This window comes from Diceros bicornis, chromosome 30 (assembly GCF_020826845.1).
Source record: "Diceros bicornis minor isolate mBicDic1 chromosome 30, mDicBic1.mat.cur, whole genome shotgun sequence".
Taxonomy (NCBI): Eukaryota; Metazoa; Chordata; class Mammalia; order Perissodactyla; family Rhinocerotidae; genus Diceros; species Diceros bicornis.
This window is the reverse complement of record NC_080769.1, coordinates 5,211,296-6,184,123: the sequence shown is the minus strand read 5'-3', so window position 1 is coordinate 6,184,123 and position 972,828 is coordinate 5,211,296. Positions and strand designations below refer to the sequence as shown.

Here is a 972,828-nt window from a genome sequence, read left to right as displayed (position 1 = left end):
TGTGAGGAGGTAAACTTAATTCTATCTTTGTAAGCATTTTGTCCTTGGTAAATATAATCATTCTTTTCTAGAAGGCAAAAACAATGCAGTGGAGCAAAAGTTATTTTCTAAGAAGTTCCAGTCAGTCATTTTAGTAAGAAGGGAAACTTAGTCATTTTTATGATTTGAAAATTTATCTTTTACCATTTTTACTGGTATGGTTACAAAATACTTTTAGTTTTGTCTTGGCAACTGTGTACTTTTGATGAGGGAGGTGTGTGAGATTTTTCTCTTCAGCAGGATGAGACTTGGCCTTGCAGTGACAGCAGGCAGCTCCTGGTCCTCTGGGACAGCTTTGCCTTTCCTGCTTATTATCAAGACACTGATGTATTTCCTACAGTGTATTAGACACTGTTGACCGTGAAGTATTGTCACCAAACCAAGCGCATTCACCTCCTGGCGACTTAAATAAGAGTACACCACAAAGTCTCACAAAGTAAAGTGTATTTGCAGCAAATAGGAGACCATGAGGAAACATTTCCAAAGTCATGGCGTCCCGGAACAAGGGGAAGCAAGGACCTTTATTTTGGATGGGGAATGAATATTCAAAAGGGAATGGCAGGTATTCACTTACACAGGCTCAGTTGGAAAACATGCTTCCACATATACTGCAGGTTATGGTGATAAGGCCTAAGCTCCTCCTGGAGAGATACTGGCATTAAAAATAAGGCAAAGGTCGAGCATAGCTCTTGTGCTGAGGCTTGGTCTGGTTCAGGGTGGTTGGTGGTTGCATCTCCTTAACAGAACAAAAGGGGAAAAAACAATTTGGAAAAACAGTTAAATGCTTCCAAACCCACCCTTGAGTTCCTCGGGGAACCTAGTCTGTGACAGTACCTCAGTTAAATTATATAAATTCACTTCTTAGTATTCTACATAATATTTTTAATATCTCTTTTATGATTCGACGGACACCTTTGAGATTAAATTGTGAGACCATATAAACCTAGCAAGGGAGACAGATAGGACCACTCTGCCAATCAAACCTCTCTTTTTCAGAGATTATGCTTTTGATGCTAATGTTTCAACATTCCTCACATGCCACGTTTTACCCAATTTAACAAACAAGGCATGTTAGTATTTGGATATAGTGCTTGAAACAAAGAAATTCTTGCAGTCCTAGTGCTCGTATATTTGTGGGAAAAGAGAGACGAAGACAAATAGTAAAACTTTGTTTATAAGATAGAGACAAGGGCTTTGAAGGAAAGTAAAACATAACATTGAGCTAATAGGCAGGCTGAGGTGTGGACATATCTTTTCTGTGAGGGTAGGAGTGAGTGAGGGTGTCGTTGTTTAGAGGTAATCATCTAAGGAATAATTGAGGGAAGCTGCAGAGATATTATTTTGAATAATATCCTAATTGAGTATAAAGGAGAATGGGAAATTTTCAACATCCTTTCATCACAGGAGTGGCTGGAAGTCTAGTTTCCGTGATCCACCCAGCCCGGGAGCCCATTTCGCTGTTCACAGGCTTCACTCCCATGTGCTTAGACGTCCAGCACATGGTGTGGAAAGGTAGGCAACAGCAGTAACAGTTTCGAGATTTAAAACAGCAACGGAAATTGAATATTTTCCTTTTTTTTTAGTGTTAACTTACATATTGGATGGGTTTCGTTCAAATAGGTACCACAGGAGTGTTCTTTTGGAGTGATGGGATGCTTTTCATCTTTTGATGCCAGTATTTCTATACATCTGTGAAAACTCATGAAGTATTTAAACTATTTTATATATGTTTATATATGTGCTATATATATAATTATTAGAAAATGAATAATATAATTGATTTCATATGCTAGGAGAATGGTAGGCTCTCCTGAACCTTGATATTGATCAGCTCTTCTTTCCAGCACTGTGGCATCCTTCTGAGAAGATTGCAGGACTGGGCAAGAAGGAGTCAGTCCTCAACAGACCTTTCCTGCAACCTTGTCTTAATTGAAAAAACGCCCTCTAGGTTTGCACCTGCCCTCATCTCATACTCATAACTAGGAGTGAAGTGAAAGGGCTTCCAGAATCTGTCTTTGAGTTTAAATCAGGTTCATGGACAGATCTTTAGAAATACTATGGTCCTAAATCATAAACATGTATCCCAAGTGGTTTCTGCCCTGGGACGTCCTCCCTAATGTGCATCAGCATCAGTTCTTCTCTGTCATGTATAGACCATTTCCAGCTCTTCATTTCCCACCTCAAGCCTACCCTGTGCCTGCTTACTTGGAAACATCTTTAGAAATCCACGCATGTCCCACTCTGGAAAATTTCTCTGAGGCAACACGAGGGGTCTATGAGCTGAGAGGGAGACAGAAGCAGTGGTAGAACCCATGTCACGGGCACAGTCTGTCAGCCACAGCAACCACAACATCTCATATTTATCAGATCTTCTTGCTTACTTATTCATACAACACTTAGAAATTGACTGACTTTAATTGGGAAACAAAGGGCTCTAGAAATTTTTGAAATAGCTGCCCCTCCATTAGCATCTCCCTTCACACACCCCTTTACCATAAAGTCTTTAGCAGCCTCCCATTATGCATACAAAAGTCTCTAATCCTCTCTTGGTGGACATAAATTGCCCAAGGCATTCTTGTACTGAAATTATTCTCATCCAGTGCTGCACACAATTAGAGAAGCCACTGCTGTCAACTGACAGAGTCTTTTTGTAAATAGAGGCCCTCCCAGGGCCTGAGTTGATGGTCCTCCACAGCCAGCTTCTCATTTTGCCTTGGGCCATGAATGCAGGACCCCTCAGGCCTGGTAATCCGAGGTCTTTTCATTGAAGCGGTATGGGTACTTACAGGATAGAGCCAAAATTGGTGCTTCTGGCACATCCTACTTAGAGGAAGAAGTGTGTTCGCCTCTTCTCTAATTGATATAATCCATGTGGAGGAGGTCACTTCCTTTTGAGGCACAATGGCCACTTGGGGAGTCACCTGGGAGCCCACGAGTAGCCAGTGTGTTCATATACTTTATAGAGAGTGTGCTGCCACCACAGCTGATGGAGTCCAGTGCAGAGATGCTGCGTTCTTTTCCTAGATCAAACAGGCCATCTTTGATCAAATATTGCACCCAGGCATCAGATCAATTATTTAATCTCCAGACAATCATGTTAACAACGGAAAATTCGCTGGCTAAGTATTGAACTCATGTGCACATATTTACCTATCCTTTGGCATTACCAATGATCTAGCTGGCTTATCCCAACACTGACAACAACTCCTTATCTAAGGTTGCCCCTCTGGCATAACGGACACTGGGAATAAAGATATTGTGGCAAGAACCTCACAATAACAAAGTCACTGTTTACTCTGCACATATTTAACCTTAATCCGCAGAGGCTCTTGTCATTGCTCAGGGTGATAAATTGACCCACATTTCTGAGACACACACTGACACCTCAGACCTGAGGGTATTAACCTTGGCCCTATGATCCCACATAATACAAAACCATTTTGAGGCCTCCAACCTAAAGGTTTAGGCAAAATTCAAGAGACTTCCCTCTTTTGCCATGGCTACCTTAGTGACTGATGAAAGCAGCTAATGTGAAAAAACAAGTCACTGGTAATATAATTGAAGGACATACCTTCCAGTCCAACTAAGGAGTCCCTAGAGCTGATGGTGAATAGACATTGTAGGGCCACTCACCCCCTTTGTTGGAGCATTTGCTATGCTCAGACCATGGTAGAAACTTATAGAGAAAAATTACTCATGCTGTCATACATCATCTGAAACCAAATGCAAGCACTCACCAAGATACCCTAGAAATTATTGATAATATCAGCTCATTTACCAAAATACAGAACCCTGGGCTCTTGAAAAAGGTATTCAGTGGACCTTGTACCTCTCATACAACTCTGGGCTACCCCCTCAGAGGATGGCCTAATGGCTGACTTAGACAAACCTTACATTCTTCTAAACAGGTCTTCCTGCTGTTTGAGTCATCAGTTAGATTCAAGCCCCAGTCTTTAGGGCCTATTACTTTGTCCTGATCATCAGGCTTACTGGCATCTTATAAGTAGAGCCTTTCTATACTAGACTTTTCTGTCAGAATGAGCACTCCTACAGGTCTTTGGTTTACTGTAATAGTGCACGCTGGCCACCTTTCTTATATCCCACTCCCAGGTCTTCCTCCTAACATCACTGTAGTCTGTGTACCCTGTGTGTCAATATTTCATTTTGGTCACATTCCCTACAAACCCTTTTTTTTTTTTTTAATTTTATTTATTTATTTTTTTCCCCCAAAGCCCCAGTAGATAGTTGTATGCCATAGCTGCACATCCTTCTAGTTGCTGTATGTGGGACGCGGCCTCAGCATGGCGGGAGAAGCGGTGCGTCAGTGCGCGCCCAGGATCCGAACCCGGGCCGCCAGCAGCGGAGCACGTGCACTTAACCGCCAAGCCACGGGGTCATCCCCCTACAAACCCTTCTAACACATCAAACACAAATGTACTGTTTTCCTACCATTTGCACTCACATGCTCATTGTCATGGGAGTCACCAGTACTGACCTGTGCACACATGATGTCATTCAACAAACACATCATTAATGTCTATCAAGAAATGTCCAAAACACTCGAAATACCTGTAGCAGACAGCTAATGTTTGAAATGTTTTCCATGAAGGAAGCTTCCTGGCAGCATGGTATCTGATGACTACTTGGTTTGGACTATTTATTAACCAGCCAGGGAGAGTTCTTTTCCACTTAAAGGCAAGATGCCACCAATAACACAACAAATAGGACAACAAAATAAACAGTAGCATTACTAAAATATTTACCCAGAGTTCTGGAACCATACTGACACACTTTCCTGGATGTCTCCAACATTTTGGAATGATTGGGTTCAAATGTATTTTTGAGGCTTTGTCATCTTAGATATGTTCCTTGTGCTTTTCACACTGGCTTTTTAATTAATATTCAAATCAAACTCATTTAAATGAGATGTGTCATTACTCAGTCAACAAACCTCAGGAGTTAACTTTAATAGAGACACCGACCTCATCTTTGGTATTTGACTCTCAGTCAGCTTTAGATACCTGCTCACTCTGCCTGGCCCACAATGGTAAACAAGTTAGGAGGGTTCATATGCCACTTTTCTTTGTGTCACTGGGTAGGAGGGCCAAACCTTTAACACCTGTAGCCTCTATCCCACACTCCTTAAAGGGCCAACCCACTGTCCTTTGCACAAGCCACCTCAACCTGCTTACCCTTGTCCTACTCTCTTTAGAAAGTACCTGTGAGTAATAAACACGTTTCTATTCTCTTGATGCATGTGGCAACATCAGTCTTGCCATCCAGTCCCATTATAGGTAACATGTCAATCCTGCCCCCAGAAGGGCAATGATATGACAGAAAGTAACCTATCAGGGCCGGCCCTGTGGCTTAGCGGTTAAGTGCGCAGGCTCCGCTGCTGGCGGCCCGAGTTCGGAACCCTGGGCGCGCGCTGACGCACTGCTTCTCCGGCCATGCTGAGGCCGCGTCCCACATACAGCAACTAGAAGGATGTGCAACTACAACGTACAACTATCTACTGGGACTTTGGGCAAAAATAAATAAATAAATAAAATTATTAAAAAAAAAAAAAAGAAAGAAAGTAACCTATCAAAAATCTTTTGGCTAATGCACAGGTATTCAGTGCAGGGAATTTTTATAAGATGAAGAAAAGGAATCCAAATGCAGAGATTCCTGTATGATAATGATTTAGATACATTGTTCACCAAAGAAACTTTGAAACGATCCACATGGCTCTAGCAGTAGAATCAATAAGTGAAAATGGTATAGTCTCAGAAAATACACAGCAACAGATGTGAATGGATGGTTTCTGATCCAATATGTAAAGAGCTCTGAGTGATTATCTCGTTGATATCAGCTCAACACAAGCTTGACATAAGAGAACCCATTTTTGTAGAAAGGGAGCCACGTTGTAACTATGGATAACCTCTAAGTAATTAACCCAGCTGGACATCCTCTGGCTTGCATGTAGGCTAGATAATAAATAACTGAAACATAAAGAAAACTGTGTGCACTATGACTTATGACCCCTACTTAGCTTTATACCTCCCAGCTGTGATAAGACAGTAACTGTGTTCTTTTGAGTTCCTTAGAAATGTAGTGACCCTCAGTCTATGGTGCCAGATTGACAACTTTCTTTCTTTTTTTTTTTTTGAGGAAGGTCAGCCATGAGCTAACATCTGCCAATCCCCTTCTTTTTTGCTGAGGAAGTTTGGCCCTGAGCTAACATCTGTGCCCATCTTCCTCCACTTTATATGGGACGCTGCCACAGCATGGCCTGACACGCGGTGCCTCGGTGCATGCCCCAGATCCGAACCCGGGCTGCCAGCAGCGGAGCATGCGCACTTAACCGCTATGCCATGAGGCTGGCCCCATGGACGACATTCTTGACCTTCTCCTCCAGTGACACCCAGAGAGAGATTCTATACTGGTATACATCATCAGTGACAGCTAAAAGGTCTGGCGTGGCATCCCCCTCAGTGTACAGTACCAGATGGTGTGATGCCCCCCAGTCTGCAGTGCCAGATGGTCAACATTCTGGACCTCTCCTCTATAGCCCACTAGCCCTATATAACTGCTTCAAGATTCTCTATTCTCTTTAAGATGGTTCTTTAGGACACGAGTCCACCATCTTCTGATTAGCTGGCTTTTCACTTAATAAAAGTCCTTTCTCTGTACCACCATCTTGCCTCTTGATGATTTGGCTTTTGTCTTGTGGTGAGCAGATAGTGCCCTTTGTGTGACAACAGAAATTCGCAACCACAAAGGGACTATCATGAGTCTGCCCATTGCTAGCCAGCTTTGGGGTAAATTCATTCTTAGGAAAGTCCCTAGCAGCTGCAGGGACTTTGCAAAGGCCGTCCCTTTGTCTTGGGGATGGTGCCCTGCTGGCTTCCCTCCACTGCTGGCTGCCTTCAATGCTCTCCACAGTGGAAAGAGAAACGACTTCTTCAGGTGAGTTGACAGACTCACATCTGGAGTAGGGTAAGTCATCTCAGTATGTACAACCAAAAACTCCCTTCCCCCTGAATCTGGGGTCCTCCTCTCTTTGAGAGGAAGGACCCTCTAATTAATAGGGTGCCCTGCCAGAGTGGGGACTAGTTGAGACTTCACCCAGAATCTGGGAACTGGTTCACTGGTGACTGGTCTTTCTGTGTCTGTGTCTGTATTTGTCCATCTCTGTGTGTCAGAATGGGGAATGCGCCATCTGTACCCAAGAGGAGGCCCTTGGGTCTGATTCTGAATAAATGGTCTAATTATAATTATGAGCCCATGTCTAAGAAAAAGATGGTTTTCTACTGTAATACCACATGGCCACAGTATTCTTTAGAATCCAGCAAGCACTGGCCAGTTAATGGCTCACTGGATTATTATATAATCTTGCAGTTAGAATTGTTTTGTAAAAAAACTGGGAAAGATGATGAAGTTCCTTATGTACAAGCCTTTATACTGCTATACCAAGATGAAAAAAGGGAACGGAAGGATTTCCTTATGGTACAGAGAGCAAGAAGGAACAAAAGGGGTCTGTTATACAGAACACTAGAGCAGGGAAGGAACAAAAGGGGTCTGTTATACAGGACATTAGAGAAGACGATGATGTAATGTGTTACAAACCCTTAACCCCTCCGTTGCACAGGCGCCAGCCCTTGCAGCTGCCCCCCTGGTGCCACCACCCCTGGAGGCGCCCTCAGTACCTGAGGCAGATGCTCCCCCCTCCTATGAGGGGAGAACTGAAATGGGCCGCAGAGTCTTGGGTTATAATTCACCGTCCCTGACTAGACAGGGAACCCAGTTTGGCCAGGGACCCCCCGCTGGAGCAGGGCGATATCCGTTATGACAGTGGCCAGTGGGGGTTAATGCCCAAGGACAACCTGCCGGATTCATATGGATGCACAGCCCTGTCTCTACCTCTGATTTATTTAATTGGAAAAATAATAATCTTCCTCACCAGGAGGGTCCCCTGTGGATGACAGAACTGTTCTCTTCCATCTGTGCCACCTCTCACCTGTCATGGGCAGATGTTCATATTTTAATGAATATTCTCCCAACAGGAGATGGAAAGAGATTGATAGTAGACAAAGCAGAGAAGAAGCTCACTGGCTCCATCTAGAGGACCCTGCTGGTACATGAGGCTAACACAGCTGTCCCGATGTTTGAACCAGCCTGGGATCCTAGCGAGGCTGCAGGGAGAGTCAGACTAGAACACTACAGCGATGTATCTTCACAGGCCTGAGAACCGGGGTCCCTAAGCAAAAGAGCCTAAATAAAATCTAAGAAATTCACCAAAAATCAGATGAAGATCTCTCTGGGTTCCTAGAGAGGATTTATCAAGCTTCTAGGCACTATATGGATGCAGATCTGGAAGCCCCCAAAAATCTTATAATGGGTAACATGACTTTTATAGGACAAAGTGCTCCAGATATCAAAAAAAAATTACAAAAATTAGATGGAGCATTAGGGATGGATCCTTCCCAGCTTACAGATATTGCCTTTAAGGCGTACATTAACAGGGAACATTAGACGAAGCAAGAAGATGCCAAAAGGAATGCTGCTTTCCTGGCTGCCGCCTTGAGTGGGCGGCATTCAAACCATCTGAAAGGAAAACCAGGCCAGTCAAAGGGAGGTAAGCGTCCCCTGGGGAAAAACCAATGTCTTATTGCAAAGAGAAAGGACATTGGAAAAAGGAATGCCCCGAGAAAGGAAAGGAAAGTACTAACAGTATGAGAAAAGCGGCCCAGATGGTGGAGGGGGCACTATTCTGATGAGGGTTGAAGAGGCCCAGGGGCTCCTCCAGACTTAAAACACTCCATCCTGATTTCCCCACAGGAGCCCCGGGTACAAACGACAGTGGGGAACGAGCTGATTGACTTCTTGATGCTGGTGCCACCTATTCTGTTCTGAACACCAAATTAGCAAAGAAAATGACAAGATTGACCCCAGTCAGTGGAGTATCTGGTGAAATCCAAGATTGTTCATTTCTAGAACCCCTAGAGTGCCAGGTAGGGGATTTAACCCTGAAACACAGTTTTCTGTATATGCCAGAATGCCCCACCCCACTTCTGGGTCGAGACCTTTGTAAATTGAACGCAAACGTAACCTTCGCTCCAGGACAACGTGGTGCACGAGCTCCTCCAGAGCAGTCCCTGAGTTTGCAGATGCTTCGCTGGGAATCTTGGAGTCAGAACTGGAACTGTTACCATCTGAAATCTATGAGACGGTAAGGCCCGACGTATGGGCAAACGAGACCCAGGGGAAAGCAAGGAATGCCCCGCCAGTACGGATACCCTTAAAGGAAAAGAAAATAAAGCCCATCTGAAACAGTATGTGCTAAAACAGAGGCTCAAAAGGACATAGAGCCTATTTTCAAAAGGTTTTCAGAGGCAGGATTAATCAGAACTTGTCAGTCTCCATATAACACCCCTCTTCTCCCAGTGAAGAAGCCAAATTCTAATGAGTATCACTTCATTCAAGATCTGCGTGCCATAGGGGCCAGCCCAGTGGCATGGTGGTTAAGTTCACGTGCTCCACTTTGCAGCCTGGGGTTCACAGTTTTGAATCCCGGGCATAGACCTACGCACCACTCATCAAACCATGCTGTGGCTGCATCCCACATACAACATAGAGGAAAATGGGCACAGGTGTTAGCTCAGGGCCAACCTCCCTCAGGAAAAGAGGAAGATTGGCAATGGATGTTAGCTCAGGGCCAATCTTCCTCACACACACAAAAAATCTGCATGCGATAAATGAGGTGGTTCAAGATTTGCACCCTGTGGTGCCCAGTCCTTACACCGTATTAAGAAATATACCAGGAGAATATGGTTGGTTTTCAGTATTGGACTTAAAGGATCCATTTTTTTGCATATTGTTAGCAGAGGAAGCCCAACAGTTGTTTGCCCTTGAATGGCATGACCCAGACACTCAGACTACTCAACAATATTGTTGGACTGTCCTCCCCCAGGGGTTTAACTCCCCCACTTTATTTGGGGAAGCATTGGCCAGAGATTTAAGTCACCTAAGACTACAGGAGGGACTGTTGTTACAATATGAGAGTGACTTGCTAATAGCAGGCCCCACTTATGAACAGTGTCTGGCCCACACAATTAAACTTTAAAGTACTTAGCAGAATGTGGGTATAAGGTCTCCCAGAACAAAGCCCAGATTTGTAAACAAAAGGTCGCACAGCTGGGATTTACCATTTCCAAGGGACAAAGAGAGTTGCTGCCAGATTGGAAGAAGGCAAGAACCCGCTTGAGTCCTCCCAGAACTCGCCGACAATTGCGAGGCTTTTCAGGAATGGCAGGCTTCTGTCGACTTTGGACTCCTAATTATGGGCTCATGGTAAAACCCCTGTATGAGGCTCTGAAAGGTTTAGATTCAGAACCTTTGGACTGGACTACAGAGTGCCAGCTGGCATTTGACACTATTAAGGCCAAGCTGACCCCAACCCCGGCCTTAGGACTGTCAACCTGGACAAGCCCTTTAGCCTCCGTGTGCATGGGAGACAAGGCATAAGTCTAGGAGAATTAACTCAAAAATTGGACCAGCCTCCAGGCCAGTGGCCTATTTCTTCAAACAATTGGCTCAATCGGTGAAGAGATGGCCCCCGTGCCTCTGGGCAGTCGCAGCCACATGTGACATTCTTCAAGAGGCTGAGTTAACTCTAGGCCAACCCAGCATGGTGTATGTTCCCCACCACGTCCTCACATTACTGGAACAGAAAGGCGGATACTGGCTCCCCTCAGGAAGGACGGGTGGATACCAAGTCATCCTTCTGGACAATCCACATGTCAGGTTACAAGTCACTTCAACTCTAAAACCGGCCACCTTGCTTCCCAGTGAAGCCTCACAAGCTTTGGCACGACTGCCCACAGGTTATAGAGACGGTTTATTCCAGCCGGCCAGACCTGAAGGACCGGCCATTAGAAGATCCCGAACTGGAACGTTTCACACACGGTAGTAGCTTCATGGGCCAAGGTAAGAGGCATGCTGGGTATGCAGTTGTAACCTTACAGAAAGCCCTGGAAGCCAAGGCATTACCCCCAGGGACTTCATCTCAGAGGATGAAATCATTGCCCTCTCCAGAGCACTACTTTTATCACAAGGAAAAAGGGTGAATATCTATATGGATTCCCAATATGCATTTTCAGTGGTCCATGCCCATGGAGCAATCTGGAAAGACAGGGGGCTTCTAGCCGCCGACAAAAAAGAAATTGAACATGCTCTAAGATATTATAATTATTAGAGGAAATCTATGAACCTTCTCAGGTGGCTGTCATGCACTGCCCTGGCCACCAAAAGGATGAAACCTCCACAGTGAAGGGAAATCGACTGGCTGAGCAAGCAGTGAAAAGGGCAGCAAAAACTGGAGCCCCAGATGTGATGGGCTCTTTGCTCCCTCAGGTAGATTTATCGGGGTACCAGCCAATGTACTCAGAGAAGGACCTGAGTCGGGCAAAAGAATGGGCTTCATCTCTAAACGTTCCACAGGCTGGAAGAGTAATGCCCAGGGATTGAGACCTTTCTGTACCCAATTTTAAATCGTGTACACGAGAGCACTCATTATGGGAGAGATGCTGCCTTACAATGGGTCCAGAAGTGCATTGTGGGACCTAATTTGCAGAAAACGGTACAAGTGACTAAAAATTGCATGACTTGTGCAAAAAGCAGCCCTAAGGCAACTCCAGGAGGCCCTCACATGAGAACTCAACGTAAAGGGGACTGGCCTACTGAAGGCTGGCAGGTAGACTTCACACAAATGCCGCGAATAGTGGGAAACTTCCCATACTTACTGGTGTTTGTGGACACCTTCTCTGGGTGGGTAGAGGCCTTTCCCACCTGGACTGAAAGAGCATCAGAGGTGGTCCAGATTTTATTAAAAGAGATTATTCCTAGATTTGGCCTGCCTAACACTCTACAAAGCAACAATGGACCTGCCTTTATTTCTCAAATCACACAACAGGTATCTAAGGTGCTGGGCATCAAATGGAAGCTGCATTCGACATGGAGACCCCAATCAACCAGAAAACCAGAGAAGATGAACCATACCTTAAAAAAGAACATTGCAACAATATGTCAAGAAACACAGTTAACCTGGGATAAGGCTTTACCCATTCCCTGTTATGGATTAGGATGGCTCCCTAAAGTAGGCTTAAGTTAAGCCCCTTTGAAATTTTATACAACAGGCCATTTCAGGCTTCACCTCTCATAAGGAACTCCCTTGAGACTCTAGAAGCTATCACTATTACAACTGTGTTAAATCCTTAAGTTCTGTGCTAACTTCTATTCATGAGTTTGCTTCCAGCAGGTCAGCCTACCCACCCGATGTGCCCTTGCATCCTTTCCGTCCTGGTGACAAAGTTCTTCTAAAGACCTGGAGAGAACAAGGACCAGAAAATCAGCTGACCACCAAGTGGACGGGTCCCTTTTGACGTGCTACTGACCACCCACTCGTCTGTCAAACTCGCATAAAGCAAGCCCCTCCAGCAGAAGCGCCAAAGCCGCCTGAAACCTCTACGTGGATGTGCGAGCACATAAAGGATTTAAGATATGTATTTCATAAGTCTGTTTAATCTACACATACTAGTCTTTGTACCTGTCACCAGGGGGTGGGAAGATAACTCCTTGATACGAATTTCCCAAGTTATAGCTTCTTCCACCAAAGCAACTGACTGCTGGATTTGTCATCCAAAGCCCTACTCAGTAGGTGATCATGATGACCCTGTGGTAACACCAGTAGTCAATTTTTCAACTATCTCTGATTTTAATATAACATATGATATAGCACCTATAGGATCAGACGTCGACAGGGGATCTTCTGTCCCATTTCTTTTTTTTTTTAATTTATTTTTTTTCCCCCAAAGCCCCAGTAGATAGTTGTATGTCATAGCTGCACATCCTTCCAGTTGCTGTATGTGGGACGTGGCCTCAGCATGCCCAGAGAAGCGGTGCGTCAGTGGGCGCTAGGATCCGAACCCAGGCCGCCAGCAGCAGAGCACACGCACTTAACCGCTAAGCCATGGAGCCGGCCCAGTCCCCTGTTTCTTTATGACACCCCCACAAAACAGCCTCTAATGCCTTCTGGAAAAAGATGTAAGGATGAGCGGTCCTATAACCATAAAAACCTAACAGATGCTGATGGACAAACTGAACTTACCTGTTTAATTGATGGCATTAACCCCTCACTTCCTGTCTCTTACCCTCTGGTCAATGAAAGATGTGCAAAAACGTCTTCAAAGGATAAATCTATCCAATTATGTCAAGATTTTAATGAAAAATGTTGTGTACCTTCAAGGATCGCCCACTCCCCTGCCAACAAGATTGAATCTTTCCTTGAGGACCCCTGGCTTGACCTCACTCTGACCCCTGGCTTGACCAGATCCTAGATAAAATTCCCAAAAACAAAGGCCTAAAGTTTGACAATATGACTGGAATTCTATGTGCCCCCTTAGGGTATGTCTTTGTCTGTGGATCCGATCATAAACCCTGGGCCTATATTTGCCTCAATAGCTGGTGTATAGGAGGTACTCGTCCATTAGGATGTTTAGTTTCTGCTTTCTCTGTACATAACTCAAACAAAACCAAACTTTGGACAAGTTCCCTTAAATTGTTTTCCCGGGTAAGCTGGGACCTTCCAGGAGGAATACCTGGTGGAGATGCCTATTTCTTTGGTTATAGCCTTCTCCCATGGTGGAGAGTGGTGGCCCATCAGCGTGTATTATGAAATTTATCCCAGACTCTTATGATTATGGCTAATGACACCACCAAATCCCTCACAAATTTACAGAGGTCCCTTGACTCCTTAGCTAAGATAGTGCTAGACAATAGAATTGCCCTAGATTATATACTAGCAGAGCAAGGGAGAGTCTGTGTAGTGGGCAATTCCTCCTGCTATTCTTACATTAATACCTCTTCACAAATAGAAACTAGTATTAGCAAAATCAGGTAACAGGCTACATGGCTCCAGCAAACCATAGAACATTCTAGCTCCCCTTTCAGCCTGGACACGGATTGGTTTTCCGGTCTGTTTTCTTGGATACCCTCAGGCATCCGTTCTATGCTGGGTGGCATTATTAATATGGGTTTAACCATACTCACACTCATCTTAGGGATTTATAAAATTGTGAAACTAACTTTCTTTTGTATACACCAAAGGTGCTCGGGATTTAAAAGGGCAATGATGAGACAGTTGCCAGTACTCAAATCTCCACTGAAAAAAGGCACTGTTACTTTCATGATTAAGTCAAGTTATTCCATTCTGTAACACTCCTATGATGCCCCAATACAGCAGGAAGTAGCCAGATTTGAGATGACAATCCTGATCCCACAAGGTTGCAGATGGACAACTGGCTGTGGAGAAGTGATACCGGCTCAACACAAGCTTGACATAAGGGAAGCCATTTTTGTAGAAAGGGAACCACATTGTAACTGTGGATAACTTCCAAGTGATTAACCCAGATGGACATAATCTGGCTTGCATGTAGGCTAGATAATAAATAACTGAAACATAAAGAAAACTGCATGCATTATGACATGACCCCTGCTTAGCTTTATACCTCCCAGGGGCAATAAGATGGTAACTTTGTTATTTGAGTTCCTTAGAAATGTAGCAACCCCCAGTTTATGGCACCAGATGGACAATATTCCTGACACACTCCTCCAATGACCCCCCCAGAGAGAGACATTCTATACTGGTATCCATCACCAATGACAGCTGAAAGGTCTGGTGTGGCATCCCACAGTCTGCAGCACCAGATGGTGTTGCAATCCCCAGTCTACAGTGCCCGATGGTTCACATTCCTGACCCCCTCATCTCTAGCCCACTAGCCCTATAAAACTGCTTCAAGATTCTGTATTCCACTTAAGATGGTTCCTTAGGATGGTAGTCTACCATCTTTTGATTAGCTAGCTCTTTGCTTATTAAAACTACCTTCTCTACCACCATCTTGCCTCTTGATGGATTGGCTTTTGTATTGCCGTGAGCAGATTGTGCCCTTTCCACAGTAACAGCCTGACCACAAGTCAGAAACATTTGTTCAGGTGCTGTGGGCTCTTCAAGAGACTGCTGGCCCCACCCCAAGGATGGATGCTGTCATCTATCAGAATGTCCCAGCCCTGACAGCAGGATCTGGGATCCCATACCCTGATCCCTGAGAGTGGCAGTCACCAAGGCCCCTGCCCTAGGATCCCAGCAGTTCCCCAGAGCTTGTCCATCCTCTGGGGGATAATCACCCATATACTTATTTAATTATCCATTGGGACACACATAATAAACAACATTTTACTGCTCTCATTGACCCTGACACCCCAGTCACAGTGCTTCCTGAGAATCCTCCAAACATAAGTGGGGGGAACCCTTTAAATTACAGAGTATAACAGGTGGGATAGGAGAAGGTGTGCAACTTCCATTGGATGTCACTCTTGGAACAATCTGTATTAGAAATCTTTTAGTGGTGGTGACCCCTCTGGCCCTACCCTTTCCTGTTATAGGCATGGATGCCTTGAGGTGCCACCACACCATCTGGAACAAACCCACATTCCTGGCCTTCCTGGTGGGAGCTGCGCATTGGGAGCCAGTAAAACACTCCTGCTTAAGACAGTAAATATTCCCCAATATCGTTTGTGAGATGAGCCTGAGGAATTGCTGAGCAAAATTCAAGATTTATTAAACACCATTTCTCCTTTCAGTTCTCCCATTTGGAGAGTATTGAAGCCCGCACCTATGGAGTGGCAACTCACAGTTGACTATCATAATTTAAATACTCAGGTGTTCCCTATTAAGGCTCTTATCACCAACACTGTCCAATTAATTGAAGACATCCAAAGGGCTCCAGGGCACTACTTTGCCATGATCGATCTAGCTAACATGTTCTGTTCAGTATCGATCACCAGCCAGATCATTTGCATATTCAAAGGCACCCAATATACCTTTACCTGGCTGCCTATGGGCTATCTTAACAGCCATTGCTCACAATCTTTGCTGGCAAGACCTGGATGCCCTTACACTGTCCCCTTGCACCATCTGATGCTGTATCGATGACATTCTTACTCGGGGCCCCTCAGAGGATGTGGTGCGTGAGGCCCTAACGTGGCTGGTGACACACCTACAACAGAAGTTGGGCTATTGCTCCACATAAAATTCAAGGGCCAGCCACAAATTAAATTTCTAAGTATTAATTGGTCCTCTAAAGGCTGAGGATTCCATTTGCAATTAAAAATCAGTTGTTAACTATTCAGCCTCCTGTTGAGCTATGACAAGCGGAACTCATCTTAGGTCTCTTCACATTTTGGAGGCAACACATACCACACTTATCCATCATTCTCAGACCCACTTTTGCAGTCACATGTAAATCCTCCACAATTCATTGGGGAGAAGCTCAACAGCAAGGCTTACAGCTGGCACAAAGGTCAATTCATCAAACTGCCCCCTTGCATCCTCCTGGCTCCTCCTTCAGGTTGAGGCACTGTCCACCATGAACTATGCATCCTGGACCCTTGAACGAAACATGGCTCTTCCTGGTTGCCTATGGGCTTCTGGACCAAATAGCTGCCCTCCACAGCTGCCTTCTGTACCCGCTTAGAACATCAAATTCTGCCTGCTTACTGGGCTTTGTTAGAAACAACGGCCTTCAGGGAGGAGGGGGGAGGGTGAAAGGGATAATTCGGCATATGTGTGTGGTGATGGGTTGTAATTAGTATTTGGGTGGTGAACATGATGTAATCTATGCAGAAATAGAAGTATAATGATGTACACCTGAAATTTATACAATGTTATAAACCAATGTTACTGCAATAAACAAAAAATTAAAAAAAAAAAAAAAAGGCCTTCACAGGAAAGGAGCCTGGTCTCCTGCAAGCCCACATTCCTGTTACTTCATGGATGAGGGATGCCTCCCAACAGCAGCTCAGCAGAGGCACAAATGACTCTTTGCTAAAATGAAAATGGTACCTTCAGGAAAGACCTAAACCTGACATGGCAGGTCTTTCTAAATTACAGGAGAATGTGAGTTCCCTGGTCCTCAGCCCCCTGCCCACAGATCTTGAGGAACTGGTGGCAGCACCCCCATTGCCTAAGACTCTGGTGACCTGGGGAAGCCCCTGGGAAGAGCTGATGGAGTGACAAAGGGAGTCTGTGTACTTCACAGACAGCAATGCCACCACTGTACCTGGTGGAGCCTGATGGAGAGTGTACCGTACCACCCTGCCAGTGGTGCCACTCATCAAAGATGGCAAGTCAGGGTTGGCTCATCTTGTTTAACTGGTGGCAGTACAAATGGCTGTGCAGTGCCATTGCCCATGACAAGTCTCTTGTCCACATTTTTACTGACTCATTGGTGGTTGGCTAACAGGCTAGTGGTTTGGTCAGGCCAATGGCAATGGGACAATTTTCACATTCAAGGCTCTCCCATTTGGAGTGCCCCTATTTGGAGGGACATTCCCCAGGCACCAGTCACAATTAAGGTTACTCACATTTCGGAACATACAAATGCTACCACAGCACAGGCTGTATTTACTGAAAGGCAGGTGCCCTTGGCCAAATCCAAGTCAGCACCTGGTCGAGGCTCTCAACCACCAACTCTTTAACACCAAATGTGGACTCCACCCACTACCACAAAACTGCAGCTTCCCCCATCAATCTATCCTCAGCTCCCCTATTCCGGCCTTTCTTAGTCACCACTTACATCTTCCTTATTCCCTGGCTGGATGGTCCTATATCTCTTTGGGTCATGGGAGAGCTGCTGCCACACTGGCCTGGCCCACAGCAGGGGTGATCCTTTTGTGGCAGCCCTTGCAAAATGCATTTTTTTGAATTGCACACTATGAACCCAAACCAAACATGAGAAACTACTTTCACGCTTTGATTCTGAGACAGGACTGTCATCTGGCAGGATGATTTCATAAGGTCACTTCCTCCATCTGCAGGCACTACCCTCTTCACTATTACATGTGTGGATACTTTTAGTGGCCTACTGCTTACCCCACCCACCAGGAACACCTCTGCAGAGCAGGTAATCTCTTTCTTCCTAAGTATATCCTGCCCCCATTCGGCCCTCCTGACATCACTGACTCAGATCAAGGACCTCATTTTACTGCCCACATAACCCGGCACTGGGCTTTCCAACAGGGCATCCAATGGGACTTTCATCTCCCATACCAGCTACAGGCTCTGGCATTACTGAATGCCACAATGGTCTTGTCAAATCTTGGCTCCTTAAGTCACCAGGAGATAAATGGATTCCTAAATGGACTTCCTTGCTGCCAGGGGCAGTAACTACTTTAAACTCTAAGCCATGTGGCCGTCATTCTCCTCACACCAAGTGGGTTCCCCCAGCCATGCTTCAGATGATCATCATGGGGGAATCTGATGCCTTCATCTTATGGGGCAATATTATGTATGTTTCCACAACAATTTTGAGTCCCCTTACACATTTAAAATGTTGCCTTCCAATATTCATTGGTAGCCCGATTGGGGACATGTGGTTAGCTATGACACTCTGGTCACATACAGTCCTGTCGCATTAGAAGAACACAGAGCCACTAGGCTGCTGCTGGACCACTCTTCCCTACATGATATGCAAACACCAGCTGAAATTCCAGTGTAGAGTGGCTTTAGTGGATGGCTCATTTCTCCTAACCATACCACCCCCAGGAAGTGGAAATAATTGTACCTGGACCCACTGAAGGAACCGTGTGGATCTCTAAAAGGGGGAAGAGGCACTCAGGTTGGTTGACATCAGCAACACTAGAAGATGACAGCTTGGCAGTACAATAACAACATGTGGCCCTACCTCACTTTGGAGGAGGCCACCAAGGAGCTGCTGGCCCACAGCGACCCCATGACACATCTTCACATGGGGCAGTCAGTGGGCAGAGGCAAAACTATAAACTGTGGATGCTCGCTGCTGCTGGCCTTACTCTGTCTTTTGTGCCATCGGGTCATGGGGCCTCTTCTCAACCCCAGAAGGCGACACTGGAAAGTTGCTGGAACCACACAGCACTCACCCATAATTGCAATGCAAGCTGAGGGGATGGTGTGTGTTGGAAGTCAGCCGTAGAGGGGCTGGACCCAAAATGCCAGCAGGTGTGGACACTAACCCTCTATCAATTCAATTCAAGCCCTCTATCTTAAATAGGACCAATGACACAAGTGCTTAAAGGCTGTCAACACTGCCCTGTCACTGACAGCCTGACCTGCAGACACTGGCCATCGTACTGCCCTGATTACAACCCCAATTGGCTGACAGGCTTATGCAGTTCAACCAGCATACACCATCTCTGCAAACAGGGTGGAACTTTAAACTGTCAGGAGCATATAACTAAAATGTCTTTAAACCAAGGCTACCCATGAGCCTCTAACCTTTACTATTTACGGAGGGAGACCTCCTATGCCTCAGAGGAGAGCACCACCCAATGGTTTGCAAGGTTCCCCCCAAGGACCCCCAAAATTTAGAGAGAATTTTGATAGCACTAGATGCTTCTGATGGTGCAAAAAAATCTTAATAGGGCATCCCAAATTTATAAGACCCTGTTAGGTCCCTTGGCACCTCAGTTTCCCTCCTGGGTGGCTACCTAGAAAAGGTGCCCTACTATGGAATGGCTCCTTTCACTTGTGACAATACTGGAGATAATACTGCCCCAGCCCACAATTGCATGGGACATGATCCCAGAGATGACAACATCTATGACATGGAACATGAGGATTTGAAAGATGACAAGTCCCAGCCCATGACATCGTGGGACACAACTTCATCCCAAATGCTGCCTCTGCAACCTTCCTCTATAGCAGAGATGACACAAGGAAGACATGGCGGCTGATGATGGTGAGCTCTCCCTGGGAAGCGCTTGCTGAACTGAATGCTTGTTTATCTAAATTAGCTACTGACAACTCCCTTGAGTGGCATTTTGCGGAATTAACTTTGTGTTTACCCCAGGCCCCCTTGCTCACTACAATGCTTGCTGCTTGAGGGTGAGGCGGTGCTCTGCCTGCCAGACTGCCCTCCTCTACACCTTTGAGCTTTGGAAGGCCAAGGTATGTGTCGAGTCTCACAACCTTACAGGGGCCTCTTTAAACACTTCACTCAGTTGCTTGCCTTCACCACACCTGTTAGATTGGTCCACATTATGAGTCCTACTGGGAGTTAGTGAACTTAATTTCTGTTGGGAGAACTCTCCCCAGGTTCAGATGCTGCCACCACCACAGTATCCCCCCTACACCCTCCAGGACCAGAGTCACAGAGTCACCTCCCTACACTACGCTGAAGGGACCCTTACCCACAATCACCACTCAGGGCTCCACAGTTCTCCTGGTCAACCCTTCCAATAGTCTTAATATTTTTATAAAATGGGCAGAAATTGGAGCTCATTTTTGGGGCCACTGTAATTGCTAGGTATGTTAACAGTCTCAACAAAGTTTTTTTCCTGAGTTAGCGGCCTACCCAGCTAATTTATTGACCCTGCCCTGTTTGACTAACAGAAGGCACCCACACATCCCTGTGGCTTGCCCGGCTGCTCGACTCCTGCCAGGCAGGTCACTTTGCAATTCACTATGTGGCACCTGGCAGGAGCCCCCAACATGCCCTTCATAGTACCCCATTACTGCCCAGGACCAGCATCACATGGATGAATATGACCTACACCTCATCCCAGGACCACAATCCCCACGGTCTTGGGCCTCAAGGCCCAGCCATCTAGGAGAGAACTCCAAGGTGCTTTGGATTCCCCAATCAAGCAGTTGGTGTCCACTGTGGGTCCGGCACCCTGGGGCCATCACACATATGTCGTTCTCCATATGTGCACTTTTCCTTCCCTCAACATGCAATGTGTTTGCCTCCTCGCCAGCCCTCAGGGAACTTTGTCTGCTCCTACCAATTTACTTTAGTTTCCCTGGGACTGCCCTGACAAATCACTGAACAGGACCGCCAATCCACTTCTCTTTGTGCCCCCTCATATCAAAAGCACACAGTGTTTATCACCATTACGTTGGGAGCAGGTCTGCTACTATCCCTCACCCAGACGGGGCTAGGTGCAGCCACACTTGGCATGCAACAACACATTATTAAGGCAAACACCAGCCTGTCAGCCACCCTGGCTGAACGCATTGGGCTATTACACCAAAGCTGGGCCTTCATGCAGCAACAACATGAATTCTTTAGCGCATATGGTTTTGCATAACCTTTTAGCTGTAGATCACTTATTGGTCAAGGAAGGAGGGGTATATGCTGTAAAAGGCACCACCTGCTGCATGTATATTAATAATTCTGGACAAATTCAGACAAATTTACAAAAGTCAGCCCAACAGGTACAAGAATTCCATAATCTCACCCAAATTTTTAATCAAATACTTACCTTAACCTTATCCAAGGGCTCTGATTTATTTTCTTGGCTGGACTCCAACAACTTGGGGGAGGGTTATGGACAGGATTTGAAACTAACATTCATCTATTGGTATTGTTATTGGCATTTTTGCTTTCCTCAAATATTCCATGCAGTGGGAGACCAAAACCCTGCCAGTGGATTTTAATATCTCCAACGTCCAGACAGTGTCCATGGTTGGTTTTCCCTAAAGACTAATGCCCAGGCCTCACAGGGTCAACTTTGATGAGAAAAACAACTATTTTGAGTTGCTGCCTCAGCATGCTAGAGTTTAATAACCCTGCTCACACCCCGAGTCTGGACATTTAGATAAGGACCTGAGGTTAGGATTCCTGCCATAAGTCCTCACTTTGCTTTTCTCGAGAGACCTTTTAAAATAACCACTTAGAGTTGAACCTGCAAAAAATTAGCGAACTCGGTCCCAACCACGTTATAATTAACAGCTGCTTGCTCCTCTGCTCTATCTCCTGCTCACTCCTGACCCGGGACAGAGGAGTGACCTTCCCCTAATTTATCGCAACCCCACCTGTTTCTGGATCTATAAGTCATAAATCTTGTGATTCTACTTCCTTTGTGTGGGTGCACTGAAATTGTGCCATCAGTCATAATGACCCCGGGGGTTCATTTCCCCAAAGTGGGTGCTTGGATGCTGAGGGAACTCCCTACCAACCCCACGTGGGTGGCTTGTACCTCTCCCTTCAGCAGGTCATAAACTCTCTACACTGAATTTAATGCATCAGCTCTGGCTTCTCAACACAACATATTACACAGTGTACCCCATTAAAGTGTACAATTCAATGGTTCAAATATTCGCAGATATGTGCAATCATCCCCACAGTCAATTTTTGAACATCTTCATCACCTCAAAAAGAAACTCGTCTACGCTTTAGCTATCGCTCCCAATATTCTCATCTTCCTCCTGCAATCCCCAGCCTTAGGAACCTCTAATCTACTTTCTGTCTCTATAGATTTCCCTATTTGGGCTCTCAAACGAGTGGAATTATATAATATATGATCTTTGTGGTGACTTCATTCACTCAGAAAATTATGCTGAGGGACAACCATGTTGTAGCATGTTTCAATGCTTCATTCACTTTTATGGCCAAATAATTTTCCATCGTATGGATAAAACACATTGTGTTTATCTATTCATCTGTTCATGAATATTTGGTTAATTTCCACCTTTTGGCTACTATAACATTGCTATAAAATTCATGTACAAATTTTTGTTTGAACATATGTTTGCATTTCTTCTTGGGCATAAACCTAGCAGAGGAACTAATGGGTCATATGATAATTCTAGGTTTAATAAATGAAGAACTGTCAGACAGTTTTCCAAAGTGGCTGTGCCATTTTATATTTGCACCCCCAGTGAAAGAGGGGCCAAATTTCTCCACATATCCTTAAAAATTTGTTTTTATCTCACTTTTTGATTCTAGAAGTCCTAGTGGTTGTGAAGTGGTATCTCACTGAACTTTTCATTTGCATTTTCTTAATAAGTAGTGATGTCCACCATCTTTTCATGTGTTCTTGGACATTCACCGATCTTCCTTGGAAAACTGTGTATTGAGATCCTTTGCGTTTTTAAATTCAGTTTTTTGACTTTTCGTAATTAACTTAGAGGTCATTAGATATTTTCTATACAAGTCCCTTATCAGACATGATTGGCATAATTCTCTTCCATCTGTGGATTTGGTTTTCACCAAAAAAATTACTTTTTTTTATTGTGAAATTTTTGTTGTACATTATTGTTTATCAGTCACCATATAAGTGCATCCTTCCACCCCACGTGCTCACCCCCACCCCCCTAGACCTCGTAACCACCAAACAGGTCTATCTGTTCATGTGTTGGTCTATCTTCCACATATGAGTGAAATCATGCACTGTTTGTCTTTCTCTTTCTGGCTTATTTCACTTAACATAATACCCTTCAGGTCCATCCATGTTGTTGCAAATGGGACGATTTTGTCTTTTTTTATGGCTGAGTAGTATTACATGGTATATATATACCACATCTTCATTATCCAATCATCAGTTGAGGGACACTTGGGTTGCTTCCATGTCTTGGCTATAGTGAATAATACTGTGATGAACATAGGCGTGCATAAGCCTCTTTGGATTGTTGATTTCAGGTTCGTTGGGTAGATACCCAGTAGTGGGATAGCTGGATCATAAGGTATTTCTATTTTTAGTTTTTTGAGGAATCTCCATACTGTTTTCCATAGAGGCTGCACCAGTTTGCATTCCCACCAGCAGTGTATTAGGGTTCCCATTTCTCCACAGCCTCTCCAGCATTTGTTGCTTTCTGTCTTAGTGATTATAGCCATTCTAACGGGTGTAAGATGATATCTTAGTGTGGTTTTGATTTGCATTTCCCTGATGATTAGTGATGTTGAGCATCTTTTCATGTGCCTATTGGCCATCTGTATATCTTCTTTGGAGAAGTGTCTGTTCATTTCCTCTGCCCATTTTTTGATTGGGTTGTTTGGTTTTTTTTGTTATTCAGTTGCATGAGTTCTTTATATATTACGGAGATTAATCCCTTGCCAGATATATGGTTTGCAAATACTTTTTCCCAGCTGGTGGGTTGCCTCTTCATTTTGATCCTGGTTTCATTTGGCTTGTAGAAGCTCTTTAATCTCATGAAGTCCCACTTGTTTATTTTTTCTTTTGTTTCCCTTGTCTGAGTAGACATGGAATTTGAAAAGATCCCTTTATGGCTGATGATGAGTAGTGTACTACCTATATTTTCCTCCAGGGGTTTTATAGTTTCAGGTCTCACCTTCAGGTCTTTGATCCACTTTGAGTTAATTTTTCTGTATGGCGAAAGAAGATGGTGTACTTTCATTCTTTTGCAAGTGGCTGTCCAGTTTTCCCAGCACCATTTATTGAAGAGACTTTCCTTTCTCCACTATATGTCCTTAGCTCCTTTGTCAAAGATTAGCTGCCTGTAGATATGAGGTTTGATTTCTGGGCTTTCAATTTTGTTCCATTGATCTGTGTGTCTGTTTTTGTACCAGTACCATGCTGTTTTAATTACTATCGCTTTGTAGTATGTTTTGAATTCAGAGATTGTGATGCCTCCAGCTTTGTTCTTCTTTTTCAGGATTGCTTTAGCTGTACGGGGTCTTTTGTTGCCCCATATCAATGTTAGTATTCTTTGTTCTATTTCTGTGAAGAATGTCCTTGGGATTCTGATTGGGATTGCATTGAATCTGTAGATTGCTTTAAGTAGTATGGACATTTTAACTATGTTTATTCTTCCAATCCAAGTGCACGGAATATTTTTCCATTTCTTTATGTCATCATTGATTTCACTCAATAATGTCTTATAGTTTTCATTGTACAGGTCTTTCACTTTCTTGGTTAAATTTACTCCTAGATATTTTATTCTTTTGGTTGCAATTGTAAATGGGATTGTCTTCTTGAGTTCTCTTTCTGTTAGTTCGTTGTTGGTATATAGAAATGCAACTGATTTCTGTAAGTTGATTTTGTACCCTGCCACTTGGCTGTAGTTGTTGATTATTTCTAATAGTTTTTCAATGGATTCTTTAGGGTTTTCCATATATAAGATCACGTCATCTGCAAACAGCGAGAGTTTCACTTCTTCATTGCCTATTTGGATTCCTTTTATTCCTTTTTCTTGCCTAATTGCTCTGGCCAGAACCTCAAGTACTGTGTTGAATAAGAGTGGCAAGAGTGGGCACCCTGTCTTGTCCCTGTTTTCAGAGGGATGGCTTTCAGTTTTTCCCCATTGGGTATGATTTTGGCTGTGGGTTTGTCATATATGGCTTTATTATGTTAAGGTACTTTCCTTCTGTACCCATTTTGTTGAGAGTTTTTATAATAAGTGGATGTTGGATCTTGTCAAAAGCCTTCTCTGCATCTATTGAGATGATCATATGGTTTTTGCTCCTCGTTTTGTTAATGTGGTGTATCACATTGATTGATTTGCAGATGTTGAACCATCCCTGTGTCTGTCCCTGGTATAAATCCCATTTGATCATGGTGTATGATCTTTTTAATGTGTTTCTGTATTCGGTTTGCCAATATTTTGTTGAGGATTTTTGCAGCTATGTTCATCAGGGATATTGGTCTGTAGTTTTCCTTCTTAGTATTGTCTTTGCCTGGCTTTGGTATCAGGGTGATGTTGGCCTCGTAGAATGTGTTGGGAGGTGTTCCATCTTCCTCTATGTTTTGGAGTAGTTTGAGAAGGGTAGGTATTAAGTCTTCTTTGAATGTTTGGTAAAATTCTCCAGAGAAGCAATCTGATCCTGGATTTTTATTTTTGGGGAGGTTTTTGATTACTGTTTCAATCTCTTTACTTGTGATTGATCTATTCAGGTTCTCTATTTCTTCTTGATTCAGTTTTGAGAGGTTGTATGAGTCTAGGAATTTATCCATTTCTTCTAGATTGTCCAATTTATTTGCATATAGTTTTTCATAGTATTCTCTTGTAATCTTTTGTATTTATGTGGTATCTGTTGTAACTTCTCCTTTTTCATTCCTAATTTTATTTATTTGAGCCTTCTCTCTTTTTTTCTTGGTGAGTCTGGCTAAGGGTTTGTCAGTTTTCTTTATCTTCTCAAAGAACCAGCACTTTGTTTCATTGATCCTTTCTACTGTTTTTTTCACTTCAATTTCATTTATTTCTGGTCTGATTTTTATTATTTCCCTCCTTCTGCTGACTTTAGGCTTTGTTTGTTCTTCTTTTTCTAATTCTGTTAGGCATAGTTTGAGGTTGCTTATTTGGGCTTTTTCTTGTTTGTTAAGGTGGACCTGTATTGCTATGAGTTTCCCTCTCAGGACCACTTTTGCTGCATCCCATATGAGTTGGTATGGTGTATTTTTGTTTTCATTTATCTCCAGATATGATTTGATTTCTCCTTTAATTTCATCAATGATCCATTGGTTGTTTAGTAGCATGTTGTTGAGTCGCCACAGCTTTGTCACTTTCCTCGTTTTTTTCTTATAGTTGATTTCTAGCTTCATGGCATTATGGTCAGAAAAGATGCTTGTTATCATTTCAATCTTCTTAAATTTATATAAGCATGCCTTGTTTCCCAACATATGGTCTATTCTTGAGAATGTTCCATATGCGCTTGAGAAGAATGTGTAATCTGCTTTGTTTGGATGGAGTGCTCTACATATATCTATTAAGTCCATCTCATCAAGTTTTTCATTTAAGTCCATTATTTCCTTATTGATTTTCTGTCTGGATGATCTGTCTGTTGATGAGAGTGAGGTGTTAAGATCCCCTACTATTTATTGTGTTGTTGTTAATATCTCCTTTTAGGTTTGTTAATAGTTGCTTTATGTACCTTGGTGCTCCTGTATTGGGTGCATATATATTTAAAAGTGATATGTCTTCTGTTTCTCGTCCCATGTGTTTCGGACTACCAATTCAGTTTGGTAGTTCTGTATGTGGGTTCTCTTAGTTTTCTCTTTCTTTATCATGTGTGATTCTGTTCTGATTGCTTGGTTAGTGGTTACCATGAGGTTGGAATAAAAAATCTCGTGGATGTGATAGTCCATTTTTTGATGGCCTCTTATTCCCTTAGACTAAGTCGATTCTATCCCTTTCCTCTTCTCCTTCTAAGTTATTGTTGTTACATCTTATTCCTTCTTGTGTTCTGAGTTCCTGTTTAACATGATGAGGTTATATTTATTCTTGGTGCTTACCTTCCCTTGATCTTTGGTTTTATAATTAAGTGTTTGCTAATCTATTTTGATAGAGGACTGCTATTTCTCTGGTTTTGTTGACCTATTTTCCTCCTTGTTCAAAACTTTGAATCCCCTTTCTCTTTTTTTTCTCAGGGATGAGGGCCCTCTTGAGCACTTCTTGTAGTGGGGGTCTTGTGGCAATGAACTCCCTTAGCTTTTGTTTATCTGGGATAGTTATTATTTCTCCATCATACCTGAAGGATATTTTCGCTGGATAGAGTATTCTTGGCTGAAAGGTTTTCTCCTTCAGAATTTTGAATATATCCTTCCACTCTCTCCGAGCCTGTAAAGTTTCTGTTGAGAAATTAGTTGAAAGCCTGATAGGAAATCCTTTGTGTGTTATTTTTTTTTTGTTTAGCTGCCCTTAATATTTTTTCTTTGTCATTGACTTTTGCCAGCTTTACTACTACATGCCTTGGAGAGGATCTTTTCATGTTGATATATTTAGGAGATCTATTTATTTCATTCATCTGTATTTCCAGCTCCTTCCCCAGGTTTGGGAAGTTCTCAGCTATTATTTCTTTTAACAAGTTCTCTGCTCCTTTCTCCCTCCCTTGTCCCTCTGGAATGCCTATAATCCTTATGTTGGATTTCCTAATTGAGTCATTATTTCTTGGAGGGTTTCTTCATTTCTTTTTAGTCTTAGTTTCTTTCTTCCTCCATCTGGAGCATTTCTGCACTTCTGTCCTCAATATTGCTAATTCTTTCCTCCATATTCTCAGCCCTGATGCTTAAGGCTTCCAGATTTGTCTTTATCTCCTCTATTGAGTTTTTCATCTCTAATATTTCTGATTGATTTTTCTTTATAGTTTCAATCTCTTTTGTGAAGAAACTCCTGATTTCATTGAATTGCCTGTGTTTTCTTGTATTTCATTAAGCTTTTTTATGATGGCTATTTTGAATTCTCTGTCATTAAGGTTTTACATTTCTGTGCTTTCTGGGTTGACTTCTGGGAGCTTGTCATTCTCCTTTTGGTCTGGAGATTTAATATATTTTTGCATAGTGCCTGTTGGTGTTGGCTTACTTTTCCTCATAGTGAAAATATATGGTCCTGGTTTCCTCTTGCTGCTGCTGGGTGGGGGTCAAGGGCTGTGTATTCTGGCCTGCCTCAATCCTCAGGTGCTCTGGCCACCCTCCAGCTGAGCTGAGGCATCACCGAGCTGAAGCACTGCTGATCTGAAGCACGGCTGAGTGGAGGCTGCTGGGGGTGAAGTGTGGGAACAGCTGGAGCGTAGGAACAGCTGGGACTGGAGCACAGCTAAGCTGAAGCAGCTGGGGCTCAGGTGCAGGTGGGTTGAAGCAGCTGCAGCTGAAGTGTGGCTGGGCTGAAGAAGCTGGAACTGGAGTGTGGTGGGCCAAAGTTGCTGGCACCAAGTCAGCTGGAGACTGAGCACAGGCCAAGCCAAAGCAGCTGGAGCCAGGGGGGGCTGGGGGGCAGTCAAGCTGAAAGAGCTGGGGACAGGGCATGGTCAAGCTGATGCAGCTGGGGCACAATCAAGCCAAAGGAGTTGGGGCTGTGGCACGGTGGACCTGGGGCAGCTGGGGCTGTGGCTTGGTCCAGCTGGAGCAGCTGGGGCTGTGGCACAGTGGGGCCTGAGCTGCCATGCCTCTGGTGTGGGGGTTCAGGCTCGCCCCACTGCTGGTGGGGCCCGGGCACCTGGGGGCCACTGTCTTTGGGGGCAGGGCACAGTCACACTGCCCCTGCTGGTGGGGCCCGGGCACCTGGAGACTGCTGCCTCTGAGGGCGGGGCTGAGCTGAAGAGCCGCTGTGCTGAAGTGCCAGTTGGGTGGACTGGGTGGGGGAGGGGCGCTTACTTTCACCTCCCCAATCTCAGAGGTTTCTTGCCTCGCTGTGGCTCTTTGCTCTCCTGAGGGGCTAGCTTTTTGAAAGTACCCTCACAACAGTTTCACTCCCTCCATAGGGGATCCCCATGGGCTGTGAGGGGTCTTAGAGAGCACCGGTTTTCACACGGTAAGCAGCTCCTCCTGCCCGCCGAGAGCCAGGTGTTCTCAGTCCCTGGGCCGCAGTCCTTGGGGAAGGAAGGGAGCTCCTCTTACCTCCTTCCACTTACTCTGGGGATTCCAGCACCTCAGTCCTCAGGTGTATGGCTGCCTGGGTGCCTCAGATGTCCCCTGTGTTGTGTGAGTAGCTTCTGTTGGAATATGAATGTCCTTTTTGTTGTGTCTTAGAGGGGGAGAGTGCATTGGGAGAAGCTCACTCTGCCATGACTCTGACGTCACTAAAAAAAATTACTTTTAATTGTGGTAATGTACATATACAATAAATTTTACAGTTGAACCATTTTTAAGAGTATACTTCAATAGTGTAAAGTACTTTAACATTGTGAAACCAATCTCCAGAACTATTTTCGTCTTGCAAAACTGAAACTCAATACCCATTAGATGACAACTCCTCGCTCTCCCCTCACTGGAGCTCCTGGCAGGAACCATTCTAATTTTTGTCTCTATGTATTTGACTACTCTAGGTCCTCATACAAGTGGAACCACACAGTGTTTGACCTTTTGTGACAGGCAGATTTCACTTAGCATAATGTCCTTAAGGTTCATCCATGTTGTACATTGTGTCAGAATGAAAAGCTGAAATACTCCATTTTATGTATGTACCAAATTTTTTTGATCTATTCATCCACTGATGAGCACTTGGGTTACTTCCACCTTTTGGCTATTGTATATAATACTAATATGAACATGAGTAGACATACATCTGTTTGAGTCCCTGCTTTTAATTCTTTTGGGTAATTATCTAGGAGTAGAATGGCTAGATAAGATGGTAACTCCCATCCTAAGTTTTGGAGGAACTCCATGTTTTTTTTCCTACCTGCAACATGATTTCATATCCCCAGCAATAGTGCACAACGTTTCCAAAGGGTGTTTTTACCTTCCTAATGGTGTCCTTTGAATCACAAAAGCCATTAATTTGATGAAGTCCAAATTATCTTTTTTACACCCTTTTTGTTCTTCATGTCATAGCTAACATTTCTTTGCCAAACCTAAGGTTGGGAATTTTTTCCTATATTTTATCTAAGGGCATTAGAGTTTTACTCCTATGTTTAGGTCTTTGAGTCTTCTTGGTAAATTACTGTATGTGGTGTGACATAAGTGTACAACCTCTTTCTTTTCATATGGCTATCCACTTGGCCCAGCATCAATTTCTGAAAAGAATATACTTTCCTCATTTTTAGTACCTTTTAAGAAGTCAGTTGAGGGCCGGCCGTGTGGCTTAGCGGTTAAGTGCACGCGCTCCCCTGCTGGCGGCCCGGGTTCGGATCCCGGGCGCACACTGACACACCGCTTCTCTGGCCATGCTGAGGCCGCGTCCCACATACAGCAACTAGAAGGATGTGCAGCGATAACATACAACAATCTACTGGGGCTTTGGGGGGGGGGGAATAAATAAATAAATAAAATCCTTATAAATAAATAAATAAATAAATAAATAAATAAATAAAATAAAAAGTCAGTTGACCATAGATGTTTGTGTTTATTTCTCAAATCTCTATCTATGCCACAGATCTCTAGGCCTGTCCTTGTGTCAGCACCACACTATCTTGATGATATTGCTTAGTACAAAGTTTTCAAATCAGAAAATGTTAGTCTAACAAATTTGTTTTTCTTCTTCAATTATGGTTTGGCCATTCGGACTCCCTACAAATCTATATAAATTTATGAACCAACTTGACAATTTCTATAAAAAATCTGCTAGGTTTATGATAAATCTTGTGGTGTCTCTTCAGATCATTTTGGGGAGGAGTGCTATGTCAACAATTTTAAGTCCTCTGATCCATGAAATTGGGATGTTTTCCAACTTATTGATACCTTTATTCATTTATGTCAATGATGATTGTAGTTTTCATAGTATTTTTTTTGTACATTTTTGTTAAATTTACTCCTAAGGATCTTATTCCTTTTGATGCTATTGTAAATGCATTTGTTTTCTTAACTTCATTATCACATTTTTCATTGCAAGTGTATAGAAATACAGTTGTTTTTTATATTTTGATCTTGTATCCTACAACCTTGCAGAACTCAATTAGAATTTCTAATAGTTTTTCTGTGAACTCCTTAGAGTTTTCTATATGCAAGTGTCAGGGGAAGAGGGAGAATCTCCCTCTGCCCTTTCCCTTAAGGTTCTTATGGTTGGCCAAATAATCAACAAGACAGGTTAGCAGGAGAAAATAATACCAAGTTTAATAACATGTATACATGGGAGAAAGCAGGGACACTGCGTTTCTCTACACAATAGCACAAATTCTCGTCTTAAATACCATGTTCAGCCAATGACAAAGGAGGATTTTGGGGGTTGGGGGAGTCAGTTACAGGAGATTACCACTAAAGCACAGTAAACAAGAGTAAGGTTTATTATGCAGCCCCAAGGCCTCACCTTCCACATTGATAAGTCACTAGAAATGAGCTCATCCCCCCTCTCTTCTCAAAACAGAGAGGGAGATACATTTACAAATGGAGATTTCCCTTATAAATGTAAATGATTGTCTGGCAACTCCTCGCAGGGTCATCCAGAGAATGTGGCCAGAGAGACAGAACTTCCGATAAGAGGGGCTTATTGGTGCCTTTCTTATTGTAACATTTACCCTACGTTATCTTTACAGCCATCATGATAGGTCTGTTCTAGGAAGGAGCCACCATGTCAAATTCTTTAGGCAGTTAGTGGGGGAGGTCAAATGTCCTTCAGAGAAAACAACCAAGGTAAAGAGATAGATTTCAGGGTGGCCAAATCTTGATCTCCCACACAAGCATAGGGATGGAAAAATTTTACATCTTCCCCCCTAGGTTCTATGGTTAGTCTAATAATTAAACTGACATCAGACAGATTAATAGGAAAAAAAACAAATTTAATTTCCCACATATGGGAGACATAAAAAAATGAAACTCAAAGAAGTGATCAGAGCAGGAAGCTTTTACACCTTTTAGACATAAAAACAATATATCTGGGAAGAACTGACAAGGCAGAGGGGTTGTAGCTAGTTACAGTAAATGGTGAAGAAATAACAAGGTTTGTTTATACAGCCTTCTCAGCCCTAAATTCCCTGTCTCTGCTAATAAGGTTGCCTTCCACCTTCCTGGTTCAAAGAGGGTAGCTTTCACATAGAAAATTCATCTGCTGCTTTCAGGGGGAACAAAGGAGGGTCAGAGTGTGTGTCTTGTGATGCCTGTGTCTCAAGTACCTTAAATTCAAAATAATCAATAGGCCAATGTGCCATATCTTGGGGTGACTTTCTGAACATCTACAGAAGACACCTCATTTGGAAGTAGAGGGAGTTTTACATCTTCCCAACCAATCTGCATACATTTATTTCTTTTTCTTGCCTAATGGTTCTGGATAAAATCTCCAGGTCATTCTAGAAGTGTGAACAGCAGACATCCTTCTTTGGTTCCTTATCTTCAGGGGAAAGCATCCAGTCTTTCACCATTACATACAATATTAGCTGTGGGTTTTCCATAAATGCTCATTATGAAGTAAGGAAGTTCCCTTCTATTCCTGGTATGCTGAGTGTTTTAGTCATGAAAGGGTACTGATTTTGTCAGTTATTTTCCCTGACTCTATTGAAATGATCTGCCATTTTGGGTTTGTACTCTATTGACAGCCTTTATTACATTGATGGATTTTGAGGTGTTAACCCAATCTTTCACTCCTGAAATAAGCCCACTTGGTCATAGTATATAATTGTTTTTTATATGTTGCTGGATTGGGCTTGCTAGTATTTGTTGAGGTTTTTTGCATCCATATTCACAAAAGAAATAAGGGTGTAGTATTTTTCTGCAATAGACTTGGTGGTTTTGGTATCAGAGGAGTACTGGCTTCACAAAATGAGTGTGAAGTGTTGTCTCCATTCTATTTTTTAAGTTTGTAAAGAATCCATAATAAACCTTCTTTGAGTGTTTGGAGGATTCTGAGTCGAAGCCATCTGGGCCGAGGCTTACATAAAGAGTGTTTTTTTTTATTTACTAATTCAACCACTTCACTTACTATAGTTCTATTCAGATTTTCCATTTATTCTTGAGTTAGTTTCAGTAGGTTTTGTCTTTCAAGGAATTTATCCATTTCATTAGTTGCCATACAATTGTTCATTGAATTCCTGTAAAATTCTCTGTATTTCGGCAATGTCAGTAGTGTCGGGGGAAGAGGGAGAATCTCCCTCTGCCCTTTCCCTTAAGGTTCTTCTGGCTGGCCAAATAATCAACAAGACAGGTTAGCAGGAGAAAATAATACCAAGTTTAATAACATGTATACATGGGAGAAACTCAGAAATGAGCAACTTGCCCCTCTGTCTAAGCTGCTTGCTTAAGTATTGCAGCTAAAGGCGAAGGAACATGTTGGGGGTGGGTAGTGGCCTGGGACTTCAGAGGGCAGGAGGACAATTCTTTTCAGGGTCATCTATTGATAATTTGGTCAGGGAGAGATAGAGTTTTTTGATAAAAGGGGCTTGGTGCCCCTCCCATTGTAACATCTATTTTACATTATCTTTATAGCCATCATGATAGAAGATCTGTTCCAGGAATGAGCCACCATGTCAGATTCTCTAGGCAGTTAGTGGGGGAGGTCAAATGTCCTTATTGTCTTCAGCTCGAAATAATCCGCATACCAGAGTGGTGCTTCCTGGGGCAGCTTGCCCTGAGCACCATCAGTAGTAATATCCCTTTTTCTTCCTGATTGTATTAATTTGAATCCTACCTCCTTTCCTCTAAGTCAGTCTAGCTCAAGATTTGTCAATTTGTTAATCTTTTCATAGAACATACTTTTGGTTTCATTGATTTTCTCTGTGGCTTTTCTATTGCTCATTTCATTAATCTCTGCTCTAATTTATTATTATTATTTCCTTTTCTCCTTGCTTTGGGTTTGCTACTTTGTCTTTTCAAATCTGTTAAGGTGAAACGTTAAGTTATTGATTTGAGATCTCTCTTCTTTGCTAGTAGAGGCCTTGATGGCTATAAATATTGTTTCTGTGTTTTGTTTGAGATGCAGCCCATAAACTTGGACTCTTTCAGCCGCGATATAATGTCCCTCAATATCTCTGTGATGTCTTTTTTTTTCCAGTCTATTTGGCCGGATATTTGTATCATCTCTCCAGCTATCTTGTGGGGACTGTTTACAGATGTATCTTTTCTTTGCTTTTACTTTCAATCTGTTCATGTATTTGAATCTAAAGTGTGTTTTTTGTACATAGCGTCTATTTAGATCATGATTTATGTTTTTAATCTGAAATGACAATCTTTTCCTCCTGTTTTGATAATGTAATTCATTCACATTTAATACTACTGACATAGTTACAATTACACCTGCCGTTTTACTTTTTGTTTTCTACAATTCTCACATTATTTTTCATTTCTCTGTTCTTCCTCTTTAGCTCTAATGCATTAAGTAGATGTTTTCTAATGTAGCAGTTTCATTTTGGAATGACTTTTCCACTATGTTTTTTAAGTTTTTTTTTTAGGGGTTGCTCTACTCTTTAACATCTACTTCTTATTTTATAAGAATGAGCTTCATATTTGTACTAGCTCAACTCCGATGATACATGGAAACACTACTCATATACAGCTCTATTCTCTCTTGCCACTTTGTGGTATTGTTATGCAGATTATATGTGTTAATAATGTAACGAATAATATCTTGTTACACAAATTTCTTTACCATTTTTAGTCATTTCCTTAGCCCATTGCAGCTTTGCTCCCGCTATGACTTTTGTTCATTTAGTGACAAACATATTACACATGTATTACATTTCTATGTATTATAGGCCCAACAGCACTTTACATACATAGTATTTTATACAGTTCTTTTGATATCAGTTAAGAAAGGAGAAAATGTATATTATTTCTTTCATAATTACATAATTACTTATACTGGTGTTTTGTTTATATTGATATGAATTACCACCTGGGGTCACTTGCTTTCAGCCTGAAGATCCCCTTCAGTCATTTCTACATGGCAGTTGGCTGTCAATATATGCTCTCAGTTTTGTTTATCTGGGAAAGTCTTTATTTCACCTTCATTTTTACAAGGTAGTTTTGGTGAATATAGGATTGTCAGTTGAGAGTTTTTTCTTTGTGCACTTTGAATATGTTATCCCTCTGCCTTCTGATCTTTCTTTTTTCTGCTGAGTTGTCACCTTGAATTTTACTGGGGTTTCCTCTAAGAGTTGAGTTGTTTATTCAATTGCTGTTTTATCCCAGTGAATGGTTCCTACTTTCCTGTATCTTTGCATGTCTCACCATTTTTTTGCAAACTGGACATTTTTGGTAATATATTGTAGTAACTTTTGGTATTGGTCCCCTTTCTTCAGGGGATTTTATTGTAATTTGTTATTTCTTTGTTCAGTGACTTCCCGGATCATTTTAGTAAGGTTTATTTTCCACATTCAGAGTGAAACCAGGGGTATAGCTCCTAAGGTGGGGCACAACTTTGGGTAAGCCCACTGTCAGGAGACAGTGGTATTAGTAGAGCTCTCTTCCTCTTTTATGGACCACACCCAGTGGTTAAACTCCTTTAATTGCTGGCTGATTGCTCTATTGTTTTCACTGTAGATGAGGATACCACAATGGAGTGACATATGTCAAGACTTCTAAAATGGAGCTGGGAGGCCATTAAGGAAGTGAGGCTTATGCACCTCCACAGCCAGGTGTGGACTGAATTTTTGAACTTCCTGTGTCCACATACTTCATATCCTGGAACAATTCTTCTTCCAGAAATGAACAAACTGCTTAGGAACAACTTAAGAATCAATCGCCTAGTGGCATTTCAGCTCTCTCCTGGACAGAATTAATCATTAATTGTTCAACACAACTTATGTAAGCTTGTGGTTTTGCCTTTATAACCCCCTGCTGCCTCCTTTGTCCACTTCAGAGCACATTTGAATTTCTACTCAAATATGTGCCTCTTGAATTACTATTCTCAGGACCCCAAATAAACCTCTTCTCTTGCAGTTTATGCTTTGTATTAAATGACATCACCAATGTCCTGGAAGCATAACTTACTCTACCAACGAGTCCAGTGAAAATTTCTCCTTTTTTGAAATAATTTCTGAGGTTGTTGTTTGATATTTGTTCTGAGTTTTGGAAGCCTCCTCTCAGAAGCCTAATTCCCTGGTTCTTTGCAGAATAATACTCACTGTACAGCATAGAGTGTATCTTCCATAAATACACAAATTTACTCCTAATTGCCTTTCATCTTATTCTCAACTTTCTTGAGCCTCCTCTGACTTGAACTTATCATGATCTTGTGCCAACCAAGTTAATCTTTTGGAAAGTAATTAAGAGCTTTTTATTTATGGCTCACTTGGCCTCATGTGCAGGCAAACTCTCCATGCCAGGACACTCTAGCTGTTTTGGGGACAATGGAAAGCCTCTCTGAGTGACAATCCCATTTTAGGAGTGAAGGAAGTAAAAATTATATTAAAAATTAAAAAGTTACTACCTTAGAGACAGGCACCTCCACGCCCTAAGGATTCCTGGTATAAGGGGGAACGTTTATCGATCCTGACTAACTCTATTCATGAAAGACCCACCCTAAACTGTTCGGGGAAAAACTGAGAACAAGAGAGTGCTCCAGAGGGATAAGTTTGGGAAGGTCGGGGTGGAGGGGGTCCAGGTGGGGACGCGTGTGTGTAACCTGATAATCGCTTCGCGCCATAGCAATTCGCGCCATGAAATGTAACTGTTTAAATGTTTTAAATTGGCCAATCATGTAAAACCGCGCCAACCTTTTCCCGCTTTGTGCTCCCAAACCCTATATAAGAATTTGCCCTTTAAGGTCCGGGGTCGACTCCTCTGTCTCCTGCGAGAGATACGTGTCGACCCGGAGCTCCGCTTAATAAACCTCTTGCGTTTGCATCAAGCTCGGTCTTCTGTGTCTGTGGGTCCGCGCCTTCCCGAGACTGGAGTTGGGGTTTCCTTTTTGGGATCCTACAGGAGCTGAGAGCTCAGTGCAGTGGAGAGACAACAGCTAGAGGTATCTTGAATATCTCCTGGCAACTTAGGAATGGCTTATCTTACATCCACCTCGTGAGCTGGAACAAGGGCAACTGGCACCCAAGTATTGCCAGCACACCACTCCAAACGTATCGCCTCACTTCCACGTGTAGGGACTGAAACAATAGTGTCCCCACTTTTCAAGCACACTCACCCAGTACTTGTTAACCCTCAGCAACAGGAAGCTGGGGGCAGGGTTTCAAACACTGTAGTCCTGTTCTTCCTGGGAAGTCCTGTTAGTGGGAGGGGAGTTGACAAGGGGCCACGTGTTCTAGGCTGCAGTAGTCTGGGGTGGAGTCTTCACCAACATGAGCTGAGAGTAGCTAGGAAGGGAGTGTTCCTGGTTCAAATACCAGACTCAGGTTTCCTACAAAACTTGATAGATTTTCTTGAATAAATGTTCTTCATTTGCTCTTTGCCTTTAGGGCCATTTCCAGTAGCTTTAAGTGTTTTTAAATAATTTTGCCCAGTTTTCTTGAGGAATACATCAGCAGAGCATCTGTCACTGTGACGCCACCCTAATACACTTAGTATGAAGCCCATTCCAGTATATACCCACCAGTTTGAAAAAGGAAGGAAGCAGAAGCTCATATAACTTGTGAAGAAAATTAAGAAAAAATTTTTATGGTTTGCAAAAAAGTGTTAAACACTTTATAAAAATAAAATAATTTAGAGCATTACACAAACAGAATGGCTTCCCATTTAAAATGAATCACTCAATTGACATATAAAGTATGAAAAATAAAATATGGTGCTAGTCACGGTTCTTCAGGAAAACAACCAACATGATGTGTTTATGTAAATGTTTACATGTATATATACTTTTCTATTTTCTTTTTTTTAAGGAAGTGGCTCATGTGATTATGGAGACATGGTTAAGTCAAAAATCTACAGTCTAGATGAGCAGGCTAGAAACCCAAAGGAAGAATTGCGGTTCAAGTCCCAAGGCAGTCTAGTGTCAGAATTCCTTCTAGTTCGGGGGAAGGTCCGTCTTTGTTCTATTAAGAACTACAATGGATTAGATGAGGTGCATCCATGCTAAGGAGGGTAATCTGATTTACTCTAACTCTATCCATTGAAATGGTAATCTCATTTAAAAAAAAAAAACAAAAAACCCTGCACAGAATCATCCAGTAGTTTGACTAAATATTTGGGCACTATGGCTGAGCCAAGTTGACATGGAGATATTGGCTATCGTTTTCTTTTCTGAGGTGTCTTTGTCTGGTTTTGGATCAGGAAGACAATGGCCTCATAAAATGAGTTTGGAAGTACCACGGTCTCCCCTTATCTGCAGTTTCACGTTGCACAGTTTTCAGTTACCTGAGGTGACACGTGGTCCAAAAATATTAAATAGAAAATTTGGAAAAAATGGAGAGACCACATTCACATAAGTCTTATTACCGTTTGTTTTTAAAATTGTTCTACTTTACTATTAGTTGTTAACCTGTTACTGTGCTGAATTTATAAAATAAAATTTATCATATGTATGTATGCATGTATAGAAAAAACATAATATATATAGGGTCTGGTACTATCCATGGTTTCAGGCACCCACTGAGGGTCTTGGAATGTATCCCCCACAGATAAGAGGGGACTCCTGGTTTTCTTCTACTTCTAGTTTTTGGAAGAGTTTAAAAATTAGTATTAATTCTTTGAATTTATTGTTGGTTTGTTCAGGCTATTTTTTAATTCTTCCTTGGTAGGCTGCATTTTTCAACGAATTTCTCCTTTTCTTGTACATTATCCAATTTGTTCACATAGAAATGTTCAGAGCAGTCCATTTTGATCCTTTTTATTTTTGAGGCATCTGTTGTAATAAGTCTTCTTTCATTTTTTATTTTATATACTTCAGTCTTCAATCTCCTCCTCATTGTTTCACTCTAACTTTGGGTTTACTTTGTTGTTCTGTTTTTAGTTATTTGAGGCATAAATTTAGGTTGTTAAATTAATATCTGTTGTCTTAATATAGGTGTTTATTACTATAAACTTCCCTTTTAGTACTCCTTATGTTGCATCCCATAAATTTTTTAGAGTTGTGTTCTCATTTTTGTTTGTCTCAATATTTTTTTTTTTTTTTTTGTGAGGAAGATCAGCCCTGAGCTAACATCTGATGCCAATCCTCCTCTTTTTGCTGAGGAAGACTGGCCCTGAGCTAACATCCGTGCCCATCTTCCTCTACTCTATATGGGACGCCGCCACAGCATGGCTCTACAAGCAGTGCGTCAGTGTGTGCCCAGGGTTCCGAAAAGGCGAACCCCGGGCCACCACAGCGGAGCGCGTGCACTTAACCGCTTGCACCAACCAGGCTGGCCCTTGTCTTGATATTTTTAAAATTCCCTTTTTAGTCTTTTAGCCAGTGGTTGTCCCAGAGTATCATATTTAGTTTCCACATATTTGTGAAATATTACAATAAGATTTGAGATAAATAGTCTTTTAGCGTGAGCTTTTATTATTTCTTGAACAGGCATTAGACTATGTTTCATGTTTGCTGTAGCTTTAGGTGCTAGAGGCTTCAATACCCTGTAGTTTCCTTGTACTTATCTCCCCTGGAGTGTTTGGATATCCCTAGAAACTTATTCTTAAGTAGAGTCTGTGCCTTGCAGATCTTTTTTAATCCATTGTTTTTATCCTGGGGCCCTTCTGATACAGTGCCAGGTATTTGGGAGGGAAAATGTCCTATTACGTTATGCATGTTTTGGTGGTAAAAAAAATCCTGGACTATGAATTCAAAACAGATTTTTAGCTTTTATATTTCCTCCCATTTGTCAAAGAGGAAATGTGAGGGCCTGAGAGTTGTCTAATTGTATTTTCTCAACCAGATATGGGTTTAGCAAATTAGTTTCCTTTGAGGGATGGTTTATGTTACAAATAAAATACTTTGTGTGTGTATCAAAATGTTTCCCCCCATTTCCTGCATGAAGCATGAGGCATTGTTTTTCTGATCTTTGCTTTGAGAGCCTAGTTTGGCTCCTGAAGCAAAAAAAAAAAAAATCATAAATTGTGAGGGGGCCCCAAAGACTGGCCCAGTCTGGAGTTTTAACTTTCAAGGAAATCCATACTATGCCTCCAAAATTCGTCTGTTACATTTTATATGTTCTTAAAGGCTGATGGCTCTAGTAGTTTCTCCTCCTGGTATGTGGTAATTCTCCATATTTGCCTGTCTCTCATTTTGGGGGCATTGGTTTGTCACGTAACCTCAAATTTCTCATGAATTTTTTTTCAGGTTGTGCAGCATTTTTTTGTTCACATGAGAATGATCACTTCAAGCTCTTTACATAGCTAAACAGAGAGTAACCATTCACTTCGGTTGCTCTGTATTTTTCCCTTGTGAGACTATACCATTTTCACTTATTGATTCTATTCCTAGTGACCACGTGTTCTTTCAATGTTTTTATTTTGTGGCCAATGCATTCAAAATCATACTGGGATCTCTCCCTTTCTTTCTTATCATCTTCTAAAAATTCCAGACCATGAAAACATGTTCATCACCCAAAAGACATTTTTGATGTGTTACCTTCAGTTTTATCATATCCCTTTTGGGGGCAAGATTCACACCCTATCCAAAATGGGATTGTATGGCAAGACTGATGTCAACAAATGTATCATGTGAAAAGAAAAACTTTTGTTACTCAAAGGTACTTTTTAAGGAGAGTAGGGAAAGAGTAAGCTGGTTCAGGTGGTTTGTGCAAAAAAGAATGGGTTGGACGTTTATGGTGTGTAGAGGTAGACGGAGCAGGTTTTCAAGGTTTGACCCTCCTACCAATAACACACACACAAAAGGGGCATCTGTCTACCTCTATAACATTACATCCCTCTCTTTGACTACAGGTTTAATACTGTGGATCACTGGCAAGACGGCACTGAAAAACTATAATTTAAGTACTTGGTATTCAGAATGAATGAGACATTAGTTTCATGACAAAAATTAAAACAATAAAAGGATAAAAAATAAAATTTGCCTGAGGAAAAACATACTTTAACTTGTATGCAAGTGATAATACTGACTCATAATGTATAATTATTAAATTAAGACAACTGCAGTTTAGCTGAAAATCCATAATTATAATGGTATATTTTAACACATCCTCTGAAGAAAGGAAAAAAAAATTGTTAACATGAGGGCTTAAAAAACATTTGATAAACTATTTCTATGAAAGAACTACAGAAACAACTGTTTCACAAAAAAAATCCACATAGTTTTAATCACATATAATCAAATGTAATTGAAAACATCTCGAGGGATTACATTCAGGTACAAGTAACAGGAAACACAGTCTTCCTGACGTGAGGAAGGTGCTTATTCTTACAAAGAAGGATTAGGTCAAGGCACAGTGCAGCAGAGAAACAAACTGCAATGTCATTCTTTTCCAGGGCACCATTGTGCATGTCATGGTGAATAAGAAAAAGACAGTCACGGGGCCGGCCCCGTGGTGTAGCAGTTAAGTGCACGTGCTCTGCTGCTGGGGATCTGGGTTCAGATCCCAGGTGTGCACCGACACTGCTTGTCAGGCCATGCTGTGGCGGCGTCCCACATAAAGTGGAGGAAGATGGGCACGGATGTTAGCTCAGGGCCAGTCTTTGTCAGCAAAAAGAGGAGGACTGGCATTGATGTTAGCTCAGGGCTGATCTTCCTCACAAAAAAAAAAAAAAAAAGATAGTCACTAGTACTGTTAACAACATAAGGTGTTTCCCATACAAATTAAACCTTATACAGATATCAGCTAGAGAAGAGAGGAATCAGAATACTCCCAATCATGAAAGTCCAAATCAGCCTCCTGCTGAACACAAGGCTTACAGAAAAATCCAACTCTCAAGTATCTTTGATGTAGAACTTATTAAGACATTGGTGAAAACATAGATCTCTAAGAAAATGGAAATCAAACAGTTGGTGGTGGTTTTGAAGATACTCTTGACTGTAAAGGAAAGGAATCAGTAAAATGGGTGAAACATGATTTCCTCTAAGTTCCTATGTATCTGTCTCTCTCCCTGTATGGTGGCTCCAAAATCTGACCAATGCCTTCTTCACTTCCAATTTCAAAATCTCATTCAAGTGAGGCTACTGGTGTATTCCAATATGGAATCATAAAGGGGATAGATAATGGAAAATCTACTTCCTAACATTACTCACAAGGAGGATATCTCAAACTCCGTATTTTTTGTCCTGTCTCGGGGCTCTCTTCTTAATTCAAGGTTTATTCACCAAATATCAGTCAGAAGGAAGGACAGTTAGCAAAGGCCCAAGTATGAAAATAATACACAGGAAACTAAACTCTTTGATAAACTTGCCATACATAAAAAATTATTTCAACTGTTTAACGCTATATATACTATATTCACCACTCCAAAAAAAGAGCTTTCTCAGTAAGAAAAGTAGCAGGTATACAATGTACTAGGAATATCCAGGAATTGTCACATGGCCAGTACCAAACTGTCATTTTCCAATGTCCCCTTAACACAGAACAAATAAAACATTATAAAAATATTAAACCTAACTGCATATTAGAGATACACTTCAATCTACTCATGAATCCAACAGGCTCCAAAATGGAAAGAGAAAAGATCATTAACTGATTTAAGGAAAAATCACTACCTATTAATCTTATCTACCATTGTTGAAAGGTGACTTGAAGAATTACATCTCAATATTCATTTCTGAACGTAATTAGTAGAAATCCACAGTCCAATGATGTACTTTAAGAGAAAAGCTTAGTAAACCAACATATTGACAACTTTCATAACAACTCTTTCATATTGAATGTTTTCTTAGCGGCAGTGGAGCAGAAGACGTGTGGCTCAGCCAAAGCAGCGTCTGCATGTGGGCTCTAACCTGTCCCTCCCTGAGCCATTTACATTTAAACAGAACGTTTTCCAGGCCCAGGACTGACACTGTTGTTTCCCCCCCTTTATGAACGCGTGGTGACAGGTGTGCACAGGGAATTCCTGAGTCAGTTTCAAGGAGGAGCAAGTACAGACAAGAGGGTGGCCCAGGCCAGGCCACGCTGGAACAAGAGGGTCTCATGTCTTCTAGGGGTCAAGGGCTTGGCGTAAGACTGCAGTGCCACTCAGGAAACCCTGACCCATGTTTAGAAACACACACACTTAAATGTGACCTCACCATCTGTAATAAAGAGTCTGGTTCCATTTTCATCTTTAATCCTTGCCAGCATTCAGCCTGCCACCCATCCCCGCCCCACCCCTACTCATTTGGTCTTTAGATAAAGAATCCTGGGGCACTTGGTTCTGGTGGGAAACAGAGACCCCACCACCCTAACAGGGCACAGGGACTCTTCTCAGACCAACCACAAGTTATGAGAGGTGTTCACTAAATTCTCAAGTTTACATTGTACACTGGAGGGAAATTTATTTCAGATCAATTTTTGCCTTTATTCCTAGAGAAGTTTGAAATGTCAATGGTTATAATATCCTTAAGGCAATTGATTCCTAATTTCACTGACATAAGAAAACTAATAAATCCTATGTAAATGTGGGATGCATCTGAAAAATTTTTCCCCAGCTTTACTGAGGTATAATTGACTAATAATATTGCCAATATTTAAAGATTACAACCTGATGGTTTGATATATGTGTACTGTAGACAGTGGATTAAGTATTCTCATCACACACACACAAAGTAACTATGTGAGGTGATGGATGTGTTAATTAACCTGGAAATTCTAATAAGCCTAAGAGAGTGGATTGGAAAACTCTTTTACATTGCAAAGCTCTGAAGGCATTTATTTACATATATGAACAGCTTTATTGAGACATAATCTGTATACAGTCATGCCCCGCATAACGAAATTTGGGTCAATGACTGACCACATATACCACGGTGGTCCCAACTGGCTATCCAGTTGGCTCAGCACAAATTTATGAAAAGAATACTTGTTCCTCACTTTTGGTAGCTTTGTCAAAGATCACTTGACCATAAATGTGGGGGTTTATTCCTCTAAGCTCAGTCTTCCACACATCTCTATGTCTATCCCTGTGTCAGTACCACACTATCTTGATTACCTTTGCATAGTATAAAGTTTTGAAATCCAAAAAAGTTAGTCCTACAACACTGTTTTCTTTTTCCAGATTGGTTTGGCTATTCTGGTTCCCTTGCAATTACATGTAATTTATGAAACAGCTTGCCAATTTCCATAAAGGGCACAGCTGGGATTATGATAGGTATTGCACTGAATCTCTAGATCATTTTGTGGAGTGGTGCCATTTCAACAATGTGAAGTCCTGAAAACCATGAAATGGGGATATTTTCCCATTTATTTATACATTTCTTTTGACCATGTTTTGTAGTTTTCAGAGTATTCATTTTGTACTTAGGGTTTAGTTTGTTGTTCTTTTTCTGGTTCCCTTGTTAACTTGATATCTTTCTTTTTTAATATAGGTGTTTATTGCTATAAACTTCTTATTATGGCTTATGCTGCATACAAGTGTCCCTGTATTTTTCTCCCCTGGTGTGTCTGGGCATCCCTAGAAAGTTAATCTTAGGTAGTCTGTGTCTTGCAATTCTTTTTTTTTAACCCACTGTTTTTATACTGGAGCCCTGTCGATATGTGGGAAGATGTTAGTGTGGGGAAATCTTCTCATACATCATGACTAAACCTGTAATGTTTTGATGGGACAGAATCCCTGGACTATTAACTTCAGAACAGGTTCTTAGCATTTATTCCTCCCCTGTTGTCAGAGAGAAATTCTGAAGAGTCTGGGAGTTGTCTGACTGCTCTTTCCCCAATCAGATAAGATGTTGGCAAATTAATTTTGTTAGAAAGATGGGTTATGTTACACAGCACAGAATGCTTTGTATGTATATCAAAAAGTTTTCCCCCCATTTCCTGCATGAAGTATGAGACTTTTTCCAGCCTCCACGACAAGAATCGCCTTGGGTTCCTTGTGTAAAAATACATAAATTTGGGGGTTTCACTAAGACTGGACTCCCTAAAGCTTTTAACTCTCAAACTAGTCCAATCTGTGTCTCCAGCAAATTCATCACTAACAGTTGATGTGTTCCTAGAGGTTGCTGCCTCCAGTTGTTTCTCTCCCAGGTGAGCGGTAATTATACTTTACAGTCTCTCATTGGGGGGGTCATTGGTTTGCCATGTAATCTCGAATCTCTCTTGGATCTAAGAAGAAGTGTTGCTTTTCAGGTGGTTCAGGTTTTTTCTTGTCGTGAAGATGAGATGATCACTCAGAGCTCTTTACAGATTGGAACAGAAACCATCCATTCACTTCTGTTGCTGTATTTTCCCTTGTGAGATTGTACCATATTCCCTTAGTAATTCCCCTGCTAGAGCCATGTGTGTGGTTTCAAAGTTTTTCTTTGTAACTAATGCATCTAAAAACATTATCGTACTGGAATCTCTGTATTCAGATTTATTTTTTTATCTTATAAAAATTCCCTAACCTGAATATCTGTTTGTCAACCAAAAGACACTTTCCATTGCTTACCTTCTGTTTTATCATTGCCTTTTGGGGGACAGGATTAATACCCTACCTAAAATGGGACTGGATGCCAAGACTATGTCACCACATGCATCAACTTAATAGAAATATGTTTATTACTCAAAGGTACTTTCTAAGGAGAATAGGGCAAGTGTAAGCGATTTGGGGTGGCTTGTGCAAGGCAGAATGACTTGAACTTTTAAGATGTGTAGGGGTAGAGGCTGCAGGTTTTCAAGGTTTGACCCTCCTACCCATTGGCATAAAAACGAAAGGAGCATGGGTCAACCTTCCTGACTTATTTACCCATTGTGGGCAGACAGGATGAGAAGGTATCTAAAGCTGATGAAGACTCAAATATTAAAAATGAGGTCAATGTCTTTATTAAAGTTCACTCCTGAGCCTTATTGATGGAATTATGACAAATCTTATTAAATGAATTTTAATTTGAATATTAATTGAAAAGCCATGTGAATAGCACAAGAAATTATAATTAGGATCAAAGAGCGTCCAAAAATCTTTGAATCCAATCATCCGAGGGTTTTGGAGAGATCCAGGAAAGTGTCAGCATGGTTCCAGAACTCTGTTCAAATATTCTAGTAATGTGATTATTTACTTTAATTTGTTGTCTCATTTGTTGCAGTATTGGTGGCACCTTTCCAGTGTAGCCTACCCACATGCAGAAAGCAGCCCTTTCAGGGGAATAGAACTCTCCCTGGCTGGTTACTAAATAGTCTAAACCCAGGTAGTCACCAGCTACCATGGCTGCCAGGGAGTTTTTCTTCATGGAAAACATCTCATATATTAGCTGTCTGCTACAGATATTTTGAATGTTTTGGACATTTCTTGACTGGTATTAAGGATGTTTGTTGAATGACGTTGTGTGTGCCCAGGTCAGGACCAGTGACTCCCACAACAATGAGCATGTGAATGTAAATGGTAGGAGAACAGCATATTTGTGTTGGATGGACTCAAGGGTGTTTGACTGAAGGTGCCCAAAATGAAATATTGACATGCAGGGCATGCAGACTACAGATGATGCTAGGGAGAAGGCCCAAGCGTGGGATATAAGAGTGGTGGCCAGGGTGCACTATTACAATAAACCAAAGACCTGTAGGAGTGACCATTCTGACAGAAAAGTCTAGTATAGAAAGGCTCTACTTATAAAGTGCCAGTAGGCCTGATGACCAGAACAAAGTAATAAGCCCCAAAGACCGGGGATTGAATGTGACTCAAAGGGCAGAACATCTATTTAGGAGAACGCAAGTTTTGTCTAAGTAAGCCATTAGGCCATCCTAAGAGCATTGCAGCCTGGGTCATAAGAGAGGTACAAGATTCACTGAATACCTTTTTCAAGAGCCCAATATTTATATTTTGAGACATTAGTTGATAAGTCAATAATTTCTAGAGAGTCTTGGTGAGCCCTTGATTCTGACTTCAGGAGGATCATGTATGATAGGATGACTAATTTTTCTGTATTAGGTTCTACCATGGTCTGAGCACAGCAAATAGCCCAGCAGAGGGGGTGAGGAGCCCTAAAAGTCTATTTGCATCAGCTGCAGGGACCCCTTCCTCCATCTGGACTGAATGTGCAAGGATTATATTATCTGTGACATGTTTTTTTTTCACATTAGGTGTGTTGGTTAGTCACTAAGTTACCCATGGTAGGGGAGGGAAGTCCCTTGAATTTTGCCTAGGCCTTTAGGTTAGAGGCCTCTTAATGGTTTCATATCACAGGGGCCCATTGGCCAGGATTAACACCAACAGGTCTGAGGTGTCAGTATGTGTCTCAGAAATTCAAATGAATGTCACCCTGAGCAATGAAATGAGCCTCGGCAGACTGAGGTTTAATATGTGCAGACTAAGCAGTGACTTGGACTGGTACTTGGGTACTGTGACGCAAGGTATCCCAGAGCTCCTTATGCCAAAGGGGGCGACCTTGGATAAGTTGTTGCTACTGGTGGATGAGACAGCTAGATCATTGGCAAAGGTTCAAGGATCTGTAAAAATGTGAAGAGTTTGATGCTTGGCCAGGGAATTCTCTATTGCTAGCACGATTACCTGGAGTTTGACTAATCGATCTGATCCAATCTGTGATCAGGGATGGCCTGTTTGATCCAGGGAAAGGACACAGCAACTCTGCAGTGGACCCCATCAGGTGTGGTGGTGCACACTGTTCATAAAGTCTATGAACTCCCTGGTCATTCATGTGCCCCCAAGTCACTGCCAAAGTGGCCAATGTGTCTAAAAAGGAGGTGACCTCCTCCAGAATGTATTACATCAATCACAGAAGAGGGGAACACACTTCCTCCTGTAGGTGTGATATGCCAGAGATGCCATTTCTGGCTCCATCCTGTAAGAACCTGTATCTCTTCAATGAGGCCTTTGATTAGCAAACTGAGGGGTCCTGCATTTATGACCCAAAGCAAAATGCAAAGCTGGCTGTGGAGGATCAACTCAGGCCCTGGGAGGGCCTCCATTTAGAAAAAGATTCCGTCAGTTGCCATCAGTGGCTTCTCTAATTGTGTGTAGCACTGGATGAGAATAGTTTTAGTACAAGAATGCCTTGTGCAATTTCCACCACAGGAAGTTTGGAGACTTAGATACATAATAGGAGGCTGCTAAAACCACCATGGAAAGAGGCTTGTGGAGGGAGATGCTAATGGATTGACTTATTTTTTCTAGAGCTATTTATTTCCCTACTCAATCAGTTTAAGCATTGTTGAGTTAAGTAAGGAAGCAGATCTAATAAATATGCGATGTTTCTGGTCACTGTGGCTGACAGAATATGCCCAAGACATGGGTTCTGCCACTGCTTCTGTGACCCTTTCACCTCACAGGCCCCTGGCACTGTCTGGTGGAAATTTTCCAAAGTGGGATCTACATGGATTTCTAAAGATGTTTCCAAGTAAGCAGACATGAGTAGGCTTGAGCTGGGAAACCAAGAGCAGGAAATGCTCTATGGATAAAATAGATAAAGAAACGCTGCTGATGCACATGAATGAGGATGTCCCCAGACAGACCCCACTTAGGAGACAACTTTTCGTTTCAGAACCACAATATTTCTACAGATCTGTCCACAGAACCTGATTTAAACTCAAAGAATCTGGGAGCCCTTTCACTTCACTCCTAGTTATGAGTATGAGATGATGGCAGGGACAACTCTAGAGGGTTTTTTTAAAGTAAGACAGATTTGCAAGAAGGGCCTATTGAGGACTGAATTTTTCTTTTCAATACTTCAATTCTTCCTAAGGATTCCAGAGTGCTAGAAAGAAGTGTTGAATGCATAAACATCAAGGATCAGGAGAGTTTAACATTATCCTAACATATGAAAATGACTGTTATTCATTTTCTATAAATTATATAAATATATAATATTTATTTATACTTCTGACATTTCACAAATGTACAGTAATCTTACCATCAAAAATGGGAAATGTGGGGGCCCGCCCTGTGGCGTAGTGGTTAAGTGCATGCGCTCTGCTGCTGGTGGCCCGGGTTTGGATCCCAGGCGCGCACTGACGCACTGCTTGTCAGGCCATGCTGTGGTGGCGTCCCACATAAAGTGGAGAAAGATTGGCATGGATGTCAGCCCAGGGCCAGTCTTCCTCAGCAAAAAGAGGACGATTGGCATGGATGTTAGCTCAGGGCTGATCTTCCTCACAAAAAAAAAAAAGAAAAAGGGAAATGTGCCATCATCAAAAAGAACACTTTTTTTTTTTTAAGAATTTTATTTTTTATTTTTTCCCCCAAAGCCCCAGCAGATAGTTGTATGTCATAGCTGCACATCCTTCTAGTTGCTGTATGTGGGACACGGCCTCAGCATGGCCAGAGAAGCGGTGCGTCAGTGCGCGCCCGGGATCCAAAACCGGACCGCCAGCAGCGGAGCGCGCACACTTAACCGCTAAGCCACGGGGCCAGCCCAAAAAGAACATTCTTGTGGTAGCCATTCGAACGACACTTCTCCAGTACATATGTTAACATTAAAAAAATGCAAGAGTAATAATTTCTGTTGCTCTTTATTAAACCTCGTAGCTGTTACCATTCTTTCTGACTTTTCCATGTTGCCGGACATCTAAGCATATGGAAATGAAAACTGAATAGCAAAGTGGGCCATGAGACTTTGCAGATCATTGAAACTAAAGACTTTCAGCTACTCCTGCTAAAAAAAACTGTGATTTTTTTTCCCATTTCTCCTTTTATACTCAATTAGGATATTACTCAAAATGATACCCTCTCTCAGCACATTTCAGTTGTTCCTTGGATGACTGCCTCCAAACACCCATAGCTCTTTTTGTTGTTTCCACTGGGAGGTCATAATGGACTTGCATAGATATCACTCTACACATAGAATACACTCAGGACGAGCTGGAACAGTGCAGAGGAATCCAACTGTTTCTCTAAATGGGAGGAACTCCACAGTTTAATGGGATATATATTGCATATTCAGTCTATACAGCATGAACAAGAAAATGCCAAAGACTAACATTTTATTTTTTTAAATTTTTATTTATTTATTTTTTCCCCCAAAGCCCCAGTAGATAGTTGTATGTCATAGCTGCACAGCCTTCTAGTTGCTGTATGTGGGACGTGGCCTAAGCGTGGCCAGAGAAGCGGTGCGTCGGTGCGCACCCGGGATCCGAACCCGGGCTGCCAGCAGTGAGGCGCACGCACTTAACCGCTAAGCCACGGGGCCGGCCCAAGACTAACGTTTTAAATATTTAAAGGTAAATAAAAATCCTCTCAAATGATATTAAAAACAAAAAGACAACACAAATCTGTGGCTTAAATCAATAGGAAGTCTCAAGTCTCAGATAATAATAATGACATCCTCGCTCACTCCTACCTGCATAGGAAAAATATATACACACCTCAGCCTCCCTATTAGCTCAGTGTTATTTTTTTCACTTTTCTTCAAAGTGCTTATCTCCATCTCATAAGACAAGGGTTCCCCATTTGTTAATCATCTCTCTTTTCCCACAAACATAGAAGCACCAGGACTGCAAGAACTTGTCTGTTTCATGCTGCTACATCCAAATCCTACCCTGCCTTATTTCTACTGAATTGGGTGCACTGACTCTAAAGTACATGGCATGTGAGGGATGTTGAAACATTAGCATCAAGAGCACAGTCTCTGAGAAAGAAAGGCTTGATTGGCATAGTGGTCCTGTCTCTCTCCCTTGCTGGGTTTGTACTGTCTCACAATTTACCTAAACTCAAAGGCCACAGTTGAGTCATAAGGAAGATATTAAAAATATTATGCAGTCTACTGAGAAGTGAATTTATATATTTTAACTGAGATACTTAATGATAAATAGTGTCTAATACACTGTAGGAAATACATCAGTGTTTTGATAATAAGCAGCAAAGGCAAAAGCTGTTTCAGAGGACCAGGAGCTGCCTGCAGTCACTGGAAGGACAAGTCCCATCCTGATGAAGAGAAAAATGTCACTCACTTTCTTCAACAATGTTACACAGTCACCAAGACAAAACTGTGAGGGTATTTCATAACGATACCAGTAAAAATGGTAAAAGATAAAATCCCAAATCATAAAAATGAGTAATATTTCCTACTTCTTACTAAAATGGCTGACTGGAACTACTTACGATCCCGGGCGCGCACCGACGCACCACATCTCTGGCCATGCTGAGGCGGCGTCCCACATACAGCAACTAGAAGGATGTGCAACTATGACATACAACTATCTACCGGGGCTTTGGGGGAAAAAATAAATAAATAAATAAAATTAAAAAAAAAAAAAGAACGAATGACAAATTACTTTCATGACAAAGATTCTATCTTTAAAGGTATAAAAAATACAGTTTGCCTAAGGAAAAAATACCTGAATTTGTACACACATGATAAAATTGACTCACCATATAAAATGATTAAATGAAGGAAATTGCAAATTATATCTGAAAATCCCTAATTAAAATAGATTTTAATATATTCTCTGAGGAAACGAAAACTATAATAATACTTAGCATACAATGGCTTAGGAAAGAGTGGAGAGAATATATTAATGAAACAAGTGCAGGAGCACTCATTTCACCAAGAAATGCATAGTCTTAATGACATACAAACAAACACTGAAAACATATTGAGGGTATAAGTTCAGCTACAAGTAACAGGAAACAAACACAGTATTCCTGACATGAAAACGTGATCCTTCTCATGTGGAAGAACTAGGTCAAGGCAGCCACTGCACAATACAGCAGAGAAACAAACTCCCACATCATTCTATTTATGCCCCACTGTAGATGTCATGGTGAATCAGGCAAACATGCTCACTAGCACTATTAACAGCATAAGGTGTTTCCTATACACATTAGAGCTTATTCATATATCATCTAGACAAGAGGGGAACTAGAGAATACTCCGAACCACAAAAGTCTGAATTAGGTTCTTCGTGGACACAAAAGACCATAGAAAATTCCTAACTCTAATGGATCTCTGATGTGAAACTTGTGAAAGTATCAGTGGAAAATATATCTCTATGAAAATGGAAATCAAAGAGCTGGTGGTGGTTTTCAAGATACTCTTGACTAGAAGGGCAATGAATCCAGAAAATGGGCTGGAAGATGGTGTCCTCAAAGCTCCTCTGTAAAGTTGTCTCTCTCCCTGTATGGTGGCTCCAAAATCTGCCTTGCTTGCTTCTGCCTTCCAAATCTCATGCAAGTGAGGCTAATGGTGAATTCCAACATGGAACCAAAAAGTGGGATGGATTCTTAAAGATCTAGTTCTTAATATTACCCTCATTGACATAATGCAATACAGGGGTGGTATGTCCAGCTCTAGGTTTTGTTGCACTATCACAGGACTCTACATAATTCAAAGGCTCTTCACCAAATACCAGTCAGAAAAAGAGCAAAGGCCCTAATATGAAAATAATAATTCCCAGGAAAGTATACTCTTTGATCAACTTGCTACACGTGATAATTTATTCCAACTATTTAATATTATGGACAATAAAAACAGGCTCCTACAACCACCACCCACAAAAACGAGGTTTCTCTAAGAAAGGAACAATATATACAATGGGTTAGGCCTATCCAGGAACTGCAATACAAGGACAGTAAGAAAATCCCAACAAATATAAACTGTCATTTTTTCAATGGCCCCTTAATACAGAATAATGAATACATTATACAAAAATTAAAGATAAAATATCATTAATTGATTTAAGGAAAAACCACTACTTAGTAATCTCATATACTATTGATGAAGGATGACTTGCAGAATTACCTCACTTCAATATTCATTTCTGAAAGTACTTAACAGAAATCCACAATCCAATGTTGTACTTTAAGAAAGATGGCTGGTCAACACAATATATTTACAAATTTCATAGCCACTTTTTCATGTTGAAAGTTTTCTAGAACAGCCTAATTTCCATCAAGTTTTCTCATATGACTTATATTTAAATTTCTTTTTGGTGGGAATTTCACATATAATGACGTAAGCCATTTGAAGTCTTTCCCACATTGTTTACATTCAAGACATTTTAATCAAGTGATTTCTTTTATGCCTTCAGAAAGAACTGGGATAACATGAGTCTTTCCCACATTCATTACATTTATATGGCTTTTCCTCTAGTGTGAATTCTCACATATCCTCAAAAGTTTGCTTGACAAATAAGGGCTGTCCCACTTTCCTGCCATCCATAGGGTTTCTCTCCAGCAAGAATTCTTTCATGTCTTCAAAGAGAACTGGGAAAACCAAATGCTTTACTACATTTTGTACATTCATACAGTTTCTCTCCAGTGTGATTTCTTTTATGTATTTGGATGAGAACTGGAGGCTTTCCCATATTCTTAACATTCATAGGTTTTCACTCCAGCATGACTTCTTTCATGTCTTCGAAGTAATGTGGGATACATGAATGCTTTCTCACATTCCTTACATTTATAACGTCTATCTCCAGTGTGAATCATCACGTGTGTTCGAAGGCTTGAGGGATCTATAAAGGCTTTCCCACATTCCTTACATTCATACGGCTTCTCTCCAGTGTGAATTCTTTCATGCACGCGAAGAGAACTGGAAGAAGTGAAGGCTTTAATGCATTTTTTACATTTATAGGGTTTCTCTCCTGTATGAATTCTTTCATGTACTCGAAGAGAACTGGTACAACTGAATGCTTTACTGCATTCTTTACATTCATAGGGTTTCTCTCCAGTGTGACTCCTTTCATGTACTCGAAATGCACTGGGAGAAATAAACACTTTCTCACACGCCTTACATTTATAAGGTCCATCTCCAGTGTGAAAGATCACATGTGATCGAAGGCTTGAAGGAGATGTAAAGGCTTTCCCACATTCCATACATTCATAGGGTTTCTCTCCAGTATGAGTTCTTTCATGTACTTGAAGAGAACTGGGATAACAGAATGTTTTACTGCATTTTTTACATTCATAGGGTTTCCCTCTAGTGTGATATCTTTCATGTCTTCGAAGAGAAATGGAGGAAGTGAGTGCTTTATTGCACTTTTTACATTCATAGAATTTCTCTCTAGTGTGATTTCTTTCATGTATTTGGAAAACTTGAGGAGAAATAAAAGCATTACCACATTCTTTACACACAAAGGGTGTCCCTCCTCTGTGAGTTCTTTTGTGTTTTTTTAAGTTAGCTTGCAAACTGAAGGCTTTCCCACATTCTTTACATTCATAGGGTTTCTCTCCAGTGTGACTCCTTTCATGTATTTGAAATGAACTGGGATGAATGAAAACTTTTCCACATTCCTTACATTTATAAGGTCCATCTCCAGTGTGAGTGATCACATGTACTCGAAGGTTTGTGAGAGCAATAAAGTCTTTCCCACATTCCTTACATTTATAGGGTTTCTTTCCAGTGTGAGTTCTTCCATGCATTCGAAGAGTTCTGGGATGACTGAATGCTTTACCACAATTTTTACATTCATAGGGTTTCTCTCCAGTGTGACTCCTTTCATGTATTCGAAATGCACTAGGAGAAATAAATACTTTCTCACATTCCTTACATTTATAAGGTCCATCTCCAGTGTGACAGATCATGTGTGATCGAAGGCTTGAAGGAGATATAAAGGCTTTCCCACATTCCTTACATTCATAGGGTCTCTCCCCAGTATGAATTCTTTCATGTACTCGAAGAGAACTGGAAGAAGTGAATGCTTTACTGCATTTTTTACATTGATAGGGTTTTGCTCCAGTATGAGTTATTTCATGTTTCCGAAGAGCACTGGGAAAAGGGAAGGCTTTCCAACATTGCTTACATTTATATGGCTTCTCTCCATATTTTTGATAGTCATATGCTTTGTGTTCAGTGTGACATCTAACGTGCCTATTAAGGGATGAATGATGCATGAAGACTTTTCCACATGCACTATATTTACATGGTTTTGCTACAGTCATTTTCATATTCAGATTGAGATTTGGAATAAGGCTGAGGGTTTCTCCACATTGACTACCCTCTTTACTTTCACAGAGTCTCAATACCATTTGACTTCTGTAAAAAATAGAAACACATTATTAATGATTTCTTTATTAATGATTTTATATTTATTATATTTATTATAACTTACAGGAAAAGTTAAGGTTTTCTGTCTCATCTGAATTCTCTGAAATTGAATATACTGAATGCTCTACAAGAAGACTTCACCCTTGCTATTATCCAAACAGTGATATTCATATATAGAGTTTATTAAAACTGTTTCCAAGTGAATTATTTTGCAAAAGCTGAACCTCTACATCACATTTCAGAAAGTATATTTGGTGAAAATTTTATAAAAATAGCTAAACTTGAAGCATGGGTTATTTGTTTTGTTTGCTTCTTTTCAAATTTCATAAGAAACCAGGATTCTCACATGAGACACTATTTTCTATTGTGAGTGTGACTCACCTTTGTTTTCTCCCTTGATTTTTGTATTGATCTTCAATATCATGATTTTCCCATGTTTTTCCTGAAATGCAGACCCAGAAAGTTGATTTCAAAGTATTCGAAATTATAGAAAAAATTTAGATTCTAAGACCATGATGAGCTAATATCATTTCTAGTTTGTTTACCAACATCTCCCCTTTCCACATTCTACATCTTGGAACAATGTTGATGGGCAAGAAACACTTGTTCTCTGATTGGTGAAGTGAAGGAATGCTCTCATTCTTACCTATTGAGGCCAGGTTCCTGAAGGTTTCCCACATCACATCTCTGTAGAGTTTCTTCTGTGAAGGATCCAGTAAAGCCCACTCCTCCAGGGTGAAGTTCACAGTCACATCCTCAATGGCCACTGAGTCCTAAAATATCACAAATATGTGTAGACTAGGATGCATGAGACTGACATCAGTGCGGATCTATACTCCATTTGTAGGAAGGTTACACATGGTTCTGTCATCTACAAACATTTATTCTATGATACAAGTATCAAAAACTCACTCTTCTGTGCATACTCCTCATCAATTTAACAGCATCATGAACACATGGAAGTTATTTACATATTTTTACTGTGATCATATTTCATCATATTTCTCTGTAATGGCAGGGTCAAGAGCGTGCTGGGAAATGACAGACATGCCATACAATGAAACAAATATTATAATTATGACACAAAAAAGACAGAGTACAACATCCATGAAGCCTAGGACAACACTCTTTAACACAAGGTTTAAAATACACGTAATAGGAATACCTGAAGGAAAAGACAGACAGACAGTAATAGAGGAAACAAGTGAGGTAATAATCACCAAAATATCCTAAAATTAATGATAGCCACTGCACATCCAGGAAGCTCAGAGAACATTAAACTTGGTAAACTCAAAAATGCACACCCAAAAATATCATATTCAAATTACAGAGAAATCAAAGACAGAGCATATATTGAAAAATGCAAAAGAAGAATATATTTCTGAATACATTCTCTGTCAAGCAAAATTATCCACCAAAAATAAAGGAAATATTAGGAATTTCTGAGACAAAAATTGAGGAAATTTTTCATAAGTGCACCTATTTTGAATGAAACATTCAAAAATTTATCAGAAAGAATGTAGATGATACAGATAGATGATTAGAAAAATAAAAAATGAAGATAAAATATCTTTTATATATATTTATAATTAATATAACAGATGATACTTGTTTAAAATAAAATTAGCAAAAATGTATTTGGTAATGAGAAGCTTAAGACAAGTGAAATAAATGACAGCAATGTGACATGGCACAGGAAAGGGAAATTGGGAATAGTGTGATATGAGGTACTTGCACACAGTGAAGTGGTATACTGTTACTTGGCAGAAAATGTGGGTTAGTTATAAATGTGTACTGAAAACTCAAGGGGAACCACTAAAAGAGCTTTTTAAAAAATGTGTAATTGATATGCTCTTAAGAGAGGAGAAACAAAAGAATCAGATAAAGTGCTCTATTTCAGCCAGAGAGTGTGGAAAAAAGGTGGAAGGCAGAAAGAAGCAACAAGAGCAAGAGAAAAAAAACAGCAGAAAAGGTGCTAAATATTAATCCAGCTGTATCAAAAACCACTTTAATCAACAAAAGTCTTAGTAAAATTGAAGGATATAGTAATATCAGATTTTTAAAAAACAAACTGAGTTATATACTGTCTACATGAAACCCACTTTCAATATGAAGACACAGACTGATGTAATGTAAAGGGATGGAGAAAAATGTCCCATGCCAACACAGATCAAAAGAAAGCTGGCATAGGTTTATGAATTATAGAAAAATGCAGATTTCAAACCAAGGAAATTTCAGAGATAGGGGCATTACATACTGATAAAGGTGTCTATTCTCCTAGAAGGCATAGCCATCCTTCATTTGATTGTGCATAACAACAGAGGGGTGATACACCTAAGGCAAGAGCTGATAGAATGCAAGTAGAAATAGATGAATAGTTCAATAGTTGGAGAATTCAACAACCTCTGGGGAAAAAACGACACCTTATCAAATTTGAAAGAACAGAAATCATACAGAATATGCTCTCACACCACCTAGGCACTCACATAGAGGTGAATATCAACAAGAAAGCCGGAAAACCCCAAGTATGTGGAGATTCAACAACACATTTCAAGGGCCGGCCCCGTGGCTGAGCAGTTAAGTGTGCATGCTCTGCTACTGGCGGTCCGGGTTCGGATCCCGGGCGTGCACCGACACACCGCTTCTCCGGCCATGCTGAGGCCGCGTCCCACATACAGCAACTAGAAGGATGTGCAACTATGACATACAACTATCTACTGAGGCTTTGGGGGAAAAAAAGGAGGAGGATTGGCAATAGATGTTAGCTCAGAGCCGGTCTTCCTCAGCAAAAAAAAAGAGGAGGATTAGCATAGATGTTAGCTCAGGGCTGATCTTCCTCACACACACACAAAAAATACATTTCAAAATAATACTTAAGATCAAAGAAGTCTCAAGAGAAATGAAAAATTATTTTGAACTAAATGAAATTAAAATACAACATACTACTAAAATACAACATCCAACTTCTTGGATGAAGCACAAGCAGTGCCAAGAGGGAAATTTGTGCCATTGAACAAATACACCAGAAAAACCAAAGATCTATAATCATTAATGTAAGCATCTACCTTAGGAAAGAATAAAAGGAAGAGCAAACTAAACCCAAAGTAAGCACAGTAAAAGAAATAATAAGAATTAGCAAAGAAATCTATGTCATTGTGGGAAATCAATGGAGAAAATTAAAACAAAAAGAGCTAGTTCTAAGACAAGACTAATAAACATCTAGTCAACCTAACAAAGAAAAGAGGGAAGACAGATATTACTAATATAAAAAAGTAAAGGAAGGGGAAATGAAAATAAAAGAGGATTTGATAAAATCCAACATTCATTTATGATAAATTAGTAATAGAGGGGAACTTGCACATCTTGAGATGGAATATCTTTATGAATCCTGTAGCTAAATTCATAACATCTGTTCCATACGGCCTAACTGTCTCTGTGAAACATCTGAAAGAATTCACAGCAGAAATAACTTCTGGAATTAATAAGCGAGTATAAAAGGTTGAAAGATACGTGAGTCAATTGCTTTCCTTATAGACCCACACAAATATACTCAAGTGACCTTGGACAAAGAAGGAAAAGGAATGCAAATGAAAAAGAAAATTTTTTAAACAAATAGTGGTGGAAATAATGGATATCCACATGCAAACATACACACGCACACAATGAATGTAGACACGGGCCATATACGTTTCAAAAAATTAAGTCAAAACATATCACAAATCTAAACGTAAAATGCCAAAGGAATAAACTCTTAGAAGATAACAGAGGAGAAAATCTAGAAGACTTCAGGTTTGGAGATGAATTTTTAGATAGAAAACCAAAAACCAAGGTCCACCAAAAAAACCCACAAAAATTTACTTCATTAAAATGAAAAACTCCTCCTCTGAGAAAGTGAGTGTTAAGAGAATTAAAAAGTAACTTACAGAGAAGAGAAAATCTTTGTAAAACACTTGTCTGATAAATAAGTGGTATCAGAAATATCCAAAGAACTCTTAAAACTCAACAGTCAGAAGACAAACAACCCAATTAGAAAAGAGGCAAAAGATCTGAACAGACAGCTCACTGAAGAAGATATATAGATGGGAAATAAGCAATACAAAAACATACTTCACATCAAATGTCCTTGGGAAATTGCAACTAAAACAACGAGGTATCATTAAACACCTATTAAATGGGTAAAATGCAAAACACTCAGAACACCAAATATTGGTGAAAATGTGAAGCTACAGATAATCCTCATTCATTGCTGGTGGAAACAGAACTTGGTACACCTACAACGGAAGACAGGAAGTTTCTTTCAAAACAAAATACGCTGTTGCTACTTAGAGTAAGATCTAACAATAAGGTTCCTTGGATTTTTCCAAATAAGTTGAAACTTTATATTCACATAAAACATATACACATGAATGTTTATAAATTCTTCATTCATAATTGGCAAGACTTAAGAGTTTTAAACAAGATGTCCTTCAAGTGTTGAATAGATAAACAATCAGTGGTGTATCCATACAATGAAACACTGTTCAGTGATAAAAAGAAATGAGATATCAAGCCATGAAAATACACGGACGAACCTTAAAAGTATATTGCTAAGGGCAAAAAGCCAATGTGACACGGGTATGTGGTGTATGATTCCAAGTATATGACATTTTGGAAAAGACAACAGCATGAGCCAGTAGGAAGACCTTTGGTTGTGAAGAACTTGTGGGATGGAGGGAGGGATGAATCAATATGTGGAGCACAGGGGATTTTTAGGGAAGTGAAACCACACTCTATGATACAGAAATGTGGGATCCATGTTATTATACATTTACCAAAACTCATACATTATATAGCACAAAGAGTCAATGCTAATGTACACTGTGCACGGTCATGCATCAGTATGGGTTGGAAATTGTAAAAAATGTACCACAGTAATATAAAAAGTGTAAAATAGTGCAAACTGCAGATACAGAGAGAAGGGTTGTGTGGAAACCATGTGAATTTTGATCAATTTTTCTGTAAACCTGAAACTGTTCTAAAAAAGCTTAAGTCTTTCAAAAAACAGATGAAGACAGACTCATTACAATTCACCCCTGATGACTGAAACAAGACATCTTTCATTCACCTGAGTTCAATAAGCCAGTATGGTGCTCTATGAGACTGAGACCCATAAGGCAGATGAAACTTGCATTGAATGCCTTGTTGGAGAGCAGGGCACTGTATACTCTGAGAGTGCCATGGTTACTATCAGTGGTGTCAGAACTCCAACGTGGATTAACCAGTGTCCTGGTGAGTCCTTGTATTGTAGACCTAGTAATGTACAGATAAGTGTTACCTTGATTTCTGTTTTTATTATCTTTGAGTTCTTTTACCACAAAGGGTCATCTCTTAGACAATCATCCAAGTATTTGTGAACATATGCAGATGAGCCCAGTTTTTGGCCAGTAGTAAGATGACTGCCTGATGTTTGGTTACTTCTGGTGACACTTGGGTTTGGTTCTTCATAAGAGATGTCCCAATTAAGGGATGAAGAACAGCAACTCTGCACTGAGCTCCATCATGTACAAATGTGTATTGTCATTAAAGGCTATGCACGCTCCAGAGCTATGCGTTCAGTTAATCCAAGGAACTCCCCAGGGAACCAAGAAGTCTGGGAGAGGGGTGACTTCCTTCATCACCACAGCATTGTTCAATGAACTGAAGAAAGGTCATGCCCCTCCTGCAGGTGGCATAAGCTCAGGGCCAAGGTTAGGCTCCTTCATATCACAAGTAAGTGTCAGTAGGTGGGCTGAGCTGGCAGGGTGCTGTTTCCAGCACCAAGGCATAATAGATGCCTTGGTAGAGTGTCACACGCTCAGTGCTTCTCAGAGCCTCTATTTTCAAGAGATCTCAGTATGAGATGATAATAGCAGCTCTAACGGCATATAGTGTGGGGACCAGGGCAGGTTCTTGCATCAGAAGCCTATGAAGAACATAAAGCCCTCCTCCTGAGAGCCTCAAATCACTGCCAGCAGGGTTAGAGGCCTCCTCCATGACAACTGGTTGCTTTATAGCTTTTAAGGAACCCGGGCTTAAGTTGGGTTTGAACTAATCCCTTTGCTGGGCCAAACTCAGACTGTGGGTGTTGTCCACTATAACCCAGAGGGTCAGGATCTTCATTGCAATAGACACAGGGGCAGCAGCAGCAGTTACTCAGGGGTCCTGGAGAGCCCTCTGGAATCTCCACACTTACTGGCTGCATTTTCCTGTCTTTTCTCTTTCTTTCTGAAATAATTGCTCTTTAAGGAGTACCCATCTAATGGGTTTACCTCATTCACAGAGGATAATCATCTTCATATCCCTAGGCATCCCCTAATGTTTAGGTGACCCCAGCCTCAGTCTCACCTTCATTCTAAACACACAGATAGATTCTGCCCAAGACATAGGACACAAGACCACAATAAGGATGGCCCCATTCTCATACCCCTGCTTCCAAAGGACAAGGAATTGTCAAAACTGTCAACCTGGAGTCCTCTGTATATAGAACCCAGGCTTGGTGGGGTCAACAGTGCACACAGGGCAGCACAGCTCACAGGAGGAGCTGCCCAGCAAGCAGCAGCTCACAGTGCAGGAGCCTCCAGGCTTTCTCATCAGCCCGTCCAGATAAGAAGGCCTAGGGGAAAGGGAGGGGTGAGGCTTACGTTTTCAGAAGTCAAACATCAAATATGTGGACTGCGGCTACTCATTATAAGAACAAACATGGGGGGCCCGGCCCCGTGGCTTAGTGGTTAAGTGCGCGCGCTCCGCTGCTGGCGGCCAGGGTTCGGATCCCGGGCGCGCACCGACGCACCGCTTCTCCTGCCATGCTGAGGCCGCATCCCACATACAGCAACTAGAAGAATGTGCAGCTATGACATACAACTATCTACTGGGGCTTTGGGGGAAAAAAAATAAATAAATAAAAAATTAAAAAAAAAAAAAAAGAACAAACATGGGTGCTGGGCCGGCCCTGTGGCTTAGCGGTTAAGTGCGCGCGCTCCGCTGCTGGCGGCCCGGGTTCGGATCCCGGGTGAGCACCGACACATCACTTCTCTGGCCATGTTGAGGCCACGTCCCACATACAGCAACTAGAAGGATGTGCAACTATGACATACAACTATGTACTGGGGCTTTGGGGGGAAAAAAAATAAACGTTAAAAAAAATATATATATATATATAAAAAAAAAAAAACGGGTGAGAAAAATAGGCATTCACACTGGCTTGTTTTTATATAAACACTAACAGGATGATGAAGCAGTAATGAAAACTGGTCATTTGAGGGGGGCTGGAGTTAAGAACAGAGGAAGGAGGCAGGTTATGCAGGCAGGGAGTCTCCTTAAAGTTTCCTTAGGAAATTTTTAACCTTGTCATGCATTATTTATTTAAAATAAGGAGAGAAATTTATATACATTATTTTTTCTTATGCTTGATCATTATTTTTAACTTCTGCTTTATAAAATTAATTTTAACATTTCTACTAGGAGACTACTCCAAGATATGTAATCCCTTAAACACTAATGGATACAAAACTGCAGACAAAATTTACCAATCCCTTTCTAACAAAAAGGGCAAGGGGCATGATAGTTTGTCCCTCCACTATACTGCACACTGGGGATATTTTCAGGAAGGAGTAACATATTATAAGACATTAGGGGTTTGCAATTAAGTCCTGCAATAAACTAGGAATTTGAAAGATTTACATAAGCTTTGATCTGTTTCCTCATATCACTGAAAATAGAAATTCAAGTGCTTTTTCCTCACATCCATTAACATAGGAATTCATTTGCCTTAGGAATAGTATAGCTTCTTAAATGTCAAAGATCTCTAGGGACATGGACACAAGAACTGACCTAAAATTGGAAAATGCATGTGAAAACTTAGTACACCCATCTCACATCTTGAAGTTCTCTTGTCAAAATGGAACAAAAACTCCTATTTGGTTGAACAGTTTTCTTGTCTTACATCATATCTCTCAGTCAACTTACATCTGAAAACCCCAAGTGCTAATGGAAACTAGAATCAAAGGGCTGCCATCTTCAACTGATAAAGGAATCTAAGAAGAGAAACACAAATATATGAATCAGCTCCAAGAAGCAGCCTGCTTGCCCAGAGTTCAGAAGGAAAACCCACACTCAGAAAGATGACCATATTCCCCAAATTTAGAGTCTAAACACTGCCAGTTGAGATGTAACCTCTAGAGAGGGTCAGGCCCTGGTGGAGGAGGGTGGGGCACCTGAGCAGCCACAGGAGTGAACTCTGGGAGCTCCACGCCCTCCCCTCCCCAGGGAATAATGCAAATGCTCCTTCTGATAGAAATCAACTCCCAAATTAATGGACCCTAATCCAGAACACAGAACTCTGACTTTCAAAGTTGAGTTACACTGCGAACAAGTTACACTCTGAGTGCACCTACACTGTGGATGCAAAACTCCAACTTATGTCTAGAAACAGGCCCAAGGAAACCACAGTTATAAAGTCAGAAAGGGAATCGGTGCCTTCCTCCCACCCCCAGGTGCACATGCACCCCCAGCTTTCCAGGGCTCTGCAGCTCCTCTCAGTATAGAGGTTCCTTCCATGGGGGGTGTGAGCAGTAGGACACCTGCAGGGGGAGGCTCCCCAGGAAGAACAACTGGGCCTTCAAATCCTTCCCTGTGCAGGCCCAAAGGGGCCTTAGCTTAGATTCACTGTCCTCAGGCCTCTGTCTCCACTAGAGATTTTTTGGACCACTATTGATATTTTACATGGCACAAACCCAATGTTTGATTAATCCAGCTAAAACATTCAAACCAGTCTTTATGTGGAAATAAGGGAAGACAATTGTATGGCATTTTGCTGGCACAATAAGAAACCCCACAAGAACGTATTGCATCCTGGGGGGAAAAAATGATGTTAATATAGTATTATTTCCAGGACAGGAAACTGTTTTATAAACTATTAATCCTACTTGAATACTTCAGACCTGCAAGTATAAGTGGTGGAAATCTAATCTAAAACCCAAAATAAAAGAACAGACCTCAGAATACTACTACCCACAACGGGAGGAAAAAAGGGAAAGAAGAATTAGTACATGCAATGTAAAACTGGAATATTTTATTTTTCCTGAAATTCACCTCTTTCTTGCCTCTTTGGAAACATTTTATATTGTGTTTCACGCCGTATCCACACATAAAATCAATCTTTTACAAACAGCCACCCACTGACTGTGAGAAAAAGATAAACGGCTAAAATACTGAATCTGTTTCAATACAACAAGGAGGACAAACAGTTGATAACAATGCTGTGAATCGGAGGCAGGAAGTCGGCAATAGGGAATGTGGCGAGATTTTGGAAATTTAGGCGTTTGTGGCCAGCCCTAGGAAGATCTAGACTGGGGGGACAATGTCGTGGATTTGAGACCCTGTTCCCCAAATACATGGAAAATTCAGAAGAAAATGAGTGCCACCTGAGGAGAAAAGACTGGAAACCCCACATGGTAGGAGCCACGGAGACCGAGTCACGATTGTCCCTGATGTCCCCCCCGTGGTCACCGCAGCATCTGGGGACACGCGGGCCTGCGGGCGCAGAGCTGCCCAGAGAGGCTCCGGGGCCCAAGTCGCCGCGCGCAGTGACCACAGGACGCCCGGGGTCCCGGCTGCCGGCCCCGCCCCCACGCTGCGGCCGGAGGGGACTGAGGTCCGAGCGGCGCCACCGCGGACCCGGGTCCGCAGACTCCGGAGGTGACCGCGGGGAGGCCGGTCCCGCCACGGCCGGTTCCGACCAGCCCCTCCTCCCCTCCTCTCACCCTGGGGTGGCACACTCACCATTCCTACATTTACTGGGTCCCCCGGCATCCTTCCTATGACTCCCGAGGTCGGTAAGGTCACAAACCGACAGAACAGGCGGCAGAGCCACGCAGAGCCTTTAACGGCGGGGAGACGCGACCCCCAGCGTGGCCGGAGCCAGCAGCAACTTCCGGGGTGGCTGGGGAGCTTCGTCCCACCCACCTGCCCCGGCGCCGCCTCTGATTGGACAGTCTGCAAGACTCGTCCTCTTGTGTCTGAGTGACAGCCCCCTGAGTTGAGGTGTCTGAGCAGAATGCCAGCCAGAACTCGTCCCCTGCAGGGAGTTTTGCGTTGAATAGTAGTGTTGGGAGGCGACTCCTGGAACTGTGATCCCTCTTTACAAACACACACAATTGAAAGTCGCCTCACCATAGGCAATAATTAGTCTCTCCCTTTTGATCTTTGTTTTGAAGAATAGGTACACAGTCACAGATACTGTGACCAGGGAACTAGGCAAAGAAAGGGATATCCAGGATCTGATAAAAGCTAACATTATCTGTTGAGTGTTTGCAGAGGGAAAGTTTCAGGAAAAGCCCAACCACAGAAGGTTCCCACAAGCAAGCTAGCTGAAGCCAGATCTAGCCGCCTCAAACTGCTCTTAGTGAAGTGAAGTGAACTGTCCCCATTATAATTTTCTTAATATATTAAATTCTCCTCCTCTGGGAGAGACAGAGCAGCCATTTCTGGATCATAAGATGTATGTAGTAGCATGTGTACATTCTACCAATGAGACTGAAAGGAACATGATCGTTACGAGATAAACCCTGATCTCCTGGCTTTTCCTTAACTGAATATTCATGAACTGTACTATGACCTAACAGTAAAAGGACTCCCCAAATCCTTGTTTGGGGAAACAACGCTTTGGGAGGGAACTCCAGTGTTCTCCATCGCTTGTGCAATTAATAAACCTTTCTTCACCTACTTCTGCCTTGGTTGTGTTTTTTGGCTCCACAATCACCAAGAGGTGAACACGTTGAGTTCAGTTTCGACATCAGGAATGCATTAGGTGGGCCTCCCACCAACACTTCAGTCAGATTCAGAATAAAAGCATTGGGAACAAAAACAAGCCATCATTTTAGAAGAAAATTGACTTCTGGGTATTCAGAATAGTTAACTTTAGAAAATGTTTTTCGGGGCGTCCCTGTGGCTTAGCAGTTAAGTGCACGCGCTCCGCTACTGGCAGCTCCGGTTTGGATCCCCGGGGCGCACCGTCACACTGCTTGTCCGGCCATGCTGAGGCCGCGTCCCACATACAGCAACTAGCAGGATGTGCAGCTATGACATACAACTATCTGCTGGGGCTTTGGGGAGAAAAAGGAGAAAAAAAGGAGGAGGATTGTCAATAGATGTTAGCTCAGGGCTGAGCGTCCTCACAAAAAAAAAAAAAAAGAGAGAAAGAAAATGTTTCTGACATTAACATTTTTGTATCTCATAAAAAATGTAAGCAGAGACTCTTTCTCACTCGCGGTTAAATCACTCTCCATGGTCATGACCCACCCGTTTCTTGTGGTTACACTATTTAATCCACCTATAATAAGACTTACTAGAAAACTGGGTTTCATCAAAATAATCATTCTACTGATTGGTGAGTCTATGATAGTAGAGAATAACGTTCATTCTGACAATGTTGGAATCACTCTGTGACAGGCATCCTCTCCATTCAGTATGCACAGATACCGTATCTGATCATTTACTCTCCCAGTTCCCTGAGGAAATTCTTACCTCTGATATCATCTTTGTCAAACAGCCCCACTCAAGTCCCCCTGAACTTCAGCAATAATTCCACCACACCCAGGGACAGAACTATTCCTGGAGGCCATCTGACAGATGGAAACTAAGGGAGAGAGCCAAAGAACCACAAGTGATCTCAAGGAAAACAGAAAAGCAAGGCCCAGTTTGCAACCAGTGCTCATCATACAAGGGGGACACTGCTGGGCAGTAGCGTCATCGATTGGTCACCCATCCAATGTAGGAAGAAAATATCTGTGGATATTCAGCTTTGAGCATTGAGAGATGGAGAAGATATTTCCATTTCATTATCTGTTTTTCGTCTTCTCTTTAAGAACTATGTGCAAAATAGTAGTCTAGAAGCAGGTTTCCTGGAAATCCCTCTGATTTCCTAAGTAAGAATGCCTTTGTTTTTTGTTTTGCCTCCAAATCCTCATCTCCACCTCAAATAAAGGACACACCATCCTAAGAATGTGCACTCACCTGGGAAGATGCACATGTCTGGCTCCACTCTCACACACTGTCAGAAACATGGTGCTGAGGAAACTACATTTCATCACTGCCCTTCCCCACCCTACTTTCATTTGCACCTGTGGAAATTGTACATTTCCAGTAGTGGCCCCATCTGGGCAGAAAATGGGGAAGTGCTTCCTGTACTGATGAATTGATAAATTGTTCTACTTCTCACAGGTAATATTAGGGAAAGCCCGGCTCTTTCTTGAGGTCACAGCATGGTGCTCTCAAAGGTCCTTTAATCACGTGGTCAGCATAATAGACATGATACCTTAAGGTTGTTTTTGGTAAGAACATGTGATTCCTGTTTATCTCCATCATGGCAAACATAAGGGCCAAAAGATACTTAGAGTTTTGGTGCATCCGCCTGCACTGAGGGAAGCCCTAAGAACTCAAGAATATCCTACAATATGGTCTTATAAGCCAAACAAAGAGCTGCACTTAAGAAGCACTGGGAGTTATTGTATTTATGGAGACAGATATTTTCCCCATGACCTTGAAAAACGGTTCTAATGCAATGAGTTACTCAAGGTTCCAGAAGCTGCTCTGTTGGAGGAGGTCACTGTGAGGACATGACTACTGGTTGACCCTCCAGCTGGACTCGGGCAATCAGAGGATTCTTAGCCACACCACTGTCCTTGGAATATACATTCTGCCCACTGTTCCTGAACTATGAGCCATTTGAAGGATGCAGCCTGGAGCAAATAATATGCTGTTGGAGACCATCTGGACTGTAGACATTACTAGACCCTTCCAAAGCTTCTATATGACTTTTAAGATTCTGGTGGGCAGGTGTGGAGATCTACTCGTCTTGCCCTACCTAAGACAAGCCTCATATACAAATTTTCTTGCTCATTAAAACTGCTGTCTCCCAATCTGGAATTGTCTGCCTCATTCTTCAGTCTCTCCTTGCCCTCCATGTATGGGAGCCCGTTTCACCCAGAGAACTCTTGAGGTTGTGAACCAACATGCTCTTAGCTCTGAATGAAAACAAGAGAACAATTGATCCTTCTTGTGCTGTGAAGCATAGAGTACCTTTAAATGGCACAACATCAAGATATATATTTGCACTTTAAAAATGTTTCTTCTTCATGGTTTGACTGAACTATGACATGGTGTTTGAGGTAGTAGTGGGAGGAAAGATCAATCAAATTGTTCTATCCAGTGGGAAGGCATGAATTACCAAAAACTAATTACGACAGCATTTATTTAGTGAAGAGTTCAAAGTATGGGAAAGTAAGCACCCATAGAAGAAATGAAATAGTCATCACAGAACTTTTTAAAAGGCATTAGTTCTCAGTAATTTTACAGGCCAATTGCAATCTTACATTTCAAGGAATGATTGAGTCATCTGCAGGGTAAAATGATTCCACTGAGAGAAATTCTGCTTTCTAAGACTTCATAAGGATCACAATGAGAATGACAGTGAGAATAGTAACAGGAATGCTAAGAGTAAGAATAAAGGCACTTTAGGGAGGCTTACTAAGTGTCAGGCACTGCACTCAGCACCACAGGTGGATTGGCTCATGACTTTCCATCTTTACAAACTTCTAACAGGGAAGCACTAATACAATCCCATTTGATAAGAGAGGAAACTGAGACTCAGGGGAGCTAAGTGACTTGTCTGACTTTACACAGGTGCTCCAATTCATCACCATGACGCCTGACTCACACCAAGCTTTGCCACCGAGCACACTTCACCTCTTATTATGAAATTAGGACAAATGGCTCATTGACTAGGACAGACACCTTTGTGCAAATCAAAAACAACTTTATTCTTCCCCACTAACATTAAAATCTCCACTATGACTATATTGCCTTTGCCGTTGGTTGAAATCTGAAGCCAGTGCCATAGAATTTTTAGTCACTTTTTGGTGCTAAAATCCCCTGGTCACTTTCTGGCACAATGACTGCCAGCCCAGCTTAGTACTCATAGAAGATTTTTGGGAGCAGAGCATGACAAGGAACTGGTGAGTTAGAGGCATCCCATTGAAAGGAGGATCCAATTCAAACAAAAACCAAAGAGGTTTCTTTTCACTTCAAGTATTTGTCATTGCTTTCATCTCTAACTTCGTGTCAGAAAACACAATGATCAATCTGATGAATAAGATGGAAGAAGCAAATAATGTTATTGGAGATGACAGCATTGTTTATTTCACAAGCGAAAGAGAAAATAACTGGAAAATTACTACAACTGATGAAGGAGTCAGTTTGCTGAACATTGTGCAAATACATACCTTATGCATAACAACGTATACTATAAATTAAAATTACACGTCTTACAAAATACATATGAAATTTGGAGGTTTAGGATTAATGGTACATGTGGGATCTATATGCAGAGAAGTCTGAGTGTTCCCTGATGAGGTGACAGAGGCATCACCTCCATGTAAATTTATATTTAATATCAACTTTGGTGCATGGAAGACTCCTGTAGTCAAAGATGCAGATCTCTCTACACACAGGTACATTTTTAAAGACATTTCCATCAGGATCATTGTTTCTGCCTCAAAGTACTCTTATTCTAAAGTACATCTCTGAAAATAACTCCAAAGGGTATTCAGGAAACGATTGCAAATAAAGAATAAAGAAGAACAAGATTTCATCAGATGCACTAATTACAAAATTAATGAGGAGTGATATTTAATGGTCTGTTGCCACCATAAGAACTCACCAGTTGTCTGACGTAGGGGTGATTTTGCCTCTAAGAACATTTGACAATATCTGGAGGCATTTCTGGCTGTCATGACTATGGGAGGTGGGGAGCACTGCTACAGACATCTAGGGATCCTCTGATGCACAAAATAGTCCCCTTGACAAAGAGTTTTCTCTTGTCAAAAATATCAGTCATGTCAATGATGAGAAACTGGACCAGTCAGAGGAACGCTTGATGGTCTATAAACAGACACAAGCATGTAACAAAATAGATGATGAATTGTGGCAGTCTATAACTCTCCTGTCTCCTCTATCCAAACAAATTCTCTATGGAGTAAAGAGCAAAACAGTGAAAAATATAAAATGAAAATACTGAAAGTAAACATCAGAATGTATTTATGTATATTTAGGCAGTTAGAAGATACAACATCCCAAGAAAAATGTAAATAAAAGTTAAATAGATTTGATAAACGAAAAAAATGTGACTATATCATTGATAATAATAAAATATATAGAAACACCACCTGGGCAATTATTTTCAATAATAGCATAGAAAAAAGATGATATCACTAATATTTTAAATAGCTCTTAGTAATCAAAAACAAATAATGAATGTTCCAATAAACATGTTCAAAGGCCATGCACAAACCTTACAAAATTATAAATTATAAATGCCTAACAAAGTTATGAAAATAGATGAGCTCATTAGACCCAATATGTATAATGAAACTAGACATTTGTTTTTTTTTTAATTTTATTTATTTATTTATTTATTTATTTTTTCCCTCAAAGCCCCAGTAGATAGTTGTATGTCATAGTTGCACATCCCTCCAGTTGCTGCATGTGGGACGCAGCCCCAGCATGGCTGGAGAAGCAGTACGTCGGTGTGCGCCTGGGATCCCAACCCGGGCCACCAGCAGTGGAGCGCGCGCACCCAACCGCCAAGCCACCGGGCTGGCCCTAGATATACATGTTAATGCACAAAATACCTATGTTGGTTTCCTAACACTTTTAGTGAGACATATTCTGGGCACAAAGGCCATGTGGGTGTTTCTTGATCTGTTCCCCAACAAAGATAGTAACCCAGTTAAGAAGTAACATGGAGGAATGGCAGAGGTAAGTTCTATCATCAAAAACATGAGATATATGGGGGCACTTTTTAACCATCTTCCTCTTTAATTTTCTTGCTTGTTTGTTAGAAAACTATGGAGAGTGAGTTTAGAACATCACAAAGTTAAAGAGATTGGGATGTCAATTATAGCTGTTTTCCAAATGTGGGATCATTACCGGGGCATATGAACAAGTTTTTGGCATCTGGCATGCACCTTCTTACACATTCTTACACAACAGAATACATACGCATCTCAACAACACATGGACCTTTCTCTAGGGTAGATCAAATCCTCAGCATAAAAAAAAAAATCTCATTAAATTTAAAATGCCTAGAAATTTAAAATTAAAATACAAAGACCTCTGATCACAATGAAATGAAATCAGAAATGAGTATATTGGGATATTTGAGGAAATTCACAAATACTAAGAAATTAAACAAGACACTTCTAAATAACCAATGGGTCAAAGAAATCAATAGGGAAAATAGAATCCATTTTTATTGAATGAAAATGAGGACCCAATATACCAAAGTTTATGGGCTACATCGAAAACACTATATAGATAAAAAAATACACCCACAAATGCCTAAACTAACAAAGAAGAAAGATCTCAAATCAATAACAACATTTTATCCGACACATTGGAAAGGATGAGAAACCAAACCAAAAGTAAGGAGACAAACAAATAATCAAAATTAGAGCATAAATTAAGAAAATACAAAACCCCGTAAAGAAAATCGATGAAACCAAAAGTGGGTTCCATAAAAAGATCAACAAGATTGACAACAGAGAAGTAATAGACAATTTAGCTAGATTGACCTAAAGAAAAACAAAGCCAACTCAAACTGCTAGAATCAGAACGAAAGAGTGGATATTACTACTGAGATTATAGAAAAAAAGGATTATAAAGGAATTCAATGAACAATTGCATGCAAAGAAATTAGATAAATTAGATGAAATGGACAAATTTCCAAAAATACACAAACTACCAAAGGCGACTATGGAGAAGTGGAAAATCTGAATAGAATTATAAGGGAAGTGGTTGAATTAGTAAACAAAAAACTACCCTTAAAGAAAAGCTGAGGCCCAGAGGTTTTCAAAGCAGAATTCTCCAAAACATCCAACAAGGTTTAATAGTGATTCTTCACAAAGTCTCCCCCCAAACAGAATCAACATAACACTTCAAACTCATTTGTGAAGCCAGTGTTATACCAAAATCAGACAAAAGTATCACACACACACAAAAAACTACAGCGCTATTTCCTTTGTGCATATGGATCCAAAAAATCCTCAACTAATACTAGTACCTAATCCAGCAACATCTTAAAAGAATTAAACACCATAACCAGGTGGGATTTATTCCAGGGATGCAGGGTTGGGTTAACCTCTCAAAATCCATTAATGTGATACATCATATTAATAAAGAGCAAAAATGACCTGATCATCTCAATAGACTCAGAGGAAATACTTGACAAAACCCAACATCCTTTCATGATAGAAACACTCAGCAAACCAGGATTTGAAGGAAATTTCCTGAATCTGATAAGGAGCAAGTGCAGGACACCCACAACCAATATTATACTTAACGGTGAAAGGATGAATATTTTCTCCCCAAAATGAGGAACAAAACAAGAATGTCTGCTCTTGCCACTTCTATTTGACAATGTACTGGAGATTTTAGCCAGAACTGTTTTGCAAAAAATGAAATAAAAAAGCATCCAGACTGGGTAAGAAGATGTAAAACTATCTTCACTTGCATATAACTTATCTTGTAAATAGAAAACTCTAAGGAATCCATTAAAAAAATCTGTTAGAACTGATCATAGAGTACAGCAAGTTTGTATGATCCAAGATATGAATATAAAAATAAATTATATTTTATACATTGCAATGAACAATCTGATAATGAATTTAACAAAAGAAATCTATTAATAACATCAAAAAGAGTAAAATAGGAATAAATGTAACAAAATAAGTAAAAAATACTCTAAAACTGCAAAATATCATTTAAAAATTAATAACTATTTACAAGTTTGAAATAACAAATGTCACGAGGATGTGAAGAAAAGGGAACCCTTGTGTACTGTTGGTGGGAATGTAAATTGGTGCAGTCACTCTGGAAAACAGTATGGAGTTTCATCAAAAAATTAAAATAGACCCACCATATGATTGAGCAATTCCACTTCTGAGGATTTATCCAAAGAAAGCAAAAATGCTAACTCAAAAAGATCTATGTATCCCCATGTTCACTGCACCATTATTTACAATAACCAAGATACAGAAACAACCTAAGTGTTCATCAATAAATAAATGGATAAAGAAATTGTAGTATACTTGTACAATGGGAAATTATTGAGCCATAAAAAATGAATGAAATCTTGCCTTTTGTGACAACATGGACGGACCTTGATGGTATTATGCTAACTGAAATAAGTGAGACAGAGAAAGAGAAATATTGTATGATCTCTCTTAAATGTGAAATCTAAAAACAACCCAAAAAAAACAGGCTGTCCTGGTGGCATAGTGGTTAAGTTTGTTTGCTCCACTTCAGTGGCCCAGGGTTCACAGGTTCAGATGCTGGGCATGGACCTACACACCACTCATCAAGCCATGCTGTGGCAGCATCCCACATACAAAATAGAGGAAGACTGGCACAGATGTTAGCTCAGTGACAATCTTCCTCAAGCAAAAAGAGGAAGATTGGCAACAGATGTTATCTCAAGGCCAATCTTCCTCACCAAAAAAAAAAAAAAAAAAAACCAAATAAATTAAAACACCAAGCTCATGGATACAGAGAAGACTCTGGTGGTTGCCAGAGGTGGGGATTAAGAATGGGAGAAATAGGTCAAGGAGGTCAAAAGGTAAAATTAAAAAAAAAACAAAAGAAAGGGAGTGGAACCAAAAAATGCATATTTATGATAATAATATAGTGACAGAAATATTATTATATACTTTTATATATTGTATTTTATTTATTTATTTATTTATTTTTTTGTGTGAGGAAGATCAGCCCTGAACTAACATCCATGCCAATTCTCCTCTTTTTGCTGAGAAAGACTGGGCCTGAGCTAACATCTGTGCCCATCTTCCTCTACTTTATGTGGGAGCCACCACAGCATGGCCTGACAAGCGGTGCGTCAGTGCACGCTCGGGATCTGAACCCAGGCCGCCAGCAGCGGAGCATGCGCACTTAATCACTACGCCACGGGGCCAGCCCCTATATATTTTAAATTTACAAACTAAGCACCATTGCTGTTGGATGGTCATTAATGAGTGTACATACATGCAGAGGGATGTCAGTTACAAAGCTGCAAGAATTCTGAGGATATATGGAGAAATACCCTCTTCTACCCACATTTTTCCTGAAACTAATTTCTACTAACAACCATTAAACTTTTTTTATTGCCAAAAATTTGATTTGCTTTTGTGAAAATTAAAAGGAATGGGGTGAGGTTGGGAGGGGATTTTGATAGTTAGATGTTGCCAATCTTTAATAAAGATGAGCAAAGGTCTTGGAGTGATGCCATCATTCTCCTTGCTTTTTATTACTCCCTGATCAATAGAGGCAAGAAAAAGAAAGAGTGAAGCCTGAAAACAAATAAGCAAGCAAAGACACAAACAAATAAATAAAAGGGGAAATAGTCTATGTTCATGGATCCTGAGATTTAACACTGTTGAGATGTCAATACTTCCCAGAATAATGTAGATTTTCAACAAAATCACATCAGAATATCAGCTGACTTCTTTATACCATGGATATTATCTTTATATCATGGATATTAATAAAAGAAACCTTAACTAAATTGGAGTCGGGAAGGCCTGTAGGGGGAGCTCTCACGCCCCATCACATCTTTTATTACACCAAACAGGAAGAGATAATGGCTTGCATCTTCAAGAGGAAGTAAGATGACTTTACTGGTGAAGTCTTTTACTGAAAGAAGATTTCTCTTCTCACTTCACAACAGCCCAGCCAAAGAGAAATGCTAAAGCTCAGCCAATGAGGAGATGTTGCTGCCCTGAGCTGTTACTTCCCCCAGTGGATAGTCACTTAGAATAGCCTGTCCCTACTTCCACTTACTCTCTATAAAATCAGCTCCTTTTCTTTGATTGCTGGATTTGCCTATGGTTTGCCATAGCATGTACATCCCAAATTGCAATTCTTAGGGCTATTCTTTTTTGTTTTTAAGGTTAGATATTTTTTTTGAAGATTCACCCTGAACTAAAATCTGTTGCCAATCTTTCCCTTTTTTCTTCTTCTTTTCCCCAAAGCCTCAGTGCATGGTTGTATATGATAGTCGTAAGTTCTTCTACTTCTTCTATGTGAGCCACAGCCACAGCATGGCTACTGACAGACAAGTGGTGTGGTTCCATACCCAGGAACTGAACCTTAGCCACTAAAGTGGAGCACACCAAACTTGAACCACTAGGCCATCAGGACTGGCTCTTGGCTATTCTTGAATAAACTCATTTTGAGATAAAAATTACAGGTGACTTGGCTTTTTAAGTTGACAATGAAAATTGGCAGGTTGTTTCATAAATTATAGGGAACTGCAGGGGAACCAGAACAACCAAACCAATCTTCAAAAGTAAAACAAAGTAGTAGAATTAACATTTCCTGATTTCTAACCTGACTACTCAACATAGTAATCAAGGTATGGGGTAATGACACAAGAACAGACACAAAGATCAATGGATTTGATTGAGATTCCGGATATAAACCCATTCATCTATGGTCAAATGACTTTCAAAAAAGGTGCCAAGAATGAAGAAAGAATATTCCTTACAAAAATTAGTGCTGGGACAACTGGATAGCAACATGTAGAAGAAGGAAGTTGGACCCTTACATTACACCACACACAATAATTTACCAAAATGGATTGAAGACCTAAATTTGAGGTAAAACTATAATACTCTTAGGAAAAACATAGGAGAAAGTATGACCTTGGATTTGGCAAAGAATTATTAAATATGACCCCAAAAGCAAAACCAGTAAAAAAAAAACAAACCAGATAATTTGAACTGCATTGAAATTAATCACTTTTGTGCTTCAATGGACATCATCAAGAAAGTGAAAACACCCGTTGGAAACTGTACACTTCTGGTGGGAATGTAAAACCATGTCTCCATTGTGGAAAACGGTATGGCGCTTTTTCAAAAATTACAGAGTGTCACCATATGATCCAGCAATTCCATTTCTGAGTATATACCCAAAAGAATAAAAAACATAGACTCAAACAGATATTTGTATACCTGTGTTCATAAGAGCTTTATTCACAGTAGTCAAAAGATGGAAACAACCTGGGTCAATCAACAGATGAATGGATCAATAAAATGTGGTATACACATAGAACAGAATATTATTATTCTTTCTCCTATGTTATCTTTTAGGAGTGTTGCAGTTTTACACTTTATGTTAAGATCACTGATCCATTTTGAGTTAATTTTTATGAAAAGTATAAAGTCTGTGTCTAGAGTCTTTTTTTTTGGCATGTGCATGTCCAGTTTCTCTGGCACTATTTGTTGAAAAGACTATGTTTCCCCATCGAATTGCCTTGGCTCCTTTGTCAAAGATGAGTTCACTGTATTTGTGTGGATCTATAGGAAACAATTCACTTTTGTATATTAACTTTTTACCTTTCTTCCTTCCTCTATTCTCTTATTAGTTCAAGGGGTTTTCTTTGTTATTGGGAATTCTTTGAGATTTTGTCCATAGACAACCTTGTCATATGCCACAAAGACATTTTTATCTCTTGCTTCCCAGTCTTTATATCTCTTATTTTTGTGGGTCTCATTGCATTAGCTAAGAATTCCAGTACAGGGTTGATTAGGAGTGGTGAGAAGGCACACTGTTGTCCTCCTTCTCATGTTACCAGAAAGCATCTAGTGTTTTCAGCGTAGTCCACTATTATTAAACAACAGCACAGCTGAGGTAGAGGTAGGTGTGGGCTGAGGGGAAGCCTTCTCTAGTCCAGTGATGGGTCTCAATCTTTTAGTGAGCCTGTGTCCCTGGACTTTACCTCTTGTGATATAAGAAAGATATTTGATCTTTGTCCTCAGTTCCTAGCAAAAACCTCTTGAAGCCCTTGGAATTACTTGACTGATAAGGGTGATAGAGTGTCTTTTGTTTTAATGAGGCAACTCTTGTCCAGCTCCTATATGGCTTCAGGAGGGGAGTTGGACACCAGAAACACCAAGCCTTGATTAGAGGCTTGGAACTTTCAGGCCCAGCTCCCAGCCTCTATGGGGAGGAGAGGGGCTGGAGACTGAGTTAATCACCAATGGCCAATGATTTGAATGCCCATGTAATGAAACCACCATCAAAACCCTTAAAGACAGAATTCAGAAAGTTTCTGGGTTGGTGAACACATCCAGGTGCTGGGAGAGTGGAGTGTCCAGAGAGCATGTGGAATCTCTGCAGCCTCCTCAAACTCCACTCCCCTCACCCATACCACCGCCCTCCTTTGCCCTGTGCATCTCTGCCTTTTGTCTGTTCCTTAGCTGTATCCCTTATATAATCCAATAATAGTAAGTAAAGTGTTTTGCTAAGTTCTCAGAATTGTTTTAGTAGATTACCAAGCCTGATGGGGTGTCAAGGGAATCTGTGAATTTGTAGATGGCTGAGTAGAATGTCAGTAGCCCAGACACCCCATTTGTGGATGGCATCTGAAGTAGGGTCAGTGTGTGGGACTGAGCTCTTAGCCTGTGGAGTCTGATGCAAACTCTGGGTAGTCGGTGTTAGACGTCCAATAGTTCAATTCTATGTGCTGACACAGAGTTGGAGAAGGGGCTTTAGAACAGACACCACATAGTTGGTGTCTGGAGAGGGAAAGATACCCTATCATCCTCACAAGTGCCCCCCCTTTGAGAGCGGAAAAGGCTAGAAGAGACTCAAATTGGCTCTTTCCCTCCCCCCAGGTCAGATAGTTTCTAGGAAAATCCCAGTCAGTCATGCTCTTGTGAAATAGATTATTTTGAGGACATGCCTTGTTAAGAACAGAATATTCTGGGCATATTTTAAAATAGCTACTTTTTTGTCTCTCTAATTTTGGGGACAGCAGTTTACTCTGTGACCTCATTTCTCTGATGGAAGAGTTGATTTTAAGTTTCTTGGCTGTTCTCTTCTGAGGACTGGAAGCTGGTTTCTAAGCTCCTTACATGCCAGACCAGAGACCAGAAGTCTCTGACTCCTTTGTCTGACGTTTGTCTGCTGACAACTTTAGACTTTCATGCCCCTTCATTCCCTCATGCCCACATCTGTACGTGGTGATGAGAAAGCCTGGGTGCTCCATCCTTTTGTTCTGGCAAATGATTCAATCCACAGAAGGCCCTGCCCCTGTGCCTGAACTCTCAGCCTAGCCCACCCTCTCACCTCAGTAAAAAACCCAGGCCAGACTCCTTTCCTTGCTCTCCCAAGACATTTCCCACCTGCTTGAGAGGCCTGCCCTGCCCTCCCCTGACAGTGTCATGATGGAAATAATAAGCCCTCTCTCACCCTCTAGGCATGTGTGTGTTGTCAACAGTGTAGATAACTGAACCAGATCTCGGGTAAGGGTCCACCTCCCCGTGCAAGGTGACATAACACATAGAATGGGTAACATGCTGCATGTTTTGCAGTATTCCTTACTTTACTGTTCTGTTGATAAATCCTCCAGATCATTTGATATTAGTACACGCCAATGATGTATGAGTCTCCAAGTGCAAATACATAGTAAATTCTACGGACATTGTTGAACATAGCTAGGCTGTAGAGAGTCATCAAGTTCAAATTTACAGGAATCAGCAACGGAATGTATGACATCACTCTCCCTCCATTCGTGCATAATTTATTGACTTGTTCACTATGGTATTTAACACTAGGGATTATGGGATTATGAATTTTGTTCTAATCACTGTGAAATGGGATCTACCAGATATTTTATTTTCCATTTACCTCAGTGCCAAGGAGATGGACGTTCCCTCACGTACACTTGGCCCTCCGTATCCGCAGGTTTCAAAACCGCGGAATCAACCAACTACAAATCTAAAACCACGGATAGGCAGGGCCAACTGTATGATTTTTCAGCTTCTGTTAAATATGTTTTGCTTTTTTCCCATTTTTAAATTATGTGTCTGTTCATTTTTACTCTGCAAACTAAGTGTTTCATATTGCATGTATTGCTGATATTTTTCTTTCCCTTTATGTTTAAGTACCTTAATTTTAATATATTTGAATTTGTCAGTCTCTGGTTTTATAGCTTACTCTTTTTCTTATATGGGAATATTCTCCCCATTCTTGTGTCAATAAATCATTTATTTACCTGTGACTTCTAAAGGTGGCACAGTTTTATCTTTCACATTTCAATATATAATGAGTTGGCTATTGTCCATGGAATAGAGGGGAATACAAGGCACTTTCCCACTTAGATGACAGTTTGTCCCTGCCCCGGGTATTAGTGTCATGACATTTGCCACTGCTCTACAATGCCCCCTCTGCCCTTGACCAATTTCCATATTAAATCCCAACCCACAGAAAATACTTTTCCTTTCCCTTTGTCTGTTTTTCTCTTTGCTAATACTGCATCATGTGAATATTATAGCTTAAAACTTTTTGATGTATGTTAAGTAGACCACAACTTTGTTCTTCAGAAGACTTTGTTCATTTTTTGACAATTTTTCCTCTTATGTTTGGAGGAATAGTTTTTGTTGGCTCCTAAAGAGTCTCTCTTGGGGCTTTATGGAATGTTATAAAGATATCATTTGAGAGAGGTGACATCTGGGTGACACTGAATTCTATCTAAGAATACTTGCCATCTTTTCACTTTTTACATTCTGCTTTGTTATTTCCCAACAAAAATTTTGAAATTTTTCTGTGAGGATCATTAAATATCCTTTATTAGTCTTGTTTGGTACTGAATTAAATTTGATCTGAAGCAAGCTTCCAAATGTTGTCTCTTAGTGTAACCAAATAGAGTGGGCTCAAAATTACAGACTCTCAAAAAGAAAACAGGAGTTTCCTATATACCATATTATTTGCATAAACAGTATATGCACTGAGGCACTCTTATCTATAAGGCTGGTGGGTCAGTTCCAAAATCCCATTTCGCAGATACCAGTGAAGGACAAACTTTGTGACAATGCATTTCCAAAGATGAGGCTCTCTAGTCTCTTAATGTTCACTCTCTTCTGCACAAAGGTAGTAGAACTTGTTATGAGCAAGCGCTAGAGATCTGACATAGAGACAGTAATTAGGGGTGACCCAGGCAGCTCATCTTAGTTTCTGGACCCACAAGACAGGTGTTTCTGTTTTGCTGTTGCTCCACTGACAAGGTCAATCTAGCATCAGAATTGCTGGTGGGAGCCTTTCTCAGTTCCCTGCACTTGGGCATCAATGGGTTATTGATCTCTTTCAGAAACCAGCAATTAGGGGAATTATGCCACTGAGGGATTCCTATCCTGGGATGGGCTGTCATGCTGCTGTGCCCCACATGGGAGCTCAGAAATGAAAGAAGTTGGGAGGACAGCCTCTAGAGTGGTTGGTCGAGTATCACTTGCTACTGAATTTAGAGAAAAGGGATTTTGTGTTTTATTGGAGGAAAGCACTATTGAACTCTTTATGCATTTTGTAATCATGTGTAAATTCGCCAAGAAATTATTGTGGATTTTAATGAAAGCCCTTGCAAATTCCAAGCGTTAACCTGTGCCTCAAGGTCACCATGGCCCAGGCTACAGTTTTATGGTTCTTCAAGAGCTCTTCTGTGATCTTAGCATCCCAGTATGCATGCCCATGTGTCCTAAGCATTGGTGGGAAGTAACCCTGAGGCTCATGAGTATAGGGATTTTGTGGAGGTCTAAGTTGTCGTCTTCTTCCTCATGCCTGGGCTCTAACTGAATAACTTACTAGCTCCATGAAATGAGACAGAGAAAAGAAGGTAAAACTGAGTCTGTGATAAATATTATACAAGCTAATTATAACTCCTACTCCGCCACAGGAATATTTCCATTCAGCCAGCTGGCTCTGACATGGCCTGGAGAACTTTGAGACAATGTGGCCAGATGGATCTTGTTACAAGTCAGATTCCACAGGCCTCCTGGGCTGTCATGTATGGTGATGGGGACAGAATAAAGAGCTTCCACTCCTTCACTGGAAGTTTCATTAAAACTTCACGCAGATATGATGCTGTGCTTCCTGGGATGCTACATTGTATGGTGGTATTAAAGTAGGAGATGAAAGAGTTTTCTCACAAGGAATTGATGTGGTTAAAATAGAAGCATGTTTTTCATTTATACAGCATTATCTCTGAGGTGTTCTGTACCCTGACGTTAGAGAGGAATGAAGACTTCAAGGGATCACAATGAAAATGTACAAATAAATGCCTTGTTTTCATGATGCTGTTAAATTTATGAGAAAGTGAATGTGACCAGAGAGTAATCCTTCTGATTACCAAGTCATAGAATAAATATCGGGAGACCACAGAGTGATATGTGAACTTCTTATGAATTGAATCTAAATCCCCGGTGCTTGTCCATCTTACCCGTCCTCCTATATACATATGTGTCATGTTTTAGGACTCAGTGGGCTTTGAGGATGGGACTGTGAAGTTCACCATGGAGGAGTGGGCTCTGCTGGATCCATCCCAGAAGAAACTCTACAGGGATGTCATAATATCCCCAAGTTAATTGAATTTCTATTTTCACTGATACAAGAAAAACAATAAATCATTGTGTAAATTTGGGATCCATTTGGCAACCATTTTCCCTCAGCTTTATTGAATTGACTAATAAAACTTATTTAAAAATTACAACATGATCATTTATTATACATATATCGTATAACTGCAATTTGTTAAGAGAGTAGATCTTAAGCATTCTCACCACCCATACACACACAACTTTGTGAGGTGATAGATGTGTTGATTAACCTGGAAACTCACATGCTTAAGAGCCTGGATTGCAAAAATCTTTTGCATTGAAAAACTCTTAAGGTATTTTTTAATTTATTTGAATAGCTTTATCAGGATATAATTCACATACAGTACAGTGCACCTCATTAAAATGTACAATTTAATGGTTTTCAGTGTATTTGTAGAAATGTGAAATCATCACCACAGTCAATTTTTTTTCTGAGGAAGTCTTGCCCTGAGCTAACATCTCTTGCCAATCTTCCTCTCTTTGTTTTCCTCCCCAAAACCACAGTACATAGTTGTATGTTCTAGTTGTAAGTCTTTCTAGTTCTTCTATGTGAGCTGCTGCCACAGGATGGCTACTGACAGATGAGTGGTGTGGTTCCATGCCTGGGAACTGAACCTGGGTCCCCAAAGTGGAGTGTGCCAATCTTTAACCACTAAGCCATCAGGGCTGGCTCACCATAGTCAGTTTCTGAACATCTTTGTCATCTCAAAAGAAACTTTTTTGCCCTTTAGCTATCACTCCTAATCTTCCCATCTTCCTCTTCCAATTCCCAGCTCTAGACAACCACTAATCCACTTTCTGTCTCTATAGATCTCCCTATTTGGGTTTTTCCTATGAACGAAATAATTAAGTATATGGTCTTTGAGATTGACTTCAGGAACTTAGTATAATGTTTTCAAGGTACATCCATGTTGGACCATGTATCAATACTTCATTATTATGGCCAAATAATATTCCATTGGATGGGTAAAACATGTGTTTATCTACTCATCCATTCATGGACATTTGGATTGCTTCCCCCTTTCGGCTACTAGAAATAATGTTACTATAAAATTAATGTACAAGTTTTATTCCAACATGTGTTTTCATTTTTCTTGGGCATATAGTTAGGAAAGGAATTGATGGATCATATGGTAATTCTAGGTTTAATTTTTGAAGAATTCACAGACTATTTTCCAGAGTGGCTGCACCATTTTATATTCATACCACTGTCTTGACAGTGAGTACAGACATGTTTGGCCGCTCCATTGACCTACAGCCACCAGCACAAAAAGAAATATAAAAGCTGCTTTCTGCGTGGTGGGAACTGGCCCTTCTCCCACGGAGAGAGTTGCAAGTTGTAACATTTCAAGGCTCTTGGAGCGTCGTAGCACGGGATGGACTGGCCATCTGTGCCGGGCTAAGACGATAACCAAAGAAAACAATGCACGTACACAATTACTGGGCTGGGACGTTAGCCAGGGGGCTCAGTGCACGTCCGCCACTGATAACCATTTTGTGCATGGGAACACTAGATGCTTGCTCTGCAAACTCTGTAACTGCTTATATAAACTGCTGGAGACTGAGACTCGGTGGGAGTTCCACCTGTGGAAGGGACGCCTTGCCCAGGATGTGTGATCCTTGCCCAGCCGTGTCGATTGACGGGACTCTCCCGGCAGTGGGGCGTGGATGTTGTGAGTAATTGATTTACTGTGAAGTAACTGATTTGATGTGTTCTCTTTTCGGTCAACCTGGTGTTTCTCTTTCCGGTTGATTTGTGTCATTTCCCTTCAGTCGATCTGGTGTTTCCCTTTCCGATCGATCTGATGTTTTTCCCTCTTATTATATGACCTATTCGGATCTGCTGCTATCTCAGCCGATGTGGATGTTTTCCCTTTCCAGTCGAGCTGGTGTTTTTTTCCTCTTATTATTTGACTTATTCGGATCTGTTTGCGGACTATCGCCTTTACTATCCTCTATATAATAAAATATACCTTCAGTCCATTTGTTTGGAGTGGAAAGTGTCTTTTACGTCTCCGATCGAATCCCCGAACCTCTCATAACAACCGCCCATGTATGAGTGTTGAAATTTCTCCATGTATCCTCGACAAGATTTGATATTATCTCATTTTTTATTCTAGCCATCCTAGTGGTTGTGAAGTGGTATCTCATTGAGGTCTTGATTTGCATTCCATGATGACTAATGATGTGCAGCATTTTTTCATATGCTCTTGGCCCTTTGTCTATCTCTCTTAGAAAAATATGTCTGCATGTCCTTTGCTATTTTTAAACTGAGTTATTTGACTTTTTATTATTAGGTTATAACAGGTGTTTACATATTTTTAATACAAGTATGCAAATGCCACCAGGTATGGATACTATCTGGGGAATTCAAACCCTCTAAAATGAGACCAATGGCACAAATGCGTAAAGGCCACCAATCCCAACCAGATGGTCACAAATATCCTGAACTCTAGGCACTGGCAATTACATACTCAAATTTTAACCCTAATAGTGGATAGCATTATGGAGTTCAACCAATATATACCTTCTCTGGTAATAGAGGTCCAAACAATCAATTGTTGGGAGTATATAATGAAATTTTCCTTAAACCAAGGCTACACATGTGCCTCCAACTTTTACTATTTATGGATGGAGACCTCCTATGCCTCAGAGCACGGCCCAGCTGTTTGCAAGGAGCAACACTGAGGACTCCTCAAATTTACTGAGAATTTTTGATACCAGTAGATGCTCCTCATGGTGCAAGCAGAACTTAATCAAGGAATCCCAAATGTATAGAACCCTGTTAGGTCCCTTGGCCCCTCAGTTCCCCTCCTGGGTGGCTACTTGGGAGAGCCATCCCGCTCTGGGATGGTTCCCTTTACCCGCAACAACACTGGAGATGACCATCCCCAGCACATGACATGGTGGGACACAACTTCATTCTGAATGCAGCATAATCAACTTTCCACTACAGCAGATATGACACAAAGGAAGACATGGTAGCTGATGATGGTGAGCTCTCCCTGGGACTTGGTTGCTAAATTGAATGCTTGTTTATGTAAAGTCCCTGCTGATGACCCAATGAGTGGCATTTTGCAGAATTAACTATATGTTTACCCCCAAGGCCCTCTTCCTTACTACAATGCTTGCTGCTCAAGGGTGGAGCGGTACTCTGCTTGCCAGGCTGCCCTCCTCTGCACCTTTGAGCTTTGAAAGGCCAAGATATATGTTGAGTCTCACAACCTTACAGGGGCCCCTTGAAACATTTCACTTAGTTTCTTGCCTTCACCACACCCTATACATCGGTCCACGTTATGAGTCCTACTGGGCATTAGTGAACTTAATGTCTGAACCCCTCCCCGGCTTCAGATGCTACCACCACCAGAGTATCCCCCCTACACCCTCCAGGACCAGAGCTGTAGGGTCACCCCCCTACACTACCCAAAAGGACTCTTCCTCACGGTCACCATTCAAGGCTCCACAGTCCTCCCATTCAAGCCTTCCAATAGTCTATATATTATTATACAATGGGCAGAAATCAGAGCTCATTTTTGGGGTCACTGTAATTGCTAGGCATGCTACCAGGCTAAACAAAGGCTTTTAACACATTAGTGGCCCACTCAGATAATTTATTGACCCTGACCTGTTTTCCCAAAAAAAGGCACCCATGCATCCTTCTGGCTTGCCCAGCTACTCTATACAGTTCTCAATTGCAGCCAGGCAGGTCACTTTAAAATACAGTATGTGGCACCCGGCAGGAGCCCCAAGTGCCCTTTATAATCCCCCATATCCACCCAGGACCAACACACAAGGATAAATATGACCTATACCTCCTCCCAAAGAGCACAATCCCTACGGTCTTGGGCCTTGAGGCCCCGCCATCTGGGGGAACCCCCATCTACCTTGTCTTCCCCAGTCAAGCAGTTGGTGTCCACTGTGGGTCCAGTGCCCTGGGGCCGTCACACATACATGGTTTTCCATCTACACACTTCCTCTTCCCTTGAACTGCAATGCATTTGCCTCCTCACTGGCCCCTCAGAGTCTTGTCTGTTCATACCAATTTACTTTAGTCTCGTTAAAGAAAAAAACAGAGACCAACGTTGAAAATTCCCTGAGCCAAGAAAACCAATTTAGTCACAGCAGTAAAGCTTAATTTAGCTCATTTGGCAAAACTAACATGACCCAATCACTTCCTGCTCAAGCATCTGAAAATCATAAGAAAACTTAAACTGTTTCCCAAGTGATGTTAGTTAACCACTGACCAATTCCTTACCATTCAAGAAAATTCTAATATTGTAACCAATCACTGGGAAGAATAAGCAGTCCCTGCTTTCTCTCTCTATAAGCTGCTTTATAACAATGTGCCCCTGAGCCTCCTTCCATGTTGTGGTTTGAGTGCTCCCAGTTTGCAAGCTGTCTTTGATGTGTGCACAATAAGCCTTTATTAATTACTACTTTGGTGATTCATTGGTTTTACTTCTGTTATTTCTGAACTTTTGACAGTCTCCCTGGGACTACCCTTACAAAACACTGAACAGGACCCCCAATTCATCTCTTTTTCTGCCCCCTCACATCACAAGCATGCAGTATTCATCCCCATTATGTTGGGAGTAGGTCTGCTACTATCTCTCACCCGGATGGGTCTAGGTGCCTCACTGGGCTCACAATGACGCATTATTAAGGCAAACACCACCCTGTCAGCCACCTGGCTGAACCCATTGGGCTATTATACCAAAGCCGGGCCTTAAGGCAACAAGTTTCTTCAGTGTGGATGGTTTTGCATAATCGTTTAGCTGTAGATTACTTATTGGCAAAGGAAGGAGGGGTATGTGCTGTAAAGGGCACCACCTGCTCCGTGTATAGTAATAATTCTGGACAAATTTACAAAAGATGGCCCAACAGGTACAAGGATTCCATAATCTCACCCAACTTTTTCATCAAACATATACCTTAACTTTATGTGAGAATATACTGAACCATTGAATTGTACACTTCAACAGGGTGCACTATGTAATATGTTGTGTTGAGAAGCTGGAGCTGGTGTATGAAATTCAGTGTAGGCAGATTATGACCTGCTGAATGGGGGGGGGGTGGTACAAGCCACCGGCACAGGGTCACTGGGTAGTTCTCTCAGCATCCCAGCTACGACTTTGAGGAAGTGAAAACCACAGGGACTTTGATAGAAGACCCCACACAATACCACAACACAAAGAAAGTCAAGTCACAAGATTTGTTATTTACAGATTGAAGAATAGGGGGCAGGAGCATAATGAGCTGGGGGAAGGGCAGTCCTCTGTCCCAGGTCATGAGCCAGCAGGAGACAGAGAGCAGGGTAGCAAATACCCATTACTTATAAGGTGGTTGGGGTGGAGGTCACTAACTTTTCACGGGCTCAACTCTCAGTGGCTATTTTAATTATGGAAGAACTGACAAGGCAGGGGGATTTGGGCTGGGGGTAGTAAATGGTGAAGAAAAACCAAGATTTGTTTATATAGCCTTCTCAGCCCTAAATTCCCTTCTCTGATTATAAGGTTGCCTTCTGCCCTCCTGGTCCCAGGAGGATACTGTTCACGTGGGAAATTCATCTCCTGCCTTCAGGGGGACAAAGGAGGGCCAGAGTGTCTTTCTTGCAATGGCTGTTTCTCAAGCACCTTTAACTCATAATAATCAATATGCCAATGTGCCACATTCTGAGGTGACATATTCTAATCCCCTACACAAGATACCTCATTTGGACATAGAGAGAGTTTTAAATATTCCCAATGAATCTGCAAGCATTTTCTTTTCTTTTCCTGCCTAATGGTTCTGGATAAAATCTCCATTACATTCTAGAAGAGAAGTGGCAAGAGCAGACATCATTTTTTGGTTCCTTATCCTCAGGGGAAAGCATTCCAGCCTTTCACTATTAACTGTAATATTAGCTGTGGGTTTTCCAACATGCTCATTAGGAAGTTCCTTTCTATTCCTGGTATGCTGACTGAATTAATCATGAAAGGGTACTGATTTTTGTCAATTATTTTCATTGAGTCTATTGAACTGATCTGGCCATTTTTGATTTTTATTCTATTGATATCCTTTATTACATTAATGGATTTTGAAACCTTAATCTTTCATCCTTGCAATAAACTCACTTGGTCACCATGTATAATTCTTTTTATATGTTGCTGGATCGGGCTTGCTAATATCCATTGTGATTTTTTGCATTCATATTCACAAAAGAAATAGGGGGTTAGTTTTTTGGCAACACACTTGGTTTTGGTATCACAGTAGTACTGCCTTCACAAAATCAGTGTGAAGTATTTTCTCCATTCTATTATTTAGAAAAGCAAGTGAAGTATCTGTAATAAACCTTCTTTGAGTGTTTTGGAAAATTCCAAGTTGAAGCCGTCTGGGCCTAGACTTAGAGGGTTTTTCATTTACTGATTTAACTACTTCACTTATTATACTTCTATTCAGATTTTCCATTTATTCTTGAGTTAGTTTCAGTACTTTGTGTCTTTCGAAGAATTTATTCATTTTATCTAAGTTTCCTAATTTATTGCCATATAATTTCTCACTGAATTCCTTAATAATCCTTTTTATTTCTGTAACATCAGCAGTAAAATCCTCCCTTTTCCTTGATTGTATTAATTTGAACCTTCCTTCTTTTTCTCTAGATCAATCTAGGTGAAGATTTGTCAGTTTTGATAATCTTTTCCTAGAACCCATTTTTGGTCATTGATTTTCTTTGTGGTTTTTCTCTTCCTCATTTCATTAATTCGGCTCTACTTTTATTATCTCCTTTTCTCCTTGCTATGGATTTGATACCTGGTCTTATCAATTCTGTTTAGGTGAAAGGTTAGGTTATTGTTTTGAGATCTCTCTTCTCTGCTAGTATAGGTATTGATGGCTATAAATCATTTTCCATGTTGTGCTTGAGATGAAGCCCATAAACTTGCATATTTTCAGCATGATGTAATGCTCCTCAATATCTCGAGTGATGTTGTTTCTTTTCAAGTCTATTTGGCTGGATATTTGTATTATCTCTCCAGCTGTCTTGTGGGTGCTGTTTACAGATGTATCTTTCTCATGCTTTTACCTTCAATCTATTTGTATATTTGAATCTAAAGTGTGCCTCCAGTACATAGCAAATATTTAGATCACAATTTTATTTATTTTTTAATCTGAGGTGACGATCTCTTCCTCCTGTTTGGATCATGTAATCCACTCACATTTAGTAGTAGTGACATACTTACTGTTACATTTGCCATTTTACATTTTGATTTCTACAATTCTCATGTTCTTTTTAGGTTCTCTATTCCTCATTTATAGCTTTCTATTGCATTAAGTGAATATATTCTAATGTAGCATTTTAATTTCTCAATAAGTTTTTCATTATATTTTTGAAGTTATTTTGGGGAGTTGCTCTAATGTTTAACATATACTTCTCAATTTACAAGAATGAGCTTCTTTTTTATTTATACTACATTGATTTCAATGATACATGGAAACATTAGTCACACACAGCTTTTGCCATCATGTTTGCCAATGACAAACATATTACACATGTATTATAGTCCAAACAGAACTTTTCATACATAGTATTTTATATAATTCCCTTATCAGTTAAGAGAAGAAAGGAGAAAATAGGTACTGATTCTGTCTTTCATACTTACATAATTACTTATACTGGTGTTTTAGTTTCTCTATATGGAAATGATTTACCACCTGGGGTCACTTGCTTTCAGCCTGAAGAGCCCCTTCAGTCATTCCTGTATGGCTCTCAACCAATGCTCTCAGGTTTTTTTTTTTTTAATCTGGGAAAGTATTTCACCTTCATTTTTTATAGGTAGTTTCGGTGAATACAGGATTGCTGGTTTTCTCAACAGCTGTTTTTTTCCCAGTGTATAGTTCCTACTTTCCTGTATGTTTGCATGTTTTGTACTTTTGTTGCAAATAAACCTTTTAGGCAATATATTGTAGTAACTCCAGGTACTGGGCTCCTTCCTTCTGGGAGTTTTCACTGTAATTGGCTTATTTATTTGTTCAGTGACTGGCTGGATTTAAGTCTATGTCTCCCACACAGAGTGAAACCTCTGAAATTGGACACAGCTTTGGGAAAGCCTACGTTCCTGGGACAGTGATACTGGGAGGGCTCTCTTTCTCTTTCATGAACCGCACCCTGTGGTTAAACTCCATTAATTGCTGGCTGATTGCTCTACAGTTTTCACCAATGTCCTTGCTCTACTAATCAATTCAATAAAATTCTGGCTCCTTTATAGAAATATTTTCTAAAGTCACTGGGTGATATTTGTTCTGAGCCTTGTAAGCCTCCTCTCAGCAGTCTAATTCCCTGTTTGTTCTTTTTTTTCAGAAAAATAGTCAGCCTATACTCTAGGCTGTATCTTCAATAAATATATGAATCTACTCCTAATTGCCTTTTATCACTTTCTTGAGAGTGTCCTTTGACTTGAACTTCTCATGATCTTGGGCCAACCAAGTTAATTCTTTGGAAAGTGATTAAGAGCTTTGTGTTCTATGGCTCAATTCACCCCCACGTTCAGGCAAAATCTCTATGTCAGGACCCTGGAGCTGTTCTGAGGACAATGAGAAGACTTCCTCTCATTGACAATCCCTTTAGGAGCTGAGGGCTCAGTGCAGTAAAGAGACAGTAGCCAGAGGTCCTCTCAATTGTGTCTACTGGCCCCTCACAAATGACTTACGTTACACTCACCTCATGAGATGGAACAAGGGCGATCAGCTCCCAAGTACTGTCAGCACACCACTCCAAGGCATCACCTCAGTCCAATGTTAGGGACTGAAACACTGGTGTCCTTACTTTTCAGGCACGCTCACCCGGCACTTTTGTAACCTCAGCAACAGGTACCTAGGCACAAGTTCTGAAATGTTGATGTCCTGTTCTTTTCAAGAAGATAGCCCTGTTACTGGGAGCTGTGGTGACAGGGGGCCATGTGTTCTAGACTGCAGGAGTCTGGAGTGGAGTCTTCACCAGTGTGAGCTGAGAGGAGCTGGGGAGGCAGTGCTCTTGGTTCCAATACCACAGACTGTCGTGTTTCTTACAAAACTTCATAGATTTCTTTGAGTAAGTGTTCATCATTTCCTGTTTGCCTTTGGGACCATTTCCAGCAGCTTTAAACTTTTATTAAAATAATTTCCACAAGGGGCCACCCGGTGCCACAAACGGTTAAGTGCACGTGCTCCACTTCGGCAGCCTGGGGTTCACAGGTTCAGATCCCGGGCAAGCACCTATGCATCACTTGTCAGGCCATGCTGTGGTGGCATCCCATAGAAAGCAGAGGAAGATAGGCACAGATGTTAGCTCAGGGCCAATCTTCCTCAGCAAAAAAAGAGGAGGATTGGCATCAGATGTTAGCTCAGGGCTGATCTTCCTCACACACACAAAAAATAAATAAAATTAAATTAAATTAAAAAATAATTTCTACCAGTTTTATTGGGGAATAGTTCAGCAGAACTTTTCTGTTATGCCACCGTAATACATTTAGTACAAAGCCCATTCCACTAAATACTCATCAGTTTGACATAGGTTGGAAGAAGCTCTAAAATCACTTGTCATTTTATATGGGAACAAAACAGAAAAACTGTTTTATGGTTTGCAAAAGGTACTGAACACTTCATAAAAATTATTGTTTATAGAACTACACAAACAAAATGGCTTCCCATTTAAAATGAATCACTCATCAATTTGTAAAAGATTAAAAATAAAATATGGTGTAGGGTTCACCAGGGAAACAGAACCAACATTCTTTGTGTATGTAAGTGCCTGTATGTTTACATATTTATATATTATTTTTTCTTTTCCTGTTTTAAGGAAGTGATTCATGTGACTATAAAGACTTGGTTAAGAAAAAATTCTGTAGTCTAGATGAGCAAGCCAGGAACCCAGGGAAAGAATTGTAGTTCAAGTGCAAATACTCATAGACTCTGTTCCTGTTCAGGGAATTTCAGTCTGTGTTCTATTAAGAAATAGAATTGGGGGCTGGCCCCGTGCTGCAAGCGGTTAAGTGCGCGCGCTCTGCTGCGGCGGCCTGGGGTTCGCTGGTTCGGATCCCGGCGCGCACCGACGCGCCGCTTGTCAGGCCATGCTGTGGCGGCGTCCCATATAAAGTGGAGGAAGATGGGCATGGATGTTAGCCCAGGGCGAGTCTTCCTCAGCAAAAAAAGAGGCGGATCAGCAGATGTTAGCTCAGGGCCGATCTTCCTTACAAAGAAAAAAAAGAAAGAAAGAAATAGAATTGATTGGATGAGGCACATCCACATTGGGGGTGTGTGTGTGTGTGTGTGTGTGTGTGTGTGTGCGCGCGCGCGCTAACTTACTCTCCATTCATTGAAATGGTAATCTCTTGAAAAAAAAAATCCTGCACAGAAACATCCAGAAGAATGTTTGGACTAATATCTGGACACTATGGTCAAGCCAAGTTGACACAGAGACATTGGCTTGTATTTTTCTTTTCTTCTAGTGTCTCTGTCTGGCTTGACATCAGGGAGATGCTGGCTCATAAAATGAGCTTGGAAGTATGTCTTCCACTTCCAGCTTTTGGGAGAGTATAATAGGGATTGGTATTAATTCTTTGAATTTGTTATTTGGTACTGGTCTCTTCATGCTTTCTACTGTTTAATTCTTTCTTGGTAGGTCGCATGGTTCTAGGAATTTATCCATTTCCTCTAAGTTATCCAATTTATTTGCATACAAATGTTCACAATACTCCCTTTTGATCCTTTTTATTTTTGAGGCATCTGTTGTAATATGTCCTCTTTCATTTCTGATTTTATGCACTTGAGTCTTCGCTCTTCACTGTTAGTCTGCCTAACGGTTTGTTGATTTTGTTTATTTTTCAAACAATCAACTCTATTGTTTTTCTATTCTCTACTTCTGATTTAATATTTATACTTCTGATTTAATATTCATTCTTTCCAAACTTTAGCTAACTTCGGGTTTACTTTATTGTTTCTTTTCTACTTTCTTAAGGTGTAAATTTTGGTTAACTTGATATCTTTTTTCTTAGTAAAGGTGTTTTTTTCTTTTTTTTTTTTTAAATAATTTTATTTATTTATTTTTTCCCCCAAAGCCCCAATAGATAGTTGTATGTCATAGCTGCACATCCTTCTAGTTGCTGTATGTGGGACGCCGCCTCAGCATGGCCAGAGAAGCGGTGCGTCGGTGCGCGCCCGGGATCCAAACCTGGGCCGCCGGCAGCAGAGCGCGTGCACTTAACCGCTAAGCCACGGGCCGGCCCAGTAAAAGTGTTTTTCATTACAAATTTCTCTTTTACTACTCCTTATGCTGCATCCTACAAGTTTTCTTAAGTTGCCTTTTCATATTTGTCTCGAGATTACTTTTAAATTTCCTTTTCCTTGCTTCAGCAGCACATATACTAAATTCCCTTTTGATTTTGTCTTTGACTCAATGGTTTGTCCAAGGGTCTGCTACTTAATTTCCACATATTTGTGAATTTTCACAAGATTTGAGAGAAATAGGCCTCTAGAGTGAGGTGTTATTATTTCTTGAATGAGTATCAAACTATGTTTAATGTTTGCTGCAGCTGGAGGCGTCAGGGGCTTCATAGTCTGTAGTGACCTTGTACTTATTTCCCTGGTGAGTTTGGGTTTCTCTAGACACTCATTCTTAAGCAGAGTCTGTGTCTTGCAGGTGTGTTTTAATACACTGTTTTTATCCTGGGACCCTGGTGATACAGTGTCAGGTATTTGAAAGGGAAAATGTCCTTCTGTTATGATGAAAACTGCAATGTTTTGGTGGTAAAGAATCCCTGGACTATGAACTTCACAACAGATTCTTAGCACTTATATTTCCTCTACTTTAGTCAGAGAGGAACCTGAAGTGACTGCAGGTGTCTATTTGCAGTTTGCCCAATCAGATAAGACTTTGGCACGTTAACTTCATTTGAGGGGTGGTCTATATTACAGACAACAAAATACTTTTTGTGTCTATCAAAATGTTTTCCCCCATTTCCTGCATGAACTAGGAGGGAATTTTTTCTGATCTTTACTATGAGGACCAGGTTGGGCTGCTGAAGGAAATGTTCGTGAATCTTGGGGTGTCCCCTAAGATGGGTCCCCACTAGAGTTTTTAAGTCTCAAGATAATCCATACTATGTCTTCAGCAATCCATCTACTACAGTTTACATGTTCCTAGAAAGTGGCTGGCTCAAGTCGTTTCTCCTCCCTGTACATGGTAGTTCTTTGTGTTCATGGGTCTCTTATTTTGGGGCCATAGTCAGCCATGAAACCTCAAATCCCTGATGGATCTAGGAAGAGGGGTTCCTTTTCAGAGTGTTTAGTATTTTTGTTGTGAAAATGAGATGATCACTCAGAGTTCTTTACACAGTGGAACAGAACCATCCATTCACATCTGTTGCTCTTCATTATTCCCTTGTGAGTATATACAATTTTCACATATTGATTCTATTGCTAGAGCCATGTGGGTGCTTTCAAAGTTTCTATGATGACCAATGCATCTAAATCATTATCATACAGGGATCTCTGCATTTGTTCCTTTTCTTCATCTTATAAAAATTCCCTACACTGAATGCCTGTGCATCAGCCAAAAGATATTCACTGGGTTACCTTCTGTCGTATCATTGCCCTTTTGGGGGCAGGATTGACATCTTACCTAAAATGGAATTAGATGGCAAGACTGATGTTGCCACATGTATCAAGTGAATAGAAATATGTTTGTTACTCACAGGTCCTTTCTAAGAAGAGTAGGGCAGGGATAAGCAGATTGAGGTGGCTTATGCAAAGAACAATGGGTTGGCCCTTTAAGGCATGTGGAAGTAGAGACAGAAAGTTTTAAATGTCTCACCATCCTATTCACTGTCAAAAAGAAAAGGGGCATGTGAGCCTTCCTAACTTGTTTATTTTTTAAAAATTAATTCATTAATTTATTTAGTGTGTGTGTGTGGGGGGGGCGGAGATCAGCCCTGAGCTAACATCCATGCCAATCCTCCTCTTTTTGCTGAGGAAGACTGGCCCTGAGCTAACATCCGTGCCCATCTTCCTCCACTTTTTTTTTTATATGAGATGCCGGCACAGCATGGCCTGACGAGCAGTGTGTCGGTGCACGCCCAGGATCCAAACCCGGGCCGCCAGCAGCGGAGTGCGCGCACCGCTACGCCACGGGGCCGGCCCCCCTAACTTGTTTACCATTGTGGGTCAGGCAGAGTGAGCAGGTATCTAAAGCTGATTGAGAGTCAAATACCAAAGGTGAGGTCAATATCTTTATTAAAGTTCACTCCTGTTGTTTGTTGACTAAGGACACATCTCATTTAAATGAGTTTGATTTGAATATTAATTTAAAAGCCATGTGAAAAACACAAGGAACATAAAAAGATGACAAAGCCTCAAAAAAACTTTTGAATCCAATCATTCCAAATCGCCAGAGTGATCAAGGAAAGTGTGTCAGTATGGTTTCAGAACTCTGGTCAAATATTTAATAATGCTACTGTTTATTTTAATTTGTTGTCTCATTGGTTGTGTTATTGGTGGCACTTTGCTAGTGAAGCCAGCCCACATGCAGTGAACAGCCCTTTTAGGGGAACAGAACTCTCCCTGACTGGTTAATAAAAAGTCCAAACCCAGGGCCAGCCCTGTGGCGTAGCGGTTAAGTGCGCACGCTCTGCTGCTGGTGGCCTGGATTCGGATCCTGGGCACACACCGATGCACCGCTTGTGAGGCCATGCTGTGGCGGTGTCCCACATAAAGTGGAGGAAGATGGGCATGGATGTTAGCTCAGGGCTGATCTTCCTCACACACACACACAAAAGTCCAAACCCAAGTAGTCATCAGCTACCATGACTACCAGGGAGTTTTCCTTCATGGAAAACATCTCAAACATTAGCTGTCTGCTAAAGATATTTTGAGTGTTTTAGACATCTCTAGATTGGCATTAATGATGTGTTTGTTGAATGACATCATGTGTGCCCAGGTCAGCAGCAGTGACTCCCATGACAAAGAGTATATGCATGCAAAATGGTAGGAAAACAGTCCATTTGTGTTTGATGTGTTAGAAGGGTTTGTAGGGAGTGTAATCAAAATGAAATATTGACACACAAGGTACACAGACTACAGTGATGTTAGGAGGAAGACCGAGGAGTGGGCTATAGGAGTGGTGGCCAGGGGACACTATTGCAATAATCCAAAGACCTCTAGGAGTGACCATTCTTACACAAATACCTACTATAGAAAGGCCCTACTTTAATATGCCACTAAGCCTGATGATCAGGACAAAGTAATAGGCCCTAAAGACTGGGGACTGAATCTAACTGATGACTCAAAGAGCAAGAAGATCGATTTAGAAGACAGGAAGGTTTGTCTAAGTAAGATATTAGGACAGCCTATGAGGCCAGCCTAGCCCGGGGTTCTGTTTTTTGTGAGAAAGATCAGCCCTGAGCTAACATCCGATGCCAATCCTCCTCTTTTTGCTGAGGAAGACTGGCCTTGGGCTAACATCCATGCCTACCTTCCTCCACTTTATATGGGACGCCACCATAGCATGGCTTGACAAGCGGTGCGTCAGTGCGGGCCCAGGATCCAAACCTGTGAACCCCCAGCTGCCGAAGCGGAGCGCGTGCACTTAACCACTGCGCCACTATAGCCCAGGGTTCTAAGAGAGGTACAAGGTCCACTGACTATCTTTTTCAAGAGCCCAGTGTTTTGTATTTTGATAAATGAGCTGATATTATCAATAATTTCTAATGTATCTTGAAGAAACTTGCATTTTGGTTTCAAGAGGTCATGTATGATAGCATAAGTAATTCTTCTATACCAGTTTCTACCATGGTCTGAGCATAGCAAGTGCCCCAACAGAGAAGGTGAGTGGCCCTACAATGTCTATTCACCATCAGCTGTAGGGACTCCTTACTTGGCTGGAAGGTATGTCTTTCAATTATATTACCAGTGACTTGTTTCTTCACATTAGCTGCTTTTATCAGTCAGTACAGTAGCCATGGCAGAGGAGGGAAGTCTCTTGAATTTTGCCTCAACCCTTAGGTTGGAGGCCTCCAAATGGTTTTGTATTATGTGGGATCAAAGGACCAAGGTTAATACCATCAGGTCTGAGGTGTCAGTATGTGTCTCAGAAATGTGAGTCAACTTATCACCTTGAACAATGACATGAGCCTCTGCAGACTGAGGGTTGATATGTGCACAGGAAAGAGTGACCTGGTTTGTACTTGGTTATTGTGAGGCAAGATATTCCCACTGAACTTTATGCCATAGGGTCAACCTTAGATAAGGAGTTGTTGTCCGTGTTGGGATGAGACAGCTAGGATCTGTAAAAATGTGCAGATGAGTTCAATACTTACCCAGGGAACTTTCTGTTGCTAACATGATTGTCTGTAGTGTGACTAACTGATCTGATGCTTGGGTCCAATCTTTGATCAAAGATGGCCTGTTTGATCTAGGAAAAGAACGCAGCATCTCTGCACTGGACTCCATCAGGTGTGGTGGCAGCACACTCTCTATAAAGTATATGAACTTGCAGGCTACTCATGGGCTCCCAGGTGTCTCCTCAAGTGGCCATTGTGCCTGTAAAGGAAGTGTACTCTCCCACATGGATTATGTCAATCAGAGACGAGGGGAACACACTTCCTCCTCTCAGGAGGATATGCCACAAGAACCAATTTTTGCTCTATCCTGTAAGTACCCATATCTGTTCAACAAAAACGCTTCTGATTAGCAAGCATGAGGGGTCCTGCATTCATGGCCCAAGGCAAAATAAGTTGGCTGTGGAAGACCATCAACTCAGGCCCTGGGAGGGCCTCTATATACAAAAAGATTCTGTCAATTGCCAGCAGTGGCTTCCCTAATTGTGTGCAGCACTGGATGAGAATGATTTCAGTATGAGAATGCCTTGGGCAATTTATGTCCACCAAGAGACATTTAGGGACTCTTGTATGCCTAATGGGAGGCTGCTAAAGCCTTTATGGTAAAGGGGTGTGTGAAGGGAGATGCTAACGGAGGGGCAACTATTTCAAAAATTTCTAGAGCCCTTTGTTTCCCAATACAAAGTCAGTCAATTTCTAAGTGTTGTACGAGTAAGTAAGCAAGTAGATCCGATAAATATGGGATGTTATGGTTGCTGTGGCTGAGAGAATGTGCCCATGACACCACTGCTTCTGTCCCCCCCTCAGCTCACAGCCTCCTCATGTTGCCTCAGAGAAATTTTCCAGAGGGTACATGTGTGGATTTCTAAAGATGTTTCCAAGTAAGCAGGCACAGGGTAGGCTTGATTTGGGAAATGAACAGCTGGAAATGGCCTATGGATGGCAATGAGAAGAAATGATGCTGATGCACATGAATGAGGATGTCCCCAGGAAGACCCCTCTTGGGATCCAATATTACGTTTTAGAACCATAGTATTTCTAAAGATCTGTCCACACAACCTCATTTAAACTCAAAGACAGATTCTGGGAGCCTTTTCACTTCACTCCTTGTTATGAGTATGAGACAAGGGCAGGTGCAAACCTAGGGGATGTTTTCTCAATTAAGACAGGGTTGCAAGAAAGTCCTGTTGAGGGGCCGGCCCCGTGGCATAGCGGTTAAGTGCGTGCGCTCTGCTGCTGGTGGCCCGGGTTCGGATCCCAGGCGTGCACCGACGCACCGCTTGTCAAGCCATGCTGTGGCAGCATCCCATATAAAGTGGAGGAAGATGGGCACAGATGTTAGCCCAAGGCCAGTCTTCCTCAGCAAAAAGAGGAAGATTGGCATGGATGTTAGCTCAGGGCTGATCTTCCTCACAAAAAAAAAAAAAAAAAAGAAAGTCCTGTTGAGGACTAAGTCCTTCCTTCCCAGTCCTTCGGTTCTTCCTAAGAAGGATCCCACAGCGGTGGAAAGACAATTTGAACACATAAAAATCAAAGTTCAAGACAGCTTAACATTCTTCTAGCATATGAAGGGAATTATATTATTCATTTTCCAATAATTATATATGTAATACACACACAAACATATATAAAATATTTAAAGTGCATTCGTGAGTTTTCTCAAACGTAGAGATATACTAACATCAAAGGATGAATAACATACCAAAACTCCAAAAGAACACTCCTGTGGTGCCCATTTGAATGAAACCTCTCCACGACATAAATTAACATTAAAGAAAAATTGAAAACATTCCATTTCCTTTGTTGTTTTAAACCTTGAAGCTGTTACTGCTGTTTCTCTCTTTTCCACACCATGTGCTGGACGTCTAAGCATATGGAAATGAAACCTGTGAACAGCTAAATGGGCTTCAGAGCTTGGTGGATCATTGAAATTAAGGAACTCCAGTCACTCCTGTGATGCAAAGATGTTGAAAATTTCCCATTCTCTTTTTATGCTCATTTAGGATATTATTCAAAATAATATCCCTGAAGCTTACCTGAATTATTCTCTAGATGATTACCTCTAAACAACGACATCCTTACTCACTCCTACCCTCATAGAAAAGATACGTACACACTTCAGCCTGCCTATTAGCTCAACATTATTTTTTACTTTCCTTCAAAGCCCTTGTCTCTATCTTATAAACAAAGCTTTACTATTTGTCATCATCTCTCTTTTCCCACAAATACACAAGCACTAGGACTGCAAGAAATTGTTTGTTTCAAGCACTATATCCAAATCCTAACATGCCTTGTTTCTGCTAAATTGGGTACACCATGGCATGTGAGGGATGTTGAAACATTAGCATCAAGAGCATAGTCTCTGAGAAAGGCAGGCTTGATTGGCACAGTGGCCCTGTCTCTCTCCCTTGCTGAGTTTGTATTGCCTCACAATTCACCTAAACTCAAAGGCCTCAGAGTCATAAAGAAGATATTAAAAATATTATTTAGCATCCGAAGAAGTGAATTTATATAATTTAACTGAGGTACCTCATGGTCAATAGTGTCTAATACACTGTAGGAAACACATCAGTGTTTTGATAATAAGTAGGAAAGGCAAAAGCTGTCCCAGAGGACCAGGAGCTGCCTGCAGTCACTGCAAGGGCAAGGTAAAAACAGTAAAAGATAAAATTCCAAATCATAGATATGACTAAGTTTCCCTTCTTCTTACTAAAATGACTGACTGGAACTTCTTAGAAAATAACTTTGGCTCCACTGCACTGTTTTTGCCTTCTAGAAAAGAATGATTATATTTACCAAAGACAAAATCCTTACAAAGATAGAATTAAGTTTACCTCTTCACAGCATTCAATACAGAAAACAACATTCATCCTTGAATATCAATCAAATCATCTAATACCTGCCAAAAATCTTGTAAGAAGTCCTTTTGAGCACCCGGCTACTGTTATACCTCACAGTCCAATATGGTCTGTGGTCATTCTTTTTAGAAGTCATTACACCCCTTTCTTTGACTACAGGTGCAATCCTGCAGGTCACTGGTAAGAGGGCATTGATAAAAAACATGATTTTTATGTTTTGGGTTAAGAATAAATTAGAAATTAGTTTCATGACAAAAACAGTAACTCTAAAAGAATAAAAATTAAAGTTTGCCTGAGGAAAAAAATACCTGAATTTGTATGCACATGACAAAATTGACTCATAATGTATCAATGATTAAATGAAGAAAATTGCAAAGTATATCTGAAAATACATAATTAAAATTAATTTTAATATAGTCTGAGGAAATAAAATCACAGTAATATTTATTAGCATAGGATAGATTAGAAAATAGTTGATAAAATATATCAATGAAACAACTACAGAAGTGTTCATTTCACAAGGAAACACATGGAGTTTTAATGACATACAATCAAATGTTATTGAAAACATATTGAGGGAATACATTCAGCTACAAGTAACAGGAAACACACACAGTCTTCCTGACATGAGAAAGGTGATTGTTCTCACATGAACAAACTGGGTCAAGGCAGTCACTGCACAACACAGCAGAGAAACAAACTCCCAGGTCCTTCTTTTTGTGCCCCATTGTAGATGTCATGGTGAATCAGGAAAACATGCTCACTAGCACTATTAACAGCATAACATGTTTCCTATACAAATTAGACCTTATAAAGATATCCCCTAGAGAAAAAGAGAATCAGAGAATACTCCCAACCACAAAAGTCTGAATTAGTTTCCTGGTGGACACAAGAGGCCTTACAGAAAAATCCTAACTCTAATGGATCTTTGATGTGAAACTTGTGAGAACATCAGTGGAAAATACACCTCTAAGAAAATGAAAATCAAACTGTTTGTAGTCATTTTCAAGATACTTTTGACTGTAAGGGCAAATAATCCAGAAAATGGGATGAAAGATGGTTTACTCAAAGCTCCTATGTAACTGTCTCTCCCTTATATGGTGGCTTGAAAATCTGCCTCATGCCTTGTTTGCCTCTGCCTTCCAAATCTCATGCCAGTGAGGCTATTGGTGAACTCAAACATGGAACCATAAAGGGGACGCATTCTTAAAGATCTTGTTCTTAATATTACCCTCCTTGACATAACACAATACACAGGTGATATGTCTAGATTTTATAGATTTTGTGATTAACTAGAAATCACAGGTTTCTACTTAATTCAAAGTTTATTCACCAAATACCAGTCAGAAGGAAGGACAAAGAACAGAGGCCCAAACATGAAAATAAGAATTCACATGAAAATATACTCCTTGATAAATTAGCCACACATAAAAATTTATTCCAACTGTTTAACAGTATGGAAAATAAAAACAAGCTCCTATAACCACCATCCCAAAAAAGGAGATTTCTCTAAGAAAATAACAATATGTACAACAGATTAAACATATCCAGGAACTGCAACAGAAGAGCAGTAAGAAAATCCCAACAAATATGAACTGTCATTTTTCAATGGCCCCTTAACACAGATTAAAACATTATAAAAAATTAAAGAGAAAATATTATTAACTGATTTAAGGAAAAAGCACTACCTAGTAATCTTATGTACTATTGATAAATGATAACTTACAGAATTATCTGACCTCAATATTCATTTCTGAAAGTAATTAATAGATTCCACAACCCAATGTTGCACTTTAGGCTTGGTAAACACAATACATTTACAAATTTATAACCACTCTTTCCTGTTGCAAGTTTTCTAGAACATCCTACACAAGTAAATTACCATCAAGTTTTCTCATATGACTTGCACTTATATTTCTTTTTGGTGGGAGTTTTGCATTTAATGATGATATAGGCGGCTGGCCCCATGGCTTAGCAGTTAAGTGCGCGCGCTCCACTACTGGTGGTCTGGGTTTGGATCCCGGGCGCGCACCGACGCACCGCTTCTCCGGCCATGCTGCGGCTGTGTCCCACATACAGCAACTAGAAGGATGTGCAACTATGACATACAACTATCTACTGGGGCTTTGGGGAAAAAAAGGAGGCGGATTGGCAATAGATGTTAGCTCAGAGCCGGTCTTCCTCAGCAAAAAGAGGAGGATTAGCATGGATGTTACCTCAGAGCTGATCTTCCTCACAAAAAAAAAAAAAAGATGATATAGGGCATTTGAAGTCTTTCCCATGTTGATTGAGTTCAAGAGGTTCTTATCAAGTGGTTCCTTTTATGCCTTCTGAAAGAACTGGGATGACAAAAAGCTTTCCCACGTTCCCTACATCTAGATGGTTTTTCCTCTAATGTGCCATCTTGCATATCCTCAAAAGTTTTCAGGAGAAATAAAAGCTTTTCCACTTTCTTGACATTCATAGGGTTTCTCTGCAGTGTGAGTTCTTTCATGTCTTCGAAGAGAACTTGGAAAACTAAATATTTTACTACATTTTTCACACTCATACTTTTTCTCTCCAGTGTGATTTCTTTTATGTATTTGGAAACTCTGATGAGAACTGAAGGCTTTCCCACATTCTGTACATTTATAGGGTTTCACTCCTGCATGACTTCTTTCATGCCTTCGAAGTAATCTGGGATACATGAATGCTCTCTCACATTCCTTACATTTATAAGGTCTATCTCCAGTGTGAATCATCATGTGTGATCGAAGGCTTGAGGGATCTCTAAAGGCTTTCCCACATTCCTTACATTCATAGGGTTTCTCTCCGGTATGAATTCTTTCATGAACTCGAAGAGAACTGGAAGAAGTGAATGCTTTACTGCATTTTTTACATACATAGGGTTTCTCTCCTGTATGAATTCTTTCATGTACTCGAAGAGACCTGGTACAACTGAATGCTTTACTGCATTCTTTACATTCATATGGTTTCTCTCCAGTGTGACTTCTTTCATGTACTTGAAATGCACTGGGAGAAATAAATGCTTTCTCACATGCCTTACATTTGTAAGGTCCATCTCCAGTGTGAAAGACCATGTGTGATCGAAGGCTTGAGGGAGTTATAAACGCTTTCCCACATTCCTTACATTCATAGGGTTTCTCTCCAGTATGAGTTCTTTCATGTACTTGAAGAGAACTGGGATAACAGAACGCTTTACTGCACTTTTTACATTCATAGGGTTTCTCTCTAGTGTGATTTCTTTCATGTCTTCGAAGAGAAGTGGAAGAAGTGAGTGCTTTATTGCACTTTTTACATTCATAGAATTTCTCTCTAGTGTGATTTCTTTCATGTATTTGGAAAAGACAAAAAGAAATAAAAGCCTTACCACATTCCTTACATACAAAGGATGTCCCTCCTTTGTGAGTTCTTTTGTGTTTTTTTAAGTTAGTGTGCAAACTAAAGGCTTTCCCGCATTCTTTACATTCATAAGGTTTCTCACCAGTGTGACTCCTTTCATGTATTTGAAATGAACTGGGATGAATGAAAACTTTTCCACATTCCTTACATTTATAAGGTCCATCTCCAGTGTGAATGATCATGTGTACTCGAAAGGTTGTGAGAGCAATAAAGGCTTTCCCACATTCCTTACATTTATAGGGTTTCTTTCCAGTGTGACGTCTTTCATGCATTTGAAGAGTACGGGGATGACTGAATGATTTATCACAATTTTTACATTCATAGGGTTTCTCTCCAGTGTGACACCTTTCATGAATTCTAAATGCACTGGGAGAAATGAATACTTTCTTACATTCCTTACATTTATAAGGTCCATCTCCAGTGTGAAAGATCATGTGTGATCGAAGACTCGAGTGAGCGGTAAAGGTTTTCCCACATTGCTTACATTCATAGGGTTTCTCTCCAGTATGAATTCTTTCATGTACTCGAAGAGAACTGGAAAAAGCAAATGCTTTACTGCATTTTTTACATTCATAGGGTTTCTCTCCAGTATGAATTCTTTCATGTATTCGAAGATACCTGGAAGAAGTGAATGTTTTACTGCATTTTTTACATTCATAAGGTTTCTCTCCAGTATGAGTTCTTTCATGTATTCGAAGAAAACTGGGAAAAGGGAAGGCTTTCCCACATTCTTTACATTTATATGGCTTCTCTCCATATTTTTGATAGTGAAATGGTTTCTGTTCAGTGTGACATCTAATATGTCTATTAAGGGATGAATGGTGCATGAAGACTTTTCCACATGCACTGCATTTACATGGTTTTGCTCTGGTAGTTTTCTTGTTCATATTGAAATTTGGAATAAAGCTGAAGTTTTCTCCACATCGACTACCCTCTTCACTTTCACAAAGTCTCAATTCCATATGACCTCTGTAAAAAATGAGAAGCACATTATAAATGATTTATTAATTATTTTATATTTGTTATATTTACTATAATTTATAGGAAAAGTTTAGATTTTCTGCCTTATCTGAATTCTCAGAAACTGAATATACTAAATTATCTGTAAGATGTCTTCACCACTGCTATTATCCAAACAGTGATATTTATATATAGGGTCTATTAAAACTGTTTCCAAGTGAACTATTTTGTAAATCTGAACGTCTACACCACATTTCAGAAAGATATTTGGTGAAAAGTTTCTAAGAATAACTAACTTTGAACCAAAGGTTTTTTGTTTTGTTTCCTTCTTTTTAAAATATCACAACATACCAGGATTGTCATGTTAGAATGCTTTCTATTGTGAGTGTGACTCACCTTAGTCTTCTCCCCTGGTTTTTGTACTGATCTTCAGTATCATGATCTTCCCATGTTTTTCCTGAAATGCAGACCCAGAAAGTTGATTCCAAAGTACTGGACACTATAGAAAAAAATGTCGATTCTAAGCCCATGATGAATTGTCACCATTTCTAGTTTATTTACCAACATCTCTCTTTTCCACATTTTACATCTTGGAACCATGGTGATGGACAAGAAACACTTGTTCTCTAATTGGTGAAGTGAAGTAATGTCTCATTCCTACCTATTGAGGCCAGGTTCCTGAAGGTTTCCGACATCACGTCTCTGTAGAGTTTCTTCTGTGAAGGATCCAGTAAAGCCCACTCCTCCAGGGTGAAGTTCACAGCCACATCCTCAATGGCCAGTGAATCCTAAAATATCGCAAATATGTGTAGAGTAGGATGCATAAGACTGATAGCACTGGGGATCTATTTGTAGGAAGATTACAAATAGTAAGGTTACATAGCAATCTGTCGTCTCCAAACATGTGTTTTATGATGTAATCATCAAAAATCAATCACTGTTTTTCTGTACACACTTCCTCATTAACAGAATCATGAACACATGGAAATTATTTACACATTTTTACTGTGATCACATTTCATCATATTTCTCTGTAATAGCAGGGTCAAGAGCATGTTGGAAAATGAGAAATGCCATACAATGGAACAAATATTATCATTATCAGACTAAAAAACAAAAAATGCAGAGTATAATATGCATGAAGCCTAGGACAACTCTCTTTAACAGAAGGTTTAAAATACACAAAATGGGAATACTTAGGGGAAAAAAAAACAGAATAATAGAAGAAACAAGTGAAGTAATAATCAGCAATATATCCTAATGTTAATGACAGCCAGGAAACTGCACATCCAGGAAGCTCAGAGAACACTAAACATAATAAGCTACAAAAGCGTACATCCAAGAATATCATATTCACACTAGGGAGAAATCAAAGACAGAGAATATATTGAAAAATGCCAGAGAAGAAACACACCTTAGGTATAAAGAAACACATATTCAAATTAAATTGGACTTCTTTTCAAAAACCATGCAACAAGAACAGAGTAGAGTGAAATATTTAAAGTGTTGAAAATGAAAAGCCACTCTCCTAGAATTCTGTCAAGCAAAATTATCCTTCAAAAAGGAAAGAAAACTAAGGACTTTCTGAGACAAAAATTGAGGAAATTTATGAGTACACCTACTTTGAATGAAATGTTCAAAAATTTAGCAGAAAGAACGTAAATGATAAAGGTAGAGGATTAGAATAGAAAAAAAAAGGTAAATATCTTTTATATATATATAATTAATATAACAGATGACACTTTGCTTAAAATAATACTAGCAACAATATATTTGGTAATGAGAAGCTATGGACAAGTGAAATCAATGACAGCAATGTGACAAGGGACAGAGATGGGAAATTGGGAATAGTGTGTTATGAAGTATTTGCATGCAGTGAAGTGGTATAGTGTTACATGCCAAAAAGGTGTGTTAGTTATAAATGTATACTGAAAACTCAACAGAAACAACTAAAAGAGTTTTTTTTTAAATGTGTAATTGATATGCTAGAAGGGAAAAAGAATCAAATAAAATGCTCAATTTCAGCCAGAGAATGTGGAACAAAGATCGAAGACAAAAAGAAACAACAAGAGTAAGATATTAAAAAACAGTAAGCAAGATGCCAAATATTAATCCAGCTGCATCAATAACCTCTATAATCATAAATGGTGTCAATACAATTGAAAGATATAGTAATATGAGATTTTTAAAAGACAGTTAGGGCCGGCCCCGTGGCTTAGTGGTTAAGTGAGCGCGCTCCACTGCTGGCGACCCGGGTTTGGATCCCGGGCTCGCACCGACGCGCTGCTTCTCTGGCCATGCTGAGGCCGCGTCCCACATACAGCAACTAGAAGGATGTGCAGCTATGACACACAACTATCTACTGGGGCTTTGGGGGGAAAAAATAAATAAATAAAATCTTTAAAAAAAATAAATAAATAAAAGACAGTTATACACTGTCTATAAGAAACCCACCTTAAATATAAAGATTGATGAAGTATAAAGGGATGGAGAAAAATGTCCGATGTGAACACAGATCAAAAGAAAGCTGGCATAGGTATATGAATTATAGACAATGCAAATTTCAAAACAAGGAAAATTCAGAGATAGAGAGGAAATTACATACTGATAAAGGTGTCTCCAGAAGAGCATAGCAATCCTTCATGTGTATGTGCGTAACAACAGAGAGGCAAAATACATAAGGCAAGAGCCAACAGAATCCAAGTAGAAATAGATGAATTCAGTTCAATAGTTGTGAATTCAAAACCCTCTTATCATGAATTATAAATTCCAGTAGGAAGAAAATGAGGCAGGACAGAGGTGAACTGAATAGCACTCTGAAACAACTGGATTTCATTGTAATTTATGGAATACTTCATACAACAACAGCAGAATATACATTCTTCGCAAGTTCTCATGGAACAGTCACCAAGACAAACCACATTCTGGGAAGAAAAGCACACCTTAACAAATTTGAAAGAACAGAAATGATGCAAAATATGCTCTCATACCTCCTAGGCATTCACATAGAGGTCAATAATAGTAAGATAGATGGAGAACCCCCAAATATGTGGAAATTCAACAATACATTTCTAAATAAAACATAACATTAATGAAAAAGTCTCAAGAGTAATGAAAAATTATTTTGAACTAAATGAAATGAAAACACAAGAAACCAAAAGTTCTTGGATACAGAAAAAGCAGTGCCTAGAGGGAAACATAGGCCATTGAACAAATACACTGGAAAAAGCAAAGATCTATAATCAATAATGTAAGCATCTACCTTAGGAAACAATAAAGGAAGAGTAAACTAAATCCTAAGTAAGCACAATAAAAGAAATTATAGAAACTAGACAAGAGGGCCGGCACCGTGGCTTAGCGGTTGAGTGTGCATGCTCCATTGCTGGCGGCCCGGGTTCGGATCCTGGGCACGCACCGATGCACCGCTTCTCCGGCCATGCTGGGGCCACGTCCCCTGTGCAGCAGCTAGAGGGATGTGCGGCTGTGACATGCAACTATCTGCTGGGGCTTTGGGGGGAAAATAAATAAATAAATACAATTATGGAAAAAAAAACCCCTAGAAATCAATGTCATTGTGGCAAATAAAGGGAGAAAATTAAAACAAAAATCGGATTCTTTGATAAGACTAATAAAATTGATAAACATCTAGTCAAGATAAAGAAAAGAGGGAAGACAGATATTACTAATATAAAAAAAGGATGGAGAAATGAAAATAAAAAAGGATTTGATATAATCCAACATCCATTTATGACAGACTAGTAACAGAGGGGAAGTTCCACTTCTTGAGATAGAACATCTTTACAAATCCTGTAGCTAAATTGATAACGTTTGTTTTATATGGCACAATTGTCTCTGTGAAATATCTGAAAGAATTCACAACAGAAAAACTCTTGGAATTAATAAGAGAGTACAGCAAGATTGAAGGATACATGAGTCAATTGCTTTCCTTACAGACCCACACAAATACAGTCAAATGATCTTTGACAAAGAAGGAAAGACAATTCAAATGAAAAAGAAAGTCTTTTAAACAAACAGTATGGAAATAATGGATATCCACATGCAAACACACACACACACAAAACAGATGTAGACATAGGCCTTACACTTTTCACAAAAATTAACTCAAAACACATCACAGATATAAATGAAAAATGCCAAAGGAATAAAATTCTAGAAGACAACATAGGAGAAAATCTATATGACATTGGGTTTGCAGATGAATTTTTGGATACAAAACCAAAAAGCAAGGTCCACAAAAAATATATATATATATTTTACTTCATTAAAATGAAAAAATCCTGCTCTGAGAAAGACAGTCTGTTAAAAGAAAAAAACCATAATTTACAGAGTAAGAAAAAATCTTTGTAAAACACTTATCTGATAAATAAGTGGTATCAAAAATATCCAAAGAGGACCGGCCCTGTGGCTTAGCGGTTAAGTGCACGCACTCCGCTGCTGGCAGCCCGGGGTTCGGACCCCGGGCGCGTACCGATGCACCACTTCTCTGGCCATGCTGAGGCCGCGTCCCACATAGAGCAATTGGAGGATGTGCAGCTATGACATACAACTATCTACTGGGGCTTTGGGGGAAAAAATAAATCAATAAAAAAATTAAAAAAAAAATATCCAAAGAACTTGTAAAACTCAACAGTCAAAAGACAAACAACCCAATTAGAAAATAGGCAAAAGATCTGAACAGACAGCTCACTGAAGATGATATACATCTGTAGATGGGAAATAAGCAATATGAAAACATGCTTCACATCAAATGTCATTGGGAAATTGCAAATAAAACAACGAGGTATCATTAAACATTTATTTATTTATTTTTTTGTGAGGGAGATCAGCCCTGAGCTAACATCAGTGCTAATCCTCTTTTTGCTGAGGAAGACTGGCTCTGAGCTAACATCTATTGCTAATCCTCCTCCTTTTTTTGCCCCCAAAGCCCCAGTAGATAGTTGTATGTCATAGCTGCACATCCTTCTAGTTGCTGTACGTGGGACGCGGCCGCACCATGGCCGGAGAAGCGGTGGGTCAGTGCGTGCCCGGGATCTGAACCCGGGCCACCAGTAGCGGAGCACACGCACTTAACTGCTAAGCCATGGGGCCGGCCCTAAACACTTATTAAATGGGTAAATCTCAGAACACTCAGAACACCAAATACTAGTGAAGATGTGAAGCTACAGGTAATCCTCATTCGTAGCGGGTGGAAATGGAATTTGGTACACTGACAATGGAAGACAGAAAGTTTCTTTCCCAACAAAATACATTGTTGCTACATAGAGTAAGATCCAGCAATAAGGTTCCTTGGTATTTCTCCAAATTAGCTGAAACCTTATGTTCACACAAAACCTACACATGAATGTTTATGTACATTTTGTTCATAATTGGCAAGGCAGATTTTTATAATTTTTTTTTAATTAATTTATTTTTTTCCCCCCAAAGCCCCAGTAGATAGTTGTATGTCACAGCTGCACATCGTTCTAGTTGCTGTACGCGGGACGCGGCCTCAGCATGGCCGGAGAAGCGGTGCATCAGTGCGCGCCTGGATCCGAACCCGGGCCGCCAGCAGCGGAACGCGTGCACTTAACCGCTAAGCCACGGGGTCGGCCCGGCAAGGCAGATTTTTAAACAAGATGTCCTTCAAGTGTTGAACAGACAATCAATGGTGTATCCATACAGTGAAATACTGTTCAGTGATAAAAGGAAATGAGATATCAAGTCATGAAAACACATGGAGGAACTTTAAAAGTATATCGCTAAATAAAGAAGCCAATGTGACAAGGTTACATAGTGTATGATTCCAAATATATGACATTCTGGAAAAGACAAAAGCATGAGCCAGTAGAAAGATCTTTGGTTGTGAAGAACTTGGGGGTGGAGGGAGGGATGAATCAATAGGTGGAGCACAGAGGATTTTTAGGGAAGTGAAACCACACTCTACGATACAGAAATAATGGATCCATGTTATTATACATTTACAAAAACTCATACATTGTACAACACAAAGAGTCAATGCTAATGTACACTGTGCACTGTGATGCATCAATATGGGTTTGGAAATTGTAAAAAAATGTACAGCAGTAACACAAATTGTGAAAAATAGTGCAAACTGTGTGGAGGCAGAGAGAAGGGTCATCTGGAAAGTATGTAAATTCTGATCAATTTTTCTGTAAACCGAAAACTACTCTAAGAAAAACTGAAGTCTTTCAAAAAAAAAGATGAAGACAGACTCATTACAATTCACCCCTGATGACTGAAACAGAACATCTCTCATCCAACTGATTTCAATAAGCCACTATGGTGCTCTATGAGCCTGAGACCATAAAGCACGTGAAACTTCCACCGAATGCCTTGTTGGAGAGCAGGGCACTGTACACTCTGAGAGGTGCCACGGTTACTATCAGTAGTGTCAGAACTCCAAGGTGGATAACGAGTGCCCTGGTGAGTCCCTGTATTGTAGACCTAGTATACACAAGTACACACAGTGTTACATTGATTCCTATTTTGATTATTTCTGAGTCAAGAGATTCCCAGGGTTCTTTTACCACAAAGGGACATCTCTTAGACAATCATCAAAGAGTCTGTGAACATATGCAGATAACGTCAATTTTTGGCCAGCAGTAAAGTGACTGCCTGATATTTGCATAGCTCTGCTGACCCTTGGGTTTGGTTCAGCAGGGGTGTCCCAATAAAAGGATGAAGAGCAGCAACTCTCCACTGAGCTCCATCATGTATGAATGTGTATTGCCGTCCTTAAAGTCTATGCACTCCCCAGTGCTGTGCATTTCAGTTAATCCTGAGGAACTACCCAGGGAACCAAGGTGTCTGGGAGAAAGGTGACCTCCTCCATCACCCTAGCATCTTTCAACAAATTGAAGAAAGAAAAGCCATGACCCTCCTGCAGGTGGCATAAGGTACAGGGCCAGGGTTCGGCTCCGTGATATCACAAGTCGGTGTCCGTAGCTGGGCTGAGCTGCCAGGGAGCTGTATCCAAGTCCTAAGGCATAATATGTGCCTTGATAAAGGGTCACATGCTCAGTGCTTGTGAGAGCCCCTATTTTCAAGAGATCTCTGTACCTGGTGATAATAGCAGCTCTAATGACATCTAGTGTGGGGACTAGCACAGGTTCTTGCATCAGAAGCCTACGGACAACTTAAGGCCTTCAACCAGAGAGCCTCAAATCACTGCCATCAGGGTTAGAGGCCTCCTCCAGGATGACAGGTTGCTTTATAGAGTTTAAGGAACCTGGGCTAAAGTTGGTTTTCAACTAATCTCTTCGCCGTGCCAAATGCAGTCTGCGGATGTTGTCTATTATAACACAGAGGGTCAGGATCTGTGGCAACAGGTGCAACGGTAGCAGCAACAGCAGAGTTACTTAGGGGTCCTGGAGAGCCCTCTGGAATTTCTACACCTACTGGCTGCATTTTCCCGTCTCTTCTCTTTCTCTCTGAAATAATTGCTCTTTAAGAAGTGACCATCTAATATGTTTATGTCATTCACAGAGTATAGTCATCTTCATAACCCCAGACATCCCCTAATGTCAAGGTGACCCCAGCTTCAGTCTCACCTTCATTCTAAACACACAGATAGATTCCACCCGAGACATATGATCTGGGACTGCAATCAAGATGGCCCCATTCTCATACTCCTGCTTTCAAAGGACAAGGAATTATCAAAACTGTCAACTCAGAGTCCTCTGTATACAGAACCCATTTTTGGTGTTGGCAACAATGCACACAGGGCAGCACAGCTCACAGGAGGAGCTGCCCAGCAAGCAGCAGCTCACAGTGCAGGAGCCTCCAGGCTTTCTCATCAGCCCGTCCAGATAAGAAGGCCTAGGGGAAAGAGAGGGGTGAGGCTTAAGTTTTCAGAAGCCAAACACCAAATATGTGGACCCTGGCTACTCATTACAAGAACAAACATGGGTGAGAAAAATAGGCATTCACACTGGCTTGTTTTTACATAAAGAAACACTAACAGGATGATGAAGCAGTGATCAAAACTGGTCATTTGAGGGGGGCTGGAGTAAGAGCAGAGGAGTGGGGGAGGACATGCAGGCAGGGAATCTTCCTAAGTTAGTTTCCTCTCAGGAATTTTTTAACCTCCTCATGCAATCTTTATTTAAAATAAGGATTTAGGGCCGGCCCCGTGGCTTAGCGGTTAAGCGTGCGCGCTCTGCTGCTGGTGGCCCGGGGTTCAGATCCTGGGCGCGCACCTACGCACCACTTCTCCGGCCATGCTGAGGCCGCGTCCCACATACAGCAACTAGAAGGATGTGCAACTATGACATACAGCTATCTACTGGGGCTTTGGGGGGAAAAAATAAATAATAATAATAATAAAATAAAATAAAGATTTATTTAAAATAAGGTATAATATACCTTATATTTTCTTATGCTTGATCATTATTTCTAATTAACTTTTGCTGTTTAAAATTAATTTAATTTTAATGTTTTTACATAGGAAATCACTCTAAGATTTAATCCTTGAAACAATAATGGAGGGCCGGCCCCGTGGCTTAGCGGTTAAGAGCGCGCGCTCCGCTGCTGGCAGCCCAGGTTCAGATCCTGGGCGCGCACCGACGCACCGATTCTCCGGCCATGCTGAGGCCGCATCCCACATACAGCAACTAGAAGGATGTGCAGCTATGTCATACAACTGTCTACTGGGGCTTTGGGAGAAAAAAATAAATAAATAAATTTAAACAATAATGGATATAAAACCCCAGACAATAAAACAAATTACAAAGCCTCCTCTAACAAAAAGGACAAGGGGCATTACAGTTTGTCCCTCCACTTTATTTCACACTGGGGATATTTTCAGGATAGAGTAGCAAATTATAAAACATTAGGGGTTTGCAATTATATCCTGCAATAAACTAGGAATTCCAAAGATTTACATAAGCTATGACCTGTTTCCTTATATCAGTGAAAATAGAAATTCATGTGCTTTTTCCTCACATCCTTAAGACAGGAATACATTTATTTGCCCTAGGAAAGGTATAGCCTTTTATGTGTCAAGGTTCTCTTGGGACACAGACACACAAAAACTCACCTAAAGTTGGAAAATGCACTTGAGAACTTAAGTACACCCATCTCACATCTTGAGGTTCTCTTGGCTAAATGAAACAAAAAATTCTATTTTGTTCCAGAATTTTCCTGCCTTCCTCACATGATATCTCTCAGTCAATTTACATTATGAAACCCCACGTGCTCATGGAAACTTGATTCAAAGGGCTGCTGATAAAGAAATCCAAGGACAGAAATACAAATACTCAAATCAGCTCGTAGAAGCAGTCTTCTTGCCTATAATTCAGAAGGAAAACCCACGCTCAGAAAGTTGACTATATTCCCAAATTTATGGTGTAAACACTCCTGGTTGAGATGTAACCCCTAGAGTGGGTCAGTCCCTGGTGAAGGAGGGTAGAGACACCTGAGCAGCCACAGGAATGAACTCTGGGGGCTCCACACACCCTCCCCTCTCCCGTGAGCATGGAAGCACTGCCTCCCCCAGGCTTCCATTCTCACAAGTGAGGAGACTCTCAGCCTGATTCAGTTTAAGGTTCTGACCCAAATGAACACCCAAGTTCATAAACCCTCTGTCCACAGGACAGAACATCTGATCTTCACAGGGTTTCTCAACATGCAGAAATTACACTCAGTGTACCTACAGTGTGGATGCAAAACTCAATGTTTAAAATGTCCAGGCCTAAGGAAGCATGACCACAACCTCAGAAACGGCATGACTCCCTGACCCCCAAGTGCACATGCACCCCCAGCTTTCCAGGGCTCTGCAGCTCCTCTCAGTATAAAGGCTCCTTCCACGGTGGGTGTGAGCAGGAGGACACCTGCAGGGGGCGCCTCCCCAGAAACAACCAATTAGGCCTTTAAGTCATTCCCTTTGCAGGCTCAAGGGGGCATTAGCTTGGGTCTTTGACTGCAGGCCTCTACTCCCCACTGGAGATGCTTTGGAACATGACTATTATTTTTTTTTTTCTGTGAGCAAGCTCAGCCCTGAGCTAACATCCATGCCAATCCTCCTCTTTTTGCTGAGGAAGACTGGCCCTGAGCTAACATCTGTGCCCATCTTCCTCCACTTTATATGGGACGCCACCACAGCACGGCCTGACAAGCGGTGCGTTTGTGCGCGCCCCGGATGTGAACCGGGCTGCCAGCAGCGGAGCGCGCATACTTAACTGCTACACCAGGGGACCGGCCCCCATGATTGTCATTTTAAAATGACACAAGCCCAGTGTTTGAATAATCTAACAAAATCACTTAAACCCAGCCTTTCTGTAGAAAATTGTAAAGTACTTTTATAAGTTCAACTAGAAAACACCAAATATCTATTCCTTTTAGGAAAAAAAGTCAATTAATTATTACTGTTACAAAGCAAGTGCTCACCGCCCAATGTGCACAGAAGGTGATACCGTGACACACCAGTCTTTGAAGGAAGAAACAATTTATTGTATAACTGATTGGCAAGGAGACAGAAGGACAGGCTCTCAACTCTGTCTCCCAGGATACAAAGTTAAGGGGTGAGGTTAAAGAGAGCATGGAGGGCCAGCTGGTATGCAGAGGCCCTGGCAGGATGAGTTTTGATTGGTAGATCAAAACTTTCTCTTCTGCACATGCTCCTGGCTGGCTCATCTCCCCTGAAAAATAGCTTTAATGTCCTGTTGTTAAGATGGAGTTAGTTATGGGAGGTCACCAGGAAAAGCACAGTAAACAAGGGTAAAGTTGTAATGCAGATTTAATTCCTTGCCTTCTCCATTGATAAGACATTCTAGATTTAGGTCATCCTCCCCCTCCTGGCACCCTTACAAATCGACATTTCTCTTATAAACATAAATTTCCCTTACAAAAGGGTAACTTCTACTAGGTTTTCAGAGCTTTGCCTGTGTCTGCTGTTTTTTAATAATCAGCTCAAAATAGCCCTTATACCAAAGATTCATATTTTGGGCTGGCAAATTCTGTTCCTGGTCCTGTGGTGATGCTATTTCCATGGCAAGAAATCACACTTGAACACTTGTGGTCTGCATGTCTAAGCCCTGGAATTTCATTTGAAAACACCCAAATGTAAAGAACAGACCTCAGAAACTTACTACACACGTTCAGGGAAAGAAAGAGTGAAACAAGTATTGTTAACAAATGGAACATAATACAGGGATATTATATTTTTTCTAAAATTCACCTCTTTTTGCCTGTTTTGAACTTTTTTTTTTTTTTTTTGGTGTGGACAATTAGCCCTGACCTAACATTTGTTGCCAATCCTCCTCTTTTTGCTGAGGAAGATTGGCCCTGGGCTAACATCTGTGGCCACCTCCCTCTACTTTATATCTGGGACACCTGCCACAGCATGGCTTTGATACCGGCTCAAGACAAGGTTGACATGAGGGAAGCCACGTTGTAGAAAAGAAACCCTACTGTAACTTTGAATGACCTCTGACTAACTAGCCCAGCTGGATATGCACCCTCCAGGAGATCTAACTGCTATGTTGATTTTACAACCCCTGCTTGTGCACGTACCTCCCAGCTGCGATAAGATGATAACTTTGTTCTTTTGAGTTCCTTAGGAATGTGATGACCCCCCCCAACAGAGAATCTATGCTAATAGCCATCATCAATGAAAACTGAAAGATCCGGTGTGGCGACTCCCAGTCTGTAACACCAGAAGGTCAACATTCCTAACCCCCTCCCCAATAACCCACCAGCCTATATAACTGCTGTAAGACTTTGTGCCCCTTAAGATGTTATTTTTTTTCAGACATGAGTCGGCCATCTTCCTTCTTGCTAGCAAGCTGTAATAAAAAAGTCCTTTTTCTCCCACCACCTTGCCTGTTGACTATTGGCATGTCTTGCGGTGAGCAGAAGGCCCCACGTTGGGCAGATGAGTGGGGTGTAGGTCCGTGCCTGGGATCCAAACCTGTGAACCCTGTGCCACCAAAACAGAGTGCATAAACTTAACTACTATGCCACCAGGCCAGCCCCTTGAACTATTTTATATTGTCTTCCAAGTTCTATTGACTAAATATATTTACCCATAATGAAAAATGGAGACTTAAAGAAGGGAATAAATCTTCTCTAGGTCACAAACTCAAGCAGGGTGAGTGCCAATGGGACAGATCATCCAGGAAAGTTTCTCAAGAGGAAACTCCACCCAAACGACTTCCCATAGGATGTCTGTGCCCAGAAAGATCCTGGGGGGAGAGACACAAGGATTTACTGCAATGTAGTTCCAGGGAGTTATTCTCTGCTTTCCTCTCACGTAAAATACAAATAAAATCTTTTAAAAAGATCCATCCATGGCTCTGGGGAATAATGATAAACAGTTAAATCACTGGAACTGTTTGAAGTGCATATGGAGGATGAAGAATTGATAAAGATGCTGTGAATCAGGAGGGGAAGTTGACTTTGGGAATGTGGGGAGGGATCAAAAATTTAGAGACTTACTGTCAGCCCTAGGAAGAGTTAGCCTGGAGAGACAGGGTCATGGATTTGAGACCCCTGTCGGGGGAAGAGGGAGAATCTCCCTCTGCCCTTTCCCTTAAGGTTCTTCTGGCTGGCCAAATAATCAACAAGACAGGTTAGCAGAAGAAAATAATACTAAGTTTAATAACATGTATACATGGGAGAAGCTCAGAAATGAGCAACTCATCCCTCTGTCTCAGCTGCTTGCTTAAGTATTGCAGCTAAAGGCGAGGAGCGTGTTGGGGGTGGGTAGTGGCCTGGGACTTCAGAGGGCAGGAGGACAATTCTTTTCGGGGTCATCTATAGATAAGTGGTCAGGGAGAGACAGAGTTTTTTTTGATAAAAGGGGCTTGGTGCCCCTCCCATTGTAACATCTATTTTACATTATCTTTATAGCCATCATGATAGAAGATCTGTTCCAGGAATGAGCCACCATGTCAGATTTTTTTAGGCAGTTAGTGGGGGAGGTCAAATGTCCTTATTGTCTTCAGCTCGAAATAATCCGCATACCAGAGTGGTGCTTCCTGGGGCAGCTTGCCCTGAGCACCATCACCCCACTCCCCAAACATTTGGAAAACTCATGAGAAAATAGGTGCGCAGTGGTGAGGAAGGAGGCACTGGGGACCTAAAAGACCACAGCACTTCCTACACACAAACCCCAGAGACTGAGTCACGATAGTCCCTGATGACCCTCCCCGTGGTCATTGCACAATCTGGGGAGACATGGGGCTGTGGTTGCAGAGCTGCCCAGAGAGGCTCCGGGGCTGATGTCACCTCCCACAGTGACAGACAGGACACCCAGTTTCCTGGTTACTGGCCCAGCACCTACAATGCAGGCCAGAGGGGACTGAGGTTCCAGTGGGGCCACCTGCGGACTGAAGTCCACAGACACTGGAGTTGACTAGAGGGAGGCCAGGTCCCACCACAGCTTGGTTCTAACCAGCTCCTCCTCCATGTCTCCTCACCCCAGGGCTGCACACTTACCATTTCTAGGTCTCCTGGGTTTCTCTGAGTCCTCCCTATGACTCCCATGGCTACTGCAGATCACAGCATGACAGAGGCTGCAACAGAGTCACCAGGGATGATTAAGGTAGGTGACAATAGATTTGGAGAATGGCAGGAGCTACAAGGGACATCCACATAGGCACAGTGCATCACACCACCCTCCTGCCTCAGCAGTTCCCCCAAATGGACAGTCTAGAAGCCCCTCATCCCAGAGTGAAGTGGCGGGGGCGGGGGGGGGGGGGGGGGGGGAGGCCTGCATCACCCAGTGGAACCAGCCCAGGCAGGTGGCTGAAACCTGACTCAACTGGCACATTTGCATTTAAACACAACTATTTCCGGGCCTGGGGCAGCCTCTATTGTTTTCAGCCAGCTCTTTGTGAACACGTGGGTGCAGGTATACACTGGGAACTCCTGATTGAGTTCCAAATGGAGCAAGTACAGACAATGAGGGTGGCGCAGGCCAGGCCACACTGAAACAAGAGGGTCTTCTGTCCTCTAGATGTCAAGGGCTTGTCATAAGCCTGCCAGGCCTATCATAGAACTATGACCCTTGTTTAGAAATGCACTTGAATGTGACCTCACCATCTGTAACAAAGAGTCAGGCTCCATTTTAATCTGTGATCCTTGCTAGTGATGAGCCTTCTGCTCATCCCTTCCCCACCCCACTCATTTGGTACTGAAGACGAAGAATCCCAGAGCACTTGGGTCTGGTGGCAAGTTTGAATCCCACAGCCCTAGCCTGAATGCAAGGGCCCTTCTCAGTCTAACCAGAGGGTGTGATATACAGCCATTAAAGTCTCAGGTGTACATTTTACACTGAAAGGAAATTTATTTTAGATCAGTTTTTGCCCATTTCCCTAGGACCTTTCAAATGTTAATCACTATAATATACAGATCTAAGGCAACTGATTCCTACTTTCACTGATATAAGGAAAACAACAAATCAGTATGCAAATGTGGGATGGACCTGAAAAATCTTCCCCCGCACCCTAGCTTTATCAAGGTGTAACTGACTAATAAAACTGTCTATATTTAAAGATTACAATGTGATGATTTGATATACATATACAACTTGAATACGTGAAATTTGCTAAAACAAGGGATTAAGCCTTCTCACCACACACACACACACACACACACACACACACACACACACACGTAAGTGCCTAGGATTGGAATTGATGGGTCAAATGGTATTTTTAGGTTTTATATTTGAGGAACTCCCAGACATTTTTCCACAGTGACTACAACATTTTATATTCTCACCACCCATGTATGAGAGTTCAAATTTATAAACATATCCTCAACAAAACTTGTTATTATCTTGTTTCTTGATATACTCATCCCAGTGGCTGTGAAGTGGTATCAGACTTGGGTTTTGATTTGCATTTCCTTGATGACTAACAATGTTCAGCATCTTTTCATATGCTCTTAACCATTTCTCTATCTTCCTTGAAAATAGTGTATTCAGATCCTTTGCCATATTTAAATTGAGTTATTTGGGTTTTTTTTTTTTTTTTTTTTTTGGTGAGGAAGATCAGCCCTGAGCTAACATCCATGCCAATCCCCCTCTTTTTGCTGAGGAAGACTGGCCCTGGGCTAACATCTGTGCCCATCTTCCTCCACTTTATATGGGACGCCACCACAGCATGGCCTGACAATAGGTGCATTGGTGCGCGCCCGCGATCCCAACTCGGGCTGCCAGCAGCGGAGCGTGCGCACTTAACCACTGTGCCATGGGGTCGGTCTCAGTTATTTGACTTTTATAATTAAGTTTTAGGAGGTTTAGATATTTTTGATACCACTTCCTTCTCAGATAAATGATTTGCAAAATTTAATTCCATTCTATGGGTTGTGTTTTCACTCTCTTGCCTTAAAAATTTTACTTTTAATTGTGGTAATACACACATACCATAAAATTTACATTTTCAGCATTTTCTAAGTGTATAGTTTAATTATAGCACACGTCAGAATTTGCTTTCTTTTTAAAGCTGAATAATATACCATTGTATGTATGCGCCAAATTGTTTTCATCCGTTCATCTGTTGAAGGGCACCTGGGTAACTTCCACCCTTTGGTTATTATAAATAATGCTAACATAAACACGAGTACACATATATCTAAGTCTTCACTTTCAATCCTACTTCAATTCTTAGAAGTAGAATTTCTAGTTCAGATGGTAACTCCGTTTGTAATTTTTGAAAGAACCACCACGTTGTATTTCATACCATCAACATAATTTTATACTCCCAGTGATAGTGCACAAGGGTTCCAAAGGGTGTTTTCACTCTCTTGATAGTGTCCTTTGAAGCACAAAGTCATTAACTTGATGAAGTCCAAATTACCTTTTTTTTTTTTCTATTTTGCTCTTGGTGCCTTATCTAAAATTGTTTGACAAGTCCAAGGTCAGGAATATTTTCCTACGTTTTATCTAAGTATGTTATTGTTTACTCTTATGTTTAGGTCTTTATCCTTTCTGGTAAATTATTGTATTTGATGTCGTGTAAGGTTGAAACCTCTTTCTTTTGCATATGGCTATCCAGTTGGCCCACCACCAACATATACGAAGAATATTCTTGCCCCATACTTGGAAACTTTTTCAAGTACCAGTTGACCACAGATGTATAGGTTTATTTCTCAAATCTCAATCTATTCCACAGATCTCTATGTCTATCCTTGTGTCAGAACCACACACTCTTGATTACCATTGCATGTTACAAAGTTTTAAATGAGGAAATGTCAGTCCTACCCCTTTATTTTTCTTTTTCCGGACTGCTTTGGCTATTCTGGTTAACTTGCAATTCCACATAATTTTATGAAAGAGCTTCCCAATTTGTATAAAGGAATAAGCTGGGATCATGACAGGTATGTGCTGAATCTCAGACCATTGGGGGAGCAGTGCCATTTCAACAGTGCCAAGTCTTCTGATCAACGAAATTGGGACAATTTCCCATTTATTTATACATTTTTAATTTCTTTTGACCATATGTTGCAGTTCTCTGAGTATTCATTTTGTACTTCTGCTAAATTTATTCCTAAGTATTTTATTCCTTTTGATTTTATTGCGAATGTATTTCTTAATTTCATTATCAAATTGGTCATTTCAAGTATATAGAAATACAATTGATTTTTATATTTTGATGTATCCTACCATTTGGCTGACCTTAATTATCAGTTCTAATTATTTTTTTAGTGGATTCCTTGGAGTTTTCTAAAAACAAGATATCTCAGCTAGAAGTAGAGATAGTTTTAAATCTTTCTAACCAATCCTCATGCATTTTTTTATTGATGTCTTAATAGTTTATAACATTGTGAAATTTTGGTTGTACATTATTGTTTGTCAGTCACCATATAAATGCCTCCCTTTACCCCTTGTGCCCACCCCCCAACAGCGTTGCCCCTGGTAACCACCATACAGTTCTCTCTGGCCGTGTGTTGGTTTATATTCCATATATGAGTGATATTCATGTGGTATTTGTCTTTCTCTCTCCAGCTTATTTCACTCAACATAATACCCTGCAGGTCCATCCATGTTGTTGCAAATGGGACTATTTTGTCTTTTTTATGGCTGAGTAGTATTCCATTGTATATATATACTACATCTTCTTGATCCAATCATCAGTTGAGGGACACTTGGGTTGCTTCCACTTCTTGGCTATAGTGAATAATGCTCAATGACATAGGGGTGCATAAGCCTCTTGGGATTGTTGATTTCAAGTTTGTTGAATAGATTCCCAGTAGTGGGACAGCTGGCTCGTAGGGTATTTCTATTTTTAATTTTTTGAGGAATCTCCATACTGTTTTCCATAGAGGCTGCACCAGTTTGCATTCCCATCAGCAGTGAATGAGGGTTCCCATTTCTCCACACCCTCTCCAACATTTGTTTTTTGTCTTGGTGATTATAGCCATTTTCTGACTGGTGTAAGGTGATATCTTAGTGTAGTTTTGATTTGCATTTCCCTGATGATCAGTGATATTTAACATCTTTTCATATGCCTATTGGCCATCTGTATACCTTCTTTGGAGAAGTGTCTTTCCATTTCCTCTGCCCATTTTTTGATCGGGTTGCTTGTCTTTTTGTTGTTCAGTTGTGTGAGTTCTTTACATATTATTTAGATGAACTCCTTGTCAGATATGTGTTTTGCAAATATTTTCTTTCAGCTGGTGGGGTGTCTATTCATTTTCCTGGTTTCATTTGCCTTGTAGAAGCTCTTTAGTCTGATGAAGTCCCACTTATTTGTTTTTTCTTTAGTTTTTCTTGTCCAAGTAGACATGGCATCGGAAAAGATTCCTTTATGACCAATGTCAAATAGTGTATTGCCTTTATTTTCTTCTAGGAGTTTTATAGTTTCATGTCTCACCTTCAAGTCTTTGATCCATTTCGAGTTAATTTTTGTGAATGGCAAAAGCAGATGGTCTACTTTCACTCTTTTGCATGTGGCTGTCCAGTTTTCCCAGCAGCATTTATTGAAGACACTTTCCTTTCTCCATTGTATGTTTTTAGCTCCTTTGTCAAAGGTTAGCTGTCCGCAGATGTGTGGTTTTATTTCTGGGCTTTCAGTTCTCTTCCATTGATCTGTGTGTCTGTTTTTGTACCAGTACCATGCTGTTTTGATTACTATTGCTTTGTAGTGTTTTGAAGTCAGGGATTGTGATGCCTCCAGCTTTGTTCTTTTTTCTTAGTATTGCTTTAGCTATTTGGGGTCTTTTGTTGCCCCATATGAATTTTAGTATTTTTTGTTCTATTTCCATGAAGAATGTTCTTGGGATTCTGATTGGGACTGCATTGAATCTGTAGATTGCTTTAGGTAATATAGATATTTTAACTGTTTATTCTTCCAATCCATATGCATGGGATATCTTTCCATTTCTTTATGTCATCATCGATTTCTTTCGATAATGTCCTATAGTTTTCATTACATAGGTCTTTCACCTCCTCTGTTAGATTTATTCCTAGATATTTTATTCTTTTTGTTGTGATTGTAAATGGAAGTATCTTTTTCAGTTCTCTTACTGTTAGTTCGTTATTTGTATACGGCAATGCAAATGATTTTTCTAAGTTGATTTTGTACGCTGCAACTTTGCTGTAGTTGTTGATTATATCTAATAGTTTTTCAATGGATTCTTTAGGTTTTTCTATATATAAAGTCATGTCATCTGCAAATAGTGAGAGTTTCACTTCTTTGTTGCCATTTGAATTCCTTTTATTCCTTTTTCTTGCCTAAATGCTCTATCTAAAACCTCCAGAACTAAGAGTGGCAAGAGTGGGCACCCATGTCTTTTTCCTGTTCTTAGAGGAATGGCTTTCAGACTTTCACCATTGAGTATGATGTTGGCTGTGGGTTTGTCATATATGGCCTTAGTTATGTCAAGGTACTTTCCTTCTATACTCATTTTGTTGAGAGTTTTTATCATAAATGGATGTTGGATCTTCTCAAATGCTTTCTCTGCATCTATTGAGATGATCATGTGGTTTTTATTCCTCATTTTGTTAATGTGGTGTATCATGATGATTGATTTGTGGATGTTGAACCATCCATGTGTCCCTGGTATAAACCCCACTTGATTGTGGTGTATGATCTTTTTAACATATTGCTGTATTCAGTTTGCCAATATTTTGTTGAGGATTTTCATCAGCGATATTGGCCTGTAGTTATCCTTCTTTGTATTGCCCTTGTCTGGCTTTGGTATCAGGGTGATGTTGGCCTTATAGAATGTGCCAGGAAGTGTTCCATCTTCCTCTATTTTTTGAAATAGTTTGAGAAGGATAAGTATTAAGTCTTCTTTGAATGTCTGGTAAAATTCTCCAGAGAAGCCATCTGGTCCTGGACTTTTACTCTTTCGGGGAGGTGTTTTTTTTTTTTTGTGAGGAAGATCAGCCCTGAGCTAACATCCATGCCAATCTTCCTCTTTTTTTTGCTTAAGACCGGCCCTGAGCTAATATCTATTGCCAATCTGCCTCCTTTTTTTTTTTTTCCCTTTTTCTCCCCAAAGCCCCAGTAGATAGTTGTATGTCATAGTTGCATATCCTGCTAGTTGCCGTATGTGGGACACCGCCTCAGCATGGCCGGACAAGTGGTGCGTTGGTGCGTGCCCGGGATCCGAACCCGGGCCGCCAGTAGTGGAACACACGCACTTAACCGCTAAGCCACAGGGCCGGCTGGGGGAGGTTTTAAATTACTGTCTCAATCTCTTTACTTGTGATTGGTCTATTCTCTATGTCTTCTTGGTTCAGCTTTGGGAGGTTGTATGAGTCTAAGAATTTATCCATTTCTTCTAGATTGTCCAATTTGTTGGCATATAGTTTTTCATAGTATTCTTCTATAATCCTTCGTATTTCTGTGGTGTCTGTTGTGATTTCTCCTGTTTCATTTCTAATTTTATTTATTTGAGCTTTCTCTCTTTTTTTCTTAGTGAGTCTGGCTAAGGGTTTGTCAACTTTGTTTATCTTTTCAAAGATCCAACTTTTTGTTTCATTGATCCTTTCTAATGGTTTTTTCGGTTTCAATTTCATTTATTTCTGCTCTAATTCTTATTATTTCTCTCCTTCTGCTGATTTTGGGCTTTGTTTGTTCTTCTTTTTCTAGTTCTGTTAGGGGTAGTTTAAGGTTGCTTAGTTGGGCTTTTTCTTGTTTGTTAAGGTGGGCCTGTATTGCTATGAGTTTCCCTCTCAGGACTGCTTTTGCTGCATCCCATACGAGTTGGTATGGTGTGTTATCATTTTCATTGGTCTCCAGATATTTTTTGATTTCTCCTTTAATTTCAATGATGATCCATTGGTGGTTCAGTAGCATGTTGTTTAATCTCCACATTTTTATCATTTTCCCAGTTTTTTTCTTGTATTTGATTTCTAGTTTCCTAGCATTATGGTCGGATAAGATGCTTGTTATGATTTCAATCTTCTTAAATTTATAGAGGCTTGCCTCGTCTCCCAACATATGGTCTATCTTTGAGAATGTTCCATGCGCACTTGAGAAGAATGTGTAGTCAGCTGTTTTGGGATGGAGTGCTCTGTATATGTCTATTAAGTCCATTTCATCTAGATTTTCATTTAAGTCCACTATTTCTTTATTGACTTTTTGTCTGGATGATCTATCCATTAACATAAGTGGGGTATTAAGACCCCCTACTATTACTGCGTTGTTGTTAATATCTCCTTTTAGGTTTGTTAATAGTTGTTTTATGTACTGTGGTGCTCCTGTGTTGGATGCATACATTTATAGTTGTTATCTCTTCTTGGTGGAGTGTCCCTTTTATCCTTATATATTGCCCCTCTTTGTCTCTCATTACCTGTTTTATCTTGAAGTCTACTTTATCCGATATAAGTATGGCAACACCTGCTTTCTTTTGTTTGCCATTAGCTTGGAGTATTTTCTTCCATCCTTTCACTCTGAGTCTGTGTTTGTCTTTAGTGCCCGGGATGCAAACCCAGGCCGCCAGCAGCGGAGCACATGCACTTAACCGCTATGCCACAGGGCCAGCCCCAGGTCTTGCTTTTTAATCCGTCTCCCCACTCTGTGTCTTTTGATTGGAGAATTCAATCCATTTACATTTAGAATGATTATTGATAATGAGGGCTTACTGTTGCTATTTTATCGCTTATTTTCCAGTTCTTCTGCATTTCCTTTGTTTCTCGTCCCATGTGTTTTGGATTACCACCAATTCAGTTTGGTAGTTCTGTATGATGACTCTTTTAGTTTTCTCTTTATTTATTATCTGTTAGTCTGTTTTGATTATTTGTTTAGTGGTTATCTTGAGGTTTGTATAAAAAATCTCATGGATGAGTTAGTCCATTATCTGATGACCTCGTATTTCATTAGACTAAGTTGATTTGATCCCTTTCCTCTTCCCCTTCTAAGTAATTATTGTCACAACTTGTTCCATCATGTGTTGTGAGTGTGTGTTTAAAGTGATGAGGTTATATTTATTTTTGGTGTTTTCCTTCCTGTGGTCTTTGATTTTGGTATTTAAGTGTTTGCTAACCATTCAGATAGAGCTACTATTTTTCTGATTTTGTCTACCTATTTTTCTCCTTGCTTGAAGCTTTGTATCCCCTTTCTCTTTTTTATTTTTTCAGGCATGAGGGCCCTCTTGAGCATTTCTTGTAGTGGTGGTCTCACGGCCATGAACTCCCTTAGTTTTTGTCTATCTGGGAAAGTTGTTATTTCTCCATTATATCTTAAGGATATTTTCACTAGATAGAATATTCTTGGCTGAAAGTTTTTGTCTTTCAGAATTTTGAATATATCATTCCAGTCTTTCCTAGCCTGTAAAGTTTCTGTTGAGAAATCTGCTGAGAGCCTGATGGGAATTCCTTTGTATGTTATTTAATTATTTATTTTTGGTCTAGCTGCCCTTAATATTGTTTCCTTGTCATTGACTTTTGTCAGCTTTACTACTATATGCCTTGGAGAGGGCCTTTTCCTGTTGTAATATTTAGGAGATCTATTGGCTTCTTTTACTGGTAATTCCAGCTCCTTCCCCAGATTTAGGAAGTTCTCAGCTATTATTTCCTTGAATAAGCTCTCAGTTCCTTTTTCTCTCTCTTCTCCCTCAGGAATTCCTATAATCTTTATGTTACATTTCCTAATTGAATTGGATATTTCTCAGAGAATTTCTTTTTAGTCTTTGTTCTCTCTCCTCTTCCATCTGGAGAATATCTGCATTCCTATCCTCAATAATGCTAATTCTTTCCTCCATGCTGTCAGCTCTGTTCTTTAAAGATTCCAGGTTTTCCTTTATGTCCTCCATTGTGTTTTTCATTTCCAACAATACTGATTGGTTTTTCTTTATGGTTTCAATCTCTTTAGTGAAGAAATTCCTGATCTCATTGAATTGCTTATCTGTGTTTTCTTGTATTTCATTGAGCTTTTTTATGATAGCTATTTTGAATTCTCTGTCGTTTTGGTTATAAATTTCTGTCCCTTCGGGGTTGATTTCTGGGTGCTTGTCATTTTCCTTCTGGTCTGGAAAGTTAATGTATTTTTGAACCGTGGCTGCTGAGTTTGATTTATTTTTCTTCATCCTAATAATATCTGGTTGCAGTTTCCACCTGCCACCACTGGATGCGGGTCAAGGGCTGTGTATTCTGAGCCCACTGTGATCCACGAGCGCTCTGGCTGACCGGTTGTGCTGGAGCGCCAGGCATGTGGGGGTGAGGGGCTCTCTCTTTTGCCTGCCCATCCCAGGGGTCTTCTCATTCTTCCCTCACTATCTGCTCTCCTGGAGTGCTCAGATGTTGATGGCACCCCCACTACAGTTCAGACTCCTCCATATGTGATTTTCCCACAGGCTGTGAGAGAACTTAGAGAGCAACAGTTTTCCTACAGAGAGCTGCCCCTGCCCCCTTTCTGGGAGCTGCGTGGACCCAGAGTTAGTCGCCAATCAGATCGGGAGGGGTAGGATTTCTCCTTATCTCTCCTCACTTCCTTTGGGGGCTCCAGCAGTCCACTCAGATGTGTGGCTGCGTGAGTCTCTCAGGCATGCCCCTGTACTGTGTGAGTGTCCTTTGTTGGTAATGTGAATGTCTTTTTTTGTTGTATCTTATCCAGGGCGAGTTTACAGGGAAGCTCACTCCGCCAGGATGCTGATGTCTTTCATTCCTTATGCATTTTATTTCCTTTTCTTCTGTAATCGTTTTGCATAAAATCACCAGTATGTTCTAGAGTAGAAGTGGCAAGAGCAGACACCCTCTTTGCTTCCTTATCTTCAGGGGAAAGCATCCATTCTTTTACATCAAACATAACATTAGATGTGGGTTTTCTATAAATGCTCATTATGATATTAGGAAATTTCCTTCTATTCCTAGTACTCTGAGTGCTTTCATCATGACAGGGTACTGGATTTTGTCAATTACTTTCCCTACGTCTATTGAAACAATCTGCCACTTTTGCTTATAATCTATTGATATCCTTTATTACATAAATGGATTTTGAGATGCTATCCCAACCTTTCATACCTGGAATAAATCTCACTTGGTCATTGCGTATAATTCTTTTATATGTTGCTGGATTGGGTTTGCTGGCATTTGTTGTACTGGCCTCACAATACGAGTATGAAGTGATCTTTCCATTTTAATTTTTTAAAGAGTTTTTGATGATCCGGTATTAAATAATCTTTGAATGTTTTGGAGAATTCTGTAATAATGAAGCAATCTGATCCTAGCCTTACTTTGTGGGTAGTTTTTGTTTATTATTTCTACCCCTTCACTTGTCATAGTTCTATTCCATTTTTCTATTTATTCTTGATTTAATTTCCATAGTTTGCATCTTTCATGGAATTTGTCCATTTCATCTGACTTATTTGTTGCCATACAATTGTTCATTGAATTCTTTTATAATCCTTCTATTTCAGTAACATCAGTAGTAATTGCCCTCTTTCGCATTGTATGAATTTGAAACTTCCATCATTTTCTCTAGATCAATCTAGCTAAAGATTTATTAATTTTGTTAATCTCTCCATAGAACCCACTTTTGGTTTCATTGATTTTCTCTGTGGTTTTTCTATTCTTTATTTCATTAATTTCCACTCTAATTTTTATTATTTCCTTTCTTCCTTGCCTTGAGTTTGGTACCTCATCTCTTTAAATCTGTTAAGGTGAAAGTTTAGGTTATTGATTAGAGATCTCTCTTCTTTGTTAGTATAGGCATTAATGGCTATAAATTTATTTCTTTCTACTGTTGCAGACGCAAGAAATAAACTTTGACATTTTAGTTATGAAATAAAGTTTTTCATTATCTCTAGTGATATTTTTTGTAGTCAATTTTGCCAGAAATTTGTATCATCTCTCATTTATCTTGTGTGTGCTGTTTACAGATATATCTTTCCAGAGCTTTTACTTTCAATCCGTTTTTATCTTTGAATCTAAAATGTGTTTCCTGTACATAGCTTATATTTAGATTATGGTTTTATTTATTTTTTATTCTCAAATGACAATGTCTTCCTCCTGTTTGGATAATGTAATCCATTCATATTTAGTATTATTGACAGTTGCAATTACACCTGCCATTTTACTTTTCATTTTCAACAATTCTCAAATTCTTTTCAATTTGTCCTTTCCTCCTTTATGGCTTTCTATTGCACTAATTGAATATGTTCTAATGTAGCTTTTTAACTTGTAAATGACTTCACTATATTTTTGAAGTTATTTTTTTATGAGTTGCTCAACTATTTAACATATACATCTTAATATATAAGAATAAACTTCAAATTTATACTAGCTTAAGTCCAGTGATACATGGAATTTTTACTCATATATACCTCTATTCCCTTTTGCCATTTTTGTGATATTATTATGCATATTATATGTAGTAATGATATAACTCAATATATTGTTACATTTATTTCTTTACCATCTGTCCTCACTTTCTTAGCCAAACACAGCTTTAACCCACCTGGGACCTTTGTGCTTTTTTTAAGCGATTTTTCCATAAGTCTTTAATGACCACAGACCATTACAACATGTGGCTACACCCTTTCTGTAACTATGTCCCTATTGTTGAATATTTACTGCATTTCTGCCCCTAACTTTTCACTATTAAATATAATACAATAATGTCTTAAGCCTTTTTATTTTATTTAATTTTACTTTTATTTTTTTGCTGAGGAAGATTCACCCTGAGCTAACATTTATTGCCTATCTTCCTCTTTTTTCCTTTTATGTAAGCCACTACCACAGCATGGCCACTGATAGATGAGTGGTGTGGTTCCATACCCAGCAACCTAAATCTGGCCACTGAAGCAGAGTTTGCCAAACTCTAACCACTAGGCCACTGGGGCTGGCCCCTTTGTGCTTTTCAACAGAAACAAATTAAAGAGCTATTACCTTTCTATATGTAATAAGCATAACAGCACATTAAATACAAAGCATTTTATATAATTCCTTTGATAATAGCTAAGCAAATAAAGGAGAAAATAGGTGTGTTTCATATTTACATAATTACTTGTATTGGCATTTCTGTTTTTTGTGTTGATATCAATTACCATCCTGGGTTATGTGTGCTTAATCTTAAGAATTCCTTCAGTAATCTCATAAGGCAGTTGGCTATTTATATTTTCTCAAGTTTTGCTAATCTAGGAAATTCTTTATTTCATCTTTATATTTTACATGGGAGTTTTGGTGAATAAAGGATTCTTGGTTGACAGGTTTTTTTTGTGTGCACTTTAAATATATTATCCCTCTGCCTTCTGACCTCCCTTTTCTCTGCTGATATATCACTTGTTAACTTTACTGGGGTTTCCTGTAAGAGTTAGGTAATTTTTTCAATTGCTGTTTTTTTCCCAGTGTATATTTTCTCCTTTCTTATGTATTTCATGTTTCATATTTTTGCTGTAAACCACACATTTTAGGTAATATGTTATAGCAACTCTGGGTGCTGATCTCCTTCATACTTGGACTTTTTATTGTTATTAGCTTATTTATTTGTTCAGTGACTCAGTGGATTATTTTGGTCAAGTCTATGTCTTACACACAGAGTGAAACCTCTGATATAGCTCCTAAAATTAGGCATGGCTTTGGATACATCTACTGTCATGAGACAGTGGTATTGGTAGGGCTCTCTTCCTAATTCATAGACACGCCATGTGGTTAAAGTAGATTAACTGCTGGCTGATTACTGTACGGTTTTCCCCAAAGTCCTAGGGGGCATAATTTGCTTTACCAAATACTCCAGTGAAATTCCGGCTCCTTAAAAGAAATACTTTCTGAAGCCACTCTTTGATATTTGTTCTGATATTGACAAGTGTCCTCCGAGCAGTCTAATTTCCTGATTCTTTCCAGAAAACTAGTCAGCCTACAGTCTAAACTGTATCTTCATTAAATATACAAATCTACTAATTGCCTTTCACTTCATTCTCTACTTTCTAGAGAGTGTCTTTTAACTTGAACTTTTCATGATCTTTTGCTGGTCAAGTTAATTCGTTTGGGAAGGAATTAAGAACTTTGTGTTTTATGGCTGGTTTCTCCCTTGGATTCAGGCAAAATCTGCGTGCCAGGACTCTGGAGCTCTGGTGGGAACAATGAGAAGCCTTGCTCTGGGAGACAATCCCAATTTAGGGGCTGAGTGATTCAGTGCAGTGGAGATAGAGCAGCCAGAAGTCCTCTTGATTGTCTCACGTTACAGACAACTCATGAGCTGGGGAAAGAGGGATCGGTGCCCCAGTATTCTCAGCAAAGCATGACCACACCAGAGCCTCTGTACCATAAGAAGGGACTGGGCGCAAAAACGGTATCCTCATTTTCCTGTGAACCAATGAAAGACTTAAATTCAGCAACAGGTAGCTGAGGGCAGAATGGGTAATACTGAAGTCCTCATCTTAGGAAAAATCCACCATTCTGGAAGCTCAGGGAAAGAGAAACGTGTATTCTGGTGTTGGATGCAGCACTCTGGAGAGGAGTGTTCACTTGCTTAGCTGAGTGTATGGAGGGTGTGGACATGGTTCTATTACCACACACTCTCCCCTTTCTCACAGAATTTCTATTTATTTCCTTGAATAGATGTTTCTCATTTGCTGCTTGGACTTAGGCCAATTTCCAGAGGATTTAAATGAGTGTTTTAAAATAATTTTCAGGAAAGTGATGTCAGCTTCATGGTGGAGTGAGCTCTTCCTTTGTCTCTCCCCCTAAGATACCATTAAAAGGACATTCATAAACTAGCAAAAGACATTCACACAACACAACAGACTTTGGAGGGATTCATGCAGCAATATGTTTGAAAGTGGAGGTGCTGGACCCCCCCAGGAGGCACTGGAAGCAGGTAAGGGGATCTCACTTCCCTTCTTGAACAGCAGCAATCTAGGACACAGGACTGCACATGGCAGCCAGTGCACAACTCTGAGAGGAGAGGGAGGAAAGGCAGCCCTCTGCGGGAATGTTCCATACCAAGAGGCTAAGCAATCATGAGGGCATGTTCACAAAGCTGAGTAGCCCAGGAAGGCAGACAGAGAGTGCAGAGTGGGAGTGCCCCTGGGATCATGTGCATAAAAGCACCCCTCCTCATCTCCCACCTGATGCACCAGCTCTGCCAGTAGGCCAGTACAGGGGACACCTACTAGAGCGTCTGTGCACCTATGTACGTAAAGCAGCAGCAGTCAGTGGGCAAACACAGTTGGGATCCAGTTGGCACAGCTTCCAAAGGACAGCCACAGCTGCCAGGGATTTTGGTGGGCTCAGAATATACAATTCCTGCCCCTCAGTGGCATCAGGTGGAATCTGTGACCAGATACTACCACTATTCCACAGCACAAGTCAACCCCATTAAATAGCATGAAGAGGTATATTAACACTCCATACCAGAAGAAAAATGACAAGTACATAGAAATCAATCCTGAAGTCACAGAAATTTACAATCCAAATGACAGAATTCAAAATAGTTATCATAAAGACACTCAACGACTCACAAGAAAACTCAGAAAGACAGTTCAATGAAATCAGGAATAAAATTAATGAACAGAAGGAATTAATCACAAAAGAGATTGAAACTACAAAAAAAAATCAGAAATGTTGGAGATGAAAAACACAATGTATGAGATAAAGAAAAACCTGGAATCTTTAAATAACAGAGCTGATACTATGGAGGACAGAATTAGTAATTTAGAGGAAAGAAATATAGAAACACTTCAGATGGAGGAGGAGAGAGACCAAAGACTAAAAAGAAGAAATTCTCCAAGAAATATCTGATTCAATTAGGAAATGCAACAGGATTATAGGTATTCCAGAGGGAGAAGAGAGGGAGAAAGGAGCAGAGAGCATGTTCAAAGCAATAACAGCTGAGAACTTTCCAAACCTGGAGAAGGAGCTAGAATTACATGTAAATAAAGCTAATAGAACACCTAATTGCATCACTGTAAAAAGACTTTCTCCAAGGCATATATTAGTAAAACCAAAAGTCAATGACGAAGAAAAAATATTAGGGCAGCAAGACAGAAGAAAATAAATTACAAATGAATCCCTATCAGGCTTTCAGCAGATTTCACAGTAGAAACCTTACAGGCTAGGCAAGAGCGGAAGGATATATTCAAAATTCTGAAAGACAAAAACTTTCAGCCAAGAATACTCTATTCAGTGACAATATCCTTCAGATACGATGGAGAAATAAAAACTTTCCCAGATAAACAAAAGCTGAGGGAGTTCATCGCCACAAGGCCCTGCACTACAAGAAATGATCAAGAAGGTCTTCAATCTGAAAAAAAATGAAAAAGTTTACAAAGCCTTGAGCAAAGAGGTAAACAGACAGACAAAAACAGAAAATTTCAGCTGTCTATCAGAAAAGGTTAGCAAACAATTATAACATTAAAGATAAAGGGAAGGAAAACATCAAAAATAACTATCATCATTTTACTCACAACACAAAACAGAATACATTGTGACAACAACAACTTTGACAGCGAAGAGGAAAGGGATGGAACCTGCTTAGGCTAAGGAAATAAGAGGCTTTCAGAAAATGGACTACTTATCTACAAGATCTTTTATACAAATCTCACAGTAACCACTAAACAAAAAACCAGAACAGAGACACAAATGATAAATAAGGAGAAGGCTGAGAAAACCATCATAGAGAACCACCAAACTGAAATGGCTGTCTGAAAAGTTGTTCAACAACACTAATCATAGGAAATGCTAATCAAAACCACAGTGAGATAGCTAGGCAATACACTCTTTGACATTGGTCTTGGAAGCATCTTTTTGAATACCATGTCTACTCAAGCAAGGGAAACAAAAGAAAAAATAAACAAATGGGACTACATCAGACTGAAAACTTCTGCAAGGCAAAGGAAACCATGAATAAAATAAAAAGACAACCCACCAACTGGGAGAAAATATTTGCAAATCATATATCCAACAAGGGGTTAATCTCCAAAATATATAAAGAACTCATACAACTTACCAACAAAAAAACAAGCAACTCGATCAAAAAATGGGCAGAGGATATGAACAGACATTTTTCCAAAGAAGAAATACAGATGTCCAACAGGCATATGAAAAGATATTCAACATCACTAATCATTAGGGAAATGCAAATCAAAACTACAATGAGACATCACCTTACCCCTGTTAGAATGGCTATAATTACCAAGATTAAAAGCAACAAATGCTGGAGAGGATGTGGAGGGAAAGGAACCCTCATACACTGCTGGTAGGAATGCAAACTTGTGCAGCCACTATGGAAAATAGTATGGAGATTTCTCAAAAAGTTAAAAATAGAAATACCATATGACCCAGCTATCCCACTACTGGGTATTTATCCAAAGAACCTGAAATCAACAATTCCAAGAGACTTATGCACCCTTATGTTCATTGCAGCATTATCCACTATAGCCAAGAAGTGGAAGCAACCCAAGTGCCCACTGACTGATGATTGGATAAAGAAGATGCGGTATATATATACAATGGAACACTACTCAGCCATAAAAAAAGACAAAATGGCCCCATTTGCAACAACATGGATGGACCTTGAGGGTACTCTGTTAAGCAAAATAAGCCAGACAGAGAAAGACAAACACCCTATGATTTCACTCATATGTGGAAGATTAACACACAGACAGAGAGAACAGTTGAGCAGTTACCAGAGGGGAAGGGGGTTGGGGGATGAGCACAATGGGTAAAGGGGCACATTTATATGACGACTGACAAATAATAATGTACAAGTGAAATTTCACAATATTATAAACTATTATGACATCAAAAAATTGCAAAAAAATTGTGTTAAAATTTCTAACACACGTAATTAAAAACTACTAAAAATAATAAGGAAAGGAATTTTCTGTGTGGTCAGGGCTGCCTAAGATTGGAATAAATTTAATTAATTGAGTTTTTTTTTTTTCTCCCCAAAGCCCCAGTACATAGTTGTGTATCATAGTTGTAGAGTTGTAGCTCTTCTATGTGGGATGCTGCCTCAGCATGGCTTGGTAAGCATTGAGTAGGTCTGTGCCTAGGATCCGAACTGGGGAACCCCGTGCTGCCAAAGTGGAACACATGAACTTAACGGCTATGCCACTGGACCAGCCCAAGTAAATGAGTTTTAATATCAAAAGTAAGCTGCTGCAAAATTAGTTTTTGGTTTTCTCTCTGTTAAAAGAACAATATTTTGTTGAAGTATTGGTCTGCTATTGATAATCAGAAATTATTAAAGGCTTGTTTCTTTTCTTTTTTAAGTAATCTGCCTAGAACCAAAAAAAAGATCTTGTGTTTTGTCAAAATAATCATCTATTTTCCATGTTGTCTTCATTGGGTCTTTGATTACTTCAACTCAGTACTCTCAATATTAAAAGAGTTAATTTTACTCAAAACCATATAAACTTCTGTATTTTCCTTTTAAAACTTTTGTTGTCACTTCGGGTAAATACATGATTAAATATTGTTTCATAATGATCTATGATCCTATTTAGGCAAGTATCTAAAAGCTTTTGATACTTTGACAAACTTCCCCAAAATCCAATTCTAAAAGAAGTCTTTTTGTCTTTGAACTAAGTTTGAGTTTTTCCAGAAGGCTCTTGGAACATCTCAAATGATTTATTCTCTCTGCTTCTAAAAAGGGAGATGGTAAAGCAGGCTTATTTCATGTTAAATTACATGAGAAGCACTGTCAAATAAGAAGGAATACTAAGCCTTCTTTATGTTGTGTCCATATAGCTATAGGTTCTAAGTGTTCCAGAAATTGTGTGAAATTCCTAGAAATCTGATATGCCCTGGTATAATATCATCAGGCAAAATTCCAGTATTTATCTTAAAATGTTGTATGTTACAAATATAACCAATTTTCCTTGCTAATTCGATTATAACGAACTCTCATCAGATCTTTAGCCATGGGCATTTTTAAGTTTTTTGTCACTTACATAGAGTTATTGTTTTACTCTGATGCTATTACAAATGCTCCTGCAAAAGTGCTTCACCTTCAAGGAGATTCAAAGAAAGAACTTTTGACAAGTATACTTTGCTGATAACTTTAAGATTGTAAAAATGAATTAGAAAGAATAAAGATTGCTCCTAAATCGCCTTGGAAGAAACTATACCATGTCCTCCTCACTACCCAAATGACAGCCAAAATTCAGCGCTTGAACTTTGGATAGATCCCTCACAGCTGAAGAAGGCCCTACCTGATATCTGGTCCTGTACAGATGCTGGAGACCTCCAATCAAACTGACAAGGAAGAGAAGTACTGACATCCATGTAGACTGCTTCCTCCTAAGATGCCAGATTAAGACTTCCTACTTTATCTAAACATTAAATTATTACTTTTTTTTCTTTATTTCCTTTAGTCTGGCATGTGCCTCGAAAGATAACACCATCATTGGTCCCAGGCCATTGCTAAGAAAGGTAACCTCTGGACTTTAGACAAACTTTTTATTTCAGGCTAGAAGAAAATCTAACTGACCCCTGGCTTGAATGCGCAAATGCAACAATCCCTGTGAATAAATACATTAACAATGCAACCTTAGTGAGAGTGGTTCCTGTCCTTACAGGGTTTATCTTTGTCTATAGTGGTTATCATTCCTCTTAAGCCTATGAATGCTTGGATGGCTGGTGCATAACTGGGCGATGACTTTACCCTATCTATCTGAGCCCTTAACATTTCACAAGTGAATAGAGACTTTGCAGTGATTGACTCCCCTAAATGCACATCACTGAGTAAGACAGGACCTACCAGGAGGCATTCAGGCTCAGGATTCACCTCCTTTGACAAGGCCATATTTCCCTGGTTGGGAGTAAATGTAAATAATAATATAATCAGAAAACCTCTCCTTAGCTCTTGAAGATATTGCAAAATCTATTGCTAAGACAAGAGCTACCCAACGAAGATCCTTAGACTCTCTGGCCAAAGTTGTTCTTAGTACTAGGATAGCCCTTGATTATCTTTTAGCTGAGAAAGGAGGTGTTTGAGGTGCAGACAACACCACCTGCTGCACCTGAATTGCATCTGGGGAAGATGAAACTCAATTACATAAGATCACTGAGCAAGCCACTTGGATTTTTTTAAAGGTGACTCAATCAATGGGGTCTTTCTTTGACTCATTTGATTTTGATTGTTTTGCGTATTAGGGACTATGGCTCCAAAGTGCACTCCAGATATTTAGAACTATCCTACTGGTTATAATCATAATAAACTTCCTGGTGCAGTGTATTCTCTCAAAAGCTTTAAATGCATGTTTACAGCTGCTAACCACCAAGCAAATGATCTCCCTAAGACTGGAACATCCAAAGAGGAAAGAAGAGATGACTGACTTAAAGATTGTGAACCGGAAGTCTTGACCTGTGAATGTCACACTAGTTAGCAAAAATGTCATAACCTCTGGATACCACTCAAAGGAACAACAAAAGCTGAGAGAATTTCACAGCAGCAGCTGAGAGTGGTGCTAATGCCTTAATTTTGATCACATCTCTCAGTTAAGGTTAAAGTCTGATCAAAAAGGGGAAAATTGTAAAAAATGAAACCACAGGCCCCAAGTGGAGTCACTTTTGTTAGGCCCATGTCACCACACCCAGGCTTAATTCCTACCTAACTGCATCTTCAACCTTCCCCAGGAATGCAGTCTAACCGGTCAGTCTAGGATTTTCTGGTCAGCACCAATGAGGTAATCTGCCACATGGGCCCTCTCCATCCCCCAATGGAAGAGGAGGTAATCCACCTACTAAGACCCTTGTGTTCTCAAAGGGAGTTAACCTTGCTTAAAATAATACTTTTTCCTGTTTATGACTTTCTTCTTCTGCCTTTAAAACCTTTCCCTTTCTGTAGGTCTTTGGAGCTCCTCTCTACTTGCTAGGTGGGATGCTGCCCAAATGAAGAATTGCTCAATGAAGCCAATTAGATCTTTAAAATTTACTGGGTTGAATTTTTGTTATTAAATACTATTAAAAATATAGTTCATACAAACTTTTTGTTTATCATGAACTGTTTATTGTGAACATCAAGTTTCAAAAACTCAGCCTGAGATTTAAAAGTGCGTCTGAAGACTGCTTCTAGCAACGTCATCTAGCATTGGTGTCTAGATTCTCCATGCTCATGTAGATAAAAATGCAATTCATTTTTTCTAAGTCTTTCAGCATTTATGTAAAAGGAAGCAATTTAAAGTACATACTTTTTCTTCCCTTTGACATGCAAAAGTCATGTGGTTTACACTGTGAAATGTGCTTTGCCTTCTTGTTCATGTAAAATAAAACCTGCACCTATTTTCACATCAACGGTGGTGTGCCACCAGCACGTGTGATGGGGAACACTGGGGAGCTGCTGCTGCTGCTGTCCCTCCCCAGGCCGTCCCTGATGAGAGACGGGACCCAAGGGTCAGCAGGATGTCAACCTCCAGGTCATCAGGCTAGAGAACGCCCTGGCCCACAGTCCACCCATCTTCACATTTTCACAGACTTTTAGCTCACTGTCAATGGTCTAGCTGTCTGGCAACAAGAACAACATCCACTTCTTATCCAGGGTCACCCTTTTGGGAGAAAGCACTCTGGGATAATCTTGCTCATAATTACTCGAATATGTAAGAAGGTCACACATGTCTCTGCACGTACTAAAAATCAAACCACAGAGCCTCACTTCAACTCTCAGGCTGATAAATTAGAATTTCTGAAACACATACTGACACCTCAGTTGAACTCAGAAGCAGAGAAAACAAACAGGGGGTGGGGGAGGCAGGCTTTGGAATATTAAGGGAGTGAGGGGCCCCTATGTTGTCATGGGAGGCTGTGAATGGCTTATTTGAATAATTCTCTGGACAAACATGGTAATGTTACCCACTATGCTACAGACTAAGACTGTAATACTGCTTTGTAAAAGTATAACACTATACTATACACTACAAAACGAATTATACATTTGTTAATTATATAATATATTCTACTTATATATAATATAAACTAATTTGTATATACTAAACTATATGCTACCTATACTATATACAGGTAATGTACTAAATATACCATATAGAAATATACATATATACTGTATTATATTATCTCTCTATATACACATAAACACACAGATACACACTATATATAGCATTAGACAATTTTATACTATATACTACATAAACAAATACCCATTTTCAATACAGATGAAAAAAGCCTACACAAAATACTACTACACTGAATCCAGCAATATATAAAATGACCTAAACACTATAATAACGTGGGATTGAACCCAGGAAAGAAATGTTGGTTTTACATCTGAAAATGAATTAATATAAGAAACAACAGAATCAATGTCAAAAACTACAGGATCATCTCATTAGATACAAACAAGCATTAGACCAAGTTCAACATCCCTTCACAAGGAAAACACTCAATAAACTGTGATAAACTCCCTCAGTAAACTACCTTAACCTGAAATAAAGCATCAATTAAAAACCAACAGCTGACATCATTCTTGATGGTGAAAGACTGAAGGCTTTCTCTCTAAGATCAGAGAGAAGACAAAGATGTCTGCTCTCACCAGTTCTACCCAACATGGTAAGAAAGGTGCTACCAGGGCAGTTAGGCAAGAACATGGAAAAAAACATAAAAAATTTCAAAGGACATACACGCTTATCTCCACAGACATACAAAATCACATGGACATTGTCACGGCACATATAGGAGGACACACACAGACACAGACACACAAACTCACAAACCCTCAGAGTTAATGGCTCAGAGACACACAGACATTCCTATAGACACACAGTTCTCAGGCCCTTTGCACTCCTCCCAACTTTTTTTTACTCTTTAGGGCCAATCATCAGATACATGGTATAATTCTACTGAAATATCTTCTTTCTTCTCTCCTAAAATGTCAGCTTTAAAGCAAACAGGGATATTTGTTCTGCTTTGTTCACCAAAGCACCTACCAGAAGGGCTGTCACACCAATACTACTTGCATATTGGGACTCATAGAGAGAAAGATAGATAAACCACACATACCCACATGGAAGCTTTACACAAACCTCATCACAGGCCCAGACCTTCACAAAGTGAATTGTTCTCACTCCCATCCCACCTGGTAGAGGGGTGTCTCCTGGCTCCCAAACCAATCCCCAAAGCGGGTGTCTCAGCTCCTCCAGATGGGGAAGGGATTTCACCCTTCCTCACACCACACTGGACAAACAGCACTTCTTTACAAAAAACACAAAATGGGAGCCTGGATGGCAGAGTCAAGGCCCAAAAAGGCTGGAGTCATGATATTCCAGCCCCTCTCCCTGCTATAAATGCATCCAGAAACTCCCTCATCACGAATTGTCCCTCTGTTGCTTTGCTTTTCTACTGTGAGCTCAGTGAGGGACAAAGGTGAGTATCTCCTCACTCAGCACCCAGGTCCTGTGCTGCAGGCTCCTTGGTAAACATCACCTCTGCTGTGGACTCATATTCACACACACCTCACTCAGTTCCCCCATGGTGGCCCCACCATCTTAACTGAACACTTTTTCCTTAGGATCCGTGTCCAATCTGTACCTTTGAGATCTTAATTTATGGAGGTGACTATGTGACAACATGGACAGGCCAATGTCATATAAAGATTTTTATTACTTACATTTCCCAAGATAAGAGGGCATGCCATGCCAGGCAGGGTCACAGGGATGGATCAGGTTTGCTCAGGAGGCAGAATCAGGAGCAGGACGAAAATCTAGGCCACAGCCTTTATTTGGGGTTCCATAGGAAATGTAAGTCAGGGCAGAGTAAGCAGCTTAGAACTGGCTACTTGGAACAACTCCAGCAGCCTTTGGGTCCTTAGTCATCTGGTACCTGGCCCTGGGTTGGTTTAGGGCAGGGGAAATATTGTCTGGTGTGTGAGAGGTGGATAAGGAGGTCTGTAGGGACAGGGCACTGGATTGGATGGTGTGCACATGAAAGGCCTGCTCACAACAAGCTGTCCACCACCAATGAGGAATTAGGTACTCCTGGGGGGGAGGGCAGTGTCTCCCTCTGTCTGAGAGACCCCAAGATGTCAAAACATCTTTAGAGACAGAAAATAAACACTTGATTAATACAATCAGAAAGAAGACAAGGATTTATCTGCTCACATCACTTCAATTCAACATGGTGAGGGAGGTGCTACCAGGGCAATTAGGCACCAAATGAAATAAAAGCATTCCAGATTTTAAGGACACACACAGATAGCCCCCCAGACAGACATACAAAATCTCACAGGCTTTCTCCCTGGACACACATGTGCACACACCCACACACAGACACCCAAAGTCACAAACCCTCAGAGACAACGGCCCAGAGACACACAGCCAGGTCCTCACACTCCTCTGCAGCTTTCTCTCCCTCCTTAGGACCAAGCGCCATCTGACACAGCACATACCTTACTTGTACCTCTTGTTTCTTGTCATTCTAGGAAGAATGTGAGCTTCAAGGGAACAGGGATATTTGTTCCCTTGGTTCACTGCAGCACCTACTAGAAGGCCTGGTACACAGGAGGAGATTACACTTATTGAACAACTGGCCTCACAGACACACATGCAAACACACACACTGGGCTTTACGCAGACCTCCTCACAGCCCATATCCACTTGATCGTAACAGAGTGAACTGTTTTTATGCTATCCTATGCGACAGAGGGGTGACTCCTAGCCCCTAAATCAATCTCCACAGGTGGGTCCATCTGCCCCTCCTGATGGTGAAAGGCCTTCACACTGCCTGAGCCCACACAGCACAATAGGTCATCTCTGTAGGAATCACAGCTGAGGAGCATCAAGAGGGGAGAGTCAGGGCCCACAATGGCTGCAGTGACCATGCTGTTAGCCCCTCATGCTGCTATGATCACTTCCAGAAATGCACCCCTCACCATGCGCCCCTTCCTCATTTTGCTTTCCCAGTGGAAGCTGAGTGTGGACAACAAAGGTCTGTGCATCCTCACCCAGGTGCTGTGTCCTCCCCTGCGGTCTCCGTGGCCTGGGATCCACCACTTCCTGAGGTCTCACCTGCATGCACTCCTCATGCAGGTCAGCCCCACAAGCCATCCTCACTGAGGCCTTGATCACTGCCCCAACCTGGAATGATTGCTGATGGGAGGAGAAGGCCTCATGACTCAGAGCCCAGGTCTCCCAGCCACAGACATCTCTTTGGGGACCCAGGAAAGCACTGGAAGTTGTTGCAAGAGCAGGTAGGGATGTAGCTTGACCCACTTGTGCCTCTTCCCTCATGAAAAAGTAGACCTGGCCTCCGACAAAGGAGACAGGTTACAACCTCCTGCAGCTGTGCACATCAGGGAAGTTAGAAATCCCCACCGTCTCCCACCACTTCCTTTGGTGTGGTGCCCTTTGCATTCTGGGAGCCATGTGAAGGGTGGGGGCCCTGCAACTGTGGAAGGTCTGACTGAGATGGCTATTTCCCACAGGCCTCGGGGCTGGAACTCTGAAGGGTGAGTCCAGTTCCAGAAAAAGTAAGCACCGGCCTTGGTGGGTGGGCTCCAAACTCACTCTGGAGGCAGGTTCTGAGGTGAGTGAGCCAGGAATGGTCAGCACATGAGCCACTGAAACCACAGAGTGGAATGGGCCAGAGATCTCAGGGAGAGTGATTTAGGTACAGCTGGGCACCTGAGGGACTCCCAGAGCTAGGACAAGGGAGGGCATATCTTTTTGACATTGTTGGTTGTATTGAGACTATTGTGAAACTGTGCTTGTTGGTGCAGAGATGACGTTTATGTGACAGTGGGGAGTATTGTGCTCCAGGGGCCTGTGCCTCATGACATGGGTTCTGGGTTCTGCCACTGCCTCACCTCATGGTCACCTGGGGTTGCAAATGTGAAAACAAATACAGGAAATCTCACCTAAAGTGGAGTCAGGAAGCCCTGAAGGTGGGGCTCTCATGCACTACTACTCACCATACCTTGCAGACCCTGAACAGGAAGAAGTACCTCTCATTCCCCAATAGGAGGAAGCTTACTTGACAGACCCCAGCAGGAGGAAGGAAGAATTTCTCCTTGCCCAGCAACACCCCAGCCAATGAGAAACCACCACACTCAGCCACCGTCACCACCTTGAACTCTCATTTTCCTTCAATGGACTTTTGTTGCAAACAACCTCTCCCAGCTTCCTCCTGTCCTCTAGGAAAATAACTCTGTGTGGTACTGTTCTCCCTACCTGCCTATGGTTCACCATAGTTTGCATGACCTGAATTGTACTCCCTCTGCAATTCTCAAGTAAGTCATTCTACCAGTAACAAAAACCGGCTCTTAATTTTAAGGTCAATACAACAGAGAAAATTTCCAGAGTGGGACAAGTGTTGCATTTAAACATGTTTCTCAGCCAGGAGGCACAGAGTAGTCTTCAGATGGGAAATTTAAAAGCTCAAGATCTGCTATGGGAAGACATGATGTTGATGCCCAAGGATTAGATGAGGATGTACCCAGGCAGACTCCACTTGTGGGGATGTGTTAGATGCACCTTTTTTCTTCAGACCACCACATTCCCAGGATATGACCCGGGAAACCTGGTGTCAACTCAAAGATGGATGCCAGGGGCCCTATCAATTTCTCACCAGTTATGTGAATGGTATGTAGGCAGGTGTATCTCTAGAGGGAGTTTTCTAACTTCAGACTGGGTACCAGGAAAAGTCTATGGTGGCCTATATCCTTCTTCCCCTGTCCAACCACACCTTCCTAAGAAGGAAACCAAGGTGGTGGGAGGAAGTGTTGCACACACAGCAATCAAAGTTCAAAAGAGTTTAACATTCTCCTAGCATGTGAAAATATTTGTTATTTTCTATTAATTTTTTCAGTATATACACATACCATTTTGAGTAGGTGTGAGATTTCACAAATGCATAGTTATACCACCATCAGCATGGGGAAAACTCCATCAGCCCAAAGGAACACTCGCATGGTACCCATTTGTACTGAACCCTCCCACCCTTAAGAACTGATCTGTTTTAGGTTCTGATACCTTTGTCTTTTCCAGAATGTCATATAAGTGGAACACCATGTTGCCTTATGGGTTCTATTTGGAAACTTTGATGCCACTTTTGTAAGAGTGCATAATTATATAAATCTTGCAGTGTTCTTGTGAATTTAAAATTTTTGACATTGCCCATTATGCCTTCAAAACTAAGAGATTCCTCTGTTGTGAGCTCTGTGAATTTGGGTAAGACCCCTTGCTTCTTTCTTTATTTGCATCATGGGAGGAAGTAAAGGGGTAGGGGATCAAATGTGGTACTAATAATTACAAAATCACATAATCTCTACACTCCTAGGAAAACATAAATTAGCACTGGAAAAATAGTAACAAGTTTGGATTTCCACTGTTGGTTAGTGAAACAAAAGCTGTCAAGTTTTACCCCATCTTCCATAACATCTCCTGGAAATGTAAACATATGGAAATGATCCCTGAAAACAGCAAAAATGGCTTTGGGGACTTTGTGCATCATTGAAACAAAAACCTTCCAGCTACTCCTCTTATGAAAAGGCATAGAAAATTTCCCAGTTTGAGGATGTCAAATTTACCTCCTTTGCCACCACACAGGATATTACTCAAAATGACACTGTGTGTCTGTCTACAGCTCTCCTCAGTTATTGCTTAAATCATTACCCTCTAAACATTCACAGCTCTTTTTAGTGATTTAACAAGGAAATTACATTGAACTTGCACAGATATCACTCTACTCATAGGAAACCCGTGATGGGTTACAACTGTGCAGATGACCAGAACCCTTCCTCAGACTGGGAGAAACTCGAAGGATTCATGAGGTAGAAGTTATGTCACTCAGTCTGAATAGCAGCTAAATGATATGTTGAATCTAAAGGTGATCTTCAGTCCTTACAACTGACATTAAACAGAAACATAAATACCACAAATACCTGTGGCCCAAAGCAAGGGAAGTCTCGAGTTCCAGACACCCATATATCTGGATCATGATCAAATAGCACATGCATGAAAATGTTTAACCACGGCTAAAATGAAGATGAACTCTTTCTATTCCTCTTTCTTTATGGGAACCACTGCTGCTACTCCCGGGAACGCAGGACTTTTGGTATTGCTGTCCATTGTTTATACCCACACCCGAGAAGTTAACTTCCTACAGTGTTAAGATATACTGGATAGGAAAACAATGATCAATGATGACATCCTCACTCACTGAGACCTCTAACTACCATAGATATGCATCCATCAATAGATGGATGGATAGAGAAGTTGTGGCATATATATATATATATATATATATATATATATATATATATATATGGACAATGGAGTATTATTCAGCCATTAAAAAAACAACAAGGAAATCCTACAATTTGTGAAAACGAATGAAACTTGAAGGCACTATGCTAAGTGAAACAGACAAAGACAAATACTTTATGATCCCACTTATACGTGGAATCTAAAAAAACACACAAAAACAAACTCATAGAAAAAGAGATCAGACTTTTGGTTACCAGAAGTAGGGGGGTGGCAATTGGAGAAAGGTGATCATAAGGTACAAACTTCCAGTTATATGATAAATAAGTACTAGCGATGTACTGTACAACGTGACAACTATAGCTAACACTGTTGTATATAGGAAAGCTGTTAAGAGGACAAATCCTAAAAGTGCTCATCACAAAGAGATTATTCTTTTCTTCTTTCTTTTCTTTTTATTCTATCTATATGAGAAGATGAATGTTAGCTGATCTACTGTGGTAATCATTTCACAGTATGTGTAAATAAAACCATCATGTTGTAAACCTTAAATTTATAGAGTCATGTATGGCCATTTTTTCTCAATAAAACTGGTGAAAAAAAGGAGTCAGAGACTTCTGATTTCTGATCTGTCACGTAAGGAGCTTAAAGCTAGATTCCAGTCCTCAGAAGAAAAAAGCCAAGAAACTTGAAATCAACAACTCTTCCATCAGAGAATTGAGGCCACAGGGTAAACCACTGTCTCCATTTTACAAAGAGAGACAAAACAGTAGCCATTTAAAAATATACCCAAAATCTTCTATTCTTAACAAAGCATGCCCTAAAAACAACCTATTTAACAAGAGCTTTAATGACTACGATTTTCCAAGAGCTGAACTGACCTGGGGGAGAGAAACAGCCAACTTGAGTCTGTTCTAGCCTTTTCTGATCTCAAAGCTGGGGCAATTGTGAAGACAATGGGTTGTTTTTTCCCCTAGTGACATTAAATACTTGGTGTCTGTTCCAATGCCACTTCTCCAACTCTACATCACCGAAGAGGTATCCAACAGTTCAATTCAATTCGAATACTAACTATCCAGGGTTCATGTCCAACTCCACAGGTTAAGAGCTCATTCCCACAAACTGCCCCTTCTTTAGATGCCAACACAAATGGGGTGCCCAGGCTACCAACGTTTCTACTCGGCCATCCATAAATTCCTAGATTCCCTTAACACCTTATTACACTTGGTAATTTACTGAAACAATTGCGAGACCTCTGAAAACTGCTTTAATTACTATTATTGGTTTACTATTAAGGATATAACTCAGGAATAGATAAAAGGGAGAGATGCATAGGGCAAAGTACAGAAGAGGTATGAGGGAGGGGAGTGGAGGTGGAGGCGGGCTGCAGAGATTCCATATCCTCTCTGGACACTCCACCCTCCCAGGACCTGAATGTGTTCACCAACATAGAAACTCTCTGAACTCTATCTTTAAGTGTTCTAATGGAGGTTTCAATACATGGACACAATTTATCAAATCACTGTCCATTGGTGATTACCTCAGTCTCCAGCCCTGCTCCTCTCCACAGAGGCTGGGAGCTAGGTCTGTAATTTCCAAGCCTCTAATCAAGGCTTAATGTTTCTAGTGTCCAATCCCCATCCTTAAGCTATCTAGGAGCTGGCCAAGAGTTGCCTGATTAAAACAGAAAACACTCTATCACCTTATCACTCAAGCAATCCCAAGGGCTTCAAGAGGATTTTGCTGAGAATTGAGAACAAAGATCAAATATTTTTCTTATTATATCACAGAAGGTCAAGCCCTGGGACACAGGCTCACTAAAAGATTGAGACCAAATCACTGGACTGGAGAATGCTTCCCCTCTGCCCACGCCTACCTCTATGTCAACTGGGCTCTTGTTTAATAGTAGTGGACTACACGGAAAGGACTAGATCCTTTCCAGTAAAATCAAGAAGAAAGCAAGGATGGCCCCTCTCACCACTTTTCATCAACTTTGTACTGGAATTCTTAGTTAATGCAATTAGAACAAAAAGGAAATAAAACATACATAGATTGAGAAGCAGGAAATAAAAATGTCCTTGTGGCACAAGATTGTCTATGAAGAAAATCTCAAAGAATCCCCAATAACAAAGAAACCCCTTCAACTAAGAAGAGAGTAGCGGAAGGTTGAAAGATAAAATGTTAATATACAAAAGTCTATTATTTCCTATAGTTCCACACAAAAATGAACGCATCTTTGACAAAACACCAAAGGCGATTCAATGGGAAAACATAGCCTTTTCAACAAATAATGCCAGAAAAACTGGCCAACTGCATGCCAAAAAAAAAAAAAAGAACCTAGACACAGACTTTATGCTTTTCACAAAAATTAATTTAAAGTGAATCATAGGTCTTAATATAAAATGTAAAACCATAATACTCCCAAAAGATAACATAGGAGAAAATCTAGCTGACCTTGGGTTTAGTGATTAATTTTTAGACACAACATGAAAAGCAAGATCCAAGATAGAAAAAAATTAGTTTGACTTCATTAAAAAGAAAATCTTGGGGCCGGCCCAGTGGCACAAACCGTTAAGTGCGCGCGCTCTGCTGTGGCGGCCCGGAGTTCGCCGGTTCGGATCCCGGGTGCGCACCAATGCACCGCTTGGCAAGCCATGGTGTGGCGGCGTCCCATATAAAGTGGAGGAGGATGGGCACGGATGTTAGCCCAGGGCCAGTCTTCCTCAGCAAAAAAAAAAGAGGAGGACTGGCAGATGTTAGCACAGGGCTGATCTTCCTCACAAAAAAAAAAAAAAAGAAAGAAAATCTTGTGAGCAGTGAAACACAGTGTTAAGTGAATGAAAACACAAGTCACAGACCGGCAGATAATCTTTATCTGATTAAGGACTGGTACCCAAACATTCAAAGAACTCCCAAAAGTCAACAAAAGGAAGACGACCCAGTTAAAAATGGGTAAATGGTCTGAACATACACTTCAACAATGATATATAGATGGTAAATAAGCACATGAAAACACGCTCAAAATCATACAGCACTAGGAAATTACAAGTAAAAGAAGAATGAGGTATCCCTAGACACTTACTACAATGGATAAAATTAAAAACACTGAAAACATCAAACGACGATGAAGATGGAGAGCAACAGGAACCCTCATGCATTGCTGGTGGGAATGGTGAATTGTATGCCTATTTTGGAAGAGAGGCAGTTTCTTAAAACAAAGTCTACTCTTAGCATATGATACAGCAATCGTGTTCGTCAAACTTACCTGACTAAGTCGAAAACTGATGTTCACTAAAATTTCTGCATGTGAATGTTTATAGGAACTTTATGTATAACTGTCAAGACCTAAATGTAACCAAAATAATTTCAATAAGCGAGTTGATAAAAAATCATGAGTATATCCGTAGGATAAAACATTCTTCAGTGATGAATAGAAACGAGGTTATCAAGCCAAAAAGACAGGGAGAAACTTTAAAATCATATTGCTAATGAAAGAAGCCAATATGACAAGACTATACACTGTATGATTCCAAGCATGTGACTTTCTGGAAAAGATGAAATATAAGACACTGAATGATCACTGGTTGGTAGGGATTTGGAGGAGGGAGGGAGGGATGAATGAATAGGTGGAGCATGGGAGATTTTTAGAACAGTGCAAGTATCCCATATGATACAGAAATGATGGAGACAGGTCATTCTACATTAGCCAAAGCCCAGAGATTGTATAACACAGAGTCAACACTAATGTAAACTATGAATGTTTGTGCATCAAATTGGCTCATTAAATGTAACAAATGTACGACAGTAACACAAGATATAAAATATAGGGCAAACTGTGTGGAGGCAGAGGGGTTATGTGGGAAATCTCTGTACTTTCTGATCAAGTTTTCTATAAACCTAAACCTAATCTGTAAAGTCAACTAGGAAAAGAAAAGATAAAGATGGGCACATTAATATTCACCCCTGGGGCCAGCCCAGTGGTGTAGCGGTTAAGTTCCCGTGCTCCACTTTGGTGGCAAGGGGTTCACCAGTTTGGATCCTGGGCGAGGACCTATGCACTGCTCATGAAGCCATGCTGAGGCGGCGTTCCACATAGAGCAACTAGAAGGATGTTCAACTATGACATACAACTATCTGCTGGGGCTTTGGGGAGAAAAAAGGAGGAAGATTGGCAACAGATGTTAGCTCAGGGCCAATCTTTCTCAAAAAAAAAAAAAAATTCACCCCGATGACTGGCTGATGACAGAAACAGACCATCTTTCATTCAATCAATTTAAACTTATTTCAGTAAGCCATTATGGTGCTCTATGAGGCCTGCACCCTGAGAATTGGAAGAGAGAAGAAATTTCTATTGAATACCTTGTTAAGAGCCTAGCACTGTATATTCTGAGAAGTGAAATGAGTGCCTCCATTACTATCAATAGTGTCTGGAACCCCCATGTGGATAAAAATTGTCCTGGCAAGGCTTTGTGTGTGGCCTTCATATGTGGAGAGACAAATGTTATTTTGTAGGTAACTATGAGGCAAGAGATTCCTGGAGTTCTTTTCCACAAAAGGGCAACTCTCAGGGAATCACCCCCAGTCTGTAATGTCTGCAGCTGGAGCCCATTGTTGGTTGGTGCTAAGATGACTGCTGGATGTATGGTCAGTGTGATGACCTTTGGGCCCAGTCCTTCATCAGAGATGTCCCAATTCAGAAATGAAAAGCAACTCTACCTGAGCTCCATCATGTACAAATGAGGTGATGCTGTCCCTAAAGTCTATGAATTCTCATTACTTTTCACTCAGGGAGTTCTACGGAACTCCCCAGGGAGCCTGGGGGTCTGAGAGAGGGGTGAGCTTTTTCAGCACCATGGCACCTCGCAAGGGACTGGGAAGAGGGAAGGCCCACCCCTCCTGCAGGTAGGATATCCCAGAGGCCGAGGTTTGGGTCCATCATGTCTCCAGGGGTCTCAGTAGCCATGCTGTGCTCTTGGGGTACTGTTTCCAAGGCCCAAGCCAAAATGGACTGCTGGATAGAGGTCCCATGCTCATGCCCATCTACTTTCAGGTTAGCCTCGTAAGTAGAGATAACTGCAGCTCTAATGACATATAGTCTGGTGCCTAGGGCAGATTCTTGGACAACTTAAGGCTATCATGGTTACCCCAGGAAGTGTGACAGAAGGTCACTGATGCCTCTATAGTGCAAGCGACTCTGAGGGCACTAATAGGAGCGTTTGCTGTATGACAATTTGGAGAGAATCTCCAGACATTTGTGGTAGGGGTGCTCATTCAAGGTGGCAAATTTGCAAGTAACAGCACAAATAGGCTCAAGTAAAATCTGTAAACAAGGAATATACTGCCTCCCAAACATCAAGAGACTCTAGTAGATGTTGTGGGTACTCAGAGGAAAAATAGCTAATTTTTCTCCTTCAGAGAAGGAGCGGGTCTGATTATCAAATAATTTTCATAAATTTAACAAAGTTGTCAGGGCCTCATATTATACGTGTGGCAATGTCCCATCCACTTTTTGTGAGCTCCTTTTTCAATATTTTTAAGTCCTGAATGTTCTCAGAGGACATGTCATTAATGTAATATCACACCTGTGTTCTTGGAGCAACCAGGATGCAGTTCAGATCCTGCTGCAAGGACTGTGTGGGAGGGCACAGCTGTTGAGGATCCACGAGGATAATCCAGTAAAGGTGCATCATGTCCCTTCAGAGGGGGAGGCCAAGTGCAGCTGAGAGGCTGTTGACATAGGCACTGAACAGAACAGACTTAGCCAAATCTGTGACAGCAGGATATTTATCACTTGCTGATTGGTTGTAGTCAGTAATTTCCACACTGTTGGGGACCGGGTATAGAGGTCTGTGTGCTGCAACCATAGCCTCAGGTTGAGGTAAACCACTCTGAGGTGTCATTCGTCCTTTCCAGGTTTAATAAGATAAATTGGGCTGTTAAAAGGATCACTGGGAATAATCAACCCTTCACTAACTAGGTTTTTTAAACAGTTTTCAATCCTTCAAGGCCCTGTGTAATTTACAATGGGCCATATTAACTACTTGATTTGGAGGGTAAAATCCCTGCGGTCACAATTTGTCAAGCCAATTTGTAAGTGGCAAAGACTTCATTTAATTTTAATTCTTGATCATTGGATCAGAGCTTCCCAGCTCACTATGGAATGATTTAGGACAATGAGTGTTATGACCACGGAGAACTCAGGCAGGACCATAGTTCTGATGGTTAAGGAGAAACACTTGTCCTATTTGTCCTCTATATTATATTCATTAACACCCCTAAGATCATTGGCAGCACCTTCCTTAAATTTAGTGGGATCCCGGTATAACTGTAATTTGACACCTAGTATTTATTAACTGCTTGAAGGTTTCTGAATTAGTGCATTACATCAGACAGCAAAATTAATTCAGAACCTATGTTGTGGAGGCCCAAAAGCCAAGCAATGTAGCTTTATCTGTTTAGTTATGTAAACTCTTTATTATATTTTGGATTTCCAATTGGTTCAAACTGGACTTTTCTTTCAGTACTTTTTTCTTTTGTTCCCTCCTTCTTGTCCTTCCCTGTTTTGTTATTTTGGTCATTGGGTATACTTCGGGAAAAGGCATCATCTCTACCCTGGTATTTATATATTTTTTCTTCCCAAGAGCCTCAAAACAGTGCCAGCAAGCTTAGGAGCGTCCCTGATGACCACCGGGTGCTTTAGTGAGTTTAAGGTCCCTGGACTTAAGGTCAGGTTCGAACTAATCCCTTTCCTGTGCCACAGGGGTGCCATGGGTGTTGTCCCCTATAGCCCCAAGGGTCAGGATCTTTGTCACGGTGGAGACAGGGGCAGCAGCAGCAGCAGCAGCGGTACTTAAGGATCTGGTATTAGTGATATCGGCTCAAGACAAGGTTGACATAAGTGAAGCCATATTGTAGAAAAGAAAAACTATATTGTAATTTTGAATGACCTCTGACTAACTAACCCAGCTGGATATGCACCCTCCAGATCTAACTGCTCTGTAGATTTTACGATCCCTGCTGTGCATGTACCTCCCAGCTGCGATGAGGATAACTTTGTTTTTTTTGAGTTCCTTAGGAATGTGATGACCCCCAAAGGAAAAATCTATCCTGATAGCCATCATCAGTGAAAACTGAAAGATCTGGTGTGGCACTCCCAGTCTGTAACACCAGAAGGTCAACATTCCTAAACCGCTCTCCAATAACCCAATGGCCTATGTAACTGCTGTAAGATTTTGTGCCCCCTTAAGATGGTTCTTTTGGACATGAGTCAGCCATCTTCCCTCTTGCTGGCAAGCTGTAATAAAAAAGTCCTTTTTCTTCTACCACCTTGCCTCTTGACTACTGGCACGTCTTGAGGTGAGCAGAAGGCCCCACGTTGGGCAGTAACATTAGGAGTGTGGACTCCACCTGCCATCTACTGGCTGCCTTTCCCCCTCTCTTGTCCTTGTCTTTTTAAATGACAGCTGCTTCATTTCAAGAAGGGACCACTGATGAAGTCCCCTCTTGCACAAGGTATAGTCTCCCTGTGCCACCCCCATCCCTGGGATATTTCAGGGCCAAAGCAGCCTCTGACACAGCTTCACTCTAACACACACATTAATCCCAGCAAAGACACTGAAACAGGACCACTTTAAAGAGACCCCAATCCCATAACCCTGCTCTGAAATGCCTATAAATTCTTAAAATTTCCAACTCTGCTCAGCTGAACCTAGAACTGAGGCTTGGTGGGTCAACACTGCCACACGGGGCAGCACAGCTCACAGCACAGGCTCCCCAGCAAGCAGCAGCCCACAGTGCAGGCCACCACCAGGTAGCAGAGCAGGTGAGCAAGTCAGAGCAGGAGCAGACAGACCCACGGGTGGGGGTCATGTCTGGACATGCTGCTCAGGGCACAACTGTTATGGTCACTGCAGAGGGGTGGGTCCCTTGTTGACACTGATGCCAGGGTGGCCCGTGCACGCACACACACACACACACACACACACACACACACAGGGTAAGAAAAGGCTTAGGACTCACATAATAGAGGTTTTGGGAGGGCAGGGGTGGCCTCTCAGGCAGCTCTGAAATGGCTTTAGAGAACAAAAAAGAATCTTGGCCTGGGTGTTCACCGGGGTTAGATAGAAAGTAAGGCCAGGGTAAGAGTTCTGCACACAGGCAGGGGCTTGTGTGGTGGAATCTCCTGCCTGCTCTAGAGGAGAGAACACCCAGGCTTTCTCATCAGCTTGTCCCAGTGGGGGCACAAGGGGAAGAGGGTGGGGTGGGGCTTCAGCTGGGAGCAATTAAACACCCAAAAGTATGGAGTCCAATCATTCATTAAAAGGACAAAATTGGGTAAAAAGACATGCATTTGCAATTGTTTGTTTTTATACGCAGAAACACTAACAGGGGCCTAAAAAATAACACTGTTTATTTGGTGGTGACTTGAGTAACAGCACTGGAGGGGACCAGGATATGTTGGCCATGAGTCTCTTAACTTAGACTTTGCTGTCTTACAGATTTATTTTAAAAAAAAAAGCCCAAGAAACTGATATATACTATATTATATTATTTAACAGTCTTTAATTTTAACTTTTGTACATAGGAAACCATTTTAGAATTTAATTCTTTTAAACACTAACAGTTACAAAAGTGCAAACCACAAAAATGAAAATTTTCAAATCCTTCCTAATTAAAAGGAGAAGCTGCATCCTAGTTGTCCTTCACCTATATCTCACACTGGGGGGATTTTCAGGAATAAGTAGCATATTACGTTGCGATAGGGGTTTCAATTTAACCCCAAAAATGTATGTATTTTCAAAGATTTACATAAGCTTTCAGAGGTTTTCCTCACATCAATTAAAACAGAAATCAATTGCTTTAGCCTTTTAAATTTCTATGTTCTCTAGAGACATGCACATAGAAAAATGGATCTAAAAATTAAAAATGTGCTAAAAAAAACTGAATACATTTATGTCACATCTTGAAATTCTCTTGCCTGAAATGAAAAAAATTTCAGTGTGTTTGGTTCCACAATTTTTTTGCTTTCCTCACATCCTATCTCTCAATTGAACAGTGTCAGGGCCCAAGTGCCAAGGGAAACCAGAGCCAAAGGGCTGCACTATTCAACCGATAAAGGAATCCAAAGGAAAGAAACACAAATATTGGAATCAGCACAGATCAGCAGCCTGCTTCCCACAGGACAGAAGGAAAGCCACCTTCAGAAGGTTCCATATTCCTGACCTTCCTGGTTGAGACAGAACCCCTGCAGTGGGTCAGTCCCTGGTGAAGGAGGGTGGGGCACCTGAGCAGCCACAGGAGTGAACTCTGGGAGCTCCACACACCCTCCTCTCCCCAGGGAATAATGCAAATGCTCCCTCTCTCAGGCTTCCCTTCTCACAATGAGGAAAACTCGGCTGGAGTCAGTTTAAGGTTCTGACCCAAATGAACTCCCAAATCAACGAACCCTGATCCAGGACACAAAAGTACTGATTTCACAGACTTTCTCAATGTAAACAAGTTACACTCTGAGCGCCCCTACACTGTGGATGCAAAACTGCAATTTATGTCTAGAAACAGGCCCAAGGAAATCACAGTTACAACCTCAGAAAGGGCATCACTCCCCACCCCCATGTGCACGTGCACCCCCAGCTTTCCAGGGCTCTGCAGCTCCTCTCAGTATAGAGGCTCCTTCCATGGGGGGTGTGAGCAGTAGGACACCTGCAGGGGGAGGCTCCCCAGGAAGAACAACTGGGCCTTCATTCCTTCCCTTGGGAGGCCCAAGGGGGCCTTAGCTTAGATCCACTGCCCTCAGGCCTCTGCCCTCACTGGAGTTTTTTTGGACCACCACTATCTTTTTTTTTTTGAGGAAGATCACCCCTGAGCTAACATCTAGTGCCAATCCTCCTTTTTTTCCCCTTTTTCTCCCCAAAGCCCCAGTAGATAGTTGTATGTCATAGTTACACATCCTTCTAGTTGCCGCATGTGGGACGCCGCCTCAGCATGACCGGACAAGCGGTGCGTCCATGCGCGCCCAGGATCCGAACCCCGGGCTGCCAGTAGCCGAGCGCACGCACTTAACCGCTAAGCCACGGGGCCGGCCCCCACCACTGATACCTTAAATGACACAAATCCAGTGTTTGATCAATCCAGCTAAAACACCTGAACCAGTCTTTATGTGGAAATGAGGGAAAAAAAATTGTATGGCATTTTGCTGACTCAACAAGAAACCCCACAGGAAGGTACTGCATTACAAAAAAAAAAAGCTGTTAATTAATTATTTCCATGACAAGAGATTGTTTTATAAACTATTAATCACACTTGAGCACTTCAGGTCTGCCAGTCTAAGCCCTGGAAATCCATTTGAACTCACACGAGGTAGAAGAACAGACCTCAGAACATTAGAAACATGCTTGGGGAGGAAAAAAAGAAAAACAATTTTTAAATCAAACAACGACCTACTGGAATGTTTTATTTTTTCTGAAATTCACCTCTTTGGAAAATTTTATATTGCCTTTCAAGCTGTATTAATTAATTATTCATTGAAAAACTGAGACTAAAAGTGGATATGGTCTTTTCAAGGTGACAAACCCATGAGGCGCAGGGGCGACAGGACGGATCACCCGGAAGTTTGCCAAGAGGAACCTCCACCAAAGGACTTTCGATTGAATGTCTGTGCCCAGAACACGTCCTGGGAGGAGAGACAGACGATTTCATACAACAGAGTTCCAGGTTGCTATTTGCTACTTTTTTCTGATGTAAAACATCCACAAACGAAGAATAAACCCTTTTAAAAGGGCCACCCATTGACTATGGGAAAATGATAAACAACTAAAATATTGAGGGTTTGTAGTTGATTATGATGCTGTGAATCGGAGACGGGAAGTTGGCGTTTGGGAATGTGAGGAAGGATCTGGAAATTTAGGGATTTATTGCCAGTCCCAGAGAGAGCTGGGGGGCCAGGGTCGTGGATTTGAGACCCTGCTTCCCAAACATTTAGAAAACTCTTGAGAAAACGGGTACCAGCTGAGGAGAAAGGAGGGACTGGGGACCCCACAGGCCACAGCTCCTCCCACGCAGGAGCCCCGGAGACCGAGTCACGATTGTCCCTGATGACCCTCCCCGCGGTCACCGCACCATCTGGGGACACGCGGGGCTGCGGGCGCAGAGCTGCCCAGAGAGGCTCCGGGGCCCAAGTCGCCGCGCGCAGTGAGCACAGGACGCCCGGGGACCCGGCTGCCGGCCCCGCCCCCACGCTGCGGCCGGAGGAGACTGAGGTCCGAGCGGCGCCCCCGCGGACTCGGGTCTGCAGACTCGGAGGTGACCCCGGGGAGGCCGGGTCCTCCTCCCCGTCTCCTCACCCGGGGCCGCACACTCACCATTTCGCGGTCTCCCGGATCCCCTGAGTCCTTCCTATGACTCTCACGGCTAGTGCAGGTCACATTGCGACAGAGCCACTAGCTACCGTTAAGAGAAGGCGACCCCACAACCGGAGCGAGGCGGAAGGGAGACCGGACGTCCACGCAGGCGCGGTGGTTCGCCCCACCCACCTCCCCAGCGACGCCCCTGATTGGACAGATTTCAAAGCTGCGCTCCCTCAACTCTGAGTGACAGAAGGCGGGGAGGACCCGGCTCAGCCAAACCAGCTTCTGCCAGGCGGGCCTAACCTGTCCCTGCCTGGGTTATTTACATTTAAACAGAACTTTTGCCAACCTGGGACTGACACTGTTGTTTCCCCACCTCTTTATGAACGCGTGGTGACAGGTGTGCACAGGAAATTCCTGATTCAGTTTCAAGGAGGAGCAAGTACAGACAAGAGGGTGGCCCAGGCCAGGCCACGCTGGAACAAGAGGGTCTTAAGTCCTCTAGGGGTCAAGCGAGCGGCGTTAAGGCTGCAAAGATACTCTTGGAACCCTGACCCTTGTTTAGAAACAGAGACACTTAAATGTGACCTCATCATCTGTAATAAAGAGTCTGACTCCGCTTCCATAGTTAATCCTTGCCAGCGCTCAGTCTTCCACCCATCACTTCCCCATCCCCACTTATTTGGTTGTGAAGATAAAAAATCCTGGGGTCCTTGTCTCTGGTGGGAAATTTGAACCCCACAGCTCTAGCTGGTCACAGGGACTCTTCTCAGACCAACAACAAGCTATGAGATGTGTTCATTAAAATCTCAAGTGTACATTTTACACTGGAAGGAAATTTATTTTCCATCCATTTTTGCCTGTGTGCCTAGAAAACTTTCCAATGTAAATGGCTATAATATCCCTAAGATAATCGAATTTCTGTTTTCATGGCTATAAGAGAAACAATGAATCATTGTGTAAATTTGGGACGCACTTGGAAACTATTTCCCCCAGCTTTACTGAAGTATATTTAACTAACAAAATTGATTTAAAAATTACAACATAATGATTTGTTATACATATACTGTATTATACAATTGCAATTTAAGAGACTGATCTTAAGCATTCTCACCACACACACATACACACACACAAACTCACATACACATGACAACATCGTATGGTGATGGATGTGTTGATTAACCTGCAAACTCACATGCCTAAGAGCCTGGATTGCAAAACTCTTTTGCATTGCAAAACTCTTAAGGCATTTCTTTCTTTATCAGTTTTATTGAGATGTAATTTACACTCTGTACAGTGTACCTCATTAAAATGTAAATTTTAATGGTTTTCAGTATATTTATAGAAATGTGACATCATCACCACAAGTCAATTTTTGAAGATTTTATTTATTTATTTTTTTCCCCCAAAGCCCCAGTAGATAGTTGTATGTCATAGCTGCACATTCTTCTAGTTGCTGTATGTGGGACGCGGCCTCAGCATGGCCAGAGAAGCCGTGTGTCAGTGCACGCCCGGGATCCGAACCCGGGCCGCCAGCAGCAGAGCGCACGCACTTAACCGCTAAGCCACGGGGCCGGCCCACAAGTCAATTTTTGAACATTTTCATCACCTCAAAAAGAAAATCCTATGCCCTTTAGCTATCAGTACCAATCTTCTCATCTTCCTCCTCCAATCTCAGCCCTGGACAATCACCAATCTACTTTCTGTCTCTATATTTTCCCTATTCTGGTCTTTCCTATGAATGGAACAATTAAATATATGATCTTTGGGATTGACTTCAGTCACTTAGCATAATTTTTTCAAGGTACATCCATGTTGCACCATATATCAATACTTTATTCATTATTATGGCCAAATAATACCTCATTGGATGGATAAATCATGTGTTTACCTATTCATCTATTAATGGACATTTGAAACGTTTCCACCTTTTCGCTACTAGAAATAATGTTACTATAAAATTCATGTACAAGTTTTGTTCCAGTGTATGTTTTCATTTTTCTTGGGCCTATGGTTAGCAGAGAAATTGATAGATCATATGGAAATTCTAGGTTTAATTTTTGAGGCACTCCCACATTGTTTTCCAGAGTGGCTTCACCATTTTATACTTGTACCACCCTTGTATGAGGGTTGAAATTTCTCCATGAATCCTTGACAAAAATTTAACCTTATCTCATTTTTTTATTCTAGCCATCCTCGTGGTTGTGAAGTGGTATCTCATTGAGGTCTTGATTTGCATTTCCTTGATGACTAATGATTTCCAGCAGTTTTTCACATGCTCTTGGCCATTTGTATATCTCTCTGGGAAAAATGTGTATGCACGTCCTTTGCCATTTTTAAATTGACTTATTTGACTTTTTATTCTTAGGTTATAACAGATCTTCATATATTTTTAAAACAAGTATGCAAATGTCACCAGGTGTGGGTACCAGCTGGGTGATTCTAACCCTCTAAAGTGGAACCAGTGGCACAAATGCTTAAAGGCCACCAACCCTGCTTAGATGGTCACCAATATCCTGACCTCTGGGCACTGGCCATTACACACTCAAATTTTAACCCTAATGTCTGATAGGCTTATGCAGTTCAACCAGTGTATACCATCTCTGGTAATAAAGGGCCAAACATTAAATTGTCAGGAGCATATAACTAAATTTTCCTTAAACCAAGGCTACACATGTGCCTCCAACATTTACTATTTATGGATGGAGACCTCCAATGCCTCAGAGGAGAGCACTATGCAATTTTTCACAAAGTTCACAACCAAGTACCCCCAAAATTGATTGAGAATTTATGATATCAGTAGATACTGTACTCAATTCAGTGTAGAGGGCCGGCCCCGTGGCTTAGCGGTTAAGTGCATGTGCTCCGCTGCTGGCGGCCCGGTTCGGATCCCAGGTGTGCACCGACGCACTGCTTCTCCGGCCATGCTGAGATCGTGTCCCACATACAGCAACTAGAAGGATGTGCAACTATTACATACAACTATATCCTGGGGCTTTGGGGGGAAAATAAATAAATAAATAAATAAAAATTATAAAAAAGAAAATTCAGTGTAGATATATAATGTTCCTCAATATTTCTAGTCATAATTTTTGTTTTCAAGTCTATTTGACCAGATATATGTATTATCTCCAGCTATCTTGTGGGTGCTGTTTACAGATGTATATATCCCATGCTTTTACCTTCTATCTCTTTGTATCTTTGAATCTGAAGTGTGCTTCCTGTACATGGCATATACTTAGATCATGATTATTTTTATTTTTTTCATCTGAGATGACAATGTCTTCCTCCTGTTTGGATAATGTAATCCATTCACATTTAGTACTATTGGCATACTTGCAATTACATCTGCCATTTTAATTTTTGTCTCTGCGATTATCACGTTCTTTTTAGTTTCTCTACTTCTCCTTTATAGCTTTCTATTGGATGAAGTGAATATTTTCTAATATAACATTTTAATTTTTAAATAAATTTTTACTGTATTTTGATATTTTTGGAGGGAGTTGCTCTATTCTTTAATATATACTTCTTGGGGATGGCCCCGTGGCTTAGCGGTTAAGTGCATGTGCTCTGATGCTGGCGGCCCAGGTTCGGACCCCGGGCGCGCACCGATGCACCGCTTCTCCGGCCATGCTGAGGCCGCATCCCACATACAGCAGCTAGAAGGATGTGCAGCTATGACATACAACTATCTACTGGGGCTTTGGGGAAAAATAAATAAAATTATTAAAAAAAAATAATATATACTTCTTAATTTAGAAGAATGAGCTTCAGATATATACTACCTTGATTCCAGTGATACATGGAAATGTTACTCATATATAGCTCTAGTCCTTTTTGTCATTTTTGTGGTACTGTTATATAGATTATGTCTATTAATGATATAACCAATAATATGCTGTTACACTCATTTCTTTTTTTGTGTGTGTGTGAGGAAGATCAGCACTGAGCTAACATCTGATGCCAATCCTTCTCTTTTTGCTGAGGAAGATTGGCCCTGGGCTAACATCCGTGCTCATCTTCCTCCACTTCATATGGGATGCCGCCACAGCATGGCCTAACAAGTGGTGTCACAGTGTGCACCCGAGATCCAAACCTGCGGACCCTCAGGCTGCCGAAGCAGAGCACACACACTTAACCGCTGCATCACCGGGCCAGCCCTACACTCATTTCTTTACCATCTGTAGTCATTTCCTTAGTTCAATACAGCTTTGTTCCCACCATGTCTTTTCTGCATTTAGTGGAAACATATCACACACGTTACATTTCTATATAGTAAGGTCCCAACAGCACTTCACATACATAGCATTTTAAACAATTCCTTTGATATCAGTTAAGAGAAGAAAGGAGAAAATAGGAATTGATTATCTCTTTCATACTTACATAAGAACTTATACTGCTGTTTTGTTTCTCTATATTGAGAGGTATTACCACCTGGGATCACCTGCTTTCAACCTGAAGAACTCCTTCAGTCATTCTTGCATGGCAGTTGGTTATTAATATATTCTCTCAGTTTTGTTTATCTAGGAAAGTTGTTATTTCACCTTCATTTCTTACCAGGTAGTTTTGATGACTACAGGTTGACAGATTTTTCTTTGTGCACTTTGAATATGTTATCCCTCTGCATTCTGACCTTCCTTTTTTCTGCTGAGATTAATTTCTGTTAATTTTACTGGGGTTTCCTTGTAAGAGTTGGGTCATTTTTTCAACTGCTGTATTTTCCTAGTGTGTGGTTCCTACTTTCTTGTATCTTTGCATGTCTTTTAATTTTGTTACAAATCAGACATTTTAGGTAATGTATTGTAGTAACTCTGGATACTGGTCCTCTTCCTTCTGGGTTTTTTTTTTTTTTACTGTAATTGGCTTATTTAGTTCTTCAGTGACTGGCTGGATTTAATCTTTGTCCTTCACACAGAGTGAAACCTCTGACGGAGCTCCTAGAATTGGACACAGCTTTGGGAAAGCCTACTCTCCTGGGACAGTGATATTGGGAGGGCTCTTTTTCTCCTTCATGAGCCACAGCCAATGGCTAGACTCCATTAATTGCTGGCTGATTGCTCTGTTGCCTTCACCAATGTCCTGGGGGCATACCTTGCTCTACCAATCCATTCAATAATATTTTGGCTCCTTTATAGAAATATTTTTTGTAGTCATTGGGTGATAGTTATACTGATCCTCACAATCCTCCTTTCAGGAGCCTAATTCCCAGTTTTGTTTTGTTTTGTTTTTGAGAAAAATAGTTGGCCTGCGCTCTAGGCTGTATCTTCAACAAAAATACGAAGTTACTCCTAATTTCTTTTCACCTTCTTCACTACATTCTTGAGAGTGTCTTTGACTTGAACTTCTCATGATCTTGGGCCAACCAAGTTAATTCTCTGGAAAGTGATTAAAAGCTTTGTGCTCTATGGCTCACTTCACCCCAGTGTTCAGGCAAAATCTCTATGCCAGGACCATGGAGCTGTTTTGAGGACAATAGGAAGCCTCTCTCTGAGTGACAATCCCATTTTAGGAGCTGAGGGCTCAGTGCAGTAATGAGACAGCAGCCAGGAGGTCCTCTCAATTGTGTCTCCTGGCCCCTCACAAATGACTTATGTTCAATGCACCTCACGAGATGAAACAAGGGCGATCAGCTCCCCCGAGTACTGTCAGCACACCACTCCAAGGCATCACCTCAGTTCCATGTGTAGGGACTGATACAATGGAGTCCCCACTTTTCAAGCACTTATTTACCCTCAGCAACAGGTAGCTGGGCACAAGGTTTGAAATGTTGATGTCCTGTTCTTCTCAAGAAGATAGCCCTGTTAGTGGGAGCTGAGCTGACAGGGTGCCATGTGTTCTAGCCTGCAGGAGTCTGGAGTGGAGTCTTCACCACTACGAGCTGGGAGGAGCTGGGGAGGCAGTACTTTTAGTTCCAATACCACAGACTCTCATGTTTCTTACAAAACTTCATTGATTTTCTTGAATAAGTGTTCATCATTTCCTGTTTGCCTTTAGGACAATTTCCAGCAGCTTTAAATATTTATTTAATAATTTTCAGCAGTCTTATTTGGGAGTAGGTCAGCAGAGCTCCTCTCAGTTATGCCATCCTAATACATTTAGTATGAAGCCCATTCCACTGGATACTCACCAGTTTGAAATAAGAAGGAAGAGGCTCTAATATCACTTGTCATTTTATACGGGAACAAAACAAAAAATTTATTTTTTATGGTGTGCTAAAAGATATTGAACTCTTCATAAAAATTGTTTAGAGAATTACACAAACAAAATGGCTTCCCATTTAAAATGAATCACACATTCAAATTATAAAATATTAAAAATAAAATATGCTGTTAGTCAGGGTTCACCAGGGAAACAGAATGAACATGTGTGTAAGTATGCATCTGTTTATACATATACATCATTTGTTCTTTTCTTTTCTTCTTTTAAAAAAGTGACTTGTGTGAATATAAACACTTGGTTAAGTCAAAAATCTGCAGTCTAAATGAGTAAGCCAGGAACCCAGGGGAAGAATTGTAGTTCAAGTAGAAATGCAGTTTATTGGCAGAATTCCTTCCTGTTCAGGGAAAGTCACGCTGTGTTCTATTAAGAACAAGAACTAACTGGATTAGTCGCATCCACGTGGAGGGGCTGATTTACCCCAACTCCACCCCCTGAAATGGTATTCTCTTGAAAAAGAAACCTGCATGGAAACATCCAGTAGAATGTTTGAACTAATATCTGGGAACTATGGTCGAGGCAAGTTGACACAGAGACACTGGCTTGCAGTTTTCTTTTCTTCTACTGTCTTTGTCTGGCTTTGATATCAGGGAGATTCTGGCTCATAAAATGAGTTTAGAAGTATGTCTTCTACTTTCAGTTTTTGGGAGAGTTTAACAAGGATTGGTATTAATTCTTTTTATTTGTTTGTTTGTTTATTTATTTTGTGTGTGAGGAAGATCAGCTCTGAGCTAACATCTGATGCCAATCCTCTTTTTTTTTTTTTTATTTACTGAGGAAGATTTGCCCTGAGCTAACATCCGTGCCCATCTTCCTCCACTTTATATGGGACGCCACCACAGCATGGCCTGACAAGCGGTGCATCGGTGCGCTCCTGGGATCCGAACCTGTGAACCCTGGGCCGCCGAACTGGAGCACGCACTTAACTGCTTGTACCGCCGGGCTGGCTCCCTGGTATTAATTCTTTGAATGTGTTTTTATTTGGTATTGGTATGTTCAGGCTTCCTAATGTTTAATTCTTTCTTGGTAGGTTGCATATTTCTAGAAATTTATCCATTTCTTTTAAGTTATCAAATTTGTTCACATATAAATGTCCATAACAGTCCTTTTTCATCATTTTTATTTTTGAGTCATCCATTGCAATATGTCTTCCTTCATTTCTGATTGTATATACCGGAGTCTTCTCTCCTCATTGTTAGTCTACCTAAGGGTTTGTTGATTTATTTTTTTAATTGAAATTATTGTTTTCGTATCCTCTATTTCTGCTTTAATATTTATTATTTCCTAACTTGAGCTAACTTTGGGTTTACTTTATTGTTCCTTTGCTAGTTCCATAAGGTGTAAATTCAGGTTGTTAATTTGATATCTTTTTTCTTAATACAGCTGTTTTTCACTACAAACTTTCCCTTTACTACTCCTTATGCTGCATCCCACATGTTTTCTTAAGTTGTCTTTTCATATTTGTTTGTTAGGAGATATTTTCGAATTTTCCTTTGCTTGCTTTGGCAGCACAAATTCCCCTTTAATTTTGTTTTTGACTATATGGTTTGTCCAAGAGTGCAGTATTTAATTTCCACATATTTGTGAATTTTCACAATAAAATTTGAGATAAATAGACCTTTAGTGTGAGGTGTTATGATTTCTTGAATGGGTGTCAGACTATTTTAATATTTGTTGCAGTTGGAGGTGTCAGGGGCTTCACAGTCTATAACTTCTTTGTACTAATCTCCTTGGTGTGTTTGGATTTCCGTAGAAACTCATTCTTAAGTAGAGTCTGTTGCACACAAGTGTCTGTGTTAATCCACTGCTTTTATCCAGGGACCCTGCTGATATGGTGTCAGGCATTTGAAAGGGAAAATGTCCTCTTCTGTTATGATGAAACCTGCAATGTTTGGTGGTAAAGAATCCCTGGACTACGAACTTCAGAACAGGTTCTTAGCACTTATATTTCCTCCACTTTTGTCAGAGAGGAATCTGAAGTGACTGCAGGTGTCTATCTGCACTTTGCCCAATCAGATAAGACTTTGGCACTTTAGTTTCCTTTGAGGGATGGTCTACATTACAGACAAGAAAATGCTTTTTGTGAATATCAAAATGTTTTCCCCAATTTCCTGCATGAAGCAGGAGGCATTTTTTTCTGATCTTCACTATGAGAACCAAGTTGGGCTGCTGAAGGAAACATTCATGAAATTTGGGGGGACCCCCTAAGACTGGAGCCCCCTAGAGATTTTAACTCTCAGGATAATCCATATTGTGTCTTCATTCATCCATCTACCACAGTTGATACGTTCCTAGAAAGTGGCTGCCTCCAGTTGTTTCTCCCCCCATACATGGTAATTCTCTATAATAGTCACCTGTCTCTCATTTTGGGGGCACACACTATTTGCCATATAACCTCAAATCTCTCATGGATCTAAGAAGAAGTGCTCCTTTTCAGAGTGTTGAGAGTTTTTCTTGTGAAGATGAGAGTGATCACTCAGAGCTCTTTACAACTTGGAACAGAAACCATCCATTCATGTCTGTTGCTCTGTATTTTCCCTTGTGAAACTATATCATTTTCACATATTGATTCTACTGCCAGAGCCACGTGGATGGTTTCAAAGATTTTGGTGACCAATGCATCTAAAAACATGTATGATAATACAGGGATCTCTGCATTTGGATTCCTATTCCTCCTCTTTTAAAAATTCCCTAATTGAGGGCCGGCCCGGTGGCGCAAGCGGTTGGGTGTGTGCGCTCCGCTGTGGTGGCCCTGGGTTCGCCGGTTCAGATCCTGGGCGCGCACCAATGCACAGCTTGGCAAGCCATGCTGTGTCGGTGTCCCATATAAAGTGGAGGAAGATGGGCGTGGATGTTGGCCCAGGGCCAGTCTTCCTCAGCAAAAAAAAAGAGGAGGATTGGCAGATGTTAGCACAGGGCTCATCTCCTCACACACACACACAAAAATTCCCTAATTGAATACCCGTGCATCACCCAAAATATTTTTGCTGCGGTACCTTCTGTTGTATCATTGCCCTTTTGGGGGCAGGATTGACACCTTACCTAAAATGGGCTTGGATGGCATGACTGATGTTGCCACATGCATCAAGTGAATAGAAGTATGTTTATTACTCACAGTTTCTTTCTAAGGAGAGTAGGGCAGGGATAAGCAGGTTGAGGTGGCTTGTGCAAAGGACAATGGGTTGGTCCTTTAAGGAGTGTGGGGTAGAAGCTGTAGATTTTAAAGGTTTGATCCACCTACTCACTGACACAAAGAAAAAGGGCATGTGAACCTTCCTAACTTGTTTACCATTGTGGACAAGGCAGGGTGAGCAGGTATCTAAAGCCAATTGAGAGTCAGTTATCAAAGATGAGGCCAGTGTCTTTATTCAAGTTCACTCCTCAGATTTGTTGACTACATAATGACACATCTCATTTAAATGAATTTGATTTCAATATTAATTAAGGAGCCATGTGGAAAACACAAAGAACACAACTAAGATGACAGAGCACAAAAAACAGTTTGAATCCAATCATTCCAAAGTGTTGGAGAGATCCAGGAAAGTGTGTCAGTACGGTTTCAGAACTGTTCAAATATTTAAGTAATGCTACTGTTTAATTTGTTGTCTCATTTCTTGTGTTCTTGTTGGCACCTTGCCAGTGTAGCCTGCCCACATGCAGCAAGCAGTTCTTTTAGGGGAACAGAATTCTCCCTGGCTGGTTAATAAAAAATCCAAACCCAAGTAGTCACCAGCTACCATGGCTGCCAGGGAGTTTTCCTTCACGGAAAACATCTCAAACATTAGCTGTCTGCTAGAGGTATTTTGAGTGTTTTGGACATTTCTTGATTGGTATTAATGATTGTTGAATGACATCATGTGTGGCCAGGACAGTAATAGTGACTCCCATGACAATGAGCACGTGTGTGTAATGGCAGGAAAACAGCACATTTGTATTCGATGCTCTAGAAGGTTTTGTAGGGAGTGTGACCAAAATTAAATACTGACACACAGGGTACACAGACTATGGGTGATGTTAGGAGGAAGACCCAGGAGTGGGATATAAGAGTAGTGGCCAGAGGGCGCTATTACAGTAAACCAAAAGACCTGTGGGAGTGCCCATTCTGACAGAAATGTCTAGAATAGAAAGGCTCTACTTATAAGATGCCAGGAAGCCTGATGATCAGGACAAAGTAATAGGCCCTAAAGACTGGAGATTGAATCTAACTGATGACTCCAACAGCAGGAAGACCTATTTAGAAGAAAGGAAGGTTTGTCTAAGTCAGCCATAAGGCCAGCCTATGAGGGGGTAGCCCAGGGTTTGAGAGAGGTACAAAGTCCACTGAATACCTTCTTAAAGAGCTCAGTGTTTTGTATTTTCATAAATGAGCTGATATTTTCAATAATTCCTAGAGTATCTTGGTGAGACCTTGCATTTTGGTTTCAGGAAGTGATGTGATATCATAAGCAATTTTCCTCTTTAAGTTTCTACCATGACCTGAGCATAGCCAGTGCCCCCGAAGAGGAGGTGAGGGGCTCTAACAATGTCTATTTGCCATCACCTGTAGGGACCCCTTCCTCTGCCTGGAGGGTCTGTCCTTCAATTATACTGCCCGCAACTTGTTTTTTCACATTAGCTGCTTCGTCAGTCACCACGTTAGTGATGGCAGAGGAGGGAAGTCTCTTGAATTTTGCCTAAACCTTTAGGTTAGAGGCCTCAAAGTGGTTTCATGTTATGTTGCATCAAACATTCAAGATTAATATCAGATCAGAGGTGTCAGTATGTGTCTCAGAAACGTGGGTCAATTTATCACCCTGAGCAATGACATGAGCCACTGCAGACTGAGGGTTGATATGTGCAGAGGAAAGAGTGACCTGATTCTACTTGGTTATTGTGAGGCAAGATATTCCCAGACTTCTTTATGACATCGGGCTGACCTTGGATAAGGAGTTGATGTTAGTGATGGGATGAGACAGCTAGACCATTGGCAATGGCCAAAGGATCTGTAAAAACGTGCACATGAGTTCACTTCTTGGTAAGGGAATTTCCTATTGCTAGCATGATTGTCTGGAGTTTGACTAATGGATCTCATGCCTGGGTCCAATCTTTGATCGAAGATGGCCTGTTTGGTCTACAAAAATAACGCAGCACCTCTGCACTGGACTGTATCAGGTGTGGTGGCAGTACACTCTCTATAAAGTATATGAACACACTGGCTACTCATGTGCTCCCAGGTGACTCCCTGAGTGGCCATTGTGCCTGTAAAGGAAGTGACCTCTTCCACAATGGATTATATCAATCAAAGAGGGGAACACACTTCCTCCTGTAAGTAGGATATGCCAGAAGCACCATTTTTGCCTCTATCCTCTAAGTACTCAAATCTCTTCAATGAAAAGCCCTCTGATTATCAAGCATGAGGGGTCAGCATTCACGATCCAAGGAAACACAGGATGCTGACTGTGGAGGATCAAGTCAGGCCTTGAGAGGGCCATCATTTATATACCCTCTCAGTTCCCATCAGTGACAGCAATGGGTTAGGAGAATACTTTCATTAGAAGAATACCTTGGGCAACTTATGGCCACTGTGAGAAGTTTAAGGATTCTTGCATGCATAATGGGAGGCTGCTAAAGCCTTTATGGAAAAGGGGTGTGTGAAGGGAGATGCTAATCGAGGGACAGCTATTTCAAAAATTTCTAGAGCCCTTTGTTTCCCAATTCAAAGTCACTCACTTCTAAGTGTTGTATGCATAAGTAATCAACCAGATCTGATAAATACGTGATGTTTGTGGCTGCTGTGGCTGACAGAATGTGCATATGACATGGTTTCTACCACTGCTTCTGTCACCCTTTCAGCTCACAGCCCCCTCCTGTTGTCTCATAAAAATTTCCAGAAAGGTGACATTTGTGGATTTCTAAAGATGTTTTCAAGTAAGCAGGCACAGGGTAGGCTTGAGTAGGGAAATGAACAGCTGGAAATGGTCTATGGATGAAAACGAAAAGAACTGATGCTGATGTACATGAATGAGGTGTCCCCAGGAAGACCCCTCTTGGGATACACTTTTATGATTTAGGACCATAGTATTTCTAAAGATCTGTCCACAGAACCTGATTTAAACTCAAGGACAGATTCTGGAAGCCCTTTCACTTCACTCCTAGTTATGAGTATGAGATGAGGGCAGGTGCAAACCTAGAGGGCCGTTTTTTCAATTAGGACAGGGTTGCAGGAAAGGCCTGTTGAAGACTGAGTCCTTCTTGCCCAGTCCTGCAATCTTCCTCAGAAGGATCCCACAGTGCTGGAAAGAAGAGCTGATCAACATCAAGGTTCAGGAGAGCCTAACATTCACCTAGCATATGAAATCAATTATATTATTCATTTTCTAATAATTATATATATAGCACATATATAAACATTTATAAAATATTTTATGTGCACTCAAACGAGTTTTCACAAACCTATAGAAATATTTCCATCTAAAGATGAAAAACGTACCATCACTTCACAAGAACACCCCTGTGGTGCCTATTTAAACAAAACCCCTCCAATACATAAGTTAACACTAAAAAAATGGAAAAGATCCCATTTCCTTTGCTGTTTTAAACCTCAGAGCTATTACTGCTCTTTCCTACTTCTCTACAACATGTGCTGGATGTCTAAGCATAGGGAAATGAAACCTGTGAATAGCTAAATGGGCTCCGGGGCTCTGTGGGTCATCGACACAAGAGATTTCCAGCCACTCCTGCAATGAAAAGATGTTGAAAATTTCCCATTTCTCTCTTTATACTAAATTAGGATATTACTCAAAATGATATCCTCTCTCTCTGCACCTCACCTGAATTATTCCCCTCTAAACACTCATAGCTCTTTTTGGAGTTTCCACTGGGAGATCACAGTGGACTCAGATAGATATCACTCTACACATAGAACACACTCAGGATGAGCTAGAGCAGTGCAGATGAATGCAACTGTTTCTCTAAATGGGAGGAACTCCATGGTTTAATGGGGTATATTGTATACTCAATCTGTACAGCAACAAAATGAAAATGCCAAATACCGTAACATTTTAAATATTAAAAGGCAAAATAAAAATCCTTTCAAATGACGTTAAAGACAACAAGACACCGCAAATATCTGTGGCTTAAATAAATAGGAAGTCTCAGATAACAATAATGACATACTCACTTACTAAGGCTCCTACCCTCATAGAAAAGATATATACACAACTCAGCCTCCCTATTAGCTCAATGTTATTTTTCACTTTTCTTCAAATCTATTACTGCCATCTTATAAGACAAAGCTTTAACATTTATTAATCATCTGTCTTTTCCCACAAACATATAAGCACCAGGACTGTGATGGTGCTCAGGGCAAGCTGCCCCAGGAAGCACCACTCTGGTATGCAGATTATTTCGAGCTCAGGAAAAATATTTGAGTTTCCCCTCCCAAACTGCCTAAAGAATTTAAAACCAAAAAAAATCTGTTTTAGGAAGGGGTTATTATCATGACTGCTATAAAAGATAATTTAGGATAGAGGTTACAATAGAAAAAGCACCAACAAGCCCTTCTTATCAGAAGTTCTGTCTCTGGCCACATTCTCTGGATGGCCCTGCAAGGAGTTGCCAGACAGACATTTACATTTATAAGGGAAATCTCCATTTGTAAAGGTATCTCCCTCTCTGTTTGGAGAAGAGAGGGGGATGAGCTCATTTCTAGTGACTTATCAATGTGGAAGGTGATGACTTAAATCTGTATAATAAACCTTACTCTTGTTTACTGTGCTTTAATGGTAATCTCCTGTAATTGACTCCCCCACCCCCAAAATCCTCCTTTGTCATTGGCTGAAAATGATATTTAAGACGAGAATTTCTGCTATTGTGTGGAGAAACACAGTGTCCCTGCTTTCTCCCATGTATACATGTTATTAAACTTGGTATTATTTTCTCCTGCTAACCTGTCTTGTTGATTATTTGGCCAGCCAGAAGAACCTTAAGGGAAAGGGCAGAGGGAGATTCTCCCTCTTCCCCCGACAACTGCAAGAACTTATTTGTTTCATGCTACTATATCCAAATCCTACTGTGCCTTATTTCTGCTAAATTGGCTATGTTGACTCTAAAGTGCATGGCATGTGAGGGATGTTGAAATGTTATCACCAAGAGCATAGTCTCTGACCACAGCATAGTAGTCCTGTCTCTCTTCCTTGCTAGGTTTGTAATGTCTCACAATTTACCTAAACTCAAAGGCCTCCATTGACTCATAAAGGAGATATTAATGATATTATGTAGTATACTAAGAACTGAATTTATATATTTTAACTGAGGTTCCTTATGCTACACAGTGTCTAATACACCTCAGGAAATACATCAGTGTTTTGATAATAAGTAGGAAAGGCAAAAGCTGTTTCAAAGGACTGGCAGCTGGCCTGCATTCACTGCAAGGCCAAGACTCATCTGGCTGAACAGAAAAATGTCATATACATCATTCATCAAAGGTACACAGTCACCAAGAGAAAACTAAAAGTATTTCGTAACCATACCAGTAAAAGTGGTAAAATATAAAATTCCAGGCCTGCCCCGTGGCTTAGTGGTTAAGCGCGCGTGCTCCGCTACTGGCGGCCCGGGTTCGGATCCCGGGCGCACACCGACACACCGCTTCTCCGGCCATGCTGAGGCCACGTCCCACATACAGCAACTAGAAGGATGTGCAACTATGACATACAACTGTCTACTGGGGCTTTGGGGAAAAAAAGGAGGAGGATTGGCAATAGATGTTAGCTCAGAGCCGGTCTTCCTCAACAAAAAGAGGAGGATTGGCATGGATGTTGGCTCAGGGCTGATCTTCCTCACAAAAAAATAAAAAAATAAAGTAAAATAAATAAAATAAAATCCCAAATCATAAAAATGAGTAATACTCACTTCGTCTTACTGAAATGACTGACTGGAATTGCTTACAAATTAACTTTAGCTCCACTATATTGTTTTTGCCTTCTAGAAAAAAATGATTAGGTTTACCAAAGATAAAACACTTGCCAAAGGTAGAATTAAGTTTACCTCCTCACAGCATCCAATACAGAAAATGACTTGTTTCCTTTAATAGAAATCAAATCAACAAACAGATGCCAAAATCTTGTAAAAAGTCCTTTTGAGCACCGTGTTACCGTTATACCTCACAGTCCTTTATGGTTCGTGGTCATTCTTTTCAGAAGTCATTACTCTCTTCTCTTTGACTACAGATGCAATTCTGCAGGTCAGTGAAAAAACCATGATTTTTTAGTTTTGGGTTATGTATGAATGAGAAGTTAGTTTCATGACAAAAATTACAAGTACAAAAGAATAAAAAATAAAGTTTGCCTGAGAAAAAATACCTGAATTTGTATGCACATGATAAAACTGATTCATAATGTATGATGATTAAACAAAGAAAACTGGAAAGTATATCTGAAAATCCATAATTAAAATGAATTTTAATATATTCTGATGAAATGAAAACCAGTTGATAAAATATATCAATGAAACAACTATAGAAGTGTTCATTTCTCAAGGAAATGCATGTAGTTTTAATGACATACAATCAAATGTTATTCAAAACATATTGGGGGAATACGTTCAGCTACAAGTAACAGGAAACACACCGTCTTCCTGACACGAGAAAGGTGATTGTATTCACATGGAAGACCTGGGTCAAGGCAGCCACTGCACAATGCAGCAGAGAAACAAACTCCCAGGTCCTTCTTTTTATGCCCCACTGTAGATGTCATGGTGAATCAGGAAACATGCTCACTAGCACTATTAACAGCATGAGCTGTTTCCTATACACATTAGACCTTATACAGCTATCACTTAGAGAAGAGGAGAATCAGAGAATACTCCCAAGTACAGAAGTCTGAATTAGTTTCCTGGTGGACAGAAGAGGCCTTACAGAAATATTCTAACTCTAATGGATCTTTGACATGAAACTTGTGAAAACACCAGTGGAAAATACACCTGTAGGAAAAGGGAAATCAGGGCCGGCCCCGTGGCTTAGCGGTTAAGTGCGCGCGCTCCGCTACTGGCGGCCCGGGTTCGGATCCCGGGCGCACACTGATGCGCACCGCTTGTCCAGCCATGCTGAGGCCGCGTCTCACATACAGCAACTAGAAGGATGTGCAACTATGACATACAACTATCTACTGGGGCTTTGGGGAAGAAAAAAAAAAAGGAGGAGGATTGGCAATAGATGTTAGCTCAGAACCGGTCTTCCTCAGAAAAAGAGGAGGATTAGCAAGGATGTTAGCTCAGGGCTGATCTTCCTCACAAAAGAAAATGGAAATCAAACAGTTGTTTGTGGTTTTCAAGTTACTCTTGACTAGAAGGGCAAATAATTCAGAAAATGGGCTGGAAGATGGTGTCCTTAAAGCTCCTATGTAACTGTCTCTCTCCCAGTATGGTGGCTCCAAAATCTGACTAATGCCTTGTTTGCTTCTGACTTCCAAATCTCACGCAAGTGAGGCTATTGGTGAATTCCAATATGGAAACATAAAGGCAATGGATTCTTAAATATCTATTTCATATTTATTACCCTCAATGACATAATGCAATATGGGGGTGATATGTCCAGCTCTAGAATTTGTTGCCCTATCACAAGCCTCTGCTTAACTCCAAGTGTATTCACTAAATACCAGCCAGAGGAAGGACAAAGAGCAAAAGCCCTAATATGAAAATAATAATTCACTGGAAAGTATATTCTTCGATATTCTTGCCATACGTAAAAATTTATTCCAACTGTTTAAAAGTATGGAAAATTAAAATAGGCTCCTATACTCACCACTTTGGAAAAGGAGCTTTCTCTAAGAAATGTACAATACGTAAAACAGATTAGGCATATCCTGGAACTGCAATTCAAGGCCATTAAAAATATTTCAAAGACTACAACTGTCATTTTTTAATGTCTTCTTAACAGAACAATTAAAATATTTTAAAACAATTAAAGAGAAAATATCATTAACTGATTTAAGAAAAAAGCACCACCTATTAATCTTTATGTAATACTAATGAAGGATGACTTGCAGAATTATCTCAACTCAATATTCATTTCTGAAAGTTATTAATAGAAACCCACAATCCAATGCTGCACTTTAAGAAAGAGGCTTGGTAAACAATATATTTACAACTTTTATAACAACTCTTTCATGTTGGAAGTTTTCTAGAACATTACATGCAAATTAATTTCCATCAACTTTCTGACATGACTTACATTTATATTTCTTTTTGGTGGGAGTTACATATAGAAGGATGTAGGCTAATTGAAGTCTTTCCCTCACCGTTTACATTCAGGAAGTTTTTATCAATTTAGTCCTTTCACACCTTCAGAAAGAAGTGAGATGACAAAAGGCTTTCCCACATTCTTTACATTTACATAGTTTTTCCTCTAGTGTGCGTTCTCACATATCCTTGAAAGTTTCCATGAGAATTAAAGACTTTCCCATTTTACTGACATTCATAGGATTTCTCTCCAGTGTGACTTCTTTCATGTCCTGGAAGTAAACTGAGAAAACTAAATGCTTTACTACATTTTTACATTCATACAGTTTCTATCTAGTATGATTTCTTTCATGTTTTTGAAGAGAATTGGAAGAAGTGAATGTTTTACTACATTTTTTGCATTCATAAGGTTTCTCTCCAGTATGAATTCTTTTATGTTTTCTAAGAGAACTAATACAACTGAAGGCTTTCCCGCATTTTTTACATTCATCGAGTTTCTCTCCAGTGTGACTCCTTTCATTACTTTATTATTACTGGAAAAACGGAAGGCTTTACCACATGTTTTACATTCATAGGGTTTCTCTCCAGTATGAGTTCTTTCCTGTATTTGAAGATAACTGGGAAAAGTGAAGGCTTTCCCACATTCCTTACATTTATATGGCTTCTCTCCACAGTTTTCATAGTCATATGGTTTGGGTTCAGTGTGACACCTAACGTGCCTATTAAGCGATGAATGATGTTTGAAGACTTTTCCACATGCACTGCATTCACATGATTTAGCTCCAGTAGTTTTCTTGTTCAGATTGAGATTTGGAATAAGGCTGAAGTTTTCTCCACATTGACTACCCTCTTCACTTTCACAGAGTCTCACTACCATTTGACTTCTGAAAAAAATGAGAAGCACATTTTTAATGATTTTTGTCATTAATGACTTTATATTTGTTATATTATGATTTATCAGAAAAGTTTAGGTTTTCTCTCTTGTCTGAACACTCAGAAATCGAATGTACTGAATACTCTGCAAGAGAACTTCACCTTTGTTATTATCTAAACAGTGATATTCCTATATAGGATTTATTAATACATTTCCAAGTGAACTATTTTGCAAAAACTGAACCTCTACATCATACTTCAGAAAGTATATTTGTTGAAAACTTCCCAAGAATAGCTAAATTTGAACCAAGGATTATTTCTTGTGTTTGCTGCTGCTTTTTTTTGTGTGTGAGAAAGATCAGCCCTGAGCTCACATCCAATGTCAATCCTCCTCTTTTTTTTCTGAGTAAGACTGGCCCTGAGCTAACATCTGTACCCATCTTTCTCTACTTTATATGGGACACCGCCACAGCATGGCCTGACACGCAGTGCATCGGTGTGTGCCCGGGATCCGAACCTGCGAACCCTGGGCTGCCGAAATGGAGCGCGCACACTTAACCACTGCACCACTGGGCCGGCCTTGTTTGCTTCTTTTCGAAATTTCATAAAATATCAGAATTCTCATGTGAGACACTGTTTTCTATTGTGAGTGTGACTCACCTTTGTATCTCTCTTAGTTTTTGTACTAATCTTCAATATCATGATCTTCCCATGCTTTTCCTGAAATGCAGACCCAGAGAGTGAATTTCAAAGCATTAGAAATTATACAAAAATTTTTAGATTCTAAGTCCACGATGAGCTATGACCATTTCTAGTTTATTAACCAATATCCCCTGTTTCCACATTCTACAGCTTGAAACAATGTTGATGGGCAAGGAACACTTGTTTTCTAATTGATGAAGGGAAGGAATGTCCTCATTCTTACCTATTGAGGCCAGGATCCTGAAGGTTTCCTGCATCACATCTCTGTAGAGTTTCTTCTGTGAAGGATCTAGTAAAGCCCACTCCTCTGGGGTGAAGTTCACAGCCACATCCTCAATGTCCGGTGAGTCCTAAAACATCACATATATGTGTAGAGTAGGATGCATAAGTGTAACAGCAGTGGGGACCTATAGTCCATTTGTAGGAATTTTACATATGATTCTGTCATCTTCAAACATTAATTCTATGTCATGATCATCAAAAACTCAGTTTTTCTGTACACGTCATCATCAATTTAACAGCATCATGAACACATGGAAATTACCATTTTAATGTGATCACATAACATTGTATTTTTCTCTATTCATAGGGTCTAGAGCATGTTGGGCAATGACAAAAATTCTAAACAAAGGAAACAAATATTATCCTTTTAAGACTGACAGTTCCTTGAGGCCAGCCTGGTGGCATAGTGGTTAAGTTTGCATGCTCTGCTTTGGCAGCCTGGGATTCACAGGTTTGGATTTCAGGCACGGAGCTACAAACCACATATCAAGCCATGCTGTGGCAGGAATCCCACATATAAAGTAGAGGAAGATGGGCATAGATGTTAGCTCGGGGCCAATCTCCCTCAGCAAAAAGAGAAAGATTGGCAATGGATGTTAGCTCAGAGCTAATCTTCCTCACCAAAAAAAAAGACTGATGGTTCCTTGTGAGAAAAATTCTTTCATCTTTCTTATTACCCACCAGTTATAGCACTCCATGATGCAAAGGGTCAAATCTGTATTAAGTTTCAATGGAAAAATCATAGCGAAGAACTGGAAGCTCCTTTGTCTGGTCCAATCATCAAATAGAGAGTCCAGGAGGCCTGTAGAAATCAAACTTTTAACAAAGCCCAGCTGGCCACATTGTCCTAAAGTACTCCAGGCAATCATTACAAGTAATCAGAGGCAGCTGTCTAAATGTAAATATTCTGGTGAGGAAGCAACGCTTTTAACTTGCGTTGTACTTACTATAGACTCAGTTCTTTCTTTCTCTCTCTACATGATTTGATGAGGCTAAAACGTTATTTGGGGTGAGTGACATCAGCATCACGGCGGAGTGAGCTTCCCCCATTGAACTTTCCCCCTCTAAGACAAAACAAAAATGACATTCATATTCCAACAGAAGCTATTCACACAACACAGGGGACGTCTGAGGCACCCAGGCAGCTGTACACCCAAGGACTGAGGTGCTGGAATCCCCAGAGTGAGTGGAAGGAGGTAAGAGGAGCTCCCTTCCTTCCCCAAGGACTGCGGTCCAGAGACCGAGACCATGTGGCTCTTGGGGGTGGGGGCGGCTCGCTGCGTGAAAACCGGCGCTCTCCAAGACCCCTCACAGCCAGAGGTGATCCCCATATGGAGGGAGTGGAACTGTTGTGAGGGTAGTTTCAACAATCTAGCCCCTGAGGAGAGCAGAGAGTGACAGCAAGACGAGAAACCTCTGAGATCGGGGAGGAGAAAGTAAGCACCCCATCCCCCAACCGGCCTACCCGACCGGCGCTTCAGCACAGTGGCGCTTCAGCTCAGCCCCGTCCCTAGAGGCAGTGGCCCCCAGGCATCTGGGCCCCACCAGCAGGGGCAGCATGACCACCCCACCCACACAGGCAGCAGCCCCCAGGCGCCCGAGCCTGACAGCAATGGGGTGAGCCTGCACCCCCACACCAGAGGCAGTGGCAGCTCAGGCCCCACTACACTGCAGCCCCAGCTGCTCCAGCTGGACCAAGCCACAGCCCCAGCTTCCCCAGCTCCACCATGCCACGGCCCCAGCTCCTTCGGCTGGACTGTGCTCCCCACCCAGCTCCTTTGGCTTGACCACCCCCCACCACCCCTGGCTCCAGCAGCTTCAGCTTGGCCTGTGCTCAGGCTCCAGCTGACTTGGCGCCAGCAACTTTGGCACCGCACTCCAGTTCCAGCTTCTTCGGCCCAGAGGCGCTCCAGCTCCTCCTTCTTCAGCCCAGCGCACTCCAGTTCCAGCTTCTTTGGCCCAGCAGCACTCCAACTCTTCCTTCTTTGGCCCAGCAGCGCTCCAGCTCATGCTTCTTTGGCCCAGTGGCACTTCACCTGCAGTTGCTTCAACCTACCTGCACCTGAGCCCCAGCTGCTTCTGCCTAGCTGCGCTCCAGTCTCAGCTGTTCCCACATTCCAGCTCCAGCTGTTCCCACGGTTCCCCACCAGCAGTCTCCACTCAGCCATGCCTCAGATCAGCCAGGGGCTGACGAGAGGGCCCATGGATTGAGGCAGGCCAGAATACAGAGCCCTTGACTTCCACCCAGTGGCAGCAAGAGGAAACTGCGACCATATATTTTCACTATGAGGAAAAGTAAGCCAACAACGACAGGCACCATGCAAAAATATATTAAATCTCCAGACCAAAAGGAAAATGACAAGCACCCAGAAGTCAACCCGGAAAGCACAGAAATGTAAAACCTTAATGACAGAGAATTCAAAATAGCCATCATAAAAAAGCTTAATGAAATACAAGAAAACACAGACAGACAATTCAGTGAAATCAGGAGTTTCTTCACAAAAGAGATTGAAACTATAAAAAAAAAAAACCAATCAGAAATCCTAGAGATGAAAAACTCAATAGAGGAGATAAAGACAAATCTGGAAGCCTTAAGCATCAGAGCTGATAATATGGAGGAAAGACTTAGCAATATTGAGGACAGCAATGCAGAAATGCTCCAGATGGAGGAGGAAAGAGAACTAAGACTAAAAAGAAATGAAGAAACTCTCCGAGAAATATCCAATTCAATTAGGAAATCCAACATACGGATTACAGGTATTCCAGAGGGAGAAGAGAAGGAAAAATGAGCAGAGAACTTGTTCAAAGAAATAATCTCTGAGAACTTTCCAAACCTGGGGAAGGAGCTGGAAATACCAGTGAATGAAATAAACAGATCTCCTAAATATATCAACGAGAAAAGACCCTCTCCAAGGCATATAGTAGTAAAGCTGGCAAAAGTCACGGACAAAGAAAAAATATTATGGGCAGCTAGACAAAAAAAATAACATACAAAGGATTTCCTATCAGGCTCTCAGCCGATTTCTCGACAGAAACTTTACAGCCTAGGAGAGAGTGGAATGATATATTCAAAATTCTGAAGGACAAAAACTTTCAGCCAAGAATACTCTATCCAGTGAAAATATCCTTCAGATATGATGGAGAAACAATAACTATCCTAGATAAACAAAAACTAAGGGAGTTCATTGCCACAAGACCCCCACTACAAGAAGTGCTCAAGAAGGCCCTCATCCCTGAGGAAAAAAAGAGAAAGGGGATTCAAAGTTTTGAACAAGGAGGAAAATAGTCAACAAAAACAGAAAAATTGCAGTCTTCCATCAAAAGAGATTAGCAAACACTTAAATATAAAACCAAAGATCAAGGGAAGGTAAGCACCAAGCATAAATACAACCTCATCATGTTAAACACGAACTCACAACACAAGAAGGAATAAGATGCGACAACAATAACTTAGAACGGGAAGAAGAAAGGGATCGAATCGACTTACTCTAAGGGAATAAGAGGTCATCAAAAAATGGACTATCACATCCACGAGATTTTTTATACAAACCTCATGGTAACAACTAACCAAATAATCAGAACAGAATCACACACGATAAAGAAAGAGAAAACTAAGAGAACCCTCATACAGAACTACCAAACTAAATTGGTAGTCTGAAACATACAGGATGAGAAACAAAAGAAATGCAAAAGAACCAGAAAAAGAGCGATAAAGTAACAACAAGCCCCCATGTATCAATAATTACCGTAAATGTAAATGGACTGAACTCTCCAATCAAAAGACAGAGTGGTGGGATGGATTAAAAAACAACACCCAACAATATGCTGCCTCCAGGAAACACATCTCAGCTCTAAAGACAAACACAGGCTCAGAGTGAAAGGATGGAAGACAAAACTCAAGCTAATGGCAAACAAAAGAAAGGAGGTGTTGCCATACTTATATCAGACAAAGTTGACTTCAAGATAAAACAAGTAATGAGAGACAAAGGGGGGCAATATATAATGATAACAGGCACACTCCACCAAGAAGACATATCACTTTTAAATATATATGCACCCAATACAGGAGCACCAAGATACATAAAACAACTATTAACAAACCTAAAAGGAGATATTAACAACAACACCATAATAGTAGGGGATCTTAACACCCCACTCTCATCAATGGACAGATCATCAAGACAGAAAATAAATAAGGAGGGCCGGCCCTGTGGCTTAGCGGTTAAGTGCGCGCCCTCCGATGCTGGCGGCCCGGGTTCGGATCCCGGGCGTGCACCGCTTCTCCAGCCATGCTGAGGCCGCGTCCCACATACAGCAACTAGAAGGATGTGCAGCTATGACATAAAAAAAAAAAACTATCTACTGGGGCTTTGGGGGGGAAAAATAAATAAATAAAATCTTAAAAAAAAAAAAAAAAAAGAAAATAAATAAGGAAATAATGGACCTAATTGAAAAACTAGATGAGATGGACTTAAGAGACATACACAGAGCATTCCATCTAAACACAGCAGATTACACATTCTTCTCAAGCGCGCATGGAACCTTCTCAAGAATAGACCATATGTTGGGAAACGAGGCATGCTTATATAAATTTAAGAAGATTGAAATCATAACAAGCATCTTATCTGACCATAATGCCATGAAGTTAGAAATCAACTACAAGGAAAAAACCGGGAAAGTGACAAAGCTGCGGAGACTCAATAACATGCTGCTAAACAACCAACGGATCATTGATGAAATTAAAGGAGAAATCAAAGCATATCTGGAGTCAAAGGAAAATGAAAATACACCTTACCAACTCACATGGGAGGTAGCAAAAGCGGTCCTGAGAGGGAAACTCATAGCAACACAGGCCCACCTTAACAAACAAGAAAAAGCCCAAATAAGCGCCCTCAAACTACGCCTAACAGAATTAGAAAAAGAAGAACAAACAAAGCCTAGAGTCAGCAGAAGGAGGGAAATAATAAAAATCAGACCAGAAATAAATGAAATTGAAATGAAAAAAACAGTAGAAAGGATCAATGAAACAAAGAGCTGGTTCTTTGAGAAGATAAAGAAAACTGACAAACCCTCAGCCAGACTCAACAAGAAAAAAAGAGAGAAGGCTCAAATAAATAAAATTAGGAATGAAAAAGGAGAAGTTACAACAGATACCACAGAAATACAAAAGATTATAAGAGAATACTATGAAAAACTATATGCCAATAAATTGGACAATCTAGAAGAAATGGATAAATTCTTAGACTCATACAACCTCTCAAAACTGAATCAAGAAGAAATAGAGAACCTGAATAGACCAATCACAAGTAAAGAGATTGAAACAGTAATCAAAAACTCCCTAAAAATAAAAGTTCAGGACCAGATTGCTTCTCTGGAGAATTTTACTAAACATTCAAAGAAGACTTAATACCAATCCTTCTCAAACTACTCTAAAACACAGAGAAAGATGGAACACCTCCCAACACATTTACGAGGCCTGATACCAAAGCCAGGCAAAGACAATACTAAGAAGGAAAACTACAGACCAATATCCCTGATGAACACAGCTGCAAAAATCCTCAAGAAAATATTGGCAAACCGAATATAGCAACACATTAAAAAGATCATACACCACAATCAAGTGGGATTTATACCAGGGACACAGGGATGGTTCAACGTCTGCAAATCAATCAATGTGATACACCACATTAACAAAACGAGGAATAAAAACCATATGATCATCTCAATAGATGCAGAGAAGGCTTTTGACAAGATCCAACATCCACTTATGATAAAAACTCGCAACAAAATGGGTACAGAAGGAAAGTACCTTAACATAATAAAGCCATATATGACAAACCCACAGCCAAAATCATACACAATGGGGAAAAACTGAAAGCCATCCCTCTGAAAACAGGGACAAGACAAGGGTGCCCACTGTCACTACTCTTATTCAACACAGTACTGGAGGTTCTGGCTAGAGTAATTAGGCAGGAAAAAGGAATAAAAGGAATCCAAATAGGCAACGAAGAAGTGAAACTCTCACTGTTTGCAGATGACATGATCTTATATATAGAAAACTCTAAAGGATCCACTGGAAACTATTAGAAATAATCAACAACTACAGCCAAGTGGCAGGGTACAAAATCAACTTACAGAAATCAGTTGCATTTCTATATACCAACAACGAACTAACAGAAAGAGAACTCAAGAAGACAATCCCATTTACAATTGCAACCAAAAGAATAAAATACGTAGGAGTAAATTTAACCAAGGAAATGAAAGACCTGTACAATGAAAACTATAAGACATTACTGAGTGAAATCAATGATGACATAAAGAAATGGAAAAATATTCCATGCACTTGGAGAGAATAAACATAGTTAAAATGTCCGTACTACTTAAAGCAATCTACAGATTCAATGCAATCCCAATCAGAATCCCAAGGACATTCTTCACAGAAGTAGAACAAAGAATACTAACATTCATATGGGGCAACAAAAGACCCCGTATAGCTAAAGCAATCCTGAAAAAGAAGAACAAGGCTGGAGGCATCACAATCTCTAACTTCAAAACATACTACAAAGCGACAGTAATTAAAACAGCATGGTACTGGTACAAAAACAGACACACAGATCAATGGAACAAAATTGACAGCCCAGACATAAAACCTCATATCTATAGGCAGCTAATCTTTGACAAAGGAGCTAAGGACATATAGTGGAGAAAGGAAAGTCTCTTCAATAAATGGTGCTGGGGGCCGGCCCTGTGCCTTAGCGGTTAAGTGCGTGTGCTCTGCTGCTGGCGGCCCGGGTTCAGATCCCGGGCATGCACCGACGCACCGCTTCTCTGGCCATGCTGAGGCCGCATCCCACATACAGCAACTAGAGGGATGTGCAGCTATGACATACAATTATCTACTGGGGCTTTGGGGGGAAAATAAATAAATAAAATCTTAAAAAGAAAAATAAATAAATAAATAAATAAATAAATAAATTGTGCTGGGAAAACTGGACAGCTACTTTCAAAAGAATGAAAGTAGACCATCTTCTTTTGCCATACACAAAAATTAACTCAAAATGGATCAAAGACCTGAAGGTGAGACCTGAAACTATAAAACTCCTGGAGGAAAATATAGGTAGTACACTACTCATCATCAGCCATAAAGGGATCTTTTTGAATTCCATGTCTACTCAGACAAGGGAAACAAAAGAAAAAATAAACAAGTGAGACTTCATCAGATTAAAGAGATTCTACAAGCCAAATGAAACTAGGATCAAAATGAATAGGGAACCCACCAGCTGGGAAGAAACATTTGCAAACCATATATCTGACAAGGGATTAATCTCCATAGTATATAAAGAACTCACACAATTGAATACCAAAAAAACAAATAACCCAATCAAAAAATGGGCAGAGGAAATGAACAGACACTTCTCCAAAGAAGATATACAGATGGCCAATAGGGACATGAAAAGATGCTCAACATCACTAATCATCAGGGAAATGCAAATCACAACCACACTAATCATCTTACACCTGTTAGAATGGGTATAATCACCAAGACAAAAAGCAACAAATGCTAGAGAGGCTGTGGAGAAATGGGAACCCTAATCCACTGCTGGTGGGAATGCAAACTGGTGCAGCCTCTATGGAAAACAGTATGGCCATTCCTCAAAAAATTAAAAATAGAAATACCTTATGATCCAGCTATCCCACTACTGGGTATCTACCCAATGAACCTGAAATCAACAATCCAAAGAGGCTTATGCACGCCTATGTTCATCACAGTATTATTCACTATAGCCAAGACATGGAAGCAACCCAAGTGTCCCTCAACTGATGATTGGATAATGAAGATGTGGTATATATATACCATGTAATACTACTCAGCCATAAAAAAAGACAAAATCGTCCCATTTGCAACAACATGGATGGACCTGGAGGGTATTATGTTAAGTGAAATAAGCCAGAAAGAGAAAGACAAACAGTGCATGATTTCACTCATATGTAGAAAATAAACCAAGACATGGACAGATAGAACTGTTTGGTGGTTACCAGGGGCTAGTGGGGTGGGGCTGGGCACAAGGGGTGGAGGGATGCACTTATACGGTGACTGATAATAATGTACAACAAAAATTTCACAATTAAAAAAAAAAGTTGTTTGGAACTTAGGGCTCAGACACAAGGAAGAAAACACGGCAACTTAGACCATAAAATCCCTATACTCATGTGCCTCAAAGCTACTTATCACCAATTTTTACAACAGACAGTGAGATAATAATGTGCCATAAGAGCTCTTTCAGGTCAAACACTAACAGTGGACCCTGGGCCTTGCTTGCCTTGAGGGCCAGGTTAAAAATTGCAGATTGCGAGGAGTTCACAATGGTTTGATGGTAAATTTGCCCATGATTATAAAATATGTGAAGGATTTAACAGTGCTTTCCTCCAAAAGAACATAAAATCTAATTCTCTCTTTTCAACAGGAAGTGTTTCCTGACGAGACACTCTAGATGATGCCCTGCCAACTTCTGACCCTGCACTTAAGGAATTTAGAAGCTGTCATTCTTGATCTCACAAGAAGAAAATGAACAAACTTGAAATGAAAAACTCTTCTTAGATCCATGGGATCCTTGTGGTCATCTGGCAAGCTAGTGTCTCCATAATGAGCAAAGAGAAAAAAAAGATGGCATTTTGAAATATGTCCCAAATATTCTATACTTAAAAAGGCCTGTGTCAAACAGAAAATTTATTTCATGAGAGTCTAATGCAAAGACAAAAAGAACAAAAAAGACAGAACACAATATCCATGGAACCTAGGAGAACCCTCTTTAACAGAAGGTTTAAAAAGGTATATTGGGAATACCTGAAGGAAAAGAAAGACAGAAAGAAACAGAACAAACAAGTGAAGTAATAATCACCAAAATATCCTTAAGTTAATGATAGCCAGGAAAGTCTATATCCGGGAAGCTCAGAGAACACTAAACATGATAAATTACAAAAGTGCACACCCAAGGATATCACACTGAAACTAGAGAAAAATCAAAGATAGAGAATGTATTGAGAAATGCCAAAGAAACACACCTCAGGTATAAAGAAACAAAGATCTGAATTAAATTGGACTTCTCTTCAAAAACCATGCAAGAAAGAAGGGAGTAGGGGCTGGCCTGGTAGTTAAGTTCATGTGATCTGCTCTGGCAGCCTGGGGTTCACCAATTCGGATCCTGGGCATGGACCTATTCACCACTCATCAAGCCATGCTGAGGTAGCATCCCATATAGAAGAGCTAGAAAGACATACAACTAGGATACACAACTACGCACTGGGGCTTTGAGGGGGGAAAAGTGAGCTTTAAAAAATAAGAAAGAACAGAGTAGAGTGAAATATTTAAAGTTTTGAACATAAAAACACTCTCTTAGAATTCTCTGTCAAGCAAAATTATCCTTAATAAGGAGAAATAAGGACTTTCTGAGACAAAAATTGACAAAATTTGTCATGAGTACACCTTCTTTGAATGAAGTGTTCAAAAATTTATCAGAAAGAATGTAAATGATAAAGGTAAAGGTTAGAAAAGAAAAACTGTAGGTAAAATATCTTTTATATTTCTCATAATTCATATAACAAGTGACATTTTGTTTATAATAATATTAGCAACAATGTATTTGGTAATGAGAAGCTTATGGACAAGTGAAATAAATGACAACAATGTGACAAGGGATGAGGAAGGGGAAATTAGTATGTTAAGAGGTACTTGCAAAACAGTGAAATGCTATAGTGTTATTTGTCAGAGGAGGTGGGTTAGTTGTAAATGTATGCTGAAAACTCAAGGGCAACCACAAAAAAAATGTTTCTTAAAAAATGTGTAACTGATATGGGCCGGCCCCGTGGCTTAGCGGTTAAGTGCGCGTGCTCCGCTACTGGCGGCCCAGGTTCGGATCCTGGGCACACACCAACGCACTGCTTCTCCGGCCATGCTGAGGCCACGCCCCACATACAACACCTAGAAGGATGTGCAAACATGACATACAACTATCTACTGGGGCTTTGGGGAAAAAAAGGAGGAGGATTGGCAATAGATGTTAGCTCAGAGCCCGTCTTCCTCAGCAAAAAGCGGAGGATTAGCACGGGTGTTAGCTCAGGGCTGATCTTCCTCACACACACAAAAAAAATGTGTAACTGATATGCTAAGAGAGGAGGAAAAAAGAGTCAGAGTAAATGCGCAATTTCAGCCAGGGAAGATGGAAAAATGGTAGAAGAGAAAAAGAAAACAAACAAAAAGGGTAAAAATGGAAAATAGTAAAACGTTTGGAAAATATTAATCCAATTGTATAAATAAACCACTTCAATCATCAATGGTCTCGATAAAATTGAAACACACAGTAACATCAGATTTCAAAAAATACAATTATATATGTGTTTTAACTATAAAGACATAGACAGATGAAGGGTAAAGTGATGGAGAAAAACAGACCATACCAACACTAATCAAAAGAGAGCTGCCACAATTATATGAATTATAGACAATGCAGATTTTAAACCAAGGAAAATTCAGGGATAGAGAGGGGCATTAGATACTGACAAAGGGGTCTATTCTCCAAGATGGCACAGCAATCCTTCAGGTGTATGTGAATAACAACAGAGGGGCAAAATAAATGAGACAAGAACTGATAGAATGCAAGAAGAAATAGTTGAATATAGCAGTACAGCTGCAGAATTCAACACCCTTTATTACGAACTATGAATTCCAGCAGGCAGGAAATGAATAAGGAAAGAGGTGAACTGAACAGCACTATGAAACAACTGGACTTCATTGTAATGTTGGAATACTTCATATAAAAAGAGCAGACTATACATTCTTCTCAAGTTCGCATGCAACATTCACCAAGACAAACCACATTCTGGGACAGAGAGCACACCTTAACAAATTTGAAAGAACAGAAATCATACAAAATATACTCTCACACCACATAGGCATTCATCTACAAGTCAATAACAGAAAGATAGTTGGAAAACCTGCAAGTATGTGGGGATTCAACAACACACATCTAGATAATACGTAGGATCAAAGAAGTCTCAAGAGAAATAAAAAAAATATTTTGAACTAAATGAAATAAAAACACAACATACCAATGGTTCTTGGATGCAGCAAAAGCAGTGCCTAGAAGGAAATTTATGTCATTGAACAAACAAACTGGAAAAACCAAAGATCTCTAACAAATAATGTAAGCATCTACCATAGGAAATAATAAAAAGAAAACCAAATTAAACCCCAAATAAGCACAATTAAAGAAATTATAAAACTTAGAAAGGAAATCATTATCATTGTGGAAAACCAATGAAGAAAATTAAAATAAAAAAATGGTTCTTTGACAAGATGAATAAAATTGATGAACCTCTAGTAAAGATACCAAAGAAAAGATAGAAGACAGAAATTACTAATATCAGAAAGGAAAGGAGAGGGAAATGAAAATGAAAAAGGATTTGATAAAATCCAACATCCATTTATGATAAGCTAGTAATAGAGGAGAACTTCCACTTCTTGAGAAAGAACATCTTCACAAAATCTGGAGCTAAATTTACAACATTTGTTCCATATGACATGATTGTCTTTGTGAAACATCTGAGAGAATTCATGACAACAAAAGTAACTCCTAGAATTAATAAGAGAGTATAGCATGGCTGAAGGATGAGTGAGCCAATTCCTTTCCAGATAGACCCACAAAAACATAGTGAACAGGTCTTTGAAAAAGAAGGAAAGGCAATTCAAATGAAAAATAAAGCCTGTTAAACAAATACTAGAGGAAATAGCAGATATCCACATGCAAACACACATACACAAAATGAATGTAGAGGGGCCAGCCTGGTGGTGTAGTGGTTAAGTTCGTGCCCTCCGCTTCAGCAGCCTGGGCTTTGTGGGTTCGGATCCTGGGCACGGACCTGCGCACCACTCATCAAGCCATGCTGTGGCGGCATCCCACAGACAAATAATAGAGGAAGACTGGCACAGATGTTAGCTCAGGGCCACTCTTCCTCAAGCAAAAAGAGGAAGCTTGGCAACAGATGTTAGCTCGGGACCAATCATCCTCACCAAAAAAAAAAATGAATGTAGACACCAGCCTTACATCTTTCTCAAAAATTAAGTCAAAACACATCAGAGATCTAAATGTAAAATGCCAAAGGAATAAACTTCAAGAAGATACCACGGGGGCCGGCCCTGTGGCTTGGCAGTTAAGTGCGCGCGCTCCGCTACTGGCGGCCGGGGTTTGGATCCCGGGCGCGCACCGATGCACCGCTTCTCCAGCCATGCTGAGGCCGCGTCCCACATACAGCAACTAGAAGGATGTGCAACTATGACATACAACTATCTACTGGGGCTTTGGGGAAAAAAAAAGGAGGAGGATTGGCAATAGATGTTAGCTCAGAGCCAGTCTTCCTCAGCAAAAAGAGGAGGATTAGCATGGATGTTAGCTCAGGGCTGATCTTACTCACAAAAAAGAAAAAAAAAAAAAAAAAAAGAAGATACCATGGGAGAAGACCTAGATGACCTTGGGTTTAGAGATGAATTTTTAGATACAAAACCAAAAAGCAAGGTCCACAAAAGAAAAAACCAACAATTTTACTTGATTAAAATGAAAAACTCCTGCTATAGAAAGACAATGTTAAGAGAATAAAAACACAATTCACAGAGTAAGAGAAAACCTTTGTAACACAGTTATCAGATAAATGAGTGGTATCTCGAATATCTAAACTCTTAAAACTCAACAGTCAGAAGGCAAAAAAACCAATTAAAAAATGGGCAAAAGATCTCAACAGACAGCTCACTGAAGAAGATATATAGATGGAAAATAAGCAAAATGAAAACATGCTCCACATCAAATGTCACTGGAAAAGTGCAAATGAAACAATGAGGTATCATTAAAAACTTAGTAAATAGGTGAAACACAAAACACTCAGAACACCAAATACTGGTGAAGACGTGAAGCTACAGGTAATCTTCATTCATTGCTGGTGGAAATGGAATTTGTTACCCCTACAACAGAAGACAGGAAATTTCCTTCAAAACAAAATACACTTTTACTACATAGAGTAAGATCCAGAAATCACACTCCTTGGTATTTTTCCAAATGAATTGAAACATTATGTTCACACAAAACCTACACACGAATAATTATAGGACATCCCAATTAAGTGATGAAGACAGCAACTCTCCACTGAGCTCCGTCATGTATGAATGTGTCTTGTCATCCTTAGTCTATGCACTCCCCAGTGCTGTGCATTCAGTTAATCCCAAGGAAACACCCAGGGAACAAAAGAGTCTGGGAGAGAGGTGACCTCCAAACACCCAGGGAACAAAGGAGTCTGGGAGAGGGGTGACCTCCTCCATCACCCTAGCATCTATCAATGAACTGAAGAAAGAAAGGCCATGCCCCTCCTGCAGGTCACATAAGCTAGAAGACCAAGGTTAGGCTCCATCATATCACAAGTAGGTGTCAGTACCCAGGCTGAGCTGCTGGAAGTCTGTTTTCATGGCCAAAGGCGTAATAGGCCCCTAGGTAAAGGGTCACATGCTCAGTGCTTGAGAGAGCCGGTTTTTTCAAGAGATCTCAGTACCTGGGGAAAACAGCAGCCCTAATGGCATATAGTGTGGGGACTAGGGCAGGTTCTTGCATCAGAAGCCTACGGACAACTTAAGGTCCTCCTCCAGAGCACCTCAAATCACCGTCATCAAGGTTAGAAGGCTCCTCCATGACAACTGGTTGCTTTATAGAGTTTAAGGAATTCGGTCTTAAGTTGAGCTTGAACTAATCCTTTTCCTGAGCCACACTCAGACTGTGGGTATTGTCCACTATAACCCAGAGGGTCAGGATCTCTGTTGCAATACATGCAGGGATGGCAGCAGCAGCAGAGTTACCTAGAGGCCCTGGTGAGCCCTCTGGAATCTCAACACCTACTGGCTGTGTTTCATGTCTCTTCTTTTTCTCTCTGAAATAACTGCTCTTTAACCAGTGACCATCTGAGGGGCTCAGCTCATTCACAGGTATAATCATCCTCATAACCCCAGATTCCCCATAATGTTGAGGCAACCCCAGCCTCAGTCTCACCTTCACTCTAAACACACAGATAGTTTCCATGAAGACATAACCCAGGACCACATTAAGGAGGGCTCCATTCCCAGACTCTCATTCCCAAGGGAACTAAAACTGCCAAATAGGACTTCTCTGTACATAGAACCAGTTTTTGTGGCGTCAACAGTACAACACAGGGCAGCACAGCTCACAGGAGGAGCTGCCCAGCAAGCAGCAGCTCACAGTGCAGGAGCCTCCAGGCTTTCTCATCAGCCTGTCCAGATAAGAAGGCCTAGGGGAAAGGGAGGGGTGAGGCTTAAGTTTTCAGAAGCCAAACACCAAATATGTGGACCCTGGGCACTCATTACAAGAACAGACAGTGTAAGAATAATAGGCATTCACACTGGCTTGTTTTTACATAAAGAAACACTAACAGGAAGATGAAGCAGTGATCACAACTGGTCATTTGAGGGGGGCTGGAGTAAAAGCAGGGGAGCGCGGCACGATGTGCAGGCAAGGAGTCTTCTTAAGGTTCTTTCCTCTCTTAGGAATTTCTTAATCTTCCATGCATTATTTGTTTAAAATAAGGAGATGAATTACTATACACATATTTCCCAATTGTTGATCATTATTTTTAATTAACTTTTGCTTTTTAAAATGAATTTAATTTTAACATTTCTAAACAGGAAACCACAGCAAGATTTAATCCTTTATACACTAATGAATATAAAACTGCAGACAATAAAAATTTAGAAATCCTTTTGTAACAGAAAGGACAAAGGGCATTATAGTTTGTCCCTCCATTGTATTTCACACTGGGGATATTTTCAGGAATGAGTAGCATATTATAAGACATTAGAGATTTGCATTTAAGCACTACAATAAACTAGGAATTTCAAAGATTTACATAAGCTTTGACCTGTTTCTTCACATCAATGAAAATAGAAAATTCAAGTGCTTTTTCCTCACGTCCATTAAAATAGGAATTCATTTGCCTTAAGAATAGTATAGCCTTTTAAATGTCAAAGTTCTCTAGGGACATGGACACACAAAAACTGACCTAAAATAGGAAAATGCAACTGAGAACTTGAATATACCCATCTCACATCTTGAGGTTCTCTTGTTTAAATGCAACAAAATATTCTATTTCATTCCACAATATTCTTGCCTTGCTAACATCATATCACTCAATCAATGTACATTTTAAAACCCAAAGTGCTAAAGGCAACTAGAATCAAAGGGCTGCAGGGCCGGCCCCGTGGCTTGGCGGTTGAGTGTGCGTGCTCCTCTACCGGTGGCCCGGGTTCGGATCCTGGGCGTGAACTGACGCACCGCTTGTCCGGCCCACATACAGCAACTAGAAGGATGTGCAACTATGACATACAACTATATACTGGGGCTTTGGGGAGGAAAAGGGGGGGGGGGGAAGGAGGATTGGCGATAGATGTTAGCTCAGGGCCAGTCTTCCTCAGCAAAAAGAGGAGGATTGGCATGGATGTTAGTTCAGGGCTGATCTTCCTCACAAAAAAAAAAAAAAGGCTGCAATCTTCACTTGATAAAGGAATCCAAGGACAGAAACACAAATATTCAAATCAGCTCATAGAAGCAGCCCGCTTGCCTACAGTTCACAATGAGAGCCTACACTTACAAAGTTGACCATACTCCCCAATTTAGGGTTTAAACACTCCTGATTGATATAACCCCTAAAGTGGCCTTGTGCCTGGTGAAGGAGGGTAGAGACACCTGAGCAGCCACAGGAATGAACTCTGGGAGCTCCACACACCCTCCTCTCTCCCTTAAGCATGGAAGCACTGCCTCCCCCAGGCTTCCATTCTCACAAGTGAGGACACTCTCAGCCGGATTCAGCTAAATATTCCAACCCAAATGAACACCAAAATTTGTAAACCCTTTGTCCAGGAGATAGAACACCTGATCTTCAGACTTTCTCAGTGTGCACAAATTACACTCTCAGTGCACCTACAGTGTGGATGCAAAACTCAAAAAAATGTTTAAAATGTCCAGGCCTAAGGAAGCATGACCACAACCTCAGAAAGGGCATCACCTCCCCACCCCCATGTGCACATGCACCCCCAGCTTTCCAGGGCTCTGCAGCTCCTCTCAGTATAGAGGCTCCTTCCATGGCGGGTGTGAGCAGTAGGACACCTGCAGGGGGAGACTCCCCAGGAAGAACAACTGGGCCTTCCAGTCCTTCCCTTTGCAGGCCCAAAGGGGCCTTAGCTTGGGTCTTTGAGTGCAGGTCTCTGCTCCCCACTGGAGATGCTTTGGAACATCATTGTTATTTTAAATGACACAAACCCAGTGTTTGAATAATCCAGCAAAAATCACTTAAACCTAGCCTTTCTGTGGAAAACAGGGAAGAAAATTATAAGGTACTTTTACTAATTCAACTAGAAAACCCCAAACATCTATTCCTTTCAGGAAAAAAAGTCTATTAATTATTACTCTTACTGAGCAAAGGCTCACCACCTGACGTGCAGAGAAGCTGATACTGGGGCACGCCAGTCTTTGAAAGAAGAAACAGTTTATTATAGAATCGATTGACAAGGAAACAGGACAGGCTCTCAGACCTATCTCCCCCACCCAAAGCATGGGGTGAGGTTGAAGGCAGCACGGAGGGCAGGCTGGTGTGCAGAAGCTCTGGCAGGATGAGTTTTTTTTTTTTTTTTTTTTTAATAATTTTATTTATTTATTTTTCCCCCAAAGCCCCAGTAGATAGTTGTATGTCATAGTTGCACAACCTTCTAGTTGCTGTATGTGGGACGCAGCCTCAGCATGGCCAGAGAAGCGGAGCATCCATGCGCTCCCGGGATCCGAACCTGGGCCGCCAGCAGCGGAGTGCGCGCACTTAACCGCTAAGCCACAGGGCCGGCCCATGGGCGAGAATTCTTACAGAGCCAGCTCTCCCGGGTCACTGTCTGTAGTCCCCAGTCATGAGAGGGAAATAAAATTTCATGCTGTCCCTTCCTTTCCAAATCCAAACAGATTGGTTATTTATTTTTTTTATAATTTTATTTATTTATTTTTTTCCCCAAAGCCCCAGTAGATAGCTGTATGTCATAGCTGCACATCCTTCTAGTTGCTGTATGTGGGACGCGGCCTCAGCATGGCCAGAGAAGCGGTGCTTCACTGCGCGCCCGGGATCCGAACCCGGGCCGCCAGCAGCAGAGCACGCGCACTTAACCACTAAGCCATGGGGCCGGCCCATGGGCGAGAATTCTTACCAGAGCCAGCTCTCCTGGGTCACTGTCTGTAGTGCCCAGTCATGAGAGGGAAATAAAATTTCATGCTGTCCCTTCCTTTCCAAATCCAAACAGATCGGTTATTGATCCTTTCTTTCCAAACGTAGCTACTACCTTCTTTCTTCCCTTGTTTTATGTCCTAAAAACCTGGTTTGGATTTCTACCTGCCTGAGACATACAAGTTGTTGGTTCTTTCTTTTGGCTATCTTTGGGAGTGACTCTAGATCTTGTGAAGATGACATCTTTTGCACCCTTCTTGGGGACACATCTTGAATTCACTATTGCCAGAAGTATTCATTGCTTGTCCCTGCTTGTCGTGGCTGAAACCTGACAAGATATTCCAAAGGATTTAATAACTTTATAACTAGAAACTTGGCCAAATTGCAAGCTGATATTCAGTGCCTGATAGAAAAAAATTTTTTTGCCTCCTCCTCTAAGCTAAATGTACCCAGATGGAGAAAAAAGCATTCCAACACAGATGGCTTGCTGTCAGTCCTTTAGCATCTAGGCTACAACCCAATTACTTGAGAAATTGAGAGCAACTGTCCTAGTCTCACAAATCCTTGCAAAACTAGAAATGCAGCTCTACAGGCAGTGAAAATGTCTTTAATCAATCCCAAAACCTCCCCTGTTCATCTCCAAATGCTTATAAATGATTGGCTTTAGGAAACCAAAGTCCTTGGACAAATTTGCATTCTTACCTGTGCCTCTGAGATATAAATGTTAAAGTATGAAGTTCAGGGAGGTAATTCTTATCAGAAGAAAAATGAAAGGGGAAATGTCACTTGAAACTTGGGTGAATAAAAATCTTTTTAGTGTTTCTCCACAGATATTAGTGAAAGGCTTTAGCAATCTGAGCAGGTAACCTTAACTTATTTCATCTACCAGAAAAACAACTTAGATCCAACTTCTTAATAACTAGTGAGTTTTACATTATTGTACCTGTCTCATGGCTAAAATTTTAAAATAGAAACTGTAAGGTCTCTGTTTGCATGTTTTGTAGATATGTGGTATTTTTCCATCTGTGGATGGTATTACCAAAACTAATTTGTAAATAGTTCTATTTAATTGGCTTAAACAAACAAGTGCTTAGTATTCATCAAATTCTCAAAAATATTATAGAAACTAACCCTAATGCTTTTCTGGTTCACATGATCTGGGAAAATATTTGGTATGAATACTAGCTTAAGTTTGCAGATTTAATTACAATAGACATGTCTTTAGAGTTATCAACACTTAACATAATGCAGACATACAACTCATTTCACCTGGGTTTATTAATCAAATGAATTCATGTTACCTCTTACAAAATTTGTCAACAAGAAAAATTAGTTTGGGATGCTAGCTGACTTTGTCTAATGTCTAGTGAAATTTTTTGGGTAATCTAAACATAGTTAAAAAACAAGCAAATTGTTCTCTCTCCTTATAAAAAGGGAGATGTTAAACCAATTAAGCTTATTTCATATGTTAAATTACATGGGAAGCTTTGTCAAATAAGAGGTAATACTAAGCCTTTTTATGTTGTGTCTATATAGATATATGTTCTATGTGTTTTGGAAATTGTGTGAAATTCCTAGAAATCTGATATGTCCTGGTATAATGTCATCAGTCAAAATTCCAGTTATTATCTTAAAATGTTGTATGTTATAAAAATAAACAACTTTCCTTGTTAATTCCATTATAATGAACTCTCATCAGATATTTAACCATGGACATTTTTAAGTCTTTTTTGTCATTTACAGTTACTGTTTTACTCTGATGCTTTTATTAGTGTTCCTGCAAAAGTGCTTCAATTTCAAGGATATTTAAAGAAAGGACTTTTTGACAAATATGATTTTCTGATAACTTTAAGATTGAAAAAATTAATTGGTAAAAATAAAGATGGCTCTTAAATCTCCTTGTAAGAAACTATACCAGGTCCTCCTCACTACCTGGGTGACAATCAAACTTCAGGGGCTTGAATCTTGGATATACACCTCACAGCTGAAGAAGGCTCCACTTGATATCTGGTCCTGACAGATGCTGGAGACCTCCAAATCAAATCGACAAGGAAGAGAAGTAGCTCACATCCATGTAGACTGCTTCCTCCTAAGATGCCAGATCAAGACTTAATGCTTCTGCTAAATATAAAACTCTCACTTCTTTCTTTTCTTTCCACTAGTCTGGCATGGGGCTGGAACAATGACAGCATCATCTGTATGTCCCAGGCCACTGGTAAAGAATGGTAACCTCTGGAATTTAGATCAACTTTTTATTTCAGGCTAGGAAAAAATCTAACTGACCCCTGGCTTGAACAAGCAAATGCAACAATCCCTGTGAATGAATCCATTAACACCACCACCTTAGTGAGAATGGTTTGTGCCCTTACAGGACTTAACTTTGCCTGTAGTGGTTATCATCCTTCCCAGACCTATGAATGCCTGGATGGCTGCTGCATAACTGGGCAACGCCTCTTACATTATCTAACTGAGCCCCTAACTTTTCACAAGCGAACTAAGACATCACACTAGTTGACTCCCTCAAATTTACATTGTTTTGTTAGAACGGACCTTGCAGGAGGCATTCGGGACTCAGAATTCACTTCCTTTGACAGGGCCATACTTCCCTGGTTAGGAGTACATGTTAAATGACAATATAATCAGAAAACCTCTCCTTAGCCTTTGAAGATATTGCAAACTCCATTTGTAAGAAAATAGCTGCCGAACAAAGATCCTTAGACTCTCTGGCCAAAGTTGTTCTTGGTAACAGGATAGCCCTTGATTTGATTATCTTTTAGCTGAGCAAGGAGGTGTCTGTGCGGTGGCAAACACTAACAGCTGCACCTGAATTAACATTTCTGGGGAAGCTGAAACTCAATTACATAAGATCACTGAGCAAGCCACTTGGCTTTTATTAAAGGTGACTCCTTCAATGGGGTCTTTCTTTGACTTATTTGATTTTGATTGCTTTGGGTCTTGGGGACCAAGGCTCCAAAGTGCCCTCCAGATATTAAGAACTCTCCTGCTTATCGTAATCATAATAAACTCCCTGGTGCAGTGTGTTCTCTCAAAAGCTTTAAACGCATGTTTGCAGCCACTAAACACCAAGCAAGTGATTTCATATAAGACTGGCACATCAGAAAAGGAATGAAGAGATGACTGACTTAAAGATTGTAAACCTGAAGCCTTGACCTGTGAATGTCACAGGGGGTAAGGAAAAACATCATGACTTCTGGATACCACCCGAAGGAACAACAAAAACTGAGAATTCCACAGCAGTAGCTGAGAGTGGTGCTAATGCCTTAAATGTTGATCACATCTCTTAGCTAAGCTAAGAGTCTGATCAAAAAGGGGGAAATTGTGAAAAAGAAAACCGCAGGTCCGAAATGGAGTCACTTTTGGTAGGTACACATTACCAAACCAGGACTTAACATATCACCTAACTGCAGCTTCAACCTTCTCCAGGAATGTAGTCTAACTGGTCAGTCTAGGATTTTCTGGTCAGCACCAATGAGGTAATCTGCCACATGGGCCCTCTCCATCCCCCAAAGGAAGATAAGATAATCCACCTAAGAAGATCCTTGTGACCCCAAAGGAGGTAACTTTGCCTAAAATAATCCTTTCTTCTGTTTATGACCTCTTTGTCCTGCCTTTAAACACTTTCCCTTTCTGTAGCCCTTTGGAGCTCCTCTCTACTTGCTAAATGGGATGCTGCCCAATTGAGGAATTGCTCAATAAAGGCAATTAGATCTTTAAAATTTACTCGGTTGAATTTTTGTAATTCAACATTATTAAAAATAAAATATAGCTCATACACCTTTTTTTGTTTATCTTGAATTGTTTATTGTGAATATCAGGTTTCAAAAACTCAGCCTGAGATTTAAAAACGTGTCTGAAGGCTCACTCCCAGCACGAATTCTAACACTGGCATCTAGATTCCCCATGCTCATGCAGATAACAATGTAATGCATTTCTTGTAAGTTTTTTCAGCATTTATGTACAAAAGAGAAACTTAAGTACATATTTTTTTCTTCCCCTTGATATGCAATATCAAGTGGTCTATGTTGTAAAATATGCTTCGTTTTCTTGTTAACATAAAAATAAATCCTGCACCTATTTTCACATCAACGGTGGTGTGCCACCAGCACATGTGATGGGGAACACTGGGGAGCTGCTGCTGCTGTCCCTCCCCAGGCCATCCCTGATGAGAGATGGGACCCAGTGGTCAGCAGGATGTCAACCTCCAGGCCATCAGGCTAGAGGATGCCCTGGCCCACAGTCCACCCATCTTCACATTTTCACAGACTTTTAGCCCATTGTCCATGGTCTAGCTGCCTGGCAACAAGAACAACATCAGTTCCTTAACCAAGGTCACCCTTTTGGGAAAAAACACTCTCAGATAAGTTTCTTGTTCATAATTACTCCAATACATAAGAAGGTCACAGAGAAAATGAAACCACAGAGCCTCACTTCAACCTGATACATAAAATTTCTGAAACACATACTGACACCTCAGTTGAACTCAGAAGCAGAGAAAACAAACAGGGGGTGGGGAGGCAGGCTTTGGAGTGTCAAGACAGTGAGGGGCTCTGTGTTCCCATGGGAGGTTGTGAACTGCTTATTTGAAAAATTCTGTGGGAGACTTGGTAATGATATCCACCATGCTAATAACTAAGAGTGTAATACTATTCTTTAAAAGTATAACAGTATACTATACACTACAAAACTAATTATACATATGTTAATTGTATATAACATATTCTACATATATAATATATACTAATTATGTATGATATTATACTATATACTACCCATACTATATACAATATACTTCATATATTATAAATATAAAATATATATACTGTATTCTACATTCTTTCTCAATATATATACACATGTACACACAAAGATACCATATGCAGCGTTAGATAATTTTATACTGTATACTACAGTATAATTATAATTATACACAATACATCATACAACACACAAATACCTCTTTTTAATATGAAAAAAGCCCACACAAAATACTAGTACACTGAATCTAGCAATATATAAAATAACCTAAACACCATGACCACATTAGATTTAACCCAGGAAAGAAATGTTAGTTTTATATCTGAAAATTAATTAACATAAGAGATCATTAATAGAATCAATGTCAAAAACTACAGGATCATCTCAATAGATACAAACAAGCATTAAACCAAGTTCAACACCCCTTCACAAGGAAAACACTCAATAAAGTATGATAAACTCCCTCAGTAAACTACCTCAACCTGAAATAAAGCATCAATGAAAACCCACAGCTGACATCATTCTTTTTTTTTTTTAAGACTTTATTTATTTATTTTTCCCCCCAAAGCCCCAGTAGATAGTTGTATGTCATAGCTGCACATCCTTCTTAGTTGCTGTATGTGGGACGCGGCCTCAGCATGGCGGGAGAAGCGGTGCGTCGGTGCGCACCTGGGATCCGAACCCAGGCCGCCAGCAGCAGAGCGTGCACACTTAACCGCTAAGCCACGGGGCCGGCCCCTGACATCATTCTTGATGGTGAAAGACTGAAGCCTTTAGCTCTAAGATCAGAGAGAAGACAGAGATGTCTGCTCTCACCAGTTCTACCCAACGTGGTAAAAGGTGCTACCAGGCAATTAGGCAAGAACATGGAAAAAAACAACCATTCCAGATTTCAATGGACATACACACACAGAGCCCCACAGACACAAAAAATCACACAGACCTTGTCATGGCACATATAGGAGGACACAAAGAGACACAGACACACAAACTCACAAATCCTCAGAGTTAATGACTCAGAGACACAGATGTTCCCAAAGACACACAGAGCCCAAGCCCTCTGCACTCCTCCCCACTTTTCTTTACTCTTTAGGGCCAATCATCAGATAATCGTATAATTTTATTTACATATTTTATTTCTTCTGTCCTAGAATGTCAGCTTTAAAGCAAAGAGGTATATTTGCTCTGCTTTGTTCAACAAAGCACCTAACAAAAGGCCTGTCACATAAACACTCATATAGAAGCTTTACGAAAACCTCAGCATAGGCCCAAATCTTCACACAGTGAATTGTTCTCCTCCCATCGCATCTGGTAGAGGGGTGTCTCATGGCTCCCAAACCAATCCCCAAAGAGGGTGTCTCAGCTCCTCCCGATGGGGAAGGGATTTCACCCTTCCCGACAGCACACAGGACAAAAAGTACATCTCTACAAAAGACACAAAAGGGGAGACTGGATGGGAGACTCAGGGCCCCAAATGGCTGGAGTCTTGATTTCCAGCCCCTTTCACTCCCAGAAATGCAACCAGAAACTCACTCATCATGAATTGTTCCTTTGTCACTTTGCTTTTCTACTGTGAGCTCTGTGAGGGGACAAAGGTGAGTATCTCCTCACTCGCACCCATGTCCTCTGCTGCAGGCTCCTTGGTAAACATCACCTCTGCTGTGGACTCATATTCCCACAGACCTCACTCAGTCCTCCCACAGTGGCCCCACCATCTTAACTGAACACTTTCTCCTTAGGATCAGTGTCTAATTTGTACCCTCGATGTTTCCATTTATGGAGGTGACTAAGTGACAACATGGGCAGGCCAATGTCATTTAAAGATTTTTATTACTTACACTTCCCAAGATAAGGGGGTATGCCATGGCAGGCAGGGTCACAGGGGATGAATCAGGTTTGCTTAGGAGGCAGAATCAGGAGTTTGACAAAAACCTTTATATGACAGCGTTTATTTCAGGTTAAATACAAAACGTAAGTCAGGGCAGAGTAAGCAGCTAAGGATTGACTACTTTGAACACTTCCAGCAGGGTTTGGGTCATAGGGATGGTCCCTAGTCATCTGGTAGCTGGTCCTGGGTTGGTTTAGGGCAGGGGAGATATCGTCTTGGTGTGTGAGAGGTGGATAAGGAGGTCTGTAGGGACAGGGCACTGGTCCGAGTGGTGTGCACATGAAAGGCCTGCTCCAGACAGGCTGTCCACTGCCAAGGGGGAAGTAGGCCCCCCTGGGAGGAGCAGTGTCTCCCCATGTCTGAGAGGCCCCCAAGATGTCAGAATATCTAAGGAGACACAAAACACATGATGAATACTATCAGAAAGAAGACAGGGATTTGTCTGCTCATGTCAGTTCTTTTCAACACGGCGAGGGAGGTGCTACCAGGGCAATGAGGCACCAAATGAAATAAAAGCATTCCAGATTTTAAGGACACACACAGACATAGCCCCCTAGACAGACATACAAAGCCACACAGGCTTTCTCACTGGACATACATGTGCACACACCCACACACAGACACCCAAAGTCACAAATCCTCAGAGACAATGGCCCAGACACACAACAGCCCAGGCCCTGAAGAGGGGAGAGTCAGGGATCGCAATGGCTGCAGTGATCATCGTGCTCCAGCCCTTCAGGCTGCTATGATCACTTCCAGAAACACGCCCCTCACCACGTGCCCCTTCTTCACTCTGCTTTCCCAGTGGAAGCTCAGTGCAGACAACAAAGTCTGTGTCCTCACCCAGCTGCCACAGCCTCTGCTGCAGTCTCCGTGGTCTGGGATCCATCACCCCGAGTTGTCACTTGTGCAGACCTCTCACGGGGTCAGCCCCGAGAGCCATCCTCACTGAAGCCTTGATCACTGCCCTGCCCTGGATCATTCACTGATGGGGGCTAGAGGTCTCAGGACTTCAGACCCCAGGTCACCTAGCAACAGAGACATCACCTTTAGGACCCAGGAAAGCACTGGAAGTTGTTGCAAGAACAGATAGGGACATGGCTTGACACATTTTTTTTTTTTTTTTTTTTTTTTTTCTTTTTTTTTTGCTGAGGAAGACGGCCCTGGGCTAACATCTGTGCCCATCTTCCTCCACTTTACATGGGACGCCGCCACAGCATGGCCCACCAAGCAGTGCGTCGGCGCGCGCCCGGGATCCGAACCAGCGAACCCCGGGCCGCCGCAGCGGAGCGCGCGCACCCAACCGCTTGCGCCACCGGGCCGGCCCCTGGCTTGACACATTTTTGCCTCTTCCCTTCAAGAAACAGTGGGCATGGCCTATGACAAAGGAGAGGGGTTGCCACCTCCAGTGCCTGTGCAATTCAGGAAAGGTGGAAATCCCTGCCATTTCTGTTACTTCCTTTGGAGTGGTGCCCATTGCATTCTGGGAGCCAAGTGAAGTGAGGGGGCCCCAGGACTGTGGAGGGTCTGGCTGAGATCGCCATTTCCCATAGGCCTCAGGACTCAAACTCTACAGGGTGAGTCCTGTTCCAGAAAAAGTAAGCACTGGCTTTGGAGAGTGGGCTCCAAACTCACTCTGGAGGCAGGTTCTGAGGTGAGGGACCTGAGCGTGGTCAGAACGTGAATCACTGAAACCACAGGGTGGAAACTGCCAGAGATCTCAGGGAGAGTTATTTAGGTACAGCCAGGCACCTGGGGGACTCCCAGAGCTAGCACAAGGCAAAGCATCTCTTTTTGACATTAGTGGTGGTACTGAGACTCTTCTAAAACTGTGCTTATTCCTGCAGAAGTGATGTTTATGTGACAGTGGGGAGTATTGTGTTCCAGGGGCCTGTGCCTCATGGCATGGGTTCTGGGCTCTGCCACTGCCTCACCTCACAGTCACCTGGGGTTGCAAATGTGAAAACAAATACAGGAAATCTCATTTACAATGAAGTTAGGAAGCCCTGAAGGGGGAGCTCTCATGTACTACAACTCACCATACCTTACAGACCCCAAACAAGAAGAAGTGTCCCTCCCAATCCCCAATAGGAAGAAGCATACTTTACAGACCCCAGCAGGAGGAAGGAAGAATTTCTCTTTGCCGCCCGTGACAGCCCAGCCAATGAGAAACCACCACACTTAGCCAATGAGAAACCACCATACTCAGTCAATGAGAAACCACCACCTGAACTCTCACTCTCTTTCAATGGACCTCTGTTCCAAACTGCCCCTCCTAGCCTCCTCTTCTCCTCCATAAAAGCAGGGCCATCTGTTCTGTTCCCCCTACCTGCCTATGGTTCACCATAGTTTGCATGTCCTGAATTGTACTTCCTCTGCTATTCCTGAATAAATTCATTTTACTGATAAAATAATTGTCTCTTTTAATTTTGAGGTCAACACAACCAAGAAAATTTCCATAGTGGGACAACTGTTGCATTTAAACAAGTTTCCCAACAAGGAGGCACAGAGCAGTCTTGAGATGGGAACTTAAGAGCTGGAAATTGCCTCAAGACCTGCTCTGGGAGATTTGATGTTGATGCCCAAGGATTAGATTGGGATGTACCTGGGCAGATCCCACATGTGAGAACGTGTTAAATGCACCTTTATGTTCACACCACGCTGTTCCCAGGATATGACCCGGAAAACCTGGTGTCAACTCAAAGATGGATGCTGGGAGCCCTATCACTTTCTCACCAGTTATGTGAATGACATATGGGCAGGCATAGCCCTAGAGGGAGTTTTCTAACTTCAGACTGGTACCAGAAAAGATCTATTCTGGCCTATGTCCTTCTTCCCCAGTCCTTCTACTTCTTCCCAAGAAAAAACCCAAGGTGGTGGAAGGAAGTGTTGTGTATGTAGCTATCAAAGTTCAGGAGAGTTTAACATTCCCTAGAATGTGAGGACATTTTTGTTGTTTTCTATTAATTTTTTTCAGTATATACACAGGATATTTTAAGAGTAGTTGTGAATTTTCACAAATGTAGAATTATACCACCATCAGGACGGAGAACACTCCATCACCCAAAGGAACACTCTCAGGGTGCCCATTTGTACTGAACCCTCCCACACTTAAGAACTGATCTAGTTTAGGTTCCTATACCATTGCCTTCTCCAGAATGTCATATAAGTATAACATCGTGTTGCCTTATGAGTCTTGTTTGGAAACTTTGATGCCACATTTGTAAAAGTGCATAATTATACAAACCTTGTAGTGTTCTTGTGAGTTTAAAATTTTTGACACTGCCCAGGAGAGAGGCACACATTATGCCTTTAAAACTAAGAGAATCCACTGTTATGAGCTATGTGAATTGGGGTAAGACTCCATGCTTAACTTTCTTCATTTGCATCATGGGAAGAAGGATAGGGGCAGGGGATCAAATGAGATACTAAGAATTACAAAATCACTTAATCTCTACACTCCTAGGAAAACATAAATTAGCACTGAATAAAAAAGGAACAAGTCTGGATTTCCATTGTTGTTTAGTGAAAAAAGCTGCCCTGCTTTACCCCATCTTCCATAACATCTCCTGGAAATACAAACATATAAAAATGATCCCTGAAGGGGCTGACCCGATGGCGCAAGCAGTTAAGTGTGCACACTCCGCTGCAGCGGCCCGGGGTTCGCAGGTTCAGATCCCAGCACAAACCGACGCACCGCTTGTTAAGCCATGCTGTGGCGGCGTCTCATATAAAGTAGAGGAAGATGGTGACGTATGTTAGCTCAGGGCCAGTCTTCCTCAAGCAAAAAGGGGAGGATTGGCATCAGATGTTAACCCAGGGCTAGTCCTCCTCACAAAAAATAAATAAATAAAAAATAAACCAAAAAAAAATCATTACTAAAAAAAAAAAAATGATCCCTGAAAACAGTAAAAATGGGTTTTGGGGGCTTTGTGCATCATTGAAACAAAAACCTCCCAGCTACTCCTCTTATAAAAAGGCATAGAAAATTTCCCAGTTTGAGGATGTCAAATTTACCTCCTTTGCCACCACACAGGCTATCACTCAAAATGATACTGTGTGTCTGTCTACAGCTCTCCTCAGTTACTGCCTGGATCATTACCCTCTAAACATTCACAGCTCTTTTTAGTGTTTAAACCAGAAATCACATTGAACTTGCACAGATGTCACTCTACTCATAGGAAACCCATGATGAGCTACAACTGTGCAGATGATCAGAACCCTCCTCAAATTGGGAGGAACTCGAAGGTTTCATGGGGAACAAATTGTGTCACTCAGTCTGAATAGCAGCAAAATTGTATGCTTAATCAAAAGGCAATTTCAAATCCTTTCAACTGATGTTAAACCGAAACATAAATACCACAAATACCCATGGCCCAAAGCAATGGAAGTCTCGAGTTCCAGACACCCATGTATGTGGATAGTGATCAAATAGCACATGCAGAAAAAGGTTTAACCATGGCTAAAATGAAGATGAACTCTATCTATGCCTTTATCTTTATGGGGATCCATTGCTGTTACTCCCAAGAACGCAGGACTTTTGGTATTGCTGTCCACTGTTTCCATCCATATCTGAGCAGTTCTGCCAACAGGGTTTAAGATGTATTAGATGGTGGGAAACTAATGATCAATGATGACATCCTCCCTCACTGAGTCCCCTACCTCAGTAGATAAGATACACATCCATCAAATGATGAATGGATACAGAAGTTGTGGTACATATATATATACATGATGGAGCATTATTCAGCCATAAAAACCAAGGAAATCCTACAATTTGCAGAAACATGGATGAAACTTGAAGGCATTATGCTAAGTGAAATAATTCAGACAAAGACAAATACTTCATGATCCCACTTACAAGTGGAATCTAAAATGAGAACACAAAAACAAACTCATAGAAAGAGATCAGACTTGGTTACCAGAAGTAGTGGGGGAAGCAACTGGAGGGAGGTAGTCAGATGGTATGAACTTCCAGTTATAACATAAATAAGCACTAGGACGTAATGTACAACATGACAACTATAGCTAATACTGCTGTATGATATATAAGAAAGCTGCTAAGAGGATAAATCTTAAGAGTGCTCATCACAAAGAGATTATTCTTTTCTTCTTTCTTTTTATTGCATCTATATAAGAAGATGGATGTTAGCTGACTTGTGGTAATCATTTCATAATATGTGTAAATCAAACCATCATGTTGTACACCTTAAATTTATACAGTCATGTATGTCCATTTTTTCTCAATAAAACTGAAAAAAAAGAGTCAGAGACTTTTGGTTTCTGATCTGTCATGTAAAGAACTTAAAGCTAGATTCCAGTCCTCAGAAGAAAAAAGCCAAGTAAAGTGAAATCAACAACTCTACCATCAGAGAATTGAGGTCATAGGGTAAACCGTTGTCTCCACAATTAGAGAGAGAGACAAAAAAGTAGATATTTAAAAATATACCCCAAATATTCTACTCTTAACAAGGCATGCCCTAAAAACAATCTATTCCACAAGAGCATAACTGAGTGGAACTTCCCAGGAGCTGAACTGACCTGTGGGTAGGGAAAGACTGAACTTGAGTCTCTTCTAGCCTTTTCTGACCTCAAAGGTGAGGCAATTGTGAAGAAGATGGGTTTTGTTTTCCTGCTCATGACATCAAATATTTGCTATCTGTTCCATGCCACTTCTCCAACGCTACCTCACCAAAGAGGTATCCAACAGTTTGATTCAATTCTAACACTAACTAACCAGGGTTCACGTCAGACTCCACAGGTTAAGAGCTCAGTCCCACAAACTGCCCCTTCTTTAGATGCCACCTGTGCCCAGGCCACCAACATTTCTACTCAGCCATCTACAAATTCCTAGATTCTCTCAACACCTTACGACACTTTGTAATTTACTGAAACGACTGTCAGACCACAGTAAACAGTTTTAATTACTATTATTCATTTACAATGAAGAAGACAACTCAGAAACAGACAAAGGGTAGAGATGCACAGGGCAAAGTAGGGCAGTGGTATGGGTGAGGGCAGTGGAGGTGGATGGGGGTGCAGAGATTCCACATCCTCTCTGGACACTCTACCCTCCCAGCACCTGGATGTTTTGGTGCTCACCAACCCAGAACTCTCTGAATTCTGTCTTTAAGTGTTCTAATGGAGGTTTCCCTACGTGGACACAATTTATTAAATCACTGGCCATTGGTGATTACCTCAGTCTCCAGCCCCTCTCCTCTCCACAGATGCTGGGAGCTGGGCCTGAAAGTTCCAAGCCTTTAATCAAGGCTTGGTGTTTTCAGTGTCCAATTCCCACCCTGAAGCTGTCTAAGAGCTGGCCAAGAGTTGCCTCATTAAAACAAAAGACACTCTATCACCTTATCACTCAAGTAATTCCAAGTGCTTCAAGAGGTTTTTGCTAGGAACTAAGGACAAATATCAAATATCTTTCTTATTATATCACAGAAGCTCAAGCCCAGGAATATAGGCTCATTAAAAGATTGAGACCAAATCACTGGACTTGAGAATGCTCCCCCTCTGCCCATGCCTTACCTCTACATCAACTGGGCTCTTGTTTAATGCTAGTGGACTACACTGAAAGAACCAGATGCTTTCCACTAATAGGAGGAAGGCAGGGATGTCGCTTCTCACCACTCCTAGTCAACATTGTACTGGAATTCTTAGTAATGCAATTAGACACGAAAAGGAAATAAAATATACATAGATTGGGAAGCAGGAAATAAAACTGTCCATGTGGCACAAGATTGTCTATGGAGAAAATCTCAAAGAATCCTCAATAACAAAGAAACCCCTTGAACTAAGAAGAGAGTAGAGGAAGGTTGAAAGATAAAATGTTAATACACAAAAGTCTATTGTTTCCTATAGATCCACACCAAATATAGTGAACTCATTTTGGACAAAGGACCAAAGGCAATTCAAAGGGAAAACATAGCCTTTTCAACAAATAATGCCAGAAAAACTGGCCATCCACATGCCAAAAAAAAAAAAAAGAATCTAGACATAGACTTTGCACTTTTCACAAAAATTAATTTAAAATGAATCACAGGGCCGGCCCCGTGGCTTAGCGGTTAAGTGCGCGCGCTCCGCTACTGGCGGCCCGGGTTCGGATCCCGGGCGGGCACCCACGCACTGCTTCTCCCACCATGGCTGAGGCCACGTCCCACATACAGCAACTAGAAGGATGTGCAACTATGACATACAACTATCTACTGGGGCTTTGGGGAAAAAAAAAAAAAAGGAGGAGGATTGGAAATAGATGTTAGCTCAGATCCGGTCTTCCTCAGCAAAAAGAGGAGGATTAGCATGGATGTTAGCTCAGGGCTGATCTTCCTCACAAAAAAATAAATAAATAAAATAAAATAAAATAAAATGAATCACAGATCTTAGGATAAAATGTAAAACTACAACAATCCTAAAAGATAACATAGGAAAAAATCTAGGTGACCTTGGGTTTGATGATTAATTTTTAGATACAACACCAAAAGCAAGATCCAAGATAGGAAAAAATAAGTTTGACTTCATTAAAATGAAAATCTTCTCATCAGTGAAACACAATTTTAAGAGAATGAAAACGCAAGTCATAGACAGACAGATAAGCTTTGGAAATCAGTTATCTGATAAAGGACTGGTACCCAAACATCCAAAGAACCCCTAAAACTTAACAAAAAGAAATCAACTCAGTTAAAAATGAGCAAAACATCTGAACACACACTTCACCAATGACATGCAGATGGTAAATAAGTACAAGAAAAGATGCTCAAAATCATGTCACTAGGAAATTACAAATAAAAGAAGAATGAGATATCTCCATATACTTATTACAGTGGCTGAAATTAAAAACATTGAGAACACTGAACAATGATGAATATGGAGAGCAACAGGAACCCTCATGCATTGCTGGTGGGAATGGAGAATGGTATGCCTACTTTGGAAGAGAGGCAGTTTCTTAAAACAAAGCCTATTCTTACCACACGATACAGCAATCATGTTCTACGAACTTACCCAAATGAGATGAAAACTGATGTTCACAAAAATCCCTACATGTGAATGTTTACAGGAGTTTTATGCATAATTGTCAAGACTTAGATGTAACCAAGATAATTTCAATAGGCGAGTAGATAAACAATCACTGGTACATCCATAGGATAAAACATCCTTCAGTGATGAATAGAAATGAGGTTATCAAGCCACAAAGACATGGAGAAGCTTTAAAATCATATTGCTAATGAAAGGAGCCAATATGAAAAGGCTACATGCTGTATGATTCCAAGCATGTGACATTCTAGAAAAGATAAAAGTATAAGACACTGAAAGACCACTGGTTGCCAGGGATTTGGGGGTGGGAGGAAGGGATGAATGAATAGGTGGAGCACGGGAGATTTTTAGGACAGTGCAAGTATTCCATATGATACAGTAATGATGGAGACAGGTCATTTGACATTAGCCAAAGCCCAGAGGTTGTATAACACAGAGTCAACAATAATGTAAACTGTGAACGTTCATGCATCAAATTGGCTCATCAAATGTAACAAATGTAAGACAGTAATACAAGATATAAAATATAGGGTAAACTGTGTGGAGGCAGAGGGGTTATGTGGGAAATCTCTATACTTTCTGATCAAGTTTTCTGTAAACCTGAAACTGCTCCTAAAAAAAAGGTAAGGTCTACTAGGAAAAAGAGATAAACACAGACACTTTAATACTCACCCTGATGACTGACTGATGACAGAAACAGACCATCTTTCATTCATTAATTTGAACTTATTTCAATAAGCCATTATAGTGCTCTATGAACCCTGCACTCTGAGACTGGCAAGAGAGAAGAAACTTCCACTGAACGCCTTGGTAAGAGCCCAGCAGTGTACATTCTGAGAAATTCGAGTGCCTCTGTTACTATCAGTAATGTCTGGAACCCCCACGTAGATAAAGTGTCCTGGTGAGGCTTTTTTTATAACCTTCATATATGGAGAGACAAATGGTATTCTGCTTTCTATTGTAGGTAACTGTGAGACATGAGATTCCCGGAGTTCTCTTACCACAAAGGGGCAACTCTCAGGGAATCGCCCACAGTCTGTAATGTCTGCAGCTGGAGCCAGTTGTTGGTCAGTGCTAAGATGACTGCTGGATGTATGGTCAGTTGTGATGACCTTTAAGTCCACTCCTTCATCAGCAATGTCCCAATTAAGAAACAAAAAGCAACTCTGCCTGAGCTCCATCATGTATGAATGAGGCGATGTTGTCCCTAAAGCCTATGAACTCCCATTCTTTTTCACTCAGGGCATCCTAAGGAACTCCCCAGGAGGCCTGGGGGTCTAAGAAAGGGGGCACCTTTTTCAACACCATGGCACCTGGCAAGGGACTGAGGAGAGGGAAGACCACCCCCTCCTGCAGACAGCATATCCCAGAGTCCCAGGTTTGGGTCCACCACGTCTCCAGGGGGTCTCAGTAGCCATGCTGAGCTCTTGGAGTGCTACTTCCAAGCCCCAAGGCAAAATGGACTGCTGGATAGGTGGTTCTATGCTCAGGGCCATCTACTTTCAGGATAGTCTCACAAGTAAAGTCATTGCAGCTCAAATGACATATAGTGTGGGGCCTAGGCCAGGTTCTTGCATCAGAAGCCTACGGACAATGTGAGGCCATCATGAGTATGACAGGAAGCAAGACAGAAGGTCACTGAGGCCTCTGTAGTGAAGGAGTCTCTGAGGGCACTAACAGGAGTGTTGGTTGTACGCCAATTTAAAGAGATTCTCCAGACTTTTGTGTTAGAGGTGCCCATTTAAGGGGGCAAATTTGCAAGTAACAGCACAAATAGGCTCAAGTAAAATTTGTATACAAGAAATATGTTAACTCTGGAACAACAAAAGAATCTAGTAGATGTTGTGGGTGCTCAGGAGAACAACAGCTATTTCTTCATGGTATCAAAGAAGAAGCAGGTCTCACATTATGCAGTAATTTCCAGAAATTTAACAAAGTTGTCAGGGCCTCACATTACATGAGTGGCAATGTCCCATCCACTTTTTGTGAGCTCCTTTTTTCAATATTACTATGTCCTCAACGTCCTCAGAGGAGATGTCATTAACGGAACATTGTACCTGTGTTCTTGGAGAAACCAGGATGCAGTTCAGATCCTGCTGCAATGACTGTATGGGAGGGCACAGCTGTTGAAGGTCCACGAGAACTCAGTAAAGGTGGATCACGCCCCTGCAGAGGAGAAGGCCAAGTGCAGCTGAGAGGCTGCCGACATAGGCACTGACAGAACAGACTTAGCCAAATCTGTGAGAGCAGGATGTTTATCACTTGCTGATTGGTTGTAGTCAGTAATTTCCACACTGTTGGGGACTGGGTATAGAGGTCTGTGTGGTTCCAACACAGCTGCAAGGTTGTGGTAAACCACTCTGAGGTGTCATTTGCTCTTTCCAGGTTTAACAAGACAAACTGGGGTTTTAAAAGCAGCACAGGGAATAATCAACCTTTCACTAACTAGGTTTTCTATCCATTTTTCAATCCTTGAAGGCCTTGTGTAATTTATATTTGGCCATATTAACTACTTGATTTGTAGGGTAAAGTCACTGGGGTCCTAATTTGTCAAGCCAAATTGTAAGTTGCAAAGGCTTAACTTAATTTTAATTCTTGATCATTAGATCAGAGCTTCCCAGCTCACTCTGGGATGATTTAGGACAATGAGTGCTACGACCATGGAGAATTTAGGCAAGACCATAGTTCTGAAGGTTAAGGAGAAACATTTGTCCTATTTGTCCTCTATGTTATATTCATTAATGCCCCTAAGATCATCAGGGCACTTTTTGTAAATCTAGTGGGATCCCAGATATAACTGTAATGTGACACCTCATGTTGATTAACTGCTTGAAGGTTTCTGAATTAGTGCATTACATCAGATAGCAAAATTAATTCAGAACCTATGTTGTACAGGCCCAAAACTCAAGCAGTGTACCTTTATCTGTTTTGTTATGTCAATTCTTTCCGTATATTTTGGATTTCCAATTCTGTCAAACCATGGACCTTTCTTTCAGTATTCTTTTCTTTTGTTCTCTTCCTCTTGTCCTTCCCTGTTTTGTTATTTTGGTCATTGGATCTACTTCAGGGGAAAGGGTGTCCTCTCTACTGTAGTATTTGTTTTTCTTCCCAAGAGCCTCAAAACAGTGCCATCAGGGTTAGGAGCCTCCCTGATGACAACTGGGTGCTTTTAGTGAGTTTAAGGTCCCTGGAGTTAAGTCAGGTTTGAACTAATCCCTTTGCTGTGTCATAGCGGTGCCATGGGTGCTGTCCCCTATAACCCCCAAGTCAGGATCTTTGTCACAGCAAAGGCAGCGGCAGCAGTAGCAGAGGTACTTAAGGGTCCTGGTGAGCCCTGTGGTATTAGGAGTGTGGACTCCACCTGCCACCTACTGGCTGCCTTTCCCCCTCTCTTCTGTTTGTCTTTTTAAATGACAGCTGTTTCAGGAGTGACCACCAATGGGCCCTCCTCTGGCACAGGGTATAGTCCTCCTGTGCCATCCTCATCCCTGTGGTATGTTGGAGCCAACTCAGTCTCTGTCACAACTTCATTCTACCACAGATAAATCTCAGCAAAGACGTTGACCCAGGACTCATTTAAGAAGGCCCCAATCACATAGTCCTACTTGCAAATGCCTACAAATTCTTCAAACTGCCAACTCTGCTCAGCTGAACCTAGAACTGAGGCTTGGTGGGTCAACATTACAACACGGGGCAGCACAGCTCACAGCACAGGCTCCCCAGCAAGCAGCAGCCCGGAGTGCAGGCCGCCACCAGGCAGCAGAGCAGGTGAGCAAGTCAGAGCAGGAGAAGACAGACCCACGGGTGGGGCTCATGTCTGGACACGCTGCTCAGGGCACAACTGTTATGGTCACTGCAGATGGGTGGGTCCCTTGTTGATACTGAGGCCAGGGTGGCCCGTGCGCGCGCGCGCGCGCGCACACACACACACACCCACACACACCCACACACACACACGGTAAGAAAAGGCTTAGGATTCACATATTGCCAGTCCTAGCGAGAGCTGTGGATTTGACACCCTGCTTCCCAAACATTCAGAAAACTCAGGGAAAAATGGGTGTACCGTGGGAGAAAAATGGACTGGAGACTCCACAGATCACACCTCCTCACACGCACGAACCCCAGAGACCGAGTCACGACTGTCCCTGATGACCCTCCCCGTGGTCACCGCACCATCTGGGGACACGCGGGGCTGCGGGCGCAGAGCTGCCCAGAGAGGCTCCGGGGCCGCAGTCGCCGCGCGCAGTGACCACAGGACGCCCGGGGTCCCGGCTGCGGCCCCGCCCCCACGCTGCGGCCGGAGGGGACTGAGGTCCGAGCGGCGCCCCCGCGGACTCGGGTCCGCAGACTCGGAGGTGACCGCGGAGAGGCCGGTCCCGCCACGGCCGGTTCTGACCCCAACCTCCAACGCCCGGACCAAACTCTCACCATTGGTAAGTTCCCTGGCTCCCTCGCGTCGGTCCTACGATTCCGCACAGGTCACAGCGTGACGGAGTTCACGGTAAAGCTATGTGGAGCCTTTAGGAGCAGCAGCTCGTGAACCGAAGGACTGCGGAGCGAGCGGGAAGTCGGGAGTAGGGGCGGAGCGTCGCCCCACCCACCTGCCCCGGAGCCGACCCTGATTGGACAGTTCGAAAGGCACCGCCCACTCACTCCTGAGTGACAGTTGGACGGAGAGCATGTGTCTGGACGAGGAGCTGGACCTTGTCCTCTTTGGGGACTTTTCCATTGAAATGCCATGCTGTGAGGCCACTCAGGGAACTGTGACACTTCTTTGCAAACATAGATACTTAAAAGTCACCTCACCAGGGGACGGCTGCATGGCATAGTGGTTAAGTTTGCACGCTCTGCTTTGGTGGCCTGGGGTTTGCAGGTTCGGATCCAAGGAGTGGACCTACACACCACACATCAAGCTGTGCTGTGAGGGCATCCCATAAACAAAGCAAAGGAAGATGGGCACAAATGTTAGCTCAGAGCCAATCTTCCTCAGCAAAAAAAATTCCTGTGGCCTCCCACGCACTCAGCTCTGGTGCGAAGTTGGAACCTGCAGCCCTAGCTGGGTGCAAGGACTCTTCTCAGTCTAACCACAAGGTATGAGATGTGTTCATTCAATTCTCAGGTGTACGTTTTACCCTGGAGGTAAATTTATTTTAGATAGTTGTTTGATTGTATCCTCAGAGAACTTTGAAATGTAAAAGGCTATAACATCCCTAAGGTGATTCAATTCCTATTTGGACTGATATAACAGAAAACAAGAAAAGGTTATGTAAATATGGGATGTACCTGGAAAGTATTCATTTGTTTAAGAGATGGATTGCAAAACTCATTTGCATTGCGAAACTCTTAATGCATTTATCCACTTGTTTGAACAGTTTTTAAAGATGCAATACACATACTGTACAATGGAGTCCTTTAATGTCTATAACTCACTGATTTTCAGTATATTCACAGATATGTGCAATTATCAGCACAGTCAATTTCAGAACATTTGCATTACTTAAAAAGAAACCCCTATACCCTTAACCTATCACTGCCCTATCTTCCCACCTAGATCCTCCAACCACCAGCCCTAGACAACCACTAACCTATTTCCTTTCTCTATAAATTTCTGTATTTGTTGACTTTCATATGAAGGGAATTATATAATATATGGTCTTTGTGTTTGACTTCATTCATAGTATAATTTTTTAAGGGAAGTCCATGTTGTAGCATGTATTACTACTTCATTCGTTTTTTCTTAAATTGAAATATAATTGATATGTAACATTATATTCATTTCAGGTGTACCACAATAAGTCTAGTTGACATCCATCACCACACATGCTATAATTTTTTTTCTTGTAATGAGAATTTTAACATCTACTCTTAGCAAATTTTAAATATACAATTCAGTATTGTAACTACAGTTAACAGGATGTAATGCTGTACATTACATCCTTGTGACATTTATAACGCAAAATGTGTACCTTCTGAATACCTTCTGTATTTATTCCATAAAGGTTACATCCTATCCATTTTTTTTTAAAGAATTAGATTTTTATTTATTTATTTATTTTTTGTGAGGAAGATCAGCCCTGAGCTAACATCCGTGCTAATCCTCCTCTTTTTACTGAGGAAGATGGGCCCTGAGCTAACATCTATTGCCAATCCTCCTCCTTTTTTTTCCCCAAAGCCCCAGTAGATAGTTGTATGTCATAGTTGCACATCCTTCTAGTTGCTGTATGCGGACGCGGCCTCAGCATGGCCGGAGAAGCGGTGCGTCTGTGCACGCCTGGGATCCGAACCCGGGCTGCCAGTAGTGGAGCACGCACACTTAACCTCTAAGCCATGGGGCCGGCCCCATCCTATCCATTTTTAAGCGTAGTGTGAAGTACATTGACGTTGTGAAACCAATCTCCAGAACTCTTCGTCACACAGAACTGCAACTCTATCCATTTTAAACAACAATGCCTACTTACCCTTGCCTCCCAGCCCCTGACAACCCCTATTCTGCTGTCTCTATGAATTAGACTCCCCTAGGTACCTCATATCAGTGGAATCATACTGTTTTAGTTCTTTGGCTGGCTCGTTTCACTTAGCATAATGTGCTCAAGGTTCACCCATGTTGCAGCTTATGTCAGGATTTCATTTCTTTTTGAGCTGAATGATATTCAGTTGTGTGTGTATACCACATTTTGTTGATCCATTTATCTGTTGATGGATACTTGGGTTGCTTTCAACTTTTGGCTACTGTGAACAATGCTTCAAGAACACAAGTGTACAAATATCTGTTTGAGCCCACGCTTTGAATTCTTTTGAGTATATAGTCAGAAATGGAATTGCTGGATCATATGGTAACACTCTGTAATTTTTGAAAAACTGCCATAGTGGTTTCCACAATGGTGACATGGTTTTACATTCCCACCAGAAGAGCACAGGGGTTCCCATGAGTCCTTTCACTTTCTTAATGGTGTCCTTTGAAGCACAAAAGTGACTAATTTCAATGAAGTTCAAATTATCCATTTTCTTTTTACTGTTTTTGCTTTTGGTGTCCTATCTAATAATTCTTTGCCAAATCTAAGTGCATATATTCCCCTATTTTTTCTAACGGTATTATAATTTTACCTCAGATTTACGTCTTTGATCCATTTTGGTAAATTATTGTGTTCAGTGTAATGTACGGGTCCAACTTCATTCTTGTGCATGTTGTTATCCAGTTATCCCAGCACCAATTTTTGAAAAGAATATTCTTTCCCCATTCTGGGCACCTTTTTGAAAATCAGTTGACCATAGATGCATGGGTTTATATCTGTAATCTCAATCAAATCCATTGATCTGTGTCTTTGTCCTTGTGTCATTACCACATACCTTGATTACGGTGCTGAGTAGTCAGATTTGAAATCAGGAAATGTTAATCCTACTGCTTTCTTTTACTTTTGAAGATTGGTTTGTCTATTCTGGTTCCCCCGCAATTCCATATAATTTTTGAAACAGCCTGCCAATTTCTATTACCAACCCAAAAAGCCAATTGGCCTGTTATTTTATCTCAAAATGAGTTTATTCAAGAATAGCCAAGGGCCGGCCCCGTGGCTTGGTGGTTAAGTGCGCGCGCTCCGATGCTGGTGGCCCGGGTTCGGATCCCGGGCGCGCACCGAGGCACCACTTCTCCGTCCATCCTGAGGCCGAGTCCCACATACAGCAACTAAAAGGATGTGCAGCTATGACATACAACTATCTACTGGGGCTTTGGGGAGAAAAAAATAAATAAAATCTTTAAAAAAAAAAAAAAGAAAAAAGAATAGCCAAAAGAATTGCAATTTGGGATGTGCATGCTATAGAAAATCATAGGCAAACCCAGCAAACAAAGTAAAGGAGCTGCTTTTATAGAGAAAAAAGGGGAGTAGGGAGGGGCTGCTGTAAATGAAAATCCATTGGGGGAAAGGAACAGCTCCTCATTGGCTGAGCTGCAGCATTTCTCATTGGCTGGGCCATTGCCAGGTAAGGATAGAAATTTTCCTTCAGTAGTAAAGTAGTTTTACTTCCTCTTAAAGATGAAATCCATTATCTCTTCCTGTTTGGTGTAATTGAGGATGTGTGGTAGGGCATGAGAGCTCCCCCTACGCCAATTTAGCCTTCCTGACTCCAATTTAGTTAAAGTTTCTTTTATTAATAGCCACAGTATAAAGAAGTCAGCTGAGATTCTGATAGAGATTTTGTTGAAAATCTAGATCATTCTGGGAAGTATTGCCATCTCAACAGTGTTAAATCTAAGGATCCATGAACATGGGCTATTTTCCCATTTATTTATTTATTATTTTTAGAGTTCACTCTCTTTTTTTCTTGCCACCATTGGAAATAAAGAACAAGGAAAAATATGGCATCACTCCAAGGCCCTCACTCATTTTTGTTAAAGATTGGAAGTTTTCAAATATCCAAATCCCCCCCAACCTCACCCCATTCCTTTTCATTTCCAAAAAGCCAAATCAAATTTTTGGCAATAAAAAAAGTTTAATGGTTATTATTACTAGAAATTAGTTTCAGGGAAAATGTGGCTAGAATGGGTTTTTCTCCACATACCTTCAGAATGCTTGCAGCTCTGTTAACTGATATCCCTCTGCATGAATGTACATTCAGGAATGACCATCCAACAGCAATGGTGTGTAATTTGTAAATTTAAAATATATAAAAGTATATAATCATTTTTCTGTCACTATGTGATTATCATAAATATGCATTTTTTTGGTACAACTCCCCTCTTTTGTTTTTTTTCATTTCCCCTTTTGACCCCCTTCACCCATTTCTGCCAACCCCCAGCCCCCACCTCTGGCAACCATGAGATCTTATTTGTATCCATGAGCTTGGTGTTTTTGTTTGTTTTTTTAGATTCCACATATAAGAGAGATCATACAATATTTGTCTTTCTCTGTCTGACATACTTCACGTATCATAATGCCATTGAAGTCCATCCATGTTGTCAAAAATGGCAAGATTGCATTCTTTTTTTATGGTTGAATAATTTCCATTGTACATGTATACTAAAACTTTTTTATCCATGTATTTATTGAAAGACACTTAGGTTGTTTCCATACCTTGATTATTGTAAATAATGGTGCAGTGAACATGGGGGTGCATATATTTTTTTGAGTTAGTATTTTTGCTTTCTTTGGATAAATAGCCAGAAGTAGAATTGCTGAATCATATGGTAGGTCTATTGTAATTTTTTGATAAACCTCCATACTGTTTTCCATAGTGGCTGCACCAATTTACATTCCCACTGACAGCACACAAGGGTTCCCTTTCTTTTACATCCTCACCAACATTTGTTATTTCACACTTGTAGATCTTTATTAATTTTTTAATGATGTTTTGCAGTTTGGGGAGTACTTTTTACTTATTCTATTAAATTTATTCCTATTTTATTCTTTTGGTCCAATTGTATATAGATTTCTTTGTTAATTTCATTATCAGGTTGTTCATTGCAGTGTATAACATACAATTGGTTTTTTTTTTTTTTTTTTGCTTGAGGAAGATTCGCCCTGAGCTAACATCTGTGCCAGTTTTCATCTATTTTGTATGTTGATTGCTGCCACAGCATGGTCACTGATGAGTGGTGTAGGTCTGTGCCGGGGAACCGAACCAGGGCTGCTGAAATGGAACACACTGAACTTAACTACTAGGAAATGGGGCCGGCCCACAATTTATTTTTGTATATGTATCTTGTATTGTACAAATTTGCTTTACTTGATTATCAGTTCTAATTGATTTTTTTAGTGGATTTCTTAGAGTTTTCTGTTTACAAGATAAGTCATATGCAAGTGAAGATAGTTTTACATCCTCCCACCCAGTCTGGATACTTTTCATTTCCTTTTCTTGCAAAACTGTTCCAGCTAAAATTGCCAGCACATTGTCAAATAGAAGTGGCAAGAGCAGACATTCTTGTTTTGTTCCTCATTTTTGGGAGAAAATGTTCAGCCTTTCACCATTAAATATAATATTAGCTGTGGGTATCTCATACTCGCTCATTATCAGGTTCAGGAAATTTCCTTCAAATTCTGGTTTGCTGAGTCTTTCTATCAGGAAAGGATGTTGGATTTTGTCAAGTATTTCCTCTGAGTCTATTGAGATGATCAGGTTATTTCTGATTTTTACTTTATTAATATGATGTATCACATTAATGGATTTTGAGAGGTTAACCCAACCCTGCATCCCTGGAATATATCCTACTTGGTCTTGGTGTTTAGTTCTTTTAAGCTCTTCTGGATTAGTTACTAGTATTAGTTCAGGGTTTTTTGGATCCATATTCACAAACAAAGGAGGTCTGTAGTTTTTTGTGTGATATTTTCATCTGATTTTGGTATCAAGATAACACTGGCTTCATAAATGAGTTTGAAGTGTTGTGTTGATTCTGTTTTGGGGATACTTTTTTTTTTTTAATAACTTTATTTATTTATTTTTCCCCCAAAGACCCAGTAGATACTTGTATGTCATAGCTGCACATCCTTCTAGCTGCTGTATGTGGGACACGGCCTCAGCATGGCCAGAGAAGCAGCGCGTCGGTGCGCGCCCGGTCCGAACCCCGGGCCTCCAGCAGCAGAGCACATGCACTTAACCGCTAAGCCACGGGGCCGGCCCTGTTTTGGGGATACTTTTTGAAGAATCGCTATTAAACCTTAAGTGGATGTTTTGGAGAATTCTTCGGGGAAACTCTCTGGGCCTGGGCTTTTCTTTATGGGTAGTTTTTTGTTTGCTCATTCAACCACTTAACTTGTTATAATTCTATTCAGATTTTCTGTTTCTTCTTGAGTCACTTTTGGTAGTTTGTGTATTTCTAGGAATTTGTCCATTTCATCTAAGTTATCTAATTTGTTTGCATGCAATTAATTTCTTTATAATCCTTTTTATTTTTGTAATCACAGTAGTGATATGCCTTCTCTCATTCCGATTCTAGGAATTTGAGTCTTCTCTGTTTTTCTCTAGGTCAGTCTAGCTAAATTGTTTAGCGGCTCTCTGTTGTCAAACTTGTTGATATTTTCATAGAACCACTTTTGGTTTCATTGATTTTCTTTATAGATTTTCATGTCTCTATTTTCTTCATTTCTGTTGTAATTTTTATTATTTCCTTTTCTTCTTACTTTTGGTTTGATTTCTCACCTTTCCAATGTGTTAGGTGAAAGGTTAAGTTGTTGATTTGAAACCTATATTCTCTATCAGTTTAGGCATTTAAGGGTATGTTTTTTATCCGTATAGTGTTTTCAATGTAGCGCATAAATTTTGGTACACTGAGTCCTTGTTTTCATCTTTAAAAATATTTTCTAATTTCCTTATTGATTTATTTGACCTGTTAGTTATTTAGGAATGTCTTGTTTAACTTCCACGTATTTGTGAGTTTCCCTAAATTTTCCCAAGATACTGATTTCTAATTTCATTCCACTGTGATCAGAGATCTTACTTTGTATTTTATATTTAATTTTCCTAGCATTTTAAATATATGGCGATGATTTGATCTAACCTAGAGAAAGTTCCATGTGTGGGTAAGAATAAGAAGTATTTAGTTGTGTAAAAATGTGTAAGAAGGTGTGCACCAGATGCCTCAAGCCTTGTTCATATGCCCCAGTAATGATTCCACATTTGGAAAACAGCTATAATTGACATCCTAACCTCTTTAAGTTTGTGATATTCTAAAGTCACTCTCCATAGATGTGTAACAAACAGACATGCTAATTAAAGAAGAAAGTGGTGGAGCCGGCCGGTGGCGTAGCAGCCGCACAGAGAGGAACCTGCGGGTGTGACAGGGTGAATCTGGGATTTGGTTTAAGTTGGAACTTCTCCGACACCAACGCTCAGAGGAATCTCTGAGATGTTAAAATCCAGGGTTCCGAGGGCTTGGGGGCCCCACGACTCTGCGTTTCTAACAAGCCCCCGGGTGATGCCCACACCACACCGAGTAGCCAGGATTAAAAATCCTCCAGCCAGGGCCGGCCTGGTGGCACAGCGGTAAAGTGCGCGCACTCTGCTGCTGTGGCCCGGGGTTGGCAGTTTCGGATCCTGGGCGCGCATCGTCGCACCGCTTGTCAAGCTATGCTGTGGAGGTGTGCCATATAAAGTAGAGGAAGATGGGCACGATGTTAGCCCAGGGCTGGTCTTCAGCAAAAAGAGGAGGATTGGTGACCGATGTTGGCTCATGGCTGATCTTCCTCACAAAAAATAAATAAATAAATAAAGAGGAAAGAGGTAAAAAAATGCCCCAATATATCTCAGGTTTTTGATGATAGAACCTATCTCTAGGATTCTCCATGGATAAAGTGTTACTTCTGGGTTATTATGTCTGTTGTGGAACAGATCAAGAAGCGCTCACTTGGCCTTCCCACCAGAATGTGTTAGGAAAGCAACATATGTATTTTGCACATTAGTAAGTACATCAATTTTCATTATCTGTCTTGGGCCTAGTGAGCTAATCTATTTTCATAATTTTACTAGCCATTTATAATTCATACTTTTCGTAAGGGTCTGTGCGTGTGCTTTGAACATCTTTACTGGAGCATTCCTATTTTGTTTTTGAGTACTAAGAACTATTTAAACTGTTAATGATATTATCTTTTCTCAATATTATTATGGAAAATATTTTCCCACGTGGTGTTTCTATATCTTTTATTATTATCAATGATGTGTCGCATTTTTTATTTATCCAATCTAATTATCTGTTATTTACATTTTTCTTTGGATGTCGTGACATCCACTGCCTAGGTATACAGAAATACTTTCTGACTTTTACTTGCAGTATTTTCATTTTTTCTTTTTTAATGTTTAACTATTTACTCCATATAGAATTTATTATGATGTAACAGACAGGAGAGTAATAGATTGCCACAATTCGTCATCTATTTTGTTGCATCCTTGTGTCTGTTTATAGACCATCAAGGGTTCATCTGACTAGTCCAGTTTTTCAACATTGACTTTACTGACGTTTTTGACAAAATAATACTCATTGTCAAGGGAATGATTTTGTGCATCAGAGGATCCCTAGATGTCTGTAGCAGTGCTCTCCACCTCCCACAGTCATGACAGCCAGAAATGCCTCCAGATGTTGTCAAATGTGCTCTGAGAGGCAAAATCGCCCCTATGACAAACAACCGGTCAGTTCTTATGGTGACAACAGACCATTAAATTATCACTCCTCATTAATTTTTGTAATTGGCGTATCTGGTGAAACTTGTTCTTCTTCATTCTTTATTTGCAATACTTTCCTGAGTACCCTTTGGACCTATTTTCAGAGATATACTTTAGAATTACTATATTTTGAGGCAGAAACAAAGATCCTGATGCGAATTTGAGTGGAAATGTCTTTAAGGTTGTGGCTGTGTGTAGAGAGAGCTGCATCTTTGACTTCAAGAGTCTTCCATGCACCAAAGTTGATTGTGTTTCCAGGAAGGTGTTGCCTCTGTCACCTCATCAGGAGACACTCAGACTTCTCTGCACATAGATCTCACATGTGGTGTTAGCCCTAAACCTCCAAATTTCATATATATTCTGAAGGACATGTGATTTTAATTCAATAATGTGTGTTATTACGTATAATGTATGTATTCACACAATGTTCAGCAAATTGACTCCTTCATCAGTTATAGTAATTTTCCAGCTATTTTCTCTCTAGCTTGTCAAATAAACAATGCTCTCATCTCTAATAACAATATTTGCTTCTTCCATCTTATTCATCAGATTGATCATTGTGTTTTCTGACATGAAGTTGGAGATGAAAGCAATGATAAACACTTGGAGTGAGAAGAAACCTCTCTGGCTGTTGTTTGGATTGGCTCCTCCTTTCAATGGGCTGCCTCTCACTCACCACTTCCTCTTCACGCTCTGCTCCCAAACGTCTTCTCTGAGAACTAGGCTGGCCTGGCAGTCAGTGTACCTGAGAGTGACCACAGGATTTTAGCACCAAAAAGTGACTAAAAATACTGTGACACCATCTTCCGTTTTCAACCAAAGGCAAGAGCAATCTATTCCACAGTGGTGATTTTAATATGGCTAATGGGGAAGAATAAAGTTTTCTCTGATTCACACAAAGCAGTCCATTCTCATCAATGAACCATTATCTCTAATTTCATAATAAGAAGTGAATGGTGCTCAGTGGCAAAGCTTGGTCTGAGTCAGGCAGCCTGGTGGTGAATCTGAGCACCCTCCTGACTGCCTGAGTAAAATCAGACAAGTCACTTAGCTCCCCTAAGTCTCAGTTTCCTCTCTTATCAAATAGGATCATTCTAGTGCTTCCTTGTTAGAAGTCTGTGAAGAAGAAAACTCATGAGCCAACCCACCTGTGGTGCTGAGTGCAGTGCCTTACACTTAGTAAGCCTCCCTAAAGTGCCTTTATCATTAGTGTTAGCATTCCTGTTACTATCTCACTGTCATTGTCATCATCCTCTTTATAAGGACTTACAAAGCAGAACTTCTCTCAGTGGAATCTACAACGTTTTACACTGCAGATGACCCAATAGTTCCTTGAAAAGTAAAGTTGTAACTAGCCTATAAAACTACTGAGAACAAATAATTTTATTTATTTATTTATTTATTTTTATTTATTTCAATTATTTTATTGAAGTCATAATGGTTTATAACATTGTGTAATATCAGGTGCACATTATTATTTTCTTTTTTAATTTTTTGTTTATTGCAGTAACATTGATTTATAACGTTGTATAAATTTCAGGTGTACATCATTATACTTCTATTTCTGCATAGATTACATCATGTTCACCACCCAAATACTAATTACAACCCATCACCATACACATGTGCCGAATTATCCCTTTTGCCCTCCTCCCGCCGCCCTTCCCCTGTGGTAACTACCAATCCAATCTCTGTCCCTATGTGTTTGTTTATTGTTGTTATTGTCTACTACCTAATGAAGGAAATCATACGGTATTTGACCTTCTCCCTCTGACTTATTTCACTTTGCATAATACCCTCAATGTCCATCCATGTTGTCACAAATGGCTGGATTTCATCGTTTCTTATGGCTGAGTAGTATTCCATTGTGTATATATACCACAGCTTCTTTATCCATTCATCCCTTGATGGGCACTTAGGTTGCTTCCAAGTCTTGGCTATTGTGAATAACGCTGCAATGAACACAGGGGTGCATGTATGTTTATGCATTGGTGTTTTCAAGTCCTTTGGATAAATACCCAGCAGTGGAATAGCTGGATCATATGGTAGTTCCATCCTTGATTTTTTGAGGAATCTCCATACTGTTTTCCATAGTGTCTGCACCAGTTTGCACTCCTATCAGCAGTGTATGAGAGTTCCCTTCTCTCCACATCCTCTCCAACAACACATGATGTTTCCTGTCTTGTTAATTATAGCCATTCTGACGGGCGTGAGGTGATATCTCATTGTAGTTTTGATTTGCATTTCCCTGATATTTAATGATGTTGAACATCTTTTCATGTGTCTGTTGGCCATCTGTATATCTTCTTTGGAGAAATGTCTGTTCAGGTCTTTTGCCCATTTTTTAATTGGGTTGGTAGTTTTTTTGTTGTTGAGATGCATCAGTTCTTTATATATTTTGGAGATTAACCCCTTATCAGATGTATGGTTTGCAAATATCTTCTCCCAATTGTTAGGTTGTCTTTTTGTTTTGTTGATGGTTTCCTTTGCTGTGCAGAAGCTTTTTAGTTTGATGTAGTCCCATTTGTTTATTTTTTCTATTGTTTCTCTTGCCCGGTCAGACATGGTGCTTGAAAAATATGTTGCTAAGACCGATGTCGAAGAGCGTACTGCCTATGTTTTCTTCTAGAAGATTCATAGTTTCAGGTCTTACATTCAAGTCTTGAATCCATTTGGAGTTAATTTTTGTGTATGGTGTAAGGTAAGGGTCTACTTTCATTTTTTTGCATATGGCTATCCAATGGTGTTTTCCCAACACCATTTGTTGAAGAGACTTTCTTTTCTCCATTGTATGTTCTTGGCTCCTTTGTCAAAGATTAGCTGTCCATAGATGTGTGGGTTTATTTCTGGGCTTTCGATTCTATTCCACTGATCTGTGTGTCTGTTTTTGTGCCAGTACCATGCTGTTTTGGTTACTATAGCTTTGTAGTATATTTTGAAATCAGGGAGTGTGATACCTCCAGCTTTGTTCTTTTTTCTCAGGATTCCTTAACCTATTCAGGGTCTTTTGTTGTTCCATATAAATTTTAGGATTCTTTGTTCTATTTCTGTGAAAAATGTTGTTGGAACTTTGATAGAGATTGCATTGAATCTATAGATGGCTTTAGGAAATATGGACATCTTAACTATGTTAATTCTTCCAATCCAAGAGCATGGAATATCTTTCCATTTCTTTGTGTCGTCTTCAATTTCTTTCAGAAATGTTTTATAGTTTTCCGTGTACAGCTCTTTCACCTCTTTGGTTAAGTTTATTCCTAGGTGTTTTATTCTTTTTGTTGCAATTGTAAATGGGATGGTATTCTTAATTTCTCTTTCTGCTACTTCGTTGTTAGTGTACAGAAACGCAACTGATTTTTGTATGTTGATTTTGTATCCTGCAACTTTACCATATTTGTTTATTACTTCGAAAAGTTTTCTGGTGGATTCTTTAGGGTTTTCTATATATAAAATCATGTCTTCTGCAAATAGTGACAGTTTCACTTCTTCCTTTCCAATTTGGATCCCTTTTATTTCTTTCTCTTGCCTGATTGCTCTGCCTAGGACTTCCAGTACTATGTTAAATAGGAGTGGTGACAGTGGGCATCCTTGTCTGGTTCCTGTTCTTAGAGGGATAGCTTTCAGTTTTTCACCATTGAGGATGATATTAGCTGTGGGTTTCTCATAAATGGTCTTTATTATGTTGAGGTACTTTCCTTTTATACCCATTTTATTCAGAGTTTTTATCATAAATGGATGCTGTATCTTGTCAAATGCTTTCTCTGCATCTATTGAGATGATCATGTGATTTTTATTCTTCATTTTATTAGTGTGGTGTATCATGTTGATTGATTTGTGAATGTTAAACCATCCCTGCATACCTGGAATAAATCCCACTTGATCATGGTGTATAATCTTTTTAATATATTGTTGTATGTGATTTGCTAGTATTTTGTTGAGGATTTTTGCATCGACGTTCATCAGTGATATTGGCCTGTAATTTTCTCTTTTTGTGGTGTCCTTGTCTGGTTTTGGTATCAGGGTAATGTCAGCTTCGTAGAATGAGTTAAGGAGCTTCCCCCCCTCCTCAATTTTTTGGAAGAGTTTGAGAAGGAGAGGTATTAAGTCTTCTTTGAATGTTTGATAGAATTCACCAGGGAAGCCGTCTGGTCCTTGACTTTTATTTTTGGGGAGGTTTTTCATTACTATTTCGATCTCTTTACTGGTGATTGGTCTATTCAAATTCTCTACTTCTTCTTGATCCAGTTTTGGAGGGTTGTATGATTCTAAGAATTTATCCATTTCTTCCAGATTGTCGAATTGGTTGGCATATAGCTTTTCATAGTATTCTCTTATAATCTTTTGTATTTCTGAGGTGTCTGTTGTAATTTCTCCTCTTTTATTTCTGATTTTACTTATTTGTGCCTTCTCTCTTTTTTTCTTGGTGAGTCTAGCTAAAGGTTTGTCAATTTTGTTTATCTTCTCAAAGAACCAGCTCTTGGTTTTATTAATTTTTTCTATCCTTTTCTTTGGTCTCTATTTCATTTATTTCTGCTCTGATTTTTATTATTTCCCTTCTTCTACTGATTTTGGGCTTTGTTTGTTCTTTTTCCAGTTCCTTTAGGTGCGTTGTTAGATTGTTTATTTGAGATTTTTCTTGTTTCTTGAGATAGGCCTGTATTGCTATAAACTTCCCTATTAGAACCACTTTTGCTGTATCCCATAAATTCTGGCATGTCATATTTTCATTTTCATTTGTCTCCGGGTATTTTTTGATTTCTTCGTTTACCCAGTCATTGTTCAGTAGCATTTTGTTTAATCTACACGTATTTGTGGCTTTTCTGATTTTCTTCCTATAGTTGATTTCTAGTTTCATACCCTTGTGGTCAGAAAGATGCTTGGTATTATTTCAATCTTCTTAAATTTATGGAGACTTGGTTTGTGGCCTAATATGTGATCAATCCTGGAGAATGTTCCATGTGCATTTGAAAACAACATGTATTCGGTTTTTGGATGGAATGTTCTGTATATATCTACTAGGTCCATCTGTTCTAGTGTATCATTTAAGGCCAATGTTTCCTTATTGATCTTCTGTTTGGATGATCTATCCGTTGGTGTAAGTGGAGTGTTAGAGTCCCCTACTATTATTGTGTTACTGTCTATTTCTGTTTTTATGTCTGTTAATAATTGCTTTATATATTTAGGTGCACCTACATTGTGTGCGTAGATATTTGCAAGTGTTATATCCTCTTGTTGAATTGTTCCCTTGATCATTATGTAATGCCCTTCTTTGTCTCTTTTTACAGTTTTTGTTTTAAAGTCTATTTTGTCTGATATGAGTACTGCTACCCCAGCTTTCTTTTCATTGCCGTTTGCATGGAGTATCTTTTTCCATCCCTTCACTTTCAGTTTGTGAGTGTCTTTAGGTCTAAAGTGTGTCTCTTGTATGCAACATATATATGGGTCTTGTTTTTTTTATCCAATCAGCCACCCTATGCCTTTTAATTGGAGCATTTAGTCCATTGACGTTTAAAGTAGCTATTGATAAGTATGTACTTACTGCCATTTTTTAACTTTTTTTTCTCAGTGTTTTAGTAGTCCTTCTCTGTTCCTTCCTTCTTCTACACAGAATTGATGGTCTCTTTAGTTTGACCTCTGTCTGAGAGCTCTACTCTTTAACTCCCCTCCTCCCTCCTTTTTTGTTTTTGATATCATATCTAACCTCTTTTTGTACATTTGTATCCATTACCCTCTTATCATGGAAATAGATAATTTTTCCTATTTGTGGTCTTCTCTTTTCCCCTTAAATCAGTCCCTTTAACATTTCTTGTAGCACTGGTTTCTTGGTGACAAACTCCTTTAATTTTTGCTTGTCTGGAAAATTTTTGATCTCTCCTTCCATTTTGAATGATAACCTTGCTGGGTAGAGTATTCTTGGCTGTAAGTTTTTTCCTTTTAGCACTTTAAATATATCATGCCATTCTCTTCTAGCCTGTAAGGTTTCTGCTGAGAAGTCAGCTGATAGCCTTATGGGGTTTCCTTTGTATGTAACTTGACTTTCTCTTGCAGCTTTTAGGATTCTCTCTTTATCTTTAATTCTGGACATTTTGATTATGATGTGTCTTGGTGTGGGCCTCTTTGGGTTTATCTTGTTTGGGGCTCTCTGTGCTTCCTGTACCTGGATGTCTGTTTCCTTCCTTAGGTTAGGGAAGTTTTCAGCTATTATTTCTTCAAATAGATTCTCTGCCCCTTTGTCTCGCCCTTCTCCTTCCGGGACACCTATAACACGGATGTTAGTGTGCTTGATGTTGTCCCAGAGGTCCCTTAGACTGTTCTCACTCTTTTTAATTCTTTTCTCTTTTACCTGTTGGACTTGGGTAATTTCCTCTAGTCTTTTGTCCAGCTCACAGATCCGTTCTTCTGTATCCTCTACTCTGCTTTTGAGTCCCTCTAGTGAATTTTTCATTTCCAGTATTGTATTCTTCATTTCTGATTGGTTCTTTTTTATATCTTCCATTTCTTTGTTGACATTCCTACTGAGTTCATCTATTCTTCTCCCCAGATCAGTGAGCATCCTTAATACTCTTTGTTTGAACTCTCTGTCGGGTAGGTTGCTCATTTCTGTTTCACTTAGTTCCTTTTCTGGGATTTTGTCCTGTTCCCTTAATTGGAATGTATTCCTTTGCCTCCTCATTTTGCCTTTTTCCCTGTGCTTGTGTCTACGTATTAGGTAGGTCAGCTACATCTCCTGCACTCGGATAGGTGACCTTATGTAAGTGATGGCTTAGGAGGCCTCCAGTGTGCTTCCCTCAGTTCTCAATGTTCCAGGGGTGACCCCTGTGTGGGCTACGTGTGTCCTTCTGTTGTGGCCTGTTTGCTCTCCCTGTAGATGCCCAGGGAGGGCAAGTTATGCTCCTGGCCAGCTGTTGTAATGATCAGCTGCTTGTAGTTGTTGTGGGCCCTTCAGTCTCTTTATCAGGTGTGGGGAGCCCCAGCACAGTTGGCTGCAAGTTCTAATACCACATTTGTGTTGCAGTATTTCTTTTAAGTGAGTAGGCCCCCAGTGTGGCAGGTTGTTATGCTCAGGGCCTTACAATTGCTATAAGCCTCCAGCCTTTAGGTCTCTTGTCAGCTCTCTGAGGATTACAGCTGGGTGGGGCTGGCCTCAGGCTCGGGAGCACTCAATTGTTTCAGGCTTTGGATGGTGGGGCAAACCCCCTATGTGGGTCTTTGAGAAGCACAAGTATTCTGCAGCTGACAAGTCTGCCGCCCACAGGTCCACACACACAGTCAACACAGTCCTGCCCCGTGTGCGCGCCCCGACCTCCCAAAGCGGACCCCGTCTCTCCTCGGCGGAAGCCCCACACACTCCACCATGGCCCCACACTCTCCACCTGCTCCTTGTGCACACCCTGCCCCACAGAAGTGGGTTCAGTTGCGAGGCTTCAGAGAATCCAGTCACCAATCTATGCAGGCCCACAAGTTGCTTGAGGGCTTGTTGTTGGGTGGGGCCAGTCTCTAGGGTGGGCTGCCTGCCCTGGCTGAGCTGGATTGAATCGGTGCTCTAGCGGGTGGGGCAGAGCCTGGGCTAGCAGGCCCCAGGGAGAACTCCAATGGCGTATGTGTCAGCATGCCCACACCAGGCCACAACAATGGCCGCCGTCACTGTCCCAGTCCCTGGAGAGGTCTCACCTCTCACCGAGATGCACACAGTGCCTATTAGGTGAGTCTCTTTTCACCAAAGCACTGTGCACCTTTCTTTCTGGTGATTTTAGGTTGCTGTCTGAAACGGGTGAGTTTGTGCGTGGGCCCTTCAAGAGCCGGTTTTAATTTCTTTGTGAACCAGCTTTTCTGGGGGTACTCCCCAATGTTTTAGTAGCAGGCAAAGCCAGATATTATGCCACTCATCTCGGTTGTGCTGGGTCCACAAAATGCCCACAGTGGGGGTGCTCCCGGCTCAGGGCCCCGTGCCTCCAGGGAGGGCTGCGTACCTGTGGGCTGCTCCCGGGCGGCCGTGAGGTGCTGCGGCTTGTGAAGGTGGCGTTTTTCCTCTTCAGAAGGGAGTTTCTGCCTCTTCTACCTCAGTTAGGATTGTCCATTGTTGCAGGAGTTCCTCTTATCCAGTTTTCAGTTCTGTCTCAGGGGTAATTTTTCCACGAGTAGTTGTAAATTGGCTGTGTCTGGGGGAGGAGGTGAGTTCAGAGTCTGCCTATGCCACCATCTTGACTTCCTCTGAGTACAAATAATTTTAATAAAGTTCTGTGATGACTATTTTCACTTCTTCTGTGAGTGGTTACTTTCCCATACTTTGAAATCTTCCCTAAATAAATGCTGTGATTATTAGTTTTTGGTAACTCATGCCTTTCCCACTAGGTAGAACAATTTGGTTGATTCTTCCTCCCACTAATGCCTCCAACACCATGTCAATATTACACTCAGACCACGAAGAAAAAATATTTTTTTAAAGTGCAAACATATATCCTGATGGTCTGCCATTTAAAGATTCTTCATGCTTCCCAGCACAAGAAAGTTCAATGGCTTCCTTGTTTTTATTCAGAGCTAAGAGTACTTTCTTGAACCTTGGGTAACTCATTCCATTAGAGGCATATTTCAAGGTCATGGGAAAAAATATCTTTCTCCATATGTACAAAGAATTCACTGAGCTCCTTAAGTGGAGCATTTTTTTGGCTTAGAAGACCATATTGTAGGATATTCTTGAGTTCTCATGGGCTTCCATCAGTGCATGCAGATGCACCAACAATCTAAGAATATTCTGGCCCTCATGTTTGCCATGATGGATATTAACAGGAACCATGAGCTCTTACCAAACACAACCTTATGATATCATGTCTACTGTGCCAAGCACAGTGATTAAGGGCCCTTTGAGAGCACCATGATGTGACCTCAGGACAGAACTAGATTGACCTTATTGCTACCTGTGAGAAGCAGAACAATTTATGGCCACAGTGTGGGAAGCACTTCTTATTTTCTGCCCAGATGGGGCCACTACTGGAACTGTACAATTCCCACAGGTGCAAATGAAAGTAGGGTGGGGAAGGGCAGTGATGAAATGTAGTTTCCTCAGCACTATGTTTTGGAAACTCAACAGTGTGAGAGAAGAGAGACAGAATTATGTGCCGTCCCAGGTGAATGCACATTATTTGTATGGTGTGTCCTTTATTTGAAGTGTAGATGAGGAATTAGGAATTAAAACAAAAACAAAAACAAAACAGGCATTCCTGACTTAGGATGTCAGAGTGATTTCCAGGAAACCTGCTTTTTGACTATTGTTTTCCAGTTAGTTCTAAAGAGAAGATGAAAAACAGATAATGAAATGGAAATCTCTTCTTCATCTCTCAATGCTTGATGCTGAATATCCGCATAACTTTCCTTCCAGTGTTGGATGGGTGACTGATTAGTGATGCTACTGCCCAGCAGTGTTCCCCGTTTATGATGAGCACTGCTTGCAAACTGGGCCTTCCTTTTCTGTCTTCATTGAGATCACTTATAGTTCTTTGGCTCTGCCCCTCAGTTTCCATCTGTCAGATGGTCTCTAGCAACAAGCCCATAGGCAAATTGTGGGCCTGCCTAGATTGGTGACTGGATTCTACACAGCCTGGCAACTGGGTCCACCTCTGTGGGACAGGGCGTGCACAAGGAGCTGGTGGAGAGTGGGGGGCATTGGTGGCTTGTGGGGGTTCCTGCATTGGAGAGTCTGGGTCCATTTCAGGGGGGGGTCAGGGCATGCACCTGGGGCAGGAGTGTGTTGACTGTGTGTGTAGACTTGTGGGTAGCAGGGCTTGTCAGCTGCAGAAGACTTGTGCTTCTCAAAGACCCACATATGGGATTGGCCTTACCTTCCAAAGCCTGAGCAGTGCTCCCATACCTGAGACCAGCCCCACCCAACTGCAATCCTCAGAAAGCTGACAAGAGCCTTATAGCCTGGAGGCTTATAGCAGTTGTAAGCCCCTGAGCCTAACAACCAGCCATGCTGGGGCCCTACTCACTTAATAGAAAACTGCAACAGGAATGTGCTATTAGACCTTGCAGCTAACTGTGCTGGGGCTCCCCAGACCTGATAAAGAGACTGAAGGGCCAACACCAACTACACGCAGCTAAGCATTACAACCAGCTGGACAGGAAGACAGCTCAGCCTCCCTGGGCAACTATGGGAAGAGCAACCCCACCATAACAGAAGGACACACGTAGCCCACACAGGAGTCACTCCTGGAACATTTGGAACTGGTGATGAGAGGGAAGCACACTGTCAGACCTCATAAGGCATCACTTATATAAGGTCACCTCTCCAAGATCAGGAGACATAGCTGACCTACCTAGTACTTAGACACAAGCACACGGAAAGAGGCAAAAGAATATGTTCCAAGTAAGGGAACAGGAAAAAAACCCCAGCAAAGGAACTAAGTGAAACAGAAATGAGCAACCTACAAAACAGAGAGTTCAAACAGAGCAACCTACCAAACAGAGAGTTAAGGATGCTCACTGATCTGGGGAGAAGAATGGATGAACTCAGTGAGAATGTCAACAAAAAGAAATGCAAGATATAAAAAAGAACCAATCAGAAATGAAGAATACAATACTGGAAATGAAAAATTCACTAGAGGGACTTAAAGGCAGAGTAGAGGATACAGAAGAACGGATCTGTGAGCTGGACGAAAGACTAGAGGAAATTACCCAAGTAGAACAGGTAAAAGAGAAAAGAATTAAAAAGAGTGAGAACAGTCTAAGGGACCTCTGGGACAACATCAAGCGCACTAACATCCGCATTATAGGTGTCCCAGAAGGAAAAGAGCCAGACAAAGGGGCAGAGAATCTATTTGAAGAAATAATAGCTGAAAACTTCCCTAACCTAAGGAAGGAAACAGACATCCAGGTACAGGAAGCACAGAGAGCACCAAAAAAGATAAACCCAAAGAGGCCCACACCAAGACACATCATAATCAAAATGTCCAGAATTAAAGATAAAGAGAGAATCCTAAAAGCCGCAAGAGAAAGACAAGTTACATACAAAGGAAACCCCATAAGGCTATCAGCTGACTTCTCAGCAGAAACCTTACAGGCTAGAAGAGAGTGGCATGATATATCTAAAGTGCTAAAGGGAAAAAACCTACAGCCAAGAATACTCTACTCAGCAAGGTTATCATTTAAAATGGAAGGAGAGATAAAAAGTTTCCCAGACAAGCAAAAATTAAAGGAGTTTGTCATCAAGAAACCCGTTCTACAAGAAATGCTAAAGGGACTTATCTAACGGGGAAAGAGAAGACCACAAAGAAGAAAAATTATCTATTTCCATTATAAGAGGGTAACAGATACAATGCACAAAAAAGATGTTAGATATGATATCCAAAACATAAAATGTGGGAGGAGGGGAGTTAAAGAGTAGAGCTTTCAGATAGAGGTCAAACTAAAGAGACCATCAACTTAACATAGATTGCTATATACGTAGGTTATGGTATATGAACCCCATGGTAATCACAAAAAGGAAACCTATAATAAATACACAAAAAACTAAGAGAAAGGAAGCCAAAAATAATACTAAAGAAAGCCATCAAACCACAGGGGAAGAGAGCAAGTGAAGAAGAAAGGAACAGAGAAGAACTACTAAAACATTGAGGAAAAAATATTACAAAATGGCAGTAAGTACGTACTTATCAATAGCTACTTTAAACGTCAATGGACTAAATGCTCCAATTAAAAGGCATAGGGTAGGGGCCAGCCCCGTGGCTTAGCTGTTAAGTGCGCGTGCTCCGCTGCTGGTGGCCTGGGTTCGGATCCCGGGCGCGCACAGACACACTGCTTCTCCGGCCATGCTGAGGCCGCGTCCCACATACAGCAACTAGAAGGGTGTGCAGCTATGACATACAACAATCTACTGGGGCTTTGGGGGGAAAAAATAAATAAATAAAATCATTAAAAGAAAAAAAACCTCCCCAAAAATAAAAGTCCAGGACCAGATGGCTTCCCTGGTGAATTCTACCAAACATTCAAAGACGACTTATTACCTATCCTTCTCAAACTCTTCCAAAAATTGAAGAGTAGGGGAAGCTCCCTAACTCGTTCTACAAAGCCAACATTACCATGATACCAAAACCAGACAAGGACAACACAAAAAAAGAAAATTACAGGCCAATATCACTGATGAACATCGATGCAAAAATCCTCAACAAAATACTAGCAAATCGCATACAACAATACATTAAAAAGATTATACACCATGATCAGGTGGGATTTATTCCAGTGATGCAGGGATGGTTCAACATCCGCAAATCAATCAACGTGATCCACCACATTAATAAAATGAGGAACAAAAATGACACGATCATCTCAATAGATGCTGAGAAAGCATTTGACAAGATGCAGCATCCATTTATGACAAAAACTCTGAATAAAATGGGTATAAAAGGAAAGTACCTCAACATAATAAAGGCCATATATGACAAACCCACAGCTAATATCATCCTCCATGGTGAAAAACTGAAAGCTATCCCTCTAAGAACAGGAACAGACAAGGATGCCCACTCTCACCACTCCTGTTTAACATAGTATTGGAAGTCCTGGCCAGAGCAATCAGGCAAAAAAAAAGAAATAAAAGGGATCCAAATTGGAAAGGAAGAAGTGAAGCTGTCACTATTTGCAGAGGACATCATTTTATATACAGAAAACCCTAAAGAATCCACAAAAAAACTTTAGAATTAATAAATGAATATGGTAAAGTTGCAGGGTACAAAATCAACATACAAAAATCAGTTGCATTTCTATACACTAACAATGAAGCAGCACAGAGAGAAATTAAGAATACAATCCCATTTATAATTGCAACAAAAAGAATAAAATACCTAGGAATAAACTTAGCCAAAGAGGTGAAAGATCTGTACACTGAAAACTATAAAACATGCTGAAAGAAATTGAAGAAGACACAAAGAAATGGAAAGATATTCCATGCTCCTGGATTGGAAGAATTAACGTAGTTAAGATGTCCATACTTCCTAAAGTAATCTATGGATTCAATGCAATGTCTATCAAAGTTCCAACAACATTTTTCACAAAAATAGAACAAAGAATCCTAAAATTTATATGGAACAAGAAATGACCCCGAATAGCCAAAGTGATATGTGTATATACATATATATATATATATATATACATATATATATGTATATACACATACACACACACACACAATGGAATACTACTGGGCCATAAAAAAGGATAAAATCTGGTCATTTGTGATATCGTGGATGGACCTTGAGGGTATTAAACTAAGCAAAATAAGTCAGAGGGAGAAGGTCAAATACGGTATGATCTCACTCATAAGTAGAAGATAAAAACAACAACAAACAAACACATAGAGACAGAGATTGGATTGGTGGTCACCAGAGGGGATCAGGGGAGGGAGGAGGGCAAAAGGGATGATTAGGCACACGTGTGTGGTGATGGGTTGTAATTAGTATTTGGGTGGTGAACATGATATAATCTATGCAGAAATAGAAGTATAATGACGTATGCCTGAAATTTATACAATGTTACAAACCAATGTTACTGCAATAAAAAAATTAATTTTTAAAAATCTCAAAAAAAAGATTAAACTGTCAACTCTATCAATTTAAATGTAAGACACCATTATTAGCGCATCTTAATTTCAGAGATGTTAAAATGTAAAAAAAGTATGTCTAAAAATCAGTGCTATATGGAATATTCCCACTATTAATTCCACTGTAAATAAAATATCTGTTTTACTTAAGCCAAAACAAAACAAAAAAATGTTATTGAGATCATAAAGAGAACCGTTCACTACAGTTCACTTAAGAGCAGTTTGAGGCGGCTAGAACTTGCTGCAGCTAGCTTGCTTGTGGGAACCTTCTGTGGTTCTGTGGTTAGGCTCTTCCTGAAACTTTCCGTCTGCAAAACAGTCAACAGATAACAGTTTTAATAAGATCCTCCGTACCCTTTTCTTTGCCTGCTTCCCTAGTCACAGTATCTGTGCTTGTGTACCTATTTAGCAAAAGTATGTCAGACTCTAGTTGTCAAGAAAGATCAAAATGGAGAGAGACTAATTATTGCATATGGTGAGGTGACTTTCAATTGTGTGTGTTTGTAAACAAGGATCGCAGTTTCACAAGTCTCTTCCCAACACTACCTGTCAAAGCAAGTGTCTCTGGAGAGGAGGAGTTCTGGCTGGCATTCTGCTCAGACACCTAAACTCAGGGGCCTGTCACTCAAACACAAGGGGGCGTGTCTTGCGAACTGTCCAATCAGAGGCAGCGCTGGGGCAGGTGGGTGGGGCGAAGCTCGCCAGCCGACCCGGAAGTTGCTGCTCACTCCAGCCACCCTGGGGGTCTCGGGTCCGTGCCATTAAAGGCTCTACGTGGCTCTGCCCCCTATTCTGTCGGGTTGTGACCTGTACTGACGTCGGTAGTCGGTGAGAAGGACGCCGGGGGACCCAGGAAACCTAGAAATTGTGAGAGTTCGGCCTGAGTCAGGATTTGGGGGAGGAGTGCCTGGCCCAACGTGGACTTCCCTTCGCGCTCCTGCCGTGCTCGGGGTCGGCTGTCACCTGCCGTTAACGGTCGCTGGTGGCTCTCTCACAGCCTGTGTCACGCTGTGATCTGCACTGGCCGTGGGAGTCATAGGAAGGACTCAGGGGGACCCGGGAGACTAGAAATGGTGAGTGTGCGGCCCCGGCTGAGGAGACGGGGAGGAGGGTCTGGTCGGAACCGGCCGTGGCGGGACCGGCCTCCCCGCGGTCGCCTCCGAGTCTGCGGACCCGAGTCCGCGGGGGCGCCGCTCGGACCTCAGTCCCCTCCGGCCGCAGCGTGGGGGCGGGGCCGGCAGCCGGGACCCCGGGCGTCCTGTGGTCACTGCGCGCGGCGACTTGGGCCCCGGAGCCTCTCTGGGCAGCTCTGCGCCCGCAGCCCCGCGTGTCCCCAGATGGTGCGGTGACCACGGGGAGGGTCATCAGGGACAATCGTGACTCGGTCTCCAGGATTCATTCATGGAATGAGCTTTGGTCTGTGGGGTCCTCAGGCCTTCCTTTCCCTGAAGAGGACACCCATTTTCTTCTGAATTTTCTACATATTTGGGGAGCAGAGTCTCAAATCCACGACTCTGTACCCCCAGTCTAGGTCTTCCTAGGCCTGGCAACAAATGCCTGAGTTTGCAATCTATGCCCACATTCGCAAATGCCAACTTCCTGTCTCGGATTCACAGCATTATTATCAACTATTTGTTCTCCTGGTGGATTTGAAACAGATGCAATATTTTAATTATCATTTTCTCACAGTAAATGGATGGCTGTTTTTAAAAGATTTATTTTGTGTGTGTGGATATTTTACATGAGTGAAAAGCAGCCTATAACCACCTGGAAGTACATTGTATGAAATACTTGAGCCTCTCCCCCCAGGATCTTTCTGGGCACAGACAGCCTATGGGAAATTCTTTGGGTGGAGTTTCCTCTTGAGAAACTCTCCTGGATGATCTGCCCTGTCAGCACTGTCCCTATTTGAATTAGTCACCTTTGAAAGACTTATTCACTTAATTTTAGTCACAGGTTTTCAATGAATAAAAATTTATTTAATTAATACGACTTCAAACACAATATAAAATATTTCCAAAGAGGCAAGAAAGAGGTAAATTTGGGAAAAAATAAAATATTCCAGTTTTACATTGCATGTACTAAATTCTTCTTTCCCTTTTTTTCCTCTTATCATGGATAGTAATATTCTGAGTTCTGTTCTTTTATTTTGGGTGAGTTCTAATGGATTTTCAGGGCTTAAACTTGAAATATTCAAGTATGATTAATAGTTTAATAAAAAATTCTTGTCATAGCATACTATATTAACATCTTTTTTCCCTAGAGTGCAATACATTCTTGTGGGGTTTCTTGTTGAGCCAGCAAAGTGACATACAATTTGCTTCCCTCAGTTCCACATAAAGACTGGTTTGAGTGTTTTAGGTGAATTGTTCAAACGCTGGCTTTATGTAGTTTAAAACGTCAGTGGTGGTCCAAAAAACCCTCCAGTGGGGCAGAGGCCTGAGGGCAGTGGATCTAAGCTAAGGCCCCCTTGGGCCTCCAAAGGGAAGGACTTGAAGGCTCAATTGTTCTTCCTAGGGAGCCTCCCCCTGCAGGTGTCCTACTGCTCACACCCCCCATGGAAGGAGCCTCTATACTGAGAGGAGCTGCAGAGCCCTGGAAAGCTGGGGGTGCACGTGCACATGGGGGTGGGGAGTGATGCCCTTTCTGAGGTTGTAACTGTGGTTTCCTTGGGCCTGTTTCTAGACATAAATTGCAGTTTTGCATCCACAGTGTAGGTGCACTCAGAGTGTAATTTGTTTACATTGAGAAAGTCTGTGAAAGTCAGGAGTTCTGTGTCCTGGATTAGGGTCCATTAATTTGGGAGTTCATTTGGGTCAGAACCTTAAACTGACTCCAGCTGAGTTTTCCTCATTGTGAGAAGGGAAGCCTGAGAGAGGGAGCATTTGCATTATTCCCTGGGGAGAGGCGGGTGTGTGGCGCTCCCAGAGTTCACTCCTGTGGCTGCTCAGGTGCCCCACCCTTCTCCACCAGGGACTGACCCACTCCAGGGGTTCTGTCTCAACCAGGAGGGTCAGGAATATGGAAGCTTCTGAGTGTGGCTTTCCTTCTGTCCTGTGGGAAGCAGGTTGCTTATCTGTGCTGATTCCAATATTTGTGTTTCTTTCCTTTGGATTCTTTTATGGATTGAATAGTGCAGCCCTTTGGCTCTACTTTCCCTTAGCACTTGGTCCCTGACACTGTAAGTCAATTGAGAGATAGGATGTGAGGAAAGCAAGAAAATTTTTCAGTTGTAGATCAGTTTTTCTATGTGCATGTCTCTACAGAATATAAAAACTTAAAAGGCTAAAATAATTGAAATTCTATTTTAATTGATGTGAGAAAATCTTCTGAAAGTTTATGTAAATCTTTGAAAATACAAAACATTTAAGTATTTAAACTCAAACCCTGATTGCATTATAGTATGCTTATTCCTGAAAATAACTCCAATGTGTGATAGAGGGGAAGGACAAACTAGTATGGTATATGTCCTTTTAGTTAGAAAGAGATGTGAAATTTTATTTTGTTTGGTTAACACTTTTGTAACTGTTAGTGTTTAAAGGAATTAAATCTTAGAATGGTTTCCTATGTATGAGTTAAAATTAAAGAATATAAATTTCTCTGTTTATTTGAAATAACTCTATAAGGTAGCAAAGTCTAACTTAAGAAGACTCACTGCCAACATATCCTGATCACCTCTAGCACTGTTACTCAAGTAACCCCAAATACACAGTTTTGATAATTTTTGAGCCCCTGTTAGTGTTTATTTATATAAACCAATCAAGAATGCATATTTTTCTTACCCACTTTGTCCTTGTAATGAGCAGTTAGACTCCACATTTTTAGATGACGCTCACAGCTTAAGCCTCACCCCACCCTCTTCCCCTTGTGCCCCCACCTGGACAAGCTGATGAGAAAGTCTTGCTGTTCTCTCCTCTAGAGCAGGCAGGAGGTTCCTGTCACACAAGCCCCTGCCTGTGTGCAGAACTCTTGCCCCGGCCCCACCCACAAGCACAGTGCACACCCAGGCCAGGCTCCATTCCTTGCTTTCGGAGCCCTTCCAGAGCTGCTTGAGAGGGCGGCCCTGTCCACCCCCTCAGACCTGTATTATGTGAGTTCTAAGCCTTTTCCTACCGTGTGTGTGTGTGTGTGTGTGTGTGTGTGTGTGTGTGCGCGTGCACGTGCCACCCTGGCATCAGTCTCAGCAACGGACCCACCCCTCTGCAGTGACCATAACAGTTGTGCCCTGAGCAGCGTGTCCAGACATGACCCCCACCCGTGGGTCTGTCTTCTGCTCTGACTTGCTCACCTGCTCTGCTGCCTGGTGGCGGCCTGCACTGTGGGCTGCTGCTTGCTGGGGAGCCCGTGCTGTGAGCTATGCTGCCCCGTGTTGCACTGTTGACCCACCAAACCTCGGTTCTAGGTTCAGCTGACCAGAGTCGGTAGTTTGAGGAATTTATAGGCATTTGGGAGCAGGACTATGGAATTGGGGCCTCCTTAAATGAGTCCTGGGTCAATGTCTTTGCTGGGATTTATCTGTGTATTAGGGTGAAGCTGTGACAGAGGCTGGATGGGCCTGACACACCCCAGGGATGGGGGTGGTAGAGAGAGACTATATCCTTTGCAGGGGGTGTGTCCAGCAGATGGTCACTTCTGTAAGAGCAGTCAATTTAAAAAATAGAGAGAAGAGGGGGAAAGGCAGGCAGTAGGTGGTGGGCTGAGTCCACACTCCTAATACCAGAGGGCTTGCCAGGACCCTGTGTACCTCTGCTGCCCCTGCTTCTACTATGACAAAGATCCTGACCTTCAGGGTTATAGGGGACAACACCCATAGCACCCCCATGGGCACAATATATTGGTTCAAACCTGACTAAGCCCAAGGTTTAAACCTTATAAAGCAACCAGTTGTCATGAGGGAGGCTCCTAACCCTTATGGCACTGTTTTGAGACTTTCAGTGGAAAACAATTTATAAATACCAGGGTAGAGAGGCACTCCCTCCCCTGAAGTGTATCTCATGATGAAGGAAACAAAACAGGAAAGATCAGAAGAAAGGAAACAATAGATAAAATACTGAAACAAAAGTCCACAATTGGACCCAATTGGTCATCCAGAATATACTAAAAGAATGTACATAACAAAACAGAGAAAGGTACACTGATTGGCTTTTGGGCCTGTACAACATAGGTTCTGAATTAATTTTCCTACCTGATATAATGCACTAATTCAGAAACCTTCAAGAAGTTAATCAATACTAAGTATTAAATTACTGTTATACCTGAGATGCCACTAAATTTAAGTAAGGTGCCTCTGATGATCTTAGGGGTGTTAATGAATATAAGAAAGGACAAATAGGATAAATGTTTCATCTTTAGCCGTCAGAACATAAGCTTGATAAATTCTCCATGGTTATATCACCCATTGTCATAAAATATCTCATAGTGCGTTGGGAATCACTGAATGAATGATCAAGAATTACAATTAATGAAGTCTTTGACACTTACACACTGGCGTGACAAATTGGGACTCCAATGACCTTATCCTACAAATAACGTAGTTAATATGGCCCAATATAAATTACCAAGGGCCTTGAAGGATTGAAAACCATAGAAAATCTAGTTAGTGAAGGGTTGATTATTCCCAGTGCTTCTTCTAACAGCTCAGTTTGTCCTGTTATTAAACCTAGAAAGAGTGAATGACACCTCAGAGTGGTTTACATCAACTTGAGGCTATGGTTGCACCACACAGACCTCTCTACCCAGTCCCCAACAGTGGGGAAATTACTGACTACAACCAATCAGCAAGTGATAAATATCCTGCTCTCACAGATTTGGCTAAGTCTGTGCTGTAGTGCCTATGTTAACAGCCTCTCAGCTGCACTTGGCCTTCACCTCTGAAGGGACATGATGCACCTTTACTGGGTTTTCCTCATGGATCTTCAACAGCTGTGCCCTCCCACACAGTCATTGCAGCAGGATCTGAACTGCATCCTGGTTTCTCCAAGAACATAGGTGTGATGTTACATCAATGACATCTCCTCTGAGAACATTCAGGACATACAAATATTTAAAAAAGGAGCTCACAAAAAATTGATGGGACATTGCCACTCATATGATGTGAGGTCCTGACAACTTTGTTAAATTTCTGGAAATTATTTGACAATGTGAAACTCGCTCCTTCTCTGATACTATGAAGAAATACCTATGGTTCCTCTAAGCACCCATAACATCTACTAGGTTCTTTTGTTCCAGAGGTAACATATTTTGTGTACAAATTTTACTTGAGCCCATTTGTGCTGTTACTTGCAAATTTGCCACCTTGAATGGGCACCCCTACCATGAAAGTCTGGAGGCTTTTTCAAATTCTCATACAACCAACACTCCTGTTAGTGCCCTCAGAGACTCCTTGATTATAGAAACCTCAGTGACCTTCTGTCATGCCTACTGGGGTACCCATGATGGCCATAAGTTGTCCATAGGTTTCTGATGCAAGAACCTGCCCTAGGCCCCACACTGTATGCCATTAGAGCTGCAATGACCTCTACTTATGAGGCTATCCTGAAAGTAGATGGCCCTGAGCATGGGACCATCTACCCAGCAGTCCATTTTGACTCAGGACCTGGAAACAGCCCCACAAGAGCTCAGCATGGCTGCTGAGACCCCTGGAGACATGATGGAGCCAAACCTGGGCCCTCTGGGATATCCTACCCACAGGAGAGAGTGGCATTTGCCATCCCTGTTCTCCTGCCAGGTGCCATTGTGTAGAAGGAGGTCACCCCTTCCCCAGAACCCCTAGCTCCCTAGGGAGCTCCTTAGGACTCCCTGAGTGAAAAGCAATGGGAGTTTATAGACTTTAAGGACAACATATACCACATTTGTATATGATGGAACTCACCATTGCTTTTCATGTCTTAATTGTGACATGTCTGATGAAAGACTGGACCCAAGGGTCATGACAACTGACTGTACATCCAGCAGTCATCTTAGCACCAACCTACACTTGGCTCCAGCTGCAGACATTACAGACTATGCGTGATTCCCTGAGAGTTACACTTTTGTGGAAAAGAACTCTGAGGATCTGTTGCCTCACAGTTACCTACAATAGAAATCAAAGTAACACTTGTCTCTACACATATGAAGGCCACATGCAAAGCCTCACCAGGACACTCTTTATCCACATGGGAGTTCCAGACACTACTGATAGTAATGAAGACACTCATTTTACTTCTCAGAATACACAGTACTGGCCTCTAAACAAGGCATTCAATGGAAGGTTCTCCTCTCTTCCAAGTCTCAGGTTGCAGGCCTCATAGAGCATCATTATGGCTTATTGAAATAAGTTCAAATTAATTGAATGACAGATGATGGTCTGTTTCTCTCATGAGTCAGTCATCAGGGATGACTATTAATGCATCTGTCTTTATCTTTTATTCCTAGTAGACTTTGGTTTTTTTTGAAAGCAGTTTTAGGTTTACAGAAAACTTGATCAGAAAGTACAGAGATATCTCACATAACCCCTCTGCCTCCACACAGGTTGCCATATATTGTATGTCTTATATTACTGTGGTAGATTTGTTACATTTGATGAGCCTATTTGACGCATGAAAGTTCACAGTTTACATTAGTGTTGACTCTGTGTTATACAATCTCTGGGCTTTGGCTAATGTAGAATGACCTGTCTCCATCATTTCTGTATCATATGGAATACTTGCTCTGTCCTAAAAATCTCCCGTGCTCCACCTATTCATTCATCCTTCCCTCCCACCCCCAAATCCCTGGCAACCAATGATCTTTCAGATTCTTGTACTTCTATCTTTTCCACAATCTCATATGCTTGGAATCATAGTGTGTAGCCTTGTTATATTGGCTTCTTTCAACTAGTAATATGATTTCAAGGTTTGTCCATGTGTTTGTGGCTTGATAACCTCATTTCTATTCCTCATTGAAGAATACTTCATCCTATGGATGTACCAGTGATTGTTTATCCATTCGCCTATTGAAATTATCTTGGTTACACCTAGGTCTTGACAATTATGCATAAAGCTCCTATAAACATTCATGTGCAGGGTTTTTGTGAACATCAGTTTTCAACTCATTTGGGTAAGTTGAACAACATGATTGCTGTATCATTTGTAAGTGTAGGCTTAGTTTTTAAGAAACTGCCTTTCTCCTGAAGTAGGCATACCAGTTTCCATTCACACCAGCAATGAATGAGGGTTCCTGTTGCTCTGCATCATCACCATCTTTTGGTGTTCTCAATGTTTTTAATTTCAGCCATTGTAGTAAGTGTCTGGTGATATCTCATTCCTCTTTTATTTGAAATTTCCCAGTGACATATGATTTTGAGCATGTTTTCATACGCTTATTTACCATCTGTGTGTCATTGTTGAAGTGTGTGTTCAAATTTTTTGCCCATTTTTAAATGAGTTGTTTGTCTTCTTTTCCTTGAGTTTTAAGAATTCTTTAGATGTTTTTGGTATCAATCCTTTATCAGATAAGTGATTTCCAAAGATTTTCTGCCAGTTTGTGGCTTGTGCTTTTGTTCTATACACATTGTGTTACACTAAGTGAAGGTTTTTATTTTCATGAAGTCGAATTTATTTTTTCTATCTTGGATCTTGCTTTTGGTGTTGTATCTAAAAATTAATTACCAAACCCAAGGTCACCCAGATTATCTCATATTTTATCTTTTAGGAGTGTTCTTGTTTTACATTTTATACTAAGATCTGTGATTCATTTTGAATTAATTTTTGTGAAAAATGTAAAGCATGTGTCTAGATTCTTTTTTTTGCATGTGGATGGCCAGTTTTTCTGGCATTATTTGTTGACAAGACTGTTGCCCTATGCAATTGCCTTTGGTCCTTTGTCAAGGATGGGTTCAACTATATTTCTTTGGCTATATAGGAGACAATTGACTTTTGTATATTAACATTTTATTTCTCAACCTTCCTCTACACTCTTCTTACTTCATTGGTTTTCTTTGTTATCGGGGATTATTTGAAATTTTCTGCACAGATAATCTTGTGCCACAAGGACAGTTTTATTTCCTTCTTCCGAATATATGTACCTATTATTAACCTTTTTGTGTCTAACTGAATTAGCTAAGAATTCCAGTACAAGGTTGACTAGGAGTGGTGAGAGGTGATATTTTGTGTCTATTTGACTCTGAAGGACATCCTGCCTAAAACTCTAAGTCTTACCAAGTGTGAATAAAGGGCCTGTAAACAGTCATGTGTAGGTTTTGTTTGAACATAAGGTTTCAGTTCATTTGGAAAAATACCAAGGAGTGTGATTGCTGCATCTTCAACTATATGTAGTAACAGTGTATTTTGTTTTGAAAGAAAGTTCCTGTTTTCCATTGTGGCATACCAAATTCCATCTCCACCAGCAATGAATGAGGATTACCTGTAGCTTCATGTCTTCACCAATATTTGGTGTTCTGAGTGTTTTGAGTTTTACGCATTTAATAAGATTTTAGTAATACCTCGTTGTTTTATTTGCAATTTTCCTGTGACATCTGATGAGGAGCATGTTTTCATTTTGCTTATTTCCCATCTATATATCTACTTTGGTGAGCTGTCTATTCAGATCTTTTGCCCATTTTTAAATTGGATTGTTTGTCTTCTGACTGTTGAGTTTTGAGAGTTCTTTGGATATTTCAAATACCACTCATTTATCTGATATGTCTTACAAAGATTTTCTCTTACTCTGTGAATTGTGTTTTTATTCTCTTAACATTGTCTTTCTCACATTGGGAGTCTTTCATTTTAATGAAGTAAAATTTTTGTTTTTTTCTTTTGTGAACCTTGCTTTTTGATTTTCTATCTAAAAATTTATCTCCAAAACCAAGGTCATCTAGATTTTCTCCTATGTTATCTTCTAGAAGTTTATTCCTTTGACATTTTACATTTAGATGTGAAAAGTGATGTGATGTGTTTTGATTTAATTTTTGTGAAAGGTGTAAGGCCCATGTCTACATTTGTTGTGTATGTATGTTTGCATGTGGATATCCATTATTTCCACCACTATTTGTTTACAAGACTTTCTTTTTCATTTGCATCCCCTTTGCTTCTTTGTCAAAGATCACTTCGCTATATTTGTGTTGGTCTATAAGGAAAGCAGTTCACTCACATATCCTTCAACCTTGCTATACTCTCATTAATTTAATACTCTTGTTAATTTAATTAATTAATTCCAGGAGTTATTTCTGTTGTGAATTCTTTCAGATATTTCATAGAGACAATCAAGCTGTATGGAACAAATGTTATAAATTTAGCTACAGGATTCATAAAGATGTTCTTTCTTAAGAAGTGGAAGTTCTCCTCTGTTACTTTTTTTTTCATAAATGAATGTTGTATTTTATCAAATACTTTTTTATTTTCATTTCTCCCTGCTTTCCTTTCTGATATTAGTAATTTCTGTCCTCACTCTTGTCTTTGTTTTCTTGACTGGATGCTGATCTATTTTATTAGTCTTGTCAAAAAAACAGCTTTTATTGTTTTAATTTTCTCCATTGATTTCCAAAATGACATTGCTTTATTTTCTAATTTTTATTATTTCTTTTATTGTGCTTAATTTGGGTTTAATTTGCTCTTTTTATTGTTTCCTAAGGTAGCTGCTCACAGTACTGATTAGAGATCTTTGGTTTCCCAATGTATTTGTTACATGGCATAAATTTCCCTCTAGGTACTATTTTTGCTGCATCCAAGAACCTTAGGTATGTTGTGTTTTTATTTTGTTCAGTTCAAAATAAATTTTTATTTTTCTTGAGACTTCATTGATCCTATTTATTATTTAGTAGTGTGTTGTTGAATTTCCACATATTTGGGGGTTTTTCAGCTATCTCACTTTTATTGACATCTAGAGAAATGTCTTTGTGGTGTGAGAACCTATTTTATATGATTTCTGTTCTTTCAAATTTATTAGGGGCCAGCCCCGTGGCTTAGTGGTTAAGTGCGTGCACTCCGCTACTGGCAGCCCGGGTTCGGATCCCAGGCGCGCACCGACGCACCGCTTGTCTGGCCATGCTGAGGCCGTGTCCCACATACAGCAACTACAAGGATGTGTAACTATGACATACAACTATCTACTGGGGCTTTGTGGAAAAAAAAGGAGGAGGATTGGCAATAGATGTTAGCTCAGAGCCTGTCTTCCTCAGCAAAAAGAGGAGGATTAGCATGGATGTTAGCTCAGGGCTGATCTTCCTCACACACACACACACACACACAAAATTTATTAATGTGTGCCTTATGTCCCAGAATGTGGTTTGTCTTGGTACATGTTCCATGTGAACTTGAGAAAAAGGTATATTCTGCTGTTGTCATGTGAAGTATTCCATAGATTACAATGAAATCCAGTTGTTTCAGAATGCTGTTCAGTTCACCTCTGTCCTCCCTCATTTCCTGCCTACTGGAATTTATAATTCATGATAAGGGGGTGTTGAAATCTACAGCTATAGTACTGGATTCATCTATTTCTCCTTGTATTCTCTCAGTTCTTGCCTCATGTATTTTGCCCCTCTATTGTTACACAGGTACACAGGAAGGATTGCTGTACCTTCTTGGAGAATATTCCCCTGTATCAGTATCTAATGCCTCTCTCAATCTCTGAATTTTCCTTGGTTTGGAATCTGCATTGTCTATAATTTGTATAACTATGGCAGCTTTCTTTTGATGAGTGTTAGCATGATATAATTTTCTCCATCCCTTTCCCTTTCATCTGTCTATGTCTTTATGTCTAAAGTGGGGTTTCTTGTAGATAGGATATAATTCTGGTTTTTGAAATCTGATATTACTGTGTATTTCAATTGTATTGAGACTTTTGAAGACTAAAATTGTTATAGATACAGGTGGATTAATATTTATCCAATTTTTTAGCGTTTTCTATTTTTTGCCCTTGTTTTTTGTTTGTTTTTGTCTTCCACATTTTTTCCACCTTCTCTGGCTGAAATTGAGCATTTTCTCTGATTGTTTCTCCTCTCTTAACATATCAAATACACATATTTGAAAAGCACTTTATGGTGGTTGCCCTTGAGTTTTTGGAATACGTTTACAACTAACCCACCTCCTCTGCCAAATAACACTAGACTACTTCTTTGTGTGCAAGTACCTCATAACACACTATTCTCAATTTCCACTCCCTGTTCCTTGTCACGTTGCTGTCATTTATTTCACTTGTCCTTAAGCTTCTCATTACCAAATACCTTTTTGCCCATATTGTTTTAAAGAAAGAGTCATCTGTTATATAGAAATATAAATGATATTTTACGTTCTTTTTTCTTTTTCTAATTCTTTGCCTTTATCATTTACATTCTTTCTTTCTTTCTTTTTTTTTTTTTTGTGAGGGAGATCAGCCCTGAGCTAACATCCATGCTAATCCTCCTCTTTTTGCTGAGGAAGACCAGCTCTGAGCTAACATCTATTGCCAATCTTCCTCCTTTTTTTTTTTCCCCCAAAGCCCCAGTAGATAGTTGTATGTCATAGTTGCACATCCTTCTAGTTGCTGTATGTGGGACGTGGCCTCAGCATGGCTGGAGAAGCAGTGTGTCGGTGCACACCCAGGATCCGAACCCGGGCCGCCAGTAGCAGAGCACGCGCACTTAACTGCTAAGCCATGGGGCTGGCCCATTTACATTCTTTCTGATAAATTTTTGAACATTTCATTCAAAGTAGGTGCACTCATGACAAATTTCCTCAATGTTTGTCTCTTATTCCTCCTTTATTTTTGAGGGATAATTTTGCTTGATAGCAAATTCTAGGAGAGTATTTTTAATTTTAAAAACTTCAAATATTTCACTCTACTCTGTTCTTGCTTGCATGGTTTTGAAAAGAAGTCCAATTTACTTCAAATTTTTGTTTCTTTATACCTGAAGTGTGTTTCTTCTCTGGCATTTCTCAATGAATTCTCTGTCTTTGATTTTTCTCTAGTTTGAATATGATATTTTTGGGCATGCACTCTTGTAGTTTATTATGTTTAGTGTTCTCTGAGCTTCTTGGATGTGCAGTTTGCTGGATCTCATTAATTTTAGGATATTTTGGTGACTATTACTTCACTTCTTTTTTCTGTTTCTTTCTTTCTTTTCCTTCAGATATTACCATTATGTGTATTTTAAACCCTATGTTAAAGAGGGCTGTCCTGGGTTTCATAGATATTTTCTTCTGTCTTTTTGTCTTTGCATGGGACTCTGATGAAATAGATTCTTTTGTTTAGTACAGGCCTTGTTAAGAACAGAGTATCTGGGACATATTTCAAAATGCCATCTTGCTTTTCTTTTCCCAATTTTGGGGACACTGGTTTGCCCTGTGACCTCAAGGCTCTCATGGATCTAAGAAGAGTTGTTGGTGGGAAGTAGCCTTGAGGCACATGAGTATAGGGATTTTATGGTCTAAGTTGTCATGCATTCTTCCTTGTGTCTGAGCTCTAAGTTCCGAATAATGTTCTAGCCCCGTCTAATCATACAGAGAGAGAAAGGAAGAACTGAGTCTGTGATAAATATTACAGAAATTAAAAGTAATGCTTCCCCACATGAAGTTACGTTCAGCCAGGTGTGTCTGCTCACTTCTAATTGCCTGCGGTACTTTAGAACAATGTGGCCAGCTGAGCTTTGTTAAAGGTTTCATTTCTACAGGCCTTCTGGACTCCTGGTGATGGGACTAGACAAAAAAGCTTCCAGTTCTTCACTATGTCTTTATCTTTTGAAACCATATGCAGTTTGGCCCGCTGCCTCATGGAGTGCTGTAACTGGTGGGTAACAAGGACAAAGATGAAAGAATTCTTCTCACAAGGAATCATTAGTCTTAAAATGATAATATTTGTTTCATCTCTATGGCATTTATGTCATTTCCCAGTATGCTCTGGACCCTGGCATTACACACTAATACAATGTAATGTGATCACAGTAAAAATGTGTTAATAATTTCCATGTGTCATGATGCTATTAAATTGATGATGAAGTATGTACAGGAAAGCAGTGAGTTTTTGATGATCACAACATAGAATAAATACTTAAAGATGACTGAATCGTGACTAACCTTCCTACAAATGGAGTATAGATCCATAGTGCTGTCAGTCTTATGCATCCTACTCCGAATATATTTGTGATGTTTTAGGACTCAGTGGCCATTGAGGATGTGGCTGTGAACTTCACACCAGAGGAGTGGGCTTTACTGAATCCTTCACAGAAGAAACTCTACAGAGATGTGATGTTGGAAACCTTCAGGAACCTGGCCTCTATAGGTAAGAATGAGGACATTTCTTCCCTTCATCAATTAGAGAACAAGTGTTTCTTGCCCATCAACATTGTTCCAAGATGTAGAATGTGGAAGTCAGGTTGTTGGTAAATAAATTAGAAATGGTCATAGCTCATCATGGACTTAGAATCTGAAAATTTTTCTATAATTTCTAATATATTTGGTATCAACTTTCTGGGTCTGCATTTCAGGAAAAACATGGAAAGTTCATGATATTGAAGATCAATACAAAAACCAGGGGAGAATACTAAGGTGAGTCACACTCACAATAGAAAGCGGTGTCTCATGTGAGAATCCTGGTAAGTTATAAAATTTTAAAAAGAAGAAAACAAAACAGATAACTTTTGCTTCAGGTTTAGCTATTCTTAGAAAATTTTCAACCAATATATCTTCTGAAATGTGATGTAGTGGTTCAGTTTTTGGAAAATAGTTCACTTGGAAAGAGTATTAATAAACCTTATATAGGAATATCACTGTTTTATTAAATAGGAAGGGTGAAGACTTCTTGTAGAACATTCAGTATATTCAATTTCAGAGAATTCAGATAAGACAGAAAACCTATATTTTTCCTATAAAATCATTATAAAGAAATCATTAATAATGTGCTTCTCATTTTTTACAGAAGTCATATGGTAGAGACACTCTCTGAATGTGAAGAGGGTAGTCAATGTGGAGAAAACTTTAACCTTATTCCGAATCTCAATCTGAACAACAAAACTCCTGCAGCAAAACCATGCAAATGCAGTGCATGTGGAAAAGTCTTCATGCATCATTCATCCCTCAATAGGCATGTTAGATGTCACATTGAATACAAGCCATGTGGCTATCAAAAATATGGAGATAAGCCATATAAATGTAAGGAATGTGGGAAAGCCTTCACTTTTCCCAGTATCCTTCAAAGACATGAAAGAACTCATACTGGAGAGAAACCCTATGAATGTAAAAAATGCAGTAAAGCATTCAGTAGACTCAGTTCTCTTCAAAGACATGAAAGAACTCATACTGTAGAGAAACCCTATGAATGTAAAAAATGCAGTAAAGCATTCAGGTCTTACAGTTATCTTCAGATACATGAAAGAATTCATACTGGAGAGAAACCCTATGTATGTAAAGAATGTGGGAAAACCTTTACAGCTCCCTCAAGCCTTCAATCACACATGATCTTTCACACTGGAGATGGACCTTATAAATGTAAGGAATGTGAGAAAGCATTCATTTCTCCCAGTGCATTGCAAAAACATGAAAGGAGTCACACGGGAGAGAAACCCCATGAATGTAAGGAATGTGGGAAAACGTTCAGTTCTGTTAAAGGTTTCCAAATACATAAAAGAAATCATACTGGCGAGAAACCCTATGAATGTAAAAAATGCAGTAAAGCATTTAGTTGTCTCACTGCTCTTCAAACACATGAAAGACATCACACTGGAGAGAAACCTTTTGAATGTAAGGACTGTGGGAAGGCCTTTATTGCTCTCACAAACCTTCGAGCACACATGATCACTCACAGTGGAGATGGACCTTATAAATGTAAGGAATGTGAGAAAGTATTCATTTATCCCAGTTCATTTCGAATACATGAAAGGAGTCACACTGGAGAGAAACCCTATGAATGTAAAGAATGTGGGAAAGCCTTCAGTTTGTATGCTAACTTAAAAATACACCAAAGAACTCACACAGAAGGAACACTTTTTGTATGTAAGGAATGTGGTAAGGCTTTCATTTCTCTTCAAGCTCTCCAAATACATGAAAGAAATCACACTGGTGAGAAACCCTATGAATGTAAAAAATGCAGTAAAGCATTCAGTAGACTCAGTTCTCTTCGAAGACATGAAGGAACTCATCCTGGAGAGAAACCCTATGAATGTAAAAAATGCAGTAAAGCATTCACTTCTTCCAGTTCTCTTCAAATGCATGAAAGAATCCATAGTGGAGAGAAACCCTATAAATGTAAGGAATGTGGGAAAACCTTTACTGCTCCCTCAAGTCTTCGATCACACATGATCTTTCACACTGGATATGGACCTTATAATTGCAAGGAATGTGAGAAAGCATTCATTTCTCCCAGATCATTTCAAAAACATGAAAGAAGTCACATTGGAGAGAAACCATATGAATGTAAGGAATGCAGTAAAGCATGCAGTTGTACCAGTTCTCTTCAAAGTCATGAAGGAACTCATACTGGAGAGAAACCATATGAATGTAAAAAATGCAGTAAAACATTCATTTCTTCCAATTCTCTTCAAATACATGAAAGAGTTCACACCAGAGAGAAACCCTATGAATATCAGGAAAATGGGACAGCCTGTATTTCTCATGAAAACTTTTGAGGATATGCAAGAATACAGATCAGAGGAAAAACCATATAAATGTAAAGAATGCAGGAAAGCCTTTTGTCATCCGAGTTCTTTCTGAAGGCATGAAAGGACTCACTTAATGAAAGCTTCTTGAGTGTAAACACCATGGGAAAGATTTCACTTGGCCTACATCCTTCTATGTGAAACTCCCACCAAAAAGAAATATAAATTTAAGTCATATATGAAAGCTTGATAGAAATTATAAATATATTGTGTTTAGCAAGCCCCTTTCTTAAAGTGCAACATTGGATTGTGGAATCTGTTAACTACTTTCAGAAATGAATATTGAAGTGAAATAATTCTGCAAGACATCTTTCATCAGTAGTATATAAGATTAATAGGTGTTGCTTTTTCCTTAAACCAGTTAATAATATTTTCTCTTTAATTTTTAATAATGTTTTAATTGTTCTGTGTCAATGGGCCATTGAAAAATGACAGTTTCTATTTGTTGGAATTTTCTTACTGGCCTTATATTGCAGTCCTGGATATGCATAATTCATTGTATATTTTGTTCCTTTCTTAGATAAAGGTCCTTTTTTAGGTTGGTGGGTATACCAGCCTCTTTTTATTTTCCATACTATTCAACAGTTAGAATAAATTTCTATGTATGGCAAGTTTATCAAATAGTATACTTTCTTGTGAATTATTATTTTCATATTTGGGTTCAATTAAACCACAGAGGTGTTCCCATTTAGAGAAACAGTTGCATTCCTCTGCACTGTTTTAGCTCATCTTGAGTGTATTCTATGAGTAGAGTGATATCTATGCAAGTCCACTGTGATCTCCCAGTGGAAACACCCCAAAAGAGCTATGGGTGTTTAGAGGCAATCATCCAAGGAATAATTGAGATGTGCTGCAGAGGGAGGGTATCATTTTGAGTAATATTCCTAATTGAGTATAAAAGGAGAACTGGAAAATTCTGAACATCTTCTCATCACAGGAGTCCCTGGAAGTCTCTTGTATTAATGATCCACAAAAGCCTGTAGCCCATTTAGTTGTTCACATGTTTCATTTCCATATGCTTAGATGTCTAACACATGTTATGGAAAAGTGAGAAACAGCAGTAATAGCTTCAAGGTTAAAAACAGCAAAGGAATGTATTCCATTTTTTTTAGTGTTAACTTACCTATTGATGGGGTGTCATTCAAATGAGCACCACAGGAATGTTCTTTTGGAGTGAAGGTATGGTTTTAATCTTTTGATGGCAGTATATATTTGTGAAAATGCATGAGTGCTCTTAAACTATTTTATATATGTTTAAATGTGTGTTATATATATAATTATTAGAAAATGAATAACACAGTTGCTATCATATGCTAGAAGAATGTTAAGTGCTCCTCAACCTTGATTTTTATGTCTTCAACTCTTCTTTCCTTGACTATGGGATCCTTCTTAGGAAGAACTGAAAGACTGAGCAAGGACTCAGTCCTCAACAGGCCTTTCTTGCAACCCTGTCTTAATTAAAAAATCGTGCTCTAGAGCTGCACCTGCCCTCATCTCATCCACATACTAGGAGCTTAGTGAGAGGGCTCCCACAATCTCTTTGAGTTTAAATTGGCTTCCTTGGACAAATCTTTGGAAATACAGTGGTTCTAAGACATAAAAGTGTATCTCAAGCTGGATCTGCCTGGGGACATCCTCATTCATGTGTACCAGTATCATTTCTTTTGTTTTTCCCCGCCAGTACATGGTTATATATCATAGTTGTGGAGTTATAACTCTTCTGTGTGGGACACTGCCTCAGCACGGCTTGATGAGCAGTGAGTAGGTCCGCACCAAGGATCCAAATCGGCAAACCCCAGGCTGCCAAAGCAGAACATGTGAACTTAACCACTACACCACTGGGCTGGCCCCTCATTTCTTTTCATTACCATCCATAGGCCATTTCCAGCTCTTCATTTCCCATCACAAGCCTACTCTTTACCTGATTACTTGGAAACATCTTTAGAAATCTATGCCTGTCCCACTCTGCAAAATTTCTCTGAGGCAATACCAGGGGGCTGTGAGCTGAGAGAGTGAGAGAAGCAGTGATAGAACCCATGTCAGGGGCACAGTCTGCCAGCCACAGTGATACAGCCATGTCATATTTATCAGATCTGCTTACTCAGTTATTTACACAACACTTAGAAATTGACTTCCATTAAATTGGGAAACAAAAGGCTGTACAATTTTTGACATAACACTCAATACCATTAGTATCCCCCTCCCCACACTCCTTTATAATAGAGGCTTTAGCAGCCTCCCATTATGCAGCCAAGAGTCTCTAAACTAAACCTCCCATGGTGGACATAAATTCCCCAAGGCATTCTTGTACCAGAAACTATTCTCTTCTGCGGGTGCTGCACACAATTTGAGAAGCCACTGATGGCAACTGACAGTCTTTATGTAAATGAAGGCCCTCCCAGGGCCTGAATTGATGATCCTCCACAGCCAGCTTCCCATTTTGCCTTGGGTCATGAATGCAGGACCCCTCAGGCTTGCTAATCAAAGGACTCCAAGGGGCCAGCCCTGTGGCTTAGTGGTTACGTGCACGCGCTCCGCTACTGGCAGCCCGGGTTCGGATCCCAGGCGTACACCGACGCACCGCTTCTCCGGCCATGCTGAGGCCGCGTCCCACATACAGCAACTAGAAAGATGTGCAACTATGACATGCAACTATCTACTGGGGCTTTGGGGAAAAAAAGGAGGAGGATTGGCAATAGATGTTAGCTCAGAGCTGGTCTTCCTCAGCAAAAAGAGGAGGATTAGCATGGATGTTAGCTCAGGGCTGATCTTCCTCACCAGAAAAAAAAAAAAGAAGAAGAGAGAAACTTAGTAAACCAATATATTTACAATTTTTATAAAAATTTTTTTGGAGACAGCCCAGTGGCATAGCACTTAAGTTCACGTGCTCCGCTTCAGCAGCCCGGGGTTTGGATCCTGGGCGCAGACCTACTCACCACTCATCAAGCCATGCTGAGGTGGCATCCCATATAGAAGAACTACAACTCTACAACTATGATATACAACTGTGTACTGGGGCTTTGAGGAGAAAAAAGAAAAAAGAGGAAGATTGGCAACAGATGTTACTGCAAGGCCAATCTTCCTTAAAAAAAAAAAAAGTCTTTCATATTGAAAATTTTCTGGAACTTTATACATGCATTTATTCCCACCAAGCTTTCTCATGTTACTTAAATTGATATTTCTCATTAGTATTTTTTTTCACATTTTAGGATGTGGACCAATGAGGTCCTTCCCACACTGTTTACATTCCAGAGGTTTTATCCAGTGAATCCTTTCATACCTTCAGAAAGAACTGGGATGAGGCCCCTGTGGCGTAGTGGTTAAGTTCATTGCATTCTACTTTGGCATCCAGGGTAGGTGGGTTCGGATCCCAGGCATAGACCTATGTCACTCATGAGCCATGCTGTGGCTATGACCCACATATAAAGTAGAGGAAGATTGGCACAGATGTTAGCTCAGGGCTAATCTTCCAAAAGCAAAAAATGAGTAGACTTGGCAATGGATGTTAGCTTAGGGCTAATCTTCCTCAGCAAAAAAAAAAAAAAAAACAATAATAGTAATAAATATAAAAAGAAGTATAAAAAGAAAGAATTGGGATCACAGAAGGCTTCAACTAAGTTATGCAACTGTGTACTGGGGCTTTGGGGAGGAAAAAAGAAAAAAGAGGAAGATTGGCAACAGGTGTTGGCTCAAGGCCAATCTTCCTCAAAAAAAAAAAGTATGTTTAGGGGTTAGAGCATCAGGAAAGACTAAAGATTAGATTACAAGAAGAGAAAATAGAAGTCAGTTTCAAAGATCTGTGTTACAGGTACTGCCTCAGTTTGTAAGACATGAATCTGAAGTAGCGAGCAGCTTGATTCTCACAGGATCTCTGAATCGTGTGCAGTTACTTGGACGAGTGGGTCAGGACCCTGTCATGGGACAGGCGGAAGGAAAAGACCCAGTGATAATATTTTCTCCAGTGACCAATGAGATGTGGCAATCAAGGGAAAGTGAAGCTCACCTAATGGGTGATGTCAGTCAAAAGACAACATGGCACAGAATTTCAGTATTCCAGCCAGGCCTCAGAGATGTGGCATATGTGAGAAAGGGGTCTCAGATTGATGTGGAGGGGAAAGTAGACTATGGAGAACACAAAGATAAAAATAACGTGAGGCGACAAGCGACAACACTCGGAGGTGATAACATATTTCTGAGTGACCAGACACAAAAGAGATGGCATAAAGTGGACGATTCTTCTTTGCCCATTGTTTGGTACAGTCTCATATACAAATCATGTATAGTCTTTATAGTTTCTAAGGACAAGAACTACAATATTCTTCTATATATATATAAAAGTTGTGTTTACATTATCCTTTAGTCTATTGTGCAAAAACATCTGTAAAAAAACAATACACATTCCTTAATTAAAAAATAATTTATTGGGCCTGGCCCCGTGGCTGAGTGGTTAAAGTTCCATGCGCTGCTTTGGTGGCCTGGGTTGATGGGTTCAGATCCCAAAACAGACCTACTCCCCTCACCAGCCATGCTGTGGCGGTGTCCCACATAGAAAATAGAGGAAGAGTGGCACAGATGTTAGCTCAGGGCTAATCTTCCTCAGCAAAAAAAAGAGGAGGATTGGCAATGGATGTTAACTCAAGGTGAATCTTTCTTGGAAAAAATAATAATTCTTTGTTGCTAAAAAAAGCTAACCATCATCTGAGCATTCAGTGTGTCATAATCATTTTGCTGGTGGAAGGTCTTTTTTTTTTTTTTTGTGAAGAAGATCAGCCCTGAGCTAACATCCATGCCCATCTTCCTCCATTTTATGTGGGACACCGCCACAGCATGGCCGGAGAAGCGGTGTTTCGGTGCGCGCCCAGGATAGGAACCCGAGCTGCCAGCAGCGGAGCGTGCGCACTTAACCGCTATGCCATGGGGCTGGCCCCTGGAAAGTCTTGTAAAAAACAAAATATCTGCAAAGTGCAGTAAAGTGAAGTGCAATAAGACAAGGTCACCTGTAAAGGTGTATCGTGTCCCTTCAGAGGGGAAGGCCAACTGCAGCCGAGAGGCCGTGGACACAGCACTGAACAGAACAGACTGAGCAGAATCTGAGAGAGCAGAATGTTTACCAGGTGCTGACTGGGTGGAGTCAGTAATTTCTATAATGTTGGGGACAGGGTATAGGGCTGTATTTGGTTTGGCCACAGCCTCCAGGTTGCAGTAATCCACTGTGAGGTGTCATTCATTCTTTCCAGACTTAAGAACAGGCCAGTTTCAGCTGTTCAAAGTAGAAACCCTGGGGATAATCACTTCTCCCTAAGTAGGTTTGTTACAACAGTTTTCAATCCTTGAAGGCTCTGTTTAATCTCCACTGGGCCATATTAATTAATGTAACTAAGGGGTAAAGACCATGGAGTCCCATTTGGGGAAGCCAAATTGGAAGGGGTGAAGACTTAATTTAACTGAATTTTAACTTAGGAATTTTTGATTCAGAGCTTTCCTGCTCACTGTGGGATATTTTAGGACAATGGGTCCTGACTGTGAGGCATGGCAAAGAGTTCTGATGGTTAAGGTGAAGTATACCAATCTGGCCTCTGCGTTATATTCGGGAACTTGCCTAAAATTGTGAGGTCCCTTGCTTTATAATTTTATTTATTTATTTTTCCCCCAAAGTCCCAGTAGATAGTTGTACGTCGTAGTTGCACATCCTTCTAGTTGCTGTGTGTGGGACGCGGCCTCAGCATGGCCAGAGAAGCGGTGCGTCAGTGCGCACCCGGGATCCAAACCCGGGCCGCTAGTAGCAGAGCGCACGCACCTAACTGCTAAGCCACGGGGCCGGCCCATCCCTTGCTTTAATTTACTGAGATCCCAGCCAGGTGTAACTGTAATTTGAGAATTGAGTAATTGCATTAAGTAGCACTGAGTAATTGCATGAAGGGTTGTGAATTATTGCATTACAGGAGACGGTAACATGAACTCAAAACCTATGATTTAGAGTCGCGAAAGCCAAAGAGCACCCTTTTATCTTTGTTGGTGTGCAAATTCTTTTAGCATATTTTGGATTTCCAATTGGGTCAAATTATGAACCTTTGTTTCAGTACCTTTTTCCTCTTGTTCCCTCTCTGCTATCCTTCCCTGTTTTGTATTTCAGGTCATTGGACATACTTTGCAGGATGGAGTGTCCTCTCTACCCTGGTATTGATGTTGGATTCCCAAGGGGAAGGGGAGGGAAATCCCAACTCACCAGGTCTCGGGATGACGCGGGCCCACAGACACAGAAGACCGAACTTGATGCAAACGCAAGAGGTTTATTGAGCGGAGCTCCGGGTCGGCTCGTGTCCCTCGCAGGAGACAGAGGGGTCAACCCCGAGCCTTAGGGGGCAAGTTCTTTTATAGGATTTGGGAGCATAAAGCGGGAAAAGGTTGGCGCGGTTTTACATGATTGGTTAATTCAAAACAGACAGTTACATTTTATGGCGCGAATTGCTACGGCGCGAAACAGCTATCAAGGTGCACACACATGTCCCCACCTGGGCCCCCTCCACCCCGACCCTCCCAAACTTATCCCTCTGTAGCACTCCCTTGTTCTCAATTTTCTCTGAACAGTTTAGGGTGAGTCTTCCGCGAACAGAGTCAGTTGGGATCGATAGACTCTATTCATAGAAGACTCGCCCCAACTGCCCCTTAAGGTGTTAACATATTAAATTTTTAACATAATTTACATCCTTCATTGATACATCTTTCTTCCAGAGCAAAAACTCACATCAGTGTCTTCAGAGTTAGGAGCCTCCACTATAACAACTAGTTGCTTTATAGAGTTTAAGGCGTCCAGTCTGAAATCCAGTTTGACTAATGCCTTGGCTGTGCCACACACTTGCCATGGCTGTTGTCCCCTATAGCCCTGAAGGTCACGGTCTTTGTTGCAGTAGAGGCAGGGCAGCAGCAGCAGAGGTCCTTAAGGGTCCTAGTGAGCCCTCTGCCATCAGGAGTGTGGACTCCACCCATGATCTACCAGCTGCCTTTCCCTGTCTCTTCTATTTCTCACAATCTCTCTGCAATAACTCCTTTTTAAGGAGTGACCATGTGATGGGCTCACCTCATTCACAGGGTATAATCATCCTCCTGCCCCCCTAAGACACGTCCCTAATGTAGGGACAAACCCAGCCTCAGTCACAGCTTCACTCTAAACACAGATGGGTTCCAGCTAAGGCATCAACCCTGCCCCCCAGTAATGAGGGCCATTCTCATACTCCTGCTCCCAAAGGACAAGGAATTATCAAAACTGCCAACTCAGAGTCCTCTGTACATAGAACCCAGGCGTGGTGGGTCAACAACGCACACAGGGCAGCACAGCTCACAGGAGGAGCTGCCCAGCAAGCAGCAGCTCACAGTGCAGGAGCCTCCAGGCTTTCTCATCAGCCTGTCCAGACAAGAAGGCCTAGGGGAAAGGGAGGGGTGAGGCTTAAGTGTTCAGTAGTCAAACATCAAATATGTGGACCCTGGCCACTCATTACAAGGACAAACAGAATAAGAAAAATAGGCATTTGCACTGGCTTGTTTTTACATAAAGAAACACTAACAGGATGATGAAGCAGTGATCAAAACTGGTCATTTGAGGGGGGCTGGAGTGAGAGCAGAGGAGTGGGGCAGGACGTGCAGGCAGGGAGTCTTCTTAAGTTTCTTTTCTTAGGAATTTTTTTAAACTTCCCATGAATGATTTATTTAAAATAAGGAGAGAAATTTTTATACACCATATTTTCCTTTGCTTAATCTTTATTTTTAATTAATTTTTGCATTTTAAAATGATTTTAACTTTTCTACATAGGAAATCACTCCAAGATTTAATCCTTTAAACACTAATGAATACAAAACTGCAGTCAATAAATAAAAGATTTAAAAATTCCTTTCCAACTAAAATGACAAGGGACATATAGTTTGTCCCTCCACTATATTTACACTGGTAGTATTTTCAGGAAAAAGCAGCATGTTATGAAGCATTAGGGGTTTGAAATTTAACCCTTAAATGTACTGAGAATTTCAAAGGTTTCCGTAACCTTGAAGTGTTTTGCTCACACTAATGAAAATATAAATTCAATTGCTTTTCCTCAAATCCTTTAAAATAGGAATTCATTTGCCTAAGGAATAGTACAGCCTTTCAAATGTCAAAACTCTGTACAGACAGATACATATAAAAACTGTCGTGAAAATGGAAAAAGCACCTGATAACTTAAATACACCCATCTCACATCTTGAGTTACTCTTCCCGAAATGGAACAAAAATTCAATTTGTTTCCACAGTTTTCCTACCTTATATCCTACCTTATATATACCTTATATTATATTATATCTCTCAATCATACCTCTCCATCAACTTACATTTGAAAGCCCAAGTGCTAATGGAAACTAGAATCAAAGGCTGCAACCTTCAGTAGATAAAGGAATACAAGGATGAAAACACGAATATTCCAATCAGCTCATAGAAGCAGCCTGCTTGCCTATACTTCAGAAAGAAAACCCACACTCAGAAAGTTGACCATATTCCCAGATTTGAGGTCTAGATACTCTTGGTTGAGACCGAACCCCTGGAGTGGGTCAGTCCCTGGTGGAGGAGGGTGGGGCACCTGAGCAGCTACAGGAGTGAACTCTGGGAGCTCCACACCCTCCCCTCCCCAGGGAATAATGCAAATGCTCCCTCTCTCAGGCTTTCCTTCCCACAATGAGGAAAACTCAGCTGGATTCAGTTTAAGTTTCAGACCCAAATGAAGTCCCAAATTCATAAACCCTCTGTCCACGGGACAGAACACCTGATCTTCACAGACTTTCTCGATGTTCACAAATTACACTCTCAGTGCACCTACAGTGTGAATGCAAAACTCAAACATAACATCCAAAAATCTAGGCCTAAGGAACCACAACCACAACCTCAGAAAGGGCATCACTCCCTGTCCCCCATGAGCACGTGCACCCCCAGCTTTCCAGGGCTCTGCAGCTCCTCTCAGCATAAAGGCTCGTTCCACTGGGGGTGTGAGCAGGCAGGACACCTGCAGGGGGAGGCTCCCCAGGAAAAACAACTGGGCCTTCAAGTCCTTCCCTTTGCAGGCCCAAGGGAGCCTTGGCTTGGGGCAATGACTACAGGGTGTACTCCCCACTGAAGTTGCTTTGGAACACCACTGATATTTTAAATGACATGAATCCAGTGTTTGGACAATCCAGAAAGATCAGTTAAACTCATCCTTTATGTGGAAAGGAGGGAAGAAAATTGTAAGGCACTTTTACTGGTTCGACCAGAAAACCCCAAATATCTATTCTTTTGAGAAAAAAGATGTCACTTTATTATCTCCATGGCAAGAAATTGGTTTGTAAATAATTAATCGTACTTGAACACCTGTGGTATGCATGTCTAAGCCCTGAAATTTCATTTTAAAACATCCAAAAGTAAATACAGACCTCAGAATCTTTGTACACACACTCAGGAAGAAAAAGTGAAATGAGACTTCTTAACAAATGGAATACAATCCAGGAATTTTTTTTTTTTTTTTTTTTTGAAATTCACCTTATTCTTGCTAGTTTGGAAATATTTTACACTGTCTTTCAAACTCTATTGATTAAATACATATTACCCTTATTGAAAAACAGAGACTTAAATAAATGAATAAATCTTCTCAAGGTCACAAACACAAGGAGAGGCAAGACTGACAGGACAGATCACCCAGGAAAGCTTCTCAAGAGGACCCTCCACCCAAAGGACTTCCCCGAGGATGTCTGTGCCCAGAAGGATCCTGGGGGGAGACGCACAGGATTTTATGCAGTGTAGTTCCAGGTGGTTATGTTCTGCTGTCTTCTAATGGAAAATATCCACAGACAAATATAATCTTTAAAAAAGAGCCATCCATGGTCCTGGGGAATAAGGGTAAACAGTTAAATATTGGTTCTGTTTGAAATGAACCACAGAGGACAAATAGTTGCTAATGCTGTGAATCCGAGAAGCAAGTTGACTCTGGGAATGCAGAGAGAGAACACTGAAAATTTAGGAATTTATTGCCAGTCCTAGGAAGTGCTAGGCTGGGGAGACAGGGTAGTGGATTTGAGGACAGGTTCTCTCAAATCCACCTTAACAAAAGAAGAAAGCAGGGGATCTTTATAGAGCTAAAGGGCTTGGGATGAGAAGTTTCAGAGACAAAGGGGAAATCCACATTTCTTTCACTCTAGATAAACAAGACTCTGAGTGTTAAAGGCAACTGGGGGCTGGTTATCTGGTGATCATAACTTCCTTAAAGACATTCTTTTACTTCTGCAAAACAAACCCATAAATCCTTGTGACCCTTGAGTCACCCCTCAGGTTAAATAAGAAAATAGCAAATTAACAAGATTAACTTCTTTTCATCTGTGTCTCTGTTGGGAACAAGGTCAAAGGTAATCATGTTCTTATTGAATATTTACAGTAACCCGCAGGTACCTGGCTTCTGAACAAGAGGGTCTTATGTCCTCTAGGGGTCAAGGGCTTGGGGTAAGTCTGTGACACACACATGAAACCTTGACCCTTGTTTAGAAACACAGACATTTAAATGTGACCCCATCATCTGTAATAGAGAATCTCGCTCCATTTTGATTTTTCCTCCTTGCCAATGTTCAGCCTTCCACCCACCTCTGCCTCACCCCCACTCATTGGGAACTTAAGATAAACAATCCCAGAGTGCTTGTCTTTTGGGAAGTTGGAACCACGCAGCCCTGGCTGGGCACAGGGACTCTTCTCAGACTCACCACAATCTAAGAGATATGTTCACTGAACTCTCAAGTTTACATTTTACTCTGGAGGGAAATTTATTTTAGATCAATTTTTGTCTTTGTCCCTAGAGAAGTTTGAAATGTAAATGGTTATAATATCCCTAAGGCAATTGATTCCTAATTGACTATAAGACAACCAATAAATCATTATGTAGATGTGGGATGCATTTGGAAAGATTTTTCCCCAGCTTTATTGAGGTATAATTGGCTAACAATATTGTTTATATTTAAAAATTACAACCTGATGATTTGATATATGTGTACTGCAGACAATGGATTAAGCTTTCTCACCACACACAATGTAACTATGTCAGGTTATGGATCTGTTAATTAACATGGAAATTCTAATAAGCCTAAGAGGGGATTGTAAAACTCTTTTGCATTGCAAAGCTCTTAATGCATTTATTTACATATATGAACAATTTTATTGAGATAATCTATATACAGTCATGCCACACGTAACGACGTTTGCGTCAATGACTGACTGCATATAACACAGTGGTCCAATAAGATCAGTACCATGGTATTAATCCACAATGCATAAGTCCAAATTTCCCATTTTTTCCCCATTATGGCTCTTGCTGTCATATGTAACATACTTTTGCCAAATCCAAGGTTAGGAATTGTTCCTATGTTTTATACAGTTTTATTATACATTTACTCTCATCTTTAGGTCTTTGATCCTTTTTGGTAAGTCATTGTATCTTGTGTGTTTTAAGGATACAGTATCTTTTTTTTGCATATGGCTTTCCAGTTGGACCAGCACAAATTTATGAAAAGAATATTCTTTCCTCATTTTTGGTACCTTTGTCAAAGATCACTTGACCATAAATGTGGGAGTTTATTTCTCTACTCTCAATCTTCCATAGATCCCTATGTCTATCCATGTGTCAGTACCACACTATCTTGATTACCTTTCCTTAATATAAAGTTTTGAAATCCCAAAATGTTAGTCCTACTACTTTGTTTTTCTTTTTCCAGGTTGGTTTGGCTATTCTGGTTCCCTTGCAATTCCACATAATTTATGAAACAGCTTGCCAATTTCTATAAAGAGTACAGCTGGGATTATGATAGGTATTGCATTCAATGTCTAGATCATTTTGTGGAGTAGTTTCAACAATGTTAAGTCCTGAAAACATGAATCTTGGATATTTTCCCATTTATTTATACATTTCTTATATCTTTTGACCATGTTTTGTAGTTTTCAGAGTATTCATTTTGTACTTTGGGTTTAGTTTGTTGTTGTTCTTCTAGTTCTGTTGTTAATTGATATCTTTCTTTTTTAATATAGGTGTTCATTGCTATAAACTTCTCTCTTACTACTCTTTATGCTGTATACAATGTCCTGGTTTGTTTGGGTATCACTAGAAACTCAATCTTAAGAAGTCTGTGTCTTGCAATTCTCTGTTTTAATCCACTGTTTTTATTAATTTATTTTTTGGCTGAGGAAGATTGGCTCTGAGCTGACATTTGTGCCCATCTTCCTCTAATTTGTATGTGGGACACCACCACAGCACGGCTTGATGAGCGGTGTGTCGGTCTGTGCCCAGGATACCTACCTGTGAACCCCAGGCTGCCAAAGTGGAGCATGTGAACCTAACCACTATGCCACCAGGCCAGCCCCTAATCCACTGTTTTTATATACTGGACCCCTGTTGATATGGTGGGAACGTATTAGGGAGGGAAAATACGCTCATTTTATGATTAAACTTGTAATGTTTTCATGGGACAGAATCCCTGGACTATGACCTTCAGAACAGATTCTTAGGTTTTATTCCTCCTCTTTTGTCAGAGGGAAATCCTGAAGAGTCTGGGAGTTGTCTGACTGCTCCTTCCACAATCAGATAAGGCTTTCACAAATTAGTTTTCATTGATGTCTGGCCTAAGTTACAGAGCACAGAATGCTTTCCGTGTATATCAAAATGTTTTCCTCCCACTTCCTGCATAAAGCATGAGACAATGTTTTCCAATCTTCACAAGGAGAACCTCCTTGGGCTTCTGGTGGAAAAATAAATACATACATTTTAGGACGTTCCCTAAGACTGGACTCCCTAAAGCTTTTGACTCTTAAGCCAGTCTAATCTGTGTCTCCAGCAAATTCATCAGTAACAGTTGATGTGTTCCTAGAAGCTGCTGGTTCCAGTTGTATTTCCTTCAGGTAAGCGGTCATTCTCTATGTTTGCCTGTCTCTCATTTTGGGGGCATTGGTTTGCCGTGTAATCTCAAATCTCTCTTTGATCTAAGAAGAGGTGCTGCTGTTCATGTTGTTCAGCTTCTTCTTATGAGGATTATATGATCACTCGGAGCTCTTTACATATCGGAACAGAAACCATCCATTCACTTCTGTTGCTGTATTTTTCCCTTCTGAGACTATTCCATTTTCACTTGTTAATTCTACCGCTAGAGCTCATGTGGGTGGTTTCAAAGTTTTCCTCTGTGACTAATACATCTAAAAACATTATCATACTGGAATCTCTGTATTTCTATTTCTTTTCCTCATCTTATAAAAATTCCCTAAACTGAATACCTGTTTGTCACCCAAAAGACATTTTCCATTGGTTACCTTCTGTTTTATCATTGCCCTTTTTGGGACAGAATTAACATGCTACCTAAAATGGGATTAGATGTCAAGACTATGTTGTCACAAGCATCAAGTTAATAAAAATATTTTTAATGAGAGTAGGGCAAGGATCAGCAGGCTGGGGTGATTTGTGCAAGGCAGAATGGCTTGAACCTTTAAAGTATATAGGGGGTTAGGCTGCAGGTTTTCAAGGTTTGACACTCCTACCCATTGGCACAAAAAGAAAAAGGGCATGTGTCTACCTTCCTGACTTATTTACCCATTGTGGGCCAGATGGGGTGAGCAGGTATCTAAAGCTGATGAAGACTCAAATATTAACAATGACGTCAATGTCTTCATTTAAAGTTCACTCCTTATTATTAGCCTTATTAACTGAATGGTGACATGCCTCATTAAATGAAATTGAATTTGAATATTAATTGAAAAGCCATGTGAAAAGCACAAGAAATTATTATTAGGATCACAAAGCCTCAAAAAATATTTGAATCCACATATCCCAAGGTGTTGGAGAGATCCAGGAAAGTGTGTCAGTATGGTTACAGAAATCTGTTCAAATATTTTTGTAATGTTATTGTTTAATTTCTTGTCTCATTTCTTCTGTTATTGGTGACACCTTGCCAGCATAGCCTGCCCACATGCAGCAAGCAGCCCTTTTAGGGGAACAGAACTCTCCTTGGCTGGTTAATAAATAGTCCAAACACAAGTACTTATCAGCCACCATGGCTTCCAGGGAGTTATCCTTCAGGAAAAACATCTCAAACGTTAGCTGTCTGGTACATGTGTTTTGAGTGTTTTGGACATTTCCTGATTGGCAGTAATGATGTCTTTGTTGAATGACAACATGTGTGCCCAGGTCAGTATGAGTGATGCCCATGACAATGAGCACACGTGTGCAAGTGGTAGGAAAACAGCACATTTCCGTTGGGTGGACTTCAGGGGTTTTGAGGGAGGGTGCCCAAAAATGAAATATTGACACACAGGACACACAGCCTACGGGTGATGTTAGGAGGAAGAGCTGAGAGTGGGCTATAAGAGTGGTGGCCAGGGTTCACTATTACAATAAAACAAAGACCTATAGGAGTGACCATTCTGATGGAAATGTCTACTATATATAGAAAGGCTGTACTTATCAGGTGGCAGGAAATAATAATCACGAAAAAGTAATAGGCCCTAAATATTGGGGTTGAATCTAACTAATGACACAAACATCAGGAATATCTCTTTAGAACAATGCAAGGTTTGTCTAAGTAAGCCATTAGGCCATCCTAATAGGGTTACAGCCTGGGTGATAAGAGGTACAAGATCTATTGAATATCTTTTTCAAAATCCCAATGTTTTATATTTTGAGACATTAGTTGATAATATCAATAATTTCTACAGTGTTTTGGTGAAACCTTGATTCTGGCTTCAAGAGGATCACATATGATATGATGAGTAATTTTTCTTTATAAGTTTCTACCACGGGCACAGCATAGCAGGTAGCCCAGCAGAGGGGGTGAGGAGCCCTACAAAGTCTATTTGCCATCAGCTGTAGGGACCCATTCCTCAACCTTAACTTGATATGCATGGATTTTATTACCTATGACACATATTTTACACATCAGGTGCATTAGCCTGTCATTAGTTTATCCATGGTAGGGAAGGGAAGTCCCTGGAATTTTGCCTAGACCGTTAGGTTGGAGGCCTCTTAATGGTTTCATATCACAGGGGCCGATGGGCTAAGATAAACACCATCAGGTCTGAAGTGCCAGTATGTGTCTCAGAAACTCAAGTGAATTTATCACACTTAGCAATAAAAAGAGCCTCTGGAGACTGAGGTTTAATATGTGCAGAGTAAGGAGTGACTTCGATTTGTACTTGGGTATTAGAAGGCAAGGTATCCCAGCGTTCTTTATGCCAAAGCAGTGCCTTGGATAAGGAATTGTTGCTATTGGTAGGATGAGACAGCTAGATCATTGGCAATGGCCAGCGGATCTATAAAACCGTGAAGATGAGTTTGATTCTAGGCCAGGGAATTCTCTATCGCTAGCACAATTACCTGGAGTTTGACTAATCAATCTGATCCAATCTGTGCTCAGGGAAGGCCTGTTTGATCCAGGGAAAGAACACAGCTACTCTGCAGTGCACCCCATCAGGCGTGGTGGTGCACACTGTTCGCAAAGTCTATTAACTCCCTGGTCATTTGTGTGCTCCCAAGTCACTCGTGAGGTGGCCAATGTTTTTAAAAAGGGTGTGACCTCCTCCAGAATGTATTCTACCCATCAGAGAAGAAGGGAAAGCACTTCCTCCTGTAGATGTGATATGTCAGAAGTGCCATCTTTGACTCCGTCCTGTAAGTACCTACATCTCTTCAATGAGGAGGCCTCTGGGTAGCTAGCCTGAGGAGTCCTGCATTCACAACCCAAGGGAAATGGGAAGCTGGCTGTGGAAGATCATCAAGTCAGGCCCTGGCAGGGCCTCCATTTACAAAAAGGTTACATCAGTTGTGATCAGTGGCTTCTCTAATTCTGTGCAGCAGAGGATGAGGAGAATAGTTTTGGTATAAGAAGGCTTGGGCAACATATGTCCACCATGAGAGATTTAGAGAATCTTGGATGCATAATGGGAGGCTGCTAAAGCCTCTATGGTAAGGGGGTGTGTGAAGCGAGATTCTAATGGAGGGATTGTTATTTTGACAAATTCAATGTTTCCCCATTCAAACTCAGTCACTTTTAAGTGTTGTGTGAATAAGCAAGCAGGTCTGATAAATATGCGACAGCTGGGAAAGTTGTGGCTTACAGGATGTGCCGATGACATGGGTTCTAACACTGAATTGTCACCCTCTCAACTCACAGGCGCCCATCACTGCTCAGGGAAATTTTCCAAAGTGGAGTCTAAATTTCTAAAGACGTTTCCAAGTAAGCAGGCACAAGTAGGCTTGAATTGGGAAATGAAGAGCTGGAAATGGTCTACGGATAATAATGGAAAGTCATGATGCTGATGCACATGAATGAGGATGTCCCCAGACAGATCCCACTTAGGAGACACCTTTTTGTTTCAGAACCACAGAATTTCCAAATATTTGTCCACAGAACCTGATTTAAAATCAAAGACAGATTCTGGGAGCCTCCTCACTTCACTCCTAGTTATGAATGTGAGATGAGGGCAGGTGCGAAGCTAGGGTGTGTTTTCTCAATTAAGACAGGGTTGCAAGAAGGGCCTGTTGAGGACTGAATTATTCTTCTCAGCCCTTCAGTTCATCCCAAGATGGATACCACAGCGCTAGAAAGAAGTACTGAATGCATAAAAATCAAGGATAAAGAGAGTTTAACATTCTCCTAGCATATGAAAGTGACTGTTATTCATTTTCCATTAATTATATAAATATATAATATTTTAGGTATACTTGTGAATTTTCACAAATGTATACTAATACTGCCATCAAAAGATGGAAAATAGGGGCCAGCCTGGTGGCGTAGAGGTTAAGTTTGCCCACTTCCCTTTGGTGGCCCGGGGTTCAGAGGTTTGGATCCTGGCACGGCCATGCTGTGGTGGCGTCCCATATAAAGTAGAGGAAGATGGGCATGGATGTTAGCCCACGGCCCATCTTCCTCAGCAAAAAGAGGAGGATTGGCATCAGATGTGAGCTCAGGGCTGATCTTCCTCACAAAAAAAAAAAAAAAAAAGATGGAACACATGCCACCACCAAGAACATTTTTTTTTTTTTTGTGAGGAAGATCAGCCCTGAGCTCACATCTGATGCCAATCCTCCTCTTTTTGCTGAGGGAGACTGGCTCTGAGCTAACATCTATTGCCAATCCTCCTCCTTTTTTCCCCAAAGCCCCAGGAGATAGTTGTATGTCATAGTTGCACATCCTTCTAGTTGCTGTATGTGGGACGCGGCCTCAGCGTGGCCAGAGAAGTGGTGCGTCGGTGCACACCCGGGATCCGAACCTGGGCCATCAATAGTGGAGCGCGTGCACCCAACCACTAAGCCACGGGGCCAGCCCCCACCAAGAACATTCTTGTGATGCCCATTTGATTGAAACCTTTGCAATACATAAGTTAACACTAAAAAAAAAAAAAAGGAAAAGATTAATGCTTTCTTTTGCTCTTTGTTAAACCTTGTAGCTGTTACTGTTGTTTTGCACTTTTCCACACCATGTGCTGGATGTCTAAGCATATGGGAATGAAACCTGCGAACAGCTAAAAGGGCTATGGGACTTTGAGGAACATTGAATCTAAAGACTTCCAGCACTGCTGTGATAAAAAGAAACTGTTTCCAAATTCTCCTTTTATATTCAATTAGGATATTACTCAAAATGATACCTGCTCCCTGCAGCTCACCTCAATTATTCCTTGGATGATTGCCTCTAGACACCCATAGCTCTTTTTGTTGTTTCCACAGGGAGATCACAGTGGACTCACATAGATATCACTCTACACATAGAACACACTCAGGATGAGCTGGAACAGTGCAGAGGAATCCAACTGCTTCTCTAAATGGGAGGAACCCCATGGTTAATGGGATATATATTGCACACACAGTCTGTAGAGCAGCAACATGGAAATGCCAAAAACTATAACATTTTAAATATTTAAAGGTAAATAAAAATTGTCTCCCATAATATTAAACACAAAAAAGGCACCATAAATATCTGTGGTCTAAATCAATAGAAGTCTCGAGTCCCAGATAACAATAATAATGACACCCTCACTCACTCCTACCCTCATAGAAAAGGTATATACTCATCTCAGCCTCCCTATTAGCTCATATTATTTTTTACTTTTCTTCAGAGCCCTTATTTCCAGACAAATATCAGACAAGTATTTACCATTTGTTAATCACTTGTTTTCCCACAAACATACAAGCACCATCACTGCAACAACTTCTTTCATGCCATTATATCCAAATTTTAAAGTGCCTTATTTGTGCAAAATTGTGGACCTTGACTTGATAGTGCATGGCATCTGAGGGATGCCGAAACACTAGCATCAAGAGCATAGTCTCGGGCTGGCCCCGTGGCTTAGTGGTTAAGTGCGCGCGTTGCGCTGCTGGCGGCCCGGGTTTGGATCCCGGGCGCGCACCGACGCACCGCTTCTCCGGCCATGCTGAGGCTGCGTCCCACATACAGCAACTAGAAGGATGTGCAGCTATGACATACAACTATCTACTGGGGCTTTGCGGGGGAAAATAAATAAATAAAATTATTAAAAAAAAAAAAGCATAGTCTCTGAGAAAGAAAGGCTTGATTAGCACAGTGATCCTGTCTCTCTCCCTTGCTAGGTTTGTAATGTCTCATAATTTACCTAAACTCAAAGGCCTCAGTCGAGTCATGAAGGAGATATTAATAATATTATGCAGTATACTAAGAAGTGAATTTATATAATTTAACTGAGGTACTTCATGGTCAACAGTGTCTAATACACCACAGGAAATACATCAGTGTCTTAATAAGCAGGAAAGGCAAAAGCTGTCCCAGAGGACCAGGAGCTGCCTGCTGTCACTGCAAGGCCAAGTCTCATCCTGCTGAAGAGAGAAATGTCACACACCTCCCTCATCAAACGTTCACAGTCACCAAAAAAAAAAAAAAAACCCCTAAGTGTACTTTTTTTACCATACTAATAAAAATGGTAGAAGATAAAATTCCAAATCATAAAAATCACTAATATTCCTTTTTAACTAAAATGGCTGACTGGAATGTCTTACAAATTAACTTTAGCTCCACTGCATTGTTTTTGCCTTCTAGAAAACAATGATTATATTTACCAAAGACAAAATGTTTACCAAAGATAGAATGAATTTACCACCCTACAGAATTCAACATTGAAAATGACCTTCTGATGTGCAGCTATGACATACAACTATCTACTGGGGCTTTGGGGGAAAAAATAAATAAATAAATAAAATTAAAAAAAAAAAAAGAAAATGACCTTCTTCCTTGAATAGCAATCAAATCAACAATCACATGCCAAAATCTACTAAGAAGTCCTGAGCACCCTGTCACTGTTATACCTCACAGTCCTTTATGGTTTGTGGTCATTCTTACTAGAATTCATTATCTCCATCTTTTCGACTACAGGTATGATCCTGCAGGTCACCGGCAAGAGGGCACTGTAAAAACCATACTTGTTAAGTTTTGGGTTAAGAATGAATGAGAAATTGGTTTCATGATAAAAATTATAATTATAAACGAATAAAAGTTTCCCTGAGGGGAAAAAACCCTGAATTTGTACGCACATGATAAAATTGACTGATAATATATAATGATTAAATGAAGAAAATTGCAAAGTATATCTGAAAATCCATAATTAAAATGTATTTTAATATATTTTCTGAGGAAATGAAAACCACAATAATATTTATCAGCATTCAATGGTTTAGAATATAGTTGATAAAATATATCAACAAAACAACTACAGAAGTGTTCATTTCACAAGGAAATGCAGTTTTAATGGTATATAATGGTATATAATCAAACATAGTGATAACATACTGAGGGAATATGTTCTGCTACAAGTAACAGGAAACACACACAGACTTCCTGACACGAGAAGGGTGACTGTTCTCACATGGAAGTGCTGGGTCCAGGCAGCCACTGCACAATGCATCAGAGAAACTCCCATGTCTTTCTTTTTATGCCCCACTGTAGATGTCATGGTGAATCAGGAAAACATCCTCACTAGCACTATTAACAGCATCAGGTGTTTCCTATACACATTAGATCTTATAGAGATACCATCTAGAGAAGTGGGGAATCAGAGAATACTCCCAACCACAAAGGTCTGAATTAGGTTCTTGGTGGACACAAGAGGCCTTACAGAAAAATCCTAACTCTAATGGATCTTTGATGTGAAACTTGTGAAAAACACCAGTTGAAAACACCTGTGAGAAAATGGAAATAAAACAATTGTTGTTGGTTTCCAAGGTACTTTTGACTAAAGGGGCCAAGTTTCAGAAAATGGGATCAAAGATGGTTTCTTAAAAGCTCCTATGTAACTGTCTCTCTCCTTGTATGGTGGTTCCAAAATCTGCCTAATAACTTGTTTGCTTCTGCCTTCCAAATCTCATGCAAGTGAGGCTACTGGTGAATTCCAACATGGAACCAGAGAGAAGATGGATTCTTAAAGACCTAGTTCTTCATATTACCCTCACTGACATAATGCAATAACAGGCTGATATGTCCAGCTCCAGGTTTTGTTGCCCTATCAGAGGTTTCTACTTAATTCAAAGTCTCTTCTCCAAATACCAGTCAGAAGGAAGGACAAAGACAAAAGGCCTAAATATGAAAATACAGTAATTCACAGGAAAGTATACTCTGATAAACTTGCCATACATAAAAATTTATTCCAATTATTTAACAGTATAGAAAATGAAAACAGGGTCCTATACCCACCACCCCAAAAAAGGAGCTTTCTCTAAGAAAGGTACAGTATACACAGTGGATTAGGCATATCCAGTATCTGCAATACAAGACCAGTAAGAAAATCCCACCAAATAGAAACTGTCATTTTTCAATGGCCCCTTAACACAGAACAATTCAAACATTATAAAAAAATTAATGAGAAAACATTATTAACTGATTCCAGGAAAAAGCACTACCTATTAATCTTTATGTACAACTGATGAAGGGTGACTTGCAGAATTCTCTCAACTCAATATTCATTTCTGAAAGTAATTAATAGAAATCCACAATCCAATGTTGCACTTTAAGAAAGAGGCTTGGTAAACACAATATATTTACAACTTTTATAACACCTCCTTCATGTTGAAAGTTTTCTAGAACATTATACATAGGTTAATTTCCATGAAGCTTTCTCATATTACTTACCTTTATATTTCTTTTTGGAAGGAGATTTACATACAATGACCCAGGCCAATTGAAGTTTTTCTCATGCTGTTTACCTTTAAGAGGTTTTTATCAAGCGAGTCCTTTCATACCTTCAGAAAGAACTGAGATGACAAAAGGCTTTCCCACATTGTCTACATTTACATGTAAGTTTGTTTTTCCTCTAGCGTGCATTCTCACATATCTTTGAAAGTTTTCATGAGAAATAAACACTTCCTCATTTGACTGACATTCATAGGCTTTCTCTGCAGTGTGACTTCTTTCATGTCTTTGAAGTGATCTGAGAGAAGGGAATGGTTTCTCACATTCCTTACATTCACATAGCTTCTCTCTAGTATGATTTCTTTCATGTTTTCAAAGAGAACTGGAAGACATGAAGTCATTACTGCACTTTTCACATTCATACAGTTTTTCTCCACTATGAATTCTTTCATGGTTTTAAAGAGAACTGGAAGTGAATACTTTACTGCATGTTTAACGTTCATATGGTTTCTCTCCAGTATGTATTCCTTCATGTTTTTGGAGAGAGTTGTAAGAAGTGAATGCTTTACCACATTTTTTTTTTAAGTTGATGTCTTAATAGTTTATAACATTGTGAAATTTTGGTTGTACATTTTTGTTTGTCAATCACCATATACGTGTCTCCCTTCACCCTTTGTGCCCACCCCCCACCCTGGTAACCACAATACAGTTTTCTCTGTCCATGTGTTGGTTTATATTCACATATGAGTGAGATCATATGGTGTTTGTCTTTCTCTTTCTGGCTTATTTCACTTAACATAATACCCTCCAGGTCCATCCATGTTGTTGCAAACGGGACGATTTTGTCTTTTTTTATGGCTGAGTAGTATTCCATGGTATATATATACCACATGTTCTTTATCCACTCATTAGTCAAGGGACACTTGAGTTGCTTCCACTTCTTGCCTATAGTAAATAATGCTGCAATGAACATAGGGGTGCATAAGCCTCTTTGGATTTTTGATTTCAGGTTCGTTGGATAGATTCCCAGTAGTGGGATAGCTGGATCATAGCGTATTTCTATTTTTAATATTTTGAGGAATCTCCATACCATTTTCCATAGAGGCTGCACCAGTTTGCATTCCCACCAGCAGTGTATGAGGGTTCCTGTTTCTCCCCATCCTCTCCAACATTTCTTGTTTTGTGTTTTGGTGATTATAGCCATTCTAATGGGTGTGAGGTGATATGTTAGTGTTGTTTTGATTTGCATTTCCCTGATGATTAGTGATATTGAATATCGTTTCATATGCCTATTGGCCATCTGTATATCTTCTTTGGAGAAGTGTCTGTTCATTTCCTCTGCCCATTTTTTGACCGGGTTGGTTAGTTTTTTGTTGTTCAGTTGTGTGAGTTCTTCATATATTATGGAGATTAACCCCTTGTCAGATATATGTTTTGCAGTTATTTTCTCCGAGCTGTTTACCGCTTTTTTAATTCATAGGGTTTCTCTCCAGTATGAATTCTTTCATGTCTTCGAAGAGAACTGGAAAAAGTGAATGCTTTACTGCAATTTTTACATTCATAGGGCTTCTCCCCAGTATGAATTCTTTCATGTAATTGAAGAGAATTGGAAGAACTGAATGCTTTACTGCATTTTTTACATTCATAGAGTTTCTCTCCAGTATGAATTCTTTCATGTTCTCGAAGAGAACTGGAAGAAGTAAATGCTTTACTGCATTTTTTACATTCATAGGGTTTCTCTCCAGTATGAGTTCTTTCATGTACTTGAACATTACTGGAAAACCTGAAGGCTTTACCACATATTTTACATTCATATGGTTTCTCTCCAGTGTGAGTTCTTTCATGTAATTGAACGTTATTGGAAAACCTGAAGGCTTTACCACATATTTTACATTCAAAGGGTTTCTCTCCGCTATGAATTCTTTCATGTACTCGAAGTAAACTGGGAAAAGTGAAGGCTTTCCCACATTCCTTACATTTATAGGGTTTCTCTCCAGTGTGACTTGTTTCATGTCTTCGAAATGCACTGGGAGTAATGAATACTTTCTCACATTCCTTACACTTATAAGGTCCATCTCCAGTGTGAGTGATCATGTGTGACTGAAGACTTGAGGGGTAATTAAAGGCTTTCCCACATTCCTTACATTCGTAGGGTTTCTCTCCAGTGTGACTCCTTTCATGTGTTCGAAGAGCACTGGGAGTAATAAATACTTTCTCACATTCCTTACACTTATAAGGTCCATCTCCAGTGTGAAAGATCATGTGTGATCGAAGGCTTGAGGGATTTATAAAGGCTTTCCCACATTCCTTACATTCATAGGGTTTCTCTCCAGTATGAATTCTTTCATGTATTCGAAGATAACTTGAAGAAGTGAATGCTTTACTGCATTTTTTACATTCATAAGGTTTATCTCCAGTATGAGTTCTTTCATGTCTTTGAAGAGACCTGTGAAAAGGGAAGGCTTTCCCACATTCCTTACATTTATATGGCTTCTTTCCGTATTTTTGATAGTCATGTGTTTCATGTTCAGTGTGACATCTAACATGCCTATTAAGGGATGAATGATGCATGAAGACTTTTCCACATGCACTGCATTCACATGGGTTAGCACCTGTAGTTTTGTTGTTCAGATTGAGATTTGGAATAAGGCTGAAATTTTCTCCACATTGACTACCCTCTTCACTTTCACAAAGCCTCTCCACCATATGATATCTGTAAAAAGTGAAAAGCACATTATTAATGATTTCTTTATTAATGATTGTATATTTCTTATATATATTATGATTTATAGGAGAAGTTCAGGTTTTCCGCCTTGTGTGATTTCTCTGAAACTGAATATACTGAATGCTTTGGATGAGTACATCACTCCTGCTATTATGCAAACAGTGATATTCATATATAGGGTTTATTAACACTGTTTCCAAGTGAACTATTTTGCAAAAACTGAACCCTTATATCACACTTCAGAAAGTATATTTGGTGAAGATTTTCTGATAGCTAAATTTGAAACAAGGTTTGTTTTGTTTAGATCTTTTTAAAATTTCATAACATCTAAGGATTCTCATGTGAGACACTGCTTTCCATAGTGAGTGAGACTCACCTTAGTTTTCTCATCTCATTTTTGTATTGACCTTCAATATCATGATCTTCCCATGTTTTTCCTGAAATGCAGACCCAGAGAATTGATTACAAAGTATTAGAAATTATAGAAAAATTTTTAGATTCTAAGTCCTTGATGAGCTGTGACCATTTCTAGTTTATTTACCACACTCCCCCCCTTCCACATTCTACATTTTGGAACAATGTTGGGGAGGAAACACTTGTTCTCTAATTGCTGAAGGGAAGGAATGCCCTCATTCTTACCTATTGAGGCCAGGTTCCTGAAGATTTCCCACATCACATTTCTGTAGAGTTTCTTCTGTGAAGGATCCAGTAAAGCCCACTCTTCTGGGGTGAAGTCCATAGCCACATCCTCAATAGCCACTGAGTCCTAAAACATCACATGTGTGTGTACAGCAAGATGTATAAGACTGACAACATTGGATATCTATACTCCATTTGTGGGAAGGTTACATGTGACTCTGTCATCTCCAAATATTTATTCTATATGTGATCACTAAAAACTCACTGTTTTACTGTACACACTTCCTCATAAATTGAACAGCAGCATTATGAATGCATGGAATTATTTACACATTTTTACTGTGACCACATTAAAGCTTTTTTTTTTTTTTGTGAGGAAGATCAGCCCTGCTAACATCTGTGCCAATCCTCCTCTTTTTGCGAGGAAGACTGGCCCTGGGCTAACATCCACGCCCATCTTCTTCCACTTTATGTGGGACGCTGCCACAGCATGGCCTGACAAGCAGTGCGCTGGTGCATGCCTGGGATCCAAACCCAGGCCGCCAGCAGTGGAGCACGCACACTTAACCGCTACGCCACGGGACCGGCCTCTGTGACCACATTAAATAATATTTCTCTCTAATGACAGGGTCCAGAGCACACTGGGAAATGACAGAAATGCTATATATATGAAACAAATATTACCATTTTAAGATCAATGATTCCTTGTGAGAAAAATTATTTTATCTCCTTGTTTATTACCCACCAGTTACAGAGCTCCATAAGGCAGAGGGTTAAGTCTGCTTGAGGTCTCAATGGATAAAAACATAGTGAAGAACTGGAAGCTTTTTTGTCTAGTCCCATCATCAAAGAGAGAATCCAGGAGGACTACAGAAATCAAACTTTATAATGAAGCCCAGCTGCCCACATTGTCCTAAAGAACACCAGATAATCATTACAAGTAATCAGATGCAGCTAGCTGAGTGTAAATATTCTTGTGGGGAAGCACTGCTTTTAATTTGTGTAATATTCATCACAGACTTGGTTCTTCCCTTCTTTCTGTATGATTTAATGGTGCTAGAAAGTTATTCAGTACTTAGTTCTCAGACACAAGGAAGAAGGTCTGACAACTTAGACCATAACATACCGATACTCATGTGCCCCCAGGCTACTTCCCACCAATTTTAAGAACACATAGTGAGATAATAATATGCCATAAGCACTCTTTTTGATCAAACACTAACAATGTACCCTGAGCCTTCATAGCTTTGAGGGGCAGGTTACAAGCTACAATTTGCAATGGAGTTCACTGAAGTCCACAAAGCTTTGATGATAAATTTACCCATGATTATAAAATATGTGAAGGATTTAACAGGGGTTTCCTCCAAAAGAACATAAAATTTCCATTCTCCAACTTTAAGAGGAATGTTTCCTGATCAGCCAGTCTACATGATGCACTGCCAACTTCTAATCCCACGCTTAAGGAACTTAGAAGCTGTTACTCTTGATCTCACAAGAAGAAAATGAACAACCTTGAAATGAACAACTCTTCTTAGCTCCATGAGAGCCTTGAGGTCACAGGGCAAACAACTGTCTTCAAAATTGGGAAAGAGAAAAAAGAAGATGACATTTTGAAATATGTCCCAGATACTCTGTTCTTAACAAGTCCTGCACTAAACAAAAAATCTACTTCACCAAAGTCTAATGCAAAGAAGAAAAAAACAAAAAAGAATACAATATTCCTGAGGCCTAGGATAACCCTCCTTAACAGAAGGTTTAAAATTCGCATAATGGGAATACTTGAAGGAAAAGAAAGACAGAAAGAAACAGAAGAAACAAGTGAAGTAATAATCACCAAAATATCCTAAAATTAATAATAGCCAGCACACTGTACAACCAGAAAGCTCAGAGAACACTAAACATGAGAAACTGCAAAAGTGCACATCCAAGGATATCACATTCAAACTAAAGAAAAATCAGAGACAGAGAATGTATCGAGAAATGCCAAAGAAACACACCTTAGGTATAAAGAAACAATGATTTGAATTAAATTGGACTTCTTTTCAAACACTAAGCAAGCAAGAACAGAGTAGAGTGAAATACTTAAGGTTTTGAAAATACAAAACCACTCTCCTAGAATTCTGTTAACCAAAACTGTCCTTCAAAAATAAAGGAAAAGTAGAGACTTTCTTAGAGAGAAATTGAGGAAATTTGTTATGAGTACACCTACTTTGAATAAAATGTTCAAAAATCTATCAGAAAGAATTTCAAAGGTAAATGTAGAGGATTAGAAAAAGAAAAAATGAAGGTAAAATATCCTTTATATTTCTTATAACTAATATAAAAAATGACATTTTGTTTAAAATAATATTAAGAACAATGTATTTGGGGGCTAGCCCTGTGGTGTAGCAGTTAAGTTCACGTGCTCTGCTTCGGCAGCCTGGGGTTCACGGGTTTGGATCCTGGGCACGCACCCAACACACCACTTGTCAAGCCATACTGTGGTGGCATCCCATATAAAGTAGAGGAAGATGAGCACAGATGTTAGCCCAGGGCCAATCTTCCTCAGCAAAGTAGAGGAGGATTGGCAACAGATGTTAGATCAGGGCTAATCTTCCTCAGGAAAAAAAAAAAGAACAATGTATTTGGAAATGAGAAGCTTATGTACAAGTGGAATAAATGACAGCAATCTTTTTTTTTTTTTTGTGATGAAGATCAGCCCTGAGCTAACATCCTATGCTAATCCTCCTCTTTTTGCCAAGGAAGATTGGCCCTGGGCTAACATCCATGCCCATCTTCCTCTACTTTATATGGGACACTGCCACAGCATGGCTTGACAAGTTGGTGCATGCCCGGGATCCGAACCTGCGAACCCCAGGCCGCCACAGTGGAGCATGCGCACTTAACCACTACGCCACAGGGCCGGCCCCAGTGATAGCAATCTGACAAGGGACAAGGAGGGGGAAATTGAGAATAGTGTGTTATGAAGTACTTGCACAACACAAAGTGGTATAGTGTTATTTGGCAGAGGAGGTGGGTTAGTTGTAAGTGTATACTGAAAACTCAAGGGCAACCACGAAAAGTATTTTTTTAAAAAATGTGGAATTGTTATGCTAAGAGAGGAGAAAAAAAGAATCAGAAAAAATGCTCAATTTCAGCCAGAGAAAGTGGCAAAAAGTAGAAGACAAAAAGAAACAAAGAACAAGGGCAAAACAGAAAACAGGAAAAGATGTGGTTAATATTAATCCAGTTGTATCAATAACCACTTTAATCATCAATGGTCTCAATAAAATTGAAAGATACAGTAGTATCAGATTTCAAAAAATCACAATTATATGTTGTTCACAAGAAATCCACTTTAAAAACAAAGATACAGATACATGAAGGGTAAAGGGACGGAGAAAAATAGACCATCCCAACACGCATCAAAAGAAAGTTGCCATAGGTATGTGAATTATAGACAATGCAGATTCTTTTTTTTTTTAATTTTATTTATTTATTTTTTTTCCCCCAAAGCCCCAGTAGATAGTTGTATGTCATAGTTGCACATCCTTCTAGTTGCTGTACGTGGGATGCGGCCTCAGCATGGCCGGAGAAGCGGTGCGTCGGTGCGCGCCCGGGATCCAAACCTGGGCCGCCAGCAGCGGAGCACACGCACTTAACCGCTAAGCCACGGGGCCGGCCCAACAATGCAGATTCTAAACCAAAAAAACCTGAGATATAGAGGGGCATTAAATACTGAAAAAAGGGTTTATTCTCCCAGAAGGCACAGCAATCTTTCATGTGTAACTGCATAACAACAGAGGGGCAAATACATGAGGCAAGAACTGATAGAATGCAAGGAGAAATAGATGAACCCAGTACTATAAGCATATACTTCAACATTCCCTTGTCAGGGATTATAAATTCCAGTAGGTAGGAAATGAGGAAGGACAGAGGTGAACTGAACAGCACTCCAAAACAACTGGACTTCATTGTAATCTATGGAATACTTCATACAATGACACCAGAATATACATGGTTCTCAAGTTCACATGGAACAGTCACCAAGACAAACCACATTCTGGGTCATAATGCACACACTAACAAATGTGAAAGATGAGAAATCAAACAGAATATGCTCTCACACCACATAGGCATTCATCTAGAAGTCAATAACAGGAAGAGAGTTGCAAAACCCTGAAATATGTAGAGATTTAACAACATACTTCTAAAGACTACATAGGATAAATGAAGAAGTCTCAAGAGATACAAAAAATTATTTTGAACTTAATGAAATGAAAACACAACATATCATAGGTTCTTGGATGCAGCAAAAGCAATGCCTAGAGGGAAATTTATGCCACTCAACAAATACATTGGGAAAAACAAAGATCTCTAATCAATAATGTAAGCATTTACCTTAGGAAACAATAAAAAGAAGAGCAAATTAAACCCAAGTTAAGCACAATAAAAGAAATAATACAAATTAGAACAGAAATCAATGTCATTGTGGGAAATCAATGGAGGAAATTAAAATAACAGAAGCTTGTTCTTTGACAAGACTAATAAAATTGATTAGCATCTAGTCAAGATAACAAAGAAAAGATGGAAGACAGAAATTACTAATATCAGAAAGGAAAGGAGGGATAAATGAAAATTAACAAGTATTTGATAAAATCCAATATCCATTTATGATAACAAATTAGTAACAGAGAGGAACTTTCATTTCTTAAGAAAGAACATCTTTATGAAATCTTTATGAATCACATTTGTTTCATATGGCATGACTGTCTCTGTGAAAACTGTGAAAGAATTCACAACAAGAGAAATAACTCCTGGAATTAATAAAAGAGTACAGCAATGTTGAAGAATACGTGAGTCTATTGCTTTTCCTATTCACCCACACAATATATAGTCAAGTGATCATTGACAAAGAAGGAAGGCAATTCAAGTGAAAGAGAAAGTCTTTTAAACAAACATTGGTGGGCCGACCCCGTGGCTTAGCGGTTAAGGGCGCACGCTCCACTACTGGTGGCCCAGGTTTGGATCCCGGGCGCGCACCAATGCACCGCTTCTCCGGCCATGCTGAGGCCGCGTCCCACATACAGCAACTAGAAGGATGTGCAACTATGACATACAGCTATCTACTGGGGCTTTGGGGAAAAAAAAAAAGGAGGATGATTGGCAATAGATGTTAGCTCAGAGCTGGTCTTCCTCAGCAAAAAAAAAAGAGGAGGATTAGCATGGATGTTAGCTCAGGGCTGATCTTCCTCACACACACACAAAAAATATATATATACTGGTACCCTGAACCCAGAAATATATAAAATGACCTAACCACCATGACCACATGGGATTTAACCCAGGAAAGAAATGTTCATTTTATATCTGAAAATGAATTAACATAAGAAACCATTCATAGAAAAAATGTCGTAAAGTACAGTATCATCTCCATAGATACAAACAAGCATTAGATCAAGTTCAACACCGCTTCACAGGGGAAATGCTCAAAAAACCATAATAAACAACCTCAGTAAATCACCTCAACCTGAAATAAAGCATCAATGAAAACCCACAGCTGACATCATTCTTTTTTTTGTGTGTGTGTGTGTGTGAGGAAGATCAGCCCTGAGCTAACATCCATGCCAATCCTCCTCTTTTTTTGCTGAGGAAGACCGGCCCTGGGCTAACATCTATTGCCAATCCTCCTCCTTTTTTTTTTTTCCCCTTTTTCTCCCCAAAGCCCCAGTAGATAGTTGTATATCACAGTTGCACATCCTTCTAGTTGCTGTATGTGGGATGCTGCCTCAGCATGGCCAGACAAGCAGTGCGTCAGTGCGTGCCCGGGATCTGAACCCAGGCCGCCAGTAGCGGAGCACACGTACTTAACCGCTAAGCCACGGGGCCGGCCCATGACATCATTGTTGATGGTGAACGATTGGAGGCTTTCTCTCTAAGATCAGAGAGAAGACAGAGATGTCTGCTCTCACCAGTTCTACCCAACGTGGTAAAAGGTGCTACCAGGGCAATTAGGCAAGAACATGGGAAAAAACAACCATTCAGGATTTCCAAGGACATACACTCATAGCTCCACAGACAGACACACAAAATCACACAGACTTTGTCATGGCGCACATAGGAGGACACAAACAGACACAGACACATAACTCACAAAAACTCAGAGTTAATGGCTCATAACCACACAGATGTTCCCATAGACACACAGAGCTCAGGCCCTCCGCATTCCTTCCCATTTTTCTTTACTCTTTCAAGCCAACTACCATCAGACATGTTGTATAATTTTATTTATATATTTTCTTTTCTATTTCCCAAAATGTCAGCTTTAAACTATAGAGAGCTATTTGCTCTGCTTGGTTCACCAAATCAACTACCAGAAGGCCTGTCACACCAATACTTCTTGCATAGAGAGAACAGACAGATGAACACACACACACTCACATAAGAGTTTTACACAATCCTCATTATAGGCCCAGATCTTCACAAAGTGAACTGTTCTCACTATCTGGTAGAGGGCTGTCTCCTGGCTCCCAAGCCAATCCCCAAAGAGGGTGTCTCAGCTCCTCCAGATGGGGAAGGGATTTCACCCTTCCTCACACCACACAGGACAAAAAGTACATCTCTACAAAAAACACACAATGGGAGACTGGATGGCAGAGTCAGGGCCCAGAATGGCTGGAGTCACAATTCCCAGCCCATCTCACTTCTGTAAATGCATCCATAAACTCACTCATCGGGACCAGCCCCGTGGCTTAGCGGTCAAGTGCGCGCGTTCCGCTACTGGCAGCCAGGGTTCGGATCCCGGGTGCACACCAACGCACCGCTTCTCCAGCCATGCTGAGGCCGTGTTCCACATACAGCAACTAGAAGGATATGCAACTATGACATACAACTATCTACTAGGGCTTTGGGGAAAAAAAGGAGGAGGATTGGCAATAGATGTTAGCTCAGAAGCGGTCTTCCTCAGCAAAAAGAGGAAGATTAGCACGGATGCTGGCTCAGGGCTGATCTTCCTCACACACACACACAAAAAAAACCTCATCATGAATCATCCCTTTGCCACTTTGCTTTTCTATTGTGAGCTCAGTGAGGGGACAAAGGTGAGAATCTCCTTCTTCAGCACCCATGTCCTCTGCTGCAGGCTCCTTGGTAAATATCACCTCTGATGTGAACTCATATTCCCACACACCTCACTCAGTCCCCCCACCACGGTGGCCCCACCATCTTAACTAGACACTTTCTCCTTAGGATCAGTGTCCAGTTTGTACCATTTAGATGTTCATTTATAGAGGTGAAAGTGACAACATGGACAGGCCATTGTCACTGAAAGATTATTACTTACATTTCCCAAGATAAGGGACACACCATGTGAGGCAGGGTCACAGGGGATGCATCAGGTTTGCTCAGGAGGCAGAATCAGGAGCGGGACAAAAACCTAGGGCACAGCCTTTATTTGGGATTCCATTTGAAATGTAAGTCAGGGCAGAGTAAGCAGCTTAGGATTGGCTGCTTTGAACAATTCCAGCAGCCTTTGGGGCACAGGGATGGTCCTCAGTCACCCGGTACCTGGTCCTGGGTTGGTTTAGGGCAGGGGCTATAGTGTCTTGGTGTGTGAGAGGTGGATAAGGAGGTCTGTAGGGACAGGGCACTGGACCGGGTGGTGTGCACTTGAAAGGCCTGCTCCAGACAAGCTGTCCACTGCCAGTGTGGAAGCAGGCACCCCTGGGAGGGGCAGTGTCTTCTTATATCTGAGAAGCCCCCCAAGATGTCAACACATCTTGAGAGAAAATAAAACACATGACTAATACAATCAGAAAGAAGACAGGGATTTGTCTGCTCACATCAGTTCAATTCAACATGGTGAGGGAGGTACTACCAGGGCAATTAGGTACCAAGTGAAATAAAAGCATTCCAGATTTTAAGGACATACACACACAGCCCCCCAGACAGACACACAAAATCTCACAGGCTTTCTCACTGGACATACATGTGCAGACACCCACACACAGACACCCAAAGTCACAAACCCTCAGAGACAATGGCCCAGAGACACACCCCAGGCCCTGAAAAGGGGAGAGTCAGGGCCCACAATGGCTGCGGTGATCATCGTGTTCCAGCCCCCCACGCTGCTATGATCACTTCCAGAAACGTGGCACTTGCTCCTTCCTCACTTTGCTTTCCCACTGGAAGCTCAGTGCAGACAACAAAGTCTGTGTCCTCACCCAGCCTCCATGTCCTCTGCTGCAGTCTGGGACTCATCACCCCCTGATGTCTCACCTGTGTGCAGACCTGGCATGGCTTATGCCCCATGGGCCATCCTCACCAAGGTCTTGATCACTGCCCCACCCTGAAACATTCACTGATGGGGAGTGGAGACTTCAGGACCTCAGATCCCAGGTCTCCCATCCACAGAAACATCAGCCTGAGGACCCAGGAAAGCACTGGAATTAATGCAGAGCACAGTGGGATGAGGCTTGGCTCATTTCTCCTTTTAGTCTTGAAGAAAACAGTGGGCGTGGCCTCCCACAAAGAAGGGGCATCACCTGCACCTGTACACTTCAAGGAAGGTGGAAATCCCCGCCGTTTCTGCCACTTCCTTTGGCATGGTGCCTGTTGCATTCTGGGAGCCACGTGAAGGGAGGGGGCCCCGTGACTGTGGAGGGTCTGGCTGAGATCAGCATTTCCCACAGGCCTCAGGGCTGGAACTCTGCAGGGTGAGCCAGTTCCAGAAAAAGTAAGCACCAGCCTTGGTGGGTGGGCTCCAAACTCACTCTGGAGGGGGGTTCTGAGGTGAGGGAGCTGGGCATGGTCAGCACACGAGCCACTGAAACCACAGGGTGGAATGTGCCAGAGATCTCAGGGAGAGTGATGTAGGTACAGCTGGGCCCCTGAGGGACTCCCAGAGCTAGCACAGGCAGGGCTTCTCTTTTAAACATTTCTGGTAGTATAGAGACTATTGTAAAACTGTGCTTGTTGGTGCAGAGGTGGTGTTTATGTGACAGCCAGGCATATCGTTTTCCAGGGGCCTGCGCCTCATGACATGGGTTCTGGGTTCTGCCATTGCCTCACCTCACAGTCACCTGGGGTTACAAATGTGAAAACAAATACAGGAAATCTCATTTAAAATAGAGTCTGGAAACCCTGAGTAGGAGCTCTCATGCACTACTACTCACCATACTTTGCAGACCCCAAACAGGAAGATCTGTACCTCCCATTCTCCAACAGGAGGAAGCTTACTTTACAGACCCCAGCAGGAGGAAGGAAGAACTTCTCTCTCCTAAGCAGCATCCCACGACACTCAGCCACTGTCACCACCCTGAACTCTCCTTCTCCTTCAATGGACTTCTGTTCCACACAGCCCCTCCCCACTTCCTCTTTTCCTCTATTAAAGCAAGCCCATCTGTTCTGTTCTCCCTACCTGTCTACGGTTCACCACAGTTTGCATGTCCTGAATTGTACTTCCTCTGCTATTCCTGAATAAACTCATTTTACTGGTAAAATAACTGGCTCTCCTGATTTTAAGGCCAACACAACAGAAAATTTCCAGAGTGGGGCAGGGGTTGCATCTAAACATGTTTCCCAGCAAGGAGGCATACAGTAGGCTTGAAATGGGAAACTCAAGAGCTGGCAATGGCCTCAAGACCTGCTCTGGGAAGACATGATGCTGATGCCCAAGGATTAGATGACGATGCACCCAGGCAGATCCCACTGTGGAAATGTGTTAGATGCGCCTTTATGTTTTAGACCACCGCATTCCCAGGATATGAACTGAGAAACCGGGTGTCAACTCAAAGAGCGATGTCGGGATCCCTAGCACTTTCTCACCAGTTATGTGAATGACATGAGGGCAGGTGTAGACCTAGAGGAAGTTTTCTAACTTCAGACTGAGTACCAGGAAAAGTCTATAGTGGCCTATGTCCTTCTTCCCCAGTCCTTCCACTTCTTCCTAAGAAGGAACCCAAGGGGGTGGAAGCAAGAGTTGCACACGTAGCAATCGAAGTTCAGGAGAGTTTAACATTCTCCTAGAATGTGAAAATAGTTTTGTTGTTTTCTATTAATTGTTTTTAGTGTATACACATACCATTTTAAGAGTAGTTGTGAGTTTTCACAAATGTATATTATACCACCACCAGGATGGAGAACACTCATCACCCAAAAGCACACTCTCATGGTGCCCATTTGTACTGAAACCTCCCACCCTTAAGAACTGATCTGTCTTAGGTTCCTATACCTTTGCCTTTTCCAGAATGTCATATAAGTGGAAAACCATGTTGCCTTATCGGTCCTGTTTGGAAACTTTGATGCCACTTTTGTAAAAGTGCATAATTATATAAACCTTGCAGTGTTCTTATGAGTAGAAAATTTTTGACATTGCCCATTATGCCTTCAAAACTAAGAGATTCCTCTGTTATGAGCTCTGTGAATTTGCGTAAGAACCCGTGCTTAACATTATTTACATCATGAAAGGAAGGATGGGGGAGGGGATCAAATGACATACTAATAAATACAAAATCACATAATCTCTACACTCCTAGGAAAACATAAATTAGCACTTAAAAAAAGGAACAAGTTTGGATTTCTATTATTGTTTAATGAAACAAAAGCTGTCACATTTTACCCCATCTTCCATAATATCTCCTGCAAATGTAAACATATGGAAATGATCCCCGAACAGTAAAAATGGGCTTTGGAGACTTTGTGCATCATTGACACAAAAACCTCCCAGCTGCTCCTCTTACGAAAAGGCATAGAAAATTTCCAGTTTGAGGATGTCAAATTTACCTCCTTTGCCACCACACAGGACATCACTCAAAATGACACTGTGTGTCTACAGCCCACCTCAGTTACTGCTTGGATCATTTCCCTCTAAACAGTCACAGATCTTTTCAGCGTTTTAACCAGGAAACCACACTGAACTTGCACAGATGTCACTCAACTTAAGGGAAAACCTGTGAGGGGCTACAACTGTGCAGATGACCAGAACCCTTCCTCACACTGGGAGAAACTCGAAGGATTCATGGGGTAGAAATTATCGCACTCAGTCTGAATAGCAGCTAAGTGATATGTTGAATCTAAAGGCGATTTTCAGTCCTTACAACTGACGTCAAACAGAAACATAAATACCACAAATACCCATGGCCCAAAGCAAGGGAAGTCTCCAGTTCCAGATTCCCATGCATCTGGATCATGATCAAATAGCACATTCAGGAAAATGTTTAACCATGGCTAAAATGAAGATGAACTCTGTCTATGCCTTTATCTTTATGGGAACCATTGCTGTTACTCCCAGGAAAGCCAGACTTTTAGTATTGCTGTCCATTGTCTACATCCATATCTGAGCAGTTCTTCCTACAGTGTTAAGATGTATTAGATGGTGGGAAAATAATGATCAATGATGACATCCTCACTCACTGGGGCCCCTACCTACCATACAGAAGATATACATCCATCAATGAATGAATGGTACTGAAATTGTGGTATATATATAGATGAACGAGTATGATTGAGCCATAAAAAATAAGGAAATCCTGCAATTTGTGAAAGCTTGGATGAAACTTGAAGGCATTATGCTAAGTGAAATGAGTGAGAGAAAGGCAAATACATTATGATCCCACTTACATGTGGAATCTAAAAAAAAAAAAAATCAAACTCATGGAAAAAGAGATCAGACTTTTGGTTACCAGATGTGGGGGGAAGGCAATTGGAGGAAGGTGATCAAAAGGTACAAACTTCCAGGGGCTGGCCCTGTGGCATAGCAGTTAAGTGCGCACGCTCCGCTGGTGGCAGCCCCAGTTCGGATCCTGGGCGTGCACCCAGGCACCGCTTGTCGGGCCATGCTGTGGCGGCATCCCATATAAAGTGGAGGAACATAGGCACAGATGTTAGCCCAGGGCCAGCCTTCCTCAGCAAAAAGAGGAGGATTGGCATGGATGTTAGCTCAGGGCCGATCTTCCTCAGAAGATCGGAAAAAAAAAAAAAGGGTACAAACTTCCAGTTATATGATAAATAAGTACTAGGGATGTAACGTACAACATAGAAAAGGTGTTAAGAGGATAAATCCTAAAAGTGCTCATAAAGTGATTATTCTTTTCTTCTTTCCTTTCTTTTTATTGTATCTATATGAGAAGATGGATATTAGCTGACCTGCTGTGGTAATCATTTCACAATATGTGTAAATCAAACCATCATGTTGTACACCTTAAGTTTATAAAAAGTCATTTATGCCAATTTTTTATCAATTAACCTGGGGGGAAAGAAGCAGAGACTTCTGGTCTCTGGTCTGTCATGTAAGGACCTTAAAGCCAGATTCCAGTTCTCAGAAGAAAAAAGCCAAGAAAATTGAAATCAACAACTCTACCATCAGGGAATTGAGGTCACAGGGTAAACCGTTGTCTCCACAATTAGAGAGAAAGATAAAAAATTAGCCACTTAAAAATATACCCCAAATATTCTATTCTTAACAAGAATATTAATCTATTTAACAAGAGCATAAATGATTTACCAAGGGCTTAACTGACCTGGGAGGAGGGAAACAGCCAACTTGGGTCTCTTCTAGCCTTTTCTGATCTCAAAGGTGGGGCAATTGTGAAGATGATGGGTTTTCCCCCCTCCTGACATCGAATATTTGGCATCTGTTCTAATGTCACTTCTCTAACTCTACATCACCAAAGAGGTGTTCAACAGTCTGACTCAATTCTAACACTAACAACCCAGAGTTCACGTCAGACTCCACAGGTTAAGAGCTCAGATCCACAAACTGCCCCTTCTTTAGATGCCAACCACAAATGGGGTGCCCAGGCCACCAACACGTCTACTCAGCCATCTACAAATTCCTAGGTTCTCTCAACACCTTATTAAATTTTGTAATTTACTGAAACGATTGTGAGACCTCAGCAAACTGCTTTAAGTACTATTATTGGTTTACTATAAAGGATACAACTCAGGAGCAGACAAAGGGTAGAGGTGAATAGGGCAAAGTAGGTTGGTGATGTGGGTGAGGGAGGTGGAGGTGGAGGGGGCTGCAGAGACTCCACATCCTCTCTGGACACTCCACCCTCCCAGCACATGGATGTGCTCACCAACCTAGACACTGTCTGAATTCTGTCTTTAAGGGTTCTGATGGAGGGGTCATTACATGGACACGATTTATTAAATCATTAGCCATTGGCGACTACCTCAGTCTCCAGCCCCTCTCCACTCCACAGAGGCTGGGAGCTGGGGCTGAAATTTCCAAGCCTCTAATGGAGGCTCGATGTTTCTAGTGTCCAATCCCCCTTCTCAAGCTATCTAGGAGCTGGCCAAGAGTTGCCTCATTAAAACAAAAGAGACTCTATCACCCTTATCACTCAAGTAATTCAAAGTGTTTCAAGGAGATTTTGCTAGGAACTGAGGACGAGTATTAAATATCTTTCTTATATCACAGAAGTTCAAGCCCAGGGACACAGGTGCACTAAAAGTTTGAGACCAAATCACTGGACTGGAGAACACTTCCCCTCTGCCCACACCTATCTCTATATAAACTGTGCTCTTTTTTAATATTAGTGGACTACACTGAAAGAACTAGATGCTTTCCGGTAACATCAGGAAGAACGCAAGGACGTCCCCTCTCATCACTCCTAGTCAAACTTGTACTGGAATTCTTAGTTAATGACATTAGACACAAAAAGGAAATAAAACATACATACTTTGGGAAGCAGGAAAATAAAACTTTCCTTGTGGCACAAGATTATCTATAGAGAAAATCTCAAAGAATCCCAAATAACAAAAACCCCTTGAGCTAAGAAGACAGTAGAGGAAGGTTAAAAGATAAAATGTTTATATAGAAAAGTCTATTGTTTGGGGTTGGCCCCACGGCCTAGAGGTTAAGTTTGGTGTGATCTGCTTTGGTGGTCCAGGTTCAGTTCCTGGGCAGGGACATACACCACTCATTGGTGTCCATGCTGTGGTGGTGGCCCACATACAAAAATAGAAGAAGACTGCCACAGATGTTAGCACAGGGCAAAACTTTCTCAAGCAAAAAGAGGAAGATTGGCAACAGATGTTATCTCAGGGCAAATTTTCCTCTGTAAATAAAATAAAAATACAAACTAGAAAAAAAAGTCTATTATTTGCTATAGATCCACACAAAGATGAGCTGAACTCACCTTTGACAAAGGCAATTCAATTGGAAAACATAACCTTTTCAACAAATAATACCAGAAAAACTGACCATCTACATGCAAAAAAAAGATTCTAGACACAGACTTTACACTTTTCACAAAAATTAATTTAAAATGAATCATAGGGGCTGGCCCCACGGTGCAGCGTTTAAGTGCGTGCACTCCGCTGCTGGCGGCCCGGGTTCGGATCCCAGGCACGCACTGAGGCACCGCTTGTCAGGCCACGCTGTGGCGGCGTCCCATATATATATAAAGTGGAGGAAGATGGGCACAGATGTTAGCCCAGGGCCGGTCTTTCTCAGCAAAAAGAGGAGCATTGGCATGGATGTTAGCTCAGGGCTGATCTTCCTCACAAAAAAATTAAATAAATAAATAAATAAATAAATAATAAATAAAATGAATCATAGATCTTAGTATAAAATGTAAAACCACAACAACCCTAAAAGATAACATAAGATAAAATCTAAGTGACCTTGAGTTTGGCGATTAATTTTTAGATACAACACCAAAAGCAAGATGCAAGATAGAAAAAAATTACTTTGACTTCAATAAAATGAAAATCTTCTGATCAGTGAGACACAGCGTTAAGTGAATGAAAACACAGTCACAGATTGGCAGATAATCTTTGGAAATCACTTATCTGATAAAAGACTGGTACCCAAACCTCCAAAGAACTGCTAAAACTCAACAAAAAGAAGATAACTCAGTTAAAAATGTGCAAAATATCTGAACACATACTTCAACAGTGATATACAGATGCTAAATAAGTACATAAAAACATGCTCAAATTGATACATCAGTAGGAAATTACAAGTAAAAGAGGAATGAGATATCTCCAGACACTTATTACAATGGCTGAAATTAAAAACACTGAACGATGATGAAGATGGAGGGCAGGAACCCTCGTTCACTGCTGGTGGGAATGGAGAATGGTATGCTTATTTTGGAAGAGAGGCAGTTTCTTAAAAGTAAGCCTACTCTTACATACAATACAGTATTCATGTTCTTTGAAATTACTGAAATGAGTTGAAAACTGATTTTCACAAAAATTCCTATCATGAATGTTTATAGGAGCTTTACACATAATTGTCAAGACCTAGATGTATCCAAGATTATTTCAATAGGAGAATGGATAAACAATCATGGGTACATCCATAGGATAAAACATTCTTCAGTGATGCACAGAAAGGAGGTTATCAAGCCAAAAAGACATGGAGAAACTTTAAAATCATATTGCTAATGAAAGAAGCCAACAGGACAAGGCTGCACACTATATGATTCCAAGCATGTGACATTCTGGAAAAGATCAAATATAAGGCACTGAAAGATAATTGGTGGCCAGGGATTTGGGGGTGGGAGGGAGGGATGAATGAATAGGTGGAGCACAGGAGATTTTTAGGACAGAGCAAGTATTCCATATGACCCAGAAAAGATGGAGACTTGTCATTTTCCATTAGCAAAACCCCAGAGATTGTATAAGACAGAGTCGAAACTAAAGTAAATTATGAAGTTTTGTGCATCACATTGGCTCATCGAATGTAACAAGTGTATGACAGTAATACAAGATATAAAATATAGGGCAAACTGTGTGGAGGCAGAGGGTTATGTGGGAAATCTCTGCACTTTCTGATCATGGTTTCTGTAAACCTAACACTGATGAAAAACAAAAGTAAAGTCAACTAGGAAAAAAAGATAAAGACAGACACATTAACATTCACCCCTGATGACTGACTGACAACAGAAATGGACCACCTTTCATACCATTAATTTGAACTGATTTCAATAAGCCATAATGGTGCTCTATGAGGCCTGCACCTGAGACTTGGAAGAGAGGAGAAACTTCTATTGAATGCCTTAAGAGCCCAGCACTGTAGATTCTGAGAAATCAAGTGAGTGCCTTCATTATTATCAGTAGTGTCTTGAACTCCCATGTGGATAAAAAGTGTCTTGGTGAGGCTTTGTGTGTGATCTTTGTAGGTGTAGAGACAAGTGTGACTTTGATTTCTATTGTAGGTAACTGTGAGGCAAGCGATTCCTGGAGTTCTTTTACCACAAAAGGGCAACTCTCAGGGAAGCACCCACAGTCTGTAATGTCTGCAGCTGGAGCCAACTGTTGGTTGATGCTAAGATGACTGCTGGATGTACGGTCAGTGTGACGACCTTTGGGTCCAGTCCTTCATCAGAGATGTCCCAATTCAGAAATGAAAAGCAACTCTGCCTGAGCTCTGTCATGTACAAATGAGGTGATGTCCCTAAAGTCTGTGCCCGCCTTGCTTTTCACTCAGGGAGTCCTAAGGAGCTCCCCAAGGAGTCTGGGGGTCTGAGACAGGGGTGACCTTTTTCAACACCATGGCACCTGGCAAGGGACTAAGAAGAGGGAAGGCCACCCCCTCCTGCAGGTAGGATACCCCAGAGGGCCCAGGTTTGCCTCCATCAGGTCTCCAGGAGGTCTCAGTAGCCACGCTGAGCTCTTGTGGGGCTATTTTCAAGTCCCAAGTCAAAATGGCCTGCTGGATAGATGGTCACATGCTCACGGCCATCTGCTTTCAGGTTAGCCTCATAGGTAGAGATAATTGCAGCTCTAACGACACATAGTCTGGTGCCTAGGGCAGGTTCCTGCATCAGAAGCCTATGGACATCCAAAGGGCATCATGGGTACCCCAAGAGGCATGACAGAAGGTCACTGAGGCCTCTAGAGTGAAGGAGACTCTGAGGGCACTAACAGGAGTGTTTGCTGTACGACAATTTGGAGAGAACCTCCAGACATTTGTGGTAGGGGTGCCCATTCAAGGTGGCAAATTTGCAAGTAACAGCACAAACAGGCTCAAGTAAAATTTGTAAACAAGGAATATACTGCCTCCCAAACATCAGGAGAACCTGGTAGATTTTGTGGGTGCTCAGAGGAACAATAGCTAATTTTTCATTATCTCAGAGAAGGAGCAGGTATCACATTATCAAATAATTACAAGAAATTTAACAAAGTTGCCAGGGCCTCACATTATATGTGTGGCAATGTCCCATCCACTTTTTGTGAGCTCCTTTTTTCAATATTTGTATGTCCTGAATGTCCTCAGAGGAGATGTCATTAATGTAACATCACACCTGTGTTCTTGGAGAAACCAGGATGCAGTTCGGATCCTGCTGCAATGTCTGTGTGGGAGGGCACAGCTGTTGAGGATCCATGAGGATAATCCAGCAAGGGTGCATCATGTCCCTTCAGAGGTGAAGGCCAAGTGCAGCTGAGAGGCTGCTGACATAGGCACTGACAGAACAGACTTAGCCAAATCTGTGAGAGCAGAATATTTATCAATTGCTGATTGGTTGTAGTCAGTAATCTCCACACTGTTGGGGACTGGGTAAAGAGGTCTGTGTGGTGCAACCATAGCCTCAAGTTGAGGTAAACTACTCTGAAGCGTCCTTCACTCTTTCCAGGTTTAATAACAAGACAAATTGGGCTGTTAAAAGAAGCACTGGGAATAGTCAACCCTTCACTAACTAGGTTTTCTATACAGTTTTCAATCCTTCAAGGCCTAGGGTAATTTACATTGGGCCATATTAACTACTCGATTTGTGGGGTAAGGTCCCTGGGGTCCCAATTTGTCAAGCCAATTTGTAATTGGCAGAGACTTCATTTAATTTTAATTCTTGATCAGTGTTCAGGGCTTCCTAGCTCACTCTGGGATGATTTAGGACAATGAGTGCTATGACTATGGAGAATTTAGGCAAGACCGTAGTTCTGATGGTTAACGAGAAACATCTGTCCTATCTGTCCTCTATGTTATACTCATTAAGATGTTATACTCCCTAAGATCATGAGGGGCACCTTCCTTAAATTTAATGGGATCCCAGGTATAAGTGTAATTTGACACCTAGTATTTAAGGTTTCTGAATTAGTGCATGACATCAGATTGCAAAATTAATTCAGAACCTATGCTGTAGAGGCTAATCAGTGTACCTTTATCTATTCTGTTATGTAAATTCTTTATTATATTTTGTATTTCCAATTGGTTCAAAGTGTGGACCTTTCTTTCAGTATTTATTTATTTTGTTCCTTCCCTTTTGTTCTTCTGTTTTTTTTTTTTTGGTCATTGGATACACTTTGGGGGGAAAGGCATTCTTTCTACCCTGTATTTATATATTTTCATCCCAAGAGCCTCATAATAGTGCCATCAAGCTTAAGGGCCACCCCAATGACCATCAGATGCTTTAGTGAGTTTAAGGTCCCTGACATTTAAGTCAGGGTTGAACTAATCCCTTTGCTGTGCCACAGGAGTGCCATGGTTGTTGTCCCCTATGGCCCCAAGGGTCAGGAGCTCTGTCACAGTAGAGGAAGAGCCAGCAGCAGCAGAGGTACTTAAGGGTCCTGGTGAGCCCTCTGGTATTAGGAGTGTGGACTCCACCTGCCACCTACTGCCTGCTTTTCCCCCTCTCTTCTCTTTCTCTTTTTAAATGACAGCTGTTTCAGGAGTGACGACTGATGAGTCCTCCTCTTGCACAGGATATAGTGTCCCTGTGCCACCTCCATCCCTGGGGTATGTCAGGGTCAACACAGCCTCTGCCACAGCTTCACTCTAACACACAGATAAATCCCAGCAAAGACACTGAAACAGGACCACTTTAAAGAGACCCCAATCCCATAGTCCTGCTCTGAAATGCCTATAAATTCTTTTTGTTTTTTTTTTTTTTTGGTGAGGAAGATCAGCCCTGAGCTAACATCCACGCCAATCCTCCTCTTTTTGCTGAGGAAGACTGGCCCTGGGCTAAAATCTGTGCCCATCTTCCTCCACTTTATATGTGACGCCACCACAGCATGGCTGGACAAGCGGTGCGTGGGAGCATGCCCAGGATCCTAACCCAGGCCGCCAGCAGCGGAGCGCGTGCACTTAACTGCTACGCCACAGGGCCGGCCCCTATAAATTCTCAAAATTGCCAACTTGGGTGGTCTGAACCTAGAACTGAGGCTTGGTGGGTCAACACTGCAACACGGGGCAGCACAGCTCACAGCACAGGCTCCCCAGCAAGCAGCAGCCCACAGAGCAGGCCACCACCAGGCAGCAGAGCAGGTGAGCAAGTCAGAGCAGGAGACGACAGACCCACAGGTGGGGGTCATGTCTGGACATGCTGCTCAGGGCACAACTGTTATGGTCACTGCAGAAGGGTGGGTCCCTTGTTGAGACTGATGCCAGGGTGGCACGTGCACACACGCACACACACACACAGGGTAGGAAAAGGCTTAAAATTCACATAATACAGGTCTGAGGGGGAGGACAGGGCCAGCCTCTCAAGCAGCTCTGGAAGGGCTCAGAAAGCAAGGAATGGAGCCTGGCCTGGGTGTGCACTGGGCTTGGGGATGGGGCCGGGGCAAGAGTTCTGCACACAGGCAGGGGCTTGTGTGGTGGAATCTCCTGCCTGCTCTAGAGGGGAGAACACCCAGGCTTTCTCATCAGCCTGGCCAGCTGGGGACACAAGGGGAAGAGGGTGGGGTGAGGCTTAAGCTGTGAGCATTCAAACATCCAAAGTATGAAGTCCAACTGCTCATTAAAAGGTCAAACATGGGTGAAATTTGCAAGCATTTGCAATTACTTGTCTTTATAAAAGAAACACAGGAGGCTCAAAAAATAATCAAAACTGTGTATGTGGGGGTGACTTGAGTAACAGTGCTGGAGGGGACCAGGATATGTTGACAGTGAGTCTTAAGTTAGACTTTGCTGTCTTACAGATTTATTTCAAATAAACAGAGCAATTTATATACACCATGTTTTAGTATTTACTAGTCTTTCCTTAATTTTAACTTTTTTACATAGGAAAACATTCTAGGATTTAATTCCTTTAAACACTAACAGTTACAAAAGTGCAAACCACAAAATGAAAATTTTCAAATCTCTTTCTAACTAAAAGGACGAGCTGCATCCTAGTTTGTCCTTCCCCTCTATCTCACACTGGGGGGATTTTCAGGAATAAGCAGCCTATTATAATGCAGTAGAGATTTGAGTTTAACCCCTTAAAGTTATTGGATTTTCAAAGATTTACATAGGCTTTCAGAAGTTTTCCTTCTATCAGTTAAAATAGAAATTCAATCACCATAGCCTTTTAAATTTCTATGTTCTCTAGAGACATGCACATAGAAAAACTGATCTAAAAATTTTTTAAAAAGTACTAAAAAATTAATACATTTATCTCACATCTTGAGGTTCTCTTGCCTAAAAGGAAAAAAATTTCTATTTGGTTCCATAATTTTTTTGCTTTCTTCACATCTTATCTCTCAGTCAACTTAGTTTCAGGGCCCAAGTGCTAAGGGAAACTAGAGCCAAAGGGCTGCACTATTCAATCGATAAAGGAATCCAAAGGAAAGAAACACAAATATTGGAATCAGCACAGATAAGCAGCCTGCTTCCCACAGGACAGAAGGAAAGCCACACTCAGAAGCTTCCATATTCCTGACCCTCCTGGTTGAGACAGAACCCCTGGAGTGGGTCAGTCCCTGGTGGAGGGGGGTGGGGCACCTGAGCAGCCACAGGAGTGAACTCTGGGAGCTCCACACACCCCCTCTCCCCAGGGAATAATGCAAATGCTCCCTCTCTCAGGCTTCCCTTCTCACAATGAGGAAAACTCGGCTGGACTCAGCTTAAGGTTCTGACCAAGTGAACTCCAAATTAATGTGCCCTAATCTAGGACACAGAAGTCCGGATTTCACATGCTTTCTCAATGTAAACAAATTACCCTCTGAGTGCATCTACATTGTGGATGCAAAACTCCAAATCTAGAAGGTCCAAGGAAACCACACTTAGAACCTCAGAAAGGGCATCAGTGCCTTCCTCCCACCCCCATGTGCACGTGCACCCCCAGCTTTCCAGGGCTCTGCAGCTCCTCTCAGTATAAAGGCTCCTTCCATGGGGTGGTCTGAGCAGGCAGGACACCTGCAGGGGAAGGCTCCCCAGGAACACCAAGGGGTCCTTAGCTTAGATCCACTGTCCTCAGGCCTCCGCACCCACTGGAGTTTTCTGGACCACCACTGATACCTCAAATGACACAAATCCAGTGTTTGAACAATCCAGCTAAAACACTCAAATTGGTCTTTATGTGGAAATAAGGGAAGAAAATTGTATGGCATTTTGCTGGCTCAACAAGAAACCCCACAGGAATGTACTGCATTCCAGAAAAAAGGATGTTAATTATTTCCATGAGAAGAAATTGTTTTATAAACTATTAATCATACTTCAGCACTGCAGGGTGTGCCAGTCTAAGCCCCGGAAATCCATTTGAACTCAAAATGAAAGAACAGACCTCAGAATATTAGTAACATGATCAGGGAGGAAAAAAGAAAAACAATTTTTAAATCATGCAATGAACTACAGGAATGTTTTATTTTTTTCTGAAATTCACCTCTTTCTTTCCTCTTTGGAAACATTTTATATTGTCTTTCAAGATGTATTGATTAAACAAATTTTTATTTGAAAAACTCAGTTTTGTTGAAAAAATGTTTTACTGAAAACCAGAGACTAAAATAAAGTGAATATATCTTTTAAGGTGACAAACCTACGGAGGGGCAGTGCCGACAGGACAGATCATCTGGAAAACTTTGCCAAGAGGAACCTCCAACCAAAGGACTTAACGATTGAAGATCCGTGCTGAGGACACATCCTGGGAGGAGAGGCAGAAGTATTTCATACAGGTAGCTATTTGCTACCTTTTTCTCATGTAAAACATCCACAAACAAGATATAAACTCTTTTAAAAGGCATAGCGGCAGAGTTCGCAGGCTCTGCTTGGGCGGCCAGGGGTTCACAGGTTCGCATCCAGGGCGCAGACCAACGCACTGCTTGGCAAGCCATGCTATGGCGGCGTCCCATATAAAGAGGAGGAAGATGGGCACGGATGTTAGCCGAAGGCCAGTCTTCCTCAGCAAAAAGAGGAGGATTGGCCACAGATGTTGGCTCAGGGCTGATCTTCCTCACATACACACAAAAGGGCCACCCACTGACGGATGGAAAACAGATAAACAATTAAAATATTGGGTGTGTTTCTAGTTGATTACGATGCTGTGAATCGGAGATGAGAAGTTGGTGTTTGGGAATGCGAGGACGGATTTGGAAATTTAGAGATTTATTGCCAGTCCTAGGGAGAGCTGGGGAGCGGGGCACAGGGTCACGGATTTGAGACTCTGCTCCCCAAACATCTGGAAAACTCAGGAGAAAACGGGTGCCCTCTGGGGAGAAAGGAGGCACTGGGGACCCCACAGACCACAGCTCCTCCCACGCAGGAACCCCAGAGACCGAGTCACGCTTGTCCCTGATGCCCCTCCCCGTGGTCACCGCACCATCTGGGGACACGCGGGGCTGCGGGCGCAGAGCTGCCCAGAGAGGCTCCGGGGCTCAAGTCGCCGCGCGCAGTGACCACAGGACGCCCGGGGTCCCGGCTGCCGGCCCCGCCCCCACGCTGCGGCCGGAGGGGACTGAGGTCCGAGCGGCGCCCCCGCGGACTCGGGTCCGCAGACTCCGGAGGCGACCGCGGGGACGGGTCCCGCCACCGCCACTTCCAACCAGCCCCTCCTGCCCCAAACTGAGTCTCTGATGCCCCGGCCCGGACTCTCACCATTTCTAAGTTTCCTGGGTCCCCCGCGTCTTTGCTGCGATTCGGGACAGGGCACAGCGCGACAGACTCGGCGGCAGTGCAACGTGGAGCCTTTAAGGACAGCCGCCCGTGACCGGAAGGACTGCGGCGCGAACAGGAAGTCGTGATGGGGGCGGAGCGTCGCCCCACCCACCTGCCCCGGAGCCGACCCTGATTGGACAGTTCTAAAGGCCCTCGGTCCCTAATGACAGCGGGATGGAGGTTACCGGTCTGAGCCACCGCAGAGCTGGAAATTGTCCTCTCCGGGGACTTTTCCATTGAAATGTAATGCTACAAGGCTACTTGGGGAACTGTGACCCTTCTTTGCAAACACACTTAAAATCATCTCACCAAATGGAATAAGTAGTCTGTCTCCATTTTGATCTTTGATCTTCCACCCAGCGCTTCCCCACCTCCACTCAAATCGTACTTGAAAAAATCCTGTGGCCTCCCAAGCACTTAGCTCTGGTGGGAAGTTGGAACCCGCAGCCCTGGCTGGGTGCAAGGACTCTTCTCAGTCTAACCACTAGGTATGAGATGTGTTCATTCAATTCTCAGCTGTACGTTTTACACTGGAGGGAAATTTAGATCATTTTTTGAATGTATCCTGAGAGAACTTTGAAATGTAAAAGTCTATAATATCCCTAAGGTAATTCAATTCCTATTTGGACTGATATAACAAAAAACAAGAAAAGGTTATGTAAATGTGGGATGTACCTAGAAAGTATTTATATGCTTAAGAGATTCGATGCAAAACTCTTTCGCATTCCAAAACTCTTAATGCATTTATCCACTTATTTGAACAGGTTTTTTTTTTTTTGAGAAACAATACACATAGAATACAATGGAGCCCTTTAATGTCTACAACTCAGTGGTCCTCAGTATTTTCACAGATACTGTGAAATCATCACCGCAGTCAATTTCAGAGTATTTCCATCACCTGAAAAGAAACCCTTATACCCTTAACCTGTCACTCCCCTGTCTTCCCCCCAGCTCCTCCAAGCACCAGCCCTAGACAACCACAAATTTTCTGTCTATAAATTTCCATATTTTTTGACTTTTATATGAATGAAATTATATAATATGTGGTGTTTGTGTTCTACTTCATTCACTTGGTATAATTTTTTCAGGGAATTCCATGTTGTAGCATGTATCAACATTTCGTTCGTTTTTTTTTTAATTGAGATATAATTAACAAGCAACATTATATTCATTTCAGGTTTACGCCAATAAGTCTAGTTAATATCCATCATCACACAGAGTTATAAATTTTTTTTCTTGTGTTGAGAACTTTTAAGATCTACTCTCTTAGCAACTTTTAAAAACAATTTAGTATTATTAACTACAGTCACCATGCTGTACATTACATCCCCATGACTTTATTTTATAACCCCAAGTGTGTACCTTTTGGTCACCTTCTATATTTATTCCATAAAAGTTACATCTTCTCCATATTTAAGTGTATAGTTCAGTAGTGTGAAGTACATTGACATTGTGAAACCAATCTCCAGAACTCTTTTCATCTTGCAAAAGTGCAACTTTCTATATATTAAACAACAATGCCCATTTGCCCTTGCCTCCCAGACTCTGACAACCACTATTCCGTTTGTCTCTATGAATTTACTCCTCTAGGTATCTCATATCACTGGATCATACAGTTTTTGTCCTTTTTTTGACGGGCTTGTTTCACTTAGCATAATGTCCTCAAGGTTCATCCATGTTGTAGCATGTGTCAGAATTTCATTTTTTTTTGTGAGGAAGATCAGCCCTGAGCTAACATCCATGCCAATCGTCCTCTTTGTTTGCTGAGGAAGACGGGCTCTGAGTTAACATCCGTGCCCATCTTCCTCCACTTTATATGGGACGCCACCACAGCATGGCCTGACAAACAGTGCCTGGGTGCGTGTCCCGGATCTGAACCCCGGGCCGCCAGCAGCAGAGCGCACGCACTTAACCCCTACGCCACCACGGGGCCGGCCCCAAGATTTTCATTTCTTTTTTAAAGATTTTATTTATTTATTTATTTTCACCCCAAAGCCCCAGTAGATAGTTGTATGTCATAGCTGCACATCCTTCTAGTTGCTGTATGCGGGACATGGTCTCAGCATGGCCGGAGAAGCAGTGCGTCAGTGCACGCCCGGGATCCGAACCCGGGTCGCCAGCAGCAGAGCGCGCGCACTTAACTGCTAAGCCACGGGGCCGGCCCCTCATTTCTTTTTTAAAGCTGGATAATATTCTGTTCTACGTGTGTACCACATTTTGTTGATCCATTCATCCATTGATGAATGCTTGCATTTCTCCCACTTTTTAGCTACTGTGAATAATGCTCCTATGAACACGGGTCTACAAATATCAGTTTGAGTCTATGTTTTGAATTCTTTTGGGTATATACTCAGAAATGGAATTACTGGATCATATGGTAACACTCTGTAATTTTTGAAAAAGTACCATACTGTTTTCCACAATGTTGACCTGATTTTACATTCCCAGCAGAAGTATACAGGGGTTTTGATGGGTGTTTTCTCTCTCTCTTTTTTTTTTTTTTGGTGAGGAAGATCAGCGCTGAGCTAACATCCATGCCAAGCCTCCTCTTTTTGCTGAGGAAGACTGGCCCTGGGCTAACATTCGTACCCATCTTCCTCTACTTTATATGGGACACCGCCACAGCATGGCCTGACAAGCGGTGCCTTGGTGCATACCAGGGATCTGAACCCAGGCCGCCAGTAGCGGAGTGCACCCACTTAACCTCTACGCCACAGGGCCGGCCCCTGTTTTCACTTTCTTGATGGTGTTCTTTGAAGCACAAAAATGATTAATTTTGATGACTTTCAAATTATCTATTTTTTTTTACTGGTTTCGCTTTTAGAGTCATATCTAATAATTCTTTGTTGAATCCAAGTTCATATTTTCCCATATGTTTTTTTCTAAGAGTATTACAGTTTTACCTCAGATTTAGGTCTTTGATCCGTTTTGGTAAATTATTGTATGTAGCGTAACGTAAAAGTCCAACTTCAGTTTTTTGCATGTTGTTATCCAGTTGTCTCAGCACCAATTTTTGAAAGGAATATTCTTTCCTCATTCCTGGCAACTTTTGTGAGAATCAATTGACCATAGCTGAATGGGTTTATATCTGTAATCTCAATTGAATCCACTGATCTGTGTGTCTGTCCTTGTGTCATTACCACATGCCTTGATTACCGTGCTGGGTAGTCAGATTTGAAATCAGGAAATGTTAATCCACTGCTTTGTTTCACTTTTGAGGATGGGTTTGGCTATCCTGATTCCCCTGCAATTCCACATAACTTATGAAACAGCTTGTCAATTTCTATTGTCAACTTAAAAAGCAAATTTGCCTGTTATTTTATCTCAAAATGAGTTTATTCAAGAACAGCCAAAAGAATTGCAATTTGGGACGTGCATGCTGTGGCAAAGCATAGGAAATCCAGCAAACAAAGAAAAGGAGCTGCTTTTATAGAGAAAAGGGGGAAGTAGAGAAGGGCTGCTCCAAATGAAAATCCAGTGGAGGAAAGTATCAGCTCAGGGCAGCAACGGCTCCTCATTGGTTGAGCTGTGGCATTTCTCATTGGCTGGGCCATTGCCTGGTGAGGAGAGAAATCTTCCTTCAGTAGTAAAGTAGTTTTACTTCCTGTCAAAGGTGAAAGGCATCATCTCTTCTGTTTGATGTAATTGAGAATGTGTGATAGGGCGTGAGAGCTCCCTCTACAGGCCTCCCCAACTCCAGTTTAGTTAAGGTTTCTTTTATTAATATCCACGGGATAAGTCAGCTGAGGGGCTGGCCCGGTGGCGTAGCAGTTAAGTGGGTGCGCTCCGCTGCTGGCGGCCTGGGTTCAGATCCTGTGGGCGCACCAAGACACCACTTGTCAGGCCATGCTGTGGCGCCATCCCACCCATATAAAGTGGAGGAAGAGGGGCACAGATGTTAGCCCAGGGCTGGTCTTCCTCAGCAAAAAGAGGAGGATTGGCATCGGATGTTAGCTCAGGGCTGATCTTCCTCACACACACACAAAAAAAGTCAGCTGAGATTCTGATAGAGATTTTGTGGAAAACCTAGATCATTGCCATTTCAACAGGGTTAAATCTAAGGATCCATGAACAGGGGCTATTTTCCCTTTAATCTATTTATTTATTTATTTATTTATTTTTTAGGTTTCACTGTTTTTTTTTCTTGCCTCTATTGGTTGAGGAGAAATAAAGAGCAAAACAAAGATGGTATTTGCATATCTTTAATAAAGATTGCAATCTTTATTAAACTTGTGCAATGTCTAAATATCCAAATCCCCTCCCAACCTTTTAATTTTGAAAAATGCAAATCAAATTTTTGGCAATAAATATGTAATGTTTATTATTACTAGAAATTAGTTTCAGGAAAAATGTGGCTAGAAGAGGGCTTTTCTCCACATACCCTCAGAATTCTCCCCGCTCTGTAACTGATACCGCTCCGCATGTATGTACATTCAGTAATGATCATCCAATAGCAATGGTGCATGGTTTGTAAATTTTAAATATATAAAAGTATATAATCATTTTTCTGTCACTGTGTGATTATCACAAATATGCATTTTGGGGTACAACTCCCTTACTTTCTTTTTTTTATTTTATTTTTTGACCCCCTTCACCCTTTTCTCCCACTCTCCACCCCCCACCTCTGGCAACCACCGGTCTGTTATCTGTATCCATGAGCTTGGTGTTTTTGTTTGTTTGCGGTATTTTTTAGATTCCACATATAAGACAGATCACACAATATTTGCCTTTTTCTGTCTGATGTATTTCACTTAATGTCATCAAGGTCCATCCATGTTGTCACAAATGGCAAGATTTCATTCTTTTTATTTTTTCATTCTTTTATTTTTTCATTTTTTTATTTACAATGGAACACTATTCCATTGTACACATATACCACAATTTCTGTATCCATTTATTTACTGATGGACACTTAGGTTGTTTCCATATCTTGGCTACTGTAAATAATGGTGCAGTGAACATGGGGGTGCATATATCTTTTTGAGTTTACATCTTTGCTTTCTTTGGATAAATACCCAGAGGTGGAATTGCTGACTCATACGGCAGGGCTATTTTAATTTTTTGATCAACGTCCATGCTGTTTTCCACAGTGGCTGTACTGATTTACATTCTCACTGACAGTGCACACGGGTTCCCTGTCCTCACATCCTCATCAATATTTGTTATTTCACACTTGTAGATCTGGATTTCTTGGAGCTTTCTATATATAAGGTAAGTCATATGCAAGTGAAGATAGTTTTACTTCCTCCCACCCAGTCTGGATGCTTTTTGTTTCCTTTTCTTGCAAAACTGTTCTGGCTAACATTGCCAGTACATTGTCAAATAGGAGTGGCAAGAACAGACATTCTTGTTTTGTTCCTCATTTTTGGGAGAAAATATCCAGCCTTTCACTTTTACACATATTATTAGCTGTGGGTGTCCCATACTTGCTCATTTTCAGGTTCAGAAAAATTTCCTTCAAATCCTAGCTTGTTGGGCCGGCCCCGCGGCTTAGCGGTTAAGTGCGAGCGCTCCGCTGCTGGCGGCCCAGGGTTCGGATCCTGGGCACGCACCCACACACCGCTTCTCTGGCCATGCTGAGGCCGCGTCCCACATACAACAACTAGAAGGATGTGCAGCTATGACATACAACTATCTACTGAGGCTTTGGGGGAAAAAAATAAATAAATAAAATTAAAAAAAAAAGTCCTGGTTTGCTGAGTGTTTCTATAATGAAAAGATGTTGGATTTTGTCAAGTATTTCTTCTGAGTGCATTGAGATGATGATGTCATTTTCCCTTTCACTCTATTAACATGATGTATCACATTAATGGATTTCAAGGTGTTAACCCAACCCTGTATCCCTGGAATAAATCCCACTTGGTCAGGGTGTATAATTCTTTTAAGTTGTTGCTGGATTAGATACTAATATTAGTTGAAGGTTTTTGGGATCCATATTCACATGGGAAATAGGTCTGTAGTTTTTTTTTCTGATTTTAGTACCAGGATAACAGTGGCTCCACAAAAGAGTTTGAAGTGGTGTGTTGATTCTATTTTGGGGAGACTTGCTGAAGAATCACAATTAAACCTTAAGTGGATGTTTTGGAGAATTCTGCTGTGAAACCCTCTGGGTCTGGGCTTTGCTTTATGGGTAGGTTTTTTTTTTTACTAATTCAACCACTTATTTTGTTATAACTTTATTCAGATTTTCTGTTTCTTCTTGAGTCACTTCTGATGGTTTGTGTATTTCTAGGAATTTGTCCATTTCATCTAAGTTATCCAATTTGCATGCAATTGTTAGTTCCTTTATAATCCTTTTTATTTATGCAATCTCAATACCGATATCCCCTCTCTCATTCTGATTCTAGAAATTGGAGTCATATCTCTTTTTCTCTAGGTTAATCTAGTTAAACTATTAGTTCCTACTGTCAATCTTGTTGATCTTTTCATGGAACTTACATTTGGTTTCATTGATTTTCTTTATGGGTTTTCTATTCTCTATTTTCTTAGTTTTTGCTCTAATTTTTATTATTTCCTTTCCTTCTTACTTTTGGCTTGGTTTCTCATCCTTTCAAGTGTGTTAGGTAAAAGTTAGGTTATTGATTTGAGATCTTTCTTCTTTGTTAGTTTAGGCATTTATGGGTATAATTTTTATCTACATGGTGTTTTTGATATAGCCCATATACTTTAGTATATTGGGCCCTCATTTTCATTCATTAAAGATGTTTTCTAATTTCCCTATTGATTTCTTTGACACATTGGTTATTTAGGAGTATCTTGTTTAATTTCATCATATTTGTGAGTTTCCCCCAATTTTCCCAATATATTGATTTCTAATGTCATTCCATTGTGCTCAGAGATCTTACTTTGTATTTTAATTTTTTTTTTTTTTTTTTTTTTGTGAGGAGGATCAGCCCTGAGCCAACATCCATGCTAATCCTCCTCTTTTTGCTGAGGAAGACTGGCTCTGAGCTAACATTTGTTGCCAATCCTCCTCCTTTTTTTTTTCCCCAAAGCCCCAGTAGATAGTTGTATGTCATAGTTGCACATTCTTCTAGTTGCTGCATGTGGAACTTGGCCTCAGCATGGCCGGAGAATTGGTGCGCGCCTGGGATCCAAACCCGGGCCGCCAGTAGCAGAGTGCGCACACTTAACCGCTAAGCCAAGGGGCCGGCCCTGTATTTTAAATTTTAAGTTTCCTAGCATTTTAAATTTATGAGATTTTTTTATGGCAAGGTTTTGATCTACACTAGACAAAGGTCCATGTGTATGAAGAAGAATATGTATTCTGTTGTGTAAGAAGTTGCACACCAGATGCCACAAGCCTTGTTCATATGCCCCAGGAATGATTCCACATTTGGAAAACAGCTATAATTGACGTCCCAACCTCTTTAAGTTCATGATATTCTAAACTCCCTCTCCATGATTTTGTAACAAACAAATGCGCAAACTAAAGAGGAAGGTGGTGAAAAATGTCCCCATATATCTCAGGTCTTTGATGTTAGAACTTATATTTACAATTCCTCCATGGGTAGGATGTTACTTCTGGGTTACTATCTTTGTTGGGGAACAGATCAAGAAGCACCCACTTGGCCTTTCCCACCAGAATAGGCCTCACTAACAGTGTTAGGAAAGCAACATCTGTGTTTTGCACATTAACAAGTACATCTATTTTCGTTATGTATCTTGGGCCTAATGAGCTCATCTATTTTCATAACTTTATTAGCCATTTATAAAATTGTATGGTTTGTGCATGGTCTTTGAACATCTTTATTGGAACATTCATATTTTGTTTTTGATTATTAAGAGCTAATTAAACTGTTAATGACAGTATCTTTTTCTCTATATCATATTGAAGACATTTTCCCAGGTGGTGTTTCTATATCTTTTCTCATTATCAATGCTGTGTTTACATTTTCTAGTTTTTCAAATCTATTTAACTTTTTTTTTTTTGAGGAAGACTAGCCCTGTGCTGACATCTGTTGCCAATCTTCCCTTTTTCCTTTTTTCTCCCCAAAATCCCAGTATATATTTGTGTATTGTAGTTGTAGAGTTGTAGCTCTTCCATGTGGCACACCATGGCAGCATGGCCTGATGAGCAGTGAGTAGGTCCATGCCCAGCATCTGAACCACTGAACCCCAGGCCACCAAAGCAGAACACGCGAACCTAACTGCTAGACCACTGGGCCGGCCCTAAATCTATTTAACTTTTATTTACATTTTTCTTGGGATGTCATGACTTCCACTGCCTAAGTATACAGAATTACTTTCTCATGTTTACTCTTAGTATTTTCCTTTTATCTTTTTTAATGTTTAACTCTTTACTCCCTATAGAATTTATTTGGATGTAGTATACAGAAGAGTTATAGATTGCAACAATTCATCATCTATTTTGTTACATCTTTCTGTCTGTTTATAGACCATTGAGGGTTCATCTGACTAGTCCACAGTTTCTCAACATTGACTTTATTGACATTTTTGACAAGATAATACTCTTTGTCGAGAGGATGATTTTGTGCATCAGAGGATCCCTAGATGTCTGTAGCTCTCCACCTCCCACAGTCGTGACAGCCAGAAATGCCTCCAGATGTTGCCAAATGTGCCCTGAGAGGCAAAATCACCCCTATGACAACTGGTCAGTTCTTATGGTGGCAACAGACCATCACATTATCACGTCTCATTAATTTTTGTAATTGGCGCATCTGGTGAAATTTGTTCTTCTTCATTCTTTATTTGCAATAATTTCCTGAATACCCTTTGGACTTCTTTTTAGAGACATACTTTAGAATTACTCTATTGTGAAACAGAAACAAAGATCCTGATGCAAATTTGAGTGGAACTGTTTATAAAAATGTGGCTGTGGGTAGCGAGAGCTGCATCTTTGACTTCAGGAGTCTTCCACGCACTGAAGTTGATTATGTTTCCATGGGGATGAGGCCTCTGTCACCCCATCAAGAAACACTCAGACTTGTCTGCACATAGATCTCACTCACGGCATTAGCCCTAAACCTCCAAATTTCATGTATATTTTGCAGGACATGTGATTTTAATTCAATAATATGTGTTATTATGTACAATGTATGTATTTACACAACGTTCAGAAAATTGACTCCTTCATCAGTTGTAGTAAATTACCAGTTATTTTATCTTTAGCTTGTCAAATAAACAATGCTGTCATCTCCAATAACAATATTTGCTTCTTCCATCTTATTCTTCATGTTGATCGTTGTGTTTTCTGACATGAGGTTGTAGATGAAAACAAAGATAAATACTTGGAGTGAGAAGAAACATCTTTGGTTGTTGATTGATTGGCTCCTCCTTTCAATGGGCTGCCTCTCACTCACCAGTTCCTCTTCATGCTCTGCTCCCAAACATCTTCTGTGAGTGGTAAGCTGGCCTGGCAGTCATTGTGCCTGAGAGTGACCACAGGATTTTAGCACCAAAAAGTGACTAAAAATATTGTGGCACCCTTTTCAGATTTCAACAAAGGGCAAGAGAAATCTATTCCATAGTGGGGGTTTTAATAAGGTGTTATAAGAGGTTCGGGGATTCGATCGGAGACATAAAAGAAACTTTCTACTCCAAACAAATGGACTGAAGGTATATTTTATTATATAGAGGATAGTAAAGGCGATAGTCCACAAACAGATCCGAATAGGTCAAATAATAAGAGGGAAAAAACACCAGCTCGACTGGAAAGGGAAAACATCCACATCGGCTGAGATAGCAGCAGATCCGAATAGGTCATATAATAAGAGGGAAAAACATCAGATCAGAAAGGGAAACACCAGATCGACTGAAGGGAAATGACACAAATCAACCGGAAAGAGAAACAACAGGTTGACCGAAAAGAGAACACATCAAATCAGTTACTTCACAGTAAATCAATTACTCACAACATCCACGCCCCACTGCCGGGAGAGTCCCGTCAATCGACACGGCTGGGCAAGGATCACACGTCCTGGGCAAGACGTGCCTTCCACAGGTGGAACTCTCACCGGGTCTCAGTCTCCAGCAGTTTATATAAGCAGTTACAGAGTTTGCAGAGCAAGCATCTAGTGTTCCCATGCACAAAATGGTTATCAGTGGCGTACGTGCACTGAGCCCCCTGGCTAACGTCCCAGCCCAGCAGTTGTGTACATGCATTGTTTTCTTTGGTTATCGTCTTAGCCCGGCACAGATGGCCAGTCCATCCCGCGCTACGACGCTCTAAGAGCCTTGAAATGTTACAACTTGCAACTCCCTCCGTGGGAGAAAGGCCAGTTCCCACCACGCAGAAAGCAGCTTTTATATTTCTTTTTGTGCTGGTGGCTGTAGGTCAATGGAGCGGCCAAACATGGCTGTACTCATGTCAAGACATAGGCTAGTGGGGAAGAATAAACTTGTTTCTGATTTGTACAAAGTAGTCCATCCCTGTCAATGAACCATTTGTCCTAATTTCATGATAAGAGGTGAAGTGTGCTCAGTGGCAAAGCTTGGTCTGGGTCAGGCAGCCTGGTGATGAATGTGAGCACCCTCCTGACAGTCGCCTGTGTAAAGTCAGACAAGTCACTTAGCTCCCCTAAGTCTGTTTCCTCTTACCAAATAGGATCATACTAGTGCTTCCCTGTTAGAAGCCTGTGAAGAAAAGTCATGAGCCAACCCACCTGTGGTGCTGAGTGCAGTGCCTGACACTTAGTAAGCCTCCCTCAAGTGCCTTTATTGTCAGTGTCAGCATTCCTGTTACTATTCTCACTGTCATTGTCATCATCGTCTTTATAACAACTTAGAAAGCAGAACTTCTCTCAGTGGAATCCACAACATTTTACACTGCAGATGACCCAATAGTTCCTTGACAGGTAAGGTTGCAACTGGCCTGTAAAACTACTGAGAACAAATGATTTAAATGAAGTTCTGTGATGACTATTTTGATTTCTTCTGTGGTTGCTTACTTTCCCATACTTTGAAATCTTAACTAAATAAATGCCGTGATTGTTTGTTTTTGGTAATTTATGCCTTCCCCAGTAGATAGGACAATTTGGTTGATTCTCCCTCCCACAACTACCTCAAACACCATGTCAATATTTTACTCAGATCATGAAGAAAATATGTTTTTTAAAGTGCAAACATATATCTTGATGTTCTGCCGTTTAAAGATTCTTCATGCTTCCCAGCACAAGAAGGATGGATTGCTTCCTTTTTTTAATTCAGACCTAAGAGCAGCTTCTTGAACCTTGGGTAACTCATTCCATTATGGGCATATTTCAAGGTCATGGTAAAAATATCTTTCTCCATATGTACAAAGAATTCACTGAGCTCCTTAAGTGGGGCATTTGTTTGGCTTAGAAGACCATCTTGTAGGATGAGCCTTGAGTTCTACTGGGCTCCCTTCAGTGCAGGTGGATGCACCCACAGTCGAAGTATATTCTGACCCTCATGTTTGCCATGGTGGAGATAAACAGGACCCATGAGCTCTTACCAAACACAACCTTAAGATATTGTGTCCTTGGGGCCAACCCGGTGGCATAGTGGTTAACTTTGCCCACTCTGCTTTGGTGGCCTAGAGTTTGCAGGTTTGGATCCTGAACATGGACCTACACACCACTCATCAAGCCATGCTGTGGTGGTGTCCCATGTACAAAGTAGAGGAATACAGGCACAGATGTTAGCTCAGGGACCATCTTCCTTGAGCAAAAAGAGGAAGATTGGCAACAAGTGTTAGTTCAGATTCAATCTTCTTCACCAAAAAAAAAAAAAAAGGTATCGTGTCCACTGTGCCAACCACAGTGATTAAAGAGCCTTTGAGAGCATCATGATGTGACCTCAGGACAGAGCCAGACTGTCCCTATTGCTACCTATCAGAAGCAGAACAATTTATGGCTATTGGTGTAGGAATCACATCCCCATTTTCTTTCTGGATGGGGCCACTACTGGAACTGTACAGTTCCCACAGGAGTAAACGAAAGTAGAGTGGGGACGGGCAGTGATGAAATGTGGTTTCCTCTGAACCATGTTTCTGAAGCTCAACAGTGTGAGAGAGGGAAGCCAGACTTATGCATCTTCCCAGGTGAATGCACTTTTGTACTGTGGTGTGTCCTTTCTACGAGGTGGAGATGAGGAGTTACGAGTTAAAATTAAAAAACAGAGGCATTCCTAACAGTAGGAAATCAGAGTGATTTCCAGGAAACCTGTTTCTAGACTATTGTTTTCTCTTTAGTTCTTAAAGAGAAGATGAAAAACAGATAATGAAATGGAAATATCTTCTCCATCTCTCAGTACTTGATGCTGAATATCCACAGAACTTTTCTTCCTACATTGGATGGGTGACTGATCAATGATGCTACTGCCCAGCAGTGTTCCCCTTGTATGATGAGCACTGGTTGCAAACTGGGCCTTCCTTTTCTGTTTTCCTTGAGATCACTTGTGGTTCTTTGGCTCTGCCGCTCAGTTTCCATCTGTCAGATGGCCTCCAGGGATGCTTCTGTCCCTGGGCATGGTGGGGTTTTGCTGATGTTCAGGTGGACTTAGGTTGGTCTGTTTGACTCAGATGATATCAAAAGTTAGCATTTCCTCAAGGAATTGGGAGACAAAATAGTCAGAAATGGTATCTGTGCCTACTTTATGGAGAGGATGCCCGTCACGGAGTGATTCCAATATTGTCAGAATGAACGTTACTCTCTAGTATCAAAGACTCATCAATCAGTGAAATGATTATTTAGATAAAACCCAGTTTTCTGATGTCTCATTATACATAGATTAAATAACATAGCCACAAGTAAAGAATGGATCATGACCACAGAGAGTGATTTAACCACGAGTGAGAAAGCGTCTCTGCTAATATTTTCCATGGGATACAAATATTTTCATGTCAGAAACATTTTCTAAAGTTAACCACTCTGAGTACCCAGAAGTCACTTTTCTTTTGAAATGATGGCTTGTTTTTGCTCCCAATGCTCTTATTGTGAATCTGACTGAAGTGGTGGAAGGATGCCCACTTAGTGCATTGCTGGTATTGTACCTGAATACAATGAGTTTGCCTCTTGGTGAGCGCAAAGCCAAAACGCACAACCAAGGCAGAAGTAGGTGAAGAAAGGTCTATCACTTGCACAAGCAGTGAAGAACACCAGGGATCTCTCTCAAAGCAGTGTCTCCCCAAACAAGGGTTCCGGGGTTCTTTTATTGTTAGATCATAGTACAGTTCATGAATATTCAGTTAAGAAAAAGGCAGATCAGTATTTATTGCCTAACAGTCATGTTCCCTTAAGGCTCATGGGTAGATGTACACATACTACTACATACATCACATAATCTAGAAATGGCTGCTTGGTCCCTCCCAGAGGAGAATTTAAAATGTTATTGAGATTATAATGGGGACAGGTCACTTCAGTTCACTTAAGAGCAGTTTGAGGCGGCTAGAACTGACTTCAGCTAGCTTGCTTGTGGGAACCTTCTGTGGTTAGGCTCTTCCTGAAACTTTCTGTCTGCAAAACACTCAACAGAAAATGTTAGCTTTAATCAGATCCTCAGTTCCCCTTTCTTTGCCTAGTTCCCTGGTCACAGTATCTGTGCCTGTGTACCTATTTGGCAAAACTATGTCAGACTCCAGTTGTCAAAAAAGATCAAAAAGGAGAGATACTAATTATTGCATATGGTGAGGTGACTTTCAATCGTGTGTGTTTGTGAGAAAGGATCACGTCACCCAACACTACCTTTCAAAGCAAATGTCCCTGCAGAAGGCGAGCTCTGTCTGGCATTCCGCTCAGACACCTCAACTCAGGGGGCTGTCACTCAGACACAAGGGGGCGAGTCTTGCAAACTGTCCAATCAGAGGCGGCGCCGGGGCAGGTGGGTGGGGCGAAGCTCCCCACCCACCCCGGAAGTTGCTGCTGGCTCCAGCCACGCTGGGGGTCGCGTCTCCCCGCCATTAAAGGCTCTGCGTGGCTCTGCCGCCTATTCTGTCGGGTCGTGACCTGTACCGACTGGGGGAGTCATAGGAAGGACGCCAGGAGACCCAGGAAACCTAGAAATGGTGAGATTTGGGGCCTGGAGTCAGGATTTGGGGGAGGAGTGTCTGGCTCAAAGTGGACTTCCCTTCTCACTCCTGTCGTGTTTGGGTCAGTTGTCGCCTGCTGTCAACAGTCCTTGGTGGCTCTGCCGCAGCCTCTGTCCGGCTGTGATCTGCACTGGCCGGGGGAGTCATAGGAAGGACGCAGGGGCACACAGGAGACTAGAAATGGTGAGTGTGCGGCCCCGGGTGAGGAGACGGGGAGGAGGGGCTGGTCGGAACCGGCCGTGGCGGGACCGGCCTCCCCGCGGTCACCTCCGAGTCTGCGGACCCGAGTCCGCGGTGGCGCCGCTCGGACCTCAGTCCCCTCCGGCCGCAGCGTGGGGACTGGGCCAGCCACCGGACGGACCCCGGGCGTGCTGTTGTCACTGCCTAGGGTGATTTCGGCCGCAGAGCGCCTCTGGGTAGCTCTGCTCCCGCAGCCCTGCATCTCTCCAGATTGTGTGATGACCACGGGGAGGGGCATCAGGGACAATCCTGACTCAGTCTCCAGAGGGTTTATGCATGGAAGGAGCTGTGGTCTGTGGGGTCCCCAGTCCCTCCTTTCTCCCCAGAGGGCATCTATTTTCTTCTGAATTTTCCATATATTTGGGGAGCAGAGTCTCAAATCCATGACCCTCTCCCCCAAGTCTAGGTCCTTCTAGGGCTGACAGCAAATGCCTAAATTTCCAGTCGCTCCCTGAATTCCCAAATGCCAACTTCCTGCCTGCAATTCACAGCATTATTGTCAACTATTTGTCCTCCTGGTGGATTTGAAACAGGTCCAATAGTTTAATTGTTTATCATTTTCTCACAGTCAATGGATGGCTGTTTTTAAAAGATTTATTTCCCGTGTTTGGATATTTTGCGAAAGAACAGCAGCCTATAACCACCTGGAACTATGTTGTATGAAATCCTTGTGCCCTTGCCCGCCCCCCCCCCCCCCCCCCCCCGGGATCTTTCCTGGGAACAGACATCCTATGGGAAGTCCTTTGGGTGGAAATTCTTTTTGAGAAACTTTCCTGGATGATCTGTCCTGTCGGTGCTGTCCCTACCTGAGTTATTCACCTTTAAAAAATTTATTCACTTTATTTTAGTCTGAGTTTTTTCTTTTTTTAGTTATATAGCTTATAATATATGTATGTACACAAGCACAATGAAAAGCAATGAAAACGTTTGCCTTTCACTTAGTTACAATCATACCATGTAGGCATCATTATTTATTTCATCAATTAGGAGAGCAATGATCATTCTTTATTCTCTTAAATATATTTTGAGCACCTACAAGATACCAAGTGCTAGTTTGGATTCTGGAAACTTGGTCTTGAATAAGACAGGCATGGTCTCTGACCTACTGGACAGTTCTGGTACTTTAGCTATTAAGGACAGAAAAAGTTCCTTTTTCAGAATGATACATGCAACACTCAATAGCTGCTTTCCCAGCTCAGAAAAAAGTAAACATTCAAATGTGAAATGAAAACAGCTGGAGCAGCTGGATACAATTTAACTTTACCTGTAAAATTCCCCAGACATAGCTTACTTATTCTCTCCACACACATGAGTAGCTCCTGTTCAGGAGGCTCAATGAGTAAGGAGAGAGAGGGAAAAGGCTGCCCTCTTCCTCACGTCTCCATCTACCTCCTGAATGTGCACACTTTCCTCAGCTCAGACGAAGGAAAACCCAGATGGAGTGCTTTTAACAGGGTTCCATAATTTATGGTTGGATTAAATGATAGTTTGCTGGATATAAGTTGTTTGTGTGTTGTGTGTTCTATTTTTAGAGAGTCTAGAAACATGTTACTTACCATTTTTGGGGGGTAGTTTTTTCTTTTTTTATTGTGGTAACATTGGTTTTATAACATATAAATTTTGGGTGTACATCATCATATTTCAGTTTCTATGTAGATTACATTGTGTTCACCACCCAAAGACTAAGTACAGTCCATCACCACACACATGTGCCTAACCACCCCTTTCACCTTCCTCCCTCCCCGCTTCCCCTCTGGTAACTACCAATCCAATCTCTGTCTCTATGTGTTTGTTTGTTGTTGTTTTTATTTTCTACTTATGAGTGAGATCATACAATATTTGACCTTCTCCCTCTGACTTATTTTGCTTAGCTTAATACCCTCAAGGTCCATTCATGTTATCACAAATGGCCAGGTTTCATCCTTTTTATGGTCCAGTAGTATTCCATTGTGTGTGTGCATATATATATATATATATATATATATATATATATCACGTCTTGATCCATTCATCCCTTGTTGGGTACATAGGTTGTTTCCAAGTCTTGGCTATTGTGAATAATGCTGCAATGAACGTAGGGGTACATATATCTTTATGCATTTGTGTTTTCATGTTCTTTGGGTAAATAGCCAGCAGAGGAATAGATGGATCATATGGTAGTTCTATTCTTAATTTTTTTGAGGAATCTCCATACTGTTTTCCATAGTGGCTGCTAGTGGCTGCCCCAGTTTGCACTCCCACCAGCAGTATTTGAGAGTTCCCTTTTCGCCACATCCTCTCCAACACTTATTTCCTGTCTTGTTAATGATAGCCACTCTGATGGGTGTTGAGGTGATATCTCATTGTAGTTTTGATTTGCATTTATTTCCCTGATAATTAGTGATGTTGAACATCTTTTCATATGCATGTTGGCCATCTGTATGTCTTCTTCGGAGAAATGTCTGTTCAGAACTTTGGCCCATTTTTCGAGTTGTTAGTTTTTTGTTGTTGATATGTATGTGTTCTTCATAATTTTGGATATTAACTTTGGATATCAGATATTAATTTTGGATATCAGGTACATGGTTTGGAAATATCATCTCCCGATTGTTAGGTTGCCTTTTCATTTTGTTGATGGTTTCCTTTGCTGTGCAGCTTTTTAGTTTGATATAGTCCCATTTATTTATTTTTTCTATTGTTTCCTTTGCCCTGCCAGACATGGTACTTGAAAATATGCTAAGACTAATGTCAAAGAGTGTACTGCCTATGTTTTCTTCTAGAATTTTCATGGTTTCAGGTCTTACATTCTAGTGTTTAGTTCATTTTGAGTTAATTTTCGTGTATGGTGTAACATTGTGGTCTACCTTCATTCTCTTGCTTGTGGCTGTCTGGTTTTCCTAACACCATTTATTGAAGAGACTTTCCTGTCTGCATTGAATGTTCTTGTCTCCCTTGTCGAAAATTAGCTATCCATAGATGTGTGGGTTTATTTATGGGCTCTTTATTCTGTTCCATTGATCTATGTGTCTGTTTTTCTGCCAGTACCATGCTGTTTTGATTACTATAGCTTTGTAGTATATTTTGAAATCAAGGAGTGTGATACCTCAAGCTGTGTTCTTCTTTCTCAGGATTGCTTTCATTATTCAGGGTCTTTTTTTGTTCCATATAAATTTTAGGATTCTTTGTTCTATTTCTGTGAAAAATGCCATTGGAACTTGGATAGGGATTTCATTGAATCTGTAGATTGCTTTAAGAAGTATGGACATTTTAACTATGTTAATTCTTCTGATCCAAGAGCACAGAATATCTTTCCGTTTCTTTGTGTCTTCTATTTCTTTCAACAATGTTTTACAGTTTTCAGTGGACAGATCTTTCACCTCTTTGGTTAAGTTTATTCCTTGGTATTTTATTCTTTTTGTTGCAATTGTAAATGGGATTATATTCTTAATTTCTCTTTCTGCTACTTCATTGTTATTGTATAGAAACACAACTGATTTTTTTTTTTTTAAGATTTTATTTATGTATTTTTCCCCCCAAAGCCCCAGTAGATAGTTGTATGTCATAGCTGCACATCCTTCTAGTTGATGTATGTGGGACGCAGCCTCAGCATGGCCAGAGAAGCGGTATGTCGGTGCGCTCCCGGGATCCGAACCCGGGCTGCCAGCAGCGGAGCGCGCGCACCTAACCGCTAAGCCATGGGGCCGGCCCACAACTGATTTTTGTATCCTGCAACTTTACTGTATTCATTTATTATTTCTAAAAGTTTTTTGGTGGATTCTTTAGGGTTTTCTATATATAACATCATATTATCTACAAATAGTGACAGTTTCACTTCTTCCTTTCCAATTTGGATCCCTTTTATTTCTTTTTCTTGCCTGATTGCTCTGGCTAGGACTTGTAATACTCTGTTAAATAAGAATGGTGAAAGTGGGCATCCTTGTCTGGTTCCTATTCTTAGAGGGATAGCTTTCAGTTTTTCTCCATTAAGAATGATATCAGCTGTGGGTTTGTCATATACGGCCTTTATTATTTATTATGTACTTTCCTTCTATACCCATTTTATTCAGAGTTTTATCATAAATGGATGCTGTATCTTGTCAAATGCATTCTCTGCATCTAGTGAGAGGAACATGTGATTTTTGTTTTTCATTTTGTTAATGTGGTGTATCACATCGATTGATTTGTGAATGTTGAACCATCCCTGCATCCCTGGAATAAATCCCACTTGATCATGGTGTATGATCTTTTTAATGTATTGTTGTATTCGATTTGCTAGTATTTTATTGAGGATTTTTGCATCAATGTTCATCAGTGATATTGGTCTGTAATTTTCTTTTTTTGTCTCATGCTTATCTGGTTTTGGTTTTAGAGTAATGTTGGCTTCATAGAATGAGTTAGGAAGCTTCTCCTCTTCAATTTTTTGGAAGAGTTTGAGAAGCTAGGTATTAATTCTTCTTGAATGTTTGGTAGAATTCACCAGGGAAGCCATCTGGTCCTGGATTTTCTTTTTCTTTTTATTTATTTATTTTTTTGTGAGGAAGATCAGCCCTGAGCTAACATCCATGCTAATCCTCCTCTTTTTGCTGAGGAAGACCGGCTCTGAGCTAACATCTATTGCCAATCCTCCTCCTTTTTTTTTCCCCAAAGCCCCAGTAGATAGTTGTATGTCATAGTTGCACATCCTTCTAGTTGCTGTATGTGGGACGCGGCCTCAGCATGGCTGGAGAATAGGTGCGTCGGTGCGCGCCCAGGATTGGAACCCGGGCCGCCAGTAGTGGAGTGTGCGCACTCACCTGCTAAGCCACTGGGCAGGCCCATATTTTTCTATTATTATTTTTTTAATGATTTTTTTTTTTTTGGTGAGGAAGATTGGGCCTGAACTAACATTTATTGCCAATCTTCCTCTTTTTACTTGAGGAAGATTGTCCCTGAGCTAACATCTGTACCAATCTTCCTCTATTTTTTTGTATGTGGGATGCCGCCACATCATGGCTTGATGAACAGTGTGAAGGTCTGCGCCTGGGATGTGAACCCACAAACCCTGGGCCACCAAAGCAGAGCACATGAACTTAACCATTATACCACTGGGCCAGCCCAGAGGACTTTTATTTTTCAGGAGGTTTTTTTTTTTTAGTGAGGAGGATTGGCACTGAGCTAACATTTGTTGCCATCTCCTATTTTGGCTTGAGGAAGTTTGTCCCTGAGCTAGCATCTGTGCCAGTCTTTCTCTATTTTATATGTGGGACACCGCCATAGCATGGCTTGATGATTGGTGCTGAGTTCCATGCCCAGGATCTGAACCCACGAACCCCAGGCCACCAAAGCAGAGCATGTGAACTTAACCACTATGCTACCAGGCCAGCCCCCTGGGAGGTTTTTGATTACTGTTTCAACCTCCTTACTAGTGATTGGTGTATTCAAATTGTCTATTACTTCTTGATTCTGTTTTGGAAGGTTGTATGATTCTAAGAACTTATCCATTTCTTCTAGATTATCCAATTTGTTGGCGTATAGCTTTACGTAGTATTCTCTTATAATCTTTTGTATTTCTGAAGTGTCCATTGTAATTTCTCCTCTTTCATTTCCGATTTTATTTATTTGAGCCTTCCCTCTTTTTTTCTTGATGAGTCTTGCTGAAGGGTTGCCAATTTTTTTATCTTTTCAAAGAACCGGCTCTTTGTTTCATTGATTTTTTTCTATTGTTTTATTAATCTCTATTTCATTTTTTTCTGCTCTGAGTTTTATTATTTCCTTCCTTCTACTGACTTTGGGCTTTGTTTGTTCTTCTTTTTCCAGTTCCAGGTGCACTGTTAGATTGTTTATTTGAGATTTTTCTTGTTTGTTGAGGTAGGCCTGTATTGCTATAAACTTCCCTCTTAGAACCTCTTTTGCTGTATCCCATAAATTTTGGCATGTCATATTTTCATTTTCATTTGTCTCCAGGTGTTTTTTGATTTCTCCTTTAATTTCTTTGTTGACCCAATCATTGTTCAATGGCATTTTGTTTAATGTCACATGTTTGTAGCTTTTCTGATTTTCTTCCTGTAGTTGATTTCTAGTTTCATACCATAGTGGTCAGAAAAGATGCTTGGTATTATTCCAATATTCTTAGATTTATTGAGACTTGTTTTGTGGCCTAATACGTGATCTCTCCTGGAGAATGTTCCATGTACATTTGAAAAGAATGTGTATTCTGCGGTTTTTGGATGGAATGTTCTGTATATATCAACTAAGTCCATCTGGTCTAATGCGTCATTTAAGGCCAATGTTTTCTTATTAATCTACTGTTTGGATGATCTATCCATTGGTGTAAGTGGAATGTTAAAGTCCCCTACTATTTTTGTGTTGCTGTCTATTTCTCCTTTTATATCTGTTAATAATTGCTTTATATATTTAGGTGCTCCTGTGTTGGGTGCATAGATATTTACAATATATACTCTTATTGGATTGTTATATCCTCTTATTGGATTGTTCCCCTTATCATTATGTAATGCCTGTCTTTGTTTCTTGTTACAGTTTTTGTTTTAAAGTGTATTTTGTGTGATATAAGTATTGCTACCCTAGCTTTCTTTTCATTGCCATTTGCATGGAGTATCTTTTTCCATCCTTTCACTTTGAATTTGTGAGTGTCTTAAGGTCTGAAGTTTGTCTCTTGTATGCAGCGTATATATGGGTCTTGTTTTTTTATGCAGTCAGCCACCCTATGCCTTTTGATTGGAGCATTTAGTCCATTGACATTTAAAGTAGCTACCAATAAGAATGTACTTATTGCCATTTTGTTACTTTTTTCTGGGTGTTTTAGTAGTTCTTCTCTGTTCCTTTCTTCTTCTCTTGCTCTCTTTACTTGTGGTTTGATGGCTTTCTTTATGTTTGGGTTCTTTTCTCTTAATTTTTTGTATATTTATTATAGGTTTCTGGTTTGTGATTACAATGAGGTTCATATATAATAACTTACATATATAGAAATCTATATTACATTGATAGTCTCTTTATTTTGACCTCTTGCTAAAAGCTCTACTCTTTACTCCCCTCTTCCCACATTTTATGTTTTTGATATCACATCTAACCTCTTTTTGTGCATATGTATCCGTTAGCCTCTTATCATGGAAATAGATAATTTTAGTACTTTTGTCTTTTGACTTTCATATTGGTGGCATAGGTGGTTGATCTGCTATCTTTACTGTATATTTGCCTTTACCAGTAATTTTATTTTTATTTTTTTGATAATTTTCTTATGCCTATTTGTGGTCTTCTCTTTTCCACTTAAATGAGTCCCTTTAGCATTTTTCGTAAGCCTAGTTTCTTGGTAAACACTTTTAGTTTTTGCTTGTCTGGGAAACTCTATCTCTTCTTCCATTCTGAATGATAACCTTGCCTGGTACAGCATTCCTGGCTGTAGGTTTTTTCCTTTTAGCACTTTAAATATATTGTGCCAATCCCTTCTCACCTTTAAAGTTTCTGCTGAGAAGTCAGCTGATAGGCTTATGGAGTTTCCTTTGTATGTAACTTGTTACCTTTCTCTTGCGAATTTTAGGATTCTCTCTTTATCTTTAATTCTTAACATTTTAATTACAGTGTTTCTTGGTGTGGGCCTCTGGGTTTATCTTGTTTGGTGCTCCCTGTGCTTCCAATACCTGGATGTCTGTTTGGTTCTGTATGTTAGGAAAGTTTTCAGCTATTATTTCTTCAAGTATTTTCTCTGCCCATTTGTCTCTTTCTTCTCCTTCTGGGACAGCTATATTATGGATATTAGTGTGCTTGCTGTTTTCCCAGAGGTCCCTTAGTCCTTGTACTTTTTCACTCTTTTTTCTATCTGTTCAGCTTGGGTGATTTCCTCTAGTCTTTCATCCAGCTCGCTGATCTGTTCTTCTATATCATGTACTCTGCTATTGAGTCCCTCTAGTGAATTTTTCATTTCTGGTGTTGTATTCTTCATTTTTGATTGGTTCCTTTTTATATTTTTCAGTTTTTTGTTGAAGTTCGTCCATTCTTCTCCCAAGATCAGGGAGCATCCTTATTATAACTATTAGTTTGTACTCTTTGTTAGGTAGATTGTTTGTCTCTGTTTCATTTAGTTCTTTTTCTGAGGTTTTGTCCTGCTCCCTTACTTGGAATGTATTCTTTTGTCTCCTCATTTTGCCTCTTTCTCTGTGATTATATCTATGTATTAGGTAGGTCAGCTACATCTCCTGATCTTGGAGAGGTGGCCTTATGTATGAGATACATTACGAGGCCCAGCAGTGTGCTTCCGTCTCATCACCTGTTTCAAATATTCCAGGAGTGTCCTCTGTGTGGGCTATGTGTGTTCTGTTGTGGCAGGGTTGCTCTTGCTGCAGGTGAATGGGGAGGCTAGGGTGTCCCTCTGGCCAGCTGGTTGTGATGCTCAGCAGTGTGCAGCTGCTATGGTCCCTTCTGTCACTTTATTGGGCATGGGGAGCCCCAGCACAGTTGGCTGCAAGTTCTAATAGCACATTCCTGTTGCAGTCTTTCTTTTAAGTGAGTAGATCCCCAGTGTGACTGGTTGTTAGCCTCAGGGACTTAAAATTGCTGTAGGCCTCCAGCCTGCAAGGCTGTTGTCAGCTCTCAGGATTGCAGCTGAGTGAGGCTGGCCCTAGGCATGGGAACACCCAATTGTTTCAGGTTTTGGATGGTGGGGCTGATCCCTTATGTGGCTGTTTGAGAAGCACAAGTCTGCTGCAGCTGACAAGCCCCACCACCTGCAGGGCCACACACCCATCAATAGAGTCCTGCCCCATGAATGTGCCCCAACCCACAGGAGTGGACCCAGTCACCACACTGCAGAGGCCTCATACGCTCTGCCAATACAGTCCTGCTCCTCATGCATGGCCTGACCCACAGAGGTGTACCCACCTCTCCAGCTGCAGAGATTCCGGGCACCCCACCTATGTAGGGCCACAAGTTGCCAGAGGGCTTGCTGTTGGGTGGGACCAGTCCCTAGGACTGGTCTGCCTGCCCTGTCTGAGTTGGATTAAATCAGTGCTCTAGTAGCTGGGTCAGACCCCCGTGCTCATGGGCCAAGCGAAGAACTCCAATGGTGTCTGCCAGCATCTGTGTCAGCACATGTGTACTGGGTCACAATAATGGCTGCCACCAATGTCTCAGTCCCTGGGGAGGTCTCACTTTGCACTGATGTGTAGCCAGAGCCTATCAAGTGAGTCTCTTTTCACCAAAGAACTGTACACTTTTCTTTCTGGTGATTTTAGGTTGCTTTCTGAAACAGGTGAATTTGTGCATGGGCCCTATAAGAGCAGGCTTTTTTTCCCCTATGTCCGATAGCTTGCCTAGGGGTATTACCTATTATAGTTAATAGCCAGCAAAGCCAGCTGTTATGATACTTGTGTCGGTTGTGCTGAGTCCAAAAGCTGCGTATTGTGGCAGTGCTCCCCTACTCAGATCTCCCACTCCTCCAGGGAAAGCTTCGTACCTTATGATTGCTCACTGCCAGCCATGAAGTGCCATGGCTTGAAGGTGGCATTTTTCTCTCAAGAAAGAAATTTCTGCCTCTTCTACCTCAGTCAGCACCGTCCCTTGTTGTGGGGGTTCTTTTTATCCAGTTTTCAGTTCTCTCTCAGGAGTAACTGTTCCAAGAGTACCTGTAAATTTGTTGTGTCTGTGGGAGGACATGAGGTTGGAGCCCATCTATGCCACGCTCTTGACACCGTCCTAGTCTTGGTTTTTCAATGAATAAAAATTTATTTAATCAATACAACTTGAAAATATAAAATATTTCTAAAGAAGCAAGAAAGAGGTGAATTTCAGAAAAAAAAAATATTCCAGTTTTACATTGCATGTAGTAAATTCTTCTTTCCCTTCTTTTTTCCCAGTGTGGGTAGTGGTATTCTGATTATTTTATTTTGGTATTCTTTTATTTTGGTGAATTCAAATGGATTTCCAGGGCTTAGACTTGCAGACCTGAAGTGCCTAAGTATGATTGATAGTTTATAAAACAATCTCTTCTTCTGGAAATAATACAATGTTAACATTTTTTTTTTTCCAGAATGCAATACAGTCTTGGGTCTCTTGTTGAGCCAGCAAAATGTCATGTACTTGTCTTCCCTCATTTCCACATGAAGACTGGTTTGAGTGTTTTAGCTGGATTGTTCCAACACTAGGTTTGTGTATTTAAAATATCATTGATGGTCCAAAAAAATTCCAGTTGGGGCAGAGGCCTGAGGGCAGTGAATCTAAGCTAAGGCCCCTTAGGCCTGCAAAAGGAAGGACTTGAATAGATGCAGACAGTTGTTCTTCCTGGGGAGCCTCCCCCTGCAGGTGTCCTACTGCTCACAACCCCCATGAAAGGAGCCTCTATACTGAGACGAGCTGCAGAGCCCTGGAAAGCTGGGGGTGCACATGCACATGGGGTGGGGAGGTGATGCCCTTTCTGAGGTTGTAACTGTGGTTCCCTTGGGCCTCTTTCTAGACATAAGGTGGGGTTTTCCATCCACAGGGTAGGTGTACTCAGAGTGTAATTTGTTTACATTGAGAAAGTCTGTGAAAGGCAGGAGTTCTGTGTCCTGGATTAGGGTCCATTAATTTGGGAGTTGATTTGGGTCAGAACCTTAAACTGACTCCAGCTGAGTTTTCCTCATTGTGAGAAGGGAAGCCTGAGAGAGGGAGCATTTGCGTTATTCCCTGGGGAGAGGAGGGTGTGTGGAGCTCCCAGAGTTCACTCCTGTGGCTGCTCAGGTGCCCCACCCTCCTCCACCAGGGACTGACCCACTCCAGGGGTTCTGTCTCAACCAGGAGGGTCAGGAATATGGAAGCTTCTGAGTGTGGCTTTCCTTCTGTCCTGTGGGAAGCAGGCTGCTCATCTGTGCTGATTCTAATATTTGTGTTTCTTTCCTTTGGATTCCTTTATCGATTGAACAGTGCAGCCCTTTGGCTCTGTTTCCCTTAGCACCTGGGCCCTGACACTGTAAGTCAATTGAGAGACAGGATGTGAGGAAAGTAAGAAAATTTTTTTCATTTTTAGACCAGTTTTTCTATGTGCATGTCTCTAGAGAACATAGACATTTAAAAGGCTGAAGCAATTGAAATTTTGTTTTAATTAATATGAGGAAAATTCTGAAAGCTTTTGTAAATGTTTTAAAATCCAATACATTTTAGGGGTTAAACTCAAACACCTATTGCATTATAATATGCTACTTATTCCTGAAAATCCCCGCAGTGTGAGATAGAGGGGAAGGACAAACTAGGATGCCACACGTCCTTTAGTTAGAAAGAGATTTTAAAATTTTATTTTGTATGATTTACAGTTTTGTATCTGTTAGTGTTAAAGGAATTAAATCCTAGAATGGATTCCTATGTACGAGAGTTAAAAATAAGTCATATAAATTTCTCTCTTTATTTGAAATAAATCTGTAGGACAGGCAAGTCTAACTTAGGAAGACTCACTACCAACATATCCTGGTCCCCACCAGCACTGCTATACAAATCACCCCCAAATACACGATTTTGATTATTTTTGAGCCTCTTGTTAGTGTTTTTTTATATAAATCACTCAAGAATGCATATTTTTCGTACTCACTTTGTCTTTGTAATAAGTAGTCAGACTCCACATTTTTGGATGACTGCTCACATGTTAAGCCTCCCCCGACCCTCTTCCTCTTGTGCCCCCACCTGGACAAGCTGATGAGAAAGCCTGGGTGTTCTCTCCTCTGGAGCAGGCAGGAGATTCCACCACACAAGCCCCTGCCTGTGTGCAGAACTCTTGCCCCAGCCCCAAGCCAATCAACAACCAATCTTCTTTCCTTGCTTTCTGAGCGCTTCAAGAGCTGCTTGAGAGGCCAGCCCTGCCCTCCCCCTCAGACCTGTTATGTGAGTCCTAAGCCTTTTCCTACCCTGTGTGTGTGTGTGTGTGTGTGTGTGCCACACTGGCATCAGTCTCAGCAAGGGACCCACCCCTCTGCAGTGACCATAACAGTTGTGCCCTGAGCAGCATGTCCAGACATGACCCCACCCATGGGTCTGTCTTCTCCTGCTCTGACTTGCTCACCTGCTCTGCTGCCTGGTGGTGGCCTGCACTGTGGGCTGCTGCTTGCTGGGGAGCCTGTGCTGTGAGCTGTGCTGCCCCTTGTTGCAGTGTTGACCCACCAAGCCTCAGTTCTAGGTTCAACCCAACAGAGTTGGCAGTTTCAAGAATGTATAGGCGTTTGGGAGCAGGACTATGGGATTGAGCCCTCCTTAAATGAGTCCTGGGTCAATACATTTGCTGGGATTTATCTGCATGTTAGAGTGAAGCTGTGACAGAAGCTGTTTTAGCCTGACATACCCCAGGGATGGGGGATAGACAGGGAGTATACCTTTTGTAAGAGGTGGTCCATCAGATGGTCACTCCAGTCAATTTAATATGAAAGAGAAGAGAGGGGGAAAGGCAGGCAGTAGGTGGTGGGCTGAGTCCACACAACAAATACCAGAGGGCTTGCCAGGACCCTTTCGTACTTGTGCTCCTGGTGCTGGCCCTGCCTCTACTGCCACAAAGATCCTGGCCTTCAGGGTTATAGGGGACAACACCCATGGCACCCCTGTGGCACAAGATATTAGTTCAAACCTGACTCAAGTCCAGGGTTTAAACCCTGTAAAGCAACCAGTTGTCACAGGGGAGGCTTATAACCCTGATAGCACTGTTTTGAGGCTCTTGGATGGAAAAAATTTATAAATACCAGGGAAGAGAGGCACTCCCACCCCTGAAGTATTTCCCATGACGAAGAAAACAAAACAGGAAAGATCAGGAGGAAGGAAACAATAATAAAATAGTGAAACAAAGTCCAAAATTTGCCCCCATTGGAAATCCAGAACACACTGAAAGAATTTACATAACAAAATAGATAAAGGTACGCTGCTTGACTTTTGCCTCCACAACATATGGTCTGAGTTAATTTTGCTATCTAGTATAATGAACAAATTCAGAAACCTTCAAGCAGTTAATCAATACTAGGTGTCATATTACAGTTATACCTGGATCCCACTAAATTTAAGGAAGGTGCCCCTGATGAGCTTAGGGGTGTTAATGAATGTAATATAAAGGACAAATAACAAATGTTTCATCTTTAGCCATCAGAACATGGTCTTGCCTAAATTCTCCATGGTCATAGCACTCATTGTCCTAAAATATCCCATAGTGAGCTGGGAAGCTCTGAACCAGTGATCAAGAATTAAAATGAAATAAAGTCTTTGCCACTTACAAATTGGCCTGACAAATTGGCACCTCAAGGACCTTACCCAACAAATCAAGTAGTTAATATGGCCCAATGTAAATTACACAGGGCCTTGAAGGATTGACAACTGTATAGAAAACCTAGTTAGTGAATGGTTGATTATTCCCAGTGCTTCTTTTAACAGCCTAGTTTGTTCTGTTATTAAACCTGGAAAGAATGAAGGACACCTGAGAGTGGTTTACCTCAACTTGAGGCTATGGTTGCACCACACAGACCTCTATACCCAGTCCCCAACAGTGAGGAAATTACTGACTACAACCAATCAGCAATTGCTAAATATCCTGCTCTCACAGATTTGGCTAAGTCTGTTCTGCCAGTGCCTATGTCAGCAGCCTCGCAGCTGCACTTGGCCTTCACCTCTGAAGGGACGTGATGCACCTTTACTAGGTTCTCCTCGTGGATCTTCAACAGCTGTGCCCTCCCACACAGTCACTGCAGCAGGATCTGAATTGCATCCTGGTTTCTCCAAGAACACAGGTACGATGTCACATTAATGACATCTCCTCTGAGGACATTCAAGACTTACAAATATTGAGAAAAGGAGCTCACAAAAAGTGTATGGGAGGGCCGGCCCTGTGGCTTAGTGGTTAAGTGCACGCGCTCCGCTGCTGGGTGGCCCGGGTTCGGATCTCGGGCGCGCACCAACACACCGCTTCTCCAGCCATGCTGAGGCCGCGTCCCACATACAGCAACTAGAAGGATGTGCAACTATGATATACAACTATCTACTGGGGCTTTGGGGGAAAAATAAATAAATAAATAAAATTATATATATAAAAAAAAAGTGTATGGGATATTGCTGTGCATATAATATGAGGCCCTGACAACTTTGTTAAATTTCTGGAAATTATTTGATAATGTGAGACCTGCTCCTTCTCTGACACCATAAAGAAATAGCTATTGTTCCCCTCAGCACCCACAGCATCTACTAGGTTCTCTTGATGTTTGGGAGGCAATATTGTCCTTGTTTACAGGTTTTACCTGAGCCCATTTGTGCTGTTATTTGCAAAGTTGCCACCTTGAATGGGCATCCCTATCACTAAAGTCTGGAGACTCTCTTCAAATTGTCATACAACTGACTCTCCTGTTAGTGCCATCACTATAGAGGCCTCAGTGACCTTCTGTCACGTCTCCTGTGGTATGCATGATGGTCTTAATTTGCCCATTGGCTTCTGATGCAAGAACCTGCCCGAGGCCCCACACTGTATGCTATTGAGCTGCAATGACCTCTACTTACCAGGCTATCCTGAAAGTAGATGGCCCTGAGCAAAGGCCATCTTGACTTGGGACCTGGAAACCACACTCCAAGAGCTCAGCATGGCTACCAAAACTCCTTGGAGACATTATGGAGCCAAACCTGAGCCCTCTGGGATATCCTACCTGCAGGAGGAGGTGGTCTTCCCTGTCCTCAGTCTCTTGTTGTCGAAGAAGGTCACCCCTTTCCCATTACCCCAGGCTCCTTGGGGACATCTTTAGGACTCCCTGAGTGAAAAGCTATGGGAGTTAATAGACTTTAGGTATGACATCACCACATTTGTACATGTTGGAGCTCAGGCAGAGTTTCTACTCTTTATGTTAGAAGAAGGACATCTCTGATGAAGGACTGGATGAAAGGATCATCACACTGACCATTCATCAAGCAGTCATCTTAGCACCCACCAACAACTGGCTCCAGCTTCAGACATTAGAGACTATGGGTGATTCCCTAGAGTTGCCCCTTTGTGGTAAAAAGAACTCCAGAAATCTGCAGCCTCTCAGTTACCTACATTATAAATCAAAGAAACGCTTGTCTCTTCACATAGGAAGGCTATACACAAAGCCTCACCAGGACACTCCTTATCCAGGTGGGAGTCCCAGACACTACTGATAGTAATGAAGGCACTCATTTTCACTTCTCAAAATATACAATGCTGGGCTCTTAACACAACATTCAATGGAAGTTTCTCCTCTCCTCCAAGTCTCAGAATGTAGGCCTCATAGAGCATCCTTATGGCTTATTGAAATAAGTTCCAATTAATGGAATGAAAGATGATCTGTTTCTGTCATCAGTCTTCCATCGTGTCTGTCTTTATCTTTTTTCCCCCTAATCGACATTATTATTTTTTTTATTGTGAAATTTTTATTGTACGTTATGGTTTGTCAGTCACCATATAAATGCATCCCTTCATTCCTTGTACCCACCCCCCACCCCCTTGCCCCTGGTAACCACCAAACAGTTCTATCTGTCCGTGTGTTGGTTTATCTTCCACATATGAGTGAAATCATGCCCTGTTTGTCTTTCTCTTTCTGGCATATTTCGCTTACCATAATACCCTCCAGGTCCATCCACGTTGTTGCACATGGGACAGTTTTGTCTTTTTTTATGGCTGAGTAGTGTTCCATTGTGTATATATACCACATCTTCTTTATCCAATCATCAGTTGAGGGACACTTGGGTTGCTGAACATAGGGGTGCATAAGCCTCTTTGAATTGTTGATTTCGTGTTCATTGGGTAGATACCCAGTAGTGGGATAGCTGGATCGTAAGGTATTTCTATTTTTAATTTTTTGAGGAATCTCCCAACTGTTTTCCATAGAGGCTGCACGAATTTGCATTCCCACCAGCAGTGAATTAGGGTTCCTGTTTCTCCACATCCTCTCCAGCATTTGTTGTTTTTTGTATTGGTGATTATAGCCTTTCTGACGGGTGTAAGATGATATTTTAGTGTGGTTTTGATTTGCATTTCCCTGATGATTAGTGATGTTGAGCATCTTTTCATGTGCCTATTGGCCATCTGTATGACATTATTTTTTTTTTAAGAGCAGTTTTAGTTTTATAGAAAACTTGATTGGAAAGTATAGAGATTTCCCACATAACCCCTCTGTCTCCACACAGTTTGCCCTATATTTTATATCTTGTATTACTGTCATATATTACATTTGATGAGCCAATGTGATGCATGAAAGTTCATAGTTTACATTAGAGTTCACTCTGTGTTATACAGTCTCTGGGCTTTGGCTCATGTCAAATGTCATGTCTCCATCATTTCTGTATCGTATGGAATACTTGCACTGCTCTAAAAATCTCCTGTGCTCCACATATTCATTCATCCCTCCCTCCCACCCCAAAATCCCTGGCAACTAATGATCTTTCTGTGTCATCATTTCCAGAATATCACATGCTTGGAATCATGCAGTGTGTAGCCTTGTCATATTGACTTCTTTCACTTAGCAATATGATTTTAAAGTTTCTCCCTGTCTTTTTGGCCACATAACATCATTTCTTATTCATCACTGAAGAATGTTTTATCCTATGGATATACCAGTGATTATTTATTCACCAATTGAAATTATCTTGGTTAAATCTAGGTCTTGACGATTATGCATAAAGTTCCTATAAAAATTCACATACAGGGTTTTTTTGTAGAGATCAGTTTTCAACTCATTTGGGTAAATTTGAAGAAATGTGATTGCTGCATTGTAAATTAACAGTAGGCTTGGTTTTAAGAAACTCCCTGTCTTCCGAAATAGGCATACCATTCTCCATTCCCGCCAGCAATGAATGAACGTTCCTGTTGCTCTGTCTTTGCCATCGTTCAGTGTTCTCAGTGTTTTTAATTTTATCCATTGTAATAAGTGTCTAGTAATGTCTCATTCTTCTTTTATTTGCAATTTCCTAGTGACATATGATATTGAGCATCTTTTCATGTGCTTATTTACCATCTGTATATCATTGTTGAAGTGTGTTTTTAGATCTTTTGCCTATTTTTAACTGGTTGTTGTCTTTCTGTTGAGTTTTAGGAGTTCTTTGGATGTTTCGGGCACCAGTACTTAATCAAATAACCGATTTTCAAAGATTTTCTGCCAGTTTGTGGCATGTGTTTTCATTCACTTAACACTATGTTTCACTGAGGAGAAAATTTTCACTTTAATGAAGTCAAACTTATTTTTTTCTCTCTTGAATCTTGCTTTTGCTATTATATCTAAAAATTAATCACCAAACCCAAGGTCACCTAGATTTTCTATTTTATCTGAATGTTGCAGTTTTACATTTTACTCTAAGATCTATGATCCATTCTGAGTTAATTTTTATGAAAAGTATAAAGTCTGTGTCTAGAGTCTTCTTTTTGCATGCAGATGGCCAGTTTTTCTGGTATTATTTGTTGAAAAGACTATATTTTTCTCAGTGCCTTTAGTCCTTTGTCAAAGATGAGTTCACTATATCTGTGTGGATCTATAGGAAACACTTGACTTTTGTATATTAACATTTTATCTTTCAGCCTTCCTCTAGTCTCATCTTAGTTCAAGGGGTTTCTTTGTTATTGGGGATTCTCTGAGATTTTCTCCATAGATAATCTTGTGCCACAAGGATAGTTTTAACTTCCTGCTTCCCAATCCATATACGTTTTATTTCCTTTTTGTGTCTAATCGCATTACTAAGAATTCCAGTACAGAGTTGACTAGATGTGGTGGGAGGAGACATCCTTGCCTTCTTCCTGAGGTTACTGGAAAGCATGTAGTTCTTTCAGTATAGTTCATTGACATTAAACAAGAGCCCAGTTGATATAGAGGTGGGTGTGGGCAGAGGGGAAGCATTCTCTAGTCCAGTGATTGGGTCTCAATCTTTTAGTGAGCCTGTGCCCCTAGGCTTCACCTTCTGTGATATAAGGAAGATATTTGGTCTTTATCCTTAGTTCCTAGCAAAATCTTCTGGAAGCCCTTGGAATTACTTGAGTGATAAGGGTGATAGGGTGTCTTTTGTTTTAATGAGGCAACTCTCTGCCAGCTCCTGGATGGCTTCCAGATGGGAGTTGGACACCAGGAACACCAAACCTTGACTAGAGGCTTAGAACTTTCAGCCCCAGCTCCCAGCCTCTGTGGAGAGGAAGGGTCTGAAGACTGAGTTGGCCAATGGCTAGTGATTAAATAAATTGTGCCTGTGTAATGAACCCACCAACAAAATACTTAAAGACAGAATTTGGAGAGTTTTTGGGTTGATGAACACACCCAGCTGCTGAGGGACTGGAGGGTCCAGAGAGGATGTGGAATCTCTGCAGCCCCCTCTACCTCCACTCTCCTCACCCATACCACTGCCCTAGTTTGCCCTATGCATCTTTACCTTTTGTCTGTTCCTGAGTTGTATTCTTTATAGTAAATCAATAGTAAATAAAGTGATTTGCTGAGTTCTCAGAAACATTTCAGTAACTTACCAAATGTAATGACATTTTGAGAGAATCTAGGAATCTGTAGATGGCTGAGTAGAAATGTTGGTGGCCTGGGCACCCCATTTGTGGTTGGCATCTAAAGGAAGGACTGGGGAGGAAGGACATGGGCCACTATAGACTTTTCTTGGTACCCAGTCTGAAGTTAGAAAACTCCCTCTAGGGCTACACCTGCCCTCATGTCATCCACATAACTGGTGAGAAAGTGATAGTAATCCCTGCTTCTGTCTTTGAGATGACATAATTCTCCATTCATATCCTGGGAATGCGGTGGTCTAAAACATAAAGGTGCGTCTAACATATCTCCACAGTGGAATCTGCCTGGGTACATCCTCATCTAATCCTTGGGCACCAACATCACATCTTCCCAGAGCAGGCTTGAGGCCATTTCCAGCTCTCAAGTTTCCCACCTCAAGCCTACTCTGTGCCTCCTTGCTGGGAAACGTGTATACATGCAATACCTGTCCCACTCTGGGAATTTGCTGTTGTGTTACCTTAAAATCAAAAGAGCCAGTTATTTTACCTGTTAAATGAGCTTATTCAGAAATATTAGAGGAAGTATAACTCAGGACATGCAAAGTATGGTGAACCATAGGCAGGTAGGGAGAACAGAACAGATGGGCTTGCTTTCATGGAGGAAAGGAGGAAGCTGGGAGGGGCTGTTTGGAACAGAAGTCCATTGAGGGAGAAGGAGAGTTCAGGGTGGTGACAGTGGCTGAGTGTGGTGGACTGTTGCTGGGTAAAGAGAAATTCTTCCTTCCTCCTGCTGGTGTCTGTAAAGTAAGTGTCTTCCTGTTGGGGAATGGGAGGTACAGATCTTCCTGTTTGGGGTCTGCAAGGTATGGCAAGGAGTAGTGCATGAGAGCTCCCCTTCAGGGCTTCCTGACTCCATTTAAAATGAGATTTCCTGGGGGCCGGCCCGGTGGCACTCCACTTCAGCGGCCCGGGGTTCACAGGCCTGGAATCCTAGGCACTGACGCACCGCTTGTCAAGCCATGCTGTAGCGGCGTCCCATATAAAGTGGAGGAAGATGGGCACGGATGTTAGCTCAGGGCCAATCTTCCTTGGCAAAAAAAGAGGAGGATTGGCATCCGATGTTGCCAGAGCTCATCAGGGATCAGCTCAGGGCTGATCTTCCACACACACACACACACACACTAAAAAAGGATTTCCTGTATTTGTTTTCACATTTGCAACCCTAGGTGACTGTGAGGTGAGGCAATGGCAGAGCCCAGAACCCATGTCATGAGGCACAGGCCCCTGCAACACAGTACTCCCCACGGTCACATAAACATCACCTCTGCACCAACAAGCACGGTTTCACAATAGTCTCAACACCATCAATAATGTCAAAAAGAGAGGGCCTGCCTTGTCCCAGCTCTGGGAGTCCCTCAGGCACTAGGCTGCACCCAAATCACTCCCTGAGATCTCTGGCACATTCCACCCCTCGGTTTCAGTGACTCCTGTCCTGACCACACCTGGCTCCCACACCTCAGAACCCACCTCCAGGGTAAGTTTGGAGCCCACCCACCAAGGCCAGTGCTTACTTTTTCTGGAACAGGACTCGCCCTGCAGAGTTCCTTCCCTGAGGCCTGTGGGAAAAAACTGATCTCAGCCAGACCCTCCACAGTTGCCTTCCCTTCACATGGCTCCCAGAATGCAATGGGCACCACACCAAAAGAAGTGGCAGAAACGGGGGGATTTCCACCTTTCCTGAAGTGTGCAAGTACAGGTGATGCCCTTCTTTTTTGGGAGGTCATGCCCACTATTTCTTCAAGAGTAAAAGGAGAAATGGGCCAAGCCTCATCCCACTGTGCTCTTGCATTAATTCCAGTGCTTTTCTGGGTCCCCAAGGTGACGTCTCTGTGGCTGGGAGACCTGGGATCTGAGGTCCTGAGGCCTCCAGTCCCCATAGAGAATTTTCCAGGGCAGGGCAGTGATCAAGGCCTCAGTGAGGATGGCCCATGGGGCCGTCCCATGCCTGGTCTGCACGCAGGTGAGACATCAGGTTCTGATGGGAAAGCAAAGTGAGGAAGGGGCACTTCATGAGGGGCCCATTTCTGGAAGTGATCATAGCAGCGTGAGGGGCTGGAACACACTGATCACTGCAGCCGTTGTGGGCCCTGACTCTCCCCTCTTCAGGGCCTGGGCTGTGTGTCTCTGGGCCATAGTCTCTGAGGGTTTGTGACTTTGGGTGTCTGTGTGTGGGTGTGTGCACATGTATGTCCAGTGAGATAGCCTGTGTGATTTCATGTGTCTGTCTGGGGGATATGTGTGTATGTCCTTAAAATCTGGAATGCTATTTCATTTGGTGCCTAATTACCCTGGTAGCACCTCCCTCATCATATTGAATTGAACTGATGTGAGCACATAAACCTTGTCTTCTTTCTAATTGTATTAATCATGTGTTTTATTTTCTGTCTCTTAAGATGTTTTGACATCATGGGGGGCCTCTCAGACATAGGGAGACACTGCTCCTCCCAGGGGGACCTCGTTCCATGTTGGCAGTGGACAGCGTGTCTGGAGGAGGCCTTTCGTGTGCACACCACCCAGTCCAGTGCCCTGTCCCTACAGACCTCCTGATCCACCTCTCACACACCAAGACACTATATCCCCTGCCCTAAACCAACCCAGGGCCAGGTACCAGATGATTGAGGACCATCCCTGTGCCCCAAAGGCTGCTGAAATTGTTCAAAGTAGCCAATCATAAGCTGCTTTCTCTGCCCTGACTTAACGTTTCCTATGGGACCCCAAATAAAGGCTGTGGCCTAGGTTTTTGTCCCCCTCCTGACTCTGCCTCCCGAGCAAACATGATGTATCCCCTGTGACCCTGCCTGGCATGGCATGCCCCCTTATCTTGGGAAATGTAGGTAATAATAATCTTTATTTTTTTTATTTTTTATTTTTTTATAATTTTATTTATTTATTTCTTTTTCCCCAAAGCCCCAGCAGATAGTTGTATGTCGTAGTTGCGCATCCTTCTAGTTACTGTATGTGGGACGCAGCCTCAGCGTGGCCAGAGAAGCGGTGCGTCAGTGTGCGCCCAGGATCCGAACCCCGGCCGCCAGCAGTGGAGCGTGCGCACTTAACCGCTAAGCCACAGGGCCGGCCCGGTAATAATAATCTTTAAATGTCATTGGCCTGTTCATGTTGTCACTCAGTCAGGTCCATAAATTAAAATCTCAAGGGTACGAAGTAGACCCTGATCCTAAGGAGAAAGTGTTCAGTTAAGATGGTGGGACCACCGTGGGGGGACTGAGTGAGGTCTGTGGGAATATGAGTCCACAGCAGAGGTGATGTCTACCAAGGAGCCTGCAGCAGAGGACATGGGTGCTGAGCGAGGAGATGCTCACCTTTGTCCTCTCACTGAGCTCACAACAGAAAAGCAAAGTGACAAAGGGACAATTCATGATGAGTGAGTTTCTGGAGGTGTTTATAGCAGTGAAACAGGCTGGAACATCATGATTCCAACCATTTTGGGGCATGACTTTGCATACAGCCTCCCCCCCCATTTTTTTTTGTAGAGATGTACTTTTTGTCCTGTGTGGTGTCAGGAAGGGTGAAATCCCTTCCCCATCTGGAGGAGCTGAGACACCTTCTTTGGGAATTGGTTTGGGAGCCAGGAGACACCCCTCTACGAAGTGGGAGGGGAGTGAGAACAATTCACTTTGTGAAGATCTGGGCCTGTGATGAGGTTTGTGTAAAGCTTCCATGTGAGCATGTGTGTGTTTGTCTGTCTGTCTCTCCATGAGCCTGGATATGCAAGAAGTATTGGTGTGATGGCCCTTCTGGTAGGTGCTTTGGTGAAGAAAGCAGAGCAAATAGCCTTGTTTAGTTTAAAGCTGACATTTTAGGAGATAAAAAAGAAGATATATAAATAAAATTATATGATGTGCCTGATGATGGTTGGCCTGAAATAGTAAAGAAAAATGGGAGGAGTGCAGAGGGCTTGGGCTCTGTGTCTATGGGAACATCTGTGTGTCTCTGAGCCATTTCTGAGGGTTTATGTGTCTGTGTCTGTGTGTGTCCTATATGTGCCATGACAAGGTCTGTGTGATTTTATGTGTCTATCTGTGGAGTTATGTGTGTATGTCCTCTGAAATCTGGAATGGTTGTTTTTTTCCATGTTCTTGCCTAATTGGCTGGTAGCACCTTTCCTACCACGTTGGGTAGAACTGGTGAGAGCAGACCTCTCTGTCTTCTCTCTGATCTTAGAGAGAAAGCCTCCAGTCGTTCACCATCAAGAATGATGTCAGCTGTGGGTTTTCATTGATGCTTTACTTCAGGATGAGGTAGTTTACTGAGGGAGTTTATCACAGTTTATTGAGTGCTTTCCTAGTGAAGGGGTATTGAACCTGGTCTGATGCTTGTTTGTATCTATTGAGATGATCCTGTACTTTCTGAAATTTTTTCTATTAATAGTTTCTTATTTTAATTCATTTTCAGATATAAAATGACCATTTCTTTCCTGGGTTAAATCCCACGTGGTCATGGTGTTAAGGTCATTCTATATATTGCTGGATTCAGTGTATTAGTATTTTGTGGAGGCTTTTTTCCTCTGTATGAAAAAGAGGTATTTGTGTACTGTATTATAATGTAGTATACAGTATAAAATTATCTAATGCTGCATATAGTGTGTATCTTTCTGTTTATATGTGTATATGTTGAGAGAATATGGAGAGCAGTATATATATATTGGTATATGTATTTGGTATGTAATATATTACCTGTATATAGTATGGGTAGCATATAGTATACTATTATACATAATTAGTATATATTATATATAAGTAGAATATGTTATATAATTAACATATGAATAATTAGCTTTGTAGTGTATAGTATAGTGTTATACTTTTACAGAATAGTTTTTTAATCTTATCAGTCTGTAGCATAGTGGGTATTAGTACCATGTCTGTTCATGAATCATGCATATAAGCCATTCACATCCTCCTATGGGAACATAGGGGCCTCTCACTGTCTTGATGCTCCAAAGCCTGCCTCCCCCGCCCCCTGTTTGTTTTCTCTGCTTCTGAGTTCAACTGAGGTGTCAGTATGTGTTTCAGAAATTGTAACTAATTTATCAGCCTGAGGGTTGAAGTGAGGCTCTGCAGTTTGAGTTTTGCTATGTGCAGAGACATGTGTGACCTTCTTATGTATTTGAGTAGTTATGAACAAGATTATCCCAGAATGCTTTTGACTGACTTTGGATTATCCCAGAATGCTTTTGGCTGACTTTGAATAAAGAGCTGATGTTCTTCTTGCCAGGCAGGTAGACCATTGGCAGTAAGGTAAAAGTCTGTAAAAATGTGAAGATGAGGCTGACTGTTAGCCAGGGCATCCTCTAGTATGATTGCCTGGAGTGTGACATCCTGCTGACCATTAGGCCCTGTCTTCCATTAGGGACGGCCTGGGGAGGGACAGCAGCAACAGCTCTCCAGTGTTCCCCATCACATGTGCTGGTGACACACCACCATTGATATGAAAATAGGTGCAGGATTTATTTTACATGAACTAGAAAGCAAAGCATATTTTACAGTGTAAACCAGTTGATGTTTGCATGTCAAAGGGAAGAAAAAAGTATGTGCTTTAAATTGCTTCTTATTATGTAAATGCTGAACAGACTTACCTGAAATGAATTACACTGTTGTCTACCTGAGGATGGGGAATCTAGATGCCCATGCCAGAAGACATGCCAGGCACAAGCCTTCAAGCACACTTTTAAATCTCAGGCTGAGTTTTTAAAACTTGATATTCACAATAAGCATTTCATGATAAATAGAAAAAAAAGAGGAACCATATTTTATTTTTAATAGTGTTGAATAACAAAAATTCAACTAAGAACGTTTTAAAGATCTAATGGGCTTTATTGCACAATTCATCAGTTGAGCAGCATCCCATCTAGCAAGTAGAGAGGAGCTCCAAAGAGCTACAGAAAAGGAAAGGTTTTAAAGGCAGAACAAGGAAGTCCTAAACAGAAAAAAGGTTAAAACAAAATGTTGCTTCTGGAAATACTTCATGAAATCAAGTCATTTGCATTTTGATGAGAATTCATTTTTTGCTGGGGATAAAAAAGAAGCAAACAAACTAAAGGAGGACTTTCGACTGCATTTTAGAAATATTTCAAGAATCGTGGATTGTGTTGGTTGTTTTAAATGTCGACTGTGGGGAAAGCTTTAGACTCAGGGTTTGGGGACTGCTCTGAAGATCTTGTTTTCTGAGAAACTGATAGCAAATATGCCAGAAAGTGGGCCCAGTTATGAATTCTATCTAACCAGACAAGAAATAGTATCTTTATTTAATGCATTTGGAAGGTTAGTTTGAATGTACTGAAATTGTTTCTGCTAGCCAAGTGAGTCTAATGCAACATGTATACTCTCAGATAAAACCGGGTAAGGAATATCCTTTTTAGTGAAATTATCTCACTACAGAATTCTGTGGTCTTAGGAAATACTTTAAGTGTGGAGACTCATACAGTCATTCGATGATGTTCTTTATTTCGTCTATTGACTTTGATAATCATGATTAATTTACTCATTGGACTTCAATATTCATCTTACTGAACGTGTATATTTTTCTAATTATTTAAAAGTACTTTTTTGTGCTGCCCAAATATTTTTTTGAAGGTCCTGGAAAAATCATATTGGTTAATATAGGTGTACATGTAAAATTTCCTTGTGGATTCATCATTATGTAAAAAGGTTAATTTTTTAAAAATAATAATTTTTATAAAAATGATAAATATTTTTATAAGAATGTTGTAAACCACAAGATTGAAATGAGGAACTTATATTATAAAATTTAAGTATAGATGCATTTCCTTCTGGCTTGACATATGTAAAGAATACAGAGATTTATAAAAACTAACTTTTTTAAATTTTTTATTCACTTTAAAAAAATTACAATTTGTTATTTTGGGTTTGAAATAATTGATCTTCAGAATTATTCTTTAGTACACAGAAGCTTGACAGTTCTATTTCATTGCATATCTGCTGCTTTTTTCACAGTAGATAGCAGAGCTAAGGTACACTGAAAATAATGAACTAACTTTACTTTTTATAAAAATTAGTGGAAACAATTTGGTCACACATTTACTATTCTCACTGTGGTCTAAAAGCTTTGATTCTTTGTATATTTACTAAATATGGTATAATGATTAGTTCTGAGTATTCATATACTTATGCCTATTTAAAATACATATTTTAGTGCTCATATACTTTATACTTACTTAAAATACCAAGCATATGAATACACTTCTGAATACTTAAAATACCTAAGTATTTTAATATTTATATACTTTATAATTCTGTATTTTAAAACTTTAATGCTGTTATGAATAATACTGTTATGAATACTTAAAAATAATTAATTTCTAGGCAATATTATCTTAGTTTTACCATGTCAGATTAAGAACTTTTATCAAAGTAGATTAAATTGTCTATACACCTTTACATTTGTTGAAATAAAGTTTTTTTGTGCTCTAAAAAAAAAAAAAAAGCTTTTGAGAGAATACAATGCACCAGGGAGGTTATTATGATTACAATAAGCAGGATAGTGCTCAATATCTGGAGTGCACTTTGACGTGATGGTCCCCAAGACCCAAACCAACCAAAATCAAATGAGTCTAAGAAAGACCCCGTTGAAGGAGTCACCTTTAAAAAAGAGCCAAGTGGCTTGCTCAGTGATGTTATGTAATTGAGTTTCATCTTCCCCAGAAGTGTTACTTCAGGTGCAGCAGGTGGTGTTGGCCACAGCACAGACACCTCCTTGCTCAGCTAAAAGATAATCAAAGGCCATCCTCTTACCAACAACAACTTTGGCCAGAGAGTCTAAGGACCTTTGTTGGGCAGCCCTCATCTTATGGATTTTGTAATATCCTCAAGAGCTAAAGAGAAGTTCTCTGATTATATTCTCATTTATATTTACTCCTAACCAGGAAAGTATGGCCCTGTCAAAGGAAGTGAATCCTGAGTCCTGAATGCCTCCTGGTAAGTCCTTGCTAACTCAGTGTTGTAAATTCAGGGGAGTCAACCAGTGAGATGTCTTAGTTTCACTTGTGAAACATTAGGGGTCAGTTAGATAACCTAAAAGACCTTGCCCACTTATGTGCCAGCCAGCTAGGCATTCACAGACATGAGGAGAATGATAACCACTACAAATAAAGGTTGAGGAAAGGAAAGGAAAGAAAGAAAAGAAATGAGGTTTTTATGTTTAGCTAAATTAGGAATTGCTGATCTGGCATCTTAGGAGGAAGCCGTCTACATCTGTCAGCTACTTCTCTTCCTTGTCAATTTGTAGTTGTATAGGACCCCTTGTCAGGTGGAGTCTTCTTCAGCTGTGAGGTGTATATCCAAGGTTCAAGGCCCTGAAGTTTGGCTGTCATCTGACTAGTGAGGGAGACCTGGTATATGGTATAGTTTCTTCCAAGGAGATTTAAGAGCAGTCTTTATTCTTACCAGTTCAATTTCATGATCTCAAAGTTATTAGAAATGAACACTTGTTTTTTTTTTGTTTTTGTTTGTTTTTTGTGAGGAAGATCGGCCCTGAGCTAACATCTGCCAATCCTCCTCTTTTTTTGCTGAGGAAGACTGGCCCTGGGCTAACATAGCATGGCCTGCCAAGCAGTGCGTCGGTGCACGCCCGGGACCCCAACCGGCGAACCCCGGGCTGCCGCAGAGGAGCGTGTGCACTTAACGGCTTGCGCCACCAGGCCGGCCCCTGCAGGAACACTTGTAAAAGCATCACAGTAAAAACAATAACTCTCTGTGAATGACAAAAGACTTAAAAATGCCCATGTTTATAGATCTGATGAGAAGTCAGTATAATGGAATTGACAAGGAAAATTGGTTATTTTTGTAACATACAATGTTTTAAGATAATAACTGGAATTATGACTGCTAACATTATATCAGAACATGTCACATTTCCAGGAATTTCACAGAATTTCTGGAACACTTAGAACATATACCTCTGTTGTCACAACATAAAGAATGGTTACTATTACTTCCTTGAAAATGCTTCCCATGTAATTTAACATCTCAAATAAGCATTATTAGGTTAATATCTCCATTTTTATAGGGAGAGAGAAGAAATCCTTTGAGATGTTCCAGGGGTCCCCTGGAAAAACCCAAATTTAGTTCAAAGTTAAAAAGACTTCATTTAGGGGCCAGCCCCGAGGCTAGTGGTTAAATGTGCGCGCTGCGCTGCTGGAGGCCCGGGGTTCGGATCCCGGATGCGCACCCACGGACCACTTGTCAGGCCACGCTGTGGTGGCGTCCCATATAAAATGGAGGAAGATGGGCACAGATGTTAGCCCAGGGCCTGTCTTCCTCAGCAAAAAGAGGATTGGCAACGGATGTTAGCTCAGGGCTGATCTTCCTCACACACACACCAAAAAAAGACTTCATTTAGAATTTGACTTTGGGAAGTTTGTAAAAAAATATCAAAAGATTTTAGATACTAACCTATTTAGGATCACAGATCATTATGAAACAATATTTAATTATCTATTTGACCAAAGTGAAAATAAAATATTTTAAAGGCAAGTACAGAAGTTTACATAGTTGTGAGCAAAATTTAGCTCTTCTAATATCAATAGTATTGGTTTACATAATCAAAGACCTGAACATGGAATTTAGGTGATTATTTTGATAAGATACAAGATCTTTGTTTTTTTTTTTTTTCCTAAGCAGCTTATTTTAAAAGATAAAGAAACAAACCTTTTATAATCTCTGATTATCAAGAGTGGACCAGTATTTCTAAAAAAACCTTGTCCTTTAAACAAAGAGAAAACCAAAGACTAATTTTGCAGTAGGCTACTTTTGATTTTAAAACTCAGTTACTTAATTAAATTTATTCTAATGTTAGCCAGCTGTGACCACACATAAAATTCATTTTCCTTAGTATTTTTGATAGTTTTAATTACATGTATTAGAATCTTTAACCCCTCAAACTTTTTAATTTCTAGTGAAGGTTAAGAAGCAAGCAATTATGAACTGCCTTTTACATTGGTCTTCTGTGGATTGGCAGACTTATTATAAATACTCCTTATAATTTCTAGAAACATGTGCTTCCTCAGAGGAAATTTTTCAGCATGGAACAAGACTTGTGTACGAATAGCTCCAAACATCTTTAATTCCTCTGTAGAAGGAAGCAAAAGATGGATAAACCGATGTTCAGTCATTGTTTCAATATTTTCTCTTATTTGGAAATGATCTAGATATTCAAGGAATTTTCCTGAACTCATCATTTAACTTAACTTGTCAGGGGCTGGCCCGGTGGCGCAGCGGTTAAGTTCGTGCGCTCTGCTGTGGCAGCCCGGGCTTCGCAGGTTCAGATCCTGGGCGTGCATCGACGTACCACTTGTTAAACCATGCTGTGGTGGCATCCCATATAAAGTAGAGGAAGATGGGCATAGATGTTAGCCCAAGGCCAATCTTCCTCAAGAAAAAAGGGAAGGATTGGCATCAGATTTTAGCTCAGGACTAGTCCTCACAAAAAAATAAAAATAACTTGGCAAAACTTTAAGGTTACAGGTTACCAACAAGATTTGGGGAGACTATTTAACAAGTTCACCTTTTAATTTTTATCTTACTTACATCTATTTAATTTGCTTGTTCTTAAAAACTATGTTTAGATTACCCACAAAAATTTCATTAGACATTAGACAAAGTCAGCTATCACCTCAAATTAATTTTTCTTGCTTACAGATTTTCTGAGATAACATGAAAGTATTTGATTAATAACCCCAGGTGGAATGAGAGTTGTATGTCTGCATTATATTCAATGTTGATAACTCTAGAGACATGTCTATTTAATTAAATCCACAAACTTAAACTAGCTTTAATACCAAATGTTTTCCCAGGTCATGTGAACTGCAAAAGCATTTGAGTTAGTTTCTGTTCTATTTTTGAGAATTTTATGAATACTAAGCACTTGATTGTTTAAGCCAATTCAAAGAACTCGTTTATAAATTAATTTTAGTAATATCATCTGTGGGTAGAAAAATACTACCTATCTACAAGACAGACAGACAAAGGCAAACAGAAACCTCATAACTTTTATTTTAAAATTTTAGCCATGAGACACATATGATAATGTAAAACTCACTAGTTATTAGAAAATTGGATCTAAGTTGTTTTTGTGGTAGATGGAATAAGTTAAGGCTACCTGCTCAGACACCTAAAGCCTTTCACTAATAACTATGAAGTACTCAAAAGATTTTTATTTTCCCAAGTTTCAGATGGCCTTTCACCCTTTCATTTCTCTTCTGATAAGAATTATCTCCCTGAAGTTCATACTTTAACATTTGCATCTCAGAGGCACAGGGAAGCAATGCAAGTTTCTCTAAGAAGGACTTTGAAATCCTAAGGCCAATAATTTATAAGACTTTTGAGATGAATAGGGGAAGTTGTGGGATTGGTAAAAGGAACTGCTTCTAGAGCTGCATTTCTAGTTTTGCAAGGATTTGTGAGATCAGGACAGTTACTCTCAATTCCTCAAAGAATTGGGTTGTAGCCTAGATGCTAAAGGACTGACACACCCACTCAACTATGTTGGAATGCTTTTTTCTCCATCTGGGTACATTTAGCTTAGAGGAGAAGGCAAAAAATTTTTTTTCTATCATGCTCTGAATATCAGCTTGCAATTTGGCCAAATTTCTGCTTATAAAGTTATTAAGTCCTTTGGAATATCTTGTTAAGTTTCAGTCAGGACAAGCTGTGATAAGCAGTAATACTTCTGGGAATATTGAACAACCTCTTCAACACAGGAGGTGTCCTCAAGAAGAATGCAAAGAATGTTTTCTTCAGAAGATCTAGAGTCACTCCCAAAGATAGCCAAAAAAAGAACCAAGATCCTGCATATTCCAGGTAGGGAGAAAGCCAAGCCACATTTTAGGACATAAAACAAGACAAGCAAGAAGGAAATAGCTGTCTGTGAGAGAGAAAGGATCAATAACCAATTGGTCTGGATTTGGAAAAGAAGGGACAACTTGAAATTTTATTTCCCTCTCTTGACTGGGCACTACAGACAGTGATTCAGGAGACTTGGCTCTGGTAATAATTCTCACCCAAAGCTGACATTTGCCAGTTTTCTGAGGATTCCATCTGCACCATCCAAGTGGAATTTAAAGTAGTGGGTGTAGCTCTGGTATTTACCAGAATTTGGCAAGGTTTTTCACTAATTTTAATTGTAGTTTCTCTTGTCTGTTTAAGAGAACAATGTAGTAGTTCACCAGAATATCCCTCAGAATCCTGTCAACTTTGGGAAGGGCCTATATGGGAGCCTTCCTTGGAAGGTAGAAGTTGAGGTTACCATAAGTGTATTAAGTTGGTGAACTTGTGTTTATTGTCATTTAGTCTTGTTTAAGGTATTTCTTATATCTTTAATTTTTCATTAACTTTTTGCAATGAAAATTTCAATAAGGTATTTTTTGATTTTGGAAGCCTTTGTTTTCAAGTGCATTTCTTAAATGATCTTATGTAATTGGGGCATTCCTCATAATAGACTTTTATTTCCCAGAGACCTGGCAGCAGTTTGGTAGGACCTTTAGCTACAAATGGTGCTTCACTCACATTTCTGTCCAGCCTTATCTATCTGCAAATGGAGTGCAATGCACACTTCTATCCAGCCTTGTTTTGCAAGACACAAAAAGTCCTAGTAAGACTTTGCCATTTTTGTAGATATTTATAGCTTCTGGAACCATATTTCTTAGATATAAAATAAGCAGGTGTATAGGAAGGTGGTACACAACTATTTAGATTTTAAGGATTCTATTACTTTTAAGGATTCTATTACTTTGAGCCTCTCAGATCCAAGCTAATACCTAAAATGTTTGTATCACTGGGTTGGAGATTGTGTGATGTTTCACAGTGTACCTCATTGCACAGAAATTTTCTTCAGGTTGGTGGGTGACCTAGTGTCAATCTAACCCAATCCATGACCAACTTATCCTAACATGGGAGCCTTTGAGTTAGACGTTGAGCACTCTCACAGCCTTGAAATGCCCCACCCATGCCTGCCAACTTTTGCAGCTTTTTTGTCTCTGAGATCCTGGTTAGCAATAGTCTTTAGTTACATAACATAAGAAAAACAAACATATGCACTTTAACATACCAGCAGTAACCAAAGGATGTTACTGCAGACTGTCCAAGAAAATGCCCTATGCACATAATCAGTTCCCAATGTGGAACCTGGAAATGGGCAATGGAGTGAACCAGCAGACCTCAACAGATAGGGACTATAGACTGATTCCAAACAGATGGGAACCTGCAGCTGTCATGAGCAGTTCACAACATGGAAAGTGGGGACAGAACCAAGAACTTGGTCTTCCAATAAAATGGGGAATTGTGGTCTGGACAACCAGCAGTTCCCAATGTGAAACTAGTGATTCCAGAAAAGTGAGAAAGTGACTGGAAAGCTAATTATATTGGGAGGTTTCAGCAAGAGAGTGGAACTCAGAACCAAGATGTAACTTATCCAGAAATAGTGAGAAAGACAGAGAACTCAAAAGGGGTTCATGGGTACCTTGCCTGGGATTCTCACTGTCCACAAATGCTGTCAGAAGTTTGCTCCAGATCCCGTTGCTGCCACCAAATCTGTGACATAACAAAAACTCAACCTAGTAAGTTTTAAAGATCTAAGTAGCTTTATTGAGCAATTCATCAATTGGGCAGCATCTCATGTAGCAAGTAGAGAGGAGCTCCAAAGAACTACAGGAAGGGAAAGGTTTTAAAGGCAGGATAAGGAAGTCATAAACAGAATAACAATATACATCAGAAGGTATTCAATTAATATAATAGAAAGCCATAAAGGAGAGGAGAAACTTAAAGGCAACATCAGAATTCATAAAACCAAAAGCAGAATGGTAGGTGTAATTGCAACTACGTCAGTAATACTAAATGTGAATGGCTTACATTATACTAAAAGGCAGAAGATTGTCACCTCAGATTAAAGAAATAAACAAACCATGATCTAAATATATGCTATGTACAGGAAGCACACTTTAGATTCAAAGATGCAAAGAGTGGGGCCGGCCCGTGGCTTAGTGGTTAAGTGCGCACGCTCCGCTACTGGCGGCCCCGGTTTGGATCCTGGGCGCACACCAGCGCACCCCTTCTCCGGCCATGCTGAGGCCGCATCCCACATACAGCAACTAGAAGGATGTGCAACTATGACGTACAACTATGTACTGGGGCTTTGGGGAAAAAATAAAAAATAAGTTAAAAAAAAAACAAAAAAACAAAAAAAACAAAGATGCAAAGAGCTTTAAAGTAAAAGCATAGGAAAATGAACATCTGGAGGTAGCCACCACAAGAAAGCTAGAGAGATGATACAAATACCTGGTAAAATGGACTTTAAAACAAAAAATATCTCTAGAGATAATGAGGAACATTATATCACACTTGAAGGGTCAAAGTTTATGGCCTGCATCTAAAACAGTAGAAAGAAATAAGTTTATAGCTATTAATGCCTATACAAAGAAGACAGATCTCAAAACCTATCCTTTTACTTTAACAGACTTGAAAAGACGAGGTCCCAAACCCAAAGCGAATAGAAAAGGAAATAATAAAAATTAGAGCAGAAATTAATGAAATAAGGGATAGAAAAGCCATAGAGAAAAATCAATGAAAACAAAAGTGGGTTCTATGGAGAAATTAACAAAATTGACAAATCTTTAGCTAGACTGATCTACAGAGAAGGGGAGGAGATTCAAATTCATGGAATCAGAAAGGAAGAGGGATATTTCTACTGAATTAGAGAAATAAAAGGATTATAAAAGAATTCAATGAAAAATTGTATGGCAACAAATTGGATAACTGAGATGAAATGGACAAATTCCTCAAAAGACACAAACTACTGAACCTAAATCAAGAATAAGTGGAAAATCTGGATAGAACTACAGCAAGTGAAGGGGTTGAATTAGTAAACAGCCACCCACAATGATAGGCTAGGCCGAGATGGCTTCAATGCAGAATTCTCTGAAACAGAAATATTCTTAAATGCCGCTTCTTCACACACTCTTTTAGAAATTAGAATGGAGAGAATAATTTGCACTCATTTTGTGAGGCCACTACAACAAATACCAGCAAACCCAATCCAGCAATATACAAAGATTATACACCATGACAAAGTGGGATTTATTCCAGGGAAGAAAGTCTGGGTTACCATCTCAAAATCCATTTATTTAATAAAGGACATCAATAGAATACAAAGGAAAAATGGCAGATCATTTCAAAAGGCTCAGGGAAAATAAGTGAGAAAATCTAGTACCCTTTCACGATTAAAGCACTCAGATTACCAGGACTAGAAGGAAATATGCTAACATCATAATGAGCATCATGGAAAGCCACAGCTAATATTATATTAATTGTAAAAGACTGGATACTTTTCTCTGAAGATAATGCACCAAAGAAGTATGTCTGCTCTTGCCAATTCTATTTTAGAATATACTGGAGATTTTAGCCAGGACCATTATGAAAGACAAGAAAATAAAATGCATAAAGCTTGGTTAGGAAGATGTAAAACTATCTTTACTTCCAGCTGAGAAAACTTATTTCTAGAAAACTCTAAGAAATCCACTAAAACAATATTAGAACTGATAATTAGGTCAGCAAATGGTAGGACACAAGATCAAAATATAAAAATCAATTGTAGTTCTATACATTTGCAATGAACAATCTGATAATAAAATTAAGAAATGTATTGACAACAAAATCAAGAGGAATAAAATACATAGGAATAAATTTAGCAAAAGAAGTACAGTATGAATACCCAGACAACTGTAAAATATGGGCAAAAGAAATTAAAAATGTATAAATAAATGGGAAAGCATCTCAATTACATGAATCAGAAGACTTATCATTGTTGAAATGGCACTGTCCCCCAAATGACCTGAAATTCAGCACGTACCTGTCATGATCCCAGCTTATTCCTATGTTTTTTTTTTTTTAAATTTTTTGTTTATTACAGTAACACTGGTTTATAACATTGTAAAAATTTCAGGTGTACGTCATTATACTTCTATTTCTGCATAGATTACATCATGTTCACCACCACAATACTAATTACAACCCATCACCACACACATGTACCGAATTATCCCTTTCACCCTCCTCCCTCCCCCCTTCCCCTCTGGTAACCACCCATCCAATCTCTGTCTCCATGTGTTTGTTTATTGTTGTTATTATCTACTACTTAATGAAGGAAATCATACGGTATTTGACCTTCTCCTTCTGACTTATTTCACTTTGCATTATACCCTCAATGTCCATCCACGTTGTCACAAATGGCTGGATTTCATCGTTTCTTATGGCTGAGTAGTATTCCATTGTGTATATATACCACATCTTCTTTATCCATTCATCCCTTAGGTTGCTTCCAAGTCTTGGCTATTGTGAATAACGCTGCAATGAACACAGGGGTGCATGTACCTTTACAAATTGGTGTTTTCAAGTTCTTTGGATAAATACCCAACAGTGGAATAGCTGGATCATATGGTAGTTCTATCCTTGATTTTTTGAGGAATCTCCATACTGTTTTCCATAGTGGCCCAGCTTATTCCTTGATACAAATTGGCAAGCTCTTTCCTAAAATTATGGGGAATTGCAAGGGAATCAGATTAGCCAATGCAATCTTGAAATAGAAAGCAAAGTGGTAGGACTAACATTTAGTGATTTCAAACTTTGTAACATGCAGTGGTAATCAAGAGTGTGTGGTACTAACACAAGGATAGACATAGAGATCCATGGAATAGATTGAGATTTGAGAAATAAACCCATACAGCTGTGATCAACTTATATATGAAAAAAGTGCCAATAATGGGGCAAGAATATTCTTTTCATAAATTGGTGCTCTGTCAAATGGACAGCCGTATGCAAAAGAAAGAGGTTTTATCCTTACATGATACCACATACAATAATTTACTGGAAAGGATACACACCCAAACAGAAGAGTAAAATATAACACAGTTAGATACAATATAGTAATAATTTACCACCTTGGATTTTGCGAAGAATTATTAAATTAAGACACCAAGAACAAAAACAGAAAAAAAAAAATAGGTAATTCGTACTTCATCAAATTAATGACTTTTGTGCTTCAGAGGACGCAATCAAGAGAGTGAAAACACCCTTTGGGACCCTTGTGTACTATCGTGGGGAATATAAAATTATGTTGATTGTATGAAATACAACATGGCTATTCTTAACTGAGTTACCATCTGAACTGGTAATTCTGCTGGGAATTAAAGTAGAATTGAAAGTAAAGATTTAGATATATGTTCACTTGTGTTTATATTAGCATTATTCACAATAGCCAAAAGGTGGAAGTAACCCAAGTGCCCATCAACAGATGAATGGATGAAAAAATTTGGCACATACATACAATGGCGTATTATTCAGCTTGAAAAAGAAAGCAAGGGGCTGGCCGGGTGGCGCAAGTGGTTAGGTGCGTGCGCTCTGCTGCGGCGGCCCGGGGTTCACCGGTTTGGATCCTAGGCGCACACTGACGCACTGCTTGGCAAGTCATGCTGTGGCGGCCTCCCATATAAAGTGGAGGAAGATGGGCACGGATGTTAGCCCAAGGCCAGTCTTCCTCAGCAAAAAAAGAGGAGGATTGGCAGATGTTAGCACAGGGCTGATCTCCTCACAAAAAAAGAAAAAAGAAAAAAAGAAAGCAAATTCTGATATGTGCTACAACTAAAGTATACACTTAAAAAATTGTAAAAATGTAAATTTTATGGTATATGAATATTACCACAATTAAAAGTAAAATTTTTAAGTCAAGAGAGTGAAAACACAACCCACAGAATGGAAGAAATTTTGCAAATCATATATCTGATAAAGAAGTGCTATTGAAAATATCTAAAGACCTCTTAAAACTAAATTATAAAAAGTCAAATAACTCTTTTTAAATATGGCAAAGGATCTCAATACACTATTTTCCCAAGAAGATAGACCCATGGTCAAGAGCATATGAAAAGATGCTGGGCATCATTAGCCATCAAGGAAGTGCAAATCACAACCCCAGTGAGATGCCACTTCACGACTGCTAGGATGGCTAGAATCAAAAAGTGAGATAACAACAAGGTTTTTTGAGGATATATTTAGGAATTTGAACTCTCATACATGTGTGATGTGAATAAATGGTGTAGCCACGGTGGGAAAAGGTCTGGGAGTTCCTCAAATATAAAACCTAAAATTACCATATGACCCATCAATTCTACTCCTAGGTACTTAGTTACATTTTGTGTGTGTGTGTGTGTGTGTGAGAAGACTTAATCCACTGTCTTAGCAAATTTTAAGTATTCAAATTGTATACATATATCAAGTCATCATGTTGTAATCTTAAATATGGACAGTTTTATTAGTCAGTCATACCTCAATAAAGCCGGGGTGGGGGAGGAATTTCCAGTGCATCCCACATTTACATAGGGATTTATTGTTTTTCTTATATCAATGAAAATAGGAATCAGTTGCTTAGGGGTATCATAGTAGATAACATTTGAGAGGTCTCTAGGGACACGGGTGAAGAGGGATCTAAAATAAATGTCCTTCCAGTGTAAAATGTACACTTGAGACTTTATTGAACACATGTCACACCCTGTGGTTAGACTGTTACTGCACAAGTTGGTGTTTTCCTACCCAGTGCACATCAAAAAGCCAATTCTTACTGCATCTGCATTTGGGAAAAGAAAACAGCTTTATTGCTAGATCAATCTGCAAGGAGACAGGATGCATATGCTCTCAAATCTGTCACTTCAATTCAGGATTTGGGGCAAAATTTAAGAAGTTAGAGAGAATAGGCTGGCATGTGGGAATGCTAGTGGGGCAAGTTTGGTTTGGAGGGCTGTAAGCGTTTATGGTAAGGTGGTTTATGGTGAAGTTTTAAATCTTTATAATACGGTGGGGAAGGGGTTTTAACACGAGATCTTCCTGGACTGTGGACCCCTCACCTCTGATGAGAGTCTGACTTTCAAGTTCCAGTCATGTCCTGGTCCTTTGGTTCCATGGGGAGGAGGAGAGTCTTTGGTTCTGATTTTATTTCAGGTCAAGATTTCCTCATACTCTGTCTACGTGACTGTGCAAATTTTCTGAAAAACAACTCAGTCACACTGTTGATAAGAAATGCGGTCAGTTAGAAATCATCCTGATGGGCCCATGCTTACAAGACTGAGAAGAGTCCTTGCACACAAGGTAGGGCTGTAGGATTCAAACTTCCCACCAGAGCCAAGTGCTCTGGGATTCTTTATCTTAAGCACCACCAAGTGAGTGGGGTGGGGAAGGGATGGGTGGAAGGCTCATCGCTAGCAAGGATCACAGATTAAAATGGTGCCTGACTCTCTATTACAGATGGTGAGGTCACATAAGTGTCTGCATTTCTTTTTATTCTATTCTATTCTATGCTATTCTATTCTATTCTATTCTATTCTATTCTATTCTATTCTATTCTATTCTATTCTATTCTATTTTTCCCCCCAAAGCCCCAGTAGATAGTTGTATGTCATAGCTACACATGCTTCTAGCTGTTGTATGTGGGACGTGGCCTCAGCATGGCCGGAGAAGCGGTGCGTCCGTGCGCCACCGGCGCTGGCGCCAAACCGGCTGCCAGCAGCGGAGCGCGCGCACTTAACCGCTAAGCCACCGGGCGGACCTAAGTGTCTGCATTTCTAAACAAGGGTCAGGGTTCCATGACTGGCTTCACAGAGTTACACCAAGCCCTTGACCTCTAGAGGACATAAAACACTCTTGTTTCAATGTGGCCTGGCCTGAGCCACCCTCATGGTTGGTACTTACTTGCTCCATTTGGCAACTCAGTCAGGATTTCCCTGTGCACACCTGTGCCCACGTGTTCACCAAGAGCTGGGTGAAAAGAGCAGAGGCAGCCCCAGGCCAGGAAAAAGTTCTGTTTAAATGCAAGTGTGCCGGGTGAGTCAGGTTCCAGCCCGCTAGCCTACTATGGTTCCGTTGAACCATGCGGCCTCCTGCCCGCTGTCACTCAGTCACGAGGGGGCCGGGCCCACCGGACTGTCCAATCAGGGGAGTCGCTGGGGCAGGTGGGTGGGGCAGTGCACACTGCCTACCTGGATCTCCCTTCTCGCTCCTGTTGTGCTCCAGATCAATTGTCCCCTGCCCGTAATGTTACCTGGTGGTTCAGCCTGATAGAGGCTGTGATCTGCACTGGCCATGGGGCTCCTAGGAAGGACTCAGGGGACCCGGGAGACTAGAAATGGTGAGTGTGCGGCCCCGGGTGAGGAGACGGGGAGGAGGGTCTGGTCGGAACCGGCCGTGGCGGGACCGGACTCCCCGCGGTCACCTCCGAGTCTGCGGACCCGAGTCCGCGGGGGCGCCGCTCGGACCTCAGTCCCCTCCGGCCGCAGCGTGGGGGCGGGGCCGGCAGCCGGGACCCCGGGCGTCCTGTGCTCACTGCGCGCGGCGACTTGGGCCCCGGAGCCTCTCTGGGCAGCTCTGCGCCCGCAGCCCCGCGTGTCCCCAGATGGTGCGGTGACCGCGGGGAGGGTCATCAGGGACAATCGTGGCTCAGTCCCTGAGATTCGTGTGCGGGAGACCCTGTGGACTCTGGGCTCCGTGGTGCCTCCTTTCTCCCCAGAAGACACCGATTTTCTCCTGAGTTTTCCAAATGTTTGGGAAGTATAGTGTCAAATTCACAGCTGTGTCCCCTCGAGGCTAGCTCTTCCTGGGGCTGACTATAAGTCCCTAAATTTTCAGATCTCTCCCCTCATTCCCCAGTGCCAACTCCTCCTCTCCAATTCAAAGCGTCGTTATCAACAGTTCATCCTCCGTGGTGCATTTCAGACGGGATCTTTCTGGGCACAGACATCCTCTGGGAAGTCCTTTGGGTGGAGGTTCCTCTTCCGAGTGTTTCCTGGGTGATCTGCCCTGTGGGCACTGCTCCTCCCTGGGTTTGTGACCTTGAAAACATTTATTCACTTAAGTCTCTGTTTTTCAATAAAGGTAAATATATTTAATCAATAAGACTTGGAAGACAGTATGAAATAAACAGGCAACAAAGAGGTGATTTTTAGAAAAAGTAAAATATTCTTGTGTTACATTTCATTTGTTAAGTGTACTTATTGTGCTCTTTCTTCCCCTGAAGGTGTGTAGTAAGTTTCTGAGGTCTGTTCTTTATTTTTGGATGTTTTCAAATAAAATTCCAGGGCTTAGACACACAGACCACGTGTGTCTAAGTGTGATTTCTTGCCATGGAAATAATCATTAACTGGCATCTTTTTTTCTGAAGAGAATAGATATTTAGGGTTTTCTAGTGGAACCAGTAAAAGGGTGTCATAATTTTCTTCCTTATTTTCCACAGAAAAGCTGGGTTTAAGTGATTTTACTGAATTATTCAAACACTGGATTTGTGTCATTTAAATAACAATGATGTTCCAAAGCATCTCCAGTGGGGAGCAGAGGCCTGCACTCAAAGACCCAAGCTAAGGCCCCCTTGGGCCTGCAAAGGGAAGGACTTGAAGGCCCAGTTGTTCTTCCTGGGGAGCCTTCCCCTGCAGGTGTCCTGCCTGCTCACACCCCCCATGGAAGGAGCCTCTATACTGAGAGGAGCTGCAGAGCCCTGGAAAGCTGGGGGTGCATGTGCACACGGGGTCAGGGAGTGATGCCCTTTCTGAGGTTGTGGTCCTGGTTCCTTACTCCTGGACATTTTAAATGCTATGTTTGAGTTTTGCATCCACACTGTAGGTGCACCGAGAGCATGAACTGTGGACATTGAGAAGTCTGTGAAGATGAGGAGTTCTGTCCTGTGGACAGAGGGTTTATGAATTTGGGTGTTCATTTGGGTCAGAATCTTAAACTGAATCCGGCTGCGAGTTTCCTCACTTGTGAGAAGGGAAGCCTGGGGGAGGCAGTGCTTCCATGCTCACAGAAGAAGGGGGGCTATGTGGAGCTCCCAAAGTTTATTCCTGTGGCTGCTCAGGTGTCCCCTCCCTCCATCCCAGGCACAAAGCCCTCTAGGGGTTACGTCTCAACCAGGAGTATTTACAGCCTAAGTTTCGGAATATGGTCAACTTTCCGAACATGGATTTTCCTTCTGAACTGTGGGCAAGCAGGTTTCTCCTATGGGCTAATTCAAATATTCATGTTTCTGTCCTTGGATTCCTTTATCAGTTGAAGATGGCAACCCTTTGATTCTTATTTCCATTAGCACTTGTGGTTTTCAAATGTTAAGTTGATTGAGAGATACGATGTGAATAAGGCAAGAAAATTGTGGAACCAAATAGAATTTTTGTTCTATTTAGGCAAGAGAGCCTCATGATGTGAGATGGACGTACTTAAGTTCTCAAGTGCATTTTACATTTTCAGGTCCGTTTTTGTGTGTCCATGTCCTGAGGGAACATTGACATTTAAAAGGCTATTCTCAGGGCCAGCCCTGTGGCTTAGCGGTTAAGTGCACGCGCTCCGCTACTGGTGGCCTGGGTTCAGATCCCGGGCGCGCACCGACCACTGCTTGTCCAACCATGTTGAGGCCGCGTCCCACATACAGCAACTAGCAGGATGTGCAACTATGACATACAACTATCTCCTGGGGCTTTAGGGAGTAAAAGGAGGAGGATTGGCAATAGATGTTAGCTCAGGGCTGATCTTCCTCACACACACACACACAAAAACAAGCTAGTGTAAATGCCTATTTCTCTTACAGGGGTAACAGGTTTGTTCTTGTAATGAGTGCCCAGGGTCCACATATTTGATGTTTAACTTCTGAAAACTTAAGCCTCACCCCTCCCTTTCCCCTAGGCCTTCTTGTCTGGACAGGCTGATGAGAAAGCCTGGAGGCTCCTGCACTGTGAGCTGCTGCTTGCTGGGCAGCTCCTCCTGTGAGCTGTGGTGCCCTGTGTGCATTGTTGACCCACCAAGCCTGGGTTCTGTGTACAGAAGACTCTGAGTTGGTAGTTTCAGTTCCTTTGGGAGCAGGAGTCTGGGAATGGGGCGCTCCTTAATGCAGTCCTCAGTCAATGTCTTGAGTGGAATCTGTCTGTGTGTTTAAAGTGAAGGTGAGGCTGAAGCTGGGGTCACCTTGACATTAGGGGGAGTCTGGCTTCAAGGATGGTTATACCCTGTGAATGAGCTGAGCCCATCAGGCAGTCACTGGTTAAAGAGCAATTATTTCACAAAGAAGAGATTGGAAAAAGCAGGCAGTAGGTAACAGGCTTACAGAGGGCTCCCCAGGACCCCTGAGTAACTCTGCTGCTGCCACACCTGCATCTATTGCAATAAAGATCCTGACCCTCTGGGTTATAGTGGACAACACCCACAGATTGCATTTGGCACAGCAAAGGGATTAGTTCATACTCGACTTAAGCCCGGGTTCCTTAAAAGCTACAAAGCAACCAGTTGTCATGGAGGAGGCCTCTAACCCTGATGGCTGTGACTTGAGGCTCTTTGGAGGAGGGTTTTAAGTTGTCCATAGGCTTCTGATGCAAGAAACTGCCCTAGTCCCCACACTATATGCTATTAGAGCTTTTATTATCACCAGGTACTGAGATCTCTTGAAAATAGAGGCTCTCACAAGCACTGAGCATGTGACCCTCTACCGAGGTGCCTATTATGCCTTTGGCCCTGGAAACAGCCTCCCACCAGCATATCCCAGGTACTGACACCTACTTGTGGTATGATAGAGCCTAACCTTGGCCCTGTAACTTATGTCACCTGCAGGAGGGGCATGGCATTTGTGTCTTCAGTTTTTTGAAAGATGCTAGGGTGCTGGAGGGTGTCACTTCTCTCTCAGACACCTTGGTTCCTTGGGTAGTTGCTTGGGGTTAACTGAATGCACAGCACTGGGGAGTGCATAGACTTTAAGGACAACGATACACATTCATACATGATGGAGCTCAGTGGAGAGTTGCTGCTCTTCATCCCTTAATTGGGACATCCCTGATGAAGAATCTAACTGAAGTGTCACCAGAGCTATCCAAACATCAGGCAGTCGTCGTACTACTGGCCAAAAATTGGCCTCGTTTGCATATGTTCACAAACTCTTGGATGATTGTCTGAGAGATGCGCCTTTGTGGAAAAAGAACTTTGGGAAGCTCCTGACTCACAGATAGCCAAAATAGAAATCAAGGTAACACTTGTCTGTACATTACTAAGTCCACAATACAAGAACTCACCAGAACACTCGTTATCCACCTTGGAGTTCTGATGCTACTGAGAGTGACCATGGCACCTCTCAGAGTATACAGTGCCCTGCTCTCCAACAAGGCATTCGGTGGAAGTTTCACCTCCCTTATGGGTCTCAGGCTCATAGAGCACCATACTGGCTTATTGAAATCAGTTGGATGAGAGATGTCCTGTTTCAGTCATCAGGGGTGAATGTAATGAGTCTGTCTTCATCTTTTTTTTTTGAAAGCCTTCATTTTTTTGAGCAGTTTTAGGTTTACAGAACAGTTGGTCAGAATTTACAGCTAGTTCCCAAATAACCCTTCTGTCTGCATCCACACAGTTTGCACTCTTTTTCACATTTTGTGTTACTGTGGTACATTTGTTACAATTTGCAAACCCATATTGATGCATCACAGTGCACAGTGTACATTAGCATTGACTCTTTGTGTTGTACAATGTGTGGGTTTTGGCAAATGTGTAACAACATGTATCTATCATTTCCATATCATGTAGTGTAGTTTCGCTTCCCTAAAAATCCTCTGTACTAATCCCTCCCTCCAACCCCCAAATCTTTCACACTCAAAGATATTTCTACTTGCTCATGCTTTTGTCTTTTCCAGAACATCGTATACTTGGAATCATACACTACATAGCCTTGTCACACTGGCTTCTTTTCTTTGCAATATACTTTTAAGTTTCCTTCATGTGTTTTCATGGCTTGATACCTCATTTCTTTTTATCACTGAACAGTATTTCATCATATGGATACTCCACTGATTGTTTTTGTGTATTCGACTCTTGAAGGACATCTTGCTATAAACTCTAACTCTTGCCAATTATGAATAAAGTGCCTATAAACATTTATGTGTAGGTTTCGTGTGAACATAAGGTTTCATTTCATTTGGAAAAATACCCATGAGTGTGATTGCTGGATCTTACTCTCTGTGGTAACAGTGTATTTTGTTTTGAAAGAAAGTTTCTGTCTTCCATTATAGACATACCAAATTCCATTTCCACCAGCAATAAATGAGGATTTTTTGTAACTTTGCATCTTCACCAATATTTGGTGTTCTGAGAGTTTTACCCATTTAATAAGCATTTAATGATACCTCGTTGTTTTCTTTGCATTTTCCCAATGACACATGATGTGGAGCATGTTTTCATATTGCTTATTTCCTATTTATATATCTTCTTCAGTGAGCTGTCTGTTCTGATCTTTTGCCCATTTTTAATTGGGTTGTTTGTCTTCTCACTGTAGAGTTTCAAGAGTTCTTTGGATATTTCAGATACAAGTCATTTATCTAAGTATTTGACAAAGGTTTTCTCTTACTTTGTGAATTGTGTTGTCATTCTCATTTATCTAAGTGTTTGACAAAGGTTTTCTCTTACTTTGTGAGTTGTGTTGTCATTCTCTTAACACTGTCTTTCTCAGAGCAGGAGTTTTCCATTTTAATGAAGTAAAATTTTAGTTTTTATTCTTTCATGGACCTTGCTTTTCAGTTTTTTATCTAAAAATTCATTTCCAAACCCAAGGTCATTTAGATATTCTCCGGTGTTATCTTCTAGGAGCTTATTCCTTTTGCATTTTACATTTAGATCTGTGATGTGTTTTGACTTAATTTTTATGAAAACTGTATGGCACGGGTCTACATTTGTTTTCTGTGTGTGTTTGCTTGTGGATATCCATTATTTCCACCAATGTTTGTTTAAAAGACTTTCTCTTTCATTTGAATTGCCTTCCTTCTTTGTCAAAGATCACTTGACTGTATGTTGTGTGGGTTGATAGGAAAAGCAATAGACTAACGTATTCTTCAACCTTGCTGTACTCTCTTATTAATTCCAGGAGTTATTTCTCTTGTTGTGAATTCTTTCAGATGTTTCACAGAGACAGTCATGCCATATGGAACAAATGTGATTCATAAAGATTTCATAAAGATGTTCTTCTTAAGAAGTGAAAATTCCCCTCTATTACTAATATGTTATCATAAATGGATGTTGGATTTTATCAAATCCTTTTTTATTTTCATTTCTCCCTCCTTTCCTTTTTGATATTAGTAATTTATGTCTTCCATCTTTTCTTTGTTATCTTGACTAGATGATGATCAATTTTTATTTATTTATTTATTTATTTTTTTGTGAGGAAGATCAGCCCTGAGCTAACATCCATGCCAATCCTCCTCTTTTTGCTGAGGAAGACCAGCTCTGAGCTAACATCTATTGCCAATCCTCCTCCTTTTTTTTTTTCTTTTCCCCAAAGCCCCAGTAGATAGTTGTATGTCATAGTTGCACATCCTTCTAGTTGCTATATGTGGGACACAGCCTCAGCATGGCCAGAGAAGCGGTGCGTCGGTGTGCACCCAGGATCCGAACCCGGGCCGCCAGTAGCGGAATGTGCACGCTTAACCACTAAGCCACGGTATCAGCCCCCTGATCAATTTTAGTAGTCTTGTCAAATAACCAGATTTTTTGTTTTAATTTTCTCCATTGATTTCCCACAATGACATTGATTTCTGTTCTAATTTGTCTTATTTCTTTTATTATGCTTAATTTGGGTTTAATTTGGTCTTCTTTTTATTGTTTCCTAAGGTAAATGCTTACATTATTGATTAAAGATCTTTGGTTTGTCCAGTGTATTTGTTCCATGGCATAAATTTCCCACTATGCACTGCTTTTGCTGCATCCAAGAACCTTTGATATGTTATATTGTCATTTCATTAAGTTCAAAATAATTTTTTTTTTCTCTTGAGACTTCTTCATTTATCCTATGTATTATTTAGGAGTATGTTGTTAAGTCTCCATATATTTCAGGTTCTTCCAACTATCTTGCTGTTATTGACTTCTAGATGAATGCCTATGTGGTGTGAGAGCATATTTTTTTTTATTTCTCCTCTTTCACTTTTGTGAATGTGTGCATTATGTCCCAAAATGTGGTTTGTCTTGGTGAATGTTCCATGTGAACTTGAGAAGAATGTATATTCTGCTGTTCTTGTATGACGTATTCCATAGACTACAATGTAATCCTGTTGTTTCATCACGCTGTTCAGTTCACCTCTGTCCTTCCTCATTTCCTGCCTACTGGAATTTATAATCCCTGATAAGGGGATTGTTGAAATACAAAGTTTTGTGGACTTCAATGAACTCCATTGCAAATTGTAGCTTGTAACCTGCCCTTCAAAGCCCCCAAGGCTCAGGGTACCCTGTTAGTGTTTGATCAGAAAGAGTGCTTATGGCATATTATTATCTCATTATGTGTTCTTTTTTGTTTTTGAGGAAGAATGACCCAGCGCCGGTCTTCCTCTTTTTCTTTTTTCTCCCGAAAGTCCCAGTACGTGGTTGTGTATCAAAGTTGTAAAGCTGTAGCTCTTCTTATGTGGGATATCCACCTCAGCATGGCTTGATGAGCGGTGAGTAGGTCCACACCCAGGATCTAAACTAGTGAACCCTGGGCCACCGAAGTGGAATGTGTGAACTTAATCACTGTGCCACCAAGCCAGCCCCTCACTATATGTTCTTAAAATTGTTGGGAAGTAGCCTTGGGGTACATGAGTATCGGTATTTTATGGTCTAAGCTGTCATGCCTTCTTCCTTATGTCTGAGCTCAAAGTTCTGAATAACTTTCTAGCCCCATTAAATCATGCAAAGAGAAGGGAAGAAACAAGTCTATGATAAATATTACACAAGTTAAAAGCAATGCTTCCCCACAAGAATATTTACATTCAGCCAGCTGCATCTGATTACTTGTAATGATTACCTGGAGTTCTTTAGGATAATGTGGGCAACTGGTCTTTGTTAAAAAGTTCGATTTCTACAGTCCTTCTGGATTCTGTTTGGTGATGGGACTAGACAAAAAGGCTTCTGGTTCTTCACTGTTTTTATCCATTGAGACCTCATGTAGACTTAATCCTCTGTCTCATGGAGTTCTGTAACTGGTGGGTAATAAACAAGGAGATAAAATAATTTGTCTCACAAGGAATCACTGGCTTTAAAATGATAATATTTGTTTCACGTATAAAGCATTTCTGTCATTTCCCAGCATGCTCTAGACCATGTCATTAGAGAAAAATATGCTTTAATTTGGTTACAGTAAAAATGTGTAAATGATTCCATGCATTCATAATGCTGTTAAATTTATAAGGAAGTGTGTACAGTAAAAGAGTGAGTTTTTAATGATCACATCAAAGAATAAATGTTTGGAGATGACAGAGTCGCATGTAACCTTTCTACAAATGGAGTGTAGATAACCAGTGTTGTCAGTCTTATACATCCTACTGTACACACACATGTGATGTTTTAGGACTCAGTGGCCATTGGGGATGTGGCTGTGAACTTCACCCTGGAGGAGTGGGCTATACTGGATCCTTCACAGAAGAAACTCTACAGAGATGTGATGTGGGAAACCTTCAGGAACCTGGCCTCAATAGGTAAGAATGAGGACATTCCTTCCCTTCATCAATTAGAGAACAAACGTTTCTTTCCCGTCAACATGGTTCCAAGATGTAGAACGTGCAAGGGGGGGTGGTGTTGGTAAATAAACTAGACATGGTCACAGCTCATCAAGGACTTAGAATCTAAAATTTTTTCTATAATTTCTAATACTTTGTGATCAATTTTCTGGGTCTGCATTTCAGGAAAAACATGGAAAGAACATGATATTGAAGATCAATACAAAAATGAGATGAGAAAACTAAGGTGAGTCTCACTCGTAATGGAAAGCAGTGTCTCACATGAGAATCCTGGTATGTTGTAAAATTTTTAAAAGATGTAAACAAAACAAATAAACATTGTTTCAAATTTAGCTATTCTTAGAAAATTTTCAAAATATACTTTCTGAAGTGTGATGTAAAGATTTAGTTTTTGCAAAATAGTTCACTTGGAAATAGTATTAGTAAGCCCTATATATGGATATCACTGTTTGCATAATAGCAGGGGTGATGTACTCGTCCAAAGCATTCGGTATATTCAATTTCAGAGAATTCACACAAGGCAGAAAACCTTAACTTTTCCTATAAATCATAATATATATAAGAAATATATAATCATTAATAAAGAAATCAATAATAATGTCCTTCTCATCTTTTACAGATGTCATATGGTGGAGAGACTCTGTGAAAGTGAAGAGGGTAGTCAATATGGGGAAAATTTCAGCCTTATTCCAAATCTTAATCTGAACAACAAAACTACAGGAGCTACACCATGTAAATGCAGTGCATGTGGAAAAGTCTTCGTGCATCATTCATCCCTTAAAAGGCACGTTAGATGTCACACTGAACAGAAAGCATATGATGATCAAAAATATGGAGAGAAGCCGTATAAATGTAAGGAATGTGGAAAAGCATTCCCTTTTTGCAAGTCTCTTAGAAGACATGAAAGAATTCATACTGGAGATAAATTTTATGAATGTAAAAAATGCAGTAAAGCATTCACTTCTTCAAGTTATCTTCGAATACATGAAAGAATTCATACTGGAGAGAAACCCTATGAATGTAAGGAATGTGGGAAAGCCTTTACAAATCCCTCAAGCCTTCGATCACACGTGATCTTTCACACTGGAGATGGACCTTATAAGTGTAAGGAATGTGAAAAAGTATTCATTACTCCCAGTGCATTTCGAAGACATGAAAGGAGTCATACTGGGGAGAAACCCTACAAATGTAAGGAATGTGGGAAAGCCTTTAATTATCCCTCAAGCTTTCAGTCACACATGATCACTCACACTGGAGATGGACCTTATAAATGTAAGGAATGTGGGAAAGCCTTCCCTTTTCCCAGTTTACTTAGAGTACATGGAAGAATTCATAGTGGAGAGAAACCCTTTGAATGTAAAATATGTGGTAAAGCCTTCAGGTTTTCCAATAATGTTCAATTACATGAAAGAACTCACACTGGAGAGAAACCCTATGAATGTAAAACATGTGGTAAAGCCTTCAGGTTTTCCAGTAATGTTCAAGTACATGAAAGAATTCATACAGGAGAGAAACCATATGAATGTAAAAAATGCAGTAAAGCATTCATTTCTTCCAGTTCTCTTCGACAACATGAAAGAAATCATACTGGAGAGAAACTCTATGAATGTAAAAAATGCAGTAAAGCATTCACTTCTTCAAGTTCTCTTCAATTACATGAAAGAATTCATACTGGAGAGAAGCCCTATGAATGCAAAACTTGCAATAAAGCATTCACTTTTTCCAGTTCTCTCCGAAGACATGAAAGGATTCATACAAGAGAGAAACCCTATGAATGTAAAAAATGCAGTAAAGCATTTAATTCTTCTAGTTCTCTTTGAAACCATGAAGGAATTCATAGTGGAGAGAAACCATATGAATGCGAAAAATGCAGTAATGACTTCATGTCTTCCAGTTCTCTTTGAAAACATGAAAGAAATCATACTAGAGAGAAGCTATGTGAATGTAAGGAATGTGAGAAACCATTCACTTGTCTCAGATCACTTCAAAGACGTGAAAGAAGTCACACTGCAGAGAAAGCCTATGAATGTCAGTCAAATGAGAAAGTGTTTATTTCTCATGAAAACTTTCAAAGATATGTGAGAATGCACGCTAGAGGAAAAACCATGTAAGTGTAGATAATGTGGGAAAGCTTTTGTCATCTGAGTTCTTTCTGGAGGTATGAAAGGACTCACTTGATAAAAACCTCTTAAATGTAAACAGCATGAGAAAAACTTCAATTAGCCTGGGTCATTGTATGTGAATCTCCCTCCAGAAAGAAATATAAATGTAAGTAATATGAGAAAGCTTGATGGAAATTAATCTGTGTATAATGTTCTAAAAAACTTTCAACATGAAAGAGGTATTATAAAAGTTGTAAATATATTGTGTTTACCAAGCCTCTTTCTTAAAGTGCAACATTGGATTGTGGATTTCTACTAATTACTTTCAGAAATGAATATTGAGGTGAGATAATTCTGCAAGTCATTCTTCATCAATTGTACATAAAGATTAACAGGTAATGCTTTTACCTTGAATCAGTTAATAATGTTTTCTCATTAATTTTTTTTATAATGTTTTAATTGTTCTGTGTTAAGGGGCCATTGAAAAATGACAGTTTGTATTTGTTGGGATTTCCTTACTGGTCTTGTGTTGCAGATCCTGGATATGCCTAATCCACTGTGTATATTGTTCCTTTTTTTGAGAAAGCACCTTTTTTGAGCTGGTGGGTATAAAAGCCTGTTTGTATTTTCCATACTATTAAACAGTTGGAATAAATTTTTATAAATTTTTTTGTATGGCAAGTTTGTCAGAGTATATTTTCCTGTGAATTACTATTTTCATATTTAGGCCTTTTGTCTTTGTCCTTCCTTCTGACTGGTATTTGGAGAAGAGACTTTGAATTAAGTAGAGGCCTGTGATAGGGCAACAAAATCTAGAGCTGGACATGTCACCCTGTTATTGCATTATGTCAGTGAGGGTAATGTGAAGAACTAGGTCTTTAAGAATCCATCTTCTCTCTGGTTCCATGTTGGAATTCACCAATAGCCTCACTCGCATGAAATTTGGAAGGCAGAAACAAACAGGTTATTAGGCATATTTTGGAACCACCATACAAGGAGAGAGACAGTTACATAGGAGCTTTGAAGAAACCATCTTTGATCCTGTTTTCTGGATTCTTTGCCCTTCTAGTCAAAATTATCTTGAAAACCACCAACAACTGTTTTATTTCCATTCTCTTAAAGGTGTATTTTCAACTGATGTTTTCACAAGTTTCACATTAAAGATCTATTAGAGTTAAGAATTTTCTATAAGGCCTCTTCTGTCCACCAGGGACCTAATTCAGACCTTTGTGATTGGGAGTATTCTCTGATTCCCCACTTCTCTAGATTGTATCTCTATAAGATCTAATGTGTATAGGAAACCTCTTATGCTGTTATGCTAGTGAGGATGTTATCCTGATTCACCATGACATCTACAATGGGGCATAAAAAGAGGGACCTGGGAGTTTGTTTCTCTGCTGCATTGTGCAGTGGCTGCCTTGACCCAGTTCTTTCATGTGAGAACAATTACTTTTCTCATGTCAGGAAGACTGTGTTTCCTGTTACTTGTAGCTGAAAATATTCCCTAAGTATGTTTTCAATATGTTTGATTGTATATCATTATAACTAGGTGCATTTCCTTGTGAAATAAACATTTCTGTAGTTGTTTCATTGATATATTTTATCAACCGTTTTCTAAGCCATTGAATGCTAATAAATATTATTGTGGTTTTCATTTCCTCAGAAAATATATTAAAATTCATTTTGGTTATGGATTTTCAGATATACTTTGCAATTTTCTTCATTTAATCATTATACATTGTTAGTCAATTTTATCATGTGCATACAAATTCAGGTATGTTTTCCTCAGGGAAACTTTTAGTCTTTTATAATTATAATTTTTATCGTGAAACTAATTTCGCGTTCATTCTTAACCCAAAACTTAACAAGTATAGTTTTTTTAGTGTCCTCTTGCCAGTGACCTGCAGGATTGTACCTGTAGTCAAAGAGAGGGGTGTAATGAATTCTAGTAAGAATGACCACAGACCATAAAGGACTGTGAGGTATAACAGTGACAGGGTGCTCAGAAGTCCTTCCTACAAGATTTTGGCAGGTGTTTGTTGATTTAATTGCTATTCAAGGAAGACGGTCATTTTCTGTATTGAATTCTGTGAGGTGGTAAACTTAATTCTATCTTTGGTAAATGTTTTGTCTTTAGTAAATATAATCATTGTTTTCTAGAAGGCAGTGGAGCTAAAGTTAATTTGTAAGACAGTTCCAGTCAGTCGTTTTAGTAAGACGAAGGGAATATTAGTGATTTTTATGATTTGAAATTTTATCTTTTACTATATATACTAGTATGGTAAAAAAAGTACACTTAGGTTTTTTTGTTTTGGTGACTGAATCTTTCATGAACAAGATGTGTGACATTTTTCTCATCAACAGGATGAAACTTGGGCTTGCAGAGAATGCAGGCCAGCTCCCAATCCTCTGGAACAGCTTTTTTAAAAAATTTTTTAATTTATTTTTTCCCCCAAAGCCCCAGCAGATAGTTGTAGGTCATAGCTGCACATCCTTCTAGTTGCTGTATGTGGGACGCGGCCTCAGCATGGCCGGACAAGCGGTGCGTCGGTGCGCGCCCAAGATCCAACCCGGGCTGCCAGTAGCGGAGCGCGCACACTTAACCGCTAAGCCACGGGGCCGGCCCTGGAACAGCTTTTGCCTTTCCTACTTATTATCAAAACAGTGATGTATTTCCTAACATGTATCAGACACTGTTTACCATAAAGTACCTCAGTTAAATTATATAAATTCACTTATTACTATGCTGTATAATATTTTTAATATCTCCTTTATGACTCAACAGAGACTTTTGAGTTTAGATAAATTGTGAGACATTACAAACCTAACAAAGGAGAGAGACAGGACCACTATGCCAATCAAGCCTTTTTTTCTCAGAGACAATGCTCTTGATGCTAATATTTCAACATCTCTCACATGCCATGCACCATAGAGTCAAGGTCCACAATTTTGCACAAATAAGGCACAGTAGGATTTGGATATAGTGGCATGAAACAAACAAGTTGCTGCAGTCCTGGTGCTTATATGTTTGTGGGAAAAGAGATAATTAACAAATGGTAAATATTTGTCTAATAAGATGGAAATAAGGGCTCTGAAGAAAAGTAAAAAATAATGTGAGCTAATAGGGAGGCTGAGATGAATATATATCCTTTCTGTGAGGTTAGGAGTGAGGGAGGTTGTCATTATTATCTGGGACTCGAAATTTCTTATTGACTTAAACCACAGATATTTGTGGGGGTTTTTTCATGTTATGTGAAAGGATTTTTATCTTTAAATATTTAAAATGTATATCCTTTGGTATTTTCATTTTGCTGTTGTACAGACATGAATGTGCAATATATACTCCATTAAACCATGGAATTCCTCCCATTTAGAGAAACAGTTACACTTATCCGCACTGTTCCAGCTCATCCTGAGTGTGTTCTATGAGTAGAGTGATATCTGTGTGAGTCCACTGTGATCTCCTAGCGGAAACCCCAGAAAGAGCTATGGGTGTTTAGAGGCAATCATCCAATGAATGATTGAGGTGAGCTGCAGGGAGAGGGTATCATTTTGAGTGATATCCTAATTGAATATAAAAGGAGAACTTGGAAACAGTTTCTTTTTATCAAAGGAGTAGCTGAAAGTCTTTAGTTTCAATGTTTCTCAAAGCCAGGTAGCCCATTTTGCTGTTCATAGGTTTCATTCCCATAAGCTTAGATGTCCAGCACATTTTGTGCAAAAGTGCAAAACAATGTTAACAGCTACAAGGTTTAACAAAGGGCAAAAGAAAGCATTAATCTTTTCCATTGTTTTTAGTGTTAACTTATGTATCGCAAAGGTTTCAATCAAATGGGCACCACAAGAATGTTCTTGGTGATGTCGTGTTTTCCATCTTGTGATGGCAGTATTAGTATACATTTGTGAAAATTCACAAGTATACCTAAAATATTGTATATTTATGTAATTAATGGAAAATTAATAACAGAATCACTTTCATATGTCAGGAGAATGTTAAACTCTCTTGATCCCTGATTTTTATGCATTCAGTACTTCTTTCTAGCACTGTGGGATCCGTCTCGGGATGAATTGAAGGACTGAGAAGAATAATTCAGTCCTCAACAGGCCTTTCTTGCAGCTTTGGAAATTCTGTGGTTCTGAAACAAAAAGGTGTCTCCTAAGTGGGATCTGTCTGGGGACATCCTCATTCATGTGCATCAGCATCATTACTTTCCATTATTATCCATAGACCATTTCCAGCTCATTTCCCAACTCAAGCCTACTTGTGCCTGCTTACTTGGAAACATCTTTGGAAATTTACACATTCCACTTTGGAAAATTTCCCTGAGACAATGATGGGGGCCTGTGCGGTGAGAGGGTGACAAGTCACTGTTAGAACCCATATCATGGGCATATTCTGTAAGCCACAGCTTTCCCAGCTGTTGCATATTTATCAGATCTGCTTGCTTATTCACGCAACACTTAAAAGTGACTGACTTTGAATGGGGAAACCAATGGCTCTTGAATTTGTCAAAATAACAATCCCTCCATTAGAGTCTCTCTTTACACACCCCTTTACCATAGAGGCTTTAGCAGCCTCCCACTATGCATCCAAGATTCTCTAAGCCTCTCATGGTAGACATACATTGCCCGAGCCTTCTTGTACCAGAAACTATTCTCATCCTCTGCAGCCACTGAATTAGAGAATTAGAGAAGCCACTGATGGCAACTGATGGAGATATTTTGTAATTGGTGGCCCTCCCACGGCTTGGGTGATGAACTTCCACAGCCAGCTTCCCATTTTCGTGGGTCATGCATGCCGGACTCCTTAGGCTTGCTAACCAGAGGCCTCCTCATTGAAGAGATATGGGTACTTACAGGATAGAGCCAAAAACAGCACCTCTGGCATATCAAATCTACAGGAGGAAGTGTGTTCCCTTCTTCTCTGATTGATAGAATACATTCTGGAGGAGGTGACCCCCTTTTTAGGCTCATTGGCCACTTCAGGAGTGGCTTGGGCGCGCATGAATGACCAGGGAGTTCATAGATTTTATGAACAGTGTGCACCACCACACCTGATGGGGTCCACTGCAAAATAGCTGTGTTCTTTCCCTGGATCAAACAGGCCTTCCCTGATCACAGATTGGACCAGATTGATTAGTCCAATTCCAGGTAATCGTGCTAGCAACAAAGAATTCCCTGGCCAAGAAACAAACTCATCTGCATGGTTTTATAGATCCTCTGCCCATCACCAACGATCTAGCTGTCTCATCCTACTAATAGCAACAACTCCTTATCCAAGGCATTCCCTTTGGCATAAAGAACTCTGGGATACCTTGCCTTGCAATATCCAAATACAAGTCAAAGTCACTCCTTACTCTGCACATATTAAACCTTAGTCTGCAGAGATTCATTGCATTGCTCAGGGTGAAAAAGTCACTGAATTTCCGAGACACATACTGACACTTCTGACCCAATAGTGTTAATCTTGGCCCATGGGCCCCTGTGATATGAAACCATTAAGAGGCCTCCAATGTAAAGCTCTAGGCAAAATTCCAGGGACTTCCCTGCGCTACTGTGGATAACTTAATGACAGACCAATGCACCTGATGTGTAAAATATGTGTCATAGGTAATAAAATCCGTACACATTAAGTCCAGGTGGAGGAAGAGGTCCCTACAGCTGATGGCAAATAGACTTTGTAGGGCTCCTCACCCCTCTGCTGAGCTTCTTGTTATCCTCAGACCATGGTAGAAACTTATATAGACAAATTACTCACCCTATCATACATGATCCTCCTGAAGCCAGGATCAAGGACTCACCAAGACACTCTAGAAATTATTGATATTGTCAACAATTGTCTCAAAATATACAGCATTGGGTTTTTGAAAAAGGTATTCAATGGATCTTGTACCTCTCTTATGACCCAGGCTGCAACCCTCTTAGGATGGCCTAATGGCTTACTTAAACAAAACTTGCATTCTTCTAAGAGATATTCCTGCTGTTTGAGTCATTAGTTAGATTCAACCCCAATATTTAGGGCCTATTACTTTGTTCTGATCATCAGGCTTACTGGAACTTTATAAGTAGAGCCTTTCTTTTCTAGACATTTCTCTCAGAATGGGCACTCCTACAGGTCTTTGGTTTATTGTAATAGTGCACCCTGGCCACCACTCTTATAGCCCACTCCCAGATCTTCCTCCTAACATCACCTGTAGGCTGTGTGTCCTGTGTGTCAATATTTCATTTTGGGCACCCTCCCTCAAAACCCCTGAAGTCCACCCAACACAAATGTGTTGTTTTCCTACCATTAGTGCATGTGCTTATTGTCATGGGCATCACTCATACTGACCTGGGCACACATGTTGTCATTCAACAAAGACATCATTACTGCCAATCAAGAAATGTCCAAAACACTCAAAACATTTGTACCAGACAACTAACATTTGAGATGATTTTCCTGAAGGAAACTCCCTGGCAGCCATGGTAGCTGATGACTATTTGGGTTTAGAATATTTATTAACCAGCCAATGAGAGTTCTGTTCCCCTAAAAGGGCTGCTTGCTGCCTGTGTGCAGGCTACACTGTCAAGGAGCCACCAATAACACAAGAAATGAGACAAGAAATGAAAATAAACAATAATATTACTAAAATATTTGAACAAATTTCTGTAACCATATTGACACACTTTCCTGGATCTCTCCAATGCCTTGGCGTCTCTGGATTCAAATATTTTTTGAGGCTTTGTGATCCTAATTATAATTTCTTGTGCTTTTCACATGGCTTTTCAATTAATATTCAAATTCAAATTTATTTAATGAGATGTGTCATCATTCAGTGAATAAGCCTCAGGAGTGAACTTTAACTGAAGACATTGACGTCATTATTAATATTTGAGTCTTCATTGGCTTTAGATACCTGCTCACCCCATCTGGCCCACAATGGGTAAATAAGTCAGGAAGGTAGACACATGCCCTTTCTCTTTTTGTGCCAATAGGTAGGAGGGTCAAACCTTGAAAACCTGCAGCCTAACCCCCTATATACTTTAAAGGTTCAAGCCATTCTGCCTTGCACAAATTACCCCAGCCCACTTACCCTTGCACTACTCTCCTTTGAGTAATAAAAATATTTTTATTAACTTGATGCTTGTGGCAACATAGTGTTGACATCTAATCCCATTTTAGGTAGGGTGTTAATCCTGCGCCAAAAAGGGCAATGAGAAAACAGAAGGAAACCAGTGGAAAGTGTCTTTTGAATCACAAACAGGTATTCAGTTTAGGGAATTTTTATAAGATGAGGAAAAGAAATCCAAATACAGGGATTCCAGTATGATAATGTTTTTAGATATATTAGTCTCTGAAGAAAACTTTGAAACCACCCACATGAGCTCTAGTGGTAGAATTAACAACTGAAAATGGAATAGTCTCACAAAGGAAAAATACAGCAACAGAAGTGAATGGATGGCTTCTGTTCCGATATGTAAAGAGCTCCGAGTGATCATATAATCCTCACAAGAAAAAGCTGAACAACATGAACAGCAACACCTCGTCTTAGATCAAAGAGAGATTTGAGATTACACGGCAAGCCAATGCCCCCAAAATGAGAGACCAGCAAACAGAGAATGACCACTTACCTTAAGGAAATACAACTGGAGGCAGCAGCCTCTAGGGACACATCAACTGGTAACGATGAACTTGCTGGAGACACAGATTAGACTAGCTTGAGAGTCAAAAGCTTTAGGGAGTCCAGTCTCAGGGAACCCCGTAAAATTTGTGTATTTTTCCACCAGGAGCTCAAGGAGGTTCTCCTTGTGAAGACTGAGAAACATTGTCTCACGCGTCATGCAGGAAATGGGGGGAAACACTTTGATATACACAAAAAACATTCTGTGCTCTGTAACTTGGGCCACACATCAACAAAAACTAATTTGCCAGAACCTCATCTGATTGTGGAAGGAGCAGTCAGACAACTCCCAGACTCTTCAGGATTTCCCTCTGAGAAAAGAGGAGGAATAAATGCTGAGGACTGTTCTGAAGCTCATAGTCCAGGGATTCTGTCCCATGAAAACATTACAGGTTTAATCATAGCATGAGCATCTTTCCCTCCCTAATACATTCCCACCATATCAGCATGGCTCCAGTGTATAAAAACAGTGGATTAGGGGCTGGCCTGGTGGCATAATGGTTAGGTTTGCACACTCCACTTTGGTGGCCTGGGGTTTGTAGGTTTTTATCATGGGTGTGGACTGACATACCGCACATCAAGCCATGCTATAGGGGCATCCCACATACAAAATAGAGGAAGATAGGCACAGATGTTAACTCAGGGCCAATCTTCCTCACCAAAAAATTAATAAAAACAGTGGATTAAGACAGAGAATTGCAAGACACAGACTACTTAGGATTGAGTTTCTAGTGATACCCAAACACACCAGGACACTTGTATGCAGCATAAAGAGTAGTAAAAGAGAAGTTTATAACAATGAACACCTATATTAAAAAAGAAAGATATCAAATTAACAACAGAACTAGAAAAACAAATTAAACCCAAAGTACAAAATGAATGCTCTGAAAACTACAAAACATGGTCAAAAGAAAATAATAAATGTATAAATAAATGAGAAAATATCCCAGTTTCATGGTTTTCAGGACTTAACATTGTTGAAACTACTCCACAAAATGATCTGGAGATTGAATGCAATACCTATCATAATCGCAGCTGTACTGTTTATAGAAATTGGCAAGCTGTTTCATAAATTATGTGGTATTGCAAGGGAACCAGAATAGCCAAACCAACCTGGAAAAAGAACAACAAATTAGTAGCACTAACATTTTGGGATTTCAAAACTTTATAGTAAGGAAAGGTAATCAAGATAGTGTGGTACTGGGCCGGCCCCGTGGCTTAGCGGTTAAGTGTGTGCGCTCTGCTGCTGGCGGCCTGGGTTCGGATCCCGGGCGCGCACCGACGCACCACTTCTCCAGCCATGCTGAGGCCGCGTCCCACATACAGCAACTAGAAGGATGTGCAGCTATGACATACAACTATCTACTGGGGCTTTTGGGAGGGGCGGAAAGGAGGAGAATTGGCAATAGATGTTAGCTCAGAGCTGGTCCTCCTCAGCAAAAAAAGAGGAGGATTAGCAGGGATGTTAGCTCAGGGCTGATCTTCCTCACACACACACAAAAAAAGATAGTGTGGTACTGACACAAGGATAGACATAGAGATGTATGGAAGATTGAGATTAGAGAAATAAACCCCCACATTTATGGTCAAGCGATCTTTGACAAAGGTACCAAAAATGGGGAAAGAATATTCTTTTCATAAATTTGTGCTGGGCCAACTGGATAGCCATGTGCAAAAGAAAGAGACTGTGCCCTTAAAACATGCAATGACTTACCAAAAAGGATCAAAGACCTAAAGATGAGAGTAAATGTATAACAAAATTATATAAAACATAGGAAAAATCCCTGACCTTGGATTTTGCAAAAATATGTTAGATATGCAAGAGCAATAGCAAGAAAAATGAATGGGAAATTTGGATGTATGCACTATGGATTAATACCATGATACAGATCTTATTAGACCACTGTGTTATATGCAGTCAGTCATTGACCCAAACATCGCTACGTGGGGCATGACTGTATGTGGATTATCTCAATAAAACTGTTCATATATGTAAATAAATGCATTAAGAGCTTTGCAATGCAAGAGTCTTACAATCCCCTCTTACGCTTATTAGAATTTGCAGATTAATTGACACACCCATACCTGACATAGTTACATTGTATGTGGTGAGAATGCTTAATCCATTGCCTACAGTACACATATATCAAATCATCAGGTTGTATTCTTACATATAGACAATATTATTAGTCAATTATACCTCAATAAAGCTGGGGAAAACAGTTTACAAATGCATCCCATATCTACATAATAATTTATTGGTTCTTATATCAGTGAATTAGGAATCAATTGCCTTAGGGATATTATAACCATTTACATTTCAAACTTCTCTAGGGACAAAGGCAAAATTTAATCTAAAATAAATTTCCCTATAGTGTAAAATGTAAACTTAAGAGTTTAGTGAACACATCTTTTAGCTTGTGGGTAGTCTGAGAAGAGTCCCTGTGCCCAGCCAGGGCTGCGTGGTTCCAACTTCCCAAAAGACAAGCACTCTGAGATTGTTTATCTTAAGTTCCCAATGAGTGGGGGTGGGGCAGGGATGGGTGGAAGGCTGAACATTGGCAAGGAGGAAAAATCAAAATGGAGCTAGACTCTCTATTACAGATGTGAGGTCACATTTAAATGTCTGTGTTTCTAAACAAGGGTCAGGGTTTCATGTGTGTGTCACAGACTTACACCAAGCCCTTGACCGCTAGAGGGCACAAGACCTTCTTGTTGTGAAGCCAGGTACCTGAGGGTTACTGTAAATATTCAATAAGAACATGATTACCGGGCTGGCCTGTGGCTTAGCGGTTAAGTGCGCTGGCTCCGCTACTGGCGGCCTGGGTTTGGATCCCGGGTGCGCACCAATGCACTGCTTCTCCAGCCATGCTGAGGCCTCGTCCCACATACAGCAACTAGAAGAATGTGCAGCTATGACATACAACTATCTACTGGGGCTTTGGGGAAAAAAAAAGAGGAGGATTGGCAATAGATGTTAGCTCAGAGCCGGTCTTCCTCAGCAAAAAGAGGAGGATTACCATGGATGTTAGCTCAGGGCTGATCTTCCTCACAAAAAAAAAAAAAAAAAAAAGAACATGATTACCTTTTGACTTTGTTCCCAACAGAGACACGGATGAGAAGTTAATCTTGTTAATTTGCTATTTTCTTGGTTAACCTGAGGGGTGACTCAGGGGTCACAAGGATTTATAGGTTTGTTTTGCAGAAGTAAAAGAATATCTTTAAGGAAGTTATGATCACCAGACCAGCCCCCAGTTGCCTTTTTCACCCAGAAGTCTGATTGCCCAAGGGTTTATCTGGAGTGAAAGAAATGTGGATTTCCCCTTTGTCTCTGAAATATCTCATCCCAAGCCCCTTAGCTCTATAAAGATCCTCTGCTTTCTTCTTTTGTTAAGGTGGATTTGAGAGAACCTGTCCTCAAATCCACTACCCTGTCTCCCCAGCCTAGCACTTCCTAGGACTGGCAATAAATTCCTAAATTTTCAGTGTTCTCTCTCTGCATTCCCAGAGTCAACTTCCCCTCTCGGATTTGCAGCATTAGCAACTATTTGTCCTCTGTGGTTCATTTCAAACAGAACCAATATTTAACTGTTATCCTTATGCCCCAGGACCATGGATGGCTCTTTTTTAAAGATTATATTTGTCTGTAGATATTTTACATTAGAAGACAGCAGAAAATAAGTGCCTGGAACTACACTGCATGACATCCTGTGCATCTCCTCCTAGGATCTTTCTGGGCACAGACAGCCTCGGGGAAGTCCTTTGGGTAGAGGTTCCTCTTGAGAAACCTTCCTGGGTGATCTGTCCTGTCAGTCTTGGCTCTCCTTGTGTTTGTGACCTTGAAAAGATTTATTCAATTATTTAAGTCTCTGTTTTTCAATAAGGGTAAAATGTATTTAATCAATAGATTTTGAAAGACAGTATAAAATATTTCCAAAGTAGCAAGAAAGTGGTGAATTTCAAAAAAAAAAAATATATATATATGTATATATATATATGCCTGTATTATATTCCATTTGTTAAGAATTCTGAGTTCACTCTTTCTTCCCTGAGTGCGTGTAGTAAGTTTCTGAGGTCTGTATTTACTTTTGGATGTTTTCACTTGAAATTTCAGGGCTTAGACATGCAGACCACAAGTGTGCAAGTGTCATTAATTATTTACAAACCAATTTCTTGCCATGGAAATAATAGTTAAGTGACATCCTTTTTTCTCAAAGGAATAGATATTTGGGGTTTTCTGGTTGAACCAGTAAAAGTGCCTTACAATTTTCTTCCCTCCTTTCCACATAAAGAATGAGTTTAAGTGATTTTTCTGGATTGTTCAAACACTGGGTTCATGTGATTTAAAATATCATTGGTGTTCCAAAGCAACTTCAGTGGGGAGCACATGCTGTAGTCATTGAAGCTAGCTAAGGCCCCCTTGGGCCTGCAAAGGGAAGGACTTGAAGGCCCAGTTGTTGTTCCTGGGGAGCCTCCCCCTGCAGGTGTCCTGCTGCTCACACCCCCCATGGAAGGAGCCTCTATACTGAGAGGAGCTGCAGAGCCCTGGAAAGCTGGGGGTGCACGTGCTCATGGGGGACAGGGAGTGATGCCCTTTCTGAGGTTGTGGTTGTGGTTCCTTAGACCTGGAGATTTTAAATGTTATGTTTGAGTCTTGCATGCACAGTGTGAGTGCATTAAGACTAATTTGTGCACTTTGAGACATCTGTAAAGATCAAGTTTTCTATTTTGTGGACAAAGGGTTTATGAATTTGGGAGTTCATCTAGGTCAGAACCTTAAACTGAATCCGGCTGCGAGTGTCCTCACTTGTGAGAAGGGAAGCCTGGGGGAGGCAGTGCTTCCATGCTCACAGGAGAGGGGAGGGTGTGTGGAGCCCCCAGAGTTCATTCCTGTGGCTGCTCAGGTGTCCCCTCCCTCCTTCCAGGGACTGACCCACTCTAGGGGGTTCTATCTCAACCTAGAGTGTCTAGACCCCAAGTCTGGGAATATGGTCACTTTCTGAGTGTGGGTTTTCCTTCTGAACTGTAGACAAGCAGGCTGCTTCTATGAGCTGATTGGAATATTCATGTTTCTGTCCCTGGATTCCTTTATCAGGTGAAGATGGCAGCCCTTTGATTCTAGTTTCCATTAGCACTTGGGCTTTTAAATGTAAGTTAACTGAGAGATATGATTGAGAGATATGATGTAAGGCAGGAAAATTGTGGAAACAAATAGTATTTTTGTTCCATTTACGGAAGAGAAACCCAAGATGTGAGATGGGTGTATTTAAGTTCTCAGGTGCTTTTTCCATTTTGAGGACAGTTTTTGTATGTGTCTGTCCCTGGAGAGTTTTGACATTTGAAAGGCTATACTATTCCTTAGGCAAATGAATTCCTATTTTAAAGGATTTGAGGAAAAGCAATTGAATTTCTATTTTCCTTAATGTGAGCAAAACACCTCAAAGCTTATAGAAACCTTTGAAATTCTCAGTACACTTCAGGGTTAATTTTCAAACTGCTGACGCTTCATAACATGCTGCTTATTCCTGAAAATACTACCAGTGTAAATATAGTGGAGGGACAAACTATATGTCCCTTGTCATTTTAGTTGGAAAGGAATTTTTAAATCTTTTTTATTGTCTGCAGTTTTGTATTCATTAGTGTTTAATTTTTTTTTTTCCCCAAAGCCCCAGTAGATAGCTGTATGTCATAGCTGCACATGGTTCTAGTTGCTGTATGTGGGACACGGCCTCAGCATGACCAGAGAAGCGGTGCGTCGGTGTGCGCCCGGGATCCGAACCTGGGCCGCCAGCAGCGGAGCATGAGCACTTAACTGCTAAGCCACGGGGCCGGCCCTCATTCATGTTTAAAGGGTTAAATCTTGGAGTGGTTTCCTTTGTAGAAACATTAAAATTAGATTAATTTTTAGAAGCAAAAGTTAATTAAAAATAATGACTAAGCATAAGAAAATATAGTGTATATAAATTTCTCTCCTTGTTTTAAATAAATAACACATGGGAAGGTTAAAAAAATTTCTGAGAGGAAACTAACTTAAAAAGACTCCCTGCCTGCATGTCCTGCCCCACTCCTCTGCTCTCACTCCAGCCCCCCTCAAATGACCAGTTTTGATCACTGCTTCATCATCCTGTTAGCGTGTTTTCATGTAAAAACAAGCCAGTGTGAATGCCTATTTCTCTTACCCCTGTTTGTTCTGGTAATGAGTGCCCAGGGTCCACATATTTGATGTTTGGCTTCTGAAAACTTAAGCCTCACCCCTCCCTTTCCCCTAGGCCCTCTTATCTGGACAGGCTGATGAGAAAGCCTGGAGGCTCCTGCACTGTGAGCTGCTGCTTGCTGGGCAGCTCCTCCTGTGAGCTGTGCTGCCCTGTGTGCATTGTTGACCCACCACGCCTGGGTTCTATGTACAGAGGACTCTGAGTTGGCAGTTTTGATAATTCCTTGTCCTTTGGGAGCAGGAGTATGAGAATGGCCCTCATTACTGTGGGGCAGGGTTGAGGCCTTGGCTGGAACCCATCTGTGTTTAGAGTGAAGCTGTGACTGAGGCTGGGTTTGTCCCTACATTAGGGGCGTGTCTTAGGGGGGCAGGAGGATGATTATACCCTGTGAATGAGGTGAGCCCATCACATGGTCACTCCAGTTATTGCAGAAAGAAAGCAAGAAAAAGAGAAGACAGGGAAAGGCAGCCAGTAGATAGTGGGTGGAGTCCACACTCCTGATGGCAGGGGGCTCCTCAGGACCCCTAAAGACCTCTGCTGCTGCTGCCCCTGCCTCTCCTGCGACAAAGACCCTGACGTTTGGGGCTGTAAGGAACAACAGCCATGGCACCCGTGTGGCACAGCCAAGGGATTAGTCAAACCAGATTTCAGACTGGAGTCTTTAAACTCCATAAAGCAACTAGTTGTTATGGTGGAGGCTCCTAACTCTGATGACACCGATGTGAGGCCTCTGGAAGAAAAATGTATAAATACCAGGACACAGAGGACATCCCATCCCTCAAAGGATATCCAGTAACCTGAAATACAAAACAAGGAAAGATAGCAGAGAGGGAACAAGAGGAAAAAGTTACTGAAACAAAGGTTCATAATTTGACCCAATTGGAAATCCAAAATATGCTAAAAGAATTTGCACACCAACAAAGATAAAAGGGTGCTCTTTGGCTTTTGAGCCTCTAAATCACAGGTTTTGAATTCATGTTACCAAGTCCTATAATGCAATAATTCACAACACTTCATGCAATTATTCGATGCTAGGTCTCAAATTACACTTACACCTGGCTGGCATCTTAGGGACCCCATGATCTTAGGGAAGTTACTGAGTATAATACAGAGGCCAGATTGGTATTCTTCACCTTAACCATCAGAACTCTTTGCCATGCCTCACAGGACCCATTGTCCTAAAATATCCCATAGTGAGCAGGAAAGCTCTGAATCAACAATTCATAAATTAAGATGCAGTTAAATTGTCTTCACCCCTTCCAAATTGGCTTCCCCAAATGGGACTCCATGATCCTTACTCCTTAGTTAAATTAGTTAATATGGCCCAATGCACATTCAATAGAGCCTTCAAGGATTGAAAACTGTTGTAAGAAACCTATTTAGGAAGAAGTGATTATCCCCTGTGTTTCTACTTTGGACAGCTGGAATTGGCCTGTTCTTAAGTCTAGAAAGAATGAATGACACCTCTCAGTGGATTACTGCAACCTGGAGGCTATGGTCACACCAAATACAGCCCTATACCCTGTCCCCAACATTATGGAAATTACTGACTCCACCCAATTATTACCTGGTAAACATTCTGCTCTCACGGATTTGGCTCAGTCTGTTCTGTTCAGTGCTGTGTCCACAGCCTCTTGGCTGCAGTTGGCCTTCCCCTCTGAAGGGACAGGATACACCTTTACAGGTGACCTTGTCTTATGGCACTTCAGTTTATTGTACTTTTCAGATATTTCTTTTTTTACAAGACCCTCCACAGCAAATGATTGTGACTCCCTCAAGGCTCAGATGATGGTTAGCCTTTTTTTAGCAATAAATTATTATTATCATCATTATTATTATTATTATTATTTTTGCCAAGGACGATTCACCTTTAGCTAACATCCAATGCCAATCCTCCTCTTTTTTTGCTTGAGGAAGATTAGCCCTGAGCTAACATCTGTGCCAATCTTCCTCTATTTTGTATGTGGGACACCACCACAGCGTGGCTGATGAGTGGAGTACATCTGTTTTGGGATCTGAACCCATGAACCCAGGCCACCAAAGCAAAGCATGGAACTTTGCTTGAGCTATGGGGCCAGGCTCAATAAATTATTTTTTAATTAAGGAATGTGCATTTTTTTTTTACAGATACTCTTTTTGCACAATAGACTAAAGGATAGTGTAAACACAACTTTTTTATATATGTAGAAGAATATTTTAGTTCTTGTCTTTAGAAACTATAAAGACTATACATCTTTTGTATATGAGACTGTACCAAACAATGGCCAAAGAAGAATTGTCCACTCCATGCCTTCTATTTTATCTGGTCACTCAGAAGTATAGTGATTTCAACTACTATTGTTGTTGCTTGTCACCTCACATTATTTTTATCCTTGTATTCGCCATAGTCTGCTTTCCCTTCTACATCAATCCAAGACCCCTTTTCACATATGCCACATCTCCGAGGCCTGGCTGGAATACTGAAATTCTGTGCCATGTTGTCTTTTGACTGACATCACCCATTTGGTGAGCTTCACTTTCCCCTGATCGCCACATCTCATTTGTTGCTGGAGAAAATATTATGACTTGGTTTTTCCCTTCCATCTCTCTCATAACAGGGTCCTGACCCACATGTCCAAATAACTGCACACGATTCAGAGATCCTTTGGTTATCAAGCTGCTTGCTGTTTAAGACTCATGTCTTACAAACTGATGATGTAGCCATAATACAGGTCTTTGAAACTGACTTCTATTTTGTCTTCTTACAATCTAGTCTTTAGTCTTTCCTGACACTCAGGCCCTAAACATACATTTTAAAAAATTATTCAATAAACAGAAGGCCACTCCCTTCCTGGCATCATTGCTTATTTCAATTATCCATAAGCTTATTGTTGCCAAATACATTGTTGCTAAAATTACTTTTAAACTTATCATGTTATATTAATTATGATAAAACATACCAAAGATATTTTACTTTCATTTATTCCTTTTACAATCCTCCACCTTTATCATTTACATTCTTTCTGATGAATTTTTGAACATTCTATCCACAGGAGGTGTACTACAGACAAATTCTTTCCATTTTTCTCTCAGAAAGTTCTTATTTCTTCTTTACTTTTGAAGGATAATTTTGCTTGACAAAGAATTCTAGGAGGGTAGTTTTTTAGTTTCAAAACTTTAAATATTTGACTCCACTCTGTTCTTGACTCCATGGTTTCTGAAAAGAAGTCCAATACAATTCTAATCTTTGTTTTTCTTTTTTTTTGTGAGGAAGATCAGCCCTGAGCTAACATCCATGCTAATCCTCCCCTTTTTTGCTGAGGAAGACCAGCTCTGAGCTAACATCTATTGCCAATCCTCCTCCTTTTTTTTTCCCCCCCAAAGCCCCAGTAGATAGGTATATGTCATAGTTGCACATCCTTCTAGTTGCTGTATGTGGGACGCGGCCTCAGCATGGCTGGAGAAGCGGTGTGTCGGTGCGCGCCCGGGATCCGAACCCCGGGCTGCCAGTAGCGGAGCGCGGGCACTTAACCGCTAAGCCACGGGGCCGGCCCAATCTTTGTTTTTCTGTACCTGAGTTCTGCTTTCCCCTCTGACTTCTTTCAATATATTCTCTTTCTCTTTGATTTTTGTCTAATTTGAATACGATATACTTGGGTGCGTATTTTTAGTATTTTTTATGTTTAGTGTTTTCTACCTTCCTCAGTCTACAGTGATTATTACTTGTTTCTTCTGTATCTCTCTGTCTTTCTTTTCCTTCAGGTATTCCCATTATGTGTATTTTAAACCTTCTGTTGTTCTAGGCTTCATGGATATTGTGTTCTGTCTTTTTGTTCTTTTTGTCTTTGCATTAGACTCTGGTGAAATAGATTTTTTTGAGTACAGGCCTTGTAAAGAACAGAATATTTGGGGAATATTTTGAAACGCTGTGTTTCTTTTCTCTTTCTTAATTTTGGAGACACTGGTTTGTGCTATGGCCTCAAGGCTCTCGTAGGTCTAAGGAGAGTTGTTCATTTCAAGTTTGTTCATTAATTTTCTTCCCATGAGATCAAGAATGACAGTTTCTAAATTGCTTAAGTGCAGGATCAGAAGTTGGCAGGGCATCACCTAGAGTGGCTGGTCGGGAAACACCTCCTCTTGAAGTTGGAGAATGGACGTTTTATATTCTTTTGGAGGGAGCACTGTTGAATCCTAAAGGTAACCTATAATCATGGCCAAGTTGACCATCAAGCCATTGTAGACTTCAATCTGCAGCTCTTAACCTGATTCTCAAGGGCAGCAGGGTACGCTGTTAGAGTTTGCCTGGAAAGAGCTCTTATGGCACATAATTATCCCACTGTGTGTTATAAAATTTGGCTGGAAGCTGTCCTGAGGCATATGAGTATAGGGATATTTTAGTCTTAAGTTGTCATGCCTTTTTCCTCATGTCTCAGCTCTAAATTCCAAATAAGTTTTAAGTCCTATCAAATCATACAGAGAGAGAAAGGAAAAACTGAGTGATATATATTATACATGCTTAAAGCAATGCTTCTTGGATTTTTATTACTTGTAATAGCCTGTCATTGGTGAAAGCTTGATTTCCACAGGCCTCCTGGACTCTCATGTTTGGTGATGGGAATAGAAGAAAATGATTCCAGTTCTTCATTGTGTTTTTATTTTTATTTCTTACAATCTCATGGAGATTTGACCCTCTGCCTCATGGAGTGCTGTAAATGGTGGGTAATAAGGAAGAAGATGAAATAATTTTTCTCACAAAGTATTGAGGGTGTTAAGATGATAATTTTTTAATTTGTGTAGCATTTCTATCATTTCCCAACATGCTCTAGACCCTGACATTAGAGAGAAACAAGATGTAATGTGATCACGATAAAAATATGTAAAAAATTGTCATATGTTAATGATGGTATTAAATTTATGAGAAATAAGTTTGGACTGAGAGTAAATTTCTGATGATCAAGTCATAGAATAAATGTTTAGAGATGACAGAATCTCTAAATTCCTTCCTATAAATGGAGTATAGATGTCTGGTCCCATCAGTTTCATGCATCCTACTACATACATGTTTGGGATTTTGGGGATTCAGTGGCCATTGAGGATTTGGTTGTGAACTTCATCCTGGAGGAATGGGCTTTATTGGATTCTTCACAGAAGAAACTTTAAAGAGATGTGATGTGGGAAACTTTAAGGAACCTGGCCTCAATAGGTAAGGATGACAAATTCCCTTCACTTCATCAATTAGAAAACAAGTGTTTCTTGCTCATCAATGTTGTTCCAAGATGTGGAATGTGGAAAGGGAGGATGTTGGTAAATAAACTAGGCATGGTCACAGCTCATCATGGACCTAGAATATAATAACTTCTAGAATTTCTAATACTTTGGAATCATTATTCTGGGGCTGCATTTTAAGTAAAAAGTGGGAAGATCATGACATTCAAGATTAGTGCAGAAACCAGGAGAGAAAACTAAGGTGAGTCACACTCACAATAGAAAGCAGTGTCTCATGTGAGAATCCTAGTATATTATGAAATTGTAAAAAGCAGCAAACAAAACAAATAACACTTGTTTCAAATGTATTTATTCTTAGCAAGGTTTCACCAAAAATGCTTTTTAAAATGTGAGATAGAATTCAATGTTTGCAAAATAGTTCACTTGGAAACAGTTTTAATAAACCCTATATATGAATATCACTGTTTGGATACTTGCATGGATGAAGTCCTCTTGCAGAGCATTCAGTATATTCAATTTCAGAGAATTCAGACAAGGCAGAAAAGCTAAACTTTTCCTATAAATCATAATAAATATAAACCATTAATAAATCATCAATAATGTGCTTCTTATTTTTTGCAGAAGTCATATGGTAGAGAGATTCTGTGAGAGTGAAGAAGGTAGTCAATGTGGATAAAAGTTCAGCCTTCTTCCAAATCTCAATCTGAACAATAAAATTACTGGAGTGAAACCATATGAATGTACTGCATGTGGAAATGTCTTCATGTATCATTTATCCATTTATAGGTACATCGTATGTCACACTGGACACAAACCATATTATTTTCAAAAATATGGAGAGAAGCCATATAAATATAAGGTATATGGTAATCTTTCAGTTATCTCCATTTTTTAAAACATGAAAGAAATCATAATAGAAAACCTATAAATGTAAGGAATGTGGGAAAGTGTTTATGTGGCTCAAAATCCTTCAAACACACGTGATGGCACACACTGGAGATGCTCCTTACACAGGTGAGGAATGTGGGAAAGGCTTCACTTCTTCCAGTTCCCTTCAAATACAGGGAAGAGCCCACTCTGGAGAGAAACCCTATCAATGTAAACAATGTGGAAAAGCTATTTGGTATTATTATTCTTTTAAAAAACATGAAAGGGCTCACACAGGAGAGAAACCTTATGAATGTAAAAAATGCTGTAAAGCCTTTAGTTCTCCCAATTCTCTTCATAACCATGAAAGAACTCATACTGGGGATAAATCTTATGAATGTAAAGAATGTGGGAAATCCTGGGGCCAGCCCCATGGCTTAGCGGTTAAGTGCACACGCTCCGCTACTGGCGACCCAGCTTTGGATCCCAGGCGTGCACCAACGCATCGCTTCTCCGGCCATGCTGAGGCCGCGTCCCACATACAGCAACTAGAAGGATGTGCAACTATGACATACAACTATCTCCTGGGGCTTTGGGGAAAAAAAAAAGGAGGCAGATTGGCAATAGATGTTAGCTCAGAGCCGGTCTTCCTCAGCCAAAAAAAACAGAGGAGGATTAGCATGGATGTTAGCTCAGGGCTGATCTTCCTCACAAAAAAAAAAAAAAAGAATGTGGGAAATCCTGCTGATAATTTATTTCCTTACAAAGACGTGGAAGGACTCATACAGGAGAAAGACCCTATGACTGTAAACAATGTGATAAAGGTTCTGGTTCTCATCTAGGTTTCCAAATACATGAAAGAAATCACACTGAAGAGAAACTCTATAAATGTCAAAAATGCAGTAAGGTGTTCAGTTGTCTCAGTTTTCTTCAAATACATGAAAGACTTCACACTGGAGAGAAATTTTATGAATGAAAGGAATGTGGGAAAGCCTGTATCTCTCGCTCAAACCTTCAAGTACACATATTCACTCACACTGGAGATGGGCTTAAAAATGTAAGGAACGCAAGAAAGCATTCATTACTCCCAGTTCATTTTGAAAATTTTAAAGGAGTCACACAGGAGAGAAACTTTATGAATAGAATGAAGGTGGAAAAGCCATTTGTCCTCCCTCAGGTATTTGATCACACATGAAAATGCGTACCAGAAATACAAGTATGAATGTAAAGAATGTGGAAAGCTTTCATTTGTCTCCGTTCACTTGGAATATGTGAAAAAACTCACATTGGAGAGCAACCCTATGAATGCAAAATATGTGCTAAAGCCTTCATTTGTATTTTCAAGTACATAAAAGAGCTAATACTGGAGGGAAACCCTATGAATATCTGGAATGTGGGAAAGCCTTCATTTGTCACACATACTTTTAAGCCACATGAAAGTGCACACTGGAGAGAAACGATATAAATGTTAAGAATGTGGGAAAGCCTTCTGTGATCCCAATTCTTTCTTTTTACACTTCTTTTTTTAATTTATTATTATTATTATTTTGCTGAGGAAGATTATCCCTAAGCTAATATCCATTGCCAATTCTACTCATTTTTTGCTTTTGGAAGATTAGCCCTGAGCTAACATCTGTGCCAGTCTTCCTCTACTTTGTATGTGGGTCATAGCCACAGTGTGGCTCACAAGTGGTATAGGTCTGTGCCTGGGATCCAAACCCACCTACTCAGGATGCCAAAGCAGAATGCAATGAACTTAACCACTACACCACGGGGCTGGCCTCATCCCAGTTCTTTCTGAGCATATGAAAGGATTCACTGGATAAAACCTCTGGAATGTGAACAGTGTGGGAATGACTTCATTGGCCCACATCCTAAAATGTGAAAAAACCTACTAATGAGAAATATCAATTTAAGTAACATGAGAAAGCTTGGTGGGTATAAATTCATATATAAAGTTCCAGAAAATTTTCAATGAGAGAGTTTTTTTTTTTTTAAGGAAGATTGGCCTTGCACTAATATCTGTTGCCAATCTTCCTCTTTTTTCTTTTTTATCCTCAAAGCCTCAGTACATAGTTGTATATCATACGTGTAGAGTTGTAGCTCTTCTATATGGGATGCTACCTCAGCATGGCTTGATGAGTGGTGAGTAGGTCCGCGCCCAGGAACAAAACCCCAGACTGCTGAAGCGAAGCACGCGAACTTAAATGCTGTGCCACTGGGCTGTCCGCAAAAGAGTTTTTATAAAAATTGTAAATATATTGGTTTACTAAGTTTCTTTCTTAATATACATTATTGGAGTGTGGATTTCTACTAATTACATTTGGAAATTAATATAGAGGTGAGGTAATTCTTCAAGTAATCTTTCAACAAAAGTACATAAGATTAATAGGTAGTGATCTTTCTTTAAATCAGTTAATGATATTTTCTCTTTCCATTTTGAAGCCTGTTGTATCTAGGGGTGAATTGAAGTGTATTTCTTTTTTTATTATTTTATTTTATTTTTTGTGAAGAAGATCAACCCTGAGCGAGCATTCATGCTAATCCTCCTGTTTTTGCTGAGGAAGACTGGCTCTGAGCTTACATCTATTGCCAATCCTCCTCCTTTTTTTTTCCCCCCAAAGCCCCAGTAGATAGTTGTATGTCATAGTTGCACATCCTTCTAGTTGCTGTATGTGGGACACGACCTCAGCATGGCCGGAGAAGTGGTGCATCAGTGCGCGCCAGGGATCCGAACCCAGGCCGCCAGTAGTGGAGTGCGCACACTTAACCGCTAAGCCACGGGGCCGGCCCTGAAGTGTAATTCTAATATGCCATTAGGTTTAATATTTTTATAATATTTTATTCTATGTTATGGGGCCACTGAAAAATGACAAGTTAGTATTTGTTGGGATTTTCCTACTGGCCATGTGACAAATCCTGGATATCCCTAGTCCACTGTATACCTTCTACCTTTCTTACTGAGAAAGCTCCTTTTTGGGGGTGGCAGATATAGGAGCTTTTCCCCATTTTCTATAATATTAAACACTAAAATATTTTTTATGTATGGCAAGTTTATCAAAGAGCATAGTATCATGTGGATTATTATTTTCATATTTGGGCCTTTGCTGGTTGTCTTTCTTTCTGACTGGTATTTGGTGAGTAGACCTTGAATTAGGAAGACAGCCTTGAGATAGGGCAAAAAATATGGAGTTGGAGATATCCTCCCTGTGAATAATGTTTGGAACTAGGTTTTCCATTATCCATCCCCTTTATGGTTCCCTGTGGGAATTCACCAATAGCCTCACTTGCATGAAATTTTGAAGTCAGTAATGAAGGCATTAATCAGATTTTTGAACCACCATAAAAGGAGAGAGACAGATAAATCAGAGCTTAGAGGAAATCATGTTCCAGCCCATTTTACAGATTCCTTGCCCTTCCAGTCAAAAGTTTCTCCAAAACCACCACCAACTGTTTGATTTTCATTTTCTTAGAGGTATAGGTTTCCACTGATGTCAGTTCCACATCGAAGATACATGAGAGTTGGATTTTTCTGTCAGCCTTCTTGTGTTTACCAGGAAATTAATTCTGACTTCTACGATTGGGAGTATTCCTCTTTTCTAGACTGTATCTCTATAAGGCCTAATTTGTATAGGAAACACTTCATACTGTTAATAGTGCTAGTGACTATCTCTTCCTTATTTACCGTGACATCCACAATGGTGCCATCAAAAAGAATGACATTGGAGTTTGTTTGTCTGCTGCATTGAGCCTTGACCTAATCCTTCCATATAAGAATAAGCACCTTCCTCGTGTCAGGAAGACTGTGTATGTTTCCTGTTACTTGTAGCTGAATGTAATCCCTCAATATGTTATAAACTATATTTGATTGTATGTGAATAAAAGTATGTACATTTTTTTGTGAAGCAAATGTATCTGTAGATGTTTCATAGAAATCTTTTATCAACTGTTTTCTAAGCCCTCCTACTAACAAATATTATTTTTTTCACTTCTTCAGAGGATATGTTAAAAATATTCCATTAGGGCCGGCCCCGTGGCTTGGTGGTTAAGTGCGCGCGCTCCAATGCTGGTGGCCCGGGTTCGGATCCCAGGCGCTCATCGAGGCACCACTTCTCCGTCCATCCTGAGGCCGAGTCCCACATACAGCAACTAGAAGGATGTGCAGCTATGACATACAACTATCTACTGGGGCTTTGGGGGGAAAAAATAAATAAATGAAATCTTTAAAAAAAAAATATTCCATTATAATTATGGATTATCAGATAAACTGCAATTTTCTTCATTTATTCATCATACATTATGGGTCAGTATTATCATGTGCATACAAGTTCAGGTATTTTTTCCTCAGGCAAATTTTATTTTTTATTTTATAGTTATAATTTTTGTCATAAAACTAATGTCTCAGTCATTCTTAGTTCCAAAAAGTTAAATTATAGTTTTTCAGTGCCCTCTTGCCAGTGATCCACAGTATTACACCTGTAGTCAAAGAGTGAGGTGTAATGTTACGAAAGTTGATACAGGAGGCTTTTTTTTGTGTGTCATTGGTAGGAGGGTCAAAATCTGAGGGCCGGCCCTGTGGCTTAGTGGTTATGTGCATGCACTCTGCTGCTGGCGGCCCAGGTTCAGATCCCGGGTGCGCACTGACACACCAATTCTCGGGCCATGCTGAGGCCGCATCCCACATACAGCAACTAAGAAGGATGTGCAGCTATGACATACAGCTATCTACTGGGGCTTTGGGGGAAAAAATAAATAGGTAAAAATTATTAAAAATTTGAAAACCTGCTCCATCTACCTCTACACACCTTAAAGGTCCAATCCATTCTTTTTTGCACAAACCACCTGAACCAGCTTACCCTTCCCCACTCTCCTTAAAAAGCCCCTTTGAGTAATAAACATTTTTCTATTCACGTGATGCAGGTGGTGACATCACTCTTGCCATGCAATCCTACTTTGGGTAGGGTGTTAATCTTGCCCCCAGAAGGGCTATGATAAAACAGCAGGTAAGCCATCAAAAATGCTTTTGGGTGGTGAACACATTTTCATGGTCTAGAATTTTTAGAAGATGAGGATAAGATGACCAAAGGCAAAGATCCCAGTATGAGGTTTTAAATGCATTGGTCACAAAAGAAAAACATTGAAAGAACACATGGTCGCTAGCAATAGAATCAATAAGTGAAAATGGTATAGTCTCACAAGGGAAAAATACAGAGCAACAGAAGTGAATAGATGGTCTCTGTTTCATTATGCAAAGAGCTTGAAGTGATCCTTCTCCTCTTCTGAACAAGGAAAATGCTGCACAACCTGAAAAGTAATACCTCTTCTTAGATTCTTGAGAAATTTGAGGTTACATGAAAAAACATGCCCCCAAAATGAGAGACAGGCAAATATGGAGAATCACCACATACCAGTGAGAGAAACATCTGGAGCCATCAGTCTCTAAGAAATATAAAATGTAATACATGAATTTTGGAGGCACAGTATGGATGACCTTGAAGGTTAAAACTCTAGGCAAGGCCAGTCTTAGGGGCCCCCCATAATTTATGAATTTTTCCTTCAGGAGCCCAAGTAGGCTCTCATAACAAAGTTCAGAAAAAAATGTCTCATGCTTCATGCAGGACATGGGGGGAAACATTTTGATATATATACAAAGTATTTATTTGTGTGTAAAATAAACCATCTCTGAAAGGAAAATAATCTACTAAAGCCTTATCTGATTGGAAAAGTACAATTAGACAACTCCCAGACCCTTCATGTTTCCTCTCTCACAAAAGGAGAGAAAATATGAAAGTTGAAAACCTGTTCTGAATTCATACACCAGGGATTTTTTTATCACCAAAACATTGCATAACATAATAGGACATTTTCCCTCCCAAATACCTGACAACATATCAGCAGGGCCCCAGGTGAAAAACAGTGTATTAACAGAGAGCTGCAAGACACAGAGTCTGCTTAAGACTGAGTTTCTAGAGATACTCAAACACACCAGGGAGATAAGCACAAGGACACTACAGGATATTGAAGCTTCTAGCACCTACAGCTGCAGCAAACATTAAACATATTCTAATGCCTAGTCTAGAAATAAAAGCCCACACTAAAAGCATATTCATCTCAAATATTATTGTAGGGCCGGCCTTGTGGCTTAGTGGTTAAGTGCGCGCGCTCCGCTGCTGGCGGCCTGAGTTTGGATCCCCGGCGCGCACCGACGTACTGCTTCTCGGGCCATGCTGAGGCTGCGTCCCACGTACAGCAACTAGAAAGATGTGCAACTGTGACATACAACTATCTGCTGGGGCTTTGGAGACAAAAAAGGAGGAGGATTGGTGATGGATGTTAGCTCAGGGCCGGTCTTCCTCAGCAAAAAGAGGAGGATTAGCATGGATGTTAGCTCAGGGCTGATTTCCTCACCAAAAAAAATAATATATATATATTATTGTAAAAATTCACAAATATATGGAAACTAAATAACACAGTCTGGGACAACCAGTGGGTCAAATACAAAATCAAAAAGGAATTTTAAAAATATATTGAGACAAACAAAAATGAAAACACACCGTTTAAATCTTATAGGATGCAGCATAAGGAGTACTAAAAGAGCAGTTTATAGCAATAAACACCTATATTAAGACAACAGATATCAAGTTAATAACCTAAATTTATGCCTCAAGGAACTAGAAGAAGAACAACAAAGTGAACCCAAAGTTAGTCAAAGTTAGGATGAAACAATGAAAAGAAGAGTGAAAATTCAAGTATATGAAATAAGAAATGAAAAAGGACTTATTACAACGGATGCCTCAAAAAGAAAAAGGGTCAAAAGGGACTGTTCTGAACGTTTATATGTGAACAAATTGGATAACGTAAAAGAAAAGGATAAATTGGTAGAAACATGCAACCTACTAAGAAAGACTTAACAAATAGAAAACCTGAAAAGACCAACAACAAATTCGAAGAATTAATACTAATTCTTGAACTCTTCCAAAAACTAGAAGTAAGAGAAATACAGTAGTCCCCTCTTATCTGTGGGGGATACATTCTAAGACCCTCAGTGAGTTCCTGAAAACATGGATAGTACCAGATCCTATATATAGTACGTTTTTTCAATACATACATGCATATGATAAAATGTATTTTATAGAGGCTGGCCTGGTGACATGGTGGTTAAGTTCACATGCTCTGCTTCAGCAGCACAGGGTTTGCAGGTTCGGATCCAGAGCACAGACCTACATGCTGCTTATCAAGCCATGCTGTGGTGGTGTCCCACATATAAAAAAAGTAGAGGACGATGGGCATGGATGTTAGCTCAGGGCCAATCTTCCTCAGCCAAAAGGGGAGGATTGGCAACAGATGTTAGCTCAGGACTAGTCTTCCTCACCAAAAAAAATATATATATATTTTATAAATTAGGCACAGTAAGAGATTAACAACAATCACTAATAAAATAGAATAAATATAACAATATACTTTAATAGTAGTTATGTAAATGTGGTCTCTCTATTTTCCCCACATTTTCCATTTAATATTTTTGGGCCACGGTTCACCTCAGGTAACTGAAACGTTGAAAATTGAAACCACTGATAAGGAGGGAACTATGGTACTTCCAACCCCATTTTATGAGGCCATTATCTTCCTGATCCAAAGCCAGACCGAGACACTTCAACCAACGAAGACTATAAGCCAATTAATGTCAACTTGGCTCAGCCACAGTGCCCAAATATTTAGTCAAACTGCTGGAGGTTTCTGTGCAGAGTTTTTTTCATGAGATTACCATTTCAACAGGTGAAGTTTGAGTAAATCAGATTACCCTCCTTGATGTGGATGTGCCTCATCTAATCAATTTTAGTTCTTAAAAGAACAAAAATGGACCTTCCTTGAACAAGAAGGAATTCTGCCACTAGACTGCCTTGGGGCTTGAACTACAATTCTTCCCTTGGGTTTCCAGCCTGCTCATCTAGACTGTAGATTTTGACTTAACCACATCTCCATAATCACATGAGCCACTGCCTTTAAAAGAAGAAAAGAAAAAAGAATATATGTGTATAAACACACATGCGCTTACATAGACATGTCATGTTTGTTGTTTCCCTGAAGAGCACTCACTAATACCTTATTTTATTCTTAATACTTTATAAGTCAAATGAGTGATTCATTTTAAATGGGAAGCCATTTCTGTTTGTGTAATACTCTAAACAATAATTTTTATGAAGTGTTCACTACCTTTTTGCAAACCATAAACAAATTTTCTCAATATTGTTCAAAGTAATATTAGAGCTTCTGCTTCCTTCCTTTTTCAAACTGGTGAGTGTTTACTGCAATGGGCTTCATACTAAATGTATTAGGGTGGCACGACAGTGACAGAAGCTCTGCTGACTTACTCCTCAAAAAAACTCGTGAAAATTATTTAATAACAAACATTTAGAACCACTGGAAATGATCCTAAAGGTAAACAGAAAATGAACATTTTTTTCAAGAAAATCTATGAAGTTTTGTAAGAAACATGAGAGTCTGGTGTTGGAACCAAGAGCACTCCCTCCCTAGCTCCTCCCAGCTCATTCTGGTGAAGACTCCACCCCAGACTACTGCAGCCTGGAACACATGGCCCCTTGTCAACTCAACTCCCAGTAATAGGGCTTCCCAGGAAGAACAGGACTGCAACATTTGAAACTCTGCCCCCAGCTACCTGTTGCTGAGGATTAACAAGTGCTGGGTGAGTTTGTTTGAAATGTTGGGACTCTATAGTTTCAGTCCCTACACAGGGTAGTGAAGCAATAGATTTGGGGTGGTGTGCTGGCAATACTCAGGTGCCAATTGCCCTTGTTCCATCTCAGGAGGTGGCTGGAATATAAGCCATTCTTGAGGTACCATGAGACAATCAAGAGAACCTCTGGCTGCTGTCTCTCCACTACACTGAGCCCTCAGCTCCTAAAATGGGATTGTCACTCAGAGAGGCTTTCCATTGTCCCCAAAACAGCTGGGGAGTCATGGCAGAGATATTTTACCTGTACATGAGGCCAAGTGAGGCATAAACACAAAGCTCTCAAATCTCCAAAGACTTAACTTGGTTGGCACAAGATCATGATAAATTCAGATCAGAGGACGCTCAAGAAAGTGGAGAATAAGATGAAAGGCAATTAGGAATAGATTTGTGTATTTATTGACGATACAGCCTAGACTGTATACCAACTATATTTCTGGAAAGATCCAGGGAAATTTTCACTGGACTAATTGGTGGAGCAAGTTATGCTTCCAGGACCTTGGTGATGTCATTTAACACAGGGCGTGAAGTGCAAGAGAAGCAAGAGGTTTATTTGGGGTCCTGAGAATAGTAATTCTGGAGGCACAGATTTGAGTAGAAACTCAAATGTGCTCTGAAGTGGACAAAAGAGACAGCGGGGGTTTATAAAGGCAAAACCACAAGTTTATATAAGTTGTTTTGAACAATTAATGATTAATTCTGGCAAGAAGAGAGCTGACGTGCCAGTCGGTGATTGATTAAGTTGTTCCTAAGCAGTTTGTTTCTTTCTGGAAGAGGAGTTGTTCCAGGATACAGTTTCTGCAGTCAGGCAAAGTTCAAAAGTTCAGTCCACACCTGGCTGTGGAGGTGCATAAGCCTCACTTGCTTAACGGCCTCCCAGCTCCATTTTAGGAGTCTTGACATATGTTATTGCATTTTGGTATCCTCATTTATGTTTTTTCCTTTTGATCGAGATCTTTTGGCAGAAAGCATTGTGGATCAACTGTTTCATGTCATATGTTTAGGTGTCTCCCTTGTTGCCAGGAAGGCTCATTCCTGAGAAGTCAGGTCCCACATGGGAGGGGAAGTGACGTCTTTCATGGGAGTAAGTTAGTCAAAGGCTTAGGCCACATTTGAGCGAGAAGTAGGTGGTCAGGAAACGAGTCTTAGGCATCATTTTATGGTCCTTGGATGTCAATAATGGTCTTGTTCTCAATGGTCATCAGTGAATATGTCTTTTGAATAATCTTAAATCTCTCAGCAACCATGATATTGATGTTTTGGGAAGCCATGCATCAGTGAGAACTACACATCATGAATAGTATAAAATGACAAAAAGAGAGCAAATTAAGATTATAATAAACAAAATAATTTGTAACTCAGACCTGAGGATAGCCCCCAGGACAGAGGGAAGCCAACTAAATATATCAGGAAACATGAAATTCAACCAGCTTGGAGTAAAATCCGAGTGGCCCTTAAGAGATTTAGCTAGTTTGAAAAGCTTCTTAGTCTCTAATTCAACTTGTTGAGACGTATTAGTCCAGGTGCAAGAGGAGGTGTTGGCAATAGCGCAGACTCCTTCTTGGGCAGTAAGCAGATAGTCCAGGGCTGTTCTGTTGTCAAGGACTACTCAAGCTAGAGAATCTAAGGACCTTTGTTGTGCTTTTATTGCTTTTGCAATAAAGCGAGCAATTGTATTGACGCTTCTAATAAGATTTCTCATCACAAGGTCCAGTTGGAACATACCAACTCCTAACCAAGAAAAGAGTCCTTAAAGAAATAAGGGCCAATATGTCCTGAATAACCAGCAGGAAGGTCACAACCTTGATTGAAACTGCAACTATTATCCTCATATTCAGGGGGATCATCCTCTATGATAGAGAGGGCTCTTTTCTTAGCAGTTTTCTGGGTGGAATTAGTTTGTCCAGAGATCAATTTAAGTATAGTAAAAGGGGTGGTTACTTGGCCGAGGAGACAAGTACCACCCATTTGCCCACTATCTAGGCAATCAAAGGCCCACGGTTTTCTATCCTATCTGCATGTAAAAATATATCCTTAAGGGGCAAAGAACACCAATCAAGGTTCAAATACTCAAGGATTCATTTACAGGCAAAGAAGATAGCATGGGAGTGAACCAAGGCTCTATTTTGTTTGTGCATATGGGAAGAGTGTGGTTTAGATGATCTATAATGTGATCAGCCTTTTGGAAGAAGACCTTGCAGAGAGGAGTTGCACATCATGATTGATTAATTGGGGAGCAGTTATGGCCTCTCTCACAACATTTTTGGTATAGCCACGTGTATGAATATGGGAGTTCCTGGATGGGCATGGACAGAGCATTTTTAGAGGCACTTGAATATTCCTTGAAAGGAATTAGAGACAAGCACGGGGGTCTTCCTGTTTAAGGGAAAAAAGTTGAACTCTGTAGGTAAAGGTGGAAGGTCACCTTGTCAGATTCATGGTGAAATTAGGAATAAAAGTGAAATTGTAGATAGGTATAGCATATGATCATTTATTCTCCTAAAACCAGTGGTAGGTTAGCGGAGGAGGCTAGGAATTGGGAGAATTGTGTTAGAGCAGTTTTCTCCCAGGAGTTAGGGACTGTGAAAATGAAAATGGGGAAGAGCATAGAGATCAGTAATAAGGGAAACATGTTACCACCAACATAGAATTCTTACAGTATATAGGAGGGCAAAGAGCATTAGAATTCCAGCAAAGAGGGAAAAAATACCAAAATATTATATATTTATAAATGTTATGTCCTCTTGGTGGAGTGTCCACTTTATCATTATTAATTTTTTTTAAATTTTATTTGTTTATTTTTTCCCCCAAAGCCCCAGCAGATAGTTGTATGTCATAGCTGCACATCCTTCTAGTTGCTGTATGTGGGACGTGGCCTCAGCATGGCTGGAGAAGCGGTGCGTCGGTGTGCGCCCAGGACCCGAACCTGGGCCGCCAGCAGCGGAGCTCGCGCACTTAACCGCTAAGCCACACGGCCGGCCCCACTTTATCATTATATACTGCCCCTCTTTGTCACTCACTGCCTTTTTCGTCTTGAAGTCTTTCTTTTGTTTGCCGTGAGCCTGGAGTATTGTTTTCCATCCCTTCACTCTGAGCCTGTGATTGTCTTTACAGCTGAGATGTGTTTCCTGGAGGCAGCATATTGTTGGGTCTTGTTTTTTTCCAATCCATCCCGCCATTCTATGTCTTTTGATTGAAGAATTCAATCCATTTACGTTTAGAGTGATTATTCATATATGAGGGCTTAATGCTGCCATTTTATCACTTGTTTTCCATTTGTTCTGTATTTCCCTTCTTTCTCGTCCTGTGTATTTTGGACTGCCAATTCAGTTTGATGGTTCTCTATGATGGTTTTCTCAGTTTTCTCTTTATCTATTTGTGTCTTTGTTCTGATTTTTTGTTTAGTGGTTACCATGAGGTTTGTATGAAAGACCTCATAGATGAGATAGTCCATTTTCTGATAGCTTCTTATTTCCTTAGTCTAAGCAGGTTCCATCCCTTCCCCTTTCCCCAACTAAGTTATTGTCACAACTTATTCTGTTTGGTGGTGTGAGTTTGTTGTTAAAATGAAGTGATTATATTTATTTTTGATGTTTTCTTTCCCTTTATCTTTAATGTTATAATTAAGTGTTTGATGACCTGTTCTGATAGAGAGCTGCAGTTTTCTGATTTTTTTCTGCCCATTTATCTCCTTGCTCAAAGCTTTGTAAACCCTTTCTTTTTCTTCAGGTACGAGGGCCTTCTTGATCACTTCTTGTAGGGGGGTCTTGTGGTGATGAACTCCCTCAGCTTTTGTTTATCTGGGAAAGATTTTATTTCTCCATCACATCTGAAGGATGTCTTCACTGGATAGAGTATTCTTGGCTGAAAGTTTTTGTCTTTCAAAATTTTGAATATATCATTCCACTTTCTTCTAGCCTGTAAAGTTTCAGCTGAGAAATCCACTGAAAGTGTGATAGGGGTTCCTTTGTGGGTTATTTTCTTCTGCCTTGTTGTCCTTTATATTATTTCTTTGTCATTTACTTTTGCCAGTTTTATTAACATATGCCTTGAAAAAGGTCTTTTTATGTTGATATAATTAGGAGTTCTGTTAGCTCCTTTACTTATAATTCCAGCTCCTTCTCCAGGTTTGGGGAGTTCTCAGCTACTATTTCTTTGAACAAGCTCTCTGCTCCTTTCTCCTTCTATTCTCCCTCTGCAATACCTGTAATCATTATGTTGCTTCCTAATTGAGTCAGATATTTCTTGGAGAATTTCTTCATTTCTTTTTAGTCTTAGGTGTCTCTCTTCCTCCATCTGAAAGCATTTCTATATTTCTGTCCTCTAAATTGCTAATTCTGTCCTCCATAATATCAGCTCTGTTATTTAAGGACTCTAGGTTTTTCTTTATCTCACCCATTGTGTTTTTCATCTGCAACATTTCTGATTGGTTTTTCTTTATAATTTTAATCTGTTTTGTGAAGAATTCCCTCTGTTCATTAATTCTATTCCTGATTTCATTGAACTGTCTTTCTGAGTTTTCTTGTAACTCATTGAGTTTTTTTATGATAGCTATTTTTTATGATAGCTATTCTCTGCCATTTAGATTGTAAATTTCTGTGACTTCATTATTGACTTCTGGGTGCTTGTCATTTTCTTTCTGGTCTGGAGTATCAATATACCTCTTCATGCTATTTGATGGAGTGGAGTCGTACCTTCACATAGTGGTAGTGTCTGGTTGTATATTCTACCTGCCACAACTGTGGGGGGGGGGGGTAGGACCTGTGTATTCTGAGCCCACTGCAACCTCTTGCAAGCTGTGCCTGACCTTTAGGAGCTATGCTGACAGGGCCCATCTGTGTTAGATCACTTGCCACTGCTGCTTTACAAATGTACGCACAGGTGCTCTGGTGGGAATCCTTGCTCAGGCTGTTGGGCCAAGCTGGTGTGCCAGGTCTGTGGAGAAGGGCACTTTCTTTCCTATGCATCATCCCATGTGCCCCAGCTCTGCACTCGCTGTCTGCCCAGCTTGGTGTGGACCCCTCCAGGATTGCTTGGCCACCTCAGTGTTGGGCATTCCCACAGGCTGGGAGGTAACTCCAAGAGTGCCAGAATTCCTGCAAAGGGCTGCCTTCTCTCCCTTCTCCTCTCAAGGTCATGCACCAGCCAGCATGATGTCCCACCCCTAGGTCACTGCTGCACCAGAGGGAGAGGTGACCCCCTTACCTCCTCCCACTGCATCCTAGGGGGTCCAGCACTCTCATCTTCAGATGTATTGCTGTGGGGACCTCTCAGACATCTATTTTGTTGTGTGAATGTACTCTGTTGCTTTATGAATGTCCTTTTCATTGTATCATAGTGGGGAGATACTAAGGGAAGAGCTCACTCTGCCATGATGCTGACATCACTCTCTGTCCTCCCGGGTTTTCCATTTGTAGTGAGCCTTAGCTGTAATAACTGTGATGCATGACTGGGCTTGGTGCCAAGCTGTAAAAATCCAGGTCAGGAGATCATCAGCTTCTTCCTCCTTATCCCTGTGGACTCCAGAGCCTTGGGGAAGCTGTCTTCTTTTCTTTTCTTTTTTGGTGAGGAAGATTTGCCCTGAGGTAACATCTGTTGCCAATCTTCCTCTTTTTGCTTGAGGCAGATTGTCACTGAGCTAACATCTGTGCAAATCTTCCTCCATTTTGTGTGTGGGATGCTGCCACAGCATGCCTTGATGAGTGGTGTGTAGGTCCACGTCTGGGATCCAAACCTGCAGACACTGGGCCACCAAAGTGGACCACATGAACTTAACCACTAAGCCACTGGGGCTGCCCCTGGGGGAGGGGTCTCTTCTTCAGAGTCCATTTTATTTTTTATTTTGTATGCATCTTCTTCCCTGCTTGCCCTACTAATTCAGGAGCACCACTGCTGTGATGACAAGTCTATGGGCTCCCCTAGGTTTCTAATAAAATGAGCCCTCAATACCTTGAGTTTTTTTTAACAAATTTTGACTTTTAGGATCTTTGGCCAATCCAGCCAGCTGGCACATCTCAGCCTCTGTGAGTAACAGCTCAGAGCTGGTTCCAAAGATCCATACAAACCAACCACTGTCCTTCTCCCTCTCCCTTTGGACAAATTTTTCTAGAAAACCTTGCATTTTTATCATGGTTTAATTACTATAGTTATGTTCTCCACCTCTCATTCCTGCTGGTCATCATTAGAACTCTTGGTACCATGGATAGTGAAGGGGAACACCTGAGAAGGAGGTTGCCTCTTCCCTGACTCACATGCTGCTGCCTCCCATTCTAGGGTGTCCCAATCAACCTCTGGGGGGCTGGAGTCCACCTCTACCAGTGCAATGTTAGCTGATGTATTCAGGAAAGCTCCCAAGCCCTGAGAATGTAGCAATGGTGGTTTGTCATGTTGATACACCACCAGGCTCAGTAAAGCCCAAGCCACTTTAGCAGGGGTCTTACAAGCATGTAGTCATTTTTGAACCTCCTCTAGGGGCTTGGGAGGAGCTGGTACCATGTGCTCAGGGGCCCTGCTTTTAGTGAGAATTCATTTTGCTGCACCATGTCAGTGGTGGGACTCCTGATATCCCATGGGGTCAGGGGCCAATTTATGACAGCAGCAAGGAATGCAGCAACACAAGAAGCACTTGCCTCAGCAGGGTTTGCCCAGCCAGCATGTCATGGTGCCCCTGGTAGAGTTGCCTCTGTCACGGGTTAGGGCTGGCTGTCCAAACTCAACACCCCAATATCGACCACTGACATAGTGGCCCCAGCAGCTGGCCTCTCCTTCTGGCACTAATGTAGGAGAACTCTTCTTGGCTCCCAGAACCTGATGTTACCAGACACAAACACAGCTTCTTTTACCTACCATGCAAGAGGGGCCAAAATTAAAAAACTGAAATACCAGGCTTATGGCGAGGAAAGGTATTTTTGTTGTTGTTGTTGTTTTTTATCAAAAGGCAGCCAGATGAGGACATGGGAGCTAAAACTCAAATCTACCCCCTCGAAGGGAAAAAGGTAGGGGTTTTTATTTGGGGTTTTAGGTAGGGGAGGGGGATCACGTGGCCTTGCAGGTTGGTGCCTTCCCATCAACCTGCATTTGGTCTTGTGAGGCTGCTTGCAGGGAGGGGAATGGTGAGATAAGGGAATCTGCATGTGGGTGTCCTTGGTTGTCCGCCTCCATGACGGATGGTGGATTCTGGCACCAGAAAGCTGAGGAGTTGGGGTCTGGGAAGCTTCAGTTTCTTGATATTCTCTGAACATCAGTTTCCCTGTAATAAACTTCAAGGACCTGTCATTAGCAAAAACTTTAGTGTGAACCCAGCATGAGGCCACCTGGGCTTTAACAATTTGTAACTTCTATTTGCCTCATGAAGCTCAGGGATACAAAAGTTAAAGAAATCAATATTTACATACGAATGTAACTTAGAGAAGCAAGGGAACAGGACGGGTACTTTTGGTTTTATCCCCAAATATGCTGGGTTTAATGTAGGGGAACTGAGATCAGGGCTGTTATCACTGATAGCCAGGCCCCTGGTCCCTGCCTGGGGGAAAGAGGCAGAGCCCCACTTTCCCAGTTAGCGCACCTTGGCTCAATGCCAGGACTTTCTAATGTGATTGTAGCTGATCACCTCCAGACAGACACCCAGTGGGGCTCGTTCACAGACGAAAGGAAAACACACCCCCCTCAGACTGAGGCCCGCAGGGTGGTCTCTGCGGGGCAGTCTGACCTTTAGCAGCACTGACAACGTAGGGTCAATCCGAGGCAACACCCCGGCAGCAGCAATATGCAGCAATGGAAATCCATGCCACAGCCCGCCAGCAAACAGTGGGTCCTTCCCAGAGAGACTGCACAGTCTGCGAGAGGAGGTTAGGAAGCCCTTCACAGCTCCAAGGCATTGAGCGGGGTACAAACCGCCCACAACCCCATCCCCATTACCAAGTGTGTGGAGAAGCTGGAGCTGGTGTATTGGATTAAGAATTGGCAGATTATAACCTGCCAACTGCGGGAGCACAAGCTGTCTACACAGGGTCAGCAGGAAGCTCCCTCAGCACCCAAGCTCCCACTTGGGGAAAGTGAAACCCACAGGGTGATTTTGATTGAAGGCGTGCTTTCAATACAGCCCCCCCCAAAGGAAATAGAGTCACAAGATTTCTTATGTACAGATCACAGAAGCAGGGGGTGAGGGTGCAGTGAGCTGGGGAAGGGCAGTCCTCTGTGCCAGGTCAGGAGCCAGCAGGAGGTAGAGGGCAGGGGAGCAAGCGCCCATTACTTATAAGATGGTTGGGGCGGAGGTCACTAACTTTTCATGGGCTTAACTCTAAGAGCTTATTTTAAAAGGTGCCTCAGGAAAAGTAAAGCAGGAACTTACGGCTGGAATCCTAAACTCGGGTCCTTCTCTAAGTGTCCAGCTTCTGGCTGTGAGCAGGGGTATCATCCTGTAACATGCCTAGGCAGCAACTCAGAAAAACAAAAGCTGTTTTTCAAAAAGTTTTTCTCATCACCTCACCATAGAGAGTGAAACCTCTTATCTGGCTCCTCAGATGGGGCACAACTTTGGGTGAGCCCACTGCTGTCCTGGGGGGACAGTGGTACTGCTAGTGCTCTCTTCCTCCTTTATGGGCCACACTCAGTGGTTACAATCGATCAATGGCTGGCTGGTTGTTCTATTGTTTTCTCCAATATCCTGCAGGGCGTAATTTGTTCTACCAATTAATCCAATAACATTCCAGCTCCTTTGTAGAAATACTCTCTGAAGTCACTGTTTTATACTTGTTCTGACCCTTAGAAGCCTCCTCCCAGTAGTCTAATTCCCTGGTTCTTTCCAGAAAACTAGTCAGCCTACAGTCTAAGCTGTATCTTTATGAAATACACACATCTACTCCTAATTGCCTTTCACCTCATTCTCCACCTTCTTGAGAGCGTCCTTTGACTTGAACTTTTCATGATCTTTTGCCGGCCAAGTTAATTCTCTGGAAAGATAACAAGACCTATCTGATTTATGGCTTGCCTCAACCCCACCTTCAGGAAAAATCTTGTGTGCCAGGACCCTGGAGTTGTCTGGAGGACAATGGGAAGCCTCTTTCTGAGTGACAATCCCATTTCAGGAGTTGAGTGCTCAGGGGAGGGGAGAGACAGCAGCCGGAGGTCCTCTTCATTGTGTCTCCTGCCCCCTCATGGATGACTATATTCCAGCCACCACATGAGCTGGGACAGTGCGACCAGTGAATGAGTATTGTGAGCACACCACTCCAAAGATGTCACCTCTGTTCCATGTGGAGGGACTGGAACAATGGTGTCCCAACTTTCCAAGCAAACTTACCCGGCACTTGTTAACCCTCAGCAACAGGCAGCTGGGGGCAGGGTTTGAAAATTTGAAGTCCTATTTTCCCAGGAAGAAAGCCCTCTGAGTGGGAGCTGGGGTGACAGAGTGCCATGTTTTCTAGACTGCAGGAGTCTGGAGTGGAGTCTTCACCAATGTGAGCTGGGAGGAACTAGGGAGGCAGTGCTTTTGGTTCAGATACCAGACTCTCACATTTCTTACAAATCTTCATAGATTTTCTTGAAGAGATCTGCATTTCCTGTTTGCTTTAGGACCACTTGCAGTAAATTTAAATGCTTGTTATTAAAATAATTTTCCCTAGTTTTATTGGGGTGTGGGTCAGCAGAGCTCCACACACTGTTAGGACACCCTAATACACTTAGGATGAAGCCCATTCCAGGAAACACTCACCAGTTTGAAAGAGGATGGAAGTGAAATCTCTAATATCACTTGTCAATTATATGTTAACAAAATTCAGAAAATTTATTTTTAATTATTTCCAAGGAAGTATTGAACACTACTTAAAAATTACTGTTTGGCAGATCCCGGCACGGTGGCGGGCGCGCACCAATGCACCGCTTGTTAAGCGACGCTGTGGCAGCATCCCATATAAAGTGGAGGAAGATGGGCACGGATGTTAGCCCAGGGTCAGTCTTCCTCAGCAGAAAAAAGAGGAGGCTTGGCATTGGATGTTAGCTCAGGGCTGGTCTTCCTCACACACACACACACACAAAATTACGTTTGGGGGCCGGCCCCATGGCATAGAAGTTAAGTGCATGCGCTCCGCTTCTGGCGTCCCAGGTTCGGATCCCGGGAGCCCACCAATGCACCACTTGTCAGGCCATGCTGTGGTGGCGTCCCACATAAAGTGGAGGAAGATTGACACGGATGTTAGCTCGGGGCCAGTCTTCCTCAGCAAAAAGAGGAGGATTGGCATGGATGTTAGCTCAGGGCTGATCTTCCTCACAAAAAAAACAACTACTGTTTGGAAGATTACACACACAGAAATGGCTTCTCATTTAAAATGAATCACTCATTTGATTTATAAAGATTTAAAAATAAAATATGGTGTTAGTTAAGATTCTCCAAGGAAACAGAACCAAAATGACGTGTGTATGTAAGCACATTGTTTATATATATATCTTTTTTATAGTTGATTTTTTAAATTGCAATAAAATTGGTTCATAGCATTATGTTTCAACTGTACCACATTATAATTTGATATCTGTATATACTACATCATGCTCACCACCGAGTCTAGTTTCTATCCATCACCATACAATTGACCCCTTTATCCATTTCACTTTCCCCCACTCCCCTTCCCTCTGATAACAACCAACCTGTTGTCTGCATCTATGAGTTTGTTTTCATTTTGTTTTCATTTTCTTTTATATTCCACGTGTGAGTGAAATCATATGGTATTTTTCTTTTTCCCTCTGACTTATTTCACTTAGTATAATACCCTTGATGTCCATCCAAAGTGTCACAAATGGCAAGATTTCATTCTTTTTTATGGCTGAGTAGTATTCCATTGTATATATACATTCACCTGTTGATGGAGTCTTAGGTTGTTTCCATATCTTGGCTATTGTAAGCAATGCTACAATGAACATAGGGATGCAGATATCTTTTTGAATTAGTGTTTTGGTATTCTTTGGATAAATAGCTGGATCATATGGTGATCCATATGGTAGTTCTATTCTTAATTTTTTGAGGAATCACCACACTATTTTCCATAGTGGCTGCACCAGTTTACATACCACCAGTGGTGTACAAGGGTTGCCTTTCCTTTGCATCTTGTCCAACACTTGTATTTTTTTGGTCTTTTTGGTAATAGCCATTCTAACAGGTGTTAAGTGATATATCACTGTGGTTTTGATTTGCATTTCCTATGATTAGTGATGTTGAACATCTTTTCCTGTGCCTGTTGGCCATCTGTATGTCTTCATTGGAAAAATGAATCTATTCAGATCCTCTGCCCATTTTTTAATCAGGTTATATATTTTTGCAGAGTTGTATATGTTCTTTATATATTTTGTATACTAACCCCTTATTGGCTGTATAATTTGCAAATATCTTTTCACGTTTAGTCGGTTGCATTTTCCTATTGTTGGTGGTTTCTTTTGCTGTGCAGAAGTTTTTTAATTTGATGTAGTCCCATTTGTTTATTTTTGCTTTTGTTTTCCTTGCCGTTGGAGTCAAATCCACAAAAACACAGCTAAGACTGAGGTCAAGAACCTTACTCCTTGTTTTCTTCGATATATTTTATGGTTTCACATCTTACATTCAAGTCTTTATTCCATTTTGAGTTAATTTTTACGTATGGTGAAATATAGTGGTCTAGTTTAATTCTTTTACATGTGGCTGTCTAGTTTTCCCCACACCATTTATTCAGGAGACTTTCTCCATTGTATGTTCTTGGCTCCTTTGTCATAAATTAGTTTCCATACATGCTGTGTACATTTATTTCTGGGGTCTCAATACTGTTCCATTGATCTGTGTGTCTGTTTTTCTGCCAATACCATACTGTTTTGGTTACTATAGTTTTGTAGTATAGTTTGAAGTCAGGGAGTGTGATACCTAGGCTTTGTTCTTTCTTCTCAGGATTGCTTTGGCTATTCTGGGTCTTTTGTGGTTCCAAACAAATTTTAGGATTTTTTGTTCAATTTCTGTGAAAACATTGACTCAATAGTTGTTCAGCAACATGTTGTTTAATCTTCACATACTTGTGATTTTTCTAGCTTTCTTCTTGAACTTGATTTCTAGTTTCATACTATTCTGGTCAGAGCAGATGTTTGATATTTCAATCTTCTTAAATTTATTGAGACTTGTTTTGTGTCCCAACAAAAAGCAGGAATGGTCTACCCTTGAGAATAGTCCATGTGTACTTGAGAAGAATGGTATTCCACTGCTTTTGGATGGAATGTTCTGTATATATCTATTAAATCTATCAGTCTAGTGTGTCATTTAAGGCCAATGTTTCCTTGTTGAATTTCTGTCTGGATGATCTACCCATTGATGTAAGTGCAGTGTTAAAATCCTCTAGTATTATTGTGTTGCTGTCAATTTCTCCCTTTAGGTTTGTAGTAGTTGCTTTAGATATTTTGGTGTTCCTATGTTGGATGCATATATATTAATAAATGTTATGTCGTCTTGATGGATTGTCCCCTTTATTGTTATATAATGTCCATCTTTGTTGTTACCTATTTTGGTGTGAGGTCTATTTTGTCTGATATAACTATGGCTACACCCGATTTCTTTTGGCTGCCATTTGCCTGGAGTATCATCTTCCACCCCTTCACTTTGAACCTATGTTTGTCTTGAGAGCTGACATGAGTCTCCTGAAGGTGACTCAGGAGTTGCGTCTTGTTTTTTAATCTATCTACCCACTCTGACTTTTGATAGGTGATTTCAATCTACTTACATTTAGGGCGATTATTGATCTATGAGGACTTACCAGTGCCATTTTATCTTTTGTTTTCCAATTGCTTTATATCTCCATTGTTTCTTTTCCCTTGTGTTTCTGTCTGCAATTTTAGTTTGGTGGTTTTCTATGATGTTTTTCTCAGTTTCCTCTCTGTTTATGTTTTCTGTCTCTGCTTTAGATTTTTTTTGTAGTTACCATGAGATGTGGGTAAAACATCTCATAGATAAAATAGTCCTTTTTCTGCTGATAGCTTCTTATCTTCATTTGCCTATGCCAGGTTCCATCCTTTTGCTCTTCCCCTTTTATGTTTCTGTTGCCACAAATTATCCTTTTTATGTTGTGTTTGTTACCAAATTGAAGTAGTTATAGTTATTTTTAATTCTGTTTTATCCTTTAACTTTTATGCTATAATTAACTGTTTAGCACCTTATTCTGAAATCAATGTGAAATTTTCTAGTCCTCTCTATTTATCACATTACTCAAGGATTTTTGTACTTTTGCTTTTTTGTTCCAGGTAGAAAAGCTCCCTTCAACATTTCTCGTAAGGCAGTTCTAGTGGTGGTGAACTCCTTTAGCTTTTGTTTGTCTGGGAAAGCCTTTATTTCTCCTTCATATCTGAAGGCTAACTTTGCTGGATAGAGTATTCTTGGCTGGCAGTTTTTATCTTTCAATATTTTGAACACCTCTTTCCATTCTCTCCTGACTTGGAGAGTTTCTACTAAGAAATCTTCTCTTTTTTTTTTGTGAGGAAGATCAGCCCTGAGCTAACATCCATTGCCAAGCCTCCTCTTTTTGCTGAGGAAGACTGGCCCTGGGCTAACATCCATGCCCATCTTCCTCCACTTTATATGGGACACCACCACAGCATGGCTTGACAAGGGGTATGTAGGTCTGTGCCTGGGATCTGAACCTTTGAACCACAGGCTGCTGCAGCAAAGCATGTGAACTTAACCACCATGCCACTGGGCTGGCTTCCAGAAATCTTCTGATAGCCTAATGAGGGTAACTTTGTAGATTATTGTCTTTTTTTGCTTGGCTGCATTTTAAATTCTTTCTTTATTGTTGACTTTTAACTGTTTTAATATGTCTTGGAGAAGGTCTTTGTGCATTGAGATAATTAGGCATTCTCTTAGCTTTGTGGACTTGTATATCCAGTTCCTTCCCCAGGTTTGGGAAGTTCTCAGCTATCATTTCTTTGTTTTGTTTTTTTATTTTTGTGAGGAGGAGTAGCCCTTAGCTAACATTTGATGCCAATCCTCCCCTTTTTTCCTTGAGGAAGATTGGCCCTGGTCTAACATCCATGCCCATCTTCCTCTATTTTATATGCGACGCCGCCACAGCATGGCTTAACAAGCAGTGTGTCAGTGTGCGCCCGGGATCTGAACCTGCAAACCCTGGGCCGCCAAAGCAGAGCATGCACACTTAACTGCTGCGCCACCAGGCTGGCCCCCTATTATTTCTTTAAATAAGCCCTCCCTTCTCCTCCTCTTCTTCTTCTTCAATACCCATTATCCTTAGGTTGCCTTCTCTAATGGAGCTGGGTAGTTCTTGTAGAGTTTCTCCATTTTTAAAAAATCTTAGTTCTCTCTCCTCTTCCATATGAATCACTTCTAGATTTCTATCTTTGAGCTTTCTAATTCTCTCTTCCATATGGTCTGCTCTATTTCCAATGGTTTCTAATGCATTCTTCATCTCATTGATTGAGTTCTTCAGCTCCAGAATTTCTGTTTGATTCTTTTCTTAGAGTTTCAATCTCTTTGGTAAAGTCCTCCTTCTATTCAGTAATTATATTCCTGAGCTCATTGAACTGTCTTTCTGAGTTTTCTTGTAGCTTATTGAGTTTCTTCATGACAGCTCTTTTGAATTCTCTATCAGATAGATCACAATCTTCTGAGAATTTAAGTTTGGTTTCTGGAAAACTTTCTTTTTGTGATACTATGCTACCCTGATTTTTCATGGTGCTTGATGAGTTATTCCTCTGTCAGCACATTTGAAGTAGCAAACACTGTTCATATTTAGGTAAAGCTTTGCTTACTTTGATTCTAACTGTTCAACAGATTGGTATTTAGAGGCCTTTCTTTTGTTTTCCAGTAGACAGTGCTGTTTTTGGACCCTGTTAGCTGTGCTACCTCTGCCTATATTTGAAAGCCTGCACTTTCAACCCTCCATTGCCTCTGACAGAGGTGCTGCCAGTGCCCTCATTGTTGCTGCTTGTGCCTCTGAGGTTGCTGGTGCCTTGCTGCTGCCAGTGTCACTGTGGTCAGAAGCACCACCACCAAGGTCACAAGGATGGCAGGCACCACCACTGTGTCCATAGATGCCTGGGTCATGGGCACTACTGTTGTCAGGGGGACAGGGAATGTGGTGGGAGCTGAGGTCATGAGCATCTCCTCGCATCTGGGGATGTTGGGTTTGTAGGCACCACAGCCATGGGTGGGGGGATAGGGTCACAGGCCAGCCACTGCCACTGCACAATTCTCTGTGGCCCTGGGTGCCACAGCAGCTGTGAGGGTGAAGTCACAAGCACCACCTCCACTGCTGCTACCAGGTTCTCTGGGGGTGTGGATACCACCACAGCCTGGGGGGCTGTGATCATGGGCCCTGCCCTTGCCATGGCTACCACGTTTGCTGAGGCTGTGGGCTTGGCTGCTGTGCCCAGGGGGCTGGGGTTGTGGGAACTGCCTCTGCTGTTACCCCAGTTCTGCTTCCTCTGTGTTCCAATTGACCCACCTTCAAATGTGCAGATGTGTGAATCTCTCCAGCATCCTGGTGTGTTAAGCAGAGGAACCTTTGTTGAGTTATGAATGTCTTACTAGTTATAGATTGAAAAGAGAGACAAAGGGAGCATCTCACATCGTCATAATTCTGACATCACTCTATTTTTTTCTTTAAGAAAGTGGCCTATGTCATTATGGAGACTGGATAAATTGAAAATCTGACATCTAGATGAGCAGGTTACTAACCTTAAGAAAGAATTGTAGTCCAAGTCAAAAACAGTCTAATTATAGATCTCCTTCTTCTTCAGGGAAGGTCAGTTTTTGTTCTGTTAAGAACTACAATTGATTGGATGAGGGGCATCCACATTATGGAGGGTAATCTCATTTACTTAAATTCCACCCATCAAAATGGTAATCTCATGAGAAAAACCTTGCCCAGAAATATTGAGTAGAATGTTTGACTAAACATTTGTGCACCATGGCCAAGTGAAGTTGAAACTGAGATATTGGTTTGTAGTTTTCTTTTCTGGGGATGTCTTTGTCTGGCTCTGGTATCAGGGAGATGCTGGCCTCAAAAAATGAGTGTGGATGGATTCCTTCTAGATTTTGGAAGAGTTTAAGAAAGATTGGTATTAATTCTTTGAATTTGTTATTGGTCTGTTCAGGCATTCTATTTTTTAATTCTTCCTTGGTAGGGTGTATATTTCTAGGAATTTATCCACTTCTTCTAGGTTATCCAATTAGTTTACATATAAATGTTCACAGTAGTCCCTTTTGATTCTCTTTAATTTTGAGGCATTCATTTTCATATGTCCTCTTTCACTTTTGATTTTATATACTTGATTCTTCTCTCGTCTTTTCATAGTCATTTAAGAGTTTGTCGATGGTGTTTATTATTATCAAAAAATTGAGTGTTTTGAAATTTTTCTGTTTTCCTATATTCTATTTATTTATGCTCTAATCTTTATTATTCCCTAAATTTGCTAACTTAAGGTTTAGTTTGTTGTTCTTTTTCTAGTTCCTTGAGGTGTAATTTTAGGTTATTTTGCTATCTTTCTTTTTTTTTTTTTAAAGATTTTATTTATTTATTTTTTCCCCCCAAAGCCCCAGTAGATAGTTGTATGTCATAGCTGCACATCCTTCTAGTTGCTGTATGTGGGACTCGGCCTCAGGATGGACGGAGAAGTGGTGCCTCGGTGCGCGCCCGGGATCCGAACCCGGGCCACCAGCATCAGAGCGCGCGCACTTAACCACCAAGCCACGGGGCCGGCCCAACTATCTTTCTTTCTTAATACAGGTGTTTGTTGATATAAATTTCCCTTTTACTACTCCTTATGCTGCATCTCACAAGTTTTCATGAGCTGTTTTCATTTTTGTCTTGAGATATTTTTAAAATATCCTATTGATTTCCTCTGTGAATCAGTGATTGTCGAAGAGTGTTTTATTTAATTTCCACATATTTGTGAATTTTCACAATAGGATTAGAGGTAAATAGTCCTTTAGTATGAGGCTGTATGATTTCTTGAGTAGGCTTTAGACTGGCTTAATCTAGTCCACACTTTGGCAAATTTACCCCTAACAGTTTATGTGTTCCTAGAGGTGGCTGCTCCTGTCATTTCTCCTCCCGGTAAGTGGTAATTCTCTATATTCACCTCTCATTTTGGAGGCCTTGGTTTGCCATGGAATCTCAAATCTCTCATGGGTCTAAGAAGAGGTGCTGCTTTTCAGGGTGTTTAGTTTTTTTCTTGTGAGGATGAGAATAATAACTCAGAGGTCTTTACATATCAGAACAGAAACCATCCAATCACTTCTCTTGCTCTGCATTTTTCCCTTGTGAGACTATACCATTTTCGCTAATTTGATTGTACTGCTAGAGCTCTTGTGAGTGGTTTCAACGTTTTTCTTTTGTGACCATTGCAGCTAACAATGTTATCATGCAGGGATATTTTCATTTGGATTTCCTATCCTTATCTTCTAAAAACTCCCTAAACTGAACTCCTGCGCATCACCTGAAATACATTTTCTATGGGTCACCTTCTGCCTTATCATTGCTCTTTTGAGGGCAGGATTAGTACCCTACCTTAATAGGACCAGACAGCAAGACTATGTTCCCATACGCATCAAGTTAATGGAAATACATGTCTTACTCAAAGGTACTTTTTAAGGAGAGTGGACAAGGGAAAGCTGTTTCAGGTGGCTTGTGCAAAGGACAATGTGTTGGCCATTTAAGGTGTATAGGGCTAGAGGCTTCAGGTTTTAAAGGTTTGACTCTCCTATCTGCTGACACAAAAAGACAAGGGGCATGTGTCACCCTTCATAACTTGTTTACCATTGTGGGCCAGACAGGGTGGGCAGGTATCTAAAGCTGACTGAGAGTCAAATATCAAAGATGAGGTCAGTGTCTTTATTAACCTTCACTCCTGAGGTTAGTTGACTGAATGACAGATCTCATTTACATGAATTTGATTTGAATATTAATTAAAAAGTCATGTGGAAAGCAAAAGCAACATACTATATTAAGATTACAAAACTTGAAAAAAAATTGAATATAGTCATCCAAAAGTGTTGGAGTGATCCAGGAAAGTGTGTCAGTATGGTTCTGGGACTCTGTTCAAGTATTTAAGTAATATTATCATTTATATTAATTTGTTGCCTCATTTGTTGTATTATTGGTGACACCTTACCAGTGTAGCCTACATACATACAAAAGCAGGCTTTTAGGGGAACAGAACTCTCCCTGGCTGGTTAATAAATAACCAAAACCCAAGTAGTCATCAGCTACGATGGCTGCCAGGGAGTTTTCCTTCATGGAAAATACCTCAAACATTAGCTGTCTGCTACATGTGTTCTGAGTGTTTTGGACATTTCTTGGTATTAATGATGTGTTTGTTGAACGATATCATGGGTGCCCAGGTCAGTACCGGTGACTCTCACAACAATGAGCACATGAGTGCAAATGGTCGGAAAATAGCACATTTGTATTTGATGGGCTAGAGGGGTTTTGAAGGAGGGTGCCCAAAATGAAATATTGACACACAGGGTACACAAACTACAGGCAATGTTAGGAGGAAGACCCAGGAGTGGGATATAACAGTGGTGGCTAAGGTGCACTATTACAATAAACCAAAGACTTGTAGAAGTGACCATTTTGTTACAAATGTCTATTACAGAAAGGCATCTATCTATAAAGTGCCAGTAATATAAAGGCGTCTATTTATAAAGTGCCTGATGATCCGAAAAACTAATATGCCCTCAAGACTGGGGATTGAATCTAACTAATGCCTCAAACAGCAGGTAGACCTATTTAGAAGAAAGTAACTTCTGTCTAAGTCAGCCATAAAAATATCCTATGAAGGTGGTAGCCTGTGGTTGTAAAAGAGGTACAGTGGCCATTGAACAACTTTTTCAAGAGCCCAGTGTTTTGTATTTTCAGAATTTCATTGATAATATCAATAATTTCTAGAGTTTCTTGGTGAGTCCTTGTATTTCGGCTTTAGCAGGATCACGTATGATAGCATGAGTAATTTGTTTACATGTTTATATCATAGTCTGAGCATAGGAAGTAGCCCAGCAGAGCGGGTGAGGGGCCCTACAAAGTCTATCTGCCATCAGCAGTATGGACCCCTTCCTCAGCCTGGAAGGTTTATCCATCAATTATATTACCAACAACTTTTCTTTACATCAGGTGCATTGGTCAGTCACTAAGCTAACCATGGCACAGGAGGGAAATCAACTGAATTTTGCCTAGAATTTTAGGTGAGAGGCCTATAAATGGTTTTGTAGTATGCGGGAACATAGACCCAAGGTTAATACCATCATTTCTGAGGTGTTGATTTGTGTCTTAAATGAGTCAATTTATCACCTTGAGAAATGAAATCAGCCTCTGCAGATTGAGGTTTAACATGTGCAGAGTAAGGAGTGACCAAATTTATATTTGGGTATTGTAAGGCAAGATATTCCCAGAGTTCTTTATGCCATAGAGGGCAGCGTTGGATAAGGAGTTGTTGCTATCGGTGGGACCACACAGCTAGGTCATTGGCAATGGCCACAGGATCTGTAAAAACGTGCAGATCTGTTTGATTCTTTGGCAAGAAATTTTCTATTGCTAGCATGACTGCTGTTTAACTAATCGATCTGATGTTTGGGTCCATTCTTTGATGAAGGATGGTCTGTTTCATCTAGGGACAGAAGGCAGCATCTCTGCAGTGGACTCCATCAGGTGTGGAGGTGCACACTGCCAATAAAGTATATGTACACATTGGTCACCCATTTGCTCCCAAGAGACTGTCCAAGTGGCCAATGTGTCTAAAAAGGAAATGACCTCCTCCAGAATAGATTACATCAATCAGAGAAGAGGGAAACACACTTCCTACTGTTCGTGGGATATACCAGAGGTGCCATTTTTAACTCTGTCCTGTAAATATTCATCTCTCTTCAATGAGGAGGCCTTTGATTAGCAAGCCTGAGGAATCCTGCATTCATGACCCAAGGCAAAATGGGAAGCTGGCTGTGCAGGACCATTAACTCAGGCGCTGGAAGGGCCTCCATTTACATAAAGGCTGTCAGTTGCCAGCAATAGCTGCTTGAATTGTGTGCAGCAAGCGCTCAAGAGAATAGTTTCTGGTACAAGAATGCCTCGGGCATTTAAGTCCACCAAGGAAGGTTTGGAGACTGCTGGATGCATAATGGGAGGCTACTAAAGCCTCTACGATAAAGGAGTGTGGGGAGGAGGACACTAAACGGTATTGAATCTTATGTCAAAAATTCTAGAGCCTTTTGTTTCCCAATTCAATGTAAGTCAATTTCTAAGTGTTGTGTGAATAGGTAAGCAAGAAGATCTGATAAATTTGAGACTGCTGTATCACTGGCTGACAGAATGTGCCCATGACGTCACCTCTATCACTGCTTCTCTCACCCTCTCAGCTCACAGCCCCCTGGTATTGCCTCAGAGAAATTTTGCAGAGTGGGACAGGCATAGATTTCTAAAGATGTTTCCAAGTAATCAGGTAAAGAGTAGGCTTGTGATGGGAAATGAACAGCTGGAAATGGCCTATGGATGGCAATGAAAAGAAATGAGGTGCCAGCCCAGTGGTGTAGAGGTTAGGTTCACGTGTTCCACTTTGGCAGCCTGGGGTTCACCGGTTCAGATCCTGAGCTTGGACCTACTTACCCCTCATCAGTCCATGCTGAGGTGGTGTCCCACGTAGAAGAGCTATAACGCTACAACTGTGATACACAACTATGTACTGGGGCTTTGGGGAGGAAAAAAAAAAGAAATGATACTCATGCACATGAATGGGGATGTCCCCAGGCAGATCCAGCTTGGGATACACTTTTATGTCTTAGAACCACTGTATTTCCAAAGATTTGTCCAAGGAAGCTGATTTAAACTCAAAGACAGATCCTGGGAGCCCTCTCCCTAAGCTCCTAGCATGTGGATGAGATGAGGGCAGGTGCAGCTCTAGCATATTTTTTTCAATTAAGACAGGGTTGCAAGAAAGGCCTGTGGAGGACTGAGTCCTTCTTCCCCAGTCCTCCACTTCTTCCTAAGAAGGAGCCCACAGTGTTGGAAAGAAAAGTTGAACACATAAAAATCATGGTTCAGGAGAGCTTAACATTCCCCTAGCATATGAGAGCAATTATGTGTTTTCTAATTATTACTCACACATTTACAAATATAACATAAAAATGTATAAAATATTGTTAGTGCACTAGGGAGTTTTCACAAATGTATAGTAAAAGTGCCATCAAAAGATGGGAAATATATCATAATCCCAAAAGAACACACGTGTGGTGCCCATTTGAAAATAACCCTCCAATACACAAGTTAACACTTAAAAAATTGAAGACTGAACTTCTCTTGCTCATTTAAACCTCAAAATTGTTAACGATTTTTTCCATTTTTCCTCAACATGTGCTGGAAATCTAAGCATATGGAAGTGAAATGTGTGAACAGCAATGTGGATGATGGGGCTTTATGAATCACTGAAACAAAAGACTTCCAGCCACTCCTGCGATGAACAGATGTTGAAAATTTCCCATTTCTCCCCTTATACTCAATTAGGATATTACTCAAAATGATACCCTCTCTGTGCAGCTCACCTCAATTATTCCTCGGATGATTGCCTCTAAACACCCATAGCTCTTTTTGGAGTTTCCACAGGGAGATCACAGTGGATTTGCGTAGATATCACTCTACTCATAGAATACACTCAGAATGAGCTAGAACAGTGCAGAGGAATGCAACTGCTTCTCTAAACAGGAGGAACTCCATAGTTTAGTGGAGTATATATTGCACACTCAGTCTGTAGAGCAGCAACATGGAAATGCCAAAAACCATAACATTTTAAATATTTAAAGGTAAATGAAAATTGTCCCCTATAATATTAAACACAAAAAAGCCCCCATAAATATCTGTGGTCTAAATCAATAGAAGTCTCCAGTCCCAGATAACAATAATAAGGACATCCTCACTCACTCCTCCCCTCATAGAAAAGATATATACAGACCTCAGCCTCTGTATTAGCTCATATTGTTTTTTACTTTCTGTCAAAGCCCTTATTTCCATCTTACAAACCAAAGTTTTATCATTAGTTAACCATCTCATTTCCCACAAAATTGTAAACAACATGACTGCAAGAATTTGTTTGTTTCATGCCACTATATCCAAATTCTACTGGGCCTTTTTTTTTTTTTTTTTTTTTCTTGTAGAAGCTTTTATTTCAGTGATCAAAATGCAGTAAATGGAATCTATACTGATTTACATTAGGCATGCACCTCTACCTGAAACTGCTATTAGTTTTTGACTGGCCTAAGTCTTTATAACTTATTTAGGCACATCTTTGAATTTTTTGGACCCTGATATACAGGGTAAGTTAATTTCTTCCTTGTGGCAGTTTAGTAATGAGAATTATGTTCACTGGCTAGATTCCTTTATAACTAAAGGCCTCTAGACTCTCAGGCTACGTGTACTACCTCGAGACCATACTTTATATAGATATTTAAGTAAATCACAGTATCAGGGAGGGAGATAATCTAGAAAGCTGCAATGTACTATATGAACATTCCATAGATTTTTTTCCAGCACTGATAGTCAAACACTAGATAAGGAGACCTATAGTTAGGTACCGAATTACTCTTCCCCCACTGCTGCCCTTTCTGAGAGACACAAAGATGTGTATCAATCTCCCCATAAATCTGAAATGAGTTCACGCAAATGAGAGTTTTCACCTATGTGGTCCCACTATCAAATTACAGAAAGCAGTTCCACCATCAAAATTATAGGAAGTAGTTAATGGGACTTTGAGAAAAGCATAGTCCCACATACAGTAATACGCATCTAGTAGAGTTTTCCATTCATTTGTCAATTGTTTTCACAAGATTAGCATTAAAAAACATGACCAAATACGCATATGACCCTGAACACCCCCCGCACGCAAAATTGGTCTTTGTTCATTCTCAGATGACAGGGTGTCCCAAGAGTGACAAAGGTGGGAGCCAATTCCCCCACAGCCTTTTCTTCAACCATCCCATCAACTGCTCTTCATTTCTTGAACTACCTTCCTTTTCCAAAAAGTAGTGCTAAGATCAGTCAGACAGGCTTTCTGAGAAGACTGGCTTGGATTTCTGGGTCTCTTCCAGTCGATTCAAGATGAACTGGCTTGTATCAATGAAGCGCTCAACGCAGTTCACAAAACAGGCCTCGGCCCGACTGTCCAACTTTGGCCCAGGCTTGTCCATGCACTTCTCCCAACAAAGTTCCGTCATCTGGTGCACCAGCTGCTGGCAGCGCTGCTTCTGAGTCTCCACCTCGATGAAACGCTGCAGCTGCGGGTCCACCGAGCCCAAACCCGCCGCGGAGGAAGACGACGACGAATCCATCCCGGCGCGGCTCCGCGTGCCAAGACGGGCTCCGCGCAACTCACCGACCTTCACGTCTACTGGGCCTTATTTCTGCTAAATTGGGTATGTTGACTCTATAGTGCATGGCATGTGAGGGATGTTGAAACATTAGCATCAACTGCATAGTCTCTGAGAAAGAAAGGCTTGACTGGCAAAGTGGTCCTGTCTCTCTCCCTTGCTAGGTTTGTGCTCACAATTTACCTAAACTCAAAGGCCTCAGTTAAGTCATAAAGGAGATATTGAAAATATTATGTAGTGGGGCCAGCCCGGTGGCACAGTCGTTAAGTGTGCATGCTCCGCTTTGGCGGCCCGGGGTTCACAGGTTCGGATCCTGGGCGCTCACGGATGCACGGCTTGTCAAGCCACACTGTGGCAGCGTCCCATATAAAGTAGAGGAAGATGGCCACGGATGTTAGCCCAGGGCCAGTCTTCCTCAGCAAAATAGAGGAGGATTGGCATCGGACGTTAGCTCAGGGCTGATCTTCCTCACCAAAAAAAATATATATATATATATATTATGTAGTATACTAAGAGGTCAATTTATATATTTTAACTGAAGTACTTTGTGGTAAACCGTGTCTAATTCACTGTAGGAAATACATCAGTGTTTTGATAATAAGCAGGAAAGGCAAAGCTGTCCCAGAGCACCAGGAGCTGCCTGCAGTCACTGCAAGGCCAGGTCTCATCCTGCTGAAGAGAAAAATGCCATGCACTTCCTTCATCAAAGTACACAGTCACCAAGACTAAACTAAGGGTACTTTGTAACCATACCAGTAAAAATGGTAAAAGATAAAATTTCAAACCATAAACATGACTAATATTCCCTTGTTTTTACTAAAATGACTGACTGGACCTTCTTACAAATTAACTTTAGCTCCACTACATTGTTTCTGCCTTCTAGAAAACAATGATTAGGTTTGCAAAAAAAAAAAAAATTTCCCAATGATAGAATTAAGTTTATCTCCTCACAGCATTCAATAAGGAAAATGATCTGCTTAATTGAATAGCAATCAAATCCACAAACACCTGCCTAAATCTTGTAAGACGTCCTCTTGAGTACCCCGTTAGTGTTGTTGGGGAAGAGGGAGAATCCCCCTCTGCCCCTTCCCTTAAGGTTCTTATGGCTGGCCAAATAATTAAGACAGGTTAGCAGGAGAAAATAATACCAAGTTTAATGACATGTACACATGGGAGAAACCAGGGACACTGAGTTTCTCACCAAATGGCAGAGATTCTCATCTTAATACCATCTTCAGCTAAAGACAAAGGAGGATGCTGGGGGTGGGGGGAGTCAGTTATGAGAAATTACCAGAAAAGCACAGTAAACAAGAGTATGCAGACTTAAGTCCTCTCCTTCCATACTGAAAAGAGTTTCCAGAGATAAGATCATCCCCCCTCTTCCCACTACACAGAGGGAGATACCTTTACAAGTGTAAACACTTGGTAAACAGAACTTTGATAAGAATGGGCTTAGCGAGGACCCTGCCAGTCTGTCCATACCCAGAGTTAAATTCTTTTAGGCAGTTAGTGGGGGAGGTCAAATGTCTATCAGAGAAAATAATCAAGGTAGAGACATATTTCAAGGTGGCCAATTTTGATCTCCCACAGTGTTACACCTCAGTCCTTTATAGTTTGTAGTCAATCTTACTAGAATTCATTACACCCCTCTCTTTGACTAGAGGTGCAATCCTGCAGGTCACTGGCAAGAGGGCACTGAGAAAACCATGATTGTTATGTTTTGATTTAAGAATGAATGAGAAATTAGTTTTATGACAAAAATTGTAACTGGAAAAGAATAAAAAATACAGTTTGCCTAAGGAAAAAAATACCTGAATTTGTATACTTGTGATAAAATTGACTCATTATATACAATGATTAAATGAAGAAAATTGGAAAGTACATCTGAAAATCCATAATTAAAATGAATTTAATATATTCTCTGAGGAAATGAAAACCATAATAATATTTATTAGCATATGATGGCTTACAAAACAGTTGATAAAATATATCAATGAAACAACTACAGAGGTGTCCATTTCACAAGGAAATGCACATAGTTTTAATGACATACAATCAAACATTATTGAAAACATATTGAGGGAATACATTCAGCTACAAGTAACAGGAAACACAGTCTTCCTGACATGAGAAAGGGGATTGTTCTCACGTGGAAGAACTGGGTCAAGGCAGCCACTGCACAATGCAGCAGAGAAACAAACTCCCAGGTCCTTCTTTTTATGCCCCATTGTAGATATCACGGTGAATCAGGAAAACATCCTCACTAGCACTATTAAGAGCATAAAGTGTTTCCTATACAAATAGACCTTCTACAGATATCATCTAGAGAAGACGGGAATCAGAGAATACTCCCAACCACAAAAGTCTAAATTAGTTTCCTAATGGACACAAAAGGCCTTAGAGAAAAATCATAACTCTAATGAATCTTTGATGTGAGACTTGAAAAACATCAGTGGAAAATACACCTCTAAGAAAATGGAAATCCAGACAGTTGGTGGTGGTTTTCAAGATACTCTGGACTAGAAGGGCAAAGAATCCAGAAATTGGGCTAGAAGATGGTGTCCTCAAAGCTCCTATGTAACTAACCATCTCTCTCTTTGCATTGGTGCCTCCTAAATCTGCCTAATGCCTCATTTGCCGATCCCTTCCAAATCTCATGCAAGTGAGGCTATTGGTGAATTCCAACATGGAACCATAAAGGGGATGGATCCTTAAAGATCTAGTTATTATTACCCTCATTGACATAACACAATACAAGGTGATATGTCCAGCTCTAGATTTTGTTGCCCTATCACAGATTTCTATTTAATTCAAAGTCTATTCACCAAATACCAGTCAGAAGGAAGAACAAAGAGCAAAGTCTCAAATATGAAAATAGTAATTCACGGGCCGGCCCCGTGGCTTAGCCGTTAAGTGCGCGCGCTCCGCTGCTGGCGGCCCGGGTTGGGATCCCGGGTGCGCACCGACACACGGCTTCTCGGGCCATGCTGAAGCCCCGTCCCACGTGCAGCAACTAGAAGGATGTGCAACTATGACATACAACTATGTACTGGGGCTTTGGGGAAAAAAAAAGGAGGAGGATTGGCAATAGATGTTAGCTCAGAGCCGGTCTTCCTCAGCAAAAAGAAGAGGATTAGCACGGATGTTAGCTCAGGGCTGATCTTCCTCAGCAAAAGGAGGAGGATTGGCATGGATGTTAGCTCAGGGCTGATCGTCCTCACCAAAAAAAAAAAAGAAAAGAAACAAAATAGTAATTCACAGGAAGGTATACTCTTTGAAAAACTCGCCATACATAAAAATTTATTCCAACTTTCTAATAGTATAGAAAATGGAAACAGGCTCCTATACATACCCATAACCCCCAAAAAGGAGCTTTCTCTAGGAAAGGAACAATATATACAATGGATTAGGCATATCCAGGAAGTGCCCTACAAGGCCAGTAGGAAAATCCCACCAAACACAAACTGTCATTTTTCAATGGCCCCTTAACACAGAACAATTAAAACATTATAAAAAAATTAACAAGAAAACATTATTAACTGATTCAAGGAAAAAGCACTACCTATTAATCTTTATGTAGTATTGATGAAGGATGATTTTTCAGAATTATCTCACCTCAATATTCATTTATGAAAGTAATTAGCAGAAATCCACAATCCAATGTTGCACTTTAAGAAAGAGGCTTAGTAAACAAAGATATTTATGACTTTTATAACACCTTTTTCATGTTGAAAGTTTTCTAGAACATTATACACAAATTAATTTCCATCAAGCTTTCTCATATGACTTACATTTATATTTCTTTTTGGTGGGAGTTTCACATAGAAGGATGCAGGCTTAGTGAAGTCTTTCCCATGGTGTTTACATTCAAGAGGTTTTTATCAAGTGAGTCCTTTCATGCCTCCAGAAAGAACTGGGATGACAAAAGGCTTTCCCACATTCTTTACATTTACATGTTTTTTCCTCTCATGTGCATTCTCACATATCTTTGAAAGTTTTCATGAGAAATAAAAGCTTTTATATTTTACTGACATTCATAGACTTTCTCTCCACTGTGACTTCTTTCATGTCTTTGAAGTGATCTTAGAGAAATGAATGCTTTCTCACATTTCTTGCATTCATAGCATTTTTCTCCAGTGTGAGTTCTTTCATGTACTTGAACAGTACTGGAAAACCTGAAGGCTTTACCACAAATTTTACATTCAAAGGGTTTCTCTCCAGTGTGAATTCTTTCACGTTTTTGAAATGAATTGGGAAAACAGAAGGCTTTTCCACATTCCTTACACTTATAAGGTGGATATCCAGTATGAAAGATCACATGTGATTGAAAGTTTGAGAGATTTATAAATTCTTTACCACATTCTTCACATTCATAGGGTTTATCTCCAGTGTGATTCCTTTCATGTATTTGAAATGCACTGGGAAAAATGAATACTTTCTCACATTCCTTACATTTATAAGGTCCCTCTCCAGTGTGAGTGATCATGTGTGACTGAAGGCCTGAGGGACTTATAAAGGCTTCTCCACATTCCTTACATCATAGGGTTTCTCTCCAGTGTGAATTCTTTCATGTATTCAAAGAGAACTGGAAGAAGTGAATGCTTTACTCCATTTTTTACATTCATAATGTTTCTCTCTAGTCTGAGTTCTTTCATGGATTTGAAGAAAACTGTGAAAAGCAAAGGCTTTCTCATATTCCTTACATTTATATGGCTTCTCTCCATACTTTTGATAATCATGTGGTTTGTATTCAGTGTGACATCTAATGTGCATATTAAGGGATGAATGATGCATGAAGACTTTTCCACATGCACTGCACGGTTTAGCTCCTATAGTTTTCTTGTTCATATTGAGATTTTGAATAAGACTGAAGTTTTCTCCACATTGACTACCCTCTTCACTTTCATAGAGTCTCCCTACCATATGAGATCTGTAAAAAATGAGAAGCACAATATTAATGATTTATTTATTAATGATTTTATATATGTTATATTTATTATGATTTATAGGAAAAGTTTAGGTTTTCTGTCTTGTATGAATTCTCAGAAATTGAATACAGTGAATGCTCTGCAAGAGAACTTCACCCTTGCTATTATCCAAGCAGTGATATTCATATACATTGTTTATTAATACTGTTTCCAAGTGGACTATTTTGCAAAAACTGAACCCCTACATCACATTTCAAAAAGATTATTTGGTGAAAATTTTCTAAGGATAGCTAAATTTGAAGCAAGGTTATTTGTTTAGATTGCTTCTTTTTAAAATTTCATAACATACCGGAATTCTCAGGTGAGACACTTCTGTCTATTTTGAGGGTGATTCACCCTAGTTTTCTCCCTTGGTTTTTGTACTGATCTTCAATATTGTGATCTTCCCATGTTTTTCCCGAAACGCACACCCAGAAAGTTGGTTCCAAAGTATTAGAAACTACAGAAAAACTTTTAGATTCTAAATCCATGATGAACTATGACCATTTCTAATTTATTTACCAATATTCCCCCCTTTCCACATTCTACATATTGGAACCATGTTGATGTGCAAGAAACACTTGTTCTCTAATTGATGAAGGGAAGGAATGTCCTCATCCTTACCTATAGAGGCCAGGTTCCTGAAGGTTTCCCACATCACATCTCTGTAGAGTTTCTTCTGTGAAGGATCCAGTAAAGCCCATTCCTCTGGGGTGAAGTTCACAGCCACATCCTCAATGTCCACTGAGTCCTAAAATATTTTGTGTAGAGCAGGATTATGAGACTGACAGCACTGGGGATCTATACTTCATTTGAGGAAAGGTTATGTGTGATTCTGTTATATCCAAACATTTATTCTATGATGTGAGCATCGAAAACTCAGTGTTTTTCTGTACATAATTCTTCATCAATTTAACACCATAACAAACACATGGAAATTATTTACATATTTTTACTGTGATCACAAAACATTATATTTATCTCTAATGGCAGGGTCCAGAGCATGTTGGGAAATAACAGAAATGCTACACAAATGAAAAAAAATTATCATTTTAAGACCAATGACTCCTTGTGAGAAAAATTCTTTCATCTTCTTCCTCATTACCCACCAGTTACAGCACTCCATGAGACAGAGAGAAAAATCTGCATGAGGTGTCAATGAATAAAAGCACAGTGAAGAACTGGAAGCTTTTCTGTCTAGTCCCATCACCAAACATAGAGTAAAGGAAGCCTGTAGAAATCAAATTTTTAACAAAGCCCAGTTGGCATATTGTCCTAAAGTACTCCAGGAAATTATTACAAGTAATCAGAGGCAGCTGGCTGAATGTAAATATTCTTGTGGTAAAGTATTGCTTTTAACTTTTGTAATATTTATCATAGACTCAGTTATTTCTTTCTCTCTCTGTTTGATTTGATGGGGCTCAAAAGTTGCTCAGAACTTTGAGTGCAGACCCAAGGAAGAAGGCATGACAACTAAGACCATAAAATCTGTATACCCATGTGCCTAAAGGCTACTTCCTACCAATTTTTAGAACTCATAGTGAGACAATAATCTGCCATAAGTACTCTTTCTGGTCAAATGCTAACAGTGTACCCTGAGCCTTGCTGGCCTTGAGGGGCTGGTTAAGAGCTGCAGATTGCAAGGGAGTTTATTGAGTCCACCAAGTTTGATGGTAAATTTGCCCAGGATTATAAAATATGTGCGAGATTTAACAGTGGTTTCCTCCAAAAGTACATAAAATCTCCATTCTCCAACTTTAAGATATTTTTCTACACCAGGCACTCTACATGATGCCCTGCCAACTTCTGATCCTACATGTAAGAAACTCAGAAGCTGTCATTCTTGATCTCACAAGAAGAAAATGAACAAATTTGAAATGAACAACTCTTCTTAGATCCATAAGATCCTTGAGGTCATAGGGCAAACCAGTGTCTCCAAAATTGGGAAAGAGAAAAGAAACATAGCATTTTGAAATATGCCCCAGATATTCTCTTCTTAACAAGGCCTGTGCTAAACAGAAAAATCTATTTCACCAGAGTCTAATGCAAAGATATAAAGAACAAAAAAGACAGACACTATCCATGAAGCCTAGGACATCCCTCTATAACAGAAGGTTTAAAAATACACATAATGGGAATATCCGAAGGCAAAGAAAGACAGACAGAGAAGAAATAAGTGAAGTAATAATCACTGAAATATCCTAAAATTAATGATAGCTGGCAAACTGTACATCCAGGAAGCTCAGAGAACACTAAATATAATAAACTACAAAAGTGCACTCACAAGGATATTACATTCAAACTAGAGAAAAATTAAAGACAGAGAATATACTGAGAAATGCCAGAGAAGAAACACACCTTAGGTATAAAGAAACAAAGATTTGAATTAAATTGGACTTCTTTTCAAAAACCAAGCAAGCAAGAACAGAGTAGAGTGAAATAGTTAAAGTTTTGAAAATAAAAAAAAAAAACACTCTCCTAGAATTCTCTGTTAAGCAAAATTGTCCTTCGAAATTAAAGGAGAAATTAGGACTTTCTGAGACAAAAATTGAGGAAATTTGTCAAGTGTACACCTACTTTGAATGAAATGTTAAAAAATTTATCAAAAAGAATGTAAATAATAAAAGTGGAGAATTAGAAAAAGAAAAAATGAAGGAGATATATCTTTTATATTTCTTAGAATTAATATAACAGATGAGATTGTTTAAAATAATATTAGCAACAATGTACTTGGTAATGAGAAGCTTATGGACAAGTGAAATAAATGACAGCAATATGACAAGGGAGAGGGAGGGGGAAATTGGGAATAGTGTGTTAAGAGGTACTTGCACACAGGCAAGTGGTATACTGTTATTTGGCAGAGGAGGTGGGTTAGGCATAAATGTATTGTGAAAGCTCAAGGGCAACCACTAAAAAATGTTTCATAAAAAATGTGTAACTGGGGCCAGCCCGGTGGCATAGTGGTTAAGTTTGTGTGCTCCACTTCAGTGGCCCATGGTTCATGGGTTCAGATCCCAGGCACAGACCTACACACTGCTTATCAAGCCATGCTGTGGTGGCATCCCATATATAAAGCAGAGGAAGACTGGCACAGATGTTAGCTCAGGGCCAATCTTCCTCACCAAAAACAAAAACAAACAAACAAAAATGTGTAACTGATACGTAACAGAGGAAAAAAAACAATCAGAGAAAATGTTCAATATCACCCAGAGGAGGTAGAAAATGTGGAAGACGAAAAGAAACAAACAACAAGGAAAAATGGAAAATAGTAAAAGTTTTGGTAAATATTAATCCAATTGTATAAATAAGCACTTTAATCATCAATGGTCTCCATACAATTGAAAGACACAGTGACATCACATTACAAAAAATATAATGATACACTGTCTACAAGAAACCCACTTTCAATATAAAGACACAGATAGATGAAGGGTAAAGGGATAGAGACAAATAGACCACGCCAACACTAATCAAAAGAAAGCTGCAATAGGTATATGAATTATAGACAATGCGGATTCTAACCAAGGAAAATTCAGAGATAGACAGTGGCATTAGACACTGATAGAGGGGTTTTATCTCCAAGAAGGCACAGCAATGCTTCCTGTGTACCTGCATAACAACAGAGGGCAAAATACATGAGGCAAGAACTGAGAGAATGCAAGGAGAAATAGATGAATCCAGTACTATAGCTGTAGAATTCAACACCCCTTGTCACAAATTATAAATTCCAGTAGGCAGGAAAGGAGGAAAGACAGAGCTGAAGTGAACAGCACTATGAAACAATTAGATTTCATTGTGGGCTATGGAATACTTTATACAACAGGAGCAGAACATATATTCTTCTCAAGTTCACGTGGAACATTCACCAAGACAAACCACATTCTGGGACATAAAGCACACCTTAAAAATTTGAAAGAACAGAAATCATACAAAATATGCTCTCACACCACCTAGGCATTCATCTAGAACTCAACAAGAGCAAGATAGTTGGAAAATCCCCAAATATGTGGAGATTCAACACACTTCTAAATAATACATAGGATCAAAGAAGTCTCAAGAGAAATGAAAATTTATTTTCTTTTTTTTGTGAGGAAGATCAGCCCTGAGCTAACATCCATGCCAATCCTCCTCTTTTGTTGCTGAGGAAGACTGGCTCTGGGCTAACATCTGTGCCCATCTTCCTCCACTTTATGTGGGACGCCACCACAGCATGGCCTGACAAGCGGTGCATCAGTGCATGCCCAGGATCCGAACCCGGGCTGCCAGCAGTGGAACGCACGCGCTTAACCGCTACACCATGGGGCCAGCCCCTGAAAATTTATTTTCAAATAAATGAAATGAAAACACAACATACCAGGGCTGGCCCTGTGGCTTAGTGGTTAAGTGCGTGCGCTCCGCTAGTGGCCGCCCGGGGTTCGGATCCTGGGTGCGGACCGAAGCACTGCTTCTCCGGCCATGCTGAGGCCGCGTCCCACATACAGCAACTAGAAGGACGTGCAGCTACGACATACAACTATCTACTGGGGCTTTGGGGGAAAAATAAATAAATAAAAATTAAAAAAAAAAAAAAAAAGAAAACACAACATACCAAAGGTTCTTGGAGGCAGCAAAAGCAGTGCCTACAGGGAATTTCTGCCATGGAACAAATACAATGGAAAAGCTAAAGATCTGTAATCAATAATGTGAGCATCTATTTTAGGAAACAATAAAAAGAAGAGCAAATTAAACTCCAAGGACAATAAAAGGAATAATAAAAATTAGAAAAGAAATCAAAGTCATTGTGGAAATCAATGGAGAAAATTAAAACAAAAAAAGCTGGTTCTTTGACAGACTAATAAAACTGATAAACTTCTAGTGAGGATAAAGAAAAGAGGAAACACAGAAACTACTAACATCAGAAAGGAAAGGAGGGAGAAATGAAAATAAAAAAGGATTTGAGAAAATCCAACATCCATTTATAACAAACTAGTAACAGAAGGGAACGTCCACCTTTTAAGAAGAATGTCTTTATGAATCCCATAGGTAAAAATTTATAACATTTGTTCTATATGGCATAACAGTCTGTGAAATGTCTGAAAGAACTCACAACAACAGAAATAACTTCTGGAATTAATAAGAGAGTATATAAAGTTGAAAGATACGTGAGTCAATTGCTTTCCTTATAGACCCACACAAATATACTCAAGCGATCTTTGACAAAGAAGGAAAGGCAATTCACATAAAAAAGAAAGTCTTTTTAACAAATAGCTGTGGAAATAATGGATATCCATATGCAAACATACAACCAAATAAAACAAATGTAGACATGCGCCTTACACCTTTCATAAAAGTTAAGTTGAAACACATTACAGAGCTAAATGCAAAATGCCAAAGGAATAAACTCCTAGAAGATAACATAAGAGAAAATCTATATGACATGGGGTTTGGAGATAATTTTGTTTTTTTTTATAATTTTATTTATTTATTTTTCCCCCAAAGCCCCAGTAGATAGTTGTATGTCATAGCTGCACATCCTTCCAGTTGCTGTATGTGGGACGCGGCCTCAGCATGGCCGGAGAAGCGGTGCGTCGGTGCGCGTCCGGATCCGAACCAGGGGCCGCCAGCAGTGGAGCACGTGTACTTAACCGCCAAGCCACGGGGCCGGCCCTGGAGATAAATTTTTAGATACAAAACCAAAAAGCAAGGTCCACAAAAGAAAAATACAAAAATTTTACATCATTAAAACGAAAAAATACTGTTCTGAGAAAGATAGTGTTAACAGAATAAAAATAATTCACAGAGTAAGAGAAAATCTTTGTAAAACACTTATCGGATAAATGACTGATATCTTAAATATTGAAAAAAACTCTTAAAATTCAAGCGTCAGAATACAAACAACCCAATTAAAAACTGGGCAAAATATCTGGACAACTCACTGAAGAAGATATATAGACATAAGCAATAAGAAAACATACTCCGCATCACACGTCATTAGAAAATCGCAAATAAAACAGCGATGAGGTATCATTAAAAATTTATTAAATGGTGGGCCGGCCCCATGGCTTAGCGGTTAAGTGTGCGCTCTGCTGCTGGCGGCCTGGGTTCGGATCCCGGGCGCGCACCAGCACACCACTTCTCCAGCCACGCTGAGGCCGCGTCCCACATACAGCAACTAGAAGGATGTGCAGCTATGACATACAACTATCTACTGGGGCTTTGGGGGGAAAATAAATAAATAAATAAAATCTTAAAAAAAAAAAAAACTTATGAAATGGTTAAAAATAAACACACTCGGAACACAAAATATTGGTGAAGATGGTGAAGCTACAGGTAATCCTCATTCATTGCTGGTGGAAATGAAATTTAGTACACCTACAATGGAAGACAGGAACTTTCTTTCAAAACAAAACACTGTTGCTACATAGAGAAAGATCCAGCAATCACACTCCTTGGTATTTTTCCAAATGAACTGAAACCTTATATTCACATGAAACTTACACACAAATGTTGATAGGCACTCTATTCATAATTGGCAAGAGTTAGAGTTTTAAGCAAGATGTGCTTCAAGAATCGAATAGATGAAAACAATCAGTGGTGTATCCATATGATGAAATACTGTTCAGTGATAAAAAGAAATGAGGTATCAAGCCATGAAAGCACACGGAGGAACCTTAAAATTATATTGCGAAGGGAAAGAAGCCAATGTGACAAGGCTATGTAGTGTATGATTCCAAGTATATGACATTCTGGAAAAGACAAAGCATGAGCCAGTAGAAAGATCATTGGTTGTGAAGAATTTGGGGGTTGGGGGAGGGATGAATCAACAGGTGGAGCACAGAGGAGTTGTAGGGAAGTGAAACTACACTCTATGATACAGGAATGATGGATCCATGTCATTATACATTTGCCAAAACCCGTACATTGTATAACACAAAGAGTCAATGCTAATGTACACTGTGCACTGTGATGCATCAATATGGGTTTGGAAATTGTAACAAATGTACCACAGTAATACAAAATGTGAAAAAGAGTGTAAAATGTGTGGATGCAGAGAAAAGGGTTATGTGGGAACTCTCTGTAAATTCTGATCAATTGTTCTGTAAACCTAAAACTGCTCTAAAAAATTCCGAAGTTTTTCAAAAAAAGATGAAGACAGACTCGTTACAATTCACCCCTGATGACTGAAACAGGACATCTCTCATCCAACTGATTTCAATAAGCCAGTACGGTGCTCTATGAGCCTGAGACCCATAAGGGAGGTGAAACTTCCATCAAATGCCTTGTTGGAGAGCAGGGCACTGTATACTCTGAGAGGTGCCATAGTTACTATCAGTTGTGTCAGAACTCCAAGGTGGATAACGAGTGTCCTGGTGAGTCCTCGTATTGTAGACCTAGCACTGTGCAGACCAGTGTTAACTTGACTTCTATTTTGGGTATCTCTGAGTCAAGAGATTCCCAGAGTTCTTTTACCACAAAGGGGCCTCTCTCAGACAATCTTCTAAGTGTTTGTGAACATATGCAGATGAGGCCAATTTTTGGCCAGTAGTAAGATGACTGCCTGATGTTTGGTTACCTCTGGTGACACTTGGGTTCAATTCCTTTCAGGGATGTCCCAATTAAGGGATGAAGGGCAGCAACTCTCCACTGAGCTCCATCATGTATGAATGTGTATTGTTGTCCTTAAAGTCTATGCACTCCCCAGTGCTGTGCATTCAGTTAATCCCAAGCAACTACTCAGGGAACCAAGGAGTTTGGGAGAGGGGTGACCTCCTCCATCACCCTAGCATCGTGCAATGAACTGAAGAAACAAAGGCCATGCCCCTCCTGTAGGTGGCATAAGCTACAGGGCCAAGGTTAGGCTCCATCATATCACAACAATGTGTCAGCAGCTGTGCTGAGCTGGTGGGAGGCTGTTTCCAGGGCCAAAGGCATTATAGGTGCCTTGGTAGAGGGTCACACGCTCAGTGCTTGTGAGAGCCTCTATTTTCAAGAGATCTCAGTATCAGGTGATAATAGCAGCTCTAATGACATATAGTGTGGAAACTGGGGTAGTTTCTTGCATCAGAAGCCTATGGGCAATTTAAGGTCCTCCTCCACAAATCACTGCCATCAGAGTAAGAGACCTCATCCATGACAACTAGCTGCTTTACAGAGTTTAAGGAACCCAGCTTAAGTTGAGTTTGAACTAATCCCTTTGCTGTGCCAAACTCAGCCTGTGGGTGTTGTCCACTATAACCCAGAGGGTCAGGATCTTTGTGGCAAATAGATGCAGAGGTGGCAGCAGTTTCATAAGGGTCCTAGGGAGCCCTCTGCAATCTTGTACCTACTGGCTGCATTTTCCAGTCTCTTCATTCTCTCTGAAATAATTGTTCTTTAACTAGTGACCATCTCATGGGCTCAGCTCATTCACAGGGTATGATCATCCTTGAAGCCCCAGACTCTCCCTAATGTTGAAGTGACCTTAGATGCAGTCTCACCTTCACTCTAATCACATAGAGAGTTTCCACCCAAGACATAACCCAGGACCACATGAAGGAGGGCCCCATTCCCAGATTCCTCTTCCCAAAGGAACTAAAACTGCCAATTCAGACTCCTCTGTACATAGAACCCAGGCGTGGTGGGTCAACAATGCACACAGGGCAGCACAGCTCACAGGAGGAGCTGCCCAGCAAGCAGCAGCTCACAGTGCAGGAGCCTCCAGGCTTTCTCATCAGCCCGTCCAGACAAGAAGGCCTAGGGGAAAGGGAGGGGTGAGGATTAAGTTTTCAGAAGTCAAACATCCAATATGTGGACCCTGGGCACTCCTTACAAGAACAGAGAGAGTAAGAAAAATAGGCATTTGCATTAGTTTCTTTTTACATACAGAAACACTAACAGGATGATGAAGCAGTGATCAAAACTGGTCATTTGAGGGAGGCTGGAGTGAGAGCAGAGAAGTGGGGCAGGACATGGCAGGCAGGGAGTCTCCTTAAGTTAGTTTCCACATTTAGGGACAACATTTTAACCTTCCCATGCATTGCTTATTTAAAAGAAGGAGAGAAATTAATATTCACATATTTTCCTATGGTTAATTAGTATTTTTAATTAACTTTTGCATTTTAAAATCAATTTAATTTTAACTTTTCTACAAAGGAAACCACCACAAGTTTTAACCTTTTAAACATTAATAAACATAAAACTGTAAACCATAAAAAAATCACATATCCCTTCTCAATAAAAGGACAAGGGACATTATAGTTTCTCCCTCCAATATACTTCACACTGGGGATATTTTCATGAAAGAGTAGCATATTATAATACATTAAAGGTTTGCAATTAAGCCCTGAAAAAAACTAGGAATTCTAAATATTTACATAAGGTTTGACTTGTTTCCTCATATAAATGAAAATAGAAATTCAAGTGGTTTTTCCTCACATCCATTAAAATAGGAATTCATTTGCATTAAGAATAGTATAGTCTTGGGCTGGCCCATGGCTTAGCGGTTAAGTGCGCACGCTCCACTGCTGGCGGCCGGGGTTCGGATCCCGGGTGCGCACCGATGCACTACTTCTCAGGCCATGCTGAGGCCGCGTCCCACATACAGCAACTAGAAGGATGTGCAACTATGACATACAACTATCTACTGGGGCTTTGGGGAAAAAGAAAAAAGGAGGAGGATTGGCAATAGATGTTAGCTCAGAGCTGGTCTTCCTCAGCAAAAAGAGACGGATTAGCATGGATGTTAGCTCAGGGCTGATCTTCCTCACACACACACAAAAAGAATAGTATAGTCTTTTAAATGTCAAAGTTCTCTAGGGACACGGACACACAAAAACTGAACTACAATTGGAAAAAGCACCTGAGAACTTAAATACACCCATCTCACATCATGAGACTCTCTTGCCTAAATGGAACAAAAGTTCTATTTGGTTCAACAATTTTCTTGCCTTACATCATATCTGTCATTCAACTTACATTTAAAAGTGCAAACACTAATAGAAACTAGAACCAAAGGGCTGCCATCTTCAACTGATAAAGGAAACCAAGGGCAGAAACACAAATACTTGAATCAGCCAATAGAAGCAGGCTGTTTGCCTACAGTTCAGAAGGAAAAACCGCTTTCAGCAAGTTGACCATATTCCCAAATTTAGGCTTCAAACACTCCCAGTTGAGATGTAACGCCTACAGTGCTTTGTGCCTGGTGAAGGAGGGAGGGGACACCTGAGCAGCCACTGGAGTGAACTCTGGGAGCTCCACACACCCTCCCCTCTCCTGGAAGCATGGAAGCACGGCCTCCCCCAGGCTTCCATCGTCACAAGTGAGGACACTCTCAGCCGGATTCAGTTTAAGGTTCTAACTCAAATAAATTCCCAAATTCATAAAACTTTTGTCCACAGGACAGAACACCTGATCTTCACAGACTTCTCACTGTGCACAAATGACACTCTCAGTGCACCTACAGTGTGGATGCCAAACTCAAACATAACACTTAAATAAATGTCCAGGCCTAAGGAAGCATGACCTCAGAAAGGGCATCACCTCCCCACCCCCATGTGCACGTGCACCCCCAGCTTTCCAGGGCTCTGCAGCTCCTCTCAGTATAGAGGCTCCTTCCATGGGGGGTGTGAGCAGGCAGGACACCTGCAGGGGGAGGCTCCCCAGAAAGAACAACTGGGCCTTCAAGTCCTTCCCTTTGCAGGCCCAAGGGGGCCTTAGCTTGGGTCTTTCAGTGCAGGTCTCTGCTCCCACTGGAGATGCTTTGGAACATCATTGTTATTTTATTTTATTTATTTATTTATTTATTTATTTTCCCCCCAAAGCCCCAGTAGATAGTTGTATGTCATAGCTGCACATCCTTCTAGTTGCTGTATGTGGGACACAGCCTCAGCATGGCCAGAGAAGCGGTGTGTCGGTGCGCGCCCGGGATCCGAACCCAGGCCTGCAGCGGAGCCCGTGCACTTAACCGCTAAGCCACGGGGCCGGCCCATCATTGTTATTTTATATGACACAAGCCCAGTGTTTGAATAATCCAGTAAAATCACTTAAACCCAGCCTTTCTGTGGAAAATAGGGAAGAAAATTATTAGGCACTTTTACTAGTTCAACTAAAAAACCCTAAACATCTATTCCTTTCAGGAAAAAAACATACCAATTAACTTTTATTACCATGGCAAAAAATCACATTGAACACTTGTGGTCTGCAATTCTAAGCCCTGCAATTTCATTTGAAAACTTCCAAAAGTAAAGAACAGACCTCAGTAACATACTACACACATTCAGGCGATGAAACAAAGCAATAAGCATTCTTAATAAATGGAATGTAACACGAGAATATTTCACGTTTCTGAAATACACCTTTGTTGTCTACTTGTAACTATTTAATAGTCTTCCAAGCACTATTAAATATATTTACCCTTATTGAAAAATGGAGACTTAAATAAGTGAATAGATCTTTTCAAGGTACAAACCCAGGGAGGGGCAGTGCCCACAGGACACTTCACAAAGGAAATTTTCTCAAGATGACCCTCCACCCAAAGGACTTCCCACAGGATGTCTGTGCCCAGAAGGATCCTGGGGGGAGACGCACAAGGATTTCATACAACGTGGTTCCAGCTGATTATTTTCTGCTTTCCTCTCATGTAAAATATCTACAGACAAGTATAGTCTTTAAAACAGAGCCATCCATGGCCCTAGAGAGTAATGATAAAGTTAAAATATTGGGTCTGTTTGAAATGTACCACGGAGGACAAATATTTGATAATGACATTGTGAATCAGAGAGGGGAAGTTGGCTTTGGGAATGTGGGGAGGGATCTGAAAATTTAGGGACTTATGGCCAGTCCTCGGAAGAGCTAGGCAGGAGGGACAGGTTCATGGATTTGAGACCCTGCTTCCCAAACATTTGGAAATCTCAGGAGAAAACGGGTGCCCTCTGGGAAGAAAGGAGGCACTGGGGACCCCAGAGTCCACAGCCCACAGCTCCTCCCACGCAGGAGCCCCGGAGACCGAGTCACGATTGTCCTCGATGACCCTCCCCGTGGTCACCGCACCATCTGGGGACACGCGGGGCTGCGGGCGCAGAGCTGCCCAGAGAGGCTCCGGGGCCCAAGTCGCTGCGCGCAGTGACCTCAGGACGCCCGGGGTCCCGGCTGCCGGCCCCGCCCCCACGACTGTTCAGGCAGGCGACAATCGATCGAGAGCAACGTAGGAACTAGAACGGACGTTACTGTGGTGCATCGCCCCACCCACCTGCCACAGTGGCACCTCTAAGTGGACAGCCCAGAAGGCCCCGATCACTCGTGCGTGAGTGACAGTGCACACGAGGCTGCCTGACTCAGTGGAACCAGCCTAGGCTGGTGGGCTGGAACCTGACTCAACTGGCACATCTGCATTGAAATCAAACTTTGAGAGGCCTGGCTCACCCAGCTCTTTGTGAACACGTGGGCACAGGTGTGCACTGGGAACTCCCTATTGAGTTTCAAACACAGCAAGTACAGACCATGAGCCTGGCCCAGACGGCCAGCCTCTCATGGAACTGTGACCATTATTTAGAAACGCACTTTGGGCAGCCCGGTGGCTTAGCGGTTAAGTGGGCGTGCTCAGCTGTTGGCAGCCCAGGTTTGGGCGCACAACGACTCACCGCTTCTCCGGCCATGCTGAGGCCACGACCCACATACAGCAACTAGAAGGATGTGCAGCTATGACATACAACTTATCTACTGGGGCTTTGGGGGAAAAATAAATAAATAAAATTATAAAAAAAAAAAAAAAAAGAAATGCACTTAAATGTGACCTCACCATCTGTAATAAAGAGTCAGGCTCCATTTTAATCTGTGATCCTTGCTAGCAATTAGCCTTCCACCCCACTCATTTGGTACTTGAAAGATAAAGAATCCCAGAGCACTTGGCTCTGGTAGGAAGTTTGAATCCCACAGCCCTAGCCTGGGTGCAAGGACTCTTCTCAGTCTAACCACAGGGTGTGATATGTGCTCATTAAAGTCTCAGATGTACACTGTACACTGGCAGGAAATTTATTGCAGATCAGTTTCTGCCCATGTCCCTGGAGACCTTTCAAATGTTAACTATAATATCCGGATCTAAGGAAATTAATTCCCATTTTCACTGATATAAGAACAATAAATCATTTTGTAAGTGTGGGACTCACCTGGAAACTCTTTCCCCGCCCCCTAGCTTTATCAAGGTGTAATTGACTAATAAAATTGTCTATATTTAAAGATTACAACATGATGACTTGATATATGTATACAATTTATATGCTAAGACAATGGAATAAGCATTCTCACCACACACACACAAAAAGTAACTACCAAGGATTGGAATTGATGGGTCATGTGGTAATTTTAGGGTTTGTTTGAGGAACTCCCAGACTTTTCCACAGTAACTACACTATTTTATATCCACCCCACCCATATATGAGAGTTCAGATTTGTAAATATATCCTCAACAAAGCTTGTTGTTAGGGGGCCAGCCCAATGGTGCAGTGTTTAAGTTCCCATGCTCCAGTTCAGCATCCCAGTGTTCGCAGGTTCAGATCCCGGGTGTGGACCTTCACACCACTCATCAAGCCATGCTGTGGTGGCATCCCACATACAAAGTGGAGGAGGATTGGCACCGACGTTAGCTCAGGGACAATCTTCCTCAAGCAAAAGACGAAGATTGGCACAGATGCTAGCTCAGGGCCAATCTTCCTCACCAAAAAAAAAAAAAAATTGTTCTTACCTCACTTCTTGATTCTAACCATCCTAGTGGGTGTGGAGTGGTATCTCACTGGGGTTTTGATTTGCATTTCCTTGATGACTAAGAACGTTCAGCATCTTTTCATATGCTTTTGATCATTTTTCTATCTTCCTTGGAAAATAGCATATTCTAATCCTTTGCCATATTTAAATTGAGTTATTTGACTTTTTATAGTTAAGTTTTAAGAGGTCTTTAGTTAGTTAGTTCCTTATCAGATACACGATTTGAAAATTTTCTTCCATTCTGTAGGTCGTGTTTTCACTCTCTTGCCTTAAACTTTTTAATTATGGTAGTATACACACTCCATAAAATTTACATTTTCACCATTTTTAAGTTTGTAGTTCAGTTGTAGCACATGTCAGAATTTGCTTTCTTTTTCAAGCTGAATAATATGCCATTGTATATATGTGCCAGATTTTTTTATCCATTCATCTGTTGATGGGCTCTTGGGTTCCTTCCACCTTTTGGCTGTTGTGAATAATGCTCATATAAACACAAGTGGACAGATATCTGTTTAAGTCCCTGCTTTCAATTCTACTTCAATTCTGAGAAGTAGAAGTGATAGTTCAGATGGTAACTCAGATTATAATTATTGGAAAAATTTCCACATCGTATTTCATACCATCCACATAATTTTATATTCCCAGCAATACTGCACAAGGGTTCCAAAAGGTTTTTAATCTGTTGATAGTGTCCGTTGAAGCACAAAAGTCATTAAATTGATGAAGTCCAAAATACATATTTTTTTTTCTTCTTTTGGTCTTGGTGCCTTATCTAAAAATTGTTTGCAAAACCCAAGGTCAGGAATTTTTTCCTATGTTTTATCTAAGTGTGCTATAGTTTACTCTTATGTTTAGGTCTTTATCCTTTCTGGTAAATTATTGTATGTGGTGTCATGTAAAGTTAAAACCTCTTTCTTTTGCATATCGCTATACAGTTGGCCTATCATCACTATATACAAAGAATATTCTTGCCCCATACTTGGCATCTTTTTTCAAATATCAGTTGACCACAGCTGTATGGGTTTATTTCTCAAATTTCAATCTACTCCATAGATCTGTATGTCTATCCTTGTGTTAGTACTAAATGCTCTTGATTACCATTGCATATTACCAAGTTTGAAATCAGGAAATGTTAGTCCTACCATTTTGTTTTTCTTTTTCCAGGTTGCTTTGGCTCTTCTAGTTCCATCGCAATACCTCATAATTTTATGAAAGAGCCTCCCAATTTGTATAAAGGCATAAGCTGGGATCATGACAGGTATGTGCTGAATCTCACATCATTTGGGGAATAGTGCCATTTCAACAATGCTAAGTCTTCTGATCCACGAAATTGGGATGTTTTCTCACTTATTTATACATTTTTAATTTCTTTTGACCATATTTTGCAGGTTTCTGAGTATTCATTTTGTTCTTTTGCTAAATTTACTATTCTATCCCTTTTGATTTTATTGTCAATGCATTTCTTAATTTCATTATCACATTGTTCAGTGTAAGTGAACAATGCAAGTGTATAGAAATACAATTGATTTTTATATTTTGATCTTGTATCCTATCATTTGGCTGACCTCAATTATCAGTTTTAATAATTTACTTAGTGGGTCCTTAGAGTTTTCTAAAAACAAGGTATCTCACTTGGAAGTAGAGATAATTTTACATCTTTCTAACCAAGCTTTATGCATTTTTTTCATTTCCTTGCATAATGGTTCTGTCCAAAATCTCCAGTATATTCTAGAATAGAAGTGGCAAAAGCAGACATACTTATTTGGTTCCTTATCTTCAGGGGAAAGCATCCAGTCTATTACAATTAAATATAATATTAGTTGTGGGTTTTCCATAGATGCCCATTATTACATTAGGAAATTCCCTTCTATTCCTGGTAATCTGAGTGCTTTAATCAGGAAAGGGTACTGGAGTTGGTCACTTATTTTCCCTGGGTCTATTGAAATGACCTGCCATTTTCGCTTTTACCCTACTGATATCCTTTATTACATAACTGGATTTTGAGATGTTAACCCAACTTTTCCTCCCTGGAATAAATCCCACTTGGTCATGGTGTGTAATTCTTTTCTATATTGCTGGATTAGGTTTGATGACATTTGTTGTACTGGCTTCACAAAACGAGTGTGAAGTGTTCTCTCCAGTTTAATTTTTTAAAGAGTTTGTGAAGAAGCAGTATTAAATAATCTATGAATGTTTTGGACAATCCTGTATTGAAGCCGTCTGGGCCTAGCATTACTTTGTGGGTAGTTCTTTGTTTACTAATTCAACCCCTTCATTTGCTATAGTTCTATTCAGATTTTCCATTTATTCTTGATTTAGATTAGTTTGTGTATTTTGAAGAATTTGTCCACTTTATCTGAGTTATCTAATTTGTTGTCATACAATTGTTCACTGAATGCTTTTATATTTTTTATTTTAGTAACATCAATAGTAATAGCTCTCTTTCTAATTGTATGAATTTGAATCTTCCCCCATTTTTTCTAGATCAGACTAGCTCAAGATTTGTCAATTTTGTTAACCTCTCCATAGAACCCACTTTTGGTTTCATTTATTTACTCTGTGGTTTTTCTATTCCTCATTTTATTAATTTCTGCTCTAATTTTTATTATTTCCTTTCCTCCTTGCTTTGGGTTTGGTACCTCATCTGTTTAAGTTTGCTAAGGTGAAAGGTTACGTTATTGATTTGAGATTTCTCTTGTTACTATATGTATTAATGGCTATAAATTTCTTTCTTTCTACTCTTTTAGATGCAGGCCATAAACTTTGGCCCTTTAGTTATGATATAATGCTTTTCGTTATCTCTAGTGATATTTCTTGTTTTAAAGTCTATTTTGCTACAAATTTTTTTTTGTGTGAGGAAGATTAGCTCTGAGCTAACATCTGTCACCAATCCTCCTCTTCTTGCTGAGGAAGACTGGCCCTGGGCTAACATTTGTGCCCATCTTCCTCCACTTTATATGGGATGCTGCCACAGTATTGCTTGACAAGTGGTGCGTTGGTGTGGGCCTGGGATCCGAACCCCTGGCTGCTGCAGCAGAGCGCGCGCACTTAACTGCTAGGGCACCAGGCCAGCCCCTTTTGCTAGAAATTTGTATCATCTCTCCAGTTATCCTGTGTGCACTGTTTACAGATGTATTTTTCCAGAGCTTTTACTTTCAATCTGTTTGTATCTTTGAATCTAAAATGTATTTCCTGTACATAGCATATATTTAGATCATTGTATTATTATTTTTTTATTCTGAGGTGACAATCTCTTCCTCCTGTTTGGATAATGTAATTCATTCATATTTATTACTACTGACCTAGATGCATTTACACATACCATTTTACTTTTCATTTTCTACAATTCTCATGTTCTGTTTTTCATTTCTCTTCTCCTTTATGGCTTTCTACTGCATTAACTGAATATATTCTAATGTAGCATTTTAATTTGTAAATTTTTTTTTTTTTTTGTGAGGAAGATCAGCCCTGAGCTAACATCCAATGCCAATCCTCCTCTTTTTTGCTGAGGAAGATTGGCCCTGGGCTAACATCTGTGCCCATCTTCCTGCACTTTATATGGGACGCCGCCACAGCACGGCCCGGCAAGTGGTGCATCGGTGGGTGCCCGAGATCCGAACCTGTGAACCCTGGGCCGCCGAAGTGGAGCACGCGCACTTAACTGCTGTGCCACCGGGCCAGCCCCTGTAAATGACTTCTTCACTGTATTTTTCAAGTTATTTTTTAAGGGGTTGCTCAAGCATGTAACATATACATCTTAATATCTAAGAATATAGTTCAAATTTACACTAGCTTAATTCCAGCGATATACAGAATTTTTACTCATATATAGCGCTATTCTCTTTTGTCATTTTTGTGGTATTATTATGCAGATTATATCTATTTGTGATAGAACAAAACATATCATTACACTTATTTCTTTAATATCTGTAGTCACTTCCTTAGCCTAACACATTTTTGCACCCACCCAGGACCTTTGTGCTTTTAATGAGAAACAAATTACACATATGATGCATTTCTATACAGATAAGCAAAACAGCACATTAAACACACAGTATTTTGTACAATTCCTTTAATAATAGCTAAGAGAAGAATGGAGAAAATAGGTATTTATTCTGTCTTTCATATTTACATAATTACTTATATGGTGTTTTTTTTTTTTATGTTGGTATCAATTACCATCCTTGGTCAATTGCTTTCAACCCGAAGAACTCCTTCAGTAATCTTGTAAGGCAGTTGGCTATTAATATAATTTCTCAGTTTTTGCTAATTTGGGGAAGTCTTTATTTCATCTTTATATTTTACACAGTTTTGTTGAATCTAAGATTTTTGGTTGACAGGCTTTTTCTTTGTACACTTTGAATATGGCCTATGTTTGCCTTCTGAGCTCCCTTTTCTCTGCTGAGATATCACTTGTTGATTTTACTGGGGTTTCCTGTAAGAGCTGGGTAATTTTTTTTTGGTGAGGAAGACCAGCTCTCAGCCAACATCCATCGTCAATCCTCCTCCTTTTTTTTCCCCCCCAAAGCCCCAGTAGATAGTTGTATGTCATAGCTGCACATCCTTCTAGTTGCTGTATGTGGGACGCAGCCTCAGCATGGCCGGAGAAGCGGTGCGTCGGTGCGCGCCGGGGATCCGAACCCCGGCCTCCAGTAGTGGAGCACGTGCACTTAACCGCTAAGCCACGGGGCCGGCCCTGGGTAATTTTTTCAATCGCTGTTTTTCCCCCAGTGTACAGTGCCTACTTTCTTGTACCTTTGCATGTCTCATATTTTTGATATAAACCAGACATTTTAGGTAGTATGTTATAGCAACTCTGGGTACTGGTCCCCTTCCTATTGGGACTTTTTATTGTTATTAGCTTATTTATTTGTTCAGTGACTGGATGGATTATTGTAGTTAATTGTATGTCCTCCACACAGAGTGAAAGCTCTGATGTAGCTCCTAGAATTGGGCATGGCTTTGGGCATGTCTACTATTATGACACAGTAATAATGACAGGGCTGTCTTCCTGTTTCATGGACACAGCCTGTAGTTAAACTAGATTAATTGCTAGCTGGTTGCTCAACTATTTTCACCATTGACCTGTGGGCATAACTTGCTCTAACAAATACTACAGTGAAATTCTGGCTCCTAAAATTCCTTTCAGAAGTCACTGTTTGATATGTATTCTGACACTTGGAAGTGTCCTCCCCACAGTCTAATTCTCTGGTTCCTTCCAGAAAATTAGCCAGCTTACATTCTAAGCTCTCTCTTCATTAAATACACAAATCTACTCATTGCCTTTTACCTCAGCCTCCCCTTTCTTGAGAGTGTCATTTGACTTGAACTTTTCATGATCTTTTGCTGGCCAAGTTAATTCCTTTGGGAAGGATTAAGAGCTTTGTGTTTTATGGCTGGCTTCTCCCCTGTCTCTGTGTCAGGAATCTGTAGCTCTGCAGGGGAGAATAGGAAGGCTCTTTCTGGGAGACAATCCCATTTTAGGGGCTGAGTGATCAGTGTAGTGGAGAGACAGCAGCCAGAGGTCCTCCTGATTGTCTCATGTTACAGCCACCTCATGAGCTGGCGAAAGAGTGACCAGTGTCCTGTATTCTCGGCAAAGAATGAGCACAGCAGAGCCTCTGTACCAGGAGAAGGGGCTGGGTGCAAGAAGGGGGGGCCCATGTTTCATAGGAACCAATGAGGGACTGAAATTCAGCAATAGGTAGCTGAGGGCAGGATGGGTAATGTTGAAGTCCAGCTCATCCACGGAAAAAGTCCTTGTTCTGGAAGCTTAGAGAAAAATGTGTATTCTGGTTCTGGGGACAGCACTCTTGAGAGAGTGTTCACTTGTTTAGCTGAGAGTGTGGAGGGAGTGGATGTGGTTCAAATCCCATATACTTTTCCCTTTCTCACAGAATTTCGATTGATGTTCTTAAATAGATATTCCTCATTTACTGCTTCTCTTTAGGACAATTATCAGAGGCTTTAAATGATTGTTTTAAAATAATTTTCACCAGGTTCACTGGGGAGTGGGTCAGTGGAGTGCCTCATATTATTATACCACCCTAGTGTATTTAATACACTGCCCATATCAGAAACCCTCTCCAGATCGATAAACAATGACACAAAGTGCTGTAATATTTCTTATTTTATAGAGAAACAGAGTTGAAAAATTAATTTTTGGGCCGGCCCCGTGGCTTGGTTAAGTACGCACACTCTGCTGCTGGCGGCCCGGGTTCGGATCCCGGGTGTGCTCCGACGCACCACTTCTCCGGCCATGCTGAGGCCGCGTCCCACATACAGCAACTAGAAGGATGTGCAACTATGACATACAACTATGTACTGGGGCTTTGGGAAAAAAAAAAGGAGGAGGATTGGCAATAGATGTTAGCTCAGAGCCGGTCTTCCTCATGAAAAAAGAGGAGGATTAGCATGGATGTTAGCTCAGGGCTGACGTTCCTCACAAAAAAAAAAGAAAAATTAATTTTTTATGGTGTTTGTAAAAACATATTGCAGACTTCAAAAATTTACTATTTAAAGGATTAACACATACAGCTTTGACTTCCTATTAAAAATACATTAGTCACATGATTATAAACTATTGCTAAAATGAAAACCACAGGTCCACCACTTTTGCTAGTCCCACATCACCAAACCACTGCTTAATACCTAACCTAACTGCAGCTTCAACCTTCCCCAAGAATGTAGTCTTAACTAGTCACTTTGTCAGCACCAATGAGGTAATCTGCCACATGGGCCCTCTCCATCCCTCAGAGGAAAATGAGGTAATCCACCTTAAAATAAGACCTTTTTGTCCCCAAAGGGAGATAACCTTTTGTGAAATAATCCTTTTTTTTCTGTTTATGACTTCCTTGTCTTGCCTTTAAAATCGCTTCCCATTCTGTAGGCCTTTGGAGCTCCTCTACTTGCTAGATGGGATGCTATCCCATTGATGAATCACTCAATAAAGCCATTTAGATCTTTAAAATTTTCTCAGGCACATTTTAGTTATTTAACAGATTTGATGGCAGCAACAAGATCCAAAGCAAACTTCTGACAGCATTTGGAACAATGATAAACACAGGAGTGGTACCCATAAACCCACTGAGTCCTCTGTCTTTCTCACCACTTCTGAGGGACATGAATAAGTTCCCTCTTGGTTCTGAGCTCCACTGTCATGCCTAAAGCTCCCAATCTAATTGGCTTTGCAGTCAGTTCCCCATTTTTCCGCAATCACTAGTTTCACATTGGGAACGCTTTGTAGTTCAGACCACAGTTCCCCATTTCATTGGAAGCCTCAGCTCTTGGTTCTGTCCCTAGATTCCATGTTGGGAACTGCTGGCAGTTTAGTCCGCAATTCCCATTTGTTTGGAATTCTTCCCCAGATTCCATGTTGGGAACTGCCACTGGCAGCTGCAGTTTCCCATCTGGTTGGCATCAGCCTGCAGTCCCTATTTACTGATTTTTGTAGGTTCAATGCATTCCCTAGTCACAGGTTCCACACTGAGAATTGATGGTGTGCACTGGACCTTTTTCCCGGCCAGTCCACAGTAACATCTTTTGGTTACTGCTGGTATGTTAAGGTACATATGTTTATTTTTATTTTTTTATATAATTAAAGGCTATTGCTAAAGAGGATCTCAGAGATCAAAGAGCTGCAAAAATTGGTAGGCATGGGGGGAGGCGCATTTAAAGGCTGTTAGAGCACTAGCCATGAAAATCAAAGGCTCTCATATTAGGATAAGTTGGTCACAGAATGGGTTAGATTGACACTAGGTCACTCACCAACCTCAAGAAAATTTCTCTGCAATGAGGTACATTGTGAAACATCACATAATCTCCAGCCCTGTGGCATATCCCTTTTGAGTATCAGTTTGTCTCTGAGAGGCCTGAAGGCTTAGCTAAAATAAATAGAATCCTTAAAATCTGAAGAGTTAAGTGTAGCACCTTCAGGCACAACTGCTTATTTTGTAAGCAAAGAACTATGGTCCTGGAAGCTATAAATATCTACCAAAGGGGCCCCGCTCCGTGGTTTAGTGGTTAAGTGTGAGCACTCTGCTACTGGCGGCCCGGGTTCGGATCCCGGGTGCGCACTGACACACTGCTTGTCAAGCCATGCTGTGGCGGTGTCCCATATAAAGTAGAGGAAGATGGGCACGGATGTTAGCCCAGGGCCAGTCTTCCTCAGCAAAAAAGAGGAGGATTGGCATCGGATGTTAGCTCAGGGCTGATCTTCTCGCGAAAGAAAAAAAAAAAAAAAAGAAATGCACTTAAAAACAAAAGCTTCAAAGTTCCAAAATAGATTACTGAATATTTCGTTGCAAAAATTTAAGGAAAAATTAAAGATATAAGACATACCAAAAGCAAGACTACATGATCATAAACAAAAGTTCACCAAGTTAATATCTTTACAGACACCCCCATATCTACCCCTGAAAGAAGACCCCCACATAGGCCCTTCCCACAGTGGATGGACCTCTGAGGGATTTACTAGTAAGTTACATTATTCCCTTAAACAGCAATAGAAACTACAGTTAACATTAGTGAAAAACTTTGCCAAATTCTGGTAATCACCAGAGCTAAGCTCTCTACTTTAAACTCCACTTTGAGCCTGGAGATGGAATCCTGGGAGAACTGGTAAAATCTGGCTTTGAGTGAGAATTCTCACAGAGCCAGCTTTCCTGGATCACTGTCTGTAGTGCCCAGTCAAGAGAGGGAGATAAAATTTCACACTGTCCCTTCCTTTCCAAATCCAAACCAAATGGTTATTGATCCTTTCTTTCCCAAAGATAGCTATTCCCTTATTGCTTCTTTTACATTCTGCCCTAAAAATCTGGCATGGCTTTTTGTCTGCCTGAGACATGCAGGTTGTTGATACTTTCTTTTGGCTATCTTTGGGAGTGACTCTAGATCTTGCAAAGATAATATCTTTTGCACCCTCTTGGGGACACCTCTTGAGTCCAGGACATTGTTCAATATTGCCAGAAGTATTTACTGCTTGTCCCTGCTTATCCTGGCTGAAACCTGACAAGATATTCAAAAGGATTTATTCCATTTATAACAAGAAATTTGGCCATATTGCAAGCTGATATTTAGTGCTTAAGAGAAAAAATTTTTTGCCTTCTCCTCTAAGCTAAATGTACCCAGAAGGAAAGGAAAACATTCCAACATAGGCAGAAGGGTGTGTCAGTCCTTTAGCATTTAGGCTACAACCCAACTATTTGAGGAATTGAGAGCAACTGTCCTGGTCTCACAAATCCTTGCAAAACTAGAAATGCAGCTCTAGAGGCAGTTAAAAACTTTCTTACCAATCCTCAAACCTCCCCTATTCATGTCCAAAGGCTTATAAATTACTCCTCTTAGGAAATCAAAGTCCTTCCTGGGCAAACTTGCATTCCTCACCTGTGATCCTGAGATGTAAATGTTCAAGTATGAAATTCAGGGAGGTAATTCTCATCAGAAGAAAAATGAAAGGGGGAAAGGTCATTTGAAACTTGGGCAAATAAAAATCTTCTTAGTATTTCTCCACAGACATTAGTGAAAGGCTTTAGCAATCTGAGCAGGTAACCTTAACTGACTCCATCTACCAGAAAACAAGTTAGATCTAACTTCTTAATAACTAGTGAGTTTTACATTATCATACCTGTCTGCTAAAATTTTAAAATGAAAACTATACAGTCTCTTCATGTGTTTGTATGTTTTGTAGAGATGTGGTATATTTCCACCTGTGGACGGTACTATTAAAAATAATTTGTAAAAGAGTTCTATTTAATTGGCTTAAACAAACAAGTGCTTAGTATTCATAAAATTATCAAAAATATCATAGAAAGTAACCCAAATGCTTTTCAGGTTCACATGATCTGGGAAAATATTACATACCAAAGCTAGTTTAAGTTTGTTGATTTAATTAAAATAGACATGTCTGGTCCAGCCCCGTGGCTTGGCAGTTAAGCGCGCGCGCTCTGCTGCTGGCGGCCTGGGTTCAGATCCTGGGCGCACACCGACACACCACTTCTCCAGCCATGCTGAGGCCGCGTCCCACGTGCAGCAACTAGAAGGGTGTGCAGCTATGACATACAACTATCTACTGGGGCTTTGGGGGGAAAAAGTAAATAAATAAATAAAAATTAAAAAAAAAAAAAGACATGTCTTTAGAGTTATCAACATTGAATATAATACAGACATACAACTCTTATTACACCTGGGTTTATTAACCAAACAAATTCGTGTTATCTCTTACAAAATTTTTCAGCAATAAAAATTAGTTTGGGATGATGTCTGATTTTGTCTAATGTCTAATGAAGATTTTGTAGGTAATCTAAACATAGTTAAGAACAAGCAAATTAAATAGGTATAAGTAACATAAGAAGTTCAAAGTGTACTTTTTAAAGAGTCTCCTCAAATCTTTTTGATAACCTGTAAGCTTAATGTTTTACTGAGTTAATGATGAGTTCAGTTAAATTCACTGAATATCCACATCATTTCCAAATAAGAAAAAATACTGTAACAGTAATTACTGAACATAGGTTTATCCACTTTTTGCTTCCTTCTACACAGGAATTAAAGATATTTGAATCTATTAGTAAACAGGTCTTGTGCCATGCTGAAAAATTTACTATGAGGAAGCACATGTTTCTAGATATTATAAAAAGTATTTAAAAGTCTGCCAATCTACAGAATGCTAATGTACAATATAGTTCATAATTGCTTGCTTCTTAGTTTTCACTAGAAACTAAATATATAAGGGTTAAAATTTCTATTAGATGTAATTAAAACTGCTGAAAATAATAAGGAAAAGGAATTTTCTGTGTGGCCAGGGCTGGCTAAGATTGGAACAAATTTAATTAACTAAATGAGTTTTAATATAAAAGTAAGCCGCTGCAACATTAGTATTTGGTTTCCTCTCTGTTAAACGGACAATGTTTTCTAGGTCTGCTCTTGATAATGAGAAAATATAAAAGGTCTGTTTCTTTTTCCTTTCAAATAATCTGCGTAGAAAGAAAACAAGATCTTGTGTCTTGTCAAAATAATCACCTATGTTCCATGCTGTCTTCATCAGGTCTTTGATACTTACCTCAGTACTCTTAATATTAAGAGAGATAAATTTTGTTCACAACTATGTAAACTTCTATATTTACCTTTGAAATCTTCCATTGTCACTTTGGTCAAATAGATAATTAAATAGTTTCATAATGATTTGTGATCCTATTTAGGCAAGTATCTAAAACCTTTTGATATTTTTGACAAACTTAACAAAAAACCAATTCTAAATGCAGTCTTTTTTTATTTGAACTAACGTTGGGTATTTCCAGAGGGCCCCCAGAGCATCCAAAAGGATTTTTTGCCGCCCCTTATAAAAAGAGAGATGTTAAACTAATTAGGCCATTTGATATGTTAAATTTCATGGGAAGCATTGTCAAATAAAAATACTAAACCTTCTTTATGTTATGTCTGTATAGGTATATGTTCCACGTGTTTCAGAAATTGTGTAAATTTCCTGGAAATATGATATGTCCTGGTACAATGTCATTAGTCAAAATTCCAGTTATTACCTTAAAATGTTGCATGTTACAAATATAACCAATTTTCCTTTTTCATTCCATTATAATGACCTCTCATCAGATCTTTAACCATGGGCATTTTTAAGTCTTTTGTCATTTACAGAGAGTTATGTTTTACTCTGATGCTTTTACATATGTTCCTGCAAAGTGCTTCATCTTCAAGGACATTCAAGGAAAGGACTTTGTGACAAGTATAACTTTCTGATAACTTTAAGATTGTAAAAATGAATTGTTAAGAATAAAGACTGCTCATAAATCTCCTTGGAAGAAACTATACCAGGTCCTCCTCACAACCCAGATGACAGCAAAACTTCAGGGCCTTGAAGCTTGGATAGACCCCTCACAGCTGAAGAAGGCTCCACCTCACATGTGGTCCTGACAGATGCTGGAGACCTCCAATCAAACTGACAAGGAAGAGAAGTAGCTCACATCAATGCAGACTGCTTCCTCCTAAGATGCCTGATCAAGACTTCCTACTTTAGCTAACACAAAGCCCTTCTTTTCTTTCTTTCCCTTTCTCTAGCATTGGCTTGGCAAGATAACAAAATCATTCTATGTCCAAGGTCATGGCTAAGAACAGTAACCTCTCATGTTTAGACCAACATTTTGTTTCAAGGTGGAGAAAATCTAATTGACCCCTGGCTTGAACAGGCAAATGCAACAATCCCTATGAAAAAATTCATTAACAATGCCACCTTAGTGAGAGTGGCTTGTGCTCTTAAAGGATTTATCTTTGCCTGTAGTGGTTATCATTCTCCTCGGGCCTATGAATGCTTGGATGGCAGATGCATAACTGGGCAATGCCTCTTACATTATCTAACTGAGCCCCTAACTTTCACAAGTGAAATAAGACATCTCACCAGGTGAATCCCCTGAATTTACATCACTGAGTTAGAAAAGACCGAGCAGGAGGCACTCAGGACTCAGGATTCACTTCCTTTGAGAGGGCTATACTGTCCTGGTTAGGAGTAAAAGTAAATGAGAATATAATCAGAAAACCTCCCCTTAGCTCTTGAAGATATCACAAAATCCATTGCTAAGACAATAGCTGCCGAACAAAGGTCCTTAGACTCTCTGGCCAAGGTTCTACAAAAGACGTCCCTCGATTATCTTTTAGCTGAGCAACGAGGTGTCTGTGCTGTGGCCAACACCACCTGCTACACCTGGATTAACACTTCTGGGGAAGATGAAACTCAATTACATAAGATCACTGAGCAAGCCACTTGGATTCTTTTATTTTATTATTATTTTTTTGTGAGGAAGATTGGTTCTGAGCTAACATCTGCACCCGTCTTCCTCCATTTTGTAGGTGGGATGCTGCCAGAGCATGGCTTGATGGGTGGTGTAGGTCCACACCCAGAATCTGAAACCTTGAACCCCAGGCTGCCAAAGTGGAGCCTGCAAACTTAACCACTATGCCACAAGGCCGGCCCCTTGGACTCTTTTAAAAAGTGACTCCTTCAATGGAGTCTGTCTTTGACTCATTTGATTTTGATTGGTTTGGGTCTTGTAGACCATGGCTCCAAAGTGCACTCCAGAAACTGAGAACTATCCTGATTATAATCATAATAAACTCCCTGGTCATTGTATTATCTGAAAAGCTTTAAATGTATGTTACAACTGCTAACCACCAAGCAAATAATCTCTTTAAGAGTAGAACGTCAGAAAAGGTATAAAGAGAATGATCGACTTAAAGATTGTGAGCTTGAAGCCTTGACCTGTGAATGTCACAGGGATTAAGCCAAATCATGACCTAAGCTGAGTGGTGCTAATGCCTTAAATGTTGATCACATCTCTCAGGTAAGCTGAGTCTGATCAAAAAGGAGAAATTGTGAAAAAGAAAACCACAGGACTCAAATGGAGTCACTTTCACTAGGCCCACATCACCAAACTAGGGCTTAATACCTAACCCAACTGCAGCTTCAATCTTCCCCAGGAATGCAGTCTAACCGGTCAGTCTAGGATTTTCCGGTCAGCACTAATGAGGTAATCTGCCACATGGGCCCTCTCCATCCCCCAAAGGAAGGTGAAGTAATCCACCTAATAAGACTCTTTTATCTCCAAAACGGGGTAACCTTCCCCAGAATGTTCCTATTTGATGTTTATGACTTTCTTGTCCTGCTTTTAAAATGTTTCCCTTTCCGTAGCCCTTTGGAACTCCTCTCTACTTGCTAGATGGGCTGCTGTCCAATTTATGAATTGCTGAATAAAGCCAATTAGACATTTAAAATTTAAAAATAAAATATGGTTTACACGCTTTTTTTATCATGAATTTTTTATTATGAATATCAAGTTTCAAACATACAGCCTGAGAGCCTGAGATTTAAAAGTGTGCCTGATGGCTGATCCTAGCATGTCTTCTAGCATTGGTGGCTCATTTCCCTAGGCTCATGTAGATAAGAAAAGAATGTAATTGTTTTTTCAGTTTTTTTTTGCTGAGGAAGATTGGCCCTGAGCTAACATCTGCGCCCATCTTCCTCTATTTTGTATATGGATACTGCCACAGCATGGCTTGATGAGCAGTGTGTATGTCCATGCCCAGAATCCAAACCCATGAACCCCAGGCCGCTGAAGCAGAGTGTGCAAACTTAACCACTATGCAACTAGACCGGCACCTTAATCATTTAAGTCTTTTCAGTATTTATGCAAAAAGAAGCTGTTACAGTACATCTTTTTTTCTTCCCTTTGACAAGTGAAGGTCAACTGGTTTACACTGTAAAATGTACTTTGCTTTCTTGTTCATGTAAAATAAATCCTGCACCTATTTTCATATCAATGGTGGTGTGCCACCAGCACGTGTGATGGGGAACACTGGGGAGCTGCTGCTGCTGTCCCTCACCAGGCCGTCCCTGATGGAAGACAGGGCCCAATGGTCAGCAGGATGTCAAACTCCAGGCCATCATGACGCCCTGGCCCACAGTCCACCTATCTTCACATTTTCAGACTCTTAGCTCGTTGTCAATGGTCTAGCTGCCTGGCAACAAGAACATCAACTCCTTATCCAAGGTCACGCTTTTAGAAGAAAGCACTCTGAGATAATCTTTCTCATAATTACTCAAATACAAAAGAATGTCACACGTCTCTGCACATAGTAAAAATCAAATCTCAGAGCCTCACCACCTCTCGGACTAATAAATTAGTTACAATTTCTGAAACACACACTGACACCTCAGTTGAACTCAGAAGCAGAGAAAGCAAACAGGGGGTGGGGGAGGCAGGCTTTAGAGTATCAAGACAGTGAGAGGCCCCTCCGCTCCCATGGGAGGTTGTGAATGGCTTATTTGAATAATTCAGTAGACAGGCATGGTAATGATACCTACTATGCTCCAGACTGATAAGACTGTAATACTATCTGTAAAAGTATAACACTGAACTATACACTATAAAACTAATTATATGCATGTTAATATATAATATATTCTACTTATATATAATATATACTTATGTATAATGCTATACTGTATATATATACTGTATATATCATATATATATACTGTACTCTACATTCTTTCCATATATACACAAAAAGTACACACTATTTGCAGCATTAGATATTATAGTATATACTACATTATAATAGAGTACACAAACACCTCTTTTTTTAATAATTTTATTTATTTATTTTTCCCCCAAAGCCCCAGTAGATAGTTGTATGTCATAGCTGCACATCCTTCCAGTTGCTGTATGTGGGACGCGGCCTCAGCATGGCCGGAGAAGCGGTGCGTCGGTGCGCGCCCGGGATCCGAACCTGGGCCGCCAGCAACGGAGTGCGCGCACTTAACTGCTAAGCCACGGGGCTGGCCCCACAAATACCTCTTTTTAATGTAGATGAAAAAGCCTACAAAACTACTATTGCACTGAATCCAGCAATATATAAAATGGGGAAAACACTATGACCATGTGGAATTTAACCCTAGAAAGAAATGCTGGTTTTCCAGCTGAAAATGGATTAAGGTAAGAAACCATTAGTAGAATCAACGTCAAAAAGTACAGAATCATCTCAATAGATACAAACAAGTATTAGACAAAGTTCAACACCGCTTCACAAGGAAAACACTTAAAAAACTATGATAAACTACCCCAGTAAACTACCTCAATCTGAAATAAAGCATCAGTGAAAACCCACAGCTGACACCATTCTTGATGGAGAAAAAACTGGAGGCTTTCTCTCTAAAATCAGAAAGACAGAGACGTCTGCTCTCACCAGTTCTACCTAATGTGGTAAGAAAGGTGCTACCAGGGCAATTAGGCAAGAACATGCTAAAAAACCATAACACATTTCAAAGGACATAGAGACATAGTTCCACAAACAGACATATAAAGTCACAGGCTTTCTCACTGGACACACACGTGCACACTCACACACAGACACCCAAAGTCACAAACGATCAGAGATAATGGCCCAGAGACACACAGCCCAGGCCCTGAAGAGGGGCGAGTCAGGGCCCACAATGGCTGCAATGATCACTGTGTTCCAGCCCCTCAGGCTGCTATGATCACTTCCAGAATCATTCCTCCATAATGTGCCCCTTCCTCACTTTGCTTTCCCATTGAAGCTCAGTGCAGACAACAAAGATCTGTGCATCCTCACCCAGCCACCAAGCCCTCGGCTGCGGTCTCCAGTCTGTGATTCATCACCCCCTGGTCTCACCTGTGCACAGACTTCGTGTGGGTCAGCCCTGGGGGCCATCCTCACCAAGGCCTTGATCAATGTCCCTCCCTGGAACATTCGCTAACGGGAGGTGGAGTCCTTGGACCTCAGCACCCAGGTCTCCAACCACAGACATCACCTTGGGGACCCAGGAAAGCACTGGAAGTTGTTGCAGGGGCACGTTGGGATGCAGCTTGGCTCATTTCTGCCTCTTCAAGAAACAGTGGGTGTGGCCTCTGATGAAGGAGAGGGGCACTAACTCCTTCACCTGTGTACTCCAGGAAAGGGGGAAATCCCTTTCTATTTCTGCCACTTCCCTTGGTGTGTTGCCCATTGCATTCTGGGAACCATGTGAAGGGAGGGGGGGTCCCGTGACTGTGGAGGGTCTGGTTGAGACTACCACTTCCCACAGGCCTCAGGTCTGAAACTCTGCAGGGTGAGTCCTGTTCCAGACAAAGTAACCACTGGCCTTGGTGGCTGGGCTCCAAATTCACTCTGGAGGCGGGTTCTGAGGTGAGGGAGCTGGGTGTGGTCAGCACATGAGCCACTGAAACCACAGGGTGGAAAGTGCCAGAGATCTCAGGGAGAGTGATATAGGTACAGCTGGGCCCCTGAGGGACTCCCAGAGCTAGGACAAGGGAGGGAATTTCTTTTTGACATTATTGGTGGCACTGAGACAACTATGAAACTGTATTTGGTGCAGAGGTGGTGTTTATGTGGCAGCCAGGCGTAATGTATTCCAGGAGACTTGCCTACACGACATGGGTTCTGGGTTCTGCCATTGCCTCACCTCACAGTCACTCGGGGTTGCAAATGTGAAAACAAATACAGGAAATCTCATGTAAAATGCAGTCAGGAAGCACTGAAAGGGGAGCTCTCAGGCACTACTACTTGCCATATTTTGAAGACCCCAAACAGGAAGAAGTGTCTCTCCTGTTCCCCAACAGGAAGCAGCTTACTTGACAGACCCCAGCAGGAGGAGGGAAGAATTACTCCTTGCCCAGCAACAGCCCAGCCAATGAGGAAACACCACACTCAGCCACTGTCACCACCCTGAACTCTCATTCTCCTTCAGCGGACTTCTGTTCTAGACAGCACCTGCCCACTTCCTCCTTTCTTCCTTAAAAGCAAGCCCATCTGTTCTGTTCTCCCTACCTGCCTATGGTTCACCATAGTTTGCATGTCCTGAATGTACTTCCTCTGCCATTCCCAAATAAACTCATTTTACTGGAAAAATAACTTTTTTTTTTAAATTTTAAGGTCAATACAACAGAAAATTCCCAGAGTGGGACAGGTGTTGCATCTAAACATGTTTCCCAGCAAGGAGGCACAGACTAGTCTTCAGATGGGAAATTTAAAAGCTGGAAATGGCCTCAAGACCTGCTCTAGGACATGATGTTGATGCCCAAGGGTTAGATGAGGATGTACCTGGGCAGATCCCACTCTGGAGATGCGTTGGATGCACCTTTATGTTTCAGACCACCGCATTCCCAGGATGTGACCCGAGAAACCTGGTGTCAACTCAGACGGATACCAGGAGCCCTATCACTTTCTCACCAGTTATATGAATGACATGATGGCAGGTATAGCCCTAGAGGGAGTTTTCTAACTTCAGACTGGGTACCAGGAAAAGTCTATAGTGGCCTATGTCCTTCTTCCTCAGTCCTTCCACTTCTTCCTAAGAAGGAACCCAAGGTTGTGAAGGAAGTGTTGCACACGTAGCAATCAAAGTTCAGGAGAGTTTAACGTTCTCCTAGCGTGTGAAAATGTTTTTGTTGTTTTCTTGTTTCTAGTACATTCACATACTATTTTAAGAATAGTTGTTGAGTTTTCACAAATGTATAGTTATACCACCATCAGGATGGAGGACACTCCATCACCCCAAAGGAACACTCTCATGGTGCCATTTGTACTGAACCCTCCCACCATTAAGAACTGATCTGTTTTAGGTTCCTATACCTTTGTCTTGTCCAGAATGTCATATAAGTCAAACATTATGTTGCCTTACAAGTAGTTTAGAAACTTTGATGCCACATTTGTAAAAGTTTATAATTATACAAACCTTGCAGTGTTCTTCTGAGTTTAAAATTTTTAACATTGCCCATTATGCCTTCAAACCTAAGAGATTCCACTTTTATGAGCTATGTGAATTTGGGTTAAGACCCTGTGCTTAACTTCCTTTATTTGCATCATGAGAGGAAGTATGAGGGCAGTGGATCAAATGATATACTAATAATTATAAAATCATATAATCTCCACACTGCTAAGAAAATATAAGTTAGCACCAAAAAAAGGGAACAAGTTTGGATTTCTGTTGTTATTTAATGAAACAAACGCTGACAAGTTTTACCACATCTTCCAGAACATCTCCTGGAAATGTAAATGGATGGAAATGATCTGTGAAAACAGTAAAAATGGGCTTTAGTGGCTTTGTGCATCATTGAAACAAAAACCACCCAGCTAACTCCTTATAAAAAGGCATAGAACATTTCCCAGATTGAGGATGTCATACTTATCTCCTTTGCCACCACACAGGATATTACTCAAAATGACACTGTGTGTGTGTCTACAGCTCTCCTCAGTTATTCCTTGGATCATTACCCTCTAAACATTCATAGATTTTTAGTGGAAATCACTAAAAAAATCAGGAAATCACACTAAACTTGCACAGATATCATTCTAATCTTAGGAAAACCCATAATGGGCTACAACTGCACAGACAACAAGAACCCTTCCTCAGACTGGGAAAACATGTTCCATGGGTTACAAATTGTGTCACTCAGTCTGAATAGTAGGAAAATGATATGCTGAATCAAAAGGCAATTTCAAATCATTTCAACTGATGTTAAACAGAAACATAAATAACACAAAAACCCATGGTCCAAAGCAATGGAATTCTCGAGTTCCAGATACCCGTGTATCTGGATCATGTTCAAATAGCACAGGCAGTAAAACGTTTAACCATGGCTAAAATGAAGATGAACTCTGTCTATGCCTTTATCTTTATGGGAACCATTGCTGTTAATCCCAAGAATGCAGGACTTTTGGTATTTCTGCCCATGGTTTACATCCACACCCAAGCAGTTCCTCCAACAGTGTTTAAGATGTATTAGATGGTGGGAAAACAATGATTGATGATGACATCCTCACTCACTGAGGTCCCTAGCTACCATATAGAAGATATACATCCATCAATGGATGAACAGATACAGAAGATGTGGTACAGATATACCACAATAATAATATTATACAGTATTATTCAGCCATAAAAAAAAGAAAATCCTATCATTTGCGAAAACACGGATGAAGCCTGAAGGCATTATGCTAGGTGAAATAAGTCAGAGAGAGAAAGACAAATACCCTATGATCTCACTTATATGTGGAAGCTAAAAAAAAAAAAAAAAACAAACTCATAGAAAGAGATCAGACTAGTGGTTACCAGAGGTGGGGGGTGGAGGATGGGGTAGGGGGAATTGGAGAAAGGTGGTCAGAAGGTACAAACTTCCAGTTATAAGATAAATCATTACTAGGATGTAATATACAACGTGACATCTATAGCTAACACGGATATATGATACATAGAAAAGCTGTTAAGAGAGTAAATCCTAAGAGTTCTCCTCAGAAATAGAAATTTATTTTCTTTATTCTTTTCTTCTTTCTTTTCTTTCTATCTATATGAGAAGATGGATGTTAACTGACTTATTGTGGTAATAATTTTACAACATGTGTAAATCAAACCATCATATTGTACATCTTAATTTATACAGTCATGTATGTCAATTTTTTCTCAATAAAACTGGAAAAAAAGGAGTCAGAGACTTCTGGTCTCTTTACTGTCACACAAGGAGCTCAGAAACCAGATTCCAGTTCTAAAAAGAAAAAAGCCAAGAAACCTGAAATCAACAACTCTTCCATCAGAGAATGAAGGTCACAGGTAAACCATTTTCTCCTCAACTAGAAAGACTAAAAAGTAGCCATTAAAAAATAGCCAAAATATTCTGTTCTTAACGAGACATGTCCTAAAAAGAATTTATTTCACAAGAGTAGAACTGACTGGGATTTTTCCCAAGGCCTGACTGACTAGGGGGCACTGAAATAGGACACCTGAGGTTCTTCTAGCCTTTTCTGCTCTCAAAGGTGGGGCAATTGTGAGGATGATAGGGTTTTTCCCATACTGACACCAAATATTTGGTGTCTCTTCCAGTTCCACTTCAACTCTACATGACCAAAGAGCTGTCCAACAGTTCAATTCAATTCTAACACTAACTACCCAGAGTTCACATGGGACTCCATATGTTAAGAGCTCAGTCCCACAAACTACCCCTTCTTTAGATGCTAACCACAAATGGGGTGCCCAGGCCACCAATATTTCTACACAGCCATATACAGATTCATAGACTCTAATGCCTCATTACATTTGGTGATTTACTGAAATGATTCTGAGACTTCAGCAAACCACTTTACTTACTATTATTGGTTTACTGTAAGGTCATAACTCAGGAACATACAAAAGGTAGAGATGCATAGGGCAAAGTAGGGTGCTGGTATGGGTGAAGGGAGTGAGGCAAGGGGCTGCAGAGATTCCACATCCTCTCTGGACACTCCACCCTCCCAACACCTGGTGTTCACCAACCTAGAAAGGCTATGAATTCTTTAAGGGTTTTGATGGAGGTTTCATTACACGGGCACAACTTATTAAACCATTCCATTGGTGATTAACTTAAATTCCAGCCAGTCTCCTCTCCACAGAGGCTGGGAGCTGGAGCTGTAACTTCCAAGCATCTAAACAAGAAATGGTGTTTCTGGTGTTCATCTCCCATCCTGAAGCCATCTAGGAGCCGGCCAACAGTTGCCTCTAAAACAAAAGATACTCTCTCACTCTTACCACTCAATTAATTCCAGTGGCTTCAAGAGGTTTTTGCTAGGAACTGAGGACAAAGACCAAATATGTTTCTTACTATAGCACAGGAGGTCAAGTCCAGAGACACAGACTCACTAAAGATTGAGACTAAATCATCAGACTAGAGGATGCTTCCCCTCTGCCCACACCTACCTCTACATCAACTGGGCTCTCATTTAATATTAGTGGACTACACTGAAAGAACTAGATGCTTTCCAGCAACACCAAGAAGACAAGGATGTCCCCTCGCACTGCTCCTAGTCAACCTTGTACTAGAATTCTTAGGTAATGCAATTAGACATGAAAAGGAAATAAAAGGTACACAGATTAGGAAGCAGGAAGTTAAAACTGTCCTTGTGGCACAAGATTGTCTATGGAGAAAATCTCAGAGAATCCCCAATAATAAAGAAAATCCCGTGAACTAAGAGGAATGTAGAGGAAGGTTAAAGGATAAAATGTTAATATACAAAAGTCAATTGCTTTCCTATAAATCCACACAAATATAGTGACTACATCTTTGACAAAGAACCAAAGGCAATTCAACGGGAAAACAAAGTCTTTTCAACAAATCATGCCAGAAAAACTAGTGATCCACATACAAAACAAAAGAACCTAGACACAGACTTTACATTTTTCACAAAAATTAATTAAAAATGAATCATAGATCTCAGTATAAAATGTAAAACTACAGCAACACTCCTAAAAGATAAAATAGGAGAAAATCTAGGTGACCTTGAGTTTTGTGATTAAATTTTAGATACAACACAAAAAGCAGGACCTAAGACAAAAAAAATGTTTGCCTTTATTAAAATGAAAAGCTTCAACTGCATGACACACACTGCTGAGAATAAAAACACAAGCCACAAACTGGAAGAAAATCTTTGAAAATGACTTACCTGATAAAGGACTGGGACCCAAACAAAAACAAGACAAACAACCCAGTTAAAAATGGGCAAAAGATTTTAACACTCACTCCAGCAATGATATATAGATGGTAAATTAGCCGAGGAAAACATGCTCAAAATCATGTCACGACATTGTAAATAAAAGAAGAATGAAGGGGCCAGCCCAGTGGCATGATGGTGAAGTCTGTGTGTCCTGCTTCAGTGGCCCGGGACTCGCAGGTATGCATCCTGGGTGCAGAGCTATGCACTGCTTATCAAGCCATGCTGTGGCAGCATCCCATATATAAAGTAGAGGAAAATGGGCATGGATGTTAGCCCAGGACCAATCTCCCTCAGCAAAAAGAGGAGGATTGGCAACAGATGTTAGCTCAGGGCCAATCTTCCTGACCAAAAAAAAAAGAAGAATGAAATATCAACAGATACTTATTACAATGGCTGAAATTAAAAACACTGAGAACAACAAAGGATGGTGAAGACAGAGAGGAACAGGACCCCTCATTCATTGCTGGTGGGAATGGAAAATGGTATGTCCACTTTGGAAGAAAGGCAGTTTCTTACAACTAACCCTGCACTTACCATACGATGCAGCAATCATGTTCTTCAAACTTACCCAAATGAGTTGAAAACTAATGTTCACAAAATCCCTATATACGAATGTTTACAGGAGCTTTATGCACAATCCTCAAGACCTAGATGCAACCTCTTTCAATAGGTGAATGGATAAACAATCACTGGTACATCCATAGGATGAAATATTCTTCAGTGATGAATAGAAATGAGGTTACCAAGTGAAAAAAACACGGAGAAACTTTAAAATCATATCGGTAAGTGAAAGAAGCCAATATGACAAGGCTACACACTGTATGATTCCAAGCATGTGATATTCTGGAAAAAATGGAAGTATAAGACAATGCAAGATCACTGGTTGCCAGGGATTTGGAGGTGTGGGAGGGATGAATGAATAGATGGAGCACAGGAGATTTTTAGGACAGAGCAAGTATCCCATATGACACAGAAATGATGGAGACAGGTCATTTGACATTAGCCAAAGCCCAGAGATTGTATAACAGAGTCAACACTTATGTAAACTAAGAACTTTCATGCATCAAACTGGCTCATGAAATGTAACAAATGTACCACAGTAATACAGGATATAAAACATGGGGCCAACTATGTGGAGGCAGAGGGGTTATGTGGGTAATCTCTGAACTTTCCGATCAAGTTTTCTGTAAACCTCAAAATGCTCTTAAAAAAAGTAAAATCCACTAGAAAAAAGATAAAGAGAGAGGCATTAACATTCATCCATTTACTGACTAATGACAGAAACAGATCATCTTTCATTTCATTAATCTGAAATCATTTCGGGCCGGCCCCAGGGCTTAGCGGTTAAGTGTGCGTGCTCCACCACTGGTGGCCTGGGTTCAGATCCCAGGCACGCACCGACGCACCGCTTCTCCGGCCATGCTGAGGCTGCGTCCCACATACAGCAACTAGAAGGATGTGCAACTATGACATACAACTATCTACTGGGGCTTTGGGGGAAAAAAAGGAGGATTGGCAACAGATGTTAGCTCAGAGCCGGTCTTCCTCAGCAAAAAGAGGAGGATTAGCACTGATGTTAGCTCAGGGCTGATCTTCCTCACACACACACAAAAAAGAAATTATTTCAATAGGCAATAATGGTTCTCTATGAGGTCTGCATCCTGAGACTTGGAAGAGAGGAGAAACTTCCACTGAATGCCTTGTTAAGAGCCCAGCACAGTATATTCTCAGAAGTGAAATGAGTGCCTTTGTTACTATCACTAGTGTCTGGAACTCACATGTGGATAAAGAGTGTCCTGGTGAGGATTTGTGTGTAGCCTTCATATGTGTTGAGACAAGTGTTACTTTGATTTCTAGTGTAGATATCTCCAAGGCAAGAGGTTCCCAGAGTTCTTTTGCCGCAAAGGGGCAACTCGCAGGGAATCACCCAGTCTGTAATGTCCGCAGCTGGAGCCAATTGTTGGTGGGTGCTAAGATGACTGCTGGATGTATGGTCAGTGTGATGACCCTTGGATCTGGTCCTTCATCAGAGATGTCCCAATTAAGACATGATAAGCAGGAACTCTGCCTGAGCTCCATGTGTACAAATGAGGTGATGTCCCCAACGTCTATGAACTCCCACGGCTTTTCACTCAGGGAGTCCTAAGAAGCTCCCCAGGGAGCCTGGGGATCTGGAGAAGGCATGACATTTTTCAACACCTTAGCACCTGGCAAGGGACTGAGAACAACAAACGCCACCCCTCCTGCAGGTAAGACATCACAGAGGCCCAGGTTTGGCTCCATCATGTCTCCAGGAGGTCTCAGCAGCCATGCTGAGCTCTTGGGGTGCTCTTTCCAAGTCCCAAGTCAAAATGTATTGCTGGATAGGTGGTCCCACGCTCAGGGCCATCTACCTTCAGGATAGCCTCATAAGTAGAGATAATTGCAGCTCTAATGACAAGCAATTTGTGGCCTAGAACAGGTTCCTGCATCAGAAGCCTATGGACAATGTAAGGCCGTCATGGGTACCCAATGAGGCATGACAGAAGCTCACTGAGGCCTCTATAGTGAAGGAGACTCAGGGCACTAACAGGAATGTTTGCTGTATGACAATTTGAAGACAGCCTCCAGACTTTTGTGATGCGGTGCCCATTCAAGTTGGCAAATTTGCAAGTAGCAGCACAAATGGGGTCAAGTAAAACTTGTATACAAGGAAAATATTGCCTCCCAAACATCAAGAGATCCTAGCACATGTTGTGGGTGCTGAGGGGAACAACAGCTATTTCTTCATGGTGTCATAGAAGGAGCAGGTCTCAGCTTATCAAATAATTTCCAGAAATTTAACAAAGTTGTCAGGGACTCATACGCATGGCAATGTCCCATCCACTTTTTGTGAGCTCCTATTTTCAATACTTGTAAGTCCTGAATGTCTTCAGAGGAAATATCATTAATGTAACCTCATACCTGTGTTCTTGGAAAAACCAGGATGCAGGGCAGATCCTGCTGCAATGACTGTGTGGGAGGGCACAGCTGTTGGAGATCCATGAGGATAACCCAGTAAAGGTGCATCATGTCCCTTCAGAGGTGAAGGCCAAGTGCAGTTGAGAGGCTGTTCACATAGGCACTGACAGAACAGACTTAGCCAAATCTGTGAGAGCAGGATATTTATCAATTGCTGATTGGCTGTAGTCAGTATTTCCATACTGTTGGGGACTGGGTATAGAGGCCTGTGTGGTGCAACCATAGCCTCAAGTTGAGGTAAACCACTCTGAGATGTTATTCATTCTTTCTAGGCTTAAGACAATTTGGGGGCCGGCCGCATGGCTTAGTGGTTAAGTGCGCGCGCTCTGCTGCTGGCGGCCCGGGTTCGGATCCCGGGCACGCACCGACGCACTGCTTGTCTGGCCATGCTGAGGCCACGTCCCACATACAGCAACTAGAAGGATATGCAACTACGACATACAACTATCTACTGGGGCTTTGGGGGAAAAATAAATAAATAAAATTATTAAAAAAAAGACAATTTGGGCTGTTAGAATAAGCACTGGGAATAATCAACCCTTCACTAAGTTTTCTATATAGTCTTCAATCCTTCAAGGCCCTGGGTAATATACATTGGACCATATTAACTACGTGATTTGGGGGTAAAGTCTGTGAAGTCCAATTTTGTCAAGCCAATTTGTAAGTGGTAGAAACTTCATTTAATTTTAATTCTTGATCATTAGATCAGAGCTTCCCAGCTCACTATGGGATGATTTAGGACAATGAGTGCTATGACCATGGAGAATTCAGGTAGGACCACAGTTCTGATGGTTAAGGAGAAACATTTGTCCTATTTCTCCTCTGTATTATATTCATTAATGCCCCTAAGATCATGAAGGTCATCTTACTTAAGTTTAGTGGGATCCCAGGCATAACTGTAATTTGACACCTAGTACTGATTAACTGCTTGAAGGTTTCTGAATTAGTGCATCACATCAGACAGCAAAATTAATTCAGAACCTGTGTTGTACAGGCCCAAAGCCAAGCAGTGTACCTTTATCTGTTTAGGCATGTAAACTCTTTCAGTATATTTTGGATTTCCAATTTGGTCAACTGTGGACCTTTCTTTCAGTAATTTTTTCATTTGTACCTCCCTCTTGTCCTTCCCTGTTTTATTATTTTGGTCATTGGATATACTTCAGGGAAAAGGGTGTCCTTTCTACCCTAGTATTTATATATTTTTTTCTCCCGAAGAGCCTCAAAACAGTGCCATCAGGGTTAGGAGCCTCTCCCCATGACAACTGGGTGCTTCAGTGAGTTTAAGTTCCCTGGACTTAAGTCAGGTTTGAACTAATCCCATTGCTGTGCCACAAGCGTGCCATGGGTGTTGTCCTCTATAACCCCAAGGGTCAGGATCTTTGTCACAGTAGAGGCAGGGGCAGCAGCAGCAGCAGAGGTACTTCAGGGTCCTGGTGAGCCCTCTGGTATTAGGTGTGTGGACTCCACCTGCCACCTACCGGCTGCCTTCCCCCCACCCCTTTCTTTTTTTAAATGACAGCTATTTCAGTAGTGACCACCGATGCGCCGTCCTCTTGCACAAGGTATAGTCCCCCTGTGGCACCCCCATCCCTGGGGAATGTCAGAGCTAACACAGCTTCTGTCACAGCTTCACTCTGACACACAGATAAATTCCAGCAAAGACCTTGAAACAGGACCACTTTAAGGATGCCCCAATCCCATAATCCTGCTCTGAAATGCTTATAAATTCTCAAAATTACCAGCTTGGGTGGGCTGAACCTAGAATTGAGGCTTGGTGGGTCAACACTGCAACACAGAGCAGCACAGCTCACAGCACAGGCTCCCCAGCAAGCAGCAGCCCACAGTGCAGGCCGCCACCAGGCAGCAGAGCAGGTGAGCAAGTCAGAGCAGGAGAAGACAGACCCACGGGGGGAGGGGGGGGTCATGTCTGGACATGAAGCTCAGGGTGCCAGCTGTTATGGTCACTGCAGGGGGGTGGGTCCCTTGTTGAGACTGATGCCAGTGTGGCGCGCGCGCGCACACACACACACACACACACACACACACACACAGGGTATAGGAAAAACCTTAGGACTCACATAATAGAGGTTTCAGGAGAGCAGAGCTGGTCTCTCAAGCAGCTCTGAAATGGCAGCAGAGAGCAAAAATGAAGCCTGGCTTGAGTGTTCGTTGGGGTTAGAGAGAAAGTGGGGCCGGGGCAAGAGTCCTTCACATAGGCAGGGGCTTGTGTGGTGGAATCTCCTGCCTGCTCCAGAGGAGAGAACACCCAGGCTTTCTCATCAGCTTGTCCAGGTGGGGGCACAAGGGGAAGAGGGTGGGGTGAGGCATAAACTGTCAAACATGCAAAAGTATGGAGTGCAAATGCTCATTAAAAGGACAAACATGGGTAACCATGGGTAAGCATTTGCAATTGCTTTTTTTATATAAGGAAACACTAACGGAGGCTCAAAAAATAACCAAATTGTGTATTTGGGGGTGACTTGAGTAACAGCACTGGAGGGGACCAGGATATGTTAGTCGTAAGTCTTCTTAAGTTAGACTTTGCTGTTTTACAGATTTATTTTAAAAAAAGAGAAATTTACATATACTATATTTTACTATTTAACAGTCTTCTATTTAACTTTAACTTCTGTACTTAGGAAACCATTCTAGGATTTAATTCCTTTAAACACTAACAATTACAAAAGTGCAAACCTAAAATGTAAATTTTCAAATCTCTTTCTAATTAAAAGGACGAGCTGCATCCTAGTTGTCCTTCCCCTCTATCTCACACTGGGGGTATTTTCAGGAACAAGCAGCATATTATAATGTAACAGGGGTTTGCGTTGAACTCCTTACATATATTGGACTTTCAAAGATTTACATAGGCTTTCAGAAGTTTCCCTCACATCAATTAAAATAGAAATCCCATTGCTTTAGACTTTTAAATTTCTATGTTCTCCAGAGACATACATATAGAAAAATTGATCTAAAAATAAAAAATGCGATCAAAAACACATTTTCTCATATCTTGAGATTCTCTTGCCTAAAAGGAAGAAAACCTCTCTTGGTTCCACAATTTTCTTGCTTTCCTCACATCCTATCTCTTAACCAACTTACAGTTTCAGGGCCCAAGTGCTAAGGGAGACTAGAGCCAAAGGGCTGCACTATTCAATCAATAAAGGAATCCAAAGGAAAAAAACACAAATATTGGAATCAGCACAGATGAGCAGCCTGGTTCCCACAGGACAGAAAGAAAGCCACATTCAGAAGCTTCCGTATTCCTGACTCTCCCGGTTGAGACAGAACCCCTGGGGTGAGTCAGTCCCTGGTGGAGGAGGGTGGGGCACCTGAGCAGCCACAGGAGTGAACTCTGGGAGCTCCACACACCCTCCTCTCCCCAGGGAATAACGCAAATGCTCCCTCTCTCAGGCTTCCCTTCTCACAATGAGGAAAACTCAGCTGGATTCAGCTTAAGGTTCTGACCCAAGTGAACTCCCAAATTAATGGACCAGGACACAGAATTCCTGACTTTCACAGACTTTCTCAATGTAAACTAATTATTCTGAGTCACCTGCACTGTGGATGCAAAACTCCAAGTCTAGAAGTGGGTCCAAGGAAACCACAGTTACAACCTCAGAAAGGGCATCACCTCCCCACCCCCACACTCACCTGCATTTACAGCTCTCTAGCACTCTGTAGCTCCTCTCAGTATAGAGGCTCCTTCCATGGTGAGTGTGAACAGCTAAGACATGTGCAGGGGGAGGCCCCCCAGGAAGAACAACTGGGCCTTCAAGTCCTTCCCTTTGCAGGCCCAAGGAGGCCTTAGCTTAGATTCACTGCTCTCAGGCCTCTGCCCCCACTGGAGGTTTTCTGGACCACACTGATATTTTAAATGACACAAACCCACTATTTGAACAATCCAGTAAAAACACTCAAACCAGTCTTTATGAAGAAAAGAAGAAAGCAAATGGTAAGGCACTTTGCTGGCTCAACAAGAAACCCCACAAGAATGTATTGCATTCTGGAAAAAAAAAAAGATGTTAATTATTATTTCCATGACAAGAAATTATTTTATAAACTATTAATCATATTAAGCACGTCAGGTCTACAAATCTAAGCCCTGAAAGTCCATTTGAACTCACTCAAAATAAAAGAACAGACCTCAGAATATTACTATCATGCTCAGGGAAGGAGAAAAGAAAACCAATTTTTAAATCATGCAATGTAATACTGGAATCCTTTACGTTTTCTAAAATGCACCCTTTTTCCCTCTTTGGAAATATTTTATATCGTCTTTCAAGTTGTATTGATTAAATAAATTTTTATTCATTGAAAAACTGAGACTAAATTAAAGTGCAATTATTAAGTATTATTACTAGTTTATTATTTTATTAGTATTATTAAGACTAAAACAAATCTTTTAAAGGTAACAAACCCAAAAAGGGGCAGTACTGACAGAGCAGATCACCCTGAAAAGTTTGCCAAGAGGAACCTTCACCCAAAATACTTAACAATTGAATGTCGGTTCCCAGCAGATATCCGAGGAAGAGAGGCACACGGATTTTATACAACGTAGTTCTGGGTAGTTATCTGCTACTTTTTCTCATGTAAAATATCCACAAACAAGAAATAAACCCTTTTAAAAGGGCCACCTATTGACTATGGAAAAATGATAAACAATTAAAATATTGGGTCTGTTTGTAGTTGATAATGATGCTGAGAATCAGAGATAGGAAGTTGGCATTTGGGAATTCGAGGAGAGATCTGGAAATCTGGGCATTTATTGCTGCCTTAGAAGAGCTGGTGCGCACAGCATTGTGGATTTGAGACCCGGCTACGGAAACATTTAGAAAACTCAGGAGAAAATGGATGTACCCTGGGCAGAAAGAAGGGACTGGGGACCGCACAGACTACATCTCCTCCCACGGGCGATTCCCCAAGACCGAGTCACGACTGTCCCCGATGACCCTCCCCGCGGTCACCGCACCATCTGGGGACACGCGGGGCTGCGGGCGCAGAGCTGCCCAGAGAGGCTCCGGGGCCGCAGTCGCCGCGCGCAGTGACCACAGGACGCCCGGGGTCCCGGCTGCCGGCCCCGCCCCCACGCTGCGGCCGGAGGGGACTGAGGTCCGAGCGGCGCCCCCGCGGACTCGGGTCCGCAGACTCCGGAGGTGACCGCGGGGAGGCCGGTCCCGCCACAGCGGGTCAAACCAGAACCTCCTCCCCCGTGTCCACACCCCCTGGGCCAAGCTCTCACCATTTCTAAGTTTCCTGGGTCCCCCGCGTCCTCCCTACAATTCGGCACAGGTCACAGCGCGACAGAGTCGGCGGCGAGGCAACGTGAGGCCTTTAAAACAGCGGCCCGTGACCGGAAAGACTGTGGCGCGAGCAGGAAGTCGGGGTGGGGGCGGAGCGTCGCCCCACCCACCTGCCCCGGAGCCGACCCTGATTGGACAGTTCGAAAGGCCTCTGTCCTGAATGACAGCAGTATGGAGATTAAAGGTCTGACCTGACCCGCAGCTGGACCTTATCCTCTCCGGGACATTTTCCATTGAAATGTGATGCTACGAGTCCACTCGGGGAACTGTGACCCTTCTTTGCAAACACAGACACTTAAAAGTCAGCTCACCGTATGTAATAATTAGTCTGTCTCCACTTTGATCTTTAATTTTCCACCCTGCGCTTCCCCAGCCCCATTCATATCATATTTTGAAGATCCTTTGGCCTCTCAACCCACTTAGCTCTGGTGGGAAGTTGGAACCCGCAGCCCTAGCTGGGCGCAAGGACTGTTCTCAGTCTAACCACAAGGTATGAGATGTGTTCATTCAGTTCTCAGGTGTGTGTTTTACCCTGGAGGGACATTTATGTTAGATCAGTTTTTTAATATCTTGAGAGAAGTTTGAAATGTAAAAGCTTATACTATCCCTAAGGTAATTCAACTCCTATTTGGACTGATATAACAAAAAACAAGAAAAGGTTATGTAAATGTGGGATGTACCTGGAAAGTATTCATCTGTTTAAGAGATTGGATTGCAAAACTCATTTGCATAGCAAAACTCTTCCTGCATTTATCCACTTATTTGAACAGTTTTTTTAAAGATACAATGCACTTACTATACAATGGAGCCCTTTAACATCTACAACTTGCTGGTCTTCAGTGTATTGACAGATATGTGCAATTATCACCACAGTCAATTTCAGAACATTTCTATCACCTAAAAAGAAACACCTATACCCTTAACCTATCCTTGCCCTGTCTTCCCCACCTAGTTCCTCCAAGCACCAGCCCTAGACAACCACTAATCTATTTTCTGTTTCTATAAATTTCCGAATTTGTTGACTTTCATATGAATGGAATCATACAACAAGTGGTCTTCGTGTTTGACTTCATTCACTTGGTATAATTTTTTCAGGGAATTCCATGTTGTAGCACATATCAATACTTCATTTGTTTTTTTTTTTTAATTGAGATATAATTGTCATTTAAGATTATATTCCTTTCAGGAGTACCAAAATAATGTAGGTGAGCATAAGTGAGGCCATCTTGTTATGCTAAATGGCGCCAGCCCCCACTCTGTATGACTACTTGCTGCTGTGCATGTACTCTAAAAAAATTCACATGCTCTCCTGATATATGGCCTCCACTGATGTATGTACTCCCCAATAGCTTGATAAATTAAAACTTTGTTCTTTGAGTTTCTCTCCAGGAAAAGGCTGACCACAAGCAGGAAAACACCTACATGGTGTCCATGACAGCTGACAGAAGAACGGAACAATAAAAGACCCTGGAGTCCATCATGCCTGAAGGAAACCTCCTCCTTACTGCCCATTTTCCCTATATAACTACTTCAAGATTCTGTAATTCTTGAAGATGGTTTTTTTGAGACATTAGTCTGCCATCTCCCCAATTATGCCAGCTAACTGAATTAAAATTTCCTTTTTAAATCCCTAACTCGTTGTGATTAATTGCCTCAGATCACAGCAAGCAGAGCTAGCCCATTGCTCAGTATCAATGAGTCTAGTTAATGTCCATCACCACATGTAGTTATAAATTTTTTTCTTGTGGTGAGAACTGGTAAGATCTACTCTCTTAGCAAATTTTAAATATACAATTCAGTAGTATTAACTATAGTCACCATGCTGCACATTACATTTCCATGACATTTATTTCATAACATGAAGTGCTTTTGACCACCTTCTATATTTATTCCATAGAAGTTACATCTTATCTATTTTTAAGTGACTAGTTCAGTAGTGTGAAGTACATTGACATTGTGAAACTAATGTCCAGAACTCTTCATCATGCAAAACTGCAGCTCTATCCATATTAAACAACAACACCCCATTGCCCTTGCTCCTCAGCCTCTAACAACAACCATTCTGCTGTCTCTATGAATTTGACTACTCTAGGTACCTCATATCAGTGGAATCATACAGTTTTTATCCTTCTTTGACTGCCTTATTACACTTAGCATAATGTCCTCAAGGTTCACCCATGTTGTACCATGTGTCAGAATTTCATTTCATTTTTAAGCTGAATACTATTCAGTTGTATGTGTGCACCACATTTTGTTGATCCACTCATCTGTTGATGGATACTTGGGTTGCTTTCACCTTTTGGCTACTGTGAATAATGCTTCAAGAACACAGGCGTACAAATATGTGTTTGAGTCCATGTTTTGAATTCTTTGGGGTATATACTCAAAAATGGAATTGGTGGATCCTGTGGTAACACTGTGTAATTTTTGAAAAACTGCCATACTGTTTCCCACAATGGTGACATTGTTTTATATTCCCACCAGAAGAGCACAGAGGTTCTCATGGGTATTTTCACTTTCTTGATGGTGTCCTTTGAAGTACAAAAGTGATTAATTTCAATAAAATTCAAATTATCCAATTTTTTTTACTGTTTTTGCTTTTGATGTAATATCTAATAAATCTTTGCCAAATCCGAGGTCATATTTTCCTCTGTTTTTTCTAAGATTATTATTGTTTTATCTCAGAATTAGGTCTTCCATCCATTTTGGTAAGTTATTATATGTGGTATAACGTAAGGGTCCAAATTCATTTCCCAGCATGTTGCTATCCAGTAGTCCCAGCACGAGTTTTTTAAAAGAATATTCATTCCTCATTCTTGGCACCTTTTTTGAAAATCAATTGACCACAGATGAGAGGGTTTATATCTGTAATCTCAATTAAATCCATCGATCTGTGTGTCTGTCCTTGTGTCGTTACCACATATCTTGATTACCATGCTGAGCACTCAGATTTGAAGTCAGGAAATGTTAATCCTACTACTTTGTTTTACTTTTGAAGATGGGTTTATCTGTTCTGGTTCCCCTGCAATTCTATTCAATTTATGAAACAACTTGCTAATTTCTATTGTCAACTTCAAAAGCAAATTTGCTTGTTATTTTATCTCAAAATGTTTGTTCAAAAATAGACAAAGATTGCAATTTTGGATGTGCATGCTTTGCAAACCATAGGCAAATCCAGAAAATAAAGAAAAGGATCTGGGGCTGGCCCCGTGGCTTAGCGGTTGAGTGCACGCACTCAGCTGCTGGCGGCCGGGTTCAGATCCCGGGCGCGCACCGACTCACCGCTTCTCCCGCCATGCTGAGGCCGCGTCCCACATACAGCAACTAGAAGGATGTGCAACTATGACATACAACTATCTACTGGGGCCTTGGGGAGAAAAAGGGGGAAAAAAAGGAGGAGGATTGGCAATAGATGTTAGCTCAGGGCCGGTCTTCCTCAGCAAAAAAAGAGGACAATTGGCATGGATGTTAGCTCAGGGCTGATCTTCCTCACAAAAAAAAAAAAGAAAGAAAGAAAGAAAGAAAAGGAGCTGCTTTTATAGAGAAAAAGGGGAAGTCGGGAGGGGCTGTTCTAAACGAAAATCCATTTTGGGAAAGTAACGGCTCAGGGCAGTAAGGCCTTCTTGTTGGGTAAGCTGTGGCTTTTCTCATTGGCTGGGTCATTGCCCAGAGAGGAGAGAAATTTTCTTTCAGTAGTGAAGTAGTTTTACTTCCTGTCAGAGATGAAAGCCATCCTCCCTTCCTGTTTGATGTAATTGAGGATGTGTGGTAGAGCATGAGAGTTTCCCCTACAGGCCTTCCTAACTCCAATTTAGTTAAGGTTTGCTTTACTGATATCCACAGTATAAAGAAGTCAGCTGAGATTCTGATAGGGATTTTGTGGAAAATCTAGATCATTCTGGGAAGTATTGCCATCTCAACAGTGTTAAATCTAAGGATCCATGAACATACGCTACTTTCCCTTTTATTTATTTAGTTTTAGGGTTCACTCTTTTTTCTTGCCTCTGTTGGTTAGGGAGAAATAAAGAGCAAGAAAAAGGATGGCATCACTCCAAGGCCTTTGCACATCTTTATTAAAGATTAGCAATGTCCAAATATCCAAATACCCTCCCCACCTCACCCCATTCCTTTTAATTTTCAAAAATGCAAGTCACATTTTTGGCAATAAAAAAATTTTAATGGCTATCATTACTAGAAATTAGTTCAGGGAAAATGTGGCCAGAAGAGGGTGTCTCTCCACATCCCCTCAGAATGCCTGTAGCTCTGTAACTGACATCCCTCTGCATGTACCTGCACTCAGTGCTGACCATCCAAGAGCAGTGGTATGTAGTTTGTAAACTTAAAATATATAAAAGTATATAATCATTTTTCTGTCACTATGTGATTGTCATAAATATGCGTTTTTTTGGTACAACTCCGTTTTTTTTCATTTTACCTTTTGACCCCCTTCACCCATTTCTGCCAACCTCCCCCATGCCCCTGGGCCTCTGGCAACCACCACTCTCTTATCTTTATCCATGAGCTTGGTATTTTGTTTGTTTGTTTGTTTGTTTTTTGGGTTTTTTAGGTTTGACAAAAAAGATCATACAATATTTATCTTTGACATATTTTACTTAATGTAACGCCATTGAAGTCCATCCATGTTGTCACAAACAGTAAGAATTCATTCTTTTTTATGGCTGAATAATTTCCATTGTACATGTATACCACAGTTATTTTATCCATTTATTTATTGATAGACACTTAGGTTGTTTCCATATCTTGGCTATTGTAAATAATGGTGCAGTGAACGTGGAGGTGCATACATCCTTTTGAGTTAGCATTTTTGCTTTCTTTGGATAATTACCCATAAGTGGAATTGCTGAATCATATGATAAGTCTATTTTAATTTTTTTTTTGAGGAAGATTCACCCTGAGCTAATTTTCCTCTATTTTGTATGTGTGTCACCTGAGTGGTGTTGGTCCCTGCCCGTGAACCAAACCCGGGCTGCCAAAGTGGAACGTGCTGAACTTAACCACTAGGCCATGGGGCCAGCCCGAATTCTAAGTTTTTGATGAACCTCCATACTGTTTTCCATAGTGGCTGCACCAATTTACATTCCCACGAAGAGTACACAAGATTTCCCTTTTTCTTCACATCCTCGCCAACATTTGTTATTTCACCTGTGTGGATCTTTATTATTTTTTAATGATGTTTTGCAGTTTTGGGATTATTTTCTACTTCTTTTATTAAATTTATTTCTATTTTATTCTTTTTGATGATATTATAAATAGATTTCTTTTGTCAATTTCATTATCAGATTGTTCATTGCACTGTATAAAGTATAATTTATTTTTATATACTTCTCTTGTATCATATAAATTTGCTGTATTCTATTATCAGTTCTAGTAAAATTTTTAGTGGATTCTTTCGAGTTTTCTATTTACAAGATAAGTCATATGCAAGAGAAGATTGTTTTACATCTTCCTACCCAGTCTGAACGCTTTTTATTTCCTTTTCTTGAAAAATTGTTCTGGCTAAAATCATTGTACATTGTCAAATAGAAATGGCGAGAGCAGACATTCTTGGTTTGTTCCTCATTTTTAGGAGAAAATATCCAGACTGTCACCATTAAATATAATGTTAACTGTAGATGTCCCACACTTTTTCATTATCGGGTTCAGGATACTTCCGTCAAATCCTGGTTTCCTGAGTGTTTCTACTATGAAAGGATGTTGGATTTTTGTCAAGTATTTCCTTTGAGTCTATTGAGATGAACAGATCATTTTTGCTTTTTTATCTGTTAATATGTTGAACAACATTAATGGATTTTGAGACCCAACCCTGCATCCCTGGAATAAATCCCACCAGGTCATGATGTATAATTCTTTTCAGTTGTTGTTCAACTAGTATTAGTTGAGTTTTTTTTGGCGGGGGGATCCATATTCACAAAAGAAATAGGTCTGCAGGGTTTTTTTGGTGATACTTTTGTCTGATTTTAGTATCAGGATGAAACTACCTTCATCAATGTGTTTGAAGTGTTGTGTTGATTCTGTTTTGGGGGAGACTTTGTGAAGAATCACTGTTAAATCTTAATTGAATGTTTTGGAGAATTCTGCTGTGAAACCCTCTGGGCCTAAGATTTGCTTTATATGTAGTTTTTTGTTTACTAATTCAACCACTGTTCAGGTTTTTTGTTTATTCTTGAGTCACTTTTGGTAGTTTGTGTATTTCTAGGAATTTGTCCTTTTCATCTATGTTATCTAGTTTGTTTGCATGCAATTGTTTATTGAATTCCTTTATACTCCTTTTTATTTCTATAATCTCAGTAGTAATGTCCCCTCTCATTCTGATTCTAGGAATTTGAAGTGGCTCACTTCTTCTTAGGTCAATCTAGCTAAACTGTCTATTAGTTCTCTGTTGTCAATCTTGTTTATCTGTTCATGGAACCTACTTTTGGTTTCATTGATTTTCTTTATGGTTTTTCTATTCTCTATTTTCTTAATTTCTGCTCTAATTTTCTTTTCTTTTCTCTTTACTTTTGGTTTGGTTCCCTTCCTTTCGAATGTGTGAGATAAAACCTTAAGTTATTGGTTTGAGATATTTCTTCTTTGTTAGTTTAGGCATAAATGTGTATAATTTCTATCTATATAGCTTTTTCAATGTAGGCCATAAATTTTGGTATATTGAGTCATAGTTTTATTCATTAAAAATATTTTCTTACTCTCTTATTGATTTCTTTCACCCATTGGTTATTCAGGAGTGCCCTGTTTAATTTCCTCATATTTGTGAGTTTACCCGAATTTTCCCAAGATGTTGATTTCTAACTTCATTCCATTTTGGTCAGAGATCTTACTTTGTATTTTATTTATTTATTTTTTTTTTGAGGAAGATCAGCCCTGAGCTAACACCCATGCTAATCCTCCTCTTTTTTGCTGAGGAAGACCGGCTCTGAGCTAACATCTATTGCCAATCCTCCTCCTTTTTTTTCCCCAAAGCCCCAGTAGATAGTTGTATGTCGTAGTTGCACGTCCTTCTAGTTGCTGTATGTGGGATGCTGCCTCAGCATGGCTGGAGAAGCAGTGTGTCAGTGCGCGCCCGGGATCCGAACCCGGGCCGCCAGTAGCGGAGCGCATGCACTTAACCGCTAAGCCACTGGGCCGGCCCGTTACTTTGCATTTTAAAGTTTTAATTTCAAATTTCCTAGCATTTTCAATTTATAAGGTGTTTTTTACAGTGAGGATTTGATCTACCCTAGAGAAAGGTCCATGTGTGATTGAGAAGAATGTGTATTCTGTCGTGTAAAAATGTGTAAGAAGTTGCACACCAGATGACACAAGTCTTGATCATATGCCCCAGTAATGATTCCATATTTGGAAAACAGCTATAATTGACATCCCAAAGTCTTTAAGTTTGTGGTATTCTAAACTCACTCTCCATAGTTTTACAAAACTACAAACAAACATGCAAATTAATGAAGGTGATAAAAAATGCCCCCATATACTCAGGTGTTTGATGATAGAACTTATATCTACAGTTCCTCCATGGATATGGTGTTACTTCTGGGTTACTGCCTTTGTTGGGGAACCCACCAAGAAGCACCCACTTGGCCTTTTCCACCAGAATATGCCTCACCCAAAGTGTTAGGAAATTAACATATGTATTTTGCACATGAATAAGTCCATCTGTTTTCATTATTTATCTTAGGCCTAATAAGTTAATCTCTTTTCATAATTTTGTTATGCATTTATAATTTATAATCTTGTAAGGTTTGTGCATGGTCTTTAAACATCCTTATTGGAAAATTCATATATATATATTTTTTTTAATACTATCCTGATAACAAAGGCAATGCTCTGTATTTTTTTATTTTTTTATTTTTTTCCCCCAAAGCCCCAGTAGATAGTTGTATGTCATAGCTGCACATCCTTCTAGTTGCTGTATGTGGGAAGCGGCCTCAGCATGGCTGGAGAAGTGGTGCGTCAGTGTGCGCCAGGGATCCGCACCCCGGGCCGCCAGCAGCAGGGCACGCGCACTTAACTGCTAAGCCACGGGGCTGGCCCAATATACATATATATTTTTTGATTGCTAAGAGCTATTTAAACTGTTAATAATATTATCTTTTTCTCTATATTATTATCGAAAACATTTTCCCAGGTGGTGTTTCTATATCTTTTATTATCATCAATGATATTTACATTTTTAGTTTATCAAATCTATTTTTAGTTTAGTTTAGTTTATAAAATCTATTTAATCTATTTATTTTCATCTTTCTTGGGATGTCATGACTTCCACCGCCTAAGTATACAGAAATACTTTCTGCTGTTTACTTTCAGTATTTTCATTTTTTTTTTTAACGTGTAACTCTTTACTTCATATAGAATTTATTTGGATGTAGTAGACAGGAGAGTTATAGACTGCCACAATTCATCATCTATTTTGTTACATCCTTGTGTCTGTTTATAGACCAGCAAGGGTTCATCTGACTAGTCCAGTTTCTCAACATTGACTCTATTGACATTTTCAGCAGGATAACACTCTTCGTCAAGGGGATGATTTTGTGCATCAGAGGATCCCTAGATGTCTGTAGCAGTGCTCCCTGCCTCCCACAGTCTGACAGCCAACAATGCCTCCAAATGTTTCCAAATGTTCCTGGAGAGGGAAAACCCCCCCCATGACAGACAACTGGTCAGTTCTTATGGTGACAACAGACCATTAAATTATCATTCTGCATTAATTTTTGTAATTGGTCCATCTGGTAAAACTTGTTCTTTCTCATTCATTATTTGCAATAATTTCCTGAATATCCTTTGGACTTATTTTCAGAGATATGCTTTAGAATTACTGTATAATGAGACAGAAACAAAGATTTTGATGCAAATTTGAGTGGAAATGTCTTTAAAAATGTGGCTGTGTGTAGAGAGAGCTGAATCTTTGACTTCAGGAGTCTTCCATGCACCAAAGTTGACTATGTTTCCATGGGGATGATGCCTCTGTCACCTCATCAGGAGACACTCAGAGTTGTCTGCACATAGATCTCACTCATGGTGTTAGCCCTAAACCTCCAAGTGCCATATATATTTTGCAGGACATGAGATTTTAACTCAGTAATATGCATTGTTATGTATAATGTACGTCTTTATACAAAGTTTAGAAAATTGACTCCTTCATCATTTGTAGCAGTTCTCCAGTAATTTTATCTTTAGCTTGTGAAATAAACAATGCTATCATCTCCAATAACAATATTTGCTTCTTCCACCATATTCATCATATCAATCATTGTGTGTTCTGACATGAAGTTATAGATGAAAGCAATGATAAATACAAGGTGTGAAGAGAAACCTTTTTGTTTGTTGTTTGGATTGGCTCCTCCTTTCAATGGGCTGCCTCTCACACACCACTTCCTCTTCATGCTCTGCTCCCAAACATCTTCTCTGAGTACTAGGCTGGCCTGGCAGTCATTGTGCCTGAGAGTGATCACAGGATTTTAGCACCAAGTGACTAAAGTACTGTGGCACTTCTCTTCAGATTTCAACCAAAGGCAAGGGCAATCTACTCCATAGTGTGGATTTTAATAAGGCTAGTGGGGAAGAACAAAGTTGTTTCTGATTTGCACAGAGGGTCTGTCCTAGTTAATGAACCATTTGTCCTAATTTCATAATAAGCGGTGAAGTGTGCTCAGTGGCAAAGCTTGATCTGAGTCAGGCGGCCTGGTGATGAATCTGAGCACCCTCCTGACTGCCTGTGTAAAGTCAGACAAGTCACTTAGCTCCCCTAAGTCTCAGTTTCCTCTCTTATCAAATAGGATCATACTAGTGCTTCCCTGTTAGAAGCCTGTGAAGATGAAAAGTCATGACCCAATCAACCTATGGTGCTGAGTGCAGTGCCTGACACTTAGTAAGCCTCCCTAAAGTTCCTTTATTGTTAGTGTTAGCATTCCTGTTACTATTCTCACTGTCATTATCATCATCATCTTTACAATGACTTAGAAAGCACAACTTCTCTCAGTGGAATCTACAACATTTTGCACTGCAGATGAGTCAATCATTCCTTGACATGTAAGGTTGCAACTGGCCTGAGAGTACTACTGAGAACTAATGCTTTTAACAGAGTCCTGTGATGACTGTTTTGATTTCTTCTATGGGTACTTATTTTCCCATATTTTGAAATCTTCACTAAATAAACACCATGATAATTAGTTTATGGTAATTCATGCCTTCTCCACTAGATAGAATAACTTGGTTAATCCTTCCTCCCACTATTACCTCAAACACCATGTTGTAGTTCAGCCAGACCATGAAGAAAAAATAGATTTAAAGGTGCAAACATGTGCCTTGAGATTGTGCCATTTAAATATACTTCATGCTTCCCAGCACAAGAAGGATCAATGGCTCTCTTATTTTCATTCGGAGCTAAGATCATGTTGGAATGCAACCTCGAGAGTTCTCCAGGTGACATTTGAAACTGGCTCCTGTACATGGAGGGGAAGAAGAGACCAAAGAAAGAGGCAGATCACCCCAGATTTGTAGGTGGCAGTTTTAATAAGCAGGAGGACTTATATATGAGGCTTGTGTTAGGTGGGGCAAGATGTGTAGATCTCAGCACCTGCCCAGCAGAATCTTAAAAGTTTACATAGAGGCTCTAATGGGGTTCAGTAAAGTCTACGGTCCAGATGGTCTCCACAACATGTTATTCTCTCCAGGCTGCATGCTTGAAATGGCTCTTAGTTCAGAACATTGGGAGAAATGTATATCCCAAGGACAGGAAAGTGGGTAAGAAGCTTCTGATTAACCGAGTCCAGCTGGAGGGTCAACCAGTGGTCACATCCTCTCTATGACTCCTCCAACAGACCAGCTTCTTGAATCTTGGGTAACTCATTCAATTGGGGTCATTTTTTAAGGTCATGGGGAAAATATCTCTATATATACCTACAAATAACTCCCTGTGCTTCTTAAAGGGAGCTCTTTGTTTGGCTTATAAGATCACCTTGTAGGATATTCTTGAGTTCTCATGGGCTTCCCTAGTTCAAGTGGATGCATGAAAACTCTAAGTATACTTTGGATCTTGTGTTTGCCATGATGGAGATAAACAGGAACAATGTGCTCTGACCAAACACAACCTTCAGATATCATGTCTATTTTACCGACCACAGTGATGAAAGGACCTTTGAGAGCACCATGATGTGACCTCAAGACACAGCCAGACTGTCCCTAATGTTACCCGTGAGAAGCAGAACAATTTATCAGTTCATCAGTTCAGGAAGCACATCTGCATTTTCTGCCCAGAAGGGGCCACTGCTGGAACTGTACAATCCCCACAGGTGCAAATGAAAGTAGGGTGGGGAAGGGCAGTGATGAAATGTAGTTTCCTCAGCACCATGTTTCTGACAGTGTGTGAGAGGGGAGCCAGACTTATGCATTTTCCAGGTGAATGCACATTCTTAGGGCGGTGTGTCCTTTATTTGAGGTCAGGATGAGGAGTTAGGAGATAAAAAGAAAAACAGAGGCATTCCTGACATAGTAAATCAGAGTGATTTCCAGGAAACCTGCTACTAGACTATCATTTTCCAGACAGTTCTTAAAGGGAAGAAGAAAAACAGATAGTGAAATGGAAATATCTTCTCCATCTCTCAATGCTTGATGCTGAATATCCACAGACCTTTTCTTCTTACATTGGATGGGTGACTGATCGATGATGCTACTGCCCAGCAGTGTTCCCCATTGTATGATGAGCCCTGGTTGCAAACTGGGCCTTGCTTTTCTGTTTTCCTTGAGATCACTCATGGTTCTTTGGCTCTGCCCCTCAGTTTCCATCTGTCAGATGGCCTCCAGGGATGCTTCCATCCCCGGGTATGGTGGAGTTATTGCTGAAGTTCAGGGGAACTTGGATGAGGCTGTTTGACACAGATGATATCAAAGGTAAGAATTTCCTCAGGGAATTGGGAGAGGAAATGATCAGATATGTATCTGTGCATACTGAATGGAGAGGATGCCTGTCACAGAGTGATTCCAACATTGTCAGAATGAGCGTTATTCTCTAGTATCATAGACTCACCAATCAATGGAATGATTATTATGATGAAACCCAGTTTTCTAGTAAGTCTCATTGTGCGTGGATTAAATAGTGTAACCACAAGTAATGGGTGGGTCATGACCATGAAGAGTGATTTTTCACCACCAGTAAGGAAGTCTCTGCTTACATTTTCCAAGGGATACAAATATTTTAATGTCAGAAGCATTTTCTAATGTTAACCATTCTGAATACCCAGAAGTCAGTTTTCTTCTAAAATGATGGCTTGTTTTTGCTCCCAATGCTTTTATTCTCAATCTGACTGAAGTGTTGGTAGGGTGCCCACCTAGTGCATCCCTGATATTGTAACTGAAGTTGATGGATTCACTTCTTGGTGATTGTGGAGCCAAAAAGCACAACCAAGGCAGAAGTAGGTGAAGAAGGTTTATTAATTGCACAAGCGATGGAGAACACTGGAGCTCCCTCCCAAAGCATTTTTTTCCCCAAACAAGGATTTGGGGAGTTCTTTTATTGTTAGGTCATAGTACAGTTCATGAATATTCAGTTAAGGAAAAGGCAGATCAGGGTTTATTTCCTAACAGTCATGTTCCTTTAAGTCTCATTGGTAGAACGTACACATGCTACTACATATGTTGTATGATCCAGAAATGGCTGCTTGGTTTCTCCCAGAGGAGGAGAATTTATAATACTGATGAAATTATAATGGGGACATTTCACTTCAGTTCACTTAAGAGCAGTTTGAGGCGGCTAGAACTGGCTTCAGCTAGCTTGCTTGTGGGAACGTTCTGCGGTTAGGCTCTTCCTGAAACTCTCCCTCTGCAAACACTCAACAGATAATGTTGGTTTTTCTCAGATCCTCTGTACCCCTTTCTTTGCTTAGTTCCCTCTGGTCATGGTATCTGTGCCTGTGTATCTATTCGGCAAAACTATGTTACACGTCAGTTGTCAACGAAGATCAAAACGGAGAGAGACTGATTATTGCCTATGGTGAGGTGACTTTCCTTTGTGTGTATTTGTAAAGAGGGATCACAGTTCCAGGACTCGCCTCCCAACACTACTTGTCAACGCAAATGTCCCTGCAGTGGACGAGTTCTGGCTGGCATTCTGCTCTGACACCTAAACTCAGGGGACTGTCACTCAGACACAAGAGGGCGAGTCTTGCAAACTGTCCAATCAGAGGCCGCACCGGGGCAGGTGGGTGGGGCGAAGCGCGCCAACCGACCCGGAAGTTGCTGCTCTCTCCAGCCAGGCTGGGGATCGCGTCTCCCCGCCATTAAAGGGTCTACGTGGCTCTGCCGCCTATTCTGTCGGATTGTGACCTGTACCGATCTCAGGAGTTGTAGGAAGGATGCCGGGGGACCCAGTAAACCTAGAAATGGTGAGTGTGCCACCCCAGGGAGAGAGGAAGGGGAGGAGAGGCTGGTCGGATCGGGCCGTGGCGGGTCCCGGCCTCCCCGCGGTCACCTCCGAGTCTGCGGACCCGAGTCCGCGGGGCCGCCGCTCGGACCTCAGACCCCTTCGGCCGCAGCGTGGGGGCCGGGCCGGCAGCCGGGACCCCGGGCGTCCTGTGGTCACTGCGCGCGGCGACTTCGGCCCCGGAGCCTCTCTGGGCAGCTCTGCGCCCGCAGCCCCGCGTGTCCCCAGATGCTGCGGTGACCACGGGGAGGGTCATCAGGGACAATCGTGACTCGGTCTCCAGGGTTCGTGCGTGGGAGGAGCTGTGGGCTGTGGGGTCCCCAGTCCCTCCTTTCTCCCCAGGGGACACCCATTTTCTTCTGAGTTTTCCATGTATTTGATGAGCAGGGTCTCAAATCCACGACATTGTCCCCGCAGTCTAGGTCTTCCTAGGGCTGGCTACAAATGCCTAAATTTCCAAAATCTTGCTACATTCCCCAATGCCAACTTCCTGCCTCTGATTCACAGCATTATTGTCAACTATTTGTCCTCCTTGTTGGATTTGAAACAGATTCAATATTTTAATTATCATTTTCTCACAGTCAGTGGATGGCTGTTTTTAAAAAATCAGATTTATTTTGTGTGTGTGGATATTTTACATGAGTGAAAAGCAGCCTATAACCACCTGGAACTATGTTGTGTGAAATCCTTGCGCCCCTCCCCCCAGGATCTTTTTGGGCACAGACATCTTATGGAAAGCCCTTGGGGTGGAGGTTCCTCTTGAGAAAATATCCTGGGTGATCTGTCCTGTCAGCGCTGCCCCTACCTGAGTTACTCACCTTTAAAAAATTTATTCAATTTATTTTAGTCTCAGTTTTTGAATGAATAAAAATTTATTTAATCAGTACGACTTGAAACTCAATATAAACTATTTCCAAAGAAGCAGGAAAGAGGTGAATTTCAGGAAAAATAAAATATTACCAAAAAAAGTAAATAAAATAAATAAATGAATAAAATATTCCAGTTTTACACTGCATGCACTAAATTCTTCTTTCCCTTTTTTCCTCCCATCATGGGTAGTAGTATTCTGAGGTCTTTTATTTTGGGTGACTTCAAATGGATTTCCAGGGCTTATACTTGCAGACCTGAAGTGTTCAAGGAGGATTTATAGTTTATAAAACAATTGCCTGTCATGGAAATAATCCTATATTAACATCTTTTTTTTTCCAGAATGTAGTACATTCTTGTGGGATTTTTTATTGAGCCAGCAGAATGCCATACAATTTTCTTCCCTCATTTCCACATAAGGACTGGTTTGAGTGTTTTAGCTGGATCTTTCAAACACTAGCTTTGTGTATTTAAAATATCAATAGTGGTTCAAAAAATCGCCAGTGGAGGCAGAGGCCTGAGGGCAGTGAAACTAAGCTAAAACCCCCTTGGGCCTGCAAAGGGAAGGACTTGAAGGTCCTCTGTTCTTCGTGGGGAGCCTCCCCCTGCAGGTGTCCTACTGTTCACACCCCCCATGGAAGGAGCCTCGATACTGAGAGGAGCTGCAGAGCCCTGGAAAGCTGGGGGTGCACGTGCTCCCGGGGTGGGGAGGTGATGCCCTTTCTGAGGTTGTAACTGTGGTACTTGGGCCTCTTTCTAGACGTAAGTGGGAGTTTTGGATGCACAGTGTAGATGCACTCAGGGTGTAATTTGTTTACATTGAGAAAGTCTGTGAGATCAGGAGTTCTGTGTCCTGGATTAGGGTCCATTAATTTGGGAGTTCGTTTGGGTCAGAACCTTCAACTGAGTCCAGCTGAGTTTTCCTCCTTGTGAGAAGGGAAGCCTGAGAGAGGGAGTATTTGCATTATTCCCTGGGGAGAGGAGGGTGTGTGGAGCTCCCAGAGTTCACTCCTGTGGCTGCTCAGGTGCCCCACCCTCCTCCACCAGGGACTGACCCACTCCAGGGGTTCTGTCTCAACGAAGAGGGTCAGGAATATGGAAGCTTCTGAGTGTGGCTTTCCTTCTGTCCTGTGGGAAGCAGGCTGCTTATCTGTGCTGATTCCAGTATTTGTGTTTCTTTCCTTTGGATTCCTTTATCGATTGAATAGTGCAGCCCTTTGGCTCTAGTTTCCCTTAGCACTTGGGCCCTGACACAGAGTGGTGTCCTATGTACAAGAGTTAAAATTAAAGAATATAAATTTGTGTTTATTTGAAATAAATCTATAAGACAGCAAAGTCTAACTTAAAAAGACTCACTGCCAACATCTTGTGTTCCCCTCCAACTCTGTTACTCAAGTCACCCCAAATACACAGTTTCAATTATTTTTGAGCCCCTGTTAGTGTTTCTTTATATAAATCAATTGAGAATGCATATTTTTCTTACCCACTTTGTCCTTGTAGTGAGCAGTCAGACTCCACATTTTGGATGACGCTCACAGCTTAAGCCTCACCCCACCCTCTTCCCCTTGTGCCCCCACCTGGACAAGCTGATGAGAAAGCCTGGGTGTTCTCTCCTCTAGAGCAGGCAGGAGATTCCACCACACAAGCCCCTGCCTGTGTGCAGAACTCTTGCCCCGGCCCCACCCCCAAACCCAGTGCACACCCAGGCCAGGCTCCATTCCTTGCTTTCTGAGCCCTTCCAGAGCTGTTTGAGAGGCTGACCTGCCCTCCCCCTCAGACCTCTGTTATGTGTCTTAATACTTTTTTTACTCAGTATGTGTGTGTACACGCCACCCTGGTATCAGTCTTAACAAGAGACCCCTCCCCGCCTGCAGGTGACCAAAATAGTTGGGCCCTGATCAGCATGTCCAGACGTGACCCCCCCCCCCCCCCCCCCCCCGCTGTGGGTCTGTCTTCTCCTGCTCTGACTTGCTCACCTGCTCTGCTGCCTGGTGGCGGCCTGCACTGTGGGCTGCTGCTTGCTGGGGAGCCTGTGCTGTGAGCTGTGCTGCCCCGTGTTGCAGTGTTCACCCACCAAGCCTCAGTTCTAGGTTCAGCTGAGCAGAGTTGGCAGTTCGAAGGATGTATAGGCATTTGGGAGCAGGACTATGGGATTGGGGCCTCCTTAAACGAGTCCTGGGTCAGTGTCTGTGCCGGGATTTGTCTGTGTGTTAGAGTGAAGCTGTGACACAGGCTGGGTTGGTCTGACATACCCCAGGGATGGGGGTGTAGACAGGGACTGTACCAGGAATTGGGTCCATCAGATGGTCACTCCTGAAAGAGCAGTCTTTTAAAAAAAAGAGGAGAGGGGGAAGGCAGGCAGTAGGTGGTGGGCTGAGTCCACACTCTCGACACCAGAGGGCTCACCAGGACCCTTAAGTACCTCTGCTGCTGCTGCCCCTGCCTCTACTGTGACAAAGATCCTGACCTTTGGGGTTATAAGGGACAACACCCATGTCACTCCTGAGGCATAAGGTATTAGTTCAAACCTGACTTAAGACCAAGAGTTTAAACCTTATAAAGCAACCAGTTGTCATGGGGGAGGCTCCTAACTCTGATGGCACTGTTTTGAGGCTCTTGGGTGGGAAAAAAATTTATAAATAGCAGGGTAGAGAGGCACTCCCTCACCTGAGATCAGCCCTGAGCTAACATCCATGCTAATCCTCCTCTTTTTGCTGAGGAAGACCGGCTCTGAGCTAACGTCTATTGCCAATCCTCCTCCTTTTTTCCCCCCAAAGCCCCAGTAGATAGTTGTATGTCATAGTTGCACATCCTTCTAGTTGCTGTATGTGGGACGCGGCCTCAGCATGGCGGGAGAAGCGGTGCGTCGGTGTGCGCCCGGGCCAGGGCCGCCAGTAGCAGAGCATGCGCACTTAACCGCTAAGCCCCAGGGCCGGCCCCTGAAGTATATCCTATAATGAAGAAAACAAAACAAGAAAGATAAGGAGGAAGGGATCAATAGGTAAAATACTTAAACAAAGTCCACAATTTGACCCAATTGGAAATCCAGAGTATTCTGAAAGAATTTACACAGAAAAACAGATAGAGGTACATTGCTCGGCTTTGTGCGTCTACAACACAGGTTCTGTAATTGATTTTGTTATCTGATGTAATGCACCAACTCAGAAACCTTCAAGCAGTTAATAAATATGAGGTGTCAAATTACAGTTATATTTGGGATCCTCATAAATTTAAGTAAAGTGTCCCTGATGATATTAGAGTTGTTAATGTATATAATATAGAGGACAAATGTTTCATCTTTAGCCATCAGAACACTGTCTTGCCGAAATTCTCCATAGTCATAACACCCATTGTCGTAAAATATCCCATAGTGAGCTGGGAAGCTCTGATCCAACGATCAAGAATTACAATGAAATGAAGTCTTTGCCACTTGCAAATTGGCTTGACAACTTGGGACTCAAATGACCTAACCCCACAAAGTAGTTAGTATGGTCCAATGTAGATTATACAGGGCCTTGAAGGATTGAAAACTGTATAGAAAACCAAGTTAGTGAAGAGTTCATTGTTTCCAATGCGTCCTTTAACAGCCCAATTTGTCCTGTTATTAAACTTGGAAAGAATGAATGACATCTCAGAGTGGTTTACCTCAACTTGAGGCTGTGGTTGCACCACACAGACATCTATACCCAGTCCCCAACAGTGTGGAAATTACTGACTAGAACCAATCAGCAATTGATAAATATCCAGCCCTCACAAATATGACTAAGTCTGTTCTGTCAGTGCCTATGTCACCAGCCTCTCAGCTGCACTTGGCCTTCCCCTCTGAAGGGACATGATGCACCTTTACTAGGTTCTCCTCATGGATCTTCAACAGCTGTGCCCTCCCACACAGTCATTGCAGCAGGATCCGAACTGCATCCTGGTTTCTCCAAGAACCCAGGTACCAAGTTACATTAATGACATCTCCTCTGAGGACATTCAGGACATACACATATTGAAAAAAGGAGCTCACAAAAGGTGGATGGGACATTGATATGCATATAATATGAGGCCCTGCCAATTTTGTTACATTTCTGGAAATTATTTGCTACTCTGATACGTGCTCCTTCTCTGACACCTTGAAGAAATAGCTGTTGTTCCCCTCAGCACCCACAACATCTACTAGGTTTTCTTGATGTTTGGGAGGTGATATATTCGTTGTTTCCAAGTTTTACTTGACCGCATTTGTGCTGTTACTTGTAAATTTGCCACCTTGAGTGGGCACCCCTGTACCCAAGTCTAGAGACTCTCTTCAAATTGTCTTACAGGAAACACTTCTGTTAGTGCCCTCAGAGCATACCTCACTATAGAGGCTTAGGTGATCTTCTGTCATGCCACCTGGGGGACCCATCATGGCCTTAAGTTTTCCATAGGCTTCTGATGCAAGAACCTGCTCTAGGCCCCACACTATATACCGTTAGAGCTGCAATGACTTCTACTTAGAAGGTGATCCTGACATAGATGGCCCTGAGTGTGGGGCCAACTATTGAGCAGTCCATTTTGACTTGGGACCTGGGAATCACACTCCAAGAGTTCAGCATGGCTACTGAGAACCCCTGGAGACATGATGGAGCAAAACCTGGCCTTCTGGGATATCCTACCTGCAGGAGGGTTTGGTCTTCCCTGTCCTCAAGTCTCTTGCCAGGTGCCATGATGCCATGAAGGAGGTCATCCCTTTCCCAGACCCCCAGGATCCCAGGGGATGTCTTTAGGATTCTGTGAATGAAAAGCAATGAGAGTTCATAGACTTTAGGGATGACATCACCACCTTTATACATGATGAAGCTCAGTCAGTTTCTGCTTTTTATGTCTTAAATGGAACATCTCTGATGCAGGACCGGACACAAGTGTCATCATAACTGAGCATACATCCAGCAGTCATCTTAGCACCAACCAACAATGGGCTCCAGATGTAGGCATTACAGACTGTGGGTGATTCCCTGAGAGTTGCCCCTTTGTGGTAAAAGAACTGCAGGAATCTCTTGCCTCTTGTAGTTACCTACAATAGAAATCAAAGTCACGCTTGTCTCTACACATACGAAGCCCACACAACAAGCCTCGCCAGGACACTCTTTATCTACATAGGAGTTCCAGACACTACTGATAGTAATGAAGGCACTCATTTCGCTTCTCAGAATATACAGTACAGGGCTCTAAACAAGGCATTCAGTGGAAGTTTCTCCTCTCTTCCAAGTCTCAAATAATTAATTGAATGAAAGATGTTCTGTTTCTGTCATCAGTCAGTCAACAGGGGTGAATATTAATGCATCAGTCTTTATCTTTTTTTTTTTTCCCTAATACACTTGACTCTTTTTAAGAGCCATTTTATGTTTACAGAAACCTCGATGGGAAAGTACAGAGATTTCCCACATAACCCCTCTGCCTCCACTCCCTATATTTTATACCTTGATTTACTGGGCTACATTTGTTACATTTGATGCATGAAAGTTCATAGTTTACATTAGTGTTGACTCTGTGTTATACAGTCTCTGGGCTTTGGCCAATATCGAATGACATGTCTCCATTGTTTCTGGATCATATGGAATACTTGCTCTGTCCTAAAAATCTACTGTGCTCCACCTATTCATTCATCCCTACCCCACTCCCAAATCCCCGGCAACCAATGATCTTTCAGTGTCACATACTTTCATTTTTCCAGAATATCATATACTTGGAATCATACGGTATGTAGCCTTGTCATATTGGCTTCTTTCACTTAGCAATATGATTTTAAAGTTTCTCCATGTCTTCTTCACTTGGTAACCTCATTTCTATTCATCACTGAAGAATACTTCATCCAGTGGATGTACTAGTGATTGTTTATCCATTCCGCTATTGAAATTATCTTGGTTACATCTAGGTTTTGACCATTATGCATAAAGCTCCTATAAACATTCATGTGCAGGGATTTTGTGAACATCAGTTGTCACCTCATTTGGGTAGGTTTGAAAAACATGATTGCTGCATCATATGGTAAGTGTAGGGTTAGTTTTAAGAAACTTCCTTTTTTCAAATAGGCATACCAGTTTCCATTCCCCAGCAATGAGTGAGGGTTCCTGTTCCTCTCCATCCTCACCATCGTTTGTTGTTCTCAGTGTTTTTATTTTTTATTTATTTTTAAGTGTTTTTGTAATTTTATTTATTTATTTATTTATTTTCCCAAAGCCCCAGTAGATAGTTGTATGTCATAGCTGCACATCCTTCTAGTTGCTGTATGTGGGACGCGGCCTCAGCATGGCCGGAGAAGCAGTGTGTCGGTGCGCGCCCGGGATCTGAACCCGGGCCGCCAGCAGCGGAGTGCGCGCACTTAACCGCCAAGCCATGGGGCCGGCCCTCAGTGTTTTTAATTTCAGCTATTGTAATAAGTATCTGGCGATATTTCATTCTTCTTTTATTTGCAGTTTTGTGGTGACATATGATTTTGAGCACGTTTTCATGTGCTAATTTACCTGCTATATGTCATTGCTGATTTAAGTGTTCAAATGTTTTTCCCATTTTTAATTGAGTTGTTTGTCTCTTTTTCTTTTGGGTACCAGTCCTTTATTAGGTAAGTGATTTTCAAAGATTTTCTGCCAGTTTGTGGCTTGTGCTTTTATTCTCAACACTATGTTTCATGAAGTGGAAGATTTTCATTCTATTGAAGGCAAACTTTTTTTCTCCCTTGGATTTTTCTTTTGGTGTTGTATCTGAAAATTAATCATGAAACCCAAGGTCACCTAGCTTTTGTCCTATTTTATCTTTTAGGAGCATTGTAGTTTTACATTTTATGCTAAGATCTAGGATTCATTTTGAATTAATTTCTGTGACAAAGTAGAGTCTGTGCCTAGATTACTTTTTTTTTGCATGTGGATGGCTAGTTTTTCTCACATTATTTATTAAAAAGACTATGTTTTCTCATTGAATTGCCTTTAGTTCTTTGTCAAAGCTGTGTTCAGTATATTTGTGTGCATCTGTAGGAAAGCAATTGGGTTTTGTATATTAGCATTTTATCTTTCAGTCTTCCTCTACACTTTTCTTAGTTCAAGCAGTTTTCTTTGTTATTGATGATTCTTTGAGATTTTCTCCATGGAGAATCTAGTGCCACAAGAGCAGTTTTATTTCCTGCTTCCTAATCTATGTACCTTTTATTTCCTTTTCACGTCTAATTGCACTAAGAATTCCAGTACAACGCTGGCTAAGAGTGGTGCGAGGAGACTTTCCTTGTCTTCTTGATGTTGCTGGAAAGCATCTAGTTCGTTCAGTGTAGTCCACTAATATTAAATGAGAGCCCAGTTGATGTAGAGGTAGGTGTGGGCAGAGGGGAAGCATTCTCCAGTCTGATGTTTTGGTCTCATTCTTTAGTGAGCATGTGTCCCTGGTCTTGACCTTATATGATATAATAGAAAGATACTTGGTCTCTGTCTTTAGTTCCTAGCAAAAGCTTCTTGAAGCTCTTGGAATTCCTTGCATGATAAGGGTGATAGAGTGTCTTGTTTTAATGAGGCAACTCTTGGCCAGCTCCTAGATAGCTTCAGGATGGTGGTTGGACACCAGAAATACCAAGTCGTGAATAGAGCCTTGGAATTTTCAGCCCCAGCTCCCAGCATCTGTGGAGAGGAAAGGGGGTGGAGACTGAGTTAATCACCAATGGGCAATAGCCAATGATTTAATAAATTGTGCCCATGTAATGAAACCTCCTTCAGAACTCTTAAAAACAATTCAGTGGGCCGGCCCCGTGGCTTAGTGGTTAAGTGTGCGCGCTCTGCTGCTGGTGGCCTGGGTTTGGATCCCGGGTGCGCACCGACGCACCGCTCCTCTGGTCATGCTGAGACCGTGTCCCACATACAGCAACTAGAAGGATGTGCAGCCATGACAGACAACTATCTACTGGGGCTTTGGGGGAAAAAAATAAATAAATAAAATCTTAAAAAAAAAAAAAAATTTCAGAGAGTTTCTCGGTTGCAGAACACATCCAGGTGCTGGGAGGGTGGAGTGTCCACAGAGGATGTGGAATCTCTGCGGCCCCCTCCGCCTCCACTCCCCTCACCCATACCACCACCCTACTTTGCCCTATTCATCTCTACCTTTTGTCTGCTCCTGAGTTCTATGCTTTATAGCAAACCAATAGTGGTAAGTAAAGAGATGCTGAGGTGTCAATCATTTCAGTAAATTACCAAATGAGGTGTTGAGAGAATCTATGAATTTGTAGATGGCTGAGTAGAAATGTTGGTGGCCTGGGCACCCCATTTGTTATTGGCATCTGAAGAAGGGGCACTTTGTGGGACTGAGCTCTTAACCTATGGAGTCTGACGTGAACTCTGGGTAGTTGTATTGGAATTGAATTAAGCTGTTGGACAGCTCTTTGGTGATGTAGAGTTGGAGAAGTGCCATTGGAACAGATACCAAATATTTGGTGTCAGGAGGGGAAAAATGCCTATCATCCTCAAAATTGCCCCACCTTTGAGAGCAGAAAAGGCTAGAAGCGGCTCAGGTTGGCTATTTCAGTGCCCACTAGTCAGGTAGGCTCTACGAAAATCTCAGTCAGGTATGCTCTTGTGAAATAGATTGTTTTTAGGACCTGCCTTGTTAAGAACAGAATATTTTGGGTATTTTTTAAAATTGCTACTTTCGTGTCTTCTTTCTAGTTGAGGAGACAACGGTTTGCCCTGTGACCTCAATTCTCTGATGGAAGAATTGTGGATTTCAAGTTTCTTGGTTTTTTTCTTTTGAGAACTGGAATCTGGGTTCTTAGCTCCTTGCATGACAGACCAGAGACCAGAAGTCTGACTCCTTTTTTCCTGTTTTATTGAGAAAAAATTGACATGCATGACTGTTTAAATTTAAGATGTACAATATGATGGTTTGATTTACACATATTGTGAAATGATTACCACAGTAGATCAGCTAACATCCATCTTCTCATATAGATACAATAAAAAGAAAAGAAAGAAGAAAAGAATAAAGAAAATAAATTTTCTCTTTGTGATGAGAACTCTTAGAATTTACTCTCTTAACAGCTTTCCTATGTATCATACAGCAGTGTTAGCTATAGTTCTCATGTTGTACGTTACATCCCTAGTACTTATTTATCTTATAACTGGAAGTTCCTACCTTTTGAGCACCTTCCTCCAATGGCGCCTTTCCCCCACATCCCATCCCCCACCTCTGGTAACCACAAGTCTGATCTATTTTTCTGTGAGTTTGGTTTTTTTTTAGATTCCACATATAAGTGAGATCATAAACTATTTGTCCCTCTGTCTGACTTATTTCACTTAGCATTACGCCTTCAAGTTTCATCCATGTTTTCTCAAATGATAAGATTTCCTTGTTTTTATGGCTAAATAATACTCCATTGTGTATATATGTATGGGTATGTGTGTGTATATATATATATCACAACTTCTGTATCTGTTCATCCATTGATGGATGTGTATCTTCTCTATGGTAGGTAGGGGCCTCAGTGAGTGAGGACGTCATCATTGATCACTGTTTCCTCACCATCTAATACATCTTAAACACTGTTGAAGAAACTGCTCTGGTGTTGATGTGAAAAATGGACAGCTATACCGGAAGTCCTGCCTTCTTGGGATTAACAGCAATGGTTACCCATAAAGATAAAGGCATAGACAGAGTTCATCTTCATTTTAGCCATGGTTAAACCTTTTCCTGCATGTGCTATTTGATCATAATCCAGATACTTGGGTGTCTGGAACTCGAGACTTCCATTGCTTTGGGCCGTGGGTATTTGTGGTATTTATGTTTCTGTTTAACATCAGTTGAAAGGATTCGAAATTGCCTTTTGATTAAGCATATAATTTTGCTGCTATTCAGACTGAGTGACACAATTTGTTCCCCATGAAACCTTCGAATTTCTCCCAGTCTGAAGAAGGTTCTGGTCATCTGCACAGTTGTAGCCCATCATGGGTTTCCTATGAGTAGAGTGATGTCTGTGCAAGTTCAATGAGATTTCCTGGTTAAACCACTAAAAAGACTATGAATGTTTACTGGATAATGGTCCAAGGAGTAATTGAAGTGACCTGTAGGCAGCACACAGTATCATTTTCAGTAATATCCCATGTGGTGGCAAAGGAGGTAAATTTGACATCCTCAAACTGGGAAATTTTCTGTACCTTTTTATAAGAGAGATAGCTGGGAGGCTTTTGTTTCAGTGATGCACAAAGTCCCCAAAGCCCATTTTTGCTCTTTTCAGGGATCATTTCCATATGTTTACATTTCCAGGAGCTGTTATGGAAGATGGGGTAAAACATGACACCTTTTTTTTTTTCATTAAACAAGAATGGAATTCCACGGAGCCAGCCCCATGGCGTAGTGGTTAAATGCACGTACTCCACTGCTGGTGGCCCAGGTTTGGATCCCTGGCGAGCACCGATGCACCGCTTGTCAAGCCATGCTGTGGCGGTGGCCCATATAAAGTGGAGGAAGATGGGCACAGATGTTAGCCCAGGGCCAATCTTCCTCAGCAAAAAGAGGAGGATTGGCACGCGTGTTAGCTCAGGGCTGATCTTCCTCACAAAAAAAAAAAAAAAGAATGGAATTCCAAACTTGTTCCCTTTTGTTTGTGCTAATTTATGTTTTGTTAGCATTCTAGAGATTATGTGATTTTGTAATTATTAGTATCTCATTTTATCCCCTGCCCCCATCCTTCCTCCCGTGATGCAAATGAAGAAAGACAAGCATGGGGTCTTACCCAAATTCTCATAGCTCATAACAGTGGAATCTCTTAGATTTGAAGGCATACTGTGTGCCCCTCTCCTGGGCAATGTCAAAAATTTCAACCTTGCAAGAACACTGCAAGGTTTGTATGATTATGCATCTTTACAATGTGGCATCAAAGTTTCCAAACGGGGCTCATCGGCAAAATGGTTCTCTTGTCACTTATGTGACTTTCTGGAAAAGAGAAATGTATAGTAACCTAAAACAGATCCATTTTTAAGGATGAGAGGGTTTAGTACAAATGAGCACCAAGAGAGTGTAGCTTTGGGGTGATAGAGTGTTCTCCATCCTGGTGGTGGCATAATTATGCATTTGGGAACACTCACAACTACTCTTAGTATGTGTATATGCTAAAAACAATGGATAGAAGACAACAAAAATGTCTTCACATGCTAGGAGAATGTGAAACTGTCCTGAACTTGATTGCTACGTGTGCAACATGTTCTTTCACCACTTTTGGTTCCTTCTTAGGGACAAAGTGTAAGGCGTGGGGAAAAAGGATAGAGGCCACTATAGACTTTTCTTGGTACCTGATCTGAAGTTAGAAAACTCCCTCTGGGACTACACCTGCCCTCATGTCATTCACATAACTGGTGAGAAAGTGATAGGGCTCCTGACATCCGTCTGAGTTGACACCAGGTTTCTCGGGTCACATCCTGGGAATGCGGTGGTCTGAAACATAAAGGTGCATCTAACACATCCTCACAGTGGGATCTGCCTGGGTGCATCCTCCTCTTATCCTTGGGCATCAACATCATGTCTTCCCAGAGCAGGTCTTGAGGCCATTGTCAGCTCTTAAGTTTCTGAATTCAGGCCTACTTGGTACCTCCTTGCTGGGAAACATGTTTCAGTGCAACATCTGTCCCACTCTGCAAATTTTCTGTTATGTTGAGCTTAAAATCGAAAGAGCCAGTTATTTTACCAGGAAAATGTGTTATTTGGTAATAGTAGAGGAAATACAAATTAAGACATGAAAATTATGGTGAACCATAGGCAGGTAGGGAGAACAGAACAAATGAGCTTGCTGTTATAGAGGAAAGGAGGAACCTGGAAGAGCCCATTGAGAACAGAAGTCCATTGAAGGAGAAGGAGAGTTCAGGGGGGTGACAGTGGCTGAGTGTGGTGATTTCTCGTTGGCTGAATGTGGTGGTTTCTCATTGGCTGAGCTGTTGCTGGGCAAGGAGAAATGCTTCCTTCCTCCTGCTGGGGTCTGTAAAGTAAGCTGCTTCCTGCTGGGGAATGGGAGGGACAGTTCTTCTTGTTTGGGTTCTGCAAGGTATGGTGAGTAGCAGTGGGTGAGAGTTTTCCCTTCAGGGCTTCCTGACTCCATTTTAAATGAGATTCCCTGTATTTTCACATTTGTAATCCTAGGTGACTGTGATGTGAGGCAATGCAGAACCCAGAACCCATGTCATGAGGCACAGGCCTCTGGAACACAATACTTCCCACTGTCACATAAACATCACCTCTGCACCAACAAGCAAAGTTTAACAGTAGTCTCAATACCACCAATATTGTCAAAGATTTGTCTTGCTTTATCCCAGCTCTGGGAGTCCCTCAGGTGCCCAGCTGTACCTAAATCACTCTCCCTGAGATCTCTGGCACTTTCCACCATGCGGTTTCAGTCGCTCATGGGCTGACAAACCACAGCTTCCTCACCTCAGAACCTGCCTCCAGGGTGAGTTTGGAGCCCACCCACCAAGGCCAGTGCTTACTTTCTTCTTTTTTTTTTTTTAATCAGGTTTTTTTTTTTTTTTTGTGAGGAGATCAGCCCTGTGCTAACATCCGCCAATCCTCCTCTTTTTTTGCTGAGGAAGACGGCCCTGGGCTAACATCTGTGCCCATCTTCCTCCACTTTATATGGGACGCCGCCACAGCATGGCTTGCCAAGCAGTGCGTCGGTGCGCGCCCGGGATCCGGGCCAGCGAACCCTGGGCCGCTGCAGCGGAGCACGCGCACTTAACCGCTTGCGCCACCGGGCCGCCCCGCCAGTGCTTACTTTCTTTGGAACAGGACCCACCCTGCAGAGTTCCAGCCCTGAGGCCTGTGGGAAATGGTAATCTCAGCCAGACCCTCCAGAGTCACAGGGCCCCCTCCATGGGGGATCCCATTCACACGGGTCCCTGAATGCAATGGCCACCACGTCAAAGGAAGTAGGGAGAAATTGTGGGGTTTTCCGCCTTTCCTGAAGTGTGCAGGTGACATCTCCCCGCTTTGTCAGAGATCACACCCACTGTTTCTTGAAGGGAACAGGCAGAAATGAGCCAAGCCTCCTACCAATGTGCTCCTGCAACAACTTCCAGTACTTTCCTGGGTCCCCAAGGTGGTGTCTCTGTGGCTGGGAGACCTGGGGTCTGAGGTCCAGAGGCCTCCATTCCACTATCATGGAATGTTCCAGGGTGGGGCAGTCATAAAGGCTTCAGTAAGGATGGCTCATGGTGCTGACCCACGAGAGGTCTGCTTGCAGGTGAGACCTCAGGGGCTGATGGATCCTGGACCATGGAGACCACAGTGGAGGACAGGGCAGCTGGGTGAGGACACAGACCTTTGTTGTCCACACTGAGCTTCCACTGTAAAAGCAAAGTGAGGAAGGGGCATGTGGTGAGGGGCGTGTTTATGGAAGTGATCATAGCAGCGTGAGGGGCTAGAACGTGAAGCTCACTGCTGCCATTGTGGGCACTGACTCTCCCCTCTTCAGAGCCTGGGCTGTGCGTCTCTGGGCCGTTGTCTGTGAGAGTTTGTGACTTTGGGTGTCTGTGTGTGGGTATATGCAAATGTGTGTCCAGTGAGAAAGCCTTTGTTGACTTTGTATGTCTGTCTGCGGGGCTAAGTATATGTGTCTTTGAAATCTGTTGTGGTTTTTCAGTCATGTTCTTCCCTAATTGTCCTGGTAGCACCTTTCTTACCACGTTGGGTAAAACTAGTGAGAGCAGACATCTCTGTCTTCTCTCTGATCTTAGAGAGAAAGCCTTCAGTCTTTCATCATCAAGAATGATGGCAGCTGTGGGTTTTTCATTGGTGCTTTATTTCAGGTTGAGGTAGTTTACTGAGGGAGTTTATCATAGTTTATTGAGTGTTTTCCTTGTGAAGAGGTGTTGAACATGGTCTAATACTTGTTTGTATCTATGGAGATGATCCTGTGCTTTTCTATATTGATTCTATTAATGGTTTCTTTTTTTTTTTTTAATTTTTATTTATTTATTTATTTTTCCCCCAAAGCCCCAGTAGATAGTTGTATGTCATGGTTGCACATCCTTCTAGTTGCTGTATGTGGGACAGGGCCTCAGCATGGCCAGAGAAGCGGTTCCTCGGTGCGCGCCTGGGATCCGAACCCGGGCCGCCAGCAGCGGAGCGCGTGCACTTAACTGCTAAGCCACGGGGCCGGCCCTATTAATGGTTTCTTATTGTTAATTTATTTTCAGACAGAAAACCAACATTTCTTTCCTGGTTTAAATTCCATGTGGTCATGGTATTTTAGTCATTTTATATATTGTTGGAATCAGTGTATTAGTATTTTTGAAGGCTTTTTTTAATCTATATTAAAATAAATATTTGTGTACTGTAGTATTAGGTAATATAGTATAAAATTATCTAATGCTACATATAGTGTGTATCTGTGTGTATATAGAAAGAATGTAGAATACGGTATATATATATTTATATATGTGGATATTCAGTATATTACCCTTATATAGTATAGGTAGCATATATTATAGTATTATATGTAATTAGTATATATTATATATAAGTAGAATATGTTTTATATAACTAACGTGTATAATTATTTTTATAGTGTATAGTGTTATACTTTTTCAGAATAGTATTCCAGTCGTATTAGCCTGTAGCATATTGGGGATCATTGCCATGTCTGTCCAGAGATTGTTCAAATAAGCTGTTCACATCCTCGCATGGGAGCATAGGGGCCCCTCACTGTCTTGACACTCCAAAGCCTGCCTCCCCCACCCCCTGTTTATTTTCTCTGCTTTTGAGTTTTCGTGTGTGTGTGAGAGGAAGATCAGCCCTGAGCTAACATCTATGCCAATCCTCCTCTTTTTTTTTTTTTCCTGCTGAGGAAGACTGGCCCTGGGCTAACATCCGTGCCCATCTTCCTCCACTTTATATGGGACGCCGCCACAGCATGGCTTGACAAGCGGTGCATCGGTGCGCGCCCGGGATCCGAACCCGGGCCGCCAGCGGTGGAACACACACACTTAACTGCTACATCACAGGGCCAGCCCTCTGCTTTTGATTTTAACTGAGGTGTCAGTGTGTGTTTCAGAAATTTTAACTAATTTATCAGCCTGATGGGTGAAGTGAGGCTCTGAGTTTGATTTTTACTATGTGCAGAGACATGTGTGAGCTTCTTTTTTAATTGAGTAACTATGGGAAAGATTATCCCAGTGTGCTTTCTTCCAAAAGGGTGACCTTGAATAAGGAGTTGATGCTGTTCTTGTTGTCAGGTAGCTAAACCATTGACAATGAGCTAAAAGTTTATAAAAATGTGAAGATGAGGTCGACTGTTGTCCAGGGCATCCTCTAGCATGATGGCCTGGAGTTTGACATCCTGCTGACCATTAGGTCCTGTCTTTGACCAGGGATGGCCTTGTGAGGGACAGTAGCAGCAGCTCCCCAGTGTTCTCCATCACATGTGCTGGTGACACACCACTGTTGATGTGAAAATAGGTGCAGGATTTATTTAAACATGAACAAGAAAGCAAAGTACGTTTCACAGTGTAAACCAGTTGATCTTTGCATATCAAAGGGAAGAAAAAAATATGTACAATTATTGCTTCTTTTGCATAAATACTAAAATGACTTACAAGAAATGAATTACATTCTTATTTACATGAGCATGGGGAATCTAGATGCCACTGCTAGAAAACATGGTAGGAGCAGCCTTCAGACACACTTTTAGATCTTGTGCTGAATTTTTGAATCTTGATATTAAAAATAAAAAATTCATGATAAAAAAACATTTTATTTTTAATAGTGTTGAATAACAAAAATTAACTGAGCAAATTTTAAAGGTCTAATTAGCTTTATTGAGCACTTCATAAATTGAGCAGCGTCCCATGTAGCAAGAGAGAGGAGTTCCAAATGGTACAGAAAAGGAAACATTTTAAAGGCAGGACAAGGAAATCATAAACATAAAATAGGCATATTTTAGGCCAGGTTACCTCCTTTTGGTGATAAAAGGGTCTTATTAAATTGATTACTTCATCTTCCTTTGGGGGTGGAGAGGGCCCATGTGGCAGATTACCTCATTGGTGCTGACTAGAAAATCTTAGATTGATTGGTTAGACTACATTCCTGGGAAACTTTGAAGCTGTAGTTAGGTTAGGTATTTACCCTTGGTTTGGTGACATGGGACTAGCAAAAGTGACTCCATTTGGGGCCTGTGGTTTTTTTTTTTTTTTTTTACAATTTCCCCCTGTTGATCAGACTCAGCTTAACTGAGAGATGTGATCAACATTTAAGGCATTAGTGCCACTCTCAGCTACTGCTGTGAAATTCTCTCGGGTTTTGTCGTTCCATTGTATCCAGAGGTCATGATGTTTTTGCTTAACTCCTGTGACATGCAGGTTTATAGCCTTTACCTCTGTGAAAGTCTTCAGGTTTACAGTCTTTAAGTCAATCATCTCTTTATTCCTTTTCTGAGGTTCCAGTCTTAGGGAGATCATTTGCTTGGTGGTTAGAGGCTGCAAACATGCATTTAAAGCTTTTGAGAGAATACAATGCAGCAGAAAGTTTATTATGATTACAATAAGCAGGATAGTTCTGAATATCTGGCCTGTACTGTAGAGCCATGGTCCCCAAGACCCAAACCAGTCACAATCAAATGAGTCAAAGAAAGACCCCATTGAAGGAGTCACCATTTTTAAAAAGCCGAGTGGCTTGCTCAGTGATATTATGTAATTGAGTTTCAACTTTCCCAGAAATGTTAATTCAGGTGCAGCTGGTGGTCTTGGCCGCAGCGCAGACACCTCCTTGCTCAGCTAAAAGATAATCAAGGGCTATACTGTTACCAAGAACAACTTTGGCCAGAGAGTCTAAGGACCTTTGTTCGGCAGCTATTGTCTTAGCAATGGATTTTGTGATATCTTCAAGAGTTAAGGAAAGGTTTTCTGATTATATTCTCATTTACTTTTACTCCTAACCAGGGAAGTATAGCCCTGTCACAGGAAGTGAATCCTGAGTCCTGAATGCCTCTTGCTAGGTCTTTTCTAACTCAGTGATGTAAATTCAGGGGATTCACCCGGTGAGATGTCTTACTTCACTTGTGAAAGTTAGAGGCTCAGTTAGATAATGTAAGAGGCATTGCCCAGTTATGCATCTGCCATCCAGGCATTCATAGGCCCAAGGAGAATGATAACCACTACAGACAAAGATAAATCCTTTAAGAGCACAAGCCACTCTCACTAAGGTGGCATTGTTAATGAATTTTTTTCATAGGGATTGTTGCATTTGCCTGTTCAAGCCAGGGGTCAATTAGATTTTCTCCTACCTTGAAATAAAAAGTTGGTCTAAATATAAGAGGTTACTGTTCTTAGCCTTGACCTTGGACATGTAATGATTTTGTTATCCTTCCAAGCCAATGCTAGAGAAAGGGAAAAAAAGAAAAGAAGGGCTTTGTGTTAGCTAAAGTAGGAAGTCTTGATTAGGCATCATAGAAGGAAGCAGTCTACATTGATGTGAGCTACTTCTCTTCCTTGTCAATTTGATTTGGAGGTCTCCAGCATCTGTCAGGACCACATGTGAGGTGGAGCCTTCTTCAGCTGTGAGGGGTCTATCCAAGCTTCAAGTCTCTGAAGTTTTGCTGTCATCTGGGTTGTGAGGAGGACCTGGTATAGTTTCTTCCAAGGAGATTTATGAGCAGTCTTTATTCTTAACAATTCATTTTTACAATCTTAAAGTTATCAGAAAGTTATACTTGTCACAAAGTCCTTTCCTTGATTCTCCTTAAAGATGAAGCACTTTGCAGGAACATATGTAAAAGCATCAGAGTAAAACAATAACTCTCTGTAAATGACAAAAGACTTAAAAATGCCCATGGTTCAAAATCCATTTTATATGGTCATTATAATGGAATGAAAAAGGAAAATTGGTTATTTTTGTAACATACAACATTTTAAGACAAGAACTGGGGGGCCGGCCCTGTGGCTTAGCAAAGTGCGCGCGCTCTGCTACTGGCGGCCCGGGTTCAGATCCCGGGCGCGCACCGACGCACCGCTTCTCTGGCCATGCTGAGGCCGCGTCCCACATACAGCAACTAGAAGGATGTGCAACTATGACATACAACTGTCTACTGGGGCTTTGGGGAGAAAAAGGGAAAAAAAGGAGGAGGATTGGCAACAGATGTTAGCTCAAGGCCAGTCTTCCTCAGCAAAAAGAGGAGGATTGGCATGGATGTTAGCTCAGGGCTGATCTTCCTCAAAAAAAAGACAAGAACTGGAATTTTGACTAACATTATACTAGTACATATCAGATTTCCAGGAATTTCAACAGTTTCTGTAACACTTAGAAATATACCTATACAGACACAACAGAAAGAAGGCTTAGTATTACTTCTTATTTGACAGTGCTTCCCATGTAATATAACATATCAAATAAGCCTAATTAGTTTAACGTCTCCCTTTTTATAAGGAGAGGGAACAATCCACTGAGATGTTCCAAGGGCCTTCTGAAAAAACCCAAAGTTCGTTCAAAGTCCAAAAGATATCATTTAGAATTTGATTTTTGTTAAGTTTGTCAAAAATAGCAAAAGTTTTTAGATACTTGCCTAAAAAGGATCACAGATCATTATGAAATAGTACTTAATTATCTATTTGACCCCAGTGACAATGAAAGATTTCAAAGGCAAATACAGAAGTTTATACAGTTGTGAGCAAAATTTAGCTCTTTTAATATCTAGCCTACAGGGTTTAAGTAATCAGAGACCTGGTGAAGACAACATGGAACATAGGTGATTATTTTGGAAGACACAAGATCCTTGGTTTTTTTTCTCTAGGCAGATTACTTAAAAAGGTAAAGAAACAAACACTTTATAATCTCCTGTTTTCAACAGTAGACCAAGAGTTCAAGAAAACTTTGTCCTTTAAACAGAGAGAAAACCAAATTCTAATTTTACAGCAGCTTACTTTTGATATTAAACTCATTTACTTAATTAAATTTATTCCAATCTTAGCCAGCCCTGACTACACATAAATTTCCTTTTCTTTACTATTTTTAGCAGTTTAAATTACATAGAATAGAATTTCTAACCCTTAGAAATTTTTAATTTCTAGTGAAACCCTAAGGAGCAAGCAATTATGAACTTTCTTTCACATTATCTTACTGTGGGTTGGCATTCTTGTTATAAAACCTTTTTATAATTTCTAAAAACATATGCTTCCTCATAGTAAGTTTTTCAGTATGGCACAAAACCTGTTTACTAATAGATCCACAGATCGTTAATTCCTCTGTAGAAGGAAGCAAAAAATGGATAAAACTGTGTTTGGTAATTAATGTTTTAGTATTTCCTCTTATTTGGAAATGATCTGAATATTTAATGAATTTAACTTAACTCAGAAAAAGTGAGTTACTAATAAGATTTGGGGAGAAGATTAAAAATGATCACCTATGAACATTTTATCTTACTTCATCTATTTAATTTGCTTTTTCTTAACTATGTTTAGATTACTGACAGTAACTTTACTAGACATTAGACAAAGTCAGTCATCATCCCAAACTAATTTTTCTTGCTGATAAATTTTGTGAAAGTTAACATGATTTCATTTGATTGATATGTCTGCATTATAGTCAATGTTGATAACTCTAAAGACATGTCTATTTTAATTAAATCAACAAACTAGCTTTAGTACTGGATGTTTTCCCAGATTATTTGAACCTGAAAAGCATTTGGCTTAGTTTCTATTATATTTTTGAGAGTTTTATGAATATTAAGCACTGGCTTGTTTAAGACAATTAAATAGAACTGTTTTACAAAATAATTTTAGTAATACTGTCTGCAGGTGGAAAAATACCACCTATCTACAACACATAGAGACAAATGCAAACAAAAACCTTATAGTTTTTATTTTAAAATTTTAGCCATGAGGCAGGTATGATAATGTAAAACTCACTAGTTATTAAAAAGTTGGATCAGGGCCAGCCCCGTGGCTTAGCGGTTAAGTGCTCGCGCTCCGCTGCTGGCGGCCCGGGTTCGGATCCCGGGCGCGCACCGACGCACCACTTCTCCGGCCATGCTGAGGCTGCATCCCACATACAGCAACTAGAAGGATGTGCAGCTGTGACATACAACTACCTACTGGGGCTTTGGGAGGAAAAAAATAAATAAAATCTTTAAAAAGTTGGATCTAAGTTGTTTTTCTGATAGATGGAATAAGTTAAGGTTACTTGCTCAGATGGCTAAAGCCTTTCACTAATATCTGTGGAGAAGCACTTAAAAGATTTTTATTTGCCCAAGTTTCAAATGACTTTTCCCTTTTTCAATTTTCTTCTAAGAATTACCTCCCTGAAGTTCATACTTTAAAACTTATATCTCAGATGCACTCAGAAGGAATGCAAGTTTGTCCAAGAAGCACTTTGATTTTCTAAGGCCTATACTTTATAAGCCTTTTGAGATGAATAGCGCAGGTTTTGGGATTGGTAAAAGGAATTTTAACTGCCTCCAGAGCTGCATTTCTAGTTTTGCAGGGATTTCTAAGATAGGGACAGTTGCTTTCAATTCTTCAAAGAACTGGATTGTAGCCTAGATGATAAAGGACTGACAAACAATCCAACTATGTTGGAATGTGTTTCTTTCTCTTTGGGTACATTTAGCTTAGAGAAGAATGCAAAAAGATTGTTTATCTATCAAGCACTCAATATCAGCTTGCAATTTGACCAAACTTCTGGTTAGAAAATTACTAAATTTTTTCAAATTACTTGTCAGGTTTCAGCCAGGACAAGCCAAGACAAGCAGTGAATACTTCTGGCAATATTGAACAATCTCTTGGACTCAAGTTGTGTCCCCAAGGAAGGTGCAAAATATATTGTGTTCACAAGATCTATAGTGATTCTCAAAGATAGCCAAAAGAAAGAAGTAACAACGGGCATATCCGAGGCAGGTAACAGGCCAGACAGGTTTTTAAGACATAAAAACAAGGCAAGGGATAACGCAATACCTACCCCTGGGAGAGAAAGGATAAATAACCGATTGCCTTGGAATTGGAAGGGAAGAGACAACAGGAAATTTTATTTCCCTCTCTCAACTGCGCACTACAGACAGTGATCTGAGAGAGCTGGCTCTGGTAAGAATTCTCACCCAAAGCTGGTATTTGCCAGTTCTCCCAGGATCCCATCTGCAGGAAGCAAGTGGGGTTTAAAGTAGAGGGTGTAGCTCTGGTATTTACCAGAATTTGGCAATGTGTTTCACTAATTTTAATTGTAGTTTCCATTGGCTCTTTAAGGAAATAACATAGTAGTTTACCAAAAAAATCCCTCAGAGTCCTGTCAACTTTGAGAGGGGCCAATATGGCGGCTCACCTTTGAAGGCAGATATGGGAGTGTCTGTAAGGCCCTAACTTGGTGAAATTTTGTTTACGGTCATATAGTCTTGTTTTAGGTAGGTCTTATATCTTTCATTTTTCATTAACTTTTTGCAATGAAACTTTCAATGAAGCTGTTTTTGGAATTTTGAATATTTTTTTTTAATTTTAATTTTTATTGTGAAATTTTTCTTGTACATTATTGTTTGTCAGTCACCATATAAATGCATCCCTTCACCCTTTGTGCCCACCTCCCAATCCCCCTGCCCCTGGTAACCACCAAACAGTTCTATCTGTCTATGTGTTGGTTTATCTTCCACATATGCAGTGTTTGTCTTTCTCTTTCTGGCTTATTTTGCTTAACATAATACCTTCCAGGTCCATCCATGTTGTTGCAAATGGGATGATTTTGTCTTTTTTTTATGGCTGAGTAGTATTCCATTGTATATATGTATATACCACATCTTCTTTATCCACTCATCAGTTGAGGGACACTTGGATTGCTTCCATGTCTTGGCTATAGTGAATAATGCTGTGATGAACGTAGGGGTGCATAAGCCTCTTTGGATTGTTGATTTCAGGTTCGTTGGGTAGATACCCAGTAGTGGGATAGCTGGATCATAAGGTATTTCAATTTTAATTTTTTGAGGAATCTCCATACTGTTTTCCATAGAGGCTGCACCAGTTTGCATTCCCACCAGAAGTGAGTGAGGGTTCCCATTTCTCTACAGCCTCTCCAGCATTTGTTGTTTTTTGTCTTGGTGATTATAGCCATTCTGATGGGTGTAAGATGATATCTTAGTGTGGTTTTGATTTGCATTTCCCTGATGATTAGTGATGTTGAGCATCTTTTCATGTGCCTATTGGTTATCTGTATATCTTCTTTGGAGAAATTTCTGTTCATTTCCTCTGCCCATTTTTTGATCGGGTTGTTTGTTTTTTTGTTGTTCAGTTGTGTGAGTTCTTTATATATTATGGAGATTAATCCATTCTCAGATATATGGTTTGCAAATATTTTCTCCCAGCTGGTGCGTTGCCTGTTCATTTTGATCCTGGTTTTGTTTGCCTTGTAGAAGCTCTGTAATTGGATGAAGTCCCACTTGTTATTTTTTTCTTATGTTTCCCTTATCTGAGTAGACATGGAATTTGAAAAGATCCCTTTATGGCCCATGACAAATAGTGTACTACCTATATTTTCCTCCAGGATTTTTATAGTTTCAGGTCTCACCTTCAGGTCGTCGATCCATTTTGAGTTAATTTTTGTGTGTGGTGAAAGAAGATGGTCTACTTTCATTCTTTTGCAAGTGGCTGTCCAGTTTTCCCAGCACCATTTATTGAAGAGACTTTCCTTTCTCCATGGTATGTTCTTGGCTCCTTTGTGAAAGATTAGCTGCTCGTAGATGTGAGGTTTTATTTCTGGGCTTTCAGTTCTGTTCCACTGATCTGTGTGTCTGTTTTTGTACCAGTACCATGCTGTTTTAATTACTGTCACTTTGTAGTATGTTTTGAAGTCAGGGATTGTGATGCCTCTAGCTTTATTCTTTCTTCTCAGGATTGCTTTAGCTATTTGGGGTCTTTTGTTGGCCCATATGAATTTTAATATTCTTTGTTCTATTTCTGTGAAGAATGTCCTTGGGATTCTGATTGGGATTGCATTGAATCTGCAGATTGCTTTAGGTAGTATGGACATTCTTCCAATCCAAGTGCATGGAATATTTTTCCATTTCTTTATGTCGTCATTGATTTCACTCAATAATGTTATAGTTTTTGTTGTATAGGTATTTCACTTCCTTTGTTAAATTTACTCCCAGATATTTTATTCTTTTTGTTGCAATTGTAAATGGGATTGTCTTCTTGAGTTCTCTTTCTGTTAGTTCATTGTTGATATATAGAAAGGCAACCGATTTCTGTAAGTTGATTTTGTACCCTGCCACTTGGCTGTATTGTTGATTATTTCTAATAATTTTCCAATGGATTCTTTAGGGTTTTCTATATGTAAGATCATGTCATCTGCAAACAGCGAGAGTTTCACTTCTTCGTTGCCTATTTGTATTCCATTTATTCTTTTTTCTTGCCTAATTGCTCTAGCCAGAACCTCCAGTACTGTATTGAATAAGAGTGGCAAGAGTGGGCACCGTTGTCCTATTCCTTTTTTCAGAGGGATGACTTTCAGTTTTTCCCCATTGAGTATGATGTTGGCTATTGATTTGTCATATATGGCCTTTATTATGTTAAGGTGCTTTTCTTCTATACCCATTTTTTGAGAGTTTTTATCATAAATGGATGTTGGATCTTGTCAAATCCCTTCTCTGCATCTATTGAGATTATCATATAGTTTTTGTTCTTTGTTTTGTTAATGTGGTGTATCACGTTGATTGATTTGTGGATGTTGAACCATCCCTGTGTCCCTGGTATAAATCCCACTTGATCATGGTGTATGATCTTTTTAATGTATTGCTGTATTCAGTTTGCCAATATTTTGTTGAATATTTTTGCATCTATGTTCATCAGGGATATTGGTCTGTAGTTTTCCTTAATATTGTCTTTGTTTGGCTTTGGTATCAGGGTGATATTGGCCTTGTGGAATGTGTTGGGAAGTGTTCCATCTTCCTCTATTTTTTGGAATAGTTTGAGAAGGATAGGTATTAAATTTTCTTCAAATGTTTGCTAAAATTCTCCAGAGAAGCCATCTGGTCCTGGACTGCTATTTTTTGGGAGGTTGTTGATTACTATTTCAATCTCTTTATTTGTGATTGATCTATTCAGGTTCTCTATTTCTTCTTGATTCAGTTTTGGGAGGTTATATGAGTCTAAGAATTTATCCATTTCTTCTAGATTATCCAATTTGTTGGCATATAGTTTTTCCTAATATTCTCTTATAATCTTTTGTATTTCTGTGGTATCCGTTGTAATTTCTCCTTTTTCATTTCTAATTTTATTTATTTGAGCCTTCTCTTTTTTTTTCTTGGTAAGTCTGGCCCGAGGGTTTGTCAGTTTTGTTTATCTTCTCAAAAAACCACTTCTTTGTTTCGTTGATCCTTTCTACTGTTTTTTTGATTTCAGTTTCATTTATTTCTGCTCTGATTTTTATTATTTCCCTCCTTCTGCTGACATTAGGCTTTGTTTGTTCCTCTTTTTCTACTTCTGTTAGTCATAGTTTGAGGTTGGTTATTTGGGATTTTTCTTGTTTGTTAAGGTGGACCTGTATTGCTATGAGTTCCCCTTTCAGGACCACTTTTGCTGCATCCCATTTCAGTTGGTACGGTGTATTTTCATTAATCATTTGTCTCCAGATATGGTTCGATTGCTCTTTTAATTTCATCAATGATCCATTTGTTGTTTAGTAGCATGTTGTTGAGTCTCCACAACTTTGTCACTTGCTCAGTTTTTTTCTTGTAGTTGATTTTTAGCTTCATGGCGTTGTGGTTGGAAAAGATGGTTGTTATGATTTCAATCTTCTTAAATTTATATAAGCATGCCTTGTTTCTCAACATATTGTCTATTCTTGAGAATGTTCCATGTGCACTTGAGAAGAATGTGTAATCTGCTGTGTTTGGATGGATTGCTCTCTATATATCTATTAAGTCCATCTCGTCAAGTTTTGCGTTTAAGTCCATTATTTCCTTATTGATTTTCTGTCTGGATGATCTATCCATTGATGGCAGTGGGGTGTTAAGATCCCCTGCTATTATTGTGTTGTTGTTAATATCTCCTTTCAGGTTTAATAATTGCTTTGTGTATCTTGGTGCTCCTGTGTTGGGTGCATATATATTTAAAAGTGATATGTCTTCTAGGTGGAGTGTCCCTTTTATCATTATATATTGCCCCTTTTTGTCTCTCTTTACCTGTTTTATCTTGAAGTCAGCTTTGTCTGATATGAGTATGGCAACACCTGCTTTCTTTTGTTTGCCATTAGCTTGGAGTATTGTCTTCCATCCTTTCACTCTGAGCCTGTGTTTGTCTTTAGAGCTGAGATGTGTTTCCTGGAGGCAGCATATGGTTGGGTCTTGTTTTTTAATCTGTCACATTACTCTGTGTCTTTTGATTGGAGAATTCAGTCCATTTACATTTAGGGTAATTATTGATATATGAGGGCTTATTGTTGCTATTTTACCACTCAATTTCCAGTTCTTTTGCATTTCTTTTGTTTCTTGTCCCTTGTGTTTCAGAGTTCCAATTCAGTTTGGTAGTTCTGTATGGGGGTTCTCTTAGTTTTCTCTTTCTTTATCGTGTGTGACTCTGTTCTGATTAGTTAGTGGTTACCTTGAGGTTTGTATAAAAAATCTCATGGATGTGTTAGTCCATTTTTTCACAGCCTCTTATTCCCTTAGACTAAGTTGATTTGATCCCTTTTCTCTTCCCCTTCTAAGTTATTGTTGTCACATCTTATTCCTTCTTGTGTTGTGAGTTTGTGTTTAACGTGATGATGTTATATTTATTTTTGGTGCTTACCTTCTCTTGATCTTTGGTTTTATAATTAAGTGTTTGCTAATCTATTCTGATAGAGAGCTGCAGTTTTTCTGGTTTTGTCGACCTATTTTCCTCCTTGTTCAAAATTTTGAATCCCCTGTCTCATTTTTTTCTCAGGCATGAGGGCCTTCTTGAGCACTTCTTGTATTGGGAGTTTTGTGGCAATGAAGTCCCTTAGCTTTTGTTTATCTGGGATAGTTATTATTTCTCCATCATATCTGAAAGATATCATTGCTGGATAGAGCATTCGTGGCTGAAAGTTTCTGTCCTTCAGAATTTTGAATATATTGTTCCACTCTCACCTAGCCTGTTAAGTTTCTGTCAAGAAATCAGCTGAGAGCCTGATAGGAATTCCTTTGTATGTTTTTTTTTTTGGTCTAGTTGCCCTTAATAATTTTTCTTTGTCGTTCACTTTTGCCAGCGTTATTGCTAAATGCCTTGGAGAGGGTCTTGTCATGTTGCTCTCTTTAGGACATCTATTTATTTCATTCACTGGTATTTCCAGCTCATTCCCCAGGTTTGGGAAGTTCTCAGGTATTATTTCTTTGAACAAGTTCTCTGCTCCTTTTTCCCTCTCTTCTCCCTCTGGAATACCTATAATTCTTATGTTGGATTTCCTAATTGAGTCAGATATTTCTCAGAGAGTTTCTTCATTTCTTTTTAGTCTTAGTTCTCTTTCCTCCTCCATCCGGAGCATTTCTGCATTGTTGTCCTCAATATTGCTAATTCTTTCCTCCATATTCTCAGCCCTGATGCTTAAGGCTTCCAGATTTGTCTTTATCTCCTCTATTGTGGTTTTCATCTCTAAGATTTCTGATTGATTTTTCTTTATAGTTTCAATCTCTTTTGTGAAGAAACTCCTGATTTCATTGAATTGTCTATTTGTGTTTTCTTGTATTTCATTAAGGTTTTTTATGATGGCTAGTTTGAAGTCTCTGTCACTAAGGTTATACATTTTTGTGCTTTCAGGGTTGATTTCTAGGTGCCTGTCATTTTCCTTTTGGTCTGGGGATTTAATATATTTTTGCATAGTGCCTGTCAGTGTTGACTTATTTTTCCTCATAGTGAAAATATATGGTCGCAGTTTCCTCTTGCCAGCACTGGGTAGGGGTCAAGGACTGTGTCTTCTGTGTCTGCTTCAATCCGTGGGTCCTCTGGCCAGACCCTGACTGAGCTGAGGCATGGCTGAGCTGAAGCGTGGGTGAGCTGAAGTGCAGCTGAGCAGAGGCTGCTGGGGGTGAAGTGTGGGAACAGCTGGGACTGGAGCGCAGCTAGGCCAAAGCAGCTGGGGCTTGGTTGTGGGTGGGTTGAATTAGCTGCAGCTGAAGCATGGCTGGGCTGAAGAAGCAGGAGCTGGAGCACCACTCGGCCAAAGAAGCTGGAACTGGAGTGCGGCTGGGCCAAAGTTGCTGGCAGCAAGTCAGCTGGAGCCTAAGCTCGGCCATGCTGAAGCAGCTGGAGCCGGGGTGCCGGTCAAGCCAAAGGAACTGGGGGCAGGGTGTGGTTGAGCTGATGCAGCTGGGGCCAGGGCACAGTTGAGCCAAAGGAGCTGGGACTGTGGCACGGTGGAGCCGGTGCAGCTGGGGCCATGGTGTGGTCCAGCTGGAGCAGCTGGGGCTGTGGCATGGTGGGGCCTTAGCTGCCACCATCTCTGGTGCGGGCGCATGGGCACGCCCAGCCACTGATGGGGCTAGGGCACTGTGGGTTGCTGCCGCTGGGGCCTGGGTGCAGGTGCGCCACCGCTGCTAATGCCCAGGCACCGGGGGTCCACAGCCTCTGGGGCTTGGGTGAGGGCATGCTGCCATCACTCGTGGGGCCCGGGTGCTGAGGGGTCACTGCAGCTGGTGCCCAGGTGCCGGGGGTCGCTGCCTCTGGGGCCTGGGCGCCTGGTGGCTGCTGCCTCTGGTGCCAGGGTGCAGGCACACTGCTACTGCTAGTGGGGCCTGGGTGCCTGGGGGTTGCTGCCTCTGGGGGTGGGGCACAGGCACACCACCACTGCTGGAGGGGCCGGGGCGCCTGGGGGCCACTGCCTCTGAGGGTGGGGTGCTGTCACACGCCACTGCTCATGGGGCCTGGGCACCTGGTGGCTGCTGCCTCTGGGGGCGGGGTGCAGTCACACTGCCACTAGTGGTGGGGCCTGGTCTCCTGGAGGCCACTGCCTCTGGGAGCGTGGCCGAGCTGAAGTGCTGCTGTGCTGATGTGCTGTGGTGGGGGAGGTGGGCAGGTGGGGGAGGGGCGCTTACTTTTGCCTCATCAATCTCGGAGATTTCTCACCTTGCTGTCACTCCCTTCTCTCCCGAGTGGCTAGCTCGTCGAAAGTACCCTCGCACCGGTTCTGCTCCCTTCATAGAGGGATTCCCCACAGGCTCTGAGGGGTCTTGGAGAGCTCTGGTTTTCCTGCAGAGCTGCCCCTCCCCCCTCTCTGAGAGCCACGTGGTCTCAGTGTCAGGGTTGCAGTCCTTGGGGAAGGAAGGGATCTCCTCTTACCTCCTTCCCCTTACTCTGGGGATTCCAGCACTTCAGTCCTCGGGTGTATGGCGGCCTGGGTGCCTCAGGCGTCACGTGTTGTGTGAGTAGCTTCTGTTGGAATGTGAATGTCCGAGGGGGAGAGTTCAATGTGGGAAGCTCACTCCACCACGATGCTGACGTCACTCTTGAATATTTGTTTTTAAGTACATTTCTTAAATGATCTTATCTAATTGGAACGTTCCTTATAGTAGCCATTGTTATTGTTCTGGGAGGTGACAGCAGTTTGGTAGGACCTTTAGCTGCAAATGGAGCTTCACCCACATTTCTGTCCAGCCTTATCTAGCTGCAAATGGGGTACAATTCACACTTCTATCCAGCCTTGTTTTGGGATCCCCAAACTGATAGTTAACCAAACCAAGCTCTGAAAATACAAAAAATCTTAGTAAGGTTTTGTCATTTTTTTTAGAGATTTATTTACTTCCGGGACCATAGTACTTAGATATAAATAAGCAGACGTGCCCAAAGGTGATACACTTATCTCTTAGGTTTTCAGGATTCTGTTTCTTTTTGCTGAGTCTTTGGGCCTCTTGGAGATAAACTGATACTCAACAGGATGTGCCACTGGGTTGGAGGTTGTGTGATGTTTCACAGTGTGCCTCAATGCATGGAAATTTTCATGAGGTTGGTGGGTGACCTAGTGTCAATCTAACCCAATCCATGACCAACTTATCCTAATGTGGGAGCCTTTGAGTTAGGTGTTGAGTGCTCTAACAGCCTTTAAATGCCTCTCCTGTGTCTACCAATTTTTACAGATTTTGTTCTCTGAGATCCTCTTAACAATAGCCTTTGTTTATAAGAAAACAAGATCTGATGTCAAACAGATGGGAAACTACAGCTGTCATGGCAGTTCCCAACATGGAATCTGGGGACAGAACATAGAACTGGGTCTTCCAATCAAATGAGGAATTGTGATCAGAACTACCAGCAGTTCCCAGTGTGAAACTAGTGATTCCAGACAAATGGGGAACTGGCTGGAAAGCCAATTATATTGGGAAGTTTTGGCAAGACTGTTGATCTCAGAACCAAGACAGAAGTTATCCATGGCCCTCAGAAATGGCAAGGAAGAGAACACAAAAGGAGTTCACAGGTACCTTTCCTCTGTTTCTCATTGTCCCCCAGTGCTGTGTGAAGTTCACTTTGGATCCCGTTACTGCCACCAAGTCTGTGAAATAACAAAAATCCAACTAAGTAGATTTTAAAGATCTAATTGGCTTTATTGAGTAATTCATCAATTGGGCAGCATCCCATCTAGCAAATAGAGGGGAGCTCCAAAAACTACAGAAAGGGAAAGTTTTCAAGGAAATCATAAACAGAAAAAGGGGTTATTTTTGGCAAGGTTACCTCCCTTTGGGGACAAAAGGGTCTCACTAGGTGGATTACCTCATCTTCCTTTGGAAGATGAAGAGGGCCCATGTGGCAGATTACCTCATTAATGCTGACCAGAAAATCCCAGAATGACCAATTGAGACTGCATTCCTGGGAAAGGTTGAAACTGCAATTAGGTTAGGTCTTAAGCCTTGGTTTGGTGATGTGGGACTAGCAAAAGTGACTCCATTTTGGGCCTGTGGTTTTCTTTTTAACAATAGTTTACAATCAAGTGACTAATGTATTTTTAATGGGAAACCACATTTCTGTGTGTGAATCCTGTAAACAGTAATTTTTTGAAGTGTGCAATATATTTTGAAAAACCATAAAAAGTTAATTTTCTCACTTCTTTTTCTCTGTAAAATGACAAGTGATAATAGAGCCTGTAGTGCCACTGTATATCAATCTGGAGAAGGTTTTCTGATATGGGCATTGTATTAAAGGCACTAGGGAGGTATAATAATATAAGGAGCTCCAATGACACACTACCCAGTGAAACTGGTGAAAATTATTTTGAACAACCAATTTGAAGCCTCTGGAAATTGTCCTAAAGGCAATAGCAAATCAGGAACATCTATTCAAGAAAATCAGTAGAAATTCCATGAGAAAGGGACAGTGTGTAGTATTTGAACCACGTTCACTTCCTCCCCGGTCTCAACTCACCAAGTGAACACTCCTCTCTGGAGTGCTGCACCTAGAACTGGAATACAAGTTTCTCTCTCACTAAGCTTCCAGAATGGGGGCTTTTTCCTAGGGTGAGCAGGACTTCAACATTACCTGTCCTGCTTTCAGCTACCTGTTGCTGAATTTGTTTCTTGTTGATTCAAATGAAAAGTTGGGACAGCCTTCTTGCATCCAGGACCTTCTTATGGTACAGAGGCTCTGCTGTGGTCATGCTTTGCTGACAATACTGGGCACATATCACTCTTTCCCCAGCTCATGAGGTGGCTGTAACATGAGACAATCAAGAGGACCTCTGGCTGCTGTCTCTCCACTGCACTGATCACTCAGCTCCTAGAATGGGATTGTTATTCAGGGAGAGGCTTCTTACTGTCCCCAGAATTATGGCACAGAGTTTTTACCTGAACATGGGGAAAAGCCAGACATGAAACACAAAACTCTTAATTCCTTCTGAAAAGAATTAACTTGGCCAGCAAAAGATCATGAAAAGTTCAAGCCAAATGACGCTTTCAGGAAAATGGAGAATGAGGTGAAAAGCAATTAGTAGATTGTTGTATGTAATGAAGATACAGCTTAGACTGTAGGCTCATTGGTTTTCTGGAAAGAATCAGGGAATTAGACTGCTGAGAAGGTACTTAGAAGGGTCAGAACAAATATCAAGCAGTAACTTCAGAAAGTATTTCTACAAAGGAGCCAGAATTTCACTGGAGCATTTGCTAGAGCAAGTTATGCCCCCTAGGATGTTGGTGAAAATATTAGAGCAACCAGCTAGCAATTAATCTAGCTTAACCACAGGGTGTGTCCATGAAAGGAAGAGAGCGCTACCAATACCACTGTCTCATAACAGTAGACGTACCCAAAGCCATGCCTGATTCTTGGACCTACACCAGAGGTTTCACTGTGTGTGGAGGACATAGACTTCGCTAAAATAATCCATCCAGTCACTGAACAAATAAATAAGCTAATAGTAAAAAGTCCCAGTAGGAAGGAGACTGGTACCCAGAGTTGCTACAATATATTGCCTAAAATGTCTAGTTTGTATCAAACTACAAGATGTGCAAAGATACAGGAAGGTAGTAACTAAACACTGGGGCAGAAACAGCAATTGAAAAAATTACCCAACTCTTACAGGAATCCCCAGTAAAATTAACAAATGATATCTCAGCAGAGAAAAGGGACAATAGAAGGCAGGGGGGATAATATATTTGAACTGCAGGAAGAAAAAACCTGTCGACCAAGAATCCTGTATTCACCAAAACTAACTTGTAAAATATAAAGATGAAATAAAGACTTTCCCCAATTAACAAAAACCAAGAAAGTATATTAATATCCAGCTACTTTATGAGATTACTGAAGGAGTTCCTCAGGTTGAAAGCAAGTGACCCAGGATGGTGATTGATATAAGAAACAAAAACACCAGTATAAGTAGTTATGTAAATATGAAAGACAGAATAAATACCTACTTTTTCCTTTCTTCTCTTAGCTGATATCAAAGGAATTGTATAAAATACTATATATTTAATGTTCTGTTGGGCTTATTCCATATTGACATGTAATATATACATAATGTGTTTTTCATTAAAAACATAAAGGTCATGGTTGGGAGCAAAGCTCTGTTGGGCTAAGGAAATGACTATAGATGATAAAGAAATAAGTGTAACAAGATATTATTTGTTATACCATTAATAAATATAATCCGCATAACAATTATGCCACAAAAATGGCAAAAGGAAATAGAGGTATATATGAGTTAAGATACAATGTATCACTGGAATTGAGCTAGTATAAATCTGAAGCTCCTTCTTAGTGAATCAAGAAGTATATATTAAATACTAGAGCCACCCCTAAAGAAAAACTTCAAAAATATAGTAAAGTCATTTAAAAATTAAATTGCTACGTTGGAAGATATTCAGTTTATGCAATAGAAAGCTATACAGGATGAGAAGAGAAACTAAAAAGTACATGAGAATTGTAGAATACAAAAAGTAAAATGGCAGTTGGAATTGCAACTGTCAGTAATACTAAATGTGAATGGATTACATTATCCAAACAAGAGGAAGAGATTGTCACCTCAGATTTAAAAAACAAACCATGATCTAAATATATGCTATGTACAGGAAGCACAAGGTAGATTCAAAGATAGAAACAGATTGAAAGTAAAAGCATGGGAAAATATATATCTGGAAATAGCCTTAACAAGAAAGCTGGAGAGATAATACAATTGTCTAGCAATACAGACTTTAAAACAAAAAATATTACTAGAGATAATGAGGAAGATTTTATCATACCTGAAGGGTCAAAGTTTATGGCCTTCATCTACAACAGTACAAAGAAATATATTTATAGCCATTAATGCCTATACTAACAAAGAAGAGTGATCTCAAATCAATAACTTAACCTTTTTCTTTAACAGGCTTGAAAAGATGAGGTACCAAACCCAAAGCAAGGAGAAAAGGAAAGAATAAAAATTAGAGCAGAAACTATTAAATGAGATATAGAAAAAACCACAGAGAAAATCAGTGAAACCAAAAGTGGATTCATTGGAGAGATTACCCAAGTTGACAAATCTTTAGAAAAACTGATCTACAGAAAAAGGGAGAACACTCAAAGAATCAGAAAGAAAGAGGGATATTACTACTGATATTACAGAAATAAGAAGGATTATAAAAGAATTCAGTGAGCTGTTCTATGGCAACAAATTAGATAAATGAGATGAAATGGACAAATTCCTTAAAAGACACAAACTTCTGAACCTAAATCAAGGATAAGTGGAAAATCTGAATAGAACTATAACAAGTGAAGGAGTTAAATTAGTAAACAAATAACCACCCACGGAGTGAGGCTAGGCCCATGTGGCTTTAATATATAATTCTCTGAAACATTCAAAGATTCCTTAATACTGATTCTTAACACACACTTTTGAGAATAAGAATGGAGAGAATACTTCACACTCATGGTATGAGGCCAGTACAGCAAATATCAGCAAACCCAGTCCAGCAATATATAAATGAATCATACACCATGACGAAGTGGGATTTATCCCAGGGATAAAAGGTTGGGTTAACATCTCAAAATCCACTTATATAATAAAGTATATCAATAGAATAAAAGGAAAAATGGCAGATCATTTCAGTAGACTCAGGGAAAATAATTCACAAAATCCAGTACCCTTTCATGATTAAAGCCCTCAGATTACCAGGAATAGAAGGAAAGTTCCTAATGTCATAATGAGCATCTATGGAAAAGCCACAGCTAATATAACACTTAATTGTAAAAGGCTGGATGCTTTCTCCTGAAAATGTGGAATCAAAGGATGTCTGCTCTTTCCACTTCTATTCTAGAATATACTGGAGATTTTAGCCAGAATCATTATGCAAGTAAAGGGAAAAAAATGCATAATGATTGGTTAGAAAGATGTAAAACTACTTCCAGCTGAGATATCTTGTTTTTAGAATACTCTAAGAAATCCACTAAAAAAATTAGTAGAAGTGACTATTAAAGTCAGCAAAATAGTAGGATAAAAGATCAAAATATAAAAATCAGTTGTGTTTCTACACATTTGCAATGAACAATCTGATAATGAAATTAAGAAATGCATTGACAATAAAACCAAAATGAATAACATACTTAGGGATAAATTTAGCAAAAGAAGTACAAAATGAATGCTCAGAAAAATGCAAAATGTGATCAAAAGAAATTAAAAACATATAAGTAAATGGGAAAACATCCCAATTTCATGAATTAGAAGATGTATCATTGTTGAAATGGGATTATTCCCCATATGGTCTGAGATTCAGCACATACCTCTCATGATCCCAGCTTATCTTTTTATACAAATTGGCAAGCACTTTCATAAAGTTACGTGGAATTGCAAGGGAATCAGATTAGCCAAAGCAATCTTGAAAAAGAAGAACAAAGTGGTAGGACTCACATTTCCTGATTTGGAACTATGTAACATGCAATGGTAATCAAGAGTGTGTGTTACTGACACAAGGATAGACATACAGATCTGTGGAATAGATTGAGATTTGAGAAATAAACCGATACATCTGTGGTCAACTGATATTTGAAAAATGTGCCAAGAATGAGGCAAGAATATTCTTTTGATAAATTGGTGCTGGGCCAAGTGGATAGCCATGAGAAAAACAAAGAGGGTTTATCCTTCCATGACACCACATACAGTAATTTACCAGAAAGAATAAAGAACATAAGAGTAAATGATAACACACTTAGATAAAGTATAGAAAAGAATTAATCTCCTTGGATTTGGCAAAGAATTATTAGATAACACACCAAGAGCAAAAATGAAAAAAATATAGGTAATTTGGACTGCATCAAGTTAATGATTTTTGTGCTTCAAAGGACACCTTTATAGTGTGAAAACACCCTTTGGAAGCCTTGTGCACTATTTCTGGGAATATAAAATTATGTTGATGGTATGAAATACAACATGGCGATTCTTTCAAAAATTACAAACTATGTTACTACCTGAACTAGAAATTCTACTTCTCAGAGTCAAAGTAGAATTGAAAGCAAGGACTTAGATTTATGTCCACTCATGTTTATATTAGCATTATTCATAATAGCCAAAAGGTGGAAATAACCCAAGTCCCCATCAACAGATGAATGGATTAAAAAATTTTGGCATATGAGAGTGACGTCAGCATCATGGCGGAGTGAGCTTTCCTGTAAACTCTTTCCCCAATAAGATACAACAAAAGGGTCAATCATAGACCAACAGGAGACACTCACACTGCACAAAGGGACATTGGAAAGACCCACACTGCCACACTTCTGAGAGTAGGTGTGCTGGGGCCCCTGGAGGAATTGGGGAGAGGTAAGGAGAAATCCTCTCCCTTCCGATCAGATCAGCAGCTCGGGTCACATGGGTCCCAGAGAGAGGGGTGGGGCAGCCCTCTGTGGGGAAACCGTAGCTCTTCAGGCTCTCTCAGCCAGTGGGAAGCTCCCACACAGAGGACTCAGAAGTGCTGTGGAGGTGCCATCAACATTTGAGCACTCTAGGAAAGTGGATAATGAGGGGCCAATGAGAAGCCCCCCCGGCCCAGGGACCCAGCAGACAAAAGAGAGAGCCTCTCCCCCTGCATACCCAACACTGCAGCTCAGCCGACCAGTCAGAACAACCCTGGGGGAGTGCAGGCGGCCTGCAGTGGAGGAGAAGGCAGGGCTAAGCACAGGCAGCCCGGGGCAGTGGAGCTGTTGTGGTGGAGTGCAGGGGGCTCAGATTACACAGCCCTTGACCCCCACAAGGTGATGGCAGGTGGAAACTACAACCAGATATTTCCAGGATGAGGAAAAACAAAGCCAATACAGCAACCACGATGCAAAAATACATTAAATCTCCAGGCCAGAAGGAAAATGACAAGCACCCAGAAATCAACCCTGAAGGCACAGAAATCCGTAACCTAAACAGCAGAGAATTCAAAATAGCTATGATAAAAATCTCAATGAAATACAAGAAAACACAGATAAACAATTCAATGAGAAAAGGAGTTTCTTCACAAAAGAGATTTCATCATAAAGAAAAACCAATCAGTATTGATGGAAATGAAGAAAACAATGGAGGACATAAAGGAGAATATGGAATCTTTAAAGAACAGAGTTGACAATATGGAGAAAAGAATTAGCATTATAGAGGATAGGAATACAGATATGATCTTGATGGAGGAGAAGAGAAAATTAAGACTAAAAATAAATGAAGAAAGTCTCCGAGAAATATCTGACTCAATTAGGAAATGTAACATAAGAATTATAGGTATTCCTGAGGGAGAAGAGAGGGAAAGAGGAATAGAGAGCCTATTCAAGGAAATAATAGCTGAGAACTTCCCAAATCTGGGGAAGGAGCAGGAAATATCAGTAAGTGAAGCCAATAGGTCGCCTAAATATGTCAACAGGTGAAGGCCCACTCCAAGGCATATAGTAGTAAAACTGTCAAAAGTCAGTGACAAAGAAACAATACTAAGGGCAGCTAGACAAAAACAAAGAATAACGTACAAAGGAACTCCCATCAGGATCTCAGCAGATTTCTCAACAGAAACTTTACAGGTTAGGAGATACTGGAATGATATATTTAAAATACTGAAAGACAAAAACTCTCAGCCAAGAATACTCTATCCAGTGAAAATATCCTTCAAATATGATGGAGAAATAATAACTTTCCCAGATAAACAAAAGCTAAGGGAGTTCATGGCCACGAGACCCCCACTACAAGAAATGCTCAAGAAGGCCCTCAGGCCTGAAAAAAAGAACAGAAAGGGAATACAAAACTTGGAGCAAGGAGAAAAATAGGTAGACAAAATCAGAAAAATAGTAGATCTTTACCGGAATAGGTTAGCAACCATTTAAATACCAAAATCAAAGATCAAAGGAAGGAAATCACCAAAAATAAACATAACCTCATCACTTTAAATACACATCCACAACACAAGATAGAATAAGTTGTGACAAGAATAATGTAGAAGGGGAAGAGGAAAGAGATCAAATTGACTTAGTATAAGGGAATAAGAGGCCATCAGATAATGGACTATCTCATACACAAGATTTTTTACACAAACCTCAAGGTAACCACTAAACAGATAATCAGAACAAAATCACATATGATAAATAAAGAGAAACTAAAGGAGTTGTAAGACAGAACAACCAAACTGAATTGGCAGTTGGAAACACATGGGACAAGAAACAAAGGAAATGCAAAAGAACTGGAAAATAAGTGATAAAACAGCAACATTAAGCTGTCATATAGCAATAATTACTCTAAATGTAAATGGATTGAACTCTCCAATCAAAAGATACAGAGTTGCAGGATGGATTAAAAAGCAAGACCCAACAATATGCTGCCTCCAGGAAACACATCTTAGCTCTAAAGACAAGCACAGGCTCAGAGTGAAAGGATGGAAGACAATACTCCAAGCTAATGGCAAACAAAAGAAAGCAGGTGTTGCCGTACTCATATCAGACAAAGGAGACTTCAAGATAAAACAGGTTAAGAGAGACAAAGAGGGACAATATATAATGATAAAAGGGACATTCCACCCAGGGTCTTCCACCAAGAAGACAATTATAAATATATATGCACCCAACATAGGAGCACCAAAGTACATAAAGCAACTATTAACACACCTAAAAGGAGATATTAACAACAACACAATAATAGTATGGGATCTTAATACTCCACTTACATCAATGGATAGATCATCCAGACAACAAGTCAATAAAGAAACAGTGGACTTAAATGAAAAACTGGACGAGATGGACCTAGTAGACATATACAGAGCACTCCATCCAAAAACAGCTGACTACACATTTCTTCTCAAGCGCACCTGGAACATTCTCAAGGATAGACCATATGTTGGGAAACAAGGCAAGCCTCAATAAATTTAAGAAGATAGAAATCATAACAAGCATCTTTTCAGACCATAATGCTATCATATTATCAACCACAAGAAAAAAACTGGGAAGGTGACAAAGATGTGATTAAACAACACGCTACTGAACAACCAATGGATCATTAATGAAATTAAAGGAGAAATAAAAAAATCTGGAAACAAATGAAAATGAGAATACGCCATACCAACTCATGTGGGATGCAGCAAAAGCCATCCTGAGAGGGAAATTCATAGCAATACAGGCCAACCTCAACAAACAAGAAAAGGCCCAAATAAGCAACTTTAAACTATACCTAACAGAACTAGAAAAAGAAGAAACAAAGCCCAAAGTCAGCAGAAGGAGAGAAATAATAAAAATTAGAGCAGAAATAAATGAAATTGAAATGAAAAAAACAGTAGAAAGGATTAATGAAACAAAGAGTTGGTTCTTTGAGAAGATAAACAAAACTGACAAACCCTTAGCCAGACTTACTAAGAAAAAAAGAGATAAGGCTCAAATAAATAAAATTAGAAATGAAAGAGGAGAAATTACAACGGATACCACAGAAATACAAAGGATTATAAGAGAATACTATGAGAAACTATATGCCAACAAATTGGACAATCTAGAAGAAATGGATAAATTCTTAGATTCATACAACCTCCCAAAACTGAACCAAGAAGAAATAGAGAATCTGAATAGACCAATCACAAGTAAAGAGATTGAAATAATAATCAAAAACCTCCCAAAAAATAAAAGTCCAGGACCAGATAGCTTCTCTGGAGAATTTTACCAAACATTCAAAGGCGATTTAACACCCATCCTTCTCAAACTATTCCAAAAAATAGAAGAAGATAGAACACTTCCTAACTCATTCTATGAGGCCAACATCACCCTGAGACCAAAGCCAGACAAAGACAATAAAAAAAAGGAAATTACAGGGCAATATCACTGATGAACATAGATGCAAAAACACTCAACAAAATATTGGCAAACCGAATACAGCAATACATTAAAAAGGTCATACACCATGATCAAGTGGGATTTATACTAGGGACACAGGGATGGTTCAACATCTGCAAATCAATCAACGTGATACACCACATCAACAAAACGAGGAATAAAAACCACATGGTCATCTCAATAGATGCAGAGAAGACATTTGACAAGATCCAACATCCATTTATCATAAAAGCTCTCAACAAAATGGGTATAGAAGGAAAAGTCCTCAACATAATAAAGGCTATTTATGACAAACCCACAGCCAACGTCATACTCAATGGGAAAAGGCTGAAAGCCATTCCTCTCAGAACAGGAACAAGACAAGGCTGCCCACTCTTGCCACTCTTATTCAACATAGTACTGGAGGTTTTGGCCAGAGCAATTAGGCAAGAAAAAGGAATAAAAGGAACCAAATAGGCGACGAAGAAGTGAAACTCGCACTATTTGCAGACTACATGATTTTATATGTAGAAAACCCTAAAGAATCCATTGGAAAACTATTAGAAATAATCACCAACTGCAGCAACGTCACAGGGTGCAAAATCAACCTACAAAACTCAGTTGCATTTCTGTATGCTAATAACGAACTAACAGAGAGCCCACAATGATAATACCATTTACAATTGCATCAAAAAGAATAAAATATCTAGGAATAAATCTTACCAAGTGAAAGACGTATACAATGAAAATTACAAGACATTATTGAAAGAAATTGATAATGACATAAAGAAATGGAAAGATATCCCACGCACATGGATTGGGAGAATAAACATAGTTAAAATGTCTATATTACCTAAAGCAATCTACAGATTCAACACAATCCCAATCAGAATCCTAATGACATTCTTCATGGAAATAGAAAAAAGAATACTAAAATTCATATGGGGCAACAAAAGACCCCAAATAGCTAAAGCAATCCTCAGAAAAAAGAACAAAGCTGGAGGCATCACTATCCCTGACTTCAAAACAATACTACAAAGCAATAGTAATCAAAACAGCATGGTACTGGTACAAAAACAGACACACAGATCAATGGAACAGAATCGGAAGCCCAGAAATAAAACCACACATATACAGACAGCTAACTTTCAACATAGGAGCTAAGAACATACAATGGAGAAAGGAAAATCGCTTCAATAAATGGTGTTGGGAAAACTGGACAGTCGCATGCAAAAGAATGAAACTGGATCATCTGCTATCGCCATTCACAAAAATTAACTCAAAATGGATCAAAGACCTGAAGGTGAGACCCGAAGCTATAAAACTCATAGAAGAAAATATAGGCAATACACTATTTGGCATTGGTCATAAAGGAATCTTTTCGGATGCCATGCCTACTCAGACTAGGGAAACTAAAGAAAAAATAAGCAAGTGAGCCTTCATCAGATTAAAGAGCTTCTACAAGACAAACCAGGATCAAAATGAATAGACAACCCACCAGCTGGGAGAACACGTTTGCAAAACATATCTGACAAGGGGTTAATCTCCATAATTTATCAAGAACTCATACAACTGAACAACAAAACAACAAACAACCCAGTCAAAAAATGTGCAGAGGAAATGAACAGACTCTTCTCCAAAGAAGGTATACAGATGGCCAATAGGCATATGAAAAGATGTTCAACATTACTAATCATCAGGAAAATGCAAATCAAAACAACACTAAGATATCACCTCATGCCCGTTAGAATGGCTATAATCACCAAGACAAAAAACAACAAATGTTGGAGAGGATGTGGAGAAACAGGAACCCTCATACACAGCTGGTGGCAATGCCAACTAGTGCAGCATCTATTGAAAATGGTATGGGGATTCCTCAAAAAATTAAAAATAGGAAAACCATATGATCAAGCTATCCCACTACTGGGAATCTATCCAATGAACCTGAAATCAACAATCCAAAGAGGCTTATGCACCCTTATCTTCATTGCAGCATTATTCACTATAGCCAAGAAGTGGAAGCCACCCAGATGTCCCTCGACTGATGATTGGATCAAGAAAATGTGGTGTATATATATATATATACAATGGCATACTACTCAGCCATAAGAAAAGACAAAATCATCCCATTTGCAACAACATGGATGGACCTGGAGGGTATTATGTTAAGTGAAATAAGCCAGAAAGAGAAAGACAAACACCATATGATCTCACTAATATGGAAATATAAACCAACACATGGACAGAGAAAACTGTATTGTGGTTACCAGGGTGGGGGGTGGGCACAGAGGGTGAAGGGAGACATGTGTATGGTGATTGACAAACAAAAGGTACAACCAAAATTTCACAGTTATAAACTGTTAAGACATCAATTAAAAAAAAAAAGGAACAGTAAAAAATAATAATTTGGCACATATATACAATGGCATATTATTCAGCTTGAAAAAGAAATCAAATTCTGACATGTGCTACAACTTGAACTATACACTTACAAAATGCTGAAAATATAATTTTATGTTATGTGTATATTACTACAATTAGAAGTAAAATTTTTAAGGCAAGAGAGTGAAAATAAAACCTACAGAATGGAGGAAAACTTTGGAAACCATATACCTCATAAAGAAGTGGTATCAAAAATATCTAAAGACCTCTTAAAACTTAATTTTAAGAAGTCAAATAACTACTTATTTATTTATTTATTTATTTTTTGTGAGGAAGATCAGCCCTGAGCTAATATCCATGCTAATCCTCCTCTTTTTGCTGAGGAAGACTGGCCCTGAGCTAACATCTATTGCCAATCCTCCTCCTTCTTTTCCCCCAAAGCCCCAGTGGATAGTTGTATGTCATAGTTGCACATCCTTCTAGTTGCTGTATGTGGGACGCAGCCTCAGCATGGCTGGAGAAGCAGTGCGTTGGTGCACGCCTGGGATCCGAACCCGGGCCGCCAGTAGTGGAGCGCGTGCACTTAACCGCTAAGCCACCGGGCTGGCCCTCAAATAACTATTTAAACATGGCACAGCATCTGAATACAGTGTTTTCCAAAGAAGATATACACGTGGTCGAGAGCACATGAAAATATTCTGGACATCACTAGTCATCGAGGAAATGTAAATCAAAACCCCAGTGAGATACCACTTCTCAACCATTAGGATAGCTACAATCAAAAAGTGAGATCATGGGCCGGCCCAGTGGCTTAGCGGTTAAGTGTGCGCGCTCCGCTGCTGGCGGCCCGGGTTCGGATCCCAGGCGCGCACCGACGCACCGCTTCTCCGGCCATGCTGAGGCCGCGTCCCACATACATCAACTAGAAGGATGTGCAGCTATGACATACAACAATCTACTGGGGCTTTGGGGGGAAATATAAATAAAATCTTTAAAAAAAAAAAAAAGTGAGATTGTAAGTTTTGTTGAGGATATGTTTAGAAATTTGAAGTCTCATACATGGGTGGTATGAATATAAAATGGTGTAGTCATTGTGGAAAAAGCTCTGGGATTTCCTGAAATATACAACCTAAAATTATCACATGACCCATCATTTCCAATCCTAGGTAGCTACTTTCGTGTGTGTGTGTGTGTGTGCTGAGAACACTTAGTCCACTGACTTGGCAAATTCCGTGTATACAAATTATGTGTGTGTATCAAATCATCATGGTTTTATCTTTAAATATAGACAACTTTTTTCATCAGCTATACCTCAATAAAGCTGGGGACAGTGGAAGAGTTTCCAGGTGCATCCCACAATTACATGAGGATTTATTGTTTTGCTTCTAACAGTGAAAATAAGAATCGGTTGCCTTAGGGATATTATAGTGGTTAACATTTGACAGGTCTCTAGGGACACATGTGAAAACTGGTCTAAAATAAATAAACTTCCTTTGTAAAATGTACACCTGAGACTTTAATGAACCCACGTCACACCCTGTGGTTAGACTGTTACCGCACAAAGATGTGGTTCTCCCAAGTGATGCACGTAAAAAAGGCAATTATTACTGCAGCAGCCTTTGGGAAAAGAAAACTGCTTTATTGCTAAGTCAGTCTGAAAAGAGACAAGAGGCATATGCTGCCAGATCTGTCTCCCTGATTCAGGATTGGGGGCAAAATTTAAGAGGTTAACAAGAACAGGCTGCCATGTGGAAATGCTGCTGGGACAGGTTTGGATTGGAGGGGTTTAAGCATTTATGGTAAGTTTTTTTTTTTGAGGAAGATTCGCCCTGAGCTAACATCTGTTGCCAATCTTCCTCCTTTTTTCCTTTTTTCTCCCCAAAGCCCCAGTAGATAGTTGTATGTCATAGTTGTACATCCTTCTGGTTGCTCTATGTGGGATGCCACCTCAGCATGGCTTGATGAGTGGTGAGGTCCGTGCCCAGGATCCAAACCAGCAAACCTTGGGCTGCCAAAGTGGAGCATGTGAACTTAACCGCTGCACCACCACGCTGGCCCCTGTGGTAAGGTTTTAAACATAATATGATGAGGTTTTAAACATTTATGGTAAGGTATGGAAGGGGTTTTAACATCAGATCTTGCTGGATGAAGGTCTCTTCACTTCTGATGAGAGTCTGATTTTCAAATTATGGTCCTGTCTCCATCCTTTAGTTCCATGGGGAGGAGAACTGTTACTTCTGATGCCATTTAAGGTCAAGAATTCCTCTTCTGGGCCTGCCCCGTGGATTAGCAGTTAAGTGCGCACGCTCCGCTGCTGGCGGCCCGGGTTCACATCCCGGGCATGCACCAACACACTGCTTCCCCGGCCATGCTGAGGCCGCGTCCCACACACAGCAACTAGAAGGATGTGCAGCTATGACATACAACTATCTACTGGGGCTTTGGGGGCAATAAATAAATAAATAAAGAAAGAAACAGTTCCTCTTCTGCACATGCTGTGGCTACATGACTTTGCAAGTTTTCTGAAAACCAACTCGCAATCACTTTGTTGATAAGAGATTGGGTCATTTCAAACTGGTCCTAGTGGCCCATGGTTGTAAGACTGAAAACACTCCCTGTACCCAGGGTAGGGGTGTGGGATTCAAGCTTCCCACCAGAGCCAAGTGCTCTGGGATTCTTTATCTTAAGCACCAGATGAGTGGGGATGGGAAAGGGGTGGGAGGAGGGCTCATCACTAGCAAGATTCAAAGATTAAAATAGAGCCTGGCTCTTTATTAGAGATGGTGAGGTCACATTTAAGTGTCGCCGATCCTAAACAAGGGCGATAGTTCCATGATTGGCCTTGAAGCCTTACACCAAGCCCTTGACCCCTAAAGGATATAAGACTCTCTTGTTTCAGTGTGGCATGGCCTAGGCCACCCTTGGAAGCTCAAAACAGGAATTCTCTGTGCGTATACCTGTGCCCATGTGTTCATAAAGAGCTGGGTGAAGAGAGTAGAGGCAGCCTCAGGCCAGGAAAAAGTTCTGTTTAAATGCAAGTGTGCCAGGTGAGTCAGGTTTCAGCCCATCAGCCTAGGCATGTTCCTCGGAGCCATGCAGCCTCCTATCCACTGTCACTCATTATTTTTAATTAATTTTTGCTATCTAAAATTAATTTTAACTTTTCTACATAGGAAACCACTCCAAGATTTAATCCTTTCTAAGTAAAGGGTTTTGTAATTTTTTTATTGTTTAAGGTTTTATGTTCATTATTGTTTAAAGGATTAAATCTTGGCGTGGTTGCCTATGTAGAAAAGTTAAAATTAATTTTAAATAGGAAAAGTTAATTAAAAATAGTGATCAACAATAGGAAAACATGGAGTATAAAAATTTTTCTCCTTATTTTCAATAAATAATGAATGAGAAGGTTAAAAATTTCTTAAGAGAGGAAACTAAGTTAAGGAGATTCCCTGCCTGCATATCCTGCCCCACTTCTCTGCTCTGACTCCAGCCGCCCTCAAATGACCAGTTTTGATTACTCCTCAATTATCCTGTTAATTTTTTTTTCTTTTTTTTTTTTTTGTGAGGAGACCAGCCCTGTGCTAACATCTGGCAATCATCCTCTTTTTTTTTGCCAAGGAAGACTGGCCCTTGGCTAACATCTGTGCCCATCTTCCTCCACTTTATATGGGACGCCGCCACAGCATGGCTTGCCAAGCAGTGCGTCGGTGCACGCCCGGGATCTGAACCGGCGAACCCCGGGCCGCCACAGCGGAGTGTGCGCACTTAACCGCTTGCGCCACCGGACCGGCCCCCTGTTAATATTTTTTACATAAAAGCAAGCCAGTGCAAATACCTGTTTTTCTTACCCCTCTTTGTTCTTGTAATGAATGGCCAGGGTCCGTATATTTGATGTTTGACTTCTTAAAACTTAAGCCTCACCCCTCCCTTTCCCCTAGGCCTTCTTGTCTGGACAGACTGATGAGAAAGCCTGGAGGCTCCTGCACTGAGAGCTGCTGCTTGCTGGGCAGCTCCTCCTGTGAGCTGTGCTGCCCTGTGTGCGTTGTTGACCCACCACGCCTGCGTGCAGTCTACATAGGACTCTGAGTTGGCAGCTTCAGTTCCTTTGGGAGTAGGAGTCTGGGAATGAGGCCCTCCTTAATGTGGTTCTGGGTTATGTCTTGGGTAGAAAATATCTGTGTATTTAGAATGAAGGTCTGACTGAGGCTGGAGTCACCTTGACATTAGGGGAGGTCTGGGATTATAAGGATGATCATACCCTGTGAATAAGGTGAAACCATCAGATTTTCACTCCTTAAAGAGGAATTATTTCAGAGAGACAGGGAAGAGTCAGGAAAATGCAGCCAGTAGGTGGCAAGAATACAGAGGGCTCACCAGGACCCCTAAGTAACTCTGCTGCTGCTGCCACCCTAGTGTCTTGCAACAAAGATCCTGACACTTTGGGTTATAGTGGGCAACATCCATAGTATGAGTTTGGCACGGCAAAGTGATTAATTCAAGCCTGATTTAAGCCATGACCAGTTGCCATGGAGGAGGCCTCTAACCCTGATGACAGTGATTTGAGGCTCTCTGGTTGAGGGCCTTAAGTTGTCTGTAGGCTTCCGACACGAGAAACTGCCCTAGGCCCCACACTGTATGTCATTAAAGCTGCTATTACAACCTTGTACTGAGATGTCTTGAAAATGGAGGCTCTCTATTTCAACTGAGAGGGACGCACTGAGCATGTGTCCCTCTACCAAGGCACCCTGCCAGCTCAGCCCTGCTACTGACACCTACTTGTGATATGATGGAGCCTGACCTTGGCCCTGCAGATTATGGCACCTGCAGGAGGGACATGGCCTTTCTTCAGTTCATTGAAAGATGCTAGGGTGATGGAGGAGGTCACCCCTCTTCCAGAGTCCTTGGTTCTCTGGGTAGTTCCTTGGGATTAACTGAATGCACAGCACTGGGGAGTGCATAGACTTTAAGAACAACACACGTTTGTCCATGATGGAGCTCAGTGAAGAGTTGCCGCTCTTCATCCCTTAATTGTGACATTGTTGGTGAAGAATTAAACCCAAGGATCACTGAAGCTAACCAAATACCAGGCAGTCATCTTACTACTAGTGCAAAATTGGCCTCATATTCATATGTTCCCAAACTCTTGGGCGATTGTCCATGAGATGCCCCTTTGTGGTGAAAGAACTCTGGGCATGTCTTAAATCAGAGATACCCAAAATAGAAATCAAGGTAATCCTTGTCTGTACATTACTAAGTCCACAATACAAGGACTCACCAGGACACTCATTATCCACCTCGGAGTTCAGACACTACTGATAGTAACCATGGCACCTCTCAGAGTATACAGTGCCCTGCTCTCCAACAAGGCATTTGATGGAAGTTTCACCTCCCTTGTGGGTCTCAGGCTCATAGAGCACCATACTGGCTTATTGAAATCAGTTGAAATTAGTTGAGTGAAAGATGTCTTGTTTCAGTCATCAGAGGTGAATTGTAATGATTTTGTCATCTTTTTTTTTTGAAAGACCAGGATTTTTTAGAGCAGTTTTAGGTTTATAGAAAAATTCATCAGAATTTATAAATTTTCCACATCACCGTTCTTTCTGTATCCAGCTTGTACTATTTTTCATGTTTTGTATTACTGTGGTACATTTGTCACAATTTCCAACTGATATTGATGCATCACAGTGTACAGTGTACATTAGTATTGAGTCTTTGTGTTATAGAATGTATGGGTTTTTGCAAATGTATTATAACGTGTCTGTCATTTGTGTATCATAGAGTGTGGTTTCACTTCCCTCAACATCCTCTGTGCTCTACATATTGATTCATCCCTCCTTCTAACCCCCAAATTCTTCACAACCAAAGATCTTTCTAGTGGCTCATGCTTTTTGTTTTTTTCAGAATGTCATATTTTGAATCATACACTACATAGCCTTGTCACATTGGCTTCTTTACTTTAGTAATATACTTTTAAAGTTCCTCTGTGTCTTTTCACATTTGATACCTCATTTCTTTTTATCACTAAACCGTATTTCATTGTATGGATACACGTCTGGTTGTTTTGTCTATTTGGCTCTTGAAGGATATCTTAAACTCTAAGTCTTACCAATTAAGAATAAATTTCCTGGAAACATTGGTGTGTAGGTTTTGTGTGAACATAAGGCTTCAACTCATTAGGAAAAATACCAAAGAGTGTGATTGCTGGATCCTACTCTATGTAGCAAGAGTGTATTTTATTTTCAAAGAAAGTTTCTGTCTTCCATGTAGGCATACCAAATTCCATTTCCACCAGCAATGAGTGACAATTACCTATAGTTTTGCATTTTCACCAATATTTCATGTTTGGAGTGTTTTGAGCTTTACCCATTTAATAAGTGTTTAATAAAACCTCATTGTTTAATTTATTATATTCCTAATGACATTTGATGTGGAGCATGTTTTCATATTGCTTATTTCCCATGTATATATCTTCTGTGAACTGTCTGTTCATGTCTATTGCCCATTTTCTAATTGGGTTGTTTGTCTTCTGACTTGAGTTTTAAGAGTTCTTTGGATACTTCAGATGCCACTCATTTATCCAATATGTGCTTTAAAAAGATTTTCTCTTATTTCATTAATTCTGTTTTTATTCTCTTAACTTTGTCTTTATCAGAGCAGGAGTTTTCCATTTTTATAAAGTAAAAAAATTTTTTTTTATTTGTGGACCTTGCTTTTTGGTTTTTTATCTAAAAATTCATCTCCAGGGCCGGTCCTGTGGCTTGGTGGTTAAGTGCGTGCGCTGCGATGCTGGTGGCCCAGGTTCTGATCCCGGGTGCGCATCGAGGCACCATTTCTCCGTCCATCCTGAGGCCGAGTCCCACATACAGCAACTAGAAGGATGTGCAGCTATGACACACAACTATCTACTGGGGCTTTGGGGGGAAAAAATAAAATAAATAAAATCTTAAAAAAAAAAAAAATTCATCTCCAAACCCAAGGTCATCTAGATTTCCTCCTATGTTATCTTCTAGGAGTTTATTCCTTTGGCATTTTACATGTAGATGTTTGATTTGTTTTGACAATTTTTGTGAAAAGTGTAAGACCCATGTCTACATTTTGGTGAGAGTGTGCATGTGTGTCTGTATTTGGATATCCATTATGCCCACCAATGTTTGTTTAAAAGACTTTATTTTTCATTTGAATTGCCTTTCCTTTTTTAAAGATCACTTGACTATATTTCTCTGGGTCCATATGGAAAGCCATTGACATGTATTCTTCAACCTTGCTATACTCTTTTATTAATTCTAGGAGTCATTTCTGTTGTTCTGAATTCTTGCAGACATTTCACAGAGACAATCATGCCATATGGAACAAATGTTATAAATTTAGCTCCAGGATTCATAAAGATATTCTTTCTTAAGAAGTGGAAGTTCCTTTCTATTACTAGTTTGTTATCATAAATGGATTTTGGATTTTATCAAATCCTTTTTTATTTTCATTTCCCCATCATTTCCTTTCTCTGATATTAGTGATTTCTGACTTCCTTTTTTTTTTTTATAATTTATTTATTTATTTATTTTTTCTCCCCAAAGCCCCAGTAGATAGTTGTATGTCGTAGCTGCACATCCTTCTAGTTGCTGTATGTGGGACGTGGCCTCAGCATGGCCAGAGAAGTGGTGCATCGGTGTGCGCCCGGGATCCGAACCCGGGCTGCCAGCAGCGGAGCGTGCACACTTAACCGCTAAGCCACAGGGCCGGCCCATGACTTGCGTTTTTTATCTTGACTAGATTTATCAACTTTCTTATTCTTGTCAAAGAACCAGCTGTTTTTGTTTTAATTTTCTCCATTGATTTCCACAATGATATTGATTTCTTTCATAATTTTTAGTATTGCTTTTATTCTGCTTACTTTGGGTTTAATTTGCTCTTAACTTTATTGCTTCCTAAAGTAGACGGTTACATTATTCATTATAGATCTTTGGTTTTTCCATTGTATTTGTTCAGTGGCATAAATTTTCTTCTAGGCACTGCTTTTGCTGCTTCCAAGAACCTTTCATATGCTGTGTTTTTACTTTATTTTGTTCAAAGTAATTTTTTATTTCTTTTGAGGCTTCTTTGATCCTATGTATTACTTAGATGTGTGTTGTTGAATCTCCACATATTTGGGGGTTTTCCAACTACTTTTCTCTTATTGACTTCTAGATAAATGACTCTGTGGTGTGAGAGCATATTTTGTATGAGTTCTGTTCTTTCAAATTTGTTGAGGTGTGCTTTATATCCTAGAACATGGTTTGTCTTGATGAATGCTCCATGTGAACTTGAGAAGAATGTATATTCTGCTGTTGTTGTATGAAGTATTATGTAGGCTACAATGAAATTCATTTGTTTCACAGTGCTGTTTAGTTCACCTCTGTTCTTCCTCATCTCCTGCCTACTGGAATTTATAATTTGTGATAAGGGGGTGTTGAATTCTACAGCTATAATTATGGATTCATCTGTTTCTCCTTGCATTCTCTCAGTTCTCACCTCATGTATTTTTCACCTCTGTTATGCAGATACACATGAAGGATTGCTGTGCCTCCTTGGAGAATAGACACCTTTTTCAGTATCTGATGCCCCTCTCTATCCCTGAATTTTCCTTGGTTTGAAATCTGCATTGTCTGTAATTCATATACCTATGGCATATTTCTTTGGATTAGTGTTGACATGGTGTATTTTTGCCATCCCTTTACCCTTCATCTATCTGTGTATTAACACTTAAAGTGGGTTTCTTGTAGACAACATGTAATTGTGTTTTTTGAAATCTGATGTTACTGTGTCTTTCAGTTGTATTGAGACTATTGATGATTAATGTGTTTATTGGTACTGTTGGATTAATATTTTCCAAACCTTTTACTTTTTTTATGTGTTGTTTTTTTTTCTTTGTCTTCTGCCTTTTTTTCTGCCTTCTCTGGCTGATACTGAGCATTTGCTGATTCTTTTTTCTCCTCTCTTAGCATATCAGTTACACATTTCTTAAAAAATCTTTTTTAGTGGTTGGCATTGAGGTTTCAGCATCTATTTACAAATAACGAACCTCCTCTGACAAACAACACTATAGCACTTCCTGTTGTGCAAGTAGCTCTTCACACACTATTCCTAATTTCCTGCTTCCTGCTTCTTGTCACACACTTGTCATTTTTTTCACTTGTCCATAAGCTTCTCATTACCAAATACATTGTTGTTAGTATCATTTTAAACGAAGTGTCATCTGTTATATTAATTATAAGAAATACAAAGTATATTTTACCTTCATTTTTCTAATTCTATACCTTTATCATTTACATTCTTTCTGATAAATTTTTGAATATTTTATTCACAGTAGTTTTACTCATGACAAATTTCCTCAATTTTTTCTAAGAAAGTCCTTACATCTCCTTTATTTTGAAGAATAATTTTGCTTGACAAAGAATTCTAGGAGAGTGTTTTTCTTTATTTTCAAAACTTTAAATATTTCACTCTACTCTGTTGTTGCTTGCATGGTTTTTGAAATAAAGTCCAATTTAATTCAATTCTTTGTTTCTTTATACATGAGGTGTGTTTCTTCTCTTGCATTTCTCAATATATTCTCTGTCTTTGATTTTTCTCTAATTTCAATGTGATATCTTTCAGTGTGCACTTTTGTAGTTATCATGTTTAGTGTTTTCTGAGCTTCCTGGATGTACAGTTTGCTGGCTATAATTAACTTTAGGATATTTTATTGATTATTACCTCATTTGTTTCTTCTGTTTCTTTCTGTCTTTCTTTCCCTTCACGTATTCCCATTATGTGTATATTTGACCTTCTGTTAAAGAGGGATGTCCTAGGCTTCATGGATAGTGTGTTCTGTCTTTTTTGTTCATTTGTCTTTGCATTAGACTCTGGTGAAATAGATTTTTTGTTTAGTAGAGGCCTTGTTAAGAATAGAATATCTGGGCCGGCCCTGTGGCTTAGTGGTTAAAGTGCGCGCCCTCCGCTGCTGGCGGCCCGGGTTCGGATCCCGGACGCGCACCAATGCACCGCTTCTCCGGCCATGCTGAGGCTGCGTCCCACATACAGCAACTAGAAGGATGTGCAACTACGACATACAACTATCTACTGGGGCTTTGGGGGAAAAATAAATAAATAAAATCTTTAAAAAAAAAAATAGAATATCTGGGGCATATTTCAAAATTATGTGTCACCAGGCTGTGGCAGCCCTACCCATGAGAATGCTGTAGCTCAGCCCCCACAAAATTGCCCACCCACCAAGCACAGCACAGGTGAGAAGGTGCCCCACCTACTTCAAAGTTGCCCTGCCCATGGAGCACAGCAACCCAAAGGACCCACTAAGCAGTGGCTCAGATGCTTTGTAGGGGCCCCAACCTCCTAGTGCAGCAGCTCAGCCAGTCCCTTGCCTAGTACATTGGCCCCGCCAGTGTGAGAGGAACCCACCCACTGAGCAAAGACACCCAGCCTATGGTGTGTGACCCTCCCACCCAGTGCAGAGGCACTGCCCATGTGACCACTACCTGCAGAGCAACCGTGACCAGCCCCTGAAAATGCAGAGCAGCCCTACCTGCACAACTTCCAGCATACCGGGTGGGATCAGAAAACAGCTCCTGCTCTGCCCCCAGTGGTAGCAGGTTGAATCTGTGACCAGATACTACCACAAATGCACCAGCAAAGGATCAATTTTTCAAACACTATGAAGAACTACAGTAACACTTAAGAGCAGAAGAAAAATGACAAGTCTCCAGAAACCAATCCTGAAGTCACAGAAGTTTACAGTGTAAATGACAGAGAATTCAAACTAGTTGTCATAAAGAAACTCAATGAATTATAAGAATTCTCAAAAAGAGAGTTCAGTGAGCTCAAGAATAAAATTAATAAGCAGAAAGAATACTTAACCAAAGAGATTGAAGCTTTAAAAAGCATCCAAACAGATATTCTGGATATGAAGAACATATGAGATAAAAATTAACCTAGAAACCATAAAAAATAGAGCTGATATTATGGAGAACAGAATTAGTGAATTAGAGGACAGAAATATAGAAATGCTTCAGGTAGAGGAGGAGAGACAATTAAAATTTTTAAAAAATGAAGAAATTCTTTGAGAAATATATGACTCAATTGGCAAAAGCAATGTAAGGATTATAGGTATTCCAGAGGGAGAGGAGAGGGAGAAAGGAGCAGAGAGCTTCTTCAAAGAAATAATACCTGAGAACTTCCCAAAACTTGGAATGGAACTGGACTTACAAGTGCACAAAGGTAATAGAACTCCTAATTATATCAATGCCAAAAGACCTTCTCCAAGGCATATAATATTAAAACTGGCAAAAGTCAATGACAAAGAAAAAATATTAATGGCAGCAAGGCAGAAGAAAATAACCTACAGAGGAACCCGTATCAGGCTGTCACTGGAGTTCTCAGCAGAAATCATCCTTACAGGCTAGGAGAGAATGGAATAATATGTTCTAAATCCTGAAAGGCAAACTTTCAGCCAAGAATATTCTCTCCACTGAAAATATCCTGCAGATATGAGGGGGAAATAAAAGCTTTCTGAGTTAAACAAAAGCTGAGGGAGTTTATCACCACTAGAGCTCCTTTACAGGAAATGATGAAGGAAGCCCTCCTATCTGTAACAAAAAGAAAAAGGTTTACAAAGCTTTGAGCAAGGAGATAAATAGACAAAGTTAGAAAATTGCAGCTATCCGAACAGGTTAGCAAAAACTTAATTACAACATAAAAGATGAAGGGAAGTAAAGCATCAAAAGTAACTATAAACACTTCAATTTTGTTGCAAACTCACAACACAAGAAAGAATTTGTATCAGTGATGACTCACATGGGGAAGAGAAAAGGGATGGCATCTTCTTAGGCTAATGGAAATAAGGGGCTATGAAAAAATGGAGTATGTCATCTATGAGATCATACAAACCTCATGGTAACCACTAAACAAGAAGTCAGCACAGCTACAAGTCATAAATAAAGGGAAAATTGAGAAAACCATCACAGAAAACCACCAAACTGCAGTAGCAGTCAGAAATACAAGTGAAAAGAAACATTGGAAATGTAGGAGAAATGGAAAACAAGAGATAAAATGGCAGTATTAAGCCCTCATATATCAATAATCACTTTAAATGTCTATAGATTGAATTCCCCAATCAAAAGACACAGAATGGCTGGATGGATTAAAAAACAAGACCTAACAATATGCTGCCTCCAAGAAACATATCTCAGCTCTAAAGACAAACATAGGCTCAGACAGAAAGGAGGAAACATGATACTCCAAGCAAATGAAAGCAGGTGTTGCCATATTTACATCAGACAAAACAGACTTCAAGATACAAAAGACAATGAGAGGCAAAAAGGGGTAGTATATATTGATAAAAGGGATATTCCACCAAGAGAACATAGCACTTAGGAATATATATGCACCTAACACAGGAGCACCAATGTATTTAAAGGAACTATTAACAGACCTAAAGGGAGAAAGTGACAGCAACACAATAACACTAGGGCACCTCAACACCCCACTTACATCAATGGATAGATCATCAGACAAAAAGTCAACAAGGAAACAGTGGCCTTAAATAAAACACTAGACTGGATGGACTTAATAGAAATCTCAGAAATAAAACCACACATCTGTTGACATCCCCAATCTTCAACAAAGGAGCCAAGAACATACAAGGGAGAAAGGAAAGTCTCTTCAATAAATGCTGTTGGGAAAACTGGACAGCCACATGGAAAAGAATGATACTAGACCATTATCTTACACCATACAAAAAAATTAAATGAATTAAAGACTTGAAGGTAAGACCTGAAACCATAAAACTCCTGGAAGAAAATATAGGCTTTACTCTGACCTTGGTCTTAGCAGCATCTTTTTGAATATCATGTCTACTCAGGCAAGGGAAACAAAAGAAAAAAATAAATAGGACTACATTAGACCAAAAAGTTTCTTCATGTCAAGGGAATCCATGAACAAAACAAAAAGACAACCCACCAACTGGGAGAAAATATTTGCAAATCACCCATTTCGCAAGGGATTCTTTTTTTTTTTTTTTTGTGAGGAAGAACAGCCCTGAGCTAACATCCATGCTAATCCTCCTCTTTTTGCTGAGGAAGACCGCCTCTGAGCTAACATCTATTGCCAATCCTCCTTTTTTTTCCCCCCAAAACCCCAGTAGATAGTTGTATGTCATAGCTGCACATCCTTCCAGCTGCTGTATGTGGGACACGGCCTCAGCATGGCTGGAGAAGTGGTGCGTTGGTGTGCACCCGGGATCCAAACCCGGGCCGCCAGCAGCAGAGCACACGCACTCAACAGCCAAGCCACAGGGCCGGCCCTCACAAGGGATTAATTTCCAAAATATATAAAGAATGCATAGAACTCAACAACAAAAAACAAACAACCTGATCAAAAAATGGGCAGAGGATCTGAACAGACATTTTTCCAAAGAAGATATACAGATGGCCAACAGTCACATGAAAAGATGTTGAACATCACTGATGATTAGGGAAATGCAAATCAAAACTACAATGAGATACCATGTTACACCTGTTAGAATGGCTATAATTAACAAGACAGAAAATAACAAATGTTGGATAGGACGGGGAGAAAAGGGAACCCTCATTCACTGCTGGAGGAATGCAAACTGGTGCAGCTACTATGGAAAACAGTACGGAGATTTCTCAAAAAATGAAAATAGAAATACCATATGATCTGGCTATCCCACTACTGGTATTTATCCAAAAACATGACATCAACATTAAAAAGAGATTTATGAACCATTTTGTTCATTGCAGCATTATTGTCAATAGCCAAGTTGTGGAAGCAACCCAAGTGCCCATCAACTGGTCAATGGATAAATAGATGTGGTATGTATATACAATGGAACACTACTCAGCCATAAAAAAAGACGAAATTGTCCCATTTGCAACAACATGGATGGACGTTGAGGGTATTATGTTAAGCAAAATAAGGCAGACAGAGAAAGACAATTATCATATGATTTCACTCATATGTGGAAGATAAACACATGAATAAAGAGAACAGATTAGTGGTTATCAGAGGGGAAAAGGGGTTAAGGGGCACATATGTATGCTGGTGAATAAAAACTAGTCTATTGGTGGTGAGCATGATGTAGTCTATACAGAAATTGGTATGTAATAATGCACACCTGAAATTACACAATGGTATACACCAATATGATCTGAATAAAATAATTTAAAAGTAAGAGAAAAAATACTGTGTTTTCTCTTTCTCATTTTTGGAGATAGTCATTCACCCTGTGACCTCCTGGCTCTCATGGATCTGAGAAGAGTTGTTCAAGTTTGTTCATTTTCTTCCTGTGAGAGCAAAGATGACAGCTTCTAAGCTCTGTAAGTGTCAGGTTAGAAGTTGGCAGGGCATCATCTAGAGTGACTGGTGAGGAAACACTTCCTCTTGAAATTGGAGCATGGAGATTTTATGTTCTTTTTGGGAGGAAACCTCTATTGAATCCTTTACAGTTTCTATAATCATGGCCAAATTGACTATCAAACCTTTGTGGACTTCAGTGAACTCCTTTGCTATCTGCAGCTCTTAACCTGTCCCCAAGGGCAGCAAGGCCCTAGGTACACTGTGTTAGGAGTTGACTGGAAAGAGCTCTTATGGTATATTTTTGTCTTACCTGAAATTGGTTGTAAATAACTTTAAGCACATGAGTATAGGGATTTTACAGCCTAAGTTGTTATGTCTTCCTCCTTTTGTCTGAACTCTAAGTTCCAAATAACTTTCTAACCTCATCTAATCATACAGGGATAGAAAGGAAGAACTGAGTTTTTGATAAATATTGTACAAGTTAAAAGCAATGCTTCCCCACAAGAATATTTACACTCAGCCAGCTGCATCTGATACCTTGTAATGGCCAGGAATACTTTAGGACAATATGGCTAGCTGGGCTTTGTTCAAAATTTGATTTTTAGAGACCTCTTGGATTCTCTGTTTGTTGATGGGACTAGACAAAAAAAGCTTCCTGTTCTTCACTATGTTTTATTTATTTATTTTTTGTGTGAGGAAGATCAGCCCTGAGCTAACATCCGATGCCAATCCTCCTCTTTGTTGCTGAGGAAGATTGGCCTGGTCTAACATCCATGCCCATCTTCCTCTACTTTATGTGGGATGCCGCCACAGCATGGCTTGACTGGGGTGCATCAGTGCGTGCCTGGGATTCGAACCTGCGAACTCCGGGCTGCCGCAGTGGAGCGCCCACACTTAACCACTGCGCCACTGAGCGGCCCCCTTCGCTATGTTTTTGTTCATTGAAACCTCTTGCAGATTTGACCCTCTGCCTAATGGAGTGCTGTAACTGGTGGGTAAAAAGGAAGATGAAAGAATTTTTCTCACAAGGAACCATCGGTTTTAAAATATTTGTTTCATATGTATGGCATTTCTGTGATTTCCCAACATGCTCTGGACCCTGCCGTTGCAGAGAAATATGATGTATTGTGATTTCAGTAAAAATGTGTAAATAATTTCTATGTGTTCATGATGCTGTTAAATTGATGAGGAAGTGTGTACAGAAAAACAGTGAGTTTCTGATGATCGCAACATAGAATAAATGTCTGGAGATGACAGAATCATACATAACCTTCCTACAAACGGAGTATGGATGTCCAGTGCTTTTAGTCTTATGCATCGTACTCTATGCATATTTGTGATGTTTTAGGACTCAGTGGCCATGGAGGATGTGGCTGTGAACTTCACCTCGGAGGAGTGGGCTTTACTGAATCCTTCACAGAGGAAACTCTACAGAGATGTGATGTCAGAAATCTTCAGGAACCTGGCCTCAATAGGTAAGAATCAGAACAATCCTTCCCTTCATCAAGTAGAGAACAAGTGTTTCTTGCCCATCAACATTCTTCTAAGGTGTAGAATATGGAAAGGGGGGGGTGTTGGTGTATAAATTATAAATGGTCATAGTTCAACATGGGCTTAGAATCTAAAAATTTTCTATAATTTCTAATACTTTGGAATCAACTTTCTGGGTCTGCATTTCAGAAAAAACATGGGAAGATCATGATATTGAAGATCAGTACAAAAACCAGGGGCGAAAACTAAGGTGAGTCACACTCACAATAGAAAACAGTGTCTCAAGTGAGAATCATGGTATATTATGAAATTTTCAAAAGAAGCAAACAAAACAGATAACCCTTGCTTCAAATTTAGCTAGTTTTAGAAAATTTCCATCAAATGTACTTTCTGTAATTTGATGTAGAGATTCAGTTTTTACAAAAGAGTTCACTTGGACATAGTATTAATAAACACTATATAGGAATATCACGGGATAGTAACAAAGGTGAAGTCCTCTTGCAGAACATTCAGTATATTCAATTTCAGAGAATTCAGGAAAGACAGAAAACCTAAACTATTTATATAAATCAGAATAAATATAACAAATATAAAATCATTAATAAAGAAATCGATAATATGCTTCTCATTTTTTACAGAAGTGATGTGGTAGAGAGACTCCGTGAAAGTGAAGAGGGTAGTCAGTGTGGAGAAAAAATCAGCGTTATTCCAAATCTCAATCTGAACAGGAAAACTACAGGAGAAAAAACATGTGAATGCAGTGCATGTGGAAAAGTCTTCACGCATTATTCATCCCTTAATAGACACATTAGATGCCATAGTGAACACAAATCATATGACTATCAAAAACATGGAGAGAAGCCATATAACTGTAAGGAATGTGGGAAAGCCTTCTGTTTCCCCAGTTTTCTTCAAAGACACGAAAGGATTCACACTGGAGAGAAACCGTTTGAATGTACAATATGTGGTAAAGCCTTCAGGTTTTCTGGTTATGTTCAAGTACATGAAAGAACTCATACTGGAGAGAAATCCTATGCATGTAAAAAATGCAGTAAAGCCTTTAGTTTTCCCCGTTCTCTTCAAATACATGAAAAAACTCACACTGAAGGGAAGCCTTTTGAATGTAAAGTATGTGGTAAAGGCTTCAGTTTTTCCAGTAATGCTCAAGTACATGAAAGAACTCATACTGGAGAGAAACCCTATGAATGTAAAAAATGCAATAAAGCATTCACTTCTTCCAGTTCTCTTCGAATACATGAAAGAGTTCATACTGGAGAGAAACCCTATGAATGTAAGGAATGTGGGAAAACTTTTATAAATCCCTCAGGCCTTCGATCACACATGTTCTTTCACACTGGAGATGGACCTTATAAGTGTAAGGAATGTGAGAAAGCATTCATTTCTCCCAGTGCATTTCGAATACATGAAAGGAGTCACACTAGAGAGAAACCATATGAATGTAAAGAATGCAGTAAAGCCTTCAGTTATATCAGTTCTCTTCAGATACATGAAAGAACTCATACTGGAGAGAAACCCTATGAATGTAAAATATGTGGCAAAGCCTTCAGGTTTTCCAGTAATGTTAAAAAACATGAAAGAACTCATACTGGAGAGAAATCCTATGAATATAAAACATGCGGTAAAGCATTCAGTTCTTCCAGTTCTCTTCAGGCACATGAAAGAAGTCATACAGGATGGAAACCCTATGAATGTAAAAAATGCAGTAAAGCATTCACTTCTTCTTATTATCTTCAAATACACGAAAGAACTCATACTGGAGAGAAACCGTATAAATGTAAAATATGTGGTAAAGCTTTCAGGTTTTCCAGTAATGTTCAAGTGCATGAAAGAACTCATACTGGAGAGAAACCCTATGAATGTGAAAAATGCAGTAAAGCCTTCAGTTTTCCCAGTTCTCTTCAAATCCATGAAAGAACTCACATTGAAGGGAAGCCTTTTGAATGTAAAGTATGTGGTAAAGGCTTCAGTTTTTCCAGTAATGTTCAAGTACATGAAAGAACTCATACTGGAGAGAAACCCTATGAATGTAAAAAATGCAATAAAGCATTCACTTCTTCTAGTTCTCTTCAAATACATGAAAGAATTCATACTGGAGAGAAACCCTATGAATGTAAGGAATGTGGGAAAACTTTTATAAATCCCTCTGGCCTTCGATCGCACATGTTCTTTCACACTGGAGATGGACCTTATAAGTGTAAAGAATGTGAGAAGGCATTCCTTTCTCCTAGTGCATTTCGAATACATGAAAGGAGTCACACTGGAGAGAAACCCTATAAATGTAAAGAATGCAATAAAGCATTCAGTTGTACAAGTTCTCTTAAAACACATGAAAGAACTCATACTGGAGAGAAACCCTATGAATGTAAAATATGTGGTAAAGCCTTCAGGTTTTCCAGTAATGTTAAAAACCATGAAAGAACTCATACTGGAGAGAAATCCTATGTATATAAAAAATGCAGTAATGCATTCAAGTCTTCCAGGTCTCTTCAAACACATGAAAGAGGTCATGCAGGATGGAAACCCAAATAATGTCAAAAATGCAGTAAAGCATTCACTTCTCCCGATTATTGTCAAATACATGAAAGAACTCATACTGGAGAGGAATCCCATGAATGTCAAAAAATGAAGTAAAGCATTCACTACTCTCAGATCAGTTTGAACACGAGAGAATTCACACTGGAGCAAAACCATGTGAATGTCAAGAAAATGGGAAAGCCCGTATTTCTCATGAAAACTTTTGAGGATATGGGAAAAGGCACACTAGAGGAAAAATATAAATGTGGGAAAGCCTTTTGTCATCTCAGTTCTTTTTGAAGGCATGAAAGGACTCGCTTGATAAACTCCTCTCAAATGTAAACAGCATGGGAAACACTTCAGTTGACCTATATCCTTCTATGTGAAACTCCCACCACAAAGAAATATAAATATATATAATATGGGAAAGCTTGATGGCAATTAATTGGTGTATGATGTTCTAGAAAATTTTCAACATGAAAGGCTTGTTATAAAATTTGTAAATATATTGTGTTTACCACGGCTCTTTCTTAAAATGCAGCATTGGATTGTGAATTTCTGTTAATTACCTTTGGAAATGAATATTGAGGTAAGATAATTCTGTAAGTCATCCTTCATCAACATTACATAAAGGTTACTAGGTAGTGGCTCAGTTAATATTTTCTCATTAACTTTTTATAATGTTTAATTGTTCTGTGTTGAGATGTCATTGAAAAATGACTGTATTTCTCAGGATTTTCTTACTGGCCTTGTATTGCAGTTCCTGGATATGACTAATGCATTGTATATACTGTTCCTTTCTTTTAGAAAGCTCCCTTTTTGGGCTGGTGGGTATAAGAGTCTGTTTCTATTTGCTATACTGTTAAAAATTTGGAATAAATTTTTGTATGTGGCAAGTTTATCAAACAGTATACTTTCCTATAAATTCTTATATTTATATTTGGGCCTTTGCTCTTTGTCCTTCCTTCTGACTGGTATTTGGTGAATAGACTTTGAATTAAGTAGATGCCTGTGATAGGATAACAAAATCTAGAGGTGGACACATCACCCTGTGTTGTGTTATGTCAATAAGGGTAATATTAAGAACTAGATCTTTAAGAATCCATCCCCTTTATGGTTCCATGTTGGAATTCACCAATAGCCTCACTTGCATGAGATTTGGAAGGGAGAAGCAAACAAGGCATTAGGCAGATTTTGGAGCCACCATCTAGGGAGAGAGACAGTTACATAGGAGCTTCAAGGAAACCATCTTCCATCCCATTTTCTGGATTCTTTGCCCTTCTAGTCAAGAGTATCTTGAAAACCACCACCAGCTGTTTGGATTCCATTTTTTTGTAGGTGTATTCTCCACTGATGTTTTCAGAAGTTTCACATCAAAGATCCATTACAGTCAGGATTTTTTCTGTAAGTCCTCTTGTGTCCACCAGGAAACTAATTCAGTTTTGTGGTTGGGAGTATTCTCTGATTCTTCCTTAGGTGATACATGTAGAAGGTCTAATTTGTATAGAAAACACCTTGTGCTCTTAATAGTGCTAGTGAGCATGTTTTCCCGATTTACCATGTCATGTACAATGGGGCATAAAAAGAAGGACCTGGGAGTTTCTCTGCTGCATTGTGCAACAGCTGCCTTGACTCAATTCTTCCACGTGAGAACAATCATCTTGCTCGTGTCAGGAAGACTGTGTGTTTCCTGTTACCTGTAGCTGAAAATATTCCCTCAGTATGTTTTCAATAATGTTTGATTGTATGTCACTGAAATTATGTGCATTTCCTTGTAAAATGAAAAATTCTGTAGTTGTTTCATTGATATTTTTATCAACTGTTCTAATCCATAGTATGCTGATGTGATTTTCATTTCCTCAGGATATATTAAAATCCATTTTAATTGTGGGTTTTCAGATATACTTTGCAGTTTTCTTTATTTAATCATTATACATTATGAGTCAATTTTATCACGTGGATACAAATTCAGGTGGATTTTCCTCAAACTGCATTTTTTATTCTTTTACAGTTACAGTTTTTGTCATGAAACCAATTTCTCATTCATTCTTCACCCAAAACTTAAAACTCATGGTTTTTACAGTGCCCACTTGCCAGTGACCTCAGGAGTGCACCTGTAGCAAAGAGAGGGGTGTAATGAATTCTAGTAAGAATGACCACAGACCATAAAGGACTGAGATATAACCATAACAGGGTGCTCAGAAGGATTTCTTACAAGGTTTTAGCATGTGTTTGTTGATTTGATTGCTAGTCAAGGAGAAAAGTCATTTTCTGTATTGAATGCTGTGAGGAGGTATACTTCACTCTTTGGTTAACATTTATCTTTGGGAAATATAATCATTGTTTTCTAGAAAGCAAAAACAATTTAGTGGAGCTGAAGTTAACTCGTAAGAATTTCCCATTAGTCATTTTAGTAAGGAGCCACCATTAGTCATTTTTATGAGTGGAATTTTATTTTTATTTTTATTTTTTTTTAAAGATTTTATTTATTTATTTCCCCCCCCCCACCAAAGCCCCAGTAGATAGTTGTATGTCATAGCTGCACATCCTTCTAGTTGCTGTATGTGGGACACGGCCTCAGCATGGCCGGAGAAGTGGTGCGTCGGTGCATGCCCAGGATCCGAACCCGGGCCACCAGCAGTGGAGCGCACACACTTAACCACTAAGCCACGGGGCCAGCCCTATGAGTGGAATTTTATCTTTTACCATTTTTACTGACATGGTTACAAAATATTTTTAGTTTTGTCTTGGTGACTGTGTACTTTTGATGAGGGAGGTTTGTGACATTTTTCTCTTCAGCAGGATGAGACTTGGCCTTGCAGTGACTGCAGGCAGCTCCCAGTCCTATGGGACAGCTTTTGCCTTTCCTGCTTATTATCAAAACATTGATTTATTTCCTATGGTGTATTAGACACTGTTTACTATAAAATACCTCAGTTAAAATATGTAAATTCAGTTTTCAATATAGTATGCAATATTTTTAATATCTCCTTTATGACTCAACTAAGGCCTTTGAGTTTAGGTAAATTGTGAGACAATACAAACCTAGCAAGGGAGTGAGACGGGACCACTGTGCCAGTCAAGACTTTTTTCCTCAGAGACTATGCTCCTGATGGTAATGTTTCAAGATCCCTCACACATCATGCACTATAGAGGCAATATACCCAGTGTAGCACATACAAGGCCCAGTAGGATTTGGATATGGTGGCATGAAACAGACTGCAGTCCTGGTGCTTATATGGTTGTGGGAAAAGAGATGATTAATAAATGGTAAAGCTTTGTCTGATAAGATGGAAATAAGAGCTTTGAATAAAAGTAAACAATATGAGCTAATAGGAAGACTGTGATGTGTATACATCTGTTCTGTGAGGGTAGGAGTGAGGATGTCATTGTTATCTGGGACTTGACACTTCCTATTGATTTAAGCCACAAGAATTTGTGGTATATTTTTGTTTTTAATGTCATTTGAGAGGATTTTTATTTTACCTTTATTTAAAATGTGATAGTCTGGCATTTTCTGTTGCTGCTGTACAGACTGAGTGTGAACCATATACCCCATGAAACCATGGAGTTCCTCCCATTTAAAGAAACAGTCACATTCATCTGCACTGCTCTAGCTCATCCCGAGGGTATTCTATGAGTAGAGTGATCTCTATGAAACCAAGGAATAATGAGGTGAGCTGCAGAGAGAGGGTATCATTTTGAGTAATATCCTAATTGAGTATAAAAGGAGAAATTGGAAAGTGTCTTTTTATCCCAAGAGTGTCTTTTATCCCAGCTCAAGAGTAGCTGGAATTTCTTAACTTCAGTGATCCACAAAGCCCTGCTGTCAACTTTGCTGTTCACAGGTTTCACTTCCATATGGCTAGACATTCAGCACATGTTGTGGAAATGTGAGAAACAGCAGTAACAGCTACAAGGTTTAATAAAGAGCAAAAGAAAGCGTTAATCTTTTCCATTTTTTCAGTGTTAACTTACATATTGGAGGGGTTTCATTCAAATGGGTACCACGAAAGTGTTCTTGGTGATGGCATGTTTTCCATCTTTTGATGGCAGTATTAGTATACATTTGTGAAAATTCTCAAGTTTATATAAAATATATATTTATATAATTAATGGAAAATGAATAACTGAATCAGTTTCATATGCTCAGAGAATGTTAAAATCTCCTGAACCTTGATTTTTATGCATTCAACACTTCTTTCTAGCACTGTGAGATCCTTCTTAGGAAGAATGAAATGACTCAGCAAGAAGGATTCAGTCCTCAACAGCTCTTTGTTGCAACCCTGTCTTAATCAAGAAAACAGCCTGCAGGATTGCACCTGCCCTCACCTCACACTCATCACAAGGAGTGAAGTGAAAAGGCTCCCAGCATCTGTCTTTGAGTTGAAATGAGGTGCATGGGCAGGTCTTTAGAAATACTGTGGTTCTGAAACATAAAAATGTTTCCCAGGTGGCGTCTGTCTGGGGACACCCTCTTTTATGTGCATCAGCATCATTTCTTACCATTATTATCCACAGACCATTACCAGCTGTTCATTTCCCAACTCAAACCTACTCTGTGCCTGCTTACTTGGAAACATCTTTAGAATTCCACACATGTTCCCTTCTGGAAAATCTCTCTGAAGTGACACAAGGGGGCAGTGAGCTCAGGGTGACAGAAGCAGCGGTAGAAATCATGTCATGAGCATATTCTCTCAGCCACAGCAACCACAAACATCATATAATTATCAGATCTGCTTATTTACTTATTCATACAACACTTAGAAGTAGACAGACTTTGGGCAACAAATGGCTCTAGACTTTTTTGAAATTGCAGCCCTTCCATTAGTGTCTCCCTTCACACACCCCTTTACCATAGAGACTTTAGCAGCCTCCCATTATGCATACAAGAGTCTCTAAACCTCTCAGTAGACATGTTGCCCAAGTCATTCTTGTACCAGAAACTATTCTCCTCATCCAGTGCAGCACAAAGTTAGAGAAGCCACTGCTGGCAACTGACATACTATTTTTGTAAGTGGGAGCCCTCCCAGGGCATGAGTTGATGATCTTCCACAGCCAGCACCCATTTTGCCTTGGCTCATGAAGGCAGGACCCATCAGGCTTGTTAACTAGAGTACTTCTCATTAAACAGATGGGTACTAACAGGATGGAGCCAAAAATGGCTCTTCTGGTATACCACATCTACAGGAGGAAGTGTGTTCCCCTCTTCTCTGTTTCATCCTGGAGGAGGTGATCTTTTTAGACACATTGGCCACTTTGGGAGTGACTTGGGAGCACGTGAATGACCAGGAAGAGCATATACTTTATGAACAGTATCCTCCACCAAACCTGATGGGGTCCACTGGATCTACGGCAGAGTTGCTGTGTTCCTCCTCTAGATCAAATAGGCCACTCCTGAGCAAAGACTGGATCAGATTGATTAGTCAAACTCCACGTAATCATGTTAGCAATAGAGAATTCCCTAGATAAGAAAGAAATGGTGACTCAGTCTTCAGAATTCCTGTGTGGGAGGAGCTGTGGTCTGTGGATTCCCCACTGCCTCCTTTCTGCCCTGGGGGCACCTGTTTTCTCTTGAGTTTTCCAAACTTTTGGGGAGCAGCGTCTCAAATCCATGACCCTGTCCTCCCAGCCTAGCTCTTCTTAGGACTGACAATAAGTCTCTTAATTTCCAGATACCTCCCTACCTTCCCATTGGAGATGGGAAGCCAACTTCCCATCTCCAATTCACTGCATCATTATCAACTATTCATTCTCTCTGGTGTATCAAAGAGACCTAGTATTTTAACTGTTTATTATTCCCCAGCACCATGGATGGCTCTTTTTTAAAGATTATATTTGTCTGGATATTTTATATTAGAAGTCATCATAAAATAACCACTTGGAACTATGTTGCATAAAATACTCGTGCCTCTTCCCCCAAGATCTTTCTGGGCACAGACATCCTCTGGGAAGTCCTTTGGGCGGAGGTTCCTCTTGAGAAACTTTCCTGGGTGATCTGTCAGTCTTGCCCCTTGTTTGTGACCTTGAAAAGATATACTCACTTTTTTAAGTCTCTGTTTTTCAATAGGGTTAAAAGGTATTTAATCAGTAGAGTTTGAAAGACAGTATAAAATATTTCCAAACTAGCAAGGAAGAGGTGAATTACAAAAAACAAAATATTCCTGTATTGCATTCCATTTGCTAAGAATTCGGACTTCACTCTTTCTTCCCCTGAATGTGTGTAGTAAGTTTCTGAGGTCTGTGTTTACTTTTGGGTGTTTTCAAATGAAATTCCAGGGCTTAGACATGCAGACCACAAGTGTGCAAGTATGATTAATTATTTACAAACCAAATTCTTGCCATGGAAATAATAATTAACATCTTTTTTTCTGAAAGAAATAGATATTTGGGATTTTCTGGTTGAACTAGTAAAAGTACCTTACATTTTTCTTCCCTCCTTTTCACATAAAGGATGGGTTTAAGTGATTTTGCTGGATTGTTCAAACACCAAGTTTGTCTCATTTAAAATATCGATGGTGTTTCAAAGAAACTCCAGAGGGGAGCAGACCCTGTAGTCATTGACCCAAGCTAAGGCCCCCTTGGGCCTGCACAGGGAAGGACTTGAAGGCCCAGTTGTTGGTCCTGGGGAGCCTCTCCCTGCAGGTGTCCTACTGCTCACACCCCCCATGGAAGGAGCCTCTGTACTGAGAGGAGCTGCAGAGCCCTGGAAAGCTGAGGGTGCACGTGCACATGGGGGTGGGGAGTGATGCCCTTTCTGAGGTTGTGGTCATGGTTCCTTAGGCCTGGACATTTATTTAAATATTATGTTTGAGTTTGGCATCCACACTGTAGGTGCTCTGAGTGTCATTTGTGCACAGTGAGAAGTCTGTGAAGATCAGATATTCTGTCTCCTGGACAAAGGGTTTATGAATTTGGGTGTTCATTTGGGTCAGAACATTAAATTGTATCAGGCTGAGAGTTTCCTCACTTGTGAGAAGGGAAGCCTGGGGGAGGCAGTGCTTCCATGCTCACAGGAGAGGGGAGGGCGTGTGGAGCCCCCAGAGTTCATCCCTGTGGCTGCTCCAGTGTGTCTACCCTCCTTCACCAGGGACTGACCCACTCCAGGGGTTCTGTCTCAAACGAGGGTGTATAGACCCCAAGTCTAGGAATATGGTCACCTTTCTGGACGTGGGTTTTCCTTCTGAACTGTAGGCAAGCAGGCTGCTTCTATGAGCTGATTTGAATATTCATGTTTCTGTCTTTGGATTCCTTTATCATTTGAAGATTGTAGCCCTTTGATTCCAGTTTCCATTAGCACTTGGATTCTTAAAATATAAGTTGATTGAGAGATACGATATAAGGCAAGAAAATTGTGGAACCAAATAGAATGTCAGTTTTATTAAACAAGAGAACCTCAAGATGTGAGATGGGTGTATTTAAATTCTCAGGTGCTTTTTCCATTTTTAAGTCAGCTTTTATAGTGTCTGTCCCTAGAGAACTTTGACATTTGAAAGTATAGTATTTGTAAGTCAGATGAATACCTATTTTAATGGATGTGAAGAAAAGCAATTGAATTTATTTCATTGATATGAGCAAAACACTTCAAAGCTTATGGGAATCTGAAATTCTCAGTCCAGTTCAGTGTTAAATTTGAAACCCTGAATGCATTATAGTATGCTACCAATTCCTGATAATATCCCTAGTGTGAAATATAGTGGAGAGACAAACTGTAATGCCCCTGTCCTTTTAGTTAGAAAGGAATATGTAAATTTTTATTGTCTGCAGTTTCATAAACATTAGTGTTGAAAGGAATAAACTTTTCAGTGCTTTCCTATGTAGAGAAGTTAATATGAAATTAATTTTACAATGCAAAAATTAGAAATAATGATCAAGCATAGGAAAATATGGTGTATATAAATTTATCTCCTTATTTAAAATGAATAATATATAGGAAGTTTCAAAAAACTTCCTAAAAGAGGAAACTAACTTAAGAAGACTCCCTGCCTGCACGTCCTGCCCCACTCCTCTGCTCTCACTCCAGCCCCCCTCAAATGACCAGTTTTGATCACTGCTTCATCACCCTCTTAGTGTTTCTTTATATAAAAACAAGCCAGTGTGAATTTCTATTTTGCTTACCCGTTTGTTGTTGTAATTGTTAACCACACCAGGTTTGTTTTGCCCACTGCACTATTATGCCAATCACCATCATAATGAGTTTGCAAAGAGAAAGGATTTAATCACAAGGCAGCCAAGTGAGGAGGTGGGAGAATCAATCTCAGATCCATGTCCCTATAAATCAGGACTCAGTGATATTTATGGGATGGGTGGCAAGGTGGTCTGAAGTCTGGGAATAGATGACTGGAGGTAAGGAGAAGGGAGGTAACTGATGATCTGTGCAAGTGTAGTCAAGCTTCATTCCTCTTCATAGGATGCATATTCACAAAATGGCAGAAATACTATGATCTAAGCGTGAAGATTATAGCTCCTTGATGTCAAAAAGGTCACTTGTCCAGCATTTGCACAGGCCCAGTTGATGGGTTGGTGGTCTCAATTGGCCTGAACAGGACAAGGGGTCTCAGTCGCTGAAAACCACTCTTAATTACTCTGTTGATAAGGGTCAGTTGAACTGGTCCTGCAGGGCCTGTGGTTATACAATGAGTGGCCAGGGTCCACATATTTGGTGTTTGACTTCTGAACACTTAAGCCTCACCCGTCCCTTTCCCCTAGGCCTTCTTGTCTGGACAGACTGATGAGAAAGCCTGGAGGCTCCTGCACTGTGAGCTGCTGCTTGCTGGGCAGCTCCTCCTGTGAGCTGTGCTGCCCTGTGTGCATTGTTGACCCACCACGCCTGGGTTCTATGTACAGAGGACTCCAAGTTGGCAGCGTCCATAATTCCTTGTCCTTTGGGCACAGGAGTACGAGAATGAGCTCATACTCATTACAGTGGTCCTTGGTTGATGTCTTGGCTGGAATCTGTGTTAAGAGTGAAGCTGTGATTGAGGCTGGCTTTGCCCCGACATCAGGGGCATGTCTTAGGGGAGTAAGAGGGTGGCTATACCCTGTGAATGAGGTGAGCCCATCAGATAGTCACTCCTTAAAGAGCTGTTATTTCAGAGAGAAAGTGAGAAAGAAAAGAGACAGGGAAAGGCAGCCAGTAGATGGGTAGAGTCTGCACTCCTGATGGCAGAGGGCTCACCAGGACCCTTAAGGCCCTCTGCTGCTGCTGCCCCTGCCTCTCCTGCAACAAAGACCATGACCTTTGGGGTTATAGGTGATAACAGCCATGGCACCTGTGTGGCACAGCCAAGGGATCAGTCAAACTGGATTGAAGACTGGAGACCTTAAACTCTATAAAGCAACTAGTTGTTATGGTGGAGGCTCCTAACTCTGATCAGACTGATGTGAGGTGCTCTGGAAGAGAAATGTATAAATACCAGGACACAGAGGACACCCCATCCCCCAAAGTATATCCAGTGACCTGAAATACAGAACAGGGAAGGATACCAGAGAAGGAACAAGAGGATAAAGGTACTGAAATAAATGTCCATAATGTGACCCAATTGGAAATCCAAAATATACTAAAAGGTTTGACACAACGACAAAGAAAAAAGGGAGCTCTTTGGCTTCTGAGCCTCTAAAAAATACATTTTGAATTCATGGTACCATCTCCTGTAATGCAATAATTCACAACCCTTCATGCAGTTACTCAATGCTAGGTCTCAAATTACAGTTACACTTGGCAGGGACCTCAGTAAATTTGAGCAAAGGACCCCACAATCTTAGGGAAGTTCCTGAATATAATGCAGAGGCCAGATTGGTATACTTCACCTTAACCATCAGAACTCTTTGCCATGCCTCACAGGACCCATTGTTCTAAAATATCCCATAGCGAGCAGGAAAGCTCTGAGTCAACAATTCATAAATTAAAATTCAGTTAAATTAAGTCTTCACTCCTTCCAAATTGACTTCCCAAAATGGGACTCCTTGGTCTTCACCCCTTAGTTACATTAGATAATATGGCCCAGTGGAGATTAAACAGAGCCTTCAAGGATTGAAAACTGTTGTAAGAAACCCACTTAGGGAGAAGTGATTATCCCCAGTTTCTACTTTGAACAGCTGGATTTGGCCTGTTCTTAAGTCTAGAAGGAATGAATGACACCTCCAGTGGATTACTGCAACCTGGAGGCTGTGGCCAAACCAAATACAGCCCTATACCCTGTCCCCAACATTATGGAAATTACTGACTCCACCCACTCAGCACCTGGTAAACATTCTGCTCTCTCAGATTCGGCTCAGTCTGTTCTGTTCAGTGCTGTGTCCACAGCCTCTCGGCTGCAGTTGGCCTTCCCTTCTGAAGGGACAGGATACACCTTTACAGGTGACCTTGTCTTATTGCACTTCACTTTATTGTGCTTTGCAGATACTTTATTTTTACAAGACCCTCCATAGCAAAATGATCATGACACACTGAAGGCTCAGATGATGGTTAGCCTTTTTTAGCAATAAAGTAGTTTTTAATTAGGGAATGTACATTGCTTTTTTAGAGATAACATCATTGCACACATAATAGACTACAGGATAGTGTAAACATAACTTTTTTATATATAAAAGAATATTTTAATTCTTGTCCTTAGAAACTATAAAGACTATAAATGATTTGTATATGAATACCAAAGAAAGGCCAAAGAAGAATCGTCCACTCCATGCCTTCTCTTCTGTCTGGTCACTCAGAAATAGAATGTTACCACCAAGTGTTGTGGCTTGTCACCTCACATTATTTTTATCCTTGTGTTCTCCATAGTCTACTTTCCCTTCCACATCAGTCTGTGACCCCTTTCTCACATATGCCACACCTCCAAGACCTGGCTCAAATACTGAAATTCTGGGCCATGTTGTCTTTTGACTGACATCACCCATTTGGTGAGCTTCACTTTCCCCTGATCGCCACATCTCATTTGCTTCTAGAGAAAATATTGTCACTGGGTCTTTTCCTTCTGCCTGTCCCATGACAGGGTCCTGACCCACTCGTCCAAGTAACTGCGCACGATTCAGAGATCCTGTGAGAATCAAGCTGCTCGCTACTTCAGACTCATATTACAAACTGAGGAAGAACCTGTAATACAGGTCTGTGAAAGATGGCTTCTATTTTCTCTTCTTATAATCTAGTCTTTAGCCTTTCCTGATGCTCTAACCCCTAAACATAGCTTCTATTTGCACTGGGAAACCAAAAAATTTGTGTGACTTGCTTTATTGCAATATTTGCTTTATTGTAGTGGACTGGAACGCAACCCACAATATCTCTGAGGAATGCCTGTACCTGTTTACCCTCAGGGAACCTCAACACCATTGCCACTGTACACAGTCTCTGGGGACAAAATCTGAACTGCATCTACCTTGCACCAGGGGTCCAGGTGTGATGTTACATTAACAACATTCTCCTTTGTGGACATTCATTTGATGTTCAAGACATATATAAATCGAATAAAAGGGCTCACAAACAGTGGATGGTCCATTGCCCTACACATAGTTTGATGTCCTGACACCCCAGTTACATTTTAAAAAATTATTTAATATACAGAAGGCCACTCGCTTCCTGACATCGTTTATTTCAGTTATCCATAAGCTTATCATTACCAAATACATTGTTGTTGTTGTTGTTGTTGTTTTTTGTGAGGAAGGTCAGCCTTGAGCTAAGATCCATGCTAATCCTCCTCTTTTTGCTGAGGAAGACCGGCTCTGAGCTAACGTCTATTGCCAATCCTCCTCCTTTTTTTTTTCCCCCAAAGCCCCAGTAGATAGTTGCATGTCATAGCTGCACATCCTTCTAGTTGCTGTATGTGGGACGTGGCCTCAGCATGGCCGGAGAAGTGGTGCGTCGGTGCGCACCGGGATCCGAACCTGGGCCGCCAGTAGCAGAGTGCGTGCACTTAACCGCTAAGCCACGGGACTGGCCCTACGTTGTTGTTAATATTATTTTTTAAGTGTCCTGTGTTTTGTTAATTTTGATGAGAAATACCAAAGATATTTTACCTTCACTTATTCCTTTGCTAATCCTCCACCTTTATTATTCACATTCTTTCTGATGAATTTTTGAATGTTCTAGTCACAGTAGGTGTACTAAAGACAAATTCCCTACATTTTTGTCACAGAAACTTCTTATTTTTCCTTTACTTTTGAAGGATAATTTCGCTTGACACAGAATTCTAGGGGAGAGTTTTTTTAACTTAAAAACTTTAAATATTGTGGGCCAGTTCCGCTGGCCTACTGGTTAACTTCAGCATATTCCACTTTGGTGGCCCAGGTTCAGTTCCCAGGTATGGACCTACACCACTCATCAGTAGCCATGCTGTGGCAGTGGCTCACATACAAAAAGAGGAAAGTTGACAACAGATGTTAGGGTGAATGTTCCTCAGCCAAAAAAAAAAACTTTTTTTTACTCCACTCTATTCTTGCTTCCACGGTTTCTGAAAACAAACCCAATTTAATTTTAATCTTTTTCTGTACCTGAGGTCTGATTTCCACTCTGGCTTCCTTCAATATATTCACTTTGTCTTAGATTTGTCTCCCATTTGAATCTGATGTACTTGGGTGCACATTTTTAGTGTGTTTTTATGTTTGGTGTTTTCTAGTTTCCTAGATCTACAGTTGTCATCTATTATTATTTTTAGGAAATTTCAGTGATTATTACTTACTTCTTCTGTTTCTTTCTGTCTTTCTTTTCCTTCAGGTATTCCCATTATATGTATTTTAAACCATCTGTTAGAGAAGGTTGTTCTATGTTCTAGGCTTCGTGGATATTGAGTTCTGTCTTTTTTGTTCTTTCTATCTTTGCATTAGACTCTGGTGAAGTAGATTTTTTTGAGTATAGGCCTTCTCAAGAACAGAATATTTGGGACATATTACAAAATATCATCTTTCTTTTCTCTTTCCCAATTTTGGAGACACTGATTTGCCCTATGACCTCTAGGCTCTCATGTATCTAAGAAGAGTTGTTCATTTCAAGCTTGTTCATTTTCTTCTCAGGAGATCAAGAATGACTGCTTCTAAGTTCCTTAAGGGCAAGATCAGAAGTTGGCAGGGCATCATCTAGAGTGACTAGTTGGGAAACACTTCCTCTTGAAGTTGGATAATGGAGATTTTATGTTCTTTTGGAAGAAAGCACTGTTGAATCTATATGTATTCTATAATCTTGGCTAAATTGACTATCAGACCTTGTGGAAATGAACTCCCTTGCAATCTGCACTCTTAAACTGTTCCTTAGAGGCAGCAAGGCCCAGGGTACACTGTTAGGATTTGACCAGAAAGAGCTCTTATGGCACATTATTATCTCACTGTGTGTCCTAAAATTTGTCTGGAAGCCATCCTGTGACACATGAGGATAGCAATTTTTTAGTCTTAAGTTGCCATGCTTTCCTCTTCTTGTGTGAGTGCTAAGTTCCAAACAAACTTCTAGCCCCTTCAAATCATAGAGAGAGAGAAAGGAAGAGCCGAATCTGGGATAAATATTACACATATTAAAAAGAATGCTTCTTGACAAAAATACTTATATTTAACCAGTGGCATTTGATTACTTCTAATGGCTTAGAATACTTGAGGATGATATGGTCAGCTGCCTTTGATTAAAGCTTCACTTCCCCAGGCCTTTTGGACTCTCATACTTGGTGATGGGAATAGAAGAAAATGAATCTAGTTCTTTGATATGTTTTAATTTATTACAATCTCATGCAGATTTGACCCTCTGCCTCATGGAGTGCTGTAACTGATGGGTAATAAGGAAGAAGATGAAAGAATTTTTCTCACAAAGTATTGATGGTCTTAAAATGATTATTTTTTATTTGCATAGCATTTCTGTCATTTCCCAACATGCTCTGGATCCTGACATTACAGAGAAATAAGACGTAATGTGATCACAGTAAAAATATATAAATTATTTTCATGTTTTAATGATGGTGTTAAATTTATGAGAAACTAAGTGTGGACAGAGTAAGTTTCTGATGATCAAGTCATAGAATAAATGTTTGGATATGACAGAATCATCATAACCTTTCTATAAATGGAGTATAGATGTCTAGTGCTGTCAGTTTCATGCATCCTACTGCACACATATTTGGGATTTTTTAGGACTCAGTGGTCATTGAGGACTCGGTTGTGAACTTCATTGTGGAGGAGTGGGCTTTAGAGGATTCGTTACATGAGAAACTTTAGGAGGATATAATGCATGAAACCTTCAGTAACCTGGCCTCAATAGGTAAGGATGACAACTTACATTAACTTCATCAATTAGGAAACAAGTGTTTGTTGTTCATCAGTCTTGTTCCAAGATGTGGAAAGTGGAAAGGGAGGATATTGGTAAATAACTGAGCATGGTCACAGCTCATCATGGACCTAGAATTTAATAAATTTTCTATAATTTCTAATACTTTGGAATCATTATTCTGAGCCTGCATTTTAGGGAAAAAAATGGAAAGATCATGACATTGAAGATCAGTACAAAACCAAGGGGAGAAAACTAAGGTGAGTCACACTCACAATAGAAACAAGTGTCTCCAACATGGCAGAGTGAGCTGTTCCCTTTGTCTCTGCCCCTTATGAACTACAACTAAATGGACATTCATTGACCAACAGAAGACGCTTACACAGCACAACAGGACGCCTGAGAGACACATGCAGCTATACATCTGAGGGTGGATGGACTGACCCTCTGGGAAGTGGTGGAAATAGCTGGGAACTCCCTATCCCCCACAGCCCTGTGCACGCACAGGATTGCTTTCAAGCCTGGTATGAGCACCCCACAAGTGGGAATGGAATGAGCCCTGCGGCAACTGTAGAAAGAGACAGTGGCAGCCCTTAGCCCACTGGTGATCACTCTCCCAGTGAGGGGGGAGACCACCATGCCCCTGTGGCCCCAAGGAGTGGCCCTGACTGGGTCCACATGAGAAGCCACGCCCACCAAGCCCAGCACCCTTCCATCCTGCAAGTGGATTCTGCAGTGCGCGCCAGTGCCCATAGTAGAACTGAACCTTGACAGAGTGAGTGCGCCCAGGGGCGACTGCAGGAAGAGGCAGTGGCCATCCTTAACCCACTCGTGTTCACTTTCCAGGCAAGGGAGGGAGCCCATTGTGCCCCTGTGGCCCCAAGGAGGGCCCTGGCTGGGTCCACACGGGAAGCCGTGCCCACCAAGCACAGCAGCCTGCGGTCTGCAAGCAGAGTCTGTGGCCCACCGGGGCAGGCGAACTCCAGGCCTGCGCCAGCACCCACAGCACTGCTGAGCCCCGAAAGAGGGAGTGTGCCCCGGGCGACGGCAGGAAGAGGTGGCCGCAGCCCTTAACCTGCTCGTGATCACAGTCAATTTCCTTTCACCATGGAGGTTTCATCCTTTTGGTGGCCAGGGCAATGTGTTACAGCCACCGCAGGAGGTTCATAGATTGCCTCTAATAATTGTAATATCTCTGGAGCATGTTTAATTTCTTTTCTGTCAGCAGCTAGAAGCCCCCTTTCTTTCCAGATTGCTCCATGGGCATGGACCACTGAAAATGCATATTGGGAATCCATATAGATATTCACCCTTTTTCCTCTTGATAAAAGTAGTGCTCTGGAGAGGGCAATGATTTCAGCCTCTGGGATGAAGTCCCTGGGGGTAATGCCTTGGCTTCCAGGGCTTTCTGTAAGGTTACAACTGCATACCCAGCATGCCTCTTACCTTGGCCCATGAAGCTACTACCGTGTGTGAAAAGTTCCAGTTCGGGATCTTCTAATGGCTGGTCCTTCAGGTCTGGCCGGCTGGAATAAACCGTCTCTATAACCTGTGAGCAGTCATGCCAAAGCTTGTGAGGCTTCATTGGGAAGCAAGGTGGCCGGTTTTAGAGTTGAAGTGACTTGTAACCTGACATGTGGATTGTCCAGAAGGATGACTTGGTATCCACCCGTCCTTCCTGAGGGGAGCCAGTATCCGCCTTTCTGTTCCAGTAATGTGAGGACGTGGTGGGGTACATACACCATGCTGGGTTGGCCTAGAGTTAACTCAGCCTCTTGAAGAATGTCACATGTGGCTGCGACTGCCCAGAGGCACGGGGGCCATCTCTTCACCGATTGAGCCAATTGTTTAAAGAAATAGGCCACTGGCCTGGAGGCTGGTCCAATTTTTGAGTTAATTCTCCTAGACTTATGCCTTGTCTCCCATGCACACGGAGGCTAAAGGGCTTGTCCAGGTTGACAGTCCTAAGGCCGGGGCTGGGGTCAGCTTGGCCTTAATAGTGTCAAATGCCAGCTGGCACTCTGTAGTCCAGTCCAAAGGTTCTGAATCTAAACCTTTCAGAGCCTCATACAGGGGTTTTACCATGAGCCCATAATTAGGAGTCCAAAGTCGACAGAAGCCTGCCATTCCTGAAAAGCCTCGCAATTGTCGGCGAGTTCTGGGAGGACTCAAGCGGGTTCTTGCCTTCTTCCAATCTGGCAGCAACTCTCTTTGTCCCTTGGAAATGGTAAATCCCAGCTGTGCGACCTTTTGTTTACAAATCTGGGCTTTGTTCTGGGAGACCTTATACCCACATTCTGCTAAGAAATTTAAAGTTTTAATTGTGTTGCCAGACACTGTTCCTAAGTGGGGCCTGCTATTAGCAAATCATCCACATATTGTAACAACAGTTCCTCTTGTAGTCTTAGATGACTTAAATCTCTGACCAAGGCTTCCTCAAATAAAGTAGGAGAATTCTTAAACCCCTGGGGGAGGACAGTCCAACAATATTGTTGAGTTGTCTCAGTGTCTGAGTCATGCCATTCAAATGCAAACAATTGTTGGGCTTCCTCTGCTAACAATACGCAAAAACATGCATACTGAAAACCAACCATATTCTTCTGGTATATTTGTTAACATGGTGTAAGGACTGGGCCCCACAGGGTGCAAATCTTGAACCACCTCATTTATGGCACGCAGATCTTGAATGAAGCGACGTCCATTAGAATTTGGCTTCTTCACGGGGAGAATAGGGGTGTCATATGGAAGCTGACAGGGTCTGATTAATCCTGCCTCTGAAAACCTTTTGAAAGGCTGTATGCCCTTTTGAGCCTCCTGTTTTAGCAGATACTGTTTCAGATGGGCTTTATCTTCTTTTCCTCTAAGGGTATCCGTACTGGCTGGGCATTCCTTGCTTTCCCCTGGGTCCCGTTTGCCCACACATCGGGCCTTACCTTCTCGTAGATTTCAGTGGTAACAGTTCTGGTTCTGACTCCGAGGTCCCAGCGAAGCATCTGCAAACTCAGGGACTGCTCCGGAGAGGCTTGTGCACCACGTTGTCCTGGAGCGAAGGTTATTGTGCGTTCAGTTTACAGAAGTCTCAACCCAGAAGTGGGGTGGGGCATTCTGGCAAATACAGAAAACTGTTTCAGGGTTAAATCCCCCACCTGGCACTCTAGGGGTTCTAGAAATGAACAATCTTGGATTTCACCAGATACTCCACTGACTGGGGTCAATCTTGTCATTTTCTTTGCTAATTTGGTGTTCAGAACAGAATAGGTGGCACCAGCATCAAGAAGTCAATCAGCTCGTTCCCCACTGTCGTTTGTACCCGGGGCTCCTGTGGGGAAATGAGGATGGAGTGTTTTAAGTCTGGAGGAGCCCCTGGGCCTCTTCAACCCTCATCAGAATAGTGCCCCCTCCACCATCTGGGCCGCTTTTCTCATACTGTTAGTACTTTCCTTTCCTTTCTCGGGGCATTCCTTTTTCCAATGTCCTTTCTCTTTGCAATAAGACATTGGTTTTTCCCCAGGGGACGCTTACCTCCCTTTGACTGGCCTGGTTTTCCTTTCAGATGGTTTGAATTCCATCAGCTCAAGGCGGCAGCCAGGAAAGCAGCATTCCTTTTGGCATCTTCTTGCTTCGTCTGATGTTCTCTGTTATTGTACGCCTTAAAGGCAATATCTGTAAGCTGGGAAGGATCCATCCCTAATGCTCTGTCTAGTTTTTGCAACTTTTTTTTGAGCTCTGGAGCACTTTGTCCTATAAAAGTCATGTTAACCATTCTAAGATTTTTGGGGTCTTCCAGATCTGCATCTGTATAGTGCCTATAAGCTTGATAAATCCTCTCCAGGAACTCAGAGGGGTCTTCATCGATTGTTGCTGAATTTCTTGGATTTTATTTAGGCTCTTTTGCTTAGGGACCCCGGTTCTCAGGCCTGTGAAGATACATCGCTGTAGTGTTCTAGTCTGACTCTCCCTGCAGCCTCGCTAGGATCCCAGGGTGGTTCAAATATCGGGACAGCTGTGTTAGCCTCATGTACCAGCAGGGTCCTCTAGATGGAGCCAGTGAGCGTCTTCTCTGCTTTGTCTATTATCAATCTCTTTCCATGTCCTGTTAGGAGAATATTCATTAAAATATGAACATCTGCCCATGACAGGTGAGAGGTGGCACAGATGGAAGAGAACAGTTCTGTCATCCACAGGGGACCCTCCTGGTGAGGAGGATTATTATTTTTCCAATTAAATAAATCAGAGGTAGAGACGGGGCTGTGCATCCATATGAATCCGGCAGGTTGTCCCTGGGCATTAACCCCCACTGGCCACTGTCATAACGGATATCGCCCTGCTCCAGCGGGGGTCCCTGGCCAAACTGGGTTCCCTGTCTGGTCAGGGAGGGTGAAATATAACCCAAGACTCTGCGGCCCATTTCAGTTCTCCCCTCATAGGAGGGGGGAGCATCTGCCTCAGGTACTGAGGGCGCCTCCAGGGGTGGTGGCACCAGGGGGGCAGCTGCAAGGGCTGATCCTGTGCAACGGAGGGGTTAAGGGTTTGTAACACATTACATCATCGTCTTCTCTAATGTCCTGTATAACAGACCCCTTTTGTTCCTTCCCTGCTCTAGTGTCCTGTATAACAGACCCCTTTGGTTCCTTCCCTGCTCTAGTGTCCTGTATAACAGACCCCTCTGGTTCCTTCTTGCTCTCTGTACCATAAGGAAATCCTTCCGTTCCCTTTTTTCATCTTGGTATAGCAGTATAAAGGCTTGTACATAAGGAACTTCATCATCTTTCCCAGTTTTTTTACAAAACAATTCTAACCGCAAGATTATATAATAATCCAGTGAGCCATTAACTGGCCAGTGCTTGCTGGATTCTAAAGAATACTGTCGCCAGGCAGCATTACAGTAGAAAACCATCTTTTTCTTAGACATGGGCTCATAACTATAATTAGACCATTTATTCAGAATTAGCCCCAAGGGCCTCCACTTGGGGACAGATGGCGCATTCCCCATTCTGACACACAGAGATGGACAGACACAGACACAGAAAAATGAGGCACCAGTGAACCGGTTCCCAGATTCTGATCAAAATCTCACAACTCTTCCCCACTCTGGCAGGGCACCGTATCAACCAAACAGTCCTTCCTCTCAAAGAGGGGAGGACCCCAGATGGAGAGGGAAGGGAGTTTTCAGTTGTACACACCGAGATAACTTACCCTACCCCAGATGTGAGTCCATCAACTCATCTGAAGAAGTCATTTTACCTTCTACCATGGAGAGCATTAAAGGCAGGCAGAGGCAGAGGGAAGCCAACAGGGGGCCATCCCTGAGACAAAGAGAGCCTTGGCAGCTGCTAGAGACTATCCTAAGAATGAATTTCCCCCAAAGATAGCTAGCCACTGGCAGACACATGAATCCTTTTGTGGTCGCCAATTTCTGTTACTGCACAAAGGGCACAATCTGCTTACCACAAAACAAAAGCCAATTCATCAAGAAGCAAAATGGTGGTAGAGAAAGGACTTTTATTAAGTGAAAAGCCAGCTAATCAGAAGACAGTGGACTCATGTCCTAAAGAACAATCTTAAAGAGAATAGAGAATCTTGAAGCAGTTATATAGAGCTAGTGGCTATAGAGGAGAGGTCCAGAATGTTGACCATCTCGCACTGTACACTGTAGGGGATGCCACACAAGACTTTTCAGCTGTCATTGATGAGGTATGCCAGTACAGAATCTCTCTCCAGGGGTTGTTGGAGGAGAGGGTCAAGAAGGTTGTCCATCTGGCACCATAGACGGGGGGTCGCTACATTTCTAAGGAACTCAAAAGAACACAGTTACCATCTTATCACAGCTGGGAGGTATAAAGCTAAGCAGGGGTCATAAGTCATAATGCATGCAGTTATATTTATGATTCAGTTATTATCTAGCTTACATGCAAGCCAGAATATGTCCAGCTGGGTTAATTACTTAGAGGTTATCCATAGTTACAATATGGCTCCCTTTCTACAAAAATGGTTTCCCTTATGTCAAGTTCTTGTTGAGCCAGTATCAAAACCAATGACCCCCAAACAAGAGACTGATAGAGAAAAACCACTTACCGAGAATAGAAGCCACTGGAGCCAGCAACATCTAGGAACACATAAACTGTAATATGTGAATTGCTGGAGACACAGGATGGATTATCTTGAGAGTTAAATGCTCTCGGGGGGCGGGACTTAGGGGCCCCCCACAAATCATGAGTGTTTCCTTCAGCAGCCCAACCTGGTTCTCATAGTGAAGATGGGAATAAATTGCCTCCTGCTTCATGTAAGAAATGGGGGAAATCATTTTGATATGCACACAAAGCATTTTGTTCTTTGTAACTTGGACTTTCCCTCAAAGGAAATTAATGTGCCAAAGTCTTATCTGATGGGCAAAGTGCAGACAGACACCTGTAGTCACTTCAGGTTCCTCTCTGACAAAAGTGGAGGAAATATAAGTGCTGAGAACCTGTTCTGAAGTTCATAGTCTAGGGACTCTTTACCACCAAAACATTGCAGGTTTCATCACAACAGAAGAGGACATTTTCCCTTTCAAATACCTGACACCATATCAGCAGGGTCCCAAGATAAAAACTGGATTAAAACAGACACCTACGTAACACAGACTCTACTTAAGAACGTGTTTCTAGGAAAACCCAAGCATACCACCTGTCTGTCAGTTGCCACGCTGTGGCAGCTGCTCACATAGAAGAACTAGAATGAACGACAACTAGGATATACAACTATGTACTGGGGCTTTGGGGAGAAAAAAATGAGGAAGATTGGCAACAGATATTAGCTCAGGGTGAATCTTTCCCTGCAAAAAAAATAAAGAGAATCAAAAGGGAGTATTATGAACATTCATATGTAAACAAATTGGATAACTTAGAAGAGATGGATAAATCCTACAAACATGCAACCTACCAAGAAAGAATTAAAAATTAGGAAGCCTGAACACACCAATACCAAATAACAAATTCAAAGAATTAATACCAACCCTTGTTAAACTCTTCCAAAAACTGGAAGTAGAAGAAATACTTCCAAACTCATTTTATGAGGCCAGCATCTCCCTGATATCAAAGCCAGACAAAGACACTAGAAGAAAACTACAAGCCAATATCTCTGTGTCAACTTGGTTTGACCATAGTTCCCAAATATTAGTTCAAATATTATACTAGACGTTTCTGTGCAGATTTTTTTTTCAAGATATTATTATTTCAATGGGTGGAGTTTGAGTAAATCAGACCCCCCTCAATGTGGACGTGCCTCATCCAATCAATTCTGGTTCTTAATAGAACACAGACTGACCTTTCCTGAAGAGGAAGGAATTCTGCCAGTAAACTACATCTGTAATTGAACTACAATTCTTCCCCTGGGTTCCTGGCTTGCTCACCTAGACTAGAGATTTTTTACTTAATCAAGTCTTTATATTCACATGAGTCACTTCCTTCAAACAAGAAAAGAAAGGAAAAAATAATATATATAAAAACACACACATTCACACATCATGTTGGCTCTGTTTTCCTGACACACCAAAACACTATATTTTATTTTTGATGTTTTATAAATTGAATGAGTGATTCATTTTATATGGGGAGCCATATTGTTTGTGTAATCCCTAAACAAAAATTTTTATGAAGGGTTCAATACCTTTTTGCAAACAAATAAAAATAAATTTTCTGGGGGCCAGCCCGGTGGCATAGTGGTTAAATTCACGTGCTCCACTTCAGTGGCCTGGGCTTCGCAGGTTCAGATCATGGGTGCAGACTGATGGATGCACCACTTTTCAAGCCATGCTGTGGCAGCATCCCATATAAAGTAGAGGAAGATGGGCATGGATGTTAGCCCAGGGCTAGTCTTCCTCAGCAAAAAGAGGAGGATTAGCAACACATGTTAGCTCAGGGCTGGTCTTCCTCACAAAAATAAATAAATAAGTTTTCTGTCTTGTTCACAAATAAAATGACAACTGATATTAGAGCTTCTCCCATCCCATTTTAAACTGGTGAGTACTGAGTGGAATGGGCTTCATGCTAAATGTATTAGGGTGGCATAACAGTGAGAGGAGCTCTGCTGACCCCAATAAAACTGGTGAAAATCATTTCAATAAACATTTAAAGGCACTGGAAATGGTCCTAAAGGCAAACAGGAAATAATAAATACTTATTCAAAAAAATGATGAAGTTTTGTAAGAAACATGAGAGTCTGTGGTATTGGAACCAAGAGCACTGCCTCCCCAGCTCCTCCCAGCTCACATTGGTGAAGACTCTACTCCAGACTCCTGCAGTCTAGAACACATGGCCCCCTGTCACCCCTGCTCCCACTAACAGGGCTATCTTCTGAGGGGAACAGGACATCAACATTTCAAACCTTGTGCCTAGCTACCTGTTGCTGAGGGTAAGTAAGTGCTGGGAGAGTGTGCTTGAAAAGTGGGGACACTGTTGTTTCAGTCCCTACACGTGGAACTGAGGTGATGCTTTTGGGGTGGTGTGCTGACAATACTGGTGCACCGGTCACCCTGTCCCAGCTCATGAGGTGAGTGTAACATAAGTCATTTGTGAGGGGCCAGGAGAAACAATTGAGAGGACCTCTGGCTGTTTGCACTGAGCCCTCTGCTCTTCAAATGGGGTCATCACACAGAGAGAGGCTTCCCATTGTCCCCAAAACAGCTCCAGGTTCCTGTCATAGAGATTTTGCCTGAACATCGGGGTGAAGTGAGCCATAGAACACAAAGCTCTTAATCACTTTCCAAAAAGTTTACTTGGCTGGCCCAAGATCATGAGAAGTTCACATCAAAGGACACTGTCAAGAAAGTGGTAAAGAGAAATTGAGTAGATTCATTCACAAATATATTTATTGAAGATAGAGCCTACAGTGTAGGCTGACTATTTTTCTACCAAAAAAAAAAAAAAAAAAAACAACCCAGGAATTACACTGCTGAGAGGAGGATTACAAGGCTCAGAACAAATATGGTATAATTTTACTTATATATCTTCTTTCTTCTCTTCTAAAATGTCAGCTTTAAAGCAAACAGGGATATTTGCTCTGCTTTGTTCACCAAACCACCTACCAGAAGGCCTGTCACACCAATACTTCTTGCATATTGGGGCTCATAGAGAGACAAACACACACTCATGGAAGCTTCACACAGACCTCATCACAGGCCCAGACCTTCACACAGTGCATTGTTCTCACTCCCATCCCATCTGGTAGAGGGGTGTCTCCTGGCTCCCAAACCAATCCCCAAAGAGGGTGTCTCAGCTCCTCCAGAGGGGGAAGGGATTTCACCCTTCCTGAGACCACAGAGGACAAAAAGTACATCTCTAAAAAAGACAAAATAGGAGACTGGATGGCAGAGTCAGGGCCCAAAATGGCTGGAGTCATGATGTTCCAGCCCCTCTCCCTGCTATAAATGCATCCAGAAACTCACTCATCATGAATTGTGCCTTTGTCACTTTGCTCTTCTATTGTGAGCTCAGTGAGGGGACAAAGGTGAGTATCTCCCCACTCAGCACCCATGTCCTCTGCTGCAGGCTCCTTGGTAAACATCACCTCTGCTGTGGACTCATATTCCACAGACCTCACTCAGTCCCCCCACGGGGGCCCCACCATCTTAACTGAACACTTTCTCCTTAGGATCAGTGTCCAGTTTATACCCTTGAGATCTTAATTTATGGAGGAGACTAAGTGACAACATGGACAGGTCAATGTCATTTAAAGATTTTTATTACTTACATTTCCCAAGATAAGGGGGCATGCCATGCCAAGCAGGGTCACAAGGGCTGCATCAGGTTTGCTCAGGAGGCAGAATCAGGAGGGGGACAAAAACCTAGGCCACAGCCTTTATTTGCGGTCCCATAGGAAATGTAAGTCAGGGCAGAGTAAGCACTATAAGGGGCACCACATGCCCCTTCCTCACTTTGCTTTGAACAATTCCAACAAGGTTGGGGCACAGGGATGGTCCTTAGTCATCTGGTAGCTGGTCCTGGGTTGGTTTAGGGCAGGGAAAATATCATCTTGCTGTGTGAGAGGTGGATAAGGAGGTCTGTAGGGACAGGGCACTGGACCGGGTGGTGTGCACATGAAAGGCCTGCTCCAGACAGGCTGTCCACTGCCAACGTGGAGTTAGGTCCCCCTGGGAGAGGCAGTGTCTCCCTATGTCTGAGAGGCCCCCAAGATGTCAAAACATCTGAAGAGACAGAAAATAAAACACATGATTAACTCAATGAGAAAGAAGACAAGGATTTATCTGCTCACATCAGATCAATTCAACGCAGTGAGGGAGGTGCTACCAGGGCAATTAGGCACCAAATGAAATAAAAACATTCCAGATTTTAAGGACATACACACATAGCCCCCCAGACAGACATACAAAATCACACAGGCTTTCTCACTGGACATACATGTGCACACACCCACACACAGACACCCAAAGTCACAAACCCTCAGAGACAATGGCCCAGAGACACACAGCCCAAGCCCTGAAGAGGGGAGAGTCAGGGCCCACAATGGCTGCAGTGACCATCGTGTTGCAGCCCCTCACACTGCTATGATCACTTCCAGAAGCACGCCCCTCACCACATGCCCCTTCCTCACTTTGCTTTCCATTGCAAGCTCAGTGCAGACAACAAAGGACTATGCTTCCTCACCCAGCTGCCCTGTCCTCCCCTGTGGTCTCTATGACCTGGGATCCATCCCCGACTGAGGTCTCCCTGCATGAGGCTCAGTTCCATGGGACATCCTCAAAGAGGCCTTGATCACTGCCCCACCCTGGAACATTCACTGATGGGGGAGGAGACCTTGGGACCTCAGACCCCAGGTCTCCCACAGAGACATCACCTTGGGGACCAAGGAAAGCACTGGAAGTTGTTGCAAGAGCACGTACAGATGTGGCTTGACCCATTTCTGCCTTTTCCCTTCAAGAAACAGTGGGCGTGGCCTCTGACAAAGGAGAGGGGTTACAACCTCCTGCACCTGTGCACTTCAGGAAAGGTGGAAATCCCCACCATTTCCCACCACTTCTTTTGGTGTGGTGCCCACTGCATTCTGGGAGCCATGTGAAGAGAGGCGGCCCTGTGACTGTGGAGGGTCTGGCTGAGATCGCCATTTCCCACAGGCTTTGGAGTGGAAATATGAAGGGTGAGTCCTGTTCCAGAAAAAGCAAGCAGCAGCCTTGGTGGGTGGGCTCCAAACTCACTCAGGAGGCAGATTCTGAGGTGAGGGAGCTGGGCATGGTCAGCGCATGAGCCACTGAAACCACAGGGTGGAAAGTGCCAGAGATCTCAGAGAGAGTGATATAGGTACAGCTGGGCCCCTGAGGGACTCCCAGAGCTGGGACAAAGCAGGGCATCTCTTTTTGACATTATCGGTGGTGTTGAGACTTTTGTGAAACTGTAGTTGCTGCAGAGGTGATGTTGATGTGACAGTGGGGAGTATTATTTTCCAGGGGCCTGGCCTTCATGACTTGGGTTCTGGGTTCTGCCATTGCTTCACCTCACAGTCACCTGGGGTTGCAAATGTGAAAACAAATATAGGAAATCTTGTTTAAAATGGAGTCAGGAAGCCCTGAAGGGGGAGCTCTCAGGCACTACTACTTGTCATATCTTGCAGACCCCAAACAGGAAGAAGTGCACCTCCCATTCCCCAACAGGAGGAATCTTACTTTACAGACCCCAGGAAGAGGAAGGAAGAATTTCTCCTTGCTCAGCAACACCCCAGCCAATGAGAAAACACCACACTCAGCCACTGTCACCACCCCGAACTCTCCTTCTCCTTCAATGGACTTCTGTTCCAAACAGTCCCTCCCAGCTTCCTCCTCTCCTCTATAAAAGCCAGCCCATCTGTTCTGTTCTCCCTACCTGCTGATGGTTCACCATAGTTTGCATGTCCTGAATGTACTTCCTTGGCTATTCATGAATAAACTCACTTTACAGGTAAAATAATTGGCTCACTTAATTTTAAGGTTGACAGAACAGAGAAAATTTCCAGAGTGACACAAGTGTTGCATTTAAACATATTTTCCAACAAGGAGGCACCGAGTAGTCTTGAGATGGGAAACTTAAGAGCTGGAAATTGCCTCAAGAACTGGGAGATATGATGTTGATGCCCAAGGGTTAGATTAGAATGTACCCAGGCAGATCCCAAGTGTGAAGATGTGTTAGATGCACCTTTATGTTTCAGACCACTGCATTCCCTGGATATGACCCGGGAAACCTGGTGTCAACTCAAAGAGGGATGCTGGGAGCCCTATCACTTTCTCACCAGTTATGTGAATGACATGAGGGCAGGCGCAGCCCTAGAGAGAGTTTTGTAACTTCAGATGGGGTACCAGGAAAAGTCTACAGTGGCCTATGTCCTTCTTCCCTAGTCCTTCCACTTCTTCCTAAGAAAGAACCCAAGGTGGTGGAAGGAAGTGTTGCACACGTAGCAATCAAAAGGTCAGGAGAGTTTAACTTTCTCCTAGATGTGAAGACATTTTCGTTGTTTTCTATTAATTGTTTTCAGTATATACACATACTATTTTAAGAGCAGTTGTGAGCTTTCACAAATGTATAGTTCTACCACCATCAGGATGGAGAACACTCCATCATCCCAAAGGAACACTCTTGTGGTACCCATTTGTACTGAGCCCTCCCACCATTAATGACTGATCTGTTTTAGGTTCCTATAGCTTTGCCTTTTCCAGAATGTCATATAAGCAAAAAATCGTGTTGCCTTATGAGTCCTGTTTGGAAACTTTGATGCTACATTGGTAAAAGTGCATAATTATACAAACCTTGCAGTGTTCTTGTGAGTTTAAAATTTTTTACATTGCCCAGGAGAGAGGCACACATTATGCCATCCAAACTAAGAGATTCCTCTGTTATGAGCTCTGTGAATTTGAGTAACTTTATTTGCATCATGGGAGAAAGTATAGCGGTAGGGGATCAAATAAGATACTAATAATTATAAAATCACATAATTTCTACATTCTCGGGAAAAGATAAATTAGCACTGAATAAAAAAGGAACAAGTTTAGATTTCCATTATTGTTTTGTGAAACAAAAGCTGTCACATTTTACCCCGTCTTCCATAACATCTCCTGGAAATGTAAACATCTAGAAATGATCCTTGGAAACAGCAAAATGGGCTTTGGGGGCTTTGTGCATCATTGAAACAAAAACCTCCCAGCTACTCCTCTTATGAAAAGGCATAGAAAATTTCCCAGTTTGAGGATGTCAAATTTACCTCCTGTGCCATCACATAGGATATTACTCAAAATGACACTGTGTGTCTGTCTGCAGCTCACCTCAGTTATTTCTTGGATCCTTACCCTCTAAACATTCACAGCTCTTTTCAGTGTTTTAACCAGGAAACACACTGGACTTGCACAGGTATCATTCTACTCGTCGGAAAACCCATGATAGGCGACAACTGTGCAGATGATGAAAACTCTTCCTCAAACTGGGAGAAACTCAAGGTTTCATGGAGTAGAAATTATGTCACTCAGTCTGAACAGCAGCAAAATGATATGCTGAGTCAAAAGGCAATTTCAAGTCCTTTCCCCTGAGGTTAAACAGAAACATAAATACCCATGGCCTAAAACAAATACCCATGGCCTAAAACAATGGAAGTCTCGAGTTCCAGACACTCATGTATCTGGATGATGATCAAACAACACATGCAGTAAAATGTTTAACCATGGCTAAAATGAAGATGAGCTCTGTCTATGCCTTTATCTTTATGGGAACCACTGCTGTTACTCCCAGGAATGCAGGACTTTCAGTGTTGCTGTCCATTGTTTACACCCACACCTGAACAGTTCCTCCAACAGTGCTTAAGATGTATTAGATGGTGGGGAAACAATGATCAATGATGACATCCTCACTCAGTGAGACCTCTACCTTAGTAGAGAAGATATACACCCATCAAATGATGAATGGATACAGAAGTTGTGGCATATATATATATAGATGATAGAGTATTATTCAGCCATGAAAAACAAGGAAATCCTAGAATTTGCAGAAACATAGATGAAACTTGAAGGCATATGCTAAGTGAAATAATTCAGACAAAGACAAATATTTTATGATCCCACCTATATGTGAAATCTAAAAGGACAACACAAAAACTCATGGAAAAGAGGTCAGGGCCGGCCCGGTGGCGCAGCAGTTAAGTGCGCGTGCTCTGCTGTGGCAGCCCGGGGTTCACAGGTTCGGATCCCAGGCGCACACAGATGCACCGCTTGTCAAGCCATGCTGTAGCGGTGTCCCATATAAAGTAGAGGAAGATGGGCACAGATGTTAGCTCAGGGCCAGTCTTCCTCAGCAAAAAGAGGAGGATTGGCATCAGATGTTAGCTCAGGGCTGATCTTCCTCACAAAAAAGAAAAAGAGGTCAGACTTTTGGTTACCAGAGGTGGGGGGGGTGGCAATTGGAGGAAGGTGGTCAGAAGGTACAAACTTCCAGTTATAACATAAATAAGCACTAAGATGTAATGTACAACACGACAACTAGAGCTAACACTGCTGTATGACGCTTAGGAAAGCTGTTAAGAGGATAAATCCTAAGAGTGCTCATCACAAAAAGCTTATTATTTTCTTCTTTCTTTTCTTTTTATTCTATCTATACGAAAGATGACTTACTGAGTAGCTGACCTACTGTGGTAATCATTTCACAATATGTGTAAATCAAACCATTGTGTTGTACACCTTAAATTTATAGAATCATGTATGTCAATTTTTTCTCAATAAAATGGGGGAAAAAAAGGAGTCCGAGACTTCTGGTCTCTGGTCTGATATGTAAGGAGCTTAAAGCCAGATTCCAGTCCTCAGAAGAAAAAAGCCAAGAAAATTGAAATCAACAACTCTTCCATCAGGGAATTGAGGCCACAGGGCAAACTACTGTCTCCACAATTATTGAGAGAGAGAAACAAAAAAGTAGCCATTTAAAACATTGCAAAATACTCTATTCTTAACAAAGCATGCCCTGCAAACAATCTATTTAACAGAAACATTAGTGACTGGGATTTTCCAAGAGGCAAACTGACCTGGGGGAAGGAAACAGCCAACTTGAGTCTCTTCTAGCCTTTCTCTGATCTCAAAGGTGGGGCAATTGTGAAGATGATGGGTTTTTTTTCCCGCGTGGCCTCAAATATTTGGTGTCTGTTCCAATGCCACTTCTCCAACTCTACATCACCAAAGAGCTGTCCAAGAGTTTGATTCAATTCTAATACTAACTACCCAGAGTTTACGTCAGACTCCACAGGTTAAGAGCTCAGTCCCACAAACTGCCCCTTCTTTAGATGCCAACCACAAATGGGGTGCCCAGGCCACCAACATTTCTACTCAGCCATCTACAAATTCCTAGATTCTCTCCACACCTCATTACATTTGGTAATTTACTGAAATGATTGTGAGAACTCTGCAAACTGCTTTAATTGCTGTTATTGGTTTATATAAAGGATACAAATCAGGAGCAGACAAAAGGGAGAGATGCATAGGGCAATGTAGGGTGGTGGTATGGGTGAGGGGAGTGGAGGTGGAGGGGGCTGCAGAGATTCCACATCCTCTCTGGACACTCCACCCTCCCAGCACCTGGATGTGTTCACCAACCTAGAAACTCTCTGAATTCTATCTTTAAGGGTTCTGATGGAGGTTCCATTACACGGACACAATTTATTAAATCATTGTCCATTGGTGATTACCAGCACCCCTCCTCTCCACAGAAGCTGGGAGCTGGGTCTGTAATTTCCAAGTCTCTAATCAAGGCTTGGTGTTTCTAGTGTCCAATCCCCCTCCTGAAGCTATTTAGGAGCTGGTGAAGAGTTGCCTGATTAAAAGAACAAACACCTGGGGCCGGTCCCGTGGCTTAGCAGTTAAGGGCGCGCGCTCCGCTACTGGCGGCCCGGGTTCGGATCCCGGGCGCGCACCAGCGCACTGCTTCTCCGGCCATGCTGAGGCCACGTCCCACATACAGCAACTAGAAGGATGTGCAACTATGACATACAACTATCTACTGGGGCTTTGGGGGAAAAATGAGGAGGATTGGCAATAGATGTTAGCTCAGGGCCAGTCTTCCTCAGCAAAAAGAGGAGGATTAGCATGGATGTTAGCTCAGGGATGATCTTCCTCACAAACAGAAAAAAAAATCGTTAAAAGAACAAACACCTTATCACTCAAGCAATTCCGAGGACTCCAGGTGGATTTTGCTAAGAACTGAGAACAAAGATCAAATATCTTTCTTATTATATCATAGAAGGTCAAGCCCTGGGACACAGGCTCACTAAAAGATTGAGACCCAATCACTGGACTGGAGAATGCTTCCCCTCTGCCCACGCCTACCTCTATGTCAACTGGGTTCTTGTTTAATAGTAGTGGACTACACTGAAAGAACTAGATGCTTTCCAGTAACATCAAGAAGAAAGCAAGGATGTCCTCCCTCACCACTCCTCATCAATCTTGTACTGGAATTCTTTTTTTTTTTTTTTTTTTTTTAGATTTTATTTATTCATTTTTTTCCCCCCCAAAGCCCCAGTAGATAGTTGTATGTCATAGGTTCACATCCTTCTAGTTGCTGCACGTGGGACTCGGCCTCGCGTTGGACGGAGAAGTGGTGCCTAGGGGCGCGCCCGGGATCCGAACCTGGGCCGCCAGCATCAGAGCGCGCGCACTTAACCACTAAGCCACGGAGCCGGCCTGTACTGGAATTCTTAGTTGATGCAATTAGACACAAAAACGAAATAAAAGGTACATAGATTGGTAAGCAGGAAATAAAACTGTCCTTGTGGCACAAGATTGTCTATGGAGAAAATCTCAGTGAAACCCCAATTACAAAGAAACCCCTTGAACTAAGAAGAGTGTAGAGGAAGGCTGAAAGATAAAATGTTAATACACAAAAGTCTATTGTTTCCTATAGATACACGCAAAGATGAGCTGAACGCAGCTTTGACAAAGGAACAAAGGCAATTCAATGGGAACATAAATAATGCCAGAAAAACTGGCCACCCACATGTCAAAAACAAAAAAAAAAGAATCTAGACACAGACTTTACACTTTTCACAAAAATTAATTTAAAATGAATCATAGATCTTACGATAAAATATAAAACTACAACACTCCTAAAAGATAACATAGGAGAAAATCTTGCTGACCTTCGGTTTGATGATTAATTTTTAGACGCAACAAGAAAAGTAAGATCCAGGATAGAAAATAATTAGTTTGACTTCATTAAAATGAAAATCTTCTGATCAGTGAAACAGTATTAAGAGAATGAAAACACAAGTCATAGATTGGCAGATAATCTTTGGAAATCATTTATCTGATAAAGGACTGGTACCCAAACATCCAAAGAACTCCTAAAACTCAACAAAAAGAAGACAAACAAACCAGTTAAAAATGGGCAAAAGATCTGAACACACATTTCAACAATGACATACAGATGGTAAATAAACATGTGAGAACATGCTCAAAACCATGTGTCCCTAGCAAATTACAAATAAAAGAAGAATAAGATATCTCCAGACACTTATTACAATGGCTAAAATTAAATACACTGAGAACACTGAACTACGATGAAGATGGAGAGCAACAGGAACCCTCATGCACTGCTGGTGGGAATGGAGAATGGTATGCCTACTTTGGAAGAGAGGCAGTTTCTTAACACAAAGACTACTCTTAGCATATGATACAGCAATCACGTTTTTTGAACTTACCTGAATAAGTTGAAAACTGATGTTCACAAAAATCTCTGCACGTGAATGTTTATAGGAACTTTATGAATAACTGTCAAGACCTAGATGTAACCAAGATAATTTCAATAGGTGAATGGATAAACAATCATGGGTACATCCATAGCATGAAATATTCTTCAGTAATGAATAGAAATGAGGTTATCAAGCCAAAAAGACATGAAGAAACTTTAAAATCATATTGCTAATGAAAGAAGCCAATATGACAAGGTTACACACTGTATGATTCCAATCATGTGACATTCTGGAAAAGATCAATTATAAGACAGTGAAAGATCATTGGTTGCCAGGATTTGGAAGAGATAGGGAGGGATGAATGACTAGATGGAGCAGGGGAGACTTTTAGGACAGTGCAAGTATTCCATGTGATACAGAAATGAGAGTCATGTCATTTTCCATTGTCCAAAGCCCAAAGACTGTGTAACACAGAGTCAATACTAACGTAAACTATGAACTTTCATGCATCAAATTGGCTCATCAAATGTAACAAATGTATGATAGTAACACAAGGTAAAAATATATTACAAACTGTGGAAGCAGAGGGGTTATGTGGGAAATCTCTGCACTTGCAGATCAAGTTTTCTATAAACCTAAAACTGATCCTAAAAAAAAGTAAAGTCAAATAGGGAAAAAATGATAAAGACAGACACATGAATATTGACCCCTGTTGACTGACTTATGACAGAAACAGACCATCTTTCATCCAATTAATTTGAACTTATTTCAATAAGTGATTATGGTGCTCTAAGAGGCCTGTACCCTGACACTCGGAAGAGAGGAGAAATTTCTACTGAATGCCTTGTTAAAAGCCCAGCACTGTAGATTCTGAGAAGTTAAAAGAGTGCCTTCATCACTATCAGTAGTGTCCAGAAGTCCCACGTGGATAGAGTGTCCTACTGAGGCTTGGTGTGTGGCCTTCATATGTGTAGAGACAAGTGTGACTTTGATTTCTATTGTAGGCAACTGTGAGGCAAGAGATTCCTGGAGTTCTTTTACCACAAAGGGGCAACTCGCAGGGAATCACCCACAGTCTGTAAGGTCTGCAGCTGGAGCCCATTATTGGTTGGTGCTAAGATGACTGCTGGATGTACAGTCAATGTGATGACCTTTGGGCCCAGTCCTTCATCAGAGATGTCCCAATTAAGACAGGAAAAGCAACTCTGCCTGAGCTCCGTCATGTACAAATGAGATGATGTCCCTTAAGTCTGTGCCCTCATTGCTTTTCACTCAGGGAGTCCTAAGGATCTCCTTAGGGAGCCTGGGGGTCTGAGAGAGGGGTGACTTTTTTCAACACTATGGCACCTGGCAACGGACTAAGAGGGAAAGCCACACCCTCCTGTAGGTAGCACATCCCAGAGTATCCAAGTTTGCCTCCATCATGTCTCCAGGAGGTCTCAGTAGCCATGCTGAGCTCTTGGGGTGCTGTTTCCAAGTCTCAAGTCAAAATGGGCTGCTGGATAGATGGTCACATGCTCAGGGCCATCTACGTGCAGGTTACCCTCATAAGTAGAGGTGATTGCAGCTCTAATGACATATAGTCTGGTGCCTAGGGCAGGATCTTGCATCAGGAGCCTATGGATAACTTAAGGCCATCATGGGTATCCCAGGAAGTGTGACAGAAGGTCACTGATGCCTCTATAGTGAAAGAGACTCTGAGGGCACTAACAGCAGTGTTTGCTGTATGACAATTTGAAGAGAATCTCCAAACATTTGTGCTGGGGGCTTGTGTCATTCAAAGTGGCAAATTTGCAAGTAACAGCACAAACAGGCTCAAGTAAAATTTGTAAACAAGGAATATATTGCCTCCCAAATTTCAAGAGAACCTAGTAGATTTTGTGGGTGGGTGCTGAGAGGAACAACAGCTATTTCTTCATGGTGTCAGAGAAGGAGAAGGTCTTAATTTATCAAATAATTTTCAGAAATTTAACAAAGTTGTCAAGGCCTCACATTATATGTGTGGCAATGTTCATCCACTTTTTGTGAGCTCCTTTTTTCAATATTTGTAAGTCTTGAATGTCCTCAGAGGAGAGGTCATTAATATAACCTCATACCTGTGTTCTTGGAGCAACCAGGATGCAGTTCAGATCCTGCTGCAATGACTGTGTGGGAGGGCACAGCTGTTGAAGATCCATGAGGAGAACCCAGTAAAGGTGCATCACGTCCCTTCAGAGGTGAAGGCCAAGTGCAGCTGAGAGGCTGTTGACTCAGGCACTGACCAGAACAGACTTAGCCAAATTTGTGAGAGCTGGATATTTATCACTTGCTGATTGGTTGTAGTCAGTAATTTCCACACTGTTGGGAGTGGGTATAGAGGTCTGTGTGGTGCAACCATAGCCTCAAGTTGAGGTAAACCACTCTGAGGTGCCATTCATTCTTTCGAGGTTTAATAAGACAAATTGGACTGCTAAAAGCAGCACAGGGAATAATCAACTCTTCACTAACGAGGTTTTCTATCCAGCTGTCAATCCTTCAAGGCCCTGGGTAACTTACATTGGGCCATATTAACTATTTGATTGTGGGGGTAAAGTCCCTGGGGTCCCAACTTGTCAAGCCAATTTGTAAGCGGCAAAGACTTTACTTCTTGATCACTGGATCAGAGCCAGCTGATCCAATGGCGCCAGCTCCAGCTCACTGTGGAATGATTTAGGACAATAAGTGCTGTGACCATGGAGAATTCAGGGAGGACCATAGTTCTGATGGTTAAGGAGAAACACTTGTCCTATTTGTCCTCTATATTTCATTAACACCCCAAATGTCATCAGGGGCACCTTGCCTACATTTAGTGGGATCCAGGTATAACTGTAACTTGACCCCTAGTATTGATTAACTGCTTGAAGGATTCTGAATTAGTGCATTACAGCAGATAGCAAAATTAATTTAGAACTATGTTGTAGAGGCCCAAAAGCCAAGCAGTGTACCTTTATCTGTTTAGTTATGTAAATTCTTTCAGTATATTTTGGATTTCCAATTGGTTCCAACCGGACCTTTCTTTCAGTATTTTTTTATTTTGTTCCCTCCTTCTTGTCCTCCCGTTTTGTTTTTTTTTGGTCATTGGATATACTTCGGGGGAAAAGGCATCATCTCTACCCTAGTATTTATTTATTTTTTTATATAATTTTATTTTTGTTCTCCCAAAGCCCCAGTAGATAGTTGTATGTCACAGCTGCACATCCTTCTAGTTGCTGTATGTGGGACGCGGCCTCAGCATGGCCGGAGAAGCAGTCCGTCGGTGCGCCCCTGGGATCCGAACCCCGGGCCGCCAGCAGTGGAGCGTGCGCACTTAACCGCTAAGCCATGGGGCCAGCCCACTACCCTAGTATTTATATATTTTTTCTTCCCAAGAGCCTCAAAACAGTGCCATCAAGCTTAGGAGACTCCCAGATGACAAATGGGTACTTTAGTGAGTTTAAGGTCCCTGGACTTAAGTCAGGTTCGAACTAATCCCATTGCTGTGCCATGGGGTGCCATGGGTGTTGTCCCTTATAGCCCCAAAGATTAGGATCCTTGTCATGGTAGAGGCAGGGGCAGCAGCTGCTGCAGAGGTACTTAAGGGTCCTAGTGAGCCCTCTGGTGTTAGGAGTGTGGACTCAGCCTGCCACCTACTGGCTGCCTTTCCCCCTCTCTTCTTGTCTTTTTAAATGACAGCTGTTTCAGGAGTGACCACATTTGGGCCCTCCTCTTGCACAAGGTATAGTCCCCCTGTGCCACCCCCATCCCTGGGGTACTTTGGGGTAAATACAGCCTCTGCCACAGCTTCACTCTAACACACAGATAAATCCCAGCAAAGACGTTGACCCAGGACTGATTTAAGGAGGCCCCAATCCCATAGTCCTGCTCCCAAATGCCTGTAACTTCTTGAAATTTCCAATCTGGTCAGCTGAACCTAGAACTGAGGCTTGGTGGGTGAACACTGCAACACGGGGCAGCACAGCTCACAGCACAGGCTCCCCAGCAAGCAGCAGCCCGGAGTGCAGGCCACCACCAGGCAGCAGAGCAGGTGAGCAAGTCAGAGCAGGAGCAGACAGACCCATGACGGGGGGCAGGGTCATGTCTGGACATGCTGCTCAGGGTGCCAGCTGTTATGGTCGCTGCAGAGGGGTGGTTCCCTTGTTGAGACTGACGCTGGTATGCTCCCCTCCCCCAACACACACACCCAGAGGGTAGGAAAAGGCTTAGGACTCACATAATAGAGTTCTGAGGGTGAGGGCAGGGCCGGCCTCTCAAGCAGCTCTGACACGGCTTCAGAGAGCAAGGAAAGCAGCCTAGTCTGGGTGTTTGCTGTGGCTGGGGGGTGGAACTGCAGTAAAAATTGTTATACAATGGCAGGGGCTTGTGTGGTAGAATCTCCTGCCTGCTCTAGAGGAGAGAACACCCAGGCTTTCTCATCAGCTTGTCCAGCTGGGGGCACAAGAGGAAGAGGGTGGGGTGAGGCCTAAGCTGTGAGCATTCAAACATCCAAAAGTATGGATTCCAACTGCTTGTTAACAGACAAACATGGGTGAAAAACTATGCATTTGCAGTTGCTTGTTTTTATATAAGAAACACTAACAAGAGGCTCAAAAAATAATCAAAACTGCGTATTTGGGGGTGACTTGAGGAACAGCACTGGAGGGGACCAGGATATGTTGGCCATGAGTCTTCTTCTTTTTTTTTTGCAAGGAAGATCAGGCCTGAGCTAACATCTATTGCCAATCCTCCTCCTTTTTTTCCCCAAAACCCCAGTAGACAGTTGTATGTCATAGTTGCACATCCTTCTAGTTGCTGTATGTGGGACGAGGCCTCAGTATGGCCGGAGAAGCGGTGCGTCGGTGCACACCCGGGATCCGAACCCAGGCCTCCAGTAGCGAAGCGCGCGCACTTAATCACTAAGCCATGGGGCTGGCCCTGCCGTGAGTCTTCTTAAGTTAGACTGTGCTGTCTTACAGATTTATTTAAACAAAGAAAAACAGAGAAACTGATATATACTATCATTTATTATTTAAGTCTTATTTAATTTTAACTTTTGTACACATGAAACCATTCTAGGATTTAATTCCTTTAAACACTAACAGTTACAAAAGTGCAAACCACAAAATGAAAACTTTCAAATCTCTTTCTAACTAAAAGGACGAGCTGCATCCTAGTTTGTCCTTCCCCTCTATCTCACACTGGGGGGATTTTCAGGAATAAGCAGCATTTTATATGCAGTAGGGGTTTCAGTTTAACCCCTTATATGTACTGGATTTTCAAAGATTTACATAGGCTTCAGAAGTTTTCCTCACATCAATTAAAGTAAAAATTCAATCACTTTAACCTTTTAAATTTGTATGTTCTCTAGAGACATGCACATAGAAAAACTGATCTAAAAATTAAAAACGTGCTCAAAAACTTAACACATTTATCTCACACCTTGAGGTTCTCTTGCATAAAAGGAAAAAAAAAAAATTCTATTTAGTTCCAGAATTTTCTTCCATTCCTCACATCCTATCTCTCAATCAACTTACAGTTTCAGGGCCCAAGTGCTAAGGGAAACTAGAGACAAAGGGCTGCAGTATTCAATCAATAAAGGAATCCAAAGGCAAGAAACACAAATATTGGAATCAGCACAGATAAGCAGCCTGCTTCCCATAGGACAGAAGGGAAGCCACATTCAGAAGGTTCCATATTCTAGACTCTGCCGGTTGAGACAGAACCCCTGGAGTGGCTCAGTCCCTGGTGAAGGGGGGTGGGGCACCTGAGCAGCCACAGGAGTGAACTCTGGGAGCTCCACACACCCCCTCTCCCCAGGGAATAATGTAAATGCTCCCTCTCTCAGGCTTCCCTTCTCACAATGAGGAAAACTCAGCTGGATTCAGTTTAAGGTTCTGACCAAGTGAACTCCCAAATTAATGGGCCCTAATCCAGGACACAGAACTCCTGACTTTCACAGACTTTCCCAATGTAAACAAATTACACTCTGAGTGCATCTACACTGTGGTACAAAACTGAAGTCTAGAAGAAGGTCCAAGGAAACCACAGTTACAACCTCAGAAAGGGCATCACTCCCCACCCCCATGAGCACGTGCACCCCCAGCATTCCAGAGCTCTGCAGCTCCTCTCAGTATAGAGGCTCCTTCCATGGCGGGGTGTGAGCAGTAGGACACCTGCAGGGGGAGGCTCCCCAGGAAGAACAACCGGGCCTTCAAGTCCTTCCCTTTGCAGGCCCAAGGGGGCCTTAGCTTAGATCACTGCCCTCAGGCCTCTGCCCCTACTGGAGTATTTCTGGACCACCATTGATACCTTAAATGACACAAACTCAGTGTTTGACCAATCCAGCTAAAACACTCAAACCAGTCTTTATGTGGAAATAAGGGAAGAAAATTGTATGGCATTTTGCTGGCTCAATAAGAAACCCCACAGGAATGTACTGCATTTCAGAAAAAAAGATGTCAATTAATTATTTCCAGGACAAGAAATGTTTTCTAAACTATTAATCATACTTGAGCACTTCAGGTCTGCCAGTCTAACCCCTGGGAATCCATTTGAACTCACCCAAAATAAAAGAACAGACCTCAGAATATTAGTAACATGTTAGGAAAGGAAAAAAGGAAAACAATTTTTAAATCATGCAATGTGAAACTGGAATGTTTTCTTTTTTCTGAAATTCACTTCTTTCTTTCTCTTTGGAAACATTTTTATATTGTTTTTCAAGCTGTATTGATTAAATAAATTTTTATTCATAGAAAAACAGAGTAAAATAAATATATCTTTTGAAGGTGACAAACCTAAGGAGGGGCAGTGCTGACAGGACAGATCACCCGGAAAAATTTGCCAAGAATTTCCAACCAAAGGACTCACAATTGAATGTCTGTGCCCAGGACACATCTTGGGAGGAGAGGCAGAAGGATTTCATACAAGATATTTGCAGGTAGCTAGTCATTACTTTTTTCTCTTGTAAAACATTCACAAGCAAGAAATAAACTCTTTTATTTATTCATGTTTTTTTTGTGGGAAGATCAGCCTCCTGCTAACATCTGCCAATCCTCCTCTTTTTGTTTTTGCTGAGGAAGATTGGCCCTGGGCTAACATCCGTGCCCATCTTCCTCCACTTTATATGGGACGCCGCCACAGCATGGCCTGACAAGCGGTGCGTCGCACCCGCTGCGCGCCCGGGATCCGCGAACCCCGGGCCGCCGTGGCAGAGCGCGCGCACTTAACCGCTTGCACCACCCGGCGGCCCCTAAATAAACCCTTTTAAAAAAGGCCATCCATCGATCATGGGAAAATGATGAACAATTAAAATATTGAGTGTTTGTAGTTGATTATGACGCTGTGAATCAGAGCCAGGAAGTCGGCATTTGGGAATGTGAGGAAGGACTTGGAAATTTAGGAATTTACTGCCAGTCCTAGGGAGAGCTGGGGGGCAGGGTCGTGGATGTGAGACCCTGCTCCCCAAACATTCAGAAAACTCAGGAGAACACGAGTCCCCCTGAGGAGAAAGGAGGGACTGGGGACCCCACAGCCCACAGCTCCTCCCACGCAGGAGCCCCGGAGACCGAGTCACGATTGTCCCTGATGACCCTCCCGTGGTCGCCGCACCATCTGGGGACACGCGGGGCTGCGGGCGCAGAGCTGCCCAGAGAGGCTCCGGGGCCCAAGTCGCCGCGCGCAGTGACCACAGGACGCCCGGGGTCCCGGCTGCCGGCCCCGCCCCCACGCTGCGGCCGGAGGGGACTGAGGTCCGAGCGGCGCCCCCGCGGACTCGGGTCCGCAGACTCGGAGGTGACCGCGGGGAGGCCGGTCCCGCCACGGCCGGTTCCGACCAGCCCTCCTTCCCCAAACCGTGCCTCCAGACCCCCAGCCAGAACTCTCACCATTTCGAACTTTCCTGGGTCCCCCGCATCCTTCCTACGACTGGGCACAGGTCACAGCGCGACAGAGGCCGCAGCAGACGAACGTTGGGCGTCTAAGGGCAGCGGCCCGTGACTGGAAGGACTGTGGCACGAGAGCAGGACGTCAGGATGGGGGCGGAGCGTCGCCCCACCCACCTGCCCCAGAGCCGACCCTGATTGGACAGTTCTAAGGGCCACGCCCACTCGCTCCTGAGCGACCGGGGATGGAGATTACGTGTCTGAGCCAACCCAGAGGTGGAAATTGTCCTCTCTGGAGACTTTTCCACTGAAATGCAATGTTATGAGGCCACTCGGGGAACTGTGACCCTTCTTTGCAAGCACACTTAAAATCACCTCACCATATGTAATAATTAGTCTGTCTCCACTTTGATCTTCGATCTTCCACCCAGCGCTTCCCCATCTCCACTCAAATCGTACTTGAAAAAATCCTGTGGCCTCCCAAGCACTTAGCTCTGGTGGGAAGTTGGAACCCGCAGCTCTAGTAGGGCGCAAGGCCTCTTAGTCTAACCACAAGGTATGAGATGTTTTCGTTCAGTTCTCAGGTGTACGTTTTACACTGGAGGGAAATTTATTTCAGGTCATTTTTTGTATGCGTCCTCAGAGAACTTTGAAATGTAAAAGTCTATAATATCCCTAGGGTGATTCAATTCCTATTTGGACTGATACAACAAAAAACAAGAAAAAGTTATGTAAATGTAGGATGTACCTGGAAAATGCTCATATGCTTAAGACATTGGAATGCAAAACTCTTTTGCATTGCAAAACTCAGTGCATTTATCTACTTATTGAACAGGTTTTGTTTTTTTTTTTTTGAGAAACAATGTGAGACAGGAACCAGCCTAATGACACAGGGCCATCTGCAAGGCCCCTAGCCTAACAAAATAAGGCCCCGAACCAATCCTCAAGGTAGGAGAATCAGAAACCACCAAGATCCACAGTCCATGGTTTTGGGACTTTCCCAGGCTTACACATGCGCCCTAGCACGCAGGAGTCCACTGAAGATGACCCTAGCCCCATTACCATACTAAAAATCACACCCAGGGGTGAGAGCTAGCATACTAATAATACAATACATACAGTGCATGTGGCGGCGTGTTGAACAACAGCGCAGGCGCAAGCACAACCCCACATCTAAGTGCCATGACAGAGCACCCCTTCCCAGCCTTTGCCTAATAAAAGCCACACAATCCCGCCCCCTAATGAGCAGCTCACCTGCCCCTTTCCTTTCTTCACTGGCTCCCGTGTGCCTCTCCTGTGCACAAGTTAATAAACTTTTACTTTCCTACTTCCGTCTGTTGTCTCTCATGATTTCTATCCTGGGGGACAACAGGAACCCATGTGTTGGTAACAAATACAGATACTATACAATGGAGCCCTTTAATGCCTACAACTCACTGGTCTTCAGTATATTCACAGATACTGTGCAATTATCACCACAATCAATTTCAGAACATTTCCATCACCTAAAAAGAAACACCTATGCCCTTAACCTATCACTGCCCCCTAGCTGCTCCAAGCACCAGCCCTAGACAACCATTAATCTACTTTCTGCCTCTGTAAATTTCTGTATTTGTTGACTTTCATATGGATGAAATTGTATAATAGGTGGTCTTTGTGTTTGACTTCATTCATGGTATAATTTTTTCAGGGAATTCCATGTTGTAGCATGTATCAATACTTCATTCTTTTTTTTTTATTGAGATATAATTTACAAGCAACATTGTATTTGTTTCAGGTGTATCGCCATAAGTCTACTTAACATCCATCACCACACAGAGTTATAAACTTTTTTGTTGCGTTGAGAACCTTAAAGATCTACTCTCTTAGCAAAGTTTAAATATACAATTCAGTATTATTAACTCTAGTCACCATGCTGTACATTACATCCTCATGACTTATTTATTTTATAACATGAAGTGGGTACCTTTTGACCACCTTCTATGTTTATCCCATACAAGTTATATCTTATCCATATTTAAGTCAGTAGTGTGAAGTGCATTGACATTGTGAAACCAATCTCCAGAACTCCTTTGATCTTGCAAAACTGCAACTTTCTAATTAAACAACAACACCCTGTTGCCCTTGCCCCCCAGACGCTGGCAACCCCTATTCTGCTTGTCTCTATGAATTTGACTATTCTAGGTACCTCATATCAGTGGAATCATACAATTTTTGTCATTTTTTGACTGGCTTGTTTCACTTAGCATAATGTCCTCAAGGTTCACCCATGTTGCAGCATATGTCAGAATTTCATTTCTTTTTAAAGTTGAATAATATTCTGTTCTATGTGTGTACCACAGTTTGTCGATCCATTCATCCGTTGATGGACACTTGGGTTGCTTCTACTTTTTGGCTACTGTGAATAATGCTCCTATGAACACAGGTGTACATATATCTGTTCAAGTTCATGTTTTGAATTCTTTTGGTTATATACTCAGAAATGGAATTGCTGGATCATATGGTAACACTCTCTGTAATATTTGAAAAACTGCCATAGTGTTTTCCACAATGGCGGCATGATTTTACATTCCCACCAGAAGTGCACAGGGGTTCCCAAGGGTGTTTTCACTTTCTTCATGTTGTCTTTTGAAGCACAAAAGTGATAAATTTTGATGAAGTTCAAATTATCTATTTCTATTAGTGTTTTTACTTCTGGTGTCATAACTCATAATTCTTTGCTAAATCCAACGTCATATTTTCCTCTGTGATTTTCTAAGAGTATTATTGTTTTACCTCTGGATTATGTCTTTGATCCACTTTGGTAAATTATTGTGTGTGGTGTAATGTAAAGGTCCAACTTCATTCTTCTGCATGTTGCTATCCAGTTGTCCCAGCACCAATTTTTGAAAAGAATATTCTCTCCTCATTCTTGACACCTTTTTCAAAAATCCATTGACCATGGACAAATAGCTTTATATCTGGAATCTCACTCAAATCCATTGACCTGTGTGTCTGTCCTTGTGTCTTTATCACATTACCTGGATTACTGTGCTGAGTAGTCAGATTTTAAATCAGGAAATGTTAATCATATTACTGTGTCTTACATTTTCAAGACTGGTTTAGTAATTCTGATTTGCCTGCAATTCCATATAATTTATCAAAAGCCTAACAATTTCTATAAAGAAGTCAGCTGAGATTCTGATAGGGATTTTGTTGAAAATCTACATCATTCTAGGAAGTATTGTCATTTTTTTCTCTCACTTTTATTTTATTTATTTTTATTTATTTTTATTTTTTAATTTTTTGTTTATTGCAGTAACATTGGTTTATAACATTGTAAAAATTTCAGGTGTACATCATTGTACTTCTATTTCTGCATAGATTACATCATGTTCACCACCAAAATACTAATTACAACCCATCACCACACACATGTACTGAATTATCCCTTTCACCCTCCTCCCTCCCCCCTTCCCCTCTGGTAACCACCAATCCAATCTCTGTCCTTATGTGTTTGTTTATTGTTGTTATTATCTACTACTTAATGAAGGAAATCATACGGTATTTGACCTTCTCCCTCTGACTTATTTCACTTTGCATTATACCCTCAATGTCCATCCATGTTGTGACAAATGGCTGGATTTCATCGTTTCTTATGGCTGAGTAGTATTCCATTGTGTATATATACCACATCTTCTTTATCCATTCGTCCCTTGATGGGCACTTAGGTTGCTTCCAAGTCTTGGCTATTGTGAATAACGCTGCAATGAACACAGGGGTGCATGTACCTTTACAAATTGGTGTTTTCAAGTTCTTTGGATAAATACCCAGCAGTGGAATAGCTGGATCATATGGTAGTTCTATCCTTGGTTTTTTTGAGGAATCTCCATACTGTTTTCCATAGTGGCTGCACCAGTATTGTCATTTTAACAGTGTTAAATCTAAGGATTCATGAACACGGGCTATTTTGCCTTTTATTTATTTATTTATTTATTTATTTACTTACTTACTTACTTACTTACTTACTTACTTTTGTGTGTGTGAGGAAGATCAGCTCTGAGCTAACATCCATGCCAATCCTCCTCTTTTTGCTGAGGAAGACTGGCCCTGAGCTAACATCCGTGCTGATCTTCCTCCACTTTATGTGGGACGCCACCACAGCATGGCCTGACAAGCGTTGCGTTGGTGTGCGCCAGGGATCCAAACCTGGGCTGCCAGCAGCGGAGTGCGTGCACTTAACCGCTATGCCATAGGGCTGGCCCCCTATTTATTTATTTTTAGAGTTCACTCTTTTTTTTTGCTTGCCTCTGTTGGTTAGGGGGTAATAAAGAACAAGGAAAAAGATGGCATCACTCCAAGGTCTTTGCTCATTTTATTAAAGATTTCCAATGTCTAAATATTCAAATCCCCTCCCAATCACCCCATTCCATTTAATTTCCAAAAATGCAAATCAAATTTTTGGCAATAAAACAAGTTCAATGGTTATTATTACTAGAAGTTAGTTTCAGGGAAAATGTGGCTAGAAGAGTGTTTCTCCACATCCCCTCAGAATGCCTGCAGCTCTGTAACTGACATCCCTCCGCATGTATGTGCACTCAGTAATGACCATCCAAGAGCAGTGGTGCATAGTTTGTAAACTTAAAATATATAAAAGCATATAATCATTTTTTTGTCACTATGTGATTATCGTGAATATTCATTTTTTTGTACAACTCCCTTTTTTTTCATTTTACTTTTTGACCACCTTCACCCATTTCTGCCAACCCCCTAATCCCCCCGCATCTGGCAACCACCACTCTGTTATCTGTATCCATGAACTTGTGTTTTTGTTTGTTTGTTTTTAGATTCCACACGAGAGAGATCATACAGTATTTGTCTTTCTCTGACGTATTTCACTTGGCATAATGCCATCGAGATCCATCCATGTTGTCACAAATGACAAGATTTCATTCTTTTTTATGGCTGAATAATTTCCATGGTACATGTATAGCACAATTTCTTCATCCATTTATTTATTCATGGACACTTAGGTTGTTTCCATGTCTTGGCTCTTGTAAATAAAGGTGCTGTGAACATGGGGGGTGCATATATCTTTTTGAGTTATCATTTTTTATTTCTTTGGATAAATACCCAGAAGTATTTATCATATGAATCATATGGTAGGTCTATATTAATTTTTTGATGAACCTCCATACTGTTTTCCATAGTGGCTGCACCAGTTTACATTCCCACCGACAGTACACAAGTGTTCCCTTTTCTTCACATCCTCGCCAACATTTGTTATTTCACATTTGTGGATCTTTATTAATTTTTTAATGATGTTTTGCAGTTTTGAGTATTGTCTACTGTTTCATTAAATTTATTCCTATTTTACTCTTTTTGATACTATTATTAATAGATTTCTACTGTTAATTTCATTATCAGATTGTTCATTGGAGTGTATAAAATATCATTTATTTTTATATACTTATCTTGTATCATACAAATTTGCTGTACTCAATTATCAGTTCTAATGGATTTTCTTAGTGCATTCCTTAGAGTTTCCTATTTACAAGATAAGTCATATGCAAGTGACGATAGTTTTACATCTTTCTATCCAGTCTGGATGATTTTTGTTTCCTTTTCTTTCAAAACAATTCTGGCTACAATCTCCAGTACGTTGTCAAATAGAAGTGGCAAGAGCAGACATTCTTGTTTTCTTCCTCATTTTTGAGAGAACATATCCAGGCTTTCACCATTAAATATAATATTAGCTGTGGGTTTCCCATACTTGCTCATTATCAGGTTCAGGAAATTTCCTTCAAATCTGGTTTACTGAGTGTTTCTATCATGAAAGGATGTTGGATTTTGTCAAGTACTTCCTCTGAGTCTATTGAGATGATCAGGTCACTTTTGCTTTTTACTCTATTGACATGATGTACTACATTAATGGATTTTCAGAGGTTAAGCCAACTCTGCATCCCTGGAATAAATCCCGCTTGGTCATGGTGTATAACACTTCTGGTTGTTGCTGGCTTAGGTACTTGTATTAGTTGAGATTTTTTTGGACCCATATTCACAAAGGAAATAGGTCTGCATGGTTTTCTGGTGATAATTTTGTCTGACTTTGGTATCAGGATAACACTGGCTTCACGAATTATTTGAAGTGTTTTGTTGATTCTGTTTGGGGAGAGATTTTGTGAAGTCACTATTAAACCTTAATTGGATGTTTTAGAGAATTCTGCTGTGAAACCCTCTGGGCTCAGGCTTTTCTTTATGGCTAGTTGTTTACTAATTCAACCACTTATAATTCTAATCAGATTTTCTGTTTCTTCTTGAGTTACTTCTGATAGTTTGTGTATTTCTAGGAATTTAGCCATTTCATCTAATTTGTTTGGATGCAATTGTTCATTGAATTTCTTTCTTTTTTTTTTTAGTGAGGAAGATGAGCCCTCAGCTAACATCTGTTCCCAAGACTCCTCTTTTCGCTGAGGAAGATTGACCCTGGACTAACGTCCGTTCTCATCTTCCTCAACTTTATATGTGGGATGCCACCACAGCATGGCTTGATAAACTGTGCATAGGTCCGTGCCTGGGATCTGAACATGCAAACCCCATGCTGCTGAAGCAGAGCATGGGAACTTAACCACTATGCCACCAGGCCGGCCCCCATTGAATTTCTTTATAATCCTTTTTATTTCTATACTCTCAGTAGTAATATCCTCTCTCTCATTCTGATTCTAGGAATTTGAATTGGCTCGCTTTTTCTTTAGGTCAATTTAGCTAAATTGTCTATTAGCTCTCTATTGTAAATCTTGTTGATGTTTTCATAAAACCCACTTTTGGTTTCATTTTATTTTCTTTATGGGTTTTCTATTCTCTGTTTTCTTAATTTCTGCTCTAATTTTCATTATTTCCTTTTCTCCTTTCTTTTGGTTTGGTTTCTCATCCTTTTGAATGTGTTAGGTAAAAGGTTAAGTTATTGATTTGAGACATTTCTTCTTTGTTAGTTTAGGCATTTATAGGTATAATTTTTAGCTATATAGTGTTTTTGATGTAAGGAATTTGTAAGGAATAAACTTTGGTATATTAAGTCCTCATTTTCATTCATTAAAAATGTTTTCTAATTTCCTTATTGATTTCTTTCACCCATTGGTTATTTAGGAGTGTCTTGTTTAACTTTCTCATATTTGTCAGTTTCCCCAAATTTTCCCAAGATATTGATTTCTAATTTCATTCCATTGTGGTCAGAGATCTTACTTTGTATTTTAAATTTTAAATTTCCTAGCATTTTAAATTTGTGAGGTGTTTTTTATGGCAAGGATTTGATATACCCTAGAGAAAGGCCCATGTGTGGTTGAGAAGAATATGTATTCTGTTGTGTAAAAATATGTAAGAAGTTGCATACCAGATGCAACAAGCCTTGTTGATATGCTCCAGTAATGGTTCCGCATTTGGAAAACAGCTATAATTGACATCCCAACCTCTTTAAGTTCATGATATTCTAAACACACTCTCCATAATTTTGTAACAAACAAAATTAAATGTGCAAATTAAAGAGGAAGGTGATAAAAAATGCCCCTACATATCTCAAGTCTTTATGATAGAACTTATCTCTTCAATTCCTCCATGGATAAGATGTTCCATCTGGGTCACTATCTTTGTTGGGGAACAGATCATGAAGTACCCACTTGGCATATGTCACCAGAATATGCCACACTAAAAGTGTCAGGAAAGCAACATATGTATTTTGCACATTAATAAGTGCATATATTTTCATTATATATCTTAGGCCTAATGAGATAATCTATTTTCATAACTTTATTACACATTTATAGTTTATAATTTTTGTAAGGTTTGTGCCTGGTCTTTCAACATATTTATTGAAACATTCATATTTTGTTTTTGATTACTAAGAGACATTTAAACTGTTAATCTGGGCCGGCCCTGTGGCTTAGCGGTTAAGTGCATGCGCTCTGCTGCTGGCGGCCCGGGTTCAGATCCGGGCGCGCACTGACGCGCCGCTTCTCTGGCCATGCTGAGGCCGTGTCCCACATACAGCAACTAGGAGGATGTGCAGCTATGACATACAACTATCTACTGGGGCTTTGGGGGAAAAAATAAATAAATAAATAAAATTAAACTGTTAATCTTTTTCTCTGTATTAGTACTGAAAAATTTTCCCAGGTGGTGTTTGTATATCTTTTATTATTATCAATGATATATAGACATTTTTAAGTTTATCAAATCTATTTAAGTTTTATTTACATTTTTCTTGGGATGTCATGACTTCCACTGCCTAAGTATACAGAGATACTATCTGATGTTTACTTTCAGTATTTTCATTTTATCTTTTTTAATGTTTAACTCTTTACTCCATAGAGAATTTATTTGGATGTAGTAGACAGGAGAGTTATAGATCGCTGCAATTCATCTATCTATCTATCTATCTATCTATCTATCTATCTATCTATCTATCTATCTATATTTTGTGTGTGTGTGTGAGGAAGATTGGCCCTGAGCTAACATCTGTGCCAATCTTCCTCTGTTTCGTATGTGGGACTCCACCATAGCATAGCTTGATCAGTAATATGTAGGTCCATGCCTGGGATCCAAACCTGCAAACTCCAGGCCACTGAAGCAGAGCATGCGAACTTAACCACTACGCCACTGGGCTGGTCCGCATCATCTATTTTTTAATAGGCTTGTGTCTGTTTATAGACCATCAAGCGTTCATCTGACCAGTTCAGTTTCTCAACATTAACACTACTGACATTTTCAACAAGATAATACTCTCTGTCAAGGGGACTATTTTGTGCATCAGAGGATCCCTAGATGTCTGTAGCAGTGCTCCCCACCTCCCACAGTCGTGACAGCCAGAAATGCCTCCAGATGTTGCCAAATGTCCCCTGAGAGGTAAAATCACCCCTATGACAAACAACTAGTCAGTTCTTATGGTGGCAACAGACCGTGAAATTATCACTCCTCATAAATCTTTGTAATTGGTGCATCTGGTGCAACTTGTTCTTCATTTTTTATTTGCAATAATTTCCTGAATACCCTTTGGACTTATTTTCAAAGATGTACTTTAGAACTACTGTATTATGAGGTAGAAACAAATATCCTGATCGAAATTTGAGTGGAAATGTCTTTAAAAATGTGGCTGTGTGTAGAGGGATCTGCATCTTTGACTTCAGGAGTCTTCCATGCACCAAAGTTGACTATGTTTCCATGGAAGTAACACCTCTGTCACCTCATCAGGAAACACTCAGACTTGTTTGCACATAGATCTCACTCATGGAGTTAGCCCTAAACCTCCAAGTTTCATATATAAGTTGCAGGACATGTGATTTTAATTCAATAATATGTGTTGTTATGTATAATGTATGTATTTACAAAATGTTCAGCAAATTGACTCCTTCATCAATTGTAGCAATTTTCCAGTTATTTCATCTTTAGCTTGTCAAATAAACAATGTTATCATTCCAATGACAATATTTGCTTCTTCCATCTTATTCATCAGATTGATCTCTGTGTTTTCTGACATGAAGTTATGGATGAAAGCAATGATAAATACTTGGAGTGAGAAGAAATCTCTGGCTGTTGTTTGGATTGGCTCCTCCTTTCAGTGGTCTGCCTCTCACTCACCACTTCCTCTTCATGCTCTGCTCCCCAACATCTTCTCTGAGTACTAGGCTGGGCTGGCAGTCATTGTGCCTGAGAGTGATCACAGGATTTTAGCACCAAAAGGTGACTAAAATTACTGTGGAACACTCTGCAGATTTCAACCAAGGGCAAGGGCATCAATTCCATAGTGTGGATTTTAATAAGGCCTGTGGGGAAGAAGAGAGTTATTTGTGATTCACGCAGAGGAATCAGTCCTAGTCAATGTACCATTTGTCCTAATTTCATCATAAGAGGTGAAGTGTGCTCAGTGGCAAACCTTGGTCTGAGTCAGGCAGCCTGGTCGTGAATCTGAGCACCCTCCCGACTGCCTGTGTAAAGTCAGACAAGTCGCTTAGCTCCCCTAAGTCTCAGTTTCCTCTCTTATCAAATAGGATCATACTAGTGCTTCCCTGTTAGAAGTCTGTGAAGATGGAAAGTCATGAGCCAATCCACCTGTGGTGCTGAGTGCAGTGCCTGACACTTAGTAAGCCTCCCTCAAGTGCCTTTATTGTTAGTGTCAGCATTCCTGTTACTATTCTCACTGTCATTGTCATCATCATCTTTATAACGACTTAGTAGAACTTCTCTCAGTGGAATCTACAATGTTGTACACTGCAGATGACCCAATGTTCCTTGAAACACAAGATTACAGCTACACTGTAAGACTACTGAGAACTAGTGCTTTTAATAGAATCCTGTGATGACTATTTTGATTTCTTCTATGTGTGCTTACTTTCCCATATTTTGAAGTCTTTGCTAAATAAATGCTGTGATAATTAGTTTTTGGTAATTCATGCCTTCTCCTCTAGATAGAGCAATTTGGCGAATCCATCCTCCCACCACTACCTCAAAGACCATGTCAACATTTCAGCCATACCGTGAAGAAAAAATAGTTTTAAAAGTGCAAACATACATCTTCTTTTTTTTTGTGAGGAAGATCAGCCCTGAGCTAACATCCATGCTAATCCTCCTCTTTTTGCTGAGGAAGACTGGCTCTGAGCTAACATCTATTGCCAATCCTCCTCATTTTTCCCCCAAAGCCCCAGTAGATAGTTGTATGTCATAGTTGCACATCCTTCTAGTTGCTGTATGTGGGACGCGGCCTCAGCATGGCCGGAGAAGCGGTGAGTCGGTGCGCGCCCGGGATTCGAACCCGGGCCACCAGTAGCAGAGCGCGTGCACTTAACCGCTAAGCCACGGGGCCGAGCTGGCCCCCAAACATATATCTTGATGTTCTACCATTTAAAAGTACTTCATGCTTCCCAGCACAAGAAGGATTAATTGCTCTCTTATTTTCATTTGGAGCTAAGAGCACATTGGTTCACAACCTCAGGAGTTCTCCGAGTGACATCTGAAACTGGCTTCCATATATTGAGGGCAGGGAGAGACCAAATAAAGAGGCAGATCACTCCAGATTGGTAGGTGGCCGTTTTAATAAGCAAGGAAACTTGTATATGAGGCTTGTCTTAGGTGGTGCAAGACGAGTAGCTCTCCGCATCCGCCCGCCAGAACCTTAAAATTTTATATAGAGGGCCGGCCCCGTGGCTTAGCGGTTAAGGGCGTGGCTCTGCTACTGGCAGCCCAGTTCGGACCCGGGCGCGCACCGACGCACCGCTTCTCCGGCCATGCTGAGGCCACGTCCCACATACAGCAACTAGAAGGATGTGCAGCTATGACATACAAATATCCACTGGGGCTTTGGGGAAGGAAAAAAAGGAGGAGGATTGGCAATAGATGTTAGCTCAGGTCGGGTCTTCCTCAGCAAAAAGAGGAGGATTAGCATGGATGTTAGCTCAGGGCTGATCTCCCTCACCAAAAAAAAAAAAAAAAAAAAAAAAAAATGTTTATATAGAGGCTTTAACGGGGTCCAGTAATGTCTACAGTCCAGATGGTCTCAACAGCACATTTTTCTCTCCAGGTTGCATCCCTGAAATGGCTCTTAGTTCAGGAACAGTGGGTGGAATGTATATTCCAAGGACAGGGAGTGGGTAAGGAGCCTCTGATGCCCTGAGTCCAGCTGGAGGGTCAACCAGTGGTCACATCCTCTCAGTGACCTCCTGCAGCAGAGCAGCTTCTTGAATCTTAGGTAACTCACTCAATTGGGTCCATTTTTCAAGGTCATGGGGAAACTCGCTCTCTCTATACCTACAAATAACTCCCTGTGCTTCTTAAGGGCAGCTCTTTGGCTTATAAGAACACCTTGTAGGATATTCTTAAGTTCTCATGGGCTTCCCTCAGTGCAGGTGGATGCATGAATACTCTATTTTTTGGACCTCATGTTTGCCATGATGGAGATTAACAGGAACCACGTGCTCAACCAAACACAACCTTCAGATATCATGTTTATTGTGCTGACCACAGTAATTAAAAGACCTTTGAGAGCACCATAATGTGACCTCAAGACAGAGCCAGGCTGTCCCTAATGTTACTGTGAGAAGCAGAACAATTTATCAATTCATCAGTGCAGGCAGCACATCCCCAGGTTCTGCCCAGATGGGGCCACTACTGGAACTGTACAATTCCCACAGGTGCAAATGAAAGTAGGGTGGGGAGGGCAGTGATGAAATGTAGTTTCCTCAGCACCATGTTTCTGACAGTGTGTGAGAGGGGAGCCAGACTTATGCATCTTCCAGGTGAATGCACATTCTTAGGGTGGTGTGTCCTTTATTTGAGGTCAGGATGAGGAGTTAGGAGATAAAAAAGAAAAACAGAGGCATTCCTGACATAATAAATCAGTGGGATTTCCAGGAAACCTGCTTCTAGACTATTATTTTCCAGACAGTTCTTAAAGGGAAGAAGAAAAACAGATAGTGAAATGGAAATATCTTCTCCATCTCTCAATGCTTGATGCTGAATATCCACAGAACTTTTCTTCTTACATTGGATGGGTGACCAATCGATGACGCTACTGCCCAGCAGTGTTCCTCATTGTATGATGAGCCCTGGTTGCAAACTGGGCCTTGCTTTTCTGTTTTTCTTGAGATCACTTGTGGTTCTTTGGCTCTTTCCCTCAATTTCCATCTGTAAGATGGCCTCCAGGGATGCTTCTGTTCCTGGGCATGGGGGAGTCACTGCTGAAGTTCAGGGTGACTTGGGTGGGGCTGTATGACATAGATGATATCAAAGGTAAAGATTTCCTCAGGGAATTGGGAGAGGAAATGATCAGATATGGTATCTGAGTATACCAAATGGAGAGGATGCCTGTCTTGGAGTGATTCCAACACTGTCAGAATGAACGTTACTCTCTAGTATCATAGACTCACCAGTCAGTGAGATGATTATTTTGATGAAACCCAGTTTTCTGATAAGTATAATTATAGATGGATTAAATAGTGTAACCACAAGTAAAGAGTGGGTCATGACCATGAAGAGTGCTTTAACCACTGGTGAGAAAGATTCTCTGCTTACATTTTCCATGGGATCCAAATATTTTTATGTTAGAAACATTTTCTAAAGTTAACCATTCTAAATACCCCGAAGGCAATTTTCTTCTAAAATGATGGCTTGTTTTTGCTCCCTACGCTCTTATTCTGAATTTGACTCAAGTGTTGTAAGGATGGTCATCTGATGCATCCCTGGTGTTGTAACTGAACTCAGTAGGTTCAGCTCTTAGTGACAGCAGAGCTGAAATGCACAACCAAGGCAGAATTAGGTGAAGAAAGGTTTATTACTTGCACAAGCAATGGAGAACACTGAGGATCTCTCCCAAAGCGTTGTCTTCCCAAACTAGGATTTGGGGAGTCCTTTTATTGTTAGATCCTAGTACAGTTCATGAATATTCAGTTAAGGAAAAGGCAGGAGATTAGAGTTTATTGCCTGACAGTCATGTTCGTTTAAGGCTCATAGGTAGAATGTACACCTGCTACTACATTCATCATATAATATACAAATGGCTGCTTGGTCCCTACCAGAGGAGGAGAATTTATAATATTAATGAAATTATAATGGGGGCAGTTCATTTCAGTTCATTTAAGAGCAGTTTAAGGCAGCTAGAACTGGCTTCAGCTAGCTTGCTTGTGGGAACCTTCTGTGGTTAGGCTTTTCCTGAAACTTTCCGTCTGCAAAACACTCAACAGATAATGTTAGTTTTTATCAGATCCCCGGCACCCCTTTCTTTGCCTAGTTCCCTGGTCACAGTATCTGTGCCTGTGTACCTATTTGGCAAAACTATGCCAGACCCTGGCTGTCAACAAAGATCAAAACGGAGAAACTATTGCGTATGGTGAGGTGATTTTCAGTTGTGTGTGTTTGTACACAGGGATCACATTTCCAGGAGTCGCCTCCCAACACTGCCATTCAACGCAAACATCCCTGCAGAGGACGAGTTCCGGCTGGCATTCTGCTCAGACACCTAAACTCAGGGGACTGTCACTCAGACAAAAGAGGGCGAACTGTCCAATCAGAGGCGGCGCCAGGGCAGGTGGGTGGGGCGAAGCTCCCCAACCACCCGGAAGTTGCTGCTGGCTCCAGCCACGCTGTGGATCTTGCCTCCCCGCCGCTAGAGGTTCTACGTGCCTCTGCCGCCTGTTTTGTCGAGTTGTGATCTATAGCGATCTCGGGAGTTGTAGGAAGGATGCCAGGGGACCCAGTAAACTTAGAAATGGTGAGTGTATGGCCCCGGGGTGAGGAAAAGGGAAGGAGGGGCTGGTGGGAACCGGCCGTGGCGCGACCCGGCCGCCCCGCGGTCTCTTCCGGAGTCTGCGGATCGGAGTCTACTAATGGTGCTGCTCGGACTTTAGTCCCCTCCGGCCACAGCATAGGGGCTGGGCTGGCAGCCGGGACCCTAGGTGTCCTGTTCGTCACTGCACGTGGTGACTTCGGCCCCGGAGCCTCTCTGGGCAGCTCTGCTTCCTGAGCCCCGCGTCTCCCCAGCTGGTGTGACCACGTGGAGGATCATCAGGGACAACCGTGACTCCGTCTCGGGTTCGTGCCTGGTAGGAGCTGTGGCCTGTGGGGTCTCCAGTCCTTCTCTTTCCCCAGATGGCACCTGTTTTCTTCTGAATTTTCCATATATTTTTTGGAGTAGGGTCTCAAATCCGCGACATTGTCCCCCCAGTCTAGGTCTTCCTCGTGCTGGCAACAAATGCCTAAATTCCCAATCTCTCCCCGAATTCCCAAATACCAACTTACTGTCGCTGATTTACAGTGTTATTATAAACTCTTTGTCCTCCTTGGTGAATTTGAAACAGATCCAATATTTTGACTGATTATCGTTTTCTCACAGTCAATGGATGGCTATTTCTAAAAGATTTATTTTGTGTGTGTGGATATTTTACATGAGTGAAAAGCAGCCTATAACCACCTGGAACTACATTGTGTGAAATCCTTGTGCCTCTCCCCGCAGGGTCTTTCTGGGCACAGACAGCCTATGGCAAGTCCTTTGGGTGGAGTTTCCTCTTGAGAAACGTTTTGATGATCTATCCTGTCAGCACTGTCCTTACCTGAGTTAGTCACCTTTAGAAGATTTATTCACTTTATTTTAGTCTCAGTTTTTCAATGAATAAAAATTTATTTAATCAATACGACTTGAAACACGATATAGAATATTTCCAAAGAGGCAAGAAACAGGTGAGTCATAGAAAAAATAAAATATTCCAGATTTACATTGCATATATTAAATTCTTTCCCTTTTCTTCCATCGTGGGTAGTAATATTCTGAGGTCTGTTCTTTTATTTTGGGTGAATTCAAATGGATTTCCAGGGCTTAGACTTGCAGACCTGAAGTGTTCAAGTAGGATTGATAGTTTATAAAAAAATTTCTTGTCATGGAAATAATACAATATAAAATTTTTTTCCCAGAATGCAGTCATTCATTTGAGGTTTCTTATTGTGCCAGCAAAAGGCCATACAATTTTCCTCCCTCATTTCCACATACTGACTGGTTTGATTGTTTTAGTTCGATGGTTCAATCACTGGTTTTGTGAATTTAAAATATCACTGGTGGTCAAAAATACCTCCAGTGCAGGCAGAGGCATGAGGGGAGTGAATCTAGGCTAAGGCCCCCTTGGGCCTCCGAAGGGAAGTACTTGAAGGCCCAGTTGTTCTTCCTGGGGAGGCTCCCCCTGCAGGTGTCCTACTGCTCACACCCCCCGTGGAAGGAGCCTCTATACTGAGAGGAGCTGCAGAGCCCTGGAAAGCTGGGGGTGCACGTGCACATGGGGGTGGGGAGTGATGCCCTTTCTGAGGTTGTAACTGTGGTTTCCATGGGCTTGTTTCTAGACATAAGTTGGAGTTTTGCATCCACAGTGTAGGTGCACTCAGCGTGTGATTTGTTTACACTGGGAAAGTCTGTGAAAGTCAGGAGTTCTGTGTCCTGGATTAGGGTCCATTAATTTGGGAGTTCACTTGGTCAGAACCTTCAACTGAGTCCAGCTGAGTTTTCCTCATTGTGAGAAGGGAAGCCTGAGAGAGGGAGCATTTGCATTATTCCTTGGGGACAGGGGGTGTGTGGAGCTCCCAGAGTTCACTCCTGTGGCTGCTCAGGTGCCCCACCCTCCACCAGGGACTGACCCACCCCAGGGGTTCTGTCTCAACTGGGAGTCTGGAATATGGAAGCTTCTGAGTGTGGCTTTCCTTCTGTCCTGTGAGGAGCAGCCTGCTTATCTGTGCTGATTCCAATATTTGTGTTTCTTTCCTTTAGATTCCTTTATCAATTGAATAGTGGAGTCCTTTGGCTCTAGTTTCACTTAGCACTTGGGACCTGACACTGTAAGTTGATTGAGAGATAGGATGTGAGGAAAGGATCATTTTTTAGACCAGTTTTTCTGTGTGCATGTCTCTAGAGAACATAGAAATTTAAAAGACTAAAGCAATTGAAATTGTATTTTAATTTATGTGAGGAAATCTTGTGAAAGCTTATGAAATCTCTGAAAATCCAATATATTTAAGGAGTTAAACTCAAACAACTATTGCATTATAATATGGCACTTATTTTTGAAAATATGTGAGTGTGATACAGGGAAGGACGCACTAGGATGCGGCATGTCCTTTTAGTTAGAAAGAGATTTGAAAATTTTATTTTGCATGGTTTACACTTTTGTAACTGTTAGTGTTTAAAGCAATTAAATCTTAGAATGGTTTCCTATGTACAAGAGTTAAAATTAAAGAATATAAATTTCTCTGTTTATTTGAAATAAATCTGTAAGACAGCAAAGTCTAACTTAAGAAGACTCACTGCCAACATATCTTGGTCCCTTCTTGCGCTGCTACTCAAGTAACACACAGATACATAGTTTTGATAATTTTTGAGCCCCTATTAGTGATTCTTTATATAAATCAATCGAGAATGCATATTTTTCTTACCCACTTGGTCCTTGTAGTGAGCAGTCAGACTCCACATTTTTGGATGACGCTCACAGCTTAAGCCTCACCCCACCCTCTTCCCCTTGTGCCCCCACCTGGACAAGCTGATGAGAAAGCCTGAGTGTTCTCTCCTCTGGAGCAGGCAGGAGATTCCACCACACAAGCCCCTGCCTGTGTGCAGAACTCTTGCCCCGCCCCACCCCCAAGCCCAGTGCACACCCATGCCAGGCTCCATTCCTTGCTTTTCTGAGCTCTTCCAGAGCCGCTTGAGAGGCTGACCTGCCCTCCCCCTCAGACCTGTATTATGTGAGTCCTAAGCCTTTTCCTACCCTGTGTGTGCGCGCGCGCCACACTGGGTCAGTCTCAGCAAGGGACCCACCCCTCTGCAGTGACCATAACAGTTGTGCCCTGAGCAGCATGTCCAGACATGAGCCCCACCCATGGGTCTGTCTTCTCCTGCTCTGACTTGCTCCCCTGCTCTGCTGCCTGTTGGCGGCCTGCACTGTGGGCTGCTGCTTGTGTGGGAGATCAAGATTTGGCCATCCTAAAATATATCTCTTTACCTTGATTGTTTTCTCTGAGGGACATTTGATCTCCCCCACTAACTGCCTAAAGAATTTGACATGGTGGCTCCTTCCTGGAACAGATCTATCATGATGGCTGTAAAGATAATGTAGGATAAATGTTACAATAGGAAAGGCACCAACAAGCCCATCTTATCGGAAGTTCTGTCTCTCTGGCCACATTCTCTGGATGGCCCTGCGAGGAGTTGCCAGACAATCATTTACGTTTATAAGGGAAATCTCCATTTGTAAAGGTATCTCCCTCTCTGTTTTGGGAAGAGGGGGGGATGGCCTCATTTCTAGAGGCTTATCAATGTGAAAGGTGAGGCCTTGGGGCTGCATAATAACCTTACTCTTGTTTACTGTGCTTTAGTGGTAATCTGTGACTGACTCCCCCTACCCTCAACATCCTCCTTTGTCGTTGACTGAACATGGTATTTAAGACGAGAATTTCTGCTATTGTGTTGAGAAACGCAGTGTCCCTGCTTTCTCCCATGTATACGTGTTACTAAACTTGGTATTATTTTCTCTTGCTAACCTGTCTTGTTAATTATTTGGCCAGCCATAAAAACCTTAAGGAAAAGGGCAGAGGGAGATTCTCCCTCTTCCCCCACACTTGCTGGGGAGCCTGTGCTGTGAGCTGTGCTGCCCCGTGTTGCAGTGTTCACCCACCAAGCCTCAGTTCTAGGTTCAGCTGACCAGAGTCGGCAGTTTGAACAATTTATAGGCGTTTGGGAGCAGGACTGTGGGATTGGGGCCTCCTTAAATGAGTCCTGGGTCAGTGTCTTTGCCAGGATTTATCTGTGTGTTAGAGTGAAGCTGTGACAGAGGCTGTGTTGGCCTGACATACCCCAGGGCTGGGGGTAGACAAGGCCTATATCCTGTGCAAGAGGGGGGCCCATCAGAGGGTCACTCCTGAAAGAGCAGTTTTGTAAAAAAAGGAGAGGAGAGGGGGAAAGGCAGGCAGTAGGTGGCAGGCTGAGTCCACTCTCCTAACACCAGAGGGCTGACCAGGACCCTTAAGTACCTCTGCTGCTGCTGCCTCTGCTACCACGTAGATCCTGACCTTTGGGGTTATTGGGGACAACACCCATGTCACTCCTGAGGCATAAGGTATTAGGTCAAATCTGACTTAAGTGCAGTGTTTAAATCTTATAAAGGAACCAGTTGTCATGGTGGAGGCTCCTAATCCTGATGGCACTGTTTGAGGCTCTTGTATGGAAAATAATTATAATACCAGTGTAGAGAGGCACTCCCTCTCCAGAAGCATATACCATGAGGAAGAAAAGAAAACAAGAACGATCAGGAGGAAGGAAACAATACTTAAAATACTGAATCAAAGGTCCACAATTTGACCCAGTTGAAAATCCAAAATATACTGAGGAGTTTACATAACAAAACAGATAAAGGTACACTGCTTGGCTTTTGGGCCTCCACAACACAGGTTCTGAATTAATTTTGCTGTCTGCTGTAATGCACTAATTCAGAAACCTTCAAGCAGTTAATCAATACTAGGGGTCAAGTTACATTTCTACCTGGGATCCCACTAAATGTAAGCAAGGTGCCCCTGATGACATTTGGGGTGTTAATGAAATATAGAGGACAAATAGGACAAGTGTTTCTCCTTAACCATCAGAACTATGGTCCTCCCTGAATTCTCCATGGTCACAGCACTTATTGTCCTAAATCATTCCACAGTGAGCTGGAGCTGGCTCCATTGGATCAGCTGGCTCTGATCCAGTGATCAAGAATTAAGGTCTTTGCCACTTACAAATTGGCTTGACAAGTTGGGACCCCAGGGACTTTACCCCCACAATCAAATAGTTAATATGGCCCAATGTAAATTACCCAGGGCCTTGAAGGATTGACAGCTGGATGGAAAACCTCATTAGTGCTGCTTTTAGCAGTCCAATTTGTCTTATTAAACCTGGAAAGAACGAATGGCAGTTCAGAGTGGTTTACCTCAACCTGAGGCTATGGTTGCACCACACAGACCTCTATACCCAGACCCCAACAGTGTGGAAATTACTGACTACAACCAATCAGCAATTGATAAACATCCTGCTCTCACAGATTTGGCTAAGTCTGTTCTGTCAGTGCCTATGTCAACAGCCTCTCAGCTGCACTTGGCCTTCCCCTCTGAAGGGACATGATGCACCTTTACTGGGTTCTCCTCATGGATCTTCAACAGCTGTGCCCTCCCACACAGTCACTGCAGCAGGATCTGAACTGCATCCTGGTTTCTACAAGCACACAGGTGTGATGTTACATTAATGACATCTCCTCTGACGACATTCAGGACATACAAATATTGAAAAAAGGAGCTCACAAAAAGTGGATAGGATGTTGTCACTCATATTATGTGAGGCCCTGACAACTTTGTTAAATATCTGGAAATTATTTGATAATGTGAGACTCATTCCTTCTCTGACACTATGAAGAAATAACGATTCTTCCTCTAAGCACCTACAACATCTACTAGATTCTTTTGTTGGTCCAAAGTTAACATATTTCTTGTATACAGATTTTACTTGAGCGTCTTTGTGCTGCTATTTACAAATTTGCCACCTTTAACAGGCAAAAGTCTGGAGAATCTCTTCAAATTGTCATATAGCCAACACTCCTGTTAGTGCCTTCAGAGACTCCTTCACTATTGAGGGCTCAGTGACCTTCTCTCATGCCACCTGAGGTATCCATGATGGCCTTAATTGTCTGTAGGCTTCTGAGGCAAGAACCTGCCCTTGGCTGCACACTGTATGTCATTTGAGCTGCAGTCACCTACTTATGAGGCGATCCTGAAAGTGGATGGCCCTGAGCATGGGACCACCTATCCAGCAGTCCATTTTGCTTTAAGATTGGAAACAGCACCCCAGGAGCACAGCGTGGCTACTGCAACCTCCTGGAGACATGATGGAGGCAAACTTGGGCCCTTTGTGATATCCTACCTGCAGGAGGCTGTGGCCTTCCCTGTCCTCATTCTCTTGCTGTGTGTCATGCTGTTGAAGGAAGTCACCCCTTTCCCAGAACCCCAGGCTCCCAGGGGAGTTCCTTAGGACTCCTGAGTGAAAAGCAATGAGAGTTCATAGACTTTAGGGACAACATCACCTCATTCATACATGATGGAGCTCAGGCAGAGTTGCTGCTTATCATGTCTTAATTGGGACATCTCTGATGAAGGACTGGGCCCAAAGGTCATCACAACTGACCATACATCCAGCAGTCATCTTAGCACCAACCAACAATTGGCTCCAGCTGCAGACATTACAGACTGTGGGTGATTCCCTGCAAGTTGCCCCTTTGTAGTAAGAGAACTCCAGGAATCTCTTGCCTCATAGTTAGCTACAAAATAACTTTTGTCTCTATGTATATGAAGGCCACACACAAAGCCTCACCAGGACACTCTATCTATGTGGGAGTTCCAGACACTACTGATAGTAATGGAGGCCCTCATTTCACTTCTGAGAATATACAGTGCTGGGCTCTTAACAAGGCATTCAATGGAAATTTCTCCTCTCTTCCAATTCTCAGGGTGTAGGCCTCATGGAGCACCATAATGGCTTACTAAAATAAGTTCAAATTAATTGAATGAAAGATGGCCTTTTTCTGTTGTCAGTCAGTCATCAGGGTGAATATTATTGTTTGTTTTTATCTCTTTTTTCCTAGTAGACTTTACTTTTTTTAGGAGCAGTTTTAGATTTACAGAAAACTTGATCGGAAAGTACAGAGATTTCCCACATAACCCCTCTGCCTCCACACAGTTGGCCCTATATTTTATATCCTGTATTACTGTGGTACATTTGTTACTTTTGATGAGCCAATTTGATGCATGAAAGTTCATAGTTTACATTAGTGTTGACTTTGTGTTATACAATCTCTGGGCTTTGGTTAATGTCAAATAATGTCTCCATCGTTTCTGTTTCATATGGAATACTTGCACTGTTCTAAAAATCTCCTGTGTTCTACCTGTTCGTTCGTCCCTCCCTCCCACATCTCCAAATCGCTGGACACCAATGATCTTTCAGTATCTTATACTTGATCTTTTCCAGAATGTCACATGATTGGAATCATACAGTGTGTAGCCTTGTCTTATTGGCTTCTTTCACTTAGCTATATGATTTTAAAGTGTCTCCATGTCTTTTTGGCTTCGTAACCTCATTTCTATTCATCACTATGTACTATGGATGTACCCGTGATTGTTTAACCATTCGCCTATTGAAATTATCTTGGTTACATCTAGGTCTTGACAATTATTCATAAATCTCCTGTAAACATTCACATGTAGGGATTTTTGTGAACATCAGTTTTCATCTCATTTAGGTAAGTTCGAAGAACATGATTGCTGTATCATATGGTAAGAGTAGGCTTAGTTTTAAGAAACTGCCTCTCTTCCAAAGTAGGCATACAATTCACCATTCCCACCAGCAGTGCATGAGGGTTCCTCTTGCTTTCCATCTTCATCATCGTTCAGTGTTCTCAGTGTTTTCAATTTCAGCCATTGTAATGAGTATCCGGAGATATCTCATTCTTCTATTTGTAATTTCCTAGTGACAGATGATTTTGAGCATCTTTTCATGAACTTATTTACTATCTGTATATCATTGTTGAAGTGTGTGTTCAGATCTTTTGCTTATTTTTAACTGGGTTGTTTGTCTTTTTGTTGAGTTTTAGTTCTGTGGATGTTTAGGTACCAGTCCTTTATCAGATAATTGATTTCCAAAGATTATCTGCCAGTCTATGATTTGTGTTTTCATTCTCTTAACAATGTCTTTTTCACTCATCAGAAGATTTTCATTTTATTGAAGTCAAACTTATTTTTTTCTTAGATCTTGCTTTTGGTGTTGTATCTAAAAATTAATCACCAAACCCAAGGTCACCTAGATTTTCTCCTCTGTTACCTTTTTTTTTTTTTTTTTTGTGAGGAGATCAGCCCTGAGCTAACATCTGCCAATCCTCTTTTTTTACCGAGGAAGACTGGCCCTGGGCTAACATCCGTGCCCATCTTCCTCCACTTTATGTGGGACGCCGCCACAGCATGGCTTGCCAAGCAGTGCATTGGTGCGCGCCCAGGATGTGAACCGGTGAACTCCGGGCTGCCGCAACGGAGCGCGCGCGCCCAACCACTTGCGCCACCGGGCCGGCCCTCCTCTGTTACCTTTTAGGAGTGTTGTGGTTTTACATTTTATCGTAAGATCTATGATTCATTTTAAATTAATTTTTGTGAAAAGTATAAAGTCTATCTAGATTCTTTTTTTTTTTTTTTCTTTTGACATGTGGATGACCAGTTTTTCTGCATTATTTGTTGAAAAGGCTATGTTTTCCCATTGAATTGCCTTTGGTCCTTGTCGCAGATGAGTTCAACTCATCTTTGTGTAGATCTATAGGCAACAATACTGTTTAATATATTAATATTTTATCTTTCAACCTTCCTCTACTCTCTTCTTAGTTCAAGGGGTTTCTTTGTTATTAGGGATTCTTTGAGATTTTCTCCATAGACAATCGTCTGCCACAAGGATAGTTTTATTTCTTGCTTCCCAATTTTTGTATGTTTTATTTCCTTTTTGTGTCTAATTGCATTACTAAGAATTCCAGTATAAGGTTGACTAGGAGTGGTAAGAGGGGACAATGTTGCCTTCTTCCTGATATTCCTGGAAAGCATCTAGTTGTTTCAGTGTAGTCCACTAACAATAAACAAGAGCTCAGTTGATGTAGAGGTGGGTATGGGCAGAGGAGGAGCATTCTCCAGTCCAGTGATTTGGTCTTGATCTTTTAGTGAGCCTGTGTCTCTGGGCTTGAGCTTCTGTAATATAATAAGAAAGATGTTTGATCTTTGTCCTTAGTTCCTAGCAAAAACCTCTTGAAGCCGTTGGAATTACTTGAGTGATAAGGATGATAGAGTGTCTTTTGTTTTAATGAGGTAAATCTTGGCTGGCTCCTAGATACCTTCAGGATGGGGATGGGACACTGGAAACACCAAGCCTTGATTAGAGACTTAGAACTTTCAGCCCCAGCTCCCAGGCTCTGTGGAGAGGAGAGGGGCTGGAGACTGAGTTAATGGCCAATGGCCAGTGATTTAATAAATTGTGTCGATATAATGAGAAAGAACTCCGTTAGAACCCTTAAAGACAGAATTCAGAGAGTTTCTGCATTTGTGAACACGTCCAAGTGCTGGGAGGGTGGAGTGTCCAGAGAGAATGTGGAATCTCTGCGGCCCCCTCCATCTCCACTCCCCTCACCCATACCACCACCCTACTTTGCCCATACATCTCTACCCTTTGTCTGTTTCTGAGTTGTATCCTTTATAGTAAACTAATGATAGTAATTAAAACAATTTGCTATGGTCTCACAATTATTTCAGTAAATTACCAAGTGTAGTAAGGTGGTAAGAGAATCTGTGAATCTGTAGATGGCTGAGTAGAAATGTTAGTAGCCTGGGCACCCCATTTGTGGTTGGCATCTAAAGAAGGGGCAGTTTTGGGGACTGAGATCTTAACCTGTGGAGTTGTATGTGAACTCTGGTTAGTGTTAGAACTGAATTGAACTGTTGGACACCTCTTTGGTTATGTGGAGTTGGAGTAGTAGCATTGGAGCAGACATCAAATATTTGATGTCATGAGGGGGAAAAAACCATCTTCTTCACAATTGCCCCACCTTTGAGACCAGAAAAGGCTATAAGAAACTCAAGTATTCTCTTTCGCTACCTCCAAGTCGTTTCGGCTCTTAGAAAGTTCCAGTCAGTTAAGGTCTTGTGTAATAGATTGTTTTTAGTGCATGCCTTATTAAGAACAGAATGTTTAGGGAGCCAGCCTGCTGGTGTAGCAGTTAAGTGTGCACACACCACTTCGGTGGCTTGGGGTTTGCAGGTTCGGATGCCAGGCGCACACCGACGCACCGCTTGTCAAGCCATGCTGTGGCAGCGTCCCATATAAAGTAGAGGAAGATGAGCATGGATGTTAGCCCAGGGCCAATCTTCCTCAGCAAAAAGGGGTGGATTGACATCAGATGTCAGCTCAGGGCTGATCTTCCTCACAAAAAAAAAAAATAGAATATTTGGGTTATATTTTTAAATGGTTACTTTTTTGTCTCTCTCTTTAATTGTGGAGACAGTGGTTTACCCTGTGACCTCAATTCTCTGGTGCAAGAGTTGTTGATTTCAAGTTTCTTGGCTTTTTTCTTCTGAGGATGAGAATCTAGCTTTAAGCTCCTTGCATAGCAGACCCAAGACCAGAAGTCTCTGACTCTTTTTTTCCAGTTTTATTGAGAAAAAATTGACATACATACCTGTATAAATTTAAGGTTTACAATATGATGGTTTGATTTACACATATTATGAAATGATTACCACAGTCAGTCAGCTAACATCCATCTTCTCAGATAGAATAAAAAGAAAAGAAAGAATAAAAGAATAATCTCTTTGTGATGAGCACTCTTAGGATTTATCCTCTTAACAGCTTTTCTGTGTAGCATGCAGCAGTGTTAGCTATAGTTGTTATGTTGTACATTACATCTTAGTACTTAGTACTTATAAAATAACTGGAAGTTTGTACCTTCTATATATAAAATCATGTCATCTGCAAATAGTGAGAGTTTCACTTCATTGCCTGTTTGGATTCCTTTTATTCCTTTTTCTTGCCTAATTGCTCTGGCCAAAACCTCCATTACTACATTGAATAAGAGTGGCAAGAGTGGGCACCCTTGTCTTGTTCTCAAAGGAATGGCTTTCAGACTTTCCCCGTTGAGTATGATGTTGGCTGTGGGTTTGTCGTATATGGCCTTTATTAGGTTGAGGTACTTTCCTTCTATACCCATTTTGTTGAGAGTTTTTATCATAAATGGATGTTGGATCTTGTCAGATGTCTACTCTGCATCTATTGAGATGATCATGTGGTTTTAATTCCTCATTTTGTTAATGTGGTGTATCACGTTGATTGATTTGCAGATGTTGAACCATCCCTGTGTCCCTGGTAGAAATCCCACTTGGTCATGGTGTATCATCTTTTTAACATATTGCTGTATTCGGTTTGCCAATATTTTGTTGAGTATTTTTGCATCATGTTCATCAGCAATATTGGCCTGTGGTTTTGCTTCTTTGTATTGTCCTTGTCTGGCTTTGGTATCAGGGTGGTGATGGCCTCGTAGAACGTGTTAGGAAATGTTCCATCTTCCTCTATGTTTTGAAATAGTTTGAGAAGGATAGGTATTAAATCTTTGAAAGTTTGGTAAAATTCTCCAGAGAAGCCATCTAGTCCTGGACTTTTATTTTTTGGGAGGTTTTTGATTACTTTTTCAGTCTCTGCTTGTGATTGGTCTATTCAGATTCTCTATTTCTTCTTGATTCAGTTTTGGGAGGTTGTATGAGTCTAAGAATTTATCCATTTCTTCTAGGTTATCCAATGTGTTGGCATATGGTTTTCATAGTGTTCTCTTATAATCCTTTGTATTTCTGTGGTATCTGTTGTAATTTCTCCTCTTTCATTTCTAATTTTATTTATTTGAGCCTTCTCTCTTTTTTTCTTAGTGAGTCTGGCTAAGGGTTTGTTGATTTTGTTTATCTTCTTAAAGAACCAACTCTTTGTTTCATTGATCCTTTCTACTGTTTTTTTCATTTCAATTTCATTTATTTCTGCTCTAATTTTTACTATTTCTCTCCTTCTGCTGACTTTGAACTTTGTTTGTTCTTCTTTTTCTACTTCTGTTAGGCATAGTTTAAGGTTGCTTATTTGGGCTTTTTCTTGTTTGTTGAGGTGAGCCTGTATTGCTATGAGTTTCCCTATCAAGACTGCTTTTGCTGCATCCCATATGAGTTGGTATGGTGTGTTTTCATTTTCATTTGTCTCCAGATATTTTTTATTTCTCCTTTAATTTCATCAGTGATCCATTTGTTGTTCAGTAGCATGTTTTTTAAGCTCCACATCTTTGTCAGTTTCCCAGTTATTTTCTTGTGGTTGATTTCTAGTTTCATAGCATTATGGTCAGAAAAGATGCTTGTTATGATTTCTATCTTCTTAAATTTATAGAGGCTTGCCTTGTTTCCCAACATATGGTCTATCCTTGAGAATGTTCCATGTGTGCTTGAGAAGAATGTGTAGTCAGCTGTTTTTGGATGGAGTGTTCTGTATATACGTTAAGTCCATCCTGTCTCGTTTTTCATTTAAGTCCACTATTTCCTTATTGACTGTTTGTCTGGATGACGTATCTGTTGATGTAAGTGGGGTATTAAGATCCCCTACTATTATTGTGTGTTGTTAATATCTCCTTTTAGGTTTGTTAATAGTTGCTTTATGTACTTTGGTGCTCCTATGTTGGGTGCATATATATTTATAATTGATATGTCTTCTTGGTGGAGTGTCCCTTTTATCATATATTGCCTTTCTTTGTCTCTCATTACCTGTTTTATCTTGAAGTCAACTTTGTCTGATATGAGTATGGCAGCACCTGCTTTCTTTTATTTGCCATTAGCTTGGAATATCGTCTTCCATCCTTTCACTCTGAGCCTGTGTTTGTCTTTACAGCTGAGATGTGTTTCCTGGAGGCAGCATATTGTTGGGTCTTGTTTTTTAATCCATCCCACCACTCTGTGTCTTTTGATTGGATAATTCAGTCCATTTACATTTAGAGTGATTATTGATATATGAGGGCTTAATGTTATTTTATTGCTTATTTTCTGGTTGTTTTGCATTTCCTTTGTTTCTCATACCGTGTGTTTCGGACTACAAATTCAGTTTGGTAGTTCTGCATGATTTCTCTTTTTTCTATTTATCATATGTGATTCTGTTCTGATTATTTGTTTAGTGGTTACCTTGAGGTTTGTATAAGAAAATCTCATGGATGAGATAGTCCATGATCTCCTGCCCTCTTATTTCCTTAGACTAAGTCAATTTGATCCCTTTCCTCTTCCCCTTCTAAGTTATTATCGTCACAACTTATTCCATCTTGTGTTGTGAGTGTGTGTTTAAAGTGATGAGGTTATATTTATTTTTGGTGTTTTCCTTCCTTTGATCTTTGATTTTGGTATTTAAGGGTTTGCTAATCTATTCTAATAGAGAGCTACTATTTTTCTGATTTTGTCTACCTATTTTATCCTTGCTCAAAGCTTTGTAGCCCCTTTCTCTTTTTTTTTCAAGCATGAGGGCCTTTTTGAGCATTTCTTGTGTGGGGAGGTCTCATGGCCATGAACTCTCTTAGCTTTTGTTTATCTGGGAAAGTTATTATTTCTCTGTTGTATTTGAAGGATATTTTCGCTGGATAGAGTATTCTTGGCTGACGGTTTTTGTCTTTCAGAATTTTGAATATATCGTTCCAGTCTCTCCTACCCTGTAAAGTTTCTGTTGAGAAATCTGCTGAGAGCCAGTTGGGAATTCATTTGTACATTATTTTTTGTTTTTGTCTAGCTTCCCTTAATTTCTTTCTTTGTCATTGACTTTTGCCAGCTTTACTACTATATGCCTTGGAGAGGGCCTTTTCCTGTTGATACATTTAGGTGATCTGTTGGCTTCTCTTTTTTTTTTTTTGAGGAAGACTGGCCCTGTGTTAACATCTGTTGCCAATCTTCCTTTTTTCTTTTTTCTCCCTAAAGCCCCAGTACATAGGTGTATATCATAGTTGCAGAGTTGTAGCTCTTCTGTGTGGCATGCTGCCTCAGCATGGCTTGATGAGCAGTGAGTAGGTCTGCGCCCAGGATCCAAACCAGCGAACCCCAGGCTGCTGAAGCAGAACGTGCAAACTTAACCACTAGACCACCAGGCTGGCCCCTTTATTGGCTTATTTTACTGATATTTCCAGCTCCTTCCCCAGATTTGGGAAGTTTTCAGCTATTATTTCTTTGAATAAGCTCTCTGTTCCTTTCTCCCTCCATTCTCCCTCAGGAATTCCTATAATCCTTAGGTTACATTTCCTAAATAAGTTGGATATTTCTCAGAGAATTTATTCATTTCTTTTTAGTCTTTGTTCTCTCTCTTCCTCCATCTGGAGCATATCTGCATTCCTATCCTCAATAATGCTAATTCTTTCCTCCATATTGTCAGCTCTGTTCTTTAAAGAGTCCAGATTTTCCTTTATCTCCTCCATTGTGTTTTTCATCTCCAACATTACTGATTGGTTGTTCTTTATGGTTTCAGTTTCTTTTGTGAAGAAATTCCTGATCTCATTGAATTGCTTATCTATGTTTTCTTGTAATTTGTTGAGGTTTTTTATGATAGCTGTTTTGAATTCTCTGTCATTTAGGTTATAAATTTATGTGAGTTCAGGGTTGATTTCTGGGTGCTTGTCATTTTCCTTCTGGTCTGGAGATTTAATATATTTTTGCATCATGCCTGCTGAAGTTGACTTGTTTCTCCTCATCCTAACAATATCTGGTTGCAGTTTCCACCTGCCGCCACTGGGTGGGGGTCAAGCGCTCTGTATTCTTAGCCCACTGAGATCCACAAGCACTCTAGCTGGCTGGCTGAGCTGAAGTGCCTGGCATGTGGGGAGGAGGGGCTCTCTCTTTTGCCTGCCCGATTCTGGGGGGCTTCTGGTTCTTCCATCACTATCTGCTCTCCTGGGGTGATCAGATATTGATGGCACCCCTGCTACAGTTCAGACTCCTCTGTATGGGATTTTCCCACAGGCTATGGGAGAACTTGGAGAGTGATGGTTTTCCCACAGAGGGCCACCCCTCCTCCCTCTCTGGGAGCCATGCGGACCCGAATCACCGATCAGATGAGGAAGGGGAGGATTTCTCCTTCCCTCTCCCCACTTCCTCCGGGGGCTCCAGCACATCCACTCTCAGATGTGTGGCTGTGTAGGTCTCTCAGACATCCTTTTGTGTTGTGTGAGTGTCCTTTGTTGGTATGTGAATGTTGTTTTTGTTGTATCTTATCCGGGGAGAGTGTATGGGAAAGCTCACTCCGCCATGATGCTGATGTCACTCCTGGAAGTTTGTACCTTCTGACCACCTTCCTCCAATTGCCTTCCCCCCAACCTCTGGTAATCAAAGGTCCAATCTCTTTTTCTATGAGTTTTTGTGTTCTCTTTTTAGATTCCACATATAGGTGGGATCATAAAGTATTTGTCTTTCTCTGTCTGAATTATTTCACTTAGCATAATGCCTTCAAGTTTCATCCATGTTTCTGCAAATTCTAGGATTTCCTTGTTTTCTTATGGCTGAATAATACTTTATCATCTATATATATATATATATATACCATAGCTTCTCTATCCATTCATCATTTGATGGGTGTGTATCTTCTCTACTAAGGTAGGGGCCTCAGTGAGTGAGGGTGTCATCATTAATCATTGTTTTCCCACCATCTAATACATCTTAAGCACTGTTGGAGGAACTGCTCGGGTGTGGATGTAAACAATGGACAGCAACACTGGAAGTCCTGCATTCCTGGGAGTAACAGCAATGGTTCCCATAAAGATAAAGGCATAGACAGAGTTCATCTTCATTTTAGCCATGGTTAAAAGTTACTGCATGTGCTATTTGATCACGATCCAGATACCTGGGTGAGAGTTCCATTGCTGTAGGCCTTGGGCGTTTGTGGTATTTATGTTTCTGTTTAACATCAGTTGAAAGGGCTTGAAATTGCTTTTTGATTCAGCATATCATTTTTTTGCTATTCAGACTGAGTGACATATTTTCTACCCCATGAAACCTGTGAGTTTCTCCCAGTTTCAGAAAGGGTTCTGGTCATCTGCACAGTTGTCGCCCGTCATGGGTTTCCTATGTGTAGAGTGATATCTGTGCAAGTCCAATGTGATTTCCTGGTTAAAACACTAAAAAGAGCTGTGAATGTTTAGAGGGTGATGATCCAAGGAATAATTGAGGTGAGCTGTAGACACACAGTGTCATTTTGAGTAATATCCCTCTCTGGTGGCAAAGGAGGTAAATTTGACATCCTCAATCTGGAAAATTTTCTGTGCCTTTTCATAAGAGGAGTAGCTGGGAGGTTTTTGTTTCAGTGATGCACAAAGCCCCCAAAGCCCATTTTTGCTGTTTCCAGGGATCATCCAGATGTTTACATTGCCAGGAGATGTTATGGAAGACAGGGTAAAACGTAATAGCTTTTGTTTCACGAAACAACAGAAACCCAAACTTGTTCTTTTTTTATTCACTCCTAATTTATGTTTTCCTAGGAGTGTAGAGATTATGTGATTTTGTAATTATTAGTATCTCATTTGATCCCCTGCCCCATCCTTCCTCCCAAGATGCAAGTAAAGAAAGTTATGTACGTGTCTTACCCAAATCCAGATAGCTCATGACAGAAGAATCTCTTAGTTTTGAAGGCATAATGTGTGCCTCTTTCCTGGGCAATGGAAAAAATTTTAAACTCAGAAGAACACTCCAAGGTTTGTATAATTATGCACTTTTACCAATGTAGCATCAAAGTTTCCAAACAGGCCTTGTAAGGCAACATGATTTTCCACTTATATGACCTTCTGGAAAAGGCAAAGGTATAGGAACCTGAAACACAGCAGTTATTAACGGTAGGAGGAAAACCCCAAGAGTTTTCCTTTGGGGTAATGGAGTGTTCTCCGTTGTGATGGTGGTATAACTATGCATTTGTGAAAACTCATAACTACTCTTCAAATAGCATGTGTATATACTAAAAACAATTAATAGAAAACAACAAAAATATCTTCACATTCTAGGACAATGTTAAACTCTCCTGAACTTTCATTGCTACGCGTGCAACACTTCCTTCCACCACCTTGAGTTCCTTCTTAGGAAGACATGGAAGGACTGGGAAAGAACAACAGGCCAGAAGAGACTTTTCCTGGTACCCCATCTGAAGTTAGATTACTCCCTCTAAGGCTACACCTGCCCTCATGTCGTTCACATAACTGGTGAGAAAGTGATAGGGCTCCCAGCATCCCTCTTTGAGTTAACACCAGGTTTCCTGGGTCATATCCTGGGAATGCGGTGGTCTGAAACATAAAGGTGCGTCTAACTCATCTCCACGCATGGGATCTGCCTGGGTACATCCTCATCTAATCCTTGGGCATCAACATCATATCTTCCCAGAGCAGGTCTTGATACCATTTCCAGCTCTTAAGTTTCCCATCTGAAGACTCCTCTGTGCCTCCTTGTTGAAAAACATGTTTAAATGCAATACTTGTCCCACTCTGAAAATTTTGTCTGTTGTGTTGACCTCAAAATTAAAAGAGCCAGTTATTTTACCAGTAAAATGAGTTTATTCATGAATAGCAGAGGAAGTACAATTCAGGGCATGGAAACTATGGTGAACCATCAGCAGGTAGGGAGAAGAGAACAGATGGGCTTGCTTTCATAGAGGAAAGGGGAAAGCTGGGAGGGGCTATTTAGAACAGAAGTCCAGTGAAGGAGGATGAGATTTCAGAGTGGTGACAGTGGCTGTGGTGCAGTGGTTTCTCATTGGCTGGGCTGTTGTTGGGCAAAGAGAAATTCTTCCTCCTGCTGGGGTCTGTAAAGTAAGCTTCTTCCTGTTGGGGAATGGGAGGGACACTTCTTCCTGTTTGGAGTCTGTAGGGTGTGGCAAGTCATAGTCCCTGAGAGCACCCCCTTCAGAGCTTCTTGGCTCCATATGAAATGAGATTTCCTGTATATGTTTTCACATTTGCAACCCCAGGTGACCATGAGGTGAGACGATGGCAGAACCCAGGACCCATGTCATGAGGCACAGGCCCCTGGATGACAACACTCCCCACTATCACGTAAACATCACCTCTGCACCAACAAGCACGGTATCACAATAATCTTGAAACCATCACTAGTGTCAAAAAGAGATGCACTGCCTTGTCCAAGCTCTAGGAGTCCCTCAGGTACCCAGGTGTACCTAAATCCCTCTCCCTGAGATCTCTGGCACATTCCACCTTGTGGTTTCAGTGGCTCATGTGCTGATCACGCCCAGTTCCCTCACCTCAGAACCCGCCTCCAGAGTGACTTTGGAGCCCACCCACCAAGGCCAGTGCTTACTTTTTCTGCAACAGGACTCACCCTGTAGAGTCCCAGCCCCCAGGTCTGTGGGAAATGGTGATCCCAGCCAGACCCTCCACAGTCATGGGCCCCCTCCCTTCACATGGCTCCCAGAATGCATGGGGACCATGCCAAAGGAAGTGGTGGGAAATAGTGAGGATTTCTGCTTTTCCTGAAGTGTGCATGTGCAGAAGATGGTGCCCCCCCCTCCTTTTTTGGTGGCTGTGCCCACAGTTTCTTGAAGGGAAGAGGCAGAAATGGGTCAAACCACATCACTACGTGCTCCTGCAACAATTTCCAGTGCTTTCCTGGGTCCCCAAGGTGATGTCTTCGGTGGGAGACCTGGGGTCTGAGTTCCTGAGGTCTCCACCCCCTCATCAGTAAAAGTTCCAGGGCAGGGTAGTGATCAAAGCCTCAGTGAGAATGGCCCATGGGGCAGACACATGCGAGGTCTGCATGCGGGGGAGACCTCAGGGGGTGATGAATCACAGACCGTGGAGACCACAGCAGAGGACACAGCAGCTGGATGAGGACGCACAGACCTTTGTTGTCTGCACTGAGCTTTCAATGGGAAAGCAAAGTGAGGAAGGGGCTCGTCATGAGGGGCCCATTTCTGGAAGTGACCACAGCAATGTGAGGGGCTGGAACACGATGGTCACTGCAGCCATTGCGGGCCCTGACTCTCCCCTCTTCAGGGCCTGGGCTGTGTGTCTCTGGGCCATTGTCTCTGAGGGCTTGTGACTTTAGGTGTCTGCATGTGGGTGTGTGCACATGTGTGTCCAGTGAGAAAGCCTGTGAGATTTTGTATGTCTGTCTGGGGAGCTATGTGTGTATGTCCTTAAAATCTGGAATGCTTTTATTTCACTTGGTGCCTAATTGCCCAGGTAGCACCTCCCTCACCGCGTTGAATCAAACTGATGTGAGCAGACAAATCCCTGTCTTCTTTCTGATCGTATTCATCCTGTGTTTTATTTTCTGTCTCTTCAGATGTTTTGACATCTTGGGGGGCCTCTCAGACATAGGGAGACACTGCCCCTCCCAGGGGGACCTAACTCCATGTTGGCAGTGGACAGCCTGTCTGGAGCAGGCCTCTCATATGCCCACCACCCGGTCCAGTGCCCTGTCCCTACAGACCTCCTTATCCACCTCTCACACACCAAGACAATATCTCCTCTGCCCTAAACCAACCCAGGGCCAGGTACCAGATGACTGAGCACCCAGAGGCTGCTGGAGTTGTTCAAAGTAGCCAATCCTAAGCTGCTTACTCTGCCCTGACTTAGATTTCCTATGCAACCCCAAATAAAGGCTGTGGCCTGGTTTTTTTTGTCCCCCTCCTGATTCTGCCTCCTGAGCAAACCTGATGCAGCCCCTGTGAGCCTGCCTGGCATGGCATGCCTCCTTATCTTGGGAACTGTAAGTAATGAAAATGTTTCAATGACATTGTCCTGTCCATGTTGTCACTTTGTCTCCTCCATAAATTACAATCTCAAGGCTACAAATTAGACTCTGATCCTAATGAGAATGTGTTCAGTTAAAATGGTGGGGCCCCCGTGGGGGGACTGAGTGAGGTCTGTGGGAATATGAGTCCACAGTAGAGGTGATGTTTACCAAGGAGCCTGCAGCAGAGGACATGGGTGCTGAGTGAGGAGATACCTTTGGTCCCCTCACTGAGCTCACAGTAGAAAAGCAAGGTGACAAAGGGACAATTCATGATGAGTGAGTTTCTAGATGCATTTGTAGCAGTGAGAGGGGCTGGAACATCATGACTCCAGCCTTTTTGGGCCCTTACTCTGCCATCCAGTCTCCCATTTTGTGTTTTTTGTAGAGATGTGCTGTTTGTCCTGTGGGGTGTCAGAAAGGGTGAAATCCCTTCCCCCTCTGGAGGAGCTGAGACACCTTCTTTGGGGATTGGTTTGGGAGCCAGGAGACACCCACCCCTCTACCATGTGGGATGGGAGTGAGAACAATGCACTGTGTGAAGGTCTGGGCCTGTGATGAGGTCTGTGTGAAGCTTCCATGTGAGTGTGTGTGTGTCTCTCTCTCTGAGCTCTGATATGCAAGAAATATTGGTGTGACAGGCCTTCTGGTAGGTGCTTTTGTGAGCAAAGCAGAGCAAATATCCTTGTTTGCTTTAAAGGTGACATTTTAAGAAAGATGATGATATATAGGTAAAATTATACCATATGTCTGATGATTGGCCCTAAAGAGTAAAGAAAAGTGGGGAGGAGTGCAGAGGGCCTGGGCTCTGTGTGTCTATGGGAACATCTGTGTGTCTCTGAGCCATTAACTCTGAGGGTTTGTGAGTTTGTGTCTGTGTGTGTCCTCCTATATGTGCCATGACAAAGTCTGTGTGATTTTGTATGTCTGTCTGTGGAGCTTTGTGTGTATGTCCTTTGAAATCTATTATTTTTTTTCCATGTTCTTGCCTAATTGCCCTGGTAGCACCTTGCCTACCATGTTGGGTAGAACTGGTGAGAACAGACATCTGTCTTCTCTCTGATCTTAGAGAGGAAGCCTTCAGTCTTTCACCATCAAGAGTGATGTCAGCTGTGGGTTTTCATTGATGCTTTATTTCAGGTTGAGGTAGTTTACTGAGGGAGTTTATCGTAGTTTATTGAGTGTTTTCCTTGTGAAAGGGTGTTGAACAGTGTCTAATGCTTATTTGTATCTATTAGGTGATCCTGCAGTTTTTGACCTCAATTCTGTTAATTGTTTCTTATGTTAATTCATTTCCAGATGGAAAATCAGCATTTCCTTCCTGGGTTAAATCCCACAGGGTCTTGGTGTTTAGGGTATTTTATATATTGCTGGATTCAGTGTACTAATATTTTGTGTAGGCCTTTTTCATCTATATTGAAAATAGATGTTTGTTTACTGTATTTACTATGTATATATAAAATTATCAAATACTGCATATAATGCATATCTATAAGTATACGTGTATATTTATACATAGACAATGTAGAATACAGTATGTATATATTTATATATGGTATATTTAGTATGTTACCTGTATATAGTATAGGTAGCATATAGTTTTGTATTACACATCATTCGTTTATAAGTGGAATACATTATATAATTAACATATGTATAATTAGTTTTGTAATGTATAGTATAGTGTTATACTTTTACAAAATAGTGTGACAGTCTTAGTCGGTAGCCTAGTGGGTATCATTACCATGTCTGTTCACAGTATTATTCAAATAAGCTGTTCACAGCCTCTGATGGGAACATAGGGGCCTCTCACTGTCTTGATGCTCCAAAGCCTGCCTCCCACACCCGGTGTTTGTTTTCTCTGCTTCTGAGTTCAACTAAGGTGTCAGTATTTGTTTCAGAAATTGTAACTAATTTATCAGCTTGAGGGTTGAAGTGAGGCTCTGTGCTTTGATTTTTAGTATGTGCAGAGACAGATGTGAGCTTCTTATGTATTTGAGTAATTATGAGCAAGGTTATCTCAGAGTGCTTTCTCCCAAAGTGTGACCTTGGATAAGGAGTTGATGTTGTTCTTGTTGCCAGGCAGCTAGACCACTGGCAATGAGCTAAAAGTCTGTAAAAATATGAAGATGATGGGGCCCGCCCGGTGGCGCGAGCAGTTAAGTGCGCGCGCTCCGCTGCAGCGGCCCGGGGTTGGCCTATTCGGATCCCGGTTGCGCACCGACGCACTGCTTGTAGAGCCATGCTGTGGCAGCGTCCCATATAAAGTAGAGGAAGTATAGGCATGGAATTATGGGCATGGATGTTAGCTCAGGGCCAGTCTTCCTCAGCAAAAAGAGGAGGATTGGCATGGATGTTAGCTCAGGGCTGATCTTCCTCCCCCCCAAAAAAATATGAAGATGAAGTGGACTGTTGGCCAGGGCATCCTCTAGCATGATTGCCTGGAGTTTGACATCCTCCTGACCATTATGTCCTGTCTTTGATCAGGGACGGCCTGGTGAGGGACAGTAGCAGCAGCTTTCCAGTGTTCCCCGTCACACGTGCTGGTGGCACCCCACCGTTCATATGAAAATAGGTGCAGGATTTATTTTACATGAACAAGAAAGCAAAGCACATTTCACAGTGTAAACCACATGACCTTTGCATGTCAAAGGGAAGAAAACATATGTACTTTAAATTGCTTCTTTTTACCTAAGTGCTAAAAAGACTTCCAAGAAGTGAATTGCATTGTTGTCTACATGAGCATGGGGAATCTAGATGCCAGTGATTGAAGACATACCAGGTGCAAGGCATCAAGCACACTTTTAAATCAGGCTGAGTTTTTAAAACTTGATTCACAATAAACAATTCATGATAAATAAAAAAAAGTATATGAACCATATTTTATTTTTAATAGTGTTGAATAACAAAAATTTCACCGAGTAAGTTTTAAAGATCTAATTGGCTTTATTGAGCAATTCATCAATTGGGCAGCATCCCATCTAGCAAGTAGAGAGGAGCTCCAAAGGGTGACAGAAAGGGAAAGGTTTTAAAGGCAGGACAAGGAAGTCATAAACAGAAAAAAGGATTATTTTAAGCATGGTTGCCTCCCTTGGGGACAAAAAGATCTTATTAGGTGGACTTTATCTTCGTTTGGGGGATGGAGAGGAGAGGGCCCATCTGGCAGATTACCTCATTGGTGCTGACCAGAAAATCCTAGACTCACTAGTTCCACTACATTCCTGGGGAAGGTTGCAGCTACAATTAGGTTAGGTATTAAGCCCTGGTTTGGTGTTGTGAGCCTAGCACAAGTGACTCTATTTGGGACCTGTGGTTTTCTTCACAGCTTCCTTCTTTTTCTTCAGACTCTCAGCTTAATTGAGAGATGTGATCAAGATTTAAGGCATTATTGCCACTCAGAGCTACTGCTGTGAAATTCTCTCAGTTTTTGTTGTGCCTCTAGATGGTATCCAGAGGTCATGACCTTTTTTGTGTGTGTGTGAGGAAGATCAGCCCTGAGCTAACATCTGATGCCAATCCTCTTTTTTTTTCTAAGGAAGACTGGCCCTGAGCTAACATCCGTGCCCATCTTCCTCTACTTTATATGGGATGCCGCCACAGCATGGCTTGACAAGCGGTGCGTCAGTGTGCGCCCGGGATCCAAACCGGTGAACCCTGGGCCACTGCAGCGGAGCCCGCGCACTTAACCGCTTGCACCACCAGGCCGGCCCCATGACCTTTTTGCTTAACCTCTGTGACATTCACAGGTCAAGGCTTCAGGTCCACTATCTTTATGTCAGTCATTCTCTTTATTTCTTTTCTGATGTTCCAGTCTTAGGGAGATCAGTTGCTTGGTGGTTAGCAGCTGCAAACATGCATTTAAAGCTTTTGAGATTATACAACATATCAGGGAGTTTATTATGATTATAATAAGCAGGATAATTCTCAATATCTGGAGTGCACTTTGAAGCCATCGTCCGCAAGACCGCAACCAATTAAAATCATATGGGGCAAAGACTCCATTAAAAGAGTAATCTTTTTAAAAAAGCCAAGTGGCTTGCTCAGTGATCTTATGTAACTGAGTTTCAGCTTCCCCAGAAGTGTTAATTCAGGTGCAGCAGGTGGTGTTGGCCACAGCACAGACACTTGCTCAGCTAAAAGATAATTAAGGGCTGTCCTGTTACTAGAACAACTTTGGCCAGATTGTCTGATGACCTTTGTTGGGCAGCTATTGTCTTAGCAGTGGGTTTTGCAATATCTTCAAGAGCTAAGGAGAGGTTTCCTGATTATATTCTCATTTACATTTACTCCTAACCAGGGAAGTATGGCCCTGTCAAAGGAAGTGAATCCTGAGTCCTGAATGCCTCCTGGTAGGTCCTTTCTGACTCAATGATGTAAATTTAAGGGAGTCAACCAGTCAGATGTCTCAGTTTGCTTGTGAAAAGTTAGGAGCTCAGTTAGATAATGTAAGAGGCATTACCCAGTTATGCACCAGCCATCCAGACATTCATAGGCCTGAGGAGAATGGTAACCACTACAGACAAAGATAAATCCTGTGAGGGCACAAACCACTCTCACTTAAGGTGGCATTGTTAATGGATTCATTCATAGGGATTGTTGCATTTGCCCATTCAAGCCAGGGGCAGTTAGATTTTCTCCTATCCTGAAATAAAAAATTGGTCTAAATTCCAGAAGTTACCCTTTTTAGCAGTGGTCTGGAGGATATGGGTGATGGTATTATCTTTCCAGGCCAATGCCAGACTAAAGGAAAGAAAGAAAAGAAGGGTTTTATATTTAAGTGGGAAGTTGATCTGGCTTCCTTCCTTGGAGGAAGCAGTCTGCATTGATGTCAGCTTCTTCTCTTCCTTGTCAATTTGATTTGGAGGTCTCCAGCATCTGTCAGGAGCAGATGTCAGGTGGAGTCTTCTTCAGCTGTGAGGGGTCTATCCAAGGTTCAAGCCCCTGAAGTTAGGCTGTCATTTGGGTAGTGAGGAGGACCTGGTATAGTTTCTTCCAAGGAGATTTAAGAGCAGTCTTTATTCTCACTAGTTTATTTTTATAATCTTAGAATTATCAGAAATTTATATTTATCAAAAGTCCTTTCTTTGAATCTCCTTGAAGATGAAGCCCTTTTGTAGGAACATTTTGTAAAAGCATCAGAGTAACACAATAACTCTATGTAAATGACAAAAGACTTAAAAAAGCCCATGGTTAAAGATCTGATGAGAGTTCATTAAAATGGAATTGACAGGAAAATTTGTGGGTTTTTTTGTAACATACATTTTAAGGTAATAACTGGAAATTTGACTGATAACATAATACCAGGATCTATCAGATTTCCAGGAATTTCACACAATTTCTGGAACACCTTGAATACGTACCATACAGACACACCGTAAAGAAGGCTTAGTATTATTTCATATTTGTCAGTGCTTCCCATGTAATTTAACATATCAAATAGCCTAATTAGTTTAACATTTTCTTTTTCATAAGGAGAGAGAACAAATCCTTTGACATGTTCTAGAGGCCCCCTTGAAAAACCCAGAGTTAGTTGAAAGTCAAAAAGACTTCATTTAGAATTTGATTTTTGAGAAGTTTGTCAAAAATATCCAAAGGTTTTAGATACTTGCCTAAATAGGATCACCGATCATTATGAATCAATACTTAATTATCTGTTTGACCAAAGTGGCAATAAAAGATTTCAAAGACAAATAGAGAACTTTACATAGTTGTGAGCAAACTTTAGCTCTTTTAATATTGAGAGTACAGGGTTTAAGTAATCAAAGACCTGGTGAAGACAGCATGGAACATAGCTGATTATTTTGTAAGACACAAGATCTTTGTGTTTTTTCCTCTAGGTAGATTACTTAAAAAGGTAAAGAAACGAACCTTTCATGGTCTCTGATTATCAAGAGCAGACCAATAGTTTCAGAAATCTTTGTCCTTTAAACAGAAAGAAAACCAAATAGTAATTTTGCAGCAGTTTACTTTTGATATTAAAATTCATTTACTTAATTAAATTTATTCCAATCTTAACCATCCCTGACCACACATAAATTTCCTTTTCCTTAATATTTTTAGTAGTTTTAATTACATAAGTTAGAATTTATAACCCTACAAAATTTTTAATTTCTAATGAAAACTAAGAAGCATTCAATTATGAACTGTCTTTTACATTAGCATTCTGTGGATTGAGAGACTTATTATAAAAACATTTTATAATTTCCAAAAACATGTTCTTCCTCATAGTAAATTTTTCAGCATGTGGCATAAGAGGTGTGTCGGGGGAAGAGGGAGGATCTCCCTCTGCCCTTTTCTTTAAGGTTCTTATGGCTGGCCAAATAATTAACAAGACAGGTTAGCAGGAGAAAATAATACCAAGTTTAATAACATGTATACATGGGAGAAAGCAGGGACACTGCGTTTCTCAACACAATAGCAGAAATTCTCATCTTAAATATCATGTTCAGCCAACAACAAAGGAGGATGTTGGGAGTGAGGGGAGTCAGTCACAGGAGATTACCACTAAAGCACAGTAAACAAGAGTAAGGTTATTATGCAGATTTAAGGCCTCACCTTCCACATTGATAAGCCTCTAGAAATGAGGCCATCCCCCCCTCTTCTCAAAACAGAGAGGGAGACACCTTTATAAATGGAGATTTTCCTTATAAATGTAAATGATTATCTGGCAACTCTTCTTCGCAGGGCCATCCAGAGAATGTGGCCAGAGAGACAGGACTTTTGATAAGATGGGCTTGTTGGTGCCTTTTTTATTGTAACCTCTATCCTACATTATCTTTACAGCCATCATGATAGATCTGTTCCAGGAAGGAGCCACCATGTCAAATTCTTTAGGCAGTTAGTGGGGGAGGTCAAATGTCCCTCAGAGAAAACAATCAAGGTAAAGAGATATATTTCAGGGTGGCCAAATCTTGATCTCCCACAGGTGTTTACTAATAGAGCCAAAGATCTTTAATTCCTCCGTGGAAGGAAGCAAAAAGTAATTAATGACTGAGTGTTTCCTTTTCTTTGGAAATGATTTGGATATTCAATCAATTTAACTTAACTCATCATTCAACTTAACTCAGCAAAACTTTAAAGTTACAGGTTACAAAAAAGATTTGGGGAGACTATTTAAAATGTTCACCTTTGAACATTTTATCTTACTTGTATCTACTTAATTTGCTTGTTCTTAACAACTGTATTTAGATTTCCCACAAAAACTTCACTAGACATTAGACAAAGTCAGCCATCATCCCAAATGAATTTTTCTTGCTGACAAATTTTAAGAGATAACGTGAATTCATTCGATTAATAATCCAGGTGGAATGAGAGTTGTATGTCTACATGATACTCAGTGTTGAGAACTCTAAAGACATGTCTATTTAATTAAATCCACAAAGTTAAAAGAGCTTTAATACCAAATATTTTCCTGAAAAGCATTTGGGTTAGTTTCTATTATATTTCTGGGAATTTTATAATACTAAGTGCTTGTTTGTTTAAGCCAATTAAATACAACTCTCTTACAAAATAATTTTAGTAATACCATCCATAGGTGGAAAAATACCACCTATCTACAGCACATACAGACAAATGCAAACAGAAACCTTATAGTTTTTATTGTAAAATTTTAGCCACGAGACAGGTATGATATTGTAAAACTCACTAGTTATTAAGAAGTTGGATCTAAGTTATTTTTCTGGTAGATGGAATGTTAAGGTTACCTTCTCAGATGACTAAAACTTTTCACTAATATCTGTGGAGAAGCACTTAAAAGATTTCTATTTGCCCAAGTTTCAAAATGACCTTTCCTCCTTTCATTTTTCTTCTGATAAGAATTAGTTGCCTGAAGTTCATACTTTTAACATTTACATCTCAGAGGCACAGGGAGGGAATGCAAGTTTGTCCACGAAGGACTTTGATTTCCTAAAGCCAATAAGTTATAAGCCTTTGGAGGTGAATAGGGGAGGTTTTGGGATTGGTAAAAGGAATTTTAACTGCCTGTAGAGCTGCATTTGTAGTTTTGCAGGGATTTGTGAGATAAGGACAATTGCTCTCAATTCTTCAAAGAATTGGGTCGTAGCCTAGATGCTAAAGGACTGACACCCATCTACCTATGTTGGAATGTTTTTCTTTCCCTCTGGGTACATTTAGCTTAGAGGAGAAGGCAAAAAATTTTTTTTCCTATCAAGTGCTGAATATCAGCTTGCAATTTGGTTAAATTTCTGGTTAGAAAATTACTAAGTTCTTAGAAATATCCTGTCAGGTTTCAGCCAGGACAAGCAGGGACAAGCAGTGAATATTTCTGGCAATATTGAACAACCTCTTGGATTCAAGAGGTGTCCCCAAGGAGCATGCAAAATATATTATCTTCACAAGATCTAGAGTAACTCTCAAAGATAGCCAAAAGGAAAGAAACAACAGCTTGCATGTCCCAGGCAGATGGAAAGCCAAGCCAGGTTTTTAGGACATAAAACAAGAGAAGCAAGAAGGCAATAGCTATATTTGGGAAAGAAAGGATCAATAACCAATTGGTTTTTTTTTTTGGAAAGGAAGGGACAACGTGATATTTTATTTTGCTCTCTTGACTGGGCACTACAGACAGTGATCCAGGAGAGCTGGCTCTAGTAAGAATTCTCACCCAAAGTTGGCTTTTGCCGGTTCTCCCAGGGTCCCATCTGCACGCTCCAAGTAGAGTTTAAAGTAGAGGGTGTAGCTTTGGCGTTTACCAGAATTTGACAAAGTTTCTCACTTTGTCAACTAGTTTTAATTGTAGTTTCTGTTGGCTCTTCAGGGAAATAATGTAGTAGTTTACCAAAAAATCCTTCAGAGTCCTATCAACTTTGAGAGTGGCTTCTATGTGGGCCCACTATTGAAGGTAGATATGGGAGTGTCTGTAAGGCCGTTAACCTGGTGAACTTTTGTTCATTGTTGTGTAGTTTTCTTGTAGGTACATCTTATATCTTTAACTTTTCATTAACTTTCTACAATGAAACTTTCAATGAAGCTATTTTTGGAATTTTGAATACTTGTTTTTAAGTGCATTTCTTAAATGATCTAATCTAATTGGAACATTCCTTGTAATAACCATTGTTACCTCCCTGAGGTTAGACAGCAGTTTGGTGGGACCCTTTGCTGCAAATGGAGCATCACTCACATTTCTGTCCAGCCTTATCCAGTTGCAAATGGGGCGCAACTCACTCTTCTATCTAGTCTTGTATTGGGGCCCCCAATCTGATGGTTACTAAGATAAGCTCTCAGAACACAAAAAAATCTTAGTTAGATTTTGCCATTTTTGTAGAGATTTATAGCTTCCAGGCCATAGTTCTTAGATATATAAGCAGGTGTGCCTGAAGGTAATGCACTTAATTCTTTAGATTTTAAGGATTCTATTTCTTTTAGTTAAGCCTCTGGGCCTCTCAGAGACAAATTGATACTCAGTGGGATGTGCCACTGGGTTGGAGATTGTGTGATGTTTCACAGTGTGCCTCATTGCATGGAAATTTCCTTGAGGTTGGCAGGTGAGCTAGTGTCAATATAACACATTCTGTGACCAACTTCTCCTAACATGGGAGCCTTTGAGTTAGGTGGTGAGCACTCGAACAGCCTTTAACTGCCCCACCTGTGCCTACCAATTTTGTAGCTTTTTGTCTGTGAGACTCTCTTTAGCAGTAGCATTTATTTACATAAAACAAGAAAAACAAACATGTGCACCTTAACACACCAGCAGTAACCAAAAGATGTTATGGCAGACTGGCCAAGAAAAGGCCCTATGTGCACCACGAAGTCCCAACCTGGAGCCTGGGACTAGAGAAATGATTGAACCTCCTCAACAAATAGGGACTGTGGACTGGTGCCAAACAGATGGGAAACTGCAGCTGTCACCAGCAGTTCCCAGCATGAACTTTGGGGACAGAAACAAGAACTGGGGCTTCCAGTTAAATGGGAAACTGTGGTCTGAACTACCAGCAGTTGCCAACATGAAACTAGTGATTCCAGACAAATGGAGAAATGACTGGAAAGCCAATTAGGTTGTGAGGTTTTGGCAAGACAGTTGAGCTCAGAACAAAGATGAAACATCTACAGCCCTCAGAAATGGTAAGAAAGACAGAGATCTCAAAAGGGTTTATGGGTACCACTCCTGTGTTTATCATTGTCCCTAACGCTGTCAGAAGTTTGCTTTGGATCCTGTTGCTGCCATCAAATCTATTAAATAACAAAAATTGAGTAAATTTTAAAGGTTGAATTGGCTTTATTGAGCTATTCATGAACTGGGCAGCCTCCCATCTAGCAAGTAGAGAGGAGATCCAAAGGGCTACAGAAAGGAAAATGATTTTAAAGACAGGACAAGGAAGTCATAAACAGAATAAAAGGATTATTTCAGACAAGGTTATCTCCCTTTGGGGACAAAAAGGTCTTACTGGGTGTATTACCTCATCTATCCTTGGGAGATGGAGAGGGCCCATGTGGCAGATTACCTCATTAGTGCTGACCAGAAAATCCCAGAATGACTGGTTAGATTACGTTCCTGGGGAAGGCTGAAGCTGCAGTTAAGTATTAAGCCCTGGTTTGGTGATGTGGGCCTAGGAAAAGTTATTCCATTTTGGGCCTGTGATTTTCTTTTTAACAATAGTTTATCATCAAATGACTGATTTATTTTTAATGAGAAGCCACAGCTCTATGTATTAATCCTCTAAACAATAATTTTTTGAAGTGTGCAATACATTTTTATGAACCATACAAAATTAATTTTCTCAATTCCATTTATAAAATGACAAGCGATACTACAGCCTGTAGTGCCATTGTATATCAGTCTGGAGAGGGTTTCTGATGTGGGCAGTGTATTAAATGCACTAGGGTCATACAATAACATGAGAAGATCCACTGTTCTGCTCCCCAGTGAAACTGGTGAAAGTTGTTTTAAAACAAACATTTGAAGCCTCTGGAAATTATCCTAAAGGTAAATATCAAATGAGGAAAATCTATTCAAGAAAATCAATAAAAATTCTGTGAGAAAGGGGAGAGTGTGTGGGATTTGAACAATGCCCACTCCCTCTCTGCTCTCAGCTCAGAGACTGAACACTCCTCTCCAGAGTGCTGCACCCTGAACCAGAAGACAAGTTTTTTCTAACTAAGCTTACAGCAAAGGGGTTTTTTCCAAGTATGGCCAGGACTTCAGCATTACTGATCATGCCCTCAGCTACCTATTGCTGAATTTAAGTCCTTCATTGGTTCACATTGTGGGAGATCAAGATTTGGCCACCCTGAAATATATCTCTTTACCTTGATTGTTTTCTCTGAGGGACATTTGACCTCCCCCACTACCTGCCTAAAGAATTTGACATAGTAACTCCTTCCTGGAACAGATCTTCTATCTGATGGCTGTAATATAATGTAAAATAGATGTTACAATAGAAAAGGCATCAACAAGCCCATTTTATGTCTCTCTGGCCACATTCTCTGGATGGCCCTGCAAGGAGTTGCCAGACAAACATTTACATTTATAAGGGAAATCTCCATTTGTAAAGGTATCTCCCTCTCTGGATTGGGAAAAGGGGGGATGGCCTCATTTCTAGAGACTTATCAATGTGGAAGGTGAGGACTTAAATCTGCATAATAACCTTACTCTTGTTTACTGTGCTTTAGTGGTAATCTCCTGTAATTGACTCCCCCCCCCACATCCTCCTTTATCATTGGCTGAACATGGTATTTATTTATTTATTTTTAATTTAATTTATTTATTTATTTTCCCCCCAAAGCCCCAGTAGATAGTTGTATGTCATAGTTGCACATCCTTCTAGTTGCTGTATGTGGGACGCGGCCTCAGCGTGGCCAGAGAAGCGGTGCGTCGGTGTCCGCCCGGGATCCAAACCCGGGCTGCCAGCAGCGGAGCGCACGCACTTAACCGCTAAGCCACAGGGCCGGCCCTGAACATGGTATTTAAGACGAGAATTTCTGCTATTGTGTTGAGAAACGCAGTGTCCCTGCTTTCTCCCATGTATACATGTTATTAAACTTGGTATTATTTTCTCCTGCTAACCTGTCTTGTTAATTATTTGGCCAGCCATAAGAACCTTAAGGAAAAGGGCAGAGGGAGATTCTCCCTCTCTCCCGACAACATGAACAGTAGGGACACCCTTCTTGCACCCAGCCCCTTCTCATGGTACAGAGGCTCTGCTGTGGTTATACTTTGCTGAGAATACTGGGCACAGATCACTCTTTCCCCAGCTCATGAGGTGGCTATAACAGGAGACAATCAAGAGGACCTCTGGCTTCTGTTTCTCCACTGCACTGATCACTCAGTCCCTAAAATTGGGATTTTTCACCCAGGGAGAGGCTTCCTAATGTCGCCACCACAGCTCCAAAGTCCTGGCACAGAGATTTTACCTGAACATGGGAAAAAGCCAGCCATAAAATACAAATCGCTTAATTCCTTTCTGAAGGAATTAACTTGGCCAGCAAAAGATCATGAAAAATTTGAATCAAAGGACACTTGCAATTCAGTGGAGAATGAGGTGGAAGGCAATTAGTAGACTTGGGTATTTAATGAAGATACAGCTTAGACTGTAAGATGCCTGGTTTTTTGGAAAGATCCAGGGAATTAGACTGCAGGGAGGATACTTCCAAGGGTCAGAAGAAATATCAAACAGTGACTTCAGAAAGTATTGCTACAGAGCGAGCCCTGATGGCCTAGTGGTTAAAGTTCAGTGCTCACTGCTTCAGCTGCCTGGGTTCACTTCCCAGTCATGGAACCACACCACCTATCTGTCAGTTGCCATGCTGTGGTGGCAGCTCACATAGAAGAACTAGAACAACTTACAACTAGGATATACAACTACATACTGGGGCTTTTGGGAGGAAATTAATTAATTAATTAATTAATTTAAAAAAGGAAGTATTGCTACAAAGGAGCCAGAATTTCACTGGAGTATTTGGTAGAGCAACTTATACCCTCAGGACATTGGTAAAAACAGCAGAGCAATCAGCCAGCACTTAATCTAGTTTAACCACTGGGTGTGTCCATGAAAGAGGAAGGGAGCCCTACCAACACAGTGTCTCACGACAGTAGACATAGCCAAAGCCATGCCCGATTCTAGGAGCTATATTAGAGGTTTCACCCTGTGTGGAGGACATAGACAACTAAAATAATCTAACCAGTCATTGAACAAATAAATAAGCTAATAACAATAAAAAGTCCCAGTAGGAAAGGGACCAGTACCCAACAGTTGCTACAATATATTACGTAAAATGTCTGCTTTGCAACAAAAATAAGAGACATGCAAAGATACCGGAAAGTAGGAACTATACACTGGGGAAAAAAATAGCAATTAAAAAAATTACCCAACTCTTATAGGAAACCCCAGTAAAATTAAGAAGTGATGTTTCAGCAGAGAAAAGGGAGGTTAGAAGACAGAGGGATAACGTATTCTAAGTGCACAAAGACAAAACCTGTCAACCAAGAATCCTATATTCACCAAAATTACCTTGTAAAATATAAAGGTGAAATAAAGACTTTCCCAGATTAACAAAAACTGAGAAAATATATTAATAGCCAACTGCCTTATAAGATTACTGAAGGAGTTCTTCAGGTTGAAAGCAAGTGACCCAGGATGGTAATTGATATCAACGTAAAGAAACAAAAATGTCAGTATAAGTAATTATGTAAATATGAAAGACGGAATAAATACCTGTTTTCTCCTTTCTTCTCTCAGCTGGTATCAGAGGAATTGCATAAAATACTCTGTATTTAATGTGCTGTTCTGCTTATTACAAGTAGAAATGTAATATATGTGTAATTTGTTTCTCCTTAAAAGCACAATATTCATGGGTGGAGCAAAGCCATGTTGTGCTAATGAAGTGACTACAGATGATAAAGAAATAAGTGTAACAATGTATTATTGATTATGTCATTAATAGATATAATCTGCGTAACAATAAAACCACAAAAGTGGCAAAAGAGAATAGAGCTATATATGAGTAATGATTCCATGTATCACTGGAATTAAGGTAGTGTAAATCCTTCTTATATATTAAGAAGTATATGTTAAATAGTAGAGCAAGCCTTAAAAAATAACTTGAAAAATATAGTGAAGAATTCATTTTAATTAAAATGCCACTTTAGAAGATATTCAATTAATGCAATATAAACCCATAAAGGAGAAGAGAAACTAAAAAGAACATGAAAATTGTAGAAAACAAAAAGTGAAATGGCAGATGTAATTGCAGATATGTAAGTAATACTAAATGTGAATGGATTACATTATCCAAATAGAAGGAAGGGAATGTCACCTCGGGATTAAAAAAACAAAAAAAAACATGATCTAAATATGTGCTATGTATAGGAAACACACTGTAGATTGAAAGATACAAACATAAGTAAAAGAATAGGAAAATATACATCTGAAAATAGCCTTCACAAGAAAGCTGGAGAGAGGATACAAATATCTAGCAAAATAGACATTAAAACAAAAAACTATCACTAGAGATAATGAGGAACATTATATCATACTTGAAGGGTCAAAGTTTATGGCCTGCATCTAAAACAGTACAAAGAAATTAATTTATAGCCGTTAATGCCCATACTAACAGAGAAGAGAGATCTCAAATCAATAACCTAATCTTTTACCTTAACAGACTTGAAAAGATGAGGTACCAAACCCAAAGCAAGGAGAAAAGGAAATAATAAAAATTAGAGCAGAGATTAATGAAATGAGGAATAGGAAAACCACATAGAAAAATCAATGAAACCCAAAGTAGATTCTATGGAGATATTAAAAAAATTGACAAATGTTTAGCTAGGCTGATCTACAGAAAAAGGGGGAAGATTCAAATTCAGAGAATCTGAAAGAAAGGAGAATATTACTACTGACATTATAGAAATAAAAAGGATTATAAAAGAATTCAATGAACAATTCTGTGGCAACAAATTAGATAACAGATAAAATGCACAAATTCCTGAAAAGACCCAAAGTACTGAACCTAAATCAAGAATAAATGGAAAATCTTCATAGAAGTATAAGAAGTCAAGGGGTTGAATTAGTAAACAACCAACCACCCACAGAGTAAGGCTAGGCCCAGATGGCTTCAACACAGAATTCTCTGAAACATTCAAAGATTCTTTAATACCGATTCTTCATACACTCTTTTAAAAATTAGATGGGAGAGAAATGCTTTGCACTCATTGTGTGAGGCCAGTACAGCAAATACCAGCAAACCCAATCCAGCAGCATATAAAAGAATCATATACCATGAGCAAGTGGGGTTCATTCCAGAGATGAAATGTTCACTTAACATCTCAAAATCCATTTATGTAATAAAAGACATCAATAGAATAAGAAGCAAAACTGGCAGATCATTTTAAAAGATTCAGGAAAAATAATTTGCAAATTCCAGTACACTTTTATGATTAAAACACTGAGATTACCAGGAATAGAAGGACATTTCCTACTGTCATAATGAGCATCTATGGAAATGCCACAGCTAATATTGTATTTAATTGTCAAAGACTGAATGCTTTCCCCTGAAGATAAGGAACCAATGAACGATGTCTGCTCTTGTCACTTCTATTCTAGAATATACTGCATATTTTAGTCACAGCTATTATGCGAGGAAAGGAAATAAAATGCATAAAGATCGCTTAGAAAGGTGTAAAACTATCTCTACTTCCAGCTGAGATACCTTGTTTTTAGAAAACTCTGAGGAATCCATTAAAAAAATGATTAGAACGGATAATTAAGGTCGGCAAAATGGTAGGATACAAGATCAAAATATAAAAATCAATTGGATTTCTATTCACTTGAAATGAACAATCTGATAATGAAATTAAGAAGTGCATTGAGAGTAAAAACAAAAGAAATAAAATACTTAGGAATAAATTTAGCAAAAGATGTACAAAATAAATACTCAAAAAACTGGAAAATATGGTCAAAAGACATTAAAAATGTATAAATGGGAAAACCCCAATATCATGGAACAGGAGACTTAACATTGTTAAAATGGCACTATTCCCCAAATGATCTGAGAGTCAGCACATACCTGTCATGATCCCAGGTTATTCCTTTATACAAATTGGGAAGCTCTTTCATAAAATTATGTGAAATTGCAAGGGAACCAGATTAGCCAAAACAATCTTGAAAAAGAAAAAGTGGTAGGGCTAACATTTCCTGATTTCAAACTTTGTAATACACAATGGTAATCAAGAGTGTGTATTACTGACACAAGGATAGACATAGAGATCTATGGAATAGATTGAGATTTGAGAAAGAAACCCATACATCTGTAGTCCACTGATATTTGAAAAAAAGTGCCAAGTATGGGCAAGAATATTCCTTTCATAAATTGGCACTGGGCCAAGTGGATAGCCATATGCAAAAGAAAGAAGCTTTATCCTTACATTACACCACATATAATAATTTACTAGAAAAGATAAAGACCTAAACAAAAGAGGAAACTATAACACACAGATAAAACATAGGAAAAAATTCATCAGCTTGGATTTGGCAAAGAATTATTAGATATGACACCATGAACAAAAACACACAAAAAAAATAGGTAATTTGTACTTCATCAAATTAATGAGTTTTCTGCTTCTAAGCACACTATTAGGTGAGTGAAAAAAGCCTTTGGAATCGTTATGCACTTTCACTGGGAATATAAAATTATGTTGGTGGTATGAAATAATAACATGGCAAATCTTCCAAAAATTACAAACTGAGTTACCATCTGAACTAGAAATTCTGCTTCTGGGAATTGAAGTAGAATTGAAAGCAGTGACTCATATATGTGCACTCATGTTTATATGAGCATTATTCACAACAGCCAAAAGGTGGAAGGAACCCAAGTGCCCATCAACAGATGAATGGATAAAAAAAAATTGGCACATACATACAATGTGTATTATTCAGCTTGAAAAAGAAAGCAAATTTTGACCTGTGCTATAACTGAACTATACACGTGAAAATGTAAATTTTATGGTATGTGTATGTTACTATAATTAAAAGAAAAATTTTTAAGGCAAGAGAGTGAAAACACAACCCACAAAATGGAAGAAAATTTTGCAAATCATGTATCTGACAAGGAACTGGTATCAAAAATATCTAAAGACCTCTTAAAACTTAATTATAAAAAGTCAAATAACTCTATTTAAATATGGCAGAGGATCTCAATGCGCTATTTTCCAAGGAAGAAAGACCAATGGCCAAGAGCATGTGAAAAGATGCTGGGCATCATTAGTCATCAAGGAAATGCAAATCACAACTCCAGTGAGATGCCACTTCGCGACCGCCAGGATGGCTAGATTTAAAAAGTGAGATAGGGCCGGCACCGTGGCTTGGCGGTTAAGTGCGCGCACTCCACTACTGGCGGCCCGGGTTCGGATCCCAGGCGAGCACCAGTGTGCTGCTTCTCCGGCCATGCTGAGGCCACGTCCCACATACAGCAACTAGAAGGATGTGCAACTATGACATACATCTACTGGGGCTTTAGGGGAAAAAAAAAAAAGGAGGAGGATTGGCAATAGATATTAGCTCAGAGCCGGTCTTCCTCAGCAAAAAGAGGAGGATTAGCATGGATGTTAGCTCAGGGCTGATCTTCCTCACAAAAAAAAAAAAAGATAAGTTTTGTTGAGGATATATTTAGAAATTTGAACTCGCATACATGGGTGGTGTGAATAGAAAATGATGTAGTCACTGTGAAAAAAGGTCTGGGAGTTCCTCAAATATAAAACCTAAAATTACCATATGACCCATCACTTCCAATCCTAGGTGCTTAGTTTGTGTGTGTTTATGTGTGTGTGTGTTATGAGAAGGCTTAATTCACTGTCAGCAAATTTGAAGTATACAAATTGTCCATGTATATCAAATCACCCCATTGTAGTCTTTGAATATTGACAATTAGTCAATTACACTTCAGTAAAGCTGGGGGCTGGGGAAAGAGTTTCCAGGTGCATCCCACATTTATATAAGGATTTATTGTTTTTCTTATATCAGTGAAAATAGGAATCAGTTGCCTTAGGGATATTATAGTGGTTACCATTTGAGAGGTCTTTAGGGACACGGGTAAAAACTGATCTAAAATAAATTTCCATCCAGTGTAAAATGTACACCTGAGACTTTAATAAACACATGTCAGACCCTGTGGTTAGACTGTTACTGCACAAAGATTGGGTTCTCCTACCTGGTGAACATTAAAAAGCCAAATATTACTGCATCAACTTTTGGGAAAAGAAAGCAGCTTTTTTGCTAGATTGGTCTGCAAGGAGACAGGAGGCATATCCTCTCAGATCTGTCTCCCTGATTCAGGATTTGGGACAAAATTTAAGAGATTAGGGAGAACAGTCCTTGCACACAGAAACGCTGGTGGGGCAGGTTTGATTGGAGGGCTTTAAGCACTTATGGTAAGATTTTAAACATTTATGGTGAGGTTTGAAACATTTACGGTAAGGTGGGGAAGGGGTTTTAACACGAGATCTTCCTGGACTGTGGACCCCTCACCTCTGATGAGAGTCCGCCTTTCAAGTTCTGGTCATGTCCTGGTCCTTTGGTTCCATGGGGAGGAGAGTCTTTGGTTCCCATGTCATTTCAAGTCAAGATTTCCTCTTCTGTGCATAGTCTGGCTACGTGACTTTGAAAATTTTCTGAAAAACAACTCTTAATCACACTGTTGATAAGTGATAGGGTCAGTTTGAACTGCTGCTACTGGGTCTATGGTTACAAGACTGAGTGGAGTCCTTTCACACAAGGTAGAGCTGTGGGATTTAGACTTCCCACCAGAGCCAAGTGCTCTGGGATTCTTCAACAAGTACCAAATGAGTGGGGTGGGGAAGGGATGGCTGGAAGGCTCATTGCTGGCAAGATTCAAAGATTAAAATGGAGCCTGACTCTTTATTACATATGGTGAGGTCACATTCAAATGTCTGCATTTCTAAACAAGTCACAGTTGCGTGATTGGCCTCGCAGACTTACACCAAGCCTTTGACCTCTAGAGGACATAAGACCCTCTTGTTTCAGTGTGGCTTGGCGCAGGCCACGCTCATGCTTTGCAATTTCTTGTTTCATTTGAAAACTCAGTCAGGAATTCCTGCTGCGTACCTGTGCCCATGTGTTCACAGAGAGCTGGGTGAAAGGAGTAGAGGCAGCCCCAGGCCAGGAAAAAGTTCTGTTTAAGTGCAAATGTGCCAGGTGAGTCAGGTTCCGGTCCGCTAGGGTATCAGGTTCCCCTGAGCCACACAGCCTCCAGCCCGCTGTCACTCAGGCACAAGTGGGCAGGGCCATCTGGACTGTCCAATCGGGAGCTGCTGGGTGGGACGATGCGCCGTGCTGAGCTGGAGGTGCCTCCTGCTGTGCTCGGGATGGATTATCGCCTGCTCTTAGGGTTACCCCGTGGCTCTGCTGCAGCCTCGGTCACTTTGTGATCTGCACTGGTCATGGGAGTCCCAGGAAGGACTCAGGAGACCTAGAAATGGTGAGTGTGCGGCCCCGGGGTGAGGAGACGGGGAGGAGGGGCTGGTCGGAACTGGCCATGGCGGGACCGGCTTCCCCGCGGTCGCCTCCGGAGTCTGCGGACCCGAGTCCGCGGGGGCGCCGCTCGGACCTCAGTCCCCTCCGGCCGCAGCGTGGGGGCGGGGCCGGCAGCCGGGACCCCGGGCGTCCTGCGGTCACTGCGCGCGGCGACTTCGGCCCCGGAGCCTCTCTGGGCAGCTCTGCGCCCGCAGCCCCGCGTGTCCCCACATGGTGCGGTGACCACGGGGAGGGTCATCGGGGACAATCGTGACTCAGTTTCTGGGGATCGTTTGTGGGAGGAGCTGTGGTCTGTGGGGTCCCCAGTGACTCCTCACTCGCCAGGGGCACCTGTTGTCTCCTGAGTTTTCCAAATGTTTGGGGAGCAGTGTCTCAAATCCGTGACCCTGTCCCCACAGCCTAGCTCTTCCAGGGCTGACAATAAGTCCCTAAATTTTCAGATCCCCCTCTGCATTCCCAAAGCCAATTTCCTCTCAGATTCACAGCACTGTTATCAACTATTCGTCCTCTGTGGTGCATTTCAAAAAGACCCAATATTTTAACTCTTTATTGTTTCTCCCCAGCACCATGGATGACTCTTTTTTAAAGATTATACTTGTCTGTAGATGTTTTACGTGAGAGGAAAGCAGAGAATAATCACCTGGAACTACACTGCATGAAATCCCTTTGCCTATCCCCCCAGGATCTTTCTGGGAACAGACGTCCTATGGAAAGTCCTGTGGGTGGGGGTTCCTCTTGAGAAAGTTTCCTGGGTAATCTGTACTGTGGGCACTGCCCTTCCCAACGTTTATGACCTTGAAAAGATTTATTTACTTATTTAAGTCTCCATTTTTCAATAAGGTAAATATACTTAATCAGTAGAGCTTGGAAGACAGTATAAAATATTTCCAAACAGGCAACCAAGAGGTGAATTTCAGAAAAAAAGAAAATCTTCCTGTGTTACATTCCATTTGTTAAGAATACTTGTTTCACTTTTTCGTCACCTGAATGTGTGTAGTAAGTTTCTGAGGTCTGTTCTTTACTTTTGGGTGTTTTCAAATGAAATTCCAGAGTTTAGAATTGCAGACCACAAGTGTTCGTGTGATTGCTTGCCGTGGAAATAATAATTAGCTGACATCTTTTTTTTCTGAAAGGAATAGATATTTGGGGTTTCTAGTTGAACTAGTAAATGTGCCTTTTAATTTTCTCCAATATATTCCACAGAAAGACTGGGCTTAAATGATTATTCAAACACGGGGTTTGTGTCATTTAAAATAACAATCACGTTCCAAAGCATCTCCAGTGGGGAGCAGAGGCCTGCACTCAAAGACCCAAGCTAAGGCCCCCTTGGGCCTGCAAAGGGAAGGACTTGAAGGCCCAGTTGTTCTTCCTGGGGAGCCTCCCCCTGCAGGTGTCCTACTGCTCACACCCCCCATGGAAGGAGCCTCTATACTGAGAGGAGCTGCAGAGCCCTGGAAAGCTGGGGGTGCATGTGCACATGGGGGTGGGGAGTGATGCCCTTTCTGAGGTTGTGGTCCTGGTTCCTTAGGCCTGGACATTTTAAATGTTATGTTTGAGTTTTGCATCCACACTGTAGGTGCACTGAGAGTAATTTGTGCACATTGAGAAGGTCTGTCAAGATCAGGTGTTCTGTCATGTGGACAGAGGGTTTATGAATATTGGGGAGTTCATTTGGGTCAGAACCTTAAACTGAATCCTCCTGAGAGTTTCCTCAGTTGTGAGAATGGAAGCCTGGGGGAGGCAGTGCTTCCATGCTCACAGGAGAGGGGAGGGTGTGTGGAGCCCCCAGAGTTCATTCCTGTGGCTGCCTGGGTGTCTCCACCCTCCTTCACCAGGGACTGACCCACTCCAGGGGTTCTGTCTCAACCAGGAGAATCTAGATCCCAAATTTGGGAATACGGTCATTTTCTGAACGTGAATTTTCCTTGTGAACTGTAGGCAGGCAGGCTGCTTCTCTGAGCTGATTCGAGTATTCATGTTTCTCTGCTTGTACGTTTATCAGTTGAAGATTGCAGCCCTTTGATTCTAGTGTCCACTAGCACTTGGCATTTTAAAATGTAAGTTTAAGAGAGAGGATGTGATTAAGGCAAGAAAATTGTGGAACCAAATATAATTATTGTTCCATTTAGGCAAGAGAGTCTCATGATGTGAGATGGGTGTACTTAAGTTCTCAGGTACATTTTCCATTTTTAAGTCAGTTTTTGTGTGTCCGGCTGTACTATTCCTAAGGCAAATGAATTCCTATTTTAATGTATGTGAGGAAAAAGCACTTGAATTTCTATTTTCATTGATAAGAGGACACATGTAAAACACATAAATCTTTGGCTTCCACGTTTATTGCAAGGCTTAATTGCAAACCTCTAATGTATTATAATATGCTACTCCTTCCTAAAAATATCCCCAGTGTGCAGTATAGCAGAGGGTCAAACTATAATGCCCCTTATCCTTTTAGTTAGAATGGGTTTGGTAAGTTGTTTATGGTTTACACTTTTATATCCATTAGTGTTTAAAGGGTTAAATCTTGGAGTTGTTTCCTATGTAGAAATGTTAAAATTAAATTAATTTTAAAAAGCAAAAGTTAATGAAAGATAATGATCAAGCATAGGAAAATATGGTGTGTATAAATTTCTCTATATTTTAAATAATACATGAGAAGGTTAAAAAATTCCTAAGAGAGGAAACTAACTTAAGAAGATTCCCTGCCTGCATGTCCTGCCCCACTCCTCTGCTGTCACTCCAGCCCTCCTCAAATGGCCGGTTTTGATCACTGCTTCACCATCTTGCTTGTGTTTCTTTCTATAAAAACAAGATAGTGTGAGAGGGCTGGCCCAGTGGCGTAGCGGTTAAGTTCCCACATTCCGCTTCGGTGGCACGGGGTTCACTGGTTCGGATCCTGGATGCAGACCTACTCACCACTCATCAAGCCATGCTGAGGCGGCGTCCCATATAGAAGAGCTACAACTCTACAACTATGATATACAACTCTGTACTGGGGCTTTGGGGAGAAAAAAGGAAAAAAAAAAAAAAGAGGAAGATTGACAACAGATGTTAGCACAGGGCCAATCTTCCTCAAAAAAAAAAAAAAAGGAAACAAAAACCAAGCCAGTGTGAATGCCTATTTTTCTTACCCCCGTTTGTTCTTATAATGAGTTCCCAGGGTCCACATATTTGATGTTTGGCTTCTGGAAACTTAAGCCTCACCCCTCCCTTTCCCCTAGGCCTTCTTGTCTGGACAGGCTGATGAGAAAGCCTGGAAGCTCCTGCACTGTGAGCTGCTACGTGCTGGGCAGCTCCTCCTGTGAGCTGTGCTGCCCTGTGTGCATTGTTGACCCACAAAGACTGGGTTCTATGTACAGAGGACTGTGAGTTGCTAGTTTTGGTAACTCCTTGTCCTTTGGGAGCAGGAGTCTAGGCATGAGGCCCTCCTTAATGTGGTCCTTGATCAATGTCTTCAGTGGAATCTATCTGTGAATTTAGAGTGAAGGTGAGACTGAGGCTGGAGTTGCCTTGATATCGGGGGGCCGGGTTACGAGGAGGATTATGCTCTGTGAATGAGGTAAGCCCGTCATATGGTCATTCCCTAAAGAGTAATTATTTCAGAGAGAAAGAGAAGAGACAAGAAAATGCAACCAGTAGGTGGCAAGATTACAGAGGGCTCGCCAGGGCCCCTAAGTAATTCTGCTGCTGCTGCCACCACTGTGTCTATTGCAACAAAGATCTTGACATGCTGGGTTATTCTGGGCAATACCAACAGTCTCTGTTTGACACATCAAAGAGATTAGTTTAACCCCAACTTAAGCCTGGGTTACTTAAACTCTATAAAAAGCAACCAGTTGTCATGGAGGAGGCCTCTAACCCTGATGGCAGTGATTTGAGGCTCTCAGGAGGAGGGTTTTAAGTTGTCCATAGACTTCTGATTGAAGAAACTGCCCTGGTCCCCACACTATATGCCATTAGAGCTGCTATTGTCAGCAGGTACTGAGATCTCTTGAAAATAGAGGCTCTCACAAGCACTGAGCATGTGACCCACTACTGAGGCACTTGTTATGCCTTTGGCCCTGGAAACAGCACCCTACCACCTGAGCCCAGCTACTGACACTTACTTGTGATATGATGGAGCCTGACCTTGGCCCTGTAGCTTACACCACCTGCAGGAGGGCATGACCTTTGTTTCTTCAGTTCGTTGAAAGATGCTCTGGTGATGAAGGAGGTCACCCCTCTCCCAGATACCTTGGTTCCCTGGGTAGTTCCTCAGGATTAACTGAATGCACAGCACTGGGGAGTGCATAGACTTCAAGGACAACAATACACATTCATACATGATGGAGCTCAGTGGAGAGTTGCTGCTCTTCATCCCTTAATTGGGACATCGCTGATGAAGAACCACACCCAGTGATCAACAGAGCTAACCAAACATCAGGCAACGATCTTACTACCTGTCAAAAATTGGCCTCATCTGCATATGTTCACAAACTCTTGGCTGATTATCTAAGAGGATGCCCCTTTGTGGTAAAAGAACTCTGGGAATTTCATGATTCAGAGATACTCAAAATACGAATCAAGGTAACACTGGTCTGCACGTTACTAGGTCTACAATACAGGGACTCACCAGGACACTCATTATCCACCTTGGAGTTCTGACACTGCTGATAGTAACCATGGCACCTCTCAGAGTATACAGTGCCCTGCTCTCCAACAAGGCATTTGGTGGAAGTTTCACCTCCCTTATGGGTCTCAGGCTCATAGAGCACCATACTGGCTTATTGAAATCAGTTGGATGAGAGATGTCCTGTTTCAGTCATCAGGGGTGAATTGTAATGAGTCTGGGTTCATCTTTTTTTTTGAAAACCTTCAGTTTTTTTAGTGCAGTTTTAGGTTTACAGAAAAATTGATCAGAATTTACATAGTTTCCGTATAAACCTTCTCTCTGAATCCACAATTTGCACTCTTTTTTCATATTTTGTGTTGCTGTGGTCCATTTGTTACAATTTCTGATCCATATTGCTGCATCACAGTGCTCAGTGTACATTAGCATTCTTGTGTTGTTCAATATGTGGGTTTTGGCAAATATATAATGACGTGTCCATCATTTCTGTATCACAGAGTGTAGTTTCACTTCCCTAAAAATCCTCTGTGCTCCACCTATTGATTCATCCCTCCCTCCAACCCTCAAACCCTTCGAAACAAAAGATGTTTCTACTGGCTCATGCTCTCGTCTTTTCCAGAATGTCATATTCTTGGAATCATGCACCACATAGCCTTGTCACATTGGCTTCTTTCCCTTAGCAATATACTTTTGTGTGTGTGTGTGAGGGAGATTGCCCGTGAGCTAACATCTGTTGCCCATCTTCCTCTTTTTTGTACGTGGGACACCACCACAGCATGGCTTGAGGAGCAGTGTGTCTGTCCATGCCTGGGATTCAAACCTGCAAACCCTCGGCTGCCGAAACAGAGCACGTGAACTTAACCACTGTGCCACTGGGCTGGCCCCCAAGCAATATACTTTTAAGGTTCCTCCACGTGTTTTCATGGATGCCTCGTTTCTTTTTATCACTGAACGGTATTTCATCGTATGGATACACCACTAATTTTTTGTCTATTCAACACTTGAAGGACATCTTGTGTAAAACTCTAACTCTTGCCAGTTATGAATAAAGCACCTATAAACATTCACGTGTAGGTTTTGTGTGAGCATACGGTTTCAACTCATTTGGAAAAATACCAAGGAGCCTTATTGCTGGATCTTACTCTGTACCAAGTGTATTTTGTTTTGAAAGGAAGTTTCTGTCTTCCATTGTAGGCCTACCAAATTCCATTTCCCCGGCAATGAATGAAGATTACCTGTAGCTTCACATCTTCACCAGTATTTGGTGTTCTGAGTGTTTTGTGTTTTACCCATTTAAGAACAGTTTAATGATACTTCGTTGTTGCTTTATTTGCAATTTCCTAATGACATTTTATGAGGAGCATGTGTTCATATTGCTTATTTCCCATCTGTATATCTTCAGTGAGCTGTCTGTTCAAATCTTTTGCCCATTTTATAATTGGGTTGTTTGTCTTCTGACTGTTGAGGTTTAAGAGTTCTTTGGATATTTCAGATACCCCTCATTTATTATATAAGTGTTTTACAAAGATTTCCTCTTACTCTGTAAATTTTGTTTTTATTAACATTGTTTTTCTCAGAGCAAGAGTTTTTCGTTTTAATGAAGTAAAATTTTTGTTTATTTCTTTTGTGGAGCTTGCTTTTTGGTTTTGTGTCTAAAAATTCATCTCCAGGCCAAGGTCATCTAGATTTTCTCCTATGTTATCTTCTCAGAGTTTATTCTTTTCTCATTTTACATTTAGATCTGTGATGTGTTTTGATTTAATTTTTGTGAAAGGTGTAAGGCCTGTGTCTGCATTTACTCTGTGTGTGTGTGTGTGTGTGTGTGTGTGTGTGTTTACCTGTGGATATCCCTTATTTCCACCAATGTTTGTTTAAAAGACTTTCTTTTTCAGGGGCGGGCCCTGTGGCGTAGCAGTTAAGTGTCCGCGCTCCTCTGCTGGCGGCCCAGGTTTGGATCCCGGGCGCGCACTGATGCACCGCTTGTCAGGCCATGCTGTGGTGGTGTCCCATATAAAGTAGAGAAAGATGGGCATGGATGTTAGCCCAGCCTCAGCAAAAAGGAGGATTGGCATAGATGTTAGCTCAGGGTTGATATTCCTCACGCAAAAAAAAAAAAACTTTCTTTTTTATTTGAATTGCCTTTCTTTCTTTGTCAAAGATCACTTGACTATATTTGTATGGGTCTATAAGGAAAGCAGTTGACTCATGTATCTTTCAACCTTGCTGTACTCTTTTATTAATTCCAGGATTTATCTCTGTTGTTGTGAATTCTTTCAGAGGTTTCACAGAGACAATCGTGCCATATGGAACAAATGTTATACATTTAGCTGCAGAATTCATAAAGGTGTTACTTCTCAAGAAGTAGAAGTTCTCCTTTATTACTAGTGTGTTATCAGAAATGGATGTTGGATTTTATCAAATCTTTTTTTATTTTCGTTTCCCCCTCCTTTCCTTTCTGATGTTAGTAATTTCTGTCTTCCCTCTTTTCTTTGTTATCTTGACTAGATGTTTATCAATTTTATTAGTCTTATCAAAGCAAGCTTTTTAAATTTTTTCCATTGATTTCCCACAATGACATTGATTTCTTTTCTAATTTTTATTATGTCTTTTATTGTGTTTACTTTGCTCTTTTATTGTTTCCTAAGGTAGATGCTTACATTATTGATTATAGATCTTTGGTTTTTCCAGTGTATTTGTTCAGTTGCATAAATTTCCCTCTAGACACTGCTTTTGCTCCATCGAGAACCTTTGGTATGTTGTTTTTTCATTTCATTTAGTTCAAAATAATTTTTAATTTCTCCTGAGAGTTCTTGTTTGATCCCATGTATTATTTAGATGTGTGTTGTTGAATCTCCACATATTTGGAGGTTTTCCAATTATCTTGCTGTTATTGACTTCTAGATGAAAACTTAGGGGGTGTGAGAGCATATTTTGTGTGATTTCTGTTGTTTCAAATTTGTTAAGATGTGCCTTATGTCCCAGAATGTGGTTTATCTTGGTGAATCTTCTGTGTAAGCTTGAGAAGAATGTATACTGTACTGTTGTTGCATGAAGTATTCCGTATATTACAGTGAAATCCACTTGTTTCAGAGTGCTGTTTAGTTAACCTCTGTCCTTCTCATTTTCTGCCTACTCATTTTTATAGTTCATAATAAGAGGTTGTTGAATTTCCCAACTATTGTACTGATTCATCTAATTCTACTTGCGTTCGGTCAGCGCTTGCCTCGTGTATTTTGCCCCTCTGTTATTATGCACATACCCATGAAGGATTAATGTGCCTTCCTGGAGCGTGGATCTATTTATCAGTATATAATGCCCCTCTTTATCTCTAACATTTCCTTGGTTTGAAATCTGCATTGTCTACAATTCATATACCTGTGGCAGCTCTCCTTTTATCTGTGTTGGCATGGGATGTTTTTCTCCATCACTTTACCCTTCATCTATTTGTGTTTTTATATTGAAAGTGAGTTTCTTATAGGCTATCTATAACTCAGTTTTTTTTTAAAAAATCTAATATTACTGTTTCTTTCAATTGAGACCATTGATGATTAAAGTGGTTATTGATACAGCTGGATTAATATTGAGTTACTCTTTTACTGTTTCTTATATCTTTCTCTTGTTGTTTGTTTCTTTTTGTCTTCCACCTCGATTCCACCTTCTCTGGCTGAAATTGAGAATTTTATCTGATTTTTTTCTCCTCCCTTAGCCTATCAATTACACATTTTTTAAAAAGCTCTTTTAGTGGTTGCCCTTGAGTTTTCAGTCCACATTTACAAGTAACCCACTTTTTCTGCCAAATAACACTATACCATTTCACTGTGTGCAAGTACCTCTGAACACACTATTCCCCATTTCCGCTCCTGGTGTCTTGTCACATTGCTGTCATTTGTTTCACTTGACCATAAGCTTCTCAATACCAAATACATTGTTGCTAATATTATGTTAAACACAATGTCATCTGTTATATTAATGATAAAATATAAAATTTATTTTACCTTCATTTTTTCCTTTTCTAATCCTCTCCCTTTATCATTTACATTCTTTCTGATAATTTTTTGAACATTTCATTCAAAGTAGGTGTACTCATGACAAATTTCCTCAGTTTTTGTCTCAGAAAGTCCTTATTTCTCTCCTTTATTTTTCAAGGATAATTTTGCTTTCAGAGAATTCTAGAAGAGTGTTTTTTTTTATTTCCAACACTTGAAATATTTCACTCTAGTCTGTTCTTGTTGCATGGTTTTTGAAAATAAGTCCAATTTAATTCAAATCTTTGTTTCTTTGCACCTGAGTTGTGCTTCTTCTCTGGTATTTTTCAATATATTCTCTCTGTCTTTGATTTTTCTCTAGTTTGAATGTGACGTCCTTGGGTGTACAATTTGTAGTTTAACATGTTTACTGGTCTCTGAGCTTCCTGGATAGAGAATTTGCTGGCTATCATTAATTTTAGGATATTTTGGTGATTATTTCACTTGTTTCTTCTGTTAATTTCTATCCGTTTTTTTCTTTCGGGTATTCGCATGATGTGTATTTTAAACCTTTTGTTAAAGAGGGTTGTTCTAGGCTTCATGGATATTGTCTTCTTTCTTTGTTCTTTTTGTCTAATCATGATAAAATTTCTTTCCTTGTATAGTATTTCTGTCATTTTGGAATATACTCTTGATGCTGCCTTTATGGAGAAATAAGAAGAAATGTGATCACAGTAAAAATGTGTAAAATAATTTCCATGTGTTCATGATGCTGTTAAATTGATGAGGAAGTGTCTACAGAAAAACAGTGAGTTTTTGATGATCACATCATAGAATAAATGTTTGGAGATGACAGAATCATATGTAACTTTCCTACATATGGAGTACAGATTGTCAGTGGTGTCAGCCTTATGCATCATACTCTACACATATTTGTGATGTTTTAGGAGTCACTGGCCATTGAGGATGTGGCTGTGAACTTCACCGCAGAGGAGTGGGCTTTACTGGATCCTTCACAGAAGAAACTCTACAGAGATGTGATGTGGGAAACCTTCAGGAACCTGGCCTCTATAGGTAAGAATGAGGACATTGCTTCACTTCACCAATTGGAGAACCAGTGTTTCTTGCCCATCAACATGGTTCCAAGATGTAGAATGTGGAAAGGGAAGATGTTGAAAAATAAGCTAGAAATGATCATAGCTCATCATGGTCTTAGAATCTAAGTTTTCCTATAATTTCTAATACTTTGGAATCAACTTTCTGGTTCTGTATTTCAGGAAAAACGTGGGAAGATCATGATATTGAAGGTCGGTACAAAAACAAGGGGAGAAAAGAGAGGTGAGTCACACTCACAACAGAAAGCAGCTGTCTCATCTGAGAATCCTGGTATGTTATGAAATTTTAAAAAGATGTAAACAAGACAAATAACCATTGATTCAAATTTAGCTATTCTTAGAAAATTTTCATGACATATACTTTCTGAAATGTGATGTAGAGGTTCAGCTTTTGCAAAATAGTTTACTTGGAAACAGTTTTAATAAACCCTCTATATAAATATCACTGTTTGGATATTATCAAGGCTGAAGTCCTCTTGAAAAGCATTCAATATATTCAACTTTTGAGAATTCAGACAAGGCAGAAAACCTAAATTTTTCCTATAAATTATAATAAATGTGACAAATATAAAATCATTAATGAAGAAATCATTAAAATGTCATTCTCATTTTTTACAGAATTCATATGGTAGGGCGACTCTATGAAAATGAAGAGGGTAGTCAAAGTGGAGAAAACTTCAGGCTCATTCCAAACCTCAATCTGAACAAGAAAACTACTGAAGCAAAACCATGTGAATGCAGTGCATGTGGAAAAGTCTTCATGCATCAGTCATTGCTTAATAGGCACATCAGATGTCACACTGAACACAAAGCCTATGACTATCAAAAATATGGAGAGAAAACATATAAACATAAGGAATATGGGAAAGTCTTCACTTTCCCCAATTTTCTTCAAATACATGAGATAACTCATACTAGAGTGAAACCCTACGAATGTAAAAAATGCGCTAAAGCATTCACTTCTTCTAATTCTCTTCGAGTACATGAACGACGTCACACTGGAAAGAAACCTTATAAATGTAAGGAATGTGGGAAAGCCTTCATTTCTCTCACAAACCTTCGAGTACACATGGTCACTCACACTGGAGATGGACCTTATAAGTGTAACAAATGTGAGAAAGTATTCATTTATCCCAGTTCGTTTCGAATACATGAAAGGAGTCACACTGGAGAGAAACCCTATGAATGTAAAGAATGTGGGAAAGCCTTCAGTTTGTACACTAACTTAAAAAAACACACAAGAACTCATACAGGAGGGACACCATTTGTATGTAAAGAATGTGGTCAGACTTTTATTTCTCTTCGAGTTTTCCAAATACATGAAAGAAATCACACTAGAGAGAAATCCTATGAGTGTAAAAAATGTAATAAGGCGCTCGGTTCTTCCAGGTCTCTTCAACGACATGAAAGAAATCACACTGGAGAAAAACCCTATGAATGTAAAAAATGCAGTAAAGCATTCTGTTATCCCAGTTCTCTTCGAGCACATGAGAGAATTCATACTGGAGAGAAATGCTATGAATGTAAGGAATGTGGGAAAACCTTTATAGTTCTGTCAAGCCTTCGATCACACATGATCTCTCACACTGGAGATGGACCTTATAAGTGTAAGAAATGTGACAAAGCATTTATTTCCCCCAGTGCATTTCGAACACATGAAAGGAGTCACACTGGAGAGAAACCATATGAATGTAAAGAATGCAGTAAAGCATTCAGTTATACCAGTTCTCTTCGAAAACATGAAAGAACTCATACTGGAGAGAAACCCTATAAATGTAGAAAATGCAGTAAAGCATTCACTTCTTCCAGTTCCCTTCGAGTACATGAAAGAATTCATACGGGAGAGAAACCCTATGAATGTAAGGAATGTGGGAAAGCCTTTATAGATTCCTCAAGCCTTCGATCACACATGATGTATCACATGGAAGATAGACCTTACAAATGTAAGGAATGTGAGAAAGCATTCATTTATCCCAGATTACTTAGAAGACATGAAAGAAGTCACAGTAAAGAATGTGGGAAAGCCTTCATTTCCCATAAAAGTTTCCAAATACATAAAAGAAATAATACTGGGGAGAAACTATATGAATGTAAAAAGTGTAGTAAAGCATTTAATTTTCCCAGTTCTCTTCAAAAACATGAAAGAACTCATACTAGCAAGAAACCCTATGAATATCAGGAAAGTGGGAAAGCCCTTATTTCTCATGCAAACTTATATGAGAATGCACACTAGAAAAAAAACTATATAAATATAATGAATGCATGAAAGCCTTTTGTCATCCCAGTTCTCTCTGAATGTGTAAAAGGACTCACTTGATAAAAACCTCTTGAATGTAAACAGTTTGGGAAAGACTTCAAATGACCTACATCATTATATGTGAAACTCACACCAAAAAGGAAATATAAAAGTAAGTCATGAGAAAGCTTGATGGAAATTTACTTGTGTGTGATGTTCTAGAAAACTTTCAACATGAAGGAGTTGTTGTAAAAGTTGTAAATATATTTTGTTTAGCAAGCCTCTTTTTTAAAGTCCAACATTGGATTGTGGATTTCTATTAATTTCTTTCAGAAATGAATATCGAGGTGAGATAATTCTGCTAGTCCTCCTTCATCAATAGTACAAAAGATTGATAGGTAGTGGTTTTTCCTGAAATCAGTTAGTAATATTTTTTCTTTAATTGTTTTTATAAGGTTTTAATTTTTTTGTCATGGGGACACTGAAAAATGACAGTTTGTATTTGTTGGGATTTTCTTACTGGCCTTGTATTGCAGATCCTGGATATGCCTAACCCATTGTATATATTTTTCCCTTTTTAGAGAAAGCTCCTTTTTTTGGGGTGATGAGTATAGAAGCCTGTTTTTATTTTCCATACTATTCAACAGTTGGAATAAATTTTTGTGTGCTGCAAGTTTATCAAAGGGTATAGTTTCATGTGAATTCTTATTTTCATATTTGGGCCTTTGCTCTTTGTCCTTTCTTCTGACTGGTATTTGGTGAATAGACTTCGAATTAAGTAGAGGCCTGTGATAGGGCAACAAAATCTAGAGCTGGACATATCACCCTGTATTGTGTTATGTCAATGAGGGTAACATTAAGAACTAGATCTTTAAGAATTCACTCCCTTAATGGTTCCATGTTGGAATTCACCAGTAACCTCACTTGCATGAGATTTGGAAGGCAGAAGCAAACAAAGCCTTAGTCAGATTTTGGAGCCACCATACAAGGAGAGAGAGAGTTACATGAGAGCTTTGAGGACACCATATTTCATTCCATTTTCTGGATTCTTTGCCCTTCTAGTCAAGATCATCTTGAAAACCATTCCCAACTCTGATTCTTATTTTCTTAGAAGTGTTTTTTCCAGTGATGTTTTCACAAGTTTTGCATCAAAGATCCATTAGAGTTAGGATTTTTTTGTAAGGCCTCTTGTGTCCACCAGGAAACTAATTCAGATGTTTGTGGTTGGGAGTATTCTCTGGTTCCGTTCTCTAGATGATATCTCTATAAGGTCTCATTTTCTAATAGGAAACACTTTATGCTGTTGATAGTTCTCGTGACTGTGTTTCTGATTCACCATGACATCTACAATGAGCCATAAAAAGAAGGACCTGGGAGTTTGTTTCTCTGCTGCATTCTGCAGCGGCTGCTTTGACCCAGTTCTTCCACGTGAGAACAATCCCCTTTCTCATGTCAGGAAGACTGTTTCCTGTTACTTGTAGCTGAATGTATTCCCTCAATATGTTTTCAATAATGTTTGATTGTATGTCATTAAAACTACATACATTTTCTTGTGAAATGAGCACTTCTGTGGTTGTTTCATTGATATATTTTATTAACTGTTCTAATCCATTGTATGCTAATGAATATTATTGTGGTTTTCATTTCCTCAGGTTATATTAAAATCCATTTAATTATGGATTTTCAGATATACTTTGCAATTTTCTTCATTTAATCATTATATATTGTGAGTAAATTTTATTATGTGCATACAAATTCAAGTAGTTTTTCCTCAGGGAAACTGTAATTTTTATTCTTTTATAATTACAAGTTTTGTCCTGAAACAATCTCTCATTTATTCTTAACCCAAAACTTAACAATCCTGATTTTTTCAGTACCTTCTTACTGGTGACCTGGAGGATTGAACCGATAGTCAAAGAGAAGTGTGTAATGAATGGGACTTGAGACTTCCTATTAATTTAAACCACAGATATTTGTGGTGTCTTTTTATATTTAATGTCATTTTAGAGGATTTTTATTTACCTTTAAATATTTAAAATCTTGTAGTCTTTGGCATTTTCCTTTTGCTGCTGTACAGACTGAGTGTGCACCGTATCCCCCATTAAACCCTGGAGTTCCTCCCATTTAGAGAAACAGTCACATTCATTTGCACTGTTCCAACTCTTCCTGAGTGTATTCTATGTGTAGAGTGGTATTTATGCAAGTCCACTGTGATCTGCCGGTGGAAACACCAAAAAGAGGTAGTCATCCAAGGAATAGTTGAGGTGAGCTGCAGAGAGTATCATTTTGAGTAATAGCCTACTAGCGTATAAAAGGAGAAGTGGGAAATAATCACTGTCTTTTTTAGCAGGAGTAGCTGAAAGTCTTTAGTTGCAGTGATCCACAAAGCCCCATTGCCCATTTAGCTGTTCACTGGTTTCACTTCCATATGCTTAGACATCCAGCGATGTGGAAAAGTCAGAAACAACAGTAACAGCTATGAGGTTTAATAAAGAGCAGAGAAATTATTACTCTTTTCCAAATTTTAGTGTTAACGTGTATTGGAGGGATGTCTTTCAAATGGGCATCACAAGAGTATTTTTGATGGTGGCACATATTCCATCTTTTGATGACAGGATTCCTATATGTTTGTGACAATTAACAACTATGCATAAAATATTACATATTAATATTATTAATATTAAATGAATAACAGAATCACTTTCATATGTTAGGAGAATGTTAAGCTCTCCTGATCCTTGATTTTTATGCATTCAACACTTCTTTCTAGCACTGTGGGATCCTTCTTGGGAAGAATTGAAATATTGAAAAGAATAATTCAGTCCCAAACAACAGGACTTTCACACAACCCTGTCTTAATTGAGAAAACACCCCCTAGCGTTGCCCCTGCCCTCGTCTCATACTCATAACTAGGAGTGAAGTGAGAGGGCTCCCAGAATCTTTAAGTTTAAATCAGGTTCTGTGGACAGATCTGTAGAAATTCTGTGGTTCTGAAACAAAAAGGTGTCAGGATCCTAAGTGGGGTCTGTCTGGGGACAGCCTCATCCATGTGCAGCAGCGTCACTTCTTTTCATTGTTACCCACAGACCGTTTCCAGCCCTTTTATCTCAACTCGAGCCTACTTGTGCCTGCTTACATGGGAACAACTTTAGAAATCCATGCAGATTCCACTTTCGAAAACTTCCCTGAGACAATGCCAGGGGCCTGTGAGCTGAGAAGGTCACGGAAGCAGTGGTAGAAACCATGTCATGGGCACATTCTGTTAGCCACAGCTGTCACAGATTTATCATATCTACTTGCTTACATGTAAGCATTTGCTTGCTTATTTAAAGCTGACTGAATTTGAGTGGAGAAACAAATGGTTCTCGAATTTGCCAAAATAATAGTGCCTCTTTTAACACCTCCTTCCACTTGCTCCTTTCCAGTAGAGGCTTTAGCAGCCTTCTATTATGCATACAAGGCTCTCCAAACCTCCCATGGTGGACATAAGTTGCCCAGAGCGTTCTTAAACCAAACCTATTCTCCTCATCCAGTGCTGCACACAATTAGAGAAGGCACTATGGCAACTGACAGTCTTTTTAAATATGAGGGCCCTCTCAGGCCCTGAGTTAATGATCTTCCACAGACAGCTTCCCATTTAGCCTTGGTTCATGAATGCAGGACCCCTCAACTAGCTGACCAGAGGCCTCCTCATTGAAGAGTTATGGTTACTTCCAGGATGGAGCCAAAAATGGCACTTCTGGCGTATATCACACCTACAGGAGGAAGTGTTTCCCCCTCAGCTCTGATTGATGTAATACATTCTGGAGGAGGTCACCTCCTTTTTAGACGCATTGTCCACTTTGGGAGTGACTTGGGGGCACATGAATGACCAGGGTGCTCATATACTTTATGAACAGTGTGCACCACCACACCTGATGGGGTCCACTGCAGAGTAGCTGTGTTCTTTCCCTGGATCAAACAGGCCTTCCCTGATCACAGATTGGATCAGATTGATGACTCCAACTCCAGGTAGGGGCCAGCCTGGTGGCGTAGTGATTAGGTTCATGCACTCTGCTTTGGCAGCCCAGGGTTCACAGTCTCGGATCCCGGGTGTGGACCTGTGCACCGCTTATCAAGCCATGCTGTGGTGGGCGTCCTACATGTAAAATAGAGAAAGATGGGCACAGATGTTAGCTCAGGGCCAATCTTCCTCTCACGCACACACACACAAAACTCCAGGTAATCGTGCTAGCAATAGAGAATTCCCTGGCCGAGAATCAAACTCATCTGCACATTTTTACAGATCCTTTGCCGACTGCGAATGATGTAGCTGTGCGGTCCCACCAATAGCAACAACTCCTTATCCAAGGTCGCCCCCTTTGGCATAAAAAACTCTGGGATATCCTGCCTCACAATATCCCAGTACAAATCAAAGTCACTCATTACTCTGTACATATTAAACCTCAGTCTGCAGAGGCTGATTTCATTGCTCAGGGCAATAAATTCACTCAAATTTCTGAGATACATACTGACACCTCAGACCTGATGGCATTAATCTTGGCCCATGGGCCCCTGTGATATGAAACTATTAAGAGGTCTCTAACCTAAAGGACTAGGCAAAATTCAAGGGACTTCCCTCCCCTGCCATGGATAACTTAGTGACTGACCACCACACCTGATGTGAACAAAACATGTCACAGGTAATATAATCCATGCACGTTAAGCCCAGGCGGAGGAAGTGATCCCTACAGCTGGTGACAAATAGACGTTTAGGGCTCCTCACCCCTCTGCTGGGCTGCTTGCTGTGCTCAGACCATGGTAGAACCTAATACAGAAAAATGACTCACCCTATCATACATGATCCTCCTGAAGCCAGGATCAAGGACTCACCAAGACACTAGAAATTATTGGTATTATCAACTAATGTCTCAAAATTAAAAAAAAATTGGGCTCTTGAAAAAGGTATTCAATGGATCTTGTACCTCTCTTATGACCCAGGCTGCAACCCTCTTAGGATGGCCTAATGGGTTACTTAGACAAACCTTGTGTTCTAGATAGATGTTCCTGCTGTTTGAGTTACATTGAATCCCCAGTCCTTGGGGCTTATTATTTTGTTCTGATCATCAGGCTTACTGGCACCTTATAACTAGAGCCTTTCTATTCTAGACATTTCTGTCAGAATGGGCACTCCTACAGTGCCCATTTTGGTTTGTTGTAATAGTGCACCCTAACCAGCACTCTTAGATCCCACTCTTTGGTCTTTCTCCTAATATCACCTGTAGTCTGCACGCCCTGCATGTCAATATTTCATTTTGGGTACTTTCAATCAAACCCCTTCAATCCATCCAACACAAATATACTGTTTTCCTACCATTTGCACTCATGTGCTCATTGTTGTGGGAGTCACTGGTCCTGATCTGGGCACATGTGATGTCATTCAACAAACACATCATTAATGCCAATCAAGAAATGTCCAAAACACTCAAAATACATGTAGCAGACAGCTATTGTTTGAGATGTTTTTCATGAAATAAAACTTCCTGGCAGCCATGGTAGCTGATGACTACTTGGGTTTGGACTATGTATTAACCAGCCAGGGAGAGTTCTGTTCCCCTAAAAGGGCTGCTTGCTGCCTGTGGGCAGGCTACACTGGCAAGGTGTCACCAATAACACAAGAAACAAAACAAGAAATTAAACAGCATTATTAAATATTTGAACAGCCTACTGGAACCATACTGACACACTTAGCTGGATCTCTCCAACACCCTGGGATAACTGGATTCAAATATTTTTGGAGGCTTTGTGATCCTAATAATAATTTCTTGTGCTTTTCACATGGCTTTTCAATTAACATTCAAATTAAAATTCCTTTAATGAGATGTGTCATTCAGTAAATAAGCTTCAGGAGTGAACTTTAATAAAGACACTGACCTCATTTTTAAAATTAGAATTTTCATCCGCTTTAGATACCTGCTCACCCAGTCTGACCCACAATGGGTAAATAAGTCAGGAAGGTTGACACATGGCACTTTTCTTTTTGTGCCAATGGTTAAGAGGGTCAAACCTTGAAAACCTGCAGCCTCTACCCCTATACACCTTAAAGCTTCTAGTCATCCTCCCTCCACAAGCCACCCCAACCTGCTTTGCCTTGCCCTACTCTCCTTAGAAAGTACCTGTGAGTAACAAACATATTTCTATTCACTTGATGAATGTGGTGCATTGTCTTGACATCCAATCCCATTTTAGGTAGGGTGTTAATCCTGACCCCAAAAGGGCAATGGTAAAACAGAAGGTAACCAGTGGAAAGTGTCTTTTGAGTGACAAACAGGTATTCAGGTTAGGGAATTTTTATAAGATGAGAAAAAGATATCCAAATACAGAGATTCCAGTAATGTTTTTAGATGAATTAGTCACAAAAGAAAAAGACATGTACTATGGATTAGTTCTATGGTACTAATCTTATGGGGCCAGCATGGTATATGTGGTCAGTCGTTGAGCCAAAAGTAGTTTTGTGGTGCCTGACTGTATATGGATTATATCTCAGTAAAGATGTTCATATAAGTAAGTAAATGCATTCAGCTCTTTGCAATGAAGAGAGTTTTGCAATCCCATCTCTTAAGCTTATTTAAATTTCCAGGTTAATTGACACATCCTTCACCTGTCATAATTACTTTGTGTGTGTGATGAGAATGCTTAATATATTTTCTGCAGTATATATATATATCAAATCGTCAGGTTGTAATCTTTAAATATACACAATATTATTAGTCAATTATTCCTCAATAAAGCTGGGGGAGAAAAGTTTCCAGGTGCATCCCACATTTGCATAACGATTTATTGGTTGTCTTACATCAGTGACTTAGGAATCAGTTGCTTCAAGGATATTATAACCATTTACATTTCAAACTTCTCTAGGGCCAAAGGCAAAAATTCACCTAAAATAAATTTCCCTCCAGTGTAAAATGTAGACTTGAGAATTTACTGACCACACCTCATAGCTTGTGGTTGGTCTAAGAGTCCCTGCGCCCAGCTGGGGCTGTGGGGTTCCTACTTCCCACCAGAACCAAGTGCCCAGGGACTCTTTATCTTAAGAAACCAATGAGTGGGGGTGGGGCAGGGATGGGTGGAAGGCTGAGCGCTGGCAGGGAGGAGAGGTCAAAATGGAGCCAGACTCTTTATTATAGATGGTGAGTCTTATAAAATATCTGTTTAAATATCTATGTTTCTAAACAGAGGTCAGGGTTCCATGAGTGGCCTTGCAGTCTTACCCCAAGCCCTTGACTCTTAGAGGACATAAGACCCTCTTGTTGGCCTGGGCCACCCTCTTGTCTGTACTTGCTCCTTCTTGAAACTGACTCAGGAATTCCCTGTGCACACCTGTCACCACGCGTTCATAAAGAGGTGGGGAAACAACAGTGTCAGTCCCAGGCCTGGAAAAAGTTCTGTTTAAACGTAAGTGACCCAGGCGGGGACAGGTTAGGACCCACTGGCAGAAGCTGGTTTGGCTGAGTCAGGTGCATTTCTGTTCCACAGTCACTCAGGTTTGAGGAGGCGTGGCCTTTGGGAACTGTCCAAATCAGGGGAGCTGCCAGGACAGATGGGTGGTGTGACACTGCACCTGCGTGGATGTCCCTTGTCTCTCAGGCCTGGCTGAGGATCGCCCGTCACCTCCCCTAAACAGTCTCTAGTGGCTCTGTCACAGCCTGTCACATTGTGATCTGCACTGGCCGTGGGAGTCATAGGAAGGACTCAGGGGACCCAGGAGACTAGAAATGGTGAGTGTGCGGCCCCGGCTGAGGAGACGGGGAGGAGGGCTGGTCGGAACCGGCCGTGGCGGGACCGGCCTCCCCGCGGTCACCTCCGAGTCTGCGGAGCCGAGTCCGCGGGGGCGCCGCTCGGACCTCAGTCCCCTCCGGCCGCAGCGTGGGGGCGGGGCCGGCAGCCGGGACCCCGGGCGTCCTGTGCTCACTGCGCGCGGCGACTGCGGCCCCGGAGCCTCTCTGGGCAGCTCTGCGCCCGCAGCCCCGCGTGTCCCCAGATGGTGCGGTGACCACGGGGGGGTCATCAGGGACAATCGTGACTCGGTCTCCGGGGCTCCTGCGTGGGGGGAGCTGTGGTCTGTGGGGTCGCCGGTCCCTCCTTTCTCCCCAGGGGGCACCCGTTTTCTCCTGAGTTTTCCAAATGTTCGGGGAGCAGAGTCTCAAATCCACAAGCCTGTCCACCCATCCTAACTCTTGCTAGGACTGGCAATAAATCCCTAAATTTCCAGATCCTTCCCCACATTCCTAAAGCCACCTTCCCCTCTCCAATTCACAGCATCTTTATCAACTATTTCCCATCCACGGTGGATCAAACAGACCCAATATTTTAACCGTTTATCATTATTCCCCAGAGCCATGGATGACTCTTTTTTTAGGATTATATTTGCAGGATATTTTACATGAGAAGATAGCAGAAAATAACAACCTAGAACTACATTACATGAAATCCTTGTGCCTCTCTCCCCAGGATCTTTCTGGGCACAGACATCTATGGGGACTCCTTGGGTGGAGGTTCCCCGTGAGAAACTTTCTGTCTGTGATCTGTCCTGTCAGTCTTGCCCCTCCCTGGGTTTGTGACCTTGAAAAGATTTACTCAGTTATTTAAGTCTCTGTTTTTCAATATGGATAAAATGTATTTAATCAATAGAGTTTGAAAGACTGTAAAATATTTGCAAACTAGCAAGAAAGAGGTAAATTTCAAAAAAAAAAAAAATTCCTGTATTGCACTCCATTTGTTAAGAATTCTGATTCCACTCTTCTCCTAAGTGTGTATAGTAAGTTTCTGAGCTCTGTGTTTACTTTTGGATGTTTCCAAATGAAATTCCAGGCCTTAGACATGCAGACTACAGGTGTTCAAGTATGATTGGTTATTTATAAACCAATCCTCTCAGTATAAAGGCTCCTTCCATCGGGGGTGTGAGCAGCAGGACACCTGCAGGGGGAGGCTCCCCAGGAAGAACAACTGGGCCTTCAAGTCCTTCCCTTTGCAGGCCCAAGGGGGCGTTAGCTTAGATCCACTGCCCTCAGGCCTCTGCTCCCACTGGAGATGCTTTGGAACCTCATCGTTATTTTAAATACCACAAACCCAGTGTTTGAATAATCCAGCAAAACCACTTAAACCCAGCCTATCCATGGAAAATAGGGAAGAAAATTATAAGGCAGATTTACTAGTTCAACTAGAAAACCCCAAATATCTATTCCTTTAAAAAAATTTGTTAGTTAATTATTATTGTTATATTTTTGTTCCATTTAGGCAGTAGAACCTCAAGACATGAGATACCTATATTTAAGTTCTCATGTACTTTTTCCATTTTTAGGTCAGTTTTTGTGTGTCCATGTCCCTAGAGAACTTTGACATTTAAAAGGCCATGCTATTCTTGGGCCGGCCCTGTGGCTTAGCGGTTAAGTGTGCGCGCTCCATTACTGGCGGCCCGGGTTCGGATCCTGGGCGCGCACCGACGCACCGCTTCTCCGGCCATGCTGAGGCCGAGTCCCACATACAGCAACTAGAAGGATGTGCAACTACGACGTACAACTATCTACTGGGGCTTTGGGGGACAAAAAGGAGGACGATTGGCAATAAATGTTAGCTCAGAGCCGGTCTTCCTCAGCAAAAAGAGGAGGATTAGCACGGATGTTAGCTCAGGGCTGATCTTCTTCACCAAAAAAAAAAAAAAAAAAGGCTATGCTATTCTTAAGGCAAATGCATTCCTATTTTAGTGGATGTGAGGAAAAGCAATTTCTATTTTCATTGAAATGAACAAAACACCTCAAAGCTTATGGGAATCTTTCAAATTCCTAGTCCAGTTCAAGGTTAAATTTCAAACCCCTAATGCACTATAGTATGTTACTTGTTCCTAAAAATATCCCCAGTGTGAAATATAGTGGAGGGACACACTGTAATGTCCTGTCCTTTTAGTTAGAAAGGTATTTGTAATTTTTTTGATTTTCTGCAGTTTTATGTCATTAGTGTTTAAAGGATTAAATCTTGGAGTGGTTTCCTATGTAGAAAAGTAAAGAATTAATTTTACAAAGCAAAAGTTAGTTAAAAATAATGATCAAGAATAGGAAAATATGGTGTATATAAATTTCTTTCTTTCTTTCTTTCTTTTTTTTGAGGAAGATTGCCCCAAGCTAACATCTGTTGCCAATCTTCCTCCTTTTTTCTCCCCAAAGCCCCAGCAGAAAGTTGTATGTCACAGTTGTGCATCCTTCTAGCCATTCTGTGTGGGATGCCACCTCAGCACGGCCTTATGAGCGGTGTGCAGGTCCGTGCCCAGGATCCAAACTGGCGAACCCCGGGCTGCTGAAGCAGAGCACATGAACCCAACCACTACCCCACCAGGCCAGCCCCAATTTCTTTCTTTATTTTATTATTTATTTATTTATTTATTTTTCTGCTGAGAAAGATTCACTCTGAGCTAACATCTGTTGCCAATCTCCCTCTTTTTGTATGTGAGCCATTGCCACAACATGGCCACTGACAGACAAGTGGTGTAGGTCTTTGCCTGGGGACTGAAGCCGGGCCACCAAAGTGGAGCACACCAAAGTTAAACACTAGGCCACCAGGGCTGGCCCTCTCTCCTTATTTTAACTAAATAATGAATGGGAAGGGTAAAAAAGTTCCTAAGAGGGGCTGGCCCAATGGCATAGCAGTTAAGTTCACACATTCTGCTTTGGCAGCCAGCCCCAGGCTCACCGTTTTGGACCCCGGGCGCAGACCTATGCACCGCTCATCAAGCCACACTGAGGCAGCATCCCACATAGAACAACTGGATGTACAACTGTGACATACCACTATCTACTGGGGCTTTGGGGAGACAAAAGGGAAAAAAAGGAGGAAGATTGGCAACAGATGTTAGCTCAGGGCCAATCTTCCTCAAAAAAAAAATTCCTAAGAGAGGAAACCAACTTAAGGAGACTCCCTGCCTGCATATCCTGCCCCACTCCTCTGCTCTCACTCCAGCCCACCTCAAATGACCAGTTTTGATCACTGCTTCATCATCCTGCTTCTCTTTCTTTATGTAAAAACAAGCCAGTGCAAATGCCTATTTCTCTTACCCCTGTTGGTTCTTGTAATGAGTGGCCAGGGTCCACATATTTGGTGTTTGACTTCTGAAAACTTAAGCCTCACCCCTCCCTTTCCCCTAGGCCTTCTTATCTGGACGGGCTGATGAGAAAGCCTGGAGGCTCCTGCACTGTGAGCTGCTGCTTGCTGGGCAGCTCCTCCTGTGAGCTGTGTGTGCATTGTTGACCCACCACGCCTGGTTCTGTTATGTACAGAGGACTCTGAGTTGGAAGTTCCCTTAATTCCTTGTCCTTTGGGAGGAGGAGTATGAGAATGGCCCTCATTACTGTGGGGCAGGGTTGAGGCCTTGGCTGGAACCCATCTGTGTTTAGAGTGAAGCTGTGATTGTAGCAAGGTTTGTCCCTACATTAGGGGCGTGTCTTAGGGGGGTAGGAGGATGTGAATGAGTTGAGCCCATAAGATGGTCACTCCTTAAAGAGCAGTTATTTCAGAGAGAAAGTGAGAAAGAGAAGGGACAGGGAAAGGCAGCCAGTAGATGGTGGGCAGACTCCACACTCCTGATGGCAGAGGGCTCACCAGGACCCTTAAGGACCTCTGCTGCTGCTGCCCCTGCCTCTCCTGCAACAAAGACCCTGACCTTTGGGATTATAGGGGACAACAGCCAGGGCACCTGTGTGGCACAGCCAAGGGATTAGTCAAACTTGATTTAAGACTGGAGAACTTAAACTCTGTGAACCAACTAGTTGTTATTGTGGAGGTTCCTAACTCTGATGACACTGATGTGAAGCCCTCTCAAAGAACAATGTATAAATACCAGGGTAGAGAGGACACCCCATTCCCCAAAGTATATCCAGTGACCTGAAATACAAAACAGGGAAGGATAGCAGAGAGGGAACAAGAGGATAAAGGTACTGAAGAAGAGGTCCACAATTTGACCCAATTAGAAATCCAAAATACACTAAAAGAATTTACACAACAACAAAGATAAAAGGGAGCTCTTTGGCTTTTGATCTTTCAAATCATAGGTTTTGAATTCACGGTACCATCTCCTGTAATACACTAATTCACAACCCTTCATGCAGTTACTCACTGCTAGGTCTCAAATTACAGTTACACCTGGCTGGAATCTCAGTAAATTTCAGCAAAGGACCCCACAATCTTAGGGAAGTTCCTGAGTATAATGCAGAGGCCAGATTGGTATACTTCACCTTAACCATCAGAACTCTTTGCCATGCCTCACAATCAGGACCCACTGTTCTAAAATATCCCATAGTGAGCAGGAAAGTTCTGAATCAGTAATTCATAAATTAAAATTCAATTAAATTGTCTTCACCCCTTCCAAATTGGCTTCCCCAAATGGGACTCCATGATCCTTACCCCTTAGTTACATTAGTTAATATGGCCCAGTGGAAATTAAACAGAGCCTTCAAGGATTGAAAACTATTACAAGAAACCTATTCAGGAAGAAGTGATTATCCTCAGTGTTTCTATTTTGAACAGCCAGATTTGGCCTGTTCTTAAGTCTAGAAGGAATGAATGACACCTCGCAGTGGATTACTGCAACCTGGAGGCTGTGGTCACAGCAAATAGAGCCCTATACCCTGTCCCCAACATTACGGAAGTTACTGACTCCACCCACTCAGCACCTGGTAAACATTCTGCTCTCACAGATTCGGCTCAGTCTGTTCAGTGCTGTGTCCACAGCCTCTCGGCTGCAGTTGGCCTTCCCCTCTGAAGGCACAGGATACACCTTTACAGGTGACCTTGTCTTATTGCACTTCACTTCATTGCACTTTGCAGACATTTCATTTTTTACAAGACCTTTCACCAGCAAAAAGATTATGACTCACTGAAGACTCAGATGATGGTTAGCCTTTTTTAGTAATAAAGTATTTTTTAAATTGAGGAATGTACTTTTTTTAGAGATAACGTTATTGCACACTTAATAGACTGCAGGATCGTGTAAACACAATTTTTTTATATATAAAAGAGTATTTTAACTCTTGTCCTTAGAAACTATAAAGACTATATATGATTTGTATATGAGACTGTACCAAACAAAGGCCAAAGAGGAATCGTCCACTCCATGCCTTCTCTTCTGTCTGGTCACTCAGAAATAGAATGTTATCACCTCTGATTGTTGTTGCTTGTCGCCTCACATTATTTTTATCCTTGTGTTCTCCATAGTCTACTTTCCCTCCACATCAGTCTGAGACCCCTTTCTCACATATGCCACATCTCCAAGGCCTGTCCAGAATACTGAAATTCTGTGCTATGTTGTCTTTTGACTGACATCACTCATTTGGTGAGCTTCACTTTCCCCTGATCACCACATCTCATTTGTCACTGGAGAAAATATTGTCACTGAGTTTTTTCCTTCCGCCTGTCCCATGACAGGGTCCTGACCCACTCGTCCAAGTAACTGCACAGGATTCAGAAATCCTGTGAGAATCAAGCTGCTAGCTATTTCAGACTCATCTTACAAACTGAGGAAGTACCTGTAATACCGGTCTTTGAAAGATGGCTTCTATTTTCTCTTCTTATAATCTAATCTTTAGTCTTTCCTGACACTCGAGCCCCTAAACATAACTCTTATTTGCACTGGGAAACCAAAAAATTTATGACTTGCTTTACTGCAATATTTGCTTTATTGTGGTGGACTGGAACCCAACCCACAATATCTCCGAGGAATGCCTGTACCTGTTTACCCTCAGGGAACCTCAACGCCATTGCCACTGGGCGCAGTGTCTGTAGGCAAAATCTGAACTGCATCTACCTTGCACCAGGGGCCCAGGTGTGACATTACGTTAACGACATTCTCCTTTGTGGAGAATTCATTTGACATTCAGGACATACATATGTTGAATAAAGGGGCTCGCAAACAGTGGATGAGCCATTGCCCTACATATAGTGTGAGGTCATGATACCTTGGTTATGTTTTTAAAAACTATTGAAGAAACAGAAGGCCACTCCCTTCCTGACATCATTGTTTATTTCAATTATCCGTAAGCTTATCATTACCAAATATTGTTGCTCATATTATTTTTTTAAATGTCATGTGTTATATTAATTATGATGAGATGGGCTGGCCCCGTGTCTTAGCAGTTAAGTGCGCACGCTCCGCTGCTGGTGGCCCGAGTTCGGATCCCGGGCGCGCACCGACATACCGGTTCTCTGGCCATGCTGAGGCCGCGTCCCACATACAGCAACTAGAAGGATGTGCAGCTATGACATACAACTATCTACTGGGGCTTTGGGGAAAAAAAATAAATAAATAAAATTAAAAAAAAATTGTGATGAGCAATACCAAAGATATTTTACCTTCATTTATTCCTTTGCTAATCCTCCACCTTTATCATTTATATTCCTTCTGATGAATTTTTGAATGTTCTATCCACAGTAGGTTTACTAAAGGCAAATTCCCTCCTTTTTTGTCTCAGAAAGTTCTTATTTTTTCTTTACTTTTGAAGGGTAATTTTGCTTGACCCAGAATTCTAGGAGAGTGGTTTTTCAATTTAAAAACTTTAAATATTTCACTCCACTGTGTTCTTGATTCAATGGTTTCTGAAAAGAAGTCCAATTTAATTCTAACCTTTGCTTTTCTATACCTGAGGTCTGTTTTGCCCTCTGGTTCCTTTCAATATATTCCCTTTGTCTTTGATTTTTGTCTAATTTGAATATGATATACTTGGGTATGCATTTTTAGTGTTTTTTATGTTTAGTGTTTTCTAGTTTCCTAGATCTACAGTTGTCATCTATTATTAATTTTAGGAAATTTCAGTGATTATCACTTACTTCTTCTGTTTCTTTCTGTCTTTCTTTTCCTTTAGGTATTCCCATTATGTGGATTTTAAACAGTGTTAGAGAAGGTTGTTCTAGGCGTCATGGATATTGTGTTCTTTTTTGTTCTTTGTGTCTTTGCATTAAAATCTGGTGAAATAGGTTTTTTTTTTTTTTCAGAACAGGCCTTGTTAAGAACAGAATATCTGGGGCATATTTCAAAATGCCCTCTTTTTTTTTCCTCTTTCCAAATTTTGGTGACATGGTTTGCACTATGACCTCAAGGATCTCGGGGAACTATGAGAGTTTTTCATTTCAAGTTTGTTCATTTTCTTCTTGTGAGAACAAGAATCACAACTTCTAAGTTCCTTAAGTGCAAGATCCGGTGTTGGCAGGGCATCATCTAGAGTGGCTGGTCGGGAAACACTTCCTCTTGAAGTTGGAGAATGTAGATTATAATGTTCTTTCAGAGGAAAGCACTGTGAAATCCTTCACATTTTATAATCATGGGCAAATTGACCATCAAACCATGGTGGACTTGAGTCAACTCCATTGCAATCTGCAGCTCTTAACCTGTTCCTCAGACGCAGCAAGGCCCAGGGTACACTGTTAGGGTTTGACCACAAAGAGCTCTTATGGCACATTATTATCTCACTGTGTGGTATAAAATTTGGCTGGAAGCAGCCCTGAGGCACGTATGTATAATGATTTTTTAGTCTTAAGTTGTCATACCTCTTCCTCATGTCTGAGCTCTAAGTTCCAAATAACTTTGTCACACTATCAAATCAGACTGAGAGTGAAAGGAAAAACTGAATTTGTGATAAATATTACACATGTTAAAAGTGATGCTTCCCCACAAGAATATTTATATTCAGCCAGTGGCATTTTCATTACATGTGATGGCCTCAGGTACTGTAAGATGATATGGTTGGCTACTTTTGATGAAAGCGTGATTTCCACAGGCCTCCAGGGCTCTCATGTTTGGTCATGGGAATAGAAGAAAATGATTCCAGTTCTTCACTATATTTTATTTATCACAATCCAATGCAGATTTGACCCTCTGCCTCATGGAGTGCTGTCTGTGGTGGGTAATAAGGAAAAACATGAAATAATTTTTCTCACAAAGTATTGATGATCTTAAAATGACAATTTTTTTTATTTATATAGCATTTCTGTCATTTCCCAACATGCTCAGGACCTGACATTAGAGAGAAATAAGATGTAATGTGACCACAGTAAAAATATGTAAATAATTTTCATGTGTTAATGATGTTGTTAAATTTATGAGAAAGTAAGTGTGAACAGAGAGTAGGTTTCTGATGATCAAGTCATAAAATCAATATTTGGAGATGACATAATCAATGTGAACTTCCCAAAAATGGAATATAGATGTCTAGTGATGTCAGTTTCATGCATCTTACTGCACACATATTTGGGATTTTTTTAGGACTCAGTGGTCGTTGACATTTGGTTGTGAACTTCATCCTGGAGGAGTGGGCTTTATTGGATTCTTCACAGAAGGAACTTTACAGGGATATGATGTGGGAAACCTTCAGGAACCTGGCCTCAATAAGTAAAGATGACAACTTCCCTTCGCTGGGTCGATTAGAGAACAAGTTTTTCTTGCTCATCAATGTTGTTCCAAGATGTGGAATGTGGAGAGGGAGGATGTTGTTAAACTAGGCATGGTCACAGCTCATCATGGACCTAGAATCAAAGAACTTTTCTAGAATTTCTAGTACTTTGGAATCATTATTGTGGGTCTGCATTTTAGGAAAAAAGTTGGGAAGATTGTGACATTGAAGATCAGTACAAAACCAGGGGAGAAACCTAAGGTGAGTCACACTCACAATAGAAAGCAATGTCTCATGTGAGAATCCTAGTATATTATGAAATTTTAAAAAGCAGCAAACAAAACTTATAACCCCTGTTTCAAATTTATTTATTCTTAGAAAATTTTCACCAAAAACACTTTTTTATTTTAATTATTTATTTTTTTGATTTAAATTTTTTTTTTCTTTTGGCGAGGAATATTGGCCCTGAGCTAACATCTGTGCCAGTCTTCCTTTATTGTGTATGTAGGATGCCACCACAGCATGGCTTGATGAGTGGTGTGTAGGTCTGCATCTGGGATCTGAACCCATGAACCCCAGGCTGCCAAAGTGGAGCACATGAACCCAACCACTACATTACTGGGCCAGCCCCCCAAAATACTTTTTTAAATGTGACATAGAATTTCAATATTTACAAAGTAGTTTACTTGGAAACAGTATTAATAAACCCTATATATGAATATCACTCTTTTGACAATAGCAAGTGTGAAGTCCTCTGGAAGAGCATTCAGTATATTCAATTTCAGAGAATTCAGACAAGACAGAAAACCTAAACTTTTCCTATAAATCGTAATCAATATAATAAATATAAAATAATTAATAAAGAAATCATCAATAATGTGCTTGTCATTTTTTTTTTTACAGAAGTCGTAGGGTAGAGACTCTGTGAAAGTGAAGAGCGTAGTCAATGTGGAGAAAACTTGAGCCTTGTTCTAAATCTCAATCTGAACAAGAAAAGTACTGGAGTAAAACCACATGAGTGCAGTGCTGTGGAAAAGCCTTGATGCATCACTTATCCCTTTCTAGGCACATCAAATGTCACACTGAACACAAACCATAGGAGTTTCAAAAATATGGAGAAGAAATATAAATGTAAGCTGTGTGGGAAAGCCTTCAGTTATCTCAATGTTTTGAAAAACATGAAAGAAATCATAATAGAGAGAAAACGAATAAATGTAAGGAATGTGGGAAAGCCTTCACGTGCCTCAAAACCCTTCAAAGACACATGATAATGCACACTGGAGATGCTCCTTATACAGGTAAGGAATGTGGGAAAGGCTTCACTTGTTCCAATTCACTTCAAATACATGGAAGATCCCACTCTGGAGAGAAAACTTATCAATAGAAACAATATGGAAAAATCATCAGATATTATTATTCCTTTAAAAAACATGAAAGGACTCACACAGGAGAGAAACCCTATGTATGTAAAAAATGTTGTAAAGCTGTCAATTCTCCCGGTTCTCTTCAAAACCATGAAATTACTCGTAATTTGGAGAAACCTTATGAAAGGAAGGAATGTGGGAAATGCTTTATTTCTCTCTCAAACCTTTAAATACTTGTGATCACTCACACTGGAGATGGGCCTTAAAAATGTAAGGAATGTGAGAAAGCATTCATTACTCCCAGTTAATTTTGAATACATTAAAGGAGTCACATTGGAGAGAAACTCTGTGAATGTAAAGAATGTGGGAAAGCCTTTTGTCATCCATCAGGTATTCCATCACACATGAAAATGCATACTAGAAATACACCTTATAAATATAAAGAATGTGGAAAGCTTTCATTTGTCCCAGTTTATTTGGAATACATGAAAGAACTCACGTTGGAGCGAAACTCTATGAATGCAAAATATATGGTAAAGCCTTCATTTTTATTCCAGTTATTTTCAAGTGTACAAAAGAACTAATGCTGGAGAGAAGCCTTATGAATGTCAGGAATGGGAGAAAGCCTTCACTTGTCACACATACTTTAGAAGACACATGAGAGTGTACACTGGAGAGAATCTACATAAGTGTGAAGAATGTGGGAGAGTGTTTGTGTTACCACTTCTTTCTGAAGGCCTGATGGACTCACTGGATAAAACCTCTGGAATGTAAACAGTGTGGGGGAAGACTTCAATTGGCCCACATCCTAAAATGTGAAAACTCCTACTAATAAGAAATATCAATGTAAGTAACATGAGAAAGCTTGATGGGACTTAATGCATTGTATAATGTTCCAGGAAACTTTCAATATGAAAGAGTTGTTATAAAAGTTGTAAATATATTGGTTTACTAAGCTTCTTTCTTAAAGTACATCATTGGACTGTGGATTTCTACTAATTATTTTCAGAAATGAATATTGAGGTGAGATAATTCTTCAAGTCAATTTCAACAATAGTACATAAGATAGTGATTTTTCCTTGAATCAGTAAATGGTATTTTCTCTTTCCATTTTGAAGCTTATTGGATCCATGAGTAAATTGAAATGTATTTCTGATATGCAGTTAGGTTTAATATTTTTATAATGTGTTATTTGCTCTTTGTTATGTGGCCACTGAAAAATGACAATTTGGTGTTTGTTGGGATTTTCCTACTGGCCATGTGACAATTTCTGGATATCCCTAGTCCATTGTATACCTTTACCTTTCTTACTGAGAAAGCTCCTTCTTTGGGGTGGTAGATATAGGATCTCTTTTCTATTTCCCATAGAATTAAACAGTAAAATAATTTTTTATGTATGGCACATTTATCAAAGATCATAGTTTCCTGTGAATTATTATTTTCATATTTGGGCCTTTGCTCATTGTCCTTCTTTCTGACTGGTATTTTGTGAATAGGCCTTCAATTAAGAAGAGAGCTCTGAGATAAGACAAAAAATCTAGAGTTGGAGAGATCCTTCATGTGTGTAATGTTAGGAACTAGATTTTCCATTATTCATCCCCTTTATGATTCCACATTGGAATTCACCAGTAGCCTCACTTGAATGAGATTTTGAAGTCAGAAGTGAAGAAAGCATCAGACAGATTTTTCAACAGGGAGAGAGATAGATACATAGGAGCTTAGAAGAGATCATGTTCCAGCCCATTTAGAGATTCCTTGCCCTTCCAGTCAAGAGTATCTTCAAACCAACACCAATTGTTTGATTTCCATTTTCTTAGAGGTGTAGGTTTCCACTGATGTCTTTATAAGTTCCACATCAATGATACACGAGAGTTGGATTTCTCTGTAAGCTTTCTTGTGTTCACTAGGAAACTAATTCACACTTTCATGATTGGGAGTGTTGTGATTCCCCTCTTCTCTAGATTATATCTGTATAAAGTTTAATTTGTACAGGAAACACCTATGTTGTTAACAGTGCTAGTGAGTATCTTTTCCTTATTCACCATGACATCCACAATGGTGCCATCAAAAATAATGACATTTGGAGTTTGTTTCTCTGTTGCATTGTGCCTTGACCTAATCCTTTGATTTAAGAATAAGCACCTTCCTCATGTTAGGAAGACTGTGGATGTTTCCTGTTACTTGTAGCTGAATGTAATCCCTAATATGTTTTCAATTATATTTGTATGTGATTAAAAGTATATGCATTTTTTGTGAACCAAGCATTTCTGTAATTGTTTCTTAGAAATATTTTATCAACTGTAATCAACTCATGCTAAAAAATATTATTTTTTCATTTCTTCGGAGGATATTTTAAAATATCCCATTGTAATTATAGATTGTTAGATAAATGGCAGTTTTCTTCATTTAATCATTATATATTATTAGTCAGTATAATTGTGTGCAGACAAGTTCAAGTATGTTTTTCCTCAGGCATATTTTATTTTTTATTCTTTTATAGTTATAATTTTTGGCATGAAACTAATGTCTCATTCAATCTTAATACCAAAAACTTAAATTATAGTTTTTTCAGTGCTCTCCTGCCAGTGATTTGCAGGATTCCACCTGTAGTCAAAGAGAGGAGTGTCATGTTATGGAGGTTGATGCATGCCCCTTTCCTTTTTGTGTCATTAGTAGGAGGGTCAAAACTTGAAAACCTGCTTCATCTACTTCTACACATCTTAAAGGTCCAACCCATTCTTTTTTCCTCAAACCTCCTGAACCAGCTTACCACTGCCCTACTCTCCTTAAAAAGTACCTATGAATACTAAACATTTTTCCAATCCCTTGATGCATGTGGTGACATCAGTCTTGCCATGCAATCCCATTTTGGGTAGGGTGTCAATCATGCCCCCAAAAGGCCTATGATAAAACAGAAGGTAACCCATCAAATATGTTTTTTGGGTGATGAACATGTTTTCATGGTCTGGAATTTTTAGAAGATGAGGATAAGATATCCAAATGCAGAGATCCCCATGTGATGATTTTAAATGCATGGTCACAAAAGAAAAACATTGAAAGAACACGTGGTCTCTAGCAATAAAATCAATAAGTGAAAACGGTATAGTCTCACCAGGCAAAAATACAGAGCAACTGAAGTGAATGGGTGCTTTCTGTTTTGATATGTAAAGAGCTTGAAGTGATCATTCTCATTTTTTTAACAAGAAAAATGCTGCACAACCTGAAAAGTAATACCTCTTTTTTAGGTTCATGGGAAATTTGAGGTTACATGACAAACCAGTGACCCCAAAATGAGATACAGGAAAATATGGAGAATTACCACATTCCAGGAGAAGAAATGACTGGAGTCATCATTCTCTAAGAATATGTAAAATGTAACAGGTGAATTTTGGAAGCACAGTATGGGTTACCTTCAAAGTTAAAAATTCTAGGCAAGGCCAGCCTTAGGGGTCCCCCTCACAATTTGTGAATTTTTCCTTCAGGAGCCCAACTAGGCTCTCATAGAGAAGAGTGGAAAAAAATGCCTTGTGCTTCATGCAGGAAATGGGGGAAAACATTTTGATAAACACACATAGTATTTTGTTTGTAACATAAACCATCCCTCAAAGGAAACTATTATACTAAAGTCTTATCTGACTGGGAAAGTACAATTAGACAACTTGTAGACCCTTCATATTTCCTCTCTGACAAAAGGTAAGGAAATATAAAAGCTAAAAACCTGTTCTGAATTCATAGTCCAGGGAGTTTTTACCACCAAAACATGCATAACATAATAGAACATTTTCCTTCCCAAATATGTGACACCATATCAGCAGGGCCCCAGGATGAAAACAGTGGATTAAAACAGAGCTGCAAGACACAGACTCTACTCTAGAATAAGTTTCTAGGAATAACCAAACATACCAGGGAGATAAGTACAAGCACAGTACAGGTTTTTGAAGATTCTAGCACTTACAGCTATGGCAAACATTAAACATAATCTAACACCTGTTCAAGAAATAATAAAAGCTCACACTAAAAGCCTCTTTATCTCAAAACTTATTGTAAAAATTCACAAATATGTGGAAACTAAATAACACACTGTTGGACAACCACCAGGTCAAAGACTAAATCAAAAGGGAATTTTAAAAAATATCTTGAGACAAACGAAAATTAAAACACAACTTTCAAAAACTTATAGGATGCAGCATAAGGAGTACTAAAAGGGAAGTTTAGGGCAATAAACACCTTTATTAAGACAACAGATATCAAGTTAGTGACCAAAATTTATGCCTCAAGGAACTAAAAAAAGAATGACAAAGTGAACCCAAAATTAGTGAAACTTAGGATGAAACAATGAAGAGTCAAGACTCAAGTACATACAATAATAAGTGAAAGAAGACTTATTATAATGGATGCCTCAAAAATAGAAATGATCAAAATGGACTGTTATGAACAGTCCAATATGTGAATAAATAGGATAATGTAGAAGAAAAGGAGAAATTCCTAGAAACATGCAACCCACCAAGAAATAATTTAAAAAGAGCCTGAACAGACCAACAACAAATTCAAAGAACTAATACTAATTCTTCTTGAACTCTTTCAAAAACTAGAAGTAGAAGAAATATAATAGTCCCCCCTTTATCTGTGAGGGGTATGTTCCAAGACCCTCAGTGGCTGCCTGAAACCATGGATAGTACCAAACCCTATATATATATTTTTTTCTATACATACTGATGGTGCTCAGGGCAAGTTACCCCAGGAAGCACCACTCTGGTATGCGGATTATTTCGAGCTGAAGACAATAAAGACTCAGAAAATTCAGGAAGAATATTTGAGTTTCCCCTCCCAAACTGCCTAAAGAATTTAAAACAAAAGATCTGTTTCAGGAAGGAGTTATTATCATGATGGCTGTAATGGTAATGTAAAATAGAGGTTACAATAGGAAAGGCACCAAGCCTCTTTTATCAAAAACTCTGTCTCTCCCTGACCACATTATCTATAGATGACCCTGAAAAGAATTGTCAGACAAACATTTGCATTTCTATCTCCATGTGAATTGTCTTCTTGCCCTCTGAAATTCCAGACCACTACCCACCCCCAACACCTTCCTCGCCTTTAGCTACAATACTTAAGCAGGCAGCTTAGACAGAGGGACGAGTTGCTCATTTCTGAGTTTCTCCCATGTATACATGTTATTAAACTTGGTATTATTTTCTCCTGCTAACCTGTCTTGTTGATTATTTGGCCAGCCATAAGAACCTTAAGGGAAAGGGCAGAGGGGGATTCTCCTTCTCTCCCCACAATACATACATATGATAAATTTTATTTTATAAATTAGACACAGTAAGAGATTAACAACTAATAATAAAATAGAACAATTATAACAATATACTGCAATAATAGTTATGTGAATGTGGTCTCTCCATTTTTTCCAAATTTTCCATTTAATATTTTTGGGCCATGGTTCACCTCAGATAACTGAAACTGTGCAAAGTAAAACTCTGGACAAGGGGCGACTACAGTACTTCCAAACTCATTTTGTGAGGCCATTGTCTTCTTGACATCAAAGCCAGACAAAGACATCTCAACAAAAAAACTATAAGCCAATATCTCTATGTCAGCTTGGCTCAGCCATTGTGCCCAAATATTTAGTCAAATATTCTAATGGATGTTTTTGTGCAGGGTGTTTTCATGAGATTACCATTTCAATGGGTGGAGTTTGAGTGAATCAGATTACCCTCCTTAAGGTGGATGCACCTCATCCAATCAATTGTAGTTCTGAATAGAACAAAGACTGAACTTCCCTAAACAAGAAGGAATTCTGCCACTAGACTGCCTTGGGACTTGAACTACAGTTATTTCCTTGGTTTTCCGACCTGTTCAGCTAGATTGCAGATATTTGACTTAACCACCTCTTCATAATCGCATGAACCACTTCCTTTAAAAAAAAAAAAGAATATATCTGTATAAACACACATGCACTTACATAGACACGTCATGTTGGTTGTTTCTCTGAAGAGCACTCACTAACACCATATTTTATTTTTAATACTTTATGAGTCAAATGATTGATTTATTTTAAATGGGGAGTCATTTCACTTTGTGTAATCCTCTAAACAATAATTTTTATGAAGTGTTAAATACCTTTTTGTAAACCATAAAAAATTTTCTCAATTTTTTTCATAAGTGATATTTAGAGCTTCTACTTCATTCTTATTTCAAACTGGTGAGTATTTACTGGAATGGACATCATACTAAATGTATTAGGGTGGCACAACAGTGACAGAAGCTCTGCTGACCTACTCCCCAATAAAACTGGTGAAAATTACTTAATAAGAAACATTTAGAGCTACTGGGAATGCTCTTAAAGGCAAACAGCAAATGAAGAAGATTTATTCAAGAAAATCTATGAAGTTTTGTAAGAAACATGAGAGTCTCGTATTTGAGCCAAGAGCACTGCATCCCTAGCTCCCCTCAGCTCATGTTGGTGAAGACTCCACCCCAGACTACTGCAGTCTAGAACACATGGTACTTTGTCAACTCAGCTCCCACTAACAGGGCTTCCCAGGGAGAACAGGACTGCAACATTTGAAACCCTGCCCCCAGCTTCCTGTTGCTGAGGGTTAACAATGCTGAGTGAGATTGCTTGAAGATACACCCTAGACTGTACACTAACTAGTATTCTAGAAAGAACCAGGGAATTAGACTGCTGGGAGGAGGCTTCCCAAGCTCAGAAAAAATATCAAACAGTAACCTCAGAAATTATTTCTAAAAAGGAGAAATTTTAACTGGATTAATTCATAGAGCAATCTGTGTTCCCAGGACATTGGTGATGTCAATTAATAAAAGGTATAAACTGCAAGAGAAGTAAGAGGTTTATTTGGGGTTCTCAGAATTGCAATTTGGGAGGCACAGATTTGAGTAGAAACTCAACTGTGCTCTGCAGTGGATAAAAGAGGCAGCAGGGGGTTATAAAGGCCAAACCACAAGCTTACATAAGTTGTCTTGAACAATTAATGATTAGTTCTGGCAAGGAGACAGCTGATAAGGCTCTAGGTGATTGATTCCTAAGTTGTTAAGCAGTTTGTTCATTCTGGAGGAGGAATTGTTCTAGGATACAGTTTCTGTGGTCAGGCAAAGTTCAAAAGTTCAGTCCACATCTGGCTGTGGATGTGCCTCCCAGCTCCACTGTAGAAGTCTTGACATCTGTTACTCCATTTTGGTATCCTCATCTACTTTTTTTTTGCCTTTTGATCCAGATCTTTTGGCAGAAAGCATTGTGGATCAACTGTTTGATGTTGTATATTTAGGCGTCTCCCTCGTTTCCAGGAAGGCTCATTCCTGAGAAGTCAGATCCCATGTAGGGGGAAAGTGAGACCTTTTATGGGAATAACTTAGCCAAAGGCTTAGCCCACATCTGAGCAAGAAGTAGGTGGTCAGGAAGTGAGTCTTAGGCATCATTTATAGTCTCAGATGTTGATAACGGTCTTGTTTTCAATGGTCATCAATGGATAGGCCTTTTGAATAGTCTCAAGTCTCTGGGCAACCATGACCTTGAGGTTTTGGGAAGCCACACAACAGTTAGAAGTACACATCGTGAACAGTTTAAATATGACAAAAAGAGAGCAAATTAGATTAAAATAAGCAAAATAATTTGTAATCCAGACCTGAGGATAGCCCCCAGGCCAGAAAAAAGCCACCTAAATATATCAGAAAAGTTGAAATTAAACCAGCTTGGAGTAAAATCCAAATGGCCCTTAAGAGATTGAGCTAGTTTGAAAACCTTCGTAGTCTCTAATTCAACTTGTTGAGACGTATTAATCCAGGTGCAGTAGGAGGTGTTGGCAATAGCACAGACTCCTCCTTGGGCAGCAAAGACCAGGGCTATTCTGTTGTCAAGGATTACTCCAGCTAGAGAATCTAGGGCCTTTGTTGTGCTCTTATTGCTTTTGCAGTAGAGCGAGCAATTGTATTGACAGTGGTAGTAAGATTCCTCATCATGAGGTCCAGTTGGAACGTGCCAACTCCTAACCAAGAAAAGAGTCCCCTAAGGAAAAATGTTCAATATGTTCTGAATAACCAGCAGGAAGGTCACAGCCTTGATTGAGACCACGACTATTATCATCATATTCAGAAAGATCTTCATCAGGATCATCCTCTATGGTAAAGAAGGCCCTTTTCTTTTGTGTTTTCTGGGTGGAAGCAGTTTGTCCAGAGACCAGTTTAAGTATAGTAAAAAGAGTGGTTACTTGGCCTAGGAGACAAGTACCACCCATTTGCCAGCTATTTAGGCAGTCAAATGCCCACAGTTTTCTATCATATCTACATATAAAAATATATCCTGAAGGGGCAAAGAACACCAGCTACCGTTCGATTATTCAAAGTGCATTTACAAAGAAGGTAGCATGACAGCAAACCAAGGATCTGTCTAGTTTGTGCATGTGGGAAGAGTATCATTCTCTAGATGGTCTACAACATGATGAGTCTTCCAGAAGAAGGCCTTGCAGAGAGGAGTTGCACACCATGATTGACTAATCGGGGAGGAATTATGGCCCCTCTGATGACATTTTTGGTAGACCCACATGTATGAATGTGGGAGTTCATGGATGGGCATGGATGGAGCATTTTTAGAGGCATTCAGGTATTCCTTGAAAGGAGTTAGAGAAGAGCAGGGGGGACCTTCCTGTTTAAGGGAAAAAAGTTGAACTCTGTAGGTAAAGGTGGAAGGTCAGGTTGTCAGATTTATGGTAAAATTAGGAATAAAAGTGGAATTGTAAATTGATGTAACAATAGAGTCATTTATTCCCCTAAAACTAGTGGTAGGTTGGTGACAGCAGATCCAGCAATCAGATAGGTTGCCAGAGGAGGCTAGGGATTGGGAGAATTATATTATAGCATTTTTTCTCCCAGGAATTAGGGACTGTGAAATTCAAGGGAGGGAAGAGCATAGAGATCAGTAATAAGGGAAACATGTTACCACCAACACAGAATGCCTACAGTATGTAGAAGGACAAAGAGCATTAGAATTCCAGCAAAGAGGAAGGGAATGCCAAAAAATCAGATAGGTTAGACATGAATACTGGTCTGGTCCAGATTCTTGGAGCAGCTGTCTACCTCAGATGTCATCAGCTTCTTGTCTGGGTGAAGAGCAGCAGGAGATATTTTTAATATGAGGCCTCCAGTGAGTTGAGAGGTCCAGTCATGTAAGGGTGCTTTTATAATATGAGAAACGTGAATCTATGCCCTGAAGTTTGGCTGCACAGCAAGTGGTCAACAATACCTTGTGTGGTCCTTTCCATTGTGGTTGTAAGGCTTCCTTGAGAAAGTATCTTGTTGAAGATTGTGGTGATATACATCTTTGTCTGCCAGGAGCACCCTGTGAAGAGATTATTCTTCTAGAGCAGTAGTGTCCTTAAGAGCCTTGTGAGCTCCTTGCAGTAGGTCAGAATATGTCCTTTAAGCAAGACAGGCTCATATAGTCCTTGATCTAATCTCATAGGTCACCCTTTGATGGTTTCAAATAGGGAAATCTTAGGGCCAGCCCCATGGTCTAGTGGTTAAATTTGGCATGCTTTGCTTCAGCGGCCTGGGTTCAGTTCCCAGGTGTGGACCTACATCACTCATTGGTGGCCATGCTGTGGCAGTGACCCACATACAAAATAGAGGAAGATTGGTATAGATGAATAGCTCAGGGTGAATCTTCCTCAAGCAAAAAGAGGGAGATTAGCAACAGATGTTAACTCAGCGTGAATCTTCCTCACCAAAAAAATAAAAATAAAAAATAGGGAAAGCTTGTGCTTCCCAAAAGGTGTGGACCTAAGGTTAAGTAATACCAAAGGCAGGGCCTTCATCCATGGGAGATTAAAAGAGTCTATGAGTTTGACCAATTGAGTTTTTATGATCACATTAGTTGTTTCAATGAGACCAGAAGATTGAGGATGATAGGCACAATGAAAATATACAATGTGCCAGGTTTTACACACAGATTGTAGGATGTGACCTGTAAAATGAGGTCCTCAATTGCTGTGAAGCTCTGAGGGGACACCCCAGGTAAGTATAATCTTTTCTAGGAGAATTTTGCTTACAGTGTGAGCTGTTGCCCTGCAGCATGGGAATGCTTCAGTCCCGTGGGAAAACATGCAGACTATCACTAAAGCATATTTATATCCTGGAGATGGTGGTAGTGGATGAAGTCCAACTGCCATGTCTCAAAGGGCCCAGAAGGTAAAGGAAATGGCACATTAACTATGGATGGGCTTTCCAGGGTTATGTTTAGGACATCTATGATGTCTTAAAACCTCTGATAATCCCTCAAAGCCATTTTGGGTGACAGTTTCCATTAATATTGTTTTCCCCAAAGCACCATCTTATCAATATTCCAATGATTTACCTGTTTCTTTTCTCTTTTTTGTTGTGAACAATATCAGCTTTGAGCTAACATCTGATGCCAATCCTCCTCTTTTTGCTGAGGAAGACTGGCCCTGGGCTAACATCCATGCCTATCTTCCTCTACTTTATATGGGACGCCACCACAGCACGGCTTGACAAGTGGTGCATCAGTGCGTGCCCGGGATCCGAACCTGCAAACCCCGGGCAGCCCAAGTGGAGCACACGCACTTAACCGCTACGCCACCAGGCCGGCCCCTCCAATGATTTAAATTATGAACATAGCTTAGAATATGTTCCTGGAGGTTATCAGGGAGGAAAAGATGGCCATTAGGATCATACCATAATTTTTTTCTTCCCTTCACATGTGAAACCTTCTGCTGTCCATTTTCTCTTTTCCTATTTGGTAGCCAATGTTGGGCTTCCATTGACTTAATCTTTAAATCTCCCACAAAATTAAAGGTAATTTTGGTTTTAGGGCAAATTCAAATGAGGTTTGTAATCTCAAAGAGCAGCATTTTTTGCCACATGTTTTGCAGCTAAATCAGCAAATTAATTACCTTTGCTTTCCTCCATGTTCGTCTAAAATGTCCAGGAATCTTTATTACTGCTAAAGACCTTGGTTTCTCAATGGCATCCAGAAGATCTAACGCATAGGAGGTATTTTTCATCTTTTGACCTGAAGAGGTTAAGAATCCTCTTTGTTTCCAAAGCGTGCCATAATCATGGGTTACTCCAAAGGCATATCTGCTGTCTGCATAGATATTGGCAGTTTTCCCTTTGACTAGATAACAGGCTTGTGTTAGGGCTATAAGTTCAGCCTCTTGTGCAGAGGTAGCCATTAGTAAAGGACCAGCTTCTATTGTTTCTATTAAAGACACAATTGCATATCCTACCTTATATTTGCTTTTTTCATCTTTCAGATAAGATCCATCAGTAAACCAAACTTCATCAGCATTTTCAAGTGGGATTTCTTGTTAAATCCGGCCTGGGGACCAATAATTGATGTGTCAAAGTGAAATAGTCATGAGGTGTGCCATCACAAGCCAATGTGAGGAGAGTGGCAGGATTGAGGGAATGTCAGTGAGTAAGAATGGTATTAGGTGAAGATAGAAGAAAAAGCTCATAGGAGGTTAGCCTACTGGCAGAGAGGTGCTGAGGATGATGAGAATTAAGAAGGGCTTCCGCTGAGTGAGGTACATAAATAGAGGAGAACTCACATTAGTTTCTTCAGCCATTTTAAAGAGAACTGCTGTTGCAGCAATGGCCTCATGCAGGGAGGTGGCCCGTTAGATATAGGGTCTAGTTGTTGGCTGTAGTAGCCTATTGGCCTATGTTGTCCTCCATGCTGTCGAGAAAGGATGCTAATGCATTTCCTTCTTTCTTATGGACAAAAAGAAAAAAGGACAATTTATAGTTAGGATGCCCTAAGGCCAAGGTGTCAAGGAGACTTCGCTTAATGGTCTCAAAGGTGTTTTGATTTTCTTGAGTCCAGTTGAGGGGTTCTGGTCGGTTAACTTTAAGCAGAGAGTATAAGGGTTGAGCCATCATTGAGAAGTTGAGAATCCAGTTTCTGCAATAACCAGCTAATCCTAAAAATCTCCTCAATTGTCTTTTAGTCTGGGGAATGGGGAAAGAAAGATCAACCCTTGGTTGGATATTAAATGTCCTAAATATTCAATTTGGGGCTGATTAAATTATAGCTTCTCCTTAGAGACTTTGTGTCCCTTGGAAGCAAGTTCCCTTAAGAGGTATAATCCATCTGTGTTAGATGCCTCCTTTAATACTGAGCAAAGGAGGAGATCATCCACATATTGTTATAAAGCGGAGTTTTTTGAAAAGTTTATATTTGCTGTATTTGCCTTTAAAATCTCAGAGAAGTAGGTTGGACCTTCAGTATAACATTGGGACATGATTCTCCATGTATATTATTGTCCATCCCAAGTAAAGACAAATAAAAATTGGCTATCAGGATCTAAAAATGCTGTAGAAGGCACTAGAAAGGTCTAGAATCATAAAGGATTTGCTATCTGCAGGAATAGAAGACAGTAAGGTATGAGGGTTAGGCACGACAGGGTGTCTAGGTATTACAATGTTACTGATGGCTCTCAAATCCTGTACTAACGTCCATCCTCTTCCTTGAGGCTTATGTACAAGAAGGATGAAAGTATTGCAAGGACTCATGCAGGGAATATTGAGCCCTTGTTTTAGATATTCTTCAATTATAAACTTAATGCCTTTAGTTGCTTCAGCATGTAATATTAGGTAAATGCTTATTTGGTCTACTTCAATCTTTAGTGGAAAGGCAGCATGAATATGGCCAATGTCTGTGGAATTTTTTGACCAGAGACAGTCAGGAACATTATCTAAGATAGGATTTTCTTGTGTATTGACTTGATTGGGTAAGATAGGGATGGAAACCATTATGAGCTCAGGATCATCTTTTAAAGAATGGTTAGGGTCTCTAAGTGTTCTCAATTCAAGAAATATTTCCCCCTCTGAGAGAAAGAGATACTGGCTTGTATGTTTCAAGGAAATCTCTCCCAAGTAAATGGATGTGGACAGAAGGAAATAACAAGAATGGGTGAGATCCTGACAATGGGCCTAATTGAAAAGGAATTCGGAATGACTTAAAGACAGTCATGGGGTAATTTGAAACTCTCACCATTGGTATACATTCTGAAATCTGAGGAAGGAGACAAGAAAGGCTGGTAAGGTTGAGGACCAGTAAGGTGGCCCTGGTGCTGATGAGGGCTTTAGTGACCTCATCTCCAATAATCAGATCAGTTTCCCCCAAAGAATTGGTTAGGAGGGAAGGGAATGTCTCCTTTGAATCCTCAGAGCAGCCCCATTGTTGACAATGTTGTAGGGTTCCCCTTTGGGAAAGGATGGTCGAGATTGAGATTCTTGCCAGGGGGCCCGAGTTTTCTTCTTTAGGTTATAACAATCTTTCCTCCAATGACCAGGTTTTTTACAGTAATTACAGACACTCTTTACAGGGGTATTGTTGGTCTCAGGAGGTTTATGAGTCAGTTGTTGCATCTGATCTTGCATAATTTGTGTGGCTTGAATTTGAACATCTAGAGCTTGAGCAGTTTTCATTTTGGCTGCTTTCTGAATTGTTTTAGAAAATTGTTCAGTCAATTTAACTAAATCATGTGTTTCCATATTGGCCCAGTTGAGTGTGTCTTTTTGCAAGAGTAACGAGTTCATCCTCTAACCCATTGACAAAAGTCGATTTAAACAGAAAGCAAGTTTCATAATTAATGTGATCAATTCCAGAGTACTGTTTAAAGAGCTTTTCAAGTTTGTCAAAATAATCAAACATGGATGCATCAGATTTTGTACACTTTATTGACTACTTTTCCAATCAATAACTTTTGGGAAAACATCAGGAATTTTGTCATGAAGCCTCTTGGCTAATTTATGGACATCCCATAGAGCCCCCTTACCTTGTTTAGAAAAATCTTCCATGGGGCTGTTCCATCCTGCCTTAGATAATTTGGCTCTCCCTTCTCCCACAAGCATGTGGATAAGCTGATATAGGTCTGAATAGTTAGGATGATCATTTTCAGTATTTAACTGGAATTCTTTGGTAAATTTAATGGGATTTTCCTTCGGGTCAGGGAATCCCTTAGGTAGAGCTAATAACTCAGATTTTGTCCAACGGCTGTAGGAGACTGACTAACAGGTTGTTTCTGTCTCCTGTCTTAACCTTAACAGGGCCTGCAAATGCGAGGTGATTAAGAGGAGCCTCAGGCTCATCATTATGAAAAGCAAGTTCAGCGAAGAAGAGGAGGTGGACGAGAAGCAGAAGCAGTTGTAGCAGAGGAAGCATCGGCTGACTTTTCAAGCTTGGCAAGTCTTTGAGAGAGATCTGAATTGGCTTCAGTAAGTTTAGAATTAAGAGCTTGCAGGGAAGCCACTTATTTGCTGTTTCATTTAGAGATCTTGAGATACCAATTAAACTAATGTTTCCATTCAGTTTGTTGGTTTGATGGCCTTTTTCCAATTGAGCGTGCAAGTAAACCAATTCAGAAATTTCAAAGGAGCCCCATTTAGGCCAATGAAGCCTTAAATCATCCTGAGGGATGTGGGTCCAGTGGAACAAGAATCTCCATGTAGAAGGACCATAATTTTTAAATGTAAATCCAGCAGGGGTCCCAGAGGGGAGTTGCCCATCAGCAGCTCCCTTAGAGCATGGACTTCCCATTTGTACATACTTATCAAACAAAGGCCTAAGAGACGAAAGGGAACAGATTTTGCTACAAAGCCTGCACAAAACACACCCAAATAAAGACTTAAGCCTCGACCAATGGACGGGTGGTTTGAGTCCTGGGGGACTTACCAAAGAGAGCTGGGGCCACTGGGAGGAAATGAAAGGGTTCAAAGGACTCTTGACAGCACCTCGCTCATGTCCACTGATGGTGCTCAGGGCAAGCTGCCCCAGGAAGCACCACTCTGGTATGCGGATTATTTCGAGCTGAAGACAATAAGGACTCAGAGAACTCAGGAAAAATATTTGAGTTTCCCCTCCCAAACTGCCTAAAGAATTTAAAACAAAAGATCTGTTTTAGGAAGGAGTTATTATCATGACTGCTATAAAAGATAATTTAGGATAGAAGTTACAATAGAAAAGGCACCAACAAGCCCATCTCATCCGGAGTTCTGTCTCTCTGGCCACATTCTTTGGATGGCCCTGCGAGGAGTTGTCAGACAATCATTTACAAGGGAAGTCTCCATTTGTAAAGGTATCTCGCTCTCTGTTTGGAGAAGAGAGGGGGATGAGCTCATTTCTAGTGACTTATCAATGTGGAAGGTGAGGCCTTAAATCTGCATAGTAACCTTACTCTTGTTTACTGTGCTTTAGTGGTAATCTCCTGTAACTGACTCCCCCCACCCCCAAAATCCTCCTTTGTCATTGGCTGAAAATGATATTTAAGACGAGAATTTCTGCTATCGTGTTGAGAAAACGCAGTGTCCCTGCTTTCTCCCATGTACACATGTTATCAAACTTGGTATTATTTTCTCCTGCTAACTTGTCTTGTTGATTATTTGGCCAGCCAGAAGAACCTTAAGGGAACGGGCAGAGGGAGATTCTCCCTCTTCCCCCGACACCACGCAGCAGTGCCAGAGTCAGGGGTCGGTCACTCTGGATCCCACCTCTGACATCATACAATGTCAATTAATAAATGAGATGAACTGCAAGAGAAGCAAGAGGTTTATTTGGGGTCCTGGGAATTGCAATTCAGGAGGCACATATTTGGGTAGAAATTCAAATGTGCTCTGAAATGGACAAAGGATGCAGCAGGGAATTATAAAGGCAAAACCACAAGCTTAAATAAGTTGTCTTGCACAATTAATGATTAGTTCTGGCAAGGAGAGAGCTGACATGCCAGTAGGTGATTGATTCTTAAGTTGTTGCTAAGCAGCTTGCTTATTTCTGGAAGGAGAATATCTCCAGAATATGGTTTCTGTGGGCAGGCAAAGCTCAAAAGCTCGGTCCACACCTGGCTGCGGCCGTGCAAAAGCCTCCCTTAATGGCCTCCCAGCTCCATTTTAGAAGTCTTGACATATGTTACTCTATTTTGGTATCCTCATCTTTAGTGAAAACAATAGAGCAATCAGCCAGCAGTTAATGGAGTTGAACCACTGGGTGTGGTCCATAAAAGAGGAAGAGAGCCCTACCAATACCAGTGTCTCATGACAGTGGGCTTACCCAAAGCTGTGCCCCACCTTAGGACCTATATCAGAGGTTTCACTCTGTGGGGGGAATAGACCTCACTAATAATCCAGAAAGTCACTGAACAAATAAATAAGCAAATTACAATAAAACTCCATGAAGAAAGGGGACCAGTACCAAGAGTTACTACAATATACTACCTGTGACTTCTGATTTACAACAAAATTATGAGACATACAAAGATACAGAAAAGTACAAATTATACACTGGGAAAAAAACAGCAACTGAATAAATGACCCAACTCTTCCAGGAAACCCCAGTAAAATTAACAGGTGACATCTTAGCAGAAAAAAGGGAGGTCAGAAGGCAGAGGAATAACATATTCAAAGTGCACAAAGAAAGAACTGTCAACTAACAACCCTATATTCACAAAAAATATCATGTAAAAAATGAAGATGAAATACTTTTCAGATAAACAAAACTGAAAGCATATATTGACAGCCAACTGCCATGCAGTAACCACCGAAGGGGTTCTTCAGGCTGAAAGCAAGTGATCCCAGGTGGTAATTCATATCAATATAGAGAAACAAAACTCCAGTATAAGTAATTATATAATTATGAAAGAATAAATATGCATTTTCTCCTTTCTTCTCTTAATTGATATCAAAGGGATTGTATAAAATACTATATGTAAAGTGTTGTTGGGACTATAATATTTAGAAATGTAATACATGTGTAATATGTTTGCCATTAAATGCACAAAAGTCATGGTGGGAGCAAAGGAAATGACTACAAATGGTAAAGAAATTAGTGTAACAAGATATTATCGGTTATATTGTTAATAGATATAATCTGCATGACAATACCACAAAGATGGCAAAAGAGAATAGAGCTATACATAAGTAATATTTGCATGTATCACCAAAATCAAGGTACTATAAATCTAGAGCTAATATTTTTTTTTTTTGTGAGGAAGATCAGCCCTGAGCTAACATCCGATGACAATCCTCCTCTTTTTGCTGAGGAAGATTGGCACTCGACTAACATCCGTGCTCATCTTCCTCTACTTTATATGGGACACCGCCACAGCATTGCTTGACAAGCAGTGTGTCGGTGCGCGCCCGGGATCCAAAACTTAGAACCCGGGCCGCCGAAGCGGAGTGTGCACACTTGACCACTGTGCCACCGGGCCGACCCCTAAAGCTCATTCTTATAAATTAAGAAGTATATGTTAAACAGTAGAGCAACTTCTAAAAAAAACCTTCAAGAATGTAGTGAAAAAGTTATTTAAAAATTAAAATGCTTGGGGCTGGCCCCATGGCTTAGTGGTTAAGTGCATGCGCTCGGCTGCTGGCAGCCCGGGTTCGGATCCCGGGCGCGCACCGACGCACTGCTTCTCCAGCCATGCTGAGGCCGCGTCCCACATACAGCAACTAGAAGGATGTGCAACTATGACATACAACTATCTACTGGGGCTTTGGGGGAAATAAATAAATAAATTATAAAAAAAAAAATTAAAATGCTACATTAGAAAATGTTCACTTAATGCAATAGAAAGCTATAAAGGAATAGCAGAGAAACTGAAAAGAATGTAAGAATTCTAAAAAACAGAAAGTAAAATGGCAGAGGTAACTGTATGTCAATAGTACTAAATGTGAATGTACTACAAGACACAAACATAGGTTCTTTACCTGCCACACAAGAGGGACCAAATAAAACTGGAATGCCAGGCTTATGGCAAGGAAAAGGTTTTCATTTGGGTGACGTGCGCTGGGAGACAAGAGTGAGCCCTCAAATTTGCCCCGCCTCCCTGAAAGATGGGAGGCAAGGGGTTTTAAAGGTTGTGAGGAATGCGGCATCTTGTAGGGAGGGGGAGCCTGGGGCCTTGCTGGTCAGCGCTTTCCCACCAGCCTCCATTTGGCCTGTGAGGCTGCTGGCAGGGAGGAGGATGGCGAGATAAGGGAATCACAGGTGTCCTTGGTTGTCTGCCTCTACTGTGGAGGGTGGATTCTGGTGCTGGGGAGCCAAGGAGTTGGCGCCTGGGGAGCTTCAGCTTCTTGACATTCTCTGGATATCAGTTTCCCTGTAACAAACCTCAAGAACCGGTAATTAGCCAAAACTTCAGTGTGAGCCCAGTGTGAGGCCACCTGGGCTTTTAACAATTTGTAACTTCTATCTGCCTTGTGAAGTTCAGGGATACAAAGGTTTAAGAAAAAACCAATATTTACCATATGAATGTAGCTTAGAGAAGCAGATAAAGGGGATGCTGCTTTTGGTTTTAACCCCATATATGCTGGGTTTAACATAGGGGAACTGATATCAGGGCCAGCATCAAATGGATTATATTATCCAAACAGGCAGAAGATATTGTCACCTCAGATTAAAAACATAAACTGTGATCTAAATAGATGCTATGTAGAAAAAACAGACTTTAGATTCAAAGAGACAAATAGATTAAATGTAAAGCGTAGGAAATATACATCTGTAAACAGTTCCCACAAGAATAGCTAAAGAGATGATAGAAATAGCCAGCCAAATAGACTTGAAAACAAAAAATATCACTAGAGATATTGAAGGACATTATGTCATGCCAAAAGGGTCAAAGTTTATGGGCTGCATCTCAAACAGAACATAGAAAAAGATTTACAGCCATCAATGCCTATACTAGCAAAGAAGAGAGATCTCAAATCAATAACCTAACCTTTCACCTTAACAGACTTGAAAAGATGAAGTACCAAACCCAAAGCAAGGAGAAAAGAAAATAATAAAAATTAGAGCAGAGATTAATGAAATGATGAATAGATAAAACCAAAGAGAAAATCAATGAAACCAAAAGTGGGCTCTAGAAAAAGATTAACAAATTGACACATCTTGAGCTAGATTGATCTAGAGACAAAGGAGGAAGATTCAAATTAATACAATCAAGAAGAGAGAGGGTTGGGCCTGGCCTGGTGGGGTAGCAGTTAAGTTCGCACCCTCCGCTTCGGTGGCCTGGGGTTCACAGGTTCAGATCCCGGGCGTGGACCAACGCACTACTTGTCACGCCATGCTGTGGCAGTGTCCCATATAAAGTAGAGGAAGATGGGCACAGGTGTTAGCCCAGGGCCAATCTTCCTCAGCAAAAAAAAGAGGAGGATTGGCAACAGATGTTAGCTCAGGGCTAATCTTCCTCACACACACACACACACACAAAATGAAATGTTTTAAAAAAAAGAAGAAGAGGGAGGGATATTACTACTGACTGAACAAATGAAAAGAATTTTAAGGAATTCAATGAACAATTATACGGCAACTGAAGAAATGGATAAATTCCTTGAAAGACTGAAACTAACTAAAGAATAAATGGAAAAACTGAGTAGAACTATAAGTGAAGTGGTTGAATTAGTAAACAAACAAACACTCTTCAATTAAACCTAGGCCCAGATGGCTTCAACTCAAAATTCTCCAAACACTCAAAGAAGATTTATTACAGCTTCTCCACATACTCTTCTAAATAATAGAATGGAGTCTACACTCCACACTCACTTTGTGAAGCCAGTTCTACTCTGATATCAAAACCAAGTGTATCACCAAAAAAAAAAAACCCCTATTCCTTTTGTGAATATGAATGCAAAAAACCTCAACAAATACTAACAAGCCCAATCCAGCAACATATAAAAAGAATTAAATATCATGACCAGGTAGGTTTATTCCAGGGATGAAAGGTTGGGTTAACACCTCAAAATCCATCAGTGTAAAAAAGGATATCAATAGAGTAAAAAGCCAAAATGGCAAGATCATTTTATTGATTCGGGGAAAATAACTGGCAAAATCCAGTACCCTTTCATGATTAAAACACTCAGCATACCAGGAATAGAAGGAAATTGCCTTACTTCATAATGAGCGTGTGTGGAAAACCCACAGCTAATATTATTTTTAATGGTGAAAAACTGGATGCTTTCCCCTGAACATAAGGAACCAAAGAAGGATGTCCGCTCTTGCCACTTCTAGAATGTACTGGAGATTTTATCCAGAACCATTAGGCAAGAAAAGGAAATAAAATGCATGCAGATTGGTTAGGAAGATGTAAAACTTTTTCCACTTCCAGATGAGGTGTCTTGTGTAGAGGTTCAGAATATTTCACCCCAAGATATGGCACATTGGCATATTGATTATTTTGAATTAAAATTACTTGAGAAACAGCCATCACAAGAAGGATGCTCTGACCCTCCTTTGTTTCCCCTGAAAGCAAGAAATTAATCTCTCATGTGAAAGGCACCCTTTTTGAACCCGGAGTGTAGAAGGCAACCTTATCATCAGAGACAGGGAATTTGTTGCTGAGAAGGCTGTATATACAAACCTTGTTATTTCTTCACCATTTACTACAACTAGCTCAAATCCCTCTGCCTTGTCAGTTCTTCCCAAATATATTGTTCCTATGTCTAAAAGGTATAAAAGCTTCCTGCTCTGGTCACTTCTTTGAGTCTCATTTTTTTATGAGTCCCCCATATGTAGGAAATCAAATTGGTTTTTTCCTGTTAATATGTCTTACATCAATTTAGTTGTTAAACTAGTCAAAGAACCTAGAAGGGAAGAAGTTAAATTTTTCCATCTGTATATTTGCTTATAGAAAACTCTAATCAGTTCACATACACAAAAAACTATTAGAACTTCTAACTGAGTTCTGCAATGTTGTAGGATACAACATCAAAAAATAAAAAAGAAACAATTGTATTTCTATACACTTGCAATGAACAATGTGAAAATGAAATTAAGAAAACAAATGCATTTACAATAGCATCAAAAGAATAAGATACTTAGGAATAAATTTAACAAAAGTACAAAGGAAATACCAGGAAAACTACAATCATCATTGACAGACATTAATAAAGGCATCAATAAGTTGCAAAACATCCCAATTTCATAGATCAGAAGACTAAACATTGTTGAAATAGCACTGCTCCCCAAAATGATCTGGAGTCAACACAATGCTTGTCATATTCCCAGCTGATTTTTTATGGAAATTATCAAGATGGTTTATAGATTTCTATAGAATTGCAAGGAGTCAGAATAACCAAACCAAACTTGAAAAAGAAAACAAATTGGCTGGACTAAGATTTCCTGATTTCAAAACTTTGTACTAAGCAATGGTCATCAAGATAGTGTGGTACTGACACAAGGATAGTCATACAGAGCTGTGGAATAGATTGAGATTTGAGAAATAAACCCACACATCTATGGTCAACTGATTTTTTTTAAAGCGCTAAAAATGAGGAAAGAATATTCTTTTCATAAATTGGTGCTGGGCCAAGTGGACAGCCATATGAAAAGAAAGGGGTTGTACACATATCACACCACATACGGTAATTTACCAAGAAGAATCAAAGACATAAACATGAGAGTAAAACCATAACACTTTTAGATCAAACATAGGAAAAAGTTCTTGACATTGGATTTGTCAAAGAATTGTTAGACATGACGTCAAGAGCAAAAATGGGGGGGAAATGTAATTTGGACTTCATCAAATTAATGAGGATTGATTGATGGGGGAAGCTGCAGGTTTGTGGTAGTGAGTGGACTCCATATTTGTAGGTAAAGAGTATCAATACTCTTTGATGGTGGTTGAGAGCCCTGAACAGGTGGTGACTTAGATTTGGACAAAGGCATCCGCCTTTTGGTTAAAGACACCCTGTGGTGTAGTAGCATTTGTATGTTCTGAAATGTGAGTAACCTTAATTGTGACTGGTGCCTGGGGAATGTCCCTCCAAATTGGGGCACTCCAAATGGGTTGCCCTTGAATGTGAAAATTGTCCCACTGCCATTGGCCCAACCAAACCACTAGCCTGTTAGCAACTGCCCATTAGTCAGTAAAAATCTGGAGAAGAGAATTCTTATGGGCAATGGGGCTCTGCACAGCCATTTGTACTGCCACCAGCTCAACACGGCGAACCAACCCTGACTTGCCATCTTTGATAAGAATGGCACCACTGGCAGGGTGGTACAGTACACTCTCCATCAGGCTCCACCAGGTACAGTGGTGGTATTACTGTCAGTGAAGTATACAGACTCCCTTTGTCACTCCATCAGCTCTTCTCAGGGGCTTCCCCAGGTCACTAGAGCCTTAGGCAATGGAGGTGCTCTCACCAGTTCCTCAAGGTCCATGGGCAGGGGACTGAGGACCAGGGAACTCACATCCTCCTGTAATTTAGAAAGACCTGCCATGTCAGGTTTAGCCTGTTCCTGAAGGTACCATTTCCATTTTAGCAAAGAGGCATTTGTGGCCATGCCGAGCTGCTGTTGGGAGGCATTCCTTATCCATGATGTAACAGGAATGTGGGCACGCAGGAGAACAGGCTCCTTTCCTGTGAAGGCCTCGGTTTGTAACAAAGCCCAATAAGAGGCAGGAATTTGATGTCTAAGGGGGTATATCAGGCAGCTGTGGAGGGGAGCCATCAGGTCCAGAAGCCCATAGGCAACCAGGAAGAGCTATGTTTAGTCCGTGGGTCCTGGATGCGTAGTCCCTCGTAGCCAGTGCTTCAACCCAAAGGAGTAGCTAGGATGATGCAGGTGGAGAGCTTGATGAAACGACCTTTGCACCAGCTGTAAGCCTTGCTGTTTAGTTTCTCCCCAAAGAAATGTGGAAGATTTGCATGTGACTGCGTAAATAGGTCTGAGAATGATGGCTAAGTGCAGTGTTTTTTTGCCTCCAAAATGGTAAGAGACCTAAGACGTGTTGGGATTCTCATAGCTTGATGGGAGGCTGAATAGTTAACAATTGATGTTTAATTGCAAGCAGAACTTCCTGGCCTTTAGAAGATCAATTAATGCCCACAAATTTAACAGTTGTGGCTGCCTTTGAATTTTATGTGGGGCAATAGCCCAATCTCTATGTTGTATGTAGGTCAACAGCCATGTTAGGGCCACATCTTCTGAGGGGCCCCAAGTTAGAATGCCATCAGTATGGTGTCAGATGGTGCAAGGGGGCACTCTAAGAGCATCCAGGTCTTGCTAGCAAAGATTGTGGGCAACAGCCTGGCTGTTAAGATAGCCAATAGGCAGCCGGGTAAAGGTATATTGGGTGCCTTCGAATGTGCAAATGATCTGGCTGGGACTCCTTGGTGATCGATACTGAATAGGGTGTGTCAGCTAGATTGATCATGGCAAAGTAGTCCCCTGGAGCCCTTTGGAGGTCTTCAATTAATTGGGCAATGTTGGGAATGGGAGCCTTACTAGGGGACACCTGAGAGTTAAAATTGCGGCAGCTGAGTGTAAGACGCCCCTCTGTAGTAGTGGGCTTCAATACCCCCCAAATGGGAGAATTGAAAGGACAAATGGTGTTTAATAAATCTTGAGTTATGGGCTGCAATTCCTCAGGCCCATCTCACAAACAATATTGGGGGGTATTTACTGTCTTAATCAGGTGTGGCAGTTTTACTGGCTGCCAATATGCAGCTCCCACCAGGAAGGCCAGGAATGTGGGTTTGTTCCAGATGGTGTGATGGCGCCTCAAGGCATCCATGCCTATAACAGGAAAGGGCAGGGCCAGAAGGGTCACCACCACTAAAAGATTTCTAACACAGATTGTTCCAAGAGCGACATCCAACGGAAGTTGAACGCCTTCTCCTCTCCCACCTGTTACACCTTGTAATTTAAAGGGTGTTATGTTTGGAGGGTTCCCGGGAAGCACTGTAATTGGGCTCCAGGGTCAATGAGAGCAGTAAAATGTTGTTTATTATGTGTGTCCCAATGGATCATTAAAGAAGTATATGGGAGATGGTTTCCCAGAGGATGGACAAGCTCCGGGCAGGGGCCTTGGCAGCTGCCACTCTCAGAGATCAGGGTACGGGATCCCGGATCCTGCTGCCAGGGCTGGGATATTCTGAGAGCTGACCCCATCCATTCTTGGGGCAGGGCCAGCCATCTCTTGAAGAGCCCGCAGTGCCTGAGCATATGCTTCTAACTTGTGGTCGGGCTGTCCCAAAATTAGGTCATTAGGGACCCCTGATCTCCAGAGATGCCAATACAGGGAGACCTGGTAGTCAGCTCATGAGGGAGGGAGCTGGGTCGAGGTGCCACCCTTCTGCGGGAGCAATAAGGGGCCTGGAAGCCCCCATATTCCCTAGGGCTCCTAAGTAGGTTCCTGGCTGAGGCGGCAGCAGGTCTCATTCACCTTTACCAGCAAAAAAGCTATGGAAAATTCTCTTTTTTGTGTCCAGCTACAGCATCAATGCAGCCTAATGCCTGTTGTACTGTACAGGACATTTCTATAATTGTAACAGCACGGCCTTATAATTAGGCAACAACCCTTTAAGAAGAACTCTTTAGATGCTGGCCCCAAGGGTACCTCCTCTGGATTGGAAATGGTCGGGGGCTCTCTGGGGTATGACACTCAACAAAATGATATGCGCATTGAACCATTCTAGTTTTATGTAATAGGATGTGTGTTTCATCTACGGTTTTCCACTCACAGTGGGCCCTAGCTATAATAACTGTGACAGATGCCTGGGCTTAGATGCCAATCTCCAACTCCGGGGAGGCAGAGCTGCTTCCTCCTTATCCCTGTGGGCTCCAGAGCCTTGGCGGGTCTCTTCAGAGTCCAGTTCCTTTTTAATTTTGTCTGCACCTTCTGCCCTGGTGGCTCAACCCATGCAGGTGTGCCCTCACTGTGGTGACAAGTCTGCAGGCTCCCCTGGGTGTCTCTAATAAAATGGACCCTCAATATCTTGAGTTTTTTTTAACAAATTGTGAATTTGGGGATCTTTGGCCAAATGGCCAGCTGCCACATCTCAGCCTCTGTGAGCAACAGCTCAGAGCTTGTTCCAAAGACCCGTAAGAGTCAACCCAGTGCCCTTCTCCCCCTCCCTTTTGACAAATTTTTCTAGAAAATCTTTCATTTCTATCATGGTATAGTTACCATAGTTATGTGACTCTCTCTGTCATCCATGCTGGTCATCGTTGGACCTCTTGGTACAATGGATAGTGACAGGAAACACCTGAGAAGGAGGTTGCCTCTTCCCTGACTCACGTGCTGCCACCTCCCATTCTAGGGTGTCCCAATGAACCTCTGGGGGGCTGGAGTCCACCTCTACCTGTGCAATGTTAGCTGATGTATTTGGGAAAGCTCCCAAGCCCCAAGAATGTAGCAATGGTGATTTGGCAGGGTGATACACCACCAGGCTCAGTAAAGCCCAAGCCACTCGAGCAGGGGTCTTACAAGCATCTAGTAGTTTTTCAGCCTCCTCTGGGGACTTGGGAGGAGCTAGTACCATGTGTTTAGGGGCCCTTCATTTAGTAAGAATTCATTTTGCTGCACTATGTCAGGGGTGGGACTCGCAATATCCCATGGGGTCAGGGGACGATTTGTGACAGCAGCAAGGAGTGCAGCAACATAAGAAGCACTTGCCTGGGCCATGTTTGCCCAGCCAGTATGCCATGATGTCCCCGGTAGAGTTGCCTCTGTCACGAGTTAGGGCTGGCTGTCCAAGCTCAACACCTCAGTTCCGACCACTGACACAGTGGGCCCAGTAGCCAGCCTCCCCTTCCAGCACTAATCTAGGGGAACTCTCCTTGGCTCCCAAGACCTGATAGCCAGGCCCCTGGTTCCTGCCTGGGAGAAAGAGGCAGGGCCCTACCTTCCCAGTTAGCTCACCTTGGTTCAACACCAGGACTTTCTAATATGATTATAGCCGATCACCTCCAGACCTGACACGCAGTGGGGCTCGTTCAGAGATGACCCACCTCAGACTGAGGCCTGCAGGTTGGTCCCTGCAGGGCAGTCTGGCCTTTTACAGCACTGACTATTTAGAGTGGGAATCTGAGGCAAAACCCAGCAGCAGCAATATTCAGTGGGGGAAATCCCCACTACAGCCTGCCCGCAAGCAGCGGTTCGTTCCCACAGAGACTGTGCAGCCTGGGAGAGGAGGTTAGTAAGCCCTTCACAGCTCCAAGGTATTGAGTGGGGTACAAACTGCCCACAACCCCATCCCCATTGCCAATTGTGTGGAGAAGCTGGAGCTGGTGTATTGAATTAATAATAGGCAAATTATGAGCTGCTGAATGAGGGGGCACAAGCTGATACTGGCTCAAGACAAGGTTGACATGAGTGAAGCCATAATGTAGAAAAGAAAAACCCTATTGTAACTTTGAATGACCTCTGACTAACTAACCCAGCTGGATACGCACCCTCCAGGAGATCTACCTGCTCTGTAGATTTTACAACCCCTGCTTGTGCGTGTACCTCCCAGCTGCGATAAGATGATAACTTTGTTCTTTCGAATTCCTTAGGAATGTGATGACCCTCGAACAGAGCGTCTATGCTGATAGCCATCATCAGTGAAAACTGAAAGATCTGGTGTGGCGACTCCCAGTCTGTAACACCAGAAGATCAACATTCCTAACCCCCTCCCCAATAACCCACCGCCCCATATAACTGCTGTAAGATTTTGTGCCCCCTTAAGATGGTGCTCTGAGACATTAGTCAGCCGTCTTTCCCCTTGCTAGCAAGCTGTAATAAACTGCCTTTTCTTTTCCACCATCTTGCCTCTTGACAATTGGCTTTTGTCTTGCTGCGAGCAGATCATGCCCTTTGTGCGATAACAAAGCCATCTACACAGGGTCAGCAGGGAGCTCCCTCAGCATCTGAGCTCCCATTTGGGGAAAGTGAAACCCACAGGGTCATTTTGATTGAAGGTGTAGTTTCAAGACACCCACACAAAGGAAACAGAGTCACAAGATTTATTATATACAGATCACAGAAGCAGGGGTGAGGGTGCAGTGAGCCAGGGGAAGGGCAGTCCTCTGTGCCAGGTCACAAGCCAGCAGGAGGTAGAGAGCAGGGAGCAAGCGCCCATTACTTATAAGGTAGTTGGGGCAGAGGTCACCAACTTTTAACAGACTTAACTTTAAGTGCTTTTTTTTTTTTTTTGGTGAGGAAGATTGGCCCTAAGCTAACATCTGGTTCCAGTCTTCCTCTTTTCGCTTGAGGAAGATTGTCGCTGAGCTAACATCTATGTCAATCTTCCTCTATTTTGTATGTGGGATGCCGCCACAGCATGGCTTGATGAGTGGTGTGTAGGTCCATGCCTAGGATCCAAACCTGTAAAATCCAGGCTGCCGAAGCAGAGCACAGGAACTTAACCACTAGGCCACCGGGCCAACCCTTCCAAGTGCTTATTTTAAAAGGTGTCCTGGGAAAGTAAAGTGGGAACTTGTGGTGGGAATGCTAAGCTCAGGTCCTTCTCTAAACGTCAGATTCTGGGAGTGAGCAGGGGTGTCACACTGTAACATGCCCAGGTAGCAACTCAGAAAAACAAAAGTTGTTTTTCTCATCACCCCACCATACAGAGGGAAACCTCTTATCTAGCTCCTCCGGTGGGCACAGCTTTGAGTGAGCCCACTGCTGTCCTGGGAGGACAGTGGTATTGCTGGGGCTCTCTTCCTCTTTATGGGCCACACCCAGTGGTTAAATTCAATTAATTGCTGGCTGACTGCTCTATTGTTTTCACCAGTGTCCTGGGGACATAACTTGCTCTACCAATTAGTACAATAACAGTCTAGCTCCTTTGGAGAAATACGTTTTTTTTTTGTGAGGAAGATCAGCCCTGAGCTAACATCCATGCCAATCCTCCTCGTTTTGCTGAGGAAGACTGGCCCTGGGCTAACATCTGTGCCCATCCTCCTCCACTTTACATGGGACGCCGCCACAGCATGACCTGACAAATGGGCATTGGTGCGCGCCTGGGATCCGAACCCGGGCTGCCAGCAACAGAACGTGCACACTTAACCGCTACGCCACAGGGCTGGCAGAAGAAATACTTTCTGAAGTCAGTGTTTGATATTTGTTCTGACCCTTGGAAGCATCCTCCCAGCAGTCTAATTCTCTGGTTCTTTCCAGAAAACTAGTCAACCTACAGTCTAAACTGTATCTTTATGAAATACACAAATCTACTCCTAATTGACTTTCACCTCATTCTCCACTTTCTTGAGAGTGTCTTCTGACTTGAACTTTTCATGATCTTTTGCCGGCCAAGTTAATTCTCTGGAAAGGTAACAAGAGTTATGTGTTTTATGGCTTACTTCACCCCCATGTTCAGGAAAACTCTCTGTGCCAGGACCCTGGAGTTGTTTGGAGGACAATGGGAAGCCTCTTTCTGAGTGACAATCCCATTTCAGGAGTTGAGTGCTCAGGGGAGGGGAGAGACAGCAGCCAGAGGTCCTCTTCATTGTGTCTCCTGCCCCCTCATGAACTGGGACAAGCTGACTGGTGCCCCAGTATTGTTGGCACACCACTCCAAAGATGTCACCTCAGTTCCATGTGGAGGGACTGGAACAATGGTGTCCCCACCTTTCAAGCAAACTCACCCAGCACTTGTTAACACTCAGCAACAGGCAGCTGGGGGCAGGGTTTGAAAATCTGAAATCCTGTTCTCCCAGGAAGAAAGCCCTCTGAGCGGGAGCTGGGGTGACAGGGGGCCATGTGTTCTAGACTGCAGGAGTCTGGAGTGGAGTCTCCACCAATGTGAGCTGGGAGGAGCTAGGGAGGGAGTGTTTTTGGTTCCAATAACACAGAACCTTGTGTTTCTTACAAATCTTCATAGATTTTCTTGAATAGATCTGCATTTCCTGTTTGCTTTGAGGACCACTTCCAGTGAATTTAAATGTTTGTTATTAAAATAATTTTCCCTAGTTTTATTGGGGTGTGGGTCTGCAGAGATCCGCACACTGTCAGGACACCCTACTACATTTAGGATGAAGCCCGTTCCAGGAAACACTCACCAGTTTGAAAGAGGATGGAAGTTAGAAGCTCTAATATCACTTGTCATTTCATATGTGAACAAAATTGAGAAAAATTGTTTTTAATGGTTTCCAAAGTATTGAACACTACTTAAAAATTACTGTTTGGAAGATTACACGCACAGACATAACTTCTCATTTAAAATGAATCACTCATTTGATTTATAAAGATGTAAAGAGCCAGCCCTGATGGCCTAGTGGTTAAAGTTTGGTGCTCACCATGTCGCTTCCAGGTTCGCTTCCCAGTCATGGAAGCACACCACCTGTCTGTCAGTTGCCATGCGGTGGTGGAGGCTCACATAGAAGAACTGGAAAGACTTACAACTAGCATATACAACCATGTACTGGGGCTCTGGGGAGCAAAAAAAAAAGAGGAAAATTGGCAACATGTTAGCTCAAGGTGAATCTTTCCATGCAAAAAACAAAAACAAAAATTTTAAAATAAATGTGGTGTTGGGTCTGGCCCGGTGGGGCAAGCGGTTAAGTGCGCACGTTCTGCTGTGGCGGCCCGGGGTTTGCTGGTTCAGATCCCGAGCGCACACCAATGCACTGCTTGGCAAGCCATGCTGTGGCGGCGTCCCATAAAAGTGGAAGAAGATGGGCACAGATGTTAGCCCAGGGCCAGTCTTCCTCAGCAAAAAAAGAGGAGGATTGGCAGATGTTAGTGCAGGGCTGATCTCCTCACAAATAAATAAATAAATAAATAAGTGTGGTGTTAGTTAAGGTTCTCCAGGGAAACAGAACCAACTTGATCTGTGTATGTAAGCACATGTGTTTATACATATGTATTAATTTTTCTTTTTTATGGGTGATTTTTAAAATTGAGGTAGAATTGGTCCATAACATTATATGTTTCAAGTGTACATTATAATTCGACACCTGTATATGCTACAGCACGCTCACCACCAAAAGTCTAGTTTCTATCCATCACTATACAATTGACCCCTTTACCCATTTCATCCTCCCCCACCCCCTTTTCCCACTGGTAACCACCAACCTGTTGTTTGCATCTTTGACTTTGTTTTTGTTTCATTTTGTTTTTGTTTTATATTCCACATAAGTGAAATCATATGGTATTGTTTTTTTCTCCCTCTGACATATTTCACTTAGCATAATACCCTCAATGTCCATCCATGTTGTTGCACATGGAAAGATCTTATCCTTTTTTATGGCTGAGTAGTATTCCATTGCGTATATGCCACGTCTTCTTTATCCATTAATCTGTCAATGGACACTTAGGTTGTTTCCGTATCTTGGCTATTGTAAATAAGGCTGCAATGAACAAAGGGGTGCAGGTAACTTTTTGAATTAGTGTTTTTGTATTCTTTGGATAAATAGCTGGATCATATGGTAATCCACATGGTGGTTCTATTCTTAAGTTTTTGAGGAATCATCATACTGTTTTCCATAGTGGCTGTACCAATTTACAGACCCACAAACACCATACAAGGGTTGCCTTTTCTCTGCGTCTTCTTCAATGCTTGATTTTTTCTCGTCTTTTTGATAATAGCCATTCTAACAGGTGTGAAGTGATACCTCATTGTGGTTTTGATTTGCATTTCGTATAATTACTGATGTTAAATATCTTTTCACGTGGCTGTTAGCCATCTATATTCTTTATTGGAAAAATGTCTATTCAGATCCTCTGCCCATTTTTTAATCTGGTTTTTTTGTTTATTGTGGTTGAGTTGTATATCTTCTTTATGTATTTTGGATATTAACCCCTTATTGGATGTATAATGTGCAAATATCTTGTTTACCTACCCATTTGGTAGGTTGCATTTCCTTTTGTTGATGGTTTCCTTTGCTGTGCAGAAGTTTTTCACTTTGATGTAGTCCTATTTGTTTATTTTTGCTTATGTTTCCCTTGCCATTGGAGTCAAATCCACAAAAACATTGCTAAGACCAATGTCGAGGAGCTTACCGCCTGTCTTTTTCTATGTATTCTATGGTTTCAGGTCTTACATTCAAGTCCTTCTTCCATTTTGAGTTCATTTTTGTGTATGGTGCAAGATAGTGGTCTAGTTTAATTCCTTTACATATGACTGTCTAGTTTTCCCCACACCATTTATTGAAGAGACTTTCTCCATTATATGTTCTTGGCTTGTTTGTCATAAATTCATTTCCATATATTCTGTGTGGGTTTATTTCTGAGCTCTCGATACTGTTTCATTGATCTGTGTCTCTGTTTTTCTGCCAATACCATACTGTTTTGGTTCCTACAGTTTTGCAGTATAGTTTGAAATTAGGGAGTGTGATGCCTCAGCTTTGCTCTTTTTTCTAAAGATTGCTTTCGCTATTTTTGGGCTCTTGTGATACCACACAAATTTTAGGATTTTTTGTTCTATTTCTGTGAAAACATTGGCTCAACAGTTGTTCAGCAGCATGTTGTTTAATCTCCGCATACTTGTGATTTTTCCAGCTTTCTTCTTGTACTTGATTTCATACCATTGCGGTCAGAACAGATGCTTGATATGATTTCAATCTTCTTAAGTTTCTTGAGACTGGTTTTGTGTCCCAACACAAAACAGGTACACTCTATCCTTGAGAATGTTTCATGTGCACTTGAGAAGAATGGTATTCTGCTGCTTTTGGAAGCAATGTTCTGTATATATCTATTAAGTCTATCTGGTCTAATGTGTCATTTAAGGCCAATGTTTCCTTGTTGACTTTCTGTCTGGATGATCTATCCATTGATGTAAGTGGGGTGTTAAAATACCCTACTATTATTGTGTTGCAGTCAATTTCTCCCTTTAGGTCTCTTAATGGTTGCTTTACATATTGTGGTGTATGCTTTACATATTGGGTGCATATATATGCTTTATGCATATATATGTAAGCATATATATGTAAAGCATAAATATGCTTTACATATTGGGTGCATATATATTAATATATGTTATGTCTTCTTGATGTTTTGTCCCCTTTATCATTATATAATGTCCATCTTTCTCTCTTGTTACCTTTTTTGGCTTGAAGTCTACTTTGTCTGATGTAATTATAGCTACGCCCCCTTTCTTTTGGCTGCCATTTGCCTGAACTATCATCTTTCATCCCTTCACTTTGAGCCTATATTTCACTTGAGAGCTGAGATGAGTGTCCTGGAGGCAGCACATAGTTGGGTCTTGTTTTTTAATCCATCTAGTAACTCTGTGCCTTCTGATTGGTGATTTCGATCCATTTACATTTATCATTGATCTATGAGGACTTACCAGTGCTATTTTATCTTTTGTTTTCCAATTGCTCTATATCTCCACTGTTTCTTTTCCCTTGTGTTTCTGTCTGCCATTTAAGTTTGGTGGTTTTCTATGATGTTTTTCTCAGTTTCATTTGTTTTGTGTGTGTTTCATGTCTCTGCTCTAGATTTTTGTTTTGTGGTTACCATGAGATTCGTATAAAACATCTCATAGATAAAATAGTCCTTTTTCTGCTGATAGCTTCTTACCTTCATTTGCCTATACAGGTTCCACCCTTTTGCTCCTCCCCTTTTATGTTTTTGTTGTCACAAATTATCACATTTTATGTTGTTAGTTCATTACCAAATTGGAGTAGCTATAGTTATTTTTAATTCTTTTTTATCCTTTAACCTTTATGCTATAATTAAGTGTTTAACACTCTATTCTGGAATACATGTGCAATTTTCTGGTTCTGTCTATTTCTCAGCTTACTCAAAGTTTTGTGTACTTTTGCTTTTTCCTTTCAGGTAAAAGATCTGCCTTCAACATTTCTTGTAAGGCAGGTCTAGTGGTGGTGAACTCTCTTAGCTTTTGTTTGTCTGGGAAAGCCTTTATTTCTCCTTCATATCTGAAGGCTAACTTTGCTGGATAGAGTATTCTTGGCTGGCAGTTTTTATCTTTCAATATTTTGAATGTCATTCCACTGTCTCCTGATCTGTAGAGTGTCTGCTGAGAAATCTTCTGATTGCTTAATGGGGGTACCTTTGTAGGTTACTGTTTTTTTTCCTCTGGCTGCATTTTCTTTCTTTCTTTCTTTCTTTATCTTTGACTTTTGACAATTTTAATCTAATGTGTCTTGGAGAAGATTTTTGTATTGAGATAATTAGGCATTATCTTAGAGTGGACTTGTATATCCAGTCCCTTCCCCAGGTTTGGAAAGTTTTCAGCTATTATTTCTTTAAATAAGCTCTTTGCTCTCTTCTCCCCCTCTTCTCCTTCAGGGATACCCATTACCTGTATGTTCCCTTTCTAATGGAGTTGGATAGTTCTTGTAGAGTTTCTTCATTTTTAAAAAATCTTACTTCTGTCTCCTCTTCCACATGAATTATTTCTAGATTTCTATCTTTGAGCTTTCTAATTCTCTTTTTCATGTGGTCTACTTTATTTCCAATGCTTTATAACACATTCTTCATCCAATTTATTGAGTTCTTCAGCTCCAGAATTCTGTTTGATTCTTTTTTTAGAGTTTTAATCTCTTTGGTAAAGTATTCCTTCTATCCATTAACTATATTCCTGAGCTCATTGAACTGTCTTTCTGAGTTTTCTTGTAGCTTATTGAGTTTCTTCATGACAGCTCTTTTGAATTCTCTATCAGACCACAATCTTCTGAGAATTTAAGTTTGGTTTCTGAAGAATTGTCATTTTCTTTTTGTGATACCATGTTACTATGATGTTTCATGGTGCTTGATGAGTTGTTCCTCTGCCATCACATTTGAAGTCGTGAACACCTTTCTTATTTAGGTAAAGCTTTGTTTACTTTGATGCTAGCAGTTCAATAGATTGGTATTTAGAGGACTTTGTTTTCCAGTAGGTGGCGCTATAGCACAAGGGTTTTTTTTTTTTTTTTTTGGTTGGTTGGTTGTTTGTTTTTCCTGTTATGTGAGCTACCTCTACCTATAGTTGAAAGCCAGCGCTTTCGACCTTCCACTGCCTCTGATAGAGGTGTTTCAGTACCTTCATTGTTGCTGCTTGTGCCTCCAAGTTTGCTTGTGCCTTGCTGCTGCTGGTGTCGCTGTGGTCATGAGCATTAGCACCAGGATCACCTATGGTGGGCACCACCACTTGTCCACAGACACCTGGGTCACAGGCACTACTACTACTGGGGGGAGAGGGAGTGTGGGGTGGGACCTGAGGTTGCGAGAATCTCCACCTCATCTGGGGCTGTCAGGTTTGCAAGCACCTTAGCCATGGGTGGGGGGCTGGGCTTATGGGCCCACTGCTGTTACTTTATAATTCTCTGTGGTCATGGGTGTCACAGCAGCTGAGGGGTTGAAGTTGCATATGCAACCTCCACTGCTGCTACCAGGTTCTCTTGGGGTATGGGTGCCACCACAGCCTGGGGGCCAGGATCATGGGTCCTGCCTTTGCCATGGCTGCCAGGTTTGCTGGGGCTGTGGGCTCAGCTGCTGTGCCAAGGGGGCTGGGGCTGTGGACACTGCCTCTGCTGTTACCACAGTTCTGCATCCTCTATGTGTTCCAATTGACCCACCTTCAAGTGTACAGAGGTGTGGATCTCTCTAGTATCCTGGTGTGTTAAGCAGAGGGACCTCTGTTGAGTTAGGAATGTCTTACTAGTTATAGATTGAAAAGGAGAGACAAAAGGAACATCTCACACTGCCATAATGCTGACATCACTCTTTTTTTCCTTTAAGGATGTGGCTCATGTGATTATGGAGATTGGGTAAATTAAAAATCTGCGATCTAGACAGCAGAGTGGAAACCCCATGAAAGAATTGTAGTCCAAGTCAAAAGACAGTCTAGTGGCAGAATCCTTCTTGTTCAGGGAAAGTGAGTTTTTCTTCTATTAAGAACTACAATTGATTGGATGAGAGGCATCCACATTATGGAGGGTAATCTCATTTACTTAAACTCCAGCCATTGAAATGGTAATCTCATGAGAAAAACCCTGCACAGAAATACCCAGTAGAATGTTTGACTAAATATTTGGGTAATATGACCAAGTTGAAACAGAGATATTGGCTTGTAGTTTTCTTTTCTTGGGATGTCTTTGTCTGGCTCTGGTATCAGGGGGATGCTGGCCTCCAAAAAATGAGTTTGGAAGCATTCCTTCTAGCTTTTGGAATAGTTTCAGATGGATTGGTATTAATTCTTTGAATTTGCTATTGGTCTGCTTAGGTTTTCTACTTCTTAATTCTTCCTTGGTAGCTTGTATGTTTCTAGCAATTTATCCATTTATTCTAGGTTATCCAGTTTGTTCACACAAATGTTCCTAATAGTCCTTTGTGATTCTTTTTAGTTTTGAGGCATCCATTTTAATATGTCGTTTCACTTCTGATTATATATACATACATATATTATATATTCATTCGTTCTTCTCTATTCTTTTCATAGTTAATGGTTTGTCAATTGTGTTTATTCTTCAAAAAATTGATAGTTTTCAAATTTTTCTATTTTCCTATATTTTATTTATTTCCGTTCTATTCTTTATTATTTCCTAACTTTTCTAACTTATAGTTTGCTCTTTTTCTATTTCCTTGAGGTGTAATTTTAGTTTATTTTTGTATCTTTCTTTCTTAATATAGGTGTTTGTTGGTATAAACTTCCCTTTTACTACTCCTTATGCTGCATCCCACCCTCCTCATAAATTTTCATAAGTTGTTTTCATTTTTGTCTCAAGATACTTTTTAAGTTCCCTATTAATTTCTTCTTTGGCCCAGTCATTGTCCAAGAGTGTTTTTTTTTTTCATTTCCATGTATTTGTGAATTTTGACAATAAGATTACAGGTAAATCGTCCTTTAGTGTGAGGCTGTATGATTTCTTGAATAGGCCTTAGACTATTAATGTTTGCTTCAGCTGTAGGTGTCAGGGGCTTCAATATTCTCTAGTGTCCTTGTATTTTTCTTCCCTAGTGTGTTTGAGTATCCCTAGAAACTTAATCTTATGTAGAGTCTGCATCTTACAATTACATTTTAATCCACTGTTTTTATACTAGATCCTTGTTGATATGGTGGGAAGGTATTAGGCTGGGAAAACATACTCTTATGTTATGATTAAACCTGTAATTTTTTGGTGGGACAAAATCCCTGGACTATGAGCTTCAGAAAAGGTTCTTAGCATTTATTCTTCCCTTTTTGGCAGAGAGGAAACCTGAAGAGTCTGGGAGTTGTCTGACTGCTCTTTCCCCAATCAGAGATGGTTTTGGCGAATTAGTTTTCTTTGAGGGATGGTCTAAGTTACAGAGTACAGAATGTTTTTTGTGTATATCAAAACATTTTCCCCCCATTTCCCACACGTAGAATGAGATTTTTTTTCCCCATTATCCACAGTGAGAACCTGCTTGGGCTCAGGTAAGAAAAATTCATGAAATTTGGGGAGTTTCCTAAGACTGGAGCCCAAAAGTTTTTAAATCTCAAGCTAGGCCACACTTTGGCAAATTCATCTCCAACAGTTTATGTGTTCCTAGAGGTGGCTGGCTCCGGTCATTTCTCTTCCCAGGAAGTGGTAATTCTCTATAATCACCTGCTTCACATTTTGAGGACATTAGTTTGCCATGTAATCTCAAATCTCTCATGGATCTAAGAAGAGGTTTGCTTTTCAGATTGTTCACTTTTTTTCTTCTTGTGAAGATGAGAATGATCAACTCAACTCTTTACATATTGGAACAGAAACCGTTCATTCATGTCTGTTGCTCTGCATTTTTCCCTTGTGAGACTATACCATTTTCACTTACTGATTGTACTGCTAGAGCTCTTGTGAGTGGCTTCAAAATTTTTCTTTTCTTTTTTTTTTTTTTAAATGTATTTTTCCCACTTTATTTTTTTTAAATAAGTTTAATGGAATTTCCACATTTCATTTATATTTATTTATTTTTTCCCCCAAAGCCCCAGTAGATAGTTGTATGTCATAGCTGCACATCCTTCTAGTTGCTGTATGTGGGACACGGCCTCAGCATGGCTGGAGAAGCGGTGTGTCGGTGCACGCCCAGGATCCGAACCCGGGCCGCCAGTAGCGGAGTGCGCGCACTTAACCGCTAAGCCACGGGGCCGGCCCGAAAATTTTTCTTTTCTGACCAATGCATCTGAAAACATTATCATACAGGGATCTCTGCACTTGGATTTCTTATCTTCATCTAAAAATTCCTATACTGAACTCCTGTGCATCACTTGAAAGACATTTTCCATGGTTACCTTCTGTTTTATCATTGCCCTTTGGGGACAGGATTAATACCCTACCTTAGTGAGACCAGACATCAAGACTATGTTGCCACATGCATCAAGTTAATAGAAATGTTTCTTACTCAAAGGTACTAAGGAGAGCAGGGATAGGGAAAGCTGGTTGAGGTGGCTTATGCAAAGGACAATGGGTTGGCCATTTAAGGTGTGTAAGGATAGAAGGTTCATGTTTTAAAGCTCTGAGCCTCCTATCTGGAGACACAAAAAGAAAAGAGGCATGTGAACCTTCATAACTTTTTACCATTGTGGGTCAGACAGGGTGAGCAGGTATCTAAAGCTGATTGAGACTCAAATATCAAAGATGAGGTCAATGTCTTTTATTAGTGTTCATTCTTGAGGTTGGTTGACTGAATGATGCCACTACTTATTTAAATAAATTTGATTTGAATATTAATTAAAAAGCCACGTGAAAACCACAAGCAACATGTTATATTTAAGATGATAAAACGTCAAAAAAAATTTTACTGTAGTCATCCAAAAGTGTTGAAGCAATCCAGGAATATGTCAGTATGGTTTCAGAACTCTGTTCAAATATTTAAATAATATTGTCTATTCCAACTTGTTGTGTCATTTGTTGTGCTCTTGGCGGCACCTTGAAAAGTAGCCTACCCACATAAAACAAGCAGCCCTTTCAGAGGAACAGAACTCTCCCTGGCTGGTTAATAAATAGTCCAAACTCAAGTAGTCATCAGCTACCATGGCTGCCAGGGAGTTTTCCTTCATGGAAAACATCTTAAACATTAACTGTCTGCTACGTTTATTTTGAGTGTTTTGGACATTTCTTGATTGGCATTACTGATGTGTTTCTTGAATGACATCATGTGTGCCCAGGTCAGGACCAGCGACTCCCATGACAATGAGCATGTGATTGTATATGATAGGAAAACAGCAGACTTGTATTTGATGGGCCGGAGGCGTTTTTGCAGGAGGGTGCCCAAAAGGAAGTATTGACATGCAGTGTACACAGACTACAGGTGATGTTAGGAGGAAGATTCAGCAGTGGGATATAACAGTGGTGAGTAGTGTGCACTACTGCAATAAACCAAAGACCCATTTGACAGAAATGTATATTACAGAAAGCCCTCTATTTATAAGGTGCCAGTAAGCCTAATGATGAGAACAAAGTAATAAGCCCTAAAGACTGGGGATTGAATCTAATGACCTAAACAGCAGGGAGACGTATTTAGAAGAAAATTTTGTCTAAGTCAGCCATAAGGCCATCCTATCAGAGTGGTAGCCTGAGGTGGTAAAACAGGTACAACATTCATTGAACAGCTTATTCAAGAGCCCAGTGTTTTGTATTTTCAGAATTTCATTGATAATAATTTCTAGAGTGCCTTGGTGAGTCCTTGTATTTTGGCTTCAGCAGGGTCATGTAACAGGATGAGTAATTTGTCTATATTTTTATATCATGGTCTGAACATAGCAAGTAACCCAGCAGAGGGGGTGAGGGGCCCTATAAAGTCAATTTGCCATCAGCAGTAGGAACCCCTTCCTTGGCCTGGAAGGTACGTGTTATGAAAGGTTCGGGGATTTGATCGGAGACGTAAAAGAAACTTTCCACTCCAAACAAATGGACTGAAGGTATATTTTATTATATAGAGGATAGTAAAGATGATAGTCCACAAACAGATCTGAATAGGTCAAATATCAAGAAGGAAAAACATCAGATCAAGTGGAAAGGGAAAACATCCACATTGACTGAAGGGAAATGACACAAATCAACCAGAAAGAGAAACACCAGGTTGACTGAAAAGAGAACACATCAAATCAATTATTCACAACAAATCAATTACTTCACAAGAAATCAATGACTCACAACATCCACGCCCCACTGCCGGGAGAGTCCTTTCAATCGACATGGCTGGGCGGGAATCACACATCCTGGGCAAGGCATCCCTTCCACAGGTGGAACTCTCACCAGGCCTCAGTCTTCAGCAGTTTTTTATAGCATCAATAATTTTCAGAGTAAACAGTCACAGTTTTTTTCAGAGCAAGCATCCAGTGTTCCCATGCACAAATGGTTATCAGTGGCATACGTGCACTGAGCCTCCTGGCTATCATTCCAGCCCAGCAGTTGTGTACATGCACTGTTTTCCCTGGTTATCATCCCAGCCTGGCACAAATGGCCAGTCTGTCCCAGGCTGCGGCGCCCAAAGGGCCTTGAAATTTTTACACATTGCAACTATCTCCGTGGGAGAAGGGCCAGTTCCCACCACGCAGAAAGCAGCTTTTATATTTCTTTGTGTGCTGGTGGCTGTAGGTCAATGGAGCGGCCAAACATGGCTGTACTCATGTCAAGACAGTATGTCCATTAATTATATTACTAGTGACTTGTTTTTTCACATCAGGTTCATTGGTCAGTCAATAAGTTAACCACGGCCAAGGAGGGAAATCACTTGAATTTTGCCTAGCCTCTTAGGGTAGAGGCCTATAAGCAGTTTCATATTAAGTGAGACCATTGGAACAAGGTCAATACCATCAGGTTTGAGGTGTCCATATATGTCTCAGAAACTTGCGTCAGTTTATCACCCTGAGCAATGAAATCAGCCTCTGCAGATTGAAATTAATAAGTGCAGAGTAAGGAGTGACTAGATTTGTAGTTGGGTAATTCTGAGGCAAGATATTTCCAGAGTTCTTTATGCCATAGTGGGCAACTTTGGATAAGGAGTTGTTACTATTTGTAGGACCACACAGCTAGATCATTGTCAATGGCCAAAGGATCTGTAAAAATGTGCAGATGTGATTGATTCTTGGCCAAGAAATTTTCTATGGCTAGCATGACCAGTTTGACTAATCGATCTGAGCTTGGGTCCATTCTTTGACCAGTGATGGCCTGTTGGATCTAGGGACAGAAGGCAGCATCTCTGCAGTGGACTCCATCAGATGTGGTGGTGCACGCTATCAATAAAGTATATGAACATGTTCACCCATGTGCTCCTAGGTGACTCTCCAAGTGGCCAATGTGTCTAAAAAGGAAATGGCCTCTTCCACAATGGATTACATCAGAGAAGAGGGAAATACACTACCTAGTATCCATGGGATATTCCAGAAACACCATTTTTGGCTGGCTCTATGCTGTAAATACCCATATCTCTTCAATGAGGAGGCCTCTGGTTAGAAAGCCTGGGGGGTCCTGCATTCATAACCCAAGGCAAAATGGGAAGCTGGCTGTGGAGGATCAATTCAGCCCCTGGGAAGGCCTCCATTTACATAAACACTCTGTCAGTTACCAGCAGTGGCTTCTCTAATTGTGCCAGTATCTGCTGAAGAAAAGTTTCTGGTACAAGAATGTCTTGGGTAATTTATGTCCACCATGGGAGGTTTAGAGACTCCTGGATGAATAACAGGAGGCTTCTACAGCCTCTGTGATAAAGGAGTGTGGGGAGGGGGACATTAATGGAGTGCTATTTCAAAAAATTCTAGATCCTTTTGTTCCCCAATTCAATGTAAGTCAATTTTGAGTGTTGTGTGAATAAGCAAGCAGATATGATAAATATGGGATGTTTGTGGTTGCTGTGGCTGACAGAACATGCCCGTAACATGGTTTCTACCACTTCTGTCTCCCTCTCAGCTCACAGCCCCCTCCTGCTGCCTCAGGGAAATTTTGCAGAGTGGGACATGCATGGATTTCTAAAGATGTTTCCAAGTAAGCAAGCACAGAGTAGGCTTGAGGTGGGAAATGAACAGCTGGAAATGGTCTATGGATGGCAATGAGAAGAAATGATGCTGATGCACATGAATGAGGATGTCCCCAGGCAGATCCCGCTTGGGATACACTTTTATGTTTTAAAACCACAGTATATCCAAGGAACCTGACTTAAACTCATAGACAGATTTGGGGAGCTTCTCACCAAGCTCATAGTATGTGTATGAGATGATGGCAGGTTCAACTCTAGAGCATGACTTTTTTAACTAAGACAGGGTTGCAATAAAGGACTGTGGAGGACTGAGTCCTTCTTCCTCAGTCCTCCAATTCTTCCTAAGAAGGATCCCTCACTGGTGGAAAGAAGAGTTGAACACATAAAAATCAAGGTTCAGGAGAGCTTAACATTCTCCTAGCGTATGAAAACAATTGTGTTATGTGTTTTCTAATTATTACTCACAGGCACATATATAACATATATAAATATATATAAAATATTTTTACTGTACTCATGAGTTTTCACAAAAGTATAGAATTACCGCCATGAAGAGATGGAAACTATATCATCATATCAAAAGAACACTCTTGTGGTGCCCATGTGAACAAAACCTCCAATACATAAGTTAACACTAAAAAAATGGAAAAGATTGAACTTCCTTTGCTCTTTTAAACCTCCAAGTTGTTAATATTGTTTCCCACTTTTCCAGAACATGTGCTGGAAATCTAAGCATATGGAAGAGAGACGTGTGAACAGCAATATGGACGATGGGGCTTTGTGAATCACGGAAACAAAAGTCTTCCAGCCACTCTTGCCACTCATCTTTTCTTACAAGAAAAGATGTTGAAAACTTGCCATTTTGCTTTTTATACTCAATTAGGATATTACTCAAAATGATACCCTGTCCTCTGCAGCTCACTTCAATTATTCCTGGGATGACTGCCTCTAAACATTCATAGCTCTTTCTGGGGTTTCCACTGGGAGATTACAGTAAACTTGCATAGATATCACTCTATTCATGGAACACACTCAAGATGAGCTAGAACAGTACAGATGAAGGTAACTGTTTCTCTAAACGGGAGGAACTCCATGGTTTAGTGGTATATGTTGCACACTCAGTCTGTAAAGCAGCAAAATGAAAAAACCAAACATTTTAAACATTTAAAGGTAAATGAAAATTCTCTCCTATAATATTAAACACAAAAAGACATCATAATTATCTGTGGCCTAAATCAATAGGAAGTCTCAAGTCCAGATAATGATAATAATGACATCCTCACTCACTCCTACCCTCAAAGAAAAGATATACACACACCTCAGCATTCCTATTAGCTCATATTGTTTTTTCACCTTTCTTCAAAGCCCTATTTCCAGCTTACAAACCAAAGCTTTACCATTTGCTAACCATCTTTTTTCCCACGAACATATAAGCACCATGATTGTAAGAACTGGTTTGTTTCATGTCACTATATTCAAATCTCATTATGCCTTATTTGTGTAAAATTGGGTATGTTGCCTCTATAGTGCATGGTATGTGAGAGATGCTGAAACACTAGCACCAAGAGCCTAGTCTCCGAGAAAATCTTGATTGACATAGTGGTTCTGTCTCTCTCCCTTGCTAGGTTTGTATTATCTCACAATTTACCTAAACTCAAAGGCCTCAGGTGAATCATAAAGGAGATACGAAAAATATTACAGAGTATACTAAGAAGTAAATTTATATAACTTAACTAAGGTACTTTATGGTAAACAGTGTCTAACACACCTTAGGAAATATATCAGTGATTTGATAATAAGTAGGAAAGGCAAAATCCATTACAGAGGACTGGGAGCTGGCGTGTATTCACCGCAAGGCCAAGTCTTACCCTGCAGAAGAGAAAAATGTCACACATCATTCATCAAAGGTAAATGGTAACCATAATGGGCCAACACATTTATAAGGGTACTTTGTAACTCTATCTCTAAAAATGGAAAAAGATAAAATCCTAAATCATAAAAATGACCAATATTCCCCTCTTCTTACTAATATGACTGGAGCTTCTCAGAAATTAAGTTTAGCTCCATTAAATTGTTATTGCCTTCTAGAAAAAAATGATTATGATACCAATGATAGAATAAAGTTTACCTCCTCATAGCATTCAAAACAGAAAAATGTCTTGCTTCCTTGAATAGCAATCAAATCTTCTAACACAAGCCAAAATCCTTTGAGCACCCTGTTACTGTTATACCTCACAGTCCTTTATGGTGTGTGGTCATTCTTATTATAATTCATTACACCCCTCTCTTTGACAACAGGAGTGATCCTGTGGGTCACTGGCAAAGGACACTGAGAAAACTATGATTTAAGTTTTTGGTATTGAGAATAAATGAGAATAGTTTCATGACAAAAATTATAACTGCACTAAAAGAATAAAAAATATAATTTTCCTGACGAAAAAATACCTAAACTTGTATGCACATGATAATACTAACTCATAATGTAAAATGATTAAAGAAAACTGTAAAGTTTATCTGAAAATCCACAATTATAAGATATTTTAATATATCCTGAGGAAATAAACAATAATATTTGTTAGCATATGAGGGCTTAGAAGACAGTTGATAAATTATCTCTATGAAACAACTATAGAAACGCTAGTTTCACAAAAAAATGCATGTACTTTTAAATACATACAATCAAACATAATTAAAAACATTTTGAAGAATCATTTTCATCTACAACTAACAGTTAACAGTCTTCCTGATAGGAGGAAGGTGCTTATTCTCTTTTTTTTGTGTGAGGAAGATTGGCCATGAGCTAACATCTGTTGCCAATCTTCCTCTTTTTGCTTGAGGAAGGTTGTCCCTGAATTAACATCTGTGCCCATCTTCCTCTGTTTTGTATATGGGATGCTGCCACAGCATGACTTGATGAGCGGCGTGTAGGTCTGTGCCCGGGATCCAAACCCATGAACCCCAGGCCACTGAAGTGGAGTACGTGAACTTAACCACTATGCCACCAGGCCAGTACCATGGAAGGTGCATATTGTCACATGGAAGAAGCAGGTCAAGGTAGCCACTGCAGAATGCAGCAGAGAAACAAACTCCCATGTCATTTTTTTTAATGCACCACTGTGGATGACATGGTGAATCAGGAAAACATCCTGGCTAGCAGTATTAACAGCAGAAGGTGTTTCCCTATATATGCTAGACCTTAAATGGATATAATCTAGAAAAAAGGGGAATCAAAGAATATTCCCAGTCATGCAAGTTTGAATTAGTTTCTTGGTGGACACAAAAGGCCTTACAGAAAAATCCAAACTCTGATGGATTTTTGAGGTGGAACTTGTGAAGATATCAGTGGAAACCTACACCTCAAATAAAATGGAAATCAAAGAGTTGGTGGTGGTTTTGAGGATATTCTTGACTGGAAGGGCAAAGAATACAGGAAACTGGCTACATGGTGTCCTGGAATCTCCTATGTATCTGCCCCTCTCTTTGTATGTTGGCTCCTAAATGTGACTAATGTCTTCTTCTCTTCTGCCTTCCAAATCTCATACAAGTGAGGCTACCGGTGAATTCTAGCTGAGAAGTATAAAGGGGATGGATTCTGGAAAATCTAGTTCCCAACATTTACTTACAGGAAGGATATCTCCAACTCTAGCTTTTTTTTCTGCGTGTGAGGAAGATTAGCCCTGAGCTAACATCTGTTGCCAATCCTCCTCCTTTTGCTGAGGAAGATTGGCCCTGGGTTAACATCTGTGCCCATCTTCCTCTACTTTATATGGGACATCACCAAAGCATGGGTTGATAATTGATGGGTAGGTCTGCGCCCAGGATCTGAACTCGTGAACCCTGGGCCACCAAAGCAGAGCACGCAAATTTAACCAGTAGGCCACCGGGACGGCCCCTCAACTCTAGCTTTTTGTCCTATCATAGGCCTCTCTTATCAATCAAAGTCTATTCACCAAATACCAGTCAGAAGGACAATGAGCAAAGGCCTAAATTTGAAAATAATAATTCTCATGAAACTATACTCTTTGATAATCTTGCCATACATAAAATTTATTCCAAGTGTTTAATAGTATGAAAAATGGACAAGCAGCTTCTATACCCAACACCACAAAAAAAGGAGCTTTTTCAGTTTAAAAAAAAAAAAAAGCACAGTGTATATAATTGAATTGGGATATCTTGAAACTGCCACAGAAGGCCACGAGGAAAATTCCAATAAATACCAAACTGTCATTTTTCAATGGCCCCTTAACACAGAAAAAAATAAATTATTAAAAAAAAAAACCTAATTGCACATGAGAAATACATGTCAATTCATGCTTGGATCTAAGAGGCTTCAAGAAGTAAAGAGAAAATATTAACAGATTTAAGGAAAACTATCTATTAATCTTACGTATTAGTGTAGAAAGATGCCTTATAGAATTATCTCACCTCATATTCACTTCTAAAAGTAATTAGTAGAAATCCACAGTCCAATAATGTACCTTAGGAAAGCGGCTTAGTAAACACAATATATTTACAATTTTGATAACAACTCTTTCATATTGAAAAGTTTTCTGGAACATTACAGATGTATTAATTCCTATCAAGCTTTCTCATGTTATTTATATTTCTTTTTGGTGGGAGTTTTCACATTCTAGGAAGTGGGCCAATTGAAGCCCTTCCCACACTGTTTACCTTCAAGAGGTTTTATCCAGTGAGTCCTTTCATGCCTTCGGAAAGAACTGGAATCACAGAAAGCTTTCCCACATTCCACACATTTATATGGTTTCTCTCCAGTGTGCACTCTCACGTGTCTTTGAAAGTTTGTGTGACAAATGAAGGTTTTCCCACATTCCTTACATTCATGAGTTTTCTCTCCAGTATGACTTCTTTCATGTTTTTGAAGAGAACCGGGACACGTGAATGCTGTAGTACATGTTTTACATTCACATGGTTCCTTTCCGGTGTGACTTCCTTTACGTATTTGGAAGGAATTGTAATAACTGAAAGTTTTACTACACTGCTTACATTCATAGAGTTTCTCTCCTATGTGACTCCTTTCATGTCTTTGAAAATTGTGATGATATCTAAAGGCTTTTCCACATTGTTTACAGTGATAAGGTTTCTCTATACTGTGAGTTTTTTCATGTATTCTAAGTGAAGTTGCAACACTAAAGGCTTTCCCACATTCTTTACATTCATAGGGTTTCTCTCCTGTGTGAGTTCTTTTGTGTATTTGAAAGGAAGTGACATAACTAAAGGCTTTACCACACTGTTTACACTCATAGGGTTTCTCTCCAGTGTGAATCCTTTGGTGTATTTGAAATGCACTGGGAGAAATGAACACTTTCTCACATTCCTTACATTTATAAGGTCCATCTCCAGTGTGAGAGATCATGTGTGCTCGAAGGCTTGAGAGAGCAGTAAAGGCTTTCCCACATTCCTTACATTTGTAAGGTTTCTCTCCAGTATGAGTTCTTTCATGTACTTGAAGGGAACTGGGAAAACTGAATGCCTTACTGCATTTTCTACATTCATAGGGTTTTTCTCCAGTGTGATTTTTTTCATGTTTTTGAAGAGAACTGGGACAACTGAATGCTTTACTGCATTTTTTGCATTCATACTGTTTCTCTCCATTATGATTTCTTTCATGTATTTGGAAGCCTAGATGAGAAATGAACGCTTTACCACATTGCTTACATTTGTAGGGTTTCTCTCCTGTGTGAGTCCTTTCATGTGTTTGTAAGGAAGTATAATATCTGTAGGCTTTCCCACATTCCTTACATTCATAGGGTTTCTTTCCAGTATGAGTTTTTTCATGTCTTTGAAGAGAACTGGGACAAGTGAATGTTTTAGTACATTTTGCACATTCATAGGGTTTCTCTCCAGTGTGAGTTCTTTCATGTACTTGAAGTGAACTAGAACAATTGAAGCCTTTCTCACATTCTTTGCATTTATAAGGAGCATCTCCAGTGTGCATTCTCATGTGTCTTCGTAGGGTTTTGAGCCACATAAACGTTTTCCCACATTCCTTACACTTATAGTTTCTCTCTCCATTGTGATTTCTTTCATGTTTTTCTAAAACATGGAAATAAACAAAGGCTTTCCCACATTCCTTACATTTATAAGGCTTCTGTCCATATTTTTGATATTCAGATGGTTTGTTTTCAGCGTGACATCTCATGTGCCTCTTAAGGGATGAATGATGCATGAAGACTTTTCCACATGCACTGCATTCACGTGGTTTCACTCCAGGAGTTTTCTTGTTCAGATTGAGATTTGGAATACGGCTGAAGTTTTCTCCACATTGATTACCTTCTTTACTTTTAAACAGTCTCTCTACCATATGACTTCTGTGAAAAAACAATCACATTATTAATGATTTTATATTTATTATACTATGATTTATAGAAATAGTGTAGGTTTTTTTGCCTTATCTGAATTGTTTGAAATTCAATATACTGAATGCACTGCAAGACGACTTCACCTTGCTACTATTTAAACAGTGAAATTCACATGGGGTTATTAACACTGTTTCCAAGTAAACTCTTTTGCAAACACTAAACAACTATGTCACATTTCAGAAAGGATTTTTTAGTGAAAATTTTCTAAGAATAACTAAATTTGAAGCAGGGATTATTTGTTTTGTTTTCTTCTTTAAAAACTTTATAACATACAGGATTCTCACATGAGACACTGCTTTATATTGTGAGTGTGACTCACCTTTGTCTTCTCCCCTGGTTTATGTAATGATCTTCAATGTCATGATCTTTCCATTTCTTTCCTAAAATGCAGACCAAGAAAAATGATTCCAAAGTGTTAGAAATTATTAAAAAATTATTCAATTCTAGGTCCATGATGAGCTGTGACCATGCCTTGTTTATTTGTCAACATATCCCCTTTCTACATTCCAAATATTGGAGCAACATCGATGGGCAGGAAGCATTTGTTCTCTAATTAACTAAATGAAGAAACGTCCTCATCCTTACCAATGGAGGCCAGATTCCTGAAGGTTTCCGACATCACATCTCTGTAGAGTTTCTTCTGTGAAGGATCCAATAAAGCCCACTCCTCCAGGGTGAAGGTCACAGACACATCCTCAATGGCCACTGAGACCTGAAACATCCAAATATGTGTACAGTAAGGTGCATGAGGCTGACTGTACTAGACCTCCACACACCCTTTGTAGGAACGTTATGTATGATTCTGTCTCCTCCAAACATTCACTCTATGACTCGATCATCAGAAACTCACTCTCTGTACACACTTCCTCATCAATTTAACAGCATCATGAATACAGAGAAATTATTTACACACTTTTACTATGATCACATTACATCTTATTTCTCTCTAATGGCAGGGTCCAGAGCACGCTGGGAAATGCCAGAAATGCTATACAAATGAAACTAATATCATTTTAAGACTGATGATTCCTTGTGAGAAGAATTCTTTCATCTTCTTCCTTATTACTCACCAGTTACAGCACTCCATGAGGCAGAGGGTCAAATCTGCATGAGGTTTCAAATGGATAAAAACATAGTGAAGAACTGAAAGCTATTTTGTCTCATCCCATCACCAAGCATGAGAGTCCAGGAGGCCGCTAAAAATCAAACTTTTAACAAAGCCAGCTGGCCACATTGTCCTAAAGTACTCCAGGCCATTACAAGTAATGAGATGCAGCTGGCAGAATGTAAATATTCTTCTGGGGGAAGCGTTGCTTTTAATTTGTGTAATATTTATCACAGGCTCATTTCTTCCTTTCTTTCTCTGTCCAACTTGATGGAGCTCAAAAGTTACTTCAAACTTAGAGTTCAGACATGAGAAAGAAGGCATGACAATGTACAACATAAAATCTCTACACTCATGTGCCTCACAGCTGCTTCAAACCAATTTCAGAACACACAGTGAGATGATAATGTGCCAGCAGAGCTCTTTTTGGTCAAACCCAAACAGTATCCTGGGCCTTGTTGCCCCTGAGGGGCAGATTAAGAGCTGTAGATTTCAAGGCAGTTCACCGAAGTCCAAAATAGTTTGAAGGTGAATTTGCCCATGATTATAAAATATGTAACGGATTCAACAGCGCTTCCCTTCAAAAGAACATAAAATCTCCATTCTCCAATTTCAGGACAAAGTGTTGCACAAACAGCCACTGTAGATGATGCTCTGACTACTTCTTGTCTGGCATTTAGGAAACCTAGAAGCTATCCTTCTCATGGCATAAGAGGAAAATAAACAAATGTGAAATGAACTACTCTTAGATCCATGAGAGCACTGAAGTCATAGGACAAATGAGTGTCTCCAAATTTGGGAAAGAGAAAAGAAAGATGGCATTTTGAAATAAGCCCCTAATATTCTGTTCTTAACAAGACCAGTACTCAAAAAAATCTATTTCACTGGAGTCTAATGCAAAGACCGAAAAAAAAAAAACAAAAAAAAAAACAGAAGAGACAGAACCCAGTATCAATGAACCTGTTAGGACAACCTTTTTCAACAGAGGTTTAAAATACACATTATGGAAATACATAAAGGAAAACAGAGACAGAAAAAATAAATAATAACCACTGATTTCCTAAAATTAATCATAAACGGCAAAATTGTAGATCCATGAAGCTCAGAGAACACTAAATATGAAAACACCAAAAGTGCACACCTAAGTATATCATATTTACACTGGACAAAAATCAAAGACAAACAGAAATATATTGAAAGAAGCCAGAGGGGAAAACACACCTTAGGTATAGAAAAACAAAGATTCCAATTAAATTAGACTTCTTTCCAGAAACCCTGTAATCAAGAACGGAGTGGAGGGAAATATTTAATGTTTAGAAATTGAAAAAAAAAAACACTCTCCTAGAATTCTGTGTCAAATTATACTGTTACCCCACAAAGGGCACAACCTGCTCACCATGAGACAAAAGCCAATCCCCAAGAGGCAAGATGGTGGAAAAGAAGGGGCAGTTTATTACAGCTTGCTAGCAAGGGGGAAGATGGCCAACTAATGTCTCAAAGAACCACCTTAAGGGGGCACAAAATCTTACAGCAGTTATATAGGCCGATGGGTTATAGGGGAGGAGGTTAGGAATGTTGACCTTCTGGTGTTAACAGACTGGGAGTTGCCACACTAGATCTTTCAGTTTTCATTGATGATGACTATCAGCATAGACTCTCTGTTTGGGGGTCATCGCATTCCTAAGGAACTCAAAAGAACAAAGTTATCACCTTACTGCAGCTGGGAGGTACATGCACAAGCAGGGGTCGTAAAATCTACGGAGCAATTAGATCTCCTGGAGGGTGCATATCCAGCTGGTTAGTATGTCAGAGGTCATTCAAAGTTACAATAGGGTTTTTCTCTTCTACAGTATGGCTTCCCTTGTCTCAACCTTGTCTTGAGTCGGTATCAATATTTCAAGAATAAAGGAGAAATAAGGAGTTTCTGAGACAAAAACTGAAGGAATTTGTCATTAGTACAAATGAATAAAACATTGTACATTGAAAACATTGAAAACAATGTATTCAACTACTTCGAATAAAACATTGTAAAATTCAGAAAGAACGTAAATAATAAAGAGGAATATTAGAAATGGAATAAATAAGTGTAAATATCTTTTTTATTTCTTATCATAGTTAATATCACAGATTATAATTTGTTGAAAGTAATATTAGCAACGATGTATTTGGTAATGATAAGTTTATAGACAAGTAAAATAAATGACAACAATGTGACAAGGGACAGGGAAGGGGAAAAACTGGGAACAGTGTGTTGAGGTACTTGCACAGTGAAGCAGTAGAGCGTTACTTGACAGAGGAGGTGGGTTAGTTGTAAACGTGGATTGAAAACTCAAAGGTAACCACTCAAAGAGTGTCATAAAAAATGTGTAATTGATGTGCTAAGAGAGGAGAAAAAAAGTCAGATAAAATACTCAGTTAAAGCCAGAAAAACATGGAAGATAAAGAGAAACAAACAACAAGGGTAAAAATCATAAACTGTAAAAGGTTTGGTAAATATTAATCCAGCTGTATCAATAACCACTTTAATCATCAATGGCCTCAATACAACTGAGAGGTACAGTAATATCAGTTTTTTAAAATCACATTTAATTATTTGTTATCGATTAAAAAGCCACTTTAAACATAAAGCCACAGACAGATAAAAGGTGAAGGGATGAGAAAATCATACCATACCAACACTAATCAAAAGAAAGCTGCCATAAGTATATGAATTATAGGCAATATAGATTTCAAACCAAGGAAAACTCAGAGATAAAGAGGGGCATTACATAGTGATAAAGGGGTCCATTCTCCTAGAATGCATTGCCATCCTTCATTTGTGTGTGCATAACAACAGAGCGGCAAAATACATAAGGCAAGAGCTGATAGAACGCAAGGAGAAATCGATGAATCCATTACTAGAGCTATAGATGTCAACATCCCCTTACCATGAACCATAAATTTTGGTAGGCAAAAAATCAGAAAAGAAAGTTGAACTGAACAGCACTAAAGAAGCAATGGATTTCATTGTAATCTATGGACTACTTCATGCAATAATAGCAGAATACATGTTCTTCTCAATTTCACATGGAACATTCAACAAGACAAAACACATTCTGGGACATAAGACACACCTTAACAAATTTGAAAGAAGAGAAATCATATAAAATATCCTCTTAGACCACACAGACATTAATCTAGAAATCAATAACAGCAAGATAGTTGGAAAAGGCCTAAATATGTGGAGATTCAACACACTTTTAAATAATACATAGGATCAAAGAAATCTCAAAAGAAATTAAAAATTATTTTGAACTAAATGAATTTAAAAAACCAATATATCAAAGAATGAGGTGTGCAGCAAAAGCAGTACTTATGGGAAAATTTACGCCATTGAACAAATACACTGGAAGAAAAGAAAGATCTATAATCAATAAGGTAAGCATCAACCTTAGAAAACAGTAAAAAGAAGAGCAAATTAAACCCAAAGTAAGAACAACAAAAGAAATAATAAAAATTAGAAAAGAAATTAATATAATTGTGGGAAATTAATGGAGAAAAAATTTTTTAAAAGCTGGTTCTTTGATAAAACTAATAAAATTGATAAACATCTAGTTAAGATAACTAAGAAAAGAGGAAAGACCAAAATTACTAATATCAGAAATGAAAGGAGGGGGAATTGAATATATAAGAGGATTTGAAAAAATCCAACATCCATTTATGATAATAAACTGGTAATAGAGGGAAACTTCCACTTCTTGAGAAAGAACAGCCTCACAAAACCTGTAGCTAAATTCATAAGGTTTGTTCCCTATGAAATGATCGTCTCTGTGAGACACCTGAAATAATTCACAACAGCAGAAGTAACTCCTGGAATTAATAAGAAAGTATAGCAAAGTTGAAGGGTACAGAAGTCAACTACTTTCCGAAGGCCTACACAAATATACTCAGTTGATCTTTGCAAAGGAGGAAAGGCAATTCAAATGAAAAAGAAAGTCTTTTAAACAAATAGTGTTGGAAATAATGGATATCCACATATGAACACACACACACAAAATGAATGCAGACACAGGTCTTACATATCTCACAAAAATTAACTCAAAACACATCATAGATCTAAATGTGAAAGGCAAAAGGAATAAATTCCTACAAGATAAAATAGGAGAAAATCTAGATGACCCTCGGTTTAGTGATGAATTTTTAGATAGGGACGTAAAGTCCCTAAGAGAAAAAAATGATAATTTCACTTCATTCAAATAAAAAACTGCTTTGACAAAGATAGTGTTAAGACAATGAAAAGACAAGTCACGGAGTAGGAGAAAATCTTTGCAAAACATGTATCTGATAAATGACTGGTATCCAAAATATCCAAAGAACTCTTAAGTCTCAACAGTCAGAAGAAAAACAACCCAATTAAAAATTGGCAAAAGATTTCAACAAACAGTTCACCAAAGAAGATAGACAGCTGGGAATTAGGCAATATGAAAACACGCTCCATATCAAATGTCATTGGAAATTTGCAAATAAAACAATAATGAGGTATCATTAAATACTTATTAAATGGGTAAAACTCAAAACACTCAGAACACCAAATATTGGTGAACATGTGAAGCTACAGGTAATTCTCATTCATTGCTGGTGGGAATGGAATTGGTTACCCCTACAATGGAAGACAGAGACTTAACTTTTCAAAACAAAATACAGCCTCACTATGTATACTAAGAGCCAGCAATCACACTCCTTGATATTTTCCCAATTGAGTTGAAACCTTATGTTCACAGAAAACCTGTACAGGAACATTTCTTGGCACTTGATTCATAATTGGCAAGAGGTAGAGTTAAGCAAGATGTCCTTCAAGACTCGAACACATTATTGGTGGCATATCCATATAATGAAATACTATTCATTGATAAAAAGAAATGAGGAGTCAAGCCATGAAAACACATGGAGGAAACTAAAAAGTAAATGGCAAAGTGAAAGAAGCCAATCTCACAAGGCTACATACTGTGTGATCACAAGTATACGACATTCTGGAAAAGACAAAAGCAGAAGCCAGTAAAAGGAGCTTTGGTTTTGAAGGACTTGGGGTTTGGAGGGAGGGATGAATCACTAGATGGAACACAGAGAAAATTCAGGGAAATGAAATTACATTATTTGATACAGAAATGGTGGATCCATGTTATTATACATTTGCCAAAGCCCATACATTGTATAACACAGAGTCAATGTTAATGTACACTGTGCACTTTATTGCATCAATATTGGATCATCATTTGTAAGAAATGTAGCACCATCACACAAGATGTAGAAAATGGTGCGAACTGTGTGGATGCAGAGGGATTATGTGGGAACTCCCTGTACTTTCTGATCAATTTTTCTGTTAACCTTAAACTGCTCTAAAATAACTGAAGTCTTAAAAAAAAGATGAAGACAAACTCATTACAGTTCAACCCTGATGACTGACTGATGACTGAAACAGGCCATGTTTCATTCAACTGATTTGAACTTAAGAGATCTTCCTTGACTTATGATGGGCTTATGTCCTGAGAAACCCAAAATAAGTTGAAAATATCATAAGCTGAAGATGGATTTAATACACCTAACGTGGCAAAAATCATAGCTTAGCTCGTCTACCTTAAACATGTTCAGAACACTTACATTAGCCTTCAATTGAGCAAACTCATCTAACACAAAGCCTATTTTATAATGAAGTGTTAAATGGATCAGGTAATTTACTGAATACTGTACTGAAAAAGGAGAACAGAATGGTGTAAGAGGATCACGTGACTGACTGGGAGCTGCGGCTCACTGCTTCCACCCAGCATCATGAGAGAGTATCGTACTGCTCATCACTGGCCCAGGAAAGGATCCAAACTCAAAGTATGGTTTCTACTGAATGCATATCACTTTTATACCATCGTAAAGTTGAAAAGTCATAAGTAGAACCATCATAAGTCAGAGACCATCTGTATTTCAATAAGCCAGTACGGTGCTCTATGAGCCGGAGACCTGTAAAAAACGTGAAACTTCCACTGAATGCCTTGTTGGAAAGTGAGGCACTGTATATTCTGAGAAGTGCCATGGTTACTATCAGTAGTGTCTGGAATTCCAACATGGATAAGTTGTGCCTTGGTGAGTCCTTTTATTGTGGACTTAGGAATGTACAGACAAACGTTACCTAAATTTATATTTTGGGTATCCCTGAGTCAAGAGATTCCCAGAGTTCTTTTACCACAAAGGGGTAACTTTTGGACAGTAGCCCAAGAGTCTGAAAATATGCAGATGGAGCCAACTATGGGCCAGGAATAAAATGACTGACTGATGTTTGGTTAGCTGTGGTGACCCTTGGTTTAGTTCTTCATCAGGGATGTCCCAATGGAGGGATGAAGAGCAGCAACTCTCCACTGAGCTCCATCATGTATGACTGTGTCTTGTTGTCCTTGAAGTCTATGCACTCCCCAGTGCTGTGCATTCAGTTAACCCCAAGGAACTACCCAGAGAGCCAAGGTGTCTGGGAAAGGGGTGACCTCCTCCTGTACCCTAGCATCTTTCAAGGGACTGAAGTAAGAAATGTCATCCCTCCTGCAGGTGGCATAAGCCAGGGGCCAAGGTTTGGTCCCGTCATTACAAATAGGTGTCGCTAGCCGTGGGGGCTGGTGGAGGGCTGTTTCCAGGGCCAAAGGCAAAATATGCACCTTAGAAGAGGATCACATGCTCAGTGTTTGTGAGAGCCTCTATTTTCAAGAGCTCTCAGTACCTGGTGATAATAGCAGCTCTAATGGCATATAGTGTGGGACTAGGGCAGGTTCTTGCATCAGAAGCCTATGGACAACTTCAGGTCCTCCTCCTGAGATCCTCAAATCACTGTCATCAGGGTTAGAGGCCACCTCCATGACAAGTGGTTGCTTTACAGACTTTAAGGAACAAAGGCTTAAGTTGGGTTTGAACTAATCCCTTTGCTGTGCCAAATGCAATCTGTGGGTGTTGTCCACTACAACCCAGAGGCTCAGGATCTCTGCAGCAATAGATGCAGGGGCAGCATCAACAGAGTTACTTAGGGGTCCTGGTGAGCACTCTGTAAGCTTGTCATTTACTGGCTGCCTTTCCCTGTCTCTTCTCTTTCTCTCTGAAATAACTGCTCTTTAAGGAGTGACCATGTGATAGGCTCACCTCATTCCCAGGGTAGAATCATCCTTGTACCTCCTCCACTATTCCCCCTAATGTCTGGGTAATCCCAGCCTCAGTCACATCTTCACTCTAAATACAGACAGATTCTAGCCCAGATGCTGACCCAGGACCACTTGTAATGAGGGCCATTCTCATACTCCTGCTCCCAAAGGACAAGGAATTAAGGGAACTGCCAACTCAGAGTCCTCTGTACATACAACCCAGGCTTGGTGGGTCAACAATGCACACAGGGCAGCACAGCTCACAGGAGGAGCTGCCCAGCAAGCAGCAGCTCACAGTGCAGGAGCCTCCAGGCTTTCTCATCAGCCCGTCCAGATAAGAAGGCCTAGGGGAAAGGCAGGGGTGAGGCTTAAGTTTTCAGAAGCCAAACACCAAATATGTGGACCCTGGCCACTCATTATAAGAACAAACAGGGGTAAGAAAAATAGGCATTTGCACTGGCTTGTTTTTACATAAAGAAGCACTAACAGGATGATGAAGTAGTAATCAAAACTGGTCATTTGAGGTGGGCTGGAGTGAAAGCAGAGGAGTGGGGCAGGATATGCAGGCAGGGAGTCTTCTTAAGTTAGTTTCCTCTGAACGGAATATTTTAATCCTTCCAAAGCATTATTTACTTTAAATAAAAAGAAATTTTTACATAACATATTTTCCTATGATTAATCATTACTATTAACTAACTTTTGCTTTATTAATTTAAATTTTAACTTTCGTACACAGGAAACCACTCCAAGATTTGATCCTTTAAAGAATAATGGAAATAAAATTCTAAACCTTAAAAAATGAAAACTGACAAATCTCTTTCTATCTAAAAGGAAAGGGGCACCACAGTTTATCCCTCCATTATAGTAAACATCAGAGATATTTTCAGGAAAGATAGCATATTATAATACATTAGGGGTTTGCAATTAAGCCTTTAAATGTAAGTGTTAGAAAGTGTTAGAAATTATAAAAAAATTATTCGATTGAATATGAATTTGAAAGACTTTTACATAAGCTTTGCAGTGTTTTCTTCATATAAATTAAAATAAAAATTCAAATGTTTTTTCCTCACAGTAATTAAAATAGGAATTTATTTGCCTTAAGAATAGTATAGCCTTTTCAATGTAAAAGTTCTCTAGGGACATGGAGATACAAAAACTGACCAAAAATTGGAAAATGCACCTGAAAACTTAAATATATCGATTTCATATCTTGAGGCTGTCTTGCCTAATAGAACAAAAATTCTGTTGGTTCCACAATTTTCCTGCATGACTCACATGGTATCTGTCAACTAACTTACATTTTAAAACCCCAAGTGCTAATGGAAACTAGAATCCAAGAGCTACAATCTTCCATTGATAAAGGAATCCAAGGACAGAAACACGAATATTCCAATCAGTTCATAGAAGGAGCCTGCTTGTCTACAGTTCAGAAGGAAAACCCACGTTCAGAAAGTAACCATGGAGAGTGACGTCAGCATCATGGCGGAGTGAGCTTTCCCGTGAATTCTTCCCCCACAAGATACAACAAAAGTAACAGCCACAGACCAACAACGGAATCCCAGACAGTGAAAAGCTAGAGCGGAGGGATCCACACTGCCGCACATCTGAGAGCGGAACGTGCTGGGCCCCCGGAGGAAGTGGGGAGAGGTAAGGAGAACTCCGCTCCCTCCCCATCAGATCAGCGACCCGGTCCGCGCGGCTCCCAGAGAGGGGGGAGGGGCGGCCCGCGGGCGGGAAACTGTAGCTCTTCGGGCTCTCTCAGCCAGTGGGAAACTCCCGCACAGAGGGCTCAGAGGAGCCACAGGGCTACCATCAACACCTGAGCAACCCAGAGAGCGGATAAAGAGGGGCAAACGAGAAGCCTCCCACGTCAGGGACCCAGAGGGCAAAAGAGAGAGCTCCCCCCTCCCCGCAACCCGGAGTCTGCAGCTTGACCAGATCTAGCGGTCCGAGGCAGACCTGAATAAACTGGACTGGACCCGTGGATCGCAGTGGGGAAAAAAAACAAAACAAAACTGCGGATCGCAGCAGAAAAACTGGGGCAGAGCGCAGGGGGCTTAGACTACACAGCCCTTTACCACCAGACAGTGGCGGCAGGTGGAAATTGCAACCAGAGACTTCCAGGATGAGGAAAATCAAAACCAACACAGGAACCACAATGCAAAAATATATGAAATCACCAGACCAGAAACAAAATGACAAGCACCCAGAAATCAACCCCGAAGACACAGAAATCCATAAACTAAATGACAGAGATTTCAAAATAACTATCATAAAAACACTCAACGAAATACGAGACAACACAAACAATTAAATGAGATTAGGAGTTTCTTCACAAAAGAGATTGAAATCATAAAGAAAAACCTATCAGGGCTGATGGAGATGAAGAACACAATGGAGGAGATAAAGGAGAATCTGGAATCTTTAAAGAACAGAGCTGACAATATGGAGAAAAGAATTAGTACTTTAGAGGATAGGAATACAGATATACTCCAGATGGAAGAAGAGAGAGAACTAAGACTAAAAAGAAATGAAGAAAGACTCCGAGAAATATCGGACTCTATTAGAAAATGTAACATAAGAATTATAGGTATTCCTGAGGGAGAGGAGAGGGAAAGAGGAACAGAGAGCCTATTCAAGGAAATAATAGCTGAAAATTTCCCAAATCTGGGGAAGGAGCAGGAAATACCAGTAAGCGAAGCCAACAGGACGCCTATATATATTAACAGACAAAGGCCTTCACCACGACACCTAGTGGTAAGGCTAGCCAGGGTCAACGACAAAGAAACAATATTAAGGGCAGCTAGACAAAAACAAAAAATAACGTACAAAGGAACTCCCATCAGGCTCTCAGCGGATTTCTCAACAGAAACTTTTCAGGCTAGAAGAGACTGGAATGATATATTCAAAATACTAAAAGACAAAAACTTTCAGCCAAGAATACTCTATCCAGCAAAAATAGCCTTCAAATATGATGGAGAAATAGTAACTCTCCCAGATAAACAAAAGCTAAGGGAGTTCATGGCCACGAGACCGCCACTACAAGAAATACTCAAGAAGGCCCTCAGGCCTGAAAACAAGAAGAGAAAGGGAACACAAAGCTTGGAGTAAGGAGAAAAGTAGGTAGACAAAATCAGAGAAATAGTAGATCTTTACCGGAATAGGTTAGCAACCACTTAAATACTAAACTCAAAGATCAAAGGAAGAAATTCACCAAAAATAAATTTAACCTCATCACTGTAAACACACAGCCACAACACAAGATAGAATAAGGTATAACAAGAGCAACTTAGAAGGGGAAGAGGAAAGTGACTGAATTGACTTAGTATAAGGAAATAGGAGGCTATCAGATAATGGACTATCTCATACAGAAGATTTTTTGCCCAAACCTCAAGGTAACCACTAAACAAATAATCAAATTAAAACCACATATGATAAACAAAGAGAAAACTAGAAGAATCATAAGACAGAACAACCAAACTGAATTGGCAGTCCAAAACAAATGGGACAAGAAACAAAGGAAATGCAAAAGAACCAGAAAATAAGTGACAAAACAGCAACATTCAACCCTCATATTTCAATAATTACCCTAAATGTAAATGGATTGAACTCTCCAATCAAAAGATACAGAGTGGCAGGATGGATTAAAAAGCAAGACCCAACAATATGCTGCCTTCAGGAAACACATCTTAGCACTAAAGACAAGCACAGGCTCAGAGTGAAAGGATGGAAGACAATACTCCAAGCTAATGGCAAACAAAAGAAAGCAGGTGTTGCCATACTCATATCAGACAAAGTAGACTTCAAGATAAAACAGGTTAAGAAAGACAAAGAAGGGAAATATATAATGATAAAAGGGACACTCCATCAAGAAGACATATCACTTATAAATATATATGCACCCAACATAGGAGCACCAATGTACATAAAACAACTATTAACAAACCTAAAAGGAGAAATCAACAACAACACAATAATAGTAGGGGATCTTAACACCCCACTTACAGCAATGGATAGATCATCCAGACAAAAAGTTAATAAAGAAATATTAGACTTAAATGAAAAACTGGACGAGATGGACCTAGTAGACATATACAGAGCACTCCACCCAAAAACAGCTGACTACACATTCTTCTCAAGCGCGCATGGAACATTCTCTAGGATAGACCATATGTTGGGAAACAAAGCAAGCCTCAATAAATTTAAGAAGATTGAAATCATAACAAGCATCTTTTCAGACCATAAGGCTATGAAACTGGAAATGAACCAGGAAAAAAAAACTGGGAAAGTGACAAAAATGTGGAGATTAAACAACATGCTACTGAACAACCAATGGATCATTGATGAAATTAAAGGAGAAATCAAAAACTATCTGGAAACAAACGAAAATGATAACATGCCATATCAAACCATATGGGACGCAGCAAAAGCAGTCCTGAGAGGGAAACTCATAGCGATACAAGCCCACCTTAACAAACAAGAAAAAGCCCTAATAGGCAACCTTAAATTACACCTAACAGAACTAGAAAAAGAAGAACAAACAAAGCCCAAAGCCAGCAGAAGGAGAGAAATAATAAAAATCAGAGCAGAAATAAATGATATTGAGACCAAAAAAACAGTAGAAAGGATTAATGAAACAAAGAGTTGGTTCTTCGAGAAGATAAACAAAATAGACAAACCCTTAGCCAGGCTAACTAAGAAAAAAAGAGAAAAGGCTCAAGTAAATAAAATTAGAAATGAAAGAGGAGAAATTACAACGGATACCATGGAAATACAGAGGATTATAAGAGAATACTATGAGAAATTATATGCCAACAAATTGGACAATCTAGAAGAAATGGATAAATTCTTAGACTTATACAACCTCCCAAAATTGAACCAAGAAGAAATGGAGACTCTGAATAGACCAATCACAAGTAAAGAGATTGAAATAGTAATCAAAAACCTCCCAAAAAATAAAAGTCCAGGACCAGATGGCTTCTCCAGTGAATTTTACCAAACATTCAAAGAAGATTTAATACCCATCCTCCTCAAACTATTCCAAAAAATAGAGGAAGATGGAACACTTCCTGAATCATTCTATGAGGCCAACATCACCCTGATACCAAAACCAGACAAAGACAATACAAAGAAAGAAAATTACAGGCCAATATCGCTGATGAACATTGATGCAAAAATCCTCAACAAAATATTGGCAAACCGAATACAACAATATATTAAAAAGATCATACACCATGATCAAGTGGGATTTATACCAGAGACGCAGGGATGGTTCAACATCCGCAAATCAATCAACGTGATACATCACATCAACAAAACAAAGAATAAAAACCACATGATCGTCTCAATAGACGCAGAGAAGGCATTTGACAAGATACAACATCCATTTATGATAAAAACTCTCAATAAAATGGGAATAGAAGGAAAGTACCTCAACATAATAAAGGCCATATATGACAAACCCACAGCTAACATCATACTCAACGGGGAAAGACTGAAAGCCATTCCTCTGAGAACAGGAACGAGGCAGGGCTGCCCACTCTCACCACTCCTGTTCAACATAGTACTGGAGGTTTTGGCCAGAGCAATTAGGCAAGAAAAAGGAATAAAAGGAATCCAAATAGGTAACGAAGAAGTGAAACTCTCACTATTTGCAGATGACATGATTGTATATATAGAAAACCCTAAAGAATCTGTTGGAAAACTGTTAGAAACAATCAACAACTACAGCAAAGTTGCAGGGTACAAAATCAATCTACAAAAATCAGTTGCATTTCTATATGCTAATAATGAACTAACAGAAAGAGAGCTCAAAAAGATAATACCATTTACAATTGCACCAAAAAGAATACAATACCTAGGAATAAATCTTACCAAGGAGGTGAAGGACCTATACAATGAGAACTACAAGACATTATTGAGGGAAATCTACGATGACATAAAGAAATGGAAAGATATCCCATGCACGTGGACTGGAAGAATAAACATAGTTAAAATGTCTATTTTACCTAAAGCAATCTACAGATTCAATGCAATCCCAATCAGAATCCCAATGACATTCTTCACAGAAATAGAAAAAAGAATACTAAAATTTATATGGGGCAACAAAAGACCCCGAATAGCTAAAGAAATCCTAAAGAAAAAGAACAAAGCAGGAGGCATCACAATTCCTGACTTCAAAACATACTACAAAGCAATAGTAATCAAAACAGCATGGTACTGGTACAAAAACAGACACACAGATCAATGGAACAGAATTGAAAGCCCAGAAATAAAACCACACATATACGGACAGCTAATTTTCGACAAAGGTGCTAAGGACATGCAATGGAGAAAGGAAAGTCTCTTCAATAAATGGTGTTGGGAAAACTGGACATCCACATGCAAAAGAATGAAAGTGGACCATGTGCTATCGCCATACACAAAAATTAACTCAAAATGGATCAAAGACCTGAAGGTGAGACCTGAAACTATAAAACTCATAGAAGAAAATATAGGCAACACACTATTTGACATTGGGTTTAAAGGAATCTTTTCGGATGACATGCCTACCCAGACTAGGGAAACTAAAGAAAAAATAAACAAGTGGGACTTTATCAGACTAAAGAGCTTTTATAAGACAAATGAAATCAGAATCAAGATGAACAAACAACCAACCAGCTGGGAGAGAATATTTGCAAAACATACATCTGACAAGGGGTTGATCTCCATAATATATAAAGAACTCACACAATTGAACAACAAAAAAACAAACAACCCGATCAAAAAATGGGCAGAGGAAATGAACAGACACTTCTCCAAGGAAGATATACAGATGGCCAATAGGCACATGAAAAGATGCTCAACATCACTAATCATCAGGGAAATGCAAATCAAAACAACACTAAGATACCACCTCACGCCCGTTAGAATGGCTATAATCACCAAGACAAAAAACAACAAATGTTGGAGAGGATGTGGAGAAACAGGAACCCTCATACACAGCTGGTGGGAATGCAAATTGGTGCAGCCTCTATGGAAAACGGTATGGAGATTCCTCAAAGAATTAAAAATAGAGATGCCCTATGATCCAGCCATCCCACTACTGGGAATCTATCCAACGCACCTGAAATCAACAATCCAAAGAGGCTTATGCACCCCTATGTTCATTGCAGCATTATTCACCATAGCCAAGAAGTGGAAGCAACCTAAGTGTCCCTCGACTGACGATTGGATTAAGAAAATGTGGTATATATATACAATGGAATACTACTCAGCCATAAAAAAAGACAAAATCGTCCCATTTGCAACAACATGGATGGGCCTGGAGCGTATTATGTTAAGTGAAATAAGCCAGAAAGAGAAAGACAAACACTGTATGATCTCACTCATATGTGGAATATAAACCAACACATGGACAGAGAAAACTGGACTGTGGTTACCCGGGAAGTGGGGGTGGGGGGTGGGCACAAGGGGTGAAGGGAGTCATATATGGGGTGAAGGACAAACAAAAATGTACAACCCAAAATCTCACAATGTTAGAAACCATTAAAATATCAATAAAAAAAAAAAAAAAAAAAAAAAAAAGAAATGGAAAGATATCCCATGCACGTGGATTGGAAGAATAAACATAGTTAAAATGTCTATATTACCTAAAGCAATCTACAGATTCAATGCAATCCCAATCAGAATCCCAATGACATTCTTCACAGAAATAGAAAAAAGAATACTAAAATTTATATGGGGCAACAAAAGACCCCGAATAGCTAAAGAAATCCTAAAGAAAAAGAACAAAGCAGGAGGCATCACAATTCCTGACTTCAAAACATACTACAAAGCAATAGTAATCAAAACAGCATGGTACTGGTACAAAAACAGACACACAGATCAACGGAACAGAATTGAAAGCCCAGAAATAAAACCACACATATACGGACAGCTAATTTTCGACAAAGGTGCTAAGGACATGCAATGGAGAAAGGAAAGTCTCTTCAATAAATGGTGTTGGGAAAACTGGACAGCCACATGCAAAAGAATGAAAGTGGACCATGTGCTATCGCCATTCACAAAAATTAACTCAAAATGGATCAAAGACCTGAAGGTGAGACCTGAAACTATAAAACTCATAGAAGAAAATATAGGCAACACACTATTTGACATTGGGTTTAAAGGAATCTTTTCGGATGACATGCCTACCCAGACTAGGGAAACTAAAGAAAAAATAAACAAGTGGGACTTTATCAGACTAAAGAGCTTTTATAAGACAAATGAAACCAGAATCAAGATGAACAAACAACCAACCAGCTGGGAGAGAATATTTGCAAAACATACATCTGACAAGGGGTTGATCTCCATAATATATAAAGAACTCACACAATTGAACAACAAAAAAACAAACAACCCAATCAAAAAATGGGCAGAGGAAATGAACAGACACTTCTCCAAGGAAGATATACAGATGGCCAATAGGCACATGATAAGATGCTCAACATCACTAATCATCAGGGAAATGCAAATCAAAACAACACTAAGATACCACCTCACGCCCGTTAGACTGGCTATAATCACCAAGACAAAAAACAACAAATGTTGGAGAGGATGTGGAGAAACAGGAACCCTCATACACAGCTGGTGGGAATGCAAATTGGTGCAGCCTCTATGGAAAACGGTATGGAGATTCCTCAAAGAATTAAAAATAGAGATGCCCTATGATCCAGCCATCCCACTACTGGGAATCTATCCAACGCACCTGAAATCAACAATCCAAAGAGGCTTATGCACCCCTATGTTCATTGCAGCATTATTCACCATAGCCAAGAAGTGGAAGCGACCTAAGTGTCCCTCGACTGACGATTGGATTAAGAAAATGTGGTATATATATACAATGGAATACTACTCAGCCATAAAAAAGACAAAATCATCCCATTAGCAAGAACATGGATGGGCCTGGAGCGTATTATGTTAAGTGAAATAAGCCAGAAAGAGAAAGACAAACACTGTATGATCTCACTCATATGTGGAATATAAACCAACACATGGACAGAGAAAGCTGGACTGTGGTTACCCGGGATGTGGGGGTGGGGGGTGGGCACAAGGGGTGAAGGGAGTCATATATGGGGTGATGGACAAACAAAAATGTACAACCCAAAATTTCACAATGTTAGAAACCATTAAAATATCAATAAAAAAAAAAATAGGATCATAACACACACACACACAAAAAAAAAAAAAAAAAAAAAGAAAGTAACCATATTCCCAAACTTGGGGTCTAGACTCTCCCAGTTGAGACAGAACCCCTAGAGTGGGTCAGTCCCTGGGAAGGAGGGAGGGGACACCTGAGCAGCCACAGGAATGAACTCTGGGAGCTCCTCACACCCTCCCCTCACCTGTGAGCATGGAAGCACGGCCTCCCCCAGGCTTTCCTTCTCACAAGTGAGGACACGCTCAGCCTGATTCAGTTTAAGGTTCTGACCCAAATGAACCCCCAAATTCATAAACCCTCCGTCCACAGGACAGAACTCCTGATCTTCACAGACTTTCTCAATGTGCACAAATTACGCTCTCAATGCACCCATATCATGGTTACAACACTCAAATACAACGTTTAAAACGTCTAGGTCTAAGGAACCACACTTACAGCCTCAGAGAGGGCATCACTCCCCACCCCCATGAGCACACGCACCCCCAGCTTTCCAGGGCTCTGCAGCTCCTCTCAGTATAGAGGCTCCTTCCATGGGGGGTGTGAGCAGTAGGACACCTGCAGGGGGAGGCTCCCCAGGAAGAACAACTGGGCCTTCAAGTCCTTCCCTTTGCAGGCCCAAGGGGGCCTTAGCTTGGAGACAATGACCTCAGGCTCTGCTTCCCACTGGAGGTGCTCTGGAACACCAGTGATATTTTAGATACACAAACCCAGTGTTTAAACAATCCAGCAAAATCACTCAAAAACAGTGTTTATCTGTTAAGGAGAGAAGAAAATTATAAGTCACTTTTACTAGCTCAACCAGAAAACTCCAAATATCTATCACTTTCAGAAAAAAAGATGAGAGTGAATTATTATTTCCAGGGCAAGTTTGTTTTCTAAATAATTAATTATACTTGAACCCTTCTCATCTGCAAATCTAACCCCTCGACTTTCACATGAAACCACTCAAAAGCAGAGAAGAGTCCTCAGGAACTTACTACACATACTCGGGAAGAAAAATGTAAGAGAAAAATTCTTAAATGGAAAGTAATACTGGAATATTTCATTTTTTCTAAAATTTACCACTCTTTCCTCCTTGGAAATATTTTATAATGTCTTCCAAGTTCTATTAATTAAATACATTTTAATTCCCATTGAAAAATGGAGACGTAAGTAAATCAATACATCTTTTCAGGGTGGTCTACCCAGGGAGGGGCAGTGCTACCAGGACAGAACACTCTGGAAAGATCCTGACGGGAGCGGCACAAGGATTTCATACACTGTATTCCAGGTGGTTATTCTCGGCTTTCCTCTCATGTAAAATAGCCACAGACACAAAATTAATCTTTAATAAAAGCCATGCAGGGCTCGGTGGAAAAGGAATAAACAATTACAATATTGGGTCTGACCCAATGATACTGTGAAATGAAATGACGATGATGCCGTGAATCAGAGAGGGGGAGTGGGTGTTTGGGAATGCGGGGAGGGATCTGGAAATTTAGGAACTTACTGCCAGCCCTGGAAGGGCTAGGCTGGGGGAACAGGGTGGTGGATGTGAGACCCTGCTTCCCAAACAGGCGGAAAACTCAGGAGAAAACGAGTCCCCCTGAGGAGAAAGGAGGGACTGGAGACCCCACAGCCCACAGCTCCTCCCACGCAGAAGCCCCGGAGACCGAGTCACGATTGTCCCCGATGACCCTCCCCGCGGTCACCGCACCATCTGGGGACACGCGGGGCTGCGGGCGCAGAGCTGCCCAGAGAGGCTCCGGGGCCGAAGTCGCCGCGCGCAGTGAGCACAGGACGCCCGGGGTCCCGGCTGCCGGCCCCGCCCCCACGCTGCGGCCGGAGGGGACTGAGGTCCGAGCGGCGCCCCCGCGGACTCGGGTCCGCAGACTCGGAGGTGACCGCGGGGAGGCCGGTCCCGCCACGGCCGGTTCCGACCAGCCCCTCCTCCCCGTCTCCTCACTCGGGGCCGCACACTCACCATTTCTAGGTCTCCCGGGTCCCCCTGAGTCCCTCCTATGTCGCCCACGGCCAGTGCAGATCACAGCGTGACAGATGCTGAGGCAGAGCCACCAGGGACCGTTAACGGAACACAACACACGAACCAGAGCGAGCCCGGAGGGAAACGGGCCGTCCACGCAGGCGCAGTTCTTCGCCCCACCCACCTGCCCCAGCGGCGCGCCTGATTAGACAGTTTTCAAAGCGGCGCTCCCTCAACCCTGAGTGACAGCAGTTGAGGAGGACGCGGGGTTCAGCCAAACCAGCTTCTGCGATCCTGGCGGAACCTGTCCCCGCCTAGATATTTGTATTTAAATAGAACTTTTTCCAGGCCTGCGACTGCCGCTGTTGTTCTCCTCCACCTCTTTAAGAACGCGTGGTAACACGTGTGCATCGGGAATTCCTCATTCAGTTTCAAGAAGTAAGTACAGACTCTTGTCTGAGTGCCCAGGCCAGGACAGACTGGAAAAGAGAGTGTGTCTTCTAGGGGTCCAGGGCTTGGGGTAAGGCTGCGACGCCACTCATAGAACCCTGACCCTTGTTTAGAAATGCAGACACTTAAATGAGCCTTCATCATCTGTGATAGTCTGGTTCCTTTTTGATCTTTAATCCAGCGTTCAGCCTTCCACCCATCCCTGCCGCACCCCATTCATTTGGTTCTGAAGATAAAGAATCTCGGGGCACTTGACTCTGCTGGGAAATTTGAACCCCACAGACCTAAGTGGGCGCAGTGACTCTTCTCAGACCAACTGCAAGCTCAATTGTACGTTTTACACTGAAAGGAAATTTATTTTATATCAGTTTTTGCCTGTGTGCCTAGAAATGTAAACCACTATCGTATCCCTAAGATAATTGAATTCTTTTTTCATGGATATAAGATAAACAATAAATCATTGTGTAAATTTGAGATGCACTTGGAAATTATTCCCCCCCCCAGCTTTACTGAGGTATAATTGACTAATAAAATTGATTTAAAAATTACAACATGATGATTTGTTATACATATACTGTATTGTGTAATTGCAATTTATTAAGAGTGGACCTTAAACACTCTTACCACACACAAACACACACATGCACACACGCACAGACATGATAACATTGTGAGGTGATGGATGTGTTGATTAACCTGGAAACATATGCCTGAATTGCAAAACTCTTAAGGTATATCTTTCTTTATTTGAACAGCTTTATTGCAATGTAATTGACATACTATACAGTGCACCTTGTTAAAGTGTACGTTTTAACGGTTTTCAGTATATATGTAGAAATGTGAAATCATCACCACAATTTTTGAACATTTTCATCACCTCAAAAAGAAACTCCTTTGCCCTTTAGCTATCGCTCCCAATCTTCTCATCTTCCTCCTCCAATCCCAGCCCTAGACATCCACTAATCTACTTTCTGTCTCTATAGTTTTCCCTAATCCGGTCTTTCCTATGAATGGAATAATTAAATATATGGCCTTTGGTATTGACTTCAGTCACTTAGCATAATTTTTTCAAGATATATCCATGTTGGACCGTGTATCAATATTTATTATGGCCAAATAATATTCCATTGGATGGAAATAGCATGTGTTTACCTATTCATCTGTTCATAGACATTTGGATTGTTTCCACCTTTTGGCTACTAGAAATAACATTACTATAAAATTCATGTACACGTTTTATTCCAATATGTGTTCTCATTTTTCTTGGGCATATACCTAGGAGAGGAATTGATAGATCATATGGTAATTCTATGTTTAATTTTTGAGGAACTCCCAGACTGTTTTCCAGAGTGGCTGCACCATTTTATATTCATACCACCTATGTATGAGGGTTCAAATTTCTCCATGTAGCCTCGACAAGATTTGATATTATCTCACTTTTTTATTCTAGCCATCCTAGTGGTTGTGAAGTGGTATCTCATTGGGGTTTTGATTTGCATTTCCTTGATGACTAACGATGTCCAGCATTTTTTCATATGCTCTTGGCCATTTGTATATCTCTCTTGGAAAAATGTGTATGCATGTCCTTTGCCATTTTTAAAGTAAGTTATTTGACCTTTTGTTGTTAGGTTATAAGGGATCTTTATATATTTTTAATACAAGTACACAAAATGCCACCAGGCGTGGATACCAGCTGGGCAATCCAAACTCTCTAAAATGGGGCCAATGGCACAAATGCTTTAAAGCTGCCAGCTCTGCCCAAATGGTCACCAATATCCTGACATCTGGGCACTGGCCATTACACTGTCCTAATTTCAACCCTAATGTCTGATAGACTTATGCAGTTCAACCCGTATAAACCATCTCTGTAATAGAGGGCCAAACATTAAATTGTTGGGAGCATATAACTAAATTTTCCTTAAACCAAGGCTACACATGTGCCTCCAACATTTACTATTTATGGATGGAAACCTCCTATGCCTCAGAGGAGAGCGCTACCCAGTCGTTTGCAAGGTGTACCACAAAGGACCCCCAAAATTTATTGAGCATTTATGATATCATTACATGCTCATGAGAGTGCAAGCAAACCTTAATCAAGGCATTTCAAATCTATATGACACTGTTAGGTCCCTTGGCCCCTCAGTTCCCCTCCTGGGTGGCCACTTGGGATAGCTATCCCTCTCTGGGTTGGCTCCCTTTACCTGCAACAATGCTGGAGATGACAATCCCCAGCACATGACGTGGTGGGACACAACTTCATCCTGCATGCTGCGTAAGCAACTATCCACTACAGCAGAGATGATACAAAGGAACACATGGTGGCTGATGATGGGGAGCACTCCCAGGGTCATGGGTTCTGAACTGAACATTGTTTATGTAAATTCCCTGCCGACGACCCCCTCTAGTGGCATTTTGCAGAATTAACAGTGTGTTTACCCAAGGCCCTCCTGCTCACTACAATGCTTGCTGCTCCAGGGTGAGGCAGTACTCTGCCTGCCAGGCTGCCCTCCACTACACCTTTGAGTTTCGGGAGGCCAAGATATGTGTCAACTCTCAGAACCTTACAGGGGCCCATTGAAACACTTCACTCAGTTGCTTGCCTTAAGCACACCCTTTAGATTGGTCCACATTATGTGTCCTACTGGGAGTTAGTGAATTTACCTTCTGTTGGGAGAACTCCCCGGCTTCGGATGCTACCACCACCACAGCATCCCCCCTAAACTTTCCAGGAACACAGGGTCCTGGAAGTTGCAGGGTCACCTTCCTGCCTCACCCTGAGGGGACCCTGCACCATGGGCATAACTCAGGGCTCCACAGTCCTCCCACACAAGCCCTCCAATAGTCTTCATATTTTTATACAATAAGTAGAAATTGGAGCTCATTTTTTGGGCCATTGTCATTGCTAGGCATGTTACCAGGCTCAACAAAGGATTTTGCCAAAGTTAGTGGCCTACCATGCTGATTAATTGACTCTGCCCCATTTGCCCAGTGGAAAGCACCCCACACGTCCTTGTGGCTTGCCAGTTGCCCTCTATGGTGCTCAACTGCAGCCAGGCAGATTACTTTGTAATTCATTATGCGGCACTTGGCAGGAGCCCCTATGTGCCCTTTATAATCCTCCATATCTGCCCAGGACCAACACCACATGAATATGACCTACACCTCCTCCCAAGGAGCACAATCCCCATGGTCTTGGGCCTTGAGGCCCAGCCATCTGGGGAGAATCCCAACTTACTTCATCTTCCCCAGTCAAGCAGTTGGTGTCCACTGTGGGTCCAGTGCCCTGGAGCCGTCACACGTACGTGGTTCTTCATATGTGCACCTCTCCTTCCCTCCACCTCCAATGCGTTTGCCTCCTTGATGACCCTGGGGAATCCTGTCTGTTCATACCAATTCACTTTAGTCTCCCTGGGACTGCCCTGACAAATCACTGGACAGGACCTCCATTTCATGTTCCTTTTTGCCCTCTCACATCAAAAGTATGTGGTATTCATCTTCAGTATTTGGGAGTAGGTCTGCTACTATCCCTCACCCAGATGGGGCTAGGTGCAGCTGCACTGGGCTCACAACAGCACATTATTAAGGCGAACACTACTCTGTCAGCCACCTGGCAGATCACACTGGGCTATTACACCAAAGCTGGAATTAATGCAACAGCAGTAGGATTCTTTAGTGCAGCTGGTTTTGCATAACCGTTTAGCTGTAGATTACTTATTGGCCAAGGAAGGAGGTGTATGTGCTGTAAAGGGCACCACCTGCTGCATGTATATTAATAATTCTGGACAAATTCAGACAAATTTACAAAAGATTGGCCCAACAGGTTCAAGGGTTCTTAATCTCATCAAACTTTTTCATCAAACACTTACCTTAACTTTATGTGCAATATACTGAACAATTGACATCTGCGCTTTAATGGGGTGCATTGTGTAATGTGTTGTGTTGAGAGCTAGAGATGCTGTATTAAATTCAATGTAGGCAGATTATGACCTGCTGAATGGGGAGGTACGAGCCACCCACATGGCGTCAGTAGGTTGTTCCCTCAGCATCCAAGCTCCCACTTTGGGGAAGTGAAAACCACGGCGTCTTTTGATTGAAGACCCAACACAATACACCCACACAAAGGAAGTAAAGTCACAAGATTTGTTACTTACAGATTGTAGAAATGGAGATGGGGGCACAATGAGCTGAGGAAGGGCAGTTCTCTGTCCCAGGTCACAAGCCAGCAGGAGACAGAGAGCAGAGTAGCAAGCACCCATTACTTATAAGGTGGTTGGGGCAGAGGTCACTAACTTTTCACCGGCTCAAATCTTAGTGGTTATTTTAAAAGGTGCCCAGGGAAAAGCAAAGAGGGGACTTATGGCAGGAATTCTAAGCTCAAGTCCTTATCTAAATATCCAGACTTAGGATGTGAGCAGGGTTGTCATACTGTAAAACTCCTAGGCAGTAACTCAAAATTGTTGTTTTCTAGTTGTTTAAAATTGACCCCGTGATGCCTAGGCATTGGTCTTTAGGGAAAATCATGGGCACTGTCTGGACAGTGGAGATATTAAAAGCCACTGGCAGAATTTGACCCATTCAACTGTTGAAGGACACTTGGGTTACTTCTACCTTTTGGCTATTGTGAATAATGCTAATACGAACGTGAGTGGACATATATGTGTTTGAGTCCCTGCTTTAATTCTTTTGGGTACTTACCCAGAAGTAGAATTCCCAGATCAGATGATAACTCAGTTCCTAATTTCCCGAGGAAGTGCCATGTTGTTTTTCATACCATGAACATGATTTTATATTCCCCACAATAGTACACAAGTATTCCAAAGGGTGTTTTCACCTTCTTAATGGTGTCCTTTGAAGCACAAAAGTCATTAAATTACCTTCTTTTTACCCATTTTTGCTCTTAGTGTCATATCTAACAATTCTTTGCCAAATGCAAGATCAGGAATTTTTTCCCATATCTTATCTAAGAGTGTTATAGTTTTATGTTTGGGTCTTTGATTCTTCTTAGTAAATTATTGTATTGTATCTGGCTCCATTTGACTTTTCCTCCTTGCCAGTGTTCAGCCTTCCACCCATCCCCACCCTCCCCCACTTATTTGATTCTTAAGATAAAGAATCCCAGGGCATTTGACTCTGGTGGGAAGTAAGAACCCCGCAGCCCTAGCTGGGCACAGGGCTCTTCTCAGACCAACCACAAGCCATGAGATGTGTTTACTACATTCTCCATTGTACTATTACCCTGGGAATATTTATTTTAGATCAATTTTTGCCATTGTCCCTAGAGAAGTTTGAAAAGTAAATGGTTATAATATCCCTAAGGTAATTGATTCCTAATTCATTGATATCACAGAAACAATAAATCGTTATGTAAATGTGGGATGCATCTGGAAAGTTTTTTCCTTTAGCTTTATTGACATATAATTTACTAACAATATTGTCTATATTTAAGGATTACAACCCAATGATTTGATATATATATATATATTGCAGACAAAGGATTTAGAATTCGCTTCACACACACATACAAAGTAACATCAGGTGATGGAAGTATCAATTAACCTGGAAATTTTAATAAGCCTAAGAAAAGAGATTGCAAAACTCTATTCATTGCAAAGCTCTGAATGCATTTATTTACTTACATGAACAGCTTTGTTAAGATATAATCCACATACAGTTATGCCCCGCATAACGATGTTTGCATCAACAGTTGACTGCATATACCACCGTGGTCCCATAAGATTAGTACCATAGTACTAATCCATAGTACACAAGTCCAAATTTCCAATTTTTTCCCATTATTGCTCTTAGTGTCATATCTAACATACTGAGACAGGAACCAGACTAACAAGAGAGGGCCATCTGCAAAGGCCCCTGGCCTAACAAGATAACGCCCTTAACCAATCAGCAAGCTAGAAGAATCAGATTGAAACCACCAAGATCCACATTCCACAGTTTCAGGACTTTCCTGGGCTTACACATGTGCCTTAGCACCCAGGAGTTGTCTGGAGGTGACCCTAGCCCCATTACCACAGCAAAAATCACACCCCTGGGTGGAGAGCTAGCATGCTAAGGATACACGCATGGCATGTAGTAGCATGCTACACGACAGCAAAGGCGCAAGCACAACCCCACCTGTGCATGACATGACAAGGACTCCCCCCCAGCCTTTGCCTAATAAAAGCCCCACAATCCCGCTCCCTAACAAGCCGTCACCTGCCCCTCTACTTTCTGCACTGGCTCCCCTGTCCACAAGCTAATAAACTTGTACTTTCTTACTCTCGTTTGTTGTCTCTCTTGATTTCTATCCGAGGGGACAACAAGGACCGAGTGTGCTGGTAACATTTCTGTAACAATATTCTTGCCAAATCCAAGGTCAAGAATTTTTTCCCGTGTTTTATATACTTTTCTTATACTTTTCCTCTCATCTTTAGGTCTTTGATCCTTTTCGGTAAGTCAGTGTATGTTGTGGGTTTTAAGGGTACAATCTCTCTCTTTTGCGTACGGCTATCCAGTTGGCCCAGCACCAATTTATGAAAAGAATATTCTTCCTTCTCTTTTGGTACCTTTGTCAGAGATCAGTTGACCATAAATGTGGGGATTTTTTTCTCTAATCTCAATCTTCCACACATCTCTATGTCTATCCTTGTGTTAGTACCACACTATCTTGGTTACCTTTGCTCAGTATAAAGTTTTGAAATCCAGAAATGTTAGTTCTTGTACTGTTTTTTTCCCCCAGATTGTTTTGGCTATTCTGGTTCCCTTGCAATTCCATAAAATTTATGAAACAACTTGCCAATTTCTGTAAAGAGTACAGCTCCTTGGGAGGAGGTGTAGGTCATATTCATGTGGTGTTGGTTCTGGGCAGATATGGAGGATTATAAAGGGCACATAGGGGCTCCTGCCAAGTGCTGCATAATGAATTACAAAGTGATCTGCCTGGCTGCAGTTGAGCACCATAGAGGGCAACTGGCAAGCCACAAGGACGTGTGGGGTGCTTTCCACTGGGCAAATGGGGCAGAGTCAATTAATCAGCATGGTAGGCCACTAACTTTGGCAAAATCCTTTGTTGAGCCTGGTAACATGCCTAGCAATGACAATGGCCCAAAAAATGAGCTCCAATTTCTACTTATTGTATAAAAATATGAAGACTATTGGAGGGCTTGTGTGGGAGGACTGTGGAGCCCTGAGTTATGCCCATGGTGCAGGGTCCCCTCAGGGTGAGGCAGGAAGGTGACCCTGCAACTTCCAGGACCCTGTGTTCCTGGAAAGTTTAGGGGGGATGCTGTGGTGGTGGTAGCATCCGAAGCCGGGGAGTTCTCCCAACAGAAGGTAAATTCACTAACTCCCAGTAGGACACATAATGTGGACCAATCTAAAGGGTGTGCTTAAGGCAAGCAACTGAGTGAAGTGTTTCAATGGGCCCCTGTAAGGTTCTGAGAGTTGACACATATCTTGGCCTCCCGAAACTCATATATGCCAGTAAGCCTGATGATCAGAACAAAATAATAAGGCCTAAAGATTGGGGATTGAATCTAACTAATGCCTCAAACAGGACGAAGATCTATTTAGAAGAAAGCGAGGTTTGTCTAAGTAAATCCTTAGGCCTTCCCAAGAGGGTTGCAGCCTGGGTTGTAAGAGAGGTACAAGATCCATTGAATATCTTTTTCAAGAGCCCAGTGTCTTATATTTTAAGAGATGAGCTAATATTGTCAACAGTTTCTAGGGTGTCTTGGTGAGTTGTTGATTCTGGCTTCGAGGATCACGTATGATAGGGTGAGTCATTTGTCTATATAAGGTTCTTCCATGGTCTGAGCACAGCAAGTAGCCCAGCAGAGGGGTGAGGAGCCCTACAAAGTCTATCTGGCATCAGCTGTAGGGACCCCTTCCTCCACCTGGACTTAACGTGCATGGATTATATTTCCTGTGACACGTGTTTTCCACATCAGGGATCTTGGTCAGTCCCTAAGTTATCCATGGTAGGGGAGGTAAGTCCCTTTAATTTTGCCTAGGCCTTTAGGTTAGAGACCTCTTAATGGTTTCATATCACAGAGGCCCATGCACCAAGATTAATGTCTGAGGTGTCAGTATGTGTCTCAGAAATTTTAGTGAATTTATCGCCCTGAGCAAGGAAATGAGCGTTTGCAGACTGAGGTTTAGTATGTGCAGAGTAAGGAGTGACTTTGACTTTTTCTTGGGTATTGTGAGGCAAGGTACCCCAGAGTTCTTTATGCCAAAGGGGGCGACCTTGGACAAGGAGTTGTTGCTATTGGTGGATGAGACAGCTAGATCATTGGCAATGGGCAAAGGATCTGTAAAAATGTGCAGACAAGTTTGATTCTTGGCCTGGGAATTCTCTATTGCTACATGATTACCTGGAGTTTGACTAATCAATCTGATCCAATCTGTGATCAGGGATGGCCTGTTTGATCCAGGGAAAGAACACAGCAACTCTGCAGTGCACCCCATCAGGTGTGGTGATAGAAACTGTTCATAAAGTATATGAACTTCCTGGTCATTCATGTGCTCCCAAGTCACTCCTCAAGTGGCCAATGTGTCTAAAAAGGAGGTGACCTCCTCCAGAATGTATTACATCAATCAGAGAAAGGGGAACACACTTCCTCCTGTAGGTGTGATATGCCAGAGGTGCCATTTTTGGCTTTTTGCTGTAAGAACCCATATCTCTTCAATGTAGAGGCCTCTGGTTACCTAACTTGAGGGGTCCCGCATTCATGACCCAAGGCAAAATGGGAAGCTGGCTGTGGAAGATCATTACCTCAGGCCCTGAGAGGGCCTCCATCGCCAAAAAGACTCTGTGGTTGCCAGAAGGGGCTTCTCTAATTGTGTGCAGCACTGGATGAGGAGAAGAGATTTGGTACAAGAATGCCTTGGGGAATTTATGTCCACCATGGGAGGTTTGGAGAGTCTTGGATGCATAATGGGAGCCTGCTAAAGCCTCTATGGGAACGGGGTGTGTGAAAGGAGATGCTAATGGAGTGACTGTTATTTTGACAAATTCTAGAGCCATTTGTTACCTTTTGCATAACCTGTTACTGTTATACCCCACATTCCTTTATGGTCTGTGGTCATTCTTACTAGAATTCATTACGCCCTTCTCTTTGCTACAGGGCAATCCCGCAGGTCACTGGCAAGAGGGCACTGAAAAAAACCATGATTTTTAAGTTTTGGTTAAGAATGAATGACAAAAATTGTAACTATAAAAGTCTAAAAAATAAAGTTTGCCCGAGGAAAAAATACCTGAATTTGTGTGCACATGATAAATTTGACTCATAATATGTGATGAGTAAATGAAGAAAATTGCAAAGTATATCTGTAAAATGGATTTTAATATATTCTGAGGAAATGAGAACCACGATAATGTTTATTTGCATACAACGGCTTAGAAAAGAGTTGATAAAATATATCAGTGAAATAACTACAAAAACAGTCATTTCACAAGGAAATGCACAGTTTATTTTTATTTTTATTTTTTTTGTGTGAGGAAGATCAGCCCTGGGCTAACATCTGCCAATCCTCCTGTTTTTTTTGCTGAGGAAGACTGGCCCTGGGCTAACATCCATGCCCATCTTCCTCCACTTTATATGGGATGCTGCCACAGCATGGCTTGCCAAGCGGTGGTCAGTGCGCGCCAGGGATCCAAACTGGCGAACCCCAGGCCGCCGCAGCAGAGAGCATGCACTTAACTGTTTGCGCCACCGGGCCAGTTCCGGAAGTGCACGTAGTTTAATTACATACAATCAAACATTTTGAAAACATATTGAGGGAATACGTTCAGCTACAAGTAACAGGAAACACACTGTCTTCCTGACATGAGAAAGGTAATTGTTCTCACATGGAAGAACAGGGTCAAAGCAGCCACTGCACAATGCAGCAGAGAAACAAACTCCCAGGTCCTTCTTTTTGTGCCCCATTGTAGATGTCATGGGAATCAGGAAAACATGCTCACTAGCACTATTAACAGCATAAGGGGTTTCCTATACAAACTAGATCTTATACAGATATCATCTAGAGAAGTGGGAAATCAGAGAATACTCCCAACCACAAAGGTCTGAATTAGGTTCCTGGTGGACACAAGAGACCTTATAGAAAAATCCTGACTCTAATGGATCTTTGGCGTGAAACCTGTGAAAACATCAGTGGAAAATACACCTCAAAGAAAATGGAAATCAAACAGTTGGTAGTGGTTTTCAAGATACTCTTGACTAAAAGGGCAAAGAATCAGGAAAATGGGCTGGAAGATAGTGTCCTGGAGAGGACACATAACTGTGTCTCTCCTTGCATGGTGGCTCAAAAATCTGCCTAATGCCTTGTTTGCTTCTGCCTTCCAAATCTCATGCAAGTGAGGCTACTGGTGAATTCCAACATTGAACCATAAAGGGGATGGATTCTTAAACATCTAGTTCTTAATATTACCCTCACTGACATAACACAATACAGGGGTGATGTGTCTAGCCCTAGATTTTGTTGCCCTATCACAGGTCTCTACTTAATTCAAAATCTATTCACCAGGGGCCGGCCTGGTGGTGGAGCGGTTAAGTGTGCGCACTTCACTTCGGCAGCCCAGGGTTCTCCAGTTCAGATCAGGCGTGGACCTACACACCACTCATCAAGCCATGCTGAGGTGGTGTCCCACATAAAGCAACTAGAAAGATGTACAACTATGACATACAACTATCTACTGGGGTTTTGGGGAGAAAAAGGGAAAAAAAGGAGGAGGACTGGCAACAGACGTCAGCTCAGGGCCAATCTTCCTCAAAAAAAAAAAAAAAGTCCATTCACCAAATACCAGTCAGAAGGAAGGACAAACAGCAAAGGCCAAAATATGAAAAGAAGAATTCACAGGAAAGTATATTCTTTGATAAACTTTCCATACATAAAAATATATTCCAACTGTTTAATATTACGGAAAGTAAAAACAGGATCCTATACCCACCGCCCCCAAAAAAGGAGCTTTCTCTAGGAAAGGAACAATATATACAGTGGATTAGGCATATCCAGGATCTGCAATACAAGGCCAGTAAGAAAATCCCACCAAACACAAACTGTCATTTTCAATGGCCCCTTAACACAGAACAATTAAAACAGTATAAAAAAATTAAAGAGAAAGTATTTTTAACTGAGGTAAGGAAAAATCAGCACCTATTAATCTTTATATAGTATTGATGAAGGATGACTTGCAAAATCATCTCACCTCAGTATACATTTCTGAAAGTAATTAACAGAAATCCACAATCCGACGTGGCACTGGAAGAAAGAGGCTTCGTAAAAAATATATTTAAAGCTTTTATATGAACTCTTTCATGTTGAAAGTTTTCTGGAACATTATGTACAAGTTAATTTCCATCAAGCTTTCTCACATGACTTACATTTCTTTTTGGTGGGAGTTTCACGTAGAAGGGTGTAGGCCAACTGAAGTCTTTCCCATGCTGTTTACGTTCAAGAGGTGTTTATCAAGTGAGTCCTTTCATGCCTTCAGAAAGAACTGGGATGACAAAGGCTTTCCAACATTCTTTACAGTTACATGGCTTTTCCTCTAGTGTGCATTGTTGCATATCCTCAAAAATTTTCATGAGAAATAAACGCTTTCCCACGTTACTGACATTCATAGGCTTTCTCTCCAGTGTGACTCCTTTCATGTATTCAAAATGCACTGGGAGTTTCTTATGGCTGAGTAGTATTCCATTGTGTATATATACCACAATAAACAAAAAATTAAAAAAAATAAATAAATAAATAAAAAGTTTCATTAGGAAATTACATAAAAAAAAAATGCACTGGGAGAAATAAATACTTTGTTACATTCCTTACATTTATAAGGTCCATCTCCAGTGTGAAAGATCATGCATGATCAAGGCCTTGAGGGATTTATAAACGCTTTCCCACATTCTTTACTTTTATACTGCTTCTCTCCAACTTTTTGATAGTCATATGGTTTGTGTCCAGTGTGACATCTAACGTGCATATTAAGTGATGGATGATGCATGAAGACTCTTCCACATGCACTGCACTCATGTGGTTTCACTCCAGGAGTTTTCTTGTTCAGATTGAGATTTGGAAAATGGATGACGTTTTCTCCACATTGACTACCCTCTTCACTTTCACAGAGTCTCTTTACTATATGACTTCTGTAAATAATGAGAAGCACATTATTGATGATTTATTAATGGTTTAATATTTGTTATATTTATTGTGATTTACAGGAAAAGTTTAAGTTTTCTGCCATATCTGAATGCTCAAAGATTGAATATACTGAATGACCTGTAAGAGGACATCACTCTTGCTATTACCGAAAACAGTGATATCCATCTACAGGTTTTATTAATACTATTTCCAAGTAAACTATTTTGTAAAAACTGAACCTCTACATCACGTTTCAGAAAATATATGTGGTGAAAATTTTCTAAGAAAGGCTAAATTTGAAGCGTTATTTGTTTTGTTTGCTTGTTTTTAAAATTTCATAACATACCAGGAGTCTCACGTGAGACTTCTTTCTTTTGTGAGTGTGACTCACCTTAGTTTTCTCCCCTGGTTTTTTACTGATCTTCAATTTCATGATCTTCCCATGTTTTTCCTGAAATGCAGAACCAGAAAGTTGATTTAAAAGAATTATATAAAAATTTTTACATTCTAAGTCCATGATGAGCCATGACCAACATCCCCCCATTCCACATTCTATATCTGGGAACCATGCTGATGGGTAAGAAACACTTGTTCTCTAATTGATGGAGAGAAGGAATGTCCTCATTCTTACCTACTGAGGCCAGGTTCCTGAAGGTTTCCCACATCACATCTCTGTAGAGTTTCTTCTGTGAAGGATCCAGTACAGCTCACTCCTCTGGGGTGAAATTCACAGCTACATCCTCAATGGCCACTGAGTTCTAAAACATCACAAATATGTGTAGAGTAGGATTATGAGACTGACAGCACTGGGGATCTATGCCCCATTTGTAGAAAGGTTATGTGTGATTCTGTCAGCTCCAAACATTAATTCTATCTTGCGATCATCAAAAACTCACTGTTTTTCTGTACACACTTATTCATCAATTTAACAGCATTATGAACATGTGGAAATTATTCACCCATTTTTACTGTGATCTCTTTACATCGTATTTCTCTCTAATGGCAGGGTACAGGGCATGTTAGGAAATCACAGAAATGCTATACAAATGAAACAAATGTTATCGTTTTAAGACTGATGATTCGAGGGGGCCAGCCCCGTAGGGTAGCAGTTAAGTGTGCACGTTCCGCTGCTGGCGGCCCGGGTTCGTATCCCGGGCACGCACTGATGCACCACTTGTCAGGCCATGCTGTGGCGGTGTCCCATATAAAGTGGAGGAAGATGGGCACAGATGTTAGCCGAGGGCCAGTCTTCCTCAGCAAAAAGAGGAAGATTGGCATGGATGTTAGTTCAGGGCTGATCTTCCTCACATACACAAAAAAAGACTGATGATTCCAGGTGAGAAAAATTCTTCCATCTTCTTCCTACTTACCCACCAATTACAGCACTCCATGAGGCACAAGGTCAAATCGGCATGAGGTGTCAATGGATAAAAACACAGGGAAGAACCAGAAGCTTTTTTGCCTAGTTGTATCACCAGAGTCCAGGAGGCCTGTAGAAATCAAACTTTTAACAAAGCCCAGCTGGCTACATTGTCCTAAAGTACTCCAGGCCATTACAAGGAATCAGATGCAGCTGGTGAATGTAAATATTAAGGTGGGGAAGCAATGCTTTTAACTCGCGTAATATTTACCATAGACTCAGTTCTTCCTTTCTCTGTGTGATTTGATGGGGCTAGAAAGTTATTCGGAACTTAGAGCTCAGATACAAGGAAGAAGGCATGACAACTTAGACCAAAAATACCTATACTCAAGTGCCTCAAGGCTACTTCCCACCAATTTTTAGTACACATAGTGAGATAATAATCTGCCATAAGAGCTCTTTCCAGTCAAACACTAACTGTGTACCCTGAGCCTTGCTGCCTTTCAGGAACAGGTTAAGAGCTGCAGATTGCAAAGGAGTTCATAATGGTTTGATGGTAAATTTGGCTATGATTATAAAATGTGAAGGATTTCACAGTGCTTTCCTCCAAAGAACATAAAATGTCCATTTTCCAACTTCAAGAGGAAGTGTTTCCTGACCAGCCACTCCAGATGATGCCCTGACAACTTGTGATCCCACACTTAAGGAACTTAGCAGCTATCATTCTTGGTCTCATGAGAAGAAAATGAACAAACTTGAAATGAACAACTTTTCTTAGATCCATGAGAGCCTTGAGGTCACAGGGCAAACCCGTGCCTCCAAAATTGGGAAAGAGAAAAGAAAGAAAGCATTTTGAAATATGCCCCAGATATTCTGTTCTTAACAAGGACTGCACTAAACAAAAAATGTATTTCACCAGAGTCTAATGCAAAGACAAAAAGAACAAAAAAAGAACACAATATCCATGAAGCCTAAGAGAACCCTCTTTAACAGAAGGTTGAAACTACACAAAATGGGAATACCAGAAAGAAAAAAGACAGAAAGAAACAGAAGAAACAAGTGAAGTAGTAATCACCGAAATATCCTAAAATTAATGAAAGAGGGCAAACTATACATCTAGGAAGCTCAGAGAACACTACACATGATAAACTAAAAAACTGCACACCCAAGGATATCATATTCAAACTAGAGAAAAATTAAAGACAGAGAATATATTAAAAATTCCAGGGAAGAGGCACACCTTAGATATAAAGAAACAAAGATTTGAATTAAGTTGGACTTCTTTTCAAAAACCATGCAAGAACAACGTAGAGTGAAATATTTAAAGTTCTGAAAATGAAAAACAACTCTCCTAGAATTCTCTGTCAAGCAAAATTCTCCTTCAAAAATAAAGGAGAAATAAAAACTTTCTGAGACATAAATTGAGGAAATTTGTCATAAGTATACCTATTTTGAATGAAATGTTCAAAAATTTACTAGAAAGAATGTAAATGATAAAGGTAGAGGATTCAAAAAAGAAAAAAACGAGTGTAAAATATCTTTTATATTTCTTAAAATTAATATAACAGATGACACTGTTTAAAATAATATTAGCAACAATGTATTTGGTAATGAGAAGCTTATGGAGAAGTGAAATAAATGACAACAATGTGACAAGAGACAGAGAAGGGGAAATTGGGAATAGTGTGTTAAGGGGTACTTGTACAACGTGAAGTGGTATAGCGTTATTTGGCAGAGGAGGTGGGTTAGTTGTAAATGTATACTGAAAACTCAAGGGCAACCACTAAAAATGTTCTTTAAAAAATGTGTAACTGACATGCTAAGAGAGGAGAAAAAAGAATCAGACTAAATGCTCAATTTCAGCCAGACAAGGCAGAAAAAAGGTGGAAGACAAAAAGAAAGAAACAAGGGTAAAAATGGAAAACAGTCAAAAGTTTGGTAAATATTCATCCAACTGTATCAATAACCACTTTAATCATCAATGGTCTCAATACAATTGAAAGATACAGTGATATCAGATTTCCAAAAACACAAATAAATGTTGTCTCCTAGAAACCCACTTTAAATATAAAGACACAGATAGATGAAGGGTAAAGGGATGGAGAAAAATAGACCATGCCAATACTAATCAAAAGAAACCTGCCAGAGGTATGTGAATTATAGACAATGTGGATTTCAAACCAAGGAAAATTCACAGATAGAGATAGGTACTGAACAGTGATAAAGGAGTCTATGATCCCAGAAAGCACAGCAATTCATTCATATGTACCTGTATAACAACAGAGGGGCAAAATACATGAGGCAAGAACTGACACAATGCAAGGAGAAATAGATGAATCCAGTACCATAGCTATAGAATTTGACACCCCTTTTCACAAATTATAAATTCCAGTAGGCAGGAAATGAGGAAGGACAGATGTGAACTGAACAGCACTGGGAAACAATGGGATTTCACTGTGATCTATGGAATACTTCATACAACAACAGCAGAATATACATTCTTCACAAGTTCACATGGAACATTCACCAAGACAAACTATGTTCTGGAACCTAAAGCACACCTTAACAAATTTGAAAGAATAGAAATCATACAAAATATGCTCTCACACCACATAGGCATTCATCTAGAAGTCAATAACAGCAAGGTAGTTGGAAAACCCCCAATTATGTGGAGATTCAAAAAACACATACTTCTAAATAATACATAGGATGAATGAAGAAGTCTCAAGAGAAATAAAGAATTATTTTGAAATTAATGAAATAAAAACATATCATAGCAATGTTCTTGGATGCAGCAAAAGCAGTGCCTAGAAGCAAATTCATGCCATGGAACAAATATAGCTGAAAACCCAAAGATCTCTATTAAATAATATAATTATCTACCTTAGGAAACAATAAAAAGAAGAGCAAATTAAACCCAAAGTAAACACAATAGAAGAAATTATAAAAACTAGAACAGAAATCAAAGTCATTGTGGAAATCAATGGAGAAAATTGAAACCAAAAAAATTGTTCTTTTACAAGACTAATAAAATTGATAAACATCTAGTCAAGATAACAAAGAAAAGAGGGAAGACTACTAATATCAGAAAGGAAAGGAAGGGGAAATGAAAACAAAAAAGGATTTGATAAAATCCAACATCCATTTATGATAACAAACTAGCAATATAGGAGAACTTTCACTTCTTAAGAAAGAACGTCTTTATGAATCCTGTAGCTAAATTTATAATGTTTGTTCCATATGGCATGATTGTCTCTGTGAAACCTCTGAAAGAATTCACAACAGAAATAACTCCTGGAATGAATAAGAGAGTATAGCAAGGTTGAGGATATGTGAGTCAATTGCTTTCCTTATAGACCCACACAAATATAGTCAAGTGATCTTTGACAAAGAAGGAAAGGCAACGCAAATGAAAAAGAAAGTCTTTTAAACAAACATTGGTGGAAATAATGGATATCCACATGCAAACAGACACAGAAAAAACAAACGTAGACACAAGCCTTTCACAAAAATTGTCAGAACACACCACAGATCTAAATGTAAAATGCAAAAGGAATAAACTAGAAGATAATGTAGGAGCAAATCTAGATGACCTTCGGTCTGGAGATGATTTTTTAAATACAAAACCAAAGAGCAAGGTCCAAAAAAGAAAAAAAAATTACTTTATTAAAATGAAAAATCCTTCTCATTTGGGGCTGGCCCAGTGGTATAGTGGTTAAACTCACATGCTCTGCTTTGGCAGTCCAGAGTATGCAGATTCAGATCCCAGGCACAGATCTACACCACTCATCAAGCCATGCTGTGGTGGCATCTCACATGCAAAATAGAGGAAGATTGGCACAGATATTAGCTCAGGGCCAATCTTCAAGCAAAAAGAGGAAGACTGGCAACAGATGTTACCTCAGGGCCAATCTCCCTCATCAAAAAAAAAACCCTCCTTTGAGAAAGATAGTGTTAAGAGAATAAAAACAAAATTCACAGAGTAAGAGAAAATCTTTGTGAAATACTTATCAGATGAACAACCGGTATCTGAAATCTCCAAAGAACTCTTAAAACTCAACAGTCAGAAGACAAACAACCCAATTTAAAAATGGGCAAAGGATCTGAACTGACAGCTCACTGAAGAAGATATATTGATGGGAAATATGCAATATGAACACATGCTCTACATCAAATGTCATTGGGAAACTGCAAATAAAACAAGAATGAGGTATCATTAAACACATTAAATGGGTACAACTCAAAACTCTCAGAACACCAAATATTGGTGAAGATGTAAAGGTACAAGTAATCCTCACTCGTTGCTGGTGGAAATGGGATTTGGTATGCCTACAATGGAAGACAGGAATTTTCTTTCAAAACGAAATACAATGTTACTACACAGAGTAAGATTCAGCAATCACACTCCTTGGTATTCTTCCAAATGAATTGAAACCTTATGTTCACACAAAGCCTACACATGAATGTTTATAGATGCTTTATTTATAACTGGCAAGAGTTAGAATTTTAAGCAAGATGTCCTCAGGAGTTGAATAGACAATAACAATCAGTGGTGCATCCATACAATGAAATATTGTTCACTGATAAGAAATGAGGTATCAAGCCATGAAAACACATGGAGGAACCCTAAAATATATTGCTAACGGAAAAAAGCCAATGTGACAAGGGTATGTGGTGTATGATTCCAAGTATATGATATTCTGGAAAAAACAAAAGCATGAGCCAGTAGAAAGATCTTTGGTTCTGAGGGATTTGGGCTTTGGAGAGAGGGATGAATCAACAGGTGGAGCACCAAGGATTTTTAGGGAAGTGAAACTACACTCTATGATACAGAAATGATGGACACACGTCATCATACATTTGCCAAAACCCATACATTGTACAACACAGAGAGTCAATGCTAATGTACACTGTGCACTGTGATGTATCTACATATGTTTGGAAATTGTAACAAATGTACCACACTAATACAAAATGTGAAAAAGAGTGCAAACTGTGGATGCAGAGAGAAGGGTTATGTGGGAACTCTCTGTAAATTCTGATCAATTTTTCTGTAAAGTTAAAACTGCTCTAAAAAAATTGAAGTCTTTCAAAAAAAAAGATGAAGACAGACTCATTACAATTCACCCCTGATGACTGAAACAGGACATCTCTCATTCAACTCCTTTCAACTGATTTCAGTAAGCTAGTATGGTGCTCTATGAGCCTGAGACCCAGAAGAGAGGTGAAACTTCCATCAAATGCCTTGTTGGAGAGCAGGGCACTGTATACTCTGAGAGGTGCCATGGTTACTATCAGTAGTGTCAGAACTCCAAGGTGGATAATGAGTGTCCTGGTGAGTCCTTGTATTGTAGACCTAGGAATATACAGACAAGTGTTACCTTGATTTCTATTTGGGATATTTCTGAGTCAAGATATTCCCAGAATTCTTTTACCACAAAAGGGCAACTCTTAGACAACTGTCCAAGAGTTTGTGAACATATGCAGATGAGGCCAATTTTTGGCCGGTAGTAAGATGACTCCCTGATGTTTGGTTAGCTCTGATGACACCTGGGTTTGGGTCTTCATCAGGGATGTCCCAATTAAGCAGCTCTCCACTGAGCTCCATCATGTACAAATGTGTATTGTTGTCCTTGAAGTCTATGCAGTCCCCAGTGCTGTGCATTCAGTTAACCCCAAGGAACTACCCAGGGAACCAAAGTATGTGGGAGAGGGGGTGTTATGAGAGGTTCGGGGATTCGATCGGAGACGTAAAAGACACTTTCCACTCCAAACAAATGGACTGAAGGTATATTTTGTTATATAGAGGATAGTAAAGGTGAGTCTGCAAACAGATCCAAATAGGTCAAATATTAAGAGGGAAAAAACATCAGCCCGACTGGAAAGGGAAAACATCCACATCGGCTGAAGAGAAATGACACAAATCAACCAGAAAGAGAAACACCAGGTTGACCGAAAAGAGAACACACCAAATCAATTACTTCATATCAAATCAATTACTTCACATCAAATCAGTTACTCACAACATCCATGCCCCACTGCCGGGAGAGCCCTGTCAATCGACGCGGCTGGGCAAGGATCACACGTCCTGGGCAAGGTGTCCCTTCCACAGGTGGAACTCTCACCAGGTCTCAGCTTCCAGCAGTTTATATAAGCAGTTACAGAGTTTACAGAGCAAGTATCTAGTGTTTCCATGCACAAAATAGTTATCAGTGGTGTACGTGCACTGAGCCCCTTGGCTAACGTCCCAGCCCAGTGGTTGTGTACGTGTATTGTTTTCTTTGGTTATCGTCTTAGCCCGGCACAGATGGCCAGTCCATCCCCTGCTACGACGCTTCAAGAGCCTTGAACTGTTACAACTTGCAACTCCCTCCGTGGGAGAAAGGCCAGTTCCCGGGAAAAGGCCAGTTCCCACCACACAGAAAGCAGCTTTGTATTTTTTTGTGTGCTGGTGGCTATAGGTTAATGGAGTGGCCAAACGTGGCTGTACTCATGTCAAGACATATTTGGCCGTGGCCGTCTCTATTAACCATAAGACACCATATGTACAGACAATGAACTTTGTACACAAGCACATAAGGCACATCTAAGAATCTAAAATCCAATGACTATAATAATTATAAAACTATCTCGCAATAAAGGACCCAAACCCCAAGGTAGCCAATCAAATAACCCCTTAGAATATGAAATGTTATTAACTTGATCTTACAAATCATATATAGTATCAAAGATAACATTAGATAAGGTAACACTTAGGCATAACAAACTAGCTTGCAGAAGTCTAGACCAGCCCCCATCACAGAGGGTAACAGAAGGCAGGGTAATGGAGAAATTATAACTAGTTTTGTGTGACTGATCAGATATAGGCTTGTACCGAGAGATTGTTTGATGTTTTTGAGACCAAATTTTTCGGCCATTTATAGTCCAGGTTATAGGTCCCACCGGTGTAGAGCAGTTGGTCTAACAGTGCAGGGTCAAAGGTTGTCCTACGGAGACATTAGTTGGTGTGTAGGTCTGCAGCAGACATGGAGGTGCAGCACAGCATAGTGAACACAGCAGGAATATAATATCCACGCCAAGAAACAGAATTTTTAGGAACATGATATAATTGTTCATTTCCTGGATATATAACTATGAGCGTTGCAGTGGGCCCTTGGGCCACTACTTCTGCGGCACGCAGAGCCGCATTGGGTGGATGTGTCACCCACACCTTTGCTCCAGGTTTCCATCCATCTGTAGACCCAAATCCTTGTATTCCTCTTTTAGTTAATTCACTTGGAGGTTGTCCTTGTGACACGTTTGGAGTCAGGAGGGGAAGCACCAATAATTGTCCCACTCGTTCCTCAGACTCTACAGTTAGTACTGTGTCACTACCATTATATAATATAAATTTTATTTCTCCTTGGTAATCTGGATCAATAACTCCTCCTAGTACATCAATACCTTTTGCTGCCAGTCCAGAGCGTCCTTTTAACAAACCAAAGGTATTTTTGGGAAATTGTACCCCTATCCCAGTAGGGACTATAGACTGCTTCTTAGGGGGCAATTGAATAGAATGAACAGTAGATAAATTCAATCCAGCCGCTTCGGCCATGGCACGAAAAGGCGGTTTAGCAGACTGAGTCAGGGGCCAGTAGGTTAAGGTCATAAGCTCATGGGTGGCGGCTGCCACTTCTGTAATCTTTGCTGGTAACAACCTTGACAGAGGAGTCTCATTAGGGCCTAGTGGCCTGTTATTTAACACATTTAGAGCAGTACTTAGATGGTTGTGGCACCCCTTTAATGAGCCATGACCAAGTTTCCTCAATTGTTGTTTAAGCAATCCATTCATTCGTTCTATGAGGCCTGCAGCTTGGGGGTAATAAGGTAGATGATAAATCCATTCTATATAATTTTCCTTGGTATAGGTTTGAATCAACTTACCTGTAAAGTGGGAACCGTTGTCACTCTGAATTTGCCTTGGTGTTCCACAATATAACTTGATTATATCTAATAATTTTATGGCACTCTGTTGGGTGGCCACTTTAGCTGGTATAGCCAATAAATAACCAGAATATGTATCAACAGCAGTACAGGCATAAGTATATCCACAAGAATTTGGCAATGGTCCAATAAAATCTATTTGCCAGGTATGGGCGGGAAATAATCCCTTTCGGATATGACCTTGGTAGGGGTGTGGAACTCCCTGTTTATTTAACTGTTGGCATAACTGACATTGTTTTACTGCAGTGGCAATATCATCATGGGTGACAAGGATTCCCCTTTGTTTTGCCCACCTGTATGAAGTTTATTCTCCCAAGTGTCCATTCTTTTCGTGGATTCATTGTGCTAAGCCTGGGTTGTGTGTTGCATGACTTCGCACCAGCTGATCAGCATAAGAGTTATACTTTTGTTCTGTAGAAATTACAGAACTGTGAGCATCAACATGAAATACAGTAACAATTGTATTTTGGCATCATAATCATATGTCTTTTTGTAATTTCTTTTTTAAGTTAAAAAAACTTTAATTTTGGCAGAAGTTTATCAAAAATATCAAAAGATTTTAAAACACTTGGTCAAATAGGAAACAATGCCTAGTTATTTATTTAATCAAGTTGACAACAGAAACAGTTAAAGGCAAACAGAGAGTTAAAACAGTCAAAAAACAAAAACAAAAACCTTAAGGGAGAGACTTCAGTCCTTTTGAACATAGGAAATTATTTTAACAAAACATAGGTGTTTTGTCTTTTACATAGACTTACTCAAAAGAACACCTTTTAATCTCTATATAAAGAGCAGACTAAAAGTTTAAGAAAATTACCTTTATAAGAGAGAAAGCCAAATTTTAATTTTTTATCAGCTTACTTTAGCCAACTTGATCATGTGCAAAACTCCTCAGGGCTTTACTTTTACAAACCTTCTGTCACTTATTTTTCACATTTAGAATTTGTCCTACGCCTTTTTTCTTTTCTTAGTACTTTAGGACAAATTTATTTTTCTTAACAAAACAAACATAAATATCTCTATTCTTTATACCTTCTTTATGGACAACATACCTTTTGCTTTTTTTGTATACAGACTTTCCAGAAATGTGTACTTTCTCATAGAAAATTCCTCAACATGCACGGAACATGTTTATCAATAAACGCAAGCATCTTTCAGTTTCTCTGAGATAAGAAACCAAAGGCAGACAAATCTATGCTTAGTAACCAATTTTTAATGTTTTATCTTATGTGGGAATGACCAGAGACTCAATAAATTTTTATCAACTTAATTTAGCAAAACTCTAAAGCTTCAAGTTACCAAAAAGATTTTGGAAGCTGTTTTTGAAATACCTTTGTCTTTTAGAAGCCTCTGTGTATTAATTAAAGATTGCATTTCATCCTGAGAGGTTTTGAATCCTCTCTTTTAAGGGTGACCCTTAAGGTGAACTCATCTGAAACAGATTCTCCAGAACAGCCATCCCAATTTCAAATTACTTCAAAAGTTTATTTATTTTCACTTGCTTAATTTCAGATCAGGAATTCCGGGGGAGTTGAAGCGGGGAAGCTCAGCAGGAGAGGGGAGGGGAGCAGCACATTCAGCTTAGGCTGCTGGCATGTTTAATTATTTAATTATTTTCTCTTAAAGAGGCAATGCAGTATTCCTGATTTTGTTTAAAAACCTCAAAAGATTAAAATAGGCTTCCCACTAGTGGTTTAACTTTTTAGCTGGCTTTTTCCAATTGCATAAGCAAATACACCAGTTTTGGTAAATTGAAATTGCCCCATTTTGGCCACTTTTCCTCTCTGGAGTCTATGGAATATTGTGGCAATGTGGTGTTACAATAAAAAACCTATCTTCTTGGATATGGGCTCCTAGCTGAATATAGCCCATTTAGCCAAGAGGTGGCCCAGAGGGCTCTCCTTGGGGACAGATGGAACTTCCCTCCTTCAAAATTACAAACATACAGAACAGACAGTTAAATGGGATCCCAAACAGAACAGATAGATGCATCTAATAGATTCCGGGTAAAAGTCCTACAATTATTCCCACTCCAGTAGGGATAGCCCTGCCTCTTAAAGAGACAGGACTCCAGATGGAGGGGAAGGGAGTTGTTGGTGTAAGCAAAAACAAACAAATAGGCAAACAAACAAATAATTCTAGAGGCTGTTTCCCTGTCATAAGAAAAATGTGCCCAGGGTCAGCGGTGCCAGGTCAGATGGAAAGCACTGGGAGCGGTCCCTAGGGCAAATCACCTAGGCAGCTGCTGGACTGTTTCCCAGGACATCCCACCCGGCTCAGACCCACCGAGCCACGGACAAAGAGCCTCCCGGCTGGCTCGCCAAATTATTATTGGATACATATTTAGGCTCACTATTTGTCACTTAAGAGGGGCCAAATAAAACTAGAATGCCAGCAAGGCATTCTAGAATGACGGCAAGGAAAGAGTTTTTATTTTGGGTGACATCAGCCGGGACTGTAAATTTGAAACTTCTTTTTTCAAGAGTATATTCTCCCTTGTATTTTATCTTTATCTTCCATAGCCCGACGATAAGCAGTCAATAAACATTAACCTCGCCGTGCCAGAAAAGAAACATTATCTCTTTTTTCCTACTGTCTGCAAAGTTTTGGTCACATCCAATGATTCATATCTTGCAGACGAACATCCCAAGATTCACATACTCCTGACCTATGAGCCCACTCCCCAGCCAGAGTGCAAAAGGGAGGGTCCTCCCATCCTGGGATCTCTTCCAACTTGGCTTCAGTTACCTTTTGTTTGAACAGAAAAGTCATCTCCTTAATCGAATCCTGCTCACAGCGCCAATTATGTTATGAGAGGTTCGGGGATTCGATCGGAGACGTAAAAGACACTTTCCACTCCAAACAAATGGACCGAAGGTATATTTTATTATATAGAGGATAGTAAAGGTGACAGTCTGCAAACAGATCTAGATAGGTCAAGTATTAGAAGGGAAAAAACATCAGCCCGACTGGAAAGGGAAAACACCCACATCGGCTGAAGAAAAAATGACACAAATCAACTGGAAAGAGAAACACCAGGTTGACCAAAAAGAGAACACATCAAATCAATTACTTCATATCAAATCAATTACTTCACATCACAACTAAAGGCCTCCTCCAGAGAGCCTCAAATCACTGCCATCAGGGTTAGAGGCCTCCTCCATGACAACTGGTTGCTTTATAGAGTTTAAGGAACCTGGGCTTAAATTGGGTTTGAACTAATCCCTTTGCTGTGCAAATTCAGACTGGATGTTGTCCACTATAACCCAGAGGGTCAGGATCTTTGTTAAAATAGATGCAGGGGTGGCAGCAGCAGAGTTACTTAGGGTTCCCAGTGAGCCCTGTGTAATCTTGTAACCATCTCACATCTTAAGGTTTTCTTACCTAAATGGAAAAAAGTTCTATTTGGTTCCAAAGTTTCTTGCCTTACTCACATCATAACTCTCAATCAACATATTTTAAAAGCCCAAGTGTGAATGGAAACAAGAATCAAAGGGCTGCAATCTTCAACTGACAAAGGAATCCAAGGATGGAAATATGAATATTCAAATCAGCTCACAGAAGCAGCTTGCTTGTCTACAGTTCAGAAGAAACACCCATGTTCAGAAAGTTGACCATATTCCCAGCCTTGGAGTCTATACAGCCTTGATTGAGACGTAACCCCTAGAGTGCTTTGTGCCTGGTGAAGGAGGGTAGGGAGACCTGAGCAGCCACAGGAATGAACTCTGGGGCTCCACACGCCCTCCCCTCTCCTGTGAGCATGGAAGCACTGCCTCCCCCAGGCTTCCATTCTCACAAGGGAGGACACTCTCAGCCTGATTCAGTTTCAGGTTCTGACCCAAATGAACCCCCAAATTCATAAACCCTCTGTCCACAGGGCAGAACTCCTGACCTTCACAGACTTTCTCAATGTGCACAAATGACACTCTCAGTGCACCTACAGTGTGGATGCAAAACTCAAACATGACATTTAAAATGTCCAGGCCTAAGGAACCAGGACCACAACCTCAGAAAGGGCATCACTCCCCAACCCCATGTGCACGTGCACCCCCAGCTTTCCAGGGCTCTGCAGCTCCTCTCAGTATAGAGGCTCCTTCCATGGGGGTGTGTTACCAGTGCATTGGGTCCTTGTTGTCCCCCAGGATAGAAATTAAGAGAGACAACAAACAGCAGTAGAAAAGTAAAAGTTTATTAGCTTGTGCACAGATGAGCTGGTGCAGAAAAGAAAAATGGCAGGTGACAGCTTGTTAGGGAGCAGGATTGTGGGGCTTTTATTAGGCAAAGGCTGGGGAGGAGTGCCTTGTCACAGCATGTAGAGGTGGGTTTTTCTTGCGATCGCACTCTTGTTCAACATGCTACCACATGCAGTGCATGTATCTTTAGCATGCTAGCTCTCCACCCCTGGGTGTGATTTTTACTATTGTAATGGGGCAAAGGTCACCTTCAGTCAACTCTCAGGTGCTAGGGCACATGCCTAAGTTCAGGAAAGTCCTGAGGCTGAGGAATGTGGATCTTAGTGGTCTCTATTTGATTCTCCAAGCTTGCCCATTGGTTAGGGGCTCTATGTTATTAGACCAGGGGCCTTGCAGATGGCCCTATCTCATTAAGCTAGTTCCTGTCTCAGGTGTGAGAAGGCAGGACACCTGTAGGAAGAGGCTCTCAAGGAACAGGAACAACCAACTGGGCCTTCAAGTCCTTCCCTTTGCAGGCCCTCTTTCAAGGGGCCTTAGCTTGGGTCTTTGAGTGCAGGCCTCTGTTCCCCACTGGAGATGCTTCGGAACCTCATTGTTATTTTAAATGACACAAACCCAGTGTTGGGATAATCCAGCAAAATCACTTGAACCCATGCTTTCCATGGAAAATAGGGAAGAAAATTATAAGATACTTTTATTAGTTCAACTAGAAAACTGCAAATATCTATTCCTTTCAGGAAAAAAAGTCAGTTAATTAATTCTGTTACCAAGCAAGGGCTCACCACCTGATGCGCACAGAAGCCGATACTATGGCACACCAGTCTTTGAAAGAATAAACAATTTATTGTGTAATCGATTGGCAAGGAGACAGAAGGACAGGCTCTCAACTCTCCTCCCTCATCCAAAGTATGGGGTGAGGTTTAAGGGAGCAGGGAGGGCTGGCTGCTGTGCAGAAGCCCTGGCAGGATGAGTTTTGGTTGACAGATCAAAACTTGCTCTTGCGCACATGCTCCTGGCTGGCTCACCTCCCCTGAAAAATAGCTTTAACATCCTGCTGTTAAGATGGGGTTAGTTATGGCAGGTTACCAGGAAAAGCACAGTAAACAAGGGTAAACTTGTAATGCAGATTTAAGTCATTGCCTTCTCCATTGATAAGAGTTTCTAGAGTCATCTTCACCTTCTGGGCACAGAGAGGGAGGCACTCTTACCAACAGACATTTCTCTTATAAATGTAAATTTCTCTTACAAAAGGGGAACTTCTACTAGGTTTTCAGAGCTTTTCCTGTGTCTGTTGTTTTTTAATAATCATCAGCTCAAAATAGCCCTTATGCCAAAGATGCATATTTTGGGCTGGCAAATTCTGTTCCTGGTCCTGTGGTTACATTATTTCCATGGCAAGAAATCACACTTGAATACTTGTGGTCTGCAGGTTTAAGCCCTGGAGTTTCATTTGAAAACACCCAAAGTAAAGAACAGACCTCAGAAACTTACTACACACATTCAGGGGAAGAAAGAGTGAAATACATATTCTTAACAAATGGAATGTAACACAGGAATATTTTCTTTTTTTCTGAAATTCAAATCTTTTTTGCCTGTTTGGAAGTATTTTTATATTGTCTTCCAAGCTGTATTGAATAAACATATTTGTTGTTATTGAAAAACAGACAAATAAGTCAATAATTTTTTCTAGGTCACAAATATGGGGGGGCAGTGCCAATGAGACAGATTACTCAGGAAGGTTTCTCAAGAGGAACATCCAACAAAAGGCTTTCTCATAGGATGTCTGTGCCCAGAAAGATCCCGAGGGGAGAGGCATAAGGACTTCCTGCAACATAGATCCAAGTGGTGATTCTCTGCTTTCCTCTCATATAAAATATCCACAAATGAATATAATCTTTAAAAAAGAGCCAACCAGTGGTGGCAGTAGCACACTCACACCCAGGCCCCAGAGGCGGCAGCCCTCCGGTGCCCAGGCACCAGCAGCAGTGGCACACCCATGCCCAGGCCCCAGTGGTGGCGACCTCCCAGCGCCCGAGCCCCACCAGCAGTGGTGGTGTGCCTGTGCCCCACCCCCAAGAGGCAGCGGCCCCCAGGCACCCGGGCCCCAGCAGTGGTGACTTCCCAGTGCCCCAGCCCCACCAGTGGCAGTGGCATGCCCACGCCCTGGCCCCAGAGGCAGCAGCCCCCAGGTGCCTGGGTACCAGTGGCGCTGGCAGCACACCCATGCCCAGGCCCCAGAGGTGGCGGACCCTGGTGCCTGAGTACCAGTGGAGGTGACCCCCAGCACCAGGGCCCCACCAGTGGTAGCACTGTGCCCACAACTAGGCCCTAGAGGTGGCGGTCCCCCAGCACCAGTGATGGCAGCTGCCCAGTGCCACAGCCTCACCAGCAGTGGGGCATGCCTGTGGCCCCACACCAGAGGTGGCAGCTCCACAGAGCCCCAGCACCAGCAGCTCAGGCCCAACTGCGCCACAGCCCCAGCTGCTCCAGCTAGACCGGGCCACAGTCCCAGCTCCTTTGGCTCAACTGCACCCCAGCCCCAGCTCCTTCATCTTGACCACCCACCGGCTCCAGCTGCTTCAGCTTGGCCATGCTCAGGCTCCAGCTGACTTGGCACCAGCTACTTCGGCCCAGCCACACTCCAGCTCCAGCTCCTACTTCTTCAGCCCAGCCGAACTTCAGCTGCAGCTGCTTCAACCCACATGCACCTGAGCCCCAGCTGCATGAGCCTAGCCATGCTCCAGCTCCGGCTGTTCCCGCGCTTCACCCCAAGCAGCCTGCGCTCAACCACACTTCAGATCAGACACGCTTCAGCTCAGCCATGCCTCAGCTCAGCCTGGGGCCAACCAGAGTGCCCACAGATCAAGAGGGGCACAGAATACACAGCCCTTGACCCCCACCCAGCAGCAGCAAGAGGAAACTGTGACCAGATATTTTCACTATGACAAAAAGTAAGCCAACACTGACAGGCAATATGCAAAAATATATTAAATCTCCAGACCAAAAGGAAAATGACAAGCACCCAGAAATCAACCCTGAAAACACAGAAATATATAACCTAAATGACAGAGATTTCAAAATAGCCATCATAAAAAAGCTCAATGAAATACAAGAAGACACAGACAATTCAATGAAATCAGGAATTTCTTCACAAAAGAGATTGAAACTATAAAGAAAAGCAATCAGAAATCTTGGAGATGAAAAACACAATAGAGGAGATAAAGACAAATCTGGAAGCCTTAAGCATCAAGGCTGAGAATATGGAGGAAAGAATTAGCAATATTGAGGACAACAATGCAGAAATGCTCCAGATAGAGGAGGAAAGAGAACTAAGACTAAAAAGAAGTGAAGAAACTCGCTGAGAAATATCCAACTCAATTAGGAAATCCAACATAAGGATTATAGGTATCCCAGAGGGAGAAGAGAGGGAAAAAGGAGCAGAGAACTTGTTCATTCAAATAAATAATAGCTGAGAACTTCCCACACCTGGGGAAGGAGCTGGAAATACCAGTGAATGAAATACATAGATCACCTAAATATATCAACATGAAAAGACCCTCTTCAAGGCATATAGCAGTAAAGCTCGCAAAAGTCAACGACAAAGAAAAAATATTAAGGGCAGCTAGACAAAAAAAATAATGTACTAAGGAATTCCTATCAGGCTTTCAGCTGATTTCTCTACAGAAACTTTACAGGCTGGGAGAGAGTGGAATGATATATTCAAAATTCTGAAAGACAAAAACTTTCAGCCAAGAATACTATATCCAGCAAAAATATCCTTCAGATATGATGGAGAAATAATAACTATCCCTGATAAACAAAAGCTAAGGGAGTTCGCTGACACAAAACCCCAACTACAAGAAGTGCTCAAGAAGGCCCTCATGCCTGAGGAAAAAAAGAGAAAAGGGATATAAAGTTTTGAACAAGGAGGAAAATAGGTCGACAAAACCAGAAAAATTGCAGCTCTCTATCAGAACAGATTAGCAAACACTTAATTATAAAGCCAAAGATCAAGGGAAGGTAAACACCCAAAATAAATGTAACCGTATCACTTTAAGCACAAGCTCACAACACAAGATGGAATAAGATGTGACAACAATAACTTAGAAGGAGAAGAGGAAAGGGATTGAATCAACTTAGTCTAAGGGAATAAGGGCCATCAAAAAATGGATTAACACACCCACAAAATTTTTTATACAAACCTCATGGTAACCACTAAGCAAATAATCAGAACAGAGTCACATACAATAAAGAAAGAGAAAACTAAGAGAATCCCCATACAAAACTACCAAACTGAACTGGTAGTCCAAAACACATGGGACGAGAAACAAAAGAAATGCAAAAGAACCAGAAAATGAGTGATAAAATAGCAACAATAAGCCCTCATATGTCAATAATGACCCTAAATGTAAATTGACTTAACTCCTCAATCCAAAGACACAGAGTGGTGGGATGGATTAGAAAATAAAACCCAACCATATGCTGCCTCCAGGAAACACATCTCAGCTGTAAAGGCAAACACAGGCTCTGAGTGCAAGGATGGAAGACTATACTCCAAGCTAATGGCAAACAAAAGAAAGCAGGTGTTACCATACTTGCATCAGACAAAGTTGACTTCAAGATAAAACAGGTAATAAGAGACAAAGAGGGGAAATACATAATGATAAAAGGGACACTCCACCAAGAAGACATATCACTTATAAATATATATGCACCCAACACAGGAGCACCAAAGTACATAAAGCAACTACTGACAAACCTAAAAGGAGATATTAACAACACAATAACATTAGGGGATCTTAACAACCCACTTTCATCAATGGATAGATCACCCAGACAGAAAGTCAATATAGAAATAATGGACTTAAACAAAAAACTTGACAAGATGGACTTAATAGATATATATAAAGCACTCCATCCAAACACAGTAGATTACGCATTCTTCTCAAGTGCGCATGGAACATTCTCAAGAATAGACCACATGTTGGGAAATAAGGCATGCTTTTATAAATTCAAGAAGATTGAAATCATAACAAGCATCTTTTCTGACCACAACACCATGAAGCTAGAAATCAACTACAAGAAAAAAAGTGGGAAAGTGACAAAGATGTGGAGACTCAACAACACACTGCTAAACAACCAATGGATCATTGATGAAATTAAAGGAGAAATCAAATCATATTTGGAGACGAATATGAAAATACACCATACCAACTCATATGGGATGCAGCAAAAGCGGTCCTGAGAGGGAAACTCATAGCAATACAGGCCCACCTTAACAAACAAGAAAAAGCCCAAATAAGCAACCTCAAACCATGCCTAACAGAATTAGAAAAAGAATAAGAAACAAAGCCTAAAGTCAGAAGAAGGAGGGAAATAATAAAAATCAGAGCAGAAATAAATGAAATTGAAATAAAAAAAAAAAAACAGTAGAAAGGATCAATGAAACAAAGAGCTGGTTCTTTGAGAAGATAAACAAAATTGACAAACCCTTAGCCAGACTCACCAAGAAAAAAAGAGAGAAGGCTCAAATAAATAAAATTGGAAATGAAAAAGGAGAAATTAGAACGGACACCACAGAAATACAAAAGATTATAACAGAATACTATGAAAAACTATATGCCAACAAATTGGACAATCTAGAAGAAATGGATAAATTCCTAGACTCATACAACTTCCCAAAACTGAATCAAGAAGAAATAAAGAACCTGAATAGATCAATCAAAAGTAAAGAGATTGAAACAGTAATCAAAAACCTCCCCAAAAATAAAAGTCCAGGACCAGATGGCTTCTCTGGAGAATTTTACCAAACATTCAAAGAAGGTTTAATACCTCTCCTTCTCAAACTATTACAAAAAGTAGAGGAAGATGGAACACTTCTCAACACATTCTACGAGGCCTGCACCACCCTGATACCAAAGCCAGACAAAGACAATACTAAGAAAGAGAACTACAGACCAATATCCCTGATGAACATAGATGCAAAAATCCTGAACAAAATATTGGCAAACCAAATACAGCAATACATTAAAAAGATCATATGCCATGATCAAGTGGGATTTATACCAGGGACACAGGGATTGTTCAACATCTGCAAATCAATCAATGTGATACACCACATTAACAAAATGAAGAATAAAAACCAATGATCATCTCAATAGATGCAGAGAAGACATTTGACAAGATCCAACATCCATTTATGATAAAAACTCTCAACAAAAGGGGTACAGAAGGAAAGTGCCTCAACATAATAAAGGCCATATATGACGAACCCACAGCCAACATCACACTCAACAGGGAAAAACTGAAAGCCATGCCTCTGAAAACAGAAACAAGACATGGGTGCCCATGCTCGCCACTCTTATTCAACACAGTACTAGAGGTTCTGGCCAGAGCAATTAGACAAGAGAAAGGAATAAAAGGAATACAAATAGGCAATGAAGAAGTGAAACTCTCACTGTTTGCAGATGACATGATCTTATAGATGGGAAACCCTAAAGAATCCACTGGAAAACTCTTAGAAATAATCAACTACTGCAAAGTTGCAGGGTACAAAATCAACTTACAGAAATGAGTTGCATTTCTATATACCAACAATGAACTAACAGAAAGAGAGCTCAATAAGACAATCCCATTTACAATTGCAACAAAAAGAATAAAATATCTAAGAATAAATTTAACCAAAGAAGTGAAAGACCTATACAATGAAAACTATGATATTATTGAAAGAAATCAATGATGACATAAAGAAATGGAAAAATAGTCCATGCACTTGGATTGGAAGAATAAACAGTTAAAATGTCCATACTACCTGAAGCAATCTACAGATTTGATGCAATCCCAATCAGAATCCTAAGGACTTCTTCATGGAAATAGAAAAAAGAATTCTAAAATTCATACGGGGCAACAAAAGACCGCAAATAGCTAAAGCAATCCTGAGAAAAAAGAACAAAGCTGGAGGCATCACAATCCCTGACTTCAAAACATACTACAAAGTGATAGTAATCAAAACAGCATGGTATGGGTACAAAAACAGACACACAGATCAATAGAATGGAATTGAAAGCCCAGAAATAAAACCTCACATCTATGGACAGCTAATCTTCAACAAAGGAGCTAAGAACATACAATGGAGACAGGAAAGTCTCTTCAATAAATGGCGCTGGGAAAACTGTAAAAGCCACATGTAAAAGAATGAAAATAGACCATCTGCTTTCACCATTCCCAAAAATTAACTCAAAATGGATCAAAAACTTGAAGGTGAGACCTGAAACTATAAAATTCCTACAAGAAAATATAGGCAATACACTATTTGACGTTGGTCATAAAGGAATCTTTTCAGATATGATGTCTACTCAGACAAGGGAAACTAAAGAAAAAATAAACAAGTGGAACTTCATCAGACTAAAGAACTTCTACAAGGCAAATGAAACCAGGATCAAAATGAATAGACAATCCACCAGTTGGGAGAAAATATTTGCAAATCATGTATTTGACAAGGGGTTAATCTCCATAATATATAAAGAACTCACACAACTGAACAACAAAAAAACAAACAACCAGATCAAAAAATGGGCAGAGGAAATGAACAGATAATTTCCCAAGGAAGATATACAGATGGCCAATAGGCATATGAAAGATGTTCAACATCACTAATCATCAGAGAAATGCAAATCAAAACTACACTAAGATATCATCTTATACCCGTTAGAATGGCTATAATCACCAAGACAAAAAACAACAAATGCTGGAGAGGCTGTGGAGAAATGGGAACCCTAATTCACTACTGGTGGGAATGCAAACTGGTGCAGCCTCTATGGAAAACAGTATGGAGATTCCTCAAAAAATTAAAAATAGAAATACTCTATGATCTGGCTATCCCACTATTGGGTATCTACCCAACAATCCTGAAATCAACAATCCAAAGAGGCCTATGCACCCCTATGTTCACTGCAGCATTATTCACTATACCCAAGACATGGAAGCAACCCAAGTGTCCCTTGATTGATGAGTGGATAAAGAGGATGTGGTATATATATACAATGGAATACTACTCAGTCATTAAAAAAAGATAAAATCGTCCCATTTGCAACAACATGGATGGACTTGGAGGGTATTATGTTAAATGAAATAAGCCACAAAGAGAAAGACAAACACCACATGATTTCACTAATAAGTGGAAGATAAACCAACACACAGACAGATAGAACTGTTTGGTGGTTACCAGGGGCAAGGGGGTTGAGGGGTGGGCACAAGGGGTGAAAGGATGCATTTAAATGGTGACTCACAAACAATAATGTACAACAAAAATTTCACAATAAAGAAAAAAGAAGCCATCCATGGCTCTGGGGAATAATGATAAACAGTTAAAATATTGGGTCTGTTTGAAATGCACAATGGAGGACAAATAGTTGATAATGATGCTGTGAATCAGAGACGGGAAGTTGGCTTTGGGAATGCGGGGAGGGATCCGAAAATTTAGAGACTTATTGTCAGCACTAAGAAGAGTTAGGCTGGAGGGTCATAGATTTGAGACTATGCTCCTCAAACATTTGGAAAACTCAGGAGAAAATGGGCACCCCCTGGGGAGAAAAGAGGCACTGAGGACCCCACAGACCACAGCACCTCCCACGCACGAACCCCGGAGACCGAGTCACGATTGTCCCTGATGACCTTCCCCGTGGTCACCGCACCATCTGGGGACACGCGGGGCTGCAGGCGCAGAGCTGCCCAGAGAGGCTCCGGGGCTGATGTCACTGCACACAGTGATAGACAGGATCCCTGGGGTCCCAGATGCCACGCCAGCCCCCACACTTTGAGCCAGAGGGGACTGAGGTCCACCCAGTGCCACCTATGGGCTTGGGTCCACAGACTCTGGAGATGACCATGGGAAGGCAGAGTCCCACCACAGTGGGTTCTGACCAGCCCCTCCTCCCCGTATCCTCACCCTGGGGTTCACACTCACCATTTTTAGGTTTCTTGGGTCCCCCAGCATCCTTTGTATGACTCCTGCAGTTGGTAGAGGTCACAACTCGACAGAATAGGAGGCAGAGCCACGGAGAACCTTTAAAGGCAGGGAGACGCGATCCCCAACGTGGCTGGAGAGAGCAGCAACTTCCGGGTGGGTGGGGCGCTTCACCCCACCCACCTGCCCCAGCGCCGCCTCTGATTGGACAGTTCAAAAGATTCGCCCCCTTGTGTCTGAGTGACAGCCACCTGAAGTTAGGTGTTTGAGCAGAAAGCCAGCCAGAACTCGCCCTCTGCAGGGACTTTTGCATTGAAAAGTAGTGTTGGGAGGCGACTCCTGGAACTGCAAACATTCTTTACAAACACACACAATTGAAAGTCGCCTCACCATATGTATTAATTAGCCTCTCCATTTTGATCTTTGTTGACAACTGAAGTCTGACATAATTTTGCAAAATAGGTACACAGGCACAGATACTGTGACCAGGGAACTAGGCAAAAAAAGGGGGTACCAAGGATCTGATAAAAACTAACATTATCTTTTGAGTGTTTTGCAGATGGAAAGTTTCAGAAAGAGGCTAACCACGGAAGGTTCCCACAAGCGGGCTAGCTGAAGCCAGTTCTAGCCGCCTCAAACGGCCCTTAAGAGAACTGAAGTGAGCTGTCCCCATTATAATCTCATTAACATTTTAAATTCTCCTCCTCTGGGAGGGACCAAGCAGCCATTTCTAGATCATGCGATGTAGGTAGTACCATGTGTACATCTACCCTTTAGTCTTAAAGGAACATGACTGTTAGGCAGTAAACCCTGATCTCCTGTCTTTTCCTCAACTGAATATTCATGAACTGTATTATGATCTAACAATAAAAGGCCCCACACACACACTTGTTTGGGGAGACACCACTTTGGGAGAGATCCCCAGTGTTCTTCATTGCTTCTGCAAGTAATAAACATTTCTTCCTCTGCCTTGGTTGCACTATATGGCTCTGCAATCACCAAGAGGTGAACTCATTGAGTTCAGATACAGCACCAGGGATACATTAGGTGGGCATCCTTCCATCATTTTAGTTCCATTCAGAATAAGAGCACTGGGGAAAAAATAAGCCACCACTTCAGAAGAAAAGTGACTTCTGGGTATTCAGAATGGTTAACTTTAGAAAATATTTCTCACATGAAAATATTTGTATTCCATGGAAAATATATGCAGGAACTCTTTCTCACTGGTGGTTAAATCATTCTTTTTGGTCATGAACCACCCCTTACTTGTGGTTACACTATTTAATTCATCTATAAAGAGACTTATCAGAAAACTGGGTTTCATCTAAACAATCATCTCACTGATTGGTGAGTCTATGATACTAGAGAGTAACGTTCATTGTGACAATGTTAGAATCACTCCATGACAGGCATCCTCTCCATATAGTATGCACAGATAGAATTTCTGACCATTTTTTCTCCCAATTCCCTGAGGAAATGCTCACTTTGATATCATCTGAGTCAACAGCCCCACCCAAGCCCACCTAAATTTCAGCAAAACTTCCACCACACCCAGCAACAGATGGAAACTGAGCGGCAGAGCCAAAGAACCATAAGTGATGTCAATGAAAACAGAAGAGGAAGGTCCAGTTTGAAACGAGTGTTCATCATAAAGGGGGAACACTGCTGGGCAGCAGCATTTGATCAGTCACCCATCCAGTGTAGGAAGAAAAGTTCTGTGGATATTCAGCATCAAGCATTGAGAGATGGAGAAGATATTTCCATTTCATTAGCTGTTTCTCATCTTTCCTTTAAGAACTATCTGGACAATAATAGTCTAGAAGCAGGTTTCCTGGAAACCACTCTGATTTCTTAAGTCAGGAATGCCTCTTTTTTGTGTTTTATCTCTTAACTCCTCAACTCCATCTCAGATAAAAGACACATCGTCCTAAGAATATTCATTCATCTGGGAAGATGCACATGTCTGGCTCCTCTCTCACACACTTTCAGAAACATGGTGCTGAGGAAACTACATTTCCTCACTGCCCTTCCTCACCCTACTTTCATTTGCACCTGTGAGAATTGTACATTTCCAGTAGTGGCCCCATCTGGGCAGAAACTGGGGATGTGCTTCCTGCACTGATGAATTCATAAATTGTTCTGCTTCTCACAAGTAACATTAGGGACAGTCTGGCTCTGTCCTGAGGTCACATCATGGTGCTCTCAAAGGTCCTTTAATCACTGTGGTCAGCACAATAGACATGATATCTGAAGGTTGTCTTTGGTAAGAGCATGTGGTTCCTGTGATCTCCATCATGGCAAACATGAGGGCCAGAGTATACTGCATCCACCTGCAGTGAGGGAAGCCCATAAGAACTGAAGACTATCCTACGAGGTGGTCTTCTAAGCCAAACAAAGGGCTCCACTTAGGAAGCACGGGGAGGGGGCTGGCCCAGTGGCATAGTGGTTAAGTTCGTGGTTAAGTTCAGGGTTAAGTTCACGCGCTCCACTTCAGCAGCCCGGGGTCCACAGATTCAGATCCCGGACATAGACCAATGCACCCCTTGTCAAGCCATGCTGTGGCAGTGTCCCATAGAAAGTAGAGGAAGATGGACATGGATGTTAGCCCAGGGCCAATCTTCCTCAGCAAAAAGAGGAGGATTGGCATCAGATGTTAGCTCAGGGCTGATCTTCCTCACAGAAAAAAAAAGCAGCAGCAGCACAGGGAGTTATTTGTAGGTATGGTGAGAGATATTTTTCCAATGACTTTGAAAAATGGCCCTAATGGAGGGAGTTACCCAAGGTTCAAGAAGCAGCTCTATTGGAGGAGGTCATTGTGAGGATGTGACCACTGGTTGACCTTCCAGCTGGACTCCAGCAATCAGAGGCTCCTTACCCCCTCCCCTGTCTTTGGAATTTACATTCCACCCACTGTTCCCAAACTAAGAGCCATTTCAAGGATGCAGTCTGGAGAGAATAATGTGTTGTCAAGACCACCTGGACTGTAGACATTACTGAACCCTATTAAAGCCTCTATATAAACTTTTAAGACTCTAGGGGCTGGGTGCAGAGATCTACTCATCTTGCACTGCCTAAGACAAGCCTCATATATAAGTTCCCTTGTGTATTAAAACTACCACCTACCAATCTGGAGTGATCTGCCTCTTTCTTCAGTCTCCCCTTGCCCTCCATGTATGGGAGCCAGTTTCAGATATTACCCCAAGAACTCTTGACGTTGTGAACCAACATCCTCTTAGCTCTGAATGAAAATAAGAGAGTAGTTGATCCTTTTTGTGCTGGGAAGTATGGGAGACCTTTAATTGGCACAAAATCAAGATATATGTTGGCACATTTAAAATTACTTTTTCTTCATGGTCTGACTGAACTAGGACATGGTTTTTGAGGTAGTGGTGGGAAGAAGGATCAACCAAATTGTTCTGTCTAGTGGGGAAGGCATGAATTACCCAAAACTATCACAGCATTTATTTAGTGAAGATTTCAAAATATGGGAAAGTAAGCACCCATAGAAGAAATCAAAACAGTCATCACAGAACTTTATTCAAAGCATTAGGTCTCAGTAGTCCTACAGGCCAGCTGCAACCTTACCTGTCAAGGAACATTGGGTCATCTGCAGTGTAAAATGTCATAGATTCCAGTGAGAGAAGTTCTGCTTTCTAAGTCGTTATAAAGATGATGATGACAATGACAGTGAGAATAGTAACAGGAATGCTAACACTAGTAATAAAGGCACATAAGGGAGGCTTACTAAGTGCAACGCACTGCACTCAGTGCCATAGGTGGATTGGTTCATGACTTTTCATCTTCACAGACTTCTAACATGGAAGCACTAGAATGATCCTATTTGATAAGAGAGAAAACAGACTTAGGGGAGCTAAGTGACTTGTCTGACTTTACACAGGTAGTCAGGAGGGTGCTCAGATTCATCACCAGTTTGTCTGACTCAAACCAAGCTTTGCCACGGAGCACACTTCACCTCTTACTATGAAATTAGGAATAATGGTTAACTAGGACAGACCCTTTGTGAGAATCAGAAGCAACTTTGTTCTTCCCCACTAACCTTATTAAAATCCCCAGTGTGGGATAGATTGCCCCGTGCTTGGTTGAAATCTGAAGAGGCTGCCACTGTATTATTAGTCACTTTTTGGTGCTAAAATCCCATAGTCACTCTCTGGCACAATGACTGCCAGTCCAGCCTAGTACTCAGAGAAGATGTTTGGGAGCAGAGCATGAAGAGGAAGTGGTGAGTGAGAGGCAGCCCATTGAAAGGAGGAGCCAATCCAAACAACAGCCAAAAATGTTTCTTTTCACTCTGAGTGTTTATCATTGCTTTCATCTCCAACTTCATGTCAGGAAACACAATGATCACTCTGATGAATAAGATGGAAGAAGCAAATATTGCTACTGGACATGAGAGCATTGTTCATTTGACAAGCTAGAGATAAAATAACTGGAAAATTACTACAACTGATGAAAGGGTGACTTTTCTGAATATTGTGTAAATACATACATTATACATAACAACACATATTAAATTAAAATCATATGTCCTGCAAAATATATATGAAATTTGGAGGATTAGGGCTAATGCCATGTTGAGATCTATGTGCAGACAAGTGAGTGTTTCTTTTTTTTTTTTTTTTTTTTTTTTTTTTTTTTTGTGAGGAGATCAGCCCTGTGCTAACATCCTCCAATCCTCCTCTTTTTTTGCTGAGGAAGACGGCCCTGGGCTAACATCTGTGCCCATCTTCCTCCACTTTATATGGGACGCCGCCACAGCATGGCTCGCCAAGCAGTGCGTTGGTGCGCGCCCGGGATCCGAACCAGCTATCCCCGGGCCGCCGCAGCGGAGCGCGCGCACCCAACCGCTTGCGCCACCGGGCCGGCCCCAAGTGAGTGTTTCTTGATGAGGTGACAGAGGCATCACCTCCATGGAAGTATAATCAACTTCAACGATGTACACTCTGCACATAGCCACATTTTGAAGATATTTCTGCTCAAATTTGCATCAGGATCTTTGTTTCTGCCTCAAAATATTGTAATTCTGAAGTATATCTCTGAAAATAAGTCCAAAGAGTATTCAGGAAATTGTTGCAAATAAAGAATGAAGAAGAACAAGTTTCACCAGATGCAGCAATTACAAAAATTAATGAAGAGTGATAATTTAATGGTCTGTTGTCACCACAAGAACAGACCAGTTGTCTGTCATAGGGGTAATTTTGCCTCTCAGGGGACATTTGGCAACATCTGGAGGCATTTCTGGCTGTCACGACTGTGGGAGGTGGGGAGCACTGCTACAGACATCTAGGGATCCTCTGATGTACAAAATAGTCCCCTTGACAAAGAGTATTATCTTGTTGAAAATGTCAGTAGAGTCAATGTTGAGAAACTGTGAACTAGACAGGGGAACCCTTGATGGTCTATAAACAGACACAAGGATGTAACACAATAGATGATGAATTGTAGCAGTCTACAACTCTCCTTTCTACTATAGCCAAATAAATTCTATAGGGAGTAAAGAGTTAAACATTAAAAAAGATAAAACGAAAATAGTGAAAGTAAACATCAGAAAGTATACCTAGGTATACCTTCTGTATACCTAGGCAGTCATGACATCCCAAGAAAAATGTAAATAAAAGTTACATAGTTTTGATAAACTAAAAAGTGTCAATACAACATTAATAATAATAAATGATACAAAATCATCACCTGGGAAAACGTTTTCAACAAGAATACAGAGAAAAAGATAATATCATTAACAGTTCAAATAGCTCAATAATGAAAAACAAAATATGCATATTCCAATAAACATATTCAAAGGCCATGCACAAACCTTACAAAATTATAAATTATAAATGCCTAACAAAGTTATGAAAACAGATTATCTCATCACACCCAAGATATATAATGAAAATAGATGTACTTATTAATGTGCAAAATACACATGTTGCTTTCCTGACACTTTTAGTGAGGCATATTCTGGTGGGAAAAGCCAAGTGACTGCTTCTTATGGGTTCCCCAACAAAGATAGTAACCCAGAATTAACACCTTATCCATGGAGGAATTGCAGAGATAAGTTCTATCATGACAGCCCTGATATATATGGGGCATTTTTTATCACCTTCTTCTTTAATTTGCATTTTTGTTTGTTCCAAAACTATGGAGAGTGAGCTTAGAATATTATGAACCTAAAGAGCTTGGGATGTCAATTATATCTGTTTTCCAAATGTGGACTCATTACTGGGGCATATGAACAAGGCTTGTGGCATCTGGTGTGCAACTTCTTACACATTTTTACATGACAGAATACATATTCTTCTCCACCACACATGGACATTTCTCTAGGGTAGATCAAATCCTCATCATAAAAAACACCTCACAAATTTAAAATTCTAGGAAATTTAAAATTTAAAATACCAAGTAAGATCTCTGACCACAATGGAATGAAAAGAGAAATCAATATCTTGGGAGAATTGGGGGAAACAGGCAAATATGAGGAAATTAAACAAGACACTCCTAAATAACCTATGAGTCAACAAAATCAATAAGGAAATTAGAAAACATTTTTAATGAATGAAAACCAAGACACAATATACCAAAGTTTATGGGCTATATCAAAAACACTGTATAGATAAAAATTATACTGATAAATGTCAAAACTAACAAATAAGTAAGATCTCAAATCCATAACTTAACCTTTTACCTAACATATTCGAAAGGATGAGAAACCAAACCAAAAGTAAGGAGAAAAAGAAATAATAAATATTAGAGCAGAAATTAAGAAAATAGAGAATTGAATCCACAAAGAAAATCAATGAAACCAAAAGTGGGTTTTATAAAAAGATCAACAAGATTAACAATAGAGAGCTAACAGACAATTTAGCTAGATTGACCTAAAGAAAAACAGAACCAACTCAAATTCCTAAAATCAAAAAGAAAGAGGGTATATTACCACTGAGATTATAGAAATAAAAAAGATTATAAAGAAATTCAATGAACAATTGCACGCAAAGAAATTAGATAACTTAGATGAAATGGACACATTCCTAGAAATACACAAACTACCAAAAGTGACTCAAGAGGAAACGGAAAATCTGAATAAAATTATAAGTGAAGTGGTTGAGTTAGTAACCAATATTTACCTATAAAGCAAAGCCCAGGCCCAGTGGGTTTCACAACAGAATTCTCCAAAACATCCAATGAAGGTTTAATAGTGATTCTTCACAAAATCTCCCCCAACACATAATCAACACAACACTTCAAACTCATTTGTAAAGCCAATATTATCCTAATACCAAAATCAGACAAAACTATCACACAAGAAACCTGCAGACCTCTTTCCTTTGCAAATATGGACCCAAAAAAACCCTCAACTAATACGAAAACCTAATTTAGCAACAACCTAAAAGATTTACACACCATGACCAGGTGGGAGTTACTCCAGGGATGCAGGGTTGGGTTAACCTCTCAAAATCTATTAATGTAGCACATCATGTTGATAGAGTAAAGAGCAAAAATGGCCTGATCATCTCAATAGACTCAGAGGAAGTATTTGACGTATTTGACAAAATCCAACATCATTTCATGACAGAAACACTCAGCAAGCCAGGATTTGCAGGAAATTTCCCGAACCTGATAATGAGCAAGTATGGGACACCCACAGCTAATATCGTATCTAATGGTGAAAGGCTGGATATTTTCTCCTGAAAATGAGGAACAAAACAAGAATGTCCGCTCTTGCCACTTCTATTTGACAACGTACTGGAGATTTCCGCCAGAACAGTTTTGCAAGAAAAGGAAATACAAAGCATCCAGACTGGGTAGAAAGATGTAAAACTATCTTCTCTTGCATATGACCTATCTTGTAAATAGAAAACTCTAAGGAATCCACTAAAAAAATTTACTAGAACTGCTAATCAAGTGCAGTAAATTTGTATGATTGTTATGAGAGGTTCGGGGATTCGATTGGAGATGTAAAAAAAACTTTCCACTCCAAACAAATGGACTGAATGTATATTTTATTATATAGAGGATAGTAAAGGCGATAGTCCGCAAACAGATCCGAATAGGTCAAATAATAAGAGGGAAAAAACACCAGCTTGCCTGGAAAGGGAAAACATCCACATCAACTCAGATGGCAGCAGATTCGAATAGGTCATATAATAAGAGGGAAAAACATCAGATCTATTGGATAGGGAAACACCAGATCGACTGAAGGGAAATGACACAAATCAACCGGAAAGAGAAACACCAGGTTGACCGAAAAGAGAACACATCAGATCAATTACTTCACAATAAATCAATTACTCACAACATTCACGCCCCACTGCCAGGAGAGTCCTGTCAATCAACACGGCTGGGCAAGGATCACACATCCTGGGCAAGGCGTCCCTTCCACAGGTGGAACTCTCACCGGGTCTCAGTCTCCAGCAGTTTATATAAGCAGTTACAGAGTTTACAGAGCAAGCATTCAGTGTTCCCATGCACAAATGGTTATCAGTGGCGGACGTGCACTGAGCCCCACCCCCTGGCTATTGTCCCAGCCCAGTAGTTGTGTACGGGCATTGTTTACCTTGCTTATCGTCCCAGCCCGGCACAGATGGCCAGTCTGTCCCAGGCTGCGGCGCCCGAAAGGCCTTGAAATTTTTACATATTGCAACTATCTCCATGGGAGAAGAACCAGTTCCCACCACGCAGAAAGCAGCTTTTATATTTCTTTTTGTGCTGGTGGCTGTAGGTCAATGGAGCAGCCAAACATGGCTGTACTCATGTCAAGACAATGATAAAAGATAAGTATATAAAAATAAATTATATTTGATACACTGAAATAAACAATCTGATAATGAAATTAACAAAGGAAATCTAGTTTTAATAGCATCGAGAAGAATAAAATGGGAATAAATTTAATAAAAGAAGTAAAAAATACTCTGAAAACTGCAAAACATCGTTAAAAATTAATAAAGATCTATAAGTGTGAAATAACAAATGTTGGCAAAGATGTGAAGAAAAGAGAACCCTGTGTACTGTCAGTGGGAATGTAAACTGGTGCAGCCACTGTGGAAAATGCTAAACACTAACTCAAAAAGGTATATGCACCACCACGTTCACTGCACCCTTATTTACAGTGGCTAAGATATGGAAACAACCTAAGTGTCCTTCAATAAATAAATCGATAAAGCAATTGTGATATACTGTACAAGGGAAATTATTCAGACGTAAAAAAGAATGAAATCTTCCCATTTGTGACAACGTGGATGGATCTCCATGGCATTACACTAAGTGAAATATGTCAGAAAAAGATAAATATTGTGTGATTTCTCTTATATGTGGAATCTAAGACAAACAAACAAACAAACAAACAAAAATACCAGCTCATGGATACACAGAACAGACTGGTGGTTGCCAGAGGGAGACGGTGGGGGGTGGCAGAAATGAGTGAAAGAGGACGAAAGGTAAAATGGAAAAAAAGGCAGTTTTACCAAAAAATGGATATTTATGTTAATCACATAGTGACAGAAAAATGATTATATACTTTTATATATTTTAAGTTTACAAACTGTGCACCATTGCTCTTGGATGGTCATTACTGAATGCACATACATGCAGAGGGATGTCAGTTACAGAGCTGCAGGCATTCTGAGGGCATGTGGAGAAACACTCTCTTCTAGCTACATTTTCCCTGAAACTAAATTCTAGTAATAATAAGCATTGAACATTTTTTTATTGTCAAAAATTTGATTTGCATTTTTGGAAATTAAAAGTAGTGGGGTGAGGTTGAGAGAGGATTTGGATACTTAGACATTGCAAATCTTTAAAAAATTAACAAAGACCTTGGATTGGTGCCATCTTTTCCCTTGTTCTTTATTACTCCCTAACCAATAGGGGCAAGAAAAAAAAAGAATGAACCCTAAAAATCAATCAATCAATCAATAAAAGGGTAAATACCCCACATTCATGGGTCCTTAGATATAACACTGTTGAGATGATAATACTTCCTAGAATGACTTAGAATGTCAACATAATCCCTATCAGAATCTCAGCTGACTTCTTTATAGAAATTGGCAACCTTTTGATAAATTATATGGAATTGAGGGTAAACCAGAATCACTAAACCAATCTTGAAAAAGTAAGACAAAGAAATAAGACTAACATTTCCTGATTTAAAATCTGACTATTCAGCATGGTAATCCAGGTAACACGGTAATGACACAAGGACAGACACACAGATCGATGGATTTGATTGAGATTCCAGATATAAACCCATTCATCCGTGGTCAACCGATTTTCAAAAAAGGTACCAAGAATGAGGAAAGAATATTCTTTTCCAAAGTTTGTGCTGGGACAACTGGATAGCAACATGCAGAAGAATGAAATTGGACCCTTACATTACACCACACACAATAATTTACCAAAATGGATCAAAGACCTAAACCTGAGGTAAACCAATAATACTCTTAGAAAAAACATAGGGGGAATATGACCTTGGATTTGTCAATTGTGAGATATGATATCAAAAGTAAAAACACTAAAAAAATAGATAATTTGAACTTCATCAAAATTAATCATTTTTGTGCTTCAAAGGACACCATCAAGAAAGTGAAGGGGCCAGCCCCGTGGCGTGGTGGTTAAGTGCACATGCTCTGCTGCTGGCAGCCCGGGTTCAGATCCTGGGCACGCACCGATGCACTGCTTGTCAGGCCATGCTGTGGCGGCATCCAACATAAAGTGGAGGAAGATGGGCACAGATGTTAGCTCAGGACCAGTCTTCCTCAGCAAAAAAAGGAGGATTGGCATGGATGTTAGCTCAGGGCTGATCTTCCTCCACCCCCCCAAAAAAAAATAGAAAGTGAAGACACCCTTGGGAACCCCTGTGCACTTCTGGTGGGAATGTAAAATCATGCCACCATTGTGTAAAAGAGTATGGCAGTTGTTCAAGAATTACAGAGAGTGTTACCATATGATCCAGCAATTCCATTTCTGAGTGTATACCCAAAAGAATTCAAAACAGACTCAAACAGATATTTGTAGACCTTTGTTCATAGGAGCATTATTCACAGTAGCCTAAAAGTGGAAGCAACCCAAGTGTTCGTTAACAGATGAATGGATCAACAAAATATGGTACACACATAGAACAGAATATTATTCAGCTTTAAAAAGAAATGAAATTCTGACACATGCTACAACATGGGGGAACCTTGAGGACATTATGCTAAGTCAAACAAGCCAGTCAAAAAAGGACAAAAACTATATGATTCCACTGATATGAGATACCTAGAGTAGTCAAATTCATAGAGACAGCAGAATGGTAGTTGTCAGCGGCTGCAGGTTAAGGGCAATGGGGTGTTGTTGTTTAATACGGATAGAGTTGCAGTTTTGCACGATAAAGAGTTCTGGAGATTGGTTCCAGAATGTCACTGTACTTCACACTCGTTAACTATACACTTAAATATGGATAAGATGTAACTTGTATGGAATAAATATAGAAGATGGCCCACAGGTACACACTTGTGTTATAAATAAATAAGTCATGGGGATGTAATGTACAGCATGGTGACTATAGTTAACAATCCTAATTGTATATTTAAAATGTGCTAAGAGAGTAGATCTTAAAAGTTCTCAACACAAGAAAAAAATTTGTAACTGTGTAGTGACGGATGTTAACTAGACTTATGGTGGTACACCTGAAACAAATATAATGTTGCTTGTCAATTATATCTCAATTTAAAAAAAAATGAAGTATTGATACATGCTACAACATGGAATTCCCTGAAAAAATTTCTACTTGAATAAGTCAAACACAAAGACCGCATACTATATAATTTCATTCATATGGAAGTCAACAAATACAGAAATTTATAGAGGCAGAAAATAGATTAGTGGTAGACGGGCTGGTGCTTGGAGGAGCTAGGTGGGAAGACAGGGCAGTGGTAGGTTAAGGGTACAGGCATTTCTTTTTAGGTGATAGAAATGTTCTCAAATTGACTGTGGAGAAAATAGCACCCATCTGTAAATATACTGAAAACCAGTGAATGGTAGACATTAAAGGGCTCCATTGTATAGTGTGTGTATTGTATCTTTAAAAAAAATTGTTCTAACAAGTGGATAAATGCACTGAGTTTTGCAATGCAAATGAGTTTTGCAATCCAATCTCTTAAGCATATGAACACTTACCAGGTACATCCTACATTCACATAACCTTTTCTTGTTTTTTGTTATATCAGTCCAAATAGGAATTGATTTACTTTAGGAATATTATAACCTTTTACATTTCAATGTTCTCTCAGGATACATTCAAAGAATGATCTAAAGTAAATTTCCTGAGCCAGCCCCCATGGCCTAGTGTTTCAAGTTTGGCGTTCTGACCACTTCTGCGGCCCGGATTCAGCTCCCCGGTGTGGAGCCACACCACTCCTCTGTCAGTTGCCTGTAGTGGTGGCTCACATAGAACTAGAAGGACTTACAACTAGAATATGCAACTATGCCCTAGGCTTTGGGGAGAAAAAAAGGTGGAAGATTGGCAACAGATGTTAGCTCAGGGCTCATCTTTCCCAGTAATAAAAAAAAAAAAAAGAGAAGATTGGCAACAAATGTTAGCTCAGGGCACGTCTTTCCCAGTGAAAAAAAAAAAAAAAAGGGAAGATTGGCAACAGATGTTAGCTCAGGGAGACTCATTCCCAGTAAATAAAATAAATTTCCCTCCAGGGTAAAACGTGCATCTGAGAATTGAACGAACACATCTCATACCTTGTGGTTAGATTGCGAAGAGTCCTTGGGCCCAGCTAGGGCTGCGGGTTCCAACTTCCCACCAGAGCTAAGTGCTCAGGAGGCCATAGGAGTTTTTAAAGTCTGATATGAGTGTGGGTGGGGAAGCACTGGGTGGAAGACAATGCTGCCAACAGTTCGAGATCAAAGTGGAGCCAGATTAATTATTACATATGGTGAGGTGACTTTTAAGTGTCTGTGTTTGTAAAGAAAGGTCACAGTTCTTCAAGTGGCCTCGCAGCATCGTATTTCAATGGGAAAGTCCCCAGAGAGGACAAGGTCCAGCTCCTGGTCAGCTCAGACACAATCTCCATCCCGCTGTCACTGAGCGAAGGGGCGGAGCCTTTCGAACTGTCCAATCAGGGTCGGCTCCGGGACAGGTGGGTGGGGCGACGCTCCGCCCCCGTCCCGACTTCCTGCTCTCGCGCCACAGTCCTTCCGGTCACGGGCCGCTGCCGTTAAAGGCCTGACGCTGCTCTGCCGCCGACTCCGTCACGCTGTGACCTGTGGCGAATCGTAGGAAGGACGCGGGGGACCCAGGAATCTTAGCGATGGTGAGAGTTTGGCCCGGGTGAGGAGACGGGGAGGAGTGGTAGTCGGAACCGGCCGTGGCGGGAGCGGTCACCTCCGAGTCCGCGGGGCCGCCGCTCGGACCTCAGTCCCCTCCGGCCGCAGCGTGGGGGCGGGGCCGGCAGCCGGGACCCCGGGCGTCCTGTGCTCACTGCGCGCGGCGACTTCGGCCCCGGAGCCTCTCTGGGCAGCTCTGCGCCCGCAGCCCCGCGTGTCCCCACATGGTGCGGTGACCGCGGGGAGGGTCATCGGGGACAGTCGTGACTCGGTCTCCGGGGCTCCTGCGTGGGAGGAGCTGTGGGCTGTGGGGTCCCCAGTCCCTCCTTTCTCCGCAGAGGGGACTCGTGTTCTCCTGAGTTTTCTAAATGTTTGGGGAGCACAGTCTCAAATCCACGACCCTGTCCCTGCAGCTCTCCCTAGGACTGGCAATAAATCCCCTAAACTTCCAAATCGCTCCTCACATTCCCAAACGCCAACTTCCCGACTCGGATTCACAGCATCACCAACTACAAACACACCCACTATTTTAGTTGTTTATCACTTTTCCGTAGTCAATTGATGGCTCTTTTAAAACAGTTTATTCCTTGTTTGTAGATGTTTTACTTGAGAGAAAAGTAGCAAATAACCACCTGGAACTAGTTGTATGAAATCCTGTGCCTCTCCTCCCAGGATGTGTCCTGGGCACAGACATTCAATTGTAAGTATTTTGGGTAAAGGTTCCTCTTGGCAAACTTTTCTGGGTGACACGTCCTTGTCAGCACTGCCCCTTCCTGGGTTTGTCACCTTGAAAAGATCCATTCAATTAAACTTAGTCTCAGTTTTTCAATTAATAAAAATTTGTTTAATCAACATAGCTTGAAAGACAATATAAAATATCTCCAAAGAGGGAAGAAAGAGGTGAATTTCAGAAAGAATAAAATATTCCAGTTTTACATTGCATGATTTAAAAATTGTTTTTCTTTTTTCCTCCCCTGAACATGATAGAAACATTCTGATATCTGCTCTTTTATTTTGGGTGAGTTCAAATGGATTTCCAGGGCTTAGACTTGCAGACCTAAAGTGTTCAAGTATGATTAATAGTTTAAAAATTTGTCATGGAAATAATACTGAATTAACATCTTTTGTTCAGAATGCAGTACGTTCTTGTGAGGTTTCTTGTTGAGCCAGTAAAGTGCCATACAATTTGGCATCAGTTGATTTGAGTGTTTTAGCTGGATTGTTCAAAGACTGGATTTGCGTCACTTGAAATATCAATGGTGGTCCAAAAAATCTCCAGTGAGGGCAGAGTCCTGAGGACAGTGAATCTTAGGCCCCCTTGGGCCTTCACAGGGAAGGACTTGAAGGCCCAGTTGTTCTTCCTGGGGAGCGCCCCCTGCAGGTGTGCTGCCTGCTCACAACCCCCATGGAAGGAGCCTCTATACTGAGAGGAGCTGCAGAGCCCTGGAAAGCTGGGGGTGCATGTGCACATGAGGGGGAGAGTGATGCCCTTTCTGAGGTTGTAACTGTGGTTTCCTTGGGCCTGTTTCTAGACATAAGTCAGAGTTTTGCATCCACGGTGTAGGTGCACTCAGTGTAATTTGTTTATATTGAGAAAGTCTGTGAAAGTCAGGAGTTCTGTGTCCTGGATTAGGGTCCATTAATTTGGGAGTTCATTTGGGTCAGAACCTTAAACTGAATCCAGCTGAGTTTTCCTCATTGTGAGAAGGGAAGCCTGAGAGAGGGAGCATTTGCATTATTCCCTGGGGAGTGTGGAGCTCCCAGAGTTCACTCCTGTGGCTGCTCAGGTGCCCTGCCCTCCCTCCTCCACCAGGGACTGACCCACTCCAGGGGTTCTGTCTCAACCAGGAGAGTCAGGAAAATGGAACCTTCTGAATGTGGCTTTCCTTCTGTCCTGTGGGAAGCAGGGTGCTCATCTGTGCTGATTCCAATATTTGTGTTTCTTTCCTTTGGATTCCTTAGTTGATTGAATAGTGCAGCCCTTTGGCTCTAGTTTCCCTTAGCACTTGGGCCCTGAAACTGTAAGTTGTTAGAGACATAGGATGTGAGGAAAGCAAGAAAATTCTGGAAACAAGTAGTAGTTTTGTTCCATTTAGGCAAGAGAACCTCAAGATGTGAGATGAATGTATTGAAGTTCTCAGGTACATATTTCATTTTTTGATCAGTTTTTGTATGTGCATGTCCCTAGAGAACATAGAGATTTAAAAGGCTAAAGCAGTAAAATTCCTATTTTAATTAATGTGAGGGAAACTGCTGAAAGCTTATGTTATTCTTTGAAAATCCATTGCATTTAAGGGGCTAAACTCTAACCGCTATTGCATTATAATATGATGCTTATTCCTGAAGATACCCCAGTATGAGATATAGGGGAAGGACATACTGGGATGCCCCATGTCCTTGTAGTTAGAGATTTGAAAATTGTCATTTTGAATGGTTAACACTTTTGTAACTGATAGTGTTTAAAGGAATTAAATCTTAGAATGGTTTCCTATGTACAAAAGTTAAAATTAATAAAAGATTGTTAAATAGTAAAATATAGTATACATAAATTTCTCTGTTTATTTGAAATAAATCTGTAAGATAGCAGAGTCTAATTTAAGAAGACTCACTGCAAACATATCCTCCAGCACTGTTACTCCAGCCACCCCCAAATACAGTTTTGATCATTTCTTGAGGCTCCTGTTTGTGGTTATATAAATCAATCAATTGAGAATACATATTTTTCTTACCCACTTTGTCCTTGTAGTGAGCAGTCAGACTCCACAATTTGGATGACGCTCACAGCTTCAGCCTCACCCCACCCTATTCCCCTTGTGCCCCCACCTGGACAAGCTGATGAGAAAGCCTGGGTGTTCTCTCCTCTGGAGCAGGCAGGAGATTCCACCACACAAGCCCCTGCCTGTGTGCAGAACTCTTGCCCCAGCCCCACCCCCAAGCCCAGTGCACACCCAGGCCAGGCTCTGTTCCTTGCTTTCTGAGCCCTTCCAGAGCTGCTTTCGAGGTCAGCCCTGTCCTCCCCTTCAGGCCTCTATCATATGAGCCCTAAGCCTTTTCATACCCTGCGTGTGTGTGTGTGCGCGCGCCACACTGGGTCAGTCTCAGCAAGGGACCCACCCCTCTGCAGTGACCATAACAGTTGTGCCCTGAGCAGCATGTCCAGACATGAGCCCCACCCGTGGGTCTGTGTTCTCCTGCTCTGACATGCTCACCTGCTCTGCTGCCTGGTGGCGGCCTGCGCTGTGGGCTGCTGCTTGCTGGGGAGCCTGTGCTGTGAGCTGTGCTGCCCCGTGTTGCAGTGTTGACCCCTCAAGCCTCAGTTCTAGGCTCAGCTGACCAGAGTTGGCAGTTTGAAGAATTTATAGGCATTTGGGAGCAGGACTGTGGGATTGGGGCCTCCTTAAATGAGTCCTGGGTCAACGTCTTTGCTGGGATTTACCGGTGGTAGAGCGAAGCTCTGACAGAGGCTGTGTTGGCCTGACATACCCCAGGGATGGGGGTAGACAGGGACCATACCCTGTACAAGAGGGGGGGACCCATTGGGTGGTCGCTCTGAAAAGAGCAATCATTTAAAAAAAGAGAAGAGAGGGGGAAAGGCAGGCAGTAGGTGGTGGGCTGAGTCCACACTGCTAACAGCAGAGGGCTCACCAGGACCCTTAAGTACCTCTGCTGCTGCTGCTGCTGCCCCTGCCTCTACTGCTGCAAAGATCCTGATCTTCAAGTTATAGGGGACAACAACATGGCACCCCTGTGGCAAAATGTATTAGTTCAAACCTGACTTAAGCCCAGGGTTTAAACCTTATAAAGCAACTAGTTCTCACAGGAGAATCTCCTAACCCTGGTGGCACTGTTTTGAGGCTCTTGGGTGGAAAAAAATTTATAAATACCAGGGTAGAGAGGCACTCCCTCCCCTGAAGTGTATCCCATGATGAAGAAAACAAAACAGGAAAGATTGGGAGGAAGGAAACAATAGATAAAATATTGAAACAAAGGTCCTCAATTTGACCCAATTGGAAATCCAAAATGTACTGAGGAGTTTACATAACAAAACAGTTAGGGGTACACTGCTTGGCTTTTGAGACTGTACAACATAGGTTCTGAATTAATTTTGCTATCTGATGTAATGCACTAATTCACAAACCTTCATGGAGTTAATCAACACTGGGTGTCAAATTAGAGTTATACCTGGATCCCACTAAATTTTAGGAAGGTGCCCCTGATGATATTAGGGGTGTTAATGAATATAATATAGATGACAAATAGGAAAAATGTTTCATCTTTGCCATCAGAATTGTGGTCTTGCCTAAATTCTCCATGATCCTAACACCGCTTGTCCTAAAATATCCCATAGTGAGCTAGGAAGCTCTGATCCAATGATCAGAATTAAAATTAAATGAAGTCTCTACCACTTACAAATTGGCTTGACAACTTGGGACCCCAGGGACCTTATCCTACAAATCAAGTGGTTAATATGGCCCAATGTAAATTACCCAGGGCCTTGAAGGATTGAAAACTGTATAAGAAACCCTAGTTAGTGAAGGGTTGATTATTCCCAGTGGTTCTTTAAACAGCCCAATTTGTCCTGTTATTAAACCTGGAAAGAATGAATGACACTCAGAGTGGTTTACCTCAACTTGAGGCTATGGTTGCAGTACACAGACCTCTATACCCAGTGCCCAACAGTGTGGAAATTACTGACTACAACCAAGCAGCAAGTGATAAATATCCTGCTGTCACAGATTTGGCTAAGTCTGTTCTGTCAGTGCCTATGTCAACAGCCTGTCAGCTGCACTTTCCTTCACCTCTGAAGGGACATTGATGCACCTTTACTGGGTTTTCCTCATGGATCTTCAGCAGCTGTGCCCTCCCACAGAGTCATTACGGGCAGGATCTGAACTGTATCCTGGTTTCTCCAAGAACACAAGTATAAGGTTACATTAATCACATTTCTGAGGATATTCAGGACATACAAATACTGAAAACAGGAGCTCACAAAAATTGATGGGACATTGCCACACATATAATATGAGGCCCTGACAACTTTTTAAAATTTCTGGAAATTTGATAATTTGATAATCTGAGACCTGCTCCTTCTCTGACACCATGAGAAATAGCTATGAGAAATAGTTCCCCTCAGCACCTACACATCTATCGGGTTTTTCTGTTGTTCCAGAGGTAACATATTTCTTGTATACAAATTTACTTGAGCCTGTGCTGTTACTTGAATATACCACCCTGAATGGGCACCCCTACCACAAAAGTCTGGAGACTCTCTTCAAATTAATCATACAACCAACACTCCTGTTAGTGCCCTGAGAGACTCCTTCACTATAGAGGCCTCAGTGACCTGTCCTGCCTCCTGGGATACCCATGATGGCCTTTGGATGTCGGTAGGCTTCTGATGCAAGAAGCTGCCCTAGGCACCAGACTATATGTCATTAGAGCTGCAGTGACCTCTACTTACAAGGCTAACCTGAAAGTAGATGGCCCTGAGCATGGGACCACCTACCCAGCAGTCCGTTTTGCCTTGGGGTTGGAAACAGCATTCCAAGAGCTCAGCGTGGCTACTGAGACCCCCTGGAGACATGATGGACCCAAATCTGGGCCCTCTGGGATATGCTATCTGCAGGAGAGGGTAGTCTTCCCGTCCTCAGTCTCCTGCCAGGTGCCATGTTGTTAAAGGAGGTCACCCCTTTCCCATACCCCCAGGCTCTCTAGGGAGCTCCTTAGGACTCCCTGAGTGAAAAGCAATGGGAGTTCATAGACTTGAGGGATGACAGCACCACATTTGTACATGACGGAGCTCAGGCAGAATTTCTACTCTTCATGTGTTAATTGGGACATCTCTGATGAAGGACAGGGCACAAGGGTCATCACACTGACCATATATCAAGCAGTTATCTTAACAGCAACCAACAATGGGCTCCAGCTGCAGACATTACAGACTGTGGGTGATTCCCTCAGAGTTGCCCCTTTGTGGTAAAGGAATTCCAGGAATCTCTTGTCCCCTGTTACCTACAATATAAATCAAAGTCACACTTGTCTCTACACATACGAAGGCCACACACCAAGCCTCACCAGGACACTCTCTGTCCACGTGGGAGTTCCAGACATTGCTGATAGTAGCAAAGGCCCTCATCTCACCTCTCAGAATCTACAGTGCTGGGCTCTTAACAAGGCATTCAATGGAAGTTTCTCCTCTCTTCCAAGTCTCAGAGTGCAGGCCTCATAGAGCACAATTACAGCTTATTGAAATGAGTTCAAATTCAGTGAACGTAAGATGGTCTGTTTCTGTCATCAGTCAGTCATCAGGGGTCAATGTTAATGTGTCTATATCTTTTTTTTTCTAGTAGACTTTTTTTTTTAATAATTTTATTTATTTATTTTCCCCCAAAGCCCCAGTAGATAGTTGTATGTCATAGCTGCACATCCTTCTAGTTGCTGTATGTGGGACGCGGCCTCAGCATGGCCGGAGAAGCAGTCCGTCGGTGCACGCCCGGGATCCGAACCCGGGCGGCCAGCAGCGGAGCGCGCGCACTTAACCGCTAAGCCACGAGGCCGGCCCTCTAGTAGACTTTTTTTTAAGGGCAGTTTTAGTTTTATGGAAAACTTGAGCAGAAAGTACAGAGATTTCCCACATGACCCCTCTGCCTCCACGGTTTCCCCTATATTTTATTTCCTGTATTACTGTCACGTATGTTACATTTGAGGAGCCAATTTGATACACAAAACTTCATAGTTTACATTAGTGTTGACTGTGTTATACAATCTCTGGGCTTTGGCTAATGGAAAATGACATGTCTCCATCATTTCTGGGTCATATGGGATACTTGCACTGTCCTAAAAATCTCCTGTGCTCCATCTATTCATTCATCCCTCCCTCCCACCCCCAAATCCTGGCAATCAGTGATCTTTCAGTGTCTTATATTTTTACCTTTTCCAGAATGTCACATGCTTGGAATCATACAGTTTGTACCCTTGTCCTATTGGCTTCCTTCACTTAGCAATATGACTTGACAGTTTCTCCGTGTCTTTTTGGCTTGGTAACCTCATTTCTATTCATCACTGAAGAATATTTCATCCTATGGATGTACCAGTGATGGTTTATCCATTCGCCTATTGAGATTATCTTGGTTACATCTAGGTCTTGACAGTTGTGCAGAAGGCTCCTATAAACATTCATGTGCGGGGTTTTTGTGAACATCAGTTTTCAACTCATTTGAGGAAGTTCAAACAACATGATTGCTGCATCATATGCTGGTGAGGCTTAGTTTTAAGAAACTGCCTTTCTTTCAAAGTAGGCACACAGTTTCCATTCTCACCAGCACTGAATGAGGGTTCCCATTGCTCTCCATCATCACCATCACTTGGTATTCTCAGTGTTTTTAATTTCAGCCATTGTAACAAGTGTCTGGGGATATCTCCTTCTTATTTTATTTGCAATTCCCTAGTGACATATGATTTTGAGCATGTTTTCTTTTGCCAATTTACCATCTGTATGCCATTGCTGAAGTGTGTGTTCACATCTTTTGCCCATTTTTAACTGGGTTGTTTGTCTTTTCATTGAGTTGTGAGAGTTCCTTGGATGTTTTGGGTACCAGTCCCGTATCAGATATGTGATTTTCAAAGATTTTCTGCCCGTTTCTGACTAGTATTTTCAGTCTCTTAACACTGTATTTCACTAAGTGGAAGCTTTTCATTTTAATGAAGGCAAACCAATTTTTTTCTATCTTTGATCTTGCTTTTGGTGTTGTATCTAAAAATTAATCACCAAAACCAAGGTCAGCTAGATATTCTCCTATTTTATCTTTTAGGAGTGTTGTAGTTTTACATTTTATACTAAGATCTATGATTCATTTTTAATTAATTTTTGTGAAAAGTATAAAGTCAGTGTCTAGACTTTTTTTTTTTGAATGTGGATAGCTGGTTTTTCTGGCATTATGTGTTGAACAGACTGTTTTCCCCTTGACTTGCCTTTGGACCTTTGTCAAAAATGAGTTCACTATGTCTGTGTAGATCTATAGGAAACAATTGACTTTTGTATATTAACATTTTCTCTTTCAATCTTCCTCTACATTCTTCTTAGTTCAAGGGGTTTTCTTTGTTATTGGGGATTCTCTGAGATTTTCTCTATAGACAATCTTGTGCCACGAGGACAGTTTTATTTCCTGCTTCCCAATCTATGTACCTTTTATTTCCTTTTTGTGTCTAATTGCATTAACTAAGAATTCCAGTACATAGTTGACTAGGAGTGATAGGAGGGGGCATCCTTGTTTTCTTCTTGATGTTACCAGAAAGGATCTATTTCTTTGAGTGTAGTCAACTAATATGAAACAAGAGCAGAGTTGATTTAGTGGTAGGTGTGCACAGAGAGGAAGCCTTGTTTAGTCTGATGATTTGGTCCCAAACTTTTAGTGAGCGTGTGTTCCTGGGCTTCAATTTCTGTGATATTAAGGGAAAGATATTTTGTCTTTGTCCTCAGTTCCTAGCAAAAACCTCTTGAAGCCCTTGAAATTACTTGAGTGATAAGGGTGATAGAGTGTCTTTTGTTTTAATGAGGCAACTCTTGGCCAGCTTCTAGATGGGTTCAGGATGGGGTTGGACACCAGAAACACCAAGCCTTGATTAGAGGCTTGGAACTTTACAGCCCCAGCTCCCAGCCTCTGTGGAGAGGAGAGGGGCTGGAGACTGAGTTGTCCAACAACCAATGATTTAATAAATTTTGCCCATGTGATGAAACCAACATCAAATGCTGAAAGACAGAATTCAGAGTGTTTCTGGGTTGATGAACACATCCAGGTGCTAGGAGGGTGGAGTGTCCAGAGAGGATGTGGAATCTCTGCAGCCCCCTCCACCTCCACTCCCCCCACCCATACCACCATCCTACGTTGCCCTGTGCATTGCTAACTTTTGTCTGTAACCTGAATTGTATCCTTTATATAAACCAAAAATAGTAAGTAAAGTGGTTTGCTGTGTTCTTGAAATCATTTGAGTAAATTACCAAATGTAATGAGGTGTTGAGAGAATCTACGAATCTGTAGATGGTGAGGAGAAATATTGGTAGCCTGGGCACCCCATTTGTGGTTGGCATCTGAAGAAGCGGTAGGGGCCAGCCCGGTGGCCTAGCAGTTAGGTGCACGCACTCTGCTTCGGCGGCCCGGGGTTCAAAGGTTCAGATCCCGGGTGCGTACCGATGCACCGCTTGTCAAGCCATGCTGTGGCGGTGTCCCATATAAAGTAGAGGAAGATGCGCGTGGGTGTTAGCTCAGGGCCAATCTTCCTCAGCAAAAAAGAGAGGAGGATTGGCATCAGATGTTAGCTCAGGGCTAATCTTCCTCACAAAAAAAATAAAGTAGGGGCAATTTTGGGGACTGAGCTCTTAACCTGTGGAGTCTGATGTGAACTCTGTGTAGTTAGTGTTAGAATTGAATTGAACTGTTGGACAGCTCTTTGGTGATGTAGAGTTGGAGAAGTGGCGTTGGAACAGACGCCAAATATTTGGTGTCAGGAAGGGGAAAAAAAACCCTATCATCCTCACAGTTGCCCCCCTTTGAGAGCAGAAAAGGCTGGAAGAGGCTCACGTTGGCTATTCAGTGTCCCCTGGTCAGTTAGGCTTTGGGAAAATCCCAGTCCCTTATCCTCTTGTGAAATAATTATTTTTAGGACACACCTTGTTAAGAACAGAATGTTTTGGTATTTTTTAAATTGCTACATTTTTGTCTCTCTAATTGTGGAGACAGTGGTTTACCTTGTGGTCTCACTTCTCTGATGGAAGAGTTGTTGGTTTCAACTGTCATGGCTGTTCTCTTTTGAGGACTGGAATCTGGCTTCTGGGCTCCTTACGTTACAGACCAGAGACCAGAAATCTCTGACTCCTTTTTTTGTGTGGTTTTATTGAGAAAAAATTGACATACATGACTGTATAATTTTAAGGTGTGCAACATGAAGGTTTGATTAACACACATTGTGAAATGATTACCACCGTAGGTCAGCTAACATCCATCTTCCCATGTAGACAAAACAAAAATAAAAGGAAGAAGAAAAGAATAAAATACGTTTTCTCTGTAGATGAGAACTCTTAGGATTTACTCTCTTAACAGCTTTCCTATGTATCGTACAGCAGCGTTAGGTATAGTTGTCATGATGAACGTTACATCCCCAGTACTTATTTATCTTACTTGAAGTTTATACCTTTTGACCACCTTCCGCCAATTGCCCCTCCCCCACCCTCACCCCACACCTCTGGTAACCACAAGTCCCATCTCTTTTTCTATGTGTTTGTTTTTAGATTCTACATATAGGCGAGATCATAAAGCATTTGTCTGTCTCTGACTTATTTCAGTTAGCATAATGCCTTCGAGTTTCATCCATGTTTTCACAAATGGTAGGATTTCCTTGTTTTTTATGGCTAATACTCCATTGTGTATGCATGTGTGTCTATCTATGTGTGTGTACACCACAACTTCTGTATCCATTCATCCATTGATGGTTGCATATCTTCTCTACTAAGTTAGGGGCCTCAGTGAGTGAGGGTGTCATCATTGATCATCGTTTCCCCAGCATCTAATACATCTTAAACACCGTTGGAGGAACTGCTCGGGTGTGGATGGAAACAATGGACAGCAGTACCGAAAGTCCTGCATTCCTGGGAGTAACAGCACTGGTTCCCCATTAAGATAAAGGCATAGACAGTGCATCTTCATTTTAGCCATGGTTAAACCTTTTCCAGCATGTGCTGTTTGATCATGATCCAGATACACAGGTGTCTGGAACTCGAGACTTCCATTGCTTTGGGCCATGGGTATTTGTGGTATTTATGTTTCTCTTTAACATCAGTTGAAAGGATTTGAAATTGCCTTTTGATTCAGCATATAATGTTGCTGGTATTCAGACTGAGTGACACAATTTGTTCCCCATGAAACTTCAGGTTTCTCCCAGTCTGAGGAAGGGTTCTGGTCATCTACACAGCAGTAGCCCATCATGCATTTTTCTATGAGTAGAGTGATGTCCGTGCAAGTTCAATGTGATTTCCTGGTTAAAACACTAAAAAGAGCTGTGAATGTTTAGAGGGTAAGGATCCAAGAAGTAATTCAGGTGAGCTGTAGACAGACACACAGTGTCATTTTGAGTAATATCCTATGTGGTGGCAAAGGAGGTAAATTTGACATCCTCAAACTGGGAAATGTTCTATGCCTTTTCGTAAGAGCAGTAGCTGGGAAGTTTTTGATTCAGTGATACACAAAGCCCCCAAAGCCCACTTTTGCTGTTTTGGGGGATCATTTCCATAGGTTTACGTTTTCAGGAGATGTTATGGAAGACAGGGTAAAACGTGACAGCTTTTGTTTAAAACACAAACGTTCTTTTTTTTTTTTTTTTAGTGCTAATTTATGTTTTCTTAGCAGTGTAGAGAGTAGGTGATTTTATAATTATTAGTATCTCATTTGATCCCCTGCCTCCATCCTTCCTCCCAGGGTGCAAACGAAGAAAGTTTGCACAGGGTGTTAGCCAAATTCACATAGCTCATAACAGTGGAATCTCTTAGTTTTGAAGGCATAATGTGTGCCTCATTCCTGGGCAATGTCGAAAATATCAAACTCACAAGAACACTATAAGGTTTGTATAGTAATGCACTTTTACAAATGTGGCATTAAAGTTTCTAAACAGGACTCATAAGGCAACATGGTTTTCCACTTATATAACATTCTAGAAATGACAAAGGTGTAAGAACCTAGAAGAGATCAGTTCTTAAGGGTGGGAGGGTTAAGTATAAATGGGCAACATGCGAGTGTTCCTTTGGGGTGATGGAGTGTTTCTCCATCCTGATGGTGATATAACTATGCATTTGTGAAAACTCACAACTACTCTTAAAATAGTATGTGTATATACTAAAAATAATTAATAGAAAATAACAAAACTGTTTTTACGTGGTAGGAGAAAGTTAAACTCTCCTGAACTTTGATTGCTACATGTGCAACTCTTCCTTCCACCACTTTTTGTTGTTTCTTAGGAAGAAGTGGAAGGACTGGGGAAGAAGGACATAAGCCACTATAGAGTTTTCCTGGTCCCAGTCTGAAGTTAGAAAACTCCCTCTAGGTCTACACCTGCCCTCATGTCATTCACATAACTGATGAGAAAGTGATAGGGCTCCCGGCATCCCTCTTTGAGTTGACACCTGGTGTCTTGGGTCACATCCTGGGAATGCGGTGGTCTGAAACATAAAGGTGCATCTAACACATCTCCACGTGGGATCTCCCTGGGTGCATCCTCATCTAATCCTTGGGCATCAGCATCATGTCTTCTCAGAGTGGGTCTTGAGGCCATTTCCAGCTCTTATGTTTGCCATTTCACGCCTACACTGTGCCTTCTTGCTGGGAAGCATGTTTAAATGCAACACCTGTCCCACTCTGGAAATTTTCTCTGTTGTGTTGACCTTTAAATCAAAAGAGCCCATTATTTTACTAGTAAAATGGGTTTATTCAGGAATAGCAGAGGAAGTGCAATTCAGGACATGGAAACTGGTGAGCCATTGGCAGGTAGGGAGAACAGAACAGATGGCCTTGCTGTTATAGAAAGGAGGAAACTGGGAGGGGCTGTTTGGAACAAAAGTCCAGTGAAGAAGAATGAGAGTTCAGGGTGGTGACAGTGGCTGAGTGTGGTGGTTTCTCATTGGCTGAGCTGTTGCTGGGCAAGGAGAAATTCTTCCTCTTGCTAGGGTCTGTAAAGTAAGCTTCTTCCTGTTGGGGAACAGGAGGTACACTTCTTCATGTTCGGGGTCTGCAAGGCATGGTGAGTAGTAGTGCATGAGAGCTCCCTCTTCAGAGATTCCCGACTCCATTTGAAATGAGATTTCCTGTATTTGTTTTCACATTTGCAACCCCGGGTGACCATGAGGTGAGGCAATGGCAGAACCCAGAACCCATGTCATGAGGCACAGGCCCCTGGAACACAATACTCCCCACTGTCACATAAACATCACCTCTGCAGCAACAAGCACGATTTCACAATAGTCTCAATACCACCAACAATGTCAAAAAGAGATGCCCTCCCTTGTCATAGCTCTGGGAGTCCCTCAGGTGTCGGGCTGTACCTAAATCCCTCTTCCTGAGATCTCTGGCACATTCCAACCTGCAGTTTCAGTGGCTCATGCGCTGGCCATGCCCAGCTCCCTCACCTCAGAACCCGCCTCCAGAGTGAGTTTGGAGCCCACCCACCAAGGCCAGTGCTTACTTTTTCTGGAACAGGACTCGCCCTGCAGAGTTCCAGGCTCAAGACCTGTGGGAAATGGTGATCTCAGCCAGACCCTCCACAGGCTAAAGGCCCTGTCCCTTCACATGGCTCCCAGAATGCAATGGGCAGCACACCAAGGGAAACGTGGAAAAGGGCAGGGATTTCCACCTTTCCTGAAGTGTGCAGGTGCAGCAGGTGATGCCCTTTCCTTTATCAGAGGCCACGCCCACTGTTTCTTAAAGAGAAGAGGTGGAAATGAGCCAAGCCAGGTTCCAAAGTGCCCTTGCAACAACTTCCAGTGCTTTCCTGGGTCCCCAAGGTGATGTCTCTGTGGCTAGGAGACCTGGAGTCTCAGGTCCTGAGGCCTCCACCCCCCATCAGTGAATGTTCCAGAGCGGGGCAGTGATCAAGGCCTTAGTGAGGATGGCCCGTGGACCCGTGTGAGGTCTGCGTCCAGGTGAGACCTCAGGGAGTGATGGATCCCAGATCGCGGAGACCACAGTGGAGGACATGGCAGCTGGGTGAGGACGCACAGACCTTTGTTTTCCACGCTGAGCTTCCAGTGGGAAAGCAAAGTGAGGAAGGGGCATGTGGTGAGGGGCGTGTTTCTGGAAGTGATCATAGTAGTGTGAGGGGCTGGAACAGGATGATCACTGCAGCCATTGTGGGCCCTGACTCTCCCCTCTTCAGGGCCTGGGCTGTGTGTCTCTGGGCCACTGTGTTTGAGGGTTTGTGACTTTGGGTGTCTGTGTGTGGGTTTGTGCACATGTATGTCCAGTGAGAAAGACTGTGTGATTTTGTATGTCTGTCTGGGGGGCTACGTGTGTATGTCCTTAAATCTGGAATGCTTTTATTTCACTTGGTGCCTAATTGCCCTAGTAGCACCTCTCTCGCTGTGTTGAATAGAACTGACGTGAGCAGACAAATCCCTGTCTTCTTTCTGATTGTATTAATTGTGTGTTTTATTTTGTCTTTTAAGATCTGTTGACATCCTCAGGGGCCTGTCAGACATAGGGAGACACTGCCTCTCCCAGGGGGACCTAACTCCACGTTGGCAGTGGACAGCTTGTCTGGAGCAGGCCTTTCATGTGCACACCACCCGGTTCAGTGCCCTGTCCCTACAGACCTCCTGATCCACCTCTCACACACCAAGACACTATATCCCCTGCCCTAAACCAACCCAGGGCCAGGTACCAGATGACTAGGGACCATCCCTATGACCCAAACCCTGGTGGAGTTGTTCAAAGTAACCAATCCTTAGCTGCGTCCTCTGCCCTGACTTACATTTCCTATGGGACCCCAAATAAAGGCTGTGGCCTAGGTTTTTGTCTCACTCCTGATTCTGCCTCCTGAGCAAACCTGATGCAGCCCCTGTGACCCTGCCTGGCATGGCATGCCCCCTTATCTTGGGAAATGTTAGTAATAAAAATGTTTCAATGACATTGTCCTGTCCATATTGTCACTTAGTCTCCTCCATAAATTAATATCTCAAGGGTACAAATTGGACACTGATCCTAAGGAGAAAGTGTTCAGATAAGATGGTGGGGCCCCCGTGGGGGACTGAGTGAGGTCTGTGGGAATATAAGTCCACAGAAGAGGTGATGTTTACCGAGGAGCCTGCAGCAGAGGACATGGGCGCTGAGTGAGGAGATACTTACCTTTGGCCCCTCACTGAGCTCACAGTAGAAAAGCAAAGTGACAGAGGGACAATTCATGATGAGGGAGTTTCTGGATGCATTTATAGCAGTGAGAGGGGCTGGAACATCATGACTCCAGCCATTCTGGGCCCTGACTCTGCCATCCAGTCTCCCATTTTGTGTTTTTTGTAGAGATGTACTTTTTGTCCTGTGTGGTGTCAGGAAGGGTGAAATCCCTTCCCCATCTGGAGGAGCTGAGACACACTCTTTGGGGATTGGTTTGGGAGCCAGGAGACACCCTTCTACCAGGTGGGATGGGAGTGAGAACAATTCACTGTGTGAAGACCTGGGCCTGTGATGAGGTCTGTGTGAAGCTTCCATGTGAGTGTGTGTGTGTTTGTCTGTCTGTCTCACTATGAGCCCTGATATTCAAGAAGTATTGGTGTGACAGGCCTTCTGGTTGGTGCTTTGGTGAATAAAGCAGACCAAATGTCCCTGTTTAGTTTAAAGCTGACATTTTAGAAAGAAGATATGTAAGAAAATTATACCATGTGTTTGATGGTGATTGGCCCTAAAGAGTAAAGAAACGTGGGGAGGAGTGCAGAGGGCCTGGGCCCTGTGTGTTTAGGGGGAACATCTGTGTGTCTCTGAGCCATTAACTCTGAGGGTTTTTGAGTTTGTATGTCTCTGCATGTGTCCTACATGTGCCATGACAATGTTTGTGCAATATTTTTTGTCTGTGAGTCTCTGTGTGTATGTCCTTTGACATCTGGAATGGTTTTTTCCCCCATGTTTTTGCCTAATGGCCCTGGTAGCACCTTTCCTACCACGTTGGGTAGAACTGGTGAGAGCTGACATCTCTGTCTTCTCTCTGATCTTAGAGAGAAAGCCTTCAGTCTTTCACCATCAAGAAAGATGTCAGCTGTGGGTTTTCATTGATGCTTTATTTCAGGTTGAGGTAGTTTACTGAGGTCGTTAATCATAGTTTCTTGAGTGTTTTCCTTGTGAAGGGGTGTTGAACTTCATCTAATACTTGTTTGCATCTAATGAGATGATCCTATAGTTTTTGACATTGATTCTATTAATTGTTTCTTTTTTTATTTTAACAATTTTATTTATTTTTTTTTTTCCCCCAAAGCCCCAGTAGATAGTTGTATGTCATAGCTGCACATCCTTCTAGTTGCTGCATGTGGGACGCGGCCTCAGCATGGCCAGAGAAGCGGTGTGTCGGTGCGCGCCCGGGATCCGAACCCGGGCCGCCAGCAGCGGAGCGCGTGCACTTAACCGCTAAGCCATGGGGCCGGCCCTATTAATTGTTTCTTATGTTAATTCACTTTCAGATGGAAAGCCAACATTTCTTTCCTGGGTTAAATCCCACGTGGTCATGTTGTTTTAGGTCATTTTATATATTGCTGGATTCACTGTACTAGTATTTTGTTGGGATTTTTTCACCTATATTATAAATAGGTATTTGTTTATTGTTGTGTAGTATATGGTATAAGATTATCTAATGCTGCATAAAGTATACATCTTTGTGTGTATATATGTTATATATAGGGAAAATACAGAATACAGTAAATACATATTTATATATGACATATATGTATATTATTTGTATATAGTATAGGTAGCATGTATTATAGTATTATACATGATTAGTATATATTATGTATAAGTAGAATATATTATATAATTAACATGTATACTTAGTTTTCTAGTGTGTAGTGTAGTGTTCTACTTTTACAGAATAGCATTACAGTCTGGAGCATTATCAGTCTGGAGCATAGTGTGTATCTTTACCATGTCTGTCCACAGAATTATTCACATAAGCCGTTCACATCTTCCCATGGGAACATAGGGGCACTTCACTGTCTCGATACTCCAAAGCCTGCTTCCCACATCCCCTGTTTGTTTTCTCTACTTCTGAGTGCAACTGAGATGTCAGTCTATTTTTTAGAAATTTTAACTAGTTTATCAGCCTGAGGATTGAAGTGAGGCTCTGTGCTTTGATTTTTATTATGCACAAAGACATGTGTGACTTTCTTATGTACATGCATAATTATGAGCAAGGTTATCCCTGAGTGCTTTCTCCCAAAATGGTGACCTTGGATAAGAAGTTGATGTTGTTCTTCTTGCCAGGCAGCTAGACCACTGGCAATGAGCTAAAAGTCTGTAAAAACATGAACATGAGGTGGACTGTGGGCCAGGGCGTCCTCTAGCATGATGGCCTGGAGGTTGACATCCTGCTGACCCTTGGGTCCCGTCTCTTATCAGGAACGGCCTGGGGAGGGACAGCAGCAGCAGCTCCCCAGTGTTCCCCGTCACATGTGCTGGTGGCACACCACCATTGATGTGAAAATAGGTGCAGGATTTATTTTACGTGAACAAGAAAGCAAAGCACATTTCACAGTGTAAACCATGTGACTTTTGCATGTCAAAAGGAAGAAAAAGTATGTACTTTGAGTTGCTTTTCTTTCATAAATGCTGAAAAATCTTACCAGAAATGAATTACATTGTTATCTACATGAGTGTGGGAAATCTAGACACCAATGCTAGAATTCATGCTAGGATCAGACTTCAGACACACTTTTAAATCTCAGGCTGAGTTTTTGATGCTTGATATTCACAATAAACAATTCATGATAAAGAAAAAATGTGTATAAACCATATTTAATTTTTAATAGCATTGAATAAGAAAAATTCTACTGAGTAAATTTTAAAGATTTAATTGGGTTTATTGAGCAATTCATCAATTGGGCAGCGTCCCGTCTAGCAAGTAGAGAAGAGCTCCAAAGGGCTACAGAAAGGGAAAGGTTTTAAAGGCAGGACAAGGAAGTCATAAACAGAAAAAAGGATTATTTCAGGCAAAGTTACCTCCCTTTGGAGACACAAGGGTCTTATTAGGTGTATTACCTCATCTTCCTTTGGGGGATGGAGAGTGCCCATGTGGCAGATTACCTCTAGGCAGATTACCTAGAAAATCCTAGACCGACCCGTTAGACTACATTCCTGGGGAAGGTTGAAGGTGCAGTTAGGTTGGGTATTAAGACCTGGTTGGGTGATATGGGTCTAGAATGGTGACTCTATTTGGGGCCTGTGGTTTTATTTTTCACAATTTCCCCCTTTTTGATCAGACTCTCAGCTTAACTGAGAGATCTGATCAACATTTAAGGCATTAGCACCACTCTCAGCTACTGCTGTGAAGTTCTCTCAGTTTTTGTTGTTCCTTAGGGTAGTATACAGAAGGCATCACATTTTTGCTTACCCCCTGTGACATTCACACATCAAGGCTTCAGGTTCACAATCTTTAAGTTGGTTATCTCATCATTCCTTTTCAGATGTTCCAGTCATAGGGTGAGCATTTGCTTGGTGGTTAGCAGCTGCAAACATGTATTTAAAGTTTTTGAGACAATACAATGCACCAGGGAGTTTATTATGATTATAATAAGCAGGATAATTATCTGGAGTGCACTTTGGGGCCATGTTCCCCAAGACCCGAACCAATCAAAATCAAATGAGTCAAAGAAAGACCCCAATGAAGGAGTCACCTTTTTATTTATTTGTTTATTTTTGTCTTTTTTTTTTTTTTTTGTGAGGAAGATCAGCCCTGAGCTAACATCCGTGCTAATCCTCCTCTTTTTGCTGAGGAAGACCAGCTCTGCGCTAACATCTATTGCCAATCCTTCTCCTTTTTTTCCCCCAAAACCCCAGTAGATAGTTGTATGTCATAGTTGCACATCCTTCTAGTTGCTATATGTGGGACGCGGCCTCAGCATGGCCGGAGAAGCGGTGCGTCGGTGCGCGCCCGGGATCCAAACCCGGGCCGCCAGCAGCGGAGCACGAGCACTTAACCGCTAAGCCGCAGGGCTGGCCCCTATTTTTATTTATTTATTTTTGCAGGGGAATATTCACTCTATGCTAACATCTGTTGCCAGTCTTCCTCTTTTTTCTTGCTTTTTCCTTACTTCCCTTCAAAGCCCAGTACGTAGTTGTATATAGTTGTATATAGTTGTAAATTCTTCTAGTTCTTCTATGTGACCCACCACCAGAGCATGGCTACTGACAGACAAGTAGTGTGGTTCCGTGCCTGGGAACTGAACTCGGGCCACTGAAGTGGAGCATGCCAAACTTTAACTGCTGTGCCATCAGGGCTGCCTCAAGGATTTACCTTAAAAAGCCGAGTGGCTTGCTCAGTGATCTTATGTAATTGAGTTTCAACTTCCCCAGAAGTGTTAATTCAGGTGCAGCTGGTGGTGTTGGCCACAGCACAGACACCGCCTTGCTCAGCTAAAAGATAATCACGGGCTGTCCTGTTACTAGAACAACTTTGGCCATAGAGTCTAAGGATCTTTGTTGGGCAGCCCTTGTCTTAGCAATGGATTTTGTGATATCTTCAAGAGTTAAGGAGAAGTTTTGTGGTTATATTCTAATTTACATTTACTCGTAACCAGGGGAGTATGGTCCTGTCAAAGGAAGTGAGTTCTGAGTTCTGAATGCCTCCTGGTATGTCCTTTCTAACTCAATGATGTAAATTCAGAGGAGTCAACCAGTGAGATGTCTTAGTTCACTTTTTAAAAGTTAGGGGCTCAGTTAGATAACCTAAGAGGCCTTGCCCAGTTATGTGCCAGCCATCCAGGCATTCATACACCTGAGGAGAATGGTAACCACTACAGACAAAGATAAATCCTGTGAGGGCACAAACCACTCTCACTAAAGTGGCATTGTTAATGGATTCATTCACAGGGAGTGTTTCGTTTGCCCATATAAGCCAGGGGTCAGTTAGATTTTCTCCTAGCCTGAAATAACAAGGTGTTCTATATTCCAGAGGTTACCCTTCTTAGTGATGGCTGGGGGGATATGGATGATGGCATTTTCTTTCCAGGCCCATGCCAAGAAAGAAAGAAATAAGGGTTTATGTTTAGCTAAAGTAGGAAGTCTTGATCTGACATCTTAGGAAGATGCAGTCTACATCCATGTCAGCTACTTCTCTTCCTTGTCAGTTTGATTGGAGGTCTCCAGCATCTGTCAGGACCACATGTCAGGTGGAGCCTTCTTCAGCTGTGAGGGGTCTATCCAAGGAACAAGCCCCTGAAGTTTTGCTGTTATCTGCTTAGTGAGGAGGACCTGGGATAATTTCCTCCAAGGGTAAATAAGAGCAGTCTTTATTCTTTTTTTTTTTTTTTTTCTGAGGAAGATCAGCCCTGAGCTAACATCCGTGCTAATCCTCCTCTTTTTGCTGAGGAAGACTGGCCCTGAGCTAACATCTATTGCCAATCCTCCTCCTTTTTTTTTTTTCCCCCCTTTTTCTCCCCAAAGCCCCAGTAGATATTTGTATGTCATAGTTGCACATCCTGCTAGTTGCTGTATGTGGGATGTGGCCTCAGCATGGCCGGACAAGCGGTGCATTGGTGCGTGCCCGGGATCCGAAACCAGGCCGCCAGTAGTGGAGCGTGCACACTTAAACGCTAAGCCACGGGGCCGGACCCTGAGCAGTCTTTATTCTTACCCGTTCATTTTTATGATCTTAGTTATTAGAAATTTGTACTTGTCAAAAAGTCCTTTCCTTGAATTTCCTTGAAGATGAAGCCCTTTTGCAGGAACACTTTTGTAAAAGCATCAGAGTAAAATAGTAACTCTCTGTAAATGACAAAAGAGTTTAAAATGCCTCTGGTTAAAGATCTGATGAGAGTTCATTATAATAGGATTGACAAGGAAAATTGGTTATTTTTGTAACATACAACATTTTAAGATAATAACTGGAATTTTGACTGATAACATTATACCCAAGACATATCAGATTTTCAGGAATTTCACATAATTTCTGGGACACTTTGGACATATACCTATGAAGACACAGCATAAAGAAGGCTTAGTACTACTTCTTGTTTGGCAATGCTTCCCATGTAATTTAACATATCAAATTACACCTAGTTAGTTTAACATCTCCCTTTGTATAAGGAGAGAGAATAAATCCTTTGAGATGTTTTAGGGGCCTTCTGGAAAAACCCAAAGTGAGGTCAAAGTCAAAAAGACTTCATTTAGAACTTGATTTTTAGGAAGTTTGTCAGAAATATCAAAATTTTTTAGATATTGCCTAAATAGGATTACAGATCATTATGAAACAATACTTAATTATCTATTTGACCAAAGTGACAATAAAAGATTTTAAAGGCAAATACAGTAGTTTACATAGTCATGAGCAAAATTTAGCTCTTTTACTACTGAGAGCATTGGGTTTAAGTAATCAAAGACCTAATGCAGACAATGTGGAACATAGGTGATTGTTTTGAGAAGACACCAGATCTTTGTTTTTTATTCCCTCTAGACAGATTACTTAAAAAGGTAAAGAAACTCACCTTTTATAATCTCTGATTATTGAGAGTAGATCAGTAGTTCAAGAAAACTTTGCTCTTTATTTTATTTTATTGTTTTCTCTTTTTTTGTGAGGAAGATCAGCCCTGAGCTAACATCCATGCCAATCCTCCTCTTTTTGCTGAGAAAGACTGGCCCTGAGCTAACATCTATTGCCAATCCTCCTCCTTTTTTTTCCCTTTTTCTCCCCAAAGCCCCAGTAGATAGTTGTATGTCATAGTTGCACATCCTTCTAGTTGCTGTATGTGGGATGCAGCCTCAGCATGGCCGGAGAAGCGGTGCATGGGTGCGCACCCGGGATCTGAACCCGGGCCGCCAGCAGCAGAGCACGCGCACTTAACCGCTAAGCCACGGAGCCGGCCCCGAAAACTTTGTTCTTTTAGCAGAGAAAACTACACACTAATTTTGCACCAGCTTAATCTGATATTAAAACTCATTTATTTAATTAAATTTATTTAAATCTTACCCAGCCCTGACCACACAAAAAATTCATTATCTTTAGTAGTTTTAATTACATATTTAGAATTTTTCACCCTTAGAAACATTTAATTTCTGGTGAAAGCTGAGAAGCAAGCACTGCACGTAGCGACTTCGCCCCTGGAGACCCTCCGCGTAGCCCTGCGCCTGCAGCCTTGCTTAAGTGTCTCCCCAGATTGCGCAGTGACACAGGGAGGGCCATCCCGGGCAATCATGACTCAGTCTCAAGGGTGTGTATGGGGAGGAGCCATGGTCGGGGCAGTCCCCAGTGTCTCCTTTCTCCTCGGGGGCACCCATTGTCTCCTGAGTTTTCCAAATGTTTGGGGAGGAGAGTCTCAAATCCATGACCCTCTCCCCCCTGCCTAGCTCTTCCTAGGACTGAAAAAAATCCCTAAATTTTAAGATTCCTCCCCACATTCCCAAGGCCAACTTCCATTCTCCGATTCATAGCGTCACGATCAACTCTTCATCCTCTCTGGTGCGTTTCAAACAGACTCAATATTTTAACTGTTTATCATTCTTCCCCAGAGCCATGGATGGCTCTTTTTTATAGATTATATTTGTCATTGGATGTTTTACATGAGAGGAAAGCAGAGAATAATCACTTTGAACTATGTTGAATGAAATCCTATGCGTCTCCCCCCAGGATCCTTCTGGGCACAGACGTCCTCTGGGAAGTCCTTTGGGTGGAGGTTCTTCTTGAGAAACTTCCTGGGTCATCTGTCCTGTCAGCACTGCCCCTCCCTGGGTTGATGACCTAGAAAAGATTTATTCACTTATTTAAATCTCAATTTTTGAATAAGGGTAAATATATTTAATCAATAGAACTTGGAAGACAGTATGAAATGTTACGAACAGACAACAAAGAGGAGAATTTCAGAAAAAAATAAAATATTCCTATGTTACTTTCCATTTGTTAAGAATATTTACTGCACTTTCTTCCCCTGAATGTGTGTAGTAGGTTTCTGAGGTCTGTTCTTTACTTTTGGATGTTTTCAAATGAAATTCCAGGACTTAGACATGCAGACCACGAGTATTCAAGTGTGATTTCTTGTCATGGAAATAAATAATCATTAACTGACATCTTTTTTCCTTAAAGTAATAGATGTTTGGGTTTTTCTGCTTGAACTAGTAAAAGTGCCTTACAATATTCTTCTTTCCTTTCTGTTTAAAGAATGAGTTTAAGTGATTTTGCTGGATTGTTCAAACACTGGGTTTGTGTCATTTAAAACCACAATGAGGTTCCAAAGCATCTCCAGTAGGACGAGAGGTCCACAGTCAGAGACCCAGGCTAAGGCCCCCTTGGGCCTGCAAAGAGAAGGACTTGAAGGCCCAGTTGTTCTTCCTGGGGAGCCTCCCCCTGCAGGTGTCCTACCTGCTCACACCCCGCATGGAAGGAGCCTCTATACTGAGAGGAGCTGCAGAGCCCTGGAAAGCTGGGGGTGCACGTGCTCATGGGGGTGGGGAGTGATGCCCTTTCTGAGGTTGTGGTCCTGGTTCCTTAGGCCTGGACATTTTAAATGTTATGTTTGAGTTTTGCATCCACACTGTAGATGCACTGAGAGTGTCATTTGTGCACCTTGAGAAAGTCTGAAGACCAGGTGTTCTGTCCTGTGGACAGAGGGTTTATGAATTTGGGAGTTCATTTGGGTCAGAACCTGAAACTGAATCCAACTGAGCGTGTCCTCACTGTGAGAATGGAAGCCTGGGGGAGGCAGTGCTTCCATGCTCACAGGAGAGGGGAGGGCGTGTGGAGCTCCCGGAGTTCACTCCTGTGGCTGCTCAGGTGCCCCACCCTCCTCCACCAGGTGCAAAGCACTCTAGGGGTTACATCTCAACTGGGAGTGTTTACACCCTAAGTTTGGGAATATGGGCAACTTTCTGAGTGTGGGTTTTCCTCCTGAACTGTGGGCAAGCAGTCTGCTTCTTTGAGCTGATTCAAATGTTTGTGCGTCTGTCCTTGGATTCCTTTGTCAGTTGAGGATTGCAGCCTTTTGATTCTATACTTGGGGTTTTAAAATGTACGTTGATTGAGAGATGGGATGTGAGTAAAGCAAGAAAATTGTGGAAAGAAATAGAATTTTTGTTCTATTTAGGCAAGAGAACCTCAAGATGTGAGATGGATGTATTTAAGTTCTCAGGTGCTTTTTCCAATATTAAGTCAGTTTTTGTGTGTCTTTGTCCCTAGAAAACTTTGACACTTAAAAGGCTATACTATTCCTAAGGCAAATGAATTCCTATTTTAACGGATGTGAAGAAAAAGCGCTTGAATTTCTATTTTCATTGATATGAGGAAACAGGTCAAAGCTTATGTAGATCTTTGGAATTCCTAGGTTATTTCAGGGCTTAATTACAAACCCATAATGTCGTATAATACATTACTCCTTCCTGAAAATATCCCCAGTGTGCAATGTAGTGGAGGGACAAACGATACTGCTCCTTGTCCTTTTAGAATGGGATTTCTAAATTTTTGACGTTTAAGTTTTATGTTTATTACTGTTTAAAGGATTAAATCTTGGAATGGCTTCCTATGTAGAAAAGTTAAAATTAAATTAATATTGAAATGTAAAAGTTAATTTAAAATAATGATCAACCATAGGAAAATATGTGTATATAAATTTCTCTGCTTATTTTAAATAATGCATGGGAAGGTTAAAAATATTCCTAAGAGGAAACTAACTTAAGAAGACTCCCTGCCTGCGTATCCTGCCCCACTCCTCTGCTCTCACTCCAGCCCCCCTCAAATGACCAGTTTTGATCACTGCTTCATCATCCTGTTAGTGTTTCTCTGTATAAAAAACAAACCAGTGCAAATGCCTATTTTTCTTACCCCTGTTTATTCATGTAATGAGTGGCCAGGGTCTACATATTTGATGTTTGACTTCTGAAAACTTAAGCCTCACCCTTCCCTTTTCCCCTAGGCCTTCTTATCTGATCAGGCTGATAAGAAAGCATAGACTTTAAGGACAACAATACACATTCATACATGATGGAGCTCAGTGGAGAGTTCCTGCTCTTCATCCCTTAATTGGGACATGCCCTGATGAAGAACCTAACCCAAGTGTCACCACAGCTAACCAAACATCAGGCAGTCATCACACTATGGGCCAAAAATTGACCTCATTGGCATATGTTCACAAACTCTTGGATGATTGTCTAAAAGATGCCCCTTTGTCATAAAAGAAATCTGGGAACCTTCTGACTCAGAGATACCCAAAATATAAATCATGGTAACCCTTGTCTGTACATTACTAGGTCCACAATACAAAGACTCACCAGGATACTCGTTATCCATGTTGGAGTTCTGACACTACTGGTAGTAACTATGACACCTCTCAGAGGATACAGTGCCCTGCTCTCCAACAAGGCATTCAACAAAAGTTTCACCTCCCGTATGATACAGTCTCAGGCTCGTAGAGCACCATACTGGCTTATTGAAGTCAGTTGGATGAGAGATGTCCTGTTTCAGTCATTGGTGTGAATTGTAATGCGTCTTTCTTCATCTTTTTTTGAAAGACTTTGTTTTTTTTAGAGCAGTTTTAGGTTGACATAAAAATTGATCAGGGGCCGGCCAAGTGGCGCAAGTGGTTAAGTGCGCGCGCGTGCTCTGCTGCAGCAGCCCGGGGTTTGGCGGTTCAGATCCCGGGCGCGCACCGTTGCACCGCTCGTTAGGCCATGCTGTGATGACGTCCCATATAAAGTGGAGGAAGATGGGCATGGATGTTAGCCCAGGGCCAGTCTTCCTCAGCAAAAAAGAGGAGGATTGGCAGATGTTAGCACAGGGCTGGTCTTCCTCACAAAAAAAAAAAAAAATTGATCAGAACTTGCAGAGTTCCCACATAATCCTTCTCTCTGCATCCACACAGTTTGCATTCTTTTTCACGTTTTGTGTTGCTGTGGTCCATTTGTTACAATTTCCAAACCCATATTGATGCATCACAGTGCACAGTGTACATTAGCATTGACTCTTTGTGTTATACGCTGTATGTGTTTTGGCAAATGTCTAATAACATGTGTCCATCATTTCTATATCATAGAGTGTAGTTTCACTTCCCCTAAAAATACTCTGTGCTCCACCTATTGATTCATCCCTCCCTCCAACCGTCAAATCCTTCACAACTAAAGATCTCTTGAGTTGCTTATACTTTTGACTTTTCTAGAATGTCATATTTTTAGAATCTTACACTACATAGCCCTGTCACATTGGCTTCTTTCATTTAGCAATATAATTTTAAGATTCCTCCGTGTGTTTTCATGGGTTGATACCTCATTTATTTTTATCACTGAACAGTATTTCATCATATGGATACACCACTGACTCTTGAAGCACATCTTGCTTAAAACTCGAACTCTTGCCAATTATGAATAAAGTGCCTATAAACATTCATGTGTAAGTTTTGTGTGAACATAGGTTTCAATTCAGTTGGAAAAATACCAAGGAGTGTGATTGTTGGATCTTACTCTATGTGGTAACAGTGTATTTTGTTTTCAAAGACAGTTCCTGTCTTCCATTGTAGGGGTACCAAATTCCATTTCCATCAGCAATGAATGAGGATTACTTATAGCTTCAAATCTTCACCAATATTTGGTGTTCTCAGTGTTATGTGTTTTACCCATTTAATAAGTGTTTAATTATACCTCATTGTTGTTTTATTTGCAATTTCCCAATGACATTTATGTGGAGCATGTTTTCATGTTGCTTATTTCCCACTGGTGTATCTTCTTCAGTGAGCTCTCTGTTCAGATCTTTTGCCCTTGTTTTAACTGGGTTGTTTCTCTTCTGACTGTTGAGTTTTAATTGTTCTTTGGATATTTCAGATGCCAATCTTTTATTTGATAAGTGTTTTACAAAGATTTTCTCTTGCTCTGTGAATTTTGTTTTTATTCTCTTCACACTGTCTTTCTCAGAGGAGTTTTTCATGTTAATGCAGTAAAATTTTTGTGTACCTTACTTTTAGGTTTTGTATGTAAAAAATTCATCTCCAAACCCAAGGTCATCCAGATTTTCTCCTATGTTATCTTCTAGGAGTTTATTCCTTTGGTGTTTTAGATTTAGATCTGTGATATGTTTTTTTTTAAAGATTTTATTTATTTATTTTTTCCCCCCAAAGCCCCAGTAGATAGTTGTATGTCATAGCTGCACATCCTTCTAGTTGCTGTATGTGGGACTTGGCCTCAGGGTGGACGGAGAAGTGGTGCCTCGGTGCGCACCTGGGATCCGAACCCGGGCCACCAGCATCGGAGCGCGTGCACTTAACCACCAAGCCACGGGGCCGGCCCTGTGATATGTTTTGACTTAATTTTTGTGAAAGGTGTAAGACCCGTGTCTACATTTGTTTTTGTGTGTGTATGTGTGTGTGTATGTGTGTGCATGTGGATATCCATTATTTCCATCACTATTTGTTTTTTAAAAGACTTTCCTTTTCATTTGAATTGCCTTTCTTTCTTTGTGAAAGATCACTTGACTGATATTTGTGTGAGTCTATAAGGAAAGTAATTGACTCACATATTCTTCAACCTTGCTGTACTCTCTTAATAATTCTAGGAGTTACTTCTGTTGTGATTGCTTTCAGAGGCTTCACAGAGATAATTATGCCATATGGAACAAATGTTATAAATTTAGTTACAAGATTTGTAAAGATGTTTTTTCTTAAGAAGTGAAAGTTCCCCTCTGTACTATTTTATCATCATAAATGGATGTTGGATTTTATCAAATCCTTTTTGATTTTCATTTCCCCCTCCTTTCCCTTCTGATATTAGTAATTTGTCTTCCATCTTTTCTTTGTTATCTTGACTAGATGTTTATCAATTTTATTAGTCTTGTCAAAGAACAAGCATTTTGTTTTGATTTTCTCTGTTGATTTCCACAACATTGATTTCTTTTCTAATTTTTATTATCTGTTGTATTGTATTTACCTTGGGTTCAATTTGCTTCTCTTTTTATTGTTTCCTAAGGTAGATGCTTACATTGTTGATTATAGATCTTTGTTTTTCCCAGTGTATTTGTTTGATGCCATAAATTTCCCTCTCGGCCTTGCTTTTTGCTGCATCCATGAACCTTTGGTATGTTGTGTTTTCATTGCATTTAGTTCAAAATAATTCCTTATTTCTCTTGAGACTTCTTGTTTGATCCTATGTATTATTTAGAAGCATGTTGTTGAATCTCCACATATATGGTGATTTTCCAACTATGTTACTATTAGTGACTTCTAGATGAATGCTTATGTGTTGTGAGAGTGTATTTTGTATGATTTCTGATCTTTCACATTTATTAAGGTGTGGTTTATGTCCCAGAATGTGATTTGTCTTGGTGAATGTTCCATGTGAACTTGAGAAGAATGTATATTCTGCTGTTGCTGTATGAAGTATTCCATAGATTACAATGAAATCCAGTTGTTTCGTAGTGCTGTTCAGTTCACCTCTACTTTCCTCATTTCCTGCCTGCTGGAATTTATAATTTGTGATAAGGGGTTTTGAATTTACACCTATTGTATAGGATTCATTTATTTTTCCTTGAATTCTATCAGTCTTGCCTCATGTTTTTTGCCCTCTGTTGTTATTCACATACAATAAGGGATTACTGTGCCATTTTGGAGAATAGACCCCTTTATCACTATCTAATGCCCCTCTCTATTGCTGAATTTTCCTTGGTTTGAAATCTGCATTGTCTCTAATTCATATGCCTATGGCAGCTTTCTTTTGATTAGTGTCTGCATGGTCTGTTTTTCTCCATCCCTTTACCCTTCATCTGTGTCTTTATACTTAAAGTGAGTTTCTTGTAGACAAGATATAATTATATTTTTTGAAATCTGGTATTACTGTCTTTCAATCGTATCAAGACCATTGATGGTTAAAGTAGTTATTGGTACAGTTGGATTAATATTTACCAAACCTTTGACTGTTTTCCATTTTTGCCCTTGTTTGTTTCTTTTTGTCTTCCACCTTTTTTCTGCTTTCTCTGGCTGAAATTGAGCATTTACTCTGATTGTTTTTTCTCTTCTCTTAGCATATCAGTTACACATTTTTTTAAAAAAATATGTTTTGTAGTGGTTGCCCTTGTAGTTTTCATCATACATTTATGACTAAGCCGCTTCCTCTGCTAAGTAACACTATACTGATTCACCATTGTGCAAGTACCTCTTAACACAGTATTCCCAATATCTCCTTCCCTGTCCCTTGTCACAATGCTGTCATTTATTTCACATGTCCGTCAACCTCTCATTACCAAATACATGGTTGCTAATATTATTTTAAACAGTTTCACCTGTTATATTAATTATAAGAACTATAAAGGATATTTTACCTTCATTTTTTTCTTTTTCTAATCCTCTATGTTTATCATTTACATTTTTTCTGATAAATTTTTGAACATTTCATTTAAAGTAGGTGTATTCATGACAAATTTCCACAATTTTTGTCTCAGAAAGTACTTACTTCTCCTTTATTTGAAGGATAGTTTTGCATGACAGAGAATTCTAGGATAGGGTTTTTTTTTTCCCAAAACTTCAAATATTTCTCTTTGTTCTTGCTTGCATGGCTTTTGAAAAGAAGTCCAATTTAATTCAACTCTTTGTTTCTTTATACACAAGATGTGTTTCTTCTCTGGCATTTCTCAATATATTCTCTGTCTTTGATTTTTCTGTAGTTTGAATGTGATCTCCTTAGGTGTGCACTGTTGCAGTTTATCATGTTTAGAGTTTTCTGAGCTTCCCTGATGTACAGTTTGGTGGCTATCATTAATTTTAGGATATTTTGGTGATCATTATTTCAGTTCTTCCTTCTGTTTCTTTCTCTTTCTTTTCCTTCAGGTATTCCCAGTATGTATATTTTAAACCTTCCATTAAAGAGAGTTGTCCTAGGCTTTACAAATTGTGTTCTGTCTTTTTGGTTCTTCTGGCCTTTGCATTAGACTCCCGTGAAATAGATATTTTGTTTATTACAGGCCTTGCTAAGAACAGAATATCTGGTGTATATTTCAAAATGCCATCTTTTGTTTCTCTTTCCCAATTATGGAGACACTGGTTTGCCCTGTGACCTCAAGGATCTCATGGGTCTAAGAAGAGTTGTTCATTTAAACTTTGTTCATTTTCTTCATGTGAGATCAAGAATGACAGCTATTAAGTTCCTTAAGTATGGGATCAGAAGTTGACAGGGCATCATCAAGAGTGTCTGGTCAAGAAACACTTCCTCTTGAAGTTGGGTAGTGGAGATTTTATGTTCTTTTGGAGGAAAGCACTGTTAAATCCTTCACATATTTTATAAACGTGGGGAAATTGACCATCAATCCTTTGTGGACATCAGTGACCTCCTTTGTACTCTGCAGCTCTTAACCTGCCCCTCAAGACCAGCAGGCTTCAGGGTACACAGCTTTTGACCAGAAAGAGCTCTTATGGCATGTTATTATCTCACTGTGTTCTAAAAATTGGTGGGAAGTAGTTTTGAGACACATGAGTATAGAGATTTTATGGTCTGAGTTGTCATGCCTTCTTCCTTGTGCCTGAGCTCTAAGTTCCAAATAATTTTGTAGCCCCATCAAATCATACAGAGAGAGAAAGGAAGAACTGAGCCTATGATAAATATTATACAAGTTAAAAGCAATGCTTCACCACCAGAATATTTACATTCAGCCAGCTGCCTCCGATTACTTGTAATGGCCTGGAATACTTTAGGACAATGTGGCCATCTGGGCTTTATTAAAGGTTTGACTTCTGTAGGCCTCCTGGACTCTCTCGTGATAGGACTAGACAAAAAAGCTTCCAGTTCCTCACAGTGTTTTTATTCATTGACACCTCCTGCAGATTTGACCCTCTGCCTCATGGAGTACTGTAACTGGTGGGTAAGAAGGAAGAAGATGAAAGAATTTTTCTCACAAGGAATCATTGGTCTTAAAATGATAATATTCATGTGTATAGCATTTCTTTCTTTTTCCAACATGCTCTGGACACTGCCATTACAGAGAAATATGATGTAATGTGATCACTGTAAAAATGTGTAAATAATTTCCATCTCGTCATAATGCTGTTAAATTGGTGAGGAAATGTGTACATAAAAACAGTGAGTTTTTGAAGACCACAAAAGAGAATAAATGTTTGGAGATGACAGAATCACATGTAACTTTCCTACAAATGGAGTATAGACCCCCACAGTAAGACTGTGCTGTCAGTCTTATGTATCCTACTCTGCACATATTTGTGATGTTTTAGGACTCAGTGGCCATTGAGGATGTGGCTGTGAACTTCACCCCAGAGGAGTGGGCTTTGCTGGATCCTTCACAGAAGAAACTCTACAGAGATGTGATGTGGGAAACCTTCAGGATCCTGGCCTCAATAGGTAAGAATGAGGACATTCCTTCCCTTCATCAAGTAGAGAAGAAGTGTTTCTTGCCCATCAACATTGTTCCAAGATTTAGAATTTGAAAGGGGGAACGTTGGTTTATAAATTATAAATGGTCATAACTCATCATAGATTTACAGAAATCTACAAATTTTTCTATAATTTCTAATATTTTAGAATCAACTTTCTGGGTCTGCATTTCAGGAAAAGCATGGGAAGATCATATTGAAAATCAGTACAAAAACCAGAGAAGAAAACTAAGGTGAGTCACACTCAGAATAGAAATCAATGTCTCATGTGAGACTCCAGGTAAGTTATGAAATTTTAAAAAGAAGCAAACCAAACAACCCTTGCTTCAAATTTAGTTATTCTTAGAAAATTTTCACCAAATATACTTTCTGAAATGTGATGTAGGGGTTCAGTTTTTGCAAAATAGTTCACTTGGAAACAATATTAATTAACCCTATATATGAATATCACTGTTTGGATAATAGCAGGGGTGAAGTCCTCTTGCAGAGCATTCAGTATATTCAATCACTGAGAATTCAGACAAGGCAGAGAACCTAAGCTTTTCCTATAAATCACAATAAATATAACAAATATAAAATCATTAATAAATCATTAATAATGTGCGTCTCATTTTATATAGAAATCATATGGTAGAGAGGCTCTGTGTAATTGAAGAGGGTAGTCAATGTGGAGAAAATTTCAGCCTTATTCCAAATCTCAATCTCAAGAAGAAAACTACAGGAGTTAAACCATGCAAATGCAGTGCATGTGGAAAAGTCTTCGTGCATCATTCATCCCTTAATAGGCCTGTTCTATGTCACACTGAACACAAAACATATGACTATCAAAAATATGGAGAGAAGCCATATAAATGTATGGAATGTGGGAAAGACTTCACATTTCCCAGTTCTCTTCGAATGCATGAAAGGACTCATACTGGTGAGAAACCCTATGAATGTAAAAAATGCAGTAAAGCATTCACTTATTCTAGTTCTCTTCGAAAACATGAAAGAAGTCACACTGGAGAGAAACCTTTTGAATGTAAGGAATGTGGGAAAGCCTTCACTTTTCCCAGTTCTCTTCAAATACATGAAAGAACTCATACTAGAGAGAAACCTTATGAATGTAAAAAATGCAATAAAGCATTCATTACTCCCAGTTATCTTCGAGTACATGAAAGAATTCATACTGGAGAGAAGCCCTTTGAATGTAAAATATGTGGTAAAGCCTTCAGGTTTTCCAATAATGTTCATGAACATGAAAGAACTCATACTGGAGAGAAGACATATGAATGTAAAAGATGCAGTAAAGCATTCATTACTCTCAGTGATCTTCGAAAACATGAAAGAATTCATACTGGAGAGAAACCTTTTGAATGTAAAATATGTGGTAAAGCCTTCAGGTTTTCTAATAATGTTCATGTACATGAAAGAACTCACACTGGAGAGAAACCCTATGAATGTAAAAAATGTAGTAAAGCATTTACTTCTTCCACTTCTCTTCAAATACATGAACGAATTCATACTGGAGAAAAACCCTATGAATGTAAGGAATGTGGGAAAGCATTCATTTCTCACAGATCGCTTCGAAAACATGAAAGAAGTCACAGTGGAGAGAAACCGTATGAATGCAAGGAAAGTGGGAAAGACTTTATTTCTCATGAAAACTTTCAAGGATGTGGGAAATGCACACCAGAAGAAAAACTATGTAAATGTAAAGAATGTTTGAAAGACTTTTATTATCCTAGTTCTTTCTAAAGGCATGAAAGGACTGACTTGATAAAAACCTCTTGAATGTAAACAGTGTGCAAAAGATTTCAATTGGCCTAGATCCTTCTATGTAAAACTCTCACCAAAAAGAAATATAAATATAAATTACATGAGAAAGTTTGATGGAAATTAATTTGTATATAATGTTCTAGAAAACCTTCAACATGAAAGAGTTGTTATAAAAGTTGTGAATATATTTTGCTTACCAAGCCTTTTTCTTAAAGTGCAACTTTGAATTGTGGATTTCTATTAATTACTTTCAGAAAGGAATATTGAGGTGAGATAATTCTGCAAGTCATCCTTTGTCAATAGTACATAAAGATTAGTAGGAAGTGCTTTTTTCTTGAATCAGTTAATAATATTTTCTCTTTAATTTTTTATAATGTTTTAATAGTTCTGTGTTAAGAGACCATTGAAAAATTATAGTTTGTATTTGTTGGGATTTCCTTATTGGCCTTGTATTGCAGATCCTGGATAGGCCTAATCCAATGTGTATATTGTACCTTTCTTAGAGAAAGCTCCTTTTTTGGGGTGGTGGGTAGAGGAGCCTGTTTTTATTTTCTATAGTATTAAACAGTTGGAATAAATTTTTGTGTATGCCAAGTTTATCAAGGAGTATAATTTCCTGTGAATTCATACTTGGGGCTTTGCTCTTTGTCCTTCCTTCTGACTGATATTTGGTGAATTGACTTTGAATTAAGTATGGGCCTGTGATAGGGCAACTAAATCGAGAGCTGGACATGTCACCCTGTATTGTGTTATGTCAATGAAGGTAATGTTAAGAACTAGATCTTTAAGAATCCACCCCCTTTATGGTTCCATGTTGGAATTCACCAATAGCCTCACCTGCATGAGATTTGGAAGGCAGAAGCAAAGAAGGTATTAGGCAGATTTTGAAGCCACCATAGAAAGAGAGAGACAGTTACATAGTAGCTTTGAGGACACCATCTTCCATGCCATTTTCTGGGCTGGTTCTTTGTCCTTCTAGTCAAGAGCATCTTGAAAACCACCAATAACTGTTTGATTTCCATTTTCTTGCAGGGGTATTTTCCAGTGATGTTTTCACAAGTTTCACATAAAAGATCCGTGAGAGTTAAGATTTTTCTGTAAGGCCTCTTGTGTCCACTAGGAAGCTAATTCAGACTCTAGTGTTTGGGAGTATTCTCTGATTCCCCTTTTCTCTAGATAATATCTATATAAGGCCTAATTTGAATGGGAAGCACTTTATGCTGTTAATAGTGCTAGTGAGCCTGTTTCCTGATTCACCATGACATCTACAATGGGGCATAAAAAGAAGGACCTGGGAGTTTGTTTCTCTGCTGCATTGTGCAGTGGCTGCCTTGACCCAGTTCTTCCACGTGAGAACAATCACCTTTCTCATGTCAGGAAGACTGTGTGTGTTTCCTGTTACTTGTAGCTGAATGTATTCCCTCAATATGTTTTCAATAATGTTTGATTGTATGTCATTAAAACTATGTGCATTTCCTTGTGAAAGGAATGCTTCTGTAGTTGTTTCATTGATATATTTTATCAGCTGTTCCAATCCATCGTATGCTAGCTAATAAATATTATTTTTTTCATTTTGTCAAAGAGTATACTAAAATCCATTTTAATTATGGATTTTCAGATATACATTGCAATGTTCTTCATTTAATCATACATTATGAGTCAATTTTATCATGTGCATACAAATACAGGTGTTTTTTTCCTCAGGAAAACTATTTTTTATTCTTTTGTACTTATAATTTTTGTCATGAAACTAATTTCTCATTCATTCTTAACCCAAAACATAACAATCATGGTTTTTTCATTGCCCTCTTGCCAGTGACCTGGAGGATTGCACCTCTAGTCAAAGAGAGAGGTGTAATGAATTCTAGTAAGAATGACCACAGACCATAAAGGACTGTGAGGTGTAACAGTGACAGGGTGCTCAGAAGGACTTCTTACAAGATTTTGGCATGTCTTTATTGATTAGATTGCTATTCAAGGAAGCAGGTCATTTTCTGTATTGAATGATGTGAGGAGGCAAACAATGCTATTTTCGGTAAACTCTTTTTTGGTAAACGTAATCATTGTTTTCTAAAAGGCAAAAACAATGAAGTGGAGCTAAAGTTAATTTGTAAGAGTTCTAGTCATTTTAGTAAGAAGCAGAGAAACTTAGTCATTTTTATCATTTGGAGTTTTATCTTTTACCATTTTTACTGGGATGGTTACTAAATAATTTTAGTTTTGCCTTGGTAACTGTGTACCTTTGATGAAGGTGTGTTATATTTTCTCTTCAGCAGGATGAGACTTGGTGTCACAGTGACTGCAGGCAGCTCCCAGTCCTCTGGAACAGATTTCACCTTTTCTACTTATCAAAACACTGATGTATTTCCTACTACATATTAGACACAGTTTGCCATAAAGTATCTCAGTTAAAATACATCAGTTCACTTCTTAGTATACTACATAATGTTTTTAATATCTCCTCTATGACTCAACTGAGGCCTGTGAGCTTAGGTAAATTGTGAGACAATACAAACGGAGCAAGGCAGAGAGACAGGACCACTATGCCAGTCAAGCCTTTCTTTCTTGGAGACTATACCCTTGATGCTACTGTTTCAACATCCCTCCCATGCCATGCAATACAGAGTCAACGTACCCAATTTAGCGGAAATAAGGTACAGTAGGATTTGGATATAGTGACATGAAACAAGTCCTTGCAGTCCTGATGCTTGTATGTTTGTAGGAAAAGAAAGATGATTAACAAATACTACATGTTGTTTATAAGATAGAGATAAGGGCTTTGAAGAAAAGCAAAATACAACATTGAGCTAATAGGGAGGCTGAGGTGTGTACCTGTCTTTTCTATGGGGTAGGAGTGAGTGAGGATGTCATTGTTATCTGGGACTCAAGACTTCTATTGATTTAAGCCGCAGATATTTGTGGTGTCTTTTTGTTTTTAATGTCATTTGAGAGGATTTTAATTTTAGCTTTAAATATTAAAAATGTTATGGTCTTTGACATTTCCACGTTGCTGCTGTACAGACTGAGTGTGCAACATATACCCCATTAACCATGGGGTTCCTCTCATTTAGAGAAACAGTTGCATTCCTTTGCACTGTTCCAGCTCATCCTGAGTGTATTCCAGGAGTAGAGTGATATCTATGTGAGTCTACTGTGATCTCCCTGTGGAAACACCAAAAAGAGCTGTGGGTGTTTAGAGGCAGTCATCCAAGGAATAATTGAGGTGAGCTGCAGGGAGCGGGTATCATTTTGAGTAATATCCTAATTGAGTATAAAAGAAGAAATGGGAAATTTTCAACGTCTTTTCATCACAAGAGTGGCTGGGAAGTCTCTTGTGTTGATGACCCACAAGGCCCCATCACCCATTTAGCTGTTCTCAGGTTTCATTTCCATATGCTTAGACATCCAGCTCATGGTGTGGAAAAGTGGGAAACAGGAGTAACAGCTTTGAGATTTAAAAGAGCAAAGGAAATGGAATGTTTTCCTTTTTTTCAGTGTTAACTTCCATATTGGATGGGTTTCATTCAAATGGGCACCACAGGAGTATTCTTTTGGAGTGTTGGTATGTTTTTCATCTTTTTTTGTGTGTGTGAGGAATATCAGCCCTGAGCTAACATCCATGCCAATCCTCCTCTTTGCTGAGGAAGACTGGCCTTGAGCTAACATCCGTGCCCATCTTCCTCCACTTTATGTGGGACACTGCCACAGCATGGCCTCACAAGCAGTGCCTCGGTGCACGCCCGGGATCCAAACCCGGGCTGCCAGCAGCAGAGTGTGCACACTTACCCACTATGCCACCGGGCCAGCCCCTGTTTTTCATCTTTTGATGGCAGTATTTCTATATATTTGAGAAAACTTAAAATATTTTATATATGTTTATATATGTGTTATATGTATATTAATAGAAAATGAATAATATAATTGATTTCGTATGCTAGAAGAAGGTTAAGCTTTCCCGAACCTTGATTTTTTGTGTTCAACTCTTCTTTCCACAACTGTGGCATCCTTCTTAGGAAGAATTAAAGGACCAGACAAGAAGGACTCAGTCCTCAACACATCTTTCTTGCAACCCTGTCTTAATTGAAAAAACACCCTCCAGGGTTGCACCTGCTCTCATCTCATCCTCATAACTAGGAGTGAAGTGAAAGGGCTCCCAGAATCTGTCTTTGAGTTTAAGTCATGTTCTGTCTGTGTACAAGTATTTAGAAATACTGTGGTTCTAAAACATAAAAGTGTATCCCAAGTGGGATCTGCCTAGGGACTTCCTCATTTATTGCTATACATAGACCATTTCCAGCTGTTCATTTCCCTACTCAAGCCTACTCTGTGCCTGCTTAGTTGGAAACATCTTTAGAAATCCACACATGTCCCACTCTGCAAAATTTTTCCGAGGCAACAGGAGGGGGCTATGAGCTGAGGGGGGGCCAGAAGCAGTGGTGGAACCCATGTCATGGGCACAGTCTGTCAGCCACAGTTACCACAACATCCCATATTTATCAGATCTGCTTGCTTACTTATTCATGCAACACTTAGAAATTGGCTGACTTTGAATTCAGAAACATATGGCTCTAGAATTTTTTTTTAAATAATAGTCCTCCATTAGCATCTCCTTTCAAACACCCCTTTACCCTAAAGGTTTTAGCAGCCTCGCATTATGCATACGAGAGTCTCTAAACCTCTCAGAGTGGACAAAGTTGCCCAAGCCATTTTGTACTGAAATTATTCTCATCCAGTGCTGCACACAATTAGAGAAGCCACTGATGGCAACAGACAGAGTCTTTTGTAAATGGAGGCCCTCCCAGGACCTGAGTTGATGGTCTTCCACGGGAAACTTCTCATTTTGCCTTGGTTCATGAATGCAGGACTCCTCAGGCTTGCTAATCAGAGGCCTCCTCGTTGAAGAGATAGGGCACCTACAGGATAGAGCCAAAGATGGTGCTTCTGGCACATCCTACTTAGAGAAGGAAGTGTGTTCCCCTCTTCTCTGATTGGCATAATCCATATGGAGGAGGTCACTTCCTTTTCAGGCACAGTGGCCACTCTGGGAGTCATATACTTTATAGACAGTGTGCTGCCACCACACCTGAGGGAGTCCAGTGCAGAGATGCTGCATTCTTTTCCTAGATTAAACAGGCCATCCTGGATCAAAGGTTGGACCAAGGCATGTGATCCATTAGTTAAACTCCAGACAATCATGCTAGCAACAGAAAATTCTCTAAGAATTGATTTTTTGTGCACAGTTTTACAGATCTTTTGCCCATTGCCAATGATCTAGCTGTCTCGTTCCATCACTAACAACAACCTCTCATCTAAGGTGGCCCCTATGGCATAAAGGACTCTGGGAATATCTTCTCTCACAATACTCAAGCACAAACCACTCCTTACTCTGCACATATTAAACCTTACTCTGCAGAAGCTCAAGTCATTGCTCAAGGTGATAAATTGATGCACATTTCTGAGACACATACTGACACCTCAGACCTGATGGTATTAACCTTGGCCCTATGATCCTACATGATATGAAACCATTTAGAGGCCATCAACCCAAAGGTTTAGGCAAAATTCAAGAGACTTCGCTCCTCTGCCGTGGCTACCTTAGTGACTGACCAAAGCAGCTAAAGTGAAACAGGGCACTGGTAATACAATTGAAGGACATACCATCCATGCTGAGGAAGGGGTCCCTACAGCTGATGGTGAAGAGACATTGTAGGGCCTCTCCCTGCCTCTGTTGGGGCACTTGCTATGCTCAGACCATGGTAGAAACTTATATAGAAAACTTACTCATGCTATCATACATCACCTCCTGAAACCAAAATGCAAGGACTCACCAAGGTACTCTATTATTGATAATATCAGCTCATTTATCAAAATACAGAACACTGGGCTCTTGAAAAAGTTATTCAATGGAACTTGTACCTCTCTTACAAACCCAGGCTACCACCTGATAGGTTGGCCTAATGGCTGACTTAGACAAACCTTCCTTTTTTCTGAATAGGTCTTCCTGCTGTTGGAGTCGTTAGTTAGATACAATCCCCAGTCTTTAGGGCCTATTACTTTGTCCTGATCATCAGGCTTACAGGCACCTTATAAGTAGAGTCTTTCTATACTGGACATTCCTGTCAGAATGAGCACTCCTACAGGTCTTCGGTTTACTGTAATAGTGCACCCTGGCCATCACTCCTATATCCCACTCCTGGGTCTTCCTCCTAACATCACCATAGTCTGTTTACCCTGTGTGTCAATATTTCATTTTGGTCATGCTCCCTAAAAACCCTTCTAGCACATCAAAGACAAGTGTACTATTTTCCTACCATTTGCATTCACATGCTCGTTGTCATGGGAGCCACTGGTCCTGACCTGGACACACAGGAAGTCATTCAACAAACACATCCTTAATGCCAATGAAGAAATGTCCAAAACACTCCAAATGCATGTAGCGGACAGTTAATGTTTGAGATATTTTTCCTGAAGGAAAACTCCCTGGCAGCTATGGTAGCTGATGAGCACTTGTGTTTGGACTATTTATTAACCAGCCAGGGAGAGTTCTGTTTCCCTAAAAGCCCTGCTTGCTGCATGTGGGCAGGCTGCACTGGTAAGGTGCCACCAATAACACAACAAACTAAACAGTAGCATTACTAAAATATTTGAACAGAGTTCTGGAACCACACTGACACACTTTCCTGGATCTCTCCAACACTTTGGAATGATTAGATTCAAATTTTTTTTAAAGCTTTGTAATTTTAGTTACATTCCTTGTATTTTTGAAGGAAAACTTTTAAATTAATATTCAAATAAAATTAAATGAGATGTGTCACTACTCAGTCAACAAACCTCAGGAGTGAACTTTAATAAAGACACTGACCTCATCTTTGGTATTTTGACTCTCAATCAGCTTTAGATACCTGCCCACCCTGCCTGGGCAAAATGGTAAACAAGTTAAGAAGGTTTACATGTCCCTTTTCTTTGTGTCAGTGGATAGGAGGGTCAAAATTTAAAACCTCTACCCAACACTCCTTAAAGGGACAACCCGTTGTCCTCTGCACAAGCCAACTCAACCTGCTTACCCTTGCCCTACTCTCTTTAGAAAGGACCTGTGAGTAATAAACATATTTCTATTCACTTGATGCATGTGGCAACATCATTCTAGCCATCCAATCCCATTTTAGGTAAGGTGTCAATCCTGTCCCCCAAAGGGCAATGATACAACAGAATGTAACCCATCAAAAATCTTTTGGATGATGCACAGGTATTCAGTGTAGGAAATTTTTATAAAATGAGGAAAAGAAATCCAAATGCAGAGATCCCTGTATGATAATGTTTTTAGATGCACTGGTCACCAAAGAAAAACTCGGAAACCATCCACGTGGCTCTAGCAGTAGAATCAATTACAAAATGGTAAATTCTCACAAAGAAAAATACAAGAAACAGATATGAATGGATGGTTTCCGTTCTGATATGTAAAGAGCTCTGAGTGATCACTCTCATTTTCACAAGAATAGCACTAAACACTCTGAAAAGGAACACCCGCTTCTTAGATCTAGGAGTGATTTGAGGTTACATGGTAAACAATGGCCTCAAAATGAGAGACAGGAAATATAGAGAATTACCATGTACCAGGAGGATAAATGACTGGAGCCAGCCACTCTCCAAGAACACGCAAACTGTGATAGATGACTTGTTTGAAACACAGTATGGACTATCTTGAGAGTTAAAAAGTCTGGGGGAGCCAAGAAACTCTCAGGGTCCTCCCAAAATTCATGAATGTTTTCTTCAGCAGCCCAATCTGGTTCTAATAGCGAGGAGAAGAATAAATTGCCTCCTGTTTCATGCAATAAATGAGGGAAAACATTTTGATATACACAGAAAGCATTCTGTTTTCTATAAAGCAGACCATCCCTCAAAGGAAGTTAATGCACCAAAGTCTTATCTGTTGGGCAAAGTGCAGACAGACACCTGCAGTCACTTCAGGTTCCTCTCTGACTAAAGTGGAGGAAATGTAAGAGCTAAGAACCTGTTCTGAAGTTCATAGTCCAGGGATTCTTTACCACCAAGCATTGCAGGTTTCATCATAACAGAAGAGTATATTTTCCCTTTCAAATACCTGACTCCGTATCAGGAGGGTCCCTGGATTAAAACAGACACCTGCAAGACACAGACTCTACTTAAGAATGAGTTTCTAGGGAAACCCAAACACACCAGGGAGATAAATACAAGGACACTACAGACTATGAAGCCCCTGACACCTCCAGCTGCAGCAAACATTAAACATAGTCTGACACCTATTCAAGAAATCATAACACCTCACTCTAAACCGTTGTTTATCTCAAATCTTATTGTGAAAATTCACAAATATGTGGAAATTAAATAACACACTCTTGGACAAATCATTGTGTGAAGGACAAAATCAAAAGGGAATTTAGTATATGTGCCAGTGAAGCAAGGAAAAGGAAATTTAATATCTCGAGACAAACGAATATGAAAAACAGCCTAAGAAAACTTGTGGGATGCAGCATAAGGAGTGGTAAAAGGGAAGTTTGTAGTAAAAAACACCTGTATTAAAAGATATCAAATTAACAACCTAAATTTACACATTAAAGAAATAGGAAAGGAACAACAAAGTAAGCCCAAAGTTAGCTAAAATTAGGGAATAATCTAGACCAGAAATGAATAGAGAATAGAAAAACAGTTTCAATTTTTTGAAAAAATAAAATCAACAAACCCTTAGCTAGACTAGCAATGAAAAGAAGAGAGAATACTCAAGTACCTAAAATCAGCAATGAAGGAAGACATATTACAATGGATGCTTCAAAATAAAGAGGATCAGAAGGGAGTATTATGAACATTTATATGCAAAGTTGGATAACTTAGAAGTGGATAAATTCCTAGAAACATGCAACCTACCAAGAAACGATTAAAAATTAGGAAGCCTGAACACCAGTGTCAAATAACACATTCAAAGAATTAATACCCATCTTTGTTAAACTCTTCCAAAAACTAGAAGTAGAAGAATTACTTCCAAACTCATTCTATGAGGCCAGCATCTCTCTGATATCAAAGCCAGACAAAGACAGTAGAAGAAAAGAAAACTACAAGCCCATAGTTTTGTGTCAACTTGGCTCAAACATAGTGCCCAGATGTTCAAATATTTTACTGGATGTTTCTGTGCAGGGGTTTTTGGTCAAGAGATTATTCTTTCAATGGGTTCAGTTTGAGTAAATCAGACCCCCCTCAATGTGGATGTGCCACATTCAATCAATTCTAGTTCTTAATAAAACACAGATTGATCTTCCCTGAACAAGAAGGAATTCTGCCAGTAAACTGCACTTGTACTTGAATTACAATTCTTCCTCTGGGTTCCCAGCTTGCTCATTGAGACTACAGATTTTTCACTTAATGAAGTCCTTATATTCACATGACTTACTTCCTTAAAACAGAAAAGGAAAGAAAAAATAATATGTATAAACACACACACACACACATAGACACATCATGTTCACTCTATTTCCTTGGTGAACCCTGACATCATATTTTATTTTTAATATTTTATAAATGGAGTGAATGAATCATTTTAAATGGGAAGCCATTTTATTTGTGTAATTCGCTAACAGTAATTTTTATGAAGTGTTCAATACCTTTTTGCAAACCATAAAAAATAAATTTTCTGCTTTATTCACATATGAAATGACAAGTGATATTAGAGCTTCTTCCATCCTATTTCAAACTGAGTTTCTAGTGGAATGGGCTTCATACTAAATGTATTAGGGTGACATAACAGTGAGAGGAGCTCTGCTAACCAACTCCCCACTAAAACTGGTGAAAATTATTTTAATAAATATTTAAAGCCACTGGAAATGGTCCTAAAGGTAAACAGGATATAGTGAACATTTATTCAAAAAGATGTATGAAGTTTTGTAAGAAACATGAGTCTGTGGTATTGGAACCAAGAGCACTGACTCCCTAGCTCCTCCCAGCTCACAGTGGTGAAGACCCCACTCTAGACCACTGCAGTGTAGAACACAGGGCACCCTTCACCCCAGCTCCCACTAACAAGGGTATCTTCCTGAGAAGAACAGGACATCAACATTTCAAACCTTGTGCCCAGCTACCTGTTGCTGAGGGTAAATAAGTGCTGGGAGAGTGTGCTTGAAAAGTGGGGACTCCTTGGGCCGACCCTGTGGCTTAGCAGTTAAGTGCGCGCGCTCCACTGCTGGCGGCCCGGGTTCGGATCCCGGGCGTGCACTGACGCACCGCCTCTCCTGCCATGCTGAGGCCGCGTCCCACATACAGCAACTAGAAGGACGTGAAGCTATGACATACAACTATCTACTGGGGCTTTGGGGGGGAAAAAAAATAAAGTTTACATAAAATTATTCAAAATAAATATTTAAAAAAAAAAAAAGTGGGGACTCCACTGTTTCAGTCTCTCCACATGGAACTGAGGTGATGCCTTGGAGTGGTGTGCTGACAGTACTCGGGAGCTGATCACCCTTGTTCCGTCTCATAAGGTGAGTGTAACATAAGTCACTTGTGAGGGGCCAGGAGATACAATTGAGAGGACCTGTGGCTGCTGTCTCATTACTGCACCAAGCCTCAGCTCTTAAAATGGGACTGTCACTCAGAGAGAGGCTTCCCATTTTCCCCAAAACAGCTCCATGGTCCTGGCGTAGAGATTTTGCCTGAACATGGGGGTGAAGTGAGCCATAGAACACAAAGCCCTTAATCACTTTCCAAAGAGTTAACTTAGTTCGCCCAAGATCCTGAGAAGTTCAAGTCAAAGGACACTCTCAAGAGAGTGGTGAAGGAGGTGAAAGGCAATTAGGAGTAGATTCATATATTTAATGAAAATACAGCCTAGACTGTAGGCAGACTATTTTTCTAGAAATAAAACAGGGAATTAGACTCCTGAGAGGAGGCTTGTGAGGCTTAGAACAAATATCAAACAGTGACTTCTGGAAGTATTTCTACAATGGAGCCAGAATTTCGCTGGAGTATTTGGTAGAGTGAGTTATGTCCCCAGGACATTGGTGAAAACAATAGAGCAGTCAGACAGCAATTAATGGAGTCTAACCACTGGCTGTGGCTCATGAAAGAGAAAGAGAGCCCTCCCAATATCACTGTCCCAGGAGAGTAGGCTTTCCCAAAGCTATGTCCAATTCTAGGAGCTATGTAAGAGATTTCACTCTGCGTGGAGGACACAGACTTAAATCCAGCCAGTCACTGAAGAAATAAATAAGCCAATTACAGTAAAAACTCCCAGAAGGAAGGGGACCAGTACCTGGAGTTACTACAATGTATTACCTAAAATGTCTGATTTGCAACAAAATTACAAGACATGCAAGGATACAGGAAAGTAGGAACTACACACTGGGAAAAAACGGCAGTTGAAAAAATGACAGAACTCTTAAAAGGTAACCGTAGGAAAATTAACAGCTGACATCTCAGCAGAAAAAAGGGAGCTCAGAAGGTAGAGGGATAACATATTCCAAGTGCACAAAGAAAAAAACCTGTCAACCCACAGTCCTGTATTCACCAAAATGACCTTGTGAAAAATGAAGGTGAATAACAACAAACACATAGAGACAGAGATTGGACTGGTGGTTACCAGAGGGGAAGAGGGGAGGGAGGAGGGTGAAAGGGATAATTAGGCACATGTGTGGTGATGGATTGTAATTAGTATTTTGGTGGTGAACAGGAGAACATAATGTAATCTATGCAGAAATAGCAGTATAATGATTTACACCTGAAATTTATGTAATGTTATAAACCAATGTTACCACAATAAACAAACAAAGAAAAAAAAAAATGAAGGTGAAATAAAGACTTTCCCAGATAAACAAAACTGATAGCCAACTGCCATGCAAGAATTACTGAGGAGAGCCAGCTCTGATGGTCTAGTGGTTAAAGTTCAGTGCTCACTGCTTCAGTGGCCTGGGTTCACTTCCCAGTCAGAACCACACCACCCCTCTGTCAGTTGCCATGCTGTGGTGGTGGCTCACATAGAAGAACTAGAATGACTTACAATTAGGATATACAGCTATGTACTGGGGTTTGGGGGAGGAAAAAAAAGAGGAAGATTGGCAACAGATGTTAGTTCAGGGCAAATCTTTCCCTGCAAAAGAAAATAAAAGAATTATTTGAGGAGTTCTTCAGGCTGAAAGCAAGTGACCCCAGGTGGTAATTCATATCAATAGTATAAGTAATATGTACATATGAAAGACAGAATCAGTACCTATTTTCTCCTTTCTTCTCTTACCTGATATCAAGGGAATTGTGTAAAATACTATGTATGTAAAGTGCTGTTGGGACTATAATATATAGAAATGTAATATGTTTGCCATTAAAGGCAGCAATGACATGGTGGGAGCAAAGCTGTATTGAGCAAAGGAAATGACTACAGATGGTAAAGAAATAAGTGTAACAATATATTATTGAGTTATATCATTAATAGATGTAATCTTCATAACAATAATTCCACAAAAATGACAAAAGGGAATAGAGCTCTGTATAAGTAATATTTCCATGTATCATTGGAATCAAGGTTGTATAAATCTGAAGCTCATTCTTATAAATTAAGAGGTATGTGTTAAACAGTAGAGCAACCCCTAAAAAAAAACTTCAAAAATAAAGTGAAAAACTTATTGAAAAATTAAAATGCTGCATTATAAAATAGTCACTTAATGCAATAGAAGGCTATAAAGGAGGAATAGAGAAACTGAAAAGAACATGAGAATTGTAGGAAAAAAAGTAAAATGGCAGAGGTAATTTTAAGTATGTCAATAGTACTAAATGTGAATGGATTACATTCTCCATATAGAAGAGATGGTCACTTCAGATTAAAAGAATAAACAAAATCATGATCTAAATATTTGCTATGTACAGGAAGCACACTCTAAATTCAAAAATACAAATAGATTGAGAGTAAAATCATGGGAAAGACACATCTGTAAACAGTGACCACATGGTAGGTGCACAAAATACAAATATCTGGCCAAATAGACTTGAAAACAAAAAATATCATTAGAGATATTGAGGAAACATTATATCATGTTGAAAGGATCAAATTTTATGGGCTGCATCTCAAACACAGCATAGAAAACGATTTATAGCCATCAATGCCTACACTAGCAAAGAATCAAATCAATAACCTAACATTTCACCTAAGCAGAACTGAAAAGATGAGGTACCAAACCCATAGCAAAGAGAAAGGTATATGATGAGTAGAGCAGAAATTAAGAGTGAGGAAAAGAAAAACCACAGAGAAAATCAATGAAACCAAAAATGGGTTTTATGGAAAGATTAACAAAACCAACAAGTCTTCACCTAGATTGACCTAGAGAAAAAGAAGGAAGATTAAAATTAATACAATCAGGAAAAAAGGGGGATATTACTACTGACATTACAGAAATAAAAAGGATTATAAAGGAATTCAATGAACAATTGTGTGGCAACAAATGGGGTAACTCAGATGAAATGGATAAATTCCTCAAAAGACACAAGGTACTGCAACTAACTCAAGAATAAATAGAAAATCTGAATAGAACTATAATAAGTGAGGTAGTTAAATCAGTAAATGAAAAACCCTCTAAGTAAGCCTAGGCCCAGATGACTTCAACTCAGAAAACTCCAGAACACTCAAAGAAGGTTTATTACAGATTCTTCACATAATCTTCTAAACAGAATGGAGACTACACTCCACACTCATTTTGTGAAGCCAGTACTACTTTGATACCAAAACCAAGTGTATTGCCAAAAAAACTACACACCTATTTCTTTTGTGAATATGAATACAAAGAAAACCTCAAGAAATACTAGCAAGCCGAATTCAGCAACACATAAAAAGAAGTATTCACCATGACCAACTGGGTTTATTCCACAGATGAAAGTTTGGGTTCACATCCCCAAATCTACTAATGTAATAAAGGATATGAATAAAGTAAAAATAAAAAATGTCAAGTCATTTCAATAGACTCAAGTAAAACAATTGACAAAATCAGTACCCTTTCATGATTAAAACACTTGGCATATCAGGAGTAGAAGGGAATTTCCTTACTTTATAATGAGCATCTATGAAAAACCCACAGCTAATATGATATTTAATGGCGAAAGACTGGATGCTTTCCCCTGAAGGTAGGGAGCTGAAGAAGGATGTCTGCCCTTGCCGCTTCTTTTTCAGAATGTAATCACCATCTTTAATAAAGAGTCTGGCTCCATTTTGATCTTTAATCCTTGCCAGCATTCAGCCTTCCACCCATCCTTCCCCTCCCCCATTCCTTTGGTTCTTAGGATAAAGAATCCTGGGGCACTTGACTGGTGGGAAATTTGAACCCCATAGTCCTAGCTGGGCACAGGGACTCTTCTCAGACCAACTACAGGCTATGAGGTGTGCATTAATTCTCACGTGTATATTTTACACTGGAGGGAAATTTATTTTATATCAGTTTTTTCCCTTATGCCTAGAAAACTTAGAAAAGTAAACTGTTATAATATCCCTAAGATAATTGAATTCCTGTTTTCACAGATATAAGAAAAACAATAAATCATTGTGTAAATTTGGGATGCACTTGGAAACTATTTTCCCCCTCCAGCTTTATTGAGGTATAATTAACTAATAAAATTGATTTAAAAATTACAATATGATGATTTGTTACACATATACTCTATTGTATAATTGCAATTTGTTAAGAGAGTGGATCTTAAGCATTTTCACCACACAGACACACACACACACAGATGCACACACACGATAACATTGTGAGGTGATGGATTTTTTTTTTTTTTTTTTTTAATTTAATTTAATTTTATTTTTTTTTTTATTTTTCCCCCAAAGCCCCAGTAGATAGTTGTATGTCATAGCTGCACATCCTTCTAGTTGCTGTATGTGGGACACGGCCTCAGCATGGCCAGAGAAGCGGTGCCTCGGTGCACGCCCGGGATCCGAACCTGGGCCGCCAGCAGCGGAGCTCGAGCACTTAACCACTAAGCCACGGGGCTGGCCCATGGATGTTTTGATTAACCTAGAAACTCATATGCCTAAGAGCCTGGATTGCAAAACTGTTTTGCATTGCAAGACTCTTAAGGCATTTCTTTTTTTATTTGAACAGATTTATTGAGATGTAAATTACATACTGTACAGTGCACCTCCTTAAAGTGAACATTGTAATGGTTTCCAGTATATTTGTAGTGTAGGGGAGGAAGACAATTCCTCTACCCTCTAGGTCCTTCTGGCTGGTCTAAGAATTAAATTGACATGAGACAGAATAACACGAGAAAATCAAAGTTTAATAACATGTATACATGGGAGAAACCCAGGAAAACTGAGCAACTCATCAGAATGGCCAAAGCCACCACCTTAATACCATCTTCAGCTAAAGACAAAGGAGGATGTTGGGGTGGGTAGTCGTTTGGATCTTCAAAGGGGAGGAAAGCAATTTACATGGAGATGGAAATGGAAATAGGTCAATTATAGGCAATGTGACATTAGGGGAATGAAAAATGTGGGTGAGATTAAGGACTCCTTGAATGTGTTAGGCCATCTTTTGTAAATTAGTCTGAATTTGTCCAGAATTATTATGATACATGCAGCAGGTGGTGAGTTTTATAGTGCATACCCCTGCTTCCTTGGCCAATAAGTAATCTAAAGGTAACGGTTATGCAAAACCATCTGCGCTAAAGAATCCTGTTCTTGCCTTAAGACCCGGCGTTGGTATAATATCCCAGTGCATTCAGCCAGGTGGCTGACAGGGTGGTGTTTGCCTTAGTAATGTGCTGTTGTGAGCCCAGTGTGGCTGCACCTAGCCCCATCTGGGTGAGGGATAGTAGCAGACCTACTCCCAAAATGACAATGATGAACACCACATGCTTTTGAAGTGAGGGCACAGAAAAAGAGAAGGATTGGAGGTCGTGTTTGGTGATTTGTCAGGGAAGTCCCAGGGAGACTAAAATAAATTGGTATGAGCAGACAGGACTCCCCAGGTGCCATCAAGGGGGCAAATGTTTGGGAGATCGAGGGAGGGAGAAGTACACACATGGAGAACCACGTATGTGTGACGGCCCCAGGGCACTGGACCCACAGCGGACACCAACTGCTTGGTCAGGGAAGACAAAGTAAGTTGGGATTCCCCCCAGATGGCTGGGCCTCGAGGCTCAAGACCTTGGGGATTGTGCTCCTTGGGAGGAGGTGTAGGTCATATTCATCCATGTGGTGTTGGTCCTGGGTAGAAATGAGGGAGTATAAAGGGCATGTTGGGGCTCCTGCCAGGTGCCAAATAGTGAATTGCAAAGTGACCTGCATGGCTGCAGTTGAGCACCATAGAGAGCAGTCGGGTAAGCCACGGGGATACATGGGGTGCCTTCTGTTGAGCAAGTGGGGCAGGGTCAATTAATCAGCTGGGTGGGCCACTAACTTTGGAAGAAGACTTTGTTGAGCCTCATAAAACACCTAGCAATTACGGTGGCCCAAAGAATGAACTTCTATTTCTGGCCACTATATAAAAATTAATACTATTGGAGGACTTGCACAGAAGGACTGTGGAGCCTTGAGTGGTGAGGGTGGGGCAGGGTCCCCTAGGGGTGGTGCAGGAAGGTGACCTTGCTGTTGTGGTCCTGGAGGGTGTAGGGGAGATGCTGTAGTGGCAGTAGCATCTGAATCTGGAGAAGAGTTCTCCCAACAGAAATTAAGTTCACTAACTCCCAGTAGGACACATAATGTGGACCACAGTATTGGGTGTGGTGAAGGCAAGCAACTGAGTGAAGTGTTTAAAACGGCCTGTGTAAGGTTGTGAGACTCAACATGTACTTTGGCCTCCCAAAGGTCAAAGATGAAGAGGAGGGCAGCCTGGCAGGCAGAGCACCGCCTCTCTCTCAAGTAGCAAGCACTGTAGGAAGCAAGGGGGCCTGGGGTAAACACGTGGTTAATTCTGCAAAATGCCACTCAAGGGAGTCGTCAGCAGGGAATTTAGATAAACAACGTTTAGTACAGAAACCAAGTCCTAAGGAGTGCTCGCCATCATCAGCTGCCATGTCTTCCTTGGTTTCATCTCTACTATAGTGGGAGGTTGTGGAGGCAGCATTTGGGATGAAGTTGTGTCCCTCGACTTCATGGGCTGGGGTATTGTCACCTCCAGCCTTGTCACAGGTAAAGGGAACCAGCCCAGAGGGGAATAGCTCTCCCAAGTAGCCACCCAGAAGGGGAATTGTGGGGCCAAGGGATCTAACAGGGTCATATAGATTTGGGATGCCCTGATTAAGGTTTGCTCACATCATCAGGAGCATGTACTGATATCATAAATGCTCAATAAATTTTGGGGGCCCTCGGTGGTGCGCCTTGCAAACGATTGGGGTGTGCTCTCCTCTGAGGCATAAGAGGTCTCCATCCATAAATAGTAAAGGTTGGAGGCACATGGGCAGCCTTGGTTTAAGGATAATTTAGTTATATGCTCCCAACAATTTAATATTTCACCCTGTATTACCAGAGATGGTATATACACTGGTTGAACTGCATAAACCTATTAGCCATTAAGTTTAAATTAAGACACTGTGATGCTAGGTGTCTAGAGGTCAGGATATTGGTGACCATTTGGACAGGGTTGGTGGCCTTTAAGCATTTGTGCCATTGGTCCCATTTTAGAGCCTTTGAATTGCCCAGCTAGTATCCAAAATCCGTAGTAGCATTTTGTGTACTTGTATTAAAAGTATATAAAGACATGCTATAATCTAACAATAAAAAGTCAAATAACTCAATTTAAAAATGGCAAAGGACATGCATACACATTTCTCCAAGACAGATATGCAAATAGCCAAGAGCATATGAAAAAATGCTGGAAATCATTAGTCATCAAGGAAATGCAAATCAAGACCTCAATGAGATACCACTTCACAACCAGCAGGATGGCTAGAATCCAAAACTGAAATAATATCAAATCTTGTCAAGGATACATGGAGAAATTTCAGCCCTCATACATGGGTGGTACAAATATAAAATGGTGCATCCACTCTGGAAAACAGTCTGAGAGTTCCTCAAAAATTAAACCTAGAATTACCATATGATCCATCAATTCCTTTCCTAGGTATATGCCCAAGAAAATGAAAAAACATGTTGGAACAAAACTTGTACATGGATTTTACAGTAACATTATTTCCAGTAGCCAAAGGGTGGAAACAATGCAAATATCTATTAATGGATGAATAGATAAGCACATGTTTTATCCGTGGGATATTATTTGGCCATAATAATGAGTGAAGTATTGATACATGGTCCAACATGGATGTACCTTCAACAAAATATGTTAAATGACTAAAGTCAATCACAAAGACCATATATTAATTACTTCATTCATAGGAAAACAGAATAGGGAAAACTATAGAAACAGAAAGAAGATGAGTGGTTGTCTAGGGCTGGGATTGGAGGAGGAAGATAAGAAGATTGGGAGCGATAGCTAAAGGGCAGAGGAGTTTCTTTTTGAAGTGACAAAAATGTTCAAAAATTGACCTTGGTGATGATTTCACATTTCTACTATGGGGGATAAGAATTGTTCACCCCAAAATGTGTCTCTTTGGCTTGATTATTTTTAAGAACAAAAGACTCTGAAAGAAACTTTGACCTTCCCTCTAACTGCCTAGAAGAATTTAAAATAGAAGGGCCTCTTCCAGGAAAGAGCTAATACCATAAGATAACTGTAGTGTAATGTAAAATGTGTCTCTCAGGTCATGTTGTCTATAGTTGACCCATTTCCACTTCCATCTCCATGTAAATTGCTTTCCTCTCCTTTGAAGACCCAAACTGCTACCCACAACATCCTCTTTTGTCTTGAGCTGAAGATGGTATTTAAGGTGGTGGCTTTGGCCATTCTGATGAGTTGCTCAGTTTTCCTGGGTTTCTCCCATGTACACGTGTTATTAAACTTTGTTTGATTTTCTCCTGTTATTCTGTCTCATGTCAATTTAATTCTTAGACCAGCCAGAAGGACCTAGAGGGTAAAGGAATTGTCTTCCTCCTCTACACTACAAATATACTGGACACCATTAAAATGTTCACTTTAAGGAGGTGCACTGTACAGTATGTAATTTACATCTCAATAAATCTGTTCAAATAAATAAAGAAATACCTTAAGCGTTTGGCGATGCAACGCAGTTTTGCAATCCAGGCTCTTAGGCATATGAGTTTCCAGGTTAATCAAAACATCCATCACCTCACAATGTATCGTGTGTGTGTGTGTGTGTGTGGTGAAAATGCTTAAGATCCACTCTCTTAACAAATTGCAATTATACAATAGAGTATATGTGTAACAAATCATCATATTGTAATTTTTAAATCAATTTTATTAATTATACCTCAATAAAGATGGGGGGGAAAATAGTTTCCAAGTGCATCCCAAAGTTACACAATGATTTATTGTTTTTCTTATGTCCATGAAAACCGAAATTCAATTATCTTAGGGAGGGCCGGCCCAGTGGCTTAGCAGTTAAGTGCGTGCGCTACGCTGCTGGCGGCCAGGGTTCAGATCCCGGGCACGCAGCGAAGCACCGCTTCTCTGGCCATGCTGAGGCTGCATCCCACATACAGCCACTAGAAGGATGTGCAACTATGACATACAACTATCTACTGGGGTTTTGGGGGGAAAAAAAGGAGGAGGATTGGCAATAGATGTTAGCTCAGAGCCGGTCTTCCTCAGCAAAAAGAGGAGGATTAGCATGGATGTTAGCTCAGGGCTGATCTTCCTCACAAAAAAAATTAGGGATATTATACCATTTACTTTTCTAGGCACACAGGAGAAGACTGATATAAAATAAACTTCCCTCCGGTGTGAAATGTACAAGTGAAAATTAATGAACATCTCATAGCTTGTGGTTGCTCTGAGAAGAGTCCCTGCGCCCAGTTGGGGCTGTGGGGTTCCTACTTCCCACCAGAGTCAAGTGCCCTGGGATTCTTTATCCTAGGAACCAAAGGAGTGTGGGAGGGGAAGGATGGGTGGAAGGCTGAACACTGGCAAGGAATAAAGATCAAAATGGAGCCAGACTCTTTATTCAAGATGGTGAGGTCTCATTTAAGTGTCTGCATTTCTAAACAAAGGTTCAAGTTCCATGAGTGGCCTCACAGCCTTACCACCACGCCCTTGACCCCTAGAAGACATAAGACCCTCTCGTTCCAGTGTGGCCTGGCCTGGGTCACCGTTTTGTCTGTAGCTGCTCCGTCTTGCAACTGAATCAGGAGTTCCCTGTGCACACCTGTGACCACGCGTTCATAGAGGAGGGGGAAACCACAGCGTCAGCCGCAGGCCTGGAAAACCTACTGTTTAACTGCAAATATCTAGGCAGGATGTGTTCTGGCCCAACCACAGAAGCTGGATTGGCTGAGCCCCGCGTCCTCTCCGACGGCTGTCATTCATGGTTGAGGGGGCGTAGCCCTTGGGAACTGTCCAATCAGGGGTGCTTCTGAGGCAGGTGGGTGGGGCAAAGAGCTGCCCTGCAGAGATATCCCATCTCCCCCAAGCCTTGCTCTAGTTCGTGGGTCACCTGCCTTAAAGGGACCCTGGTGGCTCTGCCGCAGCCTCTATCCGGCTGTGATCTGCACTGGCCGTGGGAGTCACAGGAAGGACTCAGGGGACCCAGGAGTATAGACATGGTGAGTGTGCGGCCCCGGGTGAGGAGACGGGGAGGAGGGGCTGGTCGGAACCGGCCGTGGCGGGACCAGCCTCCCCGCGGTCACCTCCGAGTCTGCGGACCCGAGTCCGCGGGGGCGCCGCTCGGACCTCAGTCCCCTCCGGCCGCAGCGTGGGGGCGGGGCCGGCAGCCGGGACCCCGGGCGTCCTGTGGTCACTGCGCGCGGCGACTGCGGCCCCGGAGCCTCTCTGGGCAGCTCTGCGCCCGCAGCCCCGCGTGTCCCCAGATGGTGCGGCGACCACGGGGAGGGTCATCAGGGACAGTCGTGACTCGGTCTCCGGGGCTCCTGCGTGGGAGGAGCTGTGGTCTGTGGGGTCCCCAGCCCCTCATTTCTCCCCAAGGGGTATTCATTTTCTTCTGAATTTTCCATATATCTGGGGAGCAGGGTTCCAAAGCCACGGCCCTGTCCCCTCAGCCTAGCCGTTCCTAGGACTGGCAATAAATCCCTAAATTTCCAGATCCTTCCCCGCATTCCCAAAGCGAACTTCCGCTCGCTGATTCACATCATCTTCATTTCATTTCACAGTATCATTGGGTCAAACAAATCCAATATTTTAATTTATCGTTTTTGAACCGAGCCATGTGTGGCTTTTTTTAAAGATTAATTTTTTGTTTGTGGATGTTTTACATGAGAGGAAAACCAAGAATAATCACCTGGAATACTGTGTATGAAATCCTTGTGCCGCTCCCCTCGGGATCTTTCCAGTGTGTTCTCTCCTGTTAGCACTGCCCCTCCCTCGGTCTATTACCCGAAAATGTGTATTGATTTACTTAAGTCAACATTTTCAAAGGGAATTAAAATGTATTGAATTGATAGAGCTTGAAAGACACTAAAATATTTCCAAAGAGGCAAGAGAGGTGAATTTTAGAAGAAATAAAATATTTCAGTATTACATTCCATTTGTTAAGAATTCTTCTCTCACACTTTTCTTCCCCTGAGTGTGTCTAGTAAGTTTCTGAGGACTCTACTTTTGGGTGGTTTCATGTGAAATTCCAGGACTTAGACTTGCTGATGAGAAGTGTTCAAGTGTGATTGATTATTTAGAAAACAAACTTGCCCTGGAAATAATAATTGTTGTCTTTTTTTCTGAAAGGAATAGATATTTGGGGTTTTCTGGTTGAGCTAGTGAAAGTGACTTGTGATTTTCTTCTCTCATTAACGCATAAACACTGGGTTTGAGTAATTTTGTTGAATTTCTCAAACACTGGGTTTGTGTGTTTAAAATACCAAAGGTGTTGCAGAGCACCTGCAGTGGGGAGCAGAGGGTAAGGTCATTGTCTCCAAGCTAAGGCCCCCTTGGGCCTGCAAAGGGAAGGACTTGAAGGCCCAGTTGTGCTTCCTGGGGAGCCTCCCCCTGCAGGTGTCCTACTGCTCACACCCCCCATGGAAGGAGCCTCTATACTGAGAGCAGCTGCAGAGCCCTGGAAAGCTGGGGGTGCACGTGCACATGGGGGACAGGGAGTGATGCCCTTTCTGAGGTTGTGGTTGTGGTTCCTTAGACCTAGACATTTTAAACATTGTATTGAGTGTTGTATCCATGATACGGGTGCACTCAGAGTGTAATTTGTGCATATTAAGAAGTCCGTGAGGGGTCGGCCCCGTGGCTTAGCAGGTAACTGCGCGCGCGCCCGCTCCGCTGCTGGTGCCCGGGGTTCGGATCCCAGGCGCGCACATACGCACCGCTTCTCCGGCCATGCTGAGGCCACGTCCCACATACAGCAACTAGAAGGATGTGCAGCTATGACATACAACTATCTACTGGGGGTTAGGGGGGGCGCAGAAAGAAGTCTGCGAAAATCAGGTGTTCTGTCCTGTGGACAGAGGGTTTAGGAATTTGGGAGTTCATTTGCATGAGAACTTTAAACTGAATCAGGCTGAGCGTGTCCTCACTGTGAGAAGGGAAGCCTGGGGGAGGCAGTGCTTCCATGCTCACAGGTGAGGGGAGGGCGTGTGGAGCCCCCAGAGTTCACTCCTGTGGCTGCTCAGGTGCCCCACCCTCCTCCACCAGGGACTGACTCGCTCCAGGGGTTCTGTCTCAACCAGGAGAGTCTAGACCCCAAGTCTAGAAATATGCTCAACTTTCTGAACCTGAGTTTTCCTTCTGAACTGTAGGTAATCAGGTTGTTCTATGAGCTGATTCAACTATTTGTGTTTCTTCCTTGGATTTCTTTATTAACTGAAGTTTGCACCCCTTTGATTTTAGTTTCTGTTCGCACTTGGGCTTTTACAGTTTAAGTTGATATATAGATACTAGTGAGTAAGGCAGGAAAATTGTGGAACCAAATAGAATTTTTATTTTATTAGGCGAGAGAACCTCAAGATATGAGATGGGTCTATTTAAGTTCTCTTGTACATTTTCCCATTTTTGGTCGGTTTTTGTGTGTCCATGTCCCTAGAGAACTTTGACATTTAAAAGGCAGTACTATTCCTAAGGCAAATGAATTCCTATTTTAATGGCTGAGGAAAAAACATTTGAATTTTTATTTTAATTGATATGAAGAAAACACTGCAAAGCTTCTGTAAATCTTTAAATTCCTAGTACATTTAAAGGCTTAATTGCAAACCCCTAATGTGTTATAATATGTTATCTTTCCTGAAAATATCACTGATGTTTACTATAATGAAGGACAAATTGTGATGCCCCTTTCCTTTTAGTTAAAAAGGGATTTGTTAGTTTTCATTTTTTATGATTTAGAATTTCATATCCATTATTATTTAAAGGATCAAATCTTGGAGTGGCTTCCTTTGTAGAAAGTACAAATTAAATTAGTTAATAAAGTAAAAGTTAATTAATAATAATGATTAAGCAGAGGAAAATATAGTGTATATAAATTTCTCTTTTATTTAAAATAAATATTGCATTGGAAGGATTGAACTATTTCTTTGAGAGGAAACTAACACAATTCCCTGCCTGCATATCCTGCCCCACTCCTCTGCTGTCACTCCAGCCCCCCTCAAATGACCAGTTTTGATCACTGCTTCATCATCCTGTTAGTGTTTTTTTATGTAAAAGCAAACCAATTCAAATGCCTATTTCTCTTACCCCTGTTTGTTCTGGTAATGAGTGGCCAGGGTCCACATATTTGGTGTTTGGCTTCTGAAAACTTAAGCCTCACCCCTCCCTTTCCCCTAGGCCTTCTTATCTGGACGGGCTGATGAGAAAGCCTGGAGGCTCCTGCACTGTGAGCTGCTGCTTGCTGGGCAGCTCCTCCTGTGAGCTGTGCTGCCCTGTGTGCATTGTTGACCCACCAAGCCTGGGTTCTATGTACAGAGGACTCTGAGTTGGCAGTCCCCTTAATTCCTTGTCCTTTGAGAGCAGGAGTATGAGAATGGCCCTCATTACAGTGGTCCAGGGTCCATGTCTTGTTGGAATCTATTTGTGTTTAGAGTGAAGATGTGGCTGAGGCTGGGATTACCCAGACATTAGAGGGGAACAGTTGGCGAGGTACAAGGATGATTCTACCCTGGGAATGAGGTGAGCCCATCAGATGGTCACTCCTTAAAGAGCAGGAATTTCAGAGAGAAAGAGAAGAGACAGGGAAAGGCAGCCAGTAGATGGTGAGATTCTGGAGGGCTCACCAGGACCCCTAAGTAACTCTGTTGATGCTGCCCCTGCATCTATTGCCACAGAGATCCTGACCCTCTGGGTTGTAGTGGACAACACCCACAGATTGCATTTGGCATAGCAAAGGGATTAGTTCAAACCCAACTTAAGCCTTTGTTCCTTAAACTCTGTAAAGCAACCCAGTTGTCATGGAGGAGGCCACTAACCCTGATGACAGTGATTTGAGGCTCTCTGGAGGGGGGCCTTAAGTTGTCCATAGGCTTCTGATGCAAGAAACTGTCCTAGGCCCCACACTATATTCTTTTAGATCTGCAATTATCGGCACCTATTGTGCTCTCTTGAAAATAGAGGCTCCCATAAGCACTGAGCATGTGATCCTCTTCTAAGGTGCGTATTATGCCTTTGGCTCTGGAAACAGCCCCCCACCAGCTCAGCACAGCTACTGACACCTATTTGTAATGTTGGAGCCAAACCTTGGTCCCCTGGCTTATGCCACCTGCAGGAGGGCATGGCCTTTCTTTTTCTCTTTCTTTTTTTTTTTTTTTTTGTGAGGAACATCAGCCCTGAGCTAACATCCATGCTAATCCTCCTCTTTTCGCTGAGGAAGACCAGCTCTGAGCTAACGTCTATTGCCAATCCTCCTCCTTTTTTTTTTTTTTTTTTCCAAAAGCCCCAGTAGATAGTTGTATGTCATAGTTGCACATCCTTCTAGTTGCTGTATGTGGGATGCGGCCTCAGCATGGCTGAAGAAGCGGTGCATTGGTGCGCGCCCGGGATCCAAACCCGGGCCGCCAGTAGTGGAGCCCGCACACTTAACTGCTAAACAGGGCTGGCCCGGCATGGCGTTTCTTACGTCAGTCCCTTGAAAGATGTTAGGGTGCTGGAGGAGGTCACCTCTCTCCCAGAGGCCTTGGTTCCCTGAGTTCCTTGGGATTAACTGAATGCACAGCACTGGGGAGTGCATAGACTTTAAGGACAACAATACACATTCATACATGATGGAGCTCAGTGGAGAGTTCCTGCTCTTCATCCCTCCATTGGGACATCCCTGATGAAGAACCTAACCTACAGGTCACCACAGCTAACCAAACTTCAGTCAGTCAGTTTATTACTGGCCCACAATTAGCCCCATCTGCATGTGTTCAGACTCTTGGACTGTTGTCCAAAAGTTGCCCTTTTCTGGTAAAGGGACTCTTGACTCAGTGATATCCAGAATATAAATTGAGCTAACACTTGTCTTTACATTCCTAAGTCCACAATATAAGGACTCACAAGGACACGTCTTATCAACATTGGAATTCCAGATTACCGATGGTAATCATGGCACTTCTCAGAATATATAGTGCCTCGCTTTAAATTACGTGAGATAGTTAACACTTTATCATAAAATAGACTTTGTGTTAGATGAGTTAGTCCAATTGTAGGCTAATGTAAGTGTTCTGAGCATGTTTCAGGTAGACGAGGCTAAGCTGTGCTGTTTGCCATGTTAGGTGTATTAAAGCATTTTTGGTGTACAATAACTTCAATTTACGATGGGTTTCTCAGGATGTAAGCCCCTCATAAGTCAAGGAAGATCTGTAAGTTCAAGTCACCTGAATGAAAGATGGTCTGTTTCAGTCATCAGTCACTCATCAGGGTTCAATTGTAATGAATTTGTTTTCATCTTTTTTTTTCCCAATAGATTTCAGTTATTTTAGAGCAGTTTTAGGTTAACAGAAAAATTTATCAGAAGGTAAAGAGAGCTCCCACATAATCCCTCTGTATCCACACAGTTTGCATTATTTTTTACATCTTCTATGACAGTGGTACATTTGTTACAATTGATGAACCACTATTGGTGCAATAAAGGGCAAAGTGTACACTGGCGTTGACTCTTTTTTTTTTTTTTGTGAGGAAGATCAGCCCTGTGCTAACATCTGCCAATCCTTCTCTTTTTTTGCTGAGGAAGACTGGCCCTGGGCTAACATCTGTGCCTCATCTTCCTCCACTTTATGTGGGACGCCGCCACAGCATGGCTTGCCAAGCTGTCGTTGGTGCGCACCTGGGATCCGAACCTGCGAACCCCGGGCCACCGCAGCAGAACGTGCGCGCTTAACCGCTTGCGCCACCGGGCTGCCCCCCTGTGTTGACTGTTTGAGTTATATAATGTGTGGGTTTTGGCAAAGGTATAATAGCATCGATCCATCATTTCTGTATCATATAATGTAGTTTCACTTCCCTGAATTTTCTGTGTTCCATCTATTGATTCATGCCTCCTTCCAACCCCCAAATCCTTCAAAACCAAAGATCTTTTACTGGCTTCTGCCTTTCTCTTTTCCAGAGTGTCATATACTTGTGATCACACAGTGTGTAGCCTTGTGAGATTGGCTTCTTTCACTTTGCCATATATTTTTTAGGTTCTTCCATGTGTTTGCATGGCTTGACTCTTCGTTTCTTTCTATCACTGAATAGTATCTCATCATATGGATATGCCACTGATTGTCTATTCGAGTCTTGAAGGACATCTTGCTTAACTCTACCTCTTGCCAATTATGAAGAAAGTACCAACAAATATTAATGTACAGGTTTTCTGTGAGCATAAGGTTTCAACTCAATTGGAAAAATAACAAGGGGTGTGATTGCTGGTCTTACTATATATAGTAAGACTGTATTTCATTTTGAAAGTAAGTTCCTGTCTTCCATTGTAGGGGTACCAAATTCCATTCCCACCAGCAATGAATGAGGATTACCGTAGCTTCACATCTTCACTGATATTTGGTGTTCTGAGTGTTTTGAGTTTTACCTAATTAAGTTTTTAATGATACCTCATTGTTTTAGTTGCAATTTCCCAATGACATTTGCTGTGGAGCATGTTTTCATATTGCTTATCTCCCATCTATATATCTTCTTCAGTGAGCTGTCTGTTCAGATCTTTTGCTCATTTTTTAATTGGGTTGTTTGTCTTTTGACTATTGAGTTTTAAGAGTTGTTTGGTTATTTCAGATACCAGTCATTTATCAGATACATGTTTTGCAAAGATTTTCTCCTAATCTATGTCTTGTCTTTTCATTCTCTTAACACTGTCTTTCTCAGAGCACTTTTTTATTTGAATGAAGTGAAATTATCATTTTTTTCTTTTATGGACTTTACTTTGGGGTTGTATCTAAAAATTCGTCACCAAACCCAAGGTCATCTAGATTTTCTATTTTATCTTATAGGAATTTGTTCCTTTTGCATTTCACATTTAGATCTATGATGTGTTTTGAGTTAATTTTTGTGAAATATGTAAGACCTGTGTCTACATTCATTTTGTGTGTGTGTGTGTGTTTGTATGTCGATATCCATTGTTTCCAATACTATTTGTTTAAAAGACTTTCTTCTTCATTTGAATTGCCTTTCCTCTTTTGTCAAAGATCAGTTGACTGTATTTGTCTAGGTCTGTATGAAAGTAGTTGACTTCTGCACATTCAACCTTGCTATACTTTCTTATTAATTCCAGGAGAAATTTCTGTTGTAAATTCTTTCAAATGTTTCACAGAGATAAATCATGTCATGTGGAACAAATGTTATGAATTTAGCTATAGGATTTGTGAAGATGTTCTTTCTCAAGAAGTGGAAGTTCCCTTCTATTACTAGTTTGTCATCATAAATGGATGTTGGATTTTATCAAATCCTTTTTTATTTTCATTTCTCCCTTCTTTCATTTTTCATATTAGTAATTTTTGTCTTTCCTCTTTTCTTAGTTATCTTGACTAGATGTTTATCAGTTTTATTAGTCTTGTCAAAGAACCAGCTTTGTAAACAATTTTTCTCCACTGATTTCCCACACTTACATTAATTTCTTTTCTAATTTTTATTATTTATTTTATTGTGCTTACTTTGGGTTTAATTTGCTGTTCTTTTTAGTGTTTTCTAAGGTAGATGCTTACATTATTGATTATAGATCTTTCTTTTTTTTCCAGTGTATTTGTTTGATGGCATACATTTTACTATAGGTACTGGTTTTGCTGCATCCCTCATTCTTTGATACATTGTTTTTTTATTTCACTTAGTTCAAAATAATTTTTAATTTCTTTTGAGACTTCTTTGACCCCAAGTGTTATTCAGAACTGTGTTGTTAAATCTCCATGTATTTGGGGCTTTTCCAAATATCTTGCTTTTATTGATTTCTAGATTAATGTTTGTGTGGTCTAAGAGCATATTTTCTATGATTTTTGTTCTTTCAGATTTGTTAAGGTGTGCTTTATGTCCCAGAATGTGTTCTGTCTTGATTAATGTTCCATGTGAACTTGAGAAATATGTGTAAGTCTACTGTTGTTGCATGAAGTATTCCATAGATTACAATGAAATCCAGTTGTTGTATAGTGCTGTTCAATTTAATTATGTCCTTCCTGATTTTTTGCCTGCTGGAATTTTGTGTGTGTGTGTGTGTGTGTGTGAGGAAGATTAGCCCTGAGCTAACATCCAGGCCAATCCTCCTCTTTTTGCTGAGGAAGACTGGCCCTGAGGTAACATCTATTGCCAATCCTCCTCCTTTTTCTCCCCCAAAGCCCCGGTAGATAGTTGTATGTCATAGTTGTACATCCGTCTAGTTGCTGTATGTGGGACGCGGCCTCAGCATGGCCGGACAAGCGGTGCGTCGGTGCGCGCCCGGGATCCAAACCCGGGCCGCCAGTAGCGGAACGTGCGCACTTAACCGCTAAGCCACAGGGCTGGCCCCTCTCCTTGCATTCTATCAGCCCTTGCCTTTGTGGTTTTCCCTCCTTTGTTAAGCACATACAAATGAAAAATTTCTGTGCCTTCTTGGAGAATGGACCCCTTTATCATTATGTAATGCCCCTCTTTGTCTATGGGTTTTCCTATAGACAAATCTGCATTGTCTATAATTCATATATCTATGGCACCTTTCTTTTGATTAGTGTTTGTATAATACATTTTTCTCATGCCTTCACCTTTTATCTCTCTGGGTCTTTATAAAGTGGCTTTCTTATTAAATGTGATTCTAAATTAAATGTGATTTTTAACATCTGATATTACTGTATCTCTCTGTTTTATTGAGACCATTGATGATTAAAGTGGTTATTGACAGAGTTGGATTAATATTTATGAAAACTTTTACTGTTTTCCATTTTTACCTTGTTTATTTCTTTTTGTCTTCCACCTCTTTTCTGCCTTCTCTGTCATTAATTGAACTTTTTATCTGATTCTTTTTTTTCCTCTCACTTAGCATATCAATTTCACATTTTTTAAAAAAAATCTCTTTTAGTGATTGGCTTTGAATTTTCAGTACATCCTTACAACCAACCCACCTCCTCTGTCGAGTAGCAGTATACCACTTCACTGTTGTTCAAGTGCCTCATAACACATTGTCCCGGTTTCAGACTCCCTGTCCCTTGTCACATTGTTGTCATTTATCTCACTTGTCCACAAGCTTATCATTACGAAGTACAGTGTTGCTAATATTATTTTAAACAGTGTCATCTGTTATATCAATTATGATAAGAAATATAAAAGATATTTACCCTTATTTATTGCATTTCTAATCTCCTTCATCATTTACGTTCTTTGTGAATTTTACAATGTTTTACTCAAAATAGGTACTAATGACAAATTCAATCAATTTTTGTCTCATAAAGTCTTTATTCCTCCTTTGTTTTTGAAGGATGGTTTTGCTTGACACAGAATTCTAGGAGAGTGTCTTTTTTAAATTCAAAACATTAAATATTTCTCTCCACTCTGTTCTTGATTGCATGGTTTCTGAAAAGAAGTCCAATTTAATTCAAATATTTGTTTGTCTATACCTAAGAAGTGTTTTCCCCTCTGGCTTCTTTCAATATAATCTCTTTGTCTTTGATTTTTGTCTAGTGTGAATATGATATACTTGGGTGTGTATTTTTTGTGTTTTTATATTTAGTGTTCTCTGAGCAGCTTGGATCTATAATTTGCCATCTATCATTAATTTTAGGAAATTGGTGGTTATTATTTATTTTTTCTGTTTCTTTCTGTCTCTGTTTTCCTTTAGGTATTTCCATAACGTATATTTTAAACCTCTTTTGACGGAATGGTGTCAAGATGGTGGCATAGGCAGACTCTGAAATTACCTCCTCCCATGGGCACAACAAATTTACAACTACTCTTGGAATAATTACCCCTAAGAGAGAACTGAAAACTGACTAGAAAGAGCACCCACACCAAGGGACAGTGGTGACTGAGGTTGAAGAGGCAGAAATTCCTTTCTGGAGAGAAAAAAGCCACCTTCCAGCCACAATGCTTCACAGCCAGCTGGGAGAAACCTTAAGGTATGAAGCCTTCCCTGGAGGAGTGGGGGTTCTGAGCAGGGGAGCATTACCACAATAAGCAGCTTTTGGACTCAGCACAACCAAGACAAGTGTCACAATACCTGGCTTTGCTGGATATTAACTACAATGGGGAATACCCCCAGAAAACCTATTGGACATAAGGGGAAAAAAGCCTGCTCTTAAAGGGCCCATGCACAAATTCACTCATTTCAGAAAGCAACATAAAATCACCAGAAAGAAAAGTTCACAGTCCATTGGTGAAAAGGGACTCACCTGATAGGTTCTGGGTGCATCTCAGTGAGTGGTGAGACATCCCCAGGGACTGAGACATTGATGGCAGCCATTATTGTGACCTAGTACAGGCATGCTGACACAGATGCTGGCAGATGCCATTGGAGTTTTTCCTCTGCCTATTAGCACAGGGGTCTGCCCTACTCACTAAAGCACTAATTTAATCCAGCTCAGACAGGGCAGGCAGCCCACCCTAGGGACTGGCCCCACCCAACATCAAGCCCTCAGGCAACTTGTAGGTCCACATAGGTGGGGTGCCTGGAACCTCTGCAACTGAGTGAATGGGTCTGCCTTTGCAGGGCAGGGCACGCACAAGGGTGGGCCTGCATTGGTGAAGTGTGTGGGGCCTCTGCAGTGGGGTGACTGGGTCCACTTCAGTGGGTCGGAGCACCCGCACAAGGCAGGACTGTGTTGATGGAGTGTGTGGCCCTGCAGGCAGTGGGGCCTGTCAGCTACAGCAGAGTTGTGCTTCTCAAACAGCCACATAGGGGATTGGCCCCACCTTCCAAAGCCTGAAAAAATTGGGTGCTGCCATGCTTGGGGCTGGCCCGCCCCATCTGCAACCTTGAGAGACCTGACAACAGCCTTGCAGGCCAGAGGCCTACAGAAATTATAAGCCTCTCAGCCTAGTAACCAGCCACACTGGGGACCTACACACTTAACAGAAAAACTGCAACAGGAGTGTGCTATTAGACCTTGCAGCCAACTGTGCTGGGGCTTCCCATGCCCAAGAAAATGACTGAAAAGACCATAGCAGCCACACACTGCTGAGCATTATAACCAGCCGGCCATGGGAACAGCTTAGCTTCCCCAGGCACCTGCAGCAAGAGCAACCCTGCTATAACAGAAAGTCAGATGTAGCCCACACAGGGGACACTCCTGGAACATTTGAAACATGATGAGAGGGAGGCACACTGCTGAGCCTCATAAGGCCACCTCTCCAAGAGCAGGAGATGTAGCTGACCTACCTAATACATAGGTATAAGCACAGAGAAAGAGGCAAAATAAGGAGACAAAGGAATATGTTTCAAGTAAGGGACCAAGAAAAAACCCCAGAAAAAGAATTAAATGAAACAGAAATGAACAATCTACCTGACAAAGAGTACAAATAGTCATAAGGATGCTCACTGATCTTGAGAGGAGAATGGAGAAACTCAGTGAGAACTTCAACAAAGAATTGGAAAATATAAAAAAAAAAAACAATCAGAAATGAAGAATTCAATACCGGAAATGAAAAATTCACTAGAAGAACTCAATAGTGGAGTAGATGATACAGAACAACAAATCAGTGAGCTGGACAAAAGACTAGAGAAAATCACCAAAGCTGAACAAATAAAAGATAAAAGAATTAAAAAGAATGAGGACAATCTAAGGGACCTCTGGGACGACATCAAGCACAATAATATCTGTGTTATAGCTGTCCCAGGAGGAGAAGAGAGAGACAAAGTGGCAGAGAATCTATTTGAAGAAATAATCACTGAAAACTTTCCTAACCTAAGGAAGGAAACAGACATCCAGGTACAGGAAGCACAGAGAGTACCAAACAAGGTAAACCCAAAGAGACCTACACCAAGAGACATTATAATTACAATGTCAAGTTTTAAAGATAATGAGAGGGGCTGGCCCAGTGACACAGTGGTTAAGTGCGCCCACTCCGCTACCACTGCCCGGGGTTCACAGGTTCGGATTCCAGGCACGCACCAATGTACCGCTTGTCAAGCCACGCCGTGGTGGCGTCCCATATAAAGTAGAGGAAGATGGGCACGGATGTTAGCCCAGGGCCAATCTTCCTCAGCAAAAATAGGAGGATTGGCATCGGATGTTAGCTCAGGGCTAATCTTCCTCACAAAAAAAATAAAGAGAGAATCCTAAAAGCTGCAAGAGAAAGGTAACAAGTTATATACAAAGGAAACCTCATAAGACTATCAGCTGACTTCTCAGCAGAAACCTTACAGGCTAGAAGGAAGTGGTATGATATATTTAAAATGCTGAATGGAAAAAACTTACAGCCAAGAATACTCCACCTGGTAAGGTTATCATTCAGAATGGATGGAGACATAAAGAGTTTCCCAGATAAGCAAAAACTAAAGGAGTTTATCATCAAGAAACCAGCTTTACAAGAAAAGCTGAAGGGACTTATTTAAGTGGAAAAGAGAAGACCACAAATAGGAATAGAAAATTATCCAAAAAAAAAAAAGCAATAAAATCACTGGTAAAGGCAAACATACAATAAAGGTAGCAGATCAACCACCTATGAAGCTAATATGAAGGTCAAAAGACAAAAGTGTTAAAATGATCTATTTCCATGATAAGAGAGTAACAGATACACAAGCACAAAAAAGGAGCTTAGATATGATGTCAAAAATATAAAATGTGGGAGGAGGGGAATAAAAGAGTAGTGCTTTTAGCAAGAAGTCAAACTAAAGAGACCATCAACTTAATATAGGTTACTATATACGTAGGTTATTGTATATGAACCTCATGGTAATCACAAACCAGAAACCTATAATAAATACACAAAAAATTAAGAGAAAAGAACCCAAACATAATACTAGACAAAGCCATCAAGCCACAGAGAAGAGAGCAAGAGAAGAAGAAAGGAACAGAGAAGGACTACTAAAACACCCAGAAAAAAGTAACAACATGGCAATAAGTACATTCTTATCAATATGTACTTTAAATGTCAATGGACTAACTGCCCCAGTCAAAAGGCATAAGGTGGCTGATTAGGTAAAAAAACAAGACCCATATATATGCTGCATACAGGAGACACACTTCAGACCTAAAGACACTCACAAACTGAAAGTGAAAGGATGGAAAAAGATACTCCATGCAAATGGCAATGAAAAGAATGCTGGATTAGCAATACTAAGACAAAATAGACTTTAAAACAAAAACTGTAACAAGAGACAAAGAAAGGCACTACATAACGATAAGGGGAACAATCCAACAAGAGGATATAACACTTGTAAATATCTATGCACCCAACATAGGAGCACCTAAATATATAAAGCAATTATTAACAGACATAAAAGGAGAAATAGACAGCAACACAATAATAGTAGGAGACTTTAACACTCCACTTACACCAATGGATAGATCATCCAAACAGAAGATCAATAAGGAAACATTGGCCTTAAATGACACATTAGACCAGTTGGACTTAGTACATATATATAGAACATTCTATCCCAAAACTGCAGAATACACATTCTTTTCAAATGCACTTGGAACATTCTCCAGGATAGATCACATATTAGGCCACAAAATAGGTCTCAATAAATTTAAGAAGATGGAAATAATACCAAGCATCTTTTCTGGGCACAACCATATGAAACTAGAAATCAACTATAGGAAGAAAATCAGAAAAGCCACAAATATGTGGAGATTAAACAAAATGCTACTGAACAATGGTTGGGTCAATGAAGAAATCAAAGGAGAAATCAAAAATACCTGGAGACAAATGAAAATATGACATGCCAAAATTTACGAGATACAGCAAAAGCAGTTCTAAGAGGGAAGTTTATAGCAATACAGGCCTACCTCAAAAACAAGAAAAATCTCACAAAAACAATCTAACAGTGCACCTAAAGGAACTGGAAAAAGAAGAACAAAGCCCCAAATCAGTAGAAGGAAGGTAATAAGAAAAGAGCAAAAATAAATGAAATAGAGACTAAAAAAATAATTAGGAGAAAATCAATGAAACGAAGAGCTGATTCTTTGAAAAGATAACAAAATTGACAAACTTTCAGCTAGACTCACCAAGAAAAAAAGAGAAGGCTCAAATAAATAAAATCAGAAATGAAAGAGGAGAAATCACAATGGACACCTCAGAAATAGAAAAGAATATGAGAATACTATGAAAAGCTATATGCCAACAAATTGGATATTCTAGAAGAAACAGATAAATTTTTAGAATTATACAACCTTCCAAAACTGAATCAAGAAGAAATAGACAATTTGAATAGACCAATCACCAGTAAGGAGATTGAAACAGTAATCAAAAACCTCCCCAAAAATGGAAGTCCAGGACAAGACAGCTTCCTGGTGAATCCTATGAAACATTCAAAGAAGACTTAATACCTATCCTTCTCAAACTTTTCCAAAAATTTGAAGAGGAGGGAAAGCTTCCTAACTCATTCTATGCAGCCAACATTACCCCAATATCAAAACCAGACAAAGATAACAAAAAAAGAAAATTACAAGCTAATATCATTGATGAACATCAATGCAAAAATCCTCAACAAAATACTAGCAAATCAAATACAACAATACATAAAAAGATCATACAACATGATCAAGTGGGATTTATTCCAGGAATCCAGGGATGGTTCAACATCCACAAATCAATCAACATGATGCACCACATTGACAAAATGAAAAATAAAAATCACATAATCATCTCAATAGATACAGAGAAAACATTTGCCAAGATACAACATCCATTTATGATAAAAACTCTGAATAAGATGGGTATAGAAGGAAAGTACCTCCACATAATAAACACCATATATGACAAACCCACAGCTAATATCATTCTCAATGGTGAAAAACTGAAAGCTGTCCCTTTAAGAACAGGAACCAGACAAGGATGCCCACTTTCACCCCTCTTATTTAACATAGTATTGGAAGCCCTAGCCAGAACAATCAGGCAACAAAAAGAAATAAAAGGGATCCAAATTGGAAAAGAAGAAGTGAAACTCACTATGTACAGATGACATGATTTTATATATAAAAAACCTTAAAGAATCCACCAAAAAACTTTTAGAAATACTAAATGAATATGGTAAAGTTGCAGGATACAAAATCAACATACAAAGATCAGTTGCATTTCTATACACTAGCAATGAAGTAGCAGAAAGAGAAATCAAGACTACAATCCCATTTACAATTGCGACAAAAAGAATAAAATAACTAGGAATGAACTTAACCAAGGACATGAAAGGTCTGTACACTGAAAACTATAAAACATTGTTGAAAGACATTGAAGAAGATACAGAGAAATGGAAAGATATCTCATGCTTTTGGATTGGAAGAATTAACATAGTTAAAATGTCCGTACTCCCTAAAGCAATCTATAGATTCAATGCAACCCCTGTCAGAGTTCCAACAACACTTTTCACAAAAATAGAACAAAGAATCCTAAAATTTATATGGAACAACAAAAAACTCTGAATAGCCAAAGGAATCCTGAAAAAAAGAACAAAGTTGGAGGGATCACACTCTCTGACTTTAAAATATACTACAGAGCTATAGTAATCCAAACAGCATGGTAGTGGCACAAAAACAGACACAGAGATCAATGGAACAGAATTGAGAGCCCAGAAATAAACCCACACATCTATGAATAGCTAAATTTTGACAATGGAGCCAAGAACATCAAATAGAGAAAGGAAAGTCTCCAATAAATGGTGTTGGGAATACTGGATAGCCACATGCAAAAGAATGAAAGTAGACCATTATCTTACACTATACACAAAAATTAACTCAAAATTGATTAAAGACTTGAATGTAAGACATGAAACTTCTAGAAGAAAACATAGGCAGTACTCTCTTCAACATCAGTCTTAGCAGGACATTTTCAAGTACCATGTCTGAATGGGCAAGGGAAATAGAAGAAAAAATAAATGAGACTACATCAAACTAAAAAGCTTCTGCACAGCAAAGGAAACCATCAACAAAACGAAAAGACATCCTAACAAATGGGAGAAGATATTTGCAAACCATACATCTGATAAGGGGTTAGTCTCCAAAGTATATAAAGAACATATATGTGTCAACAAAAAAATTAACAACCCAATTAAAAAATGGGCAAAATATCTGAACAGACATTTCTCCAAAGAAAATATACAGATGGCCAACATGTACATCAAAAGATGTTCAACATCACTAATTATCAGGGAAATGCAAATCAAAACTACAATGAGATATCACTCATGCTTGTCAGAATGGCTATAACTAACAAGACAGGAAACAATAAGTGTTGGAGAGGATGTGGAGAGAAGGCAACTGTCATACACTGCTGGTGGGAGTGCAAACTGGTGCAGCCACTATGGAAAACAGTATGGAGATTCCTCAAAAAATTAAGAATAGAACTACCATACGATCCAGCTATTCCACTGCTGGATATTTATCCAAAGAACATGAGAACATGAATGTGTAAAGATATATGCACCCTTGTGTTCATTGCAGCATTATTCAAAATAGCCAAGACTTGGAAGCAACCTGGGTGCCCATCAAGGGATGAATGGATAAAGAAGACATGGTATATACATACAATGGAATATTGCTCAGCCATAAAAAAGGATGAAATCTGGCCATTTGTGACAACATGGATGGACCTTGAGGGTATTATGCTAAGCAAAATAAGTAAGAGGGACAAAGTCAAATACTGTATGATCTCACTCATAAATAGAAGATAAAAACAACAACAACAAAACACATGGAGACAGAGATTGGATTGGTAATTACCAGAGGTGAAAGGGGGACAGAGGAGGGTAAAAGGGGTGATTAGGCACATGTGTATGGTGATGGATTGTAATTAGTCTTTGGGTGGTGAACATGGTGTAATCTACACAAAAATCAAAATATAATGATGTACACCTGAAATTTATATAATGTTATAAACCAATGTTGACACGAGAAAAAATAATAAATAAGTAAACCTCTGTTAAAAAGTGTTGTACTAATGGGTTCATCGATACTGGGTTCTGTCTCTTTTGTTCTTTTCCATCTTTGCATTCGACTCTGGTGAAATAGATTTTTTTGAGTACAGACTTTGTTAAGAACAGAACACTTGGGACATATTTCGAAATGCCATCTTTCTTTTCTCTTTCCCAATTTTGGAGACACTGGTTTGCCCTGTGACTCGATGCTCTCATGGATCTAAGAAGAATTGTTCATTTCACATTTGTTCATTTTCCTCTTATGAGATTGAGAATGATAGCTTTTAAACTCCCTGAGGGCCAAACCAGAAGTTGTCAGGGCATCACCTGGAGTGGTTGCTTGGGAAACAATTTGTCCTCAATTGGAGAATGGAGATTTCATATTCTGTTGTTCTATTTTATGTTCTATGGAGGGAAGCACTGTTGAATCCTTTACATATTTTTTAATCATGGGCAGATTCACCTTCAAACCATTGTGGACCTCAAGGAACTGGCTTGCAATCTGCAGCTCTTAATCTGCCTCTCAAAGGCAGCAAGGCCCGGGATACTCTGTTAGGGTTTGACCAAAAAAAAGCTCTTGTGGGGGCCGGCCCTGTGGCGCAGCAGTTCAGTGCGCGTGCTCCACTTTGGCAGCCTGGGGTTCGCAGGTTTGGATCCCAGGCGTGCACTGCCGGACCGCTTGTCAAGGCATGCTGTGGCGGCGTCTCATATAACGTAGAGGATGATGGGCTTGGACGTTAGCCCAGGGCCGATCTTCCTCAGCAAAAAAGAGGAGGATTGGCATCGGATGTTAGCTCAGGGCTGATCTTCCTCACAAATAAATAAATAAATAAATACAAGCTCTTGTGACACGTTATTATGTCACTATGTGTTCTGAAATTGGCTGGAAGCAGCCCTGAGGCTCACGAGTGTAGGGTTTTTATGTTGTACATTGTCATGCCTTTTTCCTTACATCTGAACTCTAAGTTCCAAGTAACTTTGGAGTCCCATGAAGTTAGACAGAGAGAAAAAGAAAGAACTGAGTCTGTGATAAATATTACACGTGTTAACAGCAGTGCTTCCCCCACCAGAATATTTACATTCAGGCAGCTGCATCTGATTACTTGTAATGGCCTAGAGAACTTTAAGACAATGTGGCCAGCTGGCTTTGTTAAAAGTTTGACTTTTACAGGCTTCTTGTACTCTCATGCTTGGTGATGGGATGAGAAAAAATAGCTTTCAGTTCTTCACTATGTTTTTATCCATTGAAACCTCGTGCAGGGCCGGCCCCGTGGCTTAGCGGTTAAGTGCGTGCGCTCGGCTGCTGGCGGCCCGGGTTCGGATCCCGGGCACGCACCGACGCACCGCTTCTCCGGCCCTGCTGAGGCCGCGTCCCACACACAGCAACTAGAAGGATGTGCAGCTATGACATACAACTATCTACTGGGGCTTTGGGGGAGAAAAATAAATAAATAAAATCTTAAAAAAAAAAAAAAGAAAGAAACCTCATGCAGATTTCACCCTCTGCCTCATGGAGTGCTGTAACTGGTGAGTAATAAGGAAGAAAATGAAAGGATTCTTCTCACAAGGAATCATCAGTCTTAAAATGATATTTGTTTCATTTGTATAGCATTTCTGTCATTTCCCACCATGCTCTGGACCCTGCCATTAGAGAGAAATAAGATGTAATGTGATCACAGTAAAAGCATGTAAATAATTTCTCTGTATTCATGATGCTGTTAAATTGATGAGAAAGTGTGTACAGAGAGTGAGTTTCTGATGATCGAGTCATAGAGTGAATGTTTGGAGGAGACAGAATCATACATAACGTTCCTACAAAGGGTGTATAGACGTCTAGTACTGTCAGTCTCATGCACCTTACTGTACACATATTTGGATGCTTCAGGTCTCAGTGGCCATTGAGGATGTGTCTGTGACCTTCACCCTGGAGGAGTGGGCTTTATTGGATCCTTCACAGAAGAAACTCTACAGAGATGTGATGTCGGAAACCTTCAAGAATCTGGCCTCCATTGGTAAGGATGAGGACGTTTCTTCATTTAGTCAATTAAAGAACAAATGTTTCCTGGCCATTGATGTTGCTCCAATATTTGGAATGTGGAAAGGGGGTATGTTGACAAATAAACAAGGCATGGTCACAGCTCATCATGGACCTAGAATTGAATAATTTTTTTTATAATTTCTAACACTTTGGAATCATTTTTCTTGGTCTGCATTTTAGGAAAGAAATGGAAAGATCATGACATTGAAGATCAGTACAGAAACCAGGGGAGAAAACAAAGGTGAGTCACACTCGCAATATGAAGCAGTGTCTCACGTGGGAATCCTGGTATGTTATAAAGTTTCTAAAGAAGCAAACAAAACAAATAATCTCGGCTTCAAATTTAGTTATTCTTAGAAAATTTTCACTAAAAATCCTTTCTGAAATGTGACAGAGTTGTTTAGTGTTTGCAAAAGAGTTTACTTGGAAACAGTGTTAATAATCTGTATGAATTTCAGTGTTTAAATAGCAGCAAAGCAAAGTCCTCTTGCAGTGCATTCCGTATATTGAATTTTAAACAATTCAGATAAAGCAGAAAAACCTAGACTATTTCTATAAATCATAATGTAATAAATATAAAATCATTAATAATGTGATTTTTTTTTCCACAGAAGTCATATGGTAGAGAGACTCTTTAAAAGTAAAGAGGGTGATCAATATGGAGAAAACTTCATCCTTGTTCCAAATCTCAGTCAGAACAAGAAAACTCCTGGAGTGAAACCACGTGAATGCAGTGCATGTGGAAAAGTCTTCATGCATCATTCATCTGTTAAGAGGCACATGAGATGTCACACTGAACACAAACCATCTGAGTATCAAAAGTATGGAGAGAAGCCATATAAATGTAAGGAAAGTGGGAAAGCCTTTGTTTATTTCCACGTTTTAGAAAAACATGAAAGAAATCACAATGGAGAGAGAACCTGTAAGTGTGAGGAATGGGGAAAGACTTTGTTTATCTCCACATTTTAGTAAAACATGAAAGAAATCACAATGGAGAGAGAACCTGTAAGTGTAAGGAATGTGGGAAAGCCTTTATGTGGCTCAAAACCCTATGAAGACACATGAGGATGCACACTGGAGATGCTTCTTATAAATACAAAGAATATGAGAAAGGCTTCAATTGTTCTAGTTCACTTCAAGTACATGAAAGAACCCACACTGGAGAGAAACTGTATGAATGTGCAAAATGTGGTAAAACATTCACTTGTCCCAGTTCTCTTCAAAGACATGAAAAAACTCATACTGGAAAGAAACCCTATGAATGTAAGGAATGTGGGAAAGCCTACAGATATTGTGCTTCCTTACAGACACATGAAAGGACTCACACAGGAGGGAAACCTTATGAATGTAAAGAATGTGGGAAAGCCTTTATTTAGTATTGCAAGTTCACTTAGAATACATGAAAAAACCCACATTATAGAGAAACCTTATCAATGTAAACAATGTGGAAAAGCCTTTAGTTATCATAATTTTCACCAACATGAAAGAAGTCACACAGGAGAGAAATTATGAATGTAAGTAATGTGGTAAAGCCTTCAGTTATTAAATTTCCTTCCAAATACATAAATAAGTCACACTGGAGAGGAACCATATGAATGTAAAACATGTACTACAGCATTCACTTGTCCCAGTTCTCTTCAAGTACATGAAAGAAGTCATGCTGGAGAGAAACCTCATGAATGTAAGGAATGTGGGAAAACCTTCATTTGTCACACAAACTCGCAAAGATACATGAGAGTGCACACTGGAGAGAAACCATATAAATGTGTGGAATGTGAGAATGCCTTCAGTGATTCCAGTTCTTTCCAAAGGCATGAAAGGACTCACTGGACAAAACCTCTTGAAGGTAAACAGAGTGGGAAGGACTTCAATGGGCCCACTTCCTAAAATGTGAAAACTCCCACCAAAAAAAGAAATATAAATGTAAATAACATGCGAAAGCTTGATGGGAATTAATGCATCTATAATGTTCAGAAACCTTTTCAATATGAAAGAGTTATTATCGAAGTTGTAAATATATTGTGTTTACTAAGGCTGTTTGTTAAGGTACATCATTGGACTGTGGATTTCTACTAATTACTTTCAGAAATGAATATTGAGGTGAGATAATTCTATAAGTCATTTTTCTACTATAGTACATAAGATTAATAGTGATTTTTCCTTAAATATGTTAATATTTTCATATTTATGAAATAATAAATATGCCTAATTTTTTTTAAAGCTTCAGTGCATGGTTGTGTATCCTAGTTGTTAGTTTAGTTCCCTCTGTGAGCCACCAGCACAGTATTACAACTGACACATGGGTGGTGTGCCTCCACAACCAGGAAACAAACCCAGGCCATGGTAGTGAGGGCACAAAATCTGAACCACTAGACCACCAGGGCTGGCTCTTCTCTTTATTTCCTGAAGCCAGTTAGATCCATGCCTGAATTGACGTGTATTTCTCACATGCAATTAGGTTTATTTTTTTATAATGTTTTATTTTTTGTGTGTTAAGGGGCCATTGGAAAATGACAGTTTGATATTTGTTGGGATTTTCATCATGGCCTTGTGTGGCAGTTCCAGGATATCCTTATTCAATTATATATGTATAGTGCTCCTTTCTTCTTTTACTGAAAAAGCTCCTTTTTTGTGATGTTGAATATAGGAGACTTTTTCCGTTTTTCATCCTATTAAACAGTTGGAATAATTTTTTATGTATGGAAAGCTTATCAAAGAGTATAGTTCCATGGGAATTATTATTTTCACATTTAGGCCTTTGCTCCTTGTCCTTCCTTCTGACTAGTACTTGGTGAATAGACTTTGATTAATAAGAGAGACCTGCGATAGGGCACAAAAAGCTAGAGTTGGAGATATCCTTCCTGTGAGTAGTGTTAGGAAGTAGATTTTCCAGAATCCAGCCCCTTTATACTTCCCAGTTAGAATTCAGCAAGAGCCTCACTTGCATGAGATTTGGAAGGCAGAACAGAAGAAGACATTAGTCACATTTTGGAGCTGCCATACAGGGAGAGAGGCAGAAACTTAGGAGCTTTGAAGACTCCATCTTCTAGCCAATTTTCTGGATTTTTTGCCCTTCCAGTCAAGAGTGTCCTCAAAACCACCACCAACTCTTTGATTTCCATTGAATTTGAGGTGTAGTTTTCCAATGATGTCTTCACAAGTTCCACCTCAAAGATCCATCAGAGTTTGGATTTTTCTGTAAAGCCTCTTGTGTCTACCAGGAAACAGATTCAAACTTGCATGACTGAGCATGTTCTCTGATTCCTCTTTTTTCTAGATTTTATCTGCGTAAGGTCTCATGTGTATAGGAAGCACGTTATGCTGTTAATACTGCTAGCCAGGATGTTTCCTGATTCACCTTGACATCCACAGTGGTGCATTCAAAAAGAAGGACCTGGGCCGGCCCGGTGGCTTAGCGGTTAAGTGCACACGCTCCGCTGCTGGCGGCCCGGGTTCGGATCCCGGGTGTGCACCGACGCACCGCTTCTCCAGCCATGCTGAGGCCGCGTCCCACATACAGCAACTAGAAGCATGTACAGCTATGACATACAACTATCTGCTGGGGCTTTGGGGGAAAAAATAAATAAATAAAATCTTTAAAAAAAAAAAAAAAAAAAAAAAAAAAAAAAAAAAAAAGAAGGACCTGGGAGTCTGTTTCTCTGCTGCATTCTGCAGTGGCTGCCTTGACTTGCTTCTCCCATGTGAGAAGAAGCACCTTCCTCCACTCAGAAAGACTGTTAAATGTTACTTATAGATGAACGTGATCAGTAGTTGTTTCATAGAAATAGCTTATCAACTGTCTTCTAAGTCCTCATATGCTAACAAATATTATTGTTTTTTATTTCATCAGAGGATATATTAAAATATTCCATTATAATTATGGATTTTCAGATAAACTTTTCAGTTTTATTTAATCATTTTACATTATGAGTCAGTATTATCATGTGCATACAAGTTCAGGTATTTTTTCCTCAGGAAAATTTTATTTTTTATTCTTTTACAGTTATAATTTTTGTCATGAAACTATTCTTATGCATTCTCAATACCAAAAATTTAAATCATGGTTTTCTCAGTGTCCTTTGCTAGTGACCCAGAGGATCACATCTGTAATCAAAGAGAGGGGTGTAATGAATTCTAATAAGAATGACCACAGACCATACAGGATTGTGAGGTGTAACAGTGACAGGGTGCTAAGAAGGACTTCTTATAGGATTTTGGCAGGTGTTAGATGAGTTGATTGCTATTCAAGGAAGCAAGACATTTTTCTGTATTGAATGCTGTGAGAAGGTAAACTCTATTCTATCCTTGGTAAACATAATCATTGTTTTCTAGAAGACGGTGGCAATTTAATGGAGCTAAACTTAATTTCTAAGACGCTCCAGTCAGTCATATTAGTAAGAAGAGGGAAATAATGATCATTTTTATGATTTGGAATTTTATATTTTTCCATTTTTAGAGATAGAGTTACAAAGTTCCCTTATACATATCCTGGTCCATTGTGGTTACCATTTACCTTTGATGAATGATGTGTGACATTTTTCTCATCAACAGGATGAGACTTGCCCTTGCAGTGACTGCAGGCAGCTCCTGGTGCTCTGGGGCAGATTTTGGCTTTACTACTTATTATCAAAACACTGATGTATCTCTTATGGTGTATTAGACCCTGTTTACCATAAAGTACCTCAGTTAAAATACATAGATTCTCTCCTTAATATACTACATAATATTATTAATATTTCCTTTGTGACTCAACTGAGGCCTTTGAGTTTAGGTAAATTGTGAGACAGTACAAACCTAGCAAGGGAGAGAGGGCCACTGTGCCAATCAAGGCTTTCTTTCTCGGAGACTATGCTCTTGATGCTAATGTTTCAACATCCCTCACATGCCATGCACTATAGAGTCAGTGTACCCAATTCAGTAGAAATAAGGCACAGTAGGATTTGGATATAGTGACATGAAATAAAGCAGTTCTTGCAGTCGTGGTGCTTATATGTTTCTGGGAAAAGAGATGGTTAACAAATGGTAAAACTTTGGTTTGTAAGCTGGAAGTAAGGGCTTTGAAGAAAAGTGAAAAAACAATATGAGCTAATAGGGAGGCTGAGGTGTGTGTATATCTTTTCTGCTAGCGTAAGAGTGAGTGAGGATGTCATTATTATGGTTACCTGGACTTGAGACTTGCTATTAATTTAGGCCACAGATAATTGTGGTGTCTTTTTGTGTTTAATATTATAGGAGACAATTTTCATTTACCTTTAAATGTTTAAAATGTTTAGTTTTTTCATTTTGCTGCTTTACAGACTGAGTGCGCAACATGTACCACTAAACCATGGAGTTCCTCCATTTAGAGAAACAGTTACAATCACCTGCACTGTTCTAGTGATGCCGACCCTGATATCTGTTCCCCTACGTTAAACCCAGCATATATGGTGTTAAAACCAAAAGCACTCATCCCCTTTCCCTGCTTCTCTAAGTTACATTCATATGTAAATATCAGTTTTTTAAACCTTTGTATCCCTGAACTTCACAAGGCAGGTAGAAGTTACAAATTGTTAAAAGCCCAGGTGGCCTGGAGGTGGGCTCACTCTGAAGTTTTGGCTAATTACCAGTTCTTGAGTTTTGATACAGGGAAACTGATATCTAGAAAATATCAAGGAGCTAAAGCTTCTCAGACCTCAACTCCTTGGCTTCCCAGTGCCAAAATCCACCATCCACCATAGACACAAACAACCAAGGACACCTGTGATTCCCTTATCTCGCCATCCTCCTCCCTGCCAGCAGCCTCACGAGGCCAAATGCAGGCTGGTGGGAAAGCACTGACCAGCAAGGCCCCAGGCTCCCCCTCCCTACGAGATGCCGCATTCCTCACAACCTTTAAAACCCCTTGCCTCCTATCTTTCGTGGAGACAGGATGAATTTGAGAGCTCTCGTCTTCCAGCTGACATCACCCAAAATAAAAACTCTTTCCTTGCCATAAGCCTGACATTCCGGTTTTTTTTGGCCCCTCTTTTGTGGTGGGTAAAGAACCTGAGTATGTATCTGGTAACAACATATGGCATCCTGAGTGTGTTCTATGAGTAGAGTGATAGCTATGTGAGTCCACTCTATCTCCCAGTGGAAACCCCAAAAAGAGCTACGAATGCTCAGAGGCCATCATGTAAGGAATAATTGAGGTGAGCTGCAGAGAGAGAGGGTATCATTTTGAGTAGCATCCTAATTGAGTATAAAAAGCAAAATGGGAAATTTTCAACATCTTTTCATCACAGGAGTGGCTGGAAGACTTGTTTCAGTGATTCACAGAGCCCCATTGCCATATTGCTGTTCGCACGTCTCCTTCCCATATGCTTAGATTTCCAGCACATGTTCTGGACAAGTGGGAAACAACATTAACAACGTCGAGGTTTAAAAGAGCAAAGGAAGTTCAATCTTTTCCATTTTTTTAGTGTTAACTTCTGTATTGGAGGTTTGGGTCACATGGGCACCACAAGAGTGTTCTTTTGGTATGATGATAGAGTTTCCATCTTTTCCTGGCCGTATTACTATGCATTTGTGAAAACTCATGAGTACATTAAAAATATTCTATATATATTTGTATATGTTGTATATGTGTGTCTAATAATTAGAAAACACAAAACACAATTGCTTTCCTATGCTAGGAGACTGTTGAGCTCTCCTGAACCTTTATTTTTATGTGCTCAGCTCTTCTTTCCACCAAAGGAGGGCTCCTTCTTAGGAAGAAGTGGAGGACTGGGGAAGAAGGACTCAGTCCTCCACAGGCCTTTCTTGCAACCCTGTCTTAATTGAAAAAAACATGCTAGAGCTGCACCTGCCCTCATCTCATCCACATACTAGGAGCTTAGTGAGAGGGCTCCCAGGATCTGTCTTTGAGTTTAAATCAGCTTCCTTGGATACACTGTGGTTCTAAGACATAAAATTGTATCCCAAGTGAGATCTGCCTGCGGACATCCTCATTCATGTCCATCAGCATCAGGTCTTTTCATTGCCATCCATAGACCATTTCCAGCTGTTAATTTTCCGTCTCAAGCCTGCTCTGTGCCTGCTTACTTGAACACTCTTTAGAAATCCACGCGTCCCACTCTGGAAAATTTCTCTGAGGCAATAGCAGGGGGCTGTGAGATGAAACTGAGAAGCAGTGGTAGAATGCATAACGTGGACGTGTTCTGTCAGCCACAGCTGTCACAAACATCACATATTTATCAGATCTGCCTGCTAACTTATTCACTTAGAAATTGACTTACATTGAATTGGGAAACAAAAGGCTCTAGAATTTTTAAAAATAACATTCCATTAGTGCCCCCCTCTCCACACTCCTTTATCATAGAGGCTTTAGCAGCCTCCCTTTGTGAATCTAAGAGTTTCTAAACCTCCCATGGGGGACATAAATTACCCAAGACATTCTCGTACCAGAAACTATTCTCTTCAGTGGGTACTACACACAATTACAGAAGCCACTGCTGTAACAGTCTTGATGTAAATGGAGGCCCTACCAGGGCATGAGTTAATGATCCTCCACCGCCAGCTTCCCATTTTGCCTTGGATCATGGATGCAGAACCTCTCAGGCTTGCTAATTAAAGCCTTCCTCATTAAAGAGATATGGGTACTTACAGCACAGAGGCAAAAAATTTCTCCTCTGGAATATCTCATGAACAGTAGGAAGTGTTTCATTCTTCTCTAATCCATTCTGGAGGAGGTCATTTCCATTTTAGACACATTGGCCACTTGGAGAGTCACCTAGGAGCACATGGGTGACCAGGGTGTTCATATATGTTATGGACAGCGTGCACCACCACACCTGATGGAGTCCACTATGGAGATGCTGCCTTCTGTCTCTAGATCCAACAGGCCATCCCTGATCAAAGAATGGACCCAAGCTCGGATCGATTAGTCAAACAGCAGTCATGCTAGCCATAGAAAATTTATTGGCCAAGAATCAAACACATCTGCACATTTTTACAGATCGTTTGGCCATTGACAATGCTCTAGCTGTGTGGTCCCACCAATAGCAACAACTCCTTATCCAAGGTCCAAGGTTACCCACTATGGCATAAAGAACTCTGGGAATATCTTGCCTCAGAATTACCCAACTACAAATCTGTTCACTCCTTACTCTGCAGTTACTAATTTCAATCTGCAGAGGCTGATTTCATTGCTCAGGGTGATAAACTGACTCAAATTTCTGAGACATATATGGACACCTCACACCTGATGGTATTGACCTTGGACCTATGGCCCCACAAAATACAAAACCACTTATAGACCTCTATCCTAAGAGTCTAGGCAAAATTCAAGTGATTTCCCTCCCCTGCCATGGTTAACTTATTGACTGACCATGAACCTGATGTGAAAAAACAAGTTGCTAGTAATATAATTAATGGACATGCCTTCCAGGCCAAGGAAGGGGTCCCTACTGCTGATGACAAAGTGACTTGGTAGGGCCCCTCACCCCCTCTGCTGAGTTACTTGCTATGCTCAGACCATGATAGAAACATAGACAAATTATTCATCCTGTTACATGACCCTGCTGAAGCCAAAATACAAGGACTCACCAAGACACTCTAGAAATTAGTGATATTATCAATGAAATTCTGAAAATGCAAAACACTGGGATCTTGAATAAGTTGTTCAATGAACGTTGTAACTTTTTTACCACCTCAGGCTACCACTCTGATAGGATGGCCTTATGGCTGACTTAGACAAAATTTGCTTTCTTCTAAATAAGTCTTCCTGCTGTTTAAGTTATTAGATTAAATCCCCAGTCTTTAGGACTTATTATTTTGTTCTGACCATCAGGCTTCCTGGCACCTTATAAATAGAGGCCTTTCTATACTGGACATTTCTGTCAAATCTCACCCCTACAGGTCTTTGGTTTATTGCAATAGTGCACCATCATCACCACTGTTATATCCCACTGCTCAGTCTTCCTCCCAACATCACATGTAGTCTGTGTACACTGCATGTCAATACTTCATTTTGGGCACCCTCTTTCAGAAACCCCTCCAGCCCATCATATACAAATGTGCTGTTTTCCCACCATTTGCAATCACGTGCTCATTGTCATGGGAATCACTGGTCCTGACCTGTGCACACACGATGTCATTCAAGACACACATAGTTAATGCCAATCAAGAAATGTCCAAAACACTCAAAATACCTGTAGCAGACAGTTAATGTTTAAGATGTTTTCTGTGAAGGAAAACTCTCTGGCAGCCATGGCAGCTGATGAGTACTTGGGTTTAGACTATTTATTATCAGCCAGGGAGAGTTCTGTTCCCCTAAAAGGGCTGCTTGCTGCCTGTGGGCAGGCTACACTGGCAAGGTGCCACCAAGAACACAACAATGAGACAACAAATTAAAATAATAATATTACTTAAATATTTGAACAGAGTTCTGGAACCATACTGACACACTTTCCTAGATCTCTCCAACACTTTTAGATAACTGGATTCAAATTTTTTTTGAAGATTTTTCATCTTAATATAATATGTTGCCTGTGGTTTTCAAATGGCTTTTTAATTACTATTTAAGTGAAATTTATTTACATAAGTAATGGTATCATTCAGTCAACTAACCTCAGGAGCCAACACTAATAAAGACATTAAACTCATCTTTGGTATGTGACTCTCAATCAGCTTTAGATAGCTGCTCACCCTGCCTGGCCCACAGTGGGTAAACTAGTTATGAAGGGTGACACAGGCCCCTTTTCTTTTTGTGTCTGCAGATAGGAGGCTCAGACCTTTAAAACCTGAACCCTCTATCCCTACACATCTTAAATGGCCAACCCATAGTGCTTTGCACAAGCCACCTGAACCAGCTTTCCCTATCCCTACTCTCCTTAGAAAATACCTTTGAGTGAGACACATTTCTATTAACTTGATGCATGTGGCATCACAGTCTTGATGTCTGGTCTCATTAAGGTAGGGTATTAATCCTATCCCCAAAGGGCAATGAGAAAACAGAAGGTAACCCATGGAAAATGTCTTTCAGGTGATGCACAGGAGGTCAGTGTAGGGAATTTTAGAAGGTGAGGATAAGAAATCCAAGTTCAGAGATCCCTGTATGATAATGTTTTCAGAAGCACTGGTCAGAAAAGGAAAACTTTGAAGCCACCCATGTGAGCTCTAGTGGTACAATCAATAAGTGAAAATGGCATAGTCTCACAAGGGAAAAATGCAGAGCAACAGATGTGAATGAATAGTTTCTGCTCCAATATGTAAAGAGTTAGATTGATCATTCTCATCTTCACAACATAAAAAACTGAACAACCTGAAAATCAAGCCTCTTCTTTGATCCATGACAGATTCGTGATTACATGGCAAACCACTGGCCCCCAAAATGAGAGACAAGTGAATACAGAGAATTACCCCTTCCTGGCAGGAGAAACGACAGGAGCAGCCGCCTCTAGGAACACATAAGCTGTTGGAGATGAATTTGTCAAAATGTGGACTAGTTTGAGGGCTAAAAACTTTGGGCTCCAGTCTTAGGAAACTCCTCAAAATTCGTGATTTTTTCCTAAAGGAACACAAGCAGATTCTTACTGTGGAGACTGGAAAAAAATATCTCATTTTCCATGTGGGAAATGGGAGGAAATACTTTGATATACACAGAAAGCATTCTGTGCTCTGTAACTTAGGCCATCCCTCAAAGAAAATTAATTTGCCACAACCATCTCCCACTGGAGAAAGAGCAGTCAGACAACTCCCAAACTCTTCAGGTTTCCTCTCTGCCAAAAGGGGAAGAATAAATGCTAAGAACCTGTTCTGAAGCTCATAGTCCAGGGATTCTGTCCCACCAAAACTTTACAGGTTTAATCATAACATAAGAGAATATTTTCCTAGCCTGATACCTTCCCACCATATCAACAGGGATCTAGTATGAAAACAGTGGAATAAAATGGAGTTGTAAGACACAGACTCTACATAAGATTGAGTTTCTAGGGATACCAAAACACAGTAGGAAAGAAAAATATAAGGACACGAGAGAACATTGAAGCCCCTGACACCTACAGCTAAAGCAAATATTAATAGTCTAAGGCGTATTCATGAAATCATACAGCCTCACACTAAAGGACGATTTACGTTTAATCTTACTGTGAAAATTCACAAATACATGGAAATTAAATAAAACACTCCTGGACAACCACTCGGTCAAAGAGGAAATTAATAGGGAATTTAAAAAGTGTCTTGAGACAAAAATTAAAACAACTTATGAAAACTTGTGGGATGCAGCATAAGGAGTAGTAAAAGGCACATTTATAGCAACAAACACCTATATTAAGAAAGAAAGATTGCAAAATAACAACCTAAAATTGCACCTGAAGGAACTAGAAAAAGAAAAACAAACTAAACCTTATGTTAGCAAAGTTAGATCTGCTCTATTTATTATAGAAGAAATAAATGGAATATAGGAAAACAGAAAAATTTGAAAACTATCAATTTTTTGAAATAATAAACACAATTGACAACCCTTAACTGACTATGAAAAGAAGAGAGAAGAATGAAGTATATATAACCAGAAGTGAAAGGACATATTAAAATGGATGCCTCAAAACTAAAAAGAATCAAAATGGACTACTATGAACATTTGTATACGAACAAATTGGATAACCCAGAAGAAACAGATAAATTCCTAGAAACATACAACCTACTAAGGAAGAATTAATAGAAAGCCTAAGCAGACCAATAATAAATTCAAAGAGTTAATACCAATCCATCTAAAACTCTTCCAAAAACTAGAAGAAATGCTTCCAAACTCATTTTTTGAGGCCAGCATCTCCCTAATATCGATTTATTTATTATTTTATTTATTATTTTTTGTGAGGAAGATCAGCCCTGAGCTAACATCCATGCTAATCCTCCTCTTTTTGCTGACGAAGACTGGCTTTGAGCTAACGCATCTCCCTAATATCAAAGTCAGACAAAGACACCCCAAGAAAAGAAAACTACAAGCCAATATCTCTATTTCAACTAGTCTTGGCCATAGTGCCCAAATATTTAGTCAAACATTCTACTGGTTATTTCTGCACAGGGTTTTTCTCATGAGATTACCATTTCAATGGTTGGAGTTTAAGTAAATGAGATTAACCTCCATAATGTGGATGCCCCTCATCCAATCAGTTGTAGTTCTTAATAGAACAAAAACTGACCTTCCCTGAACAAGAAGGATTCTGCCACTAGACTATCTTTTATCTTGGACTACAGTTCTTTCCTGGAGTTTCCAACCTGCCCATCTAGATTGCAGATTTTCAATTTACCCAATCTCCATAATCACATGAGCCACTTCCTTAAAGGGAAAAAAAGGGCCCGCCCGGTGGCCTAGTGGTTAACTTCAGCATGCTCCACTTCAGCAGCCTGCATTCAGTTCCCAGGTGGGGACCTACACTACTTGTTGGCAGTCACGCTGTGGTGGTGACCCACGTACAAATTAGAGGAAGATTGGCACAGATGTTAGCTCAGGGTGAATCTTCCTCGGCAAAAAAAGAAAAAGAGTGATGTAAGCATTATGGCAGTGTGAGATGCTTCCTTTGACTCTCCCTTTCAATCTATAACTAGTAAGACATTCATAACTCAACAAAGGTCCCTCTGCTTAACACGCCAGGATGCTGGAGAGATTCACACACCTGCACATTTGAAGGTGGGTCAGTTGGAACACATGGAGGAGGCAGAACTGGGGTAACAACAGAGGTGGTGTCCACAACCCCAGCAACCTGGGCACAGTGGCTGAGCCCGCAGCCCAAGCAAACCTGGTAGCAGTGGCGGAGGCAGGATCCATGATCCCAGCTGACCAGGCTGTGGTGGTATCCACACCCCAAGAGAACCTGGTAACAGAAGTGGAGGCTGCATATGTGACTTCACCCTCGCAGCTGCTGTGGCACCCAGGGCCACAGAGAATTGTACAGCCCGTGACCCCAGTCCCCCACCCATGGCTGAGGTGCCTGCAAACCTGACAGCCCCAGATGTGGTGGAGGTACCCATGACCCCAGATCCCACCCCATACTCCCTCTCCCCCCAGCAGCAGTAGTGCAGTAGTGCCCATGACCCAGGCATCCATGGACACAGTGCTGGTGCCTTGTGACCTCGGTGGTGATGCCGGTGACCACAGTGACACCAGCAGTAGCAAGGCACCAGCAAACTTGGAGGCACAAGCAGCAACAATGAGGGCACCGGTAACACCTCTGTCAGAGGCAGTGGAGGGCTGAAAGTTCTGGCTCTCATATAAAAGCAGAGGCAGCTCAGGGAACAGGAACCAAAAACTAGCGCTACAGCACCACCTACTGGAAAACAAAAGAAAGACCTCTAAACACCAACATGCTGAACTGTTAGAATCAAAGTAAACAAAGCTTTACCTAAGGAAGAAAAGTGTTTACTGCTTCAAATGTGCTGGCAGGGAAACAACTCATCAAGCACCATGAAACATCATGGTAACACGGTATCACAGAAAGAAAATGACTATTCTCCAGAAACCAAGCTTAAATTCTCAGAAGATTGTGATCTGATAGAGAATTCAAAAGAGCTGTCATGAAGACACTCAATAAGCTACAACAAAAACCTCAGAAAGTTAAGTGAGCTCAGGAATATAATTAATGAACAGAAGGAGTACTTTACCAAAGAGATTGAACTCTTAGCAAAGAATCAAACAGAAATTCTAGAGCTGAAGAACTCAATAATTGAGATGAAAAATGCATTAGAAAACGTTGGAAATAGAGAAGACCATATGGAAGAGAGAATTAGAAATCTAAAAGATAGAAATCTAGAAATGATTCATGTGGAAGAGGAGAGAGAACTGAGATTTAAAAAAAAAAAAATAGAGAAACTACCAGAACTGTCCAACTCCATTAGAAAAGCAACATAAGGATAATGGGTATCCCTGAAGGAGAAGAGGGGGAGAAGGGAGAGGAGAGCTTATTAAAGAAATAATAGCTGAGAACTTCTCAAACTTGGGGAAGGAACTGGATATACAAGTCAACAAAACTAAGGGAATGCCTAATTATCTTGATACAAAAGATCTTCTCCAAGACACATTATATTAAAACTGTCAAAAGTCAATGATAAAGAAAGAATTTAAAATGCAGCCAAAGAAAAAAAAGAAAGTAATCTACAAAGGTACCCCCACTAGGCTATCAGAAGATTTCTCAGCAGAAACTCTACAGGCCAGGAGAGAATGGAATGACATTCAAAATATTGAAAGATAAAAACTGCCAACCAAGAATCCTCTATCCAGCAAAGTTATCCTTCAGACATGAAGGAGAAATAAAGGCTTTCCCAGACAAACAGCTAAGGGAGTTCACCACCACTAGGCTGCCTTACAAGAAATGTTGAAGGGAGCTCTTCCACCTGAAATGAAAAAGCAAAAGTACACAAAACTTTGAGTAAGGTGAGAAATAGACAGAACCAGAAAATTGCACATCTGTTTCAGAAAAGGGTGTTAAACACTTAATTATAACATAAAGATTAAAGGATAAAAAAGAATTAAAAATAATTATAGCTACTCCAATTTGGTAATGAACTCACAACATAAAGTAGGATAATTTGTGACAAAAAAAAAACATAAAAGAGAAGGAAGAATAGGATGGAACCTGTATAGGTAAATGGAAATAAGAAGCTATCAGCAGAAAAAGGACTATTTCATCTATGAGATGTTTTACACAAATTTCATGGTAACCACAAAACAAAAATCTAGAGCAGAGATGTGAAACACCAAAAAAGAGGAAACTGAGAAAAACATCACAAATAACCGCCAAACTTAAATGGCATACAGAAGAAACACAACGGAAAAGAAACAATGGAGATATAAAGCAATTGGAAAACTAAAGACAAAATGGCACTGGTAAGTCCTCATAGATCAATAATCACCCTAAATGTGAATTAATTGAAATCAGCAATCAAAAGGCACAGAGTGACTAAATGGATTAAAAAACAAGACTCAACTATATGCTGCATTCAGGAGACTTATCTCAGCTCTAAAGACAAACATAGGCTCAAAGCGAAGGGGCAGAAGATGATAGTCCGGGCAAATGGCAGCCAAAAGAAAGGGGGTGTAGCTATACCTACATCAGACAAAATAGACTTCAAACAAAAAAAGGTAACAACAGAGAAAAATGGACATTATATAATGATAAAGGGGACAATCCATCAAGAGGACATAACATGTATTAATATATATGCACCCAACATATATAAAGCAACCATTAAGAGACCTAAAGGGAGAAACTGACAACAACACAATAATAGTAGGGGATTTTAACACCCCACTTACATCAATGGATAGATCATCCAGACAAAGTCAACATGGAAACATTGGCCTTACATGACACATTAGAGCAGACAGACTTAATAGATATGGACAGAACATTCCATCCAAAAGTGGCAGAATAGCAATCTTCTCAAGTGCACGTGAAGGATTCTCAAGGATAGACTGTACCTGTTTTGTGTTGGGACACAAAACAAGTCTCAATAAACTTAAGAAGATTGAAATCATATCAAGCCTCTGTTCTGACCACAACAGTATGAAACTAGATATCAACCACAAGAAGAAAGCTGGAAAAATCAGCAGTACGTGGTGATTAAACAACATGCTGCTGAACAACTGTTGAGTTAGTGTTTTCACAGAAATAGAAAAAAAAAATCCTAAAATTTGTATGGAGCCACAAAAGACCCAGAATAGTCAAAGCAATCCTGAGAAAAAAGAACAAAGCCAAGGTATCACACTCCCTGATTTCAAACCATACTACAAAACTATAGTAACCAAAACAGCATGGTACTGGTAGAAAAAGAGACACACAGTTCAATGGAACAGTATGGAGAGCTCAGAAACAAACCCACACAGCACACATGGATAACAAATGTATGACAAAGGAGCCCAGAACATACAATTGAGAAAGGAAAGTCTCTTCGTTAAATGGTGTGGGGAAAACTAGACAGCCACAAGTAAGAGAATTAAACTAGACCATCTCTTGCATCATACACAAAAATTAACTCAAAGTAGAATAAAAACTTGAATGTAAGACCTGAAAACATAAAATACATAGAAGACAGGTGGTAAGCTCCTTGACATTGGTCTTAACGATGTTTTAGTGGATTTGACTTCAATGATAAGAAAACAAAAGCAAAAATAAACAAATGGGACTACATCAAACTATAAAGCTTCTGCACAGCAAAGGAAAACATCAACAAAAGAAAACGACAGTCTACCAAATGGGAAAAGTTATTTGCAAATTTTACATCAAATAAGGGGTTAATACCCAAAATATATAAAGAACATATACAACTCAACAACAACAACAAAAACAACCCAAGATCTCATCCTTTTGTATGGCTGAGTAATAGTCCATTGTGTCTGTGTGCATATATACATATACACACATACACCATATCTTCTTTATACATTTATCTGTCAATAGACACTTAGGTTGTTTCCATATCTTGGCTATTGTAAGTAATGCTACAATGAACATAGGGATGCAGATATCTTTTTGAATTAGTGTTTTGCTATTCTTTGGATAAATAGCTGGATCATATGCTGGTCCATATGGTGTTCTATTCTTAATTTTTGGAGGAATCATCATACTGTTTTCCATAGTTGCTGTACCAATTTACATAGCCACCAACAGCATACGAGGGTTCCCTTTTCTCTGCATCCTCTCCAACACTTATTCTTTCTTGTCTTAAACTCCAGGCAATACAGCCATCATTCTCCTCACACCAACTGGGCTCCCCCAGCCATGCTGCAGATGATCATCATGGGGGAATCTGAGGCTTTCATCTTATGGGACAATATTATGTACATTTCCTCAACAATCTTGAGTCCCCTTATACATATAAAATGTGGATCATCTTGCCTTCCAATATTCATTGGTACCCAGTGGGGACATGCGTTTAGCTATGAGCCCCTGGTCACATATAGTCCTGTCGCATTAGAAGAACACAGAGCCACTAGGCTGCTGCTGGACCACTCTTCCCTACATGATATGCAAACACCAGCTGAAATTCCAGTGTAGAGTGGCTTTAGTGGATGACTCATTTCTCCTAACCATACCTCCCCCAGGAAGTGGAAATAATTGTACCTGGACCCACTGAAGGAACCGTGTGGATCTCTAAAAGGGGGAAGAGGCACTCAGGTTGGTTGACATCAGCAACACTAGAAGATGACAGCTTGGCAATATGGTCACAACACGCGGCCCTACCCCACTTTGGAGGAGGCCACCAAGGAGCTGCTGGCCCACAGCGACCCCATGACACATCTTCGCATGGGGCAGTCAGCAGGCAGAGGCAAAACCATAAACTGTGGATGCTCGCTGCTGCTGGCCTTACTCTGTCTTTTGTGCCATCGGGTCATGGGGCCTCTTCTCAACCCCAGAAGGCGACACTGGAAAGTTGCTGGAACCACACAGCACTCACCCATAATTGCAACCCAGGATGGGGGGACAGTGCGTGTTGGAAGTCAGCCCTAAAGGGGCTGCACTCAAAATGCCAAGTGTGGACACTCGCCGGGCAATTCAAGCCCTCTATGTTAAATGGGACCAATGGCACAAATGCTTAATGGTTACCAACCCTGCCCAGCTACTGACATCCTGACCTTTGCGCACCGACCATTACACTGTCCTAATTTCAGCCCTAACTGGCTGACAGGCTTATGCAGTTCAACCAGCATACACCATCTCTGCAAACAGGGTGAACATTAAATTCTCAGGAGAATACACCAAAAGTCTCTTTAAACCAAGGCTGCCCGTGTGCCTCCAACCTTTACTATTTATAGATGGAGACCTCCTATGCCTCAGAGGAGAACACGGCCCAATCCTTTGTGAGGTGCACCCCTGAGGACCCCCCAAATTTACTGAGAATTTTTTTGTGTGAGGACGATCAGCCCTGAGCTAACATCTGTTGCCAATCCTCCTCTTTTTGCTGAGGAAGACTGGCCCTGGGCTAACACCCGTGCCCATCTTCCTCTACTTTATACGGGACGCCGCCACAGCATGGCTTGATAAGCGGTGCTTAGGTACGTGCCTGGGATCCAAACCCGCGAACCCTGGGCCGCTGAAGCAGGGCACGTGAACTTAACCACTACACCACCAGGCTGGCCCCATGAGAATTTTTGCTATAAGTACATGCTTCCAATGGTGCAAACAAAACTTAGTGCATTCCAAATCTATACAACCCTGTTAGGTCCCTTGGCCCCTCACTTCCCCTCCTGGGAGGCTACTTGGGAAGAGCTACCCCCCTCTGGGATGGCTCCCTTTACCTGCAACAACGCTGGAGATGACCACCCCCAGCACATGACATGGTGGGACACAACTCCACCCTGCATGCTGCATAAGCAACTTTCCACTACAGCAGAGATGACACCAAGGAAGACGTGGCGGCTGATGATGGCGAGCACTCCCTGGGACTTGGTTGCTGAACTGAATGCTTGTTTATGTAAATTCCCTGCAGAAGACCCCATTGAGTGGCATTTTGCAGAATTAGTTATGTGTTTACCCAAGGCCCTCCTGCTCACTACAGTACTTGCTGCTCGAGGGTGAGGCGGTGCTCTGTCTGCCAGGCTGCCCTCCTCTACACCTTTGAGTTTTTAAAGGCCAGCGTATGTGTCGAGTCTCACAGCCTTACAGGGGCCCCTTTAGACACATCTGTCAGTTGCTTGCCTTCACCACACCCTTTAGATTGGTCCACATTATGAGTCCTACTGGGAGTTAGAGAACTTAATGTCTGAACCCCTTCCTGGCTTCAGATGCTACCACCACCACAGCATCCCCCCTACCCCCTCCAGGACCACAGCCACCAGGGTCACCTCCCTATGCCACTCAAAAGGACCCTGCCCCACAGTTACCACTCAGGGCTCCACAGTCTTGCCTTTCAAGCCCTCCAATAGTCTATCTATTTTTACACAACTGGCGGAAATCAGAGCTCATTTTTGGGTCCACCATAATTGCTAGGCATGTTAGCAGGCTCAACAAAGTCTTTACCAAATTTAGTGGCTCACCTGGCTGATTTATTGACCCTGCCCTGTTTGCCCAACAGAAGGCACCCCCTGGATCCCTGTGGCTTGTGCAGTTGCTCTCTATGGTTCTCAACTGCAACCAGGCAGGTCACTTTGAAATACAGTATGTGGCACCTGGCAGGAGCCCCAACAGACCCTTTATAATCCCCCATATCTGCCCAGGACCTGAATATGACCTACACCTCATCCCAAAGAGCACAATCCCCACGGTCTTGGGACTTGAGGCCCCGCCATCTGGGGGAACCCCCATCTACTTCATCTTCCCCAATCAAGCAGTTGGTGTCCACTGGGGGTCCAGTGCCCTGGGGCCGTCACACATGCGTGGTTCTCCATGTGTGTACTTCTTCCTCCGTCAACCTCCAGTGCATTTGCTCTCTCGCTGGCCCCCAGGGAGTCCTGTCTGTTCATACCAATTTACTTTAATCTTGTTAAAATAAAAAACAGAGACCAACCTCGAAACTCCCTGAGCAGACAAAACCAGTTTAGTCAAACAAGCAAAGCTTAATTTAGCTCATTTTGCAAAACTAACTTGAACTGGGTCATTTCTTGCTCAAGCCTCTTAAAATCATAAGAAAACTTAAACTGTTTCCCAAGGTTGATATCAGATAACCACTGACCAATTCCTTACCATTCAAGAACATTCTAATATTGTAACAAATCACTGGGGAGAATAAACAGTGATTTTATTTCTTTCTTTTATTTCTTTCTCCCTATATAAGCTGCTTTATAACAATGTGCCCCTGAGCCTCCTTCCATGTTTTGGTTTGAGTGCTCCCAGTCTGCAAAGTCTCTTTGCTGTGTGCACAATCAACATTTATTAATTACTACTTTATTGACTCATTGGTTTTACTTCTGTTATTTCTGAACTTTTGACAGTCTTCTTGGGACTACCCTTACAAAACACTGAACAGGACCCCAATTCATCTGTTTCTGCCCCCTCACATCAGAAGCATGCGGTATTCATCCCTGTTGTGTTGGGAGTAGGTCTGCTACTGTCCCTCACCCCGACGGGGCTAGGTGCAGCCACACTGGGCTCACAACAACACATTATTAAGACAAACACCACCCTGTCAGCCTCCCTGGCTGAACACACTGGGCTATTACACCAAAGCTGGGCCTTAATGCAAAACAGGATTCTTTAGTGCAGACAGTTTTGCATAAACGTTTAGCTGTAGAGTCCTTATTGGCGAAGGAAGGAGTGGTATGTGCTGTAAAGGGCACCACCTGCTGCATGTATATTAATAATTCTGGACAAATTCAGACAAATTTACACAAGATGGCCCAACAGGTACAAGGGTTCCATAATCTCACCCAACTTTTTCATCAAGTACTTACCTTATGTGTGAATATACTGAACCGTTGAATTGTACATTTTAATAGTATGCTGTGTTGAGAAGCAGGAGCTGGCGTATTAAATTCGGTGTAGGCAGATTGTGATCTGCTGAATGGGGAGAAACAAGCCACCCACACAAGGTCAGTAGGTAGCTCCCTCAGTATCCCAGCTCCCACTTTGGCAAGTGAAAACCACAGGGACTTTGATTGAAGACCCAAGAAAATACACCCACACAAAGGAAGTAAAGTCACAAGATTCGTTACTTACAGATTGTAGAAGCAGGGATGGGGGCACAATGAGCTGGGGGAAGGGCAGTCCTCTGTCCCAGGTCATGAGCCAGCAGGAGAGAGAGAGCAGGGTAGCAAGGGCCCACTGCTTATAAGGTGGTTGGGGCGGGGGTCACTAACTTTTCATGGGCTCAACTCTCAGTGGTTATTTTAAAAGGTGCCCCAGGAAAAGCAAAGTGGAGACTTATGGCAGAAAATCAAAGCTCAAGTCCTTATCTAAATGTCCAGACTTTGGGTGTGAGCACAGTTGTCATACTCTAAAACTCCTAGGCAGTAACTCAAAGTAATTGTTTTTCTCTTCAAAATTGACCTGTGACGCCTAGGCATTAGTCTTCAGGGAAAATCACAGGCACTGTCTGGACAGTGGAGATATTAAAAGCCAATTACAGAATTTTGATCCACTCAACTGTTGCAGGACACTTGGGTTACTTCTACCTTTTGGCTATTGTGGACAATGCTAATGTGAACACGAGTGGACAGATATGTGTTTGAATCTCTGCTTTCAAATCTTTTGGGTCCTTACCCAGAAGAATTGCTAGATCAGATGGCAACTTAATTTGTACTTTTTTGAGGAACTGCCATATTGTTTTTCATACCATGAACATGATTTTATATTCCCAGCAATAGTGCACAAGGGTTCTAAAGGGTGTTTTCACTTTCTTGATGGTGTCTTTTGAAGCACAAAAGTCGTTAAATCACCTTTTATTCCCCTTTTTGCTCTTACTGTTGTACCTAACAATTCTTTGCCAAATTCAATGTCAGGAATTTATTCCTGTACTTTATCTAAGAGTGTTATAGTTTTACTCTTATGTTTAGGTCTTTGATTCTTCTTGGCACATTATTGTATGTTGTGGGATAAAAGTGTACAACCTCTTTTCATATGGCTAGCCACTTGACCCAGCACTAATTTATGAAAAGAATGCTCTTTCCCCATTTTTGGCACATTTAAAACAATCAGCGGACCATAGATGTGGTTTACTCCTCAAATCTCAATCTATTCCACAGATCTCTACATCTAAACTTCTGTCAGTACCACACTATCTTGATGACCATTGCTTAGTACAAAGTTTTGAAATCAGGAAATCCTAGTCCAACCAAATTTTTTTGTTTATCTAGAATTGTTTGGATATCCTGATTCCCAGCAATACCATGTAAATCTATGAACTAGCTTAAAAACTTTGATAAAGAAATCAGCTGGGATTATGAGTAGCATTGTGTTGACTCTTCAGATCATTTTGGGGAGATATGCCATTTCAACAGTAATATGATCCATGAAATTGGGATGTTGTCCAATTTATTTATACTTTTATTAATTTCTTTTGATAATGTTGGTACTTTTCATAGAATTTGTTTTGTACTTTTTTTGATAAATTTATTCCTAAGTATCTTATGACTTTTGATGCTGTTGTAAATGTACTTATTTTCTTTTTTTTTTCCCCAAGATTTTTGTTTTTTGTTTTTTGGGGTTTTTTGTGAGGAAGATCAGCCCTGAGCTAACGTTCATGCCAATCCTCCTCTTTTTGCTGAGGAAGACCGGCGCTGAGCTAACATCTATTGCCAATCCTTTTTTTTTTTTTTAATTCTTTTTTTTTTCAATTGTGAAATTTTTGTTGTACATTATTGTTTATCAGTCACCATATAAGCACATCCCTCCACCCCTTGTGCCCACCCCCCACCCCCCTAGCCCCTGGTAACCACCAAACAGGTCTATCTGTGCGTGTGTTGGTTTATCTTCCACATATGAGTGAAATCATGCCCTGTTTGTCTTTCTCTTTCCGGCTTATTTCACTTAACATAACACCCTGTAGGTCCATCCATGTTGTTGCAAATGGGACGATTTTGTCTTTCTTTATGGCTGAGTAGTATTCCATGGTATATATATATCACATCATCTTTATCCATCCATCAGTCGAGGGACACTTGGGTTGCCTCCATGTCTTGGCTATAGTGAATAATGCTGTGATGAACAGGGGTGCATAAGCCTCTTTGGATTGTTGATTTCAGGATCATTGGGTAGACACCCAGTAGTGGGATAGCTGGATCATAAGGTATTTATATTTTTAATTTTTTGAGGAATGTCCATACTGTTTTCCATAGAGGCTGCACCAGTTTGCATTCCCACCAGCAGCGGGTTAGGGTTCCCATTTCTCCACAGCCTCTCCAGCGTTTGTTGCTTTTTGTCTTGGTGATTATAGCCATTCTAACGGGTGTAAGGTGATATCTTAGTGTGGTTTTGATTTGCATTTCCCTGATGACTAGTGATGTTGAGCATCTTTTCATGTGCCTATTGGCCATCTGTATATCTGTAAATGAACAGAAGTGTCTGTTCATTTCCTCTGCCCATTTTTTGATTGGGTTGTTTGTTTTTTTGTTATTCAGTTGTGTGAGCTCTTTATATATTATGGAGATTAATCCCTTGTCAGATATATGGTTTGCAAATATTTTTTCCCAGCTGGTGGCTTCTCTATCCATTTTGATCCTGGTTTCATTTGCCTTGTAGAAGCTCTTTAGTCTGATGAAGTCCCATCTGTTTATTTTTTCTTTTGTTTTCCTTGTCTGAGTAGACATGGAATTCAAGAGGATCCCTTTATGGCTGATGATGAGTAGTGTACTACCTATATTTTCCTCCAGGAGTTTTATAGTTTCAGGTCTCACCTTCAGGTTTTTGATCCATTTTGAGTTAATTTTTGTGTATGGTGAAAGAAGGTAGTCTACTTTCATTCTTTTGCAAGTGGCTGTCCAGTTTTCCCAGCACCATTTATTGAAGAGACTTTCCTTTCTCCATTGTATGCCCTTACCTCCTTTGTCAAAGATTAGCTGCCCATAGATATGAGGTTTTATTTCTCGACTTTCAATTCTGTTCCATTGATCTGTGTGTCTGTTTTTGTACCATTACCATGCTGTTTTAATTTCTATCACTTTGTAGTATGTTTTGAAGTCAGGGATTGTGATGCCTCCAGCCTTGTTCTTCTTTTTCAGGATTGCTTTAGCTATATGGGGTCTTTTGTTGCCCCATATGAATGTTAGTATTCTTTGTTCTATTTCTGTGAAGAATGTCCTTGGGATTCTGATTGGGATTGCATTGAATCTGTAGATTGCTTTAGGTAATATGGACATTTTAACTATGTTTATTCTTCCAATCCAAGTGCATGGAATATTTTTCCACTTCTTTATGTCATCATTGATTTTGCTCAATAATGTCTTATAGTTTTCATTGTATAGGTCTTTCACTTCCTTGGTTAAATTTACTCCTAGATAGTTTATTCTTTTGGTTGACATTGTAAATGGGATTGTCTTCTTGAGTTCTCTTTCTGTTAGTTTGTTGTTGGCATATAGACATGCAACTGATTTCTGTTAGTTGATTTTGTACCCTGCCACTTGGCTGTAGTTGTTGATTATTTCTAATAGTTTTTCAATGGATTCTTTAGGGTTTTCTATATATAAGATCATGTCATCTGCAAGCAGCGAGAGTTTCACTTCTTCGTTGCCTATTTGGTTTCCTTTTATTCCTTTTACTTGCCTAATTGCTCTGGTCAGAACCTCCAGTACTGTGTTGAATAAGAGTGGCGAGAGCGGGCACTCTTCTCTTGTCCCTGTTTTCAGAGGGATGGCTTTCAGTTTTTCCCCATTGAGTATGATGTTGGCTGTGGGTTTGTCATATATGGCCTTTATTATGTTAAGATACCTTCCTTCTGTACCCATTTTGTTGAGAGTTTTTATCATAAATGGATGTTAGATCTTGTCAAAAGCCTTCTCTGCATCTATTGAGATGATCATATGGTTTTTATTCCTCGTTTTGTTAATGTGGTGTATCACATTGATTGATTTGTGGATATTGAACCATCCCTGTGTCCCTGGTATAAATCCCACTTGATCATGGCATATGATCTTTTTAATGTATTGCTGTATTTGGTTTGCCAATATTTTGTTGAGGATTTTTGCAGCTATGTTCATCAGGGATATTGGTCTATAGTTTTCCTTCTTAGTATTGTCTTTGCCTGGCTTTGGTATCAGGGTGATTTTGGCCTCGTAGAATGTGTTGGGAAGTGTTCCATCTTCCTCTATTTTTTGGAATAGTTTAAGAAGGATAGGTGTTAAGTCTCCTTTGAATGTTTGGTGAAATTCTCCAGAGAAGCCATCTGGTCCTGGACTTTTATTTTTTGGAAGGTTTTTGATTACTGTTTCAATCTCTTTACTTGTGATTGGTCTATTCAGGTTCTCTATTTCTTCTTGATTCAGTTTTGGAAGGTTGTATGAGTCTAGGAATTTATCCATTTCTTCTAGATTGCCCAATCTGTTGGCATATAGTTTTTCATAGTATTTTCTTATAATTTTTTGTATTTCTGTGGTATCTGTTGTAATTTCTTCTTTTTTCATTTCTAATTTTATTTATTTGAGCCTTCTCTCTTTTTTTCTTGGTGAGTCTGGCTAAGGGTTTGTCAATTTTGTTTATCCTCTCAAAGAACCAGCTCTTTGTTTCATTTATCCTTTCTACTGTTTTTTCTCATTTCAATTTCATTTATTTCTGCTCTGATTTTTATTATTTCCCTCCTTCTTCTGACTTTAGGCTTTGTTTGTTCTTCTTTTTCTAATTCTGTTAGGCGTAGTTTGAGGGTGCTTATTTGGGCTTTTTCTTGTGTGTTAAGGTGGGCCTATATTGCTATGAGTTTCCCTCTCAGGACCGCTTTTGCTGCATCCCATATGAGTTGGTACAGTGTATTTTCATTTTCATTTGTCTCCAGATATGCTTTGATTTCTCCTTTAATTTCATCAATGATCCATTGGTGGTTTAGTAGCATGTTGTTGAGTCTCCACAGCTTTGTCACTTTCCCAGTTTTTTCTTTGTAGTTGATTTCTAACTTCATGGCATTATCGTCTGAAAAGATGCTTGTTATGATTTCAATCTTCTTAAATTTATATAAGCATGCCTTGTTTCCCAACATATGGTCTATTCTTGAGAATGTTCCATGCACCCTTGAGAAGAATGTGTAATCTGCTGTGTTTGGATGGAGTGCTCTGTATATGTCTGTTAAGTCCATCTCATCTAGTTTTTCATTTAAGTCCATTATTTCCTTATTTGTTTTCTGTCTGGATGATCTGTCCATTGATGAGAGTGGGGTGTTAAGATCCCCTACTATTATTGTGTTGTTGTTAATATCTCCGTTTAGGTTTGTTAATAGTTGTTTTATGTATCTTGGTGCTCCTATATTGGGTGCATATATATTTAAAAGTGATATGTCTTCTTGGTGGAGTGTCCCTTTTATCATTATATATTGCCCCTCTTTGTCTCTCATTACCTGCTTAATCTTGAAGTCAACTTTGTCTGATATGAGTATGGCAACACCTGCTTTCTTTTGTTTGCCATTAGCTTGGAGTATTGTCTTCCATCCTTTTACTCTGAACCTGTGTTTGTCTTTAGAGCTGAGATGTGTTTCCTGGAGGCAGCATATTGTTGGGTCTTGCTTTTTAATCCATCCCATCACTCTGTGTCTTTTGATTGGAGAGTTCAGTCCATTTACATTTAGGGTAATTATTGATATATGAGGGCTTGTTGTTGTTATTTTATTGTTCTTTTTCCGGTTCTTTTCATTTTGTTTCTCATCCCATGTGTTTCAATCCTCCTCCTTTTTTTCCCCTTTTTCTCCCCAAAGCCCCAGTAGATAGTTGTATGTCATAGTTGCACATCCTTCTAGTTGCTGTATGTGGGACGCTGCCTCAGCATGGCTGGACAAGCGGTGCATCAGTGTGCGTCAGTGCGCACCCAGGATCCAAACTCGGGCCACTAGTAGTGGAGCGCGTGCACTTAACCTCTAAGCCACAGGGCTAGCCCCAGTACTTATTTTCTTAATTTCTTTATCTGATTGTTCATTGCAAGTATATAGAAATACAATTCATTTTTATATTTTACTCTGTATCCTGCAATATTGCAGAATTCAATTATCAGTTCTACAAGTTTTTTTGGTGGAATTCTCAGTGTTTTCTTTATGCAAGTGTAGAAGCGGAAACATTTCCCCTCTTCCCTTCTAGTTTCTTTTTCTGATCTAATAATTAAAAGAGACATGAGACAGACTAACAGAAGAAAAACAAATTTAATTACCTATGTATGGGAGCACCATAAAAATATGAGACTCGAAGTAACAAAAGCAGGAAGATTTTATGCCTTTTACACAAAGAAACAATCAATTTTGGAAGAATTGGGCTTTGGGGTTTGGGCTAGAGATAGCAAAAGGTGAAGAAATAACAAAGTTTGTTTATCCAGCCTCCTCAGCCCCACATTCTCTGTTTCTGGTGATAAGGTTGCCTTCTGCCCTCCTGGTTCAAGGAGGGTACTGTTCACATGGGGAAATAAATCCTCTCTTGCTTTCAGGGGGACAAAGAAGGACCAGAGTATCTTCCTTGCAAAGGCTGTTTCTCAAGCACCTTTAATTCAAAATAATCAATATGCCAAGGTGCCATATTTTGAGGTGACATATTCTGAATCCCTCACAAGATACTTAATTTGGAAGTAGAGAGAGTTTTACATCTTCCCAACCAATTTGAGTGCCTTTTATTTCCTTTTTTTCCCTAATGGTTCTGGCTAAAATCTCCAGTACATTCTAGAATAGAAATGGCAAGAGCAGACATCATTCTTTTCTTCCTTATCTTCAGGGGAAAGCATCCAATCTTTCACCATTAAATATAATATTAGTGGTGGGTTTTTCACAAACGCTCATTGTCAAGTAAGGAAATTCTCTTCTATTCCTGGTATGCTGAGTGTTTTAATCATACAAGGGTACTGATTTTGTCAATTATTTTCCTTGAGTCTGTTGAAATTATCTTGCCATTTTTTATTTTTACTCTATTGATATCCTTTATCATGTTAATAGATTTTGAGATGTTAACCCAACCTTTCATCCCTGGAATAAACCCACTTGGTCATGGTATATAATTCTTTTTATATGTTGCTGGATTAGGCTTGCTAGTATTTGTTGAGGATTTTTGCATTCATATTCACAAATGAAATAGGGGTGTAGCTTTTTCAGCGATACACTTGGTTTTTGTATCAGAGTAGTACTGACTTCACAAAATGTGAAATGTTGTCTCCATTCTATTAATTAGAAGAGTATGTGAAGAATCTGTAATAAGCCTTCTGTGAGTGTTTTGGAGAATTCTGAGTTGAAGCCAACTGGGCCTAGGCTTACTTAGAGTGCTTTTTGTTTATGGATTTTACTACTTCATTTATTGTAGTGCTATTCAGATTTTCCATAAATTCTTCAGTTAGTCTCAATACTTTGTGTCTTTTGAGGAATTTATCCAAGTCATCTGAGATACATCATTTGTTGCCATAAAATTGTTCACTGAATTCCTTTATAATCCTTTTTATTTCTGTAATATCAGTAGTAATATATCCTTTTTTCTTGATTTTTTAATGTGAATCTTTCTTCTTTTTCTCTAGATTAATCTAGGTGAAGATTTATCGACTTTGTTAATCTTTCCATAGAACCCACTTTTGGTTTTGTTGAGTGTTTTCTGTGGTTTTTCTCTTCCTCATTTAATTAGTTGCTGCTCTACTTTTATTATCTCCTTTTCTCCTTGCTATGGGTTTGGTCCCTCACTTTTTCAAGTCTGTTTAGGTGAAATGTTAGGTTATTAATTTGATATCTCTCTTCTTTGCTTGTATAGGCATAGACGGTTATAAATCTTTTTCTATGTTGTGTTTAAGATGCAGCCCATAAACTTTCACCCTTTCAGCATGATGTAATGCTCCTCAATATCTGTAGTGATGCTGTTTGTTTTCAAGTCTATTTGGCTGGATATTTGTATTAACTCTCCAGCTGTCTTGTGGGTGCTGTTTACAATGTATCTTTCCCATGCATTTGCCTTCAATCTATTTTTATCTTTGAATCAAAAGTATGCTTTCTGTACACAGCAAATATTTAGATCATGATTTTATTTATTTTTTTAATCTGAGCTGAAAATCTCTTCCTCCTTTTTAAATAATGTAATCTATTCACATTTAGTAGTATTGACATACTTACAATTACACCTGCCATTTCACATTTTGTTTTCTACCATTTTCATGTTCTTTTTAGTTTCTCTGTTCCTCCTTTATAACTTTCTATTGCTTTAAGTGAATATTTTCTAATGCAGCATTTTAATTTTTAAATAAAATTTTCACTATATTTTTGAAGTTTTTTGTGGGGTGCTCTACTGTTTAACATATACTTCTTAATTTACAAGAATGAGTTTCAGATTTATACGGCCTTGAGACCAGTGATGAATGAAAACATTAATCATATATAGCCCTATTCCCTTTTGTGGTATTGTTATGCAGATAATGTCTATTAATGATATAACCCAATAATATATTGTTACATTTATTTCTTTACCATCTGTAGTAATTTCCTTAGCTCAATACGGCTTGGTCTCACCATGTCTTTTCTGCATTTAATGGAAAACGTGTTACACATACAGTACATATTTATGGATTATAGTCCCAACAGCACTTTAAATACAAAGTATTTTATACAATTCCTTTGATATCTGTTAAGAGAAGAAAGGAGAAAGTAGGTACTGATTCTGTCCTTCATGCTTACATAATTACTTATACTCGTCTTACTTTCTTTACATTGACATGAATTACCACCTGGGGTCACCTGCTTTCAGCTTGAAGAACCCCTTCAGTCATTCCTGCATGACAGTTGCCTATCAATATATGTTCTCAGTTTTCTTTTTCTGGAAAAGTCTTTATTTCACTTTCCTTTTTTACAAGGTAGTTTTGGTGAATATAGGATTGTTGGTTGACAGGTTTTTTTTCTTTATGTACTTTGAACATGTTACCCCTCTGCCTTCTGACCTTCCTTTTTTCTGCTGAGATGTCAGTGGTTAATTATACTGGGGTTTCCTTGTAAGAATTTGGTCATTTTTTCAACTGCTATTTTTTCCCAGTGTGTAGTTCCTACTGTCCTGTATCTTTCCATATCTTGTAATTTTGTTGCAAATCAGACATTTTAGGTAATATATTGTAGTAACCCCAGGTACTAGTCCCCTTCCTTCTGGTGGTTTTCACTGTAATTGGCTTATTTGTTCAACTGATTGGCTGGATTTAAGTCTGCGTCCTCCACACAGAGTGAAACCTCTGACATAGCTCTTGGAATTGGACATAGCTTTGGGAGAGCCTACTCTCCTGGGACAGTGATATGGGGAGGGTTCTCTTTCTCTTTCATGAGCCACAGCCATTGGTTAGACTCCATTAATTGCTGGCTAGTTGCTCTATTGGTTTCACCAATATCCTGGGGGGCATAAATTGCCCTACCAATCAATTCAATAAAATTCTGGCTCCTTTATAGAAATATTTTCTGAAGTCACTAGGTGATATTTGCTCTGAGCATCATAAGCATCCACTCAGCAGTCTAATTCTCTATTTTTTTTTTTTTTCAGAAAAACAGCTTACACTCTAGGCTGTATCTTCAATAAATACATGAATCTACTTCTAAATGCCTTTCATCTCCTTTAGCACTTTCTTAAGAGTGTCCTTTGACTTGAACTTCTCAGGATCTTGGGCCAACCAAGTTAATTCTTTGGAAAGTGATTAAGAGCTTTGTGTTCTATGGCTCATTTCACCCCCATGTTCAGGCAAAATCTCTATGCCAGGACCCTGGAGCTGTTTTGAGGACAACGGGAAGCCTCTCTCTGAGTGACAATCCCATTTTAGGAGCTGAGGGCTCAGTGCACTAAAGAGACAGCAGCCAGAGGTCCTCTCAATTGTGTCTCCTGGCCCCTCACAAGTGACTTATGTTACATTCACCTCATGAGATGGAACAAGGGTGATCAGCTCCCAAGTACTGTCAGCACACCACTCCAAGGCATCACCTCAGTTCCATGTGTAGGGACTGAAACAATGGAGTCCCCACTTTTCAAGCACACTCTCCCAGCACTTATTTACCCTCAGCAACAGGTAGCTTGGCACAAGGTTTGAGATGTTGATGTCCTGTTCTTCTCAGGAAGATAGCCCTGTTAGTGGGAGCTGAGTTGACAGGGTGCCATGTGTTCTAGACTGCAGGAGTCTGGAGTGGGGTCTTCACCAGTGTGAGCTAGGAGGAGCTATGGAGGCAGTACTTTTCATGCCAATATCACACTTTCATGTTTCTTACAAAACTTCATAGATTTTCTTGAATAAGTGTTCATTTCCTATTTGCCTTTAGGATCATTTCCAGTGGCTTAAATGTTTATTAAAATAATTTTCACCAGTTTTATTAGGGAGTAGGTTGGCAGAGCTTCGCTCACTGTTTTGCCATCATAGTACATTTAGTATGAAGCCCATTCCACTCAATACTCACCAGTAGGAAATAGGATGGAAGAAGCTCTAACATCAATTTTCATTTTATGTATGAATAAAGCAAAAAGTTTATTTTTTACAGTTTGCAAAAAGGTATTGAACACTTCCTAAAAATTGTTTAGAGAATTACACAAAGAAAATGGCTTCCCATTTAAAATGAATCTCATATTCAATTTATAAAATATTAAAAATAAAATATGATGTTAGTCAGGGTTCACCAGGGAAACAGAACCAACACGATGTGAGTGTAAGTGCGTGTGTTTATACATATATATTTTCTTTTCTGTTCCTGTTTTAAGGAAGTGACTTGTGTGAATATAAAGACTTCATTAAGTCAAAAATCTGTAGTCTAGACGAGCAAGTCGTATACCCAGAGGAACAATTGTAGTTTGAGTACAAATGCAGTTTACCGGGAGAATTTCCACCTGTTCAGGGAAGGTCAGTCTGTGTTCTATTCAGAACTAGAATTAATTGGATTTGGCGCATATACATTGACGGGGTGAGGGGGGTCTGATTTACTCAAACTCCACCCATTGAAATGATAATCTCTTGAAAAAGAACCCTGCACAGAAACATCCAGTAGAATGTTTGAACTAACATCTGGGCACTATGGTTGAGCCAAGTTGACACAGAGATATTGGCTTGTAGTTTTCTTTTCTTCTAGTGTCTTTGTCTGGCTTTCATATTAGGGAGTTGCTGGCCTCATAAAATGAGTTTAGAAGTATTTCTTCTACTTCCAGTTTTTGGAAGAGGTTAACATGGATTGGTATTAACTCCTTAAATCTGTTGTTATTTGGTATTGGTCTGTTCAGGCTTCCTAATGTTTAATTCTTTCTTGGTAGGTTGCATGTTTCTAGGAATTTATGCATTTCTTCTAAGTTATGCAATTTGTTTTCATATAAATGTTCATGTTACTGAACCAAGTGGGTTCACCTCCTGGAGAGTTAAATGAGACTCTACACCAGTGGAAGTTGTCTCATATAGTTAAGCATATTTGCAGCAAATAGGAGACCATGAGGAATCATTTCCAAAGTCATGGCGTCCCTGAACAAAGGGAAGCAGGGACTTTTTATTTTGGATGGGGAATGAATATTCAAAAGGGAGAGGCAGGTATTCACTTACACAGGCTCAGTTGGAAAACATGCTTCCACATACACTGCAGGTTATGGTGACAAGGCCTAAGCTCCTCCTGGAGAGATCTTAGCATTAAAAATAAGACAAAGGTCAGGGGCATAGCTCTTGTGCTGAGGCTTGGTCTGGTTCAGGGTGGTTGGTGGTTGCCTCTCCTTGACAGAACAAAAGGGGGAAAATTTTGGAAAAACAGTTAAATGCTTCCAAACTCACGTTTCAGTTCCTCAGGGCACCTAGTCGGTGACAATAATACTCACTTTTGATCCTCTTTATTTTTTAGGTGTTCATTGTGATATGTCTTCCTTCATTTCTGATTGTATATACTTAAGTATTCTCTCTTCATTGTTAGTCTAGCTAAGGGTTTGTTGATTTTGTTTATTTTTTCAAAAAATTGAAACTATTTTTTTCTATTTTCTATTCATTTCTGTTCTAATATTTACTATTCCCTAACTTCAGCTAACTTTGTGCTTACTTTGTTGTTCCTTTTCTAGTTCCTTAAGGTGAAATTTTAGGTTGTTAATTTGATATTTTTTTTCTTAATATAGATGCTTTTCACTACAAACTTCCCTTTTACTTCTCTTTATGCTGCATCCTACAAGTTTTCTTATCTTTTCATATTTGTTTCTCTTGAGATATTTTTTAAGTTTCCTTTTGCTTGCTTCAACAGCAAATATACTAAATTCCCTTTTGATTGTTTCTTTGACTCAGTGGTTTTTCCAAGGGTGTGTTATTTAATTTCCATGCATTTGTGAATTTTCACAATAAGATTTGAGATACATAGGCCTTTAGAGTGAGGTGTTATGATTTCTTGAATAGGTGTCAGACTATGTTTAATGTTTGCTGCAGCTGGAGGTGTCAGGGGCTTCATAGTCTGTAACTTCCTTGTGCTTATCTCCCTGGTGTGTTTGGGTTTCCCTAGACACTTATTATTTTTTTTATTTTTATTTTTTTGGTGAGCAAGATCGGCCCTGAGCTAACTTCCGATGCCAATCTTCCTCTTTTTGCCAAGGAAGATTGGCCCTGGGCTAACATCCGTGCCCATCTTCCTCTGCTTTATATGGGACGCCACCACAGCATGGTTTGATAAGCGGTGCATCAGTGTGTGCCCAGGATCCGAACCTGCGAACCCCGGGGCTGCCGATGTGGAGTGCGCACACTTAACTGCTACGCCACTGGGCTGGCCCCTAGAAACTCATCCTCTAGTAGAATCTGTGTCTTGCAGGTGTCTGTGTTAATCCACTGTTTTAATCCTGGGGCCCTGCTGATATGGTGTCAGGTTCTTGAAGGAGAAAATGTCCTCTTCTGTTATGATGAAACCTGCAATGTTTGGTGGTAAAAAGTCCCTGGACTATTTACTTCAGAACAGGTTCTTAGCACCCATATTTCCTCCACTTTTGTCAGAGAGGAACCTGAAGTGTCCGTAGGTGTCTATCTGCACTTTGCCCAATCAGATAAGACTTTGGCACTTTAGTTTCCTTTGAGGGATGGTCTACATTACAGACAACAAAATGCTTTGTGTGCACATCAAAATGTTTTCCCCCGTTTCCTGCATGAAGTAGGAGGCAATTTTTTCTGATCTTCATTATGAGAACCACGTTGGGCTGCTGAAGGAAACATTCATGAATTTTGTGGCGCCCTGAGACTGGCTTCCCCTAGAGTTTTTAACTCTCAAGATAATCCATACCATGTCTCCAGCCATCCATATACCACAGTTGATGTTCCTAGAAAGTGGCTGCCTCCAGTCATGTCTCCTCCTGGTACATGGTAATTCTCTATATTCTCCTTTCATTTTGGGGGCATTGTTTGCCATGTAACCTCAAATCTCTCATGGATCTCAGAAGATGTGCTCTTTTTCAGAGTGTTTAGTATTATTCTTTTTGTGAAGATGAGAGTGATCACTCAGAGCTCTTTACATATCAGAACAGAAACTATCCATTCACATCTGTTGCTCTGTATTTTCTCTTGTGAGACTTTACCATTTTCACTTATTGATTATACTGCTAGAGTCATGTGGGTGGTTTCAAAATCTTACTTTTGTGACCAATACATCCAAAAACATTATCATACAGGGATCTCTGCATTTGTATTTCTTCTCCTCGTCTTATAAAAATTCCCTACATTGAATACCTGTGCACCACAAAAAGGATTTTTGCTCAGTTACCTTCTGTTGTTATCATTGCCCTTTTGGGGGCAGGATTGACACCTCATTTAAAATGGGATTGGATGGGGGGCCAGCCTGTTGCTTAGCAGTTGGGTGCATGCGCTCCGCTGCTGGCGGCCCGGGTTTGGATCCCGGGCGTGCACCGACGCACCGCTTCTCTGGCCATGCTGAGGCGGCGTCCCACATACAGCAGCTGGAAGGATGTGCAACTATGACATACAACTATCTACTGGGGCTTTGGGGGAAAAAATAAATAAATAAAATTATAAAATGGGATTGGATGGCAAGACTATGTCACCACACGCAAGTGAACAGAAACACATTTATTACCCACAGGTCCTTTCCAAGGAGACAAGGGCAGGGATAAGCAGGTTGAGGTGGCTTGTGCAAAGGACAATGGGTTGGCTCTTTAAGGAGTGTGGGGTAGAGGCTGCAGGTTTTAAAGGTTTGACCCACTTACTCACTGAAACAAAGTAAAGGGGCATGTGAACCCTCCTAACTTGTTTACCACTGAGGACCAGGCAGAGTGAGCAGGTATCTAAAGCTGACTGCGAGTCAAATACCAAAGATGAGGTCAGTGCCTTTATTAAAATTCTCTCCTGAGGTTTGTTGACTGAGTAATCACACATCTCATTTAAATGCATTTGATTTGAATATTAATTAAAAAGCCATGTGAAAAACACAAGGAGCATATCTAAGATGACAAAGCCTCAAAAACACATTTGAATCCAGTCATTCCAAAGTGTTGGAGACATCCAGGAAAGGGTGTCAGCGTGGTTCCAGAACTCTGGTCAAATATTTAAGTAATGTTACTGTTTAATTTGTTGTCTCATTTCTTGTGTTATTGGTGGCACCTTGCCAGTGTAGCCTGCCCACATGCAGCAAATAGCCCTTTTAGGGGGACAAAGTTCTCCCTGGTTGGTTAAGAAATAGTCCAAAGCCAAGTGCTTATCGGCTACGGTAGCTGCCAGGGGGTTTTCCTTCATGGAAAACATCTCAAACATTAGCTGTCTACTACATATATTTGGAGTGTTTCGGACGTGTCTTGATCGGCATTAAGGATGTGTTTGTTGAATGACATCATGTGTGCCCAGGTCAGGACCAGTGACTCCTACTATAATAAGGATGTGCATGCAAATGGTAGGAAAATAGCACATTTGTGTTCAATGTGCTCCAAGGGTTTGGAGGGAGCATGGCCAAAATGAAATATTGACACACAGGCTATAAACACTACCAGTGATGTTAGGAGTAAGACCCAGGAGTGTGATATAAGAGTGGTGGCCAGCGTGCACTATTATAGTAAATGAAAGACCTGTAGGAGTGACCATTTTGAGAGAAATGTCTAGAATAGAAAGGCTTTACTTATAAGATGCCAATAAGCCTGATGATCAGGACAAAGTAATATGCCCTAAAGACTGGGGATTGAATCTAACTAATGATGCAAACAGCATGAAGACCTATTTAGAAGACAGGAAGATTTGTCTAAGTCAGCCATTAGGCTATCCCTTGAGGTGGTAGCCCAGGGTTGTTTGAAAGGTACAAGGTCCATGGAATACCTTCTTCAAGAGCCCAGTGTCTTGTATTTTGATAAGTGAGTTGATAATATCAATAATTTCTGGAGTATCTTGCTAAGTCCTTGCAATTTGTTTTCAGGTTCTGCATGATAGCATGAGTAATTTTTCTATGTGTTTCTAACATGATCTGAGCATAGCAAGTGCCCCAGCAGAGGGGGTGAGGGGCCCTACAATGTCTATTCACCGTCAGCTCTAGGGATCCCCTCCCTGGCCTTCAAGGTATGTCCTTTGATTATATTACCAGTGCCTTGTTTTTTCACATTAGCTGCTTCAGTCACTAAGGCAGCCATGGCAGAGAAGGGAAGTCTTTTGAATTTTCCCTAAACCTTTAGGTTAGAGGCCTCCAAATGGTTTCATATTATGTGGGATCAACCAGCCAAGGTTAAAACCATGAGGTCTGGGGTGCTGGTATGTGTTTCAGAAATTTGGGTCTATTTATCACCGTGAGCAATGACATGAGCCTATGCAGACTGAGGGTTGATATGTGCAGAGGAAAGAGTGACCTGTTTTGTAGTTGGGTTATTGTGAGGCAAGATATTTTCAGAGTCCTTTATGCCATAGGTGCAACCTTGGGTAAGGAGTTGTTGTTAGTGATGGAACAAGACAGCTAGATCATTGGCAATGGCCAAGGGATCTGTAAAAATGTGCACAAGTTCAATTCTTGGTCAGGGAATTTCTTGTTGCTAGCATGATTGTCTGGAGTTTGACTAATTGATCTCATGCCTGGGTCCAATCTTTGATCCAAGATGGCCTGTTCGATCTAGGAAAAGAATACAGCATCTCTGTAGTGGACTCCATCAGCTGTGGTGGCAGCACACTCTCTATAAAGTATATGAACACCCTGGTTAGTCATGTGCTCCCAGGTGATTCCCAGAGTGGCCATTGCACCTGAAAAGGAAGTGACCTCCTCCATAAGGATTATGTCAATCAGAGAAGAGGGGAACATACTTCCTTCTCTAGGATATGCCAGAAGCATCATTTTTGGCTCTATCTTCTAAATACCCAAATTTCTTCAATGAAAATTCCTCTGGTTAGCAAGCCTGAGGGGTCCTGCATTCAAGACTCAAGGCAAAACAAGAAGCTGGCTGTAGAGGACCATCAACTCAGGTCATGAGAGGGCCTCCATTTACATAAAGACTCTGTCATTTGCTACTGTTGGCTTTGCTAATTGTATGGAGCACTGGATGAGAATAGTTTCCATACAAGAATGTCTTGGGCAATTTATGTCCACTCTGAGAAGTTTAGAGACTCTTGGATGCATAATGGGGGGGTTTATGGTAAAGGGGTGTGTGAAAAGAGATGCCGATGGAGGGACAGCTATTTCAAAAAATTCTGGAGCAAAATCACTCAATTTCTAAGTGTTGTATGAATAAGTAAGCAAGAAGATCTGATAAATATGAGATGTTGTGGTTGCTGTGGCTGACAGACTGTGCCCGTGACATGGGTTCCACCACTGCTTCTGTTCCCTCCTCAGCTCACAGCCCCCTCCTGTTGCCCCAGACAAATTTTGCAGAGTGGGACATGTGTGGATTTCTAAAGATGTTTCCAAGTAAGCAGGCACAGAGTAGGCTTGAGGTGGGAAATGAAGAGCTGGAAATGGTCTACAGAAATTAATGGAAAGAAATGATGCTGATGCACATGAATGAGGATGTCCCCAGACAGATCCCAGTTAGGAGACACCTTTATGCTTTACAACCACAGTATTTCTAAAGATCTGTCCACAGAACACGATTTAAACTCAAAGACAGATTCTGGGAGCCCTTTCACTTCACCCCTAGTTATGAGTATGAGATGAGGGCAGATGTTTTTTCAACTAAGACAAGGTTGCAAGAAAGGCCTGTTAAGGACCAAGTCCTATAATATGTAAGTAACCCTAAAAAAAGAAAAGGAAAATATTCCATTTCCTTTGCAGTTTTAAACCTCAAAGCTGTTGCTGCTGTTTCCCACTTTTCCACACCACGTGCTGGATGTCTAAGCATATGGAAATGAAACCTGTGAACAGCTAAATGGGTGATGGGGCTTTGTGGGTCATTGACACAAGAGACTTCCAGCCACTCCTGTGATGAAAAGATGTTGAAAATTTCCCATTTCTTCTTTTATACTCAATGAGGATACTACTCTAAATGACACCCTCTCCCTGCAGCTCACCTCAATTATTACATGGATAATTGCCTCTGAACATTCGTAGCTCCTTTTGGGGTTTCCACTGGGAGATCACAGTGGACTTGCATAGATATCACTCTACTCATAGAATACACTCAGGATGAGCTGGAACAGTGCAGATGGGTGCAACTGTTTCTCTACACGGGAGGAACTCCATTTAATGGGGTATATGGTGCCCACTCAGTCTGTACAAGACCAAATGAAAATGCCAAAGACTATAACATTTTAAATATTTAAAGGTAAAGTAAAAATCCTCTCAAATGACATTAAAAACAAAAATACACCACAAATATCTGTGGCTTAAATCAATAGGAAGTCTCAACTCTCAGTTAATGATAATGACATCCACACTTACAGGCTCCTCCCCTCACAGAAAAGATATGTACACACCTCAGCCTCCCTATTAGCTCAATGTTGTTTTTTACTTTCCTTCAATAAGGGATGGAAATCCCTTACTTCCATTTCTTAATCATCTGTCTTTTCCCACAAACATATAAGCACCCTGACTGCAAGAAATTGTCTTTTTCATGCTGCTATATCCAAATCTTACTGGGCCTTGTTTAAGCTGAATTGGGTACACTGCCTCTATAGTGCAGAGCTTGTGAGGGATGTTGAAACATTAGCATCAAGAGCACAGTCTCTGAGAAAGAAAGCCTTGACTGGCAGAGTGGTCCTGTCTCTTGCTCTTGCTAGGTTTGTACTGTCTCACAATTGAGCTAAACTCAAAGGCCTCAGTTGAGTCATAAAGGAGATATTAAAAATATTCTGGGACCAGCCCCATGGTGGAGTGGTTAAGTTCAGCGCATTCCACTTTGATGGCCCTGGTTCACAGGTGTGGATCCCGGCACAGACCTACACCAATCATCAGTTATGCTGTGGTGGTGACCCACATACAAAAAGTAGAGGAAGACTGGCACAGATGTTAGCTCAGGGCGAATCTTCCTCAAGAAAAATTTACGTAGGATACTAAGAACTGAACATACGTATTTTAACTGAAATACTTTATGGTCAACAGTGTCAAATACACCGTAGGAAACACATCAGTGTTTTGATAATAAGCAGGAAAGACAAAAGCTGTCCCAGAGGACCAGGAGCTGCCTGCAGTCACTGCAAGGCCAAGTCTCATCCTGCTGAAGAGAAAAATCTCACAAACCTCCTTCATCAAAAGTACACAGTTACCAGGGTCGGCCCCGTGGCTTGGCAGTTAAGTGTGTGCGCTCCGCTACTGGCGGCCCGGGTTTGGATCCCGGGCGCACACCGACGCACCGCTTCTCCGGCCATGCTGAGGCCGTGTCCCACATACAGCAACTAGAAGGATGTGCAACTATGACGTACAACTATCTACTGGGGGGCTTTGGGGTAAAAAAAGGAGGATTGGCAATAGATGTTAGCTCAGAGCTGGTCTTCCTCAGCAAAAAGAGGATTAGCACACATGTTAGCTGAGGGCTGATCTTCCTCACACACACACAAAAAAAGTACACAGTTACCAAGACAAAACTAAAAATATTCTGTAACATACTAGTACAAACAGTAAAAGATAAAATTCGAAATCAAAAATGACTAATATTTCCTTCTTCTTGCTAAAATGACTGACTGGAACTTCTTACAAATTAACTTGAGCTCCACTGCATTGTTTCTGCCTCCTAGAAAACATTGATTAGGTTTACCAAAAATAAAATGCTTGCCAAAGACAGAATTAAGCTTACCTCCTTATAGCACTCAATACAGAAAATGACTTGCTTCCTTGAATAGCAATCAAATCAAGAACCACATGCCGAAATCTTGTAAGAAGTCTTTCTGAACACCCTGTTAACTCTTATACCTCACAGTCCTTTATGGTCTGTAGTCATTCTTACTATAATTCATTACACCCCTTTCTTTGACTAGAGGCGCAATCCTGCAGGTCACTGGCAAGTGGGCACTGAAAAATCCATGATTTTTAAGTTTTAGGTGAAGAATAAATGAGAAGTTAGTTTTATGACAAAAATAGCAACTAAAAAAGAATAAAATACTAAGTTTGCCTGAGAAAAGAAACATGAATTAGTATGCCAATGATAAAATTGACTCATAATGAATAACAATTAAATGAAAAAAAACTGCAAAGTATATCTGAAAATCCATAATTAAAATGAAATTTAATATATTCAGAGGAAATGAAAACCATAATATTTATTAGCATATGATGTATTAGAAAACAGTTGATAAAATATATCAATGAGAAAACCAGAGTAGTGTTCATTTCTCAAGGAAATGTATAAAATTTTTAATAACATACAATCAAACATTATTGAAAACACATTGAGGGAATACATTCAGCTACAAGTAACACGAAACACACACCATATTCCTGACATGAGAAAGGTGATTGTTCTCATGTGGAAGAACTCGGTCAAGGCAGCCAATGCACAATGCAGCAGAGAAACAAACTCCCACATCCCTTTTTTTACCGCTCTATTGTAGACATCATGGTGATTCAGGAAAACACACTCACTAGCACTATTAACAGCATAAGGTGTTTCCTATACACATTAGACCTTATTCAGATATCATCCAGAGAAGAGGGGAATTAGAGACTACTCCTAAGCACAAATGTCTGAATAAGTTCACTAGTGGACACAAGAGGCCTTATAGAAAAATCCCAACTCTAGTGGATCTTGGATACGAAAGTTGTGAAAACATATTGGAAAATACATCATTAAGAAAATGGAAATCAAACAGTTAGTGGTGGTTTTCAAGATACTCTTGACTAGAAGGGCAAAGAATCAGGAAATGGGCTGGAAGATGGTGTCCTCGAGAGGACACATAATTGTCTCTCTTCTTGTATGCTGGTTCCAAAATCTGCCTAATGCCTTGTTTGCTTCTCCCTTCCAAATCTCATGCAAGTGAGGCTATTGGTGAATTCCAACATGGAACCATAAAGGGAGGATTCTTGAAGATGAAGTTCTTCATATTACCCTTACTGACATAACACAATACAGGGGTGATGTGTCCAGCTCTAGATTTTGTTGCCCTATCACAGGCCTCTACTTAACTCAAAGTCTATTCACCAAATACCAGTCAGAAGGGAGGACCAAGAGCAAAGGCCCAAATATGAAAATGAGAATTCACAGGAAAGTTTACTCGTTGATAAACTTCCCATACATAAAAATTTATTCCAACTGTTTAATAGTATGGAAAATAAAAATAAGCTCCTATGCCCACCACCCCAAAAAAGGAGCTTTCTCTAATAAAGGAACAATATATGCCATGGATTGGGCATATCCAGGATCTGCAACACAAGGCCAGTAAGAAAATCCCAACAAATACAAACTGTCATTTTTCAATGGCCCCTTAACACAGAACAATTAAAACATTATAAAAAAAATTAAAGAGAAAATATTATTAAGTGATTTAAGAAAAAAGCACCACTTATTAATCTTTATGCAGTATTGATGACGGCTGACTTGCAGAATTATCTCACCTCAATATTCTTTTCTGAAAGTAATTCATAGAAATCCACAATCCAGTGTTGCTATTTTAAGAAGAGGCATGGAAAACAATATATTTACAACTTTATAACGTCTTTCATGTTGAAAGTTTTCTAGAACATTATATATGAATTAATTTCCATCAAGCTTTCTCATATGACTTACATTTATATTTCTTTCTGTTTAGAAGTTACACATAGAAGGACATAGGCCAATTGAAGTCTTTCTCATGCTGTTTATATTCAAGAAGGTTTTATCAAGTGAGTCCTTTCATGCCTTCAGAAAGAACTGGGATGACAAAAGGCTTTTCCTCATTCTTTACATTTACATGGGTTTTCCTCTGGTGTGGATTCTTACATATCCTAGAAAGTTTTCACAAGAAATAAACAATTTCTCATTTTACTGACATTCATAGGATTTCACATTTTTGAAGAGAACTGGATGAAGTGAATGCTGTACTGCATTTTTTACATTCATAAGGTTTCTCTCCAGTATGAGTTCTTTCACGTTTTCAAAGAGAACTTGAAGAAGTGAATGCTTTACTGTATTTTTTATATTCAGAAGGTTTCTCTCTAGTATGAGTTCTTTCATGTACATGAACATTACTGGAAAAACTGAAGGCTTTACCACATATTTTACATTCATAGGGTTTCTCTCCAGTATGAGTTCTTTCATGTTTTCGAAGAGAACTTGAACAACTGAATGCTTTACTGCATTTTTTACATTCATAGGGTTTCTCTCCAGTGTGACTCCTTTCATGTATTTGAAGATAACTGGAAGAAGTGAATGCTTTACTGCATTTTTTACATTCATAGGGTCTCTCTCCGGTGTGACTCCTTTCATGTATTTGAAGATAACTGGAAGAAGTGAATGCTTTGCTGCACTTTTTACATTCATACGGTTTTTCTCCAGTGTGACTCCTTTCATGTATTTGAAGAGAATTAGAAGAAGTGAATGCTTTACTGCATTTTTTACATTCATACGGTTTTTCTCCAGTGTGACTCCTTTCATGTATTTGAAGATAACTGGAAGAAGAGAATGCTCTACTGCATTTTTTACATTCATAGGGTTTCTCTCCAGTGTGAGTTCTTTCATGTATTTGAAGAGAATTGGAAAACCTGAAGGCTTTCCCACATATTTTACATTCAAAGCTTTTCTCTTCAGTATGAATTCTTTCATGTTTTTGAAGTAAACTGGGAGAAATGAATGCTTTATTGCATTTTTTACATTCATAGGGTTTCTCTCCAGTATGAGTTCTTTCATGTACATGAACATTACTAGAAAAACTGAAGGCTTTACCACATATTTTACATTCATAGGGTTTCTCTCCAGTATGAGTTCTTTCATGTTTTCGAAGAGAACTGGAAGAAGTGAATGCTTTACTGCATTCTTTACATTCAAAGGGTTTCTCTCCCGTGTGACTCCTTTCATGTATTCGAAATATACTGGGAGAAATGAATACTTTCTCACATTCCTTACATTTATAAGGCCCATCTCCAGTGTGAGTGATCATGTGTGCTCGAAGGCTTGAGGGAGTTATAAAGGCTTTCCCACATTCCTTACATCCATAGGGTTTCTCTCCAGTATGAATTCTTTCATGTACTCGAACACTAAAGGAAAAACTGAAGGCTTTCCCACATGTCTTACAGTTATACGGTTTCTCTCCAGTATGACTTCTTTCATGTCCTTGAACATCACTGGGAAACCTGAAGGCTTTACCACATATTTTACATTCAAAGGGTTTCTTTCCAGTATGAAGTCGTTCATGTTTTTTAAGTAAACTTGGTGAAATGAATACTTTACTACAATTTTTACATTCATAGGGTTTCTCTCCAGTATGAGTTCTTTCATGTATTTGAAGCAAATGGGGAAAAGTGAAGGCTTTCCCACATTCCTTACATTTATATGGCTTTTCTTCACATTTTTGATAGTGATATGGTTTGTGTTCAGTGTGACATCTAATGTGCCTATTAAGGGATGAATGATGCATGAAGACTTTTCCACATGCACTGCATTCACATGGTTTAGCTCCTGCAGTTTTCTTGTTCAGATTGAGATTTGGAATAAGGCTGAAGTTTTCTCCATCTTGACTACCCTCTTCAGTCTCACAAAGTCTCCCTAACATATGACTTCTGTAAAAAATGAGAAGCACATTATTAATGATTTCTTCATTAATGATTTATAGTTGTTATATTTATTATGATTTATAAGAAAAGTTTAGGTTTTCTGACTTTTCTGCATGCTTAGAAAATGAATATACTGAATGCTCTGCAAGAAGACTTCACTTTGTTATTATCCAAACAGTGATATTCATATATAGGCTTCATTAATACATTTCCAAGTGAACTATTTTGCAAAAACTGAACCCCTACATCACATTTCAGAAAGCATATTTGCTGAAAATTTTCTAATAACTATATTTGAAACAAGGATTACTTGTTTTGTTTGCCTCTTTTCAAATTTTCATAAAATACCAGAATTCTCATGTGAGACACTACTTTCTATTGTGAGCATGACTCACCTTAGCTGTCTCCCCCAGTTTTTGTACTGATCTTCAATATCATGATCATCCCATGTTTTACCTGAAATGCAGACCCAGAGAATTGATTCCAAAGATATTAGAAATTTTAGAAAAATTTTTAGATTCTAAGTCCATGACACGCTTTGACCATTTCTAGTTTATTTACTAACATCCACCTCTTTCAACATTCTCCATCTTGCAACAGTGTTGATGGGTAAGAAACACTTGTTCTCTACTTGATGAAGGGAAGGAGTGTCCTCGTTCTTACCTATTGAGGCCAGGTTCCTGAAGGTTTCCCACATCACACCTCTGTAGAGTTTCTTCTGTGAAGGATTCAGTAAAGCCCACTCCTCTGGGGTGAAGTTCACAGCCACATCCTCAATGGTCACTGAGTCCTAAAACATCACAAACATGTGTAGAGTAGGATGCATAAGATTGAAAGCACTGGGGATCTATACTCCATTTGTAAGAAAGTTACATATGATTCTGTCATCACCAAACACTTATTGAATGACATGATCATCAAAAACTCACTGTTTTTCTATACATGCTAGCTCATCAATTTAAAAGCATTATGAACATATGGAAAATAGTTACACATTTTTATTGTGATCCCATTACATATTTCTTTTTAATGGCAGGGTCCAGAGCATGTTAGGAAATGACAGAAATGCCATACCATGAAAAAAATATCATTTTAAGACCAAGGTTTCCCTATAATTAAAATTCTTTCATCTTCTTCCTTATTACCCACTAGTTACAGCACTCCATGAGGCAGAGGGTGAAATCTACGTGACATTCAATGGATAAAAACATAGCGAACACCTGGAAGCCTTTTTGTCTAGTCCCATCACCAAACAGAGTCCAGGAGGCCTGTAAAAATCAAACTGTTAACAAAGCCCAGCTGGCCACATCGTCCTAAAGTACTCCAGGTAATCAGATGTAGCTGGCTGAATGTAAATATTCTTGTGGGGACGCACTGCTTTCAACTTGTGTAATATTTATCATAAACTCAGTTCTTCCCTTCTCTCTCTGTATGATTTGATGGGGCTAGAAAGTTATTTGGAACTTAGAGCTCAGACATAAGGAAGAAGGCGTGACAACTTGGACCATAAAATCCCTATTCATGTGCCTCAAAGCTACTTCCCACCAATTTTTAGAACATACAGTGAGATAATAATGTGCCATAAGAGCTCTTTTAGGTCAAACACTAACAGTGGACCCGAAGCCTTGCTGGCCTCGAGGGCAGGTTAAGAGCTGCATATTGCAAGGAGTTTACAATGGTTTGATGGTAATTTGCCCATGATTATAAAATATGTGAAGGATAAATAGCGCTTTCTTCCAAAAGAACATAAAATCTCCATTCTCCAACTTCAAGAGGAAGTGTTTCCAGACCAGCCACTCTAGATGATGCCCTGCCAACTTCTGATCCCACACTTAAGGAACTCAGAAGCTTTCATTCTTGATGTCACGAGAATATGAACAAACTTGAAAAGAAAAACTCTTCTTATATCTGAGAACCTTGAGGTCATAGGGCAAGCAGGTTTCTCTATAATTAGGAAAGAGAAAAAAAGATGCCATTTTGAAATATGACCCAGATATTCTGTACTTATCAAGGCCTGTGCCAAACACAAAATCTATTTCACCAGGGTCTAATGCAAAAACAAAAAGAACTAAAAAGACAGAACACCATATCCACGAAGCCTAGACAACCTCTTTAACAGAAGGTTTAAAATACACATAATGGGAATAGCTCAAGGAAAAGAAATATAGAGAGAAACAGAAGAAACAAGTGAACTAATAATCACCAAAATATCCTAAAATTAGTGATACTGGGTAAACTGTACATCCAGGAAGGTCAGAGAACACTACGCATGATAAACTACAAAGTGCACACCCAAGGATATCACGTTCAATCTAGAAAAAAATCAAACACAGAGAATATATTGAGAATGCCAGAGAAGAGACACACCTTAGGTATAAAGAAACAAAGACTTGAATTAAATTGGACTTCTTTTCAAAAACCACGGAAGCAAGAACACAGTAGAGTGAAATATTTAAAGTTTTGGAAAAAAATCTCCTAGAATTCTGTCAAGCAAAATTATCCTTCATAAATAAAGGAGAAATAAGGGCTTTATGAGACAAAAATTGAGGAAATTTTTCCTGAGTTCTCCTACTTTGAATGAAAAGATCAAAAATTTATCAGAAATAATGTAAATGACAAATGTAGAGGATTAAAAAAAGAAAAAATGAAGGTTAATTGCCTATAATTAGCATGAAAGATGACACTTTGTTTAAAATAATATTAGCAACAATGTATTTGCCAATGAGAAGCTTATGGACCAGTGAAATAAACGACAGTAGTGTGACAAGGGACAGGGAAAAGGAAACTGGGAATAGTGTCTTAAGACCTACTTGCACCAAATAATGTTATTTGACACAGGAGGTGGGTTAGTTGTACGTGTATGCTGAAAACTCAAGGGCAATGACTAAAAAATGTTTTTCAAAAAATGTGTAACTGATATGCTAAGAGAGGAGAAAAAAGAATCAGAGTAAATGCTCAATCTCAGCCAGAGAGGCAGGAAAAATGGTGGAAGACAAAAAAGAAAAGGATAAAAATGGAAAACAGTAAAAGGCTTGGTAAATATTAATCCAACTGTATCAATAACCACTTTAATCATCAATTTTTTTTTTTAATTTTACTTATTTATTTATTTCCCCCCCAAAGCCCCAGTAGATAGTTGTATGTCATAGCTGCACATCCCTCTAGTTGCTGCATGTGGGACACGGCCTCAGCATGGCCGGAGCAGTGGTTCCTCGGTGCGCGCCCAGGATCCAAACCCAGGCTGCCAGCAGCAGAGCGAGCGCACTTAACCACTAAGCCATGGGGCTGGCCCTAATATTGTATCAATTTTTTTTTGACACAATTGAAAGACACAGTAATATCAGATTTCAAAAAAGACAATTATATGTTGTCCACAAGAAACCCACATTAACTGTGAAAACACAGACAGATGAAGGGGAAAAGAGATGGAGAAAAACAGACCATGCCAAAACTAATCAGAAGAAAACTGCCATAGGTGTATGAATTATAGACAATGCAGATATTAAACCAAGGACATTTCAGAGACAGAGAGGGGCATTCACATGTACCTGCATAACAACAGAGATGGAAAATACATGAGGCAAGAACTGAGAGAATACAAGGAGAAATAGATGAATCCAGTCTATAGCTGTAGAATTCAACACAATCTTATCATGAATTATAAATTCCAGTAAGCAGGAAATCAGGAAGGACAGAGCTGAACTGAACAGCACTGTGAAACCACTGGATTTCATTATAATCTATGGAATACTTCATACAACAACAGTGGAATCTACATTCTTCTCAAGTTCACATGGAACATTCACCAGGACAAACCACATTCTGGGACATAAAGCACACCTTAACAAATTTGAAAGAACAGAAATCATACAAAATATGCTGTCACACCACATAGGCATTCATCTAGAAATCAATAACAGCAAGATAGTTGGAAAAAGCCCATATATGTGGGGATTCAACAACACACTTCTAAATAATACATAGGATCAAAGAAAAAGTCTCAAGAGAAAGAAAAATTACTTTGAATTAAATGAAATAAAAATACAACATACCAAAGGTTCTTGGATACAGCAAAAGCAGTGCCTAGAGGCAAATTTATGCCATTGAACAAACACATTGGAAAAATCAAAGCTCTATAATCAATAATGTAAGCATCTACCTTAGGAAACAATAAAAAGAAGAGCAAATTAAACCAAAAGTAAACACAATAAAAGAAATAATAAACTTAGAAAAACAATCAATGTCATTGTGGGAAGTCAACGGAGAAAAAATAAAAAATGGTTCTTTGACAAGACTAATAAAATTGATAAACATCTAGTGAAAATAACAAAGAAAAGATGGAAGACAGAAATTACTAATATCAGAAAGGAAAGGAGAGGGAAATGAAAATAAAAAAGGATTTGATAAAATCCAACATCCTTTCATGATAACAAACTAGTAATTGAGTGGAACTTCTGCTTCTTAGGAAAGAACAGCTGCACAAAAGCTGTAGCTAAATTTATAACATTTGTTCCATACGACCCTACTGTCTCTGTGAAACATCTGAAAGAATTCACAATGATAGAGAAATAACTCCTGGAATTAATAAAAGAGCATAGCAAGGTTGAAGGATACGTGAGTAAACTGCTTTCCTTATAGACCCACACAAATAGAGTGAACTAATCTTTGACAAAGAAGGAAGGGCAACTCAAATGAAAAAGAAAGTCTTTTAAACAAATAGTGGTAGAAATAATGGATATCCACATGCAAACACACACACACAAAATGCACGTAGACATGGGACTTACATCTTTCACAAAAATGAAGTCAAAACACATCACAGATCTAAATGTAAAATGACAAAGGAATAAACTCCTAGAAGATAACATGGGAAAATCTAGATGGCCTTGCATTTGGAGATGAATTTGGAGATGAATACAAAACCAAAAAGCAAGGTCCATAAAAGAAAAAACAAAATTTACTTCATTAAAATGAAAAACTCCTTTCTGAGAAAGACACTGTTAAGAGAATAAAAACACAATACTCAGAGTAAGAGAAAAATCTTTGTAAAACACTTATTGGATAAATGACTGGTATCTAGAATATACAAAGAACTCTTAAAACTCAAAAGTAAGAACAAAAACAACCCAATTAAAAAATGGGCGAAAGATCTACACAGCTCACTGAAGAAGATATATAGATGGGAAATAAGCAAAATAAAAACAAGCTCCACGTCAAATGTCATTGGAAAACTGAAAATAAAACAGTGAACTATCATTAAAAACTAATTAGGGCCGGCCCCGTGGCTTAGCAGTTAAGTGCGAGCGCTCCGCTGCTGGCGGCCCGGGGTTCGGATCGCGGGCGCGCACCGACACACTGCTTCTCCGGCCACACTGAGGCCGCGTCCCACATACAGCAACTAGAAGAATGTGCAGCTATGACATACAACTATGTACCGGGGCTTTGGGGGAAAAAATAAAAAATTAAAAAAAAAAAAGAGTCATATAAAAACTAATTAAATGGGTAAAACTCAAAACACTCACAACACCAAATATTGGTGAAGATGCGAAGCTACAGGCAATCCTCATTCATTGCTGGTGGAAATGAGATTTAGTATCCCTACAATGAAGACAGGAAATTTCCTTCAAAATAAAATACATTGTGGGCCGGCTCCGCGGCTTAGCAGTTAAGTGCGCGCACTGCGCTGCTGACGGCCCGGGTTCGGATCCCGGGTGCGCACCTACGCACTGCTTCTCCGGCCATGCTGAGGCCGCGTCCCACGTACAGCAACTAGAAGGATGTGCAACTATGACATACAACTATTTACTGGGGCTTTGGGGGAAAAATAAAAATAAATTATAAAAAAAAATAAATAAATAAAATACATTGTTACTACATAGAGTAAGATCTAGCAATCCCACTCTGGTATTTTTCCAAATGAACTGAAACCTTATGTTCACAAAAAAGCTACACATGAATGTTTATAGGCACTTTATTCATAAATGGCAAGAGTTACAGTTTTAAAGGAGATATCCTTCAAGAGTCGAATAGACAAAAACAATCAGTGGTACATCCATACAATCAGATACTGATCCTTGATAAAAAGAAATGAGGCATCAAGCCATGCAAACACATGGAGGAAACTTAAAAATATATTGCTAAGGGAAAGAAGCCAACGTGACAAGGCTATGATTCCAAGTATGTGACATTTTGGAAAAGACAACAGCATGAGCCAGTAGGAAGACCTTTGGTTGTGAAGAACTCGTGAGCTGGAGGGAGGGATGAATCAACAGGCGGAGCACAGAGGATTTTTAGGGAAGTGAAACCACACTCTATGATACACAAATGACGGATCCATGTCATTATACATTTACCAAAACCCATACATTATATAGCACAAAGAGTCAATGCTAACGTACACTGAGCACGGTAATGCATCCACATACATTTGCAAACTGTAACAAATGTACCACAGTCAAACAAAATGGGAAAAAGAGTGCAAACTCTATGGATGGAGACAGAAGGGTTATGTGGGAACTCTGTAAATTCTGATCAATTTTTCTGAAAATGAAAAACTTCTCTAAAGAAAACTGAAGTCTTTCAAAAACAAGATGAAGACTGATGCATTTCAATTCACCCCGATGACCGAAACAGGACATCTCTCATCCAACTGATTTCAATAAGCCAGAATGGTGCTCTATGAGCCTGAGACCCATAACAGAGGTGAAACTTGCACCAAATGCCTTGTTGGAGAGCAGGGCACTGTATTCTCTGAGAGGTGCCATGGTCACTCTCAGTAGTGTCACAACTCCAAGGTGGATAACAAGTGTCCTGGTGAGTCCTGGTATTGCAGATTTAGTAATATACAGACAAGAATTACCTTGATTCCTCTTTTGACTATCTCTGATTAAAGAGATTCCCAGAGTTTTTTTTTTTACCAGAAAGGGGCATCTCCCTTTTTCATAAACTCTTAGACATCATCCAACAGTTTGTGAACACATGCAGATGAGGCCATTTTTTGGCTGGTAGTAAAATGACTGCCTGATGTTTGGTTAGATCTGGTGACACTTGTGTTTGGTTCTTCATCAGGGATGTCCCAATTAAGGGATGAAGAGCAACTCATCACTGAGTTCCATCACATATGAATGTACATTGTTGTCCTTAAAGTCTATGTACTCCCCAGTGCTGTGCATTCAGTTAATCCCAAGGAACTACCAGGGAACCAAGGAGTCTGGGAGAGGGGTGACCTCCTCCATCACCCTAGCATATTTCAATCAACTGAAGAAATGCCATGTACTTCCTGCAGGTGGCATAAGCTACAGGACCAAGGTTAGGCTCCATCATAACACAAGTAGGTGTCAGTAGCCAGCCTGAGCTGCTAGGGAGGCTGTTTCTAGGGCCAAAGGCATAATAGGCACCTTGGTAGAGGGTCACATGCTCAGTGCTTGTGAGAGCCCCTATTTTCAAGAGATCTCAGTATCTGGTGACAAGAGCAGCTCTAACGGCATATAATGTGGGGACCAGGGCAGATTCCTTCATCAGAAGCCTATGGACAACTTAAGGCCCTCCTCCAGAGAGCCTCAAATCACTGCTGTCAGGGTTAAGAGGCCTCCTCCGTGACAACTAGTTGCTTCATAGAGTTTAAGGACCCCAGGCTTAAGTTGAGTTTGAAATAATTGCTTTGCTGGGTCAAACTCAGACTGTGTGTGTTGTCCACTATAACCCAGAGGGTCAGGCTCTTTGTTGCAACAGACACAGGGTCAGCAGCAGCAGAGTGACTTAAGAGTCCTAGTGAGCCCTCTGTAATCTTGCTACATACTGGCTGCATTAACCGGTCTCTTACTTCTCACTGAAATTATTGCTCTTTAACCAGTGACCATCTGATGGGCTCAGCTCATTCACAGGATACAATTGTCCTCATAACCCCAGGCTCCCCCATAATGTTGAGGCAACCCCATCCGCAGTCTCACCTTCACTCTAAACACACAGATAGTTTCCACAAAGAAACTATATAATCCAGGACTGCATTAAGGAGGGCCCCATTCCCAGACTCCTGCTCCCAAAGGAACTGAAACTGCCAACTCAGAGTCCTCTGTACATAGAACCCAGGCGTGGTGGGTCAACAATGCACACAGGGCAGCACAGCTCACAGGAGGAGCTGCCCAGCAAGCAGCAGCTCACAGTGCAGGAGCCTCCAGGCTTTCTCATCAGCCTGTCCAGACAAGGCCTAGGGGAAAGGGAGGGGTGAGGCTTAAGTTTTCAGAAGCCAAACACCAAATATGTGGACCCTGGGCACTCAGTACAAGAACAGACAGAATAAGAAAAACAGGCATTTGCACTGGCTTGTTCTTAGATAAGGAAACACTAACAGGATGATGAAGCAGTGATCAAAACTGGTCATTTGAGGGGGGCTGGAGTGAGAGCAGAGGCGTCGGGCAGGACATGGAGGCAGGGAGTCTCCTTAAGTTGGTTTCCTCTGTAACAAATTTTTTTAACCTTTCCATGCATAATTTATTTAAAACAAGGAGAGAAATTTATATACACATATTTTCCTACTGTCAATCATTATTTTTAATTAACTTTTGCTTTTAAAAATTAATTTAATTTTAATGTTTCCACATAGGAAACGACACCAAGCTTTAATCCTTAATAAAACTGCAGACAACAAAAATTTAGAAATCCTTTTCTAACAGAAAGGACAAAGGTACCAAGCCCAAAGAAAGGACAAGGGGCATTATAGTTTCCCCCTCCACCTTATTCACACTGGAGATATTTTCAGGAAGGAGCAGCATATTATAATACATTAGGGGTTTGCCATTAAGCCCTGCAACAAACTAGGAATCTCAAAGATTTATATAAGCTTTAACCTTTAGCGAAAAGAAATAGAATTCTTAAAATCTAAAATGTTCAATTAAGTGTGCCAACTTCAGGCTCATCTGCTTATTCTATATCTAAGAACTCTGTTCCTGGAAGCTATAAATATCCCCCAAAATAGCAAAATCTTACTAAGATTTTTTGTGTCCTCAGAGGTTGGCTTGGTAACGACCAGGCTGGTCCCAAAACAAGGCTGGATAGAAGAGTGAGTTGCACCCCATGTGCAGCTAGATAAGGCTGGACAGAAACGTGGGTGATGCTCCATTTGCAGCGAACGGTCCCACCAAACTGCTGTCAGCTCTCAGGAAAATAGCACTGGTTATTATCAGGAATGTTCCAATTAGATTAGATCATTTAAGAAATGCACTTCCATTTCAAAAAGTTAATGAAAAATTAAAGATATGACATACCCAAAACAAGACTATATGACCATAAACAAAGTTCACCAAGTTTAACGGCCTTACAGACACCCTCATATCTACCTTTAAAGGAAGACCTCACAAAGGCCCCTCCCAAAGTGGATGGAGCTCTGAGAGATTTTCTGGTAAATTACTACATTATTCCCTTAAATAGCCAATAGAAACTACAATTAAAATTAGTGAAAAACTTTGCCAAATTCTGGTAAACACCAGAGCTATACTCTATTTTTTTACCCCTCTTGGAGCCTGCAGATGGGATCCTGGGAGAACTGGCAAAAGCTGGGTGTGGGTGAGAATTCTTACCAGAGCCAACTGTCCCCGGATCACTGTCTGTAGTTCCTAGTCAAGAGAGGGAAATAAAATTTCCCACTGTCCCTTCTTTCAAATCCAAATTAGTTGTTACTGACCCTTTCTCTCCAAAATATAGCTATTTCCTTCTCGCTTCTCTTCTTTTATGTCCTAAAAACCTGGCTTGGCTTTCTGCCTGCCCGAGACATGCAAGTTGTTGATTCTTTCTTTTGGCTATCTTTGGGAGTGACTCTAGATCTTGTAAAGATAACATCTTTTGTACCCTTCTTAGGGACACCACTTGAGTCTAAAAGGTTGTTCAATATTGCCAGAAGTATTCATGGCTTATACCAGCTTATCCTGGCTGAAACCTGACAAGATATTCCAAAGGATTTAATAACTTTATAACCAGAAATTTGGCCAAATTGCAAACTGATATTCAGAGCCTGATAGAAAAAAATATTTTTTTCCTTCTTCTCTAAACTGAATATACCCTGAGGGAAAGAAAAACAGTCCAACATAGGTGGATGGGTGTCTCAGTCCTTTAGCACCTAGGCTACAACCCAATTCCTTGAGGAATTGAGAGCAACTGTCCTGATCTCACAAATCCCTGCAAAACTAGAAATGCAGCTCTCTACAGGCAGTTAAAATTTCTTTAACCAATTCCCAAACCTTCCCTATTCATTTCCAAAGGCTTATAAATTATTGGCCTTAGGAAACCAAAGTCCTTCTTTGACAAATTTGCATTCCTTCCCTGTGCCACTGAGATATAAACGTCAAAGGAGGTAATTTCTTTACCTAAAAGAGGTAATTCTTAGCAGAAGAAAAATGAAAGGGGAAGGTCATTTGAAACTTAGGCAAATAAAAATCTTTTTAGTGTTTCTCCACAGATATTAGTGAAAGGCTTTAGCCATCTGAGCAGGTAACCTTAACTTATGCCATCTACCAGAAAAACAACTTAGATCCAACTTCTTAATAACTAGTGAGCTACATTGATCATAACATGTGATAACATTATCATAACATGTGATAACATTATCATACTTATCTCACGGCTAAAATTTTAAAATGAAAACTGTAAGGTCTCTGCATTTCTCTGTGTGTTTTCTATATATGTGGCATTTTTCCACCTGTGGATGGTATTACTAAAATTAATTTGTAAAAGAGTTCTATTTAATTGGCTTAAACAAACAAGTGCTTAGTATTCATAAAATTCTCAAAAATATATTATGAGCTAACCAAAATGCTTTTCAGGTTCATATGATCTGGGAAAATATTCGGTATTAAAGCTAGTTTAAGTTTGTTGTTTTAATTAAAATAGACATGTCTTTAGAGTTACTAACATTAAATATAATGCAGACACATGACGCTTACTCCACCTGGGGTTAATAATCATATGATTTCATGTTATCTCTTACCAAATCAGCCAGCAAGAAAAAATAGTTTCAGATGATGGCTGACTTTGTCTAATGTCTAGTAAAGTTTTTGAGGGTAATTAAGAACAAGGAAATTAAACAGTTGTAAGTAAGAAAAAATGCTCCAAGTGTACTTTTTAAATAGTCTCCCCACATCTTTTCAGTAACCTATAACCTATAAGTTTTGCTGAGTTAAGTTAAATGATGAGTTAAGTTAAATTCATTGAATATCCAGATCATTTCCAAATAAGAAAAAATATTGAAACATTAATTACTGAACACATGCTTATCCACTTTTTGCTTTCTTCTACAGAGGAATTAAAGATATTTGGATCTATTAGTAAACAGGTCTTGTGCCATGCTGAAAAACTTCCTATGAGGAAGCACATGTTTCTAGATATTATAAAAAGTATTTATAAGCCTGCAAATCCACAGACTGCTAATGTAAAATACAATTCATACTTGCTTGCTTCCTAGTTTTCACTACAAATTAAAAATTTCTAAAGGTTAAAATTTCTAATATATGTAAATAAAACTACTACTAATAATAAGGAAAAGGAATTTTATGTGTCGTCAGGACTGGCTAAGATTGGAATAAATTTAATTAAGTAAATGAATTTTAATATAAAAAGTAACCTGCTGCAAAATTACTATTTGGTCTTCTGTTTGTTAAAAGAACAATCTTTTCCTGAGCTATTGGTATGCTCTTGATAATCAGAGATTATAAAAGGTTTGTTTCTTTTCATTTTTAAGTAATCTGCCTAGAACAAAAGAACAAAGATCTCATGTCTTGTCAAAATAATCACATATGTTCCATCTGGTCTTCATAAGGTCTTTGATTGCTTTAACCCAGTACTCTCAATATTAAAAGAGCTTAATTTTGTTCACAACTATGTAAACTTCTCTATTTGTTTGTGAAATCTTTTATTGCCACTTTGGTCAAATAGATAATTAAGTATTGTTTCATAATGATCTGTAATCCTATTTAGGCAAGTATCTAAATCCTTTTGATATTTTTGCAAACTTCCCAAAAATCAAATTCCAAATGAATTGTTTTTTACTTTGACCTAACTTTGAGTTTTTCCAGAGGGTCCCTGGAACATCTCAAAGGATTTCTTCTCTCTCCTTGTAAAAAGGGAGATGTTAAACTAATTATGAACTCTCATCAGATCTTTAACCATGGGCTTTTTTAAGTCTTTTGTCATTCACAGAGTTGTTTTACTCTGATGCTTTTACAAAAGTGTTCCTGCAAAAGTGATTCATCCTCAAGGAGATTCAAGGAAAGGACTTTTTGAGAAGTATAAATTTCTGATATTAAGATTGTAAACATGAGCTGTTAAGAATAAAGACTGCTCTTAAATCACCTTGGAAGAAACTATACCACGTCCTCCTCGCTACTCAAATGACAGCCAAACTTCAGGGGCTTGTTCCTTGGATACACACCTCACAGCTGAAGGGGGCCCCACCTGACATGTGGTCCTGTACAGAGGCTGGAGACCTCCAAATCAAATTGATAAGGAAGAGAAGTAACTGACATCAACGTAGACTGCTTCCTCCTAAGATGTCAGATCAAGACTACCTACTGTAGCTACACATAAAACCCTTACTTCTTTTCTTTCTTTCCTTTATTCTGACACTGGCCTGGAAAGATAACACCATCATTTGTGTGTCCCAGGCCACTGCTAAGAAGGGGAACCTCTGAAACTCAGACCAACGTTTTGTTTCAGGCTAGGAGAAAATCTAACTGCCCTTGGCTTGAATGGACAAATGCAACAATCCCTGTGAATGAATATATTAACAATGCCACCTTAGTGAGAGTGGTTTTGATACCAGCTCAAGACAAGGTTGACATAAGGGAAGCCAGATTGTAGAAAAGAAACACTCTGTTGTAACTTTGAATGACCTCTAACTAACCCAGCTGGTTATGCACCCTCCAGATCTGACTGCTCTGTAGATTTTATGACCCCTGCTTGTGCACATACCTCCCAGCTGTGATAAGATGATAACTTTGTTCTTTTGAGTTCCTTAGGAATGTGATGACCCCCCTAACAGAGAATCTATGCTGATAGTCATCATCAATGAAAACTGAAAGATCTGGTGTGGCACTCCCAGTCTGTAACGCCTGAGGGTCAATGTTCCTAACCCCCTCCCCTATAACCCAATGGCCTATATAACTGCTGCAAGATTTTGTGTCCCCTTAAGATGGTTCTTTTGGATATGAGTCAGCCATCTTCCCTCTTGCTAGAAGCTGTAATAAAAAAGTCCTTTTTCTCCTACCACCTTGCCTCTTGACTATTGGCACGTCTTGCGGTGAGCAGAAGGCCCCATGTTAGGTGGTAACAGTTTGTGCCCTCACAGGCTTTATCTTTGTCTGTAGTGGTGATCAGTCATTCTCCTTGGGCCTATGAATGCCTGGGTGGCTGGCGCATAACTGAGCAATGTCTCTTACATTATCTAACTGAGCCCCTAACTTTTCACAAGTGAAATAAGACATCTCACTGAGACAAAAGAGGGATGGAACCCTGCTCCTCACCCTTAGCCACCAGATTCAGCACCTCCCAGCTCATTTATTTTTGAAGTCAAAATAAGCAACCTTCCAACCACAAAACCTTCCCCAAGCAACTGACCCGAACTCCCGCATGTGCACAAAGCTTCAAGATGACCACTATTTGACCTTCCTGGGGTGGTGCTAGCGAGCAACACCACCATGCTGGACCCACTGGGCAGGTGCAGGGACCACAACCTCGACAGGGCATGTGAAGGGACACCAGCAGGAAGTGGGAAGCAGAACGCCTCAGGAGGAGGAGAATCATGATTCCAGTCTACTCACTTCACCACAGAAAAGACTCAGGACGACTCCCTTTGTGGAGCCAGCCAGAGAGCCACTTCTGTGCTGTCTCCCTTGTGCTCGAGCACAAGCCCCAAGAAAACCTTGCCTGAGACTTTGGTTGGACCTCTTGTCAAAGTTCTGTTACCAACTGTTACCACCTAACGTGAGGCCTTCTGCTCCTTCTGCCCAAAATTTCTATTACACAAAGAGCCTAAGAACTTAGGGTCAGTATCAACACTGGTTGACCCCCCTGAATTTATACTGCTTTGCTAGAAAGGACCTACCAGGAGGCATTCAGGACTCAGGATTCACTTTCTTTGACAAGGCCATACTTCCCTGGTTAGGAGTAAATGTAAATCACAATACAATCAGAAAACCTCTCCTCAGCTCTTGAAGATATTGCAAAATCCACTGTTAAGACAAGAGCTGCCTACACAGGTCCTTAGACTCTCTGGCCAAAGTTGTTCTTGGTAACAGGATAGCCCTTGATTATCTTTTAGCTGAGCAAGGAGGTGTCTGTGCTGTGGCCAACACCACCTGCTGCACCTGAATTTACACTTCTGGGGAAGATGAAACTCAATTACATAAGATCACTGAGCAAGCCACTTGGATCTTTTTATTTATCTATTTATTATTTATTTATTTATTTTGGTGAGGAAGATTCTCCCTGAGCTAACATCCACTGCCAATCTTTCTCTTTTTTTTTTTGGCTTGAGAAAGAGTAGCCCTGATTTAACATCTGTGCCAATCTTCCTCTATTTTGTATGGGGGATGCCTCCACAGCATGGCTGATGAGTGGAGTAGGTCCTAGCCCAGGATCCAAACTTGCAGGCCACGGAAGCAGAGCACGCGGAACTTTAGCCACTTGGCCATGAGGCTGGCCCTCACTTGGCTCTTTTTAAAAGCTGACTCCTTCAGTGGGGTCTCTCTTTGACTCAAGTGATTTTGACTGGTTTGGGTCTTGGGGACCATGGCTCTAAACTGCACTCCAGATATTGAGAACTATCCTGCTTATTATAATCATAATAAACTTTCTGTTGCATTGTATTCTCTCAAAAGCTTTATTTTTTTTTTAATTTTTTATTTATTTATTTTTTTCCCTCAAAGCCCCAGTAGATAGTTGTATGTCATAGATGCACATCCTTCCAGTTGCTGTACGTGGGACGTGGCCTCAGCATGGCCAGAGAAGTGGTGCGTCGGTGCACGCCCGGGATCCGAATCCAGGCCGCCAGCAGCGGAGCGCGCGCACCTAACCGCTAAGCCACGGGGCCGGCCCTCAAAAGCTTTAAATGCATGTTTGCAGCAGCTAACCAGCAAGCAAATGATCTGCCTAAGACTGGCACATCAGAAAAGGAATGAAGAGATGACTGACTTAAAGATTGTGAACCTGAAGCCTTGACCTGTGAATGTCACAGGGGTTAAGGAGAAAAGGCATGACGACCGGATACCACCTAAAGGAACAACAAAATCTGAGAGAATTTCACAGCAGTAGCTCAAAGTGATGCTAATGCATTAGATGTTGATCACATCTCTCAGTTAACCCAAGAGTCTTATCAACAAGGGGAAATTGTGAAAACAGAAAACCAGAGGCCCCAAATGAAGTCACTTTTGCTAGGCACACATCACCAAACCAGGGCTAAATACCTAACCTAACTACAGCTTCAACCTTCCCCAGGGATGTAGTCTAACTGGTCATTCTGGGATTATCTGGTCAGCACCAATGAGGTAATGTGCCACATGGGCCCTCTCTATCGCCCAAAGGAAGATGAGGTAATCCACCTGATAAGACCATTTTGTCCCCAAAGGGAAGTGATCTTGCCTAAAATAATCCTTTTTTTCTGTTTATAACTTCCTTGTCCTGCTTTTAAAACTCTTCCCTGTCTGTAGCCCTTTGGAGCTCCTCTCTACTTGCTAGATGGGATGCTGCCCAATTGATGAATTGCTCGATAAAGCCAATTAGATTGTTAAAATTTACAGTGTAATTTTTCTTATTCAACATATTAAAAATATAGTTCATACACCTTTTTGTTTATCATGAATTTTTTATTATGAATATTAAGTTTTAAATATTCAGCCTGAGACTTAAAAGTGTGTCTGAAGGCTGCTCCTACCATGAATTCTAGCATTGGCATCTAGATTCCCCATGTAGATAACAATGTAATTCATTTCTTGTGTTTTCAACATTTATGTAAAAAGAAGAAATTTAAAGCACATTTTTTTCTTCCCTTTGATATGCAAAGGTCAACTGGTTTACACTGTGAAATATGCTTTGCTTTCCAGTTCATGTAAAAATAAATCCTGCACCTATTTTCATATCAACAGTGGTGTGCCACCACATACGTGATGCAGAACACTGGAGAGCTGATGCTACTGTCCCTCACCAGGCCATCTCTGGTCAAAGACAGGACCTAATGGTCAGCAGGATTAGTCAAACTCCAGGTAATCACGCTAGAAGATTCCTTGGCCAACAGTCGACTTCATCTTCACATTTTTATAGACTTTTACCTTATTGCCAATGGTCTAGCTGCCTGGCAACAAGAACAACATCAACTCTTCATCCAAGGTCAACTTTTTGGGAGAAAGGTCTCTGGTATAATCTTGGTCATAATTACTCAAATACATAAGGAGGTCACACACGTCTCTGTATGAACTAAAAATCAAAGTGGAGAGCCTCAATTCAAACCTCAGGCTGATAAATTATTACAATTTCTGAAACACATACTGACACCTCAGTTGCACTCAGAAGCAAAGTAATCAAACAGGAGGTGGGAGGCAGGCTTTGGCGTATCAAGACAGTGACGTGCCCCAATGTCTCCATGGGAAGATGTGAACTGCTTATTTGAATAAGCTGTAGAAAGACATGGTAATAATACCCAGTATGCTACAGACTCATAAGACTGTAATGTTATTCTGTAAAAGTAGAACACTACACAACTTAATTATACATGTTAATTATATATAGTATATTCCTCTTATATATAATATATACTAATTATGTATAATACTATACTATACTATACATTACCTATACTATATACAGGCAATATTCCAAATATACTCTCTGTATATACACATAAATACTATATTTTACATTCCCTTTCTATATATATACACACAAAGAAACACACTGTATGCAGCATTAGATAATTTTATACTATATACTACATTATAATACAGTACAGAAATATTTCTTTTTAATATAGACGAAAAAAATCCTCAACAAAATACTCGTACACTGAATCCAACAATATACAAAATGACCTAAACACCATGATCATGTGGGATTTAACCCAGAAAAGAAATGATGATTTTACATCTGAAAATGAATTAACATAAGAAATCATTAATAGAATAATCATCAAAAACTACAGGATCATCTCAATAGATACAAACAAGCATGAGAGAAAGTTCAACACCCCTTCACAAGGAAAACACTCAATAAACTATGATAAACAACCTCAGTAAACTACCTCAACCCGAAATAACGCATCAATGAAAAACCCACAGCTGACATTATTCTTGATAGAGCAAGACTGAAGCCTTTCTCTCTAAGATCAGAGAGAAGACAGAGATGTCTGCTCTTACCAGTTCTACCCAACGTGGCAGGAAAGGTGCTACCAGGCAATTAGGAAAGATCATGGTGGGCCGGCCCCGTGGCTTAGCGGTTAAGTGCGCGTGCTCCGCTACTGGCGGTCTGGGTTCGGATCCCGGGCGCGCACCGACGCACCGCTTCTCTGGCCATGCTAAGGCTGTGTCTTATATACAGCAACTAGAAGGATGTGCAACTATGACGTACAACTATCTACTGGGGCTTTGGGGAAAAAAAAAAAATATTAATAAAAATTAAATTAAATTAAAAAAAAAGGAAAGATTATGGAAAAAACAACCATTCCAGATTTCAAAGGACATACACACAGAGCCCCACAGACAGACATAAAGAATCACATGGACTTTGTCACGGCGCATATAGGAGGACACACACACACACACAGACACAAACTCACAAACCCTCAGAGTTAATGGCTCACAGACACACAGATGTTCCCATAGACACACAGAGCCCAGGCCCTCTGCACTCCTCCCCAGTTTTCTTTACACTTTTGGGCCAATCATCATCAGACATATGGTGTACTTTTATTTACTTTTCTTCTTTCTTCTCTCCTAAATTGTCAGCTTTAAAGGGAACAGGGATATTTAATCCACTTTGTTCACCAAAGCACCTACCAGAAGGCTGGTCACATGAACACTTCTTGCGTATCAGGGCTCATACAGAGAAAGACAGACAGATACACTCATATGGAAGCTTTACACAAACCTCTTCAGAGGCCCAGGTCTTCACAAAGTGAATTGTTCTCACTCCCATCATGCATGGTAGAGGGTTGTCTCCTGGCTCCAAAAGCAATAGTGTCTCAGCCCCTCCAGATGGGAAGGGATTTCACCCTTCCTGACACCACACAGGACAAAAAAGTACATCTCTACAAAAACACAAATGGGAGGCTGGATGGCAGAGTCAGAGGCCAATATGGCTGGAGTCATGATGTTCCGGCCCCTCTCACTGCTACAAATGCATCCAGAAACTCACTCCTCATGAATTGTCCCTTTGCTTTTCTATTGTGACCTCAGAGAGGGGACAAAAGATGAATATTTCCTCGCTCAGCACCCACGTCCTCTGCTGCAGGCTCCTTGGTAAACATCTGCTGTGGACTCATATTCCCACACACCTCACTCAGTCCCCCCACGGTGGCCCCACCGTCTTAACTGAACACTTTCTCCTTAGGATCAGTGTCCAATTTGTACCCTTGAGATTTAATTTATGGAGGTGACTAAGTGACAACATGGACAGGCTAGCATCATTGAAAGAATTTTATTACTTACACTTCCCAAGATAAGGGGGCATGCCATGCCAGGCAGGGTCACAGCGGATGCATCAGGTTTGCTTGAGAGGCAGAATCAGGAGTGAGAAAAAACCTAGGACACAGTCTTTATCTGCGGTTAAGAGTAAGCAGCTTAGGACTGGCTACTTTGGACAATTCCAGCAGCCTTTGGGGCCTAGGGCCTCAGGGCCTCAGACTTCTGGTACCTGGCCCTGGGTTGGTTTAGGGCAGGGGAGATATCGTCTTGGTGTGTGAGAGGTGGATAAGGAGGTCTGTAGGGACAGGGCACTGGACTGGGTGGTGTGCACGTGAAAGGCCTGCTCCAGACAAGCTGTCCACTGCCAACGGGGAGTTAGGTCCCCCTGGGAGGGGGGGGCAGTGTCTCCCTATGTCTGAGAGGCCCCCCAAAATGTCAAAACATCTTAAGAGACAGAAAATAAAACACATGATTAACACAATCAGAAAGAAGACAAGGATTTGTCTGCTCACATCAGTCCAATTCAACACAGTGAGGGAGGCGCTACCAGGGCAATTAGGCACCAAATGAAATAAAAGCATTCCAGATTTTAAGGACACACACACACCCCCCAGAGACACACAAAATCTCAAAGGCTTTCCCCCTGGACATACATGTGCACACACCCACACACAGACACCCAAAGTCACAAACCCTCAGAGATAGCGGTGCAGAGACACACACACAGCCCAGGCCCTGAAGAGGGGAGAGTCAGGGCCCACAATGGCTGCAGTGATCATAGTGTTCCAGCCCCTCATGCTGCTATGATCACTTCCAGAAACGTGCCCCTCACCACGTGCCCCTTCTTCCCTTTGCTTTCCCACTGGAAGCTCAATGTAGACAAAAAGGATCTATGTGTCCTCACCCAGCCACCATGTCCTGTGCTGTGGTCTCTGCCATCTGGGATCCATTAGCCCCTGAGGTCTGACCTACGTGCAGCCCTCAAGTGGGTCACCCTGGAGGCCATCCTCACCGAGGCCCTGATCACTGCCCCACCATGAACATTCACTAATGGGGGAATGGAGGCCTTGAGACATCAGACCCCAGGTCTCCCAGCCACAGAGACACCACCTTGGGGGCGCAGGGAAGCACTGGAAGTTGCTGAAAGAGCACGATGGGATGTGACCTGGCGCAGGCCTGCCTTCTCCCTTCAACAAACGGTGTGCATGGCTACTGACAAAAGGGGGGCACCACCTCCTGCTCCTGCGTGCTTCAGGAGCAACGGAAATTCCTGCCATTTCCCACCACACCTTCCTTTGGCATGATGCCTGTTGAATTCTGGGAGAAAGTAGCTGAGATCACCATTTCCCCACAGGCCTCAGGGCTGGAACTCTGCAGGGTGAGTCCTGTTCCAGAAAAAGTAAGCATCAGCCTTGGTGGGTGGGCTCCAAATTCACTGTGGAGGGGGGTTCTGAGGTGAGTGAGCTGGGCATGGTCAGCATATGAGCCACTGAAACCACAGGATGGAACAGCCAGAGATCTCAGGGAGAGGGATGTAGGTACAGCCAAGAACCTGAGGCACCTGAGGGACTCCCAGAGCTAGGACAAGGGAGGGCATCTCTTTTTGACATTGTTGGTGGTATTGAGACTATTGTGAAATTTATGTGACAGTGGTGAGTATTGTGTTGCAGGGGACTGTGCCTCATGACATGGGTTCTGGGCTCTGCCATTGCCTCACCTCACAGTCACCTGGGGTTACAAATGTGAAAACAAACACAGGAAATCTCATCTAAAATGGAAGCCATGAAGGAGAAACTCTCACCCACTGCTACTCACCATACCTTGCAGACTCCAAACAAGAACTGTCCCTCCCATTCCCCAGCAGGAAGCAGCTTACTTTACAGACCCCAGCAAAGGGAGGAAGAACTTCTCCTTGCCCAACAAGAGCCCAGCCAATGAGAAACCACCACACTCAGCCACTGTCACCCCCCTGAACTCTCCTTCTCCTGCAATGGACTTCTGTTCCAAACGGCCCCTCCCAGCTTCCCTCTTTCCTCTATAAAAGCCAGCCCATCTGTTCTGTTCCCTCTGCCTGCCTATGGTTCACCATAGTTTGCATGTCCTGATTTGTATTTCCTCTACTATTACCAAATAACACATTTTCCTGGTAAAATAACTGGCTCTTTTGATTTTAAGCTCAACATAACAGAAAATTTCCAGAGTGGGACAGGTGTTGCATTTAAACATGTTTCCCAGCAAGGAGGTACCAAGTAGGGCTGAATTCAGAAACTCAAGAGCTGGAAATGGCCTCAAGACCTGCTCTGGGAAGACATGATGTTGATGCCCCAGGATTAGATGAGGATGCACCCAGGCAGATCCCACTGTGGAGATGTGTTAGATGCACCTTTATGTTTCAGACCACCGCATTCGCGGGATATGACCCGAGAAACCTGGCGTCAACTCAGACAGATGCCAGGAGCCCTATCACTTTCTCACCAGTTATGTGAATGACACAAGGGCAGGTGTAGAGGGAGTTTTCTAACTTCAGACCAGGTACCAAGAAAAGTCTATAGTGGCCTCTATCCTTTTTCCCCACGCCTTACACTTTGTCCCTAAGAAGGAACCGAAAGTGGTGAAAGAACATGTTGCACATGTAGCAATCAAGTTCAGGAGAGTTTCACATTCTCCTAGCATGTGAAGACGTTTTTGTTGTTTTCTATCCATTGTTTTTAGTATAGACACATACTATTTTAAGAGTAGTTGTGAGGTTTCACAAATGTATAGTTATACCACCATCAGGATGGAAAACACTCATCACCCCAAAGGAACACTCTCATGGTGCCCATTTGTACTGAACCCTCCCACCCTTAAGAAGTGATCTGTTTTAGGTTCCTATACCTTTGCCTTTTCCAAAATGCCATGTAAGTGGAACACCATGTTGCCTTATGAGTACTACTTGGAAACTGTGATGCCATGTTTGTAAAAGTGCATAATTATACACCTGGCAGTGTTCTTGTGAGTTTGAAATTTTTGACATTGCCCAGGAGAGGGGCACACATTATGCCTTCAAAACTAAGAGATTCCTCTGTTATAAGCTATGTGGATTTGGGAAAAACCCTGTACTTAACTTTCTTCATTTGGATCATGGGAGGAAGGATAGGGGCAGGGGATCAAATGCAATACTAATAATTATAAAATCATATAATCTCTACACTGCTAAGAAAATATAAGTTAGCACTGAAAATAAAAGGAATAAGTTTGGATTTCCATTGTTTTTTTTTTGTGAGGGAGATCAGCCCTGAGCTAACATCCGTGCTAATCCTCCTCTTTTTGCTGAGGAAGACTGGCTCTGAGCTAACATCTATTGCCAATCTTCCTCCTTTTTTTCCCCCCAAAGCCCCAGTAGATAGCTGTATGTCATAGTTGCACATCCTTCTAGTTGCTGTATGTGGGATGCGGCCTCAGCATGGCTAGAGAAGCGGTGCGTTGCTGCGCACCCGGGATCCGAACCCGGGCCAGCAGTAGTGGAGCGCGCGCACTTAACCGCTAAGCCACGGGGCCGGCCCTCCATCGTTTTTTAATGAAACAAACGGTGTCAAGTTTTACCCCATCCTCCATATCATCTCCTGGAAATGCAAACATGTGGAAATGATCTCTAAAAACAGCAAACATGGGCTTTGGGGTCTCTGCACATCATTGAAGCAAAAACCTCCCAGCTACTCCTCTTATAAAAAGACATAGAAATTTCCCAGTCTGAGGATGTCAAATTTACCTCCTTTGCCACCACACAGGATATTACTCAAAATGACACTGTGTGTCTACAGCTCACCTCAGTTATTCCTTGGATCATTACCCTCTAAACATTCACAGCTCTTTTTAGTGTTTTAACCAGGAAATCACATTGAACTTGCACAGACATCACTCTACTCATGGGAAACGCATGATAGGCTACAACTGTGCAGATGACCAGAACCCTTCCTCAAACTGGGAGAAACCTGAGGGTCTCATGGGAAACAAATGGTGTTACTCAGTCTGAATAGCAGCAAAATGATATGCTGATTCAAAAGGCAATCTCAAATCCTTTTAATTGATATTAAACAGAAACATAAATACCACAAATACCTGAGGCCAAAAGCAATGGAAGTCTCAAGTTCCAGACACCCATGTATCTGGATCAGGATCAAATAGCACAGGCAGTAAAATGATTAACCATGGCTAAAACAAAGATGAACTCTGTCTATGCCTTTATCTTTATGGGGAGCCATTGCTATTTGTCACAAGAATGTAGGACTTTCAGTGTTGCTGTCCATTATTTACATTCATACCCGAGCAGTTCCTCCAACAGTGCTTAAGATGTATTAGATGGGCCGGCCCCGTGGCTTAGTGGTTAAGCGCGTGTGCTCCGTTGCTGGCGGCCCACGTTCGGATCCCAGGCATGCACCAATGCACCACTTCTCCAGCCATGCTGAGGCCACGTCCCACATACAGCAACTAGAAGGATGTGCAGCTATGACATACAACTATCTACTGGGGCTTTGGGGGGAAAAATAAATAAATAAAATTAAAAAAAAAAAAAAGATGTATTAGATGGTGTGAAAAGATCAATGATGGTATCCACACTCAGTGAGGCCCCTACCTACCACAGAGAAGATATACATCTATCAATGGATGAATGGATACAGAAGTTTTGGTATATATGCATACAATGGCATAGTATTCAGCCATAAAAAACCAAGGAGGGGCCACCCCGGTGGCATAGCAGTTAAGTTCACATGTTCTGCTTCTGCGGCCCGAGGTTCACAGGTTCGGATCCTGGGCACGGACCTACTCACTGCTCATCAAGCCATGCTGAGGCAGCGTTCCACATAAAAGAGCTACAATACAACTATGATACACAACTATGTACTGGGGCTTTGGGGAGAAAAAAGAAAAAAGAGGAAGATTGGCAACAGATGTTAGTGCAGGGCTAATCTTCCTCAAAAAAAAAAAAAGGCAATTCTACCATTTGTTAAAACATGGATGAAACGTAAAGGCATTACACCAAGTGAAAGACATCGGACAGAGAACAACAAATACTTCACAATCTCACTTATATGTGCAATCTAAAAAAAATAACAAACTACTCAGCAAAAGAGATCAGACTTGTGCTTACCAGAGTCGGAGAGTGGGGAGTGGGGAGAGAAGCAGTTGGAGGAAGGTGGTCAAAAGGTACAAACTTCCAGTTATAAGATAAACTAGTACCAGGGATGTAATGACAACTCTAGCTAACACTGCTGTATGATATATAGGAAAGCCGTTAAGAGAGTGAATCCTAAGAGTTCTCATCACAAAGAGAAAATTTATTTTCTTTATTCTCCTCTTCTCTCTTTTCATTTTATCTATATGAGAAATGGATGTTAACTGACCTATTGTGGTAACCATTCCACAATATGTGAAAATCAAACCATCATGTTTTTATATCTTAAATTTATACAGACATGTATGTCAATTTATTTCTCAATAAAATTGGAAAACAAGAGTCAGAAACTTCTGGTCTCTGGTCTGTCACACAAGGAGCTCAGAAGCCAGATTCCAGTTCTCAAAAGAAAAAAGCCAAAAGACGAAATCAACAACTCTTCCATCAGAGAATTGAGATCACAGGATAAACCATTGTCTCCATAATTAGAGACAGAAAAGTAGTCATTTAAAAAAATACCAGAAATATTCTGTTCTAAACAAGGCATGTCCTAAAAAACATCTGTTTCACAAGAGCACAACTGACTGGGGTCTTCCCAGAGCCTAACTTACCAAGGGCACTGAAATATCCAACTACAGCATCTGCCAGCCTTTTCTACTCTTAAAGGTTAGGCAACTGTGAAGATGACAGGGGTGTTTTCCCCTCCTGACACCAAATACTTGGTGTCTGTTCCAATGTCACTTCTCCAACACTACATCACCAAAGAGGTGTCTGACAGTTCAATTCAATTCTAACACTAACTACCCAGAGTTCACGTCAGACTCCACAGGTTAAGAGCTCAGTCCCAAAAACTGCCCCTTCTTTAGATGCCAACCACAAATGGGGTGCCCAGGCCACCAACATTTCTACTCAGCCATCTACAGATTCACAGACTCTCTCAACACCTCATTACGTTTGGTAATTTACTGAAAAGATTCTGAGACCTCAGCAAACTGCTTTACTTATTATTGATTTACTATAAAGGACACAAGTCAGGAACAGACAAAAGGGAGAGATACATAGGGCAAAGTAGGGCAGTGGTATGGACGAGGGGGAGTAGAATTGGAGGGGGCTGCAGAGATTCCACATCCTCTCTGGACACTCCACCCTCCCAGCACCTTGATGTGTTCACCGACCCAGAAACTTGCTGAATTCTGTCTTTAACAATTCTGATGGAGGTTTCATTACATGCACACAATTTATTAAATTATTGGTCATTGGCCATTGGTCAACTGAGTCTCCAGCCCCTCTTCTCTCCAGAGGCTGGGAGCTGGGGCTAAAAGTTTGAAGCCTCTAATCAAGGCTTGTGTTTCTGGTGTCCAACCCCCTTCCTGAAGCCATCCCTAGGAGCTGGCCAAGAGTTGCCTCATTAACACAAGACACTCTATCACCCTTATCACTCAAGTAATTCCAAAGGCTTCCAGAGGTTTCTGCTAGGAAGTGAGGACAAAGACCAAATATATTTCTTATTATATCTCAGTACGTCAAGCTCAGGGACATAGACTCACTAAAAGATTAAGCCCAAATCATTGGACTAAAGAATGCTTCCTGGGCCGGCCTGGTGGCGCCGCTCCACCGCGGTAGCCCAGGGTTCGAAGGTTCAGATCCCAGGCACGCACCAACACACTGTTTGTCAAACCATGCTGTGGCGGCATCCCATATAAAGTAGAGGAAGATGGGCATGGATGTTAGCCCAGGGCCAATCTGCCTCAGCAAAAAGAGGAGGATTGGCATCAGATGTTAGCTCAGGGCTGATCCTCCTCACCACAAAAAAAAAAACAGAATGCTTCCCTCTGCCCACACCTACCTCTACATCAACTAGGCTCTTGTTTAATAATAGTGGACTACACTGAAAGGACTAGATGCTTTCCAGTAACATCAAGAGCAAGGCAAGGATGTCCCTTCCCACCACACCGAATCAATCTTATACTGGAATTCCTAGCTAATGCAATTAGACACAAAAAGGAAATAAAAGGTACATAGGTTGAGAAGCAGGAAATAAAACTGTCCTTGTGGCACAAGAGTCTCTATGGAGAAAATCTCAAAGAATCCTCAGTAACAAAGAAAACCTCTTGAACTAATAAGAGAGTAGAGGAAGGTTGAAGGATAAAAAGTTAATATACAGAAGGCAATTTTTTCCCACAGTTCCACACAAATATAGTGAACTCATCTTTGACAAAGGGCCAAAGGCAATTCCATGGGAAAACATAGTCTTTTCAACAAATAATGCCAGAAAAACTAGTCATCCACCTGCAAAAAAAAAAAAAAGAATGTAGACACCGACTTTACCTTCTTCACAAAAATTAACTCAAATGACTCATAGAGCTTAGTATAAAATGTAAAACTACAACACTTCCTAAAAGATAAAATAGAAGAAAATCTAGGTGACCTTGGGTTTGGTGATTAATTTTTAGATAGAATCCCAAAAACAAGATCCAAGGTAGAAAAAAAAAAATTGTTCTGCCTTCATTAAAAAGAAAAGCTCCACTTGGTGAAACACAGTGTCAAGAGAATGACAACACAAGCCACAAATCTTTGAAAATCACTTATCTGATGAAGGACTGATACCCAAAACATTCAAAGAAATCTTAAAACTCAACAAAAAGAAGACAAACAACCCAGTTAAAAATGGGCAAAAGATTTGAACACACACTTCAGTGATGATATGCAGATGGTAAATAAGCACATGAAAACACGCTCAAAAACGTATGTCACTAGGAAATGGCAAATAACAGAAGAATGAGACATCACCAGACACTTATTACAATGGCTGAAATGAAAAACACTGAGAACACCGAACGATGGTGAACATGGAGCACAGGAACCCTCATTCAGTGCTGGTGGGAAAGGAGAATGGTATGCCCATGTGGAAGAAAGGCAGTTTCTTAAAACTAAGCCTACTGCATACGATGCAGTAATCATGTTGTTTGAACTTACCCAAACGACTTGAAAACTGATGCTCACAAAAACCCTGCACATGAATGTTTATAGGAGCTTTCTGCATAACTGTCAAGACCTAGATGTAACCAAGATAATTTCAATAGGCGAATGGATAAACAATCACTGGTACATCCATAGGATGAAATATTCTTCAGTGATGAATAGAAATGAGGTTATCAAGCCACAAAGACATGGAGAAAATTTAAGATCATATTTCTAAGTGAAAGAAGCCAATATGACAAGGCTACACACTGTATGATTCCAAGCATGTCACACTCTGATAAAGGTATAAGACACTGAAAGATCATTGGTTGCCAGGGATTTGGGGGTGGGAGGGAGGGATGAATGAATAGATGGAGCACAGGAGATTTTTAGGACAGAGCAAGTACTCCACAGGATACAGAAATGATGGAGACATGTCATTTTCCATTAGCCAAAGCCCAGAGATTGTATAACACAGAGTCAACACTAATGTAAACTGTGAACTTGCATGCATCAAATTGGCTCATCAAATGCAACAAATGTCCCACAGTAATACAAGATGTAACATATAGGGCAAACTGTGCAGGCAGAGGGGTCATGTGGGAAATCTCAAAACTTCCAATCAAGTTTTCTGTAAACCTGAAACTGCTCTTAAAAAAAAGTAGTCTTGGGGGCCGGCCTGGTGGCACAGCAGTTGGGTTCACACGTTCTGCTTTGGCAGCCCACGGTTCGCCAATTCGGATCCTGGGCACAGACCTACTCACTGCTCATCTAAGCCATGCTGAGGCGGCGTCCCATAGAGTAGAGCTACAAATCTACAACTATGATATACAACTATGTACTGGGGCTTTGGGGAGAAAAAAAAGAAAAAAAAAGGAGGAAGATTGGCAACAGATGTTAGCTCAGGGCCAATCTTCCTCAAAAAAAAAAAAAAAAGTTGGGGCCCGCCCCGTGGCGAAGCAGTTAAGTGCATGCACTCTGCTTTGGTGGCCTGGGGTTCGCAGGTTCAGATCCTGGGTGCGCACTGACGCACCGCTTGTCAAGCCATGCTGTGGCGGCATCCCATATAAAGTAGAGGAAGATGGGCATGGATGTTAGCCCAGGGCCAATCTTCCTCAGCAAAAAGAGGAGGACTGGCATCAGATGTTAGCTCAGGGCTGGTCTTCCTGGCAAAAAAAAAAAAAAGTAAAGTCTAGGGCTGGCCCCATGGCATAGTAGTTAAGTTTGGTGTGCTCTGCTTCAGTGGCCCAGGTTTGTAGGTTCGGATCCCAGACATGGACCTACACCACTTCTCAGCCATGTGGTGGTGGCGACCCACATTACAAAAATAGAGGAAGATTGGCACAAGATGTTAGCCCAGGGCTAATCTTCCTCAAGCAAAAAGAAAAGAGGAAGATTGGAAACAGATGTTAGCTCAGAGCAAATCTTCCTCAGCAAAAAAAAACCAAAAGAGCAAAGTAAAGTCTACTAGGAAAAAAAAAGATAAAGAAAGGCACTATATTCACCCCTAATGACTCATGACAAAAACAGATCATCTTTCAATCCATTAATTTGAACTTATTTCAATAAGCCATACTAGGGCTCTATGAAGCCTGCACCTGAGACTTGGAAGAGAGGAGAAACTTTCATTGAATGCCTTGTTTAGAGCCCAGCACTGTATATTCTGAGAAGTGAAATGAGGGCCTTTGTTACTATCAGTAGTGTCTGGAACTCCCACGTGGATAAAGAGTGTCCTGGTGAGGCTTTGTGTGTGGCCTTCATATGTGTAGAGACAAGTGTGATTTTGGTTTCTATTGTAGGCAACTGTGAGGCAAGAGATTCCTGGAGTTCTTTTCCACAAAGGGGCAACTCTCAGGGAATCACCCACAGTCTGTAAAGTCCGCAGCTGGAGCCAACTGTTGGTCGGTGCTAAGATGACTGCTGGATGTATGGTCAGTGTGATGACCCTTGTATCCAGTCCTTCATCAGAGATGTCCCAATTAAGACAGGAAAAGCAGCAACTCTGCCTGAGCTCCATGTGTACAAATGTGGTGATGTCATCCCTAAAGTCTATGAACTCCCATTGCTTTTCACTCAGGGAGTCCTAAAGATGTCCCAAGGGAGCCTGGGGTTCTGGGAAAGGAGTGGCCTCCTTCAACACCCTGGCACGTAGCAGGAGACTGAGGACAGGGAAGACACCTTCTCCTGCAGGTAGGATATCCCAAAGGGCCAAGTTTGGCTCCATCATGTCACTAGGGGGTCTTGGTAGCCATGCTGAGCTCTTGGAGTGCTGCTTCCAGGTCACAAGTCAAAATGGACTGCTGGATAGATGGTCCCATGCTCAGGGCCATCTACTTTCAGGATAGCCTCACAAGCAAAGATCATTACAGCTCAAATGACATATAGTGTGGGGCCTAGGGCAGGTTTTTGCATCAGAAGCCTATGGACAACTTAAGGCCATCATGGGTCCCCCAGGAGGCATGAGAGAAGGCCACTGAAGCCTCTATAGTGAAGGAGTCTCTTGGGCACTAACAGGAGTGTTGGTTGTATGACAATTTGAAGAATGTCTCCTGTCTTTTGTGCTGGAGGGTGGCAAATTTTCAAGTGACAACACAAATGGGGTCAAGTAAAACTCATAAACCAGGAATATACTGCCTCCCAAACATCAAGAGAACCTAGTAGACGTGGGTGCTGAAGGGAACAATAGCTATTTCTTCATGGTGTCAGCAAAGGAGCAGGTCTCAGATTATCAAATAATTTCCAGAAATCTAACAAAGTTGTCAGGGCCTCATATTATATGCATGGCAATGTCTCATCAATTTTTGTGAGCTCCTTTTTTCAATATTTGTATGCTCTGAATGTCCTCAGAGGAGATGTCATTAATGTAACATCACACCTGTGTTCTTGGAGAAACCAGGATGCAGTTTGGATCCTGCTACAATGACTGTGTGGGAGGGCACAGCTGTTGAAGATCCATGAGGAGAACCCAGTAAAGGTGCATCATGTCCCTTCAGAGGTGAAGGCCAAGTGCAGCTGAGAGGCTGTTGACATAGGCACTGACAGAACAGACTTAGCCAAACCTGTGAGAGCAGGATATTTATCACTTGCTGATTGGTTGTAGTCAGTAATCTCCACACTGTTGGGGACTGGGTATAGAGGTCTGTGTGGTGCAACCATAGCCTCAGGTTGAGGTAAACCACTCTGAGGTATCATTCATCCTTTCCAGGTTTAATAACAGGACAAATTGGGCTGTTAGAAGCAGCACTGGGAATAGTCAACCCTTCACTAACTAGGTTTCCTATACAGGTTTCAACCCTTCAAGGCCCTAGGTAATTTACATTGGGCCATATTAACTACTTTTTTGGGGGGTAAGGTCCCTGGAGTCCCAATTTGTCAAGCCAATTTGTAAGTGGTAAAGATTTCAGTTAATTTTAATTCTTGATCATTGGATCAGAGCTCCCCAGCTCACCATGGGACATTTTAGGACAAAGGGTACTATGATCATGGAGAGTTTAGGCAAGCCCATGTTCTGATGGATATAGATGAAACACTTTGTCCTATTCGTCCTCAATATTATATTATACTCATTAACACCCCTAAGATCATCAGGGGCACCTTCCTTACATTTAGTGGGATCCCAGGTATAACTGTAATGTGACACCTAGTATTGATTAACTGCTTGAAGGTTTCTGAATTAGTGCATCACATCAGACAGCGAAATTAATTCAGAACCTATGTTATAGGGGCCCAAAGCCAAGCAGTGTACCTTTATCTGTTTTGTTATGTAAATTTTTCAAGATATTTTGGATTTTCAGCTGGGGCAAACTGTGGACCTTTGATTCAGTATTTTACCTATTGTTTCCTTCCTCCTGATCTTTCCTGCTTTGTTTCCTTCATTACAGGATACACTTCAGGGAGGGAGTGCCTCTCTATCCTGGGGTATCTATAAATTTTTTCCATCCAAGAGCCTCCAAACAGCCTCCCCTACGACAACTGGTTGCTTTATAAGGTTTAAACCCTGGGCTTAAGTCAGGTTTGAACTAATACCTTGTGCCACTCGGGTACCATGGGTGTTGTCCCCTATAACCTGAAGGTCAGGATCTTTGTCACAGTAGAGGCAGGGGCAGCAGCAGCAGAGGCACTTAAGGGTCCAGGTGAGCCCTCTGGTGTTAGGAGTGTGGACTCAGCCCACCACCTACTACCTGCCTTTTCCCCTCTCTTCTCCTTTTTAAAAATAACTTCTCTTTCAGGAGTGACCATCTGACGGACCCGCCGTTTGGAAAGGGTACAGCCCCTGTCTACCACCCCATCCTTGGGGAATGTTGGGCCAACACAGCCTCTGTCACAGCTTCACTCTAACACACAGATAACTCCTAGCAAAGATGTTGACCCAGGACTCATTTAAGGAGGCCCCAATCCCATAGTCCTGCTCCCGAATGCCTACAAATTCCTCAAACTGCCAACTCTGCTCAGCTGAACCTAGAACTGAGGCTTGGTGGGTCAACACTGCAACACGGGGCAGCACAGCTCACAGCACAGGCTCCCCAGCAAGCAGCAGCCCACAGTGCAGGCCACCACCAGGCAGCAGAGCAGGTGAGCAAGTCAGAGCAGGAGAAGACAGACCCACGGGTGGGGTCATGTCTGGACACGCTGCTCAGGACACAACTGTTATGGTCACTGCAGAGGGGTGGGTCCCTTGTTGAGACAGATCCAGGGTGGCGCGTGCGTGCGCGCGCACACACACACACACCCCCCCCCCACAGACACAGGGTAGGAAAAGGCTTAGGACTCACATAATACAGGTCTGAGAGGGAGGGCAGGTCAGCCTCTCAAGCAGCTCTGGAAGGGCTCAGAAAGCAAGGAACGGAGCCTGGCCTGGGTGTTCACTGGGCTTGGGGGTGGGGCCGGGGCAAGAGTTCTGCAAACAGGCAAGGGGCTTGTGTGGTGGAATCTCCTGCCTGCTCCAGAGGAGAGAACACCCAGGCTTTCTCATCAGCTTGTCCAGGTTGGGGCACAAGGGGAAGAGGGTGGGGTGAGGCCTAAGCTGTGAGCATGTCACGGGAAAAACTAAAAAGCCTTGTAGCTTCTCTCTTGATGCCAGCCCTATATCAGTTCCCCTACATTAAAACCAGCATATATGGGGTTAAAACCAAAAGCGCTCATTCCCCCTTCCCTGCTTCTCTAAGCTACATTCACTTGCAGATATTGGTTGTTTTATCCTTGGTGTCCCTGAATTCCACAAGGCAAGTGGAGGTAATAAATTGTTAAAAGCCCAGGTGGCTACAAACTGAAACTCTGGCTAATTACCAGTTCTTGTGGTTTGTTACAGGGAGACTGATATCTCGAAATTATCAAGAAGCTGAAGCTCCCAACTCTTGGTTCCTGGGGCTGAATCCACCATCCATTACAGGGACAGACAGAGGACACCTGCAGCTTCCCCAACTCAGCTAAACGCAGGCCGATGGGAGGATGCGGGCTGCAAAGCCACAGCTCCCCTCCCCCACCTAAAACCTTGTCAACTTTGTAATCGTCCACTCCCCAGGGCCCAATTTCGGGTGGCCTAGGAAGATCGATCGATAGAGCCCTAAATCTCCTGCTGTAGATAGAGACAACAGCCCGCTTGGGGCCAGAGGGCTGGGATCCCTCCTCCAACAAATAATTACAGTCACGGAAGAGTACATTCTTTCCCACAGATTTTCCTTTAAAAACCCCAACTCCTAATGCCTCAGGAGGACTGTGGATTTTGGGGCACGAGCCCACTGCAGCCTCATTATTCTGGCAAAATTAAATCACTTTTCTTTTCCTCCATCCCTGATCATTGTGTTCATTGACTCAGCTACGGTGACAGGGTCCCGGGTTTTTCCAGCTACAAGCAGTCACCCAAATTGTGGAGTCTGACTGCTCATTACAAGGACAAAGTGGATAAGGAAAACACGCTTTCTCGATTGATTTATATAAACAAACGCTAACAGGAGGCTCAAAAATGATCAAAACTGTGTATTTGGGGGTAACTCAAGTAACAGTGCTAAAGGGGACCAGGAAATGTTGGCAGTGAGTCTTTTTATGTTCAAGTTTTCTGTCTTACATATTTATTTAAATAAACAGAGAAATTTATATTCTTTAATTTTAACTCTTACATAGGAATCCATTCTAGTATTTAGTTCCTTTAAACAGAAACATTTACATAAGCGTAAAACATACAACATAAAATTTTCAAATCTCTTTCTAACTAAAAGAACACGTGGCAACCTAATTTGTCCTTCCCCTCTATCTCACACTGGGGGGATTTTCAGGAATAAGCAGCATATTATAATGCAATAGGGGTGCAAGTTTATAATATATAAATATAATATATAAATATATTGGAAACATTTACTTAAGCTTTCAGAAGTTTTCCTCACATCAACTAAAACAGAAAGTCAATTGCTGTAGCCTTTTTAATTTCTATGTTCTCTAGGGACATGCACATAGAAAAACTGGTCTAAAAATGAAAACATTTTCTTGCTTTCCTCACATCCTATCTCTCAATCAACTTATAGTTTCGGGTCCCAAGTGCTAAGGGAAACTAGAGCCAAAGGGCTGCACTGTTCAGTCAATAAAGGAATCCAAAGGAAAGAAACACAAATATTGGAATCAGCACAGATGAGCAGCCTGCTTCCCACAGGACGGAAGGAAAGCCACATTCAGAAGGTTCCATATTCTAGACTCTGCCGGTTGAGACAGAATCCCTGGAGTGGGTCGGTCCCTGGTGGAGGAGGGTGGGGCACCTGAGCAGCCACAGGAGTGAACTCTGGGAGCTCCACACACCCCCTCTCCCCAGGGAATAATACAAATGCTCCCTCTCAGACTTCCATTCTCACAATGAGGAAAACTCAGCTGGACTCAGTTTAAGGTTCTGACCCAAATCAACTCCCAAATTAATGGGCCCTAATCCAGGACACAGAACTCCTGACTTTCACACACTTTCTCAATGTAAACATATTACACTCTGAGTGCACCTACACCGTGGATGCAAAATCCCAACTTATGTCTAGAAACAGGCCCAAGGGAACCACAGTTACAACCTCAGAAAGGGCATCACTCCCCACCCCCATGTGCACGTGCACCCCCAGCTTTCCAGGGCTCTGCAGCTCCTCTCAGTATAGAGGCTCCTTCCATGGGGGGTGTGAGCAGCAGGACACCTGCAGGGGGAGGCTCCCCAGGAAGAACAACTGGGCCTTCAAGTCCTTCCCTGTGCAGGCCCAAGGGGGCCTTAGCTTAGATCCACTGTCCTCAGGCCTCTGCCCCCACTGGGGTTCTTTTTTTGACCACCACTGATATTTTAAATACACAAACCCAGTTTTTGAACAATCCAGCTAAAGCACTCAAACCAGTCTTTATGTGGAGATGAGGGAAGAAAATTGTATGACACTTCGCTGGCTCAACTAGAAAACCCGAGAAGAATGTATTGCATTCTGGAAAAAAAGAAGATGTCCGTAGGGGCACTAGCCTATGTGTCCTTTAAACCATACGTCCTTGAGCCTCCTTATCCGGTCTACAAGCCAGCACTCATGATGATAACAGTCCTGGGCTTGGCTAAACCAGCTGTTTCTCATGGGATAGCAAGCACAAAGACGCTCGCGGCCCGAGGCAACATGGAGGCCCTTGTGGGGGAGCTCTGGTCCTTGGAATGCCGGTCTACAGAGACCATCCCCCTTGACAAGCGTGCAGCCTTTGTTCCTCTGCCTACTTAAGCAAGCTTCGCTCAGGCGGCGGTACCCATTTCCATCCAGTCGGCCGCCACTGGACCTTCCCTGTAAGTAACTCCCCAGTAAACCCATAGATCTCGTTCGCTGTTCCGGGTCCCTTTTTCAGTCTCTCAGTGACCTATCCCTCTCTGCTCACCCAGCTGGACATGCGGAGGAACAATGTCAATATAGGATTATTTCCACGACGAGAAATTGTTTTATAAGCTATTAATCCTACTTGACTTCAAGTTTAAGCCCTGGCAATCCATTTGAATTCACCCAAAATAAAAGAACAGACCTCAGAATATTACTGCACACAATGGGAGGGAAAAAAGGGAAAGAAGAATTTAGGACATGCAATGTAAAACGGGAACATTTTATTTTTCCTGAAATTCACGTTTCTCGCTTCTTTGGAAATATTTTATATTGTGTTTCAAGTCGCATTGATTAAATAAATTTTTATTCATTAAAAACTGAGACTAAAATAAAGTGAATAAATATTTAAAGGTGACTAACTCAGGAGGGACAGCACTGACAGGGCAGCTCATCCAACAAGTTTCTCAAGAGGAACTTCCACCCAAAGGACTCCCCATAGGCTGTCTGTGCCCAGAAAGATCCTGGGGGGAGAGGCACAAGGATTTCACACAGTGTAGTTCCAGGTGGTTATAGGCTGCTTTTTACTCATGTAAAATACACACACACACAAAATAAATCTTTTAAAAACAGCCATCCACTGATTGCGAGAAAATGATAAACAATTAAAACATCGGATCTGTTTCAAATCCACGAAGGAGGACAAACAGTTGATAATAACGCTGTGAATCAGACACAGGAAGTTGGCATTTGGGAATGGGGGGGGAGAGACTGGAAATTTAGGCATTTGTTGGCAGCCCTAGGAAGAGCTAGGCTGGGGGGGACAGGGTCGTGGATTAAGACTCTGCTCCCCAAATGTATTGAAAATTGAGAAGAAAACGGACGCCCACAGGGAAGAAAGGAGAGTCTAGGGACCCACAGCCCACAGCTCCTCCCACGCAGGAGCCCCGGAGACCGAGTCACGACTGTCCCTGATGTCCCCCCCGTGGTCGCCGCACCATCTGGGGACACGCGGGGCTGCGGGCGCAGAGCTGCCCAGAGAGGCTCCGGGGCCGCAGTCGCCGCGCGCAGTGAGCACAGGACGCCCGGGGTCCCGGCTGCCGGCCCCGCCCCCACGCTGCGGCCGGAGGGGACTGAGGTCCGAGCGGCGCCCCCGCGGACTCGGGTCCGCAGACTCGGAGGCGACCGCGGGGAGGCCGGTCCCGCCACGGCGGGTCCCGACCAGCCCTCCTCCCCGTCTCCTCACCCGGGGCCGCACACTCACCATTTCTAGTCTCCCGGGTCCCCCTGAGTCCTTCCTATGACTCCCACGGCCAGTGCAGATCACAGCGTGACAGACGCTGCGGCAGAGCCACCAGCGACCGTTAACGGCAGGCGGCAACCGACCCCGAGCACCGCAGGAGTGAGAAGGGAAGTCCCCATTGGGCCAGACACTCCTCGCCCAAATCCTGACTCCGGGCCCAAACTCTCACCATTTCTAGGGTTCCTGGGACCCCTGGTGTCCTTCCTACGACTCCCGCGGTCGGTACAGGTCACAACCCGACAGAATAGGCGGCAGAGCCACGTAGCACATATAACGGCGGGGAGACGCGATCCCCTGCCTGGCTGCAGCCAGCAGCAACTTCCGGGGTGGGTGGGGACCTGCCCCGGCGCCGCCTCTGATTGGACAGTTCAAAAGACTCGCCCCCTTGTGTCTGAGTGACAGCCCCCTCAGTTTAGGTGTCTGAGGGGAATGCCACCCAGAACTCGTCCTCTGCAGGGATATTTGCGTTGAATGGTAGTGTTGGGAAGCGACTCCTGGAACTTGATCCTTCTTTACAAACACACACAATTGAAAGTCACCTCACCAGAGGCAATAATTAGTCTCTCCATTTTGATCTTTGTTGACAACTGGAGTCTGACATAGTTTTGCCAAATAGGTACACAGGCACAGATACTGTGACCAGGGAACTAGGCAAAGAAAGACGTACAGAGGATCTGAGAAAAACCAACATTATCTGTTAAGTGTTTTGCAGACAGAAAGTTTCAGAAAGAGCCAAACCACAGAAGGTTCCCACAGGTAAGTTAGCTGAAGCAAGTTCTAGCCGCCTCAAACTGCTTTTAACTGAACTGAAATGATGTGTCTCCATTATAATCTCATTAAAATTTTAAATTCTCCTCCCCTGGGAGGGACCAAGCAGTCATTTCTAGATCATGAGATGTATGTAGTAGCATGTGTACATCTACCCATGAGCCTTCAAGGAACATGACTGCTAGGCAATAAACCTTGATCTCCTGCCTTTTCCTCAACTGAATATTCACAAACTGTGCTATGATCTCACAATAAAAGGACTCCCCCAAACCCTTGTTTGTGTAGACACAGCTTTGGGGGATAGCCCTGGTGTTCTCCATTGCTTGTGCAAGTAATAAACCTTTGTTCACCTACTTCTGCCTTGGTTGTGCTTTTTGGCTCCACAATCACCAAGAGAACCCACTGAGCTTAGTTACAATACCATGGATGCGCTGGGTGGGCATCCTTCCAACACTTCAGTCAGATTCAGAATAAGAGCATTAGGAGCAAAAACAAGCCATCATTTCAGAAGAAAAGTGACTTCTGGGTATTCAGAATGGTTAACTTTAGAAAATGTTTCTGACATGAAAATATTTGTATTGCATGGAAAATATAAGCAGGGACTCTTTCTCATTGGTGGTTAAATCACTCTCTGTGGTGATGCTCTGTCCCTTAGTTGTGGTTACACTATTTAATCCACCTATAATGACATTTATCAGAAAACTGGGTTTCATCTAAATAATCATCTAACTGACTGGTGAGTCTATGAGACTACAGAGTAACGTTCATTCTGACAGTGTTGGGATCACTCTGTGACGGGCATCCTCTCCATATAGTCTGCACAGATACCATTTCTGACCATTTCTTTTCCCAATTCCCTGAGGAAATGCTCACCTTTGATGTCATCTATGTCAAACAGCCCCAACCAAGTCCACCCGAACTTCAGCAATAACTCCACCACACCCAGGGACAGAAGTATCCCGGGAGGCCATCTGACAGATGGAAACTGGGGGGCAGGGCCAAAGAACCATAAGTGATCTCAATGAAAACAGAAATGAAGAACCCAGTTTGCAACCAGTGCTCATCATACAGGGGGGACACTGCGGGGCAGTAGCATCATTGATCAGTCATCCATCCAATGTAGGAAGGAAAGTTCTGTGGATATTCAGCATCAAGTATCGAGAGATGGAGAAGATATTTCCATTTCATTATCTGTTTTTCATCTTCCCTTTAAGAACGATCTGGAAAATAATAGTCTAGAAGCAGGTTTCCTGGAAAGCACTCTGATTTCCTAAGTCAGGAATGCCTCTCTTTTTTTATTTTATGTCCTACCTCCTCATCTCCACCTCAAATAAAGGACACACCATATTAAGAATGTACATTCACATCCCACAGGGGAGATGCATAAGTCTGTCTCCCCTCTCACACACTGTCAGAAACATGGTGCTGAGGAAACTGCATTTCTTCACCGCCCTTCCCTACCCTACTTTCATTTGCACCTGTGGGAATTGTACATTTCCAGTAGTGGCCCCATCTGGGCAGAACCTGGGGATGTGCTTCCTGCACTGATGAATTGATAAATTGTTCTGCTTCTCACAGGTAACATTAGGGACAGTCTGGCTCTGTCTTGGGGTCACATCATGGTGCTCTCAAAGGTCCTTTAATGACTGTGGTCAGCACTATAGACGTGATTTCTTAAGGTTGTCTTCGGTAAGAGCAGGTGGTTTTTGTTGGTCGCCATCATGGCAAACATGAGGGCCAGAATACACTTATAGAGTTGGTGCATCCACCTGCACTGAGGGAAGCCCATAAGAACTCGAGAATATCCTACAAGGTGGTCTTCCGAGCCAAAGAGCTCCACTTAAGAAGCACAGGGAGGGGCAGAGCAGTTAAGTTTGCGTGCTCCATTTTGGTGGGTGGGGTTTGCCAGTTCAGATCCTGAGTGAGGGCCTAAACACCACTCATCAAGCCATGCTGAGGTGGTGTCCCACAGAGAGCAACTAGAACGATGTACAACTATGACATACAACTATCTACTGGGGCTTTGGAGAGAAAAAAAGGAAAAAAGGAGGAAGAGTGGCAACAGAAGTTAGCTCAGGGCCAATCTTCCTCAAAAAATAAAATAAAATAAATCATATACATACTAAAAAAAAAAAAAAAGAAGCACAGGGAATTATTTGTAGGTAGGGAGAGAGATATTTTTCTTTGAAAAATGGCCTAATGGAATGAATTATGCAAATTCAAGAAGCTGCTCTGCTGGAGGAGGTCACTGAGAGGATGTGACCACTGGTTGACCCTCCAGCTGGACTCAGGGAATCAGAGGCTCCTTACCCACTCCCTGTCCTCGGAATATACATTCCACCCACTGTTCCTGAACTAAGAGCCATTTCAAGGATGCAGCCTGGAGAGAAAAATGGGCTGTTGAGACCATCTGGACTGTAGATATTACTGCACCCCGTTAAAGCCTTCACATAGACAGTTAAGATCCTGGTGGACGGGTACACAGATCTACTCATCTTGCACCGCCTAAGACAAGCCTCATATGTTAGTTGCCTTGCGTATTAAAACTGCCACCTACCAATCTGGAGTGATCTGCTCCATTCTTCAGTCTCTTCTTGCCTCCATGTACAGGAGCCAGTTTCAGATGTCACCCGGAGAACTCTGGAGGTTGTGAACCAACATGCTGTTAGCCCTGAATGAAAATAAGAGAGCAATTGATCCTTCTTGTGCTGGGAAGCTTGGAGGAGCTTTAAATGGCACAATGTCAAGATATATGTTTGCACTTTAAAACTATTTTTTCTTCATGGTCTGACTGAACTAGGACATGGTGTTTGAGGTAGTTGGGGGAGGAAGGATAAACCAAATTGTTCTATCTAGTGGGGAAGACATGAATTACCAAAAACTTATTATCAAAGCAGTTATTTAGTGAAGATTTCAAAGTACGGGAAAGTAAGCACCCACAGAAGAAATCAAATAGTCATCACAGAACTTTATTAAAAGTATTAGTTCTCAGTAGTCCTACAGGCCACTTGCAACCTTACATGACTTACATACTGTGCGAGATCACGATTTGGCCACCCTGAAATATATCTCTTTACCTTAATTGTTTTCTCTGAGGGACATTTGACCTCCCCCACTAACTGCCTAAAGAATTTGACATGGTGGCTCCTTCCTGGAACAGATCTTCTATCATGATGGCTGTAAAGATAATGTAGGATAGAGGTTACAATAGGAAAGGCACCAAGCCCCTTTTATCAAAAACTCTGTCTCTCCCTGACCACATTATCTATAGATGACCCTGAAAAGAATTGTCTTCCTGCCCTCTGAAGTCCCAGACCACTACCCGCCCCCAACACGCTCCTCGACTTTAGCTGCAATACTTAAGCAAGCAGCTTAGACAGAGGGACGAGTTGCTCATTTCTGAGTTTCTCCCATGTATACACGTTATTAAACTTGTATTATTGTCTCCTGCTAACCTGTCTTGTTAATTATTTGGCCAGCTATAAGAACCTTAAGGAAAGGGGCAGAGGGGGATTCTCCCTCTTCCCTCGACAATACTCTCAAAAGTATAACAAAAAAAAAACCCTGCAGACCTACTTCCTTTGTGAATATGAATCCAAAAAAACCTCAACTAATCCTAGTACCTAATCCAGCAACAACCTAAAAGAATTAAACACCATGACAAGGTGAGATTTATTCCAGGGATACAGGGTTGGGTTAAGCTCTCAAAATCCATTAATGTGATACATCATATTAATAGAGTAAAGAGCAAAAAATGGCCTGATTATCTCAATAGACTCAGAGGAAATACTTGACAAAATCCAACATCTTTTCATGATGGAAACACTCAGAAAATGAGATTTGAAGGAAATTTTATGAACCTGATAATGAAGAAGTACGGGATACTCACAGCTAATATTATATTTACTGGTGAAAGGCTGGATATTTTCTCCCCAAAATGAGGAACGAAACAAGAATGTCTGCTCTTGCCACTTCTATTTGACAATGTACTGGAGATTTTAGCCAGAACAGTTTTGCAAGAAAAGGAATTAAAAAGCATCCAGACTGGGTAGGAAGATGTAAAACTATCTTCTCTTGCACATGACTTATCTTATAAATAGAAAATTGTAAGGAACCCACCAAAAAAGTCTATTAGAACTGATAATCTAGTACAGCAAATTTTTATGACACAAGATAAGTATATAAAAATAAATTATATTTAATACACTGCAATCAACAATCTGACAATGAAATTAACAAAAGAAATCTAGTTATAACAGCATCAAAAAATAAAATAGGAATAAATTTAATAAAAGTAGAAAATACTCTGAAAACTGCAAAACATCATTAAAAATTAATAAAGATCTACAAGTGTGAAATAACATATGTTGGCAAGGATGTGAAGAAAAGGGAACTCTTATGTACTGTCAGTGGGAATATAAATTGGTGCAGTCACTGTGGAAAACAGTATGGAGGTTCATCAAAAAATTAAAATAGACCCACCATATGATTCAGTAATTCCACTTCTGGGTATTCATCAAAAGAAAACAAAAACGCTGACTCATAAAGACATATGCAGCACCACGTCCACTGCACCATTATTTACAATAGCCAAGATACGGAAACAACCTAAGTGTCCACCAATAAATAAATGGGTAAAGAAATTGTGGTATACATGTACAATGGAAATTATTCAGCCATAAAAAAGGATGAAATCTTGCCATTTGTGACAACATGGATGAATCTCAATGGCATTACACTAAGTGAAATACGTCACACAGAGAAAGACAAATATTGTATGATCTCTCTTGCATGTGGAATGTAAAAAATAAGTAAACAAAAACACCAAGCTCATCGATAGAGATAACAGAGTGGTGGTTGCCAGAGGCAGAGGGTGGGGGTGTGGCAGAAATGGGTGAAGGGGGTCAAAACGTAAAATGAAAAAAAAGGAGAATTGTACCAAAAAGTGCATATTTATCATAATTACATAATGACAGAAAAATGATTATCTACTTTTATAAATTTAAATTTACAAACTACACACCACTGCTCTTGGATGGTCATCACTGAGTGCACATACATGCAGAGAGGTGTCAGTTACAGAGCTGCAGGCATTCTGAGGGGATGTGGAGAAACACCCTCTTCTTTCCACATTTTCCCTGAAACTAACTTCTAGTAATCATATCCATTAACCTTTTTTTATTGTCAAAAACTTTATTTGCATTTCTGGAAATTAAAAGTAATGGGGTGAGGTTGGGAGAGGATTTGAATATTTAGACATTGCAAATCTTTAATAAAATGAGCAAAAACCTTGGAGTGATGCCAACTTTTTCCTTGTTCTTTATTACTCCCTAACGAATAGAGGCAAGGAAAAAAAGAGTGAACTCTAAAAATAAATAAATAAGAAAATAGCCCATGCACCTGAATCCTTAGATTTAACACTGTTGAGATGACAGTACTTCCTAGAATGATCTAGATTTTCAACAAAATCCCTATCACAATCTCAGCTGACTTCTTTATAGCAATTGGCAAGCTTTTGATAAATTTTGTGGAATTGCAGGTGAACCAGAATTGTTAATCCAATCTTGAAAAAGTAAGACAAAGTAATAAGACTAACGTTTCCTGATTTAAAATCTGACCGCTCAGGGGGCCAGCCCCTGGTGTAGTGGTTAAGTGCACATGCTCCCTGCTGGCGGCCCGGAGTTCAGATCCCCGGTGGCGCGCACGGATGCACTGCTTGTCAGGCCATGCTGAGGTGGCGTCCCATATAAAGTGGAGGAAGATGGGCACAGATGTTAGCTCAGGGCCAGTCTTCCTCAGCAAAAAGAGGAGGATTGGCATGGATGCTAGCTCAGGGTGATCTTCCTCACAAAAAAATAAAATAACATAAAATCTGATTGCTCAGATACAGTAATCCAGCTAATGTGGTAATGACGCAAGGACAGACACACAGATCAATGGGTTTGATTGAGATTCCAGATATAAACCCATCCACCTATGGTCAACTGATTTTCGAAAAAGGTACCAAGAATGAGGAAAGAATACTCTTCAGAAATTGGTGCTGGGACAACTGGATAACAACATGCAGATGAATGAAGTTGGACCCTTATATTACACCACACACAATTATTTACCAAAATGGATCAAAGACCTAAACCTGAGGTAAACCAATAATACTCAGAAAAAACATAGGGGAAAATATGACATTGAATTTGGTGATGAACTATGAGATATGACACCAAAAGTAAAAACACTAAAAAAATAGATAATTTGAACTTCATCAAAATTAATCACTTTTGTGCTTCAGAGGACACCACCAAGCAAGTAAAACCACCCATGGGAACCCCGGTGCACTTCTGGTGGGCATGTAAAATCATGCCTCCATTGTGGAAAACAGCATGGCACTTTTTCAAAAATTACAGAGAGTGTTGCCACATGATCCAGCAATTCTATTGCTGAGTATATATCCAAAAGAATTCAAAATATGGTTTGTAGGCCTGTGTTTGTAGGAGCATTATTCACAGTAGCCAAAAAGTGGAAGCAACCCAAGCATTCATCAACAGATGAATGGATCAACAAAATGTGGTACACACATAAAACAGAATATTATTCAGCTTTAAAAAGAAATGAAATTCTGACACATGCTACAACATGGGTGAACCTTGAGGACATTATGCTAAGTAAAACAAGTCAGTCAAAAAAAGAACAAAAGCTGTATGATTCCACTGCTATGAGGTACCTCGAGGAGTCAAATTCATACAGACATGCAGAATGGTGGTTGTCAGAGGCTCGGGGGCAAGGGCAATGGGGTGTTGTTGTTTAATACGGATAGAGCTGCAGTTTTGTATGATGAAAAGAGTCCTGAAGATTGGTTTCACAATGTCAATGAACTTCACACTACTGAACTATATACTTAAATGTGGATAAGATGTAACTTTTATGGAATAAATATAGAAGGTAGTCAAAAGGTACACTTTGTGTTATAAAATAAAAAGTCATGGGGATGTAATGTACAGCATGGTGACTATAGTTAATAATACTAATTGTATATTTAAAATTTGCTAAGAGAGCAGATCTTAAAAGTTTTCAACACAAGAAAAAAATTTTATGACTGTAGTGACGGATGTTAACTAGACTTTATTGTGGTACACCTGAAATAAATATAATGTTGCTTCTCAATTATATATCAATTTAAAAAAATGAAGTATTGACACATGCTGCAATATGGAATTCCCTGAAAAAATTATACCATGAATGAACTCAAACACAAAGACCACATATTATATAATTTCATTCATTTGAAATTCAACAGGGCCAGCCCTGTGGCTTAGCGGTTAAGTGCGCACGCTCCGCTGCTGGCGGCCGGGGTTCGGATCCCGGTCGCGACTGGCGTACCGCCTCCCCGGCCGTGCTGTTTACCTGCCCATTGGTAACTGTGCTGTTTAGGCAATGGGCTATCTGACTCCCACTAGATTCCTATAGATAACATAGCCTTAAAGCCTGGGTCACCATGGTAATGGATGTTTGAGCTGTTTCTCAGGAATTAGAACCCCTTGTCCACTTCAGTTGGGTTGAGACCACCCACTCATCAACTGGGTCTGTGCAGATGTCCGATAAGTTACCTTTTGACGTCAAGAGGCTAAAAACTCCACCCTCAGGTCATGCCAAGGCTGCCATTTTGTGAACATGTGTCCTATGAAGAGGCATGAAGTCTGACTACGCCGCACAGATCATCAATTACCTCACCTCTCCTCACCTCCAATCATCTATCTCCACATTTCAGACCACCATGCCCCCTTCCAGATAAATATCCCTGAGTCCCTATTTTCGGGGAAGCGGATTTGAGATTCATTCTCCTGTTTCCTCTTGTGGCCGCCTTGTGATTAAACCCTCTCTCTCTGCAATCTCCTCATCTTGGTGATTGGCTTTCTGGGCGGCGGGCAAAACGAACCTGGTTCCGTAACAAAGGCAATTCAATTGAGTTCTCTGTCTTTCTCACCATTTCCAAGGGTCGTGCATAAGGTCCCTCTTGGTTCTGAGCTCTACTCTCTTGCCTAAAGCTCCCAATCTAATTGGCTTTCCAGTAAGATCCCAATTTTTCTGGAATCACTAGTTTCACATTGGGAACTGCTGGTAGCTCAGACCACAATTCCCCATTTCATTGGAAGCCCCGGATCTTGGTTATCACCCTAGAATCCACATTGGAAACTGCTGGGAGTTTCAGTCTGCAATTTCCATTTGTTTGAAATCCTTCCCCAGATTCAAGGTTGGTAACTGCCAGTGGCACTGCAGTTTCCCATCTGTTTGGCATCAGTCCACCGTCCCTATTTGTTGAGGTCTGTTGGTTCAATCCATTCCCTAGTCCCAGGTTACATGTTGGAAATTGATGGTGCACATCGGGCCTTTTTTTGGCCAGTTCACAGTAACATCTTTTGGTTACTGCTGGCATGTTCAGCTGCACGTTTGTTTTTCTTCTTTTATGTAAATAAAGGCCGTGGCCAGTGAGCACCTCAGAGACTAAAAATCTGCAAAAATTGGTAGGCATGAGTGGGGCATTTAAAGGCTGTTAGAGTGCTGGCCACAAAACTCAAATGCTCCACATTAGGAAAAGTTGGTCATGGAAGTGGTTAGATTGACACTAGGTCACCTGCCAACCTCAAGAAAATTTCTGTGCAATGAAGCACACTGTGAAACATCACACATCACGAACCCAGGGCACATCCTTTTGACTATTAGTTTGTCTCCAAGAGGTCCAAAGGCTTGGCTAAAAGAAAAAGAATCCTTAAAATCTAAAGAGTTCAGTGCACCACCTTCAGGCACACTTGCTTATTTTATATCTGAGAACTATGATCCCAGAAGCTATAAATAACTACAAAAAGGGCAAAATCTTATTGAGATTTTTTTGTCCTGAGAGCTTGGCTTGGCAGTCAGGTTGGGGCCTCCAAAACAAGGCTGGATAGAAGAGTGAGTTGCACCCCATTTGTAGCTGGATAAGGCTGGACAGAAATGTGGGTGAAGCAGCATTTGCAGCCAAGGGTTCTACCAAACTGCTGCCAGCTCTCAGGGAAATAACAATGGCTACTATGAGGAATGTTCCAATTAGATAAGATCATTTAAGAAATGCACTGAAAAACATTCAAAATTCTATAAATAGCTTCATTGCAAAAGTTTAATGAAAAATTAAAAATACAAGATGTACTTAAAACAAGACTACACAACCATAAACAAAAGTTCACCAAGTTAATGGCCTTTCAGACACTCCCATATCTACCATCTTAGGAGGGCCTTCATATAGGCCCCTCGTAAGTTGACAGGACTCTGAGGGATTTTTTGGTAAATTACTATGTTACTTCATTAAAGAGCCAACAGAAACTATAATTAAAATTAGTGAAAAACCTTGCTAAGTTCTAGTAAATACCAGAGCTACATCCTCTACTTTAAACCCCACTTGGAGCCTGCAGATGGGATCCCAGGAGAACTAGCAAAAACTGGCTTTGAGTGAGAATTCTTACCAGAGTCAGCTCTCCTGGATCACCATCTGTAGTGCCCAGTTGAGAGAAGGAAATAAAATTTCACATTGTCCCTTCCTTTTTAAATCCAAAACAAATGGTTATTGATCTTTTCTTTTCCAAATATAACTATTGCCTTCTTGCTGTCTTGTTTTATATCCTAAAAACCCAGCTTGGCTTTCTATCTGCCTGAGACATGCAAGTTCTTGGTTCTTTCTCTTGGCTATCTTTGGGAGTAACTCAAGATCTTGTGAAGATAGTATCTTTTGCACCCTCCTTGGGGACACCTCTTGAGTCCAAGAGGTTGTTCACTATTGCCAGAAATATTCACTGCTTGTCCTGGCTGAAACCTGACAAGATATTTGAAATGATTTAATAGTTTTCTAACCAGAAATTTGACCAAATTGGAAGCTGATATTCAGAGCTTGATAGAAAACAATTTTTTTTTCCCTTCTCCTCTAAGCAAAATGTGCCCAGAGGGAAAGAAAAACATTCCAACATAGGTAGATGGGTGTGTCAGTCCTTTAGCATCTAGGCTACAACCCAATTCTTTGAGGAATTGAGAGCAACTGTCATCTCACAAATTCTTACTAACTAGAAATGAAGCTCTAGAGGCAGTTAAAATTCCTTTTACCAATCTCAAAACCTTCCCTGTTCTTCTCAAAAGGCTGGGGCGGGCCCTGTGGCTTGGCGGTTAAGTGCACGCGCTCCGCTACTGGCGGCCCAGGTTCAGATCCCGGGCGCGCACTGACTCACCGCTTCTACAGCCATGCTGAGGCCGTGTCCCACATACAGCAACTAGAAGGATGTGCAACTATGACATACAACTATCTACTGGGGCTTTGGGGGAAAAAAAGGAGGAGGATTGGCAATAGATGTTAGCTCAGAGCCGGTCTTCCTCAGCAAAAAGAGGAGGATTAGCATGGATGTTAGCTCAGGGCTGATCTTCCTCACAAAAAAAAAAAAAAATGATTATAAATTATCGGCCTTAGGAGATCAAAGTCCTTCTTGGACAAAGTTGCATTCCTTTCCAGTGCCTTTGGGATGTAAACGTTAAAGTACAAACTTTAGGGAGGTAATTCTTAGAAGAAAAATGAAAAGGTGGAAACGTCATTTGAAACTTGGGTAAATAAAAATCTTTTAAGAGTTTCTCCACAGACATTAGTGAAAGGCTTTAGTTATCTGAGCAGGTAACCTTAACTTATTCCATCTACCAGAAGAACAACTCAGATCCAGCTACTTAATAACTAGTGAGTTTTACATTATTGTATATGTCTCATGGCTAAAATTTTAAAATAAAAACTATAAATAAAATAACACCTTTGATCTGTCTGTATCTGTTGTAGATAGGTGGTATTTTTCTACTTGTGGATGGTATTACTAAAATTAATCTGTAAAAAGTTCTTTTTAATTGGCTTAAACAAATAAGTGCTTAGTATTCACAAAATTCTCAAAAATATAATGGAAACTAACCCAAATGCTTTTCAGGTTCACATGACCTCGGAAAATATTCGGTATTAAAGCTAGTTTACATTTGTTGATTTAATTGAAATAGTCCTGTCTTTAGAGTTCCCAACATTGAGTATAATGCAGACATACAACTCTCATTCCACCTGGGGTTATTAATCAAACGAGTTCATGTTATCTCTTACAAATTTGTCAGCAAGAAAAATTAGTTTGGGATGATGGCTGACTTTGTCTAATGTCTAGTGAAGTTTTTGTGGGTAATCTAAATATAGTTGTTTATAAAGAAATAAAGTAAGATAAAAAGTTCAAAGGTGAACTTTTAAAATAGTCTCTCCAAATCTTTTTGGTTACCTGTAACCTTAAACTTTTGCTAAGTTAAACTAAATGATGAGTTCAGTTAAATTCATTGACTATCCAGATCATTACCAAACAAGAGGATATACTGAAAGATTAATTACAGAACAGAGATTCATCACCATTTCCCTTCCTTTTACAGAGGAATTAAAAATCTTTGGATCTATTAGTAAACATGTCTTGTGCCATGCTGAAAAATTTATTATGAGGAAGCACATTTCTAGAAATTATAAAAAGTATTTATGAGTCTGCCAATCTACAGAATGCTAATGTAAGAGACAGTTCATAATGGCTTGCTTGCTGGTTTTCACAAGAAATTAAAAATTTCTAAGGGTTAAAAATTCTAATATGTGAAATTAAAACTACTAAAAATAATAAGGAAAAGGAATTTTATGTGTGCTCAGTGCTGGCTAAGATTGGAATAAATTTAAGTAAATGAGTTTTAATATAAATAAAATTTATATTTAATTTTATTTAATAAAAGGAAGCTGCTGCAAATTTAGTATTTGGTTTTCTCTCCGCTTAAAGGGCAAAGTTTTCTTGAACTATTGGTCTGCTCTTGATAATCAGAGATTATAAAAGGTTTGTTTCTTTACCTTTTTAAATAATCTGCCTAGAGAAAAAACCAAAGATCCTGTGTCTTGTCAAAATAATCATTCCACGTGGTCTCCACCAGGTCTTTGATTACTTAAACCCAGTACTCTTGATATTAAAAGAACTAAACTTTGCTCACAACTATGTAAACTTCTGTATTTGCTGTTGAAGCCTTTTATTGTCACTTTGGTCAAATAGATAATTAAGTACTGTTCCATAATGATCTGTAATCTTATTTGGCAAGTATGTAAAACCTTTTGATGTTTTTGACAAAATCCCCAAAAATCCAATTCTAAATGAAGTCTTTTTGACTTTGAACTAACTTTGTTTTTTCCAGAAGGGTCTTGGAACATCTCAAAGGATTTGTTCTCTCTCCTTATAAAAAGGGAGATGTTAAACTAGTGGGCTTACTTGATATGTTAAATTACCTGGGAAGCATTGTCAAACAAGAAGTAATACTAAGTCTTCTTTATGATGTGTCTGTATAGGTGTGTGTTCTTAGTGATCCAGAAATTGTGTGAAATTCATGGAAATCTGACATGTATTATGTTATCAGGCAAAATTCCAGTTATTATCTTAAAATGTTGTATGTTACAAAAATAACCAATTTTCCTCGCCAATTCCATTGTAATGAACTCCCATGTGATCTTTAACCATGGGCATTTTTAAGTCTTTTGTCATTTACAGCGAGTTATTGTTTTACTCTGATGCTTTTAGAAAAGTGTTCCTGGAAAAGTGCTTCATCTTCAAGGAGATTCAACGAAAGGACTTTTAGACAAGTACAAATTTGACAACTTTAAGATCATAAAAATGAACTGCTAAGAATAAAGACTGCCCTTATCTCTTTGGAAGAAACTATACCAGGTCCTCCTCACTACCCAGATGACAGCCTAACTTCAGGGACTTGTACCTTGAATATACACCTCACAGCTGAAGAAGGCTCCACCTGACATGTGGTCCTGACAGATGCTGGAGACCTCCAAATCAAATTGACAAGGAAGAGAAGTAACTGATATCGATGTAGACTGCTTCCTCCTAAGATGCCAGATCAAGACTTTTTACTTTAGCTAAACACAAACTCCTCACTTCTTTCTTTCTTTCCTTTAGTCTGGCATGGGCCTGGAAAGATAATGCCAACATCTGGATCCCCCAGGCATTGTTACGAAGGGTAACCTCTGGAATTTAGACCAACTCTTTACTCCAAGCTAGGAGAAAATCTAACTGACCCCTGGTTTATATGGGCAAATGCAACAATCCCTGTGAATGAATCCATTAACAATGCCACCTTAGTGAGAGTGGTTTGTGCCATCACAGGATTTATCTTTGTCTGTAGTGGTGATCATTCTCCTTGGTCCTATGAATGCATAAATGGCTGGCACATAAACGGACAATGCCTCTTAGGTTATCTAACTGACCCCTAACTTTTCACAGGAGAACAAAGACATCTCACTGGTTGACTACCCTGTATTTACATCGAGTCAGAAAGGACCTAGCAGGGCCGGCCCGGTGGCTTAGCGGTTAAGTAAGTGCACGCGCTTCGCTACTGGCTGCCTGGGTTCGGATCCCAGGCGCGCACCGACGCACCGCTTGTCTCGCCACGCTGAGGCTGCGTCCCACGTACAGCAACTAGAAGGATGTGCAACTATGACATACAACTATCTACTGGGGCTTTGGGGAAAAAAAAAAGGAGGAGGATTGGCAATAGATGTTAGCTCAGAGCAGGTCTTCCTCAGCAAAAAAAACAGGAGGATTAGCACGGATGTTAGCTCAGGGCTGATCTCCCTCAGCAGAAGGCATTCAGAACTCAGGATTCACTTCCTTTGACAGGGCCATACTTCCCCGGTTAGGAGTAAATGTAAATGAGAATACAATCAGAAAACCTCTCCTCAGCTCTTGAAGATACTGCAAAATCCATTGCTAAGACAAGAGCTTCCCAGCAAAGATCCTTAGACTCTCTGGCCAAAGTTGTTTTTGGTAACAGCACAGCCCTTGATTATCTTTTAGCTGAGCAAGGAGGTGTCTGTGCTGTGGCCAACACCAGCTGCTGCATCTGGATTAAAATTTCTGGGGAAGATGAAACTCAATTACATAAGATCACTGAGCAAGCCACTTGGATTCTTTTAAAAGGTGACTCCTTCAATGGGGTCTTTCTTTGACTCATTTGATTTTGATTGCTTTCAGTCTTGGGGACCATGGCTCCAAAGTGCCCTCCAGATATTGAGAACTATCCTGCTTATTGTAATCATAACAACCTCCCTGGTACATTGTATTCTCTCAAAAGCTTTAAATGCATGTTTGCGGCCTTTAACCACCAAACAAATGGTATCTCTAAGACTGGCACATCAGAAAAAGAAAGAAGAGATGACCAACTTAAAGATTATGAACCTGAAGCCTTGACCTGCGAATGTCACAGGGGTTAAGGAAAAATATCATGACCTCTGGATACCACCCAAAGGAACAACAAAATCTGAGAGAATTTCACAGCAGTAGCTGAGAGTGGTGCTAATGCTTTACATGTTGATCAGATCTCTCAGTTAAGCAGAGAGTCTGATCAAAAAGGGGAAAATTGTGAAAAAGAAAACCACAGGCCCCAAAATGGAGTCACTTTTGCTAGGCCCACATCACCAAACCAGGGCTAAATACCAACCTAACTGCAGCTTCAACCTTCCCCAGGAATGTAGTCTAACCGGTCAGTCTAGGATTTTCTCGTCAGCACCAATATGGTAATCTGCCACATGGGCCCTCTCCATCCCCCAAGGAAGATGAGGTAATCCACCTGATAAGACCCTTGTGCCTCCAAATGGAGGTAACTTTGCTTAAAATAATCCTTTTTCTCTGTTTATGAATTCCTTGTCCTGCCTTTTTTTTTTTTTTTTGGTGAGGAAGATCAGCCCTGAGCTAACATCCATGCCAATCCTCTTTTTGCTGAGGAAGACCAGTTCTGTGCTAACATCTATTGCCAATCCTCCTCCTTTTTTTCCCCCAAAGCCCCAGTAGATAGTTGTATGTCATAGCTGCACATCCTTCTAGTTGCTGTATGTGGGAGCCGGCCTCAGCATGGCCGGAGAAGCAGTGCGTCGGTGTGCGCCCAGGATCCGAACCCAGGCCGCCAGTAGTGGAGCGTGCGCACTTAACCACTAAGCCACGGGGCTGGCCCCTTGTCCTGCCTTTAAAACATTTCCTTTTCTGTGGCCCTTTGGAGCTCCTCTCTACTTGCTAGATGGGATGCTGCCCAATTGATGAATTGCTCAATAAAGCCAATTAGATCTTTAAAATGTACTCCACTGAATTTTTGTTGTTCAACACTATTAAAAATAAAACATGGTTCATGCACATTTTTTTTGTTTATCCATGAATTGTTTATTGTGAATATTAAGTTTCAAAAACCCACGGGCCAGCCCCATGGCGTAGTGGTTAAGTTTGGTGCACTCTGCTTTGGCAGCCCACGTTCATGGGTTCAGATCCCAGGTGTGGACCTAAACCACTCATCAGTCATGCTGTGGCAATGACCCACATACAAAATAAAGGAAGACTGGCACAGATGGTAACTCAGGGCGAATCTTCCTCAGGAAAACAAAAAGAAAAACTCAGCCCAAGATTTAAAAGTGTGTCTGAAAGCTTGCTCCCAGCACGCCTTCTAGCATCGGCTTCTCACGTCCCCATGCTCGTGCAGATAACAATGTAATTCGTGTCTTGTAAGTCTTTTCAGCATTTATGTACAAAGAAGCAATTTAAAGAACATTTTGGTCCCATCCATCAGCCCCAGTGCCACCTCTGACTGGACAGTTCACAAGACCTCGCCCCCTCCTGCCTGAGTGACAGCCCCCTGAGGTTAGTTGTGTGAGCAGAAAGACAGCCGGAACTTGTCCTCTGCAGGGACATTTGCACTGAAACATAATGTTGCCAGGCCACTCCTGGAACTGTGATCCTTCTTTACAAACACAAATAATTAAAAGTCACCTCACAGATGTAATCATTATACTCTCTCCATTTTGATCTTTGTTGACAACTGGAGTCTGACATAGCTTTGCCAAATAAATACACAGGCACAGATACCAGGGATGCGTCAGTGAGCATCCTTCCAGAACTTCAGTCAGGTTCAGAAAAAGAGCACTGGAAGGAAAAACAAGCCATCATTTCAGAAGAAAAATGACTTCTGGGTATTCAGAATGGTTAACTTTAGAAAATGTTTCTGACATGAAAATATTTGTATCCCATGGAGAACATAAGCAGGGACTCTTTCTCAACAGTGGGTAAATCACTCTCTGTGGTCATGATCCACCCCTTACTTGTGGTTACACTATTTAATCCATCTATAATTAAACTTATCAGAAAACTGGTTTTCATCTAAATAATCATCTCACTGATTGGTGAGTCTATGATACTAGAGAGTAACGTTCATTCTGACGGTGCTGGAATCACTCTGTGACGGGCATCTTCTCCATACAGTATGCACAGATACCATTTCTGCCCATTTCCTCTCCCAATTCCCTGAGAAAACGCTCACCTTGGACATCATTTGAGTCAAACAGCCTCACCCAAGTCCACCAGAACATCAGCAATAACTCCACCATGTCCAGGGACAGAAGCATCCCTGAAGGCCATCTGACAGATGGAAACTGAGGGGCAGAACCAAAGAACCACAGTGATCTCAATGAAAACAGAAGAGGAAGGCCCAGTTTGCAACTAGGGCACATCATCTAAGGGGGACACTGCTGGGCAGTACCATCAACGATCAGTCACCCATCCAATGTAGGAAGAAAAGTTCTGTGGATATTCAGCATCAAGTATTGAGAGATGGAGAAGATATTTCCATTTTATTACCATCTTCCCTTTAAGAAGTATCTGGAAAACAATAGTCTAGAAGCAAGTTTCCTGGAAATCAGTCTGATTTCCTAAAGTCAGGAATGCCTCTTTTTTTGTTTTGTTTTATCTCCTACCTCCTCATCTCCACCTCAAATAAAGGACACACCATATTAAGAATGTACATTCACCTGGGAAGATGCACATGTCTGGCTCCTCTCTCACACACTGTCAGAAACATGGTGCTGAGGAAACTACATTTCCTCACTGCCCTTCCCCACCCTACTTTCATTTGCACCTGTGGGAATTGTACAGTTCCAGTAGTGGCCCCATCTGGGCAGAAACGGGGGATGTGCTTCCTGCACTGATGAATTGATAAATTGTTCTGCTTCTCACAAGTAACATTAGGAACAGCCTGGCTCTGTCTTGGGGTCACATCATGGTGCTCTCAAAGGTCCTTTAATCACTGTGGTCAGTGCAATAGACATGATACCTTAAGGTTGTCTTTGGTTAGAGCATATGGTTGCTGTTTATCTCCAACATGGCAAACACGAGAGCCAGAATATACTTAGAGTGTTGGTGCATCCACCTGCACTGAGGGAAGCCCACAAGAACTCAAGAATATCCTACAAGGTGATTTTATAAGCCAAACAAAGAACTCCACTTAAGAAGTATAGGGAGTTTTTTGTAGGTATGGAGAGAGATCTTTTCTCCACAACCTTGGAAAATTGGCCCAAATGGAATGAGTTACCCAAGGTTCAAGAAGCTCCTCTGTTGGAGGAGGTCACTGAGAGGATGTGACTGCTGGTTAATACTCAAGTTGGACTTTGGTAATCAGAGGCTCCTTACCCACTCCCTGGCCTTGGGATATATGTTCTGTCCACTGTTCCTGAACTAAGAGCCATTTCAAGGATGCAGACTGGAGAGACTGGTGTGTTGTTGAGACCATCTGGACTGTAGACGTGACTGAACCCCATTAAAGCCTCTATATAAACTTTTAAGATTCTGGTGGGCGGATGCAGAGAGCTACTTGTCTTGCACCACCTAAGACAAGCCTCGAAGTTCCCTTGCTTATTAAAACAGCAACCTACCAATCTGGAGTGATCTGCCTCTTTCTTCAGTCTCTCCTTGCCCTCCACGTACAGAAGCCAGTTTCAGATGTCATCTGGAGAACTCTCAAGATTTTGAACCAAGATGCTTTTAGCTCTGAATGAAAATAAAAGAGAAATTGATCCTTCATGCGCTGGGAAGCATGAAGTGCCTTTAAATGGCCCAAGATCAAGATATATGTTTGCACTTTTAAAAATATTTTTTTCTTAGTGATCTGACTAAACTGTGACATGGTGTTTGAGGTAGCGGTGGGAGGAAGGATCAACCAAATTGTTCTATCAAGTGGGGAAGACATGAATTACTAGAAATTAATTATCACAGCATTTATTTAGTGAAGATTTCAAACTATGGGAAAGTAAGCACACATAGAAGAAATCAAAATAATCATCACAGAACTTTATTAAAAGCATTGGTTCTCAGTAGTCTTACAGGCCAGTTGCAACCTTACATTTCAAGGAAGCCTGGGTCATCAGCAGTGTAAAATGTCATAGATTCCACTGAGAGAAGTTCTGCTTTCTAAGTCATTATAACGATGATGACGACAATGACAGTGAGAATAGTAACAGGAATGCCGACACTGACAATAAAGGCACTTGAGGGAGGCTTACTAAGTGTCAGGCACTGCACTCAGCACCACAGGTGGGTTGGCTCATGACTTTCCATCTTCACAGGCTTCTAACAGGGCAGCACTAGTATGATCCTCTTTGATAAGAGAGGAAACTGAGACTCAGGGGAGCTAAGTGACTTGTCTGACTTTACACAGGCAGTCGGGAGGGTGCTCAGATTCACCACCAGGCTGCCTGACTCAGACCAAGCTTTGCCACTGAGCACACTTCACCTTTTATTATGAAATTAGGACAAATGGTTTATCAACTATCACAGACTCCTCTGTGCAAATCAGAAACAACTTTGTTCTTCCCCAGAGGCCTTATTAAAATTCCTACTATGGAATGATTGTCCTTGCCTTTGGTAGAAATCTGCAGAGTGTTCCACAGTATTTTTAGTCACTTTTTGGTGCTAAAATCCCCTGGTCTCTCTCAGGCACAGTGACTGCCAGGCCAGCCTAGTACTCAGAGAAGATGTCTGGGAGCAGAGCATGAAGAGGAAGTGGTGAGTGAGAGGCAGACCACTGAAAGGAGGAGCCAATCCAAACAACAAACAAAGAGGTTTCTTCTCACTCCAAGTGTTTATCATCGCTTTCATCTCCAACTTCACGTCAGAAAACACAGAGATCAATCTGATGAATAAGATGGAAGAAGCAAATATTGTTATTGGAGATGAGAGCATTGTTTATTTGAGAAGCTAAAGATAAAATAACTGGAAAATTACTACAAATGATGACAGAGTCAATTTTCTGAACATTGTATAAATTCATTCATTATACATAAGAACATATAATATTGAATTAAAATCATGTCTTGAAAAATATATATGAAATTTGGAGGTTTAGGGCTTAATGCCATGTGTGAGATCTATGTGCAGACAAGTGTGAGTGTTTCTTGTTGTGGTGACAGAGGCCTCATCTCCCTGGAAATATAATCAACTTTGGTGCATGGAAGACTCCTGAAGTCAAAGATGCAGATCTCTCTACACACAGCCACATTTTTCAAGACATTTCCACTCAAATTTCCATCAGGATCTTTGTTTCCGCTTCACAATACAGTCAAAGTATCTCTCTGAAAATAAGTCCAAAGATTACTCAGGAAACTATTGCAAAAAAAGAATGAAAAAGAACAAGTTTCACCAGATGCACCAATTACAAAAATTAATGAGGAGTGATATTTAATGGTCTGTTGCCACCATAAGAACTGACCAGTTGTCTGTCATAGGGGTGATTTTGCCTCTCAGGGAACACTTGGCAACATCTGGAGGCATTTCTGGCTGTCACGACTGTGGGAGGTGGGAAGCACTGCTACAGACATCTAGGGATCCTCTGATGCACAGAACAGTCTCCTTGACAAAGACTATCATCTTGTTGAAAATGTCAGTAGTGTCAATGTTCAGAAACTGTTAACTAGACAGATGAACCCTTGATGGTCTATAAACAGACACAAGGATGTAACAAAATAGATGATGAGTTGTGGCAATCTATAACTCTCCTATCTACTACATCCAAACAAATTCCCCATGGAGCAAAGAGTTAAACATTAAAAAAGATAAAATGAAAATACTGAAAGTAAACATCAGAAAGTATTTCTGCATACCTAGGCAGTGGAAGTCATGACATCTCAAGAAAAATATAAATAAAACAAATAGATTTAACAAACTAATAAATGTCAATATATCATAGATAATAAAAGATAAAGAAACTCCACCTGGGAAAATATTTTCAATAATAACATAGAGAAAAAGATAATATCATTAATAGTTTAAATAGTTCTGAATAATCAAAAGCCATACATGAATGTTCCAATAAAAGTGTCCAAAGGCCATGCACAAACCTTAACAAAATTATAAATTTTAAATGCCTCATAAAGTTATGAAAATAGATTAGTTCATTAGGCCACAGATATATAATGAAAATTGATGTACTTTTTTTTTTTTAATTTATTTTTCCCCCAAAGCCCCAGTAGATAGTTGTATGTCATAGATGCACATCCTTCTAGTTGCTGTATGTGGGACGCGGCCTCAGCATGGCCGGAGAAGCGGTGCCTCGGTGCGCGCCCGGGGTTCCGAACCCCGGCCGCCAACAGCGGAGCGCGCACTTAACTGCTAAGCCACGGGGCCGGCCCTTAACACTTTTATTGAGGCATATTCTGGTGGGAAAGGCCAAGTGGGTGCTTTTTGATCTGTTCCCCAACAAAGATATTAACCCAGAGGTAACACCTTACGCATGGAGGAACTGCGGAGACAAGTTCTATCATCAAAGACCTGAGAGATCCAGGGACATTTTTTGCCACCTTTCTCTTTAATTTGCACATTTGCCTGCTACAAAACCATGGAGAGTGAGTTTAGAATATCACATACTTAAAGAGGTTGGGATGTTAATTATAGCTATTTTCCAAATGTGGAATCATTCCTGGGACATATGAACAAGCTGTGTGGGATCTGGTTTTCAAACTCTTACACATTCCTACAAAATAGAATATATACTCTTCTCAACCACACATGGACCTTTGTCTGGGGTAGATCAAATCTTCACCATAAAAAACACTTCATAAATTTAAAATGCTAGGAATAATACAAAGTAAGATCTCTGACCACAATGGAATGAAATTAGAAATCAATATCTTGGGGAAATTCACAAATATGAGGAAATTAAATGACACTCCTAAATAACCAATGAGTCAAAGGAATCAATAGAGAAATTAGAAAACATTTTTAATGAATGAAAATGAAAACGCAATATATCAAAGTTTATGGGTTACATCAAAAACACTATATAGGGGCCAGCCCTGTGGCATAGTGGTTAAGTGCGCGCGCTCCGCTGCTGGCAGCCCAGGTTCGGATCCCGGGCGCGCACTGATGCACCGCTTGTCAGGCCATGCTGTGGTGGCGTCCCATATAAAGTGGAGGATGATGGGCACGGATATTAGCTCAGGGCCAGTCTTCCTCAGCAAAAAGAGGAGGATTGGCATGGATGTTAGCTCAGGGCTGATCTTCCTCACAAACAAAAAGCACTATATAGAAAAAAATTATAATCATAAATGCCTAAACTAAAAAAGAAGATTTCAAATCAATAACTTAACCTTTTACCTAACATATTAAAAAGGATGAGAAACTGAACCAAAAGTAAAGGAAAAAGGAAATAATATACATCAGAGCAAAAAGTAAGAAATAGAGAGTAGAAAACCCATAAAGAAAATCAATGAAACCAAATGTGGGTTCCATGAAAAGATCAACAAGATTGACAATAGAGAACTAATAGACAATTTAGCTAGATTGACCTAGAGAAAAGGAGAGAAGACTCAAATTCCTAGAATCAGAATGAGAGAGGGGATATAACTACTGAGATTACAGGAATAAAAAGGAGTATAAAGGAATTCAATGAACAATTGCATGCAAAGAAATTAGATAACAGATGAAATGGGCGAATTCCTAGAAATACACCAACTACTGACAGTGACTCAAGAAGAAACATAGGGGCCAGCCCCGTGGCTTAGCGGTTAAGTGTGCGCGCTCCGCTACTGGAGGCCCGGGGTTCAGATCCCGGGTGCGCACTGATGCACCGCTTCTCTGGCCATGCTGAGGCCTCCTCCCACATACAGCAACTAGAAGGATGTGCAACTATGACATACAACTATCTACTGGGGCTTTGGGGAAAAAAAAAAAGGAGGAGGATTGGCAATAGATGTTAGCTCAGAGCCGGTCTTCCTCAGCAAAAAGAGGAGGATTAGCATGGATGTTAGATCAGGGCTGATCTTCTTCACAAAAAAAAAAAGAAGAAGAAACATAAAATCTGAATAGAATTATAACAAGTGGTTAGATTGGAAACAAAAAATTACCCATAACAAAAAGCCCAGGCCCAGATGGTTTCACAGGAGAATTCTCCAAAACATCCAGTTAAGATTAGACAGCAATTCTTCACAAACTCTCCCCCCTAATAGAATCAACACTAGACTTCAAACTCATTTGTGAAGCCAGTGTTATCCTGATACCAAAATCAGACAAAAGTATCACATAAAAAAACTACAGACCTATTTCCTTTGTGAATAGGGATCCAAAAAACCTCAACTAACACAAGTACCTTATCCAGAGACATTTTAAAAGAATTATACACCATGATCAGGTGGGATTTATTCCAGGGATGCAGGGTTGGCTTACCCTCTCGAAATCCATTAATGTGATACATCATGTTAATATGTTACTGGATACATAACCCCCCCGGTTCTTTACCCGCCACACAAGAGGGGCCAAATAAAACTGGAACGCCAGGCTTATGGCAAGGAAAGAGTTTTTATTTCGGGTGACATCAGCCGGGAGAGGAGAGCTCTCAAATTTGCCCAGTGTCCCTGAAAGATGGGAGGGAGGGGTTTTTTTTTTTTTTTTATAATTTTATTTATTTATTTTTTTCCCCCAAAGCCCCAGTAGATAGTTGTATGTCGTAGCTGCACATCCTTCTAGCTGCTGTATTTGGGACGCGGCCTCAGCATGGCCAGAGAAGCGGTGTGTCAGTGCATGCCCAGGATCCGAACCCGGGCCACCAGCAGCGGAGTGCGCGCGCTCGAGCGCTCAACCGCTAAGCCACGGGGCCGATCTGAGGGAGGGGTTTTAAAGGTTGTGAGGACTGTGGCTGCTGGTAGGGAGGGGGAGCCTGTGGCCTTGCTGGTCAGCACTTTCCCCCCAGGCTGCGTTTGGCCTGTGAGGCTGCTTGGAAGGGAGGAGGAGGGCAAGATAAGGGAATCGAAGGTCGGTGTCCTTCAATCGTCTCTGTCTCCACGGTGGCTGGTGGATTCTGGCACCAGCAAGCCGAGGAATTGCTGGCTGAGAAGCTTTAGCTTCTTGATATCAGGTTCCCTGTAACAAACCTCAAGATCTGGTAATTAGCCAAAACATTAGTGTGAGCCCAGCTTGAGGCCACCTGGGCTTTTAACAATTAGTAATTTCTATCTGCCTTGTGAAGTTCAGGGATACACAGGTTTAAAAAAAAACCAGTAGTTACATATGAATGTAACTTAGAAGCAGGGAAAGAGGATGAGAGCTTTCGGTTTTAACCCCATATATTCTGGGTTTAACGTAGGGGAACTGATATCAGGGCCAGTATTAAATAGAGTGAAAAGCAAAAATGACCTGATCATCTCAATAGACTCAGAGGAAGTACTTGACAAAATCTAACATCCTTTGATGATAGAAACACTCAGCAAACCAGGATCTGAAAGAAATTTCCCTAACCTGATAATGAACAAGTATAGGACACCCACAACTAATATTATATTTAATGGTGAAAGGCTGGATATTTTCTTCCAAAAATGAGGAACAAAACAAAAATATCTGCTCTTGCCACTGCTATTTGACAATGTACTGGAGATTTCAGTCAGAACAGTTTTGCAAGAAAAGGAAATAAAAAGCACCCAAACTGGGTACGACGATGTAAAACTATCTTCAGTTGCATATGACTTATCTTGTAAATAGAAAACTCTAAGGAATGCGCTAAAAAAATCTATTAAAACTAATAATAGAATATAGCAAATTTGTAAAAGATAAGTATATAAAAATAAATTGTATTTTATACACTGCAGTGAACAATTTGATAATGAAATTAACAATAGAAATCTATAACAGCATCAAAAAGAATAAAATAGGAATAAATGTAATAAAAGTAGAAAATACTCTTAAAACTGCAAAATATCATTAAACAATTGGTAAAGATCTACGAGTGTGAAATAAATGTAGGCAAGGATGTGAAGAAAAGGGAACCCTCCTGTACTGTCAGTAAGAATGTAAATCGCTGCAGCCACTCTGGAAAACAGTATGGAGGTTCATCAAAAAATTGAAATAGACCCACCATATGATTCAGCAATTCCACTTCTGGATATTTATGCGCAGAAAGCAAAAATGCTAACTCAAAAAGATATATGCACCCCCACGTTCACTGCACCTTATTTATAATAGCCAAGATATGGAAACAACCTAAATGTCCATGAATAAACAAATGGATAAAGAAATTGTGGTATACATGTACAATGGAAATTATTCAGCCATAAAAAAGAATGAAATCTTGCCATTTGTGACAACATGGATGGATCTCAATGGGGCTGGCCTGGTGGTGCAGCAGCTAAGTGCACGCGCTCTGCTGCGGCGGCCCGGGGTTTGTGGGTTCAGATCCCAGGCGTGCACCCACAAACCGCTTGTCAGGCCATGCTGCGGTGGCGTCCCACATAAAGTGGAGGGAGATGGGCACGGATGTTAGCCCAGGACCAGTCTTCCTTAGCAAAAGGAGGAGGATTGGCAGATGTTAGCTCAGGGCTGATCTTCCTCACAAAATAATAAATAAATAAAAAATAAAGTTTACATTTTGAAGGCAACATTAAAAAAAAATGGATGGCTCTCGATGGCATTAACGCTAAGTGAAATGTGTCAGAGAAAGACAAATATTATATGATCTCTCTTATATGTCGAATCTAAAAACAAATAAACACAAACAAAAACAACAAGCTCATGGATACAGAGAACATACTGGTGGTTGCCAGAGGTGGGGGGTAGGGAGTGAGAAAAATGCGTGAAGGGGGTCAAAAGGTAAAATTTAAAAAGGGGGAGTTTTACCAAAAAATGCATATTTATGATAATCACATAATGACAGAAAAATGATTATATACTTTTGTATATTTTAAATTTACAAACTATGCACCATTGCTCTTGAATGGTCATTACTGAGTGCACTACATGCAGAGGGATGTCAGTTACAGAGCTGCAAGCATTCTGAGGGGATGTGGAGAAACTCCCTCTTCTTGCCACATTTTCCCTGAAACTAATTTCTAGTAATAATAACCATTAAACTTTTTTTTTTCATTTTTTGTTTATTGCAGTAACATTGGTTTATAACATTGTATAAATTTCAGGTGTACATCATTATACTTCTATTTCTGCATAGATTACATCATGTTCACCACCCAAATACTAATTACAACCCATCACCACACACACAGTGCCGAATTATCCCTTTCACCCTCCTCCCTCCCCCCTTCCCCTCTGGTAACCACCAATCCAATCTCTGTCTCTATGTGTTTGTTTGTTGTTGTTATTATCTACTACTTAATGAAGGAAATCATACAGTATTTGACCTTCTCCCTCTGACTTATTTCACTTTGCGTAATACCCTCAATGTCCATCCATGTTGTCACAAACATTAAACTTTTTTTATTGGCAAAAATTTGATTTGCGTTTTTGGAAATTAAAAGGAATGGCATGAGATTGGGAGGGGATTTGGATATTTAGACATTGGAAATCTTTAATAAAGATGTGCAAAGGCCTTGGAGTGATGCCGTCCTTTTTGTTGCTCTTTATTTCTCCCTAACCAATAGTGAAAAGAAAAAAAAACAGAGTGAACCCTAAAAATAAATAAATAGGGCCAGCCCCGTGGCTTAGCGGTTAAGTGCGTGCACTCCGATGCTGGCAGCCTGGGTTTGGATCCCAGGCACACACTGACACACCGCTTCTCCGGCCATGCTGAGGCCGCGTCCCACATACAGCAACTAGAAGGATGTGCAGCTATGACATACAACTATCTACTGGGGCTTTGGGGGGAAAAATAAATAAATAAAAATTTAAAAATAAGTAAATAAATAAAAGGGAAACTAGCCTATGTTCATGGATCCTTAGATTTAACACTGTTGAGATGGCAATACCTCCCAGAATAATCTAGATTTTGAACAAAATCTCTATCAGAATACCAGCTGACTTCTTTATACTGTGGATATTAAGAAAGCAACCTTAACTAAATTGGAGTCCTGAAGGCCTGTAGAGGGAGCTCTCACGCCCTACCACACATCCTCAATTACACAGAGCAGAAAGAGAGAATGGCTTTCATCTTTGACAAGAAGTAAAACTATTTTACTACTGAAAGAAAATTCTTTCCTCACCCAGCAATGGCCCAGCCAATGAGAAATGCTGCAGCTCAGCCAATGAGGAGCCCTTAATGTCCTGAGCTGTTCCTTTCCCCAATGGATTTTCATTTAGAGCAGCCCCTCCCCACTCCCCCTTTTTCTCCATAAAATCTGCTCCTTTTCTTTGCTGGATTTGCCTATGGTTTGCCATTGCACACACATCCCAAATTGCAATTCTTTTGGCTATTCTTGAATAAACTCATTTTGAGATAATATAACCGGCAAATTTGCTTTTTAAGTTGGCAATAGAAATTGACAAGCTGTTTCATAAATTATATGGAATTGCAGGGGAACCAGAATAGCCAAACCAATCTTCAAAAGTAAGAGAAACTAGAATGATTAACATTTCCTGATTTCAAATCTGACTACTCAGCATGGTAATCAAGGTATGGGGTAATGACACAAGGACAGACACACAGATCAGTGGATTCGATTTAGATTCCAGATATAAACCCACTCATCTATGGTCAACTGATTTTCAAAAAAGGTGCCAAGTATGAGGAAAGAATATTCTTTTTCAAAAATTGGTGCTGGGACAACTGGACAGCAACATGCACAAGAATGAAGTTAGACCCTTACATTACACCACACACAATAATTTACCAAAATAGATCAAAGACCTAAATCTGAAGTAAAACTATAATACTCTGAGAGAAAACCTGGGAAAATATGACCTTGGATTTGGCAAAGAATTATTAGATATGACACCAAAAGCAAAATCAGTAAAAAAAAAAAAAAAAATAGATAATTTGAACTTCATCAAAATTAATCACTTTTGTGCTTCAAAGGACACAATCAAGAAAGTGAAAACATCCACAGTAACCCCTGTGCACTTCTGGGGGGAATGTGAAACCATGCCACCATTGTAAAAAACAGGATGGCAGTTGTTCAAAAATTACAGCAAGTGTTACCTTATGATCCACCAATTCCATTTCTAAGTATTTAGCCAAGAGAATTCAAAACATGGACTCAAACACATATTTGTACACCCGTGTTCTTGAAGCATTATTCACAGTAGCCAAAAGGTGAAAGCAACCCAAGTATCCATCAACAGATGAATGGATCAACAAAATGTGGTGCACACATACAACTGAATAGTATTCAACTTTTAAAAAAAATGAAATTCTGACACACGCTACAACAAGGGGGAACCTTGAGGACATTATGGTAAGTGAAACAAGCCAGTCAAAAAAAAGGACAAAAACTGTGTGATTCCACTGATATGAGGTACCTAGAGGAGTCAAATTCATAGAAACAGCACAATGGTGGTTGTTAGAGGCTCCGGGGCAAGGGCAATGGGATGTTGTTGTTTAATATGGATAGAGCTGCAGTTTTGCATGATGAAGAGAGTTCTGGAGATTGGTTTCACAATGTCAATGTACTTCACACTACTGAACCATACACTTAAATATGGATAAGATGTAACTTTTATGGAATGTGTACATTACCACCATTAAAAGTAAAAGGCTTTAAGAGAGTGAATACACAACTCACAGAATTAAAGATTTTACAAATAATATATCTGAAAAGTATTTGTATCAAGAAAATATAAAGAAATCCTACAATTCAAATAATCCCTTTAAAAAAGTCTAAGGATGCAAATAGACATTTTCCAAGAAAGATTTACAAATGGCCAAGAACACATGAAATGTACAAAAGTGGTCAAAAGGTACACATTTCCTGCTGTAAAATAAATGTCATGGGGATATAATGTACAGCATGGTGACTATAGTTAATAATACTGAATTGTATATTTAAAATTTGCTAAGAGAATAGATCTTAAAAGTTCTCATCACAAGAAAAAAAATAATTGTGTGGTGATGGATGATTAGACATATAATGGTGATCATTTCACAATATATACAGACATCAAATCATTGTGCTGTACACATGTAACAAATATAAATGTTATATGTCAATTATATCTCAATTTTTAATAAAATAAATGAAGTATTGATACATGCCACAACATAGAAGTCCCTAAAAAAAATTATACCGGATGAATGAGGTCAAACACAAAGACCACATATTATACAATTCCATTCATATGAAAGTCAGCAAATACAGAAATTTATAGACAGAAAATAGATTAGTGGTTGGCTAGGGCTGGCGCTTGGAGAAGCTAGGTGGGAAGATAGAGCAGTGACAGGTTAAGGGTATGGATAGGGTAAGGGTAAGAGTAAGGGCAGTGATAGGTGATGGAAATATTCTGTAATTGACTGTGGTGATATTTGCAAGTACCTCCGAATATACTGAAAACCAGTGAGTTGTAGACATTAAAGAGGTCCATTGTACAGCATGTGTATTATAGCTCAAAAAAAGTGTTCAAAGAAGTGGATAAATGCATTAAGAGTTTTGCAATGCAAATGGCTTTTGCAATCTAATCTCTTATGCATATGAATACTTTCCAGACACATCCCATATTTACACAACGTTTTCTTGTTTTTTGTTATATCAGTCCAAATAGGAATTGAATTATCTTAGGGATATTATAGGATTTTACATTTCAAAGTTGTCTCAAGAAATGTTTAAAAAATTACCTAAAATAAATTTCCCTCCACGGTAAAACGTACAGCTGAGAATTGAATGAACACATCTCATACCTTGTGGTTAGGCTGAGAAGAGTCCTTGTGCCCACCTAGGGCTGCGGGGTCCAACTTCCCACCGGAGCTACGTGCTTGAGAGCCCACAGGACTTTTTAAAGTTTGATATGAGTAGGGCTGGAGAAGCGCTGGGTGGAAGACTCAATGCAGCCAACAGAGAACAAAGTGGGGCCAAACTATTATTACATATGGCGCGGTGACTTTTAACTGTCGGTGTTTGCAAAAGAAGGGTCACAGTTCCCCTAGTGGCTTTGCAGCATTACACCCCAATGGAAAGTTTCCGGGAGAGTACAATTTCCAGCTCCTGGGCTGCTCAGACGCATAATCTCTGTCCCACTGTCGCCCATGAGAGGGGCGGGCCTTTCAAACTGTCCAATCAGGGTCGGCTCTGGGGTGGGTGGGGCGACGCTCCGCCCCCATCACGACTTCCTGCTCGCTCTTCAACGTTTGCGATCGTGAGTCATCTGCCTTTAAATGTCTCACGTTGCTCTGCCACCGGGTATGTCCGGCTGGTACCTGCGCTGAATCGTAGGAAGGACGCTGGAAGACCCAGAAAAGTTAGGAATGGTGAGAGTTCCGCCCAGGGGTTGGGAGTCTGGGGGCGGGGAGCTGGTCGAATCCGGCCAAACCCAGCCATCGCCGGACCGGCCTCCCCGCGGTCGCCTCCGAGTCTGCGGACCCGAGTCCGCGGGGGCGCCGCTCGGACCTCAGTCCCCTCCGGCCGCAGCGTGGGGGCGGGGCCGGCAGCCGGGACCCCGGGCGTCCTGTGGTCACTGCGCGCGGCCACTGCGGCCCCGGAGCCTCTCTGGGCAGCTCTGCGCCCGCAGCCCCGCGTGTCCCCAGATGGTGCGGTGACCGCGGGGAGGGTCATCAGGGACAATCGTGACTCGGTCTCCGGGGCTCCTGCGTGGGAGGAGCTGTGGGCTGTGGGGTCCCCAGTGCCTCCTTTTTCCTCAGAGGCGACTCATTTTCTCCCGAGTGTTCTAAATTTGGGGGGAGCGGGGTCTCAAATCTACAATCCCCCCCACAGCTCTCCCTAGGACTGGCAATAAATCCCTAAATTTCCACATCCCTCCTCACATTCTCAACCACCAAGTTCCCGTCTCCGAGTCACAGCATCATAATCAACTACAAACAGACCCAATATTTTAGTAGTTTATCATTTTTCCATAGTCAGTGGGTGGCTCTTTTAAAAGGGTTTATTCCCTCGTTTGTAGATGTTTTACTTGAGAGAAAAGTAGCAAATAACCACCTGAAACTAGTTGTACGAAATTCTGTGCCTCTCCTCCCAGGATGTGTCCTGCGCACAGTCAATTGTAATAACTTTGGGTGGAGGTTCCTCTAGGCAAACTTTTCTGGGTGATCCGTCCTGTCAGCACTGCCCTTCCTGGGTTTGTCACCTTGAAAAGACCATATTCACTTTAATTTAGTCTCAGTTTTTCAATGAATAAAATGTTATTTAATCAATACAGCTTCAAAAACAATATAAAATATTTCCACAGAAGAGGTGAATTTCAGAAAAAACAAAATATTCCGGTTTTACATTGCGTGATTTAAAAATTGTTTTCCCTTTTTCCTCCCACCAGCATGATAGAAACATTCTGACATCAGTTCTTTTATTTTGGGTGAGTTCAAATGGATTTCCAGGGCTTAGATTTGCAGACCTGAAGTGTTCAAGTATGATTAATAGTTTATAAAAAAATTTGTCATGGAAATAATAATTAACATCTTTTTTTTTTCCAGAGCACAATACCTTCTTCTGCGGTTTCTAGTTGAGCCACCAAAGTGCCTTGCCATTTTCTTCCTTCTCTTCCTCATAGAGACTGGTTTGATTATTTTTGCTGGATTATTCAAACACTGGGTTTGTGTCTTTTATTTATTTATTTTTAATTTTTTTTGTGAGGAAGATCAGCCCTGAGCTAACATCCATGCCAATCCTCCTCTTTTTGCTGAGGAAGACCGGCCCTGGGCTAACATCCATGCCCATCTTCCTCTACTTTATATTGGACGCCACTACAGCATGGCTTGACAAGCAGTGCATCCATCCGTGCCCAGGATCCGAACCTGCGAACCCTTGAGCCGCTGAAGCAGAGTGCGTGCACTTAACAGCTATGCCACCGGGCCAGCCCCCTGGGTTTGTGTCTTTTAAAACATCAATGATTGTCCAAAAAACTCCAGGGGGGGAAGAAACCGGAGGGCAGTGGATCTAAGCTAAGGGCCCCTTGGGCCTGCAAAGGGAAGGACTTGAAGGCCCAGTTGTGCTTCCTGGGGAGCCTCCCCCTGCAGGTGTCCTACTGCTCACACCCTCCATGGAAGGAGCCTCTATACTGAGAGGAGCTGCAGAGCCCTGGAAAGCTGGGGGTGCACGTGCTCATGGGGGTGGGGAGGTGATGCCCTTTCTGAGGTTGTAACTGGTTCCTTTGGGCCTCTTTCTAGACGTAGTAAGTTGGTGTTTTGCATCCACAGTGTAGGTGCACTCAGAGTGTGATTTGTTTACATTGAAAAAGTGTGTGAAAGTCAGGAGTTCTGTGTCCTGGATTAGGGTCCATTAATTTGGGAGTTCATGTGGGTCGGAACCTTAAACTGAGTCCAGCTGAGTTTTCCTCATTGTGAGAATGGAAGCCTGAGAGAGGGAGCGTTTGCATTATTCCCTGGGGAGAGGGGGTGTGTGGAGCTCCCAGAGTTCACTCCTGTGGCTGCTCAGGTGCCCCACCCCCCTCCACCAGGGACTGACCCACTCCAGGGGTTCTGTCTCAACCAGGAGAGTCAGGAATATGGAACCTTCTGAGTGTGGCTTTCCTTCTGTCCTGTGGGAAGCAGGCTGCTCATCTGTGCTGATTCCAATATTTGTGTTTCTTTCCTTTGGATTCCTTTATCGATTGAATAGTGCAGCCCTTTGGCTCTAGTTTCCCTTAGCACTTGGCCCTGACACTGTAAGTTGGTTGAGAGATAGGATGTGAGGAAAGCAAGAAAATTGTGGAATCAAGTAGAATTTTTGGTCGTTTTCAGCAGGAGAACCTCAAAATGTGAGATAAATGTATTTAAGTTCTCAGGTACATGTTTCATTTTTAGATCAGTGTTGTATGTGCATGTCCCTAGAGAACATTGAATTTAAAAAGGCTAAAGCAATTGAATTTCTATTTTAATTTATGTGAGGAAAACTTCTGAAAGCTTATGTAAATCTTGCAAAATCCTTAAGGGGTTTACGGGGGTAAACTCAAACCCCGATTGTATTATAATACACTGCTTATTCCTGAAAATACCCCAGTGTGAAATAGAGGCGAAGGACAAACTAGGATGCTGCAGGTCCTTTTAGTTACAAAGAGATTTGAAAATTTTCATTTTGAATGGTGTATACTTTTGTAGCTGTTAGTGTTTAAAGGAATTAAATCTCAGAATGTTTCCTATGTACATCGTTAAAATTAAATGAAGACTGTTAAATAGTAAAATATATATAAATTTGTTTATTTGAAATAAATCTGTAAGATAGCAAAGTCTAATTTAAAACTCACTGCCAACATATCCTGGTCCCCTCCAGCGCTGTTACTCCAGCCACCCCCAAATACAGTGTTGATCATTTCTTGAGCCTCCTGTTAGTGTTTATATAAATCAGTTGAGAGTGTGTTACCAATCACAAGTGACTCTGTTTGCCTGATGCACAGTGGAAATGTCAAATACCAAGGCAAAGGTCTTTTGCAGAAATAAAAGACTATTTCAGGGCAGCCAGCAAAGAGACAGGAGACAGCTCTCAAGTCTGTCTCCCCGAGTGGCCTTTGTGTGGGATATTTATCAGAGAAGGAGGGAGTAGGAGGGCATTGGGTGCTGAAGTTTCAAGAGTCCTCCATGCAGGCGTGACTCTCTTTAATATTTCTCCATGGGTCACATGTGTGAATTTGGGGGGTTTCTATGTGTTGCATGCAGGATATTTTTAGTCTGTGATGTCCAAAGTTTACGATCAGTTATTTTAGCTTCTCAGTGCACCTGTGTGGTCTTTAGCCAGGCACGGGGGAGGGATAGCTGTTAGCAAGCTGCTCTCTTATCAGCAGTCTCCTTGCTGTTCTGCAAAACAAGCTCAGAGACTTGGGTTATTTTGTTTCCCATGTCAACCTTTTGGGTAAAGGGCATGGCCTCAAATGCATTTTTTTTTTTGATGAGGAAGATTGGCCCTAACCTAACATCTGTTGCCAATCTTCCTCTTTTTGCTTGAGAAAGATTGTTGCTGAGCTAACATCTGTGCCAGTCTTCCTCTATTTTTTATATGCGGGATGCCACCACAGCATGGCTTGATGAGCAGAGTGTAGGTCTGTGCCCAGGATCCAAACCCACGAACCCAGGGCTGCTGAAGCAGAGCACGTGAACTTAACCACTATGCCACGGGCCGGCCCCCCAAATGCATATTTTTTTTACCCACGTTTGTCCTTGTAGTGAGCGTTCAGATACCACATTTTGGATGACTGCTCACAGCTTAGGCCTCACCCCGCCCTCTTCCCCTTGTGCCCCCACCTGGACAAGCTGATAACGCCTGGGTGTTCTCTCCTCTAGAACAGGCAGGAGATTCCACCACACAAGCCCCTGCCTGTGTGCAGAACTCTTGCCCCGGCCCCACCCCCAAGGCCAGTGGACACCCAGTCCAGCCTCCATTCCTTGCTTTCTGAGCCCTTCCAGAGCTGCTTGAGAGGCCAGCCCTGTCCTCCTGAGACCTCTATTATGTGAGTCTTTGAACAGCATGTTCAGACATGACCCCCACCGTGGGTCTGTCTTCTCCTGCAGTCACTTGCTCACCTGCTCTGCTGCCTGGTGGCGGCCTGCACTGTGGGCTGCTGCTTGCTGGGGAGCCTGTGCTGTGAGCTGTGCTGCCCCGTGTTGCAGTGTTGACCCACCAAGCCTCGGTTCTAGGTTCAGCTGACCAGAGTTGGCAGTTTCAAAATTCTTAGGCTTTTCAGAGCAGGAGTATGGGTTTGAGGCCTTCCTTAAAGTAGTCCTGGGTCGATGTCTTTTTCAGGATTTATCTATGTGTTACAGACAATCTGTGACAGAGGCTGGGTTGACCCCAACATACCCCGGGGGTACGGGTAGGAGAGAGAGACTATACCCTGTGCAAGAAGAGGGCCAATCTGTGGTCACTCCTGAAAGAGCTGTCACTTAAAAAGAGAAAGAGAAGAGAGGGGGAAAGGCAGGCAGTAGGTGGCAGGCTGAGTCCACACTCCTAACACCAGAGGGCTCACCAGGACCCTTAAGTACCTCAGCTGCTGCTGCCCCTGCCTCTACTGTGGCAGGGGCACATATGTCATCCCTGTGGTACAGCAATGTATTAGTTCAAACTTGACTAAAGTCCATGGTCCTTAAACCATATGAAGCACCCAGTTGTCATCGGGGAGGCTCCTAACCCTGAAGGCACTGTTTTGAGGCTCTTGGGAATTAAAAATTTATAAATAACAGGGTAGAGAGATACCCCTACCCTGAAGCGTATCCAGTGACTGAGGAAACAGCAGGGAAGGTCAAGAGGAAGGAAACAATAGGTAAAATACTGAAAGAAAGGCCCACAATTTGTCCCAATTGGAAGTACAAAATATACTAAAAGAATTTACATAACACGTAAAGGTACACTGGCTTTGGGCCTCTACAACATAGGTTCTGAATTAATTTTGCTGTCTGATGTAATGAACTAATTCAGAAACCTTCAAGCAGTTAATACAAGTTCTCAAATTATGGTTATACTTGGGATCCCACTAAATTTAAGCAAGGTGCCCCTGACGATCTTAGGGGCATTAATGAATATAATACAAGGACAAGTGTTTCTCCTTAACCAGCAGAACTATGGTCTTGCCTGAGTTCTCCATGGTCATAACACCCACTGTCCTAAAATATCCCATAGTGAGCTGGGAAGCTCTGAACCAATGATTCAAGAATTAAAATTAAGTAGTCTTTGCCACTTACAAATTGGCTTGACAAAATGGAACCTCAGAGACCTTATCCCCCAGAAAAAGTAGCTGATAGGACCCAATATTACCCAAGGCCTTGAATGATTGAAAACCATATACAAAAACTACTTAGTGAAGAGTTGATTATTTTTCATCCTTCTCCTTTAACAGCCCAATTTGTCCCGGTCTTAAATCTAGAAAGAATGAAGGACATTCTGCAGTGGATTACTGCAACCTGGAGGCTGTGGTCATACCAAAAATCCCTATACCCTGTCCCCAACAGTGTGGAAATTACTGACTACAACCAATCAGCAATTGATAAACATCCTGCTCTCACAGATTTGGCTAAGTCTGTTCTGTCAGTGCCTATGTCAACAGCCTCTCAGCTGCACTTGGCCTTCACCTCTGAAGGGACAGGATACACCTTTACTGGGCTCTCCTCATGGATCTTCAACAGCTGTGCCCTCCCACACCGTCATTGCAGGAAGGATCTACTCTGCGTGGTGGGTTCTCCAAGAACACAGGTGTGATACATTAATGACATCTCCTCTGAGGATATTCAGGACTTACACATATTGAAAAAAGGAGCTCACAAAACTTGACAAGACATTGCCACTCATATAATGTGAGCCCTTAGCAACTGTTAAATTTCTGGAAATTATTTGATAAGCTGAGGCCCACACCCTCCCTGACACCATGAAGAAATAGCTCTTGTTCCTCTCAGCACCCAGCGTCTACTAGGTTCTTTAGCTTTTGGGAGGCAATATATTCCTTGTTCACAATTTTTACTTCAGCCCATTTGTGCTGTTACTTGCAAATTTGCCACCTTGAATGGGCACCCCTACCACAAATGTCTAGAGACTCTTTCAAATGTCATACAACCAACACTCCTGTTAGTGCCCTTAGAGACTTCTTCACTATAGAGGCCTCAGTGACCTTCTGTCATGCCTCCTGGGGGACCCATGATGGCCTTAAGTTGTCCATAGGCTTCTGATGCAAGAACCTGCCCTAGGCACCAGACTCGATGTCATTAGAGCTGAAATGACCTCTACTTACAGGGCTATCCTGACAGTAAATGGCCCTGAGCATGGGACCATCTATCCAGCAGTCTATGTTGAATTGCTACCTGGAAACAGCACCCCAAGAGCTCAACATGGCTACCAACACCCCCTGGATACATGATGCAGCCAAACGTGCACCCTCTGGGATACCCTACCTGCAGGAGGGAGTGGTCTTCCATCTCAATCCCTTGCCAGGTGCCATGGTGTTGAAGGAGGTCACCCCTTTCCCAGAACCCCAGGCTCCCTGGGGAGTTCCTTAGGACTCCCTGAGTGAAAGGCAGTGGGAGTTCATAGACTTGAGAGACCACATCACTTCATTCATACATGCTGGAGCTCAGGCAGAGTTGCTACTTTTCGTGTCTTAATTGGGACATCTCTGATGAAGGAACTGACCCAAGGGTCATCACACTGACCATCAAGCAGTTATCTTAGCACCAACCAACAGTTGGCTCCTGGTGCAGATATTACAGACTATGGGCGATTCTCTAAAATTTGCCCGTTTGTGGTAAGAGAACTCCAGGAATCTCTTGCCTCACAGTTACCTACAATATAAATCAAAGTTAACACTTGTCTCTACACATATGAAGGCCACACGCAAAGCCTCACCAGGACACACTTTATCCTCATGGGAGTTCCAGACACTATTGATAGTAACGAAGGCACTCATTTCATTTCTCAGAATATATAGTGCTGGGCTCTTAACAAGGCATTCGGTGGAAGTTTCTCCTCTCTTCCAAGTCTCAGGGTGCAGGCCTCATAGAGCACCATAATGAGTTATTGAAAGAAGTTCAAATTAACTGAATGAAAGATGGTCTGTTTCTGTCATTAGTCAGTCATCGGGGATGAATATTAATGTGACTGTCCTTATATTTTTCTTCCTAGTACACTTTTTTTTTCCAGGCAATTGCACAGAGATCAAACCTTTCCTTTTTTTTTTTTTTTTGAGGAAGATTGGCCCTGAGCTAACATCTATACCAATCTTTCTCTATTTTGCAGGTGGTTCACTGCCACAGCACGGCTGATGAGTTGTGTAAGTCTGTGCCTGGGATCTGAACCCACAAACCTGGGCCACTGAAGCAGAGCGTGCGAAGCTCAACCACTAGGTCACAGGGCCAGCTCAATAAATTCCATGTTTTCATGATGCTGTTAAATTTATGAGGAAGGGAGTGTGGCCAGAGTAATACTTCTGATGACTGAGTTGTAGAATAAATGTTGGGAGACCACAGAGCCATATGTGAACTTCTACGAATTGAATATAAATCCCTGGTGCTTGTCCATCTTACCCTTCCTCCTATATAGGACTCAGTGGCCTTTGAGGATGGGACTGTGAAGTTCACCATGGAGGAGTGGGCTCTGCTGGATCCATCCCAGAAGAAACTCTACAGGGATGTGATAATGTCCCTAAGGTAACTGAATCCCTATTTTCACTTATATAAGGAAAACAGTAAATCATTGTGTAAATTTGGGATGTATTTGGCAACCATTTTCTACCAGCTTTATTAAATTGACTAATAAAATTTATTTAAAAATTACAACATGATCATTTCTTACACGTATACTATATAATTGCAATTTATTAAGAGCAGATCTTAAGCATTCTCACACCACACACACACAAACACACGATAACACTGTAAGACGATGGATTGTTGATTAACCTGGAAGCTCATATGCCTAAGTGCCTGATGGTGCAAGAAAACTCTAACAGGGCATCCCAAGTCTATATGACCCTGTTAGGTCCCTTGTCCCCTTAGCTTCCCTCCTGGGTGGCTACTTGGGAGAGCTATTCCCCTCTGGGTTGGCTCCCTTTACCTGCAACAATGCTGGAGATGACAATCCCCAGCACATGACATGGTGGGACACAATTCCATCCTGCATGCTGCATAAGCAACTTTCCACTACAGCAGAGATGACACCAAGGAAGACGTGGCGGCTGATGATGGCGAGCACTCCCTGGGACTTGGTTGCTGAACTGAATGCTTGTTTATCTAAATTCCCTGCTGACGACCCCCTCTAGTGGCATTTTGCAGAATTAACAATGTGTTTACACAAGGCTCTCCTGCTCACTACAATGCTTGCTGCTTGAGGGTGAGGCAGCACTCTGCCTGCCAGGTTGCCCTCCTCTGCACCTTTGAGCTTTGGGAGGCCAAAGTATGTGTTGAGTCTCACAACCTCACAGGGGCCCCTTTAAACACTTCACTCAGTTGCTTGCCTTCACCACACCCTTTAGATTGGTCCACGTTATGAGTCCTACTGGGAGTTAGAGAACTTAATGTCTGAACTCTTCCTCAGCTTTGGATGCTACCACCACCACAGCATCCCCCCTACCCCCTCCAGGACCACAGCTGCAGGGTCACCTCCCTACACCACCTGAAAGGACCCTGCCCCACGGTCACCACTCAGGGCTCCTCAGCCCTCCCATTCAAGCCCTCCAATAGTCTATTTTCATACAACAGCAGAAATCAGAGCTCATTTTGGGGGCCACTATAATTGCTTGGCATGTTACCAGCCTAAACTAAGGCTTTTCCCAAAGTTAGTGGTCTGCCCAGATGATTTACTGATCCTGCCCCATTTGCCCAAAAAAAGGCACCCCATGAATCCCTGTGGCTTGCCCCCACGTGCCCTTTATAATGCCCCATATCTGCCCAGGACCAACACCACATGGATGACTATGACCTACACCTCGTCCCAAGGAGCACAAGCCTCATCGTCTTGGGCCTCGAGGCCCAGCCATCTGGGGGAACCTCCATCTACTTCATCTTCCCCAATCAAGCAGTTGGTGTCCATTGGGGGTCCAGTGCTCTGGAGCTGTCACACATACGTGGTTCTCCATATGTGCACTTCTTCCCTCCACCTCCAATGTGTTTGCCTCCTCATCAGCCCCCAGGGAGTCCTGTCTGTTTATACGAATTTATTTTAGTCATGTTAAAATAAAAAACAGACCAACCTTGAAACACCCTGAGCAGACAAAACTAGTTTAGTCAAACAGGCAAAGCTTAATTTAGCTCATTTTGCAAAATTAACTTGACCCGGGTCATTTCTTGCTCATGCCTTTGAATATCATAAGCAAACTTAAACTGTTTCCCAAGGTTGATGTTACTTAACCACTGACGAATTCCTTACCATTCAAGAAAATTCTAATATTATGACCAATCCCTGGGAAGAATAAGCAGTCCCTGCTTTCTCTCTCTATAAGCTGCTTTATAGCAATGTGGCCCTGAGCCTCCTTCCACGTTTTGGTTCGAGTGCTTCCAGTTTGTAAGCTTGTCTTTGCTGTGTGCACAATAAACCTTTATTAATTACTACTTCAGTGACTCATTGGTTTTACTTCTGTTATTTCTGAACTTTTGACAATCTCCCTGGGACTACCCTTACAAATCACTGAACAGGACCCCCAATCCATCTTTCTTTCTACCCCCTCACATCAGAAGCATGTGGTATTCATCCCCATTATGTTGGGAGTAGGGCTGCTGCTATCCCTCACCAGGACAGGGCTAGGTACAGTCGCACTGGGCTCACAAGAACATATTATTAAGGCAAACACCAACCTGTCAGCCACCTGGCTGAACACACTGGGCTATTACACCAAAGCTGGAATTAATGCAACAGCAACAGGATTCTTTAGTGCAGACGGTTTTGCATAACCGTTTAGCTGTAGATCACTTATTGGCCAAGGAAGGAGGGGTATGTGCTGTAAAGGGCACCTCCTGCTGCATGTGTGTTAATAATTCTGGACAAATTCAGACAAATTTACAAAACATGGCCCAACAGGTACAAGGGTTCCATAATCTCGCCCAAGTTTTTCATCAAATACTTACCTTATCTGTGAATATACTGAACCATTGAATTGTATGTTTTAACAGGGTGCACTGTGTAATATGTTGAGAACCTGGAGCTGGTGTATTAAATCAGTGTAGGCAGATTATGACCTGCTGAATGGGGAAGTACAAGCCACCCGCACAGGGTCACTAGGTAGCTCCCTCAGCATCCCAGCTCCCACTTTGGGGAAGTGAAACCCACGGAGAGGTCATCATTTGCTGTGGGTCTGTGGGCAAAGGGAGAAGACGGCGGCGCTCGGGAAGCCTGTGCAGCTGGAGTGGGATTTTTGTAGAGCAACTGAATTGTTGCAAAACTACAGAGGAGTGGAGAGGTACCACCACGGGAACTTCAGGCTTTACAGAGAGTCCTTCAAAGTGAATTCTGCAGTGCTGTAAGCGAGGTATAGGAACACGTCCATGAGACTGTGGGCATCAGTAGCAGTCCTGGAGTGAGAGCTAATGCGACTGCAAAGGCTACTGTCACCAGTGAAGGACATTCTCATCCTCACGTTGTTGAGCTACCAAAAAGAGAAGAGGGCCTTGGGTTCAATATTGTGGGAGACAAAGAACAGAACTCTCTAATCCATATCTGTGGAACCATTCCGGGTGGAATGGCTGACAGCCATGGGGGCCTCAAGCGAGATCAACTCCTTTCTGTCAATGGAGTGAGTGTTGAAGAACATCATGAAAAAGCTGGAGATCTGCTGGAAGCAGCTCAAGAGAAGGTTACCTTAGTAGTACGACATACTCCCAAGGTCTTAGAAGGAATGGAGGCACGCCTTGAAAAAATGAAATCAGCAAGATGCAGGCAGCAGACCTAAAGCGGTTCAGAGCTTTCTACCCTGTTCTGCTTTTAGCTGGGAAGTTTTCCTCATGGCCTACAAGGTGGCTGGAATGCCAGTGATTGTAAAAAACAAACAGAAACTTCCTGCAAAATCCTCCTTGCCATTTCATGAATGCCTATTCTAACATCATTTATGATTCCAGAGAAGCATACACTTTTTTCTGACAAGAAAAAGTAAATGGCGATGAGGGCAATTCTGTCCTGCTGTCTTTACAGGCCTTTTTCAAATTTAGATTTTGTCATAAAGTTGTTCTAGATCTTTTAAGATGCTTTTTTAATATTAAAATGTACTTTTACATTCTTGATCTTTTTTAGAAAAAAAATTTTCTTCGTTTGGCTGCTTATTTAAAAATAACAGTTCTCCAATTCTTTTTTCGCTTACTGTTTTTTTTAACCTGTAAAATTTCTTTACGGTTTTCCAAGGAATTAAACTTAACAGTCTCCGCTACAGCAGTTCAATACACTGTCAGTGTTAACATCACTGCTGCATTTTGTACTTTGAACACACATAATATGTATAATCAACGGTAAATCATAACTTAGCACACTAGAAGTTTTTAACTTTCATTTAAACATAATGTATAATGAATATTCATTTATACTGATTTATAGAAGTTTTTAAACACTGAAACAATCATTGCTAAAATATGTATTCTTTTGTAATATTTGAGCAGTGAGGCAAGAGGATGTAATTTGATTGTTAGCATTACTGATTACATCTCTATTTATATTCAATAATATATCAAATTACAAATGCAAAAACAGGTTTAGGTTTCAACTTTTGCAAATTTTTTTTAATACTATTCGTTTTTCTTTAAATATATTTCTTATATTTTGGTCCTTCCATTCCTAGAGATGAGCTAGTTAGTTTGTGATGCGGAATAGCAGAAGCAAAGAAGAAAAAGTAATACCTTTAACCTCACTAGCTTCAAGAGTTAACGCACTCTTACTAGCTCAATTTAAGAAGTGATTTTAAATAGGAAGAAGAAGGATATATTTAAGATACATAAAAATTATGAAGTGATGTATTAATAAGAATCTGCAGGCTCTTTGTCAAAATGAGTAGGAACTCATTCATATTAAAATGGTTGGATCTAGAGAAACGATCTTTGTTTATGATTCGTATATAATGGTGGGAATTCTGAGAGAGACTTTGATTTGTCCACTGGATGTCACTGTTTTCCTAAAAGGCAGCTATTAGTGTATGACTGGGCCTGGCGAATTTTTAAAGGCTGAAATTAAAGAGTTGAGGTTCATATTCAGTCACAACTTATAGGAACGTCTGTATGTTTTTTTAAAAATTTAAGTACTAGACGCTAAAAAGAAGAAAATGGATTGAAATATATAAGGAATTTAGCATAATTATTGACCCTGTGTAAAAAGTGGGCATTTTGTAACATTCTAACAGGAAGAACAGAAAGTATACCTTTTTCTGCATGTTTGTGAGCACTGTGAGTCTTAAAAGATTATTCCAGGGCCAGCCCCATGGCTTGGCGTTAGGTGCGTGCGCTCCGCTGCTGGTGGCCTGGGTTCGGATCCCGGGCGCACACCGACGCACCACTTCTCTGGCCATGCTGAGGCCGCGTCCCACATACAGCAACTAGAAGGATGTGCAGTTATGACGTACAACTATCTACTGGGGCTTTGGGGGGGAAAAATAAATAAATAAAATAAAAAAAGATTATTCCAGTTTTCAGTGATTTTCAGAATAACAATCAGCATTGTTATTTATCATTTAGGTACTGAACACTGGATTGCATGGTTGAATGTGTCTTTAGCCCACTACAAAACGTGCTTATGTTGATAGGATCATGTTGTTAAATTGTATATTTTCAAAATTAATTGATGTTTTTAAAATATTGAGACCAAAGTAGTGTAGAATTATAGACTTATTTTAATTTAACTGTAAAATTATTAGAGGTACTTTTTGTAGAGCTTTAAATATGAAAGAAGTGTTGGTGCATATAAAAACAGTAATATTGTTATGCTTATATTCTCACATTCCAGGGTAAGTAGACCCTGAAGAAATCTTACGTTACTAGAGCTGCAGCTGCAGTAGCTTTTAAGGGCGTGTCAACATTTCATTATAAATTATAGCTTTCTGGTTCAGTATCTCACCTTTTTGGAATTTGCAGCCAAGTTAAATCTTTTTTGGTGTTGAAACTTGGTAAGTCCAGTGAGGTTTTTTTTTCCTTCTACAGTAATCCACAATAATCTGTTCTTTGTGTGGGTTGGCACTTATTTATAATTCTTAAAATCAGGATTGCTTAAAGGAGCCAAGTACAGTAGTTGTGCTTTTGCTCCTGTTGAGCCTGAGTAGCAGGAGTTTGTTTTTTTCAATGCAGTTTTCACAGTGTGTCCCACAATTTTAAATCCTGACCATAGAAAACTTCAGTCATCAGTGGCAAAGATGTACAGAAGTGGTCTGGTATAGTGAGGAAATGAAGGGAATTTTCATCTTATAAATAAATGTATGATCCATGAGCATAACTAGGCACACAGGAAGTATATAACAGATTTTTGATTTGTAAATTATAAATTATCCTCTCTCCCCAATTTCCATTTGTTTTCTTGGTATCAGTGATTTTATGCCTTAGCTGCATATTAGAACACCCTGCAGAGCTTTAAAAACTATTGATACCTGAGTCCTATCCCATACCAACTAAATCAGAATCTCTGAGGGTGGGGCCAGATGCTTATTTTTTTTTAAAGCTTTCCAGGTGGTTCTAAAGGACACCTAGGGTTGAGAACTACTTGTTTCCCCTTTGTAAAATGCTCTACTAGGGCCAGCCTGGTGGCGCAAGTGGTTAAGTGCACGTGCTCTGCTGTGGCGGCCCGGGGTTCACCGGTTCAGATCCCAGGTGTGCACCGACGCGTGGCTTGGCAAGCCATGCTGTGGCGGCATCCCATATAAAGTGGAGGAAGATGTGCACAGATGTTAGCCCAGGGCCAGTCTTCCTCAGCAAAAATAAAAAATAAAAATAAAGGAGGATTGGCAGATGTTAGCATAGGGCTGATCTCCTCACAAAAAAAAAAAAATGCTGTACTTACACTGGACTCTGCTTGGAAGTATCAGACTAGAATAATTCAATTTACAGCTACTATGAATTAGCTGCAAATATAATAATGGGTTATATTTCTTGATAATTTCCTTAGGAACAAGAGGTACTTAGCATTCCTTATTTGGAAAGTAATTACAGTCTATATATTTTCTTTTTGTAATAAAATCTGCAAGTAGTTTAAACATAAACTTTCAATGTCTGTCATCTTTCTGCCACTTTGCCTTAAAAACTTACAAAAATGAACATTATTTGAGAAAGCATGTTTAAAAATTGCAGATGAGAAATATTATCATTGATAATTACGTGCTGTCTTAGATGGCCACTTTATCCATTAGTATAATACTGGATTCTAGTGGCCTAGTTCTTTGGGGTTTGATAATTCAGATGTGTTTTTATTTTTATTTATTTATTTATTTTTTAATTTTTATTTATTTATTTATTTTCTCCCCAAAGCCCCAGTAGATAGTTGTGTGTCATAGCTGCACATCCTTCTAGTTGCTGTATGTGGGACGTGGCCTCAGCATGGCCGGAGAAGCGGTGCTTTGGTGAGCGCCAGGGATCCGAACCCGAGCCGCCAGCAGCGGAGCACGAGCACTTAACCGCTAAGCCACGGGGCCGGCCCTAGATGTGTTTTTAAAAAGTCATTGTGTTCCTCTTCTAAATTTTTGAAGTTATTTTTCTCAAGTACTTAAGTAGCTTGCCTCAAGTACATTGTTTACAATTTAAATGGATATTATAGCATTTAATAGAAGAAATGGCTGTGACTTATCTGAAAAGAATGTCAGCATGACTTGGTATAGACTTAAAAGAATACATGTTGTGAATATTTTATAATGTGGAATGATCATTGAAATGTCAAGGACACTGGGAATTGCATTTCCTGAATAAATGTACGTTGATGAATTTTCTAACATAAAAGAAAACCACAGGGATTTTGATTGAAGACCTCACACAATACACCCACACAGAGGATGTAAAGTAACAAGATTTGTTACTTACAGATTGTAGAAGTGGGACAGGGACACAATGAGCCAGAAAGGCAGTCCTCTGTCCCAGCTCATGAGCCAGGAGACAGAGAGCAGGGTAGCAAGCACCCATTACTTATAAGGCGGCTGGGGTGGAGGTCACTAACTTTTTATGAGCTCAATTCTAAATGGTTATTTTAAAAGGTGCCCCAGGAAAAGCAAAGTGGGGACTTGTGGTGGGAATTCTAAGCTCAAGTCCTTACCTAAATGTCTAGACTTTGAATGTGAGCAGGGTTGTCATACTCTAAAATTCCTAGGTGGTAACTCAAAATAGTTGTTTTTCTCTTAAAAATTGACCCTGTGATGCCTAGGCATCAGTCTTTAGGGAAAATCACAGGCACTTTCCGGACCACGGGGCAGGATTTTGATCCATTCAACTGTTGCAGGACACTTGGGTTACTTCCACCTTTTGGCTATTGTGGACAATGCTAATGTGAACACGAGTGGACATAGATGTGTTTGAGTCTCTGCTTTCAAATCTTTTGGGTACTTACCCAAAAAGTAGACTTGCTAGATCAGATGGCAACTCAGTTTGTAATTTTCTGAGGAAGTGCCATGTTGTTTTTCATACCATGAATATGCTTTTATATTCCCAGCAATAGTGCACAAGGATTCCAAAGGGTGTTTTCACTTTCTTGATGATGTCTTTTGTAATTTTATTTATTTATTTTTCCCCCAAAGCCCCAGTAGATAGTTGTATGTCATAGCTGCACATCCTTCTAGTTGCTGTATGTGGGACGCGACCTCAGCATGGCCGGAGAAGCGGTGCGTTGGTGCGCGCCCGGGATCCAAACCCGGGCCGCCAGCAGCAGAGCGCGCACACTTAACCGCTAAGCCACGGGGCCGGCCTAGATGGTGTCTTTTGAAACACAATAGTCATTAAATTACCTTATTCCCCTTTTTTCTCTTAGTGTTATACCTAACAATTCTTTGCCAAATTCAAAGTCAGGAATTTCTTCCTGTACTTTATCTAAGAGTGTTATAGTTTTACTCTTATGTTTAGGTGTTTGATTCTTGGTACATTATTGAATGTGGAGTGATATAAGTGTACAACCTCTTTTCTTATGGTTATCCACTTAACCCAGCACCAATTTATGAAAAGAATCTTTCCCCATTTGTGGCACTTTTTAAAAAAAGTCAGTTCACCATAGATGTGTGGGTTTACTTCTCAAATCTCAGTCTATTCCACAGAGCTGTATCTCTAACCTTATGTCAGTACCACACTGTCTTGATGACCATTGCTTAGTACAAAGTTTTGAAATCAGGAAATATTAGTCCAACTAGTTTGTTTTTGTTTATCTAGAATGGTTTGGATATTCTGATTCCCTGCAATACCATATAAATTTATGAACCAACTTCCCAATTTTGGTAAAGAAATCAGCTGGGATTATGATAAGGATTGTGTTGACTCCTCGGATCATTTTTTGGAAATGTGCCATTTCAACAGTAAGTATTCTGATCCATGAAATTGGGATGTTTTCCAACTTATTTATACCTTTATTAATTTCTTTTGATAATGTTGGTAGTTTTCATAGTATTTGTCTTGTACTGTTTTTGTTAAATTTATTCCTAAGTATCTTATTCCTTTTGACACAATTGTAAATGTATTTATTTTCTTAATTTCATTATCTGATTGTTCATTGCAAGTATATACAATTCATTTTTATATTTTTGTCTGTATCCTACAACATTGCAGAATTCAATTATCAGTTCTAATAGTTTTTTTTGGTGGACTTCTCAGTGTTTTCTCTATGCAAGTGTAGGAGCAGAAAAATTTCCCCTTCTTCCCTTCTAGGTTGTTTGGCTGGTCTAATGATTAAAGTGATGTAAGACAGATTAAC

At 40.9% G+C, this 972,828-nt stretch overlaps 14 protein-coding genes, 3 long non-coding RNA genes and 4 pseudogenes across 37 annotated transcripts; 8 read left to right on the top strand and 13 right to left on the bottom strand.

The window, feature by feature from the left end:
• Positions 1–52,487: 52,487 nt before the first annotated feature.
• On the bottom strand, positions 52,488–64,994 carry LOC131394534 (zinc finger protein 709-like). Its single transcript, XM_058525912.1, has 4 exons — positions 64,868–64,994; positions 55,716–55,842; positions 55,451–55,511; positions 52,488–55,057 (listed from the first exon to the last, which is right to left on the bottom strand). The coding sequence occupies exons 1-4, from the start codon at positions 64,895–64,897 to the stop codon at positions 53,392–53,394; spliced, it is 1,884 nt and encodes a 627-aa protein (XP_058381895.1). The 5' UTR covers positions 64,898–64,994; the 3' UTR covers positions 52,488–53,391.
• Positions 64,995–101,639: 36,645 nt separating this feature from the next.
• On the bottom strand, positions 101,640–156,164 carry LOC131394519 (zinc finger protein 709-like). 4 transcript variants are annotated; one of them, XM_058525877.1, is made up of 5 exons: positions 156,058–156,164; positions 107,544–107,635; positions 104,790–104,916; positions 104,525–104,627; positions 101,640–104,137 (listed from the first exon to the last, which is right to left on the bottom strand). In XM_058525877.1, the coding sequence occupies exons 2-5, from the start codon at positions 107,616–107,618 to the stop codon at positions 102,181–102,183; spliced, it is 2,262 nt and encodes a 753-aa protein (XP_058381860.1). In that variant the 5' UTR covers positions 107,619–107,635; positions 156,058–156,164; the 3' UTR covers positions 101,640–102,180. The 4 variants fall into 4 exon arrangements, with proteins under 4 accessions (XP_058381860.1, XP_058381861.1, XP_058381862.1 ...); XM_058525878.1 differs by lacking the exon at positions 107,544–107,635 and adding an exon at positions 117,587–117,663 and having other exon boundaries at positions 156,058–156,163; XM_058525879.1 differs by having other exon boundaries at positions 104,525–104,585; positions 156,058–156,163.
• A 15,507-nt stretch (positions 156,165–171,671) lies between these two features.
• Positions 171,672–211,888, bottom strand: LOC131394179 (zinc finger protein 564-like). The gene is made up of 3 exons (XM_058525419.1): positions 211,766–211,888; positions 175,231–175,400; positions 171,672–174,359 (listed from the first exon to the last, which is right to left on the bottom strand). Exons 1-3 carry the CDS (start codon positions 211,766–211,768, stop codon positions 173,780–173,782), a joined length of 753 nt encoding a protein of 250 aa, XP_058381402.1. The 5' UTR covers positions 211,769–211,888; the 3' UTR covers positions 171,672–173,779.
• Positions 211,889–212,190: 302 nt separating this feature from the next.
• On the top strand, positions 212,191–253,349 carry LOC131394527 (zinc finger protein 709-like). 3 transcript variants are annotated; one of them, XM_058525892.1, is made up of 4 exons: positions 212,191–212,428; positions 248,153–248,279; positions 248,485–248,545; positions 248,916–253,349. In XM_058525892.1, the coding sequence occupies exons 1-4, from the start codon at positions 212,300–212,302 to the stop codon at positions 250,618–250,620; spliced, it is 2,022 nt and encodes a 673-aa protein (XP_058381875.1). In that variant the 5' UTR covers positions 212,191–212,299; the 3' UTR covers positions 250,621–253,349. The 3 variants fall into 3 exon arrangements, with proteins under 3 accessions (XP_058381875.1, XP_058381877.1, XP_058381876.1); XM_058525894.1 differs by lacking the exon at positions 212,191–212,428 and adding an exon at positions 234,813–234,935; XM_058525893.1 differs by lacking the exon at positions 212,191–212,428 and adding an exon at positions 234,813–235,141 and having other exon boundaries at positions 248,916–253,348.
• On the top strand, positions 251,674–255,075 carry LOC131394178 (single-stranded DNA-binding protein, mitochondrial-like). The gene is made up of 2 exons (XM_058525418.1): positions 251,674–251,697; positions 254,411–255,075. The coding sequence occupies exons 1-2, from the start codon at positions 251,674–251,676 to the stop codon at positions 255,008–255,010; spliced, it is 624 nt and encodes a 207-aa protein (XP_058381401.1). The 3' UTR covers positions 255,011–255,075.
• Positions 255,076–270,284: 15,209 nt separating this feature from the next.
• On the bottom strand, positions 270,285–298,060 carry LOC131394546 (zinc finger protein 709-like). 3 transcript variants are annotated; one of them, XR_009216180.1, is made up of 5 exons: positions 297,903–298,060; positions 275,174–275,300; positions 274,911–274,971; positions 271,810–274,522; positions 270,285–270,863 (listed from the first exon to the last, which is right to left on the bottom strand). XR_009216180.1 is itself a non-coding variant. In XM_058525928.1 (5 exons), exons 3-5 carry the CDS (start codon positions 275,271–275,273, stop codon positions 273,268–273,270), a joined length of 1,416 nt encoding a protein of 471 aa, XP_058381911.1. In that variant the 5' UTR covers positions 275,274–275,300; positions 296,848–296,952; positions 297,903–298,013; the 3' UTR covers positions 271,301–273,267. The 3 variants fall into 3 exon arrangements, 2 of the variants coding, with proteins under 2 accessions (XP_058381911.1, XP_058381910.1); XM_058525928.1 differs by lacking the exon at positions 270,285–270,863 and adding an exon at positions 296,848–296,952 and having other exon boundaries at positions 271,301–274,522; positions 297,903–298,013; XM_058525927.1 differs by lacking the exon at positions 270,285–270,863 and having other exon boundaries at positions 271,301–274,522.
• A 13,745-nt stretch (positions 298,061–311,805) lies between these two features.
• Positions 311,806–538,037, top strand: LOC131394523 (zinc finger protein 709-like). 3 transcript variants are annotated; one of them, XM_058525883.1, is made up of 5 exons: positions 311,806–311,949; positions 312,040–312,156; positions 533,440–533,566; positions 533,772–533,832; positions 534,221–538,037. In XM_058525883.1, the coding sequence occupies exons 1-5, from the start codon at positions 311,947–311,949 to the stop codon at positions 536,130–536,132; spliced, it is 2,220 nt and encodes a 739-aa protein (XP_058381866.1). In that variant the 5' UTR covers positions 311,806–311,946; the 3' UTR covers positions 536,133–538,037. The 3 variants fall into 3 exon arrangements, with proteins under 3 accessions (XP_058381866.1, XP_058381867.1, XP_058381868.1); XM_058525884.1 differs by lacking the exons at positions 311,806–311,949; positions 312,040–312,156 and adding an exon at positions 475,681–475,807 and having other exon boundaries at positions 534,221–538,036; XM_058525885.1 differs by lacking the exons at positions 311,806–311,949; positions 312,040–312,156 and adding an exon at positions 531,947–532,111 and having other exon boundaries at positions 534,221–538,036.
• Positions 350,734–361,683, top strand: LOC131394551 (zinc finger protein 709-like). The gene is made up of 4 exons (XM_058525939.1): positions 350,734–350,863; positions 359,060–359,186; positions 359,394–359,454; positions 359,848–361,683. The coding sequence occupies exons 1-4, from the start codon at positions 350,861–350,863 to the stop codon at positions 361,046–361,048; spliced, it is 1,392 nt and encodes a 463-aa protein (XP_058381922.1). The 5' UTR covers positions 350,734–350,860; the 3' UTR covers positions 361,049–361,683.
• On the top strand, positions 365,161–808,132 carry LOC131394552 (zinc finger protein 709-like). Of its 5 annotated transcripts, none has more exons than XM_058525945.1 (5): positions 365,161–365,178; positions 643,759–648,942; positions 804,671–804,797; positions 804,978–805,062; positions 805,450–808,132. In XM_058525945.1, the coding sequence occupies exons 2-5, from the start codon at positions 648,940–648,942 to the stop codon at positions 806,564–806,566; spliced, it is 1,332 nt and encodes a 443-aa protein (XP_058381928.1). In that variant the 5' UTR covers positions 365,161–365,178; positions 643,759–648,939; the 3' UTR covers positions 806,567–808,132. The 5 variants fall into 5 exon arrangements, with proteins under 5 accessions (XP_058381928.1, XP_058381925.1, XP_058381923.1 ...); XM_058525942.1 differs by lacking the exons at positions 365,161–365,178; positions 643,759–648,942 and adding exons at positions 773,645–773,744; positions 774,355–774,457 and having other exon boundaries at positions 805,005–805,062; XM_058525940.1 differs by lacking the exons at positions 365,161–365,178; positions 643,759–648,942 and adding exons at positions 773,645–773,744; positions 774,355–774,457.
• LOC131394154 (single-stranded DNA-binding protein, mitochondrial-like) lies at positions 377,500–379,788 on the bottom strand (annotated as a pseudogene).
• On the bottom strand, positions 411,823–413,371 carry LOC131394562 (mitochondrial import inner membrane translocase subunit Tim8 A-like). The gene has a single exon (XM_058525962.1). It carries the CDS (start codon positions 413,354–413,356, stop codon positions 413,063–413,065), a length of 294 nt encoding a protein of 97 aa, XP_058381945.1. The 5' UTR covers positions 413,357–413,371; the 3' UTR covers positions 411,823–413,062.
• LOC131394569 (uncharacterized) lies at positions 415,287–462,465 on the bottom strand. The gene is made up of 3 exons (XR_009216190.1): positions 462,359–462,465; positions 418,987–419,113; positions 415,287–418,325 (listed from the first exon to the last, which is right to left on the bottom strand). It is a non-coding gene; the product is annotated as an uncharacterized LOC131394569 (long non-coding RNA).
• On the bottom strand, positions 544,806–551,938 carry LOC131394177 (single-stranded DNA-binding protein, mitochondrial-like; annotated as a pseudogene).
• Positions 552,936–576,016, bottom strand: LOC131394573 (uncharacterized). The gene is made up of 3 exons (XR_009216196.1): positions 575,907–576,016; positions 553,876–554,446; positions 552,936–553,672 (listed from the first exon to the last, which is right to left on the bottom strand). It is a non-coding gene; the product is annotated as an uncharacterized LOC131394573 (long non-coding RNA).
• LOC131394537 (zinc finger protein 709-like) lies at positions 590,007–641,861 on the top strand. 5 transcript variants are annotated; one of them, XM_058525918.1, is made up of 5 exons: positions 590,008–590,133; positions 638,500–638,642; positions 638,782–638,908; positions 639,112–639,172; positions 639,568–641,861. In XM_058525918.1, exons 3-5 carry the CDS (start codon positions 638,875–638,877, stop codon positions 641,180–641,182), a joined length of 1,710 nt encoding a protein of 569 aa, XP_058381901.1. In that variant the 5' UTR covers positions 590,008–590,133; positions 638,500–638,642; positions 638,782–638,874; the 3' UTR covers positions 641,183–641,861. The 5 variants fall into 5 exon arrangements, with proteins under 5 accessions (XP_058381898.1, XP_058381901.1, XP_058381899.1 ...); XM_058525917.1 differs by lacking the exon at positions 590,008–590,133 and adding an exon at positions 628,779–629,207; XM_058525915.1 differs by lacking the exon at positions 638,500–638,642 and having other exon boundaries at positions 590,007–590,133.
• LOC131394576 (single-stranded DNA-binding protein, mitochondrial-like) lies at positions 654,247–654,967 on the bottom strand (annotated as a pseudogene).
• Positions 697,502–725,487, bottom strand: LOC131394533 (zinc finger protein 709-like). 4 transcript variants are annotated; one of them, XR_009216173.1, is made up of 6 exons: positions 725,346–725,487; positions 706,534–706,660; positions 706,268–706,328; positions 703,994–705,897; positions 701,337–701,437; positions 697,502–700,691 (listed from the first exon to the last, which is right to left on the bottom strand). XR_009216173.1 is itself a non-coding variant. In XM_058525911.1 (5 exons), exons 1-5 carry the CDS (start codon positions 725,346–725,348, stop codon positions 701,433–701,435), a joined length of 1,854 nt encoding a protein of 617 aa, XP_058381894.1. In that variant the 5' UTR covers positions 725,349–725,487; the 3' UTR covers positions 697,502–701,432. The 4 variants fall into 4 exon arrangements, 2 of the variants coding, with proteins under 2 accessions (XP_058381894.1, XP_058381893.1); XR_009216172.1 differs by having other exon boundaries at positions 697,502–701,437; XM_058525911.1 differs by having other exon boundaries at positions 697,502–701,437; positions 704,240–705,897.
• LOC131394571 (uncharacterized) lies at positions 737,588–760,564 on the bottom strand. Its single transcript, XR_009216193.1, has 4 exons — positions 760,432–760,564; positions 738,562–738,688; positions 738,322–738,381; positions 737,588–737,935 (listed from the first exon to the last, which is right to left on the bottom strand). It is a non-coding gene; the product is annotated as an uncharacterized LOC131394571 (long non-coding RNA).
• Positions 808,133–827,103: 18,971 nt separating the features above from the next.
• LOC131394561 (zinc finger protein 564-like) lies at positions 827,104–851,585 on the top strand. The gene is made up of 6 exons (XM_058525961.1): positions 827,104–827,207; positions 845,931–846,057; positions 846,264–846,324; positions 846,695–846,927; positions 849,361–849,477; positions 849,727–851,585. The coding sequence occupies exons 1-5, from the start codon at positions 827,205–827,207 to the stop codon at positions 849,444–849,446; spliced, it is 510 nt and encodes a 169-aa protein (XP_058381944.1). The 5' UTR covers positions 827,104–827,204; the 3' UTR covers positions 849,447–849,477; positions 849,727–851,585.
• A 34,578-nt stretch (positions 851,586–886,163) lies between these two features.
• LOC131394536 (zinc finger protein 709-like) lies at positions 886,164–895,230 on the bottom strand. The gene is made up of 4 exons (XM_058525914.1): positions 895,175–895,230; positions 890,316–890,442; positions 890,048–890,108; positions 886,164–889,658 (listed from the first exon to the last, which is right to left on the bottom strand). The coding sequence occupies exons 1-4, from the start codon at positions 895,217–895,219 to the stop codon at positions 888,038–888,040; spliced, it is 1,854 nt and encodes a 617-aa protein (XP_058381897.1). The 5' UTR covers positions 895,220–895,230; the 3' UTR covers positions 886,164–888,037.
• Positions 895,231–964,899: 69,669 nt separating this feature from the next.
• Positions 964,900–966,965, top strand: LOC131394176 (protein lin-7 homolog C-like; annotated as a pseudogene).
• Positions 966,966–972,828: the final 5,863 nt, after the last annotated feature.

Excerpts from the sequence above, each read along its gene's own strand:
- LOC131394527 (XM_058525892.1), top strand. The coding sequence starts at position 212,300 with ATGTTAGCTCAGAGCCAATCTTCCTCAGCAAAAAAAATTCCTGTGGCC. Across the intron at positions 212,429-248,152 it reads CTTCTCAGTCTAACCACAAG|GACTCAGTGGCCATTGAGGA; the intron begins GTATGAGATGTG and ends GTGATGTTTTAG. Across the intron at positions 248,546-248,915 it reads AACCAGGGGAGAATACTAAG|AAGTCATATGGTAGAGACAC; the intron begins GTGAGTCACACT and ends CATTTTTTACAG.
- LOC131394536 (XM_058525914.1), bottom strand. The coding sequence starts at position 895,219 with ATGAGGATTGCCTGTAGCTTCGCATCTTCACCAATATTTGGTGTT. Across the intron at positions 890,443-895,174 it reads CTTCACCAATATTTGGTGTT|GACTCAGTGACCATTGAGGA; the intron begins GTGAGTGTTTTG and ends GTGATGTTTTAG. Across the intron at positions 889,659-890,047 it reads AACTGGGGGAGACAGCTAAG|AAGTCATATGTTAGGGAGAC; the intron begins GTGAGTCATGCT and ends CATTTTTTACAG.
- LOC131394546 (XM_058525927.1), bottom strand. Across the intron at positions 274,972-275,173 it reads CAGGAACCTGGCCTCAATAG|GAAAAACATGGGAAGATCAT; the intron begins GTAAGAATGAGG and ends TCTGCATTTCAG. Across the intron at positions 274,523-274,910 it reads AATGAGATGAGAAAACTAAG|ATATCATATGGTGGAGAGGC; the intron begins GTGAGTCTCACT and ends CACTTTTTACAG.
- LOC131394561 (XM_058525961.1), top strand. Across the intron at positions 846,058-846,263 it reads CAAGAATCTGGCCTCCATTG|GAAAGAAATGGAAAGATCAT; the intron begins GTAAGGATGAGG and ends TCTGCATTTTAG. Across the intron at positions 846,928-849,360 it reads TGGAGAGAAGCCATATAAAT|ATTTTATCTGCGTAAGGTCT; the intron begins GTAAGGAAAGTG and ends TCTTTTTTCTAG.
- LOC131394533 (XM_058525910.1), bottom strand. Across the intron at positions 706,329-706,533 it reads CAGGAATCTGGCCTCCATTG|GAAAGAAATGGAAAGATCAT; the intron begins GTAAGGATGAGG and ends TCTGCATTTTAG. Across the intron at positions 705,898-706,267 it reads AACCAGGGGAGAAGACAAAG|AAGTCATATGGTAGAGAGAC; the intron begins GTGAGTCACACT and ends GTTTTTTCACAG.
- LOC131394179 (XM_058525419.1), bottom strand. Across the intron at positions 174,360-175,230 it reads CTTCATCAATTAGAAAACAA|AAGTCAAATGGTAGTGAGAC; the intron begins GTGTTCCTTGCC and ends CATTTTTTTCAG.
- LOC131394519 (XM_058525877.1), bottom strand. The coding sequence starts at position 107,618 with ATGTCACAGCCGCACATCCCTCTAGCTGCTGCACAGGGGACGTGGCCC. Across the intron at positions 104,628-104,789 it reads CAGGAACCTGGCCTCAATAG|TGTCCAGTACTTTGGAATCA; the intron begins GTAGGAATGAGA and ends TTTTTTCTATAG. Across the intron at positions 104,138-104,524 it reads AACCAGGGGAGAAGACTAAG|AGGTCATATGGAATTGAGAC; the intron begins GTGAGTCACACT and ends CATTTTTTACAG.
- LOC131394523 (XM_058525883.1), top strand. Across the intron at positions 312,157-533,439 it reads CACACAGGAGACTAGAAATG|GACTCAGTGGCCATGGAGGA; the intron begins GTGAGTGTGCGG and ends GTGATGTTTTAG. Across the intron at positions 533,833-534,220 it reads AACCAGGGGCGAAAACTAAG|AAGTGATGTGGTAGAGAGAC; the intron begins GTGAGTCACACT and ends CATTTTTTACAG.
- LOC131394562 (XM_058525962.1), bottom strand. The coding sequence starts at position 413,356 with ATGGATTCGTCGTCGTCTTCCTCCGCGGCGGGTTTGGGCTCGGTGGAC.
- LOC131394551 (XM_058525939.1), top strand. Across the intron at positions 359,187-359,393 it reads CAGGAACCTGGCCTCAATAG|GAAAAACATGGAAAGAACAT; the intron begins GTAAGAATGAGG and ends TCTGCATTTCAG. Across the intron at positions 359,455-359,847 it reads AATGAGATGAGAAAACTAAG|ATGTCATATGGTGGAGAGAC; the intron begins GTGAGTCTCACT and ends CATCTTTTACAG.
- LOC131394537 (XM_058525915.1), top strand. The coding sequence starts at position 590,104 with ATGCCAGGGGACCCAGTAAACTTAGAAATG. Across the intron at positions 590,134-638,781 it reads ACCCAGTAAACTTAGAAATG|GAGTCACTGGCCATTGAGGA; the intron begins GTGAGTGTATGG and ends GTGATGTTTTAG. Across the intron at positions 638,909-639,111 it reads CAGGAACCTGGCCTCTATAG|GAAAAACGTGGGAAGATCAT; the intron begins GTAAGAATGAGG and ends TCTGTATTTCAG.
- LOC131394552 (XM_058525940.1), top strand. The coding sequence starts at position 774,404 with ATGAAATCCTGTGCCTCTCCTCCCAGGATGTGTCCTGGGCACAGACAT. Across the intron at positions 804,798-804,977 it reads CAGGATCCTGGCCTCAATAG|AATCAACTTTCTGGGTCTGC; the intron begins GTAAGAATGAGG and ends CTAATATTTTAG. Across the intron at positions 805,063-805,449 it reads AACCAGAGAAGAAAACTAAG|AAATCATATGGTAGAGAGGC; the intron begins GTGAGTCACACT and ends CATTTTATATAG.
- LOC131394534 (XM_058525912.1), bottom strand. The coding sequence starts at position 64,897 with ATGCCGGGGGACCCAGTAAATGTAGGAATG. Across the intron at positions 55,512-55,715 it reads CAGGAACCTGGCCTCAATAG|GAAAAACATGGGAAAATCAT; the intron begins GTAAGAATGAGA and ends TCTGCATTTCAG. Across the intron at positions 55,058-55,450 it reads AATCAAGGGAGAAAACAAAG|AAGTCAAATGGTATTGAGAC; the intron begins GTGAGTCACACT and ends TATTTTTTACAG.
- LOC131394178 (XM_058525418.1), top strand. The coding sequence starts at position 251,674 with ATGTCTAACACATGTTATGGAAAA. Across the intron at positions 251,698-254,410 it reads CTAACACATGTTATGGAAAA|ATTACAAGAAGAGAAAATAG; the intron begins GTGAGAAACAGC and ends ACTAAAGATTAG.